This window comes from Schistocerca americana, chromosome 1 (genome assembly GCF_021461395.2).
Source record: "Schistocerca americana isolate TAMUIC-IGC-003095 chromosome 1, iqSchAmer2.1, whole genome shotgun sequence".
In the NCBI taxonomy this organism is placed as follows: domain Eukaryota; kingdom Metazoa; phylum Arthropoda; class Insecta; order Orthoptera; family Acrididae; genus Schistocerca; species Schistocerca americana.
The window spans coordinates 415503704-416506990 of NC_060119.1; the positions used below are offsets into that span (position 1 = coordinate 415503704).

Consider the following 1003287-nt stretch of genomic DNA (forward strand, 5'->3'; position numbering starts at 1 on the left):
CACGTTCCGTGCGGCTCCCCCCGTCGGAGGTTCGAGTCCTCCCTCTGGCATGGGTGTATGTGTGTCGTGCATAGCGTAAGTTAATTTAGCCGGCCGGGGTGGCCGAGCGGTTCTAGGCGCTACAGTCTGGAACCGCGCGACCGCTACGGTCGCAGGTTCGAATCCTGCCTCGGGCATGGATGTGTGTGATGTTCTTACGTTAGTTAGGTTTAAGTAGTTCTAAGTTCTAGGGGACTGATGACCTCAGAAGTCCCATAGTGCTCAGAGCCATTTTTAAGTTAGATTAAGTACGATCTAGGCTGAGGGACTGGACCTCAGTAGTTTGGTCCCATAAGACCTTACCACAAATTTCCAAATTTCTTTACATGAAAGTGTAATGTACTGTAAAAAAGTCTATCATATGGTAATATATTGTTACTGCCAGTAAAAACATCTGTAGTGCATTGAAATCCAACTGAATTACCCCTAACTATTTAAAACATGAGAAATTACAAGGTAAAAGAAAATATTCTGGTCGTAAGTAGGACGAAAAAAGTCTGTAATTTTCTTTTGCTTAGCAGGCGACATCTTTGATCTATTGGGGTAGACCTAGCGCTTTGTTCAATTTATTGAAAGGCTATATCAAATGCATTTTTAGTATCTGCATGTGATACTCGATCCGTAGGTTCATTGTCTTCGCTGCAGTCGTCATCTTTCTCGTTCCCATCGGTTGTTCCAGTTACAGCGTTAGTGAGTTGACCGTCCGTTAATTCTGCGTCCCCTGTGTAGTCAACATTAGCTGTACTGATTCACTCACTAACGACATTTCGCTCAACTTCCGCTCGTAAAGACAGCATCACATGTTTACGTTTAGCTGGATCCATAATTTAGTTTTACACACTTTAGTAAGGAGGAGGAGGAGATTAGTGTTTAACGTCCCGTCGACAACGAGGTCATTAGAGACGGAGCGCAAGCTCGGGTGAGGGAAGGATGGGGAAGGAAATCGGCCGTGCCCTTTCAAAGGAACCATCCCGGCATTTACCTGAAGCGATTTAGGGAAATCACGGAAAACCTAAATCAGGATGGCCGGAGACGGGATTGAACCGTCGTCCTCCCGAATGCGAGTCCAGTGTGCTAACCACTGCGCCACCTCGCTCGGTGCTTTAGTAAGTATAAAGAACATTTTCACTAATTTATTGAAAATATGTATACAATAGCACCTACTGATTGAAACAGAAACTATCGAACTATCACACCTAGCTACGGCCAACTATCTGCTGATCCACATTGCACACAATGAGACACCGACAAATCCACGCCTGATTGTAGCAGCCGTCAGTGTACGTAAACAAACTCCAGAGATGGGATGGTTGAAGTAAGCGGGAAGTCGGACCATTGGAGTTCGTGTTAGCGATGTTCTGCCGTATCAGTGTTGCAGATCTCTTTCACAGATAAAATGGTCGCCAGAGAAAATTGTTCGTGTTTAGGGTTGTTACCAGTCCTGGTAGAATATGTCAGGGGCGTGAACAGTGTTGAGTGATCATGTTGAAGGACACAAATGTGCCGCGTACTCGTGTATGAGTGCTGTAAGCATCTGACACTGAAAGGGGCGGCATCGTGGATCACCATTTGGCCGGCTAGGCGAATCGTGCAGAAGCCAGTTATGTAGGGTGTTCGGATGAGGCAGTGGTCCGATGTTGGATTGCATGGGCACGTGACGGCAGGCGTACTTTTCGTCAAGAATCTTGTCGAACACATCTGACTACCACAAGGAGACGTCGCTCATTGTGCACCAAGCTCTTCGTAACCCCTTCATGCCTGCGCTGCCATCCGAAAACAAGTAATCGGCTCTCTGCATCATTCTGTGTCATTCCGATCCTTTAGTCAGAGTCTATCAGAAACCGAACTAAGGAATTACCATCCAGTGAGTAAGCTGCAATTAAAACTACAACTCAAACCGTTGCATGTGAAATGGTGTCATGACTGGGAAGTGTGGAAACGCTTTGTTTTCGACGATGAGTTGTGGTTCAACACTACCCCGGACGACCATTGTCGGCGACGTTGGTAAAGGTACCGTTCTTTCAATGTTTTGGAGCAGTACAGTAGTGTTACCCTGGCATCATGTCGTGGGGAGCCGTCGGGTATGACGTCAGGTCAGGCTGGTTGTGACAGACGAAACTCCAACGGCACATCGATACGTCACGGGCATCGTGCCTCCTCATGTTTTACCTCTCAATAAAAGTACCGTGGTGCCATTTTTCACAGGACAATGCTCCTCCACACAGGGCACGTGTCTCTATGGACTGCCTGGATGATGTTGAGGTCTCCAATGGCCAGAAAGGTCTCCAGATCTCTCCCCAGTAGCCCAGATGACGACTTTAACACCCAATCTAAACCAATCAGTGCATGCATGTACGCCGGGCAGTGGTGGTAAAACGGCATACTGATAAGTTGGTTCCTAATGCCAAGGTCTTTGTAAATTTGACTGATTAAGGCTTTCGTCGCCACTTGTTGACTGACTGCTTGTAGGCTCCCGTCCCTTGTTCGTCGGCCGACGTCTGTTTGATGATGTTTCTAACATTACACCAGCACTAGCGGCTGGCATTGTCAAAGCGTCATCCTCCATTGCTGGTGGTGGACTGGAGTCGAGCTCGCGACCACAGATTGTATGTGCCTAGCGCCCGAACGCGCAAGGGCTTTTACGTGGTGATTTCCGGAGCAGTTCTCCTGTTGCTACCTGCAAGGTCATTCTCTGCAGTCTGGGAATCCAGAGTCCATTCATCCTGAGGCTATCTTCTTTCTTGTTGAAGCTGTTGTCATGTTTTTGTATTTCTACAGCTTCCCTGAACAAGCAGGAGTGATAGTTCCTTCCTACAGCAAATACTTCCGTGTCGGCGAATTTTACTATTTGGTCGATCTCACACAATGTGTGCTCCGCTACGGCCGAATTCTCCACCTGCCCCAGTCTGCAATGCCGCTTATGTTCTATGAGCCTGGTGCTGATTGGTCGTCCAGTCATTCCAACATAGACTTTTCCACACGTATACGATACACAGTATATTCCCGACATTGCAAAAAGGTCCCTTTTCTCCATTGCCGATCTGAGACACTCTTTGGTCTTCCTTGTCGGTTTATAATTAGTCTTTGCGCCGTGTCTGCACGATGTATAGCCGATTCTGTCCGCCACTGTGGGAATGTGTGGCAGAAAGGCCATACACGACATTTCTTTTTACGTTTTGTCACTTCGCTGAGTGTTTGATTCTGTGACACTTCTTATGTAGCTGATGGAGTACCTATTTCTCTCAGAATCCTTTCTAGCGGTTGCATTTTGTGTCTGAGGTGCTGCGGGTCACATATTCGTCTTGCTCGCGTTACGAGCCTGTTAGTCATATCTCTTTTATGGCTCGGTTGGTGATTTGACGGTTTGTACAAATTTCGGTCCTTGTGTGACGGTTTTCGGTGCACACTTTGTCGCAAGTTTTCACATTCCTTATGACCAGCACATTCAAGAATGGCAACTGTTGGTCTTCTCCTACCTCTATAGTAAATTTTGTGTTGGAATGGACACTGTTCCACTGTCTTAGAAAGTCACCGAGCTGCTCCTTAACGTGACTCTACACAACAAATCTATCGTCGACTATCAGTACCACACCTTAAGTTTACAAGGTGCTAAGTCCAGCGCTTGTGCTTCGAAATGTTCCATGAAGAAGTTGACCACCACTGGACTAAGTGGATTACCCACGGCAATGCCTTCCAGCTATTCGTAGAAGTTGTCATTCCACATGAAATACCTCGTGGTGAGACATGCATGAAAGACCTTGGGGATAAAGAAACAGCATCAAAGCTGACCAGGAAGTCATTGGTCCAAGTTTTAGTTTCTTCAGCTTTTTAATGAAATGTTCAGAGTCCTTTGTTTATGTGTCAGTCTTTCCCGCATGCGGCTGGATCAGAGAGATCAAGCGTTTCGCCAATTTGTACGTCGGTGAGCCAGGAGCGCTAACAATCGGTCTTTGATAATCCATTCAGCTGAGATGGTAGGGCTTCTGTGTTGCGCAGGTTCCTTTGTATTTATAATCACTGAAATAAAATCGCGTACACTCTCTGCCCGTGAACTTTCATTTCGACCTCACTTTCTGGGAGCTGCACTTTGTGTGACAGGCAGCGTATTTCCGCCGATCTGGAAAACGCGCAGACCACACTTGAAGGAGTGGACCAATGAGCTCATCGAAGAACTTATACAATTGTACCGGAAAAAATTTTGTTTGTTGATCCGTGAACATTACACGAATAACGATGTAAAAAATAGGGCATGCGAAGACATGGCTGAAACATTTGGAGACGATATTACTATTGTGGACCATTGTATACTAAAAACTAAGCTACAAAATTAGAGATAAAATTTCAGGAAATAACTCAGAAAGGTGGAGGCCTCTGAAAGAAACAGAAATGGGAAGAACGAACTGTCTAAGATGAGTTCAAATAAAAATTTGCTTCTACTGTGTTTATTATGTTATGCATAAGACTGTTGCGCCCATTGTACTAAAGATATTACGAGTTTCTTTACGTTAACACAGGATCAAGAACGGCCGCTTCCTAGCCTATCACTGTCACAATTTCCTTTCTGCTATCGTCCATAATAACTTCCCCTCGACGACGTAAACGAGTTGAAAGCAGAAAATGTACTACAACAAATCAATCCCTAAAGACGCCGCACTATATAACATACTTACGGTGAGGCACAGTTGCAGTAAAGCGAAATCCGTCGCCTCCGACGTCTGTCCTGTCGGGCATACACCGCAGATCTGAGCTCGCGGATAAACCACGAAAATCCACCGAGTTACGCCACACAACGAAGGCACCCGGTCTGTGGGCAGATCTGCGAGAGTAGACCCGTGGTCGGCAGGTCGAACGAGTCAAAAATATTCACGGAAATGTCCTGCGGTTTTGGCCCAGCGCAGAAATCCGCCCATGTGTGGCCAACTATTCGGGAACATCTACATATTCATGATATAGTGTAATTAATAGCGAAAACTGACAAGGGCGAAATAACCCGAAGGTGATCCCGAAAGTGAAGCTCCATTTTTAAAAAAATATAAGGAAAGATTTATTTACAATAAACTGTTCATAGTACTGAATCTCCACATAATCACCATTTCGATCGATGCATTTTTGTAAACGAATTTGTATGCCAGTGTCGTACCAACCCGCCGCCATGCTGCTGAAGAAGAATCGGACCTCATCTTTCATCTCGTCGTCGTCACTGAAGCGTCTTCCAGCCAAGAGTTCTTTTAACTTGCGAAACAACTGATAGTCAGTGGGCGCTAAGTCTGGACTATATTGTGGCTGGTTCACGATGTCCCATCCAAACTGTTGCAGAAGATCCACAGTTTGACGGGTGATGTGGGGGCGAGCATTGTCGTGTAGAACGCTTATGCCCTTGCTCAACATTCCTCTTTTTCGGTTCTGAATCACCCATCTGGGTTTTTCCAATGTCTGACAATACGTATCGGCAATTATTGTTGCCCCGGGATTAATGAAGTCGACCATCAATATCCACTTTCGATCCCAAAACGTAGTTGCCGTGACTTTAACGGCAGACTGTGTTCTTTTGAATTTTCGCAGCTTGGGTGTATCGGATTGCCGCGACTCGCGTGATTGTTGTTTACTCTCAAGTGCGAATCCAAAAGGTTGTCTTTTCATATGTACAGCGTTGAAGAAATTAGCGGGAAGTTTCAACGCATTGTCGTTTGTGGTCTTCTGTCAGCTTTCTTGGGGCCAACCTTGCGCAAACTTTCCAAAATGTCAACATTTCAGTCCGGTGAATGGTACTTCGAGAAACCTCAGGAAAAACATTGCAAAGCTCATCGAGACTAATCCACCAATCTTTCAGCAAGATCTACTCGAGCTTTGCTATTGCCTCTTCGGGAATTGACGGTCTCCCGCTTCTTTGCTCGTCATGAATTTCAGTACCGGTACTCTCTATACCATTTGAGGACATTTTTTACAATCATACAAGACTCTCCATGCACCTTTTGCACTCAAAAACCGAATAACTTCGCACCTGGCGGTAATGGCTGATGGGAGCTCCATTACAACCCGCTACCAAGCCGAGAGTGGAAGCTCCAGCGGATGTGCCGTGGTTTCTGTAGAGAGTGCAGAGAGCGAGGAAAAAAACAGTATGTCCAACAAGCACGCTGTTTCCCGGCGGCCCCAGAGCTTTGGAGACCTTGCTTTTGACATTACTATTGACGACAATACAAGTAAATGAACTCTACAGAGAGCGAATTCCATATCTTTGTCATCTCCAGCAAGTGGATGAGCTAGCACTGTGTGCTAGTACAGGAGAGTCGAAGTCGTTATTCTGCCATGCTTTTTAATCACGTCATGTTTACATGAATCGTACACTGTGATTCGTTTTTGAACAGGTCTTGAGAGGAAGAAGTGGATTATCCAATAAAAAATGTAGGGTGCTGTTTAAAAAAGACGTACTGTTGTTCATATCTTCGTAATTAACAAAGTTACAAGAAAGTCAATCATTTTGGTTAATGTCCACCTAGCAGTTAAACAGTATTTGCTTCATATGCACATTGTTCAGTCACATTTATGTGACCAACTGTTAAAAGCCTGAATAACCCTCCGGACGTGCAGGAAGAGAGTGAATGACGTTCTGGAAGGTATCGACAGGGAAGTGCAGCCCCGTAGCCAGCTGCGCTGGGTTTCTCGGCGGAGGATTCATGGCGCTCACAGCCGGATTGGGGTGGTCCCACATATTCAAATGGTTCAAATGACTCTGAGCACTACGGGACATCGGAGGTCATCAGTCCCTTAGAACTACTTAAACCTAACTAACCTAAGGACATCACACACATCCATGCCCGAGGGAGGTTTCGAACCTGCGACCGTAACAGTCGCGCAGTTCCGGACTGAAGCGCCCACAGATTCTCGACTGGGTTTAATCCAGGGAGTTCGGTAAACTCACCTGGGTGCTCTATTAACCACGCACGTTCATTGCGAATTATTGTGACATGTTGCGTTGTCCCGCTGGTAGATGCCATCGTGCCGAGGAAAAAGTAACTGCTTTTAGGAATCGATTTGGTCACCAGGGATAGATGCATACTCGGATTGATCCATTGCGCCTCAGTCCAATGACGAGATCATCCAGGGAATGTCACGAAAACATTCCTCGGACCATAACGCTCCTTCCTGCAATCTGGAAGCTCTCAACGATTGTTGCAAGGTGTTTGCTTTCAGATGTTTCATGTCGTGCACGCCAAAGGCCCTGTCCGATTGAGCATAAGCTTCGACACGGTCGCGAATGGAACAGTGACCCGAAAACGTAGAATAAATTTCAAAATTGTAGGACCTCAGACTACCGGTCTCTGTATTCTGAGGACCTACAAGTTTGTGACCATTGACGTGAAATAAAAGAAGTTTATTGTCCGATTGAGCATGAAACGTGATTCATCTGAAGAGGTCACCTGCCTCCACTCTGTGGAAGTCCAGTCGCGGTATTGGCGCGTAAATTCCAGCATTCGTCGCCGACGAACAGCAGTGCAAGGGTGCATGAACCAGACGCCTGCTGCGGAGCCCTACGCGCAGCAACTTTCACTGAACGGTCGTTGAGGAGACACTGCTGGCAGCCCCTTGGTTCATCTGTGCAGTCAATTGTTCAAAAGTTACACGTCTATTCGCCCGAACACATCTCAGCAGCCATCGTTCACCCCTATCACCTATGGCCCGTATTGCACCGCAGTTGGCGCCGGTTTGGATACCGCCATTTTGCAATGCATGGTATACATTGACTTAGCTGTTTCCGAAATGTTTCCATTTTGTCCGAAAGCCAACGTCGGACAAATCGCTCTGCTACCGCATTGCAACAACGACTGCAGAATTTTCCGCTGCCACCGGCACACATCATATACCCACCGATGTTGGTGCTGCCACACGCCGTCTGTGAGTCGCTATTGCACGCTCACACTGAACATTGGTGGCAACCATATTAGTGTGACTGCGCAGTGCATTATTTTTTCTTTTTTTTGCTTCTGGACAAGAAGTTGTTTGAGCTGGTCAAGATGTAGGAAAAATCCTGTATATGTAAATGTAAATAAGGGATTCAGTCCTGTCGAAGAGTTGAAACCGATCGAGTGGCGCATTATTTAAGGCACTCGATTCACAGTTGGAAGGAATGAGATTCAAATCTTCTTCTATCTACGTAGAACTATGCTTCCTGCCATTTCCTTAAATTACTCATTATGAATGCTGGAAAGGTTTCTATTAAAAACATCACCTATAATTTCCTCTCCAATATTTGCTCAATTTTAACCTGCGCTTTGCCTATGATGAACTCGCTGTAAACGAGAGTAGTGAGACAAACCCAACATCACACCACTCTGCATTGTTTCCAAATTTATTCAAGATGAGGAATCCAAGATGGCGTCCATAGATGTAGCAACATCACACTGATGTCATGGCGGGATGTACAAATTTTGGTGGGAAAATAGGTTAACTGGGATACCTCCACTAACCTAACTCCATGCCCCCTCCCCATCCCTCTTTCCCCTCCCCCCTCCGCCTCCCCCTTCCCCTCCCATCCCATCCCTTCCGCCATCTGGAAATTGGCGTGATAAGGACTCAATCTGGGTTGGGCTGCTGGATAGGATACATGTAAGACTTTGTTTTGTATGCAGTGCAGTATACTGTTTATTTAAACAATCTGAGTTGCCACTGATTGAGCACTAGACAGTATCTACATCCAGTGTGTTCATCTTGAGGTCCAGAGGTCAACTGATCTTGTTCACAGCACTACGGCCAGAGGGTGCAGTTGGCCTTCTCTCCCCTCCCTCTCCCTTACTACTCCTCTCCCCTTCCTCTACAGCTCCTCTCCCCTTCCTCTACTGCTCCTCTTCCCCTCCTCTCCCGCCCCCTCCCCCACCCTCCTGTGACATAATCCATGATGGCGGCCTGGAGAAAAAATGGCAGGAAATTCGCTCAATGTGTGGTATGCTTCCCAAGAGGACAGACGTAATTGTTCACTGTGTACTGTGTGTTCAATGTGTGAGATGTCTGTGCTGGAGGAGGAGGAGTTTAACAGGTTTAATAGTTGTAATTATGCAGCTGAGTACTGTATTCATAGCCACTTGCACAGTGCTTGGAAAGTGATGATATCTGCCAGGAAGTTTCAGACAAAAACGCTTCATCAAATAATGAAGACGCAGCAGGATGGGGTTAAGCCACACTTCACAACTCACGATGACAAATGCATGTGCTGGAACTGTAGATCATTCAGTTAAATTCCAGTCAGTCTTCCAAAGTGCGAGAGGCAAAACGTTCACCCACTCTGGCACAAACATCCATATGTACAATTGAAAATGCTGGTGATGAGCAGGGATGGAAGACCTCGGTGATGCAATATTTACTGAGAATGTCTCTACTATTCCGGCATCTTCTGTGTATTGACGAATGCAACATCATTAAATATGAACTGTCTATGCTCATCATCATAGAAACCCTGGGGATCTACAATGATGTTCACACCTTGAGGTGCCATTGTGGAATGCCCTGGATATGCAGCAACATCTGTTCACTTATACAGCATGTTGCACAACACCGATGAGCTTTAAGTCGTTAATCACACCGTCATGCAGAACCAAAGCATACATTGGAGTGTGTTTCTGGAAGGTTCAAATTCAATTCGTAAATATATAGGTCCAAATTTGACTATCTCGTTCTGTTTTGAGCAGTCTATTACGATGGCCAGTGAGAGCTATTTGAATTTCTGTGGACTGAGAAGACTCCCTCCTCCTTCTTCTTCAGCACTTTTGTAGTAAGAAGCACAATACATGGCTTATATATCATTAGTTGCAGGGTGCGCTGGGGCGTTGGGTAAAATTTTGATATCAAATAGATGTCAACTTTATATGCAAATTAATTAAATTCATCAATTAATTACCCCCAACGACACTCACACCTGGGAATTGGCAGGAAATTACAAATGGCGATGCCCTTTCTGGGAGTCAAAACATGGTTCTTTCAGACAGAAAGCCCAAGTGCACCCCTCCAGATGCATTAGAGAATGGTTATGTTAGTCTACTTTATTTATTTTGGCTGGGAAACTGAAGTAAAGATTGGTTCAAATTTTCGAAGCTATACAGTAAAGTAGTCCAATCGCAATTATTGACAACATTATATCTTCTCTTGTTGCTTAAAACTTGGTTGAAACCCGTTTCCTGCCTGCATATGCTCTTTTCGCCACAGCAGTTCTTCTTCTAATCTGCACGGAGCACCTATAAATGATGGATCCTAGGTAACAAAATTTGTTTACTTGCTTTATTTTTTTTCTTCAGATTTTAATATTTGCCGATGCTTTTGTTTTTATTTTCTAGCTACAACGATATTACTGTTGTTTATATCAGGCCGCAACTGATACTATTCGAAGATATTCGACTACTTGCTTATACACCACGTTCTGCATGTTCATTTCGGTGTCAGCGACCATTTCTATATCGTCCGCAAACATGATGTAGCATGTGGTGTTTCCATTTACCTATTCCTGATATTTGTGATTTAAAGCGTTTTATTGAAAATGCAATATTCAACATAAGATGCAGATACGTTAAAGACAGCAGGACAAAGCGATATGTTAGTCGAATGTTGTTAGTGTGAGGCGCTACTGTTGAGTAACAGACGATTGTTGATCATTCAGCGACATATCGTACAGCGCGCCATAAATTGGAAAAATACTGAACCGGATGCTACTTCATTTCTATCGCGATCCTCCTAAGACTGAAACAGGTAAATAATAAGTAAAAATAAATGAGCAAAAACAGCGTAGAAAGTTCACGGCTCGTGGAGAAGACACAAGCGTGAACTGTAATTGCTGAGTTAACGACGTTGGTCGTGCCTGGAAGCTTGATAGTTTCGGGACGGAACACGTCTTCTTGCGGTCGAATCCCACTTGTTTTGCTTGTTTCCATGGCAAGAAAGCGAAATATAAGGACGTACATCTCACTACGCCTCGTACTTCTGAAAAATGATGTACTCTAATTAGGTGAGCTGTTGATGCGTGCGCCTGACAGCTATTCCGTTTACTCTTTGCCGTCTGATTCCTGACCGTACTCATCTATCGATGGATCAGCATGTCTGTACTGTGCCTACAGGATATTAAAGGATCATTTTGTCTGTCGTTTCCATAACATAATTCAAGATGAGCATAAATCATATCCACATATCTGCAGTTACAGAAAAGACCTCAGCTCTTATAAGTTCATCAACTTTCACCCCATTGGTATCCAATTTAGAAAACCAAAGCGTCACACAATTCTCTTACTGTTCGTACTTCCATCCACTGATGTCATTTCATATAATAGTCAACGTATTCACTGCTCAGAAACGTGGTTTATAGATGATGCCTAGTGTACTTTCTGTAACTTCATGTTGGCAGCTTAAAAAAAAGAATAACATACCGACAACAGCCTTACAGTACATGTGGTGAAATCGGTGAAAAATTGAAATTAATAATAGTAATCATAAGTGTAGCGCAAGGAATAATAACGATCCCAGCTTTTCACAATTTAACCCGACAGTTACACAGAAGACAATGAAGTATCTGACCCTAACTTGTGATTTAAAGTTACTGGCAGACAAAGAAACATTTGAAACAAACTGATGTCACATTTATTTCCTAACTTCTTCTGCTCCACAGATGATTTTCGGGATTGATAAAATGTGTATGTGAGGGTTGGAGTTACTAAATTTAAATGTGGATGACGATTAATATAAAATATTATTTGAAATAACAGGTTCGCCCAGATGGTTTGTAGACGATCTATTTGTTTACATATTTTATTTATTGATTCACTTGTCTTGGGAAGATTAGGTTCAATACGCCCTATCGTGACGTTCGGTGCAGACTGATTTGACGGTGCTCTCCACGCTAGCTAGCCTGCGCAAGCCTCTGCATGACAGACATGCAGATAGCCGTTACAGCCTATGTTCATTCGAGCCTGCTCACTGTATTCAAGCCTTGGTCCTCATCTACAATTCTTACTCCCCACGCATATCCACCCATTACCAAATCGACGATTCCTCAGTGTCTCAGAATGTGTCTTATTATCCGATTATTGCTTTTAGCTTATTTGTGCCATTAATTGCGTTCTTCCCCATTCTGTTCAGCATATAAACTCCCTAGAGATCTGCATTCTCTCCCTTGCACCACATTGCAAAACGTTCTATCATCTTCTTGTCATCTTGTCGTTCACGTTTCACTTCTGTAGAAGCCCACATTCCATACCTTCAGGAAATACTGCCTAACACTTAAACGAATCATATGAGAGACTTTAGCTAACGGTTACCTTGCAACCAGTCACATCTATAAAGATTTTCATTGCAGCTCTGGAAGAAACGTCAGGAACAATGAAGTTTCGAGGGCAAAGGCTACACAACCCGGAAGATTCACCAACTTAAATTTATCCTCGATGTTAACGGATTTCTCTTTTTCGGAAATATTTTTCTTACTCTGCCATTCTGTATTTTTTATCCTCTCTACTTCGTCCATCATTAGTTATTTTTCTGACCAAATAGCAAAACTCATTTTCTACTTTTAGTGTCTCATTTTGTAATTCCCTCTCCATCGCTTGATTTCATTCGTCTACATTCTAGTACACTTGATTCACTTTTGTTGATGTTCATCAAATAACCTCTTTTCAAGATACTATCCATTCCGTTCAACTCCTATTTCAAGTCCAATGCCATCTGTGGCAGAATTAAAGTTTCTTCGGCAAACGTCAAAGTTGTCACTTCTCCTCCATGAACTTTATTCCCTTTCCACATTTCTCTTTGGTTCTCTCTATTGCTTGCTCAGTGTACATACTAAACAGCGTAGGGGACAGGCTACAATTCTGTCTCATTCCCTTCTTAACTATTGCTTCTCTTTCATGTCCTTCAGCTCTTTTAACAGCAGTCTGTACCGAGCCAGGTGGCGCAGTGGTTAGCACACTGGACTCACATTCGAAAGGAGGACGGTTCAAACTCGCGTCCGGCTATCCTGATTTAGGTTTTCCGTGATTTCCCTAAACTGCTTCAGGGTAATGCCGGGATGGTTCCTGTGAAAGGGCACAGTCGACTTCCTTCCCCATCCTTCCCTAATCTGATGGCTCCAATGATCTCGCTATTTGGTCCCCTCTCCCGAATCAAACAACTAACCAACTGCAGTCTGGTTTCTGCACAAGTTGTAGGCAAACCTTCGCTCTCTGTATTGTATCTCTGCTATCTTGGGTTAGTACACACTGTCAAAACTTTCTCGAAATCGACAACTGCTACAAACACAGGTTTCTTCAAAATATCTTCTAATATAAGACGTAGGGTAACTTTTTCCCTTCATTTTCATGCATATCTCCGGAACCCGAACTGACCTTCTCCGAGGTTAATTTTTATTAGTTTTTCTGTTCTTCTGTGAATAATCCATGTCAGTATTTTGCGACCATGACTTATTAAACTGTTGGTTGGATAGTATTCACATCCGTCAGCAACTGCCTACCTTGAAACTCGATTTATTAGATTCTTCCTCAAGTCTGAAGGTATTTCCTCTGTCTCATTTATCTTGCGTACGAGGTCGAATATATATGACAAGTCGTACTTGTAAAGTATGTCTAAGTTTGTCACCAACAGTGTAATTATTGGCTTTTTTGAATGTGGAAAATGTAAAAACGGTGTGATGTTGAAAGATGTGACAAAGAATAAAATTCAACAATAATACAGACAAATCTTCATCAGTTATTTACGTCATCAAGAACCTACAAGATCGCAAGAATGTACCTGTAGACAAGACTTTGAGCCATCGACAACAACAACGAGATAATGAAGATAAGTAAAAAGTTATTCTTTCGTATACCTTACGCCTCTCGAAGGTTTCAAAATTTGTGCAAAGACAGAGAATTCTAATAGTGATGTGTGGGAAGGTAAGATTTTAAGATGAACCCTTTTCTGTAGTTGTGATAAAAATTTGTCATGATTCCTACATGTATGTTGTCTACGGATGCATAAGCACTACATTACACACAGTTGACACAGCAACCATATATTCGGGTAATGGGGACATGGAACCGAGCGAGATGGCGCAGTGGTTATCAAACTTTGAAACGTCACCTTAGAAAAATTATGAATTACTGTGCTAGTAAACTTCTACGTTATTTGATACAAAGACAGCTGAGTAAAACTGAACGTACGCAGACAGTTCTCTCTTTACTTATTCTGATCATCACTAAACTGACAATATTATTTTTAGCGTAACGCAATCTGACTTTCAATAATCCCTACAAAAGAATGGCCCTGACTAACAATAACCTATACCTTTCATGGATCACTTACCTCACAAAAATCTTCGTGACTCGAACTACTGGAATAAAGCGAGCGGCAATACTGCCAGCTAAATAAAGGATTCTAACTACTGAAGGCACTAACCACTGATAGGCATAGTTAGCAAATGAAAGATTTTCTTAGAGAACAAACAATGTTTTTACCTTAATAGCGTCCAAAAGTCATTATAATTTTGTGACATCCAATTAAACAAATTTCCTTTTTCTGACGGACACACGTCCACATCGTCCGCTCACAACTTTGGCATATCTCTCTCCACATCCATCACTGCTGGCGGCTCACCTCCAACTGCCTAACACTATGCGCTGTTCACATCCAACTGCCCAATACTAAAATAGCGAATATTCCAACAATGAGTCCAACCAGCCACAGACTGGACACAGCACAGTCAGTGATTTTCAAACAGAGCGCTACGTGGCGTTACGAACACAAAAACCTAAACAGCCTACTTACAACTTGACTGGCATTCGTAAGGACAACGTTTAAAACCAGCGTCCTGCCGTCCAGATTTAGGTTTTCAGTGATTTCCCTAAATCGTTCTAGGCGAATTTCGCGACGGTTCCTTTTAAAGGGCACGGCCGATTTGTTCCTCATCCTTGACACGATCCGAGCGTGTGCTCGGTCTCGAACGACCTCGATGTCGACGGAACGTTGAAAACAGTCTTCCTTTTTTTTTTTTTGGAAACCTGAGTTGGTGCCTAATCTGAGAAACTTCGTCCAGAAGTTCGATTATGTTTTGGCACACTGAACATACATTTGCTGCTGCAAGAAGAACAGTTGCATGAACTAGAGAAAACACTATAACGATAAATAAACTGACGGAAATGGAAATAGTTAACCCGAAGACACCTTGACCGAACGCTGCCAAATTAAAACGCCTGTGTTATCATCTCTAGGAAACATGTTGATAAATCATTCTTATGTGAGGTTATTTTCATTTAGTTCCTTACAAAAAGAAGATATTCATATAGATGAAGAATGATGTGAGCACATGATGGGTATTGAGTATGCCTAATGTTTCGTAATTACGGATAATAATGAGTTTTGCTGTTATTTTAGACTCGTGAACTTTTTCTTGTGTCCACTGTCGGTGATGTGAAATGTTTTGTTGAACATATCAGTTTTACAGTATTTTTTGACAAAATACACTACCGACCATTAAAATTGCTACACCACGAAGATGACGTCCTACAGACGCGAAATTTAACCGACAGAAAGAAGATGCTGTGATATGCAAATGATTAGCTTTTCATAGCATTCACACAAGGTTGGCGCCGGTAGCGACACCTACAACGAGCTGACATGAGGAAAGTTTCCAACCGATTTCTCATACACAAAGAGCGGTTGACTAGCGTTGCCTGGTGAAATGTTGTTGTGATGCCTCGTGTAAGGAGGAGAAATGCTTACCATCAAGTTTCCGACTTTGATAAAGGTCGGATTGTAACCTATCGCGATTGCGGTTTATGGTATCGCGACATTGCTGCTCGCGTTGGTCGAAATCCAATGACTGTTAGCAGAATATGGAATCGGTGGACTCGAGAGGGTAATACGGAACGCAGTGCTGGATCCCAACAGCCTCGCATCACTAGCAGTCGAGATGACAGGCATCTTATCTGCATGGCTGTAATGGATCGTGCAGCCACGTCTCGATCCCTGAGTCAACAGATGGGAACGTTAGCAAGAGAGCAACAGCCTGCACGAACAGTTTGACGACGTTTGCAGCAGCATGGACTACCAGCTCGGAGACAATGGCTGCGGTTACCCTTGATGCTGCATCACAGACAGGAGCGCATGCGATGGTGTACTCGACGACGAACCTGGGTGCACGAATGGCAAAAAGTCATTTTTTCGGATGAATCCAGGTTCTGTTTACAGCATCATGATGGTCGCATCCGTGTTTGGCGACATCGCGGTGAACGCACATTGGAAGCGTGTATTCGTCATCGCCATACTGGCGTATCACCCGGCGTGATGGTATGGGGTGCCATTGGTTACACGTCTCGGTCACGTCTTGTTCGCATTGACGGCACTTTGAACAGTGGACGTTACATTTCAGATGTGTTAAGACCCGTGCCTCTACCAATTGAAAACGTCTGGTCAATGGTGGCCGAGCAACTGGCTCGTCACAATACGCCAGTCACTACTCTTGATGATCTGTGGTATCGTGTTGAAGCTGGATGGGCAGCTGTACCTGTAGACGCCATCCAAGCTCTGTTTGACTCAATGCCGAGGCGTATCAAGGCCGTTATTACGGGCAGAGGTGGTTGTTCTGGGTACTGATTTCACAGGATCTATGCACGCAAATCGCGTGAAGATGTAATCATATGTCAGTTATAGTATAATATATTTGTCCATTGAAGACCCGTTTATCATCTACATTTCTTCTTGGTATAGAAATTTTAATGTCCAGTAGTGTATTTACCTCTCGCTAAAAGGGAAGAAGTACTTCTGTATGTCATAAAATTGATCTAATTTTATTGTCATGCAGACTTGATGCATTATACAAATTCTTTTAAATTTCAGCTGGGAACGAGGGCCGAGACAGCCGTAATTCAGGCAAACAGCTGCACGAAACAGGAACCACACCACGGACGCAGGCCAGTGGGGGGGCAATATTACCTTATGGGGGACATTCGCCTTGCTTCTATGGGACCGCTGGTCGTAATTAAAGGTTCGTGTACGATTACAGCTGTGGAATACGTGATCACTATTGTGAACCACCTGGAATCCCTTAATGCTTGATGTCTTCCCCGACGCCGATGAAATCTTCCAACAGGATAACTGACCGTGTGACAAGACCAGAATAGCGCCACAGTAGTTTGAGTCTTGGAAACTAATTTTGCCTGATCTGACACATCTCGGTTGCTGTCTGGCGCCAAATCCACGCCACAAACCACCGGCCAGCAATTTACGCGAGCTTTGCTTCAGACAACAGGTGCCATATACCTCCGGAAACCTATCACATCAGATCCATTCGACGCTGAATCGCAGCTGTACTCCGTTCCAGAGGTGGATCAACACGTTGTTAGGCAGATAGTGATAACGTTTTGACTCATCAGTGTATCTTGCACCTACTACTCGTAACAACCTATTCCAAAATTAAGTTAAATAAACATACAGTACTCTGCTCACCTAGACATATAATCGAGAGGGAAATGTAAAAGTAATTTTTTAAAGCGGTACTCTACAGCTTTGTCAAAAAATGTTCAAATGTGGGTGAAATCTTATGGAACTTAACTGCTAAGGTCATCAGTCCCTAAGTTTACACACTACTTAACCTAAATTATCCTAAGGACAACACACACACACACACACACACACACACACACACACACACACACACACATGCACGAGGGAGGACTCGAACCTCGGCCGGGACCAGCCGCACAGTCCATGACTGCAGCGCCTTATACCGCTCGGCTAATCCCGCGCGGCACTGCTTTGTCCTTCAAGCGATGTGACCCTGGAGACTGCTGAAGGGATACATTATAGTTTATAAAGTTTGAGGAAGTAGAACATTTCTGTCTGTGAAACGCTGTAAGGCAGTTCTGTACATTCGATGCCTCCGGAAGCGGAAAGAGGTGACTGACGCAAGTGTACTTCCCACATCCGTATGCAAGACAATATGCATCAAAGCGAAGCTTGAAAACTATCTTCCACTGCTCTCTCACAATGTCGATAAATAAAAAATCGCATTACTCGTTGACCATCACTGTTGGATAACATTTTATTTCGTCTCAGACAGTCTCAATATAGAAAGAAAATTACAGTACTGTTGTGGAGAGTAATTTCGTAAGAATGGTTTTTCTCATTTAACTCAAAACTGTCTGTATCAAAATAAAAGGTTATTCAACAGCGCTGGTCATATGCGTAATGCCTTTTTTATTTATGATCCTTCTGATGCTGCCTTTAATACCTAATTTGGTTTTATATATGCCAGTAATGCTGGAGACGAGAAAATATAATTATGACCAATTTTTGTATCATAGTTATTTCCTGTAACCTCTTTCTGTAGCTTATTAGCCGGCCGAAGTGACCGAGCGGTTCTAGGCGCTACAGTCTGGAACCGCGCGACCGCTACGGTCGCAGGTTCGAATCCTGCCTCGGGCATGGATGTGTGTGATGTCCTTAGGTTAGTTAGGTTTACGTAGTTCTAAGTTCTAGGTGACTCATGACCTCAGAAGTTAAGTCCCATAGTGCTCAGAGCCATTTGAACTATCATTTTGTAGCTTATTAAAAGCTTCCGGCAAACATGTGCACCAATAGTCGTTTATACCCTGCAAAGGGAAGCTAACGATAGAATTTAGAATGTTCACAGGTTTTCAGCATAAGGTTGTTACAAATCTGATGTTGAATATAACACCAAATTATCTATTACAGATCCGCTGAAGAAGATTGAGAAATAAAAGAAGCATGACGCGACTGACACATAAACATACATAAGAAACCCTAATCGAGGGTTTAGTGCCGACGGGACACCGTGTCGTCCTCTGCCAATGGCGCCATTAGGTCGTAGTATGGAGAGTGTGGGGTCCAGAACGCCGCTCTTCCGGCCGTCATTAACTTTTCAGACTTTGCAGTCGCCACTTCTCTCTCAAGTAGCTCCTCATTTGAAATCACGAGACCGAATGTAACCCCTTTCCAGTTTTCTCACCAAAAAAAATATCCGTGATAGTTGAGTATGGTCCTCCGCATGGAAATGATACACGCTGACCAACCAAAGGGGCAGACAGTCTCTCTATAAAGGAACGATAGCAATAATTTCTTAAATAACTGGAAATTGTTTCTCTTTCATATCAACGGTAATAGAGCCCCGTAGCATATTATGTGTATTAAACTCCTCGCAAAAGAAAAACGGGGAGAGATAACTTTGAAAAATCTGTCCACTCTGCCCTCATTTCTCTCCACACTGAGGTGATGGTTCAAATGGCTCTGAGCACTATGGGACTTAACATCTGAGGTCATCAGTTCCCTAGAACTTAGAACTACTTAAACCTAACTTACCTGAGGATATCACACACACCAATGCCCGAGGCAGGATTCGAGCCTGCGATCGTAGCGGTCGCGCGGTTCCGGACTGAAGCGCGTGGAACCACTCGGCCACAGCGGCCGGCATACTGAGGTGATGTTCCCTTCGGTGGCTATACCATCTCAGTCCAGAGGTATCAACTAGGGTTCTGAGGCTATACTCAGTTCGTACAGGCGGCCGGCTGAGGTGGTGAAGACTGCTGGCCTCGCTCACGGTGTGCAAGCAGAGCTTACAATTTGCAGCATCGTTCCCGGCACTCACTGGTTTCCTTTGGTTTGGAGCCGAGTGTCTCAACTAAAGGCTCCCCCCCCCACCCCCCCTATTCTGTGACAGTCTCGGCTGCAGCATAATGGACCTGCGTTATCGAGTGGAGAATTTTAGACTCCTCTTGATAGGTCGGGGATGCGCTATCCAAAGAAACAGCCACTCGGGTAGCAGAGTATTTGTGAAACGCATGTAATGGCTTTGTAGGCAAGAGTATAGTTTGACGTTCTCTCGTGAACGCTCGTCAATCGACACGCAGAGAGCGAAATCCGGCAGCGTACACAGATACTTCTACTGTCAAAATTTTATCAGTAAATTGTCGAGGTATTCGTAACAAAGTTCCTGAATTTACTACCCTTCAGGAAAGTTGTCGTGCTCAAGTTATTCTCAGAACCGAGAGCTGACTGAATAGAAAGCTCTGAAATATTTAGCGAGGCACGGAATGTACGTCTTTAAAGACAGGTTAGGCGCCATAGGGGCAGGGTGTTCGCTGTAGTCGGCGAAAATATTTTATCTATCGAGATCGAAATCGAGTGTAGCTGTATTGTTATCTGGACGCATATAACATACCTAGGTAAACTCAAGTATAGGATGTTTTTACCTGCCACTCGATTCCATCAGGTCAGATTTAGTCATTCAAAGAAAGTCTACGCTCAGTAGCGAAGAAATATCCAGATCATATCATATTAGTTGAATGAGACTTTAACCCACTGACTGGGACGTCTGTCGATTCGTTGCAGGTGGCACGTATAGGCAGCCTTTTGAAGCAGTTTTGTACACGTTTTCCGAAAACTGTCTAAGCCGTGGCGGCTCGTTTCACTATCCATAACGCGGATTATTCCCTTGTGCGTTTGTCGCAGCCTCGTTTAGTCTTCAAAAGCGGTCGCTAGAGTCGCGGTTACAGAGGGAGGTCTCCGAAGAGAGCGGCGCCTGCACTTGACGGGTAGTTTTCGCACAGCGTGGAGCCAGGGGCAGCAGCAGTGCTTGGAGCGACGGACGCGCGGTGCGGATCGGCACATATTTTCCGGGTCGCCGTTCCCTGTTCTTCAACAGGACCGGACAGAAGTAAAGGTCTGGTTCGCTTATGTTGTGCGCGGCTAGTTGTTCAGCTCCGTGCACCGATTTCCCGCTCCGCAAGCTGTTTGAAGACATATTTGTGTCTATATTCATTGAGCCATCGTGCACGCCTTGTTGCCGGCCACTGAGGCCGAGCGGTTCTAGGCGCTTCAGTCCGGAACCACCCTGTTGCTACGGTCGCAGGTTCGAATCCTGCCTCGGGCATGGATGTGTGTGATGTCCTTAGGTTAGTTAGGTTTATGTAGTTCTAAGTCTAGGGGACTGCTGACCTCAGATGTTAAGTCCCATAGTGCTTAGAGCCATTTTTTTGAACCATGCCTTGTTGCTTGGTTCTGTGAGTTTAGGAATAGTGTATTGCCCTGTCTGTTCTGTGTGATTTTGAAGTAACGTCTTAATCTGCTAGCCAGAGTTCTCTCTCAAAACATTTGCCACGATTAATGTTATGGTTATTTAATGTGCTCAGTTGTCACGCATAGCTATATCGTGGCCTGCGGCTTTTTTAAAAAAAATTATGTTTGTTTTGAAATTCATATGCAAGAGAACCAGCTGTTCTAAGTTTTAAATGTTTTAGAAGCTGCTGGGCACTCTGGTATTACCTTCAGGCAAGATGTGAGCTCCGGATAATGGTAAGACCCTAGCGGGTTGTTTATTGTATTTCTTCCTGGAAGAAATTACAGCTCCCTTTTTGTAGTTCTCTGTTAGCGAAAGCCGGCCGGTGTCGCCGAGCGGTTCTAGGCGTTACAGTCTGGAACCGCGCAAGGGCTACGGTCCGAGTTTCGAATCCTGCCTTGAGCATGGATGTGTGTGATGGCCTTAGTTTAGTTAGATTTAAGTAGTACTAAGTTCTAGGGCACTGATGACCTCAGAAGTTAAGTTCCACAGTGCTCAGAGCCATTTGAACCATTTCTGTTAGCGAAGCTTATTTCCTAGAGCGTATCAACTTATTAGAAACCCTATATAAGTGCAATAATGGTTAAACCATAACTTTACTCCCGTGTCGGCGACTTCTTGCCGCGTGGGCCTGGCCGTGTGCTGGCTTTCGAGCTTTTCCTATCGCGGCCTGCTGTTTGTTTCAATTCGCACGTCCTGGCTGTCTGTGCTGAAGTTGGGTATCTTATGTTATCTGAGTTGCACTGTAAACGAAATTTTGTCGTCGGCCAAGAGGCCTTCGATTAACTGGCTTCGCACAAGAATTTTTCCCTTTGACGTTTATTACATATTGTATCCTTGTTCTAAGTTTATTGCGAATCTTTTGGTGTAAATCTTTTGTTAGCTCTGCCTAATGTTCTGAAGAAATTTATCTAGAACTACTTCAATTATTTTAATTGTCCGGTTTATTTAAAATGGTTTAACTTAAAATTTTAAAAGGTTCAACATTGTTAAAGTCTTATTTCTTGAATTGCTTTGAGGTTATTATTATTGTAATTCAACGACTCTCTCATTCACTATTTTGAACGCCTTCATGTTTGTAATGTCAAATCAACTTCAATTTTCACAACCGTTTTTCAAAGCCGACCTATTGTTACCTAAAAATGTTAAAATAAATGTTGTCTAAGGCTAAATGGCGTTAGGTAAAGGGGCCTAGTCCTTCCATGTCATTTCCCTGAGCCTGGTAACTCCCGATTTCACTGTCTTGAGCAGCTATTTCCACAGCCCTTCTAGCTACAAAAAGGCCTGACCTTATCGACGCTGTCAGTGTAGAGATTAGTGATCATGGTGTCATTACAGCAACTATGGTTAGGTAAGAGTCCCAGAGGGACTGTGGTAGGACCAGTACTGCCTGGAATATCTATGAAGGATAAGCTCCACAAGGCTGTCCGCAGATGATGCGATTATCTACACAGACGTGAAAAATACAGCAACACCAAAAAATAAGTAATGTAGAGTAATGAAATTTCGGGAATACATTTGCCTAGGTAACATATTTAAGTCATTAACATTGCAGGATCACAGGTTAATGTAAGCGCGAGATTAGCCTTTGCAAACATCAAATGCTGGTACATTAGCAGCCGGTATAACCAACAGAATGTTGAATGCAAGCATGCAAACATGCATGCGTTGTGTTGTACAGGTTATGGGACGGAGTTTATGGGATGGAGTTGTCCTGTTCCACTTGGTTGGTCAATACAGGAATGGTTAATGCTGTTAGTGGATGCCGCTAGAGCTATCAACCGATTGTGTTCCATATGTGCTCAATTGGAGGCAGATCTGGCGATCGAGCGCGCCAAGGCACATGTCGACATTCTGTATAGAATTTTGGGTTACAACGGCGGTATGCGGGCGAGCGTTACCCTCTCGGAAAACACCACCTGGAATGCTGTTCATGAATGACAGCACAACAAGTCGAATCACCGGGCTGACGTACAATTTTGCAGTCAGGTTGCGTGGGATAAGCACGAGAGTGCACCTCAGACCACAACTCTAGGTGTAGGTCCAGTGTGTCTATTACCGAGACAGGTTGGTTTCAAGCCTCTTAACCAACACACGACCATCACTGGCTCCGAGACAGGGCCAGCTCTCGTCAGAAAACAGAACATACCTTCTTCCTGTCCTCCAGTGAGCTCTCACTGGACACCACTGAAGTCGAAAACGGTGGTAGTTTGGGGTCAGTGGTAAGCACGCCACAGGGCGTCTGGCTCGGAGCTGTGCTTGAAGCAACCGATTTGTAACAGTTCGATGTGTGACTGTGGTTGCCAAATGCTGCTCATATTGCTGCTGCAAATACAATACGATGCGCTAGAGTCATACACCGAACATGATGGTCTTCCATCTTGGTAGTGCCACGAGGCCGTCCAGAGCCTGGTCTCCTTGCGACCCTTCATTCTCGTGACCATCGCTACCAGCAATTATGTACAGTCGTCACATTCCTGCCAAGTCTTTCTGCAGAATCACAGAAGGAACATCCCGCGTGTAAAAGCCCTATTACAAGACCCCATTCAAACTCGGGGAGGTGCTGTTAATGGCGTCTTTGTCACCGTAAAGGCATTCTTGACTAGCATTAAGCCATACGTCCAATCTCAAAGGTAACTAATGCTCACGACTGCTACAGCGTACCTGGTTTACAGCCTCATACTGCCACTACTAGCGCCACTCTTATGCGAGTGAAGCGAAATTTGAGTTGACATCATCTTTCAAATGTTAAAACGGGTCAACCAACTTCCGTTTATGTCCCACAACTTCTTTTGGTGTTGCCACTTTCTTCCGTCAGTGTGTAAGAAATTGGCAACTCCAGAAGAAAGTAGTGAATTGCAGGAAGACCTGGAGAGAATGGTGCAGAGGTTGATAGTTGACCCTAAATGTAAACAAACGTAGCGTAATGCGCGTAAGTAGTCAAAGAAATCTATTGTTTCACGATTGCACAGTTTACGACAAACAGTAACTACTGTAAAAAAAAGGAACAATAAAGAACCAAGAGTAGCAGAAGGGGGCGACGTAAACTGGAATGACCACAGAAAACAAATTGTAGGAAAATAGCTGCCATGTTGCAAGAATCTTAAGGAAATGTAGTTCATCCACGGAAGGAGGGGCTTACAAGCCGATTGATCGACCGATTTTTGAGTATTACTCATCAGTCTGGGACGCTTACAAAGTTGGATTAATAGAAAAGATCTGACGAAGAGGTAGTACGTTTTGTCAAGGGATCATTTGCTCTACGCGAAAGTGTTGCGGAGATGGTCAACAAATTCCAGTAGCAGACGCTAGAAGAGGGACGTTGTTTATCGCGGAGAGGTTTGCTGTTGAGATTCCGACAGTGCACGATCCTGGAAGAGAGGGCAACGTGTCACTTACCCCAAATACGTCTCGCAAAATGACAACTACGATAAAATCCGAGAAATTAGAGATATGATTGCTCACGCGAATGAAACAGGGAAGGGGGAAGTTGGCAATAGATATAGGTGTACAGGCTGCGAAGCTAGTTGTGTGCTGCCGGCCAGTGTGGCCACGCGGTTAAAGGCGCTTCAGTCTGGAACCGCGCGACCGCTACGGTCGTAGGGTCGAATCCTGCCTCGGGCATGGATGTGTGTGATGTCCTTAGGTTAGTTAGGTTTAAGTAGTTCTAAGTTTAGGGGACTGATGACCTCAGATGTTAAGTCCCATAGTGCTCAGAGCCATTTGAACCATAGTTGTGTGCTACACTTATTTACGTTGTAAGAAATATAGAAAAAATTGTCAGCTGTAATTTCATCTCCAATTTATTTTATAGGCTACCAGTTTTGACGATATAATTCAAAATCATCAGCCCTCTATTCTAGATAGTGGATGAGCTTTCCAATGACATTGAATTTTCATTGAAAAATTCAGCCACTATACAGAACAGAGTGCCTGATGGCGTAGTATACTGGCGTATCCGTTAGCTTACAAAATAAATTGGAGATGAATTTACAGCTGACTTCTTTTTTTTATATTTACACTACTGGCCATTAAAATTGCTTCACCAAGAAGAAATGCAGATGATAAACGGTTATTCATTGGACAAATATATTATATTAGAACTGACATGTGATTACATTTTCACGCAGTTTGAGTGCATAGATCCTGAGAAATCAGTACCCAGAACAACCACCTCTGGCCGTAATAACGGCCTCGATACGCCTGGGCATTGAGTCAAACAGAGCTTGGATGGCGTGTACAGGTACAGCTGCCCATGCAGCTTCAACACGATACCACAGTTCATCAAGAGTAGTGACTGGCGTATTGTGACGAGCCAGTTGCTCGGCCACCATTGACCAGACGTTTTCAATTGGTGAGAGATCTGGAGAATGCGCTGGCCAGGGCAGCAGTCGAACATTTTCTGTATCCAGAAAGGCCTGTACAGGACCAGCAAAATGCGATCGTACATTATCCTGTTGAAATGTAGGGTTTCGCAGGGATCGAATGAAGGGTAGAGCCATGGGTTGTAACACATATGAAATGTAACGTCCACTGTTCAAAGTGCCGTCAATGCGGACAAGAGGTGACCGAGGCGTGTAACCAATGGCACCCCATACCATCACGCCGGGTGATTCGCCAGTATGGCGATGACGAATACACGCTTCCAATGTGCGTTCACCGCGATGTCGCCATACACGGATGCGACCATCATGATGCTGTAAACAGAACCTGGATTCATCCGAAAAAATGACGTTTTGCCATTCATGCACCCAGGTTCGTCGTTGAGTACACCATCGCATGCGCTCCTGTCAGTGATGCAGCGTCAAGGGTAACCGCAGCCATTGTCTCCGATCTGATTGTCCACGCTACTGCAAACGTCGTCGAACTGTTCGTGCAGATGGTTGTTGTCTTGCAAACGTCCCCATCTGTTGACTCAGGGATCGAGACGTGGCTGCACGATCCGTTGCAGCCATGCGGATAAGATGTCATCTCGATGGCTACTGATACGAGGCCGTTGGGATCCAGCACGGCGTTCCGTATTACCCTCCTGAACCCACCGATTCCATATTCTGCTAACGGTCATTGGATCTCGACCAACGCGAGCAGCAATGTCGCGATACGATAAACCGCAATCGCGATAGGTTAGAATCCGACCTTTATCAAAGTCGGAAACGTGATGGTACGCATTTCTCCTCCTTACACGAGGCATCACAACAACGTTTCACCGGGCAACGCCGGTCAACTACTGTTTGTGTATGAGAAATCGGTTGGAAACTTTCCTCATGTCAGCACGTTGTAGGTGTCGCCACCGGCTCCAACCTTGTGTGAATGCTCTGAAAAACTAATAATTTGCATATCACAGCATCTTCTTCCTGTCGGTTAAATTTCGCGTCTGTAGCACGTCATCTTCGTGGTGTAGCAATTTTAATGGCGAGTGGTGTATATCATATATACCGGCTGTTGTCCTGCGATCCAGCATAGCAAGAATGGATGCAGCTAAGTTAGCACTTACGTTTGCCAGGTCCTGGCAGAGCGGCGGCGGCCACTGCAGCTAGAGACAGGCTTCTGCGAGCCAGTGGCCAGGATACGGAAGCTCTTCTTCCTACACGACCCGCTAATCAGCGGCCCGCCGCGAAAATACAACACTCCATTCAGCGTCACTCGCCGCCGCCTGTGCCGTTCGCCGTGGTGGCGCAGAGGCTCTCCTCCTAAATCTTCCGTCACTCTTTCCATTGTAACATCGCATAATACACTGCCTGACACGTGAAGCACCGAAACGGCATCGTCGGTTGTCAATGTAACTTCCACGTGTACACAACATCGGCGGATATTTAAATGATTGGTGTTGCAATTCTCTGCAGGTAGAACGGCCGCCAGATTACATTAGTGTCGTTTGTGTTTTTACTCGTACGAGACGGCGTTATCAGCAACTGACGTAATTCGAAATGGGTCTCTATTTGGCTGGCTGGTCGTGTTGTTCAATATCTACATTTGTAGGACATTAGTATGTGCCAGTGGCCTGATGTTTAATTGCATGACAGTGAAGGCAGGCATACTCGTCATCAAAGGGCCGTTCAACCACTGCTGACCTCCTCAAGGGATCAGCCCTCTATAGTGCACCAGGCACATCGAACCCCCCTCACGTCTACACCTGACATCTGGGAACAAGTAATGGGCTCCCTGTAACAGTCTGTGTCGTTCCTCACCATTGGCTTAGCAGTGGCCGGACTAGGTAATTACCATCCCATGCATAGGCTGCCGTCTACACCGTAACACAAAAGGCTGTGTTTAGAACGGTACAGTGACTGGGAAGTATGGAATGCTGATGAATGGCGTCACATTGCTTTAGTAGTTGGGTAAGGGTGGCACTGGTGCTATTTTGATGCAAATTAATTAAATTGATCAATTACTTACTCCCAACCCCAACCTTCCACCAGATGATGTCATGTGTTTTCCTCAGACTGCACGTGGGTCCCCTCACCTGCACCTCCCCAACCCCACCTATCTATCCTATTGGTGGGAATTTCGAATATTGGCGGGAATGTCTTTGTCCCTGATCTGTGCTGACGTGTCTCCCTCCCCTGCCCCCAGGGAACTGGCGGGAAATTCAAAATGGCTGTGTCCTTTCCGGGACTCGAACCCCAGTCCTTCTGGATGGAAAACCCAAGTGCGCCCCCCAACACAATTATACCACCAGAGACGCCTGAAACTGGCAGTAGCCAACCTGAATGCTGCATCCAGTCACATCGGGGATATAGGGTGGCCCAGCAGCAGGGGTCCTAATCAGCATGATACATGTCGATACTATACCCCATCGTACACCCCGCGTCGCAGAATATTCCAGGGATGCCGCATGTGCAAAGTGAGGATGTAGTGAATGAGAAGATACCAATTAAGCCACTGTGCACCACTACTGTTCACTTCAGGATATAATTTAACTGCCAGTGGTTCGAAGCGTTTACATATTGGCATAGAAGCATCTGCAGACACACACCCACACACAAAAAAGAACCGGCAAAGATAGAATGAAAACCATTCCTATGAAATTCAACGGCGAAATGTCCCTGCAAATAGAAAAATGTTTTATAAAGTCTGATGTCAGATGGGGCTTTCAGGCTAACAACACCCTAAAACTGCGAATAAAATATAGACTGAAAGGGAAGTATGACAAATTTGATGGCTCTGGAGTATATAGGATTGACTGCAGTAACTGTGAAAAATATTATATCGGTCAAACAGGCCGCTCTTTTAAATTAAGGTTTAAAGAACACTCACAGCCACGGAACAAAACTGCTTTGGGACAGCATTTATCTGAAACTTGTCATTCCATAAAGAACATTGAGACTTGTATGCACATTCTTCACAGAGTGGAGAAAGGCCGTGCTCTTAATTGTTAGAGGAGCTTGAAATTTATAAAGCAAAAAATAAAGAACCAACAAAACTGCTTAACTGGCAGAGCAACTTTGTGCCCAATGCCTACTTAGCTTTATTAAACAATGTTTTACTCTAATCACTGCTTTTTTTTCTTTATTGTTATTTCCAAACCTGTTAACAGGCAGGCCAGCAGCAGCATGCTACGCCGCTGTTTGGCCTCAGAGAACACACAAGATACAAATGAAGACATCGAGAGAAAAAGACATGGTGGACACAGAAACGGAGACAAACACTTTTTAAAATACATGGAGCCGTTCACGGGCGTAGAGTCCAAGATAAAATTTGTTCAGACACTTGGACAGAGACGAATATTGTCACACGTGAACGGAGGTGCACAAAAACGAATAACACTGAACCACTGAAGCACAAAACGACGACACACACAGGACACAAGGCGTTGATCTCCGGCGCGCGGCTGTTCACTAACCGTGTACGAAACTCTAATCACTGCATGTCTCTGTTATATATAGTTTGTTGACAGTTTCACCCAGTATTGAATGCCTCACATATTTACTTCGTTTTCGTACGTTTTACGCTTGACTCTAGTATTTTCTTGTTCCTTCTCTGTTCATTTCACAGGCTGCATTAACCAAATAAGTTGGGTCATGCACTGTTACGGAATTTTATCATTCTTTTCTTGTAACGGAGTGCTGCAGGGTACAAGGGGCCCTCTGGCGGCCACGTTCCGTTCCTCCAACAACTTCCAGCTTATGCAGAATTCTAGTGTTAGCACTAACAGAGGGCGCTGATTATGTGCAGCACTATGTATTGTTTCCTTGTGCCTTCTTTAACCATTTGTTTTATGGTTGTTTTATATTATCCGGTGCACTATCAAAGGTTTTTATTATTTGTGTCATTATCTAGAATATAGGCACTAGAGCATATGTCATCTACTGTTTCTTAACTCTTCCTATTTTTAACAATCTTGCTTTTGTCGTGTTCTTTTTCATTGCTTTTTATTACTGTAATGCCTTATATACGTTATAAGCTCATTACAGACATCAACTATTGTATCCCCTTTTCTTTTCGCTGTGCAAAATTATAGAAAACTAGTGTATGCCGACATTAGCGACATCTGGTGAACTTACAACACAAACAGCTTGTGGCTACTGTACGGCAGCTTGTTTTGAACAGCAGTGTTACTGACAACATGACTCGTGCATATGATGTTATTTATATATATTTGACGATGCTGGTGCTGATTCTGCATTTAACGTTTGACGATGCCACTATGGCTGCAGTACATTAGGATTTTGTTTTTGTAAAACAGGTATGCCTCATCATACTTAAAAGCGCACAAATGCATATATTTGTCAGTAGTACTTCTCATTACGGTCTATGTATTGTTTTTAAGCTGTAGAAAAACTGCGAGTATATTTATGTTTTTCCCATTTTTTGCTGCAGATCTGATGATGGTCATTATCGACCGAAACCGGTAATCTGTTAACAAAATGTTTGTGACCATAGACGTAAATTAAAGGAAACTTAGTAACATTCTCATTACCTGCCTGTGCCGCTGTCTTTCCAAAGACGATGGTCCAGCAATAGTAGCCGAAAAAATTTCATACAATAACCCCACTTCTTCAGACTAAGCGCGAGATAGCAGCCATTTACAAGTGAACGCGACACCAGTCCGAGTATTCAGCTAACCGGGAATACCAGAAGACCCGAAGAAGATCCCGGTAGAGGGGCCGAAACGTTGATTGTGTAAGAAGGGACTAAAGGGGTACTATTTTATCAACATTGACAACTGCCACGAAAACCAGCAGGCTTAAGTGGAACGGGTAGTTACTTCGAAAGAATGAGGTGAGGTGAACATAAACAAAATAGTGATGGAGTGTAAAGGAATTAGATCAACTGATGCTGAGGGAATTAGGTTAGGAAATGAGCAGTAGAACAATTTCGCTATTTGAGCAGAAAAATAACTGACGATGACCGACACGGAGGAGAGTATTCAAAATACCGACTGGTAATAGCACGAAACCTGCTTTTCAAAGAGAGATATTTGGCAATGTCTAATAACAACTTGAGAGTTTGGAGTCGTGTCATTTTATTTGTGCAGAGTATAGCGTTATTCAGGGGGAACCCAACCTCGCAATTCAGAGCTTGTTCGGAGATATTGTCTGACCATTTTGGTGTAGCGAACCGGTGGACTCCAGTAGCTCGTTAAAGAGGAATATAATTTCACTTTATTTCTTATCTCCATTTACCTTTGTATTTGTATTGTAATGAAAATTCCTGCACAACAATGAAAATGTCGACGTTGTGCGCAGTGCGTTTTGTTTGGAAATAAACTTTTTCATTTGCTCACAGTAGCTGCTGTTCACAACAGCAATGTCCGCTTTAATATTCGCCCTCAAGCTTGCGTTCAGAACTAAATGTTCAAATGTGTGTGAATTCATAACGGACCAAACTGCAGAGGTCATCGGTCTCTAGTCTTACACACTATTTAAACTAATTTAAACTAACTTATGCTAAGAACAACACACACACCACTGCCCGGGGGAGGACTCGAATCTCCGGTGGGAGGGGCAGCGCAATCCGTGCATGGAGCCTCAAACCGCGCGGCCACTCCGCGCGTGGCGTTCAGTACTGCTCGCTCCTGTAATGGGTGCGACAGTGTCATTTCTACGTTAACAGTACACATCGGTTTATTGATGAAGTGTTGACCGATGTGCACCTCGTTTACTCAGTGTAGTGGAAGGGCGGCACAACGACGCTATGCTGAGTCGTTCTCGCAGCGATGGCAGCCAAACCACAGGACTTACACAGCTAACATTGGTGTTCTGTGACGCATGTTGCGTGTTACAGACTTTATAGTTGTCGCGATGGTACGAGGGGCGTTCAGTAAGTAATGCAACACTTTTTGCTGAAAGCAGCTTGGTTCCGTTCTGGATTCTGATACACCGTATTATTCCCCACTCTTTCGGCTACAAAAAGCTATTTTTCAACATAATCTCCATTCGTCGGGATGGCCTTACATCACCTTACTGGGAGTGTCTGTATGCCCGCATGGTACCGCTCTAAGGGTCGCGATCGGAGCCAACGTCTTACTGCGTCAATAACCACCCCATAATCCACGTTCTGCTTCCCACGGAGTGCATCCTTCAATGGGCCAAACAGGTGGGAATCGGAGGGTGGAAGACACGGGGCGTAGTACGGACGAGGAAGAACAGTCCGATAAAGTTTTGTGAACTTCTCTCGGGCGAGCAGAATGGTGTGAGACCTTGCTTTGTCATGGAGAAGGAGAAATTTGTTTACATGTTTGCGGCGACAAACTCGCTGGAGTAGTTTGTTCAATTTCCTGAGGCAGCACAGTGAACTTCGGAGTTGATCGTTGCACCATGAGGGATAACATCAAACAGAATAACCCCTTCAGAGTCCCAGAAGACTGTCGCCATGACTTTACCGATTGAGTGTGCGGCTTTGAACTTTTTCTTCGGAGGAGAATTGCCGTTCCGGTTCGAAGTGTTGAATCAATGTTTCATCACCTGTGACGATGTTTGACAAAAATTATCACGATCAGCCTCGTAACGCGCAACCGATTTCGCACAGTGGTCCTTCACTGGTCTTTATGGTCTTTTCTTAGGCGGTGAGGAACCCAGCCGGCAGACACAGCTGAGTAGATCAACTGTTGTACGAGTGTGTCAGTACTACTAAAAGAGACGTCCAGTTGAGCAGCTAGGTGTTTATTATATTCTCTCGATCATCTCGAATGACAGTATCTGCACGTTCCAACATTGCAGGAGTCAAAGCTGTGTGCGGCCGGCTAGCACGTGGGAGATGGGACACGATTGCGCGGCCTTGTTGTGATGATGACAGACGCCTCGCCCAACGTTTCACAATTCTTTTGTTCACTGCCAGATCTCCGTAGACATTCTGAAAGCACCTACGAATACCTGTGGTGCCATGGTTTTCCGCCAAAAGAAATCCAATGACAACTCTCTTCCTGAAACGCACGTCCGTTACAGACGGCATTTTGAAGGCTACGTAAAGAGCCGCCACCTATCGGAACTTCATGAAACTATAGACGCAGAAGCGGGAATATTCCACGATGACCCACAACATATTCCGAATCATTTCAACTGGAACTGACCGAGGAAAAAATGTGTTGCAGTGAACGCCCTCGTGCTTTCACAGAAACAAAGGTAGTAATAAGCACATTAAATCATAATTGCGTTACGACTGAAATGTGTTACCAGAGAGCGCGGATCTCTTAAACCAAAATACTCAGAAAATATCCCTAAGTTGAGTTGGGTTGTTTTGGGGGAGGAGACCAAACAGCGAGGTCATCGGTCTCATCGGATTAGGGAAGGACGGGGAAGGAAGTCGGCCGTGCCCTTTCAAAGGAACCATCCCGGCATTTGCCTGGAGCGATTTAGGGAAATCACGGAAAACCTAAATCAGGATGGCCGGACGCGGGATTGAATCGTCGTCCTCCCGAATGCGAGTCCAGTGTGCTAGCTACTGCGCCATCTCGCTCGGTAAAATATCCATGAACAACCCCTAAAATATTATCGGTGGAGTACAGAATCTCGTTGTGAAACATGGACGATGAATATTACAGACTACAAGAGGTTATTTCCTATACTGCTATTACCATAAGGAGCTGCGTTCACACATATGAATATGACAGATGATGAAGATATGAGAACTTGTAACTGTGTAGAGCTTTTGAAAAGCTGTATTAAAGAACAATCCTGGGTATTAGATGGGCAGTGCAAATAATTAAAGAAGAAGAACCGAATCAAATGGGATGGTGCGGTGGATGCGGTGGGGTAAAGGGTTTCTGGGGTGAGAGGGCGAGGGGGGGGGGTGTAACAAATTTATGGCAGAATTTGACTAAAGGAAGAGCTAGGTTGGTAGGACATATCGTGAGGCTTCAAGAACTCGTCAGTGTGGTAATGGGAGGACGTGCGGAAGCGAAAATTGTAAGAGACGAAGGCCTGACTTCGGTACATAGCGGATTGAACATAGGGTTTTGGCGTGGTGGCGTCGCACTTTATTAATTCCTCTTTTTCTTTTCTCATCCCACCGACTCCCATCCCCAAATCTGATGTTTTGTCATCATTACTTTTAACGATACCTAGCAGTTAAAAAAAATTGACAATAATATAATAAGAATTAATAATAAATTACTACACCAAGAAGAAATACAGATGGCAAACGGGTTTTCATTGCACAAATGCATTATACTAGAATTGACAATGTGATTACATTTTCACGCAGTTTGGGAGCATAGATCATGAGAAATCAGTACCCAGAATAACCACCTCTGGCCATAATAACGGCCTTGATACGCCTGGCCATTGAGTCAAACAGAGCTTGGATGGCGTGTACAGGTACAGCTGCCCATGCAGCTTCATCACTATACCACAGTTCATCAAGACTAGTGACTGGCGCATTGTGACGAGCCAGTTGCTCGGGCACCATTGACCAGACGTTTCCAATTGGTGAGAGATCTGGAGAATGTGCTGGCCAGGGCAGCAGTTGAACATTTTCAGAATCCAGAAAGGCGCGTACAGGACCTGCAGCATGCGGTCGTGCATTATCCTGCTGAAATGTACGGTTTCGCTGGGATCGAATGAAGGATAGAGCCACGGGTCGTAACACATCTGAAATGTAACGCCCACAGTTCAAAGTGCCGTTAATGCGAACAAGAGGTGACCGAGATGTGTAACCAATGGCACCCCATACCATCACGCCTGGTGATACGCCAGTATGACGATGACGAATACGTGCTTCCAATGTGCGTTCACCGCGATGTCGCCAAACACGGATGCGACCATCATGATGCTAGAAACAGAACCTGGATTCATCCGAAAAAATGACGTTTTGCCTTTCGTACACCCAGGTTCGTCGTTGAGTACACCATCGCAGGCGTTCCTGTCTGTGATGCAGTGTCAAGGGTAACCGCAGCCATGGTCTCTGAGCTGATAGTCCATGCTGCTGCAAACGTCGTCCGAACTGTTCGTGCAGATGGTTGTTGTCTTGCAAACGTCCCCATCTGTTGACTCAGGGATCGAGACGTGGCTGTACGATCCGTTACAGCCAATCGGATAAGATGCCTGTCATCTCGACTGCTAGTGATATGAGGCCGTTGGGATCCAGCAATGCGTTCCGTATTACCCTCCTGAACCCACCGACTCCATATTCTGCTAACAGTCATTGGATATCGACCAACGCGAGCAGCAATGTCGCGATACGATAAACCGCAATCGCGATAGGCTACAATCCGACCTTTATCAAAGTCGGAAACGTGATGGTACGCATTTCTCCCCCTTACACAAGGCATCACAACAACGTTTCACCAGGCAACACCGGTTAACTGCTTGCTGTTCGTGTATGAGAAATCGGTTGGAAACTTTCCTCATGTCAGCACGTTGTAGGTGTCGCCACTGGCGGCAACCTTGTGTGAATTCCCTGAAAAGCTAATCATTTGCATATCACAGCATCCTCTTCCTGTCGGTTACATTTCGCGTATGTATGACGTCATCTTCGTGGTGTAGCAATTTTAATGGCCAGTAGTGTAAATGAAATAGCACCAGGCTGCAGCTATGGTGTTATGAGTTTTACTACATGATCTGTTTTGAGGCCTCACGCTTCATCACCAGATGCAATATAACTTATAAAACTGTAACTGCACCGATGCTATTTCATTTATTGTGATTACTATAGGCGGCTGTGTTCCCACCAGCCATTACGATGGGTAATGAAGATATGTACAATAACAATCTTTTCTTTACATTAGCGCTCAGCATAATGCTTTGCCTTAACTCTAAATAAATTACAATTTGAAAAAATACGCTACCATAACAGTTCAGCGACGATGGTGCTTCAGGGTAGCGCAGAACCTTGATTCATGGCTGAACACAATGTAGTGTAAATCATCAGCAGTCCGTGCTTACCAGTTACAGAACCACGCCAAGTGCAGCAATTTCTGTTGTGATGTTTACGACAGCGCACGCGTCGGACGGTAATTCCGTAGCCTCCGGCCAATTATGCGGCATGACACAGAATGTTGTAAGGAAACCATTACTCGCAATCAAATGGCAGGCACAGATGTGAAAGGGCTACGAAACGTTTGGCGCACAGAACGACTATCCTTCTGTGTAGTGATCAGATATGGTCGACTGGAACCTTGGTGGTTGATGGTACGTGATGTTATTTCAGTGTCTATACAGTAGAGTCAAGTTTGCAAAGAAACTGGCAGTTTGATCTCAATTATTAATGTGACACTGCACCTCCTCTGGCAATGCATAGTCTCACGTTCCCATACAGGTGAATATGAGGCCACTGTTAGATGCGAATGCCCCACAAATCTGGACATTGCATGACTTCACCAGCTGGACAAATGGAGGCCCGCAATGAGGCTCCTTTCAAACTTTGTCAGGTGTTGATAACACTGTCTCATACCAATACGGGGCATCTCCTTCTACTCCAAAGTGATCACTCAGTATCTCACTATTCTGTTGTCTGTTTAATAATCTCCATCATTGATCATGTTCCCTGCTTTTCGTGACAATCGTGGGTTTGACGATGCACTTGATTCTTTATTCCGGTGGAGAGGACTTGCAAGGGCCAATTTACCAGCTCGTAAAACTCTCCTCATACGTGTAGGTCATGTATTTGCTAACCTGTGTGTGGAATTTGGATCCCTAACTGCTGTAGGGCCATGGGAACTTTAAATCGATGCCACTGTGATGCCTAAATCGTGCATAAGCCTAATTGTGGGGCGCAGTTGGTGCATGTCCGTGTGTAACTGTTCAGAACGTCGTTTGACGATCTGACACTAGACACCAGCAAAAACACCCTGTGAGTGCGTTAGCGTCGCAAGAATAAATTAATGGGGTAGGAGTGGATCCTTATTCTACGACAGAGCACATCGGTGTTTAGCTGTACAAAGTTGGTTTATTTACTGTATTATTGAAAATGAAGCACATGGTTTACATAGAGTGTGACATGACAATTTCAGGACAATTGTCAAGGTAACGTATTACGTCCTGATTAGCAGAAATAACACTAAACACAACAACATCAAATTTAAATAGAAGGTTTTCTACAAGTTTTTCCTCACATCTACACAGTGAAGCACTGTCAAATCATCCGATTCCAGGTTTTAAGTTCGGTACTATTTAGGATGACAATCAAGTCTACGGAGAATGGTTAGTTTTTGTGACAACATATGCAAAATATTACTCAAGGTTGCTCATGTTCACAGTGGATTCAAGCTGGTGACCCAATATTTTTACGCCTCTGCCAGCGGCATTTACCTTTAGCTGCGGCGTGTTGTTGGCTGTATGGCTGCCCTCACCCTCTGAAAATCCCATAAAAAGCTAATGAAAATCCTTACTGATTTTATCAGCTGAAACTGCCCTATGTCTCTCCTTAGGCGAGAAAACATGCACTCATCCTTAGTCTGGAAAATATAGCGATATACACGCGGATAGATAGAGCAGCCTGTATACTTCAATTCCTCTCAGTACTCCCAAGAACAATTAACTACGTGGCTGTTTCGTTTCTCTGCTATCGGAGCCCAACGACTCTTCAGCTAACTTCTAGCTGAATGTCAGCCAAAGTGATCGCAGTGTTCACACAAAGTTCCTCTTTTTGCGTCGCGCCAAGAATGATACGCTATATTCTACACTTGACATTGGTTCAGAGGAGAGTCCCGGAAGTTTTCGGTATTCTGTCTTCCGTAGCAAACTTTCCCCCGCTTGTGTCCTTTCGTGCTTCGCGTCACGGCTTTTTGGAGCAATGGGAGCGTTCCTTTCATCTCTTGGAAACTACCCCACCAATCACAAAGGGCGTACCTTCAAACTCCACCGTAATCTCGCCACTTCTACTCCTTCTGAGTTTATTTCAGCCAATCGGACATTTTGTTACCGCCTCAAGCGTCTCTTCCAGCAGCTTTTTTTCACCTTTTCCTCACTGACACGCAGGATTTCGTTCGGTGTGTTAATACCGTCGAGTTGAGTGTCGTACCTTTTTGCACGACTTACAGTACATTTTGATAGGGAACACTGCTCACTATCACTGAAGTATGTCATGTGACATATCAGTACAGAATCTCATGTAAGGTGCAAAATTAATATTCATTCAAGCTGCCACCTTACAATGGGTTCTGCTAGCGACAACGACACCTGGCGCTGTTCATGCCCCTTGTGTGGCCTACCAGGCCTGAAATAGTTATATTAAAAACGAATGACACTAATCCACTCTGGCAGCTGTTCCACCTGTCACAGAGAATTGCAACCATAATCATTTACACACCATCTCTAGTGTGTACACATTGTAAGTAACATTGAAATCCGAGCATAGTACTTTTTTGCCAGGCAGTGTATATCATTTTGAAAGCATTTTTTCGAAAATTTGAGAAACGTAGCTGTCATGGAATTGTTTTAATTGCTATAATAAAAATAAACTCTACCATCTTCGGCAGTGTCATAGCACACACGACGTAAAATTGAAATATGCATTCATAATTGTCAGTATTGAGTTTAGTTTTTGTTGGTAAGTTCCTATAGGACCAAACTGCTGAGGTCATCTGTCCCTAGGCTTACACACTACTTAATCTAAATTAAACTAACATACGCTAAGGACAACACACACACACACACACACACACACACACACACACACACACACATCCATGCCTGAGGGATGACCCGAACCTCCGACGGGAGAGGCCACGCGAACCGTGGTAAGGCCCCCTAGACCGCGCGGATTTAGTTTAGTACTGAGATTGCGAACAGGGATCTGCAGACATTGTGAGCGTACATGTGCGGGTGGTGGGGGTGGAGGAGGGGGAGAGGGATGAAGGGGGTATGCTGTTTCTTTCATCCCGCCTCGGGCATGGATATGTGTGATGTCCTCAGGTTAGTTAGGTTTAAGTAGTTCTAGGGGACTGATGACCTCAGAAGTTATGCCCCATAGTGCTCAGAGCCATTTGAACCATTTTTGTTTCTTTCAGTCGTCCCACTTTCAACCATGATACTTTTTAAAATATTCAGACTGTTCACCTGTGTGTGGCTGTTCGTCTTTTCTTTATTTTCATTTTTTTAGTTTTTTTGGAGTCATCAGTCTTGAGACTGGTTTGATGCAGCCCGTTATGAATTCCCCTGCTGTGTCAACCTACTCATCTTAGAGTTGCACTTCAAACCTACAATCTCAATTATTTGCTGGTTGTATTCCAATCTCTGTCTTCCTCTACAGTTTTCATCCTCTACAGCTCGCTGTAGTACCATGATAGTTATTCCGCGATGTCTTCTTCTTGCCTGTGTTTTCCATATATTCCTTTCCACGCCGATTCCGTGGAAACTTCCTCATTCCTTATCAGTCCACTTACTTTTCTATATTCTTCTGTAGCATCACTTCACAAATCTATTCTGTTCCGCTTTTGCAACAGTCCAATTCGCATTGCTATACAATCTTGTGCTCTAAACGTACATTCTCAGAAATTTCTTCCCACAAATTAAAGCCTACCTTTGATACTGCAGATTTCTCTTGACCAGGAATGGCCTTGTTGTCTGTACTAGTCCGCTTTTTATATCTTCGCTACCTCGTTTCTTATGGGCTACTTCGTTGCCTAGGTAGTAGAATTCATTAACTTCATCTACTTATTGATCACCAATCCTGATATTAAGTTTCTCGCTGTTGTCATTCCTGCTACTTCTCGTCACTTTCGTCTTTCTTCTATCTACGCTCAATCAATATTCTGTACTCATTAGACTGTTCCTTTCATACAAAAGATCATATAAATCTTTTTCACTTCCATTGAGGATATCAATGTCATCACCGAGTCTTATCACTGATATCCTTTCACCTTGAATTTTAAGTCCACTCGTGAACCTTTATTTTATTATTGCTTCTTCGACTATGAATTGAAGAGCAGGAGCGCAAGATTACATCCCTGACTTACACTCTTTTAAATCTGAGCGCTTCGTTCTTGGTCTTTCACTTTTTTTGTTCCCTTTTGGTTCTTGTATATATTGTATGTTACCCGTTTCTCCTTATAACTTACCCCTTTCTTCCACAGAATTTCGAACACTTGCACTGTTTTACATTGTCGGACGCTTTTTCTAGGTCGACAAATTGTGAATGTATTTTGATTTTTCTTTAGTCTTGCTTCCATTATCAACCACAACATCGGAATTGCTTCGCTGGTGCCTTTACGTTTCCTAAAGTCAAACTGATCGTGGTCTTCAACTGGCTGGAATATTCTCTGCAGTGCATTCATGTTGGGTATCACCTCGGGCAGGCAACTGAAAAGTAACCTGTGTTAAACATAGCTTGTAATTATTAAATTCTTTAACGTTTTCGAGGCCATTATGTTTCATCTTACTTTATTTGAAAACTGTTCCAGGGGGCAGGGAGTTGGTTGGGTCATACCCTTCCCCACTGAATCCGCGTCTGGTAAGTAGGTTCAGGTAGATTTAGGTGACAGTAGTCCTACGCAAATGGAGACACTCGCACAGTACACACTAATGTGGAGAGCTGCCTCAGTCCTGACTCTGGACTGAAGAGAACATTGTGGGCCACACCGAGATCCGCTTCTAAGCAGACGACCGGTTCCATATCCTACATCAGAGACCCAACTGCCCACTAATGTCTCTATGAGTTATTCGCACAGCGGTGAGCACCGTAGTAGGCTATCATATCCTTTTCTCAATTAATTTCACACCCGTGTTCGCTGACACGGGAACTGATTAGTTAGCTTCCTCAGCTGAATACTAAATCGGCAGGAAAGTGGAGGAGTGTCGCCTGGGAGAAGGCACTACAAGTCACAGGATTCCAGATCGTAAATAGCGCGGGGAAAGGCCGGCTAGTCTGCTCGCTGCGGGCGCCCGTAGCTGTCTGGCGCCTCTCGCGAATCTGCACCTGCCGCGGCAACTAGTGGCTACGTAAATACACGGCCGCTGCACTGCAAGGGGCCGGGGAAGGTCGCTAGTCCCGCACACCAAAATTTCTACTGCTTACGTTTCGATTTATTACTTTGTTTATTTCTCACTCGATCATGAACACACCAAGGTGACAAAAATCATGCGGTAGCGATATGCACATATACAGATGGCGGTAGCATCGGCTACAAATGGTATTAAAGAGCAGTAGCTTGGCGGAGTTATCGTTTGTACGCAGGTGATTCATATGAAAAGGTTTTCGACAATTAACAGAGTCTGAACGCGGAATGGTAGCTGGAGCTGGTCGCACATGACATTCCATTTCGGAAATCAATAGGGAATTCAATTTTCCAAGATCCACAGTGTCAAGAGACTGTTGAGAATACCAAATTTCAGCAATTATCTCTCGCCACTGACAACGCAGTGACCGACGGCCTTCACTTGACGATAGAGAGCAGCGGCATTGGCATAAAGTTATCAGTGCTAATAGACAAGCAACATTACGTGCAATAACCACAGAAATCAATGTGGGACGTACGACGAACGTACCCATTAGCACAGTTAGGCGAAAGCTGGCGTGAACGGCCAATGGTAGCAGACGACCTACGCGAGTGCATTTGCTAACAGCATGACGTCTATTGCAGTGCGTCTCCTGGGCTCGTGACCACATCTGTTGGACCCAATACGACTAGAAAACCATGGTTTGGTCGGATGAAACCCGATTTCAGTTGGTAAGTGGTGATGGTAGAGTGCGAGTGTGGCGCAGACCCCACGAGGGTATGGACCCATGCTGTCAACAAGGTGCAGTGCAAGCTGCTGGTGGCTCCAAAATGTTGTGGGCTTTATTTATGTGGGTCATCTGTTCCAGCTGGACCGATCATAAACTGTAAATGGTTATGTTCGGCTACTTGGAGATCATCAGCAGTCTTGCATGGACCTCATGATCCCAAACAGCGATGAAGCTTTTGGGATGACAATGGGCCTTTGAAGAACGTTTTGGAAAATTCCAGCGAATGATGTGGCCACCCAGATCACCCGATATGAATCCCATCAAACATTTCTTGGACATAATCGAGAAGTCAGTTCGTGCACACAATCCTGCACCGGCAACACTTGTGCAATTATGGACGACTGTAGAGGCAGCTTGGCTCAATGTTTCTGCGGGAGACTTCCAACGATTTGCTGTGTCCATGCCACGTAAAGCCGGTGTACTACGCCAGGCAAAAGGAGGTTCTACATGATATTAGGAAGTATCCCACGGTTTTCGTTACCTAAACGCGTACGAAGCATAAGTTATGGGCAATAACAGAAACGAAAAGAAACCGCCGATGGCTACATTCTAACCTCGTCAGACATGAGGCATATTCAACAGCTCATTCTAGACGATTACATAGGGTGATTCTGCTGCCTCTGCAGATGACGTTATATGCATCCCGCAAAGATATATTCGGCTTTGAATAGCCGCGTGCGGGGTTTTCATATCCTCTCCCTCACTATGCGCAAACTATTAATCCTACAGAAAAAATGAACAGGAGGTTTTTGTCGGAAATTTAATGCAGTTGAATTTTGTTCTGGGATATACTTTAAAGGCAGGCCACGGTTTTCGAGTTCTTTAAGAAAAACGTGCAAAAGTGACCTTCAAACGCACCTCCACCTCACACTCATCCATAATCAGGCAGGATTTATAGTATTTTGTTCTTGCCACTCTTACCACGATGCCCAAATTTCCGACTGTACGAACTATTCCCCACATTCGGCCTATCCTGGTGTCTACTCAGCACCAGCGTAATCGGCTATTTCGTTAACATAATCCTAACTACCCGTGAGGATACTTAAGAAAACGACTTTTGTAAACATTATCCTATAACAAATTATGTTGACAAATCGATCAGTCGGGAGGACGACGGTTCAAATCCCCGTCCGGCTATCCAGTTTAGGTTTTCCGTGATTTCCATAAATTGCTTCAGGCAAATGCCAGGATGGTTCTTTTGAAAAGGGCACATTCGATTTCCTTCCCCATCCTCCCATAGGCTGAGCATCTGCTCCGTCTTTAATGATCTCGCTGTCGACAGGACGTTAAACTCCCTCCCTTCCGACAAATCGATCCAAGTCAACCCTTACAAGCACGGTAATTTCGTAGTCAGAAGGCCTGACGAATACTTCGATGTAACTGTTTATTTTACGCTGCTAAAATTCACAAAATTGTTCGATAAAATATACAGAAATGTCAAATTTACGATCAGTAAGTGCTCAACTAAGCCGGCGGCGTAATAAGACCAGTCAGTGAAGAGCAAAAGAGGTCGAACGTGGGAAATAATTCGTGCAGGTGCAAATTTTTTATACAGTGGTGCGAGGAAGTGCGTGAACAACACGCTAAAACCCCTGACCGATTGGACTGAGTGGAAATATGGGGATACGTTTGAAGGTTACTTTGTACGATTTTCTTGAATAACTCGAAAACCGAGGCCTCCAGCGGAAGCATATCCCAGAACAAAATGTAACTATTAAATTTCCTACAAAATGTCCTGTTCATTTTTTCTGTAGGATTAATAGTTTGCGCTTTATGTGCGAAAGAATATAAAAATCGCGCACGTGGGTTTTGAAGACCAGGAATATCATTCCGGCTTGCATAAAACGATATAAGTAGTGGCAGCTGCATCATCTTGTATCAACCTCTCCAAACGAATGACACACTTCTTTGATAGATCATGTCTATTTCCTGTGTATTTATAATTGACGGAAATAAAAGAAAGATTCGGGAGTTGAAACAAAAATCAAGGAGAATGAATCTCAGTCCTAAGGTTCGCTGATGACGTTACTGTCTTCATTGAAAATGGGGAAGACCTCAAGGACCTGTTAATTGGAGTGAACAATCTAATGAGCACTCACAATGCATTGACAGTAAACGGAAGAAATACGAAGATAATGAGGAGTAGGAGAAATGAGGATAGCTATAAACTTATCATTAAAATTTGAGACCACGGTGTATGTGGTTCCAGGTTTTTTTGGCGCGTTCCAATGATGAAATCTTCTCGGCTGACCAGCCGAGTGGTGGCGTCGTTTTGTCGTAGCATTTTAATGAGTTCATCTTCAGTGTTCTCTATATGTTCCTTTCCTCGCCAGTTCTGCGGAGAACCACCTCGTCTCTTATCAGTCCACCTCATTTTAACACCCTTCTATAGTACCATGTCTCAAACGCTTCGATGCTCTTCTGGTCTGCTTTTCTCACAGTCCATGACTCACTAGTATACACTTTAATTATAATAGACTTATTTTTGTCAGGAACGCCCTCTTGATCTTGCTAATCTGCATTTATGACTCTTCTGTTCTAGTGTTATTTTGCTTCCACAGCAGCAGAATCCCTTCACTCTATCTACCTTGTAGACCCTAAGTTGGATGTTAAGTTTATTGCTAATCTCATTTCTGTTACTCCCCGCTGATACTGTCTTTCTTCGGTGTACTCGCAGCATACCGGCTGTCTCTCCTAAGAATCATCTCTGGTGTTTCGGCACATATTTGCAGTTTTCTTTTTGCAACGTTTATTTGGAGTCAGCCCAAACAATTACTGCTCGCCACGTCTTTCGTATGATGCCCGATGTCAAAGAAAGAGTCGGTTTTTTTCTTATTACAATCAAATTATTTTTAAATTGGAATTTTACGGGTCCATTCGATAGAATGCTCCCATATTAGTCTAGTCCTATATTTGTTTAATCGATGTGGATTAACAGGGACAGTAAAACATGAAGAATAAAGAAAACCAAGTGTCACACTAGACTAAACTGGGACTGCTATATCGAAAGAGCACATAAGATTTAGCTTTAAAAATAATTTTATTTGTAACTGGAAACAAACCGACGCTTTTGGTCGACATTGGGCGTCGCATGAAAGACATGATGAGCAATATTTGATTGGGCTGACTCCAGACAGACAATGCAGAAACGAAATTGCAAATACCTGCTGAAACAGAGAAAACGCGCCTGACAGCTCCTAGCAGAGACACCGTGTGTATTCTGAATTTAGTAGGATGTTCACTACGATTCAGCAGGTCCTCCCAATTCCTCTTTACTTTCGCAGAGGATAGCAATATCGTCAGCGAATGTTATCATCGATATCTTTTCACCTTAAGTTTTAATCCCCCTACTCAACCTTCCTCTTATTTCCGTAATTGCTGCTTTGATGTATTAAGTTATTTCTAATGTTTTAAACTAAATGGCTTTCTTTTGATCGGATTCATTTAACCGTTACCTCGGTATGTCTTCGAATTTTGCATTCAATAAGTGGGGAAAAATCTACACGTACAGCCACTTGTTCCTTTTCTACAAATATTATCCTTACGAAGACTACTTGTTCTCTACCGTATGAGCAGCTCTCCAGTATATTGGTAAGAATCAGCCCCGTAGTGATTTTATAGAAAATATGTTTCATACTGCTAATCTAACATTTAATATTGTAATTAATAGTCCAGTTACTGAGCGACACGACACAACATCGAGTCAGCACAGTTCTTTACATAGGAATACCCAGGGTGATTTTTTCCACGACCGCGTGTAACATTCTCCATGACAATTGTTACTACCATTATCACGTACAGCATGTGCAGGGCTTGCTGGCGACAGACTGTCCACATCGGGAGTAGTTTTGTCACTGGTTCCTTCGCCACGCAACCACTATTCCGGGATATGTGTCACCCATCCTATTCACAGATGAGGTCACCTTTACTCAGAGAGGTATCTTCAACTTTCATAACAGTCATCTGTGGGATAGTATGCAGAACGCTGATGGTATGATGACAACGAAATCATCAGCTTCGTTGCATCTGGAATGTGTGGACCGGGATGATTGGCGACCATATTTTGGGACCAGTCTTCCGTCCACGTCGCCTAACAGCCCGGAACTACCGGCTTTTCTTGCGGGTTACTTTGTCTCCCCCGCTGGAAGAAGTGCCATTGATGATTCGAAGGGTTATGTGACTGCTACGTGGTGGTGTTGCAGCCCACTTCACCGTTAACATCCGGACGCATCTCAGTCGTGTCTTCCCTGGTCCATGGATCGGACGAGGGGGTCCAGTTACATGGCTTGTTCGTTCACCCGATCTCAACCCGTGCGATCTGTGGTTATGGGGCCATCTCAAAAGTATTGCGTATGCATAGCCCATTCCAGAGCATACTCATGCTGCCCTTGACACTGTTCGGATGCAGCCTGGCCGATGTGAACGCGCGAGACAGAATATCCTACGGTGCGTACATGCATGCATTCAGGCACATGGAAACCATTTTCACCACATACTGTAACTGTGGCTGCATAGTACGACGCGTATTAGACTACAGTTTCACAATGTATGATTGAATAAATGGTCTCTAGCACGTAAACCATTCATTTCCGGACGTAAGTTCATAAGACCTATTTTGTTCCGTATCGTCTCATCAGTCAGTCTCTAGAGTTTGTGCCAGGTGGAAAAAATGATCCTGTATAAGGGGTGATCAAAAACTTCCCGTTCGAAGCCGTTGCTACAGCGTATATGCAACCCAGAGCGCCTCCGACGCGGGTAAGCACTGACATCAAGGCAAGAGCTTACTGTGGCTTTTGAACTGAAACTCTTTGATTGAGCTGTGTATTGCTCTATTACCAATTAACATTAAAATTAAATTGCAATTACGCATGGTACTGTACTTACAATCCGTTGCACTTGGGATGGGAAACTGCCCCTAAAGGCGGGACAATCAGCATTGATCAACGGCATGAGGCTGCAGAAGGCAACGGAAACCACTGCAATAAAGACACAAAACGTGTATCCTCACGTCATGCGGCCTTGTAATTGAAAAAGTGTCATGATGATCTCTCCATTGACAAAAGATTCCGGAATAGTCCCCCATTCTGATCTCGGGGAGGGGACTGCCAAGGGGGAGGTTACCATGAGAAAAAGATTGAATAATCTACGAAAGGATAACGTTCTACGAGTCGGGCGTGGAATGTCAGAAGCTTGAATGTGGTAGAAAGCCAAAAAATCAGAAAAGCTTCAATTTAGATATAGTAGGGATTACTGAAGTGAAATGAAAAGAAGACAAGGATTTCTGGTCAAATGAATATAGGATAATATCAACAGCAGCAAAAAATGGTATAAAGGGAGTAGCATTCGTTAAGAATGGGAAGGTATGGCAAAGAGTGGGTAACTGTGAATAATTCAGTGATAGGGTTGTGCTTATCAGAATCGACAGCAAACCGACACCGACAATTATAGTTCAAGTGTACATTCGACGTCGCAAGCTGAAGATGAGGAGATAGAGAACGTATATGATGGTACTGAAAGGCTAATACAGTACATAAAGGGAGATGAAAATCTGAGAGTCATAGTAGACTGGAATGGTGATGTAGGGGAAGGAGTAGAAGAAAGGGTTACCAGAGAATACGGGCATAGGACAAGGAATGAGAGGGGAGAAAGATTAATTGAGTTCTGTAATAAATTTCAGCTAGTACTGGTGAATACTCTGTCAGAGAACCAGAAGAGGAGGAGGTATACTTGGAAAAGGCATGGTGGTACAGGAAGTTTTCAGTTAGATTACATCATAGTCAGGCATAGATTCCGAAATCAGATACTGGACTGCAAGGCGTACCCAGGAGGAGATATAGACTCAGATCACAATCTAGTAGTGATGAAGAGTAGGCTGAAGTTTAAGAGATTAGTCAGGAAGAATCAATACGCAAAGAAGTGGGAATGGAAGTACTAAGGGATGATGAGATACGCTTGAAGTTCTCTAAGGCTATAGGTACAGCAGTAAGAAATACCTCAGTAGGCAGTAGAGTTGAAGAGGAATCGACATCTCTAACAAAGGAAATCACAGAAGTTATAAAGAAAAACATAGGTACAAATACTTCAGTTGATCGATGAAAGAAGGAAGTACAAAAAGTTCAGGAAAATTCAGGAATACAGAAATGCAGGTCGCTGAGGAATGAAATAAACAGGGAGTGCGGGGAACCTAAGACAAAATCGCTGCATGAAAAATGTGAAGAACTTGAAAAAGAAATGGTTGTCAGAATGACTAACTCATCATACAGGAAAGTCAAAACAACCTTCAATTAAAAGCAAGGGTGCCACATCAAGAGTGCAATGGGAATTCTGCTGTTAAATACAGAGGAAAGAACAGATGGGTGGAAAGAGTTGAGAGAGGACAAGTTACTCTCTCACCCGTTTTTCGCATACATAAAATTATTAAAGATTTTATTACAACCTGACGCACATTGAGTGAGACTCTAGAAAGTTAACGGCCTGAGCAGATGTTGATGAAGCCTGGTAGGGCGCTAAAAGTATCAGGTATTTTTATGATTCTTAGCTCATAGAAACAGCTTGTTGGTAGTTGAAAGCAATTGGCAGTGAGCCCATACCTTAGTAAATCTTGCTGGACAGGCCCACAGCCATACAGGGCAGACAGGGCAGCCCCTCATCGAGACATGGCGCCAGCAGAACAATGCCACGATACCTGCTGCGGCGCCAGCAGTAGCCTGGGCTGGGGCGATGGTCTAAAGGAATGCCTCTACACAGTGGAGTTCTAAACCGGGCATTGTGTGCAGAGCGACGCATAATAAAAACTCACATGTTTTCGTGTTCAGCGTCAGTGCAAATAGGTCAGTGAACCGCGTCCCTCAGCCACCTCGGTTGTATAAGAAAACTTTGGCGTCTGAGAAATGTTTAGAGATAGAATCTTTATTACATCTCATAGCTAGGACTAAGAAACTCCAAGGCTTAGGCGATTTAGATAAAGATCTTTGAGATTGTATATGTCTGCTTATTGCCATGGGAAGAGCCATGATTTCAGGAAACATCATCTCTTCTCCCTCTGCGAAAACTTTAAAAGCCAGTAATTGGCGGTTTTTTTTTCAGAGATGCAGGTTTCTTAACTCTTGCCCTGATTCGACATGAGTTTGTCCTGTCATGTGGGGTGGGAGATTTGGCACTTCTAAAGGCTTGTGATTGGCTCAAGATGGAGTGAAGGCGGTGTCGTCTGTGCACTTTGCAGGAAAACAGAATTTTTTTCTGGAGAGTTGTGAAGCACTCAGGTGGGGGACTTTGGTCTGGTAAGCACTTCTGGGCGAAGCTCTGGCATGTTTGGTTGGTACTTGGGACCTGTTCTGAAAGTGACTTGACTTGCGAGTAGTTTGGACTGGGGAGCCTGTGGTGAAGTTCTTACTGTACCAACAGTGTGAGTTCAAATGTCTCGGACTACTCGTTTGCCAAGGGAACTCATATTCGTTTTTGGTTTACCACTCTTGACTTTTGGTATCTTTGTGCACTCTGTAGTATAAGTGAGCCAGATTGGTCCTTGGTACTACCAGTGAAAGGGTGTGTCACACACTGAAATCTGCCATGATTTCAGGGCTCTGGTAGAGAGTATATTGCGATCCGTCTGCCTGATCGCTAGACCGTGCAATTTTTGCATTTCCATCGTGGCCGTGATCGATTGACAGGTGCCGCCTCCACGTCTCACCTCCTCCGCCACACACATCTCACCAAGTACAAGTCACATCACCGCAGGAAGTTTGAAGAATATATATATAAAAAAACATGGTAATGTACTGCCGCTCCGGCATTGTCAGGGCGTACAGATCGCAATCGTCACTTGCTCTCAGCTGCACCTATGTAGAGAAACTTCAGTAGATTTGATCAGTCAAAGTCTGCTCACGGTCAGATCAATTCAGCTTGTGTTATCCACGTCTTTAGGGCCAGAGTACTTGACTCACTGATCACCTAGTTAAACTGACTTTGCCAACCACGATTCATCCAGTTGGGAATTAAATCATCTATTAATTGTTTAGGGTATTCAGTCTATAACTTATTTAATATTATTTATGTCGTGTTTTGGGAAAATAAATGTTGTTAGTACACTAAATTTTGCCAACATTCTCAATCATTTAAATAGTCGCACGAGAGTTACCTTTCAGAGTACATTGAAAACCTCTATGAGGGGCAAGATTTTTCTGATATGATAGAAGAAGAGACAGGAGTCGATTTAGAAGAGATAGGGGATCCAGTACTAGAATCAGAATTTAAGAGAGCTTTAGAGGACTTACGATCAATAAGGTAGAAGAGATGGATAACATTCCATCAGAATTTCTAAAGTGATTATGGGAAGTGGCAACGAAACGACTATTCACATTGGTGTGTAGAATATATGAGTCTGGTGACATAACATTTGACTTTCGGAAAAATATCATCCACACAACTCCGAAGACGGCAAGAGCTGAAAAGTGCGAGAATTATCGCACAATCAGCTTCGCATATCATGCATCCAAGTTCCTGACAGGAATAATAACAGAAGAATGGGAAAGAAAATCGAGGATGTACTAGATGACGATTAGTTTGGCTTTAGAAAAAGTAAAGGCACCAGATGTGCAATTGTGACTTTGCGGTTGATAATGGAAGCAAGATTGAAGAAAAATCAAGACACGTTCATAGGATTTGTCAACCTGGAAAATGCGTTCGACAATGTAAAATGGTGCAGGATGTTCGTAATTCTGAGAAAAATAAGGAGAGACGGGTAGTATACAATATGTACAAGTCTTCGTACAGCTATATTTAAACTGGATGAATGTGGGACACAGCTGGTATAAATTTTATTAAAATGAAATTCCTGCAGCTGTACTTAACATTTTTTAATTGCTTCGCTACTAGTTTTGGCGTTGACGCAACGCCGAAACTAGTAGCGAAGCAAATAAAAAATCTTAAGTACAGCTGCAGGAATTTCATTTAAACAAAAAAAATATATATGTACAAGAACCAAGAGGGAATAATAAGAGTGGGCGACCAAGAAGTAAGCGCTCGGATTAAAAAGGGAGTGAGACAGGGATGTAGTCTTCCTCGCGTACTGTTCAATCCGTACATCGAAGAAGCGGCGATGGAAATAGAAGAAAGGTTCAGGAGTGGAATTCAAATTCAAGTTGAAAGGATATAAATGATACTATTCGCTGATGACATTAATATCCTAAGTGAAAGTGAAGAAGAATTACTTAATCTGCCGAACGGAATGAACAATCTAATGAGTCAGAATATGGACTGAGAGTAAATCGAAGAAAGACGATAGTAACGAGAAGTAGCAGAAATGAGAACAGCGAGAAACTTGACATTAGGATTGATGGTCACGGCCGCGCGGGATTAGCCAAGCGGTCTAGGGCGCTGCAGTCATGGACTCTGCGGCTGGTCCCGGCGGAGGTTCGAGTCCTCCCTCGGGCATGGGTGTGTGTGTTTGACCTTAGGATAATTTAGGTTAAGTAGTGTGCAAGCTTAGGGACTGATGACCTTAGCAGTTACGTCTCATAAGATTTCACACACATTTGAACATTTGATGGTCACGAAGTAGATGAAGTTAACGAATTCTGCTTTGTAGGCAACAAAATAATCTTACCTTATGAATCCTCCTATTCCTAAAATCTATACACTTAAACATCTATCGGTATTCTATTATTATTATTATTATTAATATTATTATTATTATAAGAGAAAGTAAAGCGGCTTCCATTTATGGTGCGATTTGATATTTTTTGAAACTTCATTTAGATAGCAGCAGCTGTTCGTGAAATTTTTCAGCTTTACCTCAAACCACTAATTAAGTTTTTCTTAATTGCCCTAATTACTTTCAAGCAGTTAAGTCTTGCTCTGCAAAACTAAACCTCAGGCTGGTCAGATTGATATGCCTGTTGTCCATTTTCCACTTTTCATTGGTTACGAAAATTCGGACAAAAATCCATTGTGTAATTTCTAGAGAGCCTTGTTCTCGCTGCGCCCAAATATTTGACCACAAAGGAGATGCGGTTCAAGCTAAAAGATTGACGAAAATGTTTCTAAGCGTGAAAAACGCAAATTGAAACTGCCTGAGGAGTAGTAGTAGAATTAACATCCACGATTTATTATTCTGGACATTATTTAATTAAAACGTTAATAGCGGTGCAATGTGTGACGAGAATGGTGAGAGAGTTAGCAGTGCAAGTGTCGTTGTTGAGGCTGAAGAGGCATTAAGGGCGATACAGTTCGTACATGTGATGCTAACTTTCTTGGTTAATGAAACTTCCTGGCAGATTTCTTTCTTGGTTAGTGTTCAGGTTGATGAATTTCATTGAAATACATTTGCTTCTTTCTTTCTGTAAAAAGAAAAATAAGATAGCATCGGTCTAGCTATCGCGTTTCCCTCCTACGTAACCCCTTTCTTTCGAAAACGCGATACCACGTCAAGGGGAGCTTGTTCAGTCTCTAGCTCCGATTTAGTTTTCTGTTCCACTGCAGAAAAATTACTGTAAGCAAAAAGAAAAGAGTCCATGATATGTTTAAATAAACCTATTAGTAATTACATTTTTATTAAGTGGTGTCTTTGTATTGTGGGGTATTGGTATTGTATTGTGTGTTAACTGGGGACCTAGAAACGACGGAGAGGCTCCGTCCCCGCCGCAGCCGCAGTGGTCCACAACCCCACGACGACTACCGCAGTCCACTTCACCCCTCCGCCGCCCATATTGTAGGGTAACAAAAATATAAAAGGAACTAAAAATGTTGAAAATCAGCAACAAAGAAGTGGGAGGGTGGCGGAAGGAGTGGAAGCCGAAAAGCCTCTGGAACGAGTCAGATCTCAAACACCTCACTCTGCTCCTTGGAGAATAAAATTAAAAGTAACCAAATAAATAAACATCAAAATTTAAAAAAAATATATTACAGAGACCACAATTCAACTACCATGTCCAACTGTATATGAGCTCAAGCATCTATGATGTATATGCACGGTGGTCCATTGATCGTGACCGGGCCAAATATCTCACGAAATAAGCCTCAAACGAAAAAAACTGCAAAGAACGAAACTTGTCTAGCTTGAAGGGGGAAACCAGATGGCGCTATGGTTGGCCCGCTAGATAGCGCTGCCATAGGTCAAACGGATATAAACTGCGTTTTTTTAAAAATAGGAACCCCATTTTTTATTACATATTCGTGTAGTACGTAAAGGAATATGAATGTTTTAGTTGAACCACATTTTTCATTTTTCCCATTGTGGTAGATGGCGCTGTAATAGTCACAAACATATGGCTCACAATTTTAGACGAACAGTTGGTAACAGGTAGGTTTTTTAAATTAAAATACAGAACCTAGGTACGTTTGAACATTTTATTTCGGTTGTTCCAATGTGATACATGTGCATTTGTGAACTTATCATTTCTGAGAACGCATGCTGTTACAGAGTGATTACCTGTAAATACCACATTAATGCAATGATGTCCATTAACCTCAATGCATTTGGCAATACGTGTAACGACATTTCTGTCAACAGCGACTAGTTCGCCTTTCGTAATGTTCGCACATGCATTGACAATGCGCTGACGCATGTTGTCAGGCGTTGTCGGTGGATCACGGTGGCAAATATCCTTCAACTTTCCCCACAGAAAGAAATCCAGGGACGTCAGATCCGGTGAACGTGCGGGCCATGGTATGGTGCTTCAACGACCAATCTACCTGTCATGAAATATGCTATTCAATACCGCTTCAACTGCAGGCGAGCTATGTGCCGGACATCCATCATGTTGGAAGTACATCGCATTCTGTCATGCAGTGAAACATCTTGTATTAACATCGGTAGAACATTACGTAGGAAATCAGCATACATTGTACCATTTAGATTGCCATCGATAAAATGGGGGCCAATTATTCTTCCTCCCATAATGCGGCACCATACATTAACCCGCCAAGGTCGCTGATGTCCCACTTGTCGCAGCCATTGTGGATTTTCCGTTGCCCAATACTGCATATTATGCCGGTTTACGTTACCGCTGTTGGTGAATGACGCTTCGTCGCTAAATAGAATGCGTGCAAAAAATCTGTCATCGTCCCGTAATTTCTCTTGTGCCCAGTGGCGGAACTGTACACGACGTTCAGAGTGGTCACCATGCAATTCCTGGTGCATAGAAATATGGTATGGGTGCAATCAATGTTGATGTAGCATTCCCAACACCGACGTGTTTGAGATTCCCGACTCTCACGCAGTTTGTCTGCTACTGATGTGCGGATCAGCTGTGACAACAGCTAAAACACCTGCTTGGGCATCATTATTTATTGGAGGTCGTGGTTGACGTTTCACATGTGGCTCAACGCTTCCTGTTTCCTTAAATAACGTAACTATCCGGCGAACGGTCCGGACACTTGGATGATGTCGTCCAGGATACCGAGCAGCATACATAGCTCACGCCCGTTGGGCATTTTGATCACAATAGCGAATACTTTAACACTATATCGACCTTTTCCGCAATTGGTAAACGGTCCATTTTAACACGGGTAATGTATCACGAAGCAAATACCGTTCGCACAGGCGGAATGTTACGTGATACCACGTACTTATATATTTGTGACTATTACAGCGCCATCTATCACAAAGCGAAAAAAGTGGTCCAACTAAAACATTCATATTTCTTCACGTACTACACGAATATGCAATAAAAAATGTGGTTTCCCCCTTCAAGCTAGACGAGTTTTGTTCTTTGTAGTTTTTTCGTTTGATGTTTATTTCGTGAGATATTTGGCCCAGTCACTATCAATGGACCACCCTGTAGGTTGAGATACGCTGTCTCTTTACTATACCGCACAGAAGGCAGGCCCACAACGTGAAGAACGTACATTAGAAGCTGAGGAACAAAGTCTGCGCCGCATCCACGAAGATCATATTCAGAGTCCTAGAAGCGTTGCCCGCCAAGTGGGTGTGTCGCACACTGTCAAATAAATGTCGTGTGACTAGGGCCTCCCGAATGAGATTTTCACTCTGCAGAGGAGTGTGCGCTGATATGAAACTTCCTGGCAGATTAAAACTGTGTGCCCGACCGAGACTCGAACTCGGGACCTTTGCCTTTCGCGGGCAAGTGCTCTACCAAAGGCAAAGGTCCCGAGTTCGAGTCTCGGTCGGGCACACAGTTTTAATCTGCCACGAAGTTTCATATCAGCGCACACTCTGCTGCAGAGTGAAAATCTCATTCCGGAAACATCCCCCAGGCTGTGGCTAAGCCATGTCTCCGCAATATCCTTTCTTTCAGGAGTGCTAGTTCTGCAAGGTTCGCAGGAGAGCTTCTGTAAAGTTTGGAAGGTAGGAGACGAGGCACTGGCAGAAGTAAAGCTGTGAGTACCGGGCGTGAGTCGTGCTTCGGTAGCTCAGTTGGTAGAGCACTTGCCCGCGAAAGGCAAAGGTCCCGAGTTCGAGTCTCGGTAGGGCCTCCCGTCGGGTAGACCGTTCGCCAGGTGTAAGTCTTTCGATTTGACGGCACTTCGGCGACTTGCGCGTCGATGGGGATGAAATAATGATGATTAGGACAACACAACACCCAGTCCCCGAGCAGAGAACAATCTCCGAGCCAGCCGGGAATCGAACCGGGGCCCCTTAGGATTGACATTCTGTCGTGCTGACCATTCAGCTACCGGGGCCGGACCGCACACTGTCGTCATTGCACTTTCAAAGAGGAGCCTTACCACATTCAACGCGTACAAGCGTTTGAAGAGCAAGATTTCCCTCCGCGACGAGAATTCTCATAGTGGTTTTTGTTACAAAGTGCGCAGCATCATTTTGTAAACAAAATATGTTCCTGTGTATCGACAAGCGCCGGCACGAAGATGAACCCAAGAGCAGAGAAGGCTGTGAGACGCCCGCTGACTAGGACCGCACCGCCACAGGAGCGGCCTCTACAAGAAGAGAATATAAGCGCCGCTCCTTCCAGCCTCGACTGCACAGTACCAGACCGGCACTAGGAGAGCACTACGATAGCAGTTATTAGTGATCCATATCTATTGCTTTTTGGACATAGTATATAGAGAAGGACGCTGTCTGTTTGCCTGTCGCCCATCGCTTGCGACACGTTGTTGTAATACAAAGTATTTCTATCTTCTTGACTGTAACGAAAACTATTAATGTGATTTGTTTGAATTTTTTTATAGCATTCCGAGAACGCAGCATCCTTCAGGCACACTATTTGGACGATATTGCAATAGAAGGCCGTACACCTGATGAACGTATTGCAAATTTACGTGCTTTGTTTCGTGTGTTATCTGAGGCATGCTTAGAGTGTAGATGAACAGATGTGATTTTTTAAAACCTGAGTTACAATATATTGGTCATGTCATAAACATTCAAGTGTACATCCTCTTCAGTCGCATTTGTTAGTCATGCGAGACTTGCCAGTTCCTTGCAATATCACAGAATTGCAGTTAGTTTTAGAGAAAATGAACTATTATATTCGCAGCTTGAACTATAAGAAAATTGCACAGGCGACGGAAGCTTATCCAGATATGAACATTTTGCTAACACACATTCGCACATCTTGGCCTCTTTCCTTTCATAGCTTACAGAACCCTGTAGAGCACCGATACTTTGCCCGTCGGCATAGCTTCGCTGTACAGAAAGGTGTGATTCTTGTTCAGAATGACAGTGAACAGTCACGTGTGTTGATCGTTAAGGCTTTGCACGAAGAAGTGTTCCAGTTACTTCACCAAGGACACTGAGGTATTGTTCATACGAAACAGTTAACGCGTCGACACTGTACTTGGCAGGGTATCGACGCCCAAAAAGAACAGACGTCACAGTTTCACGCAAATGCGACAAATCAGTCCACTCGGCCCAAAAATTTTCTGCTTGGCCTAAGTCGCAATCACCTTGGCAACGTGTGCACATAGACTTTGCGGGATCGTTTTGGAACATTCGCTGATTGAATGTGATTGACTCGTATAGCAAAAAAATGGTTCAAATGGCTCTGAGCACTATGGGACTTAACATCTAAGGTCATCAGTCCCCTAGAAGTTAGAACTACTTAAACATAACTAACCTAAGGACACAACACACATCCATGCCCGAGGCAGGATTCGAACCTGCGACCGTAGCGGTCGCGCGGTTCCAGACTGGAGCGCTAGAACCGCTAGACCACACTGGCCGGCACTCGTATAGCACGTTTCCTTTTGCTGTGCCAATGAACTCGACACGTCACGTAGCACAATTCAGGTGTTGTCCTCTAATTTTTTCCTCTAACGTTTACCTAAGTCATAGTATCGGACAACGGCCCACAGTTCACGTCAAATGAATTTGAAACATTCTGTGAGCGCAATGGCAGATAGTATCTAACCAGTGCACCGCTCCATCCACAGTCAAACGGCGAAGCCGAACGTTTTGTTAGAACCTTCAAGCAGCAGATGGCCGAACTTCGATCCTCGCCTCATATCGGTCGCATCCACGAGATGGACCATCGCCGGCGGCATTGCCTCACGGCCGCCGCCATCGGACACTGCTCCACCTGCTCATCCTCCTCGGCATCCGGCGCCCGAGGAAGATCGCAAGTATCGCTTCGCGCCACACGATATTATCTTTTACAGGGTTTTTAGCAGCAGCAGACGGTGGGCACGAGGCGAGATAGTCCGCCGACTTGGCGATTGCATGCATCTTATTTCAGGTCCAGATGCCTTGCAGCGCCGATATCAAAATCAACTTAGCCTCTGTCATGTGCACGATGATCTTGCGGTGTCTCTTCCCCCAGATTCACGGGTCCAGAGAACAGTGCTGCCACAGCAGCCACCAGAGGGGGTCCTCACGACACCGCGGGACGACCTCACGGAGACGGAGCCTTCGCCTCCTCTCGTCCTACCGATGGAACTGGTCCCGCCCACACCGCAGCAGTCGCTGCCGTCTTCATCTGGCTCCTAGCATCAGGAGGTAGACGCGTACCCTTTTGGTCGTTTGTCGGGGGACGTTTCCGCCAGAGTGGATGGGGGGGGGGGGGGCGATACGATCGGGTGCTTGACGTCCCCTGTGGCCACAGCTTCCAGTTCCTCAAGGCGCCCACTCTCCTGCCTACCACGCCATGGTCGCACTCTCTAGTAGGGGATGAATATGATCCGTCCCTTTGGAGGAGGTGGGGGGGGGGGGGAGAAATGTTCCGGCATATCGATAAGCGCCGGCACGACGATGAAGAATAAAAGAGCAGAGAAGGCTGTGAGACGACCTCAGGCAATAGCCCGCTGACTGGTACATGAATTGTTGTATAGCTGTTTCGGTGCTCGCTTATTTCCAAGTCCGTATCGATCTTAGTACTGAGTTTTCACTCAGATGGTGCTTTGGCGTTAGGCGGTTGTTTCCGTGTGTGATCGCTGGCCGGAGCTTAGCTGGAGGCGTGTGGCTGCCTTGGCGGAAGACAGTTCGGCTCGGCTGGGGTTGTTTGCGTCTGGACGCCGAGTGGGGCTCGATGGGAAGACCGGACCGTGATTTTACGGTTAATAGCGTGGGCCGAGGCGTGGTGTGCCGTTTAACTTGATTCGCAAGGGGAGCAAAATCTCGCCTGTTGTAGTTCGTCGATTCGGCACTCCGTACAACGCTTAGCACCTCAGCAGGTAGGTCGGAGCCACCTTCGCGACTAAACGGAAGCCTTTGGACTGAGAGGTCTTGTGTTTTGCATATTGTTCATAAATTGTTGTTTTGATATTAATTTGGCTGAGGTTTCTTATGGCTCTCCCGGCATTTGGTCTGTTGTTCGGCCCGGGCTAGGTCTCGTTATTTTAAAAGTCGGTCCTTGTTTTGGCTTAGTACGATTTTGGTTTACTGCCGGGTGGTTCTGGTAGTACGCCGGGTCGCTGTGGTTGTGTTGCATTTTGTATGGGGCTGTGTGCTCGGAGCTGTGGAGTACCATTTGTGTGAACTGCTTCACTGGGGAGTACTGATCGGGCCATTTTTGGTCCTCTTCTGTGTGAAATAATTTTATTATTATTTTAAAGTAACATTATCACTTAAATGATTTAATTCTTGTTGCGTTAATTGCAACTTGGATACTGAGAAATTTAGTAGTGTAATTACGAAAGATTTAATAGTGGCACATGCCCCTTTACCTGTTTCGTGATCCGTTAATTACCGAAAGACGTTAAGCTCATACTCATATGATGTAATTTTCTTAAATTGTTGTATTTTTTATGTCATGTTATTGTTTCTTTTAATTTGTTGATCACTGGTGTACTGTTCGAAGTATTAAAATGTTTCAGGTAGTTATTACTTGGGTGGAACGCGCGGAACCGCAACGGAGAGAGGTAGCTGCGTGCCTTACGTGTCCGTTGTTGGCGCGGCCTGATGTCCGTTGTTTGTTTTGGTGCACCTAAGTATTGTGTTGCCTCCTCCCTTGCGGCCCCGTCGTGTTCTTCTCATAAACATTTCCTTCAAGGCATTTTAGTTAATTTTACGCTAGTATTATTTTAATTTCTTACATTGGTAAAATTGTGCGGCCTTCATTATGCACACTGTTTGTCATAGCGGAGTTGATGTACCATTGTAATTTCATAAACGTAATTAATTTCTTAAACATTGTAATTTCTTAAACTTAAAATTTGAGTATTACAATTATAATGTCTCATATATCATGATGGGCGTGTGTACTGGTGCAATAAATGGATGATTGTTATTTCTGTTTTGGCGCCCTTCATGCCTCCTTTCTTGTCCCTATTGGTACGCTATCCTTGTACTTGTGTTGGTAATCCACCTCAATAGCATTGCGAGAACGCAGCATGCTTCAGGCACTTTACACGGAACGAGTGGGGAGGACCCCGCATAATACTCGCCACAGATGAAGCGTATTACACTCGCGACGGAATAACCAATTTCCACATACGAGTAATATGCACACATGGAGTGTACAGAATTTGCGCCAGGTAGTTGCAACACAAAACAATGTTCAAGTGTGTGTGAATTCCTAAGGGACCAAACTGCTGACGTCATCGGCCGCTAGACTTATACACTACTTAAACTAACTTAAACTAACTTTTGCTGAGAACAGCACACACCCATACCCTAGGGAGGACTCGAACCTCCGGCGGGAGAGGCCGTGCAGTCCGTGACATGGCGCCTCAAACCGCTCGGCGTTGCAACGTTTTCAGCGCCAGTTTGACGTAAATGTATGGGCGGGTATAATCGATGATTACATTATAGGGTCTTATGTTTTGCCTGCACGATTGACTGTTAACGATTACCAAACCTTGCTGGAGGAAACATTGCTACCAACTTTATTAAAAAGTATTCTGATAGCAGTACATGTGGTTTCTCGACGGTGGTACTTCACCCCACATTGGTCCCAGGATACGAAGGTTTTTGAATCAACGATTTCTAGGACGATGTATTGGACGTTATGTTCTACGTCGATGACCAGCACGCAATCCTAATTTAACTCCTCTGGATTTTTACTTTTGGGATCTATGGAGGAATTTATTATGCTCAACGAATAATGTGGACAAACTTACACAGAGGGTTTTCGATGCTGCCAATACCATAAAGGCAAATGTGCATGTGTGTGAACGAGTGTTCGCCGTAATGAAGCATGTGTTGAATCGAATGCTGGGCATTTTGAGCACTTATTGTAGTACTGGTGTAACAGAAAACAAAGTAATGTGGGCTTCGTTTTCGTTACGGTACTGTTGCAGTAAAGGGAAACAATCTGAATTTCATTTTCGTTGTGATATTTTTGTAAAAAGAGGGAACAGTTGATTTTAATTAAGGCACAACATATTATATGGTAATTGGTTGATTTTGTACTGAGGAAAACACATTTTATTTGATGTTAGCTTTTCTTTATTACCACGACCTTCGTTACGGTACTGCTGTAAAAGAGGATACGTCTGGTTGTACTTACCTCTTTGTTTACGTAAACGAATGACACGTTCTTGACAACTCAATTACTGTTTAAATTGCTTATTTCCGTAGTGCACAGGCGCCGCGCCGTGTCGTTTTACGCGTCCAATGTTTACAATGCTCAGGTTCGTCCGTTACCGCCGCGTCGTGTCGTGTGCCGTCTGTTGACAATGTAAGCAGATATGCGCCCACTACCAAACCTACAAATATCTGTCTTTTAGGAATACAAAAATAAACAACCTGATACAACGATATTTCATTAGACTCTTTTGTCAAGCGCACCGTGATGTACTGTCTGTAAAATTTTGGCAATGTAAGCATATCATTTACACACTGTTTGTTTGTTGCAAATGGAAATGTAACCACAGTAAGACAAAACAATTTATATAGTTCACAGCTCTTTCCAAGCGGCGCAAATGTACCGTGTGATTATAATTAAACTTTCCATATTTAACACGTTATAACACGGAAATTAATTACCGTACGAGAACCGAACTCGGTAGCATTATTGCCCAGAGTATATGGTGCATGATTTCCACGCGTCACAGCGCCACCTTCCAGGTCCAACTGTGGCCACCGGGTGTCGTTACCAGTCATCGTGATTCATAGTGTCACACACCTGACCAGTCGCAATGTACTTGTTCACATTTCAATATGAGGTTGGACAAAAGGAGCAGGGCATTAGTGGTGAAGCTGTATTATCAAAACAACAGTCGTGCTGCAGCTTCACTTCGAGAATATCGCCGGCTGAATGGATTACGGAAGGCTCCACCTGATGTGCGTAGCTGGCCGAAGTGGCCGTGTGGTTCTAGGCGCTGCAGTCTGGAACCGCAAGACCGCTGCGGTAGCAGGTTTCCTGCCTTGGGCATGGATGTGTGTGCTGTCCTTAGGTTAGTTAGGTTTAACTAGTTCTAAGTTCTAGGGGAGTAATGACCTCAGAAGTTGAGTCCCATAGTGCTCAGAGCCATTTGAACCATTTTTGCTGTGCGTTGCGTGTTGAAGAAATTCGAATCAACTGGAGAACTGAACGTCAGTCTGGGAAGGGACCGACGACCGGTTGCATCACAGGTGGTTGATGAAATCGCTGTTGCTATGGCAGACAACGCTACCCGCAATTCCCGATAGTCAGACAGTGCGCGTGCTGTGTCACGACAGTTGATCATCCCGTGGTCCACTATAGGGAAGGTGCTTCGAGCCATTCTCGAATTGCATCTGTACAACATCCATACCGTACAGCAGCTTGGACCACAGAACGCACAAAGACTTGTTGAATTGGCTCTTCACCTTCTTGCAAGGATTGAAGTTGACAAGGACTGGCACTGGGCCATCCTATGGACAGACGAAGCTCATTTTTCTCTGTCAGGTGAGGTGCGCAGACAAAATTGCGGAGTGTGTGGATCTTCACCACCAGTTACTGTGCATGAAGTTCCTCTGTTTGATGAGTGTTTCACCGTTATAGCCGAGCGGGGTAGCCGTGCGGTGTAGGGCGCCTTGCCACTGTTCGCGCGGCTCCTCCGTCAGAGGTTCGAGTCTTCCCTTGGGCATGGGTGTGTGTGTTGTCCTATCATGAGAGGTAGCTAGAATACCTACGGAAATGCTTCGTTCATCTGTGCAGAATGCACTCCTGCGCTTTCAGACTCGTATTGAGCCCCTTTTGTAGCAGTCATGGTAACAGTATGTAATGGTATGATGTACCGTAGCAGCACATTAAAAGTGTTTCAACTGAATTGATTCTGCATTATTTCTCTTCCCCATGTCCTTGACATTTAAAGCTACCAAGTTTGGTACTCCTGCGGTAATTAGTATCCGTGTTGTAAAGTGCCAAAGAGAGAAAGCTTAGTTATAACCATTCGGTACTTTTTAGTTACTAGCATAATCGGGCAGGTAGGTTAGAAAATTTAAAAAGGGAAATGGATAGGTTAAAGTCAGATATAGTGGGAATTAGTGAAGTTCGGTGGCAGGAGGAACAAGGTGAATACAGGGTTATAAATACAAAATCAAATAGGATAATGCAGGAGTAGGTTTAATAACGAATAAAAAAATGGGAGTACGGGTAAGCTACTACAAACAGCATAGTGAACGCATTATTGTGGCCAAGATAGACACGAAGCCCACGCCTACTACAGTAGTACAAGTTTATATGCCAACTAGCTCTGCAGATGACGAAGAAATTGATGAAATGTATGATGAGATAAAAGAAGTTATTCAGATAGTGAAGGGAGACGAAAATTTTATAGTCATGGGTGACTGGAATTCAAAAGTAGGAAAAGGGAGAGAAGGAAACATAGTAGCTGAATATGGATTTGGGCTAAGAAATGAAAGAGGAAGCCGCCTCATAGAATTTTGCACAGAGCATAACTTAATCATAGCTAACACTTGGTTTAAGAATCATGAAAGAAGGTTGTATACATGGAAAAACCCTGGGGATACTAAAAGGTATCAGATAGATTATATAATGGTAAGACAGAGATTTAGGAATCAGGTTTTAAATTGTAAGACATTTCCAGGGGAAGACGTGGGCTCTGACCACAATCTATTGGTTATGAAATGTAGATTAAAACTGAAGAAACTGCAAAAAGGTGGGAATTTAAGGAGATGGGACCTGGATAAACTGAAAGAACCAGAGGTTGCACAGAGTTTCAGGGAGAGCATAAGGGAACAATTGACAGGAATGGGGGAAAGAAATACAGTAGAAGAAGAATGGATAGCTTTGAGGGATGAAACAGTGAAGGCAGCAGAGGATCAAAACTGACAACGGACGGGCTCTATGGTATATAAGCTAATGTAAAGTCCTGTGGCATTATTGTGTGGGAGACCCAGAGCGGCAGGTTCAGCCGCCTAATTGGAAAGATTTTTCCTGAGCATATAAGCATGTTTCCTTTGTGAAGTGAGAGATTTGTGTGTTCAGATATCTCATACGTGTAGATTACTGTAATGTGATGTGATGTGATGTGTGTGTGTGTGTGTGTGTGTGTGTGTGTGTGTGTAGTGTTTGTGTGGGATAATAATGAGAGAAGGGAGATGATGAAACCTGGTGCCGAGACATAGCCTACTCCACAGAGCTTAACGTCCCCCTCCAGTGGACGGGTACGCACCAACAGTATAACATGCTCCCACTACATGAGACCCTGGGGAGAGGTTTAGAATTTAATCCAGGACATTGGTGCTGAGTCTGGCGATCATGAACGTTACGCAACCGTACATCTTCTCCTTCATGGGAAAGGCAAAGGGAAAATCGCCAACAGAATCTGACGTACTGGGGTGATCACCCGTCCAAGTACCGGTCATGCCCAGGCTTGCTTAACTTCGATGATCTGATGGGAACGGGTGTATTCAGCGAGGCGAAACCGTTGGCACTACAGCGTACATTAAGGTGACGAAAATTACGGAATACATCCTAATATGATGTCGAACCCCTCTTGCCCGGCGTAGTACAGTAACTCGACGTGGCGTGGACACAACAACTCGTTGGAAGACCCTGCAGAAATATTGAGCCAGCTGCCTCTGTAGCCGTCCATAATTGCGAAAGTATTGCAACATACGTGTAAGAGATTGCATCAGACAAAAGCTGCTCTATAAATAACTTTGGAGGGTGGGAAAGAGTAACAGCAAATGCGATTAATGTATTTTGTATAATTAAGTAAGCAAAGGACACGAACCACTTAGGTTTCAAGATACTAATGGAGTATAAGTCGAGAATGTCAGTAATGGCAGAGACTCAAATTCGTAGGTACGACTTCCAGCTAAATATAGTGACCAGGATTGTAGGAGAGAGTAATAAAATTGAGTGCACAATGCTTCAGACTGAACAGAACACAATCCAGCAGCCAACTTTACACTCACAAAAAACATAAAAGACTCTGAACTTTTGTAACACTTCATGTCTAAATATGTGTTCGCCACCACTTTCATCACAGATATACTGCGCAAAACTAATGATACGAGTGAACTGACTGCATCCCTTTGACCATTAGCAACCACTTAGAATAAATGGAACGTTCGCACCACGTCTGCTGACGCCGCTGAACTGCGTATACTCATAACACGTCTCCCGGAACAAGCGTCTTCTTAAACTTACTCGCGAACACGCCCCAACTAACCACCATCCATCTGATTAGCACGGAGTGCACAGAAAGAAATAAAATAATCAACACCGGAACGATACTGTTTACAGAACGTCTTTGTGAAAAACAGAAAGTTGACAGGAAATGGAAACGAGCGTTTGGCGTCATTCGCCGGGAGGCATCTTACGGGGCAGGTCCGGCCGCCTTCGTGCAGGTCAGTCCCTGAGCGGAGAAAATCCCCGACCCAGCCGAGAATCGAACCCGGGCCCGTAGGATGGCAATCCGTCACGCTAACCACTCAGCTATCGAGGCGGACTGTTGATAGCAGAGATGTCGTAACTGCCGACCTGTTTCACTACTGACAGCGTCTTCCAAAATATTTGAGAAGATGATGTGTCCTAGAATAGTATCTCACCTCAGCAACAATAATGTCCTCAGCAAATCATTCGAGGGCTATTCGGACAGTAAGTTCCGATCGGTCGCGAAATGGAAACCAATGTGAAAATAAAAAATATTTCATTTGCAAAGTTAGCTACACCTTCCAGCTCTATATACTCGCTTCTGCGACTTAGACATCTGCCAGCTTTCCAATACTCTCGTCACAGGAGGCAGCGGCCTATGCTTTCCGCCAACACTCTACGCTGATCTACAGCTCGCTGACTGCCAAAATGTTGTCTGCAAACCCAGCGGTTCATATGGGCAGAGATGAAACTCAGGGGCTGCCAGTATTTTGAATTTCAGAAGAGTTGCTTTGCTGATAATGCCATTTACATGTTCACTCACTAAATTTTACTAGCATTAAACAACAAAATATCGCCAGTTGGGATTTTCTGCGACCTATCGAAGGCCATAAACAGTGTAAGTCACAATATTATCCAACATAAACTAAAGTTTTGCGGAACTGATGGTATAGCCAACCAATGGATGATGTCATATCTAACCAAAAGAGTACAGAAATTTGAACTTAGTAATTCAACCAATGTCTTCCGGGGATATTATTCTGACTGGGGAGAAGTCACATAAGTGGTTCCCGAAGGCTCAATCTCAGATCCACTATTATTCCTCATCTATATGAACGATCTTCCGTCTAATATACAAGCAGAAATAGTTCCTTTTGCATGACGCTACTATTGTAATCAATCCAAGCATACATACTGCAACAGAAGAAACGACAAACAAGGTTCTTAGAAGTATAGTTGACTGCTTTTCTTCGTATGGTCTCACCCCCCATTTTAAAATGACACAACATATTCAGTTCCGCACTTCTAGGGGGACTACACCAGTGACAAGCGTAATATTTGGTGAGGAAATAATAAATAGGGTGGAAACGTCAAAATTATTATGCACCCGTATTGATGAGAATTTAAACTGGAAAAAGTCACATTTTGGAACTCCTTAAACAGCTTAGTTCAACCACATTTGCACATAGAATCATTGCAACCCTGGGGGAGCGAAAAATCAGTAAGTTGACATCTTTTACATATTTTCATTCAGTGATGGCATATGAAAGATTTTGGAGTAGCTCATCTTTAAGGAAGGAAGTCTTCACTGCTCAGAATCATACTTTAAGAATAATATGTGGTGCTCATTCACGACCATCTTGTAGACATCTGTGTAAGGAAGATGGCATTCTGACTACTCTGTATTTATTCTCTCACGAAGTTTGTTGTAAACAATCCATTGCAATTCAGAAGGAACAATGATGTACATAATCGCAATGCCAGAAGGAAAAATGACATTCATTACTGCATATTGAGGTTGTCTTCAGCACAAAACTGGGTGCACAATGCTGCAAAAAAAATGTTTGATATCTTGTCCTGTGATATACAGTCAGTTCCACAAGAGCTATATGAAATAAGACACTATTACGAATATTTGTTTACATGAAAATACATGTTATTACTAATTGCACAATTACCTAACAATTAATCCAATCGTCGCCATTATCGATTATAGCTTGGCTCCTTTTTGGCATTCTTTTCACGAGATTTTCTGCACATTCCTTCGCTAACGATCTCCATATCGTCCTGATTTTATATGATAGTCGCTTCAAAGTACATACTGACTTTCCTTAAAGCTTCATTTAATATACGACCAGACATTTTCGATCGGATTTGCATCCGGAGGCATTGCAGGCCAATCCATCGTGGACACCCCATTGTTTTGTTCCACGCTGTAAAAAGACGGGTGCAGTGTTTCGGATCATTATCCTCTTGAAGCACCCAGTTTGCTTCTTTCGAGCCAAATAGCTTCTTAATGGACCTCAGAAGTCATTTTTGACAAATATTGCACATTTTCCATCGTTTGAATTGGCTGTAAATAAGTGCATTGATTACAAATTCGAGAGCACTACCAGAGATGTCGCTGCGGACACTACATTTGAAATTACGGTGTACGCTTTCTTGTGGAACTGACTGTAAAGTGTCTCACGGACAGGAAAGTAAAATTTAAAGCAAACTGAAAGTGTTTCTTTTTGACAACTTCTTCTATTCTCCAAAGGAATTTGTATTATTGTAATGTGTAAAAGGCGGTGGACAGGAACCGCCTGTATTTTTAACAATAGAACAACAAACTTGTAAATGTTCAGCATATAACCATATTTCAGATTAATTTGCGATGTGAATGTAAAGTGAGTCGTTCCACATCATTAAAATTTATAGTGCAAATGAACCACGGAACCCGAAGCTAACTAACTTAGCAAATACCAGTTCGCGAGCTACTGAAAGCAGAAGTACTGAAGAACCGAAAGTACCACATAACACACAACTTTCATTTGCGATTACTCGTTTCATAGTGGTTTTCCAGATTTGCAGACGATGCAGTTATCTATAATGTAGTACTGTCTGAAGGAAGTTGGATAAATATTCAATCAGATCTTGATAAGATTTCAAAGTGCTGCAAAGACTGGCAAGTTGCTTTAAATGTTCTGAACTGTAAAATTGTGTGTGCACTTCAAAAAACAAATAAACTCACTACCTTATGACTATAATATTAGTGAGTTACAGTTACGATCGACCAACTCATACGAATACCTGGTTGTAAGTCTTTGTATGGATATGAAATGGAATAATCACATAGGCTCTATTGTGGGTAAAGCAAGTGACAGACTTCGTTTTATTGGTAGAATGCTGGGGAAGCCCCATCAGTCTGCAAACGAGATTGCTTAAAAATCACTCTTGCGACTCATTCCGTAATATTGCTCACGTGTGTGAGACCCGTACCACATAGAACTGACAGGGGATCTTGAACATATACAGAGAAGCGCAGCACGAATGGTCACAGGTTTGTTTGACCCGTGAGGGAGTGTTACAGTGATGATGGAAAAACTGAACGGACAGACTGTTGAAGATAGAATGTAAACTATTCCGAGAAAGTCTACCAACAAAGTTTCAAGAAACGAATTTAAATGACTACTCTAGTAATATACAACAGTCCCTACGTACCGCTCGCATAGGGGTCGCGACGACACGATTCGAGTAATTACATCACGCATAAAGGCATTCAAACAATCATTCTTCCCGCGCTCCATACGTGAATGGAACAGGAAGAAACTCTCATAACTGATACAACAGGACGTACCCTCAGCCATGCACTTCGCGGTTGTTTGCAGAGTCCGTAGATACAGAGTCGTGCTTATCTTGTCGTAAAAATGTCCCAGCGTTTCGTATAATATCATGCCAATAAACCTGGATTTTGTCGTTAGGGCTCAGTTAACAGAGAGTAACATAGATGTCTCTTTTAGGGTAGTGATCTTAAGAGTAATGCTGTGGAGACACAATAGCGAGAATGAAGTTGAGAATGCGTTTCTGGTCGAGTCTTGAGAAGCTTTAAAATACTGTATATTATTAGTTGGGAGTTACGATTTTAAAGGATGTTTGGGTATTCGTTGGAGACACTGTGTTAAGAGCGAGCAGCTTCGCAGTTTGTATGCGTGGCAGTTGCGGCTTCTGGGTAGAAGTTGACGTCCTCCATTACTCCACTCCACTTCGGTCGATAAGGAATGTGCAGGTGCTTGTACTCAGTGTGTTATCAGGGTTAATCAGAAGTAATGAAATTTTTGACGGACATTCAGACGTCTGTGACTCACGTCCACAAAAAACTGATAAGCTTCTCTGATAACAATGCTATATCACTTTCCAGGGCAGATTGTCTCTGCAATGACACCGAAGAGAGCGTTAAGTTACTGCATCGAATATCGCGTATTTAGGAAAATGCGACCTTTTGTTTATTTTTCTCCACCTGAAAGTTTCTGACAAATAATCTAAGAAATTTTTGTGCATTAGCTGTTTGAATACGCATGGGTGATGCTACCACGGTAGTAATCGTTGACGAGTAGGCATACTGAACGTCGTTCACGCTCGAGTCTATTACGACACTCGTAATCCTTGAAACAAAAGACGCACATTTGTATGCAGTGACACATGGTGACGGTGTAAAATGACGACGTTACGAGTAGCACCTGAAAATATCATGTCGCCGAAATCATCTGACCGTCTTACGGCCGGCCGCTGTGGCCGAGCGGTTCTATGCGCTTCAGTCCGGAACCGCACTGTTGCTACGATCGCAGGTTCGAATCCTGCCTCGGGCATGGATGTGTGTAATGTCTTTAGATTAGTTAGGTTAAGTAGTTTTTAGTCTAGGGGACTAATGACCTCAGATGTTAAGTCCCATAGTGCTTAGAGCCATTTGAACCAACCGTATGACGTAAATGACGGTGATTGCACGACAGTGAAGATGGAAAATGGAATTGTTTTAATAAAGCTGTGGCTCTGGCTTCCGATATGAAGAAACTCATCATGCTCAAAATGAATTGCACAACAAAAACATTTTGTTTGTAAAAGTAGTTTTTACGTTACGGATCAGTGAGAAATCCTGATTCGCTAGACTGGCTAAATGAAATAAACAGAGTAAGGGTGTACCGGTTTTGTGTTATTTATCTATCGTGAGTCTTTTGTTTTCTAATGTTGCGACCCGTTCAGCCCTGTTTGCGAGCTCCCCTTCTTAAGACTACGGAGGCCGGCGTCCGGTTTTTGTGCCCTATTGCCTTGTCCTGCATCACGCCGCTGACTGGAATGCCGTTTCCAAGAGTTACAACAAACAGCGAGATTGCAACGCGCTGGGAGAAATCGCACGTCCCAAACATGTGACACCTGCCGCCCCAGTACATGTGAGACCGGCGGAATTAGGCATCAGACATACGTGGGGTCATGGCTGCCATGGTGACGTAGTGGACACTAGCAGAATGTAAGAATGTTCCATGAAGATCTGCTTCACTGTCGCTAAACCACATAATATATTTTGTAGCAGCTGACATTTGGATATACAGAGTGATTCCGTGGTGATGTGACAAACTTTCAGGGATGATGAAGAAGGGTGAATGTGTCAAAAGGGTCTAGTAAACATGGGCTCTAAAATGCGTTCCTTAAGAGCTATGAGGACTTCTTCAGCTTCTATACTTTGAAACAAATCTCTTCTACTGCAAGCTCTTTGCTTTTCATATTTTGAGAGATAGTCCAAAACAAGAAATAGATGTCCATTAAACATGGGTTAACACCAATGACAGTACGCCGCCCTTCCACTTCCAGCCACTTAAGTACGGAATACTATTTAGAACAGGCAGATAATCCGTTGTGTACACCCCCATTGCACAGTTATCTTCGCTACATCAACTTAACGCTCTTCCGAGACTAATCTAACTATTGCAGCAGCTTTTGTGTAGATGACTCTCACTGTAGGTGAAGCATGTATCCTACGTAAGTGTCGCATTATTTTATATATTGTCCAGCAGCCAGCGGGCGCCTATTTGCGGCTTGTGCTTTTAATGTTTAACTAATTATCACGCTGTGCTACTTATTTTAGGTGTTAAAATATCGCGCTGTGCTACACTATGCTACTTATTAGTCATTCAAAATAGCGTGTTTATGCTTACATATCTTAGAAATGGGATGTGGAAGTATTTGGAGAAAAAAAAAGCATTCAAAGTTATAGCAGATAGCAATGGTAGGTGGATGTGCTTACGGAAAAAATCATGACATCCTTGTATTACATATCATTTTAGTACGTGTTCTTTAGCATTTATAACAATGGTAGGTGGTCATATAATAGGACAATGTCTTGCATTAGGCGTTTTGCGTTATGGATTAGGTGCTATACGTTAGGCGTTATGCATTAGCCGTTAGGTGTTAGGCATCATCCGTTACGTGTATTGTGCGTAGCACGAGGGCTGAGGGCTGTCTGGGGCTGCTATGGCGCGAAAAGGCATGTTGTCGGTTGTGACGTGATCATATACAATAGGCTGGTTGCTTCCGCAAAATACCGTCAATTAGTACACCAAAAAATAATTTTTTAAACGATTTATTCCTTTGCTTTTATCACCTTTTCACTCATAGGCTTCAGATAAGAATTTAACATACGTCGTCTGCACTCCTCTTGAAGAACAAGATAAATAATTTTGGAGACATTGTCAATATGACAATAAAAGTGCCATTGGTCCATTGATACTTGCATCCAGGTTCCCTTCGGAGTCTCTCTGTGTGTGATGAAATCCCAATCATTCAGAACGTAAATTGATCTCCATACGTCGTACGGAGAGTGAACTTGCTTCTGTCGTCCATATCTCCCGCAGACGCGACGCAGCTGTGGCTGCTAACCAGGAGACCCGTCTGTTCTCTGGTTCCACCAAGAGGTTGCACAACAGGCATGGTGCCGAGTCAACAAAAGACCTCGCCGACACGGCCTGTCTCTCAGGCTGCACTGCCTGACTCTCCCTACCATCTTTGCACATGTGTACCCGTAACCAGATGGACGCGCATCTTGGGTGTCGCCTATAATCAGCGCAGCTGTTTCTGCCTGTTTAGAGTGACGCATCGAGCTGCTGGACGTCATTTTTCCCTATTTTCTATGAGATCTGGTGAAATGTCACAGCCATCACCGGCCAAAACTGGCACAAGACGAATTTACGGAAGTGTTATTTGATAGCAACAGACTGTACCGCATTCATCCGGTTGTTACTGAAGACATAAATGAAATGGATGCATTGTGGCGGCCTAAACAATTACATTAGTGTATTGTTGTATGTGACGAATTGTTGGGTGAAACATGTCTAATTATTTCCGAAGTCACATTAGCAAAGTTCATCACACCAGTCTCATTCAGACATTATGTGACAATTGCTACTTAAATTATATTGTTTCAGCCATTGATAATAATTCGTTAGCTATGTGTAGATATAGACACTTAGATCCAAAAGTAGATTATAATGAAGATACACTACAGACACCAGTGCAACAAAAATTTGAAAAACAGCATTCTGAAATTAAACGTCGTAATAAGAAAGATGTTTTTCATACACTTAAATGTATGTCTCTAAAACCGTGTTTTTACTTTCGATTAACTGCCCATTTCACAGATGATATAATCACAGAAAAAACTCCGCTATCAGAGTTAATCCATCGGTAACACAAGATGAAGATTGATTGCCACGCAAGTTCTTTTCTTAATTTTTCAGAGTATTATACAATTAATGCAAGAAACTACATGTATTATATTAGTTAATATTCACTAAACCAAAACTTGCTTACTGGTATTTCACTAGCCCCATTATTTAACCAATTTTTTTTAGAATAGTATTGAAACATGTTCAAATAGTATTAAAGCACTATACTGTATCTGCAATGTACACATCTATAAAACTAATCAAACCAGTAATACTTTGTTGTTTTCACTTGTGACTTCATTTTATAGTAGCAATCATATTAGTACAGGCTCGATATATGAACGTTTTGTAGAATTCTCAAGTACTTAGTATAACACTAAGAAAAATACTGGTAAAAAAATTAATTGACGAACCACACTCATTCTAAAGTACCTTTGGACGAATGTTTTACTCTGTTGTGGTTGATTGTGATACAATAAATTAATAAATTCAGCACACTCGAACTGCAAGTATGTGTAAAGTCTCAATTCTTGCATCTTGTCACTGACTGGAGCCACTTCATCTGGTTATATTATTGATGTGGTCGCGAGGAGGAATGGTTCAAGTGCCTCTGAGCACTATGGGACTTAACTTCTTTGGTCATCAGTCCCCTAGAACTTAGAACTACTTAAACCTAAGTAACCTAAGGACAGGATTTGAACCTGCGATCGTAGCTGTCGTGCGGTTCCAGACTGTAGCGCCTAGAACCGCTCAGCCACACCAGCCGGTGCGGGAGAATGTCTGATGAACTTCTCGATATAACGATTACCGTGACATATAGTGAACTGTTAACACTTCTCAGTGCTGGCCAACACTCGTAACTGGCTTCACCATGTGACGTTACTGTCACGTACCGCTAACCGATATTGTTTCATTTCCTGCCATTGTTTCGTAGTTATCGTATTGAGAATATTCGACATGTGTGCGTGGGAGGAAGGCTTTGCTTTTTTCATGCTGGGAACGTCCTGTTGTTGGCGGAAATCAGTCAGTGAATCTCATTAGGAGTGCTGAGCCTCCGCAATTTTTGTGCTCTGGTGGGCAGAACCGGCGCCCAGCCTAGCTCAGACCAGGGCAGGCTGTTCCACCACTGTCGTCTTCAGAGAATAACTGCGTGTGACATTGTTATTTTCTGTACACGAACATCATGGTCGATATGCCACAGCAGGAAATCTAAATCTCAAATTCTGCACCAGCGCTATCTGAGCAGTTCGCTGCTTACGTGTTCTGAGGCATTACATAAGATTCGCATTGATTATAATTTGTGCTTTTGTCTCATTAATCTTCAGACACCGAGTTGCCCAGATAATGGTAAATCCTCGCATTTCCTCATGCACCATTCCATATAATTTGTACATTCCCACAGTGTTAGCATCATTTTTTGTTAATTAAGTCTAGATTTTTAGGAAACTTTGGTCTCTACTAACTATTTGTATATTGTGCCCAATAATTAGAGCAAATAAAAATCTGTTATATTCTGACAAAATCCTTTAAATTGTCCTGCGACTTTTCCATGGTCAGATGGCCCACTAGAGCGGCCGTCACGAAATTAGACATCTCGAGGTTACACTCGCCGCCTGCACGTCCCAGACGCTAAGTACTGTGATTTGTCCGCCTCAAAGTTTGTTGCCGCATGTACACTAAACAGTGGAGTAGGCCAGCGCCGGCTGCATGTTCTGCATCCATTCCGTGTCGTGTGTTCACGAGCGGTTTCAATCGCCTGTGGAACACTGCGCTAAAGTGTATTTGGTAGTGAGCGAAATGCAGAATCAAGGACCTGTGTCGAGGTCGAAAAGACATTTGAAAACAATTCAATGGAATGTGTCGAATGTACTGACGTTTTTCACTGATTTGTATTTCGAAATCGTCTGTATTCCATATCGAAAGCACAGTGACATCGGTAAAATCTCTAGATGTGAGCAAGTGCTTTGATTTCCCTGTTAAAGAGTATAAATGAAAATTGAAATCTACAGAATTTGACAATTTTGACAAAAGTTAGTCCATACTGCTGGACGACCGACAAGAGTATCCAACAGCTAGAAAAATACAGGGTGATCTCGGCCAAAAACTTATTATGTCTCAGAGAGCACCGCTCTTTGGTGTTCCCCGCTAACTTGGTTTTTAACTCAGAAAGTGTAATGGTGGACAGAAATTTTCAGTGGAATTCTGAGACATCGCAGCTGCAAGAACAAATTTTTCTGTTCAATGCACTTATTGCTTGCTGAAGACAATAAATAGTCTTGCAGTACACTTCGATAAAACTTGACTTTCACAAAACCATACGCACAAATTGTATTTTGCTCGACTTCTACGGAAGTCGTGGCTTGAATGTATCTACAGTTACTTTTCTGTAGTGTATATCAGCAATCTGAATGAAGGGTGCAGAGACAAAAAGTCAGTAAGTGATGCAAATAAAAAATTTTCGGGAGGCAGGGAATATTATTGGTCGAATTATGGTGAGCCGTCAGAACTAAAATCCTGGCGGCAGCACTGCCGCGCATGGAATCTCTCGCAAATAAAATGCGTTCGTAGGTAACACGATACAATAATGAAATGTCAGATGGTAGCAATATTAATTTTATAGCTTTCGTAACAACGTTCTTACTGGAAAATTCTTCAAGGTCCAACAAAACGCAAGTACATCAGCGACGAAATTTTCCGTTACAGACGCGGAACAGTTTCACACCTCTTACGGTATTTTATTTACTTTTTTATCCCGAAATACTTTTGTGTTTTCGCGATAAAATATGTATCACATGCATCTATAAACTTTCATAACGTTCATATATTTTTTTCAGTCCTAATATTGTAAGATGGCAAGAACTACGTCCCTTACATGAAGTCATTAAAGATCACCTAACTCACGTTGATCGAACAGTAGGGCTGAACAAAATGACTGACAAGGCACAATGCATCTTGTAGAGGGTATAGTATGGACATAGTGGAATAATTAATGTCGGGTGATGGTTTTAAAGTAATTCACACGACATGAAAACTTTTTGGAAACGAGTCGCTTTACTGGACGCTAGTTTACCCCAGGGAAGTATTTGACCGTGGCCGGCCGGGGGAGCGGCTAAGGGAAGTGACAATAGGCAGCTTAGGGCGGCTCAAGCTCTGAGAAAGCGGTAACGGGGCGCGGCCTCCAGCCGCCTTAAGATGAGTGACAGTGAGTGGGTGGTTGACCCCGACTCCATGCTGGTGTACCGGGAAACAGACGGAGAACTTGTACGCCTGTTGATAAATGTCCGTTGTCCCGTTTTCTGTGAAACATGCGACAAAGCCACGCAAGCTACGGTAGAGCGGTCAACAGAGGTCAAAATATGTGTGTTCGTGAGTATAGCAACTTCACGCTGAATTCACGGTCTGCAGAGCCAGAAGTAAATCAGGTGAAGAGCGACAGCATGAAATACGCCGGCCTCCGATGGGAACATGGGACCGAGGAATTTGAAGTACTCTCCTGGGAGTCAGAATTCCAGAAAACTTGGTGTTTGTGCAGACGCTAACCTTGATAGGTGGCCTGGGAGGAGCGAAATAGCAGAAGTTGAGAGGAAGGGAAGTTTTGTGGGAATTTGCTCACTTCCCAGAGCAGGCATTGGTCGGTGCTGGGAAGCGACGCATAATTAACGCGACTTGCGCTGCAATTGGTGTAAGTGATTTTGCTGGAGGGGAAACCGAGGCGAAGAGCAGAGTGTGAGAAGTCTCCGCAGAGGTCTTCCTTTCCCAGCTTGCCTAGAGTGCGGACGTGGCGTTCTTTACTCAGCTTGCCTGGGAAAGAGTGAGCATCTCTGCAGTTTAGGACTTAGCAAACGTAACGATTGAGCTTGGAGATAGGAAGTTTTGGTTCAGCTATGTACTGAGCAAGATAGCTAGGAGCGAATAGACGAGTGCAGCCTTGCAGCACCACGAGGTCGGCCGATGTCCACACAACGACGCTGCTCCACCACGCTGTAGTCGGTGATATTGCACCCACTCCGGCCCACTGATTAATTTGTTGGATCACGTCGGCAAAGTTTCCACGAGGGTTTCATGGGCCGTGTACTGTAGAATTCTTCTCGTGCTTCACCGAGTGAGGTGGCACAGTGGTTAGACACTGGACTCGCATTCGGGAGGACGACGGTTCAATCCCGCGTCCGGCCATCCCGATTTAGGTTTTCCGTGATTTCCCTAAATCACTCCAGGCAAATGCCGGGATGGTTCCTCTGAAAGGGCACGGCTGACTTCCTTCCCCATCCTTCCCTAATCCGATGAGACCGATGACCATGCTGTCTTGTCTCCTTCCCCAAAACAACCAACCAACCAATCTTCTCGTGCTTCGCATTACGCCTGGATCAGTCGACAGGAATTACTTTTGAGTTATCGAGCTTTGCTCCACGCAAACGCAATTTATTACCACTGCCTGGTAGGAGAGTCATGTAATGTGATGATTGAAGGCCGTGAGTTAAAATAAATTTATGATAATCGACTGCATCGGTTTTCAATTAAGTAGTTGAAATCCCAAGTCACTTTCTTAATTAATTTTATGTTCAACATTTGCATCTGGTGTTCAATAGCTGCATATAACATCAATGTGCACCCCTTTTTAATTAAAAGTGATCAGTTCTGAATCAATTAATGTCAACACTGCCACCGCAGTTTAATCAGGAGTCACAGGGCCTTATTACTTTCTTTGCTTTATCCGATATTGCGGCAGTTTTGCACTCTCTGTTGATCTGTTAGTCAATTAGCTGGGGTGAACACACGCCAACACCAGATAAGTGACGGGTGGGGTGTTACAATACGTCTGTGGTTCTGTTTTATCAACAGGCTGAAGTAAAAAATTATTTTTCTTCGAAATTTCTTGTAATGTTTTCTCATTGTAGCTGGCAAGAAATTTCTTTTAGAAAGTACTGCATCCTATTCTATACTAAAAACAGAGATGTGTAATATTTTTTTGAACCTTTACTGCCATCTGAAATTATCATAATACTTTAAGATGGTGCGATGACCTTGAAGAGGAAAAATTGGAAAAATAATCCCCATTTATAAGAAAGGGGACAGAACAGCATGTGAAAACTACAGAGGTATAACTTTCCTAAGCACAGTTTATAAGATATTCACAAGTATATTAAACGAAAGAATACAGAAGTGTGAAGAACGCATGCTAGGGGAATATCAGCGTGGCTTTCGACCAGACAGAGGAACAACTGATCAAGTATATATGACAAGACAAATGATGGAAAAGTTCTATGAATATGATGTAGATCTGCATTTCCTATTCATTGACTTCAAACAAGCCTTTGACAGCATAAATCAGCAAGAACTATACAGAGTACTGAAAGAAGTTGGTATATGTGCTAAACTAATAAGACTAATCAGAATGACAATGACAGAGACAAGAGCAAAAGTAAAAGTCCTTAGCAGAACAAGTGAAAGCTTTGACTTTAATAAAGGTGTGAAGCAAGGGGATAGTCTCACCACTGTCCTATTCAATATAGCCCTGCATAGTGTAGTAAATAAAATCAACAAAAGAGGCTCCATATTTATGAAAAGTAGCCAGATATGTGCACATGCTGATGACATTGCAATAGTAGGAAGAAATACCAATACACTACTAGAAACATACCGGGCAATGGAAACAGAACCCTTAAAAATTGGCCTCATAGTAAATGAAAACAAAACAAAATATATGGTAATGTCACAATCTGAGGCCAGAAGAACCCCTAAAAACCTAAACATCAATGGGAAATGCTTCAAAGGAGTGTCCTCTTTTAATTACTTGGGAGCCCTAATAACAAATGATAACAGTATTGGAAGGGCTATAAGGGAAAGAATACAAGCAGGAAACAGAGCTTACTTTGCAAATATGCAACTTTTCAAAAATAGCCTTGTTACAAGAAAAACAAAACTGCTAATATATAATTCTCTAGTCCGTCCAGTTATCACACCCCATACGAGTCAGAGGTATGGACGTTGACAGAACAAGATAAAAATGCACTAAGAACCGTTGAGCGGAAAATACTACGCAAAATCTATGGGCCAATAAGGGGGAAGAAGGCTGGAGAATAAGCTACAATGCCGAAATACAAGAGTTAATACAAGACAGGGGCATAGTAAAATTTGTGAAAACACAGCGAATACGATTGCTAGGAGACTTGGAGAGAATGGCAGAGGATAGAATTCCAAAGAAAATGAAGAAAGGTGTGATACATTCAGCTAGGAGAAAAGGGAGACCCAGAAGAAGATGGATCGAGGAGGTAATAATGGATGTCACCAGTATGGGAGTCCGGGGGTGGAAAAGAGCAGCAAATAACCCAGAAGTGAGGAGGAAGATTGTTGAAGAAGCCAAGGCTCATTAAGGGCTGTAGTGCTACTGAAGAAGAAGAAGATGACCTTGAAGCGCCTCTATTCGAGATAAATATAAATTGTTGCACATCTAAGCTAGTTGTTGTCACTGTGAGGATGTTATGTTGTGCGCAGTGGCCAAACTCAGCGACCATAGTCTTATTATTCAGTGAAGGTAACGAGCGTTGCATTCGCTCGTCTTATTTGATTTTAAGTCTGTTTATTGGCTAGAGAGAGCTGCGTCGATTTCCCTTAGGATTATGTAAATGGGCTGTGTGTTGTTTCATATTTGGTTAACAACCTTGCTGTATTCAGATGTAATAAGCAACAAGATTTTGTACCGACGTCATACCCTAACACAGGTCTTTGACTTTAGGAGGACAAACAACTATTTACGAGGGGGAGTTGGAAAATAAGTTTTCGCTGTCGACTGTGGTCAGAGTTGTGTGTGAAAGGAAAAAAAGAGAATGAGACATTAAAGATAAGACATATCTTTAATTTTCTAAATAATTTCCAAATACATTGTGACATTTGTCATACCGCCTTATTAGCTTCAAAAAGCCTTCCAGGAAAAAATCAGGGCGTTGCATACGGAAGAAGCGTTGAACGGCTTGTTTGACGTCAGCATTGCTGCCAAAGCGCCTTCCGCCGAGAGTCTTCTTCAAGCCAGGAAACATGGAAGTCACTTGGTGCGCGATCCGGACTGTAAGGCGGATGATGTAGGCGCTCCCAACCAAGAGTTGCAACATGGTTTTGCGTTGCCGTCGCCGTGTGTGGTCTCGCATTGTCATCCAACAGCAGAACGCCAGATCTGAGAAGGTCAGGCCGCTTTTTCCGAATCACCTCTTTCTATTTCGACAGAGTGGCACAGTACCGCGCAGCATTGATGGCTGCATCATCCAGAAAGTCCAGCAGCAAATCTCCTTTGGCGTCCAGAAAACCTGCAGACGGAGTGCTTTAGTCCTTTTGAACTTCTTTCGGACGGATGATGACGGATATTTCCACTCCATGGATACGGCCTTCGATTCGGGCGTGTAGTGGTGGACCCACGTTTCATTCCCCGTCACAATCCGAAACAGAAGGTCATTGCCATCTGCTTGATCGCGGTCGACCTTTACCCAATGGTGTTTCGGTGTCTTGCACGTGCGCGTTCACCTGCCGTGTCGTCTGCCCACAGTAGACAGGGGAAACTTATTTTCCAACACCCCCTCGTATTACAAAGAACACTAGTGACGTCTCTGAGTGACATCCCGGTCGGTTTGATCGTTGCTCGTACATCCTCATCCACTTAGACGTCACTCTGTACTCAGCCTAGACATCGGAATGTATTCACCACTGTGAAAAGAGCTCCATTAATTTCTGTAGTTTCAGGAGATGAAATCGTTTTGAGGTCTTCAGTCTTGTCGGTGTTGTTTGCAGACGATCGTACCACTTTTGGACTTGAATTTCAAGATCCTTCCTGGCATCCGCCACTATTATCACATAAGCACGCAAACGCCTGTCATCATGTGTGACAACTCGCCAACGGAAAGCACTGTCTTGTGCAATGGTGTTCTCAGAATACAGTTATGCATTCGTGACCTGCACTGTGCGGAAGTTGCGCAAAAGAAAGAAGCGACCGCGGAAAGCAGATACGAGACGTCAGCCGGCGCTGTCCGCTGACGCGTTGAGCAAGCGCGGAAGCGGGCCGCGAGCAGTCAGCTGGTCTTCCGCTGGAGGGAAAGGCGTGGAGTTGCGGGCCGATGCCTGCGCTGCGCTACACCTCTTAATCCCGCCATTGTTCCAGCCGCCTCGTGCTCGTCGCTGCATGGCGGCTGCGTGCTCCAGCGGCTTCACCTCGCCTCACGGCCACGGCTGTCGAGGCTGCAGCTCGCGCACGCCCGCCGGTACGCGACTCAAGTTTTCTGGACCTGTTGACTTTACAAACGACTGGTCAAAATACAATACAAATATGCTGTGCCGAATAACTGAAACAATATCGGAAGGAGAGAAAATTTCAGTGGTTAGGGGGAAATCACGAAGGGAGTACCACAGGAACCAATATTGGGTCCACCCTTACTCCCTATATATGTGAAAGACCTACTTAACATTTAACAAAGGTACACTACTTGGAATTAAAATTGCTACATCATGAAGATAACGTGCTACGGACGCGAAATTTAACCGACAGGAAGAAGATGCTGTGATATGCAAATGTTTAGCTTTTCAGAGCATTCACACAAGGTTGGCGCCGGTGGCGACACCTACAACGTGCTAACATGAGGAAAGTTTCCAACCGATTTCTTATACAAAAACAGCAGTTAACCGACGTTGCCTGGTGAAACGTTGTTGTGATGCCTCGTGTAAGGAGGAGAAATGCGTACCATCACGTTTCCGACTTTGATAAAGGTCGGATTGTAGCCTATCGCTTGATAAAGGTCGGATTGTAGACGGTTTATCGTATCGCGACGTTGCCACTCGCGTTGGTCGATATTCAATGACTGTTAGCAGAATATGGAATCGGTTGGTTCAGGAGGGTAATACGGAACGCTGTGCTGGATACCAACGGCCTCGTATCACTAGCAGTCGAGATGACAGGCATCTTATCCGCATTGCTGTAACGGATCGTGCAGCCAGGTCTCGATCCCTGACTCAAGAGATGGGGAAGTTTGAAAGACAACAACCATCTGCACGAACAGTTCGACGACGTTTGCAGCAGCAGGGACTATCATCTCGGAGACCATTGCTGCGGTTACCCTTGACGCTGCGTCACAGACAGGAGCGCCTGCGATGGTGTACTCAATAACGAACCTGGGTGCACGAATGGCAAAACGTCATTTTTTCGGATGAATCCAGGTTCTGTTTACGGTATCATGATGGTCGCATCCGTGTTTGGCGACATCGCGGTGAACGCACATTGAAAGCGTGTATTCGTCATCGCCATACTGGCGTATCACCCGGCGTGATGGTATGGGGTGCCGTTGGTTACACGTCTCGGTCACCTCTTGTTCGCACTGACGGCACTTTGAACAATGGACGTTACATTTCAGATATGTTACGCCCCGTGGCTCTACCCTTCATTCCATACCTGCGAAACTCTACATTTCAGCAGGATAATGCACGACTGCATGTTGCAGGTCCTGTTCGGGTCTTCCTGGATACAGGAAATGTTCGGCTGCTGCCCTGGCCAGCACATTCTCCAGATCTCTCACCAATTGAAAACGTCTGGTCAATGGTGGCCGAGCAACTGGCTTGTCACAATACGCCAGTCACTACTCTTGATGAACTGTGGTATCGTGTTGAAGCTGCATGGGCAGCTGTACCGGTACACGCCATCCAAGCTCTGTTTGACTCAATGCCCAGGAGTATCAAGGCCGTTATTATGGCCAGAGGTGGTTGTTCTGGGCACTGATTTCTCAGGATCTATGCACCCAAATTGCGTGAAAATGTAATCACATGTCAGTTCTAGTGTAATATATTTGTCCAATGAATACCCGTTTATCATCTGCATTTCTTCTTGGTGTAGCAGTTTTAATGACCTGTAATGTATTTGGTAATTTTTGCTTACAATGCTGGTGTTACAATGAGCATCATTAGAGAAAAAACAACAGAAGAAATTGTTTATGTTTTTCAAAGAATTATGATGTGGTCTCTGAAAATGGACTCGTTCTTAATTGGCAAAAACAAGCTACACTCAGTTCTGCGCAACAGATAGTTATAACAACAACTAATGAAGGAGTCAGTGAACAGGATAGAATATTCGAAAGCTTTTGGGTGTACCTTTTGATGAAAACTTATAGAAACATACACTGATATGACAGAAATCATGAGATAGCGATATACACACATACAGATGGCGGTAGTGTCGCGTACACAAGGTATAAAAGGGCAGTGCATTGGTGGAGCTGTCAGGTTATTCGTGTGAAAAGATTTTCGACATGATTGTCGCAGTAGGACGAGAATTAACATACTTTGAAAGCGGAATGGTAGTTGGAGCTAGACGTGTGGGACATTCCATTCCGGAAATCGTTGGGGAAATCATTATTCCGAGATCCACAGCGTGCCGAGAATTCAAAATTTCAGGCATTACGTTTCACCACAGACAATGCAGTGGCTAAGAGCCTTCGCTTAATTACGGAGAGCAGCGGTGTCTTCGTAGAATTGTCGGTGCTGACGACTGTAAAACTGTGGCCTGGTCAGATGAGTCCCCATATCAAGTGGTAAGCTGATGGTAGGGCTGGAGTGTGGCGCAGACCCAACGAAGCCATGGACCTAAGTAAAATGTCGAATCAAAACACCTTCAAACGTTTATATTTGAGCAGTCAGTTTGAACATTACATTACGCCACCTTCAGGCCCGCTGACCGACATATAGGACGAATCCCACCTCTGGTCCAGTCAAAATAGGCACCAGCGGTTAGTGACTGGTATCCGTAGATGTTTGACACAGCGATCCCTTCGATTGTGACTTGCCGACTACACGTCTGTAAGGAGGCTTCAAGATGGCGTAATATAGCGCTGAAACTAGTTGCTCAAATAAAATAACAACTGGAGACTTAGACGAATGAAGATGTTTTTATTCGAATTTTTCTACTGAACAACCGAGAGCCCAAAATCATATATATACAAACGGACTTACAGAGAATTGACGCAAGTTGTCAACAAAGCACTGTGCAAGGTTGTGGTGGCTCCATAATGGTGTGGGTTGCGTTTACATGGAATTGAGCGGATCGTTGACTGCAAATCATTATATTCGGTTACTTGGAGACCATTTACAGCCATTCATGGACTTCATGTTCCCAAACAACGATGGAACATTTTTGGATGACAATGCACCATGTCACCGGGCCACAATTGTCCGCGTTTTGTCTAAAGAACATTTCGAACAATTTGAACAAATGATTTTGCCACCCAGTTGCCCGATACTAATTCCATCGAACATTTATGGGACATGGAAAGGTATTCAAATTCAGCTACCAGCCACAAAATTTGTTAACAACTAAATTATTTATTTAGCGATATGATTCGAGGTGATACCTCATCATCAAGCTATATTGGTATTACAAAACAACACAAGTGTATACAGATATTAAAGTTTCTTTATATGACCACTGTGATCATCCTGTGGAGAGAGAGAAGGATAACCTCGTGAGAGGCGATGTCATTTGTGTATTGGTAGAGTGATGTAATACCAATAAAGCGTCGCGCGGGATTAGCCGAGCGGTCTAGGGCGCTGCAGTCATGGACTCTGCGGCTGATCCCGGCGGAGGTTCGAGTCCTCCCTCGGGCATGAGTGTGTGTGTGTTTATCTTTAGGATAATTTAGGTTAAGTAGTGTGTAAGCTTAGGGATTGATGACCTTAGCAGTTAAGTCCCATAAGATTTCACACACATTTGAACATTTTTGAACCAATAAAGCCTTATGGTGAGGTATCTTCTCGAAACATGTCGCTAAATAAATAACTTAGTTGTTAACAAATTTTGTGACTGGTAGCGGTATTTTCATATTTTTGAGATAAAATTATTTACGAGACATAATCGAAAGGTCAGTTCGTGCGCAAATCTTGCACCAGCAACAGTTTCGCAATTACGGTGGGCCATAGAGGCAGCGTGGCCCAGTATTTCTGTAGGGGACTTTCAACGACTTGTTGAGTCCATGCCACGTCGAGTTGCTGCACTACGCTGGGCAAAAGGAGGGCCGACAGGATGTTGCGAAGGTATCCCGTAACATTTGCCACTTCAGTGTGTTACTGAATTGGTCAAACAGTCAAGTTCAGCTACTTTTGTTGCTCGTTGTAATCTTGAAAACAAGCTAATCATCTTCCTAATATATTTAGTTTATTTCCACTCAAAGTCTTATGGAATAATTTTCTAAGGTTATTCATCCCTTAGAAAGAAAGTACTGATAGCACAAATGTGAGCAATAAGAATACTGTGTGTGAAATACATCTGCAGTCGTGCTCTAGATATCTCTTCGAGTAGTAAAAGGCTTAAACTGCACCTTCCCCGTGTATACACTGTAAGAGGTATGCGCTGCCTGCGATATAGAATCGCTGACCAGAGAACAGTATTGACTGCAGTACGAACTGTGTAACTGTAGCAGTTAGTTGTTGCTAGTCGCTTGTCTGAGGTGGTCTGCGCTTGTCTGCAGTCTGCTCTGGTCGGGAATCTGGAGATGGAGTATTTTTGTATAAGGTAAAGAAGCAGCGTCGCGCATATCTAGTAATGTATCTGAACTGTCATCCAAATGTTTTAAAAATGTCCTAATAATAATTTTGGTAATATAAAGTAAATTTTTTAAAAAAAGCATTCATTTCAAAAAAATCAGTTGCTTCCTTTCACAAATCACAAATGTATAAGCCAGCATTGCACGGAGCTGTGCCAAAAAAATGTTTAGGTAAGAGCAGATATATTCGCCGTTTTTTTTTGTTGAGGTAAGAATTTTTGCTTTTTATTCAGAATGATCTTACAGGGCCACGACGCAGCACTGCTGTCGTCCAAATTTTACCAGGTTATTGAATTTATTTTTTATTATGAGGTTTAGGAATTTTTCTGTTTCGAGCTTACTTTAAATGAGAAAAAAATTTTGTGGGTACATTAAATGTGAATGCATTTGTGCACGGAGATTATAAATGGGAACCAATTTTGTTCTGAGGTCACACAAAAATTAGAATTGCTATCCATAATAATCATTATAATTTCAATTAAAATTTTGTGGGGAGGTTACAACACTGATCAAAAGTATGCATACACTCCTATGTCAAGCTTAATGCAACGAGAGACGAATCCACCAGTAAAAAAGGAGAAAGGATGTAGTGTGTAAATAGAGAAGCAGTATAAGCTGAATGGGTCCTTCAGCAGCGCCTGGTGACTTCAGACTTGGACTAGTCATTGGACGCCATTTGAGTAAGACGTCCATTTGGGACAGGGCGCTTCTGAAGCCGCCCAAGTCGACTGTTCGTGACAGGATTTTGAAATGCGAAAACAAAAGAACAATCACAGATATACCAAGACCAGGCAAACCTCGGGTACTGCCCGGTAGGGACCATCAGGTATTGAGGTCTGTGGTTGTAAAAAATCGCATGATATCTGCGGAACGAGTTACTTATTCGTGAGCTCTGGAGTGCCACCAGCAGCCCGTGCATAGGGAGAAGAAAAGAATGGTGTACAATTGTGGTATCGATAGCTACGATGCCACGGCGTAGGTACAAGTTCTTAGGTTGGCACCGACGACAGCGCCCACTAGCCGGAGCTGTGCAGCTCTACGAGCGCCGCTCCAGATTCTACCCTTTTGATCAAGAGTGGACGACCAAGCAACTTAGTTAGCTTCTACTTCATAGGGGGCTAGCCATGACAGACTTTTGTTACTTCAATGATAGTTTGTCCGACTACTAGTAACTGTTAGCTTTGATACATGAACGGCTTTACACCTACGAGCTCATCTGTAGGCAAAATTAAGTAATACATATAATTTGAATATGTTCATACATCAGTCTGCCGCGCCTGTATTCCCATGTCCCACCCGGTCTCCATCTCTCCACCCTCCTTACCCTCTCCCAAGGTGGCTTCCGCCAGCTCCCTCTCCCTGATGATGTCCTCGTCCCCTCCATCTACCCCTCCTATCAACTTTGACCCTGCCCCGCCCCCCTCTCCCGGTGTCCTTTCCTTTCGGCGCCCTCCCTCCCTTCTCTTCCCTTCCCTTCTCTTCTCTTTTCCCCTGTCCCCTCCCTCCACCCCTCTTCCCCCGGGCTTCCTTTCCCCCTTCCTCCCTCCCCCTTTTTCTCCCCTGCCCGTGGCATCTCTGCTCTCCCATCTCGCTCTCCCCTTCCTCCTCCTCCTCCTCTATTGGCAGGTCCCCGGACTCGCACACGCTCAGTGGACATTCGCGCGCCGGAGATCACCGCCGTCAGTGTATCGTGTGTGCTGTCATGTTTAGTGTTCAGTGTTTCACCGTCACACTCCATCGTTCACCAGTGCCGTCGTCTTCTTCAGTGTTTGTGCTTCGTGTCAACCGTTCGTCGTGTGGATTGTCATCGAGTGTGAACGGCTTCTTGTGTTTTTATGTTCATGTGTCTACTGTTTTTTCCCGCCGATTTTTTACGTGATGTCTCTTCTCTGTTTATCTCATTGTACTCTCTTCGGCTGAAGAGCGGCGTATTGTGCTGCTGCCAGCCTACCTGATTGTTCAGGTGTCAAAATAACAATAAAGTAAAAAAAAAATACATCAGTAAAAGAGCTTTAACCTATACGCAGTACCGAAGTACTTCACCTTTTCCTGCTCCTACTCGCGTCCTTCACTCTCGGCCTATTTTGCAGAAGCAGTTCACAGCAGCAGATCCACGCGCCGCTTATCCAGGCGGGATACAAAAACAATAGTCAAACGGCACCTCATAAGCCGCACATTTCTGTAGTCGGTGCTAAGCGACGCTTGAGGTGGTGTGAAGAATGACGGTACTGGGCAGTGGGTGCCTGGAAACGAGTGATTTGGAATGATGAATCACGGTATACGCTATGGCAATCCGAAGGGAGGATATGGCTTTAACGAAAGCGTGGAGAGAGTTACCTGCCTGCACGTGTAGTGTCAACAGTGAAGTACAGAGGAGGCGATGCTAGGATATGGGGCTGTTTGTCGTAGTGCGGGTGTGGTCCCATGACCGCGCTTAAGAGAAAGCTAAATGCGGAAGGATATGACCACATTTTACAACTTTGTGTACAGCCTACAGTAGAGGGACAGTTCGGAGACGATGACTGTTTTTGTCAGGGTGACAATGCGCCCTGTTGTAAAGTAGCGTCTGCGAGACAATCGCTTGTGGACGATAACATTCCTGAAATACTCTGGCCTGCCAAGAGTCCCGACCTGAACGCCTCGGGATGAGTTGGCACGTCGACTTCCATCCAGACCCCAGCGTCCCGCATCAGTGCCTTCTACGGCTTCGGCTCTTAAAGAAGAATGGGCTGCCATTCCCTCTCAAACAGATTCGTCACTCAAAGCGTCCCCCAAGATTCAAGCTGTTGTAAAAACGGAGTGTGGACATGCTCGATATTAATGTCTGTTAACAGGTATCCGGATACTTTTGATCAGACACTGTATATTCGGTTAGGAAATTCGTCATAAATAATTCAGCATAATTTTAGAAGAACAGCGATATACAGATCTTCAGCACGAGAAGAAAAGTGGCCTTTATTACTCATTATTAAAACTTTCAGGGGCTCAGAAAATGAGTTCAATATGCACCACCGTTTTTCTTTTTGATCTTCCCAATAATGTAAAATGCCTGTCAGGTAGTAAAGCAAGTTATAAATATAACGTAAAATCATTTTCTCTGAACAAATCCTGCTAAGTTTTCATTAAAAAATTGGGAGCATTAAAAAGTTTCTAATAATAAGTGTAGTTGCATGATTACAGCTCAAAAATAATATGTTCGTTATTGTTAAATTTATGCCGGTGTACACGTAGTCATGCAATGAAACGAATCATATACACATACCCTGTAACATGACGCATCCCGCGTCATTTCTGTGGAACATGTAACTAACTGCTGAACCATATCGCTAATTCACACTCTGCGACATAGATTCTGGATTTGCAACGTATACGTCATGTTCTCCGTACCGACAACTGATAACTATCCCGTTCCGTGAAAACTAGATAGTCTTCGGTCAAACTACATTTTGAATTAAGAAAGGTTTACGTGTATAAACTCATAATATATCGCACAGAACATTGTTCTTCCGGGGTGTTACAGTTTTAAAGGCCAACATTTTTATATGTAGCTTTCCTCTGAATTTAGAACAAATTCCTAATAAAAACAAACATTGCTGAAGCACTGCTCATTGAAAAAAGATAAACACCATGACCGAGAGATGTGATTACAATGAGATCTATTCCACGAATTAGGGACATGACACTAAACAAATGTTTAGCATTACAGACCTGTACATGCGCTGTGACTGGAAATAGAAGACGGAGTAGTGCAATCATATACTGCAATCAGAGCCGCTACATATCGTGGCATGGAATTAAAGAGTTTCTGAGTATGTTGCTGCGGAATACTCTGGCACGAGGTTTGATGATGATGATGACGTTTGGTTTTTGCGGCGCTCAACTGCGCGGCTATCAGCGCCCGTACAAATTCCCAACGTTCGCTCAGTCCAGTCTCGCCACTTTCACGAATGATAATGATATGATGAGGACAGCACAAACATCCAGGCATCTCGAAGCAGGTCAAAATCCCTGACCCCGCCGAGAATCGAACCCGAGACTCCGTGCTCGGGAAGCGAGAACGCGAACGCGAGACCACGAGCTGCGGACCACGAGGCTTGTAGGCGTGTCTACAAAGCATCAACTGTGGCTTCAGGAGGACCTGAACGAACAAGTTGCCGACCGACCATATCCCAGACATGTACGATGGGCGACATGTCTAGCGAACGGGCAGGCCAGGGAACAGTGGTATCCATCGTTCTTAGAAAGAAGGCTTGCGTATTCCTCCCCACATGCAGCCGGGCGTTGTCCTGCTGCAATATGGCATGTGGAACGGCTTGCAGGCGGGGCAGTGCCCCGGGCTCTAAAACCTGTCTGATATAGCCATAGCTGTTCGCCTTACCTGTAGGATACGTTAAAGAGGGACTCGCCCGAGAACACTACACGCTGCCACTCAGCACGCTTGTGTCGGTGTTCAGTTGACCATAGCAGTCTGTGCGTTGGTGGGTTCTGGACAACGGGAGCCGACGAAGTGGTAAGCGTGCCACCAGTTCAGCCTCCAGAAGACGGCGTCCACACACACTCGGCAATGCTTCACCGTCGCGCCAACACTGTGGACGAAGCTGTTCCGTCCGTTACGGCCTAGCGGACAAGATGGCGGTCATCTCGCGCTGCGATCACATTGTGTCGACCAGTACCCTGTCAGCGCTGTGTGTGTACGGCCCTCTCCACTGGTTCCACGTACACCTCACTGTTGAAGCAGCGTCCCTTGTACGAGCTGTAGTGTCACGGAACGACGGACCCGCTTCCCGGAGACCAAACATTCTGCCCCGTTCGAACACACTCGCATGCCGATATTCCATCCCGTGATGTTGGCGGGACATGGTGGCATTTGTTTACACGTCTCCACTTCACTGACGACTCCGCACCGACTAAGCATTGCGCAACACTGACCTGCCTGGTCACACAGAAGTGGGCGCCGTTGGACTTACCTGAAGGCCATCTCTCTACCATTTAACTCACTTGTTATGGTTCCACTATTCTACACGTCCTCTTATCGCAGTTTGTTGCAGACCACTTCTGAGTATTTCACTTGTTACAAACATTAGCGTATTTTCCATTACCAGTTAAAGAGTGGGGACCAAATATCGTGAAATGTTTGCTTCTGTAAATTTGTCAATCACGCCGGTCAGAATGTGTGCAACTGCGTCAGCTATTGAGTTCTGACTTGAGAAGGATCTAATGGTACATCCGACCAGTGAGAGCAACATCGTGATGTGCCGAAATGACACATACTGAGATAAGTGATGGCGGAATAGAAAATCAACTAAATCTGCTCAACAGTGCAAGACCTCTGTACCGAATGAGCTTCTGCAGAGATTATGCGAAAGAAATTGCTACCCTTTCAGCAGTAGCTTAATGTACGTCGCTTGAGGAAGGAAGAATTAGATAGGAAGGAAACGCAAGTCATTTTAGCTTTCGTGAAAATGTCGTCGGATCGTTGCAGATAACTATAGGTCCACATCGCTGACGCCAGTCAGTTCTAGAATTATGGAGCATACTTTTTGCTCAGGCTTTATGTCGTGTTTGGAGCACGAAAATCTACTCTGTGAAAATTAACATGGATTCCGCAAACAGAGATGAAACGAAACCAGCTTACTCTGTTCATCTATGAAATATGTACCGCTGTAGACAATGGCGCTCATGTTGATGCCCTGTTTCTTGATTGCAGGAAGGCATTGGATACAGCACTGCACTTTAATGAACGAAATATGCGCTTGCCGAGCGTCGGACCATAATTATGTTTTACATGAAATGTATTCGCAGGTGAAAATACGAGGAACCAACAGCTATACAAGGGAATGACGACGATGGTAACTAGTGCCGGACTAGGACTCGAACCCGGGTTTCCCGCTTTACGCGAGCGGCCGCCTTAAGGGCTTTGGCTATCAGCGCGCCACTCACGGCCAGACACAAACTTCCATATGTCGTCGTTCCCGCGTCACAACCTGTACTCCTGTACACATTATGTAATTCCCGTATGCATGCGTGTCCGATGGAACATTGCATCCTTCTTCTTGACAACACTGGCTCTGCAATATCGTATCAGATTTATGTTTGGATCAGAACTTCCTCGCAACTGCGACTCAACAACTAGGTGAAAGCTACAGACGTCAAGCTGATTTCGGCATGCTCTAAAAGAATGTTATAGTGCCATTACTGGTTACAATAAATGTAAATGATTTATAAGAATTTTGCAACACATGAAGATTGTACCGTAATGCAGAAAAAGCTGCAGAAGATCGACGTTTGATGCACGGACTGTCAGTTGACCCTGAACGTATATCAATGTAATATGTGCTGCATAAATAAGGGAAGAGGTGTCCTATTCTTCGATAACACTACTGGCGACAAATGACTGAAAACAGGAACTGCCGTGAAGCACCTAGGAGCAACTATCCGGGGTGACGTAAAGTGGAATGAACTCTCAAAACAAACGCAAATAAAAGCAGATGACCGACTGTGATCCACTGGAGGAATGTTAAGGACATGGAATTCATCCACGAACTAAGTAGCTCACAAAACACTCGTAACGCCGATCCATGAGCATGGCTCATCGGTCTGAGACTCTTAGTAAGTTAGATTAATTCAAAAGACAAAAACGATCCATCGAAGAGTGGCGCTCTTCGTCACCGGATCATTTAGTCGGTGCAAGGTTGTTACGGATATGCTCAACAAACTCCACAGGCACACGTTTCAAGAAAGGTGTTATGCATCACGGGAAGGTTTGTTGTTGAAATTCCTATAGCGTACGTTCGAAGAACAGTCCGGCAACATATTACTTCCTCCGATATACTTCTTACTAAACTATTACGACAAGCAAAGCAGAGAAATTTCAAATCATACGGAACTTTAGCGATAGTCATTCTTCCTACCACCGTTCTCGTATAGAAAAGAAGGGCAGAAATGATAACCATTACTGGAGGTACCCTTCAGAGCAAACACGGGCTTCCAGAGCATCGATGTACGAGGGGCGTCCAATAAGTAATGCAACACATTTTTTTCTCGGACAATTTCGGTTGAAAATATGTGGAGTTTGTTGTCGGAATCGTAGAATATTCCCACTTCAGTGCCTACAGTTTTATGAAGTTTCGATAGCTAGTGGCGCTATAAATAGCCTTCAAAATTGCGTCTGTAAAGGATAATGGCGTCTGCGCGATAACTACGGTGAAGTCACTGATGACAGTACCACCAAAGCAGAGATATTAAACACGGTTTTCCGAGACTCCTTCACCAAAGAAGACGAAATATATATATCCCTGAATTCCAATCAAGAACAACTGCCAAGATGAGAAACACAGAAGTAGATGTCAGCGGTGTAGCTAATGGTTCAAATGGCTCTGAGCACTATGGGACTTAACATCTGAGGTCATCAGTCTCCTAGAACTTAGAACTACTTAAACCTAACTAACCTAAGGACATCACACACATCCATGCCCGAGGCAGGATGCGAACCAGCGACCGCAGCGGTCACGGGGTTCCAGACTGAAGCGCCTAGAACCGCTCCGCCACAGCGGCCGGCAGTGGTGTAGCAAAGCACCTTAAATCACTTAATAAACGCAAGGCTTTCGGTCCAGATGGTATACCAGGCAGGTTCCTTTTAGAGTATGCAGATGCAATACCTCCATATTTAGCAGTTATATACAACCGTTCGCTCACAGAAAGTTCCGTACCTAAGACTGGAAAGTTGCTCACGTCACACCAATACTCAAAAAGGGAAATAGGAGTAATCCACTGACTTACAGGACCATATCACTAACGTCGATTTGCAGTAGGGTATTGGAACATATACTTTACCCGAACATTATGAAGTACCTCGAAGGAAACTATTTACTGACACATAGCACCGGTTCAGAAAATATCGTTCTTGCGGAACACAACTAGCTCTTTATACTCATAAAGTAATGAGTGCTATCGACAGTCAAATTGACTCCATATTTTTAGATTTTCAGAAGGCTTTCGACACCGTTCTTCACAAGCGTCTTCTAACCAAACTGTGTGCCTACGGAATATCGCCTCAGTTGTGCAACTGGATTCGTGATTTCCTGTCAGAAAGGTCTCATTTCATTGTAATAGACGGAAAGTCATCGAGTAAAACAGAAGTACAGTAATATCCGACGTTCACCAAGGAAGTGTTATAGGCTCTCTATTGTTCCTGATCTCTTTATTAACGACGTAGGAGACAATCTGGGTAGCCCTCCTAGATTATTTGCAGATGATGCTGTCATTTACCGTCATGTAAAGTCATCATATGACCAAAATGAATTGCAAAATGATTTAGGTAAGATATCTGTGTGGTGCGAAAACTGACAATTGACCCTGAATAAATAAAAGTGTGAAGTTATTCACATGAGTACTAAAAGAAATCCGCTTAATTTCTATTAAGCCATTAAGTCACACAAATCTGAAGGCTGTATTTTCGACTAAAAATTTAGGGATTACAATTATAAATAAGCTAAACTGGAACGATCACATAGATAATGCTGTGGGTAGAGCAAACCAAAGACTGCGATTTACTGGCAGAACACTTAGAAGGTGCAACAGATGTAGTAAAGAGACTGCTTACACTACACTTGTCCGCCCTATTCTGGAGTATTCCTGTGCGGTGTGGAACCCGTATCAGGTGGGACTGACGGATGATATTGAAAAAGTACAAAGAAGGGCGGCTCGTTTTGTATTATCGCAAAATGGGAGATTGTGCCACAGACATGATACGTATATTGGAGTGGCAATCATTAAAACAAAGGCGTTTTTCATTGCGACGGGATCTTCTCATGACATTTCAATCACCAGTTTTCTCCTCTGATTGCAAAAACATTGTGTTGGCACCCACCTACATAGGGAGAAATGATCATCACGGTAGAATAAGAGAAATTAGGGCTTGCATAGAAAAATTTGAGTGCTCGTTTTTCCCTCGCGCCGTTCGAGAGTGGAACGGTAGAGAGACAGTTTGAAGGTGGTTCATTGAACCCTCTGCCAGGCATTTTATTGTGAGTAGCAGAGTAATCACGTAGACGTAAATGCAGATGTAGGTGCGTTGCAAGAAGAGAGACGTGGTTGTTTCTTTTGGCGGAAAACCAGAGCGTCGCAGATATTCACAGGCGCTTGCAGAATGTCTACGGAGACCTGGCAGTGAATAAGAGCACGGTGAGTCGTTGGGCGAGGAGTGTTTCGTCATCGCAACAAAGCCGCGGAACCTGTCCGATCTCCCACGTCCAGGTCGTCCGCACGCCGTTGTGACTGCTGCTATGTTGGAACGTGCAGACTCCCTCATTCGAGGTGATCGACGGATCATAATCAAACACCGCGGGAAGCAGGGCACCTGGGTGATGGGGAGGTTATTGATTCAGCTCCAACGTCGACCAGTAGAGTGGTACCATGCAGGCATACAGACCCTCCCAGTAAGGTGGCGTAAGGCCGTCGCATTGAACGGAGATTCTACATCTACATCTACATCTACATTGATACTCCGCAAGCCACCCAACGGTGTGTGGCGGAGGGCACTGTACGTGCCACTGTCATTACCTCCCTTTCCTGTTCCAGTCGCGTATGGTTCGCGGGAAGAACGACTGTCTGAAAGCCTCCGTGCGCGCTCTAATCTCTCTAATTTTACATTCGTGATCTCCTCGGGAAGTATAAGTAGGGGGAAGCAATATATTCGATACCTCATCCAGAAACGCACCCTCTCGAAACCTGGCGAGCAAGCTACACCGCGATGCAGAGCGCCTCTCTTGCAGAGTCTGCCACTTGAGTTTATTAAACATCTCCGTAACGCTATCACGGTTACCAAATAACCCAGCGACGAAACGCGCCGCTCTTCTTTGGATCTTCTCTATCTCCTCCGTCAACCCGACCTGGTACGGATCCCACACTGATGAGCAATACTCAAGTATAGGTCGAACGAGAGTTTTGTAAGCCACCTCCTTTGTTGATGGACTACATTTTCTAAGCACTCTCCCAATGAATCTCAACCTGGTACCCGCCTTACCAACAATTAGTTTTATATGATCATTCCACTTCAAATCGTTCCGTACGCATACTCCCAGATATTTTACAGAAGTAACTGCTACCAGTGTTTGTCCCGCTATCATATAATCATACAATAAAGGATCCTTCTTTCTATGTATTCGCAATACAGATTATGTTGAAACATGAGGTTTTGTAGACAAAAGAGTGGAGAATGATATTGTATACTGGAAGCCTGAATAATACCAACCTGCTTTCGTAAAAAAAGGTGTTGCATTACTTACTGAACGCACCTCATAGATGTAGGTATTAGGAATACCAGACGGTTCCGCTGAGCTACGCGAACGAGGCCGATGCATCTAGCTGTGTGCTACGGGATACAGAGTCTCCGACAGCTGATAGGAAGACCACGTGACGTCGCGAAGCCAGTGCCGCACCAGTGTGAGTCTAACGTCAAATCCCACTGCAGTCTCGAAATGTCGTAGGCTACGGCCAAATTTTAATTGTATACGTCACTGTTTTGTGCACCGTGTGTTCAGTGAGCTTTTAACATCTGATCGAGAACCATCGGCTTCGCTTGGGATCTGTTACAGTTGAATTTGATTGTAGATTTGTACGTCTTCCATTCAGCAAACTGCCGTCAAACTGACAGAATCACGAAGTACGAGATATCTACTGCGAATTTAAACACATATTAATGGACTTGCGTGCCAACTACAAACCTTTCAGAGTGTCTTCACTGTAATGTTGCACATTGAAGGTTTCGTATGGCATTGTTTATAAAATTCATAAATGCGTACGATAAATGTGCAGCACTAGTTGGTAGTGGTAACGGATTCACCACAAGTAGACAAACAGTGACATTAACAAAGCATACAGGATTGCCAAGAGAGCTTCTCTCTACGTGTGTTCATTGTTCTTTGTGAGAGATTCTAAGTATCGTTTTTTGGAGTGTGGTTCCCGCAATTCATTCAATATTATAATTATGACTCCAGATGGGTTGGAAGCACAAAAGATGTATAAAACATTCCGAAGTGCGACGCAGCATTGTAGCCGGCGACTGCTTGCTAAAGCTTTGGGAAAGTACAGAACGCACAATAAATTAATCGTCAATTCATTACGGAGAAGTATTGTTAGGATATTAATTAAGTAGCTCGGATAGTCCGGAGGCCGGATAGTCAACAGTCGGAGAATCGATAGTCCACTGTACGTTGGTTATACCAAAAACAATATAACGAACTTCAATATGACCAGTTAGTACTCGAATTACGCACCTTAATTTTAAGTTCCTCCCCATGAACCATGGACCTTGCCGTTGGTGGGGAGGCTTGCGTGCCTCAGCGATACAGATGGCCGTACCGTAGGTGCAACGACAACGGAGGGGTATCTGTTGAGAGGCCAGACAAACGTGTCATTCCTGAAGAGGGGCAGCAGCCTTTTCAGTAGTTGCAGGGGCAACAGTCTGGATGATTGACTGATCTGGCCTTGTAACTTGCTGTTCTGGTACTGCGAACGGCTGAAAGCAAGGGCAAACTACGGCCGTAATTTTTCCCGATGGCATGCAGCTTTACTGTATGGATAAATGATGATGGCGTCCTCTTGGGTAAAATATTCCGGAGGTAAAATAGTCCCCCATCCGGATCTCCGGGCGGGGACTACTCAAGAGGACGTCGTTATCAGGAAAAAGAAAACTGGCGTTCTACGGATCGGAGCGTGGAAAGCCAGATCCCTTAACCGGGCAGGTAGATTAGAAAATATAAAAAGGGAAATGGATAGGTTAAAGTTAGATATAGTGGGAATTAGTGAAGTTCAGTGGCAGGAGGAACATGACTTTTGGTCAGGTGAATACAGGGTTATAAATACAAAATCAAATAGAGGTAATGCAGGAGTAGGTTTAATAACGAATAAAAAAATAGGCGTGCGGGTAAGCTACTACAAACAGGATAGTGAACGCATTATTGTGGCCAAGACAGACACGAAGCCCACGCCTACTACAGTAGTACAAGTTTACATGCCAACTAGCTCTGCAAGTGATGAAGAAATTGATGAAATGTATGATGAGATAAAAGAAATTATTCAGATAGTGAAGGGAGACGAAAATTTAATAGTCATGGGTGACTGGAATTCGAGTGTAGGAAAAGGGAGAGAAGGAAACATAGTAGGTGAATATGGATTGGGGCTAAGAAATGAAAGAGGAAGCCGTCTAGTAAAAATTTGCACAGAGCGTAACTTAATCATAGCTAAAACTTGGTTCAGGAATCATATAAGAAGGTTGTATACATGGAAGAATCCCGGAGATACTAGAAGGTATCAGATAGATTATATAATGGTAAGACAGAGATTTAGGAACCAGGTTTTAAATTGTAAGACACTTCCAGGGGCAGATGTGGACTCTGACCATAATCTATTGGTAATGAACTGCAGATCAAAACTGAAGAAACTGCAAAAAGGTGGGAATTTAAGGAGATGGGACCTGGATAAACTGAAAGAACCAGAGGTTGTACAGAGTTTCAGGGACAGCATAAGGGAACAATTGACAGGAATGGGGGAAAGAAATACAGTAGAAGAAGAATGGATAGCTTTGAGGAATGAAACAGTGAAGGCAGCAGTGGATCAAGTAGGTACAAAGACGAGGGCTAGTAGAAATCCTTGGGTAACAGAAGAAATATTGAATTTAATTGATGAAAGGAGAAAATATAAAAATGCAGTAAATGAAGCAGGCAAAAAGGAATACAAACGTCTCAAAAATGAGATCGACAGGAAGTGCAAAATGGCTAAGCAGGGATGGCTAGAGGACAAATGTAAGGATGTAGAGGCTTATCTCACTAGGGGTAAGATAGATCCTGCCTACAGGAAAATTAAAGAGACCTTTGGAGAAAAGAGAACCACTTGTATGAATATCAAGAGCTCAGATGTAAACCCAGTTCTAAGCAAAGAAGGGAAAGCAGAAAGATGGAAGGAGTATACAGAGGGGTCTATACAAGGGCGATGTACTTGAGGGCAATATTATAGAAATGGAAGAGAATGTAGATGAACATGAAATGGGAGATACGATACTGCGTGAAGAGTTTGACAGAGCACTGAAAGACCTGAGCCGAAACAAGGCCCCGGGAGTAGACAACATTCCATTAGAACTACTGACGGCCTTGGGAGAGCCAGTCCTGACAAAACTCTACCATCTGGTGAGGAAGATGTATGACACAGGTGAAGTACCCTCAGACTTCAAGAAGAATATAATAATTCCAATACCAAAGAAAGCAGGTGTTGACAGATGTGAAAATTACCGAACTATCAGTTTAATAAGTCACAGCTGCAAAATACTAACACAAATTCTTTACAGACGAATGGAAAAACTGGTAGAAGCCGACATCGGGAAAGATCAGTTTGGATTCCGTAGAAATATTTGAACACATGAGGCAATGCTGACCTTACGACTTATCTTAGAAGAAAGATTAAGGAAAGGCAAACCTACGTTTCTAGCATTTGTAGACTTAGAGAAAGCTTTTGACAATGTTGACTGGAATACTCTCTTCCAAATTCTAAAGGTGGCAGGGGTAAAATACAGGGAGCGAAAGGCTATTTACAATTTTTACAGAAACCAGATGGCAGTTATAAGAGTCGAGGGGCATGAAAGGGAAGCAGTGGTTGGGAAGGGAGTGAGACAGGGTTGTGGCCTCTCTCCGATGTTATTCAATTTGTATATTGAGCAAGCAGTAAAGGAAGCAAAAGAAAAATTCGGAGTAAGTATTAAAATCCATGGAAAGGAAATAAAAACTTTGAGGTTCGCCGATGACATTGTAATTCTGTCAGAGACAGCAAAGGACTTGGAAGAGCAGTTGAACGGAATGGACAGTGTCTTGAAAGGAGGATATATGATGAACATCAACAAAAGCAAAACGAGGATAATGGAATGTAGTCGAATTAAGTCGGGTGATGCTGAGGGTATTAGATTAGGAAATGAGACACTTAAAGTAGTAAAGGAGTTTTGCTATTTGGGGAGAAAATTAACTGATGATAGTCGAAGTAGAGAGGACATAAAATGTAGACTGGCAATGGCAAGGAAAGCGTTTCTGAAGAAGAGAAATTTGTTAACGTCGAGTATAGATTTGAGTGTCAGGAAGTCGTTTCTGAAGGTATTTGTATGGAGTGTAGCCATGTATGGACGTGAAACATGGACGATAAATAGTTCGGACAGGAGGAGAATAGAAGCTTTCGAAATGTGGTGCTACAGAAGAATGCTGAAGATTAGATGGGTAGATCACATAACTAATGATGAGGTATTGAACAGAATTGGGGAGAAGAGGAGTTTGTGGCACAACTTGACGAGAAGAAGGGACCGGTTGGTAGGACATGTTCTGAGGCATCAAGGGATCACAAATTTAGCATTGGAGGGCAGCGTGGAGGGTAAAAATCGTAGAGGGAGACCAAGAAATGAATACACTAAGCAGATTCAGAAGGATGTAGGTTGCAGTAGGTACTGGGAGATGAAGAAACTTGCACAGGATAGGGTGGCATGGAGAGCTGCATCAAATCAGTCTCAGGACTGAAGACCACAATTTTAAGTTGAAAAACACGTGAAACGTTATCTTGTGTATGATGCCAACATACCCATTAATGGATGAAGAATTGAGCAAAACGCCACATGCATTTCCTATGCTACGTGATTACTTGGCTAGTATAAGGCTGGGCCAAACAGAGAGCAGGCTGCCCGTGCGCTGAGAACGCCCTGTTGCCCGCTGCGGTCGACCTGTGGTCAGACAGTGTGTGCGCAGGACGCAGCGGTCCACTGTCGAACGGCTCTCGTTGCCAGCGCCACACTTGCTGTCCAGTAAACAAGAGTAGCATTTTTTACGACGATCAGCTCTTGCCTCGTTCGCATTCGCTTCGAGGAAACGAAAAAGTGGAAATATGAAATTAACGCCGAGCGACGAGATGATGCGGAATTTCACCGTCTTTGCAAGGAACTGAGGTCTTGTGCAGACCGTCCACAAGAAGCAATTTTCCAGAAATCGATTAAAACTTTTCTTTTAAAAAAGTTTTTGATTTATATTTTTTAAGAATTTTTCATTAATGTATATATTTAACATCTATTGTGTACCTAAATAGCAAGTGATTAACTTTTTTTATTTTCGCAAACAAAAGTTTTGAGTAAGTGGACTTAAAAAAAGGAAATTTCAATAATAGCACTTTCTAAGAAAATGTGGTTTCATTTCATGTTGAATTTGAATATGTTAACATTGTATCAAAAAATCAATACTTATTTGGATTACCAACAAAAACGAACAGAATATGTACATTTTAAGGTTATATTTTATATTGAGTCATCATTGAGTTCGTCATCTTGTGTCGGTCATTCACATATTTCATCATAAAGGGGGAAATGCTCCTGTGGAATGTACTTTACAAACTTTGTAATATCTTCAACTTTCTTATGGTTGATTGGGCACTTGTTATGGTAAAAAATGGTTCAAATGGCTCTGAGCACTATGGGACTTAACATCTGTGGTCATCAGTCCCCTAGAACTTAGAACTACTTAAACATAACTAACCTAAGGACATCACACACATCCATGCCCGAGGCAGGATTCGAACCTGCGACCGTAGCAGTCGCACGGTTCCGGACTGAGCGCCTAGAACCGCTAGACCACCGCGGCCGGCTGTTATGCTAAGCCTCCTCTGTTGGTAACTAAATGTTTCCTGCCTTAGCCAGAGTAAAATGTTGTACTTGTAACTGATCAATATGTCCATAAGCATTAAACACACCAGGATTATATTTTTCACACTGCAGCACGAAATACTTTGATATATTAAAATCAGTTTTGTCCTTTTTTGGCACCCTATTTTCCAAAGATTCAGTCGACTTGGTTGTCTTTTTGCAAACCTTTATAATCAATACTGAACGATTTTTCATGCAGTACGCTAGTAAATTTACATTTTGAACTCGATTCAGCTACTTTCATTGCATACGCTGTAGGCGAGTACACACGATCACTCCGTTTTATATATCTTCTAATTGCCCCAAAGTCACGGTCACAGGGGATGAAAGAGTGCCCACGAGTAGGGTAATATTGTACAATTTTGTCAAATCTTCCTGTTGCAACCAGACTCATGATAAAGCGTGTGACTGTGTGGTTTCGGGTTTGACCACCACAGGAATTTAAAAATAAATTAAGCTCTTTGGTGCTGTCAGGTACATTATTACATATGTAATGATTAAGAAGTGAGCACACCTCATTGGGTCCTTTTCTGCCCAAGCCCTCATGATATATATGATGTACTGAGGTTCCCCTTTTCATATCATGGATGCAAAACAAGTACACCCATACCTCTTGCACCGGAATGGTCACCAGATCGCCGCAGCGTAGTTGTTTTGAAAGGGGCTTGAGTCCAGGACTAATTCCCTTTTAAAAACATTCCACAAACTCATTGCCTTCCTCTGCCTATGTTATGCATTGCACTGATGCTGTTTTCACACAAAATGATGTATCTATCTCTATAGATACCGAATCCAAGCATAACACAATATGGCAAAAAATATCTCTTGCCATTTTCAAAATAATTGATTCAAGTATTTGTCAACACTTTTTCAATAAACTATTAAATCGGTGAATCCTGATGCAATGAATGTTAAAATTTTACTTAAAAACGTTTTTTCGATGGCAACGTTTTTCTGCTCCCAAAACGTTGTCGCCTTGTGGAGCTGCACATATTTCACCTGGCTAAATACGGCCTTGATGCAGCAGATGACCGATTCGAGTGCCTTTGCTAACAGCACAACATCGCCTGCAGCACCTCTTCTGCGCTCGTGACCACTTCGATTGGACCCTAAACGACTGGAAAACAGTGACCTGGTCAGATGAGTCCCAGTTGCAGTTTGTAAGGGTTGATGGTAGGGTTCGAATGCGACGCAGACCCCACGATGCCATGGACCCAGGCAGATCGCGTGACATCAATCTCACCGAATATTTATGGGACACAATTGAGAAGTCAGTTCGTGCACAAAATCCTGCACCGGCAAGACTTCCGCAATTATGGACGGCTATAGAGGGCGCGTAGCCCAGTATTTCTGCAGGGGACTTACAACGGCTTGTTGAGACAGCGCAACGTCGAGCTGCTGTACTACGCCGGGCAAAAGGAGGTCCGACAGGAGGTATCCCATGACTTTTGTCATCTCTCTGTGTAGGTTTGCACCAAAATGTCATACAGAAAAAGGCAGCTCGAAGTGCTAGCGCTGCTTCGCCAGTGCCTGCGCTTTGCACTCTGGCTATAACGTCACTAGAGGCACTTCCTTTCACGTAGGCCTCGATCCAGACCTAGTCGAAGACAGGCAGGCGTCTTTGCTCTTCCTCTCTTCTGCACCTGCGGTTGGCCGCGCGGTTAGGAGTAGGATGGGTCTAATCCAGTCACACGCGGAGTCCGATACGCACATCCGGCGCATGCACGTCACTTCCGCCGGACCAGCCTATCTCGGCGACAGCTGCCGATCGCTCGCCTCGTATTTGTAGAAGTCATGTGCGCAAAATTCCACGACAGCCGTTCGAAGGGGAAACGTAGCAATCTTCTTCCGACCGTCTGTAAGTGCACGATGGGGCACTTTGGAGTAGTACCATGAGGATTCGAATACAGCTTCTCATTGAAGAAAAGAAGGAAAGCTACGCTCACTCCATAGGTTGGTTTGAATATTGTAATGATTTAGTAGACGTGATCCTGTTGGAGCTGAAACATTCTTACCTTTTCTTCCGATCTCTGAACTAACTTACTATGCCTGTTATCCCACGTGCATAGCAGCAGCGTAGTTGTTTTGAAAGGGGCTTGAGTCCAGAACTAATGCCCTTTTAAAAAATGGTTCAAATGGCTCTGAGCACTATGGGACTTAACTTCTGAGGTCATCAGTCCACTAGAACATAGAACCACTTAAACCTAACAAACCTAAAGACATCACACACATCCATGCCCGAGGCAGGATTCGAACCTGTGACCCTAGCGGTCGCGTGGTTCCAGACTGTAGTGCCTAGGACAGCTTGGCCACCCCGGCTGGCTTACCTTTCCTAAAGCCAAGCTTATCACCGTCTGAAAGATGCTAAATTTTCTTTGCGGTTTTTCTGTAAATCATTCCTGTCAGAAACATGGATGCGTAGAGGCATTCAGTGTACTACTGTTATCAAAAATCAGCGTTCATTTGAGGAAGAAATTATTGAGAACGTACATTTGCAGCACAGCACTTTATGGAAGTGAATCATGGACTGCGAAAACCAAAAATAAAAAATCTAACGTTTGAAATGTGGCGCTGCAGAAGGATGGTTTAAAATTAGATAGAATGAGGAGAAGCGAGAAGGTTCTTTGTAGAGTCGGGAAGCAGGATAAGACGGTGCTTGAACTATTAATTAACATATGATTGGACGCTGGGTACAAGTGTTACGATGCCACAAGAGAGAAATTTGTGACGAGCCGCATCCAAACGATCAGACGACTGATGACTCAAAACTAGGAAATTACTTCATTCTCTGACAGCAAACGGAGAAATTGACACATATTATAGTACGCTCAGATGACAAAAGTCATGGAATACCTCTTAATATAGTGTCAGGCCTCCTTTTGCCCAGTGTAGTGCAGCTACTCAAAAATGGTTCAAATGGCTCTGAGCACTATGGGACTCAACTGCTGAGGTCATTAGTCCCCTAGAACTTAGAACTAGTTAAACCTAACTAACCTAAGGACATCACAAACATCCATGCCCGAGGCAGGATTCGAACCTGCGACCGTAGCGGTCTTGCGGTTCCAAACTGCAGCGCCTTTAACCGCACGGCCACTTCGGCCGGCTGCAGCTACTCCCCGTGGCATGCACTCAACAGGTGGTTGGTAGTCCCCTGCAGAAATATTGAGCCCTGCTGCCCGTATAGCCGTCCTCAATTGCGAAAGTGCTGCAGGTGCGGGATTTTGTGGACGAACTGACCTCTCGACTATGTCTATATCTACATCTACATATACATGGATACTCTGAAAATCACATTTAAGTGCCTAGCAGATGGTACATCTAACCACCTTCACAATTCTCTATTATTCCAATCTCGTATAGAGCGTGGAAAGAACGAACACCTATATCGTTCCGCGAGAGCTCTAATTTCCCTCATTTTATCAAATGGCAAATGGCTCTGAGAACTATGGGACTTAACATCTGAGGTCATCAGTCCCCTAGAACTTAGAATTACTTAAACCTAACTAAGGACATCACACACATCCACGCCCGAGGCAGGATTCGAACCTGCGACCGTAGCGGTCGCACGGTTCCATACTGAAGCGCCTAGAACCGCTCGGCCACACCGACCGGCCTTATTTTATCGTGGTGATTATTTCACCCTATGTAGGTCGGTGTCAACAAAATATTTTCGAATTTGGAGGAGAAAGTTGGTGATTGGAATTTCGTGAGAAGATTCCGTCGCAACTAAAAACGCCTTTCTTTTAATGATGTCCATCCCAAATCCCGTATCATTTCCGTCACACTCTCTGCCTTATTTCACGATAATACGAAAAGTGTTGCCCTTCTTTCAACTTTTTCAATGTACTCTGTCAGCCCCATGTGGTAAGGATTCCACACCGCGCAGCAGTATTATAAAAGAGGACGGTCAAGCGTAGTGTAGGCAGTCTTATTAGTAGGTCTGTTACATTATCTAAGTGTCCTGCCAATAAAACGCAGACTTTGGCTAGTCTTCCCCACAACATTTTTTATGTTTTCCTTCCAATTTAAGTTGGCCATAATCGTAATTCCTAGGTATTTAGTTGAGTTTACGTTCTTTAGATTTGACTATTTTTTTTAAGAGAGATGGGGCCCCTCCACGCGTGCACCAACGTGGTGACCAAACCAAAAGTTCTACTGTCACCTCCGTAAACATGTTAGTTGTCTAGTAAGTGGATCACAGGATGCTGGGCTGTGATGTTGTCCGTGCGTCTGGGTAAGACTACGCATTAACACGGTCCATCAGGTGATAGACTGTGGACGAAACGCGAGTGAGGGTAGCGATTTGAAGAGCAGAGGGAAAAAAGTGTCATGGCTCGTGCCGTGGGAAAAAAACCTCTGCGACAGTGGGATGGGTAGTAAGAGCAGTAGTGGCTTACTAGCTGCGATAGTTCATGCAAGGTTGGATTTGTTATTATAGGTATCCTGCATAATTACCGTGGCAAGCGATGGCGATGTGTCCCAGTTGCTGCAGCTGCTACATTCCTGGAACAATCAAGATCGTTATACAGTAGTGGGAGATCGGCCATAGATCATCTCACTGTGTGGGGGATGTGTGGAGCTTGTCCGCATGCAGTGTACGGTACGGCTTCCCTGTGTGGTGCCTGTTATTCGGCAGTGTATTTCAGCTGGATATCCAGTAATGGCGTCTGATTAACAGGGGCTCGCCTGTACCGTTATGTTTGCGTATGCTTGGCCATAGATGTTATGTCCTTACAAGTATGTCTTTTGGTCTTTTATGTTTCCATCTATGGTTGTGGTCGTAGTTCCCCAGATTCAGAATAAACGGGTTCTGCGAATGTCTGGAGTTTCTGGATAGTCTTGTGGTGAGTTTGTGGATTACCTCCGTGAGAGTCTCAAGTCGGTATTCCCGGTGAGGGTCCGCGATGCGTGTGTATCGTGGAGCATTGCTTATGATTTTGAGTACTTTGTTTTGTATGAGCTGCAGACAGCGCAGGCGTGTAGGCGCAGCGTATCCCCAGACAGGAGCTGCGTACGTCATCAGGGGTCGGATAAGTGTCATGTACATGGACCTCGACACCCTTCTGTTCAGTGTGCTACGCCTGTTGAGCACAGGATAGAGCTGTTTGAGCCTCGCGCTAGCTCGGTTGGTCATATGTTGTATGTGGTCCCCTCCCCCCCCCCCCCCCCCCCCCCAGAGTAATTTCCGGTCCAGCCAGACGCCGAGGTATTTGACTTTCTCGCGGAAACGTATTGGGCGTGCATGTAGAGTTATTGGTCTGCAGTAGCGGTGTTTGCGCAGTTGCTTCGGTCTTCTAGTGAACAGAACGGCTTCGCACTTGTCGACGTTTACTCTAACACGCCATTTCTCCAACCAAAGCTCAGCCACTCTGAGTGCAGTCTGTAGGCGTGACGTAATGTTTGATGGTTTCCAATCTTGCGCAAGGATGGCTGTGTCATCCGCGTAGATTGCCATCGTTGTGTTGTGTGTGGTTGGGAGATCGTTTATGTAGAGGTTAAACAGTATGGGCCCTAGGATGCTTCCCTGGGGTATACCGTGTCGTGTTGATTGTTTTCCCTGCACGTCAGTGTTGAAACTCCTGTCTGTGAGGTATGAGTGTATTGACTGATTTATCGTGTAGCCGAAGTTTAACGGATTCCTTTTAGCACTCATGTGGGTGACCTCACACTTTTCGTCGTTTAGGGTCAATTGCCAATATCCACACCCTTCAGATATCTTTTCTGCAACATTTTGCAATTTGTTTTGATCTTCTGATGACTTTATCAGTCGATAAACGACAGCGTCATCTGCAAACAACATAAGAAGGCTGCTCAGATTGTCTCCCAAACCGATTATATAGATAAGGAACAGCAAAGGGCGTGTAACGGTACCTTGGGGAACACCAGAAATCACTTCTGTTTTACTAGATGACTTTCTGTCAGTTACTACGAACTGTGACCTCTCTGACAGGAAATCACGAATCCAGTGACATACCTGAGGCGATATTCCAGAAGCACGCAATTTCACTATAAGCCGCTTGTGTGGTACAGTGTCAAAAGCCTTCCGGAAATCCAGAAATACGGAATCGATCTGAAATCCCTTGTCAATAGCACTCAAGACTTCGTGCGAGTAAAGATCTAGATCTGTTTCTCGAGAACGAAGTTTTCTAAATCCGTGTGGACTTTCTATCAATAGACCGTTTTCTTCGTGGTAATTCATAATGTTCGAACACAATATATGTTCCAGAATCCTGATGCATATCGACATTAATGATATGGGCCTATGATTTAGTCGATGTCCGATAAATGTTCGATGGGATTCATATCGGGCGATCTGGGCGGTCAAATTAGTCGCTCGAATTGTCCAGAATGTTCTTCAAACCAATCACGAAGAACTGTGGCCCGGCGACATGGTGCATTGTCGTCTACAAAAAAATCCATCATTTTTAGGGGGCTGAAGTCCACGAATCGCTGCAAATGATGTCTAACCAGCCGATGCACCAGAGGACTCAGTTCATTCCATGTAAACACAGCTCACACCATCACGGAGCCACCGCCAGCGTGCACATTGCGTTGTTGACAACTTGAGTTCATGGCTTTGTGGGGTCTGCCCGACACATGAACCCTACCATCGGATCGTACCTAACTGAAATCGGGACTCATATGACCAGCCTAAGGTTTTCGAACCGTTCAGGGTGCAACAGACATGGTCACGAGCCCAGGAGATGTGCTGCAGGCGACGTCTGCTGCCACAGCACATTAAGGTCAAATTTCGACGCACTGACCTAACGGATACGTTCGTCGTACCTCACACATTGATTTCAGAGCTTATTTCACGGAGTGTTGCTTGACTGTCAGCACTGACAACTCTACGCAAAAGCCGCTGCTCTCGGTCGTGAACTGAAGCCCGTCGACCACTGCGTTGTCTGTTGTGACAAGTCATGCCTGAAATTTAGTATTCTCGACACACTCTTGACAATGCGGAACTCGTAATATTGACTTTCCTAACGATTTACGGAATGGAATGTCCCATGTGTCTGGCTCCAACTACCATTCCACATTCAAATTATGTTAATTCCCGTCGTGCGGCGACAACCAGGACGGAAACCTTTTCACATGAATCACCTGAGTACAGATGACGGCTACGTCAATGCCCTTTTGAAACGTCCCCTTAGAAAAATTAATGAATTACTGTGCTGATAAACCTCTACGTTGTTTGATTTCAAACAGCTGAGCAGAGCGGAACGTGCTCAGACATTACTCTCTTCACTTATTCTGATCATCACTAAACTGACACACAATATTTTTAGCGCAACGCAATCTGACTTTTAAAAATCCCTACAAAAGAATGGCCCTGACAAACAATAACCTATACCTTTCATGAATCACTTACAAAAATCTTCGTTACTCGAACTACTGCAATACAGCGAGCGCCAATACTGCCAGCTAAATAAAAGCTTCTAACTACGGAAGGCACTAACTACTGATAGGCATAGTCAGCAAATGAAAGATTTTGATAGAGAACAAACAATGTATTTACCTTAATAATGTTCGAAAGTCATCATATAAATATATCAGTTCATGACATCCAGTCTGTTCTCTCTCTGATAGACACACGTCCAGATTATCCGCTCTCCAACCTCCGCCATCTCACTCCCCGCATCCACCATTGCCGGCGGCTCACCTGTAACTGCGCAACGCTACGCGCTGTTCACATCCAACTGCCCAACACTACAATAGAGAATATTCCAACAATGCAAACCAGCCACAGACTGCACACAGCACAGCCAGTGATTTTCATACAGAACGCTACGTGCCGTTACCAACATAAAAACCTAAACAGCCTTCTTACAGACTCTTCTCTTTCTGCTTACACGTTGTGTACGCGATACCACCGTCGTATGTGTATGTGAATATCACCATCCCGTGACTTTTGACACCTCTGTATACAGCTGCTTTTACTAGAATGTTCTTTGGGGAAGGCATGGGTCGTGACACTACGCCAACCCTCGCACCGCCCCTCTCCTTCCGCCCCCATTCCATGGATCCGCCTGGTCCAGTACTCTATTCACATCTCCATATTCGTCGTTGCTGGCACTCGTTCTCGGTCAGCAGCAGAAGCTCGCCCTGCGATGCGCAGCCTGTGCATCCGGTTTCCTCACACCGGTCGCCGCCGCAGGTTCTAGCATATTAACGGACTAGAGGGACGGCAGCGTTTACTTAGAACGGGTCTCTCTGCCAGTCACATAAATATAGGTTGTGGAGTGATTGCCCTCCTTTCTGGTGCAACGAACTGACTACTCCGCGAGAGTTTTTTCTTTTCGTTTTTTGTTTTTGTGCACTTTCCCAAGTTGCCGCCTTGTTTTGCAGAGTTAATCCATTTTATTGGGTACAATACTTTTTTCTAGCTGATAGACGTAATTACATTTAATTAAATTTGTTACTAAATCATAACGTTGTGCACAGAAAAAGTTTTAAGACACCTTCTTTCACATTTAATTAATATCCTGGACCCACATACACTACGACCTCTGCCAACCGCTAGGCAGATGCGGCATAGCAACGTTGCGGGCACGTGACACGTTAAGGAAAGTATGTAAGTGCAGCACAGACGAATGGGGAATAGCACATGGCCCGGATGCAATAACAAACGAACAATTAAAGAGACTACTGAAGAAACTACTCGTCCTGTTGAATAGAATTGACAACAGAGATTTGCTCAAGCGCTACTCCCGGAAAACTGGCAGCTGGCGCACGTCTTTCCTATTACAAAACCACCGAAAGACTTATGCCAGTCACAGACTGAGCAGTTCAGGAAAAACTTTCGAAAGGATCTTTTAAGGATACACTGAAAGACATTTTAACTGAAGATGGGACGATCCTTCCAGAACAGTATGCGTTCCAGCAGAAGATTTCGGCGGAGCTCTAAGTGTTGAGAATTACGGAACACGTCACGAAGAATTTCATTACGACGATCTCGACCGCTACTGTTTTTCTAGACGTGGAACAGGCCTATGATAAGGTCTGGCGTGAGAACTTGTTACGCGTGATGAAGACCAAACAACGGTCCCAGACATCTATGTTATACTCACAGTAAGCTCTCTCTCTAACAGGAAAGTGCTAGTCTAAACTGAAGGCATCATATCGGAGATGTATCTCGTAGAGGTCGGAAATCCGCAAGGCTGAGTTTTGTCACCACCCTCGTTTACAATCTAGGTCAACAACAAGACGACAACAGCAAACGTTAAAGTGACGCAGTTCGCTGACGACACTGCGTACTTTACTAGTGGGCGCTAACGTAACACAAACATCAGAAGATTACAGACACAACTGAACCTCACCGCAGACTGGTGTAGACGTAACAAGACTGAAATTAACCCGCCAAAAGAAAGGCAATATACTTTAGCAAGAAACGTCCACAACTAGACAGAAACCTCATTGTCTAAGTGCAAGAGTGCCCTGGTGCTCAACTGTCAATTATCTGGGAGTCACACTGGATCAGCACATTTTTTTTGTTAATAGACATGTGCAAGACGTAGAAAAAGCCTGTGGCACGGCGAGAAAACTGATGCCACTATTCCGCAGTAGGGAGCTCAGTATCTCAAATACAAACGTTAGACTCTACAAGGTAAGTGTACTATCAACAATCATTTATGGGAGCACGTCATATGGCCTCGCTAGCAAGACCCAAATACGGCACATGCAAATATTACAAACTAAAGTCCTTTGGTGTTTCCCTGAAAAAAGACAGCCTATGTCTTATTTCTAGAAGTTCATAACCGGTTGCTGTACCAGGCGCTTAGTATGGATTGGAACCAATTTTTCTTCAGTGGTTACTTAGGGCATCACGATACGCGCGCATCCAGGCATTGCACAAGGAGACCTATTTTAAACTTATTGTAGAAATGAGCCAACTAAGATCCACAAAAATTCATGAGGAGTTAGACCAACTCAGACATGTCACATGGCACCATCCGAGAAGTGGGTACCACCAGCGCAGAGCCATGGCAGTGGTACTGTGTCCCCAAGGCATTAGTTGAATAGGAAATTAGAGAAGAGACACTACACATAAAGAAACAAACCCAAATGCAATAAATAAAGTGGTGAAAATTAAACCTTACCCTGTCACCGACAAGCGGGGACCGCCGAAGATGCGATGGGGCTTAAAAAAAAGTAGTGGGGGGGGGGGGGGGGGGAGAATCATTCTAGCGACGATGCGGGCTGCAGACGGGGAAATCCATTGACATAAGCGACTTTAGCAAAGGGCAGATGGGTGTGGCTCAGCGCCTGTCACTAAGCATCTCGGAAATGCTCTCCTGGCCGGCCATTAGCGTGCCACTGACATGAGCATCTAGTGCTTGAAGGACGGTGCGACAACAACTAGGCGACAAGGTGTTGGAAGATCATGGTCGCAGGGCCATACCGAGGACACAACAGAGGGGGCACCAAATATGACCACTTAAAAAAATACAATTTAAGAATTAATAGGGGGAAGTGTGACAGTTTCCCTACCCTCGCGTTCCTATCTGAGAGTGGAATCCCTTCCATCGTTCGGCGACTGTCACTGCATGCTTTTGTTAGTGTTTTAGTTCTGCAGTGTCATTTTGTCGAAGCAGCACGATGAAGAGATTATTGCTGCCTACGAGACGTTTGTCGCTAACGTGGTTTATGTGGAACACTGCGCTCGTCTCACACAGCTTCCACTCACACAGGTCGCTATGTTGAACAGTGGACGCTTGCTGGAACTTTGCTGTGATACTGCAGGGACTCAAATGTCAGCTATCTGATGCTGAAGCAGATACGCTATTTGGCTGAAAGCATCCGATTTTTACCGACTGAGGTTTGGAGCGAGACCGCTTGAGCTTGAAAACTTGAAGATGTAAGAGGCAATCAAAAAGTTTCGGTTCGAAAGCCGTACAGTCCAGAATCTGTACGTCAATCAGGCAAAAACGCCGTGAACACTGAAGAAATCATTCCACAGACGCGGCAGGTTGAAAATACCCGTTTGGTAAAATACGTTGTCCTGCTGCGTGTAGAAGTCCGTAACATCCTAGTCCGACAGAAATCATCGAATCTTAAAAGCCTTTTTTAAGAGACGGAGGGCATAGGGAGATATCAGGACATTAGGACGGATGCTGAACTGTCTGACATTTTGGTCTTCCAGTTGAGGCTGGCCTCCCAGATCGAACGGGGTCTAGTGCCGAATCGCGACCATTCCACACTGGTGGATTCCGAAGGACATGCTGCCCTATACACATTCTTCACTCTCCGCTGGATGTCTACCGGTGTTTGCCCTTCGGTAGCCGGAAAAGAATAACAGTTTCGACGGATTTGGTAACTGCGTCGCCACAGTTCACGTTTCCGCATTTCCGCACGCACGTAGGAAAGACACGGACGCCACACGAATCCCTTGCCTGCATGTGGGGGCTTATATACCCGCATCGATGTCGCGCTACGTTGTACATACGATGCAGCAACGCCACAACCGAAACGTTTTGATCGCTGCTTGTACAGTGTGTCCATTACTAAAGTTCCAGTTTCAAAACCCTGTAGAGGGAGGAGAGAGAATCACTGATCAGAATGACGTCAAATTTGAACAGCGTAATATTGACGCAGAGGGAAAAGTCACGGAAATCGAAAATTTTCCGAATAGTTGGCGCTGTAAGAATCTTAAAGTAAATGGGGTCGGCTACAAATGACAGATGAATCCTAAACGACAGACATGATTGGAGTTGCACATTACATCATCCGTACTGTACAATGTGCATGACTGCACAAGTTCGGGAGTCAATAGTTGTGGAACTGTTCGTTAGGTAAGACCATCCATCACGGCAAGGTCGTACCACATGGGATAGGAAAAACTGGTTTTTAATTATCCTGGGCCCAAAAATCGCATAAAAAGCAAAAAGACATCGTTCCTTAACAGTCTTGGGTCCAAAAACCGCATAAAAAGCAAAATGACACGTTCAGAACGCGCTGCGCAATGCGTGGCTTCGTTTCAGCAACGTTCGTAACAGGAGCACTGAACGCAACATCGTTCACATAACCCCACAGCCAGAAGCCACACGGATTAAGATCATGTGATTCGGGCGGCCGGACTGCAGGGAAATGACCGCTGATAATTCTAGCATTTCCGCAATCCCTCTGCCGCGTCCGCTTCACTGGCTGTGCAATGTGCATAGGAGCGTAGCAAATGATCCTACGCTGTTGAAGCGTTGGAATGATGTCGTTGCACGGAAGACCCGCATAGCATTTACCAGTGACGGTGCTGGTGACAGGACCCGTGGGTCACTCATCTCCTTGGGAAAAAAAGGAGAGGCCCTACTATAAAGGATATCGTCAACCAGCAGCACACAGTCACCTTTGCAGAATTAAGTGGTACCAGCTGATGTGCATCCACATTTTGCTATGCCCATATTCTGCAATTCTGCGTGTTGGCATGATCTTAGAGATGGGCTTCATCTGTCCACAGAAAGTTCCATGGCCATTCATTGTTTACTTCCATACGAGCAATTTCAGAACGAATGTTTCTCTTGCTTGCAGGTCAGCAGGAAGCAACTCCTGAACACGGGTGATTTTGTATGGATAGGCAAGCAGGATGTATCGTATGATTTTATGCACTGTGCTCGCAGGCATGTCCAACGTACAGCAACCCCCGTGCACTGCATGTTTGCACACCACCGCTCGACCCCTCCTGCAATTCTGTGGCTACATCTGCGACAAATGTCGGATCAACTGCTTTCCCCCCTCTTCCACAATGCACTTCAAAAGACCCTGTATTTTTGAATTTTGTAATCATTTTCTCCGGAACCATAGTAGACATCGGGCCAATGCCTTTTTTTTTCATACCCTTGAGTGTCCGAAATTTCTGTAGGACCGATAACCCCAAAAAAGCAACCAACCAACTTGTGTAGATCTACTGGCGTACAGTCACCGTTCTTGTGAAACAGATTTAGCAGCAGTGTGCGAACCTTCATGAGACATTCATGTTGGGTGAGACAAACTGAGAAACAGCCATCTGCCGCGCGATTGTTGCTGTGCATATTGTGGCACTTACAGCACCATCTATTGGTCAAATTTTCTAGTTAAATTTTGTGGTTCCGTTACGTTTCCTCTGCGTCAATAATGCGCTGTTCAAATTTGACGTCATTCTGAGCAATCGTTCTCTTTCTACAGCATTTTAAAACTAGACCTTTAGTTATAGACACCCTGTATTTAACAGAGTAACAATTGTAATGGGAAACACCCCACACATGTGTCAAAACATTCCATCTGACTTTTATTTCTTGTCAGCAAACTCTGTGTGCTACCTCGACAAATGTGCAGCTGATATTGATGCCAAATTAGCACAGGTATTGATACAATGAGCTAGATGAAGTATAGCTGCTTTCAAGTTCTAGGTCAAGCAGCACATTAAGAGCTTTGAAACGGATTTCCTTTTGGATATTTTGAAAGTTTTTTGAGTATGGGCTAGGAGATGCTTATCCAAACGTCGAAAATAGCTTTGCCAGTGACTGCAGTATCTCGGGTGACAGCGAACTGTTAATTCTGATCTTGTGTTCATAGAAGACGACACAGCTGTTAAATTTGCCTTCGGTGACATAATCGATATGTTTCCTTTGTTCAAATGGTTCAAATGGCTCTGAGCACTATGGGACTTAACTTCTGAGGTCATCAGTCCCCTAGAACCTAGAACTACTTAAACCTAACTAACCTAAGGACATCACACACATCCATGCCCGAGGCAGGATTCGAACCTGCGATCGTAGTGGTCGCGTGGTCCCAGACTGTAGCGCCTAGAACCGCTCGGCCACCCCGGCCGGCGTTTGCTTCGTTCAAAACGAAGAAGTGCAAAGTAGAATTGTAATACAAACATAATTCTCGAAATGAATATTTACTCAACTCCTAATTAAGTCATTTTTCCTCTCTGTCTAATTAGTAATATATGCACAATTGATCATTTATGAAGAAGAAACAATGTCTGTCTATTATTATTATTATTATTGCGTGTGGATCGTGTTGGATCATGTAGTGCTGTTAGATTCCTGTTCCTGATCTTTCTTAAGGATCTCATTCTCTCTCTCTCTAGACTGTTTCTCTTTCTGTAATTTATTTGTTCTTTTTTTTACTTCATTCTATGCAACGGCTTATCTTCTGACCGAACAGCTTCCTGTCAGCTACTTCCACTGCTTCTGTCTGGACTTTCTCGTGGTCGTTTTTAACTTGTCTAATCCATGATATATTCTTAAAATTTCCACCGGCCTGTAGTTTGCGGGAATTGCGTGACCTGTGGGTCGGCAACTGGTGCCCCACTTCGCTTGAAACCTACCGAGTACCTGTCCATTCCATGCAGAATTGCTGCTGTACTGCTTTCCAAAGGTGGGCCAACACACTAATAACCAGGCGCTCATAATGTTTTGGATCATCATTGTCTGCCGAACAAATATAGAGCGCTGTGCACAAAAAGGTGCGCGACATGTTCTGTGTACCGAAAAGCAGAAAGTACTTTCGGCTGCCCCAGCGTGCGTTCTGTCTGCAGGGTGAACCTGTACTCCAACGACAAACTTTTTGAGTTGTTAAGGGATATTTTCTGAGTCTTTTTTTCAAGGCTGTAGTGATTTCCGATGGCTCGCGACAGAGTAAATGAATTTCCTTAGATTTCTTATTCCGATTTTGATCTGTACCTGTATTGCATTGAACATATCTGCACAACACTGCATATGTGCCGTGTGTCTTGTACCCACTTAAGGTGCTTGCTGTTGACAATGGGGACCCAATGTTCACTTCACCCTTCGCCCTTCAGTACTGCATGGTTCTGTCTCACGTTTGTTCTTCCGTCGCTGCACATGAACAATGATAAAAAACGGTATACATAGGCTATCGACGGTGGGTCGGCTTATTTCGTGTACGGTTTCACTGTTTCCCATCTGCGCATTTTTTTCACTACTGAGTATAATTCCTCATTTGATTTTGAGGAAACCTCATGGCGCACTAAACTGATTACTTTCGTATCTTACAGTTTCGTGCAACAGATCGACCATAAAGTGTCTATTTCTTTCGATATTGGTCACAGTTATTATGATACTTAATTTCTTCGTACTTGGCACCATAAAATTAGAAGTTAATGTATTTTATTTGAGCGCGCTGATGACGGCATCACGTGGAAACAACCCACAACTCTGTCGTGAACACTTCGTGCAAGTGACCACACGTTTCTCAAATTAATGATAGCGACTTATTGTTGTACTTACTGCTGGTAGAAAATGATGAAGTAGACATTCCGCATCAACAGTTACATAACAGAAAAACTGAAACATCTCAAATGTAGAACAAAGCTTGACAAAAGTTTCTTTGCGACACCTATCAATCGCACTTATTAAAAGGTTGTGATTTATGATACATGGTACGTCAGAGTGAACTTATAGGTTTAGGCCTACTTCAGAACATTTGTATAAATTAAATTTTGCTGGAGCGTACTGTCTTCATTTAAAGTATTCCCGTATTAATACGAAATATATACAACCGTTCGCTCAACAAAAGTTCCGTACCCAAAGACTGGAAAGTTGCGCAGGTCATACCAATATTCAAGAAAGGTATTAGGAGTAAGCCACTCAATTATAGGCCCGTATCATTAACGTCGATTTGCAGCAGGATTTTGGAACATATATTGTGTCCGAACATTATGAATTATCTCGAAGAAAACGCTCTATTGACACACAGTCAACATGGGTTTAGAGAACATCGTTCTTGTGAAACACAACTAGCTCTTTATTCGCATGACGTGTTGAGTGCTATTGACAAGGGATTTCAGATCGATTCCGTATTTCTGGATTTCCGGAAGGCTTGCACATGGAATATCGTCTCAGTTACGTGACTGGATTTGTTATTTCTTGTCAGAGAGGTCACAGTTCGTAGTAACTGACGGAAAGTCATCGAGTAAAGCAGAAGTCATTTCTGGCGTTTCGCAAGGTAGTGTTATAGGCCCTTGCCGTTCCGTACCTACAAAAACGATTTGGGAGACAATCTGAGTAGCCTTCTTATGTTGTTTTCAGATGGCGTTGTCGTTTATGGACTGATAATGTCATCAGAAGATCAAAACAAGTTACAAAAACGATTTAGAAGAGATAAATGGTGCGAAAATTGGCAGTTGACCCTAAATAACGAAAAGTGTGAGGTCATCCACATGAGTGTTAAAAGGAATTCGTTAAACTTCGGTTACACGAAAAATCAGTCAAATCTAAAGAACGTAAATTCAACTCAATACCTAGGAATTACAATTACGAACAACTTAAATTGGAAGGCTCTGAGCACTATGGGATCTAACATCTGAGGTCATTTAAGAGTAATCCACACCTTGGTGCAGAACGCCTCTCTTGCAGCGTGTGCCACTGCAGTTTGTTGATAATTTGTGTGACACTTACTTGCTTACTAAACGAACCTGTTACGAAACCCACCGCCCTTCTTTGGGTATTATCTATTTCCTCTCAGTCAGATCTGTTTTTTTTTTTGAGTCATCAGTCTTCTGAATGTTTCCAAGCTGCCGCCCAAGAATTCCTCCCCTATGTCAAACTCTTTATCTCAGAGTAGGACTTGCAACCTATGTCCTCAGTTATTTGCTGACTGTATTGCAATCTCTGTCTTCCTCCACAGTTTTTGCCCTCTACAGCTCCCTCTAGTACCATGGAAGTCATTCCCTGATGTCTCAGCTGATGTCCTGTCATCCTGTCCCTTCTCCTTGTTAGTGTTTTCCACATATTACTTTCTTCTCCGATTCTGCGCAGAACCTCCTCATTTCTTACCTTATCAGTCCACCTAGTTTTTGAGGTTCGTCTGTAGCGCCACATCTCAAATGCTTCCATTCTTTTCTGTTCTAGTTTTCCCACAGTTCCTGCATCACTACAACACAATGCTGACCTCCAGGAATACGTTCTCAGAAATTTCTTCCTATGATTGATACTAGCAGTTTCTCTTGGCCACTAATGCCCTTTTTTCCGGTGCTAGTCTGCTTTTGATGTCCCCCTTGCTCCGTCCATCATTGATTGTTTTGCTGCCTAGGGGGCAGAATTCCTTAACTTCATCTACTTCGTGACCATCAATCCTGTGTTAAGTTTCTCACTGTTGTCATTGCTGCTCCTTTTCATTCCTTTAGTCTTTCTTCGATTTACTCTGAATCGATATTCTGTATTCATTAGGCTGTTCGTTCCTTCAGCAGATCATGTATTTCTTCTTCACTTTCAGACAGGATAGCAATGTCGTCAGCGAATCGTGTAATTGAAATCCTATCTTTTATTTGCATCATTGCTTCTTCGACGTACAGAATGAACAGCAGGGGCGAAAGACTACATCTCTATCTTAGACCCCTTTATATTCCTAGCACTTTGTTTTTTATCGTCCCTCTTGGCTCTTGTATGTATTGTATATTATCCGTTTCTCTCAGAATTTCGAACATCTTGCGCCATTTTACAAGGTCGAACGCTTTTTCCAGGTCTACAAATCCTATGAACGTGTCTAGATTTTCCTTTCTACCGCAACGTCAGAACTCCTTCTCTGGTGCCTTTACCTTCCCTAAAGCCAAACTGATCATCATCTAACACTTCCTCAATTTTCTTTTCCATTCTTCTGTGTATTATTCTCGTCAGAAACTTAGATGCATCAACTAATAAGCTTATGCGCGATAATTCTCGCATTTGTCAGGTCTTGCTGTCTTCGTAATTGTGTGGATGATACTTTTTCGAAAGTCAGATGGCATGTTGCCAGACTCATACATTCTACATACCAACGTGAATAGTCGTTTGTTACCACTCCTGTTTCTTCTTCGGTCACATCAGACAAATCTTGCCCCTCGTAGAGGCCTTCAATGTACTATTTCCACCTATCCGCTCTCTTCTCTGCATTTAACGGTGCAATTCCCGTTACACTCCTAATGTTACCGTCCTTGCTTTTAATTTCACCAAAGCTTATTTTGACTTCCCTATATACTAGGTCAGTCCTTCCGACAGTCATTGGTTTTTCGATTTCTTCACTTTTTTCTTACAGCCACTTCGTCTTAATTTCCATGCGCTTCCTCTTGCTTTCGTTCCTCAGCGACTTGTATTTCTGTACTCCTGAATTTCCGTGAGCATTTTTGTACTTCCTTCTTGCATCGATCAACTGAAGTATTTCTCCTGTTTCCCACGGTTCCTTCTCAGTTTTTGTCGTTCTACCTATGTTTTTCTTTCCAACTTTTGTGACTGCCCTGTTTAGAGATGTCCATTCATCTCCAACAGACTTCCTACTGAGCTATTCCTTATTGCTGTATCTATAGCCTCAGAGAACTTCAAGCGTGTCTCGTCATCCCTTAGTACGAGGGTAATCCCAAAATCAAGGTCTCCTATTTTTTGTAAGTACAGAACTCTGTTTGTGTGGCAGTTGGTCACACCGTTATGAAGAGTGCTTCACGCGCTATGTGTAAACATGCGCACGCCGAGCTGAGGCGCTTAGTCTTGGCTTGGCAGCCGTTGAGAATGGAGCTCCCGTTGGATGTTACCGCCGAGTGCGAATTGCGCCCTGTTATTCGGTTTTTGAACGGAAAGGGCACTGCGCCGATTGAAATCCACCACCAATTGACGGAAGTGTATGGTGAGTCGTCCATAGATGTCAAAACTGTTCATAAGTGGTGTAGAGAGTTTGCAGCTGATCGGACAGAAATTCACGACGAACAAAGGAGCGGGAGACCGTCAACTTCTTAGGAGACAGTGTTGAAGGTTGAGAAAAGCATGCGTGAAGTTCAGCGGATCACTCTGAATGACTCTGACAGGTACTGTGAGACTCTGAAAAAACTCAAACGAGCAATTCGGAACCGTAGAAGAGGAATGTTGAGCAAGGGCGTACACATTCTCCATGACCACGCTTGCCCATACATCGCTCGGCAAACCGTTGCTCTCCTGCAACAGTTTCAGTGGAACGTAATCACCCACCCACCCTATAGTCCTGGCTTGGCACCCAGTGACTATCACCTGTTCCCTAAGTTAAAAGAACATTTGGCCGGAAAGCGATTCAGCTCCGACGACGAGGTGAAAGAAGAGGTTCGTAACTTTCTGAACAGCATGGCGGTGAGCTGGTATGACATGGGCGTACAAAAACCGCTCAGTATCTACAAAAATGCATCGACAGAAATGGTGATTATGTCGAAAAATAGCTAAATGTTCTAGCTGTAAACTGATGTAAACCATTGTAGAAATAAACAGTTCTATGTACTTACAAAAAATAGGAGACCTTACTTTTGGGATTACTCTCGTACTTCCATAGTGTTTTCCATTGCCTTCTGCATCCTCTTGCCGTTGATCATTGCTGATTCTTCCGCCTTTATGGGCAGTTTGCCACCCCAAGGACAAAAGAGTGCCCTGAAACTCCGTCGGTTCCTCCGTCCTCTTTGACAAAGCCATTGGCAGAAAGAGGGTGACTTTTTATGCCGGAAATCTACGGCGGCCAATGCTAATTATTAACCAAAGTTTAAGCGGTGGCAGGTTTCTAACCCGGGACCGAGGACGTTTTGATATCTCATCAAAGACGCTACCCCTAGATCACGTTGTTTTCAGAACCCATGTTAGTTCCTACAGAAGAGATACCACCTGTTGTAAACTAAAATGCTCTGAGTCAAATACAAAACAGGTAAAAAACATTGAAGTGTATTAGAATGTATCTTTAAATACATGACTGTCAGTCAGATACAAATAAAATCAGATGTAAGCTAAGGTGTCCATAGCTTAAGAACTTCTCAAATTGAGCAAGTCAATAACTCGTTGGTCCACCTCTGGCCCTTATCCAAGCAGTTATTCGGCTTGGCATTCATCGACAGAGTTGTTGGATGTCATCCCGAGGGGTATCGCGCCGAATGTGTGTACGTTTCGGTGGTCATTTAAAGAATTGAGCAGTAAATGAAAGGAAGGTATTGTGAATGTGAATGACATCGTACTGGAGAGAGCCAAGACTTGCTTCCAACGCCTTCAGTGTCTGTGAATGCTACCCGCTAGACACATCTGCTCAACAGATTGCCTGCATATGTGCAGGGAGTGTCCATTACTCAGTCATTGCTGCGGTTACCTTGAATAGAAGATAAATGAAAAAGTAAAAAACAAATGAAAATGTCATATGACGTAATAGGCAAAATTTAGTCAAAATGTAACAACTGCTGACATAAACAGAACATGAATAGGATCTTAAGACATCAATCATGTTAAACTTCGAATATACGAGGTACAAAGTGAAGGTGACAGAGTGGTAATGCACGGAAACTGCCAATATAGCATGTAACAACAATACATTACATACGCCAGATGCCGTCAATAGCAGCATATATGAGTTCCATAGTGAATTTCTCACAGTTTTATTGATTCGTAATACGTTTGTGGCATCCAGTCTTCCAGGAGCGCTACTTACGCAAGAAATTTAGAGATTAGGAAAGAAGTACTGGCAAAAGTAAAACTCCGACGGAGAGACATGAGTCCTGCGTGGATAGCTCAGTCAGTAGCAGCGTTTCTCGGGAAATACAAGGTACCAGGTTCGAGTTCTGGTCTGGCACACAGTTGGTTTCTGTCAGGAAGTTGGAAATCAATATACAATCCATTGCAGTGTGAAAGATTTATTTTGAGCCATAAGATGTTTTGTAGCTCTGCTCACGTGATTAAGTTAAGGGAATAATTTCTTTACGTTGACATCATCAAATAAAATTCCACTTTAACTGTACATTTCACATATTCAACTGGTTGCATCGTCCAAACGGTGCGATATTTCGGCAAACTGACTTGTGTGATATAATTCCATAGCCTATTACCGAAGCAAAGTCGAACGCATTTAGAAACAAACTCTTTGACACTAAAATAACTTTATCACTTTAATTCTATTTTTTTCTTTTACATAAGCCGCACAACATAATTCATGCATGCTGATTCCATAAATACCATACAAACCTTCTGAAACTATATTTTACACTTTCTATAAGAAATCCATATTTTGAATGTTGAAACAAGTTAAATTCATTATCCCATATTTTGATGTCATGAACTCAGGACTTATATTAAGTGTGCACCGTAACAGGATAATACTTTTCATTGGGGGCCTACTCACTTGGCTAATTCCAAAACTGTATGACGTATTAACAAAGGTAGCTGCTGTGCAATGTTAAAATTCAGTTAAAGGGCTGCTTTGAAAAAGATGTTTATTCAACTGATACTCGAGGACAACAGGTCACGTTTTATACATACCACTGTAACCAAAACGCATCAGTTGAATTAATATTTGTAAAATATAAATCATAATATTAAATCCTCCATAATATCGGACTAAGACCAGTTTTGGAATCAGGACGGAAATTTCTTTAAGATGAGGCACATTACACATCAATTCCCATCGTTTTAAATTACGTAAATAATTCAGGTATTTTATTTTGCTAAGATGGCACACTGTATGGAAATAATTGTGGACGCAAGTACGGCTGCTGTCACATTAATATAAATTCACAGAAATGTAATTTACAAAGGAAAACTCTTAAGAGTAATATACATCAAAATAGTTCGTCTTCAGGCAGAGTGACTCTTATTTAGCGCACGTATACACTTTACTTTTATGATCTAATATCCCTAAAAATTGGTGGGGAGAGATATGTCTATAAATATATTTCATAGAAACGTCGCATGGCAGTTTAGAGTCAATTAATGTGGTACGTCGTGTATGTCTGCAATATTTTTAATTTCTATGAATGCCATTCAAGTGTAAGTTGGTAACAGTGCGAAAACATGTCCAACGTCAGGTGTTACTTGAAATTCTTTTGTGAGTTATGTTTACGTAAGTAATGCTCTGCTATGGAGATATGTTTTAATTTGACAGTATCTACACTCTCAGAAAAACCGGAGAGCACAAGTGAATTCTGGGACCACAAACCTGGACTTTTACTGCAGCTACTGAAATTCATCACATGACAAAGATGAAATCCAAAAGGTGGGTTTTTGGCACGTTCGAATAGAGGCCCAGAATTTATTTTTATCGAGCCTAGTCATAGAAAACGTCACACTTGGTACCATATTCAGGCGGCCCTGGGCACCATCTTATACACACTCTGCCCCCCACTGTCACGCCCATGTCCCTAGAACCCGTTGGTGGCTTCGCTAGCGAGATGGACCGAGAGAGCGAGCGCAGTGGTTGTTATCACACTTCTCGCATTCGGGAGGACGACACTTCAAACCCGCGTACGACCTTCCAAATTTAGGTTTTCCGTGATTCCCCCAAATCGCTCAAGGCAAATGCTGGGATGGTTCCTTTGAAAGGGAACGGCCGATTTCCTTCCCCGTCCTTCCTTAATCCGAGCTTGTGCTCCGTTTCTAATCACCCCGTTGTCTACAGAACGTTAAACACTAACCTCCTCCTCCTCCTCCTCCTCCTCCTAGCGAGATGGAAGGGGAAGTGCGCTACCGGGACACGAGTGACGCTCCTCAGTCTCCGTGCGTCGCGTGAATGGATCTCCCCACAAACTGCCGTCGTGGTTTGTACACCCTCAAGGCTCCGTTCCCAGGTCTTACTTAAATCGAAGCTGATGGTGTAGCCGGATACCTATTTTTTGTTCTTCTTGAGTCACCAGTCTGCTGACTGCTTTGATGCTGCCCGCCACCAATTCCTTTCCTGTGCTAACCTCTTCTTCTCAGAAAAGCGGTTCTTCAATTATTTGCTGGATATATTCCAATCTCATGGAAATAATTTCCTGACGACTTAACTGATGTTCTATCATCCTGTACCTTCCACTTGTCAGAATTTTCCATAAATTCTATTCATCGCTCAGTCCGAGGAGAACTAAATTTCTTATTGTGAGATTTAAAACTTTCTTGGCGTACATATCGTCCCACAAAATTTCGGGAGAACTTCCGGATGTTTGTAACTTCCTGCCACAATATTTCGGCACAGAGTCCTCTGGGCATCTTCAGATGGTAATGGCGAAAACGCACTGAGCTCTGGAATTTAAGGCCCGGCCGGCACATGCGTGGTGGATTCACTTGGCGCTGCGCGTGCGCTACTTGAGCGCGTTCGATTCTGCTGCGTAGCGCGACCTCCGTGGCGATAACTCACCGCATCGTTATGAATTCGATTTTCTTCCCGCGGTTCCATCACAGAACTACGCTGGCTACGAAGAACACGAAGTTTTTCAACGACTGGATTCCATGCCGAATTCAACTGAAAACGGCCCTCTCGATTAATAAGAGTCTCACTGTCAGTCGTATTTCGACGGATTCATTAATATAGAACTCCAAAAGTTAGACGTATGGGCCAGAATTTTCGTCTCATTGTAATTCTTGTCGTGACCAGTGGAAATACAGTGTTCGGCGATGGCAGACTTACAAGACTGAATAAGGCGAGTACACCATTGACGTTCTACAGAGCCATCCTGCACAGTACGCTTCGTTTGCCCAATATAAGATTTGCCGCACTCACACGGAAACCTGTAAAAACCTGCCTTCCGCAGCTCTAGGTCGTCTTTGACAGATCCCAACAGCGACGAAATTTTTGCAGGAGAGCCAATCTTTTTATGGAAGATTTTTAGGAGCGAGCACTTTCTCATTTACGATACCATGGATCCCAGCTCCTGCAACTCTGCAAGGTTACTATTATTTTAAATTTCTATGGAGAATTTAGACGGAGGCGACGATCTTCACGACAGCGCAGCTCAACAACAAAGATACGTGAATGTGTTCATCTCTTTCCCTTCGTGGCCGCCAATGACAATTTCTATATTTAGGTCATATTTGCCGCGACATTCAGAACACGCATCTTTCTTTTCATTTAATTCGAAGTCCGATTATTTTCTTTCTTGGATGGATAAATGCATTTTAATTACAATTCTTTTATCCAGGCCACGGGGAATGATAGTACGTAGAACGTACGTGCCTCCATCCCGATCGAACGTTCGCTTTCAACTGAGTGTCTACCGACGTAAACTGTACTTATGACCCATTTCCTTCACACTATTAATTCTTATTTTGAACCAATCACTCGCTTATGTACGTGCCCTCTTCGAGTGTATTCCTTAATAACGTTACTTTTAATATTCAGTGCCTTAGTTTCCACAATTGACCTTTCCCTGTAGCGTATAGGCGCTTCACGCGAAATATATTTAACACGCGACAATCATCCTAACCCACATTTCAAAATTACAACACCGTCTGATTAAGTTTCTACCAATTTAACAGGGTGGTTACATTTCGTTAATTGCAGTTGGAAGAATTATCACATAAGCTAACATGAACACGAACTAGGAGGGCAAAACTTAGCGATGATTATGTAACAATTGAAATCCGTCGTGTTATTAAGTTGACTGTGACTGGGACTGCTACTTCGTTCTTATAATTAGCTAATTTCTCAACCAGGACACTGAAAGATGTTATTTTGTGAATAAATGAACGAAATACACCGAAACGCCAAAGAAACTGGTATAGGCATGCGTATGCAAATACAGAGTTATGTAAACAGGCAGAATACGGTGCTGCCGTCGGCAACGCCTATATAAGACAAGTGTCTGGTGCAGTTGTTATCAAGATTTAAGAGTGTTTGAACGTGATCTTGTAGTTGGCGCACGAGCGATGGGACACAGCATCTCTGAGGTAGCGATGAAGTGGGGATTTTCCCTTACGACCATTTCACGAGTGTACCGTGAATATTACGAATCCTGTAAAACATCAGATCTCCGACATCGCTGCGGTCGGAAAAAGATCTTGCAAGAACGGGTCAAACGACGTCTGAAGAGACGGAAGTGCAACACTTCCGGAAATTGCTGCAGATTTCAATGCTGGGTCGTCAACAAGTGTCAGCGTGCGAAGCATTCAACGAAACATCTTCGATGTGGGCTTTCGGAGCCCTTCATGACTGCGCGACACAACGCTTTACGCTTCGCCTGAGCCCGTCGACACCGACATTGGATTGTTGACGACTGGGAACATGTTGCCTGGTCGAACGAGTCTCGCTTCAAATTGTATCGAAAGGATGGACGTGTACGAGTATGGAGACAACCCTATGAATTCATGGACCCTGCATGTCATCAGGGGACTGTTCAAGCTGGTGGAGGCTCTGTAATGGTATGGGGCATGTGCAGTTGGAGTGATATGGAACCCATGATACGTCTAGATAAGACTCTGAAATGTGAAACGTACGTAAGCATCCTGTCTGATCAGCTGCATCCATTAATGTCCATTGCGCATTCCGAGGCCTTGGGCAATTCCAGGAGAACAATGTGACACGCCACACGTCCAGAATTGCTACAGAGTGGTTCCAGAAACACTCTTGTGAATTTAAACACTGGCCACGAAAGTCCCCAGACATGAACATTATTGAGCATACCTGGGATGCCTTTGCAACGTGCAGTCCAGAAGAGATATCCACTCCCTCGTACTCTTACGGATTTATGGACAGCCCGGCAGGATTCATGGTGTCAATTTCCTTCAGCATTACTTCAGACATTAGTCGAGTCCATGCCACGTCCTGTTGCGGCACTTCTGCGTGCTCGCGGGGGCCCTACGCGATATTAGGCAGATGTACAAGTTTCTTTGGCTCTTCAGTGTAGGACAAACTCGTATTGAGGAATGCATAGGTGCATCTCTGTCCATACCAAACTAAGAACCACAATGAGCCGCTAAGCTAAAATCTTACATGGACTTACGAGGCGACATTGATATTGAAAAGGAGCGTATTGGAGCCCAGACGTTTGAGTCTACATGAATACACTAAATGAAAAAGAAATCGGAACACCAGAAAGTATTTGTGCGATACAAACGAATCTTGGTAGGCGTGTTTCTACATATGAAAGATGATATCTATTCAGATTTCACGCCACTATGAGGACGCTCTTGACTTTTATAAAATAATTAAGATTAAAATAAAACAATTTATGAGGTTAAAGTAGAGATGATTATGTTTGTGAAATGATTATGATGATGTGATATAGAATATAAATCACAATGAGGATGATAAGATATCGGCTTAAGGTAATTGGGAGTGGAGATTGGGATATGGGACGTAGTGAGGAGGTTGTTGAGTGGAAAAGGATGAGGGATGTCCTTATGGGTAGAAAATGGTATGCTGGAGTTAGAATAGCAGGGGAAGCCAGCTGTGGAAGGAAAAGGTGGGCTGGAGACACAATTTGGTGTGGGATGGATAGGTTAGGTTATGCTGGAAGAAGAAGTAAATTTCAGGGGCAATTTCACAGTCTGTGAGGGGAAGGCAACTGAAATTCCACCGCGAAAGGAAGTAGAGGCTGTATAGAGAAGGGAAAGTTGAACATGTTGATAGAGAACAGACAGCAAGCCAGGGTTCTCTAATGTGAGGCAGATTATAGTGCTGGGACACAAGTTTACAGGGAGAAGTATGAGAGGTGAAGGTGTTTTACGTATTACAGGTAGGGTCGCTAGGTGTCCCGTATTTTACGGGGTCTCCCGTATTTTCCCCACATTTTCCCGTGTCCCCCATATTTTCGACAAGTCTCCCATATTTTACATAATTTCCTCGTATTTTACCCATCTCAAGTATTTCATGAAGTTTTATATATTTATTTATGGTAACATTTATGTTTCAGAGATTATCGTTCCCAAATTCGATATTTCCAGTTTATCATCTTTGAATTTTCTTTTTTTCATGCTCGCAAGCTTGAAGTTTCTTTGACGAAACTTTCGTCTTGTGCTTCGGTAGCGTGGTGGACGTGCAGCTCGAGCTCAGTTCAGTGTGCAGTTCGTGTTGTATTTAGTGCATCTACCTGACTGTAGTTGGGGAGAGCGACGGCGAAGATCACTTGAAGACATCACCAAAGAAGAAATCCGTGCGTGTATCTATCTCATTGGGAAAAACTTATTTTTGGGAGGGATTAGTAAAAAATAACAAGCATAAAGATTTTTCTTCTCTATACAAAATGGAAGTCTGCATAGCACATGGAAGGGCAAGAGATTAATTGCAACATGCATCAACCACAGATACAATAATCATTTAATTTATTGGTAGATTGGTAAATGCAACAATTATATTCATTTATTTAATTAAATTCTAGGCCTGGGTCTATATTAACAAAGAATTTATGAAAGCCTATAAGTTAATTAGTAATATTAAGTCCTTACGAATTCCAACATTTGTTGCAGAGACTTTTTCAAAAATTTACAAAATGGTATCACATTTTTGAATGAGTGCAAAGCAAACGGTAAATATGAATAGAGCCACGTTCCTATGAAAGTTGTTGTAATGAAATATTATGGTAAATAAGAATAATGCTGTAATACAAATAAGGTTATTTTAATTAAATATTTTAAGTACCATATACAAGACAAAGTCTCCTTAGTTTCCAACATATTTTGTAAAAGAAGTTCCAATACCTAAACGTTTCAGGAAACATTCATTATTTGTGTACACTTGTATATACCGCCTCCTAAAGCTAAAACATGCCGAGAGTGCTAAATATCCCTTATTTTTAGTTTTATAGCCTGGCTATCCCAATTGGAGATGTTGTGGAAATTTTATTAACTGGTAAACGATATTGCGCGTGTACAAACACTGTTCTCTCTGATACATTCTCAGTCCTATGTACATTTCATCCGGAACAAACCATCGACAATTACGCTTTCAACAGGCTGGTTTAAGCTGAAAGACATTCCGAACAAGAACGCTGAAAGCAACAAGGTGGGTTGGGCTAGAATAAAACTTCAAAAAGGTTGGCTGGGTAAGACACATACGTGCACGGCAGTAGCCCAGAAACTTTAAAAGTCTCTTAGCTTAGAAACTAATCAGAACGGGTCATATGCCCATATCAAGCTTTTTGTTTCAAATGAGTTTTCCTGTCTTACCCCTGGATAACGACCATTCCAAATGGTTCAAATGGCTCTGAGCACTGTGGGACTTCACATCTGAGGTCATCAGTCCCCTGGTCTTAGAACTACTTAAGCCTAACTAACCTAAGGACATCACACACATACATGCCCGAGGCAGGATTGGAACCTGCGGCCGTAGCAGTAGCGCGGTTCCGGACTGAAGCGCCTAGAACCGCTCGGCCACAACGGCCGGCATAACGACCGTTCCTCCTGCGGCACACTATTATTTGTCTGTCGAAGCAAGCGTAAACATTTCTGTCTGACAAACTATGTACACTTTGTAAATATTTGAAATTAATGTACTGATTACTGACACGTACCACATACTAATCATTGTAACGATGTCCGTGCAGGGGACCTTCCACATTCAACATTTCTTAAAATTACATTATAGAACATTATCAGCCTTCAAAAAATTCATGTAACATTCGCGTGGCATACATAACATACGGGCTCCTGTTGTAGTTTTTTGTCTTTCTTTTTGTAGGGTGGAGCCCCTCCACGCCCACACCGATGTGGTGAACATCACAAAAGCTCTACTGTCACCTCCGTTTTGTTAGTTACAGACGAGGTGTTCAGGGGGTGTGAGCCCGTGATATTGTCAGTACGTTTGGGTAGGATTATCCACGAATATGGGAACAGTTTCTTGTTATCTGCGACAGACTGTGCAAGGGTGAGATTGTTGTTAGTTTCGGGTATCGTGTCATGCTCAGTACCATTGTCATAGCTTAGGTCGTCATAAAGAGTGTCAATCCTATGGAGGAGGGGTACTGCAGGGCTGGACAGCTATGAGTCTCCTGGGTCAGCTGAAGCAAAGCAGTCGATTTGCCATCAATCGATCGAACTGTGTGAGATGTTTGGTTGAATTTGTTTGCGTTTAGTGTGCAGTATGGCTTCTCTGCTTTGCCGGTTGGTCGGCTAGTTTTTAGCAGTTGGCAATGCCAGTTAGTTTTGCTGTGATGCAGGGGTTCACCAGTATTTGCTTTGTCTGTGAGTTTGTGCTGTCCATAGCTGGTTAATTGTACCTAGACAGAATTGTTTTTGGGCGGTTGTGTTTCCACCTATGATTGTGGTCATAGTTTCCCAGGTTAAGAATGAAGGGACTGTTCGAGTGTCTCGAGTGTTAGAAAGTTAATGTACAGTTGTGTGACGAGTGTTTTGAATACCTCCGTGAGGGTCTCAAGGTGGTATTCCCGGTGAAGAACCGCGGTGCGTGTGTATCGTGGAGCATTGCTGATGATACGTAGCACTTTGTTCTGTATGACCTGCAGACGGCAACGGCGTATTGGAGCCGCGTATCCCCAGGCAGGATCGGCGTACGTCATCACTGGCGGAGTATAAATGTAGATATGTAGATGGCCTAATTTGTATCGTGATCATGGACCTCGACACCCTCCTGTTTAGTGTCCTTTGTCTGTTGAGCATAGGGTAAAGCTGTTTGAGCCTCGCGTTTGCTCAGTAGGTTACATATCCATTGTGGTGTCCCCCAAGTAAGTTTCCAGTCCAGCCAGATACCGAAGTATCTGAATTTCCCACAGAAACGTATTGGGCGTGCTCGTAGTGTTATTTGTCTGCAGTCTTTATGTTTTGTGCAGTTGTTTCGGTTTGCATGTGAACAGAACTGCTTCAAGTTACTCGAGGTTTACTTTAACACCCTATCATTCCAGCCAAGGCTAGGCAGTTCTGAGTGCTGTCTGTAATCGTGAATTGATGTTTGATGCTCTCCAAGCTTGCGCTAGGATGGCGATGTCTTCCATCATGTTTTGTTTGGTTGGGAAGTATTTGGCGTAGAGTTTAAACGAGATGGACCCCAGGATGCTGACTTGGGGTACTCCCGCTTGTACACGGTGTCTTGGTGACTGCCCTGATCGTCAGTGTTCAAGCTTCTGTTGTTGAGATATGGGTGTATGAGACGTACGAGTCCGTTGGGGAAACCAGCATTGAGTTTGCTAATGAGACTGTTGTACCATAGACGATCGAAGGGCTTTTCGATGTCTAGGAAGAGGAAGCAATGAAGGAAATAAAAGAAAGGTTCAGGAGTGGAATTAAAATTCAAGGTAAAAGCATATCGATGATACGATTCGCTGATGACATTCCTATCCTGAGTGAAAGTGAAGAAGAATTACATGCTCTGCTGAATGGAATGAACAATCTAATGAGTATACAGTATGGACTGAGAGTAAATCGAAGAAAGACGAAGGAAATGAGAAGTAGCTGCATCAAACCAGTCCAAAGACTGATGACAAAAAAATAAAAAAATAAATAAATAAATAAATCGGAAGACCGATCTTGTTGCTTTGTTGGTGTCGTAGCCGTGTGTAATAATCTACGCAAAGGAACTGTTGTTTTGTGGAGTGATGATTCCTGAATCCGAATGCTTCGGTTTCAGGGTGTCACTGGTGGTGCAGTGCACAGTGAGACGTTCGAGAATCACCTTCTCAACAAACTTGCTGAGCGAGCACAGCAGACTGATGGGTCGGTAAATTTGTGGGAGGGGGTGGTGTCTCCCTGGCTTCCTGAACATCACGACCTGTCAAAAGGCAGGTAAGGGTTGGTGTCGTAGGGTGGCATTCGTGATATGTGTGAGATACTCTGTACCTTTGTGCGTGCACGCCTGGAGGACATGGCTTTGAATGCTATCGTGACCAGGAGCTTTTCTAGCTGTGGTGTGCTTAATAATCCATGCAATTTCATGTGTACCAGTGTGTGGACTGGGTAACGAGTCGTGTAATCTCCTGGTCCGTTTCAAGTGAGAGTGCTGGGTCAGAAGGAGCCAGATTCAATGTGAATGACACTGTCGGTGTTCTGGCCATCAGCTCACTTCTCCTCCACGGAATGTGCTGGTCCATCAAGTCCTTATAAAGTCAGTATGCGGTGTTTGTCCTTGGTGAAGTAACGAGCTAATTGCTACACTCAAGGTTGTGTGCTACCCAGCCCAGCGAGTGTATTATCCCATGTGTGGTTTTAAATGTTTGAATTTTTCCCCAGATTATCCCCTGGAGCCTGTAAATGTGCTGTTTGTACCATGGGCGCCTGGTACACTGCCAATATCTCCTGAGACGATTTCTCATTGGAATCAGTCCCTGGATATTCGGGGTCAGGACCACTGAGCGTTGTTGTGGTGTAAGTACTGGAATAATACCAGTTACTGCGCTTTGACAGCTTCATCAGTTTGTGCAGTTTGCGTAATTTCGTGAATTTCTGTGACACGACAATCACGCGTTTCCTTGAAAAGTGCCCGCTTCACGCCCTTGTAGTTCAGTATCCTGCGTGGTTCATCGTACTGCAGTGTTTCTTCCATGTAAAGTATTACCGGTGTGTTATTTGACGCCAAATGGTTTACAACGTCAGCTTGAGCGTGACTGCGATGCTCTTGATCAGGGCCATGGCTATCACGTCTGGTAGGGTATGTGCGTCCTCTCAGCAGGCGCTAGTGTAATGTAGTTTCCTACTCGTGCATGTTCGTATAGTTTTTGTCGTTGGTGAGTTCCAGTTGGCGCATTAAGCGTTAAGATCTCTAGCAGGTGCTACTTGTGATACTATGTTGAGTATTGTGCTGATATCGCGTGTTATGATGTTACCAGGTCGACTGTATATCAGTATCAGTGTAGTGTTCGCTGCGACGAACTTGACGCTGACAGCCACGGCCTCTAACTTTTCAATTTCAGAGAGGTCGACGTTCGAGTGTTCTATGTCTTGGTGTATGATAATAGCTGTTCCACCCGCAGTCGCGCATTTCGGTCGGTCGGTACGATACAATATCCCGGAAAACGTGGTTGTTTGTATAGCTGGAGTATAGTTTAGTTCACAATAGCGATCCGGATTCCCTTCTCCACAAGGGCGGCTAGTTCAGCCCTTTTGGTGCTAATCTTGTCTGCATTCCAGAACAGGATCTGTGTCAGAGTATTGTTGTTTGAGCGTTGGTGTGGTCGTGGTGTATTATCCGTGGAAGAGTGTGAGCAGTGTGGTATAGCAGTTTTGATGACAGTCATGAGCTGTCCAGGTGCGGCCGTCATGAGCTGTATGCCTTGTGTAATGATGAAGTTCAATACCCTTAAACCATGTGTGAGTTGGGAATAGTGTCTCCTCTAAACCTCTCATTGTGGTGAGAATGTTTGTTATGTCATCAGAAGTGTTGGTGGCCGCCGGTTCTTGGTGTACTGGATGGGCTGACCTGTGTGTTCATGGTTCGTGTCTCATCTGGAGTCGCCTGTATTGTTGCTGTGGTGAGGGTGTATGCTTGTGATTGCCTGGTCTGTTGTTGGTTTGTTTGTTGCGGTGTGGCAGTGTTTCCTCTTTTGATTTTTGGGTATCTACTTTTCCTTGGTTGGTTTGTGGTAGCCCTTGTTTGGGAGCGTCTTCTATGATATCATGTGTATCGGAGAATGGTACAGTGTCACAGAATGGTGCAGGCAGAGTCGACTTGGTGTTGTCTGGGGCCAGCAATGTTGTCACCAGTGCACGGGCAGTTTCTGGCGTTGTGTGCATAGGTTCTGCTTCTGTTGGTGGGGACGTGTGCCATGAGTTTTCGCTCTGGGCATCCCCGACCCATTCCCTGCCACTGACAACGCCAGCGAAACAGATTTCGCATTTCACTGGTCGCATGGGGAGGGGGTCTTGGGGCTGTTCTGATTACCACCTGCTTCTCTCTGACGATTTGGCGCCTCAGAGCTTCTTTGTATACTATGCTTCCTCTGTAATTTGCCACATGGGCACCTCCACAGCTGGCACATTTTATAATTGTACCAGGTTCACAGTGTTGTGCTGTATGGTGACCAGAGCATTTGGGGCACGAAGGTGACAGACCACATAGGATGGCCACATGCCCAAACCGCTGGGAATGATGGCACTGTTGTGGGATTCATGGAGATGTGTATATTTCTAACTAAAACAATCATGTGAGACAGATGCGTCTGCTTCAGTAAGTTGTGGGAGTGAGCTGTGTTGGCCAGCTCCAGTAAGTAGTTTGGCTCTGGTCTGTGTGTCCTGAAACCCAGCATTCTGCTCACTCTCACACAATCCTAGCTCAGGGCTGTGATTTCAGCATGTAGAATGTCATTGGAAGTTTGAGGTCGACTCCTTTCATGACATGCAGTTTTTTCCTTGTGGGATCTGTATGTTTCATACTAGATCCCCCCAGCTTTGAGGAAGTTGATGAGATTGGTGTAAACTGTTTTGTTGCATACATACAGTGATGCATGATCTCCTGAGAGTTTTGTGTGGAATGTGACAGGGAAGTGCTCTTCTATAAATGTCTTGTTTAGCTTGCTGAGGTTTTGTTGTGTTCTGCGTCGCTGCTAGTACAGTGTTGTGTTGTTGAGCAGCTGTAGAGTTGTTTGTGTGGTCCCTCGTGTTGCTAGTGCTTGGAACTGGTACTGGAAAAAGCACTCAGCGTTTGCCTTGTGAGTCCATTGGCTCATTTGCCTGTGTATATTGGCGCCGTTTGCGTTTTGGACCTACCAGCTGCCAAGGTTCGTCTTTTTCGTTTTGTTGTCCCTCTGCGGTCTTCAGAATAGTCATTTCCGATTCGGGAGGGTCGCAGCGACGATAATGAGGGCATATCTAGTGCGTTTGCTGGCGATGTTTCTGGTGTCGATGTTGCTTCCACCCGTCATTTGGGCGACGAGCTCCTGCTCTCTTCGAGCCCATCTCTCCTGATTGGTCCAGATTCAGCCGACCCGTCACCCCCTGATGGGCGGCTGGACAGAAGCGTCGATGGGAGCAGTCTGCCTTCCCGCCTCTTGTGCAGCAGCCTTGCTGTGTGTCATTGGGTGGGATCTGCTGGGAGGATCTGCCGTCTCCCCAATATAAGGATATTTTTTATTGAGGGTAGGGTGTTGATAAACGACAGCCGGCCGGAGTGGCCGAGCGGTTCTAGGCGCTACTGTCTGGAACCGCGCGACCGGTACCGTCGCAGGTTCGAATCCTGCCTCGGGCTTGGATGTTTGTGATGTCCTTAGGTTAGTTAGGTTTAAGTAGTTCTAAGTTCTAGGGGACTGATGACCTCAGAAGTTGAATCTCATAGTCCTCAGAGCCATTTTTTGTTGATATATGACAATTTTGTTTTTGACAAAAATAAAAGTTTTGTACAATAAAAAGACAAATCATCAGTTACTTAAGTTCAAATATAAAGGGTTGATTTGGTGATTAATTTAAATATAGGCACAGGTGAATGGGAAATGAGAGTCACATACACAGGTATAAAAACAGGTATACAGTGCACAAAGTAAAATGGAAAGGCTAATGTGTGACTTATTAAAAGAGATACATGGATGAGTGAAAAGAGTGGAAACAGACTGCCAGGGAGAAGGGTATCAGAGCGCACCATTTACAGGTAGTGCATAGGAGGGTGGGTGGGGTGGGGGGGGGGTGTAGGTTTGGAGAAGGGATGGGGGTATCGTGGAAAGGGATGTAGTTTCGAACCAAGATTGGAGGGGAAAGTAAGCCTGATGAGTGGCAGGTGGTAGGGATCTCCTAGATCTGGTTGTACAGGTATATATCAGGGCGGATTTCATGGTTCGGTAAGGGTAGACGATTAAAGTTTCTTTGGGAGAGAACTTGGATGGTATGGAGGTGTTTTGCTGGGGAGAATATATTGGTAGAGGCATGTCAGAGTACCAGGATCAGTGGGCAGTGGGGAAACTAGGGGGTGGGTATTGTCGAGTTTAAGGGTGATGTAAGATACCTGGAGGTGTTCAAGATGGAAGAGTACGCTAGAGAATCTAATAAGATGGTAGAGGATGAGGTTCCGAAAGATTAGTTGAACTGCATGGCATTGAGGAATACGTAGGGCGTGTTGAAAGGAGGGAGGAGTGGAAGTCCATTCAGCACTAGCATAGCAGATGATGGGTCAGATTAGGGCTTCATAGAAGTGGAGGATTGTAGAATGGTGCAATCCCCATGTTTGGCCTGTTAATTGTTTGGGTTTTATTTTTAATGGTTAGTAGATGAGGCTTCCATGTTAGCGATCAAGTGTTAGTCCAAGGAGACGTTAAATAATAATATATATAGTTTCACATTCGTAGCATTGTTTTTGGCTTAGAAAAAAAAAGTAGTGCATTACTTTCTGGGCAACCCTCGTATTTTAGGGTAACTGGATGGGATGGTCGTAAATGGTAAGTTAAAAGTCGTGGTGACTGAAGCTGCGTATATTTTGGCTTATAATTATTGCCTGCTTTTTGGTAGGGTTGATTTTGTGGTGCCACCAATTACATTAGGAGGTGAACTGATTGAGGAGGAGCTGGAGGGATCGTTTGCATTTCTGGAGGGTAGGGAAGAGGGCGAGGAAGGCAGTGTCATCAGCATAGTGGAGGAGGTGAATAGGAGGGGGGGGGGGGGCTTGGACAGATCGGCAGTGTGGAGGGCATACAGGAGAGGTCGGAGGACAGAACCTTGGGGTACACCTGTAATGGGATGGAAGATAAGGGAGTTGGTGTTGTTGATGGGGCGGTTAGAGAGAAAGGAAGCAATGAGGCAGGCATAATTTATGGGAAGTGCATAGGTCTGGAGCTTAAAGAGGAACGCAGACTGCAATACACATCCTAAGCCTTCTCAAGATCTAGGGAGGAAAAAAAATGGCGAATTTGCGGTTTTTGTTTTGGTGGGATAGAAGATGAGTAACGTACAGGGATTGGTTACTGGAGGAAAATTTAGGACAGAAGCCACACTGATAGACAGGAATAGGAAGGTGTCTCTGTAGGTTTTGACAGATACATTGGGGTAGAATGGACTCAAGGACCTTACTAAATATGGAGGCTGGTGGGATAGTAGAAGTAAGTCTTGGTGGAAAGTTTATTATGTCTGAGGAAGAGGAGGATCTTAAAGTTTTCCACAGCTCAGAATAGAAACCCTCGTGTAGGATTACATTGTAAAGAGCGGCTAGAATTTCCAGGAAGGAGAGGGGGTAGTCTCTCAGGTATCTGTAGGTGATGCAGTCATGACCAGGAGACGTGTTGCATTTATGATGGAGGATCTGTTGAATGTCTTGTTTTTTTATTGGAATATTGAGTTTTGTCTGTGGGATGTAGATATACTGGAAGCTAGGAGCGAGCTGTGTGAGGAAGGTGTTGGTGCGCTTGTGGACTGTCTGGAATATGGAGTAATCGAAATGAGGGTCATGTGGGATGGTGAAGGTGTCTGAGGGGTAGGATGCAAAGTGGTTGGCGTTGCTTGGGTTGTTTAGGAGACGGTGATATCGTGCAGGAGGAGGTAGGAGGGAGCAGGGTTGTTGCCAGTAAAGTGGTGAAATGCCTTCCAGCTTCTAGAATTGTTTATGGGCAGTGTGGCGTTGAAGTTTGTGCTTGTTTGGTGCAAAACGCTAAACACGGTGTTTCTTCGCATTCAGCAGATTTCGGATGTGTCATTGTAGTTGTCGGTGGCATGTAAATGTGTCTTGGTCACGGGACTTCAGGAAGGATCCATAAAGGCGACGGGATTCACAGAGGAGCAGGAGAGCACGTGGAGGGAGTGCGGGACGGCGTTGATGGACGGGTTAGTCGGACTGTTGTGAGTTATGGAGTTTTACAGTCTGTTGTAAGAGGGTGGCAGCACGGTGGATGTTATGTGGTTCTTAGAAAGATGAGAGATGGCTTTCACGTTCGGTAGCAATGAATTCCCTGTTGGTATCGGAGTGGTCCTGCAAGTGTTTGAGAGACGCAAGGGGTGTGGGTGCACGGGTAGGTGTAAGAGATGTAGGTTTTCCTTTTTTCCTTTATTGCTGCTTCATCCCCCTCGCTCCTTATGGGTGGGGGGTGGACAGTCAGCAGAACGTAACTCGTCTAGCTTGAAGGGGGAAAGCAGATGGCGCTATGGTTGGCCCGCTAGATGGCGTTGCCGTAGGTCAAACGGAAATCAACTGCGTTTTTTAAAATAGGAACCCCCATTTTTTATTACATATTCGCGTACTACGTAAAGAAATATGAGTGTTTTAGATGGACCATTTTTTTCGCTTTGTGATAGATGACGCTGTAATTGTCACAAACGTATAAGTACGTGGTATGACGTAACATTCCGCCAGTGCGGACGGTATTTGCTTCGTGATACATTACCCGTGTTAAAATGGACCGTTTAGCAATTGCGGAAAAGGTCGATATCGTGTTGATGTATGGCTATTGTGATCAAAATACCCAACGGGAGTGAGCTATGTATGCTGCTCGGTATCCTGGAAGACATCATCCAAGCGTCCGGACCGTTCGCCGGATAGTTACGTTAGTTAAGGAAACGGGAAGTGTTGAGCCACATGTGAAACGGCAACCGTGACCTGCAACAAATGATGATGCCCAAGTAGGTGTTTTAGCTACTGTCGCGGCTAATCCGCACATCAGTAGCAGACAAATTGCGTGAGAATCGGGAATCTCAAAAACGTCGGTGTTGAGAATGCTACATCAACATCGATTGCACCCGTACCATACTTCTATGAACCAGGAATTGCATGGCGTCGACTTTGAACGTCGTGGACAGTTCTGCCACTGGGGACAAGCGAAATTACGGGACGATGACAGATTTTTTGCACGCGTTCTATTTAGCGACGAAGCGTCATTCACCAACAGAGGTAACGTAAACCGGCATAATATGCACTATTGGGCAACGGAAAATCCACAATGGCTGCGGCAAGTGGAACATCAGCGACCTTGGCGGGTTAATGTATGGTGCGGCATTATGGGAGGAAAGATAATTGGCCCCCATTTTATCGATGGCAATCTAAATGGTGCAATGTATGGCCAGCACGTTCACCGTGTCTGACGTCCCCGGATTTATTCCTGTGGGGAAAGTTGAAGGATATTTGCTATCGTCATCCACCGGCAACGCCTGACAACATGGGTCAGCGTATTGTGAATGCATGTGCGAGCAGTACGGAAGGCGAACTACTCGCTGTTGAGAGGAATGTCGCTACACGTGTTGCCAAATGCATTGAGGTTTGACGGACATCATTTTGAGCATTTGTTGCATTAATGTGGTATTTACAGGTAATCACGCTGTAACAGCATGCGTTCTCAGAAATGATTAGTTCTCAAAGGTACATGTATCACATTGGAACAACCGAAATAAAATGTTCAAAAGTAACTACGTTCTGTATTTAAATTTAAAAAACCTACCTGTTACCAACTGTTTGTCTAAAATTGTGAGCCATTTGTTTGTGACTATTACAGCGCCATTATCACAAAGCGAAAAAAGTGGTCCAACTAAAACATTCCTATTTGTTTACGTACTACTCGAATATGTAATAAAAAATGGGGGTCCCTATTTTAAAAAACGCGGTTGATATCCGTTTGACCTATGGCAGCGCCATCTAGCGGGCCAACCATAGTGCCATCTGGTTTCCCCCTTCAAGCTAGACAAGTTTTGTTCTTTGTAGTTTGTTCGTTTGACGCCTATTTCGTGAGATATTTGGCTCGGTCACGATCAATGGACCATCCTGTATACTTGTCGTTTATATACAGCGTGCTTCAGCAAACAAGGACGAAATTTCTCTCACTGATTTGGTTAATATTGACAGGGTGTGTAGGGCACAAGTAATGCTTCAACATATATACAAAGGAAGACGCAAGTCTCAACCGCTTTCGAGAAAACCGAGATCGAAAATTTTAGGCATGCTGGTATACTTTGTACAGTCGCTACTCTTCAAGAAGTCTGCAGCCGAGCGAATAAGCGCATAATTTCATAAACGCGAGGTCTCTGGATCGAATCTCACTGCCAGTATTGTTCTTCATTCCCACAAAAAAGATGGAGATGGTCTGCAACATGCAGTGTTAAAATAATTTTTCCAAAATGTACTTCGTTAGTGCAGCCTAGCGACGTTTATTTATGCAGGCAGATAGAGAATAATACAAAACAACTACAAAATTGCGTGTACGTCGTCGAAAACAAGAGGGAGATTACTTCTAGAGAAGATTGTGTTAAAATTCAGTCAATCATACATCATGAATCGTCTACACCAGTATCTGGTGACCAAGAATCGTTATGAATACACACCAAGTATGTCTTGCAATAGACACATTGCACGTGCAAAACTTAGGCGTTCATTAGAAGTGTTGTATGTTGCAATAATTATTGTTTTCTACGTTTCTACGATCAGTAGCATCCTGATTCGTGCAGCGCTCCATATTACATGTATCACAAACATAGATTCAATGATGCTGAAAAAAATTATTCGTTTAAAGCCGACGGCAGGCATAAAATCTTCGTCCGAAATTGTACTGGATGCTTTCTCAGAAAATTATTTTGAACAATTAGTTCATGAGCCCACTCGAAGCGTAAATGGTTGCAAAAGTATACCTGACCTCTTAGCAGCAAATAATCCTGGAAACATCCAGTGAGTATCGTGACGAATACAGGGATTAGCGACCTAAAGGCAGTTGCTGCTAGGCTGAATACCGTAACACCTACAACCATCAAAAAGAAACGCGAAGCATATATATTTAAAAAAGCTGATAAAAATGCTCTTAACGCCTTTTTAAGAGGCAGTCTTCACCCATTCCGATCTGATCATGTAAGCGTAGAAAAGTTGTGGAATGATTTGAAAGAGCCGGCCGGTGTGACCGAGCGGTTCTAGGCGCTTCAGTCTGGAACTGCACGACCGCTACGGTCACAGGTTCGAATCCTGCCTCGGGCATGGATGTGTGTGATGTCCTTAGGTTAGTTAGGTTTAAGTAGTTCTAAGTTCTAGGGGACTGATGACCTCAGATGTTAGGTCCCATAGTGCTCAGAGACATTTGAACCATTTGATTTGAAAGAGATAATATGGACAGCAATTGAGAGATATATACCACATAAATTAATAAGTGGTGGTACTGATTCCTCATGGTACACAAAACGGGTCAGATTGCTGTTGCAGAAGCAGCGAAAAAAGCATGCCAAATTTAAAAGAACGCAAAATCCCCAAGACTGGCAAAGTTTTGCAGAAGTTCGAAATACAGAGTGTACTTCCATGCGAGATGCTTTTAATAATTTCCACAACGAAATTCTGTCTCGAAGTCTGGCAGAAAACCCAAAGAGATTATGGTCATACATAAAGCACACCAGTGGCAAGACGCGATAACAACGGCGAAGTTACTGATGACAGTGCCACTAAAGCTGAGTTATTAAACACGGTTTTCCGAAACTCCTTCACCAAATAAGACGAAGTAAATATTCCTGAATTTCAATTGAGAACAACTGCCAAGACGAGAAACATAGAAGTAGATATCCTCGGTGTGACAAAGCAGCTTAAATCATTTAATGAAGCCAAGGCCTCCGGTCCCGATTGTACACCATTCAGGTTCCTCTCAGAGTATGCTGATACAGTAGCTCCATATTTAGCAGTTTATGCAACCGCTCGCTCACAGATAGATCCGTACCGAAAGACTAAAAACTGTTCAAGTCACACCAATACCCAAAAATGGAAGTAGGAGTAATCCGCTGAATTACAGGCCCATATCACCAACGTCGATTTGCTGTAGGGTTTTGGAACGTATAATGTATTCGAGCATTATGATGTACCTCGAAGAAAACTATTTATTGACACATAGGCAGCGCGGATTCAGAAAATATCGTTCTTGTGAAACACAACTCGCTCTTTATGCTCATGAAGTAATGAGTGCTATCGTCAGGGGATGTCAAATTGATTCCATATTTTTAGATTTCCAGAAGACTTTCGACACCGCTCCTAACAAGCTTCTTCTAACCAAACTACGTGCCTATGGATTGTCGCATCAGTTGTGCGAATGGATTCGTGATTTCCTGTCAGAAAGGTCACAATTCGCAGTAATAGACGGAAAGTCATCGAGTATAACAGAAGTAATATCCGGGGTTCCCCAAGGAAGTGTTATAGGCCCTCTATTGTTCCTGATCTACATTAACGACATAGGAGACAATCTGAATAAACGACTTAGATTGTTTACAAATGATGCTGTCATTTATCGTCTTGTAAACTCATCAGATAACCAAAAAGAATTGCAAAATGATTGAGGTAAGATATCTGTATGGTGTGAAAAGTGTCAACTGACCTTGAATAACGAAAGGTGTGAAGTTATTCACATGAGTACTAAAAGAAATCCGGTGAATTTCGATTACGCGGTAAGTCACACAAATCTGAAAGCTGTAAATTCAACTAAATACTTAGGGATTACAATTACAAGTAATCTAAACGATCACATAGATTATGTTGTTGGCAGAGCAAACCAAAGACTGCGATACATTGGCAGAACACTTAGAAGATGCAACAGGTCTACTAAAGAGACTGCTCACACCACACCTGTCCGCCCTATTCTGGAGTATTGCTGTGCAGTGTGGTGTCCCCATGAGATGGGACTGACGGATGACATCGAAAAAGTACAACGAAGGACAGCTTGTTTTGTATTATCGCGAAAGAGGGGAGATAGTGCCACAGACACGAGTGGCAATCATTAAAACAAAGGCGTTTTTCGTTGTGACAGGATCTGCTCATGAAATGTCTATTACCAGTTTTTTCCTCCGATTGCGGAAACTTTCTGTTGGCACCCACTTACATATTGAGAAATGATCATCACGATAAAATAAGAGAAATCAGGGCCGCACTGAAAAATTTAAGTGCTCGTATTTCGAGAGTGGATTGGTAGAGAGACCGCTTGAAGGTGGTTCATTGAACCCTCTGCCAGGCACTTTATTGTGAATAGCAGAGCAATCACGTACATGTAGATACAAGTAAAATGACTACACTGATTGGAAGTTTTCGTGTATCTTTTTTTATTTACAATCTCCTCGCAAAAACTTTTTTTCTTCTTTTTTCAGGATAAAGATTATGAAAAAATAAATGATTCATTAGATAGTAATAATTTGTATAGCCATAATAAATCTGTAGTTAGAATTCGTGAGAATGAAAAAGAAAGTACCAGCAGCGAGACCCGATCAGAGACCTTCTTCTCATGAAACTAAGCGCTTACTCTTCGGGTGCGTACTCCTTGTGGCTTAGCGGCAGTACAAAGTATATGCGTAAGTGCGCCTAAAATGCCCAAACTCGATTTTCTCGAAAATAGGTGGGAGTTGTGTCTTCCTGTTTACGTATTTTGAAGTCTTAGTGGTTCCCAACACACCCTATCAATATGAAAATAAGTGGCGAGGTGAAATTCGTACGTTCCACTTGTGAGCCGTTCACCCAAAATACTTCCGGAACCTGGTACCGATACGGTATCGTAAAATTGTTCCCGACCAGATGAGCTGTAAGAAAGTTGACAAAAATGACGTATAATCTCGTTTCGTAGCTATATTGAATATGGAAATATCGGTACCAACTTCTCTTTTCCAAATGGAACGACAGGTATTTCTGCTATCACAATCTTAGTTCTAAAAGAGGGGGATATGGAAGGTAAGCTGGACTGCATGGCGCTCTAGGATTTGGAGGGAGAGATAGAATTTGGGAAGGGTAGAGAGCGTTCTATGCAACACTGTTAGTAATTTCAGTCTATTGTGAGATTTCTTTTGGTTGGTTAGTAGATGGGGATTCTAGATTAGTTTCGGATCGAGTGTTAGTTCAAGGCATTTTCGTGTTTTAGTTAGGGAGAGTGGGCGGTTGCGGACTCTCGGGGATGTTTATTCAATCAATTTCATTGTCTATATATTGCGCTGTTAGAGGTATTGGTTTCGTTTACTTCTAACCATATTCAGAGAGCTTTCAAATCAAAATCGTTACAAGTAATTGGAATAGAATATGATTCAGGCATTAAAAGCTGAAACGGATCACAGTCTTAAAGTTGTGGTAAATATTAAACTTATCAAGGTACCCACAAAAATCAAAAGAAGAACGGTTAACAAACGTCAGAATTATACTTCAGTTTAAGTCTTGTATATTTACATAACCAATTTTTCATGTAATGGGTGGCCCGCTTGTTAAAATTGAAATTTTAACGTTAGTTAGCTTATGCTCTTATGTTTAAGTTAGACAACGGTAAACTGTTCTATATCGCACCATGAAATTGTGATCAACTGTAGGCGTTTGTGGCCCGTGTGTTACGAACATGTTTCCGAGACGTCCACAGAGCGGAGCAGCGTGTGCGCCTTACTGCTGCTGACACCTAGTGACAAGCTGGTGAATCACATCCGCTGTGACTCGCTCCACTTTCCGCAAAAACGCGAACAGAGACTGAAAGGGACAACCACTTGCAGCTTCGTCAGAAGAGTTAAATTGTTGTAGCAGATGACATGGTAGTGACAACTAAGTTAATTGTCTCAACTTACGACAGCGAATAAAAAACTGAAACACAACAGATAGTTGGTATCGTAAACATTGCAGGCTCTTATTGCAATAATCAAACACAGACAAAGCGACTGCCTATGACGAAAAGATGTACAGATATACATGTTATGTACTATAAAAGTAAAGATTGTGTCTTACCTCCTAAGACTGCGTTCACAGTGGCGTCGACAACGGTCGGCAGACGCTGTTGCCAGAGATCACCCGATAACGTCGGCCGACAGCTAGATTTTAACCTCTTAAGAGTAGGATGGACACCAAGACGCCTCTATCACTACGTGCACATCTTGCGAAAGACGAGAACCGTATTTCGGAAACAGTTTTTCGCTGTCGCGTGTACACGTTAAGATCCGAAGCGGATTTGCTAGTCCAGATAAATATATCGTCTGGAAAACAGCTGATCCAGTTTCTTATTCAGTCGACACAATCGTTATTTCTCTTCATTTGAATATTACAGATAGACAGCTTCATGTCCAGTTTAATATTTATGCTTCTCTTTACATATTTTACAAATAAATGAGGTGAAGAGACAAACGTTATATTTTTATCTACATATTCGAGATGTTTCATGATGACATTGAAAGGAAGATTACGAACACTCTGCGTAACTTAATATAATTCAGGCAAAACAGACAGGGGCAGCTGGCACAAAAACGCCAGTAAGCAGTGTTAATAATTCGAAGGCAGCTAATGCCCACTTACCACAACCAAAAAGGCCCGCTACTGTTACTTTAAACATAAGATCTCCTATCTTCCTTGTTGTGGCTGTTGTTGTGGCCTTCAGTCTATACTGATGCCGCGCTCCATGCTGCTCTATCCCGTGCGAATCTCTTCATCTCCGAATAACTACTGTCATCTACATCTTTCTAAATCTGTTAACTGTAATCATCTCTTGGTCTCCCTCTACGATTTATAACCCCTACACTTCACTCCAAAACTAAATTTGTAACCTCTTGATGTCACAGAATGTGTCAGATCAACCGATCCCTTTCTTTTGGTCAAGTTGTACCAGAATTTTTTGTCTCCCCAATTCCGCAGCAGTTACGTGATCGACCCATCTAATTTTCAATATTCTTCGATGGCACCACATTCAGAAAGCTTCTATTCTCTTTTTGTCTAAACCGTTTATCGTCCATTTTCACTTCCATACAAGGCTACGCTTCAGACAAATACCTTCAGAAAAGACTTCCTGATATTTAAATCTATATTCGATGTTAATAAATTTATCTTCTTCAGAAACGCTTTTCTTGCCATCGCCAGTCTACATTTTATATCCTCTGTGCTTCGGCCACCATCACTTATTTTGCTGCCCAAATACCAGAACTCATCCACTACTTTAAGCGTCTCGTTTCATAGTCTGATTCCCGTAGCAACGCCTGATTGAATTCGACTGTATTTCATTGCCCTTGTTTCGCTTTTGTTGACGTTCATCTTTCTTCTCCGATCTGTCCATTCCGTTCAACTGCTCTTCCAAGTCCTTTCCTGTCTTAGTCAGAACTACAATGTTATCGTATTCTTATCACTTCTCCCTGAACTGTAACTTCCGCTCCTAATTTTTCTTTGGTTTGCTTTACTATTCGTTCAATGTCCATATTGATTAACATCAGGGATAAGCCCTCGAATCTTATAACTGGTGTCTCGTTACCATACAACCTGTAAATAGCCCTTTGCTCCCTATATTTTACTTCTGCCACCTTCAGAATTTGAAAGAGACTAGTCCAGACAACACGGTCAAAAGCTTTCGCCAAGCCTACATATGCTATAAATGTAGGTTTGCCTTTCCTTAACCGATCTTCTAAGATAAGTCTTAGGGTTTTCTTAGATTCCTCCAGAATCCAGACTGATATTCCCCGGCGTCAGCTTCTAAAGATCGTGTTAGTATTTTGCAACCATTACCTATTAAACGGATAGTTGGGTAATTTTCACACCTGCCAGCAACTGTTTTCTTTGGAATTGGAATTACTGCATTATTCTTGAAGTCTGAGGGTATTTCACCTCTCTCTTACGTCTTGCACACAAGATGGAAGAGTTTTGTCATGGCTGGCTCTTCCAAGGATGTCGTCTTCTCTCAGGGCCTTGTTTCTACTTACATCTTTGAGAGCTGTGTCAAATTCTTTTCGCCGTATCGTATCTCCCATCTCATCTTCATCAACGTCCAATTTCCTTTTGTATTATATTGTTTTTATCCCCCTCATATAGGACCTCTTTATATTCCTTCCACCTCTGAGCTTTCCCTTCTTTGCTTAGGACAGGTTTTTCTTCAGAACTCTTCTTACTTAGCCGTTTTGCACTTCCTGTCAATCTCAATGTTTTAATCGTTTATATTCCATTTTGCCTGTTTCATTTACCGCATTTTAAAATTTTCTCCTCATCAATTAAATTCAATATTTCCGAGGTTATCCAAGGATTTCTACTAGGCCTTGTCTTTCTACCTTTTTGATCCTCTGATACCTTCACTATTTCATCTCTTAAAACTATCCATTCGTTTCCTACTGCATTCCTTTCCCTTCTTCTAGTCAACCGTTGCCTACTGCTCCCTCTGGCAATTTCAACAACCTCTGATTCCTTCAACTTATCCAGGTCTCATCTCCTTAATTTCCTGGGAGGAGCACACCACAGAACTGATGAAGCGGCTTAACAAATCTCTATTTGCAGTGCAAATTATATCAGACATAGGGGATATAAAACTGAAAAAGCTGCCATACTATGCTTACTTTCATTCCATAATATCATATGAGATTATTTTTTGGGGTAATTCATCAATCCAAGCTAAAATTTTCCGGGCACAAGAACGCGCAGTAAGAGTTATATGTGGTGTGAACTCAAGAACGTCCTACAGAAGCCTGTTTAGGGAACTAGGGATACTAACTATTGCTTCCCAATATATTTACTCCTTAATGAAATTTGTCATTAAAAATATATCACTTTTTTCAAACCAACAGCTCAATTCATGGAATCAATACTAGAAATAAGAATAATCTTCACAAGGATTTAAAGTCACTTAGTCTTTTACAAAAAGGTGTGCATTATTCAGCAACACACATTTTCGATAACTTGCCAGCAGCCATAAAAAGCTTAACAACCAATGAAATTCAGTTTAAGAGAAGCCTAAAGGATTTATTGGTGGCCAACTCCTTCTACTCCATTGATGAATTTCTCAGTAGACCCAACTGATTTGTAAGTACTATATAACTTCTGCACAATTTCACTGCAGTAACATGTTCATTATAAATAAGTGCATGTGTGTGTGTGTGTGTGTGTGTGTGTGTGTGTGTGTGTAAGTACAAGCAGTAATGTAATGTGTTCTTTGTAAATAAGTATTGTAGTAGTTCTCTTACATGTGTATTACCTTATAGATAAAAAACTTTTTTATTTTAAATTCAGTGCATTAGTGTTTGTAAAATGATTGTTTCATATAGTGTTCATTAAAAAATGTGATCATTCCATTTGGGACCAGTGGAAGGCACATTAGCTTGCTTGTTTCAGTTGTAAATATTTGTCATGTATTATTGTTTTTCTGACATGTTCTACATCCTAGAGGACCTCCTCACTACGGATCAATTGGAATGAAACAAAATAATCTAATCTAATCTGCATTTTTCTCACTTGTACAAATAATTTTTGAGGCTATAATTTAGACCTATAATTTTCAGTACCACCAGTGACAATTCCTAGACAGCCAAATGCACCACCCATCACAACTCAAAAATAATCCACTATAGTAACTTGAAGAATATGGTATCCTCTGGCGTCGCAGCCAAGCTTAATATTTGGTCTGCGTTTTATTAATGTAAATAATGAAAACAGACGCTGTAAAATGCACAGACGAAAAGCATAAAACTTTATATACGAACTGTAACAGAGGTACCAGAGCTGTAACCATCAATTTAATCTCTAAAGGGCCAAAGATCATCAGCATAAGTGATTATATAAGGGTCCTCGATCTCACTTTTTGATCATATTGCTTGCTTATTTTGCTACCTCGCTTTGCTTGCTCACTCGATTCTGAACTGCGTCAGCTTTTATATGATGTTAATTTAGCTGGTTATTCGGTTTAAATTCATATCACAAGAGCAAATGTTTAATCAGATTCCGGGAATAATTAAATGTGTAGGAATCAAGTAAAGAGTTTTAAGTTCACAGGCAACGTCTCTTGTTTTTCCGTCTGAACAATCGATTAGTCGCTGTGAAGACCAACTGTGAGTATGTGAGTATTTCATGGGCAGCTATCTTTTGACTTTAAGTCCCGGTAGAATCTGCAATAAATTTTACATTACTAAGTCAAATTTTAAATTATATATTCTTTTCCGAAAGCAAAATTCGCGGACAGTAGCCTTCCAAGATAACTCTGGGCCGAAACTATTTTACAGTTGCCACTGTAATAGTTTAATAAGTTATGTAAAAGCATTAACAATAGAATCAAAGAAACTATATTTCATGAAAAGACTCCCCAGTTTTCTGTTACGTCGCTAATTATTTCAAGTCAGAATTTACAGAAAGTTAATATTTTCATTTCTCAGTTATTCTACGTAACTTCATTTCATTTAAAGAGACAAATCTTCAACATAATGCAGCCTACCAACCGTGAATTGTTCAGACAATAAGAAATTCTGCCTTCAGTTGCAAGGTCAAATATTTTTAGTTCACCTAGGTTTCGATGCCACTAATGGTATCTTCTTCAGAACCTATAAATTAACCCATACGGACATATATTAAACATTGACATTTAAAGAGGGGCGCTGACGTTAAAATCTCACCATTCTCACTTTAACAAATTATTTTTTCGACATTACAATTTACGCCTAAAATTTGCGATAATGACTTTGCATGTTTGTGGTTTCCAATGTAGCTGCGACTCCAATTCATATATTCCGGGCTATATCGCAATTATGATGTTTTTCATCCTCAGCATTACGCTAAATCCACCTTTCTAGTACTAAACTTATCGGTTTCTCACAGTCCATATTTCATGTGTGAGAACGTCAGTCGATTCTAGTAAAGAAAACAACAAATCGATCTGAATTTATCGATTGTTGTCCGGAGTCTGTACATTCGGTCGATGAGGTCGGCCGCTTTACAACTGCGCATGTAATGGCTTTCTTATTTGAAACGTTCGACCATCTTCGACCGAATATCTAAAGAAACAGACAATGATGAAGATGATGCAACTGTACTGAATTTATGAAATTAATTCGAAATTGCAGAATCTCTCTGACTTCAGCTGCTTTGGACATGACGATATTATCTGTTGGCGATACAAGAAAATTGGTACCGGACCGGGATCGAACCCAGATTTCGCACTCGTCGCGTGTGGTCGCCTTAACCACTTCGGCTCTCCGAGCACATTTCCAGGACCGACCCAAACTTCCATATGTCACACTGTCTATGAGAACATGCTTGTGGTTGCCCGGCTCGTTCGGGGACGAGAGTTTTCGTGTTGCAAGAGAACCCCTCCCGCCCATTCTTCTGGTCGTTTCTTTTGAATTGCACGGCACAATCTCCGGAGTCCCGCCCTTCATACGAGTCCACATATGATTCGGATAACCACGGCTGACATCGCTGGCATGGGGTTCCAGGTAAAACAGAACCCCTTGTATTCTCCTGACTTGGTCCCTTCTGATTACCACCTATTCGGGCTATGAAGAAATTTCTGCGCAGATATCGTTTCGTAGATGCCCTGGAACAACGAGCAGCTATCTTGCGGTGGGTGCGAAATACTCCGATCCTGCAGAAGTTATCACTCGGTGGCGCAAGTGTGTGCAGCTAATGGAGACCATACATAAGCGCCAAAGAAACTAGTATATGCCTGCGTATTCACATACAGGGACATATAAACAGGAGAATACGACGCAGGAGTCGGCAGCAGTTGTTAGAGCGGTTATTGCTGTGTCTGGCGCAGTTGTTAGAGCAACCGTTGCGGCTGATCTCTAGGTTTTAGACAGAGAGTGCACCAGCAATTTTACTTCTGGAATGTTCTCAACGTGTGCAGTTTGGATGTTAGCTGCCGAAATACTGCTTTGAATGATAGCCTATGGAGTACTAAAGAAGTTATGATGGATACTGTGCTATTCCCTCAGTGAACTTCACCTGTGGAGTTTGAAAGATGTGGTTTTCTTGCAATTACGGTAACTTATTTGAAGCCGCTTTGCTGATTGGGTTAGTGATTTGTATTTATGTGTATATAAGAAGTGCTGCACGAGCAACTAGTCTGTTAGAATCTCCGAGCTAGTCTCGGGTTACATGAATGTTTACTTAGATGGGCCACTGATTTTCGGCCAAATACAGGCATTTCTAGCCAATTTCTTGTTATTAGTCAAATAATGGAGAAATTTTATGAACGGTTTTGACAGCTGGAACAGGTTAGCAGTGTATAAAGCACTAAAAGAATCGAGTATCTGTGACAAGCTAAGAAGGTTAGTGTTACTTACGAACAAAGGACACAAGGGATAAAGTAAAAATGAACAACAAAACGACCAAGAGCTTCGGCTTTACAGATGGAATGAAACACGGTGATTGTCTCTCTCTGGAGTTCTGTTTAAGTTAGCTCTACATTGTCTGATACAAAACAAATACGAGAGAGGAACAATAATGATGAAATCCGGTGAGTTACGTGCATATGCAGAGGATATTGCAATTATGGCGAGAGATGTAAAAATATTTAATCAGATATACGAAATAATGGAAGCACAAAGAGCAAATTTGGACTTAACTGTGAACGAAACCAAGCCCATGTACACGAGAGCGTCCAATTATAAGGCTAGAAGAACACCACATGACCTGAAGGCCTCTAATAAATGTCGAAATTTGACAACTGCTTCTATGATTTAGGCGGCCGCTTAACCAGCGATAGTAATATGAGAAAGGATACAGGCATGAAACAGGCCTACGTGCAAACTTACAGGTATTCAAAATTTCTATGATTAGCAGAACAGTAAACCTGAGAGTGTACTATTCTCATGTGGAACCATTTATAATAACAGAAGCAGATATCAACAACATAAGGATATTTGAAAGGAAAATTATGAGAAAAATTTATGTTCCTGTTACAGAGTAAGATACAACATCAAATACAAGAGCTTACACAAGGGAAAGATATAGCAAATTTGTTAAATCTCAAAGAATACGCTGGTTTGGACATATGGAGAGAATGGCAGACGATAGGATGCCGAAACGAATAATGAGTGGCCGGCCGAAGTGGCCGTGCGGTTAAAGGCGCTGTAGTCTGGAACCGCAAGACCGCTACGGTCGCAGGTTCGAATCCTGCCTCGGGCGTGGATGTTTGTGATGTCTTTAGGTTAGTTAGGTTTAACTAGTTCTAAGTTCTAGGGGACTAATGACCTCAGTAGTTGAGTCCCATAGTGCTCAGAGCCATTTGAACCATTTTTGAATAATGAGTGGCAGGTTGTATTCCACCAGAAGGAAGAGTCGACAAACAGCGAGATGGCTGGATAATGTGTTGGCTGACCAAAGAAGAAGAAGGAGAAGAAGAGGAAGATTGTTTCCTTCGAGGAAACTCATAATGTTCGGCCACAGTATACGTTCCAAAATCCTAGTACTACTACTAATACCGAAGTCAGTGATGTGGGTCTGTAATTTAGCGGATTTCTAGTCTCTTTCTTGCGTATTGGTGTGACATCTGCAACTTTCCAGTCCTCGGGTACGGATATACGAGGGTTGACTGAAAAGTAATGCCACCATCTTGGTAAGGCTTCAACAGTTGGCAGCATTGGTATGCGGCAGGTACTAGTTTGTTCTGTAGCCTCTTCTCCACAGCTCCAGAAGGCGGGAAGTCTTAGCATTGGACGGTTGTGTTGTTACAGTGTAAATAATGGAACCCTGTGCAGACGGTCGGTCAATGCGATTTAAGCAATGTGCAGTCATTGAATTCTTGACAGCAGAAGGTGTCACCCTGAAGGAGATTCATCAGAGAATGAAAGCAGTTTATGATGATGGTGTCGATGTGAATACTGTGAGTCGTTGGGCGAGTAAGTTTAAAGATGTTGAGACGGGAACATCTCACCTGCTTGAAAAACAGTTGGGCGTCCTGTGACAGCAACCACCGAGTTTCACAAGCGAAACATTGAGAGACTGATTCAGGGCGATCGTCTTACCACTCAGAGAGAAACTGAAACCACAGTCGGCATTTCAGAAGAACGTGTGGGTCACATTATTGCTTTTCTTGGCATACCACACACTTCAGGTGCCACCACAGCAGAACTTCAGAGACTGAATCTCACCACCGTACGGCATCCTCCATAAAGTCCAGATTTAGCACCGTCTGATTTCCATCTGATCCCGATAATGAAAGGTAATCTGCGGGGACATCATTATGCTTCTGATGAAGACGTTGAGAGGACTGTGAGACTGTGGCTGCGGAAACAGAGTGTCGACTTCTTCCATGGCGGCTTCAGAAAACTTGTTCATTGGCAGAAATATATCGAATAGGCTGGTGATTATGTGGAAGTGAATATTGGTAATTAAAGATCACATTCTAAGGATTATCTCTGCGTCTGAGTTATTAAAATATTCCCGTCCGAACCCAATTAACGAAGGTGGAGGTATTACTTTTCATTCAACCCTCGTATATGATTGTTAAACATGGAGCTGCATCAGCACACTCGAAAAGGAGCCTAATTGGCACGCAGTCTGGATTGGAAATCTTGCCTTTACTAAGCGAATTAAGATGCTTCGCTATACCGATGGTATCTACTTATAAGTCACTTATGTTGGCACCTGTTCCTGACTGTATTTCTTAATATTTACTTCGTCTTCTTTGCTAAAGAATTTCGGAAAACTGTTTTAAGTAGCTCCATTTTAGTGACACTATCACCGGTAACATTACCATTGCTGTCGTGCAGTGAAGATATTAATTGTGTATTGCCGCTGGTGTACTCGTACTTTACTTACGGCTGGAACGTCTTTGGATTTTCTGTCGGATTTCGAGACAGAGTTTCATTGTGGAAACTGTTAAAAGCATCTCTCATTCAAGACCGCACTAAATTTCGAACGTCGGTAAAACATGGCCAATCTTGGAGATTTTGTTACGTATTTGTGAATCTGGGATGCTTTTTTCGTTGGTTCTGCAGCTTATGACGAAGCCACGCAGTAAAATGTCGCAAAGACAGCCCAGGGCGAAACGTTAACGAAAGACGGGATCGAAACTGGAGCCAAATGGCAGGAATACTTGGAGCTTTGCAAAGACCTCAATATACCTATTAACAACCATCTTGTGTACAACAATCACGAGTAAAAAAAAAGGATATTTATTTCAGCTGGAAACCAACAGCATGGAGATAAGACACCACAGAGTACGTTATCTTGTTAAATACTGCAACTACGCTAGTGTCTGCTTTTTGTTCCATTTCCTTTGTTCTTATTGAAGTATTTGTAGAACGGAAGGTGGTATGAATTAGTAGCTATCGCTTCTTATGTATGTTTTAAGCCGGTGAGGTGTGTAAGCAAAGACTAAAGAATATTCTTAATGGTTGAAGTCAGTCTGTTTTTTTAGAGAAGCTGCAGCCTTGGAGAGAAGCGAGCTATGCAACCATCACAGCTGCTTTAGCTTGTTGACTGCATACTCAACAGGCGTCAGCTTTGTTTGCATTTCAAAGAAAATCACCTTTTTACTTTCTGTTACGTGGGGATTTTATGTAGACCTTTTCTTTCGCCATATTTATTTGACATTTCTATAGTTCTATTTGTAGATTAACATCTCTTATTAAGGGAAGGATCTCCTTGCACAAAATTGGCGTCTAAATGAAATGTACCACTTTGTACAGGGGGGAGGAGGCGGGAGAACCGAATGTAAGTTAATTTGCCTATCTTAAGCTGCATGAAATATTTTCTAGGCCAGTTTTATTTTGCGCATTGTAATGTTATGTTGGATATGCCATATGTAAGAAAATGCAAGAGAATTAACTTATATATTCACAATGTTTTTTTAATCACTTTTTAATCACAGCAACTTGTAGCCGTCGGTCTTTTAACTTATTTCACTAAATATCCATGTTTTTAATGTAAGGTTTCTTAGCAAATTTCACCGACGAATTCTTCTCGGTATATCAGCTGCGTAAACTCGTCGAAGTGTAGTATCCTCTGGATACGTGCGATGTGAAATAATCGCACACACTCGCAGGTGTCGAGATTACCAGGGTGTAGACCAAATACAGTATGGAGACTGGTTGTCCTCCTTTCTGCAAAATTAGTGAAGTGCTGGGCTCCTTAAAATGTCTGATGGGACTGTGAACGCTAGGCGTGTTCAGCATCACTTGTGAGTTTGGACAAAATCTACACTCCTGGAAATTGAAATAAGAACACCGTGAATTCATTGTCCCAGGAAGGGGAAACTTTATTGACACATTCCTGGGGTCAGATACATCACATGATCACACTGACAGAACCACAGGCACATAGACACAGGCAACAGAGCATGCACAATGTCGGCACTAGTACAGTGTATATCCACCTTTCGCAGCAATGCAGGCTGCTATTCTCCCATGGAGACGATCGTAGAGATGCTGGATGTAGTCCTGTGGAACGGCTTGCCATGCCATTTGCACCTGGCGCCTCAGTTGGACCAGCGTTCGTGCTGGACGTGCAGACCGCGTGAGACGACGCTTCATCCAGTCCCAAACATGCTCAGTGGGGGACAGATCCGGAGATCTTGCTGGCCAGGGTAGTTGACTTACACCTTCTAGAGCACGTTGTGTGGCACGGGATACATGCGGACGTGCATTGTCCTGTTGGAACAGCAAGTTCCCTTGCCGGTCTAGGAATGGTAGAACGATGGGTTCGATGACGGTTTGGATGTACCGTGCACTATTCAGTGTCCCCTCGACGATCACCAGTGGTGTACGGCCAGTGTAGGAGATCGCTCCCCACACCATGATGCCGGGTGTTGGCCCTGTGTGCCTCGGTCGTATGCAGTCCTGATTGTGGCGCTCACCTGCACGGTGCCAAACACGCATACGACCATCATTGGCACCAGGGCAGAAGCGACTCTCATCGCTGAAGACGACACGTCTCCATTCGTCCCTCCATTCACGCCTGTCGCGACACCACTGGAGGCGGGCTGCACGATGTTGGGGCGTGAGCGGAAGACGGCCTAACGGTGTGCGGGACCGTAGCCCAGCTTCATGGAGACGGTTGCGAATGGTCCTCGCCGATACCCCCAGGAGCAACAGTGTCCCTAATTTGCTGGGAAGTGGCGGTGCGGTCCCTTACGGCACTGCGTAGGATCCTACGGTCTTGGCGTGCATCCGTGCGTCGCTGCGGTCCGGTCCCAGGTCGACGGGCACGTGCACCTTCCGCCGACCACTGGCGACAACATCGATGAACTGTGGAGACCTCACGCCCCACGTGTTGAGCAATTCGGCGGTACGTCCACCCGGCCTCCCGCATGCCCACTACACGCCCTCGCTCAAAGTCCGTCAACTGCACATACGGTTCACGTCCACGCTGTCGCGGCATGCTACCAGTGTTAAAGACTGCGATGGAGCTCCGTATGCCACGGCAAACTGGCTGACACTGACGGCGGCGGTGCACAAATGCTGCGCAGCTAGCGCCATCCGACGGCCAACACCGCGGTTCCTGGTGTCTCCGCTGTGCCGTGCGTGTGATCATTGCTTGTACAGCCCTCTCGCAGTGTCCGGAGCAAGTATGGTGGGTCTGACACACCGGTGTCAATGTGTTCTTTTTTCCATTTCCAGGAGTGTATTTATTTTTGCTAATAAACTGACTCTCTAGCCTCATCACTTAGCATAGATAGTATAGCCAAATTGTTAGTATACAAGTATAAAGCATGCTTACACTAATCATTATTTGGCACTGAATAAATTTACTACAGCCAGAATAAAATGTCCAATTAAATATCAAGATTATGTCTTTTGGGTACATATGCCATTTTGTGTATGAATTATGGCCTAGTGTTCCTGGAGAAAATGGTGCTACGCCTCTTAAAGACATACACTTAAGTATTCAAGAAAGACTGTGTAACTGTGCACTACTCCTATACACTATATTACTACAGGGACATAACTGGTGCTTTGCTTTGTCCTATTATCCTGTATACTGGAAATCTTTCCGATACAAAACTGTTTCCTTACTTTTAGTGTGACTTGTTAATTTTAGCTCGCTCGTACCTGAATCGAGGCAATACAATGAATTATAGTAATGAATATTAAATATCATACAAGCTCTCGGCGCTTGAGCATGACTTTTTCTTGTTAAAGGTCCGTTCATGTATTTTTTAACAGTGTTTCTTCTCTCTGTGTTTTCACTAAAATCGGACTTCGTAATAAGACAGCACTCGAAGACGACGGTGGATCGAGCTGTACGACTTTCTGCTTAGAAGTACGGAACCTTTTGCAATGACAAGTGACCCAACAATCTTACAATGACTAAAGATACAAAGTAAAACATTCATAGGTTAGTAATAACAGTATATTCTGAAATAAAACACAATTAAATTACGACACTTACACTGAGACTTGCATTATGGAACTGGAGTGCCGTTTGGTTGCAACTCGTGAATGTATTAATAAAATAATGTGGTGTTAATAGCGGTGTGCCAAAATACGTCCGATCCGAACAAGGCCTGAGAAACAAAAGGTGCCTCTTATTCCGCAAGTAATCTGACAATCAAAAATCTCCAAATGTTTCCTGTGGCTGCATACAACATTTATAGAGCCGTGGACTGTATCTATGGCTCAAATTATTTCTTTATTTCATTACTTATAATTACTTTTTCTGCTAATAAAAGCTCAGCATGAAAATGTGCCTTTAAACTGCCCCTGAGTTGGGAGGCGGAAGGACAAAGCTGCAGGCGAGCAATACACTCTAAAGCACATTGCACACATAAGTCTACAAATACACATACATATGATATATAACGTACATATCATAACATAATATTTACACAAAACAGATTTTCAATGTTTGGATGTGGCGCGTGCGCCTATAACATTTTCATGTTAGTATTGCGGCTCTCTTATTTTGGTTACCGCCAGTAGAATAAGAAGTGTTATAATTGCTGTTTGTGCTGTGTTGAACATGTTGGTTCACTTGTGTATATACATTTGCCATGTGAAGTGGTTGATTCTGTTGGCTTGCATGTCCGACAGCAGGCGGCGCACCGGAATTGGGTTGTCTAGCCAGCGTATTTTGCGTGGCGCTGGTGTAAACATTGCAGCAATTTTTTTTCCGTACGGATTGCTGGTCCTCGTAAAGCATATCAACAGAATCGAGCACTGTGAGAAAATACTCTGCGTCGCTGTCTGGGACGTGCAGAAGTTTTTCTTTGATATTAAACGGCAGTCTTGCCTTCAATGCGCAGAGGATGTCGCGCGTTGCGACCCGCTCATGAAGGAAATGTCCCATATTTAAATATTTCTCAAAATACCGGCACAAATTTCCGTGCTTTGGATTGAACGGTTCAGGATCCACAATCTGCCTACGAAGTCGTTCCTGTACAGATTTTGACCAAAATTGAGATACAAAGGCTCCCTCAAATTGTTCGTATGTGACGCACCTGTCGGCTTCATTATACGCCCATACAGCTGCATCGCTTTGGATATAACCGACAACATAAGATATCCTCTTACGGTCACTCCACGTAAGAGAAAATGCTTTTCTGAAGGCTTTAAGAAACATGACAGAATGTAAGGTTCTTTTTTCAGGTATAAATGGCTGACATTGTCTGTGTTTCATGAGGCTCTCCTCTTCCTTCTCATTATAGTAATGTTTAGTTTCAGAATGATTACTGTAAGGTTCAACTGGCCAACGGCAAGGAAAATGTTGTTGATAATTATCACGACTGCAGTGCAGTGTGTCATGTCGAAGTGCGTACTGTTGTTGATGTGAGTACGTAGTGTTCGGTGTGTATGCGTCATAAATGTACTTGTATTCATTGCCAAACTGTGTGTTTTGGTTGCTATTACCGTCATTGCACACTGGTTGTACACAATTGTCAAACCTGATTAAGTGTTTGTTGTTATTTATAAATCCCGCGACAGTGTGGTGGACAACAGCAGGCAATTTTTCTTGAAAGCACTCATAAAAATATTTGTCTTTTTGCTCTATCCAACTGTGAAATTCTCTATTTATGCACGAGAAATGGTTGTCAGTGCGTAGTCTTACCTTATCAGAAAGCTGTTTGTCAGTTGTGTCAACATTGTTTACGACATTGGCGATATGTGTATTTATACCACTATGCACTGCCGGATAAGATTTAATCTGAGTAACTACTGACTCGCATGTTTTACTGAGATTGTTTACTTGTGCTTGGATATTTATCACATCTTTATTTGTGTTTTCTTGTTGTATTGTAAGCTCTGAAAATTTCGCGTTGAGGTCGGACACTTGTCCAGTCAGTCTACTATTTATCTCCTCAACACGGCTACACGAAGTGTCGTTTGACGTTTTAAGTGCAGCTAAATCTGATTTAATTTCATCATGTCGTGTTTTCATCTTGTCATGAGCTGTTTTCAAAGTGGCGCGTATAGACGTCATCTGTTGGTCGATACATGCGTCAATGCCCTGTTTATTTTGTGTCATTTGATTCTGAATGCATTTCATCCGATTTTTGTTGTCAGCCTGCATGTGTGTTTGTTCGTTCATCAGTTTGATAATAGCCTCGAACATACTGGAAATACTGGAGATGTGCATCTTTTCCTCCACACGTCGTTAGACATGACGTCACACACAGAATGGGTTCGGAACTAGATTTAGGCTTATTACTGATGGACGGCCTGTTTTCTAAATTTCCATTACCAGAATAGTAAATAATATGTCTCTCGTTAGTATTCGAGCCAACCGTAACGTCACTTTCATTATTTAATGGCATGTCACAGTCGGATTGCGTCTGTGTTTGCAGTCTCTGGTTCTCCATCTCTGCTAATTCTTTTCTGGTCAATACCATGCCACACGTAATGTATGACACAATAAAAATTTAAACTCATATGTTTAATCAGAATAAATGTAAAAATTAATCTTGCTGTGCGACAATGTCTGAACAAGAAAATAATTGAAACTTCCTGGCAGATTAAAACTGTGTGCCGGACCGAGACTCGAACTCGGGACCATTGCCTTTCGTGGGCAAGTGCTCTACCGACTTTTTCAAATTTTTTTTTTAAATCTCAGTTTGTTCGCTTTTGTTCGTTGTATCTGCTCGGGGCGGACGTCGTAAGACATCCGTTTAAGTTCGTTGTTGATCGATTAACTCAGTTTTTTCATGGCAGATGGCTGCAAACCCTCCGACCGAACACGCTGAGCTACCGTGCCGGTGTCTGACTGAGCTACCCAAGCACGACTCACGCCCCGTCCTCACAGCCCTACTTCTGCCAGTACCTCGTCTCCTACCTTCCAAAACTTTACAGAAGCTCTCCTGCGAACCTTGCAGAACTAGCACTCCTGAAAGAAAGGATGTTGCGGAGACATGGATGAGCCACAACCTTGGGGATGTTTCCAGATTGAGATTTTCACTCTGCAGCGGAGTGTGCGCTGATATGAAACTTCCCGGCAGATTAAAACTGTTGTAATTGTTGTAAGTAATGGTGGAATATTGAAACACTAATGGCGGCACGCCATGTTACGTTTCACAGAAACTAAAGTCGGCCATATTGTGAACTGATAAAACTGTATTGTTGCACTGTATGAATATGAAAGTAATCTGGAAACTGCGAATTAGCTTAAAATCACTACTACGGAAATCGAAAATTGAGACAGATCTACCAAGTAAGTTACGATAATACAAAAAGCTTTGGCAAGATTGCTTATGTAAAGATGCGGTGCCTTACCTTGTATCCGCGATTGCAGCGTAATTTCAGGTGTCGACATACAGTTCGTCTTACTTTAATGTATTCCAATAATAGGGCCTCGCATCCAGTTTGTAGTATCCAATAAACATGTAACAAAAGGAAGACAATATAGTACATATAACAATGAGTCCAGACACGAAGTCGCCAATTTAATTTTAGCTCGTTCGTACCTGGATCGAGACAGTAATCAATATTAAATATCATAAAAACTCTCGGCGATTGATCGTGGTTTTTTTTTTTTTTTTTTTTTTTTTTTTTTTTTTTTTTTTTTTTTTTTTTTTTGTTAAAGGTCCGTTCATGTATTTTTAACCGTGTTTCTTCTCTCTGTGTTTTCAATAAAATCGGACTTCGTAGTAAGACAGCACTCGAAGAGGACGGTAGATAGAGCTGGACGACTTTCTGCTAAAACGTAAGGAACCTTTTGCCATGCCAAGTCACCCAACAATATTACAAGGACTAAAGATACAAAGTAAAACATTCATAGGTTAGTAATAACAGTATATTCTGAAATAAAACACAATTACGACACTTACACTGTGACTTGCATTATGGAATTGCGAGTGCCGTTTGGTTGCAACTCGTGAATGTATTAATAAAATAATGTGGTGTTAATAGCGGTGTGCCAAAATACGTCCGATCCGAACAAGACCTGGGAAACAAAAGGTGCCTCTTATTCCGCCAATAATCTGACAATCAAAAATCTCCAAATGTTTCCTGTGGCTGCATACAATATTTATACAGCCGTGGACTGTATCTATGGCTCATATTATTTCTTTATTTCATTACTTATAATTACTTTTTCTGCTAATAAAAGCTCAGCATGCAAATGTGCCTTTAAACTGCCCCCTGAGTTGCGAGACGTAAGGCCACAACTGCAGGTGAGCAATACACCCTAAAGCACATTGCACACATAAGTCTACAAATACACATACATATAATATACATTTGAACCATTTTTGTACTTACATAACGAACATGACAAATGAAAATCATGTCTCATTAATAGTAGTAATTCTACTGTTACTCTGAAACACACGCCACCCGAGTGTGAGGCGGAACCGTTAACTGAAGTATTAGAACGTACATGCAAAAAATTAACAGTCGTCAATTTCTTAAAAATAGTAAAATTCCATAACAACACGTTGCGTATATCTTGAGGTAAATATATTTCTTTGCGTAACGCACAAAACCGTATCTTGATGAAGTTAATGAAATAACAACATCCATGCAAGAGTACTGTATATTACTATCTATATATATAGTCTCCAAACCAAATGGTCAACTTTAAGACAAAAATCTCCACATCTGCAAAGTAAAATGAACATCACCAATAATCTAACCGAAAAATGGGAATAAAACAACACCAATCGTTATTATACTCTCACCTCAACGTCTTAAAGTTGAAAATATATAGCTTGTAGTCTTGAACACAGCACTCAATAGCACTGTGTCCAAGAAACATCTGTTTGCTTGGACGACACATATACAGCCAAGAATGGCTGTCTCATAAAATCCCCGGGGCTGCGATGTTAACCAGTTCCTCACGTACAGTTGGACGTCGCCGTCCACACAAGTGCAGGAAAGGTTATGCTGACATTGTCCACCGACCAAGAAGGCCACCTTCTGATTCACTTCCTGCAGCACGGGACAACAGTGAATGCCCAGCGTTACTCGCAAACCTTGACTACCCCTTGTCCTCCACGACAATGCAAAGACTCATACGGCCAACACAGTCGCGGCACTCCTGCAGAAATTCAAATAGGAGGTTCTCGGCCACACTCCAAACAGTCCGGACATCTCTACCTGTGATTACGCCATTTTTGGTCCCCTTATAAAGGCTCTGAGGGGCAAAAGATTCACCTGGGATGACAACGTCCAGCTGTACGTGCGGAACTGGTTAACATCGCAGCCCCGGGAATTTTGTGAGACGGCCATTCACTGACTTGTGTCACAGTGGGACAAGTGTCTCTACAGCCAAAGTCAGTACTTCTAACATACAGGTACTGGTTTCTGTAATTATGCCTCCGGCTCGTTTCTTTTTGAATGCCCCGTATACCACTTAAAATACAAAGGGAAAAAAATCGCGAAACCAAAAAATAAATAATGTAGAGTAATGAAATTTCAGGAATACATTCGTCTAGGTAACATATTTAAGTTTCTAGCATTTGTAGACTTAAAGAAAGCTTTTGACAATGTTGACTGGAATACTCTCTTTCAAATTCTGAAGGTGGCAGGGGTAAAATACAGGGAGCGAAAGGCTATTTACAATTTGTACAGAAACCAGATGGCAGTTATAAGAGTGAGGGGCACGAAAGGGAAGCAGTGGTTGGGAAGGGAGTGAGACAGGGTTGTAGCCTCTCCCCGATGTTATTCAATCTGTGTATTGAGCAAGCAGTAAAGGAAACAAAACAAAAATTTGGAGTAGGTATTAATATCCAGGGAGAAGAAATAAAAACTTTGAGGTTCACCGATGACATTGTAATTCTGTCAGAGACAGCAGAGGACTTGGAAGAGCAGTTGAACGGAATGGACAGTGCCTTTAAAGGAGGATATAAGATGAACATCAACAAAAGCAAAACGAGGATAATGGAATGTAGTCGAATTAAATCGGGTGATGCTGAGGGAATTAGATTAGGAGATGAGACACTTAAAGCAGTAAAGGAGTTTTCTATTTGGGGAGCAAAATAACTGATGATGGTCGAAGTAGAGAGGATATAAAATGTAGACCGGCAATGACAAGGAAAGCGTTTCAGAAAAAGAGAAATTTGTTAACATCGAGTATAGATTTAAGTGTCAGGAAGTCGTTACTGAAAGTATTCGTATGGAGTGTAGCCATGTATGGAAGTGAAACATAGACTATAGTTTGGACAGGAAGAGAATAGAAGCTTTCGAAATGTGGTGCTACAGAAGAATGCTGAAGATTAGATGGGTAGATCACATAACTAATGAGGAGGTATTGAACAAAATTGGGGAGAAGAGAAGTGTGTGGCACAACTTGACTAGAAGAAGGGATCGGTTGGTAGGACATGTTCTGAGTCATCAAGGGATCACAAATTTAGCATTGGAGGGCAGCGTGGAGGGTAAAAATCGTAGAGGGAGACCAAGAGATGAATACACTAAGCAGATTCAGAAGGATGTAGATTGCAGTAGGTACTGGGAGATGAAGGAGCTTGCACAGGATAGAGTAGCATGGAGAGCTGCATCAAACCAGTCTCAGGACTGAAGACCACAACAACAACAACAACATTGCAAGATCACGGATTAACGTATGCGCGGGATAAGCTATTGTAAATGAGAAACGCAGCTACATTAATAATCGGTGTAATCGTCAGAATGTTGAAGGCAAGCGTGCAAACGCGCATACATTTTGTCGTACAGGTGTCAGATGTCAGTTTGTGGGCTGGGGTTCGATGCCTGTTGCATTTGGTCGGTCAATACAGGAATGGTTAATGCTGTTTGTGGATGTCGCTGGTGTTGTCGTCCGATGATGTCCCGTATGTGCTTGATTGCAGAGAGATCTGGTGATCGAGCAGGCCAAGGCAACATTTCGACACTCTGTAGAGCATGTTGGGTTAAGCACGGGGGATCTGGGAGAGCGGTATTCCGGTGTAAAACAGCCCCTGGCACGCTGTTCATGAATGGGAGCACAACAGGCTAAATGGTTCAAATGGCTCTGAGCACTATGGGACTTAACTTCTGAGGTCATCAGTCCCTTAGAACTTAGAACTACTTAAACCTAACTAACCTAAGGACATCACACACATCCATGCCCGACGCAGGATTCGAACATGCGACCGTAGCGGTCAAGCGGTTCCAGACTGTAGCGCCTAGAACCGCTCGGCCACTCCGGCCGGCGGAGCACAACAGGTCGAATCACCAGACTGACGAACAAATGTGCAATGTGGATGCGTGGGATAACCATGAGGGTAGCCCTAATGTTATAAGAAATGGCACCCAGGCCATAACTCCATATGTACTTGTAATGTAGAACGAAAACCCAGTCCAAAGTGGCAAATTTTACTTTTTTAATCACTCAATGACTAGTTACGGGCCGAGACCCATTGTCAAATCATCATAACATAGTCAAATAGCATTCCCGAAGATGGGAAAACCATAGTTATCTGTCCACCCTGTCCTCCAGTGAGTTCTCGCTTGACACCACTGAAGTCTCAAATGGCGGTAGTTTGGGGTCAGTGGAACGCGCGTTACAGGGTGTCTGGCTCGGAGCTGTCCTTGAAGTAACCGATTTCTATCAGTTCGTTGTGTCACTATGGTGGCAACTGCTGTTCAAATTCTTGCTCCAGATGCAGTACGATGAGCCACAGACATACGCCGAACACGATGGGCTTCCCTCTCGGTAGTGACTACGTGGCCGTCCGGGGCCCGGTCTTCTTGCGACCGTACGTTCTCGCGACCACCACCCTAGCAGTAACATACGATGGCTACATTCCTCCCAAGTCTTTCTGCAGTATCGTGGAAGGAACGTCCAGCTTCTCGTAGCCGATTACACGACATCCTTTAAACTCAGTGAGCTGTTGTTAATGACGTCTTCGTCATCTTAAAGGCGTTCTTCACTGACGTCAAATCGCCACGTCCAATCTCTAAGTTAGCTAACGCGTGTATTGAAACCAAGCCCGATTTTCATCCTCATAGTGGCTTTAATAGCGCCTCTTCTATGCTACTGATGTGGAATTTGAATTGACGTAATCTTTCAGATGTAGAAATAGGGCTATCAACTTCTTGGTATTATAATGTTTTTCCGTCAGCCTATTTGTTATGCCTCCTGAAACGTCCTGTATTTATCGGCATTGGCATGACGTTGAACTGTTTGCAGCGGACGGTCGTGGAGTTATGCACGCCTTGCATGCGTCCTGGCGTACAGGTCAATACGAAGTTTAGTGGCTGCATAGCAACGGGCAGCGGCCTTGACTTTTGTGTGCTAGAAAGAACAATTTAGTTACAGTGGACGACGTGTACGAATTATTAAAACGAAGCGATCTTCTACGGTACGGGCTGTGATTTTGGGGTCTCCGTGCCTGGGATTACCTATGACCCATTTTCTAGGGCGAATGTGACACAGTGCACAAAGAGAAAAAAAAGAAGACCATGTTTCATTAACCATGAGTCTTTAGTGGCATTATTCTATCGTTGCTTCGTACAGTCTGACAGACTTCGAAATGTAGTTCACAGGGTTTTTTCTTAACCGCTTTTTAAGCATTTTTCAAAGCTTTTCTTTGTACGGCCGTGAATTATTATGGGTGGAGGTTACACTAAACAACCGAACTAGGTTAATAATTGGCTCCTTTTACCGACCTCCCGACTCAGCAGCATTAGTGGCAGAACAACTGAGAGAAAATTTGGAATACATTTCACATAAATTTTCTCAGCATGTTATAGTCTTAGGTGGAGATTTCAATTTACCAGATATAGACTGGGACACTCAGATGTTTAGGACGGGTGGTAGGGACAGAGCATCGAGTGACATTATACTGAGTGCACTATCCGAAAATTACCTCGAGCAATTAAACAGAGAACCGACTCGTGGAGATAACATATTGGACCTACTGATAACAAACAGACCCGAACTTTTCGAATCTGTATGTACAGAACAGGGAATCAGTGATCATAAGGCCGTTGCAGCATCCCTGAATATGGAAGTTAATAGGAATATAAAAAAAGGGAGGAAGGTTTATCTGTTTAGCAAGAGTAATAGAAGGCAGATTTCAGACTACCTAACAGATCAAAACGAAAATTTCTGTTCCGACACTGACAATGTTGAGTGTTTATGGAAAAAGTTCAAGGCAATCGTAAAATGCGTTTTAGACAGGTACGTGCCGAGTAAAACTGTGAGGGACGGGAAAAACCCACCGTGGTACAACAACAAAGTTAGGAAACTACTGCGAAAGCAAAGAGAGCTCCACTCCAAGTTTAAACACAGCCAAAACCTCTCAGACAAACAGAAGCTAAACGATGTCAAAGTTAGCGTAAGGAGGGCTATGCGTGAAGCGTTCATTGAATTCGAAAGTAAAATTCTATGTACCGACTTGACAGAAAATCCTAGGAAGTTCTGGTCTTACGTTAAATCAGTAAGTGGCTCGAAACAGCATATCCAGACACTACGGGATGATGATGGCATTGAAACAGAGGATGACACGCGTAAAGCTGAAATACTAAACACCTTTTTCCAAAGCTGTTTCACAGAGGAAGACCGCACTGCAGTTCCTTCTCTAAATCCTCGCACAAACGAAAAAATGGCTGACATCGAAATAAGTGTCCAAGGAATAGAAAAGCAACTGGAATCACTCAATAGAGGAAAGTCCACTGGACCTGACGGGATACCAATTCGATTCTACACAGAGTACGCGAAAGAACGTGCCCCCCTTCTAACAGCCGTGTACCGCAAGTCTCTAGAGGAACGGAGGGTTCCAAATGATTGGAAAAGAGCACAGATAGTCCCAGTCTTCAAGAAGGGTCGTCGAGCAGATGCGCAAAACTATAGACCTATATCTCTTACGTCGATCTCTTGTAGAATTTTAGAACATGTTTTTTGCTCGCGTATCATGTCATTTCTGGAAACCCAGAATCTACTATGTAGGAATCAACATGGATTCCGGAAACAGCGATCGTGTGAGACCCAACTCGCCTTATTTGTTCATGAGACCCAGAAAATATTAGATACAGGCTCCCAGGTAGATGCTATTTTTCTTGACTTCCGGAAGGCGTTCGATACAGTTCCGCACTGTCGCCTGATAAGCAAAGTAAGAGCCTACGGAATATCAGACCAGCTGTGTGGCTGGATTGAGGAGTTTTTGGCAACCAGAACACAGCATGTTGTTATCAATGGAGAGACGTCTACAGACGTTAAAGTAACCTCTGGCGTGCCACAGGGGAGTGTTATGGGACCATTGCTTTTCACAATATATATAAATGACTTAGTAGATAGTGTCGGAAGTTCCATGCGGCTTTTCGCGGATGATGCTGTAGTATACAGAGAAGTTGCTGCATTAGAAAATTGTAGCGAAATACAGGAAGATCTGCAGCGGATAGGCACTTGGTGCAGGGAGCGGCAACTGACCCTTAACATAGACAAATGTAATGTATTGCGAATACATAGAAAGAAGGATCCTTTATTGTATGATTATATGATAGCGGAACAAACACTGGTAGCAGTTACTTCTGTAAAATATCTGGGAGTATGCGTACGGAACGATTTGAAGTGGAATGATCATATAAAACTAATTGTTGGTAAGGCGGGTACCAGGTTGAGATTCATTGGGAGAGTGCTTAGAAAATGTAGTCCATCAACAAAGGAGGTGGCTTACAAAACACTCGTTCGACCTATACTTGAGTATTGCTCATCAGTGTGGGATCCGTACCAGGTCGGGTTGACGGAGGAGATAGAGAAGATCCAAAGAAGAGCGGCGCGTTTCGTCACTGGGTTATTTGGTAACCGTGATAGCGTTACGGAGATGTTTAATAAACTCAAGTGGCAGACTCTGCAAGAGAGGCGCTCTGCATCGCGGTGTAGCTTGCTCGCCAGGTTTCGAGAGGATGCGTTTCTGGATGAGGTATCGAATATATTGCTTCCCCCTACTTATACTTCCCGAGGAGATCACGAATGTAAAATCAGAGAGATTAGAGCGCGCACGGAGGCTTTCAGACAGTCGTTCTTCCCGCGAACCATACGCGACTGGAACAGGAAAGGGAGTTAATGACAGTGGCACGTAAGGTGCCCTCCGCCACACACCGTTGGGTGGCTTGCGGAGTATCAATGTAGATGTAGATGTAGATGTAGAAAAACAAAGGATGAATCTCTTAAGTAAAGCAGGATTCGTGTTTTTTTTTTTTTTTTTTCTTGGGTGTTCTAGTATAGCTCTTCAAACATTTGTGCGTGTTTCTGAATGACACATTTGTAATTTTAATGTGGCAAGAATTGTCTGGGCACCGAGCGAAGTGGCGCAGAGACTAGGACACTAGGCTTGCATTCGAGAGGACGACGATTCAAAGCCGCGTCCGGCCTTCCCGATTTAGGTTTTCCGTGGTTTCCCTAAATCGTTTCAGGCAAATGCCGGGATGGTTCCTTTGAAAGGGCAATGCCGACTTCCTTCCCCATCCTTCCCTAATCTGAGAGGACCGATGACCTCGCTGTTTGGTCCCCTCTCCAATTATCTGGGCAAAGTACAATAAAGGAAAAAGAGAGAACAGGTAGAGAGAATATGAATATGATGGCTACGTTGTACTATATGAAATGTTATTCTTAGGGTAATTGAAGCAAATCAGCGGTGTGGGTGTAGGCGAAATGAGATTTTTTGTGATATCAGTGCACTGACATGTTCGATGCGATCCACAATGGTTTGCAGAATGTAGATGAAGGTGTGTAATACATTCATCTCGAATAATCTGCAGCATCACTATACAGTATGAAATTACATAAGTTGTTGTTTACTTTATTTGTGGTTTCTACGAACACGACTGATAGTAGACGTCTGGGACATTCAGTAGACGTCACAGCCTAAGAGCTGGCCAGCTAAGAACACGACATTCTACTGGATGATTCGTGACTGGAGCGCATGTGTTTGCCAAGACTGGAAACATCCCAAGTGAGTGTACGTACCACTGACTGAGGCATTTATCAGCAAGATGGGTAACGTGATTTCTTGAAGGTAACGAAACATGAAATTGTGAATTCCTGTCACATATCGGATACTGAGGACGCACACAGGGCTTCTCTTTTTAAAAGCGCGCCTGTCAGGTAATGATAATGTAAGTGGATGACAATCAAATACCCAACTCTCCCAATTGGGCACAAAAGCTCAATAACATTGCGATGTTTCGATGCCGGTGATGCGATGACTCATTCTCGAACTCATAAAGCTACTCCTGGTCGATGCGAACTGTGTGAACAAGGATCTTGTCGTCATCGAACACAGCATCACCAATGCTGAACAAATATTGTATCGAAGGACCGACTAGCCGAAAGGGTCACATAATCCTTGACAGTATTGCAAAGCAACAATTGGGATCATGGAATACTACGATATGGCTGCCCAGATCACCAACGAATCCCCGCCATGTTTCACTCCTGGTATGTAAATTCGGCCGGAAGTTGGAAGCAGTGCGAAACAAGACTCATCCGACCAAATGATTAAACAGACAGTTACAACAGAGCAAACTGCAGGCTTGTCTAGGATCCGTAATTATCTTTAACCGTGCATTTCTCACAAATTTTCCATATTTTTGTTCAGCCCATTCACCTCATATCCGTACGCACTGAACGAAAGGGTGTTATGGCGAGAATTCTCGGTGAAATAAAATATGTCTACGTAAAAATCGTGGAGGTTTTTGTGTCGCACGGTCCAGCAACGCTACATTAATTCCGAAGCTACCAAACAGTGCATCATTGAGACGTTTCCATCGCCGCTCGGAATGCTTTTAGAAGCCAAAAATTAGACAAATTACAGCAATACTAATAATTGTCATTTGTGCTAATTATTTTAACAGATTAATTATATAAGAACCAAAGTGCTACAAACTCATAACGAGATGGCAAGTCAAATATACTTATTTATGCTATGCCTTCTGAGCACCATGCTTTAATACACTATAATGTTTTAACATGACGAGCAACAAATAATTTTTTAGTTAAAGAAAGGAAGTCAGAATACCCTACTCTTGACAGTATTGCGTATTATGAAGTCAGCACAGTGAAGGTACACCCATTACCTATTTCATGTCTTAGTGATTCGACAACACTCAGTGTTTTAGATAGTGATGTTTTTAGATAGTGATGTTAAATTTCTTAATGGAATGCTTTGCTGTGCTCGCAGTGTGGCTGATGTGTTGTTGCTGTTCACGGAGCCTGCAGCTGGGATATGCTGCATGGTTTGTTCTTCCACTCTTTTATGGAGGATGTGCGCACAGTTCGCCCCTCTTTGCTAACTAACTATCCGTATCTGCCGACTAATATCGGTTTACCAGTGAAGGCTATTTCTCCGTTCTTTCCTACATCGATGTCTTTAATGACCTAAACTATTATGCACCTCTGAGAATGTGACTGTGGGCCACGATACCGGTCGTGTCCCATTAAAGATTTGCAAAATGTATTAGTGAATGATTTCGCCATGTGAGTATGGTGCGTGTACCGTAAATACTGAGGGCACTAAGTGACAGATCGTCGAAAGACGATCCAGTTATAACCGGCCATTTAATTTTTATGTTAAATTATGAACATGATTTCTCTGTGTAGATAAATGTTGTAAAAAGAATAAATATGTATTGTGTCAATAACAGTGGAACCAAGAGACTTATATTGTAGTTCGTAGGCGACAAATTACATCAAGAAGGACTAATTTCTACGTGTGCAAAATTTGGGTGGTGGTCATAAAAGTAATTTTCATTGTGGCAAACAGGGTAGTGTGGCGTCAGATCTGGTGTAGTGCTGGCTTTACTGCATACATATGCAGGGTGTAAGTGCTGATATTTTTATATTTTGTACCGTAATATGTAAACGTTCGTTGATTTTTCTCTACGTCTAACGATCTTCCCACAAACACCTCACATAATTTACTAACCGATACCTTCTGACCACACCTGTCAATATAGGCTAACCATGTTGCAACCACTTGTCCACACTGCAACACCTGAACTGCTGCACAGAGGAAAATAAGCATTAATGACGTGCTATTGCCACATGTACACTGACGTCCTGACCAACCAAAAAAACATATGCCTTGTAATGACTATAATTATGTCTCCAAATGACATAAATGCTGATATAATGTTGTTCAGTAGACCGTTCTCAGTCACCAATACCAATATCTGCACTTACACTCGTTACACAGTGTACCAACCTCACCGAAGAATTATTCACATAAAAACAGTTTTATTTGACTTCTTTTATTGTGAGGCCGCAGGTCGCAAATGAACTCAATTTTATCTAATGAAATAAAGTTCATTCTGTTTCAATTATAAACACTTTCAACCTTAAGTTATGTAATTTCTCATTTTTTAAATTTTAGTTGCAATTCTCATGAACTGCTAGGAAACACAGAGAAAATCTAACTACTCTCTCGCTGAGTTGACAAGGGATAAAGATAAGTCGAGCGACCCGTTTCCAATCCAAAATTTCTACCAGATTGCCCGTTTACCTGACAATCTACTATTTCAACGCAAATTTTAGCATAAATTTTATTAGTTAAGAGAGAGAAGCTCACAGTATTTTCACAGTTATTCGAGGGCAACGCAAGTGAGTTTTTGAGGTGCTATATCATTACTGGCGAAATGCATTTTACTTCATAACTGAAGGCAAGAACCAATTGAAGAATTTTGTTTCTCTCTACAGAGTATTCTAAGGGTTGCGAAAATATGCAAGATTTTCGTGTTATCTTGCTCGCCACATGCAAGCTATTAGACCTAGAGAAAAAATGAACAGGAGCTTTTTGTAGGAAACTTAAAGCAATTAACGTTTGTACCGGGATGAGTTATCGCTAGAGGACGTAGTTTTGGAATTATTCAGGAAAAGGGATACAAAAGTGATCTTCAAACGCGTTTTTTTAATAACTCGAAAACCATGGTCTCCAGAGAAAACATACCGATTACAAAATTTAACTTCAGTAAATTTCCTGCGAAAAGATCCTGTTCATTTTTCTTGAGGGATAACAGTTTTCTCATAGCAAGCGATGGAATATGAAAATGTTTATCATGGTATTTGAAGACGTCGTTGGCTGCATGAAACCCAGTGGTAGGCAACTGAATCACCTTGTATAACAGACCAGAAAACCTGTAACTGTTTACGCTATCGTCGCACAATAACTAGAATCACCTACAACCATTAAATGAATATGCGGTGCTTACCTCAAAAAGTTTGAGATACAGTGACCGTATAATAAGAGGATGAGGTGACGTCCACTAGAGGTAAGATGTGACAAGCCGTTTGTTCACGTAGGAGATCGCTCGCAAAACACTCACCCTACCAATTCTATAATACTGCACATCTCAGATGCTTCGATTCTCTTCTGTTCCGGTTTTTCCACAGTCCATCTTTCACTACCATGCAATGCTGTTCTCTCATCGTGCATTCTCAGAAATGTATTGCTTAAAGTAAAGCCTATGTTTGATACTAGTAGACTTCTCTTGGCCAGGAGGTAGTCTGCTTTTGAGGTCCTCCTTGCTCCGGCCGCCATTGAATACTTTGCTGCCTAGGTAACAGAATTTCTTAACTTCATCTACTTCGCAACCATCAATTCTGATGTTACGTTTCTCACTGCTCTCGTTTTTGCTACTTCTCATTACTTTCACCTTGAATTTTACTTCCTCTCCTGAACCTTTCTTTTACTTCTGTCGTCGCTACTTCGATGTACAGATTGAACATTAGGGGCGAAAGACTACATCCTTGTCTTACACTCTTTCTAATACGAGCACTTCGTTCTTGGTCGTCTACTCTTATTATTTCCTCTTGGCTCTTGTAGATATTGTATATCACTCGTCTCTCCCTTTAGCTTACCCCTATTTTTCTCAGAATTTCGAAAATCTTGCTCCATTTTACATTGTCAAACGCTTTTGCCAGGTCGACAAATCCTATGAACGTGTCTTGAGTTTTCTTTAGTCTTGCTTCTGTTATCAACCGCAACGTTAGAATTGTCTCTCTGGTGCCTTTATTTTTCCTAAAGCCGAACTGATCGTCATCTAAAACATCTTCAATTTTTAATTTCCATTCTTGTGTACGTTATTCTTGTCAGGAACTTGGATGCGGTTGTGCGCTAACTCTGGCAGTTGTCAGCTCTTGCAGTCTTCGGAATTGTGTGGATGTTATTTTTTCGAAAGTCAGATGGTATGTGACCAGACTCATACATTCTACACAGCAATGTGAAAGGTCATTTTGTAGTCACTTCCACTAATGATATTAGAAATTCTGATGGAATATTGTCCATCTCTTCTGCCTTATTTGATCTTAAGTCATCCGAAGCTCTTTTAAATTCTGATTCTAATACTGGATACCCTATCTCTTCTGAATCGACACCTCTTCCTTCGTCTATCACGTCAGACAAATCTTCGTTCTCATAGATGCCTTCAATCTACTCTTTCGACCTGTCTGGTCTATCCTCTGCATTTAACAGTGGAATTCCCGTTGCACTCTTAATGTTACCACCCTTGCTTTTAATTTCACCGAAGGTTGTTTTTACTTTCCTATATGTTGTGTCAGTCCTTCTGACAATCATTTATTTTTCAATTTCTTCACATTTTTCCTGCAGATATTTCGTCTTAGTTTCCCTGCTCTTAGTATTTATTATATTCTTAAGTGACTTGTATTTCTGTACTTCTGAATTTTCCTGGAAATTTTTGTACTTCCTTCACTCATTGATCAGCTGAAGTTTGCCTTCTATTACTCATGGCTTCTTCGCAGTTGTCTTCTTTATTCATATGTTTTTCCTTCTAACTTCTGTGATTGCCCATTTTAGAGATGTCCAATCCTCTTCAACAGTACTGCCCACTGAGCCATTCGTTATTGCTATATCTATAGCCTTAGAGGACTACAAGCGTATCTCGTTATTCCTTAGTACGTCCGTATCCCACGTCTTTGCATATTGATTCTTCCTGACTAATCTCTTAAACTTCAGCCTACTCTTCATCACTACTACATTTTGATCTGAGTCTATATCTGCTGCTGTACGCGTACGTCCTCAAAATCCAGTATCTGATTTCGGAATCTCTATCTGACCATGATGTAATCTAACTGAAATCTCCCGTATCATCCGGCCTTTTCCAAGTATATCTCTCACGCTTGTGATTCTTGAACAGTATATTAGCAATTAATAACTGAAATTTATTACAGAACTCAATTAGTCTTTCTGTTCTCTCATTCCTTATCCCAAGCCGATATTCTCTTGTAACTGTTTCTCCTACTCCTTCCCCTACAACTGCATTCCAGTCGCCCATGAATATTCTATGTTCGTCTCCTTTTACGTACTGTATTACCCTTTCATCATTCTCATGTCCTGTCTCTATATCTTCATCTTCGGCTTGCGACGTCGGCGCGTCGGTGTTGGTTTTCTGTCGATTTTCAGAAGAACAATCCTATCACTGAACTGTTCACAGTAACACACTCTCTGCCCTACCTCCCTATCCATGACGAGTCCTATTTCCGTTTTACCATTTCTGCTGCTGTAGGTATTGCCCTATGCTCATCTGACTAGAAATCGTTGTCTTCTTTCCATTTCACTTCACTGACCCCTACTATATCTAGAATGAGACTTTGCATTTCTTTTTTCACGTTTTCTAGCTTCCCCACCACGTTCAAGCTTTTGACATTCCGCGTCCCGGCTCACAGGACGTTAATACTTTGTTGGTTATTCAATCTTTTTCTCATGGTCACCTCCCTCTGGGCAGTCCCATCCCGGAGATCCGAATGGGGGAGTATTTCGGAATCTTTTGCCAATGAAGAGATCGTCATGACACTTTTACAATTACAGGCCACATTTCCTATGAATACACGCTACATGTCTTTAATGCAGTGGTCTCCATTGCCTTCTGCATCCTCACGCCATTGATTATTGCTTATTCTTCCGCTTTTAGAAGCAGTTTCCCACACCAAGGACAGGGGATTGTCCTGAACCTCTGTCTGCTCCTCCATCCTCTTTGACAAGGCCACTGGCAGAATGAGGGTGACTTATTATGCTGGAAGTCTTCGGCCGCCAATGCTGATTATTTACCAAAATTTAAGCGGTAGCAGTACATTTAAAACCACATAGTCTGCCTGTAAGTTACAGTGATAACCAAAAATATTACGAATGCCCACGGTGATACTGAACGCAAATTGGTGCTGTTGCTGGTACGTGACGCGTAAAGGAGGGCGGAGCAGAGACGAATGAGATTCGCTCCAGCGACGATGCGGGCCGTATGTCCACCGACATCAGCGAATTAGAAAAAAGGGCGGGTTGTTATGACCCAGCTTCTGGGAGTGAGCGTCTCGCAAACGATGAAGCTGATTGCCTGTTAGCTCACTGACGTCGCGCCCATCTGTGGAAAGAGGTGTACGAACAGTGGAGCCATAAGAAGGCGCCTAATCACTGTACGAGGACGTCGGAAGCTTTTCCGCCCTGTAAAATGCTACAGGTGTCGATCTGTGGCAGTTCGATGGGCGTGGCTGACATAGATTAGTGATGGTGCAGGTACAAGTGTTTTGGAGCATTCCGTCCAGCGGTTATAGTTGAATGAGGGACTCCACAACAGACGAACCCTATCAGTTCCATGTTTACCCAATAATATCGTCAGTTTCGTTTGTACAGAGCACGCGATCATTGGGATTAGACCGTGGTTCCACGGGAACGTTACGCTTACTCGTATTAAACTAGTTCCTTGGTACACCAGGTCGATTTTCGTGTCTGGATATACTGTCTTCCAGGCGAACGGCTGTTCGAAACGTGCACCCTCCCACGCTTTCTGTCGGGAGCGAGAGGGGAACGGAGGAGTGGAGGAGTGTTAGCATGTGGAACATCCGCCTGTGCTTGGCTGGGATCTGTGTTAATAATCAAAGGGCTGTTCTTTCTTTTTTATTTTGCACATCACATCCTCACGTCATTCCCTGATGTCTCAGTACATGTCCTATCATCCGTCTCTTTTTCTTGCCAGTGTTTTCCATATTTCTTCGCCGATTCTGCAGAGAAACTTCATCGTCATTTCTTCAACTTTCTTCTATGTCATCACACCTCAGACGCTTCCAGTCTCCTTCTTCTTTGCTCCCACAGTCCATGATTCATTACTACGCAATACTCTGCTCCAAACATTCATTCTCAGACATTTCTTTCTAAGATTAAGGCGGATGTCTCATTCTGGTAGACTTATGTTGTCAGGAATGGTCTCTCTTTACCTGTGCTAATCTGCGTTTTATGTCTTCCTTGCTTCGTCCCTTACGTATTACTTTACTTTTAAGGTAGCTGAATTGCTTAACTGTTTATTCCATTCAACACCTCAACACCTCATATAATTATCTTCACTTTCTCCGAGGATAGCAATATCATTAGAGAATCATGATATCCTTTCACCCTGTACTTTAATCCCGCTCCTGGCATTTCTTTTATATCTTTTATGTCCGTAAATGGTTGTTTGATGTTTAGATTAAGCAGTAGTGACGAAAGACTGCATCTCTGTCTCATACCCTTCCTATCCTAAGCACTTCGTTTGCGGTCTTCCATTCTTATTGTGCCCTCTTGGTTCCTGCAGGTACTGTGTATTATCCGTATTTCCCCGAGAACTTCGAATGTCTTACACCATTGTACATCGTCAAATGTTTTTTTCCGGTTGACAGGTCTTATGAACGTGTCTTGATTTTCCTTGCGACTTGCTTCCATTATCAATCGAAACGTCAAAACTATTTCCCTGCTGCCCTTACCTTTCCGAAATCCAAACAGACGGACACCGAACAAATTCTCGATTTTATTTCCAATTCTTATATATATTATTCTTGTCAGATACTTGCACGCACGAAGTATTAGCTTGTCTGCGCGACAGTTCACGCACTTGTTTGCCCATTCCGTCTTCGGGATTTTGTTGATGTTTTCCCCGAAGTTTGATCGTATGTGACCAGAGTAATAGATTTTACACACCAACTTGAATATTCGCCAGTGATTTCAAAAATTCTGAAGAAGTGAATTCTGAAGGACTGTTGTCTACCCCTTCCACCTTATTTGATCGGAAGTCGTCCAAAGCTTTGTTAATCTTCGACTCTAATACTGCGTCCCCTTTATCTTCCTTATCGACTCCCATTTCTTCTCGTAGGCGCCTTGGACGTAGTATTTTTACGAATACTTTCTCTTAATGTGAAAACACTTTCTTTTAATTTCACCAAAGGTTGTTCTAAGTTTTCTGTATGCTGAATCAGTCCTTCCAACGACCAACTCTTTTTCATTAACTTGAAATGCTTCTGCAGGCATTCCGCCTTAGGTTGGCTGCCCTTACTATTTATTTCATTCCTACGTTATTTGTATTGCTGTATCCCTGAATTTCCATGAACACTTTGGTACTTCTCTCTTTCGTGAAACAATTGAAATATTCATTCTTTTAACCAATGTTTCTTCGCAGTTACCTTCTTTGCTTTTACCAGTGCTTCTCTGTCGAACTTCTGTGATGGTGCTTTACAGGGATGTTCATTCGTCTTCAACTCAATCAATTTACTATCGCAGTATCTATGGCCTCATGGAAATCCAAAGGTATTTAATCATGTCTCAAATCTTCGGTGTCCTACTACTTTGCACAATGATTGCTCCGGACGAGTCTTTTAAACTTCAAAGTATTCTCCATCATTACTAAATTGTGATCGGAGTGTGTATCTGCTCCTACGCCTTACAATCCAATATCTGACCATGATGCAATCTAGCTGAAAACATCCCGTATCTCCTAGCCTTTTCCAAGTATATCTCGCCGGTCGAAGTGGCCGTGCGGTTAAAGGCGCTGCAGTCTGGAACCGCAAGACCGCTACGGTCGCAGGTTCGAATCCTGCCTCGGGCATGGATGTTTGTGATGTCCTTAGGTTAGTTAGGTTTAACTAGTTCTAAGTTCTAGGGGACTAATGACCTCAGCAGTTGAGTCCCATAGTGCTCAGAGCCATTTGAACCATTTGAACCAAGTATATCTCCTCTGGTGCTAGTAGATGAAGTTTACCGTAAAATTCTATTAGTCTTTTCCACTCTCATTGCTACCCCTACCTTCTATTCCTTCTCATACAAATGCGTTCCAGTGACCCATGATTTAGATTTTCATCTCCCTTTACATACTGAATTAATCGTTGAAAATCCTCGTATATTTTCTCCATCCCGCCATCTTCTGCTTGCAACGTCAGCATGTACACCTGAACTATCTTTGTTGGCATTAGTTTGCTGTCGAATTGATGAGAACAACCCTGTCAACGAACTGTTTGCAGTGGGTACCTCTCTGCTCCACTTTCCTATTCGCAACGAATCCTAGTCCCCATTTTCTGGTGCTCGTGGTATTTTCTTATATTCTTCTGAACAGAGACCGTTATCTGCTTTCCATTTCGCTGACACCCACTGCGTCTAGACTGAGCCTTAGCATTTCAGCACTGTCGCAGGGAGCATGTTTGCGAACTCTCGATTAAAACTTGGGCAGCAAATTCGCCTAATCTGAGATACTATCGAGCTCCAGTTCAGTGTCTAGGTACCGCTGGCCATTAATTTACGGAAGTTTCGTGGTCTGTGTGTAGACATCTGGTGCTACATGCCTCTGGAAACCTACCGAGGGCCTGTCAAATCCATGCCACGGAGCACGGCTGCTGTCCTGGATTGCAAAAGGTGGACTAACACGGTAATAAGCAGTTGGTCATAATGTTTTGGCTCGTCAGTGTAGTTGTCAACCTTGGCCACGTTTAGCGCTGAAGGTGTAAAAATTCAAAGCAGTGGAAGGGGACGGTGGCTGGCGTTTCCAGAAGGGAGTAGCGCACGTGACGCTGTGGGACTTCGGCGCGCGCCAATGGCGGCCGCGATGGCGTGGGTCAGAGTGCTAAGGGGGAGGGGGAGAGGAGCAGGGGAGGGGGGAAGCGGCGCCGCTGGCGACGCGACGCCCAGCGTCGGCAGTCCCGGCGTCGCTGCGCCCCAGCCAGGCGCTCACACAGGTGGGTGCCGCGCCGCGCCGCTCAGCTCCAGCTCGTGGGTCGCCGCTGAGCGCTTCACGCCACTAGTCTTCGCAACGACTGAAAGCCCTCACGTTCTTGCTTTACAGTTATAACCGTTAGCTGCAAATAATAAACAAAATACCTTTCGCTTTTTAGAAATGTGGAAAATTGTTGAAATCGTACGTGTTTCGCCTCGTATTTAAGAAGAATCCTCAGCGACCTTCCCAGAATTCACACCAATTTTCGTTTTTAAAAGGATTATTTCTAATTTTAATCCAGTTTATCCCTTGACTTATACGTAAATTGAAGCCATACTTACGATTAACTTTCTTTTTGCATGTCCTGGCGATTATGCAGTTCCAGTAATGACTGACTTTTCAAGGAAGGAGAAAGACATCTTACGTTATTTCTTAAAAAAATTTTATGTCATGGCTATGAATAACTGACACTCAATAGGGTTATTTTGCTTTCGAAGACTTCCATGGTGGAACGACGATCTTTTTATGTTTGCGCTTGACTACCATTTTGTCACCCATGGTGTAGAACCAATGCCATTTCTGTTGTGCTGACAACCCAAAAAGTTTCTGTTGCACTGGGCGGTTGTAGGCGCCACAGTCTCGAACCGCGCGACCGCTACGGTCGCAGGTTCGAATCCTACCTCGGGGATGAAAGTGTGTGATGTCCTTAAGTTAGTTATGTTGAAGAAGTTTCAAGGGACGCAATTGAGTATAATAGTGCTCAGAGCCATTTGAGCCATTTGGCCTTTTATACAACTGCGAGTTACTGCACGATATGGTTAGTAATGATATGTCTAGTTTTTGTTCGACTTGCATCTCGATACGAACGTGATCTGAGGAAGTTGTGCTGACAACTGGAGCTAGTCCTAATATTTAATGTCTGTTTATGCACGCGAGCTAGACACTCGAAAGACTTTTCAAAGAGAAAGATTTTCTTGTGTTTTAACAAATATACTGTTTTACTTTATTTTGTTCATTGTTCCCACAGGTTGAAAAGCAAGTTTGCGTTACACTTTCTAGCATTTCCACTATGAAACTGCTAATTTTGTACTACCACCAGTTTTATTCATTGTGCGCTGACTTTCTTTTGTATTAAACGTCTAACCACTTATTCGGTCCATTAATTCGCTCGTTTGTCAAGAGAAAACGCATGAGACTGCAGTCATAACTTTGAACCTATGGTTATTTAGAAGGCAGTCACATCATACAAAAAGAAAATTAGCTCTAAGTGCGCTAGCATCTTATACATAAGAAATTAAAATGTGCCCTATCCTCAGTCCGTATTCAGAGTTTTGAAAGAAATAAAATAAAAATAGTGCAATATTTAACAGTGATCAATGAAGACGCTCTTTAAATAAAAGTCTAAATGTATAATGGAAAAATTACCTGCATTGTTTTTTGTTATAAAAACCCACCACATGCCACTAACTTTATTTTTAAAATGTTTATTATTCTAGAACTAAGTTTTAACCTGGCAGAACTTTTCAAGTTTTCGTTGTTACAGAATAATAAAAACAAGAAATAAAATTGGCAGTTTGTGGTGGTTCCTTACAAGAAAATGTCGTTTCTGAAAGCTGTGCAGCGCGGTTTTAACAATATTTTATCTGCATTGTATTGTGGAGTTTATAAAGGAACATACAATTTATATTGTGGAAACGTTCACTCGAACATACTTCGTTCTACGAGTCAAGTTACATCTTTGTGCCCAACAAACGTTCGAAGAGAGCTCACTAATGTCAGAATCAATCGCTCCTCCAAATGTTCTCGCACGGAGTAAAATAATTAATTACCTCTAAAAAACTGGTAGGGAGACTTGTTGTTTCTGCTGTCATTATTATCGCAGCATTTACATAATATTAGCCGATGGGGAAAACAATCAAGTAAGCTGATGTTTTTGATGCCCTTACGATAAGATTCTTAGCCACAGTAACAATTTGTCTGAGAAAAGTTCCTTGGCAACAAGAATGGTGAACTAAGTGTTGTAATTCACGAAATATCGTTTTGTTCACAATGAGACAGATAATATAGTGAGATGACGAGTCATGGGATGCCGATGTGTACGTATACAGATTGCGGTAGTATCGCGTAGACAAGGTATGAAAGAGCAGTGCATTGGCGTAACTGTTATTTGCACTCAGGCGATTCGTGCGAAAAGATGTCCTACGTGGTTACGGAGGCTCCAACGTGATTACGGACCCTCGACGGGAATTAACAGACTTTGAACGCGGAATGGTAGTCGGAGCTAGACGCATGGAACACTTCATTTCGGAAATCGTTAGCAAATTCACTATTCCGAGACCTACAGTATCAAGAGTGTGCAGATAATACCAAATTTCAGGCGTTACCTCATCACGGACAACAGTGGCCGACGGCCTTCACTGAACGACCGTATAGCTGTCAGTGCGTGACTGCGTGAGATAACGGCAGAGATTACTGTGGGATGTACGACAAACGTAAGCGTTAGGCCAGTGAGGCAAAATTTGGCGTTAATGGCGTATGGCAGCAGACCACCGACGTGAGTGTCTTTGCTGACAGCACGACATCGCCTGCAGCGCCTCTCCTGGGCTCGTGGCCATATCCGTTGGACCCTAGACGTCTAGAAAATCGTGGCCTGCTGAGATGAGTCCCGATTTCAGTTGGCGATTTCAGTTGGTAAGAGCTGATGGTACGGTTCGAGTGTGGTGCAAACCCCACGAAGCCATGGACCCAAGTTGTCAAAACGGCACTGTACAAGACGGTGGTGGCCCCATAATGGTGTGGCCTGCGTTTACTTTGAATGGACTTGTCCTCTGGTCCAACTAAACCTAGCACTGACTGGAAATGCTTATTTTCAGCTACTTGGAGACGATCTGCAGCTGTTCATGGACATCATGTTCACACACATGTGACCGGACCGCAACTGCTCGCGACTGGCTTGAAGAACATTGTGGTCAATTTGAGCGCATGAGTCGGCCACCTTCATCGTCTGACATGAATCTCATCGAATATTTATGGGACATAATCGAGAGGTCAGTTCGTGCTCAGAACCTTGCATGGCAACACTTTCGCAATTGTGGACGGCTATAGACGCAGCATGGCTGAATATTTCTGCAGGAGACTTTCAACGACTTGTTCAAAATGTTCAAATGTGTGTGAAATCTTATGAGACTTAACTGCTAAGGTGATCAGCCCCTAAGCTTACACACTATTTAACCTAAAGTGTGCTAAGGACAAACAAACACACCCATGCCCGAGGGAGGACTCGAACCTCCGCCGGGATCGGCCGCACAGTCCGTGACTGCGGCGCCTGAGACCGCTCGGCTAATCCCGCGCTGCCGACTTGTTGAGTCCATGCCAAGTCGACTTGCTGCACTACGCCGGGCAGAAGCAGGTCAGACATATCCCATCAGTTTTGTTACCTCGGGGTATTATCGTATGAAACTGAGCGAACAAGTTAAACAGTTGCAGGGATAGTTAACGAAAAACGTAAACTTGTCGGCAGTACAGAGCGTGTCAAGTGGGACCTGTCTGGGAGTAACACTGCTTCATTGTTTGGGGTCCGTAGCGAGCAGTGCCGACAGCAGACTTCGATAACATTAAGAGACCTATTGCTAGAGCTGTAAGAGATAAGTGTAGCTCTTTTAGTAAACAGCCAATCCGCTTCATGGGTCACAATTCCAGTTGCAGGTTCCTACCTATCGGCTTCCAGGAGTAACAGAAAATTTTGCTTTCGGTATTTGATATAATTATTTACGAAATTTAAAAATTTTAAATGCTTTCATAATCTACTCATTACGAGGTACAATCTCATGTTAAATGTTTAACGAAATTAGTTAGGTATCACAATCAGAAACTGTGTATATACGAGGGTTGTAACTTAAATAGTGGCAACTATTTATTCACAACCGATACAAAAGAGTTACATGTTTGCACCTGTTACTGTCCTTGGAAGTAGTCCCCAGCGTTGTATAGAGCCCGTTGCCAGCGATGTGGAAGGCGTAGTATACCGTTAGCAGAGCCTGTTCTGTTGATGGTGCGAATGGAGCGGTCTACTGCCTGTCGAATATCTGGAACAGTTCTGAAGCGAATGCCACGAAGTGGTTCCTTCTTCTTCGGACTGAAATCAGAGTCACAAGGACTTAAGTCCGGAGAATATGGCCGATGGTACAGTACTTCCCAGTCCCATCGACCGAATAGAGCAGCCACAGCTTGCGCTGTATGCGCCCGCGAATTGTCGAGCAAAGTGATGGGTGGGTTGCGCAGAAAGGGTCGCCGCTTCTTTCGCAAAGTAATACTGTGCATTGACGGTTTGCCGTTGAGGAATGTAATGCGTTAGGATAACACCATCACAGCCGTACAAGAGAATCACCATACTGGGGCTCTGACGCACTTTCGACTTACGCAGCGACCCGTAATGACGCCATTCCTTGGATTGGCGTTTCAGTTTCGGCTTCGTGGCATTCGCTTCAGAACTGTTCCAGAGATTCGACAGGCAGTAGACAGCTCCATTCGCACTATCAACAGAACAACAGAACAGGCTCTGCTAACAGTTTACTACGCCTTCCACATCGCTGGCAACGGGCTCTACACAACGCTGGTGACTACTTTGAAGGACAGTAACAGGTGCAAACATGTAACTCTTTTGTATCGGTTGTGAATAAATAGTTGCCACTATTTAAGTTCCAACCCTCGTATCTTGAATCAGCGACACTCAGGGCTTACAAATTAACCTTACTATATTCGTCCCGTATTTGAGAATGACAGTACTTAGCGACAGATTTTACACGTAATGTCAACCTGTCATGAGACGTTTTCTCGGTGATACCCCTCCCCCCCCACTAAATGATAAAAAAAGGTAAAAAGGGCTTCTGGCTTACTACATTTTCGCTGTTCATGCAGTAAAGCTTCAGCACCAAGCAAGACGTTTTGAGACGTTTTGATCTATTACTTTTGTGCTACTAGCTCTATTCGCATCACATATTGCAGACAGTACCCACACATACTACTTAATTTGCCCATAACATTATGTAATTGTACGACACACGGCTCAGGAGACTTGACGTCATAAACACTGAGATGCGAGAAGATCTACCTTTTGCTTAAACCAGAGCGCAAATAACGGGGATTATACTCGCTCAGTGTCTTATAATGAAGACACTTAGCAGTTTCCAACGGCCTTTAAACATAATTTAAAAGCTTTTCTAAATTTTTCTCGCTTGTATGCTAAACGTCAAACATTCAATACATTAACTCATTTCTAAAGTAATCGGACGTTTCAAGCTATTTTATTAATGGGTGTTCGATTCTCTAAATAACTAGGAGTTCACTGATTTCAAACTAAAGGGTATTTAAGCCGACCGTTGTGGCCGAGCGGTTCAGCCGGCCGAAGTGGCCGTGCGGTTAAAGGCGCTGCAGTCTGGAACCGCAAGACCGCTACGGTCGCAGGTTCGAATCCTGCCTCGGGCTTGGATGTTCGTGATGTCCTTAGGTTAGTTAGGTTTAACTAGTTCTAAGTTCTAGGGGACTAATGACCTCAGCAGTTGAGTCCCATAGTGCTCAGAGCCATTTGAACCATTTGAACCGAGCGGTTCTGGGCGCTTCAGTCTGGAACCGCGCGACCGCTACGGTCGCAGGTTCGAATCCTGCCTCGGGCATGGATGTGTGTGAAGTCCTTAGGTTAGTTAGATTTAAGTAGTTCTAAGTTCTAGGATACTGATGACCACAGGTGTTAAGGCCCATAGTGCTCAGAGCCATTTGAAAGGGTATTTAAAGGGTAATCATTGGGGAAATATGGCATTTGTCTGACGAAATACTGTGTGGCAAACTTAGATATTAGTGATTCGTGGTAGATTGTGCAATAAACCTATTCTCATGATCGATGGGAGGTTGAATGCTTCTTCTTTTCTTCAGCAGTTGTGAGGCATTTGCCATTCATTACCCGCATGAACAGCTATTGATTGTACAAGACTTACTGATCATTTGTGTAATTGCGGTACTGCTTCGTCTCATGCTCATGGCTAGAAGGGCGTATGAATTATGAAGTGTGTGTGTGTGTGTGTGTGTGTATGTGTGTGTGTGTGTGTGTGTGTGTGGCCGTGTGTTACGGGTTGGATACAAAACAGAAAACAAGGTCTTCTGCGATACTGTTGTCGAAGCTTCCGAAATTTACAAAATTTATCAAAACCTGGATGATTGGGTTTGATATTGGAGTTAAATCATTGGTACCACGCCGGCGCTTTGTTGTGTACGTGTCAATGAGATGCTCTGCAAAATTAAAAAGCAGACAGGAAATCCATGGCGGCAAGTTTTCAATGTGCTTAACGGATGTAAAGTAACACGTCAAGTGGAATAAAGGCAGTGCACGGCATATCTTTCCTGTCCATACTTGTAATTACTTTTATTTGAAAAAAAGTACCTGTCAATAAGCGAGTGTCTCATGAAATTTAAATTCATGATTTGAAGTTTCCATGGGAAAGCTACGATTTTAAGCCCCGTTTCTCGTCCTGTGGCCCAGTTCGTGAGTATTTACAAGTTATGCTTCGCTACATGGTACAAGTAACAATTTTGTACTGCGGTAAGGTTGTTGTTTGGCTCAGAAGCTGATGTTAAGGCTACAGATTTATTTCGGCGACTGACCCGGTTCACCTGGTAGTGGGACAGTCTGCGGTGCACCTGTCGTCGTGAAGTGGTGCCGATAGCCTCGCCGTTGAGCGCCCATAAACAACAAGCACACACTGTACCCGTGATGCATGTTAGCTTCGTTACTGTTATGTTCCTACTACCAATTTCTTAAGCCACGGGATTCACTTTCTTCGGGCTGTGGGTATTATTTTTAGTAACATTAACTTCCGTCATTAATTGATTTTGGCGAAGATTTTACGTTACAAATTCCGAACGTAGGCCTGTTGCCGTCCACGAACTGCTGTACTTTGCCTTAAAAGTAAATGCATATTATGAAAAGAAAGACGCTTGTTATCGTGTAGTTTTTGTTTTATGCACACGGTTATTCTGGTACACTTTATTATTTCTATAAACTCTCACAAATCAATATAAACAATTTACCACTACTGTAGCTAGCTCATTTCAAATAATAAATTAATATTTTTTGACTTGCTTAAGGGGCAAACACATATCGCCCTGAGAGTCTTGTACTTTGAGGATAGCATCCCTAGGAACACATGATGCTTCCTAGTACGTGTTTCAACCTAGTGACCGATTTTAGATTCACATGAAGGAATGTGCGTTACGGACTACCATAAACAGTGCTCTGCATTTTCTACAGTTTTTGTTGCTGAGACACGTGAGGCTGACTTTCGTGTAGCATGTGTAAATAATTCTGGTTTAGAGGTTAAGTGCCAAACAACGCAGGGCTTGGACACAAAATGAAACACCAACAACACAAGATGTTAGTGTGCCCAATACGGTGTAGGAAAAGCGTCGGCATTTAAAACAGCTTGTAGTCGTGTCAGGATGGATAACTACGGGTCCTGTGTGGTTTTCAAGGGTGTCTTACACTATTCTTCCTGAAAAATAGTGGGAAGTTCATGTAACGACGACGGTGGTGGATAGCTATGACGCACACCTCTCCAAAGTAGACCACAAAGGTTCAGTAATGTTTAGATCTGTTGACGGCGGCGGCCAGGGCACATGCCTCATTTCATCCTCGTGCTCACAAAACCAACCCTGGACGATGCGAGCTGTGCGAACAGGGGCTCTGTCGTCTTGGAAGAAAGCGTCACCATTCGGGAACAAACACTGTGCCGCAGTGTGGATCTGATCACCAAACTAGGTCACATAATCTAAAGGCCGTAAATTGAACTAAATACCCAGGAATTACAATTACGAATAACTTAAATTGGTAGGAACGCACAGAAAATGTTGTGGGGAAGGCTAACCAAAGACTGCGTTTTATTGGCAGGACACTCAAATAGTATAACAGTTCTACTAAAGTGATTGCCTATACTGCACTTTTGCGTCCTCTTTTAGGATAATGCTGCGCGTTGTAAGATCCTTACCAGACGGGATTGACGGAGTACATCGAGAAAGCTCAAAGAAGGGCAGCACGTTTTGTATTACCACGAAATTTCAGTCACGAGTTTTCTCCTCCTAATGCGAAAATGTTTTGTTGACGCCGACCTACATAGTGAGAACTAAAAAACTGTGTGTTCTCCCTTACGGCAGGTCTTGTCATGGGGGAAGCCTCGTCAAAGAGGTCCCCCCTCCCCCTCCCCTCCCGCATGGGCGTCTAGGGAAGTGATTCCAGTGGTGGTTTCCCGTTGCCTTCCACGGATGATGATGAAATGATAATGAGGACAATACAACACCCAGTCCCCGAGTGGAGAAAAATCTCCGACCCAGCCGGGAATCGAACCCGGGCCCCTTGGCGTGAAAGACCGCCGCGCTGACCACTTTTTTTTGTCTTATTTTGTTCTGTATTGTTCGTTGAATTTGTTCGTGGCGGACGTCCGATGACACTCTTTCAGGTTGTTCGTTGATCCGTTCACTCAGTTTTTTTTATTACTAAGGGCAGCTAAACCCTCTGACCGAACACGCTGAGCTACCGTGCCGGCGCCACTTAGCTATCGGGACGGACACACAGTGAGAAACGATCATCATAATAAAATAAGGGAAATCAGAGCTCGCACGGAAAGATGTAGGTGTTCGTTTTTACCGCGCGCTGTACGAGATTGGAATAAAAGGTGAAGGTGGTTCGATCAGCCCTCTGCAGGCACTTAAATCTGATTTTTCAGAGTATGCACGTAGCTGCAGATAATCCTTCACGGTAATGTGACAGTGTAGATCAACCACATAACCCACGGAATACCACGATATGGCTGCCCAAATCATCACCGAATACCCTCCATGTTTCAGTCTTGGAACGCAAAATCGGCCGGAACATGGAAACAATGTGAAACAAGATTCATCTGACCAAATTACTTTCTTCCATAGTTCAATAGCACAGGTTTTATGGCTTCAGCACCACGTTTTCTTGTTACGAACATTTGCATCGCTACTGCGAGGGTTTGGAATTCCAGCTCGCCCTGCTTCTGGAGCTCCCTTCGAGTTGTTTTGGTGCTGACAGCGTTTGCGAGTGCGACTTTTAGACCTGCAGTGACATTTTGATCTGCCATGTTCTTATATTTCTTCATGATCCTGTCACGATCACTCAACACACCAACACACACTTTGCTCCGCTATGTGACTTAGCGGACGATGTTTTCCTGGTTTCTCTGCATGCGGTATAAATCTTCCATACGGCCCATACTGAAACACCAAACGCTTCGGCTCCATGGTTACGGAAGCACCAACATACGAGTACCAACACTTTGCCCTCGTTCGAATTCACTTAGCTCCAATGTGATGCACACGCAGCCGCGCACAACACTGCTCTGACTACCACTGACTCTTGCAATGTGTTGAGGACATTGCGTGGGTGCCGTTCGTGGTCAGATACAGCAACACGACCTGTAGGCACAGCTGGCACCTGCATTTGTGTTCAAGAATGCATTTCTCGCTGTGTTTCCACATTTTTGTCCAACCCCTGTACATTAAAGCTATTTGGAAGCTGTTGTCAACTCTTCAGTTGCAGTGGTAAATATAAATCTATATGCAAGGTGTGACAAAAAACGTATGGCACGAATTGCAAGACACATTCCTCAGATGTAGACGAAGAAATTATACGAACATAGATCTGAAAACCTTTGGTTTCCAAGTTACAACTCATTTTCTCCAACTCATTAATCGTGGGAAACACTCACGAATAGAACACACCAGCAACCCACATGCAACTCTTGCTCACTGGAGTTGTTCAATATGCTCACTGTGGACACTGATACGTGCATAAACCCGCCCTCTTAGTATATCTCGGATGCGTTGATATATCCCGGGAGTACTGCGTATGGTTTCGCAGCCTTTCATAACACGGACACGGAGACTCTGAACAACTTGTACTGAGGGTCCATACACAATAGGTTTCAAATGCCCCCACGGAGAAAACTCCAGCTGGTTTAGGTCCGGAGGGCGTGGAGGCCAAGAAATTGGTCCATCTCTACCATCTGTCACAGAATCTGTTATTTAGAAGCCGACAGACATTAACACTAAAACGGGGAGGTGCTCCATCATGCATGAAGTACAAGTTTTGTCGCGCAGCTAAAGGAATGTCTACTGACAGGTTAGGTAGAACATTCCTTTCTTAATTATGATAACTTTGCCCGTTGAATCTGGGTGGAAGAAAGTGAGGCTCTACCAATCAACAACAATGCCGGCGCAAACATTGACAGAAAGTCTTTGATTTGCTTTAACAGTTGCATGAGAATTGACGGCTGTCCACACATGCCGACTGTGAAAATTTACAATCTGATCCCGTTGAACTCGTTGGAGAAAATGAGTCGTGACATAGAAAGAAAGCGTTTCCAGACCCATGTTCATATAACATAATTTCTTCTTCTGCATGTGAGGAATGTATCCTGTGATTTGTGCGGAATATTTCTATTACATCCTATATTTTTAAAACTAGTGATATAACGTGTGTATAGTTCAGCCATATTTAGTCATTCGTGCACCGTCTTTTTATACACTGACACGGAAGATATTTATTAATGAAGTTAGTAATGTTAGGGAACCGGAAGTATCGCCATATTACAGGAACTAATAAGAAAGTGGCCGCAGCTTGGGCACACTATTTTATGTGGAGCGAAGAAAAAAGCGGAACACTTAATACAGAGTATCGGTTATGTGGACAGCAGTGAATCAAAAAAGTAAATGCAATCATCCCGCTGCTTACTGTTACTCTGCAATGCGGAAGTACTGGTAGAAATGTGGTACGCGTGTAAATGGGTTTGCTCGATCATTATTTTCTTCATAACGTTGTGACGCACCACACACTTAATGACATATCAGAATTTTGTAGCTCTATGTAGCATTAATGTCCCGTCCTCAGCTTATTGCATCTCGCTGTCGACCAAAAGAAGGTAGAAGGTGGAATTCAAATTTATGTGCAATAAGTGAAAGGAATCCGAACTATTCCTCTTACTGTGAAGGAAACTAACTTATAACTGCCGTGGAAGCTGTCTACCACTCATATCATGTGTAACTGGCCACTGCCACAAATGTGCACCGGGGATCGAACCTGGATCCTCTGTATGGCAGTCAGACATATTGACCACTAAGCTACGTTTTTGTTTTTTACTATCTGACAAACCAGGCACTGCCCGAGTATTCATTTTGCCAATTTTCTATTAGAAAATTATTTGTAGTGAAGTATAGAAAAAATTTCATTTTCATGTATTCCTGACAACGTCTTTAAAATTATGAAACAGTCTGCAGCGGGGCGGGGTCGGTCGTCTGTGTTTTTCTTGACGCTTTCGTTCAGTCAATCTACCTCGACAGGATTCTTGCCCATGTCCCTTCACTCTGTGGTGGCAGATACATGCTAGGCAGTGTAAAGCAGCGTTGATGCAACCACACCTAATACCTACCACACAGAGGGCGCGTAACTCTAGCTGAAAGTCAGTTACTGAAAGTTCATGATTAAAAAATCGGGCGTTCGCGATCTTCAGTCTACTTGCAGAAAACCGTTTAAAATTAGATTAACTCTACTTTTTATTCATATTGAAACACATGAAATGGCTATCAAGCCCGTATTTAATATGGTAAAACGTTATCATTCAAAGTTCACTGTCTGTATAACAAATATTCACTCGAAAAGCAGCCAGAATTTTAGTAAGTCCCACCCGATTAATTTTCACCATTCTACCAGTGACAGACCCGCAACTATTCGCGAGTTGAACATTCGGTCGTTTCAGTGGTCTTCTTCGTAAGAGGTAATCGCCAAAATATTCCGTACAGAGCACGAAACACGCCACGCGGAGTTGTTACTACCACCAGAAAGTTCACACGCTCATATCTCTCAAACTATTTAATTTAGAAACACCAAACTTTCATTAAGATGTTCGTAACTCCAGTCGTTTCAGTCACGATATGTTCTAACCGAAATTAGCTCACTATTTCCTCATCTTACAGAGTACTTTTAAGGAGCGATCTAACATCGTGTTATCCGTAGACCGGCTAGCAAGCGACTCCTCTCCAGGTACTCTCCTATATGGCCACCCTCCTCTTTTCGCGCGGTTACAGCTGAACTCTGATTGGCTGTTGATCTGAACGACCAATCAGAACGTTCCTTCTAGATCATTCTCGTTGCAAATCTTGCCTTACCCAATCACTAATTTAATAGTAATTAATGTCAGCAAAACTTCATATTCTTGTAATTTGTTTACTCAAAATAAACGAAATGCGAAATATTCTTCAAATTGATAAATAAACTTATTCCGCCTCTAACTTCCATTCTGGCTGCTTTTTTTAACAAAAGCAAGCACACACCGACATACGTCAACTGAATCGTCGTTGCAACATAACCTTCCCACAGTTCGTTTGTACAAGGTTTTACGAAAAATGAAATATTAAATTTTTATCTATATCCCACATACACACTCTCAATCATTCTCATGCACTCACACGGCAAAATATAATCAAATAATAATTTTGACCGATTTTTGTATTACGTAATGCACAGTGACTACATTTTTAAAAGAAAATTCTAATTAATTGATTTTTATGCACTGATAACTTTGGAATGGCTTCAAATGATAATGAAAGTCAATCTGTTATTGTTCCTAACTTGGTTTTAAAAAACAAGCGTAGGTTTTAGGACTTTTAGGTAATTATCTCCAGGACTATAATAAATAAAAATCTAAAATTTTGACAGCTTCATTCTATTAATAACAAAAGGTTGTGTGCCAAATTTGAACAATATCGGATAATAACTAATGTGAATTATTTAGATTCGTAGAGGCTATGAATCTTCGTATCGACTGAATGTTCATAGCCATCGTACTAGACGGCTGCGTACTTTATTGCATCGAATGTCATCTCGTAATAACTTGCTGCGTTACAAGTCGTACAAAGAAATATGCATAATGTACAAATATAAAAGTACAGTATCCAAATTATGAGACATGAGCCTTGATAGTATCTGTAGACTGCGCGCAGCTGCTTCGCGTAACTGCAACACGATTTTGTAAACGTCAACGGCTCTTCATAGTTTTTTAGATGGCTATCGTTTTCGCCTACAGCCGTTTGCTCTTCGCAGTTGAAAGCTGTCGCAAGCGATGCCGGATTTCAGGGACTTCTTTAAGTTGACTCGACTGTGTTAGTAATTAAGAAGAAACGTATTAAAACTTCTTGCACAATGCAGCATTTTCCACATATCACGCCATACCTCTTGAGGTATGTGTCGTAAAACGATATATTCGTGTAGGTACATTCAGCGGCTTATGTGGGTACTGTCACTGACGTACGTTGCGAATAAAGTTAGTAGTAAAGAAGTAATAAATTTAAACCTCATGCATGATGCGGCAGATATACAAGCAGCTCAGAGTTTATGACGTCATTTCACCTAATCTGTGTGTCATACAATGATATAATTTTGTACGTACATTCAGCAGCATAAGTGGAAATTGTCAGCAATGTATGTTGAGAATAGAGAAGGGGATAGCGGAAAAATACCGTGCTCTTGAGCCAGTGTTTAAATATTTTCTTATTTTTCGAACTCAACTGAAATGGTGAACATCTTATTTTGTCAAGCAATCACTCCCTACGCGTTCATAGTTCCATCTCATTGTCTCTACAGAGTGGGTCTAAATCATCATCTAAGGAAGACTCAAAAGAAATGTTCTGTTGATATTTCATTATACCAGATTGCAGAGGTCTTATCTTTGATGCAAACTTCTGAACTTGCTTTTTCCTTTAGTATTTAAATTTTACTTTCAAAAGATAATTCACTTTCTTTTCTTTCTTAATTTTGCTTTTTTACTCTCTTCAGCTCCCCCCATGAACCATGGACCTTGCCGTTGGTGGGGAGGCTTGCGTGCCTCAACGATACAGATAGCCGTACCGTAGGTATCTGTTGAAAGGCCAGACAAACGTGTGGTTCCTGAAGAGGGGCAGCAGCCTTTTCAGTAGTTGCAAGGGCAACAGTCTGGATGATTGACTGATCTGGCCTTGTAACAATAACCAAAACGGCCTTGCTGTGCTGGTACTGCGAACGGATGAAAGCAAGGGGAAACTACAGCCGTAATTTTTCCCGAGGGCATGCAGCTTTACTGTATGATTAAATGATGATGGCGTCCTCTTGGGTAAAATTTTCCGGAGGTAAAATAATCCCCCATTCGGATCTCCAGGCGGGGACTACTCAAGAGGATGTCGTTATCAGGAGAAAGAAAACTGGCGTTCTACGGATCGGAGCGTGGAATGTCAGATCCCTTAATCGGGCAGGTAGGTTAGAAAATTTAAAAAGGGAAATGGATAGCTTGGAGTTAGATATAGTGGGAATTAGTGAAGTTCGGTGGCAGGAGGAACAAGACTTCTGGTCAGGTGACTACAGGGTTATAAATACAAAGTCAAATAGGGGTAATGCAGGAGTAGGTTTAATAATGAATAGGAAAATAGGAATGCGGGTAAGCTACTACAAACAGCATAGTGAACGCATTATTGTGGCCAAGATAGATACGAAGCCCACACCTACTACAGTAGTACAAGTTTATATGCCAACTAGCTCTGCAGATGACGAAGAAATTGAAGAAATGTATGATGAAATAAAAGAAATTATTCAGATAGTGAAGGGAGACGAAAATTTAATAGTCATGGGTGACTGGAATTCGAGTGTAGGAAAAGGGAGAGAAGGAAACGTAGTAGGTGAATATGGATTGGGGCTAAGAAATGAAAGAGGAAGCCGCCTGATAGAATTTTGCACAGAGCACAACTTAATCATAGCTAACACTTGGTTTAAGAATCATGATAGAAGGTTGTATACATGGAAGAACCCTGGAGATACTAAAAGGTATCAGATAGATTATATAATGGTAAGACAGAGATTTAGGAACCAGGTTTTAAATTGAAAGACATTTCCAGGGGCAGATGTGGACTCTGACCACAATCTGTTGGTTATGACCTGTAGATTAAAACTGAAGAAACTGCAAAAAGGTGGGAATTTAAGGAGATGGGACCTGGATAAACTGAAAGAACCAGAGGTTGTACAGAGTTTCAGGGAGAGCATAAGGGAACAATTGAAAGGAATGGGGGAAAGAAATACAGAAGAAGAAGAATGGGTAGCTCTGAGGGATGAAGTAGTGAAGGCAGCAGACGATCAAGTAGGTAAAAAGAAGAGGGTTAGTAGAAATCCTTGGGTAACAGAAGAAATATTGAATTTAATTGATGAAAGGAGAAAATATAAAAATGCAGTAAATGAAGCAGGCAAAAAGGAATACAAACGTCTCAAAAATGAGATCGACAGGAAGTGCAAAATGGCTAAGCAGGGATGGCTAGAGGACAAATGTAAGGATGTAGAGGCTTATCTCACTAGGGGTAAGATAGATACTGCCGACAGGAAAATTAAAGAGACCTTTGGAGATAAGAGAACCACATGTATGAACATCAAGAGCTCAAATGGAAACCCAGTTCTAAGCAAAGAAGGGAAAGCAGATAGGTGGAAGGAGTATATAGAGGGTCTATACAAGGGCGATGCACTTGAGGACAATATTATGGAAATGGAAGAGGATGTAGATGAAGATGAAATGGGAGATACGATACTGCGTGAAGAGTTTGACAGAGCACTGAAGGACCTGAGTCGAAACAAGGCCCCCGGAGTAGACAAAATTCCATTGGAACTACTGACGGCCTTGGGAGAGTCAGTCCTGACAAAACTCTACCATCTGGTGAGCAAGATGTACGAAACAGGCGAAATACCCTCAGACTTCAAGAAGAATATAATAATTCCATCCCAAAGAAAGCAGGTGTTGACAGATGTGAAAATTACCGAACCATCAGTTTAATAAGCCACAGCTGCAAAGTACTAACACGAATTCTTTACAGACGAATGGAAAAACTAGTAGAAGCCGACCTCGGGGAAGATCAGTTTGGATTCCGTAGAAATACTGGAACACGTGAGGCAATACTGACCTTACGACTTATCTTAGAAGAAAGATTAAGGAAAGGCAAACCTACGTTTCTAGCATTTGTAGACTTAGAGAAAGCTTTTGACAATGTTGACTGGAATACTCTCTTTCAAATTCTAAAGGTGGCAGGGGTAAAATACAGGGAGCGAAAGGCTATTTACAACTTGTACAGAAACCAGATGGCAGTTATAAGAGTTGAGGGACATGAAAGGGAAGCAGTGGTTGGGAAGGGAGTAAGACAGGGTTGTAGCCTCTCTCCGATGTTATTCAATCTCTATATTGAGCAAGCAGTAAAGGAAACAAAAGAAAAATTTGGAGTAGGTATTAAAATCCATGGAGAAGAAATAAAAACTTTGAGGTTCGCCGATGACATTGTAATTCTGTCAGAGACAGCAAAGGACTTGGAAGAGCAGTTGAACGGAATGGATGGTGTCTTGAAGGGAGGATATAAGATGAACATCAACAAAAGCAAAACGAGGATAATGGAATGTAGTCGAGTTAAGTCGGGTGATGCTGAGGGTATTAGATTAGGAAATGAGACGCTTAAAGTAGTAAAGGAGTTTTGCTATTTGGGGACAAAATAACTGATGATGGACGAAGTAGAGAGGATATAAAATGTAGACTGGCAATGGCAAGGAAAGCGTTTCTGAAGAAGAGAAATTTGTTAACATCGAGTATAGATTTAAGTGTCAGGAAGTTATTTCTGAAAGTATTTGTATGGAGTGTAGCCATGTATGGAAGTGAAACATGGACGGTAAATAGTTTGGACAAGAAGAGAATAGAAGCTTTTGAAATGTGGTGCTACAGAAGAATGCTGAAGATTAGATGGGTAGATCACATAACTAATGATGAAGTATTGAATAGGATTGGGGAGAAGAGAAGTTTGTGGCACAACTTGACCAGAAGAAGGGATCGGTTGGTAGGACATGTTCTGAGGCCTCAAGGGATCACCAATTTAGTATTGGAGGGCAGCGTGGAGGGTAAAAATCATAGGGGGAGACCAAGAGATGAATACACTAAGCAGATTCAGAAGGATGTAGGTTGCAGTAGGTACTGGGAGATGAAGAAGCTTGCACAGGATAGAGTAGCATGGAGAGCTGCATCAAACCAGTCTCAGGACTGAAGACCACAACAACAACAACAACAACAACTCTCTTCAGCTTCTTCTAAACCAGTTTTGCTAGGACTCATAGGGGAAATTGAGGAATGCTGTTGTCTACTACTTTTCTTCAATTTAAGATGGCCTGGAAATGGAGAAATATCTTCGAACTGTAACCCACCTGCAGGCTGAACTTGCAAGCCTCTGTCTGTCATCGAGGACACCAGTCGCTGTCTTTGAAGAACAAAGCACAAGTGTCTCATTACTTTCATCATTTTTAACGGCACCATCCTCGACAACTGAAGGCCTTGGAGCTATCTCTTCTTCTGGATGCAAAAGCATGGAGCCGTCTAGAGGGAAAATTCCTATTTTACTGAAGCCAGAGATAGCCTTTTCAATATTTGCAATCCTTGTGGAGGCTTTGCTAAAGATAGAACAAATGTCATAGGGTGTTATTTTCTGGTGGTGGATAGACTGCATAGATTTGTCATATCCTTCATTAAATAAAGCCTTCAAGCTGCTGAAAAAGGTCGCATCTATAGGTTGCAGCCCTTGAGAGCAGTGAGGTGATAGCGTTACCACACTATAGGTGAGAGTGTCACTGATATGATACGCGAGTTGGGGCGGCAGTCACTGAAACAAAGGCGGTTTGCTTTGTGGCGAGATCTATTTACGAAATTTCAATCACCAACTTTCTCTTCCGAATGCGAAAATATTTTCTTGACACCCACATACGTAGGGAGAAATGATCATCATAATAAAATAAGAGAAATCAGAGCTCTAACGGGAAAATTTAGGTGTTAATTTTTCCCACGGCCATTCTAGAGTGGAATGGTAGAGAAGTAGTATGAAAATGGAATGAGATTTTCACTCTGCAGCGGAACGTGCGCTGATATGAAACTTCCTGAAAGATTAAAACTGTGTGTCGGACCGAGACTCGAACTCGGGACCTTTGCCTTTCGCGGGCAAGCCGAGGACAAATAAACGTGCGAGGCACATGTGCCGCACTAGCACTCGCACTCGCTGCACAACGCATCGTAATGCTCTTCCCATGCTCCCAGCTTCTTGCTGAGCCAAACTTTTTAGCTCCTTTGGGTATTAAACTTTTTTCCTGGCTTTTACGCCATTGATATCCCCGTTTCATCAAAGTTATAAATTTTAGGGGCATCGAAATTAAAGATGTCCGTTAAAGCGGTGAAGTTCCAGGGAAAGAGTTTAACTTCACTTGCGTTAAAGGCTGAGCTCCTGTTAAGACTGGTAGCTTCAGGTTTTTGAATACAGACTGGCGGGTTTCTTGTACGAAACACAGTGAACCAATTCTTTCCAGCTATTTTGGATGATTTATTAAAATTATACCGAATATTATTTGCCATGGCATATTCATGCAACAATGTTCCCATTCCACTGAAGATATTCCATAAAACGTGTTTGCTAAGAAAAGCACATGTTTAGCTATGTCATCTCCATGTTCTTTAGAAAATGTAGGTTTTCTTTCTAAGCTTACTTTAGGTTTTTAACCTATCTCTTGAAATAGAAGAAGATGTTCCACACAATCTTGCCGCTTCTCTCTGTGGGTTTCCATTTTCCATAACATCATGCAGTGCGCAATTCTTTTCATATTCCGCCCACCCTTTCCCTCTTTCAGTCGTTGTGACTTTTCTCACCATTTGTAATAAAAAGACTGCTTGTAATTTGGCACATAGTTCTAAAAATATAATTCACGAAAATACTAAAAGAAATTGTCATGTCGGGCACACCGTTCACCATGGGGCAATACCATGCATCCTGGGCGTCATTGCCCGCGACAACATGATCCGGCATTTTTAATTCTAACTCAACAATCACGGTATTAACTGCTAACGTATGATGTTTAAACAAGCCCAAGAAATTCGTAGCTGAATCGAGCTACTTTAAATATTTGCTTTCTATTAACATACTTCAGTTACCTCTACACTCGTGACCTGCTTATCAAATGAAGTCAAATGAAACCAACTGTCGAAAACGACTGTGCCGTTAAAAGCTGACGGCCTCTCTGGATCTGATTGTAGTTGCTTTCGCTATGCGGCAACATTACGCTGAGCTCTTTACTCCCTCTAGGAAACTGGAAAAAAGCGGTGCAGGATATTTTCCCGTTGGACGGAATTTCCTAAATAGAAAAGAAGTAAAATATTTAAATGCGGCAGTTTTTCACGCATCTCAGTGTTTATGTCATCATTTCTCATGAATTGTATGTGTGGTACCATGATATACTTTTATAGGTACATTTAGCGGCATTTGTGGATACTGCCTGCGAAATTTATTGCTTATGCAATTAGTGGCACAGAGGTAATACATTAAAACGTCATGGATGATGCAGCAGCTTTTTTACGCATCTCATTGTTTATGACTCTCTCCTGAACAATGACAGGTAAGTGGTTCTTACCCTAACAGCGATTGTTGCCAGACAGTAAGAGATGTGTGTGGTTGAAAACGGTCCCGTGGTTTACGAGGAGATATGGAACGAACATACACTCTCTCTCTCTCTCTCTCTCTCTCTCTCTCTCTCTCACTCACACACACACACACACACACACACACACACACACACACACGTACGTTCTGTACGTTTTTGGTTTTTGTCTATTTCTTAGAATAAATTGTTGTTTCGTTGCTTTCCAAAGTTAAAAGATTTTAAACGTAGGATCTTTCTTCACATTTCTAATGAAATGAATTTTCTTCTTTGTGATGTAAGCATTTTTATCTTTCTTAATCTTTCCTCTTAATAACGTTAACCGTAAATGCAAAAATAAAATTCTTGTTTATTTAGGAATAATGCCCCTTATTCAAATGGAGTTTATATCAAAGAAAAAAGCCAAGTAGATGAACTCATTTGGTCTTCAATAGCTTGTTTGATGACACAATTTCATTGATGATATCAAACATAAATGTAATAATTTATTATTATCTCTATTCTTCTTGGAATACTATCCTCCACCGTTAAATATTCTGAAGATATATTCTTCTTTCTCAAAGCTAAAACAAATTTCAGTGAAGAGCTGCTGAGACCACTTTAGAGGAATCTCTTTCAAAATGATGTAATTCGAACTACGGAGGCACTTGAGGACCAGTGCATTGGTCAGGATGTGTTTGCCACCCTGTAAAACCTGGTGCGGTGACAGTCGCTAATTCGATTGAGCACCAGACCCACATTCGCCTGCTTTCATTCTACTGTCACGTTTAATAGCCAAATAGGGCTGTCAGACAAGTAGTTACCGTTAAACGGCGTAGCGATTTCCGACAACCGACTGTGGTGCTAACATGACCACTAAAATGTTGCCTCGTCTTGCGTGCTTGAACAAAGTTCGCTGTCGTTACGCACGTGTCCAGTGCGCTGCTTGATAAACTGGATTTGGCTAGACGAAGTAATTACCCCTCCATCAGCAATGAAAACAGGTTATTAGCCAACGCGAACCAACTTCCTCCACTACTTTTTACATCAAATTGCTCTTTATTTTTTAACGTTAACCTATATTGTGTAACGTTCTTCTAGAAAATGAAGCAAACATTTTGTAGTACTTCGAGCGTGTGTACTTATTACGCCCGAAACTCGCCGTGTGAGCAATAAACATATGTAATTGTGTTTGTTTTCTTCACTATTTTGTAAACATCTGATGGACTCCCTAACACATGTCCAGTCGGCTCTCGTTCGCTAGTGCTACGCGATATTGTGGTCTCCGTGGCTGGTTTCCGGTTATGGGGAGAGGGGCTTTTGGATGCCTGAAGGTGATGGCTAGTCTTTCCCTAAGAAACCTAAATGGATGATGGTCGGAACCGACTAGGCTGATTGCAAGGGCAAGTGATTTTCCCATGACTCCCGTTGTTTCCCAACATCCTTTGCGGAGAAACCTACAGAAGCGCTACAGAGGTCGCACAAAATTACGGAAACACCGCGAGAAATGCGTGCTTGGACATAATTTCTGATTATTTTATTCATGGCTGTGATTTTCAGCAACTGTAGTATTATCTTTTCAGGATACATTTTCAGTCATCAGTTACAAAAAAACTTATTATGCTTTACCCGTTTCGAAAAATTAATTTGTCATCTTCAGATGCCTACAAACTTCAGAATATTATAAATCTTTAGACCTTGGCTATACATTTATGTGAAGTATAAAAACTATATTACAGAAACTTACTTAGTTTAGCAGACAGCAGGCACTGACGGATAATGCGGTGGTATCCTCAGAAATTTACATATTATATGTGATTATTTTAAACACTGACAATTTACAATAACTGAATCACATCAATGTATCTGCTGTGCTAGTAGCAAGGAACATATATAAAAGCACATATAAAAAATATAACCAAGTCATGTAAAGAAGTTATATACAATAAATTTGAAGAGAACATGACAGATAGTTCTAATATATGAAATGGATGGGCTGATTTTCACATTTTATAAGAAATGCTATTCAGTCAAAGTAGCGTGTTTTTTAATGCAAGCCGATCATTCAGGAAACCTTTTGAATTTAGGTGAGAATATTTATATAATTCTAATTGTTCTAAAATGTTCATTTTGTAGCCCTTGTCAATTATATGTAAAATTCCAGTTTTAAGCAAGGAGGGGGAGAATGTGTGTGTATATCTCTTTTGTTGACTTATATTGTAGGGTTCTGCCCACTCATATCTTATAGGGTACCTAAATGATGCTGCTTTCTCGGAATGCTTCAACAATTCAAGCAAATCACATTAATAGATTTTATTACAGATAAGAAGATTGACAATACTTAACTTTGAATTTACTGTGGTGTCGCAAGCGACATGCAAACAAGTAATGTTCTTCGCTGTAGGCTATGCCCACGTAAGCATTTGATACGGATCGCTACTAACTGCTGCCAGGGTCTAGTACTGCCCTATACTGTCCTGCCGAGGCTGCCAGAAGCGGCGCTTATATTCCCTTCGGCGGTCCTTGTCAGCGGGCTATTGCCTGACGTCGACTCACCGCCTTCTTTGCTTTTGCCACCTTCGTCTTTGTGCCGGCGCTTGTTGATACGCCGGAACATATATGAATTCTCATCATCTTTGATGCGAATAATAAAATTTAATTTTAACTGATGACTGAAAATGTATCCCGAAAAAAAATAATTCTGACGCTTCAGGTTAGCCTGCTGTATTTGAGCACGAACAGCACTTGTGCAGAGTCCTCAGTACGTTGCAGGTGTCAGTCTGGATGAGAGCGATGTTCTGCGTAGTTGTGAGCGTCCTATGTCGGAGCTATATTGTTGGTGCCCGTGTGGGGGGGTGCCTCTTTACGCAGGGTAGCCGAAGTGTGATGCTTCAAGAGGCACCGTATCGAAGATTTACACTGCGTACAGGGAAAGCGGAAAAACCTCATCCGCTGAGTCACAACGAGGACGAAAGTGTGTGTTGAGTGATCATGACGGACGGTGACTGACCATCACTGTGATGAAAAATGAGGACGGTGGGTGAAAAATTCACTGCAGACCTGTGTGTTGCTCTGGCGAACCCTGTCAACACCTAAACAACACGAAGGGAGCTCCATAAGCGTGGAATGCAGGGTGAGCTGGAATTCCAAAACGACTTATCACTGATGCAGTGGCCGGACACTGTGGCCGAACGGTTCTGGGCGCTTCAGTCTGATACCGCGCGACCGCTACGGTCGCAGGTTCGAATCCTGCCTCGGGTATGGATGTGTGTGATATCCTTAGGTTAGTTAGGTTTAAGTAGTTCTAAGTTCTAGGGGACTGATGACCTCAGATGTTAAGTCTATAGTGCTCAGAGCCATTTGAACCATTTTAACTGCTGCAATGCTGTTGAAGCTTGAAACGTCCCCTTAGAAAAATTATGAATGACTGTGCTGATAAGCTTCTACATTATTTGATTTTCAAACAGCTGAGCAAAACTCAACGTACTCAAACAGTTTTCTCGTTACTTATTTTTATCATCACTAAACTGAGACAATATTTTTAGCGCAACGCAATCTGACTTTCTATAATTCCTAAAAAAGAATAGTCCTGACTAACGATAACCTATACCTTTCATGAATCATTTACCTCACAAAAATCTTCGTTACTCGAACTACTGCAATACAGCGAGCGCCAATACTGCCAGCTAAATAAAGGATTATAACTACTGAAGGCACTAACTACTGATAGGAATAGTTAGCAAATGAAAGATTTTGATAGAGAACAAACAATGTATTTACCTCAATAATGTTCAAAAGTCTATATATATATATATCAATTCATGACATCCATCTTTACAAATTTCCTTTTTCTGGCGGACACACGTCCAAATCGTCCGCTTATTCTGCCCAACACTACACAAGCGAATATTCCAGCAATGCCAACCAGCCACAGACTGCACCCAGCACAGCCACTGATTTTCATCCAGAGCGCTACGTGTCGTTATCAACATAAAAACCTAAACAGCCTACTTACAAGCTATTAAATCGGCCCTATGGAGCAATAGAAGAAAGACTTTTGGTGGGATGAGTCCCGTTCAGAAATTTGGCGGGCGAGTGCTGTTCCACTCCGTTTCCAACTTCTGGCCGAGTTTACGCCCCAAGAGTGAAACATGGAAGGTGTTCAGTGATGATTTCGGTGGTCCATGAGCCGTATGGGTAACCTGCAAGCTCGCATTACTGCGAAGGATTGGGTGACTATTCTGGTTTGTTAGGTCCATCCTGTGGTACAGTACCATAGTACAATGTTTCTTCCTCCATGGTGACGCTGTGAACCAAGACGACTCTGTCTCTGTTCACAGCTTGCAGCGCCCAGGCGTGGTTTTGTGAGCACGAGGACTGGCTGGAAGGCCTCAGTGTTAAATAATTTTGTGGAGCGGTTTCGCTAAAGGACGAGCTCATCTGAAAAAAAAAGAAAGAGGAATGGTGGCGACGTGCTTATGCGGCCTGGACGCAGTCACTTGTCTTTTGAGCGGGTATGCAGTCGTTAATTGACTGTCACTGTAACTTGACGTACACAGAAAAAGAGTTCATGAGCTGTTATTAGACATCCTTTATGTTTTCTTATTTTTCCATTATCATTACTGTCAAGCCCTGATGAACTGCATTTTAGACACTCTCTTCATTACTGGTGGAAAGAGTGACTCAGTAGTGCCTAACAAATAGGTCTCTTAATCGCGCTGTTTTGACAGGGAAGGTATTACCCGTCTCTGACTGACGGTGTGATATATAGATCAAAATGTTTGATTCTGTAGTTTTAGGTACATCTACGTGCAAGGCGAAAGAGCGAATTCCTCGGCGACGATATCAATGAAATTTTGTTTTTCTTGTGTTGTTACCTGTTGTGTAATTGCAAGTCCTTAGCTTGGCCTAAGGAACTTTAGCTTGTTTAGGTGCTTTTAAGGGAGTACTGTTGTGTGCGTTTCATTTACACAGATAAACTGAAAGATTGTGTCATCATAAAGACCCTCTTTTACTGACCATCCAGACTTTACCAAGTTTTCATGAGATCCGGTTCTGTATTTTCGGCAACAAAGATATCGTCAACTGAATTTCTTTTGGCCGTACTTCTCTTGCAGGAGGTCGACGCGAGAGACGACCCAAAGCTGTAAACTGTAGCACAAAATTTGAAGTGCACAGTATATAATATTGGACGATCGGCGACTAAAATAGTAGGAAATGTTCGAGGCGCTAGGCATACCAGAAGGGAAAGCATTCTACACTGTTACTGATACATACCTCCAGGTTTTCAGAAGACGCCTGTATGAAAACTAAAAGACATACGGAAAAAATGATTCATATGAGAGGATAGGGGGCCGGCCGCAGTGGCCGAGCGGTTCTAGGCGCTTCAGTCTGGAGCCGCTGCGGTCGCAGGTTCGAATCCTGCCTCGGGCATGGCTGTGTGTGATATCCTTAGGTTAGTTAGGTTTAAGTAGTTCTAAGTTCTAGGGGACTGATGACCTCAGATGTTAAGTCCCATAGTGCTCAGAGCCATTTGAACCATTTTAGAGGATAGGGAATCTCTTCAAGCTTCTAGTAGTAGTACACGCGCCGTGACGTATTCGCGTTAGGGAGCAGGCGTATCAGAACATGTAGACAAGTCATCCACTCCCTACTGTCGCATCGAATTATTTCGTGTCAGCAGATAGGCAGCACAAATAAAAGATCTGCAAAGCAGGCTACTACTTTTGCGCCTTCCTGAGCGCCAACTACTTGAATGGAATGCGTGCACATATCCACGTTTGCCACGTCACGAATGGTGTCCTTATTGAGAATCTTTAATGTGAGTCAAAACTAGGAGACCCTCTCTATCTGCTGATGTTGTTTCTCTGTATTACCGGTACTTCTGGCACAGTCGTCTTCTGAATCCCCGTAATTTACAGAACAAAGTATATAAACTGTTGTACAAAACGTGGATTTGTTGAATACTGACAAACAGAATATGAAAAAAATTAATTTCCTGGCAATGTTTGATCTATTTTGAAACAATCTTACCGTTTTTGTACTGAAATTTATTACTACGGTCAGTTTTGAACTGAAATTTATTAGTACGGTCGGTTCACCATTTACGTCAGAACTGAAACACCTTGTTGTTCTTATTCATTGTTTGCATCAATCTCATAATAATTACAATGCTTGTCACAACTTTCACCAAGCTAGAGCCCCTTAAAATCAAACATAAATTCAAGTTAGTTTCGTCTCGCGGTAAGGGTATGCCAAGTGTTTCCTGGAATGCTGAACAGTTAGCTTGCAGAAGCCAAAATAATAACTGGCAAATACTGTGCAAACCTTTTGGGTCATTTGCTTGAAAATATACGTTTGATGAGGCCTGGACTGCTAAATAATGAAATGTATTCTTTCAACAAGATAATCGACCTTCACACGTAAGTGCCTTGGCAATGAGAAAACCTGACGGACTTCGAGTACGAATTTCTGGGACATACAGCCCGTTCACCAGGTTTGGCACCCTATGACTTCGACCAGTTCCTGCATCTAAAGAAATTTGAGTCCGTTGAAGAGATTATGGTAGTTCTGTATGAATACTTTTTAGATCCTCGCGAGTAAGACTTAAGTGCTGGAACACCATAAAACGTTGGATAAAGTGAACAGGCCCAAAAGACGCCTGCGTCTAAGAAATAGCTGCACTTATAACAACACAATCGTCCGTTCTAAGTTCCTTCTTGTTCACATACAGTAATTAGATAGAAATGACAAATAGTCATTACATACGTGAACCAGTATTAAATGGCAATAATTATGGAACAGCAAAAATATCAATAAATTTACATTCAAGAGATTGCAGACTAGCGGGAAACGAAGAGTGAGGTGTTTGGTAGTACAGGAATACATCATATTATCTGGCATGATTCATACAAAGATGCGATGCTTATCTCCAGAATGAGGCCCCGAAAGACGCAAGATTTATGGTAGCTACCACTCCTCTAAGTTCGTCGCACAATTAGTTGAAAAACCTCGTTCACCTAAGTTTCTTGCAGAATATGCAAAAGAATGGGAAAAAATGAAGATTTAGAAGAAGACGATCAGTTTGGCATTGAGGAAAGGTAAAGGTACCACAGAAGCAGTTATGTATCAGAAGAAATACTTGCGAAAATTTAAGACACGTTAATAGGAGTTGTCGACATAAAAAAGCTTTTAACGGCGTAAAATGGTTCAACATGTTCGAAACTCTCAGGAAAATAAATATATATGGAAACAGAGCAATTTACAATACCTACAACCACCAGGAGGGCAAGACAATTAAAAAATCCAAAAACCTTCATTGTAGTGGCTAACCATGTTTCATACACTACTGGCCATTAAAATTGCTACACCATGAAGAAATGCAGGTGATAAACGGGTATTCATTGGACAAATATATTATACTAGAACTAACATGTGATTACATTTTCACGCAATTTGGGTGCATAGATCCTGAGAAATCAGTACCCAGAACAACCACCTCTGGCCGTAATAACGGCCTTGGTACACCTGGGCATTGAGGCAAACAGAGCTTGGAAGGCGTATACAGGTACAGCTGCCCATGCAGCTTCAACACGATACCACAGTTCATCAAGAGTAGTGACTGGCGTATTGTGACGAGCCAGTTACTCGGTCACCGTCGCCAGACGTTTTCAATTGGTGAGAGATCTGGAAAATGTGCTGACCATGGCAGCAGTCGAACATTTTCTGTATCCAGAAAGGCCCGTACAAGACCTGCAACATGCGGTCGTGCATTTTCTTGCTGAAATGTAGGGTTTCACAGGGATCGAATGAAGGGTAGAGCCACGGGTCGTAACACGTCTGAATTGTGACGTCCACTGTTCAAAGTGCCGTCAATGCGAACAAGACGTGACCGAGACGTGTAACCAATGGCACCCCATACCATCACCCCGGGTGATACGCCAGTATGACGATGACTAATACACGCGATGTCGCCAAACACGGATGCCACCATCGTGATGCTGTAAACAGAACCTGGATTCATCCGAAAAAATGACGTTTTGCCATTTGTGCACCCAGGTTCGTCATCGAGTACACCATTTCAGGCTCTCCTGTCTGCGATGCAGCATCAAGGGTAACCGCAGCCATGGTCTCCGAGCTGATAGTCCATGCTGCTGCAAACGTCGTCGAACTGTTCGTCTTGCAAACGTCCCATCTGTTGAATCAGGGATCGAAACGTGGCTGCACTATCCTTTACAGCCATGCGGATAAGATGCCTGTCATCTCGATTGCTAGTGATACGAGACCGTTGGGATCGTGCACGGCGTTCCGTATTATCCTCCTGAACCCACCGATTCCATATTCTGCTAACAGTCTTTGGATCTCGACCATCGCGAGCAGCAATGTCGCGATACTATAAACCGCAATCGCGGTAGGCTACAATCCGACCTTTATCAAAGTCGGAAACGTGATGGTACACATTTCTCCTCCTTACACAAAGCATCACAACAACGTTTCACCAGGCAACGCCGATCAACTGCTGTTTGTGTATGAGAAATCGGTTGGAAACTTTCCTCATGTCAGCACGTTGTATGTGTCGCCACCGGCGCCAACCTTGTGTGACTGCTCTGAAAAACTAATCATTTGCATGTCACAGCATCTTCTTCCTGTCGGTTAAATTTTGCGTCTGTAGCACGTCATCTTCGTGGTGTAGCAATTTTAATGGCCAGTAGTGTATATGTGTGATCCCCACATAAATACTGTTTCTCCTTCTGTACCTTGTCAACAAAATGTTAGAAACATTCTTTCTGCAGAGTCTGTAACGACTCAGAGGTTTCCTAGCTTCGAAGACGTACAGTAGTTTATATGGAAAGTTTGGATATAAACATTGGCCAAACTCCAGAAAAAGCCAATTTCCTAGTAAACAGAGAGATATTAAAATCTAAAAATAGAGAAGCTCACATTCCTTCTTTCGTTGTTCGCAAACAGGGAGATACTAATCTTGAAGAAGCGCAGAGTTTTTAAGTCGTGGAGAATACAGTCCACGTTACAGACGTTAGAAGGCTTACTACGCAATATGTAAAGGATATCAACAATCTGGGTTGTTTTGAAAATCAGCCTTATGCAAACACAATTAGTTTATTTTTATATTTTATATTGTAGACGCTACAGTCTGGAGCCGCGTGACCGCTACGGTCGCAGATTCGAATCCTGCCTCGGGCATGGATGTGTGTGATGTCCTTAGGTTAGTTAGGTTTAAGTAGTTCTAAGTTCTAGGAGACTGATGACCTCAGATGTTAAGTCCCATAGTGCTCAGAGCCATTTGAACCATTTGAACTTGGTGGGAGACACTATTTCCTGGGCATCTACACGTGCTCACTATGCTCTCAGAACTGAAAAGAACGACGTGATGCGATCGACAGGCGTACTAGAGACTGTCCAACACATCTGTGCATAGCTTCATCGGATTTTCTCAGTGGCTTCCATTTCACAATCGATCAGAACTTACTTTCAGAATAACCCACGTACTTTCCAGATAAAATCTCGTACTCGATTTCCCGGAATGATATTTCACTCTCAGCTGAGGTGGGCGCCTCATATACATTCTATTGTTAATAAATGCAAGAAAAGAATAAATGTATTTCTCTCTCTCACCTGTCTATGGCGGCGGACGCCTCAAAGTACTCTGTTCATCTTGTTCCGAGGGATTATTCTTCCTAGACTGGACTATGGTTGTGAGCTGTATCACAATGTGCGTTTAGATTTATCTATCCAATTTAGATCCTCTTCAGTTCAGAGATATTCATACCCGTCATGGAGCCATGCATTCGACGTCTACAAACGCTCTTTTTGTGGCGACAAGAGGTACTGGATGTGCTTTTCTATGCTTTCAAATCTAAATCAGTAAAGCCTACAAACTACCTCATATTGCTTCAGTTTTTACGGCGGAGACTACGTCTATGTTGGAAACAAATAAGTTTGTATCTTCAACTTACTTCTTAAAGATAATAATCGTGTCCTGCTCCCAGTCGTTATTAAAAGTATTCAACGCCGAAGACGGAATAAAACTACTAACCGTCATGTTTTGGATGTGGCATTGGGATACATTCGCTGTAAAGGGAGAACATAGACAAACTCTCTGCTCTCGGTGCACACCCATCCGCACGTCCTAGTGAAGCAGGAACTGAGTTTCTCCTTTTTTTTTTTTTTTTTTTTTTTTTTTTTACTCATTAACTAAACTACTGTGCAGCATATAGGCTGCATGTATAGGCCCAAGTGTCGGACTTCACTTCGTGGTTCGGTCTTCAGTGTTAAATTTTTTTTTTCAGGCAAAAACGTAATCTACAACTCATATGCTTTACAGCTCTTGCAATGGATTAAGTAGAGAGAAAAATAAATATTTGCCTCTGATCGGCCTTCACATGAAAATGTAGATCCCGCCTATATAACTAGTTGACTGTCAATCATTGGATAGAAGAATGTCAAAGATATACCTCCGCAGAGAGAAAAATACCAAGTAAGGCACTGTGATGTTCAAAGCAAACATCCGGTTGATGACCGCTCTATGGTTTTTCGAGACTGATACGAATAAGACGTACAAAATTAGAGGAAGCTTATGATTGGGTCTTTGGCGTCTTACTGGGTATTTGTATTTGGCACCTTTTCTTTCCAAGCTGCAATGGTGTAAGCATTTTCAAGCCCACCAATGTTAGCTGCGTCGTTTTGATGTATATATAGCGTAGTTTTCCGCGGCCAGAATAATTTAACAATAGGCAGTACAAAAAATCGAGGTGCACGCATTACTAGCGAGAAACTGGCTCTGCTTCGCTCGTATCCCATGTGAGAGAAACTGAAACCTTCATCCCACTCCTCGACGACTTATAATCGTGGCACGTACTGGAAGGAGCAACAGGAAACAGCTGATGCCCACTCCTACCACAGCAAGGCAATCGAATAAAATTTCCCACACCTTCCACCACAGAAGACCAGTAATATCAACGTTTTCAAAATTGTGTCGTAATGTCACACTCAGTAGAAGATTCATGACGAAATGTGGTGATCCCCAGACAACAAAATATTCTCCCACCTCTTTCTCACCCGCACTGAGCAAGTCCGCAAAACCTACAGTATCTCCTTTTCAAAAGAAGTCACCGTTTCTGCTACACACTACAAATATTTATGTTTGTTTTTATCTTTATATTTTAATTTTTCGATTGTAATTTACAAAACGAAGAAAAATATGTACTTTAGTGTTATGTAAAAACAAACGTAATCCATTTTTATAGATTTTAAAAAATCTGTAATGTTTTTCATGTTTCCATGAAATTTGTTTCCTCTTAATGTATGTTGTTAACCTTTCGGTTGAAGAGTAGAATGTTGTACTGCTCATATCGGTTGAGGAAGATGAAATGAAAATAAAGAAAAAATACACCAGTTGATGCAGAGAGAGGCCACTGCAACCATAGGCAAAACATCAGCTTCTCTTTCAGTCCCAGTTATTTTACTAGAAACGTTCAATAAGTAATTTTCTCTCGGCCAGTTTCGGTTGGAAAATATAGAATTTATTGTGGCAATATTACGTCCCTACCGTTTCCTGAAGTGCCAATAGGTGTTGCCACTAAGCACAACCTTCAAAATGACGTCTGTAAACTATCACGGATGTTCGTAAGTGCTTGCAGAATGTCTACGGAGACCTGGTAGTGAAAAAAAGCACGGCGAGTCGTTGGGCGAGGCGCCTGTTATCATCGCAATAAGGTCGCGCAAACCTGTCCAATCTCCCGCGTCCCTGCTGGTCGCACACAGTTGTGATTCCTGTCATGTTGGAACGCGTGGACACTCTCATTCGATGTGATCGACTCATCACAAACATCTCGCTGCACGAGTGGACGTCTCCGTCGGTTGTGCGTACACACTCGTCCACCAATTGGGGTACTCGATGGTGTGTATCTGATGGGTTCCTCACCGCTTAGCAGAAGACCATAAAAGGCAGCGAAGGATCATCTGTTCGGAATTGCTTGCAGATCACGAGGCTGTTCGTGACATTTTTTTGTCGAGCATTGTCACAGGCGATGAAACATGGGTTAATCACTTCGAAACGGAAACAAAACTACAAAACATGGAGGGGCGTCACTCCATTTCTCCTCCGAAGAAAAAGTTCAGAGCCACATCCTTAGCCAATAAAGTCATAGCGAAGGTCTTCTGGGACTCTGAATGGGTCATTCTGTTTTATGTCGTCCCCCATGCCGCAACGATAAATTCTGATGTGTCCTGTGCTACCATCATGAAATTGATGAAACGACTCCAGCGTGTTCGTCGTCACAAAAATGCTAACGAACTTCTCCACGACAACGCAAGACCTCACACAAGTCTGCGCACCCGAGAGAAGCTCACAAAACTTCATTGGGCTGTTCTCTCTATCCACCCTACAGCCAGGATCTCGTACCTTCCGACTTCCATCTGTTTGGGTCAATGAAAGATACACACCGCGGGAAGCAGTACATGGACGACGGGGAGTTCGTCGGTGCAGTAAGACACGGTCCGACGTCGACCAGTAGAACGGTATCATGCGGGCATATAGGCCCTTCCAGTAAGGTGGCGTAAGACTGTAGCATTGAACGGAGATTATGTTGAAAAATAGGCTTTTGTAGCCAAAAGATAGGGGAATAGTATGGAGCATTGGAATTCTGAATAAAACCAACCTGCTTTCAGAAAAAAAGTATTGCATCACTTATTGAACGCCTTTCGCAGAATACAACATTGCATAAAAATCTTGTTGTGATAATAATTTTGTCTGGCTCTATGACGGGGTGCATGTCATTCAACTGGGCACCATTTTCTACATCTACGTGATTACTCTGCTATTCACAATAAAGTGCCTGGCAGAAGGTTCAATGAACCACCTACAAGCTGTCTCTCTACCGTTCCACTCTCGAAAGGCGACCGGGAAAAACGAGCACTTAAATTTTTCAGTGCGAGCCCTGATTTCTCTTATTTTATTGTGATGATAATTTTTCCGTATGCAGGTGGGTGCCAACAGAATGTTTTCGCACTCGGAGGAGAAAATTGGTGATTGAAATTTCATGAGAAGATCCCGTCGTAACGAAAAACGCCTTTGTTTTAATGATTGCCACTCCAATTCAAGTATGGTGTCAGTGGTTCTATCTCCCCTCTTTCGCGATAATACAAAACAAGCTGCCCTTCTTTGCACTTTTTCGATGTCGTCCGTCAGTCCCACCTGATGCGGATCCCACACCGCACAGCAGTACTCCAGACTAGGGCGGACAAGCGCGATGTAAGCAGTTTCTTTGGTAGACCTGCTGCACCTTCTATGTGTTCTGCCAATGAGTCGCATTCTTTGTTTTGCTCTACCCACAACATTATCTATGTTATCGTTCCAATTTTAGTTATTTGTAATTGTAATCCCTAAGTATTTAGTTGAATTTACAGCCTTCAGATTTGTGTGACTTATCGCGTAATCGAAATTTAACGGATTTCTTTTAGTACTCATGTGAATAACTTCACACTTTTCTTTATTCAGGGCCAATTGCCACTTTTCGCACCATACAGATATCTTATCTACATCATTTTGCAACTCGTTTTGATCATCTGATGACTTTACAAGACGGTAAATGTCAGCATCATCTGCAAACAATCTAAGACGGCTGCTCAGATAGTCTCCTATGTCGTTGATATAGATCAGGAACAATAGAGGGCCTACAACTCTTCCTTGGGGAACGCTGGATATTGTTTCCGTTTTTATCGATAACTTTCCGTCTATTGCTACGAACTGTGACCTTTCTGGCACTTACGTGACCCTAGTCCACTCCAATTACTCAAACAGAGAAAGGACATCTGCAGTTTGACGTAGAATCCAAACAATGTGTTGTTTCTAGTAACAATTAACCTCATTGACAAATGAAGGCTGGACGAAAGACGTTCTTAAAAGTTCTATGTCCTGAGCGGGATTCGATCCTGCGACCCCTCGATTTCCAGGCAGGCACTTTACCAGTAGACCAACAGGTCCAACTCTTACAGTGATGGATGCCAAGAGTTCGCCGAAGTCGTTTTAGAAATAGAAGAGGCTTTGCCTTTAGCACCTCTTACATGCCATGCCCAAAACGGGGAACTTCCAATGAACTTTTAAAAATTACTGCTCTTGTTTAAAATATAATGGCGTCATTTAAGTGGCTATTCCTGCACGACCCAGATAATGGTTTTTGCGCAGGAGCACTGTGGCCGTTAACGAGCGCACGATATTTTATTGATGGCTGGGTATCGACGCAATCTTCCGAGTAGCACGCAAAGTAGGGGGATCGATGTCAGCGGCGACGCGGTCTAATTTGGTCGCCGGAATACGTAACGTAACGCGGTGCGCATTGCGCGGGACACGGCCGCAGCCGCAGCCGCAGCCGCACCACCCGGCACCAGGGCGGCAGCGGACAGCACGCCGCTCTCGCCTTCTTGTGGCTGACCTGCTGGCCAAGTATAAGCGCGATTCCAATGCGGAGGCTGCGGTAGTTCAAGCGGCGCGACTGTAGCCGTGCGACTAGCCAATGGATCTCCTTTAACCTATCTACGCTGCTTCACTCAGAAAGGGGAGGGAGGAAACGAAATGAAACTTCACTGTTTAAGAGGCAAGATCCGCGAGCAAGATAGGCCGTGGGCGTACGTCGCAGCACCTACACTGCTGATCTTACGACTGCCAGCAGCCGTCACCGGCGGGGAGCGAGTAACTACTTCAGACGAGTTTGATAATGATTAACTGCGCGCTTAAATGCATATAAGTTTTCGATAGCACACGGCAAAATGAAGGGGTACCTTTTCAGTTAAATATTGATTTCCCGTGGACCCTGCACGGAGCCGAGTGATCGCGATGTGTGGCGGAAAAGTCTACTAGTGTGATGTCACAAGATTGTTGCAGGACCCAAACATCTCGTTGGCCCCGTTAGGAGGATGTTGTTGTTGTTGTTGTCTTCAGTCCTGAGACTGGTTTGATGCAGCTCTCCATGCTACTCTAGCCTGTGCAAGCTTCTTCATCTCCCAATACTTACTGCAACCTACATCCTTATGAGTCTGCTTAGTCTATTCATCTCTTGGTCTCCCTCTAAGATTTTTAGCCTCCACGCTGCCCTCCAATGCTAAATTCGTGATCCCCTGATGCCTGAGAACATGTCCTACCAACCGGTCCCTTCTTCTTGTCAAGTTGTGCCACAAACTCCTCCCCAATTCTATTCAATACCTCCTCCTTAGTTATGTCATCTACCCATCTAGTCTTCAGCATTCTTCTGTAACACCACATTTCGAAAGCTTCTGTTCTCTTCTTGTCCAAACTATTTATCGTCCATGTTTCACTTCCATAGATGGATACACTCCATACAAATACTTTCAGAAACGACTCCCTGACACTTAAATCTATACTCGATGTCAACAAATTTCTCTTCTTCAGAAACGCTTTCCTTGCCATTGTCAGTCTACCTTTTATATCCTCTCTACTTCGACCATCATCATTTATTTTGCTCCCCAAATAACAAAACTCCTTTACTATTTTAAGTCTCTTATTTCCTAATCTAATTCCCTCAGCATCACCCGACTTAATTCGGCTACATTCCATTATCCTCGTTTTGCTTTTGTTGATGTTCATCTTATATCCTCCTGTCGATACTCTGTCCATTCCGTTCAACTGCTCTTCCAAGCCCTTTGCTGTCTCTGACAGAATTACAATGTCATCGGCCATCGGCGAACCTCAAAGTTTTTATTTCTTCTCCATGTATTTTAATACCTACTCCGAATTTTTCTTTTGTTTCCTTTACTGCTTGCTCAACATACAGATTGAATAACATCGAGGAAAGGCTACAATCCTGTCTCACTCCCTTCCCAACCACTGCTTCCCTTTCGTGCCCCTCGACTCTTATAACTGCCATCTGGTTTCTGTACAAATTGTAAGTAGCCTTTCGCTCCCTGTATTTTACCCCTGCCACCTTCAGAATTTGAAAGAGAGTATTCCAGTCAACATTGTCAAAAGCTTTCACTAAATGCTAGAAACGTAGGTTTGCCTTTCCTTAATCTTTCTTCTAAGATAAGTCGTAAGGTCAGTATTGCCTCACGTGTTCCAACATTTCTACGGAATTCAAACTGATCTTCCACGAGGTTGGTTTCTACCAGTTTTTTTTCATTTGTCTGTAAAGAATTCGCGTTAGTATTTTGCAGCTGTGACTTATTAAACTGATAGTTCGGTAATTTTCACATCTGTCAACACCTGCTTTCTTTGGGATTGGAATTATTACATTCTTCTTGAAGTCTGAGGGTATTTCACCTGTCTCATACATCTTGCTCACCAGATGGTAGAGTCTTGTCAGGACTGGCTCTCCCGAGGCCGACAGTAGTCTAATGGACGTTATTCCAGTGATTACAAAATCGTGTCAAATTTACAAAGAACCTGGCAGTATGGGCTTACTTTTCAGTGTGACGATACACTTGTGTGTCTATCACCCTTTAGGCTAGATTTTTGTTCACTGTTACTTAGTCAATAGGGATCGGAGAGGAAAGGAATATGGGGAAAACACTGGCAAGGAGAAGGGACTGGATGATAGGACATCTGTTAAGACATTAGGGAATGACTTCCATGGTACTAGAGAGCTGAAGAGGGGAAAAATTGTAGAGAAAGACAGAGATAGCAATGCATCCAGAAAATAACTGAGGACGTAGGTTGAAAGTGCTACTCTGAGATGAAGATGTTGGCACAGAAGAGGAATTCTTGGCGGGCCGCTTCCGACCAGTCAGGAGACTGAAAAAAATCAATAAGAGACCAATGACTTCGTACAGACCAAGTGTATTTATACAGGGTGTTACAAAAAGGTACGGACAAACTTTCAGGAAACATTCCTCAAACACAAATAAAGAAAAGATGTTATGTGGACATGTGTCCGGAAACGCTTAATTTCCATGTTAGAGCTCATTTTAGTTTCGTCAGTATGTACTGTACTTCCTTGATTCACCGCCAGTTGGCCCAATTGAAGGAAGGTAATATTGACTTCGGTGCTTGTGTTGACATGCGACTCATTGCTCTACAGTACTAGCATCGAGCACATCAGTACGTAGCATCAACAGGTTCGTGTTCATCACGAACGTGGTTTTGCAGTCAGTGCAATGTTTACGAATGCGGAGTTGGCAGGTGCCCATTTGATGTATGGATTAGCACGGGGCAATAGCCGTGGCGCGGTACGTTTGTATCGAGACAGATTTCAAGAACGAAGGTGTCCCGACAGGAAGACGTTCGAAGCAACTGATCGGCGTCTTAGGGAGCACGGAACATTCCAGTCTATGACTCGCGACTGGGGAAGACCTAGAATGACGAGGACACCTGCAATGGACGAGGCATTTCTTCGTGCAGTTGACGATAACCCTAATGTCAGCGTGAGAGAAGTTGCTGCTGTACAAGGTAACGTTGACCACGTCACTGTACGGAAAGTGCTACGGGAGAACTAGTTGTTGCCGTACCATGTACAGCGTGTGCAGGCACTATCAGCAGCTGATTGGCCTCCATGGGTACACTTCTGCGAATGGTTCATCCAACAATGCGTCAATCCTCATTTCAGTGCAGATGTTCTCTTTACGATGAGGCTTCATTCCAACGTGATCAAATTGTAAATTTTCACAATCAACATGTGTGGGCTGACGAGAATCCGCACGCAATTGTGCAATCACGTCATCAACACAGATTTTATGTGAACGTTTGGGCAGGCATTGTTGGTGATGTCTTGATTGGGCCCCATGTTCTTCCACCTACGCTCAATGGAGCATGTTATCATGATTTCATACGGGATACTCTACCTGTGTTGCTAGAACATGTGCCTTTACAAGTACGACACTACATGTGGTTCATGCACGATAGCGCTCCTGCACATTTCAGTCCAAGTGTTCGTACGCTTCTCAACAACAGATTCGGTGACCGATGGATTGGTAGAGGCGGACCAATTCCATGGCCTCCACGCTCTCCTGACCTCAACCCTCTTGACTTTCATTTATGGGGGCATTTGAAAGCTCTTGTCTACGCAACCCCGGAACCAAATGTAGAGACTCTTCGTGCTCGCATTGTGGACGGCTGTGATACAATACGTCATTCTCCAGGGCTGCATCAGCGCATCAGGGATTCCATGCGACGCAGGGTGGATGCATGTATCCTCGCTAACGGAGGACATTTTAAACATTTCCTGTTACAAAGTGTTTGAAGTCACCCTGGTACGTTCTGTTGCTGTGTGTTTCCATTCCATGACTAATGTGATTTGAAGAGAAGTAGTAAAATGAGCTCTAACATGGAAAGTAAGCGTTTCCGGACATATGTCCACACACCGTTGGGTGGCTTGCGGAGTATAAATGTAGATGTAGAACATATTTTCTTTCTTTGTGTGTGAGGAATGTTTCCTGAAAGTTTGGCCGTACCTTTTTGTAACACCTTGTGTATGTCTTTCTTTTTAAAAAATATATTGGTTTCTTTCAGTTCATTAAGGGGGAACGACAGGGTCACGAACGAAAACATTGCGAAAATTACTGGAATGCACCAGACAAATGGGGTTTGCCGCAATGAATAAAATATACACTGATGTTTTTACTGGTATTTATTATTGTAAAATATTAATATCTTCATTGTGTCATTGTGATTTTCCCGAGGCAGCTCTGAAAGGAGCTAGGTGGACCGGTGTCGCTGTAGCTCCGGTTGTGGTTATCTGAAACATGAAATTATAGTATTACCCAGACGTTTTGTTCATCGTGGGGATTTGCAAAAAAAAAATTATGGCGAAATTATGGATATTTGAAAAATGGCCATTTTTGGACCACTCCTTTCTGGCCAAAAAAATACTAAATACCGAAAAAACAATAAATACCAACATAAAATAATCGACTACGATGAACCGAAGAGAATTCAGTTTGCTGAAGGGGTACCAAAAATCATTGTAGCGTGGACGTCGACAACCATGCCGAAAACATGAGAAAAACGCGTTTAAAGTTTGGCAAGTGTTTATCATATATATATATATATATATATATATATATATATATATATATATATATATATATATATAAGGGACGAAGCCTGAAACTTGGGGGATATTATCGATACCAGGTCCATAGGTCCATAATAACTATCGCTCCGAATAGTGGATGGCCGCTTTCTGCTCCTTTGACCTTATAAACCCTCATTTTCCTCCTCAGAGCCCGTTTCGTCGCTGAGCGCATCGCCTCTGGAGTCCCTGTCTTCACGGAATCGGCTCATTTCATTGCCGCTTTTGATTTGAAGGGCATTTGTCACGTGTATTAATGCAGTATGCCCTACATTAAATAGCCATACGGCCAAATTTGAAGCAATGTTGACAATTTCGCTTCGGTTGGATGTTTTTTTGGAGCGTACCTACAAGTGAGACTACTGAAACTTTCCTTCACATTTTGAGTGGAACTGCCCAAACTACGACCCAGCAAATCAGTTTTACTCAAGTGAGTATAAGTAGGGAGCGTGAGCGCGGAACCGGGCACTGGGAATCTTGTTGGCCACAAAGGTAGCTCAGCATCACTTTTGCAGTTCACCAAGACGTGAGCCAAGTGTGGGCGAGCGTTGTCCTGCTGAAAATTGGGGCCACGATACTGTCACGTGGGAGGTAACTTATAAGGAAGTAGGATATTCGTGAGGAACCGTTGCGCAGTCCACGTTCCATCACTTCCTACCAGCCTTGAACAGAACTCACACCTAACGGGTCCCCAAACCACGGCGTCACAACTAAGTGTTGTGCGTCTCGACAACAATGGGAGAGTGGGACATCTCCTCATAACATCACCATATATACGGACCTCTCCGCAGATCGCCACCATACACGGCGATGAAGGTCGTCCGGGGTAGTGCAGAAAAGGGATTCATCGCTGAACGCGATGAGCTGCGATTCACATCACCAATCCAAACACAGCCGTTTGTGTTGTGGGGTTACCATACACATCGGATGGTAATTCCGTAGTCTAGCTGCTGATAGAATTCAACCATTGGAGTGAAATGACAAAAAAAATGTTCTAGGCAGTCCACTGATTGTTTTCGCATCGCAGACGCATACGTGAATGCGTTATGAAGCGCTTGGAGCACAGTGAACCGACCCTCCCCTGTGGTACACAGGTCGTGTGACTAGGGCCTCCCGTCGGGTAGACCTTTCGCCGGGTGCAAGTCTTTCTATCTGACGCCACTTCGGCGACTTGCGCGTCGATTCCCCTGTGGTGATCAGAAATGATCGTCCGGAACCTTGACAACGAGTATGTCTGCCCTCACATTCGCATTAAGCCTAACATCGTGTCACTATCACATCCGAATGCTCCATAAATCTGGATATTTCACGACAAAGAAACGAACAAACAAACAAAAAAGATCTGGGAGCAGTACTAAATATCATTTACATACCTACTAAAGGTACACACGGGGTGACAGTTATTGAACTATACAAAATAAAATTGTCATAACTTCTGAACGGTTTGCTTTAGGACGTTCAAGCTGCACGGTTGGCCGCGGGGCATAATGGGACTTAGTATGTACAGTATGGTTTGGTTAACCGACGAAACCCACTTTCATCTAGATGGGTTCGTCAATAACCAAAATTGGCGCGTTTGGGTGACTGAAAACCCACATTTCGCGGTCGAGAAGTCTCTTCACCCTTATCGGATGACTGCATGGTGTGCAATGTCCAGTCATGGAATAATCGGTGCGATATTCCTTGATGGCAAGGTGACTTCCGAATGGTATGTGAAGGTTTTGGAAGATTATTTCATCTCCATTATCCAAAGTGACCCTGATTTCGATTACATGTGGTTCATGCAAGACGGAGCTCGATCCCGTCAAAGCACGAGATTGTTTCATGTGCTGGAGGAGCACTCTGGGCGCATTCTGGCTCTGGGGTACCCAGAGGCCACTGGCAAGGGCCTCGATTGGCAGCCATATTCTCCAGATGTGAACACGTGCGACTCCTTTTTGTGGGGCTATATTAAAGACAACCATTTCGGAGCTGAAAACAGCCATTCAGGAGGTCATCGACAGCATAGATGTTCCGACACTTCAGCACGTCATGCAGAATTTCACTATTGCGCACGTCATCGCCAATGATGGCAGGCATCTCGAACATGTCATAACCTGAATCCGAATATCTGTAGTGACATTTACATGTTGAATAAAGCGTCTGCACGCCGTAGTTAGTAACCAATTTACGTTTTTTTTTCATATAGTTTAATAAACATCACAGTGTAGGTGTACGAAGTTACACTGACATGCAACCATGTCTTTTGGGTGCTTCATTTCTTTTGTCACGCAGTGTAACTGGAATCCTTCCCAATGGCGCAGCTGTAGCGACTGCAAGGAGCGGTCGAGAGCTAAAGCTCTGAATAGGGAAAGTACAGCTAACTTGCCAGTTGCCGCCATTTTGGGCTCACTGCGCCGCTGATGAAACATTGACTTCTGCAGCATTTTTAGCCGTGTATATCAAAGTACACTCAACCATCTAATGGACTACTAAAACTGATCAGTGGCTTCAAACGAAACATGCCGGATATTTAGCAACAAAAAATCTCAATAAATTTAAGCTAAATGAGTCGAAAAGCATTTGTTGTGGCAAGCATGAAACACAGTTTTTTCCTTGCTATCCTTTATTAATAGCGAAAGCGGATTTCGCAGTTCGTGTTACGGTATCGGGTTTGAACAAGCAGGACAAAAGGGAACCAATATTAGTTCGCAACTGCAAGGAAAAATCCATCGCTGGTTTAAAGTTCAATGTCAACTTACTTCTTGTTCCTGCTACTCAGTTCTATGAAAATTCACCAAATGTCTCTTTTGTTATACGAAATAAAGCATTGGATTCAAATATATATGCGCGATACCTTAGTAAATGGAACTGATAAACGTGCCCGTATGATTACACATGCTTTACATTTCTGTCAGATCCATCCCATAAACTTTTGAGTGCAAATAGTTCTATGACAGTAGGAGAATGATTACGAAAGTACAAGAGAATACAATATTTTAAATATGTGTTCGAATAAAACTAGGCCTACGATCAAAAGTAGGCTGTAGGAAACAGCAACAACTGCATTCGTATTAGTATAATGTAGATTAGCGGCAAGGTTGCAACAGTAATAATAGTATCCTGGTAACGTTAACGCTTACTGAGTGATACGTAGTGTCTTCGGTAGTGCAAAATATTTTTTTCATATTACATTGTGTAGAACAAAGTACAATTTTTTATTGTCAGCATCCTAAATATAAGTTTAAACTTACTTCTTGTAAAATTGTCAAATTTTTTACCAGTCGTGATAACTTTGTACGGTACCACTCACTATTTTTCGTTTTATGTGCTAACAGTGGCAGTTTTGTCTCTGAGATTTCTATTTTGTCATTAAACTACCATTAAAATATCCTATTAGTTCTTCTGACTTTTTTGGTGTTCGACTGGATTGGAAACTAAGTAACAAATGTAAAAAGGAGACAAAGACAAAAGGCCAGAAATGAATAAAATTAACTGAATGGTTAAGTCGAGTTCCTGCAACCTTTCCCATTGCGACCCATATTCTCCTTCCTGTTGCATCTCTCCCTTCGGGAGGAATTCTCTACAGTTTCCCTCCCTTTTCACATCGAAACGAACAGCCAAAAGCACAGTACTGATGGACTATTCTACTTAAAACTTTGGAGATACACAACACTCCCTATGCTTCTCACGTAACGCTTGGGTCCTCAATGGTTGCTAATGTCACGTGACGCGGTTTCAGCCAATCCTGAACTGCGGACGGCGGCAAACGCAGGGGAAAAGGATGAACATACTTTCCTTTACACAGAGCTTTAGCTAGAGACGCGCACCTAGGATGTAGGTTGCAGTAGTTATCCGGAGATGAAGAGGCTCGCACGGGATAGAATGGCATGGAGAGCTGCATCAACACAATCTTCGGACTGAGAACCACAACACCAGTAACACCCACATACTGCTTCCCGCGGAGTGCATCCTTCACAGGGCCAGACACACGGAGGTCGGAAGGAGCGAGATCCAGCCTGTAGGGTGGATGAGGAAGAACAGTCCAATGGAGCTTTGTGGACTCCTCTCGGGTTCGCAGACGTGTGTGAGGCCGTGCATTGTCGTGGAGTAGGAGAAGTTCGTTAGCATTTTTGTGGCGACGAACACGCTGAAGTCGTTTCTTCAATTTCTGAAGAGTAGCACAATACACTTCAGAGTTGATCGTTTGACCATGGGGTAGGACATCGAACAGAATAACCCCTTCAGCGTCCCAGAAGACTGTAACCATGACTTTACTGGCTGAGGGTATGGCTTTAAACTTTTTCTTGGTAGGGGAGTGGGTGTGGCGCCACTCCATTGATTGCCGTTTTGTTTCAGGTTCGAAGTGATGAACCCATGTTTCATCGCCTGTAACAATCTTCGACAAGAAATTGTCACCCTCAGCCACATGACGAGCAAGCAATTCCGCACAGATGGCTCTCCTTTGCTCTTTATGGTGTTCGGTTAGACAACGAGGGACCCAGTGGGAACAAACCTTTGAATATCCCAACTGTTGAACAATTGTGACAGCACTATCAACAGAGATGTCAAGTTGAGCACTGAGTTGTTTGATGGTGATCCGTCGATCATCTCGAACGAGTGTGTTCGCACGCTCCGCCATTGCAGGAGTCACAGCTGTGCACGGCCGGCCCGCACGCGGGAGATCAGACAGTCTTGCTTGACCTTGTGGCGATGATGACACACGCTTTGCCCAACGACTCACCGTGCTTTTGTCCACTGCCAGATCACCGTAGACATTCTGCAAGCGCCTATGAATATCTGAGATGCCCTGGTTTTCCGCCAAAAGAAACTCGATCACTGCCCATTGTTTGCAACGCACATCCGTTACAGACGCCATTTTAACAGCTCCGTACAGCGCTGCCACCTGTCGGAAGTCAATGAAACTACACGAGACGAAGCGGGAATGTTTGAAAATATTCCACAAGAAATTTCCGGTTTTTTCAACCAAAATTGGCCGAGAAAAAAAAAATGTTGCATTACTTATTGAACTGCCCTCGTACTTTCGTGTTCTTCGTTGCACCTTTAGGGAGGACATCAAACAAACAGAATAACTCGTTATGAGTCCCAGAAGACCGTCGGCATCAGTTTACCAGCAGGGGATGTGGCTTTGAACTTTTTCACGAGAGGATACGTGGTGTGACACCACCTAATGGATTGCCGTTTTGTTTCTGGTTCGAAGTGATTGACCCATGTTTCATAGCCTATGACGATGTTCGACAAAAATGGTCACGATCAGTCTCGTAAAAAGCAAGCCATTCTGCACAGATGGTTGTTAGTGTCTTTTACGGTCTTCTGTCAGATGACGAGCAACCCAGCGGGCAGACCCTTTTCGGCATTTTAAGGAAGTCATCATCAAATGGGCTCTGTAAAGAGTAAGATTAAAGAGGAGTAGTAAAACAACGGAAAATGCATTATTGTCTCAAGCCAGCTTCTATAGACACTCTCCAGTCAAAAGGATCTGGACACCATCGTGTATTTCAACATCGACCGTAAGATATCACGAGAGGCCGGCTCGCTATTATAAAAGGAGTACTGTACTGCGAGGAGACAAGCGGCAACAGCAGAATGAGTCGGTCTGCAGAGCTCAGTGTCTTCAAACGTGGAGTAGCCATTGCGTCTCACCTGAGTAACAAATCCATCAGAGACATTTCAACCCTTCTAAAGCTGACAAGTTTGACGGAGAAATTATTGTGAAGTGGAAAACACAGCTACGTCACAAGGACCGTTGAGCATTGGTGCAGGTGGGTGTAAGAATCACGTGGAATCAGCGCAAGGAGTCACAAGTGATTTTCAAAATGCTAACAGCAATCCATCTAGCACAATGAGTGTGCTTGGGGAGCTGAAATGAATGGAGTACACTGGTGGAGCAGCTCTTTGTAAGCTACGCATTTCTTTCATCAGTTCGATTAGCGACGCCACTGGACGGTAGATGACTGTAACGAGTGATTCGCAATTATGAACCACACTATACCTTATGGCAATCCTGTGGAAGGTTTTGAGTTTGGCGGGTGCCTGGAGAACATTATCTGCCACACCACGTAGCATCAACAATGAAGTACGGAGGTGGTGGTGGTACGGTATGGGAGTATTTTTCATGGTCAGGGTTGCAGTCCTCTTACTGCGCTTAAGTAAACCCTAAGTGGGGAAGAATTTTTTTAAAATTCTTTTTGTTTTCTTTAGTCATCAGTTTGGTGCGGCCTGCAACGAATTCCTCTCCTTTTCATCTCAAGATAAGTCAATATTTATATTTAAAAAATTAAATACAAACAATTAACTTAAAAAAATTTGTCTTAAGAAACTAGATAAAGAGTAGTGCTTTGAGTCTATTTGCTGGATGTATTCTAATCTTCGTCTTCCTCTGCAGTTTTTACCCTCTACAGTTCCATCTAGCACCTGTCATCCTGGCCTCTTCTTCTTGTCAGCGTTTTCCGAATATTCCTTTCCTTGTCGATTCTTCGGGGAACGTCCTCAATCCTTACCTCATCAATCCACCTAATTTTCAACATTTTTCTGTAGATTCACATCTCAAATGCTTCGATTCCCCTCTGTTCTCGTTTTCCCGCAGTTCATGTTTCACTACCATACAATGCTGTGCTCCAAGCGTACATTCTCTGAAATTTCTACCTCAAAATAAAATCTGTTTGGTGCTAGCAGGCTTCCCTTGGCCAGGAATGCCCTTTTTGTGTCGCTCTATCTCTGTCTGTTGTGCGTTATTTTGCTGTCTAGGTAGCAGAATTCCTTACCTTCATCCGTAACCCTCAATCCTGATTTCAAGTTTCTCGTTCTCATTTCTGCTAAATCTCATTACTTTGGTCGTTTTTTCTATTTACTCTTAATCCATATTTTATACTCATTAGAGTGTTCAATGCATTTAATATATCCTGTAATTGTTTTTCACTTTCACTCAGGACAGAAATGTCATCAGCGTTTCTTATCACTGATATCCTTTGAATTTTAATGCCACTGTTTAATCTTTCTTTTATTTCTCTCAATACTTGACCGAACGGTTGTAGGCGCTTCTGTCTGGAACCACGCGGCTGCTACGGTGGCAGGTTAGAATCCTGCCTCGGGCGTGGATGTGTGTAATGTCCTTAGCTTAGTTAGGTTTAAGTAGTTCTAAGCCTAGGGGACTGATGACCTCAGATGTTAAGTCCCATAGTGCTCAGAGCCACTTGCACCACTTTTAGATCGAACAGTAAGAGCGGAAGACTACATCCCTGCCTTACATCCTTTTTAACCCGAGCGCCTCGTTCCTGGCCTTCCAGTCTTATTGTTCCTTCTTGGTTTTCGTACACTTAGTGTTTTATCCTTCTTTCCCTTCAGCTTACTTCTATTTTTTTCAGAATTTCGAACATGTTGCACCATTTGACACTGTCGAACACTTTTTCCGGATCGAAAAGTTCCATGAACGTGTCTAGATTTTTCTTCGGTCTTGCTTGGATTATCAAATGCAACATGAGAATAGTCTCTGAAGTGACATTACCTTTCCTAAAGCAAACTGATCGTCATATAGCAGATCCTAAATTTTCTTTTCGATTCTCCGATACAGCACTATCTTCCGTGGAGCAGAGGAACAGATCGGAGAGGATGATTAATTTTATCAGCGTGAAAATGGACTCTGTAATAAAACAGTAGCTGTGAGGCTATGTTTTGTGGACAGTAACATCCCTTGAATGGACAGGCGTGAGCAGAGCACCGACGTGAGCCGAATGGAACTCCTTGTGTACGAGCTAGGACGTTTACTTCGGTACAGACCCTAGCGTCCAACATCACTACCTACTCTGGCTTTGGCTCTTGAGGAGCACTGGGCCTGCCATTCGTTCACTGACATTCAGACACGCACTGAATGAGTCACCAGAGTTCACGCCGTCATAAAGGCCCACTAATAGGCGTCCGGATACTTTTGATCAGGTAGCGTACACAGAACGCTTACTTGAATACGTTACGCCGAAGGCCCATCTCGTCCACGCGATTTCACTGTGTGACTGAACTGCAATACGTCTGATGAAAAACGGTGATTGGCGGGTACAGATCCATCTGAGTGGCTTCCACTTGTTTTCCTGGCAGCGAAAGGACCCGTCAAAACTAATGCCACCTCACGCGCCACGCTTAGTACTGAAACTTCCCAGTTGTATGTAAGGATTGTCAGTACTGGAAAAACACACACATATATATATATATATATATATATATATATATATATATATATATATATATATATGTATTCTGACAAATTTCCTTTTTCTGGTGGACACACGTCCAGATCGGCCGCTCATAGTAACCTCTCAAAACTCTGGCATCTCTCTCCCCACATCCACCACTGCTGGCGGCACACCTGCAACTACCCAATGCTACGCGCTGTTCACATCCAACTGCCCACCACTACACAAGCGAATATTCCAACAATGAGTCCAACCAGGCACAGACTGCACACAGCGTAGTCAGCGATTTTCATACAGAGCACTACGTGGCGTTACCAACATAAAAACCTAAGCAGCCTACTTACAGTACACGTGTAACGTCTTCCTAATCTTAAAATAAATCGGCTAGTATAATTAACGTCTAGAAATCTCGAGGGTTCGGAAGATCATTTATTTATTATTTACTTTTATTCTTGTTTCACTACACATTTATCTACTCGAAACGTGGGAGAACAGAATAAGGAATGTGCAACACATGAGAAGCGGCTATAGCATATAGTAGAAGTGCGGAACTGCTCTCGTGCCTTATAATTTTAATGTCAGAACACTCTTTGTACAACCCGTGTCACTGAATTGCGCGTTACCAAAGGTTAGGAAGTTCAGAAAAATAACCAAGAAGCCTGCACAGGCATTTCGCCTCAAGTCAGTCGTACTCGTCTGTTGTGACAACAGTGACGATAAGCGAGAAATTGCCTGACAAAGCTATCGATTACTGCTCGTGCGCAATGTTAAATGAGTTCTCTGGAGAAAAAGTGAAGTGGAGAATGACGAGAAAGCAGTCCAGTATTACTTGCCCTTTCATACATACAGGGTGATTCACGAAGATATGCAAATATTTTAATACGTTATTCTACAAGTAAAACTAAAGAAAAAACTTCATATAAACGCAGGTCCGCAAATATTTAGTTACGAGTTACGGCTAATAAAAGATTTTGCCTAAAATTTAGCAACTTCGCTAATATGAAGCCATCGTAAAACTGTACGAGGTTAAAGTAAAACACGATTTCCATTTATTTTGTTATTATTGATCTGGTAAATCAATTAAAGAACGTCCCAAACGTGCATCTGCATTAGTTTTCCAGAACATCCAGAGCAGCAAAGAAGTAATTTCGCAATATTTTTAATTTATCAACTACTTGGCCCAATTTTTTTTTAAAATCCAGAAAATTGCACAAAGTTTTCAACAGAAGTTGTAGAGAATTTAATTTTGGAAAAATGATGGTACTAACTTTAACTGAAACTGTATGAATGTGTCAGATAACCTGCTTTTATTAATACCATAGCACACGCGAATTCGTGTTAAACCGGAAAAACCAAAGCTCATTGTTAAGGAAGTTATACAGTGTACATACACTTTCATAATACATTCGCAATAAATGTTCAAAAATGTCTCCACCAAGTTCAATGCATTTAGCTGCACGTGTATGAACAGATTTTGTTGCTCGTTTCAGTGTCACAGGGTTGTTCTTAATTTCGTCTATTGCAGTCATAATGCGAGCGAGTAATGCCTCACGTGTATTGACTTTGTCCTCATAAACTATGTTTTTCATCCATCCCCATACACAAAAATCCATTAAATAAATGAAAATCGTGCTTTACTTGAACCTCGTATAAGGGAAGTTGCTAAATTTCAGGCAAAATCTTTTATTAGATTTAACTCCGTAACTAAACATTTGTGAATCTATGTTTATATGAACTTTTTTGTTTAGTTTTACTTGTACAGTAACATAATAAAATATTTGCATATCTTCGTGAGTCACACTATATATCGTCGACTGTTGTACTATACCTTCATTAGTCTACTGTGAGTTGTGAATTGTTACCGATAACTTAGAGATTTCAACAAGCGTTAACCTGGACTTATACTGTGATAACTGCTGTGGGACGTTGGGTAGAGACTTGCCAACGTGACGTAATCACTACTAAATATAAGTAACAGCAAAATACGAGTACAGCGACATGCTGTAAACGAGTAACATGCTTCAGCACTCAATGATAAATAGGAAAGTCTTCGTTGCAAGTATCATTTTATTGTCGTTATACATGACCTTTATCAGTAATCATCATCTTTAGATTCTGTGGTATAAACATAGTATATGGTTTAGCCACGTATTCAACACAAAGTGAAGACAAGCAATACGTGAGTATACGTTATAACAAAGTACACTGTTCTCCAAAACATGAGAAGATAGATAAAGTGACATAACATGTTAACTACTCGGTGGAAATGAAGGAAAATGCAGGAGTATGTTGTCAGAGGTCTCCCAGTCGTGTATAGAAAGTTGGACATGGCGTGAGGTTAGCGTGATTATAGCGCCAAATGGGGCCGGCCGTGCAACACGAGGTAGCTGAGGTAACCGAAAAAAGACAGTGTGTGTCAATCAACGAGCAGTTATGGTGTACTGTGGCGTTTGTTCTTCATTATAGCATCGCCCGGAAACAGCATCTGGATGGCTTCATACAGGAAAGAATTGTAGGAAAACTGGAAGAAGGACAAAGTGTGAAGAGTGTGGGTCAGGAGTTTCGAATTGCTCACAACAGTTTCATGTTGTGAACCACAGGCACTGCTGCCCTAAAGAGAGGAGATGATCGACAATGGTCAACAGCAGCAGCAAATGACCGCTATATTGTGCAACAGGCAAGAAGAGGCCGACGTAAAACGGCGGGTGATATTGCAACGACAATTAAGAGGACTGCAAGGCACGCTCAACAGTGGCGTGGCGGCTGCATGGGGGTGGGTCTCTTTGCCCGTCGATCAATATGTTGTTTTTCCATTGACACCGGAACATCGCCAGCACCAATCGCGATGGTACCAAGAGCTTAGGGAATAAACCAGCAAGGCGCAGAATCACCTGCTCTCCTCGGATATAAGTACGAGGGTGAGTCAAATGAAAACCTTAAATATTTTTTAAAATATTATTTATTGTGCAGAAGTAGTACAAAGTTGTATTACTATTCAACATAATCTCCCCCACGCTCAGTGCAAGTCCTCCAGCTTAAAAATTGCATAAATTCCTTTAGAAAAAAATTCTTTTGATAGTCCGCGTAACCACTCATGCACCGCGTGGCGTACCTCTTCATCAGAACGGAACTTCTTTCCTCCCATTGCGTCTTTGAGTGGTCCAATCATATGGAAATCACTTGGGGCGAGGTCTGGTGAGTATGGTGGATGAGGAAGACACTCAAAATGCAGGTCTGTGCTTGTTGCAACTGCTGTACGGGCAGTGTTGGGCCTTGCATTGTCATGTTGCAAAAGGACACCTGCTGACAGCAATCCACGTCGCTTTGATTTTATTGCAGGCCGCAGATGATTTTTAAGGAGATCTGTGTATCATGCACTGATGGTAGTGGTCCCTCTAGGCATGTAATGCTCCAAAATGACGCCTTTTACGTCCCGAAAGAGAGTCAGCATAACCTTCCCTGCTGATGGTTCTGTTCTAAACTTCTTTGGTTTTGGTGATGAGGAATGGCGCCATTCCTTGCTTCCTTGCTCGCTCGTTTCCGGTTGATGGAAGTGAACCCAGGTTTCGTCCCCAGTAACGATTCTTGCAAGGAAGCCATCACCTTCTCGTTCAAAGCGCCGAAGAAGTTCTTCACAAGCATCAACACGTCGTTCTCTCATTTCAGGAGTCAGCTGCCGTGGCACCCATCTTGCAGACACTTTGTGACACTGTAGCACATCAAGCACAATGTGGTGTGCTGACCCATGACTAATCTGTAAACATGCTGCAATGTCATTCAGTGTCAGTCGGCGATTTTCCTTCACTATGGCTTCGACTGCTGCAATGTTCTGTGGAGTCACAACTCGTTGTGCCTCACCTGGACGAGGAGCATCTTCCACTGAAGTCACACCATTTGCGAACTTCCTACTCCATTAGTAGACTTGCTGCTGTGACAAACATGCATCACCGTACTGAACCTTCATTAGTCGATGAATTTCAATAGGTTTCACACATTCACTACGCAAAAACCGAATAACAGAACACTGTTCTTCCCTGGTGCAAGTCGCAAGTGGTGCGGCAATCTTTATACTGATACTGCTACGGTATGTGTGCATCTGCACTATGCCGCCATTTACAGGCCATTCTGCACGCTTTTTGTTACACCCTTACCAACTTACAGGATAACGGCGCAAAATTTTGATTTGTTATTGACTCAACCTCGTAGATTCAATTTAGTAGTGTTTCTCGACGTACCCTCATACGTCGAGAGGCGAGAACGCGTACCAGGAACATTGTCGAATATAATCGTTTCGGTGCTCCATATGTTATGGTCTGGGGACGCATAATGTTATAGGGCCGAACTGACGTCCAAATCCTTGACCACGGACACTCATTGGTTGACGTTTCTTCCCCGTGAGCGTCTTTTCAGAGGTGGATCCCACTCTGACTCCTTTTTTCTAGATCAATGCGCGGTTATCGAATCGCGCAGTTGGAGATCGTGGAACGAGAGGATATTCGGCGAATGGATTTTCCTGTCCGTTCTCCCGAGTTAAATCCCATCGAGCACGTGTTGGTTGCGGTGGGGAGGCGTATTGCAGCCCGTCCACATCTACCAGCGACCATCGAGCAGTTCTCAGCTGCGCTGGTGGAAGAGTGGAACGCCCTACCACAAGAACTCCTTACAGCATGGGAGCACGTCTTCCTTGGTGATCACACGCACTATTGAGAACCATGTCCGGCTTTTGTAATGCCCAGGGGTCCGTCATTGTCTTTCAATGAAAGTGTGGTTTCTTCCACATGCCTTCTGTACTATACTATAGCAGTTCTTTCGATGTATGGTCCAGTTTCATCGGCCTATGTTAAGTAGCTGTGGCACATTGCTCAAAATTACTTTCGTTCTCTTGTGTTTCACATCAGTGTACTTACAAGAAGAAACTAGTAATGTGTAAGCATGGCTTCCGAGGATGGTGTCACAATAGTTTGAACAGAATGAAACCCATTGGATGACTATAAAAACGGGAGACCAGCCAACATAATATTTTATGATACCAAAAGTAACTTTCCAGTGGGGCGTTGACACCGTAAAGATTATACACTAGCAACAGAAGCAGAGGTGTTAACAATGGTGACTGATAATGTAATTCGCCTGAAATATAAAAGAACGCAAAGTACTTAACAAATATATCATGTGCTTTTCGAAAGAAGGAATTACTTAAAGTAAGTTTGAGTAAATGTATTAGTACATAAAACTGAACGAACGCTACACGTGATGGTTGTACGAATATAGAGTAGAAACAACTCATTTGTTGTGTGAGCATTAACACTGTGCAAATTCGGAAATTTGTGGCAAGTTCTATGGGACCAAACTGCTGAGGTCATCGGTCCCTAGGTTTGCACACTACTTACTCTAACTTAAACTAACTTACGCTAAGGACAACACACACACACCCACGCCCGAGGGTGGACTCGAACCTCCGACACGGCGAGCAGCGCGAACCTTGGCAAGCACCACCCTAGACCGCGCGGCTAACACTGTGGATTAGGCATTCAGGACTGAAGTGGATAGCTTTGTTGAAAACAAAACACGCGACATTCAACTACAGCTAAATTAGTCACTAAGCGAAGGTATATTGATATTTGCATGGTACTCGGGAAAGTAATCTCAAATGAGACATATTGATTGTTGTATGACACAACCATTTCTAAATAACTTTGTTGCGTGAAGAACATGAGAATCATGTATCCATACAAACCAATTTATGTGGCCATTCACCTACAATGACGATCTGGATCAAGGTTGCTGAAGAAAAAAGCGGAGATGCAACAATATATCAAAAAGATACCAACTGAGCTCCGAAGGGATGAAGGAATCCCAAAAAGAGAATTAAAAATATGATAAAATTATCACGAATTCGTCTCTAGTGCAAAATTTGGCATTTTAGGATAATATCCATAATCTCCGAGAGTAAATGTACAACACTCTAGGCGGAAACAACCAGCTTTGCATCTAAAAACGAACTAAACGTTTCTAATGATCTTCGCAGTTACGAAACGAAATTATTAGGAGCTGTATTAGCTACTACTTTAATCACTATTGGATATATATAAACTTTCGTAACAGTTCCTGTCATTCACAAATCTTATTGGGAATAGTTGTTTTAAATTATTCTCCTATATATCTTACACCGAGCTCTTTAGACCTTCAGTATTGTCACACAAAACAATCCATTAATATTCAGAAGTAGAAGTATGAATTAGATTGCACACGTGGTCTAGGGTTGGCGCCCTTGATTAGTAACCAACACCCGTCCATTGTCCGGTGTTCGAAACCCGCCACCGCAGAAACTGTGATCAATAATCTGTATTGGCGGCCGAAGACTTCCGGTATAAGAAGCCATCCCCATTCTGCCAACGGCCTTTTCAAAGTGCGAGGAGGGGCGGACAGAGGTTCAGGGCACTTTCTTGTCCTTGGAGAGGGAAACTATCCCAAAGGTGAAAGAATCAGCTGCGATCAACGACATGAGGATGCAGAAGGCAATGGAAACCACTGCATTAAAGATACGTAACGTGTATCCACAGGACATGTGACCTGTAATTGAAAAAGAGTCTCTACGATCTCATCATCGCCAAAAGATTCTGGAATAGTCCCCCATTCGGATCTCTGGGAGGAGACTACCAATGGGGAGGTGACCATGAGAAAAACGTTGAACAACCAACGAAAGAAAACGTTTTGTGAGCCGGGGCGTGGAATGCCAGAAGCATGAGCCTGATAGGGACGCTAGAAAATCTGAAAAATGAAATGCAAAGGCTCAGTCTAGATATAATAGGGCCAGTAATGTGAAATGCAAAGAAGACAAGGATTTCTGGTCAGATGAGTGCAGGGTAATATCAACAGCAGTGGAAAATGGTATAATGGGAGTAGGACTCGTTACGAACAGGAAGATAGGCTAGATAGTGTCTTACTGTGAACGGTTCACTGATAGGATTTTCCTTATTAGAATCGACAGCAAACCACACCGACATCAATAATTCAGGTATACATACCGACGTTGCAAGCTGAAGATAAAGAGATAGAGAAACTATGACGATATTGAAAGCGTAATATAGGACGTGAAGGGAGAGGAACGTCTAATATTGATGGGGAACTGTAACGCATTTGTAGGCGAAAGAGCAGAAGAAAAGGTTACAGGAGAACATGGGCATGGGATAAAGAATGAGAGAGGAGAAAGGCTAACTGAGTTCTGTAACAAATTTCAGCTAATAATAGCGAATACTCTGATCAAGAATCACAAGAGGAGGAGATTACTTGGAATAGGCCGGGTGATACTGGAAGATTTCATTTAAATTACATCATGGTCAGATGATTCCGAAATCAGATACTGGATTGTAAGGCGTAGTCAGGATCAGATATAGATTCAGATCACAATATAGTAGTGATGAAGAGTAGGCTTAAATTCAAGAGATTAGTTAAGATAACCAAACCGTAAAAAAGTGGGATACAGAAGTACTAAGGAATAACGAGACATGATTGAAATTCTCTAAGGCGAAAGATGCAGAAATAAGGTGTAGTTCAGCAGGCAGTACAGTTGAAGAGGAATAAACATCATTAAAAAGGGCAATCACAGAAGTTGGAAAGAAAAACACAGGTAAAAAGAGAGTAACTGCAAAGAAACCACGTGTAGCAAAAGAAATACTAAAGCTGATCAATGAAAGAAAGAAGCACAAAGATGCTCAGGGAAATACAGTACTACAGAAATACAATTAGCTGAGGAATGAAATAACTAGGAAGTTCAGGAAAGGTAAGGCGAAATGGTTGCGTGGAAAATGTGAAGAACTTGAAAAAGAAATGATAGTTGTAAGGTCTGACTCGATATACAGGAAAGTCAAAACAACCTTCTGTGAAATTAAAACTAAGGGTGGTGATATTCAGAGTGCAACGGGAATTCCACTGTTAAATGCAGAGCAGAGAGCGGATAGGAGGAAAGAGTACATTGAAAGCCTCTATGAGGGGAAAGATTTGTCTGATGTGACAGAAGAAGAAAGAGAGTTGATTTAGAAGAGGTAGGGGATCCAGTATTACATCTACATCTACATACATACTCCGCAATCCACCATACGGTGCGCGGCGGAGGGTACCTCGTACCACAACTAGCGTCTTCTCTCCCTGTTCCACTCCCAAACAGAACGAGGGAAAAATGACTGCCTATATGAATCTGTACGAGCCCTAATCTCTCTTATCTTATCTTTGTGGTCTTTCTGCTAAATGTAAGTTAGCGGCAGTAAAATTGTAGTGCAGTCAGCCTCAAATGCTGGTTCTCTAAATTTCCTCAGTAGCGATTCACGAAAAGAACGCCTCCTTTCCCCTAGAGACTCCCACCCGAGCTCCTGAAGCATTTCCATAACACTCGCGTGATGATCAAACCTACGAGTAACAAATCTAGCAGTTCCCCTCTCAATTGCTTGTATGTCCTCCCTCAATCCAACCTGATAGGGATCCCAAACGCTCGAGCAGTACTCAAGAATAGGTCGTATTAGTGTTTTATAAGCGGTCCCCTTTACAGATGAACCACATCTTCCAAAAATTCTACCAATGAACCGATGCTGTGGTGTATCGAGAGGTTGTAACAATGGAAAATTGTACTGAAATGCAGGAGGATCTGCAGCGAATTGACGCATGGTGCAGGGAATGGCAATTGAATCTTAATGTAGACAAGTGTAATGTGCTGCGAATACACAGAAAGAAAGATCCCTTATCATTTAGCTACAATATAGCAGGTCAGCAACTGGAAGCAGTTAATACCATAAATTATCTGGGAGTAGGCATTAGGAGTGATTTAAAATGGAATGATCATATAATGTTGATCGTCGGTAAAGCAGATGCCAGACTGAGATTCGTTGGAAGAATCCTAAGGAAATGCAATCCGAAAACAAAGGAAGTAGGTTACAGTACGCTTGTTCGCCCACTGCTTGAATACTGCTCAGCAGTGTTGGATCCGTACCAGATAGGGTTGATAGAAGATATAGAGAAGATCCAACGGAGAGCAGCGCGCTTCGTTACAGGATCATTTCGTAATCGCGAAAGCGTTACGGAGATGATAGATAAACTCCAGTGGAAGACTCTGCAGGAGAGACGCTCAGTAGCTCGGTACGGGCTTCTGTCAAAGTTTCGAGAACATACCTTCACCGAAGAGTCAAGCAGTATATTACTCCCTCCTACGTATATCTCGCGAAGAGACCATGAGGATAAAATCAGAGAGATTAGAGCCCAAACAGAGGCATACCGACAATCCCTCTTTCCACGAACAGTACGAGACTGGAATAGAAGGGAGAACCGATAGAGGTACTCAAGGTACCCTCCGCCACACACCGTCAGGTGGCTTGCGGAGTATGGATGTAGATGTAGATGTAGATGAAGACGCACATCTTCCAAAAATTCTACCAATGAACCGAAGACGACTATCCCCCTTCCCCACAACTGCCATTACACGCTTGTCCCACTTCATATCGCTCTGCAATGTTACGCCCAAATATTTAATCGACGTGACTGTGTCAAGCGCTACACTACTAATGGAGTATTCAAACATTACAGGATTCTTTTTCCCATTCATCTGCATTAATTTACATTTATCTATATTTAGAGTTAGCTGCCATTCTTAACACCAATCAAAAATCCTGTCCAAGTCATCTTGTATCCTCCTACAGTCACTCGACGACGCCACCTTCCCGTACACCGCAGCATCATCAGCAAACAGCCGCACATTGCTATCCACTCTATCCAAAAGATCATTTATGTAGATAGAAAACAACAGCGGACCTACCACACTTCCCTGGGGCACTCCACTTGATACCCTCACCTCCGCTAAACACTCACTATCGAGAACAACGTACTGGGTTCTATTACTTAAGAAGTCTTCGAGCCACTCACATATTTGGGAACCAATCCCATATGCGATCGGAATTGAAGAGAGCTTTGGAGGACTTAAGATCAAATAAGACACAGGGGATGGATAGCATTCCATCAGAATTCCTAAAATCATTGGGGGCAACAAAACGACTATTCACGTCAGTTTGTAGAATGAATCAGTGAGGCGACATACCATCTGATTTTCGGAAAAATTTCATCCACAAAATTCCGAAGACTGCAAGAGCTGACAAGTGCGAGAATTATCGCACAATTAGCTTAACAGCTTATGCATCCAAGTTGCTGAGAGGAAAACTATACAGAATAATGGAAAATAAAATTGAGGATGTCTTAGGTGACGATCAGGTTGGCTTTAGGAGAGCTAAAGGCTCCAGAGAGACAATTCTGACTTTTCGGTTGGTGATGGAAGTTAGATAAAAAAATCAAGATTGTCCATAGGATTTTTCGACCTGGAAATAGCATTCGATGATTTAAAATTCTGATAAAAATAGGGGTAAGCTATAGGGAGAGACTGGTAATCTACAATGTGTACAACAGCCAGGAGGGAATAATAACAATGGATGACCAAGAACGAAGAACTCGGTTTAAAGAAATGGTTCAAATGGCTCTGAGCACTATGGAACTTAACTTCTGAGGTCATCAGTCCCCTAGAACTTAGAACTACTTAAACCTAACTAACCTAAGGACATCACACACATCCATGCCCGAGGCAGGATTCGAACCTGCGACCGTAGCGGTCTCACGGTTCCAGACTGAAGTGCCTAGAAGCTCGGTTTAAAATGGTGTAAGACAGGGATGTAGTTTTTCGGCCCTACTGTTCAATCTGTACATCGAATAAGCAATGATCGAAATAAAATGAAAGTTCAGGAGTGGATTTAAAATTGAAAGTGAAAGAATATCAGTGATACGATTCGTTAATGACATTGCTATCCTGAGTGAAAGTGAAGAAGAATTATGTGATCTATTGAATGGAATGAACAGTCTAATGAGTGCAGAATATGGATTAAGAGTAAATCGAAGAAAGACGAAAGTGATAAGAAACAGCAGAAATGAGAACAACGAGAAACTTAACATCTGGGCTGATGGTGCGAAGTAGTTAAGGAATTCTCTAACCTAGGCAGTAAAATAACAAATGTCGGACAGAGCAAGGAGGACATCAAAAGCAGACTAGCACTGGCGAATAGGGTATTCGTGACCAAGAGAAGTCTACTAGGATGAAACACAGTCCCTAATTTGAAAAGAAATTTTTGAGAATGTACATTTGGACACAGCGTTGCATAGTGGTGAAACATGGACTGTGGGAAATCGGAAAATAAGAGAATGGAAGCAATACAGATGTGGTGACACTGACAATGTTGAAAACTATGTGGAGTGGTAAGGTAAGGGATGAGGATGCTCTGTGCAGAATCAGAGAGGAAAGGAAAACGTGGAAAACACTGAGAAGGAGAAAGGACAGAATGATAGGACATCTGTTAAGACATGAGGGAATGACTTCCATGGCACTAGAGGGAACTGCAGAGGACAAAAAACTGTAGAGACAAACAGAGATTGGAATACATAGAGCAAATAATTGATGACGTAGGTTGCAAGTGCTACTCTGAGATGAAGAGGTTGGCACAGGAGGGGAGTTACTGGCGGGATGCATCAAATAGCTTTTACGCAGTTCGTCATCAATTAATCCGAGCAATGTGGTCCAATTCTTAACAATGGAATTTTATTCTGGAGATGCGGACTAAACATCTTTGTGCAGTTATCCTGATTTACGTTTTCGGTGATGCTGTTTCATCAACTCAAGGTTAAAATCTCCAAAAGGAGTTCAGGGTAGAACTTTGATCCAGGACGCGGCCCTTTTCCCGTCTCATGTTTGTCCATAAGAGTTTGTACTCTGTCTTTGACGACACTGTTGCCAATGAGACGTTAAATATAAAGCTCAATCCCTATCCACCTAGGCGTTAAGCCCCGATGTGTGTTTTACTGAGTCCCCCGACTGCGCATATTTCATACTTTTTTTTTTTTGTATTTCCTGCACACACCGGATGAATCGAAAAGAAACAACGGTTTATTACGGACGAACTTACTAGTGCGGTCGGTTCTCGTTATTGTGTGTACATATAGAAAATCTTAACTCATAGCTTTTCTTTCACTATTCTTGATGTTTCCTGAAAATATGTTCTGAGCAACAACGAACTGTTCTATTTACTCCGTATTTGATATATAGCCATACGGGAACGCCATTTGTCCAATCTGTTATGAAATAATGTATGAGAAGTGCTTTGCTTTCGCTTATCAAATACAGCTTTCCTTGTGTTCAGTAGGTAACTGCATCCCATTGCGACGTGACGTTATTCTAGGTTCCGTGTTCATTCTGGTAAAAGTATGGCTATCGCTGAAAGTTCGGCCACGACGTGGAGAAAAACGGTCTGGCAGCCCAATAAGTCAGAGTAGGGTAGGAGACGTCGAAAAGAGAGGAATTTTCCAGCTGATTATAGGTCAGAAACGTACCAGTGTGAATGTACGACCATTCAACGACGGCCAGTATGTGGCTAGTGTACGGAAGAGTGTGTATTTGAACTAATTTCTTCCAGCTAATACCTCTTACGTTAAAGATCGCAGATACTCATGAAATTAGCTGAAGATAATGATTCCAGTTGAACAGAAGAAGCTAGGCAAACTATGAATTGCTATCCATAGCTGGTCATGTTAGACACGAATTTTCTGTGATATTTACGGGGTAAAGCTTAATATGAAATCAACAACGATAAAAGGACACCAGTTAGTTTGTTAATATAGTAAACTGCACTCTAGAAACATCGAGGCAGTAAAGTTTGACACTTCACACTATACACTGATGTGGCAAAAGTCATGGGATACCTCCTAATATCATGTCGGATCTCATTTTGCCCAGCGTAATCCTGCAGCTCGACTTGGAATGGATTCAACAAGTCGTTGAAAGTCCCCTGCAGAAATACTGAGCCATGCTGCCTCTATAGCTGTCGATAATTGCAAAAGTACTGGCCGTGCAGCATGTTGTGCACGAACTGATGTGTCTATAATGTCCCACAAATGTTCGATGGGATTTATGTCGGGCGATCTGGGTATCCAAATCATTCGCTCGAATTGTCCAGAATGTTCTTCAGACCAATCGCGAACAATTGTAGCCCATTGACACGACATCGGTTTGGGAACATGAAGTCCATTACTGCCTGTAGATTGTCTCCAAATAGCTGAACATAATGATTTCCAGTCAATGACAGGTTCATTTGGATCAGAGGACCCAGACCAGTCCATGTAAACACAGCTCACACCGCTATGGAGCCACCACCAGCTTGCAAAGTGTCTTGTCGACAACTTGGGCCAATGGCTTCGTGGAGCCTGCGCTCCACTCGAACCAACCGTCAATCAGCTCTTACCAACTGAAGTAGTGGCTCATCTGACCAGGCCACGTTTTCCAGTCGTCTAGGACCCAACCGATGCGACTACGAGCCCAGGAGAAGCGCTGCAGGCAACGTCGTCTGCTGCTATAGCCCATTAGCACCAAACGTTGCCGCACTGTCCAAACGGATATGTCCGCCATGCGCTCCACGTTGATTTCTGCGGTTATTTCACGCAGTGTTGCTTGTCTTTTAACACTGAAAACTCTACGCAAACGCCGCTGCCCTCGGTCATTAAGTGAAGACTATCGGCCCCTGCGTTGTACGCGGTGAGAGGTAATGCCTAAATTTTGGTATTCTCGACACACTCTTGTCACTGTGGATCTCTGAATATTGAGTCCCCTAACGATTTTCGAAATGGAATGTCCCATGCGTCTAGCTCCCACTACCATTCCACATTCAAAACCTGTTAAAGCCCGTCGTGCGGCCATAACCACTTCGGAAACCATTTCACGTGAATCATCTTAGTAGAAATGACAGCTCCGCCAATGCCCTGCCCTTTTATACCCTGTGTACATTTTAATACTGAAACTGATATTATTTTTTAAAATCGTGTATATTTGTAATTCATGTTTGTTCTGCCGAAAGACGTACGCAGATATGTGACGTTACACTCTGACAATAATAAATTCTGATTGACAACAAAGGAAACGCAAATTAATTACTCTTGCTAGAAATCATAAAGAAATGAATTCTTAAGTATGTGACTGCGAATTTTAAAACTTCTCTAGCTCCTAACAACTGTTCTGCAATCCTCCTGTACGCAACGGACAACTTACCTCGTCTTGCCGTTAGAACTGCGTGATCAGCAACATGCTGGAAATATTTCAAAAAGTAATAATGCAAACCTTGCAGAGTGCAATGCACGGTCATAATAATTGCAATAGCTACTGCCATATAATTCTTTCACATAGAAATTGAATCGGGAAGGGTTTGGTCAACCAGTCTTAAAAGGTGTAAAAATGAAAGAAACCAATAAATATTAATGTAGTACATTCGCAAAACATTATTTAAAAAATGACCAGCTTTACACTGACCTCAATTATTCCACTGTCTATACTCAATAAACACGTCTCTGGCCACGACAAAGATACGAATTTCTCTCTCAATATATACATACACAAATCTGACAAAATCCCTCGAGTGCGCAAGCAAGCAAGCAACAACTACGTGCAACAAGAAGGCATTATACCAAAAGTCCCCAATTAATACCAAAGTCTCCTCCGGTGCTACTAGCACAATCACGGCAGGCTGCGACCTCTCATGTCGCGCAACTTCTCCCCGCAGTAGGCTGCCTCCGCCCACTTCCGACTCCTCTCAACAATTGTTCACTCGCTATTACTCGTGGTAACAATATCTCAGACTCTGTATATACATACCACAGCAGAATCATTGGCCAATTTTCAAAAAAGAAATAAAAAATTAACTTCCAACTTTCAGTACCGCCATTTGTAAATGTACATATCGCTAGCCAATGACTTCTGTCACCTCAATGCATGGTTGCAGTTTTAATTTTTGGAAATGCACACATATCACGCATTAACGTTTATTCTACCAAGAGTATCGGAGCAGAAAGAGTGAACTAAGAAAACGGTGACAAAGCGAAACGAAATTAAATTTTGAACACTTTAATTCCTCGAATTAGGTTTTTACAGCAAGTAACTGAAATTGGTGCCTCTAACTGTTCAGCGAAGCACAACAGCCACAGCCTAACACAACAGCAGTTTAAGCGGACAAAACTGCACTGACAGGCAGGGTCGTTCCGAGGGCATGACGAGATAGGTCTCCGCCAAGGACGTCGCGAAGAAATGTGCGGAACCGACCGGAAAACAATTGAAGATAGAAAGGTGGCTCAAGAATTACCCAGGAGAGCTATGTTAGTTCATCTGTCTCTCCGCTTTTCCTGCCTGCTGCCCTGGGCCCGTGGCTGTAAACGCACACGGTGGTCAAATTGTCATTTCTCCAGTGTCATTTCGCCCACCATGTTTTAAGTGGCAAAAGTGCACTTGATTCACACGACTGCCACCTATACAGCCCACTCATGTGCGACAGTGCATTTCTTGCTGCTACTTCGCTACGGTATTTTAGGTTTTCTAAGGTCGATGTGCAGATGCCGAAGCATGTGTGCTATTTGTTCTAAGGCTGCCGATTTTTTACGTTTCCTGCCGATTGATGTCTTAAGCGAGATGCGGCGGTGGAGGTACGAAGTAGAAAAGGCGGCGCGTATATGCTGTAGTTTACTAGCCGCTCCACCAGCCAGTATTTTTGCTCTGAAACTTGAGCTTCTTCCGTGCATAACGTCCTAATAACTTACAAGAACGTAGCTCCGCAATCTCCTTGACAACCGCCAGTTTTCAGTAGTTGAACACCCTATCAATTTTAATGCACAACGGAAATAAGAGATACATCAATTGTATTCGCACTTGCAAATATGGTCTCCATTCAGCTGTATAATGGAATGACGAAGTTGAGAATTTGCGCTAGACTCGAACTCGGATTTCCCGCTTGTGGCGAGCGCTCGGCTTAATTACATCGGCTATCCGAGCATGTTTCAAGGCCAGACGCCGGCTTTCATATGTCATAGTTCCTGCCTGTACTCGTACACGCATTATACGAGGGTCACTCCAAAAGAAATGCACACTATTTTTGTAAAAATACAGTTTTCAATCTGCATGTGCGAAAGTTTTACAGTGTGTAGATACTTCCTTCCCGCTTGTTTTCAAACTTAGTTCAACCTGTTCCCGTGAGTGGCGCCGTCACAGCATGTCTTCAAGGTGGCTCCTACACTTGACGTTCGTCAGAAGCAACGTGCTGTCATAGAATTCCTGTGCTGTGAAAACGAGACAGTGGGAAACATTCAAAAGAGGTTAAAAAAGGTGTATGGAGATGCTGCTGTCGACCGCAGTACAGTTAGTCGGTGGGCAAGCAGGTTACGTGATGAAAGCGGGCACGGCAAGATTGAGGATTGTCGTCGCAGCGGCAGGCCTCGTACTGCACACACTCCAGACAATGTGTAGAGAGTTAACGAATTGGTGACTGCTGACAGACGCATCACAGTGAACGAATTGTCAGGCTACGTTGGGATAGGGGAAGGAAGTGTTTGCAGAATACTGATAGTGTTGGCGTTAAAAAAGGTTTGTGCCAGGTGGGTTCCCAGGATGTTGACAGTGGCCCACAAAGAAACAAGAAAAACGGTACGCAGCGAGCTTTAGGAACAGTAAGAGAATGCTAGAGATGAATTTCTTGGAAGAATTGTGACAGGTGATGAAACATGGCTCCATCATTTTTCACCAGAGACGAAGAGGCACTCCATGGAGTGACATCATGCACATTCACCCAAGGAAAAATTCAAAACCACACCTTCTGCTGGAAAAGTTATGGCTACGGTGTTTTTCGATTCCAAAGGACTCTTGCTTGTGGACATCATGCCAAGGGGAACCACCATAAATTCTGCTGCATATGTGACGACACTGAAGGAACTTCAAGCTCGACTGAGCCGTGTTCAACCACATCGGCAAAAGCAGGATGTTTTGCTGTTGCACGACAATGCACGACCACATGTCAGTCAAAAAACCATGGAAGCGATCACAAAACTCGGATGGACAACACTGAAACACCCGCCTTACAGTCCTGACCTGGCTCCATGTGACTATCATCTCTTTGGGAAACTGAAAGACTCTCTTCGTGGAACAAGGTTTGAAGATGATGACCCCATTGTGCACGCTGTCAAACAGTGACTCCAAAAGGTTGGTCCAGAATTTTACCGTGCGGGTATGCAGGCGTTGGTTCCAAGATGGCGTAAGGCAGTTGAGAGGGATAGAAATTATGTGGAGAAATGAAATCATTGTTCCTAAAGGATGTATATACACACTGTAAAACTTTCAAACATGTAGAATAAATTATGGATTAAAAAAAAAATAGTGTGCATTTCTTTTGGAGTGACACTCGTATATATTCCCATACAGGGGAGACATCTTATTTGAAAGTCACTTGCCCAGCATCAGCGGATAAATATGATAATGCAGTGCATACATGTATTTCATAACAGCTGTAGTCGCTGCAGTGCATATTCCTTCAGACACGGCAGACACTGCAATGAGAAACTGTTGTGTGTGACAAGTTATGACAGAAATATTTTTCAATAAGGGCTTATTTTCATTCACCCTATCTATATAATTATAGTTTGAAAGATCTGTGTAAGAAATTGCCAAATGTTAGTTTTACAGGGGTAAGCGGGTGACGGGGCTAGGGAGAACGGATGGGCCTCAACTTTGGCTCTGCCGATAGGCGCACCCAAGCACGTTCGCTCACTACGTACTCGTCACATGTTGTGTACAAGTTTATGGTCGTAGCTCCATACCGTTGCATTTCCGACCTGCAGTTATCTGGAAACATTTGCTCGACTCGACACCCCCTACGTGCTGTGCCATTACTAGGCTATTTTGCTTCACCCTGTATACAGGCCCCCTGAATGCAACGACACCATCGGTGTGCCCACAGGATCGCTGAATGCTGCAGACGGCGAGATGGCCGGCCAGGGTCAACGCGGCACTAGCCCCGGCCGCTCCAAGAGGGCCGGTGGAGGCGGCGGGGGCGGCGACAGCAGAGGGTCGCGGCGGCAGGGGCAGGGGCAGGGCCCCGCCTCCAGGGGCAGCTCTCCCGGCAACAGCACCGGCGGCTCGCTGCCCGGCTCCAGGGGCGCCGAGTGAGTACCGCTCTCTGCTGTCAGCTCTCTGCCTCCATTCGTGCACGAAGCAATTTCTTTTACATTTTTCATTATCTTCCGTTGAAGATAGAGTATCGGACTTCTGAGCCATAAACCAGGCAGTCGGTAGTGGAAGAAGCGCAATCTCGATTGAAATATGTAGGGATGGATGCCCAGTTCTGGCATTTGCCTTGCAATTAAGGCAAGCTGTTTCAACGCTGACCCATCGGCTGCGCTCACCGGCAGGCGCTGAGAGTGTAGGCTACCCGCAATACGGCCCGTTCTGTGCTTGTGTGTTTGCAAATACCGCCCGTGTGCAAAATTACAGAGTGCAGTGCCATCGCATACGCTATAGTCCGGCTGCAAAACGATGTCAAATTAGCTGTTTGACGACCACTGCCCACCTGTGCCTGTAGACAAACTGCAGCCCACGAACAGGCTCTCAAGTTTGATCAGCGTGAGCTAGGGAAACCTGCCGAGCACCTAAGTCAGAACCAATGGATGCCAACTATTTTTGAACTAAATATCTAAATATAATTCGCATTAAACAGTATTTTTTATGTGTATACAGAGTGTGGCGGACTTCTTATGTCTTTCAGGCACTTCCTATTCTTTGGAGGATGTGGTTTGTCAGCCAACTGGCACACAGAAACCTAGGCTTGTCAAGCACAAATCATCGACTTAGGGAGAGGGCACACGAATATGTGGCCTCAATAATGATCACCATAGTATTTGCTAATTCATGGTAGCAATGAAACTCTGAATTAATAACTTTCTCCTCAGAAACTTATTACAGTTCTTGAAAAAAAAAAACAGGACTCTTGAAGAATAACTCGCCTACACAGCGTAAATGAACTGTAATTTGCGAAGAAAACGCTTTCAGTTTTAAAGTTATCCTGGTATGGGACGCCACAATGAAAGTTAACCCGTGGTGCTGACTATATAAAATGATTGAGAATGTAGTAAAATTTACTAACAACATTTATTTTTTAAAAGAAAAACAGATATAAATTATAGTTATTGATTGAATACAGTGAACAACTAACAGTTGGGTTAAGAGAACAATGGGCAAGGATCCTGAGTGGCAGAAGTGAGTCAGATACTTTTGCCCTAAAAATGTGGAGAACGCAATTGGAACTGATCTGACACTGAGCAGACTTGGACTGATAGTCTACAGAAGTTTATGTATGTGCAGCTGAGAGCAAGTGGTGATTGAGATCTGTACACCCTGACAAGGCCAGAGCAGCAATACGTTACCCTGTTTGCTCGCCTCTGCTGGCGAGATGTGTGTGGCAGAGACGAGGCGTAAGGCGACACCTGCGAATAGATCGCAGCTATGAAAGAAATGCAAAATATCACAGTCTAGCGATGAGGCAGACGCATCGCAATATACTCTTTATCAGAGCCCTGAAATTACGGTAGATTTCAGTGTGTGACACACTCGTTTGCTGCTCATAGTAAGGACCAATTTGGCTCATTTATACGACAGAGCGCACAAGGATACCGAAAGTCAAGACTGGTACACCAAAAACGAATAAGTGTGTCCTCAGCAAACGAGTAGTCCGAGACATTTGAAGCCACACTGTCGGTACAGTAAGAACTTCACCACAGGCTCCCCAGTCCAAACTACTCGCAAGTGAAGTCAGTCGCAGGACAGGTCCCAAGCACCAACCACACATGCCAGAGCTTTGAAGACGCTTCCAGACCGAAGTCCAGAACACAAGTACTTTGCACCGCTCCAGATAAAAAAATTCCGTTTTACCGCAAAATGGAGGAACGATACCCCCTTCACCCCATCTTGAGCCAATCACAGGGCTTTAGAGGCGCTAAATCTCCCCTCCTACACGACAGCACAAACTCATTTCGAACTAGCCCAAGAGTTAACAAACCTGCGTCTCTGGAAAAAAAGAAACCGCCAATTTCCGGGTTTTTTCAAATTTTCGCGGTGGGAGAAGATATTTTTCTCCGAAGTCGTGTCGTTTCCCATGGCAACGAGCAAACAGATAGAATCTAAAAGATCTTTATCTAAATCGCCTGTGCCTTGGAGCATGTTAGTTCTAAACATGAGGTGTAATAAAGATTCTATCTCTAAACATTTCCCAGACACTGAAATTTCTTATACAACCGAGGCGGCCGATGTGAGTCACAGGCCTATTTGCAGTGTCGGTGAACACGAAAACTTGTGAATTTTTATTATGCATTGGTCTGCACACAATGCCTGGTTTACGACTCCACTGTGTAGACAAGTCCCTTCAGTCCGATGCACCCAGCCCAGCCTTCGGCTGACACCAATGAAGGTATAGCGGCATTGTCCTACTGCAGACCTGTCTCAAATAGGGGCTGCTCTCTCTGCCCTGTACGGCTGTGGGCCTGTTCGGCAAGATTTATTGAGGGATGGGCTCACCGCCAATTGCTTTTAACATGTCGTTTCTATGAACTAACATCCATAAAAATACCTCATGCCTTTAGCGCCCAACCACGCTCCATCAATGTCTGCTCTGGCCGTTAACTTTCTAGAGTATCGCTCAAAGTGCATAAGGTTGTAACAGAATTTTTAATAATTTTCTGTATACGAAAAATAGATGATAGAGTAACTTGTCCTCTCTCAAGTTCTCTATGCAGACTGACTCTAATCAAGCCAACATTCCAGTGAATGTCGGCACCAATGATGTGTGTCGCTATGGATTGGAGGAAATCTTCTCAGGCTTCCGGCGGCTGTCTGATTTGGTGAAGACTGCCAATCTCGCTAGCGGAATGAAAGCAGAGCTCACCATCTGCAGCATCGTCGACAGGACTGACTGCGGACCTTTGGTACAGAGCCGAGTGGAGGGTCTGAATTAGAGGCTGAGACGGTTCTGCGACCGAGTGGGCTGCAGATTCCTCGACTTGCGCCATTGGGAGGTGGGGTTTCGGGTTCAGCTGGATAGGTCAGGAGTCAACTATACCCAACAGGCGGCTACACGGGTAGCAGGGGTTGTGTGGTGTGGACTGGGCGGTTTTTTAGGTTAGATGGCCTCGGACGAGTACAGAAAGGGCAACAGCCTCAAAGGGTGCTGGGCAAAGTCAGGACATGCGGGGACCAAGCAGCAGTCGGTATTGTAATTGTAAACTGTCGAAGCTGCGTTGGTAAAGTACCGGAACTTCAAGCGCTGATAGAAAGCACCGAAGCTGAAATCGTTGTAGGTACGGAAAGCTGGCTGAAGCCAGAGATAAATTCTGCCGAAATTTTTACAAAGGCACAGACGGTGTTTAGAAAGGATAGATGGCATGCAACCGGTGGTGGCGTGTTTGTCGCTGTTAGTAGCAGTTTATCCTGTAGTGAAATAGAAGTGGATAGTTCCTGTGAATTATTATGGGCGGCGGTTATACTCAACAACCGAGCTAGGTTAATAATTGGCTCCTTTTACCGACCTCCCGACTCAGCAGCATTAGGGGCAGAACAACTGAGAGAAAATCTGGAATACATTTCACATAAATTTCCTCAGCATGTTATAGTCTTAGGTGGATATTTCAATTTACCAGATGTAGACTGGGACACTCAGATGTTTAGAACGGGTGGTAGGGACAGAGCATCGAGTGACATTATACTGAGTGCACTATCCGAAAATTACCTCGAGCAATTGAACAGAGAACCGACTCGTGGAGATAACATCGTGGACCTACTGATAACAAACAGACCCGAGCTTTTCGACTCTGTAAGCGCAGAACAGGGAATCAGTGATCATAAGGCCGTTACAGCATCCCTGAATATGAAAGTAAATAGGATTATTAAAAAAGGGAGGAAGGTTTATCTGTTTAGCAAGAGTAATAGGAGGCGGATTTCAGACTACCTAACAGATCAAAACGAAAATTTCTGTTCCGACACTGACAATGTTGTGTGTTTATGGAAAAAGTTCAAGGCAATCGTAAAATACGTTTTAGACAAGTACGTACCGAGTAAAACTACGAGGGACGGGAAAAACCCACCGTGGTTCAACAACAACGTTAGGAAACTACTGCGAAAGCAAAGAGAGCTTCACTGCAAGTTTAAACGCAGCCAAAACCTTTCAGACAAACAGAAACTAAACGATGTCAAAGTTAGCGTAAGGTGGGCTATGCGTGAAGCGTTCAGTGAATTCGAAAGTAAAATTCTATGTACCGACTTCACAGAAAATCCTAGGGAGTTCTGGTCTTACGTTAAATCAGTAAGTAGATCGAAACAGCAATCCAGACACTCTGGGATGGCATTGAACCAGAGGATGACACACATAAAGCTGAAATACTAAACACCTTTTTCCAAAGCTGTTTCACAGGAGAAGACCGCACTGCGCTTCCTTCTCTAAACCACCGCACGAACGAAAAAATTAAAAGATGAACCTGATGAGTATTCTAACCATAGCTCCGGGGTGAATGTGAGTTTGAATTACTAGCAGTCTGCTACGACAACTGGTATAGTAGTGCGAACTGATACACGTTCCTCTCTACATTTCTATACGTTGCAACATGTGACAGTGTTGCCAGCTTTCATAGATGTGTTTTCGAAACGCATCCGATCTGATTTTATTAGATAAACTTTTGTCTTTAATCTGGATGAGGAATCGCGTGCCGACCACAAAATGCGGCATTTTTTCTTCACCCTGTATATCAGTTTCTATTAACACTTGAGAAATCCTCTTGTCCGGACAGTGATTGCCTTCTCGGAGGACCGATGACCACGTTATTTGGTCCCCTCCCCCAAACCAACCAACCAATCTTCTTACGTGCCTACGCCATGTGATCTCCGATTAAGGTAACGATATAAGCGGCCCATCACAAGAGTGAAGTCGATGACTTTGTCGACAATTGCATCGTATCCATAAGGCTACCTGTAAGCGACTAGTAAAATTGTAATCAAATTTGGACTAAAAATTAATAAACGTATTGAAAGAATGAACATTAAAACAATAACAATAAAAGGAGTCATTTAAATTAAAAAGTTTGCACTCGATAAAAACTCTATAATCACATATTAAATGATAAATACCCAAAATAAAAATTATAGTTCTAGAAAAAATAAAGAAAACTTCAAGAACAAGTAGAACGCAATTACACAGAAAGCTACTAACTATTTATATTAATGGCTAAATTCCGTTAACATTTCTATAATTTATGTAATTTAAATAAAACATTACATTTTCACTGCAAAAATAATATAACTTATATTTATGAATACCTCAAAATGAAAATATTTCCTTAACATCGGCGATGCGTGACGAAAGCCACAAAATACACCGATTCATTAGATAGCTAGGAGTTGTCAATGATGTCGAAAATTATATGAAATAAAAAAATGAAGGTATTAGAAGAGAATTGAACCTACAAACGAAGTAATAAATTTATATAGACATAAAGACAATACAGAACGATTATCAGAACATCGATGACCACTAAAAGCCATGCAGTAAGTCGTTGTGATAAAAATGTACTTATAAATGTAAATGTCAAATGGAATTGTTGGCCGAGATATTCCATTGGATGGGTTCCGCTGCCTTGTGGAAAGGGTGCTTTTCCCCCGCTTCTTTCCTAGCGTATATGTGACAGTCAGATCGTAAGTACATTTGTGGAGTGTACATGAGAGTTGTGTTTGTGTTGTAAGAAGTGAGACGGTGAAACCCAGTGCTAGCATATAGCTGGTTCCTCTCTAACAGTATCGCCGAGATTATCGTCCTCGCGCAAAGGACAGTTCACAGTTAACAATCTCATATGAGACACCACGGAGAAGTCTGGAATTTGATCAACAACATTGGCACGAAGACTTTACGCAACCACCACTCATCCCCTTGCCGGCCAAATACTAGCAGTGAAAAGTTGGAAAGTTCACGTACCATCAGAATCCGAACCTGCTTACCTCCGAGTCCATCTCGCACGGCACAGTCCTGCGTTATCGAACTCGGCTACTGAGGGGGATGCAGTTGTGGTCTCCAGACTGAAGACTCGTTTGATACAGCTCTCTACGCTTCTCTATGTCCGCCTTCGTTGCTGAATAGAAGGCGTAGATGGGTGCCACACCGAGGACTAGGGTTCCGTTCCTCATACTGCCAAGGATTTTTCAGTGGTGGAAGAAATTATTCCAATTGTGGAGCTACTTGAATGAGATGGGACGGCTCCACGGACTGAAAAGTCGACGAAACAGCCACTTGCCCCTCCATTCCACATCCATGTGACACTGTAAGGCAAGGGATAAGATGGCGGTCGGTCGACATCCCTTGCGCATTCAAGACCTGGACAAGAAGCTCGTTTTATGCTAGTCTGTCCTATGCAAGCCTGTTCATCTCTCTATCTCTACTGCATCTTACATTCATTTCAACTTTGTTACTGTACTGTCGATTCCGTGATGCCCCAAGATGTGCCACCAACCGATCCCTTCTTGTATTCATGTTGTACCATAAGTTTTTTTGATGAATTAATGAAAAGCCCCTCCGGTCGCTAATAAGAACTTTATTAAGTTCACGATTAGTTTTGGCCTTTACATCAGGCCATTTACCGAGCGAGGTGGCGCAGTGGTTAGACACTGGACTCGCATTCGGGAGGACGACGGTTCAATCCCGCGTCCGGCCATCCTGATTTAGGTTTTCCGTGATTTCCCTAAATCGGTCCAGGCAAATGCCGGGATGGTTCCTTTGAAAGGGCACGGCCGACTTCCTTCCCCCATCCTTCCCTAATCCGATGAGACCGATGACCTCGCTGTCTGGTCTCCTTCCCCAAAACAACCCCCCCAATTCAGGCCATTTCCAAGGGGATCTGAATATTATGCTGTAGAGAAGCAAAGTCAAAGGATAATATTTTTTTTCTCTGCAATTATATTCAGTTACTTTTCACAACTCAACTTATTCACCGATATAATCTCCAGCATTCTTCTGTAGCAGGTGTTTTTTTAAAACCTTCCAATCTTCTCTAAAATTGGAATGACGAGGGAACAGGCCTAACTCTGGAAAATGAAGAAGATGTCGGTGATGATATATTTCTTTGATCACCGTTTTTGGTCTCCTAATTTTATTTTGTTTTTAGGGTTTCGTACCGTTTAAGGGTTCAATTTTTCTGTAAAAATGGAACCCTTATCAGATAACTTTGTTGTCCGTTCGTGTATCTTCCCGAGTGTTTACACATCTTCTGTCACCTGTTCTCAGGAACGGGTATACGTACCAAGATGAAATTTGAGTCACATACTAAGGACTATGGCCTCTTGACGGTATCTTACATTTAAAGATTCCAAGACAATCCAGTAAAAGGATATGACTATTTACGTCACAGATTTTGATATTCGCAAATTCACTCATCAAAACCTATAGGATATTTCCCGTTGCCCTAGAATCATCGAATTTGACAACAAAGAAGATTTCACAGCAAAATCATCATCATCCTCATCATTTAAGATTGATTATGCCTTTCAGCGTTCAGTCTGGAGCATAGTCCCCCTTATAAAATTCCTCCATGATCCCCTATTCAGTGCTAACATTAGTGCCTCTTCTGATGTTAAGCCTATTACTTCAAAATCATTCTTAACCGAATCCAGGTACCTTCTCCTTGGTCTACCCCGACTCCTCCTACCCTCTACTGCTGAACCCATGAGTCTTTTGGGTAACCTTGCTTCTCCCATGCGTGTAACATGACCCCACCATCTAAGCCTGTTCGCCATGACTGCTACATCTATAGAGTTCATTCCCAGTTTTTCTTCCTGCCATTGTTCCCATCTACTAGTACCTGCAATCATCCTAGCTACTTTCATATCCGTAACCTCAACCTTATTGATAAGGTAACCTGAATCCACCCAGCTTTCGCTACCATACAACAAAGTTGGTCGAAAGATTGAACGGTGCACAGATAACTTAGTCTTGGTACTGACTTCCTTCTTTCAGAAGAGAGTAGATCGTAGCTGAGTGCTCACTGCATTAACTTTGCTACACCTCGCTTCCAGTTCTATCACTATGTTGCCATCCTGTGAGAATATGCATCCTAAGTACTTGAAACCGTCCACCTGTTCTAACTTTGTTCCTCCTATTTGACACTCAATCCGTTTATATCTCTTTCCCACTGACATTACTTTCGTTTTGGAGATGCTAATCTTCATACCATAGTCCTTACATTTCTGATCTAACTCTAAAATATTACTTTGCAAACTTTCAATCGAATCTGCTATCACAACTAAGTCATCCGCATATGCGAGACTGCTTATTTTGTGTTCACATATCTTAATCCAACCCAGCCAGTCTATTGATTTCAACATATGATCCATAAATAATATGAACAACAGTGGAGACTGGTTGCAGCCTTGTCTTACCCCTGAAAGTACTCTGAGCCATGAACTCAATTTACTGTCAACTCTAACTGCTGCCTGACTAACTATATAAAGACCTTTAATTGCCTTCAAAAGTTTGCCTCCTATTCTATAATCTTGTAGAACAGACAATAACTTCCTCCTAGGAACCCGGTCATATGCCTTTTCTAGATCTATAAAGCATAGATACAATTCCCTTTTCCACTCGTAACACTTCTCCATTATTTGCCGTAAGCTAAGGATCTGGTCCTGACAACCTCTAAGAGGCCTCAACCCACACTGATTTTCATCCGGTTTGTCCTCAACTAATACTCGCACTTTCCTATCAACAATACCTGAGAAGATTTTATCCACAACGCTGATTAAAGAGATACCTCTGTAGTTGTTACAATCTTTTCTGTTTCCATGTTTAAAGATTGGTGTGATTACTGCTTTCGTCCAGTCTGATGGAACCTGTCCCGACTCCAACGCCATTTCAATTATCCTGTGTAGCCATTTAAGACCTGACGTTCCACTGTATTTGATGCGTTCCGACTTAATTTCATCCACCCCAGCCGCTTTATTGCATTGCAATCTATTGACCATTTTCTCCGCATCCTCAAATGTGATCCTATTCCCATCATTCCTATCCCATTGTACATCGAAATCTGAAACATTAATCATGGTATTTTCACCTACATTGAGCAACTCTCCAAAATATTCCCTCCATCTGCCCGAGGCATCAACAGGATTCACCAGCAGTTTTCCTGACCTGTCCAAAATACTTGTCATTTCCTTCTTACCCCCCTTTCGAAGACTGCTAATTACACTCCAGAATGGTTTTCCAGCAGCTTGTCCCAAAGTCTCCAACCTGTTTCCAAAGTCTTCCCAAGATTTCTTTTTGGATGCTGCAATTATCTGTTTGGCTTTGTTTCTTTCTTCAACATAACTTTCTCTGTCTACCTGAGTTCTAGTATGTAGCCATTTTTGATACGCCTTCTTTTTCCTTTTACAGGCTGCCTTCACTGTGTCATTCCACCAAGCTGTTTGCTTCATCCTACCTTTACACACTACTGTTCCAAGACATTCTTTGGCCACTTCTAGTACTGTGTCCCTGTACCTTGTCCATTCCTTTTCCAATGACTGTAATTGACTACATTCAACTAATTGGTACCTTTCTGAGATCACTGTTATCTACTTGTGCCTGATTTCCTTATCGTGAAGTTTCTCCACTCTTATCCTCCTACATATTATTGCAACTATGCTGGGTTCCATTTCTTTCCTGATGTAGAGCCCTACACCCCATTGTGCTATTCCTGCTTTGACTTCCGCCAGGTAGACCTTGTATTCTCCCACTTCCTCTTCTTTCTCACCCCTTACCCGAATGTCACTAACAGCTAAAACGTCCAATCCCATCTTACTTGCAACCTCTTCCAGCTCTACCTTCTTCCCAGAGTAGCTCCCATTGATATTAATAGCTCCCCATCTCGTTACCATTCGTTTGCCAAGTCGTATCTTAGGAATCTCTGGTTTGTCAATTAGAGGTGGGACTCCGTCACCTCCAAAGGTCCGAGGCATTTTGCTCTGATTGTTGCCAGCATCATATTTAAAGTACCAGGGAAGCAGGTTGCTAGCCTTACTTGCCCCGGGTCCCATTGAGTTTTACCCCTAACGGCTGAGGGACTAGCCGGTGGATTTGGTAGTCTTTGCCGTTTGAGCACAAAGGTGACCACGACTCAGTATGTGTCCGAGATGCCCAGCCTTATTCCAAAGTAACTGGTATCCCGACTGTCAGGACCACTTACTTGGCCACTCATACGTCGCCCGTGGTTCATGAACTAAGACATGACAACAGGAACCCACACCATGAACCACTTCACAGTAAAAGTAAAGGGAAATAACCGAAAATTGTTAAATTGCAATTAAATCACAAGAAATTTTTTTTTGCCATTCTTGAAAGTCTTAGAATCTTGCCAGTGTGGATATCGATAATACGTAAAAATTGTCGAGATTTTAGATCCCCAGTATCTACCTATACACATGATTAAGCTCGTACGGAATCCTCGGTGCGCGAATCCTCGATGCACTTAACCAGATTTGTTCTTTTTATGCACGAGAGAAGTGCCAGGGTGGAGAAATCTCGTGCAACGTTCGTGCATCCAGACAAATCCACTGTAAGGAATGGCGATGTTTTAACTGAATACAAGAAAATGTGAGTCGTGACGAAAAATTAATTTCAGTAGTTGTGATTCTAGTTAATATATATTTACTTGGACTGAAATAACTGAGAAGCTGAAACTTCTAAATGTAATTTTGAAACTGCTGAGTGAAATTGCTTAATGTAACTGACCCTGCTTCAACTGCTGAATGAAACAGAACGTACCGACACTTTGCTATTTTTTAATCATTTCATTTCTGACCTACAGAATAGTTACTGACAAATAAAACTCAAACTTATTCATTTATTACCCACAATACACAAAGATAACTCAATCTGACTATTACTTAACACAAAAGAATGGCCCTGAATTAGGAGAAATCCTAACAAACACCAATACGTTTGTTAAGTCACTTACCTCACAGAAAATCTTCATTATACGAACTGCAACGATACAGCAAGCACCAATACAGCCAGCTAAATAAAAGATTCTAACTACTGTAGGCTCTAATTATTAATAGGCATGTGGTTAGCAAAGGAAAGACTTCGTTGCACAGCAAACAATGTATTTAGTGGATTTTACCTCAATAATGTGACACCCAGTTCAAAAATTACATAATCGTCCGTGACATTCAGTTCCAAAAATTATATAATCATCATAATATTAAATCTCCATGTCGGACACGTCCAGGCCGTCCGCTCACGCTAACACATCTGACCTCTAACCTCCATCACTGATATCTATTAACGTCTAGCTTCCATCACTGCTGGCTATTCACTTCAAACTGAGAGTCCGACCAGCCACAGAGTCTCTTACAGAGGGCGCACAGAGCTGTCAGAGTTATTAATGCAGTCTATAGCGCTGCATAGGGCTGCCAACATACAAACACATAAACAGGCTACTTACAGTTACATGCACAGTACCAGTTATAATAACGAATTTGTACAACAGTCGCTTTTGTCATCTATACACAAATGAAGTTGACTTATATTAATCCGGAAGTAAAATCTGACCTTTCAGAGTGCGGCTTAACCAAAACCAAACACATGGATGGAGGGCCGACGTTTTGAGTACATATAATTTACCAATTGACAAACTTTATTACTATTAAAGAAACACTATGTATACTAAGAGGAACAATTTCTGAAGTCAGAAACAAATTCATTACAGCAAATAAATAGAAAGAAAACAACAGTTTGATACCAGCAGCAGTTATAGAATGAAACAGGACCTTTTATCAAAATACAACTCTCTGTACATAAGCCCATAGAACTGGAAACCTTTAATGTCAAATTGCAGCTAAATGTTATATCATATAAACCAGAGGCTATATATAATTTAACAAAGGGCAGAGCTTGGGAGAACAGCAGCGGGCACAATAAGTCAAACACAATTTTCCATAACCTTTGACAAGACCGTCACAAACTCGCCCCAATGGACTGACTCAACATTTAGGAAACCAAGAAACTAAGGTGCAAAGGCCTGAATTTTAGAATTTTAAAATATTACAAAAGTGGAATATCAGGACTAGGGGCTGCCTCTATACCTGCAGCAAACAAATTCCGACACCGTAGCTAACCTTAGAATTCCATGAGTGGAAAACAAATTTAATAGTTGACGCTGCACTGCAGCATTTTCGTTCCACCCCCCCTCCTCTCCCCCTTTTTCTTTTACCATTCAGTATTAAGGAACTACCCTACGCAAGACCGGTCACAGCTAACAACGCGCGGTCGAAATGTTCAGCAGAGACAGATCCCTTAAGGACAAGATTTAAGCCGCACAGTGCATATTATATGCTTTCCCTCTTGCAAGATCTGACTGTTAACACCAAACACAATACATGGAGCCCAACAGGGCTATGACCTGATAAAATATGCAACAACTAAAATAACCCGTTTGCATCTCTGCACCGCGCCTACGAAATACAACCAACTGTGGCCAAACCACGTGTGAGGTGCTCAAGGCCAGTGCCGTTATATCCCCGAGATTAAAAGAAGGAGTGGTAATGCTCATTAAATAAACTACTAACCCAAAAGAGTGAGCCGGCTGGGCTGGCCGAGCGGTTCTAGGCGCTATAGTCTGGAACCGCGCGACCGCTACGGTCGCAGGTTTGAATCCTGCTTTCGGGCATAGATGTGTGTGATGTCCTTAGGTTAGTTAGGTTTAAGTAGTTCTAAGTTCTAGAGGACTGATGACCTTAGAAGCTAAGTCCCATAGTGCTCAGAGCCATTTTTGAACCAAAAGAGTGATCAGTTTACAAGAGGAATAACTTCAAAATGGCTCTGAGCACTATGGGACTCAACTACTAACCTAAGGACATCACACACATCCATGCCCGAGGCAGGATTCGAACCTGCGACCGTAGCAATCGCGCGGTTCCGGACTGCGCGCCTAGAACCGCTAGACCACCGCGGCCGGCGGAGTAACTTCCTACAATAATCAAAACGTATCACACTGTTAAAACAAGGGCTTCCAAACTGGGATAGAATTACTGGCCACTTAGATCCTTATAATGAGATGAGGAAAGCGACGGTTAAATGAAAGAGTTACTAGATTACAATTACGTAAGTGAGCGAGCGGCGATAATGAGATGAGGAAAGCGACGGTTAAATGAAAGAGTTACTAGATTACAATTACGTAAGTGAGCGAGCGGTGATATCCATTGACCGCTTTGACCTTCAGAATGAGGAAAATAGCGGTTAGTAGATTACAGTCACATAACTTAGCGAGCGCCAACCTCCTCGACGGAGTTGGTACAGGCCGGCGTGGCGTGTAGAAGCACAGCTGCAAGGGCGCTATAGTCCAACAGTCCCATACGGCGGCATATCACACTATCCGTGACGCTGGAACACATTAAAGGCGCGTCTAAGTCCTGGCCAACACTGTCGCTCAACACAGTCGCAGTTACACCGCTCAGCGAGGTGGCTAAAGCTGAGTAAGTGTTTTATAGTACAGCACACTGTGGATATCACAAAACAAGACGGTAGAACAGAAAAAAAGTTCCAGAAGTTCTGTCGAGCACAGACTAAGAAACCTAAACAGCCAGAAATTTGCAACTCACCTCCGATTTGCAAAGGTACCGGCAACGAGACTGGCGGGGCTGTAAGACTCTTATACAACCGTAAAATCACACTCACTCACAAAGTTCGGTCTACGCTTTTGTACAAGATATGGGTTTCTCAGAGCCAAAATTCATACTAGGAGAAAAAGCAGAAGGGAGAATTAATTCCGCGGCCACAAATCAGGTACCATGAGCAACTAACTGGATTCAGAATGAGATTTTCACTCTGCAGCGGAGTGTGCGCTGATATGAAACTTCCTGGCAGATTAAAACTGTGTGTCGGACCGAAACTCGAACTCGGGACTTTTGCCTTTCGCGGGAAAGTGCTCTACCATCTGAGCTACCCAAGCACGACTCACACCCCGTCCTCACAGCTTTACTTCTGCCAGTACCTCGTCTCCTACCTTCCAAACTTTAGAGCACTTGCCCGCGAAAGGCAAAGGTCCCGAGTTCGAGTCTCGGTCCGGCAAACAGTTTTAATCTGCCAGAAAGTTTCAACTAACTGGATTACCATACGAAAGGTTAATCAATGCAGTAAGACTTGACTGTTCTGCACTAAGAAAGTGTCTGACGCCAGAAGACCGTTGTACACACTCAACTTCCTAATGTCCAAAGTCAGTATGCTTCCCCAGAAGTTCGAGCCATGTGACCATCTTCACACCGAGAGAAGAGGAGGACGTAGCTGCCCAAGCACCACCGGTCACAGCCCACTACTGCCCTCCACAACGCCTCGCTGATCCGCCACCACGCCCTCTAGATGGACAGCGCACTCTATATCGTGGCAGTCATCTCATGCGGAAGAGACGGCCAGTTTGCAAAAGGAAAGCTAGCCGGCACGGCTCAGGAAATATCAGTGCACTGTGAGGGTTTGCCTGTTTAGTGTACTTTCGTCAGTCAACCTCATCAAGCCAGCTACAGTTATCGTGTTGACCTAATTGCATTGACGAAAATGCTTCTAGAACACCACTTACCATTCTCCTCTAGATAACGTCACAGTGCCCACCTGATTCGCTGCATTCTTCTCAGCAGCGAACTGTTCACAGCCTGCTTCCGTGACTGCAAGTTCAAACTGTAAATCAATAGACATTAATTATGATGCGACTCAAAAGTTTTACCCCATACTCAGCTACCAAGAACATAGACAGTCACCTAATTAACATCTTAAATGCATCACAATTAACATGAACCATGGACCTTGCCGTGGTGGGGAGGCTTGCGTGCCTCAACGATACAGATAGCCGTACCGTAGGTGCAACCACAACGGAAGGGTATTTGTTGAGAGGCCAGACAAACGTGTGGTTCCTGAAGAGGGGCAGCAGCCTTTTCAGTAGTTGCATGGGCAACAGTCTAGATGATTGATTGATTTGGCCTTATAACGCTAGTCAAAACGGCCTTGCTGTTGTGGTACTGCGAACGGCTGAAACCAAGGGGAAACTACAGCAGTAATTTTTCCCGAGGGCATGCAGCTTTACTGTATGATTAAATGATGATGGCATCTTCTTGGGTAAAATATTCCGGAGGTAAAATAGTCCCCCATTCGGATCTCCGGGCGGGGACCGCACAGGAGTACGTCGTTATCAGGAGAAAGAAAACTGGCGTTCTACGGATCGGAGCGTGGAATGTCAGATCCCTTAATCGGGCAGGTAGGTTAGAAAATTTAAAAAGGGAAATGGATAGGTTAAAGTTAGATATAGTGGGAATTAGTGAAGTTCGGTGGCAGGAAGAACAAGACTTTTGGTCAGGTGAATACAGGGTTATAAATACAAAATCAAATAGGGGTAATGCAGGAGTAGGTTTAATAACGAATAAAAAAATAGGAGTGCGGGTAAGCTACTACAAACAGCATAGTGAACGCATTATTGTGGCCAAGATATACACGAAGCCCACGCCTACTACAGTAGTACAAGTTTATATGCCAACTAACTCCGCAGATGATGAATAAATTGATGAAATGTATGATGAGATAAAAGAAATTATTCAGGTAGTGAAGGGAGACGAAAATTTTATAGTCATGGGTGACTGGAATTCAACAGTAGGAAAAGTAAGAGAAGGAAACGTAGTAGGTGAATATGAATTAGGGCTAAGAAATGAAAGAGGAAGCCGCCTGGTAGAATTTTGCGCAGAGCGGAACTTAATAATAGCTAACACTTGGTTCAAGAATCACGAAAGAAGGTTGTATACAGGGAAGAACCCTGGAGTTACTAGAAGGTTTCAGATAGATTATTTAATGGTAAGACAGAGATTTAGGAACCAGGTTTTAAACTGTAAGACATTTCCAGGGGCAGATGTGGGAGTCTGACCACAATCTGTTGGCTATGAACAGTAGATTAAAACTGAAGAAACTGCAAAAAGGTGGGAATTTAAGGAGATGGGACCTGGATAAACTGAAAGAACCAGAGGTTATACAGAGGTTCAGGGGAAGCATAAGGGAACAATTGACAGGAATGGAGGAAAGAGATACAGTAGAAGAATAATGGGTAGCTTTGAGGGATGAAATAGTGAAGGCAGCAAAGGATAAAGGAAAAAAGACGAGGGCTAGTAGAAATCCTTGGGTAACAGAAGAGATACTGCATTTAATTGATGAAAGAAGAAAATACAAAACTGCGGTAAACGAAGCAGGCAAAAAGGAATACAAACGTCTCAAAAATGAGATCGACAGGAAGTGCAAAATGGCTAAGCAGGGATGGCTAGAGGACAAATGTAAGGATGTAGAGGCTTATCTCACAAGGGATAAGATAGATACTGCCTACAGGAAAATTAAAGAGACCTTTGGAGAAAAGAGAGCCACTTGTATGAATATCAAGAGCTCAGATGGAAACCCAGTTCTAAGCAAAGAAGGGAAAGCCGAAAGGTGGAAGGAGAGGGTCTATACAGGGGCGATGTTCTTGAGGACAATATTATGGAAATGGAAGAGGATGTAGGTGAAGATGAAATGGGAGATACAATACTGCGTGAAGAGTTTGACAGAGCGCAGACCTAAGTCGAAACAAGGCCCCGGGAGCAGACAACATTCCATTAGAACTACTGACAGCCTTGGGAGAGCCAGTTCTGACAAAACTCTACCATCTGCTGAGCAAGATGTATGAGACAGGCGAAATTCCCTCTGACTTCAAGAAGAATATAATAATTCCAATCCCAAAGAAAGCAGGTGTTGACAGATGTGAAAATTACCGAGCGATCAGTTTAATAAGTCACAGCTGCAAAATACTAACGCGAATTCTTTACAAACGAATGGAAAAACTGGTAGAAGCCGACCTCGGGGAAGATCAGTTTGGATTCCGTCGAAATGTTGGAACACGTGAGGCAATACTCACCCTACGACTTGTCTTAGAAGAAAGATTAAGGAAATGCAAACCTACGTTTTTATCATTTGTTGACTTAGAGAAAGCTTTTGACAATGTTGACTGGAACACTCTCAAATTCTGAAGGCGGCAAGGGTAAAATACAGGGAGCGAAAGGGTATTTACAATTTGTACAGAAAGCAGATGGCAGTATAAAAGTCGAGGGACATGAAAGGGAAGCAGTGGTTGGGAAGGGAGTGATGCTATTCAATCTGTATATTGAACAAGAAGTAAAGGAAACAAAGGAAAAGTTCGGAGTAGGCATTAAAATCCATGGAGAAGAAATAAAAAATTTGACTTCGCCGAAGACATTGTAATTCTGTCAGAGACAGCAAAGGATTTGGAAGAGCAGTTGAAAGGAATGGACAGTGTTTTGAAAGGAGGGTATACGATGAACATCAACAAAAGCAAAACGAGGATAATGGAATGTAGTCGAATTAAGTCGGGTGACGCTGAGGAAATTAGATTAGGAAATGAGACACTTAAAGTAGTAAATGAGTTTTGCTATTTGGGGAGCAAAATAACTGATGAGGGTCGAAGTAGAGAGGATATAAAATGTAGACTGGCAATGCGAAGGAAAGCGTTTCTGAAGAAGAGAAATTTGTTAACATCGAGTATAGATTTAGGTGTCAGGAAGTTGTTTCTGAAATTTGTTGTATGGAGTGTAGCCATGTACGGAAGTAAAACATGGACGATAAATAGTTTGTTCAAGAAGAGAATAGAAGAATGCTGAAGATAAGATGGGTCGATCACATAACTAATGAGGAGGTGTTGAACAGGATTGGGGAGAAGAGGAGTTTGTGGCACAACTTGAGTAGAAGGGATCGGTTGGTAAGACATGTTCTGAGGCATCAAGGGATCACGAGTTTCGTTTGAAGTCATACCAGTTATTTCTACGAACTGAATATAATTAGCCCTTATCTTTGGGGTATGCCTCCTATTACAGTTCCAGCTGACCGTAGAAAAGCGTGTTGGCAGCTGAAAACTAGTGGAACTGTCACACTGAACTACCGTCATCGTGTATAAGTAGCGACTTGTGAGCCTATTTCTAATTTTTGAACAGATTGTTGGGACACCGGCGCATCCATTACCTAAATATGTAAGCTGGTCTGTCAGATACTCTGCCAGTGGAATGTCCTTTGACCACAGCCGGACAAAAAGCTATAACAAGTCTACGAAAGACGAAAATTAAACAAGAAATTGACACCGAAAATTAGAAACAGAGGTTAGTCACGCGATGACTCTTAGGAGAAGTATGCACCGGATGCCTCGAGTCACAGCTGTTTTCTACATTACATCCCTCGTAAAAGACTGGCCGTTGCTTAATACCCGTTGTAGCACATCATGTCTTGGCTGTGGCTGAGTGGTCGATCCTGTTCGCCATTGTGGACACCGGGGTTAGCTAGACGTAGATGGAGGAAAGCGACTTTTGTTCCAACCTTCAGTTCTGGGAGCAGGAAATGAGCAGCAAAAATGCGTGTTCTGTTGCTGAAGCTGATTGGATGAAAGGGCTAAGAGTTAATTTTCTGGAGTGCTTTGTAGCTCTTGGAATCTAGTTGTCGGCTGGGAAGCCTCGTGTGGTATAGAACTCGAGAACCCTCTGTGATAATTCAAGTAGTGTATTTGTGAAGTCTAATGTAGATGTTTATGGTGAACCAAGTTATTTCTTGCAGTTTGAGAGAATCCGAAATTGCATTTATATGTACGGTTGTGGATCTCTGGTTGAGCTTTTCCCAGGTGTTAGGACTGCTGCCGACTAGCATTTCGGCAGATGCTCGATAGATTCGAAATAGTTTATGCAGCCAAGTAGTTAGCATGACCATAGGGTTTAATGAATGAAGCTGCCTTTGCGACGTTCAATTGAAGCTGATGAATGGTAATAGTTTCTGTGTAAATTTTTGTCTAGATGATGTTGTATGGGACTTGTTCCCGCTAAATTTGAATCGTGTTCCTATTTCAAAAAATGGTTCAAATGGCTCTGAGCACCATGGGACTTAACAACTGAGGTCATCAGTCCCCTATAACTTAGAACTACTTAAACCTAACCAACCTAAGGACATCACACACATCCATGCCCGAGGCAGGATTCGAACCTGCGACCGTAGCGGTAGCGCGGCTCCAGACTGTAGCGCCTAGAACCGCTCGGCCACTCCGGCCGGCGATATGAATGTGTCATCTGTAAGCAAAGCCAAGTATGTCGAGAGCAGAAGACTGAGTGGGAGCCAATAACTTGAGCAAGAAACACCTGGCTCAATACAGAGTTGAAATTCAATAAGCAGAACTGCGAGGCTGATAGTACCTGATGCCACAGGCTGTACTAGGCTGAATCTCGGCTGGTGGCAAGGCCCCATTGCTGAGGGTCCTCGGCCTAGTGACGTGTCACACGTGCTCCGGTGGCGACCATCAACCGTGGAATATAATACATCTGACCTGCGATCTATATCGGCTGTTGGCGGGGATTTTAAAGAGATTGTAGTTGCAAGCTGCTAGGAAATAGTTGAATTTGGTATATGAACTGTTAGCGGTGTACATACACTGCTGGCCATTAAAATTGCTACACCAAGAAGAAATGCAGATGATAAACGGGTATTCATTGGACAAATATATTATACTAGAGCTGACTTGTGATTACATTTTCACGCAATTTGGGTGCATAGATCCTGAGAAATCAGTACCCCGAATAACCACCTCTGGTCGTGATAACGGCCTTGATACGCTTGGGCATTGAGTCAAACGAGGTTGGATGGCGTGTACAGGTACAGCTGCCCATGCAGCTTCAACACGATACCACAGTTCATCAACAGTAGTGACTGGCGTATTGTGACGAGCCAGTTGCTCGGCCACCATTGGCCAGACGTTTTCAATTGATGAGGGATCTGGAGAATGTGATGGCCAGGGCAGCAGTCGAACGTTTTCTGTATCCAGAAAGGCCCGTATAGGACCTGGAACTAGCTGTCGTCCATTATCCTGCTAAAATGTAGGGTTTCGTAGGGGTCGAATGAAGGGTAGAGCCACGGGTCGTAACACATCTGAAATGTTCAAAGTGCCGTCAATGCGGACAAGAGGTGACCGAGACGTGTAACCAAAGGCACCCCATACCATCACGCTGGGTGATACGCCAGTATGGCGACGACGAATACACGCTTCCGATGTGCGTTCACCGAGATATCGCCAAACACGGATGCGACCATCACGATACTGTAAACAGAACCTGGCTCTGGCTCTGAGCACTATGGGACTCAACTGCTGTGGTCATAAGTCCCCTAGAACTTAGAAATACTTAAACCTAACTAACCTAAGGACAGCACACAACACCCAGCCATCACGAGGCAGAGAAAATCCCTGACCCCGCCGGGAATCGAACCCGGGAACCCGGGCGTGGGAAGCGAGAACGCTACCGCATGACCACGAGATGCGGGCACAGAACCTGGATTCATGCGAAAAAATGACGTTTTGCCATTCGTGCACCCAAGTTCGTCGTTGAGTACACCATCGCAGGCGCTCCTGTCTGTGATGTAGCGTCAACGGTAACCGCAGCCATGGTCTTCGAGCTGATAGTCCATGCTGCTGCAAACGTAGTCGAACTGTTCGTGCAGATGGTTGTTGTCTTGCAAACGTCCCCATCTCTTGACTCAAGGATCGAGACGTGTCTGCACGATCCGTTACAGCCATGCGGATAAGATGCTTGTCATCTCGACTGCTAGTGATACGAGGCCGTTGGGATCCAGCACGGCGTTCTTTATTAGGCTCCTGAACCCAATGATTCCATATTCTGCTAACAGTCATTGGATCTCGACCAACGCGAGCAGCAATGTCGCGATACGATGAATCGCAATCGCGATAGGCTACAATCCGACCTTTATCAAAGCCGGAAACGTGATGGCACGTATTTCTCCTCCTTACACGAGGCATCACAACAACGTTTCACCAGGCAATGTCGGCCAACTGCTGTTTGTGTATGAGAATTCGGTTGGAAACTTTCGTCATGTCAGCACTTTGTAGGTGTCGCCACCGGCGCCAACCTTGTGTGAATGCTCTGAAAAGCTAATCATTTGCATATCACAGAATCTTCATCCTGTCGGTTAAATTTTGCGTCTGTAGCACGTCATCTTGGTGGTGGAGCAATTTTAATGGCCAGTAGTGTATTTAATAGTTCCACGAAACACCAGTGTCTGTGTTATTAAGAAGTACGATGCAATGTTCCTTCGCACATATATGCATGCCCTCGACTCTCAATAAATACGTCCTTGCTGGACGGGATTACATGTAACGTGCAAGTGCAAGTTGTGACACATGGACGACGACAGTTGGAAGTTTGGCCCTGGCTGTGATTCGTGCACATATAGCCGAAGCGGTTAAAGAGACCGAAAGCGGGAAATCTGGGTTCGAGCCACGGCCCGGTACAAATTTTCACTGCCGTCATTCCGAAATGTCGATAGTGGTTCACATTCGCAATTGCGTATACATTTCCTGTATTTATTTATGGCTGTAGGCACTGCAGTGCCTGTTCCTTCGAACATGCGTGGATGTGTGAAGGATAATTGCATCACTCTTCTTAATAACGCAGGCACTACTCTTTCGTATTTATTTTCGAACAGCAGGCCCTCGACTCTGAAGAAATATGTCCTTTCTGCAGAGGAATATACGTAACGTACGAGTGCAGATTGTAACATACGGGCGACGACATATGAAAGTTAGGGTCTGGCAGTGATTCGTGCATGGACAGCCGAAGCGGTTAGAGACCTCTCGAAAAAAGCGGAAAATGCTTGTTCGAATCCCAGTAAGACACAAATTTTCATTGTCGTCATTCCGATACAAAGCCAATAGTGGTTCATATTTGCAGTTGCGAATACATTTGCTGTAATCCATTTCTGCCAGTAAGCATTTCTAAATCAAGCTTGGGAGCAGTGTAATTTGTCTCACGCACTGCATGCTGTTCTAGTGGTCTGCACGTAAGAAGGCGGGTGGCACGGCGATACGCAGTAGCATTGGCAGTTTACTACTTGACGTTCAAGCCAATATTCTGCCATGTCTGCCTGCATCGTGTGCTTCGAGATATCCGTAGAACATTTAATATTGACTTTCATGTTAGTTTAGCTATGTGTTCATTGTGAGTTGTATAATACATAGCGAGTATTTCGTTAAGAAGCGACAACATTAGTTTATAAGGTGTATAAAATTTATCTAGGAAGAATCAGAAACAGTGGCCTAATGGACGCTTACTCCAGCATTGCCGGCCGGAGTGGCCGTGCGGTTCTAGGCGCTACAGTCTGGAGCCGCGTGACCGCTACGGTCGCAGATTCGAATCCTGCCTCGGGCATGGATGTGTGTGATGTCCTTAGGTTAGTTAAGTTTAAGTAGTTCTAAGTTCTAGGGGACTGATGACCACAGCAGTTAAGTCCCATAGTGCTCAGAGCCATTTGAACCGTTTGAACTCCAGCATTTCCGGTTACTAGTGTATGCAATAACTGGTGAGTCTGATGGGGACGGAGAGCACGTCAGCGACGGCACAAAGAATGCTCCGTCTCTTTCAGAACAGAGTACACCAGCACCTGTTTTCTTATATGCACGCCACTGTTACAGCGAGTGCATTCTGGCAGCTGGCGCGTACTGAACCTGACGCGACGCCACGGAGTCTCCGAGGGCGAACGAAAAGGCACTGCTCCTTGTATTCCTCAGTGTCCAATCTGATGGAGACAGAAACAGAGAACAAAGAAACTTCATTTTTTTTGTTTGCTTAACGAGGCAATTGACAAGCAGTTAAGGTTCATCAGGTTAGATAGAGGCACGCTACACGTGTAATGACCCAAGAGATATCGTCTTCACGAGTCTGGGGCGATGGAGATATGGTGATGTCAAGAATTTAGTGATGACACTTGCCGTCTTGGCTTTTAAGGACCGGTCAAAGTGTATTTTTATTGTCGCTCACAGACAACGCAACAGCTTGCGGTCGGCTGTGTAATGCGTGAGCCACCGTATTGATTGCGTGGTGACCTCGCTGTCCAGGCATGCAAATGACACTGCCGGTGCTCAGACTGACGTATTGTTGGCACAGTGACACAGTTGACACGCACCGTACTCAGGCCAATTTCAACCCCTGATCCACCTCACTGCCCTGTCTTACATATTTCGTGGTCTTCGTTGTATTTAGCTGCTGGGTCATTGTGTTAAGCCGGCGTTAGTCAACTACTTCCAAAAACTTCTGAATCTCTATGTCGCCCGAGAGTGTAAGCAAGAATTTGACGTTATAGGCAAAGTTGTCCGAATACGCAGCACAGTCCTTCTTAACGTTTCTGTCTCTATACTTTCGCCATTTGCGTAATCACATTCAAGTCTGTGTATTATATTGTCACAGTACACTTGTGTGCAGAACTAGAGGACGAAAGTTAATTTCGCACGATGTGTCACTAACAGGTAACATAGCTGATTGAAAAGTGAATTGTTCATAGACCCACTCGCCACATGAGAGTACGTACTGCACGGGAGCATGATTGGTTTGATGCTCCATATGTTATGTTATGGGGCGCCATAATGTTGCATAGACTTGCGGATCTCCAGATTTTTGAACACGGTACACTCACAATTCAACGTTATTGTGAAATTATACTCCTTCCCCTTGTTGGTCTTTTTAGGTGTGCATTCGGCCCAGACTTCATTTTTATGCATGACAATGCTTTATCGCATCGAACAGTGCTGGTGGAGGAGCTCTTGGGAACGGAAGGACATCCGGCTGATGGACTGGCCTGCCCATTACCCCGATTTCAGTCCCATGGGGCACATGTGAGATACGTTGCGGAGACGTATTTCAGCACGTCCAGATGCACCAGCGGTAATCCAGCAGCTGTCACGGAAATCAGAGCTCGCACGGAAAGATATTCGTGTTTGCTTCTTCGGCGCTCTGTTCGAGAGTGTAGTAGTAGAGAATTATTGTGAAGGTGTTTTGATAAACCCCCTGCCAGGCACTTAAGTGTGATTTGCAATCCATGTAGATGTAGATGGATGATGCCAACCGTTCTGGTGGGGGAATGGAACGCACCAACAACATAAACTCCTTACCACCACCGCGCGGAGTGGCCGCGGATTGCGCCGCCCCCCCCCCCCTCCCCCCGCCGGAAGTTTGAGTCCTCCCTGGGGCGTGGGTGTGTGTGTTGTTCTTAGCATAAGTTTAAGTAGTGTGTAAGTTTAGGGACTGATGACCTCAGCAGTTTGCTCCCTTAGGAATTCACACGCATTTGAACATTCTCCTTACGAGCCTTGTGGCTAACATGGGAGTATGTTGCAGAACATGCAGTGTTGTAATGATGATCAGACACCCTGTTAATAGCCATGTCTCACCTATTGTAATTTCTCGGGGACCACCATGAATCGCGATGGATTCAGTGTTATTATTGGCTTTGAATAAAAGTATCGTTTGTGTTCGCCTCAGTACGTATTTCTTTCAATTACCTTCTGTACTGTATTGTACTCTACTGTAGCAGTTCTTTCTATGTATAGCCCAAATTTCATCGAGCTACAATACTTGGCAGTGCCACATCATGCGAAAGTTAGCTTCGACGTTAAATTTTGCGCACGAGTGTAAATTACTATAATTCTAGAAGAAACACTGTTATTTGATTTCCAAAAGGTCACATGTTCGCTACTTCAGTCACATTACTAAAAGTAGTTCGGCACTGCGCAGTCCACCAGCACACGTACACTGATGATACAGGGTATATCTATGGTAGTTTCGCATATTTTCAGGGAAAAATAAAAGTGAAACTGCATCAGCTGTGGATGAGAACCAGAAATTCTGCCAATGAAATGCGAGAACCTACGAATAATTTGTACGATGTAATAAACAGATTTATTATGTATGTAGCTGCTAATATTTTAGGGCAGACAAACCCGGAAAACATGTAGGCCTGCATCATGAGGGGTGAGAACGAGGAACATCACGCTACGAGACACTCTTGTTAACTTTACGCATCAGATCTGTTGAAAATATCGAGCTTTCGACGAAATTCTCCATCATATTCGTCACGAACAACTGAATGTCGTAGTTTTTTTGTGGTGGGTTGGGTTACAGCGTCACCGGTGGATGGCTTCTTGCCGGCCGGTGTGGCCAAGCGGTTAAAGGCGCTACAGTCTGGAACCGCGTGACCGCTACGGTCGCAGGTTCGAATCCTGCCTCGGGCATGGATGTGTGTGATGTCCTTAGGTTAGTTAGGTTTAAGTAGTTCTAAGTTCTAGGGGACTGATGACCTTAGAAGTTAAGTCACATAGTGCTAAGAGCCATTTGAACCATTTGGTGGCTGTCTTATTGTCTTGGTGTAAGTGTAAAATTTTTCTGTCGGACAAGGACATCATTGCAATGACATCACTGGAGAGCACGTTGAAGGTGTGGCTGTGGGACTTAGTCTCGTACCATCGTACAACGGTGGAAGCTCAAGGTGGTGGGCAAGAGAGAACACAGCTACATAGGTAGTGATTTCTGGTGTTCGTACCACGGACGTCACATACTGAGTGGTCGTATCAACACTGACACATTATTACCGGCTGTAACACGGCTATCCTTATGCATGATCCGAATCTGATTTCTTTAGGATGGTAAGAGGAACAAGGTGGCGGTGCCGTCGTGGTTGCTGCCCATAGAAGCTTCTGATTGGCCATTATGCGGCATAATTACATCATGCTGCCGGAGATTCTGCCCATGTCTACACTGAAGGCGTCAGTACTCCCGTAGGAAACTAAACAATTTGTTTCCAGAGTCCAGAGCTCGCACCGCTGTACTGTGTTTATCATAAGAATAAACCTAACATCACGCCATGTACTCTCCGTGTTTTCTGGAATCTCACCGGATTTTGTTTCACGTGGAGTGGAAGCCAAGCTCCCTCGCGTACGCTCAGGTATGAGAATAAATACAAGTTTTATGCTGTCCATTACGCGCTCATCAACTGAGCGAAGCCGGCCGGAGTGGCCGTGCGGTTCTGGGCGCTACAGTCTGGGTCGAGCGACCGCTACGGTCGCAGGTTAGAATCCTGCCTCGGGCATGGATGTGTGTGATGTTCTTAGGTTAGTTAGGTTTAGTTAGTTCTAAGTTCTAGGCGACTGATGACCTCAGAAGTTAAGTCGCATAGTGCTCAGAGCCAACTGAGCGAAAATGTAGGACAACAGCTTTACCAGGACATTGAACTTGGTACAGTTCTGGACAGCCAGCTGGTGCAACTGACCTGCAGTGATGTGAACAGCTGCAGTTACGACGTGAACTGACGAGCAGAGAAACGATATAACCTGGAATGTCATTTAATTTTAATATTCGACGAAACTACAGCAATGTCGCATGCTTCTTAGAGAACCAGACGGAAAGCATAACATACTCTCCTTATTAGCTAAAATAGCATTGTAATTAAAAGCTAGAGTAATGAAAATACCCAACTTCAACACAGGATAATATTCTGCGCGAGACATGTGTGACGCAAAAGCGCATTGCACAGATTTCACCGTACAGTTAAACACTGAAATCAAGCCACTGAAGGTATTACTGTCAGACTGTATCTCTGAGCTCCTACCACATCCGATCCCGCGAAATACATTTCACCAGTGGAACTGTCATCTGCTGCATTCTAGCGAGTCGATCAACAACAGAATCCACGAAGCCATCCAAGCACCACATTTTCCCCTCTTCTTTTACAACATGCGGTTCCGTATACCGCCAGCGTTCGGCAGTGACATGTGACAATGCTTCGTGCATTAGTTCCAGTACGTCTCCCAGTTTAAATGCCTTGTTATTTCTGGAGATAAATCCTTTGGATTGGCTCCAGATCAATTCTGTTTGGGTCATTTTGCATTGGTACGGTGGCAACTGTAAAACTGCAGCATTTGCATCGTGTGCTCGATGTGAAAATAATTGTTGTTTATATTTCTCCGACGCTCATATGGGGTATAAAATAATGGCTATAGTCCCGACAAAGAGTATCCCATTTTCATTTTTGTCCTGAAAATTTGATTTTTTATGTTTTCTTAATTTAAACAATGTATATTAACAATCTTTTATGAAATATCGCCAGTTAAGAACTTCTATTTGCAATGAAAACAGGAATTTTGGGTCTAATATGGGATTAGAAACATGAAGGCGTGCATTTTACATTAAAAATGATGATTAGATATATGTTAATTATCATATATTTGATGAATTTTACATTTTAAATTGAGAGAAACACTAAAGCGAGACTAGAACCGTCTAAACGTGGGCTGTATCGGGTTATCAGTCAATAATGCTACTGACTCGGCTATACATCCCGTTACCAAACGTCCATTAACATTAGAAAATACAATTCCTCAGAAAAATTCTAAAGCTGATTCTTTCTGCAAACTAGTGACAAGCATTAAGAACAACACGTTTCTCGCGACTTTTCAGCGCTGTTGCACGCGCGTGTTTCACTGCAGAGCAGGAAGCAGTCAGCCAATTTCACACTACATATTAACAGCGCGGCAATCTATAAATGGTTCATATGTCTCTAAGCACTACGGGACTTCACATCTGAGGTCATCAGTCCCCTAGACGTAGAACTACTTAAACCTAACTAACCTAAGGACATCACACACATCTATGCCCGAGGCGGGATTCGAACCTGCGACCATAGCAGCAGTGCGGTTCCGGACTGAAGCGCCTAGAACCGCTCGGCCACAGCGGCCGGCTCAGCGCGGCAATCAGAGCACAAAAGTACAGATTGCGACTATAGACGATTTTTGAAATAAAAACCACTTAGCTAAACCTTGATTATGATAAACGTTAAAGTTTCATTTTATTGTAACATGAGCGTAACAACACCAGTGGACGTGTGATACTGCTGCTGACCAATCATTGCGTTTCTTTTTGTTTACATCAGGTTTATTCTTATGACGAACGAAGTACAAGGACGTAGCATGCGAGCCGCATGCGATCCGAAGCAAGTATTCGTGCGGCCAACAGTTCTCGGCCTTATGATATACACTGAAGCACAAATGAAACTGGTATAGGCATGCGTATATAATTACAGAGATATATTAACAGTCAGAATACGGCGCTGCGATCGGAAATGCCTATATGAGACAACAAATGTCTGGCACAGTTGTTAGGTCGTTTACTGCTTTTACAATGGCAGGTTTTCAGCATTTCAGTGAGTTTGAACGTGGTGTTGTAGTCAGTGGACGAGCGATGGGACACAGCATCTCCGAGCTAGCGATGAAATGGGGATTTTCCCGTACAACAATTTCACGAGTGTACCGTGAATATCAGGAAGCCAGTAAAACATCAAAATTCCGACATCTCTGCGGCCGGGGAAAGATCCTGCAAGAAAGGGACCACGACGACTGAAGAGAATCGTTCAACGTGACAGAAGTGCAACCCTTCCGCAAATTGCTGCAGACTTCAATGCTGGCTCATCAACAAGTGTCAGCTTGCAAACCATTCAACGACACATCATCAGTGTTGACTTTTGGTGCCGAAGGCCCACTCGTGTATCCTTGATGACTGCATGACGCAAAGCTTTACGCCTCGCCTGGGCCCGTCAGTACCGACAGTGGGCTGTTGACGACTGGAAACATGTTGCCTGGTCAGACGAGTCTCGTTTCATATTGCATCGAGCGGATATACGTGTACGGGTATAGAAATTAGAAACAACCTCATGAATCCATGAACCCTGCATATCAGCAGGGGACCGTTCAAGCTGGTGGAGGCTAAGTAATTGTGTGGGACGTTTGCAGCTGGAATAATATGGGACCCTTGGTACGTCTAGATATGTAAGCATCCTGTCTGCTCACCTGCATCCATTCATGTCCATTGTGCATTCCGACGGACTTGGGTAATTGTAGCAGGACAATGAGACATCCCATACGTCCAGAATTGCTACAGATTGGCTCCAGGAACACTCTTCTGAGTTTAAACACTGCCCACTAGACTCCCCAGACATGAACACTCTTGAGCATATCTGGGATTCCTTGCAACGTGCTGTTCAGAAGAGATTTGCACCCTCTCGTACTCTTAAGGATTTATGGGCACCCCTGCCTGTGAATTCCCTCCAGCGTATAGACGTTAGTCGAGTCCATGCCACGATGTGCTACGGCACTTCTGCTTGCTCGCGGGGTCCCTACACGATATAAGTAGGTGTACCAGTTTTTCTGGCTCTTCATTGTAATAATTTGCATCCAGCAGCTAACAGCCAAATCCAAAACCGTCACATAACGTTAAGAGCTTCTTGAGGGTGTAGTTTCCCTGCTCTCATCAATAACAAATAAAAATACAGGGACAGTAATATTTTAAGATGTCCTTAATTTTAATTGATGTTTGTGCATTCGTCCTTAAGCTAAGTAAAATTAGCTGCTTACCTCAGGGGCCACTATGAGGTTAGTGGATGTGAGATGGGGGATGTTTTATTGTTACCTTGTTGGCAACTCACGGGCCGAGTGTGCCACTTACCAATCATCTAGTATGGTATACATTTCAAATGAAAGTAACACAGATTCGTGACTGAGCATTACAAATACGGCCATTTTCAAACGCGGTACATATTTGTACATATTTGTAGCAAGGTATGTGAAATTAAATTAATACTCTTGTAATACAACGCAATGAGCAGAAGGAAAACTACAATTTAAACATTTAGTAAATATTTGTGACCACCTTGCCCATTGAGTATTGCATTTAAATAGAGTACAATTACTGTTAAGTCTATTAATCACATGCTCACACAAAAGAACAACACTTCATCAGACAGTTAGAGTGTCACAACTTTGTGGTTGCTGAGGGTGGCAACATTCTGAAACAGAGCAGTGGACACGAAGAGTTCCCAACGCTCATTAGTTGGGGGCCGGCAGCCAAGTTTGCGCGCCCTTACTACAGGTAGCCTGTTGGCGACTCATAGCATACTAATATACATATACACTGAAAAACAAAAAAACAAAAAAATGCACCTGCCTTATATCGTGTAGGGCCCCCGAGAGTACGCAGAAGTGTCGCAACACGACGTGGCATGAACTCGCCTAATGTTTGCAGGACTGTCCATAAATCCGCAAGAGTACGAGGGAGTGGAGATCTCTTCTGAACAGCACGTTCCGAGGCATCCCAGATATCAGATATGCTCAATAATGTTCATGTCTGGGGAGTTTGGTGGACAGTGGAAGTGTTTAAGCTCAGAAGAGCGTTCCTGGAGCAACTCTGTAGCAATTCGGGACGTATGGGGTGTCGCATTGTCCTGTTGGAATTGCCCAAGACCGTCGGAATGCGCAATGGACATGAATGGATGCAGGTGATCAGACAGGATGTTTACGTACGTGACACCTGTTAATTCGTATCTGGACGTATCAGTGGTCCCACATCACTCCAATTGCTCACGTCCCATACCATTACGGAGCCTCCAGTTCCCTGCTGACATGCAGGGTCCATGGATTCATGAGGTTGTCTCCACATCCGTACACGTCCATCCTCTGGATACAATTTAAAATTAGACTCGTCCCTCAGGCAACGTGTTTGCAGTCATCAACAGTCCAGTGTCACTGTTGACGGGCCCAGGCGAGGCGTAAAGCTTTCTGTCGCGCAGTCACCGAGGATACACGACTGGGCCTTCGGCTCTGAAAGCCCATATCGATGACGTTTCATTGAATGGTTCGCTTGTTGCCACTAGTTGATGGCTCAGCACTGAAATCTGCAGCAATTTGTGGAAGTGTTACACTTTAAATATTCTCTTGAGTCGTCGTTGGTCCCATTCCTGCTGGAACTTATTCCGGCCGCAGCGACTTCGGAGATCTGATGTTTTATCAGATTCCTGATATTCATGGTACACTCGTGAAACGGTCGGGATATTCCCCCTTCATCGCTACCTCGCAGATTCTGTGTCCTATCGCTCGTGCGCCAACTACAACACGACGTTCAATCTCACTTATATCTTGATAAGGTGCCATTGTAGCAGCAGTAACCGATCTACGAACTGCGTCAGACACTTGTTGCCTTACATAGGCGTTTCCGACCGCAGCGTGTTATTCTGTGTGTTTACATATCTCTGTATTTGAATACGCATGCCTACACCAGTTTCTTTGGCACTTCAGTGTAGGTTAGCAATCAGGAATGTACAGGATCGGTGCATATGTGCCTCGAGGTGCCGTCCCACGGTCTCAGTGTCTGCTCTTGAGCAAAAATGTTTGACGACTGATTATGTTGTAGCTGTAGTAGCTGTAGTAGCTGTTGCGTCTGACTTTATTCTCGTACACTCTAATTTCACCTCCTTTTTTGATAACAGAATATCAGTATGTAGACGCTGGGGACAAGATGTTAGTTTCATAAAATATTATTCTATGTTCATTAGTGTGAATTTGTTCATCAGCTGCTGATTTCTAAAGTACTGTGGTAGCATGATGTACTGATGATGTACGGCGAGCGATCACAAGATGTCTGCAGGCTATAAATGGTCACCACAACAGCTACCACGACATTCACTTGCTGCTGAAGAATACGACGAAGGATTTCATCAAAAGCTCGAGCTTTCACACAAACACTGCAACAAAACAGAGAATATTTTATACGAGGCAGTCATCACGAGAAACTTGAAAGAACTCCACTACCGCACTACAGCTTGCGTGATATGCACACTTACATCATCGTCCTCACTTCAAGAACTGAAATTTTGCGGTGTGTAAGTGCACAGTCAATCAGCACCAACGAAAAGGCGTTGTATCCCTTTAAAGAATTACCTAATTCACCTAATCTGACCCAGAGAATTTTTTTTCGTGGCCTCTTGTGGATGTCAGACCATGTCATCACCGAAAGGGATCTTCTGACAGACATTCCCGCTGCCTATGACATTATTCGAACTACGGTGGTCAGGAGATAAAAATTTACATGTAAATATCTGCAGGTTTACCACGAGAAATGGATTATGTTGAAATGAGCAGCAATATGGTGGTTTTAAAAAAACTATATAGTCACGGTTACACTGAAATGATGAACAGTCTGGAGGTGAATAACGGATACACTTTCTCCCTCCCACCAGAGGCAGTAATGTAAGAACCAATCTAAAAAGTCTGTTTCTCTTACGTCTCCCTGTATTAACTCAGTACCAAGAAAATGAACACTAAAATAAAACAAAACAAAAACATTGATTCTCAGTTCTCCATACTAAAGTCTTGCATTGGTGTGACTAATGCTAATCGAAGATTATTTGACCGTTAATATTCTTTACTATGGGCGCAGAAAAAAATTACACACGTGTATCTACATAATGACACTATTACAGAGTAATTTAATGTTGCCAGGAATTTGTGTTATTAATAATATTAACTGCTAAACTTCAGAGAAATTTATGAAGAAACTGGCAAAGTTATTTTCTACTCTGGTATTCTGCAAGTGTTTCCGTAACATCATTTTCCTAACGTAACATCATTTTCCTAACGTATCATAAGTCCAACCCCTCGTCCAAGTCGTGGGAGATGGGCAACGGCACAAAGTAGCGGACTGCTTATAGGGGCGATGTACAGCGGGGACTTCGTGTGCCCCAGGACCGCTACGGTAGCTGGGAAGGCCCTATGGGAACCCTGAAACGTGACGGCTAACGGGGCTCTGGTGAAGCTGCGATAGGCCTAGCAAGCCAGTAGTGGATAAATCAACTGCTTTTAAAAAGGGAACATGCCTCGGATCACGGAACGGATTTAAAGGAAACCGACCAAGCAATGGAAAAGGATTACGAGATGGTTTACGACTGGGCACCTTAAACGTAAGGACTCTAACTGGGAAGTTAGAAGAAATTGTAGAAATGATGGAAAGGAGGAAATTGGACATCTTGGGACTTGCTGAGACTAGGTGGAGAGGAGTTGGTGAAAAACCACTAAGTAAAGGATGTAATCTGTACTGGATAGGGAATGAGAGGGGAAGAAATGGAGTGGCAATAGTGGTCAGAGAGGGTCTGCAGGAGGAGGTGGAAGGTATCAATGATCGAATGATAAAAGCTAGAGTACGAGTGAAAGGAAAAAGCATTGAAATCATCCAAGCATATGCCCCACAGATGGGGTGTACAAAAAAGGAGAAGGAGGAATTTGAAGATGACATGCAAAAGCAGCTAAATGGAGGTAATCAGATTATAATAGGGGACCTCAATGCACGTGTTGGCACAGACAGGAAAGGATTCGAGGAGATAATGAGACCAGAGGGCTGGGGGAACCGAAATAGAGAAGGAAAATTGTTGCTGGAAGTCTGCAAGAGGAATGGGCTGGCGATCGCAAATTCCTGGTACAAGAAGAGAAGTAGCCACAAAATAACTTGTTACAGTGGAGACTGGTCCCAAACTTCAGTAGTAGACTATGTACTAGTGGATAGGCAGATGATGAGCAGCCTCACAGATGTTAAGGTCATTCCATCTGAGGCCTTAGACAGTGACCATCGGCTGTTGGTAGCCACCCTGAGAGAGAAAAAAGGTAGGAGGGCAACAGATATACAGGAGAAAAGGTTGAAGACATGGATGCTGAAAGAGGATGAACGGAGGACCCAGTACCAGACACTGGTCAGGAAGAAGCTGCCAAAGGAAGATCAGAGAACAGTGGAAGAAGAATGGGGAGATTTTAAGAGGGCTCTAGTTGAGGCAGCTGAGACTGTGTGCGGAAGAACTGGCACAAAGAGGATAAGTAAGGAAACCCCATGGTGGAACAACATATGTAAAGAGGCAGTACTTCGAAAGAACAAAGCCTTCAGAGAATGGTTCCAGACCCGAACAGAGGAAGCTAGGGTAAAATATAAGGAAAGCAAGAAAGCGGCACAGACCATAGTAAGGGTGGAGAAGAAGAAGTGGATGGAAAAATGGACAAGAATGTTAGAAGAGGACAGTGAAGGGAACAAAAATGTACTTTACACCATGGTAAGAAATAAGAGGAACGACAGAAGCGAGTGCGTGAGGATCATGGATAATAATGGAAGAGTTGTGGAGGAAATGCATGAGCTCAAAAAGATTTGGAAGGAGTACTTTGAAGATCTGTTGAATGCCGCCAAGCGGGTAACTAACAGCGATGGAGAGCCTAAGGCAGCAGACGTTTATAATAGTGGGGAAATTGATGATCTAACTTGGAATGAAGTGGAAGAAGCCATAAAGAGGATGAAAGGGGGCAAGGCACCAGGTTGGGACGAATTAACAGTGGATATGATACGAGCAGCAGGAGAAGTAGGAACCCAGTGGCTATACAGAGTGCTGAGGGTGGTGTGGGAGGAGAACAGAATTCCTGAGGATTGGAAGAAAGGAATTATAGTCCCGATCTTCAAGAAAGGGGATAAAAGGAGATGTGAGAACTACAGAGGAATCACCCTGCTATGCCACTGTGGAAAAATCTATGAAAAGATCCTGGAGAAGAGAATAAGAAGCAGTATTGAAAGTAGACTGCAAGAGGAGCAGTATGGTTTCAGACCGGGAAGATCAACAACGGACCTCATATTTGCGGTAAGGCAACTGCAAGAAAGGCACTATGAGTACGGGAAGGACTTAATCATGGCCTTTTTAGATATTGAGAAGGCGTATGACAGTATCAGTAGGGACAAGCTCTGGGATGTGCTGAACGCAAAAGGGATAGATGAAGAGATAACACGAAAAGTCAGAAAAATGTATGAGGGAAGTGAGAGTTGTGTGAAAGTGGGGAGGGAACGTACTGCATGGTTCAAGCTGGAAAATGGGCTGCGACAGGGAAGTGCACTTTCGCCTTTATTGTTTATTATTGTTATGGATGAAATCCTACAGCAAGTATCAGATGCAATTGGAGATCATTAAATGAAAGCAGTGCTTTTTGCCGATGACCTGATGTTATGGGGAAATTGCGAGAAGGAGATGCAAGAGCAGTTAGATGTATGGGAGGCAACGGCAGCACAATATGGAATGCATTTCTCTGCAAAGAAAAGTGAAATAATTGTCACAACAAGGAAGAAGAATAGGCAAAATGTGGATGTAACTTGTGGAGGGGAAAAACTACAAGTGGTAGAGAACTTCAAGTACCTGGGAAGCATGATTGAAAGTAAGGGGGGAAACGCAATGGAAATAAATGAAAGGTGCAGAAAAGCAGGACAGTTCTACAAATGCATTAGGGGGCTTATTTGGAGCAAGGAGGTGCCACAGAAATCCAAGGGAATTATATACCGAACCTACTTTGTCCCCATATTGGCATACGGAAGTGAGACATGGGTAATGCACAAAAGCGACAAAAGTAGAATACAGGCTAGTGAAATGAAGTTCCAGAGGAGCAGGTTGAGTGTAACAAGACGAGACAGATTGCGAAATGTGTATGTGAGGGAAAGACTAAAGGAGGAACCAGTACAGGACAGGATAGAAAAATCAAGACTGCAGTGGTATGGACACATGAAGAGAATGGATGAGGGAGGAATTCCAAAGAGGATGTTTGATCTGCAACTGGAGGGGAAGAGGCCCAGAGGAAGACCAAGAGATAGATGGGTGAAGGGAGTGAAGGAATGTGTGACGAGAAGAGGAGAGAACTGGACGAAGGTGGAAGAGGGGGAATGGTGGAAAGACAGAACACGATGGAGAGGCTTGTGTTCCCGACAGACCCAGCCAGTGGCTGGAAACTGTCCAAGATGATGATGATGATCATATTTTGACTAATCTGTAATTAAGACACAATGGTTTTACAGACATTGGTTGCGAGCGTGCATTGATTTAAATCAATGGGGAAAATTGAAAATTTGGTTGGACCGGAATTCGAATCAAGGTCTCCTGCTAACTAGGCAGATGCGGTGACCGCTGCGCCATCCAGACACAGTTGTCGGCGCAGCTGCACTTACTAACCCCGGACATCTCCCGTCAGACCAAATTTCTCAACTTATCCACATTCTATTAATCCACTACACCTTACCCATTAGCCTCAATTCTCAAGGCGTTTCGGCAATTCCTGTAAGAATTTGAGCCCGTCCTCGTATAAATTAAAAAGAGACACCATTTTGATGCAGAAGCCACTATGAATTAAGGCACAATGGAACTGAAGACGTTTGATGTGAGCGGGAATCGACTTAAATCATTGGGGAAAGTTGAAAATTTGTGGTTGATGAGAATTCGAAACCAGGTCTCCTACTTACTAGGGAGGTCCGCTGACAACAGCGGCATCTGGACACAGTGGTCATCACAACTGCACGGACTACCCTAGGCATGTCCGAAAGAGCAGACACCACATGTATACATAATTAAGGCAAAGGCGGCCAATGATCTCTTCAGTGCGGATACGTAGCAGGCTCTAACTCTAGTTAGTAATCAGGTTAATGGGCGAGGTATACTACGTCAGTAATGTTCGGATAAGTTGAGAATTTGGATCTGGTGGAAGGCGTGCTAGGGCAGTCCGTGCAGTTGCGACGGCCACCGTGTCCGGATGGTGCAGTGGTTAGCACACCTGCCTAGTAATCAGGAGACACTGGTTCGAATCCCAGTCCGGCACAAATTTTCAACTTTTCCCATTGATTTAAATTAATTCCCGCTCGCAGCCAACTTGTGTTTGTGCCTTAATTCACAGTGGCTGTTGGATCAAAAAGTCAGAAAGCACAGACACAATATACATATACACTGAAGAGCCAAAGAAATTGGTACATCTGCCTAATATCGTGTAGAAGACCCTTGAGCCGCAGGACGACGTGGCATGGACTCGGCTAATGTCTGAAATAATGGTGGAGGGAATTAACACCATGAATCCTGCAGGTCTGTTCATAAATCCGACGGAGTACGAGGGGGGTGGAGATCTCTTCTGAACAGTACGTTGCAAGGCATCCCAGGTATGCCCAATAATGTTTGAGAATATTGGTGGTCAGCGGAAACGTTTAAATTCAGAAGAGTGTTCCTAGAGCAACTCTGTAGCAAGTCTAGACGTATGGGGTGTCGCTTTGTCCTGCTGGAATTACCCAAGTCCGTCTGGATGCAAAATGGACATGAATGGATGCAGGTGATCAGACAAGTTGCTTACGCACGTGTCACATGACAGAGTCGTATCTAGACGTATCAGGGGTCCCATATCACTCCAACTGCACATGTCCCACACCATTACAGAGCCTCCACCAGCATGAACGGCTCCCGGCTGACATGAAGGGTCCTTGGAATCATGATGTCTCCATAACTGTACACGACCATTCGCTCTATACAATTAGAAACGAGACTCGTCCGACCAGGCAACATGTTTCCAGTCATAAACAGTCCAAACATCGCTGTTGACGGGCCCAGGCGAGGCGGAAAGCTTTGTGTCGCGCAATCCAAGGGTACGCGACTGGGCCTTCGGCTCTGAAATCCCATATCCATGATGTTTCACTGAGCGGTTCGCACGCTGACACTTGTTGATGGCGCATCACTGAAACCTGCAGCAATTGGCAGAATGATTGCATTTCTGTCACGTTAAACGATTCTCTTCAGCCGTGGTGGTTGGTCCCGTTCCTGCAGGATATTTTACCGGCCACAACGATGTCGGAGTTTTGATGTTTTACCGGATTCCTGATATCAGCGGGGGTACACTCGTAAGTGGCCGTACCTGGTAGATCCCCATTTTATCGCTGCTTCAGAGATACTATATCCCACCGCTCGTGCGCCGACTATAACACCGTGTTCAAACCCACTTAAATCTTTATATGTGCCGCGCGGGATTATCCCAGCGGCCTGGAGCGCTGCAGTCATGGACTGTGCGGCTGGTCCCGGCGGAGGTTCGAGTCCTCCCTCGGGCATGGGTGTGTGTATTTGTCCTTAGGATAATTTAAGTGATGTGTAAGCTTAGGGACTGATGACCTTAGCAGTTAAGCCCCATAACATTTCACGCACATTTGAACATTTGAAATCTTGATAACGTGCCATTATAGCAGCAATAACCGATCTACGAACAGCGTCAGACCCTTGTTGTCTTATATAGACTTTGCCGATCGCAGCGCCGTATTCTACCTGTTTACATATCTCTCTATTTGAATATGCACGCCTATACTAGTCTCTCTGGCGCTTTAGTGTAGAATCTTTAATTCCTGCATCACATCTAAAATAACAGAAACAAACCTATATAAGATTCCTGTTTATGCAATTGATTATTATTAGAGAACAGAAACAAAAAATGGAATCAATGTTGATCCATGTGGTACACCGGTAGTGACCTCCGCCATTCACATTCCCTCAATCTTCCACAGCGGCTGTCTTCTCATTTGGCCACATTGTGGTCGTAAATCTCACCAATAAAGCTGCCACTGGCGGTTGGTAGCCCCTGGCCGGGTCAGTCCCCTTTAAACGGAACTGCAGAGGGCCGGCGGTGACCTTTGCGTGGCGCGGCGCGGCCTGGCGGAATGCAAATGCGACCCCCGCAGCAGCCGCTGCTCTGGACACGCAAGCAGCTGACCGCCGACACCTGCTGGACGGTGACCAGGTCGCGGGGACAACCACGAGGCTGCCCTTTTCCTTTGTGCTGTTACTATTGTATTAGATCTGCCTCCAGCGTTGTCTCTGGCATCTCATTTAAAAAGATTTTAATAACTACCTTCTGAGGTAACAAGGAGGGATTCAATATCTGGTCATTAAAAACTGACAATTTCATCTAGCTTTCACCGATATTCGGTATTAATCTGATCACTAACAGAGCTTCTAATTTTTGTAAATTATAGATTGCAGGGATCAGTCATCCTTTTTAAATTTTTTTGTACAGGTCTATACTTTGGCTAGAAGCTAGCCATTCTCAATCCACAATTATTTCCGCTCAATGCATGTAAAAAGGACGACTGATCGCTGCAATCTATAATTTTCAAGTCAGTATAACAGTAGTTGAGTGCAACAGCTTTCTGAAAGGAAGGTACCTGAAGAACTTCTAATTCTGTCATTAGCATTTGGTGTCATTTGGCATCTAATGTGAAGCATATATTGATCGACAAAGTGAAACGAATACCCGGCCAATAATGCCGGCATAATAGCCAACACAAAAGTCTACAGCTATCTCTGCATATTGGTTAGTTTTCACTATGTGAGGTCTCGCAGGATGTGGGTACTGCGCTGTTTGCGTACGTCTGATTATGATTAACCATTAATAGGCGCTCATCTGGAGATAGATTGGGTCGAAAATTGAACGAAGGGTAGCGGTTTCAAGGGCAGATGAAAAAAAGTGCTAAGGCAAAAGCCAAGGGAAAAAAAAGCCTCTGGGTCGGGTTGTAAGAGCAGTTGCTGTTTTCTTGCTGCCTGGGACAGGTCATGCAAGGGTAGGCTTCGTCAGTTATGGGTATCAAGCTGCGGATACCTCTGACGGTGTGCAGCGGTGTTACACGGCGGCTGCAGCTGGGTGCCGGTGTTGGCTTCTCGGCCAGAGTCAGCATACCTGTAACAGCTGGGTTCGTCACTGTTTGGTGCCAGATAGGTCATAAATCGGATTCACAGTGTAGGGTAGTGTTGGCGGTTTGTTTGTGCGTTAGTATGCGAGCTTGTCGGCTTCCCTGCTGTAGCCTGTTGGTCGGCTTTGATAGCAGTTGGCATATCCATCGGGCAGAGCGGCAACACATTCATCTCTATACCATACAAACGGGGAAGCAAGGCAGTAACAGAGTACTCTCTAAGTTTCGTATAAGTGCAGCGCTGTCACAGGTTACTCGTCTAAACGTCGACGCACTGTGTAGCACAACAATCTTGACGTTGAATGACACTTTTCTTTGACATAACTGCTCACACACCATCATTGTGGCAACATTTATTCACAGCGTAATAAGTATTATTTCCCGTTTGTCATCAGAAATCACTCATCATCTAAAGTGGCTCGGCAATCTTTTGTGAGTCTTCGCCTACCGTACAAGATTATGCCATTCCTCCCTGATTAACGCCGAACTCCTGTTATGAGTTCCTGTCTTCCTTTCGTGCTCACTGGTACCTTCAAATATTGTTTTTTCTGCTTTTAGTGCTCTAAAAATAGTTCAAATGGCTCTGAGCACTATGGAACTTAACATCTGAGGTCATCAGTCCCCTAGACTTACAACTACATAAACCTGACTAACCTATGCACATCACACACATCCATGCCCGAGGTAGGGTTCGAACCTGCGACCATAGCAGCAGCGCGGTTCCGGACTGGAGCGCCAAGAACCGCTCGACCACAATGGCCGGCTCACTGGCACCTTCCTTCCCATTTAGCTTTGTTCTTGCTACACGCCTGGGTCCTTCAGGTAATAATGAGTTGAATATCTTCTTAATGATTCTACTATTAGCTCTCGTTGGATGTCTTCCCCATTCCAGACTTTTAATCTTAATCTGACTGACAATTACTGCTTCATTACATAGATTATACTCTGTCTAAATAATATTAAGGCGGTAATGAAGATGGAGTGAGTAGTAGATCGAAACTATCCAGACGCCTATTAGTAGTCGTTAATATCGACTGCGTCCACCCTTCGTCCTTATGACGATTTGAAATCTGCTCGGGAAGCTTTCGATGAGGTATCTGGATCTCTGTGGAGAAATGAGAAATGGCAGTCCATTCTTCCTCAACAGCCAAACACAGAGAAAAAAGTGATGTTGGACGCTGGAATCTGAAATAAGTTCTCACACATCCCAAAGGTGAACCACTGGGTTCAGGTCGGGGTTCTGAACAGGCCAGTCCATCCCAGGAATGCTATTGTCCACTAACTATTGCCTCACAATTGTTGATTTATGACAGGGTGCATTGCCATGCTGGTAGTATCATCGTCTCTGAAGTGTTACTGTACCGTAGGCAGCACACATTTCTGTAAAATGTGTTCATATCCTTCCGCATTTACCGTTTTCTTAAGCACAATAAAGGATTTACATCCCAACCACGAAAAAGAAACCCATACCGTAACACCATCTTCTCCATACTGCACTATTGGTGATGCACGTGATTTCAGGCAACGTTCTCCACGAATTCGCCGAGCCCAAACCCTTCCATTAGATTGCCCATAGGGTAAAGCGTGATTCATCACTCCAAATCACTCGTTAACAGTCATCCACTGTGCAGTGGTGTCGCTTAGCACTGACAACAGAAATGTATCACTTATCATGTATCCTCACTTGTGAGCAGCTGCTCGACCATCGTATCCCACTCTTTTTAACTCCCTACTCGCAGTCATTGTGGCAGCTGGACTGCTGCTAGCACTCTGCAACTCACGGGTGACTCCTTCCGCTCATTTTGCAACCGCCCTTCCCGATCCTCGATAATCACAGCTCGTCAGTACGTGATGTCTGGCTAGACTTGGTTTAGCTGTGGTTGTCCCTTGACGTTTCTACATCACTCTCTAGTCAGTTTGGGCAGCTTTAGAAGGGCTGAAATTCCCTGATGCATTTGTTACTCGTGTGGCTTCCAGTGACTCATAGCCGGTCGAAATAACTGATCTCTCTTGACTGACCAACTCTGCTGTTACTTCTCTACTGACAAAATACTCCCCGCCTCCTTTTATACTGCGGATCCTCTTCTCGTAATATCTAGTCGTCATTTTCCTATTACATAGGGCAGTCTGGACAATTTCGATCAGGTAACATGTAAGTTATAGTTGAATCTCCTCCTCCAGACATAACTTTCTTCCATTAAGCCAAGAATTTGTCTTAGAACCTCTCTCAGATGTGTCAAGTTGCTTTTCATCAAATTTCATGTGTTTCGACACCATTTGTTAACAATGGCCTCACTACTTGGTAAATCTCTGTCCGCTATAATTTGGACGCTTATTTTTTCATAAATAATGTAATGTATGCCGGCTTATTTCAGACTATGACGACATGTACATTCTGACAGTTTTTAAACCCAGTTCTCATACATAGAACAATTTTCCTTAGCTTTCAAGTCTAATTCTGCACGACAAGAGCTGCGAAGTTTTCAAAAAGGTGGCATGTCATTTATTGTGCATAATAGCAGAGAAGTTGCTGCCTAATAACACATTTACGCGTGTGTCAATGGGATATGTATTGTGTGAGCTTAGCATCTTGAATCCCATTCATCGTGTCCTTCCCGACTTAATTTGCACACCATCGACTTTATCTTCTCTAAGACTCTGCTTTCACTGTCCGTCTGCGTCAACACTGTCACTTCTTTCTCCCCCTCATCCACAATAAATTTAATAAGTCATTAACAGCAAGCCCTCGCGGTTACCCACAAAAGTATTTTCGACGAAAACTTTCTATGCTCGCAGTCCGAAATATCAACGCGCATCAGTTTCAACTGGAGCGTGACTGTACAAAGTCACGTGACCAAGTCACTACCATCTACGTCCGGTTAAACGGTCCACTTGTCGAGTAACACCTTGTTGTTGCTGTTGGTTGTAGTAAATTAAGCTCCATTGAGAAGTGATACGCGTTCGAATAATCGCGAAGAGGTTGCGCAGTTGAGGTTCAACGGCCATTTCCGTGGAAATTAACAAGTACACTGACTCAAAAAGAAATTCAAATATTACGAAGGAGCTCTGCGTGATAAACGAAAGTTAGTAGGCGTGTTTCTAAATCTGAAAGATGATATCTATTCAGATTACGAGTCAGTTGCCACCATGAGGATGCAAATCAGGTTTGCTTTAAATACACGCTGTAACAGATTCAAGAGTTGGTTTCCTTTGAGAATGGACGTGGTGAGTTGATGTTACTCAAGAAAGACGATAAAGACACCATTATCAGCAGCTCACTAAGTTTGAACGAGATAGTATAACAGGCCCACAAGAAGCTGAATGTTCTTTTCAGATATTGCAGACAAAGCGACAGGAAAGTAGCCACTACACATGACTGCGTATGGGAATATACGGTTGCTAGAAGACGGAGTTTCGGACGGCGATGTGGCTCTGTCGAGAAAGGAGACCGTCGTGTATGGCTCCGACGCATCGTACCGCGTCTGCAGCAGCAATTCGAGCAGCAGTTGTCACTACAGTGACACAACGAACTGTTATGAATCGATTACTTCAAGGACAGTTACCAAGCCAGACGCCCTGTGACGTGCGTTCTACTGACCCCAAAGCACTGCCGACTTCGACTTCACTGATGTCAAACGAGTGCTCGCTGGAGGGCGGAATTGAGGTCTCTTGTGTTTGGTAATGACGCCGGTTCTGCCTCGGTGCCATGGGTGGCCGTTTGTTGGTTACAAGGAGCCAAGCTGCAACCAATGTGTCTGCAGCCTGGACACATTGGACCTACATTTGGAGTTATGGTCTGGGGTGCGATTTTGTATGACAGCATGAGCATTCTCCTGGTTATTCCACAAATCTGTACGTAAGTATAGTGCTGCCATGCATGAACAGCAGCACAGGGAGTGTTTTCCAACAGGATAACGCTCGACCACGTACCGCTGTTGTAACCCAAAGTCCTCTACAGAGAGAATATCAAATGAAACACCTTTCAGCCGTATAATTTCAAAACTGGCAACTCAGTAAAATAACATTTTGGAAATTAGACGGCTGAAAGTTATGTGATTTGACATTCTGTATTGAGCAGACGAGATCCCACAACCCATTCTAAAAAGATGGACGTACAGACACTCCTCTACAGATAATCGACATGTTGTCTTGGCCTGTTCGGTCACCAAATCTGTCTCTGATCGAACACGTAAGGGATATAGTCGCGTGATAAACCCAGCGTCACCTGCAACCAGCATTTACCGTTCCTGTATTGACTCACCAAGTACAATAGGCATGAAACTCCTTACCACAAACTGACATCCGGCACCTGTACAACAGAATGCATACCCATTTCCATGGTTACACTCAAAATTCTGGCAGTTACACCGGTTATTAATGTTCCAGAATTTCACATTTGCAATGTCTTTTTTCGCGTTTACAGTAACCTGTGATCTTGCAGTGTTATCACTTAAGTACGTTACCTAGACAAATGGAATCTCGAAAGTTCTTTGCATTAATTATTTCTTTATCTTGAGATTTTTGTTCCATTAGTGTAATTGCGAGGATAGTTCGAACAACTTGGCAGTACGAGTGTATTATTCGACGCAGGTAACTCTGATTCAGGCAGTAATGATAGAACGTCCGTTTTCAAACCAGTGCGTCGTCCAGGTATGGGAATGGATGGCGATATGCACTTTCTAAGACAGGACGCTGTGACTTCGTAATAAATTCATAAAATAATTCAAAAAATTCATAAAATAAGGAGTTGCAGAGCGATCGCTGGTATGGAGACATCAATGGAAGCGTGCCGTCGTTAAATATAGCAAATTACAGTAGGATGGCAAAATGCCGTGAGGAATGGAGTTCGAGCAACTGCAGGGTGACAATTATTGAACTATATGAAAAAAGAAAGATGTGGCGCAGGCGAACAGCGAAATCCTGCATGACCTGCTGAATTGCCGTTAACATCGATGCTGTCGACGATCTCCTGAATGGCCGTTTTCAGCTCAGCAATGGTTTTGGGGTTAATGCTGTACACCTTGTCCTTAATACACCCCACAAAAAGGAGTCGCATGTGTTCTGATCCAGAGACTATGTCGGCCAATCGAAGCCCACGACAGTGGCCTCTGGGTACCCCAGATCCAGAATGCGGTCCCCAATGTGCTCCTCCAGGTCATCACTCTCCTGCTTCGACGGGGTCGAGCTCCGTCTTGCATGAACCACTTCTTATCGACGTCAGGGCCACTTTGGATAATCGGGATGAAATCATTTTCCAAAACTTTCACGTTCCGTTCGGTAGTCACCGTACCATCAAGAAATAATGCACCGATTATTCCTTGACTGGACGTTGCACACCAAACAGTCACCTGTTGAGGGAGAAGAGACTTCTCGATCGCGAAATGCGGATTCTCAGTCCCTCAAATGCCCCAATTTTGTTTATTGAAAAACCCATCCAAATGAAGGTGAGCTTCGTCGCTAAACCAAACCATATTCACATCAAAGACCTGTTCCTCAATTCTGTGGACAATAGTGTTGGCGAAACACTGTTCCATGGCCCTGGGGCTTAATGGCTGATGGGTTTGAATTTCGTATGGGAAGAGATGCAGATCCCCAACAATAATTTGTCGCAGTGTCTCCTTGTTGATCACCACCTATCTGAGCGATTTCCTGGGGCTGGTTTGAAACACAGCGCGTGTGTTCTCGATGTTTTCAGGCGTTTTTACGGTTTTTGAACGACCGACATTGCCAGCACCGTCATCACGAACACTAACCACTCCATCAAACTTGTGAGTCAAATTATTAATTGTTGGCACACGTGGACCGGTTGTCTTGAGCTTGAACTAGGTCGCAAACTTCCTTTGAGCCGCAGTTGGTCTGTTAACACTCGCATAGTAGGTCTTCACAAGCGCTATACGCTCAGGTACGTTGTACCGTAACATTTTGAGGTGCAAATGGCCGACAACAATAAGACGAGTGCGCATGCGTATACTAATACCCATCATGCCCCGAGACCAACCGTGGAATATGAACGTTCTAACGTAAACCGTTCAGAAGTTATGACGATTTTATTTCATGTAGTTCAACAATTGTCACCCTGCACCTCAGAGAAGGAGAAAAAAAGGAGATGAAATACTGACGTGCTTAAAGGAGTATTTTTACTGACGATACGCGCCATTTTTTATTCTCCATTAGCTGTCCCGAAGACTGGGGCGGGTACAAGTTGTTTGATACGCGACTCATTGCAGGGCTTGTTCTTTCGCCAGTTTATGGACATATAGGGGTTGGAAGACGGGTGCCAACTAAGAATGTTCGGGAGGGGATTCCTAGATCAGGAATTTGCTTATAACCACTGGAATCATCCCGAAAACCGCAGGCGAAACGGTGGACAGTGGGGGGAGGTGAGGTATTGTAGATCTTTTTCTTTTGTTTCCGGCATTACTCATTCACTTTTTTGTTACTTCTGGTCCTATTGTTCGCTGTAGAACTCCTATGATCTTAAAACATGTATTTACTATCATGTGAAATCGTTGGTTAATCAGTTCGGTGAAAATATAGAGAATTACTGATTTGAGCGAATTTTTCGAAAAGATGACGCAGTAATAAGAGTTTGTGATCAATGCATGAGATATCTGATTAAAACACTGGGTTAGATTCGCTTGGAGAGAGGTTAAATCTGTGTCCTGCCTTTAAGAGTTAATCATCTTGAGCTTGAAACTCTTCTATCCGTGTTTGCTTGCAAATAGATTTGTCTTTGGAGAGTGTTCACCTTGAGCAAAACTCACTATCTTAATTTTCTTTTTCTGCATACATGTTTCGCTGAAGTTACAGCATCATCAGTGGGTTTTATGTTATCTTCGATAAAACAGGAAAAGTGGTTTTTGCAGTGTATGTGTACCAGTAGTAAAAAGCATTTTTCCTGTTTTATAGAAAAATATCATAAAACCCACTGATGATGCTGTAAAATCAGCGAAACATGTCTGGAGAATCAAAGGAAAATAAGACATTGTGGTTTGCTCAAGGCTTTTATAGCGTCCTTTTAGCCTAAGTTCTCAAACCTGGTATTTCAAGCTTATTTTTTGCAGTTGTTCGTAGGTTTCTCTTTTGAGTTCAGTCACGAAAAAGTTAGACTTGGTCTCCTTGGTGAAACAAGGCAATTCTGGAAGTAAGCCGCATACCTGTTTTCCCGAGAAGTTGGTTTGGACATCGATCTGGCCATTCTAATTTGGGTCTTCCGTGATATCCCAGTATAGCCTCATGCGAATGCCGGGATGATTCTTTCAGCACAGCCAGGGCTGACTCGTTACTACGGCCTTCCGCTAATCGGTGTCTCTAATGACTTAGCCGAAGTCGTGACGTTAATGCACAACATTGCCAACAAAAGTTTAAACGCAGATTCTTCAGACGTACTCAACACTGTAAACCTTCTGAATTCGTTTGTTTTCTGACGAAGAAAGCATATTATCGAGGTCATCGTCGTCTGAGGACCATAATGAAAGTTTATTTCGAAATAGAAGTTCGTTATAGCACTGTCACGCTGTTTTTGTAGGCTAGGCTGTCACCTTTTCATACAGGCAGATATCACTGACTATCCGACTGATTCGCTCACTACGTTTCATCACTTACAAGCAGGCATAGCTTTTCCGCAGTTGAATCAGTTATACATAATCCGTAAAAATCTATGTATAGAAAATATTAGAAAGTTTAGAGGAGATAAATTGAAACCCTTTTTTTATGTGACAGTAGTCTCACAGGGGCGTCGTTTGCCCAAGTCATGAATATTATTTTAGAGTTGTTGCTAAAAATGTCGTCCGTTTACATTAATGTACAACTGTAAAATGCGTGCTAATGTTGCTAATGATTGTCTAACACTATCAGAACAACCATGTGTGTAAGAAATAATGGCTGCGGTAGGGTGATACTTATTTTTTGAATTTAGTATTTCTTCTTTTTTCGTTGAAGACGAAAACCCTTGCCGCAGTGGCCGGGAAGTAGTTGCATTATGTCGCTACGTCTCACTGCTTATGCGTGCGCTCAACTATTGCCCACCTTCAGCTGAGCGTCGGTTTTTAGTCTATGACGGTGGGAATGTTTATTTATGTCAAAGCGAGTAGTTTAAGAAGTAATGACGGTTTTATTTATTTATCAGTGAAGTTAAGCACCACATCAGTGGACACAAATTACCATCTAATAGACAGGTTTTTTCGTTCTTGTTTTGTAACATACGCGAAGTGAAGTTGTCTATCAGTGAAAGTGCAGATTTAGTCATGTGTAAATGTGTTATGCCTTGGGAGAAGGCTAGGAGTCCTGCAAAGAGACTTATAGATCCGCATCCAGATTGGCGCAGTCTGCAGAGAAGCACCGACAGATGGCAAACATTCATAAAGAACAAGAGCACGTTTTCCTCAAATCTAAATAATCTCTTCGATTTTAATACTTTGAACAAAATAAAAATAGAAATAAAAATTGAAGAGGATAAACTATTTTAGTTATATCAGAGAGAGCCCAGCCATAAAGACGCTGACTGGAAGTTGGCGGTAAAAGAGGAAAGGGTGAGGAATAGAGGAAGATAAAGGGTGGTAATAGCTCATAGCTTTTGGAAACTAAAAAAAATAAATAAATTGAAGTGCGTGATTCTGATTGTGGTCCTATTTTCATAGAACTCTCCACGAGTTAAACTTCAATTTCTCGAACAGATGCAACCGTAGACGAAGATAAGGTAAACTCAGAAATTGTGAAAGAAGGTGTTTCATGATATCAAAATTTGCCGGCGTTTTAGACTGTTATCCCTTAATCATAGGGATGCTGTGTTCTCCTTGAGGCTAAAGCCGAGGCCTTGGGTCGTAATGTTGATCAAATAGCTCTTAATCATAGTTAGAGTCAAGGATAATGAGAGCAATTCAGAAAGAAATTGGCTGAAATTTTAATCATTTGCTCAAAGAGAAGAAGCCAACTTTTGTGGCTGTCCAGTTGGCATTAAGCTAGTACCAGTGTTAAACGTCAGGCTTTCAAGAACTGAAAAACTACAACCATCATAACTTACGGAAATCAGGAAAAATTAGCTGGTGCGCCTGCATTACCGTATTCTAATAGAAAATAACAGTCATGGGCAGTTTCGAATGCTATAAATGTTTGGGGACTGGTCGAGAATTTCAAATCTTTGTTGTGATACCATCGCATCCAGTACAGTTCATTTCAGAGGAGCTGTTAGTTCGCTGGAAGAATGAGCAAGAAGAGAGTTGCTGCTATTCCCTTGCAGTTGTCACACGTATGAGCTTGTGTTATGGAGAGCGGTCGAAAATGAGTTACTCCAAATGACAGTTAGCCTCAATGTAACGTCTTTCAAAAAACTTAAAGAAAAGTGGAATGGTTGGAAAAAGCAAATAATGAAGATGGGTGTGAACATTTACATCAGGATTTCAGCGACGTCGAAATTGACAAAGCATGTAACTTCTTCCGAAAACTACGAGACGAAGAACACCTGAAAATGATTGCCATAAACTCAATGAACAGTGCATCATGTGTCTGGGTACAAGGGTGGACTTGAATCTACAAGTAGGACCACGTGGAACTTTTCATCATGCAAAGTGGATGGCCAAAGAAATCTATTCATTGAAGATGTTCCTGTTTCGTTCTCAGCTATCCCTCAGCGTTAGTGAACTGGATGGCCTGAAGATTTGTTTGTTTACGGTGAAGTATATGTAAAATCGTAGTTTCTCAGTTCATCAGCAGTCGGTGCACCTTACAGTGACATGTGCATTTTAAAAGCATTTAAATAAAGTAAATACAAGGGTTTATTCGGGTATTCTAAAGGTATTTTGTCAGCACTTACGGAATTTAAATGAAGAGATTATATTTTATCATTGTTTGATGACAACTTTAGTAATGACACTAAAATACGTATGTTTAGAAATGTGCAGCGGAAAACCTTGAGGACTACTTAATGTCTCCCTTTCTACCTGTTCCAGTTACAAAACTTTGGTGTAAGTTTGATTTTTGGTCTAACATTGTTCCATAAATTTAAAATTGGCAGTTTTGCATAACCTATTTACGGTGTATCAAAATATTTAATAGCAGATTGTGCTTTGGTTACTTTACTATTTCAGATAAGGAAATTGATAGTACATTTCATTTACGAGTTTGGATATGTCGAAGAAGTTAAGCATATGTTTAGATTTCTTAAATATGCTTCCATTTTCTTGGAATTCAAACACTTCCTACTTTGGTGATAAAGAGATCATGAAAAATCTTAAGGTAACAAATGATGTGGCGGAGAGAGGAGTGAAGTTAATGGAAGTGTTTTCAACGGACTATTAATGGTAGATGAAGAAAAAAAAAATCGTTTCGCTATGTGTGCGAGATCACAGGAGACAATACCTTCATTAAAAAAAAAAAAACCATAAAGAAAATTATGCTGAAAGTAGTACTGATTTATGCTGCATTCGCACATATGTTTTTCTGCGTAGTAATACTTAAACTTCTCCCAATTAAGTACATTTAACCATATTTGCAGAACATATATACTCTCATTCTTTATAGTTTTTAAGTCTTCTTCAGATATTTAAGTCCGTTGCTGCATAAGTTAACATTAATCAACACGCACTTAGAGACCCGAGTGAAGGTATATGCCTTTTCCACAATGTGAGCTCAAGTGTGATTCCATTCACATTCTCAAGTGTGATTCCATTCACAGCTATGTTAACGCATGGCGCCTATACTTCCGTGAGGGGCGAGCACAGCCACTTGGCGACTAGCCGCAAGGCGCACCAGTGCACACGCTCCTAAGGGAGCCAGCACAACAAGCATCTGTGAGACTAGGCGGTTGCGAAATCACACCGAGCTAAGAAAAGAAAAAGAAAAAAAAGACTAAGAAGCAGACTATTTTGAGACCACATAAGAGAATTCAACAGAAACAAACCTCTGTTTGGCATAACTTTGCGCTATTTTAATTTTATTATTATTATTTGTTGCGATTATTATTAATTATGATTATTATTTAAAGTATAAGAAAAGGAAATGATATTTTGTATCGTCATTATGTATAGAGTTTAATTAGCAGAAATTGGACAGATCTCACTCATAAACTAAAAATTAGAACGAATTATTCATGTCGTAAACATAAATATCGCTTTTTTATTTTCTCGTATTACGCGAGAAATTTTTATTTTAGGAAAAACTCAACTCCTGTAGGAGTTGTTGCAGTTTTGCTGTTTATTTTCTCTAGTTTAAATCGACAAGCAGTTCTAACAACATATAACATACCAAAATGAAAATGTTTCACAAGAACAGCTACAATCAATTTATTGTGTTTGAATAATATGTTACTGTGGCTATAATATTTTCACTTCTGTAACCTCCATTTTTATCACCATATTATTATTAATTCCTTGCGTCATGTAAATAAGTTAAACGATATACTGGTAATGGTAAAGATATGAACCAACATTTACAGATCCTTGTAAACCACTGTATTTCAGTTCAGTAAGAGATTTAATGAAAAAAAGAATAGCCAAGATCACTAAGAGACGCCTGTGCGCTCGCACCGGATCGAACCCTGGTGTTGGAAAATATTTCCGCCGCTGATATTTGGCCGCAAGAGGAGGAGAGCTGATGATGTAAGCTGCATATCTTCAGATCTGACGCTAAATTTCCCGATTTAAATTCTAAACTCCTACGCGGTGTCTAGTGGACGATGCGTGTGTGGTACTGTTGATCAGGTGCAGGTGCCGAAACTCGGTAAGCCAAGGGAGGTGAACAGACTCGTCAACTCTGAACGCGTTGCCACTGACCGCGCAGTCGCAGGTCGTTCTGGTAACGTGGGGGACGCTCGCTGCGGGTAGGGCTGGGCGAGCGTTTGGGTGCAGCTGCGGCCGGCGCAGCCATCGACCAGCGTGGCTGACGATCGGCCTTCGGAGGTCACTGTCGGTGACCGCAGCCCGCGGCAGCGGCGAGGTCAGGACTCGCGTGTGCCTTCGCCCGTGCCCATTTGCATTTCGTCGCCTCGGACCCTGGGCAGTACGGAACAGGCGGCAATCACGCACATTAGGATCGACTAATTAACGGCAAAACAGTTTCCAGAGAAATGGGAATTGTTAAGAACTGGCATCTAATTTATGATGTGAAAATTTGCGGATCAGAAGCGGAACGAGGCTACGGTAGCGGAAGTCCCATAACACTTATAAACTGCAGTGACTCTGTCGACCAACATGTACTCATGTTTGTTAAACGTATTATTTTATCTCCAAGTTTTGTGTGAAAATACCGTCTGACAAAACGAAAACTAAACGGATGGAAAAAAGGAAAGTAAACTGTTTATTATTTCAAAAGTAACCGCCATAAATGCTTCTTGTTGCTGTTGTGGTCTTCAGTCCAGAGACTGGTTTGATGTAGCTCTCCATGCTACTCTATCTTGTGCAAGCTTCTTCATCTCCCAGTACCTACTGCAACCTACATCTTTCTGAATCTGCTTAGTGTATTCATCTCTTGGTCTCCCTCTACGACTTTTACCCTCCACGCTGCCCTCCAATACTAAATTCGTGATCCCTTGATGCCTCAGAACATGTCCTACCAACCGATCCCTTTTTCTTGTCAAGTTGTGACAAAAACTTCTCTTCTCCCCAATTCTATTCAATACCTCCACATTAGTTATGTGATCTACCCATCTAACCTTCAGCATTCTTCTGTAGCACCACATTTCGAAAGCTTCTATTCTCTTCTTGTCCAAACTATTTATCGTCCATGTTTCACTTCCATACATGACTACACTCCGTACAAATACTTTCACAAAAGACTTCCTCACACTTAAATCTATATTCAATGCTAACAAATTTCTCTTCTTCAGAAACGATTTCCTTGCCATTGCCAGTCTACATTTATATTCTCTCTACTTCGACCATCATCAGTTATTTTGCTCCCCAAATAGCAAAACTCCTTTACTACTTTAAGTGTCTCATTTCCTAATCTAATTCCCTCGGCGTCATCCGACTTCATTCGACTACATTCCATTATCCTCGTTTTGCTTTTGTTGCTGTTCATATTATATCCTCCTTTCAAGACACTGTCCATTCCGTTCAACTGCTCTTCCAAGTCCTTTGCTGTCTCTGACAGAATTACAATGTCATCGGCGAACCTCAAATTTTTTATTTCTTCTCCATGGATTTTAATTCCTACTCCGAATTTTTCTTTTGTTTCCTTCACTGCTTGCTCAATATACAGATTGATAACATCGGGGATAGGCTACAACCCTGTCTCACTCCCTTCCCAACCACTGCTTCCCTTTCATGCCCCTCGGCTCTTGTAACTGCCATCTGGTTTCTGTACAAATTGTAAATAGCCTTTCGCTGCCTGTATTTTGCCCCTGCCACTTTCAGAATTTGAAACAGAGTATTCCAGTCAACATTGTCAAAAGCTTTCTCAAAGTCTACAAATGCTAGAAACGTAGGTTGGCCTTTCCTTAATCTATTTTCTAAGATAAGTCGTAGGGTGAGTATCGCCTCACGTGTTCCAACATTTCTACGGAATCTTAACTGATCTTCCCCGTGGTCGGCTTCTACCAGTTTTTCCATTCTTCTGGAAAGAGTTCGTGTTAGTATTTTGCAGCCGTAGCTTATTAAACTGATAGTTGGGTAATTTCCATATCTGTCAACACTTGTTTTCTTTGGGATTGGAATTATTATATTCTTCTTGAAGTCTGAGGGTATTTCGCCTGTCTCATACATCTTGCTCACCAGATGGTAGAGTTTTGTCAGGGCTGGCTCTCCTAAGGCTATCAGTAGTTCTAATGGAATATTGTCTACTCCCGTGGCCTTCTTTCGACTTAGGTCCTTCAGTGCTCTGTCAAACTCTTCACTTAGTATCATATCTCCCATTTCATGTTCATCTACATCCTCTTGCATTTCCATAATATTGTCCTCAAGAACATCGCCCTTGTATAGACCCTCTTTATACTCCTTCCACCTTTCTGCTTTCCCTTCTTTGCTTAGAACTGGGTTTCCATCTGAGCTCTTGATATTCATGCAAGTGGTTCTCTTTTCTCCAAAGGTCTCTTTAATTTTCCCGTAGGCACTATCTATCTTACTCCTAGTGATATACGCCTCTACATCCTTACATTTGTCCTCCAGCCATCCTTGCTTAGCCATTTTGCATTTCCTGTCCATCTCATTTTTGAGACGTTTGTATTCCTTTTTGCCTGTTTCATTTACTGCATTTTTGTATTTTCTCCTTTCGTCAATTAAATTCATTATCTCTTCTGTTAACGAAGGATTTCTATTAGCCCTCGTCTTTTTACCTACTTGATCCTCTGCTGCCTTCACTATTTCATCTCTCAAAGCTACCCATTCTTCTTCTACTGTATTTCTTTCCCCCATTTCTGTCAATCGTTCCCTTATGCTCTCCCTGAAATTCTCTACAACTTCTGGTTCTGTCAGTTTATGCATGTCCGATTTCCTTAAATTCCCACCTTTTTGCAGTTTCTTCAGTTTTAATCTACATTTCATAAAAAACAGATTGTGGTCTTAGTCCACATATGTCCCTGGAAATGTCTTACAAGTTAAAACCTGGTTCCTAAATCTCTGTCTTACCATTATATAATCTGATACCTTCTAGTATCTCCAGGATTCTTCCATGTATACAACCATCTTTCATGATTCTTGAACCAAGTGTTAGCTATGATTAAATTATGCTCTGTGCAAAATTCTACCAGGCGGCTTCCTCTTTCATTTCTTACCCCCCAATCCATATTCACTTACTACGTTTCCTTCTCTTCCTTTTCCTACTATCGAATTCCAGTCGCCCATGACTATTAAATTTTCGTCTCCCTTCACTATCTGAATAATATCTTTTATCTCATCATACATTTCATCAATTTCTTCGTCATCTGCAGACCTAGTTGGCATATAATCTTGTACTACTGTAGTAAGCTTGGGCTTCGTGTTTATCGTGGCCACAATAATGCGTTCACCATGCTGTTTGTAGTAGCTTACCCGCACTCCTATTTTTTATTCATTATTAAACCTACTCCTGCATTACCCCTATCTATTTGATTTTGTACTTATAACCTTTATTTATAACCCTGTATTCACCGAACTTCACCAATTCCCACTATATCTAACTTTAACCTATCCATTTCCCTTATTAAATTTTCTAACCTACCTGCCCGATTAAGGGATCTGACATTCCACGCTCCAACTCATAGAACGCCAGTTTTCTTTCTCCTGATAACAACGTCCTCTTGAGTAGTCCCCGTCCGGAGATCCGAATGGGGGATTATTTTACCTCCGGAAAATTTTACCCAAGTGGACGCCATCATCATTTAACCATACAGTAAATCTGCATGCCCTCGGGAAAAATTACGGCTGTAGTTTCCCATTGCTTTCAGCCTTTCGCAGTACCAACAAGGCCGCATTGGTTAGTATTACAAGACCAGATCAGTCAATCATCCAGACTGTTGCCCCTGCAACTACTGAAAAGGCTGCTGCCCCTCTTCAGGAACCACACGTTTGTCTGGCCTCTCAACAGATACCCCTTCGTTGTGGTTGCACCTACGGTACGGTTATCTGTATCGTTGAGGCTCGCAAGCCTCCCCACCAACGGCAAGGTCCACTTCTTCGTCCGATGCAAATCGAAATCCACGACGGTCTTTATTCAGAGCTCTAAAAATATGGAAATCGCTTGCAGAGAGATCAGGAATGTAGGGAGGACATGTAACGGCTACCCAGAGAAACTAGGCCCACAAATTACCAAGTTGTTTAGAATACGCTGCGAAAGGTTTGCTGAGAAGCCCTTATACATCCGCAGTACAATCCAGAGCTTTCTCCATGCGATTTCCATGTTTTTGGAGTCCTGAACAAAGACAGTTCTGCCTGTCGATTTCCCTCGCACGAAAATGTCCACGCTTGGGTAAAAGCCTGGTTCCGAAAGCAAACGCAAACATTTTTGCTCGTCTGATGCAGCCCACCACAGATTCCTCTCCTGTACCAACCTCTTTGTGTCAGAGTAGCACTTGAAACCTACGTCCTCAATTATTTGCTGTTTGTATGCCAATCTCTGTATTCCTCTAGAGTTTTTGCCTTCTACGGCTCCCTCTAGTACCATGAAAGTCACTCCCTTATGTCTTAACACATGTCCTATCATCCTATTCCTTCTCATTTTCAGTGTTTCCCACATATATTCCTTTCCTCTCCGTTTTTGCACAGAAGCTCCTCATTCCTTACCTTATCAGTCCATCTAATTTCCAACATCCCCCTGTAGCACCACATCTCAAATGCTTCGATTCTCTTCGTTCCGGTTTTCCCACAGCCCATGTTTCACCACCGTACAATGCTGTGCCCCAAACGTACATTCTCAGAAATTTCTTCCTCAAATTAAGGCCTATGTTTGATACTAGTAGACTTCTCTTGGCCAGAAATACCCTTTTCACCATGGCTACTCTGCTTTTGATGTCCTTGCTCCGTCCGTCATTCGTTATGTTCCTGCCTAACTAGCAGAATTCCGCATCTACTTAGTAGCCATCAATCCTGACGTCAAGTTCCTGGCTGTTCTTATTTCTGTTACTTCTCATTACTTTCCTCGTTCATCGACTTATTCTCATTCCATATTCTGTACTCATTAGACTGTTCATTCCATTCAGCAGATCATGTAATTCTTCTTCACTTTCACTCAGGATAGCAATGTCGTCAGCGAATCGTATCATTGATATCCTTTCTCCTGGAATTTTAATTCCACTCCTGAAGCTTTCTTTTATTTGCAGCATTGCTTTTTCGATATACAGATTGAACGGTAGAGGGGAAAAACTACATCCCTGTCTTACACCCTTTTTAATCTGAGCACTCCGTTCTTGGTCGTCCACTCTTATTATTCCTTCTTGGCTCTTGTAGATATTGTTTATTACCCGTCTCTTCCTATAACTTACATCTATTTTTCTCAGAATTTCTAACATCTTGAACCATTTTACATTGTCGAAAGCTTTTTTCACGTCAACAAATCCTATGAACGTGCCTGAATTTTTCTTTAGTCTTGCTTCCATCATTAACCGCAACGTCAGACTCGCCTCTCTCGTGCCTTTACCTTTCCAAAATCCAAGATGATCGTCATCTTACACATCTCGATTTTCTTTTCCATTCTTCTGTATATTATTCTTGCCAGCAACTTGGATGCATGAGCTGTTAAGCTGACTGTGCGATAGTTCTCGCACTTGTCATTCTCTTGCAAACTTCGGAACTGTGTCGATGATATTTTTTCGGATGTCAGATGGTATTTGCCAGACTTATATGTACTACACATCAACATGAATAGTCGTTTTGTTCCCACTTCCCTCAATGATTTTAGAAACTCTGATGCAATGCTATCTATCCCCTGTGTTTTTAATTGTGATCCTAATACTGTATCCGCTATATCTTCTAAGTCGGCTCCTCTTTCTTCTTCTGTCATACCAGACAAATCTTTCCCCTCATTGAGGTCTTCAATGCTCTTTTCCACCTATCCGCGCTCTCCTCTGTATTTAACAGTGGAATTCCCATTGCACTCATAATGTTACCACCCCTTTTAATTTCACCGAAGTTTGTTTTGACTTTCATATATGGTGAGTCAGTCCTTCCGAGAATCATTAGTCTTTCGATTTCTTCACATTATTCATGCAGCCATTTGGTCTTAGCTTCCCTACACGTCCTATTTATTTCATTCCTCAGTGACTTGTATTCCTTGAGTTTCCCTGACCATTTTTGGGCTTCCTTCTTTCATCGATCAATTGAAGTATTTTTTTTGTTTCCATGGTTTCTTCACATTTACCTTCTTTTTACCTATGACATTCTTTCCGGCTTCTGTGATTTTCCTTTACAGATGTCCATTGCTCGTGAATTGTACTGCTTGCTGAGCTGTTCCTTATTGCTGTATCTATAGCCTTAGAGAACGTCAAACGTATCTCGTCATTTCTTAGTACTTCTGTATCCCATTTCCTTGCGTATTGATTCTTCCCAACTAATCTCTTAAACTTCGGCCTCCTTTTCACCACTAGTACACTACCGCTACTACTACTGAGTCTATATCTACTCCTGGGTACGCGTTCCAATTCGGTATCTGATTTCAGAATCTCTGCCTGTCCATGACGTAATCTAACTGAAAGCTTGACGTATATCCACGTCTTTTCTATGTGTACGTCATCCTCTTATGATCCTTGAACAGAGTTTTGGTTGCTACTAGCTACAACCTCATTCCAATTTCACCATGACTATCAGATTTTCATCTCAGTTTACGTACTGAATTACCCGTTCAGTATCTTCACATCCCCATATAGTTCACTTATCTCGCAGCAGCATGAATGCATTAACAGTTATGGGGAGTACCTCTGAAATAATGAACAATTTGTTTACATTTTTCGATACGTCTTCTTTTCGTATTACTACTTGCAAAGTAGTAGGATCAAGTAGGTAAAAAGTAATGCTTGGGTTACAGAAGAGATATTGAATTTAATTGATGAAAAGAGAAAATATAAAATTCAGTAAATGAAGCAGGCGAAAAGAAGTACAAAAATCTCAAAATGTGGTCGTCAGGAAGTGCAAAATGGCTAAGCAGGGATGGCTGGAGGACAGATGTAAGAATGTAGAAGCGTTTATCACTAGGGTTAAGATAGATACTGCCTACAGGAAAATTAAAGAGAACTTTGGAGAAAAGAGAACCACTTGTATGAATATCAAGTGCTCAGATGTAAAACCAGTCCTAAGCAAAGAAGGGAAATTGGAGAGTTGGAACGAGTATATAGAGAGCCTACACAAGGGAGATGTACTTGAGGGCAATATTATGGAAATAGAAGAGGACGTGGATGAAGATGAAGTAGGAGATAAGATACTGCGTGAAGAATTTGACAGAGCATTGAAAGACCTAAGTCGAAACAAGGCCCCGAGAGTAGACAGCATTCTATTAGAACTACTGATAGCCTTTGGAGAGACAGCCATGACAAAACTCTTCCATCTGGTAAGCAAAATGCTTGAGACAGACGAAATACCTTCGGACTTCAAGAGGACTATAATAATTTCGATCCCAAATAAAGCAGGTGTTGACAGGTTTGGAAATTACCTAACTATCGGTTCCGTACAAATGTTGGAACACGCGATATTATTCTTATCCTACGACTCATCTTAGAATATAGGTTAAGGAAAGGCAAACTACGTTTCTAGGACTTGTAGACTTAGAAAAACCTTTTGACATTGTTGACTGGGATACTCTTTTTAGAATTCTTAAGGTGGCAGGGTAAAATACAGGGGTGAAAGGCTATTTACAATTTGAACAGGAACCAGAAAGCAGTTGTAAAAGTCGAAGAGCATGAAAGGGAAGCATTGGTTGGGAAAGGAGTGAGACAGGGTTGTAGCCTATCTCCGATATTATTCAATCTGTATATTGAGCAAGCAGTAAAGGAAACAAAACAAAAATTTGGAGTAGGAATTAAAATCCAAGGAGAAGAAATAAAAACTTTGAGGTTTGCCGACGATATTGCAATTCAGTCGGAGACAGTAAAGGACCTGGAAGAGCAGCTGAACGGAATGGACAGTGTCTTGAAAGGAGGATACAAGATGAACATTAACAAAACCAAAACGAGAATAATGAAATGTAGTCGAAATAAATCAGGTGATGAAACTTCCTGGCAGATTAAAACTGTGTGCCCGACCGAGACTCGAGTCTCGGTCGGGCACACAGTTTTAATCTGCCAGGAAGTTTCATATCAGCGCACACTCCGCTGCAGAGTGAAAATCTCATTCTGGAAATCAGGTGATGCTTAGAGGATTAGATTAAAAAATGAGACACTTAAAGTAGTAAATGGGTTTTATTGTTGGGGAGCAAAATAACTGGTGATGGTCGAAGTAGGGAGGATACAAAGTGTAGACTGGTAAAGGCAAGGAAAACGTATCTAAAGAAGAGAAATTTGTTAACATCGAGTATAGATTTAAGTTCCAGGAAGTCTTTTCTGAAAGTATTTGTATGGAGTGTAGCCATGTATGGAAGTGAAACATGGACGATAAACAGTGTAGACACGAAGAGAAAATAAGCTTCCGAAATGGGGTACTATAGAAGAATGCTGAAGACTAAATGGGTAGATGAGGTATCTAATGAGGAGGTACTGAATAGAATTAGGGAGAAGAAGAATTTGTGACACAAGTTGACTAGAAGAAGGGATCAGTTGGTAGGACACGTTCTGAGGCATCAAGGGTTAACCAATTTAGTATTGGAGGGAAGCGTGGAGGGTAAAAATCGTAGAGGGAGACCAAGAGATGAATACACTAAACAGATTCAGAAAGATGTAGGTTGCAGTAGTTATTTGGAGACGAAGAGGCTTGCACAGGATAGAGTAGCATGGAGAGCTGCATCAAACCAGTCTCTGGACTGAAGACCATAACGACAACCAGAACAACAACAACAACGTGGAAAGTTAAACTGAGCCTGGCACTTCCCAACTAGGTGGGTGTTAAAGAAAATATTTTGTAAGTAACTTGCGAAGAGCGTACGGTACCTCGGTGAGCGTTATGCATGTACCACCAGTAATCAAGCTTCTCTTTCTCGTCTTTGCCGGAGACGCAGTGGTCATTCCCTTGAACCTTAGGCGGCCGGTGTGGTCGTGCGGCTCTAGGCGCTTCAGTCTGGAACCGTGCGATCGCTAAGTGATGTCCTTAGGTTAGTTAGGTTTAAGTAGTTCTAAGTTCTAGGGACTGATGACCTCAGATGTTAAGTCCTATAGTGCTCAGAGCCATTTGAGTCTTGAACCTTGAATGTTTGATGAGAGGAAAGTGATAGTTGTCCGGACACAGGAAGGTCCGAGGTTCAGTCACGTCAGATGTGAGACGAAGGTAACAATCTAACCTCATCTTTGTCAGTAACCAAACACTGGACGACGGAAAGCACGTGGAACGATGTTCATCGGTGTCCAGAAGACGAAAGTCAGGGCAAAGGGGGCAGACCGATAGCGTGCGGCGGTCTTTTCGTCGCATATTTTTTGTTCGTGATTTGATAACACGTCACGTGCTCGTTAACGGTCATAAAATGGTGGTGTACCGTTTTCGACACCCGTGGCCAATGGACATTTGTGTACTTTGTTTCTACCTCGTTGCACGAAACCGCCCCTCGGAAAGTTGGTGTAACAATGCCATTGCCATCGCGTTGCGGGCTAGAGCCGAGATCACATAGCAGTAGTCAAGAATGGAGGTCGATACATGGGAGAGATGTGTCGCGATGTGCGCCACCGACATCGGCGAAAGATGAGAGATCGGCATCAGAAACTCCATCGTCTCCACATGCAGCTCATATAGAGGGCAGCCACCTGTGCCTGGATGTTAACCAGTCACAGCCCTCCATCGTGCAGGGATGGATCATTTTCATGACGTACTTTAAATACATGTCCTGTGGTTATGCCTCATGAAGTCTGCCACCTATTGACGCCTGTAGGGAGTGGCCCTGTGCCACGTGATTGAGTTTTGATGCCATGTAGAGGTTCCGGCATCCCACAGGTTGCAGCTGGTTCAAGTCTGTGAGCAGGTTCTAATGCACTAGGAGACGTATGATCTGCAGAAAATGTCGATAGTTTGCCGCGGCTGTTCCACACATGACCTTTGTAAACGTGACTCCCAAATATCTCATTTCAGTAACAGGCGGGAAGTGGGCAACAGCGCCCGGCTCGAGATCAAGCGCCATATCCAGCGCCACCGAATTGTTAATGTTCATAAGACTATACGCAGCCTGTCCATGCCGCTGGATCCAGTTTAGTACGCTGCGAGTTTCGTTGGTGGAAGGAGCCAGTGGTAGTACATTGATGGCGCACGCTCTATTGCGAAAGGTGACCCAAGCTACCCTGCGGATAAGACCCCTGAGGAATGGTTGGAGAGTGATTGCATAAAGATAGGTAGAAAGGCGGCAACCTTGCCGCACAGGCCTCTTAGTGGGTATTGAGCCCACGGTCAGTTGTTGACCTGAACTTGGCAGCTGGTTGATGCGTTTGTCCAGAGCTGTCATCGTGTATCTTTCTCCACGTGTCGCCCAAGTGAAGATCGTGGATTACCATATCCTGTTCCAGACAAAACTTATACTGCGGGATTTAGTCCTTGGAATGAACGATGTAGTTAAAATAGCCGGCGAGCACGCTGTGTTCATACCTTCCTAGGAAAACAGAAGGTGATGTCACTGGCGTAGAATCTAGTCCGGTCGCGACGTTCGGTGGTGTCTGACGGTCCATAAACATTAATGAATCGAGTTTCGAGTGTCGTGACCGCTAAGCTTCGAGCAAAAGGAATGTACGTGACTTCAGAGGCTTCAATACCATCACCCACTAAATTCGCCACGCTGGTGTCTGTGGGACACCCAGGCGTCACGTACATTGCGAAGCCATAAAAGTCCGGGTGTGCGTTCCCTCGCACTTCTTGTAGGAATACAAAATTAACTCGTTCTGCGCGCATTATTTCTCTTAAGAGTTGGCTGTTGGCAGGGCAACTAACCAAGTTGATATTCATCGTGGACAAGCGGGAAACCTGGATGTGCGGTGGTTGAGCAGGGTTGTCCATGGTGATGGTTGAAATGATAGTGTGGCATTGACGGCCGCAAGGTCCCACCTGGGGAAGTTCGACCGCGAAGTTGCAAGTCTTTACAGATGACGCCACAATGGACGATTTGCGAGTCGATGATGATGATGATGATGATGATGATGATGACGGCATCACAACACCCAGTGTCCGAGCAAAGAAAATCTTTGATCACTCCTGGGTTCGAACTTGGTCTCTCTGCATGGCAGTCAGATGCGCTGACCACTCACCTAAGGAGGTGGACTCTTGATAGTGGAGAGAAGTGGATATGGTGAGTGACGTGACACCTCGCCGACTGCGGGCTCCTGGTGGTGTTCAGACGCACCTGGCGAGCCACAGATTGTGGTCCTGCCCGGTCTCGACGTCCTCAGCCCACGATGTTGGCCCGGAAGTCTGTTCGTGTTCCATGATGTCGTAATGGTCGATAAGAAGGGACCGGGCGGCTTGGCAGCCTGTTCTGGAACCTTCCTGTTGCCCACTGTTCGCTGCAGAGGTCTGGGAGACCGACTCCTCCCTCCCTGCCGTCAATTCTGTAGGTCTGGAATCAGTGGCAATGGTTTCAGCCTTATGGTTGGCGTCCTGGAGGGTCAGTTGTTCTTCCTCTGGCGTGAGGGAACTACTATGTTCCGACACGGTCCTGTGCCTTGGCTTTCGGCGGTTCGATGAATGCTGTTTTCTTGCGTGGCTGTCTGTGTCAGACGATGTCACTGACTCACACCTCGTCAGCACAAATGCTTCTGTTGGTACGATGAGTGTATCGATTGCCATCCTGCGGTCAGCAGCGCCTGCAGTGTCCGGTGGTATCGATGGCGTTGAACGGAGTTCTGCCGCTGACCAGGCTGACTGATTGGCCAGGTGGCGGTCAAATGGTTCAAATGGCTCTGTGCACTATGGGACTTAACTTCTACATCTACATCTACATGATTACTCTGCAATTCACATCTAAGTGCTTGGCAGAGGGTTCATCGAACCACAATCATACTATCTCTCTACCATTCCACTCCCGAACAGCGCGCGGGAAAAACGAACACCTAAACCTTTCTGTTCGAGCTCTGATTTCTCTTATTTTGATGATCATTCCTACCTATGTAGGTTGGGCTCAACAAAATATTTTCGCATTCGGAAGGGAAAGTTGGTGACTGAAATTTCGTAAATAGATCTCGCCGCGACGAAAAACGTCTTTGGTGTAATGACTTCCATCCCAATTCGCGTATCATATCTGCCACACTCTCTCCCCTATTACGTGATAATACAAAACGAGCTGCCCTTTTTTGCACCCTTTCTATGTCCTCCGTCAGTCTCACCTCGTAAGGATGCCACACCGCGCAGCATTATTCTAACAGAGGACAAACGAGTGTAGTGTAAGCTGTCTCTTTAGTGGACCTGTTGCATCTTCTAAGTGTCCTGCCAATGAAACGCAACCTTTGGCTCGCCTTCCCCACAATATTATCTATGTGGTCTTTCCAACTGAAGTTGTTCGTAATTTTAACACTCAGGTACTTAGTTGAATTGACAGCCTTGAGAATTGTACTATTTATCGAGTAATCGAATTCCAACGGATTTCTTTTGGAACTCATGTGGACCACCTCACACTTATCGTTATTTAGCGTCAACTGCCACCTGACACACCATACAGCAATCTTTTCTAAATCGCTTTGCAACTGATACTGGTCTTCGGATGACCTTATTAGACGGCAAATTACAGCATCATCTGCGAACAACCTAAGAGAACTGCTCAGATTATCACCCACGTCATTTATATAGATCAGGAACAGCAGAGGTCCCAGGACGTTTCCCTGGGGAACACCTGATATCACTTCAGTTTTACTCGATGATTTGCCGCCTATTACTACGAACTGCGACCTCCCTGACAGGAAATCACGAATCCAGTCGCACAACTGAGACCATACCCCATAGGCCCGCAGCTTGGTTAGATTGATTGATTGATTGATTGAGGTCATCAATCCCCTAGAACTTAAAACTACTTAAACCTAACCAACCTAAGGACATCACACACATCCATGCCCGAGGCAGGATTCGAATCTGCGACCGTAGCGGTTCCAGACTGTAGCGCCTAGAACCGGTCGGTCACTCTGGCTGGCGAGGTGGCGGTCGGCGGAGAGTTGTCCCGGAACTGCAACATCTGTCTGTTGTGTCTGGACAGATGGAGACGTCGTGAACGTCACCACGTGAATTACTGGGAGGATTGTCGGCTCAGTGGAGGTGTCACGTAGTGCGGTGGAAGTTGTGTGATTTGACGCTGGAGGCGCTCGGAACGTATGTGGCCTTCCTTGCCTGATCCGGAACTCGTTTTAGGTTGGCCGTCACAAATAACCACGGCCCGGCAGCCTCCTGTTTGGAATTTGATGGTATCATCAGAGTTCAGTGCGCAGCTGGCGTACTCCACTGAGGACAGGATACTTCTTAAATTGGGTCCACCTTCCTGCCACGTGTTCTTGTACAGCACCGTAGCGGCGGAACGCCGCCGCGGCGTCTGCCGACGGGAGTTCGAAGGGTAGCTCGAATACGCGTATCGTTTACAGTCCAAGTCCGGCACTGTCAGTCATGACGCTGCCAGCATTTCCGTCTGTGTGCATAGTCCCTGCTCCATCTCTCGAAGAACCTTGTCGCTTGCAGCGTCGTTAATAACTTTCACATGAGCTAGATTACTTACCATCGGAAAGGTGAAAGGATCTTTACCACCTCCCTTAAAAAGCGATCAAAATCGAGTGCTTCTGGTCCAGTGAAGTAGTTTCTTATCGCACTACGGTGTCAAGTCAGTGTTGTCAGGAGGAAGTAAACAAGGCGAGTTGGCTCGCACTGTAGCTGGAAACGCAAAGCACGTTCGCTCTGCTCGGCTACTAAAGCCAGACTGACTGCCCCTTTACGTTTCACTACTTTCGGCATTGACGTATCCTGTGTTGCTGATATTTGAACCATTACCTAGCCCACATTATAATCAGTAGTGTAGACTCTAAATCTACCGTTCATAGTGTCCATTTCTTCAGAATGATTTTCACTCACTATTGGAGCTGGTTGGAATCTTGCTGGCATATTAAAATCGTGTTTCGGACTGTGAATCGAACCTGGGGCTTACCCGTGGAGGTCGTGGTCTCAGGTTTGAGTCCCCGTCCGGCACACTGTTTTAATCTGCTAGCAGGTTTAATACTTGAATTTTAGTAGCTACATTTACATAGCGTTGGAAAATCATTACGTAGACCACTAAATAAGTAAATGTTACCCAGTATTTTGTGCCTCTGCTCAGTAAGTAAATAGTTAACTCACTCAGGTGGCTGTGCAGTAACGTGTTAAGACTGTGAGAATCACAAAAAACAGCCAGCACTAAGTGAAATAAGTATCACCCTTTAATTCAAAAGAGTAGCGGTCAGACTAGTTGTCCAACTATTTCGCTTGATGGCCTACGTCGTTTTGTGCTATCTAACATTAATAAATAAGTTTTAGGTGAGTTATCAACAATGTAAAGGAAACAATTTCCGACAACGATAGTGTGAGACAAGTTCACAGACAGCAGATCAGAGTAGGACAGAACATATAAATAAAATATGCCCATGAGCTTTTGTCTCCAGTGCTTTAAAATACTGCTCAGTCATGCTCATAGTGTCCTAAACCAGGAATGTCGAACCTTTTAGCTTTCCTGAGCTGCAGTGTAAGAAGACGAAAATTTTTGGGCACATAATACAGCATGTTTATAAACTGGTTACACAAAAGCAACCTTTGATTATGAAAAGAGTAAGTAACTTACAGAAATATCTGAACAGCTGATACATCAAAACAAAAGTTGGGATAATTTTAAGGAAAAACACGTGGAAGGTGGATCCACGTATTTCGTCATTTGTCATCTGATGGAATACTCTTTATTCCTTAACAACGATAACTATGATTACAAATTAAAAGTTTTGTCAAAAATGATTAACAATAATTTAAAGAATTTTAAAAGATTAATTCATTAATAAAAAACTTTTTATACTATTAAGAACAGAGCTTAAAACCAAGAATATAAATAAGTGGGAAAATGCAAGTGAGAAGTCACACCAACTAGATGTGACTGTAAGCTGGTTCAAATGAACTGAGTTTACCAGTAATATAAATTACAAATGAGTGCCACTAAAGGCACTAACAATTGCCAAGCATGGGTAAAACATTAAGCAACAGACAACGTCCACCCAAAATACTGTATTTACTTACTTTATGCTATCAGGCCCAAAGGATCGCGCGCTGCTTTTGAGATATTGCCTCCACTTCAGCCTGTCTTCAGCTCCTTTCTGCCATCCTCCCAACAGCCCCACTTTCTGAAGGTCTTTGGATACGTAGTCACTCCATCGAGTTCTAGATCTTCCTACCTACCCAAAATACAGTAAGACTAACAATTCACACCTCTAACTGAGGCTGCTGGAAAGCCCTTAACAGTTTATAACCTTAATAAAATCTCTTAAGCAATAAAATACACAATCCACCAAAATACAAGAAAAGCTGGGAAGGCAAGCAATTTAGTTTCGACTCCTATCTGGTACACCAGCAGAAACATTGACAATGACCTTAAAATATACAGTTCCGCAAAATATAAGATAAGCTGGGAAGGAAGACATGCAGTTTAAATGTGACCCCCAAATGGTACACACGAGCAGAAACATTAACAATGACCCTTAAATAAATATGCAGTCCCCCAAAATGCAAGAAAAGGCGGCGAATTCCAGCAGATAGCTGTCACAGCCAAAAGGCAACAGGCGGGCAAGTTTCACAAAGAATGGAGTTATCTAATGAATGCGAATAAAAAAGGAAAAACTCAACAGTTCATACTCATAAGTAAAGCACTTTAAAATTTAAAACCCTCCAGAAATAGCAATATAGCTGCAAGTTTTAAACAAGAAGTTAAAGAGCAAATATAACGACAAGGAACTTCGAATTTGCAAAAAAAAAAAAAAAAAAAAAAAAAAAAAAAAAAAAAAAAAAAAAAAAAAAAAAAAAAAAAAAAAAAAAGGGGGGGGGGTTCACATGGCTCTGGCTCTGAGCGCTATGGGACTTAACATCTGAGGTCATCAGTCCCCTAGACCATAGAACTAATTAAACCTAACTAACCTAAGGACATCGCACACATCCATGCCCGAGGCAGGATTCGAGCCTGCGACCGTAGCGGTCGCGCGGTTCAGGACTGAAGCGCCTAGAACCGCTCGGCCACACCGGATTTGCAGAACACGGTTTAAAACTGACGTCCTTAATCAATTCACAACATTGATTAGATGAAGAGTTGCGGATTTAATTGGCGACACTCTAGCATGGCACGTATCAAACGATCAAATTTACTTAACTTGAGCCAACACGAGGTGGCTGGTAGAGGCGCTGCTCCGAGCCCAGGAAACAAGAACGCGTCGTCCGCTGACAAAACTACCCTGCCGACACACATCATAAGGGAACAGTAATCTGCCCCAGTAAGGCTACAAACGGGAATGTCTAGGATATAGGCAATATTAATTTATTCTGGAAGCGAATACACATACAATTTACACGCTTAACACTCCTTCAAATTACTTGAAAATTAACAAGGTGAAATATCAGAGCCTGCAAATCCAATTACTAGGACATACTCATCTATAAAAGGTGCCTTGCTTTCGACACAAACAATTTTGCAATTTAAATTTCATCAATTCAATTTACAACAGTGAATGCTCGTACACTTGCACGGAATACGGCCTGGAACAAGAAATTATTGTCAGTTACACTGACCAATGACAATACACAGTCACTCGGAGGCGCATTAGCATGACATGTATAATTCCACATTAACACATTAACAAATGGCTCTGAGCACTATGGGACTTGACATCTGAGGTCATCAGTCCCCTAGAACTTAGAACTACTTAAACCTAACTAAACTAAGGACATCACACACATCCATACCTGAGGCAGAATTCGAGCTTGCGACCGTAGCAGTCACGTGGTTCCGGACTGAAGCGCCTAGAAACGCTGGGCCACAGCGGCCGGCCTTACGATAACAAGTACCAATAAAAAACGACACAACTGCACTGGGGTGTAAAGGAGCCGTGACTTCCAGGATTTCAGGCAGAAATGTTATTAGCTCCAGTCTGTACAGGTGATCTTTCAGGTGCCGCAGAATTGAAGCTTGCGGAGTTTGCCCAGAACTTGCTGACCATGTTGCTCGCGGGGTCCGCTGCTCTTCCCTCAACTTGCCGCTATCAATCTTTAATCCAGCCGGCAACGCTTGCGTCCGACCGATTTAACCATTTGCAGCTTTCGAGGCCCGTACCGGACAGCATGAGTCCTCCAAAATCAACAACTTGCCAGACACGTGCCCTCCAGCTAACTATTGGTACCACGGCTCGCCAAACCCACTCCCCGACAAAAGACACTAGACCTGGCATACGGGAGTGCAAATGCGACCTCCCACTTCTTTATCCGCCATGATGAATCTCGAGCTGTGACGTCACCTGGCAGCTACTGCAGTTTGTTTACAACGGTGTCGCTCAGTGTTTCTATCGAAGGCGTGCATGTGAGTTCGTGTTACACGTTAGTTTGTGTGTAATTCTTGTCCTGCCGAGTATTCAGTTGGAAAGGAATTGTTCCGTGAGTCTTGTAGCTTCGTTCTTGGAATTATGTCTACAAATACGTCGTATTGTGCAGTTGCTGAATGTAGTAATGGTGGACGCAAGACTGAAGGCGTAATTTATCATCGTTTTCCAAAAAATGTTGAACTACAGCGTAAGTGGATTGATAAGGAGAAAATTAATGTTAATAATGCAAGAGGTTGTTCTGAACATTTTTGTGAAAGCGATTACAAACGAGACTTGCAGAATGAATTGTTAGGTCTACCTACACGGAAACTGCTACAGGATAATGCTGTTCCGTCTCTAAAAATATCAAACTGGCACGGAAATGTATTCGACGTTCCAGGTCCCACCACCGCGAATGTTACCGGTAGTGTTCTAACAGAGAGAGAACGTCGCTGTGACACTAGAACAGTCAAAAAAAGAGCTCTCTCAACGTTGAAATCTTTATCTCCCAAGAAAAGTAAGCTGGACAAATCCAGCAACACAGACGTTTTTACTGATCCGCTAATTTCACTTAAAGACCAGGAAATTCAAGCACTGAAGAAAGAATTGGTTAGTTTGAAGATTAAAAATGTTCGACTGGAACAAAGAATTAAGTCAATGAAAGAAGTTATAAAGCAAGCTACATCTATAAAACGTAATGTGTCTCACACTAAGAAGCACAAATGTGTATGCTCGGATGTGAGAAGTACACTTTCTCAGTGTTTCACACCAGGACAAATCCGTTGTCTGTTAAAGAAGAGGAAGCAAGTAAAGTGGTGCTCAGAGGACATTGCAAATGCTCTCACATTGAGAGCTTTGTCTCCTAAAGCATATGCCTACCTGAGGAGGAAGAATTATCCTTTTCCATGCAGGTCAACACTCCAGACATGGACGAAACAGTTCAAGTGCCAACCAGGTATTTTGAAACCAGTTTTGGAGTTAATTAAAGGTAGGTCAGAAATGTTCACATCATTAGAGGTGATTGGTGTCCAAAGCTTCGACGAGATGAGCACTGACGGTCGTGTGACTTAGGATTCATCCGACGATGTAGTACTCGGACCACACAACAATGTCCAAGTCGTCATGGTTCGCAGCTTGTTTTCAAAATGGAAGCAGCCAGTGTATTATGACTTTGATGTTGCAATGTCTAGTGATTTGTTGCAGAATGTCATAAAAGAAGTTGAAACAGCAGGAATCCGTATCGTAGCTGTTACGTGTGACATGGGACCAAAAAATATGAATGTGTGGAAGCAACTTGGTGTGTCTACATCCAAGACATTCTTTTCAAACCCTGTCGATCATAAAAGAAAAGTCTGGGTTATTTTTGATGTTCCACATTTGCTTAAGTTATTAAGAAATCATTTTCTTGATGACGGAATCACTTTGCCTGATGGTACTGTGATTACAAAAATGGCTATAGAAGATCTTCTTCGACATCAGAAAGGAGATCTTTCGATCAATCACCACATATCGGAGGTTCATCTTAACGTTAGTGGACGTGATCGTCAGAATGTCCGAAGGACTGCACAGATATTTTCACGTCGCACTGCCCAAGCTGTGAGATATGTTCTGCATAAAGATCGCGAAGGAAGCTTCATTGAGCTCGTGAACGATGTTTTCGATGTGCTGAATTCGAGATACCCTCAAGATGAGAAAGCTCCCCTTAGAAGTGGTTACGGGTTTAATATCAGAAGTCAGGAAAACTCTCTAAAAAGATTTCTTGAAATGTGTTCTAATATGCGAGTAGAAAAAAAGAAACAGTCTTCTCCCGCTTCAGAAGGGATCCATTATATCAATAAATTCACTTTTTGGACTTTACAATGATATGAAAAATTCCGGAGCTACTTATATATTGACAGCCACACTTAATCAAGATTGTCTGGAAAATTTCTTTTCCAGAATCCGTGGCCTTGGTGTCTTCTACAACAATCCCACTCCTTTCGAGGTGAAAAACAGAATTCGTTTATTGATACTGACTGGAAGTGCAAGTGAAATAACTTTGTCTTCTGATGCTTCGACTTCAGAGGACAGAAATGAGAATTCTGCTTCTGAAAACTATCCGACACCAGCTGATGAAACTGAGGAAGATTTTGCACGTTTTCTCTCGAGTGAATTATGTATAAGAGTAACTGATAAATCATTTGACGTCGCTACAGATGACGAAAACTTGCTCTTAGATTTCGAGCTCAGTGATTCAGTGTGGACCAGTGAAGACGTGAATGATGATGCTTTAAAATATCTAGCAGGATACATAGCATTCAAGTGCAAAAACCTTGACAGTTCTTTGGGAAATACAGCAGGGCAGTGTGTTGTTGATACAGAATTAAGTCTGAAGCAAGACTGGATTACTATTATTTCAAAAGGGGGCCTCATTTCTCCCTCTACTGACTGGTTTGCTAAAGTACGTGAGTTAGAAATTATATTCGCTGCTTTTCATGGATCAAATATTTCTCATTGTAATAGAGTGATGGCAACCTTAGCAGATCATATAAGTGTAGCAGATCATATAAGTGCGAAATTTCCCGAACTTAATAGCAAAATAGTTCAGTTATACGTCAGAACAAGATCTTTTATACGGATTAGACATTTAAACAAAAGAGCCAAAATTGATGCAATGAAACGGAATTCGGCAAGGAAGAATCGGCTCTGGTCAGCGTCGCCTTCAGCATCTTCGACGTACCTTCTGCATCAGCTTTGTAAGGTAAGCTCGAAGATTACTATCTTTTTATTTACAAAAACATGTGTAAAATAGGCAGTACCCAATTGTAAAACATTTACCGTAGTCAGATGCCTAATAGACGAGCATGAATGCGGATGCGAACATCGGCCACTAGTTTTGCTTGGCGATATATCATCATTGCAACTAACATTTAACGCATTCCTTTCGGAAACCTTGTATATAATATTAACATGAAGTGTGTTCAACTCTGTGAGCGCGAAACTTTAAGTTATATGAGAAGAGAAGAGACGTGAAAACAGTTATTTTGCAATCTCTCATATTCTACAAACGGAGACCGCTGCTGTCTGGCTGCCGGGTAACGTAACAAGTCGCTGACCAATGAGAGCGCACTAAGCCAATCTGGCATAACTTTTTTATTCTATGTTCCTTGACCTGGCACATGATGAGGATCGATTTCGGCTGTACATGTAGTTAGTGGCGCCAGTGGAGTGGCATGCCCGCCAAAATTAAGGCCGTCACGGCTCAGCAGCATTGAATGCAGCATGTCTTCATGTTTTATTTCAAATATTCAATGTGGCTATCTTTCTATCTTTTGTAACATGACAAATGTCTCATTTGTAATCAGTTTCCTGCCAAATCCTATGAAGCAAGTCCTGATGTATGGTGGCAACTGCCTGTGCTATACTTTGTGACAGCTTGTCAACTTTTCCCGAAGTGTAGCAACAAACACTCTGTCTAAAATGTAACCTCATACACAGAATTACAAAGGGCTCAGTCTTGTGATTGTGCTGGCCTGGATGTTGTTCCACTACGTCCAACCCCAGTCAACAGATTGCTGCGGAGATACGCGACGACTGTACGACGATAATGACGGGCGTTCCCGTAATACCTTCCACAAACACAAGGCACATTCAATTCTATATCTACATCTACATGATTACTCTGCTGTTCACAATAAAGTGCCTGGCAGAGGGTTAGATGAACCACCTTCATGCTGTCTCTCTACCGTTCCACTCTCGAACGGCACGCGGGAGAAACGAGCACTTAAATTTTTCCGTGGGAGCCCTGATTTCTCTTATTTTATCGTGATGATCATTTCTCCCTATGTATGTGGGTGCCAATAGAATGTTTTCGCAATCGGAGGAGAAAACTGGTGATTGAAATTTCATGCGGAGATCCCGTCGCAACGAAAAACGCCTTTGTTTTAATGATTGCCACTCCAATTCACATATTATGTCTGTGACACTATCTCCCCTATTTCGCGATTTTCTTTAGGTACGTATCTTTCTGTGAGCGAGTGCTTGTATATAATTGCTAAATATGGAGCTATTTTATCAGCATACTCTGAGAGGAACCTGGCTGGTATACAGCCTGAACCGGAGGCCTTGCCTTTATTAAGTGATTTAAGCTGCTTTGTTACACCGAGGATATCTACTTCTATGTTTCTCATCTTGGCAGTTGTTCTTGATTGGAATTCAGGAATATTTACTTCTTTGGTGAAGAAGTTTTCGGAAAAGCGTGTTTAGTAACTCTGCTTTAGTGGCACTGTCATCAGTGACTTCGCCGTTGTTATCGCCCATCCAAGCTGGATGTCTCGTTGATGTAGCCGGACTGGGAATGTTAAAATTCAAAGTGAAAGGATATGAGTGATACGATTGGCTAATGACGTTGCTATCCTTAGTGAAAGCGAAGAAGAATTACATGACATCCTAAATGGAATGAATAGTATAATAAGTACAAAACGTAGATTGAGAGTAAATCGAAGAAAGATGAAAGTAATGAGGAGTAGCAGAAATGAAAAGAGCTACAAACTTAACATCGGGATTGATGGTCATGACGTTAAGGAATTCTACTATCTAGGCTGCAAAATAACAAATTACGCAACAATGACGACATCAAAGCAGGCTAGCAGTGGCAAAAAGGCATTCCTGGCCAAGCGAAGTCTACTAGTATCAAACATAGGCATTAATTTGAGAAAAATCTCTGAGAATGTACGTTTGGCGCACAGACTTGTGTGGTAGTGAAACATGGACAGTAGTAAAAGCGTAACAGAAGAGAATCGAAGCATTACAGATGTGGTGCAACAGAAGAACGTTGAACCGATAATGTAAGGAATTAGGAGGCTCTGCGCATAATCGGAGAGGAAGGGATTAAATGGAAAACACTGACAGGAAGAAGGGACTGGTTGGTATGACATCTGTTAAGACATCAGGGAATAACTTCCATGGTACTAGAGGACGCTGTAGAGGGTAAATACTATAGAGAAAGGCAGATACTAGAATACGTCCAGTAAATAACGGAGGACGTAGGTTGCAAGTGCTTCTCTGAGATGAAGAGATTGGCACAGGAGAGGAATTCGTGGCGGGTCGCATGAAAATAACTGATGACTCAAAAAGAAGTGGAATTCAAGAATACCGAACTTGTTCAACTGCTGCGTCGTAGACTATTTGCTGGCCCTGACCCGGCGTCCTATGTGAAACGGAGCCAGTTTTTGGTGAAATGATTGTGCCAATTTATAATAGTTCCTCTTGAAGGTGGTGGATTGCGATATTTAGTCCTGAACACTCTCCGAAATGTAGCAGCGGATTTGGATCCACGAAACCATAATGAACTGTACACGCTCTGTACCGTTATAGCCGCGCGGAGTGACCTCGCGGTTAGAAGCATCGTGTCACACACTTCGAGGCCCCTCCCGCCGGAGGTTCGAGTCCTCCCTCGGGCATAGGTGTGTGTGTTGTTATTAGCATAAGTTAGTTTAAATAGTGTGTAAGTCTACGGACCGATGACCTAAGCTATTTGGTCCCTTAGGAACTCACAAACGTTTTTGTACCGTTATAAGACTTCATGATGACTGTTGGAATAACTCATTCGCGTGGGCCCCCTAGTAGAAACACTGGGAAATAACAGAGTTTGGCGGGAATAAAACTTGCAGTCAATGCTAAGTTTTTTACCCTTTTCATAATTTAGCCGAGCAGTCTAGGGCGCTGCAGTCATGGCCTGTGCGGCTGGTCCCGGCGGAGGTTCGAGTCCTCCCTTGGGCATGGGTGTGTGTATGTGTTTGTCCTTAGGATAATTTAGGTTAAGTAGTGTGTAAGCTTAGGGACTGATGACCTTAGCAGTTAAATCGCTTAAGATTTCACACACATTTTTTGAGCACAATTAAATGCTACTTTCGTATAACTAAATTATAAACACCTCGTATACTAGAGAGAGCCGGTCGGAGTGGCCGAGCGGTTCTAGGCGCTGCAGTCAGGAACCGCGCGACAGCTACGGTCGCAGGTTCGAATCCTGCCTCGGACATGGATGTGTGTGATGTCCTTAGGCTAGTTAGGTTTAAGTAGTTCTAAGTTCTAGGGGACTGATGATCACAGCAGTTAAGTCCCATAGTGCTCAGAGCCATTTGAATATTTTTTACTAGAGAGAAAAAGAGAGAGAGAGAGAGAGAACGGGCTGGACCAACGAGCAGCATTGTGTGGCGGGAGATTTAAATTTAAATTTTTTTCACCGATCGTATGATCGATGTGCTAACTTCTTAGGCCGCTTTTATACTTGCTTTGCGTCAGGTGCGGGCCGGATGCCTTGGTTTGGACACCCCTGTGCTAACATGAGATGAGCGTCTGATAATATTGGCCAGGAGAACCCCGTTTGGGTAATTCGACCGCCTAGTGCTTCTCTATTTGACACGAATTCGGCGACTTGAGCGTGTTTGTGCTGAAACTGAGATGAAATGATAACTCAAATACCCAGTGCGTGACCTAAGAAAATCTCTTACCCTGACGCGATTGGAACTCCGGACACCGAGATCTACGCAGTGGTGCTAGCAGTACGAAAAGACGGTACTTTGCTGTCGAGGAGACACTACAGTGTCTGTATATTCATATTGACTATGTAGCACAGTCTAGATCATCATGTTTTTTTATTTTCTATGTCTGGTTTCAGCCAGTTTAAGCCATCTTCAGATCTAAAAATTCATGCTGAATATTAAGATGCTGCCTGCCGCAGGCACAGTCATAGATGTTTCACTGCCACGCTGGTGAACAAACGACGTCTGGCGTTAGTGAGATTCTGCTGTGGCCGCCGGCGGTTCCTTGGCAGTCAACGTGTTGAAATTAGCTATATATTGCGTGCAATAAATATATCGGTCAAGAAATTGGCACTGGCGAACCCCAGCTTAAGGCATTATCCCGTGTGTATTCGGGTACCGTAAACAATTCAGTTGACGACGAGCAGTAGTTGCTGTGACGAGTTTTTAGGTAATCAGGTAACTTCAATCATATTCTTTTCATTTACTTTACAGACCGATATACTTATTGTATATAGCATATAGCTACCCTGAATATTCAACATTAATTTTTAGATCTGAGATGAACTACACTGGCCGAAAACGGTCATCGAAAATTAATTGTGAGATAAACTGCGTCACTCAGACGTTACTAAATACTGTCATTAACTGGAACTCAAAATAATTAGTTTTCTCTCATAGTGTTTCGCAGTGTGGCTGCTGGTCCACTGCAGCGCGGGGTCTCTAGCATGTGCTACGTGTCGCACATGGATAAACTAATTAGAAGCACAGGGTACTTGAGCAGGGATGGTACTTATGCAAGAGGGCTTATTATGGATTTTTATGCGTGCGAGGAAGCTGGGACTGTCGGAGGGAAAGTCACTAAAGCGCCGTTATTAAAGAGTCTAGGATTGCGATCCCTCACCAGGAAGTCAAAAGCGCAGAAAGACATCGTCCAGGGCGTCCACAGTGGAATCTTAACTGGCGTGTTGTCCGCTGACTTTGAAGCCTCTACTCTTGTTTGGGGTGTTGTACTTGGCGGAGGTTGTAGCAGCGTCGGTAGGATGCTTGAGTAGGCGTTTAACGGCTGTAGTATTAGAAATGACCGAGTTTATTCTTCCTTGCAAGATCGGCTGGTGGCTGCTATTGTTGCTAAAGATAGATATTTTTTTCCAACATTCTCTGCTACCTGCCAAAGTATGAAGTCGACATCCAGAGCTTCTACTTCTTTCTTCCTCTTTCAGACATTCTGGCTGCCATAAAATGATGTACCTCATTCTCTTATAACCTGGTGAGTCAGCGAGACGAGGTTGTAGTGGTCATCCACACCTTCCACAGAGACCACATTCGAGAACCGAACATACCCCTTTCGTCCGACTATTTTTCTGTTGTATTTCCTCGATTCGTTGGCACCACTTGATGAATGCTTCGTTTCCTGTGACATCTCTTACACGAAGACATCCCAGATCCCTTTAAATCAATTAATGAAGATATTGTAAGCCTCTGTCATATTGGGGTTCACAATGTGGCATGTATTTTGGCCACGACATCTTGGTAGATGATTGTTGCAGTGTCTGTGTGTTTATGGGTTGCATTTTTTCATATGACTTGTCAAGCCAATGGCAGCACGGCATCTCTTGCCGCAATTGTCAAAAGTGTATCTGGTTGCTGAGGCAGGGGCAGTGGTAGCATTGCGAAGCTTTTTCTGCCTTAATCTGTCTAACAGGCCTTCATCATGCTTCGACATTCCAGATGATATATCATCACGCCACTCTGGTCTCATGCTAGCCCGTGCCTCCCATCTGTTTGTGTCGATTCCAAAGCTCTCCATATCTCGTTTACAGGAGTCCTTGAACCTCAATACAGGACGTCCTACAGGTCTTTTGGCTATAGACATCTCTACAAGCATCATCTCACGTGGTAATCTGTCAGGATCCATACGGTGGACGTGTCCCAGCCAGCGGAGTCGTCTCTGCTTCAAGATAGCTGAAATACTGTTGCAGTTAGTTTTAGATAGCACTGCTTCGTTGGTCACTCGGTCCTTCCACGTTACTCCGAGGATGGATCTCAGGCACCGCATGTGGAGAGCATTAAGGCGTCGTTCTTGTTTGGCATAGGTAGTCCATGTTTCCGATGCATACAAAAGGATGCTGAGGACGCAAGTTTGATATACAAGAATTTTGGTGGTCAAAGAGAGTTTGTTGTTTTTCCAAACACGTGTAGAGAGTTTGCCAAAAGTTGTCGCAGCTCTTCCAATGCGAACATCAATTTCCTTGTCAACAGACATGTTTGATTTTATAGTAGATCCAAATGTGGCATAGGGTCAAAACAATCTGCATCCAGGATTGTGTCGTTTCCCCATTACGTTGGGCTCCATTTTTCAATTGTTTTTCAGCTAAGAGGACTTGCTGCTGAGAGTCGCCAAACGTTTGTTCAGTTCAGCATGGAATTTAACCCCGTGATTGAGCTTTTCTTCGTTGTTCACGAACCAGTGCTGGGTAGAGCCGGCCAATTAAAAATACATATTCGCAGGACACATCATGTTACCCACTTGTTGTCTTTGGCGACTCAGCAATTTCTTCAGGTCCTGATCAGCGTTTCCGGAAATCGGTGATGGAAGCCTTATGTGCAACGGACTTACTGCCGTTTCGGAATCCATTGGTCTCTTGAATATACGAACCGTGGGAAAGATGTACTGCATGTATTGCTGCTCCTGTGCGCGTAGATGTTCTGAAGTACCCAGTGTCTCTGTCAAACAATGTCACGCCGTAACCACAATCAAGACCAAATCGTCAATGAGGTACTGAAAACACTTATTACCAACACAAAGATTCAGCCAGAACAGAACTTCTGGGCGGAGAGAGCAGCTACGAATACAAACATCGAATATTCAACAATATAAAAACATTACAAACTTAAGAATTTTCAAAAATCTTCCAGGGTGATGACTGCTAAATAAAAAAATTATGGCGGCTGGTTGGGTTTGAACTGGTGACCCATAGCCTGCCGGCCAATGGCATCAGCTGCTACGCCACGCGTCACGCATCACAGCTCTCGCCAAAACCCAAAATTTCGAGTTAGAAAGTCCAAGTACCAACGTATATAATTTTCAGTTGTTTTTTAAATATACTGAAACGTCCCATCGACATAGATCAGTCAGCTCAAATGGGTTACGGAGATCGCGTAAACTCTGAATCAGGGTATCACAACTTAATTTTGAATTTCCGTTGTTCCCGACTACGACCCTTATGCAGCAATCATTGATCCAACGCCCTTGAAGGAAGGCGGAGTTTAATGTTCCGTCGACTACGAGCTCTTTAGCGCAGGTTCTCTGATGGGGGGAAGGACAGGGAAGGAATTCAGCAATGTACTTTTCAGAGGAACCATGGTGGCAGTTACCATAAGCGACTTTGTAAAACCAGAGAGATCCTAAACTTGGATTGGCGGACGGATGTCTGAACACCGACATCCTCCCAGACGCGAGTCAAATGTGTTGCCACTGCGCCAGACTGATCGACAGACTTTCAGGCGCGATAACGGGCAGCTGCTGCTTGCGTAACGTACTGGTCAGACATGCAGAACATACTTTGTTGGGTCCTGTAATTAAGGACAAGTGGTCATTCACGTAGAAAAGTTACTTTCGTTGAAATGCATCAATCCATTCATATCCGTTACGGGATTTCTCAGAAGCCTCTAATTCAGAAATTTGCCTCAAGTATGGTCTTTCATTAAAAGAGCGTGGCAGTACGGTGGCGAACGCCTGAACAACATGGATATCACGTGGAGCACACTCCAATAAACATACGGTAAAGTACTGTGCGATACGCTTTCGAAATTATTGTGTAGCTTACATGACAGTACACGTCGAATACAATAGAAGATTGTCAATGGAAAAGAACGAGCAGGAACGCTTATTTCGGCAAACATGAATTAACCATAGAATTCATTCGCATTAGTTACGTGTCGGGCTATCACGCGAAACAGCACCTAAACGTAAGAGAATTTTCACCATTGAAGTCAGTCCACGAGGAATGTCTTACTATTTTTCGGTGGTAGTAATAGGGAGATACCGGTATCAACTTAACTTTTTCAAATTGGACAATTGTAATTTCTGTTGGTGGTATCTTAGATTAAAACGCTATTCACTCTTCAAAATACGATTGATAGTTTCAGAGAAATTACAATAGTGAGAGCTTAGAATTTATCTGTTTTAAACATGTACCCCATTTCTACCTTATATGAAAGTTCATTATCTCATAACCAAATAAGAAAATACGTCACGATCGATAAGGAGGAAACAGTGTTACACCACCACGATACCGGTATAAAAGTGAAACAGAGGAAATGAACGTTCCATTCTGCCTGTGTTGTTCACGTAAGCCGACTGCTGCTTAATCTGAAAAAAATTAATCTTCCACAAACAAAGAGAAACTGCACTGTTGTGTCACATTAATGTGAGTACCTGTTAAAAGGTTGAATAATCACCTTTTGCAACGCGAGTCAGTGAGGTTCTGGAAGATGGGATATGGAGCGATGCCGACTCCAGCCCATGGCCAGCTACACCAGAGTTTCCGGTTGAGGGTATAAGGCGCGAACAGCCCGATCGAGGTGGTCTAACAGATTCTCGACTGGGTATAAATCCTAGGAGTGCGATTGCCAGGGGCGTACAATAAACTCGTCCTAGTGCTGTTCGAATCACGCACGTACACTGCGAGTTTATGACACGTTGCATTGTTCTGCTAGTAGACTCCGTCGAACAGAGGATAAATAAATAACATATGGGGGTGGACATGGTCCCCAAGGATAGATACGCACTTGTGTTAATCCATTGTTTCTTCCAGAAGGAAGAGATCACCCAGGGAATGCCACGAAAACATTCTCCAGGCCATGGCGCACTGTCTTGGTTGCAGGGTACTTGCTTTCAGCCGTTTCATGCCGTACACGTCGATGGCCATCTGTCCTATGGAGCATAAAACATCATTCACCTGAAAAGGCCTCCTACCGTCACTCAATGGATGTCCAGTTGCGGCATTTGCGTGCAAATTCGAGCTTTTGTCGTTGAACAGAAATCGGCATGGTTGCATAAACTAGGCGGCTTCTGCGGAGATCCATACGCAGGTTCGATGAACGGTCGTTGAGGAGACACTGTCGGCAGCCCCTTGGTTCATCTGGGTGGTGAGTTGCTCCTCAGTTGCAAATCTATTCTCCCATACACATCCCGCAGCCGTCGTTCAGCGTTGTGAACTACGGCTCGTGGTGCACCACAGTTGCATCGGCATCTGGTTTGGATAGTGCTCTTTTGCCATTCACGGTATACTTAAACCACGGTGGCACGCGAACTGTTGGCGAACTTAGCCGTTTTGGTAATACTTCCACCCTGGGTCCGAAACCCAACGATCATGCGCCTTTGGACGTGAGATAAACTGCTCCGTTTTCGCATTACGACAACGACTGCACTGTTTTCCGCGTTCCCCGGACACGCCTTATATACTCCCACCTGCCCTCTGTGAGTGGTTATTGAATGTTGACGTCGAACATAGGCGGTGGTGACATTGATGTAACTGGTCCGTACAGATACGTGCTAATTCTGTTTGGAGAATGCAAAAGGAACTTGAAGAGCACAGTTGAGTCGTATGCGTAAGGATATACCTGAAGACGGAGTCCTACAGGAATAACAATCCAGTGAATGTGCAAAAAATTTTTATTTGAAGGACGATGAAAATCTATGCTGCGGGTAAAGCTCAAATCAGCAAAGACCGGAACGAACTAAATAGATGTTCTGGGAGCTGTTGCTTATAGTCCACATGTTAGCTTCAGACAGAAGTGCGATTGCCTCTGGGAATAAGACAACCCAGCCTTGCGCACATTCTACACACAGACATTTTCCATCTGTACCGTGTCTTACTTAGTCAGAAATTTAACGAGCAGAAACGCACAATTATGGAAATCTGACACTCGGTTTTGTTGCCACATCGGGACAGTAGACCCTTTCTTCAAAGAATCCTCTTTACCGATGAAACGACTTTTACAAATCAGTGAAAGCTGAATGTAAGGAGCAGGTTTTAATAGGCCGCTAGGTATTTTCTCGGGTTGAGACAGGTTGTACTGGTACATGATAGGTAGCAGAGTGAGGACATTTCGTACAGGATTATTAGAAACCACGTTACTGCTCCCTACTTCACTGAAGAAACCTTAACGATAAGAGATACGCACAGTTTCTTACCGAAGTGCTACCGGCTCTACTAGAGGAGGTACCATTTGAAATACTCTGATGTTACAAAAGTCGTGGAATAGTGATGTGCTCATATACAGACGGCGGTAGTATTGCGTATACAAGGTATGAAAGGGCAATTCATAGTCGGAGCTGCCATTTGTACTCAGGTCGATCATGTGAAATAGTTTCCCACATATTATATTCCTAAGCTCTGGTCTCAGAAAAAGGGTGGTAGTACTCTGTTTCGTGGAAAGCGAAGTTAATGAGTGATATCTCCTGTAGAAAAATGCATATCACCGCACTATTTTTGTTCGCCCTGCTGCGTATATTGCGCATTTAGAGAATCCGATTAATACAGACACTCAGTTGTTACCGAGATGCAGCACCACACGACAGACAACTCAGACGAAATCGAAAGCGATGTAGCCCAAATCTCCGTATGATAATCACTATTCAAGTTTCCTGTTGCTGCTTTCTCCCACAGAGGCAAATGTCGGCATTGTTCCGTTAACAAATCAACCGTAGATTTCGTCTCCTATCTTGATTAAACAAGTTCTAGTTTTGTTTCTATAGCTCTCAGAACTGAGAAAAAACACATGATGAAGGCAAGACTCTTGTTCTAAATAAATTTCCACAGATACTACAAATTCGTGTTCTTATTCAATGCTCCACCGATACTCGCAGCTTTCATTGAAGCCGTATGGCATTTCTTGTGCTCGGATACACTTTAAAATTAACAATAGATCGCTTTGAAAACTTTCATATTTTACATTAAATACAAGCTCTAACGTTCGAGTGTTCAATTTAAATTTATGTCCAGTTGCTGATATCGTTCCAAGTGAATGAGACAATTATGGCCTCGTCTGTTGAACTGAGTACAGATGACAAAGCTAGGAAGGCTATTCCGAATCATCATCCACTTCGTAACCCTTATTTACGTTACGTATTTGTAGAGCTCACGGCCGTCATAAACTTTCTCCATGCGAAGATTCCGGTTCCAGATAAATCTGTCGCTGGAAACCAAGCTGACACACGACCACCGTATCTGATCTCTCAGGCGGCGAGGTGATGGAGTAGCACTATTGAACTCCCGTCGATAGCTGGTCTTTCCGATAGAATCTTCGCTTGCTGTTAATGGAAAAAACCCTTTTACTGCCTGGGAGTAGCCGCTATGCAATTCATAAAATGTTTGTAATCGAAAATACTGCTGGGTGCAGCGAGCGATTGCGTACGGACAAGAAAGAAGTAAAACTAGTTCTGAGGCTCAGCTGAAACAATCTAACGACAGTCTTAATTATCCATATGGACACTGCGTTGCAAATACATGATTGCATCTCATTTTTCATCGTCCAAGGCTGTATGTATGTATGTTTGAGACTGTAAGTAGGTTTATGGTTCAAAAAAATGGTTCAAATGGCTCTGAGCACTATGGGACTTAACATCTATGGTCATCAGTCACCTAGAACTTAGAACTACTTAAACCTAACTAACCTAAGGACAGCACACAACACCCAGCCATCACGAGGCAGAGAAAATCTCCGACCCCGCCGGGAATCGAACCCGGGCACCCGGGCGTGGGAAGCGAGAACGCTACCGCACGACCACGAGATGCGGGCGTAAGTAGGTTTATTTTGTAGGTATGTATTTACATATATTTTTGCATCTTCGTCGTACATTGATGAACTTGCAGAATGAGGTTTTCACTCTGCAGCGGAGAACCTTTTTGTTTGACTGTAAGGGCTTATTTTTCTTTTGTTTTGCTTTTATGACGGGTGTTCAAAAGAAAAGGTACGAAACAACACTATGGGACTTTATTTATTTATTTATAGTCACCAGAGGCCTGAGCACAACTATCCCACAGTTTCAAGAGCAAAGGATTTCCTTTTCCTAGAATTCCTGTGGCGATGACAGGAGTCAGTCCTCCAATTCATCCTTCATTTCGTCGCCTACGTTGAAGCGCTTCCCTCTGAGGCTTTTTTTCTTCTTTTTTTTGTGCGGGTTGTGAGGCAGATGTCCAGGTTGGTCCCACGTGAACTTGGGTATTACACTTTGTGTGACCTTGAAAAGGCATGAAGCACTTTATCGTTGAGCAAGATCACTCTCTCCGCGAGCAGCCCAGGCAGTAACTCTTAGTGTGCATGCGTAGGCCACGGAGTGTCATTGTTGATGGTTCTTCCGTGTTCGAGAAATTCTTGAGCATCGAACCTCGGACGTCGAAAAAGACGGTGAGCATCACCTTGCCTGCTGAGGGTACGGCGGATGGCCGCAGCTCGTGGTCGTGCGGTAGCGTTCTCGCTTCCCGCGCCCGGGTTCCCGGGTTCGATTCCCGGCGGGGTCAGGGGTTTTCTCTGCCTCGTGATGCCTGGAAGTTGTGTGATGTCCTTAGGTTAGTTAGGTTTAAGTAGTTCTAAGTTCTAGGGGACTGATGACCATAGATGTTAAGTCCCATAGTGCTCAGAGCCATTTGGTACGGCGGATGTGACGACGGTACATTCGCGTCTCTCGATATCTCACTAAGTTATCGCAAACGCAAAGCGGCATATGCAAATTTCAACCGGTTTAATTGTTTCGACATTTCGTATCTATTCATTTGAACACTATTTACAATTTAGTTATTCCTTTTTCATAAAACTGCATACAAAAAGAATTTTTTTCCAATTCCGGTGATGTATGACACATATATTTATGTGGCTGTCCCACTTTTTACGTCAGTTTATTCCATAGTTTGATGACTTCTTTGTTTACTTGCTACCGTCAATTACCTTTCCTGAACCTGGCACTACCGGATCCTACCATCAATTGAAGTTCTCGAGCTCGCTCCAAATGCAGTGACCGCAAATAGCCTTGTCTTTTCATATACGGAGACCACCGATCATAACGTCACGAACCTACGATTGGATTATCGGATCAGCTTGACAGTATCAAGTGCCTTCTCTTCATGAGAAACTGCGGAGAAGCTTAGAACTGAAACTATGGCGATCAAGGTGTGGTGTTAAGCAGCTGTACGCCAGCACCTCTGCTCTCCTGGACGGCTAACTTCAGATTGCTGTTAGGATTCGAACCAAATACATCCGATCCGACGGCCGCCACAGCTGATGCTACTGAGACGGGGCTCGAAACGTGCTGCGCAGTGATAATTTCAGCCGGCAGTACGTGCCTCTTCTGGGATAACAATTAGGTAACCGCTCCATCGATTACCGTTAATGTGGCAATTAATTGCTTTCTGCCACTTTTCTTTTAGGCTCCCTAGTGCAAGCCGTACTTTTTGACATTTCGAACAGGTATCGATCAGACGACCGTGTAACACCTCAAGGGCGCTACCTGCAATATTTATTCGAACGCTCTTGTTTGTCGACACGCACGCCATTATCCGATTTCCTCGTGAGTATTTTATCTGAGAATCTCTCGCGACAGTGAAGCGGAACAATGGTGTAAGTGTATTGAGTTCGATAAACCGAACAAAAACGGATGTACTGGCCAAAAGTTAAGCAGACGCCCCGAATGTATTAGAGTGCAAGAGGAGCTGTACCGAAACAAGAAACAACTGTGTTTAGAGGTCTCTATAACTGTAAGGAAAGTAGACGCGAATCTAGGGATTGTCAGTGGGCTAAACATCCCATTATTGAGAAAAATAGGATTAAAAAGTACTTGGAATTTAAAAAAAAAGTTTTTTTAAGATTAGTAAAAAGTAGACGTTCGTAGATGGTACTAAAAATTAAATCCTTAACTTAGATATATGGTGGTGCAGAGAAATTAAAATATTAAAGAGGAACACAGTGCAGTCACTGAAAGATGAAAGATCTGGGCTAGGAATGGGTACATAGGAGAAGGAATGTTGGACGTTCTGTGGAGTAAATGTAACCTGGGCTGAGGAACTTGGGACAACGGCTGGTCGATTTAAAAGTACTGTACCAACAGCCGTTATTTTGATATTGTTTGATTAGGCAATCAGTCACATCATCTTCAAGCCTATTGCATGAATGACACCAAGTACCTACCACTCACGCACGTGTAAGACAAGGTATCAATATTCCTATTTGGTTCCGTAGGTATACGAACTTCATGAGCACGTGTGATTATAGAGGTACGAGTGTTACTTGGTGTCACTCATGTGACAGGCTAGAGGATGGCGTGATTGGGACGTCGAAACAGATTTCATAACACAACAATATCAAAATAACGTCTGTTGGTATAGTAGAGTCGTGTATGTGTGTGTGTGTGTGTGTGTGTGTGTGTGTTGAAGTGTGAAAACAAAGAGAGGCCGACTGATTATATCTGTGGAGTTGAGCGGCCGGAGAGTTGAGCGGATCAGGAGACAGTCGGCTAAAGTTTAGTTGCGAAATTGTGTGGAGTGTGTGTGTGTGTGTGTGTGTGTGTGTGTGTGTGTGTGTGTGTGTGTGTGTATAGGGGTGATGGGAGTGTCGGTAAATATATGACAACATTCCAGTATTCGAAATTAGAGGGAATTGTTCTTGATGCACTGGTGCTGTCAATATTATAAGCAGGAAGTGTGAAATTCATCATTGTGGACATCGATTTGATTGTGACATTTGTCGAGATTATGCTGGTTACAGGTTATCCAATTTATCACCCAGTTTATCATAGAGAGACCGGAATGTTGTGCACTGTAGTGCCGAAATGAGTAGACGATAAAACAATGCCTTTAAATACAACTGCTAGATTCATTTGTACTCCAAAAAAGAAAATTACTGCCGATATGAGGTGTAACTGCTACTCTGAGATGAGGTTGGCACAAGAGAGGATGTACCAATGGGAGTGGGACAGTGGACAGCACACGGGACTCATCTTCTCGAGGACGACGCTTCAAATCCGCATTTGGGCACTCAGATTTGAGTTTTCCTTGATTCCCCTAAATCGCTTAATTTAAATGCCGCGGTGCAGCCTTTGACAGAGCGCGGCCGATTTCCTTCCCCATCCTTCACCTAATCCGAGCTCTAATGACGTCGCTGTCGACGGGATATTGAACACTAATCTTCCTTCCTTTCTTATGAGGGAAAATCGAATTAGGCAGCATCAAACCAGTAAGAAGACTAAAGAAAGGGCTACATATTAAATATACTGTTTGCGGCATAGAATTTTCGTCTCTGACCATGTTACTACCTGCGTCTGCACAAGAGCTTGTTAACCAACATGTATTCAGTGGCATTCCATTTTCTTGCTGTTAGAGACCTGGTGAAAGGAAAAATTGCTTCACAAGCATTAGGTCAGTACATTTCCTGAATTAAATTCTAAACATCAGAACATGTATGTGTCCTGAAGGAACATTGCATTCTAGTCCTTAGTAACACAGGGACTGCTATTTCGTATTTATTCGCCAATAAAAGGCCCTCGACTGTCAATAAATATATCCTTCCTACGCGGAAATACATAACGTGCCAGTACAGTTTGCAACACATGGGCGACGACATATGTAAGTTTTGGTCTGCCCGTGTTTCGTGCACGGATAGCCGAAGCGATTAAGGCGAGCGCTCACGTAAAACTGGAAATCCGGGCTCGAGTCGTGATTTAGCACAAATTTTCACTATCGTGGGTCTAATACACAGCCGTTGGTGGTTCATATTCACAACTGTGAAAACATTTCCTGTAAATTCTAAACCCCCCAGCGGTAGTCAGCGGACAATGAAAATGTGACTCTGTCCATAGTGAATGTCGATGGCTCACCTGATGCTGTACCTGGAGAATTGGATATGTGTCGACAGCGGGTTTCATCTTCTCCCTCTCTGTCTCTCTCTCTTTCTCTCTCTCATCGTCATCAGTGCATAAGCACGACCCTACACTACGTACGATTACTAGCTACACGAAACAGTTACTCTTACGAGATATCACCTAAAAGGCAGGTAAGTAAAGCTGTACCACTGATTCTATAAAAATATCTAACTCCCTTGTATATAAAAGCTTCAATCATCTGATAACACTGAGGCGACAAAAGCCATGGATAAAGATATGCACATACACACAGGGCAGAGTATTGCATACACAAGGTTTAAAGGGCAGTGCATTGGCAGAGCTGCCATTTGTACTCAAGTGATGCACGTGAAAAGTTTTCCGACGTGATTATGACCGCACAAACGCAAGATGGTAGTTAGAGTTAGACGCGTGGAATATTCCATTTCGGAAATCGTTAGTGAATTCAGTATTCCTATATGCACAGTGTCAAGAGTGTGCTGAGAGTACCAAATTTCGAGCATTACCACTCACCACGGACAACAAAGTGGCCATCGGCCTTCACGTAATGAACGACAGCAGCCATGTTTGCGTAGAGTTGTCAGTGATAACAGACAAGCAACAATGCGTGAAATAACAAAATCAATGTGCAACGTAAGACGAACATATCCTTTAGGACAACGCGGCCAAATTCGGCGTTCATGGGCTACGGCAGCAGATGATCAATGCAAGTGCTTTTGCTAACGCCCCGACATTGCCTGCAGCGCCTCTCCTGGCCTTGTGACCATACCAGTTGGACCCTAATCGACTAGAAAACTGTGGCGTTGTTAGATGAGTCCCGATTTCAGTTGGTAAGAGCTGATAGTAGGGTTCGAGCACATCGCAGACCCTACGAATCCGTAGACCCAAATTGTCAACAAGGCACTGCGCAAGCTGGTGGTGTGTTGTGAACCGATAATTGCCTGGAAATGGTTATGTTCGGCTGCTTGGAGACCATTTTCAGCCATTCATGGACCTCATGCTCTCGAACTACATGGATTTTTATGGATCACAATGCACCATGTTACCGGCCACAATTGTTCACGATTAACCGAAGAACGCTCTGCATAATTCGAGTGAATGATTTGGCCATCCAAATTTCCCAATATGAATCACATCTAACATTTATGGGACACAATGGAGAGGTCAATTCGTGCACAAAATCCTACACGGGCATCACTTTCGCAAATATGGGCGGCTATAGATGTAGCATAGCTTAGTATTTGAGCAGCGGACTTCCAACGACTTGTTGAGTCCCTGCCTCATCGAACTACTGCACTATGTCATGAAAAAGGAAGTGTGACACGTTATTAGAAAATATCCTATGGGTTTTGTCACCTCAGTGTACTTTACAAATGAATTATGTTCAATGGATAGCATTAAGCATGTAAGCAATGTAAAGTTTGGAGAAGGTTTGAAGTGCTCTCACTTTCAAATACTATGTAAGGTGGCACAATAAATTGTCATATTCACACCTTACATGAGACCTTTACAAATCGCATTGAGAAGGTGAAGCTGACACTTAACGTAAATCGAAAGTTATGAGAAATTTTGCCTATCAATATGTAATGTAAAAAGGGATGACAGTCAATCGACAGTCATTAACATACCATTCCTATGTCTTTGAGTGGGAGGTACAACAGGGAACACGAGTCGAGTCACTTTTAGTTTTGAAATGCCAGCTCCACAACGGCATAGCGAAGCCACGCTGCGGGAGATACGCCAGAAACCACTTAAAGGAGTGGCAGGAAGGAGGACAGCGACTTTGGACCAAGTGATTCAAGCCAGAGGACCGCCGGTAGCGAGGCATCTGCTCAAGGGCAGAGAAGAAGCTTCAGGAAACTGCGTTTCGAAATTCCAATTGGATACGAACAAAAGCAAGTGACGCATTTTCGTCCAGCTAGTGTGACACATGGAAAGGTCAATGTACTTTAGGTGTCTAGAATGGGCACAAAACGTCCGATTGGCGGAAACGCACTAGGAAGGAGAAAAATACTAAAGTTTCAATGCAGTTTGATAGAAGGGACGTTGCGATTGGTAGAGTGTGTTTCTACAAAATAAGAGGAACACTCCTATTGGTCGTAAAAAGCCGTGATGTGAAAAAAGAACCCAAGTGAAGGGAGGCAGTTCTCCATGAGTAGGAAAAGAGAGAAATTTCAAATGAGACTCTTCTCTGAACTGTCGTCAAGTGCAGAACGGAGCACTTAACACTCCGTATGATGCAGAGAAGAAATTTGTGCAGACACTGTGCTCACAGCAGCTGCACTCCAGCTAAAGAATTAGCTGTAGCAACGTTTAGCTCCAACTGTGGACAATCGAACAAGCCAAATTAGTTAATTTTTCTTGTGAGAACTGAGAATATGCATGCTGCTCCAACCAAGCGCGTGTATATCGCCACATAATAAGACTAGGGCTGAGTATATGTTTTCTCGCATAACGAGAAACATAGGGAAAGTTTCTGCTGGAAAGTTGAGCAAAGGCCAGATTAGTTTTGTAGGAATTTCAGTGGGAGAGAGTGGCCTTGCAGACAGCAGCATGTCGCAGCTTAAGATAAATACCGCGTGCAGAGGCGTAAACTTTGTTCGTTCACCAGCTTGCGTCCACTGTAAACTCGAGCAGCCTTGGGTAATCTTGCCCTCAAATTTGTCACTAGACTAACCATCCACTGTAGACTTGATTGTCATCCTAAATAGTACCGAACTTTGAACCAGAATCGGACGATTTTCGTAGTACTGACCAACATCATAATGTATGTGTAGGAGCAATTTTGTAAAGAAACGTCTAATTAAACTTTCATATTATTGTGCTTAGGATTAATGTTCTTTCAGAGATTTAACATTTAACATTGTTGTGTATAAACATATTTCACTTCTTGATGTTGGCAAGATGCGTTATCCATTGCGCTGTTTTTATGTTGGTGAGTTGAAAACTGTGTGAAAAGCTGCAATTTGGTGAGAAATAGTGCGACATTAAACGTGTCCTTTCGCCTCACACAGTTGTTCTCAATTCTAGAATAAGCAAAAGCAAACCTCACTCTTACAACTAGATGAATATAGTATGGTTAATTTGATTGCTATGAGTTACTATACCTCAAGGCATAAACACAGTTTCTAGCTGCAATACTTGTTTTATTGCACTGTGACATTGTTGCTAAGTTTCAATCTTTTGACATAAGATTATACCTCTTAATGAGTCGATGACAATATTTTCAATTTTGAAACTCATTTCAGTCACTACTTTTACGAAATATTGAAAATCAAATTTTTGTGGACCCTGGAAGTGGCTCTTTGTCCAGGGTTAGTCGTTTGGGGGTATAAGCAAATAAAACTTTCCCCATTATGGGGCAAACCGATAACAGTCTCGCGGCATTTACATTTATTTTTATACTCATCCGACTATGTCAACATATAGAGCAATTTGGATGGGTGATGTTTGAAAAATATCACATAACCGCCTTGAGCTGCTGGAAAAATACCAGATACCATAAAGACGTAATTTTTATTTATAAATTGACGACGTAACTTAGATTACGATATGATAAAGGTAGCTCTATACAAAAGTCAATAATTTACGTCTTTATGGTTATGGGTCACACCACTGTGTTGTGGTGTACTGTTATTTTCAGGGTATTATTCATTATTTGATCAACTGTCGATAACGATTTTGTATTTCGGCTAATATGATACCGCGATTACTTTTATGTACCTTACGGTTGAAACTGGTTGTCTAAATAAAACATTTTACAGTAGCTCAAGGAGGTAAAATGATATTTGTCTAATATACATGAACTGTGGGGCAGCACTTCCTGAAAGTACAGCCGAAGTTTGTTAGGAAGAGGTATCGAAAACCTCCAATGATTTATTCACATTTAAGAGTGACACAAAAAATTGAACCTTTGCAACAATGTCACCTGCTTATTCGCAGTTCGCTTAATTTCTTTATGAGTGGGATGTATCTACATCAGTACGAAATCGTCCGGGGGCTCTATATACTTGAAAATTTAAAGCGGAGAACCACGGATACTTTTGCACCGAGATTATTCCACTTAAACAACTTTTGGTTTCCCTCCGTGCCAACTCTCTCTCTTACCATTTGTGGAGAATTCAAAGAGAAATCTACGAGTCAATACCGCATTTCTCCATCTTACCCACTTAGTGTTAATTGCTAAGCTTACTGTAGCAATATTTGCACATCTGGATGCTAAGTAGTATTGCGAACGAGCTACCTTGTGAATCGCCTGTCTAGCCATTAATTTGGGACAATAGTGCCTCAATCTGATAACTCACACCTAAGCGTAAAGTAAGCGTTGAGCGCAAAAGTCTTCGCTACATTATAGGAAGCATAACACGACGCAATTAAAGTTGACGAGAAGTTGTCGAGTAACGAGGAGAGCTCTCAGGTAAAGGCGTGCTTTGTCTGCCCGCTATCTGCCGCCGCTCATCTGCCAAATCGATTGCCAACTGTCACTAACTGCGGAAGGCCCAGGGGTTCGGGCACTTCGCAGTAAATAAATATTTTGCCAACCGAGCGAGCATCCTCGCAGTAAGCGGGTGTAGTAAGAGGGAGCTTTCGCGACACAGCAGGTGGAGTATTGACTGGGAGAGCCTCCGGATCGATATGGAGAGCCGCAGATAAGTTCCTGTCCGGTACTCTGTGAACTTATCTCTGGTGACGTAGCATTGCTAATGGATGGCCCACGCGTTGCAATGCTCGCGACTGGCTCTTTGAATGGGTAAACCGATTAAGGTTACTGCAGACAGTGCAAAAGCCAAAAGTTGACCTAGATGGATTCGCTAACTTCATTGTGCTATGACAGGTCATACGAGGCGTGTCGCAAAACTATGGAAGAAGATTGCGGGTCAATGCCTCACCAATAACGGGGTCATTAGAGAAGGAGGAGGAGATTAGACTTTAACCGGCAGCGAGGTCATTAGAGACGGAGCACAATCTCGAATTGCGAAAGGAAATTGGCAATGCTCTTTTAAAAGGAACCATCCCGGTATTTTCCCGGACCGATCTAGGGAAATCACAGAAAACCGAAATCTGGATGGCGGGATGCGATTTTGAACTGTCGTCCTCCCGAATACGGGTCCCGTGTGCTAGCCACTGCGGCACCTCGCTCGTTAGAGACGGTCGAAACTACGGGTTCATTGGCTGGACTACAAGGCGTATAAAATGTTCGCCGTCTTGCTTTGGCGTCAAATTACACTAGAACCTCGAGCTTCTGACGATTATCTGCTGAAGTATCTTAGAACACATTCTTAGGTCAAACATAATTTGATATCTAGAACAAAATGCCAACCAGTGAGCATTCCGAAAAAGTCGACTATGCGAAACTCAACTCGTGCTTTTCTCAAACAGTATCTGAATGCCACGAGTCTAGGCAATCAGGTGAATGCAATATTTCTTGACTTTCAACAAATATTTAAGTCAGCACAATTTCAAAGATTATTAATAAAAGTACGATAGTAATGGCATTAAATAAACTCTGTTTCTGGATTGACGATTTATTGGTAAGGAGAATGCAGCATGTTGTTTTGGATAGATAGTGATTGAGAGATGAAGAAGTAGCTTCAGAAGTGCCTCTTAGAAGCGTAGTGTGACCCTTGCTGTTCATATTGTATATTAAAGACCTAGCAGACAATATTCGTAGTAACGTCAGAAGATTAGTAGATGACATAACTTAAAGAGAAGGGCATGTCAAATTCCACACCTTTCAGCCGCCAATTTTCAACCTTGTTTTATTGGGCAACCAATAGACCTCTGACAGACGTATAGGAATAATCTACCGCCCTTGTGATCAAAACAGAGGCCAGCAATACTGGTATTAGTAGATACTTGTTACGGTGACCACTTCAACCGTCACCTGCCGACCAGGTATTGGTTGAAGTGTTCACTGTAGCAAATATCTACTACTAGTCGGTTGAAGTGGTCACCGTAACAAGCATCTACTAATACCAGTATTGCTGGCCTCTGTTTTGATCACAAGGGCGGTAGATTCTTCCTACACGTCTCTCAGGGGTCTAAAACGCTGAAACTGGTTGCCCAATAAAATAAGGTTGAAAATTGACGGCTGAAAGGTGGTAAATTTGACACTCTCTGTGGGACAGACGAGTCCCGCCACCGTCGCTAAAAAGATGGACATACAGTAAATTAAGAGGATGTTGCTGTTATATACTAGGGTCATTCAAAAAGAAACGAGTGGGAGGCAATAAAATGATAACCATTCAGAGGGATCGTAACACCATTGCCTATTGAAAAATATGAGGACAGAGCGAGAACGTGCACTTGTCGACCGTCCGCTGCACGCATTCGTGCTGAAAACAGAGAAATGGAGGCTTCAAAAGAATTGCGAAGAGGTCTAGTGTGTTTACCGACAATGGAAGGTGTGCAGGGAACGGCAGTTCATCGAAGAACGGCACAAGTGTACAAAGAGCATTGCTTGGCCGTTGGAAGGCTCAAGGAGTGTTACAAGCGATTGAGGGAACGACGGATATCACTGGCCGATGACGCACGATCTGGTACACCACACCGCATTACCGATTCCATTCTCCAGCATGCGAATGATCTCATTACTGAGGACCGCGACTTACGGCGGCCACCTCTGTCCTAGAGGTTGGACTGAGCTTCGCAATTGCAACAGGCATTCAGTGCTGTACACTTGTCCCACTGTTTGACGAGTTTCTATTCCCTGCATTCCTTCCGCCTAAGGAAACGCGCTACACCCCTTGCCTCTTCTTTCGAAGCCACCATTTTACCGTTTTCAGCATTACTGAGTGCAGTGGACTGCTGATGCGTTTATGTACCCCCTCTGTCGCCACGTGAGTGTACGCCTCTAGCTGCAAATTTGGAGCCTCAGCGCTCTTATGAAAACTACATTTTCCTCCGTAGGCACTAGCATTACGATCCCTTTAGAGGTTTTCATTTTACAGCCCCCAGCTCATTTCTCTTCGAATGACCTTAGTAGTGATTGGGTTCAGTTAGGAAAGTACAAATTCCGGACCCGATCCTTTCAGGGCGAAATATTTCGAAAATTATCGATGGTTTATTTAATTCATATTAATTAAAATATCGTCTTTTAGATGAAACAAATTATTTTAACCGTGGTGTTTCTCGCACTTCGGCTGGGTTATATGTAACTGAAACATGGCCAATAAGGAATTCAGACAAGAAAAGAATAAAGGCTTGTAAAGTGTGGGATGGTGGCAGGAACGGCATCCGGCCTGCCTCTATCACTAACACTCCAAAATCCAAAAATTAACGGCCGACCCCGTGAAGACAGCCTGCGGGATGAAGAGCAGCAAAAATAAGAAGAAATTAGAGACAGACTATTTCAAGCACTTTTATGTTGCAAACGGAATGTCTGTTACTCAGAATCAGCTTATAATACGTTAAAATTTTATGTTTAACAAACAGTCTGCAGTTTCAAAGGACCAGTTGCATGTAAGTAGAGTACAATCTATCTTGGATTTACGAAAGGAGAATTCAAGGGAATTGTATTACATGTTATCGTCGCTATGACCATATGGTTTTCATTTAAACGATGTGGTAAATAGTAAAATTTGCTAATCCAGTTCTTCCTTGTCGCCGCTTAGGATCAAAGAATGTCACCTCAATCGAATGCCCAATTTCTGCTTTACTAAAATATTCAAAGAACTTCATTCAGCCTATTCCAGCTTGGACCAGTCCTTGCATGCAGGTTTCTGCATCTTTGGTTGCATTGCACACAAGGCTCTGTGAGCGATTGAGTCAGTTGTGAACAATGAAGCAACCAGCGCTTTCCGTGTCACATCACCTTAATACGGAATAAGTTGCGAAAATTGAAGGATTGAAACTTCCACGCACTTCACAATGGGAAGACAAATAGTGGTACTGATTATTATCGGAGAAAATGAAAGCACTAACAGACTCCCACAGGGACATTATTGTCTACAACTTAAGGTGTTCTTGCTCTGCCTTTTTTTATTTTAGAGTTGCCAAGAACTTTCATTTGGCTACCTTTCAAACAGTGGCACCATACAGCCTCAATTTCTTTCGAGTGATTTGGCGCAGGAGTCTCACTGGATTCGAATTCGTGTGGACTGCGGCTCAAATCCCCCGTGTTTACCGAGAGTTACGTTATCTGCGGTTTTATTAAATCGGGTTATGGTGAATAATGCGTTTGAAATTGGTCCAGTCAATTTCCCTCATCTCGTCCAGTGCAAGCTTGCCTGCCGACTCTATTGTCCTCTTCGTGGACGAAAAGCTAAACAAATTTACTATTTCTACGTTCCTTAACAAAAAAAAACACCCCGCGCAAAAGTGATTTATAAGAGATAATTTGAATTCATATTGACCGTTAATCGACCGTGACTGTTTCAAGTTGTGAAAAGGTTTTCGGATACCGCTATCGATCACAAATTTTGTTGACTGCTACGTTACTTATTTAGGGACATGTACAAAATGTTGCCTCACCATCAGGCTATAGCGGTACTAAAAAAACCACTTAACGTAAGTGCAAACAGATATTAAAGTTTCTATACATGACTGCTGTTATCATCCGGTGGAGATAGAGAAGGGTAAGAGGCCATGCCACTTTGTATTTGGGTGTGCTGTTCACATGAAAATTTGTTATAAAACAGTCACTCACTTTGTTCTTGTGGTATGACAGTCTTCCTATGATGAGCTGAGGTATCGCTATTTTCTTGACTGTCTTAGGTTGCTTCACCATCGTTCACCAACTCCACAAGGGTGACTTTATAACATGATAACACAAAGAAAATGCGCAGTGCAGAAAAGAATGTGACACTAAAAACAAGGCTAGTTTGGAATTTACTGCCGATATGTCGATCATGGCGTTGTCAGTAGCAGTGTCTTCTGTATGTCTTGCTGTCGTAGCACTGATTTTAGTTGGCGTAATATATTACGAAATGAGCCACTGTAACAATTTTATAATACAAATGACAGTATATAAAGTTTTTATTTTAAGAATTGTAAAGATATTACTTAGATCTATACTGATATATTCTTAATATCATGCACTTACTATTTAATAGCACTGAATTGAATTTCGCAACTGTAAATTTTTGAACGCTGTCATTTCATTTAGGATCTCGTTTTTCGACTTATGGCCATGGATCAATATTTCCATTTCTTCCAAGAAGTCCAGTCTCCACCTCTTTTCCAAAGTATGCAGTATTTTGAGATCGTTGTGTAACGCCGTCTGTTTCATATACACTCCTGGAAATGGAAAAAAGAACACATTGACACCGGTGTGTCAGACCCACCATACTTGCTCCGGACACTGCGAGAGGGCTGTACAAGCAATGATCACACGCACGGCACAGCGGACACACCAGGAACCGCGGTGTTGGCCGTCGAATGGCGCTAGCTGCACAGCGTTTGTGCACCGCCGCCGTCAGTGTCAGCCAGTTTGCCGTGGCATACGGAGCTCCATCGCAGTCTTTAACACTGGTAGCATGCCGCGACAGCGTGGACGTGAACCGTATGTGCAGTTGACGGACTTTGAGCGAGGGCGTATAGTGGGCATGCGGGAGGCCGGATGGACGTACCGCCGAATTGCTCAACACGTGGGGCGTGAGGTCTCCACAGTACATCGATGTTGTCGCCAGTGGTCGGCGGAAGGTGCACGTGCCCGTCGACCTGGGACCGGACCGCAGCGACGCACGGATGAACGCCAAGACCGTAGGATCCTACGCAGTGCCGTAGGGGATCGCACCGCCACTTCCCAGCAAATTAGGGACACTGTTGCTCCTTGGGTATCGGCGAGGACCATTCGGAACCGTCTCCATGAAGCTGGGCTACGGTCCCGCACACCGTTAGGCCGTCTTCCGCTCACGCCCCAACATCGTGCAGCCCGCCTCCAGTGGTGTCGCGACAGGCGTGAATGGAGGGACGAATGGAGACGTGTCGTCTTCAGCGATGAGAGTCGCTTCTGCCTTGGTGCCAATGATGGTCGTATGCGTGTTTGGCGCCGTGCAGGTGAGCGCCACAATCAGGACTGCATACGACCGAGGCACACAGGGCCAACACCCGGCATCATGGTGTGGGGAGCGATCTCCTACACTGGCCGTACACCACTGGTGATCGTCGAGGGGACACTGAATAGTGCACGGTACATCCAAACCGTCATCGAACCCATCGTTCTACCATTCCTAGACCGGCAAGGGAACTTGCTGTTCCAACAGGACAATGCACGTCCGCATGTATCCCGTGCCACCCAACGTGCTCTAGAAGGTGTAAGTCAACTACCCTGGCCAGCAAGATCTCCGGATCTGTTCCCCATTGAGCATGTTTGGGACTGGATGAAGCGTCGTCTCACGCGGTCTGCACGTCCAGCACGAACGCTGGTCCAACTGAGGCGCCAGGTGGAAATGGCATGGCAAGCCGTTCCACAGGACTACATCCAGCATCTCTACGATCGTCTCCATGGGAGAATAGCAGCCTGCATTGCTGCGAAAGGTGGATATACACTGTACTAGTGCCGACATTGTACATGCTCTGTTGCCTGTGTCAATGTGCCTGTGGTTCTGTCAGTGTGATCATGTGATGTATCTGACCCCAGGAATGTGTCAATAAAGTTTCCCCTTCCTGGGACAATGAATTCACGGTGTTCTTATTTCAATTTCCAGGAGTGTACATATCTTGCTATAGCTGACTTAGCAGCTTTATCCAGTCTGAAACAGTCAATGTGTTCTTTAAAACGAGTTTTAAAATTTATTTTCGTTTGGTCACTTTAGGATTTGTTGCAATGACTGCATCTAATTTTGTAGAATCCTGACAGGCTCAGTTTCTCTCTAGGTTGTACGATGTCATGGACCACTTTGTTTCTAAAGTTGTCGTTGCCGTCAGAAGTGGTCCTCACATCTGTGTTTTTAAACAACTCGGCTGTTTTTTCTGAGACTGCTCCTAAATATGGAATAGTTATATACTTAGATTTTTGTATTCAGGTGGGGGGTAGCCATGTTATTTCTTTGCTTTGTTTTTAGTTATGCGTTGTTAAAGTGCATCTATTTCGTGTCCACGATAGTCGCTGCTGAGTGCAATGTATTTTTTAATGTTTATTTCTGTCTCATTGCTAGCAACATTAAGTGACACCTCGAAACACGTCACTAAATAAGTAATGTAGTAATGCACAAAATTTGTGACTGCTGGCGGTATTTGATTTTATTTATTTTTTTATTTACTCGTTAAATTCCGTAGGACCAAATTAGGGAGCGAATCTCCAAGGTCATGGAACGTGTCAGTACACGAAATTACAACAATCATAGTAATAACAGATAAAAATAAATGTTCATGAACCTTAAAAAATTCAGTCCATAAGTTTAAGTAAACGCTATCAGCAATAGAATAAAAATCAGCTTAATTTTTCAAGGAACTCCTCGACAGGATAGAAGGAGTGACCCATGAAGAAACTCTTCAGTTTAGATTTGAAAGCGCGTGGATTACTGCTAAGATTTTTGAATTCGGGTGGCAGCTTATTGAAAATGGATGCAGCAGTATACTGCACACCTTTTTACATAAGAGTTAAGGAAGTCCGATCCAAATGCAGGTTTGACTTCTGCCGAGTATTACCGAGTGAAAGTTGCTTATTCTTGGGAATAAGCTAATATTGGTAACAAGAAACGACAATAAGGAATATACGTATTGAGAGGCCAATCAAAATACCCAGACTCGTGAACAGAGGTCGACAAGAGGTTCGTGAACTAACACCACTTATTGCCCGAACCGCCTGTTTCTGAGCCAAAAATATCCTTTTAGAATGGGAAGAGTTACCCCAAAATATAATGCCATACGACAATAGCGAATGAAAATAAGCAAAGTAGACTAATTTTCGTGTCGAACGATCACGCACTTCTGATACCATTCGAATAGCAAAAATGGCAGTATTAAGTCTTTGAACAAGATCCTGATCTTGGGCTTTCCACGACAACTTACTATCTATAGGAACACCTAGAAATTTGAACTGTTCAGTTTCACTAATCATATGCCCATTCTGTGAAATTAAAATGTCAGGTTTTGTTGAATTGTGTGTTAGAAAGTGTAAAAACGGAGTCTTATTGTGATTTAGCGTTAGTTTATTTTCTACAAGCCATGAACGGAGGTCATGTACTGAACGATTTGAAACTGAGCCAATGTTGCACACACAACATCCTTTACTACCAAACTAGTGTCATCAGCAAACAGAAATAATACTTGAGGGCATATCATTTGTATAAATAAGGAACAGGAGCGGCCCCAGCACTGATCCCTGGGGCACCCCCCACTTGACAGCACCCCACTCAGATCCCATATCACAGCCGTTATCAACATTGTGAATAATGACCTTTTGCTGCCTGTTGCTAAAGTAAGAGGTGAACCAATTGTGAGCTACTCTCCATATTCTGTAATGGTCCAACTTCTGGAGCAATATTTTGTGATCAACACAATCAAATGCCTTAGTTAAATCCAAACATATGCCAAGCGTTCGAAACCTTTTGTTTATCCCATCCATTACCTCAAAGAGAAAAGAGAATATAGAATTTTCAGTTGTTAAACGACTTCTAAAGCCGAACTGTACATTTGATAGCAAATCGTATGATATAAAATGATCAATTATCCTTACATACATAGCCTTTTCAATAACCTTTTGGAAACACTAATGGTATAGAAATAGGTCTAAAATTATCCACATTATCCCTTTCTCCCTTTTTATGGAGCAGCTTTACTACTCAGTACTTTAATCGCTCAAGAAACTGACCATTCCTAAAGGAAAAATCACAAATATGGCTAAATACAGGGCTAACATGCGCAACACAGTACTTTAATATTCTGCTACACACTCCATCATAACCATGAGAGTTCTTAGTCTTCAGTGATTTAATTATTGACTCGATCTCCCACTTGTCTGTATCACAAAGGAGTATTTCATACATCAATCTCGGGATGGCATTTGCCAAGAAAGTTATATGATTGCATAAATGGTTCTCGGTTTACTTGCCGCATCAAATATGGATAAAATCCCGAGCTTCCGATGACTACCTCCGTCATCTTCGTCAGGGGTAAAACTGACTGTCGTGGACCGGTGAGGCTTCCGCTTTTATAAGCAATGGACGGCTTCTCATTGGCTGGATGACGTCACGGTGAAAACGGCGCGTACGGAGGCGGCAGCCTGTATGTTCATACATTTTTTTTGCGCGCTTTATCCTGCGTTGCTTGCAGCACCATCCATCGCAACAGGCGGAGAACTGCGAGGAATGTATGAAGTCGCCCTCTGTGCTCTTTCTTTATCAAATGCGCGCTTTCATGCATTGCTGAGTGCATATCCGGAGTCTCTGTTGAAATTATTATCACAAAGTCTAATTTCAACGGCTTCCCTAATGACAGAGTCCCAATACTGTGAAGCGTGAGCCAGTATTCTTGTTTCATCAAATAAAATCTTATGTTTATTTAACAAACTGTGCTCACCCACCGTTGATTTTTCAAGATACCTGTTTTCAGGTGACACTGATGTTCCACACAGCGATCGGCAACAGTTCTTATAGACTGGCCCACATAATTTTTGCCACACTCGCAAGGAATGCTGTAAATTCCCGGTACTCTTAGGCCGATACTATCTTTCACGGGTCGCAACATTTCCTTAATCTTCCTAGGTGGCCGGAAGACTGGTCTGATTCCCTGCCGGCTCAGGACTCTGCCGATCTTGCTGGTCGTTGCCCCGCAGAATGGTAGCCGCGTGATGTGTTGGTCCTCTTGATCTGTTCGAACAGCGTCCTTCCTAGATTTCTTCGCCAGAGTAGGTCTGATATCGCGATCAGAGCATCTATTTTTTCTGAATACCGTCGTCAGATGGTTAATCTCGGAGCCGAGATGATCCTTGTCCGAAATAGTCCTTACTCTGTGCGCCAAGGTATTCAGCATAGCTCTCTTCTGAGCTGGGTGGTGAAAACTACGTGCGTTTAGATATAAATCTGTGTGCGTCGGTTTTCTGTACACAGAATGTCCGAGACGTCCATCCGATTTTCGCTCCACCAGCACATCTGAGAAGGGTAACTTTCCATCCTTCTCCCCCTCCACTGTAAATCTTATGTTCTGGTGTATACCATTCAAATGATCAATAAATTGCTGCAGTGTCTCATTGCCATGTGGCCAGATTAAAAATGTATCGTCAACATAACTGAAGAAGCAGGATGGACGAAAGGAAGCACCGTTCAGCGCTCGTTCTTCGAAATCCTCCATGATGAAGTTAGCTATGGCTGGTGACAGTGGCGAACCCATGGCTGTTCCGGCAGTCATTTCATAATATTTTCCACCATACAAAAAATAAGTGGTCGTCAAAGTGTGTCGAAATAACTTCACTATTTCAGGAGAGAAATGAGCAGCCAACAGTTTTAACGTATCTTCATGTTCTACACAAGTCAGCCACCCGGGCTGCCCATTACTGCTAGTACCCAGTTTAGAATGTTCTAATGGAAAGCAACTCTCAAAGAGCACGAGAAATGTGTTAAGGAAAGCATTGTATTTATCATCGACGTTATCGGCACTATAAACATCCTGCCACTCTTGTTCCTTGACAAGGTTTAAAAAACTCTCTATTGCTGTTGGATTAACTTTCCTACATAGTTTGTAATTAAATATGACCTTGGTTTGAGTACAAAAGCCTTTTAGTGTTAAAATATGTGCATCACGATCTGGAAGGCCATTCACGCTTTTACTAACAGAATGCCCATCTAGTAATGAAGAATCAATAAAAAAATTGTCTATGGCTGTTCTACTGTTGCCCTGCACCCTAGTTGGAAAAAACACAGTTTGCATCGGATGATATGAATTTAGGAGATCTACCAACATCCTTTTTCTTGCATCATCATATACAAAATTTATATTGAAGTCATCACATACAACTAGTTTCTGGTACTTCCTACAAAGTGAATCAAGAACCCTCTCTAGCTTGAGCAGGAATGCTCTGAAGTCGGAGTTAGGGGACCTATAAACAACAACAATTAGACGTTTAGTTTCACTAAATTCAACTACCGCTTCCCAACATTCAAATATCTGCTCAGTGTAGTGTCGTGATACATCTACGGACTCAAATGGAATACTGTCTTTGTTTTTACGTACAGAGCCACTCCCCCACCCCGCAAGGAACTCCTTGAGAAACAGCCAGCTAATCTGTAGCCTGGTAAAGGAAGCCTCTGAATTGTTAAGTTATTTAAGTTGTGCTCTGATATACCAATAACTTCATAGTCAACATCTATAAGCAATTCATTAACTTTATCTCTAATACCTCTTATATTTTGATGCAATATGCTAATTCCTTCTCTACCTGGATACATTACATCCTCGGAAGGTGAGCCCTTAGTTAGACGGATTTCCTATAAGCAGGTATACCTATCAGCTGACTTCAATCTAAAAAAGGTGCACCTCTAACACCAACTACCACAGGAATTTTTCTATGCGTGACACCACCACCACCACCCACTACACTGTCACCTATAAGCTTAGCCAGCATCCCCTTCCCATACCTATTGAGGTGCAGGCCATGCCTAGTGAAACCCCATCTACTGATAGACCCAACTGGCACCACTGAGATGTGACCCATGCCCTCTACCATCAGCGCCCTCTCCAGCCCCATGTTAACGCGCCCAACAGCCGCATTAATATGAGGCCGATTATGACGCTGAAACAGTTGCACGAAATGGACATTAGTGCCACCAGTTTGAGTAGCTATCTTTATCAGGTCCCCACCTACATCATATTCCTTGTCCCTATCGAGACTGTTCCCTGTTCCACCCACTATCACTACCTGATCCTCCTTCGTAAAATTCCTACATAACTTCCCTATGCTGTCAGTCACCTGAGCCAACCCTGCACTAGGCTTCACAATGCTGGTGACCTGGTACTCACTCCACAACATTTCCTGCAACTGCTGGCCCACACTTCTCCCGTGAGAACTACCTAGCAGCAGAACCTTCTTCTTTCTGGTAGAATTTGCGGCTGAACTAGGCCTCCTAATTGCTGAGGACTGCATGTTCCCTGCTTCTACAGCTACACGAGGCTCCTCTTCACTCAACTCTGACACTTGGTCATATCTAGTGCATGTATGCAAAGTAAAACTGTCTGAATACCTCCTCTTCCTAGCTGCCTTCTTGCCAACTGCCAGTTCCCATTCCGCACCACCCTTCACCCTCCTCAACCAATCTAGTTCCTTCTTTTGCGCGTTGTAACTACACCTGAAGGGCACAGATCTTACGCTCCTGCTCCTCTATCAACTTATTTCTACTACAGATTCTGCATTACTAGGAGAGGATCTCACTAAAATGACCACTGGCTTCCCCACTGCATTCCCCCCAATGAAAATACTTTGAACAAATCCCACATCGTAACCCACTACTCACAAACCTACGACAGAGCCTACACTTCTCACTCATGGTAAAATTTTACAGTTACTAAAAAAACTGTACGTCTACGTTACCAAAGTTCAGTTACACCAGTAGAACTATTTAAGAACTACCAATAATAGTCTCGAAATTCTCTGCCTATTAAGGATGCAACTACTCGTATTAATACTACTACACCACAGATAATACCAATACCAACAAAATTCCACAGAATTATTAACTAAAACCAAGGAATTCAAACGGCTACTGGAGCACTAAGCGAAGTTAAAACACTGAATGGAAATTTTACTGAAATATTTCACTAGAAACAATAATAAACGTCAGTTGAAAACTAAAGCACTAAATTTACTAAACGACTTCAACACACTGAAAACTCTATAAAACACAGCGAGCGAACGGTTACAAAAGTTTATTAAGTCGTTAATTCGCCACAAACGGCACGCAACTGAGCTGAAAATTATTAAATTTAATAACTGTATTACTGAGCACAAATAAGTTTGTCAGTACTTAGCTTTATAACCGCTACAGCTGCAGTGCTCGCCGCAAAATGTAAACACACTACTGAATTTAAGAGCCCTATTTGCAAAATCCGGATAACATCGTGCACTTTCAACTCAAGACACTATTCTTGAGCCGACTGCACCAATGACGACGACCCATGCTTGAGGGTTACGCGTCGCTTCGATTTCTAAACAGACATTAGATTGATCATCGTAATCCACTTAATGTACAGAGAACTCCAGCGTCTGATGTACGCTCGCACTCCTACATTATTGACAGACATTGGCTGAGTGCATGGAGAGATAGACAACCAAGTCCACGCTGAGATACTAATCAGGATGAGAACGTCATTAATAATAGATCAGCCAGATCCTGAGATATCGTCACTGCGATAAAAGCTAAAATCACACAGGCACTTAGTGTAAATGTGCATAATATCTGAGGAGGTATTCACAGAGAGACGGAACCTGTGATAGCATCTATTGCTATATTATTATTATTTAAAATTTTTCTCAGACGTTATGTCTGGTAAAAAATGGAAAGTGACGCGGACCTTGATCAAGTGTGACTTCCTTTTAACTGTACGGTATACGTTATATTGCATTTAGGAACTTTCGAGTAATTGAACATGTATCAATAATTACAGATTTCTGTAGTTGTATATATAAGTTTGTATGTAGCTGTATTGCATTGATGTACTGGTGGATATTGTGTGGTATGACTCCTGTAGTTGATAGTGTAATTGGTATAATGTCAACTTTATCCTGATGCCACATGTCCTTGAATTCCTCAGCCAGTTGGATGTATTTTTCAATTTTTTCTCCGGTTTTCTTTTGTATATTTGTTGTATTGGGTATGGATATTTCGATTAGTTGTGTTAATTTCTTCTTTTTATTGGTGAGTGTGATGTCAGGTTTGTTATGTGGCGTTGTTTTATCTGTGGTGGTGGTGGTGGTGGTGGTTAGTGTTTAACGTCCCGTCGACAACGAGGTCATTAGAGACGGAGCGCAAGCTCGGGTTAGGGAAGGATTGGGAAGGAAATCGGCCGTGCCCTTTCAAAGGAACCATCCCGGCATTTGCCTGAAACGATTTAGGGAAATCACGTTTTATCTGTTATAATGGTTCTGTTCCAGTATAATTTGTATTCATCATTCTCCAGTACATTTTGTGGTGCATACTTGTATGTGGGAACGTGTTGTTTTATTAGTTAATGTTGTATGGCAAGTTGTTGATGTATTATTTTTGCTACATTGTCATGTCTTCTGGGGTATTGTGTATTTGCTAGTATTGTAGATGCGCTTGTGATGTGATCTACTGTTTCCATTTGTTGTTTGCAAAGTCTGCATTTATCTGTTGTGGTATTGGGATCTTTAATAATATGCTTGCTGTAATATCTGGTGTTTATTGTTTGATCCTGTATTGCAATCATGAATCCTTCCGTCTCACTGTATATATTGCCTTTTCTTAGCCATGTGTTGGATGCGTCTTGATCGATGTGTGACTGTGTTAGATGATACGGGTGCTTGCCATGTAGTGTTTTCTTTTTCCAATTTACTTTCTTCGTATCTGTTGATGTTATGTGATCTAATGGGCTGTAGAAGTGGTTATGAAATTGCAGTGGCGTAGCCGATGTATTAATATGAGTGATTGCTTTGTGTATTTTGCTAGTTTCTGCTCGTTCTATAAAGAATTTTCTTAAATTGTCTACCTGTCCATAATGTAGGTTTTATATGTTGATAAATCCCTTCCTCCTTCCTTTCTGTTTAATGTGAATCTTGCTGTTGCTGAATGTATGAGATGTATTCTATATTTGTGGCATTATTATTATTATTATTATTATTAATAGTAATAATAATTAAAAATTAAGATCGAACCTAGGGACTATGTATGCTGTAACAGAGGAGATATAACTATGCTCATCAACGCTGTGTTACATTCGAAGATTATGAAAATATTTTGTGACTCGTGTTCGGAAGAGAAACGAGGTCAAGGACTGCCGACAAGAAACTTGCATCTTTGAAACTGTGTTTCGCACTATTCTACACGAGATGACTAACGTTACTTTACGTGATTCGTGGACGAGAAAATAATCTAATTGCACTTGTGTGTGTGTGTGTGTGTGTGTGTGTGTGTGTGTGTGTCGCTCAGTGACGAGGTTTACGGCGTATTGGACACTGTCAGCGCTCCTCGCCGTCATCTCAAATTTACTTCTCTAAATTATAACATTTTCGCTAAGTGACTGTTCGTGAATGTGCTTTTTTGACAATTGCTATTTCAGTACCATAGCCATTTAAGTGATTCATTATTGTGCTATGATAATCAGTCACGTTGAATGTCATAACACATATCAAGAACACCGTATGTAACTTCTGACGTTAAGTGAAGTAATACTATAATAAAAAATATTGTCGATACTGTTCAGATTATAATGTCTGAAGTTTTAAAAATAATTACAATTGGAAGGATTAGTGCGATTTCTACATCAAAAATTAAGAAAATTACTGCAATTAAGAAGAATAGAAGTGAGACTGGTATTCGTGCTGATCTTTTTGGGTCAAATCCACACTCAAATGTTAAGTGACGTTGACATAACGTTCGCTGTATGGCCGACGTTGCGTTAATTTATTGGCACGTGCTATGTCACGCATTATGAGTAACTAAGCACAGCCGAACTAAACAGACAGCGACTCGCAGAAGACGGGAAGCCAATACTGTGTAATACCCCATCTACCATTGATAATGGACTCTATTCGGCAAGCAACAGGATCGACAAACATCTTCATGGATGCCTTAGCCTGCTAAAGCCCGTCATTGATGATTACACTATAGGAAATTCTGCAACTAGCCATAAGTGTTTTTGAAGTGATTTTATTGTACCGTTACTAGTTTCGGTACTGATCCTATCGTCAAATGGTACCGTTGACTTCTTTGAAAGTTTTACATTTCTGTCTTCCTGAAAAGCTCTGCTTTACATATTATATAAGACAGAGGTTTGATTTTCTTTTACAATCCGTACTGATCAATGAACTGAATTAAATACAAGACCAGGATGATATGTAAAGGAGGGCTTTTTAGGAAGATACAAATGTAAATCTTGCAAGGAAGTCAACGGTATCATCTGACGATGAACTCAGGCCCTAAAGTAGTGATGGAACAATAAAATCATTTCCAAAAATGCTTGCGGCTGGTCGCAGCATTTCCTACAGTGTGATTTACGAAAAAATGCTGCGGTGTACTCCAACCAAGGGATAAAGTAAATGATGATTAGAACTGGTAGAGCTTTTGCATTGCAGAGATTTCGATTACTGTACGTCTCACTCACGGTCCCAAAAACCCTAGATTTTTCAAGGAGATTCAGACAGGTGATTTAGCGAGGCGAGATTTTTTAGGCTGCCTGAGTGTTCATCAAATCAGGAATATATGCTTGCAGTCCCGTGAACACAGCTTTCGTCGTACTAGATGATGGTAGTATCTATCCTGATTTTGGTTTCCCAAGAAATTCATAATCGATTAAAATGGATGCCACGGTGATACCTTTGAAAAGGACATGGTCGTCTTCCTTTCTCATCATGCTCTACTCGAGTGCGCAATCCGTCTCTAACGACCTAGTCGTCGGTGGAACATTAAACTCTAATTTCCCCCCATTTCTTTCCACGCTTTACCAACTTATTGTGTACAACGGCGCAGAATGTAGTTATAATTCATCAAAATCTTCGTCAGTGAATTCTGTCTCGGGTAACATGCGGGAAGTTCTTGTAGAACATTAATTGAAACTTTATCTTCTTGCTGCTGAACTCATCATTTTCTACAATTAGTGGATTCAGCATCAGCAGAACATCTACCCAAAAACATTATATGTATGATTCGTTTGTTCCGTAATAATCGTGGTAGCCTCTTACAGGTGAGACTAGAAACGAGATGACTTATCTTTTCGCAACCTTGGCTACTTGAAAGCGAACCATATTTCACAGACTGCGATAACAATCCACCAGCATTGCTTTTAATCTTACATTAGAACAAGAATGGTACTACGTAAGTAAAGGACCAAGTAATTATCAATTATTATAAACGATCATTTGAATTCACAAATTATCACTGGAGATTCAGCTTTCAATTTTTTGACAGCTGCATATCATAAGCTAGCATAAAAGTGAACAATCACACAATACCGAAACTACCAAAAAATTCGACACTGAAAACAAGCAAAAATTGTCCTCCGCTACATTATTCTATTTAAGTGCTTTTAATGTAACTTAAGTGTCCCTATACGGAAGAAACACTTTTTCGACCAGTACGGTCATCTATTGATGTGCGCTCATCTAAGTCTGTGAAAGATTGCATTGAAGCGTTAGCTCAAGTTCTTCCTGTTGCATTTAGTTGCAAAATCCTATCTCTGGTGTTACGTTCTATTGCCCGCCATGATTGACTGCAGCAGACTCTTCATAACGATGGCTACATTTTGCATTCACTTCTGTTTGCCTCTATGGAGCAAACGGCCATACTGTTCTGGAATTAATGATGTGTATAATGAACAGATACAAATAAAATACCAGTTGAAATAAGAATGTCGTCGATTGAAAATTTAAATGCAGGAAATCATACAAAGTTCAAAACGAAGCAAGAGATGCTGAAGTGTAAATTTACTAATCTACAGCGAGCGTTGGTTTTTATTAGGTCTTAGAAATTTATGATGTTTCTTTCATTTAAGTAGATTTCAAATACTTCTTGTATCCGCTGCAAGATTAGACCACTTTCTTTTTCAGACTCAAACAATTTGGATGGCGAAATTGCTTGCACATAAAGAGAAATTTTGTAATTTAATGACGAAAACGTGTAAGTAATAACTAACGAACTTAAGATAAAATTTCTGTTTATACTCGTACTTTCTGCGTTGTTTCATCAAAAATTGCCTTTTGAATTTTCCTTAATGTCTTAACTTTGAAGATAAATGAAAACCTTTGAGAACTGATCAAGGAGATTTTCAAACGTGAGATTTTATTCTTTCATTATGTGTTAAGGAAAGAAGAAATACTGTATTTTTCGAGTGGCCACGACCAGTGCGTTACACGACAATCTTATAAGTGATGAAATAGTATCTGCGGATATACAAATACCACACTTCACTTTCCACAATGTATTTATTGTCTGTCAAAGTTTTATATTTCTTCGATATCGTTTTTGTCTATGAAAAATCACCAGATCTACTCTATGTTCCTTACATGTGTAACTACTAGAGCACAGATCTAATTCCTAGCGTTCAGGGCGAAAAATGATTCTCGGAAGTGTAAAATTGTGATTTATGGAACAAATGTAAAATACTGTTGGCCCAGGACTATGAACTAAAAAATGTACTGAAAATCTTACAGCTGAAGCACGTATTTAATTATTTTTTATATACTGATGCATTAATTTTACCTGACTGTAAAGGCATCTCGTACATCTAGCCAGGCATTCTACGCATTTTAAATTAAATTTTTTACAATAAGCGTTTTATACATTTCATCTAATACAGAATCGAATATTTAGAAATGAATATCACAGAAGTGCTGTGACCGACTCCTTGGAGACTGAGGTGGCTAGTAATACTACCGTTAATCAGAACACTCTGGATAAGTAATGTTTTATTAATTACAACAAAACTTATCTTTGCTCGCCAAGCTCAGCTGAAGCTATGAAGCTGCACACGTAGACTTGCAGTTCAGAACACACTGAATGAGCCACGATTACTGAGTGGTGAACTGACACACGTTCAGAATGGCCGTACTGTGACTTCACTACAGGCACTAGAAAACACAAATTCCCAGACACTGGTTGACACTGTTCTGATAGCGTAGGCTCGTAGACACAGTTCACAGGAGACGGAAGTCCCTTCACTCTAGACAGCACAACGACGACACCACAAGTCGTGCAGAAAAAGCACAGTTTACACTCTTTCATTACAAGTACAATAATGAATACAACTTACAAGCAGGCTGATTTAAACTACGAGCGCTAGCAGCAGTCGAGACAAGAGGAGTGGTATTCAACGAAAGCAAAGTAAGCTCTCTTTTTGTTCGATGTGTCGTACTTCATATCTGTACAATGGATATTTTTCAAACAGAAGTCTTCAGTAGTCGATATGTTAAGCCAAAGAGGTTCTGAGTAGGGCCGGCAACCAATGTGATCTTTGGTTGTCGTTGCCAAGTATAGCTTTCAATGAGAAGTAAGCGATAGAGTTGGCAGTTGCCCGCTCTGCTGACCGCTCTGGAAGTAGCTAGCAGAACAAAGAGGTGCAAATGCAGAGATGTTGCTTTTTGGAAATATGATTTTGTAAATTCAGATTTCAGAAGCGTGAAGCTATTCGGGTAATGTTGTCGCTGCATTGTTCGCCCGCACGTAATTTATCATGTGCTCGACAAAGGCACATATTTAGCGCGATTTTTCTTTACTGATTCGAGTCAGTTAGTTTGATTGTCGAGACTTGATTAAGCGAAGTTCTCTCTCCACATAACTTGGAGTCGGAATTGCAAATTCACCATTCCTTTACCGTTTCAATAACGTATTATATGGACGAGTAATATCTCTTTATAAGACGTGAAATTTGTGAAGGTGGCTAATTGGGAATCAGAGTTTCACAGTGCAGTTTTTGAATAGTACTCTCGTTTTAGTCATTGAGTAAGTTTAGTTTCTTCCATCGTCTCCTCACGAAAATTTTGTCTCACATTTGTCTGACGCCGCACTGCACTGAGCGGAATACCGTCACTCGAAGTAAGGCATGATGTGCTTAACGTAGCTGGTTTCACTTGCATTGCGCTACGCAAGGATTCCTTCAGTCGGATTGCTGATGCTGCGAGCAGTACTGGTACCGAGTTTCCGTTGCCACAAGGGCAAATTTGTCAGGGACAGTTTAACGTCACAGTCAGGACACAATAAGATTATTCACAGTTAAGCACTGCATATCAAAATTATCGTCAGTGTCAAAGTAAGGTTCAGTTCAGATCTCATTTCTTATGCAGACATTCTCACTCGTACAGCGCAGTATTGCATTCACGAGTGCATCATTTAATGTTCGGAATTTCAGTTAGTCAATTTGCGTACATAAATGTACAGCGCATTTTCACAGAAGCTCTTCTAAAGTTCGGGTTTTAATTTTATGTAGAATTTTTACTCTGTTAGTTTTGTGTGTTAGATACTGTGATGTAGTCCTGCTCACTGCCCTGCACATACAAGATTTTACAATACAGCTTTTTCAGGATACTGTTTTACGCTTTCCAATAATTTCTGTAAAAGTTAATTGCAATACAGTTACACAGTTTCAGATGGATTTGGTGACTCTTTGTCATGGTAGCGTTTTTATAAACACGACACTGGCTTTGTTCAGGCCCACATTACAACACAGAGAAACACGAATGCTTAAGAATAGGAAACCAGTTTAAATACGCAACAAGAACAAACTACAATAAAAAGAAAACAATTACACAGTGGTGGGTGGAATGTACTAGTACAAGAGGTGGACAGAATAGAGAAGAAAAATGGTTCAAATGGCTCTGAGCACTATGGGACTTAACATCGGTGGTCATCAGTCCCCTAGAACTTAGAACTACTTAAACCTAACTAACCTAAGGACATCACACACATCCATGCCCGAGGCAGGATTCGAACCTGCGACCGTAGCGGTCACGCGGTTCCAGACTGAAGCGCCCAGAACCGCACGGCCACACCGGCCGACAATAGAGAAGAAGTTTCCGAAGATTTTGATTTTATGAATGAGCACAACTAGCATATTAAATAAGCGAGACCTCGTGTTACGATTATGGTGAGATGACAGGCCCTTTCTTTCTGCTGCGAGGTAAATGTAAATGTCGTGTGAATAGGGCTTCCCGCGAGTAGACCGATCGCCGTGTGCAAGTCTTTCGATTTGACGCCACTTCGGCGACTTGCGCGTCGATGGGAATGAGATGATGATGATTAGGACAACACAACACCCAGTCCCTGAGCGGAGAAAATCTCCAACACAGTCGGGAATCAAACCCGGGCCCTTAGGATTGACAGTTCGTATGCTGACCACTTTACTTTTTTTATGATCTCATTTTGTTTTGTGTTGTTCGTTGAATTTGTTCGGGGTGGAAGTCCGATGATGACACCCGTTTAGGTTCTCCGTTGATCTGTTCACTCAGTTTTTGAAACAGAGGGTAGCTAACCCTCTGACCGAACACGCTGAGCTACCGTGCCGGCATGGAACTACTTAAATCTAACTAACCTAAGGACCTCCCACACATCCATGCCTGAGGCAGGATTCGAACCTGCGACCGTAGTAGCAGGGCGGTTCCGGACTGAAGCGCCTAGAACCTCTCGGCCACATCGGCCACGGTCCCTTGCGAACTCAGACATCAGAACCTACAGGGTACTTCCCGTCGATCTAGAATCATGAAATTTGCCAAGAAGCAAGGCTTCACACTACAAACTAGGGAGAAAACATAAAACTGTTAATTTGTGATTATATCACACGGAATGAAAATCTGTCATTTGCTATCAGACCATCTGCCTGTCCGTCCGTCTGTTAATCACCCTTTTTGTCGGGAACCGGTAGACGTACGACACTGAAACTTATGCCACGTGCTGAGATCTGCAGTTTTTTGTAGCTGTAAAAATGTTATGATTTCAAGTCAATGCAGTCAAAAGATACGCCCATTTATTTCATATAATTTGATACTTGCAAACTCATTCATAAAAACGTGTAGGGTACCTCCCCCTGACATAGAATCATCAAAGTTGGCGAGAAGAAAGGAGTTGCAAAGGAAAAAAATCTGAAAATTAATAATTTTTTATTATATAACACGAAAAACCATTTCTTTTGTCGCTTGTTACATAACTTCAAACTGGAAACAAACATTCACGAAAGTCTAGGAAACTCTGAGACAGATCTTGCCAGTACCAATGTCGATAACAGGCAATAATCGTGGAGATCCACTAATCTCGAAATGGATGAGCTGTTTGCCTACATAATTAAGTTTGTACGGAACCCTCAGTGCGGGAGTCCTACTCGCAACTGGCCAGTTTTTTTTTTTTTCCTTTATTTCCGCTATCACATAGATAAACCTAACAATGAGTCAACTAAAATTACAGACCACACTTAACATAGGATACAATGAGTCGACGTCTTCTTTCAGTGAGTGAACAGAAGCTTTTAGGTTGTGTCTGGAAAGATTTTGAACGTAAAATTTTTAACTGACATTTTTAAAAATAAACCAGTCAATTAAAATAATTAAAACAGTTCTATATCAATTGCTTCAAGCAAATTTACGTTCAAAATATTAGGCGAACCCCCAAAAGATAAATATTAACGAAGATGAAATAGATTACCCAATGCTTTGCACAAAAGAATTTACAATAAAACTTAGAACATGAATACAATATTTATTTATTTATTTAGTGTATGGAATCTTCAGAGTTCAGTTGCACACACACTATTAATTAATATAATATAATAAACGAATTACAAATATGTTATTAAATGATTGATTGCAAACAAAAATATGCGAAAGATTAGGGAGACAGCCACTGCAGCTATTACGAGTCTACATGTAAGCAGAATGAAATTTTCACTCTACAACGGAGTGCGCGCTGATATGAAACTTCCTGGCAGATTAAAACTGTGTGCCGGACCGAGACTCGAATTCTGGACCTTTCCCTTTCGCAGGCATGTGCTCTACCAACTGAGCTACCCAAGGACGACTCACGCCCCGTCCTCACAGCTTTACTTCTGCCAGTACCTCGTCTCCTACCTTCCAAACTTTACAGCCGGCCGGTGTGGCCGTGCGGTTAAAGGCGCTTCAGTCTGGAACCGCGTGACCGCTACGGTCGCAGGTTCGAATCCTGCCTCGGGCATGGATGTGTGTGATGTCCTTAGGTTAGTCAGGTTTAATTAGTTCTAAGTTCTAGGCGACTGATGACCTCAGAAGTTAAGTCGCATAGTGCTCAGAGCCATTTGAACCATTTGAAACTTTACAGAAGCTCTCCTCCGAACCTGCAGAACTAGCACTCCTGAAAGAAAGGATATTGCGGAGACATGGCTTAGCCACAGCCTGGGGGATGTTTCTAGAATGAAATTTTCACTCTACAGCGGAGTGTGCGCTGATATGAAACTTCCTGGCAGATTAAAACTGTGTGCCGGACCGTGACTCGAACTCGGGACATTTGCCTTTCTCGGGCAAGTGCTCTAACAACTATACTAGTTCTGCAAGGTTCGCAGGAGAGCTTCTGTAAAGTTTGGAAGGTAGGAGACGAGGTACTGGCAGAAGTAAAGCTGTGAGGACGGGGCGTGAATCGTGCTTGGTTAGCTCAGTTGGTAGAGCACTCGCTCGCGAAAGGCAAAGGTCCCGAGTTCGAGTCTCGGTCCGGCACACAGTTTTCATCTGCCAGGAAGTTTCTACATGTAAGTAGGTCACCCACTGAACAGCACCTGGAGTAGCATTCATGATATGCCTCCATTATCCTTCAAACCTCTTCGCAGGACATTCGAAGATCAGGTGAGGGATTGTTTGTTCTTCTGCACCACAGTCGCATTGTGGGTCATGAGTGAGTTTCCATTTGTGTAGAATGGCCTTACACGATTAAATCTGCACCAAGTTCTTCTGGGCATTTGCAATCCTTCCACCGATATCGAAGGGTCAAACTCAGTGAAGAGAGGATGGTGATTATTCAACGACCAGTATTGCCTCCATTCCCTTGCTATGTGGTACCTTTCTGGGAATTTGAGGACTTCGTCTTCCCATATAGGTTTCCTGGATTTTAGGTGGGTGGTTGGTGGATGGTCCAATATTCTTCAGATAGGTGTATCTTCAGAGGGGTCATTAATTTTCTTCCATTCTCGGATATCTGCTTGTTGCCTTCAGAGGGAGGGAGGAGCTATATTGCAAGGGGCATGAAGCCAGGGAAGTGGTGTTGATTGCAGAGGTCCTGAGACAATCCTCATGGTACGAAGTGTAGACGACCTCCAAGACGGTGTACCCCGGGGAACGGTCCGTGACGACAGAACGGCAAACACTCTACACGCTAGGCGACCGAACTAGAATGAATTTCTCTCACGGTCAAGAAAATCTACAGAGGAAAATGAAAAAAACAATATGTATTAAACATTAAAGAGAAAATTTCTTGTGAGAAGTCAGTTAACCAAAGGCCTCTTGGGCACAACCACATTTCATTTACAGTGCACGTCAGATAACAGAAGATACTCAGCTTCAGCACAGACCGCCAGGACGAGCGACTGCAAACGAACAGCACGGCGCGCTGGGAAATGCTCGAGAGCCGAGCACACGGCCGCAAGTAAGTCAGGCCCACGCCACAAGAAGCCTGCGACACGGAACACTCGCCCAACAACTTAGTAAGTGCCGTCAACAAACAGGAAAGATACGTTTCTGATGGATTATACTACAAGTAAAGTTATGGTTTAACGATGATTGCACTTATAGAGCGTTCTAATAAAATGATACGCCGTAGGAAATGAGCTGCGCTAACTACAGAAAGGGAGAAATGTAATAAACAAATCGCTAGGGTCTTACCATTAGCCGAAGCTCACAACATGCTTAAAAGGGCTGGATAATAGTAATACCAGAGAGCCCAACAGCTTCTAAAACATCGTGAAAACAAACATTAAAACTTAGAACAACTAGATGTCTTGCATAAGAATTAATAAAGACACATTAGATAAAACCATATTAGACGTAGGCCCTTGATACAGGTATGCATGACAACTGGGTACATTACATAAGCATAACAGCATTAACCGTGTCAAATTTTTTTCTGCGAGTGAACGCTGGCCAGCGGATTAAGACAAGTTACTTCAAAATCGCACAGAGCAGGCAGGGAAATACACTATTCACAAAATCACAGAGCCAAGTAACAAGGCGTGCATGATGACTCAATGAAACATAAACGCGAACATCTATTCAAACAGCTCGCGGAGCGGAAAATCTGTGCACAGAGCTGAACAACAAGTGGCGCACAACATAAGCGAACCAGACCTCTGACTTCTTCCCAGCCCTGGCGAAGAAGAGCGAACAACGACACGGAGAAGATCTCGTGCTCATTGACAGCCCGTGTGCGTCGTTCCAAGCACTGCTGCTGCCCCCGGCTCAACGGCCGCTTTAAGACGGCGGGGCAGCGATAACCGTACAAGGTAGTAACCCGCGCCCCCTGGTGAGACGCCAGCTAGAAGTTATCGACCGTGAAATGAGCCACCACGACTCACTTTTTTTCTTGTTTTGGTTTAAGGAAGCTTTCCCCAGAGTTTGCAAAAGTATTTTTGGGTGAGTATGTACAGTATATGACTTCCTCGTCTGTTCAATCCCAGCACTTTTGGGGCAATTTAACCACGCTTAGAAGCTCGCTCTAAATCCATCAGATAACGTTTCGATGTATACTGTGTGATTTTTGATTAAAATTCTTCTGGGTATTATGCCGCGTCATTGCTAAAAACTAACAACAATAATAAACTAAAACCGACGTTTCGGCCGAACTGCAACGGCCTTCCGCAGGGCACGACTGGTTTTGCATGGGGATAGGTGCTGCTATTTACTACAGACTATCGATGTCTGACGTCACTGTTGCAAAACTTTTAATTGGCCCTCTAATATGATTGGCTAGTTATGACGTAAGAGAAAATGGAAAGAAAGAGGCTATTCGTGGATGTCCATGTCGACAACGATTGGTAGCTGTCCGCCAATCAGCGTTCGACTTCAGGTCGGCAAGTTTTCCTCCTGGTGTGCGCGGAAGCGGACTGATAGTTGCTCCACAGCTGTTTGTGCAGATACGTCCGTGTCCCGTGTAGCTTCTGCCCCGCGACCGCTCGCGGCTCGTTGGACTGGGATGGCCGGCAGTCAGGACGCCGGGAGTTTGTAGCCATCTTCTCTGTTGATGTTGTCAGGCTGCTTAATAATTTCGATCGCCTCCCGTATTTTGCGTTCTTGCATCCACGATTCTTTCGCCAGTAGTCGGGCTTCCTGGAACCTGATAGGTTGTCCACAGTCCCGGTGGTGTTCCGCTATCGCCGATTTGTTGTGTTGTTGTAATCGTACATAGCGTTCGTGTTCTGCTACTTGTAAGCTGACAGGTCTCCCTGTTTCTCCTATGTAGGCAGCTCCACACTCACACCGTAGTTCGTAAACACCTGCAGTGTTAAGACTGTTGACTACATCCTTGGTGGAACCTATCATTTCGTGGATCTTGTGACTGCGTCGGCGGAGGACGTTGCCTAGCCGTTCACTGACGCCTTTTACATATGGTAAGTTTACCAGTGGAAGCTTCTCTTCTTTGCCTTCTTCTCGTGTTCTGCTCTCTTTGGTTTTAGCTACCTTTCTTATGATGTTGTCATCATAGCCGTTGGCACGAAAGGTGTGTTGCAGCTACTTTAATTCTTCTTTGATGTTGTTTTTATCGCTTATCCTGTAGGCTCGGGCAGTTAACGTATGCAGAACAGGATACTTTTGAGCTGGGTGGTGGTGGCTCTCCGCGTGCAGGTACCGATTAGTGTGCGTTGGTTTCCGGTACACTATGTGTCCCAGTTTTCCTTCGGCAGCTCTGTATACTTCTATATCCAGACATGGCAAGGTACCATTGTTTTCAGTCTCATGTGTGAACTTTATATTTTTGTGCAGGCTGTTTAAGTGCTGGAGGAAGTTTCCCAATTCCGCTTCACCGTGAGGCCAGATAACGAATGTGTCGTCCAGAGATCGTAGCCAAGAAGTGGGACGTAATGGAGCAGAAGCTAGGGCCGTTTGCTCAAAGGCTTCCATGAAGATGTCCGCAGCTACAGGGAAGAGCGGGGAACCCATTGCCACTCCATCTAACTGTTCGTAATATTTTCCCCGCCAGGTGAAGTACGTAGATGACAGGTATAAGCGCACCAGATCGCAGATATCTGGTGGGATCCGATCTTGTTTATCATTGTTGTTAGTTTTTAGCAAGGACGCGGTATAATACCCAGAAGAATTTTAATCACTATGACACCGGCCGCGGAAGCCTACTTTCTTATATGTGTGATTTTGGTCGATTCTGCATCTTCGTGCATCAAGTATGACCGTAGTGTTGTGATAAACTGCAGCAAATAGTGTAAATATTGTAAATAAATACAGTTAATTCTCTCATTACCAGTACAAAAACTGGAACAACAACAAGGCTAAGGAATTTCGAAAGCACTGGCCGTTCCTAACACACACAGGTGGATAGGAGTGGTGACGCACCACGTTAGATACAGTGCGGTCGCCGAAGCTCGCTCGTAGAGACAAATCTATTGTACAGCACAGTCTATGAAAACATACACTGATGGGCCAGAACGCTATGACCATCGACCTACAATCGATCTAAACCCGTACAGGTGATAGTAGCGTCAATTAGCGAGGAATGACCACTAGTTTGGCAACGCTTGATGTGTGTAGTATCAGTGAGCGTGCTGTCCGTGTGTAGAATGAGTTTGACCGAGGACAGACTGCGATGGCCCAGAGGATCCGCAAGAGCAATTCGGAAACTGTACGACTTTTCCGGTGTTCGAGGAGTGCTGTGGTGAGTGTCTTCAACATGTGGCGAAACCAGCGTGAAACTACCTCCAGACCTTGTGTGGTTGGGCGGCCACCCCTCATTACAGATGTCTGACGTCATAGGTTGGGCAGACTGGTAAACTAGGACAGGCGTTGAACACCGTGGCGGAATTAACATCAGACTTCAGTGCTGAGCAGAGTACAAGTGTGTCTAAACACACGGTGCACCGAACAGTCCTACTGATGGGTTTCCGCGGCAGACGACTCATGCATGTGCCAATGTTAACACCACGACATCGGCAACTACGACTGAAATGGGTGGGTGACCATCGGCACTGGACGTTGGCGCAGTGGCAGAGCATTCCATGGTCTGATGAATCTCGATGGCTTCTTCATCATGCCGATGGGAGTACGCGAATCCGATGTCTTCCAGGGGAACAGAGACAAGCTGGCGGCGGCTCCGTTATACTCTGGGAACGTTCATGTGGGGATCCGTGGGTCCGGTGGAGCTCGTGCAAGGCACCGTGACGGCCAAGGAGTGTGATGCACTGATTGCAAGCTACGTATACTCCTTGATGGCGATCATTTTTGCCGACGGCAGTAGCGTTTTTCAAAATGATAATGCACCGCATCACAAGGCCAGGAGTTTGATAGAGTGGTTCGTGGAACAGAGTGGCGAGTTCCAGTTGATGTGCTGGCACCTCAGCTCGCCAGATCTGAACCCGGTCGAACACATCTGGGATGTGACTGATGTGGTCGCAGAGCTCATCGCCTTCCTCCATGGAAATTACAGGAATTAGGTGACGTGTGTGGAGATGTGGTGCCAACTCCCTCCAGCGACCTGGCACGGCTTCATTGCTTCCGTGCTTCGACGCGTCGCCGCTGTTATCCGTCCAAAAGGTGGAGGTACCGGCCCAGATGTCAGAATTATTCAGCCTTTCTTACCTACTTTGGACAGAAGGGTGTGTGATTGATACCTACGTCTACCATCGTTACGCGAGCTTGGCACTATTTTTCAGGAAGAATGGCATAAGATACTTTTGAAAACCACACTGGACCTGTATTTATCCTTTCCGAGATGACTGGAAGTTGTTTTGAATGCGTGCGGCTTTCTTACACCGTAACGTGTTGCTTTTTCGTGCTGACACGACCGGAGCTACAAGCCCTCTTATCTGTGCTGTGGTAACTTTACGACCTGCCACTGCTGCCCTTACAATACGAATATCGTGGTGGGCGTCTGTTCTGCGTGGACGCCCAGAACCTCGTCTACGGGAATGTTCACGTAACCACTGATACTAGCAACATTTCACATCTGACGCAGCACATCCAATTTGTGTGGCAGTTCTCCGAGAATTGATTCCGTCACTCGGAAGGCCACAGTTTGTCCTATCTTAAACTCGCTCATTTGGCTGTATGAAGCACGAGTGCTTGCTTCACACGTTTGCACCAAAATGAGCCTTCTGGCTGTGAGAATTCTCGATTAATGGTTACACACATATGGCGCTCTGGTAGCTATACAACTATGCTATCTGTTTGTCGTCAGAGGGCATACGTCGCCAGCGGGTGAAAATCGATCTCGTCTTTCTAGGTGTACTGATTTTTTTTTTCCAGCAGTGTATATGCATCGGATTTAGCAGTTCTTAGACCAATTGTTTCCACGACATATTCGTAATCGTGTTCTGACATTCTGGTAAACTGCTGGAACTAGTATGTATCCAGTATCAGTCCATTAGCTACACTTTCGGTAGCATTCCGATTACTTAAAAAAGAATGCACCCATAAAGTCAGATTTCTCTTGTTCTTTCTAACTTGATTCCTTGTTTGATGTAAAAGCTTAGAGTTGCAATCATTTCCAGTAGCTCGCGTCCGTCTATTTTGTGACAATTGTGTGGACCCTTACAAACACTTCTGGTCCATTAATGTATTGCTGCAAATACTTCCTGGAAATAGTGGCCGGTAAACGTACCTTAATACAGTGCTGCTTTTTAATATTGAACACCAAGAAAGCAAGTAAATGTCGATATGTTACTTGTTGTGTCCAAGAAGCATAGTAGTAAAACCACGTGATTATAATATCTAGGTGGTATACGGAAATGCCTCCTCTGGTAACAGTAGCGGCTCCAACCTGGACGGGTATCAAGTCGAACTGGGCTTGGAAGATAGATACAGGCTTGTCATTCCATGCTGCCTTAACTCGATGGTTGGAGTCCACCCAACAAGTACACGTAACAGTAAAACTCGCGTGTTTCCACCTCCCCCCCCCCCGTACGTACGTACTGTAAGGCATACACACTACACACAATATTGCGTTAGAGTTTAGACTAGCAGATCAGTTAGTTCGTTGAACTGCATGATCCGCTACAAGACAATGGATTCGAAGGAAAGGTCAGTCACTGTAATATAAGATTAGGGCAGCACGTGTCTGACTCGAACAACGAGATGCCTTACCCTTCCATCCATCTTGCGTGTCACACAGTTTTGGGTAAGGGCAGGTGCAGGCGGGGTGACGTTGATATGACGTGCGGCGTGACTCGGCAGACAGCGCCTGTGTGCGCTGCCGGCCACGGGTCACTCACCGGCTGACGCTTCGGCACACTTCCGCCACTCAACGGCGCTCTCCTGCATGTTTAAAGCCCGCTTCTGTCTGTTCACCCTCCACGCTATGCCTGCCTCTGGCCAAAGCGCTTCCGCGAAGCCACCTGCTCCAAGCATTATTTCTCTTCTACTTCTATGAGATGAGTCCCTAATGTTTCTCCATATGTTTTTGAAAATATCATTTAAATTCCATGGAATGTAGACTTATTAAAAATGAAAGTGCACTAGCTTAATTATCTTTGTTTTGAATTTTTAGCAACAGGAGAATCTTTCCCAGCTCCAGTATTTTCCTTCTGAATTTCTACAGAATACATCAGCAGAATTGTGGAAGAAGCACTGTTCGCATTTGTCTACAAACTTTCTCGTACTTATTTCCAGTTCCTCAAACAGAAAAACTTTTGGAATAAGCAAAGGAATTTACGACCAAGTGGCAGTTTTGCAACTGTGATTGTGATGAAACAAAGCGCCCTTCTTCTTATGATGATTTAAATCTGATGACACTGATGCTGAGAGACCAACTCATAGAGTATTACCTTTTGTGAAACTCTTACTGTATTTTTCTTTGCGTAGACATCATGCGACAACACTAGGTAGAACACCTCAGCCGCACGGCTTCCGTCGCAGCACTGGTCACTGGTGCAATGCTGCGACAGCGTCTGCACCAGCCGCGCGTCGCAGCCCAAACTCAAACTGCGCATGTGCAAGCAGGCAGCCCCTTTCGTCGTGGGAGTTCCTGTCACTTCACGGTAAATGATGGCAGCCAAAACAGTAGCAGGATAGAGATTTATTAAAATTCACGATAGTTCATAGGCGAAGTACTGGTGCTAAACCGTATTCGCTTTGACCCTATGTCCATAATCATGTTGTACAAATGGAGATGATGTCTTAACTATTGACGACGTCTTTGGCACAATTGTTTTTATTAATCTCCATTTCAGGATGTAATTTCAGATTTTTTACTTCTGATGAAGGTATACTTATATATACCGAAACCTAAGTCAAGAATTTTAATAAATCTTTACCCTGCAACTGTTTTGGCTCTCATCATTTACCGTGAAGAATTTCAACAGTTGCTGTTTCAGCCATGTTTAAAATCTTGAGTTCCTGTCACTGTTGCGAGCCGCTGTCTCACCTTGGACAACGCACCTTAACTGTGGATCTAGCAACTACTGGTAAATCCACCCTCTGTGAATGCCCTGACCTTGTGGACCGAGAGGCTTCCTCTGGAACAGGGTGTGCCACTTCATTTGTCTCAGCTTCTGAAATCGATCGAAGCCTGTTCGTCGAACGAACTGGAGTGACCCTCGGATTTGTGCCTTGGAAAGCCTTTTGCCATCTGCCTCTCCTTGGAGCGATCTCCTACTGGACTGCGGGTAAGAGGTCAACTTCATTGCGGTCAGTACCCAGGGTGGCCACGGTAGTAGGCTGGTCAGGGTACATGGAACGTGCTGTATGTGCCCTGGATCATCACTTGCGGTCCCCCACAGTGACGTCCATCGGCTAACGCATCAAGCTGTGTGACCAAAGTCAACATCGCCTGGAGCTATCTATGAACAGTCACCAACTCAGCTCACATCTGAACACTACAGTCACAGTCCTTATCCATATCAAAGAAAGCAAAACTGTACAGTACACTGCTATTAAAACTGTAAACTGTGTCTAGTTAGCACTCAAAAATACCAGAAATGAAGATAACTGAAAAATTTCACTCCTATTCTAAGCTCGTAAATGTAATATGCAAACAAATACGGGGGTCGATAAAAGTGTTGATACATTATTGCAATACTTAACGAAAAATGGCATTCATAATTCCACATTAAGGTTGTCTTTTGCACAAAAAGTGGCGTATAATGCCGTTACTAAAATTTTTGATAACGTAGTCAGTGATATTAAATGTCTGACAGACAGCAGAATTAAATCTGAAAACAAACTGAAAGTGTTTCTACTTGACAATTCCTTCTATTGCGCAACGGAATTTCTGTTATTGCAATGAATAAAAGGTGGTAGGTAGGAATTAATAACTCACGCCTGTATATTGAATAAATGTAAATGAAAATTAAAAAGTTGAAAAAATCTTATAAGTGTGCAGCATGTAGCCACATTTACAAATTAATTTGCAATATTAATGTAAAATGCTTCGTTCCACATCGTTGAAATATGTCTTGCAGATGATGTACAGAACATGAACGTAACTAACTAACTGAAAATTCCTGAGGAACAAACCTACTTCACAAGTTCGTGAAATGTTTTGCAGCTGCGAATATGAACAGCCATCGACTGTGTGAAGGAATGACCACAATGAAAATTTGTGCCGGCGTGCACGACTCAAGTCTAGACCCAAACTTCCATATGTCGTCCCTCCTGAGTCTCAAACTGTACTTGTACACACGTTGTGTACTTATATTTTATGCGTTTGTTGGGGTTGGTGATTGTATTATAATACTTATAAAATAAGCCACGATGCTCTCCGCCAACATGCTGCCGTCATCATGTGCTTCACACTTCCTTGTACATAACTTTTTAATTATAGATTCCTTTGGTTTTTGATGAGGTCTCTTTGCGAAACATGATGACCTCAGCATGGCTATACAAATAGTTGCACCAAAATGACTATTCCGGCACACTGACAACCTCATACGTAAAAGAAAAAGCAATAATAAACCAACTGTTATAAAGAAAATAGAAAAGCGACCCATTGTTTATGTACCATTCATAAGCAAACTCTCGAACAAAATCACAAATATTTTCAGACTACACAACAACATCATCGCTTTCACAACTCATTAAAAATTGTGACACGCACTCAACACAGCATAACGATACAGGGAAATAAACACAGACACGCAAACATTTACAAAATAGTACCCTCTATGAAGACCAAACTGGGAGAGACTTTCAAAACAGATCTGATGAACACATCCTTGCTTGCCACACAAATAATTAAGGTAAGTCACCAATAGCTACTCACATTGAGGACATTCTCCACCCATTCCAAGATATCACTGATGATCTTTGTCAATGTTACATAAAATGACGTGAAACCGAGTCTTATGAAGAACTAGAAATTTTCACCCATGGCACAATACATTGCTAAACGACAGACTCAAAAGTAATAAAGTAAATTTCTTCAAAAATTTCTCCAATATGGAGTGCTTGTTTCATTAATATTAAAGAGGTTCAGTTAACTTAATAACAAGAAGTAATGCTGAACAGACCAATACATACTTAATAATCATGTGATGTGCCATGATATAAACAAGTTTAGTGTATGGACTATATTAGCAACTGAAATGTATTTTATGTTGGAAGTTCCGAATCTTTGGGATGCAAATAGCTGTGGGTAAATACGTGAAGTGATAGTGTTGTGCTTGTTCTTGTGCTCTATGCGCCAGATATGCAGTCAGCAAAAACGAAGTAAAGACGTGATTGAGAGTATTTAAACATACAATACACTTAAGGGGCACAATAAAATAAATTAGTATTTCTGGACATGGGCAAATTTCGGGTCACAGCCTCACTGGGACATGCAGCAAATAGGTTTCATCACACTACAGAGGACTCTATAGCCAAAAATCGATGTACGGGCACTGTAAATCACCTGATGATGGCAGTGTTACGCCAATAAATATTGGTAAATAAAAGTGACTGAAGTAAAAAAAAGTTTTATGAAGAAGCCACAAGTTGTCAGTATTCACATTGTGTGTTAACCATTTATTCATGTCGAAAGTTGGTGAATGGAAATATTGTGAAAGTAAATTAAACGTCCTAACAATGGCTAAATAAATGTACTGTGCACTATACAATCTTCATGTATCAAAAGTGTTGTGGAAGTACATCGGAGTTTCGTAGCGTAGATTTCATGATACAGTAATTCACCTGAAATTACATGGTTGTGGCGAAAACGAGAGCAAAGGTTGTTTCAGGTCAGACTGCTACGAAAACGCATGCAGCTATACTTAGTCGCACTGTATCACGCACGGTTACGACCTGTGTCCATTGCAGTTCGCGTGCTAAAACAATGGTCAGTACCACGCGAATACATGATGATGATAAATATGCCCAACAAAGGTCGTTCACCCTCTCTTCATGATTCTTCGCAGGTTTAATGACAAATGAGTCTTCTGCTGAGGTTTTTGATCTCTAAGTCGCATCTGCGCTTCTACTGCAACGTGTAAAGTGGTTACCTGAACCACATGAATTGCGCTTAGATGCTCGCTGACTGCATCATATTAGCGTCGCGGCACATCATGCAGTGGATTCGGATGACTCTTCGTGCCCCATCAGCAAAATGCAGAGAGTTCCTGTTTCCGCCCACAGCACTAAGGCACTTAACCTGATTCATATAGAAAGGGCACACATGGCTTTGGGGCCCAACATAGGGTACGACGATGATGACGCCCTTGCTATAGGAAAATAAACCTGATACTCCCGGTGACCAAATGTCTACCACACATGGACCTAAAAAAATTGCATGACAACAAGGAAACAAAGACAAAAGTTCATATCTTGCAATGGACATGACCTATCTTGCAATGTTCTTTTAAGAACGATATACGTGTATTTTCGTCATCATCTTAAACTTCTGCGGTTCTCTCGCCTGCGGCGATACCATTGAATATTTTGCAGCTAGTTTCATTTAAATTTCGTGTTTCGATATCCACAGAAATTAAATAAGATTTCCAACAGTTTTTAGAATGGATATAAAGTATTTCGTTTGTTTTTTATGTACGTGGAGAAGCTCATGCAATCTTATATTGTGTTCCCTATGAAGTATAAAACATTCGCTCGATACTTGTTTGACTGTAGTTCCCTGTTGCGCGACGACGCGGTAACGTATTTAGAAACATGTTATCGAAGTATCGTTTAGGGAATATATTATCGCCGTTTGGAAAGGAAACTGACTGTCAAAATGAAATTTTTACAGGATACGCAGAAAACCAAAGGATATTGATTAAAAACTTCATCAAACAACAATAAAATTATACGAGGTGCATTCAAGTTCTAAGGCCTCCGATTTTTTTTCTCCGGACTGGAAAGAGATAGAAACATGCGCATTGTTTTAAAATGAGTCTGCGTTCATTTTCAATACGTCCCAGAGATGGCAGCCCGTATGGCAGATGGAATTTTACCGCCAGCGGCGAGAATGAGAACTGTTTTAAGTACTTAAAATGGCGACGTTTTCCTTACTTCAACAGAGTGCAATCATTCGTTTTCTGAATTTGCGTGGTGTGAAACCAATTGAAATTCATCGACAGTTGAAGGAGACATGTGGTGATGGAGCTATGGATGTGTCGAAAGTGCGTTCGTGGGTGCGACAGTTTAATGAAGGCAGAACATCGTGTAACATCATCGTGTGGAATTTTACCACCAGCGGCGAGAATGAGAACTGTTTTAAATACTTAAAATGGCGACGTTTTCCTTACTTGAACAGCATGCAATCATTCGTTTTCTGAATCTGCGTGGTGTGAAACCAATTGAAATTCATCGACAGTTGAAGGAGACATGTGGTGATGGAGTTATGGATTTGTCGAAAGTGCGTTCGTGGGTACGACAGTTTAATGAAGGCAGAACATCGTGTGACAACAAACCGAAACAACCTCGGGCTCCCACAAGCCGGTCTGACGACATGATCGAGAAAGTGGAGAGAATTGTTTTGGGGGACGCCGAATGACTGTTGAACAGATCGCCTCCAGAGTTGGCATTTCTGTGGGTTCTGTGCACACAATCCAGCATGACGACCTGAAAATGCGAAAAGTGTCATCCAGGTGGGTGCCACGAATGCTGACGGACGACCACATGGCTGCCCATGTGGCATGTTGCCAAGCAATGTTGACGCGCAACGACAGCATGAATGGGACTTTCTTTTCGTCGGTTGTGACAATGGATGAGACGTGGATGCCATTTTTCAATCCAGAAACAAAGCGCCAGTCAGCTCAATGGAAGCACACAGATTCACCACCACCAAAAAAATTTCGGGTAACCGCCAGTGCTGAAAAAATGATGGTGTCCATGTTCTGGGACAGCGAGGGCGTAATCCTTACCCATTGCGTTCGAAAGGGCTTTACGGTAACAGGTGCATCCTAAGAAAATGTTTTGAAGAACAAATTCCTTCCTGCACTGCAACAAAAACGTCCGGGAAGCGCTGCGCGTGTGCTGTTTCACCAAGACAACGCACCCGCACATCGAGCTAACGTTACGCAACAGTTTCTTCGTGATAACAACTTTGAAGTGATTCCTCATGCTCCCTACTCACCTGACCTGGCTCCTAGTGACTTTTGGCTTTTTCCAACAATGAAAGACACTCTCCGTGGCCGCACATTCACCAGCCGTGCTGCTATTGCCTCAGCGATTTTCCAGTGGTCAAAACAGACTCCTAAAGAAGCTTTCGCCGCTGCCATGGAATCATGGCGTCAGCGTTGTGAAAAATGTGTACGTCTGCAGGGCGATTATGTCGAGAAGTAACGCCAGTTTCATCGATTTCGGGTGAGTAGTTAATAAAAAAAAGATCGGAGGCCTTAGAACTTGAATGCACTTCGTATATGCAATTGAAAGTCGGCCTGATTGCGACATTAAGTACTCTCTACAAAATAAATAACTTATTTCTGCTAAATAGCATCCCGTCCACTCCTTGCAACCATATTGACATATATGTAATTCTTCTTCTGACACTATTAACCAAAATAATAATTACAGCCATGAAAGGTGTGTGGCTAAATCATTATTTTTTTTGCCATTCTTACGGAGTTTCATTGTTCTATTAAAAAAATATTATTTGCCTCTTGTAAATGAACTAAAAAAATACACTGCGCGAAAGAAAGAACTTATAAACAAATGTGATAAAAAGCAACAAATTACATTTATACGGAAAGAGAATCATAGAAAGCCTTGTAATATTCAGGACTGACATTGCTGTCAATCAAATTATTCCAGAATGAGATTTTCACTCTGCAGCGGAGTGTGCGCTGATATGAAACTTCCTGGCAGATTAAAACTGTGTGCACCGACCGAGACTCGAACTCAGGACCTTTGCCTTTTGGAAGGTGGGAGACGAGATACTGGCAGAGGTAAAGCTGTGAGACCGGGCGTGAGTCGTGCTTCGGTAGCTCAGATGGTAGAGCACTTGCCCGCGAAAGGCAAAGGTCCCGAGTTCGAGTCTCGGTCGGTGCACACAGTTTTAGTCTGCCGGGAAGTTTCAATCAAATTATTGTTTTCTGGAGAGGGTCATTTTCGTAGCATAAACAGGTTTTAAATCCAAATTACTTCCAGTCCCAGGTATTTTCGCTTCGATAACAGTATTGTTTTGCCTTTCCGTTATTCCCAAGTTACTTGTCAGAAACATTTTGCATACATGAATCTTCTGCTCATCTTTCATCAAGCAGAAAGCGCTATTCGGCTTTCTAAGTTCTCTGGAAGTAATGTGAAGATATTTGAGAGCGAGCATTTCAACGCATGAATGCAGAAAATCTTGTTGCCTTTGTAACGACCCAACGACCCAGTACTTCGTGAACAGCTGACGTCTGTAGTCTTCTAATAGTTTCTTTGTACAAGAGAGGATACATTCATCGGTACACACAGCACCCATTTTTCGAACCTTGACAGTTTTCCCCGTTGTTGATATGTAACTTTGTCGAATTTTGCAGTTGCGTCATTGTTCTTCCGGAACTGCGCTATGACGGCTTATCTGTAACACCTAACTTTAGTATTAAGCTGTGCACGCACTACTCGACAAAGCGAAACGTAGACACGGTCGTAAAGATAACTAAACTTGACTGAGTACAGCCATGATTATTGACCGAATTTAAAATGCTGACATAATAAAAGAAAATCCGGGACTGAATTAATGCCTGGCGTATAAGAGACGTCAGCACAGTAACTACGGCGAGAGGTTGAACTAACGACTGTAAAGAACAGATGCATGCATTCTACTAGTCAGTTGTGAATAGCCAGTGTTAAGTAGTGGACTTACGACCGTGGTATGTCGACATTGTACTGAAACGAATCGAAATACAGCAACATCTCTAAATCGAGCCAAATATTGACTCCCAACCAAAAATAACGACCCATGGAAGCCTTCCGTGACTTGACTGCAAAAAGCGGATGGTTCTTTTCTGGTAAGAATCGTCGCAATTGACCATAAAATGACACAATGCCGGAGTTCACTTGAACGCTCAATGCTCTGGTGACATAACCGACATTCCAGCCAAAGTGACGCGCGAGTTGAACAACTTCCCAAAGATGGACTTTTCTGACAGTTGGATGAACATTCTGAGCTTTGTGCTGAAGTGGGGAGACAGTGTGTAGAGCACCTGAAGCATTAAGACCACCATCTTAACGTTTATTAATTCAATAATTTTCGTTAGTCCATTTATGTTAATTAATCATCTCGAAACTATCTCTTGAGGCAGCGTTTACTCAGGGCCCCCATTTTACCCTGACTATATTCATCCAGTATTTGAGAATTTTGAGAGGGAGACCAGTTAGTGGTTTCCAAAATAATTAACAAACCTTTACGAGGCTTTTGCCCGCTGACCAGCCCAAGAAAAAAAATTATCGCTTACTACATTTTCGCTGTTAATGCAGTAAAACTTCAGTATTTCAGCACCAGGTAGGACGTTTAAATCTATTATTTCTTTTCTGCTAATTGTGTAACGTGTTACACAACGTATAAAAGAGCAGTGCATTGTCGGAGCTTCGTTTGTGACTCGGGTGATTCATGTGAAAAGGTTTTAGACGTCATCATGGCCGCACGATGGGAGTTAATAGACTTTGAACGCGGAAAAGTAGCTGGAGCACAGTTCATTTCGGAAATCGTTAAGGAATTCAATACTTCGAGACGCAGTGTCAGGAGTGTGCCGAGAATATCAGATTTCAGGCATTATCTCTACCTTCGGGCAACGCAGTGGCCGACGGTCTTCACTTAACGAATGAGAGCAGCAGCGTTTGCTTAGAGTTGTCAGTGCTAACAGACAAGCAACACTGCACGAAATAACCGCAGAAATCGATATGGGACGTACGACGAACGTATCCGTTAGCACAGTGCGGGGAAATTTGGCGTGTGTGGGGTATGGCAGTAGACGACCGATGCGAGTGCCTTTGCTAACAGCACGACATCGTCTTCAGCGCCTCTCCTCGTGACAATATCGGTTGGGCCTGAGGCGACTAGAGAAGCATGATCTGGTCAGACGAGACCCGATTTCAGTTGGTAAGAGTAGGCGATAGGGTTCGAGTGTGGCGTAAACCCCACCAAGCATGGAGCCAAGTCGTCAACAAGGCACTGTGCAAGCTGGTGTTGGCTTAGTAGTGGTGTGGGCTGTGTTTACATGGAATGAACTGATCACTGGCTTAGAGACCATCTGCAGCCATTCACGGGCTTCATGTTCTCAGACAACGATGTATTTTTTGTAGATGACAATGCGCCATGTTCACGATTGGTTTGAAGAGCTCTGTGGACAATTCTAGCGAATGATTTGGCCACCCAGATCGCCCGAAATGACGCCATCGAAAATTTTTGGGACATAACTGACAGGTCAGTTCGTACACAAAGTCCTGCACCGGCAACACCTTCGCAGTTATGGGTGGCTATAGATGCAGCAAGGTTCAGTATTTTTGTAGAAGACTTCCAGCGGCTTGGTGAATCCATGCCACGTCGAGCTGCCGTGCCGAGGACGCGGAGGACCAACACTGTGTTAGGAGGTATCCAATGAGATTTATCACCTCAGTGTATACGAAGTGCGACAATAAAGTAATGAGACTGATGTTAAAAAAATGTTGCTTACCGTTTTAGTCAAGTTTAGTGTTGTCTCCCTCAAAGTAGTTCCCTTCTGATTGCACACACTTTTTCCAGCGCTTCTGCCATTGATGGAACATTTCTGGAGCTCATCTTCTGTAATATCCTCGAGGACCATCGTCACAGCTTTTTGGACATCTTGTGTTGTTTGAAAATAGTGTCCCTTGACTGCCGTTTTGACTCTTGGAAATAGAAAATAGTGGCACAGAGCAATATCTGGTGAATAAGGTGGCTGTGGTAGAACTGAAATTTGTTTTGAGTTTAAAAATTGCTGCACTGACAGAGCAGTAGGGAATGGCACATTATCGTGATGCAGAATCCAATTATCAGCAATGTTGGCACAGACACGAAGAATTCTTTTACGAAGTCTTTCTAAAATTTCTTTGTAGTAATATTGGTTAAGTGTTTGTCTTGGAGGCAGCGACTCTTTATGAACAATTCCCTTGGAATGAAAGAAGCACACAAGCATGCACTTCACTTTTGACTTTGACATACGAGCTTTTTTTGGTCTGGGTGATCCCTTTGAGTACCATAGCGAACTTTGGCGTTTTGTCTCTGGATCGTACTGAAAAAAACCAACTTTCATCACCAGTGATAACACGGCTCAACAAATCTAGATTGATTTTCCTTTGCTCTAACAGATCGGCTGCCACATTTTTCCGTGTTTCTCGCTGTTGTCGTGTGAGATTTTTGGGGACCATTTTTACACAAATCTTTCTCATACCAAGATCTTCAGTTATTATTAGACGAACCGTTTCTCGATTGATGTTCAGTTCTTCTGCAATCATTTTCACGGATAAACTTCGATCAGATCGTATGAGTTCACACACCCTGGCCAAGTCGACATCCGTCTGTGCGGTTGATGGTCGTCCACAGCGGTCTTCATCTTCAACAATCGTGCTGCATCCACTAAACATTTTATGCCAACGAAAAACTTGAGCTCTTGTCATAACCTCCTCTCCAAAAGCCTTCTGGAGCTTACTGTAAGTTGTCGTCACGTTTTCACCCAATTTAACGCAAGAAGAAATGACATACCGTTGCGCAATATTATGTGGTTCCATTTCCGTGACGAGAGACACAAACATGTGTTAACTTATTACAGCAACACTCACGACAGAGCAGTTGCATCGATGTGCCCCTTGGACTAGAAGCAGCTTATAGACGAAGGTCAAAGACATCGCGCCTACGCAAGCCTGCAGGGTTGCCACATCTTGCAAAGAGAATCAGCCTCATTACTTTACTGTCGCACCTCGTATGCTGAATGTACCTGCAAAATAATATCAATGCAGGGCACATAATTCAGGAGATATGAGGTCATATGATTGAGATTCGTGAAAAACTAGATTTTTCCCTGAAACGCAGGGCAAATTACGTAGACTACACTATCCAATCAAAAAAACCTGGACAGCTAAGACTGTACATCAATATGGAAAGCGTCACCCCTTCGCCTTTATGATGGCGTGAACTGTACTGGGAACTGTTTCAATGGAGGAATATAAGCACATTGTTTCTCAAGATCGAAAACAAAAGAAGGCAGTGAATTGGACGCTGGGGTCAGAGCGAAGTCGCCGTTCTAACTCATCCCAAAGGTGTTCCACTAGATTCAGGTCGGGATTCTTGGCAGGCTAATCTATTTCAGTACTGTTATTGTCCACAAGACATTCTCTCATATATGCTGCTTGACGACAGGTTGCCATATCTTGTTGATACCAACAGTCATCTGAGCGTAATACACAATGCTGTACAATGGGTTCACATACTTACGCTTTCAGCGTTTTTTAGGCGCAATAAGTGGACCACACTGTAATTACGAAGTCACTCCCCATACCACAACAACCACCACCTCGGTACTTCACTGTTGGTACAATATATAATGGCGGGTAACGTACTCCACGCCTTCCGAAACCCAAACGGCCGGCCGGTGTGGCCGAGCGGTTCTAGGCGCTTCAGTCTGGAACCGCGCGACCGCTACGGTCGCAGGTTCAACTCCTGCCTCGGGCATGGATGTGTGTGACGTCCTTAGGTTAGTTATGTGTAAGTAGTTCTATGTTCTCGGGGACTGATGACCTTAGATGTTAAGGCCCATAGTGCTCAGAGCCATTTGAACCATTTGAAACCCAAACGCTTCCGTCGGTTTATCACAGGGTATGGCGTGACTGATCCAAACTATTCAATGCAGTTATCCACTGTCCATTTACGTCGCTTTTTACAGCACCTCAAGCGTCGCTTAGTACTGACTACAGAAATGTGTGGCTGATGAAGAGCTGACCGGCCATTGTGCCCCATTCTTTTTAACAGCCCTTGCACAGTCATTTCTAACTGGACTCCTGGTATCACTTTCGAGCTCATAAATGATTCCTTCAGCTGATTTCCTACGACAACTCTGCAGTTGCCAACGATCGGTATTGCTTTGGGTGTGGCTGTTCCTTCGGGTTTCCACTTCACAATCACGTCACTGATCGTCTACTTTGGCAGCTTTAGAAGGGCTGAAATGTTCCTGATGGATTTTTTAGGCAGGTGACGCCCAATGACTGGTCCACGTCCGAAGTCACTGAGCTCTCGTGATTGATCCGCTCTGCTGTTGATGCTGCCCATTGACAACACAGTACTCATCACCTCCTTTTCATACTGGCGGGTCCGCCTCTCATGATATCTACTGGTCAGTTCTGCATCACTGAAGGGTGTCCAGATACTTTTGATCAGAGGGTTTATATTCATTCAGTTTCACAATGAGAATGTTTAGCTATTCGCAACAAATTTTTCATATAGTTTTAATCCTTTTTAAACTTTGTTCGCTTTATCATTTAACATTAACACATATGTAAAGTAATAAGATGTTTCTAGCTGCTTACTGGTTACAGACGATACGATAATGATTTATCACGTGCATTGCAACTTATCATTTCAAAATGGTTCAAATGGCTCTGAGCACTATGGGACTTAACATCTGTGGTCATCAGTCCCCTAGAACTTAGAACTACTTAAACCTAACTAACCTAAGGACATCACACACATCCATGCCCGAGGCAGGATTCTAACCTGCGACTGTAGCAGTCGTGCGGTTCCGGTCTGCGCGCCTAGAACCGCTAGACCACCGCGGCCGGCCTTATCATTTCATTTCCTGTTCACATATTACAACACAGGTAAAAAGTTACTAGCAATTAATCAGTTTGAAAACAAGAAAGCATTCAGATGAATCAAAGAAGAACACTGATTAGGAATAAAATGTATAATAAACAAAATAAATCCGAGTACGCTGACTGTACTTGCGACGGTGACATATAGCTACAGCGGCAAGACCGGGCGTACCAACAGACGTCACTAGACCGCGGGAAGTGACCAAATTGGAAAATTAAATGAATCATGATTGCAAACTTTTATTTATTGATTAGTTCCTGAATTTACTTAGATCTGCATCATAGAAGAAACTACAATCCATTTTTAAGGTTCCGTGCCTCAATCTGTAAAAACGGAACCCTTACAGGATAGCTTTGCTGTTCGTCTGTGCCACTGTTTGGGAAATTTCTTTCAGGAACGGATTGACGTATCGAGGTCAGATCTGTGTCACGTATTAAAGTCTACGGTCCCTTGGCAGTGTAAAAATTTTAAACTTCTAAGTCAATTTTATCAACAGATTCGGTATCATGTATTTCGATACTCGAAAACTCATTCATCAAATCCTGTAGTGCACTTCCTGTTCACCTAGAATTCTGAAATTTGGCAAGAAGCAATGTTTCGTAGCACAAGAAAGGAAAAAAATCGGAAAACTGTTAATTTGTAATTACATAACATGAAAAAATATTTTTGTCAGTTTTTTATCCGCCTGTCTGTTTGTCTGTCCGTCTGTTAAGGCCCTTTTTTCACTCGTGAACAGGTTGGCGTATCAAACTCATGTTTTTGTCACTAAGGTCCACGATCGCTCGGCGCTGTAAAAAATTCAAGCTTCTAAGTCAGTGCAGTCAAAATATTCAGATATTTTGATACTCGCAAACTCACTGATCAAACCCTATAGGGCATATTCCGCTGACTTACAATCATGGAGTTTGGCAAGAAACAAGGTTTCAAAGCACAAGTAATGCAGAAGAAATCTGAAAATTGTAAATTGTAATTATATAACACAAGAGAAATATTTTTGCCATCAAAAGCATAATAGATATTAATGGATGCAAATATAAAGTGTAGTCATATTTCAACAAGTAAATAAAAATATTTTATTAAAACTTCTATATGCACATATATAACGTGTACTCCCCTCCTAGCTTGTTTTGGTATGTCAGGACTACTCTGAGAAAGTACTGTGGGGATTTTGATAGTGTTCTGGAACTCCTGGGACCGTTATCCTGCCTGTGCCTGTAGCAAAAACAGGCAAAATCGAAAAAATGGTTCAAATGGCTCTGAGCACTATGGGACTCAACTGCTGTGGTCATAAGTCCCCTAGAACTTAGAACTACTTAAACCTAACTAACCTAAGGACAGCACACAACACCCAGCCATCACGAGGCAGAGAAAATCCCTGACCCCGCCGGGAATCGAACCCGGGAACCCGGGCGTGGGAAGCGAGAACGCTACCGCACGACCACGAGATGCGGGCCAGGCAAAATCGATGAGGTTTTCCATTCCCTGGAAGGATGAACTCTCTCTCTCTCTCTCTCTCTCTCTCTCTCTCTCTCTCTCTCTCTATCTCTCACTCCTATACGCGCTTGGCCAATTTTCCACTATTAATTTTGTTATTGCAATGCTATGTACATTAATAAATTGTATCTGTCTTTTATTAACAATAGTTTACTGTACAGTAACGAACCCAACTTCAATACCGAAGATACGATAAAATGATAAACTGAAAAGAAGTATTCTTCTAGGTAGCACCAACAGATGTGGAATATTTCCCGAAATGTGGCCTAAGCTGAGCGAGCTGTCCAGGTTGCACTCAGTCACAGCACTATTGAGAACGGAGTAGTACGCTGTTACCGCCTCCCCTCCGCGTTTCTCGGGCGTAAGCACGACGGTACAGCCAGCATGACCAGTTCTTCAGAACGCCTTGTCGGACAAGTTGATGATGATGATGGTGATGTCTGGTTTGTGGGGCGCTCAGCTGCACGGTCATCAGCGCCCAGTTGCAGGACAGGGTTGACACGCTCGACAACTGCAAGATTGGGTAAACAAGGAGCAGGTAGACAGCAGTAATCCGTATGCTCCATGTGAATATCACGGCTCTGGGAGAGTAGCGGTCAAACGCACAAGCGGGGCCCCTGCGAGGGCGTTACTACGGGACCCGGCGCGCTGTGCGCTGTGGGTGCGGAGATAAGGCGAGCGGTCAACGACCCGTGAGTCAGGCCGGGCCCGCACGGCAGGCCACAATTAGCGGCTCCCTCACCCTCAGCCCCACGCTCCAGCTCGTCTGACCTGCCCAGCTGACCAACGGTTCACTTGGCATTCGTTCCTTTTTCGTTTCTAGATTTTAGGAAAAATTATAAGACCTTAAGCATGTCATTCTCAATGGACGGAAGTCTTCCGAAGTAAGAGTGATTTCAGGTGCGCCGCAGGGGAGTGTCGTAGGACCGCTACTATTCGCAATATACATCAATGACCTTGTGTATAACATCGGAAGTTCACTGAGGCATTTTGCGGATGATGCTGTAGTATATCGAGAGGTTGTAACAATGGAAAATTGTATTGAAATGCAGGAGGATCTGCAACGAATTGACGCATGGTGCAGGGAATGGCTGAGCTACAATATCGCGGATCAGCAACTGGAAGCAGTTAATTCTATAAATTATCTAGGAGTAGGCATTAGGAGTAATTTAAAATGGAATGACCATATAAAATTAGTCGTCGGTAAAGCAGATGCCAGACTGAGATTCATTCGAAGGAAATGCAATCCGAAAACAAAGGAAGTAGGTTACAGTACACTTGTTCGCCCACTGCTTGAATATTGCTCACCGGTGTGGGATCCGTACCAGATTGGGTTGATAGAAGAGAGAGAGAAGATCCAACGGAGAGCAGCGCGCTTCGTTACAGGATCATTTAGTAATCGCGAAAGCGTTACGGAGATGACAGATAAACTCCAGTGGAAGACTCTGCAGGAGAGACGCTCAGTAGCTCGATAAGGGCTTTTGTTGAAGTTTCGAGAACGTACCTTCACCGAGGAGTCAAGCAGTATATTGCTCCCTCCTACGTATATCTCACGAAGAGACCTTGAGGATAAAATCAGAGAGATTAGAGCCCACACAGAGGCATACCGACAATCTTTCTCTCCACGAACAATACGAGACTGGAATAGAAGGGAGAAGCGATAGAGGTACTCACAGTACCCTCGGCCACACACCGTCAGGTGGCTTGAGGAGTATGGATGTATATGTAGATGTACAAATGCAAACACAGACATTTTCACTTTTGATTTAAAACGAAATGTTTATGCTAATGAGCCTCTCCTCCCCGCTCTGACTACTTTCGCAACAGACATAAACGACAAGAAAGGAAGAAAATAAGAAATGTCTTGATTTTTCTTCAGTATTGCTGTCATTTATCAACCGCAGCTACAAAACTGCCTCTCTAGCCCCTTGCTTGTCCGAAAGCCAAACTGATCGTCATCCAACATATACTCAATTTTTTTCATTCCACTAACAGAGTTTTTATGTCCTCCTTGCTCCGTCCGTCAAGGGTTATTTTGCTGCCTGGGTACCGGAATTCCTTAACTGCATCTGCTTCGTGACCGTCAATCCTGATGTTAAGCTTCTTGTAGTTCTCATTTATGCTACTTCTCATTACTTTCGTCTTTCTTAGATTTACTCTCAGTCCGTATTCTGTACTCATTAGACCATTCATTCAATTCAGCAGATCATGTAATTCTTCTTCTCTTTCACTCAGAATAGCAATGTCATCAACGAATCTTATTATCACTGATACCATTTCACCTTGAATTTTAATTCCGTTCTTGAACATTTCATTTGTTTCGATCACTGCTTCTTCGATGTATAGATTGAACAGCAGGGACGAAAGGCTGCGTCGCCGTCTTACACCCTTGATCTTTCACTTTTATTGTTTCCTTTCGGTTCTTGTACAAGTTGTACATTACCCATTTCTCCCTACAGCGAACCTCTATTTTCATCAGGATTTCGAACACATTGCACCGTTTGAAACTGTCGAACGCTTTTTTCAAGTCGACAAATCCTATACCATTTACTGATTTTTCTGTAGTCTAGCTTCCATTATCAACCGCAACGTCAGAACTGCCTCATGGTGCCTTTACCTTTCCGAACGCCAAACTGATCGTCATCTGACACACCCTCAATGGCCTTTTCATTCATCTATATCTCATTCTTGTTGGCAACTTGGATAATGCGGATGATATTTGTCCGAAAAGTCAGATGGTATATCGCCAGACTCACACATTCTACACACAAACGTGAATAATCGTTTTGTTGCCACGTCCCCCAATGATTTTAGAAATTCTGACGGATTGCTGTCCATCTCTTCTGCTTTATTTTACCTTAATTCTGCCAAAGCTCCAATAAATTCTAATACGAATCGCCTATCTCTTCTATATCGACTCGTGTTTCTTCTTCTAACACGTCAGACAAGTCTTTCCCCTCATAGAGGCCGTTAATGTATTCTTTCCATCTATCCGCTCTCTCCTCCGCATTTAACACAGGAATTCGCGCTGCACACTAGATGTGTCTGCCCTTGCTTCTAATTTCATCGAAGGTCGTTTTGACTTTTTTATATGCGAAATCAGTCCTTCCGACAATAATTTCTTTTTAGATTCCATCACATTTTTCATGCAGCTATTTCCGCTTACCTTCCATGCACTGCTTATTTATTTCATTCCAAAGTGGTATGTACTTCCGTATTCCTGAATCTCCCTGAACATTTTTGTACTTTCTTCTGAAGCGGACCAACTGAATTATTTCTTCTGTTACACATCCCTTCATCGCAGTTACCTTCGTTGTACCTATGTTTTTCTTTTCAACTTTTCTTTTTAGAGATGTCAATTCCTCTTCAAGTGAACTGCCTACTGAGGTATCAATTACCGCAGTACCTACAGCGTCGGAGAACTTCAAGCGTATCTCTCCAGTCGTTAGTATTCCTGTATCCCACCTCTTTGCGTACTGATTCTTCTTGACTAATCTCTTAAACTTCAGCACATTCTTCGTTATTTCTACATTGTGACCTGAGTCTATATCTACTCCTGGGTATGCTTTACAATCCAATATCTGATTCCGGAAACACTGCCTGACCATGATATGATCTAACTGATATCTTCCGGTACCTCCCGGCCTTTTCCAAGTATACTTCCTCCTCTTGTGATTCTTGAACGCAGTAGTCGCTATTAGTACCTGAAATCTATTACAAAACTCCATTAGTCTTTCTTCTTTCCACTCCTCTTACCAAGCCCACAATCTTCCACAACTTTTTCTCCTACTCCTTCCCCTACAATCGGACTCCAGCCTCCCATGACTATTAGATTTTCATCTCCCTTTACGTACTGCACCGCCCGTTCAGTATCTTCGTATTCTTTATCTCTTTATCATCTGCTTGCGACCTCAGCATGTATACCTGAACCACTGATACTGGTTTTGAATTGCTGTCGATTCTGATGAGAACCACCCTGTCACTGAACTGTACACAGTAACTCACTCGCTGTCCTGTCCACCTTTTCACAACGGATCCTACTCCCGTTACACAGAGGCGCACCGAAAACCGGCCCCGACTACACACTGCTCGCCATTTACGCACAAACAGTTGCCAAGCACGAGCAGATACAGCAAAAAATAGATAAACATGTTATAATCAGATAATAAAGAGATAACAAACCAATACACGGGTCTATATTTACTAAATTGATCTTATGTTCCACGTTACATTACATTAGGTGCTGAAAATAATCTCCTTGTGCTTCAGTACTCCTTTGCTGGCGTTCTAACATGGTACCATACCACTTCGTGTGACTCGGCCGCATCAGTTCTGAAAATCTCATTAAGTATATTGTCCTTCAAGTGTTCTAACGTATTTGGGTTATTTGCGCACACGTTTATCTTTAGACTATCCTAAAGACAAAGGTCACAAGTGGTTAGCTTGGGTGAATGCAGGGGCCACAATACTTTGTTGACAGTCCTGTCTTCTGTGAATCTTTCATGAATTTGTGAGATTGACTGGCGTGAGGTGTGACAGGTCGCCCCATCCTTTTGAAAGTCAGCACATGCACGTTCGTGGCGGGCCAACCGTGCGTAAGATTGGCATAAATGCAGCAGATTTAGCTGTTTGAAAAAATATGGGACCCATAATGTGACTTGCTGACACGGCACACAACACTCCGATTTTTTCAGCGTGAAGAGGTTCCTCATTATTCGGGTAGGGAATCTTTGTTCACCGGGATCTGGTGTCCTGAGAGTTCACGTGTCCTGTCAAATGACACGAGGCTTTATCTCACACGAAATCGAGCAACGGATCCAGCATTCCACTGGCAATAGTTTGACATAGCCACGTACAGTAATTCACACGTTTTACCTTATTTTCCACCTACGGTTCTTGGACACACGTCATTTGGTAGGGCTTCATCGTTAGATGGTGTGAAACACGTTGACAGGACCTGCGCGAAACGTTCACTTATTGTGACAATTCACTTGTCGACTTCTTTGGACTATGGATCATTCGTGCTCGAATATCCGCGACCACAGCAAGTATACTAACGGATGGTGCTCGATTCTTTTTTGCGTTTGCAACTGATCCTGTAGTACGCCAGTGACCAGATACTGTATACTGCTCTTTGCTGGTACTGAAACACCAGAAAACTTTTTGGCAAAAATGTCCCGCGTCTCCTTACGTGAACCTCTAGACACGTACGGCTTCGCTGTTGCGATTCTTTCTTGAAGATGGTACACCACTCTAAGATATTTACTTCACCTGTCTGAACCAAGTCGCAACGGCTCTCGTACTGACAGTACAAAATGTAGTCGCAATAACTTCGAAACAATGAATCACAATTGGCGGGTGACAATGAGTATTCTAGTACTCGGGGCCGGTGTTTCCTGCGCCACCCTGTTCCATTTTCTGCTGCTGTTGATATTACCCTGTACTCATCTGGCAAGAAATCCTCGTCTTCTTTCTATTTCGCTTCACTAACCCCCGCTATATCTAGATTGAACGTTAGCATTTCCTTTTTCAGGCCTTGTAGCTTCCCTGCCATTATCAAACTTTTGATATTCCACGCCCCGAGTCGTAGGACGTTATCCTTTCGTTGGTTATTCGATCTCTTTCTCATCGTCTCCTCCCATTTTGCAGTCCCCTCCCGAAGATCCGAGTGGGGGACTAGTCCAGACTCTTTTGCCGAAATCATCAGAACACGTTTTAGTTACAGGCCTCATGTGCTGTGGAGACACATCATGTGTCTTTAATGCAGCGGTTTCCATAGCCTCCCGCATGTCCATGCAGTTGATCATTGCTGCTTCTTTCGCCTTTTAGGCGAAGAGAGAGCTCTGTACCCCTGTTGGCAGAGTGAGGGTGGCTACTTATGCCGGAATTCTTTGGTGGCCATTGGTGATGATTTTTATTCAAAATTAAAGCAGTGGCGAGGTTCGAATTTGGGGACCGAGAACGTTTGTTTTAATAGTCAAAAGCGCTATCTTTTTTTTTTGCCGAACCGAGACTGGAACCCAGGATCTCTTGCTTATTTATTTATTTATTTATACTAGTGCAAATGAGTTTCAATAAAATCAGATGTCAAACCCACCTTGTTTTTATTTATTTCTTTTTTCCCAGTTGAACGTTGCGGGTGCGTAAAGCTAGGGGTGGGGGCCTAGTGGGTAGGGGTCGCAACCCGACTCCTGATCACCATGTCTCGTTCCCTCCCCCAGGAACTAAGGAAAGCGTAGGAAACGAGGAGCGGAGGTCTTTTTTTTTCCATCCCCAAACGTAGAGGAAAACCGACATCGCGAGGAAGAGGGAGCGTCAGTTCACCATCCTTTGTGGGACTACCGATGCTTAGTTCCTTAGAGAAGAAAATGCCAATGATCACAATGATCAGAGAATAATCGGTACTAAGACACTGCAGAAAGCGTGGATCAGTTACTCATTGCAGTAACATCCCAACTCTGGGGTATGTCAAGAAAAATATTACAAAGAAAATTTCTGTCTCTCTGTATCTCCTCCGTGTCTGAACAACATCACTTTGATTCACTCCGAGAAGCTGGGACACTTCCATTGTTGAGAGCCTCGCACAGGCCTCCCAAGGGCTACTACGGCAGTGGATCAAATGTGGTATGCCTAGGGCCACCTGTCGGGTACACTGGTTGATTGGTGCAAGTCTTTTTAGTTGACGCCACTTCGACGACTTGAGTGTCGATGGGGATTAGATGATGATGATGAAGAGAACACAACACCCTTCCCCTGAGCGGAGAAAATCCCCGACCCAGCTGGGAATCGAATCCGGGCCCCTTAGAATGGCATTCAGTCACGATGACCACACAGCTATAGAGGTGGACACTGCAGTGGATGACGCCTACCTACGGATTATGGCTCAGAGGATTCCTGACAGCAACGCCACCATGTTGAATAATGCTTTTCGTGCAGCCGCACGACGTCGTGTTACGACTCAAACTGTACGTAATAGGCTGCACGATGCGCAACTTCACTTCTGACTTGCATGTCGAGGTCCATCTTTGCAACCAAGACCTACGCAGCGCGGTACAGATGGGCCCAGAAACGTACCGAATGGACCGCTCAGGACTGGCACCCCGTTCTCTTCACCGAGCGTCGCATATGCCTTCAACCAGGCAATCGTCGGAGACGTGTCTGGAGGCAACCCCGTCAGGCTGAACGCCTTAGACATACTGTCCAGCGAGTGCAGTAAAGTGGAGGTTACCTCCTGCTTTGGGGTGGCATTCTGTGGAGCCGACGTACGCCGCTGGTGGTCATGGAAGGCGACGTAACGGCTGTACGATACGTGAATGCCATCCTCCGACCGATAGTGCAACCATATCGGCAGCATATAGGCGAGGCATTCTTCTTCATGGACGACAATTCGCGCCCTCATCGTGCACATCTTGTGAACTCCTTCTTTCAGGATGACAACATCGCTCGACTAGTGGCCAGCATGTTCTCCAGACAGGAACGCTATCGAACATGCCTAGGATAGATTGAAAAGGGCTGTTTATGAACGCCTTGACCCACCAACCACTCTGAGGGATCTACACCGAATCGCCGTTGAGGAGTGCGACAATCTGGACCAAAAGTGCCTTGATGAACTTGTGAATAGTATGCCACGACGAATACAGGCATGCGTCAATGTAAGAGGACGTGCTACTGGGTATTAGAGGTACCGATGTTTACAGCAATCTGAACCAATACCTCTGAAGGCCTCGCTGTATGGTTCTACAACATGCAATGTGTGGTTTTCATGAGCAATAAAAGGGCGGAAATCATGTTTATGTTGATCTCTATTCCAATTTTCTGTACAGGTTCTGGAACTCTCGAAATCGAGGCGATGCAAAACTTTTTTGATGTGTGTACTTTTATAAATAGTTCTTATTTTTAAAGGCTTATGTTTTCGCTTTGAATTAAAGGTAATTTTCCATATATTTCTATAGACTTGAGTTACACATAGTAACGATGGCATTTTGGCTGTTAATCAATCAAAACTGACAGTCAATATATTATAATTTTAAATCTGATTGCGGTCAAGACTGTTAAAAATTTAACCCACTCAACCACAAAGCTTAACATTAACATTAATGTTTCAGCCACGAGAGGTGTGATGTACCGAGCCGCATGCCAGTGCGCGTCAAAGCCCGCTGCCGGTACGTGGAGGTTCGTCGGCCCCAGATCGAATCGTCTGGCGGTTTCACAACGAGGGTCCGGGTGTGCCAGCGTGCATTTGGTTTCTGGCAGGTTGCCACATCCCAATAGGTGAACACGGGTCTGGTGCCCAAGTTACCTCAGCTACACGATTCGCAAACGCTTAAAAAACTCTCATGATCGTTCACATAAACAGTACTTCACTCAGACACTTGGGGTACCTGTGTTCCTCCGATGGGGTAACGGTGTGGCCACAGGGAAGGCATCCGACCACCCCTTTTAATTAATCATGCCATATCCGTTCGTAACGATGTCGACCCTGTGCAGACACGGGAGACAGGTACAAGAAAAGCAAGAAGAAGAGGGGAGGGTTGATATATTACATGAAGGGACAGAAAGGGCATCTAATCACTGATTGAAAATAAAATAAATTTACAAAACCATGAAAACAGCGGATTCATTATTGATGTGTTGGTAAATGTGCCAACACCTTGTAGATAGGGGAAGCCGACATTTCATACGATCACTATCAAACTATGTAAGGCTAATGGCGCCTTGCTAGGTCGTAGCCATGGACTTAGCTGAAGGCTATTCTGTCTCTCGGCAAATGAGAGGAAGGCTTCGTCAGTGTAGTCGCTAGCAAAGTCGTCGTACAACTGGGGCGAGTGCTAGTCCATATCTCGAGACCTGCCTTGTGGTGGCGCTCGGTCTGCGATCACACAGTGGCGACACGCGGGTCCGACATGTACTAAATGGACCGCGGCCGATTTAAGCTACCACCTAGCAAGTGTGGTGTCTGGCGGTGACACCACATTCCTCCCCCGCAAATCGGCGAACGGTCGTGTTATAAGGCTTCCGCCCGCCGTGGGGAGGACCCCATGTTGACGTATGCGATGAGGTGGGGAGCCTAACAACAGGTGAGGCTGTGCCACCCGCACCCGGCCATTCGGTCCGAGGGGAGCTAGGAAACGCCTGAAAACCTAGTCCAGGGTGCACGTCAACATGCGGTGTATGCGCCCGTAAAGAGACAGGAGGGGCCGAAGGGTCGACCTCCATTGCGTCGGGGTATCCGACGCGCGATGACGTCATGTGGTCCGGAGCGGGCAAGAGTTCCATGGCGGAGGACAGCTGGTCACGGGAAGCGATCGGCGGCGCGTGACCCAGGGAGGCGCTTGGCGGCTGCAGCGAAGCGTCGAATGCGGGCGGCGCCGGCGGGAGAACAGGCGGCGGCGGCGGCGGCGGCGGCGGCTGCGGCGGCGCGTCGCCATGGGGCAAAATGGAAGGCATCGTCGGTAACACCTGGGGATGAGGCGAGCCAGTAGATGGGTCCCCAGGGCGCTGACCGGACGGCACCGTCGCTGAAAGCAGACGGGGAGCGGCAGAACCCGTGCGACGACAGAGGCGCAGCTGATTGAGATGCCGACGCACCTCACCAGAGGCCCCCAAAACCAAATACATCGCGCGGCCGAGGCAGCGAAGAATGCGCCCTGCGAGCCAACGCCGTGAACCTCGATAGTTGCGATAGAATACAACGTCGCCTTGAGCAAAAGCAGGAGTCTGCCGCTGCACAGGAACCTGATGCGGCGGATGCAGCAAAGACATCAAGGTTCGATGAGGACGACCATGGAGCAACTCAGCCGGCGAGAGACCACCTCGGGGCTGAGAGCGATACGATGACAAGAAGAGCAACAACGCGTCCTCCCGAGAATGCGACTCTTTCAACTTCAACATCTGGGACTTGAAAGTCCGGACCAATCGTTCAGCGGCACCGTTTGACTGAGGCGAAAACGGCGCGGATGTCAGATGTTGAATACCATTGGCCTGGCAGAATGACTGAAATTCTGCGGACATGAATTGTATGCCATTGTCGGAAACCATAGTCTGCGGAAGACCTTCAATGCAAAAGATAGCAGACAACGCTTGGATGGTGGCAGATAACGTCGTGGAACACATCCGGACAACAAATGGAAAATTACTGAAGGCATCTACCAGAACCAACCATCGAGCATTCCAGAATGGACCAGCAAAATCGATGTGCAAGCGTTGCCAAGGGGAAGTGGCTTTTGGCCATGCAAAGACTTTCCGCGGCGGTGCGGATTGTTGTTCGGCACACGCCATGCAAGAAGAACACATATTCGTAATCGCAGCATCGATTCCGAACCAAGTACAGTGCTGACGAGCAAGTTGTTTCGTTCGCACTATACCCCAATGTCCTTGGTGAAGAAGCCGTAAGACGGAGGACTGTAACGAACGTGGGACCACGACTCTGGACTGATCATTATCAGAACGCAACAACAAAACACCACGTCGAACAAAAAGTCTCTCCTTATGAGCAAAAAATCGGCGAACCAACGGATCCTCGATCCGAGACTTTGACAAAGGCCATTGCGTAGCAACAAAACGCAAAACGGTAGCAAGGACAGGGTCAGCAGCTGTGGCTGTAGCTACACGACGAAAATCAATCGGAAACGATTCGACCACTTCATCGGTTTCCGAATCAATGAACATGCAAGCAAGTTGGGAAGAATCGAATGCTTTATCCTCAGCAACAGGCAAACGGGACAACGCATCGGCGTTTCCGTGCTTAGCAGTGGACCGATACAAGATATCGTAGCGGTACTGCGAGAGGAAAATAGACCAGCGAATGAATTTCTGTGCTGTACGCGGAGGTACAGGCTTGTTCGGATGAAAAAGCGACGTCAAAGGTTTGTGGTCTGTGATGATGGTAAAGTGACGACCATACAAGAAATCATGGAACTTAGTAACACCAAACACGAGAGCCAAAGCTTCTTTCTCTATCTGTGAATAATTTCTTTGCGCAGACGAGAGCAATTTTGACGCAAAGGCAATAGGGCGATCATGCGAGCCAACTTTGTGCGCAAGCACAGCACCGATCCCGAAATCCGATGCATCTACCATCAACAAAAGGGGTTTCTGGGGATCGAATGGCGTAAAGCAAGTATTAGAAAGCAACGCCGATTTCAACTGCCGAACAGCGCGTTCGCATTCCGTCGTCCAGAGAAACGGAACACCTGTACGGCGTAAGCGAGTAAGCGGAGCTGAAAGGGAAGAGGCATTGCGCACATTCACTCACACTTTGTGATTCTAAATCGTGTAATGTTCTTGCGACCTCAACACGCAATGCGTGCGGAACATTGCGCGTTCTGAAAAATTTCGGTTGCGCGTTTACTTTCAGTTCCAAATGTGCTTCACAGTTCTTAGCGCAACCAAGGCCCGGTGCAAAAATGTCTGCAACTTCTTCACACAGACGAGAAACACTGTCTGAAGGCACAGTCTGGTTCACTGATAGGACCTGATTTACTATAGACATGTTAAACAATTGAAATAAATCTAAACCAAACAAGTTCACTGCAGTAGAAGAACGAAGAACGTAAAATGACACAAGTTTTGTTTGTCCCTTATATGTTGCAAGAAGGGTGCACTGCCCTAACACAGGGAGAAGCTGTCCTGAATAACTTTTTAACTGAACATTTGCGGCACGCAACGGAGGTTTGCCCAGTTGTTTGTACGTGTCGTGATTGAGCAATGAAACTGCAGCTCCGGTATCGAGCTGGAATGGTATGACCTTGCCATTAAAGTCCAAATCTACAAAAAGTTTATTGTCCTGCTGACGACAAGAGCGATTGTCTTGTGCAATTTGAACAGACACTGGTACAGAATCACTTGTGAATTGACGTGATTTCCGGCGACGTCGACGCACACTTTTTGTGGGACGAACACAGTCACAGTTAGAGACAGTGGCACTGGACGAAGCGGAATTAACTACATGAATGTCCATGGGCGAAGGTTCACGAGCCTGAGTGTCCTTGGTTCGATTCCGGCGCGAAGCAAAGGGCCTGGAATGATTAAGAGTGTCTGATCTGAGCTTTTTCTGGCAAACACTTTGAACATGTCCTTTCTTATTACAGAAAAAGGAAATAGCTTGGCGTGACGGGCAATTTGCACGCGAATGTCTAGTAGCACACCGCGGGCATGATTTCACTGCATTTGTGTGCTGGCGCGGCACACCTGGTTTATAGCGTGGGGGCAGCTGCAAGGACGTGTGCGAGGGCAGTTGACAGGGCCGCGCAGCGCGCCCGGCGGGCCGGTTAATGTTACACACTGCTGGCAAAGTTGCAAATGATTCCTGAGCAAAGTCAAGTGTGTCTTGTCTATCCAATATGTCTATCACTTGTTGAAGGGAGGGATTGACTAGTTTCAATATCTGTTCCCATATGCGAACATCAGAAACGTTCTGTGCAATTGCATCACGCACCATAGTATCTGAATAAGGAAGGCCACAGTCACATTCAAACGCACAATCCCTAGTAAGGCCTTGCAAAGTTGCAACCCACTCCCGATGAGTTTGACCGGCCGTACGTTTTGTACGAAAGAAAGTATACCTTTTTGCAACTACATTAACTGTTTCTTTGAAATAGGCGTCCAATGCCGACAAAATTTCGTCGTCCGACAGAGTTGCTATGTCCCGTCGGGGAAACAATTTCACTATCACACGGTACGTTTGCACGCCGACACAAGACAATAAGTGAGGCTGCCGCTCGTTACCTTGAATTCTGTAGGCGGCGAGATGAAATCCAAACTGGCGTGACCATTCCGTCCAGGACTCTTGCGCCGGGTCGTAGTGCCTAAAAGGCGGTGCAACTGCGAGTTGTGGCTGCGGTAGCGGTGAAGCGGCGGCTGCCGCATCGGTTTGAATGGCACATTGACCCTGGACGAGCTGTCCAAGGGCATCCAATAACGCCTGCGTCTGCTGATTCTGCAAGCGATAAAATTCGGACAGTACATCTGGCGAAGCCATGACACAAGTAAATGTAAGCAATTAGAAAGAACACGTTTCCCTCGTCGCCAATGATGTGTTGGTAAATGTGCCAACACCTTGTAGATAGGGGAAGCCGACATTTCATACGATCACTATCAGACTATGTAAGGCTAATGGCGCCTTGCTAGGTCGTAGCCATGGACTTAGCTGAAGGCTATTCTAACTGTCTCTCGGCAAATGAGAGAAAGGCTTCGTCAGTGTAGTCGCTAGCAAAGTCGTCGTACAACTGGGGCGAGTGCTAGTCCGTATCTCGAGACCTGCCTTGTGGTGGCGCTCGGTCTGCGATCACACAGTGGCGACACGCGGGTCCGACATGTACTAAATGGACCGCGGCCGATTTAAGCTACCACCTAGCAAGTGTGGTGTCTGGCGGTGACACCACAATTATGATGGGTTAAAGGCTAGGAAAGTGAAAGAGAAACTGGAGATGAAACCCGATGTTGGCACATAGCCTGCTTCCCCCAAACAGCTCCAAGTTGGTCACTGTACTCATCATACCCTTCCGATCACTATTACGTGCTTTCACTTCCACTGTGGAGAGGTTTTGGATTTAAGGTAGGATTCTAGCACAAAGATCAAGTTCATTCCACCATATCTTCTCTCTTTATCTGCCGAACACTGGCGATGTAGTTGTGTTTTACCAACAGGATTCGAATGAACTTTTTGCAAATCGAACACCAACGCATCAGTATGAGCTAACGAACTCGATTGTGGGTACCATTCATATTCGTTTATTTATTTATTTTTGTCTACACGAAAACAAGTGTAGTCGTGGTCTTTAACCCGAAGACCGGTTTGATGCAGTTCTCCACGCTTTGTAGCCTCGCCATGCTCGTGGTCTAGGGTAGACGGCACCGTAGCTCACCGTTGTCGATCAGGAGATTGCCCACCCTTTGTAATAAAAGTTACTGAGGTAAGCTTCATCGACAGAGTTTGAAAGATATTATGTGACATCCGCCAAGAACCTCTGACATAACGACGAAGGAACATGTTGAAATAAGGAAGACAAGAAAAAAGTTGTCAGCGTCGTTGCCTCTAGACCTCAGAGGTGCCGGGTCGAATGTTTTTTTTTCGTTCTGGGACAGGGTTTTGCGTTGTTATAATCATTTCATCATAACAAATACGCGCAAACTTATTAAAATCTTCGGGGCTATTATGCCGTGGTCTTTCTTGTTGAGAACCAATGTATCCTCCTCATCTGCGGAGGAAATCTCCAAGGAGAGTTGTAGCCTTTTCGGAGGTCCGACGGACATGGTTGATATTTCACAAATACGCGCAAGACGTGGGAGTGATGTCAGCTGTTGAACAACCCTAGCCGGGGCCCCACGGTTAAAATTCCATGCATCATTTCACTGTATCTCTGCATAAGTATTGCAACCAACATTCATTTGAATCTACAATTTTTAACCTTTACGCTTCTCTGAATTACCAGATAGACGACTTCTTGATGCCTCAGGATGCGTTCTGCCAATCGATTCCTTTTCTTTCTTAAAATCTGCCATACATTTCTTTCCTCTGAAATTCGATTAAGTACCTATTCATATAATGTTCAGAATTCTTCCGTAGCACCACAGATCAAAAGCATAACTTCCCTTCTGGTCTGAAATTTTTGTCGCCCTCGTTTCATTCCCATACAAGCGACATTACTTCCTAAAACTGAAATTTATATTCTATGCTAAAAAATTTCTCAGCGTAATATTCCTAAACAAATTATTTCAAAGAAACACATGTTTGAACGTTTGCCATCTTTTTCCTAGGAATTATAAAAAAAACGGTACTTCCTCGATTGGTACAGATATGCTCCACAAGAATTTCATTGAAATGTGTGTTGAGGCTCAATTGAGAAAAACAGTGTACGAACGAAAGACGATTGATAACCCTTATTTACGCAATCAAAGACACATCACACTTTGTTGCAGGGTGACAATTTCGTTCTGGATCAAAATATTTCTTCGAGCACAATGTCTTCAGTAGGTCACTGGTTCAACAAATACGAGTAGCACTCGAAACTAAAGTTATTTGTAAATGTACAGTGCTGAATACTATATTTGTTGATCGATGTACAACTTAGGAAACTAAAGAGACCAGTAATTTCAGAGTTCAGAAATGAAAAGCGACGTGCTGAAGGTATTTCCCGGGCTCTGTGTATGGTGCACGTGGCTGCGGAGCTTCCAGTAAGATCGGTTTCGCAGAGTGCCGCAGTGTGATGGCGGATCGAAGCGTTCCATTTGGCGAGGTGTCAGCCGCGCACAAAGCGACTGACGCCCGCAGAGCCTCTCGGACAAAAGACCACGCCGTGCCAGGGCGCGCTGGCCGTTCTTGCACCACAACTCTCGCCTGAAGAGGCCACTGCTGGGCCGAAACAGTACCAACCACTATTAGTGATGTTTCCTTGAGTGTGAGCCTACCCACAAAATGGTAGCACGCTTTTCTGCATGTTAACATTTCCGGATGTGCACTGTACCCCGTAACTGGAGCTCCAATTGTCAGTTTTGCTGTTGATCAGTTGGTATCAAGTGATGTCGCAATCAAAGCACGGACAACGACTTCTGAAAGTGCTAAGAACAGATCAGCGTCTTAAGGAAATGCCTCCAATGGTCGGAGAAGACTGTCCGCGTTCCTGCTCGTATCCTGATAATTCTGGGAATTTCAGAGCGGCAGTTTCAGTCTGAACAATTCTCTCCACGTAGACCTGGGCAGACGGAAACCCTATAACTCAGAAATAGTCGAAGAAGGATACACAAATTCGTATAATCGACTTCCTCAACTTGCCCTTCGGTAGATGGCCACATTTTCTGATAAACTGGACCAAGGCCAAACAGCTTGTAGATGGTGGCAGAGACGAGCACAGTAGAATTGAATCTAGTGCCGAGAAAGTTAGTTGCCTAACATGTCTCTATACATGCTTGCTAGACATGTAGGATAATGATTCTGAAGATCGAGAATTATAGTACCTGAAGAAAACTTCGCAAACCAAGGTCGCTAACAAACATTTTATTAGACGGCCGGTTTCGACAGAGCTATGCTGTCATCATTGGATCTTATGCTTTTGTGTTTTTGCAACATATTATCCGTCAGTGTTACAAGTCGCTTCAAATTGAATATATACGCCCCACTACCATGAAGATCAATATACATTGGAATGTCAGTTGTAAAAGTGTTAAGTAAATACATAAATGTAACTGTGTTCCACCGATTTCAAGTGTTCATGATTACTACCAGCTGGTAGAGACTCTTTGTAAAACCGAAATCGGATTCCATCTCGATCTGGCGACTTATCTGCGTCAGGGATATTCATACTAAGCCCTAAATACGGGAGTCTGTGCGTTAGCAAAACGTCGGTGTGTTTGAGCGATTCTCATGCCTGAATGATTTCTGAAAAGCGATGTTTAGTACTTCGACTTTCCTTTTGCTGTCTTCCGCTGCTACACCAGACTGGTCAACAAGTGATGAGTAGAACCTTAGATCCACGATTTTACATAGGATCAGAATTTTCTCATGTTCTCGGCAAGATCCTGTGCTAAGATAGGAAGGTCGTAGTTGTATGCTTCGCGCATAGATATTTTTACAGCCGTACGAATTTCTGCTAACTTTTACCTGTTGTAATTCGCGCGTTCTCTTTTGAACTAATAGTGTAACAGCCCTTGCTTCCCCAACAGTTTCTGAATTTCGTTGTTAAGCCACGGTGGGTCTTTACCGTCCTTAATCTACTTACTCGGCACATACTTTTCCAGGCAGGACTTACGTACAACCCGTTTAAACGTTGCCCATGGTTTCTCTATGCCCGTCATACCGGAACACTCATTGTCTAACTGGGATGCCAACAACTGGTTATCTGCTGTTTTTAGCAGACTCTCCTAACCTTCTTACTTGATTTGTTAACTTTAGTAACCATAGTCGCTATAATGTTATCATGGCCACTATTCCCTGTCTCCATACTGGCGCCGTCGCTAAGATCAGTCTTGTTTGTGGCTAGAAGGTCTAAAATATTTCCACTGAGTTTGAGCTGTCTAACTAGCTGCTCAGAACAGATTTCGAAAAACTTATTCAAAAGTACTTCGGAAGACTGTCTGGCTATATTCCCTATAATGAATCCATAGACGCCCCAGTCTACACTCGTTACACTAAAGTCGCCTCCAACTAATATTGCACGCTCTGGGTATTTCAGCGCTAATGACAGTAGACTTTCTTGGAATGGCTCTAAAATTGTCACAGCAGAATCGCGCGGCTGGTAAAAGCATCCAACAGTTAACTTTATCTAACCTAGACATTCTATACGCTACTAGACAACTTCCCTGTCACACTGAAATTCAACCTCAAAGATGGAATATTTTTGTCAAATGCAATGCACACTCCCTCTCCTGTGGCATCTAATCTGTCCTTTCGAGATACACACCGGTCGCATCGAAGTTGTGAATGTGACTGGAGGGACAATGGGTCTATCGTGCCGTGTTTTATTTTCGAAACACGGGCCACTTGAAATAAACTTTTACTTGTTACCATTGCCACAGCTTTCAGTGACTCCGAAGATATTACATCAATTCCGGCTGCCTTTCTTGAGCTCAAATCATTCAGTGTCGCGATAAACTACAACTACATTACTGGATCACCTGTTTCTCCCTCATCATCTTCCTCCACCTCTTCCGTCGCACTTCGGTACAGTTGCCCTTCCTCGCGCAGTCCTCCCATGTACTGGTGCCATTTGTCTTCCCACTTTTTAGCATTTGTTAGAAGTTTTCCGTCTCCACGGCGTACTTAAGCAACTTACATTTTGATTCTCCGAATTTACCTTGTTTCTGGACCAGGACATAGGATTGGGGCTCAGATTCTGCATGTTTTAGCTGAAGATCATTCTAGATTTGTTCGTTGGTAGTGATTTGAGCTCTCATTACATTCAATCGTAACGTTATGTCTCAGTTACATTTCCGGCTATCGACTTCGTGTCGCTTTTGGTTTCCACGCGTTACGTGGTTTGTGGCAGTGACCGGCCTTGTCTGTTTCAAGTTATATCACAAAAGTTGATGTTGATTAAATCTGGAGGTTATTCGAGTAAGAGCGCGTGACAATTCCGTTGCCTTTGCGGTCTGTCCACGATTTTTTTTTGTCAGTTACTCCATTGCTGTCGGAAATAGGAAAGAAGCTCACTGACATTGCATTCTGTGGTGAATTGTGAAGTATTTATGTAGCTGCAGATTATGTAATTGTAGTTGTATACTAAACACGTTGTTAATGTATGAACTATGCGTTATGAACTCAAACCTCTTACATTTAAAATGTTTGAAGTATGATGCTACATTTATTTTTGACCTGAAGATGAACGTTAAGCAGTCGATGCCAGTTACTTTATGAAATTGTTTAGTGATTATGTCTATGAAGTGAACACTTCGAAAAGTTTCAGTCACAATGATGGCTGTACTCCGTACTTCGTGAAGAAACTTCATACATATTTTGGGATAGAACTAACAGCGGAAACTCCTCGTTGCAGGAAGTTGTCCGACGTGAAACTACGCAGAGTAGCTGCGGAAAGTGAGTGCGGCTCACAGCAGTTTCCGTAAGGAGGCCAACAAATGCTGCCTTTCCCAGGTCAACGTCCACAGCTACGAGCACGCGACGGGCGCCGTGCTAAGTCGAGCGCTCAGTTCCAGATCTTCCTACTCTGCAGCACGCGACTTCCTTTCCTGATGAGAGTGACCTTGCCTGCCCTGTTATTTTGCCCTTCTATTTGAATACTGCAGTTTTTCTGTGCGAGGGTACGTCCCCAGATGTACCTTGCGACACACGTTGTTTCTTTAGCAGGAACGTGTCACCAGTGTGATATTCTGTGTGTCTCGTCACCAGTTTGTGGTCGGTGTGGCGGACACCACGAATTTTTATGTGGTTGGAGCTTTGAGAAAGCAATTAATTAAATCTTTTCGTACATCAGTATGTAACTAAACTGATCAGTTCTCTTTTAAACGTACAACCACTGACCAGCTAATTATAATCATAGTAGCATTTTATTCGGAATGTAAGCGAGGCAATAATCTGACTGTTTACAGTACATTCCATCCCCTCATCCTAAGTGGCCTTAATTTCGTACAGTCACCCGCCCTTCTCTTTTGTTAAGACTAGACGCTCACTTACAGAAAAGCAGCAGCTGTCGCTGATTCTATCTACTGTGAGAAATCGCTATCTGGTGGATTAATTCAGGATCATCTACAACTACTTCATATTTACGTTCTGTTAAGCACTGTCAAGTATACGGCAGAGGGTATTTCCGATGGTCCAACTTTTCAGGGTTTTGCTCATTCCATTCGCTCACGGAGTGTAGGAAAAACGCTTACTTCAGGAGGTCCGTGCATACAATAAGTCGTCCAATCTTGGAATCGCGGACCCTACGGGAGCGGTATGTAGTGAGTTTTAATGAGTTTTAATACATTGCTAGATTCCTCATGCAAAGCTTTTTCTTAAAATTTTATAAGCAGGTTTTTGTGTGATAAGTGTCGTAAAACGTCTGTCAATACAGAGTTTGTACTTCCGTGACCTTGTCTCATGGCTTACACAAACCTGTGCTGCCCTTCTTTGTATACATCCAATATCCCCTGTTCTCCCTATTTGGTGTGGGTCCACCACATTTGAGCAATTTTCTGCGATGGGTCATACAAGTGTTTTGTAAGCAATCTGCTTTGCAAACTGCATTTTCCAAGTATAGTGCCAACGAGCTGTAGTCTGATCGTGCAATGTAGGATTTGACGGCCGGTGTTTGCATCCGCGGTGATTTCCGTTATGTGCGCATTAGACCGCAGTCTGAGAGATTATTCTGTGCCTAATATTTCGTCTGCAACTGTAGGAGACATTATCAGAGTGTGTCAAGATTCAGAGGTGCCAAACATAAACTCAGCTTCAGCAGACGCCTGAGTGCACTATGCCCATTCAACGAAAGTCACGTAGGACTTACTAATGACAATCTATGTATTTATTTCATTTCAGACAAACATACAAATTTTTACACCCATGCATTTGTATGTATTGAATGATTCCAGTTGTCACTCACTGATATTGTAGTTTGTGATACTTTTTTTTGCCTTTTGTGAAATGCGGATCTTACATTTCTGAACGTTTAAAGCCAACTGCTAATTTTTGCACCACTTTCAAATCTTATCAAGGACTGATTGAATATTTGTGCAGCTTTCGTCAGGCATTACTTCACTGCAGGTAACTGGACCATTTGCGAGAAGCCAGAGGTTACTCTTAATGTTGTCTGCAAGGTCATTTATAGAGACCCGATTGTATGCATTTGCATGTTGCATATGCATTTGCATATTTGGCTCCTTTCCACCGGTTATTGCATATTTTAACTAAAAACTAATGCCGATGCATATTTCCGCTCTATGTTAACATATTTTAAAAATTTAGATGGGCGGTCTCTAGCTCGATCTAGTTGTGATATCTCACAGTTTGATCGCGACCTTGAACTACGTGCAATCGCGAAACGAGAGGCCACAGTCTAGCGACATCATTACAGAAGAGGAGTCATTACAGAAGAGGAACAGGAACAGGCAGACAGAGTCACGCCCCTGTGCCCGCGCTCCGACTAAACCTCTCCGCTGTCATACAGTACGCATCGGCAAATATTAAATTAAACTACGCAAGCTTATATTCGCATGTTCATTGTTTCAGCTTAGCTTTTTATTTACTTTTACATAGTTGAACGTGTTTACGACGTGTAGTGTGTAAAGTAGTGTGCGCCATATAGCCCGAAATAAGAAACGTCGTTTTGTGCATATCGGACCAACCTGGAACATTTACATATGACGGAATTGTTTTATATTGTAGAGTTTGCTAAAAAAACGCTTCGCGCAAAAAAAATTTCAAATGGACTAATACGTCAAGACAACTCTTCATATCGCAGGAATGCAGAAGAAAGGACCACGACAACAACATCTGACAACAGTTGCAGTAGCAGGGAATAGTCCAAAGGTAATCAAGTCGGTTTAATATGAATCTTTGTGAAGCATTCATTGCAAACAATAGTCCTCTTCACAAACTTACAAACCTTGTCCTCAAAAGTTTGCTGCGGAAATATTGCTTACATAAAAATATACCAGATAAATCATCACTGCGTAAAAATTACATACCGACAATTTATGCAAATGTTCTGGAAGAAATATGCAATGAACTCGATGACAGCATTATCTGGATGTCAGTTGACGAAACTACATACACTTGTGGTCGTTACATTGCAAATTTAATTTCTGGTGCTTTAAAAGAAGAGCTTTCTTCTTCCTGTTTAGCGGCCTGCAAAGAGTTTGAAAAAGTAAATCATTATCAACAGATTTGTGAATGAGGATATTAGAAAAATATTTCCAGAATCTTCTGCATATGAAAGGGTGTTTGTGTTTAGTTCAGATGCTGCTCCCTATATGATCAAAGCAGGAAAAGCCCTCCGAGTATTTTATCCCAATTAGATTCATGTGACGTGCTTTGCTAGTGGAGTACATCGCCTTGCTGAAGAAGTACGTTCCATGTTGGTGAATGTAAATAAACTGAATTCATCCACTAAGACCTACAAAGAAAAACTACCAATTGTGCCTTTACATTCCGAACCAGTGGCAGCTCGTTGGGGTACGCGGGTCGAAGCTGTGGTGTTCTACAATGAACATTTCGAGGCCATTAGAGGGGTAGTAAACGACTTCGATACTGCAGAGGCTTTGGTAGTTGCCAGTGCAAGGAAGCTTTTAATGATTCACGTATTAAAAAGAAATTGCTGTGATTAGCACTCATTTTTCCCATATACCCGCAAGTACTAAAAAGCTTGAAAATCAAGTTTGGCGTTGATTGCATCTAATCAGTTAATGAATAAAATTATTCTAGTGAACTACTCATTGCCGAAGATATTCCCAAGAAAACTTAAAGAAAAGTTTGAAAACATTTTAAACAATAACCCAGGCTTTGACACTTGTGCCAAATTGATAAGTTTTCTGAAGAGGATAGGTGAACTTTTACCGGAAACAGTAAGTGCCAACAAAGCACCCAAATTCTGCCAGTTACCTCAACTGATGTAGAACGGTTCTTTTCTGCTTATAAAAATGTTTTGAGTGATCGAAGACACAATCTTACTGGCGAACGTTTGGAACAGTAGTTGGTCGTTTATGTTTACAAAAGTAGAAAAATGTAAAATAAATTGTAAATGGTGCTTTGGTCCAATAGTATTAATTACAAGTTAATGCTGTTCAAAAAAATCATGATTGTATGTTGTTGTCTAAATAAAATATTACGGAGTTTTTGAGCGTGCCCCTCTCCGTGCAATATATCTCGAAGTTGATCCTGTACATATCGACTGTTCCGCTGCGACTCACTCGCATCGCAACCGCTTGTTACTGACAACAATAGCAAAGCATGAACAATTCTTGAAACACGGTATGCGTCCCCATGTTGCAAATTTTTAAAAAATAAGCCCAGAAAGGCCCCCTTTCTAACCTCTGCCGTGTGGCCGTGCGGTTAAAGGCGCTTCAGTCTGGAGCCGCGTGACCGCTACGGTCGCAGGTTCGAATCCTGCCTCGGGCATGGATGTGTGTGATGTCCTTAGGTTAGTTAGGTTTAAGTAGTTCTAAGTTCTAGGGGACTTATGACCACGGATGTTGAGTCCCATAGTGCTCAGAGCCATTTGAACCTAACCTCTGCCAGAAAATATTCAGAAGATGATATCAGCATACTATATGTACAGATTTTTCGCGCGGCCGACGCTCTTCCTCGTAACTGATACGCACAGGTTCGATTATGAGATGTAATGCACGCAGTAACTAATACGTTTTTTAATTCTTTGATCTTGCATATTTCGATATTTTTAATGCATTTTTAAGCATTTCTCATTTATATTTGTATGTACATATATATAGGTTTTCACGAAGCATATAATCCGGTCTGTGGTAATTAAAAATCAACATAAACAACAGGGATTCCAGCACACTTCACTAGGGCACTATAATCGACGAACCTCCGTCCAGAGAACATTCTGCTTCTTCCCTATCAAGAAATCCTAAGTCCAGGTCGAAGAGGTTCATAGGATCTGTGAACCTACAAAAAAATGTAACAACGTAAAATGAATCAAAACGTTTGAAAGTGTGAGAAAAGTATGAGTAAGCTGTAAGGGAAGACGGGTAACATACAGTACGTACAAGAAACAAGAAGAAAACACTAAGAACTGTGGAGCGTGAACGAAATGCTCAGATTCATTTTTACCTTGAAAAAGCAATGACGGAAATAAAAGACAGGCTCAGGAGTGGGATTTAAATTCAGATTGAAAGGATATCAGTGATAAGATTTGCTGATAACTTTGCTATCCTCAGCGAAAGTGAAGAAGAAGAATTATAGAGTATGTTGAATGGAATGAACAGTCTAATGAGTACAGAATTTGGATTGAGAGTAAACCGGAAAAAGACCAAAGTAATGAGAAGCAGCAGAAATGAGAGCAGCGAGAAACTTAACACCATAATTAGTGATCACCGAAGTAAACGAAGTGAAGGTAATTTGGTACGTTGGAAGCAAAATAACGCATGACTGACGAAACAAGAAGGACAAAAAAAGCAGACCGGAGCAGGGAAGAGGACATTCCTGTCTACCTCTATCAAACATAGGCCTTTGAAGCACAGCACTGTATGATAGTGAACCATGGACTGTTGAAAAACCGGGAAAGAAGAGAGTCGAAGCACATGAGTTGCGTCCGTCTCGATAGCTGAGTGGTCAGCGTGACGGATTGCTGTGCAAAGGGTCCTGGGTTCGATTCCTGGCAGGGTCGGAGATTTTCTCCGCTCAGGGACTGGGTGTTTCGTTGTCTTCATCTCATCTCTCTCGACACGCAAATCAAAGTGCCGTCAATGAAAACGACTTGCACCAGGCGACTGGTCTACCCGACGGGAGGCCCTAGCCACACATTTCATTTCATTGCACTGCAGAAGCATGTTATAAATAAGGTGGACTGACAAGACAAGCAGTGTAGAAAGAGACATAAGGGAAACACTGAGAAGAAGAAAGGAAAGGGTGATAGGGCATACATATGTTAAGGCATTAGCGAATAACTCCCATTGGGTTAGGTGGAACTGTAGAGGGTAAAAACGGTAGAGGAGGACAGAGACTGGAATATAACCTACAAATAATTGAAGACGTAGAGTGCAAATGCTGCTCTGAATCGAAGAGATAGACCCAAGAGAGGAATCCATGGTGGGCTACATCAAACGAGTCAGAAGACTGATAGCTCAAAACATTACCACAAGCATGTCGATAGCTGCTTGTCAGTTATGATTTCTGTCCCTTACGTTTAGCATTCTGTGTATGAGAAATTCTACGTCGTTGTAATTTTAAGTTGTTTACTTTTTCTTACCTCTTTCATATACAGAATGATTCGGCAATGATGTTACAAAATTCCAGGAATGACGGAGAATGGTGAATGTATCAGTTTAAGTTAAGATATCCTGGTCCGGAAACGACCGAATCAATAGTTGCAAACGAAAATCGTTCTGATATCTTTGGCTGAGATTTTTGCTTTTCATTTTTAGAGAGGAGGTAGTATGAACCAAAATATGAAAAAAATCGTCGAGTTAACTTGGGCGGTAAAGTGCATGCCTTGAGGGCTATGAGCACTTGTTCACTAGAATAGATGTTTCACAGTAGCAAAGACCGACATGCGCTGATAGCTCGTAAGGTATGCACTTTAGAGCCCACGTTTTCTAAACATTTTTTTTCTAGTTTTGGTCCATACCACCTCCCCTCAAAAAATGGAAAGCAAAGATTTTACAGTAGAAGCGGTCCAATGCAAAATGTATCAGAATGATTTTCGCTTGTAACTTTCATCTCGGTCGTTTCGGGATCATGGCTCTTTGCTTCAAACTGATACGTTAACCCTTCTTCATCATTCATGAAAGTCTGTAGCGTAATCGCGCAATTACCCTCTGTAATTCAAGTTCACACTTCTCATTGGCAGTCGAGCTTTAGTGCAGACTCTTGCTTTAACTGAAGCTTGACCAAATCTTTCTCGGTATCTAACATTTTATTTGAGAAGAGAAACTTTATTATCCACTATAAATTCTGTATAGTCATCCTTAAGTTTTTAAAATTATACACTTATTTTAAATGTCTGCCTTTTACCTTTTTCACACAGCTGCCATGTTTCACCAATTCCTATATATCAAAGGTGTATTTTTTCAAATTGATCATTTGTTACAGGCCTGCCTACTTCATCGGCTCCTCAGTGCGGATTCACCCCAGTAAAGCGTTTCATAATATCTTTTTTTCCCTATTTTTTATTCTCATAATTGGTAATATAATGATATATAATAGGGAAACCATATCTCATTGGTAAAGGAGAAACATGTTTGTGAAAAACGTATTTGCTCTGTGTTCAAATATTGCATTTAACATAGCAAAACTTCCAGAAGTTGTAAAAGTGGTGATTGGAAAGCCGCTGCTCTTTCGTCTTCTCTTCTGTGCTGTAGCCTTTTGTTGTTAGGAGCTCAAGCTCAGGAGATGTGTGTTTCGTCGTTGTCAATGTATTTGATCGATAAAGATTATTTAAATCTGTCTGTTGTGTCGTCTCCGTTATTGATTCTAACCCTGTTAATACAGTTTTAAATATGGCTGTCTCTCAGCAACCGTATACAAGTTTGGTCATAGGAATCACACAGGCAGCCGTTTGCAAATAACTGTTTGTTACTCTGACCTTAGTTTCGACACCTCTAAGGATGTCTTCATCAGAATGAAATTTTAAGAAAGCACGAAGTTACATTGCGAGAGGGCAGTGGTCGAGGTTTCGAGCAAATATACTCAAGTCAAAAATTACAACTTGTCTGATGTTGTTCCTAGCATGGCATACATAAATGCCAAAGGGTGGAACGTGTTTAATTTTAATTTCTGACATCAGCTTATGTGCTCGAAACTTTGACCATTGCCTTCTCGCAATGTAACTTTACGGTTTCTTAAAATTTCATCCTGATAAAGACATCCTCAGAGGTGACGAAACCTAGGTAAATGTACCAAACAGTTACTTACAACGGGTTGACTGTGTGATACGTGTGTTATCTCTTAATCATTTATCAAAAAACTGGCGAGGGTGGCGGCGGTTGTTCGAACATGAACGATCGATATAATTAGTGTTCTTTCGTTAGTTACTTTTCAAGTAAGTGCACGAACCTATCTGAGATATACCAATCATTTTTCGGCTGTATGCAATATTTTGGCAATTAAAACTGCGAGTGTCTGATCGGTTTCCTTTTCCGAACAATGACGTCTCCCAGCCTACTCAGTGGCCTAATACCTCGCAGAGCTGTAAATAATGTTCAATAGTGTGGATTTCTATCACGTAAACTGTTGTATAAAATGACAGAACTTTGCTGTAACGCACTACATTGTGCACTTTTTAGTAAAATTATCCATCCTCAGTGGGGGGTCGTCTCCATGTCGCGGCTATGTTATTGTTTTAGACTGCACCACTTGTAAACTGCTAAATTAATGCCGCACCTTTGAGAGACCATTAACTTTAGTTAACTATCATTACGAGACAGGGGGGGGGGGGGGGGTGACGCCTCACCAGTACATCGCATCAGAGACCAAGTAGCTGTCATCTCATCATAACACAAGTGATCGTTTATCTAGTACTCTAGCTGTGCCCACCAATAAAACACAAATACTCGAAAGTTCCTGTTTGCCGCGCCGCCGATCCCGGGACCTTCGCATTTAACGGGCAAGTGCTCTACCGAGCTATTCAAGGACGGCTCACGATCCTCCCTCACAGCTTTGCTTCAGCCAGTACCTCATTTCCTACCTTACACAATTGTGAGGAGCTATCTTGAGTCTCGCTTGGATAGCTCAGTCGATAGAGCACTTGCCCATGAAATGTGAAGGTGTCTGCTTCGAGACGGTTTCCGGAAGAGAGTTTTAAACTGCCAGGAAGTTTCAAATTAGCGCACAATCCACTGCAGAGTGAAACATCATTGTGCACTGGGAAACTCTTCCCCTGTTGTTGCCGTCCGCCTCCGCGCACAATTCAATGCCCAGTTGCTTTTGAGGAGAGGCTAAAGCAATGCTTTCTGTGATCCTAACAAAGTTCCGCAAAAATTAACGTGTATATACTGTTTTCTCACTGTCTTCTGCAAGTTACGCTTCTTTGTGTTTTTATTTCTCAACCAGTCACGTCACTTTCTTTTCCCCCGCCTTCATTAACTGCGTTTCATCACTTTCGTCTTTCTCTCCCTGTTGGATCCCTCCTCTCGTGTCTAGCAGCCAGTGCTCTTAGTTTAAATCAATCGGCCTGTAATTTGTTTCATTTTGTGCTTATCAAGAACGAATACTGTAGAAACTGTGTTTTTCCTGCACTATCTGTGCCTTAGTAATTTCTAAATGCTTGATTCCATATTAGATGTAAGTTATAATATGCTTATCGCAAGAAATGTTATTTAAAATTCACTGATCAACCAGCTATCTGAATTTGACCGAGGGCAGATTGTTATGACCCGAAGGCTCGTCACGAGTGAGTCAGAAACTGCACGACTCGTCGCGTGTTCGAGAAGTGCTGTGGTGAGTGTGTTCAACACGTAGCAAAACGAAGGCGGAACCACGTCCAGATGTTGTGGGGTTGATCTCCAACCCACATCACAGATGTCGGACGTCGTAGGCTAGGCAGACTGGTAAAACAGGGCAGGTGGCGAGCTGTGGCGGAACTAACATCAGACTTTAATGCTGGGCAGAGTATAAGTGTGTCTGAACGCGCAGTGCACCAAACACTCCTAACGATGGGCCTTCGCAGCCGGCGACTCACGCATGTACCACCGTTAACACCACGACATCGACAACTACGGCTGAAATGAAATGGCTCAAATGGCTCTGAGCACTATGGGACTTAACTTCTGAGGTCATCAGTCCCCTAGAACTTAGAACTACTTAAACCTAACTAACCTAAGGACATCACACATATCCATGCCCGAGGCAGGATTCGAACCTGCGATCGGAGCAGTCACGCGGTTCCAGACTGTAGCGCCTAGAACCGCTTGGCCACTCCGGCCGGCGACTGCAATGAGCACGTGACTATCGACACTGGACCATGGAGCAGTAGCACAGCGTTGGATGGTTTGATGAATCGCCATATCTCTTCTAATGCCGATGGGAAGCCGCAAATCCGTCGTCTTCCAGGGGAACAGCTCCTTGACACCTGTACTGCGGCAAGCTGGCGGCGGTTCCATTATGCTCTGGGGAACAATCAAGAGAGCATCCATGGGTCCGTTGGAGCTCGTACAAGGCACCCATGACGCCAAGGAGTATCGTACACTGGTTGCAGATCATGTGCACCACTTCATTACGGTCATCTTACCCAACAGCAGTGACATTTTTCAAGAAGATGATGCGCCATGTGAGAAGGTCAGGAATGTGACTGAGTGGTTCGAGGAACACAGTGGCGGATTCCAATTGCTGTGCTGTCCGCAGCTCGTGGTCGTGCGGTAGCGTTCTCGGTTCCCTTACTCCAGGTAAGGACCTGGAACGTCATAGTATACCCAACATAATGGCATCGCCATATATAAAAATAACGAAAATGTGTAGAGATTTGTGACAGATTGGCCATTGATTTGCCATTAGGATACCGTTTTCTTGTCGAAGGAAATGAATGCATATTAATCAGACGTTGGAAACTAATTGCTTGGTGCGCGATTGTAGTTACGAAGCGAACGAACGGTGCAGGTCATCATGGCTGCGGTTGTTTCAGATTTACGCGCCAAATGGTAATCAGACGAACAACGCAGCATAATGATGTGCTCAATATTTTAAGTAGCGTCGCTGAACTGAATGAACATACAAAGCTGACAAAACAGCTAGGGAACATGTCTTTAAAGAACACAATGTTTACAGCCGGTACAAAGTAGAGGAACTGGTAAGAATAGTAGGCAGTGACGAAATTTTCCTCCGATGACATACCAGTCGAGTTGGTACGTGACTGGAAGGACCTTGCACTACATCTGCACACACAAGTCACCTGATTCCCGTAAATTCCGGACGGGGGCGATGAGCTCTCACGCCACATTCAATTACATTCCATCATTCCATATTCCATACGTGATCGATCGGTTTCAGATCTGGCGACCTGGGGAGGGGGTGTTGCAGCACAGCAATTCAAATGGTTCAAATGGCTCTGAGCACTATGGGACTTAACATTTATGGTCATCAGTCCCCTAGAACTTAGAACTACTTAAACCTAACTAACCTACGGACAGCACACAACACCCAGTCATCACGAGGCAGAGAAAATCCCTGACCGCGCCGGGAATCGAACCCGGGAAAGTTCATGCCTTTATTGCGTTGAGGCTTGAGCGCCATGCATCATCCAATGCATCATCCAATGTCATCACTCTACATTACTGACAAACGCAGTATCTAAGTAAATCAACCGCAGTCTTCTATAAATTAAGACTGTGTATAAGTGAATATCTATTCAGAATAGTGATGGCGCAACATTCTGTCTGAATAGTTGCAGTAGTCTTACTTTCCTCGCAAATGAGTGTTCATTGTAGAATTTGCAGACCGTTTGTGAGAACAATTTGATGTGCTGTGTCGGTGAGTGCCCGCTGTTTGGTGTTGCAGGAGCAGCTCCAGCTCGGACCTGCTGGAGGTGAGCACCACCGGGTCGCTGAGGTCGCCCTCCACTCCAGAGGACAACATCAACGTCGTCGTGCGGTAAGTCGCGCTTACTGGCTCCTGTTCGTGGATTTTTAGAAGAGCATTTCGACTGACTTGAAGGAGAACAGTCATCTCTGTATGTACTGAAGTGTGTAGAGACAGGTACTTGTAGTCGAATCCCGACGATGAACGTGGCGGCGTCGATGGTCACTGTTTTATACTAGCTTAGCGCCTGCAGCTTCGCTCGCGTAGACTGCTATTCTAAGGCTGCGACATCAACACCGCCACGTTCATCGTCGTGATTCGACTGCAAGCACCTGTCTCCACACACTTCAGTACATACGAAGTGGCGCATGTTACTGTTGACTGTTCTCCTTATATATATTTATGTTTTTCACAAATTGCAGAACCTTCTAGACTTTTCACGTTAATTAAGGCCAAAAAGTGATTTTTGTACCTTGCGTCCAAAGTTGTTGTTAATCGTGTCTTTTGCGTTTTTGTGGTGATATTTCCGTAGGAGCTTGCATCCCCTAGCACATATTCCTTATATCTAACTGCTAAGTGAAATACCACTTTCATATACTCAGATTTAAAACTTTTTTTGACACAACGAATTATTTTATTTAAAATTTTTATCCCATACTTCGCCCCTTACGGGCTGAATATCCGAAAACAGTGAAACACGTATGTTTTTGTCTCTAACCGAACAGTCAAATACCAATTTTAATTTGAAACGCATTAGTAGTTCTTTAATACTGACTTATTAAAAAAATTTCACCCACTGTTCACCCAGTTATTGGTTAAATTTGTAAAATGCTGAAACACCCAGTTATTTATTCCTGACTGAGAAACCAAATACCAATTTTAGTAGATCTAGCTTCAAAATTGCCTTAATAAAAACATTTTCAAAAACCTTTCCATCCCCTGTTTCAGTCCTTTAGGGGTGGAATTAGGAACTATCCCTTCGCAAACGATGCCTGAAATATACGATTCACACCCTATCCAAATTCCAAGCGTCTATCTTTAACGGGTTGGGCTGAACGATGATGAGTCAGCCAATTAGGACATTGTCTTTTATGTACACATAGATTAGACGCTGCTTTATACAGGGATGATTTTACTAGAATTCGCACCATTCTTCACAAATAGGAAGAGTTAATTGATAGGATTATTCTCAACAGCACTGACAGCAAACTAACGTCACCGACAATAGTTGGGTTACGCATACTGGCGCCACAAGCAGCAGATGAGATAGAGAAAGAATCTGCAGACATTGATCAAGTGTTGCAATATGTGATGGCAAATGAAAATCTAATAATCATGGGTGATTGTGCGATAACTCAGATTATCTTTGGCGACACCGTATGCCGTTAGAAATAGTAATGACTGTCACATACGTGTGAACTGTTCAGCTCAGTCCAAAATAAAAATTTATGTGATGCAGCCAGCATTCACATGCATGTCTTTCACTTACGTCCCCCGTCTCAGAGTCAAAGTCCAAGGGCTTCAATTACACGGAACCTCAGAAGAAAAATGCACGGTTAAAAGTATTGTCTCAGTTAGCTTTTAGCTAGCTGGCTCTATTCTAGCAATCGTCACTCGAAATAATTACATGAGTAGTTCAGTATTCCAGGTACATGATAAACATAATTATCTATGTAGAGCCGAGAAACGTCTTTATCACTTTCACTAAATCGTTAAATTATTGTTTACTGGAATCTTGAAGTGCAATGAGAATTCCGAAAAGAGAAAATCTTCGTAATATTATTGATCTAAATCTCGTAGTGCAATGTGATATTCATAAAAAATCTATATTAAAGTCATTCAGTATAAGATTAAATGCACATTGTGTTTTTTAAGCTTGCAGCGACGTGCATTTACAACACGTCCTTGATATCAAGAATATCGTAAAGTTATAGCTTCAAATGGAATCAAATAAGATACCTGATTAAAACGTGTCTTGCTTTCTGTTTAGCTGAATGTCACTGGTATTATATCGGTTCGCTGCGTGGTGGTTCCAAGTGGAGTTATGTCCATTAAATGATTTCAGATATACTTTTAGTAATAAATCGTATCTTTACTTATGGATTTCAGTATGCACAGTGATTCTTATAAATGTTTAAAAACCACCGAAGCAACGTAGATGACGCTGAGACAAGTAATTTTATATAAGACACAAAGGGCCGCAAATGTCGAGAAATACTCCAGAAGTGGATGACAAACGTTGAATACGTGACGTCGCCAGATGACGTACGTCGCCTCACGTGCAGCAGTGGAATCTATCCGTCTCTTACACATGATCATCCCAAACCAAATCAAGTGTTCACGTCAGTGTGGTCCCTTGCCTACGGGCGTGACATTAGCGCTTGGGGCTCAGGGTTCGATCTTGTATCTAGCCGGCAGCAGTTTTTTGCACTGCGGTAGACAGTTATGTGTCTACATTGACATAATATTCATTACTTTATTTACCGGTCTCGCGGTCCCCGCTGATTGGTTGCGAAGTACAGTAGAACAAAAGCCTATCACATTGCGTCGCAAGTAATTGAGTATAACCTTCTGAACTGCATCGCTACCAGCAAAAGAAGTTCGTGTTCATTACTAAATAAATTCTGTAAACAAAAACAGAAAGAACAAAAGGAAAGAAGCACAAAATAAAAACAGTTTTTGCTTGGTTACAGCGAGGACAATAATTTTGTAACTTCTACATCTGCAAAAGGTGTTTGAAAACAGAGTAGCCTGGCCGGGCAATCTGTAGCACTGTCCACAACCGGAGAAGGTAGGACCGACAAGCCCAGTCGTTGCGCGTCCTGCGTGATGCGTCATCTGGCGACGTCACATGTTCAACGTTTGTCGACCGCCTTCGGGGGATTTCCCGACATTTGGGGCCCCTTGTGTCTTATATTAAATTACTTGTGTCACAGGTCAGCACCATCTGCGTCGCTTCGGGTTTTTTTTAAACATTAATAAGAATTACTCTGTAAAGAGAGAAACAGTCTATTTCCCTGTCTGAATACCCCATCAGAACATCTGTCCTGAGTGATTTACTACGGTTATTTTCTGTGGAACATAAAAGCCTTTGCATTTCGTTGCAAGGGCGGTCATCTGTGCCAAGTTGTGCATGAATACCAAGCAGCGTAATAAAACAATTGTTAGGAAATCAGTTAAAAGTGCATATGAGAATTAGCACAACTATCTGTTTCTGTGCATTTATTTTCTGCTTTCAAACAAATATGAGATCTTTATGTTTTTACGTCGTAATTATTGAAAGAAAAGCTAGATTCCTTGACCACATTTACATATGCATACAATTATAAACGATGGCACAAAACGCCTACACATCAGGTAAATACCCAGTAATAAAGTTACAAATATTAAAATTACGCTTTAGTTCCGATATTAGCAAATTCGCTACGTATCCATATCAGTTTTTAACCATATGGCTACACGAAAAATTACCTTAAATGCACCAGTCCTGGCAAGCATGAGCTAAGAAGTCAAGGAAAATTAAAAGTTTTTTTTTTTTTTTAAATAAAATGGAGCACACGGTAGTAGACAATAACGGATTTCGCATAAAGAAACAATATCTGGCCGTCAATGATCATGAGCGAGATCTTCGTATTCTCTCGCTTGCTATGCGTAAGCTATTAGACGTAAAGACAAAATGAATAGGACCTTTTCTGTATAAAATTTAAATTAGCTAAATTTTGTATCGGCGTATGTTTTCGCTAGTGGCCGTAGTTTTCGAGCTATTCAAGAAAAACCTACGAAATTGACCTTCAAACGCACCCCCTCCCCCAGTATCAGCACCCATCGGTCAGGATTTCTAGTATGTTTGCTCTTCATGACAAACCCACTGTATAAAAATTTGCGACTGCATGAATTATTTCCCACATTCGCCCTTTCTTGGTGTTCATGGCTTGGCCTTATTATGCCACCGCCTTAGTCGAACACTTACAAACCGCAAAATCGACGTTTGTGTAAATTTTACTTAACAGTTTTGTGAATTTTAACAGCATAAAAAAAAGAATTAAATGGTTGCATTCGTCAGCCCTCCTGACTACGAAACTACTGCACTTAGAAGGATTAAGTTTGGATCCAACAGTCAAAGTAATTAGTTTTAAAGTAACGTTTACTAGAGTCGTTTTTCTTTTAGTGCCCTCACGGGTATATTTACTAGTCGACTACGCTGGTGGCGTTATACCCCGATCAATGGAAAGTAAAAAATGTCGAATACCGGGAGTATTTCGTGTAGCCGGAAATTTTTATACAGTGGTAGGAGGGAGTGCTGCGAACAACGCACTGGAAATCCTGACTAGTGAGAGATGAGTGTCGGGGAGGAGGTGCGTTTGAAGACCAAATTTGTAGTTTTTCTTGAATAACTCGAAAACCGTGGCCTACAGTGAAAACGTATCCCAATGCCAAATTCAACTTCATTAAAAGTCCTACGGAAAGACTCTGCTCAATTTTTCTGTGGGGCTAATAGTTCGCGCGTAGAGAGCGAAAGAATATCAAAAATCTTCCACCTGGTTTTTGAAGGCCAGATATAACATTGCAGGTTGCATTAAACGACAGCAGTAGGGGCAGCTGAATCAGCCTGAGTACCAGATACATTACATTACACTATTTTTTCATTGACAACGATGCTACGAGAATATATATTGTAGTTTCAGACGATGTTAATTCCATCTAGTGGCAGCTGCTGGCAACGTATGACTGAACCTGGAGTCTGATAGATGTGTCTCGCAGTGACTACAAACTCAGCAGCAGAGTCCGGCGTTTGACATGTGATGAAATAGAATTTCGTACCAGAAAAAGCAAGAACCAAGTATAAATATCTCCTCTTATATGCTAAATACCCGTTGTGAAGAATAAAACTGCTGATAGGAATTCTTTTCTAATGTGTGTACCACCATTCAGGCAACAACGTAATGACGTGCAACCAGCTGCGATAAATGGATTATGCACTATAAACGAATTGGAAGAGGAGGACTTTAAAATTGTTCCCAAATAAATTAAAGTGTACGCATTCTCCTGAAATTGAATCGATTCATTACAATTGTAGTGTTGTAGTATGAGACAGAATAGAAGACAGAGTTATGGATCATTACGGGCAAGGCAGTAAGAATGAGGAGTCAGCTATTTCAGGTAGCAATGGCGAATACAACATTCAAAAATCGCAGAAGGAGGAAGTAAAGTCGCTAAAAGCCTAAAGCAATGGGATTATTCCAGCTGGATTATAATGTGCCGTGAATTGGCGTTTCAAGGTACAGTTCAATTCGTTCCCCATTTGTTGGCTGTTGTCAGCACTCAGATAAGTTCCCGTCATGACAGAGCGTGAGAGTAACTACAAAATAGCAGAAAGCAGTGCTGTGGCATCCCCCCCGTGGATCCTCTATGACCTGATTCCTTTCCACCATCTGCTCCTTTTCCTCGAACATATCCGCATCCTCTACACCTCCTGCCGCCTTCATCCCCCTCATCCCCTGGTTGCTCCTCTCCAACCCCTGCCTTCTGCCGTGCCTTCGTGCCTTCAGCTTTGTGTCCCCCCTACCCTTTACCTCTACACCCTTCATCTCCTTTCCCAAGGGGCTTCCATCGACTCCCCTTCCCAGATGATGCCTCTCTCCATTTATCCCTCCTATCAACTCTGATTCCCACCTCCCCCTACCTTCCTCTGTCCCTTTTCCTGGCCTCCCTCTCCCCCCTTTCCCTCCTGTATTTCCCCTCTACCCTCTCTCTGCCTTCCTTCTCTCCCCCTAGTCCTTTTTGCTCTCCCCTCCACTGGCTTTCCCACTCCTTCTTGCGTCCACCCAGCCCCCCCCCTTTTCTATGTCCCCTCTCTCCATCGCCTCCCCCTTTTTTTATTTTCCTCTCCTCCCCACTTTTCCCCCACATCGGTCCGGGTCCTGCCCCCCCCCCCCCATCTGCCACCGTGTCATCTGTATAGTGATGTTTTAAGTGACTGTTCAGTGTTATGCATCCCCCGTCAGTGTTGTGACCAGCCACCATACTGTCGCTAGTTGTGTTTTTTATCTCATGTGAACAGAAACCAGACTGTTGCCTTGTTTTTTTTAACTGTGCCTGTCTACTTATTGTGTGTCTTCATCCGCATTGTCACCGCACTGTTTTTATATTTTAAATTCCACAACTTTCCGCCATTTTACACTTTTTTATGTCACCGTTTTAGCGCCTTTTTTCTTGTTTTTTATATTCTCATTATGCTTTTTAACTTTTCTGTGTGAGCAGCATATTACGCTGCTGCCAACCCGCCCCCCCCCCCCCCCAGAGGGGGAATCGAAATGCAACAAAGGAAAAAATTGCTGTGGCGAGACTACGAGTGGTCATCAGGGACAGAGGGAAGCAGCCTTGTGTGGGTCAAGGAAGTGGAAATAACACCTGACAGTACTAGGGACAATGGGGAACTGCAGCAGGACTAGACGTCGCTTGCAGTGGTGGGCCAGGGTTGATGCACCAGCTGGGGTGGTTCAGCTGGCGAATAGCGGCACCTGAGAAGACGAGGACCGTTGAATACTCGCAGTCTGTGATAGAGGACTCGCCATTATGGAGGATGGAGTGGCAGCTCTCATCATGGAGACTGCAAGCTAATGGAGTTTCAGTGGACACAAGGACAGTATGTAGACAGCCATTGAGGAGGCAGAGCAACAAACGAGCAACTGAGATGGGAGTCGGCTGTACAAGGATTGGCAAGTTCTCGTGGCCAGCAGTGCAGGCAGTGATGGTGGAGTTGGTGACTGAGCTAGCAGTGAAGTGTTATCAAGATGAGACATCGGTTCCTGTTCTAGGTGAGTGGACGGGCCCTAGAATCGTGGCTCGAAAGAAGATGGTGGTGACGAGACGCAGTCATATGTTATTAGCTGTAGTGTCTGCTCTCGGAAGGCAGTGCGCAGGAGGAATGTTGTGCTACTTCTGCTCGGTTGAACACTGATGTGTAAACATCTGTGTCTGGCTGTGTTTCAGCTTCATCTGTGCTAGTTATTTTGCCGACAATAAATATCAACACCCGAAGCAATTAGTAGTACACTTCACCGTCGCCGGCCCACCAGATGCACAACATGATGATTCGTGGTGTAGGTCTTTGCCCGGGAAGTTACTTTCTTTTCCTTATTTTAGTGTAAAGACACCGTTTCTCATCACCAGTAACGACATAGGGTAGGAATGGTCGGTGTTGTTCATGAGCCAGTTGATGACGAGCAAGCAGAGATGCACCTGCTGATTTCCGTGATTTTGGATTAGAGCATGCGGTACCCACACACCTGAAGTTTGAACCTTTCTCGTTACATGCAAATGTCGCACGTTCGTGGATTGATTAATCACATTTGCCAATTCTAGAGTACACTGACGTGGTTAATTGTGGATTAATCCGTTTAAACGATCATTATCGAACCCCGAAGATCTTCCTGAACGTGGAGAGTCACTAACGTCAAGACGATCCTCCGTAAAACGATAAAACTGTTTTCTTGCTGTACTCTGTCCAATGGCATTATCCTCACACACGGCGGAAATGTTTCTGGCTACATCCGCTGCAGTCACCCCTCTGTTCACCTCAAACAGAAGAATATGTCGGAAATGTTCCGATTTCTCCACTTAGCACTCCATTTTCTAGCGTTGACAGCTCAACTCGCTATCTCCAAATGACAAAATCTAAACTCAAATAGCAATAGTGAGCTACAAATAAAAAATGGGAATCGATAAATAAACCCATAGAAACCAGAATACCAACACGTAAAACAAAAACACTACGAACTTATGCATCAACCTAACATTTTGCCATAACGGTAGGGCCGCTGCAAGACATAGCGTTGTTATCTGAAATAAGTCAAATAGGACGAGAATTTATACGAATTAAAAACCCTAAGGGTGTACCTTACAATATTGTCAATTGTGCTTAACTGTTTTATTTTCCTGATTTTGAGATTTATGGTCTTGGTTGAATTATTGTTCAGATTTATTTCGTCTTGTGGCCAGCATTGTGTAGCCTGATTTAGTGTGCCTTAATTATCTACTATTTCTTTTGTTCATTATTGTATCACTATTAGTTTTGGTGCATGGTGTGCCTACTTAAGTTGGTTTAATTTTGGATATTGTGTCCTGAGCTGGAACCTTGCTACTTTATTTTTCTTGAGATTCCTTGCAGCTTGAATAGTTATTAGAAAAACGGTTTTCTATAGTTTTGCGCCCTCCGTGTTTCTATAAAGCTAATATTATTTGAAGGGCAGGAATTTTTCCATTTGGCATGTTACGCCAGATATTAAGTTAAAGAGTAACTGCGGATTTAGTTTCGGTCGTTTTCCTTGTGGCTTCTTTTTACTCATGCGCTCTGATTTATTATATTGTGTTGTTAATAAATGTGCTGGAAATTTGTAAAGCGTTTTTCGCCCACACAATACCCAGCCACTTCCACTCCCACCGTTTGCTGTGCCACAGCATCATGGTTAGACAGAGATTCCGAAATCAAGTACTGAATTGTAAACTTTCCCCAGGAAGATGAAGAGTGGGCTGAAGTTTGCGCGAATTGTTCGGAAGAGCCAGTGTGGAAAGGAGTGGGATACTCAAGTACAGACGAGCGATGATGTGCTGATGAAATTCTCTAAGGCTGTAGATGCTGCAATAGCCAATACTACAACGGGCAGTTCCGCTGACGAAGAATGGATACGTCTAAAAAGGGCAATCACAGCTGTACAGACAAATATAGCTACAAGGAAGATAACAGGGAACAAACGATCAAATGGCTCTGAGCACTATGGGACTTAACATCTGAGGTCATCAGTCCCCTAGAACTTAGAACTACTTAAACCTAACTAACCTAAGGACATCACACACATCCATGCCCGAGGCAGGATTCGAACCTGCGACCGTAGCGGTCGCGCGGTTCCAGACTGAAGCGCCTAGAACCGCTCGGCCACAAACGCTGAGTAACAGGAGAAGTACTTCATTTGATCTATAAATGAAGGAAATACAAAAGTGTTCTGCGGAATACGGGAAGACAGCGCATTAATCTATCAAAAATAAAATAAACAGGTAGTGCAAGGAAGCCAAGGCGAAATGGCTGCAGGAAAGATGTGAAGACATCGAAAAGGAAATGGTGATTGAGAGAGATGATTTTGTGTACAGAGAAGACAAAAATTCCTTCATTGAAATTAAAAGCAAAAGTATTAACATAAAGAGTGCAGAAGAGAGATGAGATAGATGAAAAGAGCACGCTGAAGGCCATTACGATGGGGAGGAATAGTACGTTGACGCGATAGAAGAAGAAATTGGAGTCAATATGAAAGACAATAGGAGAACCAGTGCGAAACAGAGTTTAACAGAGCTTTGGAAGAACTGCGATCAAATAAGGTGGACGGTGTACGTAGCATTTTTGCAGAATTTCTAAAATCAATGGGGGAAGTGACAATCAAACGATTAATCAAGTGCGTGTGTAGAATTTGTGAGACTGGAGACACACTAACAGACTTCCGGAAAAGTATCATCTACATAATATCGAAGAAAACAATGGCACATAAGAGCGAAAAGCATCGTACGATCAGCTTAACATCTCATACAACCAAGTCCGTGACAAACATAACGTATAGCAGAATGGAAAAGGAAGTTGATCCGTATCTCTTAGACGACGATCACGTTGGCCTTAGGCCAGCTACAAGCAGTAGATATAAATTCTAGTGTTACATATTTTCCTTCTTAAAAACTTTCAAGCATCACTACTGATTAAAAAGAAGCAGAGGTAAGTTTCTGTCTCTACCTAGACATATGAAAACCTCTCCGAATCAGAAACGATGCCGGCACAACCTACCTCATCAGAGCATTTTGGAATACTCAGATACAGTCGACCACATTCTATACAATGGGGCTATAATATATTACAGGAAACCGTCATTCCAAAACGTCTCTGAAGCCTACCGCTCCCTCAAGCTTATCATATACAATGATCGCCTTTCGCAAATCAGCCACAACCCGTCCACGGATGCTCACTGTAAGAAGTCCCACTGTCTCTTCAGACACAACCCTAGTCTTTAGTCTCCTCCTAAACGCAAAATCTGCGGTAAGTCCCATCCAATGTATTACCCCTATGGCGGATCCAAATCAACTCTTACACTCAGACTGACAGTCCCAATAGGTCCAGTTAATAATCCCGTCCACCCAAGAAATTTCCTCTATCCATGACACACAGCATTTGCTTCTTCACAATTACCCCCACCCTCCCCCTTCCCCCAAGACATCTAACCCTTCCAACGTTCCAATATCGTAAGTCTCATTTCTCTCTCGCTGCCACCTCCATTTCTGACCTTAAAATTTCCACTCCACTTTTTTAGAATCATCAATTTTCTGAGTAGCCTGATGTGGCTCACCACGAAATCCTTCCCTGTGTCAAACTCTGCATCTCATGGTAGCACGTCCATTCTTCCGAAAATTGAGGCCATTGTTCTATATTAGTTGACATCTTTTATCGAGGAATGTCTTGTTTGCCTGTACTAGTCTTTTTCTTACATCCTTATTTGCTCGTCTATCAATTGATAATTTACGTCCAAGGTAGCAGAATCCCTTCACTTTCTCTACTTAGTGGTTCCTAGTGTTGATGTTAAGCTTATCACTAATTTCATGTCTGCTGCTCTCTATTATTTTTGTCGTTCTTTGGTTTGCTCTCATTTCATTTTCTGTGCCCATTACACTGTTCATTTTATTCAACAGGTTCCGTAAATTTCCCCACTTTCGGAGATGATTGCAGTTTATTAGACAATCTTATTTTGGACACCTCTAATCTTGAATTTTAGTCCCACTTCTGAATCTTTTTTATAGTTTCCCCCTGTGTTTTTCCGATTTATTGTCTGAACAGTAAGGGAGAAAGGATGCGTCATTGCCTTATGCCCGTTCAAATTGGACCACTCTTCTCTTGGCCTTCAATTCTTATATTTCCGTCTTGATTCTTGCACGTGTTGTAGATTACACATTTTTCCCTACAGCTTATACCTATTTTCTGAGAATTTCAGACATCGTACACCGTTTTAAGTTATTGAACGTTTTGTCTTGGACGACAGATGGTATTAAGGTGTCTTAATCTTTCTTAATTCTTGCTCTCTTTATCAAGCGCAGCGTCAGAACTACCTTTCTGGTGTGAACCTTAAGGAAATCCACTTTCTTCGTGGTGCTAATCAGCACGATCTTCTGTAGATATGAGAGAACCTTCATGAACTGGAGTCGAATATACATACGATTACATTTATAACATGACAGTGGACGTTATCTAGATCTAAATATTAGACAGACCAATCCCCAAGCAGAGGTAAAGTTTTGTTCTTTTTCAACTAGGGTACAAATGAAATAATGGCATTAGATTCATGTATGACAAGTAGCAACGCAATATGCAAGACTATAGTACCATGCATATCAAACACATGGCAAACAAAACTGTAAATACGAGTAATTACGCATAATACAATGATTTGGGAAAAGTTCTACTTATGACTTTTATACAGCCGATTTCACAGTTACTGGTAAAAAAATAATGCAGAGACACGTTATTCTGAACACAATCAATAGTTTGAATTGAAATTGAAACTCTAAGTGAAAGATCTTTGTGTATTGTACTAAAGAGTTATTTGAGATGTATTTGTGCCTCTTGAATCATATGGTGTCAATATATCATAAAACTACTTCTATGAAAATTAAAAATGCAGCCAATTCAAGAGAAAAAGGCTTTCTTTAGTCGTGCCACGAATGATGTCCTCAAAGCATGACAGGTTCAATTCTCCATATAGCTAAATTGACTCACAACGAATGTCATCCGTCCATCGTTGTCGCTTTTCAGCTACGGCAGAACGGAGCCATGTTCGTAATCTCTTTCTACAGCTGGAGGTCTTCTAAATTGCATATTGCTTCTGTCAGTATCGTATTTGCCTGAGTTTTTATCTGATCACAACATCGGTATAGTTTTTTACCCCATCGACCATTTTCGGTTGACCCCACCTTGTATTACAAGATTCTTCAACACTGTATCTTCTGGAACTTCCTGGCAGATTAAAACTGTGGGCACCGACCGAGACTCGAACTCGGGACCTTTGCCTTCGCGGGCAAGTGCTCTACCATCTGAGATACCGAAGCACGACTCACGGCCGGCCTCCACAGCTTTACTTCTACCAGTATCTCGTCTCCTACCTTCCAAACTTTACAGAAGCTCTTCTGCGAACCTTGCAGAAGTAGCACTCCTGAAAGAAAGAATACTGCGGACACATGGCTTAGCCACAGCCTGGGGGATGTTTCCAGAATGAGATTTTCACTCTGCAGCGGAGTGTGCGATGATATGAAACTTCCTGGCAGATTAAAACTGTGGTTCGGTAGCTCAGATGCTAGAGCACTTGCCCGTGAAAGGCAAAGGTCCCGAGTTCGAATCTCGGTCGGTCCACACAGTTTTAATCTGCCAGGAAGTTTCATATCAGCGCACACTCCGCTGCAGAGTGAAAATCTCATTCTGGAAACATCCCCCAGGCTGTGGCTAAGCCATGTCTCCGCAGTATCCTTTCTTTCAGGAGTGCTAGTTCTGCAAGGTTCGCAGAAGAGCTTCTGTAAAGTTTGGAAGGTAGGAGACGAGATACTGGCAGAAGTGAAGCTGTGGGGGCCGGCCGTGAGTCGTGCTTCGGTAGCTCAGATGGAGCAGTCTGCTTTCGGCAGGGCAGCAGTGCGCACCGCGCTCGGCCGTCCACGCCGCTGCGCGCGCGGAGTTTTTTGTTTACTTCCTCGTCACAGCGCTTCTCAGTCGAACAAGCTCTAATGGCCAACTCTTACAGGAAGAACACTTAAGTTCACCTTCTCAAATGAATACGCACGACCCAAAGCACTGGCCTTCGAACGCTTCCTACGCGAAGACGTGAATATCCCCAGTGACGAACTCATCGGCATACACCTATCGATCATTAGCTGCGTCGTTTATGTGAAGATGACTTCCGACGCTGCCTGCAACGAGATTATTCAAAGGACGCGACATGGACTAAAATTTCGGCACTCCGACGGAAACGTCGGCCCTGTGGATGTCGACCATGCAGGACTTGGCCTCCGGACGATCCGTGTCTTCGAACTGCCTTTCGAGGTGACTGAAGATGAAGTCATCGCGGCGCTAAGCCCGTTCGGAAAAGTCCAGAGCCACGTAACCGAGACATGGGCACAGTTTACGACGTATCCGGTGCTCAATGGTGTGAGACAAGTCCGAATCGATCTCAAACGGCACGTTCCGTCGTACATTTCTATCGGCGGCTGCCGTGCGGTGGTCATTTACGACGGACAACCTCGAACATGTTCCGGTTGTGGAAAAGAAGGCCACGTCCGTAATGAATGCCTGCAACGCCGCATCACACAACTAAGGCCCGACGATACGAACACCGACAGAACCACGACCACCCTTCCAGTCACCTATGCGGCGACACTGCACGTCCAGCCCTCACAAGACGCCGTTCATGAGCGTCTGTCTGGTCCGATACACCCGGAGGCGTCCCAGCACCTTGACACCGGCGATGCCGCCCGTGAACATGTCCAATAGCCGGACACACCCACGCTACAAGATCACAAGGATACCAATGAGAGTGTTCTGGAGAATGTAGACCGCATCATAGCACCCGCGGCTTTTGTACCGGAACGCCGTGAATCTCTTCCTTCCTGACACCGAAACTCATTGCCGAAAGCAGAAGTCGCCCAAACGACGATAAAAACGCCGCAAGACTTCAGAATCGACCATTGAGCCCCCTCCGCAGGACGAAGAGATGGCACATCACTCTGACGGAGAACACGATAACACTTTGTCCTCTGCCACGGAGACGCGTCATCCACAAGACGGTGAACCGTCCAACAGAGATCGTGCGCAAGCCCCGCGCCCAGAAGCCATGGAATACAGCACGCCTGTTGTCACCGACGCAATTGAGTCGACTCGGCCAGCGCTGCCACCTCTCGCCGATGTCAAACCTGTCGGAGATTTTTCATGGGCGGATGACACGGATTTCCCACCTCCATCTGATGCGGAAATGAGATCTGTTTCTCCGTTAGACCAACACTAAAATGGGGGAACTTTCTACGGCGACTCCTGCGACTACTATGGACTTCGAGCATCCACCACAACAATCTTCACCAGCTACGAACCTATCGGCAGCACGGATCTCCCAACAGGCGTACTGAATAGCTACTATCAGTACTAATAATATCGGCTCCCACGCTAAACTTCAACTGCTCCGTGATACGCTAAGAGCAGCGGACATCGCCATCGCCCTGTTACAAGAACTGAGGGCAGCAACTTTAATGGGTGTTATGAATATGAGACGTACGCCGCCCCTGCAGCTATGGAACACACAGGCGCAGCCATCCTCCTCCGAGAAGGGATTGCAGTTTCCGATGTCGCATACCTCCCAACAGCGCGAGGGGTGGCCATAACAGTTGAAGGACTCAAAATCATAAATCTCTACGCCCCGTCGGGCACTGATAAACGGAGGGATGCTCCCAGTTCTATGTAGAAGATATCACGCCTTTATTCCTCGGCCGATACGATCATCTCATCGTAGGTGGAGATTTCAACTGTGTTCTCGAGCGCACAGACCAATACCCCCATTTCACAACACGTCCGGAACTTCGCTTCCTCGTCCGCCGCCTTCGTCTCCTCGACACTTGGCGAGTGGTACACGGCGACCGCCCGGGGTATACACACATCAAGAGCCACTCCGCCAGCCGACTTGATAGAATATACATCTCTAACGCTCTAAAATCAGTTTCGACGCGGAACGTTGGCCGTCTGCCTTTTCGGATCATGACATCTACATCTACACCATGAACCTACGTCGACAATCTATATGGCGTAGTGCAGGACCTTGGAAACTCAATGTCGCGCTACTGCGGGACCCTGAATGTCGACAACAGGTCACCGACACGTGGCACACCTGTGTTCAACGCATTATGCGTTACGAGACCACACTGCAGTGGTGGTTGCTGTGCGCCAAACCGGCCATCCGACGCACATTGACACACTATGGCAGAGCCAAAGCCAGGTGGCATCACCATACAACTGATTTGTACTATAGCGCTCTACGTGAACTTATGGATCATCCTCCATCCCCCGATCGTCTAAAAGAAGCTCAACGCATCAAGGCAAATATTTTAACCTTGACCACATACCGTCTAGAGGGAGCCATTGTACGAGCACGCAGCCAAGATAGGATTAACGGTGAACAACCTTCTATGCATCATATTGTTCAAAATGTTCGTCGACGCCGACAGGCTTTAATGACAACTTTAGACTTACCTGATGGACGACGGATGACTTCGCAAGCTACCATTGCGGATGCATTCACAACGCGCTATAGACTTTTCTATCAAGAAGTACCTGCCGGTGCAGAGGCCATTGCTGAGGTTGCCCAGGAGACACTTGGTACTCTAAACGCAGCAGCTGCAACCCTCCTGACTTCCGGTGACCACCGACGACGTCCAAGGCGCTGTGGCCAAAGGGTCTCTGAATCGGTCTCCCGGATCGGATGGTTTACCTCTCGAATTTTACAGAACCTTCCAAGATTTGATGATGCCACGATGGAGGGACATGTACTGGGAACTTTTGTCCGGCGCGGCGAACCCGCCACCAATGTTCATGGAAGGCTTACTTGTACCAGTCCCGAAACCCGCAGGAGGAACACGACTCGACAGTTATCGACCGATCACGTTACTCAATTCCGACTTCAACATTTTCACACGCCTTCTAGCAGTGCGACTCAAACGTGTCTTACGAGACATTGTTTCCCACGAACAAACATCCTTAGGTGGCGATCGTAATATACAGACAGCCCTCAGTGAATATCGAGATGTGATCGCTGTGGCAACACACTCACGACTGCCAGGCGCTTTAATCTCCATCGACTTCAAACAAGCGTTTGACCGCGTCAATCATGCATTCCTCAACGCAGTGATGGACCGAATGGCAATTCCCCCGACGTTCACGCAAGTGATTATGCGGCTCCTTCGTGGAGCAACGTCCAGACTTCTCGTCAACGGCAGACTTACAGAACCTATACGGATTGAACGCTCAGTACGGCAGGGTTGCCCTTTGTCGACGGTGCTTTATGCCATTGCGATGGAACCACTCATTTGCGGATTACGGCGACGTTTGACAGGTATTCCGCTCCGTGATCATATGTTCCGCTGCCGAGCTTACGCGGACGACTTGGCCCTCGTCGTACGTTTAGCGGCCGACGTACAAGCTGTGATGCAGTGGATTGCCCGTTACAGTGCAGGGGCAGGGAGCGCTGTGAACGTGGCAAAATCATGCGCCATGAAGATCGGCCACGGCCTTCCCGCAGACAGCGTAGTCCCATTTCAACTGGTGGACACCCTTCGTTGTCTCGGATTAGTGTACACGCGAGACATTCGCCGCACCTCGGCGATCAATTTTCGGGCGCTGCTGCAACGCATCCGGGCCAACATACAAAATCACATACTACGCCCGCTGAATATGTGCCAGAGAGTCACCTTCGTCAATACCCATCTGGCAGCCCGGATACCCCATATAGCGCAGATTCTGCCCATCACTGCGACAATGGCGGCCAGATTACAGGCGGCTTTCGGCTATTTCATTTGTTCTGGACACATATTCAAAGTCCAGTATGAAGCTCTCACCTTATCGAAGCGGGATGGTGGCCTCGATCTGGTTAATGTGAGAGCCAGGACTACGACACTTTACACCAATACTATGCTCCGGTTATGGAAAAGCCAAAATGCTAGTTTTACTGGAATGTTGTCCACCGAGCTCGCACCTGTTTCGAGACGCCCACCGACGTCTTTGGCACACATCCCACCTCCGATGTCACATATCAGCCGTTTCTTTTTGGAGTACAGCTACATATGCACCGAGCCCCCCAGGACCAGGAAGACGACCACCCGCGACATCTACTGCCTTCTCCGAAAGTCTCCACCCCACAACCCCGTCGAAACACGTCACCCCCAGGTTTCATGGCCTACAGTTTGGAAAACGATCCACCAACCATATCACACCACTGACACCACCTCTATGTGGTACCTTCTCGTCAACGGCAAGTATACTACAAGACAGAAACTGCATCACATCGCACTGGTGGACTCACCCCTGTGCCTCAAGTGCAATGTCGAAGATACAGATTTACATCGTTTTGAGTGTGGGCCGGCAGCAGCCGTCTGGACCCTCGTACAGAAGATTGTGGCTTTCTACCTCTGAGTACCACCACACCACGTTTCTCCTACCATGATGATATATCCCGACACGACCTACTTTCCATCGGCTAAGTGGCACGCCATCACATGGATCAGTGGCATGGCTGTCAACTACCTCTTCCGGGACGACATCATCGATCCGGTGGACTTTTGGACACCTCCAAGTACATCACCACACCCTTTGCCGACATCGACACTATCGGGCCACTTTCGCGAACTATTTACAGAGTATTTTCACCAACCCGCCTTAAAGCTGGAATCTCAACGAACCGTGCCAGCCAAGACTGGACGATCCCACGTTCCCCTTCAATGGTCAATGGTAGAATGCATTTTGTCCTGATGGCGCGCCAAAGTGGAGCATGGTGCGGAAAGTATTCCTATTTTATTTCACTTCTCTTTTCTCCTCCTCTTCTAAGTTTTTATTCCTCCTTACATATGTTTATCCTTTTCACACATAGCTCTATATCTGCAGCCTATTTGTTTTCTTTCTCCTGTCTTCAAAAAAAAAAAAAAAAAAGAGGAGGTTGCTGCTGATGATGAGACTGTATACTCATTTATGTTAACAAAAAAAAAAAAAATAAATAAATAAATAAAACAGAATTAAAAAAAAAGAAGGCTGTTGCGGAAATATAGCAACCTTTTATGTTTTACGTTTTCAAAGGATAATGTGTTATTTTATGAAGAACGTTGTCTTTTATTTTCATACACAAGAGGTTTTTAGTTTTCTTCTTACCTGCAAAAAAAAAGACTAGAAAAAAAAGGAGCTAGCGCACTTGCGTTGTAAGCAGGAGACCCGGGTCATAAAATAAAAAAAAAAGTGGTCAGCGCAACCGAATGTCAATCCTAAGGGCCCAGCTGGGGCAGAGATTTTCTCCGCTCAGGGACTGGGTGCAAAAAGAAAAAAAAAAAAAGGATGGTAGAGCACTTGCCCGCGAAAGGCAAAGGTCCCGAGTTCGAGTCTCGGTCGGTGCACACAGTTTTAATCTGCCAGGAAGTTTCATATCAGCGCACACTCCGCTGCAGAGTGAAAATCTCATTCTGGAAACATCCCCCAGGCTGTGGCTAGGCCATGTCTCCGCAGTATCCTTTCTTTCAGGAGTGCTAGTTCTGCAAGGTTCACAGAAGAGCCTCTGTAAAGTTTGGAAGGTAGGGGACGAGATACTGGCAGAAGTAAAGCTGTGGGGGCCAGGCATGAGTCGTGCTTCGGTAGCTCAGATGGTAGAGCACTTGCCCGCGAAAGGCAAAGGTCCCGAGTTCGAGTCTTGGTCGGTGCACACAGTTTTGATCTGCCGGGAAGTTTCATATCAGCGCACACTCCGCTGCGGAGTGAAAATCTCATTCTGGAATCTGTATCTTTTAATTACAAGCTGTCTGTCTTTGAACTATTCGTATACGATTTGATATTGTGGCTTTACTTTACTATTTCCGTTCCGCGAAGCTATGTGTACAGGATACATTATCATTAGGTTTAAGACTGAGAACGCGACCAAATGACCTCTACTGTGACACCTTAACGCAAAAAACAACAGTAGCTACAAAGTCGTTTCAGTGATGATCAGGTGCTGAATGTGAGAAAGTGATGATAACACTAATTTATCCATGATACTGGCGACTGAGGTCCCTGACTGAGGCTGACATTACTGCAAGAGATACATGTCGACCATGTGAATCCAAAAGTGCACATGATGTGTATAAGTAAGAAACAACGGGTTAAATGACACAGTGTAAAACGCAGCTGCTGTGCTCAAAATGCATTCGACACAAACTTGTAAATGAAATAACAATGAGAGTGTAAATGTATTACTCCAATTGAAGATGGATGAAAATCCGAAACTTGTTGAAATGAATCAGAAGGATGGCTAATATCCTAAGGATATACTTGGCATAGTGATGGTAGTGTAGAAGAAATACTTTCAAATGAAATTTTGTCACATAAAGACATGGTTGAAGACCGTGGCTGCTGTGTGAAACAAATTGTTGATGCTCCACAGCAACCAGCCACAAATTCGTTTTAGTTTCCTTTATTCAAACAGTGCCGTTACCAGTTTCGAATTTATACAATTCATCATCAGACAACTTTTCTGCTTTCGTCAAACTAAACGATGCTTTGATTTACTGGTAAATTACTCTAGGCTGGTCAATAATTCACAGTTACAAATATTTAAGAAAGGTGTTAAAAACGCTACAGACTTGTGTTACAATGCATCTTGTCTTTCTAAATTATTTGTTTTCATAATTTTCTTCCAGCGAATCATATTCGTAATGTTGGTTGTATTTTCACAATTACATAAGTCGCTCTGCATTTTTAAATACTTTCGTCTGGTCACAAAACAAATTTCGAATGCGCACTACGTGTTTTGATTCACAACACATGAAAACAAATACAGATTGTTTATAAAGTACGCGAATGTTAAAGATGCTGCATTGCAGTGATAAATTGCAAACATATGGCATTTTGGGATAGTAAGGATATATTACTGTTATGTTGAACTGAAATATTATTTTACATTAAACGTGGGGCATTAAACACAGAGTGCAAAATTGGGATTGGGGGAATTACAGCGTTACAAACTTATTTACAAAATGGTAGAGAAATAAATGTGGATAAGAAAGTACATCAAATCCTTATACTCTATTTGAAGTGATGTTGACAGTGCATCAAAATTTATTCACATTTGGTGTCATGAGAATTATCGACTATTGTAGATATACATAATATTATAAGATTTATCACTTGATCTACAGATAGGTGTTGAAACTTCATTTACGAGTATATTGGAGAGCACTACCTGTAAGTTGTTTGGGTAAGGAGTATTAGCAGGTTCAGTCTGCTCGTTAATGATGTAGTAAGGGGAGGTGTTCTCTCTCTCTCTCTCACTCTCTCTCTCTCTCTCTCTCTCTCTCTCTCTCTCTCTCTCTGTGTGTGTGTGTGTGTATGTATGTGTGTATACGTGTGTGTGTGTGTATTTCTATTCTCCTAATACATTCGTAGTGGCGTACAGGAAAAACGGAAACCTAAACAATTTCATTTACGACTTGCATCTGCAGGTACAAAAAAGCCTCGCACTTTTACAATTATCACATGTCCTCCAGCACACAGATGATAAAGTAACTACAGAAGAACAAAAAGAAATTGGAAGCCTTGAAATCTATTTATAAATCAGGTTGGGATAAAAATAAACAGTCATGCCAACACAATTTTTTGACAGGATAGTTAATATCGCTGACATCCAGTTCAGTAGCACGGAATTTACCCTATTAAATAATGTTTTGAAACATAATCTTACAATGAAACTCAACTGTCATAGGGTCAAATATCTCAAAAAATGGCTCTGACCACTATGAGACTTAACATCTGAGGTCATCAGTCCCCCAGAACTTAGAACTACTTAAACCTAACTAACCTAAGGACATCACACACATCCATGCCCGAGGCAGGATTCGAACCTGCGAAGTAGCGGTCGCGAGGTTCCAGACTGAAGCGCTTAGAACCGCTCGGCCACAGTCAAAAATCTCATAGCCTGTAAAAAGCTCTTATGAGCTGCAGCTAAACTGGACACAAATGAGAAAGATGGGCTGGCTTTTAAGTTAAATAAATTGATATGATACGTGTGAGAAAAAAGCATTGGCTTATAAATCAAAGAAATTGATAGTTAAAAAGCTGAAAATAACACCTACAGAAGCACTGAAGTAAAGGATTTGAAGAATATTAATAAACCGTCTTGAAGCAAATCACTCATAATACAGATTAATAAAGGGAATTTTGTGGTCGTAATACATGAAAAAGAACATATAGAGGAAACCCTGCAGTTTTCCGTGGCAACAACATTACAAAAACCAAGTGTGATCCCACCGTTAAATCACAAACTAAACTCCACAAGCTACTGCATCTCTGTAACTTTTTATTGAACAAAGGTGAAGTATGCAACTTTATAACAATGAATTGCTCAGTACCAAAACTAAAGGCACAGCCAAGGGTTCATAAACAAAACTATCCCATCCCTTCAATACTTAACTTAAGGAATAGCCCTTCATACTTCATAAGCTGGAAGCTAGAAGAACTTATTACCGAATACTGTTGTTATTATGTTCAGTCTGAATACAATTGATTCACCCCGCCACACTACTCTGTCCTGCGCAAACCTCTTCATCTCTGAATAACTACTGCAACCTAAATTCTTCTGAATCTTGTTACGATATTCATCTCTTGGCCTCCTTCTATAATTTCAGCCCCCCCTTTTCCTCCACACTTCCCTCCAGTACCAAAGTGGTGGTCCCTTAATGTCTTAGAATCTGTTCTATCAATAGTTCACTACTTTTAGTCTACTTGTGCCAGTAGTTTCAGTAGTTTGTTTTCTACTCAATTCTATTCACTACTTCCTCATTAATTATGTGAGGCACACTTCTAATCTTCATTTTCCTATAGCGCCACGTTTCAAAAGCTTCTATTACATTCTCCTCTGAACCGCTTATCGTTCACATTTCAGTTCCATACAAGGCTACACTCTAGACAAATAACTTCATATAAGGCTTTCTAACACTTAAATCTACATTTGATATTAGCAAATTACTTTTTATCAGAAACGCTTATCTTGTCATTGTAGTCTACATTTTATATCCTCTGTATTTCGTCCATCATCAGTTATTCCAGTGCCATAATAGCAAAACTCATCCAATATGTTTAGTATCTCGTTTCCTAATCTAATTCCGTATGTATCACCTGATTTCATACGACTACATTCCATAACCATCATTTTGCTTTTCTTTCTGTTCAGCTTTTATCCCGTTTTCCAGACACTGTCCATTCCATTCAATGGCCCTTCTAAGTCCTTTTCCATCTCTAACAAAATTAGGATGTCACTGGAAAACCTAAAAGTTTTTACTTGTTCTCCCTTCAGTTCACTTCCATTTTCAAATTTCTTCTTCCTTTACTTTACAGTTACTTTTGAAAATAACTACACCATACATAACACACATGAACTCATAGACTTCACTGAAGACATCCACATCACATCTCCTTATAAATTTGCATTACTTGACATAATCAAACTATATATGAACATCCCAGTTATAGAGACTACTAACATTACAAGAAAAAATCTAATTAGTTATAAGAACATTAGTATTGCAGCGAACTTCGAACTCATAGCAGTACTTACACTGAAGCCAGAGCTCAATATTTTAGTTTCAACAATAAGCTCTACCATCAACATGATGGCTTGGCAATGGCAAGTAGCTTGGCCGTGAAATTAGCTTACACTTACATCAATAACACAGAATTAAAACACTTTTCAGCTAATCATCATGTCTCAAACAAATAATCTATTACAGAAGATATGTTGATGATAGAATTTGTTTTTTGATAGAACTGGCAGCAGACCTCTTCAAAATGGAAAAAAATGTTAAATTCGCAAGTAAACCCGAAACAAATAAGATCATAAATTTTCTTTGATCTTGAAGTTTGTAATATAATCATTAACATCAGTTTGGTGTCTACAGAACACCTACCACCACAGATGGTAGCACTGACAATTCATTGTAACATTCCAGCCAGCACAAAATGCCATGTTTCAGAGCCATGGCATACGTAAGCACGTATGAGTCACACAGAGCCACGAAAGGAAATCAGTGTAATCAAAACAGTTGCTTAGGATAGTGGCTATCATCCTATAATAATAGACAAACTCCACAACAAAATATAAACAAAAACCAGAGGTCCACAGAACAACAAATCACACAAAATTCACTCCAACACAAATCTATCACCACATAAAGCGAATCTAAATATGCTGTTAATCCATAAGTAGATCCACTATCATACGAAATAGTGAACATATTTAAAAAGCAGAATATTAAACTCAGCTTCTATACTAACAGTAAATTACAATGAGAAGTAAGCCATTAAGTAACTTCCTGGCAGATTAAAACCGTGTGCCCAACCGAGACTCGAACTCGGGACCTTTGCCTTTCGTGGGCAAGTGCTCTACCAACTGAGCTACCGAAGCACGACTCACGCCCGGTACTAACAGCTTTACTTCTGCCAGTACCTCGTCTCCTACCTTCCAAACTTTACAGAAGCTCTCCTGCGAACCTTGCAGAACTAGCACTCCTGAAAGAAAGGGTATTGCGGAGACATGGCTTAGCCACAGCCTGGGGGATGTTTCCAGAATCTCATTCAAGCCATTAAGTAAATTCTTCCAAGACCCTCTATAGTAAATCTCTATAGTTGCTGCAATGTGATACATGCCCAAAATTCTACATTGGTCAGAAAGGCAGAGGTTTTGAGATTAGGTACAAAGAATACCTTGATTCTTTAAGACTTTGCAACTTGAGAAAATCTTAATTTATAGTCCCAATCGCCGAAGAAAAATCAGTCAGCGAGAAATGTTGAGAACAACTTGAAAATATTACCTTAACAGAAAATGGTGAGGCTACGAATCTGTTAAAGGAAATAGAAATACACACACACACACACACACACACACACAAATGAACAAACAGTTTTCCTGACTATGTCCTTAATGGGCAACCTGAATTTATTGATATAGTGTGCTGAGAAATGTCCAGAAAATACTCTCCAAACTCCATTGTATATATTATTTTTACAACTATCTGTAGTTAAAGTAACAAATGTTATAAGATTGTATGTATTTACAATAGTCAATAGTTTTCATGATATGAAATATGAATAAATTTTACTCTACTTTCACCATCACTATTCAAACAGTAGATAGGGATTGGACATTCTTTCTTATCCAAATTTATTTCTCTGCCATTTGGTAAATAACTTTGTAACACTGTCATTCACGAAATACCTGTACTATTTATCACTTTATATTTAACGCCCAACATTTAATGTAAAATAATTTTTCAATTTAAAATAATAGTAATATACGCTTCCTTTTCCAAAATGCCATATCTTTGTTATGTATCTCTATACTACAGCGCCTTTGACATTCATGCACCTTGTAAACACTGTATTTCAGTCAATTAAATTCTTCTGAGTATGTGACCACATTGTCACAGATAAAGTTACCGACGTTTTGGCTACTACTACAATTGGTCATTTGCAACTGCGGCCGAAATATCGGAAATTTTACACGTTGAAAATGCGGTCACATGCCCAGAAGAATTTTATTGACTGTGAAGGTGACCACCGAAGCCTCCGCTTTCAGTCTGTATTTGTTTTCATACATTGTGAGTCAAAACATGTGGTGCGCATTGGAAATGTATTTTGAGACCAAATGAAAGTGTATAATAATGCAAACCGATGTGTGTGATTGTGAAAATATAGCCAACATTACGAATATGGTTTGGTAGAAGAAAACTATGAAAACAAATCCTTCAGAAGTTCATGTCAGGTGCATTCTGATACAAGTCTCTACATCTACATCTACATCTACACGGTAAAGCTGCAATTCACACTTAAGGGCCTGGCAGAGGGTTCATCGAACCATTTTCATACTACTTCCCTCTCTCGAATGGTGCGTGGGAAAAAGGAACACCTAAATCTTTCCGTTCGAGCTCTGATTTCTCTTATTTTATTATGATGATCATTTCTCCCTACGTAGGTGCGTGTCAACAAAATATTTTCGCATTCGGAAGAGAAAGTTGGTGATTAAAATTTCGTAAATCGATATCGCCGCTAAGAAAACCGCATTTGTTTCAGTGACTGCCACCCCAACTCGCGTATCATACCAGTGACACTCTCACCCCTATTGCGCGATAACACGAAACGGGCTGCCCTTCTTTGCACTTTTTCGATGTCCTCTGTCAATCCTACCTGCGCAGCAATATTCCAACAGAGGATGGACATGTGTAATGTAGGCTGTCTCTTTAGTGGGTTTGTCGCATCTTCTAATTGTTCTGGCAACAAAGCGCAGTCTTTGTTTCGCCTTCCCCACAAAATTATCTATGTGGTCTTTCCAATTTAAGTTGCTCGTAATTGTAATTCCTAGGTATTTAGTCGAATTGACAGCCCTCAGATTTGTGCGATTTATCGTATACCCAAAATTTATCGGATTTCTTTCAGTACCCATGTGGATGACCTCGAACTTTTCTTTGTTTACTGCCAATTGCCACTTTTCGCACCATACAGAAATTCTCTCCAGATCATTTTGTAATTGAAATTGATCGTCTGATGATTTTCCTAGACGGTAAATTACAGCATCATCTGCAAACAACATCATCTGCAATCAGGAACAGCAGAGGGCCTATGACACTACCTTGCGGAACGCCAGATATCACTTCTGTTCTACTCGATGATTCACCGTCTATCACTACGAACTGTGACCTCTCTGAGAGGAAATCACAAATCCAGTCACACAACTGAGACTATACTCCATATGGACGCAATTTGATTGATAGTCGGTTGTGAGGAACGGTATCAAAAGCCTTCTGGATGTGTGGGAATATGGAATCGATCTGAGATCCCTTGTCGACAGCACTCATTACTGAATGGGAATAAAGAGCTAGCTGTGCTGCACGAGAACGATATTTTCTGAATCCGTGTTGGTTATGTATCAATAAGTCATTTTCTTCAAGGTGATTCGTAATGCCGGCCGCGGTGGTCTAGCGGTTCAGGCGCTCAGTCCGGAACCGCGCGACTGCTACGGTCGCAGGTTCGAATCCTGCCTCGGGCATGGATGTGTGTGATGTCCTTAGGTTAGTTAGGTTTAAGTAGTTCTAAGTTCTAGGGGACTGATGACCACAGATGTTAAGTCCCATAGTGCTCAGAGCCAGCCATTGATTCGTAATGTTCGAGTACAGTATATACTCCAAAATTCTACTGCAAATTGAGGTCAGTGATATCGTTCCGTAATTCAATAGGTTACTCATTTTTCCTTTCTTGAATATTGGTGTGAACTGTGCTACTTTCCAGTCTTTACGAACAGACCTTTCGTCAAGTGAGCGGTTGTATATGATTGTTAAGAAAGGCGCTATTGTGTCTGCATATTCTGAAAGGAACCTGATTGGTATACCAACTGGACAAGAAGACCTGCCTTTCTTAAGTGATTTGAGTTGTTTCGCAACACCTAAGGTATATACTTTTATGCTAACAGCTGTTTTGGTTCCGAGTTCTGGAATATTTACTTCATCTTCTTTCGTGAAGTAATTATGGAAAACTGTATTTATTAGTGCAATCATCTTTATTTACACGATTGTAACTGTGAATCATTATCCTAGGGCAACTCACCGGTATACCGACGCATCGTTTGTTCTGATGAAAGCATGGAAACTGTCTCATTATGAACTGTATACATTCAAAACCGTTAACAGCACTTTTTAAATAAAGTAACCTAAGATCAGTTTGTGGCTGGTTGTTGTACACCGTCGACTTTAAAATGTGTTCCGTGACATTTAAAATAGGAAGGAGTGGGTAATAATGGTGACAAAATCGACATTGATAGAGAATAGTAACAGATTTCTTTCGTCCACTGCTTGCAGATGAATCACTTGAGAGAATGTACTACTAAGTGAACTTAAAAAGCAATGTTCGCGACGAGCAGCACTCTTACACAACACTCACGCGCATACACACACAAACACACACACGCAGAGAGAGAGAGAGAGAGAGAGAGAGAGAGAGAGAGACGTGCGTGCGTGGTCGCACACACATACCAATTTTAATTTTGTCTGGGATGATGGTTTCAAAACATATATTAACGTATTCCTCGTCCACCAATTCCGACCAAGGTTTTCGGAAGATTTCCCGTGGTTATTAGGCGAATGCCGGGATCGGAAGTCCTCTGTCAAATGCCTCACATCCAGCCTAACGTGACACTTGGCTGAAGGTAACCGCGACTGCGTCTTAGGCTGGATCTCAAGAAGCTCGTTATATTCCTAGCAGTGAAAAACGAAAATTGAGGAAAAAAGCACTTCACGCCTCAAGAAAGTGTTTGACTTTACTCAGTATGGATATGAACACATACACATTCAACTGCATAGACTTTCTGACTTTTTGTCTGGAACATATCGTTTCAAGGAAATAGTTCCTATCTCCAGGTTCCAACCAAAGTTTTTTCAAGGGTTGCCCTGGTTGTAGGACAAATGACAAAACTGGAAATTACCTCTCAAATATTTACAATCTCTTTGTTCCGACCAACGCTTTAGATAGGCTTCGCTTGGTAGTAAGGCGACAACAGGACTTGGAAATTCTTTTGCAAGTGTTACTAACTGGGATCCCGCGGCCTCACTCACGGCTCGCCTGGTATTCGGTTGAAAAGAACTGGCCTCTAGAATAGATTGCATCTCGAGCAGTCCGCTCTGCCCTTCGATAAGGAGAGTAAAACATTTTTTTTTTTTTAAATAAAGGTAGGATGTACGGTTTGTCATCGGAAATATGTGAGAACTTATATCTTGAGATTTTAGTTGTGCAGAGTAACGCAAAACTCATCCTATTACTACATTCCTCATAGCTTGATACGTTGTTTGCAAATAGAAGAATAGCGATTACTGTGGGCGGAGAAAAATCTGTGATAATCTCGAAATTTTAGAATCCAAAATCAGATGATCGAACGTACAAGGATTGGGCTATCATAAAGTGTTTCAGCAGCAATTTTTTTAAGTACAACGCTTAGCAAAAGATCTTTTCTTAGAGGAATCAATGATCTTCGCAAAGGTGACGAGACTGACACACACACAAACACACACACACACACACACACTTAACATCCAAATGGTTTTATACGTAATTGCGCAGCGAGCGCAGGAAAGACGAGCAATGTCAGTGTGCGGCGTGGAAGGGCAGGGATGCCATTCGGGAAAAGTCGTTTCGGATTTGACTGAGGATAAATTTCATGTTACGTGAATAATTACGATTAAATATGTATTAATCTACATCTACATTGATACTCCGCAAGCCACCCAACGGTGTGTGGCGGCACTTTACGTGCCACTGTCATTACCTCCCTTTCCTGTTCCAGTCGCGTATGGTTCGCGGGAAGAACGACTGTCTGAAAGCCTCCGTGCGCGCTCTAATCTCTCTAATTTTACATTCGTGATCTCCTCGGGAGGTATAAGTAGGGGGAAGCAATATATTCGATACCTCATCCAGAAACGCACCCTCTCGAAACCTGGCGAGCAAGCTACACCGCGATGCAGAGCGCCTCTCTTGCAGAGTCTGTCACTTGAGTTTATTAAACATCTCCGTAACGCTATCACTGTTACCAAATAACCCTGTGACGAAACGCGCCGCTCTTCTTTGGATCTTCTCTATCTCCTCCGTCAGACCGATCTGGTACGGATCCCACACTGATGAGCAATACTCAAGTATAGGTCGAACGAGTGTTTTGTAAGCCACCTCCTTTGTTGATGGACTACATTTTCTAAGCACTCTCCCAATGAATCTCAACCTGGTACCCGCCTTACCAACAATTAATTTTATATGATCATTCTACTTCAAATCGTTCCGCACGCATACTCCCAGATATTTTACAGAAGTAACTGCTACCAGTGTTTGTTCCGCTATCATATAATCATACAATAAAGGATCCTTCTTTCTATGTATTCGCAATACATTACATTTGTCTATGTTAAGGGTCAGTTGCCACTCCCTGCACCAAGTGCCTATCCGCTGCAGATTTTCCTGCATTTCTGCTACAATTATCTAATGCTGCAACTTCTCTGTATACTACAGCATCATCCGCGAAAAGCCGCATGGAACTTCCGACACTATCTACTAAGTCATTTATATATATTGTGAAAAGCAATGGTCCCATAACACTCCCCTGTGGCACGCCAGAGGTTACTTTAACTTCTGTAGACGTCTCTCCATTGATAACAACATGCTGTGTTCTGTTTGCTAAAAACTCTTCAATCCAGCCACACAGCTGGTCTGATATTCCGTAGGCTCTTACTTTGTTTATCAGGCGACAGTGCGGAACTGTATCGAACGCCTTCCGGAAGTCAAGAAAAATAGCATCTACCTGGGAGCCTGTATCTAATATTTTCTGGGTCTCATGAACAAATAAGGCGAGTTGGGTCTCACACGATCGCTGTTTCCGGAATCCATGTTGATTCCTACATAGTAGATTCTGGGTTTCCAGAAATGACATGATACGCGAGCAAAAAACATGTTCTAAAATTCTACAGCAGATTGACGTAAGAGATATAGGTCTATAGTTTTGCGCATCTGCTCGACGACCCTTCTTGAAGACTGGGACTATCTGTGCTCTTTTCCAATCATTTGGAACCCTCCGTTCCTCTAGAGACTTGCGGTACACGGCTGTTAGAAGGGGGGCAAGTTGTTTCGCGTACTCTGTGTAGAATCGAATTGGTATCCCGTCAGGTCCAGTGGACTTTCCTCTATTGAGTGATTCCAGTTGTTTTTCTATTCCTTGGACACTTATTTCGATGTCAGCCATTTTTTCGTTTGTGCGAGGATTTAGAGAAGGAACTGCAGTGCGGTCTTCCTCTGTGAAACAGCTTTGGAAAAAGGTGTTTAGTGTTTCAGCTTTACGCGTGTCATCCTCTGTTTCAATGCCATCATCATCCCGTAGTGTCTGGATATGCTGTTTCGAGCCACTTACTGATTTAACGTAAGACCAGAACTTCCTAGGATTTTCTGTCAAGTCGGTACATAGAATTTCACTTTCGAATTCAATGAACGCTTCACGCATAGCCCTCCTTACGCTAACTTTGACATCGTTTAACTTCTGTTTGTCTGAGAGGTTTTGGCTGCGTTTAAATTTGCAGTGAAGCTCTCTTTGCTTTCGCAGTAGTTTCCTAACTTTGTTGTTGTACCACGGTGGGTTTTTCCCGTCCCTCACAGTTTTACTCGGCACGTACCTGTCTAAAACGCATTTTACGATTGCCTTGAACTTTTTCCATAAACACTCAACATTGTCAGTGTCGGAACAGGAATTTTCGTTTTGATCTGTTAGGTAGTCTGAAATCTGCCTTCTATTACTCTTGCTAAACAGATAAACCTTCCTCCCTTTTTTTATATTCCTAGTAACTTCCATATTCAGGGATGCTGCAACGGCCTTATGATCACTGATTCCCTGTTCTGTACATACAGAGTCGAAAATTTCGGGTCTGTTTGTTATCAGTAGGTCCAAGATGTTATCTCCACGAGTCGGTTCTCTGTTTAATTGTTCGAGGTAATTTTCGGATAGTGCACTCAGTATAATGTCACTCGATGCTCTGTCCCTACCACCCGTCCTAAACATCAGAGTGTCCCAGTCTGTATCTGGTAAATTGAAATCTCCACCTAAGACTATAACATGCTGAGAAAATTTATGTGAAATGTATTCCAAATTTTCTCTCAGTTGTTCTGCCACTAATGCTGCTGAGTCGGGAGGTCGGTAAAAGGAGCCAATTATTAACCTAGTTCTGTTGTTTAGTGTAACCTCCACCCATAATAACTCACAGGAACTATCCACTTCTACTTCACTACAGGATAAACTACTACTAACAGCGACGAACACTCCACCACCGGTTGCATGCAATCTATCCTTTCTAAACACCGTGTGTACCTTTGTAAAAATTTCGCCAGAATTTATCTCTGGCTTAAGCCAGCTTTCTGTACCTATAACGATTTCAGCTTCGGTGCTTTCTATCAGCGCTTGAAGTTCCGGTACTTTACCAACGCAGCTTCGACAGTTGACAATTACAATACCGATTGCTGCTTGGTCCCCGCATGTCCTGACTTTGCCCCGCACCCGTTGAGGCTGTTGCCCTTTCTGTACTTGCCCAAGGCCATCTAACCTAAAAAAACCGCCCAGCCCACACCACACAACCCCTGCTACCCGTGTAGCCGCTTGTTGCGTGTAGTGGACTCCTGACCTATCCAACGGAACCCGAAACCCCACCACCCTATGGCGCAAGTCGAGGAATCTGCAGCCCACACGGTCGCAGAACCGTCTCAGCCTCTGATTCAGACCCTCCACTCGGCTCTGTACCAAAGGTCCGCAGTCAGTCCTGTCGACGATGCTGCAGATGGTGAGCTCTGCTTTCATCCCGCTAGCGAGACTGGCAGTCTTCACCAAATCAGATAGCCGCCGGAAGCCAGAGAGGATTTCCTCTGATACATAGCGACACACATCATTGGTGCCGACATGAGCGACCACCTGCAGATGGGTGCACCCTGTACCCTTCATGGCATCCGGAAGGACCCTTTCCACATCTAGAATGACTCCCCCCGGTATGCACACGGAGTGCACATTGGTTTTCTTCACCTCTCTTGCTGCCATTTCCCTAAGGGGCCCCATTACACGCCTGACGTTGGAGCTCCCAGCTACCAGTAAGCCCACCCTCTGCAACTGCCCGGATCTTGCAGACTGAGGGGCAACCTCTGGAACAGGACAAGCAGCCATGTCAGGCCGAAGATCAGTATCAGCCTGAGACAGAGCCTGAAACCGGTTCGTCAGACAAACTGGAGAGGCTTTCCGTTCAGCCCTCCGGAATGTCTTTGGCCCCCTGCCACACCTTGAAACGACCTCCCACTCTACCACAGGTGAGGGATCAGCCTCAATGCGGGCAGTATCCCGGGCAACCACAGTCGTAGTCCGACCAGGGGATGCGTGGGACGAGCTGGCCGTCCCCGACAAACTCCCATCCGGACCCCCACAGTGATGCCCATTGGCAACAGCCTCAAGCTGTGTGACCGAAGCCAACACTGCCTGAAGCTGGGAGCGAAGGGATGCCAACTCAGCCTGCATCCGAACACAGCAGTTGCAGTCCCTATCCATGCTAAAAACTGTTTTGCAAAGAACGTCTGAACTAGTCTACAGAGAGCGCAAACAAATCGACACAAAATTTAAACGGTTATTAAAATACAAGATTGCCTAGTAAATCCAGTAATGCTGCTACTTGCGCACTGCTGACACTGCTCGGCGGCGGAAGGAGACTAAGCGAAATTACACTATTCAGGTACTAAAACGCGATGCTACACTCTCAAATATTATAATACGCCCGAAATTTATGAATTAAACAATGCAAGTACCAAAAACACGCAAAGAAATTAAGAATTAAACTATGTAACAAATGAGTGAGCTAGGAGTATACGACTTGCTGCTCAGCTGCTTATCCAACGGCGGCAGGGAGCACACTGACTGTGACCAACCGACACTGTCCGTTCAAAACAAAAACAGTAGACAAACGACTACGCGAATTTACACTATTCAGGTACTAAAACGCGATGCTACAACTCTCAAATACTATAATACGCCCGAAATTTATGAATTAAACAATGCAAGTACCAAAACACGCAAAGAAATTAAGAATTAAACTATGTAACAAACGAGTGAGCTAGGAGTATACGACTTGCTGCTCAGCTGCTTATCCAACGGCGGCAGAGAGCACAATCTCCAACAAATTTAACATATTCACAGGTACCTTTACCTTTAATCCATATAAAAACAGTTTCATTAACTGATATCTTACGTCTACTACGTGTATACAAGGAAAAGGGTGAGGGTGACATATATGTTGATTTGCCAAAGTCTTTATTTGCATTTTCGGTGACATGATATGTTCGATAGGCTATGATGTCACGATCAACGAAACTTTCCAGTCCGGATACATTGGGTACGCCTGTACCACCACGTACAACAGCGACTGTTAACCATCCGTTACCGTGGGTAAACGAATCATTGATGTCAATGCTGAAGTTCAGTCTGCAACCACAAAACACTGCAGGTCCGTCCAGTAGAGAGTGTGCAGCGACAGATTTGATGGTATTCTTTTTCTTGTAGGCGACAGATGTGGTCATTAATTCGTCCAAATTAATTTCATTTTTGTCAAAGATATGTACGTTTCTCTTTCTTGAGCGCATGTATTGATTAAATCAGAAGTTATTTACAATAGTAGTTGGTAACATTCAACCATACTTCTGACCTACACAAAGCAGAGCTGAGGCGTGTGTAGGACGGAAACACGATTGAATGCTACCAATTAGTGGTGTTAAAAGTTGAGAACCTTACCCTACAGCCGTGGTGGAAAATATTATATGACAATTGTTGTAGAAATTGATATAAATTGTCCATATTGTAACGTATCTATTCCAAGACAGTGGGGATTCGTTTCTTAAGTGACCTGAGAAGAGTTCACTAAGCACGAACAAGCTTCCCGGTAGACAAGTAGCACTGAACACTTCAATAGCCATAACGTAAAAAAGAGACTTCTCATTAAACCGCAATCGCAGCACTTAATTCAATTACAGAAACACAAAAAGAGTTCTTGGCTCAATCGGAAAACTGTGACTCTGTTTAGTAACTGTGTAAAAGCCCGCAAGTGTGAAAAATTCGTAGTGGAACACTATAACTGCGAACCTAACAATATAAATTCTACGTCCAGACTGACCACTGCTTGGATGGCTGTCCAGAATTCACAGCCACAAAAAAAGCCTAAGACCACTAGATATCACTCATGGCGCTGGAGTCCTTGGAGGCCAAGGTCGCTGACTGTTGCCCGTAATAGTGTTCTGGCTGTTCGTAGAGGGTACCAAAGGCGATCGTGTCCAGTATGGCGCGTCAGCTTCAGCTGGCTCACCCATGGCCATTCGGCGTCCTAAATACCGTCTCGGCAGAAGGATACGGCCACGTGACTTTGGAGACGCATGTAGGACCGTAATAGCCGCGCCTCCTAATGGTGACGTAGACCGCCGCCTGGTGATTTGGCTGGCGTCTTTGGTCGTAGCGGCAGCTGATGGAGTTCCCAAGACGACAACCCGTTGTTACTTTTGTTCTTAGGACTACTTATTTTTAGCTGATGATGCCGTGCCGCTTACAGAGCCGCACTTTGGCCACCTCTGCCTCTCGCCTGTTATCCTGGTGACCAGATGTGTACACAATCCGCTTTTAACCTCCTCGTGCGTGCCTGACAACCAGGAAGGCAAACTGCCATACGTTATCAGCAGAACAGAATGCTGCTTTATTCCCATCCAAGCTGCTTTACGCTAAGTAGCAATTTGTATTGTACGATTCTGTTGTAGAGTTATGAATAGGGCTCTGATGTTGATAAAAAGTCTTTTTTGCAAGAGTATCGAAAGACAAGGCCTAATCTATTCTACTATACAAAGACAATACGTTGTTTAAAGTTGTTACCAAACAACTCGAAGAGCTACCGGCAGGTTTACTTCAAATTTTTGGACGATGATCTATTAAACACTTGCTTAGATACAGGCTATATAGTATTAATATACGCTATCTACATAAATAATTATAAATGGGCAACATTGTTACCAGAACCTTCGAAATTTCTTGACCGATTGACGTAAGCTATATATACACTATGTTATCAAAAGTATCCGGACACCTGGCTGAAAATGACTAACAGGTTCGTGGCGCCCTCCATTGGTAATGCTGAAATTCAATATGGTGTTGGCCCACCCTTAGCCTTGATGACAGCTTCCATTCTCGCAGGCATACGTTCAATCCGGTGCTGGAAGGTTTCTTGGGGAATGGCAGCCCATTCTTCACGGAGCGCTACACTGAGGAGCGGTATCGATGTCGGCCGGTGAGGCCTGGCACGAAGTCGGCGTCCAAAATATCCCACAGGTGTCCTATAGGATTCAAATCAGGACCCTGAGCAGGCCAGTCCATTACAGGGATGTTATTGTCGTGCAACCACTCCGCCACAGGCCGTGCATTATGAACAGGTGCTCAATCCTGTTGAAAGGTGCAATCGCCATCCACGAATTGCTCTTCAACAGTGGGAAGCAAGAAGGTGCTTAAAACATCAGTGTAGGCCTGTGTTGTGATAGTGCCACGCAAAACAACAAGAGGTGCAAGCTCCCTTCTTGAAGAACACGACCACACCATAACACCACCGCGTCCGAATTTTACTATTGGCACTACACACACTGGCAGATGACGTTCACCGGGGATTCGCCATCGGATCGCCACATTGTGTACCGTGACTCGTCACTCCACACAACGTTCTTCCACTGTTCAATCGTCCAATCTTTACGCTCCTTAAATCAAGCAAGGTGTCGTTTGGCATTTGCTTATGAGCAGCCGCTCGACCATGAAATCCAAGTTTTCTCACCTCTCGCCTAACTATCATAGTACTTGCAGTGGATCCTGATGCAGTTTGGAATTCCTGTGTGATGGTCTAGGTATGAATGAATGTCGTGTGACTAGGGCCTCCAATCGGATTAGCCCGATCGCAGGGTGCAAGGTTTCCATTTGACGCCATTTCGGCGACTTGAGCGTCGATGGGGATGAAATGATGATGATTAGGACAACACAACACCCAGTCACTGAGCGGAGAAAATCTCCGACCGAGCCGAGAATCGAACCCAGGCCCTTAGGATTGACATTCTGTCTCGCTGGCCACTCAGGTATGGGGCGGACACGGATAGATGTCTACCTATTACATATTACGAACCTCTTCAACTGTCGGCGGTCTCTGTCAGTCAACACACGAGGTCGGCCTGTATGCATTTGTGCTGTACGTGTCTCTTCACGTTTTCACTTCACTATCACATCGGAAACAGTGGACCTAGGGATGTTTAGGAGTGTGGAAATCTCACGTACAGACGTATGACGCAGGTGGCACTCGATCACCTGACCATGTTCGAAGTCCGTGAGTTCCGCGGAACGCCCCATTCTGCTCTCTCTCGATGTCTAACGACTACAGAGATCGCTGGTATGGAGTACCTGGCAGTACATGGCATCACAATGCACCTAATATGAAAAACGTGTGTCTTTGGGGATGTTCGGATACTTTTGGTCACATAGTGTATATACACTAAAGTGACAAAGAAACTAGTATAGGCATGCTAAGACCGGTACCAACGATTAAAGAGAATTGTTCAACGTGACAGAAGTGCAACCCTTCCGGAAATTGCTGCTGATTTCAATGCTGGGCCACCAACAAGTGTCTGCGCGCGAACCAATCAACGAAACATAACTGATATGGGCTATGCCCTGGATGACTCCACGACACATAGCCTTACGTATCGCCTGGGCCCGTCAACGACTGACATTGGACTGTTGATGATTGGAAACATGTTTCCTGGTTGGACGAGTCTCATTTCAAATTGTATCGAGCAGATGGACGTGTACGTTATGCAGACAACCTCATGAATCAATGGACCCTGAATGTCGCAGGGGACTGTTCAGCCTCAGGCTCTGTAATGGTGTGGGGTGCGTGCATTTGGAGTGATATGGGACCCTTGATACTTTTAGATATGACTTTGATAGGTGACACGTACGTAAGTATCCTGTCTGATCACCTGATCCATTCATGTCCATTGTGCATTCCGATGACATAGACAATTCCAGCAGGACAATGTGACACCCCACACGTCCAGAATTGCTACAGAGTGGCTCCGGGAACACTCTTCTGAGTTTAAACACTTCCGTTGGCCATAAAACTCCCCAGACATAAGCATTATTGAGCATATCTGGGATGCCTTGCAACATGCTGTTCAGAAGAAATCTCAGCACCCTCGTACTCTTTTGGATTTATGAACAGCTCTGCAGGATTCATGGTGTCAGTTCCCTCCAGCACTGCTTCAGACATCAGTCGGGCCCATACCACGTCGTGTTGTGAAACCTCGCGGATGCCCTACACGATGTTAGGCAGGTGTACCAGTTTCTTTGGCTCGTCAATATACGTGCTTATGGCTAAAGATTATCCGAAATACTGTTTTTTAACCTACCGTCCTTACATATCGAGTAGTGGGTGCGGTCTCTCTCATGCCCTGTGCATCAATTATTCAAACCAAATTACTCTCCTAGTTTAAGCGACCTCACTTCCCAATCAAGCTCTTGTTTGGAGGGACAATAAACGGGGCTCCAGGTCAGGGGGGGCGGGAAGAGGTGGTGGACAGAGGGGTGGAGGGAAGGGATAAAGAGAGAGGGAAGGAGGAGATGGATAGCGAGAGGGGGAAGAGCAGAAGGACAGAGAGAGGAGGGAGTAGGTGATGCACAAAGAGGGGGTGAGGAGGAGATGGACAAAGAAACGAGGAGGATGAGATGGACAAAAAGAGGGGAGTGAAGGATATTAAGACGTAAGTTACAGGCACTGAGCCATATTTTTTTCCTATGTCAAATATACAGGGTTATTACAAATGATTGAAGCGATTTCACAGCTCTACAATAACTTTATTATTTGAGATATTTTCACAATGCTTTGCACACACATACAAAAACTCAAAAAGTTTTTTTAGGCATTCACAAATGTTCGGTATGCGCCCCTTTAGTGATTCGGCAGACATCAAGCCAATAATCAAGTTCCTCCCACACTCGGCGCAGCATGTCCCCATCAATGAGTTCGAAAGCATCGTTGATGCTAGCTCGCAGTTCTGGCATGTTTCTTGGTAGAGGAGGTTTAAACACTGAATCTTTCACATAACCCCACAGAAAGAAATCGCATGGGGCTAAGTCAGGAGAGCGTGGAGGCCATGACATGAATTGCTGATCATGATCTCCACCACGACCGATCCATCGGTTTTCCAATCTCCTGTTTAAGAAATGCCAAACATCATGATGGAAGTGCGGTGGAGCACCATCCTGTTGAAAGATGAAGTCGGCGCTGTCGGTCTCCAGTTGTGGCATGAGCCAATTTTCCAGCATGTCCTGTCCTGTAACGTTTTTTTCACAGAAGAAAAAGGGGCTGTAAACTTTAAACCGTGAGATTGCACAAAACACGTTAACTTTTGGTGAATTGCGAATTTGCTGCACGAATGCGTGAGGATTCTCTACCGCCCAGATTCGCACATTGTGTCTGTTCACTTCACCATTAAGAAAAAATGTTGCTTCATCAGTGAAAACAAGTTTCGCACTGAACGCATCCTCTTCCATGAGCTGTTGCAACCGCGCCGAAAATTCAAAGCGTTTGACTTTGTCATCGGGTGTCAGGGCTTGTAGCAATTGTAAACGGTAAGGCTTTTGCTTTAGCCTTTTCCGTAAGATTTTCCAAACCGTCGGCTGTGGTACGTTTAGCTCCCTGCTTGCTTTATTCGTCGACTTCCGCGGGCTGCGCGTGAAACTTGCCCGCACCCGTTCAACCGTTTCTCCGCTCACTGCAGGCCGACCAGTTGATTTCCCCTTACAGAAGTATCCAGAAGCTTTAAACTGCGCATACCATCGCCGAATGGAGTCAGCAGTTGGTGGATCTTTGTTGAACTTCGTCCTGAAGTGTCGTTGCACTGTTATGACTGACTGATGTGAGTGCATTTCAAGCACGACATACGCTTTCTCGGCTCCTGTCGCCATTTTGTCTCACTGCGCTCTCGAGCGCTCTGGCGGCAGAAACCTGAAGTGCGGCTTCAGCCAAACAAAACTTTATGAGTTTTTCTACGTATCTGTAGTGTGTCGTGACCATACGTCAATGAATGGAGCTACAGTGAATTTATGAAATCGCTTCAATCATTTGTAATAGCCCTGTATATTTGCCCTAAAATTAGAAAGCCTTCTCCCTCAGTACTCCTAAATAGCCTCAAGTCGTTAGCACACATCTCTACACTCTTATGATCCACTAAGTCTTTGTCCTCTTTCGAAATATTGGAGAAGTGAGGAAGCTGTTGGTCTAATTTACAGACATGTGGTAACATACTCGGGTTTCCCGAAAGAGTGGTTAATGACCTTTTACTCTTTTTGCGTTGCGACTTATATGAAGCTGCTTCGTAAACACACGAAAACTTTTCCCATGCTGGACTTACTTGATTAGTATTTTCAGGATAACAATTATTGAACTCTGTATGTAAGAAAAAAAATGTAAATCAGTTGCAAACTACGGAGCGCACACACTGTATTCAACATGTAAAAGTCATTACAGATATTCGGATTTAGGTTATTACATGTTCGATATACCTGCCATCAATGGCGGTAATGTAGAACAGATGAACAGTGAAATTCTGCATGACCCGCTGAAGTATCGGAACATCGATGCTGTCGATGACCTCCTGAATGGCAGTTGTCAGCTCAGCAATGGTCTTGGGGTTATTTCTGTACACCATGTCTTTATTATAGCCCTACAAAAAGGAGTTGCATTTGTTAGATCCGGAGAATATGGCTGCCAGTCAAGGCCCAGCCCAGTGGCCTCTGGGTACTCCAGGACCAGAATGCGGTCCTCAGTGTGCTCTTCCAGGACATCAAACACACTTCTTCTTCGATGGGGTCGAGCTCCATCTTGCGTGAACCACATCTTTTCGAAATCAGGATCACTTTGGATAACGGGGATGAAATCATCTTCCAAAACCTTCATGTATCGTTCAGTAGTACCGTGCCATCAAGGAACATCGCACCGATTATTCTGTGACTGGACATTGCACACCACACAGGATGAAGATCGCAAAGTGCGATCGCGAAGTGCGGATACTCAGTCCCCCAAATCCGCCAATTTTGGTTATTGACGAACCCTTCCAAACGAAAGTGAGCTTTATCGCTAAACCAAAACATATTCACATCAAAGTCCTGTTCGTGAATTGTGTGAACAATAGTGTTGCCGAAACACAACCGCTGTTTCATCGCCCTGGGGCTTAATGGCTGATGGGTTTGAATTTTGTATGGGAAGAGGTGCAGATCTTAAACAACAATTTGTCGCAGTGTCTCCTAGTTGATGCTCGCCTGACGTGCAGCTTGTCTGATCCGTTTCCTGGGGCTGGTTTGAAACACAGCACGTGTCTTCTACTTGTTTTCAGGTGTTTTCACCCTTCTTGGACGACAGATATTGCCAACACCGTCATCACGAACACTAGCCATACTTCTTTTTTCTCTCTTTCTTTTATGCGGCCCGCCACGAATTCCTCTCCTGTGCCAACCTCTTCATTCCAGAGTAGCGCTTGCAACCTACATTCTCAACTATTTGCTGGATGTATTGCAATCTAAGTCTTCCTTTACAGTTTTTGCCTTCTACAGCTCCTTCTAGTCCCATGGAAGTCATTCCCTGACGTGATAAATGTTGTCCTATCATCCTGTCCCTTCCCCTTGTCAGTGTTTTCCACATGTTTCTTTCTCCTCCGATTCTGCGCAGAACCTCCTCATTCCTCTGCTTATCAGTCTACCTAATTTTCAACATTCGTTTACGGCATCACATCTGAAATGCTTCGATTCTCTTCTGTTCCTTTTTCTCACAGTCCATATTTCACTACCATCAATGCTGTTCTCCAAACGTACGTTCTCAAAAATTTCTTCCTCAAAGTGAGGTCTACCTTTGATACTAGTAGACTTGTCTTGGCTAGGAATACCCTTTTTGCCAGTGCTAGTCTGCTTTTGATGTCCTCCTTGCTCTACCCGTCAGTGATTATCTTGCGTCCTAGGCAGCAGAATTCCTTAACTTCATCTAGTCTGTGACCATCAATCCTGATGTTAAGTTCCTCGCTGTTCTCATTTCGTCACTTCTCGTTACTTTCGTCTTTCTTCTGCTTACTCTCCAATCCATATTCTACTCTCATTAGGCTGTTCAATCCATTCTACAGGTTCTGTAATTCTTCTTCACTTTCACTGAGGATAGCAATGTCATCAGCGAATATTATCATTGATCTCTTTTCACCCTGAATTAGATCTCACTCTTGAACCTTTTCTTTTATTTTCGTCATTACTTCTTCGATATACAGATTGAACAGTAGTTGTGAAACACTATATCCCTGTCTTACACCGTTTTTAATCCCAGAACTTCGTTGTTGGTCTTCCACTCCTATTATTCCCTCTTTGCTGTTGTATATACTGTATATTACCCGTCTCCCTGTAGCTTACACCTATTTTTCTCATAATTTCTAACAATTACACCATTTGACATTGCCGAAATCTTTTTCCAGATCGCCAAATCTTATGAACCAGCCTTAATTTTTCTTTAGACTTGCTTCCGTTATCAATCGTACCGTCACAACAGTCTCTCAGTCGCTTTCCTAAAACCAAACTGATCGACATCCATCAGGTCTTCAATTTCTTTTCCATTCTTCGGAATATTATTGTTGTCAGCAACTTGGATGCATGAGCTCGTAAGCTGACAGTGCGATAATTGTGTGAAACGTTGCATTGCCTTGCTGGTACATGCCACCTTGCCGAGCAAAAATACACAGCATGTAGGTGTACACATGTCCGCCCCGATAGCTGAGTGGTCAGCGCGACAGTCTGTCACTCCGAGGGGCCCGGGTTCGATTCCCGGCTGGGTCGGAGATTTTCTCCGCTCAGAGACTGGGTGTTGTGTTGTCCTCATTATCATTTCATCATCACCAGTGGGGGCAACGGGAAACCACCACTGGAATCGCTTCCCAAGACGCTCATGCGGTGGACCTCTCTGACGAGGCTTATCCCATAACAAGACCTGCCGTAAGGCAGAACACAAAGTTAGGTGTTCACCTGATCACCAAGGATAGATGCATACTTGTGTTGATTCATTCTGTCTTCCAGAACGTCGAGATCACCCAGGGAATGCCATGAAAGCATTACCCCGACTATAACACTCTCTATTCCGGCCTGGACCCCTCCGACCATTGTTGCAGGGGCTTTGCCATCTGTCAGACGGAGCATAAAACGCCATTCATTTGAAAAGGCCACCTGTCACCACTCAGTTGACGTCAAGTTGCGTTATTGGTGTGAAAATTCCAGCCTTGTCATCGATGAAGAGCGATTAACGTTAGTGCGAGATACAGCCATCTGCTGCGAATGCCCCTACGCAGCAACCTTCGCTGAACGATCGTTGGGGAGGCACTGTTGGCTGTTGGCAGCCCCTTGGTATGGAAAGCTGAAATACATGAGTGCTGCGGCTCAATTTAGATATACTGGGGTGATTGTAGTGAAATTGGAAGAAGACAAGGATTTCTGGGCAGATGAGTGTCGGGTAATACCAACAGCAGCAAAAAATGGTATAACAGGAGTAAGATTCGTTATGAACAGGAAGTCAGGGCTCAGAATAAGTTACTGCAAACAGTTCGGTGATAGTATTGTTCTCGTCAGAATCGACAGCAAACCAACATCGATAACAATAGCTCAAGCAGAGAATGAAGAGGCAGAGGAAGTACATGACGATGTTGAAAGAATAATTCAGTACGTAAAGAGAGATGAAAATCTAATAGTCATGGAGGATTGGAATACGGCTGTAGGGGAAGTAGTGGAAGAAAGGGTTACGGGAGGATATAGACCTGCTAGTAGGTAGGAGAGAGCAGTAAGTCTAAGTGAGTTCTGCAATAAACTGCACCTAGTAATTGCGAATATCCTGCTTAAGAATCACAAGAGGAGGTGATATACCTTGGAAAAGGCAACAGATACTGCAGCATTTGAGTTAGATTACATCATGGCGAGACACAGACTTCGAAATCCGATATTGGATTGTAAGGCGTATCCAGGAGGTTATATAGACTCACTTCACAATTTAGTAACGATGAAGAGTAGGCTGAAGTTTCGGAGACAAGTCAGGAAGAATGAATCTGAGACCGTAGGTACTGCGACAATGAATAGCTAGTAAGCAGTTCAGTTGACGAGAAATAGATATCTTTCAAAAATAGGCAATCACAAAACTTGGAAAGGAAAACATAGGTACAAAAAACGTAACTTAGAGGAAATCATGTGTAACAGAAGCAGTATATCAGGTGATCAACGAAAAGAGGAAGTACAAAAATGTTATTCGTGAGTACAGAAAGACAGGTCGCTTAGGAATGAAATAAATAGGAAGTTCAGGGCAGCTAAGGCGAATTGGCCGCATGAAAACTGTGAAAAAATCGAAAAAGAAATGATTGCCGGAAGAACTGACTCAGCAAGTAGAAAAGTCAAAACAACCGTTGGTGAAATTAAAGGTATTGGCGGTAACCTTAAGGGTGCAATGCTTCACTGTTAAACGCAGAGGAGATAGGGAATAGGTGGAAGGAGTACATTGAAGGCCTGTATGAGGGGAACACGTGTCTCACGACGTGATAGCAGAAGACAAGAATCAGCATTTAATGTTACATTGGAATTTCTGAACTCACTGGAAGAAGCGGCAACTTAACTACTATTCACGTAGCTGTGTAGAATGTATGAGACTAGCGATATATCAAAAGACTGTCGGAAAAACATCATCTATACAATTCCGAAGATTGCAAGAGCCGACAGTGCGAGAATCATTGCACAATTAGTGTAACACCTCAAGAATCCAAGTTACTGGCAAGAATAATTTACAGAAGAATAGAAAAAATTGTATATCTTTTAGATGATAATCAGTTAAGGTTTAGGAAAGATAAAGGGAGCAAAGAGGCAGCTCTAATGTTGCTGTTAGTAATGGGAGAAAGACACGTTCGTAGGATTTGTCGACCTGAAAAAAGCGTGTGACAATGTAAAATGGTGCAAGATGTTAGAATTTCTGAGAAGAAAGAAGCTATAGGGAAAGACGAGCGATATGCAATACGTACAAGAACTAAGAGCGAACAATAAGAGTGAACGACCAAGAGCAAAGTGCTCGATATACACTACTGGCCATTATCATTGCTACACCAAGAAGATGTGCGGATTATAAACGGTATTCATTGGACAAATATATTATACTAGAACTGACATGTGATTACATTTCCAAGCAATTTGGGTGCATAGATCCTGAGAAATCAGTACCCACAACAACCACCTCTGCCCGTAATAACGTCCTTGATACGCCTGGGCATTGGGTCAAACAGAGCTTGGATGGCGTGTACAGGTACAACTGCCCATGCAGCTTCAACACGACACCACAGTCCATCAAGAGTAGTGACCAGCGTATTGTGACGAGCCAGTTGCTCGGCCACCATTGACCAGACGTTTTCAATTGGTGAGAGATCTGGAGAATGTACTGGCCAGGGCAGCAGTCGAACATTTTCTGTATCCATCAAGGCCCGTACAGGACCTGCAAAATGTGGTCGTGCATTAACCTGCTGAAATGTAGGGTTTCACAGGGATCGAATGAAGGGTAGAGCCACGGGTCGTAACGCATCTGAAATGTAACGTCCACTGTTCAAAGTGCCGTCAATACGAACAAGAGGTGACCGAGACGTGTAACCAATGGCACCTCATACCATCACGCCGGGTGAGACGCCAGTATGGCGATGACGAATACACGCTTCCAATGTGCGTTCACCGCGATGTCGCCAAACACGGATGCGACCATCATGATGCTGTAAACAGAACCTGGATTCATCCGAAAAAATGACGTTATGCCATTCGTGCACCCAGGTTCGTCGTTGAGTACACCATCGCTGGCGCTCCTGTCTGTGATGCAGCGTCAAGGGTAACCGCAGCCATGGTCTTCAAGCTGATAGTCCATGCTGCTGCTAATGTCGTCGAACTGTTCGTGCAGATGGTTGTTGTGTGTTGACTCAGGGATCGAGACGTGGCTGCACGATCCGTTACAGCCATGCGGATAAGATGCCTGTCATCTCGACTGCTAGTGATACGAGGCCTTTGGGATCCAGCACGGCGTTCCATATTACCCTCCTGAACCCACAGATTCCATATTCTGCTAACAGTCGTTGGATATCGATCAACGTGAGCAGCAATGTCGCGATACGATAAACCGCAATCGCAATAGGCTACAATCCGACCTTTATCAAAGTCGGAAACGTGATGGTACCCATTTCTCCTCCTTACACGAGGCATCACAACAACGTTTCACCAGGCAACGCCGGTGAACTGCTGTTTGTGTATGAGAAATCGGTTGGAAACTTTCCTCATGTCAGCACTTTGTAGGTGTCGCCACCGGCGCCAACCTTTGTGAATGCTCTGAAAAGCTAATCATTTGCATATCACAGCTTCTTCTTACTGTCGGTTAAATTTCGCGTCTGTAGCACGTCATCTTCATAGTGTAGTAATTTTAATGGCCAGTAGTGTAAAAAGAGTGAAAGGTAGGGTGTAGTCTTCCGCCGCTACTGTTCAATCTGTACGTAGAAGAAGCAATGATGGTTATAAAAGAAAGGTCCAACAGTGGGCTTACGATTCAAGGCGAAAGGATATCAATGTTAAGATTCGCTGATGACATTGTTACCCTGAGTGAAGGTAAAGAAGAATTACAGGATCTGCTGAAAGGAAGGAACAGTCTAATGAGTAAAGAATGGCGACTGAAAGGACATCGAACGAGGATGAAAGTAATGAGAAGTTGCAGAAATGAAAATACAGAGAAACTTTATATCAAATTGATGTTCACGGACTAGATGAAAGTAAAGAATTCTAATACCTAGGCAACATAATAACCGTTGATGGATGGAGAAACGAAGACATAAAAAGCAGACTAGCACTGGCAAAAGGAGCAATCCTGACCAAGAGAAGTCTCTAATATCAAACCTAGGCTTAATTTAAGGAAGAAATTTCTAAGTATCTTGTTTTAGTGCACAGAATTATATAGTAGTGAAAAATGAACTGTGAGAAAATCGGAAAAGAAGAGAACTGAAATATTTGAAATGTGGTGCTACAGAATAATGTTGAAAATTAGGTGAGGAGATTCTCCGCAAAATCGGCGAGGAAAGGAATATATGGGATAGACTGACAAGAAGAAGGGACAAGATGGTAGGATATATATAAGGAAATCTGGGAATAGCTTAGAGAGCTGTAAAGGGTAAAAACTGTAAAGGAAGACAGAGATTGAACACATTCAGCAAACAACTGAGGACGCAGGTTGCAAGTGCTGCTCTGAGGTGAAAAGGTTGCTACAGGCTAGGAAATCGTGGCGGGCTGCATCAAACCAGTCAGAAGTCTGATGACAGAAGAAAAAAGCCCCCTGATTCATCTGGGTGGTGTGTTGCTCAGCAGCTGCACGTCTATTCACCCGTACCCCTCTCCGCAGCTGCCGTTCGCCCCTGTTATCTATGGTCCGCGGTGCACCTCAGTTGCTCGGCACGGGCTTTCAGTGATGCCATTTTGCCATGCATGGTATACTTTAACCACGGTGGCACGCGAACAGTTTACAGACTTAGCCGTTTCGGATATGCTTTCCCCCTTGACCCGAAAGCCAATGATGATGCTCTTTTGAACGTACGATAAATCCCTCCGATTCCGCTCAACGACAACGACTGTACTGTTTTTACCCGTCTCCCCGACCCGCTTAATATACCCTCAACTGCTAGTGCTGCCACCTGCTGTCTGTGAGTGCTTATTGGACATTGATGTCGAACAGAGGCGCTGGTCGTATTAATGTGACTCGACCGTGTATTACATGTATGTGGAAGTAATATCATGTGCATTATTAGTTGTACCTCTGTAAGTAGGCTGTTTAGGTTTTTATATTGGTAGCGACATGTAGCGCTCTATATGAAAATCACTGACTGTGCTGTGTGCAGTCTGAGGCTGGTCGGCATTGTTGCAATATTCGCCATTGTAGTGTTGGGCAGTTGGCTGTTAACAGCGCATAGTGTTGTGCAGTTGGAGGTGAGCCGCCAGCAGTGGTGGATGTGGGGAGTGAGATGGCGGAGTTTTGATAGTGGATGATCTGGACAGAGACAGTAAATTTGTAAGAATGGATGTCATGAACTGCTATTTATATTATGGCTTTTGAACACCATTAAGGTAAATACATTGTTTGCTCTCTATCAAAATCTTTCATTTGCTAACTATGCCTATCAGTAGTTAGTGCCTTCAGTAGTTTGAATCTTTTATTTAGCTGGCAGTAGTGGCGCTCGCTGTGTTGCAGTAGTTCGAGTAACGAAGATTTTTGTGAGGTAAGTGATTTGTGAAAGGTATAGGTTAATGTTATTCAGGGCCATTGTAGGGATTTTTGAAAGTCAGATTGCGTTGCGCTAAAAATATTGTGTGTCAGTTTAAACACAGTCATGTATAATTGTTCCAAGGGGACGTTTCACATGTCGACCCTTAGCCGAGGATATCTCACTGGAATCTTCTGATTTTTTTCTTGTAGTTTGTGTAATTAGTGTAGCTATTGTTTATTGCTAGAGCGTAATTATAGAGAGAATTTTCTTTAATGTTGTAGTTTTACATTGTTGTACAGTAAAACAGTTGTGGCATGCATGTAGATTTGCACCAAGTTTTCGCAGCTGTGCTTGCAATTAACTAGATATTATTTTCAGTGCTATATTAATGTGTTTTCTTATTTTGCTCTTCAAATTGTGCTTTTCTGTGTTATCGTGTGAAATGTTGTGACAATAATGGCGTGTGAAAAACGTAATACTAGGCTCCAAAGTAAACTGAGAAATGACAGTGAAGACGAAAGCAGTGCGTCAGCGCCACCGTGTAATGAATTAACTAATGTTCAAAGTAGTAATTTGGTAATTGTGCATAGGGAAATGGAGCGGGCTGCAAATAATGGTGTAGACAGTGAAACAATTAGTGAACAGGGAAGCATTATCGATCGATCGGTCGGCAACAGCTAGCCTCAGGAATCCGAAATGGCAGGACACAATCTTGCAAATACTGTAGATTCAGGTTTTGCGTACTCACCGTTTTCTCAAATAAGTCAAGACACATTTTCCGCTTTTAAAAATGCGAATATTCCCGGTTCAAATGCACTGCCGAATAGCACTGAGGAACATGTTTCAGACACCAGTGCATTGTTATTACAGTTAATGCAACAAATGGGACAAAGGCTACAAAAGTTAGACGCAACACTTGAACAAAATCAGAAACAAATGGGACAAAATCTTCAAAAGTTAGACGCAATGGAACAAAATCTGTCACCACGCTTGAACAAACACGTGAAGATTTAACTACTGAGTTACATAAAATCGAATCGAAATATCAAAAAGTCTGTAATGACGTAAAAACACAAATTTGTGAGCATTTCCAACCTATTTTTTCGCGGCATGAAAATGCATTACAGGATCACGAAGTAGCCATAAAAGAACTGCAAACTATTGCTCATGAAAATCATGAGACCTTGCAAGCTAAAATTGACTCAGTTGCATCTACCGATTCAGTTACGCAACTTGCAAAAACTCAGGATAACTTAAAGGACACAGTAGATACGATATCAACACAAATGGACACTCTGAAACTTGGTTCAGAAAAACACACTGAGGAAATAAGTGCACTATCGGAGAAAGTAGCCGAACTTTCGGATCAGTTCACTAACTTATCTGCAAAGATAGATGATGATCTGAATGACACAAGACCTGTAGCCATCACTGACACAGAAGAGTATGAATAAATTAAGAAATTCAAACAAAATCAGAATCAAATTAATACGCAATACAAAAGAGAAATCTGGGTAGTACAAGATCAGTTGGAACTAGTAATACAAAAATTACATATTTCAGAGGACACTCCCGCTCCAACACGGGAAGAGGGACTTAGAAATACGGAAAAGCCGCGAAATAATAACACAGGGCACTTCGGAAATTATGAAAGAATTTGGCAAGGTGCACCGAATATTGAGATGGAACCGCCGACACGACGTAACAATAACCGATATGCGACTCGCCGACACAATGATTTTGACTATAAGTTGTTCATTACTACACGTAAATTCAAAACATTTAAGAATTCCGGCAACGACATTCATCCACAAGCGTGGCTTCATCAATTCTCTCATTGTTTTCCTCCCAACTGGTCATTAGAGCACAGATTAGAATTTATGTGTGGCTATTTAGAGAATGAACCAGCTGTAAGAATGTGATCAGTCATTCACTATTGTCACAGTGAAGGAGAATTTTATCATGCCTTCCTCTCAGCATATTGGTCTCAAGCTACACAAGACCGAGTAAAACATAGCATCATAATGATGAAACATTTCGAACAATCTGAATTTTCCAGTCTTGTGAAATATTTTGAAGACATGTTGCACAAGAATCAGTACCTGTCAAACCCTTACAGCCCCTTAGAACTCATCCACATTTGCTTAATCAAATTGCCTGAACATTTACTACATATTATTTTGGCAGGACGTTGCAAAGACGACATTAAAGCTTTTCAGGGACTCTTAAAAAAATTGGAAATTGACACTGACAATCGCGGGACGCGAAAACAGGAACACAACAATTATAGGTCACATCCGTCACAATTCCGCAACGACAGAAATAATAACTGGATACAACAAGGCTATTCTTACAACATAAATCGTGACCAAAACAGACACCACCCGTATGACAACCGTTGGCAGAGTAATAATAGTTACAGAGAAAGATCGCATTTCCATAGTAATGATTGTGACAGAGACAACCATAGAAACAGACAATATGGGAACCAAAATAATTAGTGTCAAGGGAGACAGAATAACTTCAGACGCAAGGGTCCACCGCGCAGTTACGATTCTGGGAGAAATTCTCCACCACATGACCACAAAAAAGAAACTATGTAAACTACCGACAAAACGACAGACCTGAATTTCATCAGAACTGGCGTAATTCAGACAGGGCAGGGCCCTCTTGATAAGGTGAATTTGTAGAAGTTAGGTCTCCTAATCCCAATAACGACGCACGCCAACAAAGAGATAGCAGACAATGACTCGCACCTCTGGCAGTCACGTGCGCCGGCTGGCTCAGAGAAAAATTACATAGACGCTAACCTTGAGAAAAATTTGAACATTCTTTACCGGTGTACCATATACCACATGATAATTCCGTTGAAGCTGGAGCTCTGCATAGTAGGAAGAGTAAAGGCTTGCACCACATTTCACACGTAAAACTGTTTATTGAAAGATAATCTGCTTTTTAACTTTGTCTTTGCTATAAAACTTTTCACTTCATGTTACTAGTATGCTTTATCACACTTAGAAACTGTTAACATGCAACTATGTTTTAAAGTTAACTATCCAGTCAAGAACCTGGGCAACTTATTTAGACAGTAATTACGAATGCATTGTCATAGTGAACAGACGACACAGTGTTATTGTGTGTGTACATTCTTACTTGTTAGTTGCACGATTACGTAACGACTATAAGGCTCACATACTTAGAACATATACCGGTACTGCTAATGAGTTTTTAATGCAACATTTTGGTTTACTTGAAAATCCATTCTGGATTTAAAGTACTTTCTGAGAGATACCAGATGACACAGTGGTTAGTTTATTTGACAGCTAGACGATTATATCACGACGCTACTAATGTGTGACACAATTTACATTGTTGCTTTTGCAGTGTACCTGTTTTATCTCTGCACAGTTTTTCTGAATTCTTCTGGAAAGGAAAACATGTTTTAGTAGTAACTTTGTGGTATAGCTACAATGAGACAGCCTTTTCCGTAGCACAGCAACACGTTGCAGTACAGTACTTACTTCATCGTAGCAATAAGCGTAATAACTAAGATATCTATATGCATAGCATTTCACTTTTGTTTATTACGAGATAAGTACATTGACTTCTACAGAACTTCGCTTATGGACGACGATAATTACGACAATTGGCTCATTTTTACCGTTAAGTAATGACAGAGATTATCTTACAACAAGACGCACAGTTTAGCGCTAAAGGACATGTATTTGAGTGAATAATTTTGTACTTAAAACATTTATTTTTAAAGGTTTTTGAATCACAAAGATACAAAGGTTTTCCGTGATACATTTCATTCCATTGCTGTAATCTGTAAAACCTGAGGGTACAATTACATTAATCCTCAGGGGAACACGCTTACTTTGTGTATCATGTGTTTGGCAAGCACAAGGAGCCCTAGCTAATATGGTATTTGCTTATACAACTTTACACATCGGTACCATATTTCTCTAACACAGAATTACACAGCTATCTGATCATTTAACTATTTCTCTAACAGAATTACACAGCTATCTGATCATTTAACTGAGAGACAAACATTTATTTTACTACATCAGTGACAGATGTTTACGTTATTACAAATGGTTCAAATGGCTCTGAGCACTATGGGACTCAACTGCTGAGGTCATTAGTCCCCTAGAACTTAGAACTAGTTAAACCTAACTAACCTAAGGACATCACAAACATCCATGCCCGAGGCAGGATTCGAACCTGCGACCGTAGCGGTCTTGCGGTTCCAGACTGCAGCGCCTTTAACCGCACGGCCACTTCGGCCGGCTATTACGTTATTACACTGTTGGATAACTTCACACTTATGGAATTGTATTTTGTCTGTACTTTGTGAACTGTTCATATTTTTTCGGAACCATTGTGATACTATGAGAGCTTTGAATGTCGTATTTGGTATGGGATCATGATTTTTAAAGTACGTTTGAGGTAGATGACACTTCTTAAATGAGCAGAGAATTTATTTTAGGTTTTAAAATATTCAGAAAGCTACAATGATTTTGAGATGTGATTGATCTATTATGATGTTATTATTATGATGATGATGTGTATTATGCTGTTGAGGTATGTTTATGATCAATGAGATGATGCTATATGAGGAATCTGATTATGCTATGTATTTATTATGATGAAATATTGAAGACGTGTTGATGAATATGTATATGTGTAATAAGGTAAGGAGTAAGGAGTAGTGGTTAGGGACTCTGACTTGTGAAAAAGGATGATGGAAACCAAGAATCGTACTTTAAAGAGTTATGAAATGTGTGTAAATGCGTGAATGTATAACAATGCCGACGAAAATTTTTTGGACACTATTATATTTAAAGTATTTTGTTTCTACACATTTGGGACGACGGTTCAATCCCGTCTCCAGCCATCCTGATTTAGGTTTTCCGTGATTTCCCTAAATCGCTTCAGGCAAATGCCGGGATGGTTCCTTTGAAAGGGCACGGCCGATTTCCTTCCCTAACCCGAGCATGAGCTCCGTCTCTAATGACCTCGTTGTCGATGGGACGTTAAACACTAACCACCACCACCACCACTTTCTACACATTTGTAACGCAAATTCTCATACTGTGAAATTTTATATGAGACTGTCACTGTAGTGGAAACTGCTGCCATAAATATTTCAGTAAAGAAGGTAGATGACCTTGACATAATGTGCTGTGGAGACCCAGCTGAGCGACAGTCACCTGGAAAAAAAGCCATTAGTGTGTGCCTTTCAGAGGCACAGGTGAAGAAAAAAGGAGGCCATTATCCTCGCTATTGACATTTCTTTCTAGAAAGCAACGCAAATACGATACGCTCAAACTTGAAAACATATGATTACACTGTGGAGCTCGTAATTTATGATATTTACTAAAATGCCTAATAAAATGAGGAGAAACATTTTATATCTATTGTCTTTGTAGTTGAGAGATTGCTCATTTTGTTTAATATTTGTATCTAGCTCCACTGCAGCATTGGTTAAAATAAAATTTTATAGATGTACTAATATAAATATTTTATGCCTACAGATCCAGTAAATAATAACTTTATGATCTACTTAAAAAAAACGAAGGAGCACAAAAAGACATTTCCCTTCACAGGAATTGCATACGGAATTCTATTTTCAACTAGTTGGTAATTTTTTTGGTAGAATAACTTCTTGTGGTGCACCACTTTAATTACATAGACATTAAGATGTGAATAGACATTTCCCTTATCTGCATTGTTGTCTTTAGTGTACTAGTTTTTCTGCTTGTGGGTTTGTCATGTTTGGATATAAGTTATCACATTTAGTGCTGCTTGCTTTGCCAATTTCCATTTTTTTGTCATTGCTGTTTGTGTTAATTGTTTTGTGCTGCTGCATTGCCTCATCCCATAGTTTAGCATCTGAGCTCAGTAGATTTAAGTTAGCTTAAGATGGGGTAGGCTATATAAGAGAACGAGTTGTGATGAGTCGGAAGAAATGCATTGAGAAGCTACAGAAAAATGGTTTGGCCAAAAAAGTATTTTGAAAGAGGATATGAACAAAAAAGTAGGGTTTTAGGACAACAGGTTTAGGTAGGATTTTCTGGGAAAGAAATGATGAGGTAAGATAATGGAAAATATATAATGAGGTAAGAAATATGTGAACATATAAATACAGAAAGCATGCTTGGATAGGATTTTTTTGATGGAAAGAAATGTTGAAATAAGACGAAAGATCTATGGAATGAAGTTTTGGGTTGGACTGCAGTACCAAATGTTACACTGAAAACAAACTCTGTCCTGTCCTTTCATATTATTCCGCTATGTTTTTGTATACCCTTGTGTATTTGCGTTCTTCCTATCTTTATGTGTTTAGCTAATAAGATTTACATTGTAGAATTTTTCTAATACTCAGTTACATTCACTATGATGAGGAATACTGTTATCTTCAAATATAATTTGCATTAATAGTTTGTAAAGATGTTTACACATTATTAATTTTGTTCTGTTCCAATGCTCATGTGTGAAATTGATGTTCCAAAAACTATTCTCATTATTTTATGTATGTACTTATGTCATAATTCCTGTAACACTGTTGTATTTGTTTATTTCTGTTCTTTTGTAAAGCTTGTACTACTACAAATGTTATCAGTATTGTTATGTTCTTTAATGATGTATTTTGTACCTTTGTAATTGTATTCTTATGTTGTAAATTTATAATTGTATAGACACCAGTTCTTCAAATTAAGTAACATTTCACTGCACACATTTCTGTTGGTCATAATATATGCACAGTATGTGAGAAGTTGGGACTGTTAGTGCTTGCACGTGTGTTGATAATTCAGCAAGGGACTGGATAACAGCACTGCTGGTTCTAAGGTCAATTCCAAAAACTTTGTGAGTGCACAAGTGGTGATTTATGGACTTACTATATTGTCCGCAAGACTCTTTGATGGTGACTGTGCACCTGCAGAGTCGCAACAGATGGCTGCTGGCCGTCTCTATAAGGACTACAGTGGGTCTGCGCTTTGATGGCCCACCAATACCATTATTTCTACAAGGACTACAGTGGGTCTGCATCTTTGATGGCCCACCAATACCATTATTTCTACAAGGACTACATCGGGTCTGCATTTTTGATGGCCCACCAATACCATTATCACTACAAGGACTGCAGTGGGTCTGCACCTCTGGTGGCCCACCAATACCATAATCTCTACTAGGACTACAGTGGGTCTGCTCTGTGATGACCTACCTACCAATATTCTTCAAAACTTCAACTGACTCTGCTGTGGGTTTGCTCTGTTGTGGCCCATTACCTGTCTGCATGTAAAGAGTCAGCATTGTCTTTCCGTTAGAAGGACAACATTACTTCTTCAAGATTGCATGGAAATCCACTACTTCTGTGTGCATTTTCTTTTACTGCTCAGACTTTGAGAAAAAAAACACTGCAATTTTACTGTGATGAATGATCAGGATTGTCTTTATGGACTGTGAGAAAATTTTAGCTTTTGACCAACATTGTATCAATAAGTGTGTGCATTTGATATCTTTGTTATTGTAATTATGAAAATTTTTTCAAATCTGTATTGGCCACTGCCCAAACCAATCTGTAAAATTTTTTTGTGGGGAGCGTGGGGGCTATGTAAGTAGGCTGTTTAGGTTTTTATATTGGTAACGACATGTAGCACTCTATGTGAAAATCACTGACTGTGCTGTGTGCAGTCTGAGGCTGGTCGGCATTGTTGCAATATTCGCCATTGTAGTGTTGGGCAGTTGGCTGTTAACAGCGCATAGCGTTGCGCAGTTGGAGGTGAGCCGCCAGCAGTGGTGGATGTGGGGAGTAAGATGGCGGAGTTTTGATAGCGGATGATCTGGACAGAGACAGTAAATTTGTAAGAATGGATGTCATGAACTGCTATTTATATTATGGCTTTTGAACACCATTAAGGTAAATACATTGTTTGCTCTCTATCAAAATCTTTCATTTGCTAACTATGCCTATCAGTAGTTAGTGCCTTCAGTAGTTTGAATCTTTTATTTAGCTGGCAGTAGTGGTGCTCGCTGTATTGCAGTAGTTCGAGTAACAAAGATTTTTGTGAGGTAAGTGATTTGTGAAAGGTATAGGTTAATGTTATTCAGGGCCATTGTAGGGATTTTTGAAAGTCAGATTGCGTTGCGCTAAAAATATTGTGTGTCAGTTTAAACACAGTCATGTATAATTTTTCCAAGGGGACGTTCCAAGTCGAAGCTTGCTCCACACAGGGTTGAACACCCTTGACAGTCAATCAACCATGGAAGGAAATCTTTTAAGGCAACAGCCAGGAAAGACTGCATTCAGATACAGTGGGCAGTCACTTACAAGATAACTTAGATGAGTCGGAGCATCATAAAATACCCAAGACTGACAGCAGACCGACACTTAGTCTCAAGACAGGACAGATAAGTAACATAGCGACACAGTATAAATTCTCTCATTCAACCAGCTAAACTCAAAATTTTGACAGACGAAATGGATCGGGCTGGGGATTCTGATAACCAGACTTAAAGAAATGAGAATGATCAAGAACCAATGGAATCACAAGGATATAGAATTTACAATGGAATACAAGGGAAAATAGCAAAGAACCAATGCCGCAATTCGGAACAGGATTCGTGGTCAACCTCAAAATGATAAATTCCATAATAGAATTCAAAGCAAAATCTCCTAGGCTCTCAACATTAACTATAAAAGTGGCAAATAGAAGATACACGATAATAAATGCCCATGCCGAAACTAATGACAAAAATAAAAAAAAAGACCACAGAGAAGACTTGCATGGGTTTTGGGAGTTTTTTGATTGGACAGCAACAAACATCAACAAAAATCACACCAAAATTTTAATTCTAGACTTTAATGCCCAATTAGGAAGGGATAAGAGAAACAAAGATCTAATAGGGAAATGGCCAGCACAACGAAGAACAAACCAGAATGGCATGAGATTGGTGGAATTCAAAATCAACATACTTCATGAGAAGACCAAATAAACTTAAAACCTGGAAACACCCAGACTCCACAAAAGGAGAATGGCAGTTGGATGATGTCTGCATGGATAAGAACTACCACAAGGAATACTACAATGTGAAAGTCCTGAGAGGAACTGACACCAGATCAGATCATTACTTGATAAAAATAAAAATTAAATTCACCCAACTGAAAAAGAAAACCTATGACCCTCATAAATTGATAAATAACAAGAAATATAAAGAACAAACTAGGAATATAAAAATAACAGATGATCTGGATGAAATAATTCCTCAATTCAAACAAATAGCTGAACAAATCGCCCCAATAATTCCTAGGAAAAAACACCAGTGGTGGAATGACGAATGTGATATAGCTGTGGAAGATAGACACCAGGTGTGAGGGTCAAAAAACAGAAGAATCTTACTTGGAACTCAAAAAACAAAGAAAGATGTCTCAAAAAAATTAAGGAGGTTTAGATGTCAATATTAAAAAGATATACATTGATAGAAACAAATAGTAAGAAAACAAACTCACGAGTTTACAACAAAATATACAGAAGACAACTCCAAAGATATAATCCCCCAACACTAATGCTAAAAGATAAAAACAATAAGGTGGCCCATAGTGATAAAAGAAATTCAGAAATTTTAGCAGATACATTTAACAAACTAATAAATTGCGAAGCTCCTCCTAAGCTTCTTGAAATAAACACAGAATCTCCAATAAAAACCCCACCAGAAAATATAAACCCACCAACAGCAAGTGGAGAAGATCAAACATTTGCAGAACTCCGGATATATGCTTAACAGACCACGTAACACTAGACAACAGAAAAATTACAATAGTGAAGCAATTTAAATATCTTGGAGAGATTATAATACACAATTTGGATGAAAAACCTGCTTGGCAAGAAGGAAACAATAAAATGATAAAACCTCAAAAACTAATATGGTCTACATACAATAAGAAATGTCTACCAATTCAAACGAAATTGAAACACTACAGGACGGTGGTTCAGCCAGAGGTAACATAGGCAAGCGAGACTCTTTTTAAAGTCACTCAGAGAAACAGGGTCGAAAAGATACTAGAAGTAGAGAGAAGAAAAGCTGAAACATGCATAAATAAAAAATACCAGAAGGAAGGACAATGGCGGATAGTGCCGAATGAAGTAGTGCACAGGGAACTGGAGCCCATCACAGATGCTACACGTAAAAAGAGGATTTCTTTCTTTGGCCACATAATAAGGACACCAGACACCACATTAGCAAGAAAAATTATGCAGAAACTGTGAAATCTGAAGCAACACGTAGGATGGATCAAGGAAATTAAAGAGGATATGTGAGAACTAGATATAACCTTGGATGATCTGCAAAACAAGACAGAAAATCTCAAGAAGCTGAAAGGAAAGAAAATAAGATTTAAACCAAAACTAGACGAACGACACACAATGAAAGAGGTATTTACAGATGAGAAAAGACAGGAAAGATCAGAATGAATGAAAAGATACTGAACAGATACAAAAGAACAAAACATGCGCTTACTGGAGAAATGATTGACTAAAGTGGTCCAATGAGGCAGTAAATGCAAATAATAATAATAGAGGTGTAAAAGACCTGTGTAATGTTTGAGACAACTCAGGGCATCAATGGGATTTTCACAAGATGTTCTGAACAGAACAAGAGCTGGGATACTCCTTTGTCCATAGCATTAGGGGATATGTGGCACACGGGAAATTTTCAATGCAAGATGGAAATCTGACTGGAGTTTCTGGCCTAGCACGTGGTACGACCAGTGTCTAGAAGTTTTCCAAGATGTAACGGAAAGTTTTCTGGTCATTACTACACAGAATTAGGTTCCAGGTTTTTTCTGCTAGACATGAAGAAACATCGAAAATTTGCTATAGAGGAGAATGAACCAATTAGACATGATCGCCACTCAGCCATGGCCGCTCATTGAGCAGCCATATCGCTGATTGACTAAAAGACTTGAGGCATAAAGGAATTAGAGACACTGGCTGGGAGCGGGTATTGATTGAGAATTTGAGTCTGGCAGGGGATGTACTAGCGTGAGTGTGGTCCGTGGAGTTGCAATGACCCCTGTGCCCGCAGGGCTTAATGATTTTAGGATACCTGCTTTATTGTAGTGGGTGCTGAAGACAGCTGTGACACTTAAGTGGTAGAACTGAACTTTGTGAGTTTCGTTAGTGAGAAACTAAATTGTATTGTTTCCATGGAAGCTGAAATATTTGTCTTTTGGTATGCTATCAGAAACTATTTTGTGTGATGGGATGGAGATTAAGTGAAGACAGCGTTGGATTTTGCAGCACTATTGTTGGATCTTGCTATTTTTTTGACAGAAAGCGAACTGATGTAATGCATTACACAGTGTGTCAGAGTCGTGAGTTTTTAACATAGTCTTGTGGATCAACGCCAGTTTGGGGACCCTCAAAAATTATTTCAGTAATGTGGCAGTCAAGACAGTTGACTAGTGTTCGCCAGTTAATAGTTCGTCCGCCAACTATTTTGCAATTCTGTCGTGTGTAGGGATCGCGTGCGTCACAAAGGGTTGGTGCCTGGGCGCTGGTATCAGCGCGCTTTCGCAACTTCCTGTTGTTAAGAAGAAAAGATAGGCTTCTTACAATACTACAATGTATCTGAATTCCTAAGGGACCAAACTGCTGAGGTCATCGGTCCCTAGACTTACACACTACTTAAACTAATTATTGCTAAGAACAGCACACACACCCATGCCCGAGGGAGGACTCGAACCTCCGGTGGGAGGGGCCGCGCAGCCCGTGACATGGCACCCCAAAACGCGTGGCCACTCCGCGCGGCTGCAGTACTATATGTCGTAAGTGCCATACCTTTCCGGAGTGGGAAGGAGCGCCTGATCCCCGGCACGAATCCGCCAGTCTGTGTATGGTTTTTAGGCGGTTTTCCATCTGCCTCGGCGAATGCCGGCTGGTTCCCCTTATTCCGCCTCAGCTACACTTTGTCGGCGATTGCTGCGCAAACAAGTTCTCCATGTATGCGTACACCACCATTACTCTACCACGCAAACTTAGGGGTTACATTCGTCTGGTGTGAGACGTTCCCTGGGGGGGGGGGGGGGGGGGGGAGGGGGGGTCCACCGGGGGCCGAACCGCATGATAACCTAGGTTCGGGGTGGGGTGGCGGAAGGGTGAAGTGGACTGCGGTACTCGTCGTGGGGTTACGGCGGGGACGGAACCTCTCCGTCGTTTCTAGGTCCCCGGTTAACATACAATACAATAAAAGTGCCATACTGCACGCAGGCCACATAGCGCGATATTAGTGCAGCATGCTTCTAATTGTTTTTACATCTATAGCCAGATCACATTAATTATATTAAATATAAGCAGTGCTTGATCTGTAAAAAGTTAAAAAAAGGTTCCGATACTGTGACCTCTTACCGTGGGCGGTTTTGGAATTCATACTTCTTAAAACGTTATTTTAACACTTCCCTGAGCATTTCAAAAGTGCCAATACATCTTTTGCCTAACATAGCTTCAACTGCAGCTAAAGTTCTATCAAACCACATCTCAAAGTCCGCGGTTCTGATTTTTTCTCGTCAGAGGTACCTGTACGGCGAACCAGTGCGTACCGTCACAAATCAAGCGCTGAATATAAGATTACTTAGATTGAGACGCAGATTCAAAATTTTCCATGCATATTGTTTCAGTTTAGTGACTGTGCAGTCTTAGGAGAGTCATTCGGAAGGACGGACGGCTCTACATGTCAAAGATGGAAATGTTCAAGTTCCCAAAACATTCTCGTACCACATACTCTTATATTTGCACTGATTTTATTAATTCCACCGATCTGCATTAATCGGCATTGAGACTGTGTTTCTTATTTTCAGAGTGCGGCCGCTGAGCAAACGGGAACTCAAATCGGGCGACAACTCAGTGGTGCAGTTCCCGGGCAACGGACAAGTCGTGGTGAGTACCCACCTGTTTCTACAGCCATTACTTCTATGGCAGAGACCAATACGGGCAGCAGGTAGACCCTATCTGTAAAGAGAGCTGTCGTAATAAGCACTGTACATTGTCCAGTACACTAGCATATCTATTCTGTTTGTTACAGCAGTCGTTCTTGTATCTGTGTAGTGACATTTTCTTCTTATGAAATTCATCTTCCTTACCTAATGTCTCCTTACATAAAAACTATGTTACCTTAAGTTTCAACCCCCTACCCCTGAAAACCCTACCTTGGTTACCCCAACCTAACAACTCCCTTTATAACATTCCTACCAGACCAGTATAAAGTGCCCGACCCTCTATACACAGGTTATATTTCTCGCAGAAAGATCAGACCCATCGACTTTGAACATGACAGACTCGTCATTCATCAGCATAGTGTAACTCCACTTCACAGAAAATATACTATCTACAACATAGCGTTTTCTTCATTTAAATCCTTTAATTTAATCTCCTTTATGTGAATAACCTGTGAACTTAAATATGTGAATGTAACTGCTACAGACCGGCCAAACTGTCGGATTGGAGGGTGGAAGGGCTCAAGAAACTGAAACATAATATAAGAAAAAAAATGTGTATAGGCATTCTTGTAAGCCAAGAATTTAGTGTGAATCCAAAAATCTTGAGAAACCAATGCAGTGCAGTGATTAAAACACTGTAATCCTACTTGGGAGGAATGCCAATCAGACCTCCCACGATTTCCATCTGGCACGTCAGGCTAATGCACGTATCATTCGTTTGGATGTGTCACAGCCGACTACCTCTCGATGAATGCGTCGATGGTTCATTAAAGTATGTCATAGCCGACTTCTTTCTGGAAATGTAGATATGATTTGTTTCAATAGCTCGCAGCCAGACAGCTTTAGGCCAATTTGATGGATACCTCATTATGATAGGATGCAATTGACTCAATCAGATAAATGGAAGGATGGTTAGTTTGACAGAGTGTGGCCGAGTTTCTTCTCATAAATACGCAGGTAGTTCACATTAACAGACTGTGGCTTAATTTATTTAAGCAAATCAATGGATTGTTCGTTTGTACAGTTCATTACCGACTTCTTTCAGGTGGATGCATGAATAGTTTGAGGAGACTGCGGCCAATGTACGTGAGACCAATGTGAGAGTTGATAAATGGAATAGGCCTTGGCCGACTTTCTTCAGGCGTAAACAAAGTACATTTGCGGCGAACCTGTTTAAAGTGTATGAACATTTACCACGTTTGAATCGATTGCGGCTAATTTCCTTCCGGTGTTCGTGTGGTTAGTATATTTGGAAGAATTCAGGTGACTTTTTTCAAGTAATTCCACGGATGGTTAGTTTTAATAGGTTATGGACGACTTCCTTCAACCGAATGTACAGTTGGTTAATTGGAGTTGATCGCAGCTCACACCATTCACACTAATGTACAGATGGTTAATTTCAAAAGGATTTCCTTCAGGCGATTGCTCGGTTAGGCCATTCGACTAACCCATTTATGACTTTCTGGAGGTGAACGCATGGATGTTTGGTTTGAATTTCTTGCGACTGACTTCCTTCTGTGTTCTTGTCCAACAGAGGCAGTTTTTTTCTCACTTGGCAATGCCGTCATCTCTTAACTTCATTTTCTCTTCCCATTAGTACAACACCTTTCAGTGGGTATAGTGGAGCTTATTGTAATACTGAGGTAGACTCCATTGTATTTTATACTATATGCTTTGGTTATGTGCAACTCTGTGGTGAATGCTTGTAAGGTAGTGCTAGTTTATTTTGTTGTTCAAATGACAATGAAGCGATGAGACAGGGTTAAAGTAACTGCCGCAGATGGCCTTCTACTGCCTGTCGCGACCGGACGTCTTTCTGGCAGACGGATCACTGCGCTGTCACTGTTTGAGTCACTATGGTCAGTTTGCGGATTCTCACTGAGGAGGCCGTTACAAAGGATGATGACATCACTACCACGCACCACGACAAACTACTGCTTCGCCAATGCGAGAAGAGAATTCTATCCTCACACAGGTGCCTCTAATTTAGCAGTTGGCCTATCTTAGCCTTAAAAATGTTCACTCTTTATGGCCTAATCCTGTGTTCATTTTAGAGATTACGGTTCTACATTCTACTCTACAATTCACAAATAAGTGCGTGGCGAGGTGTTCATCGAAACACCTTGAAGCTATTTCTCTACCCTTCCACTATCGAGCAGCGCCCGGGAAAAACGAACAATTCAGTGTTTCCGTGCGTTCTCTTATTTCTCTCCTTTTATTACAATTATCATTTCTCTCTATGTAGGGGGGTACCAGCAAAATATTATCGCGTTCGGAGGAGAAGGTTGGTGATTGAAATCTCATGAAAAGGAGAAAATGCCTTTGTTTTAATGACTGGCACCCCAATTCGCGTATCATATCGCTGAAACTCTCTCCCCTATTCCGCGATAATACAAAACGAGCTACCCTTCTTCGAACTTTTTCGGCTTTCTCCGTCAATCATATCTGATGCGGATTACACAAGACGCAGCAATACTCCATTTGAGACATTATGCCGCATCTTAAGTACGTTACATTTACGAATTATGCTGTCACTGATGGCTCTTGGAGAGCCATAGCTTTTTCGGAATGTTTGCGAATTCTTCCTATATAAAAGTCATTCTGACAGCTATGGCACTGTGGGCTATACAGGTTTCCAATTCAGCTTTCATTGGACAACAACTTTTAAAAGTTTCAGCTTAGGAAAGATATTCTAGCTCAGCTCGGGGGTACATTAATCATGCGTACGAATACTTTTTTAAGTACTGCAGCTACTTCCGGCGTGCACGAAGTCGAATCTGATAACTGCACCCTGACTGCTCACGCGACGTCGGCTGCACTCTTGTATCGTGTCATCCGTTATCTGATACGATTTCCTCCCGGTTAAAGAGAAATTAAGCGACTCTTCGCTGTTGACAACTTACGCTGTTGCGGGCACAATACACCGCAGCTTGACCCTAAATTAATCACCCGGAGACAGAATAATGTGTAAAACGAATCTAGCTCCTATCGCGCTTACAAAGTAGTATTGTGGGCGAACAGTGACTGTTCCTCTATGACAGTAGATAATTAGGACTGCTGTTTATCGCTCAGCACTCAAATAGCGACCCCACTTATTCCAAAGCCTTGTTCAGCAACCACGTTTATTTGTCATAACATGACAGTTGATCGACGAAAGAACGAAGTACAAAAATGTTCAGGGAAATTCAGGAGTAGAGAAATACGAGTCACTTAGGAATGGAATAAATAAGAAATACAGGGAAGCTGAGGCGAAATGCCTACACGAAAAATTTGAAGAAATGGAAAAACAAATGATCGTCGGAAGGACTGACTAAGCATATAGAAAAATCAAATCAGCCTTCGGTGTAATTAAAAGCAAGGGCGGTAACATTAAGAATATAAAGGGAATTCCATTGTTAAACGCAGATGAGAGGGCGGGTAGGTGAAAAGAGTACACTGAGGGTTTCTATTAGGGGGAGAACTTGTCTGATGACGTAATAGAAGAAGAAGAAACAGGAATCGATAGGGAAGAGATAAGGAATTCAATACTAGAGTCAGAATTTAAAAGAGCGTTGGACGACATAAGTAGAAGGGATACATAATATTTCATCGGTATTTCTAAAATAAACCCTAGTCAACAGCCATTTTGCATCTGGGATGTGATACAGCAACTAGTATGTATTTTGGTGTGTAAAATCCGAATATACCTTTCAAAATGTTCTAGCACGTACCATCTTTGAGTTTGTAAGGGTCTTTTATTTTTCTTATTCAGTATTTCGCTTTTTGCTGTTCTTATATTTTTATGTTTAGTTGTTTGTTTTTGATTTACAGAGGAGAGCTAGAAGATCTACAAATCGTGACTTATGAAACCATGGCTTTGCTGTTAGAGTCAGTTAAATATAAGGATCATGACTGGCAGCTTTGCTGTGATTTAAAAGTTGTTGCACTCCTTACAGTTTTACAGGCTGGATTCACGAAATACTGCCACCTTCTGTGCCTTTGGGACAGCCGTGACACCAAGAACCACTATACAGTCAAGGAATGGCCTATAAGGAAGTCATATTTTCCTGTAAACGTAAGTGTGAACAATACCCCATTGGTTAAGCCCGATAAAATCATTTTTTCCTCCCCTTCGTAACAAGTTGGGTGTTATCAAGAACTTTATAAAAGCTCTGGATAAAGAAGGTGAGGCCTTCAATCACTTAAAAAAAAGTTTCCCAAATTAAGTGAGGTAAAGCTGAAAGGGGGTATATTTGTTGGACCAAAAATAAGAGAATAGCTGAAAGATCCAACCTTCGATACCAAACTCACAATCCAATTAGCTGCTCGGTCTTGTTTAAAAGCAATTATGAAGGGAATTTTGGGCAACAGAAAAGACAAAAACTGTTACCGTTGTGAATGATCTGGTGGACAACTATAAGAACTTGAGGTGTAGAATGTCGCTTAAAATTCACTTTTTACGTTCTCATCTTGATTTCTTCCCGGAAAATTTGGGATCCGTAAGCGATGAGCATGGTGAACACTTTCACAAAGACATTCTTACCATGGAACACCGTTACCAAGGCCGTTGGAACCCTTCGATGATGGGTGACTACTGCTGGGGTCTTGTTAGGGAGAGTGATGAAACAGCAAAGGAAAGAAGAGCTCCGTCGTCGCATTTTCAAAAACCAAAGACGATTAATGGTGAAAATATCTTCTGAACTAATTTGGACCTTTTATTGGCATCATGCCCATATACACATACAAAACAGTATTGATTTCAAACGTTCTGAATGTGTATTCTTGTTTGACTTAATTGTGTCAATTTTCACTATTACCATTTTTTATTCTGTTGTGTGTCTAGGAAATGTCATAGAGAAAAACTGATTTTACCAGTTTAATCAGCACCCCAAAATTAGGGAAATCCACAGATTTCCAAACCAGATGCAGAAAAAAAAGTTTAAATTTGTTAACTAGTGTAACTGAGGGAAATGACAACAAAACGCTATTCAAGCTGGTGTGAAGAATATATTAGACTGGCGATATATCATCAGTCTTTCGGAGAAACATCATCCACACAATTCCGAAGATTGCAAGAGCCGACTAGAGCGAGAATTATCGCACGATCAGCTTAATAGCTCATGCATCCAAGTTACTGAGAAGGATAATATACAGAAGAGTGGAAAAGAAAATTGAGGCTGCTTTAGATGACGACCAGTATGGTTTTAGGAAAGGTAAAGGCACAACAGAGGCAGTTCTGACGATGCGATTGATAATGAAGGCAAGATTAAAGAAAAATCAAATCGTGTTTGTACGATTTGTCGACGTGGAAATAACGTTCGACAATGTAAAATGATGCAAGATGTTCTAAATCCTGAGAATAATAGGGGTAATCTGCAAGTAGAGACAGGTAACATACAATATGTACAAGCGCCAAGAGGGAATAATAAGAATGGAAGGCCAAGAATGAAGTGCTGAGATTAAAAAAGGTGTATGATAGGGATGTAGTGTTTCGCAACTACTGCTCAACCTGTAGATCGAAGAAGAAATGTCGGAAATAGAAGACACGTTCAAGTGGAAGATGTAATTCAAGGTGAAAAGACATCAATGATAAGATTTGCTGATGATATTCCTATCCTTAGTGAAAGTGAAGAAAAATCACAGGATCTATTGAATGGTTTGAACAGCCTAATGGGCATAGAATACGTATTGAGAGTAAATCGAAGAAAGACGAAAGTAATGAGAAATAATAAAAATGGGAGTAGTGAGAAACTTAACATCAGAGTTAGTGATCACCAAGTAGATCAAGTTAAGGAATTCTGCTACCTAGGTCGCAAAATTAACTGATGACAGACGGAGCAAGGAGAACATCAAAAGCAGACTATGGCAAAGAGGACATTCTTGGCCAAGAGAAGTCTACTGGTATTAAACATAGGCCATACTTGGAAGAAGAAATTTTTGAGAATGTACATTTGGTGCACAGCATTGAATGACAGTGAGACATGAACTGTGGGAAAACGGGAACAGAAGAGAATCAAATCCTTTCGTAAGTGGTTTTACAGAAGAATGTTGTAAATTACAAGGTAAGAAATGAAGAGGTTCTCCGCAGAATCGGCGAGAAAAGTAATATATGGAAAAAACTGACAAGAAGAAGGGCCAGGATGATAAGATATCTGTTAAGGCTTCGCGGAGTAACAACCATGGTGTTAGAGGGAAATTTTGGAAATTTGTGGTAAGTTCCTATGGGACTAAACTGCTGAGGTCGCCGGTCCCTAAGCTTACACACTACTTAATCTAAGTTAAAACTAAGTTACGGTAAGAAGCCACATACCCCATGCCCGACGGAGGACTCGAACCTCTGCCGGTGGATCCACGCAATCGTGGAAAGGCGCTTCAGTCCGCGTGGCTATAGGAGTTAAAACTGTAGAGGAAGATGAACATAGGAATGAATCTACGAAATAATTGAGGAGGTAGGTTTCAAGTGCGGCTCAGATATGAAATTGTTCGCACAAGTGAGAATTTCGTGGCGGGCCGTGTCAAATCAGTCAGAAGACCGACCAAAAAGAAGAAAGAGAGAGAGAGATACAGGTCTGATGTGAGCAATCATTTCTCGTCACAAGGATTCTAGAAGTTCTCGCAATATGGTAGAAGTATGTATCGTCTGATATCCACTTAATGGTTGATTGGTCGATTTGGGGGAGGGGACCAAACAGGGAGGTCATCGGTCCCATTAGATTAAGGAAGGATGGGGAAGGTCGTCGGCCATACCCTTTCAAAGGAACCACCCCGACATTAGTCTGAAGCGATTTAGGGAAATCACGAAAAATGCAGATTAGGTTGGCCCGACGGGGGCTTGAACCGTCGTCCTCCCGAATGCGAGTCCAGTGCGCCAACCACTGCGCCACCTCGCTCTGTACACTCAAAGGTATCAACATTAGCAGGTATCTTTCATTAATGAGTTGTTTGTTGTGTGTTCTGAGACTTCCTTCTGGTTCCCGATAAGCACTCCCAGACGGGCTTTATGCTCAAATAACATCGCATTGTATCAATTTAGGCAAAAAGTCTCAAAGGAGACCTGCTACCATATTGTCTCATGCAATCGCAATTTCTTAATTTTTTCGTTTTTTTAACAATGTACACTCCTGGAAATTGAAATAAGAACACCGTGAATTCATTGTCCCAGGAAGGGGAAACTTTATTGACACATTCCTGGGGTCAGATACATCACATGACCACACTGACAGAACCACAGGCACATAGACACAGGCAACAGAGCATGCACAATGTCGGCACTAGTACAGTGTATATCCACCTTTCGCAGCAATGCAGGCTGCTATTCTCCCATGGAGACGATCGTAGAGATGCTGGATGTAGTCCTGTGGAACGGCTTGCCATGCCATTTCCACCTGGTGCCTCAGTTGGACCAGCGTTCGTGCTGGCCGTGCAGACCGCGTGAGACGACGCTTCATCCAGTCCCAAACATGCTCAATGGGGGACAGATCCGGAGATCTTGCTGGCCAGGGTAGTTGACTTACACCTTCTAGAGCACGTTGGGTGGCACGGGATACATGCGGACGTGCATTGTCCTGTTGGAACAGCAAGTTCCCTTGCCGGTCTAGGAATGGTAGAACGATGGGTTCGATGACGGTTTGGATGTACCGTGCACTATTCAGTGTCCCCTCGACGATCACCAGTGGTGTACGGCCAGTGTAGGAGATCGCTCCCCACACCATGATGCCGGGTGTTGGCCCTGTGTGCCTCGGTCGTATGCAGTCCTGATTGTGGCGCTCACCTGCACGGCGCCAAACACGCATACGACCATCATTGGCACCAAGGCAGAAGCGACTCTCATCGCTGAAGACGACACGTCTCCATTCGTCCCTCCATTCACGCCTGTCGCGACACCACTGGAGGCGGGCTGCACGATGTTGGGGCGTGAGCGGAAGACGGCCTAACGGTGTGCGGGACCGTAGCCCAGCTTCATGGAGACGGTTGCGAATGGTCCTCGCCGATACCCCAGGAGCAACAGTGTCCCTAATTTGCTGGGAAGTGGCGGTGCGGTCCCCTACGGCACTGGGTAGGATCCTACGGTCTTGGCGTGCATCCGTGCGTCGCTGCGGTCCGGTCCCAGGTCGACGGGCACGTGCACCTTCCGCCGACCACTGGCGACAACATCGATGTACTGTGGAGACCTCACGCCCCACGTGTTGAGCAATTCGGCGGTACGTCCACCCGGCCTCCCGCATGCCCACTATACGCCCTCGCTCAAAGTCCGTCAACTGCACATACGGTTCACGTCCACGCTGTCGCGGCATGCTACCAGTGTTAAAGACTGCGATGGAGCTCCGTATGCCACGGCAAACTGGCTGACACTGACGGCGGCGGTGCACAAATGCTGCGCAGCTAGCGCCATTCGACGGCCAACACCGCGGTTCCTGGTGTGTCCTCTGTGCCGTGCGTGTGATCATTGCTTGTACAGCCCTCTCGCAGTGTCCGGAGCAAGTATGGTGGGTCTGACACACCGGTGTCAATGTGTTCTTTTTTCCATTTCCAGTAGTGTAGTTTGATGCTGCTCTCTTGCTACTTCACCCTACGCAAGTAGCTTCGTCTCTGTCTAACTTTCAACAACCATGTGTTGATGTAACTATCTATTTCTTTATGCTGTTTTTTTTTTTTTTGTTATATACCACAGATTCTGATGTCGGACACGTACACAAACGTCTAAGGTATTGACATATAAATGATTGTGCGATAAAAACTTTACCACAATTGTTTAAGCATTGATAAAAAATTACATGCCCAATGGCATAGACACTGCTCTTGAAGTGAAACAATGGGTCAGTTATAGCCGGATATAGTTCTCTGTTGTCGTCGTGCATTCCATATTACCACAGCGCATTACACCTGTCACCAAATGTCTCGTCCTGCCTCAGAAGCACTGTACAGTGTAAAGGTTGGGCAGTGACTCACGGTTAAAACATCGCTGTTTTAGCGGCTGCTGTTCAGAAACATAGCAATTGAGACAGTGCGTTGCATCCAATAGCGCACAAACTATCACACCAGGTGTTTGCCAGATATTACGCTTAACAATGCAGGTAGCCACATTACGGTCGTCATCGTGCTGACGCGTACGCAGAGGTCACAGTAAAGCAGGTTGAAGAGGGACTTGTCTGGAAACACATTCTGCCAATCCTTACTCAAGCGTCAGGGTTCACGTTTTCATTACAGTCCGAGGCGTTTCCGGGTTTGAGACATTGGAATCCGACCCAATGTAATGTGTTTCCATAGCCCAGCTCGCAGCAGATCGCGTTGTATTGTCGACGCAGACAGTACCACTGCTCCTAGCATGGACTTACACTGTGCACAATGATATACGGTCCGTTATGAATAGTTCTGCGATATGTTAGTCATCTTGCGCTGTGGCCATGTTGCGTGGCGAATAGGCCCAGTTTTTGCCACTCACCCTCTTCCTTACTATATCTCGAGCTGTGGGGTGTGATGTGGGAAAATATTGATTTGGATCAATTCAGATATTCAAGGCTGCCACTGGGTTTCGGCCCAGGATGAGAACTTCACATGAAAACAAAGTTACATTTATTATCACGATTCTCATTAAATAACTGTTGCAGTAGCCACAATGAAATAAATCGTGAAGCAGAACATAGTTTTAAAGTGAATGATATATAGAATCACCCTAACTGTTGGAACTGTTTCTGTGATAAGATAGGAATGAAATCATAAGTCAGTGTGCAAACCCATCAAGTTATGCTGAGAAAATAGTCACATCCTGTACTTTATGCTTTTGATCCCAATCTGAAACATTTTTTCTTCATACAAATCATCTGCCGGTCGAAACTACTGTTTTTCGCCTCTAAAGAACTGCGGTACAAATTGTCCTATCGGGTGACTACCAAGTAATGTTTGTCATTTTTCGCGATTAAATTAAGGTACTTGCGACAACTTCAGAAATCATCAAGTGACTGGTGCACTACATCCTTTCTAAATTAATATCAAAGGCACGTTTAGTCATTTTCTGGACTTTTAGTTTTCAAGCTGCTTTATTTTCAAAAATCCCTGGAAATTGGGCAATTGATATACAGGATGATCACAATTAAAGTTCCAGTTTCAAAATTCTGCAGAAAGAGAACCACTGCTCATAATGACGTCAAATTTGAACAGCACGTTACTGACACAGGGGAAACGTCATGGAACAAAAAAACTTTACGAGAATTTTACCAATAGATGGCACTGTAAGCGTGTTAATGTAAATGCGGTCGACTACAAATGAGTCACAGTACGACGGCTGTGGTTTGTGTGTGAATTCCTAAGGGACCAAACTGCTGAGGTTAACGGTCCCTAGACTTACACACTACTTAAACTAACGTAACGCTAAGGCGAACACTCACACCCATGCCCGAGGGACGACTCGAACCTCCGGCTGGAGGGGCCGCACGATTAGTGACAAGGCGCCTCTAACCGCACGGCCACTCCGCACGGCGGCTGTGGTTTGGGTTGCACATTACACCCTCCATACTGTTCAATGTGCATGACGGCACAAGTTCGGCAGTCAACAGTTGTGGCACTGTTAGTTAGGTAAGCCCATCCACCACGGCAAGGTCGAACCACATCGGATGCGAAAATCGATTTTTAGCTAAAGCCGTCGCCAACCACCCCAATAATTCAAAATAACATCGGTTTTTAACTGTCGTGAGACTGGCACAAGAAATGTTCAATATGCTGCCCACCATTTTTCACCACAAGCTGAACTCGAGAAACAGTATGTTCCACAACAGATCGGGCTGTCTCGGGCTTAACGTTCAAAACGCGTTGAGCGATGCTCGCCTCCAGTTCAGCTACGTTCGGTAACTGGAGCACTGAGCACAACATATTTCAAATAACCTCACAGCCAGAAGTAGCACGGTTTAAGATCAGGTGATCTGGATGACCAGGCTGTAGAGAAATGACGGCTAATAATTCGAGTATTTTCGAAATGCCTCTGCAACAGCCGCTTCACTGGCTGTGCAATCTGCGGAGCAGCGCCATCTTGCATAAAAATGATCCTACCCACACGTCCACGATCCTGAAGGGTTGGAATCGCGTTTATGCGTGAAAGACTCTCATACCGCTTACCAGCGACGGTACAGGTGACGAAACCCCCAGGACGGCCCCACAATAGACGATGCCGTCAACCTGCACCAGACAGTCAGCTTTGCGGATTTTTCGATGCTCATATTCTGCAATTCAGCTTACTGACATGTCCCTGTAGATGGACATGGGCTTCGTATGTGAACAGAATGTTCTATAGCCTTTCATTGTCCGCTTCCATGCGAGGAAGACTTTCCAGAGCGAACGTTCGTCTTGCTGCCATGTCAGCAGCAAACAACACCTGAAGATGAAACTTCCTGGCAGATTTAAACTGTGTGCCGGACCGAGACTCGAACTTGGGACCTTTACCTTTTGCGGGCAAGTGCTCTATCAAGCACGACTCACGCCCCGTCCTCACAGCTTTACTTCTGCCAGTACCTCGTCTCCAACCTTCCAAATTTTACAGAAGCTCTCCTGCGAAACCATGCAGAACTAGCACTCCTGAAAGAAAGCCTCGAGGATGTTTCCAGAATGAGATTTTCATTCTGCAACAGAGTCAGATTGGGGACGAGGTACTGGCAGAAGTAAAGCTGTGAGGACGGAGTGTGAGTCGTGCTTGGGTAGCTCAGATGGTAGAGCAATTGCCGGCGAAAGACAAAGGTCCCGAGATCGAGTCTCGGTGCGGCACACAGTTTTAATCTGTCAGGAAGTTTCATATCAGCGCACACTCCGCTGCAGAGTGAAGATCTCATTCTGAACACCTGAAGATGTTTGATTTGATGTGGCTAGCAATGCAGGATGTTTCGTAGGATTTTATGCACGGTGCTCGCTGGCATGTCCAACATTCGGGCAATTTCCCGTATATTGCATGTAAGGAGCGAGGTGGCGCAGTGGTTAGAACACTGGACTCGCATTCGGGAGGGCGACGGTTCAATCCCGCGTCCGGCCATCCTGATATAGGTTTTCCGTGATGTCCCTAAATCGCTCCATACAAATGCCAGGGTGGTTCCTTTGACAGGGCACGCCCGACTTCCTTCTCCATCCTTCCCTAATCCAATAAGACTGATGACTTCGTTGTTTGTTCTCTTCCCCCAAATCGATCCAATCCAACTATATTGCATGTTCCACACGAACTTTTGACCCTTTCTGCAATGCTGTGGCCACTTCTTCGACAGACGTCGGATCAATTGCTTTCCTCCCTCTGCCACATTACACTTCAGAAGAACCTGTCTTTTCGAATTTTGTAACCAATTTCTCCAGACCCTTAGGAGCCATCGGCCCATTGCTTCTTTTTTTCACTCTTGACTGTTCGGAAGATCTGAAGGGCTACTAGCGCGCAGTCTCTGTTGCTGTTAATGATCTTTACCAGCAGCGAGCGATCCTTCATGGAGACAGTAGTGCTGGGCGTCTCGCACGCAAACTGAGGAACAGCCGTCTGCCGCGTGTCTCTTGGTGTCCATGTTCTGTGGATTACAGCTCCATGTATCGGTCAAATTTTAATTACTTTTTTCTTCCATGACGTTTCACTCTCTCTGTTCAAATATGACGTCATTCTGAGCAGCGGTTCTCTTTCTACTGCATTTTGAAACTGGAACTTTAATTATGGACACCCTGAACGAAAAAAAAAAACCGCTTTCAGTACATTTCCTTGAGGTGCCGGTGGAATCGGGCACATATCACGACCCTATCTGCCTCCAGATCCGCGTCCGCTTTACGTGTATTCTACCTCACTGCAACTAACACGTGGGTCTCAACTTCTTATACGGTTTCTTGTGTTTTGAAGTGAGATGAGCTTTTTCACGTCCCTCCCCAGTGTTGACGAATGGATGCCCTGCGTAATGTACAGCATCTTCGTGAGCATAGGACGACAAATTCTTGATATTCTTCAATAATTTGCAAGTGTCCAAAAGTTAAAGCATGTTCGAGGTCCTCGAAAAAAAAAAACAAAGCGTCATATCGACACTGGGTGAACTACACTGAGAAAAATTGTTCAAATGGCTCTAACCACTATGGGACTTAACATCTCTCATGAGTCCCCTATACCTCAAACTACCTAAACTTAATTAACCTAAGGACACCACACACACCCAACCCGAGGCAGGATTCGAACCTTCAACCGTAGCAGCATTGCGGTTCCGGACTGAAGCGCCTAGAACCGCTCGTGCACTGAGAAAAGACAATGCGGAAACAAATAGTACCTTGCTCACCGTCAGTGACTTAGGAACGGTGCGACAGTGTCTTCTTTATAGGCAACAGTTAACTGTTAAACCTTGAAAGTGTTTCTCGTTGTCCATCCAAGCGGCGGTTCGTGAGACACGTCATAGAAATATCAATGTAGAGCAACCGTTATGATGAGGTTTGTCTCGTCGGGGCCGTATGATGCCGCATTTATTCTCTATGGCTTCTGGTACGACGGAAGTCTCCATTTATGTCATGCTGAAACATATGTATGCCGCTTTCGTGTTGTTCAATATGTCAGTGTTTCACGCAATGGAAGATGTAATTCCTGACCACACAGAGAGGTAACAAGGTCTGCAACACGAGGACATCACGTTTCTAGTGTGAGCGATGGGCACTCTAAACTTAAATATGAATGATATGCATAGGATACTGTGAGTCATAGTACCAGCGCCATTAGGCTGGTGTCCAGCAGTGAGTGGTGCTAGCGCAATGTTCTAATGCAACGTAAGAATGCCTTGCGTATGTTTCATTGAGTTGAGAGGACATCATATCACTTTACTGGCTATCAGTGCACCAAACTTTTTGAAATTTTGAAGGCAGCTTCAGACTGTATATTGAGAGAGTAGTCAAATCAACCAAAGATAAAATTCTAAGGGGAATTCAATACAGGGAGAAGAAATGAAAACTTGGACATTTGCCGATGACTTCACAATTCCGTCAGAGCCAGAAAAGGACTTGCAACTAATGTGCATCGAACATGTGGCGGCATATCGAAATTAAAGCCCGGGTAAAGAAAGCATAAAAAGTTTGTTGTATTTTTCATAAACATATAAAAAGTGCCATTCTCAGTTTGGGAGCACCAGTACAGACTGAACCCAAACTTAACTCCATCTCGCAGCTCAAGTTCCGATAAGAAATGCAATAACTGATTACCTGGCAGACCGCAACCACAGCAGTAATCACCAAAAAATTAAATCATGATTCGTTATCAGTATTCATTAGTTGGCAGTACAATTCAGTTAAGTTGAAGAGGAACTGACATATCTGAAATGGGCAATCAGAGAAACTGCAAAACATAGCTACAGAGAAGGTAATTGCGAAGAAACCATGGCTAACAGAAGAAATACTTCAGTTGATCGATGGAAGTAGGAAGCACAAAAATGTTCACGAAAATACAGGAATACAGAAATACAAGTCGCTGAGAAATGAAATAAATAGGAAGTGCACGGAAGCTAAGACCAGATAGCTGCATGAAAAAGTTAAGAAATCGAAAAAGAAATGATTATCGGAACGACCGACTCAGCATATAGGAAAGTCAAAACAGCCTTCGGTGAAGTTAAAAGCAAGGGTGGTAACATTAAGAGTGCAACTAGAATTCCACTGCTAAATGCAGAGGAGAGAGCATATAGGTGGAAAGAGTGCATTGAAGGCCTCTATGAGGGAGAAGGTGTGTTTGACGTGATAGAAAAAGAAACAGGAGTCGATATAGAAGAGACAGGGTCATCCAGCATTAGAATCAAAATTTAAGAGAGCTTTAGAGAACTAAAGATCAAATAATATAGAAGGGATAGATAACATTCCATTAGAATTTCTAAAGTCATTCAGCAAGGTAGCAACAAAACGACCATTCACGCTAGTGTGTCGAATATATGACTCTGGCGATGTACCATCTGACATTTAAAAAAACATCATCCACACAATGCAGAAGATTAAACGTGCCGACAAATGGCACTATCGTACAGTCTGCTTAACAGCTCACGGATCCAAGCTATTGACAAGAATAATACACAGAAGAACAGAAAAGAAAATTTGGTTTGTGTTAAATGACGATTGGTTTGGTTCAGGAATGGTAAAGGCATCGGAGAGGCAATTCTGACGTTGATGTTGGTAATGGAAGCAAGACCAAAGAAACGTCAAGACACAGTCATAGGATTTGACCATCTTGAAAAAGCGTTGGACGATGTGAAATGGTGCAGGACGTTCGAAATTTTTAGAAAAATAAGAGTAATCTATATGGAAAGACGGGTATTGTAAAAGATGGACCAAGAGGGAACAATAAGAGTGGAAGACCAAGAACGAAATGCTTTGGACTAAAAAGGGTGTAAGACAGGGACGTAATCTTTCGCACCTACTGTTCCGTCTAAGCATCGAAGAAGCAATGAGGGAACTAATTGAAGGGTTCAAGAGTGGAATTAAAATTCAAGGTGTAAAGATATCAGTGATAAGTATCGCTGATGACATTGCTATCCTCAGTGAAAGTGAAGACGAATTATAGGATCTGCTGAATGGGACGCATTGTCTGATGAATATAGAATATGGATTGAGAGTAAACCGAAAAAAAGATGAAAGTAATGAAAAATAGCAGAAATGAGAACAACGCGAAACGTAACATCAGGGTGGGTGAAGTAGACGAAGTTAAGGAAATCTGCTACCTAGACAGAAAAATAACTTGTGACGGACAACGAGGACACAAAAAGCAGAATAGCATTGGAGAAATCTGCTAGTATCAAACAAAGACCTTTATTTGAGGCAGAAATTTCTGAGAATGTTCATCTTGAGCACAGCATTGTATCGTAGAGAAACATGGACAGCGAGAAAACCGGAAAAGACAAGAATAGAAACTTTTGAGATGTGTTGCTATAATAGAGAGTTAAATTTAGGTAGGCTGATAAGATAAGGAGTGAGTTTGTGTGGAGATTCGACGAGGAAAGGAATATATGGAAAACACTATCAAAAAGAAGGGCAGGATGGTAGGACATCTGTTAATACATCAGAGAATAACTTCCATGGTACTAGAGGAGGCTGTAGAGGGTAAAACTGTAGAGAAAGACAGAGACATGGGAATACATACAGTAAATAATTGAGGACGTAGGTTGCAGGTGCACCTATGAGATGAAGAGGTTGGCACAGGAGAGGAATTCGTGGCGGCTGCACAAACCCGTGAGGAGATTGATGCCTCAGAAAAAAGGGTACTGGTTAATCTTGCTATCCGTTAAGTGCGAAAATGTACTCTTAACCACCGTAAGTGCGAAACCTGATTAACGAGACTTAAAGATACTGTCCTCGATTCAGTACGACTGTGACGGCCCATTACCAATGTCCACCAAAGTCCGCACGGCAGAAAAGGCGACATTTCATCAGTGCCCATCTGTATTAGAGACATCGAAGGTGCTCCAGGTACAATGGCTCCCTAGCGAGACTTGGACTGACGAATCGCTACTGCGGGCGTTGCCTGCTCCAAAGAGCTCGGTAGAAACGAACTCAACCGGCACCACAGAGCGCCGGCCAAAATTCTTTAGAGGCGCCAGGATACTGTTGGAGACACGTGACCCCGCTTATCCAGCTACCTCTGGTGTCGGTATGGCTTGCGTCTGGCGGCTTGGCCGGCGCTCTAAGTGTCTGCCTGGTGCTTACTGAGGTGACCCCTGCAGCTTGCTGTGTAAGCCATCCGCTGGACACTAGTGTCTGGTGAGTAGCCGAGACGCAGCAGGGACATACTGAACAGAATGGGTAGCGTCTTTAAACTTCGTTATAAGATTAACGTTAACAAGTATATAACAAAGGTAGTGGAGTGGAGCCGAATTACATCAGGAAATGAGACACTGAAAACATTACATGAGTAGCTATTTGCGCAGCGTAATAATTGACGATGGTTGATTCAGAGAGGATATAAAATGCAGACTGGTAATAGCAAAACAAAAATTTTAGTGTTAGGAGGTGTTTTTTTAGTGTTTGGCTGGCGTAAAGCCTTGTACAGAAATGACATGTCACCAGTAACTCGTTCAGACAAGAAGTGAATATAAGCTTTTGAAACGTGGTGCTGTAGAAGACTGCTTAGGAAGCTTAGATAACTAATGGCGACGTTATGACTGACGACACGAAGGGATGACGAGGTACGACAAATAGATATAGGTAGCAGCAGTCGTGTAGAGATCAAGAGGCTTTCGCAGAATAGTGGATAGCCACATCAATCCAGTCTTCAGACAACTTTCACGATGCCATCCGCGGTCATTTTGCTTGATTCCTTAGAACTGAGTCGTATGTGATAATGCTTGTCAAGACTCGTTTTGGTGCATCATTTTCAGTATTAATTGTGGTCTTTAGTGGGCGTCGAAGATACCTTACTTGCCGACATACAAAACTAACACCGTCCGAATAGGCCTTGGAGGCACAATGGTGCCGACCTGCCACCGTTTCATCCTCAGCACCAGATGCGGATACGGAGAGGCATGTGGTCATCCAGCACACCGCTCTCCCGGCGATAGTTAGTTTTCGTGACCGGTGCAGTTATTCCTCAATCAAGAAGCTCTGCAATTGGCGTCACAAGGGCTGAGTGCACTCCGCTTACCAACAGCACTCGGCAGATCCGATCTTGCCAAAACCTATTACAAAATACATGTCTATTCTGAACAGAATACCTTTATAAGCTCATGTCTAATGTCCTTATCTATATCTGCATTTGTACTCCACAGGCCACTTTTCGATGTGTGACTATGGGTACTATCATGTTCCGTTCCCTCCTATTGGAATCGCGAAAGATGCACCGGAAGAACGACTGACGGTAAGCTTGCATATGAGAATGGATTTCTCTAGTTTTCCCGTCACGGTCTTTTAGCAAGCTGTACATGCGTGGAGATAATATGTGGCCTCATCTCCTCGAAACGTCATCTTTCACAAATTTAACAGTAAACTTCTCCGTGATTGGAGCTTATACAACTAGAATTTGTTCAGCATCTCTTTAACACTCTGACATTTTCCTTACCAATCTGTGCCGCAATATGCCGCTGTTGGTTGGATCTTCTCTATCTGCTCTGTTAATCCTGCAGGCTGAGTTCCATCACTGACAAGCAGTACTCCAGAAACAGGCCCACCTCTTTTGTGGATGATTTACTTTCCCAGGGGATTCTTTCAATGAATCAGAGCCTACAAACTACTTTTTCTACTGCTAGTTTCATGTGGGCGTTTCACTTGGCACTCATACCAGGGTCCAAAACAATGAATCACGAAACTCTCACCGTTCGTCTGCAACTTCGGAGCTTGTTGTGGCGATATAAATATGGAACGGTGTTTTTATAACTTGGTATGAAACGAAATGCTTTTCCTTTTTTACGTAAAGTGGTATCTACAGGGTGTTACAAAAAGGTACGGCCAAACTTTCAGGAAACATTCCTCACAGACAAATAAAGAAAAGATGTTATGTGGACATGTGTCCGGAAACGCTTAATTTCCATGTTAGAGCTCATTTTAGTTTCGTCCACCTACGCTCAATGGAGCACGTTATCATGATTTCATACGGGATACTCTACCTGTGCTGCTTGAACATGTGCCTTTACGACACAACATGTGGTTCATGCGCGATAGAGCTCCTGCACATTTCAGTCGAAGTGTTCATACGCTTCTCAACAACAGATTCGGTGAGCGGTGGATTGGTAGAGGCGGACCAATTCCATGGCCTCCACGCTCTCCTGACCTCAACCCTCTTGACTTTCATTTATGGGCGCATTTGAAAGCTCTTGTCTACGCAACCCCGGTACCAAATGTAGAGACTCTTCGCGCTCGTATTGTGGACGGCTGTGATACAATACGCCGTTCTCCAGGACTGCATCAGCGCATCAGGGATTCCATGCGACGGAGGGTGGATGCATGTATCCTCGCTAACGGAGGACATTTTGAACATTTCCTGTAACAAATTGTTTTAAGTAACGCTGGTACGTTCTGTTGCTGTTTGTTTCCATTCCATGATTAATGTGATTTGAAGAGAAGTAATAAAATGAGCTCTAACATGGAAAGTAAGCGTTTGCGGACACATGTCCACATAACATATTTTCTTTCTTTGTGTGTGAGGAATGTTTCCTGAAAGTTTGGCCGTACCTTTTTGTAACACCCTGTATAAAAGAGAGAGAGATGTAAATCCATCCTCTTTCTTCAAAGAAAATCAGCTTAGTCCACACTGACAGATCTATATAAAACGTCAAAACCGGGAAAGATGAAGGCAGTTTATTGAAAATGGGACGAGGTATTAAAGGACTGTTGTTTGTCAGGGAGAAAACATTAGCACAGTGCGGTTCATTTATGATGCGGCAGTGGTAGCCACAAGTCAGCAGGAATTCAGTCTGTGCTAAATGTAATGGAATATATGTTAGTTGCAGGTTAAGATATGCGCCTAAATAAGAAGAAAGCATTACAGGTGGATATGCTGGAGCATTAAACGGTTCAGGCGGGAAAGAGAAGCTAGAAGGGATACATACATTTCGATACATGGAAACAATATAGACAAACATGATAGGTACATGCTAGGCTTAGCAACGAGGATAAGAGCAAAACGTCTTTTATAAGAATAAACAGCGGCTAACTTAGTTTTGAATGTATTAAAACGAGTCTGAAGTCCGTGTAAGAAACTGGTAAAGCGAACTACTGTCGGCGGAAGCATCATAAAGTACGTGGCAAGCACGTGGGACACTCATAACCAGTTCCTTTAGAACCTAGACACGTCAGGTCACAATTCATTCCCGTGTTAAAAGATACTCAGCCATACGATTACGAATCGGCTACTACGCCTTACATGCACTGCCGGAAAAAATGCCGCTCTTCAAGGACTGTTCAGTGTCATCAGGGTACAATGTGTCCATACTGTGGGCCTGAGTATGGTGAGTGGTTCATCTGTGACGGTCATCGACGATCAGGTTGCGCTCCGAAGTCCTACCTGTGCTCACTCTGTTTTGACTCTGCTGGCTGTAACTGTGCTGACTTTAGAGATGAAATACGTTTGCAGCATTCATTCTATAGTAAAACCATGCCTCACCGACAAGCACGTACTCCTGCTGAACAGCTTCAGCAATATGAACGCGGTCGGACTGTGGGTTGGTTGGTTGGTTGGTTGGTTTGGGGGAAGAGACCAAACAGCGAGGTCATCGGTCTCGTCGGATTAGGAAAGGACGGAGAAGGAAGTCGGCCGTGCCCTTTCAAAGGAACCATCCCGGCATTTGCCTGGAGTGATTTAGGGAAATCACGGAAAACCTAAATCAGGATGGCCGGACGCGGGATTGAACCGTCGTCCTCCCGAATGCGAGTCCAGTGTGCTAACCACTGCGCCACCTCGCTCGGTCGGACTGTGGGCCTGCGGGAAGCTGTACTGACGTATCGACGGATTGCTGCACATGCGGGCCGCGGTGTATCGATGGAATTCGCTGCTTTCAGAAGTAATCTGTGGAACATTCCCACACCTGTAGACAGGCACTGAACATCTGCGTTAATACAGGCACACGTCAAGATCGACGCATTGTGCGAGCATCGGAGGCCCACCGAAAACCATCCTGGGATGAAATCTGGGGACGTTTTGCACCTGTAGTGTCATCCGGTACCACTGGGAACCATCTGCTTGCAGCAGAATGAAGATCACATGTGCCTTTGGCCAGACTACCACTGGCCCCATGCCAACCGCTAAGCATGGCTGCTCTAATGTCGTGAAGGTGTTGACTGTAGAGTGGAATGGGGCTCTGTTGTCTTCAGTGACGAGAGCACGTTCTATCCGTATGCACGCGATGGACATAAACGTGTATGGTATAGACACGGTGATCTGCCTATTCCAGAGCGCCTTCGCCGACGACAGACAGGTCCCATCCATCCCAGGCATCCTGTTGTGAGGGGGGAGGGGGGGGGGGAGGGGGTGTAGGGACATCAGTTACAACGGGTGTTCACATTCGGTGTTTCTTAGACAGGAATATGATGTGCCTTTTTCAGCAGGACGATGCACGCCCACATACGGCTGCCACGATGCAACGTGCTCTTCGTGGTGTACAGCAACTGCCCTGGCCAGCATGTTTGCTAGATCTCTCGCCAGTTGATGGAACGTAATGATGCCAGGGCCTGCAAAAACCATTGGCGAAAGGCAACAATAGGCTGACGATGCTTGGAACAGTGTGCTGCAGGATGTCATTCGCCTCCTACAGGATCGCTTGCATGCCAGAGTACACGCCTGTGTGTCCACCAGAGAGGGGATACACTCTGTATTGATGTAACTGTTTGGGTACCCTTTGCTGTGAGATGTGTGTTTCATTTGTTATCATATACTCCTACAACGAAGAACTACCTGTAATCTCACTTGCCATTATAAAGACCTTGTCCTTGAAAGTGTTAAAGTCTTTTCCGGCAGTGTATTACATTGCACTCAGATTTTATTATTATGTGTTAACATCAGCAGCAGGTGTGACATTAGCTTAATTATTTTTCCTATTCGTATGGGAAAAGTTATCTCCTCATCTAGTGACTGGAGAATATGGAAGTAACAGCGCTAAAAATAGCAGTTTCTCAGTAGACGTCTTTTTCTGTTGTTACATGTAACCGCTCGGAACGTTAGCATCGCTACAGCTGTCAAAATTGTGCAGTTTTCTGCAGTATAGAGTTTTGCGACTGTTTGTTATAGACTGTGGATAAACATCACGTTTAATACAGGGTACTGCCATAGGATGATAGCAAGATTTTTGGAAAGGAAGACATTGTACTGAGCAACATTCACGTAAATATTTTTGTTGTGTCTTTGAACCGTGATTTATTTTCAAAGGATATTCTTAAGAATTTATTTTATTTACTAGCTATTCATCAAGAACATTAACACATTTAATCACACTATGTAAGCATGGAAGTAATTGCCAGGGTGTAACTGATGAAATCATAAGCAAATTCCTTTTAACAAATGGGAATTTTGTTCACTTTAATAGTGCCTAAAAGCATTTTTTAAAAGAAACAGATTTAAAATTATAATCAGAAAGCACCCTCTAAATATCAACTTACAATTTATTCAGAGGCAGAAAGAAACAAGTTTTGACTGTAGAGCTTTCGGCCAGAGAACCTTGCCGCTCCCGTTTGACACGGTTGTAGTTACGACCGCTCACAACAGCCTCTGAAAGACTACACTGGTGCAAATGTGCAACACGCCAGATTACTTTAAACTAAAAGTTTTAACTATTCACACAAGCACACAAACTATGCACTCCCGTAGGAGGGATGGAAATGGTACAAAACCCTAAAAGTAAAAATATTAACTTTGCCACCGAAGGTGCAACTTGATTTTAACTTCTAAGAAAAGTCTTACGGTGAAAGGGTGGCAACTTCATATACTAAAATGATCATTTAAATAAAAGCCCATGAAATGTAATCTTATATAAAATTCTACAAGGTTGGCCAAACAAGTTAAGATGCTCTACAGTACACAGATCAAAATGATAGGCAAGATCAAAACATATTTCAGGAATTAGGCCGTTACACTGCATGCAATAAATTCGTTAACACACGAAATCCGACAAACTTGACAGAGGCAGCTACTAACGTACGGTAGATTGATAGGGAGATTACCGAACAACCCGAACCGCAGGTTGCTCTAACCCGCCCTACCCCACAAGGGAAAAACGGACCACCCAATTTATGCCGGCCGCGGTGGTCTAGCGGTTCTAGGCGCTCACTCCGGAACCGCGCGACTGCTACGGTCGCAGGTTCGAATCCTGCCTCGGGCATGGATGTGTGTGATGTCCTTAGGTTAGTTAGGTTTAAGTAGTTCTAAGTTCTAGGGGATTGATGACGACAGACGTTAAGTCCTATAGTGCTCAGAGCCATTTGACCCCAATTTATAAACAACCACCTTTCCGCGGGTGGGCAAACGGAGAAGAATGGTGGGACGACCCCAAAGCAAAACGGCCGGTGACCTCACCAAGAAAACAAATAGAATTTAACAAGAGTAAATGAAACAACATATCACCAATCACTTAACTTCTAATAAACTGCGATTTCTCGAGAAGACCTGGCGCAGCACCCCCAAATCGCTCTCCCGAACCGTCCGCTGCCAGCCGCTTCAACGGACGCAGGAAGGCGCGCCAATCTCCCGTCTAACGGCGACGCAGCTCGCACCGGCCAGACTGATGTCGTGGGTTGACTCCTGTTGCTCTCGTGTCGACCGCGAAGCCACTACCCTCGCTATAAGGCGCGGCCACTGGTCTCAGGTGTCGACCTCACATGTGCCGACGCTCAAGACGGAGAAGTCGTCTTGTGTCTCAGTGCGCGACCGACCAACCGATCGATCCAACCGCCAATGACCATTGCCTTAGCAAACATGAGCAGACCGGCGGCCTAACGCGTAGACCCAGATGCAGGAACTAAGCCCCGACCGGGCGACCACTCGCTGAGTTCTCTTACTGGCGGAGTGGAAAGACTCTCATTTTGCCGGCTTTAAAGGTTGATCTGAACGAAAGACATATTAGCACTCCGGACGACAGACAGACACTAACTGCCTCGCAAATGCGGACGAGAGACAGACTAGCAAGCTGGGGACGAGAGACTGACCCATACTGACCCTGGCGAGTTCATAGCGCCCCTTAAATGCAAGTGAACAGGCAACCTTTCCCGCCAGACACCAGAGGGAGACACCAAAGCTGCGTTTGCCACAGCGGCACCACCGCCAGAAACGGAGGGCGACTGCTTCACACTACGCGCTGCGGCGCGCTCTTCAAAACAGCAATTTTTACCACGGCTCAGTCTTGCAATTGGTAGCATCAGCTGAAGATACAAAGGTTGTACAAGATTATGCGATCATTCTGCTAGCAGTTTATTACAATGTACAGTCAAGATCGTAAATATATCGCTTAATTTTCCGAAAATAATGAGCTTCGGTGAGTGCTATTATCATCCTATAATAAGTTTCTCAATAGGTAATGCACCGTATTCGCGACAAGATACTTTTTATCGCGTGACACACCAAGCTGAATCTGAGAATGGCACTAGATATTTCGGAGTCGCGAACTTGAGGTCTTGACTGTTATAATCACAAATTTGTACATGTACAAAAGTGAAACTGGTGTACGAAAATTTAGAAGAATCCCGTCTCCTTCATTGCACACGTTACTAACCGGAAATTCCGGTGATCCTCTACAGACTTTTCGTATATGACAGATATTTCGATTGTAAGATCTAACAAAAGCGAGGCGCAAATGAGGCACTTCAACTTGAGAAAGAAATTTATCTTGAAACGACATCTTTTTCTGTCCTTTTGATTAATGAGTCCCTACGCACATCTCGAAAAGAATTATGTAATCTTGGTGATGCAGACATCTATAAGAATCTCTACTTCTGTTTCTTTCATTTTCATTACGTCTGCTTCCCCTCACTTTCCCGAAAATTAATGGTTTTGTTCCCGCCCGAGCACACAGAAGCCGCGCTGCGTTGTCCGTGCCAATGTTGTGACTTTCGCTTTGCGGAAACGCACGGCGTTATTGATTGCTCGTTGCAGAGACCTGATTATTTCGAGGAAGCGTTGCTCTGTCACTACAACAACTTGACGATGCATTTTCAATGGCGCAAGCGCTGCTAGTGAAATTTTGATGTGAAGGCATAGTTTGAGAGAGGAAATTACTGTGTAATTTAAGATAAATAAGGTGAAGAGTATTCAGACAGCGCTCGTCGTGCATCACTATCACTAAACGCCTCTGTCTCGTACCATAATGACATTACAAACATTACTGCATACTATTCTGCCAGAGTGTTTAGCTGTTTCTTACGTCGATGCCCTCCATGCCATCATGTCAAGAAATCTGCTCTTTCTAAGAGTAGTTGGAAATCACATTTATATCTTACGACAGAATTATATATATATATATATATATATATATATATATATATATATATATATCACCTGTGCCTGCTAGAAAAGAAAAAAATCATTATTACGTTTGTTTTTATGAACTATATATATATATATATATATATATATATATATATATATATATATATATATATATATATATATATATATATTACTGTAAAAGTAAGGTGGTTGGTAAATCCTAGAATTTACCAGTAAAACCCAACATTTACCATTGCATTTCTTATTATATGCATAGATTTGGAACTTTTACCAGGAGACATTGATAAAGCTTACGATTTACCCATGCATAATGGATAAACAGTATTCTTTACAAAAAAAAATCATCCTAGCAGCTATTGAAATAGTTTTTATTGATTGTAAAATTGTTATTTAAAAATTTCTGCATTCCAATGTGATTATAATGAACTATTAAAATGTTAAACAAAAAGTTACAAAATGTTATCTTGTAATTGTTAATTTTTGTTACAACGAGGTTGACTGTTGTGTCATTTAGAATTACATAACTTAAAAGAGAATATGCACAAGCTTTTCTTAGTTCAACATTTTTGTAAAGAATTGCAATTTCTGAACCTTTGGCCTCCAACGAAATATAGTTTGGCTGCCACTTCCCAGACACTGATTTCTTCTCTTCCTACTACTTCAACGTTAATAAAATTTTCTTTTGACAATTTAAACTGGTTTCTAGTTTACAGCGACCTCAGTTTGCCATCTTTGGTAAAAAGTTGATAACATTTATAATCCTGAATATTTATAACCTCTACTATTATTGATTTTCCATCAGTTTTTGGCCAGTAATTCTCACATTCTGTCCAACTGAAGATTTTGGATTTTTCTTATAAAAAGGCTGCTCTCATTTTCTTTGCCGAAGACCTTCTTTGACAGTCTCTTAGACCCACTACATTTTATTAACACTGTTAGAAGTTAAGCGTCTCGTCACTACCATCAGTTGGTGCCAATGTCTTGATGCTTCTTCGCCTGCTGCAAACACACTTTCTACCTATGTTTCTTCTGTTCCAGAATTTGATTCATTGGAATAATTTCCTTGACCATCATCTTCCCTCTCTTGTGAGTCAGTCATAGTAGTGTTTAGCATTGTTTCGAAATCTTCTCCAGTCTTTACATTTTTTATTAAATCAAGTGAAATAACTGAACTGGCAATGCTCATTTTTATTGGAACACCAAACATAGTTTCATATGGCGAACATCCGATCCCTTCATGATAAGCCTTATTTTTCATTCCTTGCACAAACCTTAACACTTCAGGCCATTTTTGATTTGGTCTTTTGATTGATCCCTGAAACTGATTTAGCCTTAGCTTCCCATTATTGTATCATTCCAAAACCCAGTTAAACTTTGGGTGCCTTGATTACCAAACTTTCTGCCATTATCAGATTGAAGGATTTTTGGGACACCAAAAGATGTAGTGCTACGTGAGCCCTTTTCGAAGTTTTTGCTCAGAGTATAACAAATTTTGTCAGATGATTCTCGTATACAAGTATGAACTCGAGTTATTGTCTGGGTTTGCCTGCATGTCAACCAAGTCAATTTCGCATTGTAAATTCATTTCACAGTCTATGATATGTGTCACTGCAAAACCCCTTTTCAGTGTTTACTGTTTTTTTCTGACATGGTTCACGTAAACTCAGTTAAGTAACTATTGATTCAGCAGTCACGTTCTAGTACTTATTATTCAGTTCCATAATCATCAGAGTTTGGCCGCTATGGTCTATAGCAACATGGGTCTCCTATATTTCATCAAATAGTTCATAAAAACAAACGTAATGATAAATTTATTCTTTTCCAGCAGGCACAGGTGCTATAAGTTTCTCTTCACCTCCGATGTTGAGAACATCATATAGCTTCAATAGTTTGTAGTGTCCGCCTGGATAGCTGGGTGGTAGCGTGCTTGCCTCTCCTGCAAGCGGGCCCGCGTTCGATTCCCGGACGGGTTGGAGGTTTTCTCCGCTCGTGGGCTGGGTGTTGTGTTGTCCTCATCATCATTTCATCCTCATCACCGGCGCGCAAGTCACCCAATGTGGCGTCGAATGAGATAAAGCTTGCACTTGGCGGCCTAACTTCACCGCATGGGGTCTCCCGGCCAGTGATGCCATACGCTCATTTCATTTCATGTCCGCACACGGTAGCTGAATGGTCAGCGTGACGGATTGCCAATCCTCTGGGCCCGGATTCGATTCCCGGCTGGGTCGGGGAATTTTCTCCGCCCAGGGACTGGGTGTTGTGCTGCCCTCATCATCATCCTATCATCCTCATCGACTGCAGGTCGCCGAAGTGGCGTCAAGTTGAAAGACCGGCACCCGGCGAACGGCCTGCCCGACGGGGGGCCGCTAGTCATACGATTAAATAAAAATTTCATTTCATTACAGTAGTTTGTGGTAAACAGGTTCTTTATCGGCAGCGGTCGTTACGGTTTTCACTTCACTAAACAGAATATTGAACTGCTCAGTAGTTACATTAAAAGTGTTGTCCTACTTCTTATTCATTGATGCAATTGAAAGTTCATTAAGTCTGTTACACATAACATCACTCATTGTGACGCAAAGCTCCACATGAAACAACGCCACTCAAATGAGTCAGAGAGATGACCATACATGCACACACGGTACTTGAGACAGACAGAAGCTATGCAGCGGTCAGTGGACTACGAACAAAAAATCTGCCAATAGAGAAATATTTCTGAACCTGCATGGCGGAGGTGGAAGACTTCTAATAAATTTTTACCAGTTCACTTGAGTAAATCTAAAGATTTACCAACTTGTTTTAGCAAAAGTTCAAAATCTGTGCGTAGAATAAGCAACTGTGGACTGTTACCACATGGCGGTGTAAAGTTTTAGGTTTTACCGGTATTTCTAGGATTTATCAATCATCTTACTTTCACAGTATTTCGAGAACCAGCTGTTCAGCGTATTTTTTCACTTAATACAATACGTTCTGAACTACACATTGTGTTTATCTGATCCGTTTTATAATTTTTTTTTTTTTTGCTTGAATGAAATCATTATATGGATCGGATTGAAACTGGATTGCTGCATTACGTTGCGGATATAATGTTTCCACGCTGGTGAGTGAGAATTTAAACACGTATTCGAATCTGCAGTGGTCTGGGAATTACTTTTCAAACTGCGTACAGTAAGCTAACTTCTACCATTTTCTCTACAAAAATCAATCTCTACTAACTCTATCCACCTAGTTGCCCAGGCTAGGAGGGAATGTCGAATGATGTTGTCTTTCACCCCTACTGTTCGCCCTTGATTAACTAAAATAAAAGAAAGATTCAGGAGTGGAATTCAAATTAAAGGTGAATGGATATCACTGATGATATTGCCATCCCGAGTGAGAGTGAAGAAGAGTTACATGATCTGCTGAATGGAATGAACTGTCTATTGAGTACAGAATATGGATTGAGAGTAAATCGAAGAAAGAGGAAAGTAACGAATAGTAGCAGAAATGAGAGTAACGGGAAATTTAACATCAGAATTGGTGATCACGAAGGAGATGAGTTTAAGGAGTTCTGCTACCTAGACGGCAAAATAACCCGTGACGGACGGAGCAAGGAGGACACAAAAAGCAGACTAGCACTGACGAAAAGGGCAGTCAATTTTGAGGAAGAAATTTCTGAGATTGAAACATGGACTGTGGGGAAACCGGGAAAGAAAGTAATAGAAGCATTTGAGACGTGGTGCTAAGAAGAGTGTTAAAATTACGTGGACTCATAAGGTAAGAAATGAGGTTCTCCGGAGAATCGACGAGGAAAGTAATCTATGGAAAACACTGACAAAAAGGAGGAACGAGAGGGTAGGACAGCTGTTCACACGTCAAAGTATAACTTCCATGGTGCTAGAGGAGGCAGTCCAGGGCAAAAATTATGGAGGAAGACAGAGGATGTGAATACATAGAGCAGATAATTGAGGACGTAGGTTGAAATTGCTACTCTGAGGTGAAGAGGTTGGCACAGCAAAGGAATTCCTGGCGGGCAGCATCAAACCAGTCAAAACACTAACTCAAAAAAAGAAAAAAAAATTATATGAGTCATGTGTTCAAACCAGCAGCGTATTAGACGTTCTATTGTTTGCAATGAAACGGTAATACTTTTCAATGACGTTAGTATCGTGCATATTCTTAAAGTTGTGGTCCATTTATTCATCCAAATGAAAGGCTGCTTGTTTTGTTGAACTACTCACACTTATGGCGACCCGCTCGTAATACGAATTATAATGTAATTGTCCTCTCGTTACGAGTTGGCCGTTCGGTACATACACACTGTATACATTGGTGTGCAGAACTTAAGGATGAAAGTATCTTTCGCATGATGTATCATTGCCAAGTAACATAGCTCGATTAAACAGGGACCATACATAGGAAGAGCTGTTATAATACACACACATCAAAGAAAGTTTTGCATCACCTCGGTTACGAGAGTTCTGAAACCTGTACAAAAATTTGAAATATAGGTCAACATAAACATCATTTCCACCCTTTTTATTACTCATGAAACCCACACATTGCATGTTGTACCACCATACAGCGAGACCTGCAGCCTGCAGAGGTGGTGGTCCGGATTGCAGTACACACCGGTACCTCTAATACCCAGTAGCACGTCCTCTTGCATTGATGCAAGCCTGTATTCGTCATCGCATACTATGCACAAGTTCATCTAACCGCTGTAGGTCCAGATTTTCCTATTCCTCAACGGCGATTCGGCGTAGATCCCTCAGAGTGATTGGTGGTTCACCTCGTCCATAAACAGCCCTTTTCAATCTATCCCAGGCATGTACGATAGGGTTCATGTCTGGAGAACATGCTGGCCACTCTAGTCAAGCGATGTCGTTATCCTGAAGGAAGTCATTCACAAAATGTGCACAATGGTGGCTTGAATTGTTCTCCATGAAGACGATTGCCTCGCCAATATACTGCCGATTGGTGGCACTATCGTACAGCCGTTACGGCGCCTTCCATGACCACCAGCGGCGTATGTCCGCCCCACATAATGCCGCCCCAAAACAGCAGGAAACCTCCACCGTGCAGCACTCGCTGGACAGTGTGGCTAAGGCGTTCAAGGTGACCTAGTTGCCTCCAAACACATTTCCGACGATTGTCCGTTTGAAGGCATATACGACACTCATTGGTGAAGAGAACATGATGTGAATCCTGAGCGGTCCGTTCAGCATGTTGTTGCGCCCATCTCTACGGCGCTGCACGGTTCGTGGTTGCAAAGATGGACCTCGTCATGGACGTCGGGAGTAAAGTTGCGCACTATGCAGCCTATTGCGCACAGTTTGAGTCGTAACACGACGTCCTATGGTTGCACGAAAAGCATTATTCAACATGGTTTCGTTGCTGTCAGGGATCCTCCGAGCCATAATCCGTAGGCAGCGTTCATCCACTGCAATAGTAGCCCTTGGGCGGCCTGAGTGAGGCATGTCATCGACAGTTCCTGTCTCTCCGTACCTCCTCCACGTCCGAACAACATCGCTTTGGTTCACTCCGAGACGCTTGGACACTTCCCTTGTTGAGAGGCCTTCCTAGCACAAAATAACAATACGGACGCGATCGAACCGCGGTATTGACCGTCTAGGCTTGGTTGAACTACAGACAACACGAGCCGTGTAACTCCTTCCTGGTGAATGACTGGAACTGATCGGCTGTCGGACCCCTCCGTCTAGTAGGCGCTGCTCATGCATGGTTGTTTACATCTTTGGGAGCGTTTAGTGACATCTGAACAGTCAGAGGGACATTGTTTGTAGTACAATATCCACAGTCAACGTCTATGTTCAGGAGTTCTGGGAACCGAGGTGATGCAAAACTTTTTTTGATGTGTGTAGTACAGAAGGGAACGGAATGGAACACGCAATTAGACGAACAGAATTGGTAGTTTTATTCAAAGACAATAACTACATTGAAATCGAAAACTGTGATGGTCCCCTGGACATTAGAAACGGAACATGGCCTTACTAGGGCGTTTGACCACCACTGACGGCAATGTATACTTTGCAACGTGCTCCCGTGCTGGCAGGAGCTCCAGTAGTAGGGCGTTCCATTCCTCCACCAGCGCGAGTGACAATCGTTGCATGGCCTTTGATGCTTGCGGACGTGCTCCAATACGTCTCCCCTAAATATCCCACATGTCCCAACGGCATTTAAATAGAAGGATGCAGACCGTTACAAAAGCACTCTAGCCGCACAGTTCGGTGCAGTCGTGCATCTTCATTCATAAAGTTAGGGCCGAATAAAAACTAACGAGATGCACATGAAGAAGGAGTGCAGTATCATAATAATGTTGACCGGGAAGTGTACCATGTTCAAAGGTTTGGAAGTCTGTACACCCATGCAACATTATGCCTCCCCACACCATATCACCTGGACCACCTAGACGATCATGTTCGACAACCTTCTCAGGTGCATTAGGCGTTCCAGCATCTAGCCGTAGAGGAACACTGTCGAACGTGATCCATTTTGCGCTCGAAGTGTTATGGTGTGGGGGGCATAATTTTGCAAGAGCGTAGTGACATCCAGATCTTTGGACACGGTACACTTACGGGTCGTGGTTATTGTGACATCGCACCCTTTCCCCTCGTGCGCCCTTTCAGAGGTTTATTCGACCCGAACATTTTCAGGGTTCCGGTAAAAACAGAACCCTCATAGTATCACTTTGTTGTCCACCCGTCTGTCTGTCTGTCCACCTGTTAAAAACACTTTTCCGAAGGAGGGGTGGACAAACCAAGTTGGCGTTTATGTCACATACTGAGGTCTAGGGTCCCTTGGCTGCGTAAAACATTGAAGCTCCTAATGCAATCAAAACATGATACGGCCATTTGTTTCAAATATTTCAGCACTCGCAAACTCACTCATCAAAACCAGTAGATTACTTTCCGTTGGCCTACAATCATGAAATTTAGCAAGAAGCAAGATTTCATTGTGCAAATAAAGAAAAAACCGAAAATTATTAATTTGTAATTATATCATACGAAAAATACATTTTTTTTGTCATTTGTTATACGACGTCAATCTTGAAATTAAAATCAGTAGATCTCCGTTCAGGCTGACTGGGTCGCAATGGTAAAAGTCAGACAGCAGGTAAGTATCAAAATGGCTCTGAGCACTATGGGACTTAACTTCTGAGGTAATCAGTCCCCTAGAACTTAGAACTACTTAAACATAACTAACTTAAGGACATCACACACATCCATGCCCGAAGCAGGATACGAACCCGCGACCGTAGCGGTCGCGCGGTCCCAGACTGTAGCGCCTATAACCGCTCGCTCACCCCGGCCGACCATCAGGTAAGGAATGACTTTATTGCTCAGATGACGCATTTCGGAATTTATCCATCATCAGATATCCAGGGACAATTAGTCTTCAAATGATTATTTCGCATACAACTTGAAACGCCATATCTGCGTGCAGTAATCGCTCCTGGATACCTTATGTAGTGACGGATAAATTCCGAAATGCGTCATATCAGCTATGAAGTATTTTCTCGCCGGATGTTTCTTTACCATTGCGACCCAGTCAGCCTGCATGGACAGCTACTGATTATTATAACAGTGGTCGCCTACTTCCTGCAGTACTTTAGGTCACATTTATATTATTGAAGTTAAAACTTTCTCGAATGTCTTGTCCTCCCTCGGGCATGGGTGTGTGCTTTGTCTTTAGCGTAAGTTAGTTTCAATTAGATTAAGTATGTGTAAGCCTAGGGACCGACTACCTCAACAGTTTCGTCTCTTATGAATTACCACCAGTTTCCATTTCGAATGTCTTGTAACCGATATCTTGACGTATCAATGTCGGTAACAGGCAAAAATGGTCCAGATCTTCGATTTCCGGAATGGATGAACTGTCTATACACATGGGGGGAATGAAAGTGGTCTGAAGAACAGAGTTCCAGGGTTAAAGGAAACACGATAGAGAAAAGGAAATACAGTACTAAACTGACTATAGCAGATGTTGAATGTGCATACATTTCATCTTATTGATTGGCGACTCCATGGAGTGTTCTGTGCACCACGACCAGATAATGGATATAATTGGAAGGAGAAACAGCCTTGGTCGTAGTTTATGTGATCGTTCTAAGCTTGTTAATACCAGTGCCTAACAATTTTAATTGTATCTTACAGCACTGAGGATGGTCACTAAGTGACCGAAAATCGATTTTGCGGATAATAAAACAAAAACAAAAAAATACGATCAAGGCTGTTTCTCCTTCCAATTACATTTCATCTCTTAGCACTTTTGAGCCCTGGTCAGCAAGTTGCTGAATACGGATCTAAGCTAGACTGCTGGAATTGCTGCAGTCTCATTCGAAATGTTCTGCTGCAGTTCTTGAAGATTATGAGGATTGTTGCGATACACTTCAGACTTGAGGGCTCCCCACACAAAATAATCGCACACTGACAGATCAGGTGACGTGGGTGGCCAGCTGGGGCCGCTGCGAGACTGACCTTTGATAACAACTCTGTCAGTCGTGAAGATTGTGTAAATGTGCTCCAAGGTTCGGCTGGCCATGTGAGCAGTTGCTCCATCCTGTTGGACGTAGCTGTAGGTCTTTCTCTCTTCTGTTAATATTGCCAAAAATGGTTTCAAAATGTTGGCAATGTAACTCGCCGAAGTCAGCTTGTGGTGGACGTAGATGGGAGCAATAACGCAGCGTGCAGACGCTACACACCACATCCCTACGTTCTGATCCCGCAATGATTTTTCGTGGAAGTTATGGCCACTCTTCGCTGCCCAGAACCTGTGATTCTGTGAATTTCACTCAAATGAAGCCAGGCTTCATCAAAGAACAAATCGGTGTCCACGTCATTCATTACTATCTCAGTGACCAACCACTCACAAAAGACCGCTGGTTCTAATGCGTGAATAATAGACGCTCGGTACTGATGCACGTGTAGGTCCAGGTGGAGTATTCGTCTGCTTGATCGACGTGATATGCCGGTTCTTACGAAAGGCGTCGCGTGGATTTGGTAGAACTCTGAAGCAATTTCTGGTGAACTACAGCCACATTTTCTGGTGTGCGGTCACGTTTCGCAATGTTTTTCGACCTATTCAAAACAGATCCTGTCTGACGCCATTTCCGGGCTATGTGCTGCATGGTACTCTCTGCTGGCTCTTTGATACCACCAAACTTCTCAGCCAACGACTTACCGCACCGTTTCCACAACTTTGTTGTCACGTAACTTTCCACAATGAACACCCGCTATTCCACTGTGAGTACCATGGTCCCCTTTGCACCCTCCAGTCACACTGACACAGCCCGCACTACGCTCTGAACCGGTATGGATCACGTGGCGGGCGTACACGTGGTGATGCGTGGCGGGGCGTTGTTATATGCGTACATTCACGTCCAGCCGTATCTACCCGTACAGGCCACTTTTATTTTCCCTACACTGTACGTAATTACGTTTGTGCAGAACCCTCAGTACGTGGGTCCTCCTCACGCCTGGCCATTTTTCTCCATTTCATACCCTTTTTATGTTTCAAATGCGCTGTCACATCGAACGGCGCAGGTGTAGGATCTCTTGGAACGAGAGGATATTCGGCAAATGGACAAGCCTGCTGGTCCCGACGCAGGTTCGAGTCCTTCCTCTGGCATGGGTGTGTGTGTTTGTCCTTAGGATAATTTAGGTTAAGTAGTGTGTAAGCTTAGGGACTGATGACCTTAGCAGTTAAGTCCTATCAGATTTCACACACATTTGAACATTTTTTTGACTAGCCTGCCCGTTCCCCCAACTTAAATCCCATCGAACATGTGTGGAATGCGTTGGAGAGACATTTTGCAGCACGCCCACATACACCAAAGACCAACCAGCAGTTTTCAACACCACCAGTGGAGGAAGGGAACGCCCTGTCACGACAACTTCTTACCAGCTCTATGGTCAACATAGGAGCACGTCGCAGGGCACGCATTGCCATCCGTTGTGATCAGTGTCATTTCTGTTCGTTGATTGCGTATTACTTCGTTACCTTCTGTACAGTACTATATGGTAGTAGTATTTTCTACACTACTGGCCATTAAAATTGCTACACCATGAAGATGACGTGCTACAGCCCCGAAATTTAACCGACATGAAGAAGATGCTGTGATATGCAAATGATTAGCTTTTCAGAGCATTCACACAAGATTGGCGCCGGTGACGACACCTACAATGTGCTGACATCAGGAAAGTTTCCAACCGATTTCTCATACACAAATAGCAGTTGATCGGCGTTGCCTGGTGAAACGTTGTTGTGATGCCTCGTATGAGGAGGACAAATGCGTACCATCACGATTCCGACTTTCATAAAGGTCGGATTGTAGCCTATTGCAATTGCGGTTTATCGTATCGCGACATTGCTGCTCGTGTTGGTCGAGATCCAATGACTGTTAGCAGCATTTTGAATCGGTGGGTTCAGGAGGGTAATACGGAAGCCGTGCTGGATCCCAACGGCCAAGTATCACTAGCAGTCAAGATGACAGGCATCCTATCCGCATGGCTGTAACGGATCGTGCAGCCACGTCTCGATCACTGAGTCAACAGATGGGGACGTTTGCAAGACAACAACCATCTGCACGAACAGTTCGACGACGTTTGCAGCAGCATGGACTATCAGCTGGGAGACCATGGCTGCGGTTACCCTTGAGGCTGCATCACAGACAGGAGCGTCTGCCATGGTGTACTCAACGAGGAACCTGGGTGGACGAATGGCAAAACGTCATTTTTTCGGATGAATCCAAGTTCTGGTTAGAGCATCATGATGGTCGCATCCGTGTTTGGCGACATCGTGGTGAACGCACATTAGAAGCGTGTATTCGTCAACGCCATACTGGCGTATCACCCGGCGCGATGGTATGGGGTACCGTTGGTTACACGTCTCGGTTACCTCTTGTTCGCATTGACGGCACTTTGAACAGTGGACGTTACATTTAAGATGTGTTACGACCCGTGGCTCTACCCTTCATTCGATCCCTGTGAAACCCTACATTTCAGCAGGATAATACACGACCGCATGTTGCAGGTCCTGTACGGGCCTTTCTGGATACAGAAAATGTTCGACTGCTGCCCTGGCCAGCACATTCTCCAGATCTCTCACCATTGAAAACGTCTCGTCAATGGTGGCCGAGCAACTGGCTCGTCAGAATACGCCAGTCACTACTCTTGATGAACTGTGGTATCGTGTTGAAGCTGCATGGCCATCTATACATGTACACGCTATCGAAGCTCTGTTTGACTCAATGCCCAGGCGTATCAAGGCCGTTATTACGGCTGAGGTGGTTGTTCTGGGTGCTGATTTCTCAGGCTCTATGCACCCAAATTGCGTGGAAATGTAATCACATGTCAGTTCTAGTATAATATATTTGTCCAATGAATACCCGTTTATCATTTGCATTTCCTCTTGGTGTAGCAATTTTAATGGTTAGCAGTGTATTTATGGTAAAAGTTCCATCGCGGTGTGTTACTTGGCAATGATACATCGCGCATCAGCTTCTTTTGTCCTTACGTTTTGCAAACCAACGTAATAAGTAAAAGTCGTGCTATCCTTCAGGCTACTTTGTTTTTGTGACATCACGTCTTTTAAATTGGTGAGAGAGGCATCATTATACATAGATTTTTGAGAGGTGCCGAATAACAGTCCCGAGTGAATTGATGCTGAGGTAACCCGTTATATCTCCTATACTTTGTTTTTGTTTTTGTGGTCACCTTCTAAAGTTAGGTTAGCACCCATGCTAAAACCGAGGCTGATGCCTGTTGATACCATGAATTCTGATTGTGGGCCATGTCACTTAATAAGTGCAATCCTATGGACACATGTTTTGACTTGATACTTGGTACATGGAACACAGTGCCTTTATCAAAAATGAACCCTGGAATGAAACTCCTACAATCGACTGCAGCCAGTTTAATTAATTCATCATTGTTTGTCTGTGTAATCAACAATTTGGATTTGTGGCGTTTAAAGTGGGCTTAGCATTTAATGTTTTTTGACCTCGAGTTGAGAAAAGCAGGGGGAGATCGTTTCTTTTTTTTATTACATATTTTGTTATCTGTGTATACACTGGGGTTACAACAGTCTTGGGATAGTAATATGCACATATACAGATGGCGATAGAACAGCGTACACAAGGTATAAAAGCCTTCCGACGTGATTATGGCCACACGGCGGGAATTAACAGAGTTTGAACGCGGAACGGTAGTCGGAGCTAGACGCATGGGGCATTCAATTTCCGAAATCGTTACGTAATTCAGTATTCCGAGATGCACTATACAAAGAATGTGACGCAAATACATAATTTCAAGCGTTCTCTCTCACCACAGACAATGCAGTGACCGACGGCCTTCACTTAACGACCGAGATCAGCGGCGTTTGCGTAGATTTATCAGTGCCAACAGATAGGTAACACCGCTTGAAACATACACAAATCAATATGAGACGTACAATGAACTAATCCGTCAGGACAGTGCGGCAAAAACAGTCGTTAATGGGCTATGGCAGCATACGGCCGACGCGAGTGCCTTTGCTAACAGCCTGCACCGACTCTCCTGAGATCGTGACCGTATCGGTTGGACCCCAGACGACTCGAAAACTGTGCCCGTGTCAGAGGAGTTCCGATTTCAGTTGGTACGAGCTGATGGTAACGTTCGAGTGCGGCGCAGATCCCACGAAACCATGGATCCAAGTCGTCAATGAGGCACTGTGCAAGCTGGTGGTGATTCCATAATGGTGAGGGTTGTGTTTACGTGGACTGGATCCTGGTTATACTGGGCTGCTCGGAGAACATTTGCAGCTATGATGAACTTCATGTTCCCAAACAACGATGAGTATTTTACGGATGACAATGCACTATGTCACCAGGCCACAATTGTTAGCGATTGGTTTGAAGAACATTGTGACCACCAAGATCGCCCGAAATGAATATCATCGAACATTTATGGGACATAATCGGGAGGTCAGTTCGTGCACAAAATCCTGCACCGGCAACACCTTTGCAATTATGGACGGCTACAGAGGCAACATAGCTCAATAATTCTGCACGGGGACTTCCAACGACGTGTAGAGTCCATGCCACGCCGAGTTGTTCAAATGTTCAAATGTATGTGAAATCTTATGGGACTTAACTGCTAAGGTCATCGGTCCCTAAGCCTACACACTACTTAACCGAAACTATCCTAAGAACAAACACATACACCCATGCCCGAGAGAGGACTCGAACCTCAGCCGGGACCAGCCGCACAGCCTGTAACTGCAGCGCCCACGTCGAGTTGCTGCACTACTCTGGGCAGAAGGAATTCCGATACGATATTAAGAGGTACTCCATGACTTCTGTCACCTCAGTGTACCGCATTTTACAATATTTCTAATTACATACTGTTTCTTCCAACTGTCTTTGAACTTTAGCTTCTTCTGTTAACCCTTCGATACCCCGGTCAAAAACTATCTACATCTACATAAATATCCTGCAAATTACGCTCAACTGCCTGGCACAGGGTTCTTGGAGCCACCTTCAGAATAAATGTTTACCGTTCCACACTCTGACAGCAGATGGAAAAAATGAACACTTAAATCTCTCAGAACGAGCTCTCATTTCTCTTACTTTATTCTGATGATAATTCCCCCCTATGTAGGTTACGTATAACAAAATATTTTCGCTTTCAAAGGAAATAAGTTAATGACTGAATTTCTTGAAAATGTCTTGCCGCAACGGAAAATGATTTTATGTGAATGATTGCCACCGCAACTCGCGTTTCATATCGATTACACTCTTCCCTATTTCGCTATAGTACAAAACGAGCTACCCTTCTTTGGACTTTTTGATGGCCTCCGTCAAAACTAACTGGTAAGGATCCCGAACCGCACAGCAATAGTCTAGTAGAGGACGACAAGGGTCATATAGGCAGAATCTTAGTAGACCTGTTGCGCCTTATGAGTGTTCCGTTAATAAAACGCAGTCTTTGGTTTGCCTAGTCCACTACATTTTCTAAGTGATTGTTCCAATTTATGTTGTTCGTGATTGTGATTCCTAGGTATTTAGTTGAATTGACAGCCTTTAAACACGTGTGATTTATCTTGTAACCGAATTTTAGCGGATTTTATTCAGTATTCATGTGGATGAACTCTCACTTTTCCTTCTTCATAGTTGAGTGCAACAAATATAGTGTCTAAGTCATTTCTGAATTGGTTTTGATCTTATGATGACTTTACTAGACAGTAAATGACGGCAACATCCGCAAACAATCTAAGAGAGCTGCTCAGATTGTCTCCTAAATCGTTTACCTGGGTTTAGAAAAGCAGAGGGCCTATAATACTTCCTAGGGGAACACCATATTTTACAAATATTTTACTAGTTGACTTGCAGTCAGTTACTATTAACAGTGACCTCTCTGACTGGAATTCAACAATGCAGTCGCACAACTGGGACGATGCTGCATATGCATACAGTTTGATTTAGAGGTCCCTAATGAGGAATGGTGTCGAAAGTCTTCTGGTTGTTTAGAAATATGGAATCAATTTGAGTTCTCCTGTCGATAGCACTCATCACCTCGTGTGAATAAGGAGCTAGTTGTGTTTTCTGAATTCGTGCTATGTGCCAATTTATCGTTTCCTTTTAGGTAACTCATAATGTTCGAACACAGTATATGTTCGAAAAGCCTACTGGAAATCGACGTCAGTGATATGAGACTGTAAATCATCGAATTATTCGTATTTCATTTCCTAAATATTGTGTGATCTGTGCAGCTTTCCAGTCTTTTGGTTATGGACCTCTTGCCCCTCGAACGATGGTATACTATTGCTAAGTATGGGCCTATTGTATGAGCGTACTCTGAAAGGAATCTGACTGATATACTCTCTGTACAGGAAGACTTGCCTTTGTTAAGTGATTTAAGCTGCTTCGCTACACCGAGGACACCTACTTCTACGTTACCCAATTGGCAGCTGTTCTCGATGTGAAATATGGAATATTGACTTCCTCCTCTTTAATGACAGAATTTCGGAAAACTGTGTTTAGTAACGCTGTTTTAGTAGTTCCAATCGACAATATCACAATTGGTATCGCTTAGTGAAGGTATCATTATTGTATGCCGCTGATGTACTTGACATGTGACTAGAATCTCTACAGATTTTCTGCCAGATTTAAAGACAGAGGTTCTCTGTGGAAGCTGTTAAAAGTGTCTCACATTGAAGTCTGCTCTAAGTTTCGATCGTCAGTAAAGATTTTGTGTTCTTTTAAATTTTGCATGTTTCTCCGTTGCTTCCGTAACAGTGTTCTGACCTGTTTTGTATAGCATGGAGGATCAGCGCCATGCTTTATTAATTTATTCGGTATAAATCATTTAGCTGTATCCGATTCTACTTCTTTGAATGTAAGCTACACCTGGTCTAGACCTTCGTTTACGTAGTTCGCTTGAAAGGAATGAAAGTGTCATGAAAATTTTTCTCTGTTTTTTTTTTTTAAATAGATCTATTTTACGTTTATTTTTGGTGGACTTGGAGGTTGCGATGGTTAGTCTCGATACAATGACCTTGTGGTCACCAATTCCTGTATGCATCATGAGTTTTCTATTTGCTCAAGATTATTTTTTGCTAAGAGTTCAAGAACGGTTTCGCGACCATTTACATTTCGAGTGGGCTCCTGAACTAACTGCTCAAAATAATTTTCGGAGAAAGCTTTGACTAGAACCTCTGACGATGTTTCATACCTACCACCGTCTTTGAACACGTATTTGCGCCAACATATCGAGGGTAGCTTGAAGCCACGACTAACTATAATCGTTTGAGTGGGATAGCTATTTTATAATATATACAAGTATTTCATGTATACTTTCTGAACACCATCAGGTGCTTTGTAAAAAATTCTGGTCTTATGTCCAGATTTAGCCAACTTTCGGTACCTATAACGATTTGTGCATCAGTGTTTTCTACTAGCGCTTCGAACTCTGGTTCTTTTCCAACATAGCTACGACAGTTTATAACTACAGAACTGGCCCAATAGGAATTCAACCTTTCAATCCTATACAAATTCCATTACTTAATACAGCTATTCGTTTAGCCCCAGGTTATTGCTATGTCTACCCTCGTCCTATGTTTGTCCTGTACCCTTTGGGGCTAAAGCCCTTTCTGTATTTTCCCGAGACCCTCTAACCTAACAAACCGTACAGTCCATTCATTCCACACGATTCCCTCTACCAGTGTAGCCGCATCCTGAGTGCATTGGATCGCTATAAGTTCTAATTTATTTATAATCCTTATTTTTTAGTATCAGTGTACTTCCAATACTGTTATGATAATTAGTCAGATCCGTAACACCTAGGGAAACTGATAATGTTGGACTTAAGACCAAAGAGACTGTCTTTCCAGATTCTAACGTCATATCGAGGCTGGAACACGATGAGGAAGATGAAAGAGTTTTGGGTCTTCAAGACACATGACATGAACCATGATTATTTACAACTAACAAACCATTTAATACTGCCGTTAACCACAACTAGGCATGTGTGTCGGCTTAGATAGGCGTTTCTCTCGCTATCAATAAAGTCTCTTCTGACGTAATATTGTGCGATTTTGACGAAACTCTGACAACAATAAAAACTAACATTATTGGACATGCTCTGTCTAACGAGGATTATGTGACTAATAATTATGCAACAATAAAGCAGCTTTTAAGAAGAGAGAAGCAAATTGAGATTTACTGCAATCTGAATCTGAAATACTTGAGACAGATTGAACATCGTGTGACGTAAATTAATAATAAGAAGAGATTTTTTATCTTTTCAGTGAAGAAGCAGTTCCAGTCACTAAGAGGAGAACGAACAGAAAAGTAATGAACTATGTCACGGCGCAGAGTACTACAAGACCTTTGATGTAGAACAAGGCATTGTGACTTGAAAGCGTTTTGTACTGGAAGAACACTCCAGGAAATGAGACTAAAAATTACTGCAATCAAAATAAAATATGCTCGTTCTGTATTGAAGAAATAAAACCTGTCACTGATAACGATTTGGAATCTTGAAAAAAAATATCGATATTCTTTCTCTATGCGATGCGTAATAGCGGCGCCGTAAGTTGGAAGCTCCTTACCAAACCGACATTGTAGGGATCCGGTTTTCGCAAGAAGACGCGGTTGCTACACGCTTTGGAAGCAATGCGTACGTGGGAACTACAAGTACTGACGACTCGGACAGCTGCTTGTCTCAGGAAGCTTCTAAACGAATATATGGCGGAGCGCAGCCGAAGTAGTTATGCTCAGAAAGATAGAAGACTTTGTTGCTAAATAATGGAAATGTTTATGGCCTACATCTAATTTTTATCAAGAGCGTTAGATGAAATACGAGAGAAGCTAACATACGGTAAGCTGTAAGAGCACCGAAGCCAAGTCGATGGATTTCGTAATTAGAAAAGAAAAATGTAGAAAACATTTTTTAAACAAAGCGCTAAATCTGATCACCCCTTCTGGGGAAAAGTGTGCTATTAACTTTAGGATGGATCAAATTAGATCTTCTAATCTTCTTAAATGTTCAATTCCTCTGCTTTACTTTCTATATTGAGGTAAACAGGGCGGTCGAGGGACCTCTGTTTTCCCAGACGGAGAAACCAAAAAAAATTTTTATGAGAAGAGTGGTCGAAAATGATCAATCAGAGGTATGTACACATAGCTCTGTCTATGGATCAGAATTCTAGGATAGACCTAGAAATTTTCAAACAGAAAACAGATGGAGCAAGCGAAAGACTGCATAACGTATGCTGTTATTGTTATCCTGCTAAATGCAGAGTAGTGAATAAATAAACCATGCACACCTTGGATGGTACCATTTCAGCCTGATGGCAGTGATAACACGGCACTGTAAGTCGAGGTTGGGAGACAGTAGTGAGCTATGAAAGTGCTTCAGTTCTGGTGTTTACAGAGCAAATTAGAAATACCGGTAAATAAAACAGTAAATACGGTGCTCATAGGAAAATTGTCTTTTATAAACAAACAATCTGTTATGAAACAATATTATTATGAAAATACCCGGAGTAACAAGGTAATTAGTGCTGCATATTGGTTAACAAGAAATATTTCGTAAGCGTATTATATTTTTCTGCCAACGAGTCATTGGTCTCACGAATAAAATTGTAACATTATCGGCATTTAGTGGTCAACGAACTGGCAACACATGTAATCGTCGTCTTGTCCTCAAATGCCGCTCTTGACGTGTAGTACTTGAAAACCGCCAACGTAGGACGATAGCGACTACCATTGTGTCATGAAATATGATTGTCAGAAATAAAACGAAGTCCACAATACTTCGCTCACGGACCTCTTTCGACACAATGTTGTTTTTTCCAAAAATTATAACAATTGGCGACAGTAAATTTCCTCTGCTCCTGAGTGCAATCAGATTACATAAAAAAACTGTACTTTATCGAGAATATGTCTCGTCGCCTGTTTGTAGACACGCAGGACAACACTTGTCAAACGAAAATAAGGTGTTGGTAGGTTGCTGAGGAACATAATACTGAGACTGACCAAAGCCTAAGGATCACTCCTGTAGGAGCGTTAGAGAAAGGAGCAAGTCACGTGACATGTAACGGGAGAGGATATGAGTATTGGGTTGCTGGTACAATAGCGATAGGTATATGATTTCTTCCCTAGTGTTAGGAAACCAAACGAGCCGCATTCACCCTCCAGGCTGTGTGATACATTACCTTACGGGAATAACAGCTTTAACTAACTTGGTCAGGCCAAGTCAGCGGGAAGGTAAGTTTTACGCTGAATGTTGTCGTTTATGGCACACCTGTTTCAGCAAAATTGTTCACCTGCATGTTAGGTGCTATCTTTGGCGCCCGCATTTGTAGTTGCTGTGTTCACTAACGGGAATGGTTGCACGGCCACTGAGGACGTGGCCCTTAAGATAAGCTGCTCACAAGCTGACGAGCCCCGTAACAGAAATAAAATAGTGGGTTATCAGTAAAGCTGTGAATTCATTGTATTTTCCCTGTTATATTCCTCTGTGCCTTACAGGAAAGAGTTTAAGGAGATAAAGAAAAAGAGAAGCTTGACAGTATGTACCTCGGAGTTGGATAGCTGCAGGGCGCTTCATTAAATTACATGATTTGCTTTTAGTGAGAATCTTTTTTCTTGTAAAAAATCGTCTATTTGAATTAAAAGGTTGAGGTTTCCCTGTTGAATGTGAGCACAGCACTCACTAAATAGCGAAATGACGTTGAAAGGGTTGCTATAATTTTTCCTTTTCTCTTATTGATGCTTTCTTGTTCAGTCTTCACACTGAATCTGGTTGGCTATAACGAGAGGAAGATTTTGTAGTTCTTAGAAATTAAACTGTGCTATAATCAAATAAAACTTTATTGTGAAAGTAAACTGTGTTACAATCCAATGAAACTATTTGGTTACAGACACCTTTTCAAGTCTCAAACATCTATGATGTATGGTTGCAGACTTAAGCGACGAATGAAAATTAGTATCAAGACCGGGATTCGAACCCGGTTCTCCTGCTCACTAGGTATATGCACTAACCGCTACGCAGCCCTGCCATAGTGGCTCTGCACCACTGCACGCTTCCCTCCTCAATCCAAATTCCCATTCACATCTCAATCCACTTGATATTTCCTGTAAACTCGAACAGCATTGCAGAGGTTCTCCAACTATGTTGGAGTAGCACCTTGACTTGGAACGATACATGAGATCCTGCCTGAAACGCAGGCGTAGATTCTTTAATCAAATGAAACTGTATGATTCCAGACAAGTCCCGGACATCTATGACGAGAAGGTCCAAATGGTTCAAATGGCTCTGAGCACTATGGGACTTAACTTCTAAGGTCATCAGTCCCCTAGAACTTAGAACTACTTAAACCTAACTAACGACATCACACACATCCATGCCCGAGGCAGGATTCGAACCTGCGACTGTAGCGGCCACGCGGTTCCAGACTGTAGCGCCTTTAACCGCTTGGCCACACCGGCCGGCTGACGAGAAGGCAGGCATGGTAGGGTAGTCCGTGCAGTTGTGCGAAGCTACTGTGAGCGAGTGGCGCAGTGATTAGTTCATCTGCCTAGTGAGCAGCAGACCCGAGTTAGAATCCCAGCCTGGTACAAATTTTCATTCGTGGTTTCAGTTTGCATATATACACGATAATTTCTTTGAGCACTCGTCGTAATTATTTTTGCCTCCATAACTTGCATAGTTCTCAACATACTGATTTTATTAATATTCTGGACGTCCGTTAAAAAAAGGGTTTGCGTTGGAGGTAGGACACAACCCATGGGGAAAAATATAGTAATTTCCAGTTGTATTTTTGTCCCCGCCTTTCTACAAGAGCTGAGTGTATTTTGACGTCTCTCAGTCGGATAGTTGCTGTAAAACACGAGTCTCTGCTTCACTTGTCTCCTCTTTTTGCGAAATTTCCAGTCGCTTCCTCTCATATTGATATCTATCCGTGTCTGTACTGAAATATACGATTGACTTCACCAGTTTAGACTTTAAATAGTGATCCTCTCCACGTTTGTGTTGTACGCCCTGGACAGCGTAATTTTAACTATTACCGGATTGAGAAGTCAAGCCCAGCAGTATCAAATGAAGGCAGTAGTCCTCTTAGACAGGACAAGTCAACCTACTCCGCTAAAAGTCTAGTGTCGTTAGGTAGGGTACTGTTACGCAATGCCTTACCAGAGCGCAGCCTAAGCAGATGTTCGACAATAATTCCAGTGATAAGTCTCGAAACCCACATACATTACTAATTATACAGAATGTTTCAAAAGAAGCATTTAGAAATATTGTAAAATGCTTGTGGAGGAGCAAACAAGAATGATAACACAGTGCATCGAAAACGCGGAAACCTTCATACAACATTAACCAATTTGTTTTAGGATAGGTTCCACCCTGTGCCAACAATTTTTTTTTATCCTTTTCGACCCCAGCTTTTTTTTTTTTTTTTTTTTTTTTTTGCTCAAATCACTTCATCCTCAGTGAGCTTTTATTTGGTTTCTATTAAATAACAGGAAATATTGCAATATAATTTCTAAGACATTCCCGGCGATATGTTGTCATCTCGTAGAATCGGGTGTACTGCCGGTGGTCCGCGTCGGGCGGATTCGATCCGAGGCTTGCACGCCTACGCGAGTCCAGGAAGCAGCGCATTAGCGCTCTCAGCTAACCTGGTTGGTAAGCTATACGTGCAATTACGTGTGATATTAACGGTGTGTGTACTTCACAAACTTTTTTGTTTTTGTTTTTAAAGAGAAAAGATCCCCCAGGCAGTTTTAAGAAAATGTGTTTTGTACTGTGATTTGTTATCTATCGCGTAAATGAAATTTATCGCAGAAGTTCTTAAATATTTTTACATGGTATTTGTGTTAGTTCATTTTCAGATTGCCATCTGAATGTTAATCTGTTCTGCCTTTGTAAGAGATGAATAAGGAAACTGAATACTACTGAATATTTCTCACCGTGAGTGGTTTTGGCCAGAATATGTTTATACACTGATGAGCCAAAACATTATCACCACCTGGTTAATAGCGTGGTGTTCCACTTTGAAACACAGTACAACAGAGATTCTGCTTGGCATGGATTCTAGAAGCCCCTGACAGGATTCCAGAAGTATGTGGCAGCACATATCTAAGCACAGCAATTTCCGAAAATTCTGGGATGATGGTTAAAGGCACGAGGCTAGAGCGCAATATGTGTGCCAATGGGCACATATCAGGCACATTTCTTGGTCAAGACATCAATGTGAGATCACTACAATGCCCCTCAAACCACTATAGTACGATTCTGATCTTGCAACACGGACAGTTATCCTGTTGGAGAAGTAGGAGAAACTTTAAGCACGAAGTGATGCGTTAATGTTCAAGTGCCTTCGATTACCGCCACATATCCCGTGGAAGCCCAACTCAGTGTACTCTATAGCATAATTCTGCCCCCACGGACCTGCAGCTGTGGTTCCGTGCATGTCTCGGGCAGCCATTCGCCTGGATGACGGCGTTTAAGAAACCAGCCATCGACCTGCTGCAGCAAAAATGCGATACATTCGACGTGAAGCAAGTTTCTAGTGATCCATGATGAAACCTCAGTGGCGCTGCGCCCACTGCAAACATAACTGACGATGCCGTTGGATCACCACAGGAACACGTAGGGGTCGTGTGACGTGGAACTTCATATTCAACAATGCCGTTTGAAAGGTGTGCTCCGAAATAGTTGTGCCTTCTTCAGCGTTGCACCCTGCCATCACATCTGCCACAGATAAATGCCTGTCCTGGATTACACAGTGTGGGATTCTTCGATCTCTACGTTTTGTGATGAGACGCCGTCGTCCAATATCATACGGCCAAATCGTTATTTCCAAATCGTTATTTCACCAGTTTTCAACCACTTTCCACAGGCGCTCGCGACAATTCTACGCCAACAGGAGACCACAAGTGCCGTTCCAGAGACTCTCGTTTGCAGCCGCATGGCCGTAACAATGTGCCCTTTGTCAAAACCTGTCATATTAGTGGATTTCCGCAATTGCGGCCCGCATCTTCGCTCTGTAATGACTGCCAATCCGCCTTTCTTCCATTTACATTCTTTCCTTACTGCGTCACGTGCCGGCTACACCACAAGGAGGCATTCAACTTCGCGGTGGGCAGTGGTCATAATGTTTTGGCTCATCAGTGTATTTCTTCCGAAGAAAACACAGTGGAGATCACGGAACACGCCTAAGACATATTTGTTTTAAATTGGCTTTCCTTCAAGATTTACTTTAGAGAATAACTAATTATTGTGATAAATTTGCAAGCTCTTATTACGTTTAAATTAGTTGTTTTTTGATGACTGTTTCTTAATTGGGAGTGCTCTTTAACTGTGAGGATTGTTTATTATTTAAATTTTGCGTAGATTCCGAAAACATCGACCATGTAAATCAAACTCACGTTTTCCTCACATGACATACTGAAAGCTTTGGATCAAGACAGTGAGGTGGAGGCAATATTTCTTGATTTCCGAAAAGCATTTGACTCAATACCACGTACAACACCTAAGCTTATTATCAAAGGTACGATCATATGCTATATCAAGTTAAATTTGTCAATGGATTGAGAACTTTTTGGCGGGAAAGACGCAGTATGTTACCTCGGATGAGGAGTCATTGTCAGATGTAGAAGTAACTTCGGGTGTGCCCTAGGACAGGATATTAGGACCCTTGCTGTTCATGTTTTATATTAATGACCTTGGGAACAATATTATAGTAACATCAGATTTTTGCAGATGATGCAGTTATCTATAATGAAGTCCCGTCTGAAAGAAGCTGCATAAATATTCAGTCAGATCTTGATATAATTTCAAAGTGGTGCAAAGATTAACAATTTGCTTTAGATGTTCAGAAATGTAAAGTTGTGTACTTCATAAAACGAAAAAATGTGGTATCCTACGACTATAACATTAGAGAATCACAGGTGGAATCGACCAGCTCATACGAATACCTGGGTGTAGCACTTTGTAGGAATATGAAATGGAAGGATCATATAGGCTCTGTCGTGGGTGAAGCAGATGGCAGACTTCGGTTTATTGGTAGAATACTGGGGAAGTGAAATCAGTCTGCAAAGGAGATTGCTTGCAAGTCACTCGTGCGACCCATTATAGAACATTGCTCAAGTGTGTGGGACTCGTACCAAAGAGGACCAAAAGGGGATACAGAGAAGGGCGGCACGAATAGTCACAGGCTTGTTTGACCCGTGAGAGAGTGTCACAGAGATGCTGAAGAAACTGAACTGGTAGACTCTTGAAGATAGACGCAAACTATCCCAAAAAATCTGCCAACAAAGTTTCAAGAACCGGCTTTAAATGATAACTCCAGGAATATACTACAACGTCTACGTATCGCTCACGAAGGGATTGTGAGGACAAGGTTAGAATAATTACAGTGCACAGAGATGGATTCAAACACTCATTCTTCCCACGATCCATATGTTAATAGAACGGGAAGTACCCTCTCCCATACGCCTGACTGGTTTCCGAAGGATGGATGTAGATGTGGTTGTAGGAAAGTACAACCTATATACACTACTGGCCATTAAAATTGCTACACCAAGAAGAAATGGAGATGACAAACGGGCATTTGTTGCACAAATATATTATACTAGAACTGACATGTGATTACATTTTCACTCAATTTGGGTGCATAGATCCTGAGAACAACCACCTCTGGCCTTAATAACTGCCTTGATACGCCTGGGCACTGAGTCTAACAGAGCTTGGATGGCGTGTACAGGTACAGCTGCCCATGCAGCTTCCACACGATACCACAGTTCATCAAGAGTAGTGACTGGCGTATTCTGACGAGCCAGTTGCTCGGCCACCATTGACCAGACGTTTCCAATTGGTGAGAGATCTGAAGAATGTGCTGGCCAGGGCAGCAGTCGAACATTTTCTGTATGCAAAAAGGCCCGTACAAGACCTGCAACATGCGGTCGTGCATTATCCTGCTGAAATGTAGGCTTTCGCAGGGATCGAATGAAAGGTAGAGCCACGGGTCGCAACACATCTGAAACGTAACGTCCACTGTTCAAAGTGCCGTCAATGCGAACAAGAGGTGACCGAGACGTGTTACCAATGGCACCCCATACAATCACGCCAGGTGATACGCCAGTATGGCGATGACGAATACACGCTTCCAATGTGCGTTCACCGCGATGTCACCAAACACGGACGCGACCATCATGATGCTCTAACCAGAACCTGGATTCATCCGAGAAAATGACATTTTGCCATTTGTGCACCCAGGTTCGTCGTTGAGTACACCATCGCAGGCACTCCTGCCTGTGATCCAGCATCAAGGGTAACCGCAGCCATGGCCTCTGTACTGATAGTCCATGCTGCTGCAAACGTCATCGAACTGTTCGTGTAGATGGTTGCTGTCTTGCAAACGTCCCCATCTGTTGACACAGGGATCGAGACGTAGCTGCGCGATCCGTTACAGCCATGGGGATAAGAACCCTGTCATCTCGACTGCTAGTGATACGAGGCCGTTGGGATCTAACATGGCGTTCCGTATTACCCTCCTGAACCCACCGATTCCATATTCTGCTAACAGTCATTGGATCTCGACCAAAGCGAGCAGCAATGTCGCGATACGATAAACCGCAATCGCGATAGGCTACAATCCGACCTTTATGAAAGTCGGAAACGTGATGGTACGCATTTCTCCTCCTTACACGAGCATCACAACAACGTTTGACCAGGCAACGCCGGTCAACTGCTGTTTGTGTATGAGAAATCGGTTGGAAACTTTCCTCAAGTCAACACGTTGTAGGTGTCGCCACCGGCGCCAACCTTGTGTGAATGCTCAGAAAAGCTAATCATTTGCTTATCACAGCATCTTCTTCCTGTCGGTTAAATTTCACGTCTGTAGCACGTCATCTTCGTGGGGTAGTGATTTTAATGGCCAGTAGTGTATAAAATTAGCAGAACCTATGGTTCCATTTCCGGATAGCAAGTTTCATATATTGAGCTGGTGTTTTGTTATTCTACCCTTGGCCAGTGGGGATTTCAGTGTCCAGTATCCAGTATTTTTATTTGTCTTGGAGCTTTTTTAAGTTTTACAAGGCTTATTATTTCATTCGCAGCTCCGGTTGATTCTAAGCTCATACACGTGCGACACAAAAACGCAGGGGGAACTGAATTTTTCTTTTGTAGTTTACACGAGTCTTTAGTGTACTTTACAGTTGTTGCGTTACCTGAGAGACTGTTGTCGAGATAATAGTGGCCCCAACAAGTATCTGTGCGTGTGTGTTGTCAGCTGAACGCGCTGGAGTGCGCGGCGGCGCTGGGCGGCAGCGTGCGGCCCAAGGTGTTCTCGTACAACGCCGTGTTCGAGCCGGCGGCCACACAGGAGGACGTGCTGCAGTACTCGGGCGTGACGCGCCTCATCGACATGGCCGTCGACGGCTACAGCTGCACCTGCTTCTGCTACGGCCAGACCGGCTCCGGCAAGACGCACACCCTCACCGGGCCTCCCGGACTTGTGAGTACTGCTTCCTCAGGAGCGTCGCTTACTTTGTGAAGCGCAGTAGTTAGTTACATGTTGCATAGATCATCTGGCGATTATTTTATCGAAATTATATGAAACGAATCAGTTTACAAGATATGTATGCGTGATTGGTGTTAACATTAATAATACAGTATTATATTTTGAGTCTTACTCAAGCAACTACACTTGAAAACAAGGTGCTTTCAGTTTTTATTTTATTTTTGTTGAAGGAGTTATCTAGGTGAAAGAAATTATTTTGCGTTAGATTTAAATGGAAGTTGCAACTAACTAAAGAAGTACTGGCAGCAGTAGACGTTACGACTGCAGTACATAAGCAGTGGGTGCAGAGGTGGAATTATACAAGCCTGCAATCCTGATTCTTGTCATAAAACGTAAAATCTTCCGCGTGGTTAGTACATGTTATTTTCAAGGGCAGATACACTATGTTATCAAAAGTATCCGGAAACCTGGCTGAAAATGACTTACCAGTTCGTGGTGCCCTCCATCGGTAATGCTGGAATTCAATATGGTGTTGGCCCACCCTTAGCATTGATGACAGCTTCCACTCTCGCAGGCATATGTTCAATCAGGTGCTGGAAGGCTTCTTGGGGAATGGCAGCCCATTCTTCACGAAGTGCTGCACTGAGGAGAGGTATCGATGTCGGTCGGTGAGGCCTGGCACGAAGTCGGCGTTCCAAAACATCCCAAAGGTGTTCTATAGGATTCAGGTCAGGACTCCGTGCAGGCCAGTCCATTATAGGGATGTTATTGTCGTGAAACCACTCCGTCACAGGCCGTGCATTATGTACAGGTGTTCGATAGTGTTGAAAGATGCAGTCGCCATCCTCGAATTGCTCTTCAACAGTGGGAAGCAAGAAGGTGCTTAAAACATCAATGTAGGCCTGTGCTGTGACAGTGCCACGCAAAATAACAAGGGGTGCAAGCCCCCTCCATGAAAAGCACGAACACCCCATAAGGCCACCGCACCAAATTTTACTGTTGGCACCACACACACTGGCAGATGACGTTCACCGTGCATTCGCCCCACACCCTGCCATCGGATCGCCACATTGTGTACCGTGATTCGTCACTCCACACAACGTTTTCCACTGTTCAGTTGTCCAATGTTTACGCTCCTTACACCAAGCGAGGTGTCGTTTGGCATTTACCGGCGTGATCTGTGGCTTATCAGCAGCCTCTCGACCATGAAATCCAAATTTTCTCACCTCACGTCTAGCTGTCATAGTACTTACAGTGGATCCTGATGCAGTTTTGAATTACTGTGTGATGGACTGGATAGATGTCTGCCTATTACACATTACGACCCTCTTCAACTGTCGGCGGTCTCTGTCAGTCAACACACGAGATCGGCATGTACGCTTTTGTGCTGTACGTGTCCCTTCATGTTTTCGGTTTACTATCACATTGGAACCTAGGGATGTTTAGGAGCGTGGAAATCCCGCGTACAGACGTATGACACAAGTGACAAACAATCACCTGACCACGTTCGAAGTCTGTGAGTTTCGCGGAGCGCTCCATTCCGCTCTCTCACGATGTCTAATGACTACTGACGTCGCTGATATGGAGTACGTGGCAGTAGGGGGCAGCACAATGCAGCTAATATGAAGAACGTATGTTTTTCGGGGTGTCCGGATACTTTTGGTCACATAGTGTGTATATATATTTATCGGTTTAGCTTTGGTTTTGTCATCTCTTTTCAATGTTCTGTTTTTATGTATAGTGTCTGCTTTAGGTTTAGCATGCTCTTTGTAGATTTTGAGTACTATATCTCGGTCGAAATTATTTTTTTCTGTGTTACGTATTGTCGTGTTATAATTTCACTTTTTCTTTATTTTTCTTCCAGTGGTAAATTTATAATTCCATCGATCGTTGATTTAAAGTATGCAAATTTCCACGACCTCTAATTGTAAGTTTTCTGTAAATTTCAAATTTATATTGGTTATTATCATTGGTTAATTTTAGATCTATGTGGGATGTTGTTGTTGTTGTGGTCTTCAGTCCTGAGACTGGTTTGATGCAGCTCTCCATGCCACTCTATCCCGTGCAAGCTTTTTCATCTCCCAGTACCTACTGCAACCTACATCCTTCTGAATCTGCTTAGTGTATTCATCTCTTGGTCTCCCTCTACGATTTTTACCCTCCACGCTGCCCTCCAATACTAAATTGGTGATCCCTTGATGCCTCAGAACATGTCCTACCAACCGATCCCTTCTTCTGGTCAAGTTGTGCCACAAACTTCTCTTCTCCCCAATCCTATTCAATACTTCCTCATTAGTTATGTGATCTACCCATCTAATCTTCAGCATTCTTCTGTAGCACCACATTTCGAAAGCTTCTATTCTCTTCTTGTCCAAACTATTTATCGTCCATGTTTCACTTCCATACATGGCTACACTCCATACGAATACTTTCAGAAATGACTTCCTGACACTTAAATCAATACTGGATGTTAACAAATTTCTCTTCTTCAGAAACGCTTTCCTTGCCATTGCCAGCCTACATTTTATATCCTCTCTACTTCGACCATCATCAGTTATTTTGCTCCCCAAATAACAAAACTCCTTTACTACTTTAAGTGCCTCATTTCCTAATCTAATTCCCTCAGCATCACCCGACTTAATTAGACTACATTCCATTATCCTTGTTTTGCTTTTGTTGATGTTCATCTTATATCCTCCTTTCAAGACACTGTCCATTCCATTCAACTGCTCTTCCAAGTCCTTTGCTGTCTCTGACAGAATTACAATGTCATCGGCGAACCCCAAAGTTTTTATTTCTTCTCCATGAATTTTAATACCTACCCCGAATTTTTCTTTTGTTTCCTTTACTGCTTGCTCAATATACACATTGAACAACATCGGGGAGAGGCTACAACCCTGTCTTACTCCCTTCCCAACCACTGCTTCCCTTTCATGTCCCTCGACTCTTATAACTGCCATCTGGTTTCTGTACAAATTGTAAATAGCCTTTCGCTCCCTGTATTTTACCCCTGCCACCTTCAGAATTTGAAAGAGAGTATTCCAGTCAACATTGTCAAACGCTTTCTCTAAGTCTACAAATGCTAGAAACGTAGGTTTGCCTTTCCTTAATCTTTCTTCTAAGATAAGTCGTAAGGTCAGTATTGCCTCACGTGTTCCAGTGTTTCTACGGAATCCAAACTGATCTTCCCCGAGGTTGGCTTCTACTAGTTTTTCCATTCGTCTGTAAAGATTTCGTGTTAGTATTTTGCAGCTGTGACTTATTAAGCTGATAGTTCGGTAATTTTCACATCTGTCAACACCTGCTTTCTTTGGGATTGGAATTCTTATATTCTTCTTGAAGTCTGAGGGTATTTCGCCTGTTTCATATATCTTGCTCACCAGATGGTAGAGTTTTGTCAGGACTGGCTCTCCCACGGCCGTCAGTAGTTCCAATGGAATATTGTCTACTCCGGGGGCCTTGTTTCGACTCAGGTCTTTCAGTGCTCTGTCAAACTCTTCACGCAGTATCGTATCTCCCATTTCATCTTCATCTACATCCTCTTCCGTTTCCATCATATTGTCCTCAAGTACATCGCCCTTGTATAGACCCTCTACATATTCCTTCCACCTTTCTGCTTTCCCTTCTTTGCTTAGAACTAGGTTTCCATCTGAGCTCTTGATATTAATACCAGTCGTTCTCTTATCTCCAAAGGTCTCTTTAATTTTCCTGTAGGCGGTATCTATCTTACCCCTAGTGAGATAGGCCTCTACATCCTTACATTTGTCCTCTAGCCATCCCTGCTTAGCCATTTTGCACTTCCTGTCGATCTCATTTTTGAGACGTTTGTATTCCTTTTTGCCTGTTTCACTTACTGCATTTTTATATTTTATCCTTTCATCAATTAAATTCAATATTTCTTCTGTTTCCCAAGGATTTCTACTAGCCCTCGTCTTTTTACCTACTTGATCCTCTGCTGCCTTCACTACTTCATCCCTCAAAGCTACCCATTCTTCTTCTACTGTATTTATTTCCCCCATTCCTGTCAATTGCTCCCTTATGCTCTCCCTGAATCTCTGTACAACCTCTGGTTCTTTCAGTTTATCCAGGTCCCATCTCCTTAAATTCCCACCTTTTTGCAGTTTCTTCAGTTTTAATCTACAGGTCATAAGCAATAGATTGTGGTCAGAGTCCACATCTGCCCCTGGAAATGTCTTACAATTTAAAACCTGGTTCCTAAATCTCTGTCTTACCATTATATAATCTATCTGATACCTTTTAGTATCTCCAGGGTTCTTCCATGTATACAACCTTCTTTCATGATTCTTAAACCAAGTGTTAGTTATGATTATGTTGTGCTCTGTGCAAAATTCTACCAGGCGGCTTCCTCTTTCATTTCTGTCCCCCAATCCATATTCACCTACTATGTTTCCTTCTCTCCCTTTTCCTGCACTCGAATTCCAGTCACCCATGACTATTAAATTTTCGTCTCCCTTCACAATCTGAATAATTTCTTTTATTTCATCATACATTTCTTCAATTTCTTCGTCATCTGCAGAGCTAGTTGGCATATAAACTTGTACTACTGTAGTAGGTGTGGGCTTCGTATCTATCTTGGCCACAATAATGCGTTCACTATGCTGTTTGTAGTAGCTTACCCGCATTCCTATTTTCCTATTCATTATTAAACCTACTCCTGCATTCCCCCTATTTGATTTTGTGTTTATAACCCTGTAGTCACCTGACCAGAAGTCTTGTTCCTCCTGCCACCGAACTTCACTAATTCCCATTATATCTAACTTCAACCTATCCATTTCCCTTTTTAAATTTTCTAACCTACCTGCCCGATTAAGGGATCTGACATTCCACGCTCCGATCCGTAGAACGCCAGTTGTCTTTCTCCTGATAACGACATCCTCTTGAGTAGTCCCCGCCCGGAGATCCGAATGGGGGACTATTTTACTTCCGGAATATTTTACCCAAGAGGACGCCATCATCATGTAATCATACAGTAAAGCTGCATGCCCTCGGGAAAAATTACGGCTGTAGTTTCCCCTTGCTTTCAGCCGTTCGCAGTACCAGCACAGCAAGGCCGTTTTGGTTATTGTTACAAGGCCAGATCAGTCAATCATCCAGACTGTTGCCCTTGCAACTACTGAAAAGGCTGCCGCCCCTCTTCAGGAACCACACGTTTGTCTGGCCTCTCAACAGATACCCCTCCGTTGTGGTTGCACCTACGGTACGGCTATCTGTATCGCTGAGGCACGCAAGCCTCCCCACCAACGGCAAAGTCCATGGTTCATGGGGGGGCTATGTGGGATATCAGGTATAATATTCACGAATGACATTTCTACCCTCAGTGAAAGTTAGAAAGAATAGCGGGACATGTTAAACGGAATGAGCAGTTTACTTAGCACACGGTATGGATCGAGAGTAAACTGAAGAAACGGGAAGGTAATGAGGAGTAGTAGAAATGAGCTTGGCGATAAACTCAAAACCAAAATTTAGATCTACGAAGTAGAATTTTGTAGCGTTGGATGAAAAATAAAACATTACAGACGGAAAAAGGAAGACATAAAATGCATACTAGCACAAAGAAAAAAAAAGACCCACTAGAACTCAACATAGTATCTAATTTAAGGATGAAATTTTTGAGGATGTTTTTTTCTAGCATAGAATTAAATGGAAGAGAATCATGGACTTCGGGAAAAGCAGAAAAGAAGAGAATCGAAGCATTTGAAATGTGGTGCTATGGAAGGATGTGCAAATTAGGTAGAGTGATAGGACGTGACACGGTTCTTCGCAGAACCGCCAAAGAGAACATCGTTGACAAGAAGAAGGGACGGGGTTACAGTGCATGAGTTAACTCCCCTTGAGGGAGTGTAGACAGTAGAAACTGCAGGGAAAGACAGAGATTGAAGTACGTAGAACAGATTTGTTGCATACAGGAGCTAATCTAAGAGAAGAAATTGGCACAGGAGAGAAATTCGTGTCGGGTCACATCAAACCCGCCAGAATACTGATGACGCAAAAAAAGTCATCACGCTATTCTCAAGAGTAAACGTTTCGAACCCTCTGTTAGGTTTCCCCTCGGATGTCTTAATGAGGTTCCCAAATTTTTATACTATTACTCATCTAGCTGATGCAATTTCTGAGCAGCAAGGCCTGATTATACGAGCAATAAGCTGCGGGTACAAAGTCCCTTGAGAGATTTCAAATATTTATGGTACAGTTAGAGGATTTTGATACTGTTAATCACGTGACTGATGCAGTTTCTGAAGAAGCAAAGTGTGAATAAACAAATATTAAGCAAGGGATACAAAGTCGCTTTAGTAATGTCAGAGAGAAACAGAAACTGAGAGCAGGGAGAAAGGAACCAACTGCACAATCGGACAGTGGAGTAATACACTGATGTGACAAAACTCATGGGACAGCGGTATGCACATATAAAGATGGCGACAGCATCACGTACGCAAGGTATGCAAGGGCAGTGCATTTGCTGAGCTGTCATTTGTACTCATGTGATTCTTGTGAAAAGGTTTCAGACGGGAATTAACAGTTAGAGCTAGGCGCATGGGACATTCCCATTCGGAAACCGTTAGGGAATTCAACATTCCGAGATCCAGAGCGTCAAGAGTGTGCCTAGAATACGAAATTTCGGGCGTTACTTCTCACCACGGACAAATCAGATACCGAAAGCTTTCACTTAACGACTGAGAGGAGAGGAATTTGCTTGAAGTCTTCAGTGCTAACAGACAAGCAACACTGCGTGAAATAAACCAGAAATCATTGTGGGACGTACGATGAACTTATCCGTTGGGGCAGTGCCGTGAAATGTGGCATTAATGGGCTATGACAGCGAACGACTGACGCGAGTGCCTTTGCTAAAAGTACGGCGTCGCGTGCAGCTTCTCTCCTGGCCTTGTGTCCATATCGGTTGGACCTAGACGACGGAATACCGTCTCAGAAAATTCCAGAGCTGATGGTAGGATTCTAGTGTGGGAGAGACCCCACGAAGCCATGGATCTAAGTTGTCAACAATGCACTGTGCAAGCTGGTGGTGGCTCCGTAATGCTGTGAGCTGGGTTTACATGGAATGGACTGGGTCCTCCGATCCAACTGAACCGATCATTGACTGTAAATGGATATGGTCGTTTACTTGGAGACCATTTCAGCCACTCAACGATGGAATTTTTATGGATGAAAGTGCGCCACGTCACCAAACCAAAATTTTTCACAATTTGCTTGAAGAACATTCGAGACAGTTCGAGCGAATGATTTGGGCACCTAGGTCGCCCGACATGAATCCCATAGGACATTCATGGAAAATAATCGTGAGGTCAGTTCGTGCACAAAGTCCTGCACCGGCAACGCTTTCGCAGTTATGGACGGCTGTAGAGGCAGCATGACTCAGTATTTCGGCAGGGGACTTCCAACGACTTGTTGAGTCCATTCCACGTCGTGTTGCAGCAAATGGTTCAAATGGCTCTGAGCACTATGGGACTTAACATCTGAGGTCATCAGTCCCCTAGAACTTAAAACTACTTAAACCTAACCTAACCTAAGGACATCACACACATCCATGCCCGAGGCAGGATTCGAACCTGCGACCGTAGCAGCATCGCGGTTCCGTACCGAAGCGCCTAGAACCTCTCGGCCACTGCGGCCGGCCGTCTTGCAGCACTTCGCCGGGCAAAATCAGGTCCGACACGACATTAGGAGGTATCCCATGACTTTTGTCACGCAAGTGGAAAGGTTGTTGGGTTGCTGAACGAGACGGTACGGCCTGTTTGAGTCAAGATATGTTTATATCGTGAGAGCAAATTGCGGATCATCGACTTGTGGACGTTTCTGGGCTTGTGTAGTAGAAACAATGATTGCAGTCAGATAGGGCAGAATGTTGGTCACGTATTAGGATCAGAGATATTACCTGTATCGAACTTGCAAACTTTATTAGTTGTAACAAGAATCGTTTAGACAGTATTCTGTATTCGCGTTCTATGAAGACAGTTGGCGAGGTGGCTCATACGAGTTGCAGAACGGAAAGAAGTCGAACGACATCGATCGGTAATGACAACCTTTTTGCCGCTGCCAACTTCACTTAGCAGACAGTACCGAGTGTAGTGACACGTGGAATTAACGGCCCTTAAAATATTAAGTGCAGCTGAGTTTGAAATCGCTTTGACGCACTAGAGCCATTGAGTTAAGTGTTTTCCGCTAGCTAACGTTAGCAGCGACCGTAAAGCAGTCGGTATTGATCAAAGACAATCGATTTCTTCTTCTCTAACGTCTTCCATCAGCTATCTCACCGAAAGTCTCCTTAGAGTACGCGTATAGTCTGTAGCAAGTAGAAATTTGCTGCGTACCTGAATCTAGGAGTAGTAGTAGCAGTAATAATAATCGTAGTTGATGCAGTGCCGGAAGATGACTGATGACGGCACAGAAGAGATCAGAGTATAGCGCATAATAAAAACAAATTATGATGTACAATGAGATGAAGGGATCTTTTTCTGAACCAGGAGTGGAGAACCGACTGTGAAAGATGACTGATACCACAAGGAAAATCACAGAGTAGCGTAACTGCGTAACAGTAACGACTGAACTAACGTTGGTGCGGTAGGAACAAAAGTAGAAAAGTATAATAGTTTATTTAGCAAATAACTTCAAAAGAATTTTTAACTCTGCGTTAAACCTTCCTGATTACACTGAGGCACCGAGGTGACAAAAGACATTGGGTACCTCCTAATGTAGCGTCGGATCTCCTTTTGCCGATGTAGAGCCGCAACTCTACGTGAGATGGACTCATTAAGTCGTTGGAAGTCCCCTGCGCAAATACTGCCCCATGCTGCCTCCATAGTCGTCCATAATTGCGGAAGTGTTGGTGATGTTAGGTTTTGTGCATGAACTAACCGCTCGATTATGTACGATAAATGTTCGATGGGACTCATGTCGGACGATATGGATAGCCAAATCATTCGTTCGAATTGTCCAGAATGTTCTTCAAACCAGTCGCAAACAGCTATGGCCCAGTGACATAGCGCATTGTCATCTACAAAAATTCCATCTGCCGACCGAAGTGGCCGTGAGGTTAAAGGCGCTGCAGTCTGGAACCGCAAGACCGCTACGGTCGCAGGTTCGAATCCTGCCTCGGGCATGGATGTTTGTGATGTCCTTAGGTTAGTTAGGTTTAACTAGTTCTAAGTTCTAGGGGACTAATGACCTCAGCAGTTGAGTCCCATAGTGCTCAGAGCCATTTGAACCAATTCCATCTCCTATTTGGGAACATGAAGTCCATGAGTGGCTGCAAATGGTCTCCAGGTAGCCGAACATAACTATTTCCATTCAGAGGACCCAGTCCACTCCATGTAAAAACAGCTCACGCCATAATGGAGCCACCAACAGCTTACACGGTGCCTTGTTGATAATGTGGGTCTATGGCTTGTCGGGGTCTCCGCCACACTCGAACTCAACCATCAACTACTACCAACTGGAATTGGGACGGTTTTCTAGTCGTCTAGGGTCCAACCGACATGGTCTCGAGACCAGAAGAGGTGCCACAGGCGATGTCGTGCTGTTAGCAAAAGCAATCGCGTCGGTTATCTGCTAGCATAGCCCATTAACGCCAAATTTCGCTGCGCCGTCCTAACGGATATGTTCGTCGTACGTCCCACATTGTTTTCTGCAATTATTTCACTCAGAGTTGCTTGTCTTTAAACACTTACAACTCTAAGCAAGCGCCGGTGCTCCCAGTCCTTAAGTGAAAGCCGTTCCCTACTGCGTTGTTCGTGGTAAGACATAACACCTGAAATTTGGTGTCCTCGCCACGATCTTGACATTATGGATCTCGGAGTATTGCAGTCCCTAACGATTTCCGAAATGGACTGTCCAATGAGCTTCAAGTACCATTCCAAGTTCAAAGTCTGTTAATTCCCGTCGAGCGCCCATAACCGCTTCAGAAATCTTTTCACATGAATCAGCTGAGTACAAATGACAGCTCTGCTAATGCACTACCCTCGTGTACCTGGTGTACGCCATACTATCGCCATTAGTACGTTTGCTAACCCATGACTTTTTTTCACATCAGTGTATTTAAATTGTGTGTCGGTCTAGTACTCTAATCCGGTCGTTTGCCACCCGAACGCAATGCTCTTGCCGACTAAACTTCCCAGGAACGACTCACGAACTGACCTGACAGCTGCCACTGACGCAGGATTGCTGGTAAGAACATTACTCGTAAAAAGCAAGCGGCTGAATTCGAGTGGCGGTATGCCACCAAGTTTTAATGTGTCAGGAAATGATAACTGTCAGTACAGACAGGAACAGTCAATTTTTATCACCAACATAAAAAGCTGTAAACAAATGAACAATCAGTCAAAAAAAGATCCTCTGCTAACGCCTATAAGTTATATGGAAACAATGACGCATTTCTGTACCATTGTCCGTCGATTTGTTAGTAGTGCTACAAACATTTCCAGTTTTCAGATACAGTTATTTTTAGGATTCGGAAGAGGTATATTTCTGTAGAAGATATGACAACTAGAAAGAGAGTATGTTTTTGGAGATTAATTTTTTAACGTTTCGCTTTATCATTAAATAGTAGTTTTTACAATTATCTCAAGTTACAAGCTAGTTTTCGGGGCACGAAAGTAATGTACTGATCTCTCCGTCATCACCAGCAACTCAGTTGGATCGCCAGGTTAAGCTCACAGAGAACATCCTTGAACTACATGGTGAACAGACTGCTCTTCAACGCCCAGTCACAATTTGGAGAAGATATTTTCTTCCTCTCGTGCAGAGAATCAGCACACTTGCCAGTGCTGTTAGAAACCGACCGGATCTTGCGTGGCTGTTTAAAGCCAACTGGCGTGGTCGATTGCACGGCATCCTAAATTGTTCTGTCGTAGCATTAATCGGCCATTTGTGTCTCAGGCAATCATTATCATAAAAGCCGTTGGTAACTAACATCACTACAGCTTCCAGGGATTGGTGACGAGAGCAAAGCTTTCCTTTACTGAATGCTGGAATGTCTCCGTAACAGGAAGTTGATGATTTTACTGTAGTGTTTTTGTACTTACTTAAAAGTGCACTTTCCCGCCACGGGGATGGAGGTGGTACGTGCCTCAGTACGGGTAGCGAGGAAGAAGATGAAGTTATGATTATTCCACTTACAAGACGCATGGCATGGTTGAGCTGTGTGTCAATAAGTGTCGTGTGAGCGCTACTCATCCGAACTGAGGAGAAAAATTCCGTAACAGGGTAAAACGGTGCTCTGACACTGGTGATACAGGTGATCTCCATGATGTGCCACAGAGTTTCTGGTGAACCTTATTTCGAATATCGATTTTGGCAGCTGGTCTTAATATATGTTGTTTGTAACTGAGCGCTCTATCAAGCGAAACTTCTAGAGCTTTCGACTTTCTGTCTGAGTAGCCTTCCACCAAAGTACACCGTCAGCTTTTTGTTGGCTACCTTGTTGCTTAGTTGAAACGTTGAGACTTCTGTAAATATGAGCAGAGTTTAGGGAATGAAAAGAAATTTCGTAAAATAGTGAACGTGATTAAAGCAGGTAACTTAATGTTACATCATCTCCTTGTTAGATGAACTTTGCTACTCATTATTAGTTTTATTTTGAAGAGAATGTAGAAACTAGTTATCGGAATGGGACCAATATGGTGTGTGTCTCAAACATTGATTTAGTGCGTTATACTAACAGCAGTCACGGTTTCCCTAAGACTTCACTTATTAAAAATTAGGCATGTAGATCAAACTAACAATTATGACAATGGTTAAGCGATTTTGGGTATCGTTCTTTTGAATTTATCAGAAGCCAATTTTAAGTGGATTATTACGGTGAAATCATAGTAACGCAAAATGGAAGTTTCTGCTCGAAGTATGCGGGAAGGTGATTATGAGCTTTCCGATAAGTAAAGGAGCATAGAAATTTCAAGAAAATGCCTTCGCAAATTAGTTAGTCGGAGTTAGTGATTCTTTTTTTTTTGTGATGATGCTATGGACCTGCTCACCCAACTCAGTCGAGAATCTCTAAAATAAAACACAAAACTCAATCACTGAAACTGAAAAACAGCTAGGTGTTCCAGTTCCTGGCTTATTTGTATTTAAGCTGGTGCAGTTTTTGAAGTGTGCATGTTGCGCAGTTCGACCAGCGGCCCAACCCGTACTCAGAGGACCACGGGCTGGTGTTCCGGTCGTTCGTGCACCTCTTCAAGCTGCTGCAGGAGCGCCGCGACTGTCACTTCGTTCTCAAGGCTTCCTTCCTCGAGATATACAACGAAAAGGTACGTCGCAGATCCCTATAGGCTCTGAAGCCGAGCGATGTTAGTTGTCGCTAACTCTGCTTGTTCATTACCTTAAAACGTAGTAATGTAACTTCTGTATGTAACTAACACAACTATCTTGTCACAACAAGTTATTGGCAGTTTCCTCTCTAGTGTCTGTGCGTGTGTTTTTCTTTTGCACTCTACTGGAGCTCTTAGGAATACGTGTTTGTTGGACTGTGCTGTAAAGAGAAAGAGACCATGTTAGCTGTACAAAAGAATGGTGGGTCTCGCGATTTCGATAATATTTTCTCAACACTTGACTGTGTTTGTAGTACTGGAATAGGAAGCGCTTGAACACAGCTTCTGGTTGGAATACTTTGTCAAGGTGGCTAATTTCCGTGGGAAACTGGCCTAGTCGCACAATCTCACACCCAGAAAAACCTCACAGAAAAACTTCCACTTTTAAGAGATTCACATTTCTGCACTCCCCGGATGACCAGCATTGGCGAATATGGCAGCGACCTGGAGGGATGTCCTACTCTTCCATTGTCTTGGACAGGAACGAGGCTGTTACTCCCGGTGTCATGGCGTGGGGAGCCGTTGGGCAGGACAACATGTCACTGCTGATGTGTGTCTGAGGACTCTGATTGGGCAGGACAACATGTCACTGCTGATGTGTGTCTGAGGACTCTGACGGCACAACGCTACGTCGCGGACATCCTGCGTCCTCATGAGTTACCTTTCACGTGACAGTATCGTTGTGCCACTTTTCAACGGGTCAATGATCATCCACAAACGGCACGTGTCTCTATGAACAGTCTGCGCGATGCTGAAGTAATCCTGTAGCCAATAGGATCCTCAGACCAGGGCCCTGTAGATGTGTGGGACCAGCTCGGACGTCGACTCCTGCCAGTGCCAGTACTCAAGATATTGAGGAGCGATTACAACAGTAGTGGACCAGATTTCCTCAGGAGGGGGTGCACCGGATTTATGATATCCTTCCCAACCAAATCAGTGCCTGCATCCACGGCAGAGTGGATGCAACGTCAAACTGATATACGCGCTTGTTGTGTTGAATCATATTATTTTTTCGTTCTTTTCTTTTCTTGTATGTAAGCTGTATGTAAACTGAATGGGTTACAAACAACGACAAAGATAAATTAACGAGTTCGTTTGTGGCAAGGATAATGTTCTGATACATCTCTATGAAGCAAAATAATAAATACGCTCTTCAATTTATTAATTCCTGTATCTACACCCGTTTGTTTCTATAAGTGGTAGCGTGCGGACGTATGCGTGATGACGTATCCGTCGTACCAGCATTGTTAAAAAAAAATGTGTACCTCAACCGTACATTAAAAGTGTTAGAAAAAGTTTTTAGAAAGGCAAAGTTCATTCGCACATTTGGGAGTCCATCTCTGTCTGTTCATCATTTCGCCCGCCGCCGAGATCCTGGAGGTTCGGAGCAAACAGGAGGAATTTCTTCATCGGCATTGTCATAATCAAGACTACACACAGTGGAATTAATGTGAAGCAGTACGAATATTGACCTAGAATGTATTGATATTGAAGGTCTGTTGGTATTGGTATCAGGACTGAGCCATCAGCAGCTGCTGCTATCATCACATTGATACTTGATTTAGAACTATCCACTATCCTTTCAGGAGGTCTTGTTCCTCGCTTCACTGTTACTTTCACTTGTCCAGGATCGTCACAAAAGTTTGTCTCGTAGTAGTTTATAATGTTGGAGGGAGGGACACCACTCAAGATCACTTCAATGTTTTAAAATTAATCAGTCACTGTTTCCCGGGTAACTGGTGCCTTTCTTTAAACTGTTCTTGCCAACCAATTTTTCCCATTATTCAAGCAATTATTATTTCCATTTTCCACCTGCCCACATATATCACCATTCATTATACTCCAATTTTCTCTAGAAATCTGAGTTAATTTTGTAATGACTGCAACAGCGTCACATACCGTCTCAATACTGAAATTTCGTTTCCTCCTCGCCTGCTGGGGGCTTCACTTTTTATTTTCAGGCAGTGTATATCGCCAATATATCGATATCTGTACTCACGCAGCCGCCGTAGTGTGTGTGGAAGAGGGTACACGGTATGCCTGAACAAACGCTTAACGAAGCGCGTAGCTCTCAACACAGCGAAAATCTGTGGTATCCGCGGAGAGGCAACGATGATAACACTTTTATTATTAAAACAAAGATAACAAATTGTAAAATTCCTTTTTTAACATATCTGCATCTCTCCGGGCTGAGGTAAACAAATATAGAGGCAAAAGACAGCAAATCAGATCATCTCGAAATTCGTCGAAAACTGTTAGTGATGTTTCAGTTAGAGTGGCAGGAAGCGCCTTTACACAAACTGCGAAGACGTTTTCCCAGCAGACTGGAAAGGTGCGGAAGGGGACCCCTGTGTTTTACTGCCATTGTAACTGCGAAACTGTGAGCTACACTGCTGTAAAGGTCGTAAATGAAGGAACAAAGCGAGTAAGTACATTAGAAGGATCGATAGAGCTGTTACAACTACGATAATTTCTCCGGGATATAGGCATTTTGCAGTGTCTGTTCGGCGCTGAACGGCGTATTGTGTAACAGCTGTCTTTTGTGACTCCGTAAAACAGCACTGTTATGTTTCTCGTACCCTGAGACCCATCACCACCTAGAATTACGCGGCTGGGTAACCAGCGCCTATAGAACGGCCCAATGTAAGCATCAGAATATTTTCCTTCTACAGAGAAGCTACACCGAAAACGTACCAGAGTCATTGTAGTAAGTTTTTTATTGGTGTTTAATCTACGTACAATGCAGCCAAGGCTTACGTAAGTGGTAATTGTCAGATCTGATATTTACAGAAAAATTTATTAGTACTTGATACAGAATATATCTGTGCAAATACACTTAATTACATGTGGAGGAAAAATTCCATGATGGTTGTGTGAGTCGTATTTTTTGATGTGAGGATGGTTGTAGCACTAATGGGAAGCCGATGATTCCACTTTCTCGATCCCTTATGCCTAAAAAATTCTCCAAAGATACATTCATGACCCTGATTCCTAATGATCGGATTCGGTAAACATCAACTTTTGTCCATGACATGAGTACGATCGGGGCATATCTACCCAGCACATTTACATACCACGGAAGTACTATATTCTGATAAATGTGGTCAGAATTACAGTGATGAGTCTGATATAAACGACGACATACTACAATGTACGATGTTCAGTCAACAGAGTATACAGTTCAGCAAGAGGTTAATATCACTCTCCCTATGAGCGTCGTCTGACTTACACAGTTTTCAAGGGGAAAGATGCCACAGAGTCGAAAAGTTACTAAAAGAGTCAGGAATACACATTTGAGATGTGCACGGGCATAGTTTATTTACGAATAACGTTTCTATACGAGACTGTGGACACCAACCAAGTGATGCATATGTGTTAATAAACAATGTTGATTTATTCAATAGTGTTGATTCCTTGTTTTTCCATCGAAACAGTTTACGATTGTCGGAGTTTTATAATTGTCAGGTTTGTATTTCAAGTTCCTCGGTGCTTCTCTAATAGTTTTCCCCTTCATGCTTGGCAACCTCGTTGCTGACTACTGACGTCAACCAGCATCTACAAGGGTGTGCCGAAAACTAAAGTTTTCGAATTTTTTATATGGAAACTCGTAAATCTTTCGAATAAAAGAAATGTTATTAACATTCTACATCTTTATTCTTCGTTTCTTCATATTTATTGCTCAAAATAGTCACACTGGCGATGAACGCATTTCTCCTAACGAAAGACCAGTTTGTTGATACTGTCACTGTACACTGCTTGATTTTGTTGTCGGAACCACAGCCTTACCTCTACTTGCAGCACCTCACCACTAGCAAAGTAAAGACCTTGAAGGGTGTTCTTTAACTTTTCGAAAAAGATGAAAATCGGATGGGGCCAAGTCTGGGCAGTATGCAGGATGATCGATGACAGTGAACAGACGTCGCATGGCCTGTGTGTGGTCTGTGACTGTAATGCTGAAGGGGAGGGTGCGCCATATGTGAACGAACACTTCGAACTCGTTTACAGCCCGCTGTTTCTCACGCACCAACATTCTTACATTACACACCGCCATGTTGTACGCTACATTCCGCAACCGTTTAGAGGCGGTAGGTTGGAAATATGTAGACATGATGAGAAAAGTATAATAACGTTTCTTTTATTTAAAAAGCTTTAAGAGATTTTACATAAAAAATTCGGAGGCATTACTTTTCATCACGCCCTCATAGTATCAAATCTGCTCTTCCCTCTGTTCCCGCTAATGAAACCTCCAATTGCCTGTATTAGATGGCCGTCTCGTCTCAGATTATCTCCTCTCCTGTTTAGATTCCTGTTCTTCACTAACAACTACTTCTTCCGATCTCCTCCAACTCTTCTTAGCACCTCCTCATTCCTATCAGTCCAGCTGGCCTCCATTCTGCGCCATGTCTACATTTCAGAAGCTTCAATTCTTCTCTCGTCCTCCTTTCTGAATATTCGCGCTTCTACTCCGTGCATTATTATAACTGTGTCAGCCCCCCGGTAGCTGCGTGGTCAGCGCGACAGAATGTCAATCCTAAGGGCCCGGGTTCGATTCACGGCTGGGTCGGAGATTTTCTCCGCTCAGGAACTGGGTGTTGTGTTGTCCTAATCATCATCATTTCATCCCCATCGACGCGCAAGTCGCCGAAATGGCGTCAAATCGAAAGACTTGCACCCGGCGAACGGTCTACCCGATGGCAGGCCATAATCACAAGACATTTTTTTTATTATAACTGTGTAATGTTTATTTTATTTTACTTAATTTTTTAACGCTCTAAAGACATGAAATTCTTTTCATAGTTGTCAGTGTACTGTGATGATAGCCTTACGGCAAGAAGCGCTAAAGACTGAGCTGGGAAAAAAATTACCCTGTTTTTCGTCTCTGAAACATCGGAGTGGTTTCCTGCGAAATCACTCCTTCCTTAGTTTGCGCCATAACCAGATGCACGCGCATGGTGGTCGATTTAGTGTCACACTCAAGTTGTTGCAACGAAAGGCAGTTGTCTGGCACAAGTTGGGAGACTCGCCACATCGCTTCCTAAGACTTTGTGCGTTGGAGGGAAGTCATAAAGCTTTAATTATCACCTCGAACATATAAAGTTACGTGATTAGTGTTCTGTTTGTTTGTCAGTACACGTCTGCAGATCTGGCACACTCCCGCGCCGCAGTACCGTACAACGCCTCTAGAGAGACCAAAACAATATGCACCCCTCATCTCCATTTTATTAATGGACTGCAATATTTTGTTTGCTTTCTCTATTAATGTATTAAGGCACTCTGACGTTTGATTTCAATGTTTACCTTCTAACGTACCTATACTCTACGGTGCATACAAGGTTTTATGTGACACACGTACCTAACATTCCGCTGTTAAGGAAACAAGGCGCCGAATCCGAAGATCAGCATTTATCCATGGAAAATAGATAGTCAAAGCATGATCGGTATCGCAAAGGTGAGTCAAAACATGATCGGTATCGCACGGGTGTTTGTTACTTCTTACAAAGACGATCGAAATAAGAAAAATTGTAATAAATTAAAATCTCACTGTAGTTAGCCGTAATTTAACATTTCAGAATTTATGTAAATGAATTTAGATTGCAGGATTAGACGGTACCCAGATCCAAAAACGAGCAAAAGTTTCAATTTAGTAAATGACTGTAACGTCTTTCAAATCAGGTAAATACCACGTGAGAAACACAAAGCTGTAAGTGGACAAAATGCACACGCGCTAACTTACATGTAAAAGACATGTGTGACACGAAAAGACGTTAATTTGTAATGCAATGATTTTAGTTATCTTATTGATCACCAATAATAAGCAATGACTTGCAACACTTTAAGAAAACTGTACTGCGTTACCTTAACTCACGATAATGTAATCTGTTTAAAATATCCTGAATCGTTACAAAAACTGTTTATCATTCTTTCCTTATTACTCTGCAAATGATTGCATCTCAGAATAATGCAGTAATAACGTTCATTAATGGCAACAACTATTTCTCGGTAGAGATGTCAGTTACACGTACACACATATCATCTACAAAATGCAACATAAAATTCTAAAACTGCTTTGGCTACAAGAAACTCAGTATATTTTTGTCACAGAAAATAAATTTCTCTTTAAGTCACTTTTAATTTTAACTGACTGTCTGCAGTAATAGTATAATACTTTATGACGAACTATAGTTACTACTGCCTTTTATTACAATAATCCCTCGATTGAAAATGAATTGTAATTTTAATTAGATTTATGATATTTTGATTATTTCTTTCACCTGCGACTTTCTCGGAATTTATAATCAAAGGGCAAGACCCTGCTGATGGCTAACGACTCGGGTCAATGAAGTTTCGACAAGTTTGTTCTTTGATTAAACACACTATAATGTTGCAAGACGTTACTAAAACGCTGGCATGCCTATTACTCAGCTACAAAAATACTGACTGGATCTTACTTTGCCATGCGTTGCTTCTGGTGCGAAGTAGTGCTTATTATGAGATACATTATTAGGAACGGGCTCTTCTAGATTAGAGACCAGTTTGGATAATGGTTCAAATGGCTCCAAGCACTATGGGACTTAACATCTGAGGTCATCAGTCCCCTGGGCTTAGAAATACTTAAACCTAACTAACCTAAGGACATCACATACATCAATGCCCGAGGCAGGATCGAACCTGCGACAGTAGCAGCCGCGTGGTTCCGGACTGAAGCGCCTAGAACCGCTCGGCCACCGAAGCCGGCCAGCTTGGATAGATATGGGTCACACAGTCTTCTTCATTACTTCCAAAATCTTCTTGCGACCATATACTGAGCCCATATACTTTCTCGCCCGCTTACAATTTGCCGGGCCACATATTAAAATAACATTTTGACGGAAAACATACTGGCACTTGCGCGCCAACACATACTTCTATTCGTAACTATTTCTCTGCCTTCACCTCTACCACTGCGCGCAATCGCGCCAACGATTGCACGAAAGACAGCCTCTGCGCTTTATACAATAGAAACTTCCGTGGCATGGTCAGTGTGTTTACAACAATGATTTGACATAAATAAATTTACTTATCCTATCAACATACATTGCATTTTATATAGAATAATTGTAGACAAAATTCTTTAATACATATATTTACGAAAAATGGTTACACCAACGGCGACATGGTCGCATATACAAACAGTGATCCAATACTGTCAAATGTTTTTTATTCCAGTCTTTGATCACAATATGAATTCTTTAGACGATGACCGGTTTCAGTCCTTAATGACCATTGCAGTGGCAATAATGACTGTGTGGACGATGTGACCTACTCTACACCTTTTATTGGATCTATATGACGATGCTGTGCTGAATATATTTTTATGTTTCGACGATGCCGTTATGGGCTTATCTCTTTAGGACATGGTGTAAAAAGGATCTGAGGATGATCATTACGGACTGAAACCGGTCATCGTCTAAAGAATTCATACTGTGATCAAAGACTGGAATAAAAAACATTTAAAAATGGTTACGTTTCGTTAAAATAGCGGTTCAGTCCTCGGATATCACGATTCTCCTACGCTGTAACACTGTCGCCGTCCGTGCGCGAGTAGTAGCTTTATAGTGACAGTGATTGTTATCTAAAGTGTTTGTTTGAACTTTCACACATTTCGTGACGGCCTTAAAAAATTACGCGTAATCGATTGTGGGCGGTCACCTAGGCAACGACAACGCCACCGCGGCCTGCGACGGTTGCCGACTATCTGATGACCCTCTGGCGACTTGGTCGCAACTCTCTGGCTTCGAGTCCACCCCAGACCCATAGGACGCCGTCTCTGAAATGGCGCCTCACTTCCCGCAGTAGGCTACATCCAAGCATCTGTGCCCGTCGACAAAACACCATCAATACCCGTCGACAAAATTTCGAGCTCTACAATTACGTTTGAAAATCTGCTCATTAGGTTGCATGCTGACTGTTAGTGCGGCCGTGGTGGTCTAGTGGTATAGCAATAGACGCTATCCGTGGAGGTCCCGGTTCAATCCCGGATCGTTCACGGGTGTAAAAGGTCGTCGGGGCATTGGGCTCGATATCCGCCCCCGCCTAGCGCCGCAGTGACAAAGCCAGTACTGTACCTACAGTCACGCCAATATCGTAATCACTGGGTCGTGCTTCAGACTTTAACTTTACCTTAACTGACTGCAGTTGCTTAAGTATACCAAGTGTGGCCTTCTATTTGTTCCCGTTCCCTCTGTATAACTTCATAGTTCACCACTGTTTGTCTTGTTTCGCTAACATAATAGTCTCTTATGCAAACGTATGGGAAGTGGAAATGGAAATTGTTCCCAGTGCCAAATCTCAGATATGTCATGAGGATCAGAAAATAATGCACGTGTTTTTGCACGTAACTTATTTGAATCCAAAAATCTGGGAAGATATTCTGATATCAGAGAAGTGAGCTAGCCACCTCATCACTGAAAAAAAAGAAGACAAAACAAATTAGGCAATACGAGGAAACTGACTGGTTCTAAGTGCCACTAAGAAAGATTTTGTTTCAAGTGTCATTAACAGAGACGGACTACGTTTTATTTGTGATAAAACCAGTACAGAAATACAGCAGTAATATTTTACCTGGTAGAACTGTAATTAACAATAACCATTTCTCGTTTCTTTTACATCTTTTAAATGAATAGCAAATTACATTCAATAAAAAAAGTCTCTCAGGGTTTTCTGTTTGTTACATAACACCGTTCTTGTTATCAGATGTTGTGAAATCTACTGTAAAATTCCCTGTGTTGTTGAGAAAGAAGTGGAACGTAGTCAAAAATCTTTGTTTTGCAAGTGACGAACATGGCTGGTCTTTTAGATGAAGTTCGGCATCTGCCATGGTCTTTTCTCTTTTGATACATCGACATTTTTTCCGTTCTTCTGTTTCAGAGCTAGAATTTTTAGTAGGTATTTGAGATGAATGAGAATGAGATACTTTGATCATACTGCATCTGTATATCTTACACGCCTGCAATGATAACAGTATTGCAGCAGCATCTTTAAAATGAAATAAGTCAGTTGTATGCATTGGAGTTACATGGAATGTGTTCATAACTTTAGTTGAATCAACAGTCTTACGTAAATATTTCGGAACAAATGCCCTGCTTACATTTCTTCGCTTGTCTATAATTGCAAAATATCGACACAGCTCGAAAAGCTCCCTACCAAAACTGGCATTATCTCTTCAGACCATCCCAGGCTAAATGGAGCAGAGCTTCAAGCATGGCGCGTAAATGCCAGAGAGATGCACTGCTTGGAACAAAGACCATGAGTATCTCGAACACTGTCTCCATGATTTGACACATGTAAAAAATTTAGACATGCAACAGAGTATCAAGAAAACAGTAGCACTGAAAACGCGTTTTACGAAGGAAATGACACTTAGAACGTTTTCCATTTCCTTTCCACTTTTCATTTGTTGCTTGCTGTTTTGGACATCAACGTAAGGTTGGTGCGATGCCTCTCTCCCTTCCTGCCGCTACCATACCAGCACAGCTCCTGCATTTCATACCATCGACGACCTGTCGTATGTTCTCCTACCTAGGTCCGTCACTGAGATTCTTTCCCTGTGTCTACCTTTCAGCTAACGTTCTCTCGTCGATTCGTTGCATGATATCTTCATTCCTTATTTCATCCGTCCATTCTCAAAACCCTCCTTAGCTGTATAAGGCATTTGGTTGTATAACGGCTCTCTCAATACCAGCTCCTTCATTAGCTTATCGCCTCCACTTCTTTTTCACACGGTCTCACAATTTCATAAACTGAAGTTTAGCTAAGGCCCTGCTACAAGACGACTGGTAAATTTGAAATATCACATAAACTAATTAAATACTATCAATAACATTCTTCTTTGTCTTTGACCCCATTGTCAATGTGTAAAACGTCCAACATTTCGACCACTATTGCAGGTAGTCTTCCTCAGACTGTTTCTTTTGCTTTTGCTTTTGCACCCTGAGGAAGGCCACTTGCAATAGTGGCCGAAACATTGGAAGTTTAACGCATTGACAATGCGGTCACAATCCAGAAGAATTTTACTGACTGCGACAACGGCTGTGGAAACCTACACTTGAAATATAAACACTGTCTAAGAAGGTGGCCACTAGCCCTTACTTCTAAAAAGACAAAAGTTCTGCATCTCTTAATGTCCAAATCAGAGCAACAAATCAACATTCTTAATAGCTGCAGGTAGTCAGCACACTCATTGATAACTCATGGTGACACTTCCGTATCGTGAGGTACAATAAAACATTTGTTGACATTTAATTTAAATAAATTTATTAGATGAAGCGTATGGATACATACTGTTCTCCAAATAACACAGACAACAAAAGGGCAATGCAAAAAATCCTAATAACGCTATCCTTCTATATTTACGTTCAACTTCATATACCTGCAGTCATTTACTGCACGTACTGATAAAAAGATCTTAGAAATAGTACACAGATAAATTAATGGCAAATATCTATGTAGCTATGGAGTAGTCAGGGCACGTCCTTGCTGAATAAGATCACAGCCTAGAGACAAGTTCTGTCCAGCGGCTTTAGCGACTGGCGTCCGCAATGCATTCAGCTGCTCGATTTCGAATTAAGCCAGTAGGAGTTCATCAGATCCTCGGCCACAAATAAGACCACTTCCTCCTGTTGCAAAATATTTATACAATATTCATACAATATACATTCCCCTGTAATAGGACCCTTTTTTTACGTGTTATTACTTTAATCGCTCACTGCATTAATAATGTAGGATCGCTATTTCAAACTACGTCGCTTCTCACGGTTTCTCGGTTCATTCAATATCTTCATTTCGTCAAGGATAGGGAGGGGGGGGGGGGCTGGAAAAATGGTACCCGTCCTGTGACGGTGCCGATGAGGATAATAAAAAAGGCACCAAGTCGTAGCCGGTATGTGCTAGTCTAGCGGTGCAGCTTCTTCTGGATACCCCCCTCCCTGCGCCCTCTCCCGCTCCGCCGCCTCAGGCGCCAGATGCCACAGCTGGCTTTACGCGCTCAAAGAACAGCCCCCAGATTGCAGTGCTCTTGCGAATTTCACCATCTCATTACCCTACATCCATTAACAACACATTTCAGAAGCCTGTTCAAATGGTTCAAATGGCTCTGAGCACTATGGGACTTAAGTGCTGAGGTCATCAGTCTCCTAGGACTTAGAACTACTTAAACCTAATTAACCTAAGGACATCACACACATCCATGCCCGAGGTAGGATTCGAACCGGCGACCGTATCGGTCGCCCGGTTCCAGACTGTAGCGCCCAGAACCGCTCGGCCACTCCGGCCGGCCAAGAGGCCTGTAATCGTTTCATATTTGTCTTCCGCAATCATATCGCGCATCCATAGAGAGTTTTAATACAAATGCAACGGATTCTCTAATCCGCAATTCCTGTCCATAGATTTCTCTTGTCGTCATTACTTACAGTTGCAGGTCTACTGGTCAATTTTTGTTTGTTTGTTTGACGTGACTTTATGAAAAACGATCAAAAACTTTAAGTAATGTTAAATTATTATTGTTCAGTACTAACAACAAAGGCATCTTGCACCCAGCGGAGTTAGTGTTGCCAACATCCACTTTCAGCAGCTATTGCTTCTCTTGATCCCATTTCCTGGCGTCAGACAACCTCTACGTCAGAATTACGACGTGTCTTATAACCCAAATAAAGTTCCATATAATTATAAGCTATGCTTATCGCTAGTTACGTGAATAATTCAGTGCATCTAAATGTCATTTGGAGTCATTCGCAAATTCCCACTTCTGTTCGCATGCAAATCGTGTTTATAATATACTGATTGAACCAGGCTGAAACGAGTTTGGAATAGCTAAACAGACTAAAATATAAGTCAGTTGAAAAATACAGAAATAAAAATAAATAGAACGTTATTGTGATGGATACGAAACGACATCAGTCGGTCAGAGGATTGCGAAAGTGAAATTTTATTTTGCCTAGGCAAAGTATCACGACAGTTATCGAGGTATTAACAGTGATCAAAATGTAACTTCTTAAGTAAAACTAATTATCAGAATCGAGATATTTTGACCTAGTACTTCAATTGAAATACTTTAATTGCTTTCAAAGGCTTTTCTAAAAAAATGTCAAAATTAGGACGAGCAGTGTTCTCATATGCGACTCTGCAGAGGTGAGTTGACGAAAGCTATCTCCAGCCTATCATGCCCCTGCAAATAAGATGTGGTTCTGACTTCTAATAAATGCTGGTAAAGCTGGGGACAATTTCTAAAAGAAAAACCAAATACTAAAACTTCAACCATACTAAGAGAGCTGCTTGTGTAAAAAACAGTAAGAAGATCGACACGGAAAGAGATGGATAATTTCAAGTAATTTTATGTAGTGGCCGAAAATTGCCGTTATATTACATCAGAACCTACTTTTATTAAGTAAAATTTTAAGCCGCACTTTCAAAGGAGTTTTTATCTGAAACAGTCGATTTGTAATAGAACTAAAGGTCGCACTCGATTTTGGATCAATGAAAAGAGCTTCGAGTTCGATTGAATTATATCACACTGTTCCCAAAATCACGGTGAGGGGTATGGAATTAGAATCAGTCATATAACAAGAACACCAACGAAGACATAGAGATGAGGGCGCAGTAAGTGAGTATGAATCAGGAAGTGAATATTGCAGATTTTAGTTTCGAGCTAAATTTTATTCTTATAAGGACGAGATCGCCCATAACAGGTAGAAATCTGCTGTTGCTAAAATAGTTATACATAAGATTTTGGCTTATGAATAATAGTCTGTCTGACATCACTTTAATTCAGATTTCTATCATTCTGTCCCTTCTTATTGTCCGTGTTTACATTGTACACCTTTTCGTGCCGATTCTGCGCAGAACATCATCATTTCTTACCTCGTCAATCCACCTAATTTTCAACATTCTTCTGTAGTAGCACATCTCAAACGCTTCAATTCTCTTCTGTCCCGCTTTTCCCATGTGCATGATTCACTACCATAAAACGCTGTGCTCCAAACGTACTCTCTCAGCACTTTCTTCCACAGATTAAAGAAGGTTTTTAATATTAAACGCGTTTCTTATGGCAAGAAATGCCTTCTTTGCTCGTGCCAGTTTGCTTTTTATATCACCTTGCTTCGTCTGCCGTATGTTATTTCGCTTCCAAGGTAACAGAATTCCTTCACTCCGTGTGCTGCTTGGTCCCCAATTTTTATGTTAACTTTATCTCTAAAATCATTTTTGCTACTCCTCATTACTTTCGTCAATCCATATTCTGCACTCATACCATTTAACACGTCCTTTAATTATTCTTCACTTTATCATTGATATTCTTTCACCTTGAATTTTAATCCAACCTTTCTTTTATTTCCGTGTTTGCTCCTTCGATGTACAGATTGAACAGCTATGGCGAAGAACTACATCTCTGTCTTACACCTCTTTTAATATCAACACTTGGTTCTTTCTCATCCATTCTTATTATTACCTCTTGGTTCTTGTATATATCTGTATTGTGTATTACCCGTCTTTCCTACAGAATACTCCTATTTTTCTCAGAACTTAGAACATGTTGCACCATTTTATTTGTCTAACGTTTTTTCTTGTTACACAGATCCTGTTAAAACTCTTGATGTTTTTCCATTCTTGCTTCCATTATCAATTGCAACGTCATGACTGCCTTTCTAGTGCCGAAATCCAAACTAATCGTCGTCTAACAGATCCTCAATTTTCTTTTCCATTCTTCTGTATATTATTCTCGTCAGCAACTTAGATGTCGCGCTGATTGTGTGACACTTCACGCACTTCTCTTCCTTTGCTATCTTGGGGATTTGTGGATGATATATTTTCGAATGTCTGATGGTAGGTCTCCAGTTGTAAACAATCTACACAAGGACTTGAACAATCGGTTGCATTCCATTTCCCGAACAATGCCAGAAATTCCACATGAATGTTATGTATCCCTTCGGGTCGCAAGTCTTCAAAGCTACACTCCTGGAAATTGAAATAAGAACACCGTGAATTCATTGTCCCAGGAAGGGGAAACTTTATTGACACATTCCTGGGGTCAGATACATCACATGATCACACTGACAGAACCACAGGCACATAGACACAGGCAACAGAGCATGCGCAATGTCGGCACTAGTACAGTGTATATCCACCTTTCGCAGCAATGCAGGCTGCTATTCTCCCATGGAGACGATCGTAGACATGCTGGATGTAGTCCTGTGAAACGGCTTGCCATGCCATTTCCACCTGGCGCCTCAGTTGGACCAGCGTTCGTGCTGGACGTGCAGACCGCGTGAGACGACGCTTCATCCAGTCCCAAACATGCTCAATGGGGGACAGATCCGGAGATATTGCTGGCCAGGGTAGTTGACTTACACCTTCTAGAGCACGTTGGGTGGCACGGGATACATGCGGACGTGCATTGTCCTGTTGGAACAGCAAGTTCCCTTGCCGGTCTAGGAATGGTAGAACGATGGGTTCGATGACGGTTTGGATGTACCGTGCACTATTCAGTGTCCCCTCGACGATCACCAGTGGTGTACGGCCAGTGTAGGAGATCGCTCCCCACACCATGATGCCGGGTGTTGGCCCTGTGTGCCTCGGTCGTATGCAGTCCTGATTGTGGCGCTCACCTGCACGGCGCCAAACACGCATACGACCATCATTGGCACCAAGGCAGAAGCGACTCTCATCGCTGAAGACGACACGTCTCCATTCGTCCCTCCATTCACGCCTGTCGCGACACCACTGGAGGCGGGCTGCACGATGTTGGGGCGTGAGCGGAAGACGGCCTAACGGTGTGCGGGACCGTAGCCCAGCTTCATGGAGACGGTTGCGAATGGTCCTCGCCGATACCCCAGGAGCAACAGTGTCCCTAATTTGCTGGGAAGTGGCGGTGCGGTCCCCTAGGGCACTGCGTAGGATCCTACGGTCTTGGCGTGCATCCGTGCGTCGCTGCGGTCCGGTCCCAGGTCGACGGGCACGTGCACCTTCCGCCGACCACTGGCGACAACATCGATGTACTGTGGAGACCTCACGCCCCACGTGTTGAGCAATTCGGCGGTACGTCCACCCGGCCTCCCGCATGCCCACTATACGCCCTCGCTCAAAGTCCGTCAACTGCACATACGGTTCACGTCCACGCTGTCGCGGCATGCTACCAGTGTTAAAGACTGCGATGGAGCTCCGTATGCCACGGCAAACTGGCTGACACTGACGGCGGCGGTGCACAAATGCTGCGCAGCTAGCGCCATTCGACGGCCAACACCGCGGTTCCTGGTGTGTCCGCTGTGCCGTGCTTGTGATCATTGCTTGTACAGCCCTCTCGCAGTGTCCGGAGCAAGTATGGTGGGTCTGACACACCGGTGTCAATGTGTTCTTTTTTCCATTTCCAGGAGTGTATATTAAACTGTAATATTGGATCCCCTGTCTTCCAAACTGACTCTCATTTTTACCTGTCACATCATTGGACAAGTTCTCACTCTCATAGAGGACTTCAATGCACTCTTTCCACCTGTTCGTTCTCTCCTCTGCGCTTAACAGTAGAATTTCCGTTGCACACTTAATGTTAACGTCCTTGCTTTTAATTTCATGGAAATTTGTTTTCACTTTTCTGTGTATACGCTCATTTAGTTTTTCTAACGATAATTTCCTTTTCGGTTTCTGCACCTTTTTGTTGCCGCCCTTAGCTTCCCTGCACTTCTTATTTATATATTTGATTCCTGTGTGACATATTTCTGTATTCCTTAATATCCCTGAACGTTCTGGTAGTTTATTCTTCCATTACCCAAGTTTTCTTCGCCGTTACTTTGCTTCTACCTGTCTTTGTCTTCCCAGCTTCTATGATTACCCTTTTTAGAAATATCAGTTCTTCTTTATCTTAACAGCCTACTGTGATATTCATTATCGTAGGATCAATAGCCTCATAGAATTTAAAACGCATCTTATGATCCTTCAGTACTTCAGTATCTCACTTCATTGCGCGTCGAGTCCTCCAGACAAGTCTCTTATTTTTCAGCTCAAACTTCATCAGTGCAGTTAACCACCTACTAGCAGATTTCTGACTGTCTTCCGAGTTCGAACGTTGCTTGTAACTCTGCGCTGAAGCTTTTCTGTCAAACAGTTATCGCGACCATAGAATTATGGATATGTGTGGTGTCTGCTCTGCCGGAAATCCCTATAAAGCTTCTGGTGTAATAAAACTAAAGGTTGTTCTTACCTGAGGATAACAGTTCAACATCAATGCAATAATAAAGTCTAAACCTGAAGCGGAGTGCGCTGTCTGACCTAGTTGCGTAGTGCTGATGCAGGCTAAGTCCGTATAGTCCTTGAATAATGCATTAGCAATGCCTTGGACGGTTGGACGCAACATACGAGAATGTGAGGTCCGACTGACATATGTTGTTCTTCGACGAGTGGAACTCTGATTTTGGAACTGCTCTTGGCCCAAAGAACAGAAGCTCCCAATGTCGACTGATTAGAGAGCAGTAGGTAGGCGTCCTATAATGCCGTGCGGACTAATACCAGGAAATCGTGCCAGTGTCACGTGGCTCGCAAAGGCTAGCTAGTACTGGCGATAACGGCGCGATATCCGCAAATGTGGCGCCACCAGACACTACAATGGCTGCTGCAGGCTTAATGTGCTGCGGTGAAGTTTGCAAGCGCCTACAAACTCTGCAACCGCGGCACACTGCTGTGTGGTTGGTATCTGGATCGAAAGGCGCCAGCAACGAGTAGCACAGGTAGTAAGTAACAGGTTTTTTTTTTTTCATCAGTCTCCTGACCGGTTTGATGCAGCACGCCACGATCCCCTTCTGTGCCAATCTCTTCATCTCAGAGTAGCACTTGCAACCTACGTCTCAATTATTTGCTGGATGTATTCCTATCTCTGTCATCCTCTACAGTTTTTGCCCTCTTCAGCTCCTTCTAGTACTATGGAAATCATTCCCTGACGTCTTAACAGTCTTCCTGTCCCTTCTCTTTGTCAGTGTTTTCCAAATAATCCTTTCCTCTCCAATTCTACGCAGAACCTCCTTATTTCTTCCCCTATCAGTCAACCAAATTTTCAACATTCGTCTGTAGCACCACATCTCAGATGCTTCGATTCTCTTCCGTTCCGGTTTGTCCATAGTCCATGTTTCACTTCCATACAATTCTGTGCTCCAGACGTATGTTCTCAGAAATTTCTTCCTCATATTAACACCTATGTTTGATATTATTGATAGCAACTTTTAAGCTGATTGTGCGACAGTTCTCACACTTGTCAACTTTATCAATCTTCGAAATTATAAGTGATGTTTTTCCGAAAGTCAGATGGTATATCGCAGGACTCGTATATTCTGCACACCAATGCGAATAGTCGTCTTGTTGCAACTTCCCCAATGATTCTAAATTTTCTGATGGAATGTTATCTGTCGCTGCAGTCTTATTTGATTGTATGTCTTCCAAAGATTTTCTGAATTCTAATATTGGGTCCCCTATATCGTGTACATCGACTCCTGTTGCTTCTTCTTCTTCTTCTATCACGTTTATCAGACAAGTCTTCGCCCTCATAGAGGCCTTAAATGTACTCTTCCCCCCGATCCACTCTCTCCTCTGCATTTAATAGTGGGCTTCCCACCGCACTCTTAATGTTACCACCCTTGCCGAAGATTGTTTGGACATTTCTGTATGCTGAGGCAGTTCTTCCACAATCATTTGTTTTTCGATTCCATCATATTTTTCGTGCATCCATTTCGCCTTAGCGTCCCTAATTTCCTATTTATTTCATTCATAAGTACTTGCATTTATGTATCACTGAATTTCTGTGAGCATTTTTGTATTTCCTTCTTTAATCCATGAAATGAAGTATAACTTCCGTTGCCCATGATTCGTTCGCAGTTAGTTTGCTTGCACCAGTGCTATTCTATTCAACTTCTGTGATTGTCCTTTATAGAGATGTCCATTTTTCAACTGAGCTGCTCGCTGAGTTGTACCTTATCGCAGTATCTATAGCCTTGGAGAACTTCAAGCATATCTCTTCATTCCTTAGAACTTCAGTATCCCATTTTTTTTGCCATTTGATTCTTCCTGACTAGTGTCTTGAACTTCTGCCTACTAAATTGTGATCTGAATAAATTATGCATAGAAAGAGAGTAAGGTCTTCAGATATCTGACACTGCTTAAGGTGTAATTGAAAAATATGAGGCCAATAATGCGCATGCCGGACAACGCACACCAAACACCTATCTTCGCTGAGTGGAGAGGTTGTTCATGCAGAATATGCGGATTATCCTGCGAACAGTTTCTGCAATTCTGGGTGTTTACACAACCAAATAAATGAAACCAGGCCTCATCTGCCATGAGGTAAAGCAAGGGTTCTAAGTAACCGTTAGCAATCGATGTTAACAGTCTGCTACAGTAATGAATTTTTTTCATAATCCTCAATTTTCGATTCTCGCACACACTCACACGATAGGCTTTTAATTTCATATATTTCAGTATGCGATATACGAGATACACCAACTGCTGCGATATCCTATTTACCGACTAAAGGGGACTTCTCGTAATGTGTATGTGAATTCTGTCTATATTTTCAGGGATCCTACTGTCGGTCGTCCATTCCTCAGCATATTCTGCATGGATCCTACAGCTCTCCATTTCTTGTAGATATCTTGAATAGTGCTGGTCGTGGGGAATTTCCTACCAGGATACTTCACTTGAAACATTTATTTACATTCCTTGACGAAGCCTATCTTAATGTGACACAATATCAGTCCGCTGTTCTAATGCAAGTTGCTCGATTTCTACAATAACTCAACAGTACGAGCTTCTCAGAACAACTGACGCACGAAAGCACCGCTGCACTCAACTTTTCGACAAAATGCAGTGTAGTGTTGCCACTTCACAAGCAGTTTGGCTTGAGATGATTTACTGCGTCGTGAGTCATTTCAGTTTTATGTGGGACACCCTCTATATTAGTATTTTCAATCACAATTCTGCTGAAGGCAAAATATACTTAATAACTTTTTCTCAGATAAAATGCTCTTTCATGTAAAGCCTATAGAAGCACACGGAAACAATACAGATATCGAGCAATTTTTTGAATAACTGTGGGATGTGAATAAATTGGAATTGCTTTAGAATTGCTTGTTCTAAATAGTTAACTCAGTAATCAATGGCCACAACAAAATTAAATTTATCTGATGGTGGACAGTGAGGAGTACAGTTCCACGAAACAGAGAATCCGAACAAAAAGGAACTCCGTATAACTCTTGAATACTCGGAACAATATTAAATTAGTGAGAAGGTAATGAATACCATACCATGCCCTAATCTCACGCATGGGCAATTAAAATACCGAAGTTGTTCCGTGGAACATGATCTCTCTCCTTGAACATATAGCCCTGAAAGCGCTGCGAACAGAATATTACGCCACGGTGAGTTAGCATAGCCACGATTATGAGCTCACCATAGTTCTTGCTGGTTACAGCATGGAAATGACTGTCAAGCCATAGCATCAGCTTAGTACAGACAGTGCCGTTACGATGCACATAGCCTCAAAGAATTAGAAAAGCAAGCCAGCTCCAAATAGCATGAAGTAAAATTACTACCAAAAGCAGGTAACTGATTGAGTCTTCGTCTGGCGTTCACAAGGGTGTGCTACCACCAAACTTTGTCAGCAGACACGCGATTTGTCAGTCAACTGTACTGCGGAAATACCTTCACTTTGCCTTCCAAAGACTGTAGGATGTTTAGCAGCGAAACCCGTGTACACCATGCCTTTGCACTACTACTTTAGCGGTTCACAACCTTCAATAAAAATTTTGAAATGCGGCTTTTCGTCGACGGCTTTCAAGGGTGCCCCTCTCCAAGTCTTTGCAGCCAATCGATGAAAACTTCACGTTATTTCCTACGAGGGGTCGAATTTTCGTGGGGTTAGTGTACGTTAGATAAGATATTAAAGGTCCATCGAAGTTGAAAGTCAGAAAGAGTCAAGTGTCATTGTCGTCTGGGAGTCCCTAAGGAGTGGGTTCAGCCACCTAGCTCGAAAGCGCTTTTGCCTCCGTACATAATGCGACGTGTGACAGTTGTGTCGTGAGCGTGTCTCTTGAGTGCAGGTGACTGTGATATATATGTATGCGTGCGTAGTGTGATGCCGTATTTTTCTTGTATCCTGAAGGGAGAGGACGAACTCTGCTTCTCTCGAATAGCACCAAAGTGGCCGCCGAGGTTTAAAGTCCCCATCCAACGTTCGGATCACCATCAACATTGTCACATGCCTCAGTCCATGAGCCGCTTCGAAGAGACTTGGAACCGAATCCGGGACATTGAGGCTAAGATTGAGGATCAGCAGCCGTCCTGCCTCTGCCCGCGGAAAATTTCATCCACCACTAGTTTTCGAACTAGCTACTTCAGAGTCAAGCGCCACCGCACAGCCGTGCGTTAGGAAGCTCGGCTACGGAGACGGAAAACGATGCTGAGGTCATTAGCAGCAGGGCTCCATCTCAAGCGATGGACAAGGAGAGGAAAATGAATCATTTGTGCTCTCATGATTCGCCTGTAGTGATTTGGGGGGGGGGGGGGGGGGGAGTTTGCAGGAAACCCAGATGAGGAAGGCCTGATGAGAGAACTCCACATCTCCTAGATACCAGTCCATTACTCAATCACGGCCCAACCTCGATTTGTGAGTCTTACCTGTAGCGCCCACCTATTCAACGTTGGGATGCAGACTGTGCAACGTGAGCGATGGTGGTTGCTGGATGGTCTGTCATGATTTGGGCAATACTATCCCTGATGTATTATTTAGTTGTAAAGCTAGACACTACTAAAAGTGAGCCGTGCGGCCCTGGCTTATGCGTTGGTTTTAACCTTGACTGTTACTCTGCGTTTGGTTTCCCGCGGTTATTGCGGTTACGCCGTGGTTCTTCCACTTTCTACGTGTGGCAGCAGCGGTGTGTATCGATATTCGCACCTTGTACTATCTTTGGTCTGGTGCTTATAGTTTTCGGCTAGCCGGTGTGCGGCAGTCGGTCGGTTGGTGTGGATCAGCCAGGAAATCTCCGCGCGGCGCAATGGGCCTGGCCCGCTGGCAATCTCTGCTCAGTGTCGGAGTGTATGGGAGCTGTTCCTGTTGCTACGGGGCTCGTGGCTCACCGACCCAGGACATCAAAGTTGAGTTACTATTTAATTACCGAAGCCAGACTGTTCACATTGTGCCGTTGGTTTTCATGGTTGGCTGATCGGGGTATTCCCGTGAGCAACAGCGAGTGTTCGAGTTGACGGAAGTTTGGCCACCATCCGGTGGAGTTTAACTGTATTTTGCTTATTTGAAGTCCAAGTGCACCAGCGGCATTTTCTGCCTTGTGGCCGTCAGCGTTCCGGTTACCTGCCCTGGCCGCTGACGTAAAATTCAGGCAGTGTCCTTTCCTCATTGTGTTGTCGCTGTCCAACACGTGTGTGTAGTTTTGACAGCTTATGCATACTTGGTTGTGGGCGGCTACGCATTTTACGTTTTGGCTTTGGAGATTCTTGTGCACTGGTAGGGTGGAAAGCAAGTCGTCCTGTCGGTGGGTCCGTTGACTGTCTCTTTGTTGGGTTGCCGGCGGATCGGATATAGTTGATCCGACTACCTGTCTCCCCTAAGCGAACGTTAATATTTCAAGTGCGGACCGACACCCGGAAACTTCTGAGCGCCGCTGGCTGCACTGCCTTTTCTTGTTGGTATTTGATTGTGTATTTTAATGGCTTATAGCCGATGGTTTGAATTTATATGCTTTCAGTTGGGTTTTGAATAATGGGCCTTCAGCCGCTTTAAAATTGAAACTTCCCTACTTGTAAAGTCTTGCATTGTTTGGGCCTTCAGCCTGTGTAAAATATTATTTAAGGATAAAGCTTTGGGCCTTCTGCCTACTAAAGATTATTTTAGTTGTTTTAAGTAATCGGCCTTCAGCCGTTTTTAAATTAAACTTGTTTGCTTTTCAAGTGTTAGTTTTGTTGGGCCTTCAGCCAAGTTATAGAACTTACTTACGTGAGGCCTTCTGCCTTCTAAATATTCTGTTTTGAGTCTGGATTTTAAGTTAATGGCTTTCAGCCGTTTTAAATTGAAATGGTTGTGCCCTTGAGGCATAAGATAATGTGGCCTATCCAGCCGGTAACTAAGTTCAAAAATTTTTGCTGTATTGTTTGGACAACTAAATAAAATTGTATGTGTTTGAGTGTAACTGACAGCCCCCTTTTGGCCCCTTTCCACAATTCCAACTACCTGTTCTGTCCTGTGGATTTAAGCAGGGCGTTTCAAAAAGTTTTACAGTTATTTTGTGTTTCAGGCATATGCTTTGGGTAATATTATGCCTGTCATATCATTAAGTTGCATATTTGGTGTACTACCAAAGATTATTTTGGGATTTTGAGCCGTCAGGCACATAATTTGGGCAATATTATGCCTGCTATATTAATAGGTTGTTTAGTTGGTGACTAACAAAGATTATACAGGGTGTCCCAGCAGGAATGGTCAATATTCATGCATATGACACGAACGCTTATGTGAAGCAATAAATTTCATACAGACGTATTCTCAATTCCGAATGTTTCGCAGATAGAACACGTTTCATATACATTTGTTTTTGGACTATTGGTGCGCACGTATATGTCTTACGTACCAAGCCTCTTTGACTTTTAATTCTGGCCTAATCTAATTCGTTTCTCTGGATGTCTCTGTGCTATTAAACTACCCAGTCGAACGCGCAGTTTTCCGTGATGTCTTGTGAGTGAAATGGTGAGGTGGATTGAGAATGTGTCAGAGAGAAGCGTCGGTTAACTGCTTTTGTACACGCGCTGGCTAAAATGCCGCTCACATGTAGTAATGAAGAATATGCAGACATAACGTACGTTAAGGCTTCTGCGATGGTAGCGCTCCTACTGCTGTTGAAAAATACTGGCGGCATTTCAGATTCGTCAAATTCCTGATCGTACGAACAGTGTTTACCAGAGTTTCCAGCACATTGCGTGGAACGCGTATTCTTCCAAATTCCCATTTTTATTTTGAACTTCTGGTTCAACAACCTGTGCAGTAAAAGCAACACTTTGTTGAAATGGTGCAGCGTAGTCCTACCACTAGCATACGGCGAATTTCTGCATGTATCAGAGACCGACGAACACGTATGTAGCGAACATTACATGCATAAAACTTGTACCCATTCACATACTTCGTGTCCATAATCAATGGCGACAGTACCATACGACTTGAATTTTGTCACTGGTCATTTGCTCCCATTAATATTATTCATTGATGAAACCACGTCTACTCAGAATGGAATCAACTACACACTTAATAATCATCGATTGTTGCAGGAAAATCCACACACTACAGTGGAAACCAATTTGCAAGTTCGTTTCTCGATAAATGTTGGTGTGGCATTATCGATAACTTGTTGACAGATCCAGTCATTTTTAGAAGAGCAAATGACGGGACAGAATTGCTTGCATTTTTTGGAAAATTCATTTGTTGAACACCTGACGATGTTCTTTTGACCACTCAGACTGAAATGCGCTTCCAGCGTGGCGGAGATCCTCCCCATTTGAGCATGCGTATTAGGGAATGTCTTAACGGCACTTACCCTGACTGCTGGTCTAGTCTTGGTAGCACAACCAAGTGGCCACCAAGATCGCCAGAACTTACACCATCAGATTTTTGTTTATGGGGTTGGCTGAGGTCTGAGGTTACAAATGAAAGATGAATACGCAAGATGAACTGCTTGGTCTTATCATGGACGCCGTTGCCCCCATTAGAGAACGTGCAGAGGCACTCAGACAAGCATCGCAACATGTTCTCCCTAGAGTACACAAACGAACTGAAGTTGACGGTTCGATATTCGAGCAGCTGTAACGTGCCGTATAACGCTTAGAAGTGAATCTGTTGAAAAATACGTATTTTTCAATTGATATTTTGTAAAACACATCTTGTAATGTTTACTAACAGTTGTACATACGTACATGTGTAAGCTTGACAATGTATTGAATAATGCAAAGAATAAATAACAATGCACATTAAATGTGTACTATCTGAGACACGATTCGAAACAGGACATATGAGAATATGGAGTTTTTTTGTTTTAGATTATCGTTCCTGATGTAACCCTGAATATTGGTTGGTTGGTTTTGGGGAAGGAGACCAGACAGCGAGGTCATCGGTCTCATCGGATTAGGGAAGGACGGGGAAGGAAGTCGGCCGTGCCCTTTGAAAGGAACCATCCCGGCATTTGCCTGGAGCGATTTAGGGAAATCACGGAAAACCTAAATCAGAATGGCCGGACGCGGGATTGAACCGTCGTCCTCCCGAATGCGAGTCCAGTGTCTAACCATAACCCTGAATATTGACCATTCCTCCGGGGACAATGCTAGTACCAACACAGGGCATGCCAATATACTAGGCGATTTCACTTTCAACTTCACAATACATTTAAGAGTTCATTACTTCATTATGTGACTTGTGTCGTCGCAAACGTTTGGTACGAGGTACAAAGCGGGAGCTCTATTTATGTTGTGACTCTTTATGAGAATGGCAAATCTTAATCTTTCGTTATCGCTTCTCGACATGTATGGCGTACCATTTCAAAGTGTTTCGATAACAGTTACCCTCATTCTTCTCTTAATTAACCTAATTGTATTCCTTGTAGACTACCTTAAAATCATCAGATAACGGGTATTTTCCTTTGACAAGCTTTGTCTCACGCTAATGCTTAGTTGTCATTTACGTCCACTCTCAGGTCGCTTACTTTTCACTAATTCACGTACTTGACTTCATTAAATTTTAGAAATGAATTGTGTTGTAACGTTACAGTCCGGCACTTCGTGTATTTTTCAGCTACTTGATATCTTGAGTTTATTACAATTTTTTGTCAACTAACGTATTAATGAATTTTGTCAGTAATTAATGTTTATGAAAATGTAATGTACACTGATGAGCCAAAACATTATAACCTCCTGCTTAATAGCTTGATTGTCCGTGTTTTGAACGAAATACATCACCGATCCTGCGTATCACGGATCCTACAGTTTATTCGTAAGTTTTTGGAGGTATGTGGCATTGCATGTCCACGCACAGGTCATGTAATTCGCGTAAATAAAGGGCCGCTGATCTGCGTATGCAGTGATGCCCTCGATAGCGACCCAGGTGGGTTCCATAGGATTTACAACAGGCAAATTTGGTCGCAGAAACATCAAAGTGAGTTCACTGTAATCCTCCTCAAACCCCTGTAGCACAGTTTTCGCTCCGAGACACGGACAACTATAATATTGAAAGATGGCACCGCCGTCGGGGAAGACACCAAGAATGAAGGGATGCAGGTGATTTGCAGCTGTCAGCGTGTCTTCGATTACTGTCACAGTTTCCATGCAAGGACAGGAGAGTATGTCCCAACCATAATACTGCTCTCACTAGCCTGCGTCCACGGCGCACTGCACGTTTCGGCCTCCGTTCACCTCAATGACGGCGTTTGTGGAGACGCCAATTTAGCTAGTGTAGCAAAAATGTGGTTCACTCGAAGGGCCTACGCGTTTCCATTGATCGACGATCGAATCCCCATGTCCCGTGCCCACTGCAGTCGTAACTGACGATATCGTTGGATCAATATGTGAACACATAGAGGTGGCCCGCTGCAGAGCTCCATGTTCAACAACGTACGACGAACAGTGTGCTCCGGGACACAACCGAACCCCAAGTTTTGCGAAGAATCGTAGACGTCCAACCACTAAGCTCCTATTCGTAGTTTCACTGCCCTTCTACGTCTTCTGCAGATCTTCACGACACTAGCATGTGAACACTGGACCGTCTTCGCCGTTTTCGAGATACTAGTTCACGGGCTCTGCGTGATAATAGTCTGCCCTTTGTCAAAGTCGTTTATCTCAATGGATTTCCCATTTTCAGCCCATATCTTCGCTATGGTGTTCCCCCAACCCGTGTCCGCTCCGCTTACATACATTTTCTATCGTGTCATGTGCCTGCAACGCTACCAGGCAGCATCCAACGTCGCGGTCGACCGTGGTCACAATCTTTTGCCTTATCAGTGTATATTGATAGGATAATTAACGTTTATTTATGTCAAGTCATTGTAGTAAGCAAGGTGGAAGTGTCAGGGAGACTTTTATTGTATAAAGCACAGAGAATATCTTTCGTGTAACAATAGCATCGTTGACGCTAGTGTGCACAGTTGTAGAGGTGAAACCAGAGAGAGTTCCGAAGCATCTCTGTTGTGGAACAGGCGTGCGGGATGGCGCGCAAATGCCAGAATATTTTGCGTCGAAAATGTTGCTCTAATATGAGGCCAGGCAAATTGTAAGTGGGCGAGGAGCTAAATGGGCCCAATATAAGGTTTCAAGAAGATTTTGGAATTAATGAAGAATATTGCGTGGCCCTAATTTATTCAAGTTGATCGCTAATCAAGACGGGTCTGTTACCAATAATGGATCTTATAAGAAGTAATACTTCGCACCACAAGCAACGCATCGCAAAGTAATAGCCAGCCATTATTTTTGTAGCTGTATAATAGGCACGCCAGTGTCTTTGCAACGTTTTGGTTCATTATAGTGTGTTTAGTCAAAGAACAAACATGTCGAGAGAATATTCAATGACATGTGTCGTTAACCATGAGCAGAGTCCTATCACTTCACCATAAGTTTCGAGAAAGTCACTTGTCAAAACTAACGAAACCTAGTTAAATTTACCGCTGATTTTCAAGCAAGTACTTATTGTGTTCAGAAGCATTAGTAACAATAGTAGTTCAAACAGTTTTGCACCACTACTGCATTATAAGTGATTTAAAAGAGTTTCGTAATCGATGACAAAAGCATTTTGGCTTTCTTGAAGCCAAAGTATGTTTAGAAATTTATTTTGTGTTTTGCAAATGATATTATGTGCATAATCTGCGTAACGTTAGCACTGAAAACAGTCGTTGTCATAAATGAAAATTTTACTTCATTAACCTGAAAATCGATCATTTGGAAAGTAATAAGTGAAGAAAAATAAACAGTTTTTGTCACGTTAAAGCATAACTTTCAGACAGACAGCATTATCGTGAATTACGTAACACAATACAGTTTCAATAAAGTATTGCTAGTCATTGCTTATTATTGGTGATCATAAAGGTAACTACCGTCACTGCACTCCAAATTAACGTCTTTTGTGTTTATAAAGACATTAGCTGCCAATGGGTATCGTTTTATATCAATGAGGCAAGTTAACAATCATTGCTGGAGCGGAATTCGAACCCAGGTCTCCTGCTTACTAGGCAGTTGTGCTAACCACAACGCCGTCCGGACACAGTGGTCGCCACAAACATACGGACTATCCTAGCACGCCTCCGTCAAACCCAAATTGTCAGCTCATACCACACGCTAATGATGTAGTGCCCATGCTCATTAGCCGCAGTAGTCGCGGCATCTCGTCGATATATCACATATGTGTGTGTTAGACGTGTCTTTTCCGTTTTAGTTTGCGTATATGCATTTTGTCCCGTTACTGCTTTGTTTTTCCCATACGATATTTGCGTAATTTTAAAGTAATTTACTAAATTTGCCTTTCACTCGTTTTGGGGCTGACCATCGTTTTATTCTGCAATCTAAATTCATTAAAACTAAATTCTACCATTGAAAATTAGGGCTAGTTACGGTGAAATTTTAATTTATTACCAGTTCTTACGATTCAGTAGTTGTGCATAGTTGTATTCTATCGCTCAGCATTGATATCCAGATTCTACGCCCTGTTTCCACTTACAGCAGAACATATGGCACACGTGGCACAATAAACTCTTACATACACCTGAACATGCCGTATAGCGCCCCACATACCGCAGAATTTAATGTGCTCTGCTAGAGCTGTGGGGTTTGTTACACTCGTTGCTAAGCACCCTCTATTCTATGGAGTCGAAGTGATTAATGGTGGTCTTGCGGCACGCAGCCTGCGTACAATGGGGTGCCACGACAATGGGAGCACCGCCTTCCGGGAAACTGCCTGATGGTACCACGTCATCGAGTCGCCAAGGTCGTAAATGCCAGGCCGCCGTTGGCCGCTGTTACCAGAGCAAGAGAAAGAGAGAGAGAGAGAGAGAGGGGGGGGGGGGGGAAAGAGGGAGAGGCAGAGGGAGAGGGAGAGAGAAAGAGAGAGAGAGACGTGAGAGAGCTGCCGTGTTCGAAATAGGGGCAAGGGTCCCGCTAAAAGGCAAACGCAACGGCAGAGCTCGGATAGCAGCTATTCTGCAGACAAACTAGATGACATTATCGCCTTCTGCCGTTATATTGTAGGAGTTTGTATTGTTTCAAAAGGGCCCTGTGTTCTCTAATACCATCGTTTGCTTGTTTAGACAAGTTATGTCGATTAGCTTTGGATTTTTGTTCCTTTTCTGTAAGAAAATAACTGGAAGTCGCTTTCATGCAACTACTACTTGAGACTCTCGTGACGTCATGAGTAATATCCCGTAGGTGTTAACTGTTTGCAACTATTAGAGACCTTGAACACGGACATTGACATCACTTTTTTCAAATTGCAACGATTACCTGAAATGCAATAAACCGGGGAATCAATGTAGGAAACAGAGTACAAGGCAAGAACAATTTTTCTAAAGTATTGCAGTACTCAGCTACGATAAAGATTATTTTTAAAAAACTTCAATTGTTTTGCGAAATCATTTCTCTAAAAATAAGAAATAGAAGAATTAGAGAAACGTTTGACGAGGTTTTGAACGATGGTCAAAATCAAGTCCAGCAAATCAGATGCGTCAAATGTTTCTATGATCTATCTGATTTCTCACTGTTAAACAAATCATTTAAAAAACATTAGACCTTTTCTTCAATTTTTTTCAATTTTTGTACCGAAAGTACTTGGAGAATCTGAAGAAAAGGTTCAAACAGCAGTACATGAGATGAGTCAAACTGTGGCTAGATATGGAATGACAATAACAACAGGTGAAACAAAAGTGATGGAATTTCAAGTATTGGAACCCATATAGTCAACTTATTACAGATGGATAAATGATTGGACAAGTAAGAGAGTTTAAATCTCTATAGTGCAATTTTAAATTTCCCAAGTCAGACGATGTAGAGGTAAAATTGGTCTGATTCAGACATTTCTTACATTAAAACATAACGTACGGAAAGAAACATTAACTTTGCTAAATAATATCCCTGTGTTTGCTGCCGCATGGTAGCGATGTGGGATCCTAACATCTGATCGATGACCACGAATCTATTCATAACAGATGAATTTTCTCTGCTCTGTAGCGAATATTCATTGCTGGACCATAAAATAAAGACCGATGTGCAAAAACTATACAGCTATAATCGTAAAATATAGACTGAAATGGATAGACCATGGCCAATGTAGTCTAACAATGCTATAACCAGATCTGTAATACAGTATTACCCAACAGGAAAGAGAAACCTTGGGAGTCTCTTAAAAGGATAGCGTGAAAAATTATGAGCGGAATAGGCGAAAAAGTCTAATCCTTGAAGACTACGCTATATATCTAACGGTAAGACGATTTCTGATGATAAAAGATTTTGCTGGGCAAGAAGAAGCGTGTAGTCCCTGATGTCATTGTTTTATTTCATTTTACTATAGAATAGGCTGACACCTGGTTCATTAGAACTTTTTAGGATTGCATCTTCTCGTTTGTTCACCTCCATTCATAGACTGTTATTGGAGCGCTTGCGGTCACTTTATTCTAACAGTGAGCTTAATCGAAGTGGCCAAAGTGTTTCCCTTTTTTCTTCAGATCCCGCTGATAAGATGAATGCCCTTGGGAATTGTCCAGCGCTCATTCTTTACCTTCCCGGGCTCTACGCAAGGAAGTTTTTCCTCGAGAAGACAGAGGCTGAAAAACCACTTTTCAGAGATGATGCCGAAAATTAATTTTCTTATACAACCCCAAATGCAGCGATAATTCCAACACGATGATTTTTTAATAATGATAAATCAGTAAATAGATATAACCAGTTTTGCAGCAGATTATCTTATTTACCGACGATCAGCTTAATGACATTCAGGTAATGTTCAAAATACACTTTGTATACATTTTTTTGTTGCAAATGCAGTTAGAGAGCATTCCATATACATGCCCAGAGTTTTGTCGTACCTCATCCGGGGTCGGACACCCATACAGCGACCTTGCAAGCGAGCATCGGTATGTATTTCCATTGGAGAGGCACTGCTAGCGTAGCTGCTTCTTCGCTGTGCAGACAATTAAGGGGGCCGTAACGTGCCGTCCTGCGAGATTGCTTCCAGCCACTTACAGAGGCTGCACTGCTCACGTCACCAGTTGACCATTACTTGTATGGGCCCAAGTGTTACCGACGTAGTGTCATCGCGTCTGCCCATGAATTCCATGGTATTTCTAGATGTTCCAAGGCTCTTCGCATGATCATGTAATTTATCTGACTTTGGAATTAATATGTATCTATTTTCTGTGCAAATTTCCTGTTACATAATATTCAACAATAGGTCGTACTCCTGTATATAATTATATTCCTACATTCATTTAAAGCTAAATAGAAACGACGATATGGTTTAAATATAACAAAATTACCATTACTTTTACTAGCGCAAACACCATCGCCATTACTGCGATCGTGTCTACATACGTCTGCGACCGCCGTTACTATTTCTCCTACCATTAAGGTGTACAACCACAATAAACTATCTATCTGTTTAACAGTTTTTAAATAGAGACTCCTCACAGTAGCACCATGGTCTGCAGGCTCCGTGTACATTGCACTGTAGAGGACGTTATGAAGTAATCTAACTGCCCCTTAATTTCAATTTACACTCCTGGAAATTGAAATAAGAACACCGTGAATTCATTGTCCCAGGAAGGGGAAACTTTATTGACACATTCCTGGGGTCAGATACATCACATGATCACACTGACAGAACCACAGGCACATAGACACAGGCAACAGAGCATGCACAATGTCGGCACTAGTACAGTGTATATCCACCTTTCGCAGCAATGCAGGCTGCTATTCTCCCATGGAGACGATCGTAGAGATGCTGGATGTAGTCCTGTGGAACGGCTTGCCATGCCATTTCCACCTGGCGCCTCAGTTGGACCAGCGTTCGTGCTGGACGTGCAGACCGCGTGAGACGACGCTTCATCCAGTCCCAAACATGCTCAATGGGGGACAGATCCGGAGATCTTGCTGGCCAGGGTAGTTGACTTACACCTTCTAGAGCACGTTGGGTGGCACGGGATACATGCGGACTTGCATTGTCCTGTCGGAACAGCAAGTTCCCCTGCCGGTCTAGGAATGGTAGAACGATGGGTTCGATGACGGTTTGGATGTACCGTGCACTATTCAGTGTCCCCTCGACGATCACCAGTGGTGTACGGCCAGTGTAGGAGATCGCTCCCCACACCATGATGCCGGGTGTTGGCCCTGTGTGCCTCGGTCGTATGCAGTCCTGATTGTGGCGCTCACCTGCACGGCGCCAAACACGCATACGACCATCATTGGCACCAAGGCAGAAGCGACTCTCATCGCTGAAGACGACATGTCTCCATTCGTCCCTCCATTCACGCCTGTCGCGACACCACTGGAGGCGGGCTGCACGATGTTGTGGCGTGAGCGGAAGACGGCCTAACGGTGTGCGGGACCGTAGCCCAGCTTCATGGAGACGGTTGCGAATGGTCCTCGCCGATACCCCAGGAGCAACAGTGTCCCTAATTTGCTTGGAAGTGGCGGTGCGGTCCCCTACGGCACTGCGTAGGATCCTACGGTCTTGGCGTGCATCCGTGCGTCGCTGCGGTCCGGTCCCAGGTCGATGTACTGTGGAGACCTCACGCCCCACGTGTTAAGCAATTCGGCGGTACGTCCACCCGGCCTCCCGCATGCCCACTATATGCCCTCGCTCAAGGTCCGTCAACTGCACATACGGTTCACGTCCACGCTGTCGCGGCATGCTACCAGTGTTAAAGACTGCGATGGAGCTCCGTATGCCACGGCAAACTGGCTGACACTGATGGCGGCGGTGCACAAATGCTGCGCAGCTAGCGCCACTCGACGGCCAACACCGCAGTTCCTGGTGTGTCCGCTGTGCCGTGCGTGTGATCATTGCTTGTACAGCCCTCTCGCAGTGTCCGGAGCAGGTATGGTGGGTCTGACACACCGGTGTCAATGTGTTCCTTTTTCCATTTCCAGGAGTGTAGTTTGCAGCCTTTGCCTGCGTACTTCTACCTGTGTTCCCTCGTTGCAGGCCACATTCCCTTGGCCCTAGTGTGTTTTGGGACATATAATGCACGATACACGACGTCTCACGGATTCCTTGTGTGTGCAGAACTGTACTTAAGCCGGGCGCATATTTCAGTAGTAGCCTAGTCTGCGAAGACTAGAAATAGTCGAACAGGAGAAAAAATCGTGCAGCCGCAAATTTGTGTACATTGGAAGCCGAGAGTGCTTTGAACAACATACTAAAAATCCCCACCAGTGGGATGTGAGCGCGGAGATGGGACGTTCAAGGTCCCATTTTTATGTTTTTCTTGAGTAACTCGAAAACCGCTATCTCTAGCCATAACATTTCCCAGTACGAAATTCCTACAAAAAATGTTCTGTTTATTTTTTCTCTAGGAATAATTATTTACATGTTTCAGGAGATGAAAAAAACTGTAGATTAATAAAAATAGTGTTTCGATTATATAAAACTAGTGTTAATTGTTAAATGGAGTGGATTAAGAACAAATATTAAATGTGTGTTCCACCTCCAAGTGCAGGTGACCCTGTTTAAGGGATAAATGGTTTTCTGGGGGTGTGACAGTGTGGAGGGGGCCGGGGTGGAGGGTTGAAATACAAGGGGAGGTAGGCCACCGGAGTGTGGTCATGCGCTTCACTCCTTCACAGGTCTGCAAACTGAAGAACGAATTGGTGATTCCCCACTCTATCTACCTCAGTCAAAGAAGCAGCTACGGGGTGTTCTGCAATGTTACACAGAACCTCTGCAGTGCGCAGACATTCCCGGAGGTGTTTATTTTCCATGAAGTGCAATACCACTACACGTATAACAGATATGAGTTATTAATAATACCGAGGCAAAATACGTAGATGGGCAGAATCTACGTGCCTCTCTGCACACTGTTGTACACTGCTAGAGGGGTAATTCATTCTTAGTCATACTATACGGCGGTTGTTGCGTTCTTACAGGAAAGAGAACTCCTTCACCACGAACGCTGCTTGCTTTTGATTTTGTGGACAGACATCTCCCCAGCATTTCCTGTCCAGTTCTCTTATGCGAGTAGAGAAAATAGCTTCACTGAACTAGTGAGTATATTGTGATATCGATAGTTCTGATGCCACAGCGTATGTGCACTCTAGTACGTTGGCACTACGAGAGCGGACGAACTACGCCGACCACAGCGCCCTCTAGCCGACGCTGTGGAACTCAACGAACGCCGTTCTATTTTCAGCGCAGTTGATCAAGAGGAGACGACCTAGCAACTTAGCTTCTACTTGTAAGGGGGCTACCCATGACAGACTTTGCCTTTGTAACTTCCAGTAACTGTTAGCTTTGATACATGAACGGCTTCGCACCTACGTGCTCATCTGTACCAAAAGTTATATAATATGTTTTTATTTGTTTATACAACAGTGAAGGTGCTTTAACTTTACTTGCAGTATCGAAGTGCTTTACCTCACCTGCTCCTACTCGCTTCCTTCATTTGGCCTTTATTTCAGATCACGGGAGCAGACCCACGCGCCGCCTTCCAGGCGGGATACAAAATATATAGTGGAGTTACTTTCTGTTTCTTAAATGTGTACTTAAATCCAGTTGTTGAGTGAACTTTGACGTATCAATGTTCAACAGCTGTAGCTGTCAACTGTGCACTATAATGAAGAGCCTGTCCCAGGTGCAACATGCTGTCATTATGTGCTCGACATTTCGAGTCTTTTGTCTCCACTACAACCGGCTAGAATACTTTTCACATCATAAAGGACACCATATACATCACCCTAACCTCAGCTTTCCCAACATCTGAAGCAACCTAGAGGCTTCAGTTATCTCCCTGTGCAAAAGAAGCTGATCAAGTAGGAGTTATGTAACTTCAGATATTTCAACGTAAGTCAAACAATGCACTATAGCAGATTATCGTTCTAGACTCGAACGTGATGAGTCCCATTCCATGAGGCATATTCACACCCAACTTGGAAGATACACAGGGTGTCCATAAAGTCCTTTTACAACTTCAAAATTTTATTACAACAGCAGTTGTTAAAATGTTTTAACAAAATTTCTTTTAATGTAACCACTGTTTACCAAATTTTTTATATGTAATAAAATTTTGTGTTTCATATACTCTATTGATGGAAAGAACTGAACCTCTGTAAAATGGCAACTCCGCAAGAGAAGGCACAATGTGTGTACTGGTTTATTGAGACAAAATCGGATGTTCAGACTCAACGAAACTTCAGAACGAAGTATGGAAGAAATTCACCATCGCACCCTTCAGTCCGTAAATGGCACAAAAAATTTATGGAGATAGGGACAGTGTTGGATAAAGGGAGGAGCGGGCGACCAAGAACATCCGAGGAAAACATCGATCAGCGTTTTAAACGTCTTCACTCGTTCACCTACGAAGTCCATCCGCACTGCTGCCAGACTGTTGCAACTACCACGTTCAACTGTGCATACGGTCCTCCACAAGAACTTACCGTTGTACGCTTACAAAGTGCAACTGTTACAGACACTTGAACCAAATGACAAGCCAAAACGGACAGAATTTGCGCTCAACATCCTGGAACGCGTTTCGGAGGATGAAGCATTCCTCAAGCGAATTTGTTTCAGTGAGGAGGCACCTTCTCATGTTTCTGGGACATTAAACAGAAACAATGCGAGAATCTGGGGATCTGAACACCCCCATGTGACTAGGGAGCTTCACCGGGATAGTCCAAAAGTGAATGTGTGGAGTGGAATCTTGTGCAACCGAATAATTGGTCCAATTTTCTGCAAGGAGTCGACAGCTACTGCAGATTTTACCTCGACCTTCTGACCGAATATGTAGCACCACCACTGATTGACTTACAACCACATTTTTCCAGCAAGATGGTGCACCACCACATTGGGGACTGCATGTTCGTCGGTTCCTCAATGAAACATTTCCAGGCAGATGTATTGGGAGGGATGGGCCAATTCCTTGGCCACCACGTTCGCCAGATATCACTACCTTGGACTTTTTTATGGGGGTATTTAAAAGATATCGTGTGTCAAACACAGGTACGGGACATTGCTGACTTGAAGCAAAGGATTCGCAATGCCATTGCCCCCATTGATGACGCTATGCTACAGCGAAGATGGCAAGAAATCGAGTACCGTTTTGATGTGCTTCGTGCAACTAAAGGCGCCCATATAGAGGTCTATTAAACACTGTCAAAAACTTTTATAAACAATGTTTACAATAAAAGAAATGTTGTTAAAATATTTCAACAACTGTCGTTGTAATAAAATTTTCAAGTTGTAAAGGGACTTTATGGACACACTGTACAGTGGGTGTGTGGTAAGCGGCTCCACCCAGTGCAGTACTAACAGTTCCTGTACGGAAGTCATTTAGGCTGTCTACCGGTAACACAGTTAATAGTGAGAGAAGGGCGGTAATTTTCTGGTCATTCACTGATTTACCACCAAGTGACTGCAACACAGTTACACATCTTTACAATGAGCTGCCAACGATAGGCAGCAGCAAGGTGTCACATTCTACAGTTCAAACCCTTTCCCACGAAATTTATAAAGATCACAAATTATACACTTCTCATCCCTTGTTTATACGATCGTATTTTACATAAAGAGGGGGGCCCACACGCCTTTTTGGACACTGGATCAGCAATGTTGACGAGAAACTGCAAAGTCGACTCATGGTGCAAGATTTACTTAGCATGTGGTGTTCCGGGCTGTCAGCTGTTACCGCCCAGCAGTAGCCACGTCGCCATACAGCGGGCAGTGTATGCTTTCTTCTCTGCCTTTGTTTCCTTCTGATTCGGTGCAAGTACGTGATGTAAGGACAGTGACCCGTTAGAAAGTGGGTCAGCGCTGTTGAAGGATCCGGGTGTTGTAATATAGGCCTTTGTTTGATACATGCTTTACTCTATTGTTCAGCTCGGTGAAGGATGAGCTCATTCGGCGTCGTTCACTTGTCCGATTATCTAGAACTCGAAAAACGAGATCAGTCTTTATGTGAACCCCACAGCGTCTGTTCGTGTGCAGTAACAGGGCTCAGATGTCCATTAGATTTGGAAATCAAATAATTACGTTAAGAACTATTATTCTTTTTCTTATAAATTTACATTCAAAGGTGAATTCGACCGTGTAAGTTGCAGGTTCTCCCCGAGTCTCCAATACACATATGTCCCCTTAGTTTACGCGAGTCAGCCAGTACATAAACTTCGTACTTATAAGTTACAATTTAAATCTTCCGTTTACAGTTACTCTTCTTCCCATATATATTTTAACATCAAAATCTCAGTAACTGAAAATTACAGCAAGTCTGCCGTTAACAATCTAAGATTTCCGTATCTATAATACATTCATTTCCTCTGATAGCTCAGACAGAAGTACTTTATTATCTTTGTTCATTCCGTGACTCGTAGCAGCACGGAGTACTCACACGCGTGTAGCCCATTATTAGCGTTCGCACTTTCAGAAGAATGTAACCGTCCTTTTGCACAACTTTATCACAAAACAACACTTACGGTTAGTTATCTATTTATTTCCTCCTCTATATGACGCAAACTCCTTTTCACACGCAGTCTTGTTGTATACGACAATGGCCTCCTATGGGAGCTTTTACTGTCTTAAACACTTCGCTACCTCCCAAAAGTTTCTCTATCCGTCTTTTCGTGCGCAGCCCGAATGTGCTACATACATTTGTGAACTTATAATTGCTCATGGAGCGTTCTTTAGACCATTGTTCATAGAAAAACTTATTTCAATTCTAGTTTGTCTCATTCAATAATAATGACATTAATTTTTATTTGTCTTTTTTTACTACATTAATTGCGGCTAGAGTTATTTATTATTTCTCAAAGCTTCTAGTGCTGCCATGGACTTGTTCCATTGCACCTACAAGCTTAGCCATCCCACTGGATGGACGTCGGGTTGAATAGGTGTGGGTATGGATTGGATGCGTTGTCAGACCCCTTCAGTGCTGGTGAGGAATGGTATATCGGAATGATAGTGACTGAACGCCACTCCGACATCGATTGCAGGTAATACATGCAACATGTTTTAGAAAGAGTATTAGTACTGAACTACAGTACAGCTACAAGAAAATTGATTAGCACGTATCACTGGTCTGTGACCGCCAGAATGCTGGAGTTGAAATGGTTTCTTTGTTCCCATTATGGCACGTCTGTTATGCCTTTCCTTTTACATTTTCGTGTTTTTTACGAGTCACGTTTCATTACCAGACAGGAATATACCAGTATATTTTCACGTATTGTCTGGTTCTTCACACTTTACCTGTATTATGGACAGTCTTCTCGCGAGTCGTTGTGCACCGAGGTTCTCTCTGCTCCTATGTATCATAGTTACAATGTTACTTAGCGTTGCATCTTCCATCACTGCCATCTATTCTTTTGTTACTTTGTATAACTGTTTACAGTTCTTATCAGATTTCACATATTTCTTCATTCGAAGCTCATGGCGGATGTTTTTGTTTCGTATTTACGCCGAAAATGATTACATTTGATCATTTATTTTACATTTTACAGAATTGCTTTTCTGTTTAAGAAACTTTAATTAAACTACCACATCCAGACCCTCGAATTCAGAGAATTATGGTCGACATTTGATATAAGGTCATCACATTCAGAGCCAAAGTTTTGAAGTACTCCAAGCGTCTTAGGACTAATAGGCATGATAATAAGCAACAACTATAATTCTATACAATCGGCATCTCCTGACCTAGTCATCAGTCTGATGAAGATTGATTAGATTTCTTCAGGAGTTCACTCACATTTGAATTATAGTATTCAGTTTTCTTTTCAATCATTAATTGTCTTTAAATCCTTTACATACAAAGTATACGTTATCTCACAAATCAAATCTTCAATTACCTTTATCTTAAACTTTCATTCTGAATCTCTGCAATTATGTAAAGAACTTAGGAACTATATTTTGCAGAAAAACTTCAGAAAATAACGGATTATTCTTATGCTATACTTTTATCTTAGTTCAGGTCCGAAATAAATAAATTAGTTACATACACATATATAAAACATTTTAAATTAAGATTACTTGCCACATTAGTTTTCTTGAAATGAGTGATCAGTTCCCTTTTTACACTACACTTTTCTTTATTTACATATTAAGTTCATTGCGTTTACATGCTGTTAATACTTATACATGCTCTTATCATTCTCCACTTCAGACTTCACGTCTACTTACTCCATGTACTTCACTATTATTTAGTAAAAGTTTTTAAGCGTAAAATTTCTTCAAGTCTTAATGGGGACTCAGCCCTTTAATGTGCTGAGTCCCTGGGTATGCCAGAAAATACACTCCAAGATGTGGACTTCCAATTATTTCGAAAGGTCCTGTACGTAGGAGGTAGCCAGTTATTATTTCGTCTATGTAGTAATGAGGCGCGTTGGTGAATCTTCAAAAGTATTCTTTCTCCAACCTTAAATTGTTGTAAATTAATCCATTTCTTGTCACAGATCTCTGGTCTTCTTTGTTTTTCGTATTGATCAACGCCTGTCCGATCTTTGCTTCCACAGTATTCCATCATCCTCTACTTGGGGAATTATACCTATTCATTCATTTTTCTCTTTCCTTTGAAATATCAGGTCCGCTGGAATGATCTGAGTTATGCGACATATTGTTCGTTATTTCTTCAAAATCTTCTATGTACTCAACCTATAGAGTTTGCCGTTTATTGCAATACATCCTCTTGAATCTATTCATTTCTTTGAATACTCTCACTGTGAGATTGGATTCTGGGTGATTTCTGGATATTAGTATTTGACGAATTTAATGATGTACCAGAGTAGTTCTCTATTGGAAAAAGTGAAATCGGCTGCATTATCTGACAAAATTGCTTGTGATTTCCCAGCATGCGGAATGTAGCCATTTGCCAGACTGCTTATAATTGGCTTCCTAGTAGCTGTCTTAATTGGATACACTTTAAGAAACTTTAGAAACATGCCTAAAATGCGACAACATATTTGCATCCTTTTCTAGTCCTTGGGAGGGGACCGCAGATATTGCCTAACATAAAGTCGAGTGGCCTTTTTTGTTTGTGGGAATTATCGGGTGTAAAAGTCATTTACTTCCGCTACTACTCGGTTTGGACTGTTTACATCTTACATATGGTCTCATTGTTTGTTGAATCTTCCTTTTAAGATTTGGAAAAGATCACTAAGTTCTCAGTTCGTTCTCATATTTCAGTATACCAAAATTGCCTCAGGCATAGTGAGTGTACCATATTAGTTCCTCTTCGTATTCCACTACAATACAAACACACCAGTACCCAGACTGATCACAATACCTACGAAACACTACCACATTCACTATTTTATGACACTGTTTAATCCTGCTTGATTCCTCTTCTTGTAATTTTATTCGTGTGGTAGACCACTGTAAATCCTAATCTTGTGGATTGGACATGTTTCTAAATAGCTCCAAACAGATATTACCAGTATATAGTATCTTTCGTCAACAACTCAGGAAATCCTATCACTTGCTGTGGTATAACGTTCTACGTCTACTGGTGATCTGGATAAAGCATCCATAGTAATATTCTCCTTGCATTTAATATGAACAATACTAAAGTCATATTCAAATGTCCACCTAGCCAATCTATAGTGTAGAAGATTGCGTGTCTGTAGTAAACTTATAGTTTGATGGTCAGTGTACACAGTTGTCCTTGCTTCATACAAGTAGTATTGGAATTTGTTGAATGCCCACGCGACTGTCAGGACTTCGAGTTCAGTTGCTGTGTATAAGCGTTCACAGCTTGACAGCGTCCAGAATGTGAGTTTTCCATCAATTGGCCTTATCTGAAATAGGCACACGTCTAATTTGATAGTTGATGAGTCTGTTAGCTAACCAAATTCCAATGACATGTCTGGATGAAATAAAACCTTAGCATTCACTAAGGCGCCTTAATTGCTTTAAAAGTAGGAAGACATTCTGACGTTCATTGTCATGCAACATTTTTCCTTAACAGATTCAAAAATGACTCTGCATTTATAAATTGGTTGAGTGTAAACTCCCTGGGAAATGAGGCCAACCCTACAATCCTTTCAATTGTTTTTGCGTTCGCATGATTGGAAAATTCTTCACAGCTCTTATCTTTTCTGAATATAGTACAATACCCTTTGCATATATCGAGTGCCCTGAAAATTTTATCTTCTGAAGTGCAAAATTAGATTTCTGGAAATTTGATGAATACCTACAGCCTTAAACGTTGCAAGCACTCCAGATAAAATTTCCAGATGCTCATTCTATGAAACCGTAGCCATCAGTAAATTATCTACAAAGAAGGTAAGTTTAATTTTCAGTTCAGGCCCTAGGAAGGAGCCCAAAGCTGAAATGAATATCCCGGCTCTAATGTTTAGTCCAAACGACAACACTTTAAATTGATAACTCCATTCTTTATAAATGAATGCTTTGTATATCAGTGATTCATATCCAGTTTTACATGTCAGAACGAGGCTCGGTGATTGATGTTAGTTAGGTAAAATATCCTGGGGAATTTTTGTATTGGTTCATATATATTCTCCAGGTGTATTCTCACAGGTAAAATTATTTTATTTATAACCCTCGTGTTAAAAACTAATCTTCCTTTGACTCCAGATTTAGGTACCACAAGAAGAGAGGTACAATATGGAGATGTAGAAGTCTCAGTTATATCCCATTTTCACATTCTTTGAATTTTTTCACTGACTGCTGGACATTGATGCCAAGATATTGAATAGAAGCTACGAGAAAATTGTTCTTAGGGAAGAACATCCAGTTCTGAAGGCTATAAACTCAGCTGAATACTTATGGATTACAATTACGAATAACTTCAATTAGGACGATCACAAAGATCATGTTGTGTGGAAATAAAACCAATGACTACGATTTACTGGCAGGAATATAGTTGTGTGGAGTGGGATCCGCATCAGATATGATTGATGGAGGACATAGAAAAATTTCAAAGAAGAGCAGCTCGTTTTGTATTATCGCGAAATAGAGGAGAGAGTGCCACGAACGTGGTACACAAATTGCGGTGGCAGTCATTAAAAATAAAGGTTTTTCGCTGCGACAGGACTTTCTTATGAAATTTCAATCTCCAGTTTTCTGCTCAGAGTGTGAAAATATTTAGTTGACGCCCACACACATAGGGAGAAATGATCATCACAATAAAATCAGAGCTCGCATGGAAAGACTGAAGTGTTCGTTTTTGCCGCGCACTGTTCGAGAGTGGAATCGTAGAGAAGTAGCTTAAAAGTGGTTAGATGAAACCTCTGCCAGGCACTTGTGAATTTCAGAGTACACACATAGAAATAGGCATTATTCTGAGAGAACAACGTTTGTTATCTCTGTTCGACAGTTAGGTGCTATAATACAGACAATTTTTGTTCTATCTGGTTAACCGATGTTATTACTTCTACACAATTTACTTGACACTTGCGGATCCATCGTATTCTTCAATGTATAATTTATATATCTTCTCATCTCGGCAATATTTTCCATTTTTAGTAACTCTTTGTACTATGTTATAACTCCATCCATTCGGAATGTTACTCTTCCCGTTGAGAAGTCTAATTTTGTGTCATTCTCAGGGATCCATACTACTCCGAAAATACAGTCGGTCTGCATATCCTGTTAAGAACGAACATTTCATTGCTGTATTTCCTAGCTTTATATAAAATTATATCAAATTCCGTCTGTACTTGTTGGATACTCTGTGATCGTGTGCAAACAGCCCCAATAATTTTTCAGTTGTGAAGTGGCAATGGTGGTAAACCTTTTGTCTGCAAAATCCTCCCGAATAACGTTTCTGATAAGACATTTACCGATACTCCACTGTCCAAAGTTTTTACTATTTGTATATCTTCAACTACTGTTTTTATTTCTGGTGCAGGTCCAGTTGAATATTCGGTCTGTCATTTGGTGGTGTCCAAGCACCATTGCTCTCTCATATCTTTTCCCTCATTGAAACTCAAAAAATTTACGTTTGAAGCATAGCCCCTACTTCTCCCCAGGGCCGCTTCTACGGGGCTCGAGTCGATCGAATTCAGTTTAATGATGTTTGCTCATTATTCGTAGCTGCGTCCTCCAGTTCTTCAGTTATTGTTGGTGGGGGATATGCTCTCCAGTCAGTCTCATTATTTGTCATGGATGGTTGCTGTGGAGTTCCACTAATCATATTATTCCACAATAGATAATTATTATTTGAATTATAGCCTGGATTATATCTTCTCTCTCCTTTATTTGGACTATTAAGATTAACTCTAAACTTATGTTTTTCTCCATATGATCTATTCGTGTTTCCATTAGAATTACATAATGATTGTTGGATCCTGACCTGTTCATAACATCTTCTCGTATTAGAATAATAGACTCAAGAACTGAGAAAAAGTCTTTTAAATTCTCCTCTGTAACATTAATCAGTTTATCCCTTACATCAAACGATAATTTAGTTTTCAACATTCGTAAAATGTCCCTTGTGGAAGTGGATCATCGTAATACCCCACTTTGTTGAGATATTTCTCAAAGTACCGGCGTAATGTGCCGTTCCTAAATGAATATGTTTCTGAATTGAACACTTATTTACTAATACCTTCTGGTATTCCTCTGTACAAATATTTTGCGAATGTTCGCAGGGCGCAATTGCTCTGGTTTACTTTTGTCTCTCATTTCAGTATCTCGGTAATACACAGCGAATACTGTGTACAGACACGACTGGACTTTTTTTTTCCTTTCATGCGGTAAAAACGGTTGGAACTGTTTGTGTTTCATTAACCTTTCTTCCGTCCCGCATAAATATTTGTGGACAGTGGTGTAGTTTGCGCGAACTGTTGCCTATCAGCTGATGTGGCCGCTGCTCACTTGTTTCTGAGCAAGAGCGAAATTTGTTGCCACTTACCTTACAGCAATTCAGAACGACTTTCCTTTACAGCGTCCCCCCCCCCCCCCCCCCCCCCCCCCGGTGCATTTCTTCTACTTCTCTGCTAGTGTCCGCTATCGAATTTTATGTCTGTGCTTTCCACTACAAGAAATCTGAACCGATTTGGCTTTTGACTTCTTGTAGTTCGCGTTTTATAAAACTATTATTAAGGGTTATCCCCCGACAAGTTCACGACTGCTTCAGATGTGCGTTTTTTACGCACTAGACAACTTAGCTTTTATTTGTTCTAGCCCAAGCACCTGTTTCCTCTAAAAAAAAAAAAAACTGCTTATGTTCATTGAACTTCTGCTCTATTAGCTTTTAGTTTCACTCTGACAAATCGTATACAGTGTCTACGATTTCTCCTAAGTTTGATTCGAAATCATCCCGCTTTGATTTACTGTCTGAAATGTCCTGATTTATCTGCTGTATTTCCTGCTGAAAAATCTCCTGCGCTTTTTAAAGTTCAGCTAGCTCTTTAGCGACCTCTTCTTGTTTCAGTACTACTTCTGAAAATTGAGTTGAAATACTTGCGACCTGAGGCGACATCTCTGTTTGTTTCGTTGACATCTCCGTTTGTTTGGTTGAGATACTGTCGACTTGAGTTACTAGAAGCGACAACTTTTACAAAATAGTAGTCAGAGGGCCTACCTCTCCTTGACCACTTTTGGGGGACTGTGCAGCTACGCCTGTCTCTTCTGTTGGTTGTATATTATCTTGTCTTCATTTTATACTGTTTTCTAGTTAATACCATAACCCGTAATGTTCCCCCACTAATCTGTTTATTTAACCAGTAATATTCTAATATCTGCCACTGTTGTAGTTTGTAGTTGGGTATAGAAATTTACAACACAATTGACCAGAAACTATGGAGTCCAAGTATATTATTACTGCTCATTGTTGAACGCTTAAGTACTCAAGCGATTCAGATTGTACAAAGAAAAATTCTTGTGATGGACCTGTCATTCTGATGATTATAGCGAATAAAATTCGTTTGTGATGGACCTGCTGCTCAGCGACTTTCTCTTTGTATCCACCAGATAGTTACATGAAAACAATAAAACTGTATTAGTGTATGCACATTATATGCATAGAATACATCGGAAACCATTAACTTCTATTTTATTTTTATATCATTTTTTTTATTTAACTTCCTCTTTCTTATTATCTTTACATTCTTTTTTCATCGTTACTTCTGTCCACAATTCTTCCTTTTCGTGGTCCTGCAATAAGTTTGCATAGCGAAATCTGCTAAGTTCCTCCCGATTACCACCATTTTTTTCTGCCAGAACAAAAGTAGTGTTTATTAAAATCAAATACCTTCTCGTATGATCGAAGATTCGAAGCGGGCTTAAGCTGAAGTGTACAGTGCGTGTCAGAAGAAGTACAACAACCCAAAACTGTTTAGATCGTCTTTGACAATATAAATAAACAGAAAGGACAAGACATGCTCACACTGGAATACCGAATTTAACAAATTTACAACTAAAAGGCTATTTCTTCATTAGGCGAAGTGATAAATTTTGGCGTGGCGTATGGTCTGATTTCACAAAAGAGCAAACTTAAATGAAGTCATTGAAAGTGAAATGCGACTTAACTCACGGACGTGGGTTTTCATATTCTGTGCTACAAAGTGGACTTCAGGGATGGCATCCTGTTTTTTGTCAAAAAATTGAAGAATTCCGTGGTGCATCATGAGGGACAAGCGAGCAACATGTGGGTTTAAGAGCTTCACGCAGAGATTGAAATGCAGCAGAAAGTGGCAAGCTGAATGATTGGGAGTTAAAACATCCACCTTTTCCAAAACTTAGTGTGCTTATGTCAATAAGCAGTGGCGTAATTGGTGATGAATCGGTGAAATGTCATGAACCATTAGTAAAAGAAATTGAAAGGATCGCCAGAGAACTTTAAAAATGTCGTATCTCAGCGCAACCCCAAAGTTATAACACTTGCATCCAGCACTACGACTCTCAGGATAGGGAAGAAGAGGATTCCTACTATAAACCTATTAAAATTGCTCCACAGACTGTGTGTTATCAAGCAATCTGATAAAGACCTGAAACAGAAGACGGTCTCAGTAAGGGTACAAAATCATATCTCTATTAAGAATTCACACCTCTTCAACACCATGAAGTACCAGAATAAAAAGTTTTGTGGTCGATGGTGGTCACCTGCTTCATAAAGTTGTTTGGCACATCAAAGATAAGTTTGGAACCATCTGTATGAAATATAAAACCTATTTGTGAAAGGTCCTCTGATTCGAAGTCATCCAAGTGATGCTTCGCAATGGGGAACAAAGTCTTCTGAAAGATCTCGTCGTTTGAAGAAACCAGGTTCTTCATGAGATATTATTTTCGATGAAGATAAAAATGCTGCAGACGCGCAGGAGAAGTTTCTCGCAAATGAGAGCAACAAGAATCACCTGGTTTTGATGCTCATGCGAAAATTTGAGGATGGAAGTATTCAAATACCACAAGCAGACGAAGATGCTGATTCATTAATTGTGGGAACAGCTATTTCCCAAGCTGCTGAGTCTGACAGTGTGGCAATTACGAGCGTGGACATTGACGTGCTTCTTCTCCTAATGGGTCGAGGAAACGACAGCAACAACAACTTGAACTTTCATAAACTGGGAAGATGGAAATCAGCAGGAATGGGGTACTCCAGTAGTTCTTTCACTTTCAATCCTTCATTTGCCCCTTCAACCACGCCTTCACAGGATAAGATACCACATTCTCTCTTTCGGCCAAGGAAAAGGGAAATTACTAAACCTTATGGAGCACAGCCACACTTCAAAGTGCAAGCTGCTGAAGTTGATTAACCCTCAGTTTCTCAAGCCATACTAGCATAGACAGAAGAGCAACTGATGTTAGCAATGTATGGGAATTCAGCTGCGCCACTTTGTAAAGCCTGTTCCGAAAAAGCTTTCAAACTCGAAAGGGTACCGCCAACATCTGATGCAGCAAGGTGGCACTCATTGCGATCCTGCCAACAGGTGCAATCTTGGCTGGGAAGAAAGTTGATCCATGCCAGTGGGACTGGAAGAAAAACTCATCAGGCTTGTTTCCAGTGGCGATGACGAGAGGTGCGGCACCACACACGTTACTGAAGATGGTCTCCTGCGGATGCAAAACCGTATGCACGGCTGTGTGTGGGTGTCGCAAATCTGGACTGATCTGCTCCTCAACGTGCAAACACTGTTGTGGCTTATCTTGCGATAACGCCTCAGAAATTGAACTCGACAGGGATATGAAGAGATAGAAGGTATGGTCCAGGACGAGGAAGTTGGTGAAGGTGCCACAATGGATCCTGAACATCGGATGCCGGACCGGGACCTGCAGCAGGCTCCCAGACGACCTCGGTGGAACAGAAGTTTGATAAAATGTGAATCGCTAATATTTAAATAGTGTTTTTTAAATACTGTCGCGCCCTTTTATTTTTTCATTTGTAAAAATTTTTGTAATACCCATACGCAAATACCTATTGGCCATTACTACGTACTTGGTTTTCATTTTAGCAACGCACTCTTGTCAATTAAGGCATGGATAAAAATGAATCAAAATACGCATGAGTGAAGAACGTTAAAAAAAAAAAAAAAAAAAAAGCATAGCAAAGACATATGTGCTCATTAGAGAGCCATCTTCCCACTGGAAGTTTCATTTCATTGAATAACTTTGACTTGCAAAAAAAGAAAAAAAAACAGAATGGAATTACTTTGGCTTTCAAGAGCATGAACGCTTAATAGTGCCTAAAACTGAAAAACTAGGTGCTTTTGTAACGTGATATTTCATGCTCTACACCTTTGATAACTTAACATTTTTGAGTTACAAACGTCGGAGACGACTTTTTGGACAAGTTGGTAAAAATCTACGAACTTTTGACAAGTGATTGCGACCAGAAGGCTCCACCTTTCTTGAATTTCAAGTAGATCATTCGAATCAATATTTAATGCTCTTTCATTTTCGTAATAGTAAAATTTTCAGTAGCATGCATCGTTTCCGAGTAATAGGTAAAAACCTGAAAAAAGTACCAAAATTTCTTGGTTTTTTTGCTCACAAAAAGTTGTCCCAAGGGTTCTGGAGGTGAAAACTTGGATTCGAAAACTATATGTACAAGATAATGAAAGGATCTCCTATCTAGTCTTTTGCAGGCAAAAGGTACCCCGTTACCCGACTGCTATTTAAAAAGCATCAAATTATTGTCATCTTAGTCTCAGTTCTAGGAAACAAGGTTCCCTGAATCGCTAGATAATCGTGAAACTGTCGCACATGTGAGAATGTCTATGATACTTAGAGGTAACTGCATTCTCAACAGTTTTTCAGTTTCTTTCTCGTGTTCTTTAACCCACAGGTAGGTGGTACAGCCCTGTTATCGATTGCTTACTTTGACTCACGACCACGTTTGGAAATCGCTGTGCATATTCTTCTTGTCGCTTTCAAAGTTATAGATCTCAAAATATGACAAAATCACAAATGGAAAATATAATTAATAGTCTAAAAAAGTTGTATTAAACACCGCACTCAACACAGGGGTGTTTTCGAGGGCATTTCTGCTTACTCACAGGGATCGGTGGTTTGCCTCTGGCCGTTGCGATGCTATTTTCTGATACGTTGGGGCTGATACTGACTGGCAGTGGCTGTCTTAATTGCGATGTGTAAATGAGTGGCAGGAGTCGCCCGCCACGGTGAAAGTAACTTCAGCCTGCAGGCTGGCTAACGAGTTTACAGGGGCAACAAAGAACTCACCGCTCGTTACTTTTGATCACAGGGAGCTACATTAGGCGTAATGAGCTTACCCGCTAGGTCTTACTTTCACTTATGCCTTTATTTATATGGCGTGGGTAGCATGCCTATGCCAGATGGAGTGTTTCACTTTAATTTTCTAATGCCCTACTAAGCAAACATTTCTTTTAGGGTACTGAAGAAAATAAATGCACCGAATATCTTTCGATCGCGTAATCAAACATATTAACCTAGGCGCAGTGTACGGTGTAAGATTAAACCGCTTAGATTTTACTATAAGCCCAATTCTGCACATCCGTTATGGAGCAGTATTCATACGCTGCACAGTCACATTAATGTGATCACTTTGAAAAGCCTGAATAACCAACTTTTGTGGCGCGGACCACGGAGGAAGTCGGTGAGGTTCTGGACAGTATCGACAGGGATGTGAGTGAGTCCATGCCGACTCCTGGACCGTGCCCAGAAGCGCTAGGTTTCCGGTTGAGGAAAAATAAAGAGAACAGCCCAAACGAGGAGGTCCCAGAGTTTCCTGATTTGGTTTAAACCCAGCGACTTTTGTGGCCAGGGGAGTACGGTACACTCGTCGTGATGTTCTTCGAACCACGCATGTACAGTGTAAGCTGTATGACACGTTGCATTACTTTCCTGGAAAAGTAAATTGCTTGGAGGAGTGGGCATTGGTCCCCAAGGATAAATGCACATATGTCTTGATCCACTGTACCTTCCAGAATGACGAGATCATCCAGGGGATGCCACGAAAACATTCCGCAGTCCATTATGCTCCCGCCTCCGCCGGCCGCTGTGGCCGAGAGGTTCTAGACGCTTCCCTCTGGAACCGCGCGACCGCTACGGTTGCAGGTTCGAATCCTGCCTTGGGCATGGATGTGTGTGCTGTCCTTAGGTTAGTTCTAAGCTCTAAGGGGCTGTTGACCACAGATGTTACCGGCCGTGGTGATCGAGCGATTCTAGGCGCTTCAGTCCGGAATCGCGTGACTGCTACGGGCGCAGGTTCGAATCCTGCCTCGGGTATGGATGTGTGTGGTGTCCTTAGGTTAGTTAGGTTTAAGTAGTTCTAAGTTCTAGGGGACTGATGACCTCAGATGTTAAGTCCCATGGTCCTCAGAGCCATTTGAAGCATTTTGAACCTCAGATGTTAAGTCCCATAGTGCTCAGAGCCATTTGAACTCCCTCCTCCGGCCTGGACCCTTCCAACGATTGTTGCAGGGTATTTCCGTTTGGGTGTCTCACGCCGTATATGCCAACTGCCATCTGTCCGATGGAACATTGTCATCTGCCTGGTGGAACATAAAACGTGATTCATCTGAAAAGGCCACCTGTTATCACTCAGTCGATGTCCAGTTCCGGTATTGGCGTACAAATTCCAGGCTTCGTCGCTGATGAACAGCAGCCAGCAGACGCCTGCTGCGGAGGCCCATACGCAGCAACTTTCTCTGAATGGTCCTTGAGGAGATGCCGTTGAGTTGCACGTCTATTCACCCGTCCACATGTCGGCAGCCGCCACTAGCCGCTGTCATGTACGGCCCGTGGTACTCTACAACTGCCTCGGAGCCGATTTTTGATAGCGCCGTTCCGCCATACACGGCATAACCATGGCGACACGCTAACAGTTTTCAAACTTAGCCTATTCTTCCACCCTTGACCAGAAAGCCAATGATCGTGCCCCTTTCGACGTCAGCTAAACCGCTCCGTTTCCGACAACTGCCCTGTTTTCCAGTCGTCCCCTCCCCCTCCCCCCCCTCCCGACAAGCTTTATATACCCTGCACTGCTAGTGCTGCCAAATGCTGTCTGCGAGTGATTATTACACACTGACCTCGAACATATTGGTGGTCGCATTAAAGTGACTGGAGCGTGTATAACGTTACCTAGTTGTTTTATTATAAGCTGAAGATATCAAATTCTCTGAGATTTGGTCTTGTAGAATTGTAGAACTAACTTATTTAATTGAAATAGTCAGCTCGCATTACTTTATACCCAATTCTTTTTTTGTGGTGGCGGTGGCGGGGTGTAGGAGAGGCGTCAGGCCTTCCAATAAAGTAATTTCAACTTCGTTATTCGAACTCCACTCCCTGCATTTTGCATTAAAGTAATTCCCCCACTGATAAGAACAACACCCAATCCAAAGCAACGCAATACTAAATCTAATGCAGGCCAGTGGTAACAACCAGAAATTTGGAAATTCAACAAAATTAGAAATTCAGGGACGTAGCACAATCATTCAACGATAGATTCATTGTACTTGAATAGAAACTGGGGTTACTACTTCCAGAATATGCGCGCAGTCGATATGTGTATGTGACACACACTGCATCGGTTCAAATGGCTCTGAGAACTATGGGACTTAACATCTGAGGTCATCAGTCCCCTAGACTTTCTTTATTCAAATTATTTCTTACATTGTAACCCACCACCTAATACATTAGTGGGTCTTAGATCTACATTACATTTTATTGATATTTAGCAGCATTGTTAACTTCTATTTCTAGTGTTAGTGAACTTACTTGCTACAGGAAATGAGGGGTTAGCTTCTTATTGGGTAAGATCTAATTCTACACTTAGCTAACTAATCTAGGGGCTACTTCCTGCAGCGTTACAGGCGTGCCAGTTGTTATATACAAACCTACTGTGTGGCCGTGCCCACTGAGCTAATCCCAGTGAGCATGCCCCTGGCACTGGGCTGGCCTTAAAGAAGATCGCTGCAGGTTCTGTTAGGGGTCTTCTGTCTACTATCTACTTAATGGTTAAATTATTACTAAGTCACAATCGGTGCACAGTTGTCAATTTCGGGTGTTGGCGCTCCCTCCCCCTTGTTCCAGAGCGTGGCGGATTCCTACCGTCACGGCGATTGGCCAGTCCACGCCCCGGCGGAATGGGATGGGTCGCCTTCAGTTATGTCATGTTTGGTAGTTCATATATTTTCCCTGAGGTATTCTTGCAGGACTTTTGCCGATACCTCGCTGGCAAGGCGGTTAAATATGTTAAATGTAGTAGGGTCTCTAATTAACTGGTACGTGTTGTTGTGAGGCAGCTGGTTTCTTAGGTCACCGGCTACATCATCGAAGACAGGGCACTAATAGATCACGTGATCCGGAGTGCCCCATTTGGTTCCGCAGTCACACGAGGGGGTAGCCCTTTTCCCGAACCGGCAGAGATATGCCGGATACGTTCCATGCCCTGTGAGGAAGTGCAACAGTCCCTTACTTGGTTGGAAATGCGAGAGTTGGAGGCGTTCTTTGATGTTTGGGAGCAGCTGGTAAGTCCTTCGGCCTGTTGTCTCTGCGTCCCAGAGTTCTTGCCATAGCTCTTCTCCTCTCCTCTTAATTGCAAACTTGTCCCCCACCCGCACTCCCAAGATGCTCTCGGTCTTTTCTACATCTCCCCTTTTCACCCAGTATCAGGTTGCCTGTTCCCGGATTTTGATGTCCAGGGGACACACCCCCATGAGTGTTAGTAGTGCCCCTCCTGGAGATGTTCTGTACGCTCCGATGGAGCACAGAAGCATGTTACGTTGCACCCTCCTCACAGACATAGCGGGCACGACCCTCGTGAGCCTGTGTGCCCACACTCCGGATCCATAACCCATGATGGAAACAAGAATGGTGTTGTGGTACAACTTTATGAGTTCTGGTGGAAGATGAAATCTGCTGTGTCCTATCATGATCAAATTGTTTAGGGCTTCTAGTGATCTTTGTGTAACTGTTTCGATGTGTTTGGCAAAGTTCCACCTTTCATCAATTGTTACTCCTAGGTACTGGGCCTCTCGACGCCGAATCACCGGTGAGCCCTCGATTCTTACCGTTGGATTCCTGGCCAATTGGCCTTTCAGTAATAGGTATGTTGACTTGCTAGGCGCAATAGTCATTCTCGTGTTTTGGCACCACTGTGTAAGAATTGCTAGTGTCCCATTAATTTTGGGGTCCAGGTCTTCGCGACTTCAGCCGCCAACCAGCAGAAGGAGGTCGTCAGCGTAAGCTATCGCCTCTAGCACATCCACACTACTTTCCAAGCTCTCCAGGAGAGGCTCCATATTTATATCCCAAAAGAGTGGCCCCAGGACAGAGCCCTGTGGACACCCCTTCGTGATTTTTTGCCAATTCGCTCGCTAGGGGACGATAGCCAGACCTCTCTTTCCATACAATAGCTCCTAAGACAGCCGTATAGCGGCCCTGGACACTCCTTCTCCCGCAAGCAGGAGAAGAGCGAAGGCCACCACAGGTTATCAAAGGCGCCACTGATGTCCACCATGATGTCAACTATGTACTTGTGCGGAGACGACCCACAGACCTCGGATGCGAGGGCAATTGCGTCACATGCAGATCGCCCATGTCGAAAACCGAATTGTCTGTCGCTCATCTCGCACAGCATTCGGTGTGCTGTCAGTCTGTCAGCTAGTAACCTCTCCAGCAATTTGCCTAACAGGTCCAACAGACAGATAGGTCTATAGGATTTTGCTTCTTTAGGGTCTTTGTCCTGCCCTTTTTTTGATAATTACAACATTGGCCTGTTTCCAGATTTTGGGGAATGTTCTGAGGCGCAGGGCCTCGTTGTAAATTCTTGCTAAAGGTGTCACCAGTTGAGGAGCGAGGTATTGCACCACCTCCGCGATGATGCCGTCTGGTCCTGGGGCCTTTCCTTTCTTTAGTAATTTTATGTGGGCTGCCACTTCCTCTTCTGAGAAAAGGTACACCATGGTGTTTTCTCGTAGTCTGCCTGCATAGCCTGCCTAATTAGGCATTGTTCTTCTGTGTCCTCTTCCTCTTTATCATCAGGGAGGAGGGAGTGGAGGAGGACCTCAGCAGTTTCCTGCCAAGACCCAGTCATCCGGTTCCCGTCCCTGATAGTGGAGAGCACCATTGGCGACCTGATTTTTTCTCTTACTATTTTGTAAGGAGTGCCCCAGGGATCCATAGCCAATTGACTGTGCACATATTTCTTCCAGCTTTCCAACCTGACTGTTCGCAGTTCCTTCTGAAACTGCTCTTTAGCTTCCCTGTATGTTCGTAGCCATCTTTGTTTTTCTTCCCAGACGACACTTCGCTGGTAATACCTCCTCGCCCTCCTGACAGACTGACGCATCTGCCCCAGTTCCGCAGACCATGGTGATGGAGAAGCCGCAACGGCTCTCCTCCTGGTTGGTACAGCAGCCTTGACTGCCCTGGTAAGACCGCCCACCAGATCTTCCGCGTGTTTGTTGATATCTTCGTCATCATCTGGCCATGTCGGAGGGTCAAACTCTCTTGCAAGGGCTCCCAGTTGGTCTTGTTATAGTTTAGTTGTACTTCCCACCCTATGTCCCAGTGGCACTCCCGATCTGAAATTGTAAATGTGATCAAGTTGTGATCGCTGGTTGTTTCTCCATCAGTAACAATCCAGTTTTGTATATTGGCAGCGATGTTGGCGGTCATCATCGTGATGTCGATGTTAGTTCCATCTCCTCCCCCTCCTGTGTAGGTGGGGGGATTTCCTAGTCTATTGGCAATGAGGAGTTGTAGAGACATGATAGTCTCTTCCAGCTTGCCTCCTCTTTCATCTCGAGTGCCACTGGGCCATAGGGGGGATTTGGCGTTGACGTCCGCCACCACAACTGCCTTTCTACCCCTCAGCACCGTTGCCACCTGCGTGAGTTGGTCAAGGTACACGTCAATGTCTGTACCGTATTGGAAGTACATATTTATTAAGTATATGATGCCAATTGGTGACTGAAGTTCGATGACATTGCAGTGATCGTCCAAAAGACGTGAGAGCACCGTTACCCGCAGTGCCTTGTTGGTTATTATGATGGTGGCTTTCGGGTCATCTCCCAAGCTTACCACTTGCCAGCTCATGGCAGCAAAGGCTACATTCCCTCAAGAGAGTATGGCTCCTGCAAACAGAGCACATCAAGGCTCCTCTCCTCCACCACTCTTCGAAGCTCCTGCATGACCAGCCTACTATTATGTGCGTTTAGCTGCCCTATCTGTATTTCTGTAATTATGGGAAATATGTGTGTACATATGATTCTGGGAAGGTTTTCGTCCAGTCGTAGGCTATTCTCCCATTGGATAGGACAGACTGATTATATATTTCATCTAAGTTGAAGGTTTCGTTTCTTCTCTCAAACACCTTCTTTACTAGTTCACGCAGGGCACCAAAGTCGGTGGGGAGATTCATGGTCTTTAGTTGTATCCTGTCAACAGCCTCCATGACCGAGAAGGTGACCTTACGCCCGTACGTATGTCCTACTCGCACTAGATGTCGCAGTGCAGTGGTCAGGACAGCCGGCTCCTCCAGGCGGGATAATTGTAAAGAATGTTCGAGATTAGGGTATATTCTGATCGGATCAACCACTGTTCTCACAGCTGTTGGTTGTCTCGAGTCAGTACTAGCATTAGTGTTATTTGTTGTATGTGTATTTGAGCTTGTAATTGTGTTGACCTGCACCGGCAATTCCAGTACAGGACTCCCTTGAACGAATGATGGTCGGCCCACCGCTACAGGACGCCTTTCTCGAGTTGCCTGATTTCCTGGCGTTCGCGATCCCCAGCAGTAGCGAGAGGGAGCTGCCGCTTGTTCTTGTGGGTCCGTTTGGACACACGCATCCTTCATTCTCTTCCTGCCATCTCTTCCTTCTGCGAGTGTTGCAAGGAACTGTTTGAACTGGGCTGCTCTTGCCGTGTCCCTTCTTCTCTTGCATGGGGATTTTCTTTTAGGCATCCCGGGTGCCGTAGTTAACTCAGCCATAGTCAGTTCTTGATATTAGCCTCTGCTCCAGCATCCTGTACGTTGGGCAGTTGCGACCAGAGGCATTACAAGTCTTTTTGCCTCTTCTCGTGCAGGGGATGCATATTGCAGATTTTGTACAGTTTTTTCTAATGTGATTTTCTTCTCCGCACCTGGAGCAAGCCGACTTCCTTTCACAGTATTTATGCACATGATCAAGATCGCCGCAATTATGGCAGCGAGGTACCACCAAAAAGTCCTGGACATTGATGGCGTGAAAGCCAATGTAGATCCTACCCATTGAGGTTAGTCTCTTCCACATCTGGCCAGAGACTTCCGCTACATGATGTACAACGTCTTTGTCTCTTGGCCCCGTTTTGAATTTAAGTTTGAATTCATTTTCAAAGTCATCAGTACTTATATCATCAAAATTCTGATTTCGGATTGTTTCCTGGAGTTCATTAATATCAAATGTGACTGGTATGTCATACATAATAACAAGAGGGTGTCTCTTTTTTGGGGGTTCACATTTACTGCTTTACACAGTTTCTGATTGTTAAGTATTTTATTCCGGTCATCTTCCGTTGCCACATCGACAATTACTACATTCTTTGTAGCTCTCACTTTATTTATTTTGATTTTGTCTTTTGCAGGATTAATCATTGTTGTAAAGATTTCCTGTACTTTCTTAGTGTCTTGACCAGGCAGTGGTCTCAAAAAGACAGCAGTGTCCGGTCTTTGTGACACTTTTACAATAGAATCTCTTGTAGTCTGGCTCTTAGGTGCCGTTTGAGCGACTACATTAGCCCATGATTTTGTTGGCTGCTTGCGCAGCCTTTCATTTTCCTTCTGCAGTTCTTCAACCCGCCCCTCGAGCTTCGCATGGGCGATAGCCCAGGAGGCGAGTTCATTTTTTAAGGTCAAGATCGCTGCCTGGCTTATCTTGCCGTTTTTTACATTGGCTTCCAGGTATTGTGTGATCCTGGCATGCCTCTCACTAATGCTTTCCTCGGTCTGCCCCGTGCCCCCTGATGGGGAGGGAACAGTAAGCAAAGAAGCCCTCGAAGGCGCACATGAATCGCTTGTCTGTGTCTCGGCCATATTGTCGACGAGGGAAAAAAGGATTGGGAGCCCGTCTCTTGCCCCGGACCGGCTCCTCTGTCATGGGGGGGGGGGGGGGGGGGACTGTTGCAGCTCGCACACCGGCCTCGCCCCAAGGCCAAGGGCACTCTTCGAACTGCGGGGTTTAACGCGCCGTTGCCAGCACACTGGTCCCCTTCGGTGGCTCCATCATCGTCGATTTCACCCGCCGCTTCCCGGCAAGTGCACCCCGCACTCCGGAGAGGCGGATGCACCTCTCGCCCTTCGCCGCTTACTAGCCCGAGCTTCCACCTGTCGGCCAAGGACCCACTCCTACTCAGGTGGTGGGTCGGTCACCCAGTCGTTCAGCGGTCTGGACCCATCTAACCTAGCCCAGGCGATATCACCACCTCCTGGGTTTGGCAGAACACGCCCTGGTTACCCAGGGGCGCGGCGAAGCACCCTTGCCGAGTCGCGCCGCGATCCCACACCGACAAACGAGGTCTCCGGCATGCAGAGCACCTGATGGTCTGTACCCTGCGAACAGAAAGGGACTGATGTTCGGTCCCTCGACATAGCTCCCCTGTGCCACGCACCCTTCGCTTTCGCATCGGGTCGGGTCGCAGCTCTCCTTTTGTCGCAAGGCGGAAGGCCGAGCTTAACATCTGGCACCCCGGGAAGGCGGAAAGAGCCACTTGGGAAGGAGAGGCTGTGAGAGACGCTTCACTTCCCCGAGTGAGGACTGCCGCGGCACGCTCAACTGGAAGCGATACGCCCCAGTGCGAGCTTCCGTGCCTTACGGCGCGCCGGCAAGGGGCGGGCCCGCGCCGAAACGCGCCGTCAAGCGACTGACCTTACGACAGACAGTCCCCTAGACTTGGAACTACCTAAACCTAACTAACCTAAGGACATCATACACATCCATGCCCGAAGCAGGATTCGAACCTGCGACCAGAGAGGTCGCGCGGTTCCAGACTGTAGCTCCTAGAACTCATTGCATTCTTGCACCTTTTATCTGTAATTTTAAAACCTAATCTAAGCAGTTTCAACAACTGAACGTATTCTTTCGAATCCTCACTAATTCATCGTTACCAAACGCGATTATATACTACACTCCTGGAAATGGAAAAAAGAACACATTGACACCGGTGTGTCAAACCCACCATACTTCCTCCGGACACTGCGAGAGGGCTGTACAAGCAATGATCACACGCACGGCACAGCGGACACACCAGGAACCGCGGTGTTGGCCGTCGAATGGCGCTAGCTGCGCAGCATTTGTGCACCGCCGCCGTCAGTGTCAGCCAGTTTGCCGTGGCATACGGAGCTCCATCGCAGTCTTTAACACTGGTAGCATGCCGCGACAGCGTGGACGTGAACCGTATGTGCAGTTGACGGACTTTGAGCGAGGGCGTATAGTGGGCATGCGGGAGGCCGGGTGGACGTACCGCCGAATTGCTCAACACGTGGGGCGTGAGGTCTCCACAGTACATCGATGTTGTCGCCAGTGGTCGGCGGAAGGTGCACGTGCCCGTCGACCTGGGACCGGACCGCAGCGACGCACGGATGCACGCCAAGACCGTAGAATCCTACACAGTGCCGTAGGGGACCGCACCGCCACTTCCCAGCAAATTAGGGACACTGTTGCTCCTGGGGTATCGGCGAGGACCATTCGCAACCGTCCCCAACATCGTGCAGCCCGCCCCCAGTGGTGTCGCGACAGGCGTGAATGGAGGGACGAATGGAGACGTGTCGTCTTCAGCGATGAGAGTCGCTTCTGCCTTGGTGCCAATGATGGTCGTATGCGTGTTTGGCGCCGTGCAGGTGAGCGCCACAATCAGGACTGCATACGACCGAGGCACACAGGGCCAACACCCGGCATCATGGTGTGGGGAGCGATCTCCCACACTGGCCGTACACCACTGGTGATCGTCGAGGGGACACTGAATAGTGCACGGTACATCCAAACCGTCATCGAACCCATCGTTCTACCATTCCTAGACCGGCAGGGGAACTTGCTGTTCCAACAGGACAATGCACGTCCGCATGTATCCCGTGCCACCCAACGTGCTCTAGAAGGTGTAAGTCAACTACCCTGGCCAGCAATATCTCCGGATCTGTCCCCCATTGAGCATGTTTGGGACTGGATGAAGCGTCGTCTCACGCGGTCTGCTCGTCCAGCACGAACGCTGGTCCAACTGAGGCGCCAGGTGGAAATGGCATGGCAAGCCGTTCCACAGGACTACATCCAGCATCTCTACGATCGTCTCCATGGGAGAATAGCAGCCTGCATTGCTGCGAAAGGTGGATATACACTGTACTAGTGCCGACATTGTGCATGCTCTATTGCCTGTGTCTATGTGCCTGTGGTTCTGTCAGTGTGATCATGTGATGTATCTGACCCCAGGGATGTGTCAATAAAGTTTCCTCTTCCTGGGACAATGAATTCACGGTGTTCTTATTTCAATTTCCAGGAGTGTATATTACTCGCAGAGAATACGCTATCGACGGATAAACATGGGGACATCTTAGAGGAGTGTAGCAACGACTTTCGCGGTGATTCCGGCGACGCACCGTGCGATGAATTCCGCAGTAGACAGCCATGAAGACTTTCGGGCGGTCACGCTGTTCGATGAGCACTCAGCCACCAACCATATCTCGAGTGGTGGCGTCGTCCAGACGTGTTTGTTTTTGTAAGTGACCATGGAAAGCGTAAACGACCGTGCCGAGTTTTGTGGCCAGCGGAATACGGTACATTCGTACTGATGCTCTTCGAATCACGCATGTACAGCATGAGCTGTATGACTCTTTCCTGTGAGAACACCAGAGTGGCTAGTACATCGATCAATGACCGTCCGCGGTGTCGATAACTATCCCCAGGAGGGAGCGGTTCTAGGTGCTTCAGTCCGGAACCACGCTGCTACTACGGTCGCAGGTTCGCAACCTGCCTCGGGCATATATGTGTGTGATGTCCTTGGGTTAGTTAGGTTTAAGTAGTTCTAAGTCTTGGGGACTGATGACCTCAGATGTTAAGTCCCATAGTGCTTAGAGCCATTTGAACAATTTTTAACAGGATGGATGGTGGGGTATGGTACCGGATCACCACTCTTTTCGTCAATCTCCTGGACTAAATTCCAAACCTTTCCGCAGTGTCTCATGAAATACGGCCATGTATCCGTCAGTCATATGGGGACGTTAAAGCTCGGCAGCCTCAATGGTGTCCTTCGAGAGGTGTAGGCAATGTACCGGCACCGGGTTTTACACCCTCCCTTCTCTCATTATTTCCAACGCGAACTTGACACTGCACTACATTCACACGCCCATTACAGTCACACTTACATATACGACTCAAGCTTGACGAAGAGAAGATGCCTGCAGGCGCAAAAGGTAGAAAAAAAAAACTTTCTAATTAGGCGTCTCTACCTGCCCTTCGGTGTCCCCCAGCCATTCATGCCATTCAAGTTTACTTTACTTACCGTGGAAATCGAGAAGGGGGCACACAAACTCTCTTACGCTTCAGGAACTTTTCCGATACAATTCAAGAACAATGTATCCTACTAAATGCCCTTAACAACCACCCTCCTTAATTATACGAACAAATGTTATCACCCTCCTCCATCGCCTAATTACTGATTCCGAATCCCAATACGACTGTCAAACCAGCTGGTTCCAGTCACCGCTTCGTGCCCCAAGTAGTGCCAACCCTGGCGCCCCAAGCGGCGTCCTATATTCCAGGTACAGTCAGGGATTTTTCCTTGGTAAGAGGGCTGCAACGGGGTGGACTCAGTCTCGGAGACCAGGTGAGGAGCTACGTGACCGTGCACTAGCGTTCCAAGGTCAAGAAACCCGACAACGACCGGGATAGCCGTGTGCTGAGCACTCTTCCCTTCACTTAGCACCTAATGAAGCTGTTGGTTGAGGATGACACGACGATCGGTCGCGGCAGATAGGCCTGTTTAGGGCCTGAACGCAGGACTTTACATTTTTACAATAGAGACTGAAGAGCCAAAGACACTGGTACACCTGTCTAATATCGTGCAGGGCCCCCGCGAGCACGCAGAAGTGCCGAAATACGACGTGCCATGGACGCGACTGATGTCTGACGTAGTGCTGGAGAGAACTGACATCATGAATCATGTAGGGCTGTCCATGAATCAGTAAGAGTACGAGGGGGTTGAGAATTCTTCTGGACAGCACGTTGCAAGGCATCCCAGATATGCTCAATAATGTTCCTATCTGAGGAGTCTGGTGGCCAGCGGAAGTGTTTAAACTCAGAAGAATGTTCCTGGAGCCCTCTGTAGCAATTCTGAACATGTTGGACGTCCCATTGCCCTTCTAGAATTTCCCAAGTCTGTCGGAATTCACAACGTACATGAATGGATGCATATGATCAGACAGGATGCTTATGTACGTGTCACCTCTCAGACCCGTACCTAGATGTATCAGGGGTCCCATATCACTCCATCTGGACACACCCCATACCATTACATACCCTCCACCAGCTTGAACAGTCCCCTGGTCATATCCAGGTTCCATGGATTCATGAGGTTGTCTCTATACCCGCACATGTCCTCCGCTCGATACTATTTGAAACAAGACTCGTCCGATCAGGCAACATGTTTCCAGTCATCAACAGTCCAGTGTCGATGTTGACGGGCCCAGGCGAGGCTTAAAGCTCTTTGTCGTGCAGTCATCTAGGGTACACGAGTGGGCCTTCGGCTCCGAAAGCCCACATCGATGATGTTTCGACGAATAGTTCGCACGCTGACACTTGTAGATGGCCCATCATTGAAATCTGAAGAAATTTGTGGAAGGGTTGCACTTCTGTCACGGTGAGCGATTCTCTTCAGTCGTCGTTGGTCCCGTTCTTGCACGATCTCTTTCCGGCAGCATAGATGCCAGAGATTCGATGTTTCACCGGATTCCTGATATTCACGGTACATTAGTGAAATGGTCGTACGGGAAAATCCTCACTTCATCGCTACCTCGGAGGTACTGTGTCTTTTCGCTCTTGCGCCGACTATAACACTACGTTCAAACTCACTTAAATCTTGATAACTTGCCACTGTAGCAGCAGTAATGGATCTAACAACTGCGCCAGACACTTTTTGGCTTATATAGGCGTTGCCGGCGGCAGCGCAGTATTCTGTTTACATATCTCCGTATTTGAATACGCACACCTGTAGCAGTTTCTTCGGCGCTTCAGTGTAGAGGTGCGTTGCGAAACTGTTTTAAGAAGTACAAACGCAGATTATCAAACGCGGAAGTAGAAAATTTACATATGAATAGTGATAATGAGGATGAATTTAATCCTCCTTTGTCTTCGGATGAGGATGCTTGTGTCATTGTCGATCCTCATCTACGTTTTCACGATCGAGAAAATCGTTTTTCATGTTTCCGGTGTCCGCCTTCCAGAAGGATGACAAACAAGAGACTGACCGAATTCCCGTCCAGTGTGTGTACAATTGTGCTAACAGAAGGACGGAAATGGCCAGCACAGTCGGGAATTGCGTGAGGTGCTCCACGCCGCACACAGCGACCACACTGCTGCCACCAACTCGCAAGGGGAGCGGGCCAACTTCCTCTCACTGATTTGATTCTGAATGACAACGTGTGTAGGCCACGGCTAGAACTTCAACATATGTAAACACGAAGAAGGTTTTGAGAAAACGGAGTTTGAAAATTTTAGTTCTGCTTATACGTTTTATATGGTCGCTCCTAATAGAAATGTCTGCAGCCGAGCGCATAAGTGCTTAGTTTCATAGGTGCGAGGTCTCTGGAGCGAATCTCGCTGCTGGTCCTTTTTTTCGTTCCCATTAATTCTAACAACAGCTTTATTATCACTGCACAGATTATCAACATCTAATGAATTATTTATGATTTTCATAATCTTTGCCCTTAAACATCGGATATTGCTCAAAAATTTTAGAACTAGCTTCTCATTATAACGGTTTCGGTTCGCTATATTCGCTGTATGTCGCAATCATTATTGCTTTCTGTACTGCTACCATCAGTAACATCCTGATTCGTTCAGTCCTCCAAAGCCCACGCATGACACTTCCTACAAATGTAGATACGATAAATACAAATGGCATTCAATAACCAATGCAAGACATTTTTTCTGAGAGCTCGTTGGCTTTATTCAGGATTCCAATACACCATATTATTCCCCTCTCTTCTAGTTGCAAAATTCAGTTTTCGAGCATAATCTCCGTTGAGTGCGACAGCCTTACGCCGCCTTACTGGAAAGGCCTGCATTCACGAATGGTACCACTCTATTCGTCGGCGCTGGAGCCAAAATCTTACCGCAGAAATACTCTCCCGACAGTCCACTTACTGCTTCCCGCGGAGAGCATCCTTCATTGGGCCGAACAGACGGAAGTCGGAAGTTGCGAGATCCAGGATGTAAGATGGATAGAGAGAACAGTCCAATTGAAGTTTTGTGAGCTCCTCTGGAGTGCGCAGACTAATGTGAGGCCTTGCATGGTCATGGAGAAGGAGAACTCCGTTTGCATTTTTGTGGCGACAAACACGCTGGTGTCCTCAATTGTCTGAGGGTAGGACAGTACACTTCAGAGTTGATCGTTACACCACGAGGGTGGATATAAAAAACAATAGCCCCTTCAGAATCCCAGAACACTGTCGCCATGACCCTACCGGTTGAGGATCCGGCATTGAACGTTTCCTTCCAGGAGAGCTGATGTAGCGCCACTCCATGGACTGCCGTTTTGTCTCCGGTTCGAAGCGATGAATCCATGTTTCATCACCTGTGACGACGTTCGACAAAAAATTGCCACGATCAGCCTTGTGATGCACAGGCAATTCCGCATAGATGCTCTTTGTGATTTTCTGCAAGGTGGTGTGGAGCACAATGGGCACAAATCTTTGGGTCCCCCAAATGGTGTATGCATATGTCAGCACTACAAACAGAGACGTCCAGCTGTGCAGCGAGGTCTTTGTGATTCGTCGGACACCTCGAATGAGTGTGTCCGCAAGTTCCAAAATTGCAGGAGTCCAGTTATGCACCACCGGACGGCGCGCTGGATATTTGAGCGACTTGTTGCGATGATGAAAGGTCATCTCCCTCAACCACTCGCCGTGCTTTTGTTCACTGTTAGGTCTCCCTAGACATTCTGCAAGCGTCTATGAATATCTCCGATGCTCTTGTTCTCCGCCGAAAGAAACTCAATGATAGCTCTCTGCGCGAAGCGCACTTATGTTACAGACGCCATTTTGAAAGCCACACATAGCTCCGCGACGTATCGGAGCTTCATGAAACTAGAGGGGCTAAAGCGGGAATGTTCGACGATATCCTAGAACAAGTTCCGTATTTTTGGAATCGAAACTGGCCGAGAAAAAATGTGTTGCATTATTTATTGAACGCCCATCGTTAAATGCCAATAGTGATTTGATTGAAAGTTGTCGTGTATCCATCTTTTATTTCCAATCTTTTTACGAAACACTTGTTTCTGTTTTTTCAGGATAAAGATTACGAAAATAATAAATCAATCATTAAATACTGATAATCTACACAATCATAATAAAACCATTTGTTAGAATTACATGGGAACAAAAAAGTGCCAGCAGCGAGATTCGATTCAAAGACTTCGAGCTTATAAAACCAAGAGCGTACTTGTTTTGTTTTCTTTCCATCGACGTGTTTTTCCGTCGAGATTGCGTCAGTGGTTCTGAGTGGATGTCGCATAGAATCTCTCAAATTCGCTGGATGAGAACTTCACTCATTGTTTATTTTTAATTGTTACGGAGGTTGGCCAGTCCCCTCCTTCCGGCATTACTCGCTCCGCTGCGGTCTCCTCGAATACTAACGACCATACAAAAGTTACAAACACGACTACAATTTTTAAAACTGTTCAGCTGCGTGTTCCTGCTTGTGCATGTCGAAGACCTAGCTGTGGCCTGCACACCCTGTCAACATGAATGAAATTGGCGAGGGAAATTCGTACGGCCCCCCTGTCAGCAGCGAAAGGACTGAACTGCACATCTCCCACTTTGAAATCTCCACATTGTTTCTTTGGTGTCTCGTTCATGTACATGTGGCAGCAGCGGTCGGAAAATCTCTCTCAGCATGAGCTTCTAGCACCGAAAGCATCGACCGAGCGTCGGCCTCTTGCCGATGACCCACAAGCTGCGTGAAGCGGTCGTCGGGTTAAGGGGCTCCGGAAAGGCTCAAAATCATGAAAAGTTCAATTTTTACTTTTTTGCGTTTTCTGAATCTGCAGACTATTACCTTTTAATAGATATATAATTTATTCAATTCCGAAGACTACAACTATTTTTAAAAATTTTTTGAAATGTGTTCTACATGGGCGTGACCCACTGTGGCGCTGTTAAACTGCTGTCAAATGGTGTTATTATTAACGTCCGTGTTCATCAGGTACATTTTAGTGATGTGAGATAAAGTATGTGTTGTGGCTAACCTGTGATGGTTCAATATATATCGCTGGTGTGATTGTCGATTGTTTCATGTTTATTTACTCTGTCGTTATCTCGAAAATATTCGTAATTAATTCTGTTTCTTGAATCTCTGTTTTGTTGAAGTATAATAATGAGTAAAAGTAAAGTTATTAGAAATCCTCTGAAGGCTTTTAAGAAAAGGAGAAATGTTGGAAAGCCAAAGGTATGTGTTATTACTGTAAACAATAAAGACGATAACCAAGTGAGTGTACCTAACCTCTCAAGTACACCTGCCCATAGCAGTCAAAGTGGGAAAGAAAATACTTCACAGAAGAAGCTTGGTTCAATGAGTGAAAACTATGAATGTTTTATGGGCGAATCGGATGTGAATGAAATATTTGATATGTCGGTTCTCAAAGGAATTTTTTCAAACTGTGTAAGATGTATTCATTGTAGTGAAGTTGGTCTGGAACTCTCCATAATAAAGCACGTAGGACTTGCTAGTGAAATACAACTGAAATGTGATAAGTGTTCATACATGACCACCTTTTGGAACAGTGTTGCAGTAACTGCAACTGAAGAAAATGGTAGCAAAATCTACGAACACAACATTAGATTTGTTTATTCCTTGCGTTCAGTTGGTAAGGGTGCTACTGCAGGTGCAATTTTCTGTGGCATCATGAATCTTCCAAATCCCCCAACCAAGTTTACGACCTATAATAAATTAATAGGGTCTAAAGTAGAAGATGTCTGTATAGAATCTATGAAGAACGCTGTGGAAGAGGCAGTAATGGAAAATAACGGTAACAGATATTTGACTGCAGCGTTCGATGGTACCTGGCATAAACGGGGACACACATCTCTTCATGGTGTAGTATCTGCCACCAGTATGTATACAGGGAAAGTTTTAGATGTAGCAGTAATATCAAAGTATTGTAGATGTCCACAAAAATATGAAGGTACACATGAAAATAATTGCAAAGCTAACTATAGTGGCAGTAGTGGAGGAATGGAAGTGGCTGGTGTTGCCAGTATATTCCAGGGTTCTGAGGCGTGTGATAAAGTGCAATATGTTAATTACCTTGGTGACGGTGATTATAAAAGTTTCAAACATGTTCAAGGACTGAAGCCCTATGGTGATGATGTTGTAGTGCAGAAATTTGAGTGTATTGGACACGTACAGAAGCGAATGGGAACAAGACTTCGGCGACTGAAAGCTTCGTACAAAAAACAAAAACTCAGTGATGGTAAAGGGTTGGATGGGAAGGGAAGGTTAACTGACAGTGTAATTGACAAAATACAGAACTATTATGGAATGGCTATTAGGCAAAATACACAAAGTGTCGACGAAATGAAGAAGGCTGTTTGGGCTCTTTTTTTTCATACTTCTTCAACCGATGAAAATCCCCAACATAGCTTGTGTCCCAAAGAAGAAGACAGTTGGTGTAAATATAACAAAGGATTGCTAACTGGTGAAGTGTACACTCATAAGCATAGTCTGCCTCATGCAATAATGGAGGTGATAAAACCTATTTTCAGAGCCTTAGCAGCACCTGAACTGTTGAAAAATTGTATTCACGGAAAAACTCAAAACCCCAATGAAAGTGTAAATAGTGTTATATGGTCGAGAATCCCCAAGACTGTATTTGTTGGAATAGAAACACTTCACTTTGGTGTGTATGATGCTGTTGCGACTTTCAATGATGGCAACATTGTAAGGTGCAAGGTATTTAGAAATATGGGAATGAAGATAGGTTCTAACATGGTACGAGCGATGCTTGCTTTAGACAAGGAACGCCTTCGGGCTGCAGACAGGGCTGTAAAGAGTCTAGAAATACAAGCAAGAGTAAACAGGGGGAGGAACAAGAGGAAGCTGGAGGAGGAGTTTGCAGAGGATGAAGGTAATCCATCCTATGGACCTGGAATGCACTAAAAAGTTAATCCAATCTTTGTCGCTCGATTCCCAAAACTTTTATTTTCTCATACTAATTACATGTTTTCTAAGGATCTTCCAAACATATTTGTTTCAAACTTTCAGTAAATGTTACACAGTACCTTCTGCATAATTTAACACAGCCTTTTTCCAAAAAACTGTATATTTTTGAATATATAAATAAAAAATTGCAAAAAAATGTTGTGAATTTTCATTACAATTGAAAAAAAATCATCTTTAATAACTGAACTAAAATTTTGTAAAATCCCTGTGTTAAGTTGTAGCCCGTATTCCAATAAATAATCTGTAAAAAGTTCAACTTCCTACCTCAAATACTTTGTGAGGAAAGATGTAATTTATAAGCGTTATTTTAACATTGCAAGTATAGGGCGTTCTGGAGCCCCTTAAAGTGGTCCTGAGCGCCAGACGCCAGGGTGGGTTGCGCTATAGGCCAGCCGCCAGGCCTCATCAAATAAACAGCACGGCACAGCCAGTGGCGGCACGCGACCGCACCCCCCACCCTTCACCCAACCTGTTTGCGGACACGCAGTGGGTGAAGGCCGCTCTGAGTGCCTCCTTTGCGAATGCACTAATCGGACGTCGCTCTCCATTCCTGTAACACACCACCGTCTACCTCGTAGCATAGGCCTCGCAGGATCGACGAAGTAAATAATTACACGTGAGAGCCAATAAACGGGAAACTGTGGAAACCCATCAAACGGAAATCCTAAGACCCCGATAACCTTGAACGACTTGCAGCACGAGCAGCGAGTTGTAGACGGTGTACGTAATTCAAATAAATGTATTGTTAGGAACGTAGAATTATGAAGCAGGGACGCAGAAGCATGAGCTGTAAGCCTGAATTTGTAGCACGATATATTTTTAATAACGCTTTCCTCGTTCTGTTACCTGAGAACAAGTACTGATGTGTCTGACAGCTTCCAAATACGCCTTGTCCCGAGCAAAAACTGCCTGATATAAAAGGCTGCTTTATAAGTTCATCTGTCGAGACCTCGCAATGCAGTGTTAATCGAGTGTGTCTCTGAGTTACACATTAGAAACTGGAACCTCTGATTGTGAACCACTTACATGCAACACGCTTGCAAACGGCGAAATAATACGTGAAATTTTTCTGGCGTGTTCCACATCCTCAAGAGTCACGTCATTGTGGTTCTACCTAATGTGATATAATCGAGTCATAAACGGGGTGATTCAGCTGTCCCCGAGCCCGCCGCTGTGGCCGAGCTGTTCTAGGCGCTTCCGTCCGGAACCACGCGACTGCTACGGTCGCAGGTTCGAATCCTGTCTCGGGCATGGATGTGTGTGATGTCCTAAGGTTAGTTAGGTTTAAGTAGTTCTAAGTTCTAGGGGACTGATGAACTCAGATGTTAAGTCCCATAGTGCTCAGAGCCATTTGAACCATTCAGCGGCCCCTACCGCTGTCGTTGTATGTGACCCTCAATGTTATAGCTGACCCTCATAAACTACGTGCGAGATTTTCATATTTTCTCGCTCGCTACGTGCAAACTATTAGTTCAACAGAAAAAAATTAACAGCTGTACTGTTTCTCATGGGTGGACTTGGGTTTTAAAAAATGTAAACTAAATATTACGATAAATTTTATAAATAATCGACAAGTACGCCAAAGAGAGAGAACTACCGTGGACATGTTATTCCATGGACTCTTGCGCTTATATGTATGAACTATCTTTCCTTTGTCTTTCACTTATCTTATCTGCTTGGATTCGGACGTAAGAGGACGTTCTTGTTTAAAGCTCATCTTGCTGTACCAGCTGATAATGTAAGTTGTACTTAAACCCAAAAAATATAATGGTTATTTTGTCAAACGAATTTGTGTATGTGGTTAATCAATTGGTAGTCTGATACCTGGATTGTCTTAAGTAGATATGGGCCTTAACAAAGAATTTTCATTGTTAGGCGCCATCTTCGAAAAATCTTTAACATTTTTCTTTTAGCTCATCTACGAGACGTGCTGTCGGTTAGGACAATTAACCTTATTTCAGATCCCACGAGACCGGAGGCAGCTACTAATAATTTAACAATTTTGCTTACAGATTTTCTTTATATGACGAGATAACATCCCAGGCAGAAAATGTCTGGTCACAGGATTCCAGTTCCATTATAGGATTTCATTTGTAGATGCTACTCTTGTTATCTTATATTGGGGAATCGAGACGAAAGCACAATGTTAAGTTACGTATTGCAGTAGTGTATATCGAACAGACTTGGCAAATATTCTCTCGTGCAATAAGCACACGACTTCTCACGAGCCTGGAGTAATATCTGTAGTGTTGGGTAAATAAGGAAAGGATAATTAATTATCGACTATTACGTAACTACCCCGAGAACCAAGCTAGTTTACTGAGTGCTTATACACATCGGGCTAAATTAAACAACATATTACACTGTTAATAATATTCCTATATCAGTTATGTCTGTTCTATGCTGAGCCATTGCATTAATGTGTGTTTCTTTTTTATATAAGTCACGGCCCATGTTCATTCTATTACATTACACTAACAGCAAATAAAAACAGTCACATATAATTTTTATTTTATTACATTTCACAGCACCTTTTTCTAGGAAATTTAATGTTGTTATTTTAGCATTTATGTACCTTGTTTCTTGAAAGAAAGATAAAATGTGATTCTGCCCAGATAAACAGAGAACACTTAATGGTCCATTTCTGAATGATAGTCAGATGTTTTGGTTTTTGAGTCATATATATGAAGTGAATCCTTAAAGAAACCCGTGTCACTGTCTACATGCACAACAATTCTAAATGGTGACCGAAATTTTTATTCGACAATATTCCTTGAACATTGTCATGTTGCCAGCATTTATTTATTTACTTTATGTTTCTTCTATGTAAAGGACTTGCCACTTTCATTCTTATGCTCCTTTCTCACATAAAAGCCTAATGTAACGTGCTCTTTTGCAACTATTTCCTCTCGTTCTCACATAACTACAAGTTTAGTTTGGCACCTTTTAAAATTAAATCTCATAGACAGAACCATTATTCTAAGAGTTTCCTTGCTAGCCTTGAAGTTCAGCTCTGTAGGACGAAAGCTGTGTAGTTTTTGCAAAATTGGTGTTATTATGTCCGACATAATTTATACACGGAATCTAAACTGGGCAAATGTTTATTGACACCATTATGTTCATTGCTCACAGTTCCTCCATCGCCTTCGTCAGGAAAAAATTGACTGTTGTGGCTGCTGTTTGAGGTGACAATTTATAGCCCATGGACGGCATGTGAGTAGTCAGCGTACGTCAGAAGTACATCATGCTGCCAGTTCTTGTGCCCAAGTCAGTATTGTTGGTGCTAGCGCTATCATAGGAACGTAAACAATTCAGCGCATTTGTATAGGTCTTTTCGGCATGTAGAGCTCGCTTCCACGCACTACAAAGATCTGCTGTGTCGCTTAAATCTGTTCCGGCAATTCCTTTGATTCCTGCTTTTGGAGGAAACGGTTCACTAGAACAGGCGCTGTGTGTTCGTGTATCATCTGCTTAAAAAACGAACCCATCTCCCAAATGTTGGTTGTAGATCTGGACAATAGATTCCAGGGTTCTTTCCCGCTACTGCAAAGACCTCAAATTCATATACGATACCGGACCAAAACATGGCTGAGCCACCTCCCTGCTGAACGTGCGCTGCTGCATGCCTGAGACGTGCTACAGAAGGTTGCCGCATCCACGAGGGTGGTTGGATAAGTCTGGTAAAAAAGCAAGAAAAAAATGTTTGTTCCGTAAACAACTCACCTTTCTTCTCGGAAAAGTCTCCTTTGAGGAATATATACTTGGTCCAGCGATCCTCCGGCTTTTTCATTCCATCAGAAAAGTAGGTTCTTCCAACTCTGCAGAACACTCGTTGACTGCAAGTGTTACTCCCCCATTTGATGAAAATTTTTCCCAGCAAATCAGTTCCAAGTTAGGAAAAAAGAAAAGGTCGCTTCGGGCTACTCCTGGTGAATAGGGTGAAAGAGGAACCAGTTCAAAGCCCATTTCATGCACTTTCCGGCACTGTTATCGCTGAAGTGTGGGATGGTACAATTATACTGATGAAAAAGCATCTCGGTCCTTTCCAGTCTAGGCAAGTTTAAAACGACCCAGCGATAAATCATAATAGGATCCAGTTGTGCCATTTGCCAAATAATCTATGAGTGTTATTCTTTGGGGTTTCACCTTACTAGATGACAAAATGGTTTTTGCATTCTCCGCTGCACTTTCACCCGTCTTTGTCCATTGCTTTGACTGCCGTTTTGATTCTGACGTGTAATGCCCTTTTGAGTCTGGCATATGTAGATTTCATCAAGTCACAAATGTACGCAAAAGGCCCGACAGATTGCGATTAAACATCGCAAGACATTGTGTTGGAATGTGGTTTCGGATGTGCTTTTGGCCGACTGCGAGCAATTTGCGGCACCCGCCTCGCGCACAGCTTCTTCATAGTCGGTTCTGCACGCAGGATATTATACAATCTCTCAGTTGAGTTGCCTGCAGTCTCAGCAATCTCACGAATTTTTGTTAGGCGCCCTTGCTTTACCATATCATGGATTTTGTCTGCTGATTCTTTTGTGGTGACCTCAACTGGACGGCCGGAGCGCAATTCGTCTTCGGTGCTTGTCAGTCCACGTTTAAATTCGTTCATCCACAGTAAATGACTTTCAATGATGGTGATGAGTCCATGTGAGCTTCAACCAATTCTATTTTGATTTGTGCCACAGTCCAATTCTTCAAGTGAAAATGATTTTCTCCATTCTCAATCGCAGTCGACACACCGACCAGTTCATACAGCTGAAGGATTTGGGTAACGAACACGATGCCCATGACGTGTTATGACTGTCAACGTTACCGATTCACATGCACAACATTTATTTATACATATTATACGGACAGATGCAACTTGAACATTTGGCATCTCAGAACGCACTACCCAAGGTCCAGAGGTACTGTTTTTGCAGTGATATTTTTGGGGACGGAAGTCTATAGAGTTTGTGTCCCCACACAAGATTTCTGCAGATTTCTAGACTTGCGCTATTGGGTGGGGAATTGTAGGACGCCCTAGATAGGTCAGGGGTGCACTACACAAAGGAAGCGGCTACTCGGGTAGCAGAGTACTTGTGGCGTGCACGTGGGGGTTTTTCAGGCTAGGCAGTAGTGCGAGGTGTCCTGATGAACACTATGAAACGTCCCCATAGAAAAATTAGTGAATTACTCTGCTGGTAAACCCCTTACGTTATTTGACTTTCAAACAGCTGAGCAAAACTGAACGTACTCAGACATTTCTATCTTTACTTATTCTGATCATCACTAAACTGACGCCGGCCGAAGTGGCCGTGCGGTTAAAGGCGCTGCAGTCTGGAACCGCAAGACCGCTACGGTCGCAGGTTCGAATCCTGCCTCGGGCATGGATGTTTGTGATGTCCTTAGGTTAGTTAGGTTTAACTAGTTCAAAGTTCTAGGGGACTAATGACCTCAGCAGTTGAGTCCCATAGTGCTCAGAGCCATTTGAACAATTTTTGAACTAAACTGACACACAATATTTTTAGCGCAACGCATTCTGAATTTTAATAATCCCTACAAAAGAATGGCCCTGACTAGCAATAACCTATACCTTGCATGAATCACTTACCTCACAAAAATCTTCATTACTCGAACTACTGCAATACAGCGAGCGCCACTACTGCCAGCTAAGTAAAAGATTCTAACTACTGAAGTCACTAACTACTGATAGGCATAGTTAGCAAATGAAAGATTTTGATACAGAACAAACAATGTATTTACCTTAATAGTGTTCAAAAGTCATTATATGTATGTCTCCATCAGAGAAAGTAAATTCGTAAGACTGGATGTCATGAACTGATATATATATATAATTTACTGGCTCTGATGGACACACGTCCAGATCATCCGCTCTCAAAACTCCGCCATCTCTCTCCCCACATCCACCACTGCTGGCGGCTCACCTCCAACTGCCCAACGCTATGCGCTGTTAACAGCCAACTGCACAACACTACAATAGCCAACAACAATGCAAACCAGCCACAGACTGCACACAGCACAGCCAGTGATTTTCATACAGAGCGCTACGTGGCGTTACCAATAAAAAGCCTAAACAGCCTACTTACAACACTCACCAGTCAACGTGCAGGCAGGGAAATCAGGATGCGCTCAGTGTCAAGACACTTCAGCTATCAAGATATTAGCAGTAAATTTTCAGAGTTTCGGAATATAGTTCCTGAATTTACTGCCCTCCAGAAAGCGTGTGGCGCTCAAATTATTCTCCGGACTGAGACCTGGCTCAACCCTGAGATAGGAAGTTCTGAAATATTTAGTGAGGGTTGGAACGAGTGTCGGAAAGACAGATTAAAAACCGTAGGAGGTGGTGACTTTATTGCAGTTGACAAAAATATTGTGTCTAATGAGGTCGAAGTAGAGTGTGATTGTGAAGTTATCTGGGCACGTTTAACAGGGCTAGGAGAAATAAAGTTAATTGTTGGGTGTTATTACCGGCCACCAGGTTCCACAGTGACAGTTCTAGAATCATTCAAAGGGAGTCTATACTCTGTATCGCAGAAGTACCGGGATCATGCTATATTAGTCGGAGGCGACTTCAGCCTACCTAGTATAGACTGGGATGTCTATGGATTCATTACAGGTGATACAGACAAGCCGTCGTGTGAATTACTTTCGAACACATTATCCGAAAACTGTCTTGAGCAGCTAAATCGACAGCCAACGCGTAATGGAAATATTTTGGATCTGGTAGCCACGAACAGACCAGACCTCATCGACGGTGTCAGTGTTGAGACAGGGATCAGTGATCATGATGTTGTCATTACGACTATGGTTAAAAGTTATAAAAGTCGGTCATGAAGGCTAGGAGAGTATTCTTACTAGAAAGAGCAGATAAGCAGTTGTTAGCATCCCACTTAGTAAATGAATCGACTTCATTTACATCCGGTACGATGGACGTGGAAGAATTATGGGCAAATTTTAAACACATTGTAAATCACGCATTGGAAAAGTATGCGCCGAAAAAGTGAGTTACGGACGGAAAAGACCCACCGTGGTTTAACTGCGCAATTCGGAGAATGCTCAGGAAGCAAAGACAGTTGCACTCGCGGTACAAGAAAGATCGGGAGAATGAGGACAGGCAAAAGTTATTAGAGATTCGTGCTGCTGTAAAAAGAGCGATGCGCAAAGCATTCAACCACTACCACCGTCATACCTTAGCAAAAGATCTTGCCTTGCTGAAAACCCAAGGAAATTCTGGTCTTATGTAAAATCGGTTTGCGGGTCGAAGGCTTCCATCCAGTCACTCACTGATCAGTCTGGCCTGGCAACGGAAGACAGCAAAACGAAAGCTGAAATTTTAAATTTAGCATTTGAGAAATCTTTCACGCAGGAGGATCGTAAAAACACACCGCCGTTCGAGTCTCGTACAGATTCCCATATGGAGGACATAGTGATAGACTGATAGACATCCCTGGGGTTGTGAAGCAGCTGAATGGGTTGAAAATAAATAAATCGCCAAGTCCTGATGGGATTCCAGTTCGGTTTTACAGAGAGTACTCTACTGCATTGGCTCCTTACTTAGCTTGCATTTATCGCGAATCTCTTGCCCAACGTAAAGTCCCGAGCGACTGTAAAAAAGCGCAGGCGACGCCTGTATATAAGAAGGGTAGAAGGACGGATCCTCAAAATCGCAGACCAATATCCTTAACATCGGTTTGTTGCTGGATTCTCAAACATATTCTCAGTTCGAATATAATGAATTTCCTTGAGACAGAGAAATTGCTGTCCACGCATCAGCAAGGCTTTAGAAAGCATCGCTCCTGCGAAACGCAACTTGCTCTTTTTTCACATGAAATCTTGCGAACCATGGATGAAGGGTATCAGACGTATGACATATTCCTAGACTTCCGGAAAGCGTCTGACTCGGTGCCCCACTGCAGACTCCTAACTGAGGTTCGAGCATATGGGATTGGTTCCCAAGTATGTGAGTGGCACGAAGACTTCTTAAGTAATAGAACCCAGTACGTTGTCTTCGATGGTGAGTGTTCATCGGAGGTGAGGGTATCTTCTGGAGTACCCCAGGGAAGTGTGGTAGGTCCGCTGTTGTTTTCTATCTACATAAATGATCTTTTGGATAGGGTGGATGGCAATGTGCGGCTGTTTGCTGATGATGCTGTGGTGTACGGGATGGTGTCGTCGTTGAGTGACTGTAGGAGGATACAAGATTACTTGGACAGGATTTGTGATTGGTGTAAAGAATGGCAGCTAACTCCAAATATAGATAAATGTAAATTAAAGCAGATGAATAGGGAAAAGAATCCCGTAATGTTTGAATACTCCATTAGTAGTGTAGCGCTTGACACAGTCACGTCGATTAAATATTTGGGCGTAACATTGCAGAGCGATATGAAGTGGGACAAGCATGTAATGGCAGTTGTGGGGAAGGCGGATAGTCGTCTTCGGTTCATTGGTAGAATTTTGGGAAGATGTGGTTCATCTGTAAAGGAGACCGCTTGTAAAACACTAATACGACCTATTCTTGAGTACTGCTCGAGCGTTTGGGATCCCTATCAGGTCGGATTGAGGGAGGACATAGAAGCAATTCAGAGGCGGCCTGTTAGATTGTTACTGGTAGGTTTGATTATCACGCGAGTGTTACGGAAACGCTTCAGGAACTCGGGTGGGAGTCTCTAGAGGAAAGGAGGCGTTCTTTTCGTGAATCGCTACTGAGGAAATTTAGAGAACCAGCATTTGAGGCTGACTGCAGTACAATTTTACTGCCGCCAGCTTATACTTCGCGGAAAGACCACAAAGATGAGCTAAGAGAGATTAGGGCTCGTACAGAGGCATATAGGCAGTCATTTTTCCCTCGTTCTATTTGGGAGTGGAACAGGGAGAGAAGATGCTAGTTGTGGTACGAGGTACCCTCCGCCACGCACCATATGGTGGATTGCGGAGTATTTATGTAGATGTAGATACAGATGTCGACAATGAACTGGTGAACTCTACGCTGTACATTGTTGAAACTCTTTACACGATCTTTGGATTAATCAAGCTTACTAAGCGCGAAGACGCATCATAAATACTCCATTCTTTCATAGAATTTTACCAGACTTATCAAATCCCATGACGACCATCAGGCGCCGGTAAACTGCGTTGTCCCGTCCACGTGTGTAGTGACAGCGCTCTTCTGAGCAGCACTGAGAATGCCTGGTTATTTTTACATCCAGTTTATAAGTGCGACATTGTTGTTAAGAAGAACGATGCCATGTTCCGTATGCGTGATATACACTATCTGATCCAAGGTATCCAGAGATTCCACGCATGCGTAACTGATCACTGGATGTTACGAGAGGCGGACCAGAGATGGGCAGACTCGTTCAGCTTTGAGAACTAGTTCACTGGTGATCGTTTCTTTTGTGAGCCGTTCATTTTTACCCATTTACCGCTCCCTTTTTATCTGATTGTGCATGCTCCATGGATTTTAGTTAAATTTTCAGGAAAATAGCAAGAAACCACAAGTATTAACTCTGCATGATAAATTCAGTGATTACCTAACGTATAAGGGTTGTTTCCTTCTGTTTCCTTAGCTGAAAGCGTTCTCAGAAAACATTACATTATTCAGGTGACGTGACGGGCCAGTGAACAGAAGCCAGGTAGAGAGAGACCAGAGCAGGATGAACGGAAATACGGATTACGAAACTTGTTTACCACCCATCGTGGCCCACAGCATTCGTTATTCACTCTCGAGGGAATCTAGCAAGTACAGAGTCTTCGTTAACAGTTCGTTTGCAGAAAATAATATATATTAGTGTGAGCAAATGGAAAAATAATTTATGGTTCCTGTTCCTTTTTCTGTCGTCTTAATCTTTTGATTAATAAGTGAAAATGTCACTGTACTGAATCGTAAAGTCGAACCAATGGACTAAATACGTAAGGATTCGAGTAGGAATCAACGATCAAATCATAAAATACTATGAATAATGGGACTGAGCTGTTCGTTCCTAATAAAATAAGAGTACCCTTTAAACAGATACGGTTCGAGTAACAAGTTCCTTAAAACAGATTCTTCACAGAGGTATGAAAAAGCTGAAAGTTGTAAACTATCCAGCTGAGACATGCTTCAAGCTCTAAAAGAATTGTAATAAGTAATTTACACACATACGACGACAACAAACGAGGAACAGAAGCTGTATATACTGCAGGCTGTGTCTGTCAAGTTCCAGGGCAAAAAAAAGACTTTGTCGAAGAACAAGTATTTTCAAAAGAAAATATGATTTCCTCGTCATATCTGCCTCGTATGCTTAGTAAATAGTAGATTTACAAGTTGGGTTATTAAAGTTAATACGGCATTAGTAAATTAGTTGAAAGTAGACACATCAAAAAAAGTTTTGCATCACCGCGGTTCTCAGAACTCCTGAAGGTAGACGTTAACTGTGGGTATTGTATCACAGACACAGTCCATTTGACTGTTTAGAGATGTCACTAAACCCGCCCAAAGATGTACTCAACCATGCATGAGCAGCTCCTGTTAGACGGAGGGGATCCGACAGCCGATCAGTTCCAGGCAATCCACTAGGAAGAAGGTACACGGCTTGTGTTATCTGTAGTTCAACCATGCTAGACGGTCAATACAGCGGTTCGGTCTCGTCCGCATTGTTACTTTGGGCCAGGAAGGGATCTCAACAAGGGAAGTGTCCAGGTGCCTCGGAGTGAACCAAAGCGGTGTTTTTCAGACATAGAGGTGATACAGAGAGACAGGAACTGTCGGTGACATGCCTCTCTCAGGCCACCCAAGAACTACTACTGCAGTGGATGACCGACACCTACGGATCATGGCTCGGAGTAACCCTGACAGCAACGCCAACAGGTTGAATAATGCTTTTCGTGCAGCCACAGGACGTCCTTTTACGACTCAAACTGTGCGCAATAGGCTCCCTGATGCGCAATTTCACTCCCAACGTCCATGGCGAGGTCCATCTTTGCAACCACGACACCATGCAGCGCGGTACAGATGGGCCCAACAACGTGCCGAATCGACCGCTCATTCTCTTCACCGATGAGTGTCACATATGCCTTCAACCAGACAGTCGTCGGCGACGTGTTTGGAGGCAACCCGGTCAGGCTGAACGCCTTAGACAAGCTGTCCAGCGAGTACAACAAGGTGGAGGTTTCCTGATGTTTTGGGGTGGCATTCTGTGAGTCCGACGTACGCTGCCGGTGGTCATGGAAGGCGCCGTAACGGCTGTACGATACGTGAATGCCATCCTCCGACCAACAGTGCAACCATATTGGCAGCATATTGGCGAGGCACTCGTCTTCATGGACGAGAATTCGCGCCCCCATCGTGCACATCTTGTGAATGACTTCCTTCAGGATAACGACATCGCTCGACTAGAGTGGCCAGCATGTTCTCCAGAAATGAACCCTATCGAACATGCCTGGGATAGTGTGTTTATGGACGACGTGATCCACCAACCACCCTGAGTAATCTACGCTGAATCGCCGTTGAGGAGTGGGAAAATCTGGACCAACAGTGCCTTGATGAACTTGTGGATAGTATGCCACGACGAATACATCAGTGCAAGAGGACGTGCTGCTGGGTATTAGAGGTACCAGTGTGTACAGCAATCTGGACCACCACCTCTGAAGGTCTCGCTGTATGGTGGTACAACATGCAATGTGTGGTTTTCATGAGCAATAAAAATGGCGTAAATGATGTTTATGTTGATCTCTACTCCAGTATTCTGTACAGGTTCCGGAACTGTTGGAACCGAGGCGATGCAAAACTCTTTATGATGTGTGTAATAAAGTTTTCTGTTAAAAACTACTCCTGATCAATATTTTTAGATAAAAATGCGATTTTATGCCAGTCTACGATTTTTTCAAATGCTGAGACAACCGTTCCGCATTTCAATCCTTCTAAAGCCGCCTAAGTCGACTATTTTGTTTGTGAAATGGGAACGCGAAAGAACAGCCACAACAATATCAAAACAAGGCAGACATTGTGTACGGACAGACAGAGACCTTCGTTCATTGTGGAGGGCTGTTGTAAAAATCGTATGAAATCAGTGGAAGAAGTGACTCGTGCATTGTAAAGTGTTACCAGTAGCGCTTCTAGCTCAATGAATGTGCTAGCAAGCTAAAAAGCACACAGTGGTCGAGCAGCTCCTCATAAGCCACACATTTCTGTATCCAGTGCTGACGCCAGAGTTGGTATAAAGAGTGACGGTACTGGACAGTGGATGGCTGGAAACGAATGATTTGGAGTAATGAATAACGCTTTATCCTGTGGCAGTCCGAGGGAACGGTCTGAGTTTGGCGAAAGCCTCGAGAACGTAGCTTGCCATCACGTGAAATGCCAACACTGAAGTACAGCGGAGGGACTGCTACGGTACAGGGATGGTTTACGTGGTCTTCTTGCTGCACTGACGAGAACGCTAAATGCGGACGGATACTAAAACATTTTACGACGTTGTGTACTCTAACTAGCGTACAGTAGAGGAAGCGTTCTGATAGGATGACTGTATCAGCATGACAATGCACCCCGTCAGAAAGCGTGCGGCAGTGGTTAGTGGACGATAAGATTACTGAAATGGCTTAGTCTGTCCAGAGTCCCGACCTGAACCCAATGGAACATCACTGAGATGATTCAGAACGTCGACTTCGCTCCAGTCACTACTGTCCAACATCACTACCTCCTCGAGTTTCGGCTTTTGAGGAAGAGTGTTCTGCCATACCTCCAGAGACATTCAGACACCTCATTGAAAGTGTCTCCAGTGGAGTTGAAATCCTCATAAAGACGGGGATAGACACACCCTATATCCCTGCCAAATGATGGCCGAGGTGCTTCAGTCTGGAACCGCGAGACCGCTACAATCGCAGGATAGAATCCTGTCTCGGGCATGGATGTGTGTGATGTCCTTAGGTTAGTTAGGTTTAAGTAGTTCTAAGTTCTAGGGGAATGATGACCTCAGATGTTAAGTCCCATAGTGCTCAGAGGCATTTTAGCCATCCAAATGATGATGGGTAAGTTTTCTTCTACCTTTGGATTTAAGCCGGGTATCACCGTGTCTAACGCTGTAAAACCGATTACGGTTAGGGAAGAAGAAGGGTATGAAGATCGGTATCTGAGGTCCCGCCGACAACGGGTCCATTAACTTCGGATCTCTGATTTGGAGGAGAGCTAGGAAGGATGCAACCTTTTCAATGAAACTATCCCAGTATTAGCCTCAATACTTTAGGGAACTTATGGAAACCCAAGTCTGAATGGCTGAACCGGCGCACTCCCCAATAAGAGTCATTTGTGTTGACACTGCGCCACCTCGTTCTATCGACAAAGAAAGCAGGTAACAAGTAGCCCTGCTTTTATGAAACTCATATACGTTCAACAGAGCGGCCAATGAAGTGTAATTTATAGGAAAGTAGTGATTAGATCGAGAAAACGTGTAATTAATAAGGAAGCATGGCAATAAGAACGCGCAACAGCGGTTTGGATGCAAATTCTCGCGTATCGATCCACTGCGCTTAACAAACTATGTGAATCGATCGCAGACACAAACTTGGTATAACTCAACGCTGCGTGTGAAACAACTCTAACTAGCAACAAAAGACAAATTTCATTTCTCACGCCATAAAGCTTCCATGATAGCAAGGTTCATAAATATTTGGTTGAAGCAAGACCGAAGAGAACACTGTATTTACATTATCTCATAAATAAGTTCCCTTTATGATGTAGTATGCATGCCCTGTTTTGTGCGTTACATACAGCGGTATTACGTGAAGTGTCTGTCCTATATTTCATAAACATCTCCTGATATGCAAGCAAGATTTCAGCCAATAACAGTATGAAATTGGGGAATAATTGTAAAGTTTCTTATCAAATGATAAATAAGATATTTTAACGATTGTTGTTAACCGATAAAAAGAGCGGTATAATGATACATCATTTGTTAATGTTTGCGGTTAAACACTTCCCAGAAATATCCAGAAAAAGTGCTGAATGTGACACATGATTCTGACAACGAAGAACAGGTATGTCTTCATTGACAGGTAATCGTAGAATAAGGGGACAGAAACAGCATTTCACCAAGAAACTAGTTTCTAATATTTAGAGTATTTCCCAATAATTTTTGTAAAATTCATAAAGTACCATTTTAGGTTGTGACTAAGCTACGTAGTATCAAATCCTTTCTCCCAGAAAAGTCAGGCAGCATGAGGGCGTGTGCGAATTTGGAGTAGACAAGTACATCTACATCTACATCTACGTTATTACTCTGCTATTCACAATAAATTACCTGGTAGAGATTTCAATGGACCAACTTCAAACTGTCTCTCCACCGTTCCACTCTCCCACTTCAGCCTGTATACGGTACAATCGACCGTGATTACGTGTATGAAATTTAATGTGTATAGACTGAAGCTCCGAGTGAAAATTTGTACCAATGCCGAGAATTGCACTCGGGACTCCTACTTACTAGACAGGTGGGTTAGCCACTAAGTCACCTTGGCACACTGGTTCACACAACTGGACGGATTACCCTCGCACACCTTCCTCCTCGATCTAAATTTCCCCTTGCCCATGAACAGTTTTTCCGAGGTTCTCCATGTTCTGGAATAGCACCTCAGCATCGAACGTAATTGGGGGACCCAGTCTGAAACCCAGGTGTAGGTACTTACACAAATGAAATGACACAGTTTCAGAGACTTCACTGATCACATAGAGATATGATTTTGTGTGCATAGACTGAAGCGGCAAGTGAAAATTTATACCAAGGCCAGGGATCAAAACCTTGTCTCCTGCTTAATAGGGAGGTGCGTTAGCCATTATGCCACCAGTAAAACCCCTCAAATTGTGTCATTTCGTTCGTATAAGTACATGTACTTGGGTTTCCCCCATTTACGTTCGACGCGGAGGTCCTGTTCCAGAACATGAACAGCATCTGCAATTCCGTTCGTGTGTAAGGAGGAATTTCAAGTTGGCTGGGATGGCAATGAGAATTTGGATCGAGGAGGGAGGTATGCCAGGGTAATCCGTGTAGGTGTGTGAATGACTGTGCTCAAATGGCTTAGTGGCTAACGCACCTGCCTTGTGCATAGGAAACCCGGATTCGATTCTCGGCCTTGGTACAAATTTTCACTTGCTGCTTCGGTCTATCCGTATAAAATCGTATCCGTATGAGACCAATTATGTCAATTCATTTGTGTAAGTACCTGCACATGGGTTTCAGGCTGATCCCTCACTTACGTTCGACGCGGAAATGCTGTTCCAGAACATGAAGAGCCTCGGCAAATCTGTTCATGTATAAGGGGGAGACATGCTAGGTAATCTGTGCAATTTTGTGACCGACTGTGTTCAGATGGCTTAGTGGCTTACGCGCCTGCCTTGCACACATGAGATTCGTGTTTGATTCCGGGCCTTGGTAAAAAAAATTTCACTCGCTGCTTCATTCCATCCATATAAAAGCATATCTGTAATTACAAAGAGCAGTTTAAATTGATAAGTCGAATTCATTATTAATTAAAGTTTGTAGTTACTAATTTTACTCTCACGTGATGAAATAATTCTGTGGACAATATCCTATAATTACAAAGAGCAATTTAAATTGATTTGTCGAATTTATTATTAGTTAAAATTTGTAGCTAGTAATTTTCCACTCACGTAATGAAATAATTCTGTGTACAGTTTATTTCTGAAACCAGCTCGTTATAATATACAGGCTTAAGTTCAGTAACAATTATACGTTTATTGGTGAAGTGAATCATTAAGTGCTCGTTTTTCCCGAACGCCTTTCGAGTGTGGAACGGTAGAGAAATAACTGAAAGATTTCGATGACCCCTCTGCCAGGCACTTAACTGTGATATGCAGAGTTCAAAATGTTCAAATGTGTGTGAAATCTTATGGGACTTAACTGCTAGGGTCATCAGTCCCTAGATATGCAGAGAATCATGTAGGTGTAGACGTACTTGCACGGAAGTAAATTTTCATAAATAGAGGATCAAAAATCTTTAGTTAAGTCATAGTTTGTATTCAAAAGTTTAGAACTGTTTAAAGTAATTATAAACTAAATGAAAACTCGACGGATAATAGCAGTACGCGACGCGAGAATAATGATTAGTGAAACCTCATCCTTGTCTTTATAGATTCGAATTTTGATGGGCAAACTTCTCCAAATACTTAAAATTCATTCTCACTGTTATTTCATTGAAACGTTTATCATTTCTAAGCAACAGTAAAGCACCAAAGTAACTTTTCAGCACGACAACAATGACATCGATCATCAGAATCACAGAAAATTAACTAACACACTTAAATACGTTGAAATGTTTACCGTGATTTGCCAGATTCATTAACTTCGACAGATCTTTTAAATGTTAACTTCAAAATTATGACCTTGACGAACTTCAGTACGTTTTCTATAACAATATATTCGGAGCAAGAATGGGAAATTCTACAGGAAGCTCGAACAATTTACGTACTAAGACCATAGGTTGCCGTAAGGTACACCCTATACTACACTGGAGCTCCAAAGAAACTGCCACAGGCATGCGTATTCAGATACAGAGATGTGTTTAAAAGGCAGAATACGGCGTTGCTGATGTCAACGCCTTTAAAGACAAAAAGTGTCTGGCGCAGTTGTTAGATTGGTTACTGATGCTGTAATGGCAGGTTATCAAGATTTAAGTGACTTTGAATGCGGTGTTATTAGTTGGCGCACGAACGATGGCACACCGCATCTCCGAGGTAGCGATGAGGTGGGGAATTTGCCGTACGACCATTTCACGAGTGTACCGTGAAAATCAGGAATCCGGCAAAATATCAGATCTCCGACATCGATGCGGCCGGAAAAAGATCCTGCAAGAACGACGACTGAAGAGAATCGTTCCATGTGACAGAAGTGCAACCCTTCCGCAAATTGCTGCAGATGTCAGTGCTGGGCAATCAACAAGTGTCAGCGTGTGAACCATTCAACGAAATATCACCGATATGGCCTTTCTGAGCCGAAGACCCATTCGTGTACGCTTGATGACTCCACGACACACACCTTTACGCCTCGCCTGGGCCCGTCAACACCGACATTGGACTGTTGCTGACTGGAAACATGTTGCCTGCTCGGACCAGTCTCGTTTCAAATTGTATCGAGCGGATGGACGTGTGCGGGTATAGAGACGACCTCATGAACCCATGGACCCTGCATGTCAGCAGGGGATTGTTCAACCTGGTGGAGGCTCTGTAATGGTGCAGTAGGAGTGATATGGGACCCCTGATACTTCTAGATACGACTCTGACAGGCGACACGTACGTAAGCGTTCTGTATAATCACCTGCATCCATTCATGTCCATTGTGCATAGCGAGGAACTTGGGCAATTCCAGCAGGGCAATGCGACACCCCACACGTCCAGAATTGCTTCAGAGTGGTTCGAGGAAAACTCTTCTCAGCTTAAAAACTTCCGCTGGCCACCAAACTCCCCAGATATGAACATTATTGAGCTTATCTGGCGTGCCTTGCTACGTGCTCTTCAGAAGAGATCTCCACCACCTCGTACTCTTACGGATTCATGGACAGCCCTGCAGTATTCGTGTTGTCAGCCCCCTCCAGAAGTACTTCAGACATTAGTCGAGTGTATGCCACGTCCTATTGCGCCACTTCTGCGTGCTCGCGGGTACCCTACACGATATTAGGAAGGTGTACCAGTTCCTTTGGCTCTTCAGTGTATTTCCATCTTTCGTTTTTGATCCGTCTGTGTATTATGGGAATGACATTGCGACGTGCAAGGTATTTTGTAATGAATCCGAAAATTAAAATATAACATAGGGATCCTGAAATCCTGAATTGTTAATATGCCTTGCGGATGCAATCTCGGTTTGGCTCACCTGCATGTATCGCAGTCTAGCGCGCTGCACTTTTTTTATGTTAGTGGCAGTAGTAAGTTACCTTCTAAAAGGAACTACTGCGAATCAAAAGATAACATGGAAAACTTGGCTGTGTCTCGGTCTATGAGAACAGATAGTTTTCTACAAATATGTAGGTTTCTTCTTTGTTGCAGATAACGCTAAGATCGATCAAAATGACAAGACACGGAAAATCCGTCCAGTCATGCTGATGTTGAAGAAGCACTGCGCTGATAATTTCACACCTAAGGATCACCTGTCTTATGATGAATGGATGGAAACAATCCGTGGTAAGCCTATTAGATTCGGTTATATAATTTGGAGCCTTAACGTCAAAAATGGATGTTTGGTAAATTATGAACTGTATCGGGGAAAAGGTCCTAAAGGAAATGCAGTCTATGAGCAGTTTTTTCTGGCAAGGTGGAAAGTCCCTTATTGATTCATTAGATGATATTCCGAGGTGGAGAGAGAACTTTTCTACAGCTTCTACACGGATTATCAATTTTCAGGCCCATCTCTGTTTTCATTTCTCAAGTATTGTGGATACTCTGCCTTCGGTACCGCTAGAGAAAATAGAATTACAGAAGAAGATCCACTGAAAAACAAAAACTCATTTTCCAATAAAGATCGTGGATATTTTGAGACAGCAGTAGAGAAGAATGATGGATTACTGTATGTGCGGTGGCTGGACAACTCAGTTGTCACCGTGATCTCTTCTTCATGTGGTGCTCAAGACACTGGCCAATTCAAGAGATTTTTCTCAACTAAGAAAGCGAAATCTAATGATTTCCAGACTAAACCTGGCAGCCAAATGTAATACGTATGTGGGAGGTACTGATTATATCAGCATCTAGCATGCTATCGTATTGGAAGGAGAAACAAGACATGGTATTGGTTTATCTTTACGTGGATGTTAGATGTCGCCGTACAAAACAGTTGGATTTTGTATAATAAAGGAAAAAAATTTCTCAGCTGGTATTCAAGAGAGAAATAGCAGCAATATACTTGCAGAGATACCAAGCTTTACTCACAGGAGCCGGAAGACCTTTCTGCATCTAGGACATCTTCTGATAGTCGTTTAAATGGCATACTCGGATTGAAGGTCCACGTCTTTTAATCAGTTGGTCCTGAAAAGATCAGTTTTTTAAAGCTTTTTGATTTTAATTTGACTGCTTGTTTGTAGCCAGGAAATCCAATATTTGGTCTGGCTGCCTATTAGTTCTAGCTTATTTAGCGTTACCCGGGGTGCACGTGTAGTATTCCAGATTAGTTTATTCATCTACAGTAGAATTAGCCACTTTATTCTGGAACATATCCCAGCTGAGCAAGTGGGTTTAAGGCCACAGAGAAGTTGCTGTGACCGGGTACTGACCCTAACACCTTTCATAGAGGCTGGTTCCCAAGAAAACCTGAAGACGTCTGTCACATTCGTAGACCTAACCGCGGCATATGACACGGTCTGGAGAGAAGGGATGATATACAAATTACTAAAGAGAAACCGATGCCGAAAAAATGTAAATCTCATCTACACCGTGATAAACAAGAGATATTTCCGTGTTTACTTGAGAGAAAATGCGAACAACGGGAGAAAATTAAGTAATGGTCTATCACAAGGCTCCGTATTAGTCCCTCTATTATTCAACCTATATATCTCCAATCTTCCCATTGCCAGGTCAACAAAATTCTGCTACGCGGACGATATCGCTCTTGCTTGTAGAACCAAGGATCTTGGACGAGCGGAGACAATTCTCACAGAAGATCTAGCCGTTATGAGTGCCTAGTTTAGAAAGTCGCGTCTTAAACCCGGTACAAGTAAAACAAACAAGCTAACGCGAAGCTCAGAGTGAAGCTTAACGGAAACACTCTTTGCCATAATAAGTACCCGAAGTACCTCGGTGTCACCCTTGGCCGCACCCTTTCATATAGAAAACATCTTGCAAATACTGCTGCCAAGATAAAGACTCGTAACAATATTATTCAAAAATTATGTTGGGAGCTTCAGCAGATAACTTGCGCACATCTTCCATTGGGCTGGTCTTCTCAGCTGCCGAGTATTGTGCCCCAGTGTGGCTAAACAGTTGCCACACCAACTTGATCGACGTCCAGTTGAACCACACTATGCGGTTAATAATTGGGGCAATCCGACCAACACCCATTTATTGGCTTCCTCTGCTCAGCAACATCTATCCACCCGCAATCCGCAAAAGCGAGGCCTTGCTTAGGATATACCGCAACTGACAGGAGAACCCATACGGGAAGACATACCAAGTTTAGGACGAAATAGACTCCGTTCAGGAAACCCACCATTACGGCAAGCAGAGCAGCTAGTCGCCAGTAATACCGGGGTGAGAGATCTGTGGGACCAGAGCAGTCAACTTACTGAAAATCCTGAAGATTCTGAGTGGTTCCGAAAGTGTAATTGTGATACTGCTGGCACGGGAAACTGTGGGTCAAGTTGAACAGAGCTCGCACTGGCCATGGACCATGCGCAGACTCTCTTGACAAATGGGGTGCTACAGAGTCTCCGGTTTGTGACTGTGGGGCTCCGAAACAGACACTCAAGCACATTAGAGACGAATGCTCCTTGCGTTCCTACCAGTGGTGTTGGAGCGATCTCATGAAAGCTGATGATACGGCTCCTAAATGGATTGGGAACCTTGATATTGACATTTAGTTAGTTTCATACGTAGTTTTGTATTTTCATGTTCATATTCATGTGGGATTGCGTATACATTGTTTTATTTCCTTTCATGCACAGTAATGCTGAGTTGTAGTATTTGATTCTTTTAGCCATGTATCGCTTTCAGTTATATTGTGTTATAAAATACAAATTGTATGACGAAAAGTTTGTAATAAATGTACACAGAAGTGAAATATGTATTAAGACCTTTCAGTAAAGTATTTATTTTTTTGAAGTGGTAATACATAAAAATTTAGGGAGTGAAGCATCAAACGTTGCCATATGTCAACATCAAATATCTCGCGAAAGGTGGTAATGACTTCTGTAAAACAGTTATGTTGTGTACTTTATACCTTGCAGAGACACAGTAACTAAAAAAATAAAAAATTCAAGAAAAAATTAATCCAGGCGCTAATGAGTTAAACTTATGATGTTAATGAACAGTACAAAAATATGAAATTTGGTTTCAGATGTGTATAAAAAACCGCTGCATACCACATATCGAAATCGGTAACACAATATGATAATCTCGATCTACATGAGACAATATTTCTGTATGCATGAGTTACTTAATTTTTAAATACTTGTTCCCTTTCTGAATTAACAACATGCGTGGTACCATTCTGTAAATGATCTGTGTGAATTATCAGCCTGATATGTCAGAAGTGGAGGCAATTGATGCTGTGTCTTATCTGAGGAATTTCAGAGAAATATAAGATGTGGCGGCAGGCTTTGCACCAGGGCTTGTCAGTGCGACATACTTCGTGCAATACTTTCAGCTTACTCAATATGAGATGTACTTCGTTATAATGGTATGCGCTTCGTTCCTGAAACCGTATTCCTTAGAACTTCTGCCCATTTGCTCCTGCGGTTCGCTGCCGTGAACACGAACAGCTGTATCGCTATTGCGTGTTTTTTCTCTTGTGTAACTGCCTCCAGTATTGCTATATCGTCCCTGGTTGCAGCGATGGTAAACGTCCGCACTGAACCAGCTGACACTTACGGTGCGACCTCATTTCCAACCCTTTAATGAGATTCTAATGCAGGATGCTTTTTGGCACTGAAAGGCAACATACAAGAGTGTAGATAAATGGCGAATGTTAAATTATTTTGAATCTTTGATTTAGAAATTAGTTTTCCATCCAACACTTTTGCAGATGAGGTAACGTCAAGGATTTCTTTTTCTTAAACTAAAAATCGGCATGTACAGCCCCATGCTTATGGAGGTCAGTTTGAAAAGTTCTTGAAATGGAATAGAGGAATACGACTTAGATCAGTTAACCTTTTTCATTTTTCAGTGTAATCTCCCTGTGTATCAATGCACTTGCTCCAGCGATGTTCCAATGTCATGATCCCATGTCCAAAATTGCGTTCCCCTAGGCATGCAAAATACCCATCACCTCGGCTCTCAGTTCTTCGAAGAGAATCTCCAATCACCGAGGAAAATTTTTAGCTTTGGGTTGCGATTTCAGCCTGATAACGCCAGGGAAGGCGAATAAGGCGCGTGTGGCAACGGTTCCTCTCTTAGTTCAAGCACTTTTGTCGTGGCAACGACCATTGTGTATGGGCGCACATGTTCTTGATGAAAGCTGACTTCCTCGTTACCAAACCTGGCCTTTCTGTATGTACCTGTTGCTGTAGTTGGTACACAAGGTTAGTGTACCATTGTCGCTTAATTGTCTGACCAGAGATAAGATGATCTATCAACAGAATTCCTTTCGCATCCCAGAAAATTGACGTCATGACATTTCTGGCCCACTGTATTGCTTTGCTTTGATGGTGGTGGTGGTCGTCGTGGTTGTGGTTGTTGTTGCTGTTGTTGTTGTGGTGGTGGTGGTGATGGTGATGGTAGTGAATCAAAATGTTTCATACACTTTCAAAAAGTGTATGAAACAGTATCTAACACGTGGTTAAAAACACTTTAAACACGTCAACCATGAGTAGTATTCGGACGGACAGACAGACGGAGACCGACGGACGGAGAGGCACCAAGAAAATAGTGTTTGTTCACCATTTAAAAATTCACCTTTCATTGGCATGTTATATAGGCTACATTAAATGTCATTGAACGTTTACTTCTTGTGCAGTTAAAAGACAACATCGTTTGCACTTTCCTTTGAACTGTATAACTGCGTAGCTTTTCACTTTCTTGATTTATACGATCACTAAGAGAATTCTCGTCAGTGAACTTCACGTTAGCTCCCTTCCACAAACGATTAACTTGTTACTCGCACGTGTGTTTCGACTTGCCGGCATGCCGATTAACATACGCATTACAAAAGGTTTGATACAAAGAGCAATTAACAAGAATTTTTCCTCCAGTTGGGATCACAGGTAAAACTTGAGGCCGTTGCTATACCCCGGAGGAAAAAAAAAAATTATATATATATATATATATATATATATATATATATATATATATATATATATATATATAATTTTTTAAAACTTGAGGCCGTTGCTATACCCCGTTTCTAGGCGCTACAGTCCGGAACCGCGCAACCACTACGGTCGCAGGTTCGAATCCTGCCTCGGGCATGGATGTGTGTGATGTCCTCAGGTTAGTTAGGTTTAAGTAGTTCTAAGTTCTAGGGGACTGATGACCTCAGAAGTTAAGTCCCATAGTGCTCAGATCCGTTTGAACCATTTTGAACCTTTCGGTTTGTTTTCAGTGTAAGTAACGTAAAAATTGAAAATTTAAAAAACTACGCACAGGCACTCGACGCCGTGACCCTCTGATTATCGTTCTGTACTGTTTCCGCTGGGCCAAACGCTGGCTGCAAGCTACGCTGATACACGGAAATGACTCACGGGTCGCGCTATCGCGTCGAAAACGCTATTTTCTCTAAAGGCTTGGTCATCTGGAGGTCCCACTTCTGTCACTTTCACTTCTGCTCCACCCCTGTACACACTATAAATACGGACGAAATCGTTGACGACGAGTAGACGCCGTCCCCTTGTCATCCGCATCAAGCGAGGTGACATCCCACTGCACTCGCGTTGGAAGGACGGGAATTGGTTCACCCTGTGACTACTCGCTAGTATAAGTAATAGTAGAAGCAGCAGAAGCGGAATATTTAGATTATTCCGTGATTTCCCTAAAGCGCTTAAGGTCAATGCCGGGATAGTTCCTTTGAGAAGGAGCTCGTGATCCGTCTACAATGATCTCGTCCTCGACGGAACGTTAAACCCTAGTCATCCTTCTTACCTTGTGTTCCGCAAGTAGTGCTGCATTACCTTACTGTCGTTCAGCGACGAAACTATCCTATACACAACAGTTAGTAGCTGCACAATTGGAGTGATTTACTGAGCTCTTCTCTTAAATTATTTATGTACTAATGGAGAAGGCCGGCATTGCCCAGGTAATTATTTATGGCTGTGCATCGACGCCCGTACCACGCGCCGTCTGGCCTTTTGCTTAATGTTTCTGATGTAGTATCTCCTGAACTACGTCTTGCACAATGATATAATTTTCTAGGTACATTAAGTGACGTATTTGGATACTGTTTGCGAAATTTATTGCTAGATACAGTTAGTAGCAAAGGAGTAATAAATTTTAACATCAGGCGTGATGCGGAAGTTCTTCACGCGTCTCGTGTTTATGACGTCTTATCTCCTCAACAATGTGTCGTACTACGATATAATTTAGCCTTTACGTTAGACATCCTATTTCCTTGTAACACAACAGGTGCTACTTTTGTTTGTGTTGTATATTTGCTGTCTACTACTCGAACAGTAAAAACCTCCTCCAGCCCGTGACGTGTATTAGGGAGTACACCTCATGAAAAAAACCAGTTGGTAGCTAACAAAATGACATGGCTGTGTTCCCAGGTGATTGACCTGCTGAACCCCGGATCGGCGCGGAAGCCGCTGGCGGTGCGCTGGTCCAAAAAGACGCGCAGTTTCTTCGTGGAGAACCTGTTCAGCGTCGACTGCGAGACCCTCGATGACCTACTCGCCGTGCTCGAGGAAGGTCAGTTGGAAATTGCTGCACTCCTCTAACAGTTCCTATAGTTCAGACCTAGCGAAGCACTGCATTGATGAGGAGAAAAATTATGCCCCAGCCTAGCAATTGACGTGTAGCTTAGCCACCATAGTCTACCTACAATTGAATTTTTTTCTATTTTTTTAACATTTCATTCCTTGTGTTGAAAGGACCCATCCACCCCTCCCTCCCTTTCACGCACGGGAATGAGATGATCAAACAAGGAAAGAAAGACTAGCTCTCAACGAAATGCAAATTGAAAAACACAATGTACGAGGTCTGCCTAAAAAGTATCCGACCACTGATTTTCCCGCGCGAAATAGAGACGATAGGCCTGCGCCACTGGACATAAAGAGACCTTTATGCGCATGCATGAATTTTTTCCCCGCCTTCCAGCGCGTCAGTCGCTGCCTGTCGGCCGCTGAGTGAGGTGCTGCACAAGATGACTCAACGTGTTGAGCAAAAATACACATCAAATTTTGTCATAAGCTTGGTGATTATCAAAGCGAAACAATTCGTAAGCTTCAGCAGGTGTTTGGAGAAGATGCGATGGGTGTAACACAAATTAAGGAGTGGTTCAACCGATTCAAAAATGGCCGCACATCAGCGGAGAGTGACCGGCGTTCTGGCAGGCACCAAACCGGCCGGAGTGCAGCTGTTGTTGAGAGGGTGCAAAATATGGTGATGGCAGATCGTCGTTTGACCGTGCGGGAGATTGCTCAAGAGGTTGGAGTGAGTAAAGCTTCTGCACGTGCAATTTTGCGTGATGATTTGAACATGCACCGTGTGGCCTGCAAAATTCGTGCCCAAGTTGTTGTCGCCGGAACAAAAAGACCTCCGTTTTGACGTTGCACAGAATCTTCTGGACACCACCAACACTGATCCTGGCTTTCTGAACACCGTGATAACTGGAGATGAGTCACGGGTGTACGGGTACGACCCATAAATAAAAAGACAGTCGTTGCAATGGAAGCATCCCGAGTGTCCAAGGCCGAAGAAAGTGCGGCAGGTGCGAAGCAAAATCAAGGTGATGCTGACTATCTCCTTTGATGTCCATGGAATTGTGCACCACGAACATGCACCCGAAGGACAAATAGTGAGTGACAAAGGAGTACTATCAAGATGTTCTCCGGCGACTCCGTGACGCAATTCGTCACAAAAGACCAGACATGCGGACGGCGAAAAGCTGATAACTGCATCACGGCAACGCCCCGCACATTCATCCCATTTGATCCAAACTTTCTTGGCCAAATAAGGAATTATAGCCTTTCACAAACCACCCTACTCTCCAGACATGTCTCCTAGCGCCTTCTGGATGTTTCCAAACTTGAAGACGCCACTGAAAGGATCCCGTTTGGGGAGTAGAGATAATGCGGAACACGACGACGGATCTGAACACCATTCCAAAAGAACGCTTCCAGAGGTGTTTCCGGCAGTGGAAGGATCGGTGGGCTAAGTGTGTACAAGCGCAAGGGGCCTACTTTCATGGGGATTAGGGTCCCAAGCCCGTCAGGTATTCAAAATATTTTTTCTGGCCAAAGGTCGGATACTTTTTAGACAGACCTCGTATAATTTAACACGTGCATTTGAGTAAGACAGGACTCTTAACAAACAGCTACTACAAATCTGTATAAGGTGGATAAGCTACACGCTAGCCACAATGCTTATCTTAAACCAAACGATGTTAAAAATGTACTTACAACACTTTATTTTTAAAAAGATTGAAACAATCGAATTAAAACGGAATAAAAATCATTTATTTAGGTGATCTACTATAAAAACACAGATGATGATCGTATACTCTAAGACAAAAAACGACACACTACGAAAGAGTTATGCAAATTGGTCAAAAAGTATGGACGAAAAAGGTAAAATTGGAAATTTTGACGGACGATGGATGAATGTGTGACGCTGCAGAGCAATTTCACAGCGCAGCTGGCAAGGATAGTAAACAGGGGACATGTTGGTACCAAGGCTTAGTCTCTGTGAATGTTATACCGTGTGCTCAACTGGGGAGTAACTATGCCTCGCAGACAGGTGCGTAAACAATATACGTAGATGTCACAGTCTGAGATATGATGATGATGTTTGGTTTGTGGGGTGCTCAACTGCACGGTCATCAGCGCCCGTACGAAGTCCCAATTGTTACAAAGCTCAATTTTTTCACAGTCCACTCTAGCCACTGCCACAAATGATGATTACGATGATGAAATGATGAGGACAACACAAACACCCAGTTTTCTGGCGGAGAAAATACCCAATGCGGCCGGGAATCGAACCTGGGTCCCCGTGATCCAAAGGCAGCAACGCTAGTCACTAGACCACAAGCTGCGCACGGCATTTGAGAGGGGAGGTGTAGTTGAGCTCAGAGAAGCCTGTTTGAGTAAACGACACGTCGCTCGACATTTGAACAGAGTGAAGCCATTATTCGACGATGATGGCAAGAACGAGTGAACCGTAGTCGAACACAGCTTCAAGAAAGAAGCTATCGACCTAGAGAAAGGACACAACTTGAAGGACAAGCAAGTGTCAGAGAGGCTCTTAGAGTCCCAGATTCATCATTATCTTCGATCCGACGTGCAACTGGTGCTTCAGCAGCCACAAAGACCATTAATAGGTGACTCACAGAAAGGGGGCTATGATCACTGCAGGAGTAAGATCACGGCACTTCGGGCGCCGACTATCATTGACCTCTGTACGCCAATAAGCCCGTCACCAGAGGTGTCGGCCACATTCGGCCTGGAATCTCATTGACTGGAGTAGAATTGTATTCAGTGATAAGCTGAGGTACGACGACCAGCGAAGGTGTGTTTGGAGACATACACTCCTGGAAATTGAAATAAGAACACCGTGAATTCATTGTCCCAGGAAGGGGAAACTTTATTGACACATTCCTGGGGTCAGATACATCACATGATCACACTGACAGAACCACAGGCACATAGACACAGGCAACAGAGCAAGCACAATGTCGGCACTAGTACAGCGTATATCCACCTTTCGCAGCAATGCAGGCTGCTATTCTCCCATGGAGACGATCGTAGAGATGCTGGATGTAGTCCTGTGGAACGGCTTGCCATGCCATTTCCACCTGGCGCCTCAGTTGGACCAGCGTTCGTGCTGGACGTGCAGACCGCGTGAGACGACGCTTCATCCAGTCCCAAACATGCTCAATGGGGGACAGATCCGGAGATCTTGCCGGCCAGGGTAGTTGACTTACACCTTCTAGAGCACGTTGGGTGGCACGGGATACATGCGGACGTGCATTGTCCTGTTGGAACAGCAAGTTCCCTTGCCGGTCTAGGAATGGTAGAACGATGGGTTCGATGACGGTTTGGATGTACCGTTCACTATTCAGTGTCCCCTCGACGATCACCAGTGGTGTATGGCCAGTGTAGGAGATCGCTCCCCACACCATGGTGCCGGGTGTTGGCCCTGTGTGCCTCGGTCGTATGCAGTCCTGATTGTGGCGCTCACCTGCACGGCGCCAAACACGCATACGGCCATCATTGGCACCAAGGTAGAAGCGACTCTCATCGCTGAAGACGACACGTCTCCATTCGTCCCTCCATTCACGCCTGTCGCGACACCACTGGAGGCGGGCTGCACGATGTTGGGGCGTGAGCGGAAGACGGCCTAACGGTGTGCGGGACCGTAGCCCAGCTTCATGGAGACGGTTGCGAATGGTCCTCGCCGATACCCCAGGAGCAACAGTGTCCCTAATTTGCTGGGAAGTGGCGGTGCGGTCCCCTACGGCACTGCGTAGGATCCTGCGGTCTTGGCGTGCATTCGTGCGTCGCTGCGGTCCGGTCCCAGGTCGACGGGCACGTGCACCTTCCGCCGACCACTGGCGACAACATCGATGTACTGTGGAGACCTCACGCCCCACGTGTTGAGCAGTTCGGCGGTACGTCCACCCAGCCTCCCGCATGCCCACTATACGCCCTCGCTCAAAGTCCGTCAACTGCGCATACGGTTCACGTCCACGCTCTCGCGGCATGCTACCAGTGTTAAAGACTGCGATGGAGCTCCGTATGCCACGGCAAACTGGCTGACACTGACGGCGGCGGTGCACAAATGCTGCGCAGCTAGCGCCATTCGACGGCCAACACCGCGGTTCCTGGTGTGTCCGCTGTGCCGTGCGTGTGATCATTGCTTGTACAGCCCTCTCGCAGTGTCCGGAGCAAGTATGGTGGGTCTGACACACCGGTGTCAATGTGTTCTTTTTTCCATTTCCAGGAGTGTATATACATTTATACATGGACGGCGGCGGGCCGCGCGGGATTAGCCGAGCAGTCTCAGGCGCTACAGTCATGGACTTTGCGGCTGTCCCGGCGGAGGTTCGACTCCTCCTTCGGAGATGAGTGTGGGTGTCTGTCCTCAGGATCATTTAGGTTAAGGTTAGGGACTGATGACCTTAGCAGTTAAGTCCCATAAGATTTCACACACATTTTAAGTTTTGACGGCGGCGGGATAGCAACCTGACTGTCGTACGCCATATGGCCAGACAGTTATGAGTGAAGGTCTGGGTCGCCATTTTATTTCATAGCAGGATCTCTTTGGTTGCCATCCGCAACACACTTATAGCACAGCGGTACGTCGACGATATTCTACGCACCGTTATTAGGTAAATTGGAAAATTGTGGTAGGTTCCTATGGGACCAAACTCCTGAGGTCATCGGTCCCTAGGCTTACACACTACTTAATCTAACTTAAACTAACTTACGCTAAGGACAACACACACACCCATGCCCGAGGAACGACTCGAACCTCCGACGGGAGGGGAGGCCGCGCGAAGTGGCCCCGTTATGTTCCCCTTCATGCCAAGCTATCTTGAGCTCACATTTCAGAAAGATAATGCCCGCTCGCACACGACGAGAGTTTCTACTTCTTGTTTTCGTGCTTGGCAAACCATAACCTGGCCAGCAAGGTCGCTGATCTCTCCCCAGCCAAGAACGTTTGGAGCATTATGAGCAGCGTCCTTCAGCCACCTCCGGATTTTGACAAGACAGAATTTGGCACTATATGCCTCAGAAGGACATCTAACAACTCTCATAATCTGTAAATGCTTGCTTAATGGCCAGAGGTGGAGCAGCACGCTGACTTCCTCAATTTGTGAAGCTCTTACTCTTGTAGAAATCATCCAATTTTTCTGAAACTGTACGATTTGTTTGTCTGTATGGGTACATAACATCTACAGATTTCCATCCCATTCGAATAATTCCTTCGTGGTGTGTCTTTTTCTTGTTATTGTTGTCTTAGAGTGTATATTGTGCTAGGTATTAACGATTTTCTGTCCTATTCCATTCACGTATTGAGCGAGGGAAAAGTGAGTGACTATATGCTTCTGCACGCACCCTAATCTCTGTGCCGGCCGAAGTGGCCGTGCGGTTAAAAGCGCTGCAGTCTGGAACCGCAAGACTGCTACGGTCGCAGGTTCGAATCCTGCCTCGGGCATGGATGTTTGTGATGTCCTTAGGTTAGTTAGGTTTAACTAGTTCTAAGTTCTAGGGGACTAATGACCTCAGCAGTTGAGTCCCATAGTGCTCAGAGCCATTTTATCGAGCCTAATCTCTGTCAGCTTATTTTCCAGAGGCCTACACGAGGTATACGGAGGTGGAAAATTAGTGGTCGTAGAGTCTTCTTCGGATACAGATTCTCTAATTTCACCGAAGAGGTGAGAATCACGTTGTCTGTCTTCCAGAAGTATTTCTTTAAGTTCACCGAGAATTTCAGTTACGCTTTCGTATGGGTTATACCGACCTGTTACTATCTTACCAGCGCTTCTATCAATTCGTTCAGTGTCTGTTGTAATTCCTACTTGATAAGAACTCCAAACACTGGAACAGTACTCTAGAATTGGTCGTACTAGCGTCTTGTGTGCGGTTACCTCTACGAATGCACTGCAGTTTCCCTGAACCCTACCAACAAATCTGCCTTCCATTCGCCTTCCCTAATTCTGGTTTTACATTATCGATCCATTTTATTTTTATTTTCAGTATTGCACTTAAATTATTGTACGATCTGACATGCTGAAGTTGTTCACTAATAATCTGTAAATGGAAAAGTTTGGAACTCTTTCTATTTTTTACAAGCATTACCTTCAATTTATCCATATCCATAAATTCATTACAACGAATGGAAATATTATCCAATCTTTCTGCATTTCTCTACGATAGTCCAATGATGGTACTTTTCTACTGACAGCATCGTCAGTAAATAATTGTGTACTACTGCTCACCCTATATGACAGAGTACTCATGTATAGATGTATTGAGAACATAAGAGATCCTCTTCTGCTACCTTTCTGTGGAACGTCTACGATCCAACCAAATAGTGCAACACGAAATACAGGGTGACCCAAAAGTCCTGCGCAGGAGAGCTTCTGTAAAGTTTGGAAGGTAGGAGACGAGATACTGGCAGAAGTGAATCTGTGGGGACCGGGCGTGAGTCGTGCTTCGGTAGCTCAGATGGTAGAGCACTTACCCGCGAAAGACAAAGGTCCCGAGTTCGAGTCTCAGTCGGGCACACAGTTTTAATCTGCCAGGAAGTTTCAACATGCTGAGTATTTGTCACAAGGAACACCGTCTTCGCTGAAAAACAGTTATTATGACAATTATTGCTTCTGTATACCATGTGAAGCGTCATATTTTGGTCTTTTGTACACTTTTTTGTTTTAGTAAATTCCCATGTCACTTTAAGCATTGCGTCAATTTTTACCTCTCTGTCTACATTATTCAGTGAAATATTGAATTTTTAAACGTTGACGGACTTTTGGGTCACCCTGTATTTCATGTTTAGTTGTATTGACAAAACAAAGGACTGTTAACACGCAGTTAAGGAACCTGGGTGGAAAGTATAGTAACAAACGCTGTTTCAGGTATGAGGAACAGGTCTGTGGGCAGGCACAACATGAACGAGTACTCGAGTCGCAGCCACACCATCCTGACGGTGCACATCACGTCAGACCAGCAGGTGAGTCCACACTACTTCAGCCACGTATTGCCCACCTGCGACTTTACAGGTGGTCCAGCAGTTCACACTGCAGGCTTCTAGAGGTTGTAGAGAAAACGTAGTATGTAAAATTTAACACAAAAAATATCCGAAACTACCCTTTTAAGTGTAACATCCAAAACACTTTCTAAACTCTTGCGATGATACTGACCTTTTTTAGGTAGTTTTCCTCTGTGGCACTCTACAATGACTGTCTACATGATGTGAAGACCTGATGTCCTCTATTTGCAAGCTGCGTCAACGATTCGTACATTTGGCAGCTACTGTCAGACGCTATTTCAGGGAAGACAATGTGTTGCCGGCAGTGCCTCTGTATTTGAAGTGTCTTGATCACTAAATTCTGCTGTAGTCCGAGGCAGATTTGTTTGCGGAACAAATGACTTGCTGCACACCAGGTAGTTTTGCACAGCTATGTCGAAACGTGCTGTGTAATTAAAGTTTCTATAACGAACTTGATGGTCGCCATATTGAGCAATTTCTATACGTACCCATTTAACATACTTCAATATTAGCACGCGAAAATCAAAAATGTTGTTCGAGTACGCTTTCTTCGTTACGTGGTTACAAATTGCTAGGTAAAACTTGCCCACTAATTCGCTCCCACAATTTCTAGTAGCGTGTAATACAAATCATATATGTGCTCTAAAGTAAGTTTGTTTTAAAAGTATATCGGCAAAACACAATTACACCAAACGCCCTTAATTATGTGTTATGTGTATCGTAATACCTGCCTTCCCCTCACATTTTGCCCTCTTCGAGTCCCTTTGATAGCATGGAAGTTATCCAGTGATGTGTTAACACACGTCTTACCATAGCGCACCTCCTTATAGTCAGTGTTTTCCACACTTCCCGCTCCTGGCCCATTCTCTTGGAAAAACCATATTTCTTACCGTATCAGTCCACTTAATTTTCAGCTGCCCTCTAACATCAGGTCGCATACGCTTCGGTACATACTTCTCCAGTTTCCACACAGTACGTGATTCACTTCATTGCTGTGCTCCAGACGTATATGATAAGACATTTTGCCGTACATTCTCAGAAATTATTTCCTCATTTGAAGCTCTACGTTTGATACCAGTAGTTTTCTTTGGGTAAGTAACGTTCTTTTTTCTTGTGCTAATCGGCTTTTTATGTACTCTCTGCTTAGTTCGTATTGCGTTGTTTCACTCCAAGCAAAAGCCGCTTACTCTTATAGAAAACTGAGAGATTGGTAATTAGTTCTGTGGTGAGTCGAACTTTTGCTCTATAAAATGAACTTTCCTGAATCTCGAGCTTCCTATTGAGGAATTAGTCTCTACCTGTCCCTGAGTGCCAGTTGGTCTGAAGTTCCGTAATTATTAAGTGAATTTTTTGCCATAATTCCTATCTTAATGAAAACGGGAATCTGGCTACTGAGGTAAGATAGATCAGGGACTCCACTTTACTAAATACATCCCAGCAATTCTTTCTTACAGGGCGCGTACGATTAGAGTACACAGGAGAAGAGAAAACGTTCTGACACAGACATTCCGGAGAAGTTTATGTGCATGCTACATGTCAGAACAACACATTTACTCACAAAGAGGAAGGAACTCTCGAGCAGAATTTGACATGGATCACATATGAAATCTATCCTATGGTTCATTATAGACAAATTGAAATAATTTAAACCCATCATTATTCAGCAGGAAATGGATTGGGTAAGCAAAAAATCCATAACGCTGCATAGAGTTCCTAACTTGAAAACTCTGAATTAGTTCCTGACCAAAAGTGTCCACTAAAACCGCACATCATTCTTGAGGAGCAGCAATTGTCAACTGTGACTGCCTTGTTCAGCGCCCCGGAAACTTGTGGTGAAAATCCAAATTGCCTTGCCTCCAATCATTGAGATCGAAAACCTTGAAGGGGCGGGACTGAATTTTTTTTGTGGCGCCAGACTTCTCCTCCAATGAAAAGACCGGAGAAGCGTTGCAGGTTTATGCGTTCTCAATGTTTTCCATCAGTTCCTTAACGTTCGATACTCTGACCAAAGCGTACTTCTTGTCAGGTTACCTGGGAGAGCCAGTCGTGAGGTCGTGAGAGCCTCCGACACGAAAGCCCGCGCAGGTAAACGCTCCCCCAGCAGCCAGGCTGGACTGACCTGGACTGCCGTTCCCAGCCTTTCGCCTCAAAGTTATACCAACAGAAGCAACCTGAATTTTCTCAGTTGCATGCGTTAGTAATTACGCCCACCTTCATTCTACCCAGTGGCATTCACGTTTAAGGATAGATGGCAATGGTACATAGTATACTGAATGTCAAATGTAATGGGAATGGAAATAAAACTCTATTAGTCTCTGTTCCCAGCGCCATCTCTGTCTGTCTCTCTCTCTGGTATGGGAAATATGGGTAAATGCAGGTGGAGAGAAGATTCCCTGTCAAGAAGCATAACAACGATAAAAGATACTCTGTCGAACTTGGTAAAGCAAAACCACACAACTACATGAGAGGCGCATTGATTAACTCCTTTCACCAGGTGGCAGAACTCTTTCACTTTATCTACTGCGTGGTATCTAATTTTGCTGTTGAATTTGTTGCTAACCACATTTCTGCTGCTCCTCATTACGTTCGTCTTTCTTTGGCATACACTCGATCCGTATTCTGTAGTCGGCAGACTGTTCATCCCAATCAACAAGGTCCTTTAATCCTTCTGCACTTCCACAGAGGATAGCAACATCATCAGCGAATCACAACATTTACATTCTTTCAGGCTTAATTTTAGTCTCACATTTAAATTTAATTCCTTCATTGCTTCTTCAACATATAAGTTGAACAACAGAGTAGAAAAATTGCATCTCAGCCTTACTTTCTATTTAATCCGAGAGCTTGTCGTTGGTCTTTCTTACTCTTTCTGTTCTTTCATAAATTGCATATTATCTGTCTTCCGCTACAGTGTATACATATTTTCTAAGGATTTCAAACGTCTCCTACCTTGGTATTTGTTAAGTCATTACCAATAGTAAGCAAAGTTCGTGTTGTCCCACTCTGCATTGTTGCTAATTTTTTTCAAGATGGCGGATCCGAGATGCAGCTGATAGATGTGCCAACGTCGCAGTGGCGTCATGGCGAGAAGTGCAAATTTTGGCGGGAAAATACGTCATTTGCGCTACCTCCACTAACCTAACCTAACCCCCTCCCCCCTCCCCACCACACTCCCCAACAAAATGGTGGTAAGTTCAAATTTTGGTGTTGAAATAGGTCAATTGGGCTACCTCCAATAACCTAAAGTTATCTCACCACCAGTTCTTCCTTGGAACTGACGGGAAAAGGACTCAGACTGTGCTGGGCTGCTGGAGAGGAAGGAGTGTACTTTATTTAATTTCAGTGGGAAGTTGGAGCAATTTATTTAGGGATGGATTTCACATAGTTTATTTATTGCATTGATACAAATCACTCCCTCTGACGTGCTTGGGGTCACAATACATAGCCTACAGACTTGCAAACTACTCGTAAATCTCTCAATGCATGTAAAACAGCTATCTGACATCGTTAAGAAATTCGACCGCAACATATCAGCGAAATGTTTCCTACAGAGTTCCAAGGTGGGATGATGAAAGGATGCATTCTTCCTAGCGATCCTAATGGGACACCCCATCCCATATGCGAGATGCGTCTGGTCGTGCACAAGTTTACCGTGGCTGATGTATAGCTTTCAGAGCTGCGTATCCAGCGCCGAACGAGATGTTTGCATAGTGGTTCACCCTCGCAGGCGCTGCTAAAAGGCTGTCAGTGTTATACTGATGTCACATGTCTATGTAAATAAGTGCCAAGTCTACCTCTCGGAAATCATAAAGTGTCACGTAAATAGTTAACTGTCGCTTTCGTTGATGTAGGAGCTTTCCTGATGTCTCAGCTTGTCTGCACAGAAATTCTTGTCCTAACAGGACCTGTTTACAAAAAAATAGTCCAGAATAACACGGTATACATTCTTCCTGATGGTCTTAACAATGCATCCCGTGCTACCCTTCCTGGAAAACGTGACGTCCAGCGTTCGACACACGTTTCATAAATGGTAAACATTCTCACAACTAGAAGCCATCATCATGTATGTGCACGCATGCAAAAACACCATTAATGAAGTAAGCATTCTTGTTCTTTGAAAAGAGAGCACTGTCTCAGCACAGACAGGAAAATCAGAACAATTACGCTAACAGAATTCAAATCACTGTCTGAAGAAGAGAAAAATGGCTCGAATTTTCGGTGTCCTATAGCTACTGGTCTGGAGATTTCCTAATGCCACAATGGCGGGTGAGGGACAGCTTGCCCCCGTAGATACCTTGTCCCCAACTTGTCAGAACCATACCGTAGTTGCTCCTACATCCCAGCACAAAGGCTGTCTCGTGAAGAAATGGAGCATTCTGATTGGCTCTTACTGAATTTACTCGCCAAATTACTGATGTTGCCGGTGTGGGAACACTGACGGCCTTTTTTCTGCAGACGAGATTTTCAGTGGTAAAACTATTTTGAACAGATCGCCATATTGCACTGACAGTTAAACCTTGCAAAAGATGTCTACAGATGGTCAAATATGGGAATACACTTCCTCAATTACACTGCTCTGTCTCTAGGATGGACGCTTGACTATTTCAGTGTGAAATCTATCCCCAAACCGGCTATAACACCAAAATACTGTATGGATGTAGTAAACACGCAATTTGTATCCTTCGCCATACAGAATCATCACTTCTGCATCCTCCATATAGCTAGAGACCGCTAGACACTCGTACATATACCACGAAGACTGTTGTGCAAAGGCTGGGTTGTTTCACCTTGGCACAAAGGTGTCACTGTTTCTGGCCCCAACTTGCTTGCTTGCTTTCTACAACCATCTCCAGACTCTGGGATTACAGGAACACATGTATCTTCACATGGTTTGCCAGAATACTATACCATTTACGCGATACTTCTCTATATCAAGCACATAGCAATATCGCTTGCATGGCAGTATCGCTGGCACAGTATAAGTCCGAAGATATAGACTGGAAATTATTTCTCTAGAAACCCGAAACTTCAGCGAGGTGCAGCGTGCTGTAAACCACTGAGAGACTGGAAATTTATCCTGTCTGTGAAGATCTCTACGTGAAAACACGCATGGACGAAACTGATAATTCCACTCGCCAATACCGATGTCGCTAATATAACAGATTCCAAATCATACCTATAATTTACAAAGTCAACTAAGGTGCTTCTCATGTCTACAGGACCAGCAAATGTGTCTTATACCCATCTTTCACCTGCTAGATGCACACATACACCACAGTCGATGTTCTCTCAACCAAATAAAGGCGGGAAATTTGCAGAAGCATTCAATCGGACAATTTACGTAGGAGGGAATAATGTTCCAGCATAAACACACGTCCATATTGAATCTTCACAAATTTTGAAGGGGAACACATGCGATCACTATTCAGCCGTTGATGACACGGTAAGTCTCCTACGTTCCTATACCCTAACTGGTCTTTCCATTTGGACGACTCCTGCCGTTAACTGGAAACGTGAGGCATTCCCGCCAAAGGTCCCCCGTCACCACATACTCCTCGCACACCAGACAGAATCGTCCTAGGAAACCGGCTACATATATATTTGATCACTATACTTACAATTTGGCGTACTGCACAGTCATCTATCTACATTCGCAGTGGTATTCACAAACTAGAGGAGGGGCGGCTTAGCAATGAAACTGAAATTGGGAAGCATGCTGTCTCATTATTGATCAGTGCTGAAATTACTGTAAAACTCTTCGCACTATCAACTGTGATGCTTATTATTACAGTACTTCGGCGGTGTCTTTTCCATCCCATCCATCCACTGGTACACTGTTGATTACCATACAATGATTGACTGAGAACGCTTGTTTGAGATGGAGGGAGGGTATTGGCGGAAGGGCTACACCTTCTGGGGATGGTTAGCACCGAAAAAGTGATTAGGTAGATGACTGCAATATGAGGAATCAATAGAAACGAAACTCAGTCATCAACTATCCTGTCACTGCGGAGACGAGTTTAAATGCAGTTGTCGTCAATCGCCTTCTGACAGCAGTTTGGAAATGCTCCACAACACCGCAAAACTATTCCAGTCACCTTATGTTGTGACTGTCTTTTATTTAAAATCATCCAGTGTGTGTGTGTGTGTGTGTGTGTGTGTGTGTGTTTTGTGGTAGCAGCAGCAACAACATGATTTACACCATGCGACGTCTAGTTTTCTGTGAGATCAGAACATGTTAATGTCAGTTTAGAACCTGACACAGACTTCAAAGTCACGATGGTAAAAGCAAAATGTATGGCAGCGTGCACAGTGTGTTACAGCAGAAAAGAAAACAATGTTTCAAACAACGACACAGGGAGCTGTCTTGCGACTGACGGTATAGTCTGCCGGATAAATTATGGGCGTTGATACCTTACACTGATTTGTGCAAGCGACTTCGATCACTGTCCATCTGCTCCAGTGGATCAATAGCTGTATATTTAATAGGATAACTACATGCTCTCGATTCCGGCACTCAGATGCTATTTGTTTTCGATGTATGGGAAGAGAGAGACGCGGTAAAAATCTTGTCAAGTTCTCTATTGGATGAAGTTAGCAGAGCTTTTACAGGTAGTAGTTTTCTCTGTTGGGTGGTACGGAATAACGATGATAGAATTTTGGAGTGATAGATGTGAATGGACCCTGAGTGACACGAATCTGCTACAGACTGCAGTACCTACATGATGTTGAGTCTTTCTAGTTTTCCCGATAAGAAACACCACCATAACTGTTCGTACTGTCTTAATACGACCTCGTGTTGCAGGAGCGAGTTTCCTTTGGCGCTGACCTTACACATCGTACACTGCTGTCGGAGCTATGACAACATGTTCCCATTTTCCTTCGAATGGACAAAACAAGGTCCTGTGGCACTAACTCAGCTTAGCCTGTTTCCACATGGGCTGCAGAATGTGGTAGATATAGCTCTCTCTGGCTTCTGCTCAGTTCTGACTTAAATTGCAACGATCACATGCACAAAACTGCAGGGTGGCAGCACAGAGTCTGAGGGGCAGTTGCAAGATGCATAGAGGCTATCTAAAATTATACTGCAGCAGATAGGTTCGAAAAAGGTGACTCTTTTGACAAATGAGAGTGCCAGAAATATTATTCACTAGTGGCTGTAATCATTAAAAGGTTCTCCATAGGATCCAATACAGGTATGTGCTTGAATGGAAAGACTTGATTCCAAATCACAGACAGCATTTCTACCGGAAAGTGTAGCGCTAGCGATCTGAAAAGTTAGTGTACATTTCTTACGACCTCAATCAGCACACCATCTACTGTTTGTGATCCTTCTCAATCAACCATCACCCATAACCCAGTGCGTATATTGCAGTACCTCTGACGTGGAACTGAGACACAGTGCTTTACAAATACGGGAGAAATATTTGGCGGCAGCATGAAGGAGTTGCAAATACTGGCTTCATACTGCGTTCCTTAGCCGAAACACTTTCTAAATTCAGTGATTTTATTACGAGGTTAAATCCGTTGGTGACGTGTAGCCGCACTGTTTGTCTAATACTATCCATTCCGGCGATCACCGTCTATATTCAGTGTCACGGTATTTGTCTGAAAAAATCACTTCATTCGGAGGTAATGCCATACCTCGATTTATAAGGCTTATATAGTTTTTATAATGGATATTGTTAGCGATACTTGTGAGCGTCTATAGAATCAAGATCGATTTTGATAGTAACATGGTCATTGCGATTGTGTTTTGAACATCTGGTGGTTCGTAAGACGATTACGCCTCTCTTTCTAAGACACAGTGGTACCACTCACAGGAAAAACTTATGATACTAGTCCAACCATCGCCGATTTTCACTCAGTATTGTTTCATATCGCCAGCAATCAGTTACTGGTGAAGTATTATACTTAGTACTAGGGATTGCATGATAGGTTCACTTTAAGCATCATGCTTATAAAGTGTGTGTGTGTGTGTGTGTGTGTGTGTGTGTGTGTGTGTGTGTGTGTGTGCGCTCTGACATGTGCAAAAAAAATGACTATGTCCAGTCGTTATGAAGGTATCGGTTTGATGTGGAGTACTGCGATAGCGAAGGGAATGGAAGCTTTACTTTTTACTTGGAAAAGTATGCCAAGTCATAAGAAAGGTACAGATATTACTATTCCCCAGCTGTCAGCAAGGGATATTTCCAATACTTCGTTCATTGTCGAATGTCCTCCAGATGAGACCGTAATCGTCACATTTAATTGTAAGTATAGCGATCAAATATATTTGTAGCCAGTTTCCTCGGACCATTCTGTCTGGTGTGCGAGGAGTACGTGCCAGCGGTGGCTTGTGGCGAGAATTATTCATGTTTCCAGCTAGCGGCGGGAGCCGTCCGAATGGAAAGTCTGGTTAGGGTCAAATGGCTCAGAGCACTATGGGACTTAACATCTGAGGTCATCAGTCCCTTAGAACTTAGAACTACGTAAACCTAACTATCCTAAGGACATCACACATATCCATGCCTGAGACTGGTTAGGGTCAGGAATGTAGGCTACCTAACCGTGTCATCCTCTAAATGGATGAATAGTGAACCAATACTCAGTATATGTTGGACAGCTTTCGTGATTGTGTGTATTTTCATTGGAAATTTGAGAAGATTCATTATGGACATGTTTGCCCTGGATCATTATCCCCCCCCCCACACCCCCACACATGTAAATAGTCCAATTGACTGCTTCTCCAAATTTCCCGCCTTTATTTGGTTGAGAGAACATCGATCGTGGTGTGCGCATCGAGTAGATGAAAGATGGGTATAAGACGTATTTGCTGGTCCTGTAGACCTGAGAAGCACCTTAGTTGACTTTATTAATTATAGGTATGATTTGGAATCTGTTATATCAGCATCGTCGGTATTGGCGAGTGGAATTATCAGTTTCCTCCAATTTTTCGAGTTTTGACGTAGAGATCTTCACAGACAGGATAAGTTTTCAGTCGCTCAGTGGTTTACAGCACGCTGCACCTCGCTTAAGTTTCGGGTTTCTAGAGAAATAATTTCCAGTCTATATCTTCGGACTTATACTGTGCCAGGGATACTACTATGCAAGCGATATTGCTATGTGCTTGACATCAAGAAGTATCGCGTAAATGGTTCAGTATTCAGGCAAACCATGTGAACATAAATGTGTTCTTGTAATCCTAGAGTCTGGTGATGAGTGTAGAAAGCGAGCAAGCATGTAGGTCAGGGCTAGAAACAGTGACACCTTTGTGCCAAGGGGAACCAACTCAGCCTTTGTACAACAGTCTTTGTGGCATGTGTACGAGTGTCTAGCGGTCTCTAGCTATATGGAGGATGCAGAAGTGATGATTTTGTATGGCGCAGGATACAAATTGCTTGTTTATTACATCGATACAGTATGTGGTGATACTTAGCCTGGTTGGAGATCGATTTCACACTGAAATATTCAAGCGTCCATCCTAGCGACAGAGCAGTGTAATTGAGGAAGTGTATTCCCATATTTGACGATCTGTAGACCACTTTTTCAAGCTTTAATTGTCAGGGCAATATGGCGATCTGTACAAAATAGTTTTACCACTGAAAATCTCATCGCCGGTCGGGGTGGCCGAGCGGTTCTAGGCGCTACAGTCTGGAACCGCGTGACCGCTACGGTCGCAGGTTCGAATCCTGCCTCGGGCATGGATGTGTGTGATGTCCTTAGGTTAGTTAGGTTTAAGTAGTTTTAAGTTCTAGGGGACTGATGACCTCAGATGTTAAGTCATTTGAACCATTTTGAAAAACTCATCGGCAGAAAAAAGGCTTACAGAGTGACGCACCGGCAGCATCAGTAATTTGGTGGGTAAATTCAGAAAGAGCCAATCAGAATGCTCCATTTATTCACGAGACATCCTTTGTGCCAGGACGTAGGAGCATCTACAGAATGGTTCTAACAAGATGGGGGCAAGGTATCTACAGTGGTATGCTGTCCCTCACCCTCCATTGTGGCATTAGGACATCTCCAGACCAGGAGCTGTAGGACTCCGAAATTTCCGGCTATGCTATGCGAACATCTTGCCGCGACGCGTCAGCCATGCTGGGCAGGTAAACATGTGCGCGGCCAGTTGCGTCTCACATTTGGGACAGGCTGTCCCATTAGGATCGCTATGAATAATGCATTTGGTGTTATGTTGGGCTATTTTCATGAACTGCCCCTGTTAGGACTAGAATTTCCATGCAGACAAGCTGCAAAAGCTCCTACTGTGATATCAGTATGACACTGACAACCTTCTAGCTGCACTTGCGATGGTGAGCAGCTAGGCAAACATCTCTCTCTTGGCAATTAGGTCTTCGCTGGACCGTAGGTAGAAAGGCTATGTGTCAGCAATGATAAACACATGCGCGGCCAGACACATCTCGCATTTGAGACGAGCGTGCTTGAACCACCCTGGCATGCACGTGTTGGTGCCTCTGTAAGGAACAGTTCACTGATACATCGCGGTCGAATTTCTTACTGATAGTTCGAAAAGTTTTTTACGTCCAATGAGCGTTTGTACCCTTCATTATTTTCGGCTGTTTAAGCGATGTGAGCGTGTCTGCATAGCATTTGAAACTATTTTTAGACACTTTGATGAATAGTGAATGTGTCTGTTGCATTATTTTTTGAACAGGCCTGTAAGCTGTGCAGTGCATTTCGACAGTTTATAACCAGTGATTGTGTTTGCAGATTGTTTTACATGCATTATTTTGACAGTTTAGTTGTTTTCATGTCTGTACATCAGTGTGCTGCATTATTTCGGTGATTTACGAGTAGTTTGCAGGTCTGTTGGCTGTGTAATCCGTAATTCCGACAGTTTACAATTTGTGAGTCTGTTCACAGAGCGTTATACATGCATTATTTTGACAATTTACGAGTTGTTTGCATGTCTGTACTTCAGTGCCTCTGGGCTATTAACTGTGACAACAAGAATGCCAGGGCGAGTGTTTTGTATCAGTGTAATAAATAAACTATGTGAAACCTCACCCTAAATAAATTATTCCAACTTCCGACTGAAAATAAATAAAGTACACCCCCTCCTCTACAGCAGCTGGACACAGACTGAGTCATTTTCCCGCCAATCCCAAGGAAAAGGTAGTGGTCAGATGACTTACGTCAGTGGAGGTAGCCCAATTGACCTATCATCCAGGCAACATTTTCCCGCCACTTTCTTTGGTTACTGAAGATAGTGCAAGTGACCTTTTTCATGCCAAAATTTGAATTTCCTGCAATTTTCTTGGGAAGAGGGTAGGGAAGGGGAGGAGGTATTTGAGGGGGCTTAGGTAAGTGGAGGTAGCCCAAGTGACCTATTTTCCCAGCAAATTTGAACATTCCACCATGGCGTCATTGCGACATTGCCACATCTATCGCTACCATCTTGGATCCGCCATCTTGAATAAATTTGGCAACAATGCAACTTAGGGTGGTACGAACTTTCCCCTACTACTATTACCAAGCAGAATGTCAGATCTGACTCTCCTGCCTTTACGTTTCCTAAAGCCAAACTGGTCGTCATCTAGCACATTCTCAATGTCTCATTCCATTCTTTTGTATATTATTATGGTAGGCTACATGGGTGCAGGAGCTTTCGAGCTGATTGTACTGTATACTCGCTTTCATATGCCCTTGTTATTTTCAGGATTATGTGAATAGCGTTCTTCCAAAGGTTTCCAGTCCCACTAACTAGACCAATTATTTGTTCAAATGGTTCAAATGGCTCTGAGCACTATGGGACTCAACTGCTGTGGTCATAAGTCCCCCAGAACTTAGAACTACTTAAACCTAACTAACCTAAGGACAGCACACAACACCCAGCCATCACGAGGCAGAGAAAATCCCTGACCCCGCCGGGAATCGAACCCGGGAACCCGGGCGTGGGAAGCGAGAACGCTACCGCACGACCACGAGATGCGGGCCAATTATTTGTATGCGGCTTCGGTAAGTGATTGTGCGAAATCCGAGGGAATGTGTAAACATCTTCTCCATACTTTATTGCAAGTCATCCAAAGCGCTGTCTAACTCCTGCTCTAATACTGGATCCCCTGTTTTCTAATCGATAACAGTTTCTTCCCCTGTTACATTAGCAGGCTGTTCCTCATTATCATAGAAATGCTCAATGTTGGGAGGGTACTGTACGTTGGAACACTTTTCAGACATTCGCCTCTAGCCAGCCCTGTAACACAAGTTTAATATATTTTCTTACTCCATTTTGATATAATAGCATTCACTTTATGTGTGGTGCAGTCTTTTCCTGAAATTACTAAAATTACTACAAAATAAAAAAGTTTTTCCAAATATGAAACAGGGTTCAAAGTACAAAATAGCTATGTACCTAGAAACAAATATTTTTATCAAATTTGAAATGTTTTGCATCCAAATAATGTAGCCAATAATGTATTTAGTAGTTTGTGTGTTACATGATTTACTAAACACCAGTAATCAGTAGGTGAAATCAATTTAAGAAGAAGTATTATCGAACACCAGTTACAAGTTAAATTCATTTGGAAATACAAATTATTGCCGACTAACACAAATTTCCATCTCAAGACTGTCAAAACTGTTATCGCTTTAAATAAACTTAGTTCATTCACGAATATAACAGGTTCCGTAGTAGAAGACCTTCCACATGTTGCGTAGCTAGTTTTAAAAATATGTAATTACTCACAAAAAACTCTGTAACTGAATTATTAACAGTATTGTCCAGATAGTTTTAGTATAGAATATTATAAGTTCTTAAATAAGTGGAACTCGTAATAAACCACAACCTCATGTCTCACAACACCAAAAACAGTAGAAAATTGCAGTTTCTAGTACACATTCATTCAAAGCGATTTTAAAGTCAGTCACAAGATCAGAACACTCATCTGAGAGCACTGACCTCCAGGTGCAACACCCTCCCCTACTGTTTTTAATTAAGCCCTCTCTTCCTTGTGCTTAATTGTAAAATTCATTTCGAACTCTTAACGTTGGCGTCGTCACCTTTGAATTTTCTAAAATTTGATTTGATTTTTCTGTATAATGAATCCTTCCTGCCAACTACTTTCGATTACTTCACATTTTTCCTGTAATCAGATCGTTTTAGCTTCCTTGCCCTTCCTGTTGGGGTCTTTTCCAAGTGTCTTATATTGTTAGATTTCATTCCCCTCTTTAAAGTTTTTTTTTTATTTTCTTCATTTGTCGAGCAATTGAAGTTATCCAAATTTTCTCCGCAGTTGCCTTCCCTACACCTATATTCGTATGTGCAGCTTTTGTGTTGACCCCTTTTAGAGATGAACTGAACTACAAACTGTAGTGTCCTTTATCGCAGTATCTGCAGCCTCCAGCAATTTATAAATCACAGTTCCTCAGTAACTCAGTATCCCATTTCTTTACTCATTGATTCTTCTTGACCATGCTTTTAAACTTAACCTACTCTTCATCATTACAAAATTGTTAGAAGAGTCTGAATCTTCTCCTGGATATGTTTTGCAGTCTAATGTCTGATTCCGGAATCTTCACTTCAGCGTGATTTAAATAAGATGTTATGCTCCTGTGCCTACTGACCTTTTCCAAAATTATCTGGTCCTCTTGTGACTTTTGAACCAGGTATTTGCTGCAAACACACAGAAATTTATTATACAACCTAAGCAGTCGTTTTCCTCTCTCATCCTCGTTCTGAATCCTTCATTCACCTGTAAGTCTGCCTTCTATTCCATTCTGCACTATAGCGTCCTAATCCATGATTTTTTGATTTTATCTCTTTTCACCTACTGAATTACCCGTAAAATGACTTCAAACAATGTGTCTCCTCATGACTTTCATGTTACTTCATCAAGCATTCCTGAACTAAAGTTGTTGATGTGGGTTTGGTTTCGGTTCTGATGGGAATAATCCTATAGCTTGCAACCGTACGTCATTAAATTGTAGGTCAATGCAACTGGTGGATTATTTCTTCCGCTCGTTTTTGTATCATAAGGCCCATGGTCGCTCACTATAAATTTAAATTAATTCTGTTTGGTTGGATTTGTAGATTTGCGTGTAAACGGGGCAACCCAACAACGAGTTTAATTATAAAAAATTGCCACTGTTTATTAAACAGTTATACATATTAAACAGTGGACTGTTGAAGATTTAATTGCTATCGCTATTTCGATCTAAATGTAACTCGAGCCCCAATTTAGTGGTTTGCAAATCGCTTTAAACATAAGTACATACTGCTTGTATCAGTTCATAGCTACGCCAGAGTTAAAGTCTCAACTCTCAGCAAAATAACTGACCACAAGTGTCCACAGTCCGCTCTGTCCTACCTGTGACTGAGTGACTTACCCCACGCAAAGGCGGCAGCCCTCTTTTATTGACACCACCCGGGTTTTCATACAGCAACAGCAAACAACTGACAGGATCGTTCATCAGTCTGAACTACAACTTTTTATCATGATGTGATAGCTTTAGAGATACCACAACATGTGCACTGAGAAGCTGATTAATATTATATGTAACATAGCATTTTTGGATGAATAGTTCGCTCATAATCTTAAAATGATAGCAATATTCATTAACTGTACCTTAAACATCTGTAGGATGCCAAGGGGGAGGTTACCATGAGAAAAAGATTGAATAATCAACGAAAGTATAACGTTCTACGAGTCGGGGCGTGGAATGTCAGAAGCTTGAACGTGGTAGGGAAACTAGAAAATCTGAAAAGGGAAATGCAAAGGTTCAACCTAGATGTAGTAGGGGTCAGTGAAGTGAAGTGGAAGGAAGAGAAGGATTTCTGGTCAGATGAGTATGGGGTAATATCAACAGCAGCAGAAAATGGTATAACAGGTGTAGGATTCGTTATGAATAGGAAGGTAGGGCAGAGGGTGTGTTACTGTGAACAGTTCAGTGACCGGGTTGTTCTAATCAGAATCGACAGCAGACCAACACCGACAACGATATTTCAGGTATACATGCCACCGTCGCAAACTGAAGATGAACAGATAGAGAAAGTGTATGAGGATATTGAAAGGGTAATGCAGTATGTAAAGGTGGACGAAAATCTAATAGTCATGGGCGACTGGAATGCAGTTGTAGGGGAAGGAGTAGAAGAAAAGGTTACGGGAGAATATGGGCTTGGGACAAGGAATGAAAGAAGAGAAAGACTAAATGAGTTCTGTAACAAGTTTCAGCTAGTAATAGCGAATACCCTGTTCAAGAATCACAAGAGGAGGAAGTATACTTGGAAAAGGCCGGGAGATACGGGAAGATTTCAATTAGATTACATCATGGTCAGACAGAGATTCCGAAATCAGATACTGGATTGTAAGGCGTACCCAGAAGCAGATATAGACTCAGATCACAATATAGTAGTGATGAAGAGTAGGCTGAAGTTTAAGACATTAGTCAGGAAGAATCAATACGCAAAGAAGTGGGATACGGAAGTACTAAGGAATGACGAGCTACGTTTGAAGTTCTCTAACGCTATAGGTACAGCAATAAGGAATAGCGCAGTAGGCAGTACAGTCTAAGAGGAATGGACATCTCTAAAAAGGGCCATCACAGAAGTTGGGAGGGAAAACATAGGTACAAAGAAGGTAGCTGCGAGGAAACCATGGGTAACAGAAGAAATACTTCAGTTGATTGATGAAAGGAGCAAGTACAAACATGTTCCGGGAAAATCAGGAATACAGAAATACAAGTCGCTGAGGAATGAAATAAATAGGAAGTGCATGGAAGCTAAGACGAAATGGCTGCAGGAAAAATATGAAGACATCGAAAAAGATATGATTGTCGGAAGAACGGACTCAGCATACAGGAAAGTCAAAACAACCTTTAGTGACATTAAAAGTAACGGTGGTAACATTAAGAGTGCAACGGGAATTCCACTGTTAAATGCAGAGGAGAGAGCAGATAGGTGGAAAGAATACATTGAAAGCCTCTATGAGGGTGAAGATTTGTTTGATGTGATAGAAGAAGAAACAGGAGTCGATTTAGAAGAGATAGGGGATCCAGTATTAGAATCGGAATTTAAGAGAGCTTTGGAGGACTTACGGTCAAATAAGGCAGAAGGGATGGATAACATTCCATCAGAATTTCTAAAATCATTGGCGGAAGTGGCAACAAAACGACTATTCACGTTTGTGTGTAGAATATATGAGTCTGGCGACATACCATGTGACTTTCGGAAAAGCATCATCCACACCATTCCGAAGACGGCAAGAGCTGACAAGTGCGAGAATTATCGCACAATCAGCTCAACAGCTCATGCATCGAAGCTGCTTACAAGAATAATATACAGAAGAATCGAAAAGAAAATTGAGAATGCGCTGGGTGACGATCAGTTTGGCTTTAGGAAACGTAAAGGGACGAGAGAGGCAATTCTGACGTTACGGCTAATAATGGAAGTAAGGCTAAAGAAAAATCATGACACTTTCATAGCATTTGTCGACCGGGAAAAAGCGTTCGACAATATAAAATGGTGCAAGCTGTTCGAGATTCTGAAAAAAGTAGGGGTAAGCTATAGGGAGAGACGGGTCATATACAATATGTACAACAACCAAGAGGGAATAATAAGAGTGGACGATCAAGAACGAAGTGCTCGTATTAAGAAGGGTGTAAGACAAGGCTGTAGCCTTTCGCCCCTACTCTTCAATCTGTACATCGAGGAAGCAATGATGGAAATAAAAGGAAGGTTCAGGAGTGGAATTAAAATACAAGGTGAAAGGATATAAATGATACGATTCGCTGATGACATTGCTATCCTGAGTGAAAGTGAAGAAGAATTAAATGATCTGCTGTACGGAATGACAGTCTAATGAGTACACAGTATGGATTGAGAGTAAATCGGAGAAAGACGAAGGTAATGAGAAGTAATAGAAATGAGAACAGCGAGAAACTTATCAGGATTGATGGTCACGAAGTCAATGAAGTTAAGGAATTCTGCTACCTAGGCAGTAAAATTACCAATGGCAGACGGAGCAAGGAGAACATCAAAAGCAGACTCGCTATGGCAAAAAAGGCATTTCTGGCCAAGAGAAGTCTACTAATATCAAATACCGGCCTTAATTTGAGGAAGAAATTTCTGAGGATGTACGTCTGGAGTACAGCATTGTATGGTGGTGAAACATGGACTGTGGGAAAACCGGAACAGAAGAGAATCGAAGCATTTGAGATGTGGTGCTATAGACGAATGTTGAAAATTAGGTGGACTGATAAGGTGAGGAATGAGGAGGTTCTACGCAGAATCGGAGAGGAAAGGAATGTGTGGAAAACACTGATAAGGAGAAGGGACAGGATGATAGGACATCTGCTAAGACAAGAGGGAATGACTTCCATGGTACTAGAGGGAGCTGTAGAGGGCAAAAACTGTAGAGGAAGACAGAGATTGGAATACGTCAAGCAAATAATTGAGGACGTAGGTTGCAAGTGCTACTCTGAGATGAAGAGTCTAATGAGTACACAGTATGGTTTGAGAGTACAGGAAAGGAATTCGTGGCGGGCCGCGTCAAACCAGTCAGTAGACTGATGACAAAAGAAAACAGAAAAAAAAAAAGGATACATACAAGTGGCACATCTGCCTTACAGAAAATGATCCACTGGTGGCATTCAGATTATGTAGTTGAGGCTGAATTTAAATTATGTGTGAAAATATGAGAAGAATTTAATTAATTGGTCAAAAACAGCAATTAAACAATGAAAACTTCTATCTAAATATTGTCCGTAATGTTTGGAAACGTTTTCCAACACATGTTGCAGTGGTATTTATGTACCTGTGTTATACGGGATGCTCTAAAATTCTCCTTGCCAACTTGTAGAACTTGAAGAGGAGACTGAGTAGACAATATTTTAAAGTTGAACCCATGATGGGAAACGTACCGTTTCCGTGTTACAACCATTTGAATTCGTTATAGTAACACGACCACTTCTGCAAGTAATTTAATAGGCTCGACCCAGTACATCACTTGTTTTACAATTTCACTTATCAATAACCAAAGAAATAAAAGTAAACTTAATCATCTTTCACAAACGCTGTTGTTTACAGCCAAACTTGAACCATTTTTGTCCTTTTCAAAGGAGGGTTAGCATTCTGATCCATTAAAACTAAGGTTCAATGTGGCGATCAATGTCGCGAACAAATTAGGAAATATGAGAAGAATCTATGTAAACTGTATATCCTATGTTAACGTTTTTTTTGGGAGGGGGGGGGGGGGGAGGGGAGGTTTACGTGTTAGTTGTGACGTCATATTTCTTTGTTCAGAAGACATGTTAATCTTTGCTGTAGATGTACGCGAAAAAAAATTTAGTAGTTTATTTGACGCGGCGTAGGAATATAACAGTCTTTAATTACATGGTTTGTGAGTCACAAATACCGAAAAAGTCCATGCGCAAGTCTTACTTCACACAGCCATGACGCTCTGTAAGAGCGGTAACCACGGTAACTAGGATGCGCGATATGTTGCTGCATGCGCATTACCGAGATACAGGGAACACACTGCGTGTCCCGCTAAACGCTTGCCGTTGCTGTCAGAATGTGAAGCCTTCTGCCATTCCATATCGAATCACGGCACGCGCGCCTAATGCATGCACGCGTGCCAGCTGCAGTAGACACTAATGACGAGACCCCGGCGTTTCACGCCGTAGCATGTTTCCCGCATCCAGCGAGGTACGTCAGTGATGAAGACGCAGCAACCGTCTTCAACACAACTACAGTTACAGTCACGTTCATGTAGTGCAAAATTACGATCATCACGTTCAGTCCTCCTATCGCAATTGTCAACGAGTTAGTGCGTTTTCTCTTATAAAGAAACTTACCGTATGTTAGCTGTAATACCCATGCAAAGAAAGAAATATCTTTTTTCCGCCAATAGCAAATTTCTTGTGATAGGTTCAAATGGTTCAAATGGCTCTGAGCACTATGGGACCTAACATCTCAGGTCATCAGTCCCCTAGAACTTAGAACTACTTAAACCTAACTAACCTAAGGACATCACACACATCCATGGCCGAGGCAGGATTCGAACCTGCGACCGGAGCGGTCGCGTGGTTCCAGACTGAAGCGCCTAGAACCGCTCGGCCACCAGCGGCCGGCTCTTGTGATAGCATTTCCGTTGAAGTCAATTGTATTCGGCAACAAACAATCCTGTCAGAGGAACATCCGAAACTGAGCGTTATAGCAGAAGTTGAAAATACCGTTTCAGTTGTAAGGTTATTTTTATTTAAAATATGACAGGTTTCGGAATCTTATATGCCCGTCATCAAGTGTTGTACTGAAAAAAACAAGAGACCGAAGGTAATAATAGTTTTTACACGCAGTAGCACACATAAAAAACCAAAAATGAAGTTCCATATAACTCATTAGCGCCGACCGGTGTGGCCGTGCGGTTAAAGGCGCTTCAGTCTGGAACCGCGTAACCGCTACGGTCGCAGGTTCGAATCCTACCTCGGGCATGGATGTGTGTGATGTCCTTAGGTTAGTTAGGTTTAATTAGTTCTAAGTTCTAGGCGACTGATGACCTCAGAAGTTAAGTCACATAGTGCTCAGAGCCATTTGCCATAACTGATTAGCTTCGGCCCCTTGTTTGTTTTCACTGTAACACCTGTTGATAGGCATACAAGAGCCCGAAGTCGGTCGTGTTGTAAACAAAAGGAACCTTACAACTGAAGCGGTATTTTCAACTTCTGCGTACTCAGCAAATTGTGCCCGCACCAAGTACGACTGTAGAAAACGGGGAAGGAAGCACATGGGAATTGCACATGAGAATTGTAAACTATTATAAATGACTTTAGGATGAAATTATTAAGAAGAAATTTGGAAGTTCTCTTATTATTTAATCAATGAGCGTGGACACTGAATACAAAAGTTACACATGTCCTCCAATGAACCGTGCTAGAATACAGTAACGGATATTATCAAAACAGAACGAAACAAACCCATATATTATCAAATCCCCATCGTACTCGTCTTATTAAATTAGTGGTAAAACAACGTGAGTCATGACCTATATCCACGGATGACTTAATAAAAGAGCAATATTGTTCCTTGTACAATGAACAAGGCCTCGATTGGAATAAGAGGTCTAAACTTGGTCACAAAGCATCACATCTGTTGAGCTGAAAAATCAGATAATAGAATATTACGACAAAGCACTCTAGCAAGCAACGCTGTCACCGTAAACACCTGAATATCTCCGCACATTCACGAAAGAAGCATCTAAACTTAATAAATAAAACGACGTTAGCTGCAAGAGGTCTTCACGTTCATGCGAGAAAGCAGCGTTAGAGAGGCCCAGAAACTGCAGAAGAGTACCTCTGTGTGCTCATTCCCATGGTCAAACAAACTCAAACTTTAAACCACGCCCCAGTTAGCTGAACGGTCAATAGGACTGTGCACTCAAACTGCACCGTACAGATATTCTTTTACTGTGCAGCCTAAAATATTATTTCCGTAGTGGATGAGAGCAGAGCATAAAGTGTCTTCATGCCATCCTAGTGACTTATCACTTCGCTTACTTATACTGTAAATGAAAGAAGAGTCTAACAGATGGCTTTCAACCTATATTCATTGATGTCAATTATTTACTACAACTATTACGTAACTATATCTAATAATTAAACACGGAACTACAAGGCCATGAGTTGCACGCAGGAACGCAAGGCCGACAACACAACAGCTACACTGATGAAGCAAAACATTATTACTATTGCCTGCCGTAATACTGCGTGCTACGTGGTGGCGTTGAGGGTAAGGAAAATATACGACCGGAGCAGAAACGAATGGGAGCTCAAACTAGCGACGATACGGGCCACGAATGAGTAAATCCAGTGACATAAACTACTTTGACACAGACGAGATTTTTATGGGCAGGCGTCCGGGAACGAGCATGTTGGAAATGGCGAAGCTGTTCGGCTGGTCGCTTGCTACTGCTGTGATCACCTGTCGAAAGTGGTAGAAGGACGGTAAAACCACGTGTGGGAGACGAGATGTTGGACGTTCACAGTACGCGGACGTCAGGGATTGGCTCCTTCTCTGAAGCAGCGATATGTTACAGTTATGACGACAAAGAAAGCGTCTGAGAATGTTGAATGGAAGACACTCTTTCAAATTCTGGAGGTGGCAGGGGTAAAATACAGGGAGCGAAAGACTAGTTACAACTTGTACAGAAACTAGAAGGCAGTTCTAAAGTGTCGACAGGCACGAAAGGGAAGTAATGGTTGAGAATGGAGTAAGACTGTGTTGTAGCCTATCCCCAATGTTATTCAATCTGTACATTGAACAAGCAGTGAAGGAAAACAAAGAAAAATTTGGAGTAGGAATTAAAATCCATGGAGAAGAAATAAAAACCTTGAGGTTTGCCGATGACATCGTAATTCTATCAGAGACTGCAAAGAACTTGGAAGAATAGTCGAACGGAATGGACAGTGTCTTGAAAAGAGGGTATAAGATGAACATCAACAACAGCAAAACGAGGATAATGGAATGTAGTCGAATTAAGTCGGGTGATGCTGAGCGAATTAGATTAGGAAATGAGACCCTTAAAGCAGTAGATAAGTTTTGCTATTTGGGCAGCAAAATAACAGAATGGTTGAAATAGAGAGGATATAAAATGTAGATTGGCGATGGCAAGGAGAGCGTTTGTGAAGAAGAGAAATTTATTAACATTGAGTATAGATTTAAGCGTCAGGAAGTCTTTTCCGAGAGTGTAGCCATATATGAATGTAATACATGGACGATAAACGGTTTAGACAAGAAGAGAATAGAAGCTTTTGAAATGTACAGCTACAGAAGAACGCTGAAGATTAGATGGGTAGATTACGTAACTAATGGGGAGGTACTGAATAGAATTTGGGAGAAGAGGAATTTGTGGCACAGTTTGACTAGAAGAAGGCATCGGTTTGTAAGGACATGTTCTGAGGCATCAAGGGATCACGAATTTAGTACAGGAGGAAAGCGTGTAGGGTAAAAATGGTAGAGGGAGACCACGAGATGAATACACTAAGCAGATTCAAAAGGATGTAGGTTGTAGTAGTTACTCGGATATGAAGAGGCTTGCACAGGATTGAGTAGCATGGAGCGCTGCTTCAAACCAGTCTTCGGACTGAAGATGACGACGACAACAACTACTGCCGATAGTACAACGTTGGTGCAGGCAGAAGTGTTTAAGATACACCGTCCATCGAACATGGCACTCTGCAGTAGACGACACTTACATGTTCCCAAATTGATCCAACGACATAGTCAATTATGACAATAGTGGATTATGAATACAGTGACCGCGAATCAAAGAAACCGTGTCACCTCGTCGGATGAATCAGGTTGCTCGTCGATGGTAGTGTCTGAATACGCCAGCATCCAGGCGATTGACTGCTCGAAACATCCACTGCGTCACGCACGCACGCCGGTGGCGGCAGTATTGTGCTATGGGAGACATTCACCTGGGATTCCATGGACCCATGGTAGCAATTCAAGACACCAGGACAGCTGTGGACTACGTGAACATAATTGCGAGCCGGCCGGGGTGGCCGAGCGGTTCTAGGCGCTACAGTCTGGAACCGCGCGATCGCTACGGTCGCAGGTTCGAATCCTGCCTCGGGCATGGATGTGTGTGATGTCCTTAGGTTAGTTAGGTTTAAGTAGTTCTAAGTTCTAGGAGGACTGATGACCTCAGAAGTTAAGTCCCATAGTGCTCAGAGCCATTTGAACCATTTTGAATCATAATTGCGAACCATCTGCTTCCCCTCACGCGTGATGTCTTCCCCGAAGGCGATGATATCTTCCAGCAGAATAACTGACCGTGCCAGAACCATAATGTTGCTAGAGTGGTTTGAGGGGCATGACAGTGAACTCACATAGGTATCTGCCAGCCAGATTCGCCTGATCAGGAGGTGGGACGCACTGGTAGCGATATCGGCTGCCAGCACCGCTCCTACAAACCACCGGCCCGTAATTTACGGGAATTGTGTGACCCGTGCGTAGACATCTGGTGCTACGTATCTCCGGGGAGCCACTAAGGATTCGTCGAATCCATGCCACGGAAAACAGCTGCTGTACTGCATTCCACAGGTGTATCAACACGCAACTACAGCTACTGGTCGCCACGTTTTGTCTCATCGGTCTATACGTCTTATTTATCAGAGCTATGTATCACGTCCGGCAGATTCAGGTTCTCATCAAGAAGTGGGCCTCAACATGGTGTCTCCAGACCATATCACATACCGAATTTTAAATCAGGAGACGACACCTACCGCACTTCACTTATGATCTTACTCGGTTCTAAATTTACTGTAGAGTTTGGTGACTCGAATAACATCCCTTGATGACTGAAATTGGCTAGCCGCCTTTTAAATAAAGTAATTCTCTAATTTTGAAAGATCTAAAATCGATTTTCTCCCTTCCCCCACACCTCTGGAGCGCAATCGTAGCACCCGACAATAAAGCTTCTCAGTCTGTTGTCCATTTCCCATTCCATTGAGAAGTGATTTGATTCTCAGGCATTACGTAATTTTAATCATGTGTTTCACACAAAAATTATGACGAAATATCATAATGAAACAAGCTGGTAAGACGTGTGAAAATACTGATTTTCCCACTCATAGACGACGTTTTACCATTGATGACGGTCCTACTAGAAGTCTCGGTAAGTCGCATACGATGAACAGCACGAAACTGTAGCTCTAGTGCCAGGAATGGAACTCAGACGTCGTGGATGGGAGCCAGGTATCCTACTCTCCATCATCACACTAGACGACGAGACGCCATGTAGCTCGGTGCCTATTGATGGGTGCGACCATCTACTAGGCGAAACTTAACACTTAACGATTGGACAACATATATAAAATAAAATCGGGAATATGAGGCAAAATGGAGCATCTGGGTACTTGAGTTAACGTTTTCATTTCAGCTCTTTAATATTTTATTTACGACATAAAATGTATGTTTTTGTTTATTATTGCGATTAACATTTTCTTATTTACCACACTTCGTGAATCCAGCAAGGTAAACGAATTTCATAGACTGCCTCTTCGTATTAACAACGCCTACAGTAAGCAGAAACTGCATTCTGACGTGGCTGGTATTCTCACAGACTACCGAAGTCTATCAGTATGGGAGTTACCTGTTGTTGAAACCGCATTACACGAAGAAACTGGTACTTAGCGACTAGATAACTAAAGATTTTTCTTGCCAGGCGTTTTCAGCTGGTTTCACGCAGCCCGCCCCCAATTCTTCTCCTGTGCCATCCCCTTTATCTCGGAGTAGTACTTACACTCATTTGTTGGATGTATTCCAATATCCGTCTTCTCCCACAGGTGCAGTGTTCACCCTCTACAGCTCTATCAAGTGCCATGGAAGCTATTCCCTAATGACTTACACATCTCCTGTTATGCTGCCCCTTCTTCTTGTCAATATTTTCTACAATTTCGTCTCCTCACCGTTCCGCGAAGAACCTCCTCATTTCTTATCTCATCCATCCACGTAATTTTCAACAACCTTCCGTAGCACGGCATCTCAGACGTTTTAATTGTCTTTTCTGATTTTCCCACAGTCTATACTCAATTGCATATAATCCTGTATTCCAAAGGTACATTCTCCGTTATTAGATATTAGTAGACTTCTTTTCTAAGGAATTCCGTCTTTCCCTGTCCTAATCTGCTTTTCGTGACGTAAGGTCAATGTTAGCGGTAGCAGTAATCTTAGAACTTTCGTTAATGCGTTCAGTGTACATAGTATTTGTATTGCTTATATTTACAATAGTCTTGGGCGTCAACAGTAGCTTAACGGGTAAACAGTGCCGTCCCCTCCACCCCCCTCATCCTCTGCCAACCCCCCCCCCCCTCCACACACACACACACACACACACACACACACACACACACACACACATCCTTTTCCTATTGAAAACTCCTCATTATTGTGATACTCATTGATGCTATCCTCTTGATTTTTTGATTGCGATCAACAAACTTTACAAGGAAGTAAAAGGTGCACGTTTGAATAATTACATCGAAAACACACAGTTCTAGTGTCGCAATGTATGCAACGATAACGTGATCATTTTTTCATCGTTTCATTACCAAGCAGTACAAAACCGCGACGAATAAGAACAATAAACACAAAACATAGTGTTTACACTTCCGTTACGCCCCCTCACTTGGTATAACCAGAGTGGCTCCACCCAATAACCAAAAACAAGAAACAATCTCTCCATACCAGGGAGAGGTGGGTCTTGTAAAGAATCAGATCCACATCTTCTCATTGTTTCCTGTCATATCACCCCATCCCACTCCCTGTATAGCATCCTCCGATCTGCTCTTTCTCCTAGAATTCCATCTTACTCTTCCAACACCTTCTCCCCAAAACCCCTTCTCTTTCAGTCCACTACTTCTCCTCCAGTCCTTTCGTTCCTTTTCAATCCCTCCTTCTCCTTCCCCTTCCTCCTCCAATTTCGCCCTTCTGAACTCCCTTTTCTTCAGTTCTTCCTCATCTTTTTCGCCTGTCACAGAAATGTACCCAAGGCACTCACTCTCTAGTGACACACACGTTACATCACTAGCCTTGACCACAATCGGTTTAATAAGTATAATGTAATTTCTCTTGAGATTAATTGCACTGAGGTGACAAAAGTCTTTGGATACCTCCTAATATCGCGTCGGACATACCTTTTCCATGATGTGGTGCGGCAGCTCGACGTGGCCTGTACTCAACAAGTCGTTGGAATAACCCTGCTGAACTATTGAGCCATGTTGCCTCTATAGCCGTCCTCAATTGCGGAAGTGTCGCCGTGCAGGATTTTGTGCATATAAAGTGACATTTCGATTACGTTCCATAAATTTTCGTTATGATTTATGTCTGGGTGGCCAAATTATTCGCTGGAATTGTCCAGAATCCACCAGTCTCGAGCAATTGTGGCCAATTTACATCGTTGTTTGGGATCATTAAGTCCATGAATGCAAATGGTGTCCAAGTAACCGAACATAACCATTTCCAGTCAATGATTGGTTCAGTTGGACCAAAGGACCCAGTATATTCCACGTAACCACAGTGCACACCGTTATGCAGCCATCCCAGCTTGCACAGTACTTGTTGACTACTTCAGTCCATGGCTTCGTAGGATCTGGTCCAGACTCGAGCCCTACTGTCAGTTCTTACGAACTGAAATCAGGAAATGTCTGGCTAGGCGACGGTTTTACAGTCAGCTACGGTCCAACCGACATGGTCACGACCTCAGAGAGGCGCTGCAGGTGACGCCGTGCTGTTAGCAGAGGCTCTCGCGTCGGTTGTCTGCTGCCACAGCCCATTAACGCCAAATTTCGCCGCACTGCCCTAACGGATGCGTTCGCCGTACGTCCACGTTGATTTCTGCGATTATTGGTTAATTCACGCAGTGTTGCTAGTCTATTATCACTGACAATGTTACGCAAATGGCACTGGTATCGGTCGTTAAGTGAAGACCGTCGGTCACTGCATTGACCGTGGTGAGAAGTAATGCCTGAAATTTAGTATTCTCGGCCCATTTTGGACCTGTGGATCTCGGAATACTGAATTTCCTAACGATTTCCGCAATGGATGTCCCATGTGTCTAGTCCCAACTACCACTAAACATTCGGAGTCTGTTATTTCCCGTCGTGTGGCCGTAATCAAATCCGAAACCTTTTTAGGTGAATCACCTGAGTACAAATGATAGTTTCGCTGTTGCACTGTCCTTTTATACCTTGAGGGCGCGATACTGCCGTCATCTGTATATGTGCATATCGCTATCCCGTGACTTTCGTCCCTCAGTGTAATTTATATTAAACCCAAACTCAACCTCGGCTTTTTTTATCATTATATCTTGTCTCTGCCTAAACTCTTTCTAAAATGTCTGCTTACGCGTTTCAGGTCGGCAATGAAGGAGTATTTTTAACGAAGCAGGGTAAAATCAACTTCGTGGACCTGGCCGGCAGCGAGATGACCAAGAAGACACACAGCGAAGGCAAAACGCTCGAGGAGGCCAACAACATTAACAAAAGTCTCATGGTGCTCGGTAAGTTATTCATCATATCTTCGCGAGATAACGGAAACTGATTGTGAATAATTGCAGTATTCATCTAGTTAACAAAGAAAACGGCTCAAGAATATGCCATCACTAAATTACTTATGTGCAGGTTGTGAGAAATATGTGCCAACGCCGTCCAAACATTTTGCACTGACTTTAATTAAGAAGTAACAACACTGACAGAGCATTCTACAATCAGCTCTCTTAAAATGTCACATCTAGTGTTTTCTTTACATCCAACGATGAACTTTAAATATTTTCTACAGTGTTTTAAACTGAGTACTGTTCCGTTTCTGACATCAAGATTGTCAGTTCTCTACGGTTTTATTTAGATCTAGCAAAACCAGGGCAGGCGTTGTCCTGCCTATGTATATTTATTTACCAGAGCATGCACATAAAAGGATGATCTGTATGTAATTTAGAATCTATAATTCGCTGTTGAAAAATGTGGAAAAACTATAGTTCATATCGATGAGATTCCTATGTTGTTGTCGTTATAAATTTGTGATGAACTATACAAATTTTATTAATAAATGGCGTGAAGGAGGAATACTTTTGACTATTCTGTTTGCTACATACGTGAACCAACTTGATATAATTTAAGTAATGCTAATAGCGTCACGCGAGTGGCTAAACAATATTTTCGGTATTTTGATTTGATGTATATATGCACAGAGCTTTTGGAGTTCTTACTCTGGAGTAAGCAGCTTGTAGTTCACGATGAGAAAAACGTGGATTTTCTAAATTTATTCCGATAACGGCCAGTGACTACCCTTGAGCTTTGTTGATTGTCATCGCGAAAGCAAGTCGTTTGAACGTGAAGGGCAAATCAGTGTGGAATCACTGGAATGCGCGGAATCAGCACATCTCCTCCTTTACGTCTGCTCTTAATTATTGTTGCTTCAAACATATTCGGAATCAGTGTTTTTCACGGAAAATCTGGCTCAGTTGAACTACTTTGGCGTGTTGGGATTCCGAAGGAGCAGTACTGGTCAGCCAGCTCTCAACGTCAATATGAGCGCTGACATTCCAGCAGGCTCTAATTAATTCAGAAATTCTACTGGGTGATTAACAGCTCGATCGTCTTCTCTAACTGTGTCAACGGATTTGTATTTCGTAACCGCACCGGGAATTTTCAGTTGAGTCTTATTATTGTTTCGACTGACGCCATCATATAAAGAGCCATGATAGCTCGCTAGCACAGCCAATCGTGATTCCTGAAGTTGTTGGCGATTTTCGGAAGAAAACCCTTTGTATGCTATTCAGTTGTGAAGTTGGCAAAAGTTCTATGGGAACGATACCTGCTGTTTCTCAGCAGCTCTGGAAGCACAGATTCTGATTCGCACAGATTCACTCCGCGCGTCTCGCTCTTTAGAAGCGTCAGCAGGTCTACTGGCTGATAGTTTTCGCACATGTCTAATTGATCTTCCAATGTTTGATTTTTTGGGTGGTATTTCAAGTAATTTCCAGTACTTCATTTTTGGTGGGAGATGGGCCGTCCAAAGACAAAAGGAGAGTGGAATGTCATTCGCCTATTAACAGAAGAAGAATCGTCATTCACATTGACGGCTAGCACTCAACAGAATGAAAATGGTATGCCATTTCAAACTCAATCACCAATTACTAACCATGGTCACAACCACTATTTCTTATTATTGAGGAGTGAGGTGCGAAACGATTTTTCAGTTGACTTAACGGTATAGATATTCTGCGGTGCTATTTATTGGCGAGGTTCAGCAAAGTAGATAGCGTAGAAATCTTCTCCATGTAAAAATATATGTACGGTGTGCTCGAAAATTCCCCTTACAGATTTGTAGGAATTGTAGAGGGCACTGAGTAGACAATGTTTTTAATTGGAAATCATGTCCGGAAAAGTACCGTTCCTGTGCCACAGCCGTCTGAAAAAATGTTTTCTACGTAGGTATGCAAAAGGTTAGCCGTGTGTGGGGGGAGGAGGGGGGGAGGGGTTACGTCTGATCGGCTGATGTCATGTGACGTCTGTCCTACCTCTCTCACCTGGTTAGAGGCTCATTCACATGTCTGTGAGTGTTAGAGCAACATGGCTGAGTACACGTTTGCGGAATACACCGACACGATCCTTTTGTACGGCAAAGCTCAAAAGCTCACGGTAATGGAAGGTCTGCTCTTCGCATTTATCGAGGTCGTTATCCACAACGTCCCTATACATCGTATACACTTTTCGCCACAATTGCGCCATGGCTTAGAGAAAGGGGTACCTTCATCGTCAACAGACGTAACTGGTGCTCCAAGCACACGCCGCACACCCGAATTAGAAGAGGTAGAACTAAAAACCGTTCATTCTACGAATATCATTCGTACATACAGTGTATGCACCTTACTTGTAGTGAATCAAAAGGCTAATCCGTCTTTCAAAAGAATAAAACGGTTTAACTGTAAACAGCTTTAGTAGTGAAAACTGGTTAACTTTCCTCTTTGTTTGTTGGGTTATTAATGAATGGAATTGTAAAATAATGATGTACTAGGTCACACCTAATAAGTTACTTGTAAATGTGGTCGCGTTACCAGCATGTTTTCAAATGATTCTCGCACGGAAACGGTAGTTTCTGGGCAGTTCAAAACACTATCTACTCAGTGTTCTCTACAAGTCCTAGGAGCCTTAAGGGGAATTTTAGAGCACCCTTATGTGCCAACTTTCATGTTGATCGGTCAAACGGTGTCAAAGTCTCTTAGTCTCAAACATCCATTTATTTACGGAATGGTCAGTAACTGTTTGAAAAGGTTGTAGATGTGTTGCAAGGTAGCTTGTGCTGAAAAATAATTGTCAAGCAAAAATTCGATACGTTGCGCCGTTTCCGTGTTACTTTAACATTGCCTTTAGTCAGTCAGCCCATTTCGTGAGTAAATCCAAGCGGCCCGCCAGACATGGTGTCGCCAAACATGTTCTTCCTGTGGTTTCCTAAAACCTAACAAGAGAGTGACGCTAAAATTGGACATGGGACGGTACTAAGGACTGAACCCGAGCCAAAGGCTGAGCACTCTCGTGCGCTGTGAGAACAACTGACACTAATTTATTGTATCTGGCAGTTCGCTTGAACTTGTGCGCGCACTGCCTGATAGGCCAACTTCAATGCTAAATAACTCGGAAACGGCGCAAAGTATACAACTTCATTTTTAGCAATTGTTTCTCAGCACACCCTACCGTTAACAGCATTACAAGCGTTGCAGACTGTTTTCGACTACCCTTTATATACGATGTCAGATCTTTGGTAAAATTAAGTTTCATTTTAGTTTGAGTGAAACAAAATCGAAAGCGATACAATGCGGACGCAAAACATGAACTGAAATTTGGTTAATACTCCACTGGGCGAGTTAGCATAGTGATCAAGCCAATGCTCTGGCATTGCAAAGGAACGGTGATGGAATCCTCGCCCGTCCATTCAAAGTCAGGTCTTCCTAAATCACATCATGTGAATGCTGGGATTCTTGCTCTGTTAAGGCCGCGGCCGATTTCTGTCGCTATTTAGAATGTGACTCTAGTTGGGAGAGAAAGATACTTGATAACTAACTATCTCTATCGTCGATCCCTCACATACCACGATTTTGCAGGAAGAATGGTATAATATTCCCTTAAAAACCATACAGGGCCAGTATTTATCCATTCCGAGACACTAAAAGCTGTTTTGAATGCCAACTGTCTTTCTACACCGTATTAGGCATCATAATCTATCGTGTTTTTGTTGTTTTCAAATTTTTGGCCAACCCCCATAGTTGCACGTTCATCTAAGACAGCTTGCCTTCATTTATACAAATCTGTCTTCTGATACTTCAATCGAGAATAATGTCTCGGAGTAATGCTAACAGACGGGCCTCGAAATGCAGAATTCCTCCTTTCCGGCCCACTGTATGTCTCTTTCATGAACTGTGACTTTAATCTGTCTCGCGTGAGATGTCCCTTGACTTCGCGAATGTCATTGTCAGTGTGATGTACGTGCCTTATTTTATTGTCTCCTACTGACAATAGCGTAACGAAAATTTGTGAATCCCATGCTGGGTATCAATGAGATATCAGAAGTGTTGGGTATGGTAGAACGTTCTCTGGGTACGTCTACTGGGGCCATTAGTGTGATGGTAAGTGCCACATTCGATAGGGTAAACCCCATCTATGAATGGAAACAACTGACCACTAACGATATGACCATTTTCTACAGCATTCCTTCCCTTAACAAATTATAATTTCGTCCAGGTAACCGTAAAGTCCCAAGGTGCCTCTTTTTGACGCTTTTTTAAAATTAATTATTAGTAGTTTACCTTTACATCCAGCTCATTGATTATTTTGATAGTATAACACACCTTTCGTGAATGCGTAAGGTATTTAAAGAATACATTACACACTGACACAGTCATAAACTGAAGTACCAAAGAAACTGCCACACCTGCCTAATATCGTGAAGGGCATCCGTGAGCACGCAGAAGTGGAGCAACAAGACGTGGCATGTACTCGACTAATGTCTGAACTAGTGCTGGAGGGAACTGACACCATGAATCCTGCAGGGCTGTCCATAAATCCGTAAGAGTACGAGGGAGTGGAGATCTCTTCTGAACAACACGTTGCAAGACATCCCGAAAAGGCGCAATAATGTTCATGTCTGGAGAGTTTGGTGGCTATCGGAAGTGTTTAAGCTGAGCAGAGTGTTCCTGGAGCCACTGTGTAGCAATTCTGGAGGTGTGGGATGTCACATTGTCCTGCTGGAATTGTCCAAGTCTGTCGGGATCCACAGTGGATATGAGTGGGTGCAGGTGATCAGACAGGATGCTTGCGTACGTGTCACCTGTCAGACTCGTATCTAGACGTAGCAGGGGTCCCATATCACACCAACTGCATTACAGAGCTTCCACCAGCTTGAACAGTCCCCTGCTGACATGCAGGGTCCATAGATTCATGAGGTTGTCTCCATACCCGTACACGTCCATCCGCTCTATACAATTTGAAACGAGACTCGTCCGATCAGGCAACATGTTTCCAATCATCAATAGTCCAGTGTCGGTGTTGACGGGCCCAGGCGAGACGTAAGGCTTTGTGTCGTGCAGTCATCAAGGGTACACGAGTGGGCCTTCGGCTCAGAAAGCCCATATCTGTGATGTTTCGTTGAATGGTTCGCACGCTGACACTTTTTGATAGCCCAGCATTGAAATCTGCAGCAATTTTCGGAAGGGTTGCATTTCTGTCACGTTGAACGATTCTCTTCAGTCGTCGTTCTTGCAGGATCTTTTTCCGGCCACAGCGATGTTGGAGATTTGATGTTTTACCGGATTCCTGATAATCACCTTACACTCGTGAAACCATCGTGCTGGAAAATCTCCACTTCATCGCTACCTCGGAGATGCTGTGTCCCATCGCTCGTGCGCCGATTATGACACCACGTTCAAACTCACTTACATCTTGATAGCCTGCCATTGTAACAGTAGTAACAGATCCAAAAACTGCGCCAGACACTTCTTGTCGTATATAGGCGTTGCCGACCGCAACGCCGTATTCTGCCTGTTTACATATCTCTGTATTTGAATACGCATGCCTATACCAGTTTCTTTGGCGCTTCAGTGTATTTTATACGTACTTTCTGGTGTGCACACATAAGTCTGGTACGTGAGTCACCATTCGTTTCGTTTCTGCTCGGGGAATCCCAAACTAGGTGAAATTCGAAGTTCCTACTGCTCGGGGAACTAGTTTATGACCAAAGAATGTGTGAGTGTTGCGGCCCTATTTCTACATCTGCGGTTATAAAAAAGCAGTTTGCATATTTATCCAGAACACAGTATGCGGGGACGTTCACTTCACCTTTGCGGTCGTGAGAAATTATGAGTAAGTAAGTAAATCATTTTAGTATATGGGTTTATTTGGTTAAAAAGCGAGCGGTTAAGTTACCGCATCAAATTCGGATAATGTCCCATGCTTTCTCGACTGCCTTCATCATCGTCGTCAGGGGCTATGTCTGACTGTCGTCAAACTGACGAGGTTCCCACTTTATTGCCCAGTAGATGGCGTCTGATTGGCTATATAACTTCACGTTGACACCACTAAGCGAATGGTAAGGTGCGCCCTCTGCGTCCGTAGATTATGTCTGTAATTTGCTACCCATCATCTCTTCTGGCGCACCACTCACATTAGGCGGTGATCTTTCTTTGTCAAGCGCACGCATCTGTGCATTGCTAAGTGCATAGTCGTCGTCTCTATAGAAGCTCGTAGTACACAGTCTAATTTCCACTGCTTCCCCAGCCACAGAGCCCCACTAGTCCGAAGTTCTCTTATATTCAGACTGTGCTCGGCCATAGCTGATTTTTGAAAATTTTTGTACTTAAGATGACGTTGATGTTGAACGCATCGATCGGAAATAGTCCGTATAGACTGCTCCACGTAACTGCTGCCACTCGCAACGGATATTACAAATAACCTGGTAGGCCTACTCTAAGGCCGATATTATCTCTAACAGGTCGCAACATTTCTGTAATGTTCCTCGTGGTCAGGAGACCGGTCTGATCCCTTTCTTGTTTGAGACTTTTCCCACCTTACTCGTTGTTGTCCCACAAAATGGAAGCCTCGCTATGTGTAGGTCCTCCTAGTTTGGTTAAACATCATCGTGTCTTGGATCTCTCCAAAGAGTTGACCTAATGTTGTGGACTGAACACCCGTTTCTTGTGCACTTCGTCGTCAAATGTTTCAGCTCGGAGCAGAAGAGGTCCTTTTGAACTAGTCCTAGATCTGTGAATTAAAGCTACGCCGCCGCTGTCCGATGCACAGAATGGTCGATTCGTCCATCTGCTTTCCATTCGGCCTGCACATCAAAGAAAGGCAAGTTCCCGTCCTTCTCCATGTCCGTTGTAAATCTGCGATTGTGTATCGCTCCGTTCCTATTGTCGGTGAATTGCTCAGCACCGCACTGCCATGCGACCAGATTAAGAATGTGTTATCAACATATCTGATGAGGGTCGGAAGGGGGAAGGGTCAATGGGCAATAGCCAGCACTTGTTTGCCTAATTTCTCCATGAAAAAATTGCTGGTCCCAGTGGTGAACCCATCATTATTTCGTCTTCCTGTCCAAGGCTTCATCAATATATGCACCCATAATTTTGGAATATTCCACCTTATTTACTGATCCCTTCTCAAGTGATACGTCGCTGGTGTTATCATATTTCCTGTGTGGAACTAAATTTACTAGAATCTTTTTTTTTTCAAAATTAATGAAGGTTCTACAGGGTGGCAATTATTGAGATGTATGAAATAAAAGCGTCATAACTTCCGAACGGTTTGCGTTACGACGTTCAAACTGCACTGTTGGCGTCGGGGCACGCGTGGTTTGGTTTAGCGATGAGGCCCACTTTCATTTGGTTGAGTTCGTCAATAAGCAAAACTCAACGGGTGATTGTGTACTGTGCAATGTCCAATGGAATAATCGGTGCGATATTCCTTGATGGCACGGTGACTACCGAACGGTACATGAAGGTTTTGGAAGATGATCTCATCCCCATTATCCAAAATGAGCCTGATTTCGACAAGGTGTCGTTTATGCAAGGCGGAGCTCGACCCTCTCGAAGCAGCAGAGTGTTTGATGTCCTGGAGGAGCACTTTGAAGACAGCATTCTGGCTCTGGGGTACCCAGAGGCCACTGGCATGGGCCTCGATTGGTCGCCGTATTCTCCGGATCTGAATACATGCGACTCCTTTTTTGTGGGGTTATATTAAAGACAAGGGATACAGCAATAACACCATAACCATTTCCGAGTTGAAAACAGCCATTTAGGAAGTCATCGACGCATCGATGTTCCGACACTCCAGTGGGTCATGCAGAATTTCGTTAGTCGTCTGCGCCACATCATCGCCGATGATGGCAGGCATATTGAACATGTCATAACCCAAATCCGAATATCTGTAGTGGCGGTTATATGTTGAATAAAGGGTGTGCCCGCCGTAGTTTGTAACTAATTTACGTTTCTTTTCATATAGTTTAATAATTTCCAACGTGTATTTGAGAGAATCACTAGTTCTCTGAAAAACATGGTCAACAATTTCTTCTGTTTCATTCCCTCCGACAATATTTTTGTGTTGTTACCTGACACAAACTAGATAGGTAGCTGCAGTGAACAAAGCAGCATATGAAAGCCAAGTATCGATGCTACGTCGATGGCCCTAAATGAAGTATACAGCAAATCTTACATCTGCAAGTAACGTGAGCTTATATCAATATCGATTAACAAAGCCAGAAATATCTTAAACAGCAACTCAGTTACGAAAAGTTCAAAGTCTGGGTCCAGGTCCAGAAAGCGATTTAAGTGTTGTATTCGAGAATCAGCATATGGAGGCTACTAACGAGATATATTATACCCAACCGCCAGACAATCTGGGTATTAATTTCTTCTACAGGGCTTAACAGTCATTCCTATGTAGCATATACAGGGTGTTTCAAAAATGACCGGTATATTTGAAATGGCAATAAAAACTAAACGAGCAGCGATAGAAATACACCGTTTGTTGCAATATGCTTGGAACAACAGTACATTTTCAGGCGGACAAACTTTCGAAATTACAGTAGTTACAATTTTCAACAACAGATGGCGCTGCAAGTGATGTGAAAGATATAGAAGACAACGCAGTCTGTGGGTGCGCCATTCTGTACGTCGTCTTTCTGCTGTAAGCGTGTGCTGTTCACAACGTGCAAGTGTGCTGTAGACAACATGGTTTATTCCTTAGAACAGATGATTTTTCTGGTGTTGGAATTCCACCGCCTAGAACACAGTGTTGTTGCAACAAGACGAAGTTTTCAACGGAGGTTTAATGTAACCAAAGGACCGAAAAGCGATACAATAAAGGATCTGTTTGAAAAATTTCAACGGACTGGGAACGTGACGGATGAACGTGCTGGAAACGTAGGGCGACCGCGTACGGCAACCACAGAGGGCAACGCGCAGCTAGTGCAGCAGGTGATCCAACAGCGGCCTCGGGTTTCCGTTCGCTGTATTGCAGCTGCGGTCCAAATGACGCCAACGTCCACGTATCGTCTCATGCGCCAGAGTTTACACCTCTATCCATACAAAATTCAAATGCGGCAACCCCTCAGCGCCGCTACCATTGCTGCACGAGAGACATTCGCTAACGATATAGTGCACAGGATTGATGACGGCGATATGCATGTGGGCAGCATTTGGTTTACTGACGAAGCTTATTTTTACCTGGACGGCTTCGTCAATAAACAGAACTGGCGCATATGGGTAAGCGAAAAGCCACATGTTGCAGTCCCATCGTCCCTGCATCCTCAAAAAGGACTGGTCTGGGCCGCCATTTCTTCCAAAGGAATCATTGGCCATTTTTCAGATCCGAAACAATTACTGCATCACGCTATCTGGACATTCTTCGTGAATTTGTGGCGGTACAAACTGCCTTAGACGACACTGCGAACAACTCGTGGTTTATGCAAGATGGTGCCCGGCCACATCGCACGGCCGACGTCTTTAATTTCCTGAATGAATATTTCGATGATCGTGTGATTGCTTTGGGCTATCCGAAACATACAGGAGGCGGCGTGGATTGGCCTCCCTATTCGCCAGACATGAACCCCTGTGACTTCTTTCTGTGGAGACACTTGAAAGACCAGGTGTACCGCCAGAATCCAGAAACAATTGAACAGCTGAAGCAGTACATCTCATCTGCATGTGAAGCCATTCCGCCAGACACGTTGTCAAAGGTTTCGGGTAATTACATTCAGAGACTACGCCATATTATTGCTACGCATGGTGGATATGTGGAAAATATCGTACTATAGAGTTTCCCAGACCGCAGCGCCATCTGTTGTTGAAAATTGTAACTACTGTAATTTCGAAAGTTTGTCTGCCTGAAAATGTACTGTTGTTCCAAGCATATTGCAACAAACGGTGTATTTCTATCGCTGCTCGTTTAGTTTTTATTGCCGTTTCAAATATACCGGTCATTTTTTAAACACCCTGTATATGAGTACGCTTGCGTAGCATACGGGATATAGAGCCTACCGCAGTTGGCAGATGCCCCACAAAACCGGTGCCGCGACAGGGAGAGCCTTACATGAAATGCCTCTATATGTTTGAAGTCCTGTAGGCTACGGACGAGTCATAATTACATAGGCTACGGCTGTGGGCTCCATGCTGATGATGAAGCCAGTACTAATTATCTCAGAATATTTATAATGCACGAGAAAAGTTTACCACTGCTTTTAGCTACCTATAAACATATCGTAAAACTTACAACTGATATATTTATTTATTTCCTGTATACAAAAACCGTATACTCATTTAACTGAATATGTTTTCAGCAGTTTTCTAGGTTGCAAATACACACTTAAAAAAAGTTTTGCAACACCCCAGCTCCCAGAACTCATTAAGATAGACGTTGACTGTGGATATTGTACCACAGACACAGTCCCACAGAGATGTCACTAAACCCGCCCAAAAATGTAAATAACCATGCATTAGCAGCGCCTGTTAGACGGAGGGGGTCCGACAGCCGATCAGTTTCAGTCATTCCACCAGGAAGGAGGCTCGTGTTGTCTGTGGTTCACCATGCTTAGACGGTCATTACAGCGGTTCGATCGCGTCCACATTGTTACTTTGTGCCAGGAAGAGCTCTCAACAAGAGAAGTGTCCAGGCGTCTCGGAGTGAACCAAAGCGGTCTTGTTCGGACGTGGAGGTGATACAGAGAGACAGGAACTGTCGATGACATGCCTCGCTCAGGCCACCCAAGAGCTATTACTGCAGTGGATGACCGCTACCTACGAATTATGGGGAACCCTGAAAGCAATGACATCATGTTGAATAATGCTTTTCGTGCAGCCACAGGACGTCGCGTTCCGACTCAAACTGTGCGCGATAGGCTGCATGATGCGCAACTTCACTCCCGACGTCTATGGAGGGGTCCATCTTTGCAACCACAACACCATGCGGCGGGGTACGTATGGGCCCAACAACATGCCAAATGGACCGCTCAGGTTTGGCATCACGTTCTCTTCACCGATGAGTCGCATATGCCCTCAACCAGACAATCGTCGGAGACGTGTCTGGAGGCAACCCCGTCAGGCTGAACGCCTTAGACACATTGTCTAGCGAGTACAGCAAGATGGAGGTTCCCTACTGTTTTGGGATGGCATTATGTGGGGCCTACGTACGCCGCTGGTGGTCATAGAAGGCGCCGTTTTGGTGGTCATGGAAGGCGCCCTAACGGCTGTATCATACGTGAATGCCATCCTCCGACCGATAGAGCTACCATATCAGCAGCATATTGGCGAGGCATTCGTCTTCCTGGACGAAAATTCGCGCCCCCATCGTGCACATATTGTGAACGACTTCCTTCACGAAAACGACATCGCTCGACTAGAGTGGCCAGGATGTTCTACAGATATGAACCCTATCGAACATGCCGGGGATAGATTGAAAAGAGCTGTTTATGGACGACATGACCCACCAACCACTCTGAGGGATCTAAGCCGAATCTCCGTTAAGGAGTGGGACAATCTGGACCAACAGTGCCTTGATGAACTTGTGGATAGTATGCCACGACGAATATAGGCATGCATCAATGCAAGAGGACGTGCTTCTGGATATTAGAGGTACCGGTGTGTACAACAATTTGGAGCACCACCTTTTAAGTTCTCGCTGTGGGGTGACACAACATGCTATGTGTGATTTTAATGAGCAATAAAAAGGGCGGAAGTGATGTTTATGTTGATCTCTATTCCAATTTTCTGTAGAGGTTCCGGAAGTCTCGCAACCGAGGTGATGCAAAACTTTTTTTATGTCTGTATTTGTTACACGGTGAATTTGTGAATAATCTTGAAGCGAGCAGGTTTGGTTGCTGTAGATAAATATATGGTGTAAATTACTGTGTACCAGTTTTGCGGGTCTTATGTCTCAAAAAAAAAAAAACGGAAAATCATGTGTAATAGACATGACACTGAGTTATGTAGAAACGTCTGATGAAGAAGTGTCTACTAGGTATTTAGAGCACTTCATGAACTTGCAAGTAAGAGCTTAGTCCATGCAGGGTGGCGTAGTGCCTGGCATCCCTTACCCATGTGCGACGCGTCGCCAGTAGAATTCCGACCTCTGGCAATTATTTGTCACTTGGAAGTTATTATTTGCGGAAGATTCTTGAAATATCTATGTAATGTCTGTATATTCGAATATTCGATGTATGTATAAATAACAGCAGTCTGAAATATGCCATGTTTGTATAACTAGGTGCTTTCTCCGTCCAGGAGGTCAGTTCTGTTCTACCTGTAAGTTAGTGTCTGTAATAAACGTGATTTCATTAAAAGTGTGTAACTCCATTGACGACCTTGCCCTCGGATTTGGACTTGAGTGTGTTTTAGATGTGACATAGTTTGAAGAACCTGAATACAAGCAGTTTCTCACTCCTAAGATTCGTATACTCAGGAGACAAATGTATTCCAAAAGAGCAGCAAGTCAACTGCCCTTCAGGCATCCATCACTATTTTCCAGAGTCGCTGGTAAGCTCCCAACTAAATGACATGATCGGTTCGACCGTGTTACCAAATACAAAGAATGTAATGACCTTACGTGTTTGACAAATGTATACTTGGACAGCCCAGCCAACACTGGTTCGAGAACAATGCAGAGAAGCTCAATAGCTGGAACACGTTTCAGGCCGAACTGTACTAAACGTTTGGCGATTCTCAACAGCAAGTCCGCTTAGCAGGACAACTGAAGAACTGGGCCCAGCGGCATGGGGCAGAAGCCAACAAAGTTTCACGCTTGATGGAAGGAGTCGCAGACGACATATAGCAACCTCTTCTGGTAAACGGTGTCTCAACGACAAAAGAATTCATCAAGTGGTGCCAACTAATCGAGGAAATCAGCAGGAAAAAGAGTTAGGCGAAAGAGGTACGAACAACTGCCTAATGTGGTCCTTATGGTACTAGTGGAAAACCACTCTCTTACGCCAGATAGTAAGAGAGGAGATACATCGGTGCATGATAGCCAGAACTGTCGCACCGAGTACACAAGAGGTGGCAGCCTTGAATGTGACCCGATGCGACAGGAGGTAATAGAGAATGTTGAAGAGTTGTATCGATCTTTCGCACCAATCTCCAGCACGCACCAAGAAGAATAGATTCGGCCAACTCGGAATTACGCCACAGCCATCAAACGACAACTCCTTATCCGACCAGTGCAGGTGAAACCAACTCCTACGTCAAGTTGAACGCCTCGCAGAAGAGTAGACGTTTGGACAACAGAGTACGACACGCCTCTTTCTTTCCGGGCCAGGATCCCCTGGACAGGTTGTACGCTGCTGCAGAGAAAAAAAGGTGAGTTTCCGACGACTACTATGCCGCCAGATGTCAATCATCACAACAGTTACATTCACGCCAGTCAGCTGCAGACGATTATAGGCGACCTGTGGGCCGCAGCCCATTGCCATACCCTAGACAAAGTCGCTCCCCAACTTGCAGCAGCCCTTCCTCAACGCCATACAGAGGTACCAGCCGCTCACCTAGCTGCCAACTACACGAAAACTAAGCGAAGCTACCGTTTATAGAGATGAGGTTGCCACATATGCAAATCCTCCATGGACGACAGGTACCAAGATGTCAGGAAATCTCACTAACGTCATTAACGGCGGCCAAGCTTTCTGGGTGCTAGTCAGCTCTTTTTCTGTAATGTCACATGCGCATCGTCGTTAGCTAAGAAGACCATGTTCCGTGAAACGAAAGCATTTCTTGAAATTCGTAAACGGAAAAATTTGTAGAGCTAACAGGAACATGTATTGGAAGAACAAGTACCAATAAAAGAACACAGCACTTCTAATTTCTAGTTTTATCAGAATATAGTTATAATGTTATTTTCAGATGGGTCTTCTTGCACGCAACATAACCAGTCATAGATTGTGGAAGACCAGAGCTCCAGATTAACGAAGCCATTCCAACAAGCATACATAACAAAGATTGCTGTGGATGGTTGATATCCGACCGCCATCAATAAGCAGCAAAGAGCAAACTATTTCTCAGCTGTGACATGTAGAAGACCTACTGATAAATCGAAGTTAATGAGGCTCAGCAGGCAAAGACAACCTCCTTGAGTTTAAAGTTATGCCATTTAGATTGTGTAGCACTCCGTCCATCCTCGAACATGTGACAGACAACTTGCTTCTACAGCTTAAGTGGATGAAGCGTCTTCGCTGTCTGGATAACATTATCGTTTTTTCGAAGACGTTTGAAAAACATCAACGCTGCCTTATAATCGTGTTGAAGTGTGCTCGGACTGCAGTCTTCCATTTGAATCCAAAAAAGTGCATCTTCGACACCCTTGTAGTGAATGGTGATGAAGTCCTTTCTTATCCAGAGAAAAAAGGAGCAGGCACAGATTTTACGACTCTTCAGTACTACTGTGATGTGAGAAGTCTCCTAGGAATGTGTCTGTACTACTGGCAGTTCATAAAAGACTTCTGTCCAAGGCACGACCCTACAATAACTACTGCAGGGAGACGCCATATCTTCCTCGAACGAGATGCAAGAAACATCTTTCATTGTCCTTAAGGAGGCCCTAACATCTTGTCCAGTCCCAGCACTGTATGACTAGAATGCCGAGACATAACTTCTCACCGACACTAGCTGTTATAGAATGAGTGCAGTTCTGGTGGAAATTCCGGAAGTTGCTGAAAAGGTGGTAGCTTATGCTTCTAAAGTACAGTCCAACTTCTCTACAACTGAAAAGAGCGGCTTGCAATGGTCTGGATGATCCAACAAGTTCTGGTTGTATTTATTTGGCAAACCGTTCACAGTTCAGACGCACTACCATTCTCTAAGCTGACTACCCTGAAGAATCCTTCTGGTCAACTAGCAGAATGGGCACTAAGGCTTTAAGAATATGACGTTACGGTGGTTTACAAGAATGGGTGCAAATACACGGACACTGACTGCTTTTCGACGAATCTTCTGGGGGAAACAGCAGTGTGGATGAATTCTGTTATTGGTGAAGTAAATGGCATTGTTGCTGAACAGAGGCAAGATCCTCACTGATGAAAACCATAGAATTATTGAAGTAGGAGGATTCTGTTTAATAAACAGAACATTGTATAAGATTACCTATGATCCAGTGGGGCGGTAATGTTCGCTCATCAACCCAACTCATCTACGGCCAGTTAGCCTAAAATGTTTCTGTAATGCTCCATTATATTGTCACCTGGGATTCCTAGAGCGTCTAGACAGAATAAGACGTATCACTGACCAGGTCTGTACCGATCCATTAGACACGATGTGAACCACAGTAAGGAATACCGATGACAAAATCATGTGCCACACTTACCTCAGAGGTTTTTGGCACCAATTTCGCCTATAGCAGTGCAACTCCAATGAAATGGCATCGGCCTTTTTGGGAGGTTTGTTAAGTCGACAAATGGGGATCGATGAATAATAATCGGTCCTGACTGCCTCATCCGTTATACTGTCACCAACGTTGCGCCGACTGCGAAAGCTCCGAAAATTGCAAAGTTCATTGTAGAAGACATAATTGAGAAGCAAGGAGAACCCTGTGTGATGATTTCTGATCATGAAAATGTTTTCCAGGCGAGATTAGTATCACACATAATTTCACTTTGCGACAACGTCCACAGGTCACAACGGCCTACCATCCACAGACGAATAGCCTAACAGAACACTTTAGTTGGACACTAGCAGATACGTTCTAAGATCAAACAGAGAGACTGAAATACAATACTGTCTGTCCTGACAATCGCACACAACACTGCGAGGTAAGACTCTACAGGTTACGCCACTTTTTCTACTCCACAGTCGTGACGCCAAAATATCAATGGATACACTGTTCCCATTTCAACTGGAGGATATTTAGAATGACTACATGAATCACCACGACTAAAGAATCAAGCATCTGGCTCCTATATGGAAGCTGGATACCCGGGAGAAAGACCGATATTGCTGTAATACCAAGCGTTGGTCAGTAAGATATAGCCCGGGAGACTTGGTGCGGATTTTTAAACCAGTGTTGGAAGTGGGACTGTGGGAAAAGTTAGTAAAGCGCTTCTATCAGCCGTATCGTATCCTTCATCGATTTCGGCCCTCACATATGAAGTTGAGGATTATGATACTTCCTGTAGAAGAGAAAATCACAGAGATGTCGTCAATGTCCTCTGTATCAAGCCCTAATACAATCCTGAGGCGTAGTTCGATTAAGGCAGGTTCAAGGAAACTGAAGACTCACTCTACGGTCGTGAAAGCTTCGATGAGAGGGACTAGTTTCGATGCTCATATTAGTCAGGAGGATATATCAACAGACCCAGAACGTGAGGATCCTCTAGCGCTACCATACAGCAGATCATTGACGAGAGATTGACTGAGACTGTTGGTCGTTGTTTCTCTAGGAGAGAAAACAACACCAGGAGCTGTTGTACATGCAGCATGGCGTAGTGGTTAGTGCAGTAGACTGGCATGATGCTGGGCGCCAGTTCAAACCTGGCCACCAACTACTATTTGTCATTTAGTGTCAGAATGTAACACTTCTGGAATATTCGATGTTTTTATAAATAACAACATTCTCAGTATTCTATGGTTTACCTAAACAGCTGCACATTCTAGCCAGAAGAAGGTCTGGGCTGGCGTAAATAATAACTGGTGAACTTCACAGATGGCTTTGCCCTCGAATTTGGACTTACTGTCGCTTAGAGGCTGACAGTTTAGTGCTAAACTTCTAAACTCGTGTTTGAAGGTGTCTGGTTGTAATCCATAAAATGTATAAAACTTATTGTAATACTATAAAACGTGACTCTCAGTGTAAGGAACTGTTTAAATATTATCACTTGTACGGAAGTGTGTGAAACTCACAGTTTAGTCGGTACATCAAACAATTCGCCTGCGAGAGAGTAATCCGTTTTCAAATAAATTTACGCAGCCATCTGACTGCAAAACAAAAATGATTCGGATTAAAGATGTTGACCTTGAAATTAGCTTATCTTTATTTTAGTCTTGTAAACAATCACTGAACCTCAGTTATTATTGGAGAGCAAATGAAAATAAAAGTTAACGCATCTGATTGTCTATTAAAACTGCTTGAAAACTCACGAGACAGTACTTTCCTGAAATCTGTTACTGATATGAAACGTTTTGAATTGACATGACATTATTTTCACAAGTACACTCTGACAATCACTGTACCTTATGATAATTAAATTCGTTGGCCTATCTGTGCGCACGGAACTCTCGTCTGTGCTGCAATCTGTTACTATTAAGATAGTGATGAAACTGTCAAAAATCAAATCTCATTTACCGTACTTGCTAAGCAAGGCATGCCCGTATCTTATCACTTTTCATAAAAATGCTTCTGCAGCACACAAGTAGCGATGTTTAACGCGAGTAGACAAACACATTCATAAAGATAAAGAATGAAAAATGAGAAACTAAACTTAACGACTGATAAATAAGAACAAAGACTCTTAGTATAATTAATCTATAACAATAATACACCCTTTCACAAGGTTCTCATAAATAGACAAGTTATAAAAGCATTTCTCAGTAATTGCCCTGTCCACAATTACTTTCCTTGACACTTGTTTCAATTATAAGGCAAAACGATATGCTGGATTACAATATTTCTACAGTAAACTCCAGCTGTACGCAATGTCCTAACAATAAGAAAGTACGCACTTACAAATATGAAAGAAACTGAGTTACCTTAACATTTGAGTTTGTAATTCTTCCATTAATAATTGCTCAATATCTTCAATATTCTTCAAAACATGTTATTACAAAATCCTTTTTTAAACAATGCTGCATCACTACACAGCAGGCCAGCTTCCACCCTTTGGAAATAAAGTACATACCCAAACTGTAGAACACACACTACACACTGATACTCTCTGAGTTACTCTAACATCTTTGGTCTAAAACAAGGCTTACAAAGAATATGATTATATCGATACTATAGATAGTGAGTACATCTAGTTCGCAACTTCATTCACAATTATTTACGTTGACTACATGCTTCTTGAAAATCGACAGGGCAAATCGGACAATCCCCTTTGAAGGTGACAATACAATCCTCTCATAATGATTTAAGCTTACTGTATACTTAGGTTGTCATGTATAATTGTCCTGTATAACTTTGTTTATTAAAATTCGTAAATGGGACCGCTAACTCCAAAGCCAGCAGTGATGTGTTCGCTGCAAGCAGGATGTACAGTGACATTATCTCATATTTACTTAGTCTGCTCACAGGCAGCTGACAGCATCCATCTTATTTAATATTCCATATAGTCGTTGAGTGATTAGTTCATAAATTTGTTTCTAAAAATTAACTCTAATCACTTTTCTTATAAATATAGGCCTGCTTGCGGCAATGATGTGAAAGATATGAGTTTTGAGAACAACTTAAATTTTGGAAGATGTTTTCACAAACAATTATTCGAACATAAGATACAACCGAATTTACTACGAAAGTTCCTTACATTTTCGAAATAAATACAGGCTTCTGTATAGTGGCGTGTCTTTCATGGCTAGTTGTACCGCTATTTTTTAGAAATTTGACATTTCACAAACGCTCGAAAATGAAAGGTACATTGTGTTTAAAGTAATATTGTTGAAAAGTGTTTATAGTTCTTATTCTCCTAGACAGATCCTTTACAGTGTAATGTAACTGCGTGAAATGCACAGTACATGGCAATTTTCACTATCGTACCAAAATTTATTGCTGGAAATCGCACTGTGAATTGCTTGAGCCACCACACTTATGCCTGTGCTTAGCACTCAGGCTATGACGTCACTATCAGCAGCATGAAGCCCACGAGAAAGACAGACAGCGGCGCATGCGTCACAGTACGTGACACTACAGGTCTTATGATAGCCAACAGCCGTCTGTATCAGGGAATGAGCAGCCATTTCAGACGAGTCTGATGATTCTTAAGTGCGCGTTTGAATTCATGCAAGCTGTCAGTAGCACTCGACAAAGTTAAGACATTTAGTTGGTACCGTTTCATTGACATACTTACTTCCAGTGGTCCTGCACGGAGCGTAGCGTTCACAAAGTGTGGCAGACAAGGGGACTATTTCGTTGTGGGGTCCAGATATCTCGTGGCCGCAGTTCTCCTTGCACGTGGGCCACGGTTTGGCGTATATCGTGTAGTCGCGGCAGCCTTCGGAACAGTGGCTCATACAGATGACATCAGCGCCACTCTTCCAGCACACATCGCTGGAGTGGCAGGATACTAATGGAAGGGTCCCAAGATTGAAGCCTGTGTTGCTCTCTTTGTGACTTCTCCCTAGTCAGTAGGATTTTCAACATGTTTGAATTATCCAAACTCATCTTTCTCAATTCATACCAAATGTTCGTGATACCATCAGTCGCACAAAACGTAATATTTCGTAAGAGTAACGCAGTAGCTCATTGTTTTAAATAGAATGTCCAGGTTGTTTCTCAAATCTGTCGACAACTTTACATTTTTTTAATTAACGGCTGTAGGATATTTACCTACAGTAACATCATTTCTGTTTCATTGCTACCAGTAGGGGATCTCAATTACACTCCATATTTCTAGATTCCCAGAAGGCTTTTGACACTGTTCCTCACAAGCAGTGTTTAAGCAGATTGCATGTCTGTGGAGTATCGTTTCAGTTGTGTGACTTGGATTCGTGATTTCGTGTCAGAAAGTTCGCAATTCGTAGTAACTGACAAGAAATCATCGAGTGAAACAGAAGTGACATGTGGCGTTCCCCAAGGAAGTCTTACAGGCCCTCTGTTGTTTTGAATTTCTATAAATTATTTAGGAAAAAATCTGAGCAGTTCTGTGCTACTGTCATTTATCGCCTGGTAAAATGATCGGAAGATGAAAGGAATTGCAAAATGATTTGGACAAGAAATCTGCATGGTGCGAAAAGTAGCAATTATCCCTAAACAAAATGGATTTGAGGTAATCCACAGAAAAATTCCGTTATATTTCCGTTATACGCTACGTCACACAAATTTAAAGATTTTCGATTCAGCTACGTATCTAGCGCTTACAGTTACGAACAACTTAAACTGGAACCACTGCATAAAAAATTTGTTCGGAAGGTAAACCAAGAATTTCGGTTTATTGGCAGAGCACTTAGATTCAACAAATCCAATAAGCAGACTACCTACGTTACACTTGTCTGGAGTATTGCTGCTTGGTATGGAATCTTTACCAGTTAACATTGACGGAGGACTCGAAATGTTCAAAGAAGGGCAGTCGTTTTTTATTACAGCGAGTTAGGGGAAAGTGTTTCACGAACGTGACGAATGAACTGGAGCATTAATCATTAAAATTAAGGAGTTTTCAGTTATTTGTCACGAAAATTCTATCTACAACTTTCTCTTCCGAATACGAAAATATTTTGCTGACGGCTATGAATATATAGAGAAATAACTAAGATAATAAAAGAAGAGAAATCAGGGCTCTCGCGGGAAGATTTAGGCGTTCATTTTTCCGAAGTACTGTTCGAGGATGGAACGAGTTAGAGATAGTCTGAAAGTGGTTATCGAACCCTTTACCAAACACTTGAGTGTCAGTTACACAGTAATCGAGCAGATGTAGATGACAAGATTAGAATCAATTCTTTTATGTCCCATTTTGCTGTTGTGCGCCCATAAAACTAAAATACACACCACAGCGGGCTGGGCACCCGCTGCGCTAATTGCCAAGGTTCCCATAACCAACTAGATCATTCGCTGCAAACGTTCGTTTTATCGTGCTGATGGATGACGAGCCAACGTCACACGAACAACGTTTCACGGAAAGCCCGCGTCGATGTCAATCGATGAGGCCGCGGCACACGCAGAAGTGGGTCACAAGCGGCCGGACCGAGCGCCGTTCTCTCTGGCCTCGAGCTTCGTTTCGGTATCCGATGGAAGCAGGTGTTGCCGACAGCCGCATGAGTGTGGCAGAGAGATGCAATCAAAGTATTCACTGAGGCGCCGAGGGTGACAGGGCGTCTGTACGTGGTTAGCGCCTTCTTTTGTTCTGATCCCGTAGCAGAACCGCCATCCTCCTCGGAGAACTTGCCAGTGTTTATCGAAGAGAGTGGCCACCATGCTAGCCGCGCAGTTCGGCAGGCCTCTTGGGCTGAATAGGACCTTAGAAGCATAGAGTGTTAAAGAAATTCGTACGGTTTCACAAGGCCGTATAATCTTCTACATGAATAAAGGCATAGCCGCCCGGAGTGGCCGCGCGGTTAGAGGCGCTATGTCACGGATTGCGCGGCCACGCCCGCCGGAGGTTCGAGTCCTCCCTCGGGCATGGGTGTGTGTCTTGTTCTTAGGACAAGTTAGTTCATGTAGTGTGTAAATCTAGGGACCGATGAATTCAGCAGTTTGGTCCCTTAGGAATTCACACATACTTGAACATTTGAATGTAGGCAGAAACGGGGGACAAATTTTAACTTACGCATAGAACTACAAAATTTTTATTTTCAAGAGTACCATCCGATTTTACAAGGGTATATCTTTTACATGTAGGTGCATTACCGTGCTGCAGGTGACATATAAGCTACTTGGAATGAACATAACTTGGGTTCATATTACTCACGTCTGTGTGCCTTCCAGTAATCACAACGTAAAATATACCTGATTCTTGATATGTTCCGTAAAATGTGCTTCATGTACAGAGCGTCAACCACAGACAACTACCGCCGTCAACGATTCAGTTTAGTTTGGAAGCAGATTCTATCTGCATCTACATGGATACTCTGCAAATCACATTTAAGTGCCTGGCAGAGGGTTCATCGGACAACCTTCACAATTCTCTATTATTCCAATCTCGTATAGAGCGCGGAAAGAACGAACACCTATATGTTTCCGTACGAGCTTTAATTTCCCTTATTTTATTGTGGTTATCGTTTCTCCCTATGTATGTCGGTGTCAAATTTTCGCATTTGGAGGAGAAAGTTGGTGGTAGGAATTTCGTGAGAAGATTCCGTCACAACGAAAAACCTCTTTCTTTTAATGATGTCCAGCCCAAATCCTGTATCAATTCAGTGACACTCCCTCCCATATTTCGCGATAATATAAAACGTGCTGGCCTTCTTTGATCTTTTTCGATGTGCTCCATCTGTCGTATCTGGGAAGGATCCCACACCGCGCAGCAGTATTCTAAAAGAGGACGGACAAGCGTAGTGTAGGCAGTCTCCTTAGTAGATCTTATACAGTTCCTAAGTGTCCTGCCAATAAAACGCAGTCTTTGGTTAGTCTTCCTCACAACATTTTCTATGTGTTCATTCCAATTTAAGTTGTTCGTAATTGTAATTCCTAGGTATTTAGTTGAATTTACGGCCTCTAGATTTTACTGACTTGTCGTGTAACCGAAGTTTAGCGAATTCCTTTTAGCACTCATGTGGATGACCTCACACTTTTCGTTATTTAGTGTCAACTACCAAGTTTCCCACAATTCAGATATCTTTTCTAAATCGTTTTGCAATTTGTTATGATCTTCTGATGACTTTATTAGTGGATAAACGACAGTGTCATCTGCAATCAACCTAAGACGGCTGCTCAGATTTTCTCGCAAATCGTTAATATAGATCAGGAACAATAGAGGGCCTATAACACTACCTTGGGGAACGCCAGAAACCACTTCTGTTTTACTCCATGACTTTCCGTCAGTTACTACGAACTGTGATCTCTCTGACAGGAAGTCACAAATCCAGTCACATAACTGAGACGATATTTCATAAGCACACAATTCCACTACAAGTAGCCGGCCGCTGTGGCCGAGCGGTTCTAGGCGCTTCAGTCCGAAACCGTGCTGCTGCTACGCTCGCAGTTTAGAATCCTGCCTCGGGCATGGGTGTGTGTGATATCCTTAAGTTAGTTAGGTTTAAGTAGTTCTAAGTCTAGGGGACTGATGACCTCAGATGTTAAGTCCCGTAGTGCTTAGAGCCATTTGAACCATTTTTTTCCCACTACAAGCCGCTTGTGTGATACAGTGTCAAAAGCCTTCCGGAAATCCAGAAATACGGAATCGATCTGAAATCCTTTGTCAATAGCACTCAACACCTCATGCGGATAAAGAGCTAGTTGTTTTTCACAAGAAAGATGTTTTCTAAACCCATGTTGACCGTGTGTCAGTAGACTGTTTTCGTCGAGGTAATTCATAATGTTCGGACAAATAAACGTTACAGAATCCTGCTGCATATCGATGTTAATGATATGGGCCTGTAATTAAGTAGATTACTCCTACTACCTTTCTTAAATATTGGCGCGACCTGTGCAACTTTCTAGTCTTTGGGTACGAATGTTTCGTCGAGCGAACGGTTGTATATGATTGTTAGGTATGGAGCTAATGCATCAGCGTACTCTGAAAGGAACCTGATTGGTATACAGTCTGGACCAGAAGACTTGATTTTATTAAGTGATTTAAGTTGCTTCCAACTCCGAGGATATTTACTTCTACGTTACTCATGTTGGCAGCTGTTCTTGATTCGAAATCTGAAATATTTACTTCGTCCTCTTTTGTAAAGGCAATTCGGAAGGCTGTGTTTAGTATCTCTGCTTTGGCAGCACTGTCTTCGATAGTATCTCCATCACTATGGCCCAGAGAAGGCGTTGATTGTTTCTTGCCGCTAACGTACTTCGCATACGACCACAATCTGTTTGGACTTTCTGCCAGGTTTCGAGACAATGTTTCCTTGTGGAAACTATTATAAGCATCTCCATTGCAGTCCGTGCTAAATTTCGAGCTTCTGTAAAAGATCGCCAATCTTGGGGATTTTGCGTCTGTTTAAATTTTAGATGTACGAATTATTGTATCGGTCAGAAACTCTATTGTTTTCAACGTCTGATTCTATGTTCTTAATTTTTAGGCTTCCATGTCTTAGTTGGTAAAAACTGAGCTTGTATTCGGGAGGACGACGGTTCAAAACCGCCTCCAGCCATCCTGATTTAGGTTTTCTGTGATTTCCCTAAATCGCTTCAGGCAAATGCCGGGATCGTTCCTTTGAAAGCGCACAGCCGATGTCCTTCCCCACCCTTCCCTAATCCTATGGGACCGATGACCTCGCTGCTCGGTCCCCTCCCACAAGTCAACCAACCAACCAAAACGGAACACTTACAGACTCATTTTGTTGTCTATGTCTGTCTGTCTATCTGCCTGTCTGTCTGTTCGACTCTTAAAAATCCTGTTATCGGTGGCGGGTAGACATAACAAGTTGAAACTTAAATCACATACTTAAGTCTACGGTCCCTTGCCGGTGGAAAAAAATAACGCTCCTAAGTTACTGCAATCAAAAGGTACAGGCGTTTATGGCACATATTTTTTAACTCGCAAACTCGCTCATCAAAACCCGTAGGAAACTTCACGTTGACATAGAACCATGAAATTTGGCAGGTAGAAAGGTTTCACAGTACAAGTAAAGAAAAATATCCGAAAATTGTTAGTTCATAACTGTACAACACGAAACAAAGCTTTTGTCCTTTTTCATTTGTTATCCGACTGTCTGCCTCGCCGTTAGTTGAACCACCTTTTTCCTCAGGAATGGATAGACGTATCAAGTTGAAATTTATATCACATACTAAGGGCTGTAGTCCCTTGGTTTTGTGAGAAAAGCAAGCCTCTAAGTCAACGCAATCAAAAGATACGGCCATTTATATCACATATTTTGATAAGTACAAACTCACTCATTAAAACCTATTTCCGCTGACCTATAATCACGAAATTTGGAAGAAGCAAGGTTTCACAGTAGAAGTGAGGAGGAAAAAGCCAGAAGCTGTGGGGACGGGGCGTGAGTCGTGCTTGGGTAGCTCAGTTGTAGAGCACTTCCCCGCAAAAGGCAAAGGTCCCGAGTTCGAGTCTCGGTCCGGCACACAGTTTTAATCTGCCAGGAAGTTTCATATCAGCGCACACTCCGCTGCAGAGTGAAAATCTTATTCAGAAAATCGTTAATTTGTTGTTGTATCATCCGAGAAAAATATTTGTTTTTCATTTATTATCCGACTTCAAATTTCAAATTAAAACATTCCCTAGACTAGTGTCTTGTCAGTATCAGTGTCGATAAAAGGCAAAAATCGTCGAGATTTTTGGTTACAGGGATGACGAACTGTCTGTGTAGATAACTAAGTGTGTACGCAAACCTCCGAGCGTGGGTACTACTTGCACCTGGACAATTTTTTTCGCAGTTATGCAGGTTAGGCTCGTTCGAGTCTACAAGAAGTTGTCGAAAAGAAGAAATGTTTGACTAAAATTTCTCACAATTAGAATTAAGAAGGAGCAGTTCGTAATTGCTTTGGAGAAAAGAAACTTTTGAATGTAATTTTCAGCAAACGTCGTAAAACAAACTGTCTCTCGGCGTTGCCCTAACAACCACCGACAATGTTTAAGCTAGACTTTCAAGAGTACCATTGAAGCGTAAACCATCGTTTTAATAACTGCACTAGAAATTAAATTTTCCCGTAAAATATCTAGTCAGAGTACTTTTAGACTATTTTTAATAAACACCGCCGTACAAAGAACGTTTAGCAGCGTACACACCATGGGCCGAACGTAAATGCTAAGAGATGCAGTTCTCTGCGACAGGCAGAACAGCCACCAGAGTACGGTAATGTTGTTCGTATTAAGCATTGTCAAGGGGTCTAGTCTCTGCCCCCGGTAGATTAGTGGTCAGAGCGACAGAATGTTAATCTTAAGGGCCCGGGTTCGATTCTCGGCTGAATCGGATATTTTCTCCGCTCAAGGACTGGGTGTTCTGTTGTCCTAATCATCATCATTTCATCCCCAACGACGCGCAAGTCGCCGAAGTGGCGACAAATCGAAAGACTTGCACCCGGCGACTGGTCTAACCGACAGGAGGCCGTAGTCACACGACATTCACATTTTACAACAGGCCTATTGCGATATATAAGACGCGTGAACAGCGTCAGATGTTGAGTGATCTCTGTGAAGGACCGGGAGATGCCGCGTACTGATGTGAGACAGCGATGTCAGCAACTGACAGAGTTAGAGAGGGCCTCACTGTGCACATCCATTTGGCGGGTTGGTCGAATTGTACAGTATCTAGATCTGTGAGGTATCCGGATGTGACAGTGGCCCAATGTTGGAGTGCATGGGAGCGTGAGGGCAGGCGCACACATCGTCGAGGTTCCGATCTAGCACGTCTGAACGCCACAAGGAAAGACCGCTGTATTCTACACCAACCACATCGTAACCACTTCACATCTGCGCCTGCCATCCGACGACAAATAATAGATACCCTGCAACATTTCGTGACATACCGCACCATTCGCTGGAGACCAGCAGCTGCTGGACTACGCAGTTTCAGTCCCACGCGTAGGCTGCCCTTAACATCGCAACACAAACGGCTGGTTTGGAGTGTTGCCGTGACTGGGAAGCATGGACTAATGACGAATGGAGTCGCACTGCATTCAGCGAAGGACGGCACTTCTGCACTGTCCCGCATGACCATCTTAGACGAGTATGGCGGCAACTTGCCGAGAAGTTCTGTTCTTCCATTGTTTTGGAAAGGCACAGTCGTTTTACTCTTGGCTGTCGTCATCGTGTGGCGAGTCATCAGTTATGGCCTCATGTCATGGCTGGTAGCAACTGAGGGTACTGTGTAGGCACAACGGTACGTCTCGAACAGCTTGCGCGCTCGTGTGGCAGTATCGTGATGCCATTTTTCAACAGGACATTGCTCGTCCATACATAAGATGTCTCTATGAAATGTCATCCTGATGTTGGGTACTCCAGTAGCCAGAAAGTTCCTCAGACCTACTGCCGCCGGCCGATGTGACTGAGCGGTTCTAGGCGCTTCAGTCCGGAACCACGCTGCTGCTACGGTCGTAGGTTCGAATCATGTCTCCGGCACGGATGTGTGTGATGTCCTTAGGTTAGTTAGGTTTAAGCAGTTCTAAGTGTAGGAGACTGATGACCTCAGCTATTAAGTCCCATAGTACTCAGAGCCATTTCAACCATTTGAACCTGTTGCCTACAGAACATGTATGGCACCAGGTCGGACGTCAACACGTCCCAGTGTCAGTATCCGGGACACCGAAGATCAGTTACGGAGGCTGTGTGTCAGATTGCCTCAGGAAAGGATGCGACGGCTTTGTGGCATCCTTTCCAGCTGAATCGTATATGCACCGAAGCCGGAGGGGCGCAAGTGACAAGTGACCTCATACTTTGTAAACTTGACTCGATTTCGTATTCCCTGAAATAACATTACATACCCTCTCTGAAGGTGGCAGGGGTAAAATACAGGGAACGAAAGGCTATTTACAATTTGTACAGAAACCAAATGGCACTTATAAGAGTTGAGGGGCATGAAAGGGAAGCAGTGGTTGGGAAGGGAGTGAGACAGGGTTGTAGCCTCTCCCCGATGTTATTCAATCTGTATATTGAGCAAGCAGAGAAGGAAATAAAAGAAAAATTCGGAGTAGGTATTAAAATCCATGGATAAGAAATAAAAACCCTGAGGTTTGCCGATGACATTGTAATTCTGTCAGAGACATCAAAGGACTTGGAAGAGCAGTTGAACGGAATGGATAGCGCCTTGAAAGGAGGATATAAGATGAACATCAACAAAAGCAAAACGAGGATAATGGAATGTAGTCGAATTAAGTCGGGAGATGCTGAGGGTATTAGATTAGGAAATGAGACACTTAAAGTAGTAAAGGAGTTTTGCTATTTGGGGAGCAAAATAACTGATGATGGTCGAAGTAGAGAGGATATAAAATGTAGACTGGCAATGGCAAGGAAAGAGTTTCTGAAGAAGAGAAATTTGTTAACATCGAGTATAGATTTACGTGTCAGGAAGTCATTTCTGAAAGTATTTGTATGGAGTGTAGCCATGTATGGAAGTGAAACATGGACGATAAATAGTTTGGACCAGAAGAGAATAGAAGCTTTCGAAATGTGGTGCTACAAAGAAATGCTGAAGATTAGATGGGTAGATCACATAACTAATGAGGAGGTATTGAATAGGATTGGGGAGAAGAGGAGCTTGTGGCACAACTTGACTAGAAGAAGGGATCGGTTAGTAGGACCTGTTCTGAGACATCGAGGGATCACCAATTTAGTATTGGAGGGCAGCGTGGAGGGTAAAAATCGTAGAGGGAGACCAAGAGATGAATACAATAAGCAGATTCACAAGGATGTAGGCTGCAGTAGGTACTGGGAGATGAAGAAGCTTGCACAGGATAGAGTAGCATGGAGAGCTGCATCAAACTAGTCTCAGGACTGAAGACCACAACAACAACAACAACAACACCCTCTCAATCTGTGAAGTCTCATTTCGATTCCTCCTTCATAATTACAATACCAGAAGAAAAAAAGACCTGCACAATCATCTACTTAACCTATCTTTGGCACACATAGGGGTAAAATATGCTGCTGTAAAACTTTTCGATAAATTACTAGTTCAAATGACAGCAGCAGTAGTGGTGTCAAAAATAAATTGAAACCATATATCCTTGGAGCCAACGGCCTTGCCGTAGTGGTAACACCGGTTCCCTTCAGATTACTTAAGCGCTGTCGGGCTGGGCTAGCACTTGGATGGGTGACCATCCGGTCTACCGAGCGCTGTTGGCAAGCGGGGTGCACTCAGCGCTTGTGAGGCTAACTGAGGAGCTACTTGATTGAGAAGTAGCAGCTCCGGTCTCGGAAACTGCCAAACGGGTGGAAGAGCAGTGTGCTGACCACATGCCCCTCCGTATCCGCATCTAGTGACGCCTGCTGGTTGAGGATGACACGGCGGCCGGTCGGTTCTGTTGGCCCTTCATGGCCAGTTCGTGAGGAGATATCTCCTTGACAAGTCCTTCTATACCACAGATGAATTCTTGAATAGGAACAAATAAATCTGTAAGTATAATATGTGTATTTTGTGCCGGCCGAAGTGGCCGTGCGGTTAAAGGCGCTGCAGTCTGGAACCGCAAGACCGCTACGGTCGCAGGTTCGAATCCTGCCTCGGGCATGGATGTTTGTGATGTCCTTAGCTTAGTTAGGTTTAACTAGTTCTAAGTTCTAGGGGACTAATGACCTCAGCAGTTGAGTCCCATAGTGCTCAGAGCCATTTGAACCATTTTTTTGTATTTTGTGCCATTTAAGGGAATGCATTTCTTATGCATTTGACACATTCCACATCATAACGGCTACCGTGAGATTGATCAACGGAACACGTAACTAACAAACAAATAAACAAAACAAACTTCCCTTCTGGGTGCTTTACATTTTGTCAGGCAGTCTACATGAGTGTCAATATATTCTGAACAAATATTTCAGCGTCACGATAAATTGTATACTTTACCTTCCGTTGTCTTCTATTGTCTTCGTCTACTTTTATGTTTTCACAGTTTCTGAAAAAACGAACCAAGTAATGCGTGACTCTGAAATTCTCTCCTTAGATAAGCGTCTAAGCACTTCCAATCACGAGGGACTTGTTTCTGGCAGGACATTTAGAATCTTCAAAGTAAAAAATGGCTCTGAGCACTATGGGACTTAACATCTATGGTCATCAGTCCCGTAGAACTTAGAACTACGTAAACCTAACTAACCTAAGGACAGCACACAACACCCAGCCATCACGAGGCAGAGAAAATCCCTGACCCCGCCGGGAATGTAACCCGGGAACCCGGGCGTGGGAAGCGAGAACGCTACCGCACGACCACGAGATGCCGGCAATCTTCAAAGTAAAAATCCTTCCTAACACCCGCTATACCAAGACACGCCAGTTGCGTGATGAAGTAGTCCCTGCTTTGTTTGTACATCAGCTGCGATATGAGCAGCGCCATTTCGCCTAGTTGTGCTTGTAAAGCATTCTCAAGGTTCACGAGCGAGTAAACCGGCACGGCCCGTGGAAAAACACGCGACCGCCGTCAAAGCAGAATACTAAGTTCTCGAAAGCGAGCAAACATTGACGTTGACTAATATTTGGACTCGCAGCCCGGGGTCTCGGAACAAGAGGGAATCTTTAAAACCAGGCTAAAAATAATAATAGCTTGGGTCCGTGGCCGGTGAAATCGATTTCGACGTCGACCTCTGTAGATGAAGCCAGTCTCCGCGTGTCCGTTTATCTGGTACACAAAGCTCATACACAAAGAGCGCGGGAATCTATGAATATTAGAAGCAGAGCAACGTGAACAGTGAAGGAGGCAACAGGAAGAACCTTCAAGTATGAATACCAAGCACGCATACGAAAAAACAAATTATTGGAGGACCGCATAACATTATCTTTTCACCAGACATAAACATTTTACTAATATCTCAGAAAATGTGTATTGAAGTCCAGTCGGTAGCATTTGACTTCTTGTGGCTTTTAACGGAAAAGTGTACGTTGCTCTTGCGCTACCGGCCAATCGTAAAAGGTGTGTGTTTGAATGCTAACTAAGAGACAACAATTCTGTTGCAGTCGGAACGGGATTTATAAACCAGTTTTTTGAAAGATTGATCCTGCTACGACGTCAGTCAGAAGGTGACACGAACAATCGCTTTGCAGAAGAAGCATATGTCACCCAATACGGGGATGCATGTGGAGGTCAAACGCAAGTGAAGGTTCAGCCATTGGTGCGTGGAAGTTTCCTACGGAACTCCGCAGAAGTCAGTCAGTAGATCCAACCAAAAATGGGTTACAACGACCAACACTGGATGCTGAACAATCTGCACCTGCGGCATGGCGGGCTTGTAGAGAGGCACGGGTCCTATCGTAACTTTAGCGTATTCTGTTCCAAATAAAAAACAGTCTCTGTTGCAATGTTTATTGATTAATATCGTTTTAGGATTTTTGTCTTTAATTTGACGATTGTGTTTCCGGTTGAACCATTTTTCCGTGGTTTTAATAATCCACCATGACTTTTAATTCCGACTAACGCAGCCTCTGCTGCCTTTTTAAGGTATGCTTGCATCCTCGCACCATTAGCTTATTCTGCCATTTAATGGTTTTGATAATTTCGTGGATCAAAACTTTCATGTAATAATTATTTTGTCGCGTTTTACAGTTAATCTGACGATGTGCTAAGAGCGCGAAAGCGTTATTAATAATTAAACACTGTCTTTTATTTGGGGACTGTCTTATTTGGAACATCGTACCACTGTTGCTGCACCAGACCAGAGAACAATGGAGCAATTTATGGTATTCACTGAATAGGTTGAAGGTTTACCGGAATGAATCATTAAGGGTGATGAAGGCACGTTTCATTCGTCTGAAATAGTGATATACGCAGGTGTATCATAATTAATAAGTGAAACACTCATGGTAGTAGTGCGCCGTTGAACTTGAACTACTCCATTTAAACTCGGAAAATAAGTATAGAGTAACATTTATTTATTTATCTAGTACGTTACAAAACTCATCATAATAAAATCTTCATGGAAAAGATAATACCATTAAGTTCCGGACGAAGAACAGTTCACGAGCTGTTAGCCGTTACAGAAAAACAAAGTACATGATGTTTCAGCTCCACTTAAATTGGAAGTAACACCACACGGGTTCCCTAACACTTTTTTCCAGACATTTAAGTTACCTCATATTTCACAGTGAAAATAATCCGTAATGCTAACGGGACATAAATGGCTCCAAAATGTGCTGAGCTCAGAATTATTCAAATACAGATTTTAGTGTGAACCTTTCATGTACTCCCCATCTCTATATTATAATTTTCTACACGCACTCATTCGAAAATTTACGCTTAATACTAGTAATCGCCAGATGTGAAAATTACCGAACTATCAGTTTAATAAGTCACGGCTGCCAAATACAACGCGAATTCTTTACAAACAAATGGAAAAACTGGTGGAAGCCGACCTCGGGGAAGATCAGTGTGGATTCCGTAGAAATGTTGGAATACTTGAGGCAATACTGACCCTATGACTTATCTTAGGAGATAGATTAAGGAAAGGCAAACCTACGTTTCTAGCATTTGTAGACTTAGAGAAAGCTTTTGACAATGTTGACTGGAATACTCTTTCAAATTTTGAAGGTGGTAGTGGTAAAATACAGGGAGCGAAAGGCTGTTTACAATTTGTACAGAAACCAGATGGCAGTTATAAGAGTCGAGGGGCATGAAAGGGAAGCAGTGGTTGGGAAGGGAGTGAGACAGGATTGTAGCCTATCCCTGATGTTATTAAATCTGTATATTGAGGAAGCAGTAAAGAAAAAAAATAAAAATTCGGAGTAGGAATTAAAATCCATGGAAAAGAAATAAAAACTTTGAGGTTCGCCGATGACATTGTAATTCTGTCAGAGACATCAAAGGACTTGGAAGAGTAGCTGAACGGAATGGACAGTGTCTTGGAAGGAGATTATAAGATTAACATCAATCAAAGAAAAACGAGGATAATGAAATGTAGTCGAATTAAATCGGGTGATGCTACGGGAATTAGATTAGGAAGTGAGACGCTTAAAGTAGTAAATGAGTTTTGCTATTTGGGGAGCAAAATAACTGATGATGGTCGAAATAGAGAGGATACAAAATGTACACTGGCAATGGCAAGGAAAGCGTTTCGGAAGAAGAGAAATTTGTTAACATCGAGTAAAGATTTAAGTGTCAGGAAGTCGTTTCTGAAAGTATTTGTATGGAGTGTAGCCATGTATGGAAGTGAAAAGTGGACGCTAAATAGGTTAGACAAGAAGAGAATAGAAGCTTTCGAAATGTGGTGCTACAGAAGAATGCTGAAGATTGGATTGGTAGATCACATAACTAATGAGGAGGTATTGAATAGGATTGGGGAGAAGAGAAATTTTTGGCACAACTTGACTAGAAGAAGGGATCGATTGGTAGGACATGTTCTGAGGCATCAGGGGATCACCAATTTAGTATTGGAGGGCAGCGTGGAGGGTAAAAATCATAGAGGAAGAGCAGGAGATGAATACACTAAGCAGATTCAGAAGGACGTAGGTTGCAGTAGGTACTGGGAGATGAAGCAGCTTGCCCAGGATAGAGTAGCATGGAGAGCTGCATCAAACTAGTCTCTGGACTGAAGACCACAATAACAAAACAACATTAGTAATAGCATTACTAAAATCTGAAACCAACAATTGCATTACTAAAATCGAAGACTATGATCTAATTCATTCATTACTAATTAAAAATGACATTAATATAGTAAATAAGGACCATCAAGATACACAACAAACATTTACGCAACTTGCAAACACCGGCGAAATGGCTCGTGCAGTTGCATCTTCTGTCACCAGCGTGGTACATTTCTACTCATTTAACCGCGTTACTTCTTCGGGATTTTCTGTTTATTGTCCAGACATAACAGGGAGTTATCATACCTAAGGATGAAACAGATGCTATACGATATAGCTCCTGCTGCCCAGCAAGAAACAGAAAAATCCACATGACGTCCGACGGCACAGTTAGCACTCTACAGTTAGCTGAAAGTGATTTGATACCAAAAATGCACTAAACCTAAACCCCACATTACCGTATTGTGAATTGTATACTAGCACCACATCATTCGCACTACCCTGATGGGCAAAAAACAAGCAATAACGTATGTTTTGTTATGTGAGTTCTGTATTGCTTAGAGGGCCACAAGACAAGGACCATTTATACTTTCCGTGATCTTGCGGCTAAACACAGTGCCAACAAGCAGTAACTAATATGAGTTCATAGCAGCAGATTCCATTCCGTGCGGAGTTATCCAGAAAGCCTACCACACATCTCTAGAGAACTCTGAGCCGTGACAAGGGACGCGGAACTGTGGCCTACAGCCTTTACGACCATTTGCCATACATTTGTTTGGTCACACCCCCGCAATAACGCGCGTACCGAAGCCGCGGTCCATGGACGCTGAATGTCCCCTACCTGCACGAGGACGCATGTCGGCGGGGGATCGCTGCTGCGTGGGACCGCTGCCTCCAGATTCTGCATGTCCATCCTTCCACCTTACATTGGCGACTCGACCGTGCCAACCTGGCCCTCCAATGGACCCTCATGGGCTGTGGCCATGACAGAGCGTGCTCGCGTCGGGCGACGTCGGGATTTTATTACACAGCGCTAAGAGAACTAATGACAGCCGCGCTGACAGGAACGGCAGACAGCAGTTACTCATCTCAAAGTTCGTCTGGTCTGTCTTACCATGGAACAGCTTAACGGAGCCTGATGCAGGGCGAGCGCACAGGTTACCATCTCCACTGAAATGGCATCCGTATATCAGGACGTCAGAGTGAGACGCCACCGGCAGCGCCAACTCCAGCGGAGACAGCAGTGGTTGGATGCATCGACATGCAGAGTGCCGTCACAGCAGCATTACAGGATGTTCGTGCCGACGATCCGAAGACAGTCCACGAGTATGAAGGCATCCTGTGTGATTTGCCTGTCCCAGGGCGACGCCCTGCTGGCTCCCATAACTACTGAAGATTTAACAGCAATCTTGGCATATGACGCCCTCAACAAATCGCTGGAACCAGATGGCTTTTCGAACGAATTCTACCGCGCTCTCTATCCCCTCATGGGAGCTCAGTGGAATAAAATGTTTCAAGACCATCTCGGCGACAGTTTTACCATCCCCATGAATTTCCTCAAAGGCATCATGTCGTGTGACTAGGGGCTCCCGTCGGGTAGACCATTCGCTGGGTGCACTTCGGTGACTTTCGCGTCGATGAGGGTAACACAACACCCAGTCACTGAGCGGAGAAAATCTCCGACCCAGGCGGGAATCGAACCCGGGCCCTTAGGACTGACATTCTGTTGCGCTGACCACTCAACTACCGGGGGCGGACAAAGGCATCATGATACCGGTTCTAAAACCGATCGGTTCTCGCTGTTGTCACGACTAGCGTCCTCTTACACTCCTGAACTTTTCGCCCGTATCCTTCGCACACGTCTTCAGGCCATAAACAGACACGTGATACATCCTGACCAGACATGTTTAGGCGGCGACAACGTCAAAAGGACACTTGGCGTCTACCGCGACCTCATGGCGTGGCGACGGCCTGCCGCCTCCGAGGCGCCCTTGTCGCCGTCGATTTTGATCACTTTTTTGATCGTATCGACCACGGTTTCCTTCGCGCCGTGCTTGAACACATGGGCTCTCGCAGACGTCGGCAAGGGTGATCCGACGTTTAAACCAGGGGGCGCGCTCCCAGATTCTGGTCAACAGCCATCAGACCGAACACATAACTCTTGGTCGGTCGGTGCGACAGAGGTATCCTTTATCAGGAGGCTTATTCGCGGCAGCCCTCGAACCTGCACTGCACGGCCTTCGCCAACGACTGCAAGGCATCTGAATTCGACACGTCACGTACCGATGTGGTATCTTCGCTGACCGTGCGATGCTCTTGGCGCGGCCGGGCGATGAAATCCAAGCGACGCTTCAGTGGTTGTGCCGCTACAGCGTGGTATCAGGCAGTGTCGTCAACATGCACCAGATGACGCCCATGGATGATGAGAGAGGCTTTCTCCGCCGACAACAATCCCCTTCCAGAAGGTTTCCATACTGACCGCATTGGGAGTGCAGTTGCCCAGTACAGTTCGCCGAAATGCAGTAGCCACATATCTATGGCTACTACAACTAACATGTGTGCTGGTCCATGACAGAAAATTCCGCAAAATGCGTATGATTCTCCGGACGCGTAACGTCAACACTTATCTAGCGTCCACACTTAAGTATTTTGCACGTCACCATGGACCATAGTTTCCAAGTGGCGTACAAACATTTTGTGAGTGGATGTCGCATATTCAAAGTCCGCTACACTAGTTTAACGGGGCCTCCGCTGGCGGGAGGCCTGGGGTTGACTCATGTCCACAAACGCGCGCGGGCATTATACCTACGGACGACGGTATTCGCATGGACCGCGGCCAGCACCAGCTTGACAAGGACGCTGCTTCAGATCTTCGCGCCCCGAGATCTCTGACTGCCAGTCGCCGTGAAACACAAAGCTTCGTCTGTCACTCACATCCGAGATTTCCTGGTCGTACTGAAGTAGGGGTAGCGTCTTTGATTCATAATCAAAACGTCTTTGGTCCCGGGTTCGATCCCCGCCACTGCCTAAATTTTGATAAATAATCAGCATTGGCAGCCGAAGACTTCCAGCATAAGAAGTCAGCCTCATTCTGCCAACGGCCTTGTCAAAGAGGGCGGAGGAGCGGATAGAGGTTCAGGGCACTCTCCTGTCCTAGGGGTGGGAAATTGCCCCTAAAGGCGGAAGAATCAGCAATGATAAACGACATGAGGATGCAGAAGGCAATGGAAACCACTGCATTAAAGACACGTAACGTGTATCCACAGGGAATGTCAGAAGCTTGAACATGGTAGGGAAACTAGAAACTCTGAAAAGGGAAATGCAAAGGCTCAATCTAGATATAGTAGGGGTCAGTGAAGTGAAGTGGAAGGAAGACAAGGATTTCTGGTCAGATGAGTATCGGGTAATATCAACAACAGCAGAAAATGGTATAAAAGGTGTAGGATTCGTTATAAATAGGAAGGTAGGGCAGAGGGTGTGTTACTGTGAACAGTTCAGTGAGCGGGTTGTTCTAATCAGAATCGACAGCAGACCAACACCGATAACGATAGTTCAGGTATACATGCCGACGTCGCAAGCTGAAGATGAACAGATAGAGAAAGTGTATGAGGATATTGAAAGGGTAATGCAGTATGTAAAGGGGGACGTAAATCTAGTAGTCATGGGCGACTGGAATGCAGTTGTAGGGGAAGGAGTAGAAGAAAAGGTAACAGGAGAATATGGGCTTGGGACAAGGAATGAAAGATGAGAAAGACTAATTGAGTTCTGTAACAAGTTTCAGCTAGTAATAGTGAATACCCTGTTCAAGAATCACAAGAGGAGGAAGTACACTTGGAAAAGGCCGGGAGATACGGGAAGATTTCAATTAGATTACATCATGGTCAGACAGAGATTCCGAAATCAGATACTGGATTGTAAGGCGTACCCAGGAGCAGATATAGACTCAGATCACAATATAGTAGTGCTGAAGAGTAGGCTGAAGTTCAAGACATTAGTCAGGAGCAGATATAGACTCAGATCACAATATAGTAGTGCTGAAGAGTAGGCTGAAGTTAAAGACATTAGTCAGGAGGAATCAATACGCAAAGAATTGGGATACGGAAGTACTAAGGAATGACGAGATACGTTTGAAGTTCTCTAACGCTATAGATACAGCAATAAGGAATAGCGCAATAGGCAGTACAGTTGAAGAGCAATAGACATCTCTAAAAAGGGCCATCACAGAAGTTGGGAAGGAAAACATAGGTACAAAGAAGGTAGCTGCGAACAAACCATGGGTAACAGAAGAAATACTTCAGTTGATTGATGAAAGGAGGAAGTACAAACATGTTCCGGGAAAATCAGGAATACAGAAATACAAGTCGCAGAGGAATGAAATGAATAGGAAGTGCATGAAAGCTAAGACGAAATGGCTGCAGGAAAAATGTGAAGACATCGAAAAAGATATGATTGTCGGAAGGACAGACTCAGCATACAGGAAAGTCAAAACAACCTTTGGCGACATTAAAAGCAACGATGGTAACATTAAGAGTGCAACGGAAATACCACTGTCAAATGCAGAGGAGAGAGCAGATAGGTGGAAAGAATACATTGAAAGCCTCTATGAGGGTGAAGATTTGTCTGATGTGATAGAAGAAGAAACAGGAGTCGATTTAGAAGAGATAGGGGATCCAGTATTAGAATCGGAATTTAAGAGAGCTTTGGAGGACTTACAGTCAAATAAGGCAGAAGGGATAGATAACATTCCATCAGAATTTCTAAAATCATTGGGGGAAGTGGCAACAAAACGACTATTCACGTTGGTGTGTAGAATATATAAGTCTGGCGACATACCATCTGACTTTCGGAAAAGTATCATCCACACAATTCCGAAGACGGCAAGAGCTGACAAGTGCGAGAATTATCGCACAATCAGCTTAACAGCTCATGCATCGAAGCTGCTTACAAGAATAATATACAGAAGAATGGAAAAGAAAATTGAGAATGCGCTAGGTGACGATCAGTTTGGCTTTAGGAAAAGTAAAGGGACGAGAGAGGCAATTCTGACGTTACGGCTAATAATGGAAGCAAGGCTAATTAAAAATCAGGACACTTTCATAGCATTTGTCGACCGGGAAAAAGCGTTCGACAATATAAAATGGTGCAAGCTGTTCGAGATTCTGAAAAAAGTAGGGGTAAGCTATAGGGAGAGACAGGTCATATACAATATGTACAACAACCAAGAGGGAATAATAAGAGTGGACGTATTAAGAAGGGTGTAAGACAAGGCTGTAGCCTTTCGCCCCTACTCTTCAATCTGTACACCGAGGAAGCAATGATGGAAATAAAAGAAAGGTTCAGGAATGGAATTAAAATACAAGGTGAAAGGATATAAATGATACGATTCGCTGATGACATTGCTATTCTGAGTGAAAGTGAAGAAGAATTAAATGATCTGCTGAACGGAGTGAACAGTCTAATGAGCACACAGTATGGTTTGAGAGTAAATCGGAGAAAGACGAAGGTAATGAGAAGTAGTAGAAATGAGAACAGCGAGAAACATTACATCAGGATTGATGGTCACGAAGTCAATGAAGTTAAGGAATTCTGCTACCTAGGCAGTAAAATAACCAATGGCGGACGGAGCAAGGAGGACATCAAAAGCAGACTCGCTATGGCTAAAAAGGCATTTCTGGCCAAGAGAAGTCTACTAATATCAAATACCGGCCTTAATTTGAGGAAGAAATTTCTGAGGATGTACGTCTGGAGTACAGCATTGTATGGTAGTGAAACATGGACTGTGGGAAAACCGGAACAGAAGAGAATCGAAGCATTTGAGATGTGGTGCTATAGACGAATGTTGAAAATTAGGTGGACTGATAAGGTGAGGAATGAGGAGGTTCTACGCAGAATCGGAGAGGAAAGGAATATGTGGAAAACACTGATAAGGAGAAGGGACAGGATGATAGGACATCTGCTAAGACATGAGGGAATGACTTCCATGGTACTAGAGGGAGCTGTAGAGGGCAAAAACTGTAGAGGAAGACAGAGATTGGAATACGTCAAGCAGATAATTGAGGACGTAGGTTGCAAGTGCTACTCTGAGATGAAGAGGTTAGCACAGGAAAGGAATTCGAGGCGGGCCGCATCAAACCAGTCAGTAGACTGATGACCAAAAAAAAAAAGAACTGAAGTACATGACCGAGAATCTACCGGCGACGAGGTCATCCACTTATACCTGCCCACGTACGCTCGTTGCTTGCGGTACGTGGTGCTGAATGGCAAATTAGCTACACGCCAGCGCCTCCACTCCGACCACTTGTGCCCGCACTGCGCAGTAGTCGACTCAGACGCGCAGCGCTGACATGTGCTGCGAGGAGCAGCTGCTGGGCTCTTATACAACGTATGCTGGCGCTCCTGTTGTGACGACAGCCTGAGTCTATCACGCCGGACGAAAACCTACGCCCAGATACTGCTTGCCTTCCCACCGCCAGAACGAACGCCGTCAACTGGCTGAAGGGCGTAGTGGTGTTTTAGATTTTGCAAGCTGCGCCCGAAAGCGCTCTCGACTTGTGGTTTCACCTGACGACAACTCATGAGGCGTTCCGCCGTCGTGCATTGTATCGGACACGACTGTCGAATTATTTAGGCGCTTTATTCGAGGATCCTCCTGCCCTTTGGGGCGTTCCAAATACTAGAAGACACACTTGACGATGGTTCACGGCACATGATTGATCCCACAGGGACACGGTTAAGAGGGAGTCCCCTATCCATTAATTTGCGCGAAGTCGACTCGGAAGCTTCTGGTGTCAGTAGTAGAACCCAGTTAAAAAAAAAAGAAATATATATATATATATATATATATATATATATATATAAATTTATAATAAATTAATAAAAAATAAAGTGACAGAAATATATACTTGTAAATAAATGAATAAATTTGTTCAAATAAGTCTCTCTTGATCCCGTAACACCCTTTTCTTTCCTTGGCTCTTGGAGGGCGAGAAAGGGGCATTCTGGCCAGGCCTCGGAAGGCGACCACTGCCCTCTTTGCGCCTGACCCTCCTATCGGGCTTAATAATAATAATAATAATAAAAGTGGTAAACGTAGCGCAATGTAGAACGGCATCGCGAGAACAAATCCAAACCAGTCCAATTTTTCTTTTTGGTCTCCTTTCGTTTGTCTGTGAAAGTAATCAGTCTGATGGAGCTCACAAACGATTCCCTAAAAAAAGGAGGAGGAATAGGAGGAGATTAGCGTTTAACGTCCCATCGACAACGAGGTCATCAGAGACGGAGCACAAGCTCGGGTTAGAGAAGGATGGGGAAGGAAATCGGCCGTGCCCTTTCAAAGGAACCATCCCGGCATTTGCCTGAAGTGATATAGGGAAATCACGGAAAACCTAAATCAGGATGGCCGGACGCGGGATTGAACCGTCGTCCTTCCGAATGCGAGTCCAGTGTGCTAACCACTGCGCCACCTCGCTCTGTCCCTAAAAAAAGAAAACAGAAAAGTGGTCAGAGCTTTTGCATAGCAAGCAGGAGGCCCGAGTACGATTCGCGATCTGGCACCAATTTTCAGCTTTCCTCGTTGATTTAAATCAGTGCCCACTCGCAGCCAATGTCGGTAATTCCTTTGTGTCTTAGTAGTATTTTAATTGATACTGATGCTCTTTGTTATACTATCTGAATCTAACAGGATCCCTAATCCGTCTGTAATTGTTATAATATTACTTCGATTGCATTCGGAAGCTCATATGCGCCACAGCCCTACGCAGTAAATCGAGGTTTGATTTTAGCATTTATGGCGCACTTCATATGAATGAATGTCAAACTCCTTTCAGTCGTCTAACCTCCAAACTGTTATTTTACTGGGCTACCAGTTTCGGCGATATATTCAGCACCCCTGACCGATGTGTAAGAAGATTCCAACCTCGGTTCTCATTAAAATAGGGGCACCATTCAAAGACTATTATCTGTAGATTTCTGCCTGTAATAGCGCTCTTTCGAACATCAAAATGGTTCAAATGGCTCTAAGCACTATGCTTAACATCTGAGGTCATTAGTCCCCTAGACTTAGAACTACTTAAACCTAACTACCATAAGGATATCACACACCATGCTCGAGACAGGATTCCAACCTGCGACCGTAGCGGCAGCGCGGTTCCGGACTGAAGCGCCTAGAACCGCTCGGTCACAGCGGCCGGCTCCAAACATCATCTACCGGCTGTTCGAGATAAGTTATAATGCTGAAAGGTGTTTGATTTGACATTCGATACAAACAACCGAGGTCCCGCAACTATCTCTGGAAAGATGGGCATACACTTATATAAATAAATCTTAGAAATAATCTCTCTAAGTAACATTTTAAGCCCATAAAAGTATTAGGCACAATAAAATTTCTACCATTGTCTACCCATTCACTGAAAATTGTGACTTCAGTAGTCGAAAGTTCCAGAATCCATAAGGTGTTTACAATTGCGGATTACCATACCTTTGATAAAATTCCTCTAGTCAACCAGCCAGGTCTGATTCTCCAGTTCCGAATTTAGAATTCTGTGTCTTGCTAGACTATTGTTCGACTGCACAGTAACTGGAAAGTAGGATCTTTCTTTACATCCTTACTATGAAATGCAAGGCACAGGGTACTTTCTAATTGGCCTGTAATTCGGGATTCATCCCATTCCATTCATGTGTAGAGCACGGGAAGAATGGTTGGTTAAACGCCTCTGTGCGTGCTTTATTTAATGCAGTCTTAGCTTCGCGATTCCTGAGGGAGAGATACGCAGGGAATTGTTGTGTGTTCCTAGACACATCACTTAAAGTTGGTTCATGAAACGTTGTAGGTATGCTTTCACAGGAGAGTTTGCATCTGTCTTCAAGTGTCTGCCAGAGTATGCTCGTGACGCTCTCCAATGTGTGAAATTAATCTGCGACCTTTTAGTGTTGCCTTTCTTTGTATACGTTCAGTATCCTTGTCTGTAGCGGTGGAAAGCGTGGCTCTGCCTGCTATATGACCTCAGCCACATGTGATGGCCGAAAATGCTCGCCAATACGGCTAGGAAGCAGGGTTTTCTAATTTGACAATACCGTTTCAATATATGAAAATAAAGTGTGGAGAAAGATAACGAGAGAAGAGTTTGATGGAAAAGAAGTGCGACTGAAACAGAAGTAGAATGAAAGGGTAACGAGGGAAAATGGATATAATGGACACACAGACCAGTCGTGCTGCGAACTCATTGAGAGATAACGTGGTGGTGTCAGGATAGAACCGTTTAACTCATGGAAGCTTATCGTTCTTGTGGACATGGCACAGCGGCTGAAAACATAGTTAATGAAAGTGGAACATCGGAGCCGTATTTTCAAAGTATTTGTTATTCGGACGACTAGTTTCAATGCTACAATTGCATCGTCTTCGAGTCATTGATTCATGTTTCATAGGATCCATACACTAACTAGGTGCCGTGGACCGTTATTCATCAGGAATGTATATTCCGAGCGTGTAGTCACCACTTGACCACATGCACATCATATGCTACTACACGTGATGTGCATGTGGTTAAAGTGGCGAATACGTCCGGAATATACACTCCTGATGAACAGAGGTCCACGGCACCTATTTAGTGTATGGGCTCTTTGGTAAAGGAGCCGATGGCTTAAATTACTTATTTGGTTTATATTGTATAGAAATCACCCTCATTCTGCCAACGGTCTTGTCATAGAGGACGGAGTAGCGGACAGACGTTCAGGGCACTTTCTTGTCCTAGGGGTGGGAAACTGTCCCTAAAGTCGGAAGAATCAGCAATTATCAACGGCATGAGGATTCAGAAGGCAATGTAAACCACTGCATTAAAGACGCGTAATGTGTATTCACAGGACGTGTGGCCTACAATTAAAAAAGTGACATGATGATCTTTCCATTGGCAAAAGATTCCGGAATACTCCTACATTCGGATCTCCAGGAGCGGACTGCAAATGGGTAGGGACCGTGAGAAAAATATCGAATAATCAACGAAAGGATAACGTTCTACGACTCGGGGCGTGGAATGTCAGAAGCTTGAACGTGATAAGAAAACTAAAAAGACTGAAAAGCGTAAAGCAAAGGCTCAATCTCGATATAGTAGGGGTCAGCGAAATGAAATGAAAAGAAGACAAGGATTTCTGGTCAGATTAGTATAGAGTAATATCAACAGAAGCAGAAAATATTATAATGGGAATACCATTAGTTATGAATAGGAAGGTAGAGCAGAAAGAGTGTTACTGTGAACAGTTCAGTGACAGGGTTGTTCTTATCAGAATCGACAGTACACCAACACCGACAACAATAGTTCAGGTATACATGCCGACGGCGCAAGCTGAAGATGAAGAGATAGAGAAAGTGTATGAGGATATTAAAAGGGTAATGCAGTACTTAATGGGGGATGTAAATCTGACGTCATGAGGGACTGGGATGCAGTTGTAGGGGAAGGTTCAAATGGCTCAAATGGCTCTGAGCACTATAGGACTTAACTGGTGAGGTCATCAGTCCCCTAGAACTTAGAACTACTTAAACCTAACTAACCTAAGGACATCACACACATCCATGCCCGAGGCAGGATTCGAACCTGCGACCGTAGCGGTCGCGCGGTTCCAGACTGTAGCCGCTAGAACCGCTCGGCCATCCCAGCCGGCGTAGGGGAAGGAGTAGGAGAAAAGGTTACCGGGGAATATGAACTTGGGACAAGGAACAAGAGAGGAATAAGTCTAACTGAGTTCTGTAATAAATTTCAGCTAGTAATAGCGAACACTCTGTTCAAAACTCACAAGAGAAGGGGGCATACTTGGAAAAGCCCAGGTGATCGGGAAGATTTCAGTTAGATTACATTGTGATCAGAGATTCAGAAATCAGATACTAGATTGTAAGATGTACCCAGGAGCAAATGTAGACTCAGATCACAATATAGTAGTGATGAAGAATAGGCAGAAGAACCATTAGCCAGGAAGAATCAATACGCAAAGGAATGACGAGATGCGCTTGAAGTTCTCTAAGGCTGTAGATAAAGCAGTAACGAATGGCTCAGTAGGCAGTACAGTTGAAGACGAATGGATATCTCTAAAAAGGGCCATCGCAGAAGATGGAAAGAAAAACATAGGTACAAAGAAAGTAACTACGAAGAAACCATGAGTAACAGAAGACATACTTCAGTTGATCGATGAAAGAAGGAAGTACAAAAGTGTTCCGGGAAACTTAGGAATGCAGAAATACAAGTCGCTAAGGAATGAAGTAAATAGGAAATGCAGGGAAGCTAAGACGAAATGGCTGCAAGAAAAAATGTGATGAAATCGAAAAAGAAATGATTTTCAGTATGACTGACTCAGCATACAGTAAAGTCAAAACAACCTTCGGTGACATTAAAAGCAAGGGTAGTAACATTAAGAGTGCAATGGGAATTCGACTGTTAAATGCAGAGGAGAGAGCGGAAAGGTGGAAAGAATACATTGAAAGCCTCCATGAGGGGGAAGATTTGATTGATGTGATAGAAGAAGAGACAGGAGTCTATTTAGACGAGATAGGGATCCAGTATTAGAATCAGAATTTAAAAGAGCTTTGGAGAACTTAAGATCGAATAAAGCAGAAGGGATAGATAATATTCCATCAGAATTTCTAAAATCATTGGGGGAAGTGGCAACAAAACGACTATTAGCTTTGTTGTGTGGAATGTATGAGTCTGGCGACATACCATCTGACTTTCGGAAAAGCATCATCCACGCAATTCTGAAAGCTGCAAGAGCTAACAAGTGCGATAATAATCGCACAATCAGTTTAACATCTCATGCATCCAAGTTGCTGACAAGAATAATGCACAGAAGAATGGAAAAGAAATTTGAGAATGTGCTAGATGACGACCAGTTTGGCTTTATAGAAGGTAAAGGGACGAGAGAGGCAATTCTAACGTTCCGGTTGTTAATGGAAGCAAGACTAAAGAAAAATCAAGACACGTTCATAGAGTTTGTCGACCTGCAAAAAGCGTTTGACAATGTAAAATGGTGCAAGAAGTACGAAATTCTGAGAAAAATGGTGGTAAGCTATAGGGAGAGACGGGTAATATACAATATGTACAAGAGCGAAGAGGATATAATAAAAGTGGACGACCAAGAATGATGTGCTCAGATTAAACAGTGATGTAGTCTTTCGCCCCAACTGTTCAATCTGTACATCGAAGAAGCAAAGTTGGAAATAAAAGAAAGGTTCAGGAGTGGAATTAAAATTCAAGGTGGAAGGATACCAATGATACGATTCGCTCATGACATTGCTATCCTGAGTGAAAGTGAAGAAAAACTACATGATCTGCTGAATGGAATGAACAGTCTAATGAGTACACACTATAGATTGAGAGTAAATCGAAGAAATACGAAAGTAATGAGAAGTAGCACAAATGAGAATAGCCTGAAACTTAACATCAGGATTTATGGTCACGAAGTAGATGCAGTGGGAATCCAGCAACCTAGGCAGTAAAATAACCAATGACGGAAGGAGCAAGGAGGACATCAAAAGCAGACTAGCATTGGCAAAAAGGGCTTTGCTGGCCAAGAGAATTCTACTATTATCAAACATAGGCCTTAATTTGAGGAATACATTTCTGAGAATATGCGTCTGGAGTACAGGATTGTATGGAAGTGAAACACAGTCTGTGGGAAAACCGGAACAGAAGAGAATCGATGCATTTGAGATGTGGTGCTACAGACGAATGTTGTAAATTAGGTGGACTGGTGATGTAAGGAATGAGGAAGTTCTGCGCAGAATCGGAGAGAAAAAGAATGTGTGGAAAACACTGGTAAGAAGGGTCAGGATGATAGGATATCTATTAAGACATGCGGGAATGACTTCCATGATACTAGATGGAGCTGAGAGGGCAAAAAATGTAGAGGGACGCAGAGATTGAAATATATCCAGCAAATAATTGAAGACATAGGCTGCAAGTGCCACTCTGAGATGAAGAGGTTGTCACAAGAGAGGAATTCGTGACGGGCTGCATCAGTCAGAAGACTGATGCCCCCCCCCCCCCCCCAAAAAAAAAAAAAAGGTGTTGGACCTAAAAATGTCGCAAATGTTGCGCTGAAACTAGTAGTCTGAGTAATAAATACTTCGAAAATAAGGCTGTCTTGTTCCACTTCAATTAAGAACCGTTTAAGGTCGAAACAACGTGGCTGCCACTTGGCGAAATATGGAGGCCCGTGAAGCGTAGTGGGCGACCTTGAAGGAATGAATGCCGTCAGACGCCAAGGAGCTCACGAAGGGGCCTGACGCCTGCTGAATTCTTGATGGTGGCCCTTTGCTGCTCGGCGGCGTCGACGTCAGCGTCCAGGGCTCCAGTAGTGCGGCACGCTTTAGTCACAGGCGATGTGTGAGACGGACTGTCGCTCCAGGAAACCGTGGCACGACTAAGCAACTCTGCAGCGTGTAGACTGGTCTCCAGAGCCGTAAATATCGCAGCAGATGTTTTTTTGTTTGTTTCCTTTTTAAAATAGAAAAAAAACAAGTGGTGATATCGATGGTGGCAACATCGACAGCCCTGGAAACGGAAGAATGGAAGTAAGGCTTACTCACCTGCTATTTCTTAATTTCTCAATCTTCTACGGTCCACACATTTTGCATGTGTCTTTCACTGTTTTACTTTGGATATTGGTTTATTTGTTTGTGCCTTAAGTTTCTTTACTAGACTCAGAATATCTGCTTCTAAATTATTCATGTTGACAAATGTTATTGATTCAAATGCTGGAACGTTTGTTGCATCTTCATTGCTAAGGGAATTTCGGAAGACCGTGTTTAATAATTCCGCATTACTGGCTGTACCATCGGTAATATTATCTGTACTACTATGTATTGAAGCTGTTGATAGTCACCTGCTGCTGGTATTTCAATTTACAAAAGTTAAGTAAATGATCTCTACTCCAAGATAAAAGTGAATGGCATCATATTAACCTAGCGTGAAGAAGGCTAGATAATAGTTGATCGTGATATCAGTGCTATTAGAGAAGAGTACTAGTACATATTGACGATAAAGGGGGAGGAAAAAGGCAGACGTCATTTTACAGAACAATCTAGTCTAGCATTCGTGTAAAATGCACAAACCACAAAATACGTAAAACAGGGTCGTCGGAAGATACATTGACCCATTTGCCTACGGAACATGAATGTAGCGTCTTAATAACTATGTCCTTTCGCCCCGTAACTCAGTCTGAACGAAACGTGACTTGGGTACATTGTTCGTCTCAAACTAGTCATCGACTTCTCATTGTAAATTAATAATTAAAAATAAAACCTATTCATATACGCTAGGCCTTATTTTTTGCCTGAGACGTATTGTCCAGAATTAAACTAAAAATAGTTGCTGTCTCTCTGGTTCTGATCGGAGTGTTCGGGAGTGATCCCTTAGTTGTAAGGAAAATAAAGGATCTGGAAACCTATCCCAAATATTCCCAGCTGGGACTACCACCTCTCCCTATCAGCTTGCCTTTATTGGGATGTAAAAATCCGCTCCTCTACATTCGTCTACCTAGAGAATGAAAAGTATTAAAACAAGCTTTTTAATTTGTCTTTAAACGGAGTAGATTTTGTCGGGCGGAATTCATCTCTGGCTCCTTCTCGAAACAAACTAATAAGAAGCTGTACATATCACTTTGCCAATGAGTTCTCTTCCACGCCTACCAAGTTATCACCCAGTTATGCCACCGACCTCCGCCACAGTGGATTGTCAAATGCATTTCAGTAGTTATCTCAAGGAAGTTTGAGCACGAACCGTACAGTATAAACTCAACTGTACAAGGTGCTACCCAAAATTCCCGAGAAGATCCCCGTGAAAATAACAAAACTTACCTTACATTAACACCCATCGTCACCTTCAAAGTAGCCTACTCTCGCTTGTATGCAACACTTCCAGCGATTTTTCCATTGTTGGAAGCAGTGTTGGAAGTCTGCTGTCATTCCGCTTTAATGTCTTCTATGGAGACAGAACACCGCCTTTTCAGCTCAGAGGGGATGATGTCTTCCACTGCAAAGATTACTCATTTTTTTCAGGGTCGTAATAGTACACCCATGATTCATAGGCAGTTGTGACCCTGGACAGGAAATTTGAATCGTCCCGAAATGTTGTCTGCAGCTCAGTGCTTGCAAAAGACGACAGACGAACCTCGCTGCAATTCGTCTCATATTCATCTTAGAATGCGTTGACCTGTGTGGTATGAAATTCCAACCATTTCACGAACATCAAGGTTTGTCTTGCCTTGTCGATCACCTCACACACTTTCGCAACCGTTTCCGGAGTTGTGTACGGTGACAGTCGACGCAAGTATTTGTCACCCTCCATTGACTTTCAGCCTATTTTGATAGCTTAAACCAATTATTTGTTCTTGTTTAACTCAAAGCTTATTCACGGAATACCTTTTCTCCCCCCCCCCCCCCTCTCACTCTCTCATGAGGCGGGTTTCAGGTGCAGTTCTGCGGGGCTTAAAACAAAACTGAAAGCAAATCGACTGTTCCTTCAAGTCCACCATTTCGAAATTCGTAGGCATACACTGTGTAAGGAAATCAGCAACAACCATAACACCGACGCACTCATAATGACGCCACGTGGCACACCAGCAGTTGACAGACACAGCAAGATACGTGAAACTGCTGTAATTTGGACGTAGTACTCAAATTCTGGGAAATGTTGGGAAGGAAGAGTTTATTAGATTCTCCGTATTGAACTACACTCTACGAACAGTCCGTTAGCGCTGCACGTTGATTGTTTAAATGAGCGGTAGCATGTGAGGAAATTTAAATTCTTGGTAGCAGGTCATACATTGTGTTAAACGAATAAATTGAACAAATAAAACCGGGTATTGTATTGTAATGTGAAGGACTTAAGCAACAAAAATCGCACTCATGACAATAAGCGAGAAAATAAGGCTTTTACAGCGTTATGCAACAGCGTTACGTAAATGTTGTTGGCGCTGGTTTCTTATTCCGTCTGTCAGCCCTCTTGGGCCCGGTACCTATGAGCGGGCAGGACAATTTGCATCCTCAAAGAATATCTCCTCCCGCGGTGTCAATTCCGCCCATCGTTTACGAGCGTAAATCTCGTCTTGTTGTCAATATTTCATGTTTCCCTTCATTGTTACGAATTGGAATGCGTAGTTAGTCGAACTCTCAGTGGGAAAAATATCGATGATATTTAGTGTCTGCAGGCCAACTGACAGCTCGCATGCAAGAAGCTAAAGGTCTCTGGACTTGTCTGTGGAGGAATGGTAAATCGAGTAGCCTCTCATGAGTGGCATCATTATTCGTTTACTGCTTTATACTTGGAAAAAAACTGCTGCAAAATAATGGTCTATCTCCATTACTATCGTTGCTAACGTCAATTTCAACACAGTTGAAATCTCTTTACCTCGATGTTGACACGAACTCTACGTCAACGACGTTCTTATAATTCGCTCCCAAAAAGTCATCATCTGTCAGTCAGTAATCGTTGAGTAAAATTACGCCAAAGAGGAACTTAATAGAGATGATGAGGTAACATGGCGAGATAACACATACAGTGCTACATTTATCTTCTTCGTGATCATACGAAATTGAGAAATATATTAAACTACACTCCTGGAAATTGAAATAAGAACACCGTGAATTCATTGTCCCAGGAAGGGGAAACTTTATTGACACATTCCTGGGGTCAGATACATCACATGATCACACTGACAGAACCACAGGCACATAGACACAGGCAACAGAGCATGCACAATGTCGGCACTAGTACAGTGTATATCCACCTTTCGCAGCAATGCAGGCTGCTATTCTCCCATGGAGACGATCGTAGAGATGCTGGATGTAGTCCTGTGGAACGGCTTGCCATGCCATTTCCACCTGGCGCCTCAGTTGGACCAGCGTTTGTGCTGGACGTGCAGACCGCGTGAGACGACGCTTCATCCAGTCCCAAACATGCTCAATGGGGGACAGATCCGGAGATCTTGCTGGCCAGGGTAGTTGACTTACACCTTTTAGAGCACGTTGGGTGGCACGGGATACATGCGGACGTGCATTGTCCTGTTGGAACAGCAAGTTCCCTTGCCGGTCTAGGAATGGTAGAACGATGGGTTCGATGACGGTTTGGATGTACCGTGCACTATTCAGTGTCCCCTCGACGATCACCAGTGGTGTACGGCCAGTGTAGGAGATCGCTCCCCACACCATGATCCCGGGTGTTGGCCCTGTGTGCCTCGGTCGTATGCAGTCCTGATTGTGGCGCTCACCTGCACGGCGCCAAACACGCATACGACCATCATTGGCACCAAGGCAGAAGCGACTCTCATCGCTGAAGACGACACATCTCCATTCGTCCCTCCATTCACGCCTGTCGCGACACCACTGGAGGTGGGCTGCACGATGTTGGGGCGTCAGCGGAAGACGGCCTAACGGTGTGCGGGACCATAGCCCAGCTTCATGGAGACGGTTGCGAATGGTCCTTGCCGATACCCCAGGAGCAACAGTGTCCCTAATTTGCTGGGAAGTGGCGGTGCGGTCCCCTACGGCACTGCGTAGGATCCTACGGTCTTGGCGTGCATCCGTGCGTCGCTGCGGTCCGGTCCCAGGTCGACGGGCACGTGCACCTTCCGCTGACCACTGGCGACAACATCGATGTATTGTGGAGACCTCACGCCCCACGTGTTGAGCAATTCGGCGGTACGTCCACCCGGCCTCCCGCATGCCCACTATACGCCCTCGCTCAAAGTCCGTCAACTGCACATACGGTTCACGTCCACGCTGTCGCGGCATGCTACCAGTGTTAAAGACTGCGATGGAGCTCCGTATGCCACGGCAAACTGGCTGACACTGACGGCGGCGGTGCACAAATGCTGCGCAGCTAGCGCCATTCGACGGCCAACACCGCGGTTCCTGGTGTGTCCGCTGTGCCGTGCGTGTGATCATTGCTTGTACAGCCCTCTCGCAGTGTCCGGAGCAAGTATGGTGGGTCTGACACACCGGTGTCAATGTGTTCTTTTTTCCATTTCCAGGAGTGTATATACATGTGTGAAACTAATGCTCTCAGGATAATTTAATTATTTGGGCTTGCTCGTATATTCTGTTAAGTGAAAAATATGAATGTTTTTTAGAAAATTTACTGCCAAGTTAGATGTTTCCTAGAAAGATATACCTCGTGTTCTAAGCAGCAAAGGAACCAGTTTGACCCTTGCGAAGTTCGCGGTAGCTAAACAATACGCTTAAGAACTGAGAATGGCGCTTTCAATGTCCAGTATAAGTAAGTTTTAACTGTCCGGTCAGCATCCACATTTATATCGAACGTGTCTTGTGACAGAAGCAAAAATACTTTTTTCTAAAATCGTTACCATTTTCTCAGTATACAGTTTTTTGTTAGGTCTAAATTGTTTTATCCTAGTATTTAAGTAAAGTTCCAAATTTCTAGATTCTTCCTTTATCAGGGGAGTAAATGATACCGATAGTAATAGACGAAAGTGAAATTCATCTCAGTTGCGATTTTTATTTACTTCAAAGTGATAGATATATTATCTCATTCTTCTGCCGACGACAAATTTTTATAAATAAAACAACCATAAAAGCATACATGTCCTGTTCCACATCTTATCAAACTTCATGCAGTTCAAATTGGTCGAGCAATTTTAGTCATCGTGGAGGAGATCGTGGAAACGATCATCTGTCTCCAGTACCAGACACTGTAAGGAATGTGCGGTTCATCAGAGGCTCGTTACTTCATTGGTTCAAATGGCTCTGAGCACTATAGGACTTAACATCTGAGGTCATCAGTCCCCTAGAACTTAGAACTACTTAAACCTAACTAACCCAAGGACATCACACACATCCATGCCCAAGGCAGGATTCGAACCTGCTACAGTATAGGTCGTGCGGTTCCAGACTGAAGCGCCTAGAACCGCTCGGCCACAGCGGCCGGCCGTTATTTCATTGTCGAGAGCGCATGTATCACGAAAGGCCAGCCATCATACTGCTTCCTTTCACATTTATCTCAAGAAATGACTTCGACAGTAAAATCAGAGAAATCCATGTGTCAAAATACGAGTACTTCGGTTACTTTGTCGGTTGCTGTTCTGCGACATATCCGACTTAATACCACTGATCCATTTCAGCAGCTATTACGTCAGGATAGCCTTCAACAGTACAGAAAAATTCGTGTTTATATCGATAGTCGTTCTTTCCGAGTACCGGTCGAGATGAAAGCACGACGGGTGAGTGGTGGAGGAAGGGGTGGGGAAGGAGGGTAAAGAGGGAAGGTGAGATGAAACGAATACTTGTGATAGGTGAAGTGGAAGACATGTATCAAGCGAATCAGGTCGATAGTGGTGAAAACCAGAGACTACGCCATAAAATCGAGATGCTTTCCAAGTGGTAGCATCAATCTACATCTACATCTACATTTATACTCCGCAAGCCACCCAACGGTGTGTGGCGGAGGGCAATTTACGTGTCACTGTCATTGCCTCCCTTTTCTGTTCCAGTCCCGTATGGTTCGCGGGAAGAACGACCGTCTGAAAGCCTCCGTGCGCGCTCGAATCTCTCTAATTTTACATTCGTGACCTCTGCGGGAGGTATAAGTAGGGGGAAGCAATATATTCGATACCTCATCCAGAAACGCACTCTCTCGAAACCTGGCGAGCAAGCTACACCGCGATGCAGAGCGTCTCTCTTGCAGAGTCTGCAACTTGAGTTTGCTAAACATCTCCGTAACGCTATCACCCTTACCAAATAACCCTGTGACGAAACGCGCCGCTCTTCTTTGGATCTTCTCTATCTCACCCGTCAACCCGATGTGGTACGGGTCCCACACTGATGAGCAATACTCAATTATAGGTCGAACGAGTGTTTTGTAAGCCACCTCCTTTGTTGATGGACTACATTTTCTAAGGACTCTCCCAATGAATCTCAACCTGGTACCCGCCTTACCAATAATTAATTTTATGTGATAATTCCACTTCAAATCGTTCCGCACGCATACTACCAGATATTTTACAGAAGTAACTGCTACCAGTGTTTGTTCCACTATCATATAATCATACAATAAAGGATCCTTCTTTCTATGTATTCGCAATACATTACATTTATCTATGTTAAGGGTGAGTTGCCACTCCCTGCACCAAGTGCCTATCCGCTGCAGATCTTCCTGCATTTCGCTACAATTTTCTAATGCTGCAACTTCTCTGTATACTACAGCATCATCCGCGAAAGGCGCATGGAACTTCCGACACTATCTACTAGGTCATTTACATATATTGTGAAAAGCAATGGACCCATAACACTCCCCTGTGGCACGCCAGAGGTTACCTTAACGTCTGTAGACGTCTCTCCATTGATAACAACATGCTGTGTTCTGTTTGCTAAAAACTCTCCAATCCAGCCACACAGCTGGTCTGATATTCCGTAGGCTCTTACTTTGTTTATCAGGCGACAGTGCGGAACTGTATCGAACGCCTTCCAGAAGTGAAGGAAAATAGCATCTACCTGGGAGCCTGTATCTGATATTTTCTGGGTCTCATAAACAAATAAAGCGAGTTGGGTCTCACACGATCGCTGTTTCCGGAATCCATGTTGATTCCTACAGAGTAGATTCTGGGTTTCCAAAAACGACATGATACGCGAGCAAAAAACATGTTCTAAAATCCTACAACAGATCGACGTCAGAGATATAGGTCCATAGTAAAAGGAGTCAACTATTAAACTAACTCGGTTGTTGAGTGTAACCTCCACCCATAATAATTCACAGGAACTATCCACTTCTACTTCACTACGGGATAAACTACTACTAACAACGACAAACACGCCACCACCGGTTGCATGCAATCTATCCTTTCTAAACACCGTCTGTGCCTTTGTAAAAATTTCGGCAGAATTTATCTCTGGCTTCAGCCAGCTTTCTGTACCTATAACGATTTCAGCTTCGGTGCTTTCTATCAGCGCTTGAAGTTCCGGTACTTTACCAATGCAGCTTCGACAGTTGACAATTACAATACCGATTGCTGCTTGGTCCCCGCATGTCCTGACTTTGCCCCGCACCCTTTGAGGCTGTTGCCCTTTCTGTCTTGCCCGAGGCCATCTAACCTAAAAAAAACGCCCAGTCCACGCCGCACAAGCCCTGCTACCCGTGTAGCCGCTTGATGCATGTAGTGGACTCCTGACCTATCCAGCGGAACCCGAAACCCCACCACCCTATGGCGCAAGTCGAGGAATCTGCAGCCCACACGGTCGCAGAACCGTCTCAGCCTCTGATTCAGACCCTCCACTCAGCTCTGTACCAAAGGTCCGCAGTCAGTCCTGTCGACGATGCTGCAGATGGTGAGCTCTGCTTTCATCCCGCTAGCGTGACTGGCAGTCTTCACCAAATCAGATAGCCGCCGGAAGCCAGATAGGACTTCCTCCGATCCATAGCGACACACATCATTGGTGCCGACATGAGCGACCACCTGCAGATGGGTGCAATCTGTACCCTTCATGGCATCCGGAAGGACCCTTTCCACATCTGGAATGACTCCCCCCGGTATGCACACGGAGTGCACATTGGTTTTCTTCCCCTCTCTTGCTGCCACAATGTTTGTGACTGCGGCTGAATCCGTGTCCCGCTGGACTCTACATACTCTACTCGTGACCTAATAGTGGAAGGTGCACATGTACTTAAGTTGGCCCGATAGTGGGTTCGATTTTATCTAGCTTCTTGTGTTTCATATACTTGCTTAAGTGTATCCGTTAGTTGTATGACATTGTTTTATACCTTATCTGTCTAATTACTGAACTGTTAAAAATGGACCAAATTTAATTATTGTTTCAATAAATATAGATTAGATTTGACTCACCTATATACAGTTGAAAACAAGACGTTTGAAAATTTACAAATACAGGTTATAAATGTTCAATGGATCTTCCTCCTGCTGCACGACACACATTTAAAGGGGTGCCGAACTCTTCCCACAAACAGAGAATCGTCTCGATAATCGTGATCACTGCAGCAGTGGTGTGGTTCCGCAGTTCGGCCAGTCTCTTTGATAGGGTGGAATGTAAACTGCCTCTTTTACAAGTCACACGAAAAAACGTTACGTGGCTTGATATCGGAAGACATCGGTGCCCAGAATGTAAGAGCTAGGCGCACGCGGCAAAAGGCGCCTTTTCAAATCAGAAAATACATACTCCGAAACAATGTTCTACGCGCAATTCTTATAGATTTCTCTTTCTTTCTATTTCATATAAGTGGTGCCACGGCACAGCGGTACTACCTCAGAAGTCGCCGCTGGCTCTAACCGTCATTTACGCAACTATCAGCGTTCCTCTTTACAACCGCGTGGAGATTTTTCATGTGCTGTTTATATTTCATGTAATAAAAAAATAAATTGAGTCCGTCATTTTGAATAGCCCTCTGTATTGGCAAACATACTGTAATTTCGTGCGTTCCTCACTGGAAATGATAAATAAGCTTTCATCTTTTTCCCCAATTATTCATCCGGCATTAGACAAGACGGTTTCATGGCTCTCATTTCTAAGACTCTACAAGGTATTAAAGAACCAGTAACTGCCCTGACTTGCCCTTATATCGATGAACAGCTGGTGTGACCAAAACAATTACCAACTGCAAGGGCACCCTATGGCTGATGTTAAGGGACCTCTTGACGAATCGCAATTTATTACATGACAGTAAGTAATTGTGAATACTATGTTCAAGAATCACAGGAGCAGTAGCTATACTAGAAAAGGGCGGGAGATACAGGAAGATTTCAATTAGATTTTATGGCAGTCAGGCAGAGATGTCGAAATCAGTTATTGGTTTGTAAGGCATACGCAGGAGCAGATATAGACCCAGATTGCAACTCGGTAGTGGTGAAAAGATGCGCATAGAAGTGGGATACGGAAGTGCTGAGGAATGAAGAGATATACTTGAAGTTCTCTAAGGCTATAGATACTGAGATAATGAATAGCCCTGAAAAGGGCAGTCACAGAAGTTGGAGAGAAAAAAAAACGTAGGTAGAAGGAAGGTGACTGCGAAAAAACCATGCATAACTGGAGAAATACTTCAGCTGATCGATGAAACAAGGAAGTACGAAAATGTTCAGGGATATTCAGGAATACAGAAATACAAGTCACTTATGAACTAAATAAATGGGAAATTGAGGAAAGCTAAGGCGAAATGGCTGCATGAAAAATGTGAAAGAAACGAAAAAGAAATGATTGTCGGAAGGACTGACTCAGCATATAGAAAAGTGAAAACAACTTTTGGTGAAGTCAAAAGCATGAACGGAAACATGTAACATTAAAAGTGCAATAGGTATTCCTCTGTTAAATGCAGAGGCGAGAACGAATAGGTGGAAGGAGTTCACTGAAGGCCTTTATGAGGAGGACTTATCTGATGACGTGATACACGAAGAGACAGTAGTTAGTAGGAAAGAGATAGGGTATCCAGCATTGGAATCAGAATCAGAGCTTTGGAAGATTTAAAATCAAATAAGGCAGAAGGGATAGATGACATACCACTGGAATTTCTAAAACCATTGGGGAAAATGGCAACAAAACGATTATTCAAGTTGTTGTGCAGAATCTATGATACTGGCGACATACCATCAGACTTTCGGAGAAATATCGTCGACACAATTCCCAAGATTAGAAATGCCGGCAAGTGCAAGAATTATCACAGTTTAAGCGCCCAAACTACTGGCAAGACTAATATACAGAAGATTGGAAAAGAAAATTGAGGATGAGTCATGTTGTGACTTGGCAAGACAGCCAAGCCACTAGGAGGTAGCCGAAAGGCACGCGTTTAAGCTCACGCTGGCTGGCGTGAGGTCTGGAACAGGTAAAGTAATTGAGACTAGCAAATAAAGTACGAAGTTGCTGGAATACTTAACTTTAATCCATAAGTGGTGAACATAGCTCTCGACGGTACATGCATCACAAGATAAATAGCAAATGATAATGGCGCCTTGCTAGGTCGTAGCTAAGGACGTAGCTGAAGGCTATGCTAACTATCGTCTCGGCAAATGAGAGCGTAGTTTGTCAGTGAACCATCGCTAGCAAAGTCGGCTGTACAACTGGGGCGAGTGCTAGGAAGTCTCTCTAAACCTGCCGTGTGGCGGCGCTCGGTCTGCAATCACTGATAGTGGCGACACGCGGGTCCGACGTATACTACCGGACCGCGGCCGATTTAAAGGCTACCACCTAGCAAGTGTGGTGTCTGGCGGTGACACCACATTCCTCCCCCGCAAATCGGCGTACGGTTGCGTTATAAGGCTTCCGCCCGCCGTGGGGAGGACCCCATGTTGACGTATGCGACGCGGTGGGGAGCCTACCAACAGGCGAGGCTGTGCCACCCGCACCCTGCCATTCGGTCCGAGGGGAGCTAGGAAACGCCTGAAAACCTACTCCAGGGTGCACGCCAACATGCGGTGTATGCGCCCGTAAAGAGACAGGAGGGGCCGAAGGGTCGACCTCCGTCGGGTCGGGGCACCCGACGGGCGAAGACGCCATGTGGTCCGGAGCGGGCAAGAGTTCCATGTCGGAGGACAGCTGGTCACGGGAAGCGATCGGCGGCGCGTGACCCAGGGAGGCGTCCGGCGGCTGCAGCGAAGCATCCACTGCGGGCGTCGCCGGCGGGAGAACAGGCGGCGGCGCGCCGCCATGGGGCAAAATGGAAGGCAGCGTCGGTAACACCTGGGGCTGAGGCGAGCCAGTAGATGGGTCCCCAGGGCGCTGACCGGACGGCACCGTCGCTGAAAGCAGACGGGGAGCGACAGAACCCGTGCGACGACAGAGGCGCAGCTGATTGAGATGCCGACGCACCTCACCAGAGGCCCCTCAAAACCAGATACATAGCGCGGCCGAGGCAGCGAAGAATGCGCCCTGCGAGCCAACGCCGTGAACCTCGATAGTTGCGATAGTATACAACGTCGCCTGGGGCAAAAGCAGGTGTCTGCCGCTGCACAGGAACCTGATGCGGCGGATGTAGCAAAGACATCAAGGTGCGATGAGGGCAACCGTGCAACAACTCAGCCGGCGAGCGACCATCTCGGGGCTGAGAGCGATACGATGACAAAAAGAGCAATCACGCGTCCTCCCGAGAATGCGACTCTTTCAACTTCAACATCGGTGACTTGAAAGTCCTGACCAAACGTTCAGCGGCACCGTTTGACTGGGGCGAAAACGGCGCGGACGTCAGATGTTGAATACCATTGGCCTTGCAGAATGACTGAAATTCTGCGGACATGAATTGTGGGCCATTGTCGGAAACAATAGTCTGCGGAAGACCTTCAATGCAAAAGATAGCAGATAACGATTGGATGGTGGCAGATGGCGTCGTGGAAGACATCCGGACAACAAAAGGAAAATTACTGAATGAATCTACAACAACCAACCATCGAGCATTCCAGAATGGACCAGCAAAATCGATGTGTGAATAATGTCTTTGCGCAGACGAGAGCAATTTGGACGCAAAGGCAATAGGGCGATCGTGCGATCCATCTTTGTGCGCAAGCACAGCACCGATCCCGAAATCCGATGCATTCACCATCAACATATGGGGCTTCTGGGGATCGAATGGCGTAAGGCAAGTATTGGAAAGCAACGCCGATTTCAACTGGCGAAAGGCGCGTTCGCATTCCGTCGTCCAGACGAACGGAACACCTTTACGGCGTAAGCGATGAGGCGGAGCTGAAATGGAAGAGGCGTGGCGCACATAGCGATGATAATAATTAATTTTTCCCAGCACACTCTGTAGCTGCTTCAAATTCTGCGGCGAAGGCAAGTCTTGTATGGCACGGAGGTGCTCTGCACTCGGATGTATGCCTTGGGCATTGAGTACATGGCCCAGGTAGGGTAAGTCCCGAGCAAAAAACACACATTTGTCCTTCCGCAAGCGAAGACCATTTTGTCGCAAGACCTGAAATAATGTTCTGAGATTGGCTAAATGTTCTTCTTCCGTCTTTCCGGAGATCACAATATCGTCCAGATAGTTTGCTGCAGTAGGGACCGACGCACAAACTGTTTGCAGATATTGCTGAAACAATGCAGGGGCGGATGCACACCCGAATGGCAATCGTTTGAATCGGTACAAGCCCAGATGCGTGTTAACCACCAAGACGCGCTGGGATTCTTCGTCCACCTGTATTTGCAAGTACGCATCTGCTAGGTCCAACTTCGAAAAATATTTACCCGGGCACAGTTTGTCAAAAAGATCTTCCGGGCGGGGTAAAGGAAAAGTTGCAGTCACTAGTTGTGGATTCACTGTGGCCTTGAAGTCCACGCAAAGTCTCAATTTTCCGGAAGGTTTTGGCAAAATTACTAAGGGTGATGCCCAGAGAGAAGCCTGCACACGTTCAATTACACCTTGTGATTCCAAATCGTTTAATGTTCTTGCGACGTCATCACGCAATGCGTGGGGAACATTGCGTGCTCTGAAAAATTTCGGTTGCGCTTTTACATTCAGTGCCAAATGTGCTTTATAGTTCGTAGCGCAACCAAGGCCCAGTGCAAAAATGTCTGCAAACTCTTCACATAGACGAGAAACACTGTCTGAAGGCACAGTCTGGTTCACTGATAGGACCTGATTGACTATAGACAAGTTAAATAACTGAAATAAATCTAAACCAAACAAGTTCACTGCAGAAGAAGAACGCAGGACGTACAATGACACAAGTTTTGTTTGTCCCTTGTATGTTGCAAGAAGGCTGCACTGTCCTAACACAGGGATTGCTGGTCCTGAATAACTACTGAGCTTAATATTTGCAGCAGGCAACGGAGGTGTGCCCAGCTGTTTGTACGTGTCTTGATTGATCAAGGAAATTGCAAAATTGCAGCTCCGGTAGCGAGCTGGAATGGTATCACGTTGCCATTAATGTCCAAGTCTACAAAAAGTTTATTATCCTGCTGACGACAAGAGCGACTGTCTCGTGCAACGTGAACCGACACTGGGGCATAATCACTTGCGACTTGACGTGATTTCCGGCGACGTCGACGCACACTATTTGTGGGACGAACACAGTCACTGTTAGAGAGAGTGGCACTGGGCAAAGTGGAATGAACTACATGAATTTCCATGGGCGAAGGTTCACGAGCCTGAGTATTCTGGGTTCGATTCCGATTCCGGCGCGAAGCAAAAGGCATGGAACGGTTGTGAGTGTCCGTTCTGAGCTTTTTCTGGCAAACACTTTGGACATGGCCTTTTTTATTACAGAAAAAGCAAATAGCTTCGCGTGACGGGCAATTCTCACGCGAATGTCGAGTAGCACACCGCGGGCATGATTTTAGCACTACATTTGCTTGCTTGCCCGGCACACGTGGCGGAGAGCTTTGCGGCAGCTGCGCGGACGGGGGCGGGCCGGTTAACCTGACACACGGGCGGCGAAATTTCAAATGATTCTTGAGCAAAGTCAAGTGTGTCTTGCCGATCCAATATGTCTATCACTTGTTGAAGGGAGGGATTGACTAGTTTTAAAATCTGTTCCCTTATACGAACATCAGCAACGTTCTGTGCAATTGCATCACGTACCATGGTATCTGAATAAGGAAGTCCACATTCACACTCAAAAGCACAATCCCTAGTAAGGCCTTGCAAAGTTGCAACCCACTCCCTACTAGTCTGACCGGCCGTAAATTTTGTACGAAAGAACGTATACCGTTTGGCAACTACATTGACTGATTCTTTGAAATGTGTATCTAATGCAGACAAAATTTCTTTGTAGGACAGCGTTGCCACGTCGCGTCGGGGAAATAATTTCACGATATGTGGACACTCCGACACAAGAGAGCAAAAAAGGCTGCCGCTCATTACCTGGAATTCTGTAGGCGGCGAGATGGAATCCAAATTGGCGTGACCACTCCGTCCAGCTTTCCAGTGCCACATCACAAGGACGAAAAGGTGGTGCTACTGCGTGTTGTGACTGCGGGAGCGGTGGAGCGGCGGCCGCCGCATCGTTTTGCATCGCACGTTGACCCTGGACTAGCTGTCCAAGTGCATCCAGTAAGGCCTGCGTCTGCTGATTCTGTAAGCGATAAAATTCGGACAGTACATCTGGAGATGGTGGCGAAGCCATTACACAAGTAAATCAGGGTAGTTTTGGTACAAACGCGAATTGGCTCGTCGCCAAACTGTTGTGACTTGGCAAGACAGCCAAGCCACTAGGAGGTAGCCAAAAGGCACGCGTTTAAGCTCACGCAGGCTGGCGTGAGGTCTGGAACAGGTAAAGTAATTGAGACTAGCAAATAAAGTACGAAGCTGCTGGAATACTTAACTTTAATCCATAAGTGGTGAACATAGCTCTTGACGGTACATGCATCACAAGATAAATAGCAAATGATAATGGCGCCTTGCTAGGTCGTAGCTATTGACGTAGCTGAAGGCTATGCTAACTATCGTCTCGGCAAATGAGAGCGTAGTTTGTCAGTGAACCATCGCTAGCAAAGTCGGCTGTACAACTCGGGCGAGTGCTAGGAAGTCTCTCTAGACCTGCCGTGTGGCGGCGCTCGGTCTGCAATCACTGATAGTGGCGACACGCGGGTCCGACGTATACTACCGGACCGCGACCGATTTAAAGGCTACCACCTAGCAAGTGTGGTGTCTGGCGGTGACACCACAAGTTAGATGACGATGCGTTTGGCTTTAAAAAAGGTAAAGGCATCAGAAAGGCAGTGCTGACGTTACGGTTGATAATGGTAGCATGACTGAAGAAAAATGAGGACACGTTCATAGTATTTGTCGACTGGAAAAAACGTTCAACAACGTAAAATGGTCAAAGATGTCCGAAATTCTAAGGGAAACAGGGACAGGGTATAGGGAGAGACGAATAATATACAACAAGTGCAAGAGCCAAGAATAAAACATCAGAGTGGAAGACCAAGAACAAAGTGCTCGGTTTAAAAACGGTGTAACGAAGGGGTGCAGTCTTTCGCCCTTGCTGTTAAATCCAAACATTGAAGAAGCAACGACGAAAATAAAAGAAAGATCATAGTGTGAGATTAAAATTCGAGGTCATCAGCGAAAACTGAGAAGAATTACAGGATCTGTTGAAATGAATGAACAAGCTAATGAGTATAGAATATGGACTGAGAGTAAATCGAAGAAAGACAACAGTAACGAGAAGTAGAAGAAATGAGAACAGTGAGAAACTTAAGATCAGGACTGATGGTTACGAATTAGATGAAGTTAAGGAATTCTGCTACCTAGGCAGCAAAATAACCAAAGACGGGCGGAGCAGGGAGGACATTAAAAGCAGGCTAGCAATGTCAAAAAGGGCATTCCTGACCAAAGAAGTTTGGTAGTATCAAGCCTTCATTTTGAGGAAGAAATTTCTGAAAATATACATTTAGTGCATAGCATTGTATGGTAGTGAGAGAAGGACTGTGGGAAAACAATAAGAGAGTAGAAGCATCAGAGATGTGGTGCTACAGAAGAATGTTGAAAATTAGATCGATTGACAAGGTAAGGAATGAGGAGGTTTTGCGCAGAACCGACGAAGAAAGAAGTATATCGTGAACACTAACAAGAAGAAGGGAAGGAATGATAGCACATATGGGCATAAGGGCATAACTTGCATCGTACTAGAGGGAGCTATAGAGGGTAAAAATTTTAGAGGAAAACAGAGATTGGAATACATCCAGCAGACAATTGTGGCCGTAGATTGAAAATGCTACTCTGAGATGTAAAGGTTGGCACAAGAGAAGAATTCGTGGCGGGATGCATCAAACCACTCAGAAGACTGATGAGTGAAAAATAAAAACAAAAAAAAATTAAAAAAGACAGAATTAATTAAGCAGATGAAAACTTGATGATATCACAGGGACAAATCTCCACGACTGTCTAGGAAATCTAACTGTAGCACTTCCGCGGTTATGGAAGTAGTCTTTCTTCTTGCATGTTAGCGTTTAAGAGCCATGTGTCAGTATAAAACTTAATTCTGACCACGCTGAACATAATGCTTCAGCACAAATTAATTCTAAAATAGAGCTTTTACATATCGTATGTGGAATGCAGTGGGGTGAGTGGTCGTGGTGACGGGCCAGTGGGTCCAGAGACTCCCTCGTGGCAACGAGAAATTTTTATTCAACTTTAAATACACATCGTGTCTTTAGTAATGCGAGGCAGACCCGACCCCCTCCGGCGACCCTAAACGGCGTCAACTCGCAGGCGACAGCTTCCACCCTGGCGAAGAGATGCATCCGTAGGCGCCCTGCGACGCTGACATCGGGCCGACGATTGACCGGCAAACTGGTAATAGGCCACGGTCTCGACGTCAGTGGCGTTCTGATACTTTAGCTGCGTTGGGGCTCCTCCGTGGAATGGACGCTCTCGGCAACTCTGGCCCGCACGCGTCCACTGCAGAGGCGAGTGGAGGCTACCGTACAAATGTCTTCTGAAATAAGTCTGCGACGCGGAAGAGAGATCAGCGATGTGGCAGCAAGCACCACAAGGAGGCTCGCGCAGGAGGCGGCTATCCTGACCCGGTCTCGCACTCACGGCTGCACCTTCTTGTGCCCAGTTGTATCGTCATCTTGCATGGGCCTCGCATTGTGAAGATGCTGCTGGACTCTGAATGAATCTAACACTCACATCTGCCTACACGATTCTGAGGGGGATTTGTTCCACTATTTGCCAGTCCCTGGCTACATAGCTCACAACATATTACACAAACAAAGTAAGAGCCTACGGAATATCAGACCAGCTGTGTGGCTGGATTGAAGAGTTTTCATCAAACAGAACACAGCATGTTGTTTTTAATGGAGAGACGTCTACAAACGTTAAAGTAACCTCTGGCGTGCTACAGGGGAGTATTATGGGACCATTGCTTTTCACGATATATATAAATGACCTAGTAGGTAGTGTCGGAAGTTACATGCGGCTTTTCGCGGATGATGCTGTAGTATACAGAGAAGTTGCAGCATTAGAAAATTGCAGCGAAATGCAGGAAGATCTGCAGCGGGTAGGCACTTGGTGCAGGGAGTGGCAAGGCAACTGACCCTTAACGTAGACAAATGTAATGTATGCGAATACATAGAAAGAAGGATCCTTTATTATATGATTATATAATAGCGGAACAAACACTGGTAGCAGTTACTTCTGTAAAATATCTGGGAGTGTGCGTGCGGAACGATTTGAAGTGGAATGATCATATAAAATTAATTATTGGTAAGGCGGGTGCCAGGTTGAGATTCATTGGGGAGTCCTTAGAAAATGCAGTCCATCAACAAAGGAGGTGGCTTACAAAACACTCGTTCGACCTATACTTGAGTATCGCTCATCAGTGTGGGATCCGTACCAGGTCGGGTTGACAGAGGAGACAGAGAAGATCCAAAGAAGAGTGGCGCGTTTCGTCACAGGGTTATTTGGTAAGCGTGATAGCGTTACGGAGATGTTTAGCAAACTCAAATGGCAGACCCTGCAAGAGAGGCGCTTTGCATCGCGGTGTAGCTTGCTGTCCAGGTTTCGAGAGGGTGCGTTTCTGGATGAGGTATCGAATATATTGCTTCCCCCTATTTATACCTCCCGCAGAGATCACGAATGTAAAATTAGAGAGATTCGAGCGCGCACGGAGGCTTTCCGGCAGTCGTTCTTCCCGCGAACCATACGTGACTGGAACAGGAAAGGGAGGTAATGACAGTGGCAGGAAAAGTGCCCTCCGCCACACACCGTTGGATGGCTTGCGGAGTATAAATGTAGATGTAGAACAAGTGTCTTGCCCTGGAGTGGTGACATTGTCTAACCCACTTGGGCTATTACTGCTGTGCGATGCAGACTTGCGTTGAGTATGGCTAGCCATCTCTCACTGCTTTGGCGGATGTGTTATTCTAACGCACATGTCACAACATTGTATCTACCGGCCTGTGTTTGCCACTCAAATACTTCGTGGTGGCATCCTTACAACTTCTTATTAATCTAAATTTAAAAAATTGAGTAGCGACACTGCAATTCGGTAACGAACATTCCACGAGACAAAGTAGAGTTCTATTACTGCCTGAAGCGCATCGTTCTTCATATATTTTCTTCGCTACTCGCCCTGAATCTGTCTTTTCGTATTACTCCAATTTCTCATTCTTATCGGAAGAAGTCGTTGGTGTCAGTGGAGTAAGGAATACATTTTGTCGGTCACCATGTTTTCTTTCCGACATGCAATTCGTGTCCAGCTAGGTCAGAATAGCCAGTATTCAAAAGCCTCCAATTTCTTACTCTTACATACGGTCAATGGATGGCACGAGTGACTTGTTTACTTCGACTAACCCAAGTTTTTTACACAAAATTCAGTTCAATTATAAAATTAAATTATGAACTGAGGTAGGTGGGCCGGCCGAGATGGCCGAGCGGTTCTAGGCGCTACAGTCTGGAACCGCGTAACCGCTACGGTCGCAGGTTCGAATCCTGCCTCGGGCATGGATATGTGTGATGTCCTTAGGTTAGTTAGATTTAAGTAGTTCTAAGTTCTAGCGGACTGATGATCTCAGAAGTTAAGTCCCTTAGTGCTCAGAGCCATGTGAACCATTTTTTGAGGTGAGAGGAAGGTTAGTTCAGTTTCACAACCATCAACCATTCTTTGTACTATTCATAGAGATCGCATCAACTCATAATGGAGCTGAAAATAACTAAACTGCTATGTTTCCTACCTCTTTTCTGAAAAGAAGTCTCACAAAATATAATTTGCAGGCGTTGGACAAAAATATGGAAATATCACGAGTAACGCATGCTTGACCAGACACTATGTGATCAAAAGTATCCGGACACCTAGCTCAATATTACTTACAAGTTCCAGGCGCCCTCCATCGGTAATGCTGGAATTCAGTGTGGTGTTGACCCACCATTAGCCTTGAAGACAGCTTCCACTCTCGCAGGCATACGTTCAATAACATGCTGGAAGGTTTCTTGGGGAAATATGTAATCGCCATCCCCGAACTGCTCTTCAACAGTGGGGGGCAAGAAGGTGCTTAAAACATCAAGGGTAGGCCTGTGCTGTGATAGTGCTCCGCAAAACAACAAGGGGTGCAAGCTCCCTCCATGAGAAACACCACCACAGCATAACACCACCGCCTTCGAATTTTACTGTTGCACTACACACTCTGGCAGATGACGTTCACCGGGCATTCGCCATACCCACGCCCTGCCATCGGATCGCCACGTGTGTGCCGTGATTCGTTACTCCACACAACATTTTTCCGCTGTTCAGTCGTCCAATGTTTACGATCGTTACACCAAGCGAGGCGTCGTTTTGCATTTACCGGCGTGATATGTGGCTTATGAGCAGCCGCTCGACCATGAAATCCAAGTTTTCTCACCTCCCGCCTAACTGTAATAGCGCTTGCAATTGATCCTGATGCAGTTTAGAATTACTTTGTGAAGGTGTGGATATATGTCTGCCTATTACACTTTACGACCCTCTTCAACTGTCGGCGGTCGCTGTCAGTCAACAGAAGAGGTCGGCCTGTACGCTTTTGTGCTGTACGTGACCCTCCACGTTTCCACGTCACTGTCACGTCGGAAACAGAAGACCTAGGGATGTTTAGGAGTGTGGAAATCTCGCGTACAGACGTATGCCACAAGGGACACCCAATCACCTGACAACGTTCGAAATCCGTGAGTTCTGCGGAGCGCCCCATTCTGCTCTCTCACGGTGTCTAATGGCTACTGACGTCGCTGATATGGAGTACCTTGCAGTAGATGGGAGCATAATGTACCTAATATGAAGATCGTAAGTTTTTGGGGGTGTCCGGATACTTTTGATCACATAGTGCCCTACTGTATTTCACCACAAACACCACCTATGCAATGTGCTCAATAAGTTTCAAGTGTGAATCGAGGTCAGAGCAGTGTTTCATGTAGTTCTGAGTGCGTTATGTCGGAGGTAAGTGAATTCGAAGATGCGTAAATTGTTGGTGCTCGTTTGACGTTTCAAGAGGCGCCATATCGAAGATTTATACCACATACAGGGAAAGCGGAGAAACATCATTGGCTAAGTTACAATGTGGACGAAAGTGTATGTGTGTTGAGTGATCGTGACGGATGGTTGTTGGCAGGATCGTGGCGAAAGATAAGCGGATGGTAGATGAAAACGGAACTGCAGAACTGAATGTAGCGCTCGCGAACCCTGTCAGCACCAAAACAGCACGGAGGGAAATCCGTAAGCAAAGCACTGCAAGGCGAGCGGGAATTCCAAAACCAGTCATCAATGATGCAAATGTCATTAACACGAAACTGTGGCGGTGAAACCATGAAACCTGGACTTTGGAGCAATTGAAGACAGTCATTTGGTGGGATGAGTCTTGTTTCACACTGTTTCCAATTTCCGGCCGAGTTTACGTCCCAGGAGTAGAAAATGGCGGGGTTCGGTGATGATTTTTGCACCATTGTCCGGTTATTGATGGGCCCTACGGTTGCTCTGCTAGGTCGCATTACCGCCAGGGTTTGTGTGACCACTTCTGCTCATTAGGCCCGTCCGACGATAGCATGTTTGCTCCCCAGCGGTGAGGCTGCGTTCGAAGGCGACAGAGGCTCTGCTCACACAACTGGCATCGTCCGTGACTGGTTTTATGACCACCAAGATGAACTGTCATATCTCCTCTCGCCACCACAGTCACCGAATCGCAATGTTATTGAGCCTTTGTGGTCTGCTTTGCTAAGAAGGGTGCGTGCTCGCTGTCCGCCTGCATCATCGTTACCATGGTAACGTATTGTGGTGTTTCCAAATTTTTATTTCCTCCTGCAGTTCAACAATGCACAAACAGTGCAGTCTCCAGACCATCCGAGCTAGTGAAAGATGTGAGTACAATAATCGGTGGTGTGATCTCATCAGTCACACTTAAACTCAGTTAGTTGGATGCAGCCACTTAGGCGAAGTGATTTTCATAGCTCTGTTTACTTCATAGGTTCCTTTGTCATTCGTGTCCTCAATGCCTCTCCTCACAAATCAAATACCTATCACCATTCCATAACTGCAGTACCAGGTCAGATACGCATAGCATCTTGGTTCTGTTCTTCCGTAGCACTAAATCTTTCTCCATCTCCTTCTGCATTTCGTCCGCCGCGATAACTCAGTGGTCAGTGAGGCGGTCTGTAACCCCAAGGGGCCCGGTTGCGATTCCCGACTGGGTCGGAGATTTTCTCCGCTCAGGGACTGGCTGCCCTCATTATCATTTCATCATCATCATCATCAGTGAAAGGCAACGGGAAACCACCACTGGAATCACTCCCCTAGACGCTCATGCGGTGGACCTCTCTGACGAGGCTTCCCCCATGACAAGACCTGCCGTAAGGCAGAACAGAAAGTTTTTTTTTTTTTCTCTCCATTTCGGCCACAGAATGTGGAACAAATTGACCTGTAAGTTTCGTCTTAGGCAAAACCACTCTCGATTCAGGATGAAATTAAGGCTTTAATTGTTATCATTGGCATTGCTTCCCGCGCGGTATATCACAGCTGTTTTATTTCTGCCCAACAAAAAATGGTTCAAATGGCTCTGAGCACTATGGGACTTAACTTCTGAGGGCATCAGTCCCCTAGACTTAGAGCTACTTAAACCTAACTAATATAAGGTCATCACACACATCCATGGCCGAGGCAGGATTCGAACCTGCGACCGTAGCAGCAGCGCGGTTCCGGACTGAAGCGCCTAGAACCGCTCGGCCACAAGGCCGGAGCCCAAAATAGGAGAGGGTCGACCACGGTGTACTACAGCAGCAGTTGACCACTATATTGTGCAACAGGCAAGAAGGGACCCACGTCAAACAGCTGGTGCAATTGCAATTTACCGGAGCTGCAAGGCACGCAATGCCACGATCCACATTAGGACGGTGACTACATGGAGACGGTCCCTCTGCTGGACAACCAGTACGTTGTGTTCTGCTGACACCCGCCAGTGGAGGAACAGATCGCGATTTTGGCAAGAGCTTATGGGCTGAATCAACGAGGAGTGCGGTGATGTGGTCCTCTCGAATGAGAGCAGATTAAGTCTGATTACTGATTCTGGGCGTACTCTCATATAGCAGTAGGTGGTAACACGTAATGTACCCACGAACGTTGTCAAACATGATCGTTTTGGGGATCCAGGTGTATGGTATGAGGAGGCATAATGTTGCCTCTCTACACGGCACGCTCACCAGTCGACGCTATTGTGACACTGTACTCCTACACCGTGTGCGTCTTTTCAGGAGGGCATTCGGCCCTGACTTCAATCTTACGCATGACAATGCGCGACCGCATCTAATAGCACAGATGGAGAAGCTCGTGGAAGGAGGTGAATCGACTGGCCTGGCCGTTCTCCCCTCTTGAGTTCCATGGAGCACACGTCGGATGCGTTGGGGAGACGTATTGCAACAGTTGTCAAAAGCGCTGATGGAGGAATGGAAAGCCCTACCACAGGAACTCGTTACCAACCTCGTGGCCAGTAAGGGAGTTATTGCAGAGCATTCTCTGCTTCTGTGGTAATCACACACCCTATTAAGAATCATATCCCACCTTTTATTATGTCCACGGGACCAACATATATCTCGTTGACTTCAGTGTAATTATTGTCTTTCATGATCGAAGAAGACGAAATGAATTAAAATTTGCGGTGTGGCCGGCATTAGAACCCGGGTGTTCTTGATTTTTTTTTTTTTTTATTTTTTTTAAATCTGATTTTGTCCGCATTTGTTCGTTGTATCTGCTCGGGGCGGACGTCGTCAGACATCCGATTAAGTTCGTTGATGATCGATTAACTCAGTTTTTGTTATTACGGACGGTACGTAACCCTCTGGCCGAACACGCTGAGCTACCGTGCCGGCTGCTTGTTAGGCAGAAATGCTAACCATTACACTACACAGCACAATGGTCAACATTGCTGCACGAACTACCCAAGCTGAGTGCTCTCCCCAACACGAATTTCAATTCATTTTCCCTTATATATCGGAGAGCCCTGGCAGTAAACACAATATATAAGGGAAAATGAATTGAAGTTTGTGTTGGGGAGGGCACTCACCTTAGGTATTTCATGTAGAAGGGTTAACTACGGTGCTGTGGTAGTGCAATGGTTAGTATTTTTGCTTCGCAAGCAAGAAGACCCGGGTTCGAGTCCCGGCCACAGCACAAATTTTAATTCGTTTCATCTGCTTCGATCATTATCGTAAATAATAAAAAGAGACTTAAATGTCTCAAGGAAACATTTAATTTTAAGATCTATTGTCTTTCAATAAAAGTGTCATTTCCGTTCGTCTGACTGGGTATTCCTGTAGGTTACCTTATATGCTATACTGTAGCACTTCTTTCTACGTATGGTCCAAGTTTCATCGAGCTACCTTATTTGGCACTGACATGTGTTGCGGAAGCTACTTTCGTTCTTAAGTTTCGCACACTAGTGTATATTGCTCACGCACTCTACAAATTGTAATGTTGTCTCCCAAAAATTGTTTGGTTGGGTGTAAGAGAGGGCATGAGGTACTAATACTTGCCAGGCGAACGAAATGCGTAAGTAAGTAATTACAACATTCACTAAAGCAACACTAAGCATAGCATGCTCACAGAGAGGATGAGAAGGCGGGCATTTCTGTTCGTGACGCTCGTGTTCCCCTATGCAGAGTGTGTGAAGCTGTGTACCTGTCCCCAGGGTACTGCATCGCCTCGCTGAGCGACAGCAGGAAGAAAGCGGGCCACATCCCGTACCGAGACAGCAAGCTCACCAAGCTGCTCGCGGACAGCCTCGCCGGCAGCGGAGTCACGCTCATGGTAAGGCTCTCCTCAATTAAAAAAAACCAGCTGTAACCACTTGCCGACTATGTAAACAATTTCTCTACCGAATCTCGTAAATCTAAAATTGTTTTGAAAGGATAGCCTTATCGTTATGTACTACAAAATTTCAGTATCAATCGATACACTGCAAGGGGACTATAGAGGACTAGCATCGCCTGTGGTCGAAATTACACCAAGTGCATCAGTGGACCTGATCTGTGATGAATTATACCATGTATCTTAAAGTATCTGAAATTTTAGGCGCAGAACAGATCCGTGTTTTCTTGAAATAATTCTTTGTTTTCTCTTTAATTGTTAGATCATTTGAAGGGAGTCTTTGATACACTGCATTGAAAAATAAATTTTGTGTTAATAGAGCGAAATTAAATTACCCTTGTAACAACACAATGTAAATGCCGTTGTATCGCGTAAAGTCACCTCAGACGCGAAATGTTTTGCATTATAAAATCTGAAATACAAATTCATCAAACCGCAATTACAGTTCTTAAAATTATACATTTAAATGTATCTTTCAGGACAACAATAGAATTATCGTTACCGACATGGGCATCATCCCTATTACTTTTTCTGCCAAAAAATTGTCTCCCTAGCCCTTTGTCTTTCAGTCCGACCCGTTAACGTTCTTCTTCGAGGCATAGCCCAAAACAAATACAGTTTCCTTATAATACGAGACGCTGTACCTGCTCGAAATGAAGATACTGAGAATCCTCCCTCACAGCCAGCCCATCCCGATCATTTGTAGGTACGGTGTTAAAGACGTGGATATGTGAATAGAGTCCACTCTCTCTGAGAATACACTTCATTCAGATGTTTTAGATTACATGTACGACAACCACACACACAAGGCAATACATACAGCTATTGCACAGTAAAGTACATACTAATTTTTGTCCCTCTTAATATATGACAGCAGTTCCATGCAATTTAATGCGTTAAGAAAGAAGCATACAGGCAACGAGGAAGAGGATTCTTGGGTAGATGACTAGTTTGCAAACGTCTTAAATTACAGTTATAATTTAACCTTGCAACTTCGTTGATTTTTCTGATTTTTTATGATAATTCAGTGTGTAACAAACATTTTGCGTTTATTCTCATTGGGTTTTGCAGCTAATATTCATAGGTAGAACACACACTCGGATCATCAAGTCAGTCCATTCGGAAACTCTTTGTAATTGAGTCCCATAACAACTTTTTATGCCATATTTACATGGATTAAAAATTCATAACTTACGAAGTATTTAGTCTTCAGCAGAAAGTCTAGCTTATGTTGTAGAACTTCATAAGCAGAGTATCCTTTGAAAACTATGATTCGTACATTAGACAAAAAGTTACAAGGAAAGCCATTTTGTAAATATACGAACTGAGAAACCTTCGAAGGTTGAAAATTGCCTTACTCTACCTTGGGATGACTTCTGTGAACTAAAACTGCCTGGCCCGATGAGTAGTATACTCGTTTCTCTTCTTCTTTCCCAGCTTTATTTGTAGTTTCAGCCGGTTTCCTACTTTCCTTGTCGCCTTGGTTGACCATACTGCCCCTTTTTTGGCCGAGTTTATTGTCCGCACGTCTTTATTCTTCAAACGTAGTATTACATATTGGCCCGCAGCTATTTTAAGTCTCTCAATAACTTTTAATTTTCAGTCTATTCCATTACTAAATCTCGGCGTTAAAAATCACTAGCTGATTATGCTTCTTCCAAAAAAGCCAGTCTTTATACTTATGTTTCAAACTTTGGAATGGAATGAATTATTATCGTTTAGAGTAAATCCACTAACAAATCCATTTATTTTCTTAAAAATTAAATGTATAATACAAATTACATTTCCACCTTTTGCTGTAGGATCTCCAGGAATGAAACAGATTTTCGCTTTTTTAATTGATTAACTTCGTGTTTTGTTTCAAGTATTAGCACTACATACTATGAAAGCATGCCTTTTTCGTTTTATAAGATGCTTTGAGGATTATCATTTCTAAATAAATACCAATGTGACAGGTGATGTTGTAATGTTAATGTGAATCCATTCCCAATGTGACGATGAACTACGACATCTTCCTTGTATGTATAAAGAAATATAATTTGATAATTACGATGTGTAATACCTAATATCACACACGTTCTTGAAAATGACAAGTAGTCGAAATTAACACATCGATTTAAATAAAGATCGTTTACACACGGCCTACTGTGGATCATATTTTCTTTTATTATTTAGAGGCTGTGGATCCAAACAGAAACAAAATTTTAACTTCCTTGTTAATTTCTTAGCGCTCTTTTTATCTGCCTTGTATCTATTCCAATCCACCTCACTCCCAGAGCTTAATCATATGTGATATAGTTTCTTCCTTTCCTCAGCCATCTCAAACTACTCCGTGGTCATCAATTAAGTTCTTACTCTTCTCTCTCTTTTCTTTCCTAAAGCCTCCCCCGCTGCTTCCTTAATCGACTATTTCACTGACACTCCACTCCTGTATTCAGTCTTAGATTTAATCTTCGCCAGCACAAAGTTTCACGCTTACTTTTTGCAGTAATGTTTCGGATATTTTGGACCCTTTATGATTGTACTCCAAGATCTTTTCCCTTCTCCTCCTCTTTTATCTTGATATTCAACGGAAAAGCAATTTTTGAAGCAACTTTATAAAAACGAAGCCACAGTCTATTCCACTTTCTAACCTTACATCTTGTACGTAGTTCACCCTCTGTCTGCGCACTATAACTTTGTCCGTAATTGATTTTAGTTTACGTGATGGATTATCCCAGGTGTATTTATGAATTTTTTAATGCTGGAATTGGACATTCGTAACACTGTACTTCTGAACCTTACAGAAGTTAATCAATTTCCTGCCGTTACCACTCTCTACATCCTCTCCCCATGGACATATACTCTCACCATTTATAATCTTTTTCCAATTCATCCTTTTAAGTTTCGCGTTATTAACAATTCACGTCCATCTGGACATTCGTCAACCACTTTGTGTAGGTAATCGAAGAAGTCTCGCTTCTTCTCCTCAGGGGCATCTTCGTTAGGGCCACACACCCTAGTTAATTTCAGTTTTTTATTGTTATGCTGATTATTCTTTCACTCACCTCCATCGAATTAATCATTCCTGGCTACCATTTTCTTTCCACAGGAACTGCAGCCTCTAAATTTGCTCTTTCACTACATTCCACTTCACTTCAACAGAGAATACAGTCTACACTCACTCCTTGTCCACATCCTTCTTCGTTTCTGTCAGTACCAGGGTACCTACTTTCAGCACTTCCATTTCTTTAATTATGTTCTCTCGCGAAATAAATAGACCAGGAAGTAGTTAATATTGACGAGAAGTAACTTCTGCCATGCACATTACAGTGGTTGACAGAGTACGTAGTGTTCAAAAATGGTTCAAATGGCTCTGAGCACTATGGGACTTAACATCTGAGGTCATCAATCCCGTAGAACTTAGAACTACTTTAACCTAACTAACCTAAGGACATCACACACATCGGTGCCCGAGGCAGGATTCGAACCTGCGACCGTAACGGTCTCGCAGTTCCAGACTGACGCGCATAGAACCGCTTGGCCACAACGGCCGGCAGTACGTAGTGTGTCTCGGTGGCTCAGAGGTAAAATGTCAAATTACAAGCCATAGGTCACTGATACAGTTCCAAGTCACTCGTGTGACTTTATTCTCTCTCCCACCACTTCCTTCATCTCTGTCAGTGTTTGTCAATGCGAAAATTGGCGAGTTGCACCATGACTCGGAGCCCACGTTAGACTGTAGCTCCCCTACAACTGGCTGGTTCATAGCCCCGAATGAAGTCACCAGCTTACCACCTCCAATATGACCATGCCTAGTAAGGCACTGTGGTGATCAAAACAACATTCGGGTCGATGAGAGCTTTACTTTGTAGATTTAAAACAGGAAATGGAATACATTAATGTAGTATGTAAAATACCTTCTAGAGTAACTATACTCTGAGGTGACAAAAGTCGTGGAACAGTGATACACATATAGAAATGGCGGTAGTATCGCGTAGTCAAGGTATAAAAGGGCAAGGCATTGGTGGAGCTATCATTTGCTCTCAGGTGCTTCATAGCTTCCCGTCGTGATTATGTCCGCACCAAGGGAATTAACAGACTTGGCAACGCCGAATGGTAGTTGGAGCTAAACGCATGGGGCATTCCGGTTATATAATCGTTAGGAAATTCAATATTCCGAGATCCACAGTGTCAAGAGCGTGCCGAGAATACCACATTTCACGCATTACCTCTCACTACGGACTGCGCAGTGGCTGACGGTCTTTATTTTAACGACCGAAAGCAGCGGCGTTTACGTACAGTTGTCGGTGCGAACAGACAAACAACACTGCACAAAATAACCGCAGAAATCAATGTGGGACACAGGACGAACGCAACCGTTAGCACAATGAGACGAAATTTGACGTTCATGGACTATGGCAACAGATGACCGATGCGAGTGCCTTCGTTAATGGCACGACATCGCCTCTCCTGGTTCAAATGGCTCTGAGCACTATGGGACTTAACATCTGAGGTCATCAGTCCTCTAGACTTAAAATTACTTAAACCTAACTAACCTAAGGACATCACTCACATCCATGCCCGAGGCAGGATTCGAACCTGCGAGCGTAGAAGCAGGGCGGTTCCGGACTGAAGCGCCTAGAACCGCTTGGCCACAGTGGCCGGCCTAATTGAATTCTGTAATAATTTACAGCTAGTAGTAGCGAATACTCTGTTCAATAAACATAAGAGGAGAAGGTTTCACTTGGAAAAGGCCGGGTGATGCTCTAAGATTTCAGTTAGATTACATCATGTTCAGACAGAGAACCCAAAGTCAGATAATGGATTGTAAGGCCAGGAGCAGATATGGACTCAGATCACAATGTAGTGGTGATGAAGAGTAGGCTGAAGTTCAAGATATTAATCAGGAATAATCAATACGTAAAGTAGTGGGATATGGAAGTACTAAGGAATGACGAGATATGCTCGAAGTTCTCTAAAGCTGTAGATAGAGAAATAAGGAATAGCTCAATAAGCAGTATATTTGAAGAGGAGTGGACATCTCTAAAAAGGGCACTCACAGAAGTTGGAAAGAAAAACATACGTACATCGAAGGTAACTGCGATGAAACCATGGGTAACAGAAGAAATACTTTTTTGTAAATAAAACTGCCTTTTCCTGCTGTTAGCATTCTTCAGCCAATCGATGAAACAAGGAAGTATAAAAATGTTCAGGGAAATTCAGGAATAAAGAAATACAAGTCACTGAGGAATGAAATAAATAGGAAGTACAGGGAAGCTAAGGCGAAATTGTGGCATAAAAAATTAGAAGAAATCGAAAAAGAAATGAATGTCGGAAGGACTGCCTCAGCATATAGCGAGATCAAAATAATTTTAGGTGAAATTAAAAGCAAAGGTGATAATATTAAGAATGAAACGGGAATACCACTGTTAAATGCAGAGGAGAGAGCTAACAGGTGGAAAGAGTGCTTCCAGGGCCTCTATGAGGGGGAAGATTTGTCTGCGAGGTGCTTCAGTGTGGTTTGCAGAATATCCATGTAGATGAAGATGTGGTAGAAGAAGAAACAGGAGTCGATTTAGAAGAGATAGGGGATCCAATATTAGAATCAGAATTTAAGAGCGCTTTGGAGGACTTAAGTTCAAATAAGGCAGAAGAAATAGATAACATTCCATCAGAATTTCTAAAATCATTGGGGAAAGTTGCAACAAAACGACTGTTGTCATTGGTGTGTAGAATGTTTGAGTCTGGTGATATATCATCTGATTTTCGGAAAACGATCATTCACACAATTCCTAAGACTGCAACAGCTGACGAGTGCGAGAATTATGTAATCAGCTTAACAGTTGATGCATCCAAGTTACTGACAAGAATAATACACAGAAGCATGGGAAAGAAAACTGAGGATGTGTTAGATGACGACCAGTTTGGCTTTAGAAAAGGTAAAGGCAATTCTGACGTTGCGGTTGGTAAAGGAAGCAAGACTAAAGAAAAATAAAGACACATTCATAGGATTTGTAATATACAATATGTGCACGAGCCAAGATGGAATAATAAGTGGACGACCAAGCACGAAGTGCTTGGATTAAAAAGGATGTAAGACAAAGATGTAGTCTTTCGCCCCTACTGTTCAACCTGAATATTGAGGAACAATGATGAAAATAAAAGAAAGTTTCAGGAGTGGAATAAAGATTCTAGGTAAAAGGATGTCAATGATACGATTCGATGATGACATTGCTATCCTGAGTGATCCATCTGCCGAATGGAATGAACAGTCGAATGAGTACACAAAATGGACTGATAGTAAATCGAAGAAAGACGAAACTAATGAGAAGTAGGAGAAATGGGAACAGCGAGAAACATCAGAATTAGTAGTCACGAAGTAAATGAAGTTAAGGAATTCTGATACCTTGACAACTAAATAACCAATGACGGAAGGAGCAAGGAGGACGTAAAAAGCAGACTCGCACTGGCAAAAAGGGCATTCCTCGCCAAGAAAAGTCCATTCGTATCCAACGCAGGCCTTAATTTGAGGAAGAAACTTCTGAGAATGTGCGTTTGGAGCACATCATTGTATGGCATTGAAGCACGGACTGTGGGAAAACCAGAGCAGAAGAGAGTCTAAGCATTTTTAACATTTGTCTCTGGTGAATGTTGAAAATAAGAATTGGAAGGAGGAGGTTCTGCAATGAATCGGAGAGGAAAGGAATAAGAGGAAAAGACTGAGAAGGAGAAGAGACAGGATTGTAGGACATCTGTTAAGACGTCCTAGAGGCAGCTGTGGAGGGCCAAACTCTAGAGGAAGACAGAGATTGGAATACATCCAGCAAATAATTGAGGACATAGGTCAATGTGCTATCTGAGATGAAGAAGTTGGCACAGGAGAGGAATTCGTGGCGGACCGCATCAAACCAGTCAGATGACTGATGACCCAAAAAAAATTCTTCAGATTAGCTGTATGTAAAAATTAGTGAATTAATTAATTGCGTGAAAATTAGCTCTCCACTGGATATTTTTAATAAGGTGGTATGACATCGCACATACTGCACTTGCAATTTTCTTCAGCGACTGTAACATTGCGAAGGATTTTGGACCTCTGAATTCGTCGACTAACTGTTTAACTGGTCGTTGCTATTGGAACAGTTGAGGAGAGTTCTAGACAGGCAAAGCACACACCGTAGGCCCTTGAATGCTCACACCAGGTAGAGAGAAATCACTTACTGGTAAATTTCGGCACTAGTGAATACCTTCATTCCTATGTCTTTATACACGTAATCAGAACAATCAGAGATAGACGCTGATTCTTCCGAGACTCAATAACGGTACAAACTGTTCGTGCAACTCGCGGTGCTAGTCGTTAGTCGAAAATGGGCAAGAGAGTACACGACATTGCAATTGGAGATACTTGTTGACTATAATGCAACACACTCGAGACTACTTCTCCGACAATTGATCAAATCTCTTCACTGTCCCTGTCTGTTTCAGATCGCATGCATCTCGCCGGCGCGGTCCAACGTGACGGAGACACTCAACACGCTGCGCTACGCCGCCAGGGCCAAGAAGATCCGCACGCAGCCCATCGTCGTCATGGTGCGTGGTTGATAAGTCCGCTCACCGCTCTCTGTTCTCGAAGTGCCTGAGCTGTCTATACCAGGTCGCGTTTTGAGCTTTCAGCCTTCAACGTTTGAGTGAAAAACTGACACGTTTGTTGACACAAATGCAATTTAAAAAATTGTCTAGTGGCTGTATTTTTTCAAGTCCCCTATTATCACAGATAAAATAAACTTTTTGTCTCTATACATCCTCGAAACTACAGGTGAAAGTAAAAATTTTCATAAAGTACGTCTTGTTGTTCACCATGCGCTCCATTTCAAAAGTGTTTATCAACCTGGTATTCGGACATACAACCCAGAAGTGCCATCTGATACATGCAATGAACAATGTATACATACTAATGTATGTACACTACTGGCCATTAAAATTGCTACACCAAGAAGATGACGTGCTACAGATGCGAAATTTTACCGACAGAAAGAAGATGCTGTGATATGCAAATGATTAGCTTTCCAGAGCATTCACACAAGGTTGGCGCCGGTGGCGACACCTACAACGTGCTGACATGAGGAAAGTTTCCACCCGATTTCTCATACACAAACAGCAGTTCATCGGCGTATCCTGGTGAAACGTTGTTGTGATACCTCTTGTAAGAAAGAGAAATGCGTACCATCACGTTTCCGACTTTGATAAAAGTCAGATTGTAGCCTATCGCGATTGCGGTTTATCGTATAGCGACGTTGCTGCTCGCGTTGGTCGAGATCCAATGACTGTTAGCAGAATATGGAATCGGTGGGTTCAGGAGGGTAATACGGAACGCCGTGCTGGATCCCAACGGCCTGGTATCACTAGTAGTGGAGATGACAGGCATCTTATCCGCATGGCTGTAACGGATCGTGCAGCCACGTCTCGATCCCTGAGTCAACAGATGGGGACGTTTGCGAGACAGCAACCATCTGCACGAACAGTTCGACGACGTTTGCAACAGCATGGACTATCAGCTCGGAGACCATGGCTGCGGTTACCCTTGACGCTGCATCACAGACAGGAGCGCCTGCAATGGTGTACTCAACGACGAACCTGGGTGCACGAATGGCAAAACGTCATTTTTTCGGATGAATCCAGGTTCTGTTCACAGCATCGTGATGGTCGCATCCGTGTTTAGCGACATCGCGGTGAACGCGCATTGGAAGCGTGTATTCGTCATCGCCATACTGGCGTATCACCCGGCGTGATGGTATGGGGTGCCATTGGTTACACGTCTCGGTCACCTCTTGTTCGCATTGACGGCACTTTGAACAGTGGCCGTTACATTTCAGATGTGTTACAACCGGTGACTCTACCCTTCATTCGATCCCTGCGGATCCCTACATTTCAGCAGGATAATGCACGACCGCATGTTGCAAGTCCTGTACGGGCCTTTCTGGATACAGAAAATGTTCGACTGCTGCCCTGGCCAGCACATTTTCCAGATCTCTCACCAACTGAAAACGTCTGGTCAATGGTGGCCGAGCAACTGGCTCGTCACAATACGCCAGTTACTGCTCTTGATGAACTGTGGTATCGTGTTGAATCTGCATGGGCAGCTGTACCTGTACACGCCATCCAAGCTCTGTTCGACTCAATGCCCAGGCGTATCAAGGTCGTTATTACGGTCAGAGGTGGTTGTTTCTGGGTACTGATTTCTCAGGATCTATGCAGCCAAATTGCGTGAAAATGTAATCACATGTCAGTTCTAGTATAATATATTTGTCCAATGAATACCCGTTTATCATCTGCATTTCTAATTGGTGCAGCAACTTTAATGGCCAGTAGTGTATGTACAGAAGAACGTATTTCATACACGAGAGTACAAAAAAAGAAGTGCTAATGCACAGCGCACGTCTATATAAAACGACGTGCCAATTAGGTGTAAATTCCTTATGATGATTATAAATGACATTAGTCTAGAAAAATGGAAGAACCCCATTGAACAATAAAAATTTAATTACAACCCAGTATATACCCATGCATCAATGACCACGGTGTGCTCCCTTACCTAGTGGTATAAAGAAATGGTGTTACCTCTGCTGTACACAGATCGTCGCTTTTACACGTCAAGATTTTTGGAAATTCGATATTGTTATTCTTGCCGTTAATTTAGCCTTTTGTTACAATTCTGATGCTATAACTAGATCAGTGTTGTAGAAATGTAGAACTTATGACAAGGTCAAGGACACAACAACAATCATGGGCACCTACACTTCATGTGTGAGTCTTCTGCTATGTTTTTATTTATCCTGTTTTGTGTGTCGCCACAGATTTTTTAATCTCCTTGCAAACGCCAACACAACATGAGACGGACGATGGGGAGAGGGGGGGGGCGGGAGGGGACTATGCGAACTATTGCTGCTACGTGCCACCACCTGCCACTTGGAATGACATATGTGATATCCCTTTCAAAGACACATGGATATCGGTAGGCTCTGACTGTACGCACCGAATATCACGAAATTGTTATCTAATATTTAGCAGTGTCCGTTTTTTTAGCTGTACTACGCAGTGATGCAATGTCCTTCAGGCATGCACGCATGGCAACCGCGAATACGATTAGGCTTCAGCTGCACAACTTATTGGTGACATATCAAAATTTGTGCCAGAGCTGGACTCGAACCCGGATTTCCCGCTTTACGCGCGTGGTCACCTTAGCATCATCGGCTATCGGAGGATGCGTGCATGTTTGAAGGACACTACATAGTACAACGAAAAACACACGCTGCAAAATATTATTACATGTCTAGTCAGGACGCGAAAATTACAAATAAGTCTCTCCCTGTGCGGAAAGCGCAGAATCTGTGCGAGTGTAGGACATGAACACACGGTGATATATGGGGGTTTGGCACGGTCCGGCAGGTGTTCTCGGATAGTTAAATTGTTAAGGCGACCGCTCCCGTAAAGTGGAAAATCTGGGTTTTCATGTGTCACCAATACGTTGTGCCGCTGAAGTCTGATCGCATTCGCAATTGCGTATACATTTCTTCTGTAAATTTATCTCTTGTTCGCTCCTGATGTCACTGTGCTGCCTCATCTCCAACCCTGCGAACCAGTACCTGTAAAGTCTCATTTCAAATTGGACAGGGAGAGAGAAGTGGGGGAGAATGTAGCCACCAGATTGTTATTCACAGATTGGCCGGCCATGGAAAGGACGCAGTAATTGAGAAGGAAGTAGGACAGAGGTTGCAGCCTACTTCCCACTTTATTCAGTTCGTACATTGAGCAAGCAGTAAAGGAAACTTGGAAGATAATTGTAAAATTTAATCTCAGGAAGAAGAAATTAAAAAGTAAGATATGCCGTTGATGTCGTAATTCTGGCGGAAAGAGCAAATGACTTGGAAGATTGTTAAACAATATGGATATGATCTTTGAATTAGGTTATGAGGTAAACGTATAAATTTATGAAAGTGTAATAGAACATAGGCCAACTAGATCACGTGCTACTGAGGAAATTATATTACGAAATGACACACTAAAAGTAGTAGACGAGTTTTGTTATTTGAGAGGCAAAAATTTGATGATGGTCGACGTAGAGATGACATAATATGTAGACTGGCAATAGTCGAGATAAACGTTCGTAAAGAACATAAATTCTTATCGGCTAATATAAATTTAAGTATTAGGAGTATTTCTGAAATTATCTGTCTGAAGTGTAGCCTTATAATGAGATGAAACTTGGACGATAAATACTGTATACTATACGCAAGAAGCTTTTGAAACGTGCTAACGATCATATAGGTGGACCTGATAACTAATGGAGAGGCACTGAATCTAATCAGGGAGAAAAGAAATTTATGACACAATTTAACAAAAAGAAGGCATCGGTTGATAGAACACATGCTGAGACATCAAAGAATAGTTAGTTCGGAAGTGGAAGGAGATGTGGGGGATAAAATTATAGAGGAAGACCACCAAATGAATGCACGTGACTGTAGTTATTCGGAAAAGAAGAAATTAGCGTGGAGAGCTGCATCGAAGCAGTCTTCGGACTGGAGACAACAACACACCGTAACAACCACACAGCTAGATTACTGTGGCACTTTTAAGTGGGAGTTTCGGATTATGATTACGTAAGGTACAAGTACAGGGTGGGCCAGAAGTCACGATCTTAATCTTTTTGTCTCGAAACAAGAAGGAGCATGAGAGACGAACAGGAACATGGAACGACTCCAAAGTTCTAGCAGATATTGTATTTAACAGAAAAAGAGTGGAATAACACAGAAGCGAATGTTCTTGCACACTTCTTGCATACTTCAAACTCTCTCTGTGCGCTGCCAATCATTCTCGGCACACAGTTGCATTCGCTGCCATGTGCTTCTACTTGTCTGACGCAGCATGCCGGGAGTGATTATTCTCAGGATTTTCTTTCGCCAAGATACAAAGTTTTCGAGATCAGGAACTGTAATACACAGCACATTCATCTGTCATCATAACCTTACCGTTAATCTGCTATAGTTGGAAAAGATGCAAGTAATTGTTCGTACGTATAACGCAGCGTCTTCATAACATGATCACTTAATTCATTGATGCTGCCGGGTCGAAATGAACGGTAGCCTTCTTTTCTTCATACAAAGATTTACGGAGGTCCTGGAAATGTTCATCTCAACCGATCGCTTCCTTTTCAATTTTTCGGATGAACGAAGCAATGATGCATTTATGCGTTCGTGACTTCATTATCGTTGTCATATTTCTTGAGTCTTCCACCGCAGTCTTCTGTCGCAGATCCAGTTGAAAAGGTTTTTCTTTCCAGTTTTCGAAGACTAGCCTCCTTTTGGGTTTCTTCCCGAAGCGATTAAAAAAGTTTTCCCTAATTTCATCATATGTCTCACCCGATCGTTCCTTTACGTGCAGCCATACGCTAAGAAAAAAATGTTCTTCAGTTGTAAATCTACTCGTATCCGCCACTGTATGACGACTGTTCGGGAAGTAAGCCCCCTCGTGCGCGAAATGGAAAACACGGTGAAAATCCGATGAAGTTTTGCACAGATGTTTTGGCCAATGGCTCTAGTATGCCCGTCAATGCCCTTAATTGCCCCCCTCCCCCCCTGATGTTCATCTCTTCTCACATTAACCGCTGGCTATGAAAACAGCTTTTTGGGCACAGACAACGAGCTGTAGATCAGCGCAGAGAACTGGCGGAAAGCACAGGCGGCTGCCTTCTACGATTAGGATATTGGAAAGTTGGTACAACACTACCCCAAATATCCAAGTGCAGTCGCCGACTACGTAAAGAAGTAGCAGGAAGGTGTAGATAACTGTTGCAAATAAAATATTTTTGTTTTTCACAGTGGTTTCCGTTTCGTGACCCATCGCATCTCACTTTCCGAGTAGTACTCATAGCATACATATTTATAACAGTATCATCTTGGTGACGAAACAGAACACGATCACAGGCCGTAGTATTCGCCAGAACCACCTGAAACTACACACATCAGAAAAAGTTTTGCATCACCCCGGTTCCAACAACTCTTGAAGACCGACGTTGACTGTGGATATTGTATCACAGACACAGTCCCTTTGACTGTTCAGAGATGTCACTACAACCGCCTAAAGATGTAAACAACCATGCATGAGCATCACCTATTAGACGGAGGGAGTCTGACAGCTGAACAGTTCCAGTCATTCCACCAGTAACGAGGTACACGGCTAGTGTTGTCCGTAGTTCAACCACGCCTAGATGGGCAATACCGCGATTCGATCGCCTCCGCATTGTTACTTTGGGCCAGGAAGGGCTCTCAACAAGGGAAGTGTCCAGGCATCTCGGAATGAACCAAAGCGATCGAGGAGATTGAGAAAGACATGAACTGTCGATGACATGCCTCCCTCAGGACGCCCAAGGGCTACTACTGCAGTGGATGACCGCTACCTACGGATTATGGCTCGGAGGAACTCTTGGAGCAACGCCACCATGTTGAATAATGCTTTTCGTGCGGCCATACGACGTCGTGTCACGATTCAAACTGTGCGCAATAGGTTGCATGATGCGCAACTTCACTCCCGACGTCCATGGCGAGGTCCAGCTTTGCAACCACGACACCATGCTGCGCGGTACAGATGGGCCCAACAACATGCCGAATCGGCCGCTCAGGATTGGCATCACGTTCTCTTCACCGATGAGTGTCGCATATGCCTTCATCAGACAATCGTCGGAGACATGTTTGGAGACAACCCGGTCAGGCTGAACGCCTTAGACACACTGACCAGCGAGTGCGGCAAGGTGGAGGTTCCCTGCTGTTTTGGGATGACATTATGTGGGGCCGACGTACACCGCTGGTGGTCATAGAAGCAGCCGTAATGGCTGAACGATACGTGAATGCCATCCTCCGACCGATAGTGCAACCATATCGGCAGCATATTGGCGAGGCATTCGTCTTCATGGACGACAATTTGCGCTCCCATCGTGCACATCTTGTGAATGACTTCCTTCAGGATAACGACATCGCTCGACTATAGGGGCCAGCATTTTCTCCAGACATGAAGTCTATCGAACATGCCTGGGATAGTTTGAAAAGGGCTCTTCATGGACGTAGTGACCCACCAACCACTCTGTGAGATCTAAGACGAATCGCCGTTGAGGAGTGGGACAATCTGGAGCAACAGTGCCTTCATGAACGAATACAGGCAAGCATCAATGAAAGAGGACGTGCTACTGGTGTGTACAGCAATCTGGACCACCACCTCCGAAGGTCTCGCTGTATGGTGGTACAAAATTAATGTGTGGCTTTCATGAGCAACAAAAAGGACGGAAGTGACGTTTATGTTGATCTCTATTCCAATTTTCTGTACAGGTTCCGAAACTCTCGGAACCGACGTGATGCAAATCTTTTTTTGATGTGCGTATATGTTAGTTGTATATTTCCCGATCGTGGCTTCTGGCCCACCCTACAGAAGTGGACCAATTGGAAAAGTTGGTGACACACTTGAAGGTGAATTCAAAATGACGTGTCACTCGCTGCGACCATCAAACTCGATAGCATTATCTACAGCTCAGTTGGATTGTTCCATTGCGATATTTGCTAAGAACTGGTTTACTTGATGCTCAGTTTATGTCGACCTCCCATGTTACGCCATTTTATTGTAGCAAATCATAGACCAAGACGACGTACTTCTGACAGCTCTTCAATTCACTGACGACCAGAAACACGATTTCTTTTCTTCGTCGCAGCCAAATGATGATACGAAAACCATCCCATACCCCATTTTACCTTAAGAACGGTGAAACTGAATCTGACACTTTAACCGCGGTAGCTAATTGCTCAAAATAACGTGTGGACCCATATCCGTCTACAATTGCCTCTCCGCCATCTCTCGCTGCAATCATTTATCAACCAACACCAGCGAGCTGTTCCTCAGCGGTAGCAGCATGCTTCAAACCAGAGGTCTCCAAACCTTTTTCTCATAGACACTGTTTTGTGTAGACTGCCTGTCGTTCATACGTTGAATTTTTGCAAAGTTATGAACTTCAGATGTGTTTTTGACAGATGATACGGTGCTACAGGGTTAACTGTAGAAGTGTAGAGTGAAAAACGTCAAATAACATGTAAAGTTTCGTTCATTTATTACTGTGAACGATATAAAATGCAAATCTAGTAAAATTAATATATAAATGCTTTTAATGGCAGGGAAAAACCTAATACTTCATTAGCATATTTTTAACTTTTGGCTTCAGTGCACTTGGTTTAACCGCCAATCTCCTCAGTCAGGGATTTGCAGTATGTTACTTATATACGAGGGCAGTTCAATAAGTAATGCAACACTTTTTTTTTCTCGGCCAATTTTGGTTGAAAAAACCGGAAATTTCTTGTGGAATATTTTCAAACATTCCCGCTTCGTCTCGTATAGTTTCATTGACTTCCGACAGGTGGCAGCGCTGTACGGAGCTGTTAAAATGGCGTCTGTAACGGATGTGCGTTGCAAACAACGGGCAGTGATCGAGTTTCTTTTGGCGGAAAACCAGGGCATCTCAGATATTCATAGGCGCTTGCAGAATGTCTACGGTGATCTGGCAGTGGACAAAAGCACGGTGAGTCGTTGGGCAAAGCGTGTGTCATCATCGCCGCAAGGTCAAGCAAGACTGTCTGATCTCCCGCGTGCGGGCCGGCCGTGCACAGCTGTGACTCCTGCAATGGCGGAGCGTGCGAACACACTCGTTCGAGATGATCGACGGATCACCATCAAACAACTCAGTGCTCAACTTGACATCTCTGTTGGTAGTGCTGTCACAATTGTTCACCAGTTGGGATATTCAAAGGTTTGTTCCCGCTGGGTCCCTCGTTGTCTAACCGAACACCATAAAGAGCAAAGGAGAACCATCTGTGCGGAATTACTTGCTCGTCATGTGGCTGAGGGTGACAATTTCTTGTCAAAGATTGTTACAGGCGATGAAACATGGGTTCATCACTTCGAACCTGAAACAAAACGGCAATCAATGGAGTGGCGCCACACCCACTCCCCTACCAAGAAAAAGTTTAAAGCCATACCCTCAGCCGGTAAAGTCATGGTTACAGTCTTCTGGGACGCTGAAGGGGTTATTCTGTTCGATGTCCTTCCCCATGGTCAAACGATCAACTCTGAAGTGCATTGTGCTACTCTTCAGAAATTGAAGAAACGACTTCAGCGTGTTCGTAGGCACAAAAATCTGAACGAACTTCTCCTTCTTCACGACAACGCAAGACCTCACACAAGTCTTCGCACCCGAGAGGAGCTCACAAAACTTCAGTGGACTGTTCTTCCTCATGCACCCTACAGCCCCGATCTCGCACCGTCGGATTTCCATATGTTTGGCCCAATGAAGGACGCAATCCGTGGGAGGCACTACGCGGATGATGAAGAAGTTATTGATGCAGTACGACGTTGGCTCCGACATGGACCAGTGGAATGGTACCGTGCAGGCATACAGGCCCTCCTTTCCAGGTGGCGTAAGGCCGTAGCATTGAATGGAGATTACGTTGAAAAATAGTGTTGTGTAGCTAAAAGATTGGGGAATAAACTGGTGTATTTCAGTGCTGAATAAAACAACCCCTTTTTCAGACAAAAAATGTGTTGCATTACTTATTGAACTGCCCTCGTATAATAAGATTGATAACCGCGCTGAAACCCCTTTCCACGTAGTAAAAGATAGAAAAGATACCACTAACGTGGTTAAAGAAACTGCTAATCAACATGACATTCACTCACTTTAGCTTGTATGGTACCTAAGTATAGTCTGCTCACAAAAAGATGAACGAGGGCACGCTAGTTCTGCATCGGGAAAAGTCCGTAGAAGCCGACAGACTTCAGCCCGCTCATTTTTTGTGTCCTACCACTGCTAACCTCTGAGATATAATTCACAACCTTGCGTATATAACCATTGCGAAGTAGTTTTGTGCCGTATATGCTATGTAGCAAATTAATACATCGCTTGATGCGCCAGACACTCTTTCCACTCCATCCAAGCTGCAAATATTTTAATTTTTATTCATTCGATGACTAGATTCGGGCCAAGACACAGTTTCAGATCAACATAACAAAGCCGAAAATGGCATTTCCGAAGATGTTGAAAAGAGTGCACTGTACATTTACAGTGCTGGAAGTTCATCATTAATGATGCCAGTGAATGTTGAGAGCAGAAGAGTTACTCCACCATCTCTCTTAGTGGACGAGGCAAACAGTGGGGTATACAGAAGCAAGCTTCAACTCTATGATAGGAACTGAGAGTTTTGCTCGATCTGCTTAAATGAGGTCCTCTCCCATGGACCCAGATTTTCACTAATTCACCTACAACTTATTTATTCATTTTATTTTTGTCCTCTGACGTGAACCCTTGTAGATTTGAATCTATCCCTGAGGTTTGATATAGACCACTTTGGGAATCACTGCTTTAAACGTAATGAGGTCCAGTAACTGTAATTTTAATTGCCAGCAGTTTAATAAATGACGGAGAGAGATACAGAGAGAGTGTGTGTGACGTCACGTTGCAGGACCCTCGCGAGGCGCTGATCCTGAGCCTGAAGCGGGAGGTGGCGTCGCTGCAGGAGGAGAACGAGCACCTGCAGCACGCGCTGCACCTGCACGCCGCCGCCGCCGCCGCCTCCGCCGCCGGCTCCACGGCAGCCGCCGCCAGCGTCGCCGCCACGCTCGCAGGTCAGCAGCTCCAGCCGATACTCTCACACCACCTCATTAGTTCAGCCTCACTAATTCAGCCTCATAGGGACAAGCCTGATACCGCTGATAGCCAGAAAGCGGCAGCAGTTATAAGTGAATGGGGGAGTGCATATGCGTTCGCAAACCCAGCAACGGCTGCCGTCAGATTGCGACGGATGCAGCCGCTTTACAGGTGCAACTATTCACTGAACGAATGAAAAAGTTTCCTCATATATGGGACACATCTCGCAAGGAGTATCACGACAGGATTAAGAAGAGAGCCGCGTGATTCCGAATGTGTGTAAAGTTTTGTGAAGGAGACGCCGTTTCTGACGTTCATTCAGTTCCAGCGTGATTGTATACTCAGCGATCGCACCTGAAGATGGTGGCCAAATAGATGGCCGCAATAGTGAAGTGAAGACGATCATATCCATCAGCATATTCGTAAAGGGTATAAATATCTTCGCTGTGAAACAGCTTCTAACGCAGATTCGACGCATTTGGAGGTCTCTTCCACGTGAATCCGCGGAAAACTCGAGCATGCCTCTGGGATGCCAAGCAATTATCGACGCTGCTGGTGACTAAACGTAGTTTCTTGTCGAACGCATTTTTCTACTGAGGAAAACTCGAGCATGCCTCTGGGATGCCAAGCAGTTATCGACGCTGCTGGTGACTAAACGTAGTTTCTTGTCGAACGCATTTTTCTACTGATTAACCCGAGCACAATCTTACTTAATAGACTGTGTGCGTTAAACAGTTAACATCAAAGGCATATCATGAAACAAAGAATCCTTGTTAAGATTTTCTAACAGGACACTACTTGCTGCAACCCTGTTTGAATGGTGCACGTTACCTGCAACTCGCTCGAGATGTGCTGCCACAGTTGCTGTAAGCTGTACCTCTTGTTCGCTAGAAGGTGTAGTTTCAAGGCGACTGTCCACCATCCCCTCCCCACATCCGTGAGCACCTGCGGGATACGTACCGTCACTGTTGGATTGGAAGAGGAGGTCCTGTCCCTTGCCCAGTCCCATCGCCACATCTTACTCCTATGGATGCTTTTACTACAGTGTTAATTAACAAAATAGCTCTGAGCACTATGGGACTTAACATCTGAGGTAATCAGTCCCCTAGAACTTAGAACTACTTAAACCTAACTAACCTAAGGACATCACACACATCCATGCCCGAGGCAGGATTCGAACCTGCGATCGTAGCAGCAGCGCAGTTCCAGACTGTAGCGCCTAGAACCGCTCGGTCACAAAGGCCGGCGTTACTTAACAGCTTTGGTGTATGAAACCGCAGTAGAAACCGAAGAGGAACTGTCCCATTCTACAGCAAACAACATGCATAATTAAGTCAGTACAGATGAATTTAACTGATACATAGATCCTGGATGTCACTGCTCTGAACAGTTGCTATGTGCTCATGCTATCCATCCCTGGTGCATCTGTCACAGAGATGACATCGAATGATCACTGTGGTCTCCTGATTGATCCACTCTGCTGTTACTGCTTTCCTACTGACACACAGTACTTCCCCCCCCCCCCCCCTCCCAACCTCCTTCTTATACTGGCGGATCCGCCTCTCGTTTGATCACAAATAGTATTTCAAACAAATAACTGAGCCGTCTAACTTGTATGTAAATTTTCGTAGTTTTCCATTTTTGTTTGATGTTTCTTTTTCAAGCTGCTGTTAACTTTGGTATATTTTTACCGCCAGGTAACTTCATAGTGCCCATTGGGGCCATATTAGCTGAAATAAAGTGTTCATTTCCAAATAAAACAACAGCCCACACAGGAAGATGACATCCTTCAAGAAACACTGCTCTGAGCAGCCAGAGAATTTGGCTCCAGCGCAATTTTTCTGTTTAGCAAAAGTGACAAAAAGCAGATTTCAGGGTACTTGGCGGCTCAACACAAAAGTTTTGTCTCAAGTACAGATGGTGTTGAGGATCAGTGGAAAAAGTTCAAAACCATCGTACAATATGCATTAGATGAGTATGTGCCAAGCAACACCGTAAGAGATGGTACAACAACCGAGTTAGAAAACTGCTGCGGAAGCAAAGGGAACTTCACAGCAAACACAAATATAGCCAAACCCTTGCAGACAAACAAAAATTACACGAAGCGAAATGTAGTGTGAGGAGGGATATGCGAGAGGCGTTCAATGAATTTGAAAGTAAAGTTCTATGTACTGACTTGGCAGAAAATCCTAAGAAATTTTGGTCTTATGTCAAAGCGGTAGGTGGGTCAAAACAAAATGTTCAGACACTCTGTGACCAAAATGGTACTGAAACAGAGGATGACAGACTAAAGGCCGAAATACTAAATGTCTTTTTCCAAAGCTGTTTCACAGAGGAAGACTGCACTGTAGTTCCTTCTCTAGATTGTCGCACAGATGACAAAATGGTAGATATCGAAATAGACGACAGAGGGATAGACATACAATTAAAATCGCTCAAAAGAGGAAAGGCAGCTGGACCTGATGGGATACCAGATAGATTTTACACAGAGTGCGTGAAGGAATGATCATATAAAGTTGATCGTCGGTAAAGCAGATGCCAGACTGAGATTCATTGGAAGAATCCTAAGGAAATGCAATCCGAAAACAAAGGAAGTAGGTTACAGTACACTTGTTCGCCCACTGCTTGAATACTGCTCAGCAGTGTGAGATCGGTACCAGACAGGGTTGATAGAAGAGATAGAGAAGATCCAACGGAGAGCAGCACGCTTCGTTACAGGATCATTTAGTAATCGCGAAAGCGTTACGGAGATGATAGATAAACTCCAGTGGAAGACTCTGCAGGAGAGACGCTCAGTAACTCGGTACGGGCTTTTGTTGAAGTTTCGAGAACATATCTTCACTGAGGAGTCAAGCAGTATATTGCTCCCTCCTACGTATATCTCACGAAGAGACCATGAGGATACAGTCAAAGAGATTACAGCCCACACAGAGGCATACCGACAATCCTTCTTTCCACGAACAATACGAGACTGGAATAGAAAGGAGAACCGATAGAGGTACTCAAGGTACCCTCCACCACACACCGTCAGGTGGTTTGCGGAGTATGGATGTAGATGTAGAACAAAGGGTCACTCATTCAATGTACGCGACACTGTTGAAACGTCAGGCGATCAGTGTTACAAAAAGGATTTTCCATTGGCCACTTCCTGCTTCTAATAATAATTTTACTGTCCTTCAAAGAATGGCTTCTAGTCTGAGCTTTTAAAAGTTTATTTCCAGTAAGTGCTGGATAATATCTGTAGTCATGAAAAATTATCAACCGCTATGCCAACAAATTTGGCTCCAGCACAAACCGCTTTCGACGGATAACAGGAAGTCCAATCCGTCCTCTCCAGGACTGACAAAGTCAGCCCCCTTCCTCCAGATACCAGAAACTGGGGCTTCAGTCTAAATGGTTCTGAGCACTATGCTACTTAACTTCTGAGGTCATCAGTCGCCAGAACTAATTAAACCTACCTAACCTAAGGACATCACACACATCCATGCCCGAGGCAGGAGTCGAACCTGCGACCGTAGCGGTCACGCGGTTCCCGACTGAAGCGCCTAGAACCGCACGGCCACACCGGCCGGCTAGCTTCAGTCTACAGTGACCAAAAAGAACCATTCAATGGACTGGGAATGATATGATGCAGTATGTTCAGTGTAATCACTCGGTATTGGCGTTTCTCCTGACACACCAAAATGCTACATCCATTTTCTGCATTTGAAACATGTTCTCATAAGAAATACAAAATACTTACCTCAAACTTTGCATTGATATTGTATTTATTCTATTTTTTAAAAGGGCAGGGAAGCGGGAAAAAGGTCATTGCATCCGGCTTATAGCGACGATGTGCAGGCGGTCTAACGTGCTGCCGTTAAATGACACAACAGGAAATTACGTAAATAAAGAGAATGTATTTCAGTGTTCGGTATACAAGGGGAGCTCCTCGGGTTAGAAGTTACCAGGTTTAGGCCAGTCTTGGAGGTCGAACGACTAATTGAAATGGGCAACGGAATGGGAGGCGGTTCATGCTAACTTACGTTGGTGGTCGGTTGTGAAACGCAGAACCAGAGGCTCTGCCTCCTGAGGAAGACGTCTTTTCTGCTCGAGGTCTGGATCACAAGAGAGAGAGGCAGCTGTACTCTGCACTGCGGAACGCTCCAGCGTTCACACACGTGACCTGTATCCCACGCACGTTATTGGCTAAAACCAATGGCTTGAATTCGCTAGCAGTTTCAGCAGTCTCTTGTCAGCAGCTTTAACTGGACAAGACTGCCTCAGTTCTGAAAGACAGGCAACTTGTGACACGTACGCACAGCGCAAGTTGGTCTGTGAGAAAACTTGTAAAGATTTGACTGGACCTTTGAAATAAATTTTTTAAATCGGTTCCCTAAAATAGTCCTTGACTGGCTGCCACCCTGTACGATTTCATGTGTGGCTCTGTTTTGGCTGAGATTCAGCTCATAGCTTTTACTTGACTTCTAGAAAACACTGTACTCATACACTAGGTGGTATAAGGGAATATTCAAGATACATTGCCTGTTTGTACGGAAGTATGACCTCCCGTTCATTTACCAATCTTTGTTGGCAGCATGTAGTTGTTATCTGTCTCTAGTCTTTAAGAAGTGGGTGTTATCGCACAGAGCAATCTCAACACGACTTCTCCCTCGCGCGGCCAGGAAAGATCGATACACAGTTCTTAGAACAAATTACTGCACTCTGACTAACGACTTCCTCAGATATCAAGAGCAAACAGACGAGTGTCAGCGAGTCTAACTCATTGCTTTCTTTCATAGCCTATGATTTCAGTAATGAGTTCGTTGCAGAAACGAGTCTGTATCGTCAGGGCCCCTTCCTTTTATTAGAACTTGTTGAACCAGACAAACCCTTTTGATAATTGCTTTATTAACGAGACTGTTTAAATTTGGGTTACAGATGGAGTAAAGAATGATAAGTCTTTTAGTCTACGAAGGTAAACACTGCACTATAAAGCTGTGATCGTATCTTTTAACATTTCCCAGAATTCACTAGTAGAGTAACATATTTTTATTTATTTTTTCTTAGTCGTTCGGTGAATGTTGACTGATCGATGGTTAGTTTACTTACTAGCATTAAATTTTTACGCATCGGTAAACGAATTGCACCTCCTGTGAGGTTGGCAGCAGTTCCTAAAACACCACCAGTCAATAGGACAAAGTACGAGGACGAGAAAGTTTACTCATAAGTACAGCAATTTCATTGCATATTTTATTGTTGCAGTTACACAATAATAACAATAATAATAAGTACATTGCAAAATTTTGAAACATCTGCAGAGACGCAGGCGACTGCAATAGTAAAGTAATTTTTACTAGTGTAGAACATGTGCCTCATATCTTCTTGAAAACCCTGTCGTGAGGAAACTTTTGTGGGTTGATAGTCACGCTGTCTGTCACAACAGTGTCGTTCATTTGGGAACTTCTGACACTGTGTGACGAAGGAAAGCTATGACACATTATTCAAACACTCACAGAAATGATGGCCAAAAAAACGGAAGTAATTGACAGCTTCAGAACATTTTTAATTTTTTCCATTGAGTTGTAACAAATGAAAAGTGTGAATACAGTTTTACCTCAAAGCAATAAATAAACATTAGAACAGGAAATGTATTCCCAAGACCAGAGGAGTGTCCAAATTGGGAAGCACGGACAACGATCGATCTGAAGTGGGCTATTGCATAGGTATTGGGCTGCATGCAATGAAGAGTAGAGGTCGACGTCGCTGGTCAAAACAAATATTTCTTATTCACAATTTTTCAAATCATCTACTTCACCGTCGCTCCGATTAGACAACGTAAAGGACGTCCCCTATACGGACATGAATCAGAATACAAGTAGTAAATCGTATATTCAGAAAGTCGGTGGATTCCGAAACAACATTATACGACAGCTGTGCGTCAGGCATCCATCAGTGTTTTCCAGAGACGCTCTTCAGGACTTGATGAAATGGCTGAAAGGATTCGACCGTGGCACCAAATATAGCAGCTTGGACGACATGAGGGGTTTGGCAAATGAGTGCTTTTACTTCGACGGCACAGCCCAGCAGTGGTTCCAGAACAATGAGGAGAAGCTCTATAGCTGAGAGAAATTCCGATCCGAACTGATGGAAACGTTTGGCGACAAACAGCAGCTAGTCCACTAGCGGAAGAACAATCGAATAAAAGGGCCAAGGTCGTGGGGAAATGATGTAGTCGTGAACGCACAACGTTTTGGTCTTATGCCGCATCGTAAATCCGAATACGACAGAAGCCGCCAATGTCTCACACTTGATAATGAAGTCGCAGAGGACATGTACCAAGCTCTTCTGGTAAATTACGAAGAGGTACTACCAAATACCGAATGTGGTCCCTATGGTAGTTCTAGAAGACCACCACGACTCGCCCCTCCTATACACAATATAGTAAGGGAAGAGATACAGCAGTGTATTGCAGCCAGAAACGTCGGATTGATTTCAGAAGATTTAGCAGCCATCGATGTATACCCAATACGTCAGCAATTAATTAAAAGAGTTGAATAAGACGTGTATCGATCTTTAGCACCAATCTCCGCCACTAGTTGAACGCGCCACGAAAACTGGAGTCGGCCAACTCTCAATTATACGCCGCAGCCATCAAACGACAACCCAGCATCCGACCAATGCAAGTACAACCAACTCCTCCGTCTAGTATAACGCCCCACAGGAGAACAGGCATTTGGAGGACGGAGGAAAACACGCCGATATGTTTCCACCGTGGACACCTTGGACACGTTGTTCGCTGTTGCAGAGAAAGAAGACGAGTGTTCAACAACTATAACGCCGCAAGACTTCAATCATCCCAATAGTCCTATTCACGCCAGTTAACTGCAAGCGATTATAGATGAACTATGTGACGAAACCCATCGCCTATCTTGGACGACATAATTCCCCAACACGCCACAGCCGTTCCTCGTCGCTCTACATTGGTACCAGCCACTGACGTAGCCGCCGGTTTCTGTAAAACTGAATGGGGCGACTATCTATGGAAGAGGGGCCGCCACAGATGGACATCCTCCATGGACGACAGTTACCAACAGTCAGGAAATCTTATCGACGTCATCATCGTCGGCCTACCTGTCCAGGCGCTAACTGACTTAATGGATTATTTTTCTATAATGCCGAATGCTTATCGTCACCAGTTAAGAAGACTATATTCCCTAATACGACGGCGATTGTGCTGATGGTCGAGATGGAAAATACGTCCAGTCAACAGGAACACGTATTGCGAGAATTACTATTAATGTTATTCTCGGATGGGCCTTGTTGCAGGCATCACAGGCAGCCATAGTTTGTGGAAGATTAGTGCCCCATATTGGCGAACCTATTCTTACAACCAAGCGTAACAAAGATTGCTCTTGTCGGTTGTTTACCGTAGAAAGCGTTGTTATACCATTGTTAACAACGAGATGAGTTCACGGTCGTCAGTCTAGAAGCTCAGTTAAACTGAAAAGCTTTTGTCGATTGGAAAATAATAATAATAATAATAATAATAATAATAATAATAATAATAATAATAATAATAATAAAAAGAAAACTACTCATGCTCGCAAAGGAAATCTGCATACCAGCGATGATCTTAAGCATTGTAGGTGGTCAAGGATAACACTGGATCACCAGTTGTCAGGAGAAATCACAACTCATCGCTAACAGTACGCCGTAGCAAGAGCCGAACTAGTCCAGGAAGGGCACTTCAGTGCCATCAACTAAGAACCGTGCTCCGCTACTACTTCAGAAAACGCAGTGGAGGAAGTTACTACACAGGCCTGGTCTGACTGGGAACAACGTCGGCGAGTTGCCTGCGGTTGACTGGTGTGAATAGGACTATTGGGATGATTGAAGTCTTGCGACGTTATAGTTGCCGAACACTCGTCGGCGAGTGTCCTGCACCAATATTCAGGTGCTTTCAATTTTGCTGCGGAGAAAAGATAAACCAAGCAGCCCACGGTAAAACATTATATCAACGCTGGGAATCATCCTGCAATTAGGCAGCTGTTGTATCGTGCGTCGCCATCTATACGACACATAATTCGGGAGGGCGGCATGGTGTTTCTGCGTCGACTACCGACGACCGAAAAATCTCACGCAAAAAAATTTACATTGACTGTCGTGCATTGATGATAGTCTAGACTATTGAGAGGAGTAAAGAATTTCTCAACCACAGACTTGAAGACAGGCTACTGGTAAATTGAGACTGACGGCGGAGAGGCTGCCTTGATAACGCCAGGTGGACTCTATAAGTTCAAGATTATGACCTCTGGACTGTGTAACACACCAGCCATCTTCGAGTATATGATAGACAAACTGCTTCGACACCTTAAACGGCCGAAGTGTCTGTACTATCTAGATGACACTGTCGTTTTTTCGTAGATATTTGAAGATCATCCAAGCTGCCTGACAGCCGTGCTGAAGCGTTTTCGGATGACAGGTCTGTACCTGAATCCAAAAAGTTTCCTCTTCGTCGCCCAAGAAATAAATATCTTGGGCCACCTAATTAATCGCTATGGAGTCCGTCGCGATCCAGAGAAAATAAGAGCAGTCAGAGATTTTCCGACTTCTCGACACAATCGCGATGCGATTCGTAAAGTACTTCTGTACCAAGACACGACCCCTGCAAGAACCACTACAGAGAGACGCCAAAGTTTCTTGGAAAAAGTTGCAGAAAAGGTCTTTCCTTGTCCTTAAGGAGGCGCTAATATCTTCTGCAGACAATAGCGGTCTCGCACAAATTCAGGAAGATGTTGAAAAGATGACAGCTTGTGCTTCCAATGTAAGGTTTAAGTCTGAGGTGAAGTACTCTACAACTGAGGTATAGTGCCTTGCAGTTGTATTGGCCATCAACAGGAATCGTTTGGCAGAACACAACAGCATAGATGAAATCTCAGTCATGGTTGCATTAAATGGCATTGCTGCGGAACTGCTGAATACAATATAATTGTTGAATTAGGAGATACTGGCCATAGGAGAATTCAATTTAATAAACGGAGCATTGTCTTAGAGGACCTATGATCCAAGGGACAATCCTCAGTTAATTCCTTGATGCTCCAACAACTGGTCACCCGGAATTCCTGAAGACTCTAGACAAAATCAGGTACATTACCATTGGTCATATCTCTACTGAGCCATTAGACACTATGTGAGCCACAGTAAGGAATGCCAGCATCGGAATCACATGCCGAAATTAGCCTGTAAGGTATCTGACACCAATTCCATCTGCAGCAGCGCCTTTCCACCGGATTGGAAAAGGCCTCTTTGGTAGGTTCTCGAAGTCGACAAACAGCAGTAAATGGATAATAATCTACATTGACTAACTCACCTGCTACGTCTGTCACCAAAGCTGTTCTCACTGCCGGAGCTCTGGAAATTACAAAGTTTCTTGTAGGTTACATCGTTTTGAAGCACGGAACACCCGTCTGATGATCTACGATCGTGGAAAGGTTTTCCAGTCAGGACTAGTATGAGAATATCGCGTTGCAAAGCCAGCCACAGAATGATAACTCCCTACTTCCACGAACGAATGGCCTCACAGGACACTTCAATAAGACTTTGGCATATGTAATCTCGAGCAATGTTGATGTCAAAGAGAGGCCGATGTCGCGAGGCCGAAGTGACAATGGCTATACTGTTCCCACGAGGATTACTAAACTTTACTGCTATTAATGATTACTAGTAGCATTATTCACAATATGTAACTGCTAATATTTCCGACAGTGAAACCATTTGAATGGGAGAGGTTTCACACCTCCAATAATCAATCTCACATAAGCCCATTCATAAATTTAGAAAGTAACCTTTCTTTATAAAATGGGGGTCTGAAGTAGCAGTGGCTATTTCCCCACTTCTGCTGTCAGCGATAGGTTGAATTACGTCTCTATCGAAAGACTGAAAATGTAGTTGAGACACCTGTGAGCATAACAAAGCGGTTGTAATTTGTGTTCTAAAACGAGACCTCGTACTGAAGTACATGGCAGTTTGTTACAGTTCTCAATATCGCACTTATAATATTTTCACACTTGCCTCATTACTACAATATTTAAAGCCAAAAGAAGAACAAATGTAAATTAAGTTACTGTAGACTATTTTGTTGTAAAATTAATGTAAAATTAAATGCCTAAGAAACAGAATATATCGATGTAAACTGAATTCCTATCGCAAGAATAAATTACAATGGTAATACCCGTCTTGTAGATAGTACTGTCAGACGTCACTAGATCGTGGCACAAGCAAAATCTCAAGAATTTGACAGAAATATGAGTGCAAACTCTTATTTATTGGTTAGTTGTCGTTTTACATATGACATGTACCCCAGAAGATATTTTAGTCCATGTTCATAGTTACTTTTATTATTAATATCCACAGTGCCATACAAATGCTGAAACAGGTTGTAGATATAGTACCAACAAAAGTCACTAGATTGTGAGCTGTTAAAAAATCAAACACAACCCAAAATTTCCCAAATTGTGATGTAAACTGTTCGAGCAGTTCGAGTCGTGCTCAAACACAGCCCTACTTGAAGTAGTGAAACCTAAGCTGAAATAAAGAAGACGAATTCTCCAAAAACACAAGAGATACTAATCACAAAATGTAACTACAGATGGCGCATTTCCGATGACACCCAGTGGCTCAAATACGTCCTTCAGTTTATAGCAATTCCAGTTTCCCATGTGGCTTGCGTTCACTATGAGTATCAGCAAGGCACAGGGCCAGTCACTTTGTGTGGCAGATATTAAACATAATGGGTTGCAGCTAGTTATATGGTAGACAATTATTCCCGCTTTGCAGCTGTTATGTAGTCACAGTGAGTGGTTTGCAGTCTATGGTAGTAGCAAGTCTGTACATCCCTGGTTAGCCCATCCCTACACATTATAGTGTCCACACTCTACTAACGTTAGCTTGTTACGGTTGGCTAGCTCTGGAAATAGCTCCATATCTGCGTCTTTTGCTCACTATCATGTCTGTGAAGTTGTTGCCAAGCTGCACAAGTAGATCCACGCTGCCAGCTCGAGTTCCCGGCCGGGGCGGAAGAGTGTGAGTTGTGTGTTGCGTGTTGCGTGTGTCGCAGGTTCGGTGGACCCGCGGTCGCCGGCGCCGGACGCGTCCGCGCTGGCGGGCATGGAGCGCGAGGAGCTGGTGGAGCTGGCGAGGCACTACGTGGCCGAGAACGCGGCGCTGCGCAGGGAGAACCTCGAGCTGTTCAGCACGCGCGAGCTGCTGCTGCGCGACCAGGAGGTCGTCTGCCGCGAGAACGAGCGACTACTCAAGAAGCTCGAGGACGTCAACTCGTGAGTCCACACGTCCTTCTGGGCTCTTAGATGCCTCCCTTCTTTACAGCTCTGTGGTTCAGGATCTTGTGGCCGTATCACTTTAAAATTCACGCACTGTTAGGGAACCTCAGCTCTCTTAAGAGTACCATATGACCCAATCATCAGACATCCTTGTTATCTGTTCCAGGTGGTATTAGTTTCACTTCAGGTAGTAGAAGTACCATAGCACTAACGCTTAGAAAGTACTCAGCTCTAAGATGAAAGCACATTGCCGCTTAGAGTGGTACATTAACACTAACACTGCCCAGCAGAACAATCAAGGAATGTGTCATGATGTGATGAGGCACATTACGTGGTGTAGCACCGAGATGGGCGTGTGTGGAGGTGGACCATGCCTGGAGAACACTGTTTACCTGACTGTGTTGAGACGATAACGAAATTCCACAAAGCTATTGTCACGGTCTCGGGCTCTTTTACTTCAGTCGGACAAAGCCCATTACTTTTAATCCTCCAATGGTAAATGCTGAAAATGTTTTAGAATAAGTTCTTCCAACATTGTGGGCACTGTTTAGCGTTAGACGTTTATCTTACAATTTTTTCCACTCCTGTCTACGAACTGAAACCACTGCAGCGTGCTCAAACAAAAAGTCGTCAGACTTACTCGGAGCCCTGAACTCGCCTCCAAATAATCTTTAAATAAACTAGAGTGTGGGGTGTTGTGCCGTATGAACGATACATTCAGTAGCGGCTGCTCACCATACATTCAGTAGCGGCTGCTCACCATGCTTCAGAAAGGAAAGAAAGGAGCATTGAATTTAACGTCCCGTTGATATCGAGGTCATTAGAGACTGAGCACAAGCTCGGATTGTGTGAAGGATGGCGAAGGAAATCAGCCGCATCCTTTCAATGGAACCATCCCTGCAATTGCCTGGAGCTATTTGGGGAAATCACGGAAAACCTAAATAAGGACGGCAGGTGTGAACCATCATCCTCTCGAATGCAAGTCGAGTGTGTTAATCACTGCCCTGCCTCGTTCGGTACTTCAGAAAGAGTTATTGTGTGAGGTTTTCACACTGACCACAAATGCATTCGATCTGACAGTCACGTGAGACGTCCAAGTGGTGGATACTTAAAACAGTGGACTCTTTCTTTCCAAAGATTACGACAAAATGCCCATCTCTCGAATTGTGGTGACAAACATTTCTTCCACAACTAGTAGGATATGTGCTGGCCAACTCCTCGTAATTTGCTGGCGCCCCAGATGTTAAATAACCCATTCATAACAGCGGATTGCTTAAAACACCCGAGAAATCTGCTTTGATAGTCTCTTTGATATCACACAAGATATCTGTCGTAATGATGGTTTCCAGAATAAAATTTTCACTCTGCAGTCGAGTGTGCGCTGATATGAAACATCCTGGCAAGTCAAAACTGTGTGCCGGACCGAGACTCGAACTCGGGACCTTTGCCTTTCGCAGGCAAGTGCTCTACCGTCTGAGCTATCCAAGCACGACTCAGGGCTCGTGTTCACAGCTCTACTTCCGCCAGTAGTTTCATAATGATGGTTTGTCACTGCATTACAGTCCTGATCATTTACTGGCAAGCAAGAAATAAATGATGAATTTGACCTATACGCCAAGCAGCAATCATAAACGCAAGCTTGTCTGGGTGTTGTTATGGTCTTCACTCTGAAGACTGCCTTGTTGCAGCTCTCCATGCTACTCTATCCCGTGCAGGCCTCTTCATCTCCAAATAACTACTGCAATCTACATCCTTCAGAATCTGCTTACTGTATTCACGTTCTGGTCTGGTCCCCCTCTACGAATTTTACCTCTCAGACTTCCATCCAGTACTAAATTGATGATCCACTGATGTCTCAAAAAGTCTCATATCAACCGTGCCACAAATTTCTTTTCTCCCCAGTTCTATTCGGAACCTATGTTTCTGTACAAAGTTGAGCTCTTGAAGAGTGGCCTTATTCATCTGCTAGATTTCTACCCAGTGCCGGAGGACACAACACAGATTTGAAACGCTTCAACAATGTATGAAGTGCAAATGACGCATGTTAGATTAGCAAACACCCCAAGTGGCCTGAGGAGCCCATGATACTAAGTGAGATGGCTCATGCGTAGATCACTGCGTTGGTATTCATGAGGACAGCGTATCAGATTCCACTCATTTGGATTAAGGTTTTCCGCACTGCTTAAGTCGAATGATTCCTTTGCAAACGGACATCGCCAGTTTCCTTCCTAATCCTTAACCAAGACGACCTAATGATCTTGCCGTCGATGGGAGGTTCCATCCTGCATGAAGGTGTAGGCAGCTGGTGTACTATGACTTGTCGATCTCCAGGAGAGCTGGCATTGTGTCACATAGCTGTTGATTGCCTGCCTGATGCTTTTATCTGCGGATCTCTTGTACCTGTGGCGTTATAGGGAATGTTCAGAGCGGCTTAAACCACATCCTGCCCACCCCTTCCTTCTTAATCGCCCTCCATATAAAATCGCATCCTTGTGCTCGATGCAATGCTCTCTTCAGATGCTAATGCAGAGTCTTTTGTCTGTAGTGATTAGACTGCAGAGGTGGCGTACTTTCTTTGCCTTTCTGAGTCTCCCAGAACGCTGCAGTTTAACAGGAGATCCGTTTGTTGGTAACAGGTAGGGATTTAAATGGAAGGAAAATTGGGTTCAACGTCTCGTCGACATCGAGATCAATAGAGATGGAGCACAAGAACTGTTATGTCAAGAATGGAAGGAAATCGGCGGTTCCCTTTTCAAAGGAACTATCCCAGCATTTGCCTGAAGTGATTTAGGCAACTCGCGGAAGTCCTAAATCTGGATGACCAGATGTGGGTTTGAAGGAGGGCGTTTAAGCTGCTCTGCTCAAATGTCTCAGGTCCTCGGGAAGTTGGTGACGTCCTTCAGATTTCAATCAGCACAACACCTGTAAACAGCGCCTGCCCATTTTCTGTGGTTTTTGGGGAAAGTCTCATGATGACAACGTCTTGCTTAATGGGAGTCCTACTTTTCATAGTTGCAGGCCCAGAGTGTTACAGTCGTTTAAATACCGCTAATTGGTTACTTTCACCATCAGTTTTGTGCTCTTACAATAGTATTCCCGCCCCCCATAAACCTTGGATCTTCCCGCTGGTGGAGAGGCTAGCGTGCCTCAGCGATACAGATAAACGTGCTGTAGGTGCAACCATAGTGGAGAGGTATCTGTTGAAAGAACAGACAAATATGTGGTTCCTGGAGGGGGACAGCAGCCTTTTTAGTAGTTGCAGGGGTAACAGTCCGGATGATTGACTGATCTGGCCTTGTAACATCAACCAAAACGGCGTTGCTGTGATGGTACTGCGAACGCCTAAAAGCAAGGGGAAAGTACAGCCATAAATTTTCCCGAAAGCATACAGCTCTAGTGTATCGTTAAATGATGATGGCATCCCTTGGGTAAAATATTCCGGAGGTAAAATAGTCCACCATTCGGATCTTCAGGCAGTGACTACTCAGGAGAACGTCGTTATCAGGAGAAACAAAACTGACTTTCTACCGATGAGAGAGTGAAACGTTAGATGCCTTAACCTCGCAGGTAGATTGAAAAGTTTAAAAAGGGATATGGATAGTTTAAAGTCAGATATAGTGGCAACTGGTGAAGTTAGGTGGCAGAAGAAACAGGATTTCTAGTCAGATGAACACAGGGCTATAAATACAAAATCAATTAGGGGTAATGCTGGAGTAGGTTTAATAATGAATAAAAAAATGGGAATGCGGATAAGCCATTATGTACGGCATAGTGAACGCATTGTTTTAGCCAAGATAGACATGAAGACCACACCCGCCACAATAGTACAAGCTTATATGTCAATTAGCTCTACAGATGACGAAGGGATTGAAGAAATGAATGATGAGATAATTGAAATTATTCAGGTAGCTAAGGGAGTCGAAAGTTAAATAGTCATGTGGGACTGGAATTCGTTTGCAAGAAAGGGAAGGGAAGGATAAGCAGTAGGTGAATATGGACTAGGGGAAAGGAGTGAAAGAGGAAACCGCGTGGTAAAATTTTGCACAGAGCATAAATTAATCATAGCTAACACTTGGTTCCAGAATCATGAATGGAGGCTGTATACGTGAAAGAGACCTGGAGACACCGGAAGACTTCATATTGATTATATAACGATAAGACAGAGATTTCGGAACCAGATATTAAATTTTAAGACATATCCAGGGGCAGATGTGGACTCTGACTACAATTTATTGGTTATAAACTGTGCATTAAAACTGAAGAAACTGCAAAAAGGTAGGAATTTAAGGAGATGGGACCTGGACAAATTAATAGAACCAGAGGTTGTATAGAGTTTCAGAGAAAACATTAGGGAACGATTAACAAGAACAGGGGAAAGGAATACAGTAGATGAACAATGGGTAGCTTTGAGAGATGAAACAGTGAAGGCAGCAGAGGATCGAGTTGGTAAAAAGAGGAGGGCTAGTAGAAATCTATGGGTAACACAAGAGATATTGAATTTAATTCATGAAAGCAGAAAATAAAAAAATTCGGTGAGGAAGCAGGCGAAAGGTAATACAAAATTCTAAAAAGTTAGATCGACAAGAATTGCAAAATGCTAAGCAAGAATGGCTAGAGGACAACAGTAAGAGTATAGAAGCATGTGTCACTAGGCCTAAGATAGATGCTTCCTACAAGAAAATTAAAGAGACCTTCGGATATCAAGGGCTCAGATGGAAAACCAGTCCTAAGCAGAGAAGGAAAAGTAGAAAGGTGGAAGGAATATATAGAGGGTCTATATAAGGGAGATGTACTTGAGGGCAATATTGCGGATATGGAAGAGGATGTAGATGAACATGAAATGGGAGATATGATACTGCGTGAAGAATTAGACAGAGCGCTGAAAGACCTAAGTGGATAAAAGGCCCTGGGAGTAGACAACATTCCGGTAGAACTACTGATAGTCTTGGGAGAGCCAGACATGACAAAATTCTGGTGATCAAGATGTATGAGACAGGCGAAATACTCTTAGACTTCAAGAAGAATATAATAATTCCAATTCCAAAGAAAGCAGGTGCTGATGGGTGTGAAAATCACCCAACTCTCAGTTTAATAAGTCATAGTTGCAAAATACTAACACCAATTATTTGCAGAAGACTGAAAAAACTGGTAGAAGCTGACTTTGGGGAAGATCACTTGGGATTCCGAAGAAATGTAGGAACAGGCTTGCAACAGACTCTCTGACGTAATTTAGAAGATAGTGTATGGATAGGCAAATCTATGTTTATGGCATTTGTGGGCTTGAAGAAAGTTTTTGACAATGTTGACTGAAATACTCTCTTTGAAATTCTGTAGGTAGCAGTGATAAAATACAAGTAGCAAAACGCTACTTATGACTTGTACAGAAACCAGATGGCAGTTGGAAGAGTAGAGGGACTTGAAAGGGAAGCAGTAATCGAGACAAGGTTGTAGCCTACAGCCGATTTAGTCAATCTGTATATTGAGCAAGCAGTAAAGGAGACAAAAGAAGAATTTGAAGTAAGAATTAAAGTTCAGGGAGAATACAAAAATACTTTGAGGTTTGTTGAAAACATTGTAATTCTGTCAGAGACAGTAAAGGACTTGGAAGACAGCTAAACAGAATGAACAGTGTCTTGGAAGGAGGACACAAGATGAACAGCAACAAAAGCAAAACAAGGATAATGAAATATAGTCACATTAAATCTGGTAATGTTGAGGGAATTAGATTAGGAAACGGGACACTTAAAGTAGTAGATGAGTTTTGTTATTTGGGTAGCATAATAACTGATGATGGCTGAAGTAGAAAGAATATAAAATGTAGACTGGTAATGGCACGTAAAAACGTTTTAGAAAAGAAATTTGTTAACATGGAATACCGATTTAAGAGTTAGAAGTATTTTCTGAAGGTATTTGTCTGGAGTGTAGCCATGTATTGAAATGAAACATGGATGATAAACATTTTATACAGGAAGAGAATAGAGGCTTTTCGAATGTGGTGCTACAGAAGAATGCCGAAGATTAGATGAGTAGATCATTCAACTAAGGAGGAGGTACTGAATAGAATTGGGGAGAAAATAATTTTGTGGCACAACATGGCTAGAAGACGGGATCGGTTGGTAGGACACACTCTGAGGCATCAAGGGCTCACCAGTTTAGTACTGGAGGGAAGCATGGTAGGAGGTAAAAATCGTAGAGGGAGACCAAGAGATGAATACACTAAACAGATTCAGAAGAATGCAGGTTGCAATAGGTACTCGGAGATGAAGAGGCTTGCACGGGATAGAGCTCCATGGAGAGCTGCATCGAACCACTCTTTGGACTGAAGACAACAACATTATCGAATTACAATTGTAAGGTTCGTATCTGATCAACAATAACTGTGTAAGTTCTAAATAACTTTGGTTTAATGTTGCAAACTTATCACAGAAATACACGCATTTACACAGTTTACGATGTGACAATGTTACGACAGTTGTCAAACGAACGCATCTTGTCCTCAGAAAGTCAAATAATCCTAAACACAACAATGGTAAATTTTAACTGGAAGTTTCTTTACAAAATTACTCTTACAACTACGTCATGATGTTGGCCAGTACTACGATAAATCATCCGATTCCAGTTCAAAGTTCGGTACTATTTAGGATGACAATCAAGTCTATGGAGGATGGTTAGTTTTGTGACAAGTTGATCAAAAGATTGTCCAAGGTCGCTCGAGTTTACAGTGGATGCAAGCTGGCAAGTTTACGACTCGGCGCGCAGCATTTACCTTAGCTGTGATGAGCTGTCATCTGCATGGCTACTCTCGCCCACTGAAATTCCTATAAAATCTAATTAATCCTTTGCTGATTTTTTTTCAGCAAAAATTCTGCATGTTTCTCATGATGCGAGGAAACATACACTCATCCCTAACCTTGAAGTATGGCGATATGCACGCGCGTGGCTGGAGCAGCATGCATATTAAAATGCTCTCTCAGTCCTCACAAGGACAATTAACTAACTGGCTGGTTCGTTTCTCCGCAGTGGGAGCTCAACGACGCTACAGCTAATATCTAGCTGAATGTCAGCCGCAGTGAACGCAGTGATCACTCAAATTTCTCCTCTGTATCGTACAGAGCGTAATGCGCCAGTTCAGAGAAGAGTCCACGAAATTTTCGCTCTCGTCTTTCTCGTAGCTGAACTGTCTCCCCAACTGGGTTCTTTCGTTCTCCACGCCACGGTTTTTTTCGACCAATAGGAGCATTCCTCTTATTTTGTGGGAACTCTCTCTACCAATCGCAAGGGCCCTACCATTGAATTGCGTCTAAATCTCGGCACTTTACTCTTTCCTACTTCGTTTCCGCCAGTCGGACGTTTCGTGTCAGCTCACATGTGTACCATTCGCTGTTCACGTGATCAACTGCATCTATCCATTTGGAATTCCGAAACGCAGTTTTCTAAAGCTTCATTCTGTCCTTCTTCTGGTGGCCCGTTACTCGCTCTGCAGTATGCGTCCTCCAACAGCGCGGTTGAGAACTGCTGGACGGTCGTTGGTGCATGTGGGCGTGGTGCAATACTTCTCCCACACGTATGTTAGGGCTTTTAAGTCGGTTGAACAGGTTCGCCGAATACACTGTCGTTCCAAGAGCTCCTCCGCCAGCGCCAATCGATGCGGTCGCGCACCGCCATCCATAAAAATGAAGTCAGCGCCGAATGCACGCCTGAAAACACGCTCATGGAGAAGGTGTACAGTGTCACGTTAACGTTCAACGGTGAGTGCGCCGTGTTCAAACATCTGGAGGTTATTACGCCCATGCAACACCATATCTCCTCACGCCGTAGCACCTGTACCACCAAATCGATCACGTTCGACAATGTCCCTGGGTGCATTACATGTTTCCACCTCTCAGCGTACGAGGATATATAAAGCACTCAGGAACGTCATCGAACATAATCGATTTGATGCTGCGTGTGTTATCGTATGGGGAGGCATAGTGTTGCATGACCTCCAGAGTTTTGAACACGCTACACTCACCGGTCAACGTTATGGTGGCACTGTACTTCTTCCTTGTGTGCATCTTTTCGGAGGTGTATTGAGTCCTGGCTTCATTTTTATGGATGACAATGCGCAGCCGCATCGGACAGCGCAAGTGGAAGAGTTCTTGGAATAGCAGTATATTCGGCAAATGGGCTGGCGTTTCCGTTCACCTGAGTCAAAACCCATCGCTTGCGTGCGAGATGCCTTGAGCAGACGTGTGCAATATGTTCACATGCACCAACGACCATCCACCAGTTGTCCATTGAACTGATGGAGGAATATAACGCCCTACCACAAGAATTTCGCACCAAACTTAAGGGGACTTAGAGCGGAATAAAATTATTTTTTCACATTTTCATATTTTTTCTCATTATAAAATTTGCAATTTTCCGAATAAAGTAATATATGTTTCACTTATAAACTCACATGGGAAGTACTTTATTTTATTTTATTAAATATAATCTACACCGGTTGGCAACGTTAAAATTTTTACGTGCATTACTTCAAGATCTAATAAAATCGGTAATTTTTTATATAGAAGGCTATGGATTGCTGTGTCATAAAGGTTAAATTACGTGTTTGTTACGGGAGGATGGGCACCGTGTTGAGGAAGTTGAAAGAAAGTTTGAGAGACAAGAAACTTCCTGATGGTAAAACCATAAGAGGCAGGCTGACAGACAAAATGATTGATGAACTACAGCAGTATTATGGGATGGCCATTAGAAATAAGACTGAGGATTTGTTGAAAATGAAGCAGGCAGTATGGACTACCTTCTCCCATAGATTGTCAACTAACGAAAAACCACTACACCAACTTTGCCCTCCTGGACCTGTCTCATAGTGTAATTACCGCAATGCCCAGAACTCAAACGATTCATATAGCCATAAACATTCCATCCCAGCAGCAGTCACGGATATCATAAGATCTATTTACAGAGACCTGGCAAATCCTGAATTACTGAAGAAGTGTCTGTATGGTCACACTCAAAATCCCAGTGAATCGTTCAATAATCTTATATGGACTCGCTTACCAAAAAATGTTTTTGTTGGAATGAAGACACTAAAGTGGGGGATCAGTGATACTGTTATTGCTTTTGATGACAGCAACATGGGTAGGGTGAAATTGCTACAGCATATGAGAATTAATACTGGAGCAAACTACATCAGAGAACTTGAACGGATGGACAAGTTTCGCATTGAAAACGCAGAGTATGCAGCACAGTTGGCCACTAAGAAGTCCAGAAAGAAGAAAACAAAAAAAAACTTGGAAAAATATCAAGAGGATGAGAGACTGTGTGGTGCATGGTGCTTCTGAGCGTCTAAAAATAAAAAATTAAGCATATATTAATTGGGTTACAGTCTTTTGAAACTTTACAAGCCGTTCCTGAAAATTTACATTTTCTGTTCCATTTTTCCCTAAGTCGCAGTAACCACTTCGAGTAGAATATTCAAATTTTCAGGAAGTAATAACATACATATCCTGAATCTACTGAACTAAAAGCAGAACATAATGTTATGTATAATTAAAATTATGTAGCATAACGCACACAAAAGTACAAAAATTTTTAACCACGTAATTAAAAGTTGTATTTCCGATATCAGTGGCTGAAATGCAATTATTGTAGTTCAGTAGATTCGGAATATACAGTTTAATGTCCTGTAAAAGTTTCATATCAATGATTACCGTGATTCCTGAAACACAAGGAAGCCAAGTCATTAAATTTAACATTGTCGGGACAGGGCTTCCCAACTCCCCTTAAACTAATATGGCAGCCCGTTGCAGAGCTTCTATCGCCGTTCTTGATGATCACACACCATGTCCCGCCAATTGTAATGTCTAGGAAACCATCAAGAATAGCGGTGACTTTAGTGTAATTATTGTCTTTGAATAAAAATGTCATTTCTGTTGGTCTCACTGCTTCATTAGCCTTCGGTACTATACTGTGGCAGTTCTTTCTGTGTATGGTCCAAGTTTCATCGAGTTTTGTTAGTTGTCAGTGGCACAACATGCGAAAGTTACTTTTGCGCAGCAGTGTATATTAACGGTCTAGTAGGTAACGTTTGGGGCACCACGAGGCTATTGTCGTACGAAACTGTTGTCTGTAAGAAGGTTACAACGCCAGAAGACTATAGCGATATGCAGGAAAACTTTCAGAGCATCGACGATCAATGTAAGGACTGGCAGTTCACCTTGAACGTATATAAATGTAACGTATTGCCCACAAAAAATAGTTCAGATGGCCCTGAGCACTATGGGACTTAACTGTTGTGGTCATCAGTCCCCTAGAGCTTAGAACTACTTAAACCTAACTAACCTAAGGACATCACACACATCCATGCCCGAGGCAGGATTCGAACCTGCGACCGTAGCGATCACGCGGTTCCAGACTGAAGCGCCTAGAACCGCACGGCCACACTGGCCGGCTATTGCGCATAAATACGCGGAAAGATCCATTAATATTCGATTATACTACTGGCGTCACGCAGAGCAATAAAACACGTGAAATATCTGAGTTTAACAGTACAGAGCAATATGAAATGAAACGACCACATTAAACCAGTTTTACGAAAAACTTTTATAGGCTGACAAGGAATCCCTTGAATGCTTGGTCGCTACTTCAGTCTTCAGTAATTCTCATTTGAAAGTGTTGTGTTAACAGTTATGACAGGAAAAATACTAGCTGCTAATGCCTCACCACCTGTGTCAGGAGGGTGTTTGGGAGGTGCAGAGATCAACCTTCTATGGCATGTATGTATTACACCTCACAATATGGACGTCGTCGATATCCAAGAATTGTTCAAAACAAACCATTAACTTGCACCATGAACAGCATATGCAAAACGTCACGCCACTGTGATTGCAAAGGTTCTCACCGTCAAGATCGAAAGCGAACTCCTTGGGAGTTACAACCCGTACCGGACGTTCAGCTATGTACGCACAGTTAAAGAATGCATGTAGAATTATATTGGTGTAATGGGATGATGAGAACTGATGGAATGTGTTGGTTAGGCTGTCTGTGAGAGAGCACCTCAAGTTTCTGCTGCCAATAAGATGAGTATACCATTCGTTTGTTATATGTTTTTACAAGCTTCTAACAGGACCTACTTCAGTAATGGGTAGAAACTGTGATTGCTGTGTACAGATGAGACATGAGTTGGTGACCCTTCGCTCACAGCTCCAGGTGGTGTTGGCTTCTGTCAAACAGCTTGAGGCTGTTGCCAAGGGGCATCACTGTGGGGGGATGGACGCGAGGATGCGAGAGACATCCACAGCTGGGCCACCCAGGGTAATGTGCCTGCACTGAGGTTGGTGCCTCACCCATTGACGAGTGGGAGATCATTCCAAAGTCTGCCAGGTAGCGAAAGACTTTCCGAGGGGCTGATTGTAGGTCCTACCTGGTTTGTTTGATGAACAGGTTTTGGGCATTTACTGTGGCTGACGAAGTGGCCAGATGCAGTCGTTCACCCTGTCCCAGAGTCTGGGCATTCACAGAGGGTGGGATTGCTGGTAGTTAAGAGCTCCAACGTTAGGCTCGTAATGGGGCGCCTTAGGAACATGGCTGCTAAGGAGGGGAAGGAAGCCAGTGTGCAGTCCGTTTGCATATCGCGAGGAGTCATTCCAGGTGTGCAAAGGATGTTTCAGGAAGCCATGAAGAGCACAGAGTGCAGCCAACTGCGATGGTGGCTCATGTTGGTACCAATGACATGTGTCGCTTTGGATCAGAGGAGATTCTCTCTGGCTTCAGGAGGCTATCAGAAATGGTAAAGACTGCCCGTCTTGCTTGCGAAGTTAAGGTGGAGCTCACCATTTGCATCATCATCGATAGAACCGACTGTGGTCCTTTGGTGCGGAGCCGAGTGGAGGTTCTGAATCAGAGGCTCAGGTGGTTCTGTGACAGTGTAGGCTGCAGATTCCTTGACTTGCGCCGTCGGGTGGTTGGTTTCTGGGTTCCGCTTACTAGGCCAGGAGCCCACTACACACAGGAAGCGGCTGAATGCCGGACATTTGCCACGCTGGACAATTGCCACGCCAGGCATTTGCCACACTTGCCCCTTCGCCAGGTATCTTGAGTAGCGATCCCTCGGGTAAGGGATGCCCTTCCCCGCACTACCTCTGTCCGCTTTCAAACCGCCGTGTCCACATCTTACTCGATACAACCAGTATGTAAGGGACCTCCTTCTTCGATATATTGGCCAAATGCAGGGCTTCTTTTCCGAAATCGAAATATTTATAACTTTTGGGAAACGAAAGCTATACCGATGATTATATCAGGATGTAATTAGTTCTGCCAAGTATAAATATAGATTCCTCTGTCTGTACAGTAGCTTCCTTTCACGCTTACTGATTGCGATAGAAACAGTCCATCGGCATGGGAGCAACAGGAAAGGAACGATGTAACGAGAATGCGAATGTACGCTAATCATTTCTTTTTGATCACTGTATTTGTGCCTACATTCATTACTACAACTGCGTACCCAAAAGACAATAGGGAAAGAATAAATGGGTATGTGAATGTTTGAAAAGAAGAACGACATGCTCCATATTAATTTACTCTCTAAAACATTAGTTAATAAAGTGTAGCGGGACAATGTTCAAAACATAACTGAAAACACGATCACTAAATGGAGATAAGAACGTCTATGATTGACATGGCATCTAAAGTCGACTTACAATTTTAAAATGTTAGAAATAAGGAAATGAAGTAATACAGAATGCTGCACTTGTAACGTACTTTGTTGTTCTACATTGTTTAGCTCTGGTATTTACAGGGTCACAGAGAAAGCATCTTAGGTTCTGGAGGGAAAAGCCTTAATTGTAATTATCTGCACTACAACAGAAAGAAGAAGGAAAAATAATGTCAGCTCACAATCGACTTTGAAGCAGATAGTTCCTTTGACATAGTATGGTCAGAGGTTATATTCGACAACCGTAATAAATTAATAACTGGCTCCTTTTACCGCCCCCCCCCCCCCCTGTCTCAGATGAAACAGTTGCTGAACAGTTCAAAGAAAACTTGAGTCTCATCACCCTACTCATACAATTATAGTTGGCAGTTACTTCAATCTACCTTCCGCATGTTGACAAAAACACATTTTCATACACTATTGTAAATAGAAAACAACTTCTGTAATTGTTCTAAATGCTTTTTTTTTAAATTGTTTTTAACAATTAGTTGACGAGGCCACTCCAATTGTAAATGGTTACGAAAACACACTTGACCTCTTAGCCACAAATAATCTTGAGCATCACGACGGATACAGGGATTAGTAAACACGCATTCGTAGCGAGGCTCACTTCCGTAACAAAGAAATTCACCAAAACTAAACGCGAAATGTATCTATTTATAAAAGCAGCTAAAAATTCCGGTGACGTCTTTCTAAGAGATAGTCTCCAATCCTTCCAAACTATGTAAATGAAGACCATATGTGGCTTAAGTTCAAAGAAATAGTATCAACAGCATTCGAGATATTCATACTAAATAAATTAATAATAGACGGAACTGATCCCCCATGGTACGCAAAACACGACAGAAAGCTGTTGCAGGAGCACCGCAAAAGGCACGTATAATTTAGACGAACGCAAAATCTCCAAGATTGGTGAAGTTTTACTGAGGCTCGAAATTTGGTGCGGATTTCAATGCGAGATACATTTAATAGTTTCCACAACTAAACTCGCTCTAGAAATGTGGCGGAAAATCCAAAGAGATACTGGTCCCATGTTAAGCAAACCAGCGGAAAGGCTCAGTAAGTACCTTTACTGCGCGACAGCAACGGCAATGTTACTGATGACAGTGCCACTAAAGTGGAGTTAGTAAATGCATTTTCCGAAATTCCTTCACCAAAGAAGACGATGTAAATATTCCAGAATTCGAAATGAGAACGGCTGCAAACATAATTTAGAAGTAGATATCCCTGGAGTTACAAAACAACTGAAATTACACTGTCAGTGACAGAGGAAATGATCAAATATCTTTTCAAAAAGTCTCTAATGTATAAGAAAAGTAGGTCTAATACATTTGTTTCTGATGTTCTTTAGTAACAATTAATTTTCAGTAGTAAGCTCCTTGCTTTTACTGACCTGTTTAAAGATAATCAACAATTTAGTAAAAAATTTTAATTTTTAAACGACTATATCTAAATGAACTTATGTAGATTTACATCTACTATAAATATTTGCAGCTAAACTTAAATAAAAAATATTTGAGGTGCCAAAATTATCAACCTTAGGGTCAGATCAGTTTTGGGATGTCAATTTTAGGTGCAATTCAAAGGTTCAGTTCCCATTTGCTTTTACAAAAGCGTATACTATCAGTTTAACAAACCATGATATTTTAGATGATAGTTGCGATTCTGAAGCTTCAGAAAATTATTTTAGAACTCACAATTATTTAATAGTATGGCCATAATATTGGAAGGTAGAAAAAAGTTATCTTAACGTGACAACAATAGGGATACTTTTGTGAGGCTTGAAACACTTTTTAATTTTTACATTAAAGGCTGATTCGCATCACACTTTGCACAGGCTTTGGACCTTCAAAATGATAAATGACCATCTACCATTCTGGCGTGTGTAAAATCAGCCTAAACACGCTGAACTAATGTACACTCTATTTACAATTACAACTTAATATTAGCTCCTATAATGCTGCTTCAGTGTTTTAATAATTTTATCTCAGTAATCTGCGAGGACTCAGTGGTCTTTATAGCTTTTTAATACATTATTTTTAACGTATTTTAGTCCAGTTTCTGAATATGGGCAATGGCTTTCAAGCAAGGCCTAATGTTGCCAGTCACTTCATAATTCTTTACGATTCTCTCTATCCTGTCGTCCAGCTTTAAGTACTTCTTCTTCCTCTTCTTACCTTCAAGATTCATTTCCGATTTCATGTACATGCAGTTTGTGAGCTCTGCTTCCTTTTTGAAGCACTCCACCAAATAGTTGATTCTAGGGTGAGGGTTTCCAATAATAGGCCTACTATTTATTTTGTTGTGCCACCCTTCAACAGCATTCGTCGTTCGGTGCCTTTTTCCGTAACAGTCCCATATTTCTATTGCGATATCCTCATTCTCTAGCCATTTATCCACAAAGTAGTCAAAAAATTGAGAGAACCTTCCGTTATCAGGAGCTTCTGCATGAAACTCAATCCATCCATTGCTTACGTCCTCCGGTTTTACAACTGCCAGCGCTGCACACATGCTGACGTGAAGTCTTAAATCCTCGTTCTAGTTGTTCTCTACAGTTAGACCGAGAACTCGAATTCTTCTCCATGAACTCTTCTTCATATGGAAATAGAATCCATTTATTTCAGTTGTGGGAAAAACTTGACGAATGGCCAGTATCACAGCTGCCTCAAAGTCCACCTTTACTTGTTTAGGACACCACTCAGAGACTGCCTGTTTTATCAGCGAAACAGACGAAAATATGTGTCTTTTTTCTTATTAGGGAGCAGGGCAAATACAGTAGGAAGAATGTTTGTTTCTTTAATATGGCCTCCTAAGTCTACGTGTATGGTGTAGATCTGTGCAAACTGCTTGCTGCATCTCTTAAATGCTCCATCCATAAAAAAATGGGAACATGTTGTTAAACTTTGTTTTCCTTTGCTTCCACTAAAAATAATTATTCTCACCTCTAATCTATCGTCTTCCAAAAGAAAACTACTGCCATCTCCCATTTTTAATAGATCTTCATGAAGATCAATTTCATAAGAGTTCTTAGGCTCTTGTTGGTTCCCCCGCTCTTGACTCCATCAACGACGCGTGGTTCTCTTCATAGATTCTGAATTAGGCATCACTGTAACAAAGTCATAAACTTTATTATGTAGATTTCCCATTTCATCCGCGTACATCTCCGATAACTGTGTAGTTTCCTCTCGAGACCTTCTCTTCGCCCTTCCCACCTGCTTTCTCACTTTCAGAGCCGCATCGTCAGGTGGTCCACAGAGATGTTCTAATACGTTCAACACTTCTGCGTTCCTCGCAAGCAGCTTTCCATTGCAATGACCCGCTTTTCGGCGTAAGCACATCCATGTAACAACACCCTCTTTAGATTCCCTCTGTTTAAGATACGCGTAACCTTTGTAATGATCAGGAGGCCTGCCCTTGTTCGTTGTAATATCTTCCATACTGATGGTCACGTTAGGAACTTCGAAAGCAAACTGGGCGGGCGGGTGAGGAGGAGGGGGAGGAGGGGAGGAGGGGAGGAGGGGAGGAGGGGAGGAGGAGGAGGAGGGTGGGGGGGAGACAACGGACCCGACCCTTCGGAGCAGGGAAAACCGTGGCAAATGTCCGGCGTGCCAACTGTCCGGACACCGAAGCGGCTACACGGGTAGCGGGCCTGTGTGGAAGGGACTGGGAGGTTTTTTAGGTTAGAGGGTCTCAGTAAACCACAGAAAGGGCGTCCGTCTAAAAGGGGGCAGGTAGAACACAGTAGGTAGTTGTAACAACAATCGGTATTGTAGCTGTAAATTGTAGTTGCTGTGTTGGAAGAACCAGAGCTCCAAGCCCTAATAGAAAGCACTGAAGCTCAAATACGAGTAGTTATAGGTACGGAAAGCTGGCTAAAGCCGGAAATCTGTTCAGCCGAATTTTTTTCAAACGACCTAACAGTGTTCAGAAAGGATAGATTAATTACAGTTGGTAGTGGAACATTTATTGCCGTCAGAAGTAATTTACCTTGTAGTGAAATCGAAGTTGGTAGTTCCTGCGAAATAGTATGGGTAGAGGCTACACTTCACAATAGGACTAAACTATTAATTGGATCGCTTTATCGACCACCCGACTCAGAAGATATAGTTTCTGAACGGTTCAAAGAAAACTTGAGTCTGCTAACTATAATTGTATGAGTGGGGCGCCTATTTGAAATAAAATAGGCACCCACTCATACAATTATAGTCAGCGGTGGCTTCAATCTACCCTCGATATGCTGGAAAAATTATACGTTTAAAGCCCGTTTAAAGCCAGTGGCAGGCATAGAACGTCATCCGAAATTGTACTGAATGCTTTCTCAGCAAATTGTTTTGAACAATTGATTCATCAGCCCACTCGAAGCGTAAATTGTTGCGAAAGCATACTTGACCTCTAAGCAACAGATAATCCTGGATAAATAGGACGGATACAGGGATTAGCGACCACGAGGCAGTTGCTGCTAGGCTGAATACCGTAACACTCTCAACCATCAAAAAGAAACGCAAAATACATCTATTTAAAAAAGCTGATAAAAATGATCTTAACGCCTTTTAAAAGACAGTCTCCACTCTATCTGATCTGGCATATACGCGTAGAAAAGAAGTGGAATGAATGATTTCAAAGAGATAGTGTCGACGGCAATAGAGAGATACATACCACATAAATTAATAAAGGATGGTACTGATACCCCATGGTACAAAAAATGGGTCAGATCGCTGTTTCAGAAGCAACGAAAAAAGCGTGCCAAACTTAAGAGAACGAAAAATCCCCAAGACTGGCAAAATTTTACGGAAGTTCGAAATATAGCGCGTGCTTCAATCCCAAATGCTTTCAGTAGTTTCCACAACGAAAGTCTGTCTCGAAATCTGGCAGAAAACCCAAAGAGATTCTGATCATACATAAAGCACACCAGTGGCAAGACGCAGTCAATACCTTCACTGCGCGATACCAACGGCGAAGTCACTGATGACAGTGCCCCTAAAGCAGAGTTTTTTTCCGAAACTCCTCCACGAAAGAAGGCGAAGTAAATATTCCTGAATTCCATTCACGAACAACTGCTATGATGAGAAACATAGGAGTAGATATATTCGGTGTAGCAAAGCAGCTTGTATCACTTAATAAAGGCAAGGCCTCCGGTCCAGCTTGTACACCAGTCAGGTACCCTTCAGAGTATGCTAATATAATAGCTCCATATTTAGCAATTACATACAACCGCTCGTTCATAGAAAGATCTTTGCCTAAATACTGAAAAATTTCTCAAGTCAAACCAATACCCAAAAAGGGAAATAGGAGTAATCCTCTGAATTACAGGCCCTTATCATTGACGTCGATCTGCAGTAGGATTTTGGAACATATACTGTATTCGAACATTATGAATTACGTCGAAGAAAACGATTTATTGCCACACAGTCAACACGGATACAGAAAATATCATTCTTGTGAATCACAACTAGTTCTTTATACTCACGAAGTAATAAGTGCTATCGACAGGGGATGTCAAATTGATTCTATATTTTTAGATTTCCAGAAGGCTTTCGACGCCGTTCCTCACAAGCGTCTTCTAACCAAACTGCGTGCCTATGGAATATCGCCTCAGTTGTGCCACTGGATTCGTGATTTCCCGTTAGAAAGGTCACAGTTCTTAGTAGTAGACGGAAAGTCATCGAGTAAAACAGAAGTAATATCTAGCGTTCCACAAGGAACTGTTATATGCCCTCTATTAACGACATAGGAGACAATCTGAGTAGTCCTCTTAGATTATTTGCAGATGATGCTGTCATTTACCGTCTTAAAGTCATCATATGACCAAAACGAATTGCAAAACGATTTAGATAAGATATCTGTATGGTGCGAAAAGTGGCAACTGAACGTGAACAAAGAAAAGTGTGTACCAAAAGAAATCCGCTAAATTTCGATTAAGCGATAAGTTACAAAAATCTGAAGGCTGTAAATTCAACTAAATACTTAAGGGATTACAATTACAAATAACCTAAATTGAAACGATCACATAGATTATGTTGTGGTTAGAGCAAATCAAAGACTGCGGTTCATTGGCAGAACACATAGAAGGTGCAACAGGTGTGTTAAAATGACACCACGCTTGTCCGCCCTATTCCGGAATATTGCTGTGCGGTGTGGGATCCGCATCAGGCCCGACTGACGGATGACATCGAAAAAGTACAAAGAAGGGCAGTTCGTTTTGTATTATCGCGAAATAGGGGAGATAGTGCCACGGACATGATACGTGAGTTGGAGTGGAAATCATTAAAACAAAGGCGTTTTTCGTTGCGACGGGATCTTCTCATGAAATTTCAATCACCAGTTTTCTCCTCCGATTGCGAAAACATTCTGTTGGCACCCACCTACATAGAGAGAAATGATCATCACGATAAAATAAGAGAAATCAGGGCTCGCACAGAAAAATTTAAGTGCTCGTTTTTCCCGCGCGCCGTTCGAGAGTGGAAAGGTAGAGAGACAGCTTGAAGGTAGTTCATTGAACCCTCTGCCAGGCACTTTATTGTGAATAGCAGAGTAATCACATAGACGTAGATGTAGATGAATGTGATGATATGCAACCGAATACGAAACAGTACGTCGTGCAGATTATCGTGAAACTGGCTATCCTTTAAGGCGTAGCCGCAGATAGTGCGATAATATGTTTTATAGGCACGAAAGAAAAACATCCAGAGGCCAAAATTGCCCAGCGGTTCCAGGTGATATGAACAGCAATATCACACGCTATTCAGTAGGGATGGGTTGCTCTAAGCCAGTATGATTTTTATATACAGACTAGGAATCAAGAGAAGCAAGTTATTTTTACCAGGTATTGGGCAAAATCAGTGCTCTTACCATAGTTGTAGTTCTCTTAAGCCCATTTTCCCACTCTAGCTTGCAGTGACATAAATATTCCCTACTGTCCTTGCAAGATCCCGCACACGAGAAAGAAATGCAAGCGGCAGAGCACCTCCAACTTCTCGAAGCACAATGAATAACTTTCCAGCCAAGTTACCATCCAGATCAACAGTCTGAATAATTGCATACGAATGCGTTAAGGCTTTCATGTTAGTTGATCTTCATATGACTCTCTTGGTACCTCTAATTTCCAGAGTACCTTTCATATGCATTCCCTCTTCAAATCCCGATTGTTCGGAGTTAAAAACAGATTCCTTACCGAACGATAGTATAAAATTGTCAATCTTATCCATAAATTTTCGGACTGTTTCCGCAGGTTTCTGTGCATCGTCAGGTTGACGCTTTGTTTGAAATTCCGTTATCTTACGTCTTCCAATTCCGTAGCACAGTTTGAAGTTATGCAACCATACACTGCTTCTCTTGAAATCGGTATGATCTATGTCGGCGCAATTTGATTTGCATAACATGGTAAGTTATCATATACATCCTGTAAATTGTATCGAGCATCCCTGAAACGCACAAACACCGTTTTTGTAACAAGCGGCTGTCCGATGTGGCCGAGCGGTTCTAGGCGCTTCTGTCCGAACTGCGCTGCTGCTACAGTCGCAGGTTCGAATCCTGCCTCGGGCATGTCTGTGTGTGATGACCTTAGATTAGCTAGGTTTAAATAGTTCTAAGTACAGGGGACTGATGACCTCAGATGTTAAGTCCCATAATGTCTGGAGCCATTTTTGTAACAAGCGCGCCTTGTCCTCCCTTGAATATCCGTAGTTTTTCGTATGCTCTACGTGCCCATACTGCTGCAGACTTATTCGAAATCTGCTCCTTTTCTTTTTTATTATGCTGCGGATGGTCTTCTAAGTTCAGTACCCGCTCCTTGGACAACGACTTATCTTTACTACGTTTCACTCGAGACGGGATTTGTGATCATGACTGGAAATCAGATAAATTAGAGGTCGCCCTCAGGCCTGCCGACAGTGATTCTCGTCCGCAATGGAACAGGAAGTGATAGTGGTGCTGGACGTAACCTCTACCACACTCTGTAACATGGCCTTCTGAATATACGTGTAGATTTAAATGCTGAAATTTTGTAGTGTTCTTGCAATACCCCGCGTGTGTGAATTTAGAAATCGTTACCGGAGTCAGAGAGTATCTAGACTCCGAAGCATCCCTTAAGACCCGATGTTGATACCCTGGAACACAATGGAAATGCGTTTCCTGAAATTTGGCCCTAAAATGATCGAGCGAGGTGGCGCAGTAGTTAGCTCACTGGACTCGCATACGGAATGGACGACGGTTCAAACCCACGTGCGGACATCGTGATTTAGATTTTCCATGATTTTCCTAAATCACTTCAGGTAAATGCCGGGACGATTCCTTTGAAACGGTGCGGCTGATTTTCTTCCCTATCGTTCTCTAATCCGAGCTAGTGCTCCGTCTCTAATGACCTCATTGTCGACGGGACTTAAACACTAATCTCCTTCTCCTCCTTGGCCCTAAAATGAGATCCTAAAGTGGGGAATTGCTATAAAATCAATTAATAACTACATTTTAAAAAACAGTTGATAATAAAAATGAGATGAAGGGAATACTATCTACTTTAAATGAAATTCAACTCATAATAACTGAATGACTCATTACAAGACTTAGACTTCCTACTCAAGACAACCAACAGATCGACAATACTCATCTAATTTAATAAACAGCATATCAGAGCAAGTATGATGTGCAGGGAAGGATAAAGGATTAAAGCTGCACATTCTCTCAATGATGAGAATAAACCTCACGATTCTGAATCTATCTATGCAATGGTTGATTATCCAAACTGAAAAGAATCTATCTTCATAACTGAAATCTAACGATACTGTGGCGTCTGTATACGCTTACAGAAGAGGTAAATTTTCACCTAATGAGTCGGTGCTGCACAATGCTCAGCAATCTCTGGTGAAGGAGTAGAAGAAAGAGTTACGGGAGAATACGGTCTTCGTGCTACGAATGAGAGAGCAGAAAGTCTAATTGAGTTCTGCAATAAATTTCAGCTAGTAATAGCGAATACTCTGTTCAAGAATCACAAGAGAAGAAGGTATACTTGGAGAAGGAAGTAATTACGGACGGCTGCAGAGGCAGCATGGGTGAGTCGGGTGATAAGGGAAGATTTCAGTTACATTACATCACGGTCAGACAGAGATTCCGAAATCAGATGCTGGATTGTAAGGCATATCCAGGAGCAGATATAGGCTCAGACCACAATGTAGTATGATGAAAAGTAAGCTGAACTTTACGAGATTAGTCAGGAAAAATCAATACGCAAAAAAAAAGGGCATACTAAAGTACTAAGGAATGGAGAGATACGCTTGAAGTTCTCTGAGGCTATAGATAGTGCAATGAGGAATAGCACAGTAGGCAGTACAGTTGAAGAAGAATGGACATCTCTAAAAAGGGGAGTCACAGAAGTTGGACACAAAAACACACACTATGTGATCAAAAGTATCCGGACACCCTCATAAAGATACGTTTTTTCATATTAGGTGCATTGTGCTGTCACCTACTGTCAGGTAATCCATATCAGCTACCTCAGTAGTCATCAGACTACTGAGGTAGTCTAAATCGGACTAAATCGGACAGGAAAGGAATATGTGAAACACACAGAGAAGAAGAAGGGATATGATGACAGGACAGTATTAAGGGACCACGGAATAACTTCCATGGTACTAGATGGAGCTGCAGAGGGTAAAAACTGTAGATGGAGATGGAGATTGGAATACACCAAGCAAGTAATTGAGGACATAGTTTTCAAGTGCTACTCTGAAATGAAGAGGTTGGACCGGGGAGGAATTCGTGGCGGGCAGCATCAAACCAGTCAGAAGATTGATGACTCCAAAAAATAAATAAATAAACGTCTTCTCAGTGGACGTGAAGATATAGGTCCGCAGCCCTGAATCTGTAGATCGTGCTAAGCCGTCGGCACGACGGCCCAGAGTAGAACACCAGAATGTTCCCCCACCCCCACCATCCCCCACCCCCCACCACCACCACACCCCTTCTCCTCAGCGATCGAGCACGTGAAGTCGCTTCTAAGACGACCGATCCCAAAGTCGCTGATCATGCATCCCTGCAGCCGACTCCCAGCCAACACCAATCAAGCAAAGCGTTATTTACGTCCGTCCAATGCCATGATACTGCAATGTTAAATAATATTCCACCACGAAATACATCAAGTAGAGGGCCAATGAGGGCACATTCTCTTAAAATTTGTAGCAGAAATTCCCGTCTGACGTTAAGAGGTGATATGCGAATCAGAACATTGTTTATACAACTCAGAATTCCCAACAAGCCGAGCGAACGCGATAGGAACTCCACAAGGTTCCGTTCCCACAGCAGCAAACTTGGCCTCTTCAAGAATAGTGAAGTCTCTCCAGATGTTATCAAGTTTAGTCCTTAAGACTAGGAGTGCACACAATACATCGATGTTTTGAGATCATTGACGTTTCGGCCATAAACGTAGAGGTTAGCATCGATGTTCTGAATAGCGATACATCGCCGGCGCATCGACGACAAAGATCAGAAACATCGATATCGATCAACAATGGATCATTCATTCCGTTCGTCGACACGTCCAGTTTCGTAATTCGTACAGTTACTTTTGTACTTTTGTAGTAGAAGATACGTAAAATATAAAGTTTACAATATTGTCATTTACTTCAAAAAGTCTCAATTGAATTATGCGCTATACTCACTGCGTATAGGTAATTCTCATTGCCATTTCCACATCTGTGCAAATTCTTGTGTGCTCAGACATTTGATGACATTACAACACAGGACAGAGGAAAATCAAAGAAAATCACTGAAACTATTACCAATTTTATAATCATGGACAATAAAACGTTCACCACAGCAGAAGGAAAGCGTCTTTTACAAGTTACGAAAAGAGTATGTCCATTTTTCAAGGTGCCAAGTCGAGAAACAATAAAAACCAGGATTGACGATGAGTATGAAGCAATGTGTGATCTTTTTAAACATAAATTAAAAATGCTGAAAACTGTTGCTCTGCCTACAACATTTGGACAGAAACAGTGCAAAATAAAGCACTTGTGGGCATTATTATTCACTATCTAGACAAATCGACAAATCTCAACCCGTCAGCGGAACATTAGATCTTTCTGAGCTGACAGAACACCACACATCGCTTTACGTCACTGATAAACTGTCAGATATTTTCTGCGGGTGAAGATTTCAGTTGAAAAGGTTTTAGCTACCATCACTCTTATGAAGATCAATCGAGGTATATTTTGTGAAAAAATACTCTCTCTTGTTTTGTCCATACGATTAACTTAGTCGTAACTAAATCCATTGACGATGCAAAATTGATAAGTACGGTCAGAATTATTGTCAAACATATTAAAGGGAAAGTCAGCGTAAGTGACGAGTTACGAAATGGTCCAGTGGAGACGTGACTGAAAGAAATCTGAATTTAAAAAAAAGAAAAAGAAAATACAGTTGATGTCCGCACAGTAGGAACCCGTGCTCGTATATGTTAGAATGATTCATGGAGTTAGTGCCAGTTGTGGCGGCGATACTTTTAACTATACCTGAGGCTCCCTCATTCAGTCCTTGCAGCGAGTTAAAGTATGTCAAAGAAACGGCGAAGCTGCTACGACCATTTGAAAAATTAACAAAAGAAATTTCAAGGGTCATTTACGTTACAGCAAGCAAAGTGATGCCGTCAGTCAGCTGTGTCCGGACGCAGTCGAAAATATGAAACTTAGAAATGAAAAGAGTGTTCAGTTTAAAAACGAAATAAAAACACAACTGACAAGAACATTCGATAACTTAGAACGTTCCCCCATTCTGGTAATTTCAAGAACTCATGACCCGAAATTCAAGTTCACGCACTTAAAAGATGCCTTCGCTAAAGCAAAGGCAATGAGTTGCTTAAATAAACGTGTACAGGAATTTAATCTGGAAAGACAACAAGCATTTGGCACACAAAAACATGCGAAATAAGTCGTCAACAACTTCTGCTAACTGAGGTTCACGTGTACCTGTCGTCTCCTGTTACAACAATATGAAGAGACCCTATTGAAATCTGGGAAGACATGAAGTTAATTTTCTCAAAATTTGTGATAAGCGAACACTTGCTCTCGGAGGCTGGGGTAACTATTACTCAAGAAAGAAACACACTTCTAGGGACTAGATTATCGAAGTTTCTTTACCTAAATTTTGTATCAAAGTTGTTATAATCAGAGAAATAATTTGTTTTAATGATAAAAAAGGATTTTCTTTGCAAGACTCATTTTGTTTAGCTTTTTAATATGATTCGTATGAAGATAATTAATGATCGCATCGGTCAGTATCATTGCGCCTAACGTAAATTAACGTCAGTAAAGGCGGGAAGATGTAGGTAGATTTATGAAGAAAAAGGCGACTGTTTCCGGTTCCTTTGTGTTTTAAAATATCTCTGATCTAACAGCTTACATTCTGTTATTGTGCTACTTGACAATAAAATAATTTCGGAGTGCTTTTTCTAATATATAGAAATCTCAAAAAATCGATGTATCCTTTTTAAGAGAGATGTTTTTTTAACATCGATGTTTTTATGTGTGAACATCGATGTCTCAAGATCAGTGTTTTTAAGAGCGACGTTGCGACCCTACATAAGACACAAGACCCGGTAGCTGGGCACCGGACAGTACCGTACGCCAGAACACCGAAAATCCCGTACTTCTTTGAGTGGTACGACAGTCCCGTGAACCTCACTCGAGTGACTCGACCACCCAGGTAAACCCGCGACTTAATACTATGAGCAGGCTGACCCATTGATGCTCAAGTTTCGTGCATCGGCCGTTCCCCGACTTCTGGGGAAAAGAACTACAAGGTTCCCACGAATTCCCTCGGCCGAAGCGACGTAAGTTCAGTTATGCAACCCCTGCAATTTTTTTTTATCAAATACAGTCCCAGAATAATCTACAGTAATGAGAGTTAAATAAAGTGATGAGAATCATATGTCCCACATACCTCTGATCATCACAGGGAGCAGAAAGTGTTGGCTTATTGGTGGAAGGAAGCAAGCCAGACGATTGTAATCTTTCATTCTTGCACCAACCCCGTTGTAAAATCAGTTCCATTATGCGTGGGAAAATAGCCCATATAATGAGGTTGTACTGGTATATGACATCGCAGGCATGCATTAATGGCTTCCTTATTGTTTCCTTCCACCTGGAAGAAAGATCAAAGTCTCGATGACTCACGTTGGGAATGCAGGCTGCAAGAAGTAACGCTTCCGCCTTTAGTTGGGTAAAACATGCTAAGTGTCGCTAGCAAATGGTGTGCATTCTCGTATAAAGATAGTGAGCCAACACGCAACTTCTCTGGAAGATTCCCGCGTATTTCTCTGTACAGGATGCATATGTTTGTAAAATTGCAGTAGTACTCAACAGCCACAAATAATCCCCGTGGCACCTTATCCATCAATGACGATTCTGTAGCATTCACAGATTGCCTTTTATTTCAGTCGCTCCCGAAATACCTTTGGTCGTAGAGAGAAATCTTGCCATTCATTTGCCTAATAGTAACTCCTGCTCAAACGTTCCGATAATATATAATGAAATGACGACAATTAATTACAAGGAATTGTCCATCTTCTTGAACATCTTTTGATCATATCAGTCTCTATGTAACATTTTTTTTAATTTGCTTTTGGTCAGATTTAGACAATAACGGATTCACTGTGCAGAATTCTTATTTTTTTCGGTGCTGTAAATGGCACTGTGAAAATAAGACTCGTGTATGCTGTCTTTTTTTTATATTACTCGATTCTATTCAGAGAGCACATTCGCTACACCGCACACGCTTTTGCAGCTGCTGTTTTTGGACTGTCGGCCTTTACTTGTTTTCATACTGACAAGTGCCATATTGAAAAATGTTAACCAACAGTAGCGCACACTACTATCAACAGCTTACATTTACAATGATCTGTAAAGCACTAAGATCAAGTTACTCTGATTTAGCCCCCTATTATCAAAGAACAAAAACGCACTAATAAATGAATCACCCGTTAAATATTTTATTTTCAAGTAATAACAACAATAATATTACTATTTTGAATACTTTCGAATCATGTATACCACCCAGCATGGTGTAAAAGACTTAATTCTATCAATAATAATAATAATTATTATTAAAAACAGGAGGTGCTCCATTTCATTTCTGATTCCCAGAAATTACAGCAGTATCAGTGTGAATCAATTGTCTAACAGCAATAACATGGCAAAAAATTATCATATTGTATTCAAGTAACAACATTCATTTTTTCATTGCTATTACTTTAAGAATTATTATGAAAGCCTCAGGAGGTTTAAATCAAACGTCCTTACAACAATTTTTAGCATAGTCATCAGCACAATTAAAAATGAATAATTAGATAATTATTTGTGAGAGAAAATTTTGAGAACTACAATATATTTTTTTATTTATTCATTTTTATGAATAATTATAGTTCCAATATTTAAACAAATAATTTTCAAACAAATTTACTCAGCAAGAAATGTGAAAACAAAAAACTGAATTTACAACATTTTTATCATTTCTCCCAGTGGTTGGATTACCACCATTCCTAGTATTTTTGCCAAAATAAATTATTATAACCCATTAACAGAAAGTAAATAAAAATTCCAATAACAAGTATAATAGTTTTAACCACTATTACATTATGCTATTATATATTATTGTACCTTATTTAGAAAATTCATGATCAAGAAGAATTAAACCATAAAAATCTAAATTATTTTATCAATAACAGTTATAATTTCAACACTCAATTACTTGCATCATGAACTTTAATTTCGTTATTTCAAGGACTCAAATTAAACAAACTAATAACCTTTAAAATTATAAATAAAAGACTAATATTTTAGGCCTTAGTAAAAAATTAAGTCTCCGTTAAGCCCTAATCATCCTTCCTTTTTACCCCGTTTTTGTACACAAGTCTGCAGACTATGGCTATGGGAGGGTGCAGCTGCAGGTAATACTGTTTCTTTTAGTCCTTTCCTCCCACATTAGGAAGGTTAGATTTTCTGCTTTTTTTAACTTTTTTTGTAGTAGATAGTTTGTCAGTTTGTGTCTGCCGTAGATAACTTCTGCATACATACTACGCAAGCCACCGTATGGTGCGTGGCGCAGGGTACCCTGCACCTTTACTGGTCATTTGAAACAGAAGGAGGGGAAAACGACCAACTCCATGCCTTAATACGAGCCCTAATCTCTCTAATCTTACCTTCGTGGTCGTGACGCGACATGAACGTTGGCGGCACTAGAATCGCTCTGCAGTCAGCCTCAAATGCTGGCTCTCTAAATTTTCTCAATAGCGTTTCACTAATTGAACGTACCCTCCAGTGATTCCCATTTGGGTTTCAGTAGCATCTCTGTAACAGTTGCGTGTTGTTCGAACCTGACGTAACAAATGTAGCAGCCTGCCTCTGAAATGCTTCGATGTCTTCCTTTAATCCGACTTGGTGCGGATCCCGGACACTCGAACAGCACTCAACAGTGGGTCGCACTAGAGTCCTGTATGTGATCTCCTTCACAGATGAACCACACTTTCCTATAATTCTCCCAATAAACTGAAGTCGACCATTCGCCATTCCTGCTACAATCCTAACATGCTCATTTCATTTCATATCGCTTCGTATCATCACGCCTAGATATTTAATAGACATTACTGAGTCAAGCAGGACACTATTAATGCTCTATTCGAGAATTATGGGTTTGTTTTCCCTATTCATACTCATTGAATTACATTTGTCTACATTCAAAGCTAGCTTTCATTCACCACACCAATTAGAAATTTTGTTTAAGTCATTTTGTATCCTCCTACAGTGGTACAACTTGTACACCTTCCTGTGCACCACAGCACCATTAGCAAACAACTGCAGACTGCTGCTTACGCTGTCAGTCAGATCACTTATGTATATGAAGGGCTTGTTTCAATAGACCGAGCGGTTCTAGGAGCTTCAGTCTGGGGCGGCGCGACCGCTACGGTCGCAGGTTCGAATCCTGCCTCGGACGTCGATGTGTGTGATGTCCTTAGGTTAGTTAGGTTTGAGTAGTTCTAGGGGACTGATGACCTCTGATGTTAAGTCCCATAGTGCTCAGAACCATTTCAATAGTGATACAAGTCCATTACCTCCACTTTTCGGATTATAGTGCTTCTGACATTAATGATCCAAACAAACAGAAAGAAAGGTTCATCTCTAGCAAGAAGGCATATGCGTCAATATTTCTGGTATCTCAACTGCACATTTTTCAGCGCTCATTTAACTTTAGGACTCTGTATCTTAAAATGAACAAAAATGGACTTATACCACTATTGAAATAAGCCCTTCATATAGAAGATAACAGCGGTCCTATTACACTTCCCTGGGGCACTCCTGCCGATACCATTGTCTCTGATGACTACTCGCCATCGAGGACAACATCGACTTTCCATGGCTTGTTATTTTTTGTCCTGTGGACTCAGGAACTGCATCGTATTTGTTCCCGGCAGCAGGTACAATCAGCCCTTGAATGAACGCCTTTTCCTGGCTGGAATGCTTTCTGCAGGTGGTCTCGCCAAAGCCATTCCACGTTGTCAGGCCTGCACGCAAGCAACCTAAATGTGTCTTTTGTTAAACATAGCTTTCAATTTCTAAAACTCCTTGCCATTTTCGAGACTGGTAAGTTTTCATGCTACTGTATCCTCTGAAAATTCTGGAAATTAATACCTGCAAAAATATAAAATCCTTTACTACATTGAGGTGACAAAAGTCATGGTATACCTCATAATATCGTGTCGGATCTCATTTTACCCGAAGTAGTGCAGCATTTCAACGTTGCATGGACTCAACAAGCCGTTGGAAGTACCACGCGGAAATATTGAGCCATCTGCCTCTATAACCGTCTATAATTGAGGAAGTGTTGCGGGGCAAGATTTTGTGCGTCTCACAAATGTTCGATGGGAGTCGGGCCGGGCGATTTGGCTGACCAAACCATTCGATTTAATTGTCCAGAATGTTCTTCAAACCAATCACGAACATTTGTAGCCTGTAACATGGCTTATTGTCATCCACAAAAATTCCATCGTTGTCTGGGATCATGAAGTCCATGAATGGCTGAAAATGGTCACCAAGTAGCCGAACATAACCATTTCCAGTCAATGATCAGTTCATTCCATGGAAACACAGCCCACACAGGCATGTAGCCACCATCAGTGCTTGCTGACAACTTAGATCCATGGCTTCATGGGGTCTGCGCCAAATTCGAACCTACGATCAGTTATTACCAAGTGAAATCGGAACTCATCTCACAGGCCACGATTTTCCAGTCCTCCAGTGTCTAAACGATATGGTCTCGAGACCCAGAAGAGGCGCTGCAGTTGAAGTCGTGCTGTTAGCAAAGGCACTGGCGTCGGTAGTCTGCTGTCATATCCCAGTAATGCCAAATTTCGTCGTACCTCACACATTGGTTTCTGCTGTTATTTCACTCCATGTTGCTTGTCTGTTAGCACTGACAACTTAAAGCAAACGCCGCTGCTATGAATTGTTAAATAAAGGCCAATGGCCACTGCGTCATCTAATGTGACACGTATTGCCTGAAATTTGGTATTCTCGGCACACTCTTGACACTGTAGATCTCCGAATATTGAATTCAGTAACGATTTCCGAATTGGAATGTCCCATGCAGCTAGCTCTAACTACCATTTCGTGTTTAAAGCCTGTTAACTCTCGTCGTGCAGCGATAATCACGACGAACACCGTGTGATATGAATCACTTGAGTACAAACGACAGCACCGCCAACGCACTGCCCTTTTGTACCTTGTGTACCGGATACTACGGCCTTCTGTATATGTATATATCCCATGATTTTGTCGCTTCCGTGTAAAATGTATTTTATGTCAGTAGGGGAGGAGGGACGGTGCATATGATCACCCCCTACCTATGCATTTAGTGACTATACCCTGATCTCCATTATCCCTTTCACAGTGTTGCAAACGTGCGATGTCTTTTTTCGAGTTAACAGAGTCGAGCGTTGTTAAGACACTATTCGTATTCTGGAAGAGCAGGGCTCAAATTCCCGCCTGACTACCCTTTCTTAGACTTTCTGTGATCGTAAAACCCACGGTGTTCGAATGTCACAATTACTCCTTAACCTCGTTTACTACTCTTATAGTTCTCACATTGAGCTAATTAACCGTAAATCTGGATGCCGACATAGATAATATTCCATCCTTTCTTCTGGTGGGCCAGTAGTGTGCCCCTTGCGAAAACAGCATGCTACTGAAATGCAGGAGGATCTGCAATGAATTGACGCATGGTACAGGGAATGGCAATTGAATCTCAATGTAGAGAAGTGTAATGTGCTGTGAATACATAGAAGATCCTTTATCATTTAGCTACAATATAGCAGGTCAGCAACTAGAAGCAGTTAATTCCATAAATTATCTGGGAGTAGGCATTAGGAGTGATTTAAAATGGAATGACCATATAAAATTAATCGTCGGTAAAGCAGATGCCAGACTGAGATGCATTTGAAGAATCCTAAGGAAATGCAGTCCGAAAACAAAGGAAGTAGGTTACAGTACACTTGTTCGCCCACTGCTTGAATACTGCTACCGGTGAGGGATCCGTACCAGATAGGGTTGATAGAAGAGATAGAGAAGATCCAACGGAGACAGCGCGCTTCTTTACAGGATCATTTAGTAATCGCGAAAGCGTTACGGAGATGATAGATAAACTCCAGTGCAAGACTCTGCAAGAGATACGCTCAGTAGTTCGGTACGGGCTTTTGTTGAAGTTTCGAGAACGTACCTTCGCCGAGAAGTCAAGCAGTATATTGCTCCCTCCTACGTATATCTCGCGAAGAGACCATGAGGATAAAATCAGAGAGATTAGAGACCACACAGATGCATACCGACAATCTTTCTTTTCACGAACAATACGAGACTGGAATAGAAGGGAGGACCGATAGAGGTGCTGAAAGTACCCTCCGCCACACACCGTCAGGTGGCTTGCGGAGTATGGATGTAGATGTAGATGTTGTGGAGGTAGTCCGTCACAGCGTTGCTTCAGTTGTCCCTTGTAAACAGCATAGTGTGCGTGTGTGCGTGCAGGGTCTGCTGCCGTTCGCCAATCATCCCCGCGCGGCCGGCCTACTCCGCAGAGATGCTGGCCGCCTCCATCAACGGCAACGGCCCAGAGGCATCAGCGGGCGGTCAGGCCACCGGCTCAGCAGTTTGGTCCAGTCCGACGCCGGAGGCTGCCAAGGTACTGCGCTCTTACATAAGGCCACTTGGAAAAGCACTCACTGTTGAATGATATATCGCTCAAAAACGTTTTGCAACACGCTCATTACTTGCACAATGCTTTTTTTTTATTCCAATTTTCCCCCAACTGCAGGAAATCTCTATCTTTGTAAAAGAGTTAAAGTAGATTAGCACTCTCAGTGTGGTACAGTGGAGCGCAAAGTGTCTCCAGCCTTCAACGAGACATTGCAGCGTGCGTAGACTACTCAGTTTGTCAGAATGCCTCAAAGAGTCATTTCAAGCTTGAATCATACATTCATTGTTACTTTGCGGCACGGATGGTTCTCAGAACGGGATGATGTCCTCCAAATTGGTCTACACCACAGCGAAGTCATTTCAACATTCAGTCGTTACAATACATTGCAGATCTTCCTCACTGCAGTTGCCCACAGCCAACAGACGCGTCTGATGACCACTAGCTACAAATTATGGCTCGTACGTATCTCGGAGAGAATACAACAGATACATTGTTTACAGAACTTTCAAGCAGTAAAATACAGATGTTAATATGAATAAAACTGATGAACATTTAGCTGAGTGAAAGGTACTTGATCCATTATACCTGTATTTACTGAAGCACTTGTAGACTTGCACTATCGGCATCGCAACATGTCTAGTTGCATCTTTGTGGTGCATCTGTTGCTGTTACATATGGCTACTGTGGTTTACGACGCCGATACACGATATCCTCAGCACCTTTGGTGTATGTCGTACCGGCAGGAATTCCTTAAAACCAAAATTCCTTAAAACCAATATCGTTTGCATGCCAAATATCTACAAGGACATCAATAAATACAGCTATAATGGATTAACGAGCTTTCTTTCAGCTATATGTTCATCAGTTTTATTCATTTTAACTTCAGTATTTTACTGCTTGAAAGTTCCGTAAGCTATATACACTACTGACCATTAAAATTGCTACACCACGAAGATGACGTGCTATAGACGTGAAATTTAACCGACAGGAAGAAGATGCTGTGATATGCAAATGATTAGCTTTTCAGAGCATTCATACAAGGTTGGCGCCGATGGCGACACCTACAACGTGCTGACATGAGGAAAGTTTCCAACCGATTTCTCATACACAAACAGCAGTTGACCGGCGTTGCCTGGTGAAACGTTGTTGTAATGCCTCGTGTAAGGAGAAGAAATTCGTACCATTACGTTTCCGACTTTGATAATGGTCGGATTGTAGCCTATCGCGATTGCGGTTTATCGTATCGCGACATTGCTGCTCGCGTTGGTCGAGATCCAATGACTGTTAGCAGAATATGGAATCGGTGGGTTCAGGAGGGTAATACGGAACGCCGTGCTGGATCCCAACGGCCTGGTATCACTAGTAGTGGAGATCACAGGCATCTTATCCGCATGGCTGTAACGGATCGTGCAGCCACGTCTCGATCCCTGAGTCAACAGATGGAGACGTTTGCGAGACAACAACCATCTGCACGAACAGTTCGACGACGTTTGCACCAGCATGGATTATCAGCTCGGAGACCATGGCTGCGGTTACCCTTCACGCTGCATCACAGACAGGAGCACCTGCGATGGTGTACTCAGCGACGAATCTGGATGCACAAATGGCAAAACGTCATTTTTTCGGATGAATCCAGGTTCTGTTTACAGCATCACGATGGTCGAATCAGTGTTTGGCGACATTGCGGTGAACGCACATTGGAAGCGTGTATTCGTCATCGCCATACTAGCGCATCACCCGGCGGGATGGTATGGGGTACCATTGGTTGGTTACACGTCTCGGTCACCTCTTGTTCGCATTGACGGCACTTTGAACAGTGGACGTTGCATTACAGATGTGTTACGACCCGTGACTCTACCCTTCATTCGATCCCTGCGAAACCCTATATTTCAGCAGGATAATGCACGACCGCATGTTGCAGGTCCTGTACGGGCCTTTCTGGATACTTAAAATGTTCGACTGCTGCCCTGGCCAGCACATTCTCCAGATCTCTCACCAATTGAAAACGTCTGGTCAATGGTGCCCTAACCACTGGCTCATCGGAATACGCCAGTCACTACTCTTGATGAACTGTAGCATCGTGTTGAAGCTGCATGGGCAGCTGTACCTGTACACGCCATCCAAGCTCTGTTTGACTCAATGCCCAGGCGTATCAAGGCCGTTATTACGGCCACAGGTGATTGTTCTAGGTACTGATTTCTCAGGATCTATGCACCCAAATTGCGTGAAAATGTAATCACATGTCTGTTCTAGTATAATATATTTGTCCAATGAATACCCGTTTATCATCTGCATTTCATCTTGGTGTAGCAATTTTAATGGCCAGTGGTGTATATGTGTAAGTATTTCACCTGTGGTTGCCCCTGATTTAAAATTATCTGCAGAACGGAATAGAGCTGTGCATTGCCTTTTCTAAGGCAACGAGAACTGGTGCGTCTATGCAGGCAGTGCACAGCCGTCGCTACAGACTCAATTTTGCTTTTAGGAGTCCGTTGTGAATTACAGCAAAACCCGCTTGGATAGCCTTTGGCGAAGAAATTGGGCAATGGAACACCAGAAGAAGAGCCTGGACCACTGGCAGCAGGTTCACTTCACCGAACAGTGCTGTGTTTCACTGACACCTGATAATCCTTATAGAAGGGTGTGAAGGTGGTATGATACTCATACATGGTCAGGCATGCAGATCTACAAGTTCAGCAGGGAAGTGGGTATAGGCCACGTTCCGGATTGGTACCATCTAAGGATACTGGGCAGCTCTCACCGGTCGTGGATAATTTAAGGGCTCATAAGTAATGGGAGTAAGATTTTCCTATGTATGGTCCAGTCCTGACGTCAACGTTTCACTGATGGGTTCATATTTCAAGATGATAATACGCGAGCTCATCATGTCCACATTGTGAACACCTATCTCTAAGAAAGAGGAAGAAACAAATGAATGGAGTGACCTGCGGTACGTACTGTCACAACCCAACAGATTACGCTTGGGACCAGCTGAATATGCAACGCGTCATTGCAGGAACACAACTCCTTTACCGGATAACCTGAGCAGCAACAGGCTAGTGCAGCAACGCCTCGACCACGCTGTGAACGATATTCGAAGGAGATGCCAGCAGGTTACAATGCTTGGTGTGGAGCAACAGCCGGCCGCTGTGGTCGAGCGGTTCTGGGCGCTTCAGTTCGGAACCGCTCTGCTGCTGCGGTCGCAGGTTCGAATCCTGCCTTGGGCATGGATGTGTGTGATGTCCTTAGGTTAGTCAGGTTTAAGTAGTTCTAAGTCTAGGGGACTGATGACCTCAGATGTTAAGTCCCATAGGGCTTAGAGCCATTGTTTTGTGGAGCAACACGACATTGAATGGTACGCAGCATCAGATTTGATTTCACGCACTTTCTAACAGACACCTTTATTTTGATTATTATCTCATTTCTATTTCACAGTACAATTCTTTCTTTCTAGGTTCACAAGGCTTCTTCTCTCATTCCCCACTTCTCTTGAATCTAAGGCCACACAGTTCGCAGGCATGCAAGTGATACAAATTGCTCTTGGGCAGTGTATTTTCCTTATTAAAACCCAGTTTATTTCCCATCCAGCATTGTCTAGTCCAGTGGTTCCCAACAGGTGGTCCGCGGACCCCCAGGGATCCGCGAGCTATGCCAAAGGGTTCGGAAGATGCTATTAGAATAAAAAATATATTAAATATATGTCGTATGATAACAAATTTTTTGTTTTGGCCGCTTCTTGCATGAGCAGAGCTTTAGAGAACGCTGACTTCTGCGTCTAGCGTCTTCCTAGAGCCCACTGACACTACCACACTCTAGCGCAAAACTAGAATTAGATAGAGGCAAATAGTTCTGCTGTATGCCGTGAGACTGCGCGCGCTGCCTCTTTGCAGCTGACAACTGACAGTCACTTTACACAGAAACTCGCATTTCAGACGACAATCGGCCATTTTTTTAAAGGAGTTTGTTATACTAAACACCCAGATTTGAAGACAAAGATTTTGAACAATAATCAAAAATTTAACAAAAACAATGATGGCTAAATTGAAAATGTTTTAAGCTCAATGTTTTTCCAATAATGAATATGTCAATGTGTTTTCTAAGTACCAAAAATAGAAAACGTATAAAAATTCTTAATTTGGATTTTTTAGATACTTGATACTGTGATATGACAAGGTACCAATCATGCTCGATGAGGGGGACCTCGAGAAAATTTTGTTGGGAACCCCTGGTCTAGTCACTTGACTATGACCACTTTCTATTTGTAACGCCAGCAGTGCATATATCATATATTACATGATGCGCTTTATTGAAGTAGATATGTATAGTATCACTTCATATGTGGCACAGATAGGCGAGCAGCACAATCAAGCACCACAATCACACTGATAGGTACACTACACCAGCCGCGCTTTGGCCACACAACAGTCACTCTACATATGGCATCGTTGGTTGACACCACAATCACCCTGCTGCACCGGGAAAGTCATACATTCGTCACACTGTGGTCACCCCATCTGTATCACGGTTAGGTTGGATCCATTTTCACACTGACTGTTACAACGCACAACCCACACATTGGCCATACAACAGTCATCCTACATGTGGCACAGTTGATGGCACTACAATCACTATGATGGTTATATCGCACAGGCCACAGTTTGGTCTCACCCCCGTTACCCTACACTGCACAGATGGTGGGCACCATAATTACACTGACTGCTTCACTGAGAAACTGCATCGTTGTACAGGTTACCCAATGGTCACCATTTATGTGGAACAGTTGGTGGGCACCACAATTACACTCACTGTTACACCACACAGACCACGCTACAGTCACTCTGTATGTAGCACAGTTAGCTGCTCATCAAAATCACATTGACTGTTGCACATTGGCCACACAATGAGCAACCTACATGTGGCACAGTCACGTAAGCATCACAATCACACTGACTGTTACAACACGCTGACCATACATTGGCCACATAGTGATCACCCCATATGTGGCATCGTTAAGTAGGCACACAATCATACTGTCACACTTCACAGACAACACATTTGCAACACAATGGTCACCCTAAGTGTGGCATTGTTAGGTGAGTACTACAATCACACTGACTATTACACCACGCTGGCCTCTCATTGGTCATACAACAGTCACCATTTCTTTTCTTATGGGACGTGAAAGCCCATCGCGCTATGCTTGTGGTGCCCATCTGACTGCTGCATATAACGGCCCAACCTGAGAAATGCGCGCAAGATGAATACTTATCTAGCCTTTATATTAGCAGATGCTGAGACAGCCATACGAGGTGTGGCTAGAAAAAAACCGGACTAGTACTGGTGAAACAATAAAACGAATGCAATAAGGCTGAAAGTCGCGTGGCCTGTCACGTGACTCTCGCTCCGCCTACTGCTCGAGTTTCATCTGCCTCCTGCACTCAGTCTGCCCTTGGCGTCTGTTTTAAGTAGTTGACGTTTTGTCTGTGCGTCGGAAAATGTTGAGTGTACAGAAAGAACAGCGTGTTAACATCAAATTTTGTTTCAAACTAGGAAAATCTGCAAGTGAAACGTTTGTAATGTTACAACAAGCGTACGGCGATGATTGTTTATCGCGAACACAAGTGTTTGAGTGGTTTAAACGATTTAAAGATGGCCGCTAAGACACCAGTGATGACACTCGCACTGGCAGACCATTGTCAGCAAAAACTGATGCAAACATTGAAAAAATCGGTAAACTTGTTCGACAAGATCGCCGTTTAACAGTCAGAGCAGTGTCTGAGTTAACAGGAGTTGACAAGGAAAGTGTTAGGCAGATTCTTCATGAAAGTTTCAACATGAACAAAGTGTGTTCAAAAATGGTTCCAAAGTGTCTCACAATTGAACAGAAGGAACGCCGAAGAATGATTTGTTCTGACATCCTGGAAAACATTGAAAGTGATCCCACCTTCTTACAAAATGTTATTACTTGCGACGAATCGTGGTTTTTTACTTACGATCCCGAAACTAAACGCCAATCGATGCATTGGAAAACTCCTGGTTCTCCACGACAAAGAAAAGCACGAATGTCAAAATCGAAATTCAAGGCAATGATGATTGTTTTTTTTTTTTGACATCAAAGGGATTGTGCACATTGATTGGGTACCAGAGGGACAAACAGTGAATCAGCATTACTACATTAGCGTCCTGGCTACCCTACGTGAGCGAGTACGGAGAAAACGGAACGATTTGTGGAGAAAAAAGTCATGGATCCTTCACCAAGATAATGCCCCAGCTCACAGTGCGTTGTCAGTGAAGACGTTTTTGGCAAAACACAACATTCCCATCTTAGATCATCCATCCTACTCACCTGATTTGGCCCCCTGTGACTTTTTTCTTTTCCCTAAAGTCAAGTCAGCTTTGAAAGGAACTAGATTTGAGACTGTTGAAGCAGTAAAAGAAAAAGCGACGGAAGTAATGTATAGACTTACCGAAAATGATCTGCAGCATTGCTATGAACAGTGGAAAATTCGTATGGAGCGGTGTAGAGACCGAGGAGGAGAGTACATTGAAGTAGATAACATGAAATTGTAAATAATTGTAAATATATGTTTTTTCCAGCATCAGTCCGGTTTTTTTCTAGCCGCACCTCGTACAGTGAACTCAATGGTTCATGAAGACTACCACAACATTTAAACTGTTAACAGTTGCACTAGGTGGAAGTGCCTCTTCCTGCAGGCAAGGCCAGGGTGGAGACGGCAGCGACTGAAGACGAGAGTGGAATCTCCACTGCCTTACTCGGTTACTGCTTTTCCAGTAAAACGGGGTCTAATTTAGAATATTATTTTGCTTTTTCCTCCTCGTGCTTCATGTAACCCACATAGATACATCGCTAAAAGGACTCAGGTCTTGTGAGAGCTTTGATAATAGCCTCGCCATTGATGGTCTAGAGGAAGGAACTGATGACCATGAAGTTTACTCCTTCAACAGCCAACAATCATCATCATTATCATTTACATCATTCCATCTTGATAAAGATGCAAAACTGGTTCAGCTTTCTCTGTTTGAGTGGTTATCGATGCAACTAACAATTTTCTCGAATATTTGTTTCAGAACAACCGAAGATCGGCCAAGCCACCACACAGATTACCAGATTCCATACAGAAAGAACTTGAGCGAAGAAGAATTGGCACCAGGTATGTTATTTGATTAGCGATTTTCCTGTTCTAATGCCATATCTCAGTATGATGTGGAATGTGTGACTGTTTTACAAATTACATAAAGCTTAGACTGCATTCCCAAATAATAACAATTAGGTTGAAGCTGCAGGCTATGTACGGTGCATATGGACTCTACTGAAAACTTTCAGGGGTAGTTCATGAAAGACTGCTGGGTCGTTCAAATTAATGAGCCCGTGGTTTACAATTGATGTGTCAAACAAATGAGGTCTCTGTGGATATGACAGATGGCATTCGATTTCAAAAATGAAGCATTGAAATGCATAGCTACGAGTAGTAGCATAGAAATGGAAAACTTAAATTTATAAAATCAGTTACTCGTATAACGCAGGTAAAATACATACACATCTGTTGTAGTATCGTTCCCTGCCAGTTGTATCACTGACCGCTCTGCCAATGGCGTCCGCCTCGGTTCGTCCTGTAGATGATACCCAAAGACCATTCCATCAAGCTGGCTGTCACAGCATTCATCTCACTCTCTCTCCACTCCCAAACATGCGGGTATCAGTTATGAGGGCAGATTGCAACGCCGCTGGTTTCCATGTGGCTGTGCAGTGCAGCTCTACTTTCGTATCAATGGCTTTATTTTTTTCCTAAGGTGTCGTTTGTTACGATTTCCCGCTAATTTATGGAAACAAGTGTTTTAAAAGAAGTTTGAAATAAAGATTTTATTTTACTTCACTTGCAATTACCCCCTTGGGCATTATCAAGCAATAACACACAAAAATTATAATTAAAGTTGAAAAATGCACTTCGTTTGTTTTCAGCCTTAAATATGAAATCTCTCCACTAAAAAGTGACGGAAGAATTCATAAATACACTGTTGTAGAAAATTAAAGCAATAAAAGGAAATTTTGCAGAGTTGCGTTTATTTTGCCACAAAACAATGTAAACAGCTTAAAGTAAAGTATAAGCAATGTAAGGAATACTGAACACAAATGACTGCAACATGCATAACGATAGACAAAAATATTCTTCGTTTTTTCCAACTTAACGGACTTGCACACACATTCCGACAACTGGTTAATGTGCTCAGAATGGAATGTGTAACGGGCATGCTGTGAAAGATGAGGCAGTAACGCCCATTCTTTCTGCGGAGCAGCTCGCAGTCTTGGACAGTGGTTGGTGGATGCTGACGTGGTGCAAGCCGTCTCCTTAGTGCATTCAAGACATGCTTTATAGGATTCAAACCGGGAGAGCGAGCAGGCTACGCGATGCGTGCGATGTCTTCAGTTTCCAAGAAAACATCAACCACCCGTGCTCTGTGAGATCGAAATTATCGTCCCTCATAACGACATCTGGGCCCACAGTGCCTCGCAACAACCGGAGCTGATGTCCCAAGATCTCGTCACGATACCTGATGGCAGTTCAGCCTTGCCAATTCACCCGTACAATTTCATGAAGAGGGGTTCGAGTGGAAGACACACCAATAGGGATCCCCCTCGATCCTGGTCTCTTTCCACAATGTTTGTGTCCCGAAATCGTGTTCCAAGTTCCCTCCAGACACGAATCCATCGAGAACACTCTCCAGACTAAATCAGGACTCATCTCTAAAAATGACATTGGCCACTGTTCGACCGTCCAGGTGACATGTTGATGACTCTGTACGCTTCCTTCTGTGAAGATGGATCAGAGATAGATATACAGTAAGTCTCTAACAATAAAGGCCACTCTGCCGAAGCCTTCTGCACACCGTTTGCCTCGATATAACACGTCCAGTGCATGCAGGGAGCTCACGTGCCAGTTGCCGTGCAATACTAAGACGGTAATGTCGAGCACTTTCAGCCAAATAACGGCCCTCTCTTCCGAAGTCACAGGTGGTCGGCCCTGCCCTGGTCTTTGGTATACTGTTTCGGTCTCTAAAAACCGCCGCTACATCCGACAAACAACAGATCAATCCACATTAAGCCATCGGGCCAAATCAGTTTTAGACTGCCCTGCTTTCTTTCTTTCTATGGCCCTACGCCGCAGAGAGTCTGGTAGGCGTCTTCTCTGTGCCATACTCCACTGTCTGTGACTGTGTTCACAGCGATTGTGGATGTGGGGCTACCCTGCAAACACTACCTCGTTTCATGGGTGCCCTGACGTCATCATCGGCGTGGTTGCCCGTTGACCAGAATGACACCTCCCGTGCAGAACACGATCGTACGAACATCTGGTTGACAGTTTGATTATACCGTGAATTACACAGAGGTAGGAGAAATAGCGGTTTGTTACTTTAATTTTGGACATCATTGTATACTACAGGCTTACAGCACGTCACTATCTACACAGCATAGTGCAAACAACTTATTATGGGCCCCCTACCAAGAAAAAAGGAGTAGTAGGTATGGGCACAAAACTCACAAATGTGAAATTCCATATACGCTTTACTTTGTACACTGGTACGGCAGAAAATCTCCTATACTCCATCTGATAAAAAGAATACGAACACCTACTATAGTTCATTTCTTTCATCTTGGCGGCTCGCGCATGCCCGCCCAGACGCGAGAGATTGTTGCGTTGCCAAGTTGCAAACGACGCACGCACCAAGAGAAGCAGCGCCATAGTATAGTACAGTTCGCAAACTTACGTTTAGAGGGGAGCGCACAGTTTATGAAGTAAAGCCGCCACGACCGCGTTAACTGTTTCGCTGCTACAGAGACGTGCTCCCCGCATTCCGCGCTGTGCGCGATTTTGTCATCACTGCACTGCTCGCCTGTGCTGACACAACAGTGTTCCGACTGCTTTGACACACTTATCATTCGATTTCTCAAAAACTATTTGGCCCAAAAATTTGATTTTTACACATCTTCTTGACTGATACCTTCCCCCCATAAATGACTTAATTTTATTCCGATGTTCAACGCAGTTACTGTGCAGCATTAAATGTAGTAAACCATTGTACGAAATTTTGAAGAGTTTGCAGAGGTAAAAGTCCATAGCGTATACTTTCCGTATGGTCGATTTTAGTTGCCACAATGTTGAGAATGTAATTTGGACATGGTACCTAAATTTCATATAAAATTTACTGTATAACAATATCGCATTTAATTTAAGTACCAGATAGGTGTCGTATGTAATATTGAGAAATATTCCGTCTTTCGCGACTGTAGTAAAAGTTTTATTTATACCAGAGTCATTTAGATTTTTTCTAAAATGTTCTGATTAAAACAAAATTGGCGAAGTACACAAAACTGAATTGTGGACGCAATAAAACATAGAGAAAACTAAAATATAATGTCAGTGAGGCACAGTGCGCAAAAAATTTGTGTTTGTCACAACGGACGGCAAGTATTTGCCAAAACATAGATCAGTCGACGAAAACATTGAATATGATGCAAAGAATTGCGTCCGACAATCAAGTAACTCGGCAACGTACGAGCCGAAATTCTGCTCTAAATAATACTTTTAATACTGTCGCAAAAGAATATATCTCAATATGAATAGTAAAACAGCGACTGCGGAAGAGAAGATATACAAACAAAGCAGATAACATGAATATTGTATGTTTGCCTTTTCATTGTTTTTAATTGCTGTAAAAAGAAATACTGGAGTACAAAATTAGAAAAACTGAAAACTTATTATGATTATAATGAAGAGACAAAGCACTAGAAAGTTCATAAAATTACACTCAAATGAATAAAATTCATGAAGTAAGACACTTCGATATTGTTATTAAATACAGAAAATATAAAGCACCGAACGAGGTTTGAACTCAGATCCTCTCACTTAGCAACTAAACACTTTTTTTCCCACAAAAACAGTAACAAAAATGGCTACAATGAAATGACATAATTAAGGTGACAGATAATTGCAGTCATAAATTTCAGCATTCAAAGAATGAGTCTTTAGCAGCAGCACAATTTAGCACCTTCACTGTCACCTTCAACTGGTGGCAGATCAGCATGCACATTTTCTTCTTCTGCAGCCTGAGGTTCGTCATCATCATTTCCCATACCCAAATTAATCATTCAGCAAATCCTTGATGTGTGTTCCTTCCAGGGTAAATTACGTGGACAGAAGAGAAGTCCCGAACAGCGACATCGCAAAATATTTCACTGCCTGGTTATTTTTGTCAGTACCAGCCTTCTACACGCATCCATAGGGAGATCAAGATCTTCCTTTACATCAGACACCAGATGTTTGTCGCCATATTCTTGTATCTGCTGTGCTACTGATTTATTTTTCATGTGTGACTTGCAGGTGAGGTTAGGATCGGGAACGCGTCCCAACCCATCCCTCTCTACCAGGAATCCAGTTCCTAACCTATACCCATTCTGTTGAAGACAATTCGAGCATGTTACCATTTTTCTTATCGTGATTCTGATATTTAAGTATTTTCTCGAATTCATTTTCCATATACATCTTGTATTCAATATGTTCATCGCTCCCAATATTGTTAAAAACATAACTTGTATATTTGCCCATTAACCAAATCACTGCGTTATTTTTTGCCTGAGGGTAGTAACCTTCCTCTGGTCTGAAGAAAATGTTAGTCGGTACATTGTTGCTGAAGTTCTTGTTATTTGAGCAATTTTCTCCCTGGTCCACCTCCAGTTGATAGTCCGATCTCTACATGTGTAACGATGAGGCACACTATCAACTAAGCTGCATTTGCTGCAGAGGTTAGTGTCACTTAAACCGATGGCAAAGAGACGCTCATTAGTACTGATGATGTTATTGACTACCTTGTACCACGCTGTTCTCATGTCAGACGAAATAACATCACTACTGATGTTTTCCCAGACCACATTTCATGCTATTCCAGCATATTTAGTTTCTATGTTATTTTTCCTTTCATGTTTCCGTCTTTCAGTTAAAATCGCCTTTGCTGTAACGTTTTTGGAGTTTAAAAACTTTTTGCTGAGATAACTTAGTTCACCTTAACTATCACGCTAACGCATCTTGTCATTTGAGAGAGCTCCTGGAGGACTTTAACATGTCACGCAAAATACGGACAAACACTGTTGGTATGACTATGAATTACTCACGTTTCGTCGAAGTACAATAGGAAGTAAACAATTACCGCTGTACTTTATTGCGAAAACGTTCCTGAGAATGATACAAACACCTTTCCTTGCTATCGCCTGAATTAGGAGGCTTATTGCTTGTTTGGTTTAATTAATTAATAGAATATGAAGCAATTGGTATAAAGAACGTTTTTTCCAAACTTTCTATAAAAGAAAGTCTGCTATCAAGACATTGCTTTTGTTCAATTACTTTATTTATGACTGAACGTTTCTAAAACTGAAGACACTCGTCCGTGCTCTGCACTGCAGTCGAGCTCTGGCAACGTCGTTCTCTGTTCATTGGCTGACTGCGTTTTGTGACGTCAGATGCGCAGAACTAACCTAAACTCGGCCGCCGCCGTAAATGACGCGCACTTTAGTAGATATTAATACGGAGAGCCATGGCAGTAGTGACAATAAAGGGAAAATAAGCAGAAGATATGAACTGAAGTTTGTGTTGGGGAGGGCACTCAACTTAGGTAGTTCGTGCAGCAATGTTAACGGTTGTCCTGTGGTGGTGTAATGGTTAGCATTTCTGCCTAGCAAGCAAAATGACCCGGGTTCGAGTACCTGTCACAGCACACATTTTAATTCATTTCTTCTGCCTCAGTCATTATCGTAGATAATTGTGCTGGCAGTGCATTATCGTAGATAATGAAGAGACTTGGAATGAGATTTTCACTCTGCAGCGGAGTGTGCGCTGATATGAAACTTCCTGGCAGATTAAAACTGTGTGCCCGACCGAGACTCAAACTCGGGACCTTTGCCTTTCGCTGGCAAGTGCTCTACCATCTGAGCTACCGAAGCATGACTCACGCCCGGTCCTCACAGCTTTACTTCTGCCATTATCTCGTCTCCTATCTTCCAAACTTTACAGAAGCTCTCCTGCGAACCTTGCAGAACTAGCACTCCTGAAAGAAAGGATATTTCGGAGACATGGCTTAGCCACAGCCTAGGGGATGTCTCGGTCCGGCACACAGTTTTAATCTACCAGGAAGTTTTAATGAAGAGACTTAAATGTCTTAGGGAAACATTTAACTATAAGATCTATAATACAGATGTGTCCACAATTTCCACACTTCGTCTTTATGACGAGTTGAAGTCTATTAAGGACACTTTCAGCGATGTGTCTGAATGTCTGTGGAGGAATGGCAGGCCATTCTTCCTCAACAGCCGATACCGGAGAAGGTAGCGGTATTTTGAACACTGGTTGGGTTCTGGAGCGAAGCTGATATTCTAACTCATCTCAAAGGTGTTCCGATGGTTTCGGGGGTCGGGGAGGGGGGGGGGGGGGAGGGGGGCGGGAGAGAGTCCGGCAGGACAGCCCATTACTGAAATTTTATTGTCCACGAACCATTACCTGACAGATGCTGCTCTATCACTGGGGCATTGTTATGCCGAAACAAATAATCATTGTCTGCGAAGTGTTCCTCTACGGTACACAGTACAAAATACTGTACATGTGCTCATATCCCTCCACATTTAGTGTTTTCTTAAGCACAATGAGAGGACCACACGCAGACTACGAAAAACGCCCCCTTAGAGTCTTTCAAGTTATGTATAGTGGTTGTAAACCCAACAATAATAAAATAATACGGAAACGAGTGCAAGTGAACTGTGTCACGTTAGCAGCATTGTTAATTGACGGGGCTCATTCCTGCAGCAGTATGACGAACATCGCGGACTCGTTCCGAGAGCGCAGCCACCGGCGGCACAACTCGTGGGAGGAGTCTGGGGGCGGCGGCGGCGGCGGCGCTGGCAGCGCCATGGCCAGCCCCGGGACGCCGGAGGAGCGGCCGGTGGTCACCACGTCACGCACCAGCGCTCTCAGGTGAGGCACTAAGCGGTCCTGCACGGCTCAAGTGGCAGTCCGGCGCTAATCATAGAGCTATTATGGGGAGTCCTGTTTGCTAAGACGACGATATGCGAAGGACAGTCGCGAAGTTTAATTATCATGTAGAAAAAATTAAGGTGTGACTGCGATAATTAGTAATGATTTTATTTCTTCTCTAACAAGGGGAAGGCCTCAGACACAGCCAACCGATTCGGCTCAATTTTGGCAGGTCGCTTGGGTACAACCTAAAACGAAGGACTCCAAGATGTTTTGGTTCAACACCCCCGCAATTTTGAGAAAATCACCCCGAAAGGTTATGACGAGCAATCGACTCAAAATTGGAGGGATCCATAGATAATTGTAAATAGAGCATTTTTCATCATCAGGTATGGGGTCCGCAAATGCAAACTTTTCCAGAAATCGAGGAAAGAGACTTTTACAACTGCCGCTTCTGTACCCACATGGTAAACGCGTTTTGGCGACAGCGCCGATAGCGCAACGGCTAAGGCAACTCGCTGGGAATCGGTAAACCCGGGTTCGATATTTCCTAGAAACATTCATGGTATAATACTTCAGTATCAAGAAAAGTCATTTCGTTCGTCAGCTCCAAAAATCGCTCGACGATAACCGCTCAGATCAATCTGGAACGCCAAGATACAGAACTGCCCGCTTCCAGTAGTGCATTGATAATGCATCTGTCTTGCAACACTTTTACAAACCAGAACACAGCGTCGGTAGTACTGTGACAGGCTTCCAAGTATATATTACAGCTCTAGTCGAAGGGTGTACATCCTCCATTATTCAGATTATGCACCTGAAAGATATGACACAACGAACAATAACTAGTTAGTACGGCATAAACAGACGAGCTAAGTACTACAAACTACATACAGTACTCGTCATATATTACTTCGGCGCATTAACGATGAAAAAAATCACTATATGCATCCGCGAGATTCGCGGCAGCCTAATGACGGAAAACAACTCTTTCCGATTGACTTCTATAAGGCTCGTGCTGGTCACTTTCACTCTTCCAGGTTCACAACTATGATATGACGAAGTGGCAACGGGGACAACATAACTCTCCTCGCGTGCATTCTGTCCGGTGCCTCGCTGTAAACAAGCGTCGTGCGGTTGGCTATCTGTGATCTCTCGTGAGGAATTCGCAGCATTCTTACTCGGAGTTGTTTTCATGTGACAAGGATTAAAAGTTTAATACTTTACTAACTCACGGCATTTGGGAAATTAGATTGCCTACCTTATTATTATCATTCCTTATTGATTTACTTACCTTATTAACACTCCTATCCCTATCAATTGAGATATGGAAAAATACAAACGAAAAGAAGAATATCCGCTAAGTTTCTTCGATATTCGAACCCGGGTTCTCCGATTCCCAGCCAGTTACCGTTCGTTGTACCTGCTCGAGGCGGACGTTGTAAGACATCCGTTTAAGTTCGCTGTTGATCGATTAACGCAGATTTTTTATTGCAGAGGGCGTCTAACCCTCTGTCCGAACACGCTGAGCTACCGTGCCGGCAGTTACCTTAGCCGTTGCACTATCGGTACTGTCGACGAAAAGCGTTTACCATGTGGGTGCAGAAGCGATAGCTGTAAAAGTTTCTTACCTCGATTTCTGGAAAAGTATGCGTTTTCGGACCCCATACCTGATGGTGAAAAATGCTCTGTTTACAATTATCTATCGATCCCGCCAATTTTGAGTCGATTGCTTTAGGGGTGATTTTCTCAAAATTGCGGGGGTGTTGACCCAAAATAACTTATATTCCTTCGTTTTAGGTTGTACACATGCGATCTGCCAAATTTGAGCCGAATCGGTTGGCCGTGTCTGAGGCCTTCCCCTTGTAAGTGTTCGCCCTTCATCGGGCACGTTTTTCCCAACCATGGATGTCCTGGCGGAGATCTTGGTTGTAGAAGTATGCATTCCACCTCAAAAACCACCTCACGTTCATTCTGGAAATGCCCGTAGCCCAATACTTTCTTTATCCGACGAAAGAGGAAGAAGTAATAGGGTGTGACGTCAGGAGAATAAGGGACCGGGAAGGTGGGATGGGAAACGAAATTCGATAGCCAAAGAAGCAATATGTGTGTCTATGCTGAGCAGAATGATCTGGGGTGTTGTCCGGAGCAAAAACACCACCTAGGGCAGTTTCCTACAAAGCGCCGCCTTGACAGTGCCTGTAACGTCGTCGGGAGATTTTTGTAGTATGCTCCTGTAATTGTTTGCCCCTGAAGAGCATAATCCGCAAGCACCTGCACCACCGAAGTCCTTAAAACACTCAGCATCACTTTGCTTGCTAATGATATGGTCTTCACCTTTTTTGGCGTTGGTGATTTCTCGTTTCTACTGATTTCTTTGCTTCTGTCTCGGGATCATTGTGACGCCCCCAGCACTCGTCCACGTTGATTACATAGCTAAAGATGTCATCTGGATTGCCCTGACATAGCTGCAACATTTCCATTCCTCTGGCCAGTCCGCGCGCATTTTGAGTGAGCGTGAGCTGTTGCGAAACTCAGCCGATGACGAACTTTGTCATGCTCAAAATGTAGTGCAAGGTATTGGAAACATATTAGTGGTTGATTTTTACTTTACCACCATCGCCTCGATTATGACACGTGTGCACGAGGGCCTCCACTTCCGTTGAGATTCCCGGTTCTTCACAAAGAGATAGTCTGTCACTTTATCCTTCGTCACTCAGATTTATTTGACCACTCTAGAAACGTCTGCGCCACGTAACGACTGTGTTATATGTAGGACCCAGATTCTAATTACCTAAAAACAGCGAAATATGCGAATATTTATGATCTAAAACTTATATAAATTTCACTTTAAAAAATAAAACATGGCTTCATTTAAAAACATTCTTGTTGATTTTTTTATGTACCATGTAATACAGAATTCGCTTCTGAACAAACTGTGAGTGTAGTACTTACTTTTTTGCAGTGTTTGAAACGAACTAGCACTTATTTTTGAAATGTCTGCATGTGCCTAAGAAAAACACGTAGCACAGTGAAAACAATAACACCTATCCAAATAATAAATCCTGCTTTTACTAACGCACACCACTTGTTCAACTTATTCCAAATTAGTTAACGCGTTCCGTCATTCTTCAGTCTCCGCAGAGTTGCATATGATCACAAAATGCACTTTCAAGTTTCCTATTTTCAAAGGTGTAAGGTTGTCACTGAGGACAGTTCTGTACACGGAAAAACTTCTCTCTACATCACTGGACGTCACAGGAGCGTATTTGAAGGTGGCAACGTCACCAAGGCCGGCTTTGGTCCATTGTCTTCAAACGTTGTGGCATTGCAAGAAAGACTGGCACTAATTTTGTACACTGTACAATACCTAGGATTTCGCTAGAGGACACAATGCAATTTGTTGTTCACTTTGACAGTCACACGACCCAACTCACTCTGCACATGCTGCACAATACAGGATGTCATCCAACTGAGTACCAGCAGCTTCCAGTCTTATGATGGCTTTTGGTACCACTGAAAATTTGGCGCTGATGTACGTCAATCCACCAAATAAGGTACCGGTTTCATTGTTTTGACATTGGATTCATCGCGTTCAAGCTCATAAAAAGATTGTCCTTTTTGTTGGTGTTGTTGGTACAATAATAGTCAGCAGTATTAAGCCAATAACGCCAACGTGTAAGGTAAGACGGGAGGGACAGTGAAGTTGCCTTTTAATTTCTGTAGGTGTAGCAGAGCTTCCTCATAGATTTTCTTGCCAAAGGAACTTAATTTGTCCACATCAGAGTAATATCATCGCTCCTCTTCTGCAACACTGTGGAACGCACGTCCTAGGCAAGTGAAGTGAAGTGAATTTGAAGCCCCTCGCTTGCTTTAACCACATATGAAGCACCATCTGATACTAGCACCAAAACGTTGTCTCTGTTTACACCATCTAGCCATCATAGCTTCATAGTGGCAATTGTCGAATTGCTTACTCTTTCGAGAGCTTGACGCGTTAGGTGGAACATTTCTCCGGGCCTGTTAACTTTTAGAACACCAACAACAACGTTTGCAACATAAAGCCCATCCAAATCGGTGGTTTCGTCTGTGGACACCCAGACGTTTCAGTCAGCACCTCTTCGTAGCACACGGATAAACAGTTCTTTCTCTATGTAGATTCATCAGGTATTGGATGTGTTGTGTACTTCTCCTAGAAGTGTCTGAAGCGTGGATTCTTCAGCTTTTCCAGTGGGATGTTGCAAGATGTCATCGTCTCACGCAAGTCCTTAACGAATGATTGCATGGTTGAACATGGACCTGTGTTCTCAAATAACAGAGTTTGTCTGCTGTCATTTTCAGCTCTTTTCTTCCCAAACATGCTGCCTTTGACGGTATTACCGTATTGTTGCAAATTAAAGCGATTTTCTGCACCAACTTTAACATCACATAGTTTATAAAATAATATTTCCCCGACAGTGCTGAAGAATGTTCTCCAAAATCGCGAACAAAACCTTGTAAATGCATGCTGTTGGAGCACTTTACTTCCGAGATGTTGGATTAGACTGATAGTGCATTCTACTTAATAGTGTGACCACGTGTGCGATGTTTATTACGTCGTAAGCCACTTTTGTTGGTTTAGAGAGCGCTTGGTCGATCCCGTGCAAAAAGTCTTACGTCAGCAAACCGACTTATGTTTTACACAGCTTGTCTAAAATGGTTCAAATGGCTCTGAGCACTATGGGACTCAACTGCTGTGGTTATCAGTCCCCTAGAACTCAGAACTACTTAAACCTAACTAACCTAAGGACATCACACACATCCATGCCCCAGGCAGGATTCGAACCTGCGACCGTAGCAGTCGCACGGTTCCGGACTGCGCGCCTAGAACCGCGAGACCACCGCGGCCGGCACAGCTTGTCTGTTATAGTACGTTGTTTGCGTTTGAAAGGAAGCAACGCTGAAACAGTCCATGCTGAGCTGGTAGAAATGCATGGCAACACTCCATCATCATACAAAGAGGGCCCAGATTTTGATGACTAGTCATATTTTTTCCTGAACGTTAGGGGGAATTTTACAACAATTTATGCACGAATTCACGTATCGTAGTGTAGAAAAAACTGTATTTATTGTGCATATAAAGTCATACTGACATCTTTTTTAGTAATCGGTCTTATTTCGGCAACTGTTGCCTAAGGACACAAGAATAAAAACGTGAAAATGTTGCTTTCATGACAATTTTTCAGGTAATATTTCACAAATACAACAATTGCTAAAAAGCTCCTCGTATGTATGTCAAATGAACTACCAGTCTTATTTTTGTTTCAAAGATGTTACTGAACGTACTACGTACCTTGTACGGGGCATCACTCCTGGTTCACTGGGGAAGATTTGTTCTCTGTAATGAAGGACTGGAATTGATGTCCTTTAAAATTATATCGGAAGCACTTTGCAGTCTTAACGTCTAAGGTCAGTGTATTCCAGTGACAAACATCAACATAATTAAACTCGATAAAATTGCAATATACTTTCGGTTTAGTAAGACAATGGTCCGTTGACTGACCGCTGCTTCATCCTCATTATTGGACAGTGGTATAAGATGAACACGTGGTCAGCAGATCGTTCTAATAGCCTTAAATCCCAGCTTTCAAAACGGATCTTCCATTTCTCCTTCGAGTAGTTCCTCGATTTTTCCACGATACTGAGAGGACACCACCAAGGGTAACTATCCGGCTTTAATGGGAATCGGACGCGCTTTCTTCGTGTGACACACAACCGCAGCGATGACACAGTTAAAAACATTATAATTTGTTTTTCTTTCAATAAGATCATACTGTCTGTCTGATAATAGAAGCAACTTCCCCAGTAGTTATTAACATAGTTTACTTCAAAAATGTCACATAAGGCTGAACGCAAAGAACAACGAATCCATTCCATCGGAATGTGAAGACAGAGAACTTAAAATAGTAGCAGAGTGGTAACGACAAACTTTGTTTTCTTGCTGACAGGGCTCGCTAGTGTGATATTCAGTTGTGCAGAGACTTTTCAGCTGCCGTCCTCTTATTTTTCGTCACAATCGTTTTCAAAGTGTTCGAGTACCAGCCCAGTAAACAGTTTTAAGCTGCCAGAAATTAGGATTCTGCGCAAATTGTGTCGCTGTGCTAAAAGGCATTCAAGGAACATCTGCCTCACAATTTGCATGGATTCCTAATTCCTGACACCTTAAAACTGTTTACTGGGCTGGCACTCGAACTCTTTGAAGACGATTGTGACGGTAGCTGAGAAGTCGCTGCACAACTGAATGTCACATTAGCGAGTCCTGTCAGCACCAAAACAACACGAAGGCAGCTTCTCGGCGAAACAAAGTTTCTCTTTGTCGTTACCACTCTGCTACTATTTCAAGCTCCACAGAAACACAGATTTCTGAGTTCGAATATAGCACCGGTAAACAACTGTAGTCTGACAGGATGGTTCATTACCAAACTAGGAACCGATGTTAGGTTTCCACCCTTCCGGCAGTACTTTATTAACTGAGTAGTATTTCTGTCTATCAGTTCACCAAATTCCAAGGAGATGGACAGCACACACAAGTTTCATCCATCCTTACCTCTACGTTGTTTCTCCAGATCCTGCTAACAGTCGAATACCAGCGTTTCTCCAAAGTCAACACTAAATTTTCATCTGTCAGGAAGATAATATCAGCAGATGAAAAACACATACTGAAGAAAATCCCAGCACGAAGAAATAATAAATGTAGACTAAACAAATTAAGGGAATACATTTGCGTAGGTAACATATTTAATTGATTACCATTGCAAGATCACAGGTTTATATAAGTGCGAGAAAAGCCATTGCAAATGTGAAATGCTGGTACATTAATAAGCTGTGTAATCGCCAGAATGTTGAATACAAACATGCACGCAATGCTCGTACAGGTGCCGGATGTCAGTTTGTGGGATGGACTTCCATGACTGTTGCACTTGCCGATCGAAAGAGGGACGGTTAATGCTGATTGTGGATGACTCTGCAGTTGTCGTCGGATGATGTCCCATACGTGCTCGACTGAAGACACATCTAGTGATCGAGCAGTCCGAGGCAACATATCGACACTGTGTAGAGCATATTCGGTTACAACAGCGGTTGTGAGCGAGCGTTATCGTGTTGGAATGCTATTCATGAATGGCAGCATAACGAATCATCACAGTGACGTAAAAATCTGCGTTGATGGTTCACGTATAACCAAGAGTGTGCTCCTGATGCCATACGAAATTGTGCCCTCGACCATAGCTCCAGGTGTAGGTCGAGTGTGTCTAGCACGTAGACAGGTCGGCTGCAGCCGCTCATCTGGACCCCTTCTAACCAACACGTGCCCATCACTGGCACCGAGGCAGAACCGGCTTTCATCATAAAACAACAGACACCCGCTCTGCGCTCCAGTGACCACTCACTTAACACCACTGAAGTCGCAAACAGCGGTGGTTTGGGGTCAATAGAAAGCACGCTACAGGACATCCTTGAAGTGACACAATTCGTTGTGTCGCTGTGGTGCCAACTGCTGCTCGAATTGCTGTTGCAGACGCATTACGATGTACTACAGCCATAGGCCGAACACTACGGCGGCCCCCCTCGGTAGTGTCATGCGGCTGTCTGGATCCCGGTCGTCTTTCGACCGCACCATCCCGTGACCAAGGCTGCCAGCAATTACGTACTGTGGCTACATTCCTGCTAAGTCTTTCTGCAGTATCACGGAAGGAACAACCAGCTTCAGGTAGCAGTATTCCATGACCTCATTCAAACTCAGTGAGCTGTTGATAATGGCGTCTTAGTCGTCTTAAAGGCATTCTTGACCTACATCAACTCACCACGTCCAAATTCAGAGGTTTCTAACGTTCATGACACTTACAGTGTTTATTTAAAGTAAACTCGGTTTGTATTCTCATAGTTGCGATTTGTGCGAAATCTGAATAGACGTCATCTTTCAGATATAGAAACACGCCTACCAGCTTTCGTTTATCTTGCACAGCTCCCTCTCGGCGCTGGGATTTTTTTCCGTCGGTGTATTACTCTACCACTTAAAACAACACACCAGTCGCTTTGGAGAGTTGAACCGGGTGGTCAAGTTAACCTACACTACTAACAGGCCATGGCAGTGACGCGGTATTTATGTACCAGTCGGTTGTATGGGATCAGCACAGTACGATGGATCGACGTGGAAACGTGACAGAATGGCAGAAAAGAGCGATCGTCTCTGGACGATCCCCGTGACTACATCATCGATGAAGTTGCCTGATTTATTGATGTACCAACGACGACTGTCTAACGTGTCTACAAATAATAGTGTATCACTCGCAGTGATCGTAAAAAGCACCTAACCAACAGGGACTGTAGACTACTGCCACGCCCTGACAGTAACAACGGTTTCATATCCGCCAGGAATTGCCACAGTCAGTTAATGCACGTCCATCTCAACCAGTTTTCCGGCGAATATCCGTATTGGAATCGCGTACCTCGCAAAAGGACAGTGAACACAGAGGTACGTGAAGCTGCATTCTTCCAGGAGTCAAACAACACAGATACTGGACATTAGCTGACAGTGAGCGTGCTGTGTATTATCATGAGTCACGAACACTCAGGCACCCTATTGCACCTTGGCTCGCCCACTGAACATCCCATTTTAATTGCACAGAAAAGTCTACGACTATTTGTAACTGCGGGTAAAATGTAGTGCTCAGCATCCCCACAGCTCTATGAGTGGCTTCAGTTGGGTACGATACTCTTCCTAGCTGTGTTGAGGCCTTTATCAAGGTGTGTGTTACATGGTACCAGCATAATGTCTCCTGGGTGGGATGGTTGACTAATGTTTCTTCCGGTGCACTAACCTTACTCTTTCATTTCACTCTCTGCGCAAGTCTTTTCCATTTATCTTATTTGTCTGACACAATATTCAGTTTCCGATGCTAGATGTGGACGTCTTATGACATTCATTTATTCATTCTTCACAATTATCACCTATTATCTGGGAAACTAATGTAGGCCATACAACTCATCTTTGTGGATTATAAAGAAGTGTGCGAGGGGCGTTTGAAAAGTCCGTGCAAAAATAAAAACTACTTATGTGTGTGGTGTACACTTTCTCCAACGCTGTTCGAATTTGTTGATCCCTTCTGAATAATAGGAATTGTCCAAGTCTGCAAAATAGCTATTAGTTGCTGCAATCACCTTATCGTTTAAGTAAAATCTTTGTCCTGTCAGCCATTTCTTCAAATTGGGGGACATATAATAGTCTGAGGGAGCCAAGCTGGAGAATAGTGGGGATGTGAAACGAGTCGGAATCCGATTTCCATTAATTTTGCGACCACAACTACTGAGGTGTGTGATGGTGCACTGTCGTGATGGAAAAGGACTTTTTTGCGGTCCAATCGCCGGCGTTTTTCTTGCACCTCGATTTTCAAACGGTTCAATAACGATGAATAATATTCACCTGTTATAGTTTTACCCTTTTCCAGATAGTCGATGAGTATTATCCCTTGAGAATCCCAAAAGACAGTCGCCATAACCTTTCCAGCCGAAGGAATGTTCTTCGCCTCTTTTGGTGCAAATTCTCCCTTGGTAGCCCGTTGTTTAGATTATTGTTTGGTCTCGGGAGTATAGTAACGTATCCATGTTCCATCCACAGTGACGAAACAACGTTTAAAGTCCTGCGGATTCTTCCTGAACAGCTGCAAACCATTCTTGCAACACTTCACACGATTCCGCTTTTGGTCACGCGTGAGAAATCGCGGAACCCATCTTGCGGATAGCTTCCTCGTGTTCAAATGTTTATGCAAAATATTATGTACCCTTTCATTCGAGATGCCCACAGCACTAGCAATCTCATGCACCTTAACTCTTCTGTCATGATTTTTGGAGTCGTACCCTCCACAGGGCGTGCAGAACGTTCAGCAACACTTGTACCCATATGGTCACTCCGAAAATTTTGAAACCACTTATAAACTGTTCTAATCGAAGGTGCAGAGTCACCGTAATGTTTATCAAGCTTCTCCTTAGTCTCCTGTGACGTTTTGCCTTTCATAAAGTAATGTTTAATCACCACACGGAATCCTTTTTCGTCAATTTTTTGACAATCACTCGACTTCCTTGATTCACACGAATGCCAAACACAAATAAATAGACCAATATGGCTGAAACTTGGTGTGCGTTCTTTCCAAAGATGCTACTAATTAAACATGACCTCGATACGCGCCGGTGGTGCCATCTCTCGGACTTTGCACAGACTTTTCAAACGCTCCTTGTATAAGCAGGAGGTGGAAAAACATACGATAACGCTAAAAACACAGCACATTACCGTGCCTAATACAGTGTAGGAAAATGGTTAGCATTCAAAACAGCTTCCAGTTGTAACAAAATGGATAAATACAGGTCCTGTATGATTTTCAGGAGACCCTTACATGATCCTTCCTACAGTGACGATAGTGGTAGATAGCGATGGTGCATCATTCTTTCCAAAGTAGACCAGAAAGGTTCAATAATCTTGAGATCTGTTGACGGCGACGGCCAGGGGACATGCGACAGTTCATCCTCGTGCTCACAAAAACAGTCCTGGAGGATGCGAACTGTGCGAACAGGCGCCCTGTCGTCTCTGAACACAGCATCGCCATTCAGGAACAAACACTGTGCCACGGGTTGGATCTGATCAGCCAGCATGGTCATGGAATCCTTGAGGTAATGCGACATTGTAGAGTAACCATAGGACCCACAGAATGCCACGATATGGCTGCCAAAATCATGAACGAACCCCTGCCATGTTTCACTCTTGAGACGTAAACTCGGCCAGAAGTTGTAAACAGTGTGAAACAAGAGTCATTACACCAAATGACATTCTTCCATTGGTCAATAGTCCAAGTTTTATGGCTTTTGCACCACGTTTTCCTATTACAGGCATTTGCATCACTGGTAAGTGTTTCTGGAATTCCAGCCCGCCCTGTAATTACCTGCTTCTAGAGCTATCTTCGTTTTGTTTTGGCGCTGACAGCGTTCGCGAATGTGACACTTAATTCTGCAGTGATTTTTGCAGCTGTAGTCCTCTTATTTTTCGTCACAATCCTCTGCAATGGGCCGTCTGTCACGATCACTCAACACACAGTTTTCTCCGTGTTGTAGCTTAGTGAACAATGTTTTCCCACTTTCGCTGTCTAAGGTATAAATCTTCGATATGGTGACTCTTGGGGCATCAAACACTTCAGCTACCCATCGGAAGAACCCAGCATACGAGCACCACAATTTGCGCACATTCGAATTCACTTAGCTCCAACATAATTTTCTCACAACTACACAGATCGCTATTCTGACCACGACTGACACTTGCAACATACTGAGGACACTGCACAAGAGACGTGATCAAATACAACAGCGCAACCAGCAGACTTGGCTTGTATTTGGATTTATATTCAAGCGTGCATTTATCGCGGTGTTTCCGTATTTTTATTCAACACCTGTATTAACCATGTATACCTAATACATACAAGACTCGTAGAAAAATTCTAATACTACAAAGGAACTGATATTACAAAAAAGAAAATACACAGGAAGTATGAATAATGCCTTCAGTCACAATTTTTTCGTGTTTCACTGAATCACATCTAAATGGAAAAAACTATTTTCTACCATCATAAAACTATTATACACTGCTTAACGAATTAGCCAACTACTAGTACTACACTTGGTACTACATATTCTGTGGGTGAAATCTGTTCGCTTTTGTTCATGTCCATTCATTAAGGTACTTGAAGATTTCCCCACAAACCACTCCACTCAAAAGCCACTGTCTGCTAGATTCCTTGGCCGTAGAGCAGCACGTCAGCAGCGCTTCCACTGAAATAATCGATTCCACGATTCACTACAACGTTCTAGGATCCACATTTCCGTAGTTACATGCGCCGGCGCGATGGAAAGTCTGTAGAGAATGTCGTCTTGCGCGATGGCAGCATGCTGAGTGTGGTTGCGTGCCTCGCCGAATCGTCCTTGGCCGTCCTGGACACTACGGCTGCCAAATCGTTTAAGATGCGAAAGGTTGCAGTTGCACCCGCTGTTTGAGGTGGGTCCTTTCTCGCCTGTTGCACAGTTAACGGTCATTTGCTGCTGTAGTTACCGTGGTCGACCACCACCTCCTCTCTCTTCAGGCAGCAGTGCCTGTGGTTCGGAGCGCACCCCATTCACGTGAAACCGTACTACGGGCAATACTAAACTCCTGGGCTACATTTGTCACAATTCGTCCTTCAAGTTTCCCGATGATTCTTCCCCATATGAAGTCATCCAGATGTCGTTTCCGGACCCTGATGTAATGAAGAACACCACCAGAGTGCTCCGTAACTGATCGCTGATTGACACACAGTCTTTTCCCGTTTCTTCAACCACCTCGTGTTGCGGCGCAAATCCCATTTGGAGCTATAGTCACGCTGATACCATGCCATGTGAAATACAGCTTTCTATGCACGACTGCGAGACGTCAAAAAATCGTTCAAATGGCTCTGAGCACTATGGAACTCAACTTCTGAGGTCATCAGTCCCCTAGAACTTAGAAACCTAACTAACCTAAGGACATCACACACATCCATGCCCGAGGCAGGATTCGAACCTGCGACCGTAGCGGTCTCGCGGCTCCAGACTGTAGCGCCTAGAACCGCATGGCCACTCCTGCCGGCCTGATGGGAGACGTCTTCCAATGTACTCCCGAATTTTCGTTTATTTGCATCAATCTGTTAATGTGTTATGTTACTTTACCTACCTCATCCTTTAGTTTTGCAGAGCAGTATATAAAGCGCACATTAATCTCAGTAGCATTCTTTGTTTAACCCTCACAAACGTAGGTGGCTTCATAATCTCTTATCAGTGAGTTCAAACGCTCAGACCATATCCTGAAACTGGTGATAACATAAATTAGTGGTTTGCTCTGTTTGTTCTCAAAGACGTCGAAATCGCCTGTCTGTGCTTGTTGTAATTTTGTAAATCACATTTGTGCCTTTTCTACTTCAAATGTGAAATCAGCGATTTCATCCAAGATCAGGCCTACTCCCAAATGTCGCGTTACTGTTCGTCTAACCATTAAATTTATTTGATGAATCTCGCTAGATTCGCTTTCAGCAGGAGGTACGCAGTTTCGTGAGGTGCTATTGATGATTTGAAACTTCGACACCGTCCTACAAGATCCAGACGTTCAGTGAAACAATTGCAGAGATCCACGGTTTTGTATGAAATCGCTGTTGGAGCCAGAGCAGGCGCCGGCGCTGAGAGCAGCGGGTGGTGGTGACTGGAGGGGTGTGCGCGTGCGCAGAGCCGTCGGCGCCCTCCGGCGGACGCTGACAGAGCCGGAGCGCCTGGGCTCGCCGCGGCCGTCGCTGGAGAGGCGCAGTCCGTCGCTGCCCGAACCCGGCCCGGCGACGAGGCGCTCCTCTTCCAGCAGCCTGCCCCCGCTCGGGAAGGACCCCTTCGGCAGCCTCGTGTCCCTGCCCGACGAGGCGGACGACCCCTTCCCAGAACCCAAAGTAGCCGCAGCCGTCCTCTAGACCCCTCTAGCGAGCCCAGCGGTTAGTAGGCGCATGCCTTCTGTGTCGTCCACTGTTCGCGAGTTCTGTCACGTTTTGGCTCTCGTGCACCGCCTGCTGTAGAAGCTGCCAGGCTGTATGTGAAACTAAATACGCTGCTGTGCGAAACTTACGGACGAAAGTAATTTTCGCATGACATGTCACTGCCAAGTAACAGAGCTCGATAAAACTTGGACCACACGCAGATAGAACTGTTGCCGTATAGTACAGAACATAACAGAACGAAATACGCAAGGAGCCGAACAGAAATGACTCCTTTGTTCGAAGACAATAATGACAGTGAAGTGACCACAATTAATTATGGTTCCCCGGACACGATAAATGTCGAGACACGGTTCTTAATAGGGTGGGTGATCACCACGGATGGCAATGCGTGCTCGGCAACGTGGTTCTATGTTGGCCAGAAGGTTAGTAAGGAGTGTTTGTTGAAGCGCATTCCATTCCTCCATCAGTGTGATTTACCAATAATTCAAGAACAGTCTTAAATGCATTTACTATTGTTATAATACGGCCAACCGTTTTCGACCCGACGTAGGGGTCATCTCCTGGGCGTTTACACCATAGTTTCCTGCCGTTATGTAGACAGGAGTGACACCACCAGCAGTTGACCAATGGCGTAAACGCCCAGGAGATGACCCCTACGTCGGGTTGAAACCGGTTGGCGGTATTATATATATACATTGGCCACGACATCTTGGCAGGTGATTGTTGCAGTGTCTGCGTGTTTATGGGTTGCATTTTTTCATATGACTTGTCAAGCCAGTGGCAGCACGGCATCTCTTGCCGCAAGTGTATCTGGCTGCTGAGGCAGGAGCAGTGGTAGGTAGCATTGCGAAGCTTTTTCTGCCTTAATCTGTCTAACAGGCCTTCATCATGCTTCGACATTCCAGATGATATATCATCACGCCACTCTGGTCTCATGCTAGCCCGTGCCTCCCATCTGTTTGTGTCGATTCCAAAGCTCTCCATATCTCGTTTACAGGAGTCCTTGAACCTCAATACGGGACGTCCTACAGGTCTTTTGGCTATAGAGATCTCTCCAAGCATCACCTCACGTGGTAATCTGTCAGGATCCATACGGTGGACGTGTACCAGCCAGCGGAGTCGTCTCTGCTTCAAGATACCTGAAATACTGTTGCAGTTAGTTTTAGATAGCACTGCTTCGTTTGTCACTCGGTCCTTCCACGTTACTCCGAGGATGGATCTCAGGCACCGCATGTGGAAAGCATTAAGGCGACGTTCTTGTTTGGCATAGGTAGTCCATGTTTCCGATGCATACAAAAGGATGCTGTGGACGCAAGTTTGATATACAAGAATTTTGGTGGTCAAAGAGAGTTTGTTGTTTTTCCAAACAATAATAAATGCGATTAAGACTGTTCTTGAATTATTGATTAATCATACTAATCGTTGCTTCTCTCCACAACCATGTTGTCCAAAAATCAATGTGATTTACACCTGCTGGATGGTCGTTGATGCATATGGACGTGCTGGAATACGTCTCAACACATCCCACATGTGCTCGATGGGATTTAAGTCTGTGGAATGGGCAGATCAGTCCATTTGCTGAATATTTCCTCGTTCCGAGAGCTTCCCCATCTGTGCCACACAATGCGATCGTGCATTGTCATCCACTGGAATCAAGTGAGGACTGAATGCAACGCCGGCCGGTGTGGTCATGTGGTTCTACGCGCTTCAGTCTGGAACCGCGCGACCGCTACAGTCGCAGGTTCGAATCCTGTCTCGGGCATGGATGTGTGTGGTGTCCTTAGGTTAGTTAGGTTTAAGTAGTTCTAAGTTCTAGGGGACTGATGACCATAGCTGTTAAGTCCCATAGTGCTCAGAGCCATTTTTGAACCCGAATGCATCCCTGAAAAGACGCACATGGGAAAGGAGTACAGTGTCACAATTACGTTTACCAGTGAGTGTACCGTTTTCAAAAATGTGGAGGTCAATAAGCCCAAGCAATATTATGCCCCCTCGCACCATAACACATGTTCAACAATGTTTGTGGGTGAATTTTGTGTTCCCACATGTAGGTTCGTCCAGCACAGTTGAACAAGATCGTTTTGGTGGTCCATTTGTTATGGTGTGTGGAAGCATTAATGTTTCATTGACATACCGACCTCCAAATCTTTGAACACGATAGAGTCACCAGGCAACGTCATTGTGACTCTGTACTCCTTCCTTACGTACGTGCTTTCAGGGATGCATTCGACCCTAACTTCATTTTTAAATACGACGATGCGCTACCACATCGAGCAGCGCAGGTGGTGGAGCTCCTGGAACAAGAAGATATTCGGTGACTGGACTGGCCTGCACGTTCCTCCGACTAGCATCTCATCGAACGCATGGTGGATGCGCTGGGGAGAAGTATAACAACACGTCCATGTGCACCAGTGACCATTCAGCAATTGTCAACCGCACCTCTGGAGGAATGGAACACCTTACCACACCTTATCTCTCACCAACCTTGTGGCCAACAAAGGAGAACGCTGCAGAGCACGCATTGCCGTGTGATTACACTCTTTGGTAAGAACCGTATTCCGCCATTTGTTATGTCCAGGCGACCATCACGAATCGCGGTGACGTCAGTGTAATTATTATCTTCTGATAAAAGTGTCATTCCTGTTCATCTCATTACGTATTTATATCAGTTACCTTCTGTATTATATTTGCAGCATTTCTTTCTACGTATGGTCCAATTTTCATTGAGCTGTTTTATTTGGCAGTGATAAGTCATATGAAAGTTACTTTCGTCCTTAAGTTTTGTACAGCAGTGTATGTGACTTTAGATATTTCTCAGTCCAATGTCACTGAAGTAGATGAAGTTTAGCGAGCGTTTACAATATCCGTGAAAAGGGATACCTAAGTTGAATAACATAATTACAGTCACAAATAAGGCAAATGCTGACAGGTGTGGATACCATCGAAATATAAATATTGGTTGCAAAATTTACAAAAGAATCGAAAAATAGGTAGAAACTGACCTCGGCGAAGGTTAGTTCGGGTTCTGGAGAAATGTGGGAACTTGGCACTACGACTTATCTTAGAAGATACGCTGAAAAAGGCAAATCTACATCTACAGCATTTGTAGATTCAGAGAAAACTTTTGACACTGTTGTCTGAACTACAATCTTTGAAATTTTAAAGGTAGCAGGGATGAAATACAGGTAGCGAAAGGTTACCTATAACTTGTACGGGAACCAGACTGCAGTTACGAGAGAACTTCAAAAAGTGAGTTACGTATGTCATCCCACGCTATGACCACTGCACAACTGCGGCGCATTGTAAGAAGAGTTCTGGGTTTCCTGCGGAGACAGCTCTGCTGTGGTAAAGATAACAGCTGCATCACAGTGTGAGAGTGAAATGGTTAGCAAGTAAGAACATATTTCAAAGTTGGAGTATGGGGGACAGTACGATTCTTATGGGTAAATCGTCTGAATTGCATTCATATTCACCGTGAAATCCTGGCGATATATCGACCAAACGTAATGTCGCGTCATCCACAGCGAATTGTGCCAACAATTTGACTACGTGGGTGACGCTGATTGGGAAAGAAGGTCATCGACATCGACCACAGACAACAATGCCCTGGCTATCGGGGAAGTGGATCGCAGACTTGGTGGCCATCTTGAAAAATAGTGTAGTCGTTGGTAGGATTACACACCATTCCTCACAAAACAATCGCTCCATTTCAGCGTGAGTTGCTGGGGGACGGTAATAAGCTTGTTTTTGTAGTAAATAATTCAATAATAATTAAATCAGCCATTTGCGGGGAGCAGCGAACACGTTATGTCATTCTCATTCTTATGAAACAAATCTCGACCCCTGCCAGCGCTATCAGTGAGGTCTCCTGTTTCTAGATGTTTTCACAGATGGTCTGACACTCAACGCGCACGATACCCATTGATATATTTCAGCGTCGGTTCGCACCACAATCTAACTAAGAAGTACGTAGTGCGTTTTCTGTACTAATCACAACAACAGATATAAATAGCAGAACGAGTTCAATCTCGACAGAGATGATGGCTACAGACGACTAGTAGTAACTAACAGGCTGTGGCACGTTGGGAATATAAACAACTCTCAGGAAACCAACTAGGCAACAACAACAGTAACAGTTTTGTTTCTGGCGCATGTTGAAATGTTCCCCCACCTAGTACTGGCCATTATCATGTATTATCAACATCTGTGGTATAACAATGAGAGCATGGGGAACTTTTACTCAATAATGCCCCTAACACAACATGAGCATCTGTGATCTGTATATGACACTGTATTTTCACAGTTGGTAGCTTCCGCCGACCACAGAACACTCTTGAAGGAGGTCTCAACAGACGGTTCGAAATGTCGAGTAGTTGCGGGAATAGAAGCGGAACTGCGTCCTAGTCACCCAGAAGATCCAAATGATGAAACAATCATTGGGAAAACCACATGTTATAGCAATCTGATTTTAGTATATCGCTTGCCCTTAGTCAACCCTAGAAATGGAAGAAATAATAGGTTTCGTGTTTGAAGTCCGTAGATGTAGAGATCATTACAGAGGGGATGCTGGTTATTACTGTCATTGGCATGTTAGGCGGGTCACGGAGCTCCTCAGGAATACAGCGGCTAGGGCGTGGAAGAAGTCCAACGTTCGCTCGGTGTGCTTGCCGGGGAGCCTTGTATGGGATGTGGAAGAGGCTCTTCCTGAGGCTTTCGAGCATGCGGGGTGCAACAGCTACCGACTATGCACATGTTGGCCCCAACGATCCCTGTCGTCGGGGTTCCGAGGAAATCCTTGGGTCCTTTCGACGGCTCACTAAATTGATGAAGGCAGCCTCCATCTCTCGAGGAGTGGAAGCCAAGATGACGATCTGCAGCATCGTACCCAGGGTGAACCGGGGTCCTCTGGTTTGGAGTCGAGAGGAGACTCTAAACCACAGGCTACGTCGACTCTGTGACGAAAATGGTTGTATATTTCTCGACCTACGCTATGGGGCGGAAGGTTGTAGGACGCACCTTGATATATCAGGTGTGCATTACACACAGGAAGCAGCTACGTGGGTAGCACAGAACTTGTGGCGTGCACATGGGTTTTTTTTTAGATTAGGTTCCTCCCCACGGGAAACAAACCGTTGGCCTGAAAAATTACCAGTTCATGACACTGATGTGGGTGTGCCAACTGTAAAAATTGTTAGTTCGCCTAAACAGGTCATTCCAAAGGATTTAAATATGCTTAATCTCGTGTTGGTAAATCGTCGAAGTGTCTGTAGCAAGATCCCCGAGTTACTCTCCGAAATAAACAGTATCAAACCAATATTGTATTAGATACCGAAAGCTGGCTGAAACCAGACATAAATAGCAGTGAAATTTTGAACTCGGATTGGACAATGTTTACGAAGAATAGTACTGATGGTATGGGAGGTGGTGTGTTCATTGCAGTTAAAAGCTGTTTAAACGCAGTCGAGATCGATACTGGGTCGGACTGTGAAATAGTCTGGATAAAGTCGTCAATCACACAAGGATTGACCATTGTATTAGGATGTTTTTATAGACCACCAGCATCCACAACAAATGTCGTAGAACGTTTCAGGGAAACTCTTGAGAACATAGGAAATATCCAAATTATCCATTAGTTATAGCCCAGATCACGTAAGAAACAGATTGACCGTCCTTACGGCGGAACAGGCAACCGTAAAAATAGTTTTCCCGTCGGTCAACAGATGTCGCAGGCGACGCTACAATGCTAGCTGACCTGTCCACGTCGCTGAATTGGCAACGCTGTATCTTCGGTGACGTGAATGACGCTGATTTGTGTTCGGCTAGAGCGCTACGCGCGAAATGCATTCGTCACACAGCTGACTGTAGACCATGATCGGCTATGGTTTTTCCCGAGTTTTCAATCGAAGAATGTAGATTAGTTCCTGTAATTCCACAAACCAAGTTTATTTCTACTGTAGGGATACTTCTCACAATCATATGCGAAATGAAAAGTAATACACAATCTGCTCTCGCGCAGACATGTTACTATAAGCAGTGTTGTTTTCGAGTGAAAGCTGTGTGAGGATTATTAGCGCACAGATAAAAAAAAAAATAAAATAGGCAGCGTCTATAGTTTGCATGCTATGCTCGTTCTCTTCTATCCTCCTCCCTTCATTCCAGTATAAACGTTTGTTCACATATATAAACGAATGGCACTGAACATTGGCGAATTATCTATGAATACTCATTTGCAGCAGTGTAAACGAGGTTTTACACTCGTTCACTTCGTTCGCTCTAGTATATACCAGGATATAGAGGGACCGATGACCTAGCAGCTAAATGACATCTATTATTCATTTATTTCACTGTTGCGATCTCAGTTCTAGAGCCATTTTCAAGTACCAAGGGAAAGGTCTTGTAAGGTAATGCTTCTTAAATTCCAGAATGAGATTTTCACTCTGCAGCGGAGTGTGCGCTGATATGAAACTTCCTGGCAGATTAAAACTGTGTGCCCGACCGAGACTCGAACTCGGGACCTTTGCCTTTCGCGGGCAAGTGCTCTACCATCTGAGCTACCGAAGCACGACTCACTCCCGGTACTCACAGCTTTACTTCTGCCAGTACCTCGTCTCCTACCTTCCAAACTTTACAGAAGCTCTCCTGCGCAGATGGTAGAGCACTTGCCCGCGAAAGGCAAAGGTCCCGAGTTCGAGTCTCGGTCGGGCACACAGTTTTAATCTGCCAGGAAGTTTCATATCAGCTTCTTAAATTGTTTACCAAATGCTACCACACTATGCTTTGCGTTTTGTTATCCATATCTTATATTGGTTTCAGTTTTCACATTGCACACAAAAATGCCTCTACAGCCAAAATTACGATAGTGAAGTGAATAAACAGTTTAAAAAAAGTCCTTATCGCAGCAAAGATTTCATTTAAAAATTATATGATATGATTCTTGTACAGGAAGGGCTGCCACGTTATATCAGAATATAAGATCGACAAAATTTAGATAGGATCGAATGCTTAGGGATCTTTATTCTTGCTCGTAACTAATTTATAGATTTACCTGAATTTAAAATCCACTCGCGTAATCTTTCTTTATTTTGGACGGGAATCTGAACATTTTCAGTTCAGGATTTGTTCGTCTACTCCTTCCACAGTTGATATACTCGCAGGCCCTCGGCATGACGACTCGATCCACTACCACCGGTATGTCAGAAACAATTGTACTTCACAGACGCCAAATAGTGGAAAGCTGCACGCGTTCGGCCGATGTTGCCACATATTTCACAGAACGGAGTGCATCTAGTGGTTGATTCCACAAGTAAGGGTGTGACGCTGCTGCCGCCTGGTGGCTGTTCCCTGACAAGGGTTGCCTGCTAGACCAAGCAATTGGGCAATCTGTTTCTTACGTGATCTGGGGTTATAGGTGGAGACTTTAATCTAGCATCCAATGACGGGGAAAATTACACGTTTATCACAGGGGGCAGAAGCAAAGACTCGTGTGAGGTTATTCTAGGAGCGCTCTCAACATACAACATTGAGCAACTGGTTAGAAAACCAACTCGAGATGGGAACATATTAGATATTTTGGCTACAAACAGACCTGATCTTTTTGAGGAAGTTAATCTAGAAGAAGATATTAGCGACCATAATGTCGTAATGTCGTTGTGGCTTCTATGTCAGTGGAAGTTGCAAAAAAAAAAAAAAAAAAAAGAACCGTAGAGTTTTCTTGTTTGGGAAAGCAAATAAAAGTGTCACTAATGAATATTTTCATAGTCAGCTCCAAGCATTCACCGCGGGACACAAAGATATTGAGCATCTTTGGTCGGAATTTAAAGGTATTGTCCACCAAGTGCTAGAGAGGTATGTGCCTAGCAAAAATATAGGGGAGGGAAAGGATCCACCTTGGTACAACAGACATATTAGGACGTTGCTGAGAAAGCAGAGAATTTTGCACAGTCGTTTTAAACGTAGTCACTGCCCCACTGACAAACAGAAATTATGCAAAATGAAAGCAGCTGTCAGAAGGTCAATGAGAGATTCTTTTAACAAATTTGAAAGTAATATTTTATCTGCAGTTTCTAAATATAACCCCAAAAAATTTTGGTCGTACGTAAAATCTATGAACGCTACAAATAATTCAGTACCTTCTCCTGTTGACAGTATGGGTAATGTAACGGATGATGATAAACAGAAGACCGAAATTCTAAACCTAGCTTACAAAAACTCGTTTACGGTAGAGGACTGCAGCGCCATTCCCCGTTTCAATTATCGAACAAACGCAAGGATGGCTGACATAGTGTTTAGTGAATCTGGGATTGTAAAACAGTTAAGATCCTTAGACGCCAGGAAGGCATCTGGCCCAGAAGGTATCCCCGTAAGATTGTATGATGACTATGCTACAAATATAACACCATTCTTATCCATCATCCATCAGAGATCATTGAAACAGCGGAAAGTTCCAAGGGACCGTAAGAAGCCCCAGGTCATAGCAATCTATAAAAAGGATAGAAAATCGGATGCACACAGTTACCGGCCAATTTCACTGACATCGATTTGTTATAGAATCATGGAACATATTTTGTGTTCAGACATAATGACCCTTCTAGACTCTGAGAAGCTCATCTGCAGAAACCAGCACGGTTTTAGGAAACAGTGGTCATGCGTGACACAGCTGGCCCTCTTTGTGCATGATATACAACAGGCTCTAGATACCGGCTCCCAGGTTGATGCAATATTTCTCGACTTTCGAAAGGCGTTCGACTCAGTTCCGCACTGCCATTTGCTCCAAAAACTGTGCGCTTACGGTCTATCCGATGACATATGCGGTTGGATAGAAAGTTTTCTAACTGACAGAGAGCAGTATGTCGCCCTGAATGGGGTGACTTCAACAGAAACAAGCATAACTTCAGGTGTGCCCCAGGGCAGCGTAATAGGTCCGCTGATTTTTACAATTTACATAAACGATCTGGTTGATGGTATTGACAGCGGCATTAGACTGTTTGTCGATGATGCTGTAGTCTACAGGAAAGTTGATTACAATACGTTAGTTCGTCCAGTCTTAGAGTATTGTTCGTCTGTATGGGACCCTTACCAATTGGATCTGATTCAAGAGATTGAGAAGGTCCAAAGAAGAGCGGCAAGATTCGTGACTGGTACATTCAGCCATCAGGAGAGCGTTACAAATCTCACAGAAAGTTTGAAGTGGGACACACTTGCAGATAGACAACGCGCTAAGCGGAAGGAGCTGCTCACTAAGTTCCGAAAACCGATCGTCGCCGAGGATGTAGAGCATATTTTATTACCACCAACTTTCAAATCGCGCAATGATCACCATTCAAAGATAAGGGAAATTAGAGCTCGTACTGAGGCGTTCAAACAGTCGTTTTTCCCTCGCGCGATCCGCGAGTGGAGTAGAGGAACAGAGGGGGGGAGGGGGGAATATGACTTTGGCGCGAATTGTGCCCTCTGCCACACACCGCTTGGTGGCTAACGGAGTATATGTGTAGATGTAGATGTAGATTGGCCATTTCCAGGCAGGAGTAATTGACACAGACTTTCGCCACTACAGACGTAGTAATTCGTAGATCTTCATACAAAAGACACGTAAAACTTCAGTGGAAAAGGATGGTCCACTAACTTTCTGAGTACAAAATTTTGTTTCTGCATATAGACTTGCAGTTTCTCTTGTTGGCGGTGTGCGAAGCCAATGATTACCATATGTTCTGATGTCCTGTATCAGTTGTCGTCCAGCATGTCCGTTGTCTGCATCCAGTCCACTTTGCACCTGTGTGTTAGTGTTGTAGTCTAGGTCTTTGCTGTATGTAGTTGCCGTATCAGTCGATGCCAGTGTTTCTAACACGAAACTACCTGCCTGTAACCAAGTGCACAAGAAACCGGCGAACTAAGTACGAATGTGCATTTCTGTTTTGTTTAATACGCTTATTTACACAAGGAATGAAACAGAGTCCACGTTTCAACTCATTCATTATATTATTAACGTCACGAACAGCACCCTAGTGACGTACTTGGTTGATGCATATGACACATTCACTTCTGTCCGTGTCTCAAGTCTTGTCTTGATTGTCTTTGTTGTCACTGTCCTTTGTTAACGTTTTGTGTCTCGTCAACAGTGAGGTTATGGGTAAGGAAGCTTTTACAATGCACGCATTTTTTCTTGAGTCTTTATACTGCTGGTTGAGGAACAAAGAAAGTTCTGCCTCTTTCTTCCCCCCACCCCACATGGACTGATTCATGGACAGGAGCAGTTAAAACAGGGTAAACTTTGCTTAGTTCGTGCACTGCAAAATTTTATTACATGCTCTAACTATGAATTGTAGGCTTTCTTTTCTGACTTGAAGTGACAGCCTCTGCAGGCAGTGGGGCAGGAACTGCTTTGTCATCCATTCTACCACAAACACTTTGAGCATAGTACAACAAAACAAAACACAATATCCATCAAGGCCAATACTGCATCATTGTACTATCTGTTCATAAAAGTTGGAGAAAAAAATCCGTACCAGCCCAAAATCTTCAAATTTCTATGGACTGATCATGATGTAAGCCAGAGCTACAGAAAAAGTGCGTGCACTGTATTTGAGTATGGCCCCTACTTGTGACTCATGCCAGGTACACCCACAGCACACAAGAGGAGTAGCTTTCAGCAACTTGGTAAAACATCAGTCTTGAAGGCAAGCAAGAGCTCTGAAAGCAAATACATCCCAGTGACCTCATTCATGACTCAAGTGTTATGCATTAGAGGAATAGAAACAATGAACCAACAATGTATTGCTATGCGCATACCATCCCAAATAAGACTGTAATGTTTAGCCTTATTTTTTTAAATTTAGGTGTAGCATCTAGAATTTTTCTGCATAACTCAAACATTAATATATGGTGTCCCAAAAAATATACATTACACACATTGAGTGACCCTGTTCATTACTGTACACACATAGCAATTTATTCAATTTAAAGAGAACAACTCTATTGCACTGTGCTTGTTTGCAAGGATTCATACTGTTGCCATCATTGTCCAGGTGGAACTGATAACACTGAATACTGGAATAATAATTAGAATAAATTATTTGATTAAGAACTGCAAGGAGTTGCTATTCAGTATTTGGCATGGACCTTATGTATGATAAGTCAGATGAGTGTGTGGAGTATTAACAGAACCTTTTTGTCCAATCAGTTTCTTTGGCAGTATACTATATTGTATCCAGATAGGCCCTTACATCATCATGGTGGTGAAGAAGTGCACAATATTGCAAGACACAAATCTCTTTTTTATTTACAAAACTACATGCATTTCTCTGCTCCAGTTCTCCTAATTATCAAAAACTGTTTGACATGACACATTCCAGCCACTATCAGATGCCAGTACATTGCTAGTACATTATTCTTAGTGATACAAAGTTCTTCAATGTAAGGGTCATTCCATGTCAAATCAACAAATGAAACCATCGTTTTCAACCTAACCCTCTTGGATTTAAATGAAATTAAGTATGCCTGTAGTACTCATAAATAGTACCACAAATTAATTCTTTCACATTTTTCTGATAAAAAGTAACCGAGTAATGGACTTCGAAAAGTTGAAAAAATGACAAATTTTTTACTCACGGAACAATGTTGTTTTCTTTATAGCTCATGTTCTAATTAAGCTAGAACAATAAAATTTACTTCATTGGAAAGCTCTTTTAAAGAGCTTTTATATGATACCAAACATCATTAGTTTAATACATATATACACATTGTTTATAAAAACAACATTGTTGAATTTATTGAATTTTGAAAAACTGTATTTTTAAAATTCTCAATAAAATATATGTGAAAGATACACTTTACATCTACATATTCTGAAAGCAATTTTATGTTTACCACGACTCTCCAAAATCACAGTCACATAGGTCAATTTCTATTATTTTGCTACACATGAAAATATTACAGTGTTAGATTTTGTTACATGGTCCAAAAATTCTACTTTTGAAACGAATAACTGCTTATTAAACTTTAGCGCTAACTATTTTTTTATAGCTGTAAAACCACGGGAAAAAAAAAGAAAAAAAGGAAGCTATCTCTCATTTTAAAGATTATATATAAAATGATTCTTTGGTGTTATTATCTGCAATCTATTCAGTATTTTATCTCTGGTTAATATTGTCAGCAATTTTCACCTATTGTTGAAAGTGACCCACACATTCTTTTGTTGTGAGGCAGCTGCAGTGAAATTATGTGATTAACTCTGAAATGTGTTTTGAATCTATCTTAAAGGTACTTTTGTACAAACCTCACAAGAGTCTGTAAGTTTGTATGACTACAGCCAGTTAATGTGTGCATACTATTAACATAATGAAATATTTTTTTACAGGAAGTGAAAGAATAGAGAAGTAATATTGTTTAGTATTGAATATAGAAAGCTGGGGCATTCAACTTCAAAAACATTTTTTTAATTAGTTTGTTCACTTGAGAAATATAAAATGCCTAAAATTTCAGCTTTGTGCTGTAATCCATTTAATGAAAAGGGCCACAATAACCACAAGAGAAACCTACGGCCTGTTTCACAATGGATTAAAGCAAGAAAACCTTTCTTAACTTTTTGATTTAAAGTGTGTGACAACTGCCGTAAAAAAATTGCACGAGTAGAAATTTGTGATACATCTAGCACAGAAAATGATGATGATCTACTGTATTCTGTGGTGAAACAAGAAAGTGAAAAGGTTTTGTGTGATAGTGACGTACAAGACATTGCAGCAAGTGAGGCCTTAGAAAGGCTGAATGCTTCTTTGCAGTCCGTTGGTGAATCACCAATTAAGAAGAGATGACTGTGTGCAGCAAAATATTCTAAGGAAAAACTAATTAAATTAACTTCAAGAATTCAAACAAAGGTATTATTGCTTCCTTCCGAAAAAGAAGGGGAGGTACATGATCATGCAGAATCTGAGATGATCAGTCAGCTAAAAGATACATTTCGTACATGTACATCTCGAAGTAAACAGATGGAAATTCTTACCATTTTACCCAAAAGCTGGAGTGTTAAGAAGCTTCAAGATGAATTTAACGTAACAAATTACATGGCTCGAAGGGTAAAAGATTTTGTGAAGGCCAGGGGAATTTTGTCTTCACCAAACCCAAAACCTTACAAGACTCTCGAGCAAACAACTGCTGATTTTGTTAGAAACTATTATTGTTCTGATGAGATAAGCAGGGCAATGCCTGGGAAAAAAGGTTTTGTGCTTGTGAGAGATAATGGAGAAAAACTGCAAGTACAAAAACGGATACTTTTAAGTAATTTGAAAGAAATTTACGCAAACTCTAAAGACAACTATCCAGAGCTCCACATTGGATTTTCAAAGTTTACAGACCTACGTCCCAAAAATTGTGTTTTAGCTGGAAGTAGTGGTACAAATAGTGTCTGTGTGTGTACTACCCATCAAAACTTCAAACTCATGCTGACCGGGTGTAACATTTCACAGCTGACAAAGGATGAAGATAATCCAATAAAAACTTACAAAGACTGCATTGCAAGAGTTGTATGTAATCCGCCATTACCTGCTTGTCATTTTGGTGAATGTAAATTCTGCCCTGGCCCAGAAACATTTAAGACATATTTACAAGACTTGTTGAATACCTAATAATATTGATAATATAACTTATCAGCAATGGGTTTCTGTTAATCACCTATCTCTAGAAACAATCATAAAATCATCTGACAACTTTATTGATTGTTTTTTTGATAAATTAAAATCACTTACACGACATTCATTTGTTGCTAGTCAACAATCAACCTTCCAAAAGAGACTGAGAAATGAACTTAAAGAAGGCAAGGTCTTAGCGATCTGTGACTTTCCTGAAAATTACTGCTTTGTCATCCAGAATGAAGTTAAATGCTATCACTGGACAAACATGCAAGCAACGATTCAACCCATTGTTGTTTATTACAAGGATGGGAACAGACGCGAGCACACAAGTCTTGTAATCATATCAGAATGCCTAACACGTGACACTGTTGCTGTGCATTTGTTCCAGTCGTATTTGATGGACTTCCTAACTGTTAAATTCAGTAGAAACCCAAGAAAAATATATTATTTCTCTGATGGAGCAGCAGCTCATTATAAAAATAGGAAGAACTTTATCAACCTGTGCCATCATGAAGAAGATTTCCAAACTGAAGCTGAATGGCATTTTTCAGCCACCTCCCATGGGAAGGGAGCTAGTGATGGTGTTGGTGGAACAGTTAAATGCCTTGCAGCTCAAGCAAGTTTGCAACGGCCATACAGTGATCAAATAAGGACACCAAAACAACTGTATATGTTTGCCAAGGATAACATAGAAGGAATGAACTTCAAGTATGCTAATAAAGAAGATCACAAAAATGAAAAAATGAAACTTATGGAGAGATTTGAAAAATGCTGCAAAATTGTAAGGACACAAAAATTTCACACTTTTATCCCTTTTAGCAAGGACAAAATAATAACAAAAGTGTATTCAAACTCTGATGATAGTAAAATTGAACTGGTGACAGTTTCTGACAGTGATACAATACCGTTCAAAGACACAAAAGGATATGTTGCTTGTGATTATAGTGGACACTGGTGGTTAACCTGTGTACTTGAAAAAAATCAGGAGAAGGATGAAATCACAGTTAGTTTCTTACATCCACATGGACTGTCACCATCTTTTACATTTCTGAGTCATCCAGACATTCTTTCCATAAGCAGCGGGGAAGTAGTGGCAATCGTGAACCCTCAAACTACTACAGGGCGAACATATAAATTATCCAGTGCATAAATGTTGATGTGCAACAGACTGATTAGTTTGAAGTATGAAGAAGTGCACTAATAGGATGCCTATTTGTAAATAATAGTAATTACTAACTGAATTTAGGTCTGATCTCAGGTATTCATCTTTCTGTGTTTATTTTTTTTAAAGTTTTCGTTTTATATTTATTAATTATAGAAGCATAAAACATATGTTCTTTTGTTAATTATAAGTTATTTTTAATTTCCACATTTTACAACAACATACAGCTTGTGAAAAGAAGTCCTAATATCTAAAATAAATTAGTTTTTACTAATTTTTAAAGCACCACCCTTAACATGAAATTGCTTTTGATAGTGATCCCATGCTCATCCCAAGTTGAAACTTTCAGAATATGTAGATGTAAAGTGTATCTTTCACATATATTTTATTGAGAATTTTAAAAATACAGTTTTTCAAAATTCGATAAATCCAACAATGTTGTTTTTATAAACAATTTGTATATATGTATTAAACTAATTATGTTTGGTATCATATAAAAGCTCTTTAAAAGAGCTTTCCAATGAAGTACATTTTATTGTTCTAGCTTAATTAGAATACGAGTTATAAAGAAAACAACATTGTCCCGCGAGTCAAAAATTTGTCATTTTTTCAATTTTTCAAAGTCACTACTCGGTAAATTTTTATCAGAAAAATGTGAAAAAATTAATTTGTGGTACTATTTATGAGTACTACAGGCATACTTAATTTCATTTAAATCCAAGAGGGTAAGGTTGTAGCCCTTGTTGATTTGACATGGAATTGTCCGTATAATATGTTAACAACATGCAATCACCAAAATATGACAGCATGCTGTTAAAAGATATGATGATTTTTGGTAATAAAGGGATTGAAGTAGAAGACACGTAATTTTGAAAATTTTGTTCGTCAGTTGCTGATCTCAATCAATCTCATTACAATATTGACACTTTTATGTAAATCCCTCCACTGCCAAACATTTCATACTTTGGTAGCCACACAGATTTTTGTGTAAAGTTCAAGACAGTCATACTTTTGACAGTGGTGTGAAAAAAGAATTGTCCAGAGACTTAGTGCCATTATCCCACATCACACACTAACACTTGGTAACTTCATGTGACACTCCACAAAAATATGCAAATTTTGAGGAAGCCGGTATTGATTAATTATGCTGTTTGACTTACACATAGCTACAAGCAATTTTGTGTGGAAATGCTAGGTTTCTCTCAGATTTTCTTTCCAAATAGTATAGTCACAAATTCAGTGCAGTATCATTATCAGAGTTATGTTTATTGAGAATGTGAATCAACATTGGTTTGGAAGTTTCCCAATATCCGTTTCAAATCCAGTGGATATGTTTAAATTTTTCTGACCTGCAACCCTCTGCGAATTTTACATTGGTGCTTGGAGGTAAGTAGCCAACAGTTGTCTCTTGCAGTAGTGGTAAATGACCCTGGTGTCTTACAGAAGGTAGTTCACAGATCTCTCATAGGCTTCCAATTCAATTTCTTCAATGAACAATGAAGTAATATGTGTTGTGGTGTGTGTGGGGGGTGGGGGTGGGGGTGGGGGCAGGGGATGGTTGGGGGGGGGGGGCTTCTTGTTAAGTTCTCCTCAAAGCTGTATTTGTGATTACATGGCTCTTTTGCATTTTCCAGTTTTCACTGCAGATCCATTTTGCACAGGGCTTAGTCGCAGCATAGTTTCATGTTAATTACACATCTACAAACAGAAAAAATGTTAGTCAAAGAGAGAGAACATTTTGGAGACACCCTACACATTATTACATTACAGTAGATCGAAACAGCAATAAAAATTGTTTTAGAATTGTTATTAGTAATATAGCTTATTCTAATGTTTTCCAAACATAAATTGTTGCAGTGTCTGCAGGTGAAGGAACATATGGAGGACATTACCAGCAAGCAACAGCTCTCTCAGATTCGAATGGCCATTATAAGTCAGTGAACATAATATAATGGTGCAGTTTGCTCCACATACCACCTTTGAACAATTTAAGAAGACTTTGTTCTTCAGTTGTATGCTGCAGTTAATACCTGATAAGTTGAGAAGCTTCCTTGTATGGCATGGTCAAGTTGTTTGTTTATCAAAGCTGGATTGTTGCAAGTGTTGTGCAGTGAAGATCTGATTGTGCATCAAATGAACTCTTCTGTCTGGTGATAATTTGCAGCTCCTATCTATTGATGATCATCAAACCATCTTATCTTATACATATTGTGAAGGAAAACATTTGTGTATTTACTAAAAACATAACCTTATGAGGTCAAAACTTCTAGATGTCAAATGGTCTATTGCTATGAGAATGATTCATTGCCATTGCATCTTTCTGTCAGTTGTTATTATTAATACTGTTACAAAACTTCCTGCTAGAATAAAACTGTAAGCTAGACCGAGACCCCAATTCAGGTCCCAAGTTCGAGTCTCAGTCTAGCACACATTTTTAATCTGGCAGGAAGTTTAATGTCAGTGCACACTCTGCTGCAGAGTGAAAATTTCATTCTGGAATACTGTTACAATTTTCTTTTATCTTGGACATTCAAATTCATGCCTCTTTGTAAAATATGGCAAGCTAGTGCTATAGTTAGCCTTCAACTGTGTAGTGCTTCAGTAAATAAACAAATGCAACAGTGCCTCACAAACTACAATATATCGTTACTTTTTAATAATAAAGTCAATCAACACAATATTTCCTAGAGATATGATGAAGCATCGCTCTACTGGTATAGCACAAATGTTAAAGTGCTTCATCATTCCATATCATGTCCTTCAAAAGTTTAGTTCTTTCTTATGTCAGGACCTTAGTTGTATATAAATAAAGCTAATGTATCTCCTAAGGTCGTTCAGATGGCGTTTCTGTGATTTTCTGAATACTTTTTCAATATTGTCTTCTTTTTTTAAATCACAGCCATCAGTGATCAAAATTATTGAATTAGTATCCAACTGTGTGAATTACAAATGCCTAAAGGAAACCACATACATTTTTTAAAATTAAATATGGTGATCAACTTTTGAGAGGTGTGTCTCTGAATATTGAGAGTTTAGCTACAAATTAACTGATCCTTGTGAGTCTTTAAAAACAGTTGCATATCATGGTACAGAGCTTTCAGCCTCTTACCATGAGAGTGTGGCACTGTGCTGCCTGTGGCCAGTGAAAAGGAAGCACATCAGCTAACAGAACTTATTGTCTGACTCAGGGTACTCAATGCTGAGGTGGCCTATCTCATTGTAATGTTTGATGATGGATCCTGCTTTTTGTGAAGGCGAGTCATGCTATAATGCCTAAGGCATACAAGTGCTGGCAGACAGTGGTAGAGCACTACACATCAGATGACTAATCACACTACCAGACTACTCCAATATCAATTTTACTCAGGCTGTGGAGATTTCCAACAGTAGAGTTTTCCACAAATCGTGCCAAAAAGTTACCCAGTGAATGGAGGAAGTCAGTCAGCAGACAGCCACCATCAATGGGCAATGACAAATACAAATGACCCTGACAAAATTGGCTAACAGGCCACAGACAACCTTCAGTAACACAATGAGACTACTTCTTCTGTTGCAAGATTTGTTAGTCTTTGGAGCCCCATATTCTGCATTCCTGAGGCACCAGCACTTGTCAGTTTGTTGCAGTTGGTTGGGAGTAACCTGCTTCTCTACCAGATTCAGTGCCTGTTGTCAACAGGAAATGACATTTTTGTTCTTAGTACCAAGAAAGTGTCATTTGGATTACAATTTTTATTTGTGTAATTGATACAATGAAGTTGGATTTGGCTTGGTCAGTACCCATTCCAGGGATATTTATAGGTGGAAAAGCAAAATATGAGAAATAATAAGTGTTTTCAGTAGTGAAACAAAATGCACTTTGAAGATCGTTTAGTTTATAATGAGAACCAAAATGCTATTTTCTGTTGACACATGACACTGCACAAAACACTCAGTTCTTGTATAAGCCAACTTCATTTACACATCACAAAAACCAAAATCAAAAAAATTTTAGGAAATACCAGATATAAGGTAACCAAATTGTGTATATGTTTAATAATACTTATTCAAAAAAGCTAAGAATAATGTTTTAAACAACAAGTTAGTTCACACTGCACACATGCAGAGAATTTAGTACCTTGTGCAGGATATGAAAATCTTCTTTTGCAGTTCTTTGTTACTTCAAGAATTAAGACCCTAGTGAACATCCTTGTATGTGATCCTGCAATAACTTCATGACAATGTTTAGAATGCCAGTCATTTTACAACGTCACAGGACTCAGTCATTGGAAACACACAGTCATGGAGCATAAAACGTATCGTACTGTATAAGCATGTAACCAGATTTCAGAAATGGCTATTATTTACTCAATAAAAAAAGCAATCACAGCCTTTTTGTCTTAAACAGTTTGTTTCTATAGTACTGGAAAATTGATTCATGATGCAAAATTTCAGATATAGTTGTGAAAAACAAAACGGATAGTACAATGAGATCAGAAGAAACAACATATGATTAATGCACATTTATGTAATATTCACTGCCGTATGTTTGATGGTAAGCTGAAATAGGTGACAGTTAAACATTTACTGTGTGTTGCCAGACTACAAAGGCAGCACATGAACATGTTGCACATCCAAATTCCAGAAACAGAGGTATTTATGGATTGAAGATAGCACCAAATGAATTTTCCCCTCTCCAAAGAAGAAGTATAGCAGGAAAAGGACGCAATATGCTTTGTATACAGTGCACTTACAGTAATTCAGCAATGCACCATTATCTTCTCAGAAGCACATATCATTCAAGTGAGTTATAAGCAGTGACAAATATATATATATATATATATATATATATATATATATATATATATATATATATTTACAAATTGTACATGTATCATATAAGGACATAAATCAATCATCCTGTGACAACCTGCCTTCCAGCTTCATGTCTACATGTCACTCTTCACCCTGTTTTGCTGCTCACCAATCAACATGTGAAAGAAATTAACATGAATTTTGCTTAGCTTTAACAACCTCTTGCTCAGTATGGGCTATGAACTCCATCCCTCATGGTTTCTGCAGATGACAACCCCTAATTTCATGTATACTGTATGTCCCAGGTTAATGTTAATTGTTTTTGTAAATCTTTAGAATTGCAAAGGTTGAAAAACAAGTGTCATTACAAATGGTGAAATAAACTACTGTCTACAGCTATGTACCATATACAACACTGCAATGCAGAATGACAAGCAGTGGTTAACTTTTTTTATAGGAATAGATTCACATGCTCTCACAATGACATTTCTAAAGTGTTGCAGAGTCAGTGGCTTTGTAGCAAACGGCCTTCTTCAGGGTATCTCACAGATATCTTAGTAAAAATGTCTGTGTTAATCTGCAGACTTGTTTGAACACACAATTCCACATTGGCCCATCCACCTCAAATTATATATGCTTATCCTAATGGTAATGTGGTATTTACCATCCTACTGCAAAAGTAATTTTCAGCTGCACAGTTAGTGAATAGCTAATACAGTGCCTTCCGAGGATGCAGCTCAAAATAATTTACAGTCACACATAATAATAAATGAACGTCCTCACTCTTCCTCTGGCAACACTCAGTATACAATTGTGAAAGATTTTTTTAATCCCAACATAAGGATTTTCATTAGTTGCGCGTCCATTTTTGTTTACCAAAAGACCCATTCAGTTTAAAAGTTGAAAACAGTTATATCAGCACACTGATATAGCACTTGTTCAATTTAGAAGTTGCCTTATCAGACCAAATGGTAATACTCATTGTACTGCTGTCATGTAGGTCTACATGTCACTTACAAAATTGGATGCATATTTTTGGATCATTTTCATTAATATCATAATATGAACTATGAGTGTAAAGCCTTCATCAGTTGTTTTTAAAAGTGATACAATTGTGTTTACCTCACACTAAGCTGCTTGTACGGATTCCTCTGGCAACTGTATGAAAGATAGTAACATAGTGTCCAGACTTGCTTCATTATTTTGTCCATTTTTCTTGTTTTCAGACATTTCTATAGAGTGTACATAGTTTAATCTGATTCAGAAGTTTTATTTTATCTATTATAACATCATCAAACTGTGTCCATTTCTACAGAGTGTACATAGTTTAATCTGATTCAGAAGTTTTATTTTATCTATTATAACATCATCAAACTGTGTCCTATGTCATCTGCACCTCAGTCATTTTCTCATATTCCAATAATACTTTAAAATCCACTTCAATTATTTGAAAACTAAGTTAATCACCTTATACTACTTTGTCTATAGATCAAGTACTACCATTAATGGATGTAAACTGAACTAAAGACAATGTAATGATTACACATGCTCACACACATCCAGCTTATCCCTGCTCACTTGCACACACTCAACCTTTTCTTACTGCCTACTGTTAATGTAATGAAGATTTGAAAAGTGTAATATTCTATTGTTACAACACACAGCTTGATTACAACATGATAATAACAAAGCAAATGCAGAAGGGTTGTTCATTAAGTAGCTCCAGGGCTGTAAGAAAACTGTTAAAAACTATAAGACATACAGAATAATGATACATATCAGTGGATCGAGCATCTCTTCGCACTTCAATTCATAATATGTGCCACAGTGCAGTTGCACTAGGTGAAAGGTGTGTCAGAACAGGAAGCAAATCATTTCCTCCATATTGTGAAATCAAATTATTTCATGCCTGCAGACAGACAACCTGATGAATAGATTTCCAAGGTGGAATGCTGTCATTGCAACTTCAATTAATATACGAGGGTCATTCAATAAGTAATGCCACACATTTTTTCCTCAGAACATCTTTATTGTTAAGAGTCAGAATCTGGTGTAAATATATATCAACATGTCATGTCCATGTTCTATTCTTCTGCGTAGTCTCCATCACATTCTATGGCTGTGCACCAACATCGTGGAAGAGCATGTACCCTTGTTGGTAAAAGCTCTTGTCCTGTAGCAATAGCCAGGTTTACACTGCATGGCTCTCTTGTCATCTTCCCCATAGAGAATCTTTAAGTAGTCTAAAGAGATGGAAGTCCACGGGTGTCAGGTCTGGACTGTAGGGTGGATGATTCAGTGATGTCCAACCCAATTTGGTGATGCGTTCCCGGGTTTTCAGACTTGTGTGCGGGCATGCATTATCGTGTTGGAGCAAAATTTCTGCTGGATTCTTGTCCAATTGAACACATCAGAAATGGTTCTTGAGTTTATTCAGAGTCTTCACATATGCCTCTGCATTGATGGTTGACCCTCTTGGCATCGTATCCACGAGAATGACACTATCACAGTCCCAGAAGACTGTCACCATGACTTTTCCAGCGGAGTGGGTTATCTTGAATTCCTTCTTTTGTGGTGAATAAGGATGATGCCACTCCATGGACTGCCTTTTTGTTTCTGGTGCAGAGTGGTGCACCCAGCTTTTGTCCCCCATAATGATCTGTGACAGAAAGTCCTCTCCGTCAGTCTCAAAACACTCCAACAATTCAGATGAAATGGCCTTTCTTTGAATCTTGTGATCCACTGTGAGCATTTGTGGAACTCATTGTGAACACCTCTTTGAATGTCTTAGAGACTCGATCATTGCAGATGCGCTTCCAATGCTGACCGCCAACTGTAGCACCAACTGTCAAGTTGTGATGTGCCCAAGTTGTGATGCGCACACCGGCATGAATAATGGCATCTGCACTATTCAGCATGTCTGGAGCCATGACTGTGATAGGACATCTTGAGTGTGGCTGATCATGGAGCTCTGTTTCTGCATTTCCTGGGGCTATAACTTTCTTTACCTATTGCCCAACTATACTCCTATCAACTGCAGCATTCCCATACAATGTGCACAAACATTTATGGATGTTCACCACAGTTTCTTTTTCTGCACACAGGAATTCAATAACATCACACTTCTAGTAATATGAGTCATATGTAGACGCCATTTTGATGCCGTACTACGGCTCTGCCATTTGCCAGAACAGTTCGAAACTTCACCCGTGCACAAAATAAACATCAAATGTAAAGCACCAACAAGGATGTTTGTCTATGTATATTAATGGTGTTTTTAAAAAATATGGGGCATGACTTATTGAATGACCCTCATATTACGAAAAGGATAGTTGCTACTCACCATACAGTGGAGATGCTGAGTCATAGATAGGCACAACAAAAAGACTCCCAGAAAATGTGAGCTTTTGGCCAACAAGGCCTTCAACAGAAATAGACAACATATACACACACTCTTATGCAAATCCAACTCACAGACACGTGACTATAATCTCTGGCTGTTCCATTGTCCAACTTCAATCAATTTCATACATGTGCTCTTCTACCCATGTTGATGGATGTCATGTCACAATGTGTCCATATTGAGCACCCATAATGTGAGTTAAAAACTTGGAGAGATGCTGTATCCACTGATATGAATCTGTTTTCTGTATGTCTGGTAGTTTTTGTGCAGTCTGCTTCTGAAACATCAGAGGTAATTATGAACAACCCTGTACAAGAAAGTACAGAAAAAATAGATCACAGTAAAAAATCTCTGCACATATGTACATTACATCTGATACAACTGACAGTTGCTGCTCAATATACCCAGAATTCTTTTCAAAGACCAGTCTCAACAACACATAATCAGAGGGTGTACCTGATACTATACAAAAATTCATTACAGTTTGACACACTGTTTAATAATAAAATTGAGAAAATTTAAAAGAATTTAGTAAGCGACATATTATTACTAATTACAGAAACTAGCATTTGGTTCATTTTCTATTAGGTATCAGTACGTAAAATGGTGCTTCTAGACAGTAGAGTTGTTAGAATATTGGTATAAACAAACTATTTAAACACATTATTACTGTGCAATTTGTATTGTAGAGTATGCTGTGCATTGTAACATGGTTTCGGAAAAGCTTTTCAGAGAATTGTAAAAGTTATGATTGATTATAAACTAAAATTTTTGTCAACAACAATTAAAGAAACTTCATGTGTCTTAATGTCTTCTGATGTTTACCTATCCATTTGAGAGAGAGAGAGAGAGAGAGAGAGAGAGAGAGAGAGCCAGACACAACAAATCAACAGGAGCATCACTACATACATCTTTAAGAAGCTGACAAACTTGAACTGTCTCTGTTAAGTTATGAGAGAGAGAGAGAGAGAGAGAGAGAGAGAGAGAGCCAGACACAACAAATCAACAGGAGCATCACTACATACATCTTTAAGAAGCTGACAAACTTGAACTGTCTCTGTTAAGTTATTTCCAAAAATCAAATGGAACTATACAATTCCAGAGATCTTTTAAAATCTCAAACATGTATGAGGTACACGTGCAGACTGAAGTGACAAATGAAAATTTGTACCAAGGCCAGAATGCTGAGGTGCAATTTCAACACAGCTGGAGAGCATCTGCAATGCTGTTTGTGTTTAGGGAGGATACAAAGTGGGCTGAGGTGTGAGTGAGAATTTGGATTGAGGAGGGATGCATGCTAAGGTAGTCCATGCAGATGTGCAAAGCCACTACACCAGGATGGTGTTGTGGTTAGCACATCTGTCTAGTGAGCAGGAGACCCTGGTTTGAATCCTGGACTTGGTACAAATTTTCATTTATAGCGTCAGTCTGCATATATATTTCCAAAGACATTAACTAAATTCTGCATTGTTGCTTGACAAAGCACAACAATACCATAAAAATACTTTTTTGATGTTCTGTTTCCAAAAAAGTTTGTCATATGAAGGAATAAATTGTAATACCCCAGTAATGGCCATGAATGTAAATGAAAGGTATTGATGTGCAGCCATAGCATGTTGGTTGTTCTAGTTATAAGAAAACAGTGCCAGCAAATTGTGATACATCAAAGTAAATTGAATTTTCTGTCAGTCCACTGAAACCCATCTTGTATAGGTTGGTTGGTTGGTTTGGGGAAGGAGACCAGACAGCGTGGTCATCAGTCTCATCAGACTAGGGAAGGATGGGGAAGGAAATCGGCTGTGCCCTTTCAGAGGAACCATCCCGGCATTTGCCTGGAGTGATTTAGGGAAATCACGGAAAACCTAAATCAGGATGGCCGGACGCGGGATTGAACTGTCGTCCTCCCGAATGCGAGTCCAGTGTCTAACCACTGCGCCACCTCGCTCGGTACCCATCTTGTATAAGTGAGAACAGTGTAACCTACCTATTGACTAAACATTTTGTAACAACTTATGCAGTCAACCATTTTCCAAGATGTGAAGTACTATGAATATAATATGACCAGTGTAGGACTAAATGATTTTGCAACACTTATTATGTGCATGGCTTTTAGTGAAATATTTAATGCCAAAAGAACATTCATATTGTGACATCTCTTTTCTTTACAGCCACTCTGTTGTGTGGAATGCTATGATAAACCCTAAATAACCATTTGTGAAACCTTGTCTGACTACCTAACTTCTTTATCCTATTTTTCACCATTTCATGAAGTAGTTACAACTCTTTGCACTCTGTCTGAAATGTGATTTAAATGAATCATTTCATTTTCCTCTTATTCAATACTACAGCAATTTTTGTAAAAATAATGGATGTCAAGAAGAATTCCTGTTGTGTATTTTCTCGCTTTAAATGTCATATATTTCATCTAAAAATTTGTAAACTTCCCCTTGTTGAAGATAAATGAAAGAGACTTTTCCATAAAGGAAGTTGAACCACTTTTGTTGATTTGAAACTTTTACACAAGTGAGCCTGACAGTAAGAAGTTGTCTACAGTACCTGACAGTGTACAAGATGTCAGGTTTAGGATGTAATAAGAACTGCATGGCAGCAAGTTTGAATTCTGTGTCATAAAATCACCAATTTCCCTTATTGCAACTAGATCAAGAAAGAACTATCTCAATGATCTCAAGGATGATACTATCTTTGGGCAAAGAAAGGAAGCAATTTTGCCACCAGTTTAAGAAGGGAATCAAAGGTAAGTCAAGTAATAGTCACTCGTAAAGTAAGTTCTGATCGTTTCCACAGATGAGATCTGTAGTTGGACCAGAGATTACATGTGTATGTAGTAGAGTTGGGGTATGAGGCAATAATAATAATAATAATAATAATAATAATAATAATAATTCCATAATCTCTTTTGAAAAAACGCAAGTCCTAACAAGAGAAGGCGACGACATCACAACCAAGTACGGCAAAATTAAAGGGGTCACACACTTCAGATACCTAGGCGAAATTATCGAACCGACCGGAACAGAGAAACTGGCTTACGAAGACAGACAACAGAAGACACGGAAATCACTAGGCATGGTACGAAACGTCTACAACAAACAATGCATTTCCAGAAACACCAAGATCAGACACTATAACACAGTGATCAAACCCGCCGTACTGTATGTGAGGCGAAACACTAGCACTCAACAGGAAAATCAAAATTGAAGAAATCAAAAAAGAAGAACGCAAAATCATGAGGAAAATTTTAGGAGGAAGACCCACACCAGATGGCTACAGACTACAGAAGAACTCAACAGTAGAAGCATATTCGAACATCGAGAACGATATGAGAAAAAGGCGCCTTAAATTCTACGGACATTTAGATAGACTCCCTGAAACAAGACTCACCAAGAAAATTCTAGAACACATCAAGACACTTAAAGTCTCGACACCCTGGATGGAAGGAGTCCGAAAAGACCTACAAGCAATTGGCACCACAAACACCACAGACAGAAGCACCTTCCGAAAACACATAGACAATTGGGAAGTAAAGTCAGAAGCGCTAAAACAGCGGACCAAACAAGAATGGTCTGAGGAGAGAAAAGAGGCCCTCTCCAAGAGAATGAAGGAGTACTGGATGGACAAGAAGAACAAGCCTTCAAAGTCATAAGCTTAACGATTTCCTTTTAGGGAAAATTCGCCAACAATAATAATAATAATAATAATAATAATTCCATATGCCTCTTTGGTATGGTGCAAGTCCTTTGAGCGGACATCTTTTTGGCAATTTGTGAGATCCCAACCTACCCCTGTAGTCCTACCACAGAAAGTTGACCTACAGTTTAATGCAGATTGCTAACCATATGTTTTTCCCGGCGGATGTTCATGGTATAGAGAGATGAAATATAGGTTAAAGGCAGGCTGAAATATTCTGTGATACAACTGAGATTTAATCCCATAGCCTTTGGGTTTCCAAGCATATCCTTCACAACTAGCTCATAAGGCTCAACTAGGGCAACAATGTTGTGCAGTATCAATGTTATGAAGGCAAACATTATTTTGCAGTGTTAAGAGAAAATAGCAGCTATAATGTTGTGGCACACATTTTGAGAAAACCAAGCCAATGAGTGATGATTGTATACAGCAATGGTTGATGATTTCATGGAACAGTGAAGAAGATATTTTTTGGATGGGCGGAAGTATATGCATTGGCAGAAAAGTCTGAAATTTAAAAAAAAAAAAAAAAAAAAAAAAAAAAAAAAAAAAAAAAAAATCAGTCTTGTGTTCTGTATTCTCCTGATTGGGGGAAGACCATAAATGTCGATGAATACCGTGAGACATTGCAAAATCTGTGAAACATGATACACATGACAATGTAATGCTGAGTGGACGCATTATGCTTTTGCACAGCAATGCACAATTCCAATAGCATATGTCAATTGGAATCATTCACTTTGTTGTGGATGGAAGATCACTGACTATCCAACCTACAACCACAAATTCACACCAAATGATGTTTTTCTATTTCACATACTGAAGCACTTTTTAGCAGCAAAATATTTAGACTATGACATGAACATACAAATGTAGGTACACAAGTCTGCCTTAATAATAGTGGTGATCATATTTAGAAGCAGCCACCAAATTAAAGTAAATATTGAAATAAATATTTGCTAGTGAGTGATGTTTTCTTTACTACTCTTTGGAACTTATTCTCATGTATATTACTATAAATATAATAGTTAAAACAAAAGAAAATGCCTGAAATCAATTACAATCAGTGAGCCATAATTCTGAAGAAGTAAGAAAGATTGGAGTTTAATATCCCATCGACAACAAGGTCATTAGAGACGGAGCACAAGCTCAGATTGTTTTGTTAAGGATGAGGAAATAAATCGGCCGTGCCCTTTGAAAGGAACTGAAGCCTGGTTGGTAGGTACTCAGAGAGCGCACAGGATAAGGTTACAATTGTGGAATTGTGGATGGGGCTGTAAACAGTTACTGTGAGTTGCACAATCAAACACACAACTTTATTTTTCTAAGAACCACTTATCTACACACTGCTTTAAAAGATCACAATTAGACAATACGGCTGAAGGCCTAGTTAAAGAAAACTAGAGATGCTTTCTGGGCTGAAGGCCCAAAACCACACCAAAAAGAAGAACAGTTGAAAGCCTGCCTTAGAAATCAAAGCAATTAAAAATAGAAGGCAAAATTAAAAAAAAAACATGAAACTGAAAACAATTAGTGGCTGAAGGCCTACACTACACATCTGAAGGACAACTATAACTAAAACACATTAATAAACTTTTTTTTTCTAACCAAGAAATTTCTTTTTAAACTTACAACAAAATGGCCAAGAGCCTAATTAAAGAAATATTAACATATTGCATGGCTGAAGGCCACAAACGAATTTGAAACAATGGCTGAAGGCCTGAACAAGCCAGACAAACAATTTAAAATAAACGCCTTCCTTCTTATAAAAAAAATTCCTTTAAAGGAGACACATAGCTGAAGATGTTATAAAAAGGGGTTCACATAAATCCTCGGCTGAAGGTCACACATAACACATAGAACAACTAACAGCTTAGGGCCTGGATTACAAACAATTTCAGATAGAACAAATTTTAAGGAAAAAAATTTTTTTCTAAATAAAATCAATCTTCAAATTTTCAATTTAACACAGTTGTAGGCCTTTATGTAAAATTTAAAAAGAACTGAGTTAATACAAAGCCAAAGGCTTTGCACAACACTTCAAACTAAAATGAAAATCACAATCTAAAAGAAACAGAACAAGTGGTGCTCAGAAGTGTTCCAAGGGTCGGCCTGAGAAGGTAGCTCAAATGTAAGGTGAGGTGAGACAGGCAGCCAAGATTTGAAGTTAAATAATCAGATGGCAACCCAAACTAGGGACGGCCCAAGGACCGACCAACAATTTAACCAATTCCCTTCTGTCCGACCAATGGCACAACAATGGAAAATATCAGCCGAGGATGAGGATACGAACAGCACTAGGTCTTCAGAAAGTGGTGTCTAATAACAGCAAAGGGAACAATAACCACTCTAAGCAAAATATGAACCAAACAACTTAAAAGGCTGTCAAACTACACGCCATGACAGACAGCATCAACACTACGATGAAAGGCACACTGCTGGAAAACTGTGATAACGACCAGAGCAGGTAACTGGGGCATTAATGGCCACAGGGCAGAAAATACCACTGGTGCACTTCACTGGCAAGTTACAGTCAATGTCCACCCCCTGTAAATACTAGCAGTCACACCAAAGATAGTACGACAGCACTAGTATCAATAAGTGCTGCTGCTGCCACTCAAGGAGGCAAGCCAGCAACTTTGTTACGCCAGTAAGTATGAAACAAGATGCCACTCGACGTGACAAAATACCAAAGAACAAACGGCATTAACGCAAGCCACACATGGCTCAGGAACCATCCTGGCGTTTGTCTGGAATGATTTAGGGAAATCATGGAGGAACTAAGTCTGGTAGCTGGAAGTGGATTTCAACTGCCGTCCTCCTGAATGATGGTTTGTTAATGTAAACAGTCTCTTATCACAATTACATATGATAATTAAAGTTCTCGATTGTTATCCTTCACTAAAGTAACGAAATTATTTATTCCTTTGTCTCACACTGAAGAGTGTTAGTGTTCAGATAGTGTACAAACATGAGTTATAAAATTCCAAATAACAATTAAATGGCCACTCTGCAGTGCAACTGCAAGAACACATAAAGAAATCTATACATCAAGTATCCCAGGCCTCTCAAGGATTTCACTTTGGTTCGGAATTTGCGTGCTCTACAGACTAGGTCGCTGGTGAAAATAATTTCAAGGAATAGCCAAAAAGTAAAGATTTTGCATGACTAAGTCCCACAACATCTACAGTAATTAAATCTCTACACAGATTGAGTGGAGAGTGTTGGAAACAAGTTAATTTGAAGTCAGTAGAGTAAAGAGTTTGTGAAAAGATTTTATATGAATTAGACTGTGGTTCTGTCTGTGGAAGATAAACAGATGCAACTGGAGAATACCTTTGTTGGAGACATATTTACAAATTATACATTCATTTTCTTCAGTAAATCAAACATCAAGAGGCAGAATTGAATCTCAAGCTCTGGGTTCTCTTTGCTTTGTGTCAAGAGCTTCTTTAGCTGATCAATCACATAATATGTGTTTGGAAGAGGATGATACACTTGATGTAACTGACAACATAGTCCCTGCAGATTTTGTGCTCTAGTGGGCATTTGCCTTTTCTGTATAATCATTCATTCTAAACACTTTACATGAAAACAAATTGGTGAACATTTACCTTACATATTTCTTCTCTCTCTCTCTCTCTCTCTCTCTCTCTCTCTCTCTCTCTCTCTCTGTGTGTGTGTGTGTGTGTGTGCGTGTCCACATTTGTTCTTTTTTCAAGATTTTTTTGCACACATAATTGTGGTAGTTGTCCAGAGAAATTGTAAACACAATGAAGTAAAGATCCAAGAAAAAGGCATTCGAGTTGGGAAAAAAGGGATGTATGCAGTTCTGATCTACAGAATCCTTTCATGTTCTTAGTATGAGATCACAAATTAAATTAAATTTTAGTTTAAATTATGCTTTACTCAGCCACAACAATTTAAATCTGAAACAAACTTGCAAGATCATGCCACTTCAGTCAAGCAGAATAAGTGATTATGTCTCAGTGTGCAAGGACAGTATTGTCTGCCTCAAATGTTCAGTTGCGTACCTCCAGGAAAGAGGATGATTTGCTGCATTTGTATGAACAAAGAAACAAAAATTGTTTGTAAGTCACCCTCACACAGGTCTTAATAATACAATAAAATCAGCACTCCTTTTACATAATTAAGAAAGAGGAACATAGTAACTGATACCACACAAATCCCAAATAGCATCTGAGTTAGTCTACATTGTAGCAAAAGAATTCACACATTGTCCACTAAAAAAGAAACTTACACATGTGATAAAGATGATAATAATAATATCCTTCTACATTTGAGATACTGAATATTTTGACATAGGTGTCAAGTCAATGCCATTAGTTGGGGACACCATACACATGTGGTGCATTTCTCACATTATCATTTAGTCCACGACTGTCTTCTCAAAGGGTATAGTCTATTGTTTCTACATTTCTCATTCTCTTAGTATTTTCCATGTGAATCCTTTTTGTTTATTGTGTTCCTATTGTAACATAACTGTGCAATGAGTGTTGTTTCCAGTTATTATTTTAAATATCTATCTAGATTTTTATTTTCTCTCCACCAACAAACCATTTCTTGAGTTGCTTAATGTGAGATCTTCCACTCTTACTCTAGTTCTTGGAATGTTTCTTCCTTAGTCACTTGTCAACCACGCAAAAACAGTTCTGAAATTCCATGATGTTCATAATTATAATTATGGACCCAAAGTATTTCTGGTTCTGATACCTATCTATTCCTGAAATACACTGCCTGTCATTAAAATGACAACACCATCAACATGGCATGCAACAAATATTAAATTGGCATGAAGCATGTTAGATGCATGGATATGCAAATAATTAGTACTTCAGTGCAACTGTACAAAGCAAATAGGAGTAATTAAGTCTATGTTCTGCATACATGAGGTTCTAAAATTCTTCTTACAAACTTCAAGGACTTGTACAGGGCCACAGTACACAATATTTTGAATTGGAACCATGTCCGGAAACATACAGTTTCCATGCTACAGCCATCTGACAACATGTTTGCTAGGTAGGTACGCAATAGAGTAGTCATACTGGAGGGGTGCTTACCTTGGATTGGCTGATGCCATTTGATGCCTCCTAGCCTACCTTTCTGACCTGGTTCAAGCATCCATCACATGTCTGTGAAGAGTTTGGTTTCTGAGTCTCACATAGAGACAGAAGAAGATCTGGTGCACCAAACTTGGTGGTTGCCACATCAGATTTTACTTGTAGTGGATCAGAATGCTAACCCTCCTTTAAAAAGGGCAAGAATTGTTTAACTGTAAACAGCAGTGTCTGTGAAAATGGGTCATATTTCCCTTTTGTTTCTTTTGTTATTAATGAGTGTAACTGTAAAACAGGTGATGTATTGGGTCACGCCTAATAAACTACTTGTAAAAGCGGTACTGTTTCCAACATGTTTTCAAATGGTTGTACCATGGAGACAGTACATTTCTTGACATGGGTTCTAATTCAATATATTGTCTACTCAGTCCCCTTTACAAGTCCCAGGAGTTGGTATGGGGAATTTAAGAGCACCCTGTACAAGAAAAGATTATCTACTGCTTTTCTCTTTCAGAAATCACACTGAATGTTGATTGTTTGTGAGAAGATTGTGTTATGCTTCATCTAAGAAGGGGAAATGTCCATCAGCATCAGATGCAGACTCTTTCTACACCACAATTCTCACCTCAGCCTTCACTAGACATTATTACTCCAGCAGCCTAGTTAAAAAGCATATTTTCTGGGCCATCACATCCAGTCCTGGTAATGCTGATCCTCTGACAAACAACTTGGGACTACACAATTTGTCACACAGTATTATCCTGGTCTTAGATGTATTAATCAGATACTTTGACAAGACTATGACTTCCTAAAATAATGCCCTGAAATGAGGTCCATTCTGTCTGACATTTTGCCCACTACACTTAGAACAGATTTTCAGTGCCAACCCCCGCCCCGCCCAATCTCCGCAATACCCTTGTAAGGACCTATGCTCCTTCTGTACCCATCTCCCATCCCTATGGCTCCTACCCCTGTGATGGTCCCCACTGTAAGACTAGCCCTATGCAACCTCCTGCCACAACCTATACCAGCCCCGTAACTGGCAAAACATATACTGTCAAAGTGAGAGCCACCTGTGAAACAAAACATGTCATTTATCAGTTGTTATTTAAACACTGTTCAGCATTTCACATCACAATGACTACCACAAAGTTATCAATTAGAATAAATGGGCCTACGCACAGGGCGTATATTGGCAACACACAATATCCTGTTGCACAGCACACTCTACAACATGAAAGTAATGACCATGGTGCCTGTTTCAACACATGTTCTATTTGGATTCTTCTCCCAGATATGAATTTCTCAGAACTCCACAGGTGGGAACTGGCACTACACCACGTCCTTGGTTCTCACTGCCCGCCTGGCCTTAATCTATTTTAATTTCTTCAGCCTCAGTATTTCTTCATGGTAATTACACTACTGGCCATTAAAATTGCTACACCCGAACAAAATGGGCTACAGACGTGAAATTTAACTGACAGGAAGAAGATGCTGTGATATGCAAAAATGATTAGCTTTTCAGAGCATTCACACAAGGTTGGCGCAGGTGACGACACCTACAAAGTGCTGACATGAGAAAAGTTTCCAACTGATTTCTCATACACAAACAGCAGTTGACCAGTGTTGCCCGGTGAAACGTTGTTGTGATGCCTCCTGTAAGGAGGAGAAATACATACCATCATATTTCCGAGTTTGATAAAGGTCGAATTGTAGCCTATCGCGATTGCGGTTTATTGTATCACAACTTTGCTGCTCGCGTTGGTCGAGATCCAATGACTATTAGCAGAATATGGAATCGGTGGGTTCAGGAGGTTAATACAGAACACCATGCTGGATCCCAATTGCCTCGTATCACTAGCAGTCGATATGACAGGCATCTTATCCGCATGACTGTAACGGATCGTGCAGCCACGTCTTGATCCCTGAGTCAACAGATGGGGACGTTTGCAGGACAAAAACCATCTGCACGAACAGTTCGGCGACGTTTGCAGCAGCATCGACTATCAGCTCGGAGACCATGGCTGCAGTTACCCTTGACACTGCATCACAGACAGGAGCGCCTGTGATGGTGTACTCAACGATGAACCTGGGTGCACGAATGGCAAAACATCATTTTTTCTGATGAATCCAGATTCTGTTTACAGCATCATGATGGTCGCATCCGTGTTTGGCAACATCGCGGTGAACGCACATTGGAAGCGCGTATTCATCATCGCCATGCTGCCGTATCACCCGGCACGATGGTATGGGGTGCCATTGGTTACAGTCTCGGTCACCTCTTGTTCGCATTGACAGCACTTTGAACAGTGGACGTGACACTTCAGATGTGTTATGACCTGTGGCTCTACCCTTCAATCGATCCCTGTGAAACCCTACATTTCAGCAGGATAATGCACGACTGCATATTGCAGGTCCTGTACGGGCCTTTCTGGATAAAGAAAATGTTCGACTGCTGCCCTGGCCAGCACATTCTCCAGATATCTCACCAATTGAAAATGTTCGGTCAAAGGTGGCCGAGCAACTGGCTCATCACAATATGCCAGTCACTACTCTTGATGAACTGTGGTATCATGTTGAAGCTGCATGGGCAGCTGTGCCTGTACACGTCATCTAAGCTCTGTTTGACTCAATCCCCAGGCATATCAAGGCCGTTATTACGGCCAGCAGTGATTGTTCTGGGTACTGATTTCTTAGGGTCTATGCACCGAAATTGTGTGAAAATATAATCACATGTTGGTTCTAGTACATTTGTCCAATGAATAGCCATTTATCATCTGCATTTCTTCTTGGTCTAGCAATTTTAATGGCCAGTAGTGTATTTCTTTCTTTACTCCCTTTCAGTTTTCTAGATCTTCCATTTTCTGACATGGGGTCTTGGGCAACTTTTCCAAACTCTGCCCCATTTCCTAAACCTAACAAGTTCCTTTCCTTTACCCCTCTTGCTTCCCCTTCAGCCGTTCTGCCAGAAGAAGGAGCCACTGGCTCCCTAAACTTGCAAACTTTAATACCTTTTGAGTGTTTGTTCTCCTGTTGCCACTTGCTTGCTTGGACAGGTAAAAAAATCTGCCCAGTTAACTTACATTATATTTTCAACAACTGATTATTTTTGTTGATATATCAGAATGTATAGGATTTCAACAGGAATAGGACCATGGACTACTGAGACTGCAGTTCATTGTTCCACAGTATTGTAACTGGCACTGGCCAGAATCTCTTGACTGTCATGAAAATATGGAATCAGTGTGTTCAGGATGGCCATGTGTAATGTTGTGCAGGATCTTAGTGGCCCTACATCAGCAGCACCCTAGAGGACAGTCATATTCTTTGCTCGGCTGTGCATGATCATACAGCCAATTAATGTACGTTGAGTACTGCACTGTCAGCACAATAACCATTCTTGCTGCATTCCTTAACAAGGCAACAGAGAGAGGCATAACAACAATGGTGTACCCAACAACACCACTTGACACAGGGCTTGCACCTTGTTATCTTTTCAGAAGAGTCCCCATTCTGCATACAGCACGATGGTGGACACATCCATGTGTGGAGGCTTCAAGGAGCATAACAGTTGCATTCATCGTCACTATATGGGCCCAGCACCTGGTGTGATGGAGTGGGGCACCAATGAGTACACAACATGATCACCTCTGGTTTGTGAAGCCAATAATTTGGACAACAGGTGTTATATTTCTGAGCAGTTAAGGCCAATGGTCATGCCTATTTTTGAGGTCTCCATGACATATTTCAATAACATAAAGCACACGCTGTCCTTACCTACCATAACACAGAGGGTGTTTAATTGGTAGCCTGGATAGCATGTCCTCCAGATCACAGATCCTCTGAAAACATCTGATCACTGTTTGCAAAGAGGCTGGTATACCACCTCTTGTCAGCCACTATTACTTATGAAATCTGGCACAAAGTTGACAGACCTGTCTCTGTCATCCATGCTTAATTCAACTCGATGCCCAGCTAAGTCACGGCCACTGTTATTGCCAGAGATGGTAGCCCTGTCTACTAAATTCAGTTCCCAGTACACCAACAGATAAAGGGTGTCCAACACAAAACCATAACATCCCATGCACAGGTTAATCATCTTTAATCAAATTGCTTGTGAAGTGGCAACATTGTCTTGAAAGTTGGCAACACTGCGTTTTATCAGAAAGTTGAGTGCTGCTGTGTGTCCATGTGTCAGTTGTAATAAGAAGCTCATATTGTTGAGGGTTACAGAAATGGGGCAGGTTGCCTTCGAACAGTGAATTGGTATTGTGGAGTGTTACATTAAGACAGGCTCCATCAAGGAATGTAAAGAAACGTTTCAAGCAAAGTATCCTGGTATGAAACTCCCAACAACTAGTGCTATTCAAGATCCATACAAGAAATGGTGGGCTGTAAGATCCATTCAGAATGTGCAGAGGCATATACAACCAACAACAAGCACCCCTGGAACTACAGGCAGAATTCGCATAGCCAATAGGAGAAGTCCCTGCAAGTTGGTAAGTAGGTTATCACAACAAATTGGTGTGCTTTGTACATCTTTTTATCATGTACTAAAAGATATGTAATTAAAATCATGTTGTGCAAGTGTGGTGCAAGAGTTGAACTCTGAGGATCAGGAAAAAGGAGTTCATTACTGTAACTGACTGTTAACATCAATTGTTAACAGTTACTTGGACCCATTGCTTTATTTCATGTCAGATGAGGTCTGGTTTCAACTATCAGGCTATGTAAACTTCCAGAATTGCAAATACTGGTTGCAGGACAACCGACTTATCCTGCATGATGAACTTTTCCACTCAGAGAAGACAGGTGTGAATTGTCTAAAATGTGCATTATTGGCCCCATATTTTTCAATTACACCTTAATAATGTCATATATTTAGGGATCTTTGACTCTTACCAGAAGCCATTAACACATGCAGAGAAGCCATACGCAGTATTCCAACAAATTGGAAATTTGTTGTAAGATCTTATGGGACCAAACTGCTGAGGTCATCTGTCCCTAAGCTTACACGCTACTTAACCTAACTTATGCTAAGGACAATACACACACACCCATGCCCGAGGGAGGACTCGAACCTCCAACAGCAGGAGCTGTGTGAACTGCGACAGGACGCCTCAGACTGTGCGGCTACCCCGCACGGCAACAAAATTGAGCAACTGCTCCCACATCCAACCAAAGTATGACATCACCAATTCCCCCCCCCCCCTCCCCCCCCCCTGAAGACGGACTTGTCAGTGGAGGCATCTGGCCCCAACGGTATCTGGACTTAAGAGTGTGTGATTTTTATTCACGAGGTACACTGAAAAGCAAAATGTATGCTGAGAATCCTCCCACAACAGACAATCTGAAAGGGAACATTACTGAGACATTAACAGCATCACACCTGCAGAACTGCAGCATGTTGCTGGTAACATTATCACACGAAGTCAACAAAGCCTGGATGCCTATGGTCACAACTTCCAGCATCCCTTATAAACAGGTACCTACATGTTTTCAATGGTACTATAATCTAGTCTTTTTTAGTTAGGTTCTCATTACTTGAACCTCAGGTGAAAGGTGTATTGGTTTTATGTGGGGTACCCTGTGTAATCCCATACTATTCCTACTGTACTCTACACTCACAATAAGTAAAATTTTATTATTTGCTGTCCCTCGTTGTGCTGCAATTTTAATTGCCAGCAGTACACTATCTACTCAACTGCAAGTTGTCCTGTTGCCATGTCCTACATTTTCTTTCCCAGTTTTATGTCTTCACAGCATTCTTCACTATTCATAGCACTCAGAAGTACATCTGTGTTGCTCAAGTTCTCCTGTTCATCACAACTGTCTCAAGAGACAGAGACAGAAAGAGGTCCACACTGTTCTTCTCCTTATGCTTTATCTTCCTACCCCCCCCCCCCCCCCCCCTCTCTCTCTCTCTCTTTCTCTGCATTAAATAGTTGAATGGTTGCCATATCTGGCATTTTCCAATTGACATGCATAAGGAAAATTTTACAATTCAGATTAGTTCTGCCTGAAACTGAGGACATGCCATTAACAATTTTTTTTCTCTGTAGAGCATATATCTAAGTCAAATAAAGATAGCTTGCAGAGCCTCAAGGTTTATTGAGTACTTCTAGCAGTCATTAGTTTTCATAATCTGTAGATATGGAGTACAGCAAAGATGTAGGCTCTTTTGTATTACTCATTGGAACTCACTTCGAGTTCTCTCAGTACCATTTACATACTAATAATGCTAATCTAAAGTACTGTGACTGTTCTTATAAACATGTCAGTAGTTTCTTAAGAGCTGTTAATTACTTGTCAATCTTCAACTTGCAGTGTTGCTGAGCTTGCCCATGCTAAGAGGCTGCATTAGAAATCAGGAGAGATTTCCCCCTCAATTTTGAATCAGGTGTTAATTACAGTTAAAGGCATCTTTTCATGGGCAATATTAGAAGTGGTACAAAGACATGCTCCTATACCCATATTCAAAAGTGTCTTCAGGCACATACCACTATTTTTCTTATAGCTCCATTTCAGAATGGTATTATATCCCAGTAAGAACACAGTCATCTGAAACATAACAGAACCTCAGATTGAATAAGGGTAAGGTAGGAAATTGACTGTGACTTTTCAAAGGAGCCATCCCAGTATTCCACCTAAGTGACTTTGGGAAACCATGTAAAACTTAAATAAAGATCTCATATTAACGACTGCACCAATGTTGGGAAATTATTTTGTTTAGAGTTGCAATGGATTTGCTGCAACAGACAGCAATGAACAGTAGCACAGAGTTTTGTTGCCATGCCTCTGCTCTTTTAATAAGCGGATGAAGTCTGGGGAATAATCCTGAACTGTAACCCTTGGTGTTATTGAAACAAAGCAAGACTCATCTGGCACACAGCAAGTTTGTTTCTAGTAGGTGATGTTCAAATGATAAAAAAGGGTAGAGGAAGACACTACAGAAGCCTTATGTGTAGTACAAACTCAGTGTAATGGAAGTAAATTATTTTTGTGCTTACCTGAAAATGCCAGGAAGGCCATACAGACAACAAGTTTTTAACATAAATCCACAATATAAGGTTGATCTCACAATGTTGCCCATAATGGGAACAACAAATGGCTCACATGTTGTACATTCAACACATATTAAATTGTATGACTGCAGATTCACAGATAAAAATACAGTTTGTGAAATAGACTGCCAATTTGACTTTCAATTTCACAATTTCTGCTTGTAGAAACAGGTATATGAGATGACACTGACATAACTTGTAAAATATTACTGTGTATCAGTTCTGACTTCAAACAAGCACAATCTTTATTACCAGCCAGCAGTAGCAACCCATATGAACTAGTTACTGATGCATTAAAACACTGCAGTGAGATTAGCACATTGTTGTTTAAAGCACCTAAGTTTCACAGCGATTACTTTGTGACTTCTAATGTATGAGACTCTTTTTGTTTTTGTTTTTATGAGTATTAAAATTAGTGGGGGACCACCTTTTATGCAAGACAAAATATTCTTTATTTACTTATATTTTAATATGAGTACAAGATCAGATAACTTTGTTCCATCTTCAGAAAGTGGTTTGTAATGTTCTGGAAAATATCATAAACACAATTTACATCTATTGTGAGAAATACCAATATTTCATCTATACCCTGATCTGTAAAACACTGCCACTGAACATCAATCACAGATGAGAAAGAAAGAGAACAATGTTGATGGTTCATTGTTAACTGTGTACACAGTATAGTACTGGATCATACTGTATTTTATTGATCCAAAAAATCACAATATTTTATAATTTTAATATATAATATTGGCCAAGTGCAGTTCTGCACTGGTCACTACACATCCTCCTGAAATGCAGGCAGTATCGAATTCACTTTACAGTATTGTGATGGCTTCATCACTTTTCTGTGAAATTTCACTGCTAGCTCAAGATGTTTTGACACAGCACGGAGACAGAAACCATACAATGAAAGAAGTCACAACAGTTATGATATTAGCCACAAGTATCATTCCAACTAACTGTGGTAACCAGTATCAGATGGAAGGAAGAGAAAACAAAGCATAAGAAATCTCATTCTTTGTTTGTTTACTGCTATGGTAGCTGACCATTAATTATGTGGCTCCAATCAGTTTGGTATTCTGATACAAAAATAGCTGACACCTTTTATAACTGAGATAATATTTTGTAAAGATTTGGTACAAAAATTAGGATTTAACATTATATTAACAATGAGGTCATTATGTCCACCAGCTTGCCTAGGACAAGCATGAGGAAGGAAACTGGCTACGTCCTTTTCAAATGAATGATCTGGCAATTGCCTTGATAGATTCTCAGAAAATAAGACAAACCTCAACTTTTCAAAAACAACTGGAAGTTTCCAATGAACTACCACAGAATATAAGCTGTCCTTTATCTTCAGTAAAATCCGAGAGAAATGGTGCTTCCACTTTATGTTGTATCATACTGCGATGACTTCCGTCATTTGCCTCCATTGTAAGCAGCAGACATGCTGAGCCAGCCAAAAACCAGTGATCAGCAAAGTTCCTGCTGGTTGATGTGTTACCGCATTCCCCCAGCACTCATGCTGGTCGCTTCTGCCGCAGGTAGATTTTTGGCTGCCCCTGTAGCTAAGGAGTATCTGTTCTTGCTTCGATGAGGTAACATCTCCTGACCACACTCTCAGCAGCCTATCTCACGCACTGCCACATGGCTTGTGTCGATAGCTTCCATGCATCACCAGAATTCATGTAACAGTAAGGTTTTGCACCAGTGTTACTCTTACCATGCTTCCACGCAGTCCGGCACACAAGTGAAACTCTACCACGTTCATCATGCCCGTTTTCAAACTTGGTTCCTTGGAGTATTTTCATCTCGGTCCACCAATGTCTGATACAAGGCACCTAATTTGTCCCCCCTGGTGTCAGCCACTGGATTACCAAGTGCAGTGAAGTGTTTTAATGCACTAAAGCTTAGTGAGTGCCAGAAGAACCAGGCAACTTACATTGCAATTTCTTTCAAGGTTGCTCTGGTACCCCTTGACCACCAAGCGTGCACAGAAACGAGTTTCTTTTGTCTGACTGAACCGACTCCCTTCATCGCAAGGCGAGTCTATCTTTGTCCTGATCCCCGCCCCCCCCCCCCCCCCTTTTTTGCATGTATATATTTCACACTGTTCCAACAGTACCAGATAGTAGCATCCCCCTCCTCCCCTTCCCCCTCCCTTTTGGTATCTGTTTGTTTGAGTCAAAAGATGATGTAGTGCTAAATATTGCGAATAGCTTTACCCTGCTCAAAGACTCTGCCTTGAGTGAGGGCTCCTCTTAATCTCAAAATTAAGTTCATTGTATTTTGTCATAACAGTTAGTCCCTATGAATAAAAATCATGCAAAGCAGCTAACATATTTCTTTCAAAATGTTTTTGCATTGAAATTAGATTAGATTCAGTTTTCATTCCCCCAAAAATGAGATGATTCTCATGGATGTGAAACAAGTCAGAAAGTACAACATAAAACACACAAAACATTTGAATATAATACTCACTACCCTGATCATTTGTCAGGGGGTTGACAAAATAAGTGAATACATTGCAGCAAACTGGAACTGTTAATATAGGGTGTTCAGTAAGTAACTATGAAGTTCATAACTTGCCATATTAAAGTCATGGAAGTTATAAGAGATGCTGGAAGTGATCCCCTTGAACTTGAAGACATAGTTGCACACATTTCTACATGTTCTTGAAGACATGCAGAACATCGGGAGTGAGTTGTTGTATGGTGTGCAGATTGCCTTCCTAGTCCTTTCCCTTCAACATACCCCATAGAAAGTAATCTGGTGGAACAAAGTCAGGTGAATAAAGAGGCCAGAGTCCTCGAGAGATGATGTGGTCACCAAAGATGTCCTTTAAAAAGTTCATCACTTTCTGGGTGGTATGTGCCATCACCCCATCTTGTTGGAACCAGGCATTCTCAATTTTGTCCTCATTCAGTTCAGCCAGGAAGGGCTCTATAATGCAGGTGCAGTACCATTTCACATTTATGGTGTCCTGAAAGAAGATCAGGCCAATGATGCGTATATGAGTCACAACGCACCAAACTCCAAGCTTTTGATCATGCAGTGGGGACACCTTAAATTTATGCAGATTCTCCATAATCCACACATGGCTATTCTGGCTATTCACGTAAATGGAATGGTGAAACCGTGCCTCATCTGTGAAAAACATTGTATCAAGAATCCCCTCACCATTGTCCTGCAGGAAGGATAGAAACTAGTAGCAAAAGTTCACACTCACCAGGCAATCTGTGTCTCTCAGTTCATGCACGACTGACATTTTGTACGGATATGTGGACAGTGGCGAATCTTTTGAGTGGAACCCACAGACACATGGGCTTGCTGACCTAGTCATCTAACTGATTTCTTTGAACTTTGCTGCATCGTTTCTTACACCTCTGCCACCTTCTCTTTGGATGTAGATGTGGATGGCCTGCCCAATTTTGGAGCATTATGAACACTAAGTGCTGTCAAAATTGAAATATAACAGACTTTTTTACATAAGCTTGTCTAACAGTCCCTGCTAAGATATTCATCTGTAGAGCAGATGGAGCTGCATATCAAAAAGTCTTTCAAGCTCTGTTTAAACTGTCCTTTACCTAAAACAAAGGGTTTAATGGTTGCTGGCAATCAATTGAAAATCAGTGTTCCTGAATGTTGAGCCCCTTTTTGCATCAAGGTAAGTGATTTTAGGTCTTTATGTAAATTGTTCTTATTACTAGTAATGATGCTATGCATTGAGCTATTGGTTGGATACGGAAATATATTACTTGCAACAAATTTCATTATGGAATAAATATACTGAGAAACAGTGGTTCAAATAGAAAGTACCTTGAACAGGTTTCTACATTATGCTCTCAAATTTATGCTGCAAATAAATCTTATTACACACTTTTGCCAGCTAAAAACAATTGTTCAGTTTGTTGATTTATCATAGAATATGATCCCGTATGACATATTAGAATGAAAGTAAGCAAAGTATGCAGGTTTTATTTGTATTTATATCTCTTACATCCTGATGGCATCCTCCTGGGTAAAATATTCCAGAAGTAAAATAGTCCCCCATTTGGATCTCCGGGCGGGGACTACTCAAGAGGACATCGTTATCAGGAGAAAGAAAACTAGCGTTCTATGGATTGGAGCGTGGAACGTCAGATCCCTTAGTCGGGCAGGTTGGTTAGAAAATTTAAAAAGGGAAATGGAAAGGTTAAAGTTAGATATAGTGGGAATTAGTGAAGTTCGGTGGCAGGAGGAACAAGACTTTTGGTCAGGTGAATACAGGGTTATAAATACAAAATCAAATAGGGGTAATGCAGGAGTAGGTTTAATAATGAATAGGAAAATAGGAGTGTGGGTAAGCTACTACAAACAGCATAGTGAACGCATTATTGTGGCCAAGATAGACATGAAGCCCACGCCTGCTACAGTAGTACAAGTTTATAGGACAACTAGCTCTGCAGATGACAAAGAAATTGATAAAATGTGTGATGAGATAAAAGAAATTATTCAGATAGTGAAGGGAGGCAAAAATTTAATAGTCATGGGTGACTGGAATTTGAGAGTAGGAAAAGGGAGAGAAGGAAACGTAGTAGGTGAATATGGATTGGGGCTAAGAAATGAAAGAGGAAGCCGCCTGATAGAATTTTACACAGAGCATAACTTAATCATAGCTAACACTTGGTTCAAGAATCATAATAGAAGGCTGTATACATGGAAGAATCCTGGAGATACTAGAAGGTATCAGATAGATTATATAATGGTAAGACAGAGATTTAGGAACCAGGTTTTAAATTGTAAGACATTTCCAGGGGCAGATGTGGACTCTGACCACAATCTGTTGGTTATGAACTGTAGATTAAAACTGAAGAAACTGCAAAAAGGTGGGAATTTAAGGAGATGGGACCTGGATAAAATGACTAAACCAGAGGTTGTACAGAGTTTCAGGGAGAGCATAAGGGAACAAATGGCAGGAATGGGGGAAAGAAATACAGTAGAAGAAGAATGGGTAGCTTTGAGGGATGAAATAGTGAAGGCAGCAGAGGATCAAGTAGGTAAAAAGACGAGGGCTAGTAGAAATCCTTGAGTAACAGAAGAGATACTGAATTTAATTGGTAAAAGGAGAAAATACAAAAATGCTGAAAATGAAGCAGGCAAAAAGGAATACAAACATCTCAAAAATGAGATCGACAGAAAGTGCAAAATGGCTAAGAACGGATGTCTAGAGAACAAATGTAAGGATGTAGAGGCTTATCTCACTAGGGGTAAGATAGATACTGCCTACAGGAAAGTTAAAGAGACCTTTGGAGAGAAGAGAACCACTTGTACGAATATCAAGAGCTCAGATGGAAACCCAGTTCTAAGCAAAGAAGGGAAAGCAGAAAGGTGGAAGGAGTATATAGAGGGCCTATACAGTGGCGATGTTCTTGAGGACATTATTATGGAAATGGAAGAGGATGTAGATGAAGATGAAATGGGAGATATGATACTGCGTGAAGAGTTTGACAGAGCACTGAAAGACCTAAGTTGAAACAAGGCCTCGGGAGTAGACAACATTCCATTAGAAATACTGACGGCCTTGGGAGACCCAGTCCTGACAAAACTCTACCATCTGGTGACCAAGATGTATGAGACAGGCGAAATTCCCTCAGACTTCAAGAAGAATATAATAATTCCAATCCCAAAGAAAGCAGGTGTAGACAGATGTGAAAATTACCGAACTATCAGTTTAATAAGCCATGGCTGCAAAATACTAACGTGAATTCTTTACAGATGAATGGAAAAACTGGTAGAGGCCGACCTCGGGGAAGATCAGTTAGGATCCCGTAGAAATGTTGGAGCATGACTTATCTTAGAAGAAAGATTAAGGAAAGGCAAACCTACGTTCCTAGCATTTGCAGACTTAGAGAAAGCTTTTGACAATGTTGACTGGAATACTCTCTTTCAAATTCTGAAGATGGCGGGGGTAAAATACAGGGAGCGAAAGGCTATTTACAATTTGTACAGAAACCAGATGGCAGTTATAAGAGTCAAGGGACGTGAAAGGGAAGCAGTGGTTGGGAAGGGAGTGAGACAGGGTTGTAGCCTCTCCTCGATGTTATTCAATCTGTATATTGAGCAAGCAGTGAAGGAAACAAAAGAAAAGCTCGGAGTAGGCATTAAAATCCATGGAGAAGAAATAAAAACTTTGAGGTTCGCCAATGACATTGTAATTCTGTCAGAGACAGCAAAGGACTTGGAAGAGCAGTTGAACAGAATGGACGGTGTCTTGAAAGGAGGGTATAAGATGAACATCAACAAAAGCAAAACAAGGATAATGGAATGTAGTCGAATTAAGTCAGGTGCTGAGGGAATTGGATTAGGAAATGAGACACTTAAAGTAGTAAAAGAGTTTTGCTATTTGGGGAGCAAAATAACTGATGATGGTCGAAGTAGAGAGGATATAAAATGTAAACTGACAATTGCAAGGAAAGCGTTTCTGAAGAAGAGAAATTTGTTAACATCGAGTATTGATTTAAGTGTCAGGAAGTCACTTCTGAAAGTATTTGTATGGAGTGTAGCCATGTATGGAAGTGAAACATGGACGATAAATAGTTTGGACAAGAAGAGAATAGAAGCTTTCGAAATGTGGTGCTACAGAAGAATGCTGAAGATTAGATGGGCAGATCACATAACTAATGAGGAGGTATTGAATAGAATTGGGGAGAAGAGGAGTTTGTGGCACGACTTGAGTAGAAGAAGGGATCGGTTGGTAGGACATGTTCTAAGGCATCAAGGGATCACCAATTTAGTACTGGAGGGCAGCATGGAGGGTAAAAATCGTAGAGGGAGACCAAGAAATGAATACACTAAGCAGATTCAGAAGGATGTAGGTTGCAGTAGGTACTGGGAGATGAAGAAGCTTGCACAGGATAGAGTAGCATGGAGAGCTGCATCAAACCAGTCTCAGGACTGAAGATCACAACAACGAAACAACATCAGACATCATTCTCACTGCAAATACAGACTTTTTTAGGCACTTCAGCATTTCTGTGGTATGCCCTTTAGACTGAATTTATATCAAGTTGCAACCCCAGAAATTTTACACTGTCAACCTCTTTAGTCTGCATGTCTTCATATGTTGGAAGTAAATCTCTTACAGGTTCTAAACTGTATATAGAGGGTATTTTCAAAGTTTAATGACAATGAATTACCTTTAAACCATTTATTAATGTCAGTGAAAATTTGATTAGCAGCAATTTCTAAATCTATACTTGACTTACTACCTATTGCAAAGTTTGTATCATCTGCAAACAAAACAAACCTTGTAGAACACCATGTGTAATTAATTCCCAATCAGATGAAGGCTAACTGCTTACTGCACAGGTATTTCACAATGACACCCTTTGTTTCTTGTTAATTACGTAACACTCGAACCACTTCACAGCACTGCCAGTGGCACCATAATATTTTAATTTACGTAAGAGAATGCTGTGATTCACACAGTCAAAGGCTTTTGACAGCCCACAGAAAATGTCAGTAGCCTCTTATCTGTTATCTAATGAATTAAGTACATTCTCACTGTATGTGTAAATAGCTTTCTCTATATCAGAACCCTTAAGGAACCCAAATTGTGACTTGGACAATAAATAATTTGCAGTCAGATGCTTAAGGAGATGCTTGAACCAAACTTTTTAAAATATTTTTGCAGAAGCCAGCAAAAGTGAAGTCTTTCAGTAGTTTGATGGTATCTCTTTATCCCCCTTCTTGAAGAGAGGCTTACGTTCAGCATAATTTAGCCAGTTTGGAAATGTTCCATTGATAAAAAATTGATCACACATATAACTTAAGGAACAACTCAACTCACATGAGCACTCTTAGATTAACTTTGCTGATATGTTATTATAACCAGTAGAATACATAGATTTTAAGGATTTTATGATGGGTGCTACTTCTCTGGGAGATGTGAGTGTCAATTACATTTTACTGAAGTTACTTGTAAAGAGTGGTCTCAGATACTCCATTGCACCATTTACCAAACCTGATAATCCCAACTTAACGAAGTACTAGTTTAAGAGGTTTGCAACACTACTGGCACATGCACTTGTTACCAATGTTTCATTTGTTTTTAGAGCTATTTGTTCCTCTTCCTTGTTGGCTCCATCTGTCACTGTCTTCGCTATGTCACATATAGGTTTCATTTTGTTGCCTGATGTAATATCATTTTCTCATAATAAAACAGCTTAGATTTCTCAGTTACTTGCTTCAATATTTTTCAGTATTCTTTGTAATGCATTACAATGCTAACATTGGAGCTGTTCCTAGATAGTATACAGTCTCCTTTTTGTCCCATGTGATATCTTTTTTTCTTGTGTAATCCATGGTTTTTTTAGACTTCTGTTTGATTTGAGTTACCTTTAGGGGAAAACAATTTCCAAAAGAGGAAGTAACTTTATTAATGAATGTTTTGTATTTTCTAGTTAAGTCAGAAGTATTGTAAACACCCATCCAGTTCATGTCTTTGAGCAATCTTCTAAAATTCTCAATTTTTTGCTGGTTTATTACCTTCCTGTACTCCGATTTAAAAAAAAAAATTTATCCTGACAAGTTTCAACATTTGATGCAAGATGCTGCATGTCATGATCAGACAGCCTATTTACTACCTTTTTCCTGATATGACCTTTTTTCCTAGATTTGTCTACAAAGATATTATCAACAGAAGTCTCAGAGCATATACGTATCATAGTTGTAAAGTTCAGAGTAGGAATTAAATTGAATGACAGTGTTACTGATTGCAATAATTGTTCACTGGCAGAGCTTTTCAATAAATCTATATTAAAATCACCAGCAACCACTATGTCCCTGTTTTTTAATGTAAGATAGGACGACAGAGCTTCCAGATATTTTATAAAGAGGTTAAGGTTTCCTGAAGGGGCTCTGTATATACTTACATATACTTACTATTATAAAGGACTTATTATGAAATAATACTTCTATTGGACTATCTTCTAAGTGCTGCTCTGAGCAAAATTTGTTAATACCAGTATTCTTGAAATCAAAACAGCTTCTGATAAATGTGGCAACTCCTCCTTTCTCCAAAGTTTCTCTACAGAAGTAAGAAGCTAACTTGAATTCTGTAACATTCAACATATCTATACCATGGACCGTAAGATGCTCAGAGAAGTAGATCACATCAACTGTCTTGCTGAACTCTAATTCTTCAACACAAATAAGCAAATCATTATGCTCAGCCCTTAGTCCTTGGATATTCTGATGCAGTAAGGATAACTGATTTTGTGCACTAGCTAAATTACAACTGGATGAAAGTATTCTTTTGGTCAATTTTTTAATATCTCCAGTTTCAATCACAGGCTGTTTATATGAAATGTTTACATTAAAATTTGCTTTCTGGTTGCTTGTTTTATCAAAAAAGTGAATGTCATTTTCATCTTGTCTCTGAACGTCTTTTGTTTCTGCCCTCCCTACAGTACAAAAATTGCTGTTCTGTGACTTTACCACTTGTGATAGTGTCCCCCTATTTTTTGATGATTCACTAAGGCATAAATGGAGGTCCACGTATGTGGACCTCAGATTATGAAAACTTATGAGTCTTTGATTTGTGTTTTCTTCCCCCTTTCTTCAATTAGAACATTTTATTCAGCAGTTTACATATTTCCTTTAAACAGTAAATCGTATTAGCTAACGTAAACAGGAAATTGGATTCTTAATGTTAAAATGTTTTAATTATATAATTTTCAATGCAGATTTTTGTTGGTGCTTTAAAACAATTTCACAAATGCAAGATAATAATAAACATACAATAATTTTTGTGCAAGCTATAATTTTCTACCACCAGTAGATAAATCTTTGAGGTACATTTCATGACAAGCTTCAGAATATTTATTTTTCGCAATACTAAAATGCATTTCATATTTGATGCATATGCCTCTTACCTCGGAATTGAAGCCAAGTTTCCTGCATTTTGAGGCACTTCTTGCCTCCACAAATTTTGGTAGGTGGCCAGCATTTTAAAGCCTAACTTCTGAAACTGATTCCAGCACAGCACTTCTTTGCTTTTTATTCATGTTTTCTACATCCTCATCGTCAGAGGAATCCACTTGCACAAGGACGACCCCCTACCTACTGGCATGACTTCTTACTGTGTGCCACTCAGTTTCATCAACCTCAGCAGGGCAATCTTCAGTCAAAAATGAGAATTCATCCTCCCAACCAAATTATTCAACATTGCTATCATTAGGGACACCTTCTAATTGTTGATTAATTAATATTTTATGTATTACTGTAGCATGTAAAAATAACAGTTATTCCATTATCTAAGACCAATTTATAATTAGGAAATATGTCTTATGGATAGAGATCCACTTACAAGGACCTTCAGGAAATAGGTTATTTCATAGTAACAAACAAAAGTTAAATAAATTTGAAGTATTTCTCAACATCTAGTATAGTTAGTAAACGATAGGAAAAAAAGACAGACTTTCAGTTTAGACACAATAATTATTCACACACCTTTTTGATTTGGAGAAGTAACCGTTTCCTGCATATGACCAGCTATACACTTACACATGAATTGTTCCTTGAAATGTGCTGCGCCCTGGTTTTAAAATTACGTACTAGAAGGCCCACAATCACAGATGTTTGGTCTATAAAAGGAAAAAATATGCCTATTCACGCAGAAAAAACATGAGGACAGTCATGGCATCTCAGAACAATTACAATTCCAACACCAGTATGTCTCATTGCAGTAGCTATCTTTACCAGATCACCCTCAACTGAATAATTAGAATCCCTGTCTATGCTGTTGCCCACCACACCACTATTATCATGGTGTTTTCTTTTGTATATTCTTTGAAAAGTGAACCCACTTGTTTATTTCCCCAATTCCCATGCTGATACAGTCACCCACATAAAAAAAACTGCAACAACCCTCACATCATACCCCATAACTAACAGTCCTACAGCAAGTCATACACCTCTCACTCATGGCAAACAAACTTTAGCTTTAGTCTAAATTAAACAAGAATAACTTCCAACACTACTTAATTAATACATTAAATTTCTTAGACAGCTTAGGCCTACAGTTTGGATACTAATTTAAAACTTCCAGAGAAATAGAAATGATTAACTCTGTACTCTTTATGTGATAAAACAAAAGTAAACAAAGAACTGAACCTACACTATATGAACTTTTCACTTATTTCTGAAGTTTTCACTTCAGTTACTTACTAGAGAATGAAATGAATAGTGTATAAGCATACACAAATTGTACTTTATCAATATAATCACGTAACTTACAGTACCGGTATACAATAACTTAAATAAAACCTAATACAAAATTCATGCCTATGAAATGTTTTATTTTCCCAAAATGTACCCGAATAAATGTGAAACCTTCAATTGATAGCTTACAATAGGTATTAATTTACTTATTTATGATGTAATATTGCCTTAATTAATTGTTATTATGCAATTAAACTCTTATCTTTATGAGAGCTCTGAATGCACACAACTTGTGAGCCAAAGATGCTACTCACTTTGTTAGTAATTTGTTTAAACCTGATAACTTTCAAGCCCTTAATGATGAGGAGCAAACAGAGTTGGTCCTTCAACAGTTTTTCACTATCAGATTTTTTTGTCAAATCTCCTTCTGCCAAGAATTATATTAATTAATAGTGAGAAATTTCTTCTTGTTTTTATTCTTTACAGCTCAAAGTAGCTCTAACCGTAAAAGGAAGAACTGTCATGCTTGATGGAAGGACATTTCGAAATAAGATTTTAAACTGTAAGGCATATGTGAACTTTGACCATAATTTACTTGTGAACTGTAGATTAAAACTAAAAAACTTGCAAAAAGTTAGCAAATTAAATAGATGGGATCTGGATAGTTTGAAAAAATCAAAGGTGGTTGAGAGTGTCAAAGGGAGCATTAAGCAACAGTTGACTGAGACAGGGGAAAGGAATAAAACAGAAAGCAAATGGGTAGCTATGAGAGATGAAATAGTGAAGGCAAGAGAGGAGGAAATGGGCAAAAAGACAAGGCCTAGTAAAAATCCTTAGAAAATCACAGGAGATATTGAATTTAACTGAAGAAAGGAGAAAATATAACAATCAGAAAATGAAGCAGTTGAAAGGCAATTTAAATCTCTGAAAAGTTAGGTTGACACCTTGTCCAAAATACCTAAGACAGAATGGCTAGAGGAGAAATGTTACGTCTAGAGAGGCATGTATAACCAAGGGAAAGATAGATTCAACCTACAGGAAAATTAAAGAGGTCTTTGGAGAAAAGAGAAGTAGCAGTAAGAATACCAAAATCTCACATGGAAAGCCAGTACTAAGCAAAGAAGGGAAGGCTGAAAGTTGGAAGGAATATATAGAGGGACTATACAAGGGAAATGAAACTGAAGGCCATATTATAGAAAGGGAAGAGGAAGTCAATGAAGATGAGATGGGAGGTATGATACTGTGTGAAGAATCTGAAAAAGCACAGGAAGACTTAAGCCAAAACAAATGTTCCTGGTTTAGACCACATTTCCCAGAATGGCTGATATCCTTAGGAGAGCCAACCATAACAAAACTATTCTACCTGCTGTGCAAGATCTACAAGACAGGAGAAACATCCTCAGACTTCAAGAAGAGTGTCATAATTCCAATTCCAAAGAAAACAGGTACCATCAGGTGAAAATATTACCAAAGTAGGAGTTGCGATCTTCAGCCCAAAGACTGGTCTGATGCAACTCTCCATACTACTCTATCCTGTGCAAGTTTCATCATCTCTGAGTCATCATCATCATCATCAGCCAATTCAATCATTAGATGATGTGGCCTCTTCGAGTCGTGGATTCAGGTAGGCTTTCAGAAGTCTTCTCCAAGTGGGACGGTCTTGGGCAGTTCTCCGCCAGGTGTTAACCAGCGATCTTCTTGATGTCTTTGTCCCATCTGTCTGGTGGTCTTCCTCTAGGCCTCCGGTGCTCTCTCGGACTCCACTCCAGTACTAACTTCGTCCATCTGTTGTCTTTTCTTCTTGCGACATGGCCAGCCCACTGCCATTTCAAGGAACCTACTCTCTCTAAGATGTCATTTCGTCACAGACCGGATGTCATCTGCCCTTTTCCTGTCCTTTCTTGTATAGCCCAGCATTGATCTCTCCATGGCTCTCTGTGCTGTCCTAAGTTTCCCTTTTGTGAATGAGTTCAGTGTCCATGTCTCGCATCCGTACGTCATCACAGGAAGAATGCATTGATCAAATACTGCTTTCTTCAGATTTACTGGCATTTTTGATCTGAATACTTTTGAATTCTTCCCAAATGCTTGCCAGCCAAGCTTGATGCGTCGATAGATTTCTGGTCTTATGTCTCCCTTCATATTTATAATCTGGCCAAGGTAGACATATTCACTGACCTCTTCTAGTAGACTGTCCTTGACTTTCACATCTCCAGCTGGGACCCATTTGTTGGATATTACTTTTGTTTTGGAAAGGTTCATGTTCAAGCCAACCAGCTGACATTCCGATGCAAGATCTGTAACTAAGTTTTGGAGCTCTGCGAAGTCTTTGGCCAGGAAGGCAATATCATCAGCAAATCTCAAGTTGGTAAGCCTTCTTCCATTAATTATAATTCCCTTACCTTCCCAGCTCAGCTTTGACATAGCCATTTCCAATACAGCAGAGAACAGTTTTGGGGAGATGGGATCGCCTTGCTTGACACCCCTCATGATGCGGAATTCTTGAGTTGATTCGCCGATGTTAACATAAGCTGAAGAATTCTCGTAGATTTTCCTGAGCACTTCAATGTATGCTGCTCCCACTCCTTGCTCACTCAAAGCTTGGAGGACAGCTACATGGCTAACGGAGTCAAATGCCTTTTCAAAGTCAACAAAGGCAATGCAGAGAGGCAGTTGGTATTCATTCGCTCTGCTTATCACTTCACTAACGGTCAGAATGTGGTCAATAGTGCTAAAATTGCTTCGGAATCCAGCTTGTTCTATAGGTTGGCCTCAGTCTAGGGTGGAACTAATTCGGTTTAACAAGATCTTTGTAAAAATTTTGTACAAAATTGAGAGCAAGCTGATAGGACGGTAGTTTTTAATATTGTGAATACTTCCTTTCTTGTGTATCAAAATAATCTTAGCCTTGTTCCACGATAGTGGGATTGAAGCATAGTGCAGGCAGGAAGTAAATACTTTTGCCAAGTGATTTATTGTTACCTCTCCTGCCAGTTTGAGGATGTCAACGCTGAGCTCATCATCACCTGGCACTGTTCCCTTCTTCATGCTATCTAGAGCACACTTGACTTCCGATGGGAGTATATCTGGAACACTAGATATATCATTTAAATTAGATACACTCAAATTTTCCCCTGGATTGCTATACAAATTGCTATAAAAGTCTCTGATGAACTTCAAAACCGCCTCCTTTTCAGTGATTCGACTGTCATTTCCATCGAGTGCAATAATCTGCTTTTTACCTATTGTGAGTTTGCGTTTGGCTGACTTTAAACTTGTCTTGTTCTCCAAGCTTGCTCGTAAGGTGTCTTCAGTGAATTTCTGTATGTCAGTTTTCATTTCTCTTCGCACTGCCATACATAGTTCGGAATACGCCACCATGTCACGATCGGTTTGGATTTTCATTTCTCTTCTCTGTTGTAAAAGGGTTTCAGTTTTGGCACTGAATTTCTTTGGTTGTTTATTTTTTTGGCATAGGCCACCGACTTCTTGTGCACTTGAAACAATCATTTCCGCCAAATCACAATCTTTAGTTACATGGAACTTGCTTTGGAGGACTTCTTGGAATTTCGAGGAATGTTCTTCCAGGTTTTTGAGGTTGATTACCCTTCTCTTCCCTTTCATAAGTTTACTCCTTTCATTTCTTACATTGAGTTCGACCCTTGCTCTCACAAGACGGTGATCACTGCCAGTGTTGAACTGATTTAGCACTGATACGTCTTTTACAATCTGCGGAATATTTGACAGAATAAAGTCTATCTCATTTTTGACACTGAAATTTGGGCTCCTCCAAGTCCATTTTCGGTCAGGGTGCTTCTTAAAGAACGTATTCATGATGGACATACTGGTGTACTCAGCGAACTGGACTAATCTCTCACCTCTATCGTTTCGGTCATCAATCCCATAGTTGCCCACCACTGTGTCGCCTTGTTTCTTGGTGCCAACTTTTGCATTGAAATCTCCAATGACCATCTGGAAGTGACAATTGCTACCTTTTTTACAGGTGTTATCCAGACTTTCGTAAAAGGATTCAATTTCTTCGTCAGGGTGACTTGAGGTGGGAGCGTACACCTGAACAATCTGTATTTTATACCTATTCTACACCTTCAGGACCATTCGAGCTGTCCTGCTGGAAGTTCCTTCTAAGACAGATACTCCATCAGCAATATTCTTGTTGATTAAGAACCCAACTCCATTGAGTTTTCCTTCTGGATCGCCACAAAAGTAAAACAAGTTGCCAGAGCGCAAACGGAGACAGTCTTCCCCTTTTCGGCGAACTTCGCTTAAACCAACAATACTCCAGTTGATTTTTGTAAGCTCTTTCTCGATCTCTTCTAGTCTGTCGTTGCCTATTAGAGAGCGACAGTTATATGTACAGACGTGAAGAGTCTGTATCTTCTTCTCAGCACCACTTGGTGTTTGGGACATCAAAGTTGCTCCCACCCGGAGATCCGACTGTGGGGCTATTACTCCGGAAAATTTAACATTAATGTCACACAACATAACTCGAAGGTGAGAAGCATAATCGCCACGCTTGCTTCAGAACGGATTGGCGATATAATTTCCAGGCTGCCCCTGACATGGGGTACAGACATCTCTGAGTAACTACTGCAATTTGCATCCTTCTGAATCTGCTTACTGTATTCATCTCTTTCTCTCTCTCTAGAATTTTTACCCCCACATTTTCTTCCAACACTAAACTGGTGTCCCCTTGGTGTCTCAGAATGAGTCCTATCAACTAACCCCTTCTACTATTCACATTATGCCAGAAATTCTTTTTCTCCCCAGTCCTATTCAGTACCTCCTCATTATTTACATGATCTACCCATGAATCTTCAGTATTCTTCTGTAGCACCACATTCCAAAAGCATCTATTCTCTTCTTATATAAAATGTTTATCATCCATGTTTCATTTCAATACAGACAAATACCTCGAGAAAAGACTTCTAATGCTTACATCTATATTCGATGTTAACAAATTTCTTTTCCAAAACACTTTTCTCATCATTGCCAGTCTACGATTTATATCTTCTCTACTTCGGTCATCATTAGTTGTTTTGGTGCCAAAATATCAAAACTCATCAACAACTTGTGTCCTGTTTCGTAATCTAATTCTGTCAGCATCACCTGATTTAATTTGACTATTTCCATTACCCTTGTTTTGATTCTGTTGCTGTTCACCTTGTATCCTCCTTCCAAGACACTGTTCATTCTGTTTAACTGCTCTCCCAAGTCCTTTGCTGCCTCTGATAGGATTACAATGTCATCAGTAAGCCTCAAAGTTTTTATGTTTCCTACCTGGACTTTAATTCTTACTCCAAATTTTTCTTTTGTCTCCTTTACTGCTTGCTCAGTGTACAGATTGAATAAATCAGCTATAGGTTACAACCCTGGCTTGTTCCCTTCTCAATCACTGCTTCCCTTCTAAGTCTGACAATTTTTCATCTATCTCACACATCTTGCACACCAGACAAAAGAGTTTTGTCATGTCTGGCTCTCCCAATGCTATCACTAGTTCTGGCAGAATGTCATATTCTCCCAGAGCCTTGTTTCGAATTAGGTTGTCTGGTGCTCTGTCAAATTCTTCTCACAGTACGGTATCTCCCATCTCATCTTCCTCTACATCCTCTTCCACTGTTATAATATTGCCTTCACATTCATCTCCCTTGTACACCACCTCTATATACTCCTTCCACCTTTCAACCTTCCCTTATTCGCTTAAGGGCTCTTGACATACGTGGGTCTGCTTCTTCTTTCTCCAAAGGCCTCTTTAATTTTCCTGTAGACAGTATCTATCCTTCACCTAGTGATATATGCTTCTAAATCCTTACATTTTTCCTCTAGCCATTTCTGCTTAATCATTTTGCATTTCCTCTCAATCTCATTTTTTAGACATTTGCATTTCCTTTTGGCTACTTCATTTGCTGCATTTTTATATTTTCTCCTCTCATCAATTAAATTCAATATTTCTTCTGTTATCCAAGGATTTCTATTAGGCCTTGCCTTTTTATCTATTTGATTCTCTGCTACCCTCATTATTTTATCACTCAAAGCTATACATTTGTCTTCTCCTGTATTTCTTTCCCCTGTTCTAGTCAATTGTTGCCCTATGCTCCCTCTGAAATTCTCAGCACCTTCCGGTTCTTTCAACGTATCCAGGTCCCATCTCCTTCATTACCGACAGTTTTGCAATTTCTTTAGTTTTAATCTACAGTTCATAACCAATAAATTGCAGTCAGAGTCCATATCTTCCCCAGGAAATGTCTTACAATTTGAAATCTGGTTCCTAAATCTCTGCCTTACCATTCCACAATCAATCTGAAAACTTCCAGTGTCTCCACGTCTCTTCCATGTATACAACCTTCTCTCAAGATTCTTAAACTAAGTGTTAGCAATGATTAAATTATGCTCTGTGCAAAATTCTACCAAGTGACTTCCTCTTTTATTCCTTTCCTCTGGTCCATATTCACCTACTATATTTCCTTCTCTTCCTTTCACTATTATAAAATTCCAGTCCCCCATCAAAATTAAATTTTCATCTGCCTTAACTACCTGAATAATTTATTTTCTTTTATGATACATTTCTTGATTCTCTTCATCTGCGGAGCTAGTCGGCATATAAGCTTTTACATCTGAGGTGGGTGTTGGCTTTGTGTCTATCTCGGCAACACTAACGCATCCACTAAGCTGTTCACTGGAGCTTACCCACATTCCTATTTTCTTACTTATTAGTAAACTTACTCCTCCATTACCCCTATATGATTTTTTATTTTTAACCCTGTATTCACCTGACCAGAAGTCCTATTCCTCCTGCCACTGAACTTCAGAAATTCCCACTATGTCTATTACTGAAGTATCAGTTTAATAAGTCATGGTTGTAAATACTGATATGAATTATTTAGAGAAGAATGGAAAAACTTGTAGCCAACCTTGGGGAATATCAGTGTAGGTTCCAGAGAAATGTTGGAATACTCAAGACAATACTGATCCTATGACTTATCTTAGAAGATAAGCAAACCTGTATTTATAGCTTTTGTACACTTAGAGACATCTTTGGATGGTATTGACTGGAATCCACTTTCTTAAATTCTGAAGATAGTAGAGGTAAAACATAAAGAACAAAAGGTTATACATTACTTGTAGCAGAAACCAGATGGCATTCATGACTCACAGAGCATGAAAGGGAAGCAGTGGTTCAAGGAAGAGAGACAGAGTTGTAGCCTATACTTTATGATATTCAATCTGTACACTGAGCAAGCAATAAAGGAAGCCAATGAAAAAATAGGAGATGGATTTAAAATTCAGCAAGAGAAAACTTTGAGGTTTCCCAATGACATTGTAATTTATGCAGAGAGAGACAAAGAGGTGTGTACAGTAAGAAGGTTCAAGGTTACCGTATGTATTCAGAGATGAAAGCAAAGAATAGAGTAGCATGGAGAGCTGCCTCAAACCAGTCTTCTTACTAAAGACTGCAACACATCTTCTGTAACAGAAGGAAAGATAATTTTTGCTATTATGTTAAAACAGTTGACCAATTTAACAGATGCCATAGATGTTCAGAAAAAGCACTTTGTTGAAGTAGATCTTCAGACAGACCTTGCATGAATGATTTTACAGACTTGGCATCTAAATAAAAGTGTGAGAATTAAAATAAGTGTTAAGGGCTTTTTTACTATTTTGAGTAGATAAATGCAATATGTTGAGTTCTTCCCAATATTTTTTTATTGTGTAATGAATTGTATAATACTGTACTATTGTTTTATAAGAGCAATTATGAAATATAAATCAGTAGATGAATGCATATGAAGTAGATCACACTAAGAAGGCACTTAATGACCTTATATATTTCATAACTTTCTGACAGCATGTATCTTAGTGCTTTATTCTGATAAATAAATAAAATACACATTTTTTTTCAATCCAAAATGTTATGAAAATTATGATATAAATCTCCAAAATTACACATTTATGTACACTGTAAAGAAAACTGCACTTAGTTATCTTTATTTACTACAGTAAATAACAGTTCATTTCAGGAGCAACAGCAACAGTTTGCCAAATATTTACAAATAATAATAATGACAATAATAATAATAATTCATACATTCACTGAGATGTTTTGATTTCTTCATGTTTTGCTTTCTTTCTACATTATCACTGAGCTGTAGCCTGTTATTTCTATGAATGTAAACACACATGCCACTTGCACTGGCACATACAAGTGTACATACTGCTCTATTTTTCAGGGTACCAAAATCTGTTTATAACTTCTCAAAAATTGATAAATACAAAAGTTTCTTTCATACAAATTCTGGGGATGTGTATTTTTTGGCTGCCTTACTGCTTGATGATGACATACGAGAGTGGCCTTCACCCTTCAGCCACGAATACTCATCACGTAGAGAAATTAACCTCGCACAAGGATGACCAATCTTTTCTGCATAACGCTGTTCTACTAATTTCAACAGTGTATCGAAGAGGAACACAGCATTTTTGTGAATGAACGGTCTCTGAAAAATGAGGAAACAGGTACACATCAGAGAGAATCTAAGAAAAAATTTGAATGATTCAAATTCATGAGCTTGTGAGACATCACAGTAATCCTGTCAGTACCTTTTTTGTTACTAGTAATTAATCAAGACCAGAGAGAGAGAGAGAGAGAGAGAGAGAGAGAGAGAGAGAGAGAGAGAGAGAGAGAGAGAGTGTATGTGTGGAAGGCAGTGGGGGTGAGGAACAAAAAAGAAGATGGGAAAGAGGAAAGGGGGAATGTGGGTCATGCACACATTTATACTAACACTACCTAGCATAAAAAATAAAATAAAAAAACACTTTAACGCTAGAAGGCAGTTGTTATTGTTCATAGTCTTCAACTATTGTTCAAACTTAGTTTATCCTCTAGTTGTTGTTGTCGTTGTTGTTGTTGATGATGCAGCTCTCCATGCTACTCTATCCTGTGAAAGCTTCTTCATCTCCCAGTACCTACTGCAACCTACATCCTTCTGAATCTGCTTAGTGTATTCATCTCTTGGTCTCCCTCTATGATTTTTAACCTCCACGCTGCCGTCCAATGCTAAATTTGTGATCCCTTGATGCCTCAGAACATGTCCTACCAACCAATCCCTTCTTCTTGTCAAGTCGTGCCACAAACTCCTCTTCTCCCCAATTCCATTCAATACCTCCTCATTAGTTATGTGATCTACCCATCTAATCTTCAGCATTCTTCTGTAGCACCACATTTCGAAAGCTTCTATTCTCTTCTTGTCTAAACTATTTACTGTCCATGTTTCACTTCCATACATGGCTACACTCCATACAAATACTTTCAGAAACGACTTCCTGACACCTAAATCTATACTCGATGTTAACAAATTTCTCTTCTTCAGAAACGCTTTCCTTGCCATTGCCAATCTACATTTTATATCTTCTCTACTTCGACCATCATCAGTTATTTTGCTCCCCAAAAACCAAAACTCCTTTACTACTTTAAGTGTCTCATTTCCTAATCTAATTCCCTCAGCATCACCCGACTTAATTCGACTACATTCCATTATCCTCGTCTTGCTTTTATTGATGTTCATCTTATATCCTCCTTTCAAGACACTGTCCATTCTGTTCAACTGCTCCTCCAAATCCTTTGCTGTCCCTGACAGAATTACAACGTCATCGGCAAACCTCAAAGTTTTTATTTCTTCTCCATGGATTTTAATTCCTACTGCGAATTTTTCTTTTGTTTCCTTTACTTCTTGCTCAATATAAAGATTGAATACCATCGAGGAGAGGCTACAACCCTGTCTCACTCCCTCCCCAACCACTGCTTCCCTATCATGCCCCTCGACTTTTATAACTGCCATCTGCTTTCTGTAAAAAATGTAAATAGTCTTTCGCTCCCTGTATTTTACCCCTGCCACCTTTAGAATTTGTAAGAGAATATTCCAGTCAACATTGACAAAAGCTTTCTCTAAGACCACAAATGCTAGAAATGTAGGTTTGCCTTTCCTAAATCTTTCTTCTAAGATAAGTCATAAGGTCAGTACTGCCTCACGTGTTCCAATATTTCTACGGAATCCAAACTGATCTACAAGTTTTTCCACTCGTCTGTAAAGAATTTGTGTTAGTATTTTGCAGCTGTGACTTATTAAATTGATAGTTCGGTAATTTTCACATCTGTCAACACCTGCTTTCTTTGGGATTGGAATTATTATATTCTTCTTGAAGTCTGAGGGTATTTCACTTGTCTCATACATCTTGCTCACCAGATGGTAGAGTTTTGTCAGGACTGGCTCTCCCAAGGCCGTCAGTAGTTCTAATGAAATATTGTCTACTCCCAGGGCCTTGTTTTGACTCAGGTCTTTCAGTGCTCTGTCAAACTCTTCACGCAGTACCATATCTCCCATTTCATCTTCATCTACATCCTCTTCCATTTCTATAATATTGTCCTCAAGAACATCGCCACTGTATAGACCCACTAGATACTCCTTCCACTTTTCTGCTTTCCCTTCTTTGCTTAGAACTGGGTTTCCATCTGAGCTCTTGATATTCATACAAGTGGTTCTCTTCTCTCCAAAGGTCTCTTTAACTTTCCTGTAGGCAGTATCTATCTTACCCCTAGTGAGATAAGCCTCTACATCCTTACATTTGTTCTCTAGACATCCCTTCTTAGCCATTTTGCACTTTCTGTCGATCTCATTTTTGAGATGTTTGTATTCCTTTTTGCCTGCTTCATTTTCAGCATTTTTGTATTTCCTCCTTTTACCAATTAAATTCAGTATCTCTTCTGTTACTCAAGGATTTCTACTAGCCCTCGTCTTTTTACTTACTTGATCCTCTGCTGCCTTCACTATTTCATCCCTCAAAGCTACCCATTCTTCTTCTACTGTATTTCTTTCCCCCATTCCTGCCATTTGTTCCCTTATGCTCTCCCTGAAACTCTGTACAACCTCTGGTTTAGTCATTTTATCCAGGTCCCATCTCCTTAAATTCCCACCTTTTTGCAGTTTCTTCAGTTTTAATCTACAGTTCATAACCAACAGATTGTGGTCAGAGTCCACATCTGCCCCTGGAAATGTCTTACAATTTAAAACCTGGTTCCTAAATCTCTGTCTTACCATTATATAATCTATCTGATACCTTCTAGTATCTCCAGGATTCTTCCATGTATACAGCCTTCTATTATGATTCTTGAACCAAGTGTTAGCTATGATTAAGTTATGCTCTGTGTAAAATTTTATCAGGCGGCTTCCTCTTTCATTTCTTAGTCCCAATCCATATTCACCTACTATGTTTCCTTCTCTCCCTTTTCCTACTCTCAAATTCCAGTCACCCATGACTATTAAATTTTTGCCTCCCTTCACTACCTGAATAATTTCTTTTATCTCATCATAAATTTCATCGATTTCTTCATCATCTGCAGAGCTAGTTGGCATATAAGCTTGTACTACAGTAGTAGGCGTGGGCTTTGTGTCTATCTCGGCCACAATAATGCATTCACTATGCTGTTTGTAGTAGCTTACCCACACTCCTATTTTCCTATTCATTATTAAACCTACTCCTGCATTACCCCTATTTGATTTTGTATTTATAACCCCGTATTCACCTGACCAGAAGTCTTGTTCCTCCTGCCACCGAACTTCACAATTTCCCACTACATCTAACTTTAACCTATCCATTTCCCTTTTTAAATTTTCTAACCTACCTGCCCAATTAAGGGATCTGACATTCCACGCTCCAATCCGTAGAACGCCAGTTTTCTTTCTCCTGATCCTCTAGTACAGATAATGATTTGGTATCTTTAAATATACATACAACTTGATATTTCATCACAAACAAAAACTGATGTTTGACTTCCTACACAATAATATTGGGACAGATCAGGTTTGATGCAACAAACACAGCTTTGACATATCTGTGATGTACACCCAGCAACATGTACAACATATCAGTTTTACAATGATTATTATTAAATTTTAGCAATGTATGTTTTAGCAAATGAAGCACAGTTGTCGTGCCAAGTCATCATCCTTTAAAAAGTAAGGATGCAATGTAACATTATATGTAACTGTCTCAGGAATCCTTACACGGATCATGTTTGTGAAAGCCACAAATTGCCTTCAATAAGTATAAAATTTATGTGATACATGACTAAAAAGATACAAATTAACAGTTCCAGAGTAGCACAACTGCACTTGAATAGAAAAGGTAAAGACAAACAATGGGATGAGCCTATACACACGAGGCAATGAGCAATCGAAAGGCACATAAACAAGATTAGATTACATAAGATTGACTTTTTGTTACAAAGATGCACTGTTAAGACATCATCAAGTATCTAGATCATGTCAAAAAAGAAGAGTACAGAATAGATATTTACAAAAAAAAATGTTATATACCAAACTGTTCCTTCCAAAGATTGTAAATTAAATAGTCCCAATGAATGTGAAACAGGTCAAAACAACCTAAACTCAACAAACCTGTCACAGAACATGTAAATGTATAATACACGTAGCTGCATAAGATAATTCTTGGGATATTATATCCATGCATCATCAAACAGAAAATCAGTTTCCAACACATATTTTCATTAATCACATTACTGTACTGAAAATGTGCAAAAGTAAATTTTCCATAAAAGTCACATCTGATGTTATAATAACAGATATATCAATTGGTTGTACCAGTAAATTTGTTAATGGAGTAAGAGAAGTTGGCCACTTAAACTGAACTGTTTAGTAGCTGAACTTTTTACGTCTGCTGGTAAATTATTGAAAATCGTGTGTTCCTGTGACAAAGTGGCTTTAAATCTTAATGGAGATTATTGTTATTTCTAGCAGAGATGTTGGTTTGAAAAAAGCATATATTATTTACAATAAATTTCATAAAGGAATAAACATATTGGGAAACCGTAGTTAGTAGCCCCTGTTTCCTGAACAAGACCTGCAGGACTATTTTGAGTTCGTATTACAAATAGCTCATATTACATTCTAATGTAATTGGATGGATAAAGAAATCTACTCATCAAGCAGCAGTAGGAGCACACACACACATAGAAAAGGTTTTATTTGTGCAAGCTTTCGGAGCTGGTGACTCCTTCTTGCAGTAGATGACTTTCCTTCTGCCCTGACCTGGGGTTCTGCGTGAATTTTCCAAACTCTACCCCTTCTTCTAAACCTCTCCAGTCCTTTTCCTTCACTTCTCTTCTTCCCCCTTCAACCTTTCTGCTGGTATACTATATTTTTTCATTTCTTACAATATCTACATTGCAAATAAAGATTTGTTTAGGCAGTTCTGTAGCACACTATTCCCAACGGAACACAGTATCAAGTTGTAAGAACAACAGCTCAGCTTTTCAGCTTGTATACTCCTTCAAGGAATGGCAAAGAGTGATCAGAAAATGTATTTATGGGTGCATATGTGTCTTCGAGCTGTGCTCCAAAGAAAATGACAGGTTCAAGGCTGATGTTCAGCTTCTTGATTACGTGCTTATACACCATTAAACTCATCCTCTGTACAATGAGTGATGACCTTTACTAGTTCTATTGCTTGAACTAGAGATAAGTAAATATAGTTGCCAGTAGAGTGCTAAGGGAGAGAACGAATACTCAAGTTCTTCTTTAAATGGAGATAAATAAATACAAGAAACAGAAAATAAAAGACTGATGATATGGAAAAAGGAAAGTCATTCCAAACTTTGGATCAAAAGAGACTCACAGCTAGAACTTTGTCAGACTATTAGTTGAGCAAAGATAAATGATAGAAATAAACGGTCTCAGAGTGATGCACCTTCTCTTGATTATTAAAGGTAAAAATAAATAATTAAATGTGTGTATACAAACTGTAGTGGCTATGATACATAACTAGATCATTTTTTTAACTGACCAACATAAATATGGACACCTTTTGCAGGAGGGGGGAGTGTACACGAAAACAAACAAGAAGCTTGTCATTGGTGGAGAAGTAATGAGAGAAATTCAAGCAGCACTTTTTTGTAGTAAATCATGAGTGCTTATAATGTTCAATTTAAGATCAAGAAAAACTAAAACAGTTGGTATTAACCACAGATTGTAAATACCAGCTGTATATGATTTTCTCAGTCATGCGAGAGTTAAAAATATTAACATGACAATGAGGCTGAACACCGACTATGGGGATGCTCCTTGGTCAGGAAAGGAGTGGAGCAGAGCAATGCCACGAGTGTCCTTATGAAGGAAGGTTGCTTGTTAACGTAGCATGATACAAGGCCAGCAATCTGAAGCAGTGACTGACACATCAGCGAGCTGCAACAACGCATGCCACCACCCAACAATGCAGTCCAGCAGGCCATCACCAGCTGCCATTGTTGGCGAGATACCTGCTGTCAGGTTGGGGGACTGCAGTTAGAAACATGAGGTAAGTCGACATGTAAGCCTAGGCTGTTTAACGGAGAGTCCCAGCCATAAATACGCAGCAATTTCATGGGACATTGCTACTTTATTTCAGAAAGGACTGTAAATGAATAGGGTTTCTGGGTAACTATCTAACAGCAGCCATTAACTATGTGAAACAGGTTCAGAAACGATTCCAATTGTTCATGGAAACATAATTTTCATAAGCAGTGTTTTGAACTTCTGATTTTTCTTTCACCAAAGACTAAAACATTGCAGACTCTAAACATTTTTCTTATCAAACTCTGAGCAAGGGGTAAGATAAGACAGATAGAGCACTGCCTAATGTCACGGCCTTGAAAGCAGCTTCAAGTACGTGGATAATATAAGTACCTACAACTGCAGTCGCAGTCAATTACTCGAAAAGTTACATCTCTCTAGTAGCATGTTGCTGGATCCATAATTACTCGCAGTAGCATTTCTTTAAGTAGCAATTTTATTAGTAAATTCAGTAACAGCTTGTTATCATTATATAAATGTGAGCTTGACTTCTTCCAAGAAGTTGAGACTTGTATTTCATCACTGCTGTTCTGCAGACCTTGAGTTGAATGGGAGGACGTGGCCGCAGTGTACAGAAAGTGTTACACAGCAAATAGTTAGCCATGGCCAATGATGTGGCATGTGGACACCATGGCAGGGAAAGTTTGGCCATCTGGCCAACTTCTGACAGTCAGTGAAGTGACAATGGAGGACCGGTTGGCTCTTTAAAGCTCATCTTCCAGGGGTCATTTTATGGGGAACACTCAACTGTAGGAACCACAATTCTTGCTGTAGACAGAGACTAATGCAAAATTTGATAGCTGCAACCAATAAAAAAATGAGTGAAGGCAGTTTGAGGCTATTATGATGTGGAGCAGCAGAGTGGGTGCAATAGCAAGTTCAAGTGGTAGAGAGCATCATCAGTAGTAAATGCTAACAGAAGCTTCACTGTATCAAAATGGTCAAATTAAGTGGTTAGGCAGACTGATAGTGTTCCTGTCGATATGCCACCAAGACCTGAACACGAGTTGAGATAAAACACAAGATTTTAATCGATAGAGTGATGGGACCTTGACTTAACTAACCTTTGTCAATTATTGTACCAACTTAGCCTTACTTCCACTTTTATTATCATTAATACTCATCATTAGTGCCATCAATGGTGCAATCTGTTGTTTTATCCTATTCATCTTGCTTTTAATACTACTGTTGACAGATTATTCTAGCTCCGTTTAGCGAGATTCTTTTCCTGTCACCACTCGGCTACTTGACAATTGCTGCAAACCCTGCTGGCCTTGGTCACAGGATCTCCATTCTCCCTGAAGCTACCTGCCATTTTCACTTCCTCAAACCAGCACTTCCTCTCCCTGGCACATTTCTTATGGTTTGTTCCCTTGCCAGCACTGACCCAGAGCCAGAAGTATCCATCAGCAGCATCCTCACAAATCATAGTGCTGAATGAACTGAATTCCATGTCGCACACTCAAATGTGGAATATCAGTCAGCTCATCTCGACAAGTTTAGTAATTTATATCAAGACATAGACACCCATTTAATACTTATCTCAGAGACCTGACTAAAACTAAGTACTCCCACAAGTTTGGTAAGTGTAGATGGCTGCATCTTTCTAAGACATGACAGGTGTATCCGACAGGCGGTTGTAGCAGGGTGTACACACACACTGATTTATCAGTTACTGTGCTCACACAGCCAAAAATAGTGGAGACAAATAAGTGGAATATACGTTCACAGAGATCAAACCTCTTTACAGAAAGTGCTTCATATCTCCTCTACAAATCTCATTAACTAGGTGGATTTGCCTGCTCGGAAACTGTGGACAGCACCTCAGTCGCCCGAGGCAGGAAGCCAGTGGCCCCTGGAAGATGAACAGAATATCCTTTATATTGTCTTGCACTGGTTACGGCCAGTCCCTCTTGTACAAATTACTAAATGATCACGTTCAGCTGTTATGTTGTCATACTGTTACTCAGATGAAGGTTGTTGGCTCCTTATAACAGTGTTTCTTATTGTGTTCAGAGTTAGAGCATCCCTCTTTTGCGTTCGTAAGTCCAGTTTGTATTTTATTATGACAGGACAATGTTGGCTGTCATGCCATATTTTTTATTTTATTTTATTATTATTTATTTATTTATTTATTTTTCTTTGCCTAATTCACTCTTATTTTTTGCCACATTTGTTATTCTTTTTTGCCAATATCGGTGTTACTTTTTGCTAGGTTCTTTGTTACTTTTACAGATTGGTTGCTTTTTTTCCAAATCTGGTGTTAGTTTTTACCAAATTGGGCATATTTAGTTGCAAAATTTAGCATATTTATTTGACAAGATTTGGTTCATTTTCAGTGTTGTTTTTGCCAAATAGTGCAATTTTTTGCCATGTTTGGCGACTTTTTACCAAACTTGGGGTTATTTTCCACCAGATTTGGGGTTTCCACCCCCCCCCCCCCCCCCAAACGTTTTGTTATTCGTTGGTCAAATTTTGTGTTACTTTTCCACAAAATCAGAGTATTCATGCCAAAATTGGTGTTATATGCTTTGTCAAATTCAGTGTTACTTTTTGCCATTTTTGGTTTTCTTTCATTTCCTTTCCTTCTCCCCCCCCCCCCCCCCCCCTCCAATCTCTATCTGTTTCCTGTTTTTTTTTTTTTACAAAATTTGTTGTTTTAATTCAGCATTTTTTGCACAATTCACTCTCATTTTTCCTGTCAAAGTTGATGTTAGTTTTACCCCGAATTTAGTGGCCTTTTTTTTGTCAAACTCAATGTTATTTTTGCCAAATTTGGTGTTGGCTTTTTTCACGCATTTGGTGTTCTTTTGTCTAATTTGCTGTCATTTATTTTGTCATATTCAGTGTTGTTTATTTTATCATATTCGGTGTCATTTATTTTTACAAATTCGATGTTTTTTGATCAAATTCAATGTTTTTGTAAAATTCGATACTGTTTTCTGCCAAATTCCGTGTTTTGACCAAATTCTGTTTTTCTTTGGCCAAATTCTGTGTTATTTTCATTGCCACATCCATTTTTGTTACACAGGAAACAAACTGAAAGTTTAAGATCATGCAGGAAACTCAGACTTGAGAAGATTAGAAGTCAAATTGTAGTTTTATCATTCAATAATTATCATCATTTACAAATACAGGTATGAGGACACTTACATTTGTATATGGGAAAATTACAAATTTCACAATATCTCGTAAAAATTTTTGACGTCACTTTGTTTTGCTAAAGCCGATAATTCTGTGTTATTCCTTGCTTTATCACTTTTGTTAAATTTTCCTGTCCCTAGACATGAACAGTAAATCTTAAGCTCACTTGATGTTTAAGCCGGTATCCCGACAGGCAGAAGTAGTACTCAGGTTACCACACTAGTTCCCAGTGATACGTCCAAATATTTATTTACATCCTTGGATTCTTATCTTTCTAGTGACTACGTCACAAGACCTATAAACCAAAGGAAACTAAAGGTTGGAATATCAACAATAGTAGGAAAAGGATAGATTGCTACTTACTGTAAAGATGACAATGAAAGGACTGTTACACATTTAACTTTCAGCCAAGGCCTTCTTCAGAAGTGAGCACATCTCATGCACACATAACAACATTCACAGGCAACAATCTAAGGTCAAAATTCCAGAAACAAGATTGCAGATAAAGGTGCACTGACATACATGAGAAAATCTACTCATACCTCAGCACGGAGCTTGTCACTGGCCACTGAAGCTTCCACATGTTTGAGCTGTGCTTGAAACACATCGCCTAAAACTTCATCGACAGTGTGCTGGAGCTCAGGGGTGGACAGCCTCAGGCAGTCATCCAGCAGTGGCAGGTAGAGCTTAGTGAACGCTACAGTGCTACTGGTTAAATTAACCCAGCACTCACCTATGTAAACAGAAATTACATCAAATTTTGTCAGAGTAATAGCAAACCATGAAACATTTATAGATCAGCTAGCTGACATAAATATGCAGCTGCAAATTATGCTTTTCATCACAAAAGCAACAACAGCAGTTCTCCACTAGTCCATCAAATGCTACATTCCATCATATTTACATAATTAAATGTGCAGTCTCCATCCATGTAACATGAACAACAATAATTTCCCAATACAACCACATAACGTAGGCTTTCACAGCTGACATTTGTGTCCTTGGCGATTTTTGTTTTATGGGAAAAAAATTCTACGAGCAAAGCAATGGTGTGGGTATGGAGAACCTACTCAGTATAGCTGTAATGAATTTCTGTATGAAAACTTTTTGAAGAATCTGCCCTTCATACTGTCAAAAAGGAATATTCTTGTTGGTTTTGATATGTTGATGATACTTTTGTTATATGGCCTAATGGATAAAGAGAACACTTGGAATTTCTAAATTTTCTTAATGATGTTAGTTATAAAGTCCACTACAGAGAAAGAGAAAGAAGGCAAAATTTCATTTTTTTATGTAAAGGTACTTAGAAAATTGAACAGAACTTTAGGGCACAAAATTTACAGAAAGCCCATTAACACAATTAGGTATTTTCAATAAATTCCAATCATTGTCACAAACAGAAAAGAGGAGGGATCAAACCATTCGTGGATGTTGCTGACACAATCTGTGATCCACAGTACTTGGAGGAAGAGCTTGATCATTTATCAACAACTTCTTGAAAAAATGACTACTCTAACCAACATACAAATAGGGCCTACAACCTAAAAGATATGAAGCTTCTGGTGAAAAATAATCAACTAAACAAAAAGTTTTCCTCACATTTGTAAAAAAACAGTCACAAATTTCATGAGCAAAGCAATAAAAAGGACGCAGTATTGACAACCAACAACAAAAATGTGAATATTTGAACACTGCAAAGGATCTACGCTTGCCACTTGCCACAGCACGAATATAAAAAAAAAATCTCGTGCTTGTGGTCAATTGTACATGAGAACTACAAAAAGAAGCATTAACACTCATCTTAAGGGACACGAGAACAAACTGTCATCTGGGAAACATGCCTAAACTGGTAACAGCAGATCATTCACTGGGACCAAGAAACCAACACATTCTTCTCTCCAATACTATGATTTTAACATCATCCATTTGTATGCTAGGATGTACAGAGAGGCAACAGAAATTCAAAAGCACATAAACAACCTTAACAGAAAAGAAGACCGACTGAAATCAGGGAAGATGTGGGCATTGGTACTGCACCTATCCTTCCCCATTGCAAGCTACATACCACACGTCACTCAGAGTCGAATATCCTACTCTGTAAGACACTTATTACAGTAATTCAGTATTTCCTCTTTTGCGTCATAAATGAAGATGCTGAGAATTAAGACAATAGCTTTGTCAAGTAAATAATGACGACGACAGGATTGCAGACAACCACCACCTCATTTATAGCACGCAAAGAACCGGCTGAGCAGGAGACGATGTTGCCAAATGCTGTCAAGCAGTGAAGCGCTGATTGCGTAACGTTGCAACACACCATTCGTCCCGTTACTGACTCCGTTGATTGAACACGTCCTGGACACGCAATTTCTGAACTGTTAAGAAAGCGTACCACTGCCCAGAGGCAGCCAAACACAAAGCCTTAATTAGAAGAGTACCGAGCCACCCGCGACAAGAAGCAGCGCAAAGGAAAAAAAAAAAAAAAAAAAAAAAAAGAGGACGCTGCCGGTAATTGAAAGCGGACAGCTCGGCTCGGCAAATTAGATTTATTAACAGCACTGGGGCTGACGCGACTGGAGGTAAATTACGCCTGTCAGCAGGCGACGGGCGTCAGGCCATGCATACGAGACTGTACCGACTCCGCGAGACACTTTTTGCGTGGCCGAGTCCAGTTTCTAGGCGAGCGACGTCACGGGCATGATATGAGCGCGCGGATAACTGGACGGCCTACTCCCTTGGCGGCAGGCCTCGCTTCGCATCACCTCGTTTGCGTCGTGTGGGCGGTCTGCGGCACAACCTCTCTGCTAGGTCGCTGCCTGAAGCCTCGCCTCTGACTACTGCTGCATGAACCGTCTGGGAATGAGTGAGTGAAAGCAGTGGATGCTGGGAGAAACCAGCCCAAAATAAGATAGTGGTTCAGAAGGTGTAGGACCCTGAAACTAAGTTGTATTAAAATTTAAATGCTGATAACTCTCCATCAAATCAGATCGCACTGTAGTGAAGGTGGATCCGCAATCGGAAAGAAGAGTGATCCACATTTCAAACCAAATTTCAAGCATCAGGTATCCCATGTTTCCCTTATCGGTTCCGAAGATTGTCGGTGTGAATCCTTTAAATACAGACAGAATCCACAATGAACTGTTTTACACAGAGCAGCAATGGTTATGTGTCGTCAGTAAAACTGTGTGCGGGGACAGACATCAGAACCCTTTTGTGGGGAGTGCACTGCCATTTTGGTTTGAATACTGGCCCAGCACCAAGTTTCAGTTTGTCACATGTAACGACCTCTTCATACATAAACTCTGCTCAGATTAAGAGAATTCATTCAAGCAACAACCATGAGGCTGTTGACAAGCCAGTCTACACCATGATTCTGTGATGATGTCAATCAATGTGAGTTGAGGGGCTCTGGTCCGGAAACGATGGAGTCGTTATTTTGGGAGGAGGTAGTATGGAACAAAACAACAAAAAAAGTCCAGTAAACATTAGCTATAAAGTGCACACCATAAAAGCTATGACTACTTGTTCATCTTACAGCAAAACTGAACATTTTTGGGTAATGAACTCGAGATCTTCAACTCTAATTTGAAAAGCTTCCTTGCCACATGTTCTCTTTATTCTGTACAGAAGTTCCTCACATTTGTGCAGACCTCACACTATAACATATTAATTTTTGAATACACTACTGCATATACCACAAATAATATGTTAAATACTACAGTCCCTCCCATGAGACACTGCATTACCGAAGGACACCTGCAAGGATGATTGTGTGCTTCAGTGAAAGCAAGCGCTATCATAGCAATAGTTTAGCTACTAGCCAATTTAATTAAGACAAACAGGTCTGGATGGAGAAGCCACACAAAGTGTGTCCTACGACACAGGGCAGAAAGAGCTCTAGAGGTGTAGAGCAGGGGTTCCCAAACTTTCCCTCTGACGGAACACTTTAACAATCTTGGTACTTTGACAGCACACCTTGTTATTTTGAAGGTTAATAAGATTGTCAGAAATGAGAAAAACTTGTTTTATTCAGCAGTTATTTCAATTTTAAATCATAACTAATAACACAGAAATCATAATAAAATTTTAAAAAGACCGTTAGTATTGTCAAAGTGTCAAAAAAAACCATGCTATTAATAATTTTTCGTGGAGAACATATTCACACCCCATGGAACACAGTTTGGGAAACCTAGCCATAGAGCAGCCAACTTTTCTAAGGGAATAGACACAAAAACAAATCCAGTCAGATCAGAGGCAATAAGGTGGCAGCTTCACTACTGGGCTTACCCTGCACTGGGGAGTCATTCTGATGCACAACCACTCAACTCCTGAAACTGAGTTCAATGCATGCACAAGTAGTACAATGACATCACAAATGTACTCAATATGACTGAGATACGGTGATCCTCATGTCCATGAAGTGTCCCTTAAGCCAATCTAACACAACTGAGAGGTGCATTATCTTGTTGAAAGAACTGGTCAGCTGCAAGTTGCTGCAAGCGATGTATATGATTGGACAGTAGGTTTCTGCATTAATCACCGCTGAGAGATGATGGGAGACATAACTCAGGCACCATTTCATCTTTTGTTAACATCCCCCATAAGAGAAAACCTGTGCCCCCTGCTTGAAAGGAAATATATTTTGTTGGCAAATTGAATGTATCACATTTTGTGGTTTTTGACAATGCTGAGCTTGTACTGACGTTTATTGTGACACATCGGCTAATGGCAGTGATCCTGGACTTATGCTAACCGGCAACCCCCAACACAGAGTAAAGCTCTTCACCTCAGAGTAGCACTTGCAACCTACATCCTCAATTATTTGCTGGATGTATTCCAATCTCTGTCTTTCTCTATGGTTTTTGTCCTGTACAGCTCCTTCTAGTACCATGGTAGTCATTTCCTGATATCTTAACAGATGTCCTATCATCCTGTCCCTTCTCCTTTTCAGCTGTGCAGACCCTCCTCATTCCTCACCTTATCAGTCCATCTGATTTTCAACATTCACCTGTAGCACCATATCTCAAATGCTTTAATTCTTTTCTGTTCCAGTTTTCCCACAGTCCATGTTTCACTACAATACAATGCTGTGCTCCAGATGTACATTCTCTAAAATTTCTTCCTCAAATTAAGGCACATGTTTGATACTACCAGATTTCTCTTGGCCATAAATGCTCTTTTCTGCCAAGGCTAGTGTGCTTTTGATGTTATCCTTGCTCAGTCCGTAATAATTGGTTATTTTGCTGCCCAGGTAGCGGAATTCCTTAACTTCGTCTACTTCGTGACCATCAATCCTGATGTTACGTTTCTCACTGTTCTCATTTCTGCTACTTCTAATTACTTTCGTCTTTCTTCAATTTACTCTAAATCCATATTCTGTACTCATTAGATTGTTCTCTCCATTCAACATATCATGTAATTCTTCTTTACTTTCACTCAGGATAGCAATGTCATTAGCGAATCATATCATTGATATCCTTTCATCTTGAATTTTAGTCCCACTCCTGAACCTTTCTTTTATTTCCATCATTGCTTCCTCAATGTACAGACTGAACAGTGGGGGGAGGGGGGAGAACATCCCTGTCTTACATCCTTTTTAAGCTGAGCGCTTTGTTCTTGGTTGTCCATTCTTATTATTCCCTCTTGGCTCTTGTACATATTGAATATTGCCCATCTCTCCCTAAAGCTTACTCCTATTTTTCTCAGAATTTTAACACCTTGCATCATTTTACAATGCCAAAAGTTTTTTCCAGGTCGACAAATCCTATGAACATTTCTTGATTTTTCTTTAGTCTGGTTTCATTATCAACCCGCAGGGTCAGAATTGCCTCTCTGGTGCCTGTGCCTTTCCTAAAGCCGAACTGATTGTCATTTAGCACATCTTCAATTTTCCTTTCCAGTCTTCTGTACATTATTCTTGTCAGCAACTTGGATGCATGAGCTTTTAAGCTTACATGTGATAATTCTCACACTTGTCAGCTCTTGCAGTCTTCAGAATTATGTGAATGATATTTTTCCAAAAGTCAGGTGCTGTGTCACCAGACTCACATTCTAGACACCAATGTGAATGGTCTTTTTGTTGCCACTCCTCCAAATGATTTTAGAAATTGTGATGGAATGTTATCTATCCCTTCTGCCTTATTTGATCTGAAGTCCTCCAAAGCTCTTTTAAATTCTGATTTTAGTACTGGATCCCCTACCTCTTCTAAATCAACTCCTGTTTCTTCTTCTATATCATCAGACTAATCTTACCCCTCACAATGACCTTCAATGTACTCTGTCCACCTATCCGCTCTCTCCTCTGCATTTAACAGTGGCATTCCCGTTCCACTCTTTATTTTACCACCTGAAACTCTCCCTATCAAACCCACCGTTATTGACTAGTGGATTATAGCCTAACATTTTAAAATGGTTTGACAGTGTGCAACTGTTAAAGGCTGATCAGTTAATATTTGCACAGGAATTGTTTCATACCAAATCCAACAAAGGTAATTAGGATGTCAGGTAGCAATAATCAGTACATACTTTGCTGTAAATATTCTATATCTTTTGTCTTGGCACAGTTGTCGCATAATCATGGTGCACAAATAGAGACTTAAACACATTAAACAAATCACTCAATTAACGCCACTTATGTATTTGCTGGAGGTCAGCCATTAAACAATTGTAAAAGCAGTTGGCCATATTGCCAAAATCCGCCCTGCTCGCTTAGCAGTCAATAACTTACTTGCTCGGAATCTCAACACTGAATACTTTCTGGCACACTGGGTGCTTGACTATCGATAGTACCTGCTGCGACCTGTGTGAGGCAAGATATAATGTTGTCAATAAGTAAGGGGCAGTTGACCCCTTCACATCCTTCCTTTTAATGTCACTGAAGGTTGTTCTGACTTTCCTGTATGCTGAGTCAGTCCTTCCGACAATCATTTCTTCAAAGTTTTCATCTTAGCTTCCCTGCACTTCCTATTCATTTCATTGCTCAGTGACTTGTATTTCTGTATTCCTGAATTTCCCTGAATATTTTTGAACTTTCTTCTTTCATTTATTAACTGAAGTATTTCTTCTATTAGCCATGGTTTCTTCACAGTTACTTTCTTTGTACCTATGTTTTCCTTTACAACTTCTGTGACTGTCCTTTTTAGAGATGTCCATTCCTCTTCAACTGTACAGCTATTCCTTATTGCACTATCTATAGCCTCAGAGAACTTCAAGTGTCTCTCTTCATTTCTTAGTACTTCAGTATCTTACTTCTTTGTGTATTGACTGTTCGTGACTAATCTCTTGAACTTCAGCCTGCTCTTCATCACTATTACTGTCATTATCACGTTGCTGCCATGCCAACAGACTTTTAGTGGCAGCGCTTGCACCTAAATCGAGGTACTGGTAGTAAACCCGTGATATGATGGCATGTGAAAAGCCTTCTGCCTGCAAAACCTCAGAGAGAGTGTGTCCCATGTATTGGGCACCCACAATCTGACCACAATGAAATGTACTAAAATTGTGTCTCTTGTTCATCCTGCCTCTGCCTGTCATGTCAATGACCAATGCAAGATTTGACAGCATCCTAGTCATGTGTCACACTGAACTATTCTTTTAGGGTATTAATCACTGTGATACTGTGTTACTATTGTAAGTGCTGCACTTTACTATTGACTGTGGTCTTTCATACAATAGCTTTGATGTTATGTGAGCCCATAAGGAACACGAAATATGCTATCATCTGATCTGTTTTTATCTTACGGCCTGTGATGATGCCCTATGACCAAAATCAGTACACATATAGGTTTATTATAAAGGGCTGATGGTTAATAATGCATTTTCTCATTTTGTCCAGAGTAAAGAGGAGGCAATGCAAAAGGTCAGGGGTCTATTAATTGTTGGCAGTTCAAATGTGTGGCAAATGATGTTACCTCTTAGGGAAATGCAGCAAGGGACAGGAAAGGACACCAGGTGCATTCGATGTGTATGCCTGGGAGCCTCATTTGGTATGTTGAAAAGGCTATTACTGCAACCACTGAGGGAACAGGACAACAAACTACAGATCATGGCACATGTTGCAACAAATGATGCCCGTCATCTGGCTTCTGAGGTATAATACTTGGGTCATTTCAACAACTGGCATAGAAGGCTGAGAAGATAAGCCTTGCGCATAGAGTTTCAACAAAGTTCACAATTTGCAGTATTGTCCCAAGAATTGATTGTGGGCCTTTGGTTCCAAGTTGAGTGGAAGGACTGAAACAGAGACTTCAAAGGTTCTGTGACAAGATAGGCTGCAACTTCCTGGACTTGCCCCATATGGTTGACAACTGTAGGGTCCCCCTAAATGGGCCACGTGTGCACTACAGATCAGAGGCTGCTTCTCAGGTGGCTGACTAAGAGGAGTGCATGCCAGGGTTTTTTAGGTTATGTGACTCTTCAGCCAATACAGATAACAATATCTGTAGGAAACACAGAAGTATCAGTATAAGATCAAAAGAAATAATCCTAATGGTTAACTGCACAAACATTCGCACAAATTGCCAGAGTCTGAAACACTCCTGAAAAGCAGTGAACCTCACATAATACTAGGTACAGAGAGCTGGTTGAAACCTGAAATTAACAGCAGTGAGATTTTTGGGGGAAATTTAAGTGTATATCAAAAGGATAGGCAAATGGAAAATGGAGGTGGTGTATTTGTCACAGTAGACAAGAAACTCAAATCCACCAAGATATAAATTGAGACTGCATGCGAAATTGTTTTGACAAGACTCAGTATCGGGGTAGGCATAAAATGATAATTTGATCCTGTCATCCACCAGAGAGACTCATCTCCTGATGTAAACAAAAACTTTAGAGAAAATTTCAGTTCACTTGTAAATTCCCCAATCATACTGTAATCATCAGTGGAGACTTTAATCATCCAACAACCAATTGGGATAATTACAGTTTTGTTAGTGGTGTATGTGATAAGATATCCTGTAAAACATTACTAAATGCCTTCTCTGAAAACTACATAGAACAGATAGTTTAGAAACCCTCTCATCATGGAAATATATTGGAACCAGTGGCAACAAACAGACCTGATCTATTTGAGTATGTACACGTCGAAAGTGGTGTCAGTGACCATGATGTAGTTGTAGCAGCAATGATTACCAAAGTACAAAGGAAAACTAAAACAAGCAGAATATATATATATACGTTCAGTAAACTAGATAAAAAAATCAGTAGTGTCATACATCAATGAGAAATTTGAAATTTTCAGCACAGGGCAGGAACAAGTAAAGGAAATATGGTTCAAGTTCAAAAGAATAGTTGACCATGCACTGGATAGATATGTACTCGGTAGAACAGTTCATAATGGGTAAGACCCTCTGTGGTATAGTCACTGTAAAGAAACCTCTAAAGAAAAGAGAGACTACTGCATTACAGGCATAAAACAAAGCATAGGACTATAGATAGAGATGCTGAATGAAACACATTTAGCTGTCAAGAAAGTAATATGTGAAGCCTTTTATGACTACAAAGCAGGATATTGTCAAATGATCTTCCACAAAAACCAAATAAATTCTGGCCATATGTAAAGGCTATTTGGTGGCACCAAAGTTAGCATTCAGTCCAGTCCCTGGCGGGCGAGACAGGAACTGAAACCGAGGGTAGCAAAGCAAAAGCTGAAATGCTAACTCTGTTTTGAAACATGCCTTTGCAAAGAGAACTCAGGAGAATTGCCCCAACTGAATCCTCCTATCACCAAAAAGATGATTGAAATAAGTATTAGTGTCAATGGTGTTGAGAAACAGCTGAAATAGTTAAAATTGAACACAGCTCCACAGCCCGATGGAATACCTATCAGATTCTATACTGAATTTGTGGCTGAGTTAGCCCCTCTTCTAAATATATCTTAGATCCCTCAAACAAAAAATGTTACCCAGTTGTTGGAAAAAAATGCAGGTCACACTAATCTATAACAAAATTAGTAGAAGTCATCCACGAAACTACCGTCCAGTATACTTGACCTCTATTTGTTGAAGAATCTTAGAACATATTCTGAGCTCAAACACAATGAAGATACCTCAAACAGAATGACCTCCTCCATGCTAACTGCATAGATTCCGAAAACATTGCCCATGTGAAACCCAAATGACAAATTTTTTGCATGGCATAATGAAAGATTTGGATGCAGTAGTTCTCAATTTTCTAAAAGCATTTGACTCAGTACCAGCCCTAAACTTATCATCAAATGTATGATCAAATGTGCTATCAAGTGAAATTGCTGACTGCATGGAGGACTTATTGGTAGAGAGGATATGGCATGTTATCTTGGATGGAGTCATCGTCAGATGTAGAAGTAACTTCAGGTGTGCCCCGGGAAGTGTGCTGGGACAATTGCTGTTCACATTGTATATCGATGACCTTGCAGACAATATTAATAGTACAAACAGGCTTTTGCAGATGATGCAGCTATCTATAGTGAAGTACTGTCCAAAATAAGCTGCATAAATATTCAGTCAGATCTTGAAAAGATTTCAAAGTGGTGCAAAGATTGGCAACTTGCTTTAAATGTTCAAAAATGTAAAACTGTGTACTTCACAAAACTGAAAAAACACAGTATTCTAATACTATAATACCAAAGAGTCACTGCTGGAATCAGCCAACTCATAAAATAACTGGGAGCAACACTTTGCACGTACATGAAATGGAATGATTACATAAGCTCAGTTATGGGTCAAGCAGGTGGCAGACATTGGTTTAATGGCAGAATACTGGACAAGTGCAATTAGTCTACAAAGGAGATTGCTTACAAATCACTTGTGTGAAAGGTTCTAGAATGTAAATACGGTTCTTTGACAAGACTTTGGATGCTGTCTTGAAAATTTCACAATATTTCATTGGCGCAACTGACCTGACATCTTCAGGTATGGCGAACATACTGCTCAGGCTGTGACCGAAGCCCCCTATTTATGATCAATCAGAGCAGAAACTACACAGGCATGAAAGTGCCAAATTTCAGTGACCAATAGCACAGAAATGCAAATCAATAGCAAGAGATGCAGCTACGCTGCTCGTCAGATGGTGAACACACATGCAGAGGCTATCAGTCGTACTGTGCACTGCCATTGGCCATCCCAGTACTCTCTGTTGGGAGCCATCTGCTGGAATATGTGTCCAGGCTGGCATGTGCCCATCCTCACCACTGTCAACCTAATATCTATGTCCCCACCACAGCATCATCCCTCATACAACCAACAGTTCTAGAATATTGCTCAAGTGTGTGTAACGGGTGATACTGAACGTATACAGAGAAGGTCAGCACAAACGGTCACAGGTTTGTTTGAACTGTAGGAGAGTGTCACAGAGATACTGAAAAAACACTGAACTGTCAGACTCATGAACATAGGCTTAAACTGCCCTGATTAAGCCTACTAACAAAATTTCAAGAATCTGTTTCAAATGACGACTCTAGTAATACACTACAACCCACTATCTATTGCACACATAAGGATCGTGAAGGTAAGATATGAATAATTACAGCACTCATGGAGGCATTCAAACAATCATTTTTTCCCGTGCTCCATATTTGAATGGAATGGGAATAAACCATAGTAACTGGTACAATGGGCTGTATCCTCTGTCATGCATTTTGCTGTGGTTTTCAGAGCACAGATACAGATGTTAGTACTATTCTATTCTGCATGATAATGGAACATTCTTTTCCAATGCAAAAACAATCTCTAATTACACTAGTCATGAAAGACAAGAAAGAATCAAAAAATTTCACTACTTTCTCTCAGTCACTTCAGAGGGAATAGAATCAAGCTACTAATTTTTACAAAGACGAGAGAGGATAACAGAATGAAAAGGAACAAAACATCAGCACCGAGAAACAAAACAAGAATTATTATTAGACAGATAACTAGTAAAATTGCTGAATTTTTTATTTTTCTGTACCGACTACAGAAACAGAAGAACAGTTACCAGTTTCAGAGTTGAAACACTGTTATTAGATCCAGCAAGACAGAGTGAAACAAAACATTTTCAAAATTCAATGCAAATCCATACATAATAAGGTTCATGTCAAACACAATAAAAATCAAATCTTATCACTGTGGCAGAATTAGTACAAAAATATAAAAACTGTACTGTGGCAAAAGCAGACTAGTGTAAAACATAGATAAATTGTTCAAATAGGCTGCTGGATGTCATGAAGAAACCTGTAGGTACAAATTACTAGTGTAGTGAGTGAAAAAAAAAATCAGTTAAAAACCACATACGATAGAACATATAATAACAAATGTATTAAAAGAAGGTGTACAGATGGGAAACTAGATGTTTTCTTAACATATTTGGATCTTTAAATAGGGTGTATTTTTTAGTTTATCACAATCTGCTGGTTTCAGCCTGCATGCCCATTAATAATTTGTCAGTATCTGCAGATAATTTATATAACAACGTGTGTAAAATCTAAATTATTTGCATTCTTACACATTCTCTCTACTAACTGATCACTTTCAATTAATAATTTCATAAAAATTGTGGACAGGAATTTTTTTTTATTATTCCTTTTTTGAGCGATCAGTCCTCCAACTGCTCTGATGCAGCCCATCACAAATTATTCTTCTGCACTAACCTATTCAATCCAGAGCAGCACTTGCAACCTAATTCCTCAATTATTAGCTGGATTTATACTAATCTCTGTCTTCCACTACAGTTTTTATCCTCTACAACTCTATGTAATTCATGGAGGTTACTCTCTGGTTCCTTAACACACGTCCTTTCATCCTGCCCCTTCTTGTCAAGGTTTTTGCCTGCTTCACCAATTTTGTGGAGAACCTCCTCATTCCTTATCTTATCTGTCCACTTGATTATCAACATTATTCTGTAGCACCACATCTCAAACACTTTGATTCTCTTCTGTTCTGATTTTCTCACTGTTCATACTGAGCTGCAAACATGCTTGCTCAGAAATTTCTTCCTCAAATTAAGGTCTATGCATATTTCACTTTGCCAGGTATACCTTCTTTGCATGTGCTAGTCCACTTCTTATCTCCTAACTTCATCCACCATGGGTTATTTTTCTTCCAAGATAGCTGAATTCCTTAACTTTGTCTTCTTTGTGTCCACCATTTTGATATTAAGTTTCTCACTATTCTCTTTTCTGCTGCTTCTCATTAGTGTAGTCATTAGGTTATTCATTCCACTCAACACATACCGCTATACTACTTCACATTCGCTGAGGATAGCAATTTCATGAGTGAATCTTATCACTGGTATCCTTTCCTGAATTTTTATCCCACTCTTAAAACTTTTTTTTTTCTGTCTCTGCTTCTTTGATGTATAGATTGCACTGCAGTAACAAATGACTGCATCCCTGCCTTACACGCTTTTTAATCCAAGCACTTCATTCCTGATCTTCAATCTTATTCAAAAATGGTTCAAATGGCTCTGAGCACTATGGGACTCAACTGCTGTGGTCATAAGTCCCCTAGAACTTAGAACTACTTAAACCTAACTAACCTAAGGACATCACACACATCCATGCCCGAGGCAGGATTCGAACCTGCGACCGTAGCGGTCATGCGGTTCCAGACTGTAGCGCCTTTAACCGCTCGGCCACTCCGGCCGGCTTCAATCTTATTGTTCCCCCTTGGTTCTTCTTCATAAGATATATTGCCCACCTTTCCCTACAGCTTACTCCAACTTTTTTCAAAAGTTTAGAGCACCTTGCACTATTTTTCATTGTCATTTTTTTTTTCTTTTTATGTTGGTAAATCCTATAACAGTGACTTGACTTTTCTTCATCTATATCTACATACATACTCTGCAATCCACCATACGGTGCATGGCGGAGGGTACCTAGCATCTTCTCTCCCTGTTCCACTCCCAAACAGAACAAGGGAAACAAGCCCTAATCTCTCTTATCTTATCTTTGTGGTCTTTCCGCGAAATGTAAGTTGGCAGCAGTAAAATTGTACTGCTGTTAGCCTCAAATGCTGGTTCTCTAAATTTCCTCAGTAGCAATTCACGAAAAGAACACCTCATTTCCTCTAGAGACTCACACCTGAGTTCCTGAAGCATTTCCGTAACACTCACGTGATGATCAAACCTACCAGTAAAAAATCTAGCAGTCCGCCTCTGAACTGCTTCTATGTACTCCCTCAATCCGACCTGATAGGGATCCCAAACGCTCGAGCAGTACTCAAAAATGGGTCATATTAGTGTTTTATAAGTGGTCTCCTTTACAGATGAACCACATCTTCCCAAAGTTCTACCAATGAACCGAAGACGTCTATCCGCCTTCCCCACAACTGTGATTACATGCTTGTCTCACTTCATATCGCTCTGCAATGTTACGCCCAAATATTTAATTGTCGTGGCTGTGTCAAGTGCTACACTACTAATGGAGTATTCAAACATTATGAGATTCTTTTTCCTATTCATCTGCATTAATTTACATTTAGAGTTAGCTGTCATTCTTTACACCAATCACAAATCCTGTCCAAGTCATCTTGTATCCTCCTACAGTCACTCAACGACAATACCTTCCCGTACACCACAGCATCATCAGCAAACAGCTGCACATTGCTGTCCGCCCTATCCAAAAGATCATTCATGTAGATAGGAAACAACAGCGGACCTACCACACTTCCCTGGGGCACTCCAGATGATACCCTCACCTCCGATGAACACTCACCATAGAGGACAACGTACTGTGTTCTATTACTTAAGAAGTCTTCGAGCCACTCACATACTTGGGAACCAATCCCATATGCTCGCACCTTAGTTAGGAGTCTGCAGTGGGGCACCGAGTCAAACAATTTCCGGAAGTCAAGGAATATGGCATCCATCTGATACCCTTCATCCATGGTTTGCAAGATATCATGTGAAAAAAGGGCGAGTTGCGTTTTGCAGGAGCGATGCTTTCTAAAGCCGTGCTGATACATGGACAGCAACTTCTCTGTCTCAAGGAAATTCATTACATTCAAACTGAGAATATGTTCAAGAATCCTGCAACAAACCGAAGTTACGGATATTGGTCTGTAATTTTGAGGATCCATCCTTCTACCCTTCTTATATACAGACGTCACCTGCGCTTTTTCCAGTCGCTCGGGACTTTACGTTGGGCAAGAGATTCGCGATAAATGCAAGCTAAGTAAGGAGTCAATGCAGTAGAGTACTCTCTGTAAAACTGAATTGGAATGCCATCAGGACCTGGCAATTTATTTATTTTCAACCCATTCAGCTGCTTCACAACCCCAGGGATGTCTATCACTATGTCCTCCATACGGGAATCTGTACGAGACCCAAATGGCAGTATGTTTGTACGATCCTCCTGCATGAAAGATTTCTCAAATGCTAAATTTAAAATTTCAGCTCTCGTTTTGCTGTCTTCTGTTGCCAGGCCAGACTGATCAGTGAGTGACTGGATGGAAGCCTTCGACCCGCTTACCGATTTTACGTAAGACCAGAATTTCCTTGGGTTTTCAGCAAGATCTTTTGCTAAGGTATGACGGTGGTAGTGGTTGAATGCTTTGCGCATCGCTCTTTTTACAGCAGCACGAATCTCTACTAACTTTTGCCTGTCCTCATTCTCCCAATCTTTCTTGTGCCGCGAGTGCAACTGCCTTTGCTTCCTGAGCATTCTCCGAATTGCTTCCACTATCAAAGGCAATGTCAAAACTGTCTCTCTGCTTTTACCTTTCCTAAAGCCAAACTGACTGTCATATAACAATTCCTCAATTTTATTATCCATTATTATGTATACTGTTCTAGTCAGCAGCTTGGGTGCAAGAGCTGCTAAGCTGATTGTGCAGTAATTCTTACACTTATCTGCCCTTGCAATCTTGTATACATTCTTGCCGACTTTTGGTTGCCAACTTCACCAATAATTTTTGAAATTCTAGTGGAATGTTATCCATCACTTCTGCCTTATTTGACCTTGAATCTTCCAAAGCTCTTTTACACTGAAACATCAAAGAAACTGGTATACACACGCGTGTTCAAACAAAGAGATATATATAAACAAGCAGAACACAGCACTGCAGTCAGCAACACCTATATAAGACAACAAGTGCCTGGTGCAGTTATTAAATCGGATACTGGTGCTACAATGACAGGCCATCAAGATTTAAGGGGGTTTGAAAGGGGTGTTATAGTCGGCGCATGAGCGATGGGACACAGCTTCTCTGAGGTAGCGATGAAATGGTGAATTTCCCGTATGACCACTTCCTGAGTGTACCGTGAATATCAGGCATCCAGTAAAACATCAAATCTCTGACATCGCTGTGGCCGGAAAAAGATCCTGCAAAAACGGGACCAACGACAACTGATAAGAATCGTTCAACGTGACAGAAGTGCAACCATTCTGCAAATTGCAGCAGATTTAAATGCTGGGCAACCAACAGATGTCAGTGTGCAAACCATTCACCGATATGAGTTTTTGGAGCCAAAGGTCCACTCATGTAACCTTGATGACTGCAAGACACAAAGCTTTACACCTCGCCTGGGCCCGTCAACACTGACATTGGAATGTTGATAGCTGGAAACATGTTGCATGGTCAGACAAGCCTCTTTTCAAGTTTTATTGAGTGGATGGACATGTACGGATAGGGAAACACCCTCATGAATACATGGACTCTGCATGTCAGCAGGGGACTGTTCAAGCTGGTGGAGGCTCTATAATAGTGTGGGGTGTGTGCAGCTGAAGTGATATAGGACCCCTGATACGCCTCAATATGACTCTGACAGCTGACACGTATGTAAGCATCCTGCCTGATCACCTGCACCCATTCTTGTCCATTATGTATTCCGATGGACTTGGGCAATTCCAGCAGGACAATGCAACACTCCACACTTCCAGAATTGCTACAGAGTGACTCCAGGGACGGTCTTCTGTGTTTAAGCACTTCTGCTGGCCACTAAACTCCCCAGACATGAACATTATTGACCGTCTCTGGGATGCCTTGCAATGTGCTGTTCACAAGAGATCTCCGACCCCTTGTACTCTTATGGATTAATGGACATCATTGGTGTTAATTCCCTCTAGCACTACTTCAGACATTAGTCAAGTCCATGCCTCTTCATGCTGCGGCACTTCTGCATGCTCGAGGGGGTTTTACATGATGTTAGGCAGATGTACCAGTTTCTTTGGCTATTCAGTGTAAATTCTGATTCTAATACTGTATCCCCTATCTTTCGCTTATTGACTCCTGTCTCTTTTTCTATCTCTTCTTCTATCACATCACCAGATAAGTCCTCCCCCTCATAGAGGTCTTCAATGTGCTCTTTCCACCTATACGCTCTCTCCTCTGCATTTCATAGTGGAGTACCTGTTGCACACTTAACGTTAACACCCTTCCTTTTATTTTTGCCACAGGTTGTTTCAACTTTTCTATTTGCAGAGTCAGTCCTCTTGACGGTCATTTCTTTTTCCATTTCTTCACATTTTTTCTACAGCCTTTTCACCTTGGTTTCCCTGCACTTCCTATTTATTTCATTCCTAAGTGATTACATTGCCATATTTCTGTCTTTTCCTGAACATTTTCCATTTTCTTCTTTCATAAATCAATGGAAGTATGGTATTTCTTTTCTTCTTTTACCCAAGCTTTCTTCAGAATTAGCATCCTAGTAATTATGTCTGAGTGTCCAACATCTGTGACTGCCCTCTACAGAGATGTCCACTCCTCTTCAGCTGAACTGACTACACTGGTTATTCTACTGCAGTACCCACATCTGTAGTGAACTTCAATCATGTCTCATGATTCTACAGTACTTTGTTATCCTACTTCCTTTCTCACTGATTCTTGCAGACAACTGTCTTACACTCCAGTCCACTCTTACCAAATTGTGATCTGAGTCTATATCTCATCCTGGGTATGCCTCACAATCCAATTTCCGATTTCGGAATCTCTGTATGTCCATGATGTTATCCACCGGAATCTTCCTGTGTCTCCAGGTTTTATCCACATATATCTCCTCTTCCTCTTGTGATTCTTGACCAGAACACTTTTTAATACCATCTGAAATTAATTGCAGGACTCAATTAGTCTTTCTCCTCTCTATATTCTCGCTGCCAAGCCCATTTTCTTCTATTCCTTCCCCTATAACCACATTCAAATACCTAATAATTATCATATTTGTATCTCAATTTACATAAAGAAGTACCTGTCAAATATCCTCATGCACTTTCTCCTTCTCTTCATCTTCTGTTTACGACATCAGCATGTATATGTGAACTTTCATTGTCGGCATTGGTTTGTTGTCGACTCTCATGAGAACAACCCTATCACTGAACTGTTCACAGTAACTCACTTTCTGCCCTAGTGTCATATTCATAACAAATCCTACAACCTTTATACCACTTTTAGCTGCTGTTGATATTACCCTATATTTATCTGACGAGAAATCATTATCTTCTTTCTTTTTTCCATTTTACTCCACTGATCCCCACTACATCTAGATTAAGCATTTGCGTCTCCCATTTCAAATTTTCTAGCTTTCTGGAGTTCCATGTTCTGGCTTGTAGAATGTTATCCTTTTGTTGGTTATTCCATCTCTTTCTCACCTTCCCCTGGCAGTCCCATCCCGGAGATCCAAATGGGGGACTAATCCAGAATCTTTTGCCAATGAAGAGATTATCATACCACTTTTTCAATTACAGGCCACAGGTCCTCCAAATACACACCATGTGTCTTTAATGTAATGGATTCCATTGTCTTCTGCATCCTCATGCCGTTGATCACTACCAATTCTTTCACCTTTTATGGGCAGTTCTCATCGCAAAGGCAATAGAGTGCTCTGAATCTCTGTCTGTTCTTCTGCTCTCTTTGACAAGACTGTTGGCTAAACGAGGGTGACTTCTTATGCTGGAAGTCTTCGGCCACCTTTGCTGATGATTTTTATTCAAAACTTAAGTAGTGGCTGCATCTGAACCTGGCACCAAAAACCCCAAGTGTAAGAAATCATTTAAAATATTACAATTTTTAAAGATGTAACAATAATAATAACCCCCCCCCCCAAACACACACACACACACACACACACACACACACACACACACACACAGAGGGAGGAGAGAAAAGTTCAGTTAACGGGCTCACTGCATTTCTCCACTTGACTATGGTATCATTTGACTATGGTATCATTTGACAAAACTTATCATACCACAGGTTACAATCACAATAAAACATTGGTTTCTAAACTACGGTTTAATGAAACTTCCTGGCAGATTAAAACTGTGTGCCCGACCGAGACTCGAACTCGGGACCTTTGCCTTTCGCGGGCAAGTGCTCTACCAACTGAGCTACCGAAGCACGACTCACGCCCGGTACTCACAGCTTTACTTCTACCAGTACCTCGTCTCCTACCTTCCAAACTTTACAGAAGCTCTCCTGCGAACCTTGCAGAACTAGCACCCCTGAAAGAAAGGATATTGCGGAGACATTGCTTAGCCACAGCCTGGGGGATGTTTCCAGAATGAGATTTTCACTCTGCAGCGGAGTGTGCGCTGATATGAAACTTCCTGGCAGATTAAAACTGTGTGCCCGACCGAGACTCGAACTCGGGACCTTTGCCTATCGCGGGCAAGTGCTACACCAACTGAGCTACCGAAGCACGACTCACGCCCGGTACTCACAGCTTTACTTCTGCCAGTACCTTGTCTCCTACCTTCCAAACTTTACAGAAGCTCTCCTGCGAACCTTGCAGAACTAGCACTCCTGAAAGAAAGGATATTGCGGAGACATTGCTTAGCCACAGCCTGGGGGATGTTTCCAGAATGAGATTTTCACTCTGCAGCGGAGTGTGCGCTGATATGAAACTTCCTGGCAGATTAAAACTGTGTGCCCGACCGAGACTCGAACCCGGGACCTTTGCCTTTCGCAGGCAGACGAGGTACTGGCAGAAGTAAAGCTGTGAGTACCGGGCGTGAGTCGTGCTTCGGTAGCTCAGTTGGTAGAGCACTTGCCCGCGAAAGGCAAAGGTCCCGAGTTCGAGTCTCGGTCGGGCACACAGTTTTAATCTGTCAGGGAGTTTCATATCAGCGCACACTCCGCTGCAGAGTGAAAATCTCATTCTGGAAACATCCCCCAGGCTGTGGCTAAGCCATGTCTCCGCAATATCCTTTCTTTCATGAGTGCTAGTTCTACAAGGTTCGCAGGAGAGCTGCTGTAAAGTTTGGAAGGTGGGAGACGAGGTACTGGCAGAAGTAAAGCTGTAAGTACCGGGCGTGAGTCGTGCTTCGGTAGCTCAGTTGGTAGAGCACTTGCCCGCGAAAGGCAAAGGTCCCGAGTTCGAGTCTTGGTCGGGCACACAGTTTTAATCTGTCAGGGAGTTTCATATCAGCGCACACTCCGCTGCAGAGTGAAAATCTCATTCTGGAAACATCCCCCAGGCTGAGGCTAAGCCATGTCTCCGCAATATCCTTTCTTTCAGGAGTGCTAGTTCTGCAAGGTTCGCAGGAGAGCTTCTGTAAAGTTTGGAAGGTAGGAGACGAGGTACTGGCAGAAGTAAAGCTGTGAGTACCGGGCGTGAGTCGTGCTTCGGTAGCTCAGTTGGTAGAGCACTTGCCCGCGAAAGGCAAAGGTCCTGAGTTCGAGTCTCGGTCGGGCACACAGTTTTAATCTGCCAGGAAGTTTCATATCAGCGCACACTCCGCTGCAGAGTGAAAATCTCATTCTGGAAACATCCCCCAGGCCGTGGCTAAGCCATGTCTCCGCAATATCCTTTCTTTCAGGAGTGCTAGTTCTGCAAGGTTCGCAGGAGAGCTTCTGTAAAGTTTGGAAGGTAGGAGACGAGGTACTGGCAGAAGTAAAGCTGTGAGTACCGGGCGTGAGTCGTGCTTCGGTAGCTCAGTTGGTAGAGCACTTGCCCGCGAAAGGCAAAGGTCCCGAGTTCGAGTCTCGGTCGGGCACACAGTTTTAATCTGCCAGGAAGTTTCATATCAGCGCACACTCCGCTGCAGAGTGAAAATCTCATTCTGGAAATACTGTTTAATGTCTTTGTGACATCAGTTGGTCAATTTTATTACCCATGGTGTATACACTAGTTGTGTCATATAATTCACATTAAACCGATAATGCACATGTCACAATAGCAGCATTTAACTGATTTAAAGAAATAATAAAAGCTATGTGTGTTATAATCAAACATTATACATATTTGCCATAAATTTTCATTTCTCTGTGCTGCACTGCTTGGCAAGGCTGTTGCCAAAATTAGACAAATAATAATGTAGGTTAACAGAGTACATCTAACAGAAAGTATAATTCACATGCAGTAGCTTAGCAATAATACACAGACAGGCAATGAACCAATGATATATTTGTGTTTCTGACAAGGTAATGTAAGTTATCATGTGACATGATAGGGCGATCGTAACACATTCTCACTGCGGGATTCACTTAATACTTGACAACATTCTGATGCATTTTTGCCAAGAGCAATCTCGACTTTAATCCACAAATATTGACCACCTTTTGAAAACATACTTTAGAGTAGAGAAATCAACACTCTTCATTTCAGTGCCACACAGCAACTACTCTCTCAACTGGATGCCCCTCAAATACATACTACACATCAAATAACAACACCTGCTGACTGCTACCATAACCTATTTGTGCATGCCAAGTCTCCTGTGACTGTATGCACTACATTTTCATTACTTTATTTACAGCCCTTGTAGCACAACAAACTGATTTATTAATATATAATATGCCCGATTACAAAGTAAATACAGCTTTCAAGGAAATGCCAGAAAACACAGTTACCTGTTACCTGTGACTCGAGATTCTCAATCCCGATTTCAGACATTTCCTGCAAGAAACGCTGTAGACCTGCTTTGTTCTGCAGGTTAGTTGGACGCCAACGGTCTTCAACAGCACGCATCTTCACAGCATCTACTAATTTTTCTCGTGTCTCACGCAACAGTCGCACTAGAGGCTGACGCAGCTGGCCATCCAATTGATAACGTAAATCCAGGCCTAGTTCACACAGCTATGATGAGGAAAAAGCACTCTAAGAGAAGTGAACCACATAAATAAAACTATGAAGAGTCAATATAACATAAACAGTATGTAAAATTGTTCATGGCCAATGAAATTAGACAATGAGCAGCAACTCAATATGATATTGCTCTAACTAACGGATGACAGGCTCTTGGAAGGTAGCTCCCCACTGCTCTCTGGGGGTTTTTATGTGGAGGATGTCAAATAAATGCTCGATATTTGGAGAAATATTTTGAAATTCTTCATAAAACCCCACACATCAAACAAACACCAGAAATTTCTTCTACAATATCTGGACACAGCATCTTATTAGGGCAACATCACTCTTGAGGAATTTAATTCCACTAAAAATGCACGTTTTCAATAAGAACTCTGGTAGAGTTTCATACTAGCTACCACCAAGTGTAGGAAACTCAGTGGATCAGCCTCTCCAATGAGGAATAATTCCACACAAGCATTGAAGGAAGAGAGAGAGGTGGACGAGAGAGAGAGAGAGAGAGAGAGAGAGAGAGAGAGAGAGAGACAGAGAGAGAGAGAAGACCAGGGATAGATAAAGAGCTCCGAAGAACTATGCTCAAAAAGTAAGAATTTTATCACCCTGTCTGTTGATCAAGCCCTCCTCCGTTACATGAAAAGTTATCTACTCTTATACAGTCATTATTATTACTTAGTTTTATAACTGTCTTAATGTTGCACCTGTACTGAATCCAAATTTCTCACTGGTCGGTAAGATTTGACAATTGTTTCACACAATTTTTAAGAGCCACTAATAATTACATTCATGAGACAGATATGATGACCACACTACCCACGGTTAATACGATTTCATTTACTTATTCTCCGCACATACAGAATACCATAATTTGAAGAATCTTAAAAATCTGCACAACACTAGGGTAAGAACATACAATGATAAAGTAAAGGGTTCTCAGCTTCACACAGTTGGTATTTATATGAATGAAATAAAATCTGCAGAAGCTCTGTTTCTTTATTCCCTTTCTTAATTAGCAGTGTGCATTCTGCAGTCAAATTGACGCAAAGCAAGCACTGTATCGTGTGTAAGATACAGAGGCAAGCAAGTGTGCCGGGACTTACTCCAGTTCACTGACAGTAGCGCCACATCACCTAAATGCATCGTGTGTAGCGTGCAAGTATTGCACCACAATTAAGTATGAAATTAAAAATTTACATTGAAAACTTTGTTAAAATATAGTTTAGAATAATAATGTTCCAAATATAAAGTTTTATGAAACTTCTTGGCAGATTAAAACTGTCTGCTGGACTGAGACACGAACTCGGAACCTTTGCCTTTCGCGGGCAAGTGCTCTACCAACTGAGCTACCCAAGCACGACTCACGACCCATTCTCACAGTTTTACTTCTGCCAGTACCTCATCTCCTACCGTCCAAACTTTACAGAAGCTCTCTTGCGAACCTTGCAGAACTAGCACTCCTGAAAGAAAGGATATTGTGGAGACATGGCTTAGCCACAACCTGGGGGATGTTTCCAGAATGAGATTTTCACTCTGCTGTTCGAGTCTCGGTCCGGTACACAGTTTAAATCTGCCAGGAAGTTTCATATCAGCACACACTCCGCTGCAGAGTGAAAATCTCATTCTGGTAAAGTTTTATGTACCTAGACTTAATAGTTTATGTAAAATGGTGGTTTTAAGAGAAAGGTAAGTGCACTAAATAACAAATCTAGAAAGCCAGAATTTGGTCAGAATGTGCATACAGAGCTTATAAATAAGTGATGCAAGTTTCAAGCCCATAGAACAAAAAATTAACACTGGAATCCACATTTTAGGAAAAATCAAAGGTGCTAAAATTGGACTTAGACATGTAAAAATTTGGTTCACTCAAAAAATCACAACTGAGAGACCTCATTAAACTACCTCTTATAGTTTTTCAGTAATTAAGTAAAAACAAATTTTGTAACAAAAATATACCCAATTGTAGTAAATTAAGTACCTGTAATTTTAATGATAAAATTTTTTGTTTAACAGATGATAAAACCTACCAATTAATAGAGCTATATTAAATTTTAGAGTTGTTGTGTTAATAACAGCCAATACGAGTTCTAGTAAAGGTATGGTCCAGAGGTAACGATCTACCGTTAGTTCCAATATAAAAATTCTAGAAGGCAAAATTTTCATTCAAGCAAGCTGTGCTTTCAAATAACTTATTTGAATAAGTTTAAAAATTAAGAAGTTTCTAAATTAATTTATAACTGTTATTAAAGATTGTGTGTCGAAGAAAGCAGTCGTTCGGAGGCTGCTGCAGTACGCAGAAAGCCGTAGACAACATATGTTCCCTCAGCCGTCCACTCCGGCACCTATATAAATACAGCCTGAGAGGCAGTAGTAAGGTTCACTTCGCACTCAGTCACTGTAAGATTCATGTCTGTTAAACGTCGGATTGCGCTCTGCCTCGGATGACGTCAGAGGTGGACTGTGACGGATCGCGTATTTGTGGTAAAAATGGATTGCTTGGAATTCACCAACGTAACTGCTGGTGTGCCGTCCTTGAGAATTACAAATCCGCTTGGCAAGTGTGACTATTATTTCCATATTTATGGCGAGCATTAATTTTGAACATTTATTGCAAACTTTTATTATTAGTCAGGGCGAAAGATAATCTGGTAGGAACATACCATAGAGGTCGCCTCTTAACTGCTAGTTGTGTTGTTAGGATAGAAAGATTTATTTTCAATTGAACATTGTGAATTCCAAGTATTGTACACGAGAAACTTCACTCAATATAAGTATTAAATAGAAGTTTATACTTTCATTTAAAATCATAGTCCTGATCCCGCTAAGCAGAAGGAGAACTGAAACTTTTCTTTCAGTGGGCTGGACCAGAATGTGGCTGTGTAGACTGGAAACTAAGGTCAGTATGTTTCCCTTCGTTTTCTGGCTGACCATAAATTTAGTTGCCAGGCTCGAGTGAGAAAGATGGCAAACTGAATAACGACCAACCATAAACTTACTAAATTATCATTATCTCTGCTGCCCCACAAAATATATAAACTAAAATGCCTTGTTATCACAAAATTAATAATTTTGGACTGTTTGTCACTAACGAAAATTCATCGGAAGACACCTCACTTACATTTCCAACATTTATGAAATGGGCAGCTGAACTCAAACATGGCCATACTTATCTTGAAAATGATCTGTATGAAAACAGTCCAAAACTGCAACCGCAGATGAAAACATAAAGAAAGTGCACAATAAGGTACTGGACAATTATCCATTAAAGTTATGTGAAATAGCTGACAGTATAGGATGTCACAAGACAAAATACCATAAATCAAGACCTAATTCACACAGCTATGGAGAGGACACTAAGTGACGTGGACAACACACTGAAGTTACAACAAAAGAGGAAAACACTTAAATAGTATCATACATTTCACAACAAGACATAACTATGTGACAGCTTTGTGAAAAACTGGAGCTACAGTTGTCAACCACCCACCAAATTAAACACAATATCAAATTTCTCTGTTACAAATGAATAAATTTAAAATAAATCTCACTAATTTCATGTGGAGATACATTAATATAGATGAGACAATGTTTGCCCACTTCCCACCAGAAACAGAACAGCAATCAAAGCAGTTGATGGAAGTCAGTTGTCCTACTTCAAAAAAGGTGAAGTCTGTTTTTCATCTGTAGGAAAGCTCACAGCTAATGTTTCTGGAATACTAAAGGGATTCCTCTTATTGATTACCTTGCAAAGGCTAAAACAATAACTGGTGAGTACCACTAAGTATTTGGAGTGAGTGGATGAAAAACTACACGAGAAGAGGTCCGGAATACAAAAGAAAAAGTATCACATTTGATAAGACCAATAGACCTTATACACAGATGTGATTTGGGAATAGGAAAAGTGAATTATTTTAAAGCTGGATTGTAGAACATCTACTATACTCAATCAGATTTGGCACTCTTTTACCTCCTCCTATTCCCATATATACAGAAATTTATAGCTGGAAAATCTTTGGTATCCAAGGGGATATGCCAGCTATAGACTGGTATTTTCCAACCCATTCAAAATGACACTAAATGGATTGAATCTACTCATTGAAGAGAAGAAGAAGAAAAAACTGGACAGAGTGTAATGAGCAAACATGTAGTACATTGTAATATAAGTGCATTTTTACTTTCAAGAAAAAGGGAGGCCAGGGTGGAGAGGTGGAGTACAGCACTGTATTTCATGCCAGGTAAAGAATGATTTGTCACAGATACATACACTGCCTGACATAAGTTAAGGACTGAGAAGACATGGTCAGATGTCAATTTAACATAGAGATGGTATGTTGAGTTGCAGACAGGCACAATGAAAGACTTTTACACATTTAGTTTCTGAACAAACCTTTCTTTAGAAAAGTAAACACACACACACACACACACACACACACACACACACACACACACACATTCACACAAGCAACCACACCTCTCACACACACAACTGCAACCTCCAGCAATTCAGGTCAGAATGGCACTCCAGTCAGAGCTGCCAGGGGTGGCAGTCATGTGCACATGAGGGGTGTTTGCTTATGTGAATGAAAATGTGTGTGTGTGTTTCCTTTTCTGAAGAAGGCTTTGGCCAAAAGCTAAACATGTAACAGTCCTGTCATTCTGTCTGTCTGTGAATCAACATGTAATCTTTATGGTGAACAGCAGTCTATCATTTCCTTATAATGCTGATATTTCAACCTGGAGTTTTATTTGTCAATTTAACTTAGTACATTTACTCACCCTTAGTGGGTACATAAATTATTATAGTGCTGAAATTCACTCAAAAAGTAAGAGCAATCGTGAGAGTGCATTAGTGTTCTTCATGTTTAGTGTTGTTACCATGTATGGTAGGTTATAAAAGAGGTGTGAGGTTGAGCGATCACTGTGATGGACACAGAGATGCTGCATACTGGAGCAAGACAGCATTATCAGGATGTGACAGGCTTTGAACAACTGGTCAAATTGTGCAATATCCAGATTTATGGGGCATTTGGATGTGACAGTTGTGGACTGCAAGGGAATGTCCAAGGTTTCAGTCGACCGCTTCTGTACTTCATAAGGAAGGATCACAATAATGTGCACCAAGCATATCGTAACCCCTTCACACATGTGTCTGTTATTCAAGAACTAGTAACGGACTTCCTCAAACATTCTCTGTGCTGTCACACATAATCGGTCAGAGACTAGCAGCAGGCAGACTAGGAAACTACTGTCCCATGCATATACTGCCATTAAAATCACAACACAAATTGCTGCATTTGGAGTGGTGCCATGACCAGGAAAAGACAGACTGCTGATGAATGGCATTACTTGGTGTTTAGCAATGAACCATGGTTCTGCACTATCCCGGAAGATCGACATCAGCTAGCAGAAAGACGATATGGAGAAGAGGCCCCATTCGTGCAATGATTTGGTAAGGTACAGTGGTGTTACTCTTGATGTTATTGTGTTCGGAGCCATCAGCGATGACTACACAGGTTTCCGCTGGTATGACACAAGAGCACATCAAGGACATCCTGCATCTTAGTGTGCTATCTCTCATGCAACATGACTGTGGTGCCATTTTTCAACAGGACAATCCTCGTTCACACATAGCAGGTGTCTCTATGAGCTGTCTGCATGGTGCTGAGGTGCTCTCATGGCCAGCAAAAGACCCAGATCTGTGCCCAATAGATCATGAACAGGACCAGCTCAGGCATCAACACTGGCCCAGTGCCAGTATCAACGATATCAAGGACTAATTACAACAATTGTGTGCCAGCTTGCCTCCGGGGAGGATACAACAGCTTTGTGACACCCTTTCCAACCAAATAAGTGCATGCATCCAGGTCAGAAGGGCAGCAATGTCCTACTGATAAGTGAGCTCATACTGCCAAGGTCTTTAAAAATTTGGCTCGATTTTGTAATTACTAATTACAGAAATAATGTCACATAGTCTCTCCACCAGTTCAGTTTCACTCCATTTATTTGTCCCCTGAAGTTTCAGTTTGTTTTCTCCTTCCCTTCTGGATATTTCAACTTTTTTTGTCATGCAGTGTGTGTGTGTGTGTGTGTGCTCTGGAGACTCCAATACAGACTACAATTAGTACAATTTCTGAGGTTAGCTCACAAGTCATCAAATAAAGGAAGTAATGAACAATGGACAGGCAAATCAAAGGGTCAATAAATTGTTTACCTTTTAGACCAAGTCCACCTTCAATACTGGAAACATACACACAAACCTCAAGCATACATAACCTTTATCTCCTGAAGCTGTAGCCACTCAGGTAATAGTGCAGAATCAGGAGATAACTTTAAATGTGTGCATATTCTCTCTCTCTCTCTCTGTGTGTGTGTGTGTGAGTGTGTGTGTGTGTGTGTGTGTGTTAGCTCTTAAAAAACATTTTGTACAAAGGTTGACCAATTTACCACTTCTACATGCTTGTGCACTGCTCAATGCCTGTTTCATTTGTAAAGTATCCATCTACCCCTTAGTCTTTATACATCAAAGTGTCTAATCTACACCTCTCATCTCAGTGCAACATGCATATTCTTACATACAAGGCAAATGCAAATGAGAAAGCATGTACTTTTTTACTTTGTCGCTCATTATTTTATACAAATTAAACAAAAAATAAAATGAAATGTGTGTTACAAAAACCAAGAAAATGATAACACTTCCATGTGAAGATACCAGAGAATATAGAGGATTCAGATCATGTTATTTGTAGTGACCTGGAATCCATCAGTTCAAGAAGTAGGAGGAGATACATTGAAAACAGTTTCATGAAGGCACAGATCCTCAGATGTACATACCAATACTGAAAGACCATGAATTCTCTGGCATTTTCCAGTGAAAGCCTTCAACGGAGACACAGTAATGATACCGCTAACAGCATTTTTTGTGAGAATGAAGAACAACACACGAATTAGCACAGTGAGTAGTTTTAGTGATCAATGAGCCTTGTCTCGCTTCTCCCCCCTTTCTTTTTCCACTGAATTAGTATTCTGTACACTTTCAAAATGTCCATGGTTCAAATCTGGAGAGTCATGTACCAGAAGGAAGCAAGGGAGAGGATGTTGTTATTGTGGCCGGTATCCTCTTTCTACAACACAAATGCGCACATGGACTAATATGGTTCTTTATTTACATGAACAGGTAGTTGTTACTTAACTTGAATAGAGTCCACGTTTTGTGGTACAAGATCATCAGTAATAGTCCTCTTGCAGACTGTTGTTAAGTCAATAAAACTAGACCTGCAATAGTCACTAATCTGGTCGCTAATTACTGCCATAGCTTGTGACGAACTAAACCCGATCTGTGCATAAACAGACAGATGCAAACTGGATGTGTGAGAGAGTGAGTGGGTTTAGTTCATAACAGGCTACGACAGTACAGAGCAACCAGATTAGCGACTATAGTGGGACTAGTTTTATTGACATTATATTAGTCTGCAAGAGGACTACTACTGATGAGCTAGTACCACAAAACATGGACGCTATTCAAGTTAAGTAAATAAAGAACCATATTAATCCACATGTGTTGTAGAAAGAGGATACCAGCCACCCATAACAACATCCTCTCCCTTTCTTCCTTGTGGTACAAGAATCTACAGTGGCGACAAGGATGGAATATGAACCCATGTGTGCATGGCACCTCACTGCTTACAACGGACAGGAAATTCCAGTGCTTGGACAGTGTAGTTTGCCTGCCACTTACAAATCTCACACTGGGACAGTGATATCAAGAGACAGTGAGAACATATTTGGTTCAGATGCCTTTGATTTGTTTGCACTTAGCATCCCAGAAAATGAGCTTTCAGTGTCTGCTTTTGAACCAAAAGACAGTGTAGCTAGCTTGCTTAAAGAATTTTCTGAACTATTTTCAGAAGGAATGGGAAAAGCTAATAAGTCTCTAGTACCTGTAACACTGAAAGAAAAGGCACAGCCTAAGTTTTTCCGGGCCTGCCCCGTTCCAATTACTTTAAGAAACAAAGTAGCCAGTGAATTGAAAGAATTGCAAAATAATGGTGTAAGTGCTCCCACTCAAGCTAGTCACTGGGAAAGTCCTCTCATTTTCTTGCCTGAGCCTTCTGGTTGCATTTGCATTTGTGTTGACCTCAAGCCTACAGTCAACCCACAGACAGTAGTTGACACTTATCTGTTACCTCGCCCTGAGGAACTCATGGACAGGCTTGGTGCAGGACATTACTTTTCTAAGACAGATTTGCATGAAGTCTACTTGCAAATTACATTGTATGAAGAATAACAGTAAGTGTTTGTTGTGAATAAATACTTAGGACTGTTCAAGTATTTACATTTGCTCTTCGGCAGAGCTTCCGCACCTGCCACCTTTGTAACAGCTGATGGCAAAAGTGCCATTTTTTTTCAAACTACCTTGATGATACTGTCATCTCAGGTCAAACACCAAAGGAACACATCAACAATTTGTATACTCTTCTTCGAGTGGTTTCAGAAGCAGGACTCAAGTGTCGTCTCAAAAAGTGTGACTTTTTTCAAACTGAACTACACTACTTAAGTCATGTGATGGACAGTGTTGTGAGCATCCCCCTCCAGTCTCATTTGCTTGTGATCCATGATCTGCATGTTCCTCGCAATGTGTCTGAACTGCAGTCAGTACTAGGTGCGATGATGAACTACATTTGATTCATACCGAATGCTGCTCAGATGGCGGCTCCATTGCATCGCTTGCATCTGAAAAATGTGCCTTCTGTGTGTACCAAAGAGTGTCAAGACGTATTTGAAAAGCTCAAAAATGCCTTGCTCAGTGACAGATTTTTAGTGCATTTTGACCATGCCAAGCCAGTAGCTTTGCAAGACAATGCTACTTTCTATGGAATTGGGGCTGTGCTTTCACACAGAATTGATGCCCAAGACACACCTACTGCTTTTGGTTCAAAGTTGTTACCTCAAACTCAGCTCAATTATTCACTTATTGAAAGAGCATCTCCTGCTATTGTATATGGTGTGACAAAATTCTATTACTATCTGTTTGGTCGCAAGTTCCATTTAGTGCAGATCACAAGCCTCTGCAGTCCTTGTTTCATTTGTCAAAGCCAGTTCCTACGTGCACTGCTCAAAAATTGCAATGTTGGGCTTTGTTACTTTCGCAATGTCTGTATGAAATTGTGAACAGACCTACAGCGAAGAATGGCAATGCAGACGCCCTGTCTCGCCTTCCGATTGGCCCAGACTCTGATTCTGCTGCATCTTGTTGCCAAATCAACAGGACTCTGAATTGCTGGAATCTTTTCCATTGCACTACAAAAAATAGCACAGGCCCTGGAAGCAGACCGTGCTCTCAGGATTTTGTTGCGTTACATTCACATGTCTTGGCTTCATTCATTGAATAGTATCCAGAACTCAGTTGTACGCCAATATTTTGCATGTCAGCATAACCTTTCAGTTCAACAGTGTGAGATTCTAGTTCAAAATGACAAAGGACAATCGCGTGTGCTTATTCCCAGTCTTGCAAAAGGATGTGTTACAACTGCTTCACCAAGGACATTTGGGAATTGTTTGCACTAAACAGTTAGCGCACCACCACTGTATTTGGCAGGGCATGGATGCCCACATTGAACAGATGACATCACAGTCTCGCGCATGTGCAGAAAACCAATCCGCTCCACCACAGGCATTCTCAGCTTGGCCTAAGACTATCCCCATGGTAACAAGTGCCATAAACGTTGCAGAACCATTTTGGAACACTTGTTGGATCATAGTGGTAGACTCTTTTAGCAAGCTCCCATTTGCAGTGCCTATGGCTTCTACCACATCCTATAGCACCATTCAAGCACAGTCCTTCATACTTTGCAAAGAAGGTTTGCCAGCAGTACTTATGTTGGACAACAGACCACAGTTCACTTCACGCAATTTTGAACAGTTTTGTGAATGAAATGGCATTTGTCATCTAACAATTGCTCCGTTTTACTCCCAGTCCAACGGAGAAGCAGAATGTTTCATATGCACTTTTAAACAACAGATACCCAAGCTTCACTCCACCCACACTTGGGAACAGGCACTGCAACTTTTTCTTGCCTCCTATTGCTCCCTACCCACAAGATGGACCATCACCAGTGGAACTTATGTACGGCCGCCACCATTGGACGCTGCTACCTTTGCTACACCCACCGCAGCATCCACCGCCACCAATAATCCACAAGTATCATTTTGCACTGCACAATCCTGCTCTTTTCACAGTTGTTGGCAACCGTGGTCACTGGGAAACAGGTGTGATCCAGGAATGCATTGGCTCTTTTATGTACTTGATTGCAGGGCCCAAAGGTTTGCAGCATTGCCACCAGCTTTTGTTCCACCAGATTTATGGCTGCACGGGACTGTGGGGCCTTCGCAGCCCCCCCACTGGTGACACCATGGCACCCCAGGAGGAGCAGATGGGCAATGCGCACTCACCTTTACCATCCCCCCTTGCTGTCGTGCCAAGGCAGCAGTTTTCCAGAGGATGTTCCTGTTGCCTCTCAAGCCAGATGGCGGGGTATGGTCGGAAGTATGCCATCCTCCACAGTCGCGGCTCCTGGCTCTTCTCTACGTCCAGTGTCCAGCCTCCCCACCACCCTCCTCCCCCCCACTGTTGTTCGCATCCTCCCTACATATCAGTGGTGCAGCATTTCAAGGGGGAAGAATGTGCTGGCATAAGCTATCACCAGCACATCGGTCGGCAAAGATTAAGTGCCAGGATCGATTAGTAGGCACTGGATCAAGCACGGCTATCATGAGAGAGGTCAGAGAGACACCCACAAACAAAATGCTGCCAATGCCCTCTCGACAGCATGTATTTAGGCCACCACCGCAGACCGGAAGGCACTCACTTCAATCACTCAGTCTCATTCAATCATCCAGTTTGGCATCTGTCAGTTTACTCACAGGGTGGGTTTAGTTCATCACAGGTTACGACAGTAGACAGCAACCACATTAGTGACTATAGCGGGACTAGTTTACCTCAACCAGAATTGTACTTCACATCAGTCTGCAAGAGGACTATAACTGATGAGCTTGTACCACAACACATGGACTCTATTCAAGTAAAGTAAAGTAAAGTAAACAATTCATGTTAATAAAGAACTGTATTAATACACGTGTGCATTTGTGTTGTAGAAAGAGGATACCGGCCATCCATAACAACATCCTCTCTCATGCTTTTCCTTGTGGTACAAGACTCAACAAAACTGAAAATTAATTATCAACTAATATTATTATTATCATCTAATTACTTACGTAATTCAAGTTTATTGCTACACTGATCTAAAAAAAAATTCTACAGCAACTTACCTGGTCACACTGGCCTCTGATGCAAGTTACACTTTCTGCAAGGCTTGTTATAGCAGACTGTGGCATGAAAACCTGCTTTATAAGATGAGATGTGAATAAAGTGAGCTCAGAACTTGCCCAGACCACAAATGCTGCAAATAAATACAAAAATGTCAGTAGAATAGAGGAATATTCAAGAATATTTTAGATGTATGTTCTAGGTACTGACTAGCACTATCAGAAGAGCTTTATTATAAACTATGTTTGGAGAGACAATGCCAATTATTACATACTTAAATTAACACACAAACTGAAGGAGGAAATAAGGAACACCACCCCAATTAATACATACAAAACCCTTTTCTAAGACAACGGTTGGGGGTTAATCCTGCCCAATATGATTAAATATTTTAGTTACAAATAAAGTCAGGAACATAGGTTTTTATTGTTATCTATTTGCGTTAGTTCATTCTTCATCACCTTAAAATAAACAACTGTCCAATATTACACACAACTGAGGAAGACAGGACTACAAAAGTCAAAAACTGTCTAATAATTCATCTTGTGTCCCCTGAGTCTGCTATTTGGGCATGCCTGTATAAAATTATTTCATTTCAAGCAGTGTCACTTTGGCCAAAACACTCGAGCTTTTGACAGCTCTCGCCATCGTCATTATCAGAAGTAAAAACCACTGACAGTCAATCAGTGGTTTCTACTCCCAATGACATTGCAGTGACAGCTCTATTGTGATTTGAAGACTAAGAATATTTTATTCAGTTAATTTTGTGGTTGAAGCCCACTTTTCATCTGTGTTTGCTTTCTAATATATACGGGTGTTTGTAAAGCCCTGTTAATATTTCAAAATACCATAACTTGAAAACTGTTACAGACACACCATCATGGTATTTATAAAAACATTTAGCAGCTTTAAAAGTTGTTTTCTGTTGTGCCAGAATTTTAATATTTCCCCCACTTGTCACTCAAAGAACATAAAGGTGATATTTGAGTTCTGCTCGTGTACAGGCCAGCATTACTGCATCAACAATTCTGACTGCTTCAATGACCTGTGCACTTAGGACAGCGATGTCACTGATTGGCACTGTGTACAGGCAGTCCTTGATGTAACCCCTTGAAAATAACAAATACAAAATTTCAGTGCCTGTGTTGTGATGAGGTATGATGCAATGTTCCTTCAGAGATGCATGAATATAATAGAGGGAAACATTCCACGTGGGAAAAATATATCTAAAAACAAAGAAGATGTGACTTACCAAACGAAAGCACTGGCAGGTTGATAGACACACAAACAAACACAAACATACACACAAAATTCTGTCCTATCCAAAGGCCTCACCTTCAGCCCCACTCCCAGATTCAACCAAACAGCCCTCGTCAAAGATTTATTGTCCTATACTCGTACTCTCTGCTGGAAATATCACTTTGCCATGAAGAAAAATGATCCTAATCCTACTCCTAATGATCCAACTCCCCAAGACACTATCCAAATTGAACCCTGCCTGGAACAGTTCCGTCCTCCGTCACAGCGGGACCCACCTCCTCTTCCTCAAAATCACCCTCTCCAAACCTTCCAGGAATTTCTCACTTCCAGCCTTGCCTCTCAATCCTTCTTAAAAAACCTTAATCCTACTCCCAACATCACCACTGCTGAATCCCAGGCCATTCGTGATCTGAAGGCTGACCGATCCATCGTCATTCTTCCGGCGGACAAGGGTTCCACGACCGTGGTACTTGATCGTCGGGAGTATGTGGCTGAGGGACTGCGTCAGCTTTCAGACAACACTACTTACAAAGTTTGCCAAGGTAATCCCATTCCTGATGTCCAGGCAGAGCTTCAAGGAATCCTCAGAACCTTACGCCCCCTACAAAACCTTTCACCTGTCTCCATCAACCTCCTGACACCACCGACACCCCGCACCCCTACCTTCTACCTTCTTTCTAAAATACACAAGCCCAATCATCCCGGCCGCCCCATTGTAGCTGGTATCTCTGCCTACGTAGATCAACACCTTCAACCCATTACATGCAGTCTCCCATCCTTCATCAAAGACACCAACCACTTTCTCGAACGCCTGGAATCCTTACCCAATCTGTTACCCCCGCAAACCATCTTTGTAACCATTGATGCCACTTCCCTACACACAAATATTCTGCACGTCCAGGGCCTCGCTGCGATGGAGCACTTCCTTTCACACCGATCACCTGCCACCCTACCTAAAACCTCTTTCCTCATTACCTAGCCAGCTTCATCCTGACCCACAATTTCTTCACTTTCAAAGGCCAGACATACCAACAACTAAAGGGAACAGCCATGGGTACCGGGATGGCCCCCTCGTACGCCAACCTATTTATGGCTCGCTTAGAGGAAGCCTTCTTGGTTACCCAAGCCTGCCAACCCAAAGTTTGGTACAGATTTATTGATGACATCTTCATGATCTGGACCTACAGTGAAGAACAACTCCAGAATTTCCTCTCCAACCTCAACTCCTTTGGTTCCATCAGATTCACCTGGCCCTACTCCAAATCTCATGCCACTTTCCTTGACGTTGACCTCCACCTGTCCAATGGCCAGCTTCACACGTCCGTCCACATCAAGCCCACCAACAAACAACAGTATCTCCATTATGACAGCTGCCACCCATTCCACATCAAACGGTCCCTTCCCTACAACCTAGGTCTTCTTGGCAAACGAATCTGCTCCAGTCCGGAAGCCTTGAACCATTACACCAACAACCTGAAAACAGCTTTCTCATCCCGCAACTACCCTGTCGACCTGGTACAGAAGCAAATAACCAGAGCCACTTCCTCATCCCCTCAAACCCAGAACCTCCCACAGAAGAACCCCAAAAGTGCCCCACTTGTGACAGGATACTTTCCGGGACTGGATCAGACTCTGAATGTGGCTCTCCAGCAGGGATACGACTTCCTCAAATCCTGCCCTGAAATGAGATCCATCCTTCATGAAACCCTCCCCACTCCACCAAGAGTGTCTTTCTGCCGTCCAACTAACCTTCGTAACCTCTTAGTTCATCCCTATGAAATCCCCAAACCACCTTCCCTACCCTCTGGCTCCTACCCTTGTAACCGCACCCGGAGTAAAACCTGTCCCATGCACCCTCCCACCACCACCTACTCCAGTCCTGTAACCCAGAAGGTGTACACGATCAAAGGCAGAGCCACGTGTGAAAGCACCCACGTGATTTACCAACTGACCGGCCTACACTGTGAAGCCTTCTATGTGGGAATGACCAGCAACAAACTGTCCATTCGCATGAATGGACACAGGCAGACTGTGTTTGTTGGTAATGAGGATCATCTTGTGGCTAAACATGCCTTGGTGCACGGCCAGCACATCTTGGCACAGTGTTACACCGTCCGGGTTATCTGGATACTTCCCACTAACACCAACCTCTCAGAACTCCGGAGATGGGAACTTACCCTTCAGTATATCCTCTCTTCTCGTTACCCACCAGGCCTCAACCTCCGCTAATTTCAAGTTGCCGCCGCTCATACCTCACCTGTCATTCAACAACATCTTTGCCTATGTACTTCCGCCTCGACTGACATCTCTGCCCAAACTCTTTGCCTTTACAAATGTCTGCTTGTGTCTGTGTATGTGTGGATGGATATGTGTGTGTATGCGAGTGTATACCTGTCCTTTTTTCCCCCAAAGGTAAGTCTTTCCGCTCCCGGGATTGGAATGACTCCTTGCCCTCTCCCTTTAAACCCACATCCTTTCGTCTTTCCCTCTCCTTCCCTCTTTCCTGATGAAGCAACCATTGGTTGCAGAATTTTGTGTGTATGTTTGTTTGTGTTTGTTTGTGTGTCTATCAACCTCCCAGTGCTTTCGTTTGGTAAGTCACATCTTCTTTGTTTTTAGATATATGTATATACATGTATGTACATATGTATATGAAGGGACAGGCATTGCAACAACTACAACTGCTGTGAAAGATATTAAATGTACTCGCAGTTGCGAATTTGAACCTTCTCCATCTGTATAATGGAATGACAACAATGAAAATTTGTGCTGGAATGGGACTTGAACCCTGATTTCCCACTTTATGTGAGATAGTTGCCTTAACCACTTTGGCTATCTGAGTGCGTCTTCAGGAGCAACCAAAACTTCCAAATGTCACACTTACCCATATCTTGTGATGCTCGCACACAAACTATCTGATTCCTGCCAGATAATGCACGCATGAATGTCTGAAGGACCATTGTTTCATATGAATTGTCAACATAGACACTGTGCAATTACATAATAAGCATTACATGCCTTTATGGGTTAAAATGATGATCATATCAAATGTACCTCTTTGGCAGGAATCTCGCAGCATGTATGCAAGCCTTACAAGATATGGACAAATGCTACATATGGGAGTTTGGGTCGGTCCTGAAGGTAAGGTGAATGCTTGTATAAAGTGGGAAATCCAGGTTCGAGTTCCAGTCTGGTACAAATTTCCAATGTCATCATTCCTTTATACAGCTGGACGAGGTTCATATTCACAGATGCAAATACACTACGTGCCTTTCATTGCAGCTGTAGTAGCTGCAGTACCTCTTCCTTTAGAAACACATGCACATCCAAATGAACATTGCACCATACTTCTTCGCAACACAGGCTCTGGAATTTCATATTTATTGGCTGTTATTTAGCCGGTGACTTACAAATAAACTGTTCCCCATACATGGGAACAACATTAATGGGATATATGAATACAGGTATGACACGTGGATGATGACGTGTGGAAGTTTGAGTCTAACCATAAGTCATGCTTGGATAGCCGAAGCAGCTCAGGCAACAACTCAAGTAAAATGGGAAATCTGGGTTCGAGTTCCTGAGACGGTGTGAGTAGCATGAGCACAGGCCATCATCAAGGGGCAATCTGTCGAGAGCCTTCATGTGCCCTATAGCTTGGCAGTGTTTTGGAAGGTACAGAGAAAGCACCTCTACTGGGAGAGGGAGGGGGGGTGGGGGGGGGGGGGGTGAAAGGTCATTGCTAGAAGCTGTGGGGCGAATGTCATTCTCTTATATGCTGTTCTGAGCTTCACTTCAGGCATTTTGTTCTGAATAATAAGAGATGTGTCACCAAACATTGTAAATATTGAATACAAGAATAACACAATACAAAAGAGTTCTCTAAAAAGATATTTGTGCCATTCTGGTCATTTTGTACTGAATTGGCAGAGATGTGAACTCTCTTACAGCCCTAGGGCCCTCTGTTGCAGGAAACAAAGTCCCACAAAATGATTAGTGGCACTGCATAGCAGTTCCACTGCATCAAGAAAGAGCTAGAGGGCAGCCATAAATCTTCAATAAGGTAAAAGTGTTCTTGAATATCAAGGTGACAGACTGTTGGTGTAGTTGTTTCAATTACAACCCATAACTGGACTCACTTAAACACTTCATTTTGGCTTAGTGGTGTGACAGGATTAGTTCTTGACCACTTCACCCTTCGATCCCTTTGTACCTCTTCACCTCCATCTTCCTTTTCTCCACCCACCATACCCCTTCAACTCCTCTCCCTCCTCTTATCTTTTGTTTTGCTCTACTCTCTGTACTCCTTTTGTCTTATTGTGTGGTGGCAGCATCATCAGTTCAAACACCTATTTCCTGCTAGCCCCCTAACTGTGTCCTGCCCTACTCCTCCCACACCTCCATCAGCTCACACAACTGCTTTCGAGAATCGATCATCAATAATCAGTCTTGTGGTCGAGGGAGAGCACATTTGGGTGACTGTGTGGGGGACAATGTTTACTTTGCTGGAAAAAGAGCAAGGCCTCGAAGCAAGGGTGGATGCTGATTACTGTTATGCTTTTATGTGCGCCATGCATTGGTTTGCTACAGGTGAGTGGTTGCCTTTCACTTATTTTACATATTAATAATCTGGATTGTTTGTACTTAAAAGACTAGTTCCAATATCTCAGTTCCTACCAATAAAATTATTTTGTTGAATGTTAACCAATTTGTTGAGTTTTACAAAAGTTCGCACATTCTGTCAGCATGTGCATTCACCACACAGAGCTCAAGAAATTTCTTCTAGCCACAGCAGATTGGTAAAAAAATGAATATGTTATAGCATGGGTGTACCTGAAGCGCAACTCGGTGAGTTTGGAAAAGCACGCAGAAACTCACGGGCCATATCAGCCAAGTTTGTGAAGAATATGCCTCCAAGCTGACGTACATAAAGTACAGTGGCTCCTTCTCGCTTAACATGTTTTAGTTGTGCTTTCAATATACTAGAACACAGCTTCAGGAACAAATCACATGCCTGTAAGAAAAATAAACATTTATGACTAAAAACTGGAAGTAATCATTTTAGTTGGTAGTTGTTGGAATATGTAGCTATTTGAAAGAAAAGTGAGAATCAATTAGGACTTTGAACAGTTAAACAAAATTGCAAATTGCACTATGGCACAGGTAACTCACTAAATTTTACACACCATTCTGTAATACACAGTAAGAAAATAATTTTTTTTATGCACAATAACATATCAAAATGCAGGTAAATTACTTTAAATATTCTTATAAGTCCTGTATGTTTTCTTTTTTTCCCAATTTCTTTACACGGCTATAGGTTCACTAAACTGTCATTAAAACAGTAGTAAAGCAAAGCTGTCATCAACATGAAGTTTGGTTTGAACAGCACAGTGCTTTACCAGGTATGCTCCTATTGGGGATGACATGCAGTTGCCTCCATCCGTCCTTTTAAGTGGCCTACCAAGCCAGTTACTCATATACTGGCATCTACAATTTAACATGGATTCCAGACCAGGGTGCAACTTGACTTCAGATTAACAAACATTGCCAAAGGTAAAAAAAGTGATACGTAACAGATAAAAACCCTAGGACTCACTGAGGATCAAACTTAAGTCCTTCAGATCCACAGCCTATACTTTTATCACTGAACCATCAAGCTGCTCACAAGTATACTACAGAAAGTACTCTCACATAGGTTTTTAAACACGCACACGCATGCATGCACACATCTTAAATATAGTAGTGGAAAATGAACAATCTGTACCAATCATCTGACATGACTAAAGCATTTTAATCCCCTCTTATTATTCAAATTGTTTCCATAAATGGTGATAAGATATCAACATACTTACAGAAAGATTCTTACACAATGATTACAGTGCCTGTTTTAACTACAATACAGTTCTCCAACAGTGCATAAAAGCATAAAAGTGATGGTAGAGGTGTTCGATGTCACCTTGGGAAGGGGTATTCCACACTAATTCTACTTGTAACAGCAGTTGGTCAACAGATGTTGCCAGTAATACAGATTGCATCAGATGCTACGCCACACTGTCCCAAACATGTTCAGTGGTTAGGTATAGCAGTCATGCCAGTCAGGGAAGTTGATGAACATCTTGGTGAACACTTGGATAAAATGCTAAGTGTGTGGATTAACAGAATGCTGCTAGGAGTGCAGTTCTTCCTAACATCATAGAAGTGGTCACAGAATGGGCTTCATAACATACTGGATGCATCCTGCATTCTTCAGTGCTTCATCAACCAATACCTAAGACGGTCACTGCAAACTATGGGTTCCTGGATCTATAATTTGCTGCCTGCCACAGTTCAATAGTTCTCACCTTAATATTTGGTGCTGCACTCAAAATCAGTGACACCAAGACAGAATTGGACTCATTACCACGAACAAATTGTGCATCATTCATTTTTCCAGATGTGCCTTGCATATCATTACATGTGGCCTGCACATTGGTATGCTGGGCAGTCACTAATGGCTTTTCATCTGACATGATAAGACCACAAATCAATCTGTATGTACACCACTGCCAGTCAGAAAAAGAGCAATAGACCACTGGCACCAACACTGACAAATATTTGGCAGATCATCTCAACATGTCTGGCAATTCTTCAGAACCATCCAGTTTCCCACTGCTACACAATATGAGCTCCATGAAATTAAATTAATTATCTGAATTGTGCCTATTAATACCACCCTGGCACATCTACAATATGTATGAATCCAGTACAATTTTCTTAACAAGATAGCAATGTTTCAGTAAGCCAAATACAACTGGCAGTGCTCCAATAAATCATCCATGCTCAGTTTACAGGACAGTGCTTTGAATAACTGCCAGTCTTGCCCTCTGTTCTAGTCCCACTCTAATACATGATATTATTACATTACATCTTTTACAAGTGTTCGTTTTATAAGTTCCAGTATTGCATGTCAGAAATCAAACACATTATTCAAACATAAATAATAAGAATAAGGGGATTTCCTGGATGCAATATGCAGGAGAAATTTAGCAGCAAACAGGAATGCAAAAAAGTGCCGACTGTTAGCACCCAGCTGTCAAAACACACAAAGCATAACACATATAAAGACTTTTAGTCTCCAAACATCTTTTGCCTCTGTGTGTGTGTGTGTGTGTGTGTGTGTGTGTGTGTGTGTTTCACTTATATTAACGCCCATCAAACTGCAAGGCCCATTTTGAGAAGCATGAACACATCAGCTAGCTAGAGACTGCTACAGAAATCACTACAATATTAATAAGAGATAATGGAAGAAAACCAACAGATATTTAAACAATGGAAAATCCAGGATGGAATGTAACAATATCAGAGAAGGAAAGTTGCTACTCATCATATAGTGGAGATGCTGAGTCGCAATAGGCACAACAAAAAGATTCAGTGTGGTTTCAGTTCTCTGAGACTGCAGACGTGTGTGCAAGTTGTGTTTGTGTGTGTGTGTGTGTGTGTGTGTGTGTGTGTGTGTGTATCTACTGCTGATGAAGGCCTTAATGGCCGAAAGCTATAATTGTGTGAATCTTATTGTTGTGCCTATCGCGACTCAGCATCTCCACTATATGCAACTTTCCTTCTCTGGTATTGCAACAGATATTTAAACGGGGTTTGACTACAATTGGTTTTGAAACTGAATCTCTCAAATAAGAGAAGCAGTGTAAAAAATTTTTATTGTAGTAATAACCACTTACCTGAGTAGAACATGATAACTTGTTTAGCAATCTAACTGCTCTCCTTGCAGCTCTCAGTCCTCCTTGCAATGATTTGTCAGGTGAAACAGTCAGTTCCTTTGTTAACACATCAGTCAGTGCTTTCACACGAGTTTCTACCTTTCGTCTATAATATAAAAAGACAATAGACATTAACACGGACAAGCCTCTATTTATGTGCCTAGTTAAGGACATACTATAGGTTTCATGATACTGTTAACAATAAAAATGCATTGATAAGCTCGTGGTTGAGGAAAAAAAGAGACAGAAAGAAAGAAAAATATGACAGCTAATATGCCAGTCTCTTAAGTTTAAAAATAATGGCAACATTATGAAAAAGATAGGCTAATGTAAAAAGGAAAACAATCAATTTAAGACAAAATAAATTAGCTGTATAGATAAAAAAAAAAAAGGAAGACTGCTACTCACCATATAATGGAGATGTCGAGTCACACACAGGCACAACAGAAAGACTGCTAAACAAGGAGCTTTCGACCAAGAGGTCTTCTTCTACAGTAAAAAACACGCACACGTTCCTGCAAGCACTACTCACACATACAAAACTGTCTTTGGCCACGGACCAGACAGAGAATGCGGCCGCGCGTGTGTGAATTGTGCTTGCATGAATGTGTACATGTTTCTATGTTAGAAGAAAGCCTTTTGGCTAAAAGCTCACTCGTTCAGCAGTTTTTTTGTTGTGCCTGTCTTGACGCAACATCTCCACTATATGGTGAATAGCAATCTATCCTTTTCCAAACTGGATTTTCTATTGTTTGATTAAGTTTAAAAATAGCTTGACATGTTTTTCACCACTTTTTATACACAGCAGAGGGGGATATTACCGATATTCCCACAACTTACTAAATAATTACTTCTGCTAAAACAGGTATATACACTATAGACTATTAAAATAGCAACAGCTTGAAGATGGTCACATTGACATAAGTATATTAGATGCATGACTATGCAAACTGCACAAACTATGAAAAAGTAATTTCTTCTACATTCTATAGTTATGAAAAATTTATGCATCAGATTCCTCATTCAGGAAAAATATTTTTGTTGTTTGTGAGATCATATTAAGCCTCGTGTAAGGAGGAGAAATGTCTACCAGCACACATCAGAATCTGACAGTGCCAGGCTCATCATCTATTATAAACATAATTTATCATTTCACAATACTGCTAATCATGTTCCTCAAGATCCCACAATTATTATTCAGATATGGAATCAAAGGATACAGGAGGGCCATAATCAATGACATGCATTACCTCAGTGGCCCCAAGAGGCCAGCACCCAATAAGTCAGACATACTGTTTGCTCAGGCCAGGCACAACATGTGCATACAGTGTGTACACTGAATCAGGCAAGGGGTTTATTTGCAGTAAAAGAGATTAAAGTCAAGTATGTACACATTACACAGAAGAGAAAGTGTTAGAAAGAGTTGCTCAAACTGTATACAAACAATTTTTGTGCACTGTATGGCCCATAAGGGAAAATGGACTAGTCTGGTATTTTCAGTAAGCTTCACATTACAACTGGTAAAAGCATAAATTTTAGTCTGCAATTAAGAAACGTTCAACAAATACCAATGTAAGGATAAAGTATAGAGATGACCCAAAACATTATGACCACTCACTTAACAAGGCATTGGCCCATCTTTGGAATGCAACATAGAGGAGATTCTGTATGGAATGGATTCAACAAGTCCTTGGTAGGTTTCCAGAGTAATGTGGTACCAGATGATTACATACAGGTCATGCAATTCTTGTAAATGACAGGTCAGGGGTTTGTGGGTAGAGACATGACACCTGATAGCATCACAATGTGTTCCACATGGTTTAGATCATACAAATCTGGTGGCCACGACACCAATATGAGTTCTCTATCATGCTCCCCAAACTACTCTGGCATGATTCTGGCCTTGTGACAAGCAGAGTTATCCTTCTGGAAGATGCCATCACCATCAGGGTAGACACCAAGTGTGAAGAGTTGTAAGTGATTCGCAACAATGCTCACGTAGTTCACAGCTGTCATAGTATCTTTTATTACTACCCCAGGCTCCATGGAGCCCTGGTGAATGTCCCCTCCCCCCATAGAATAATATTGGCCCCATTGGCCTTCATCTATGGCGCAGTGCACGTTTCCAGCATCCGTTCACCTAGTTGAGGATGTATCTGGATGCAACAATCAACCTGGTGTAACAATACATGTGATTCACTTCATCAGGTGACATGTCTGCATTGGTCCACAGCCCAATCTTGATGGTCTCATGCCCACTGCAAACATAACTGATGGTATCATTGGGTCAACTTGGGAACATGTAAGTGTCATCTGCTGCAGAGCCATATGTTCAACAATCTGCACAAAACGATGTCTTCCAAAACAATGTGCTGGCACCAATTCTGTACTCTGTTGTCAGATATGCCATAAAATGATGCCAGTCTTGGTTTACAGGTTGGGCAACGTCTTATCACTTATTTGTGATTTTTCCATCCTCCAACCCCTTTCCATAGGTGCTCATGACAGTAACCCATGAATAGCTAACCAGCTCCACTATTTCTGAGATGCTCATTCCCAGGTTCTGGGCCATAACAATCCCACGCTTTGTCAAAGTCATCAATGGATTTCCCAACTTGCAGCCCACATCATTCCTAGAAAGAATCCTAAGTCGTCTCTGCTCCACTTATATATTTTCCTTACCATATCATTCACCTAAAATACTGCCAGGTGGCAGTCAGTCTTGCAGGTGCAGTTATCACAATGTTCTAGCTCATCACTGTGTGACATGTCAGAACAACCATTAAAGTTTGATTTATTACAGCTTATGGAAAATGTTAAAGACTGAACACTTATGTAATCATTCCTAAATCACATTTATGCTTCTCATGCTCTCAGACTAACTCAGTTAATGTAAAAATGGATCAGTTGTAATGAGCTTTATGTTTCTAAGTTAAAATGAACTGTATGTCATCTCATTAAACACAGATTTTTGTCTCCCCATCCTCATTAAAGGTAGACCCCTCAACCTGGGCACTCAGTGACCTATTCCTCTTGTCCAACCTTCCTTATAAAACTATCCCTCTTTCCTGTGGAAGGAACTAAAAGTTCTGGATAATTTTTCGTGTGTCTCTTGGGAGGGCCTGGAATTTTGTCTCCTCAAGGTAAGTAGCAGGCAGCAGTAAATACTGTTAAGCAGTACGACTGTCAGCAAGAAAAGTCTTGCAATGGTTTAGTTCCATTTTCCAAACACACACAATAAACAGCCTTTTGTTGGTAATTATGTTAACTGATTGGTGTCACATGGCTCTCAAAAACTGATTAATGCAAGTATTGAGCAGCAATAAAGAAAAATTTAAGTGTGGCCCAGACACAAACTGATTGAGGGAAATTTTAATGAATCTTTGCACCAGTAAAAAGAGCTGTTCGTCACTGATAAATGTATTTAAATGTGGTCGTACAGGCGACCCTAGTCAGGCATGCTCCATACAGCCACCTGAGATTTCTTCGAAACAAATATCCAACAGAATTAATGGAAATGTGACATAAAACAGCCACCATGAAAATGTTAAGAGCGTAGGCTTCTCATATTAATGGGTATGTAATATACTGAATGGAGTTCTGCATATATAGTAGCACTGTGGTCCCTGACTAGTAAAACACATGTTCATGAGAGATGAGACCTCAAACTCAGTCAAGCATATCAAAATCACTACAAAGTTACTTTTCTTTCCAAAGCTGGAGGTTACTATTACTTTCCGTATGTAGATATAACGTCCAAATACGCAACAAGTGACCTCTGCATGATGCTACACAACCAACAAAATTGGCTGCTAGACAATCCCTGCAATTTAGCACAACACATCACTTGGGCACGTAACATCAACAACGGTTCTTTTAAAGACCAAGGACCTAGATATTTCTGACCAAATACTAGAGTGTTACAGATTAAAATAGAGTGCACAAGCAGATCTAAATGCAAGGGTTTATCAACTCTCCATTTGCAAAAATATTGTTGATGTGATCGCTATTGCTATCCAGAAACACTTGCAAATAATGAAGATCAAAAAATGACAAGAGGTAAAATACCACGATGTGACTCCTTGGTGCAATTTACCATCCAGCCTATGGGATCGCCATATATATGCACAAAAAAAAACTTTCTTAATCTCAAAAGGAACCTCTAACAATATCCACAAAGTAGTTACAAAAACTGGAGATTTACATATTGTAAATATCTACAAACTTCCGCAGTTCCATGGCATTCACACACACACACACTTCTATTTATACATATGATTTCAACAGCCATCATGAGCAATGGAAATACATCTCCAATGGAGAAGCTTTAATTTCATGGGAAGAAGAGCACATTCCCCACCTAATTTTTGATGCCGAGAACCAATTCACATTTAGATCAGCTGCTTGGAGGCAAAGTGCAATTCTGATCTATGTTTTGTATCTTCAAACGATAATCTCCAGCCACTAGCAATCACAGAAAGAGTTCTGCCTGACTTTCTAAACAATCAGCATCATTTAGTAGTGATGGAAGCGGGCCTGCAGATCTCACTGACAGATTCCAATTCCCGCCCACTATGGAACTTTCAGAAAGCAAACTGGTCCGACTTCTCTAACAACCTTCATAAGATCTTGGGATGGATTCCTCCCTTGCACAATAACTATGGAAGATTTTTCAGTGCAGTATTATTCACAGCAGGAGCACATTCCAGGATGGTTGGTGAGAAACTGTATGGGGATTTTCTCTCAAACGGAAAACAAGAAACAGCAGACAAAATGCTGCATAGTCTTGATGCCACATGCTGCCAGAAATGGCTGGACACCATTGAAAAATGTGACTTCAATCAAGCAGAAACCTGGGAGGTACAAATCAAATAACACAACACAACAACCTCATAAAACTGAACACAGCTGGCTCCATACACTGCCCCAACATTTACACCAGGCATGGGCAACCTCTGGTGGCCTGTAGACCTGATTCACTTACTTACTTCAGATCGCAGGCTACCTCATCAGAATGGGACAGGAACACTCCTAGTGCTTGAAGTCAAAACTACGGCTTCCATGAAGTTAATGTTGAAGGGGTAACACACTGAAATGAATATCACCCCTTCCCCGGCATGCCATGCCAACAAATTATGCCTAAAAACGTGTTTATTTGACATTAAATTCATTTTGTGTTCACTCAGAATTTCTTTCATGGGCTGGATTGAATTCAATCATGGGCTGAACGTGGCCCGCAGGCCACCTGTTGCCCACCCATGATCAAAATCATCTATTTCCCGACCTCACACTATACAAGTGAAATGAGAACGAAGAACCATGGTGGTGGAATTTCACATCACAGCCCATATTCTCTCCCATTCACTTTCATTGACATTTCAACAACTTCAAAAGACATTAAATAAGCTGAAGCTCCAGGTTTCAGTGATATACATCCGGAATTCATTCTGCAGTGTTGCAAATATGCCAAAACATGGTTAGCCTAATTTTTCTCCAACACTGTGCCAACAGGGTCCAGTCCATGACTTATGAAACAAACGAATATCACTGGTATCTTAAAACCAGGTAAACCTACCATCAGACCTCAAAGTTATTGCCCTATTGCCCTTCTGATTTACAAATTACTTGAGAGACTCCTATATAAGAGAATATGTATCGAGATACTTGGAAAAATTCCTGCTGAACAGACTGGATTCTGACCAAACCATAGCTGTGTGGATCATGTACTTTCAGTGACAACTTACATAGATGCTGGATTCCAAAAACATATCTGTTTTATTAATTGATCTGCCTGCAGCTAATGATACTGAGTGGAGGTAGAGTGCTCTCTATCAGCTGATCAGCTGTTCCAGGCAACACCCTGCACAACAGCACAACTTCTTAACAACATATTGACTGACAGGCCATTTCGGGTAATCACATGCAATATCACTAGTGAGCAGAAGGTTCTCAACAACGACCTACCTCACAGCTCAATCCCAGCTCCGTCACTATTTAATTAGGATATTGCCAATAAGCAAGCCACTCAGTCTGGGAATTTTGGTTATGCTGATGACTGAGTAATAGCAGATATATTAACAAAAGAACTAAGTGTAACGGGACTATATTTTCATAAAAGGGTACTTCAAGTGAACCATGACAAAAACTGAATGCACTTGCTTTCAACTGAATAATATCCCAGCCAACAGAAAACTGGACATATTTTTCCAGGGTACTCGCCTGGCCCATAACATATATCCACAGTACCTTGGAGTTACACTTGACAGAATGCTGCCATTTGAACAGCATTTAACACACTGTAGCTAAACTGAAGTCAAGAAATTATGTACAACATGGAGTTCTGCAGCTTTGTTCTTATGATCATCTGTCCTGGACCTTGTTGACTCAGTAGCAGAATACTGCAGCCCTGCTAAATCAAACATTGTGGATTGTGCCCAATCAAGTCCACTCCAGTATTCTGCCTACCTACCCTGAGCTGAATTCCATCACTTAACCTGAGGAGAAGGAATATCCTTTCGAGGGAATATATAAAAAAATCCTCAACAACCAGCAGCTGCCAATTCATGAGGACATATTTGATACCTGAAACAACAGACCGCTCCGGCACCCCCACCCCCCCCCTCCCCCTATACATCTTTGTAGTATGATGAGAAGAGCATGTGAATTCATGCGCTGAGAGCGGTGGGGGAACCTTGTTATAGCAATTCCCCATCACATGTCTCAGCCACCCAACTGGTGGACCTAAGTTGAATCTCCACTAAGCTTGGCCAAAATAATGGTATAATAATACTTCTCCAGAGCTCCATAGCTTTCTTCAAGTCAACAACAAACCATGGGAGCTTAATCTGCCCCAGAGGGCACCGAGTACACTCAACAGGATCTGGACTAATCATGGGAGACACGATGACCTACTGCACAGGTGGAGAAAGACCACCACTACGAATTGTGTCTGTGGTTTCCTGAGACAGATTGTCAGACACATTGTTGAAGATTGTCTCCAAAATTCGTACCCTGGAAACCCTTCAGATTCCTTGGACACTACAGCAAATGTGATACATTATATAAATAATATGTCTGCAACTTTGTAAAATATGTACATATTTTATTTGTGTTCCAATATGATGTGTAACTGCCACATGATTAATAATAATAATTTCTTAAGTTAAACTGGAGAATCATAGAGAGAGAGAGAGAGAGAGAGAGAGAGAGAGAGAGAGAGAGAGAGAGAGTTTCCTACAGTTCTGAAACTTTCAATGCACCTCCAAAGATTATAAACACTAACACATTTTTTAAATGCAACAAACATGCAAGCACTGAAGATATGTATCCCATTAAAAAGATAAAGCTCTCTCACTTTGCAGCTGAGGTGCGTGATGGGGAATTGCTATAACAAGGTTCCACCACCACTCTCAGCACACGAATTCACAAGCTCTTCTCATCTTACTATAAAGATAGGTGCTAGGCAAGATGTAAAAAGATATGAGAATTCAACTGCTTCTTACACCGGAATACTTTTCAGCTGCAAACAGAAGTGTGCACTGCTATTAAGGTCATGTTATAAGAGCTGCACTATAAATCAAATGGTTCAAATGGCTCTGAGTACTATGCGACTTAACTTCTGAGGTCATCAGTCGCCTAGAACTTAGAACTAATTAAACCTAACTAACCTAAGGACATCACACACATCCATGCCCGAGGCAGGATTCGAACCTGCGACCGTTGCGGTCGCTCGGTTCCAGACTGTAGCGCCTAGAACCGCACGGCCACTCCGGCCGGCGGCACTATAAATCAATAATGTTTTTAGTATTTTGTTTATTTTATCTTTTGATTCTGTGACTAATGTTTATCAAAACACCCTTGTGAACTCCACTCAAGGAATTTGTATTTGCAATACAGTATCAACAGCCTCTGAAGTCACAAGGAATAGGGACAAGTTTAAAACATAAAATACTGAAACTACTTCATGTAGGACAACTGAGTGTTGATATTCCCATCTTCATGTAGATTTGCTACAAACTGCAATGTTATGGATTTTCATAAGTAGCTACATTTCCTTCCTATATGATTATATACTGACTCGTTACATGTGTCATTTCTAGGAATGATTTTATTAATACAGACTGCCCTTTCAATATTTTGAGATACTTTAGCAAGCAGTGTGGGTGTTTCTATCACAAGAACAGGAGCAACATCCTTTTGTAACTCTGCTGTGCTGGATCACTAATGGAAAATCTATTTTGTGTAAGACCCTTGAACATAATTCAACGATCTGGCAATGTATTATATTACTTCTAAATGAAGTAATTCAAACACAGAGTGATAAACACGAAGAACAGTTCATTAAAATTATTTGGAGTCTGTGACCACATTGACAATGCCATGACAGAGCAAGAAAAATTTTATTGATTGTGACAACAGCCACAGAAGCCTACACTTACACAAATAACAATTGTATGAAGGAAACTGTGTTGTGTATATAGATATTTAAAGCAACCAAAAAACACACTTTAAATTAGAGTTTGGTGTTCAGAGTTCATTCCACATTTACCTTCCACATGCAAGACATCACAATAAAAACAATTAGTTTTAATGCAGCCTTATTACTTATGTAACATGCACACTACATATATACAAATTCAACCAAGAAAAAGTATGCGTTTACCGGATATCAATAATTACTGCATCACTGCCTCTACCAGAATTTTTGTCCAGAAAATCTCTGGCTCGTTCAAGCAAATTGTAAGCATCTTCAAAATGGCGCTGGGCAATGCATACATCAAGGTCTTCAGGTACTTCTAAAAGCCAGTCTGGTAGTTCCAGCTCAGGAATACTGTCCTCTGAATCCTCAAATGCTGAGAAATAAGAATGCATTATTACAGTATAATTAAAGGTCATTGTAATTTGTTTGAGCTATACATTATAAAATACTGCAACTAAAACTAACAAATTATACATGTAACAGAAACACATAAAAGATTAAAGAGTCAGAGAAAACAAGAAAGTAAGTATTTTTTTATTGTATGCACTTCCTACAATGTATGTGTATCGAAGCTGCTTTGGTTATTGTTTGGTGTTGGGGCCAACACAAACATATCAAAAGCACTGTGACAGCTATTCCAGTGATCAAACTCTCTCCACACACAAAATCATACAAATTTTTGGAAATAGAGAGCTGGTGCGTATAATTAATTTAGAAGAGATTCATTGGTGCCTCGGACTTCCACATTGTCAGAAACCACTCACCTGAGCTCAACAAGTGATTTTTATATATTTTGTATGACAGATTATAGTACTGTTTGTTGTTAACTCTTTCAGCAGTTTATAAAAATGAATTATAAATAATAGCAGCAGAGAACTAACAACCATGTTTACCTTTATTTTTCTAAAATGACTGGACATTTTTGGCATCTAACTACCCTCCAGACAAATGATAATTATGGTCTAATTCAGTTTTTGCAGATCACTGCTTTGTGCAACACCAGAAGGTTTTTTTATGAAAAATTTGAAGAAGTACACACTCCAAGAGTATGTATGTGATGATGATCACTGCCTTCAAGGACAACTCATGTGTCTTCTTGATTGCTCACTGTTCAATTGCAAAATCAAGAATTTGATATAATGTAATCCCCAGCAAACTTCAAAGAGTCACATTAGCCTTCCCAGAATTTACTGAACCACCACTACTGCATGGGTTGTTCATTTACTATGATCACTACAATGTGTTGCACAGTATCCATTTGCTTCTGTCATATTGTAGTCAGGTTTGAATGTTAATGAATTTAAGTCCATGTTATGTCCATATCATCAAACAGCCAAGCAAATTTCTTTCACACTAAGTGGAATATATATACTTAGCAACACCTTCCACTACACTAGTGCCACCTGCTCATGTCTGGGAACATCCAGGTTAGATCCTCTCAATAATGCCACACTGAGCAGTGCATCAATAGTGAGTACATAAAATGAAAAAGGCAATCCAGAAGAGAAATTTATTTTCCATTTCCAGTCACACAAAAAATTGTTTCTAGCATTTTGAGACCTCATCTGAAACAAATAAACAAATAAAGTAATGCAGCACTTACGGTTAGTTGACGAGTCAATAGATTCCGATCGTACTGGTTTCACTGGAGATGAGGCACTACCTGTATTTGCAGATTCCCTTTTCTGCTGCTCCTGAGCAAGGCGTGCCTTTTTAGCTTGGTCAAATTTTTCCAGCCATTCTTCCTGAAAGCGTATAGCAATGAATTCTTCCTTAATGACGACGAGTATGAAAAGGTTATTTTCAATGTGTTCACTAACAAAGTTACAAAATCATACACATGAACAGATTTTGGTTATGATACATAAGGCCATAATATTCTGCTCTGTAATAGGAAAAATGGCTTCCAGTTCCAATATTTCTGAAATATTTAGTATTTTCAAATATTAGTCATGTGTAATAAATATCACCCGTTAATTCTCATTCTCTTTGAAAAATCTGTAAAAATAATGACACTACATAGTACGTAGCAACACATTCACATCAGATGAATGATAGTACAATACTTTCAATCACAGAACACCCGAATGAGACCAAAAATTTTGCGTGTAGCTCTTACAGCACCAACAATCTGATGAAGATTTTAACTACAAAGTGTGCAAAGCAGTCAGAGGTATTAAAGTTCTTTCACTATTTATAAATATTACATTTTGACATTCATTTTATCTTATATTGGGTGTCCCTCCTAAAAGTCATCAGGCATATTTTCTCTGATGTTTCGGCAGATATGTGAAATTTTGTTTTCGTTTTCTAGACTAACTTGCGGCACCTCTGCCAGATGGGCACACACAATTTTGCTCTTAAAAATAATTTTGTTTGTAGCTGGAAACAAACCAAAAATTTCAGTCGACACTGGGTGTTACGTGAAAGATGTGATCAGCAGTATCTGTTTAGGCTGACTCCAGCTACACATCACAAAACTGAAACTGCAAATATGTGCAGAATCAACCAAGTGCTTGATGACTCCTTGGAGGACACTCTGTATATGTGTAACTCCTGCTATCAACAAATATTATACTAGATAATAGTGTGTGTCTGAAACCGGTTATACAATAAAAAATAATTTTTACAGCAGCTTCATGTGTCAAAAATATCATTTCTATGTTTGATAAGTAGTCTCAAATTCCCATTCTCCAGATACAAAATGACTTCTAGGTAATTTTGTTTTTACTGAATAAGTAGTAATTACAAATCTCATAACTCATTTTTTACACTACAGTTACATATTTAGTAATAATTCAGATGGTGGTAGTAATTTTCCTTCTAATGTTTGCTAAGGAAGGTACAAAAGGTGGAAATAACACAAACTGCAATAAAATCTTTTTTGTAGTTCTGGAGACATGTGTGTTCAATGCCCATATTGTGGACCACTAAGTGACAGTTTAAAATGTTCTCAGACTTTCAAGCAAATGCTGCATAACAATTATTATAATTAGTACAGCTCCCAGAATGTATAACATTACAGCAACACACATTATTCTATATCCATAATGTATATAAGCAATGGATTTGGTTCATTTTCCAATGTATATCCCAGTAAATGAAAAGAATAAGAATCCAACAAAATGTCATACAGTGTGCCACACTACAAGATGATTATTCCAAACTGGCTGGCAATGTAAAAAAAAAAAAAAAAAAAAAAAAACCGCTGTGTCCTACATTTACCAAAATGTTTTGAATCCAACCACACCAACACATCATTTTGAACCTACATAAATGTAAGTGTAGAGTCTCTAAAATATGCATAATAACTTTCAATGCTATATACTCAATTCTGAACTTTTATGATTTTTTAAATGCATGTCTGCCCTTGTGACGACAGACCTCCCATCTAAATTTGAATCTTAGAGTGCACGCACCACATTTAAACTTGACAAGTGAGTGTTTACCAATTTACAGGTAGTAAAAGCATCATTATGACAGTTTTGTACCATTCAAATTAAATTTTGTCTACACATAACCAGTTTTTGCAGCATAAACACTAACAATATTTAAGACATTCAATTATGTAGATTTGTGACACACAAAAACATACAGGCAGAAGTTTAATTACACTGTCATTATAGCAGTGGCAATCATTCAACTCACCACTACTACCCCAAATAGTACATCAAAGAAAATTTCTCTCATATACAACATATGGACAATTGTCAAGAATTGCAAACCACAACTGTGATGTACTTGTGTACCTCCTAGAAAATGCTGTGCACTCAGTGATAAAAAGAGCAACAGATGACAGGTACTTCAAGCACAACGTAAAATAAATTTCTGGTAGATGCTTGGAGCTGAGAGCATGGTGTGCAACCTCATATACAGCAGAGTTGTCGGTTCCATTTTTTGCACAATATTTTGTTGATTGAGCCAGTTATCTTCTTCAACTGCTGTGAGTTGTGCTGTTATGTGTACCTGCTGCCTGGACTCCAACCAGATGGTGGACTATTGTTGGTCCCATGCTGCCATTTACTGCTGAGTTTGAGTACTAACACCCACTATACCCTTTGACCGTCTCTCATTTTTCAGAGCCCTTGCTAAGATTCCCTGAAACACACATTCTCTTGGCTTTTCCTATCTCTGGTGGATGTGACGGCAGATAATTTTAATAAACTGAGAACCCGATTTGCCATCACATCCACCAGACTTGGGAAATGTTAACAGAATGTGCGTTTCAGGGAATATCATATGCACTGTAAAAAATAAAAGAGTATCAAAAGGCATAGTGAGTGCTGGTGGTCAAACTCAGTTATAAATAGCAGAGTGGGACAAACAACAGTTCACAGTCTGGTGAATAAACATGATGATATAACTCGCAGTGCCTGAAGAAGAAGACTGAGTTGGTCGTCAAAATATTGAGCAAAAATGGATATGATAATGGGAATGCATACCTGGAAGAACACCATCAATCACTTCAAAGCAAAGTACATACCTTTCAAAGATTGGGCATTAAAAAAAAAGAAAAGAAAAAAAAGAGAAAAGAAAAAAAGGTTGAGGTCACTGGTCTCCTGCTACAGGCTGAAAAAAGTTAAATAATGTATTTTATGAAAGGATTGGTGATTGAAACTACCAAGATGTAAGGCAATATGTTTCTATGTATAGGCACAAGAAGGTTCACCAACAAGGATTCATCTACACTGAGGGCAATGATAACAGTTACACCAATACGTACATTTTCCAAAACAAATTGCAATATGTAAACTGCTCTCAAAACCAATTTGAATGAGTTCCCCCAGTGTGAGTGGAAACTCTCTCAGTGTGTCAAAGTAACGTGTAACTAAATGGAATGTTTAGACTTTTTCAATGCAAGTACCAATGTAGAATGATTAAAGCAACACAGCTGCAATGTTGAGTTATTAAAACAGTCATATTTTGAACTTAATTCAGATCTCTGGAGATGACAGGATGAATTAACTGTAAGAGACAAGTAAAACCAGATCCATTCTAAAGTAATTAAACCAGGCCTGCAATTTGCTCAAACAACTCCAATGTATAAAATCATTAGATCAATAAATAAAGTTTCTGTAACAAAATATTGATAAATACAAGCTTTGCCCGCCTGGTAGGCCGTGCGGTCTAACACACGGCTTTCCGGGCGGGAAGGAGCGCCTGGCCCCCGGCACGAAACCGCCCGGCAGATTTGTGATGAGGTCCGGTGAACCGGCCAGTCTGTGGATGGTTTTTAGGCAGTTTTCCATCTGCCTCAGCAAATGCAGGCTGGTTCCCCTTATTCTGCCTCAGTTACACTATGACGGCGATTGCTGCGCAAACAAGTTCTCCAGGCACGCATACAACACCATTAATCTACCACACAAACATAGGGATTACACACGTCTGGTGTGAGACATTCCCCGGGGGGTCCACCAGGAGCCGAACCGCACAATAACCCTGGGTTTGGTGTGGGACGGCGGAGGGGTGAAGTGGACTGCCGTAGTCATCGTGGGCTTGTGGACCACTGCGGCTGCAGCGGGGACAGAGCCTCTCTGTTGTTTCAAGGTCCCCGGTTAACATACAATACATACAATACAAGCTTTCCTTGACAGTCTGTAACACTAACAACATAATCCTTCCATTAAATCTGTTTTTGTTCGACAACACTGGTCTACTAAATATGTGTTTTGGTCCTGTTCAATGTTCTCAGCATGGCATTTTGTTACCCATTAAATCTGTAACATATCAATAGAAACCTTGCAGTTGCAAAATTTTACCTCGTCCCATTTGTCTCTCTCAGCCATAAGATTTCCATATAAATTTGTCAGATGCACCCACCAAAGTCCACCTACTTTTGACCCACTTGTAACAAAGTGATTAAATAACCTTAGATGATAGCCACCAGCAAAACTATTCATGTTACCAAACAGCTCACGTGCAGACACTTTTCACAGTGACTTATATGAAACTTTCGAAGACAATGAAAAATCACTAAAAGGAAATGCACAGTAGTGGTGTTAGTGCTGAAATTGTATTAAAATCAATCTGAAGGAAACTGAGTACTTCTAGCACCCCGCCTAAATTATTTAGATTTGGTCACAAGCAGAAACACTACTAAACCTGCACTTTCATTCCAAGGCATGCTTATGTTTCACCAGTCTTGTGATACGCATCCATCGTCAATCTCTTTTGCTCCTTCAGCTTAAAGCTTCTATCACACTTTCCTCTATTCTACTACTCCTTACTTGTTCAGTCCAACTAGCCAGGTAAACCCCATGATTCTGGCCCTACAGACTTAGAATTCCTTTTCCCCATTGACATATCTCATTATCTGCTATTTTTTTACTGTCTTTTGATTCCGTTGTCTCTGTGATGTCCACACCAACCAAACTGACCCACATTGTTTGTTGAATGGATATATTTATTCATTCCACTGTTGTTAAATATGAAAAAAAGTGTATTCTGTCTAATACCCAAATGCATGTCTCAATGCTAATATTATTACACAAAATATCCACAGCAATTATGGAACTCACCTGCAAATAATGATAAGAGAGATTTCTTACCTTACTCTGATTGCTGGAACACTGGAAGACTCGAGTATCTGGAAATGCCAAAAGCTTCCAAGCCATTTTCACATTACCCATGTCACGGACATTTACTACAGCAAGACTGCCAAGTTCATAGATGGCTTGAAATTTGTAGCGTACAGGACCTCGTCTGGGGGAAAAAGAGGTCCAAGTTCAGAAGTTTAGCTATAATATTAAACCTCTTGTTTATCTTCCTCAGAAACAAAAACCTAGAACCGACTGAAAATTCAACCCAAAATCTTTATATGTGGAAAGGCCTCAAAAGTGACTGCATGATAAAAGTTTAGTATTTTGTATACAAATTTGTTACTGCAGACCTAAAAAATTTCTAACTACGATGATATGCAGTAAAACAAATAAAATATGTCATGAATGCCAAAGGGGAAGTAAGTACCATAAATTTCTTGGATCTCTAACTCTTTAAGTAATCTTCAAGAATACTTCCAATTTTTTAACGTCAAATCAATGGCTGATTTAGCATTCAAGTGATACCAGCTATAATTTTTTTAAATAGATTCCTGTAAATATTTGTAAATTTATGTATATGACAATATGTATAAGAAAAAGGACAGATACATGGCAATAACAGGTCAGTGAGTCTGTGCTAAATTGTGAGGAGTACTTGAATTACTTTCTTAAGATGAAGCTGTACAATAAAGCACAAATTTTAATTAAAGCAGTTAACAGATTTTACACTAAGGGGGGCTTTGTACTAAATATTGTCAGTACAAGATTCAAGTGAAGTGAAATGGGCAGTCAGGACATGTAACAATCAGGCCAACGAAAACTGCAAAACTTAAGAAACAAAAAATAGAAAATGTCACTGTTAGATCTCATATCCAGCACAATCAAACCTTATAGTGTACTTTACAAAAAGTTTTAAAAAGGTGTAATCATACAATAGGAACAATGTGTACAAATGTTGGTGCATTCAAACAACAACAAAAATATTTAAAAGAGGTTAAAATCTGACCACAATGACTCTTGAATATTCAGCTGAGTATAATTGTTGTTATACTTCCAGACAGGTTCAGAGTGATATATTGGGATTGAAACTTGTCTCTTGCAGGCGATACTCTTACCAACTGAGCTACTTGAGCAGGCTTAACAGCCTGAACCATATCCTCAAAATGCCAGAGTCTTACTCCTGATCTTCATATTTGTACTTTACACTAATATAATATATGGATCCCACACAGAGAGGAGTCTCTGGAATGTGGAAAAAGTGAAGCATGTATATTTTATCAAAGTGCTATACAACAGGACTTAAAACTATGAAGTAATGCAACAGTGTTAACCGTTTGACGCTGACATGCTTGCTACATATCAAGCTGAGTGCTCTTCATTATTACCTAATACAATAAGTAGCCTATGTCTGGGCTTTTAGGTAGGCTGGGGCTATTTGAGCAGCTTGCCTCATCCCTTGTTGAATACTTTTGAAGTGCTATCTGCAATGTCTGTTTCTGTTGCTATAAGTTTTATAACCACTGTGGGGAACATAACTGTAGGTGTAAAAATTAGTTTCTGACTTTGAGGGTGTCTGCGAATTAATGACTATTACAAAACTGCAGAGATTTTACAATACCTTTCCCTTTAATTGTTTCCGATGTGATTTTGCTAACCCATTCTGATAGTTACACGTTTCTTTCAATACATATCAGTAATTTAATGTTCCTTCATAACTGCATGTCAATAACAGCTAAAATACTGCAAGTATTTTTCACTCTACAAAATAAGGAAAGGAAGAAAGCCATCAATGATGCAGTAATTCTAGTTTTGTAGTCAAAAGCATCCTGTAACATCATACAGTGCATGAAATATTGTAGTAGCAGAATTTCCATGTAGATTCTAGAACCACTCATCCTTCTACCGTCTCGAACACATGATATTTTAAATATAAGTGGGAGAGTGGAAAAGTATCTGCTGCGCCACCTCTTTCTGTGTGCAGGTTGGAAGTTCATTATGAGAAGACTGTAAGCACGGCAGTCAAACGACGGCAACAAGTGTTTGCTGCTAGCGCCACAGAAGCCGCGATGAAAGAACAAGGAGTAATTATGTAGTATTCTTTGCTGTTTCAGTGACTGTGATTACTATTAAAGAAAAATGGACAATTGAATATTGACTTTTAAGTACTTCACATACTGGACTCTCTAGAGGGAAGATGGGTTCATAAATTAAGTGGTTGTTAAACCAATTTTATTGCAGATGTATTTTATCGAGTCTAGAGCGAGACGAATCGGAAGACTTGTAAACATTCGAATATTAATGTGAGAAATGGTGACTATGTTATTGGTGGAAGCTGAAATGTACCTTCTTATGCAGAACTCTTCCAATGACAGTGGGATCTAGATCATGGAGAACATCAAACCATAGCCTTTGCTAGACGTAGTCTGAATAAACATGAATTGAATCACATGGCTACTGAAAAGGAACTGTTAGCAATTGTATGGAGTGTCCAAAAATTTCAAACACTAGTATGGTGGCCAGAAATCCATATCTATACAGATCATCAAGCTGTATCTTTTCTAATTAGTAGTTGATTGTTACATAGTAGATTAATGTGATGGATGTTGTTCCTACAGGAATATGACATTAGGATGCAGTGTGTAAAAGGTTCTGAGAATATAATACTAGATGCTTTGTCTAGGTTACCTAATATTTTGGAGATCAATGGAGCTCTGACAATCCAGAGAAGAAGATCAGCTGTGCAGATGAAGTAAGTCAACTGATGTGAGAGAGGTGTGAATTTTGCAATCCAACTTCACATCACTTCGGGTCATCTAAGGCGTTAGAATATAGTGATCATATGTGACACCATTCTCACTAGCATTTGTTGTGAACCAAATTTAAAAACATTTTAACTTCAGTTTTATTGTATAGCCTTACACTGATGTGACAAAATTCATGGGATAACTCCTAATATCATGTTGGACCTCCTTTTGACCCGTGTAGTGCAGCAGCTCAACATAACATGGACCCACCAAGTTGTTGGAAATCCCTTGCAGAAACAATGAGCCATGCTGCCTCTATAGCCATCCATAACCACGAAAGTGTTGCTGGTGCAGGATCTTGTGCAAGAACTTATCTCTCGATTATGTACCATAAATATTCAATGGGATTCATGTCAGGCAATTTCAGTGACCAAATCATTAACTCGAATTGTCCAGAATGTTATTGAAATTAATTGGAAACAACTGTGGCCCCATGACATGGTGCACTGTCATCCATAAAAATTCCATTACTGAATGGCTGCAAATGGTCTCCAAGTAGCCGAGCATGACCATTTCGAGTAAATGATCAATGATCCATTCATCTAAACACAGCCTACACCATTATGCAGCTACCACCAATGTGCAGAGTGCCTATTTGACAACTTGGGTCCATGGCTACGTAGGGTCTGCACCACACTCAAACCCTACCATCAGCTCTTACCAACTGAAACTGGGTCTCATCTGACCAGTTCAGGGTTTTCAAGTCATACAGGGTCCAACCGATATGGTCACGAACCCACGAGAGGCGCCGCATGTGATGTCCTCCTGTTAGCAAAGACCCCTATGGTCACAGGTTCGAATCCTGCCTCGGGCATGGATGTGTGTCATGTCCTTAGGTTAGTTAGGTTTAAGTAGTTCTAAGTTCTAGGAGACTGATGACCTCAGAAGTTAAGTCCCATAGTGCTCAGAGCCATTTGAACCATTTTTGTTAGCAAAAGCAGTCACATTAGTAGTCTACTGGCATAGCCCATTAATGACAAATTTTGCTTCACTGTCCTAATGGATACATTCATTGTGTGTCCCACATTGATTTCTGATCTTACTTTATGCATTGTTGCTTGTCTGTTAGCACTGACAACTCTATGCACACACCAATGCTCTTGCTCATTAAGTGAAGGCCGGAGGCCACTACGTTGTCCGTGCTGAGAGGTAATGCATAAAACTTTGTATTCTCAGACACTTTTGACACTGTGGATCTCGGAATACTGAATTTCCTAATGATTTCCAAAGTAGAATGTCCCCTGTGTCTAATTCCAATTACCATCCCACATTCAAAGTCTATTAAGTCCTATCATGCGGCCGTAATAATGTTGGACAGTTTTTCATATGAACCACCTGTGTACAAGTGACAGCTCTGCCAATGCACTGCCCTTTTATACCTTGTATGCATGATACTACTGCCATCTGTATTTGTGCATATCACTATCCCATGACTTTTGCCAGCTCACTGTATTTGGCAGCTTCATGAATTATTTTGCTGTACTAACTGAGTACTTAATCAATGGAAAGGATATGTTGCCTGTCTATATTAAGTACAGGTAATCAGTGTACCCACAGAACACCTCTTGTCCTGTTAGGAAATTTGACAATATGTTTCTTAAGTTTCCGACAATTGCTTGTCAGCCAGAAAAGGACACCACAATTCTTTGTCACACTGTTAATAACATTTCATAAATTTAATGTAATTTTCAATAGCAAGTGCACATAATCCAAAGTGTTTATCCTTTCCTGTGTGTTTTCTGGCAGAACAATTCATCCACAGACAGCCACAAACAAAAAGCAGCGTAGTGTGCAACTGTGCAATAAAATCTTCAAGGAAATGGAAATCAAGGTATATGCACCATGAATAAATTCATCCTTGACCACACCATATACAGAAACATCTCTGAAGTGTTTACAAACATGTACGTGAATATGCCTTTTAAATGAAGTGATATGTATGAAAATGATGGAGAAAAGAATGTATGCTGGTGCTAAAACATAAAAACGCTTTTCTTGGATTATTTGATAAGTTTACATTGTTCATCTTTTCCACTGTTTCGCACATATTTGCTGCATCTGACTTATGAAATTCATAACCTAACATACTTTTTTGTGATAGGAATATGAATTTCATCTCACTCAAGAGAAAAAATAAAGCATGTATTAAGACGAATTACACCTGATAATGGACCTCACGGGTGGCTAGGCTGTATGGAAGGGACTTCTTGGTGTGGAACAGGTGACAGCTGCAGTAATCATTCTGCTCCCAACCCCTTACCTCATGGCTCATACTCCTGTAATAGATTCGATGCAAGACCTGTCCCATATATACTGCCACTACCGTCTGCTCCAGTCTGGTCACAAACCTTGCCTACGCCATCAAAACCATGGCTACCTGTGAAACCAGTCATGTGATCTATAAGCTAAGCTGCAATCACTGTGCTACATTCTATGTGGACATGACAACCAGCGAGCTTTTACGTACGCATGAATGGCCACTGACAAACTGTGGCCATGAAACAACTGGACCACCCTATTGCTGAGCACACTGCCCAACACGACATTCTTCATTTTAATGATTGCTTATGTGTAAATCTATCAGTGTTGTGAATAGTGTAAATAAATATGCTCATTTTAACCATGTAATAAGTGTTGAAGTGTCTGTGCAACTTCCTACACCTACAGACAAAACAGAAATATTTTCTTAGATCACAACTCTCATTAATCTTGAAGACAGTTAATGATGGTACATTGGATCACATCAAGAAACCTTAACAAAATCTTAGTGAAATGAGAATTTACCTTGATGAATATCGATTGTAAAATCAACATATGATGTGTATAACAAACATATACACAGATTTCATGACTCTTTTAAGTGTTATTTACAACTGATGACAATTATTTATCACTTGTAATTCCATTTCACATTACTATATAGCACTTCATGAGTAAATAAACACTTTATACAACAGCCTGTTAGTGTTTCTCACAGGTCCCATTAATAAGAAGACCACACATGATAAAAATTATGGGAGAAATTTTCTTGTGCTCTAAAGTTAATAATAATAATAATAATAATAATAATAATAATAATAATGGAAAGCAGTTGAAATGTACTGTAAAATTCAACAAACCTGTTAGGTATCCACGTGGCTAGCATAAGACCATCACTAAGCAGGTATGCATGCACCCTTTGTAAAGCAGTGTTCTCAACTGGATCCAGCTCTAGTACATCACCCTCATGTAGAACAGTTCTCCCTGGTGTTTCTAGCAGTCCCTAAAAATTTCATTATACAGGTTCTATTTACATGTAGATCTTTCACAACACAAATTTCTTATTTTATTAATTGAGTTACCATAATAGCTACAAAGACAGCAATTAAAACAACGAATATATATTTTTAAAAGTGAGATGCTCAATGACGTCACAACAAAAGAGTAATGAAGAGAAGGAAGTGAAATGTGTTTTATTCATCTCATAACGTACACAATTTCAGAACATATTTCTGATGTACAGGAGACATGTCCAGGTTACAATCTGCTTACTTAAAATTGTCGCACTTACAGTAATACTTTGAGGAGCATTTACATACTTGCAATTTGCATCTACTATAACTATCATAAATTTTTATTCCATTTTAGGGATCCAGCTCAAAGTATCACTTCGTCCTTCATGAAATCTTCCACAGTTTAGTAGCATTGTTCAATTAGAAAATCATGTAACTTGCTTTTAAAAATATTTATCTTCATATTCATTATGTCACACCCGTTTATTGTGTTATGAATTTTCATGGCTATATACTGAGGAGTCTGAGCACGCAGTTTTAAGCGATGGGAGATGAGCATAAAAGTGCTCTTTATGTCTTGTGTCATGTGAATGTCCAAAACGATTTTTTTTTTAATAGCTCAGCTCTGCAGCATAGGAAAAGAACCACCTCAAAGATGTATAAAGAGGGGGACAGTTAATATTTTTAGGTCTTTAAATAATGGTCGACATGATGTCCTCAACTGTGCAGAGCACATGTTGCGAATGATTCTTTTTTTTGCAACTTTAAAATTCGTGTAACATTTCCCGAGTTTCCCCAAAAAATTATTCTGCATCGAATAACTGATTCAAAATAGCTATAATATGCTATTTTCCTGGTGGCCATATCAGTGCCACAGGCTAAAATTTCTATTGCAAATGCAAGGCTGTTTAATTTATTTGCTAGATATTCTATATGAGAATTCTAACTCAAAGTTCTGTCTAAGTTTATTCCCAGGAGCCTGATTGAGTCTTCCTTTTTTGATTGTTGTGAGTGACACGGATTTATTCAGTTTGTGACTGTTTGGTTTTAAAACTCATGTGGATTTTTGAAATGTTTAGCCTTAAGCCATTTTGACTGAACCATGTTTCCAGGTTACTTAACGTATTCATGACTCTCTGTGGTATATTGTCAGAATTTTCATTTTCAACTAGGGCAGCAGAATCATCTGCAAACAGACTCCAATGAGTATTTATATTGAGAGGTGAGTCATTTACATAGAACAGGAATAAAATGGGTCCAAGGACTGAGCCTTGAGGAACACCTTGTGGCATAGTTTTCGACTTGGAGAAGTGATCTGCCCCATTTGATGTGATTACTACCCTTTGTTTCCTCTCCAAGAGATATGATTCAAACCATATCAAAGCAACATCCCTTAATCCACACCTGTTGAGTTCGAAAAGCATCAGGGCATGATTTACTGAGTCAAATGCTTTTTTAGGATCACAGAATATTCCTGTGACCTTAGCTTTCCTATCTAGAGATGAAGTAATTTTTTCGATAAACTCATTTATTGCATCTACTGTGTTTTTGCCTTGTTGGAAGCCAAATTGGTTATGTGAAATAACATTCTGTGTGATGAAGCTTTGTATCTGTAAAGCAGCAATTTTTTCCAATATTTTTGATGCAACATGGAGTATAGAGATGTGGTGATAATTTCCCATATCATCTCTTGAATCTTTTTTAAACAATGGTTTTACTTCCGTATATTTCAAGAGATCAGGGAAGTAATCTTCTTCAAAGTATCTGTTTATTATGAGAGGGGGGGGGGAGGAGCTATAATGCTGTAAACTTTTTTAAAAATATTTTGGTGGGTATCCCATCCCAGCCAGCAGAGTTTTTGTCTTTTACGGAGAGTATGACATTTTCAACAAATTTTGCTGAACTGTGTTGAATTTTTTGAGACATTCACTGGTATTGCCTTTTAACCCAAAACCATTTACTTTCTGCTCATAATTTGCTATGTCTAAATCAGATTTTGCTACATTTATGATTTCGGACACCTAATTCAGACTTAACTACGTACCATACTGCCCTTGTTTTAGTTTTCTGCACTAGAATGAATTTGTTATTTTCCATTTGTTTTGAAGCTTTCACAACTTTTTAAAAAATAGTTTTATAGAATGTAACATATTTTACAAAATCAGGATCTTTGTTGTACTTCAGTTGATTGTGTAGTTTCCTTTTCCTCTGACTCGATATTTTTATTCCTGGTGTGATCCATCTTGTCTTACTTGATGTTTTGTTGCAATATGATCTTGGTGGGAAAGCTTCATTAAATACTTCAAGAAAACTGTTTAAGAATGTACTAAAGTTATCATTTGTTGAATCACCATCACCAAAACACCAATTAACTTTATTTAGTTTCTCATACAATATTTCAATATTTGTTTTACTGAAACTTATTTTGTTATATGTTTTTCTTATGTTTATCAGTTTTTGGCAGTGAGACAAACGGGGCTTATTGATCAGGAAGTCCCAAGTCTAGACAGAATTTATGTACATTATCAAAGCAGTAATTTGTTACAATGTTGTCGATGTATGTTGCTGAGTGAATATTTTCTCTGGTGAACTCCAAAAAATTTAGTTTAAAACCAGACTTTTTAACTGAATCAATAAATGTTGTTGATTCTTTATTGTCATTTGCAGTGTTTATGTTAAAATCTGCTGATATTACAATTTTTTTCTTCTTTTATTTCTTTAGTTTATCTAGCATGCACTAGAATTTAGAGAGTAATGGTGCGACTAAAGTCCTTTCCAGAATTCTATAAATTGAAATGATCAACATCTTAAGGTCTTTAAGTTCTACGCAACAACTTTCAAATATGCAGTCTTCATTTAGACAATTAAAATCTGTTTTCACTTCTTGGCTTACAGAAGAGTCCAGGACTATGTAGCAACCTCCATGAGATTTTTCCTCCCTACAATAGCTGGTTGCAACATTGAAATTTTCATTTTTATTTAAAATATTTACTGTATTAGAGCTAAGCCAGTCTTCATTTAAACAAATAATTTTTATGGCTTTACCTTCTGAGAGAAGAATTTGTAACTCATCGAGTTTGTAGCTTAGGCTGCTGGAAGATGTAAAACTTAAGCCATTTATATTCCAGTGCATCAAATAAGAACTTTTGCTTGTTTTAATGGTATTAAGCATACATTTTCATAGACACTCTTTAGCAGATTTATTTTCAGCTAACAGGCTTTTTCTTTTACATCCCCTCCAGTAAATATTAGTTTCCCTTAGTTTTAATGATTTTACAAACATCCATAAACATTTTGCTGAAGGTCATCGATCCTAATCTGTTTAATGTAGTCCATCCTTGGCTAGACATTCCTTGCCCAAAAACTTATTTGAGTTTATAAATATTGCACCTAGTCTGTCACAACACTCATTAATTCTGCAATTGATTCAACCAATATAACTGTCACTTACCAACCTCCTGTTTATGATTCCGATGATCACTATCCTGGAAGCAGGGTAAATTTTTCTGACTGATGCACCGAGCTCTTTTTGAAGCCCACTGTGGAGTCAAATGTCCACCAAACTGACACTATCGAGTGTTTAACTCTCTTTTAAATATAATCAGCATGACTAACAAATAGATTCCCCTGTTTGATCATCTAATGAAAATTCAGGTAGAATTGAAATGTAGACCATTCCAAACAAACTACTGTACTTAGGAAATTAACAAAATTGTTAACATCCAGAAAATTTTAGCAATTATGCCACAAATGACAAGATTCCTCGAAAAATATCAGTGCCCCAAATCATGTGAAATTCAATATTTGCAGTCATGAAGATGATTGTCCCTTCACAGTTTCTGGAACTGACCATGAACTATGAATTAATAGAGTGCATGTACGATCATGAAAAGAAAGAAAAAGTATTATAACATAAAAAGGTGTATATGTGCACCTCATTACAGTTCTGTCAGTGTACATCACAAAAAGGTACTAATTTCCCACTGCTAAACAGAGTATTCAGTAATACTCAGTTGGTAGAGCACTTGCCCGTGAAAGGCAAAGGTCCTGAGTTCGAGTCTCGGTCCGGCACACAGTTTTAATCTGCCAGGAAGTTTCATATCAGCGCACACTCCGCTGTAGATTGAAAATTTCATTCTAGAAACATCCCCAAGGCTGTGGCTAAGCCATGTCTCCGCAATATTCTTTCTTCCAGGAGTGCTAGTTCTGCAAGTTTAGCAGGAGAGCTTCTGTGAAGTTTGGAAGGTAGGAGACGAGGTACTGGTGGAATTAAAGCTGTGAGGACGGGGCGTGAGTCGTGCATGGGTAGCTCAGTTGGTAGAGCACTTGCCCATGAAAGGCAAAGGTACTGAGTTCAAGTCTCGGTCCGGCACACAGTTTTAATCTGCCAGGAAGTTTCAGAGTATTCAGTGTTGTGTAATTTGAATGCTCACTATTGTTATGGGTAATTACGCAACTCTCTGTTCTCTTGGTGAAGGAACTTATTTCATCACTGGGATCAATTTTTCCGTATTTTTTCCTCTATTTATTTTCAGTTTACTTTCTACTTTTGGGTCATGCTGTGTGACATAGCAACAGCTCACTCTGCCAACCCAGGCTTCTCAGTCATGTATGTTTATTTACAACTGTATATGCAGGATCTTGAATGTGTGTCTTTTGAGCAGTATAATTGGCTTTTATGGCAGCATCTTTGGACCTCACGTACAGAGGGATTATATGAAACTTGCGAATCCTTAGACCTCTGACCATTTACAAAACACAGCGAAAGATCTATGATGAGATTTAAGTGCTGAGTGTTGTAGAAGGTCTGAATGTGTCATAGATGGTCTGAAAACATTTTCATGCACACACTGCATGCTGTTCTTTTCTTAATCATTTCTTACCTTCCTTGATACTGGCCATCAGTGAGATAAGGAAACAGGATTTATCAGCACATCCCAAATCCACAAACAACAGTAATACTTGCACTTTGACATTTGATACTGTTTTCACCTAAAACACTACATACCTCTCAACACTAACATATTTAGCAATCACATTCGTTTGTGTTGCAACTGCCAGGGTTGCCATGAATGAAAGTGATGTGGGACCATTTGGGAGCAGCCCACAAACAAACAAAACCGACAAAAGGAAAGGACAGACGTGAACAACGACTGATGACCGAGCAAGACGCTATGAACAACAACACGCAAGAAGCAATGGGGTCACAGGCAGAAACCTCACGAATCAACAACATCCACTCATACATGGAAACAAGCAAAGTAAACACGCTGTCTGTAGGCAAGATATCGATAGACTCATGCGAATATCAGACTGCCTCGCTGAGCGAGAGGCAGGCGCTTAAATACATGATAGGGTACGCCGCTATTGGCCACTGGGACCACATGCTCCACCGTGGCGCCCTCACATTATACGCAGGACAGGAGCGTGCGCACGACAGCTGCAGAAACCTCTAGTGGTAATTGAGGTCCATGCTGTCTGGCGCAGATTTGAAACCCGCAGCACTCAGTACCAGAGTTTTGATAATGATAAACAGTCAGTTTCACACCTAATTTCACGTCTAATGGTTACTGCACTAGCCTGCCTGATCCACTAGGCATCTCAAAGAAAACATGGACTACTGTCACACAGTATTACCTCCCCACAGGTGGGATTTTCTGTACTATCACCATGAAATGCAGTGCTGTCAGAAGTCTCCTCATAATTCCCCAAACAGCTTCCCACCAGGCTTACAACCATTAAAACAGTCTGGGTGGATGCCTTGGTCTTCCTTAATCAATTTTCTTACTGCAGGGTGGTGGTGTTTTGCACTACAGCACTATTATTAGATAAATCAGTATATTCATATGAAGTAAATTACATTGTGCTCCTTGGGTAGATGCAGATACACTAAACAAAAATTTACAGAATATCTGACATGCATAACTTGGTTGGTTGGTTTGGGGGATTAAAGGGACCAGACTGCTATGGTCATCGGTCCCTTTTTCCAAAGACAAAGAACACCCACAGAGAATAAAAACAAGGAACAGAAGAGATCACAGACGATACAGAACAAGAGATACTGAGACAAAGACAAGACAAAACAAACTAAAACCACACAGAGTGTGACGGTGGTTGGCCAACCATAGACATAAAAAAGGAAAGGCCAACCACTTAGAAACACATTAAAAAATCAGTGTAAAACCATAGGCCAAAGGCCAGAATCAACACAAAACAATAAAATAAAACAGAAACACTCAGAGTAAATGATAAAATCCCCCTGCCCGAATAAAACGTAAAACTAAGTCAGCCATAGTGGAGTCGTCTGTTAAAAGGGCAGGGAGCGTAGCAGGCAGCGCAAATGTCTGCCGGACCACAGCTAAAAGGGGGCAGGCCAGCAAAATGTGGGCCACTGTCAAAGCTGCCCCACAGCGACATAGAGGAGGGTCCTCCCGGCGCAGTAAATAACTGTGTGTCAGCCGGGAGTGGCCAATGCGGAGCCGGCAAAGAACTACTGAGTCCCTGCGAGTGGCTCGCAGGGATGACCGCCACATAGCCGTCGTCTCCTTGACAGCACGGAGTTTATTGCGCATTGTCAGTTCGCGCCATTCATCGTCCCATAGCGCCAAGATTTTGCGGCGGAAGACTGCCCGCAAATCAATCTCTGGGAGGCCAAAGGTCCAGAGATGGCTTACTGGTGGCCTCTTTCGCCAGGCGGTCAACATGTTCGTTACCCGGGATACCGACATGACCGGGGGTCCACACAAAGACCACAGAGCGGCCGCAACAGGCGAGAGTATGCAGAGACTCGTGGATAGCCATCACCAGACGAGAACGAGGGAAACACTGGTCGAGAGCTCGTAAACCGCTCAGGGAATCGCTACAGATAACGAAGGACTCACCTGAGCAGGAGCGGATATACTCTAGGGCACGAAAGATGGCGACCAGTTCAGCAGTGTAAACGCTGCAGCCATCCGGCAAGGAACGTTGTTCGGAAAGGTCCCCTAGAGTGAGCGCATATCCGACACGACCAGCAACCATCGAACCGTCAGTGTAAACAACACCAGAGCCCTGATACGTGGCCAGGATGGAATAAAAGCGGCGGCGGAAGGCCTCTGGAGGGACTGAGTCCTTAGGGCCCTGTGCCAAGTCGAGCCGAAGGCTAGGGCGACGAACACACCATGGGGGTGTATGCAAAGTAGCCCGGAAAGGAGGTGGAACAGTGAAACCCTGGAGCCCAGAGAGAAGCTCTTTGACGTGGACCGCTATTGTACAACCAGACCGGGGCCGACGTTCTGGCATACGGACGACCGACCGCGGGAACAGGAGGCGATAGTTTGGATGCCCGGGCGAGCTTAGAACATGGGCAGCATAAGCGGCCAGCAAACGTTGGCGTCGGAACCGCAGTGGAGGTACACCTGCCTCCACTAGTACGCTGTCCACAGGGCTGGTGCGGAAAGCACCAGTGGCAAGGCGTATCCCGCTGTGGAGAATCGGGTCCAGCACCCGTAACGCAGATGGGGATGCTGAGCCATAAGCCAGGCTCCCATAATCCAGACGGGACTGGATTAACGCCTGGTAGAGCCGCAACAGTGTAGAGCGGTCGGCGCCCCAGCGGCTGTTGCTCAAGCATCTCAGAGCGTTTAGATGCCGCCAACACATCTGTTTCAGCTGCCGGATATGAGGCAGCCAAGTCAACCGGGCATCGAAAACCACCCCCAAAAACCTGTGGGTCTCCACCACAGCAAGGAGTTCGTCGGCAAGATAAAGCCGCGGCTCTAGATGGACTGTTCGGCGCCGGCAGAAATGCATAACGCAGGCCTTGGCTGCCGAAAACTGAAACCCATGCGCTACAGCCCAAGACTGCGCCTTACGGATAGCGCCCTGTAGCTGACGTTCAACAGCTGCAATGCCAGTAGAGCTGTAGTGAAGGCAGAAGTCGTCAGCATACAGGGAAGCGGAGACAGAATTTCCCACGGCCGCAGCAAGCCCGTTAATGGCTATTAAAAACAGACAGACACTTAATACAGAGCCCTGTGGCACACCGTTCTGCTGGACGTGGGAGGAACTATACGAGGCCGCGACTTGCACGCGGAAGGTACGACACGACAGAAAATTGCGGATAAAAATCGGCAGAGGACCCCGAAGACCCCATCCATGAAGCGTAGAAAGAATGTGATGACGCCACGTCGTATCGTACGCCTTCCACATGTCGAAAAAGACAGCGACCAAGTGCTGACGGCGGGCAAAAGCAGTACGGATGGCCGACTCCAGACTCACCAGATTGTCGGTGGCAGAGCGGCCTTTACGGAACCCACCCTGAGACGGAGCCAGAAGGCCCCGAGACTCCAGTACCCAATGCAAGCGCTGGCTCACCATCCGTTCAAGCAACTTACAAAGAACGTTGGTGAGGCTAATGGGACGGTAGCTGTCCACCTCCAGAGGGGTCTTCCCAGGTTTCAAAACGGGGAGGACAATGCCTTCCCGCCATTGCGACGGAAACTCCCCCTCGACCCAAAGACGGTTGTAAAGATCGAGAAGGCGCCACTGGCAGTCCACTGAAAGGTGTTTCAGCATCTGACAGTGGATGCCATCTGGCCCAGGAGCGGTATCAGGGCAAGCAGCTAGGGCACTGCGAAATTCCCACTCACTGAATGGAGCATTGTAAGATTCCGGGTGGTTGCTGCGAAACGAAAGGCTCCGACGTTCCAGCCGCTCTTTAATGGAGCGGAAGGCCTGGGGGTAATTCGCAGAAGCGGAACTCATAGCAAAATGCTCTGCTAAGCGATTTGCAATGACGTCGGAGTCGGTACAAACGGCTCCATTCAGTGAGAGCGCAGGGACGCTGGCAGGGGTCCGATAGCCGTAGACGCGTCGAATCTTGGCCCAGACCTGCGAGGGAGTGACATGGAGGCCAATGGTGGACACATACCGGTCCCAGCACTCCTTCTTGCCTTGGCGGATAAGGAGGCGGGCCCGCGCACGCAGCCGTTTGAAGGCGATAAGGTGGGCTAAGGAGGGATGTCGCTTGTGACGCTGGAGCGCCCGCCGGCGATCTTTAATCGCTTCAGCGATCTCAGGCGACCACCAAGGCACAGCCTTCCGCCGAGCGGACCCAGAAGAACGGGGAATGGCAGATTCGGCGGCAGTAACGATGCCGGTGGTGACAGATTGAACCACCGCATCAATGTCATCAGTAGAGAGAGGCTCAAAAGCGGCAGTGGAGGAGAACAAATCCCAGTCAGCCTTATTCATAGCCCATCTGCTAGGGCGCCCAGAAGAGTGACGCTGTGGTAGTGACAAAAAGAGCGGAAAGTGGTCACTACCACACAGGTCATCATGCACACTCCATTGGACAGACGGTAAGAGGCTATGGCTACAGATGGAAAGGTCAATGGCGGAGTAGGTGCCATGCGCCACACTGAAGTGTGTGAAGGCGCCATCATTTAACAGCGAGAGATCGAGCTGCGACAACAAATGTTCAACGATGGCGCCTCGACCTGTGGCCACTGACCCACCCCACAGAGGCTTATGGGCGTTGAAGTCGCCCAATAGCAAGAAAGGTGGCGGCAATTGGGCGACCAGTGCAGCCAGGACATGCTGCGAGACATCACCATCCGGTGGAATGTAAAGACTGCAGACGGTAACAGCCTGTGGCGTCCATATGCGTACAGCGACAGCCTCTAAAGGCGTCTGGAGAGGGACAGACTCGCTGTGCAGAGTGTGAAGGACATATATGCAGACGCCACCAGACACCCTTTCATAAGCCGCTCGGTTCTTGTAATAACCCCGATAGCCACGGAGGGCGGGGGTTTGCATCGCTGGAAACCAAGTTTCCTGGAGAGCAATGCAGAAGAAAGGGCGAAGGCTGAGAAGTTGGCGGAGCTCAGCTAAATGGTGGAAAAAACCGCCGCAGTTCCACTGGAGGATGGTATTGTCCATGGCTGAGAAAGGCGTGAAAGGACTGGGAAGGCAATTTACGCCGCTTGTTCACTCACTGCCACCGATTCAGTACCCGTACGAGAGGCATCCATGGCGTCTGAGGGACCAGCAAGATCAAGGTCCTCAGCGGACGCTAGACTCTCGACTTCATCCTCAGACGCAGAGCGCGAAAGGTGCGGTGGGGTGGGTGTCACCGCAAGTTCTTTGGCCTTAGAGGTCTTTCTCTTGGACTTCTCTCGCTGAACCTTGGGTTTCACCGGCTGGGAAGGCTTCACCGATTCAGTCTCCGGGACAGAGGAGGATCGTGAAGCCCTACGCCCGGCCGCTGGTGAGGACTTATGCCACTGGTGGCCGTCATCCTTCCCGCTGGTGGAACCCTGGGAAGGGAGGGTCCCAAGGGAACTCTTACGGGCGAGAGTAGTCGAAGAAGTTAGACGCTTCTCCGGCTGAGAAGTGGGGACGGACGTCCCCAACGGGTGGGAGGAGGTTGCTCCTGAGGTAGGTGGTGCAGGAGCAACCTGTTGGGTAGAGCCCCCCACGGGCAAGGGGGCAGGAGGAGTCTTACTGCTTATCGAGCTGGCTGGAAGTCTCGAAACTGATGGAGCTAGCACAGTTGTTGTAGCAGCTGCATAAGAAGATGTCATTCTTACAGGATGGAGTCTGTCATATTTCCGTTTGGCCTCAGTATAGGTCAGCCGGTCCAGGGTCTTATATTCCATGATTTTGCGCTCTTTCTGAAAGACTTTGCAGTCAGGCGAGCAAGGTGAATGGTGCTCCCCGCAGTTGATGCAGATGGGAGGCGGGGCACATGGAGTACCGGGATGAGATGGGCGTCCGCAATCGCGACATGTGAGGCTGGAAGTGCAGCGGGAAGACATATGGCCGAACTTCCAGCACTTGAAGCACCGCATCGGGGGAGGGATATAGGGCTTGACGTCACATCGGTAGACCATCACCTTGACCTTTTCCGGTAACGTATCACCCTCGAAGGCCAAGATGAAGGCACCGGTAGCAACCTGATTGTCCCTCGGACCCCGATGAACGCGCCGGACGAAATGAACACCTCTACGTTCTAAGTTGGCGCGCAGCTCGTCATCAGACTGCAAAAGGAGATCCCTATGGAAAATAACACCCTGGACCATATTTAAACTCTTATGTGGTGTAATAGAAACGTTAACATCCCCCAACTTGTCACAAGCAAGTAACCTGCGGGACTGGGCGGAGGATGCCGTTTGTATCAGTACTGACCCAGAGCGCATTTTAGACAAGCCCTCCACCTCCCCAAACTTGTCCTCTAAATGCTCGACGAAGAACTGAGGCTTTGTGGAGAGAAAAGACTCCCCATCAGCTCTCGTGCAAACTAAGAATCGGGGCGAATAACTGTTACCTCCATCCTGAGACTTACGCTCTTCCCACGGCGTGGCCAGGGAGGGGAACGTTTTCGGATCGTACTTCTGAGCATTAAAGTGAGCCCGAGAACGCTTAGAGACTGCTGGCGGCGGGCCGCCAGCGAGAGATGATGTACCACGCTTCATTGCGGGTCATCCGCCCTGATGCCACCTACTCCGACCAAGGGCCCTCCCCACGGGCGCCACCCAGCCACAGCAATAGCCACCTGGCAGGATGGCCATTGCCGGGAGTCCTGATGCCCCAGGGAGATGGGCATCTACTCCTTGGCATACGTGGGGAGTGAACGGCGCAGGCATCAGTAGAGCGATCCCTGTGTTGTCAGGGGGCTACAACCAAGAGGGTACATGGCGGCCCCACCACAACGGACTGGCTACCGTGCTGGATGTTAGGTGACATGTGGTCCATGGGCGTCGTCAGTGCAGAAAATGGCCCTGCACAGTGCTTGGCAGAAAGTGCACGCAGGGGCGCATCGATGCCCAAGAGATGGAGAGCGGGCAAGACTGCAATGCAACGACGAATAAGATGGCGAAAGTTCTCAACACAACACGGACACAATGCACCAAGTAAGGCGCCCTTCCCCAATCGGCTCGCTCTTCGGAAAAATTTTGAGATATGGAGGTCAAACCCGACAGGGGACCATCACATAAGGCCGAAACGTTTGAGACTCCTTTTAGTCGCCTCTTACCACAGGCAGGAATACCGCGGGCCTATTCTAACCCCCGAACCCACAGGGGGGGACATGCATAACTGTCAATGGCCAAAATAGAAGGCAAATTCCCAACCAAATCACAGCATCTCCACTCAGAGAATACGTTGCATTCTACCTAAAAGTCACATACTGAAGTTTGCGTACCACAAGTAGCACACACTCTGGAACTTCTACAGTACAGCATATATCCATGTGCTCCTGATCAGAAGGCAAATAACTTCAGTAGCCTGAAGCAGCTCTGTTTTGGTTGGGAAGATGGGTGCTATTATTCACCTACAAAACTTGTCCTGTGTGCCCTCTGTTTATGATATTAGCTAGAGAGAGAGAGAGAGAGAGAGAGAGAGAGAGAGAGAGAGAGAGAGAGCCTTAAAGTATTAAAATTTTATTTACAGAGCTGTAGGCAAGTTAGCTGTGTTGGCAAAGACACATCCGGTGGTATAGTACAAGTTAAGGCAGGTGCTCCATAGGGATCTGTGCTGGACCCTTTCTGTTCCTGATTACAATTAACAACTTGCCCTCATTAATTACATCCAGTACAGTAATACACGCAGAAGACACAATTATTCTTTAAAGTAGTAACAATCTCAGTAGTCTTAAAACTTGACTTTAAAATATGGTTATTCAAGCAACCTGAACTATATGTTAGAACAGCCTATTTTGCATTTTTTCACAGCTTAAAATCATATGGAATTACTTTGTGGGGAAACTGTAGCTGCGTGCATGACATATTTAATATTGTAGAATAAATTGTTACAATAATTATGAGTTTGTCATATAAAGCACACTGCAAAGCTACATATCCTGGACAAAAAACCACAATTGTGGTAAAAATATACAAATATTTGTTTTCAATATAATGGAAGGAAACATTCCACGTGGGAAAAATTATATATAAAAACAAAGATGAGGTGACTTACCGAACAAAAGCGCTGGCAGGTCGATAGACACACAAACAAACACAAACATACACACAAAATTCAAGCTTTCGCAACAAACTGTTGCCTCATCAGGAAAGAGGGAAGGAGAGGGGAAGACGAAAGGAAGTGGGTTTTAAGGGAGAGGGTAAGGAGTCATTCCAAGTTAGCTGTGTTGGCAAAGACACATCCGGTGGTATAGTACAAGTTCAACATACATGTGGATGGATATGTGCGTGTGTGCGAGTGTATACCTGTCCTTTTTTCCCCCTAAGGTAAGTCTTTCCGCTCCCGGGATTGGAATGACTCCTTACCCTCTCCCTTAAAACCCACTTCCTTTCGTCTTCCCCTCTCCTTCCCTCTTTCCTGATGAGGCAACAGTTTGTTGCGAAAGCTTGAATTTTGTGTGTATGTTTGTGTTTGTTTGTGTGTCTATCGACCTGCCAGCGCTTTTGTTCGGTAAGTCACCTCATCTTTGTTTTTATATACAAATATTTGTTTTAATTCATATAAAGAAGCAGCTACCAGAAGTAACATGCAGAGAAAATGTACATCGTTAAAACACAAGATGTAATAAGCTCATTTATACATGATACTTAACTCTTTACCTACTATTGAGCCTCTGATGTCCGTCTGTGATGTTTAATATCTTCTCTATCAGTAACTACACATTTTATTTTAATGAAATATGACTTTTCCTAATTTGTCAAGTTAGTCATAATTTTGGGAAAAAATTATAAAAATTTATCTATCACTTTGTGTTAAGCTGTTTGTGCACATTTTTTAACAACCAGATACCTGTCTGCGCAGTGTCTGTTACATCATTTGCCATTGTTGACTGACGCCAATATTCTTTCAGTATTCAACATTCCTCCTTGCGATAGGCACATGTTTATTTTGATACATTATTTCATAACATATGTCTGTTATACAAATTGAAAAACTATGGAGAAGAGGACTATCAGATGAGGAGATAAGCGAACTGTTAGAGCAGTACTCTCATTCTGAAAACCCACCTAGTGAATGTGAATCTTCCAGTGATGATAATGAAATAGATGTCACTGAAAACTCAGAACTACATGAAGATGATGATCATGAAGAATCCCTTTATGAAGTGGAGAATAACAATTTAGTGCAAATTCTGATGAGTGTGACTTATTGTTTTCTCATAATGGGATTGAAATATGGGCTACAGCACCTCAAGCTGGAATTGCTGGTTGGCAGAGCAAAAAGAATGTACTGAAAGAAGACCAGAGACATCCAAATTATTCTATTAAGAATTGTGATAATGAAGAGTCTTGTTTTAAGTTGTTCTTTCGTGTATCCCTCATTGACAAAGTGTGTATGTGGACCAACAAGGAAAGTTGAATCATTTACGAGGATGGGGTGAATATAGATATGCATAAAATGAAAAAGTTTCTTGGTGTTCTGATCCTGACTGAAGTTTATAAATCAAGAAGTGACGACATCAGGCAGCTTTGCAGTGTTGAGAATGGCCAACCACTGTTCAATGAAATTATGTGTCGGAACCACTTCCATGCTATTCTAAGGGTGCTGCACTTAAGACAATGCAGCAGCCCAATGTGAACATAGGTAAAGTGACAAATTGGAACAAATCAGTAAAGTTTTTGAGATGTGGGAAATTACCGCTAGGAATGCCTACATTCCAGGATGGTGCATGACTGTGGGTGAACAGTTGGTCACATTTCGAGGTCACTGTCTATTTCGACTATATATCCCATCAAAACCTAGTATATGCAGAATAAAGTTCTGGGCTATTTGTGACAGTGCAACAAGCTACTGCTGGAACATGAAAGTGTTTTTGGGGAAGGCGGAAGAAACAAGAGCCGTGCGACTTGGAGAGAATGTTGCAAAAACCTAGGTGATTGAACTTTGGCATAATATCACCTGTGATAATTATATATAAAACAAAGATGAAGTGCCTGCCGACTTCACTACACCTTAAGGACATGAAGTATACTCTACATTATTTCGTTTTCAATCAGGTGTGATGGTAACCTCTTATGTTCCTAAGAAAAGCAAAGTTTTCACCGTCATTAGCTCTCTTGATGACCAATTAACAGTGCCATAATCACAAGTAAAGAAGCCTGAAGTTATAATGACATACAATGCCAAAAACGGTGGCATTGACACCATGGACCAGAAGATGTGTTGCTAAAGTGTGAAGAGAAAAACAAGACCCTGGCCATTGGTGGTTTTCTTCAACATGATCAATGTAACTGTAATGAGTGTACGCATATTGGATGATGCTGGCAATCTATAAAAAATGAGATGTCAGACTTTCATCATCAATTTGAGAAAGCAACTAGAAGGAGTAAAGAAGTCAATGAATTTATTAGTAGTATGGGATCCAATGAATTCGTTAGTAGCACAGGATCCAGGAAGGGCAATGAAAGCCCCAGCTAAGAAAAGGAGATGTGTATGTCGTGCAGAGAAGAAAGATAGAGAAGTCAAATTAAATGTTATAATTTCACCAAACTTGTACGCTCACAACTTTCTATTATTGTTTATAGACATTGCGCAAATTTGCAATAAGAATAAAAGCCACCAGTAAAAGGGTAAAAATGGCTTTTTTAAGATGACAACTTTAAATAAATAAACTTATTTTAAAAGTATTTATTTCTCAAAAGTCATTCACATTGTAAGTAGTCAAAATAGTGTCAATTAATGTCAGTTTAAACAACACGAGCCTGAGAGACTCAACCATTAGGCAATACTATACAGATTTTCTTGTAAGCAGAGGGTTAAGATTGATAAAACCAGTTACCAGCTACGAACTAATGGGGCAAAAATTATTTAATGAGCTCTCAACAGCTGTACAAGATCTTCCTGTATGAGCGTTCAAAGACATACTACACGACTGGTTAACTGCCTGCCCTACTATTATACAAAGGAATTTATTACTTATAATACATGATCCAGTCACATTAATGTGACCACCACCTACATTCAACATCAACTCACAATAACCACTCAAGGATGGTAGGCAGCAACACTAGCAGTGGAAGGTATATAAAGCATGTCAGAGGAACACCGAAAACAGTGCAGTCATTGTCATAATGCGGAAATGGAGCCCAAAGGGGCATAATTATTGGCTTTCGGGCCTAGGGTGGAAGCATTTCTGAAATGGCTAAGTTTGTAAACTGTTTGCATTTCGCCATGGATAAAGTATACTGTGCGTGGCAAACTGGCGCTATCAAAATCTGTGGTGCACCGTGGGCCATAAATGACAAGGGTGAACGACTCTGTGGGGATGTGTGCAGGCAAATATACATGTAACTGTTGAGCAACTGACCACCCAGATGAACCATGGAGCTACCAAGAGTGTCCCCTCAACAACTGTTTAGAGAATGTTGCTGCATATGGATCACCATTGCAGGCATCTAGTTCATGCACCCATGATGCTGACTGATGTTCATCAGCAATGAAGCCAGGAATTTGCATGGCAGTACCACAACTGGACGTCCACTGGGTGGCAACAGCTGGCCTTTTCAGATTAATCACATTTTATGCTCCATTGGACAGATGTACAACATCAAATGTCTGAAACACCATGCAACAGTGGTCTGGGGAATGTTTCTGTGGCATTCACAGGATGATCTTATCATTCTGGAAGGGGATAATGGATCAAAACAGGTATGCATCTCTTCTTGGGGATAATGTCCACCCATACATTTTATCAAATCAAACACCTTTCAGACATCTACTTTCCAAACTTACTTTATCTGGCTACCAATTTTGGCAATTTACTATGCTGTCTTCAGACCTCTGACCAACATGTAGGAAGAGTCCACCTCGGTTCCAGTCAAAATAGGGGCCAGCATTCAAATACTGTTATCTGCTGATTTCTGCTTGCTATATCAATCACTTTAACCACCACCAGCAGATTATGACAGAACAACAGCAAGACATAGAAACAAATGCAGGAACCACAAAACTACAGTGTGTTAGACAACAATAGTCCACCAAAAAGAAAGGAACATTCACTCTACACGGCTCATGTCAAAAGTACTGTAAGAAAAGAAAATACGCTGTAGAAGGAATGAACAACTGTTACAGTGGACATACAAATATAATACAATACGATATCCATGAATTACTTTCCTATTAGTAATCAATAGAATCTTATTCTAATTGATCAGGTAATTACAACTAGCTCGGACAACGTTACAGAATTCCCCAGTAAGTTCTGTGGTTTTGTTAATCAGCAACACACAGTATGTGGTGAGCCAAGAGTTCACTTTTAGAAATGTAATTAATACTCACTGTAGATTGAGACACCACCATCTTTCCATCAGATCGTTAGTAGTATACCACTCATATCTAACATGACTAATTTTTTTACACACAGACAAGGGAGGGGGGGGGGGGGCTCTAATGAGTGGGGGCTGCAGCATTTGTTGGCATTTGCTAACTCTTGCTACATGGTTAACCTAAGACTCGAACCATTAGATGAGAACTTCCACATAGGGGGCTTGCCTTTACATACCAACACACACCTGAGCACTAAGAGATTGACACAGCAACTGAGCAGTCTGACAATGATTCTGAATCTGTGTCTACAGTAGCCCAAACTTCTGCAATTTATTGTATGTATCAAGATGGGATGGAAAAACAACATGGTTCAAGCACAATGTCTCTCCAGTAAAACAAGCCCATCAGAAAATTGAGGCACAGTTTGCAAGAGTAACAGAGGATGCAAAAATTCAAAAATTGTTCTGGATTGCTAGAAACTATCTTTTCTAGATGGTGTAAATGACTGCATTGTAAAGTACACAAACCAAGAACTGGACAGAACAACAGTAGCTTATTCATGGAGTGCTCAAGACTTATTACAAACATACAGGATAAAGAAAAATTGCTGCACTTGCTGGTCGGCATGCGGTTCCTCACCCCAATTCAAGACAAAAGTGTACCTAACAAAACCTAGTCTTGCCAATGTGATTTAAAAAACAAGGCTCTGGCAACACTGTAACAGCATGCAGCTTGACCAATGCCAAGAACAGATGGCATTAACTCTGCACTTTTTCTAGTAGTGCTCTCCCATTAGCCCAGCAAGATGAGGCAATGCCTTCAGAAATGGATATGCAGAGTCGCCGATGTTCAAATCACATTTGCATCAAACTTTTTTTTCCATTACAGAATCAAACTGTGTCCAATTTACACATCCAGAATGCAATATTTTGGATATTTCCTTCTGTTACTGTTTCCTTTATTGAAACATTAAGACACAACATGAGCTCCTTCCAAACATAAACAACCACTTTGTTTCATCCATTACATAAATAAAGCCAATATAAAATAATAGTGGATACAATAATAGCACCTGTACTCAATAAGGTACACTAGATTGTACATTATGCTACATCCAATAATTACATTCTGTACATTTGACGTCCAGGCTTATCTTCACAAAGCTGGTACGTACACGCACGAGCAATGTTCACTTCAGAGATGATGTTCAAAGTTTCCACCTTGCATTTGCAAACATTTTGCCATTTGCTGAATCATACTTTGCTGGACCCCACACAACACACCTGCATCTACCGCTGCCATAGTGGAATGCACGCAAGCTATTAGTCATGTGCTTACATGGGTGGAGTACCATAAACCTATTCCTTTAAGTGTCCCCATAAATAAAAATCTATTGGGTTAAGGATGAGAAACATGGAGGCCAGAAATGGACCCCCAGGACCAATCCATTTCCATGGAAATGCTTCATTCAAATTGTTACACAGACCAATTCCATAGTGTGGCAGTGCACCATCCTGCTGAAACCATAGCTGTTGCCAAACACCAAGTGGAATGTTTTCTAATGCATCAGGCAAAGTACTGCAAAAACATGTATAATACAGGGGTGCACTGAACTTTTTTGGTGATATGTAAGGGCCAAAAAGTACTCCTCCCACAATTTCAGCCCACAGGTTTATGCCAAAGTGTGCCAGAAATTCACGTTCACGGATGATGTGGGTTGTGTTCTAACCAATAATGGTTGTTGTGGATGTTGAAATCAACTTCACAAGTGAAGCTAGATTCATCAATAGATTTCACATTATTTATAAAATGCTTGTTATCTTCACTTTGTGCACAAGCTATTCACAATACTGTACTCATTGAATGCGGTCTTCTGGTTGCTGGTGATGAGTTAATTTATAATGATACGGATGCAGTTCTTCGCTGTGCAACAATTCATCAACCAGTTTTTGAGATATCTGGAACTGGCTTGCAATATCACAAGTACTTCACTGAGGCGATTGGTGAATGGTTTCAAGACTAGCGTCCTCTGTTTGTGGAGTACGTCTAGTCCTTGGATTACCTCTGTCCATTACTTGTGGATGAAGATTACCTGTTTCCTAAAGGCACTGCTCCACACAACCAAAAACATAGTTATCAGGATGACACCTTCAAGGGTACTGTGCAGCATACGCACAAGCAGCATCAGCAGCTTGGTTATCAGATGCACCCAACAGCAAAAGCATATTGAGTATTCATCGTTTATGTATTCCATCGGGAAGCCACCCTGCGTGACCTTGACAGGACCAGTTATGGTTGTGCACTGCACAGTTAGCAGACACATGCATTCAGTTTAATGGATCCCACTGTCATGTGGTAGGCTACTGACACGTAACAAAATAATATCTTGCTTATAAGCAATGAGAAACAGAAAATGGAAATCTAAAAAATAATAAAGGAACCCGACAATGATTTGAATCATGGTTCCACAGTAAATGCGGGTTTGATGTCCAGCAGTCTACTAAGGGAGCTATGAAAGCTGGTGTGGTAGTGTGGGGTGATACAAGTTCCTCTGTACATTCTGATGTGCTGCATGATGTGACAGTGTTGCCAGCACCTAATTTTCATACATGTGTTTTCAAAATGCATCCTACAAGATTTTCTTAGATAAACTATTGTCTTGAATCCCATGAGGTTTGCACACAGACCTCCTAGTGCAGCATTTTTTCCTTGACCTGTGTTTTGAAGAATTAACTCTTTTCCTTGGTGTTTTGTACTTCACATGCAATACCAATAAGGTATGGGCCTCTGATTGGGCTGCACCAGATTTTTTGTAATTGTGTAAATGGGTAAATGGATGTTTCATACTCTTCTCTAAGGTGAACAATTGGACAATAACCGTACAAGGGCACAGAGGAAAGAAACAGGTAATCTGGTACCAATTAGAGAAGTATTCCAATGAGTTTGTGAATGGCGCATGACAAGTTATAGTGTAGCAGCATTGAGAACAATAGATGACATTTGGAAGTGTTGCAAATTTAGCCAGTCTGTTCCAAATCAGAGGGCAAAATATGCACTTTTTGGTGCTAGTTTTACATCCAAAATATGGAAGTATCTGCATGATAGTCCATATCAAGTACCCAACGGTACAAGTAATGTGGTGATACAACAAATTTGAGCCAATGACAACAAATGCAGAGATAAGATGATGGACAACTATTTTTCACCTATGTTAATCTCTAACAAATTGTACATTAATCATCACTTTACAGTATTAGGTACTCTGCAGAGGAATACGAGAGAAATTCCACCAGAACAGCTATCAATAAAAGACGGGCCAGTTAAACAGCAGTTTTTTTTGTATTTGGAGAGAAACTAGATAACAATTGCCTCTTTTGCTCATATATTACAAACAAGAAAACAGAAAAAGAATGTACTAATGTCATATATCATGCACAGTGATGATGGCATGGATGCTGACAAAGACAAGGCGAATAAACCTGAAGTAATGACATTCTGCTATATCACAGAAAAAAGTGTAGAAATTGTCAACTGCCTGAAATCAGAATATTCTGTTCCTAGAATAAGTAACTGCTGGCCTCTAACACTACTTTTCAGTTTGCTGGACACAGGACCAATACTTAATCAAATAATATACAAAATGAATACAAATGACTTAATGCCAAAGAGGAGATTTCTTACAAAAGTGAGTACGGTGCTTACAACAGCACAAATGATCAAACATATGTCAGGACCGATGACCTGGGTGTTTGGTCCCCTCCCCCAAGCTAACCAACCAAACATATGTCAATTGCTAGAATATCACGCTACTTCAAGAAAATAAAAGGTGTTTTAGGTACCCACAACTTAGCTACAGCAGGAGGAGCAACTGAAACACAAGAAATATCTATATGGCACTACTGCCCAAGAAGAAAAAACAGGTACACACGCATCACTGCCATATTCATTCCAGTCACAAGCATCAGAACACGCAGCACTGAGTGTTCTTTCCTGCGAAGTGAGTATGGCACAAGAAGTTGGACCTGACGCAGGTCAGTAAAACAATAGTGATGTTAACCTTAGTTGGTTCACTTACTATGATTTTTTCAAGTGCTATCAGGAGAGATGTTACTGTCATGATCAACTGCATATAATAATTGCAAACGGAAATATTTTCAGTTCCAGCAAAATGGATGTCTCATTTTATGTTTGTAAGTATTTATAATGTGTTAATAAGAAAAAATGGATAATTTGCTTGATAAATATATCATTGTATAGAAGTTGCAGCTGAAAAAATTCCACTCCCCCCAAAACCTCAAAATTCCAATCAACACACTCTGGAACCACAGCACCCTAATTCAGTAGTTAACCTTTCCTCCAAACCTCTCTCCCAATCCGAAACCTCTGTCCTATCCAAAGGCCTCACCTTCAGCCTCACTCCCAGAATCAACCAAACAGCCCTCGTCAAAGATTTATTGTCCTACACTCATACTCTCTGCTGGAAATATCACTTTGCCACGAAGAAAAATGATCCTAATCCTACTCCTAATGATCCAACTCCCCAAGACACTATCCAAATTGAACCCTGCCTGGAACAGTTCCGTCCTCCGTCACAGCGGGACCCACCTCCTCTTCCTCAAAATCACCCTCTCCAAACCTTCCAGGAATTTCTCAATTCCAGCCTTGCCTCTCAATCCTTCTTAAAAAACCTTAATCCTACTCCCAACATCACCACTGCTGAAGCCCAGGCTATCCGTGATCTGAAGGCTGATCGATCCATCGTCATTCTTCCGGCGGACAAGGGTTCCACGACCGTGGTACTTGATCGTAGGGAGTATGTGGCTGACGGACTGCGTCAGCTTCCAGACAACACTACATACAAAGTTTGCCAAGGTAATCCCATTCCTGATGTCCAGGCGGAGCTTCAAGGAATCCTCAGAACCTTAGGCCCCCTACAAAACCTTTCACCTGTCTCCATCAACCTCCTGACCCCACCGACACCCCGCACCGCTACCTTCTTCCTAAAATTCACAAACCCAATCATCCCAGCCGCCCCATTGTAGCTGGTTACCAAGCCCCCACAGAATGTATCTCTGCCTACGTAGATCAACACCTTCAACCCATTACATGCAGTCTCCCATCCTTCATCAAAGATACCAACCACTTTCTCGAACGCCGGGAATCCTTACCCAATCTGTTACCCCCAGAACCTATCCTTGTAACCATTGATGCCACTTCCTTATATACAAATATTCCACACATCCAGGGCCTTGCTGCAATGGAGCACTTCCTTTCACGCCGATCACCTGCCACCCTACCTAAAACCTCTTTCCTCATTACCTTAGCCAGCTTCATTCTGACCCACAACTTCTTCGCTTTCGAAGGCCAGACATACCAACAATTAAAGGGAACAGCCATGGGTACCAGGATGGCCCCCTTGTACGCCAACTTATTCATGGGTCGCTTAGAGGAAGCCTTCTTGGTTACCCAGGCCTGCCAACCCAAAGTTTGGTACAGATTTATTGATGACATCTTCATGATCTGGACCCACAGTGAAGAACAACTCCAGAATTTCCTCTCCAACCTCAACTCCTTTGGTTCCATCAGATTCACCTGGTCCTACTCCAAGTCCCATGCCACTTTCCTTGACATTGACCTCCATCTGTCCAATGGCCAGCTTCACACGTCCATCCACATAAAACCCACCAACAAGCAACAGTACCTCCATTATGACAGCTGCCACCCATTCCACATCAAACGGTCCCTTCCCTACAGCCTAGGTCTTCCTGGCAAACGAATCTGCTCCAGTCCGGAATCCCTGAACCATTACACCAACAACCTGAAAACAGCTTTCGCATCCCGCAACTACCCTGTCGACCTGGTACAGAAGCAAATAACCAGAGCCACTTCCTCATCCCCTCAAACCCAGAACCTCCCACAGAAGAACCCCAAAAGTGCCCCACTTGTGACAGGATACTTTCCGGGACTGGATCAGACTCTGAAAGTGGCTCTCCAGCAGGGATACAACTTCCTCAAATCCTGCCCTGAAATGAGATCCATCCTTCATGAAACCCTCCCCACTCCACCAAGAGTGTCTTTCCGCCATCCACCTAACCTTCGTAACCTCTTAGTTCATCCCTATGAAATCTCCAAACCACCTTCCCTACCCTCTAGCTCCTACCCTTGTAACCACCTCCGGTGAAAAACCTGTCCCATGCACCCTCCTACCACCACCTACTCCAGTCCTGTAACCCGGAAGGTGTACACGATCAAAGGCAGAGCCTCGTGTGAAAGCACCCACGTGATTTACCAACTGACCTGCCTACACTGTGAAGCTTTCTATGTGGGAATGACCAGCAACAAACTGTCCATTCGCATGAATGGACACAGGCAGACAGTGTTTGTTGGTAATGAGGATCACCCCGTGGCTAAACATGCCTTGGTGCACGGCCAGCACATCTTGGCACAGTGTTACACCGTCCGGGTTATCTGGATACTTCCCACTAACACCAACCTCTCAGAACTCCGGAGATGGGAACTTGCCCTTCAGTATATCCTCTCTTCTCGTTATCCGCCAGGCCTCAACCTCCGCTAATTTCAATTTGCCGCCGCTCATACCTCACCTGTCTTTCAACAACATCTTTGCCTCTGTACTTCCGCCTCGACTGACATCTCTGCCCAAACTCTTTGCCTTTACAAATGTCTGCCTGTGTCTGTGTATGTGCGGATGGATATGTGTGTGTGTGTGTGTGTGTGTGTGTGTGTGTGTGTGCGCACAAGTGTATACCTGTCCTTTTTTCCCCCTAACGCAAGTTTTTTCGTTCCCGGGATTGGAATGATTCCTTACCCTCTCCCTTAAAACCCACATCCTTTCGTCTTTCCCTCTCCTTTCGTCTTTCCCTCTCCTTCCCTCTTTCCTGATGAAGCAACCGTTGGTTGCGAAAGCTTGAATTTTGTGTGTATGTTTGTGTTTGTTTGTGTGTCTTCAACCTGCCAGCGTTTTTGTTTGGTAAGTCACATCATATTTGTTTTTAGATATATTTTTCCCACGTGGAATGTTTCCCTCTATTATATTCATATTAAAAATTTTCTTTGTTACAAATATCTAACATGGGAGTTATCACATGAAAACAATAGATGTGAGCAATCATGGGTTAAATCTACACCTCATCCTCATCTCTATCATTTACCTATACCACCGTTCTCATCTCTGTTTTATATTGTGCTGTTTCTCGTATCTTTTCTTTCATTAGTTGCTTCACTCCTTTTTTCGTCTCCAGTAACCTTTTCTTTCAAATTTCCTACATTTATGTATTTTTAGCTCTGTTTTCCTTTAACTTATAAACAGATCTATGAGAAACTTTTAAAATTTTTTTTCACGGCATTTTTACTGAGTTCTGTTGTATTCTGTACAAATGCATCTCCCTTGGCCTGTGATTTAGATCCCTGAACAGCCCAGTTTCCTCTAACTTGTAGCTCTCTTGTCAGACTCAGAAACTTATAGTTCAGAAAGCTAACACTTACATAAGATTCAATTTGTACTTCCGTCTGCTGCCATCTGGCAAGCAGGAAAAGTATATATAGTATTTTGCTTTCACCATCTGAGGGTACATTCAGTTTAGTGAGACTATTTCTTACAAACAATTTTCATCTAACATTGAATTGTGAATTATGGTGTGAAATCAATAATATATGGCCTTCGGTAACAGGCAACTGATGTTACATGCAAAGAGTGACAACTGAGTAAGCACCACAGTGTAGTATTGTTTGATTACAACAATACAGACTGTGAACAAACACATGAAAACTAGACGATTTGATGAAATATTACACACTTGTGGAATTGCAAGTATAGAAAATGGCGTTACTTCCCTCCACCCTTCTAGTGAACCCCCATCCTCCTCTTTTCGTACATCAATACCTAATTTACAATTCATACAAATGCACAGCACTAATATATCGATTCTCTGCTTTCCATTAAGAGCGCCTCAATTTTTTTACACACTTTTTATAATTCCCTTGCATACATTGTACCTTCTCATAAAAGCACAATATAGCCTAACCCTTATGATCAATTCACTCCATTCCATTAAAAGTCCTTCTATTTATGTATTGTATAATTTTAGGAATTTCCATAAGTTCTAGTGTCACCATACCATCTCTTAACAAGAAAACATTTACTGCAAAGAGTTCATGCAGCTCCACATTTCTTACTTCACTTTTAAATATGAATGCTTGAGTGGGCACCCAAATTTTCTTAACACAAGCAGTTACATGGTGTACTTTGAACACGTGTAAAGAATACATGTCTTTATGTTACCAAAGTAAACATGTATGAAAAAAAAAAATCACAATTTCATCTTACCTTAATGAAACAATGATAAAATAAACTTACATAATATGAGAGAAATCACTGTTTACTTAAACAATAATGAAATACACTTTTATTGGAACACACTATTGCCGCGTTTTACCCCATAGTAATGCCCCACTCAAAGCATTGAACAGCACAGTTGCATCAGATCCCATTCAAATGCTTAATCACATACTAATTATATTGTAGACAACTGCGTCATTGTGAGATTGTGTTGCTAGCTCAGAATTTGGGGGCATTTTCTTACACAGATTGTAAGTTTTTTCTCATTAACCGTGGCGTTTCTCACCTACCTTGGTGTTTATCATACATTATTGCTGCTCAATTGGGCGTATGACAACACAACTTATAACTGTGTTAGCTGGAGCAATAATGAAGGACTAGGTATGGGCACACAATTAGAAAACAACAATGGAACAGTACAAGGCAACGTCATTTGTGGTTCGCACATTGTATATATATAGGCACACCCACTCAAGTGTTAAATACTACTCTGTCCCGGCTTAGAATGCATCATTACAAAAATACAGGGCATTTTATGTATGTAAAGCAATTATAATAGCAGTTCTCACCATACATCCTTCAACTTTTTCTAGAATTGCAGTAAGACGGCGACGCCTCTCCTCTTCACCATCCTCCTGAGGAGATTTGGGATCTGTTTCTGATTCGGCTTCCTGAGGTGCACTAGAAATTTTATCACCTAACAGTGACATAGAAGCTAATGAAGACAAAAGAGCGCGTTGTTCTGTCAGCATATGTGACAGTTGATACATTTCACTTTCAAGATCTGAAGAAAAAGGTTAAGGACATAACAGAAACAGTTTACTGCAACAAAATAAGAGTACACAAACTTGTGCAGAAACTTATAATTATTACTAGTGTTACTGGGTGTTAAAGTGTACATTCAGAACACATCTAAAAGGAACAGAAGTTGTCTATTATTTAAAATTCATGAGTCAAACACATTGTTGTTGCTTACTTTCAGATTCTTGATAAAATATGACACTTGACATGTTCACGCACACATGTACCACTGGTGGCTCAAACTAGATTTTCCCTCTGGGTAACATGTACCATCAGTGGCTCATGCTCCACTCTACCAATTATGGTACCAGTAATACACTAACATATGATGTATTACCTATCAGCCAGGTGCAACAAATAGCTGTGAATACAATTCTGTGTGCCCATCAACATAAGAGCTTTCTGAACAAGTGAGACAGCACACAATTTAGTGTAAAATTATTTTATGTGATATCGCATAGCTTTAAAAGAACGGAATTTCAAAATAAAAGATAAATATGTTAAAACAGTAACCTAAAGTATTTGAATACAACTCCCATCCCATGGCAAGAAACTGGAAAAGCAGCTCTGCCAAATGTAGGAAAGCGTGAATATGCAGGTGCACACATTGAATTGTATGAATGAGGAAACAAAACTTTATGAGGTATCTTATGACATGCTGAAAATCGTTTGTTGATATCTAGTATAGTTTGAAAGATATTAATGCCTTAAGTTATAAAGATAGCTTATGAACAACCTTTATGTCATTTTTCTGCAAATAAGTGGACATATGTACTGCTTTACTAAAATATTATTGCATGTTGTATCTATTTATGTTAGTTGCAAGTAGTTAATTGTGATAAGACGCAATAATATGATTGCTTATAATTTTGTCAAAGAAAGCACTTGACAATTCACGCTACCTTATTGGATGGGGAGAAACAAAAGCACAAACTGACAATGTTCTTGTTCCACTTCATGATACAAGCCCACCAAATAAAATATTATTCACTCCCGTAAAAGAGAATATTGGTCACTTTGAAATGATGTAGACAGTGCAGAACTGATTAATAGTAACCTCAGACTATTTACAGGTGATGCACTTATCTATAATGAAGTACTATCTGAGAGAAGCTGCATAAATATTCTGTCAGGTCTTGATGAGATTTCAACGTGATGCAGAAACTGGTAACTTGATTTAAATGTTCAGAAATATAAAATTGTGCACTTCACAAAATGAAAAAATGTAGTGTCCTATGATTACAATATCAATGGGTCACACTAGGAATCGGCCAACTCATACATATACCTGTGGGTAACACTTTGTAGGGATATGAAATGGAATGACCAAATAGGCTCAGTTGTGGGTAAGAGAGGTGATAGACTTCAGTTTATTGGTAGAATACTGGCGAAGTGCAGAGAATTTTACAGAAATGCTGAAGAAACTGAACTAGAAGACTCTCGAAGACAGACATAAAATATTCCAAGAAAGTCTACTAACAAAGTTTCACAATCAGGCTTTATATGAAGATTTTATGAATGTACTACACCCCTCCCCCCCCCCCCCCCCCCAGATATCACTCACATAGGGATTGTAAGGACATGATTAGAATAATTACAGCATGCACAGAAGCATTCAGTTAATCATTCTTTTTGTATTCCATACATAAATGGAATGGGAAGAAACCCTAATAACTGGTACAATGGAGTGTACACTCTGCCATGCACTTTGCAGTGGTTTGCAGAGAATGGAGATATATCTCTGTGTGTGTGTGTGTGTGTGTGTGTGTGTGTGTGTGTGTGTGTGTGCGCGCGCGTGCGCGCAGAGTATGCAGGTCCATCAAAGCAGGGTACTGCATGCAATAGACATCTGTAGTCAAGAAACTTCCAAAAGGGCACTGCTTACAACAACCATGTACATTGGGATGTATGCAAACATTCCTGCTTTAATGAATGCTCAGGCACCTTACTCCACCTTGAAGGACCTGTAAAACACCCAATTATAATCCTACAAAAAAATCTGGAAGTAAATGGAATGAAACATGTCAATCAACCTAACCTCAATTTGATACCTTTACTGGATCTTATTAACTTGTGGACTCTCTCCCTTGCCAAATTATGACCATTATCATCAAGGCTAGAGTCAGTGTTCCACAGTATTAGCATGTTGTCTCTAAAGGTGACCAATTTTCTGTCCTGTGTGCTTAATCAATGATTACATAGATCAGCTAATTTAACAAGCCACAAAGTGTCAATAATTTGTGTGAATCTGCACACTACAGTCTCAAGAAAACTAATGAATTTCTTGGTACTAAAGAACTGACACATTTGATCCATCTTGCCAATGTCAATGTGTTTGTTGCACTTTTTAGTAGGCTCATAATAGAATACTACATCTGATAAACTTTAATCCCTTCTTTTTCTGCTTTGCACTTCTCTTACACTAATGTCTTGTTGAAGCACTTGCATCCTGTTAAACATTAATATTACTTAGAACCCTACTTTACAGAAATCATTTTCACTGAAATTTATTGCACTTTCTATCATTTTCACTTTACCTTGACCCATCCCAATTGATTTCCAATAGTATGCTTACACATGTATACTGACATTGCCTGTAAACACCGTTCTGTCCTGGAATGTATCCGCATCACAACAGGTTAATGGAACATTCACTAATGTTCTCGAACATCTTGGAAAACTCTAGAACATTCTTGAACCTGCTGGAACAATACATAATGTTCTGGAGTATTCTACAATATTCTAAAAGGAACATTCTGGGCAGACTCAGCAACTATGGCATTTGATTCCCAGCTGCTTCACAGACTTCCCTTAAGAAGCAGATTGGTGCAATGCCCTCTTTCGGCACACATACCTCGGAAATGAAGCCCTACAGTTCCAAACCAAAACCTTCTTCTTGGGTGGAGGATGGAGGGCTACCACACTCCAGCCCCATTGGAATAAAAAGCATTGGGCTGGGCTGTAGACTTATACAGGCATGCATAGACAAATCGCACTACATCTACATCCATACTCCGCAAGCCACCAGACTGTGTGTGGCGGAGGGTAGCTTGTGTACCTCTATCGGTTCTCCCTTCTATTCCAGTCTCGTATTGTTCATGGAAAGAAGGATTGTCGGTATGCCTCTGTGTGGGCTCTAATCTCTCTGATTTTATCCTCATGGTCTCTTCGCAAGATATACGTAGGAGGGAGCTCAACTCCTCAGTGAAGGTATGTTCTTGAAACTTCAACAAAAGCCCGTACCGAGCTACTGAGCTTCTCTCGTGCAGAATCTTCCACTGGAGTTTATCTATCATTTCCGTAACGCTTTTGCCATTATAAAATGAACCTGAAACGAAGCGCGCTGCTCTCCGTTGGATCTTCTCTATCTCTTCTATCAACCCTATCTGGTACGGATCCCACACTACTGAGCAGTATTCAAGCAGTGGGCGAACAAGTGTACTGTAACCTACTTCCTTTGTTTTTGGTTGTATTTCCTTAGGATTCTTCCAATGAATCTCAGTCTGGCATCTGCTTTACCGACGATCAACTTTATATGATCATTCCATTTTAAATCACTCCTAATGCATACTCCCAGATAATTTATGGAATTAACTGCTTCCAGGTGCTGACCTGCTATATTGTAACTAAATGATAAGGGATCTTTCTTTCTATGTATTCACAGCACATTACACTTGTCTACATTGAGATTCAATTGACATTCCCTGCACCATCCGTTAATTCGTTGCAGATCCTCCTGCATTTCAGTACAATTTTCCATTGTTACAACCTTTCGATATACCACAGCATCATCCGCAAAAAGCCTCAGTGAACTTCCAATGTCATCCACAAGGTCATTTATGTATATTGTGAATAGCAATGGTCCTACGACACTCCCCTCCGGCACACCTGAAATCACTCTTACTTCAGAAGACTTCTCTCCATTGAGAATGACATGCTGCGTTCTGTTATCTAGGAACTCTTCAATCCAATCACACAATTGGTCTGATAGTCCATATGCTATAACTTTCTTCATTAAACGACTGTGGGGAACTGTCCATCGAACGCGTTGCGGAAGTCAAGAAACATGGCATCTACCTGGGAGCCCATGCCTATGGCCCTCTGAGTCTCGTGGACGAATAGCGCGAGCTGGGTTTCACACGATCTTCTTTTTCAAAACCCATGCTGATTCCTACAGAGTAGATTTCTAGTCTCCAGAAAAGTCATTATACTCGAAGATAATACATGTTCCAAAATTCTACAACTGATCGATGTTAGAGATATAGGTCTATAGTTCTGCAAATCTGTTCGACGTTCCTTCTTGAAAACGGGGATGACCTGTGCCCTTTTCCAATCCATCGGAATGCTACGCTCTTCTGGAGACCTACAGTACACCGCTGCAAGAAGGGGGGCAAGTTCCTTTGCGTACTCTGTGTAAAATCAAACTGGTATCCCATCAGGTCCAGCGGCCTTTCCTCTTTTGAGCGATTTTAATTGTTTCTCTATCCCTCTGTCATCTATTTTAATATCTACCATTTTGTCATCTGTGCGACAATCTAGAGAAGGAACTACAGTGCAGTCTTCCTCTGTGAAACAGCTTTGGAAAAAGACATTTAGTATTTTGGCCTTTAGTCTGTCATCCTTTGTTTCAGTACCATTTTGGTCACAGAGTGTCTGGACATTTTGTTTTGATCCACCTACCGCTTTGACATAAGACCAAAATTTCTTAGGATTTTCTGCCAAGTCAGTACATAGAACATTACTTTCGAATTCATTGAACGCCTCTCGCATAGCCCTCCTTAAATTACATTTCGCTTCGTGTAATTTTTGTTTGCCTGCAAGGCTTTGGCTATGTTTATGTTTGTTGTGAAGTTCCCTTTGCTTCCGCAGCAGTTTCCTAACTCGGTTGTTGTACCACGGAGGCTCTTTTGCATCTCTTACGATCTTGTTTGGCACATACTCATCTAACGCATATTGTATGATGGTTTTGAACTTTGTCCACTGATAATCAACACTATCTGTACTCGAGACAAAACTTTTGCGTTGAGTCATCAGGTACTCTGAAATCTGCTTTTTGTCACTTTTGCTAAACAGAAAAATCTTCCTACCTTTTTTAATATTTCTATTTACGGCTGAAATCATCAATGCAGTAACCGCATTATGATCGCTGATTCCCTGTTCTGCGTTAACTGTTTCAAATAGTTCGAGTCTGTTTGTCACCAGAAGGTCTAATATGTTATCGCCACAAGTCGGTTCTCTGTTTAACTGCTCAAGGTAGTTTTCAGATAAAGCACTTAAAAAAATTTCACTGGATTCTTTGTCCCTGCTACCCATACTTATTGATCTGTTCATGGGGTGAAGCTATGCTTACTGTAACTGAAAAAACTTTACAGACTAGTAAAGCTTTAAGCACATTTTGCAATCATGAGTGCTTACTGATGACATTTTTGGAAAGACTTCTTTTGTACAGAGTGTACAAACAGTACAGGAACACTTTCAATTATTTATTGCACAAGAACCAAACATTGTACAGATATCATACATATGTCATTTTGAAGATAAACTATGAAAGTTTTTTTCATGTATACCGCCACAGCGTAGTTTGTTAATCTGCCGATAGCGCTAGTCGCAAGCATGGTGTGTTCAGGTGCAGAGCGAGCTTTCTGTGTGTTGGAGTTCAACAAAAGCAAGTGAGCTACAGCTGTTCAACAGATGTTTAGAATCAAGTACAGTAAGAAGCCACCAACAAGGAAGGCCATTTGCCATTGGCACAACAAATTCGGTTTGCTTGTGCCCGGCAAAGAGAAGCGGACATCCCAGTGTGCGTGAAGTGAATGTGGAGCTCGTATGAGACACACTGATAAGGAGTCCAAAGAAATTGGTGCATCGTGCATCCCGTGGACTCGAAATGGCTCAAATGACAGTGTGGAAAGTCCTGCGACAGAAGCTGTCTATGAAACAGTTTAAGTTGGAGCTAGTACAGAAGCTCAATGATGAATACAAAGACAAGCATTTTGAGTTTTGTTCACAGTTGCAACAATTGAATGGGGATGGGGATGGCATTGTCGATCGTTTAATTTTTAGCGACCCACTTTTCACACTAATGTGAAAGTGAAATGGCATAATTGTCGAATCTGGGGTACAAAGCATCCACACAAATGCACTGAATTTGAGCGTGATTCTCCAATGGTAAATGTTTTTTGTGCCTTGTCACATTGAAAACTGTACGGGCCATTCTTCATCGCCGAGAGCACTGTCACTGGTTATTCCTACTTGAACATGCAGCAATGGCTGATGCCTCAAATACAATCAGACTCTCTGTTCATCTTTCAGCTCAATGGGGCTCGACCCCAATTTCATCGTTAAGTTCATGGCAAACTGAACATGGAGATGCAGCATTGATGGATCGGCCGTGCTACAGAAGGGGACAGCTGTTTCATGAAATGGTCTCCCCACTTACCAGATCTCACTCCATGTGACTTCTTCCTGTGGAGACACATTAAAGATCTGGTGTATGTATGACCTCTATCACATGATGTAGCAGAGTTCCAGGAGAGAATATGGGAAACAACTGCTACCTGTCAACAATGCCATGCTGGGATGGGTATGGCAAGAATTTGATTACCATATTGATGTCTGCTGGGTCACTCATGGTTCGCATATCGAATGTTTGTAAAAAAAGCCTCAGAGTTTCTCTTCAAAATGCAATATGTATGACATCTGTACAATGTTTAGTTCTTGTGCAATAAATAATTGAAAGTGTTCCCAGATTTTATATATACCCTGTATAAACATGCTTTTGACAATTACTATTATTACTAAAAGACCAGAGAAATTTTGGTTCACAAAAAATTGTTTTCCAGGAACTTGTGGACAAGAAACAGCCAAAACCAAAAGTAGAAAACAAAGTTGAAATATTGATTTTTGCACAGATGGCAACATTCCTTGAGCTTCTTTTGTGAAAGAATACTTAAAGACAAAATTCAACATTTCAATTTTGTCACGAAATGTTCTTTTACAAAGGAAAATCTAGGAATGTTACCAACATTCAGTATCTGTGCCACTGCTGTGATGACTCAGGACTAGTGGTGTTAAAAAGGTTTAAGCTGTCAGAACTTAGTAAGATAGTTGGGCCTACTCAACTTCTGTACAGAATTTGTGACTGACTTCAGTCTGCTTTTAGTCACAATTTACCACAGATCCCTTGGGCACATATTTGTTCCTTATGATTGAAAAATAATACACATCACAACACCAGTCACAGAAAAGGAAGAAGAACTGTACCACAGTATTATTGTACATCACTCACACACAACTGTAGCAAAATACTAGAATATATTTCAATTTCAAGCATTGCGGCCTTTTAGGAACAATAATCCTCTTGATGGAAACCAGCACAACTTCAAAAACATCAGTGATACAAATCTCAATTTGTGGTCTTCACACATTATGCCCTCAGTGCTACGGGACTAGGAAATCAAGTTAATTTAATGCTTCCAGGTTTTCAAAAAGCTTGTGAGTCAATATCATGTAACACCTTCTAAAGAATACTGGAACTCTAACCAGAATTTTAACTGGCTCAAAAATTACCCCACAGACAGCACATGTCTTGAATGAATGTATACTGTGCCCCAGGAACGCAATGATGTAGTTGCTACAAGGAAATTTTATGTATTGAAATTTCCAATAACAATCAGTTTGACCTCAACAAAACCCAAGCCTGTTTCAAAGCTTGGCATCTAACTCTTAATGCAACTAACTCTTAATGCAGAAAAATGCAAGGTTGTGCAATTAAGAAAACAAAAACATATGGAGTAATGAGTTGCAGCTCGAGTCAGTCATGTCACATAAATATTTGTGATTCGCAGTGTGATGATATGCCAAATGGAATGACAACACTGGCTCAGACAAAGATAAAGCAACTAGCAGAGTATTATTCATTGTTAGCATGCTTGGATATTGCAGTTCATCTATGAAACACTTGTATAGCCCACACTTAAATACTGCTCCATTGTATGAGATCCCTATAAAGCCGATACACAGAGCAAAAATAACATGGGCAGCGTGGATAGCAATAGGTTTGGTTGAATGGTGATAGTGCATAACAGAAATGCTAAGAACTGACAAGGTGCTATATATCTCACAAGAACATGCCTACAAAACTTCAAAAACAGTTCAGTGTTGAAACTACAAACATTATTCAATAAACTATGTACCTATCCCACAGACATCATGTTAATAAAATTAGGGAAATAACAGTTAGCACAGAGGTGCTCAAGCACCCACTATTCCCACACTCCATCTGTATATGGAAGAGAAAGAATCCTTAATATATGGTTCGAGCCAAGTAAAATATCCATTAGGTTTGAGAGCGGAAAACTGAAAGAATTTGTCAAAGGAAAACTCAGGATAGTACAGGGACCTATGGAAATGTCTATCTACTTAATACATCATAGCTCTCCAATTCACACTCAAGTCTTTGACGGAGGACACATAGACCAACTTTCAGACTCACTCTCAACCATTCTACAGAAGATCACCACATGGTAAAAATGAGCACTTAAATCTTTCTGTGTGATCACGTATTTCTTGACTTTATCATGATGGTCACTTCTCCCTCTTTAGGTGGGAGCCAACAAAATAGTTTCACATTCAGAGGAGAAAGATAGTACGATACAAATTTCTTGTAAAGATCTCGTCGCCATGCAAGACACCATTTTGATTTATTGCCAACCCAATCAATGTTTCGATGAAACTCCACCGTCCATTTTGCAAAAATACAAAACAAACTACCCTTCTCTGAACTTTTTTCCAGTATCCTCCATCAGCCCTACCCTGTAAGAATCCCATACCATGCAGCGACACTCCAGAAGAAGTCAGCAAGTATACTGCATGTAATCTCTTCAGTAGAGTTGTTGCACTTTCTACATGTTCTACCTATAAAAAACACAATCTTTGGTTTGCTTCCTCAGAACTTTTTCCAGTCCCTACAAAAGGTCACAAGGGGCAAGGATACATGGAAAGTTACAACAGTTTTGTGGCAGTTAGCTCAAGATTGTGATAGTTGCAGCAATCTGCAAAAACCTTATCTTAACACCTTATTTGAAGAGCAGTCCACAGCTCATGATCTAGTGGATAGCGTAGCTGCCTGTAGCCTAGATTGCAAGGTCCTAGCTGCCTCTAGATCACAAGGTCCTGGGTACAACACCGAGCCATGAATTTTCTTGAGTCACGGATTTCCTATCTGTATTGTCTTAATCATCTCATAATATCCATCAACAAACAAATCAATGAAGTGGTATCAAGTAGAGGGCCCAAATGGCCATACAACCCCAGACCAGATCTCTGCACATAAGTCTATAATCTGCAAATCACTGTGAGGGGCATAGCAGGGAGGGTTTGTTCCACTGTACCAGTTATTAAGGCTATTTCCTGTTCCATTTACATATGGAGAATGATTGTTCAAATGCCTCTGCACAGACCATAATTAACCTAATCTTGTCTTCATCATACCTACGGGTGTGATATTCAGGGACTGTAGTATATTCCTAGACTCATCATTTAAAGCTGGGTCTAGAAAATTTGTAAGTACGCTTTCTTAGGATAGTTTCGGTCTATCTTCAAGAGTAGGCCAGTCACTACAGTTCTTTCGGCATCTCAGTGACTACTAAGAGAAATAATACCATTTGATTTCTACTTGAACAGTTACATAATTTTATGGCAGAACTGGGTAATGATGATGACCTTTATGAAAATAGTCAGAAGAATATTCAAATATTGCATCAAAAGATACCACTGTGTATGAAAACAACTTGCCAGTTTAAAAGCAACTGAGAGCCTTTCTCCTGCTTGACTACAGTCAAATATAAAGTATCACATCCTGAGTTTCCTAAACAGCATGGCCCACAGAAATAAAATAATTCATTCTTTTCACTAAGTAAATCTAAAATATAAATATATTATGTAATCCTATTTTTATGCAACCCTCCTCCCATCTCTCTCTCTCTCTCACACACACACACACACTTAGTCACTCTTAATCAATAGGAGGATATAAACAACAGTATTAAACACCATCTGAAAATAACTCCAAGGAACCATTTAGAATGGATACGAGAAATTTCTTTTGCAGTCTCAATAAACTGCATGTAATTGTGGTACACATTCTTCTTCAGGAGTATGTTCGTTTCATCTGCTAATTGCTGGATCTTCTGCCGTTGTTGCTGCAGTTCTATTCCACCAACGCACTGTTGTGTCAACTCCTTAACAACTGCAATGTGACAAGTTTCATTATAATTAGCAATTAAATATGTTACTCACCACCACTGACAGGTGGTGCAGTGAACAATAAAGAAACCGCGCGTAACTTGACTAATTTCTTATAGAAGTTTGTAAAATGCACGAAGAGCGACAAGTAACAGTTGCCACTAAGTCTGTATAGTGATATTTAGAAATGGCCAATAAATATCTCGCAAACAAGTGTTTGTGCACCACACACAACTGAATGTTGTGTATCATCATTCCAGTTCAGGTGACATATTTCTCTTGTCAGTTATCTAACAAAGAAGAAAGGGGCTAAACTTTTATTTCGCGATGCTCTTCGATAGCAACCACCGGTATATAAGCGTTTATACATAAAACACTTACACTTCTCAGGAGCGAAATCCGGTGCTCCTATTTTCTTTGTCAGTGTGTCACTCATTATGGACGTTGATGTATTCTTCAAACACACTGGACAATAATAGTTAACCAATTTTTTTAAGAAAAAATGCTAAGTGTCATAGCTACTGTCAATTCACCATAGAATCACATGTAAACAAACACACCTCACACAGTTAATGATAATGCTAATCCAAAGTTCTTAAACAAAAAAGTACCAACAGACCACTAAAAGCACGTCCACATACAACGATCCATCTGCGCAAAAGTCTGCGCACACAACATCGGGGCAGACAGATCGTTGCATGTGAACAGGAGATTTGTGCAGAAATGAGATGTGCAAAAATTAAAGCTGTAGTTATTTATTTATTTGTTATTCATCTTTAAGCATTAAAAATACAATCGATACCATCTTTCGTGTCCATATACACTGCCATGAACAATTACATACATAACATACATGGAGTAGTGTATATGTTAGATCTTTATTGTCTTATAGCGATACAGAATTGTCCATCATGCGTATTTAAGATAGTTATTGTCTGTAAAGATGCAAAATTGTCCATCACATTATCTACATCAGTTTCTAAAGTCTGCAAATAACCGTGAGGGGCATGGTAGAGGGCACGTCCCATAGCATTAGTTATTGGGGTTTTTTTCCTGTTCCATTCACATATGGAGCGCGGGAAGAATGACTGTTTGAATGTCTCTGTGCGCGTAGCCATATTCTAATCTTTTTCTCGCGAGTCCCTATTTGAGCGATATATAGGGGATTATAGTATATTCCTAGAGTCATCATTTAAAGCCGGTTATTGAAACTTCGTTAATAGACTTCCTCGAGATAGTTTAGGTCTATCTTCAAGAGTCTTCCAATTCAGTTCCTTCAATTTCTCTGTGACACTCTCTCACAGATTATACAAACTTGTGACCATTCATAGTGTTCTGCTCTGTATTCATTTAGTAACCTCTGTTAGTCGTACTTGGTATGGGTCCCACACACTTGAGCAATATTCTAGAAGCGGTCAGACAAGAGATTTGTAAACAATTTACTTTGTAGAATAAGCGCACTTTCTCGGTATCCTACCAATGAACAGAAACGTACCACCTACTTTGTACACAACTGAGCCTATGTGATAATTTCGTTTCATATACCTACAAAGTGTTACACACAAGTATTTGTATGAGTGGGCCAATTCCAAGTGTGACTCATTGATATTATAGTTGAAGGATACCAAACTTTTTAGTTTTGTGAAATGCACAATTTTACATTTCTGAACCACAATCAAATCTTATTAACGTCTGATGGAATATTTATGTAGCTTCTTTCAGCCAGTAGTTCATTGTAGGAAACTACATTATCTACAAAAAGGCTTATGTTAGTATTAATATTGTCTGAAAGGTCATTAATATAAAACATGAACAGTAAGGGTACTAACATACTTCAGGGGACACCTGAAGTTCTCTCCATCCAAGATAACTTGCTTCGTACTCTCTACCAAGAAGCTTCCATCTAGTCACAAATTTCACTTGATACCCCAAATGATCTAACTTTTGGCAATAAGCGTAGATGTGGTATTGAGTCAAATGCTTTTCAGAAGCCAAGAAATACTGCATCTATCTTATTGCCTTGATCCATAGCTTTCACTATGTGATGTGAGAAACGGGCATGTTGGGTTTCACATGATTGATGATTTCGGCATCCAAGCTGGTTGGCTTTGAGGAAGTTATTGTGTTCAAGATATATCATTACGTTCGTGCTCAGAATGCATTCTATGATTCTACAACAAAGTCTTATGAAGAATATTGGATGGTAGTTGTTGTGGATCACTTCTATTACCCTATTGTATAAAATACATTTTCTATAAGCCATTACACTGTGGCGCTTTTAAACATATTCGATCACACCTTACTCTGTGACAACATGTTAAATAATTTTACTACCTCAGGTACCTGTAACTTTCTTGAGTTTTCTTAAGTCTAACACCTGTGATGCTAATCTGCTGTTTTAGGTATGTGTCGTATTGATGAAAAGATTGTCATAGTTTGAGAGTTTCTTTGTATGAGTTAGGCAACTTAGTATAAAGAGCGTAATAACGTTTTTTGGTATATCGCCTACAAGACATTATTCTGACTCCACAGAGGATCTGATTCTCTTCTTTTGCCAAACGAGAACTTCTTTTACTCCAGGAGAAATCACCTATAACAAAACAGCATATGACAAGTGGGTGTGGAAAAAGCGTAGTATGTATTGCTCTATAAATTATCACTAACACAAGACCTTAGTTTAGTTAACAAATGAGTCATACATGCTAACGTAATGCAGATAGAACTTGTATGATTATCCCACGTTGATTTTGACTCAAGATGGATTCCACATAGTTTATTTGGAGCACAATCACTCCTATCACCTTTAATACATAAGCTAATAAGGGATTTTACAATTTTTCATGATTAACATGCAATTCATTGCTTTGGAGCCACTTACTGGCTGCTCTGAGAATATCGACTTTCTTGCTTTAATGCTTCTAAGTGCTGAGCAGGTCATTTACATATATTATGAAAAGTAAAGATCCAAACATAGAACTTTGTGGCACGTTCTGTGTGATACCCAGACATTTGACTTTATGTCATTGAACTGCACAATATGTTTTTTGTCAGTCAGTTAGTACCTGATAGAAGATAGTTATGATCATCTAAAACCATAGCAGTAGAGTTTTTCTAGCAGCATTCTATGGCTTACAGAGTCGTATGTCAAGATGAGATCCACAAGGATAGCATTAACAGATAACCTTGATTCAAATAATGATAGAATAAATGAAATAATATGTTTGACTGCTTTTACTGTTGACAAGCTGGATCTGAAGCTCACTAAGAATATTATTCGCATACAAACATTGACTGGTTAGCATACTGGGCTCACATTCAGGAGGACGACAGTTCAATTCCACTAACAACACCTCACCATAGTACTACAGAATTTACCCATGTGCCACTTGGTGTAGCCTTTCACTCACATTTTTCTTAACTCTTGAACCTTTATTTCGCACAAATACATTACAATATATCACATAAGTGCAATAATTACAATCAAAATAATAATCTCGGCACAAGTACATATAGGTTTACATTTAAGAAGAGACAAATAAAAATAATACTATAATTGTAGACTTCTATCTTACAGGCTAGGACAGGTATCCCCATCCAATGATCACACCTGCCATATCTAGATTCTGTACTTCAAGAGAAAAATTAACACACTCATTTGCATCCATTGTATCTAACTGTGGAGTATATGACTTTCTACAAAGTTCAATATAAGAAACTTTTTACTACAGAGAACAGAAATAATTACTATTCACAAAGGAGAATAAAACTATTTCAACATGTCGTTACTTCATATTATCAACCATGTCTTCTCTGTTTGTCAACACTCCACTTACGTGGGCTATCCAGTCACTGCACCCTTGTGGAGATTTAATAGTACCAATGTTATTATGTATTATTGTGCGTTGCATTATAGTGTGTGATGTGTTTTCTTGCATCTTTCAACGTGCAAGTCAGTAATGAGGTTTTTTTATATCTGTTTGTCAAGCAGCAACATCATCATTGATTTATACCAGACAAGTTCTTGTATGCAAATGTATTTTCCCTGTGCAACTAATTAGTTCTCTTTTATGCAGAAATTCGTCAAACATATTGTCTGAAACAACACTGATTCATGTACCAGTTTATGTGTTCAGTGTGTCCAGCAATTGTAGCTAAGACAATCTAAAACAACTACTTATACTCACTTCATCCTACAACATCTTCTCATTAAATTGTGTAAGATACATCTATACAGGTGTACTCACACTTCTGCATATGTGGAGGTATACAAAGTTTAGAGTACATTAGTAACTGGCACAGTCTTTTGTGTTCCTTCAAGGCTAAAGTAAAAAATTCTACCTGTCCCAACTAACAGTCATTTGTTTTTCCATTAACAGCTGAATATGATAGAGTTCCATAATGATTATTTTTCATTCGTAAAACATTTTCACACAAAATACCTGTAACTACAGTACAAGCAGAGCCCAACGTTATTACCTCTGCCTTAATCACACATTCCCTTCATAGAAAGTGTAACTTGTAAAGCGCCATTTGCATCGTCTTTATTTTTAAAAAAATACTTAACTAACTAGGTAGATTCTGGTTCCATAAAGGTCGACCAGCTGTTCATATATTCATACTCATTCATTCAAAGGGTATCTAGATGAAGTATATCTGCCAACAAAATAACATCTTTATATTGGTGCACATTACAATTACTTCAATAGAGTTTATACATCCTGCTTGATGCCAGGTGAGCGTAACTTTACTCTCTGACATATGTAATCATTCATTCAGTTTTTCCTCCACATAGTACCCCTTTACATTGGCAGCACCTCGTTTTTAGTGTCGTATTTTATAGCAGATTTTAGCTGTAAGTGTAACATTTACCTCAGTTTGAATGCAGTTGTTAACTTAAACTTTCTATACCTACTGACTATACCTATTTGACGTTAGTTTGTAGGTCGTTGGGATGAACATAGCTGTGTATATCCGTAGTTCGTTTGTATATAGCTGTATATATTCATACATACTTTTAAGTCTCTTGAAGCTTAAAATAATAGTACCCATTGGATCATATTACAAAAATATGCCTCGCAATTTATATGAATCGATTGCTTCTCACAAAATACTCCTAACTCTCATCATGTCGTAACATAGCAGTATTGTCTATATATATGTGAAGTTACATACAACATACATAATTTTCAGTTATGTTACCTAGTAGTGATGCAAAATGGATCTTTATCATCAAGTCTTCCTTCAGGACAATGCTCATAATTTAAATTTACTACTAACTTATTTACATATTTACTCTCTTCTACATTTTATGTTTTCACATGTACACTAAACATAGTTCTTCGCATCTTTGTGTGCATGCATCCCTCTGATCTTTCCCAGTTTCGGATATGCTAACAAATACATCCAGGATGCGGAAATTCCATTACCAGGAAACGTCCTGCATATATTTTCCACTACTTGTGTACCTTTTTAACACTATTAGCTTTGCATATGTTCACAACAACACCGGATCTCCAATATTGGAGGTGCAAGTCCTGTCTAATTTCTTTCTTTACCTAGTGTTCCTTTTTCGTACTTGTTCATGTAGTATAATTGCAGCTTCTAATTTTCTCTTTGAGTGAAGGTTCACGCCCTGGCATATGTGGCAAAGGCTTTGACCACCCATCAAGCTCATTTTCTCCTAACATTAGTTCAGTAGGTGTAAATCTGGTAAATGAGTTTGATAAATTATTAACTATGTGTTGAAAAGGAGCAATGGCCTCTACTCATTTTGTTTGCATGTTGGGTAGATAAGTTCTAATAAAGAAAGTAAACTCTTTGAATACACATTCAACTGGACTTGTTTCTGGGTGCAATCAGGCTACTAAAATATGTTTTGCTTGTTGTTCTTTGAGAAAGGTTTTCCATTTAGGATTTGTAAAATATTATGCATTGTCAGTGGCCTTCGGTTTACATATTCAAAGAAAATAGCCCTCTACTATCCTCCTAATAATCTTGTTAGTTACAATGGGTCTCATAGAATCACATATTTGACACTTCCTCTTCCTTGAGGAAAAGGTCCATCTGTGTCAAGTGACACTACTTCTAAGAGTTTAGTTGTAATGATAGGATGTAACTCATTCAGGTAGGATCTATTGAAGTGTTTGACCCTCTGACATGTGATACATGTTTTTATTACTCTTTGCTTCTTGTGCTACAAATATGGAGAGTAACAATATGACATAATTTTCTCACTTCTTACTCTATAATGGCATAACATGCTGTATGTAGACTTAATAAATCAGTGACATCATATTCAGGTATACAGAACTCAAAAACAGTTCGATAGCAGCCCTCGCAAATGAAATAACATACCTTTGTATGTTGTGCAATACTTACCTCGATTTCCATCTTTCTTGTTATTGAGTTTCTCTTCAACCTTCCTCCAACAAGCATCCTTCCCTTATTAATTGCGCATTTCTTGTCAGAGTTAAGTAATAGGGTCTATAATTTTCGTCTTTTATTAGAAACTGTTTGTTCATTTAGTTCTGTAAACTTGTTTAAACCTTGTGGGCGTCTAGAAAGTGCATCGACTATATTGTTTTATTTTCCTTTCATGTATAATATTTCAAAATGGAATTCTTGTAACAATAGGGACCAAGATGCAATATATGATTAAAAACTCAGTTAATTACATCAACTAAATCACACAGGGCACATTTGTATCCAATTTGTACAACTATTTCAGAAATTATTTCTAGACAAATAGTTTTGCTCTCTTTTGCATTATAATTTCAGCTATTAAAATAGTGTACTACATGTAGTGACAGATAACATAGCCATTTATATTGTTGTTACATTCCATGTGCAGACAGAAACCATCCTGCCAATAGACTATTAATATCCACAGTAATAAGTAGAATCTATTAGTAAATACAGACATTACAAATAGAATTTTACTATGGAAGTGACAATGTAACTTCTAGTATGATAAAAAAATTATTATTTTAGTATTACATTAAATATGTTTCAATTCTTTCAATTTAAATCTGTATTTCATACTAGAATGTCGTGTTCCCAGTTTGGCACAGCTTTGCCACAGGAGACACGAAAGCAGTCGAAGACGTCCGTCTTCTGGTCGGCTCCTGATCGTTGTCAGAAGGAGACTAGTTTTTGAATACGCAAAGGCTTCTATTACTTGGAAAAGAACAACCCAGATTTCTTTACGTAATCAGTATGAATTTTATAATTACCTAAGGGACCTTTAACAATGAACAGTAAGAAAAAATGCATTTGCAAATGAAATCATTCATAAATGGGGCAGCTATGAGTTGTATAGATGACAAGGAGTGGCCTTCTGTCTACGACCAGGATGCCGCAGTATTCTCTGCTGTAGTAAAGGCTGTTTGACATTTATAAAAATAATATGGCACGGAGGATAAAAAAGTATAAAGGAAAAGAACAGAATAAGAAGTCTGGTAAACACTAAATATATTCAAACAATTCTCACTAGCAAATTAGGGCTTATTTATAAACAATACAACTTACATAATTACTTTTCTAACAGTATGGTGCGATCAGATTTCAGCCTGTCCTGTGCTGTCTCCTTGGTTCACGTTTTTTTTTGTCACAAATTATAGTCACTACTTTTCTCCTTTCGTTGAAGACAATTCTTGCACTGTTCAACACCTCCGATAACAATAACTTGCTGATTTACAGTTTCGAACATGAATTACTTTAATTTTATTAATTAATAAAGTTGTCTGCACGCTAGCAAGACCGCTCACTTTTTTAACTTAAAGTCGACCTCCTTTACGTTTTCACACCACAAGCAGAAGTACATTAAAATCTGAAGATCTACAAACGTTTTCTACCGTCATCTTTTATTTAGATCGAAGCGGAACGACAGTTCAGCTTCTGTTAAAATGTTTCTTTGACTGCGCAATCGATGTATTAGCGTCCGCGCTAGATGCGCATCTTTACAGTTACGTAAATTATGCAAAACAAATGTCTTTCAAAGAATACTCAAAGCTTTCGTAGTACCGAAATACCAATAATATTACATCGCTTCCCGCGTGAGGAGTAATGAGTCTGAAAGATCGTTACGATTCACGCGCAGTCGTAATATTATTGGATTCACGTACTTAGTGAATGAAGTATTTAAGGATGTCTCCTTGTAGGGAGCAAAACAGACATAACATAAGGCACATAGAATTATATGCGTTTCATACTAAGTCGTCAAAGCTACTCACAGTTGCTTGATCATTAACAAACTTGGTTGTGGCATGATGTCATCATAAGTGTTCAAGGATTTAACATAGGTTCTCAAGAATTACTCTCATTCAGTCAATTGAAACATTGAAATACTAACATAGATACAAGTACAAATTAAATACACATACAGATACAAAATACATAAATATTGACAATAAGAAAAAAATCTATTACAGTATTGGTGCATTTCCGCCAATTGTGAACAGAACATAAAACTTTTATCAGTCTTTCTCGTAGCGACGTCACTCTTCACTTTGTAGTTGGGAGTATTTCCCATGAACTCGGGTGATTTTCACAGGGGAATTCTTTCATCACCTGTCACTTTACACTGCACTAAAACTGGGGATCACCTTTTCACATTCTGGTGGAAAAACACTGGGAATTTCACTATGTGAAGGGGGAAGTGATATTTCTTGACTCGACGATCCACCGGGTCATGTCGGGAATCAGGAAAGTTGATGACTGGTTCAATGACGAATGAGTCAGTTTGGTGGCTGTCTTAATCTCATTCCAATTCATGTTTCAGCACATGAAAATACAGAAAAAAAATCTGTGTTAGGACTTGCTCATTAACTAGCATCTTAATCTAAGGGAATATAGAGTAAGAATTTAAGACAATAAAAATTACTACATAGACTATGTACATATACATTATATATTATTCATATTTTGTGTCTAGGTTTTATGTTCTTTCGTTAGCAGATAATAGCAAAACACGTTTCATCTGGTACAGGTCTTTCTTAAGCAATGTATTTAGCAATATTGCCGTAGCAATTTTTATAGTTAAGGAAAAGTCATCATTAGTGTCCTTTAAATGTAAATATAGTAAAATCGTGCGTAGTTTATCAACGTTTTATTATTTTTATGTCCATTTTCATCTCAAATCTGGAGCACGCTTGCGCCCATTATGGAGAGGAATGCTTATTGTTGAGTACGGGTCGGCGAGCAGTCATTGAATGTTGCCACAGTGCTTCACAGTCACGTGGTAACGAACTGGCGGTTTAACAGCGTTGGCAGTCCGCGTCCTGCACGAGGCAGATAGTTCTGTGGCTGCCAACCTTACTTTTAACTTGTGCATTTTGTTGAATCGTGGGTACTGGAGCAGCTCGTCAAGGCGACATGGTCAACCTGGACGGTAAATTGACTGCACCAGCGACGAAGAACAGTCATCGATGAAAATGACTACTGTCTCCTATTGCAGTAAGTACAATAGCTTGTCTATCCTTTGACTGATAGTCATTGTATCGTCGTTGCAACGTGAGAATACTTGTAATGCTACTTCACACGCGGCACATCACTCGTGTCCATAAGTTTATTACAGTTCTGATTCACACAAGAGATAACTAGTTTCTCGTGCCCTTACATGTGTCAAATTACTATTTTACACACGTGTCCATCATTTTGTCACAGAGTCACACGCAGCAATCCATACGTGTCCATATAGGTCTCTCTATACCACAGAGTAGCACAGGTAATGCTAAAATTACTTATCATGAAAGGATCATTTACAAAATATACATAGTTTTTTTTTTAATTACTGTCCAAGACCTAACGAAAAACGTGTTTGCTATTCTGAATGGTGCTTCTGAAGCACGTTAGATTTTATATATATTTTAAATCTGATTCTTTTCCTTTTCTTATTGTTCTATAACAGCCCCCTTTTTTTTCATTTATTCGGTTACATCAATAATCAGTAAATATACCCACTTTGGTTTGCCGAACAGTTCACGTTCAAAACTTCATCTAGCAGAAATCGGGAAAATTATTCCTATTTCCTGGGATGCTTTTGCTCACAGCAAATCAGATTTACATCACGTTCCGATAAGTAACCGCAGATACGCATTAACCAACGAGCCACGATCGTCAATACACACAATATACACACGTCAAGTCTTTTGAACCAATTTCCAAATTTCTTCCCCTAGCGGGTAGGGTAGAAAGGTAAGAATGCTAAAGAAGAAAACTACAATAGGATAGTGCAAGGAAACGAAAGATACGAAGATAAATAATAGGTGAAATAATCAGTTGAGCAAATTAATTCTTCGGCTCCACCGTTTTTAATGTCATCCACGTGGCATAACTTGACTTCAGTATTAAAATGTCGCACAAATCCGCTTCCAAAGCATCTTCAAATATATCTCAAAATCACGGCATGCGGACATAGGAGAAGAATATAAGCAGATTATCTCAGTCCTCAACTAGGTGTCTTAATATCGAAGGTTTGTGTATAATACTCGTGACATAGGAATAGTCTCTCTAAGTTTCTCCAATACAGGACCTAATTCTTATTATAAATGCAAATTTCTTAACTGGTTGACTCATAGTAACAAATAAATTAAGGTTGCTCTCCAGTTGCGAGTACCATTATTCATTTCTTTGTACATTAACTATATGTTGCTGCTTATACTCGGTGTAATCTACAGATTACAATGTATCAGTTTTGCATCGTACATGGTTCTAGCGACTTAAAATATCAATCCTTTGAAGGCTTAACTTAGGTTAATACTTCACATATACGGACATTCTGGTCTGAATGAGGGATTTAAAGAAAACCTTTACTACTTGGTAAAAAGGAGATTTGCCATAACTTAAAACTAAAGCAGCAGGTGGCACTTTGGCACATCCCTTACTCAATCCAACGACTGCAGTCTTCTCGTGCTCAAGAAACTTAAAACTACCTTAAAACTAAAGCAAATCTTATTTTCCAAATACGTAGAGCACCTTCTTCAATCACTTCATATCTTTCAAGCTCCATCATTACTTCATGACCACTTCACTCAAATGATTACGTCACCTGCAGAATACATGTACATGCTGTTGATTCACTTACTTTCTAAACAGATCACACTCTTGTTTCAAGTTGCAGCTTAACATAATAAATGATTTTTTTTTTTAATGTTTTTCATGGTACTTCTTCAGGTCTACATGGTGGTAAAGTCCTTTTATTCGTCCACTAACTGGATCTGCCAACACGTAACAACCAATATGTGGCTTCCTGACTATAACAAACGGTCCTTCGTATAAGTGTTGCCACTTACGATTTTTACGTAAGATGAGAGATGGTTTGAAGTGTGTCCTCAGAAGAACACGCTCGTTCAGGCGATACGACAGAACTTTATTGACATGCTTGTCAAATGCCTTTTTTCTTAAATTGGCATGAGTTGTGAGAGAGATCAGGGCTTGTCTTAACTTATTATCTAGGTTGACTTCTGGACCTTCTATCTTGGGAATGGGATCAGTCCATTCATTGCTTTCCCTTTGGCTGGAGATTAGTTCTGAAGGTGTGAAACTAGTCGAAGTGTGTTTTTAGTTTTCCGCATGTTCATTAGATTGAATTTCGCCCACAACTACTTTTGAAGTACCGGGCGGTACGCTCGGTACGAAGTTTGCTTCCGTATTCCACCTAAGTTGCGACCTATTTGCCGGAATTTCAGTCGAGATGGTGTGTGTTGGCTGGTTTTCTTGGGCAAAATAGATGCGAGAATTTTGAGGTTCATGATTTTGACTTTGATAGTTAGTAAAAGGTGGAGGACTATTCCTAAAGTTTGGAGCATACTGTTGTTTGTATTGCTTGGAAGGATCTGGAGGATTTCTCCCTTGAGAACAGTGCTGGAATCTAGGCTGGTTACCATACTGCTGCTGACTGTTGGTGTTAAGCCAACGTCCTTTTCCATTGAAATTATTATTATAGCGATCATTGTAATTAACTGGTGAATTACCGTATTGCTGTTGTGTTGTCTGGTATATGGGGTGGTACCTATTTTGATCCTGGAATTTATGTTTCTGCTTCCCATTACGGCGATAGTAGTTGTTATTATCGCACGGAACGTCGTGTCCTTTACTGTTGTTGGGTTGGTATGACATACCTGAGTCTGCGCCTACACCGTGCGGCTGTGTAGTGTGCGGGCCAAGATTACAATTACTCCGCGCACTAGCACGCACGTCTTCTTGAATCATGTCAAGGTTGTCAAGTACTGACAGAAAAGCCTCCGTGTCGTCGTCACTGACATTTACTAACTTCTCCCTGATTGATACCGGTAGCTTTGACTTAAGGATCCTAATTACGTCCTTCGGGGAAATGGGCGTGTCCCAATATTGTATTTTTCGCAGGTATTTCTCGAAGTACCTACGGAGACCAGCACTTCTCGTATTAAATGGTTCAGCATTATATACCTCCTTTCTAAGGCGTTGTTGTATGCCTGAACTCCAGAATTTGTTCAGAAATTGCTTTTCGAAGTCAGCGTAATTATTACATCTGTCAATTACTTCTGTTCCCCAGACAGAACCCTCTCCTTGAATGTAACCTACTATAAAGCGCATACGTTGCTTGTCATCCCAGCTCTCAGGAAAAACACCATTAAATGACTTCAGAAAAACCATTGGGTGGATGTTGCGTTTCTCTGGCAGAAAAGGCTGGAATACGCGGTGCTTGAGAACGCTTTCTTCTTTCATGAGCTCGACAAGAGTTACTTGATCATTCTGGTTGCGTACTAAAGGATTCTTACTACTGTGTCCATGTACAAGTGGAGAGAATTCTACACGAGACACGGGATTATTATTGTATTCATGTTCTGAAGAAAGCAAGTGTGAATGCTCACATCTATTGTCATTAGGAAAATCATTGACTTGTCGTTTCAACTGCTCGATTTCCTCAGTGAGGTGTCGTTTCCACTCGGGAAGATCTCGGTGAAAAACTCTACGAATCTCTCCTAATTCAGTGAGAATCGTATCTCCTGATGTACCTGGAGCAGCTAAAACTTCAACTGTGGCTGACTTAACGGCTTCTTTTAAGTCGTGTTGAACCTTGTTTTCTATGTACTGTTCCTTAGTCTCGACCCATTCTACAAATTCTTTTCCTATCGTGGAACGTACGTTGGCTGCAGCATCATTCACCCTCTTTTCAATGTTTATTTCGGATAGCGCCTGTGTCAGGTCATTAACCTGGCCTTGCAGAGTGACGACATTGTCTGCAAGCTTGTTTACTTTAGCTCCGACCTCAGCGGGCTTTTTTGAAACTTCTGTTGTAACTGCCTGGCAACTTTCGATTTGTACTTTGATGTCTTTGTGCACGTTACCTATTGTGCTCTCACATGCATCTACCTTCTGCAGAATACCTTCTATCCTTTCATTAACTTTACTACTTAATTCCGAGATATATTCCACCGTGACTGTCCTAATTCTTGCCTCTAAGTTGGCATCAATATTATCTAACCTATTTTTCATTGTACCAATCATGGTATTCAGGTCAAACCATTTTCGCTCTGTCTCCCGTTCCTTTTCCCTTTCTTTTTGTTCCCTTTCTTGCCTATCTCGTTGTTTTTGTAATTTATAAGCTTGCCTTTCCAGTTTCTCCTGTTCTCTTTCTTGAAAAAAAATTCTCATCATTTCAACCATCGAATTTTCTCCCGCTTGCTGTGACGATACGTCACGCCCAACATCATCGTCTGCCGTTCTCTCCATTCGCAAATCGGGTCTGCCTGTTCCCGTTCGCGAACGTAGTGGGTATGACTTGACAACAGTGTCATCAACGTCATCCACACTGTTTGTCGGCTTGCCTCTGTCATCTGCCATGTTTATTTTCAAGTTTGTGACGTAACTGCTCAAAGAAATATTTCGCGGTACGCCGATCGTCAACTCTCAGATGCGCGCGCTGATAGTCAAACGTCACACCGCGGTAGGTGACAATTGCAGAGCTATATCGGGTAGAAGACAAGATGGCACCTAACTTTGAAAATAAGTGACAAACACCTACTAGACACTTAATCCAGCTATTATGGCATCCATCTTGTGTTCTTAACCGTAGCAACAAATTAGCTAACAAATAAACTTTGCATGAAGAGATGATCAGAAACGAATTCTAACTACGTAAATAAGCAACTATGCAAGGAAATAACAGCGATAGGATAAAATGAAGCAGTAAGGAAAGAAATTCCGGAAATCAGTTATATTATACAAGACGCGAGATTTTATGCGTAATGAAAACCGTACTTACATCAGTCGTTTTGCGCACTGCTGTTATTTTTCGAATTTTTCTCTTTGTTTTTTATACTTCCTCGATTTCGTTCAGTACTTCCTTTACGGCTTCCCGATGTCCACCGGATGATGTCATGAAACAATAACAGAACAGATTAAAAAAAAATTTTTATCATGTCCCTGTTCGGGCGCCACATCTAGTATGATAAAAAAAATTATTATTACTATTAAATATATTTCAATTCTTTCAATTTAAATCTGTATTTCATACTAGAATGTCGTGTTCCCAGTTTGGCACAGCTTTGCCACAGGAGACACGAAAGCAGTCGAAGACGTCCGTCTTCTGGTCGGCTCCTGATCGTTGTCAGAAGGAGACTAGTTTTTGAATACGCAAAGACTTCTATTACTTGGAAAAGAACAACCCGGATTTCTTTACGTAATCAGTATGAATTTTATAATTACCTAAGGGACCTTTAACAATGAACAGTAAGAAAAAATGCATTTGCAAATGAAATCATTCATAAATGGGGCAGCTATGAGTTGTATAGATGACAAGGAGCGGCCTTCTGTCTACGACCAGGATGCCGCAGTATTCTCTGCTGTAGTAAAGGCTGTTTGACATTTATAAAAATAATATGGCACGGAGGATAAAAAAGTATAAAGGAAAAGAACAGAATAAGAAGTCTGGTAAACACTAAATATATTCAAACAATTCTCACTAGCAAATTAGGGCTTATTTATAAACAATACAACTTACATAATTACTTTTCTAACAGTATGGTGCGATCAGATTTCAGCCTGTCCTGTGCTGTCTCCTTGGTTCACGTTTTTTTTTTGTCACAAATTATAGTCACTACTTTTCTCCTTTCGTTGAAGACAATTCTTGCACTGTTCAACACCTCCGATAACAATAACTTGCTGATTTACAGTTTCGAACATGAATTACTTTAATTTTATTAATTAATAAAGTTGTCTGCACGCTAGCAAGACCGCTCACTTTTTTAACTTAAAGTCGACCTCCTTTACGTTTTCACACCACAAGCAGAAGTACATTAAAATCTGAAGATCTACAAACGTTTTCTACCGTCATCTTTTATTTAGATCGAAGCTGAACGACAGTTCAGCTTCTGTTAAAATGTTTCTTTGACTGCGCAATCGATGTATTAGCGTCCGCGCTAGATGCGCATCTTTACAGTTACGTAAATTATACAAAACAAATGTCTTTCAAAGAATACTCAAAGCTTTCGTAGTACGGAAATACCAATAATATTACAAACTGAAAAATTGGACGAAATAATGCAGTCCGACGAAATGAATGTACTGGTAACTGAGTCATCAATGGAAACTGCAGCAATACGAGAAAGCACTGAAAGCAGGGCTAATGATAAACGGATTTTAAACTCAATAGAAATGACAATCAATGGTTTGTCGAAAATATATGATAACTCATAGATAAGTGACCGTAGCGAAAAGACAGATGGTAAAACATTAAATAAGAAAAACAACAGTTTTGCGTATAGTGTTACACATTATGTAAAAAAAGGAGAGTATTGGGCGTGGGAGTAGCTACTAGTAACTTATGTACAGCAGGGAAACTAATCATACATCTCACAGGTAACTACACTGCATACACTTGATAACACATCTGTTGACAATCGATAGCATTTGTCAATAAAAAATAAAAATAAAAAAATAAAATAGTTTTATGTTATTACTGGTTATATCGATATGAATTAATTGATTAAAATGAAATGTTAATTAATTTTTTTTCTCTGCTAGTAAACATGACTTTAAGAAAGCATTGAATAATTGGTAAATATGGCTTGAGAGCACTACATGAGTGTTTCTCGCAATGCTATTGAAATGATAAAACATTCATATTGTTTTGAGGCCAATGACCGATCTGAACATTATGCAGTTCACGTAATAACATTTCCCGGATTTTGAGAGAAAAAGAATGGTAAAAATAATCTGAGATCTATGAATTATAATGTGATTGATTAAAGAGCGAATTAACACTAACAGTGTCCAGCCATTGCCATGAAACAATGTACCAGCAGCTACTCTTTGATGCAACCTGACTGAAATTAAGTAGTGATTAATAAAATCACATATAACACGAATAGCAAATGAAGGGATCTTCAAATGAAACATGGCTACTGAATATCAAATTAACATAATTTCAACAAAAGCATACAAGAGACACTTACATAGCTTATCTCGATAGTAGAGGACAAAACAGAGAGAAAGAGCGAATAAGTCGTGCTCCACTTTCTTATATCGTTAGATGAACGAAGGTACCTATTATGTTTTGTGTCACAGGGTTTTCTTTGCACATCTTAGCTCATAGACACTTCTTTAAAAATTATTCGTGAATAATTTATTTACTTCATCTCATTAGTACATCGTTTGTTTACAAATTTAGTTACATATGTAAAATTATTAATAATATTTTCAGACATTAATTAAAATTGGAGGTACTTTTCTATACCTTTATAAAGTAACATTTGATTGCCTCCTCGAACACTGTGCAGTAGTTCAGTAAACACACATTGTAGTGTACTATGATTAATTAATGAAATTCTCATTTTCTTTGTGTTCTCTTAGAATCTTATTTAAAGAAAACTGTTCTGCACACTAACACTATCGCACTGCCCTTGAGTGCATCTTTCCATGAAGGCCATACAAAATACAATTGTTTTTATAAAGTATTCATAAATCTTTAGAAAACATGCATCAGTACAACATTACGAACATGAGCTCTTTTATTGAGTAGCCTATTGTTTTTGTTTTAACCTTTTACTGTTTTTTGTATAATGGTATCTTGCCCTCTTAAGCGCAAATACGAGACACACGAAACATGTAGAACTGACATTTCCCACTCAAGGCCCACTTGGTGCTATCTGTTGTGAAAGGAGCTAACTATTCCGCATCGTTTGGCGGTCTCTGGCGGCAACCTTTCGAACAAATTAAGAAGCCAGCGCGTTGGTGGGGGCTTGTCCCATGGCGGCGTTGGCTGTCGGTCACACTCTCACATAACATGCTCTCAAGAAGGTTGTTTCCTCACCTCCTTTCATGTTTCAAATATGTGACGATCGGTTGCAGTCTAGGGAAATCCATCCTGTCGCCCCAGACCTCGTATCACACGAAAATTCAAAAGGCAGTATCAGCGCTACAAAAGTATTTTAACATCGCTACCTCAGGGAAAAATGTAATTAATACATTATGATTCATATTCATCTCTGTTTTTCATGTCAGATGTCTTTGCGATCAGGTCAATTGGTAATTTTGTTTCTCACTAGTTCTGTGGTGGTATAACTTTTGAAGAACATGTCAGATTTTCAAACCGAGTGAGTCGAGTTTCTGTTCTGTATTTGTCAGCAAACAGTTCTCGTTAACAGCTTCAGTGTTCACCACAGTCATTTAAATAATGTCTCTGTGGGGTCACTGCTTATTGTTTTTACTTTAGAAAATACACTTGGTGCACAGGTATAGAGTTTATTTGCGGCGACAAGCGACAGTGTATTTACACAATATTTGCTTACTGATAAGGCAGCTATTGAGTTTTTTCATTTGAGTTCGTCAAGTTACATACGTCTGCATGTATATGTGTCAGCGTGCGAATCCACACAGAAGACTAGTCATATCCATGGAACTACATCTTCTGGAATCCAGTCCAACTACAGTGAGTTCAACAACCGAAAGCTGTTCATTTTATGTGGTACACTTAGTCATCTTGCACATTGTAGTTTTACAATATCAGTCATTTGACCTTCCACTTGTGTCACCTGCGACAAATGTCTGCCAGTTCATGTCGCTTCTAAACATTAGTAATGTCCTTTTATACCAGCCCAAGTTTGTGTGTCCCCTGGATCACATTGAACTTTCTGTACAGCTTGCATAGTGCAGTTTACATTCACACTGTTTACAAGTTGAGTTATTTATACACAAAATAACTGTGTTTATAAAATGCGTAAGTAGGTCTGATGTTTGCGAAAATTAACTTCCCTCCTTTTATTGTTTTATAGCATCGATTACCATTGCCTGGGTTACCGCCATGTTACCTCTTGTGCATAAAATAGTCCTATCCTACGCTGATATTACACTATCATATTTCTTTGACAAAGAAATATAATCAAATATTCGTCAAATTTCTTTGACAAAAAACTTTGACATGGCGCTAAAAAGCGAGAATGGAAACGACAGAGAGTTTTGAACTAACCCCACCACATCGTCCCAGTTCCAACCAAGCAACCAATGAAACATCAAAACTGGAAAGCCAATCGGAAAACGCTATGTTTCACCCACATGCAAGTAAAAACAGCTGATTTTTGTTTATCGTCTTTAGCACGGCTGCTTCCATGAAAATTTGCCTATTAATGTGTGAAAAATGTTTCCTGCGAAAATTATATTTATTTTCAATAATTGTACTTGTTTGAGGAAATTATGTTTAGTATTTTTCTCGTATTGCTATTTTAAATAGTGAAATCAGATGAACTGTGTGTATGTGTGTATGACTATGAAGTGAAATGTGAAGTTTCTGGAATAGTTTCTATTGGGAATGTTTTGCGCACTTCATAGCTGAACGTTAGTGCAGTGGTAAAAACAAACCCTACATCATAAATGCTATCAATTGGCCGCCAAATAAATTATACAAAATGCGACATTTTTACAGAGTGTAAATGCATATATGGAAAATTGGTGTGTTTCATAGTAATGTTTGATACAGTATTTATGCAAAGTATATCTGTTGTACTTTGGTGCATTTGTTGTATCAAACTTTCTTGCATTTTGATTGAGATGTTTGGTTAAAAAATTATTCTGTTATGAAATGTAGGCTTCACTTCCTTGAACTGAGCCCCTTACTTTTTCATGTTTAAAATCTTCTCATATTAGTGCACACTCTTATCCCCTCGAAATTCTCCTGCTGATTCCAAAAGGGTAATAAGGAGTGTTTATCAGTGGAAGTGGAGTCTGTCTAAAATGACTAAAGCTATTGATGTAGTTCAAAAACAGGCCAAAAAAGGCCAATGAACAGTTTAATGTTAAAAATAAATAAATAAATAAACCTCTTATGAGGGTGTCCAACATGAAGTACAGGTACACCTGAAGAAGCAGTGAAAACAAAACGAGATTGTCCTACATTTTTGGGTAAATATCTTGAAGAAGAGCTGGTTTACTGTTGTCTTGCTATGTAAGCTTCTTTCTACATGCTTACTCAGAATGACTCATGAAGAATGGCTGTACAGCTGGCAGAGAGAAATAACATTGCACATCCTTTGAAAGACGAAATATCTGGGAAAATGGGGGATAGGGAAATGAGTTCTTAAACATCACATAACAAAACTATCTTAAATAAATTCTACAGGAACATCTTATATCACGGCTCTTGGATTCAGCACAGAAAACACAGAAATCTGATTTGATCCATTATAAATGGTTCTGACAGCCTGCAACTGTGAAAACAATAGGTTTGTTTATAAATAACTCATCTGCTACCAGTCACGATTTCCTTTATTTAAGATAATTGACAATAACACACACCTATTTACAGTAGAGTGGTGAACAACACAGTCTTACAATTTGAACAAAGAGAAAGTGATCTGCTCCAAAAAGGACTAAAATACAATGTAAAACCTAACCTCAACAACCATACACTGAAACAGATTATAGCTGCAACTAAAAATGCAGCAAATGATGCTAAATTAAATTCTAATACATAAGAAGCAATAAGTCACAAAGTAAGCAAACTTCCTGGGAATGAAATGAATAAAGATTAATTAAGATCTGCATATTCATAAAAAATAAATTGAAAAACAACCAATCTGAAGGTGTAAAATCAGATGAAAGCAATACACTAGTTGTGATGAAAAAAAAGGGAATACATAGACAAAACACATAATTTTTTTATGCTAGTAATATTCAGCACATTGAAAAAGACCCAACCAAACAATTTGAAAATAAAATTAAGGAACAAGTAAAGAACAAACATTTTCTATTGACAGAAACTGAAAGTAAATACCTTACATTGCATGAATCCGAAAGCACCACACCTAAGAGCACAGCCAAAAATACACTAGGATGAAAATCCGATATGTCATGTGGTCATCTCTATAAGTAGCCCAGCATACAAACTATCACAAAAACTGAATAACATACTGATGAAAAATTATACATATGAAGCAACATATTCCATAAAAAACAGCACAATACTAGCTAAGGAACTAAAAACCAGAAAGCTCCCCCGAGATGTTCAGTTTATATCACTTGACAACACCAACCTTTACTCAACATACCCATATAATAAGCTGTAACAGTAGTACAAAAGAACCTTATGAAACACAAGAAACTTTCATACACAGAAATCGTTGAATTTATGGAAGTCCTTTAGCTAACCCTAAGTTACAACTACTTCACCTTTAATGGCAACATATATAAACAACCAGATGGTCTAACAATGGGATAATGAATATCTGGTACCATTGTACATAAATCACTTAGAACAAAAATTATTTAACAGCCAAGAACCTTGCCTAAAGAAAAGTGAATTTTATAGGAGATATGTAGATGACACACTACTGTTAGTGAAACGGGATATCAAAGACATCACAGATATTCTAAATTACTTAAATAATCTACATGAGAAAATTAAATTTACAGTGGAACATGAGCAAAATAAAAGCATCAAATTTTCTGTACATAAATATTACAAGACACAACAACACATGCACATTCAAAATTCATAGCAGAAACACAATGACTTACACCACAATCCCTGCAGCGTCATGTCACCCAAATATTCATAAACAGGCAGCATACAGGACAATGCTACATAGGGCAACTAAAATACCACTGAACCAAGAAAACACACAACAAGAAATAAACACAGTGAGAAAGATTGTAGTTGCCAATGTGTACAATGCTTCCATGGTTGACACAATCCTAGACAAAGTAAAGAAAGGGCCACATACAAACTGTAGCACAGAAGAAAAAGAGGAAAACAGATGTATATCTAATATTCCATACATTGGCAACGTATCACAGAAGATTGCAAACATTTTCAAAAATCACAAAGTAAAGATAGGGTTTTCTACATCTAATAGACTACAACAAAAACTAATAGACAATATAAAGTGTAAGCATGTTCCATACTCAGACTCTGGAGTATACAAGTTCACATGCCAGGAATGCTCCAAGTTCTACTTAGGAGAAACAGGCCAGAATTTCAACACCAGGTACACAGAGCACATGAAAGCCTACACACACAACAGACACGCCACATCAGCCATAGCAACACATGAACATAATACAGGACACCCATTTGGAAAATGTCAACGTAACCCACCAACTAAATAAAGGACATAAAATGAATTTGCTATAAAAACTGGAGATATATTCACATTTCAGAAAATATTAAACGAAAAACTTGAAAGTGAATCAGTGAATTTCATCAGATGTTTCGATAGTACACTCAAATAAAAATACTAACACATAGAAATAAGCACGGTTGTAAAATAGACATAAGTGAATTATGATCTAAAATTGTTAAGGTAAATAATCTCTGTACAAAGCATATCATACGCTGTAGAAGACCTATAATGTCATCTCTGCTGACTACTTGTAAGAAAGCCTTTGTCACTATTTTGTTTATGTAAAATGTTTTCGATGTTTCAAAGTGTACCACAAGTTGTGTGCGATCTTTAGTGTGTGTGAGATTCTGCACAAATGGACCATAAGGAAACTGTAAGTACAAATTCTTCTAAATTTCGTCACTAACTTCACAAAAAGATCGACAACCAA

At 42.6% G+C, this 1003287-nt stretch overlaps 2 protein-coding genes and 2 non-coding genes across 6 annotated transcripts; 3 read left to right on the forward strand and 1 right to left on the reverse strand.

Moving 5' to 3' along the window:
- The first annotated feature begins 177208 nt into the window (after window positions 1-177208).
- Window positions 177209-831031, forward strand: LOC124555078 (kinesin-like protein KIF12). The gene is made up of 19 exons (XM_047128907.1): window positions 177209-177372; window positions 241888-241999; window positions 242054-242130; window positions 406776-406868; window positions 466427-466505; window positions 517197-517421; window positions 529562-529702; window positions 620216-620357; window positions 627250-627344; window positions 654235-654379; window positions 724899-725017; window positions 732542-732646; window positions 742603-742746; window positions 748975-748984; window positions 753886-754105; window positions 785864-786017; window positions 793122-793204; window positions 799901-800068; window positions 830275-831031. The coding sequence occupies exons 1-19, from the start codon at window positions 177209-177211 to the stop codon at window positions 830285-830287; spliced, it is 2289 nt and encodes a 762-aa protein (XP_046984863.1). The 3' UTR covers window positions 830288-831031.
- Window positions 369851-369924, forward strand: Trnas-cga. The gene has a single exon. It is a non-coding gene; the product is annotated as a tRNA-Ser (tRNA).
- On the forward strand, window positions 724309-724381 carry Trnaa-cgc. Its single transcript has one exon. It is a non-coding gene; the product is annotated as a tRNA-Ala (tRNA).
- Window positions 831032-871431: 40400 nt separating the features above from the next.
- On the reverse strand, window positions 871432-981844 carry LOC124602240 (exocyst complex component 8). Of its 3 annotated transcripts, XM_047136308.1 has the most exons (14): window positions 981643-981844; window positions 981110-981265; window positions 970785-970999; window positions 944478-944620; window positions 938564-938717; window positions 933619-933760; window positions 932199-932388; window positions 923498-923642; window positions 920613-920793; window positions 914522-914652; window positions 902968-903193; window positions 881770-881960; window positions 871924-872176; window positions 871432-871835 (listed from the first exon to the last, which is right to left on the reverse strand). In XM_047136308.1, the coding sequence occupies exons 1-13, from the start codon at window positions 981695-981697 to the stop codon at window positions 871967-871969; spliced, it is 2139 nt and encodes a 712-aa protein (XP_046992264.1). In that variant the 5' UTR covers window positions 981698-981844; the 3' UTR covers window positions 871432-871835; window positions 871924-871966. The 3 variants fall into 3 exon arrangements, with proteins under 3 accessions (XP_046992264.1, XP_046992263.1, XP_046992265.1); XM_047136307.1 differs by having other exon boundaries at window positions 871432-872176; XM_047136309.1 differs by lacking the exons at window positions 871432-871835; window positions 871924-872176 and having other exon boundaries at window positions 881806-881960; window positions 902975-903193.
- Window positions 981845-1003287: the final 21443 nt, after the last annotated feature.

Excerpts from the sequence above, each read along its gene's own strand:
- LOC124555078 (XM_047128907.1), top strand. The coding sequence starts at position 177,209 with ATGGCGTGGGTCAGAGTGCTAAGGGGGAGGGGGAGAGGAGCAGGGGAG. Across the intron at positions 242,000-242,053 it reads GCCCCGGCCGCTCCAAGAGG|GGGCAGGGCCCCGCCTCCAG; the intron begins GCCGGTGGAGGC and ends CGGCAGGGGCAG. Across the intron at positions 242,131-406,775 it reads CCCGGCTCCAGGGGCGCCGA|GAGCAGCTCCAGCTCGGACC; the intron begins GTGAGTACCGCT and ends TTGGTGTTGCAG.
- LOC124602240 (XM_047136308.1), bottom strand. The coding sequence starts at position 981,697 with ATGAGTGACACACTGACAAAGAAAATAGGAGCACCGGATTTCGCTCCT. Across the intron at positions 938,718-944,477 it reads GCCACGTGGATACCTAACAG|ACGAGGTCCTGTACGCTACA; the intron begins GTTTGTTGAATT and ends TTTTTCCCCCAG. Across the intron at positions 914,653-920,612 it reads CTCACCGAGTTGCGCTTCAG|CATTTGTGGTCTGGGCAAGT; the intron begins GTACACCCATGC and ends ATTTATTTGCAG.